Source organism: Podarcis tiliguerta (assembly GCF_965153285.1).
Source record: "Podarcis tiliguerta genome assembly, chromosome: 3".
NCBI lineage: Eukaryota > Metazoa > Chordata > Lepidosauria > Squamata > Lacertidae > Podarcis > Podarcis tiliguerta.
Genome location: NC_139536.1, coordinates 42,909,542 through 44,062,974, shown reverse-complemented (window position 1 = coordinate 44,062,974; position 1,153,433 = coordinate 42,909,542). Strand labels below are relative to the sequence as shown.

Genomic DNA, 1,153,433 nt, shown 5'->3' with positions numbered 1-1,153,433 from the left:
TAATTACACTGTGGGATACCCTCTCCCACCCTCAGCCTTGGCTAGAACTAAAGAGTAATGATAGCTCTTGGGTCTTGCTTATTTCCATTCTCGTTAGATAAATGTTGGCTTAACTATGCCTGAAATTGTTTTATCTAGAGAGTTAGATGGTACTGTGGGGGAATTTAATAGATAAGTAAAGACAATTAGCACATCAAAGCCGTCAGCTTAGCCCAGTATGCTTTCGCTGCCACTGATGTACATTGCAATATAGGATTAGGCAAAAAAGAATAGGAGTTTCTTCATAATATCTCATTATTAAAAGTAACGGACAGATTTGGCAATAAGTGGATTTTCAGCTGATTCTCAACTTCAGTATGCATAAAGCTAATTGTCACACGATAGAACAGTTCTCTCTCAGCATGGGCACGCATACATAACATACAAATGGGTAAATGGAAATAAACCCCACTGATTCGAATGGAACACATTTCTGTGTGAGCAGTAGGACATAAGGTACTAGCAGGATTCAAATGACACTTTAGTTAAATCCTGAGTGTGGACCAAACATGGCACCCCAAGCCTCCTTACTTCACCTGTAAGGCCATTTTCACCCCACACCTGATGTCAAATGCCCCCTCCCACATTTGTCTTTTAAATGTGACTGGTTTGAAAGAGGAGGTATTTGAAGATGTGTTCCCACCCACCCACCATTTGTGGGCAGGTGGGAGTACATCTCTAAGCCCTCCCACTTCACCTTCTAATTTCTAATGAGGTTTAAAGGATCAATGTAGGGCGGGGGACGTCTGAAAGCCCTTTGCAAGCATTGCTTGTGCAAGCATCTTTACAAAGGGCTGCTCGAAAGCTCTGCAGTTTGCTTTGAAGTCCTGACAATTGGGGCTTCAAAGAGAAACATCACTGGATGGTGCCAGGTGATGACTTTGATGCATCGGGGTGGGAAAGATAAAGAATGGGCCCTCTGGCCAGACAAGGTTCCCCATCCCTGAGTTAAACAATCAAATTAGCTGCTAAAAAAGAAGAAATTCTCATTCAAAGCATTGCTCTCTCTTTTTGGTACAGTGAGGCTCTCAACCTGCTTGCATTTCCCTATTTTCAAAAGAAAATTAGGAGTAAGAAGATTTCAAAAACAATGAGGCATAAAGCTTCAATCCTCTCCCTTGTGCTAGAGTCTGTCAGTGTGCATATAAACAGTAGAACAAGTTCATGTTTATGTATCTCATATATATTTTACAATGTACCTTTCAATATAAATTTCCAAAGTGGTGCCCAATATAAAACTACAGCGAACAAGTCATACAAAATCATGGAAGAATCCCAAGTCCAAATTGCAATAATAGCAAAGCTAATAAGAGACAGTAGAAGAGGCAGATGGGGGCTGTGTACATATGCTGACAGACTCAACTTCTAAAAGCACAATAGAAAGGGGCGGTTTTAACCTGTCTGTGAATGACTGTTCTTCTCTGAAAGTTTATCTTTGAATCTAATTACTTTGGGAAATGGGGTTTTATTTTTTATGTCATTTTTTTCTTACCATGATGCTACTATAAGAAAAACTGCTCCTTTTCCCTTATGGAGTACCCAAGAGCCCGTATAGAGTCCTTATGTAGGTTCCCTATCCATAGGAGAAAATAACAGAGGCCAACCAGAGTACTGAAAAGCAAAGCAGCTAGTAAGCCTGATCTTTATTAAGCTGTTGCAACAGGGTGCTCAAACCCTCCCCCCACACAGAAGGGAGGGGGAACCCAGAACAATGGTGTGCCAGCCCTTATAAAGACTTTTGAAATTGCCCACCCTGGAGCCCAAGACATCATACATACATCACTGAAGGGGCAGTCTACTGCAGAAATCCTGTCTGGCAGAAAACCTGTTGATGGGTTTACCTGGCTGTTAATGGGTTTACCTGGAGAGCCTGGCCATTCTTTTGTGATGATAAATACTTAATTCCTGAGTCCAGGTCACAGGCTCACCCTAAGGTAAAGGTAAAGGGACCCCTGACCATTAGGTCCAGTCGCGGCCGACTCTGGAGTTGTGGCGCTCATCTCGCTTTATTGGCCGAGGGAGCCGGCGTTTGTCCACAGACAGCTTCCGGATCATGTGGCCAGCATGACTAAGCCTCTTCTGGCGAACCAGAGCAGCACATGGAAACGGTGTTTACCTTCCCGCCGGAGCGGTACCTATTTATCTACTTGCACTTTGACGTGCTTTCGAACTGCTAGGTTGGCAGGAGCAGGGACCGAGCAATGGGAGCTCACCCTGTCAAGGGGATTCGAACTGCCAACCTTCTCATCAGCAAGTCCTAGGCTCTATGGTTTAACCCACAGTGCCACCCGCGTCCAGGCTCACCCTATTCATACCCAAATGTGCCCTTAAGGCAGGATTTGTGAGCACAGAGACAATGGGGAGGCTTTTCCCATTTCCTTCGTCCTTGCAGATAACATTTGAGTTCAATTTGGGAGAGTCAAAATGGTTTCAGGACCTTTTTCCTGTACTATTTCAGACATATGGTTTGTATATTTATGTATGTGTTTGCTTGGTACATTTATGAACATTTAATTTATATCTCAGACCTTAACATTCTTATGCTGAAACACTTTTGAGCCAGAACGGCTTTTAGGTGAGTTTACGGGACGTCAGGACAGGCCACTTTGCATATGTAGCTCTGTCCTCCACCTGAGGCAGTGGCCTCATTCTTTCCTAATGTTAGGACCAGCCTTGAGTGTTGTTGCTTTCTTTTCAACTTTCCTGCTGGGAGTTCATTGGAATGTAATTTATCTACACTGTCATTATGCTGGTATAGGAGAATGCCACTAGACTGTTCTATAAAATAGATTTTTGAGAAGAAGAAGAAAAGACTGTTCTATATGGTGCTCTAGCTCATGAGTTCTAGAAGTTGAATAAATGTTCATTAGAAAGTTTAGAAAAAAATTGTGAAGTTTAAACTCATTTGTCTAAAAAATTCTTATTTAAAAAGGAGTGATGTTTATAAATTGTGCTGGATAAAGAATGTGTACATGATAAATGACCAGGGACTCACATTAGATGTTTAAGAAACTAATTTACTCAAATATCAACTAGATTGAGTAACCCATTAACAAGAAGGAAAACAGGACCATTTCAAGGTGAAGCTCAAACTTTCCTAAACAGACTGTTCTTGATAAACCAGAAAGAACTAACAAACCAGAAAGAACCATTGATTTTTGCTGTATGGTGCTGAAATTTTTATCCTTCCTTCCCACAGCCTAAAAAGATAAAGAAATGGGAAGCTAGGTTTAAGGTTTCTTCCCTACCTTATGTTCTGAGGAAAAGGTAAATGCAAACAAAACTCCACTCTGGGGATTAAAGCAACATCATTTATTGTGTTGATTCCCAAATTGCTTGAATCTGATGCCCATCCATAACTGAAATTCTCATAAGAATATTAGGCAGGTAGGTTTCTGGGACTTCTTTCAGACACAGTGGTCTAGTCAATGTTGTACTCATGACTTAGGAGGTGTGATTAAGGGGTATGTATTCCACACACTGGAAGTTCTTAAGAGTTTATCTTACTGGATCTTGCCTTCCCCAACTACACCCTCAAACTGTTTCTTTCAATAACAGCTTGAGGATACGGGAAAGGACACAACAGTTACAGAAACAGTTGCAGTTTCTTGTGACACCAAACTTCTTTTTTTAATGAAGTTTGTTTTTTAATGTTTTTTTTAAAAAATCATTGTTTATTTAATGAGGCAGGGGCTAAACAAACCTCAAAATAACTGAGGTGCTATGAGAGCCTACCTCTGGGATGTCCAAGCCAGGCTTCATTCAGGCAATGAAGCTGACTGGTGAAATTAAACAAGCCATGAGTACAATATTCACTAGACCACTTGGCCTGAAATTAAGAGACCCAACACATTAAGAAAATTGGACTCTTGTGCTTCCTTCTCTCTCCCCCCCACCCCCGGTCTTAAACATTGGTTGAAATCATCTGCATTTTCAGTTTTATAGTTATCCTGGAACTCAGCTATACCAATGCAAATAAATGTTTTCAATGTGTTGTAAATCGCAATATACAAATGTGACATTAGATGGCAACGGTGACCTATGCAAAATTCAATGTATTTTTCAAAACTTTTTAAAAAGCATTTTCACAGTGTTTTTTCATATGTGTGTAGATTCCACCCTGGTTTGGTGAGTATGGCTAAAGGGTTAGCACAAGTTAATTAATTTTGAGTTTGGCTTCTTTGAATTACACTGACAAGTGGAGTGTCTATTATAGATGTATTGCATGCTAACAAAGTGCTGGGGACTGCATGCCCAACACACTCAGCACCTGACATTCTTCACAGTGCTTGGTCCGCCTGACACGCAACGTGTCACTTCCTCACCCAGCTCTCACAAGCTATTGCACTGATGGGACTGGTTAGGTCAATCCTGCCCTCCCAGATCTATATTTCTTCCATGAATCTTCCAGGAGTCGCTCCCTTTCCCCACCAAAACAGTGCTTGCAAGTTGTAGTCAGGTGGATGAGGCTGGACTGAAGAGGAACCTGGACAAGATTTGGGTGATGCTATCCCCTGCTCTAGAGGAGATATGTTTGTCTCTATAGATGGGGTTACTCTTACTCTGTCTGATCAGGTAAAGAGCCTAGCATATTCCTAGGATGGTTAGGTAAGAGCACAACACACCTCAGTCATGCAAGCAGGTTATGCCCAATTTTCTCTCATTTTTCTTTCCTGCTGCAGCCCCCTGAAATTCTGCCAAACGTTCAGCGCAGCTGTAATTAGCACAAAATAATAATCTAAAAATTCAGAGGTTGCTGGGAAGCAGCAGTATCAATTTTTAGTTTCAAAGAGAATAATCTGCGCGCGTTGTATAAGTGAAGTCACCACTGTTCAAGCTCAAGGAATTTATCCTGTGCCATGAAGCCAAAGCAATACCCTACCCTATTAACAAACCAGCTAATTTTGAAATCTGCAGTGAATCATTAATGAGCAGAGGGCACTTACCATCAAATGCCATTATTCAAATGGACTCCACAATGATTATTTAATTCAGGTTGTAGCTTCAGCCATCCGTCCTTAAACATTTCCTTAAGTGGGAAATCGCATTGTCCTCACCGGCATCTAAAAATAAATCCCCATTTATTCTCTGAAACAATGAAACTTGAATTTATTATGCCTTTTGCCTCTGAAGTAGTTACTATTTGACAAGCAGTACCCCCTTGAGAGAAATACTTTCCCTATGTTTATCTTCCTGTGCCATAAAATGGAGGAACTAAGATATGCAAGACATGCATATCTTTTTTTTTTACAAGCACTCATGTGCTGTAAAAAGCAGGAGTCAGGACCTTTTGATTCCCAGGTCCTCGTTTCAGCAGACATGCCTTCCTCCTGTGATTTGTGCATATTCTCATCATTGGATAATTAATGCCCATTTCCCCAGCAGAAGGTTAAAATGTTAATCAAATCTAGAGCTCCATTTGACTCCCAGTAGAAAAATTGTCAAGAAGGAGGAAGATCATTCTATTTCAACTTCTGAAAGACACACAAATATAGTATTTCTGAAATGGATAAGCCAACTGCCAGGTATTTAGAGATGTTCACAAATAATTTACTTAACAAATGCAAGGAGTTACCACGAGGCGGGGAAAAGTTGAACAACTTTTGCAAGCAAACATGGTTGACCTGACCCAACCATTGATGGCAGCAAATATGTGGCAGAGCAGGTATTTACAGGCATAAATAGCAGAGAAGAAGGGGTGCTTTAAACCTTTCCCGACCTTCTGCTTGTCCACAAGGGAGTGCCGGAGCAGCTCTGCTACTATTTGGGATTTCTTAGTATGAGTGGGGCCCTCTAGAAGCTGTTTCCATACAGATAACTCACTGATCCCTCCAAAGCAATGGTATTCAAATCTAGGATTGTCTTCAATGAACAGGATTGCTGCTGTAATGAAAACACAGGGGCGCCATCTCAATGGAGCCGTCTCAGTGAAGGGTCACATGACTCAAGTTTGTGGGTGCTACGAAATGTGGACAAAGAGACTGAAGGGGTCTGTGTGCCCCAACCTCACCACGGATGATCACAGGTCCCTGCTTAAATAAGGCAAGTCACTAGACTAAGTGAAAGAAATGGAGAGAGGACAAAAAAACAAAATAAAGCATTAAAGGGTGATGGTTGGACTCTTTGAATCTGGTGAACTGAACTAGGCACCTATGAGAGTTAGGTAGGCAAAAAAGTTCTTCTCCCTCATATATACAACCATTTTTGTTTCATGGTCATTAAATAAAGTCAGATTGATTACATACAGTTAATTAATTGGACAAATTCAGTAAGTATTTCCACTAGGAATCGGTGATATTTTATTTAAAGCATCAGATGGTCCATCTGGTTAGACCATGTTAAACAGAGAGCATGATTTTCTCACTCTGTAGATCTCAGATTGTTTAAATTATTCTAACCCCGTTAGAATAAACAGAATATATGCATACAGTGCGCTCAGAAGATGAAGCTGTTTCTGGCATTAAAAGCACACAGTCCCCCTTTGAAAGATGATTTGCCCATTATATTTATAGAGCTGTTATTTTCTTTTTTTAAATTAAACCTCCACAACACGGGTAAACAGTCTATATGCTCAGCGTCAATCTTTCACCCTTTGGTATAAAGAAAGAATGAATATGGTCCATTTAATTTGATCAGTGGCTGTCAATTAGAAAAGTAAAGGTCCTGTTGAAATTTACTTAGGATTATAACACTAAATCCTTAACCCAAGAAGGAAGCACAACATTTAGAAGTCAATCTAGCATGGTTTTACAGTGCAAAGCTGCTCAGATTTCTAGGAATGCTCATATCCCTTAAACAGCTTCATCTATCTCAAACACCATTTTTCTTGCAAATCCTACAAGTGTCATCACTGTCGCCGCCAGTTAGTCAGGGCTAAGGGAGCTCTACTCTTGCTAGTCTTCTGGTGGAGAATTAAATCACTATTAAATAACTAACAACTTGCTGCCTTTTCATGATGCCCAGAATCAGCTGCCTGAGGGTGGCCCCCTCAGTCTGCCCTGCTTGTAGTGCCCTACTAATATTCCTGCTTCTCTGCCCCTCTTGCTGCCCTTCTTCCTTGCACTTTTATTCCCTTGCTGCACTTCATCCTGTCCCTTATCGTTGTTCTTATCTCAGTATCTAGGAAAAGAAGGGAATCTCATTAACTAGAGCCCAGAAGAACTTAGATTGCAGCATGAAATTATTACTTATTTATAAACTGAGATATACCATACCATGATACTGCGGAGAAAAGGGGTTGGGAGTTTACAATGAAAACCTTCTGCTTTCATTTCTTCCTAAGTTCAGAAGTATTGAATAAAGAACTAATATTCAATGACTGTAATCCACAAGCTACAAGCTAATAGAAGGCTACTAACTGTAGCAGCACTAGTCCAGATGGGTGAATGTGTTAATTTAAATTTCTCTCAGTTACTCATTTTTCCACTCTTGAATTCAGTTATCTAGATTTCCGCATTCGTTTGCTTTTTCTAAAAGGTCCTCATTAAAACCCATCAGCGTTTAAGTGTGAATTTCTCCCAAAATACACATTTTTGTTAAGCAATTTTGCCCAATACAATACATTTTTGTATGTTATTTTCACCAACATATACATATATACACACACTTAACCTAGTACATGCATTTTTGTTCACATTACGTGGTTGGAAAACTGTATTGCAAAGTTCAGAGAAGTGTGAATTTTGAAGGATGGCTGTGTATCTGTTTATTGTTTCGGAAAGTGCAGATTTGGTAAATTTATATTTAGATGTGAATTGAATCAAACCTCCACCTCATTGCTACTCCACATTGTTGTTGTTGTTGTTTTAGAAAAGATTGCTATTAGCAATCTTAAGAACAAGTAACGAATCCTTTACTAGGTGAGCATGTGACTGTGCCATTCTTTTTTGTTTACTCATACACATCTCTGAGCCTACTGAGTCAGTGGGTAAATGTTGTTGTCAAGGCAACAGCTCACGCCATCACTACATGGAAGACATGGATCTCCTCAGACAAAGGATCATTTCAAAGCACTAATATCTGATGTACAGCCAGGTCCACCACTGTTAAAGAAACATTTTGCATGGTTCCCGCCAAAGAATATTAAATTCTAGAAGTTGTTCTGATGTGGACAGAGGAATGGCAAAAGTGTTTTTTTTTAATTCCAGGTCAAGCCAGTGATTATAATATGATGCTTACAGGGCTGTGTGTTGTTCATTGCAGAAAGAGCCTCTTTTATTACATGAAATCCTGGATGAGGGATGATACCAATTCGGGGAGAACCAGCCCTTGCTGCCCAACTTATCTTTAGCATTAGGAGATATCCAATTTAAAAGGAAAAACAAAACAAAACTATTGTGTTTCCCCCACTCCCCTGCCGCAGCCCAGGAACTTCTTTAGAAGGCTTGCCTGCTAATCATTGGTAGAAAACATGCCTGCTGTTGCTCAGAAGGCAAGAAAAAGCATTAAAACAAACAAACAGAAGATTGGCACAGAGCAAATGCCTCACCTCTGAGAGCAGCAGGGGCTTGAGTGATTCAAGCAGCTATGTGACAGTTCAGAACATTACTAAAGGGAAGACAGAGAATTTGACACTTGATCTCCACCCTGGGGTGCAAAGCTCACGGGAAAACCACCCTTTTGTCTAGATAGAACAGTTTAGCAGTCTGATCTTAAACACATTCGACATCCTACTGATTTCAGTAGAAAGCTATTTCATGCAATATTCAGGGTCTAGAGGGCTCCCAATGTAATTTCTGTTACTGTGTGTATTATATGCAACACATTCCCTGAGTACGTTGGGCAGAAAGATACCTGGGACTTAGAAGTAGAGCTTGTTAGTAGTTGTGTGTGTGTGTGTGTGTGTGAATGAATATATTTTAAAAGGATTTCAGTGGCTGCCAGTTCATTTCCAACCATAATTCAATGGTGGTGTTTTTCATCTATAAGGTCTCAGCCTTGAGGCGGGCAACTTCTGGCCTCAAGGCTGCGCGTATCCCTTGACATAATTTCATATTATGTGGGGCAGAGGAGGAGCGAAGACCCAATTTTACCTTTGGACTTGCCAGTCACTTTTGCTCTGGCCCTGCGTATCACTAGCTTCAGCCCCATTTACCACCCCCCACAGATTACGCCTGGGAATATGCCCCTCAACAACAAAAAAGATCCCCTTTCTGCCCTGGGTGGTAGTGGTATATTTAAAGGATTGTCACTAGAGGCTCAACTCTAGATGCTCCCACCATCTGAGATGGCCTTATCTCTATGTGATATATGGAATAAATCACAATATCAGCTTATGGCTTTAGGACTACCGAGATCTTGCTGACCTATTTAAAATAATAAAGAAACCATCAAAACTTCTCAAGGGAATTAAATATTTGTTTTGTCTGAAATGCTTTTATCCTGCATTTCAAAATGATATTTCAGTGTAGCACAGGCATAGGCAACCTTCAGCCCTCTAGATGCTTTGGACTACAATCCCCATCATCCCTGACCACTGGTCCTGTTAGCTAGGGATCATGTTGTAGGCCAAAACATCTGGAGGGCCGAAGGTTGCCTATGCCTGGTGTAGCATATAATACAAGTTTGAGACAACTATGAAGTGGGCTGCATATAAAAGGATCAGTGCCCTCCCATGCTTGGCTCCTCCCCCTGGCTCCTCCCAGTCCCCACACATTATGGTACATGTCATCAGCCCCCTCCCCTATTTTATCCAAGTTGTTTCACCTGAATCAGTGTCTGACTCAACAGTAACAGAAAAGGATCAAGCTGCTTTACTACTCACCGTGGTCATGAGCTGCAGGTGTTAGAAACAAGGGGTTCTAGCTCCATGGCTAGGGGGCTGCTCATACAGAAAGAGTTTTGTAATGCTGTACAGGCAAAGATTTAAAAGATAGCAGGGGTTGGGGAGTAGGTTTCAGGTCTCCCCCTTGCCAAGGGAATGTGTGATAACATAGATGGAACTGTGGGACCTTTGTCCATAAACAATATTAGTTCTACCTTTATTAGCAGCAGCAAATTGATAGATTGCATGACTGTGGGAGATAAAAACACGGATGCCAATGGAACAGAGGTAACTCAGGCTATAAAACACTTTGAGCATGGATAAGCTCTCACCACAGGTGAAAAATACACAGTGCAGGCCGAAGAAAGATAAATTCCTGCAGGTACTCATTTATCGTGAATTTAGACATGAGAACCAAACATGATAAATGTAGAACGATATATATCCTGAGAAAGGGATAAATGGAAGTGAGGGAGTGATTACCGATAGTGTGGGTACGAAATGCAGAAGTGACTGTATCAGTGGAAATATGCTTATATAAAGGATTGCTAATGTGGCACCTGCAACCTATAATAATAAAAAAAACATTATCATTCCTAGTAAACATCTCTTCAAAAAATCCCCCCTTCCCTCGCCACCTTCTGTAGTATCTTAGGTTAAAATTTTCTTACTGCATCTTAAAATTAAGTCCAATTATTTTTAATCCCTAATATTTCTTCGACAAATATACTTAACAGTTTGTTCTAAGTTAATTCTGCTAATGACTTTAATTGTTTACAATAGCTTTTCAGATAGTCTACGTATTTTGCCCATTCTGTATTAAAAGTTTTTCTTCTTGGTTTCTTATACTTCCAATAAGTTCTGCCTTTTCAGCATAGTCCATTAACTTAATCTGCCACTCCTCCTTGGATGAGACTGTTATCTTCTTGCCATTTCTGAGCAAGCATCATCTGGGCAGCTGTCGTTGCATACATAAACAGTTTTTTGGGTCTCTCCATACCTCTGTACCTAATATTCCTAAAAGAAAAGCTTCTGTTTTTTTTAGTAAAAATTATCTTCAACATTTTTTAAAACTCATTATAAATCAATTCCCAGAAAGCTTTTACTACCTTACAATATCACCACATATGATAAAAAGTACCTTCTTTCTCTTCATTTCCAGCATACATCTTAATTCAATTTATACATTTTTGCTAATTTACTCGGAGTTAAATACCATCTATACATCAATTTATAATTTTATTTCTGTATTTATTATTAGCATGCTGTAAATTTCAAATCTACATTCAATAACCTTTCTGATGCTACCATCTCAATATTGTGACCTATATCCCTTGCCCTGTGTATCATCACTGATTTCACCTGTTCATCCTTTGCTTGCCATTCCAATAATAGTTTATACATTTTAGAGAGTATTTTATCTTTACTTTCTATTAGATTTCTTCTAATTGTGAGGTCTGATGCAAAAAACTGATTTTTAATCCAGTTTAAATTTTCATTAAGCTGGTGATATTGTAACCAATCTGTTTCTAATTCTCTTACTTCTTCAAACCTCTTTAGCTTTAGCACTTGACCTATATCGATTAATGAGTCTTTATACATCGCCTAATCACTTCTCATATTCCATTTTTTCACTGATGTAGCCTCAATTGGGGAAAGTCACTACGGTGTTTTTCTTTCCACCAGATTTTTGTATTTCCTGATGACATGATTCATAAAATCTTTATGCATTTTTGCCACAAATATGCATGCCATCCGAACCTGTTAGCATGACCTTCCAGGTCTAGCACCTGGGTTTTTTTCAATGTTATCCACTCCCTTTACCAGCAAAGACAGGACATTTCATAATATAATCTCAAGTCTCTGACTTTTGCCTTACATTACAGAAATCCCGCTGCCAGCCGAAAGTGCAATAAGGCCAGCTTCCCTCAAGAGGAGGAATTCCAGCAGCTGTGGAGGAGGGACAGATGAACAACTCACCTCCTCCACTGATGGTCTCTGCTGCTAACCTCCAAAAGCAAAGTGTTGGTTCTCCAGCAGCCTGTCCAATTTGTCATGACTGAGGTTGCTTTCTAGCTTCATGTTACATTGTTTCTTCCCATTACATGTATAAATCTGTGGTTTTCACATGATTTAGAACTGCTCGTGTTGTTTCTCAATTTTTCTTTGAGTCTGAACTCCTAGCAACCTCCCCTCTCTCCCTGGTTCTGGCCCATTTCAAATCATTACATCTTCAAACTAAACGGTTTACTCTTGTAATTTCCCAAGGCAAGAAAACTGATGCTCGAAGCATTCTGTGACTTCCTTTATTTAGAAGCTTCATCAGCACAGCTGTGCTTTTCAATAAACTGGATTTAGAAAAATAAAGATTCAAAAATATAACCTTTAGATAAGCTGTGTTCTGGATTTGTCTTCCTTAGTATCCTGTTTCAACATGTTTTCATATTGCAAATTCAATTTAACAATTAAAACAGCAAACCCGAGAAACGTTTTTATGTTTTATTGTCACAACAATAAGCAGAACGGACACTTTATTATAAGAAACATTGATGCAATTTTAATTACACTTTTCAGGGAAAGAATGAAAGAGTAAACCAAGAAACAAAACCTCATTTACTCTACCTGACTGTATCTCATCAGCTATCGCTGACAAGACTTTCATCTTCCTTTCCTTTCTAAGGATTAATTTAACTGTGATAGCAAGCAAGAACAACGGCCGTACAATGATGAATGTGTGGTTGCCTTGCCTGTCCACGCAGTGTTAGAAGGCCAGGATTTGTAGGCCAGGCAAGCTCATATTGCGATGCCCGAGAGACCAGGGTTCTAATCCCCACTAAGCCGCGAAGCTCACTGGGTAACCTTGGACCAGTAACCACCTCTTAGCCCCACACACTTCCCGGGTTTGTTGTGAGGATAATATGGAGTAGGAGAGAGCCATGTACACCACCTTGAGCTCCTTGGAGAAAGGTGAGATATAAAAGCAAAAATACATCAATACATAATGAGATGCCAAATATATTCAATATCACACAGGCCAGTTTTCTTGTCCTCTGAGTTGTGTTTAAATCCGGCCTGACTTTGTGGATTAGGCATGGGGTGATCTCTTTCAGTCAGATGACACAGGCTGAACACCCCTTTTCAGGACAGACAAAAGAAAGTTCTTCATGCAGCACACCATTAAATTATGGAATTAATTCCCACAAGAAGCAGTGATGGCCCCCAACTTGGGTAGCTTTAAAAGAGGAAAATACAAACTCATGGAGGGTAAGCGGCTACTAACAATGATGTATGTGTTGTACTTCCACGGTTGGAGGCAGTATACCTCTGAATAGCCATTGCTTGAAATCACATATGGGGAGAGTGCTGTTGGCTTTCATCCTGCTTGCAGGCTTACTATAGCATAGCCTTCAACATTTGGCTGGTGAAAATTGGGATACACGTCTTTTCACTAAAAGACACACATCTTATTTTCCATATAGTATTTGACTCCCTCACCTTGTCCCTCAGCTCAGCTCTGGCCAGCTCCTCTCCCTGCACCATAGGCTGTTGTGGTGGCAATTTCTGGTGCTCCTGCTGAGGCAGCAGAGACGGCTCTCAGTCCTGGCCGGTCTCTGAAACGAGCAGCCAGGAGCAGCAGAGGAAGTGACCAGGGTAGGGTTACCATATTTCACAATGAAAATCCGGACAGCTTTTTTTGGGGTGGGGTGGGGGGGAGTTGTTGAAGTTTTTGAGTTATTTTTAAGGAAAATTGCCAATAATGACACTGCCAGCATGCGTTGCCGTATGTCCGGATTTTTCCAGACATTTTAGTCATTTACGCCCAGACACTGCTTCCAACTGCAGTCTTCTGGCTATGTCTGGGAAACTCCAGATGTATGGCAACCCTAGACCAGAGCTGTGTGGGGTCCGCCATTCCTGGCATTGGACCCATGGCTGCTTACGAGGCTGACTATGGCTGTAGCTACCTGGTGGCCATTATCCAGGGCCCATCAGTGCAGCCACCTGTGGGGCCCTACATAAACAGGGGTGGCTTCACCAGCGGCATACAGCCACTGCACAAGGGCACCATGGGGCCTTTCGTCTTGTAGTCAGGGCATCCAGTCTTGGTAGCTCCAGAAGATGGAGTGCCGTTGTTCAGCCCCTTGTTGCTGACTGGGAAACAGTGAGGCAGGCAGCCAGAAAAGCAGTGCTTCCCCTCCAACATTCATCTTTTGGGGCTGCACTCTTGCAGAAGCCAAAATGGGACATCCTGGAATGTAAACAGAAGCTGGGGTGGCTTCTGTAGTTCCTAGGTGTCCTGCTCAAAGTGGGACAGTTGATTGGTATGCTATAGGCATCTGGTTAGTCTTTGTGAGAAATGGATGCTGAACTAGTTGGGTTTTTGGCCTGATCAAGCAGGGCTCTTATTACATTCATGTAATAACTAAGCCCTATTGAGCACAATAGGGCTTACATCCGAGATGTTGATGGTGAACAAAATGTTATAATGCTATTTGAAAGAGTTCATTACATGGTGATGCGATTGATGGCAAGTAAGAGAGTTAGAATCATAGAATCATAGAATCATAGAGTTGGAAGAGACCACAAGGGTCATCGAGTCCAACCCCCTGCCAAGCAGGAAACACCATCAGAGCACTCCTGACATATGGTTGTCAAGCCTCTGCTTAAAGACCTCCAAGGAAGGAGACTCCACCACACTCCTTGGCAACAAATTCCACTGTCGAACAGGGGCCACTGAGGGCAGTGTGAATGAATAAGCAAACACTGTCAGTGAATACCTAAAACATGCAAAGGGAAGAGGCGGTTTTTGGCACTGCTGAAAATGGTCAAGAATAACTGTGAGCAGTTGTGGCTCAGCTCTAGTTTTAGGTGTGAAAATGAAAATGCTTTGAACTGACAGCCGCTGATCTACCTGAAAATAGGAACTGGGTAGTTTAATCTTTCACAGGAGGTTGTGGGCAGTTTCCATTCTATGTGCCAGCCCTATCATTACAACACAAACAGAGCTCTTCTCAGCATGGAATAACTAAGGAAGAGAATTGAAGATTCTAAAAACTCAGCTGCAAGGAGTTCAAAAGAGTTCAAAAGAGACGGCAGCTGAGCAATGTCTTCCCAGGAATTCCAGCTCACAAACACTGCAGGAGACCTGCAATTCAAGCTCTAGTAGTTAGTTGCACCTCTGGAGGTTTTGCATGATTCCCAACAGGCAGTTTGGGCATTGACCTTTTGTTACTTCAGTTTAGAATAGCAGAATGTACAGATAGGGTTCCCTCTCTTTGCAAACTCAACAAACATATTTTAAAGATATGTATTAAAACAAGTATGAATACCTACCAGATAAATAGAAGCAAAATAGTTTCACTGCCGTGTGCTTTTTTTTTTTTTTTTGGTAACAGCTGTTGCAATTGTGCCCCTTAAGACCAACAGGACCCTCAGACTCCAAATTGTCTCTTCCTGTCAGAGACCACCTTGTGGGTACTTTGCCATTTGGACTTAGATACCCTTTTCATCCAGGACCTATAAACTAGCCTATTTTCTGTAATGAAACACTCATTATCTACAGCCCCCCCCCCAAAAAGTGGTTCCCTAGCTCCCACGACCACCATCTCGGACTACTTAAAATTTGCTGAGGGTCTTGGCAGACAATTTAATGGCTTTTCTGTTTGTTGGATCAGTTGCAATGCATTGTGCTAGATATTGCATGATTTTTAATTGCATTTTTACAGACACGCTGTGGACCACCAGAATGAAGCTCATCTGTGGAACACAGAAGGGGTAGTCCTTCATAAGCTTTGCTGTGGTGTAGAGTAAGGTTACCAGATTTTTTTCAATGAATCTGGGGACACTTTAAACACACACACACACACACGTTCAGAACGTTGATGCTGCAGCGATGGTGGTGGCAGAGGGGTGGCCGCCGCTTTGACCTCAACTGCCACATCTCTCCTTCCTCTGAGGCTTCTATGTCCTTTCTCCATGAGCCTGGGCAGCCCCTGAGATGTTGGTTCTTCGGTGGTGGTGGTGGTGGGGAAGTGGTGTGTGGTGGGTCAGGCATGGAAGGTGGAGAAGGAACGCTGAGAGCGGTAGCAGCGGCGAGGCTCGGGCAGCGCAGTGCCTCCCTTCCCATCAGAGCATCCCCAATCCAACTCCTACTTACGTGCAAGCAGGAGGGGGCAGGGATCCCTCAGCTAGGAAGCGAGGCTTCACACTGCCTTTCAGAGCAGCCCCATCCCAACTCCTACTTGCATGCAAGCAGGAGGGGGCAGGGATCTCGCTTCCCATTGGAGCAGCCCCAATCCCATTCCTACTTGTGTGTAAGCAGGAGGGGGTGGGAATGCCTCAGCTGGGAAGCCTCCCTTCACAGCTTTGTTGTTGGGGTCAGGGAAGGTGGAGGCAGCCCGGAAGCTGCATCTTAGAGCTCCTGCACCACCATCATATGGGGACTTCCAAGCAGCTCTTGAAGCCAGCCAGAGCCAACTGCTCCAGGCTGCTGAGACTGCCGCTGCTGCATTTCCTGGGGACATTAGATGAAATCCAGGGACATTCTGGGGATGGAATTTGTCTGGGGATTTATTCGCAAATCCGGGGACTGTCCCTGGGAAATGGTAACATCTGGCAATCCTAGTGTAGAGGTTCCCCTTTTCTCACCCTAGTACTGCTCCCCACACCATCTCTCTCTCCTGGTTTACCACAGGGTTTACTAATTTGTGCCTATTTGTGCCTATTTCCTTAAACTTCCCTGTACCATTATCTCTTCATGTAGTCTGGCTTCTTTCTCTCCTTGTTTCCATTTCCTTGCTCTGCAGCTTGTCAATGGTCTGCAAATCCTTCAAATTATGGTAAATTTCTCTCTCTTCCTATATCCCTGGGGTCTCTCTCTGCTGTTTTGGCTTTTATGCAGATGCTGGGGGTGTCTGGGATGTCTTCCAGAATCATTGTCATCTCATGGCACCACTTACAGCCTGTCCACACCTGTATCTGGTTGGGCCAGCTAAGAAGTGACACAGAAGGCAGCAGCAGTCCATGAGTTCTCCTGACACCAGCTATTTTGTTACTGAAAAAAGTGAAGGCTGACTTCTTCACTTAGGAGCAATGGAATGCTAGCAAAGGAACTTGTTTTGGTAAAGCACAACTGGCTTTGATTGACTGAGTCTCTTTCTGTGCTGTTTTTCATTCAAATGAATGAATGAATGAATGAATGAAGGCAGCTTACAAACACTAAATAATAACAGCATGATAAAACATCACCAATGAAGTATAAATCATATAGAATAATAAACAAATTATCAATTAAACAATTGCAATCTATAAGATACTGTTAACAAAGCAACAAATAAAGAATTAGCTAAACATCACAATTAAAACAAAAGTTCTATTATATGATTAACAAATCAGTATAGCATTTACAATCCATAAAATAATATTAATGACCCTTGGACGGTTAAGTCCAGTAAAAGGCGACTCTGGGGTGGTGGCGCTCATCTCGCTTTCAGGCCGAAGGAGTCGGCGTTTGTCCACAGACAGCTTTCCAGGTCATGTGGCCAGCAGGACTAAACCAGTTGTGGTGCAACGGAAACCAGAGCGCACAGAAATGCCGTTTACCTTCCCGCCGCAGTGGTAAAAATGTAAGAGGCTCAGTGGTTAAGACCACAGCACCATTAACAAAATAGCAACCAAAAAATAAACTAAACACTGTTAAGGTCTTACACACACTCTCCACACCCCACGACTCATAATCTTGCATTCTATTCCGCTCATTAAAATACACATAATGTCGGTGACAGTAACTCTGCTTCTGAAGGTTCCTTGGGTTGGAGGTGGGGCAGCACAGGTAACACCAACAGAGACTCTCTCTCCACACAGTTCTTCCCCTGGAAAAGCTCCCCCATGAAATGGTCCAGGTGGGGTGGAGAAGAAGCTGTGCATTGCAGTTGGCTCCTTACCTCTCTCGCCCTGACCTAGCCACTGTGATCCACGCAACGGTCACTCCAGACTGGATTATTGTAACTCGCTCTACGTGGGGCAGCCCTTGACCCAGAAACTCCAGCGGGTGCAGAATGCCGCAGCGAGACTCCTTATGGGTCCTTGCTGCGGGATCACATTCACCTGGTGCTATACCAGCTGCACTGGCTCCCGGTGGAGTACAGGATCAGGTTTAAGGTGCTGGTTTTAACATTTAAAGCCCTTCACGGCCTAGGACCCTCGTACCTACGGGACCGCCTCTCCTGGTATGTCCCACAGAGGACCTTACGGTCTTCAAACAAAAACATCTTGGAGGCCCCGTGCCACAGAGAGGTTAGGCTGGCCTCAACCAGAGCCAGGGCTTTTTCGGCTGTGGCTCCGATCTGTTGGAACGCTCTGTCACAAGAGACTAGGGCCCTGCGGGACTTCTTGACATCTTTCCACAGGGCCTGCAAGACAGAGCTGTTCCACCAGGCCTTTGGCCAGGGCACATCCTGACCCCCTCCTTTGGGAATCCTCACAGAACTCTAGCCCAATGGTTGCCATTAATCTGATTTGAATTGATTTTATAATGAAATGATTTTAAAATGTTGTATCATTTTAATGTTGTTAGCCGCTCTGAGCCCGGCTTCGGCTGGGGAGGGTGGGATATAAATAAAATTTTATTATTATTTATTATTACTATTTATCTTGGGCATATAGCACAGCTGGCAGCTTCCTGCTCCTTCTTCCTTGCTCAGTGTGCCCCCACCAGGCTCTTAGCTTATCTACTGGCAAGCAAGAGCATTCTGATGGGTTGGCATTTCCCTTCTGTCTCCAGAACCATTTTGAATATTTTTGTAGGCCAGCAAATTACTCCAAGGCATTCACTCCATGCACCATTTCACAAAAAGAACCTTGAAGCAATCATATATATGTTTTCATATATATGGTTCCCTTTTTTGGGGGGGATAGGGCTTTCAAACATTTTTCACGCTCAAACCATTAACATAGAAGAAAGAAAGATGAAGCCAACTAAATTTGGTTGCTGCAATCGTGATCAAGACTGATGAGTAAGCAGTAGATGCCAAGGAAGAGATTTTTTTTTTTTTGCATTGTTGGTCTTCCTTGTCTTGTTTGTGTGATTGTGGCATGCAGATTGTGCCAGTGAAGTTTTGCTGTGGGCAGTCCTGGTGAATCTACTCAAATTCTTGCTATCTTATGCCACATTCTTCATCTGTTGCCAAGGCAGCTGTTTGTCCTTAACTCTGAAAGTGACAGAAATGTGGCTAGCTAGCACAGTGCTTTTGGAAACGGATCTATCAGCAAGTAGCCTAAAGATCAGGCCATGACTGTGTTCTGAAATATTTCCCCATCACCCTGTGTTTGTTTCAGACATGCTGGGGGCTCACTGCACTCTTTTGCTATCACTGCTCTATAACAGATAGAGATGTATGTCCTCTGAAATCAGTACTGAATGGCAAATGTGACATCAGCAGCTGTGAGGTCAATCACGCCTCTTCTCTTCTATACTAATTTGCATGCCTGAAATGTGCTTTGGGGAGCTTTCCATCAGAAGATACCCACATACTATCATTACAAGCAAATTCTGTCATCTAGTTTTTGTACTGTAATGGGCAGGAATGATCATAGAGCAAACAGCAGAAATGTTTAGTCATTTGACAAACTGATTAGTGTGGCAGTATTTCGTCAGCAGTAAACATAGTTCTGACAGTCTGACTCGGGAGTGAACACGAGTCAATAAAAGTTGCAAATAAGTTGCAAGCTGACATGATAAAACATGTCAGCATACAAATCTTTATGGGATCAGAATTCAGCTTCATTTGTTGTGAGACATTGGTGTTAGGTTAGGAAGAAAGGGGGAAAGAGGGGGAGTGGGGAGTGGTGAGTGGGGTGGGGTCAGGTGGCAATGCTTCTATTCTTCTACTTAGTGTATGTCTGATTTTGAATGATTCTCCCCTCTCTTAACAGCTGCCTGTGGTCCATCCTGTGTTCTTTAGGAAAGTCCTTTAACTCTCCAGAGAGATTTTTTTGAGGTAGTGCTTAAGGAGGGTGTTATGTACTGAGTTGAATAGGATCCAAAATGCAGCAGTCTGATTGGTCCTAGAACAATAGGATTCAGAATGCAGCAGTCTGATTGGTCCACAGAAGCCACCCAATCCAGCTCCAGGTGGAAGTGAATCCGCAACCTGATAGGCCTACAGGAGAATCCATTCTTCCTTACCACTATGAGCTGAATAAAGAGCATGAAATCCACTCTCAACTCTGAGTACCGTATATTTCAGAGGGGGACATGGAACTTTATTCTGTGTACTTTCTCAAGTTAGCTTATCTTAGGATCCAACCCAAGGTTTCTACCATACATGAAGCAAAACGTCCACTCCACTGCCAGATTAGTAGTCCTGAAACATAATAACTCTTCAGATGTCAGCAGTAATGAGCTTACTTACATGTATAAAATTTTCAACTTTTGAGGAACAACCCACCGCACTGATTTTTTTTGGGGGGGGGGGAAGGGTTGTGGTGGGCTACAAAGATGAGGAAAGGAAGGCAATATCCTATTATGTGAGTGGAGGTCCACTTGCATGATATTGGTTTTTGGCTTTAATTTTTTAAAAAATAAGGTTCTGTGAATAGAGCATTATATCAGCCACAAACCTAAAATAAATGTTTGCCCTGAATAAACAGTTAAATTGGTTGGGGTAAATTTAGAGGGGGTGGGTGGGCGGAAAGGGATGAAGAGGAATGGATAGTTGTTTGGTAGGAAGCAACAGGAAAAACACTTTGGAACCGGGATGTTGCTATAGCACAAATGAAGCTGGTGCCTACTGTCCTGGAGATAACAATGGCTACAGTAAACATGCAAAAGGAAGTATAATTGCATACACCAATTGATGATAGAAAGGATGCACCTTTAAAACTGTCAGTGCTGTGTCAACATCAAAGCAAGCCTAGGTAGGACTGTGGAGTAGTCAAAACAGCACAGTTCAATCTAACCTTGCTTGGGTCATTCTAGTTTCCTGATTTTCTGTTTCGTGCATAGCTTCTTGCCAAACTTGTTATTGTTTGTAAAAATGCCGGGATCCTGTGATGAAAGAAGTTATTTACAACAGTGGACTGGTCTGCCCTTTACATAACATGGTAGGCGTGCATGGGAAACGTGGCATAATCAAAACAGAAAGAAAGTACAGTGGTACCTCAGGTTAAGTACTTAATTCGTTCCGGAGGTCCGTTCTTAACCTGAAACTGTTCTTAACCTGAAGCACCACTTTAGCTAATGGGGCCTCCCGCTGCCACCGTGCCGCCGGAGCACAATTTCTGTTCTCATCCTGAAGCAAAGTTCTTAACCCGAGGTACTATTTCTGGGTTTGCAGAGTCTGTAACCTGAAACGTATGTAACCCAAGGTACCACTGTAAATGGGAAGATCTTTATGCATCTTTAGGATTCTAGGTTTGAGATTCATTCAGCATTCCCATACTGGCTGGCATTTCACATGAGACAAAATGTAAGATTTAATTATGCCTAAAGGAAAGGCAGGCTTGCACCGCTTGCTAGCAATCATATAGTTTCATACAGTTGCTAACAGTTTACTACAAGCAAGATCCTCTTTTATATTATTGTATTATTTATATTTAGCCAGTTGTTTTATATATTTGCTGTTTTTATATTTTATTGCTTGCTGCAGGGGGAGGTTTAAAGGAAGATCTGAATAAATAATAACACTTCATACACTTGCCACATTTTATTCTATACTTCATGCACTGGTGTAGACAAATGGAACACATTTGTATTACTGTGTGAAACAGAAAGATAGAGATAATTAGCAGAATGCTATTGATCAATCTTCCTACGGTTAATATCGGCATGTGGGATGCAAGCATATCAGTTATGAAAGCTACACTGATCTCTAATTACAATGGCAAGCATTCATGCGGGGTATTTATGCAGGCGACAAGGGATAAGTGCTTGGTTTTTTTCCGTGCAATTTTGCAATTGTTCAGTAAATTAATTTTCTAGCTTTTACCAAAGGAGAGGGGTGTAACAAGGGTGTTGAAAGCAAGATTTAATTGCTTTGCCACTACAAAAAAAAATAAATGGTCATCATTTTTTGTAAAATATTTTAAAATAAGTGAGCGGTAGGCTAGAAAGAAATAGGAACTCACAGAACTCGCTTAACTCCCCTCCTATAGACATGATACTATGCTTTCTAGTAGATTGTTAAGTTTCCCTGATGCCATCATCATTGTGTTGAAACTGACTTGCCTCACTGGACTGTCACGGAAACCAGGGCTCCAAAGCACTAGACAATATCTCTGCAAGCACAAAGTCCTTAAAGTCATTTATAATCTTGCTTCTCCCTTCAGCAAAGCATTGGATTAGACATTTTTCCCTCTGCTTACCAGGTCAGAGATATACTGGTGCAACTGACAATATTAGCGCAAGGCATCTTGTCTGTGCTGTGCAAGGATATGCATGGGGAGGCAGAGAATTGAACCTGCTTTGGTGACAAGAGCTGATTTGTTTCTTGATCCCAGTTAGAGCCTAACTTCAGTTAATTTTCTTAAACTTCAGCTGTTTCTCCATCCCCATTGGCTATAATGAAGATATCCACAAACAGCTAGAACTTTTTAGTTTTTAGTAGGGAGTTTGGGGATGCGGGTGGTGCTGTGGGTTAAACCACAGAGCCTAGGACTTGCTGATCAGAAGGTCGGCGGTTTGAATCCCCGTAATGGGGTGAGCTCCCATTGCTCGGTCCCTGCTCCTGCCAACCTAGCAGTTCGAAAGCATGTCAAAGTGCAAGTAGATAAATAGGTACCGCTCTGGCGGGAAGGTAAACGGCGTTTCCATGCTCTGCTCTGGTTTGCCAGAAGCAGCTTAGTCCTGCTGGCCACATGACCCGGAAGCTGTACGCTGGTTCCCTCGGCCAGTAAAGCGAGATGAGCGCTGCAACCCCAGAGTCGGTCACGACTGGACCTAATGGTCAGGGATCCCTTTACCTTTACTTGGGGAAGAATTATAAAAATATCCAACTGGCCAGGAAAAATACACAATAAAGCTACCAAGCTCCAAGTTATTTTGGGAGCAGTCTTCTTCACTCTGGAACTCTTTGGACAAGATCTGTTTCATTCCAGAGAAAGTCTAAATACCTCAGAACCAGCCTGCTTTGGTTCAGTATTCAGCCTTCATCCAAAGCGGATGTACACCTTCATTGTTGCACCAGCTCCACCCATCTGGATGCTTGCCAATCCCTTACATTGGAGGTCTTGCTTATTTTCAGATCACATCAGCAAAGAATAACTCATACGAAGGCAGTGGACAGAAATAGACTCATGAGCATTGCTGACAGTGTGGGATTTATTTACAATTGACCTTCAGCCCACCTATAAAGCAAAACACTTGTTAAACCTGAATGTAAAAGATGATGAACAGTATGCAATGTCTTCCATAAAAATAGACCAGAAGTTCCCCAATGTAATCCATGCTACGGTCTCCTACAAGGGCAAACTACACATTACACAGTAGCTATGTGTATGACGCTGTGGATTAGAATCATAGAATCATAGAATCATAGAGTTGGAAGAGACCACAAGGGTCATCGAGTCCAACCCCCTGCCAAGCAGGAAACACCATCAGAGCACTCCTGACATATGGTTGTCAAGCCTCTGCTTAAAGACCTCCAAAGAAGGAGACTCCACCACACTCCTTGGCAGCAAATTCCACTGTTGAACAGCTCTTACTGTCAGGAAGTTCTTCCTAATGTTTAGGTGGAATCTTCTTTCTTGTAGTTTGTATCCATTGCTCCGTGTCCGCTTCTCTGGAGCAGCAGAAAACAACCTTTCTCCCTCCTCTATGTGACATCCTTTTATATATTTGAACATGGCTATCATATCACCCCTTAACCTCCTCTTCTCCAGGCTAAACATGCCCAGCTCCCTTAGCCGATCCTCATAAGGCATTGTTTCCAGGCCTTTGACCATTTTGGTTGCCCTCCTCTGTACACGTTCTAGTTTGTCAGTGTCCTTCTTGAACTGTGGTGCCCAGAACTGGACACAGTACTCCAGGTGAGGTCTGACCAGAGCAGAATACAGTGGCACTATAACTTCCCTTGATCTAGATGCTATACTCCTATTGATGCAGCCCAGAATTGCATTGGCTTTTTTAGCTGCCGCGTCACACTGTTGGCTCATGTTAAGTTTGTGGTCAACCAAGACTCCTAGATCCTTTTCACATGTACTGCTCTCAAGCCAGGTGTCACCCATCTTGTATTTGTGCCTCTCATTTTTTTTGCCCAAGTGCAATACTTTACATTTCTCTCTGTTAAAATTCATCTTGTTTGTTTTGGCCCAGTTCTCTAATCTGTCAAGGTCGTTTTGAAGTGTGATCCTGTCTTCTGGGGTGTTAGCCACCCCTCCCAGTTTGGTGTCATCTGCAAATTTGATCAGGATGCCCTTGAGTCCATCATCCAAGTCGTTGATAAAGATGTTGAATAAGACCGGGCCCAAGACAGAACCCTGTGGCACCCCACTAGTCACTCTTCTAAATTTAAACCACAGAACCTAGGGCTTGCTGATCAGAAGGTCAGCGGTTTGAATCCCCTTGACGGAGTGAGCTCCCGTTGCTTGGTCCCTGCTCCTGCCCACCTAGCAGTTCGAAAGCACGTCAAAGTTCAAGTAGATAAATAGGTACTGCTCTGGTGGGAAGGTAAATGGCATTTCCGTGCGCTGCTCTTGTTCGCCAGAAGCGGCTTAGTCATGCTAGCCACATGACCCGGAAACTGTACGCCGGCTCCCTTGGCCAATAGAGCGAGATGAGCACCGCAACCCCAGAGTCATCCGCGACTGGACCTAATGGTCAGGGGTCCCTTTACCTTTATGTTTAACAAAGTCCACTAACCCCTTATCCCTTGGCAAAGCACCCTCAAGGGGAAGTCATGGGAGAGGAGACAAGAGACCTTTTTCATTCCCTTGCTGGTCATTTTTCTTCTGCAGTGTTCCCACATTGCTTCTTTTACCTGCAACCATGCTCTTAACAATGTATACCTCACATAGCCACAGGTCACAGCTGATGGGATCACATGCATAGGAAAAGCAACAGTCAGTCAAACAGCTATGTGTTCCCTTCCCTTTTCTGATGTAAATTGCCTCCCTCCTGCAGCATTTTGCAAGGAAAAATGAGGTGAATTTATTTATTTATGTATGTATGTATGTATGTATGTATGTATGTATGTATGTAATTGGGAGGTTGCCTTAAGCAAGAGGAAAAAAGTGTTTGTGCTTCCCCAAAAAATAAAGTTGACCATTTCACATTCCAGTGTATAAATGATTTGTATTAACTAGCAACCATAAACAGTATTTCAACATAAAATATAGAAAATAAAATAACAGCATACAGGGGTAATGAAAGATTATGCATACCACTTAACAGCATATCTTTTGGTTAATTAAACCAGAACAAAATAAAAAGAATTGAAGAACATGGTGATATACTCAATCAATACATTTTTAATTTGCACACCATTCCCTTATCCTTGCAGCTTGAAAAGCTAATTTAGCAACAATACTTGTAATATGTTTTTGTTCGTCTTTTAATCAACATCAGCACCCAATCAACATGTCAATTACCATGCTCTGTGTGGAAGTTTATTGAAGTTTTTTCAGGAAAGTTTTCCTGTGTATAATTTAGAAACCAATAAATAATTGACTATATCTTCCACTTCTCCTGAATTACAAATACATAGCTGATTTTCATAATTAATATTATTTTAGTTTCCCATAAAGCACCATGGCAGTATGGAACTGCAGTCTCAAGGATGTAAAAGCATATCTCAGCCCATGAGCTGGGAAAGTTACTAAAATGTCAGGCCTATGTTTTCACTCACTGATTTGCAAACCATGCAGCAGATTTTTTTTTAAAAAAATATTTCTATATTGTTAGGCCTTACAAGTCCAAGTTTTTATAAATTTCATGTTTGTATCAACCAAATCATCTACAGAAAATTCCGCAAGTCTGCAATGTGCCGTAACCCTATACCACCGCAAGTACGCCTGATTTACCTACCAAATTTGGGTCATGTATGTAAGTCATTCATTATTAGTTTACCATGAAGTTTAACCCACCATGTGACTTACTTCCATGCTACTGTCAAACATGATTGGCAGCAGCTTGTAGCTGCCTATGTAGAAATGATGTTGTGGAGATAAATCTGTGTGGACTAGTTGGTTTATACATATATGCATCTTTGCAATGTGGAAAAACCAATGTGTGAAGCCACTTCAAATGGCCCTCATGGAATTCTTCCTAATCATTTACTAGATGTCCATAAAACCCACCAGGGCAGGCATACAGCAATGGTTAAAAAAAAGAAGATAAAATGACTATTTTTTTCCTATAATGCTTCTTTTATTATTTGTATACGGTATCCAGCCTTTTCTGTTTGACTTACAGCACAATTCTACTGATTTTGTGTAATTACTATGTCTGAAAGTATTATTTTGGCATCTAATATTTTAGTTCAAAGATGCAGAAACGGAATTACTAAAATGAGCTATCACTGCCAGTACCTCTCGGGTTTTATGTCCTTCTGTTAAGCAGGTAGCTTCTATTAATAATACTAGCAAGACTGCTCTTATCAGCTTCATGTATCCCTACGAGAGCATTTTTCTGACTTCTTTATAGCTCTTAAAATACACCACAAACACAAGGTACTTTCCGTTCTGTAAGCTAAATCGGTGCAGACTATCTGATCTCAAGGACACTGACAAATATAAATATGTTTTCATTGCATTTAAAATTTATTGGCTTGGTTCACTCACTTGCTTAATATGCTTTTCCACCTTGCAATTGCTGACTGAGCTGTCCTTGTGGTATATGGTGTCCTCCCTCAAAGAGGGCACGTGTTGTGGTGAGATCTATGAGACTGACCTCTTGATTGTGGGTGAGGTTGTTTGGATAGCCACAACGCCCGATTGGAGGTCCCTTGATGCTGGGTTCGATCTGGCCAATGGGTTGCAGTGCAAATGGATCGAGGGGCTTATACCTCGGGTTACAGACGCTTCAGGTTACAGACTCTGCTAACCCAGAAATTGTACCTCAGGTTAAGAACTTTGCTTCAGGATAAGAACAGAAATTGTGTGGCTGCAGCAGGAGGCCCCATTAGCTAAAGTGGTACCTTAGGTTAAGAACAGTTTCAGGTTAAGAACGGACCTCCAGAACGAATTAGGTTCTTAACCCAAGGTACCGCTGTATGTCCATGCATTTGACCCAGAGCTTCCTTTTTCAGCTTGTGCATCTGAACACCCGCCCACCTCTCCCTATATTTAGGGTCTTTTGCTATGCCGTCATGTGTCGTCTGTCGTTGGGATAGGGGCACGGCAGGAATTTTCCCACTTGGCTGATTGGCTGGGGCCATTTGGGTTTCGCCTGCTGCGTAGCAATTCGTCACAACTTGTTAGGTTGCGGATGGGCACTGGGTCATGGTGATAGAGATGGGAGAACGGTCTTGCCATCCCTATGTGAAGGGTATTCCATTAAAGGAATCAAGGGACTCAACTTGGTTTGGTCAACCCCCGAGAGGTGGTTGTGCCCATGCCTGAGTCCAGGGGAGCATCTGGGGAGTGAACAGAGTCTTCTCCCAGGCTTTTCACCTTCTTCAGGTGTTCACCCTTGGCTGACCTATGATAGAGCTCTGGGTCAGCGCTGCCTGCCAGGGTGCAGGGAGCTAGTCGAACCAGAGCCTATGCAACCACTCACTTTTCTGTAATCAATAAAGTTGTGGCCTAAATTCTGCCAAAAACCAAAACTAAAATTTGAGTCAAATGTGTCTTTCTTTAAGGAGGGAGGTCTTGGGATCTGAACATGCAACTAGGCTGAAGTCTGAAATCTGACTTTGCAATCTGCCACTTCTGGTAATCTGTTGCTCTTGAGAAACAATGGAGTTTGGGTACAATGAGAAAGAAGGGGATGATTTATTTCATGGAAATGACTGTTTGCATATTGAGTATGATTTAAAAGTTCCCCTGGGTATTTGAAAATGTGCCTTAAGTACCCTGAATGATGGAACATGGAATTATACTACAGTGATTGGGATGAAATGCCCAATTACATTTTTTTAAAATGTCCCTCTTTCAATGCACCTTGCTATTAATAGATGTCAGCTACACTTCTTATCTCTCCTTCTTGGTGTTACTCCACAGCTCTTAAATTAATAGCTACAAAAATAAGCACAATTTTAAAAATGTATTCCTTCTTTCAACAGATCAAATAAAGTGCATGCTAAAATGGATAGTCTTAATATGAACTGTATAATCTTCAAGATGATCATCCCTGTTTAGGGAAGCTTTTAATGTTTAATAGGTTATTGTATTTTAGTGTTTTGTTGGAAGCTGCCCAGAGTGGCTGGGGAAACCCAGCCAGATGGGTGGGGTACAAATAAATTGTTGTTGTTGTTGTTGTTGTTGTTGTTAATTATTATCCCAAGAAACCACAACTGAATTCAACCGACAAAAAAGAAGCTGAGCAATGTTACAAATGAATGCTATAGGTGCAAAATGCTTAAATTAGTGTACCCTCCAACATTTCTCCAATGAACATAGGGACATCCCAGTCCATAATGATAATTTTACTATTTATACCCCACACATCTTTCTGGGTTGCCCCAGTCACTCTGGGCAGCTTCCAACATATATAAAAACAAAGTAAAACATTAAATATTTGAAAAACACTTCCGTATACAGAATTGCATTCAAACGGCTTGGGGGTCGGATAACTCCATTCCCTCCAACATTTCTCCAATGAAAATAGGGACATCCTAAGGAAAACTTGGACATTTCGGGATAAAATCAGAAACCGGGATGGCTTCTCTAAATCAGGGATGTCACTGGAAAATAGGGACACTTGGAGGGTCTGAATTAGGAATGGGGAACCTTTTAACACAGCCACCATTTTGAGGGCCTGAAACCACAGGCAAAAGTGGTCAAAACAGCAGGTGTGATTCTTAATTGCACAGTGGGCTACATTCCAGACATGTAAAAGTTAGAGGCTGCTATACACACACCTCTGTTCAGGCAAGCAACAGACGTTTTCAAAGTACAGTTGCACCTTGGTTGTTGAATGGAATCCGTTCCGGAAGTCCGTTTGACTTCTGAAAACATTCGGAAACCAAGGCGCAGCTTCCGATTGGCTGCAGGACTTTACTGCACTCAACCAGAAGCTGCAGAAGCCGTGTTGGACGCTTGGCTTCCAAAGAATGTTCGCAAAATGGAACACTCACTTCTGGGTTTGCGGCGTTCAGGAGCCGGAACGGACAAGTACCAATGCGTTTGACAACCAAGGTATGACTGTACAAAAAAAAGACAATGTCAATTTTGGAGAACACAGAACAGGACCAGAAAGGGGTGCAGCATGGGATGAGGCCTTGGGAGAGGGAGGGGGCAACTAAGGAGAGTCCTGAGGGTTGGATAAAGAGGCCTGGAGCACCCCCAACCCTGGCTTAAGACAAGAAGTACAAAGTACAGTCCAACTGCCTTCCAAATAATGCAGTAAAGTATAGGGATTCCCTGCTACCAACCATTACGCCATACTAGCTGAACTCGTGGATTCTTAAGATATTAGCAGAGCAATTCTACGTAGGGTTAGGGAAGAGCAGCCAGGGTAGGGTAAGTTTCCCCTATTTTTTTCTGTATAGCTGACTCTAGATTGATATAGCTGAGGCACCCGAGGACTGGATGTGTTGAGGGATCTGTGGGGATCTTGCCTTCCCCCCCCCTGAAATGCCCCCCTTTGTTATTTCCAGCTGCTTCTGCCAGTGGAAAAACCTCTGGTGCTATCTTTTTGCCCACCAACCTGCAACAGGGGCTTCCATTGTTGCAGATCCCTGCAACTGGTAGCAGTAGCCAAGGAAGGGGCAACACTGCACCATGCTAGGTCCCCCTGGTCATTGACAGAATGGAGGTCAAGAGTACACTGCAACTGAATCGGGTCCAAATTCATATTGTATACTAGCTTATCAGTCACAATTTTGAGTACGTAATACAACTTACCACAACCTTTCTACCAAGTGCTATAGTTACTAGCCAGTACCATGAAAATCCTGTTGGTTACAAAGTGATCTTCTATACCTTCATTTTGAGTGTTTCCAGATGAACAAAAATACTGCAACTAAAAGATGAAAAATAAAAGTGGGAAAGAACTGAAGGTTGAATCTGATGAAGTCATACTTGGAATGGACCCACTAAAATAAATGGATATCTAATGCAGCTATTACAAGGTAAAAGGAGGAGGTCACGGAGGGCAATCCTGAAGAGAAGCCATTTCTGTTTTTCTGGAAATGCTGTGAAATAGCTTCATTTTGGCTTGATCTTAATGACTGGACTTAAACAGGTCTGGGGGTATTTTAATGCTATATGTGTGCTTCAAGGAGTTTTGGTTTAACTTTTGGTGTAAATCTTGGGGTGTGGTTCATCAGAAAACCAACTCACCAAAATGTGATACCATTTAGGGAGGGGAGAGCAGTCTCCCACCCCATGTGCTCAGGGCCAGATTTAGGTTTGATGAGGCCCTAAGCTACTGAAGGTAATGGGGCCCTTTATATGTCCAGCTGTCCTTTGTCAACAACAAATAGTCTCTGTTTTTTTGTGTTGAATATATGCTATATGGTAATTTATGGACCTAATAGGTATCTAAAGCCATTTTTAAAAATCTTTTGGAAATGTACATCCAGTGTGTTTTTTCCTTTAATTCTTTTTGGGACCCCCAAGAGAGTGGGGCCCTAAACTATAGCTTGTTTAGCTTATACATAAATCTGGCACTACATGTGCTTCAGGCCATGCATCACTCTGGATCCCAGACTAGTAGCCTTAAAAGGAAAAGGACTTTGGGATGGTTTGGATACCACTCATGCAAATACATGCAGTGCATCTTCTTTCTTGTGCCAGCAGCCAGAGATGCACAGTTAGCTGAGATCCCCCCAGCTGGGGTATTTGGAGTGGGAACATGAGGGCTTCCTCATTCCACCTTCCTTGCCAAGCAAGCAGTGGGTGAAAGGTCCAGCTTTTAAAGGGGGAGGTGTACCGGTATATGCAGCCCAAGCTGCTTTATTATTGCTTTGTTGGACCGGAGCCCAAGCTGTTATGAAACATCTAAAATGAATGCTCTTAGAAACATTGTTTCTGATAGAAAAACTTAATCTTGAATGCTTCCGAGAGCGCGCTTTTGAACCTTGAGGTGTCCTTATTTCTCGTACAGAAATGTTTGCTCCCCTATATTTGAAATGGTGGCCCTATAGTTAAATAACAAATAAAACGACTCATGTCACCATTTCAAAAACAAAATGAATTGTACTAAAAATTCTAGTTCTTCTGATAGATTTGTCACTTTGGCTTCTTTTGTAATTTTCACAGACCTTCTTATCTCTTTCAACTTTATTGGAGGGGCAACTTACAATACCTACAAACTCAGATTAGAAAGGTAGCTATTTGAGTCTTCCTTTATGTTCAGTGTATAGAAATGAAAGAGCAGTCCTAGGCATGCTGTCTTTCAGGCAGGATTTTATTATACTGGCTTCAAGGGAAGATAGATGACTTTTCAGCCTGGACAGCTGCTGAGAGGGAAATAGAACAGTGGCAGAAACAAACACCTGGGTCTCAGGATATATCAATATTCTTGTAAGTTGGCAAAATAATTGTATTTGTCTAGACACCTTAACAATCTGTTTCCATTGTCTATTGCTGTACGTCCATGGACCTCAGCTGCACACGTTTCCCCAATGGGAAAATGGTGTTTTAAAGACATTAACATTCAGGAGATCATTTTGTACAGCCAAAGTTTCATGCATAGCTTTGTATGCAATAATAAAATTGGTGTTTCTATGAAAGCCAGCTGAAAAAAAAAATTAAAATGCTAATGAAGGTACATTATAGGTATCATGTGGGAACACCTCTGCATGATTCCTTGTCCCCATCACCAAACACACCACAAGACCTCCACTGTAGAGTCTATATGCTCTGGACAGAGCCCTGCCTACAAATGATCTCTAGGGTGACTAGACAGAGAAAGTCCATTCCATGCTGCTGAAGCCTTTTCTTATATCCCACAGGGACTCAATGTGGCTTACAACTAAAACAGAAACAGATAAAAACTATTTTTTAAAGCAATCATTGAAAGAAAACCACACCTGGAAATCTCTGGCTAAGTATAGTGTGGTCTAACATGATCAAAATAGCTGTGGGTGGATTTACATAACTGTCCTCTCTTCAAATCCTAGCTGCCCTGAAATCGGGCTGGAATTGAGCATGAGGTGGAATGCCCAGGGAAGCTTAATTCTCATTCTGAACCTATGGTGCACAGGCAACTTTAAAAGTCCTTTGAGGCTGTGTACTATACTTTTAAAGCACATCAGAATTCTCCCAGTTCTAGTGCTGTCCATACTGCCTGGGAGTAGGATGGTGCAGGGCAGAGCAATGTCAATAGCAATTTCGCCCTGCCCCACCCATCCTGGGCCAAGCAAGTAGGAGGACAGCGCAGTGATAGCAGCCAACTTAATGCACTGTGATTGACACTGAGTTGGCCACAAGCCTAATCGACTCAGCAAGATAAAGCAACTACATTTTAATTTTTATTATTATGCAGCACTAGGAAAAAAAGCATGTCTTATAAGCTCTTTAAGGGAATTAATTTAATACATCATTTTGATTCAAATAATCATTGAAACTGAAATTTGTTGAAAGGTCTCAAGTAATATTTCTAATGAGTGCCTATATTTAATTAACTGTAGAATTAGTAATCAGGCCTTGACAGGTGTAATTAATTGCTTTTATTTCATATAAGTGCAAAAATAGCTTTGGCTTTTGTTCTGAGTGCACTTATGATATGCAAATAGAATGATTACAAGAAAGCCGTTTTGAGACTGGGACAGTCATTAAATGGGGGTGGGATGAGGAAGCTGGCATGAAAGCTTCAACTTCCCACATGATCACCAGTTGCATTGCCAACCATTTCCCAGGTGAACCTCTCTGTAAAAGCTAGAAGTTGGAATTTGGAGTTGAGTAACGAGGCTTCAAAGTCTAAAAGGTTTATTCCCCCCCGCCCTGGGCTGCTGAAACATCTGCTGTACGTTTAGGCATTTTTGCTTCACCACAAAGTGAAGGCAAATGAGTGTAACACTTGGGGGGGGGGGAGGCGTGTTAAGTTGTTAGTGTCAAGCACCAAATTTATCTTGCTGTGTTCAATGTGCACTATAACTCAGCAGTTGGCTCTGCCTTCGGCCACTGGGTGGAGTGAAGTGTCTTTCAGGACTAGGACCACAAAGCTCACATTGATAATAAAACCCTTGTTTTATCAATGACCCCTTTTTTGTGGTGGTGCCCTGACTTTGGAACACTCTCCCCAGAAAATCTGTACTGGTGTTGATGCTAAATCTTTTTGACACTCGGTTAAGATGTTTTCATTTGCCCAGGTATTTTAAATGTGTTATATTTGTGTGTTTTTCTTTTTCCTTTTTGTTCTTACTTTTAAAGCAAGCAGGGTTTTTTTATGTTTGTTGCAAATGGGATTTATTTGGAAGAAGAGTGGTTTTGAATTTCTTGCAATTAAATAAATGAGCAAACTTCCATAGCCTTCGGGGAGCCCCTTGGTCATTAGCAGGACACAAGCTTTGTTTGCAGAAGGTGCCTGGTTCAAATTCAGCTCTGACTCAGTATAAGCAGGTTCATTTAATTAGATTCTGAATAAGGACATCAACACAAACACTAAAAGCACATGTAGGAAGGGTCAGTCTGTGAGCTGCTCTCTAGGGCGTTCCACTACTGCCATGGGACATAATGATTTTTCACTTCCTTTCCCCACTGTTCTGGGGCTTCTTCCAAACCCTGAAGTAGGAATCCCCTGATCCTCTTACATAGCTGCACCCAAGGAGCCGATGGAAAATTGTACTAGTCACATAAGTACAACACTTATATATAACTCTTCACGTAGCCTGAACTCACGAGGGTGAGAGTTTATAATGGGTGGGTTCTTTATGTGCCAGCTCTGCCTTTCTATTCCCAATGCTAATGTATTCTAAGCATGTCCCAGTAAGTGTAGTTTAGAAAACTCCATGTGATTAGGGTGCCCAAACTATCAGTTTCAACTCACGAGGTTTCTAAGCACCACTGGATGTGCTTCAATGCACCCCTCTGTCCTTCCTGCTGTCAGGGACTGGACTGAGGAGGAATGGTGGGAGCCCCCCCTTTTTTCTGAACCTTCCCCAGGGCAGGAGGACAGTAATGATTTAGAACAGTGGTTTGCAGAAGGGCATAGTCCAGAGGGGGAAAGCTGGGAAATGCTGGGTGAGGATTGGCTAGAAGAGCAAATGCTAAGAGAGAGACAGCTGGCAGATTCAGTGTCTTTGGACAACATTCCTGATCCCCGCCGTTTGCCTAAGAATAGACAGGCTTTGAGAGCGATAGAACAAAAAGTGCAGGGGCAACAAGCTCAGATTACTCAAAGTAGGAGTGACATAGATTAATGGGGACAGAGGGGGTGAACCTTTACTGGGAGCAACACCATTTTTAGAATGATATGCATTCCTTGTGTCTCGCTGTGATTATTAAAGAACTCATCTGGTAAGAATTGCTGCCACTGGGAGAGGGATCTGATTCCCCACACATCGAGGAAGGCTCACTGGCCCCTCTTAGCTAAAGGCAGAACAGAATATACAATGTGTTATGCATGTGACCCCCCCCCCATCTGATTCAGCACCTGGAGCTGTTTGCATGCAGTCCATTAACAAGCTGGAATCTTACAGATCAAGTATTCAGGAGGGGGAGGGGGCTGGACTCTCTTCTCTTCTTGCCTGCTGAATATCACACTTGATTTATGGGATTTTAACTTTTTTCAAAGGGCAGTGAATGCATAACCCAGTCTGCTGCTTTGGTTTGGAGCCCATATCTATCTAGACTGCTTTTCTTCATGTGCAGTGATATAATTGTTCCATTGCACATGTGCCTCTTACTTTCATGGCCATGAATTTAAAACACCATTAATATTATTTAATCTAAATGTAAATCTTGTGCTCATTACCTGATCCATAAAGGTACACAGACTGATAGCTTGAACACTGACAGACATATGCAATTATTCATGGTAAAAGGGTAGAAATGGGAGCTTCACAAGATGTAATCAGGTAACATTATGAAATTAATTATACTCAGCAGAGGGCATCAGGCATTACATCCTCATGCATGCTACTGAAAGATAAGTTCAAAGGCAGTCCAAATGTGATAAGACAGAAGATGATAAATAATTTTACCTACTTGAGTTTTACTGTCTCATTGTTTGGACTGCTACTTTGAATTCAATTAATTTGTAGATGTGAGCTTCATAAGTTCCAAGAAAAAGAGCTTTAAATATTTTTACAGCTTATGCTGTGCTGTTGCCATGTCTCTGCTCAGAACTCCTGCCATTTTAGCTAGCACTTCGGAAACCTGTGTCTGGGTCTTCTTTATTCAATATATGTTGCATTTTAGATTGCGCTATTACTTGTCAGTCACATTGAGATGCTTGAGTAAAGTGAGCCTAATAAACGTAATTACTGATGTAGCACAGCAACTGCCCAGTGTACTGTATCTATGCTTACAGATGCTGCTGCCTCTCTTTTCCAGTTGGTCCTCTCCTTCCCTTGTGCAAGGATTAAAGTGACAGCAGGAAAAGCACGAGGAGAAAGCGAGGTGTGTAGTCTTGAGAGGTGCTGCAGCATTTATTTCTCTGTAACATCTGATTTGGGAGAGGCTGTGCCTGGATGCAGTGGTGGGGCGGATGAGGGTCAAAAAAGTAAGACTCTGTGGCAAGCGGTTCCCGGGTCCAGCAGTTGGGGAGTTCACAGATTCTGGACAGGGTTGCATTGTCTGAAGGAGCAGGTGCATAGTCTGGTGTGTGTGTGTGCGCGCGCAAGTGTGTTCCTAGCTCCATCTTTGTCTCTGGAGGCTCAGGTGACTGTGTGGTGAGGAAAGCTTATAACTGTGAGGAGGGAACTGCCGATCAACTAGTGGGCCATGTTCTTGTCACTAACATAAAAAGCCCTTGTTCATTGATTTCAGTGAATCTACTTAATTAGATTCACCCCTTAGAAGACAAAACTTCAGGATCTCTCTCTTTTTTAAAAAACCACCCAAGGAAAGTACAAGTGTTTCACAAATGCCTGAATCTCTTTTTCTCATTATCATTCTTCTACAGCTGATGAGGATTTTGTTGGAGTGAGAAAGAACCATTCATTTCCAGGAACTGTGAGAAGATTCTTGAAGATTCTCAAAGCATCGAGGTGCAAGATTGTTTAGTCTACAGCAGCTATAAATAGTTGTGGAGCACTTATCTGTGGACTTGCACGATTCCTGTGTGCAGGCAGCATGTAAACGTAAAGGTAAAGGACCCCTGGATGGTTAAGTCCAGTCAAAGGTGACTATGGGGTGCGGCGCTCTGCTCGCTTCAGGCTGAAGGAGACAGCGTTTGTTCACAAACAGCTTTCTGGGTCATGTGGCCAGCATGACTAAACCGCTTCTGGCGTAATGGAACACCATGAAGGAAGCCAGAGTGCATGGAACTTTTTACCTTCCTGCCACAGCGGTACCTATTTAGGACTGAAGGGTGCCTTACTATCTGTGTGGTAGTAAAGTTGTAAATAGTCTTCTACCGACAAGGTTGCTATTGCCTTTCAAGTAAACAATGCTTGACTGAGCTTTACTGCTTCCATGAGTGTTTTGTTGCCATTGGTTGTGCGCAGCTTGATCCTTTCAATGCAAAGCTGTGCAATCGTCACTCTGCCATGCAAGGGAGCTAGCATACTCGCAAGGAAGTATTGCTGGACCACCCTCAAGATTTATGGTTGGAGATTGTAAAATATTCTTCAGATTTTCCTATTCTTTCAGTGGAATTAATATTTTAATATTGCTAAACTGAAGAGAAGAAATGAAAAGCAAATATTCAGGACCCAGAGTCTGCTGAATAGAATAGCGTACATTTATTCCAGGAATTTCACAATGAAAGCAGCCTTCCAAGGAACAGACACTGGTATTTTCTTTTTTATATTTTACTTAAGTGAAATCCTGTGAAAATAATCTTCATGCAGCTACTAGCAAACTTGCAGACAAACACACAACCCAGTTAAAGCTAGAATTTTGATATACACTCTTAATTATAGACTGAGTTATATTGAAAACAATATTTAGTTATATTTCATACCTCTGAAATAATTAGGATGAATTACATGCTGAAGAAAACCCCATCTGCAAAAATAAAATGAAGTTTAGCCACATGGAGTTGGGCAAACCATTCAGCTAGCATCCTACCTCTGACTTCCCCTTATTGAAAAAGTTGGTGACTCATGAAGGACTGTTTTGTGTAGTCTCACTTCCAGCTTGCTATACCAGCAACTGCCCTGGTTGCAGTTTTGAAATACAAGCCTGCTGCATGGCTTTTCCCTCCATAAGTCGCTCTGGTTTTGCATTCTCTGTGTGGCCTCATCTTCGGGATACTTTTCAAAATGCTGCCATATATTCATTTCTAGATACACCACAAGCACAAGCAGTAATGATGATGGTGCCCATAATCCAACCAGCTCCAAGGAAGAATGCAAGCAATGCAAATGCCTGCACTGCTGGCTCTCCTACTAGTGGAAGAAACTCCTCACAGCTTGCCTTGAAATCCATTCTTTTGCAGCTGTTACATTTTATATATATATATATATATATATATATATATATATATATATATATATATAAATATCCAACCATAAAATGGTAGCGATAAAAATGCAATATTGCTTTGATCCCAGACTTGGCATCAGCACTTGACATCCCAGGCTTGGTATCAGCACCTAGGAGGGCACCTGCCAGGCCCCTTCACATTGAATGGCTGGGCCTGTGAGCCTCCATTTTAATTCCTTCACGGTCCTTGGGTGATACTATGTGAAGTTTACTTGGGCATTGTGCAGCTCCCAGTGACTCTTGGAGTGCTGCTGTTGCCAGAAAGGTCTGAAGGGGCCATCAGCTTAAAAAAGGTAAATGACCCCTGACAGTTACGTCCAGGCACGAACAACTCTGGGGTTGCGGTGCTCATCTCGCTTTACAGGCCGATGGAGCGGGCATTTGTCCGCAGACAGTTTTTCCGGGTCATGTGGCCAGCATGACTAAGCCGCTTCTGGCGCAACAGAACACCGAAACCAGAGCAGCGCACGGAAACGTTATTTACCTTCCCGTCGGAGCAGTACCTATTTATCTACTTGCACTTTTTGGCATGCTTTCGAACTGCTAGGTTGACAGAAGCTGGGACCGAGCAACAGGAGCTCACCCTGACGTGGGGATTCGAACCGCCGACCTTCTGATCGACAAGCCCAAGAGTCTCAGTGGTTTAGACTGCAGCGCCACCCTTGTGGTCCCTTGTGATCAGTTTAAAAGAGCCCATCAAATCCGGAACTAGCCTTGATAAACTTAATTTGCAGTGTTCTGTGTTTCTTGGCAACATTTCCAGTTTTAACACTGATAAGTTATTACAAAAGTCCTGTTATAAAACAGAGGATGAACTATAGATTCTTAGCATTCCATTCTTAAATTATCTTAGAATATTCAGACTATGCCTTCTTGTGTTTTGGTTTAGAACCCTCTTAATTCCAGTGTTGTATTGTATAACACGCCCGAGTATTTTAATAAGGCATACTCAGGGATTATGCTAAGCTTCAGATGCTTGAGAAAAATGAATATTGATCCCTGTTTTGCACTAAGGAAGAAGGAAACTCTTGGGAAATGGGAGACAAATAACTCCCTGTTCTAAGAATCTTTATTTTAGTATCAGAATTTGCCTCACAGTAAAGAGACAAACTTTTTTATGTAGGGCGACAATGAAATTTATCTTTATTCAGCCAAAACAAACAATACTATGATATAATTATCATTTGTTCAATTCCCATAATTCAAATTATGCCTAGACTCAGGCTACAGACTTGTACCCACTTAATAACTAAGTTAATTCACTTTGGGATAGCTAAATATTCCTAAATAGAAGCATTTGATGACTGACTGAAAAAAGAGCAAAAGATAAGCGGAAATCAAGCTACATCTGTTGAGAATATTCTATATATGTAGCTATATAGGGATTGACAAAACTACAAAATAAATATAGTAGTATAAACAAATATTTATTGAAAATTTATTGTTAATTTTAATGTATATTTTATGTAAACTGCTAAGAGGTTTTGACGATTGACAGGTATTACTTTTTTAAAAAAAATGGTTTTGGTTCTTGGTTGGAATCCAACATTTAGATAAATTTGGCTATAAAACTGTTTCTAAAGAGGAATTCTTACTTTTCTAGATGAGATCAACATTTTTATGTTATACTGTCTAGCACTGCCTAACCTAATTAAAAGTGCTGTCAGACTGAATCTTTATACCCATCTGAATGTTCAATAGTTCCCTATTCTTTTGACTGTCAACATGGCAACTCAAGAGGCATTATTATTAAATAGTTCCACTTTGTGACGTACCTTTGGGTGTCTTGCCATAATGAAGCACCATATAATTTGAAGTCTTCTGCCAAGAGTTCATTTTTTAAAGGTATATTTTAAGGAAGTGATGCATCGTACGTAACTGCTTACTTACATACTGACAGTTGAATTCTATATCTATAAAAATAACCCTGGCATAATGATAAAAAACATTTCAAAGTGTTTTTCATGCAGACCTGTTTATTTAGAATGCAGATTTATGATAGATTTCAGCTCATGTTTCTTTCTAAAAGGAAAGAGAGAAGCAGCAGCTGCTGCAGTGGGAATGGATGCTTGAGGAATTTGATCATTGTGAACTAATATGAACTGACCTGCCCTGCCCCCCCCCCCGGCTAATGTATGGATTGGAACTTAATTGTTCACAAGCTTTCTCCCTTCCTGAAAGTTCCAATGCAATTTTCAGCTTAATCGGCTTGATTATGCTGACAAACCTTCTTACTGACAAGTAAACCAATCAGGCAATCACAATAGGAAACACTCAAAATACAAAATATTTTGTTGCCCCTGAGAGCCAGTGTGGTGTAGTGGTTAAGAGCGGTAGTCATGTAATCTGGGTAACCGGGTTCGCGTCTCTGCTCCTCCACATGCAGCTGCTGGGTGACCTTGGGCCAGTCACAGTCTCTCAGCCCCACTCACCTCACAGAGTGTTTGTTGTGGGGGAGGAAGGGAAAGGAGAATGTTAGCCGCTTTGAGACTCCTTAAAGGGAGTGAAAGGCGGGATATCAAATCCAAACTCTTCTTCTTCTTCTTCTTCTGTACCACCCTTCCAGAATAAGTTTAATATTGCATAAACATGTTCCTGATACTTATGACACATGTGAAACACCAAACAGCTGTACTAACTTTGGAATTTCTCCTAGTTAAACCAGAATTTGGGATGAGTGGATTGCAAGGCAGAGCAAACCCACAAAAAAATTCTGATAAAATGACCTTCAGTTTATGAGACAAATGAAGTGTTTACAAATTCACTCCTGAAAAAGAACTGTAAGTTAAGGTAATTGCTCTCACTTCAACACTATGTAAGCAGTAAAGATGCTCAGCAGTCTCACAAGTTGTTTTTGTGTGTAACTGGTTAGCCTCAGTAAAATCAGCAGCAACTAGGCCCTTGAAAACCTTCGGAAACCTCCTTCTATCAACAAAGGGACTCAGCAAAGGGACGGTATTCACAATATACAAAATACTGCTCAAAACCCCCACAAATCCCCTTGACATAATCAAAAAACAATGGGAGGACGACATAGGCTATGAGATTAATTCCACCCAATGGACCAGAATGTGGTCTAAACCACCCTTTAAATCCATATCAGTGAAAAGGAAAGAACTCACTCTGAAACTCACTTACAGGTGGTACCTAACACCACGAAAACTAGTGCTAATACCCCCCAGAAACCTCACCAAAATGCTGGAGAGGATGCACCTCCACAGGCACATACCTCCACATGTGGTGGGAATGCGCCAAAATCCAACTTTTCTGGATAGCAACCATACAAGAAATATGCAAAATAACTAAACAAGTATTCAAAGTCACCCAAGAACGGGCCCTACTAAACATCTTCCAAGATAATAATGCTCATTCACACCACAAAGTGCTCATAACCTACCTACTCTCAGCAGCCAGAAACATCATAGCCAGACCCTGGAGAGATCTGTCAGGTGTAAGCATGGACCAATGATATCAAATAGTATGGGAAACAGCCTTCTTAGAAAAACTAACCAATAAACTGAAACTGACATGGGGACAAATAGAAAAAGACGCCTTCATCCCAGTTTGGTTCCCCTTTATCACATACACAGCCCAACAAGACAACAACAAAAATCCCCTGACAGCATACAAATCAATCTGGCTAACCTGATTCAAAAATACACACTCACCCACAATAACAATTCTCACTAAAGGTAAAGGTACCCCTGCCCGTACGGGCCAGTCTTGACAGACTCTAGGGTTGTGCGCCCATCTCACTCAAAGAGGCCGAGGGCCAGCGCTGTCCGAAGACACTTCCGGGCCACGTGGCCAGCGTGACATCGCTGCTCTGGCGAGCCAGAGCCGCACACGGAAACGCCGTTTACCTTCCCGCTAGTAAGCGGTCCCTATTTATCTACTTGTCCCCGGGGGTGCTTTTGAACTGCTAGGTTGGCAGGCGCTGGGACCGAACAACGGGAGCGCACCCCGCCGCGGGGATTCGAACTGCCGACCTCTTGATCGGCAAGCCCTAGGCGCTGAGGCTTTAACCGACAGCGCCACCTGCGTCCCTACAATTCTCACTACAGCCAACCAAAGACAACCAAGGAAATACAAGAAGTGAATAGTAAGAGAACCCATACAAATAACGCTGACATAACCCCTCTCACACATTAAGTAGACTAATAGAAGCATAACCGCTCCTCACTCCCCCTCTTCCCCCCTTTCCTCCCTTCATCTTCCTAATTGTTTAAACCAATTCATAAACCAATAACTTACACATTGACCACTAATAATGAAACATATGTTGCAGATATTTTCCCACATTTATTATGTTATTTTTGTGATATACAAATAACATGACAAAACTTGGTGTGCTTATTTGTGTAACAAAATTCTTGTTTATAAAACCCAAGAAAATGAAATGAAAAGGAAAGAAAAGAAAAGGAAAGGAAAGGAAAGGAAAGGAAAGTAACTGGTTAGTCTCTATGCACCAACACTTTCCCTTGGACTTTTAGCCTCAAACCCTTACCTTTACAGGTGGGGAGCAACACTGAAGGTGAGGAAACTATGAGTGTTTGTGACTACCTAGGAGCACACTGATCCCCTGCTTTTCCTGCATAGGAATTAGAGAACATGTTTATATGGTGCAGAAGTGTAAGTTACATTCATTTTGGCTGCACAATCCATTGGGAAATTCTCCTGTCCAAGAAGAAATGAAATTACCGAGAGGTGAGGTACCGTATCTGAATTAAGTGTGCATATGTTATTGACAATGTAAATTAAATGTAGAAAATGCTAAACTAAATCTATGGATGCATTTCAGCTAATATCAATAGAGTCATTCTGGTTTTTCTTTGGTGAGTGTATTTGCAGCTGCTACAGTTTCTACTTTAACAACTTGACTTGACTTCTGTGGCATGTCACAATGAGAAATAAAAGATTAGACGCTATACCCTTTGTATCATTTTAATCCACTGTTCCACAAAGGGGATTGTACCAGGGATCTGTCTGAAGTGCACACAATTTAATGACACTGTGCTGTTAACATATGTGCATCAGAAGGTTGTTTAATTGTTTATCCTCCCAAAGCTGTTAATCAAGGGTCACAATTAGAGCACTACCCTAGAGTCTCAGGATATCAGCAGTAAAACTTTCTGATCCCCACAGGATTTTGACTGAGTAAATTATCTGTACTTGTTGCCTAAGTGCTTTGGTCAAACTTTTTCTTTGGTTAAGTTGTTGGGCTGGTTTTACAATGTTTTACAATGTTTTTGACTGTTTTACAATGCAGCAAAAAGACCCACTGAAATATGTCTTTAACATTATACAAATAATTTCAAAGAGCTGCATATATGGATGTGTGAGCTTCCCCCACAAAAACCCTTAAATGCTGCTGAGACAGTGCTGTCCTGCAGCAACTGAAACCATTGTAGTGGTTGTTCCATATGACACATTAATACAGTATCATATTCATCATTAAAATTCACAATCAAAAGGAGATATAGGGCTGATTTGACTTGCCAAAACAGTACACAAACTGAAGCACAAACATCCTGTGAAATTCACTCATCCCTGAATTTTGCAGTGGAGTTCTCCAGCTAAGTAATGTGTACAAAAATGCATATACTAAGGTAAAGGGTGCATACAAATGCATATATTCATGAAAATAACAAACAAAAATGCATTATCATTGGGGAAGTTGCTTTGTACAGTCGTATCTCGGCTCTTAAACGCCTTGGGAGTTGAATGTTTCGGCTCCCAAACGATCAAAAACCAGAAGTGAGTGTTCCGGTTTTCAAACGTTCTTTTGGAAGCTGAACATCTGATGGGGCTTCCACAGCTTCTGATTGGCTGCAGGAGCTTCCTGCAACCAATCAGAAGCCGTGTTTTGAAAGTCAAACGTTTTGGAAGTCGAGCTTCTGGAAGTCGTACTTCCAGAATGGACTCTTCGAATTCTGAGGTACGACTGTATATTAGCAGAAAAATAGCACTAAAATACTGGTGAATTTTCATGAGGACTTAAACAAAATTGCAAACTGATATGGAAATGTGGAAGATGGAGGACTCACTAACTGTACACGCAAACACAAGAGGCCTATAAACGAACAAGAGCAACAACAAAAATATATTTTTGGAGACTTTTTCTATGCAGGCCCGTGGCTTTGGAGGCGGGGTACGGGGAGCAATGTACTAGTAGCCTTTGTCTGGCTATGTATCTTTATATGCTTGTTACTCAGACATCCAGAAATTGATATCTAGAGGACTTGGTAAGAAAGTCACAGTGATTGGCCCGGAACAGGTATCACTTAATGAAATTGACCCTAATAAACAGAATCTATGCTTTTCCAGTTAATTAGCGGAACAATGTTAAGGTGTGCTCACGCATTCATAGGAACATGCAAACACTCATAAGTGCAGATGGGGCAGGATTTGTATGCAGTTTCTGCCCCAGTACCCTCAAGTGCATCATACCTGCTTTCAGTCCCCATCCTTTATTGTACCTCATGAAGAAGATCTGTAGGGTGGGAGAAGGTTCTGTGCTCATTCACATGATAATGAGTAGACTTCTTGGTGTGACTAGGGATCCTGGTTTATTGGGGGGGGGGGGTCAGTTGCACAGTGGCTTCCATTCATTTCCCAATGAATGCAAGTAGAAGCTCGCTGCAGACTTTCACTGCACAACACAGTGAAGGTTGGAGATTAAGGGAGGCCATGACTTACGTAAGGACATTGGGAGCAGGACTTGTGCATGGACACACCTGGTATTCTCATTTCTGTTGTGTATAGTCACTGTGGTCATTTTACATGCATTTTAACTTCAGCTGAATTGCCATAGACTGTACTTTTTGCATTTCGTGACATCTGACCCCATTGTTTGCTTCTTTCTGTTAAAGCACCATTTCTATGCAAATTAATTTCACCTGTCTAGCTAATGCATCTTACACAATGGAGGAATTCTTATGCTAATTAAGGTTTTTATGTGGACTCTGAGCAAGTGCTTAACATGTGGCCATCAAATTCTGCAATAAATAATGATTAAGGGAAACTATTTAAGCCACAGAAATAAAAAAGGCATTGTCAAATCAAGTTTGTCATAGGAGAGATAAATGAAGTACAAAAAGAAAAAGGAAAAAACACACAGGTTTTTTAAAAAATGAAGAAACACATAAATGCCCTAGTTTCAAGGTACATGAATAGAAGTTCCCAAAAAGGATTAAAATGTGATAATAAAATATTATATCATGGATTTTAAAAGAAAAAGAGTTATAATAAGGATAAGTCCTATTCACATGTAATTATTCCAAATGCATATTGCATTAGAATGAGTGAGAGGTAGATAACTCCAGGAATTTAAAACAATTTTTTTTTGAGAAAAATGAAACTGTATTAATTGGATGTTATTGTAGAGACCAATCAAATTCAACTCAAGATTTAAATTAAAAGGAAGCACCACAGCTTAGTGATAAAGCACATGATTTGAATGCACAAGGTCCTAAGTTCAAGCCCTTGGCATTGCCAGTTATAACGGAGAGTGGATTTCTATCCAAGATCCTGGAGCCATAGCCAGGCAGAGTAGACTAAATTAAATAGATGAATAGTTTGCCCTTATAGGAGACAGTGCCATATAACTAATATACATTAAATGCGCAAAGAGGAAATTGTACAAATGTAGGACTGAGTGGGGAATTGTATATATGCAGTTCCTATACCATCATATTGAGGACATGAATGCCCCTTTTCAGATGTAACTTTGTTCTGGTATTATGTAACAAATTTTCACCTGGAACAGTAAAGGGGAGAAGTTCAAAGACTTTCACATCCATTTTTAACTAACCACAGTTTAGCATTATTTCCGGGCATAGTCAAACAATTGTTAGACTTAGCTATGGTTAAGCCAATTTCATATCATGGTTTCATATCATGGACTGAGGTCCTCCTCCAAGGGTCTGCTGGTGGTTCCCTCACTGCAAGAAATGAAGTCACAGGGAACCAGGCAGAGGGCCTTCTTGGTGGTAGCACCCTCCCATCAGATGTCAAGGAGATAAAGAACTATACAACTTTTAGAAGACATCTGAAGACAGCCCTGTATGAGGAAGTTTTTAAAGTTTGACGTATTATTATGTTTTTATATTCTGCTGGAAGCTGCCCAGAGTGGCTGGGGAAACCATAACTAAATGAGAGCTGGCTGAAACTTGCATTCTGTGCAGTATCAATGGCTTACAAAACAGCAAGGAGCTGCTCTCTGAATGAGGCCATTGAAAAGAGCAGTGCTTTTAACTTCCAGAAAGTGTACAGGCTTTCTCCAACTGATCCCTTGAAATGATCAGAGCAGCTTAAGAATTATGCAGTTGCAATGGCCTGGACCCTAAGATAAGTTAGCTGAAGGAAGTTCATGGAAGGAACATTTCCTATACCTTTCATCTCCCTACAGCCACCTGCACCTCCTCTCCAGAAGAATCACTCTAGAGAGTCGGGGAACCTCCTGAGCAGTGTGGGATGGGGCTGATGGAGGAAGGGATAAATTGGGCAGGACTCCACCTTATTTTAGGTGATAAACACATTTCCTAGAACCACTGTTCCATCCAATGTTGTTCTACTGGATCTGTCAAACATCAGAGAGTACACAGGTGGCTGGGACATGAAACTTTCCTTCTGTGAACTCTCTTAAGTTAATTTGTTTTAGGATCGAAACCACAATGTTTTGTACTAGTATGCAGTTGTTTTTACCAACTTTGAATAGAAAAGAATTCTGATCCGCTTCTTGTTTCAAATATTTTATACCTCTATTGTGGTGCATATTTATTGTGTCAGAGGAGAAGAACCTGTCACGCAGTAAATGAACAAATATTGGCATTAAGAAGAAGAAGAAGAGTTTGGATTTGATATCCCGCCTTTCACTCCCTTTAAGGAGTCTCAAAGCGGCTAACATTCTCCTTTCCCTTCCTCCCCCACAACAAACACTCTATGAGGTGAGTGGGGCTGAGAGACTTCAATGAGACTTCAAGGCTGAGAGACTTCCTCCCCCACAACATACACTCTGTGAGGCGTGTGGGGCTGAGAGACTTCAAGGAGACTTCAAGTGACTGGCCCAAGGTCACCCAGCAGCTGCATGTGGAGGAGCGGAGATGCGAACCCGGTTCCCCAGATTACAAGACTACCGCTCTCAACCACTACACCACACTGGCACTACACCACACTAAAAGTGCTTATAATCAGAAGCAGGCGAGTGTGTGTGTGTATGTGTGGGGAACGAGAGAGAGAAAGAGAGGGGGTTCATAAACCCCTTGAGGATTACCAGAAAATTAGGAGTAGCCCCTTTTAGCTGGCCTCTTGTACATGATCAGAAAAAGCAATTTCTCTCAAAATACTGAATACCAAGAAAGGGGTGGTGATGGCTTAGGGATATGATAAACTCTTTCCCAGTGTTCTTAGCTCTGAGTCAGTTTGCTTATCAAGTTATAATTGACCATTTCAAAGTTCAATATTTTTATTTAGAGCTGAACGGAACAATTTGATTAATTGTGTTGTGGAGAGTTATGAACAGCTGTGCAGAACAGATGCCGGTGTGTGATGCTAAAGTCAGTGTCTGGGCTGCAGAGTGTTCAGTGAATAAGACTAGATGCTTTCTATTGTTCATGTAGTGGAACTGACACACAGTGGGGGCATTTGAGGGTTTTAGAAAAATTCCTCAGCTGTAACCATTTTTCAGGTTTTATTTTTTAAAAACAAAATCATAACCTGTTTTTTTGCAGCATGGTAAAGCAGGACCTCATTTAAGCTGGTGATGGTCCATGAATAGGTATAATCAGATCTGTAGCCAAAGTGACTGGGAGACAATCATGTCTTCCCCAATTAAATCTACTTTCTTTTTTTCTAGAAAAGGATTATGTCCAATTTTCCCTCCCCTTCCATTTCAATCTGATTTTTTGTGTGTTTTGTTTATGCATGTAAATAGCATACATTAATGTGTTACAGCAGATCTATTGATGTCAGTTTAGGCTTGAATGCAGTATAAACACCAAAGGAGTGGCCTTTGTACAGGATGCAACACTTTGGATTTGGTTTACTCACCTCCTTTCCACATCCCCAATAATGTCACCTGCCATTCCTCTATAATAGGGCAGCAGCAGTCATTGCTACTGCTATAAAAGTACCGTATTTTTCGCCCTATAGGACGCACCGTCCCATAAGGCGCACCTAGTTTTTTGGGGGGGAAATAAAGGGAAAAAATTATTCCCCCCCCCCAGGCGCGGGGTTGGGGAAGCTCGAGCTTCCCTCGACCCCAGCCCCCAAACAGGCAGCTCTCTGCCAGCCGTGGGAGCCCAGCGCTGGCTCCTGCTGCTTGCGGAGAGGTCCGCGAAGCCTGGACGCACTGAGCTCAGCGCGCGCAGGCTTCAGCATGCAGGCAGCTCTCCGCAAGCAGCGGGAGCGCTCTGTTTGGGCTGGGCAGTCTTCAGGACAGCACAAGCTTTGGGTTTTTACTAGAGGCTCAGGGTCTACCAACTATAGCCAAGTGCAAAACAATTGCCAGTGAACATATATGATTAACCCTGGATTTCCTCCCCCAAATGGTCACAGTCCTTACAAAAACCAACTCACTTTACGCCCCCCCCCATGTTCCAGTAGAATTGTTCAATTAGAAAAGAAGAATTTTAAATAATTTCTATTCCAGTCAAATCAAGCATTTAAAAACATATTTGAATATGATTTACCCAAGTATGATGTTGGGAAATTTGGGCATTTGCAAATATTTCGTTCTTTAAGCATCCGTGGGACAGTATCTTCCTGGTATATCCATTATACCCAGTGTTGAATTAAAGGAAGCAAAAGAGCAGTGCAGCATAAATCAGTCCTAAGGTGGGGGGTGGATACACACACACACACACACACACACACATGAATGAAAAGGGAAGAAACTTTGCCAGCTGACATTAGCAATAAAAATATTCTATCCATCTTGATTTAAACATATAAATTAATTCATATAGGCCGTTGTTGTTGTTGTTTAGTTGTTTAGTCGTGTCCGACTCTTCGTGACCCCATGGACTAGAACACGCCAGGCACTTCTGTCTTCCACTGCCTCCCACAGTTTGGTCAAGCATATAGGCCTTACATATGCTCAAATAGATACCCCAATGAGATTGATTATTATAAGCCATATATTTAAATGCAACCGGGAGGGGGCTTAAATTTAATGAAGCTGGTGGACTCAAGCCTGCCAAATTGGATTTAGATTGTGGTCCTAGTGTAGAAGTAAGACAAATAAACATAGCCCCATCATACACTCATAGCCATAAGCAACACCCTGTAGTCATGATTCACTTCAAATGCTGGTTGATGAAATGGATGCACTTAACCCCCCCCCAAAAAAAAAACCCCACCCAACAGCAAACAGCTTAAAAAGCAAATAACCAAATATTCGCAAAATTTGAGGCATTTCTTCTGAGATAAGCCAGTACTAGGCTCTGCAGCTGAAGCTACAAAAGGATTAGTGCATCTTTTCCTGCTTTCCTGATGATTCATAGTGTTCACTTTCTTGCAAAAGTTCTGCCACCAGGGAAATGCCATGCTTTTCATCCTCCTGCCGAGCACTCTGACAGCATGAATATATAGACATGAAAAGAACTCAGCAGAAACACAACAGACCCCAAAATTCGCTGCATAAATTCTTTTGCCTCATTCTCCTGAGCAGTGCAGGCTTTAAAGCACAAAGCTATCACCTTCCTTCAGGATGAGTAGGTGGCTGTGATGCCTCATGCAGTGGGGGTAATGCCAGCATTAGAGTTGGGCTTGATGGTGTTTGCAGCTGTTTCCAGAGATAACAGGGAGAAAGGATGAGGGTGATTAGATGGTCTTGTTTGGAAAAGATCGCAATATGCATTTATTCAACTGTCTTTAATTGGTAACGGGTGGTATTTCTGACCACTATGAATGAATTTTGTATGTGAAGCATGATGAATGACGTTACAGGGAACCAGGCCCAGAGGGCCTCAGTAGTGGCGCCCTCCTTGTGGAACACCCTCCCTTCAGATGTCAAGGAGATAAAGAACTACACAACTTTTAGAAGACATCTGAAGGCAGCCCTGTATCAGGAAGTTTTTAATGCTTGATATTTTACTATGTTTTTTATACATGCTGTAAGCCGCCCACAGTGGCTGGGGAAACCCAGCCAGATGGACGGGGTATAAATAATAAAATTATTGTTGTTGTTGTTACCTAATGAACAACAAATTTAATCCTTGATTTTAAGAGGCTACGCCACACATTAAATTCCAACCACATTGCATGCACAGTTTGACCTTAAAATGCTTCCCAAGAGCTCAGTAGCCTGAAACCTACAGGAATCATATGGCAGAGCATTAGCCTTCAGGCATATTAGGCAACAAACTACTATATGCTACACTTGTTTGCCATAGTCACTAGTGGTGAGTGAATTCCCCCATGGCTCACCTCATTTTCCATTTGCTGTTTGTATCTTCCTTGTGAGCACTCAGGGGGTAGAAAACAACTTCCAATGCTCACAAGGGACTGTAAACAGCCAAGGATTTCCCTTCCCATGATCCCTCCTGCAATAGGCTTACCACTGTGATCTGCTAGAAGCATACCTCTGTTTCCCCCCTTTCCTTCTCCTAAATTTCCACATAGCAGAGCAGGAGAATAAAGGTCTCTCTCCCACACACCTTCCCGACATCTGGAAGCAGCCCATGTGCAATGAACTCCAGGAAACTGAGCTGCATAGGGATTACATTGAAAGCGCATTTCCCCACTCAAAGAATCCTAGAATCTCCAGTGTTCCCCTTACAGAGCTACATCCTGAACCACTATGGTTCCCAAGATTCCTTGGGAAGGGAGAATGTGCTTTAAGTGCATGATGTAGGTGCAGGCATAGTTCTGCAGGGCTTCTTGCAACTGGGACTCTGCTGCTATAGCATTCTACACACAGAAGCCCCCATCCAGGCATGCACTTGAACAAACACAGGCTGAAAGTGGGGATGGGGTACAAGAATTACCACTAATGTCCTCAGGAATGTGGGCTCTGCTTTAGACCTTTGCATGTTTAGTGCCAAATGATACATATGGTTTCTATAAGTTGCACATGCTTAGAAAACACCACATGATAGAAAACCCTGGGTGTCTTCAAAGAAAGAAATACTCCTTTTCCTGTAACAATATAGCCTATATCATTATTAATCAATTGCCTGTGTTCTTGGCATCACATTTGGACGAATGCAGAGCGCAATTTAAACCAACTTTGCAACAGTCATGCAACATATTTTATTTGCCAATTTGTCAGTCTTGATGCCCAGAACCAGGCAAAGATCTCCCAAGACTCCTGTTACAACTTTGCCTGCTCTTTGCTACTGTTTGGCAATCTGGCCAATAAGACAATACCTGTATGTAGGTCTTGATCTCTATAACTGTCTGGTGTTGCTACAGTTCAAAGATGGAACATTCAGCAGACCCAGAAGTTGAAATACAGCACAGTTTTTAACATTCAGAGACTATAATGCAGGTATAATTAACAAAATTATTCATTGAGAATAGGTCGTTTCAGAGCAAAAGAGTTCAATCCCAGGGCTAATTGAATAGCAGATCACCCCTTTCTTTGAAAAAAACATATCTGTCTATTCATCTACTCTTTCTTTGTTCCCTGTACACAGAAAGGCAGAAATGCTTGCCACGCCGTGCCCCTGAATATACCAAATTGCTTTCAAATCAAGTACCCATTTCATCTTCCCTTCAGGAGGGAGCATTCTACTGGGAGATGTGTCAGCGGCTTTGAAGACATATTGAGCAAGGAGGTCTTTCATCTCAAACCATGCTGTGACACATTAGGTGACCATGCACCATGGCAATCGTCAAGGGACTAGGCAATTTCTATAATCACAAGAGGAGTCAGTATCTCTGACTGATGAATCGGTGAAAAGAAGTCAAAGTTATTCCGGCAGTTCTGTTGCAGTCGGATGATCAATACAGCCAGTTATGGGAGGTCATGATAAACTCACTAAGTGAAACACAAAGGAACTGACACTCCATCCATCCACCCACTGCAACATGCATACAGAAGAAATGCTCCTTTTTTTACTGATTTGGATAATTCGTTTTCTAGAAGATAAACTTTGAGGGCAACATCTTTTGCAAAATAGAGAGAATGAAGAGGTAAGCATCACTAAATGGGATTATAAAGGCCACAACTGCATTTAAAGGAACATGGCATACATAAGCATTGAGTATGACCAGCATAGAATGGTAGATCTAACCTTCCCTTACAAATGTGGATGGTTAATGGAATGGTAAATCAGCCAGGTTGTTTGCTGTCACAACTCAGCTTACCCATGAGCTCAACCTGATAAACTTGTATAAACCATTTCCTTTGTTGGTAGAAGCAGGTATGATGTAGCTTCCCCATATAATTCTCCTAGTTGCACCATACATTTATTACCCTCGTCAAATTACCCACACCTGAATCATTCCACCCTCTAGGCATTGGTCAGCCTAGCCTGGCCCACTTCTTTTCTAAACGAGCCATTCCACAACTATAACAGAACACCCTACACATTTTCTTGGATGTTGTTTTCTTCTACCTTAATGATATTCATGGGATCTAGTCTTTGCCAATGAGAAATGAATGGACGCAAGTTATTAGAGAAACAATGTTGGGTTGGGATTGAAGTAGTAAGCTTCAGTAAGCAAATGCTTCCTGATTTGATTCTTAGGCTTGGGAAATATCCCACGAGCAAAATAAAGTTTCATGCTTTTAATGTTAGGATTGCTGTGGGGAACCTTTAAGGCAAGTTTACCTTATAAATTCTACAGGAAAATCTTACCATGCTGAGGGGAAAAACCTGTAGCTCTAAGACAGTTACATGTTCTTGGTTTGCAGTGACCCTAAAATTTCACATGGATCCAAATTCAGAAAGCTAGAAAGCATCCTGCTTCCATATGAAGCACTTCAGAGCTTTTCCCATTCATTATAATGGGGAAAAAACAAATAACTGTAACTATTTCCCTTTTCACAGAAGTGAATGAAATTTACAGGCATAGTAGCTCCTTCAGAATGAATGAAGCCTGGCAAGTTATAGGCAAAGCGATCCAGAGGTTTTTGTGTAGGGCAACTGAAAAGTTTTATTCATTTGTTTGTTTGTTTTGAAAATGGAACTAATTATAACATTTTAATTTGGGGGCAGAATTGGGTATAAATTGCAGGCATGGTTTCCCCTTCTGATAGGATGAATCCTGCTGGATGTTTTTCCTGCATGGTTAGCCTTTACAGTTCAGGGTTGGTAAAAAAGGACGGTCCTTTTGTGCAGTACAGACAGAAAAGAAGTATCCCTAGTTTCAAAGCTTGCCAAATTTTCTTCCTTCCCTGTGGTTTTGCATGCAATGATTTTATTGTGAAAATGCAGAGGTGTACAATACACATTGCAGAGATGAAAGCAACATTTCAGAAGGATGAGACAGAGGCTACGGATTTATGATGAATGAACGAAAAACCACTTCATGCTTGTTTTCTGTTCAACTGGCACCCAAAGTCACAGAAATGAAGTGCAAATGTTATTTGACAGGAGTAGATCCATGGGCATGTGGCTCAGAGTCAGAAGGCCTTAAATGTCCATTGTTTTCCAAACATGCACCATTAGCAGAACTAGCGAAGAGCACCGAATAGACAATAACAAGGTGATGCGTTAATTCAGCCCCCCCTCCCAGCACTGTGATTGGAGATTTCTGGTAAAACAATCCCCTCTGCTTAGAAATTAGATATTATATGAATATTTAAAAGAAAGTCTGGTCTTAAATGTCTCAGTCTGTTTTGAAACAGCCTATCAATTGGTTTCTGAACCTTTTCTTTAATTATCTATAAAGAAAACTATGCATTTATTTGGAATACACACACTCATATATTTAAGATAGCATTAATTATTTGGGGCTGGATTTGTTTTCACTTTGAGATGACTGTTTTCATTTTGCCATTTAATGACTGTTATCTTCATATTGTCATTTGCTGGAAACAGTGATTTTCCTGGCAGCGTTTGTTTTTTTGTTTTGCTGCTATTATTGCTGTGAATGACCTTCTAGTCACGAAAGTTTACATTTCAAAAGGCAGTCAATTTTGAAAACCTGTCATAAGCTATGCTCTGAGAAAATTATTATTACCTCTGTTTTGTCAACAGCAAAGACAAAACCAGCATTTCTCTGCTCTTTATTTTTTACTATTTATATTCCCTTATGGATTTAAGAGAAAATATTTCAATCATCGTGTGGGCTGTGCACCAGCTCCAAATGAACATTCCTTTCACGTCCAGGTTTGCCGCTTGGCGTCAGAGCTTCCTTTGATGTAGATGACAAGCTGTCAGAGGATTTTTTTGTCTAGTGCTCTGTCAGATTCCCCCACCCCACTCCTCAAAGCTTTAACTTGCAGAAGGCGAAGGTGAGGGACACTGTGGCATTATCTCATAGCTGATTTATACGTTTAGGCAGGCTCATGGTTCAGGCCTGCACATTCCACTTCAGAATGCATTTGGGGAATACGCGGCTTGAAAACACCTCCAACATCAAAAGTCTCCCTACGTGTGGGAAGCTTACATGTCAGGCAGGAAGAGACAGAGATCTCTTGTTCGATCAGACATCTCCTCTTTTCCTCTTGCCTCCTCTTCTGCCCTTTTGAACAAATACAGAGGAGGCCTGAGGGACAGCCCCCTGGATTCAGTCACTCCTCTTTCGAAGACAAGTGCTGTGTTTTACAGAGATAGATGTTTTTCATATTTATTGATTTATTATTAAAAATTGCCACTTTTCAATTACATAAAGAAATACCAAAGCAGGGGTGGATTTTGGTAACGGGGCGCCCTGAGCAAGAACAAAAAATTGTGCCCACAACATTTTGTATTTTCGTAATAACTCCTTTTGGTAGAGTTTACCTATATAATATCTACACATATAGGATGATGATGATGATGATGATGATGATGATTAAAATGCGCCCTCTCAGCTCTGTGCCCGGTGTGTGGGAACCGCCTGCGCCGTCCTAAATCCAACGCTAATGAAAGTGGATTCACAGTAATAAGTGAATCCAATAGAAGTAATAAAATTAGCAAATACCACAGTAACCAATATTAATAATATTAAGGGTCAAGGGAAAGACTGGGTGAGCAGAAACACTCCACAGTTGCCAGTGGCTTGATCTTAATTGGGAGAGCATTCCACATGGTAGGCACCACCACAGGAACAACCCACCCTATCTGGTCCTAATCCCTCACCCATTGTTGTTGTTGTTGTTTAGTCGTTTAGTCGTGTCCGACTCTTCGTGACCCCATGGACCAGAGCACGCCAGGCACTCCTGTCTTCCACTGCCTCCTGCAGTTTGGTCAAACTCATGTTAGTAGCTTCGAGAACACTGTCCAACCATCTCGTCCTCTGTCGTCCCCTTCTCCTTGTGCCCTCAATCTTTGCCAACATCAGGGTCTTTTCCAGGGAGTCTTCTCTTCTCATGAGGTGGCCAAAGTATTGGAGCCTCAGCTTCAGGATCTGTCCTTCCAGTGAGCACTCAGGCCTGATTTCCTTAAGAATGGATAGGTTTGAACTTGCAGTCCATGGGACTCTCAAGAGTCTCCTCCAGCACCATAATTCAAAAGCATCAATTATTTGGCGATCAGCCTTCTTTATGGTCCAGGCCTCACCCATACCAGCTGCCAAATGCAATCCTACTCCACCCTTTCTTACATTATCCTGTTTATGCAACATACAACTGTGCTTTTAGGTAAAAAAGGTAAGGTAAAGGACCCCTGGATGGTTGCATCCAGTCAAATGTGACTATGGGGTTGTGGTGCTCATCTCGTTTTCAGGCCGAGGGAGCTGGCGTTTGTCCACAGACAGCTTTCTGGGTCACGTGGCCAGCAGGACTAAACTGCTTCTGGCGCAATGGAACACCATGACGGAAACCAGAGCGCACGGAAATGCAGTTTACCTTCCTGCCAGAGCGGTACCAAATTATCTACTTGCACTGGTGTGGTTTCAAACTGCTAGGTTGGCAGGAGCTGGGACAGAGCAACAGGAGCTCACCCCATCGCGGGGATTCGAACCACCGACCTTCCAATCGGCAAGTCCAAGAGGCTCAGTGGTTTAGACCACAGTGCCACCCTTTCCCTACTATGCTTTTAAGGTTACAACTAGACAGTCCATGTGAGGTGCATGATGAGAATATCATGCAGGTTTTTGTTTTGTTTTGAAGGAGACGAAAAAGTTTTATACTGACTGCAGGTGCCATGAATCAGATTTAACAGTCTGATGTCATGAGTTGCAGAGGCTGCATTCACATGCGCAGTTTATTGCATTAGTTTAATCAGTGCTTTTTTTCCTGGGAGTACGCAGGGGTACGCATACCCCTAAACATTTTGTGAAACTAAGTTTGGCCTCATTGAGGGGCAGTGTTTCAATATGAGTAGGAAAATGAGAGTACCCCTGAACTTTTTTAAAATTATTTTTAGAAAAAAGCACTGAGTTTAATTGATTATATGGCCATGGCTTCTGTCCCATTTTCTAATGTTCCTTTCACACACCTAATCTGTCACATCTTGACTGCTATGCTGCCATGCTGCAATAAATGTCATTCATATTTGTCATTCCAACATCCTTTGTGTCATCCCTCTCTCTCTGTATTCTGCTGCTCTTTGAGGCTTTACCTTTTAGGCATGACTTTCTGTGTCAAAATACCGGCACACTTTCTCAGCAGGTGAAAGAATCTTGAAAAAGACAGATAAATCTCTGTGTAAAACTCCAGCAAATTTCCAAGTTGGGGCGGGCAGGGACGATGACCAGTGGTGGCTGCAAACAGCTCCCCACCCCGAATCAAATAACACAGAAATGTGTGCTACACTTGTGCTATATTCCATCACATTCTGTCAGTTTCTGTCAGTTGCTTTTAAATCATGTAAAAGCTCAAATATAATGCAGTTATGGAAACCTCAGGAAAATGGAATCACCTGCAGTGGGAATGCAGACAGAGTGAACCTGTATGCATGCATGCATGTAAGCATGTATGTAGTATGAACTGCTTCCCCAGTTCACACAAACCCACACCCAAAGTTGTTGATTTGTCCCAGAGGCTGAAATAAGCAGATACCTGCATAAAACTGCAGAGTATCCTTGATGAGGTAAATAAGACCTAAAGGGTACTGCAATGCGCTCTACGTGGGGCTACCTTTGAAGGTGACCTGGAAACTGCAATTAATCCAGAATGTGGCAGCTAGACTGGTGACTGGGAGTGGCTGCCAGGACCACATAACACCAGTCCTGAGAGATCTGCATTGACTCTCAGTATGTTTCTGAGCACAGTTCAAAGTGTTGGTGCTGACCTTTAAAGCCCTAAATGGTCTCGGTCCTGTATACTTGAAGGAGCATCTCCACCCCTATCGTTCAGCCCAGACGCTGGGATCGAGCACCAAGGGGCCTTCTGGAGGTTCCCTTATTGTGAGAAGTGAGGTTACAGGGAACCAGACAGAGGGCCTTCTCGGTAGTGGTGCCCGCCCTGTGGAACACCCTCCCTTCAGATGTGAAGGAAATAAGCAGCTATCTTCTCTTTAAAATACATCTGAAGGCAGCCCTGTTTAGGGAAGTTTTTAATATTTAATGCTGTATTGTTTTTAACACTTGATTGGAAGTCACCCAGAGTGGCTGGGGAAACTCAGCCAGATGGGCGGGGTATAAATAATAAATTATTATATATTATTATTATTATAGGAATTTTAATATGAATATGAAAAGTGTGTGGTTTTATTTATTTATTTTTGTTATCCATCCTTCACCCTAAGGGCGGGTTACAACATTCAAATGTTATGTAAACATTACACACAAAATATGCACAATATGCATACAATGGGACAAGATAGTTGGGACTGACAAATGGCTGAGTGCCAGTGAGACCACAACTGCACATAATTAGCTGCTCAACCTATCCCTAAGCCAGAATTGGTTTGTTTGGTCTGGAAGGCAAAAGGTGTGGCCCTCCATGTGACTGTATTACTTCAGAAAGCACATGGAGACTTAAAATAATAATAATAATACTAATAATAAATGACTGTCTTGGAAAGTCAACGTATCATAGAATCATAGAATCATAGAATCATAGAATCATAGAGTTGGAAGAGACCACAAGGGTCATCGAGTCCAACCCCCTGCCAAGCAGGAAACACCATCAGAGCACTCCTGACATATGGTTGTCAAGCCTCTGCTTAAAGACCTCCAAAGAAGGAGACTCCACCACACTCCTTGGCAGCAAATTCCACTGTCGAACAGCTCTTACTGTCAGGAAGTTCTTCCTAATGTTTAGGTGGAATCTTCTTTCTTGTAGTTTGGATCCATTGCTCCGTGTCCGCTTCTCTGGAGCAGCAGAAAACAACCTTTCTCCCTCCTCTATGTGACATCCTTTTATATATTTGAACATGGCTATCATATCACCCCTTAACCTCCTCTTCTCCAGGCTAAACATGCCCAGCTCCCTTAGCCGATCCTCATAAGGCATTGTTTCCAGGCCTTTGACCATTTTGGTTGCCCTCCTCTGTACACGTTCTAGTTTGTCAGTGTCCTTCTTGAACTGTGGTGCCCAGAACTGGACACAGTACTCCAGGTGAGGTCTGACCAGAGCAGAATACAGTGGCACTATAACTTCCCTTGATCTAGATGCTATACTCCTATTGATGCAGCCCAGAATTGCATTGGCTTTTTTAGCTGCCGCGTCGCACTGTTGGCTCATGTCAAGTTTGTGGTCAACCAAGACTCCTAGATCCTTTTCACATGTACTGCTCTCAAGCCAGGTGTCACCCATCTTGTATTTGTGCCTCTCATTTTTTTTGCCCAAGTGCAATACTTTACATTTCTCCCTGTTAATATTCATCTTGTTTGTTTTGGCCCAGTTCTCTAATCTGTCAAGGTCGTTTTGAAGTGTGATCCTGTCTTCTGGGGTGTTAGCCACCCCTCCCAGTTTGGTGTCATCTGCAAATTTGATCAGGATGCCCTTGAGTCCATCATCCAAGTCGTTGATAAAGATGTTGAATAAGACCGGGCCCAAGACAGAACCCTGTGGCACCCCACTAGTCACTCTTCTCCAGGATGAAGAGGAACCATTGATGAGCACCCTTTGGGTCCGGTCAGTCAGCCAGTTACAAATCCACTGAGTGGTAGCATAGTCAAGACCGCATTTTACCAGCTTCTTTACAAGAATATCATGGGGCACCTTGTCAAATGCCTTGCTGAAATCAAGGTAGACTACATCCACTGCGTTCCCTTCATCTACCAGGCTTGTAATTCTGTCAAAAAATGAGATCAGGTTAGTCTGACATGACTTATTTTTCAGAAATCCATGCTGACTATTGGTGATCACAGCATTCCTTTCTAGGTGCTCACAGATTGTTTGCTTAATGATCTGCTCCAGAATCTTCCCTGGTATTGATGTTAGACTGACTGGGCGGTAATTATTTGGGTCCTCTCTTTTCCCCTTTTTGAAAATAGGGACAACATTTGCCCTCCTCCAGTCTGCCGGGACTTCGCCTGTTCTCCAGGAATTCTCAAAGATGACTGCCAGTGGTTCTGAGATCACATCTGCCAGTTCTTTTAATACTCTTGGATGCAGTTCATCTGGCCCTGGAGACTTGAATACATCTAAACTAGCCAAGTATTCTTGTACTATCTCCTTAGTTATTCTGGGCTGTGTTTCCTCTGCTGAATCATTTCCTCCAAATTCTTCAGGTCGGGCATTGTTTTCTTTATCGGAGAAGACTGAGGCAAAGAAGGCATTGAGGAGTTCAGCCCTTTCTGTGTCCCCTGTTTGCATTTCACCATCTTCTCCTCTGAGTGACCCCACTGTTTCTTTGTTCTTCCTTTTGCTACGAACATACCCATAGAAGCCTTTTTTGTTGCTTTTAACCTCCCTAGCAAGCCTGAGTTCATTCTGTGCTTTAGCTTTTCTGACTTTGTGTCTACACGTGCTGGCTATTTGTTTGAATTCCTCTTTGGTGGTTTCCCCCCTTTTCCATTTTTTGTACACATCCTTTTTTAATCTTAACTCAGTTAAAAGTTCTTTAGATAGCCACCCTGGCTTCTTTAGGCACCTTCCATGTTTCCGTCTCATTGGTATTGCCTGAAGTTGTGCTTTTACTATCTCCCTCTTAACAAACTCCCAGCCATCATGAACTCCCTTTCCTTTTAGTATTACTGTCCATGGGATCTCACCCAGCACTTCCCTAAGTTTTATGAAGTCGGCTTTCTTAAAGTCAAGAAATTGAGTCCTAGTATGCTTGGCTGCTCCTTTCCGTTGTATAGTAAACTTCAGAAGAGCATGATCACTTGCGCCTAATGATCCTTCCACTTCTACCCCATTAACCAGGTCATCGACATTGGTTAGGACCAGATCTAAAATGGCTGTTCCTCTTGTTGCTTCTCCCACTTTCTGGACAATGAAGTTGTCTGCAAGGCCAGTGAGGAATCTGTTTGACCTTATGCTCTTGGCTGAGTTTGACATCCAACAAATATCTGGGTAATTGAAGTCCCCCATTACTACTATCTCCCTTCCTTTTGCATGCTTGGCCATCTGTTCCAGGAAGGCATCATCTATGTCCTCCGTTTGGCTTGGGGATCTATAGTAAACTCCCACAATGAGGTCACTATTATTCTTCTCTCCCTTAATTTTGACCCAAATGCTCTCACTTTGGCTTTGAGGTTCTAAATCTTGGATCTCTTCACAGGTATACACATCCCTGACATATAACGCCACTCCTCCTCCTTTCTTGTCTGGTCTGTTTCTCTGAAATAGATTGTATCCCTCCATTTTTACATTCCAATCGTGGGACTTATCCCACCAGGTTTCAGTGATGCCTATTATGTCATATTTAGTTTGCTGTACCAAGAGCTCAAGCTCATCTTGTTTATTTCCCATGCTTTGTGCATTAGTGTACAGACATTGAAGTCCATTAGTCATTCCCCCGTGTCTCTTATTTAAGGATTTTTTCCTCCCACCACTAGGTCTGCTTGCTGTTTGCTCCATTTGGTCTATGACATTTGGATGATCATCTTCATCAATTAATAGACTCCTTCCTTCAGAGAGAAGTATCAGAGAGAAGGCTTTCCCAACCATTTCGTTCATAGATGATCATTACAATTTGAGGCACAAATAAAAGACTTTGTGTGTCTGTGTGTGAACACGTGAGTGCACAAATGAAGCAAGAGTTTTGTGAAAGGCATTTAGGGATTTAATCCTCTAAATTTCAAACTGAGCCATTAAGGAAAAAAAGCAGTAACAGGCTAACAACTATTACGCTCTTTCATATAATTAAGCTATAGGACTAGAGACAACAGGAAGCCATTTCTGGTTCTAGCCTAAGCAATTATATTGGAATTGCCTTGGAGGAAAGGGAGTCTTTCTGTTTCTGAAGCTGCTGGCTTTCCCTCACTTCACTTATTGAACAATGAGGCACTGGAGCCTTTAGAGAAAAATGACTGCTCCTATCCCCTGAGAGTCATAGCTTGCTGCTGCTTCAAGCTGCGATTATGAAGCTGACAAAGACTGAGGTTTTGACACTGTACAGATTAGTTTGCAATGAAAATGACTCTCTGGACTTCATACAGTAAACAGGACAACTGCAATTCCAAACAGCTTCCAGCCCTAATCTGTGCAGTGCTTGATCACTGTGTTGGGCTAACCAATCAGTCTTTTTCTTTTTCTTTTAAGAAAGTTTATATGCTTTTGGCAACCCAAGAATTTGTTGTGCTTGTACTGATTGTTTGAATAGGAGTAATAGTGTCTCCTCCAAAGCACAGATTGGGTCACCTGCAGCAAGACGTCATGAGGACCAGAGCTTGATAAAAGTTTGCCATAGCCCTCCACCAGTATGATGTTTGTTCATATTGCTCATCTGAACTTTTGAAGGGGTAAATGTTTCCACTGTGTTTCACTGAGTTTTTAGTTACTGCCGTTGTACTGGTAGCAAGAATGTACGAATAATTTATGCTAGATTTAAAGACCTAGTTGCCATTCACATAATTCTCCATGGCGTTCATTAGTATACACTGACACAACATACTATCACTGGAACCTCTGGGAATATGAGATCACATGGGTCTACATACCAATTAGATGAAAATAAGATTAATGACACAGCGTTCATAAAGCTGCACATGTCTATACTCTCTAATCAAAGTAGATGGAACAATGTTACATAGTAATGCATGACATCTTGATACATGAATTTTAGTGCAAGGCCATTTTGTCCACCCCTAGTCACCATCAGCCATAGTGGGAAAGATGGTTTGGGATTGCAGGGGTTATCTATAGCCCTGTTGTCAAGGTCTGCCCATTTCCTAGGAAAGGTTTGGAGTGATGGTACTGGCTTTGCCCCCACCCCTGGGCAAAACTGGGGGGGTTTATCCCTGGATACTAATGGAAACTGATGCATTTCAGAATTCTGTGGTAGAAAACTCATCATGAAGATGACTGAACATGAGCTAGACCACATATATCTGTGTATCACATGGTGGTATACTTTCATTGTATCTTCAAATAGGCGATACTACACAGCTGTTACGAGAGGTGAAGGGTCTGTTGTTACTGGGGCATGTATGCACAGTCCTAGTCCACCAATGTCTGGAAACAGAAGAGGGTCATTTTGACACTGCTGTAATTTTTCAGTAAGGGTAGAGAGCTTCAAACAAAGTTAAAGTCCCCCTTTTAACCTTCCCCTCAATTTGCAGCAGTGGCATATGCTCACAGATTTACTCATTGACAAATACATAGACTTTGTCTTAGTAAGTGCATCCTTGTTAAGAGTCAAGGAAGTGTGTGTTTCATTTGTCACTGCACTCATGTCTCTTCAATGTATTATCTAATCACCCTGTTAATGTGCTGCTCTTTGCAAGACTAGGCCAGGTGGCTGGCTGAAGGAGGCCCCTGAACATACAGCAAATCAACACCTACAACAAATGAATGAATAAAATAATGATCAAAAATGATCAAAATTTCCAGTTATGTTCAGCTTAGCATTGACTCCTGTGGTCTGACTTTTTGACTGAGTATCTGTAAGGAATTGTAAGAGACCGTATGAATCATGACATGGACCCCCCCTTTCCTCTCTCCCTCCTCCCCCACGTACTTGTCAGAAAACTCCATATTAATTTATTTTATGTATTTATATGCTACCTTTCTCCCATGTTGGTATTTAAGGCAGCTTACAACATTTAAAAACATCAGTTATAAAATATAGAGTAATAAAAACTAGCTAGTTAAAAACAATAATTAAAGATTTGCCCTGTCAGCAGCCCAGTGATCAGCATCACCTGCACCTTAGTTTTCAAAGGCCTGTCTGAATAGAGAGGTCTTAGCATGCTGGCAGAAGGATAACAAGGAGGGAATCAGTCTCACCTCTCTTGGAAGGGAATTCCACAGTATGTGAGCAGCCACAGAAAAGGGTCTCTCTTGTATCTCCAACTGTGCCTCTGATGTTGATGGGACTGAGAGAAGGTGATTGATCACCTGAAGATCTTAGCACCAGGCAGGCTCATAAAGGTTAATGCAATCTTTCAGGTAACCTGGGCCCAAGCCATATAGGGCTTTATAGGTCAGAACCAGCACTTTGACTTGTGTCTGGAAACGGACCTGAAAGTTGTTTAACAAGGGAGTAACATGCTCCATGTAACCAGCCCCAGTCAGCATTGTGGCTGCAGCATTCTGGACCAGCTTGAAGCTTCCCAACATTTTTCAAAGGCATCCCCAGATAGAGTGTGTTATGCATTCTGGAAAACCCTGTGTGAACCCTTTCTTGATATGCAATTCCATGTTTTGTGCTGGGTGCAGTCTTGTGATTGGATAGCTTCAGTTAAAAAGTTGATTGAATGTATGACTTATTCAATCAAAACCGGGCTGCAGGATTCAAAATGCAATTGTTCACCTGTCCCCCAGAGATCGTGTCTTATCTGAAAAGTAATTGCACCAGAGCTAACCATAAAGGGAAGAGATGATGTTGCAGAGGCAGCTTTGTATCTACATCATCACACACATATTTCAGTTTCTTTGGTGAACAAATAAATATGGTTGATATTGAATTGGGTTTGTCCTCACAATGAATCTATGAAAGATTATTTGCTTGATTTAATTAATATGTCTGAGAGTATTTTGTTTGGAGACTATGGGTTTTTGTTTCCTGCATCATTTTAGCTACAGTAGTTGCCTTGACTTGATTAGTGTTTTAATTCAACAGGTCTTAGTTTTAATCAGTAATTTCCTTCTTCACCTTAAGGTAGAAAATTCTATTTTTGCTAAGTGTCATATGCTGTTACATTGTAACAGCTTTTTCTCATTTGTTCCTATAGCAACTCCTTTATTTCTCTGTCAATCATATCAGAGAAGAAGATTACTGATTGCTAAAGAATAGGTGAATTTATTGCCTGCTATTGTTGAAGATGTCTCTTCCTTCACAAGATATATACAGGACTCAGGTTTTGTCTCATCAACACGTGCTCACTTCATATAGTAGGCTGTATTTGTTCAGATACACACAAACGTTTTCCTGTTTGGGAAATTTGCACTCCAAGCATCTGCACTGCTGCTGCCACCTCACCTTCTCCTGCCTGGGTAAGGTTTGTTGGCTCTAGGGTGGACAGAGCAAGGGGAGGTAGGAGTGGATGCTTTGAGTGCCCACAAGTGTTCTACACATGCTCAGATCAGGCACACGCCTAATCGTTGATCTGCTTGCTTAGAGTGCATTTTGGCCTGAATGGACAGGTGTTTATGCACTCCTGTGACCATGACCCAGTTGGGCATGATTTATTGGCCAGCATGAAAATACTGGTCTCCAGGAAGGCAAGACACCATTTTTGGCGCTTGTAAAGCCACTCCAAACTTGTCTGTGAACATAAGTTTCATTTTCTTCATTTAGTCCTCTCTGTCACCTATGTAACAGCTGAAGGATCTGGTCGAACTTCCCCCAAAGAGGTGCTGAATAGAAATGCTATCCTAGAATGTCTAGTAATACTTTCTTACTAGTCAGATATGTGGTTATCCAACTTGGTCTTCATTTGTATGAGGAAAAGCAACCTCTTGATAGCATAAGCTTCCTGGCTGGCATATCTTGTCTCTATGGACTAATGCAGTGGTTCCCAATTGGTGGTCCATCTAACCCACCCAGGGGGCCCATGTCATCATTCACATAACAAATGCTACTACAGAGATTTCAATCTTTTCAAAAGTAGGGGGTTCATGGCTTGGCTTTTGAAAAACTGGGGGTCCACAGTACTTAGCTAATTGGGTACCACTGGACTAGTGTGATTTTGATTAGCTGATATTTGAAGCACAATTTGGTACCCTGTTTCCTAAAGCTGAAGGGGTAACTTTCAAGGATCAGGGGACTTTCTTTTCTGAAACTCTATTTCTTTTAATGCTTACTTTGATACTGAAGTTTCTCTAAGGGATTGCCTAGCAGTCATATAGATGAAACCTGTTTGGGGCAATTTTGGAAATTAGATAGTAAAAGTATATATGTTATGGCTGTGCATGCCCCCTGCTTCCAGATTCATTTCAGAATCCCATTCAGAAATCTGGATCCAGTCCTGACTAAGTTTGGATCAATCCGGATGCGATCTGACCAGATCCAGAATTCCAAAAGTTGTACTCCTATTTACGTGCATTGGGAAATCAAAACAGCCATATCCTTTTTTATTTTTTTGTTTTCCACATAGGCACATGACATTGGCTGTGGTGATTAAAACTGTACAGCAGCAGAAGAAGAAGAGTTTGGATTTGATATCCCGCCTTTCACACCCTTTAAGGAGTCTCAAAGCGGCTAACATTCTCCTTTCCCTTCCTCCCCCACAACAAACACTCTGTGAGGTGAGTGGGGCTGAGAGACTTCAGAGAAGTGTGACTGGCCCAAGGTCACCCAGCAGCTGTATGTGGAGGAATGGAGACGCGAACCCGGTTCCCCAGATAACATGACTACCACTCTTAACCACTACACCATACTGGCTCTGACAGGTATGTTTGTCTCGAAAGGGTTTCAGGGAGTTTTTGAGTGTGCACTGATTAATTAATGAAACAATTTCCTACAACTCTACAATATTACTAAAAACTTTTTTTTTGTCACCTGACTTGAGAGTTAGGTAAAAGGTGGGATGTAAACCCCTTAAACAGATACATGAAAAAAGAACTACCCATAAGAAGAGAGCATCACAATAATTCTTTAATCAGAAAACTACAGATTAGGATAATCGAAAAAGCACTTTGAGCTAAACAGAGACAGGGACTAGAAAGCTGTATTCTGGGAGGATTATGCATGGAGTGAGCAGAGCACTGGCTACTTGCCATGACGTTTCTCTCCGTAGACCTGATGGATGTCTGCAGAGAAACTCTGTCAGGGATTAACAGAGCTCAGAGCTGCATACACTCCCTTTCGGCCATCCCCACGGAGGTTGCTAAGCAGCTGTGGGGGGAAGTCAAGCCAGTGACAAGTAATGCTTCTGGGAAAAGAAATGATTTCATGGAGCAGAGGAGATGGGCAGTGGCTAAGCACATGGACAGCCATTTGTGTGAATAACTGCTGCTTTCAATGATGGGGGCGGGAACGCATAGTATAAGATATTCTTTTGTGCATGGGGGGGATCAACTTTCATCATTAGGTAGCGTCTCTTTTTCTAGCAATAGCCACTGGAGTCCATATGAACTGTAACAAAACTGGCCACAATTGACAGGAATGTGTGTTTTTAGTTTAATGTTTTACATTTAAGAGACTAATAGGTTGGCAGGCTTGGCCATGTAGAAATCAACCTTCTGCCACATGGCGGGGAGATATGATTAAAGCACTATGTATCAGTGTTTATTTTTTAAATATTGTTGCAAGCCAGTAAAATCCACCTTGACAGTATTTTCCAGGAATAAATCACACTGTTTTAAAAGCATATTACTATCAAGCAGATGACCTTTCATTAAACCTGTTGCCAAATTTTGATTGAATATTGTACATCTAAATTTGCTCTTAAAATTCCAGCAGCTGTACCAAAATCTGCCATATTTTCTACAAATCTTTCAGTTCATAATCCTGGACCAGGAAGTTTTCATTGTTTACATGCTTACATCAACAGACATTGCATATCTTTATGACATATGATATTTTATTTTGTGTGTGTAATAACTTGTGCACTCTCATAAAACAGATAAACACTTTTTGCACATAGCCATGGTTTCCTTTTTAAGATAGAAAAAGTGGAGGATTTTGTAGTAGCTGAATTTTCATGTCTAGTTTGATCCTCAGTGTTTAGCAAATCAGGAAATGCTGTTCAGACCCCTCGAAGAACAAACAGTTATTAAACATAGCTACATTCTCTGGATCTCTTCCTAACTCCCAGTCCCAGACATTTCATTTGGGCTAGGGAGTTTACAAGTTGTAAACACTTGAAGTGATTGCCTGCTTACAGGCCTGGCATGTTTTTTCTTGCAAACTTGTAAAGGAGCCAAGTGACACTGTAGTTGCTGCTGGAGCATCAAAAGAAATGTCAGCTTGAATCAAAACATTATTAAACATTTGCTATAAGAAGCACTAAAGAGACAGTCTCATCCATGTTGTGTCTTAATCTTAGTGGAATTCACAAGAATATGAGAGCAGACAATGGCTGCCCTAAGCACTCACTTGCAGAAGGAGTGTCTCATGTAAACATTTCTTGTCTTCTGAGGAATAGGAAACCATTAAATAGGCAGCTGGGATTCACAGCTCAAGGACTTGCTCCCATTCTTAAATATGCCCAAATAAAAGAAACCAAAGGGTGGAAATAATCATTTTGCATTTCACTCAGATGGCATATAGTAAGAACTGCAAAACCTTTACTAGATTACTCGACCTTTTCCATTTAGCCATGTGAAACAAAAGACCCACAAACTAAGTTTGCAACCTGAGAAGCATACTTACTTGGAAGTAAGTCCTATTCAATTCTGAAGAATTTACTTATGGGTAAATAACATGTGGTTAAGCTGCATGTAGCTAGCTAGTCAGAGAAAAACTGGAACCACGCAGGAAAACTCCCTCTGGTTCACTTGCTTTCAATGTACTTCAGCTGAGAGGTAGCATATTGAGTGTGTCATGTAGAGACACTGCACTGCCTTCAAACATCATCAAGATCCAGGGCCTTTGCATCTTCAAGTCAAGCAACAGTGACTAAAGGGCCAGCTAAGTGCTTGCGGCTGCCTGACTGGCACAGTGTCACTTTGCTGTCAAAGTAATCAATCTGATGAGGCTTGTCACTCAGGAACAGAAGTAATTATGGGATGAAAACAACAAGCAAAAGCAGGCTGGCAACAAAGTAATCAATGTCTCCAAGGCTCTAAATTAGTGTCAGACAAGTGGAAACCTGTGAAAAAACACAGATGGGTTATCTTTCGGTGGTTTTTTTTTTTTTTTTTTAAAGGAGCATTGAAAGGGTGCCTAGAGAATTCTCTCTGCCTCACAAAGCTCTTAGACAGGTAAGGAAGGCACCATTAGGACATTGCTAAATGAGGGAGGTTTGGAAACCGTGTTCTGCCAGTACGTGCTGCGTTATAAGGGGAAATGGTATAACTAACAGAATAGATACATCCCGGGGTGGTCATATTCTCTGAAACCTTAGGCTCCCTCCCCCCTTACTCAAATTGGCTCTGTCAGGTCATGAGAACCTCCAAAACAACATGTGATGGTGGGCAAAGTTATTGAGTGGGTGGTTGCAGACCAGATCCAAGCACTCTTTGAGAAAACTGATTTTCCAGATCCATTTCAATTGCGGTTTAAAACCGGTTTTGGCACAAAAACTGATTTGATCCCCCTGTGGATTTCACAAGAGTTTAAGACAGCTTACACAATCCATCTAAATTTCACATTGAAGAAAACAATTGTCTGCACCTCTGCTTGACCCACCAGGAAAGCCCATTGCTTCCACACTGTCTTCTGTCCTAAGTCCCATTGTTACACCTTATATCAGCTTTAGCCCCCTCATGAGTATACTATCATGCAAAAATAAAACTGAAATTTCCTACAGAAGTCTCCGAAAGTCAGGGTTATGCAGTGGCTATGAACCAGTCAGAAATTTTACCAGTTCATTTTTCATGCTTTGCCTGCAGTCATTTGAATCTTTTTCAGAAGCTGCCCTTCATTAATAAATGAAACTAGAGCTGAACTCTGAACACCTCTCAGTTAATTTAGTATTGTGGCATGTCCACAACCACATAAATATGCAATGATAATGCTGAGCACTTCCACCCCATAAATGAACATCATCATCTCTCTCTTTTGCTAACCAACAAACTCTTGGTTGTGCACAAAGTGGTGTTCGGTGTGCAAATCTGCTGTGTGCTGGTGCAAACATGGAAAACAAAATAGGTTTCCCATCGTTCGAGAAAGAAAATGAGATTTCTGTAGATCAGTTGAGTACGCACATATCTCTGGAATCACAGTCAACTAGTATAAACATCAATGTTCAGGAAGTCTGTTGTCGCAACCAAAGCCATCCAACGCTCTTGGTGACTGGCTGAGCACACACAATGATCTATAATCTACTCTTTAGCACATTGCTAAAAGTCAGGACCATGCTTAATATTGCCTCTAAATAACCTTTTTTGGATTTAACCTACCTTCTTTGAAATATGTACTATATAACTTTTGTACACAACTTTTGAGATGGTTCATATGTTTGAGCTTCTCCCATACAAGCTATGGGAAAGATGTGAAGCTCAATTTACTGGGACAGTTCTCTTATGATGCTGCCAATGCTGTATTTTGTCACACACATGCCCTCAACCAATGGTTGATATCCCCTTCCCATCAACAGGAAAAAAAAAACCAGCCACAGTGACTGGGAAGCAAGTTCTGCTTTCCTGGCTGCAATTTCTCAAGTGACTGTTGTTCAAATGTGATACATTTCTCCACATGAATGAAGCTTGGCAATGGTCAGAATACATAGCACAGAGGGGAATTTACCAGTGAGCCAGCAATGACTCCTTGTTCTGTGGGTGGAAACAATTGCCATATCCCATTTCTAGCGCCTTTAAATTATGGGGCAGGATGAAGTTACAAATAGCACCTTTTGGGGCTGACTATGTGATCCTGCAAAGCAGGTCTGCTAACAGGATGAGGTTGAATTTATAGACAAATCATTTCATATTTATGAAGCTCTGAGTGTTTGGTGTTGTTGTTTTTAAAGGAGTTTGTGGCTGATAAGCAATGAATAATATATTTAGGAAAACATCTTATACTTTTCCATGAATTATATTTGGATGCTTTGGCTTTCTTAGAATTTAATGCTACCCTAAGGTAAAAATATATTTGGGGAAGGGGAGCGGAGGCTATTAGAGAAAAAATGACACATGTTACACCAAAGCTAATTGCAGCATGGATCTTATTGAAACAACATAGTTTATTAGTTTCAGAAATATGAAAAGCAAAATTCTATACAATATAAGGTCTGTTTCTCATATTCAATCCATCTAGAAATTATAAAGCAATATCTATCTATTATCTATCCATCCATCAATCCATCTATCATTCAACTAGTATTTATTATGGAATAGTAAAACATGAATACTGTACATATTAATTTCCATACATAGTTTATCTCCTAATAGTCTACAAAAGAACTGTAACAAATTTAGAATCCTGTTGTCTGGCATCTCTTAAACAAAGTATCTTCCTAATTTTATTTTATTTTTTAGATGCCAAATGCATGTATCCACTTCCTGCAGATAATTCTGCATTTCTCCAGTTCTTTGCTACAATCAGCTTTGCTGTTGTTAATAAATTTGAAATCACTGACCAATTTCTTTTTATACACTAGACTGAAACTGTTCCAGTAACGTTGTCTTAGGGCAGGGGTCTGCAACCTTTAAGACAAAAAGAGCCACTTGGACCCATTTCCGAAGAAAAAAAACCTGGGAGCCGCAAAACTCATCATTATAAAAATAAATTTTTTGTCACTTTTTTATTATTTCTTTGTTTGACCCCTCAGAATTACTCCTCATAGAAATAGACGTTAAATTAACAAGTTACCTTTTTGTGTGTGTGTGTTCTTCACTCCCCTTCAAAACAGTGACCAGCGTACATGCCCCCTTTCAATGCAGTGACCAGCGTACATGCCCCTTACAATGTAGCGGGTGGGCGGGAAGGTGACGTTGGGATGGTGTGTGACTAACGCACGCACTGCCCCCATGTGATGTCACAGCCAGTACAGCGCCTGCTACAGTGGGGAGTGTCGGGGTGCACAATGCGCCTCCTCCCCTCGCTAGTATCCGCCCTGGAGCCGCGGCAAAGGTGTAAAAGAGCCACATGCGGCTCCGGAGCTGCGGGTTGCAGACCCCTGTCTTAGGGTCATAACACTATTCTTTTGATGTTTCTTTGAAATGTTTTCTTAAAAAATAAACTTGGTTACTGAGCACAACCACCATATACGTTGACTGAAGTCGACATTTCCAACATACACCTAAGGTTGGATTCAGATTTAGTCAGATTTAGTCATGCTTAGGTTAAGTCCTATTGGTTTTTAAGGCGCCTACTATAAACATGCCTCAATCTGAGTCCAACCAATGGTAAATCTTATTTATTTTCCTAGGTGTTTAATATGATAAAGAAATTGGTTTATAGTAAGCATAGGAACCTACTTTATACTGAATCAGACCATTGAGGTCAGTACTGTTGACAATGACTGGTAGTATCTCTCCGGGGTTTGGGGCAGGGTCTCTCCCAGCCCTACCTGAAGATGCTGGAGACTGAACTTGGAATCTTCTGCATGCAAGGCAGATGCTCTACCACACAGCTTCTCTCTTAGGTCAACATAAAATTAATTTCCCCAGTTGCTTGTAGTTTGTTGCTCTTAGCCAAGATCATGATGAGAGCAATTTAGCAGTGTGCATTAGCACTATGGCAACCCATAGTTTATGGCTTAATGCACTGTCCAGATGCAGCCTTTGCAGTAGTCCCTTGTAACTGTCTTAGCAGTTGTCCCGGTGGTATAGAGCACAGGTAGGCAAACTAAGGCCCGGATCTGGCCCAGTCGCCTTCTAAATCAGGCCCATGGACGGTTCAGAAATCAGCGTGTTTTTACATGAGTAGAATGTGTGATTTTATTTAAAATGCATCTCTGGGTTATTTGTGGGGCATAGGAATTCTTTCATTTCCCACCCCCCCACCCCAAATATAGTCTGCCCCCCCACAAGGTCTGAGGGACAGTGGACCGGCCCCCTGCTGAAAAAGTTTGCTGACCCCTGGTATAGAGAGTGCCACCAAAATTGAGGTGCATGTGTTTTGTATGTGGTCATTAGAAATCAAGTACAGTGATTCAAGAAGGATTTCTACCTACCCAAACTGCCTTTGCAATGTGTCATTGTAAAGCACAAAGGAGGATGATAAAAAGGCAATTGTTGGCAAATTCACTCGTTAAGACTTTCACTTGTGGCTCTTGACATTCAGATATTATTGGCATAATGCCTAAATCTTATTTTAAGTACAGTAAATGTATATAAGGCAGTCAGTTAATTTCATTTTGAATGTCATCCTAGTGACTGAAACCGACTTTGGGTTTTAAAAATTTATCATAGTTATTAAATATTAAGGATGATATTTGTTGTCAGTTTGTACAAGAACTCCACAGTAAGCAGCTTCAATTTTATGATCTTTATGATTGACTAATATTTAGCCTGTAGTAATACTAGTTTTCTATAAATATGTACTGTTTATAGTGGGATTTGATTTAGAAGCTCCTTATATGGTATATTATTTCTTCTACAAAATATTTTTCTGATTTTGATCTGAACCTTCCTCCAAGGAGCTCAGCACAGCTTACATGTTTATCTTTATTAGAAACCTGTAAGGTAAATTAGGCAGAGAGGTAGTGATAACTGGTTCAAAGTAATCCAATGAACTTCATAGCTAACCAAGAAACTGAGTTCAGGTCTTCCATTGCCAACACTCTAATCAGTATCCTATTCTGCATCTGGAAATACAAGTGCATAAGGATTTGATTCCGAACACAGGTAGTGCTTAAGTTAAATATCAGAAGAAGAAAAGAAGGGAAACAAGGTTATAAGCTGAGGAATCCACTTCGTATCTGGAGGCAATAATTCACCAAGTAGGGGGCTTTGCAACATTATGTCAGAAGCTATCTCAAAGACTGGAAAGTATGGCTGCACTCAAGCCAAATGACAGAGATGAGACCGAAGAAGAATATAAAACGAATGTATTAAATCACATGAGGGAATGCATTTCTCCTTTTCCTCACTGCACCTCAAATTCAGACTCACCCTTGAAACACACTCATTTGTATATATAGTGGGGAAAGACAAACATGCAGTCAAGAGGTGAGGTTTTCTTAAAAGCCATCATTCATTTATAGCTTCAGTGATTTTTGTCCCTGCACTATTAGCTATTCTATTTGCTTAATAAAATGCCATGCAATATTCATGGGTCATAAATATTTCCAGAAATGTTGTCTCTGAAATGTACCCATGCTTCCCATGTGACTGGAGTGTATTCAGCTTGATATGGAATCATGATTTTTAATGAACTATAACATTTATCTTTATAGTTCTGATATTAATTGTAAGTTAAATTTTGCATAAAACCGTACAAAACAGGACTTCTTCTTCTTTTCTTTTTTGCTTATTTTGATTCCTATTTTATAAAATGACTTAGATGCATTGGGCATGACAGGAACACACAAGCAAGATAAATATATATTGAGCTAAGTTTCATCATGGCATAGTAAGAGTTTTATATTCCCTCCAGTGCAAGATTTGTGTTGATGAAAATGCAACATTTTGTTTTCTAATATATTTTATTCATTGTGGAATAAATTGTACATTTTCTTTGAGGGAAGAAGACGGCTTTTCAAAAAAGATAACTGCATATATTCATAGCTATGTGTGTTCAATAAGGTTTATTCTGTGAATATTTAGTTGGAAGAAAACATGTTAGCTGTTTGCCATCTAAAAACAATCTTCAGCATATATATCTAAGAAGTAAGACCCATTGAACATTGTGGGTTTGGAAATGTCCAATAAACATGCGTGGGATTAGACTACCAATCTGTATTTCAAAGAATGTATTTACATAGAAGTTTCATTTCACTGAAATTTGCTATTCACACAGACACTTTTCGTCCACTCAAAATCACAGCCTCTGGAGGCTTTATTTTCCATTTTAAAATGTTGCAGCATCATTCATACATTTGTATGTGATGTGTAGTTCATTCCTCAGTTACATGGATTTTGACTCAGGCTGCTATTGGGTGATCCAAATAGGAGGAGAAATGAATTAACAAAATACCACGTAAATATGTTGTACACATGCCCCTCAAGAAATGTGACTGCTTTTTCCTCTGAAGTTGCTTCCTAAAAGTGTGCTTCCCCATGTATCATCTCGGGCCTTGTGATCAGCCATGGAGACTCTGTTTGTAGTGCCATTGTCAGGTGCTGCCTGATCAGTACTGACCTCAAACAAGGCCTTCTCACTAGTAGTTCCCCATCTATGGATTACCCTCCTGGGTGACATATGTCTGTGTCTCTAACATTCAGGAGGAATTTAAGGACATTCCAGTTCACCCAGCCATTTGATGACTGAAATATATTGTTCATGGCAATCTTGAAATTATTAGCTGCAAGAATATTTGTTGTCCATTGTTTTTTATACAGTATCTGTATTTTTTTGGCTGGTTTGTTCTTTCTGGGCTCCTTTGGCCGGAAGAATAGACTAGACATTCAATAATCATAATGATGATGATAACAACAATAACAATAATAAGAAGCAGTAACAATCAGGGTTCATGTAAAGGCTTTTACATACATGGTTTCTCTAGTACCCAGTTGTTGTTGTTTAACCCATTTGTTTTCCATTTTATAGGATTATTTTATGTTGTATTTTATATTTGTTGTTGGCTGCCTTGGACATCATTACATGGAAAAGTAGAATATATATTTAAATAATAAAATGTAAGGATCTGGGAATGACTGGTGTTGGCCAGCAGGACTAAACCGCTTCTGGTACAACGGAAAACAGAGTGCACAGAAACACCGCTTACCTTCCCATCTCAGCAGTCGCTATTTATCTACTTGCACTGGCATGCTTTTGAACTGCTAGGTTGGCAGGACCTGGGACAGAGCAATGGGAGCTCACTCCATCACGGGGATTCGAACTGCCGACCTTCCAGTCGGCAAGCCTAAGAGGCTCAGTAGTCATCTTTGGCTGGACTTAACCATCCAGGGGTCTTTTACCTTTTACCTATACAGGAACAAAGCCTCCTATGAAGCAAGAAGTAGGCATTTGCACTCTAAATGCCTTCTCCAGATCATCCCCCTCTCCTTTTCCAAGAGTGACATAAATACATGCATTATTTGATGCCACAGGAACTTTGTGAACAGAATTCATTCAGACCTTGGCAGGCAAACATTCTCATTCAACTCATCTCATTCTGCATTCCTGTTTTGTGCATTTTATATTGACTTCAGTTTGGTCCTGCTGATAGTAATGGGCACCACGTTCCTACACTCATAGGCTATCATAGGTTGCTGGCTGCGACTTTAGCTGTGACTTGTTATCAGTACACAGGAAGAGCAGTGGAATGTGGCAGTATTTAGTGTGAAATCACACACCATACAGACCCAAATAAGTACACAAAGCAGTTGCTGAGGCAACTGCAATATGAGCATTCAGAAGAGCCCTGTATAGATAAGAGAGTGATTCAGGTAGCAGGGAAGATGTATCTGCACTGCTGATAAATCCTTGATGCGGTTTATGTACCAAATATCCATGTTTGGATAGAAATGTAAGACATATGAGAACTGTTTTTACAAAAGTTTAAAAAATAAATACACATCCCATGTACCTGTTATTTCAATCTATAAAACTTGCATCTGTAAAGTTATTTACAACCCTTTACATTTATCCCATAACGCCATTTGAGGGAAGACAAAATTTACCAATGCTTCATGGGAGAAGCTAAACAGTAATGCAAATATGCACTGTGATATATTCTTTAAATAAGTTCAATATAATTTGTATTGAAACACAGTGCCCTTATAGCACACACCAAACTGGAAGTCCCTAACCCTTGAGTGATTATTATTATTTATTAAAATTAGTAGTTACTTTTTAAAAAAAATGAACTCAAAGCAACTCACAAAAACAAAAATGACAAATAGATATAAAACAATAATAGAAACAACTTTGACAGCTCACAATAAAAGAGCAAATCCAACTAAAAATATGCACCCCACTAAAAATATGCAGAGAAATTAACTCCCAAGGTCTGCATGAATAAATATGTTTTTACCTGGTGCCTAAAATCAAATAATGTAGGTGCTATGCATGCCTTCCTTAGGAGAGATGAAGACCACAGGGCCTGGGTTAGTTCATGTGGGGAGAGGTAGTTCTTAGCTGCATAAGAATTCATTGGTAAAAAAAACTTTGAACTGTGCCCATATACTAATTGGTAGCCAATGAAACTATGCCAGAATTGTCATCATGTGCTCAGACCATCTTACTCTGCCCACCAATGTGGCCACTGAATTCTGTACCAGCTGTAGTTCTGAACTGTCTTCAAAGGCAGCCTCATTTATAACGTATTGCAGTAATCTAACCTAGAGTTTACAAGAGCATAGACAACAGAAGCTGTCTGATGGAAGGCACTTTGTGCCATCATATCCACATAAACTTCTAGAAACAGTAGAGGAACCAGAAGCAACCCTGCCCCCAAGCTGTACTTCTGCTTCTTCAAAAGGAGTGTAACCCAATCCAGGGCAGGCCAGACCTTGCCCATCTGGTCTAGCAAACCACCCACTAACAATGCCTCAGCCTATCTATCTATCTATCTATCTATCTACCTATCTCCAGGGATTCAAGTAATCTCAGATGTGTAAAAAAATTGAAAATGATTTAATTGCATAAGAACAGTTAAATATATATATTCATTTTTTATATATATTCATTTTTTAAACAGTGTTCTCTTGCAATTAAATCATTTTCAAATTTTTACACATCTGAGATTACTTGAATCCCTGGACTCCCCCCCCCCCAGCCCGGTTTCCAATATTTATCTATTCTTTTTGCCACATCTAATTACATTTTTCTAATTCATTTTATATCCATTTTTAACTTTAGTCTTATTACATTTTAAGTGTTATAACAATCCTGCTAATGTTTTTAAATATCTACGGTGATCTTTAAGGTACTCTATAATTTTTTCCCACTCTTTACTGACATTATTGTCATCTTGCTGTCTGATCTTCACAGTCATTTTTGCTCTTTCGGCATAGTCCATAATTAATAATAATAATAATAATAATAATAATTTATTTATATCCCACCCATCTGGCTGGGTTTCCTCAGCCACTCTTGGTTATCCATTCTTCATTGGTTGAGACTTTCTCTTCCTTCCATTTCTGGGCAAAAAGCATTCTTGCGGTGGTCAACGCTTATATAAACAGATTTATGTACCGAGTCCTTTGGTATTTCATCTCCTATTATTCCTAATAAGACAGTGTCTGGTTTTTTGACAAAGATTTCCTTAAACTTTTTTTTCAATTCATTATATATCATTTCCCAGAATTCTTTTGTTATTTTGCATGTCCACCACATGTGGTAGAACGTGCCTTCTTTTTCCTTACACTTCCAGCATGTTGGAGGTGTTTCTATACATTTTTGCTAATCTTATAGGAGTCAAGTACCAATGATACATCATTTTCATATCTGGATTACACTTTAGTTTATTGACTTCTCATCCAGGTCATTTTTTATATAATTCTCTTTCAACAAGCCATAAATTTTAAATCCTTCTTCCACAACTTTCCCCATGAGTTAAGTTGTATATTATACCAAATGTCTTTTGCCCAGTGTATCATTACTGATTTGACTTCTTCATCCTTAGTATCCCATTCTAACAATAGTTTATACATTTTTGATAATAATTTCTCATTCTTTTCCAATAGATCTTTTTCGAACCTTGAAAACTCTTTACCACAACCCACCCCTTTGTCACTCCTTAAAAATATCACTTAGTTGGTGATACAGTATTGTAACCAGACCATTAATAGGTGTCTTATACCATCATTTCCCCCCCAATTTCTGTTGATCTTCAACTTCAGTTAACAGCTCTTTATAGGTTGCCCATTCCCCTTTCATATTAAGTCTCTTAACAGATATCGCTTCCAGTGGGAGAGCCAGCATGGCGAACAATGCCTTGGTCTTATCTGGATTACACTTTAGTTTATTGACATCTCATCCAGTTCATTACTGAGGCCAGGCATATGTCTAACACATCCAATGACACACCTGCAGATGTAAAGGAGAAATTGAGTTGTGTACCATCAGTGTATTGCTGCAATGCACTCCAAAATTCTGTGGTTTCAAGTAGATGTTAAATAGTAAAGGTAAGGGTACCCCTGACCATTAGGTCCAGTCGCGGACGACTCTGGGGTTGCGTACTCATCTTGCTCTATAGGCCGAGGGAGCCAGCGTTTGTCAGCAGACAGCTTCCAGGTCATGTGACTAAGCCACTTCTGGCGAATCAGAGCAACGCACTGAAACACTGTTGACCTTTCCACTGGAGTAGTACCTATTTATCTACTTGCACTTTGGCGTGCTTTCGAACTGCTAGGTGAGCAGGAACTGGGACCGAGAAATGGGAGCTTACCCAGTCGTGGGGATTCGAACCACCAACCTTCCAATCAGCAAGCCCTAGACTCAGTGGTTTACACCACAGCGCTACCCCTGTCCCTAGATGTTAAATAGTAGGTGTTAAGTTGATGGGGGATAAACCCTGCAGCAACCCATACTGAAAGCTCTACAGATAACATTTCCTAAGCACCGCCTTCTGGTGACAGTCATCCACATAGAATTGAAATCACTGCAAAGCAGTGCCACCTCACACCCTAACTCTGACAGCCCTCCACTTTGGTCATCTCCAGATGACCTGTTTACTGAGCATTCACCCTGATTTGCTTTTAGAAGACACAAGACACTGGCTTTTGCAGAAGTTAATCTATGTCTGCGTACCCCTACCGACTCTGTTTCCAGTTTTTATACTCTGAGAAGGGCATATTTCAAAACTGAAATAAATATTCACTACTTCTTATTTCTGAGAGCTACAAACAACTGAAAAAGTTACAAAAATAAGTGGCTGTGTTAAATGTCATCAAAATGTTGAAACAATGTGCACGAATGCTCTCAACCTGGAAAAAAACAAGCACTTAAAACTAAGACAAAACTTCAGCTACATATTAAAGTTTTTAACAATTGCAACAGAAGTGTGGGTTTCCTAAAATATCAATGCTTGCAGCAATATATTCTGTAAGTAGTTTCCCTCCCTCATATTCATTTTTACTGCTACTTTCTAATTAAATCCTTAGTGTAGCATACATTGGGTAGATGATGAGCTGTCAATCCATGGTCTCTTTTTCTAGCTCATTCTGGATAATATTGTGTGGTATTATTAATTTGGATTAATATGATGGATTTAGGGTTCATATCTTGCTCACTGATAATCCCATTGTTGTGCTTCATCTGCAATGTATTCTTGCTATTGTAGTAGATATAACTTCCCTTCTTGAAACTGTAATTGATAAAACCAATAAAAATGTTAATTCCAAATATTAGTTTGAATATATTCTGAAGCTTGAGATTCAAAAATAACCCAAACTTTCTCAGCTAGTAATTGTCTCTAGAAAAACTTGGGAGAACTCTTTATTGAGCTCTGCTCCTATAAAAATTCTCTTGCACTAAGTGGGGCTTACTTGAGAGTTGTACATAATTGAATAGACCAGGGTTTATCTTATTGATGTTTCTACTTGCAAAAGAAAAATAGAAGATCTAGACAAACTTTTTAAATCCTGTTGATTTCAAAAAAGAGAGGCAGTGAGGAACTGAAATATATCCCAAAGAAGTTGCTAAATAATATTTGAATAAATGGGTGACATTTCTTGAGCTGTTGTCCTTGAGCCCCATGCAATCATTTGCTGGTTCAGTATTATATGATATAGCTTCACTCAACTCCCCTGCCTTTGCTCCTTCTACCCTTCTCACTATTGGATGTTCTTTGTTTATTGTTAATTATGTTGTGTATGTGTGTAAATGTTTGTGCTGGCATCTCTGATAATGAGAACATTAGCTATTAATGATGGTGGAAGAGGAATACAGGTGTGTGTGTGAGGGAGTACTTATAAAGATAGGATCATCTGAGACTGAGGTATAGGGCAGTATATAAATTCAATTAATAATGAGTAACTGTTTGGCTTTAGAGTGCAACAATGATTTAAGCCTGATTTATAACTATATAACTTGTCAATTTCATATCTTGCCCATAAAAACCACCTTGGGTGGTTTCCAACTACCTTGATTCATCAGTGAAAGGATTTCTCCATGCATACCAGACAAACCCTCTCCAGATTTGCTGCAGAGGGTTGCTAGAACCCCCATGATTGAGGGGACATGTAGGGGAGAAAAGGGAGGAAATTCAATTGCATCAATGGAAATCCCTGCACTGACAAAATGAGTTAGTAGGATACCACCCTATGTTGCATTGTCTTCAGTGATAACCATACATCTTAGAATGGCTTCATTTATATACAGTGGTACCTCGGGTTAAGAACTTAATTCATTCCGGAGGTCCGTTCTTAACGTGAAACTGTTCTTAACCTGAGGTACCACTTTAGCTTATGGGGCTTCCCGCTGCCGCCACGCCGCCGGAGCACGATTTCTGTTCTTATCCTGAAGCAAAGTTCTTAACCCGAGGTACTATTTCTGGGTTAGCGGAGTCTGTAACCTGAAGCGTCTGTAACCCAAGGTACCACTGTACTGTACTTGGGCACAGAGCCATCTGCTGATTGTATTCCACATCTGAACATGCCACGGCTACATAGGTCATTTTGTTTTCCTGATGAGTGGGTGACAATGGTGATAATGAATATTTTCTTCGAAAAAGACCATTCACAATGAAATCAAACTACCTGAGCTCCAAGTCAACCAAGTTCAAGATGCCAAACCGTTCTGCTAATTGATACTTTTCCAAACAGAATACCATATGCTTAATTTCTGTCAAAAGGGTGTTGAGGGGAGAATCAGTGCCTTCTCACATACTTAATTCTGTACATAACAGTGCATGGCTACAGAGTGGGAAGATGCCACCTTTCACTGTAATTGGAAAAAACCCCAGAATGCCAAGAACTAAAAACCGAAATGATGATTTATTTTGGGTTAAAAATAAAATTAAGAACTACATGGAATGCTGATAATACCGATGTAATGGTTATTTAAATTTCCTGCTCTTCCTTTTGTTCAAAAGTGCTGCAGTGTTTCTGGAAAATTATCAATCTTTGAAGTCTCTTCAAAGAAAGTAAACTGTAAAGAGGCAGTCATTGAAGGTGGTATTGAAGGTGCGCTAAGCTTTATAACTGAGAATATATATTTTTCCTTCTTGTTGTGGATCAGGCCTACGGGCCCATCATTTGTCAATGGGGGAATGAGAACTGTCAGTTTTATGAGGCAAGAGGTTGCACATAATGTTTCTGAAACTTACATGACAGTGATGTTGGTTTCAAGAGATAAACTGTCCCTGAGATTGAAATAATTGTGCTGCAGCTAATCTTGCCTCATTGATAAGTGTACCTTTCTGCATCTATGTAAATGTGCATTGGATGCATTCCAGTCTGGCTTCAGGCCTGGTCATGGCACTGAAACTGCTTTGGTTGCCCTTGTTGATGGCATTCATCAGGAGGGATATAAGGGAGTGGAATCCCGCTCATTCTCTTTGACCTCTGAGCAGCTTTTGAGACTGTTGACCATGATACCCTTCTGGAGCATCTCAGGGAGGTGGGGGTTCTGTACTTCACTGGTTCTGTTCCTACTTCCAGGGCATTTCCAGAAAGAAGTAATGGGAGGCTATTGTACATCACCATGGCAGTTGTCCTATGACTTCCCAAGGGTTCCATCTTGCTCCTCCTAACACCATGATGTATGAAGACTCCAGGAGTCCTCATCAGGAGATCTGGAGCAAAGTGCCATTTAACATGCAGCTGTCACAATTATGGTACTCCAAAGTGAGAAAGTCCAGGTGTACTGTGGCTGTACCATGATCAGTGATTATGTTTCTGTCAGGATGTAACCCATCTTTGTATGTAGACTGTGACAATTCAGAAGACTTCATTAGAGGTTACCTACATCTGCTGTGTCTAGGAGGAGGACCTGACAACCTTAGTGAACAGTGTTTTACAGTGGCTGGCAGGGGAGATGTAGACATAATGTGGGCAATATGTGGCTAGTAGTGTATGACATTAGTCATAACACCAATAACTCATCCTTGGTCTTTCTAGCCACTCAACAGATGTGCACCTGAACAGCAACAAGTTAATAACTACCAAGTCTCTTCCACTACCTTACAATATTCCTTCATGCAGTAGCATTCAGAGATTCACACTGGGTAGCAATCTGAGAACTGCCTCACAACCCACCATTGCTTGCAGAGCTTCCACATAGTTGACAGGATGATGCTTTCCTGAATTTCTGGATGAACACAGATTTCTGAGATACCCTATCACACAGATAACTCAGGGTAGCAGGTTAGAGCCTAGAAATCTGTTGATACAACAAACTAATACACCAACTTTTGTAGTTTGCATGTAATTATAGAAGCCCATAGGTTTGCTTATCAGTTTTTCAAGGCAGATTTTTAATTGCTTGTGGGATTCTGTGTATGATTAAGATATCTCAGTTTTTTAAAGGATTATTTTCAACCCATGCACACAGACATGAAACTCATTTGTTTTGTAAAATAATTACATTTTGCAACCCTGTGAGTATGAAGTACCCTGTTTCTAAAGTAAGGACATGTGATTTGACAGTGCACTACACCCAAATACTGTTGATGAGCACCTTGCAGTCTATATTCCATTACAAATAGAGATCACGTGAAAACAGTATCATTGTTTAATTAACCTAAATAAAACCAAATGGGCTTTTTATGGGAGCTGGTAACATTTACAAATTATGGTACATTAATTAGAAAAGAATAGGTTCAGAAGTGCAAATTGTATAAAAATCTAAATACCTTATTAACTTCTCCATAATTAAAATTCTTTTGCCGCCTACCGCAGAGAATGTTAATTAAAAAGGCTTATAAACCCACACCTCTTTCTCTGTTTCAAAACGCTGCCTACAGTCTAATGTTGCTATGCTGATGAAGGATTTGTGTTTTCTCGAAAAACAGCCTCAAATATCTTATAAAGTGACTTTATGGCTTCAAATAGGCCAGGATACAATGTCATGAAGAAATTGTTTTAAACAAGGCTTCTTTGCACATGTATTTGTTGTGCTGAAAGTCTATGCTTACTTGCATGCATGGTACAAATGTTTATGCTTATATTCAGTAACATAATTAACAATACACCACTTAAAAGCTTCACTTTAAAAAAACAACAAGAAGTTTTGATTGTCCTCAGAAAGGCATCGTATGATGGAGTCAGGCAGGTCTTCAATAGGAAGGAGTACCATAATTGTGCAACCACAAAGAATGTCCTGTCATGTTCATCTGCAAGTTGAGGAACACTTTATGGTTGGTATTTATAAGCTGGAAACATGTTTCCAGTTTTATAAATGATGGTTTTCAAAACTGGGAAAGAGCATTGAACCCAACCATTGCAAAGTGTAAGAGGCAATCCTCTCTCAAAGTCTCATCAAACCCCATAGCACTAGTCAAATTTACAAGCTATTTGCAATTATAAAATACTATTTGATTTAAATATAGCCATTTGACTCAGGTAAATGTTTTGGCTTATGTTAAATCTGCCTTGTTACACTTTACCTCATAACAGCATGTGGGATATTTATTCATAAGGTACAGGGAGAAATATTTCTCATGTTTTATGTTTCAAGAGGGAGTTTATACCTAACAGACCTATGACAAAGGCCCAGGTGAAGAAACTCATTACACTGGGCAGCTGACGTGTTCCTCCTGCAAAATCATCTTCCTTTTTATTCCTTTTGTGTGGCATTGTGAGATCACAAATCTAAATTGTCACATTTTAAATTGCTTCTGAGAAGAGGACTTGTCTAAGAAAATTACTCACAGATCAAAAGATAATTTCTTGTCTTGAAAATAATTTAACAATAAGCATAGCTACTGAACCAGACTAGATATATTTATCCTCCAATCCTATTTGGGGAGACTGGTCTATGCTAAACCAGAACAGCAGTGCAATGAACAGGAAATTAGAATTAGACCTAGGAAAGGGGTTCTCTTTCCAAATTACAGTGTAGCTACTGTATAGTCATGGAGCTCTTAAAATGGTTAGAATTTTTGGATAATCAGTAGGATTATGCAATTTTGGACGAAAATGATTTCAATTTAGCTAGTTACCAACTCTGCAATCTGCAAAAGGGAATTTAAAATGCAAAATGTTCAGTGGATCATTAATAGGTAGGGATGGAAGAGATGTTAGATTCAGTACATATTTAAAGCCAAATCAAATCCACATGTTCCGAAACATTATGCAAAGCAAAACAGCTAGCCTTCAAAATCCACATTTATCTAAATTTTGTGAAGCAGTTCTCTAACCAAATTGTTGTAAAGTATGGAAAACTGGAGTTGAGATTGTTAAAATTAGAAATTGAGAAAACCTAAATTGACAAATCTTTCCATTCCTACTCATCTCACTGGTCATTCGTTAACTCAAGGAACATCAACAAAGGGAGGCTGAACTTGCATTGGTTGGGGTTCTTGTACCAGCATTTCACGCTGATCTCATGGTTGATGAGTTGATCACTATGCTTGATCACTAAACAAATTAGTGATAAACAGAAGGAGAAGATATGTTTCTTGAACATTTGTACTCTCTGAAAAAGTAGACTCCGTATTTTAGTGATGTTTCTACACTGCTTTGCAAAATGTTGAGAATATCTGAAGGACTATTGTATTTTAAAATTTTATTGAAAGCCGCCCAGAGTGGCTGGGGAAACCCAGCCAGATGGGTGGGGTATAAATAATAAATTGTTATTGTTGTTGTTGTTGTTAGTTTGCCTAATTTTCAGTTTTGTTGTTTTAAAAGGTGAAATACTTTCTGGCTGATTTTCATTTGTAATATTTTACTTTCCAGTGTTTATAGAGGATATTTTTAGTTGTTTTCCATAATTACTATGAAATTTCCTCATATTAATTCTGTTTTATAGAATGTTGGAATTCTCTGGTCCCCTCACCCACTGCATTTTCCTGTACCCTCTCCAAAAGCATCTCCAGAGGGTTGTGGGCTCCCTGAGATGTGCTGTAATGGAGAGAAGGGATCAGGAAAGCCTTAGTGCCTAGATGGACATATGCTCACATTACTTGCCTTGCAACCTTTTATTTTTTCGCAGCATGCAGGCTAATCCCCCCCATCAGAAAAGCAAATTAAAAACCCATCAGCATGTGTTTCATTCCTTTCCCCCACTGACAGAAAAAGAGACAATCTTTTTTCCTTCTCCTCTTCATTTAGTTGCTTAATTGTTTATCAAGTGTCTTATGTACCAATTAGTTTTGTGCACTACTAGTAAAGAGACAAATTTCATTAGGCAAAGAAAACAGATTCAAATGGGTTCCCTGATACCTGCTGTTCAACATTGTTAAGCAGATTAGTTTGGACATTTTTAATGAACAAAGACATTCAAAATACAGAGTCCTGTGACACCTTAAAAGACTAGCTAGTTTATTGCGACATGGATTTTGTAGGCAAGAATGTATTTCATTAGATGCCTGAAGTGGACAGGGAAAGTGGTGATTTTATCCAAGTCACGTGAAGTGCAACTGAAGTGGGGGGGGGGGAAGGATAGGTGAAAGTGAATGGTAATAGAAATGCACTCTGTATGGGATGTGAAATATGAATGCAGTACATAATCTAAAAATGAAGTATGGACGACAAGCAATATAAGAACACATAAGGTTTGTAGGTATAGAGCCAAGCACAATTGTAGGCTGTGACAAATTGTTAATATGTCTAATGAATTAAATTTTTTCCTCCATTCCAGCTTTCCCTGGAATCTTTTTACATGATTAAGCATGTACCAGGATCATAGATTCTGCTCTGATTCACCTATGGGCAATATGCCTGCAGAAGACGATTTGGCACTTTCCTTAGCTGGATGAGAAAGGCATGTGCAGCTAGGTGCTAGATACACACACTGCTTTCTCCAACCCAGCAGCTGAGACTGCATACATGAACGCTTTTTCTTAAAAGAATAAGATCAAGGTGCTGTTTGGAAAGAGGAGGTGAATTCGGCCTGGATGCTTCCTGTATCTGATAAACAGCTGACCGACAGGGTTTTTTTAAAAGGTCTCTGTGTGCAGAGCCCCAGCTGCTCCCCTGGTGCCCCACTGGATCAGGGGAGCATGCCCACAGAAAGGGAAGCAGACCTCTCTTCATTGCAGTATACGTTGACTTTCTTTAGATTCAGAAAACACATACAAACTATAAGTAAATATGAATTATTAGACTATGTATACCACAGAAGGGAAAGCAAGCACCCTTCATTTTCTCCATGATTTAATTGTTAATCAATATTTCTCTAAATTTAATCAGATATGATTGTTTAATTGTATTAGCAAGACCAATTTGTTTCAACTATGTATATTTAATATCAATATGAATAAGATTTAACTATGTATTGATGGATAGGAGGAAAATTAAATTATTTCCAATACTGGTAAGTTAGAAGTTTTGCTGTCACCAGTAAACAAAGCACAATTTTCTTCTGATCCTTTAATTGTGTTAAAATATGCTATGAGTATTTTGTTGTTGTTGTGCAAGTGGTAGGACTGTATCCACCATTATTTTTCAAACCAGAATTTTTTTCTATGAGTTAGCTATTTTAAAATATGTATTTTAGATCAATATTTTAAAAACTACATTAGCATATCCATATCTCCAGCATTTCCTTTAAATTAAAGAAAGAATGTGTCACTGATTTCCAGTACTGGTATTTAAAGTAGTCATTGAATATTGATACTAAGAACATACCAAACTTTCACCTTTCAGCTGTGGGGGAATTGGTCTAAGCATGACACATTTTCCTCATACATATCCATTATGTGGAATGTTGGCATTGACATGATGAGCTAATGTAGGAAAAACCCTGAGAACTAATTTGAATAGTAGAGTGCTTGGTATCGGGTGGGTGGGGCTTGTGTGTTATGCTCCGGAATCAGCCCCTCCCTTCAGAGTGTGTTCAGTTATGTTCAGTTAAGACTGTCAGTTAAGAAAGATCAACTGCCTCTTCTTGTTTCTTGCCTCATGTTATTGTATTTAGTTTCTCTCAGACATTGTGTTATTTTGTTCCAGTTTTCTCCCCATTTATTATTAAAGCTTAGTTTACATTTACGTGAGCCACTTATTTTTCTCAAAGAAAAAGAAACTCAGCTGAAGAATGGTGGAATATCTTAAACTTGGGTGAATAAGGGGATATTCCCAGTTTATCAGGAGGAATGATTTTATTAATCACCCTCCTGCCAGCTCCACAACAGCTAAGCATCCAGCCCTGATGGGACAGAAATGCCTTTCTTCAGCTCTTGCTGTGTACGTGACTCAACTTCTATGCATGTGTAAAACTAAGGTGAGGAAGACGCCTCTATAAAAACGTTTAGACTATCAGAACTTATGTCTGTGGCTTCTCCAACATCCATCAGTCTTTGCCAGATAAATGTGCACCAGCTGTCCTACTGTGTTTTCCTGGGATGGTAATAGTTTGCATAACACAGATTTAGTGCAAGAAGCATTCCTTGGTGGGCCAGGCCTAGTTTGAATCAAACTACTGGGATGTACAAGGGACGCGGGTGGTGCTGTGGGTTAAACCACAGAGCCTAGGACTTGCTGATCAGAAGGTCGGTGGTTCGAATCCCCATGACGGGGTGAGCTCCCGTTGCTCGGTCCCTGCTCCTGCCAACCTAGCAGTTCGAAAGCACGCCAAAGTGCAAGTAGATAAATAGGTACCGCTCTGGCAGAAAGGTAAACAGCGTTTCCATGCACTGCTCTGGTTCGCCAGAAGCGGCTTAGTCATCCTGGCCACATGACCCGGAAGCTGTATGCCAGCTCCCTTGGCCAATAAAGCAATGAGCGCCGCAACCCCAGAGTTGGTCATGACTGGACCTAATGGTCAGGGGTCCCTTTACCTTTACTGGAATGTACAAATCCTAAGTTCACTTCGTCGCCTTTATTGTTTTCCCACCATATCTTGCTTGAGTGCATTTCCCCCCCTTGTTATGGTTTCTTTCTCTTTTCTAGAGTTAAAAGGCTGCACTGAAAAATGTGTGTATTTGGAGATATGCACTAATTGGCCTTGAGACTTCTCTTTTTTCCCTACTCCATACTGTTGGGAGTCCTTTTCTTGGAGTGGTGTTTTATTTAATTGGCAGGGAAGACAAGCTAAGATCTCATGGGGTAAATACCTGGGGGATATTCGGGTTAAGGGCACACTTTGTAATTCTGTGCCATTTTGGGCATTGGGTTCTTTGAGGTCCCTTTTGGGCTTGCAGGTGCACCAGTCCCTGGGCATGTTTACAGGCTCTATCTGTGGCCCCGTGGCAAAGGATTGGAAGGAATTCTTCATCCTTGCAAAAAGAACTTTGGATATGTGAATCTGACAAGTGCGCTGTGGCCTGCTAGGCTGGCATTCACCAGACAGGTATTAAGAAAGAATTCCTACTCATGCCTTTCGTTCTCAACCTTCACTTTTGTCCAGCATACTTGAGACTTACAGTTTGCATCTTAAATGAAAGTAACTTAAGGAAGTTTCCCATACCCTTCTTCCCTCTGTCGTCACTTGCAATCCCCCAAAAAGCTTTGGAGGCACCTTCTATACCATGTGGGAGGAGCAGAAATGCCAGGGGAAAAGAGAAGATGGGAAACTTTCATCCTATTCACTTCCTCAAATTCACTTATCTCAGGATCCAAGCCAATGTTTTGTAGCAAAAATAACAGATTTTATGAAACAAGATATGCCTTGTTCTAGCCCTTTTTTTCTCTCTACTCTCCTTCTCTTTTCTCTCGTGGTTTTTCATTTTATCTTTATTAACATATATTGTTGTTTACAACTCTATAAAATATTTCCCAGAAGCAACATTTTATTGGCTTTTTCCTGGGCATTGTTATGTCGGTATCGCAAAAGCCAATAAAAACTAAATCAAGAGAAATGATTTTTTGAATTGTCTTTGAACAAAGAATGTAAGTGCCTGGCTATAAGAAGAAATTTTCAAGTGCAGATTGCAAAGTAATAATTTGAGATGTTACCTAATCACTGTAGTGAATTACTAGGCAATCTGAATACAGAATAAAGAACACATTTTCAATGTCAGCCAAGAAAATGTATTGAGCATATGTGAATCCATCTCTGGTGATGTCGTTGTTTTTCCTAGAAGGAGCTGCAGGTCCCTTATTTGTGTATGACCCTCAGGGTCCTTCCAACTCTATGATTCTAAGAAGTGGCAAGGAGAAATATCCTTTAATAGATTCAGTCTTGGTTCTTGAAACAACTAGTCTTTGGCAAGCTGTCCTAAGAGCCTCTTGCATATAAGTATTAAAAGCTTAAGTCTTATAAATGAATTGGTGTGGGGTTTCATTAAAGGTAGAAAACAAAGAGACTAAGCACAGAACTTTGTTTCATTGTTAAGGTTCACCTCACTGGAATATTTTTTCTTTAACTGAAACTACCAAGCTTTATTTCTTCCTTTCACCCAACTGAAAAACTATTTATTTAAGCAGGGGTATGATAAAAAAAATGTTCACATCTTCCCCTTGGGCTATAACAGTTTATGTGCTCTTTAAACACATGAATACCGCATATGCAGCAAATTACAGCTGTCTCCAGTCAAGCCTATAATGGAAGTGATTTCATGCCAAACACACAAGCCCTCAACGATGGCTAAGTGTACCGTATAAAAAGCAGGACTTCACTGCATTGCTGTGTTTGTCACTGGCAATTCTAACACATCCAACAATGGAGGGTAAAGCAGAAAATGTGGAGAGGCAAGGAGTGGCTAAGTGTTGTGTGGCTGAAACTTTGTCCCAACCTTGTACAGTGGTACCTCAGGTTATATACGCTTCAGGTTACAGACTCTGCCAACCCAGAAATAGTGCTTCAGGGTAAGAACTTTGCTTCAGGATAAGAACAGAAATCATGCTCCGGCAGTGCGGCAGCAGCAGGAGGCCCCGTTAGCTAAAGTGGTGCTTCAGGTTAAGAACAGTTTCAGGTTAAGTACGGACCTCTGGAACGAATTAAGTACTTAACCCGAGGTACCACTGTATTTGATTTGTGATGGTTTGGCAAGTCAGGTCACTTCATCCAGCCCAGCACATTGGTTGACCAAAAGCTGTTTAACTTACGAAAGAATGGTTAATTCATTGTTAGCAGACCTGTTTATATGATAGTGTAGTTTTTGAATATTGTTGTTTTTATCTGTTTATTTTTAATACTTTGTTCCCCATTCTGGGCTTCAAAATATTCAGTGAAGAGCAGGCTAAACAAAACAAAACAAAACAAAAAACAAAACAAAACAAAACAATAAATAGCTAGCAGGGCATCTGGACAATAGCATTGCTATTGTCTTCAGTATCTAGAGATACAATGGCACTGAAGATGGAGGTTTGGGGAGCTGGAGCTGATTCCGAAAATTTGATAGGAATGGTCTTATAACATCCACACTTTTAGATGTACCACTTGCCCCTTTTCTGAAGTCTTTGGCTGCCTTCTGTCATGGAAAAATTCCATTACTAGGTCTAAGAGAAATTTAATTTTAAAATGTACCAATAGTTAATCCTATTGGCCTGGATGTAGGTGATGCTGTGGTCTAAACCACTGAGCCTCTTGTGCTTGTCAATCAGAAGGTTCCGAAAGAGTGAGCTCCCATTGCTCTGTCCCAGCTTCTGCCAACCTAGCAGTTCGAAAGCACACTAGTGCAAGTAGATAAACAGGGACCACCCCAGCGGGAAGGTAAACGGTGTTTCCATGCACTCTGGCTTCTGTCACAGTGTTCTGTTGTGCCAGAAGCGGTTTAGTCATGCTGGCCACATGACCCAGAAAGCTATTTGTGGACATATGCTGGCTGCCTTGGCCAGAGGTGAGATGAGCGTTGCAATCCATAGTCACCTTTGACTGGACTTAACCATCCAGGGGTCCTTTACTTTTACCTTACCTTACTGGCCTGGACTGATTTTTCATATTTACAGCATTATAATTTTTAAAAATGTGTGGAATACCCTTTTTTATTTTGCTGCTTTAGCACGTCTGACATAGTTCTTCACATTCAAGAAAAATCCTAAACTTTAATGTTGCTCAACGAGACAGTCTTCTAAACATATGAAAATCCTGAATGAACTCTTAAACTATATGAAAGTAATATGTATTATATAGCCTTGTTTTTACATGAAAATATATGTTAATGGTTCTCCTCCTCTTTTCAACCTCACAACCTTATAATAAGCCCATGAATTAGGTTTGGCTGGGAGATGTTCACTGGCCCAAGGTCACCCAGTGTGGTTCATGGCTGAATGGAAATTTAAACGCTGGTGCCCTAGATCCAACCCAACTCTTTAACCACTATACTGTACTGAATTCTTGTTGCAATGAGGCTTCTAAGTGTGTTCAACCAAATGAATGGAAAACACACACAACCCTTTAGACCTTCCCACTCAATGCAGGTAGGCCAGGAGTGGAACGAGTAAGGCCAGGACAAATGGGATGTTGTGAGCAAAGCTGCCATATATGTCCTCACAACTTCCTCTCAAGGATTCCTTGTTGAGGCACAAAGCCTGAACACAGCTTATAACTACAGTGGTACCCCTGGTTAAGAACTTAATTGATTCTGGAGGTCCGTTCTTAACCTGAAATTGTTCTTAACCTGAGATACCACTTTAGCTAATGGGGCCTCCCATTGCTGCTGCGCTGCCGGCGCATGATTTTTGTTCTCATCCTGAGGTAAAGTTCTTAACTTGAAGTACTACTTCTGAGTTTGCAGAATCTGTAACCTTCAGTGTCTGTAACCCAAGGTGTCTGTAACCCGAGGTAGCACTATAATGTGAATTAAGGCTGTTTTCAACCAACCCATTGCACTAGCATAAGCCTGCATAAGGATTCCCACCAGTGCAATAGGAATTCCCTGCTTCCTCCTCTGCATGAACCCTACACCATCCCCAAATCTGTTCTGGAGGAGTGGGGGAGCTCCCAGGACAGATAGGGGTTTTTTGGGGGGGGGGGGTACATGATTTGGCTGAGACTGAGTTAGGGGGTGGGATGTGTGGGTTTCCTTTCATGCCTCTTTACCTGTTTTTCAAGCAGTGTGTGCCTCCTTTGCTGTTTATAGGCAGGCCTTGCCCCACAATCTGTGTTTTAAGCACTTAGGCAGATCTGCCACTGTCAGGCTTAACAGAGAGCTTGCAATGAAAGAGTGGTAAAAAGAAAATCTCACAAATTAAGCATTTTGGCTTTTAGAAGGACAAGAGGCTGCACAATGAATGTTAAGTATTCCTGGGTATGCTCTCCTCAGTGGGCTTCTTTAGCTCTGGCAATCATCTATTATCTATCCACATGCCTATTTTCTCTATCACAGAAGGGAACCGTCACAGAACTTTTCCTGCTGAACTACCTTAGTTGCTTGGGAAATCAGTTAGTGTCCTAATTAAGTTATTGCTTTACAAATCTTTTCACTTTCTCCAATACAGTGTCTCAACTATTCAGTCTTCCTCTTCACGGAAATCTCCTTAGGGAAGTCTTCTCAGCACTTCTTTTGTTACCTGCAGATTTTGCATATTCAAATACCTGCCCAAACTGTTCATCCCCTTGGTATCAACAACGATGACTCACTGACTCTGTTTAGTTACAGCCCTCACACATAAGGAAGGAAAAAGCTTCAAAAAACTAGGCCACAAGCCAGTTCTTGTAAGTCATCCATAGTCCCTGTATCCCCACATCTACGCAGTTTTGTCTTTTCTCTTCCTGATCACTGGTCTCTTTCTTGCTGTTCGGGTTCAATACACTGTCAGGTTAAGATCCACGCTGAATGACACCCCTCCCCTCTCCCTACTCACAAAACAAAAACAAAACAACATTATAGGAAAAGGAAGCATTTGCTGCCTCTGAAAGGGATTAAAATAGAGATTGTCTCTCAGGAATTCTTTTTGTATATCTATATCAAAGAAAAATCTTTGAAGATATATTTGTCAAATTAGTCATTCAGTGATTCAAAATAAAATATCCCTTTCCTTTTATATATATATTGTTGAACTAGCCTGTAAGATTTTACAGGAAGATTACAGGAATGTTGCTTTTTATATCTCCACTCTCAGAATTGCAGTGCACACTAAACAAGACATTGTGGTGTTCATTATTGCTGGTTTCTCCCTGTTTTTGGAGTATCAAGTTCACATCCTGAAGCCTGTACTGTGCTTTAATAGTTAAGAACTTCAGGTCCGTTCTTAACCTGAAACCGTTCTTAACCTGAGGTACCACTTTAGCTAATGGGGCCTCCTGCTGCGCTGCTGGCATGCAATTTCTGTTCTCATCCTGAGGTAAAGTTCTTAAGCTGAGGTGCTACTTCCGGGTTAGTGGAGTCTGTAACCCAAGGTTTTTGTAACCCAAGGTACCGCTGTACTTTGCATATTAAAAGTATCATATAAATAATAACGATAAATTGTACAACAGTGGAACATGTCAATCAATAATATGATGAACATCATGAAATATAATGAACATTCAAAGATGATGATGAAGAAGAAGAGTTTGGATTTGATATCCCGCCTTTCACTCCCCTTCAGGAGTCTCAAAGCGGCTAACATTCTCCTTTCCCTTCCTCCCCCATAACAAACACTCTGTGAGGTGAGTGGGGCTGAGAGACTTCAAAGAAGTGTGACTGGCCCAAGGTCACCCAGCAGCTGCATGTGGAGGAGCGGAGACACGAACCCGGTTCCCCAGATTATGAGACTACCGCTCTTAACCACTACACCACACTGGATGAATAAATTGTTTGCTTCTACATGTTTAGAGCTTGACACAATGGGCTTGCTTCTTACTTCTCTGTGGAACACACTCTGTATTATTGGTAGTAAAATATGAAGAGGAGCTCCAGCTGTGGCAGGCACAGATGTAATAATATAAATAGCTTTTCTCTCTCATCACTAATCTGTGACGCCATTATCACAACAAGACTGCTCCTGAATGCATGGGAGCTGTCCCAGGTGAGGGCTAACCAGGAGCGATGATAAAGCCTGTCGCTGACTCCCTCAGCAACACCATGTTTAGCCCTGGGATGGCAGAGTCTAGTGAAGGATGGGAAGGAAGGGGAAGGGGGTTGGAATAGATGTTACCCCTTGCCTCCGTCTGTCAACATCTGGTTCTGGTTTAAAGACAGGACTTCCAACTCCCTCCCTTCCTGAAGAGAAAGTTGCTACAATCTAGGGAGGACTCTGAGAAGCAGCATGGCTTGGCTGAGCAGGATTCAGTGGGATGGGGAGGGAGAAGGCATGTCTAACACTCTCCCAAGACCTGGTGCTGCCTCTGGAGGAGGGGGGGAATGCATCCACCTAGATGCAGTGCTCACTTGCAGGCCAGCTACTCATCCAAAGACATGTGCCTTGGCTTTAAAACTTGGTGAGTGTGCATGGACAGCTAGTTGGAACAATTTCTCCACACTTGGGCCATCTTGAACTTCTTGTACTTGGACCTTGAACTTGTGAACCTTGGCCTTGCCCCTAGACTGGGCTCAACCACACCATTCCTTCACCTTGCTAGAGGGACTGTGATAAATCTGTGCTGCTACTCTGCCCCAATAAAGATCTGGTTCATACTTGCACATAAGAGCATCTGCTGTTGTACTTTGGGAGAGGAGGCAGGGCAAATCTGGTACTACTGTTTGGTGCAGTACTGAAATTGGAGGAAAGAGGTTAGCCTCGGACAGAGGGCTAGGCAGATAAAATGTTAAACAGTCAGATTGGTCAGAATTATGGATATGAAATCAAACTGTTAGCAGGAAAATTGTGAAATGCACTTTTTGGGGGGAGAGCTGCTTGCCCATCCTCATGAGGGAAAGGGGGAGTGATGTGCAAGTCTGTGCACGTGAACTCTGAAATAAGTCCCACTATTGTCAACAGGCCTTACTCCTAAGTAAGTATGCAGAGGCTTGAAGCCTGAAAATGGCTTGAAGCCCCCATCCCCGGCTTTATTTCCAGTTGTAGAGTTTAGCTGGGTTGAAAACAACCTGGGAAATATTTACATGGGGAATTAGTGGGTGGGAAAAGGATTAGATTCCTCTCCCTATTTTCCGATTGTTCCTTGCCTGTCCTCTGTCCCCCCCTTCTGAATCCAAGCCATTTTGACAAAGACAGGTTTGAGAACACACATTTGCTGAGATAGTTCTATCCTGAGTGTGGATTTGCTGGGTTGTATTTCCTTTTCAACAACTGCAATGTTCATACTCTTCAAACCACTTATTCCAAAATGGCAATGCCCATGTGAACTGCGAATTTCAGACTTTGTGCCTTACATAAAATCATGTTATTCATTGCTGGGTTTCTTCCAAAGTCTCCTCTCTGCTTCCTTAGCCACCGCCTGTCACTCTATGTGTGTATGTTTTCCAGCTTGAGCTATTGTTTCTGTTCCTTCACTGGATGAGTGATCAAACACTCATTGCATAAACAGTCTTGCATGCAAATTTAAACTGCATTGTCAAAGAATACTTATTCATGTGATTTTGAAATTTTCTCCTCCAAGAGCTTGTAAAGTTCAATCACATGAACATTTCACAGAAAACAAGCACAAAGAATTCCTGAGAATGACTGGAACAAACTCATTTGAAAATTAAAGTGACTATAAATTGATTTTATTTTGATCACCCAGTACTATTATATGCTACTCAGTGCTAAGATATATTTTCATGCAATTTGGAAGCTGACAAGTTAAGAGTACGTGAACATAAGAAAACCATAAAAGACTCAGCAGTAATTTTAGTTCCTAAGCTTTGGCTCACAGAACAAAGTTCAATCATATATTTACTGCGTGGTTCTCTTAATCAGACATGGTCAAACCTGGCCCTTCAGATGTTTTGGGACTACAATTCCCATCATCCCTGACCACTGGTCCTGTTAGCTACAGAAGATGGGAGTTGTAGTCCCAAAACATCTGGAGGGCCAAGTTTGGCCATGCTTGTCTTAAATGATTGACTAGGGCAATATCACACTGAAGAAGGTAAAACCCAGTGAAGTCAATGGGACTTACTCCAATGGCTACTAGCCACAATAGCTATGTTTTACCTCCTCTGTCAATCACCCATCTCCTATGACCCTTCTGAGAAAACCCCCATCCCACCTTCCCACTATATATAAGGGTCTGGTGACTTTAGTTTCAGTGTACAGTGATACCTCCAGTTGTGAACTGGATCCGTTCTGAAGCTCCGGTCAGATCCCAAGGTTTCTGCAACTGGAGGTGCCTGTTCTGCGCGGCATGATAGAGCGCTACTGCACATGTATGCGGGGTGAAACCCGGAAATATACTTCCGGGTTTGCTGCGTACATATCCCAAAGGATATGTAACAAGAGGGGTGTGTAAGTAGAGGTACCACTGTATCTGAAGAAGTGTGCATGCACACAAAAGCTTATACCCAGAACAAACTTAGTTGGTCTCTAAGGTGCTACTGGACAATTTTTTATTATTTTTTAAATTAATTTTGACTCCTCTGTCACAGGCAGTCCGCCTCTGAATAGCACCAATGTATGGGACTCACAAGTGGGGAGAGGACTATTTCACTCAAATACTGTTGTGGTATAATTTCATCTCAGTACAGGGTTTGTCAGACTTGTTCCTGGTATGAGATAGGTAAATGCCCTTCTCATTATTTCCACCCATGGGTGCCACAACCTGAGATGTGATTTTTTTAAAAAGTGCAAAGTGATGTGCGAATGTGGAAAACAGAACCTGAGAACCTGATAAAAACCAAAACTGACATATTCCCTTCCCCTCCCTTTTCATGTTTTATGATGGAGTACATGAGCACAAATGTGTCTGTGGGGCAGCATGGTTCCTCCCTGTTCTACACACATTTATTTGGAATATATGTAGAAAGCTCCAGCCCATAAAGCTGCATTAACACCTAGAAATCAGTGGAACAGCCTCTCTCTGCAATGACACTCCCCCATGTGCATTAATTTAGTCCCCATGACATATGAAAAGGGCTCATGTCTCCAAAATTGATGCGGTAACTGATCAACCTAACACCTGATGCATCTCTGGGCTGTGCCAGCTTTGGCTTGATGGATAAAGGCTGCTGGAAGAGATTCTAAGAATTCTGCCTTGTATTGATTCACAGCAGCTATTAGCATTATAGCCATATGGAGAAGAACATGAAATGGGCATCAACTGAAAATGGAGTTTAGCCTTTAACTTTGAGATCTCAGAATGACCTGGATTAAAAGGTATTTGGGATTTGTTTCAGCTAGAAAAATCAGTTGCTTATGAAGTTAACTTTCAATTTCTGCTTTCCACACAGTCTGTGCCACATCATGTTAGCATAACTATTAGTCATTACACACACATAGACGTACATTTATTCAGCACCCAACGATAATAAAATGTGATGTTGTCCTATCCTGTTAGGGTAGGTTTCTAAAGGGCAACAACCCAGTAGGGTTACTTGAAACAAGGTGAGTTATATAATATTTCAGTATAGTTCATGGAAATAGAACTAAAGAATGTTGATTTATCTTTCACAAAACAAAGCATTTATATTGCTCATGTGTGGTATTCATGCCCTATACATAACATCACCTTTTTTTTTAACAATAACCCTGAAAGATAGGTAAGCATTATCCCTATATTACAGGAGGAGGAGCTGAGGCAAGAGTAGCTTGCCTTAGGCCAGGCATAGGCAAACTCCGGCCCTCTAGATGTTTGGGACTACAATTCCCATCATCCCTGACCACGGGTCCTGTTAGCTAGGGATGATGGGAATTGTAGTCCCAAACATCTGGAGGGCCGGAGTTTGCCTATGCCTACCTTAGGCTGTAGTTGTATATTACACTTATTGGAGATTTACCATGAAATTTAGTGGGATGTGCTCTTGAATAGACATGCATTTTTGTTGTTGGCATCCGTCTGTCTCGAGAGACAATGGAATGTGCCTCCAGGGCTGAAGTCAAACCACTGCGTTAGCATCACCAAAGTGACCTCCCTGTGGTGTAAGCCTGGACAGTATGTATGGAGGTCCCAAGCTTCCCAGATGACCAGACTCACTCATGGGGTCCAAAGGAAAGCAGAGCAATACATTTGGCACCATCTTGGCTGCAGGAGTTGCCAGAAAGAGGCGTACATGACACCATTCAACCGTTTTAGGGACGCCGTTCCAGATTTGTGTAGGGTTTACTCCTTAGCCTTTTCTTCTCCTGAAGATATCCCACAAAGCACCAGAGGTTTAGGATCAGAGGGTTCCTTCTCCAGATCCCAGAAGTTACCACCAAGGCAGCACGTTCAGAGGAGGCAGCAGACATGCATAGGATTGCACTACAAGGCTCAGGGCCATCTTTAGCATATGTGCCGCCGGGATGCAAAGATCCGCCTAGCACCCCCAAATTTAGTTTAGCCTCCCAATTAACTTTTATTATGCTTATGGCAGACACCACGCCTTTTTTAACGATTTCTCTAAACCACGATGAAATTAAAACGCAATTTGCAATGTTTCACTCGGGGTCAGTGGCACCTTTGACACAACTGATCTCGCGTGGCTTGCATGCAGGCGGTGCAAAATCAGTCGTGTCAAAGGTGCTGCTGACCTCTCTGCTGCATCGCAGCTCAATACAATATGTAACATAATATTTTGTAAGAGTTAATTCCGCGTTCATGTGCTGCCGCTAGCGTGGTGCGTCTTTGGTAAATGAGCGCACGAAGTCAAAAGTCCTTTAGTGTAACAGTAGGTATACATTTCGGTAATACCTAGGTATATATGTGTTTTGTTTTTCTAGCTTGATCAAAATTATTATTTGATAACAGGTAGATAGTTAAGAGCTTGGGTGGCTTCAATGGTGGGTGCCTGGTGCCCCCCAGAATTTGGCACCCGGGTGCCCCACATCCCTTGCACCCCCAGGTAAAGACGGTTGCCTAGTGAGCTCTCACACTGTGCTGGTCCCTGGGGTTAACCGAGAGGCGAGGTCCGAGTCCAGTCTGAGGTCGAGGGTGTGGTATGGAGGCTGTCCTTCAAAGCTGAAGCTGGGTCCAAGGCAGGGAGTCTGGTGAGGTCTGGAACTCTGGCACAAGAGCAGGACAGGGTGTAGGCAGGAACAGGCTACCAACAATATTGCTCCCGCAACCTGGGACTGGGGCTGGCTGGCTTTTATCTGCCCCAAGGCATAGGGCGGCCCCAGTCCACAGGTGACTCGCCTCTCCTGGCCTGAAGGCGAGCACTCCTCCTGCGGGAACCTAGTTCCCTCCATCTCTCTGCCCTGAGCCTCTGCAGCTCAGGAGAGGCTGGAGGGTTACCGGACCCAGAGGCAACCTCAGCTTCCCCTGACGGGGCTGAGGGTGGAGCACCTGCAAGCAATGGGTCCTCCATCCCCTCAGGAGCCAGAGCAGACTCAGCTGGTGCCTGCACCCGAGGATCCAGCACAGGTGAGGACCCTTCAGGCTCAAGCCCCAGCCCAGGCTCAGCTGGTTCTGGAGGCGGGGAATCCTGTGCAGGCTGGGATTCTGCCTCTGAATCCGATTCCCAGGCCATCACACACACATTCAGTAATAGCTTCCACATGTATTCTCAAGCATATATTCCACTGATTTAAATTACGATTATTCTTAAATTAATGAGCACAGGACTGCAGACTTTCATTCTATTCTACACCATACTAAATTCTGTTCTATTATTCTAAGGACTTCTAGTCTGCATATCCTTACTGTGCAGTGCGATATTATCAAATAATAAACTCATAGTTACTGTGCTTTGTTAATAGGGTCTTTTGTACCCCCAAAACTGTGTAAAATAAGAATGTGTTGGAATTATCAATAGACTAAACTTTCCATAGCAGGTACTGGTACTGGTACTGGTATAATAAATATTTTAATAATTGATAAAGTCTAGCACATATTTTTTTTATATTTATGTATATTTTTAAAAAACAACAATTCCTTTTCTGCTATGCAAATTTGATTTGTGACAGAAAATGACAGACAGCAAAATTTTCCATTTTGACACTTCTGTAAATAATAATGATGATTTGATGCATTCACAGGTATTTTCTACACAAGACATAATTTTATTTAGACTCTTCCACCCCCCCTATCTTTAAGAACTCATTTAGAACATATTACAAAACATGTATCTAAGACAACCACAAAACATTGCTTGTGGGCTTTCTAAATGAAGCAACCAAACTGCTCCAGTTTCTGGTCCTCCTGCATTTCAGTAGTTATTACAAATAAAACAACATAAGAAAATAAAATTGAATGTGCTGTCAGGAAAACTGAAGCAACTGAATTCTAGCAAAGTAAACCAGTGCATGCAATTGGTTCTTCTCTAAATACAGTGGTACCTTGGGTTACATACGCTTCAGGTTACATACACTGCTAACCCAGAAATATTACCTTGGGTTAAGAACTTTGCTTCAGGATAAGAACAGAAATCATGCTCCGGCGGCCCGGTGGCAGCGGGAGGCCCCATTAGCTAAAGTGGTGCTTCAGATTAAGAACAGTTTCAGGTTAAGAACAGACTTCCAGAACGAATTAAGTTTTCAACCCGAGGTACCACTGTACTTGTCTCTTTCTCTTTTTCACTCAGCATGGGCACACTCACACACCTATCTCTCTTTTCCACTAAAAATACTTGTTAGGCATATAGGAAGCTGTTGTATACCGCCATTCCTAAAATACATGGACACATTATTTCCATTCTAGTGAAAAAAGTGCTGATTCAGCCCTCAGATTAGCTGGCTTTAAGCTACTCCTTCTCATCACAAACAAACACTGTGTCTGTGAATAGAGAGAATCCTCAGTTTTTTGACTGACATAAATGTTCCTGGAATTAGTAATATTTTCGTTCAATGGTCTTAAATATTACCCTATCTTCAAGAGTCAGTAAGTGATCGTTTTCTATAAATGAAATCAACTAAAGTGAAGATAAAAGTTATTTGCTCAAATATGCTGAAATTTACAGGGGAGTGTCATATCAATCAAGTGACAATAGTGGATTTACATTCCCGCATGACATACTTACTTAACATTTCTTTTTTAATAACCAAAATCATTACTTTCTGAAAGCCTATCTATCAATCACTCATCTGATATACAATCAAGCTTGGATACATCTTTTATTTCTCTTTTGAGTGGGTCCTTGAACAACCAAGCTGAAAGGGATGAGGAATGAAGTTGCTCCTCAAACTATATCCAGTGGTGAAGTTTGTGTTCTAACTTCCAGTTCCCTGCAGTCCATCTCTAGTAGGGTTGCCATATTTCAAGCAGTAACCCCCCCCCCCAAGTTGTTGAGCTTTGTTTTTTTACAAACACGGTTCAAAACCTATCTCTAGTGAAAGACATTGGCAATAAAATAACTTTATTGCACTTACCAGCCATGATAAATCAGAATAAATATTAAATACAGGCAAAAGTGATGTCATGCCACAAATAATGGTCTCTATTTAGATCTCTGTGTCTCCCTTATAATTCACTGCTATATTGTACAAGGTCTTCTTTCTGATCTTTTTGACCACCAATGCAAAAAGGGTGACTTTATCAGTCACTGAAGTGTTTTCATTGCTAAGAAGCCATAGGATCTTCTCTGCTGGGGAAAGACATCTTTCTTGTACAGATGGTAAGGTGAGAAATCACCTCCTGGATCCAAAGTATAGTAGGCAATAAAGTGCAAGATGTATTCCACCTGCGGTTGATCACATATACAGAGCCTGTCTTTGTACGGTACCCTGTTATATCATCCGTCTAGGATGGTGGATGGCATAGCTTGAAAACGCAACTCAGTAAAACAAATCTAAGTGATGCTGGCTGGAGATTCAACAGGTAACTGGCTCTAAAATGGACCGTTTTTAGAAGGGGGAACCAAGGAGAGCATTTAGAGGGGTTGATCGCTTGCAGATCATGTAGTGATTCTGTCCAGTGACACCAATCCCTTAATTGGCGTCTGTGGATATAATCTCCTCCAACTCGTGGAAATAATAAGAGTTCAAATAATGTTGTATGTTAGATTTCCACCATTGGCTATTCTCCAATTCCACATAGCACAGGGCTGGCAAGTGCTTGCAAGGCATGGAGGACAGTTTTTTCATGTAATTAAATCTGGTGCAATCAGCTCTTGCAGGAAATGTTGGCCATCCAGCTTCTGTGGTTACAAGTGTGGCTGCTGTTCCCTTGGGTAGCAAAAACAGTCTCTTGAGAAATTCGTTTTTTACCATTTCTAACCCTTTAATGGCACTCTCATCCTCACCCCAGATTTCAACTTTTTTACTAACCAGAGCAGATTCAGCTGAATTGCAAGGCAAAGGTTCCTAGTTGCTTAATTTCCCTCCCCTCCAATGAGGTGGCAAGATGGTGGCATCTATCGCTGGGGAGGGCAACGAGGGATAATGATCTGCCCCCTCCAGCCAAAAATGTCACCCACCCCTGATCTAGAGTAACAATTTGTGAGGCTCATAACCAAGGAGTCTCGGTAAGATATTAGCTGGCTTCCTGACTTTACAAAAAGAACAAAAATGTGCAAACTAAAAATACAATTGATGTGATGAAGATCAAAGAATGGACCTCAGTTAGCCTTGGTATGGCCTGATGATTATCAGCTTGTGGTAACAAAGAAGGGGTACAATCCCACTGCTGTAGAGCTAGCTTTGTGATTTTTCTCTCCTTCTCGGTGAAATTCAGCATAGAAACAGTGGCAAAAAGAACTGCATAACTAAAATCCCAGTTAACAAAGAGTTAAAGCTATTTAAAAATAAAATAAAATCCCAGGCCTTTGAAAATTGGCATATTCACAGTTGAAATATTCAATCACATGCTATTTCAAGATCAACCACTAAATCTCTTTTTCAATCTTGACCAGGTTACAGTGGTTACATTCAAAGGTTTGTTACGAATTTAGAAATGAAATGGGGAAATAGCTGTATTCCTTGAGGGAACATGGGGGAAGGAACAGCTGTCTTTCATCCAAATAAGGAACAATGCTGAGACTCTAAAAGAAAATTTCTTTCAGCTGTATTGTCGGTGGGAAGTGAAATGTCTGCATGTGCTTTAAGATAACCTAAAGAGAATGGTACACTAGGCTACAAGCAGGAACCCACTTACTTGGGAGTAACCTCCATTGAATTCAATAGGGTTTATTTCTGAGTAGAGATACTTAGGCTTGTGCTGTAACTTGCCTATCAGTTGAGTTGAAGACATTGATTTTTCAGCTTACTGTACTTAGTTACAGTTACCTCAGTGTAACCAGATATGACCAAACTCACTTGCATTGTCTTAACTGACTTCTGGTAATAGAACATTCTAGTTGGTTAAAATTGGTTTATACCAAATGACTTTGATTGATTTTTCATTCAATTTATTAAAAACTTCTTTAAGCAGTATACAGAAAACTGAAGCAACAGACAACTTAAACAAAATATTATAAAAATACACAGTTACATATAATATGTTATATGCTCATTCTGGTGTGCTGCTATTAGCAGTGATTATTCTGAGATCTGATGAAAATTAGAAAATAAAATTGCAATTGCAAAGAACAATTAAGTCAACTTTTAGGCTTTGTATACTGAATATAAGGAAAATAAACATGTTAAATTAGCTCAATCTCTAGGGCATCAGATTTTTTTCAATCTAAGCAGGAAATTACTGGAAATTTCCCAATTCATGATTTTTCAGAAATCCCTTTCCTAGATACCAAACCAGAGATGAATGAAGAGAGCCAAACCCAATAAAATAATACATTTGCCTTTATACCAAGATAAAGATGCTAATAATGAGCAGATTATTAATAACACCAGAAACTTCTTACAGAATGAGAAGCTTGAGAAATATACTACCAGCAAGATTCTCTGATAAATGCTTCAAGTTTTATGCTGCAGATCCATCATTTGATTATTTGAAGGTGAAACAAACTTGTAAACACACAGGGACATGCATGGTTATATAGCCCTTGGTATAAGTCCACTACATTTGTAAAAATATGTGTCTCCCCTTCATGGTGCTAACTGGGTGGACACTCTGATATGCCTGCTACACAGATTATACTGAACACAGGTACAAATTGTACATGTTTGATCTTATCAAAAAAGAAAGAATAGTAGAAAAGAAACTACAGGTCTAGATTTTCAAATTTTCTTTGTTTCCTGGAGAAACAGGCATACCTGATAATGGAAGCTGCTTGAGGGACATAGAAGATCTGTAAAAAAAAATGTTGGTTGGGCTGCTTGATTTTTGTATTTGCTTTTTAGACTGAAGAGAAGCTAAAAATGGATAATATTTTGACAACCCTGTGTCTTGAGTTCCTTCCTTTTCTTCAGTGTTTTGGGCTAGCTTTAGCATTGCCTTTTATGTTTGAATGCACACACCTTTCAGCGCTGCTTATTTCTATTTACAAATGGAGATGTTTTTGTTGCTCTTCCTTTTTCAAATGCCTGTCTCTCGAGGCACACCAAATAACGTTAAAATGTAAAAAGAGACATAACAGTTCACAAAAGCATTATGCAACCGGCTTGGTATGGAATAGCAATCAGATAAATTACTGGCAATCTGATTTTGTTTTTGTCTCTTGCAGAAGCCCAAACGGAAGCAAAGCATATTATAACCTTGATGCTTACACAAACACCCTGACACAAGAACCCAATAATGAAAAATAATGTTTTCCTATTTCAGAAATTAGTGGCAGCAGGAACCTGCTTAGCATCAAGCCATTTTTAATCTCCCTCTCTTCTGAAGTATAACCACTCAAGAGCAGCAGCACAACTCTTCAGGGCTGCAGGCACCTTAATAAGCAACAGCTGAATTTTCAAAGAGCCCTTTAGTCCACATCACCTTCCTGTCTTCTGGGAGAATGTCATGACTGGAGTACGCACATGCACGCAAGCACACACACACACACACACACACTCATACACTAATAGGGTAAAGGGACCCTTGACAGTTAGGTCCAGTCGCGGACGACTCTGGGGTTGTGGCACTCATCTCGCTTTATTGGCCGAGGGAGCCGGGGTACAGCTTCCAGGTCATGTGGCCAGCATGACTAAGCCACTTCTGGTGAAACCAGAGCAGCGCACAGAAACACCGTTTACCTTCCCGCTGGAGCGGTACCTATTTATCTACTTGCACTTTTACGTGCTTTCGAACTGCTAGGTTGGCAGGAGCAGGGACCGAGCAATGGGAGCTCACCCCGTTGTGGGGATTTGAACCACCAACCTTCTGATCGGCAAGCCCTAAGCTCTGTGGTTTAACCCACAGCGCCACCCCTCCCAATTTTGCCATAGTCTCTTCCCTGATGTCCTCTTCAAATGAGCACTATAGCAAGGTGACCCATGGTGCTATATATCCTATGATTTTAGCCCACAAGCTATAATTTGCCACTAAAAGCCTTACACTTACAGTAAGACTTGTGTGCGGTACAAGCTGGGCTAGCTGCCACTGCACCATAAACTTCAGTGCAACTAGTGCCTATGTTGTCATTAAGAACTGCATACTTTCTCTGCACCTTCCTCTGAACTTTGACTGTCAATAGTTGACCTGTGATAATTGAAAGTGTATTGACAGTCGACACTTACTTAGCGTTTGACAATAGAATGGTGTGAGAAGAGAGCATGTAACAAATCCCAGCGACATCATAACACAAAAGACATATAAGGGGTAACCCAAAGTTATGTTAATGTGGTCATTCTATCTGGGCAAGCATTTTGGCATTTTCTGAGGTCTTCCCAACCCATCTCCAAGCCAATTTTAGAAGGGGCAGGAAGGGCACAGGCGGAGGAGAAAAGAGAGAAGCTCCATCATGCAAACAGAAGTCCTTATGCAACGTTCCCACTGACTAATGAATTGAATCCCACTTATAAAGGTAGATTATGACATTATAATTGGGATCTGCCTGTCTTAAGAGTGCACCTCTGGGGGTGAAGTAAAACCACAGCATCAGCAGCACCCAAATCACCTCCCTGGGGTGCAAGCCTGGGCAGTATGTATGGAGGTCCTGGGCTGCCCAGACGACTGGTGTGGTCCAAAGGAAATCAGAGCTGTCCTTCATGTGGGACAGCTTTCCTAACTCCTTACAACTCCCACCGACCCTGACTATGTGGGCTGCAGCTGCAGCCTAGACATCTGGAGGGCACCAGCTTGGGGAAGGCTGACATAGAGGATGACATGAATCCACATTTCAAAGAAGTCTTGTTGAGCTGTGCCATTTCTAGATGTATTAACTTTTTGGACAATGCCAAAACCGAAATCTTTTTGAACCTTTTCTGGATTGAAAATCCAGAGGAGCATTTCCAGTGTTTAGCTACCTCCAGTCTGTTAAGGAGGAATAGGATCAGGTCTTTGTGAAGAAGCTTTTCCTTGGCCCCCTTCTTCTACTGAAAGAAACACCCAAGTTCATAGATTCATTATTTGACAATTACTGTCTTTGGTTAGTATTCTGCTCTTTAAGGTCTCAGGCAGGATTTTCCTTTTTTTTTTTTTTTTTGCAGTGTTATTCCCTGATCTCTTTCTAATTTAATGTGGGACATTCTGCATGCAAAGCATGTGCTATGGCCCTTCCCCTAAAATACTACTTACTGACAATAAGATTTGGGCTGTGGGCTGTTAGTAGAAAAGGAGAGAGCAGAAAACAGGTCTTGGGTGGCTGGTGGAAGCCACAGAAGGTGGTGGCTAGCAGGCTTGAGCAATGGTTGTTTTGCACTGGGCCCTGTATCTCCTGCCCCTTCCTTTCTCTCTTTAACCATGTTTTGCTTACAAGATGGCTGGTTGTGCCGCAAAGCACAGTTCCAGTAAGACCTCAGCCAGCCACCCTTCATCATAACTTGCCCAGAGGAAAATTTGTGTCATGCTCCTGCAACTCCCCTGAACCACAAAAGGCAGAGAGGCCATGGAAACAGCACATCTGCCTGCAGGTCTGTACTCTGAAATGCTATATACTGGCCTACTTCAAAAATAGCTGCATATGAAGAAACTGCAGTTCTAGAAAGCAAGGATAAAAATAATATTACAATTATTGCTTTCCCAGAAGTTGTAGAGGAGGTAATCCAATTGCTTTCTTCAATAAGGCACTCAGGGAACTACTGTAATTTGCCTGTTGAAGTTCTGTAGGGAAATCACAAGCTGATCACAGAAAAATAGCCAGAAGAGGAAGAGCCTGCAGAAACACCACTATCCCAGCAAGAAAGAACAATCCACTATGTGCTATAACCTGCCTTACATCAATCTCAGAAAACATGAAACTAGCAGGGTGGTGATGATGATGATGATGATGATGATGATATATTTCTTATACGCCACCCATCCAACTGGGTGAGCCCCCAGCCACTCTGGACAGCTGGATGGATCTTGGGAAGTAATATATAGTCCCCCGTATGCAAATCCCATTTCTCCCCATCTTGATTCTGCCCTACATTCTTGATCTCCGCTGAGGAGAAGGGGACTAGGAAACGGTTTTCCCCATTCCTACTCCCACCACTTGGACACCCTTTTTCACAAAAAAGACTTACCTGATGGTAGAAACCATCACCTCATGCTCCATAATGTCTACAAGCTAAAGAGCTTACCCAATGGCAGCCTCTTCTAGCAATGGCAGGTAAGCCCACTTGTAAGCAAGCTCTCTTGCAAGAGAAGGCAGTCCCCAGCCTCCTTAGAGCATCACTCCCAGCTGAGTGTATTAATATGTTGGAAAGGGTTCTGGTTGCAAAAGTACTACTGCTGGGCAGGGCTGCTAGGGATGTGGGGCAGCTGGGCACTGGGCACTGGGCTCTCAGGGGTGCCAGGCTAAGAGTCCAGGGCCCGAGAGTTGGGTCTGGGGAAGAGCCCACCCGTCGGTTGGAGTGCCACAGTGGGCTCTTCTGCTGCAAGCAGCTCTGCGCCATGAGTTCAAGGGTGACCTAGCCAGCAAGATGCTGAGGTGACTGGCCAGCTCCACCCTCCTGCGCATCCAGGACTAGGCAACCTGGGGGGGGGGGGGCACACCAGGTGGATCTTTGCACCCTGGCGCCACATGTGCTTATGACAGCCCTGCTGCTGGGTTCCCCAAGTGGTTGTGGGCACTGAAGTATCTGAACCGAGGCAGTCCTATGTATAACACATTGCAGTAATCTAACTTAGAGGTTACCAGAGCATAGACAACAGTAATTAGGCTTTCCGTGTTCAGATAGGAATGCAGCTGTGCCAACAGTCACAGCTGATGGGAAGCACTCTGCACCACTGAGGCCAACTGAGACTCAAGCAACAGCAAAGGATTCAGAAGTACCCCCAAGCTATGTACCCGCTCCTTCAGAGAGAGTGCAACCCCATCAAGAGCAGGGAAACACCCCCCACAATCTATCCAGTCCGGGGAACCACCCAGTAACAGTGCCTCAGTCTTATCTGGCTTCAGCTTCAGTTTGTGGGCTCTCATCCAGCCTGTTACTGAGGCAAGATGACGGTCTAGCACATCCGCTGCCAATCTGATGAACTTCAGCCTTTGTGCAGCATAGGAATTGGCTTTTAGAAATTTCTGTGTAATTACAAGTAAATAGATCAAGCATATTTTTTTGCAAAAAGCTTTATATATAATTATGCACAAGCTTTTGCAAAACATAAGCACCAAGGGATTAATTACTGTATAATTAGCGGAATTCAGAGATCTGTGTATTGGATCCCCATTTTGCAAAGGCTAACAAAGCATTAAGTCAATGTTCAGAAGAGCCACCATGGGAGAGCCGTGTGGAATTAAAGTAATGTTAAGTATGGATGTGAAGGGTTTGATGCTCAGTTGGTTGCCATTTTAGCCTGCTAATTGTTTGTTCTCTGTTTGTGGATCATCACTGTTTCCCCGTGGAGTTACTAAAAGTGAAGAACTGCAAAAGTCTGAGGACCACAGAGATGGAGTTGTTCATTCAGTCTAGCCAGCATGGTTGAGCATAGGGATGAATGCTGGAATATGATTTCCCTAGGTGTTGAGAAGCATTTGCAAACGTCATTTGCAATTACCTTTCCCATTACACCCAGTAAGCTGGGATTGTATGCCAATTTTTACAGATGGGTCATATTATCATACACCAAAACAGAAGCAGCTGTAATATCTCAAATAATCATTTCAGATAATTTCCCTGTGAATAGAAGCACAAGAGAACGAAGCTCAGGATTTCCCCTCAGGGTTTATCTTACATTTTTATTGCCACATTAGAAGCTGCAATAAAATAACATGGCCGTCACCAAAGTGATAAAGAAGGAATACTCAAAAGAGCTGAGAGCACACGCTGATATCTTAAACTTCAGTCGCAAGTATTTCACCAGTAATTCAGGGGTGTCCATTTCGCCCAGAGTGATGTGCTCCTCACCCTTTGTCCTCTTCCAGCCCATGGATCACATATGCAGTAGTATGTGTGTGCTGTTCGTATGGGGGCAGTGCATGTTGGACTTGGTGATGGGCCCTCATGAAAATTTTGGAAGGCCTGATCTGAGGCAGAACAATCATCTCTTATAGGTAGTGAGAAGTGATTTGTTCCTCAAATAAAATACAGTGGGTAATATCCATTTAAGTCAAATTCAGAGTAGATCCATTGAATTAAATGGACTTAATGGATATCACCTAATGTAAATCAAAAGCCTGAATTAAGGCTTTTGATTTTCTCCTCCCTCACCAAAAGGGGTCTTTCCTTTCGGGTAACACAATGAGGCCTATCATGTCAAGACCTGCATGTCTTCAGGAATAAGGCTATTTATTTATTTAAAAGGGTCAAAGTAAGATAAAATATATACATATTTAAGAAAAAATAATGGGAAAATCCCCCATCTGCATGGAACAATGTCTCTTCTAATGTATGAAATAAATAATACCCTCCTTGTATTCTCATAAGGTTGATTTATGCTCCAGGTGTTTCTGTATGGCCTTTTCACATAGCTGCTTTAGAGACTTCCTCAGTTCAGTGAAATATATAATTGAATTTGCGAAATAACAGCCGTTAGGAATGCTTGATTTAGTTTGCGCTTTTTTAGGGTGTGTGTGTGTGTGTGTGTGTCCCATCTATTATGGGAGAAGTTCTTGTAATTATTGCAAGCCTTTTTTATAAATTAAAAAAAAAAAAGCTATAGTAATTTTTGTCCAAATCCTTTCTGACATTTCTCTGTAGTATGATGACATTATAAACTGCACCCTGGTATTTATAATGACCTTTACTCTTGGAAGTTTTGTAATAACTGTATTGTTCTGTAAGAGATGATATTAAATTCAGGCAGATGCAACAAGCACAGGTTTGGGAACATAAAAAAATGAGAGAGAATAAAAAGTAGCAGATAGCACTCGCCAAGTGTGGCTAGGGCTGAGGGTTCAAAGCACCAAGTTGTGGAAAGCTCCTACGAAGACACCCTGACACACACACAGTCATTGTACTAGTTGGCTGGGTACAGCGCATAACCAACTTTGCACTTCAGGGAATCATTTAAGTATTATTGATGTGTTAGTTTCCAGCTTTCCCATTATTAGAAAACAGCTATTAGCTAAAGCAGGATCCTGGATGAGAAGAAATGCATGCTGCTTAATCTTATAGCATCTGGTCATAGTGTTTTTCTCCTGGTTTCCTGCAGCAATGTAGAATTTTTGCAATATTAACACAACAGTTAATACATTCCAGTCATCTCTCTCTCAAAAGGACCTACAAATGCATGGGGGGGGGGGTAATTTAGTAATAAGCAGCAACTCGACAACTGTAACTGAAGCTCTCTCTCTTTCTCTCGTTTATTCATTTATTACACTTATATCCCACTTTTCTTCCAAGGAGGATACATGGTTCTTGTTAAGTTGTGGGTGAACATATCAGATGTTAAGTTGTGGGTGAACATATCAGATGACACAGTGATTCTTCAAACAGCTCTTGTTTATTCAGAGGCCAGAACACAACTGAACTGAAGGGTTCAGTCAGCCTGCTTATGTAGAGCTCCAGTACAACATTACTGTAACAACTTTCTAAAACTACCCAATCACTGAACGTCACTTTCGATCCCTTATTTGCATAACTATCTACAGTATCCCCCTGCTGGCCCAGGGTGAGAACTTCAGTACATAATAGTTCTCCCTCTCCCCATTTTATCCTTATAGCAACCCTGTGAAGCAGGTCAAGCTGAGAGACAATGTCTACTCCAAGGTCACCCAGGGGAAACTCCTTGAAGCATCTGTTGTGTTGTTTTAATTGCTTTTGTTTGATGTGCTCAACGCAAACAGCTGAAAGTCTGTAAATTTTGATAATGAACCTGATTTGCAATGGGTGTGTGTGTGTTTTAGTGATTTCGATTTCAACTGTATGCATGCAGTGTGCTTTTCAGTGTACTTTAAAAATGAACACATGCCTGTGCCCAAAAGTAATGGTTGAAAGATTGCCTCTTCAACTCCTTGTTCCTGGGTCCCTTACAGCAATGGCCATTTCTGACGGATGTGTGGCTAGCAGGGATCTTATTTGTCTTTCATACCACTGAGGGTGTTAAGCATCACCAGCCTGCTACCTAAGAGGAACTGCTGTGCTCTGGAGATACAATGATGGATGCACACTAAGTCCTCCACCCTGAAGAGTCATACAGACAAAAGTGGCATACAGCCTATAGTTCATAAAAGAGCAGTGTACTGAAAGAGCAGTGAGTCCTGAATTAAATACAAGCAGATTTCTCAAAATGAAATTGCCAAAAGTCAATTTTGGGCTGAAAATTAAAAGGACTATATAAAATAGTCTTAACATGTTGGCATGACATCTTCTGCTTACAGCTTTAGTCCCTGCCAATAATGTGAAGCGTTAGGTGTGCCCACTTTGATTTCTAGAGCAATAGCAGTTCTCCAAATAATCTCCCCTTCAAATTGTGCTCTTATATTGATCTCCTGTCCACAAGTGTCATTTACTGCGTCTCTTGCTGTCTTTCAGGATGATGCTAATCGAAAGCAGTGTGTTAATTTAAAGCAGGGCACTCCCATTAACCTTGCCAATATACCAAGGAGGGAGAAGAAAAGGGTGGCACAACAGTGACACTGTTGCAAGGAATCTTGAGAATTTGTGGGCTTGGTACGCCAAGCACTGAAAATATGAATCTACAAATGATTGGCCCATCCAGCCCAGATGCATTGGCTGTGGTTGTCAAAGCTCTCTGCTACCTGTGACCCTTTTAAGTAGCAAGCATAGGGACAGACTATCACCTTGTATATGCAAAGCATCTGCTCTGCATAGTATCTCTCTCTGCAGTCAGCTCAATGGGGGTTTGTGATGGATGCCATCAATGTGTGCAGCATATTATTGAGAAAAATATACAAAAGACCTGTCTCTAGTCCAGGGAACTTGTAAGCTCAAGGAGGAAGCTAGAAGGAAAGTCAAAGGAAGAAGAGGTGAATACAAGCAAAGGGAGTAATATGTTTTTTGGATTCATTTTATTGGGGGGTAAAGATGGGCATGTTAGCATTGCACCCATATAGTTTTTCCACAAGCAAAGACACATGGTTGTGCTAAAGGTTAAGACAGTGATGGTTGATGACAACTACTTATAATTTAAGGTATGATTCATGGATCCCTGTGTGTTTACATAGCAGGCTTTCCTCTATGCCATTTGGTTGGCCAGTGGCTACCTGTTTGCTTATTGAGGCAAACAGGATCCCCTGCCGCAGTTGCTGGTGCTCTGTGTCCCCATTGCGGGAGAAATGGCATACATTGTGGCTTCTAGCTGGACACTGTTGTGATTGGTCACTGCAGGTTCAGTAAATGCTGGACAGCCGCTGGGCATGTAGTATCCTGGATCTGCAGAATGCCTGGGAGTGTGGCGGCTGCCAGCACTGTTGCAGCACCACCATATCAATTCTGATTGTATTGAGGAATACAGTGGCAATGTCATCTGTGTGTCAGGTGCTGGAATTCAGGAGACAAAACATTCAGTGTAGAGATATACTCCCCTCAGGAATTTAGAATCTGAGTAAAGAAACCACACTGGTTCCCTTCCACCCACCTTGCTGTTTCCATCCTGCAGGAATTGGAAAATGATTGCCTGAAGCAGGGATATTACATGAACAGTCTCCCCTTCAGAATGTTATCCTCCAACTCAATGAGGGCAACAAAAACTGATGGGGTAGTGCTAGCACACTCATCTCTACAGTTTGCCCACTTCATGTGATGCCTTTTCTTGGCTTCTCAATGTCTGAAGAGGGCAGTGGGGAAGCAGAATTTCAGGGGGAGAAACCACATCCCTGTCTTAAAGTAAGCCTTTTCAGCTGAAAGTCAAGACATACCTAAATGCATACTAACTACACATGCTTAGGCTTTTTCTCTGAGATCAGGGATTATGTTGGCACAGTGCATGCAACCAAATAGTTGCATGCACACAAGGATTACTTGCACAATGGGACTTCCATCCCCCTCTCTCCAAGCCCCAGTACACACTCTGTGCCATCATCAGACCTACTCTGGAAGTTTGAGGGAAATCCCCCCAAAAATGTAGGCGGGGTGCAGAGGGAAAAGGGATGGAGAATGTTACAAATGTTAAGAAGATATCCTTGTGCTGAGGGAACCAGTAACTTGACGCTACATTGAATGCAACCCACAGCCTATTTGTGTACAATGCATTCAGTGTACCACCAATGAATGTGTGAAGGGGGTTCCACTCCCTTCACATTGGGTCTAACCATTTGAGTAATGCAGTCAAGGACAAAAACCCTGCTAATGCCTCAGCTATTTTAATCTTTAAATTTGGAGGCTGCACCCCCCCCCAGTATTTCAACTTTTGTCTCTCACAGGTATTAGTCTGAATTCATTTTAATTTAATGTGCAATATAATTTAGTTTCTTAATTAATGTGACATTAAAATCAAAAACTTAATTAAAAGGTATTTTGTTATATACCACCAATAAAGCTTTTACTCAACTGAGATTACCTAAAAGATACAAATGCCGACATATTATCAAAAATAAATGTGCTTTGTCCCTCCCTGAAGGGGTGGGCGGGCGTGGAGGATGGCTTTAAAGACTTGTAAGCTACGAGTTTTATTCCTTCTTTGTTGTCTTTTGGAAGGGGAAGAAAAACTTTGTTGTTGTTTGTGGTGGCCATGCGGCTTCCAGCAGCCTAGAAGTAGTATTCCTTTTTAATTTCGGAAATAATGTCTCATAAGAATGACAGAACATTCCTGCAGGGGTCATGGTGGCTGCCACCATTGGAAATTGTCTCAACCCAATACAATACACCAAACATTCCACAAAAAGCAAGAACAATAATTCCCAGAAATGCAGTCAGTCTGAATGGCTACATCCCCAATAGCCCTATCCAGGTGTTCTGCTGAAGAGGTGAGGGCACAATTTCACATAGTGAGGACACAGGCGTATGCACCACCCAGGTCCCTAATATGCACAAAGATCTGAATGGAGATTCTAATTTTGGGCATTGCTCTCGAGAGCCTTGAAGAATGTGACGAAAGTTACATATTCCAATTAATCAAGCAGCGGCTCTATGACCACAAAAGACAGCGCTTGCTACCTCATACTCCGAGATCTTGTTCTCCGGAGGCCTTAAGTATTAAAACACCCTACAGAACCTGTGCCAAATATCTAAAGGATCTACTACTCCCTACTACATCGAAGAGCCTTTATGCTCACAAGATTAAATGTTTTCCCTTCTGCAGTGACCAATGGCAGATTTTCACATACTCCATATCAAGTCTGTTTGTGTTTCTGCAACCAAGGAATACCTGATTCAATGGGCCACATTCTCTTAGACTGCTCTTAGATTGACCTCGGCAACTGATGCTGAGCAAAATGTTGAACCTCAGGCCCATAACTCCGAGAAGAAGTCAAATGAGGTTTCTCCTGGCAGATCGGGACAAAGATATCAAGTAGCTTCCTTTTTAGCCACAATTTTACCCAAAAGGGTTCTCAACGAACCATCCTTTCAGGAAATAGACAGGGCAAAGCAGAATATCTAAGTGCACACGATCACAGTGTGACCTTATAACCCTTGACAGCTTCGCCCTTGTCCTTTTAATTATCCCAGTGACTTGAAAAGTTTTATACTGTGATGCCAATAAAGGTATTTTATTTGATTTGATGATTCTAACCATGTTCATCTGAATGCACCTTGGTGTGTCTGGAGTAGAAGGGGAAGCACACACAGGAAGATTAAGAGCAGGGCCCTGCACCCACTTCATAGTTTGAACCCCTTTGCATTTGACGATACAGGTGTATAGAGGTAATGGGGTCAAGTGATGAGCCTATGAAAAGACAACCATCAAAAGCTAAATCAGAATTTTCTACAAGTTCAGTAGTGGAACATTTACTAATCTTAAGTGTAATATATGCTTGCTAGTTTTCTAGGGAATGGTAATGTGAAAAGATTTTGACATTACAGCTAAAATTTGCACTTTCACTTCCTTGATAATTCCATAGCAAAAGCAAACTGTATTCAAGTGGCACTTACCCTATTCATAGCCACTTAGAATGAAACCCTCAGAACACTTCAGTTCCATTGACTGCAGTCTTTACAGAGAATGATATCTAAATTGCAGGCTTTTTTTTTTTTACTTTCCCCAGCATGAATCTTTGTTAAGAGTACCTTGGTTAATATCTCATATTGAATGTTCAGGCACCAAGTAAACATACAAGAAAAATCTCTGACACAGTAAACTCCCTGAAACAGAAAAGTACAATTTTTGAACAGCTTCCTTTTCTTTCAATAGGGCATCTGTGTGTGACATTTTCCATACCCTGTACTCCTACTCTATATGATCGTTCATTCGATCTCTCACTATTTAGATAAATTGCACCACAATCCTATACACAGTTACTTGAAAACAAAGCTCCCCCCGCCCCCGGAATTTATTTTCCAAGCATACTTGGTGTGGGATGGGTTTTAATGGATAGGAGTGTTAGGATATTTCCATTCCACCTTAAAAAGGGAGCAGGCTGTTGTGAGTCACAGCCTACGTATTTCCTGCTCACAGGAAGTTTATGTTTTTGTATATAGCTTTTGCTGTTCTCTCTCTGTGCCTGGACATGAAGCAGGCAGTCATGTTTTTTCTTTGTTCTGACCAACGCTGAATAAAGTTGTAAATAATGCTCTCCTGAGTGCATCTTCCGTTGTGCGAACTCTGCAAAGGGCATGCACAAGTCCTTGGAATGTGGACAGTTGTTTCTGAGGCTTGTGTCGCTAATTGACTGATACTGCGTTTCTACGGGAGGTCGATGGATCGTCCGGAGACATCGTGGGGGCATGTTGGCCTTTGTCTCCCTAGCAGTATCCCAACAACAAGGAGATGATATATTAATTGTTATTTATCCCTCTAGGTGCCCATGTGTGGGGGCTGAACAGAGTTTTAAAATCCCACCCTTGGGTGCAAAAGTAAAAGCATAGGAATTATGCTTTAAAGCCTCATTTTGAGCAAGTACATTTACCTTTGAGCAAGTGCTCAATAAAGAATCAGGAAACAACTTAGGAAGTAAGTTTAAAAATGTAATAGTTTTGCACTGATTTACAACAACGGCAGCCATAGAAACTATGCAGGCAAAATACTCATATTCACTGGTGGAGGAATGGGGATGTGGAGGGAGCAGACTGCCCCCAGCACCACTATTCCATCGCAGTGCCCCCCCCCCGCCCCCCGCGTGCCGGACACCACACCCCCACAGGCGGTGTGTCATGCCCCCAGAAAGCATGCCACGCCCTCATGTGTGGCGTACTACACCCCCCCCCGGGTTGCATGCCATGCCGCCCCGTGGCACATGTTACGCCCCCAGGTGGCGCCAGCCATGCTCCCGCCTGCTCTCCATCCCTGGTAGCAGAGCATGCAGCTTCGCCACTGCTGATATTTACAGCATAACCAGCTTCAGGCATGTGCCTAAAGCTGGAGCAAGCAGAGGCATATCTGCATCCTACGCCTGGTCAAAGGAAGAGAGAGATTAACGAAGTACTATATGTCCCATCATCTACAGGAGAAGAGGGGAAATAACACCCCACAGAGCCCTCTCTACTAGTTGTATTTATATGGTCTGAGTATTCTATGTTGTGAGGTTAGCCCCTTCTCATGCTAACTAGAAAGACTCAAGGCCAATCTACACAATCATGTTTACCACCATGGCACTCCTATGACTGAGCTAATCAGGGCCAGGCTGGGGTCATTGGTAGTCAAGTTGTGGGTGAACATATCAGACGACACAGCGATTCTTCAAACAGCTCTTGTTTATTCACAGGCCAGAACAGAACTGAACTGAAGGGTTCAGCCAGCCTGCATATATAGAGCTCCACTAGAACACAACAGTAACCATTTTCTGTAACTATCCAATCACTGAACGTCACTTTTGATCCCTTATTTGCATATGTGGACCTGAACTATCTACAGTATCCCCCTGCTGGCCCAGGGTGAGAACTTCAATACATAACACCGGTTGTTGTTGTTGTTTAGTCGTTTAGTCGAGTCCGACTCTTCGTGACCCCATGGACCAGAGCATGCTAGGCACATGCCTGTTGTCTTTGTCCATGGAGTTTTCTTGGCAGGGATACTGGAGTGGCTTACTGGTTCCTACTCCAGGGGTCATTGGTAGCCATACCCAAATCTAGAGTTGAAGGGTTGCCCACTCAGGGTCTAAAGTCAGTGGAAACAGCTGGAACTGCTTTGTTGACCAGTTGCAGAAGCTCCTGGTATTTGTTCTAGGCAGAGGTCAACACCAGGCTTTGGCGGGCCCTCAACACAGTGTCCTGGTACCTTGGCTGCTACTTGTCCCTCCACAGGGGCTATTATGGTCCTCAGTGGTGCCAATGCCAGTGCTTTGCAGCTCCAGCTGGACCTTTCCGTACTGCAGCATTACCTGGTGGTACATACATGCTTCCTATTGAAGCCACATAGTTGTTTGCTTGGCTTTGATCACTGCCAGGTGGACACTGTCTTTCTTTTTTCACAGTGCAATGACATGGAGTATAGGTAGGTAAGAAGCTCATTCACCACTGTGTCCACTGTGGGTTGGTGTAGGTGGTAGCCTCAGTGATCCTTGCCAGGTCTCATGGTTGCTGGTAGGAGGATCTGGCAACTTGGCTTGGCTATACCATTGCACTTAAAGTGGCTCTGGGCACAAACCATCCACAGAAGCTCACTAGACAACTCCAGCCTCAAACCATGAAGTCCCTGACAGCTATCACAGATAAAACTAGTGCCTCAAATACAATAATGGCTGTTTTATGGTGCCCTAATGTTTGATATCCAGTGAAAAAAGTTGCCCCCATATACTCTCATAGAGGTTTTTAGTAACAGATACTGTACACACTTGGAAAATGCAGCAAGCAAAAAGATGAAAGACAACAACAGCCAGTCCCTTTTCAGCTCTTAAAAACCAGTGCATCCATTAGTTCCTTAAATAATAATTTTGGATTCTTTCTACTTACCATCTGTTATTTTCCCACAGTTTCCCCCATTATGCTTTTATAAATGATGTATGGGATTATTTGTGTTGTGCAGAATTCTCTAAGTGAAAAGGATGGCAGATCATTAGTTCCTTTAGTACTCTGCCCTACTGTGAAATTATTATGGGAAGATTATATACGTCATTATAATAATATTAGCTTTACTGGCTGGAGAAGCTGCGGTTTTTCATCAATAACCTGACAATCGCACACACAGTTTCATCAAAAACTTGTATATCATCTGAAAAACTAAACCTACATTTTCTATGTATTAAGGCGTCTTCCATTAACATAGCTTCCCCTTCAACAGAAAAATGAGGAAATGTGGTATAATTTGTTCAGTTTCTGTTAATTGATTCTCATGGAAACTTACAGATTCTGGCTTCACACAATTAACTCAAGGCAGTGTCAATTTACTCTTGGCAGAAGGCCAAGGTCTGCTTGACCTAGAAACTACTGACTCTGATTGGTTAACGACCAGCACTCAACTCTGTTATCTGGGAATGCTAGCACAGTTTGGTGGGAGGTGTGTTAGGAGTAGGAGTGCTGTGTATGGTTAAGAGAGAGAGAGAAAGAAAGGATTTATTTTGCTTTGTTTTTGTATGCAGAAACTCTGCTGGTTTCTTTTCCCTTTTAATAAATCCTGTAAATAGTTATTCTGAGTCTAGCTGACTAGTCATTTCCACCTCAACTAGCTTCTTTGCTGTGCAGGAAAACTCTGCTACGTTTGGGCTAAAGCCATTAGAGCTATGCCTGACACTTCAAAGTTCCATGAGGTTATGGGTATTGTACTGCCAGCCTGAGTTGTGGTGGTGTCAGCATCAACGGTGTTGGTTCCAGAAGTTCCAGAAGTTCCAGACACTGGCTGGTTCCTGACTGTTGTGAGCTGGTGACGCAGTGGACACAAGGACAACAGACGCAGCGTGTGGTTGCTGTGGTTCCTGTTTTCTCTCTCGGTGGTTGTGAGTAGCTGGTTCCGGGTTCCAGGGACATCGCTCTCAAGATGGCCTCACAACCAGTTCAGATGGCTTTTGAGCGTCTGAATGACTCCAATTACTTGCTGTGGTCGGAACGCATGCAGGCAGTGCTGCAGAGGGATCGTCTCTGGCAAGTGGTGAGTAAGTTTCCTGCGAAGCCTGATGATGAAGACCTCGATAAAGACCAAAGAGCAAGGGCCACAATTGTCTTGGGGCTGGAAGATTCCCAGTTGCCGTATGTGAGGGGAATCAAGACAGCTAGAGGTGTGTGGCAAGCACTTAAAGAACTCCATGTGCGTGAGACAGCGGTTTCCAAGCTGTTCATTCGCAAGGCATTGTACAAGGCAATGTTACAGCCTGGGGTTACAATGCAGGAACACCTACACAGTTTACAGTTAAAGTTTGTTGCGCTACAGGAAAGAGACTGTGCGTTAGACCAGCAGGAGAAGGTGGCTATTATTTTGAGTTCTCTCCCGGAAAGCTGGGATAATTTAGTTTTGTCTCTAGAAGGTTTACAGGAGCGTGATTTATCAGTCAGTTATGTTACTGGGCGTTTGATTGAAGAATGGCAGAAGAGGCAAGAAAGGTCGTTTGCTGCAGAGGCTTCTACAGGCGGGCGGTTTGGAAGGAGTTCTCATGCCGTGCCAGAGGTGACGCAAAAGCAGCGTACTGGTGAGGAGTCAGCATTTGCTGTTAGGCGTTGTTTCCGATGTGGGTCTTCAGCGCATCTAAAACGACAATGTCCAGAGTTGGTCAAGTCTCAGTTGCCGGTGCAGGAGCAGAGACGAGATCAGCAGCAGCAGCAGCGTAAAAAGAAATTCTTCAAACGAAAACAGTCGGCTCAGCTGGTGACCGCAGAGGTCAATATTGCTGATGAGAAACAAGCTGTCTGGGTGATCGATTCGGGAGCGTCTCGGCACACTGTAAATTCAGATGAATTGTTTGTTTCCAAGAACTCAGCACAGCGCAGCCAGGTGGCTCTAGCAGACGGAAGTACTTCCGAAGTGATTTCGGGGGGTGCAGTTTTTGTTCCTTGTCTTCGTGAATGCCTGCAAAATGTACTTTGTGTACCTTCATTAAGGAGCAATCTGATGTCTGTAGATTGTTTGCTAAAAGCTGGGTTTAAAGTGTATTTTGAAGGAGACAGTTGCATTATTAAGAAGGCTGGTGAGATTTTAGGCACTGCTAAGTCAGAGGGAGGCTTGTTTTGGCTTAAAGCAGGATCTCAAGTTGCAGCAGTAGTCAGTGAATCTCAGCCTGCAGTGAATAACAAAGCTATACATGACAACTGTGTGCACTTATTGCATAGGAAAATGGGGCATGCTGGCTGGAAAAGTATACTAAAAATGTCTGAATTGGCTGATGGGGGTAATTTAAAGAGTTGTAACAAGTACCTTGATTGTAATGTTTGTAAAAAGGTTAAAACCCACAGAGTCTCTTACCCCAGAAGTGACAGAGTTAGTGAGTCACCGCTACAGCTGGTTCACATGGACGTAATTGGTCCATTTCCTGTAAGCAGGGGTGGATCACGTTTTTCATTAACAATTGTGGATGACGCCACGCGTTACTCTTGGGTTTTTCCCATGAAGAATAAGGGTGATGTGTTCACTAAGTTTAAAGGCTGGGTGGCATCTGTGGAAAGATTTCTGTCCACTAAACTCAAAAGGATTCAGACGGACAGAGGTGGCGAATTTATGTCAAATGCTTTTAGAGATTGGTTACAAAAGCGTGGCATTGGGCATAGAAAAACGAACACTTTTTCCCCAGAGGAGAATGGTGTTGCAGAGCGAAAACATAGATCTTTACAAGATATGATGTTTGCCATGCTTGATGATGCTGATTTGCCCATGTCTTATTGGGGGGAGAGCATGCTCACCGCGTGTTATCTCCAAAATAGGCTCTTTCATCAAACAATAGGTACAACTCCGTACTTTAAATTGTTTCACAAAAAACCCAAAATTGACCATTTGCATGTGTTTGGATCAAAAGCCTGGGTATTAATTCCGAAACAAATGAGAAAGAAGGGAGATCCTAAGACCAAACAGTTAGTGTTTGTGGGTTACCAGGAGCTGGGAAAAGGTTTCCGCTTTGCTGAAGGGACAAATGGCATTGTGATCTCCAGGAATGCCAGTTTTTGTGAACATAGTGGCTGGGAGAGACTACATGCCAATACTGAGGTTTGGTTTGAACCTTCTCAGGAGCTTCATGAATCTGAAGGTAAACTTAGAGAATCAGAGTCTGAGGGGGAGGAAAGTTCAGATAAGAGCTCTCAAGAAAGTGGAATTAGCCAGAGACCAGTTGCTAAGCAACAAAAGAGAGGTCGTAGTTCTGAGGAGGAAAGTGGGTCAGAAGAAAAATTTTCTCCCAGAAGATCTAAAAGACAAAACAAAGGAGTGCCTCCAGTGCGTTTTTCTCCGGATACTGCAAATGTGTTTAGTGTAATTGCAGAGCCCAAGAGTTTTCAGGAGGTGTTAAAGTTACCAAAAGAGGAGGCAGAGCTCTGGAAACAGGCAATGGAGGAAGAGATGTCCTCTCTGAATGAGCACAAGGTTTTACACCAGTAGCAGCGCCTGAGGGGGCAAAGATTGTAGGCTGCAGGTGGGTGTACAAACTTAAACCTCTGGTGACAGGAAAGTACAAATACAAAGCTCGTTTAGTGGCTCAAGGATACTCTCAGAGGCCTGGAAAAGATTATGACGAGATTTTTTCCCCTACTGCTAAGGCAGAAAGTGTAAGGCTGATTCTAACGCTTGGAGCAAAGAGAAAACTCCTGTTAAACCATTTTGATATCCAGACTGCATATTTACATGCATCAATATCAGAAGACCTGTATCTAGCCGAACCGCCTGGTTATGAGACAGGTTCCAATAGAGTGTTGAAATTAAACAAAGCTCTATATGGTCTCAAACAGGCTGCAAGATCTTGGAACAAATGTTTCCATGAGGCCTTAGTGTCATTTGGTTTCAAGCAGAGTACAGCTGACAGTTGTGTTTATGTACGTGGTACAGGCAGTGATCAAGAGTTTTGTCTGATTTATGTAGATGATGTATTGTATGCTTGCAAAACTGATAAACAAACTAAAAGGTTTGCCAAGCAATTGTCCAGTAAGTTCAAAATGAAAGACTTAGGCCCGGTTAGGACATATCTAGGGTTGGAAGTGTGCTGGGCCCAAGATGGCAGCTGCCTAATTAGTCAGCAGAACAAAGTTAAACAACTACTGACTACATACGGGATGCAGGATTGCAAAGGGGCAGTGGTGCCTATGGATCCAGGTTTCATAAAAACACTTCATGTAGATGAGAGTCCTGAATTTGAACATTCTGATGTATATCATTCTGTAATTGGAAGTTTGTTGTATCTAGCACAGTGGTCCAGACCTGATATTAGCTACGCAGTAGGCATATTAAGTAGATTGGTCTCAAAACCCACACTAAATGCTTGGAAAGGGGTAAAACAAGTTCTGAGATACCTCAAACAGACAATTGGCTATATGTTACAATTAAATTCTTCAGAGGATGAAATGTTGAAATGTTACTGTGATAGTGACTGGGGAAATTTGCCAGATAGAAAATCTGTCACAGGACTAGTCATAATGGTCGGTGGAGCTTTAATTAGCTGGCGGTCACGCAAGCAAGACATTGTAAGTGTGTCATCAACGGAATCTGAGTACGCAGCATTGAGTGAATTGTGCAACGAGGTGATTTATTTCAAGCATTTGTTAGCAGATTTAAATGTAAATTGTGGAGAACCAGTACAAGTTTACATTGATAATCAGGCTTGTATAACCTTAAGTAAAACAGAGGGTTTCAAATCACGTTCCAAACATATCTCTGTAAAATACCAAAATGTACGTTGCTGTGTACAAGACAATATAATCACATGTACTTATGTATCAAGTGAAGAAAATGTAGCAGATGTATTAACTAAACCATTGGCAAAGATAAAGAACAAGCAAATGTGCAAGAGTTTAGGTTTGCTGGAAAAATAATCTCCTACATAGGTGTTGTTTGATGTTAATTGTCCAGCAGAATCTGTGAGGGGGTGTTCAGTTTCTGTTAATTGATTCTCATGGAAACTTACAGATTCTGGCTTCACACAATTAACTCAAGGCAGTGTCAATTTACTCTTGGCAGAAGGCCAAGGTCTGCTTGACCTAGAAACTACTGACTCTGATTGGTTAACGACCAGCACTCAACTCTGTTATCTGGGAATGCTAGCACAGTTTGGTGGGAGGTGTGTTAGGAGTAGGAGTGCTGTGTATGGTTAAGAGAGAGAGAGAAAGAAAGGATTTATTTTGCTTTGTTTTTGTATGCAGAAACTCTGCTGGTTTCTTTTCCCTTTTAATAAATCCTGTAAATAGTTATTCTGAGTCTAGCTGACTAGTCATTTCCACCTCAACTAGCTTCTTTGCTGTGCAGGAAAACTCTGCTACGTTTGGGCTAAAGCCATTAGAGCTATGCCTGACACTTCAAAGTTCCCAGTCCGTGGTATATCAGCATTAATAAATGTGGTTTAATTTGACAAACGTTGTCCATTAGCCAGTTAAAGCCTTCTTTCAGTTCTGTGCTCACGTGTCACACTCATGGCTCTCACTGTGGCCAAGTCCCCACCTCACTGAATGGGAAACTACACTTTTTATGTCATAAGCACACAAGGAAGTATACCAGTGATACTTTAATGTGCAGGATTCAGTTATGCATGTTTAGCCCCATATACACCTGTACTGGGTTGAAATCGCCCCCCCCCCCGGCCATGTCTTGAAAATCCTCATCCTGTGCAAAAGCAAAGACTTTTGTTGCTGTTGTTTATTTGCTTTTGCTGCTTTTCGTAAGGAGGGAAGAGAAATTTATCTGACATTCTCATGTGGGGGCTGTCATATATCTTCCTGCATTTCCCCAGGAAGTGCAGCCAGCAGGAAGCTGTAGGTAGAACCTCATGCTGCTTGCCACTGGCCACACATCCAGGAGAACTTTGGAAATAACAATGCAATGCAGCACGGGGTTATTGTTTTGATATTTTCTATGTATTTCCTAGCCTTCATTGCACCGAGACATACAGAGTTATATTGAAATCAGTAGTGCATAATCACAGGGTTTGTTGCAGCTGCAGTGGTGGGGAACCTACCTCCCAGAAGTGGTTTTAGGGGAATGCAACTAGTTTAGTCGCATTGGGCTCGGAGCCTCAGGGGCACAGCAACTATTGTGCAGTATGGAAGGTGAGAGGTGGGGGGTGCTGAATTCTGGCATCATACACCACTTAAATTTAAGACCCCAAGGTCTGCCACTGTCCCTCCCCTATACCCCACGGGCCAAATCTGACAAGTGGGTCCCCACCGGGCTGTCAAACATCTGATGCCACAATGAGGTCAGGTGATACAACACTTTGGCGCCTCAGATAAAGAGCCCTGCACAGCACTCTTAAGAGCTGATAATCAGTAAAGAGTGGGACTTCAAAGCCCATCACAGGGCTCTTTGCAAGCCTCTATTCCTGGACTCTCCTAACAAAGACAGGCCAGCCCTATCTGTCCTGTGGGAAACTGTAACAGGCAAATCATAATTCACTGCCTCGATTCCAACAAATAAATTACACAACAGATTAAAAAAAAAATAATGTTGGAAAGGAACACTTTGCAAAACACAAACCATACTATGATTTTGCTTTTACAAAGGCTCAAGGGAAGTTGTAGAGAGAAGTGACGGCTATGAGTCAGGCTCCTGTTTACTGGTAAGACAATGACTCATCTCTGTACATATTTAGACTTCTGAATAAGATCCTTGTTCCTAATAAAGCATAACATTGGATTTTGACATCCCCTCCAGTTTTCCCTCACCTTTAAGGAAAAAAGAAGAGGGCTGGTGGAAACTGATCAAGCTGAAGGTTTTCAAAGTCATATTAATTAGCCATTTCCTTTTGTCATCACTTCTAACAAACTTTGTTCTAGGAGAAAAATTAGGGGGCTGGAATCTAATACATATTTCCCCTTAACACCTTGTCTTTTGGGCCTTTGTGGGTTCTCCAGCATTAGGAATCCCCTGTTAATCAGAAAACACGAATGGTTCAATCACCATACCTTTACTGCATAATCATGTGCATGTCTGCTTAGAAAAATGAATAGTTCAATGCACTTGACTGCCAGGTATTTGACAGCAGTGGGACTTAAACATGCATAAAAAGGTAAAGGTAAAGGGACCCCTGACCATTAGGTCCAGTCGTGGCCGACTCTGGGGTTGCGGCGCTCATCTTGCTTTATTGGTCGAGGGAGCCGGCGTACAGCTTCCGGGTCATGTGGCCAGCATGACTAAGCTGCCTCTGCCGAACCAGAGCAGCGCACGGAAACGCCATTTATCTTCCTGCCAGAGCGGTACCTATGTATCTACTTGCACTTTGACAAGCTTTCAAACTGCTAGGTTGGTAGGAGCAGGGACCAAGCAATGGGAGCTCACCCTGTTGCGGGGATTCAAACCGCCGACCTTCTGATCAGCAAGTCCTAGGCTCTGTGGTTTAACCAACAGCGCCACCCTCGTTCCTTTAAACATGCATAGGACAGTGTTATACGTATCTTTCTTCAATAAATTGTTTATTGTGGGGGTATGCTGAGATCTGACTAATCCCTGGATCCTGCAAATGTTAAAATACAAGCTAGGCTGGCTTCTTGGTGAGGTGATTGCCTAGGGATGGGAAGAAATGAAGATCTGTGCAAGACAGCAAATGGGTGGGCCCCCTCTCTCAACTGGCTGATAGTTAGAAAGACAAAGGGAATCATGTGAGAGGGGAGTCATGTGAACTAAAAGCTCAAAGAAAAGCAGCAGGCTGGGAAGCCAAAGAGAGAGCATTATATCTGATATATTTGTGAAGGGAGCCTCCACATCCTTTCTTATCACTGAAAGGATGATGAAGGGAGAAGCAAAAGGGTTCTTCTGTGAATTTTTAAGCATCCCTGCTTGTTTACGTTTCCAGGTAAAATACTCTGTGTAGGCACAGAAGATACATGCAGGCCTGGCTTTGGTTAGGGTGAGCGGAGCAGAATAACTGCCTTCAATTATGAAGGAGAGAGGAGGGATGAGGCCAGAGTCAGAGAAGTTTAACTGATTTTTTAATGGAATGACCTTGTAGCAAAGTCCAGAGCATTGTCTTAACAAGCTTCTTGTATAAGGAGACATGATGTCAGAGAAACGAAACAGCAATTTTCTGCAGCTCAGAGTTGGTCTCACACAACTGTGTCTAGTCACAAAAAGGTGTAAATGAAAAATGGCCTGTTTTCTTTCTAGGCTCTCAAGAATGGTGCCTGGAGGAGGTTTTTGAATGTGCTATGGGTGACTTGCTCAGTTTAATACCCATTTGTTGAGTTCTTGGTTCCCCCACCCCCAGCATAAACGCACTGGGAATAAACCAGAAACTATATTGGCATTAATATGTGTATTCATTGTAAGAGTTTTAACAAGTTAAGATACTTGAAATAGGGAAAAACAAGAAAGAGACAGAGAGGCAAACTAAGCATGAATTTTAATGTCCTAGTGTACAGGTTGTGATCTGTAGGACAGTGGTGTTGATTTAGAGATGGCAAATTTTACTCAACCCAACTCAGAAATGGATCACTACTAATGAGTATTTTTAGAGGACAACCAGGATGGATCCAAACACCAGCTTCAGGTGTGCCCTCACACTAAGAAGTGTATGCCCACCTTGTGAACTGAGCTGCCAGGACTTCTACGCTGCCTACAGCCACAATTTTACCTGTCTCAAAGTGTGATATCAGAGGATTTCAACAAAAATGGAAATGTAAGCAGAAATTGCTGATGATTGCTTCTTCACCCCATATCCAGCATGGAAATCACTCCAGTGAATGCAAACAATATTCACTGGTGTTGTTGCTTTCAGTTTGCAAATGATATATAATTTCCATTGTCTTTCCTTTGTATTGAAATGAATGAGGTGGAATAAGCTAAGGACCTGTGGTTTTGTTTGATTTTATAATCAAGTGGCATATGTTAAACAAAATAAAATCAATAGAATGAAGAAATGTATGAAATAAGTAAATTGAATAAGCAAGTTATGTAAGTTATGTAATTTTGCCACAGTGAACAACAAGACAAATAATATAGTTTTTTGGCAGAAGACAAATTGCTATGGAACAGAAACAGTGCTGCAAGTAATGAATACAAGGCAAGACAGAAAACAATTCTTTCCTATATCTCTAGTCTCCAGTGGAATTAAGGCACAGCAAGGCAGGAGTGTCTTGTTATTAGTTTAGTTAATTAAAATGTATGCAGTTCAGTGAATCAGTTCACCTGCACAACATCACTATCTGTGTTCTTTTGATGGGGTTTCTGCAGCAGCTGCAAGATTCAGTGAAAAAAGACATCCCTGAGCCCATGTGTTCCCTTTCTCTTCACCAAGCCACCTTTCAAGCCCTGTGCATTTATTTTACTTTCTTTGTTCTCTTCATTCCTTATATATATCATCTGTTTTGTATGTTCTTCCACACTGGCTGTTGCATAGGGGCTCACCTCATGTTCAGGACTCTAAAGGTATAATTGTTCTTGTATTTAATTTCAAACAGAGGTATGAATGGAGCTTTCAGGGCCCTGGAAATTTGGCTGCAATTCTATACCTTGGAAGTAAGTCCTGTTGAAGTCAATGGAACTTACCTCTGGGTAGACCTTTATAGACCTGTGCTATTCTCATTTCAGAACTGTTGTCCCTATCCAAAGCTACAGCTCTACTGTACAGTACTGTACATTACGGCACTGTACATGCAGCAGAACTTTTCCTTCTGTCCCCCCCAATCTCTTCCCCATTCCTCAAAACCAGCTCCAGAGGGTGGGGAGGGGACCCCTCTGGAGCAGATATTAGGGCCATGCATGGGGAAGAGAGGAAACAGAAGTCCAATTGTTCCAGCTGAACTAGGCGTGAAGAGCATTAGATGCAACCCTGTATTCAAACACTGGTGTTCAAATAGATTTCCAGAACACAAACCCTCCCTTCCACACATGAAGTGTCCGGCTTTTATGCCTATCAAAGTTTGCATTCTCTGGTGTTGATTTTACCACCGAATAATAACTGTCAAGTGAGATTTCTGTCTCTTGCCTTCTACCTTCCAAATACTGAGCAGTGCAATGCAAAAACAGAGGAGCACGTCAAACCAAATGTCAAAACCTGTCAGCTTTCAGGGAGGCTTCATCTGTGTTCCATGCACCACTTTGGGACGGATAATATTCCCTGGCATTTGGGATGACTATCATTTGACTTTGTCACTACTGCTTGGGCTTAAGAAGTAAATATGAAAATGAAAATGAAAAGGACCAGCATGCACTCCCATTATCTCAGGATGAGTTAGCTGTAAGTGTTTATAGAAAACACAGTATCATCATGTGGATTTAGTTCCTGCATTACAAATTATTACAGCTGTCACCCTTTGTGGTCAAATCAATTCAGCCTTAACTCACTGCTGGCAAACTTACTAATTCTCTCTCTCTCTCTCACACACATATCCCTATGAGCCTTCATCTCTAACTTTTAAAGTTACTCGTATTGTGGGGAATTTTGCTCGTTAAGGAGAGTCTACTTATCCTTAGGAAAACTAGAATAAACTATGGGTAATAAGTATGGAACCACTGTTATGTCATAAATGCCATGGAGTCTGTGACTGCATCAGAGGAGAAGATTGATCTGACTCCATCCATCTGGAAAATATTCCCACAGTTGATATGAGTCTACCAAGTGTGTCACCGCCCCTCCTGAAAATAGTCATCAAAACTGCCAGATTACATATTGGGAATGGGCAAAGTATGATGAGCATGGCAGAACACTCCATGCCATCTGTTTGTTGTAGGCTTTTCAGGAGTTCGATGCCTGTGTGTGAGAACAACATTATTATCCATCATTATCCAAAGGTCCCCAACTCTGAACTGAAGGAAGGTACTAATTGGAGACCATCCAAGACCATGGACTCCTCTTGAAAATAGGCAATGGGCAAAAATCCTTGACGATGGAAAGCTTCCTAGTCAGTCTTCCTCACTGCTTTGAGCAACAAGAAAGTTCTGCACCTACATTCCCAATTATAGACTGCTTTTGCCTTTCTGACTCATACAGCAGTTGTCCTTGTTGCTGATTAAATTTCTATCCTGCCCTTCCTCCTGAAGGAGCTCAGAGCAGTGAACATCAAAAAGAAAAATAACAACAAAGCTAAAATAAATGTAATTGCAGAGTTCCCTACAAAGAGGGATTGATTGTTAAACCACTCTGCGAATTGCAGCTCTGGGAGGGGAATAGGAGCTTCCTAACAACCCTTAACAAACTACAGCTCCCACAATTCTTTGGGGGAAGTCATGCCTGTTTAAAGTGTTAATGTATGGCGAGTGTGGCCTTGGTGTGCGAGCAAAGCCAGTGAGGTAGAGACTGGAAAAGAAATGAATGTACATATCCAATCTGAATGTTGTGGTTTGGAAGGGACGGGGGGAAGACAGTCTTTCTGATTATACAATTTCAAAATAGCAAACATGTGACATTCTTGTGTACTTCAGCTTTACCTTAAGCCATGGGAACATTGATTTCTTGTACCTTTAGTTCAGTCAAGCTGTCAGTTTGATTTCAAAAGAATGGAGGGTTGAGAGGGATTTATAGCTAGTAGTTTAATTATTGGTGGAAGGGCTGATATCAACACTTGAGATGAAAGCTGAATTCCCCCCCTCCCCCAAACTGAAAGCCATCAACCCATTTCTGCTGAAATCTACCGGCTTGCTGTTTCACCTTAATGAGAAAAGGCTCAAGTTCCAAATCTCTCCTTCTGCTCCTTGAAAGAGGAAATCGAAGTTCATTCTGCTGGTTTCATTTCCTCTGACTTGTTCCTCCTCTCTTGTTCCTGCTTCTCAAGGGGTCATTACAGGCACATTACTGAGTTGGCTGCACAAAAGCACCCATGACTTTCTGCATCTGGGGGGCTTTGTGTCACGCCACAGCTCTTCTACATTGAGCTTGCGTTGCATCTGTGTATTTACATTAAATTTTGACAGACTGGCATCTCTCAGGCAGGCTGGCAATTTATGCCATCAGTAGACAAAACAGCCTTCAGGCTGGCTTTCTAACATTTCATCTTTCTCACATATAGAATAATAGTGTTGGAAGGCACCTTGAGGGTTATCTAGTCGAACCCCCTGTAATGCAGGAATCTCAACTAAAGCATCCATGTTTTGCATTTCCCTGTGAAATGAGTGGGGGAAAGCAACTGATCCACCCAGCATTTATAAGCCACTGCTATTACTATGCTTGCTCAGGAGATCTCTAAACATGTCTGTAAATTTCTTCTCTGTGTTCAGGGACTAAGCGCCCTTGGAACACAAATGGATGCAGGAATTCAGTTCAAACTGTGTCCTAAGCGAACATCTTCCCAATGCAACCCTGGCAGCATTTCATACTGTCAGTGTGGTGAGTTCGTCAAGTATTAAAGCCCTCGCCAACATGCATGTGAGCCAAACATGGTTCATGTCATTTAGTTTGGGGAGAGGAGTGCCCTCACATGGTACTCAGGGAAACAACATAGACAGGTCAGAGCTTTTCCAAGTAAGGAGAGGTTTGAAAGAATATAAGAAACAGGAGGTAAATTAATAATGAGGTCTCCTAGGGAAAGAGAAAGAGAGAAGTGGACCTGCACAGTGCAACTTTTGCCTTTGGAGGAGGAAGGGGGGAGAAAACAGAATACAACAGAATTTACTAAAACAGGTAGGAAAAAGTTGATAGAGGTACAAAGACATTATCACCAATCCTTCTTAATCATCCTGTCTGGGATCTGAAGAAGTGGACAATGATTCAAGGGGAGCAACCTGGAACCCCTAAACTTAATACGGGACTTAGGAAAACTTTGGAGACTGAGAAGGGGAGGACGCAATCAGGATGGGATGAAGAGCTTGGGGAAATCTGGCGTAACAAAGCAGTTATAGGGTCTGGTGAACCAAAGCTTACAAAAGAATTGAATGGCCCTGGGCAGGTAAGTCTCAGGTGTGCAAGGGAACAGCTATTGTGTGTTGATTGGTTATCAAAAAGAGAGGAATCTTACAGCAGATGTAGTACTTTATATACAGTACTTTTGTTTTTAGGGCTCAAAGAAGACCACAGTGAAGCGTTGCTTAGATCAGAGCTGGGTAGTGGCAGGGAATTTACACTCTCAGGAGGTCCCATGCTAATGAATAGTGGACAGGACTATTTTCTTGTCCATGTCAGTAAAGACATTTGGTGGGGAACTGGCTTTGTTTACCTTATGCACCTAAGCTATTGCTCAGTTTTCTTTTACCAGGCAGAGTGGAACCTTTTGGAGCCAAGTGCTAGGAGATGCACACAAAATTACAATGAATATTTGGTCTCCTGGCAACACCAAACAAGAATATTTCTCAAGATTTTTTTTAGGCTTGTGTTTCGCTCATTACCTAAATTGGATAATTATGAGACACAACAAGAAGAAATTTCAGCAGTCTGTTGAGCAACTCAGTCTGGATGACTCAAACAAGATATCAAAACCACTTATTATAGAAAAAGGAATACTTCCATTCCAGGACTTTAAGTTAAATCGATCTGGGAAGAAAACATGGCAGTCTTGAACATTAACAAAAACCACCCATTTGGTCTTGCAATGTATAAAATAAAAATGAAATGAAATGAAATGAGAATGAGCTGCTCAGTACCAGCAGTGTCCATCTCTGATGTATCAGAGCATAAGTGGGAAGAATTAAGTCTCATTGAAGTCAGTGGGATGTCTCCAAGGTTAGCATGAATAAATATGTTTGCCTTAACTTTTGTGAAGGCAAGCAACTAAACTACTTCCTCTCACCACCATTTCAACCTAAAACTAAATAGCACCACTTTAATCTCTGGAGTGGCAATGATCAAATACTGGGGAGGTGTCCACGAGGGAAATATACACATTATTGAAACTACATTTACACCACATTTTTCCCAGTCATTTCCACGGGTGTTCCAAGATCATTACAGAAGAGTTAGCAGAGTAATTAGAGAAAATATTATTAAAAACTTAGCTACATGCTCAGACTGAGTAAAAAAAAGAACAACCCCAAAATCCAAAGTATCAGTTGAAACAAGGGCATGTTTCCAGAATGCATGGATTGAAGTGCAGAGAGAATAAGTACTCTGGTTCATCACATACATGGATTATTAGGATCACTGTCCATAAATATCTTAATTCAAAATAATTACTCTTAATCTGATTTAGGCTGTGATATGAAGCATATTTACTTTGAAATAACTCCTTATTTAACACAAAGATTAGGATAGTGTTATTATCCCTACGAATATCAGTGGATAAGCAGTCTGGATATAATGTTATGCGGCTCTTAACATGTCTGGAGGAAAATATATCTCTAAAAGGGTATTATTGTTGATTCTACAATTAAGCTTGGACCTGTGTCTAGCTTAAAATAATGGTGATTATTTTGCTTTCTGTTAAAGGCTACTGTAATTTGTTATTTGGAATGCTTAGTTAGAGTCAGACCATACACTGCATTAAGAGTGTGCCTCATCGCATATTCCAAGTGCTTCAGTACTTCTTACAGCAACATTTTAAAGGGAGGGGAATGCTTTATATCTCTACACTGCAGATTTATATTAATTAAACTTCTTTCCCACCCTTCCTCACAAAGGAACTCAGGTTGGCAATGGGGCAATATATGTGGGCTGAGGGGTAGAGAGCATTACTACTAAGGCCCCCTGGTATTATTTATTAAAAACAATTTAAGAGTTCAAACTGTCCCATTGTTTCAGTTTGTTACTTACATGATATGTTTCAATGGAAGGGTGATTTGAATACAATATCTAGCACATATAATGAAGACATCAGGATGATAAAACATATCAGTAAAGTAACCACTTAGGGAATCAGCCACCAAGTTCCCAAGTTAGCTGAGTAAAATACTAACCTCCAATAAATAATTACAGTTAAAACAGTCCAAAAAATCTATTTAAGCAAACTCAAGACGTCTTCCAAGCTCTTCTAAAAACTTGCAGTAATGAGGATGGACAACATCTTCCACAAACGTGGGACCACTGCCCCCCCCCCCCCCCGCAAGTCTCTCCCTTATGCCTGCCAGCCAATCATGAAGTCCCTTGGGAATACAAAGAAATTAGTCAAAAAAATCACAAAAATGATACCTCCTCAACCAATTAGATGCATGCAGTTGTGAAAGATAACTGTTCTTCTCTGAAGAAGAGGAGCTTGGATTTGATATCCCACTTTATCACTACCTGAAGGAATCTCAAAGCGGCTAACCATCTCCTTTCCCTTCCTCCCCCACAACAAACATTCTGTGAGGTGAGTGGGGCTGAGAGACTTCAGAGAAGTGTGACTGGCCCAAGGTCACCCAGCAGCTGCATGTGGAGGAGCAGAGACGCATACCTGGTTCACCAGATTATGAGTCTACCGCTCTTAACCACTACACCACACTGGCTCTTTCTTCAGTCAACCAGCAATATCAGCATGTCTGTGGCTTTCTGGTGTTTATCACTCCTATATATTTTATTTTTCCAATGCTTCCCCCCTTCCTATTTTGTGATGTAGTTTTAGCAAAGTGAAACAACCTTTTCCCTAGCAGCACAATAACAGTGGGTGGTGTTCAACAGTTTTACTCAGTTTACAGCCATTGAAATTAATGTACCTAAGTGAAACTGAGTTGAATGCCCAATCAATATAATTAATTAAGGAAGAACATTGGCTTATATACTAGGTTTGGAGAAAGTATAGCACACAAAGTAAATTAAGGAATTGCAGAACCGGCAATACTGAGATGGAAAAGGGTACAATAATTAGCAATTGTTCTATGGGGAAAAAATAGGAAGAGCTCTTTGACAATGCAAACATTTTCTTTTCAAGCTGAAAAAATAGTATCAGGTAAAACAATGGCATTGGTGTATTATCTTACAAGTATCAGCACTGATGTAATTTCATAATTCTTATCTGTCTGAGTAAGTTGCCAAGCAGTTGTGAGTTCTTCCCAGATACTTTTCAAGTAATTTGTGTGTGTACCCAAACATACTTTGCATCTAACCCTCTAACTATGCACCTATGTGAATGGGTATGCTTTTGATTATGCACACGAAAGCCCAGTGTCAGTACACTATTTAATTTAATTTTTAAAAACCCAAAAGTGTCCAAGATGCAACAAGATGTGGGACACCTTGATGCCATCTCCAGTGGCCCTCTTGGCCCAGCCACCACTTAGCTGCCTGGCTGCCTGAGAGATCTCGTGCTCAGCAGCCTCCATATGACTTCTCCCAGCAGAGGAGCACATGGAAAAGGGTTCCAGATGATCAACATAAATTTTAATGACCAACAACTAAAGACCTCAACTTTCTGTATACTTCACATCAAATTATGGTTTGTGTTCAAACAAAGAAATGATGACCACCCAAGTTTTGTCATTTCCCTTTTTTTCTAAAATATTTTTCTTAGCCAATTAGGATGTTCCAGCAGATATTTCCCCCCAGGACCCAAGGCACATAGATGAGTATGCATTACAAAAGCTTTCCAATTACTTTAAAATATATATATATCAACAGTGAAATCCATTTACCTCTCAGATTACAGCATACTACCCATCTCTTGCCACAGCATGTAGTCTTCAATGGTTCCTTTGCCCTCTCTTCAAATGTAAATGTAATAGCTGACTAGGGTGGTCCATTGAGGCATCTTTTCAACAGCCAAGTTTTTTCTTGGGAGACAGTATGGTGTGGTGGTTAAGAGAGGTGGACTTGTAATCTGGTGAACCGGTTTCACTTCCCCGCTCCTCCACATGCAGCTGCTGGGTGACCTTGGGCTAGTCACACTTCTCTGAAGTCTCTCAGCCTCACTCACCTCACAGAGTGTTTGTTGTGGGGGAGGAAGGGAAAGGAGCCGCTTTGAGACTCCTTAAGGGGAGTGAAAGGCGGGATATTAAGTCCAAACTCCTCCCCCTCCTCTTCTTCTTCGCATACCAGAATAGAGATGCTGAGATGACCAGGCCATATAAATTTGTGGTATGAGTTCTGACACCTTCAGCCAGATAAAATCTTGAACTGTACACACCCTGGACCATATTCAGCCTGCAGAATAAAACAGATGGGTTAATGAGAGCTGGGATAAACAGTGGTTTAGTTCATAGGTACAGCACATTTTAGTCTAAATTAAACATTAATTAAATGACCTCATAGTCTTGATAATATTCAATGTAATATACCTAGCCGGGGGGGGGGGTGCAACAAGTCCTAATTAAATGTGATCCCTTGCTCTTATTATTCCACATTAATTAAGTCAAGTAGTGCTTCAGGTCTGGAGAACCTAAGCCATGAATAAAGTATAGGACAGAAAGTTTAAAAGCAAAAATACACTGATGAGGCAAATCTGCAGGGCACTTAGTTCCCTTCTTTTGTCAGAATAAATTCCTTTGGTTCTTCACCATGTTGAGTCATGACACTGATCCGTGGTTTGCATTTCAGGCATGAACAAAAGGGATGACTTGGTTTAAGTATTATCAAGACGAGTCACAAAATCCTTCTCAGCTGCAAGGCAGGAGCAGCCCCCACCTCCACACTGTGTCATAGGAGAGCAGAAGGTAGGGCAAACTGCTCCAGGTGGTTTAGGTGAGCAAATCAAGTGATGCATCACAGCACAGGCAAACAGCTCAAAGGATGGTTGGGGCTCAGCCAGATAATATGAGAGAAATGAAGCTGCTTCTCACTCATTGTCTCTCTCATAATCTCATTGCATTTAGCTAGATGTTCCATTCTTTGCAAAGCACAGTGTGATGTCAATGTGCAGTTACTCATCATTTCCCTGCTTTTAGCTGTTGGTATGAATCCATGCATAGCGTGACAATGTTAGGTCATGCATTATGCTTCCCTAGACCCCCTAGAAGAAGAGGGAGCCTCATTTCTTCCCTTTCTAGGGAGATGATTCATTATCCTGGGGGCCTGTGACAACATAGAAAATACGATCCATACCATAATTATAACATCTATACATAAATTTGTAAACCCAAAATATTTGAGTTCACGCCCAAAGGCGCTATCCTCCAGTTTCTCCCGAAACAGATGGGTGCCAACAACAACAAATACAAAACAGATACACCAACAATAAATCTGTGTCTCAAAAGCCCAGGTGAGTGGGTATGTCATCATTATGCATCCACCAGCATTTATCCCTAGTTAGCAATGGCAGAATTTGGCTCATCTTGTCATAAAGTAGCAAAGGGAGGAACACTCAATTCATCACCCAACCTGTGTCCCGTGAAGATGACTGGGGATAGAGTTTTCTTACGTCCCAGTGATGGAGACTAGCAGTCTAAATTTGTGAAATTTATTATTTATATTGCATCCTTCAGAGATGCACAAAATGGCTGGAACATTAAGCCAAGGGTTTCAGTTTGAAGGGCATCCACAGCATCAATAAGATTGCATGGCTCAAAGCTGCTTAGAGCAAGAGCTACCAGTGCTATGCCTGTGGGTGCCAAGGAGCCCTTGATGTCTCCCCCTGGGGCCCACAAAACCCCTGAGGTCTCCCACCACTACCACCACCACTGCTCTTTTGGTCATGAGGTTGTGAGAGTAGTTACCTTTTGTGCCCTTAAAAAGTAGGTGGAATTAAATAAGGAAGTTAGAAGAGTGATGATCTTTCCGACTTCCTCTTTCAGTTCCATGTATTTTTTAGGATTCAGACTAATTCTCGTGGATCTGACATAGATCTGCTGGCAAAAACGAAATTTGTGTGCAAGCACATCTCCTTCTGCCTTGGGGGGGGGAGGGTTAAAAGTTTAGTGGTACCCACACTTGCTCATAAATCCAAATGTGCCCAAAGGCCTATAACTTGGCAATTCCTTGTTAGAGATTCTGATGGGACATAATTGGACCAACTACTTTACAGTTTAAAGCCAGTGCTTTGATTTGTGGAGTGAACTGTTTCATTTCAGTTAGCTTTCTTGATATAATTGAGCCAAATAATACTTACAAAAAAAGATGTATAGGCGATGCTGCCAAAATTGGCCTTGAACAGGTGTTCTGATTTGTTTAAAACATTTTAAAGGTATGTTAAACTTTCACAACAATAAGTAGAGTGACAACTGATGGGGAACAGCAATCTATGAGTAACTGGCATTTAAACAAGAGCCAAAAAATATTTGATTAGGCAATTTAGGCTTTGTTTAAGATGAGCTACAACGAGATAACCTTCAATTACTTAATATATCATCATTAATTTTAATCAGTCACATTTGTTGGGTATTTCCCCCCCCACCCCCCGTGCTGCAAAAGTCTCAGCTAAAGTCTAATGCAACATTTGCATCTATGTCTTCATGCACAAGGCTGTCTTAATGAAAATGTGTGTCACTTTCTCTTGACACCTCATCAATGAAATGACCCCAGTTGACTTTACTATCAGTATAGCTGCAGCTGAAACAGGCAGCATTCTGATAATCATATGCTGAATTTCACATTTCAATCTTACACTGAAAAGGACGATGTTATCAGATAGCTGCTTTGCATGCTGAAACATTGGAATGGGCTTTTTTTTAACCTTTGGGAAGAGCTAATGATTTTCATTCCCTCCTATCATTTCATTCACTATATTACATTTTAAAATTTGCTGCTAATTATAGTACTATTGATAAAACATTCTTCTTGACTGCGAATTTTATTATAATTGGACCAACTGGATGTTGATCAACTATGGCGGATACTGATTTGAGACTCCCAAGTTAGCAATTCTATAGCTGAACGAAAATGGTCATATAATCCAGACTTTCCCATCTAGAAAGAAGGGGATTTGAGCCAAAGCAGAAGTGAAATTAATTGAGTTAATGCAATTCATGTGCATGTTTTTAAAATGTAACTAAAAGCTGGGAGGGGGCATGCTGAGGAGGATTGTAGAATCATAGAATTGTAGAGTTGGAAGGGACCTCAAGGGTCATATAGTTCAACCCCCTGCAATGCAGGAATCTTTTCGCCCAATGTGGGGCTCAAACCCACAACCCAGGGATTAAGAATCTCATGCTCTACCAACTGAGCAATGATACAACAACTTAGTTGAATTCCACCCTAAATCTACAATTCTTTATTGTCCTACTCAGAAGTTTTACTCACTTGGTTTGCTAATGTGAGAGGAGGTCATGGCTGCCCTGAGTGACTGGACCCCTGCCACCTTGCATGTTGACTAGCCCCACCCCCAACCCCCCTTATTTGATAAGCTGTGCTGTTCCAATATATTCAGATAGTACTACACATTGTGTAAAAGCGGGTGGCACTGTGGTCTAAACCACTGAGCCTCTTGGGCTTGCCTATCGGAAGGTTGGCAGTTCTAATCCTCACAATGGAGTGAGCTCCCATTGCTCTGTCCCAGCTCCTGCCAACCTAGCAGTTTAAAAGCATGTCAGTGTAAGTAGATAAATAGGTACCACTGCAGCAGGAAGGTAAACGACATTTCTGTGGGCTCTGGTTTCCATCACGGTGTTCCATTATGCCAGAAGCGGTTTAGTCCTGCTGGCCACATGATCTGGAAAGCTGTCTGTGGACAAACGCCAGCTCCCTTGGCCTGAAAGCGAGATGAGCGCCACAACCCCATAGTCGCCTTTGACTGGACTTAACCATCCAGGGGTCCTTACACATTGTGTGCTGATGTGAATACACTTTTTAAATAAAAAGCTTCCATTTTAATGTAAAGTAGATCCTCAAAGTTTAATTATATTGTTGTGAGTTTGGGGGATTCCATTATTGAAGGGGACAAGCAAGTTTCTTGGTGGGTTTATGGCCCCTAAGTATGGGATGTTAGTATAAGGAAATAAGTTGCTCTGTGCCAGAGGGAAAACAGGTGGACTCCCCTCCCTCACCTGGCTAGTAGTGAGAAGAACAATAGCAAGAGCATGTGAGAGAACTGGGCAGGCTGCTGGCAAAAGCAAGAGAGTGAGAGCCATGCTTGATTTCTGTTTGTATCCAAAGTTATGGGAGAAGCAAGACCTTCTGGGGTGTTAATGCTATGAGCCCCTCCATCATAGGCTCAGGTTGTATATATGTGTCAATAAACCATATATCATAAAGACACTGCAGTCTCTGCTATCCCTTATTCCAACGAAACTGAATCCTGATAAGTACCTGTAATCCCTGGAACTTTGCACTGCTCAGAGACTGGGGTGGCGTGCAACAATATATCTGATATGTTTGTTAGAAAATACATGTTGGAGCAAATTCCCAACCCTAGCAATGCAACCGAAGACATGTTTCATTTTCTGTGACCGTAAATGTAGTCAATACAATAACTAGCAGCAATAGATGCTTAACAAGAGTTAAACTCCTAAAGTTGCCTTTCTTCTAATTGAAATACATGGCATTGCATTTATTCCCCTTCTGAGATGGGAGGAGATGGTTATGTAAGCAAGTGTTTCTGAAATGCCAGCAGATACTAACTGGCTTGACTGAGAAATGTTTAATGCGGAGTGGGAATGAAACAATTGGATTATTATGTTGTGTGAGCCTAATGGATTCCCCCCCCCCCAAACTGGGAGCTTTTAATCCCAGGAACAGAGGAATAAGGTGTTACCTGTGAAATTGATGTTATGTTTGTTATAGCATATTCCCAGGAAAGAGAAGAGGGAAACAAAAAGACATGTTTACATTTCTGCAATAGATTATATAATGGATTGTACTTGCATTGTCTTACATTGTCCTACTGGAGCTGTTTTTATTGGAGGATTATCCTTAATCATGTCGTTGAGAAACACATGCTTTATACATTTCAAAGTGTATTGGGAAGCACCATGCAACAAGTGTATAATAAATATACACCCAAGATATGTGTTTCTCATCAACATGATGAAAGATAGCTATCTAATTAGTAGGATATTGCAATTCACTGTTTAAAACGATTTCCCTTTTTCTATCAACTATAACAAATGCAATATAAATTCCACAAGTGATAAATGTATTATGGGTGGGCATCCACTGGAGACAGGGAAAGGAGAACTCTGCTGCAGAAACATGCTGGTAGCAGAGCACATGAACTGCACGCTTGACCTAACAAAACAGAAGGTGGATTCAGGTTTTCAAAAAAGAAAGTGTGGTTAATACTTCAAAAGCAGGCACCAGGCTTCCTGGGGGTTCTTTTCATTTATCACTGAATATTCAGTAGAAGTCTGTCAAGCCGCTTGAGCTCTGGTGTACTCAGTGGGTACTGTGCATGCACACGGAAGCACGTATTTTATAAAATATATCTAAAATACAAATTTTAGGCACTATGCACAGACTTACTCTTCATTTGAGATATTGGTGTTGTAAGCAGCTTTGCGGGGGGGGGGGGTTAAAAGCACGTAGAAATTAATCCAACTAAATAATCAAAGCAACTACATCTAGATAAAAGTTGTTTGTTTGCTTATGTTAGAGCAAAAAGGAAAAGGAAATTTAGCCTGATTTAAATAAGAGATACTCTAAGCATGTGTAATTCTGCATTTTAAATACTCATTTAAATCATAGTGGCATCATGACAACATCAATAAAACGGGGTTTGATTCTGGTACCTGATGCTACTTGGAAAGAAGTGCCACTTTGTTGTAGAAAAAGATAATACATAATTAAAAGTAAAAATAAGAAAATGGGCCCGTAGCCATAGATGTGACTGTGTAATGCTCTTCTCTATGCTCAGAATGGTTTGCTGCCTTTTTAAAATGGCATGTGAGAAATTCTCAGACACTACAGGCACCCTTCATCATTGTGTGGAGTATAGTTGTAATTAGTTATTGATTCACATAGCATTGTTCTACATTTGCTGCTACAAAACAAAACTATTGATTTGAATCCACTCAGGTTTTTCCTCATGGCGGTTATAAAAACCCATGGGCACATGCCGAAGGAAATGCATATATCCAGATTTTTTTATCTTATGAGATACTGCATGCCCTTCACAGCTTCCTTCACTGATAGCTTTGGAATATTTATCCTTCCTCTGCAGAAAGAAGACAGGAGGCATCTGGTTCTTATTAGGAAGGGGTGAATAATTGCTAAGAAGTTATGAATGGTCATTGTCACTATCTCCTGACTTAAATGAAGTTTTGTTTTTGTTTTAGTATAGTATTTTGAAAGGCTCTCTCATTCTCAGTGCCCAGCTTCCAACTTCTAATCTTCTGACCAACACTTGTAATTAAAGTAATGTGTATAGCAGGGATGGGAAAGTCCATGCCCAGGGGCCAAGTGTGGCCCTCTAAGACCTTCAAGATTTTTCCTAGGCCATACATCCTCCCCAGGCCTCGTCCCTTATCAGTCCTGCCTTGAGTACTTTTGTCTGGCTGAAATGTGATAATGCCTCTTACTTCTTTGGATGGGATGAGTGTGTCTCTCTGTGTGTAAGTTCTTCAGCACTTCAGGGTCCGGGGCAGTCCTGTTAAGGTGAGCATGTACCCCTGTCTCTTTAAGAGGCAGTAGCACCTCTACCTCGTGAAAGAAGGTACTCACCACTTCCTGGACCCTCCCAGTCTATCTACCTTGATCAGCTTTAATAAGCCATGATAGGGAAGGGTCAACAAAGCAGGTGGTCCACATCCTCGGGCCATAGCAATTGGACCAGATGGTGCTGTAGACACTTCCTCAGGGTTTCCTATAATGGGGATATTTTCTTTTGTGTGAATCTGAACACTTATTATCTTCAAAGTGCTTCTTAAAAATGTCACTGCAGGTTTCTTATAACTCACTTAACCCTTCCTGTTGGTCAGGTGTAATGAGCCTACTTGAAATTCAGAACAGCTGTATTAGAGGTGGAAAAGTAGCATTTATTCACCACCATATGATAGGCACTCTCACTCATGTATGGTCAGGTGCATCTCAGGATTTTCCCTGCTTGCACTCTTGTCATCCTCACTCCCTTGCTTTATCACATGCAGCTCCACAGAATACAAAGGAGTCAAATAGTGATTGGCAGAATCAGCAAGGGCACTCAGGAGTGGTCACACTGCTCGCCCAGATACATCTCAGCATTCTGCAGAGCCTCAACAAGTCATGTCAACCAAAAAATTCCCCAGCGCACCCAGGAATCCACCCAATTCCATAAGCTGGATAATAAGCATGCAACTTTTTGACAATGCAGTATTACCAAGCAAAATAATTGGGAAGGTTTCCCACATCCATATTATAATGGATAGAGAGATACATTTCAGTTTCACTGAACACTGCAACTAAGCTGTTATACAATTCTACCTTTGCCATTACTACTCCTTCTAACTATATGCTATTACTGTTTTGTGATTATTTTAAACAGTTTCTACTGCTTCTTGAGCATAAAACTATATATTGCAACGAATACTTTCGTCTGTTTTTAGCTTAGTATGCATTCTGGTTATTATTGTACTCAAGAAGCAAACACAAACCTGGATAGAGTTACAGCATTTCTGAAGCAGCTGCATATGTGTTTGAGCTTCATACCCTTTTTGGTCACATTCAGAACTGTCACGAACAGGTGCAGGCTCCTGGATTTAGACAAGTTACTGCTTCAAATGCCAGAGGTATTGTCTGCCCTATTTCTAGTCAGCTCCAGATGAGTCCAATATCTGCTTCAGGTCCTTTGACCACTTCAGCTTAGTGCAGACATTTTTTAAAAAAAGAACCCCTCTGTGTTATGAATGAGCCATTTTGCCATTTCAGCTTGCTGGATAGCCTAGGGCTTTCCGATCAGAAGGTCAGCGGTTTGAATCCCCGCAACGGGGTGAGGTCCCGTTGCTCGGTCCCAGCTCCTGCCAACCTAGCAGTTTGAAAGCACGCCAATGTGCAAGTAGATAAATAGGTACTGTTCCGGCGGGAAGGTAAATGGCATTTCCGTGCGCTGCTCTGGTTCACCAGAAGTGGCTTAGTCATGCTGGCCACATGACCCAGAAGCTGTATGCCGGCTCCTCGGTGTAGTAAAGCGAGATGAGAGCCGCAACCCCAGAGTAGCCCGTGACTTCAGGGGTCCCTTTACCTTTACCTTTTTAAGTATCTTTCCTGTTTTTTCTCCCAAAGGAGCTCAGGGAAGTAAGTTAACAAAATAATAATAATAATAATAATAAAAAAGTCAAACGAAACCTACTAAAACATCTAAAAGACCGTTTGGAAGAACGGTTACATATCCTCATAGCTAATGAAGACCAGACATTTATTGGTACAAAAAAGAAAAAACGAAAAAGTGGCTTTGTGAAAAGCAGCACCAGTGTTGAATTGATTTAACTGCAAGTGGTATTTTTCATATTATTTTTCTCTACTCATGTTCTTCACATATAGAGCCAGCCCCACTATTAGGCAGAGAGAGTGTGATGGCTGTTTCAGACAGCTGGTGTTGAGGGGCAGAGCGTAAGGTGTTTGGAGTTGTGTGCACACTGCATCCCAGAAGCTAACTGTCTCCAACCATCTCTCCTCAAGTGTGGTGGTTTTGTGGGGAATAAAGATTCAATTGCCATCCAGTCAGCCTCATTCGCCTATTTATTTACATTTATTATCTGATTGGTAAATACTTGGCTAATCTAGAGATTTGCGTAATTTTAAATTGACTTTGAAATCTGATGCCAGGTTTGGGTTTGTTTGTGCGCACCCTAAACACTGAATTCAATAATAATTTAAAACAGATACCACAGAAGCAAATATTGATATATATCTGTATTGGCATTATCCTTGCAGAAGATACAGTACTCTGAATTAAGCTTGCCAGATGTGATGCAGCTATGAATTACTTTGTGCTGCCTGGCTCTGGAGAGATGCCAATTCTATCTACATAGCCTGGCAGTGCAACATAATATTGTAAGTGTCCTTGCATCATAATTCCAGTTCAGTGGAGCACAAAAGACACTACAGAGTGGGTGGCCAGCCAACACCTTTTCCCATGTTCTGAAGTCAGGAATGATTTAGCTCATCATGGTTCAGCATTGCCCTCTCAAGACAGTGGATGGTGCTGAAAGCATCCCCTTGAATTAAAATATTTAATTCTGAATGCTGAATGATCACCACATGCCTGGGCAGTAGCTATCCTCAAACCGTCACAGTACAGTAGAATGCCTTTCTCACTTCATTTCTGTTCTGTATTTGGGAAATTAACTTAAAACCACTCACTGTTTTGGGCTAATATTGTTGGCATCAAATAATCTTTCAATGATCTATCAGCAACACTGCTATAATTGCTCATCTGTTCAATTATATTGAGTGGGATTCACCTAATTAGCTCCAGCAGTGGAAGCCCTATGAAAGGACTTCCTCTTGCACAATGGGGCTTTCTCCCCTCTCCTCCCCATGCCCTCCAAAATTGGGAGAAGCCCCAGAACAGTACATGGGAGAAGAAGGGGAGTCATTCTGTCTGGCAAGCAGGAATGCTTGAACAGACAAAACAACTAAAAGAGCATGATGTGGAATTCCACCCATTACTTTCTCTTCTCAATGCAAATGAAAAGATATTGTCCCAGCCCTGTGGTAGACCTCATCCCATCCCTTCTAGACCCCTCCCTGTGGTCCCGATGATGATTAGTTCTTCCTCGTGATAGCTATTTACACTAAAAATCAATGCACATTTAATGCAACATTGTACTGGGATGGGGAACCTGTGGCCCTCCAGATGTTGCCGAAATACAACTCACACCATCTCTAAGAAGAGAAGAAGAAGAAGAGGAGCTAACATTCTCCTTTCCCTTCCTCCCCCACAACAAACACTCTGTGAGGTGAGTGGGGCTGAGAGACTTCAAAGAAGTGTGACTGGCCCAAGGTCACCCAGCAGCTGCATGTGGAGGAGCGGAGACGCAAACCCAGTTCCCCAGATTATGAGACTACCACTCTTAACCACTACACTACACCACACTACACTCAGCACTGGCCATGCTGGCTGAGGATGATGGAAGTTGGAGTCTAACAACATCTGGATGACTACGGGTTCCACACCACTAATATTTATCACATTTCAACATTAGGAGTGCTAAAAGTCACATGATGCAATGGCTGCATGACAATATTGGCTTTAAATGCTGGCGAAACACTTAATTGCCCAACTGTCCCTTCTTCCCCATACTGACTGATGAGTTAATAAGAAGCAAATGTCTGAGTGAGGATGGTGCTGATGATCAAATAACTATTGTCAGATTATGATAGGCAGGGAAATTTACATTTGCCTGGTAATTGCATCTAGAACATAAAGGGATGGCGCATAGTGCTTTAGCCTCATAAGAAACAAAGGGAAAAAAAGAAACTTATGAATATGTGATAGTCTACTGTAATTTAAAGTTGAAACAACTAAATTAGATGTAAACTTCTTTATTTAAAGCACTTAACCCAACGGAGGAGAACTAATAAGTCATTCAGTCATCAAACTCAATTTAATAGATGTGCTTTGTGGCCTTTCTATTACCCCATCAGGTAGGTCTTTTTTAAAGAAGAGCTGTGTGGAACTAATGAGTTTTGCATTGCATGAGTTATATCAAACATCTGCTTCCTTTTATTTGCAGAGGTGTTTCAAATTCAAAATGAGGTGGGTTTATTTTAATAAAGGCAAAGCACTGAATGATTTCTAATATTCCACATTTGTTTAGCACCAATAGTGTACAAATGCAAGGGTTTGCAAAAGCATTCTCGGCAGCTATCACTGTCTCCATCTGCAGCTGCCCTCACAATCTTTAATCTTACATCCTGAACTAATACAAAAAGCAGGTCACAGGAACTTGCTATATCCCAGGTGAGACTCATCTAGCCCAGTCTGGCTTACTCGGACTGGCAGCAGCCCTTGTAAATTAGGTCTGAGCTGTGGGATTAAACACAATTACAAAAGACATAAAACAATGTCACAATTTAGCTGCACTGTACTTTTTCATGGTATGTGATCTCTCTGCACTTACTCCATCTCTCAGTTGTCCTCTCTCTCTCTCCCTCTTTAAATATAGTTTCATTGATTTCCAATATATAACCATTACAAAAGAGATAGAGAAAGGCATGCAAAAACAAAACTCACCTCCCTCTCCCCACTCCAGGATAGATCAATCTAGTTAAATTTGCCCAAATCCAATCTGTGATTGAGGTAGTTGCCAAATGCTTCCAGATAATCAGCAAAGTTTTTAATAAAAGCATACAATGTTTCAACAAATTCGTCTACATCATTTGTTTTATTCAATGCATGTAATCACTGTTAATTTTTTTGATACAGCAGTAGACCATTCATTCTGTTAACAAGGAGAGATACACAGATGTTCCAATCCTTTCCAATGCTTCACCACTAGTAGCAGAGAAAATTAATTGGTTCTTTAAAACAAAGAAGGTTGCTCTTCTTTAAATTAACAATCCCAAACTTGGGGCACATTCCACATGTTGGCCTATAATATAACTTATTTCTGTAAACACCGTTTGCCAGAAAGGCTTTAAAAGTTCTCTTTCTTCACGCCATTCTACAATCTCCTCCCCCGTCTTTCCTCCAAGCAGCTCAGAGCAGGGGAAATAGCTTTCTCACACACATACTGTTTAAAGAAAGTGTGCCTGCCTGCCTGGTTGGTTGGTTAATTAATTAATTAATAAGAAGATCCATGGACACATCAGTTGCCATCATATTGTCAACTACTGAACTCTACTGTGTGTCTTCTAAATGCTACTGAATGTGTACTTCCAAACACTGTCAAATGCTAACAATCTTGTTTGCTGCTTGTCAAACACTATTGCATTTCATCTGGTCAGCACCGTCAAATAATGTGTATTGAAGAATGAAATATGTGACTTCTGAGCAGTAGTGCCTTTGCCTTGGAGCTTCCTTCTCTGGGATGGCTGAAAGGCAAATTTCTTCCTCAACTTCTGCAAGGACGTTTTTAATCATAGAAGGCCTGTGGAGGATGGTCTGATGTATTTAACTAGTTCAGTAGGCCCACAATATACACTTATTTTTCTTAAATTATTGAAGCTTTAGGTGGATTTCAAATAGATAGATAATTGATAGATAGATTGTTAGATAGATTGATATAGATAGAGAGAGAGAGAGAGAGAGAGAGATAGGGATGGGAGACTTACTGAGCTTACTGAGCTCTGGAAGCTCTTGTGAGATCTCATGGGGCCACCTGAAGAATTTTTATTTGTAGAAACAGCCCTGTGCCTTGCTTACAGGGCTCTGGGAGGGCTGCACAAGGGAAGCTCCCACAAGATCTTGCAAGATCTTGAGTGGTGCGGGTGGTTCCAGGAGTTGTTCCAACTTTGCACAAGGACCCCTAGGATGTAACCCCAGCATCTGTTGTTGGTCTGCTGTATTATCATATGATGTTCATTATATATTGTTGAATTTCAATGGATTGTAATTAGTAGAAACCAGCCCAACCTGGTGCCCTCTGGATGTTCAATCTCCTTCCCATTAGCCCCAGTCATTCTCCCCAATGGTTGGGCATGATTGAATTATGGGAGTTATAGTCAAACAATGCCTGGACAGACAAAATCACTGGATGCCAAATATGTTCATTCAATATGGAATGTCTGAAACCCAACATTTGTAGGTATGGACATGCTTGCCTTAGGAGTGGGGCATATTGATGTCAGGCCTAGTACCTCTGTAACATCTGGTGAGGAAAATGTGTACCTAATTACAGATTCTTGATATACAGCGGTACCTCGGGTTAAGAACTTAATTCGTTCTGGAGGTCCGTTCTTAACCTGAAACTGTTCTTAACCTGAGGTACCACTTTAGCTAATGGGACCTCCCGCTACCGCTGCACGATTTCTTTTTTCATCCTGAGGTAAAGTTCTTAACCCGAGTTACTACTTTCGGGTTAGCGGAGTCTGTAACCTGAAGCGTCTGTAACCTGAAGTGTCTGTAACCCAAGGTACCACTGTAACTTGTATTCCTTAGTTCTACAAAAGAAAAATAAATCTATGGACAGGTTTCAATATCACTAATAAAATGCTATTGGTGTTCTAACTCCTGCTGTGAATAAGATAGTTTGGTTAAATTTCACCAAGGGACAGTTTACTACAAATGATAGGAATGACTGAGTTGCTTTGTAATGACTTGTCACTGCTAGCCTACAGTAGGAGCTGTCGGTAGTCACCTTTTAATCTTCAGAACACCACTCTTCTCTCTCCATTGCTCAGCTGCCTAGAGTTTATAACTTGTGAGCTGGATCCTGTATAATTGCTGGCATACATGAACACCCAGGGTACAGCTCAAACGCATTATGGCTTTTCCATTTGGGGACAAAATCTCTACAACTCGGAGCAGTCAAGAATGAAGCGGAATGAGTTTAGTGATATTATCTCAGCCCTTAAGGGACAGCAGTTCACAAAGTCATAAGAAAACAATTTCATAGTTATCAGCAGGTTCCAACTTGGGGGGAGAACCAGCACTGTGACTGCATAGAAATGGAATTGTTTCTGATCTTTTTGTATAGCAATTAGGAACATCTGAAAAATGGCAGGAAAGCCACAGAGATATAGCAAGAGAACCAGACCTCAATGTGACAAATACATCTATCCCTTGCCCGACAGGAAGAATAAAAGAGATCCTTGAGTATTAGCTGGCTTCAGTTCACCCCTTTCTTACTCAGCCACCAAAAAAACCAAAACAAAACATAGGATCAAACATATTTGCCATATTTTAAAAAAACCTAACAGCTCCAAATAGTAAATTTGTATGCATATTTTCTGTGTTGCTGAGAAACACATATGGGTATGAATTAATCATACTTTGACTACAAAAAGAGCATGAACAATGTTAATGTATCTGTAGAAACAGCTTGTCTTTTATATGAGTGCAAAATATAAAGCCATTTAAAGTTGGAAGATTCAGGACAGATAAAACAGAAAGGACTTCTTCATACAGTGCACAACCTGTGGGACTTGTTCCCACAGGGGGCAGTAATGGCCTCCCAACCTGATGGCTTTGAAAGAGGATTAGATGAATTAATGGGATATAAGGCTATCGCCAGCTTCTAGCCACAATGGCCATGCACTTTTGGATACAGTATGCTTTTGAATATCAGTTCCTGGAAATGGCAGGAGGGGAGAGTGCTGCTGAGCTGAGGTCTTCCTTTCATGCTTCCCACAGGAAACTGGCTGGCTACTGGGAGAACTTGGTGCAGGGCTAGATGGGCCATTGATTCCCCCGCCAGCAGCTGGAAAAGGAGCATTACTGTAGCTGGACCAACTGCAAAGCAGATAAAACTTTTGATACCATCTTCCTGCTTTGCTTTCCTATTGCTCCCTCCAAAGAGAGAGGAGAGATGCTGGACCATCCCTGGAAGACACTGGACTCTCCCACCACTTATATGCAGCAGCTGGCTTTGACACCAGACTTCTGGGTGGGGAGGGAGGCTAAAGGGGGGAAATTGTTGGTTTGACGTGAGTGATTTTTGGACCAGGAGGAGGTTGAGATTTTGTTTATTATTATTTTTAAAAAATGTTATTTAATGGGTCCAATTATTGCTTTGTTTCTTAGCTGAGTATGATTTTTAAATGGATGCTATGTTATAGGAAGGGACGCGGGTGGCGCTGTGGGTTAAAGCCTCAGCGCCTAGGGCTTGCTGATCAAAAGGTCGGTGGTTCGAATCCCTGCGGCGGGGTGCGCTCCCGCTGTTCGGTCCCAGCGCCTGTCAACCTAGCAGTTCGAAAGCACCTCCAGGTGCAAGTAGATAAATAGGGACCGCTTACTAGCGGGAAGGTAAACGGCGTTTCCGTGTGCGGCTCTGGCTCGCCAGAGCAGCGATGTCACGCTGGCCACGTGACCCGGAAGTGTCTTCGGACAGCGCTGGTCCCCGGCCTCTTTGAGTGAGATGGGCGCACAACCCTAGAGTCTGTCAAGACTGGCCCGTACGGGCAGGGGTACCTTTACCTTTATGTTATAGGAAATATCAATGTATTAATGCATTATATTATTTCCCTCACTTTCCCCCCTCAATGTACTGTGTATCTCTTTTTGCTGTCATGAATGAAATGAAATGATAAATGAATGAAATGAAATGATTGATCCAGCAGGTTATTCCTATGTTCTTATCTTCAGTCTACAAGTTGAAACCTACCGTTGGGACCTGCTACCATACTTCTCTTTAGAAAAAACTGCCATGGAGGCCAATCTGGATTGTGACCATGTTGCTTGCAGGGAACTAACCTTCCCCTTCGTGCCTTTGTTGTTGTTGTTGTAAATCATTCTGAAGCTGCCATTGACCCCAAAGATGCTAAGTGCTACAGAAAGTACATGTGGGGGCATCGCTCTACTCATGGAGTAGCTGTGCTTCCTCTGTGAAAAACAAAGACTAGTCTTTTTAAAAAATGGGGGGGGGGGGTGTAGAAAATGTTGATATCCATTATCATAGCCAAGAATGATCAAAACTCAGCCTTCTCTATTTCCCTGCATTCTGAGCCAGCCATTTCTGCAAGGTAACACTGCAGTCGGCTAGCTGAGTGATACGGCAGTGGAGAGGTTGCATGGAATTAATCATAATTAGTTCTGAATTACTGTACTGTAAACATTGCTGAAATAATTATTAGCGAAAACAGTGTGGGAAGTGCAGAACAATGAAAAGGGAGTATGCGATGTAAAGTGGAGCTTATTTGATTCGTATTTTGCAAATTACTCAGCAGTGAAGCAACTTTTGGTATAGTGTTCTGACATTTATGTCCTACATCTTGGTAGGCTAGAAGTCAGGACACAGAACATGAGAAATATTTGCTGCGTGACTGCAACCCATAAAAGGATCCTTAAAAGAATCCTTTTCTCCCATAAAAGGATATCTTAAAATATATAAATTAATTCAGAAGCCAGCCGTTTACATTAAAGTTACTACTTGCTTGGTTATAAGGCTGCAATCCTAGGCTCATGTACTTGGACATAAATCCCACGGAGAAGCCTGAAGCCCCTATTTTGTTACCTATCTGTACATGAAGGGAATAGTTGGAAAGGCTCCATTTAGGGAATAAACTCCACAAGCTTCAGTGAGACTCTGAATATATCTCTTCATGAATGGCATACTAGGCAAGGCTAAGAACAATGTGAGAAATAGGCAATGTTTCCCAAAGGTATTAGCTGTACCTAGCCTAAAGTCTGAATGAATGTACTACAGTGGTACCTCGGATTAAGTACTTAATTCGTGGTCCGTTCTTAACTTGTAACTGTTCTTACCCTAAAGCACCACTTTAGCTAATGGGGCCTCCTGCTGCCGCCGTGCCGCCGGAGCACGATTTCTGTTTTCATCCTGAAGCAAAGTTCTTAACCTGAAGCACTATTTCTGGGTTAGCAGAGTCTGTAACCTGAAGCGTATGTAACCCGAGGTACCACTGTATGTGTTTAGTGCATGGCTGGAAAAATGACATGTTTTCTCTGCATTATTTCTCGTTTGGGTCACAGGGAGGTTGGGTGTGTGACACTACAAGTATCTGTCTATGTTTACAGAGCTATAGTATGAAACCAGAGGTAGGGTGTTGAAAAATAAAGTGGAGAGAATTAGGCATTAAATTGGTGTTTTTAACTGAAGTGATTAGTTTCAACTCACTCTTCATAGAAGTCTACTCCAAGCCTTCTATCTCCCCTTTGTTCGCATTATATGCTCCTTCTGAAAATCAGTGATCAATATTAACTTTCTATAGTTTCACACCAGAATGAATGTTGAAACACATCACGTAACACATTTGTGATCTCCGTACTTTAGAACATGGATGTGAATATCTGGCTGGATTATGAAGCATCATAAATAAAGCAGCATTGGGAAAGCAGAAGGAACTGCAACTCACATTCCACCACCAGAGGCCAGTAACCCCTACTGGAAAAGTTATAAAAAAATGAAACACTTTCCAAAGGATAAGTAACATATCAACAGCTGGCTTTTTGTCTGGCTAACAACAACTGTTTGTTCCTCAGATTTGCCCATCTTGTAGGAACTGGGCTGCTATTCTCCTTGAACCAAGTCTGTTTTTTTAACTTCCCATCTGTGTTTGTCCTTGTTGAATCATTTAACCCATTTTGTCTCATTCCCCATTGTCTAATCATTTCTTACCGCTTAATGTTTCAGTAGCTAACCCTGAAATACTTTGACTTTACAACTCAACTTCTTATCTGTCATTCACCTATTGGAAATTGTAACAAATGGAAATGAAGAACTCTGTTCAGGTGTATGACAGCACTGAATGCCATTTTTTTCAAAGGAGACCATGAAGGGGAAATATGGATACAAAGAGGCAGTGGAGTCCCACATTTAACCTGGTTCCCAAGTTCATGCGGCTCCTCCCAGCACATTATGCACAGAGGAATAACTTGGTAAACTCCATGTGTTGAGGTAGAACCCACAGTTCTAAATCATGTGTTTGGGGGGTACATGGGTAGAAAAGGTTCCCCACTTTAGGTTCCCCAGGGGCAGGTCTAAACACATGGCCCCACAGTCGTTGGTTGGCCCTTTGTGCAAGCAATGTGTAAAGAGGGCTCATCAGTCGACCCAATCATCTTCTGTGGACCACTCAAGACTCACAGCATGGATTACAGCCAAAAAAGAATGCACACAGTCAGCTCCTGGACTATCAATTGCTAGCCACTCTTAATTGGGCTAAGCTGGAGTTGCATCTATTGCTATTCCTACACAGATCAGATCCATTACAGTTAAAGGACACAGCTAACTTATGCCTACAGGACGCAGGTGGCGCTGTGGGTTAAACCACAGAGCCTAGGACTTGCCAATCAGAAGGTCAGCGGTTCGAATCCCCGCGATGGGGTGAGCTCCCGTTGCTTGGTCCCTGCTCCTGCCAACCTAGCAGTTCAAAAGTACAAAGTGCAAGTAGATAAATAGGTACCGCTCCGGTGGGAAGGTAAACGGCGTTTCCGTGTGCCAGAAGCGGCTTAGTCATGCTGGCCACATGACCCGGAAGCTGTATGCCGGCTCCCTCGGCCAATAAAGCGAGATGAGCGCTGCAACCCCAGAGTCGGTCACAACTGGACCTAATGGTCAGGGGTCCCTTTACCTTTACCTTATGCCTGCTAGTTTCAGTGGGTCTACTCTGAGTAGGATGTAGTTGGTTATAAACCATAAATTTAAAATAAGCAAGCACTGTAACTCAAGTCAGAAAAAAATTAATCACTAACATGTTTTATAACTATAGGTCTGTTTGCTAACTAATCAACCTACCTAGCCTGCAAATTGAGAAAGACAAATGCTCTATTGTTTCCCTAAGTTGGCTATAAGTCCTGAATGCTGGGTTCTAAAACTTTCCCTTGATGGGAACTCACTTTTCACCTGTCAAGTTCTTATTTCCTTATTGTCCTATACAAAAGCTGTGGGAATAGGTCCCCAAAGGATCTCAGTATTTTGAAACAAGTATCCATCACTTTCCTGTAAAATGTGTTTTTAAAATGTTGGTCATTTGATCTCATTTCTGTTTACCACAATTGCTTTCTACTAATGTTATTACCAGGTCTCCAAGGCAACTGTCTGTCTTGTTGGTCTTTGCTGAGCTACATTAGTTTACATGAAGTCCTTAGTTTTCAATATGTATTGGCATGATCAAAGCACACATAGTTTTCAAATGGGGTATAAATATATCTCCCACTCCCTGCAGTTTAACCTAATCAGAACTGAATGCTTTTTCTACTGTTGCCAACTCATCTGTGTACCATAATCTTTCTTTTCGTGAACCAAGGAAAATAAACATAGTCAGACCTTTTTTAATGAAAGATTGTTCCACAAAGAGAAAAGATAATTAGAAATATGGAACATAGGACTCAGCGGTAAGAAAGGTTGGGCATTGTGATGGGTGTCATGAGGAATTCTTCAAAAGTCAAAAGCCATGTTGTCAATATGACCATTACAAATACTACAAAAGAAAAGGCTAGGAAAGATCTACATCAGGAACAAGGTGGGGCGGGGCAAAAATAAAGATCAACTTAGGTATCTGCTGCCCCTGGGTATCCTGCTGCCTGGGGTAGCTGCCTCAGCCCTGATGTGTACACACATCTGTGACATTCTTTGCAGCTTTGTATAGTTCTCATGCCATGGGAGAAGTGGCTTTTAAAACCTAAGCAGAAGCTTGCAACATTGGCTGTAGGAGCTACAGTAGTGAAAACAGCAAATAACAGTCTATACCAGGCACCCCCAAACTCAGCCCTCCAGCTGTTTTGGGACTACAATTCCCATCATCCCTGACCACTGGTCCTGTTACCTAGGGATGATGGGAGTTGTAGTCCCAAAACAGCTGGAGGGTTGAGTTTGGGGATGCCTGGTCTATACACTACCTGGTTACCATGAATATACCTAAGCTGCTCCTTGGTGCTTGGCTAGCTATGGTCAACTTGACTGCTAAGCGCAGGGTTGCCATTTTCAAACGGTGAATATCCAAACAGAAAAGTTGTTTGGCAAAATCGCAAAACCCCTGTTTTTTTAAGCTATTTTCATGAAAAATTGATCGCTACCATCCCCCTGCATTGCCCTCCAACAGCCTCCAAGAGGCAGCCATCTCTTGCTGCTGCATAAGCAATATAGTGTTTGGTAGACATTTACGTTTTCCTACAGAGGTGAAGGCAACAGACATCCTAGGGACTAACACTGCAATCCTATGCATATTTATTCAGAATTCAGTCTGCAGTCCTATGCATGCTTTCCTGGAAGCAAGTCCCATTGCACAGTGTCAGACTAATTTCTGAACAAAAATAGGGTCCCACTGTATTTAATGGGGCTTACTACTAAGTAAATGTGCGTTGAATTACAGGGTAAATCTACAACACTCTTGCAGCCTCATCTGTGTGTGTGTGTGTGTGTGTGTGTGTGTGTGTCTATCTGGATGCACCCACAAAACCACACAAACACACACACCAATTGATGATAATACTTAATGCTGTGATTAAGTGGCCTCCAGCCCCCAAAAGCTTAAGCCATAATAAATCTGTTAGTCATTAAGATGCCACAAGACTCTTGTTCTTGCTGATGTTGTTTTCCAGAATGGGAACAAAGATTTGTGCAAATTGCACATATGGCACTGTGATGTACTGTTTATTTTAATCTTGCCCTATTTTGCATTTTTACTCTTTGCATTTCCTCTTAGACTTGAAGTTCAGTAAATTTAACTTATCATGGCTGTTGGATTCAGGTGCTATTTTACGATGACATTTTTTTAAAAAAAGAATTTTGAACTTTTTCACTTCTAACATTGTGATGAATGATGAAGCACTTGTTCTGGATGCAGATCTATGTGTTCATTAGGACATCTCCATTAGAGAAAACTGTATCATGGAAACTTTTTTAAAATCAGTTTTCGGTCATTTTGAATTACTAATATTATATAGCACTTTTATACAGCATCTTCAGATGTATGCCCCAATTTCCTTTTTAAGTGGCCAGAGAATTTTCTCTTTTAGAAATATTAAGGCTGGTATTTCACTCAGAGTAGACCCATTGAAATGAATAAACATGTCTAGGTTAGGTCCATTAATTTTAATGGGTCTACATGGAATAAAACTTCATTGAATACCACCCCACCGTTCTCAAAAGACATTTCTACTGCAGTGAAATCACAGGTGAATATATTTTGATGCAAGCATGATCAGGACAATTGGGAGATAAATGAAGACACGTATCACTCACTCAGATTTGCATAGCTTTCAATGTGCTCTCATTTATCTACATTGTTTTTTATAGGTGTGTCAAAGGAAAACTGTTACCCCTGACTTGGGCTTTTACCTCTAAGTTTAGCTCTGTAAATTCCAGGAGCAGACACTGTTAAGTGTGATACTGTGTAGGGTGACCATAACATTTGAATTGGCATTCAGGAGCCTAGGCTGCTACAACATCCGTTGCTTTTGTGCAAAGTGATTTAAGTCACATTTCACATTTGGTCTGCAGAGGTGAAGGATGATCACATTACCTCATTGTGACTCCCGCCTCTCTGTATAGATCTCTTCTTGCTTGGGGGGCCATGCTTTGTATGAAAGGATTTCCAAGTTGACTATCTGCTATAAGTTTGGAATACTTAAAAATAAGAAATGACTGTTGGGAAATCTTAAGATTCGGAGTGCTATTTCAGCAACTTGCATTAGCACTTCCTTGTCAAGGTTTGACAGGTAATAAAAATTCAAACTTTTTCATTAAAGACACTGAAATGAGCACTTGCAGGTAAAGAACTTCTCCTAATAGCCCCCTGTTTCCTATTAATGTGTCGTGAAAAAATACTTCAACCAAGAGTGAACATAATGCTCACGACTCTGGAAGAATATTATTTTATGTTGGTTGGATGAAACTAATGATGTAAGTCTACAGTTTGGAGACCCATTAGACAGATTTGGTCTGCAATGCACAGTTTTAGGCAAGGGCATCAATAAATCATTCAGGACTTAATGTTTAGCTTAATGGTGTAAACATCTACAACATTTTTCATTATTTCATACAAAGGTGGAGAGTTTCAATTTAATAAGGTGGTGCTGATGAGTTGCATTTTCATAAGTAGGCGAAGTGATAAGACACTCACCACTAGCTGTATGGTAGAATTGGTAGGAGAGGTGTGAAAAGAAAGTAGTTGAGCAAAGCCAACAGTCACATGAGCATAAGGAAAGTTGCCGTTGTGTTACTGGGCCAACATCAAGATTTTACTATTAGTATACAAATGGTGCCACTGCTCCCCACCAGGAGTAGTTTGCTTGAAGGATGACCTTGCCCCATTCATGCAATAATAATAATAATAATAATAATAATAATAATAATAATAATACTCCATCCATCTGACTTGGTTGCCCCAGCTACTCTGGGCTGCTTCCAACACATATAAAAACATAATAAAACATCAACATTAAAAACCTTCCCATGCAGGGCTACCTTCAGATGTCATCTGAAAGTTGTGTAGTTATTTATCTGCTTGACATCTGATGGAAGGGCATTCCACAGAGAAGGTGCCACTGCCAGGAAGACCCTCCACCTGGTTCCCTCTAACTTCACTTCTCACAGTGAGGGGACCACCAGAGTTGGATCTCAGTGTCAAGGCTGAAAGATGAGAGTGGAGATGCTCCTTCAGGTATAAGTCTGTTTAGGGCTTTAAAAGTCAACAACACTGGGAGTCAGTGTAGATCCTTTAGGACGGGTGTTATATGGTTCCGCCAGCTGCTCCCAGTCACCAGTGTAACTGCCGCATTCTGGATTAGTTGTAGTTTCCAAGTCACCTTCAAAGGTAGCCCCACATAGAGTGCATTGCAGTAATCCAAGCGGGAGATAACCAGAGCATGTACCACTCTGGTGAGACAGTGTGTGAGCAGGTAGGGTCTCAGCTGGCGTACCAGATGGAGCTGATAAGACAGCTGCCCTGGACACAGAACCACTTCTGTCTGCATTTTACAAATGCCATATCATATCAGATATGATATGACATATCTGTTCCACATCTGTGAGGAATCAATATTTTAGTGTGGCAGCACCTCTGCTTTGGAACTCCTTGCCTCTTAACATTAGGCACTCACCTTTTCTATTCTGTTTTAGACATCTGCTTAAAAAAACATTATTACCTACCCTGACATATAGTTTGGTTATGGATATCTGTTTTTCAAAATGTTGCTATTTTTATCCATGTATTATTGATAATAACCATATTTTCCCATCTATAAAACTCCCCCATGTATAAGTATTTTTGGGGACTCAGATTTAAGAAAATAAGGGAGATGGCCCAGAGCATAAGATGCCCCCTAATTTTTGACATTATTTTTAGGGGGGGGGGACCTAGTCTTATACATGGAAAAATATGGTAAGTTTATATTATTTGATTGGCTGGTTATATTTTTTTCTAAATAAACTACTAGATAAAATAGATCATCAGAGAAAATGCATGAGATCAAGGTCAAAACCAGCCTGTTCCTCCCCCTTCATACCTTTGATCCATCCTATACTAGTTTTCAATGTTCATTAAAAAAAAAAAATCCAGTAGCACAAGAAACATGGACTGCAGTTTACATGCTGCATCCCAACATTCGCAACTGAGAAGCTACTCTACTTCTTCCTAAGAAGTTTTGCATTTTAATGTACCCAAAGGTTAATTTTATCCATAGGAAGCATATGTACTTTTTCATAGTTCTTGCCTTTTGCTGAATTTAACTTTCCCCCAATAATCACATTTCTATGGTGTCAAACGAAACAGTGTGATTAAGCCTGGTGAGCTGTAATTACAGTCATATACTGATAAAATACTGAGTTGAATACATTTGGCCAAGTATTTCCTTTCAGTGGTATGCTTTAAGGGCTCATCATTCTGTGGGAAAGTGGGCGGGTTAGGGAAATTACTGATAATGCAGCAGTGTAATATCCTAAGGATTTGGTACCGAGATCTTAGAAAGATGCCTATAAAAATAGATCAGAAACTGAGCGGTAATATTGGCCCACAGACCAAGGAACTAGAGTAGGTGAGTTAATACAATCATTTGTGCAATGTACAGAGAAGGGAAAGTTTGCTGCCACCTTTCTATTGACCAGGAAGTGCATAAACCCATGTGCTTCCTTAGGAGTTGTTCTGGGCTGTGCTAGAAAATGAGACAGAATGGGGCTTCATGGTACAGTGAAAGCTTATAATTTAGAAACACCCCCTTACTATAAACCACCTATGCTATGTACTGTATATAATTCAGAGCCATCTCCGGTCTCAGACACTGGTAATTTATGGACATGCCCAATGGTCACATGAGGCTGCTGGAGCAAAGGAATACCTATTTGCAAGCTGCTGACTGGCTCTGCAGATTAAAGTTGTGTTTTGTGTAAATTCTCCTCATTCTATGCATCATCTCTTCCCATGTGCCCAAGCATTATGTATGTGATAGATATGAGATCTTTGTTGGCAGGATTCAAGTTGCAATAATGGAGAAATAGAAAATACATGTTTTGGAAATCTACAAGCCAGGAGGAAGGCAAAGTCTCTAGATGGGATTAGGGGTGCAGTGGGGGGATTTCAGTTCACATTTGAAGGTGAACCTGGGGCAACCCAGTCAGATGGGTGCGGTACAAATAATATATTATTACTGTTACCTAATCCAGAAGTAACAGGCACAAAACAAACAATGGGGCAAAATGTCCATAAAAATGCACATATTTGGTGAAAACAACATAAAGAAATGCATTATTTGAGGGGAAATTGCTTTGCCAAATGTGTATATTAGGAGAAATTTACATTAAAATGCTGATGAATTTCCATGACAACTGAAATAATAATTGCAAGCTGATGTGGAAGAGTGGGCAAGTGAAATTAAGATTAGGAAAGTGATAAATTAAGAGAAACAGAAATTGACAGATTCACCCATCCCTAGGTAAGATGCAGAGACATGCTATTGATTTGTTTTTAAAGTGGCTTGTCTTTTTGGTGCTGAGAACAACTGAGGGGAAAACAGGCAGCAAGTATCTAACTACAGATGCAGACCCTTCTTCACCCCTTCTTCATCTGTTCAGCCCTTTTGGATTCCACCACAAATCATCAGTATCATCTGCTTTCTACAGATCAATTGGAAGGCAGAGCAAGGAATTAGGAAAAGTGTCCGGAGACAGTTTTCCCCACACCTGGTTCTCCTATCTTTACATGGGTCACTTTGCTGAAGGAGTGTATTTGCAGTCTGGTTCCAAAACCCAAAGGAGACAGCCCGATATATAATTTGGTTGTGCTTTCTAAACTGGTCGTAGTGTGGAGAGTATTTCCAAGCTTTCCCAGTTAGAAATTTACCAGCACTGCTACTTGTTAAACAGATTGAAAATGGGGAGGTAAGTGAACTTGTCTCCTGGCCCAGTGAAAACATAACAAGAGATAGAGTCCAAGCCTTTTCTAGCAACTATTTCCATTTCCCGGGTGAGGGGGCCTGAGTCACCCTTTTCCCAGCAGAGAAGCACAGTACACTCCATGATCAAGTAGACCTGTCACTCATGTCAGTTGTTCTAGGTGAATCTGAAAAATTTAAGTGCAAGAGCGCAGACAGTAGCCTGGCATTTCTGAGCATGAGTGATATCTTTATCATCCTCAGTGTATATGCACAGGGCTGCTAGTATCATACTTCAATATTGGAAGTGCAGGAAGTATCAAAACAAGAGAGACACAATCTACACACACTGGCAGCTCATTCTCAGTGCTGCACTCATGGAAAAGGGATGAAAGATGAAACTAGAGCTTGCCAAAACATCGGCCTTCTGCAATCTGGTGAGCTAGACATCAGAAGGACTCAGCCCTACTGCCCTTGCCAAAAGCACTTCATGACATCGCCATTAACCAGTGTGCATTCCAGCCATGCCAAAGAAAAGGCTGCCAAGGAACTGTATTTGAATTTTCCCAATATGCTAGGCCTTCAGGGTCCCTTTCAATCCCACATCTGGCAAGACTCCTATTGGCATGATGCCAGGGAGTGAGCTTCATAAAGGACTGCATGCCTTTGCTCCTAGGCACGGTCACATTTCCTTTTGACACTGATGGTATGACTTGCTCACCAAAAAGCTGTTGCCTTATTTTTGAAAAATAAAGTAGCATGTGAACATAATTGGTGTGATTTGGAGTGGGGTAGTCAACATTAGTCAGCACAATCTCATCCCTATTAGTCGAGTTCATCACACTGTGAAGACAGAATGCTTAGATTTCTGATGGTATCATTTCAGTTACTTCAAGAAGATTAAACTAATTTAAATGTGGGTCCTCTGAGATGCTCTTCAGATGGTTTCCCAGCTGCCATATGGGGAGCCGTTCATGGATAAGTGGCTTCTGCTCCACTGGAAGACCATCTGAAGAGCACCTCATAAAACTAGTTTGTAGATAAGCCAGACTATCATTTAACATGATAGCCTAGAAGACAACATATTTGAATAAGCCAAGATAGATAAATACTGTAGGAGTTTTATTTAGATAGCATCATACTTGGGATAGCCAACATTTTGGGGTCTGTGGGCACACCTGCGAAGTGGAGAAACTTTATTGGGCACCACACACACCCCACAGCCAAACACATACTACAAACTATTCCATTGGCTACAACAGAATTATTCTTTCAACCTTAATTTCAGTGGGGGCAGGGGCAAACCTATGTTGAAAAACAGGACCCAGAATTTAATAGTATCAAGAATTGTGGTAGAACATATCTGCTCAACTGTTAAAAAAAGAAAAGGCAGTGCTGAATATGACTAGTGTCTTAAGCACAATTATTTACGCAATAAGTCCCATTGAGCTCAGTGGGGAAATAGCAATAGGATTTCAGTGCAAGAGTATGATGAAGGCTGTTGTTGTTGTGAATAATAATAATAATAATAATAATAATAATAATAATAATAGAATTTATATACCGCCCTATACCCGGTATCAAAACAAAATCAAAATATAAAATTACAAAATATATAATCAAAATAAAAACAACCCAATAACCCCCACACAAAAAAACACATTTTAAAAGGGCATACACTTTGTACTACTACATTCAATTCCTCCGTGACACTGTTTTGTTGTGTCAACACTTGCCTCAAGGTCCAAGCAGAGATAGATGGATCGGCGACAGCTTTGCCACTGTTCTTTCCACAGTAAGCTGGGGATTTTCAGTTTTTAAAGATTATGGAAATTAATATTTTGTCACAATGTACACATTTCTAAATTAACTTATCCTAAATATAGCAGTTGTTGTTGTTTTAAATGCCATATTGATAATTTTTCTGAGCTTACAACTGTATTGCAAAATTCAGAGGAGTGCAAAATCTGAACGATAATTATATTCTGATCCCCACATTAGGGTGATGAATTAGGTTAATTTGCATAAAAATATAGACTGAACAAAACTCTCTTTCATCCTCACACTCAGAGTCCTCCGGAAGGCAGGTGGTGACTGGGGACACAGCCTTTTCAATAGGGAGCCCCTGCCTTTGGCATTTCCTTCCCAGCAACATCTACCTGGCACTGTCTTCATATTATTTCCTTTGCCAGGTGAAACCTTGTTCTTTGCCCAGACGGTTCTTTCTGCTTGCATATTAACTGTTTGTCTGTGAATAGTCTGAATTGTTACTTTATTGTGTTGGTGGGCTGTGTTGTTTTTAATTATTGTTATTCTGAAAGCCCCTCTGAGAGTTACAGCTGAGGAGCAACTAAAAAATAAACCGACTAAATAAAAAGGGGGAAATTGATATGTAGGGGGAATCTTTGCTCACAGCAAGCATAATAATCATTTGGCCATAATTGGAGGATGTGATCTTCAGGAATACGACAAATGGATGGCATTAGCAGCGCTGATTGCCTTAAAATGGCTTAGATGATAGTCTTACTTCCACCTGCTTGCTGCCAACCTCTAGCAGGGCTATGCCAGGGAGAATGCAGCACAACCATCTGGTTAAAGAAACACAGGGTTGTGTATTTCACTCCATGATTCTTCCAGTATCTCTGGGTCAGAGACTTGTGACTAATAATTCTTAGTGCTCTGAGTGTCCTGAGCACTTACTCACATTAGATTCCATTGGCTCCCTTAAGTATACTTTGTCCTTGGGTCTTCAGGTCTGGCGAGCCTTTTCTTTAAAAAAGCCTATGAGAGAGGAGGAACAAGTAAACACCATATGGGTTGGTTATTCCCTTTTAAACCACCTCCAGAATCACTCTCTGCTTTCCACTATTTGTGGAGGCTGCCTTGAAAGCACAGAAGACTTACATGCGGTCGTGCTGCTGCCTCCGCAAAGCACTCCTCCACACAGTGCCACTTGGAAAGAAAGCTTTCCTCCCAGCGTCTGACGCTGACATACAATCTGAGACAGAGGTGCTGTGGCACTCGGCATGAGCTTCTTGCAGTTCTGACATCTGGCTCTATCGAAGACTACTTGAATCAATGTGAAATGTCAACCCCCTTTTTTCTACCCCACAGTAGCAAGTAAGGGCCTTTTAATAAGCCCGACAAAGCTCCATGTTTTTCTTTTTTTGACCTGTCTTCTGTGTGAAATGGGAACTTGGGCACTGGTGTGTAAACCATTTTGGAAAATAGCTATCAGCATTTTCTGCGTCAATTGCAACAGAAAACACCAAGCGACTGTATTAGCCTTCCTTCGGTTTTTGCTGGAGGTCCATAAATGAACAGATATGCAGCTGAATCATTGTTTTGCACAAGCTGCCCAGACTTTATCTAAACATCATTTTTGGGAAGAATAATGAGATGAGACTCACAGTTCCAATCATCTATGCTTGCTTAAGCCAATTCAATATGCAAAGAAATTAGAACAGAAGAAGGCCCCTGCTAGATCAGACCAAAGGTCTATCTTCTCCAGCATCCTGTTTTTACACTGATCTGTCAGGTGCCTATGGAAAGTCCACAAACAGGACTTGAGTACAACATGGCTCTGCCCTTTTGTGATTCCAGGCAACTGGTATTTAGAAGTATACCACCTTTGACACAGGAAAAAGATCACAGCCATCATGCCTAGTAGCCACCGATATCCTTCATGGGTGTGGAAGTGATTTTTTGTGGTTGTCCCAAATATGTTTAGAGGAGGCTTTCTTTTATGAGAAGGAAATAACAGTTAAATCATCTTTTCTTCTAGTGTGCAGAATTTTATATTATTTTTTTGCAATTGCTTCCTAATTGGTGGTAACTGAGTAGTTTTGCTAGGTTACCTCTTCCACTATCTGAAACTATTTCATTTGCTGGGCATATTCTTGTCAAGAAATGATAGCAAGCCACATTAGATTCCCTGCACATTGAAGTTTTGGGAAACAGCAGCATTTTTTTCAGTATCTTCAGTAATAACATCCTTGGTATGTGTGTGTGTGTGTGAGAGAGAGAGAGAGAGAGAGAGAGCGAGAGCAGGGCTCTCTCTAGTTCATCTCTAGTTGTGCTCATTAATAAAATCTGCAATAGTGTTAATGCGTTTAAGTTCTGTGTACATAACAAGGACAGGAGAATATCATCGTAGAGGTAGGGGGTCTTTCATTTGCAGCATAGTTGTCTGTTTAATGGCAGATTCATGACTAAATGCAAAAATATCCACAACTTTTGCCTGTGAGGTGCTCAATGCCTAGGTCACTGCAGAGTCAGGTAATATTGATTGGGAAGGTCCCTGATGAACAGAAGCAGTGGAGGAGTTTCAGGAGAAATCATATCCCTGATGAGAAGCCAACTCCAAGGTCCCAGTTCAGAGATGGGCTTTAGCTCAGTGGCAGAGAAGAAGAAGAAGAAGAGTTTGGATTTGATATCCCGCTTTATCACTACCCGAAGGAGTCTCAAAGCGGCTAACATTCTCCTTTCCCTTCCTCCCCCACAACAAACACTCTGTGAGGTGAGTGGGGCTGAGAGACTTCAGAGAAGTGTGACTAGCCCAAGGTCACCCAGCAGCTGCATGTGGAGGAGCGGAGACACAAACCCAGTTCCCCAGATTACGAGACCACCACTCTTAACCACTAGACCACACTGGCTCTCAGAGGACATGTTTTACATGCTGAAGGTCACGGTTTCGGTCTCTGGCCTCTCCAAGTAGGGCTGAGAAAGACTGAAATTCTTGAGAGTCACTGACAATCAGTGTAGGCAATATTGAGTCTGGTGGACCAATGAAAAGCATAAGAACATAGAAAGCTACGATATGTGTTTGATAACTAGGCAGAATACAGCTGAACTACACAGGTCAGGAAGAAGAGGGGGGAAATGGGTATAGAAGGCACAACAGATAGGAGGGAGGCAAGAAGCAGACAGAAAACTCTCTAGGCATGGGCAGAACTGCCCAGTTATACTCTGTAGGTTTGACAGAGAGCAGAGTGAATTAATTTTTATCCCCAAGCTCTAGTGTGAATGGCACAGGGGTAGGGCCTCCCCACTTGGCTCAGGAGGCCATTTTGGGACTTTGCAAGCATCGCCAAAACCATGTGGCCAAAAAAGGTCACCTGATGGCATTCTGATGGCAGGTGGTTGGCTGTCAAACTTGGTATGGGTTTGTAGTGGCAGAGATAATTATTTGCCTGCCAGATAGATCCAGTTCTCTTTCCCTAGCATAGCAGAAGCTGGAACAGCTTTACAATCACTTTGGCAAGAACAAAGTGACTTAGCATGTTTAAGCTTCTCTCCTCAGTCCCAATGTAGTTAACAGGACATAAAGATTGGGAGGGGGCTGGAATGGCCCAGGGTTGTCCTAGGGCCATGATGAACCCCTTAGTGTGGCAAAGGGGAACGATTTTATACTGTATATGGGGAAATATCTAATGTAGATAATGGGAGAGATGTGAATGAATTGACAAAACTGAAAGCTGTGGCAAACTATACATACCCCAATTCCAGAATTCATTTTAGAAATTAGTAAGAATTGAGGAGCAGCGGAAGACAGGGCAGACCAAACTCATGTCAGAGTAAATGAACAGAACAGATTCTTAATCTTTTCCAAAGAAGTTCCACAACGAGTGAGAGAATTTACAAGTGCTTGTGGCAGAACCTGTTGGCATTTCTAGCCTGCAAGACTTCCTGGGAATGAAAATTGGCTGCTACTTCCTTCTAAGGAGTGATTGCTAAGGATTTTTCATGCTTGTATTATTGCTCATTTGTACACACTGCAACTAGCTTGGCTTGAGTGTTGAACATATTATCCAGAAAAATCAGCAGGTATCTGTGCTTCTAAGCCACAAAATGAATGTGTTTTTGTCTGTAGTTGTGGCTGCTGTAGTCTGAGTTTAGAAAGTAGAGAGCACCATAAATATATACCTTGTGGAGGATGCACAAATATTGAGGGCTGGACCATAGAAGGCTGTCCATAAAAGGCAATGCCATGCTTTTAATCCTTCAGAAGGAACATGCAAATTTTGCTTTAAGAGACATGCAGTGGGCTCTTTTAAATGGCACAAAGTGGTATTTTTCCCTAAGAACAAACGATGAGCAATTTGTCCTTGTGGATTCCATGGAATGCAGTGATTCATTCTGTGTTTATGCTTTTGAGAATGACTTTGGTTAACTGAGTCAAGAAACAAATAGATTTCACAGTGTTACACTCAGCCCTGCAATCTGTCATCACACACACCTGGTGTCCACATGGGGCTTGGCGTCCTCTAAAAGGAGCTGAATTTTGTGACAGCACCATTTTACGTGTTGTCAGGACACCACTGCAATCAGAAGGGTAGCCAAAACCAAAACCAAAGAGATGGTATATTTTGTAACATTCCGGAGCAAGAATTTCGCTCTTGAGTCCATGGTTCAGGAGAAGCAATGTCTGCTTTCCCTTGTTCAAGACACAAGAAAAATAGATTACAAAAAGAAATTGAGTTGAATAGTATTGCTGGCATATCCCATACCCATCAAAGTACATCAGTAGAGTAGACTTGGCTTCATGTACCTTTATAGCTGTTATAACCTGCAACATTTTTCCCTTTGCAAATTTGCCACCTTCAAGGATGCTAAATTCACTCAACCCTGCTCTCTTCCAGGTACAGACCTGTTGCCAGAGGCAGAGCAAGGTGGGTGTGGTCCGCCCTGGGTGTCATCCCTGAGAGGGGTGACATTGCTGCGTGCCCCCCTGGATGCTCGCCATGGGCGGTGCACTTCCTGGGACTCTCGCTGGGGGGGGCACACCCCTGAGATGCTCTTCATGCCCCCTGGGACACTAACCCCGCCCCCACAGCTAGCCTCCCCCAAGTGCACGCCACTCAGGGTGCCGGAACATCTATCTCCACCACTGCCTGTTGCTAGCCTTATTACCTCCCTATACAGGAAGGCTGACCAATAAGGACCTCCGTTATTGTCATCCATTGGAAACAGGTGGTCATTGCAGTAAAGTCTTTAGATAGAAGATCTCCTACAATTTTGTTATATATTTCTTTGGTATGTGAGGATGGTTGAAGGGCATTCCCCTTAAAGAGCTCTTTTTCTTGCTATGTTACTACCGAATTTGCATCAAAAATTTCTCTTCTAAATTCTTCCTGCAGTTTTGCAATGCATGATCTTTAACTAACCCCCCTTATATTGTCCGCATTTAACAGCATCTTTATTATACCAGTCAACATTTAGCAGTATCCCTATCCAACAGCTGGTGTAAGCAGACAGTATTTGATAGGTGATTAGCAATAAGTAGTGTATATTTAATATTAACTTCATTCATTCATTTAGCGGAAAGGGAGGGAGTTTAGCATTCATCTGTGTTAAAGAAGCACTACCCTTCTGTGATTTTTGGTGATTGCTTAGAAAGAAGATGAACTGCTTCACTTAATCAGCAAGTATTAATCTCACTCAGAAGGGGTTTGATTTACCCTCAGAGCCATCAAGCCAAATCTAATTGGCTTTGTAGCATAATGACATCACTCCTTCACCATATGATTCCTGATTAGCTATGGTCGTGCCCTTACTTTTAATGCACCATTTGAACTCAGTGACATCAGAACACATAACCTAATCTGATTAAACAGTGGCACAACATCGCAGCACTGCCATCACACCCACAGCAAGGACCCAAGATGCAACATAAACATACCAACATATATGGTATAAACAAGTAATGTAACAAATTAACCTGATTAGCCAAATCAAAGTAGTCCAGGCAGATGATGTATCCAATAAGTTGGGGGAGGGGGAAGATCCCTCTCATCTTCTGGGCAAAGCCAGCTTTCAAAGCCTCATCACCACCTCTGCCTGATTGGGTGAGATTTCCCACCTGCCAATTCCCAATCCTTCCCTGGGCCAAACCACTCAAGACTTCTTTACAGAGGAGGTTGTGTGTGGCAAATTTCCCCACCATTCACAACACCATCCCCTGAGAGTACTCTAGGATGGAGAATTTTGCCTTAACCAGAAAATAACTGGCACCGTTCTGGCTACAAAATACAGAAAATAAATTACAGCAAACAAGATTCGGGAAAGGTACATGTTTTACATTTCAAAAATTTAAAAGTCAGAATGTATAATGTCAAGATCAATTTTCAACATCAAAATCTGATTTCTCAAGGGTCAAATAAAACAAGGCATGTACTGTTGAAAACTGTGAAACATGATGTGAGCACATTTTGTGCTTTATGCAATTGGCTGGGAATATGAAAATTCCCCAGGTAACTGCAAATCAGCTGATAAGTAATTAAGGAAATATGTATATGGCTAAATATCAGTGTGTATGTAGCCAAATCAGCACCATTCATGCACAAGAGAGAGGAATCAGCAGCTGTGAGGTAACCCCTAGATTTGCAGAAGGACAAAAATGAGTCAAATAAAGAATGGGCATGCTTAGTGGCTGCAGAAGACATCTAGCGGGAATGGAAAACCTGGTGGGAGTGAGACCTAGAGTATTGTGAAATAAGGCATGACCAGATGGCTAGAAAAGTGAATATTCCCAAACATTAAAAACTTTTCCAAAACAAATTTAAGTTACAGTGTAAGACACTGCTCTTGGTTGTATCTATGTTCTTTAGCTCCTCATCATATCTATAACTCTCTTGACTATTAATATTATATGCAGTACTGTATTATTATATGCAGTAGTATGTCCTTTGGTGCCACATTTCCACTCATTCTAAAGTAGTTTTGCTTATTTCCCCTACCCTCTTTATTATTGATGCTGAGTGAGCATTGATAATATGCAAAAAGGTCCTGCAGTCTTCAGATATTGGAGAGGGAACTCTCTCCCCACTGAAGCTCAACATGCCTCCTCAGTTGTGGCCTTCAGCAAATTAGTGAAGACCGCTGTATTTCAGCAAGCATATGGCATTTCAATTTTTAAAATCCAAATCTTATTGTAGTTTTATTGGGTAATTTTACGTCTTTTATGGCTTTATTATGATACAGCTGTTTTTCTTTTAGAAGCCTGTAACAGTTTCTTGATGTAATTTATATTTTATGGATATTTTATGGATGTATATTTTTTATACATATATACATGTATATTATGTATATTTTATGTATTCTAAGCTACTCTGAAGCCTTTATAGAAGAGTCCATGTGATGAGACATGCATTTTAAAGCTGAATGCATACAGTATTTAATGCTTCTGAGAGCACTCCTTCATAGCAACCAGGGTGTAGGGGGTGTTAGGCGAGGGGTAGTACCTCTGGTGGGGGACGCATTCATGCTCCTTCTGGGATAGTTTGTCCACTTTGCTGTCAGTGGCTCCCAGCTGGTTGCCCAAGAAACTATAAAGACAAGGAAAAGTTTCTTACAGTCCTTTTTTATTTCAATCTTTACAGAAAGAGGCTATAGAGAGATGGTGGAGCTGCAGTCCACAGGATCTGGAGGGTGCCACACTGATTGCCCTGCACTAGATATATAAACCTTTTGGGCACACTGGGAAATAATGTTAGAAGCCACTGAACATTTCACCACCAGGGAAACAAATGACAAACTTTCAATTACTCTAGGTGAACTATTTCACATCCCACCCACTTGACAAATTGCTAGTGTTGGCAAATTAGGTCCAATGGCCCTGATCAAATGGGCACATGCATAGCCCTGTCATATAAGTGGCAATCATGCTCCTCTTTGGAAGGTGGGGTTCAGCTAAGCTGTTTCTGTGGTCCTGATCAGTTCTTCCCCCAATTGCACAAGGGGCCTACATGCACACAGTCCAACTCCTGGATAAGAGCAGTTCAGGTGCACTCCTAAGATTTGGTTTTGAAGTGCACCCTAAAGATGAAAAATGAGAATGAAAACAAGGTACAGTGGTGCCTCGCAAGACGAAAAGAATCCGTTCCGCGAGTCTTTTCGTCTTGCGAAGCAAGCCCATTGGCGGATTAGCGCTATTAGCGCTATTGGCACTTTAAGGGCTAAAAACGGCTTTTTAAGGCTTAAGGGATTAGCGGTTTTGCTGCTAAAATGCTTTTAGCAGCTTAGCGCTTCAGAAAAAGGGGTTTTGGAGCAGGGAAAAACCCCGAAAATTTTCGTCAATTTTCGTCTTGCGAAGCAAGCCCATAGGGAAATTCATCTTGCGAAGCGCCTCTGCAGACGGAAAACCCTTTCGTCTTGCGGGTTTTCCGTCTTGCGAGGCATTCGTCTTGCGGGGCACCACTGTACTCATTGAAAACACATTTTTCACACAAGTGCCTTTATTAAAGAGCCAAGATTCTCCAGATTATTGGCACCAAAATACACTCAATGGCAAACTCAGGTTCATTGCTGTACAACAGGGGTGGAAATGGCCCTAAATCACCTCTACCCCATCTCTGGCAATTATAGGGTGAAGTATTTTTGAAGCAACCAAGTCTCTTATTAAAACCTCCTCCCCCCCCCCCCCCGCACTGCCTTTGGTCTGCCCCGGATCCATTTGCATTCCATAAATGTTTGCAGTTAGCAGAATGACCTGCCAAGTGCCAGGAAACAAACTTTGCAGAATATAGTGATTAAGTACTAACAGGCAGCATTTATTTTATGTGTTTTTCTCCCCTATGATAAGGAATTGGCCATTGTGGTTTCGAGCTCTAATTAAAGAACTTTGCTGTTTTGAAAGTGCCCATGAAACAAAAGATGATAAAATGTTGTTGGCACATTCTAAGCCATACGGCTCATAGCAATATAAACCAACCACAAGCTGTGTGGAACCCTTCAGAGAATTTGGGGTACCTTATAGCTTTACATAAGAACAGTAGTTTTGGCTCTTTAAAAAAAAATCACATCCACAAGACATTAGCACTATATGCTTAAAACAGCAGTGGGCAGACAGGTGTTCCCCATTCACCTCACCAGCCTTGCCCTGGGCCTTCTTCCCCAGGATCTGTCTCCTCCTAGGCCCCCTTTCCATAGCTGCTCAGCTCTTCCACTCTGATTTAACACAGCAGGGGGTGGGGGGAGTTATGGGAATGGTGTGTTTAAACCTAGGGGTTTTTTTCCAGCCAGAACTCAGTTCTAGAACCTCTCAGGTGGCTGCCATTGGCATTAAAAGAGAAGAAGGGAGATGTTCATGGTGAGTTTTGGCACCTCTTTTTCTAGAAAAATAGCACTGTTTAAAGCTCCCTTCTCTGTGATCTCCCCATACACAACTGCCCACTTTGAGCTTGCCCCATCACTGGTATGTAGCCCCATTTCATTTTCACCAGAGGGGCCACAGCTGTGCTTTTAAGAATCGGAAAACAGAAATCAAACCAAAAATTGATTGTATTCTCTCTCTCTTTTACTTTCAGATATCTAAAAACATAAGAAATTTCCAATTTGTGTTCAGTGAGGTCTTGGGATGTATCAGTTGTGTATTCATGTACATTAGTCCATGTGTTGTTCTCTGGCATACAAGTAACATTAAGCTCAGTCTTGTAGGTGTCCTGATTTAAATCATTTTCTTCTCATAGTTTGGGTTGTTGCTGCTTTTTTATGAAATAAGGGTCACATAAATATGACTAATTGTACCATAATACCTTTATTATGCATCCCATTAAACTCAGATTGATGGCCCATGGTGCATATGTGCCTGAGTACGTAGGTTATCCACATGGCAAGGCATAAGAGCCAATTTCGGGCTTGTGAAGCTGGAGATACTTTCACTCTGCATATAACATGTAAAGAAAACCAGGAATTGTGCACATGTGCCTATATGTGCCTATATATGCATATAGGAATATATTTTTGTATTGTCTTGCATATACTATTATTCACATAAACAGTGTGTAATGTGCACCAAATATGTGAAATGAAAATGTGCAGTTAAGGGTTTTAATACAGGAAGATCCATTACAAAGTAACTTTTGAGAGCTTAAATGAAAATTAGAACCTCTATAACTCACTGAGAATCTGGCTGGCATCCACAAAGAAACATGACCTATTTGCTGATGAAATCAGATCATGCAGTTTATTGTTGAATGTGTCATTTGTGTTACATAAACAATTACTAACAATTTGTCTTATTTAAATTAAATCCGATCAGCAGGGCATCCAGTATATCTTTAGCCATTCTTGTTTGCTAATTGTGTTCTTTCAATTTATTCTGTATTTATTTTTCTGCCCCGTTACTTCATGTCTTATTCTGTTCTAATAGAGTGTAGTAAATGCACACTACAATAATTCATATATAACTGTTTCCTTGTTTACAGACTTTAACCCACTGACATAATCCTGAATGTCTGGCTCATGATTTTGAACACTGAAAGTTATTGGGTCCATCATTCCCCCATCTGCCTGGTAGAATTAGCTAGTGTGCCTTGTACTATTCAGCAATCCAGAGATAGCTACCTGAGAATGAAATGCCAGATTCCCTAGGTCTGATTTTGGCAAATTAGCTGGAAATCAGCTAATGCTGACAGATCAGCTTGGCAAACAATGAGCTGAGAAGTAGCTGGGATAGCAAGCTAGTTAATTGAGAAACGGGTAATCTGGGAAGCAGGTGGGTCAGTTTGACAACAGCTTAGTCTCCATGCAAAAGCCAATTAGCTCAGACTAACAACAACAACAAAGGAACTAGGCCTCAGGAACAACCAAGTGAAATTCAGCTGGCCCCTTTTGTGACCCCATTGAGCTAGTAAGTGCAGTGCCACTCTGTGGCCATGGTACTTCGTGGTGCCACCAAGTGGTGGGAAGAGTAGGCCAGAAACGGTCTATTCCAGGATCTTACTGAAGTAGAACAGAAAATGAGGGGGCTGTGAGTCCACATGTCAAAATTCTTGAGCCTACACCAACACACTGAAGTTTCCCTGAAATAAAAGGCACATACGGGTAAACACTGAATCCACATTCATTTCAACACAACTGAAGCACAAAGTGCCTACTTTTTAGGTTATGCCTCCCCACTGTCACATTTTAACATAGATTTAGATGATATTAGCGAAATCAATGGTCTTAAGAGTGTCCAACTCAGTATTGTATTATGGCCTCTTCATTTCATTTGAGGCAGAAGGAGGAGGACTTAAGTCTGATGATCAGAGGTAGGCTTTGGAAATTTTGATTTCAGGGTGTCTGCATGGAACCTGACAGGGCTTAATCTTTAAAAGCAGATTCAGGCTGGAGGCCAAACTACAGCCCCATTTAGTTCAAAGAATCTTACTAAATTCAAACATAAACCCAGGAAGAGTTGTGCAAATGAGCTGAACAGGTTTTGAAGATCGCTAATGGCGACTAGGTACATAGAAATGGAAGGGGATATAAAATATCCTGGTTTGCCAGAATTAGATTACAGCAGCTGAAACAAGTACTGCTCCATTGCATCCACCTGATTCTTCCTTGGGGAGAGCCTGGAGACATTTTGGGATGCTTTGAAACAAAATCACTATAATATTGTTTTGGCACTGTAATTAATCATTTCATCAAGTGGCCTCTTTTTGTTCTTTTAGAGCCACAATCTATTCACAATAACCTCAAATAATTAAAAAAGAGGTCACGAACCAGCCCAAATTAAGCACTTTACACAGATCTCCATGGGGGAGTTAAGCACATGTTCAAATATCTCCTGGTGGGATGTAAAAATGCTTAATTTTGAGTGGAGTGTGTCCAGTGCTAATAGATTTCAGAATGGGGAAAAACCACACATCTCTGAAAGAGCAATAATTTCTTCTGTTACCCTCAAGCCACGGGGGAAACATAATAATTTTAATTGAATTTTGAAAGATAGCTAATACAGGCCATGATGATGCAGGGAGTTATACAACATGATCCACTAGATTGACTTTAGCTGCAGCTGTTCAAAAGCTGCACGAGAGACAGAGTCCTCCTGCTCTTCCCTAAATGTCATTAAATCCCTTTTCCTAAAGAGGAACTGCAGTGTGAACTCTGTTGCTCTCTCCAGTTCTGGGAGCAATACATTGTCTATGGCAGTTGAACACAGCTCCTCCTGGAGTCCTGGATGGTTGGTTATTGCTATTCTGAACATAGAAAAATAAATTAATATCCCACATGGCCATCTGTTTTGACCTATTAGCTGAAAGTCCTTTAAAATGCTTCTACGGGGTATGCTTTATGACATAGCATTGTTCCAGAAGAGACAGAAGGAGGAAAAGATGGTTATCCCCACTATTATACAGGAGGCGTTTGGACAACTGTAACCTATGCTACTTAGGATGGCTATTGGAGCTCCTATGACTGCATTCACAGCACCAAAGTGATGTCTCCGGGTGCATGTATGGAGGTCCTGGACTGCCCAGATGACAAGAATTGGATTCCAGTCCCATTCAGTTTGGGGAAGACACACAAAGTAGTTACAGCTCTGTTTTATTTATTTTAAGCCATTTATATGCCACCTAATTACAATAATCCCTGAGCACTGTGCAAGGAGTATAATACCAATAAAAACTACAAAATCAGAATTTAGTAAAAATGCACACTCAAATAAAAAAGGTTCCAGGCATTGTGTATGGGATGCTGTCTAACCTATACTGGAAGGGAGTTCCATAAAACTGGGCCCACAGTACTGAACACACAGCTCCTAATGTGCAAGAGCTGTGCATCTGAGACATGGTAGACCACCATCAACGACTCTCCTCAAAGTGGCTTTGTAAAATTGTGGCCCATCCTCTTTTGCCACTTGAGACAAAACAGGAAGGTACCCTCCTTCTGCCACTGCCACTGCCTTGCTTACTGAGGTTGTGTGGTTGCAGCTTCCAGATTCTTGCAAGATCTCCCCAGAAGCTGCAGCCACTTCTCCACAGGCAGTGGAGGTGTCCCACCATCATAGGAGGTGTCCCATCACCACAGGTGAAGTGAGGAGAAGCAGAAGCCGTAACGAAATCTCACGAGTGCTCTATGAGTTCTTGCTTGAAATCACTGCTTCTCCTTGCTTTCCTGGTGGCGGGGGCAGGGGCAGGCAGGCAGAGTGCCTCAGTCTACCTCAAGGATAGGCCAGACCTGCTTCTACATCTTGGTGGTTTGCTATAGTTCCCATAATCCAATATACTGAAATGTGAGTTCCTGGTTGGAGATCTAGAAGCCCCTGGCACTTTCCTCTTTGTTGGCAACCAAGTCAATAACTTTTAAGATTGGTGGTGAAAACCTGGTGCTTTTGTAAGCAGCAAAATGTTTACAAGCAGCTACGAAAGGCACAATTAATCCTAATTGACGAAAGGAGAGAAAGGGCTGCTGTCTGTTCTACCAAACCTAATGGCATTCTGGAAGGAAAAGCATTTTGCATTGTGTGATTATTGCTGATGCCAGGAAATCCTTTCATGCAGCACTGACAACCTTCCACACAGGAGGAGATAAAACAGTGATCAAGTGGAGGAGGGAAGTGGAGGAGGAGAATTAGAAAAGTCAGTCTTTAAAATGATGTTAATTTCTACCATATCTACTTTTCTCCTACGCCTGCTTCTTTTCACTACAAACGTGGCTTCGTAAACAACAAATTGGAAGCACTTTTACATATTCTTTTAAATTTATGGTACATGTAAAGATAACATAATGGCCCATCTAGCCCAGCATTCTGTTCTCACAGTAACCAACCAGGTGCCTGTGGAAAACCAGCAAACAGAACATGAACACCAGAACATTTGCCCCTCCTGTGGGTCCCAGCAACTAGTACAGTCATACCTCATGTTGCGTCCGCTTCAGGTTACATGTTTTCGTGTTGCATCCTGCGGCAACCAGGAAGTACTGGAATGGGTTACTTCCAGGTTTTGCCACTCGCGCATGCGCAGAAGCGCTAAATCGCGCCTTGCGCATGCGCAGACACGACGCTTCAGCTTGCATCAGTTCCGTGTCATGGATGGGCCTCTGGAATGGATCCTGTCCATAACACGAGATTCCACTGTATTTGGAAGCATTGCTGATTCCAACTGTGAAGGCAGAGCATAACCATTGTGTGTGTGTCACTAGATATATGTTCAGTTACTACATTTGGACACTGCCTACACTTTGGTTATATGAAAGTCCTGTTCATCCTGCTGCTTGCTCAGTGATGTTGGCATCTACCCCTTATAAGAACATAAGACATAGCCGGTTCTCTTGCAGGCTGTTTGGCAGAGTTGAATGGTATGAAAGCTGTACCCAGCATCAGGATGGAACAGCTGATAAACTGCTCTCTGTTGCGCTGCTATCGATGCCATAGGAGCTCTGCAGCAGCTGCAAACATGCCACATGTGCCTTGCTTTCAGAACCACCAGTCATTTGATTTGGGCTCAGAAACAACAATCTGTTTTGCTCAAAAGCAAATGGGCAGGCAGGTTACGGTGATGCCATCTTTTCTTAAAACAGGACAATAACTCCCCCCCCCCCATATGATTCCCATTCTCCAAGCACATTCACAAATGAAAGAGAAGAAATGATCAGATTAAAAAAAAAATGTATAGCCATAGTTTGGGGGGTGGGTGAGGTGCAGGACAGAATATAACTCTTTGCTTCAGTGACTTTGCTAGATCTTTCATCTGCCACCAACTGTGGTGGAGGCTGCTTAACTACAGTCTAGCATCCCAGCTTAACTGTGGTGAATCAAAAATGGCTAAAAATAAGCATCCTGCAATTTGTTCTTTTGGGCAGTCTCTGCATGATTCATTCTATTTTCAGAGATGCAACTCCAATCTGATTAATCACGAACGCTTGCCTTGGCCTCCTTGGATAGTGGCTGAAACATTTCATTTCCACTGAGATCAGACAATGCTTCTTCCCATAGTTCCCATAGAAATATTGCTTTCTATTGTTTGATAGAAACTCAGTAGTGTTCCTTTGCTTTGGGGGTTAGTAAAGCACTATTTATAGGACCTAAGAGAGTTTTATCCATAAATCATTGTCTCCTGAAGGAAATATTAAAGGGGAAACTGGAGGGGGTTCCCCCTGCTTTTTCTGTTATGTGTGCAAACTGTAATACTATAAGTTTGCCTTTAAGTTTTAACTAGGGGTCCTTATCAGGAGATAAATCTGAAAAGGCCTACAGAGATAACAATGTCCTCTTCTATGTAAAAATGAAGATATCTTGTAGATAATCAGGATACGTTCCAAAGGTTTGGCTTCCAAGGTCATATGCTCTCCTGGCTTCTTTGGGTTGTCCCTCCAACATGTTCTTCCTATTCACATTTTAATGTCCAGAAATACTGCCATATGTAAGGTAAAGCAAATAAAAGCTGGCACTTGCTTTGTTGCCTCTGATGTTCTAATTTCTAGCAGAAATCACTTTCTTCACAGATAACACCCCCTCCCCCTGAACTACAGATGATATGCAGCATGGTGTGAGCCGCTGAAATAATAACGAAGCCTGTTTCTCAGATAGCATTTTGATGGAAATGGTGCAGTCAAATTATCCACTGCAAATGAGTAAGGATGAATAATCAGAAACGTTCTAATCTTGCAGTAAGAGTAATATACTGGCATTAAATGTGTCTGGGGTATTTGCTCATTAGCGTTCATTAGAGTAATTATTGAACTAGAGGGGGTTTAAGATTACACGAATCAAGATTATGTCTGGTGATTGGCTTTTTATAAAAGCAACACTTGATGGAGAACAATGAAAATAGCAGGACAATATTGCTTGTTCTGCATTGTGAATATTTGCTCTCACCCAATTGCTGATTTTTCTTATAGGAAAAAAGCAGAGGATCCTGCTTTAAGTAGTGCTTTCTTTTTCTTCTATATCCATGCATGCATACTGTCAGAGTCAGGCCAACCTATGGAGAACTGTATCCAGATCTAGAAAAAAGCTAGATCCAAGTCTTGGAAGATGCAGTTCTGGTACACAGGTGGTGGTGCCCACCAACAGGTCAAGAAATGGGGTTCATCAGGGGCACCATCCAGTTTGGGGGAGAGCAGTGCACATGGAGGCAGCACCCATGAGGGTCAGGAGACCAACTTTAGGACAATGGAACCCAGTGGATCAATGCTTTCTTCATCTAAGGTGCTTTCAGGTATTACTGCACATATACCACTATATATCTACCCATTTATCTGTGGTTGTGTTTCACCTTGGGCAGATGTGTCTGTGCCTTTCCCCACACAATTCCTGAACCCAGAACCAGAGCCTGTTTTCCATCCCTTTCCATCACATATACAAACATAAATCATGGCAATCATTTTCAACCACCTGCAAGCCTGCACACACGTGAATCCAATTAGCAATTACTTGTGTGTGTTTCTAGGTCCAACCCCTGTTTGGGAGAGGATGTGGGAGCATTTCACCCCAAAAGCAATTCTATCTCTCAGAGAAAGTCTTAAGCAATTCCCATTGAAAATAGTTGGGCAAGGTGACCAGATCCAGTTCTATTCATCCACCTTCCCTTGTGATTGGCAATACCAATCAGGAATCCTCAATGCAGTTATTTGCATGGAAGAGGGATGTCCCTGACCGTTGCCCACCACTAATCATATGCTGGTCGTGAAGTTCCAACATGGTGCCTGTGTGGTGCAGTCAGTCTAAATGGCTCTTGATCAGCCACTCACTTTCTTCAACCTGGAGTGCAGTGTGCTTTCGGCGAGGTAGCTACTCAGTAGCAAAGCGGAAGAGCTCAGCTGACTCGACAGACCAGAAGGAAGCAGGAAACAGCAGGTTTCTCAGCAGGAGGAAAATTCCCACTTCTTTCTCACAGGAGTCTGGTTTGCAAGAGAGAGGTTATTGTTGGTTAAAGCAGAGTTCCGTGCCCAGCGGAAGGATGAGGAGTACGTGCTGCATACTCTTTGTTGCTTTATTTACAGTTCAAAGCAGTTATATTACAGAAAGACATTTTGCCTCTGCCGGAGCAGAAAAGCATCCTCTCTCCTCGACAGCTTGGAGAGAAACTACTCAGTGAAAAACAGGAAACCAGTGTACGTCACATCCAGTCTCCCTTTCCCGTGAGAAATTCCAACAGTACAGTACAGACTGTGGAATGTAAACACCTGTCTCGTGACAAGCCCTTTCGCTGCACAGTGAAGGAAAACAGAAACCAACATCCTCCCCCTTTCTGTGAACATCACTGGGCAGCGTGTTCGTACAATATCAGTACAAACCCAACTTCTGCACATAGGTACAGTGTTGATCCCTTGATACAATCTTGGATAATACATCAGCAGGAATTTTATTACCTGGCATATAGGACACCGTTACGAGTCCCTTCTGAATACATTCCCTAGCATGCTGCAATTTTAATTGCAAGTGCTTCGTGCTTTGCTTACAACCTTCAGACTTCAGCAAAGCCAAACATGCTTTGTTGTCCTGGTAAACCTGGATTGGACATTTGACAGGAATTTTCATATCTTTGCACAATTGTATCAACCATTCACAATCCTTAAGTGAATAAGACAGTGCATTCAGTTCAGCTTCACAAGTACTTAAGCTAACTGTTGTTTGCTTCTTGCATGACCAATCAAACAGACCCTGATTGTACATGTAGCAAACTCCAGACGTACTTTTCCTGTCTTCAGTGTCACTTCCAAAACTTGCATCTGCAAATATCTCAAGACCACCAGACTTCTGATTGTTAAATCTCAGTCTGTAATGCATAGTGCCTTTCAAATACCGCGCTATGCGTTTCAGAGCTTTCCAATCCTTGACACTAGGATTGTTGACTTGTCTGCTTAGCAAATTACAGCTAACAGCAATGTCTGGTCTTGAACATCTGGCAATGAAGTTTAGCTTGCCTAGCACACTTCTGTACAGTGTAGAGTCAGAAAATGCTTCTCCAGTGTCATCTACCTGATAACCTGTTGTCATCGGTGTGTCCACAGGGTTAGCATCCATCAGGTTTAGTTTGCTTAACACATCAGCAATTTTCCGTGACTGGTGTACTAGAATGTTACCATCTTGATCTCTTTCTATTTCCAGAGATAGGTAGTTGTTTACCTCACCAAGATCTTTCATGTCAAAGTGCTCTTTCAGTTGAGCTAGGGCGTTATTGTACATTGCGACATCTTTCCAAAAGAATAATAAATCATCAACATAAAACAAACAGTACAGTTTCTTTTGCCCCTCCTCTTTGACAAATACACATGGATCAGCTTTCCCTTGTTGAAAACCTAGAGAAAACAATACTTCAGTGAGTTTTGTGTGCCAACACCGTGCACTTTGTTTGAGACCATAAAGGGATTTCTTCAGAGCACAAACAAATCCCTGTTTTACCTGTACGCCATCAGGTGGAAGCATATAAAGTGATTCATCCAGAGATCCGTACAGAAAAGCTGTATTAATATCATGGTGACTAATGTGTAGATTTTCCTCTGCAGCTAGCTTGAGCATAAGCCTAATGCTTTCATACCTCACTGTGGGTGAGTAGGTCTCGTGATAGTCTTCACCTGGTACTTGTGCAAAACCTCTGGCTACCAATCTGGCTTTGTGTCTGACTATCTTGCCATTTTGATCAGTCTTCGCTTTGAAGACCCATTTGCTTCCAAGCAGTTTCATTCCTGGAACTACTGGAACTAGCTCCCATGTTTTGTTCCTTTCCAAGGAATCAAGCTCAGCCTTCATGGCATTTAACCATGGTTCAGCTTCCTTTGAATCCAAACCCTGGATTTCTTGGAAACTTGAAGGTTCAAATACCTTCTTGGAGCTTTTAACAGCTGTTACTGCTATCGTAGCAAATTCATCAGCAAATCTCTTTGGAGGTTTGCCTTTTGTGGCTCTCTGTGACCTACGAATTAGCCTTAAGTCTTCAACACTCTCCTCTTCCTTCTTAGGAGAAAAGCGACCTATTGTGAACAATGGTTCTTCCAATTCTTGATCAGAGCTTTCAGAGGGTCGCATAGAGGCTTTCGCACTCTTGAAATCCTCTGAATCACCCGATTCAGTTTCAGATTCAGACTCAGAACCTTCATCAGTGGGTGTGGGTTGTTTTGGTTGCTTCTGACTATCCTCAGTCTCATCACTGTCATCAGGATAACATTGGAAAATTCCCACATTCTCCCCCCACTTTGCATTGTATTCAACACTTCTCGTGAGCTTAATTGTCTTAGAGTCAGTCATCATTATTCTGTAAGACCCTTTCTGATAACCTAGAAAGATACCATGCAATCCACGCTTGTCTAACTTTGAATTTTGTGGTGAATGAACCCACATGTCAGAACCAAAAATTTTCATGTGTTTGATGTATGGCTTCTTGCCAAACATCTTCTCATAGGGGGTACAACCAATCGCTGAAGATAACCTGCGATTGTAACTGTAAACAAAACACGAGAGAGATTCGGCCCAATAACTCTCTGGAAGATTGGCATCATGCAGCAAGGTTTTTAACCCTTGAAGCAATGTCTGATTTGCCCGTTCCGCAAGTCCATTCTGCCATGGCGAGCGAGGACTAGACAAATCGTGTTGAATTCCTTTCTCAGTCAGAAAAGCTTCAAACTGCTGAGAAGTGAATTCTCCCCCGCGATCACTGAAAAGAGTCTTTATCTTCTTACCATGCACATTTTCCAACCAAGCACAGAATTCCTTGAACCTAGGAAAAGCCTCTGATTTCTGCTTGAGATTGTACACAAAAATATATCTAGAAAATGCGTCAATGAGAACCATGAAGTACCTATTTCCACCCAAAGAGGGCGCTAGTGGTCCAACCAAATCAGCATGAATAATCTGGTATGGTTCCGTAGCTTGCCTACTAGACACCTTACCTTTCGCAGCCATTTTCACCTTGTTTGCTGCGCATGCTTTGCACTTCATGTGGTACCTGCAGGGTCTAATAGTCATACCTTCAACCAAGGCAGGCATTTTAGATACTGCCTCAAAATGCAAATGACCAAATTTTCGATGAAAATCATGAATACATCCTGCATGCAAACTTTTGTTAGAACCTGCAATGCAACAAGTGTCATCCTGCACAACATCATCATAATACAAAACAAACAAACGATCAACATATTCAGCATGCAATTCATAGTCATTTTTCTTTGTGATGATGCACTTCTTGTTCTTGAAGGAAACGTCAATGTTCCGCTCATTCAGTTGTCCAACGCTGAGCAGATTATGTTTGGCGTCTGGCACGTAAAGGACATTCTGTATCGATAAGTCCAAACTGTGAAGAACAACAGTTCCGTAGCCTTTACTGGGAATAGTGTGGTCATCCGCCTGGTGAATCGCACCTTCCTGCGGTGTAAAAGACACAAAAAGTCTCTTATCGTTGCACATGTGGTGGGTCGCCGCCGAATCAACTACGAAGAAAGATCTAGACGTCTTCTGGACCTCTGCAACCTTTGGAGTGAAGCGTGAAACCATAGCCTTGTGCTGCGTTGTCCTAGACACCGGACCTTTGCCTTTGCCTCGGCCTTTTCCACGCGATGAGCTTTCGCTGCGCTGCTCTGTCTTGGCCCTGGGATATCTGCATTCCCTCTTCATATGGCCTAGACGTCCACACGAGTAGCATTTCACTGCCTTCAAAGCTTTGGCGCCATCTGGTGGTTCCACTGCACTATGGGATGACGTCTGTGAAGACTCCCCCTTGCCCATGCAGCTAGCACCCCGGCGATCTGCTTCATTTAACACCACGGCAGTAACAAAGTCCACTGTTAGCTGAGCTGTTGGCTGCACAGCAATCTGGGTTGCAACAGACTCCCAACCTGAACCCAAAGATTGTAGTATCATGAAAGAATACACAGCCTCTGGAAAGTTGAGTCCTCTCTGTTGCAGCTCATGTCTCAGATTTTGCATCTCCATCAGATGTAAACGCACATCTCCACCTTCAGCAAGAGCCATATTATGCAGCTTGTTAAAGTAAAACATAGTAGATCCAGCTTCTGTCCTTAAGTGAGCCTCTCTCAAAGAATCCCAAATTTCTCTGGCTGAGGTCTTATCACGCAATAGACAGAGCTCTTCTGGGGATACTATCAATGTGAGTGTTCCCCGTGCTTTGGAATCCTTAACTTTCCATGCATCTGTAACTGGAGCTGGGGGGGTTTCTGTAATGACCTCAAACAAACCCTCTTTCCGCAGAATTGCCTCTGCATACAAAACCCAGTCGGCATAATTTTTCTTGTTGAGCTTAGGAATCCCACAAGCATCCTGAAGGGCCATCATGACTCTGGCATTAGCCTTCAGCGTCATATATGCTGCTTTAAATCTTGCTGCGTCACTGCTGCACCTGCTTTATTCCAAAAGCGCACTTAAAAGTTACTTTCGATTTCCCCAGCATAGTAACTTGAGCCTGGGAGCCATTTTCCTATTCCCGGCAAAACGGCTTTAAAAGTTCAAAGTCCAGCCATAAAGCCATTAACTAGAAGCTGGCAGGCTGCCCGGAGCAGTAGCAACATACCTCATCAATCATGTTTATGCGCAGAGCAGATTCCAATCCGATCTGTCCCTCTGCATTCCGATCCTTTGCCGGCACTCCGATTCGACTTCTGGAGCCCATAACCACGTGTTGGTTAAAGCAGAGTTCCGTGCCCAGCGGAAGGATGAGGAGTACGTGCTGCATACTCTTTGTTGCTTTATTTACAGTTCAAAGCAGTTATATTACAGAAAGACATTTTGCCTCTGCCGGAGCAGAAAAGCATCCTCTCTCCTCGACAGCTTGGAGAGAAACTACTCAGTGAAAAACAGGAAACCAGTGTACGTCACATCCAGTCTCCCTTTCCCGTGAGAAACTCCAACAGTACAGTACAGACTGTGGAATGTAAACACCTGTCTCGTGACAAGCCCTTTCGCTGCACAGTGAAGGAAAACAGAAACCAACAGTTATAAGAGGAGAGGAGAGAGCTGAAGCTTGTTATCTTTCTTTTCCGCACTGTAGACAAGGAAAAGAGAGTCTCCCTTTCTCCTTTTTTGTATTTGAATTTATCCCCTGTGATGGTTTTTTTTCTGGGTGTTAAGGCAGGAAGCTCTTCTCTCTCTCTCTCTCTCTCTCTCTCTCTCTCTCCACATTCTGTCTTCTTTCTTGCTCCTCTGATTGTATATTATTAGGAAATTCTTCAATAGTAGAGCATCTACTTTCCCTTAGGTTCAAACCTCAGCATTTTCAGGTAAGGCCAGAAAAGAGTCCTTGTCAAGTTTGATTAAGGTGGTTTGGGACCCTGGTACACTACTCCAAAATGAATGCATGGGATAATGGAGCACAAAGTAAAAGTCTCAAGGTATCTTTAAGAGTAACAAATTGATTATGGCACAATCTATTTTGTGGACTGCAAATGATAGATAGATGATAGATAGATAGATAGATAGATAGATAGATAGATAGATAGATAGATGACAGATAGATAGATAGATAGATAGATAGATAGATGATAGATAGATAGATAGATGATAGATAGATAGATAGATTGATAGATAGATGATAGACAGACAGATAGATAGATAGATAGATAGATAGATAGATAGATAGATGATAGACAGATAGATAGTCTGAGCATGTGCACTTTCACTGCTCTCAGCAAAACACACGGGGGGGGGACCCATTTTGTCAACTTTGATAAGCAAACAGAAAATGCTCCGAGCACGTGCAGTTTCACAACTCAGCAAAGCACACAGATGGCACCCACAAACATTTGCCAACCTTGATAAACAAAAAAGCAACATTTCATTGAGTTAAAATACAATATAAGGGATTTTTAATTTCCTACAGCTGTAGGGTGTTTGATGATTTTATGGTTGTATTTGCTGGCTAGTTTTGTATTTGATGTTTCTCCTTTATGGGTCCCTGTATAGTAATCAGTAACACACTGGTGTTGTCCAGCAGCAGTAGCTGTGTGGGAGTTGTAGAAGTGCTTTGCAGTATGGACAGGGAAAAAAGAGAGAATGCAGTTTCACCTTCTTTTTTTTACTCAATGGGAGAAAACCTCATGTACTTCACAGAAGCTACTTCCAAGTAAAACATACCAAAGCCAGCCAATTGTCTTTTGTGGTGAAAAGGCAACAGACTTGGGGATTAATTATATGCTTGTTCCACTTCTTCCTCCCTGTCACTTTCCAATCCCTACTGTTCCGAGTATTTCCTTCCCTCCCTTCTCTCTCTCTCATGAGATTTGCTTTGGTGATTGAACAATAGATACCGGAATGTGTTTTGACCCTTCTGATCTTTTGTGTGTCTTGGTGACAGCTTGGCTGCAAATAATATACAGCAAGGCCAGTTGGATGTACAGTATGAACTGAGGCTGTTTCTGGGCTCAGTAATTAGCAAACTATTTTTTAAAATGTGAAAATTATAGAGACACTGCTTATGGGAATTTAACAATCCTCCCTTGCAAGCATTTATAGCAGGGGTCAGCAAACTTTTTCAGCAGGGGGCTGGTCCACTGACCCTCAGACCATTTGGAGAGCCAGACTTTATGGGGGGGGGGGGAGAGAATGAATTCCTATGCCCCACGAATAACCAAGAGATGCGTTTTAAATAAAAGCACACATTCTACTCATGTAAAAACACGCTGATTCCCGGACCGTTGACAGGCCAGATTTATAAGGCGATTGTGCCGTATCCGGCCCCCGGGCCTTAGTTTGCCTACCCATGGTTTATAGGATTGCAGCCTTGGGAAGGAGGGGGTCAGATAAAGGCAAGCACTGAGAGGTAAATGGAAAACAGAGTGGACTCTTGCAATGTTACTAGATTTGTAAAACAGTAAATTCTAGCAAACTGCACCTGGCAAGATGTCCTCTTCTACTTAGGTGCAGATGCAGCCCTGCCCTCTTTTTAGGGATGGGGAGAAATTACATTCAGCTCACATTTTAATTCAAACCTACTTCATTTGCACACCCCAAAGCAATATATTTACTGACACACTTTGAAATTTGCATGTCTTTGAAAGTTGCATTGCAGTTCTCTAACCCTCAAAAATGTGTAATTTTAAAAAAAAAATTTTTTTTTGCAAAGTATTAGGTAAATGTGTACTTTAAAATGCATGTATTAGTGGAAATATAGTGGATCAATGCTATTTGGGGTGTGTGTGCAAGACTGTGTCGATTAGGAGAAATTATATCAGGCCAACACAGCTCAATCTGGCACAATCCATTCTAGACTAGAAAGGTGGTAACACAAGTGCAAATCAGCAGAGCCCAGATTACACACCAGTTCGCTTATACATGCTGCATACTGTGACATTTAACATTTCAAAGGCATTCTAAAAAAATACCTTCCATTCTTACAGATGGGAAACTCCCAAGCCAGGATCCTTTGTCAAAGGACTATCAGTGTATCCACAACAAATAACTTAAACCAGGTTGATCATGCGACGTCCCTGGTCAATCCTGGGATTCTGATGCCTCCCACCCCACCCCCCAAAAAACAGAATGAAAAAGCTCAAGAACTTTGGGTCATCCTCCCCCGAAAAAGCTCAACAATTCTGATGAAGCTTTCCCCCCAAAAGCTGAGCAACTCTGGTCAATATAATGGGTAGATCGATCACTGCCATTTTTTTTATAGTGGGAGTAGATCACAGTCTCTTGGAAGTTGGATGTGCCTGACTTAAACTACAAGCAGAACTGATGATTAAAAGTAGTACCCAGACCACATTAAAACGCAACACAGATTTCATGGCCAAATAATGCACTTATTGCGTAAACTTATGCATGTTGCGCTCTTATCACTAACCATTAGTGATCGGCTGAGTGGACTAGATCAACGATGGTCAGTTGTTGGCAGGGAGGCTCTGCTGCTCCATCTACACCAGTCTAACACGCCTGCTGCTGTGTTGGCACCACACTGACATCCTCGTTGGCTTGCCTGTCACACTCTTGGTTAGAGGCCATGACCTCTGGGTTGGGAAGTCGGGTAAGCAATACTGCTCTGTCCTGCTTCCTTCTAATGTCACATGTTGGTTGTGGCTGATAGAAGTTGGTTCCAGCACCTGTAGAGCCACAGTTAGATTCCCCATCTCTCCCTTAATGTAAATTTTGCTGAAGGATTCAAATAACCATGTTATGAGTACCTTTTTATTGACTATCACAGAAGGCTTCCGAAATCTACATACACTATTTCATGTCAGAGACAGCCACAGATTAGATTGAGAACTAATGAAAATGAGAATTTCTCAGATAAGAACCACCCAGAAACAAACCATTAGGAAAGGCCTCTTAAATGTACTGCTTGAATTATCAAAAGATTGCAAGACATTTATAATACCATTAATGAATAATAGCTTTTTACAGCACTGACTAAGATGCAATTAAAATTACTTTTAGGATCTCCAGTTGATGAATTAATTTTACAAATTAGCAGATGAATTATTTCTCTCATAGCAGTAGTAATTACTACTTTCGTGATGTTGATGATAAGACTATAAATATGTAGGCAGATGTTCCTTTTCTTTGATATTTTGTCATGCCAACACTACAGGGCTGGATTCTTAAAAGTTTTAAGGGGGTAACGCAGAGTTTGCAACACAGTCTGTGAAAATAAGTTTGTCAGTTTTGCTTCTTTGAACTTTATCCAGTGGCAGTAATCAGAAGGGGGCCAGAGTCAGACTAAAAGAAAATTAAATTGGGAAGGCTTATTTAAATCAAAGCACAAAAATGGTGAAAACGTACACATGCAGCAGTCAGTGAAATACATTAAAATAATAATAAAAATATATGAAATACAAGAGAGGAGTATAGGAATGGGAAAGGTCAATATGAGAACTCTAAAGATAGCAACATTTTTCGCAGGTACAATTAACTCAGGAAGAAAGTTGAGAAAGATGAATCCAGTATCTAGTGCAGACATAGGCAAACTCGGCCCTCCAGATGTTTTGGGACTACAACTCCCATCATCCCTGACCGCTGGTCCTGTTAGCTAGGGATGATGGGAGTTGTGGTCCCAAAACATCTGCCTATGCCTGATCTAGTGTATATAGGATCCATGTGAAAAATTAGTTCAAGAAAAAAAAGAGAAGACATGTTTAAGATGGGGAAAGGGACACAGAACACAGCTATCTTATACTTATTCACACCACTGACCTATGTAGCTCAGTAGTGTCTGCATTGACTGGCAGTGTCTGTCCAGGATTTCAGGCAGGGTTCTCTCCCAGCCCTGCCTGGAGATGGAACCTGGCACCTTCTGCCTGCAGAGAAGATGCTCCCTTACTCAGTCATGGCCTTCCTTCATAAGGAATGCCTGAGCTTCACAGGGAAATAAACAAACAATAAAAGGAAAGAGGTTTTAGGGAAAATAAAAAACCAATATAATATAATATTATATAAGATAGCTGTTGGCATCCTTCTGTCTCGAGAGACAATGGAGTGTGACTCCGGTGGTAAATTCAAACCATTGTGTTAGCAGCACCAAAGTCACTTTGGTGCTGCTAACTCAGTGGTTGGGAGGTGTGTATGGAGGTCCTGGGCTGCCCAGATGACAAGACCCCCCTCTCAGCCTGGCGGATGTGGTTCAAAGGAGAACAGAGCAATATGTTTCACACCAGCTTGGCTGCAGGAGTTGCCAGAAGGAAGCATGCAAGGTGCCATCCAACTATCTTAGAAACTCCACTCTGGGCTTGTGTAGAGTTTACTCCTTGGCCTTTTCTTCTCCCGAATATATCCTGGTTTAGGATGAGTTTTCCTTCTCCTAAATGGGCTACCTTCCCAAGTTGACGAGTCCCACCTGCCCCTCACTTCTGTACATCACATGCAGAAACTGCTCTCTTGACCATTGGACTTACGAATGGTCTCACCCACTCAGACTGCCACAGCCTGTCTTCACATGCAGGGGAAGTCACTAACTTAACAAGGCTTTGAGGCCATTTGGCTACCCTCATATGGTTTAGCTGGCCAGTCAAAGACATTCCTGGGGTATGGCCGCTGTCAAATTCTGAAAGCTTCTAGACACAGCTGAGAGCAAAATGTAAGATGGAGACTAAAGGTGGCAGACTGCCCCCAGAAGGAGGTACAGGTACTATCCCTCCCTATCACCCCATACACCCCATTATATAAGATTATATAATCTCATATATTATATCAGATATAGCCTATATAATATAATAATTTAGAGGCATTAACGCCATGATGAAGTGCAATATATCTCATTCATATGTCAACCTCGCCTACTGTCCACACCGAACTCTGTATACTCTGCTTACACAAACAGGGTTCTGATGACTAAAGTACAGTGGGATAACTAAGGAAATGTAGTCACACAGTAAAATATATTTCCCTAAAGGAAGACCAGCTCATTTCAACCTGCAATCGGGACAGCATGGCATGGTAACGCCCAACACCTTCAATGAATCTCACATGAAAAAATACAAGGCCCTCAGTCCACAGCACTCCTTGAGCCACAGCTGCTGTCAAAAAGCTATAGGGAGAGATGATGCTAAGGTGGAGACCCTACACGTTAAAAGGCCAAGAGGACAGCCATCTTTGTGAACAGAGAACAATGGAGAGAATTTGAAGAGGCGTATTTGCAAATGTGAGGTTCTGAAGAAGAAAGAAACCTATAGAAAAGCTGTATGTTTTCAAAAGGCCTGAAAAGGCTGGGGGTGGGGGTGATGGTGGAGGGGGGAGCCAGGAATAGCATCAGAAACCAAAGGAGCAAGGGCTCCCTTCTATCAAACAGGAGGTGAAAAGGCACACTCAGAGATAAGCAAAAAAGTAAAATTAAGTCAAGAAAGTGAAGAATTCGGCTGAAACACTGAGGTGCAGCCTCTTATTGATGTATCAACAACTCTGAATTTTCCCAGTTTCCAAATCACCTTTTTTTTCCTCTCTAAAATGTGGTTTCTATATTGGTGAATCTGACCTAGGTGGTTAGGGGACCTTTCAGAACAGGGAGGGAGGAGGTGCTGGGAGCTTCTGGAGAAAAAGGGAATTGTTGAAAAGCACTCTAGTCACCTCCTCCACCAATGAGAGTCTCCACTAGATCAGAGCTGATTTCCTTCTCTGTAGCTAGTGTTGACTGGGTTTTTTAAAAAAAAAAAAAATCACATGGAGCTATCTCTCACACAGAACGGAATATGAAAACCTTTGCCCATACATGGAAACTGTTGCCCTCGGTGGACAGTAGACTTGGGCAATGGTCTACAATTAAGGGGGGGAAAATGTTATATTTCTCATTTGGGTTATAGCATATTTTTAAAATGTCAACATTTCTGTCTGAGAGCACTTAAGCAAACTAAAGTTTTAATTTAAAAAAACCTACCTTCTATAGAAAGAAATATTTACCATATAATTGTGGGACACCTGGGGGGATGGCCTTCCTGCATTTTAAGCCAGTGGATGACTCACACCACTTGGGGTAGTGTGTTAACAAATAAAGGAAGGATAAGGATTATAAGCAGTTGGTAGATGCAAAGTGTATATTGCTGAGTCCTGAGGGATGAGAGGAGCCAGAAGACCTCAAACCAAAGATGTATTAGTCACTGGGTCCATTAGCTCACCAGCAAACTGCACCAATAGCTTCAGAGTAGGGAGAGAGTATTAGGGGAGAGTGAAGGAATGTATCTCTGCTGCTCTTATCTGTCTACTGAGGACATTCCTTCCTGGACTAATATGGTAATAATAACATAATCCTGTCACATTCTTAAGAAACTTTTTGAACATCCTAGACAGCTTCAAAAAAGAGAGAAATGTCCATCAATTAATAAGTGATGATTTACCAGAGCGGAAGACTTCTTCACATTAAACAACTAAAATGTAAAGCAAAATTCTTTCATTCTTGTTTCTCAGATTCCAAAGTCCAGCAGTGTTCTCTAGATAATACGATGTTGTATCAATTTTAATATGAATAAATAACAACATAGGAAACTGCCTTATACCAAGTCAGACCATTGGTGCATTTAGCCCAGTGTTTTAGACAGAAGTCTTTTCAATGCCAGGGACTGAATTTGGGACTTTTTGCCTACGAAGCATGTATTAAGCCACTTAGCTACTACAGCCCCTTCTGTTTATTTCCCTAAATAGAAATATACATCCTTACAGTAAATAAAATGTAAGCAACAAGATCCTTAAAACAGAAGGGATTCCATTTTGCTCTGCTCTAGTGATAGTTGTAGCTCCCTCCTATAATCAAATTAAGAAGCAGGATTGACTGAAGCTCATTTCTTTTTTAAAAAAAAAATAAACTGGACAATGTGGAAACTAATCAGTGCTTGCTAATGATGACTATAATTTTTGAGAACAATTACAATCAGGGATTGTTTTCATGAGGATACTACTTTTTGAAGAGACAGTCTGGTAATTACTCTGGGCAATCAACTTGATTGCCCAGCTTTGTCTTCTAACTTATCTACCAGAATCTTTGTTTACATGCACACACTTAGATAGAACTTGTACCTTACTAACATGGGTGTGGGGCTGTAGCTAAGAGGGAGGGACAGCAGGAAGGACAGAGAGAGTCATTCCTGTAAGCAGTTGAGACTGTGATGGATTGAGGGAAGTCCAGTCACCTCCATGCTTGACAGAATCAATCCCTTGTGAAATATGGTTGGGGGAACATCTCAGCTGTCAGAATTCGAAGTTGAATGATTAAGGCGCTTTTATGCAATTTACAACTTACAGCCACGAATAAATAGTATGAAACAACACTAAAATAGCATGAAAAATGAGGGCAATGATTTCTTCTTGTAAATAGAGACTTCTCAGTCATACCCAATTAATCCTTAAGAAGGGAATTTGTGGGCAGCCTAAAAGGAACATGAAATGTGTGCAGATTCAATTTCTGTTGGAAAATATTTGATGTTGTGAATGAAGTAGAGAAGCCATTTCCAAAGGAGAATTCCCCATGGATGATCCAGTCTTTTCCCCAGGCACCTGTTAAGAGAGTCCTCTGCCTGATTTATTAAAACAATATGGTAGCACTAGCAAATCTGCTGTGCTATACAGCTTGGTGGTCCAGGTTGGGAGGGGGGTAATCAAAAAAAAAATTTTTTCCTCAAAGCACAGAACTGGTGCAGCTGGTACAGAATGTGGCAGCCAGATGGGGGCACATAGTCGACAACACCTGGTACCATTGTTAAAACAAACGAGCTGGCTGCCCATCTACTACAGAGACAGCTTCAAGGTCCTTGCATTAATTTGCAAAGCTCTGAACAACTTGGCTTCAGCATACCTTAGGGACTACCTGAACCCTTATGACTCAGCTTGATCACTGAGATCACCTGTAGGAGTATTGCTGGTTGGTAAGGTCATTTGACATCAACATGAAATTGAGCTTTTGTGTTATTGGCCCAGCCCTGTGGAATGCTCTTCCAAGAGAGATGCAGATTTCTGTTTTAACCTTTAAATGCCAGTTGAATGCTTTTCTATGCTGCCAAGTTTCTCCTGGAAATTAAGAAAATATTTTTCTGTATTAGTTGATCCCTCATTTTAAATGTTTATATGGTTTTGTGTGTGTGTGTTTGGTATGACTGTTGTAAGATGCTCTGATATAATAGCAGTATATAAATATTTTTATAAACAAACAAAAAAATCTGTTTTCCCTCCTTCCCCACAACACTTTACCTCACTATTCCTTCGCCTCCCAGCCCCCAGCTGGTGTCTTTTGCTCTTGGTGTATTTGTGCATTGAGTGTGTGTGAAGGGTGCATGATTATGCCTACTTTTGGTCTAGGGGCTCTGGCCCTACCCACTGCCGCAGTGTGGCCCATCAGCAGCTTTCCACTGAGATAATGTGGCCCTCAGTATAATGTATAAAGCAGCCTCAGTTAAATAAATATTTTGTATTGTCCATGTTAACCAAGCAGTGGCTTTGAACCATTGCTTACACACAATACAAATAAAATGAAAGCATCACATTATTTCATGCCCTCTTGTAAGCTGTGTGTGCCTCATGGTATGAATCCACCCCTTAGTGTTCTCACAGTGACTGAAGCATTTCATAACACATACACAACTAGTACAAGTTTATCTGCTGGCTTTGTGTGAATTACAGCCTTCTTCAGAAGCTCCTTTGGAACACTAATAGGTTTTGATGCTGCTTTGGCAAAATGAATGGGAAGGGATTACATTAGAAGTGCAGACCCTCCAAATGTCCCTATTTTCCAGGGACATCCCTGATTTAGAGAAGCCATCCCGGTTTCTGATTTGATCCTGGAATGCCCTGCTTTTCCATCGGATGTCCTGATTTTCATTGGAGAAATGTTGGAGGGTGGGAAGTTAATTGCCCCCACTGAGCCGACTGAAGGCAATCCTGCATAGGGAAGGTTTTTTAAACAATGTTTATTGTTTTATTATGGTTTTATATATGTTGGAAGCTGCCCAGAGTGGCAGCCCAGTAAGATGTGTGGGGTATAAATAGTAAAATTATGATTATGGAATGGGACATCCCTATTTTCACTGGTGAAATGTTGGAGGGTAAGGAAGTGGCAACTTATTTCTCAGGCCAACACAGCAAAATGTATAATTAGCATGAGGGCTAAAACCCCTTCGTGCACTTTAGCAGTAGATAATTAACATAATTTAAATATCATTTACAAGGACATGGAAGATGCTGAAATAGAAGTCAGTAAAAAATATTCTTACTATGTAATTAACACTCTTGGGTGAGGGTCAATGCAGTGTGAGAAAGAAAATCTTTATTTATGAGTAAGTGAGAAAGTGAGGAATAAGATATTCAAGGTTAGGAAATTGTTTTATGAGCATAACTGTGTTCAACATTATTGTTGCCATGTTGTGAAATATCTGTAAGGTACAGATATTTAACTTTTCTTAAGGAAACTTAAATCAGGAATTTTCAGGAAGACCACCAATCATTTACTCTATAATTATAAATATGTGTGATGCAATCACATACTTCAGTCACATAATTTAGGTTGCATAATTAAAGCTGATTTGATGCTTCTCCCATATAGCTGACTTTTTGTGATAAGGAAAGTGATGGGAAAATACAGTGGAAAGTAGGGTAACACTTGTGTGGGTGTAACATCCTCTACAAACAAACAAGCAAATCAGAATGAATGCTCAGTGAATAGCAAAAATTGTCTAATGCTCAATAAGCAGCACCCTACTTCTCTAGCAGTTATATTAAAATAGCAAGCTAGGTCAAGAATCAACAGTAGCACTCTTGTGTGGTGTTGCTTAATATTTTCCATCCACAGGAACCTTTGGCAAACCTGTAGATCAGGCACATCCAACTCCCAAGAGACTAGATTCAGGTAGGTAGCCATGTTGGTATGATGCAGTCAAAATAAATTTAAAAATTGTCCAGTAGCACCTTAGAGACCAACTAAGTTTCTTCAAGGATATAAGCTTTCATGTGCAACAAACTTAGTTGGTCTCTAAGGTGCTACTGGACAATTTTTTAATTTACCCCAAGAGACTGCAATCTACTCCCACTATAAAAAAAACTGGCAGTGATCTACCCATTGGATTGACCAAAGTTGTTGAGCTTTTTGGGGGAAGGGAGAGCCAAAGTTGTCGATAAGGAACATGCAGTTGACCAAGATTGACCAGGGACGCCCTGCTCCACGATTGGTAGATCACAGTCGACCCGTTGGACATGCCTGCTATAGATATTAATCATAGAGAAGCATAATCATTCAGCCATATTTATGTGCCAGTCTCAATCTGCCGCTTTTCAGAGGAAAACAATCCATTATCACCTTTTCAAAGAGATGGAAATTGTGCCCTAAGGCAATAGGAGATTTGTTTAAGGAGATCAGGGAGCGAAGGCTGTGCAATGGCTAAAACAATTAGCTGGAAGGTGTTTTCTGTGGCAAGGCCAAAACCTAAATAGTTATCCAAAAGCATACAAATAGAAGGGAATGTTTCTGGCACATTTGCTCTGGTTAGAAAAGGCCTTGGCTCTGTTCTGTGGATCTGGGACAGAGCTAGAGTTTTAAAGCATCTCACTTAAGCACACCACCACTTTTCAGGCTCATTAGCAAATTGGTTAATTTGTAATGTGTTTGAGTCTTCTGTTTATTAATTGTTTGCATTATAACTCCACTTTGGCAAAGGATCACTGTGTGCAGGAGCAAGCATCCATGCAAAGATTCCCTTATTGCAGTGGCTTTCAGAGGTGTTGGAATCTTTTCTGTGTTGATATTTATCAAGGGACCTGTGCCATGGAAACTTGAGATACACTCATTACACATAGGATACTGACAATGCTCTTTGCCATCACTATCATCCTGGGTGAGAATAATGGTGAGAATGTGCCCTATAAGGAGGGATGGATGAGAGATTTTATTCGCTTTACATTTACCTAATTACCTAATTTCTGAAACCATACACAAAGCAAAACACAGCTGTCCTTCAAAATTCACACTTCTCCAAATCTGCAATGATTTTCCCTCAGCCAAATAACACATGAAAATGCACACACTAGAATAAAGTGTGCATTAAAATACAGATATGGGTGAACATTTGCAAAATTGTATATATTTGGCAAAATGTCATACAAAAATGTGTATAATTAGGAGTCATTTGCACTAAAATACTGATGGATTTACATGAGCAGGTGGTCTTTAAAAAAAATGCAAACTGATGTGAAGATGTGGAGTGCTACACTTTATGGGGAAGAATTGCAACAATAAAGATGAGTGTGCTACCGAAAATGTTGTTTCTGTTTCAAACAAATATTCAAAGAATGGCAAACAATAACGTCAAGATACATCTGGCAGGGCAAGAAGCCAAGAATAAAATTTAAGATATTAACAGATGCAGAAGATAGAGGAGGCTTTGCTCTGCCAGATTTAAAGTTATATTATGAAGCTTCGTGTCTTTGCTGGGTGAAAGAATGGATAAAGTTAGAAAACCCAAATTGTTGGATTTAGAAGGTTATGATAATAGATTCGGTTGGCACGCGTATTTATGGTGTGAAAAGAATAGAGTGAATAAAGGATTTGAAAACCACATCTTTAGAGGATCGTTGATTGAAGTCTGGAATAGGTATAAAAAATTATTAGGGTTTAAAACTCCATATTGGTTATCACCATTAGAGATAACGAGTGTGAAAAAGATCAATATGACAGGGAGATGGATTACATATGAGAATTTGATAATCAAAGAAGGTAATAAATGGAAATTGAAACCATATGAAGAAGTTAAAGAAAATGTGAATGATTGGTTGCACTATTTTCAGTTAAATGCAATGTTCAAAAAAGAGATGTCAGAAAGGTTTTCAGGAAAAGAAATCTAAGTTTCATTATGAAATCTTGAATAGTGATGTTAAAATTTTATCAAAAATGTATAAATTATTACTTGAGTGGCATACAAAGGATGAAGAAGTAAAATCAGTTATGATTCAGTGGGCCAAAGATTTTGGTTATAATATACAATTTGATGAGTGGATAAAATTGTGGAAAGAAGGAATGAAATTCACTGCATGCACTACAATAAAAGAAAATGTTATGAAAATGATGTATAGATGGTGTGTAACACCAGTGAAACTTGGTAAGATGTATAAAGTCAGTAATAAATGTTGGAAATGTCAGGAAAAAGAAGGAACATTTTATCACATGTGGTGGGAGTGTAAGAAAGTGAAAGGTTTCTGGGAAATGATTTATAATGAGATGAAGAAAATGTTGAAATATACTTTTGTTAAGAAACCAGAAGCATTTTTATTAGGAATATTAGGGAATGAAATTAAAAAGAAGGATGTGAAGTTATTTAGGTATGCAGTGACAGCAGCTAGAATTTTGATGGCCCAGAAATGGAAACAGGAAGAAATGCCAACGAAGGAAGAATGGAGAATGAAACTGATGGAATATGCAGAAATGGACAAATTAATGGGGGAAATTCGGAACCAATGCGATCAGAGATTCACCGAGGACTGGAATAAATTTACAGAGTATATCAAAAATGTATGTGAGGAGCAATTAACGCTTGTTGGCTTTCAAGAAGCTCTGTGAAAACGATTGATAGAAATGTTGCTTAAAAGTTATGATAAGATTAAGATTGTTAAAGTGCAATATAAATTTAAGAAATGTGAGTAATTGTGATAATATGGAAAATTGTCAGACAGGCTGAGGGAAGTCTAAAAGATGTATATGTTAGAAGTGGATTTTAAACATGGATGGAATGCATATTGGAAATTGAATAAAAAATAATTATAAAAAAAAGAAGATGTGGAGTGCTACACTTAAGATTGGAAAGATGAGAAACTGAGAAAAACCAAACTTGACAGATTCACCAGTCGTTAAAGTGGTGTGTGAGCAATTTCTCCATGGTGTCATCCTATGAGGCTGTGAATACCAGAACTATGTGAATTAGGCCAATCACATAGGTCTTTCCCACGTAACATCTCTGAGTGACTGGGAAATGATCAGATGGGGAACACCTTATCCATAATTTAGCTGTTTAGTCTGAGATTATGTATCTTTCAACTTCGGGTAGTTCCAGCTCTCTATATGTATGAAAGAAGCATAAGCCCAGGACATCAACAATTCTGGGCACTGAGACAAGATCTGTGTTGAGACAAAACTATGCACCACCCTCAGTGTCACTGTCATTTGTGAATGGGGCAGTGGGACATGTTGGGGGAGGGTGTTACATGACAAATGATGTCCCTGCTTTTTCAGCCAGTTCAACTCCAGTTCCTCAAAACCAGCAGAAAGGAAGCTGGCTTCTGAAAGATGTTCAGGCAAGTCTCCAGGAGAAACAAATCACATTGGCATTCCTTCCTTCGTGTGCACATCCTGGTTGTTCTCACTTGGTTCAAAGGGGTTATTATGAGGGAAGTGCTTTCCACAACTGGTTCTTATCCAACTATTTATGCAACCAGCAGCTGTGGCTGCAGGTATACACCCCAGTCAGAAAACCAGCAACCAGCTGAACTGAATCCTGAACCTTTTCAACAGCTGATCAGTACAGTCACTGATTTTTCAGACCAGGACTAGACATGTACAGACTTGACACCTGGGTCTGGGGAAGAGGCTTGTGCCTAAACTTTTCCGCATCCACCCCTCTCTGGATTGAAGCAACTATGTGTCTGTGAGTGCACAAACCAAGACAACCAATGAATTATTTAGTCAATATTTCTGTAACAGGGTATATCTATGTGGATACTAGCTCCCTTTTTACTGCAGCCGTCTTAATGTAAGTTGTGTTATAATAGACAGTTCTCTTGCCGAAATGGAAGTATAAACAGTAGGTCTAACAGTGCATAATTCAGGCAATTATACATCCATTATATTTGATTAACTTTATTATACTTATCCTACCATTAAATCTCAATAGGAAATGAAAAGATAATGCCAATAATTCTGCCCCTTTGGGACTTTAAAATCTTATACAGCATAATGATCTAATTGTTAAATCCTTTACTTTTGTAGGCAATTACCCTCCCTTCTCTAGGATTACAACCAAGCACGTACTACTTGATTTAAAGTACAAATTGCAGTAATTAAATTCAACCTATGTGTTCTCTACATGTTTCTTTTGCAGATGGATGTATAATTTTTTAAACCATCTATCTATAAAGCATTATGATAAATGTCCAGGAAATGTGACAGGCTCAAATACCATTTATGGATGCCTAGAAAATAATCACACTTTTGATCAGGAGTTATTATATTCTTATGTAATGGGATTTAAGAGGTGCCATTGGTCAAGTAATAAATATTCAGGATAACTCTAAAATGGCTTTTAATGTCTCTGGATTCTATAGTTATCTGTAATTGTGGTAATGTGTAGAGGATGGGTGTCAGCCGGAATTTTTCCAGGGGTGTGGAGTAAAACACCAAGAGAGAGAGAGAGGAGAGGGCTAGTTTCTCATTGAAACATGAGTAGAATGTACACATTGCCTCATATCTCAGGTTCTGCAAATGCTAGAAATTTACTATTTTCTTTTAAATGAAAATGGGAATTGTGGTTCATGGGTGTGTGTGTAAACTGTCCCATTGTGCCCCTATGGATGCTCATGCAGTTGACATGGTTATAGCTACAGAGCAATCCGTGGTGCATTTACTCAGAAGTCAGTCCCACCTACTCCCAAGTAGGTGTGTTTAAGACTGAAGCCAAACAGAATTGCACTATCATCCACACCGAAGTAACTGGGTATAGAATTGCAGTTGTGTGATACTACCTTGTACACCCCAATGGGCCTTACTTCTGAGTAGATGTGCATAGGACTGCATTGTTAATTTTTAAAAAGAACACCCTAATTCCAGATATGTGAAGGGTGGTTGTGGCCACTCTTAATATTGACCCAAGAGAAAGTTTCTGTATGTATTCAGTGGCAGTTCTTCCCATTTTTTTAGGGCATGCTAGGGTAATCCTTAATTCTTAAGACACCATCTGGAAATAAAAAAAAACCTACTGCATATTATTCCTGGAACCCCATCTTAAATCACAGGCAGGTTTGTGACACCCAATATAAATTTGATTCAAAAGTCTACGGTGATTTTTCCATCCAAAAGCATCTCTCCTTTTCTTATTTTGCAGTGCTTCCTTATAACATCCTGGCAGTGTTCCTTAATTGTTTTCTTCCTTCTAGGAATTAGATGGAGATTATTTCTGTCTCCATTTACTGATCCATTTAGCGATTACATCCGACTGATAAGAGCTTAGGCATCCATTATCATGTTGATTTTATTATATGGACATGCACAAGAAAATAGATTTAGAATGAGAAATTTACAGTGAATGACATTAAATGAAACAGCATTAAAGTAAGTCTGAAGGGCTGTAAATAAATAACAATATTTCTCCTTAAGGTTCAGAGGCAAAAGCCACTGTCGCTTCTGAGGAGCAGCACAGAGCACTGGTGTTCAGATCAGAGAAGTGCATAGTCCAACTTGTCTTAGGATGAGGATAGGCATAAATGGAAACAGAAGTTGCTGCAAGTTTTCTTGCTACAGAATGAGCCCAGTCTCATTACTTACATAACAGACATGCATGCCAGTGAGCAAAATGCTGGTTCAGCCAGCGTGTTAAGAGAATAAAGGAAGTTATAGCTGCTGCTTCTTCTTTGACAATTACTCATAGCAGAGTAAGATTGTCTACCATGAATATGGTCTTAACAGTGAGTCCGTAAGTGACTGTGGAGGCCAGTTCTGGATCTACATGTCCTTCCACAGTGGGGACATAGGCTTCTGGACGGGAGTTGATCACGGTGAGGGTTTGCCAAGCGTGCCTTCCTCTTAGCATGTTTCTCCCTTTTGTCCTGCGTTCAAATGTCTTCAAAGCCCATTACACCTTTGGTAAAGGCTATTCTCCAACTGGAGCACTCGCAGGCCAGTGTTTCCCAATTGTCTGTGTTTATACTACATTTTTAAAGATTTGCCTTGAGAGAGTTTTTAGACCTCTTTTGTTGACCACCAGCATTACACTTTCCATTTTTAAATTCGGAATAGAGTGGCTTTGAAGACGATCCTCAGGCATCCAAACAACATGACCAGTCCAACAAACTTGATGTTGAAGAATCATTGCATTGACACTGGCAATCTTTGCTTCTACCAATACAGTGGCATTAGTTTGCTAGTCTTCCCAAGTGATGTGTAAAAAAGTTAAAACAACACTTCCAGGACCCCATCAAGAGTGAACACTTGTTGGACTTCCCCATTCTTCATATGGCTCCTGGTGCCAGTCACATTCTTTGAGGAATATTTTTTTTCCCCTGGCTCCATTAAGTCCAAGGTCCTTTCGCCCTAAAATATTTTATTATTAAAATTGGGTCCACAATATCAAATGTATGCCCTCTCAAAAACTACAAGTTGGCCCTGACTTAGGCCTTGACCTTCTCTCATCGGCATCCTCTGTGCACCTCTTAGAGATCATTGTACACAAATCAGGGTCCACATTTTGTTAGCAATCATGAAAAGCCAGTGCAGTACAAGAACCAAGGAGCTGGATCTGCTATGGAAACCAAGGCAGGAATTCAGTCTCTGCAAATTCTGAATTGTCCTAATCTGCAGGTACTGGACAGAATGGAGTATGGAACAGATTTGACAGTTCTCCAAATGTTGTGCATTTGTCAGTTGATTAAATTCAATAACACAGGAGTTTAAATGCCTATTTTAAGAAGAAGATATGCTGTGATGGCCTGGGATTCAGACTTGGATGCTGAACCTGAGGGATCCCAGTCTGCACAGGATTCCCCGCCTCCAGAACCAGCTGAGCCGGGCCTGGGACTTGAGCCTGAAGGGTCCTCACCTGTGCTGGATCTTCAGGTGCAGGCATCAGCTGAGTCTGCTCCGGCTCCTGAGGGGATGGAGGACGCATTGCCTGCAGGTGCTCCACTCTCAGCCCCGTCAGAGGAAGCTGAGGTTGCCTCTGGGTCCAGTAACCCTTCAGCCTCTCCTGAGCTGCAGAGCCTCAGGGTAGAGAGGCGGAGGAAACTTAAGTTCCTGCAGGAGGAGTGCTCGCCTCCAGGCCAGGAGAGGTGAGTCACCAGAGGATCGGGGCTGCCCTATGCCTCGGGGCAGATAAAAGCCGGCTAGCCCCAGTCCCAAGTTGCGGGAGTAACATTGTTGGTTGCTAGTTCCTGCCTGAACCCTGTCCTGCTTTCCTGCCTGAACTCCTGACCCGTCCTGGCTCCCTGCTTCCATACCTGTTCCTGACTTCACCCGACGCCCTGCCCTGCACCTAGCTTTAGCTATTACGGACCGCCTCCACATTGCACCTTTGACCACGGACCGGACTTGGACCTTGCCTCTTGGGTAACCCACGGGTCCAGCACATATGGATTCACTTAATAGGCATTTGAGAGAAAATACATGTTTGCATGGGCATTTTGAGAATAATGCAGAATTATGGGTAAAAACAAGTGACACACACTAGAATTAGATTTGCCTATTGCTTGAACCAAGTTTAAATTCCCAGGCAAACATACATTTTGCTAGGAGCTCTTGAGCAACCCATTATCCCTGTACTCTGGCTTATTTCACATAGCTCAGATACACCGCTCTGGGGGAAAGGATGGGATGCACATGTTATCAAGACAACCACCACTGGTATTTATAACATCCATTATGCTTACATCCCCAGTTACAAGTTACATATACTGGTAAATGCATTTTGGGGAAAGTTATGTACCAAGTACTGCATAAGCACACTATTATAGTAACCAGGCACAACTAATAATTGAAAATAGGAAAGACATAACACAAGTAACCCCAAACTTTCTGAAGGTATTTTAATTAGCCTCTGGGGGAAACTTCCTTCTTTATCGGAACAGAAAGGGAATATTCTACTTTTTGCCTGCAGTCCTGCACCCAGTTACATAAAGGCGAGTCCAATTTGTCCAGGCAAATGATTGCAGCCTTAAAGGGGGGGGGGTCTTCTAAATGGACTGAGCAGATCACAAAGAGAAGAAATAGCATAAATTTAGCTGATGTAGAAGGCTGCTGAAAAGAAATCCCTCCTTCGCGACTTGAACATAATCACACTGGCTGGAAATCTGCAAAACTGCCTTCAGAATTTTCTGCTGGAAAATTGTAACGGTCTTCAAAAATATCCCACACTTGAGTCTTTTATAATTTAAAGGCTTTTCAGTTTGCTTTTTTGGAAGATTCTGTGCAGGGGAATCGAGCTGGAGGCAATGATGTTGTACCCGCTGCGCATAAACAAATTTGTCATCAGCACAGACGCAGTTTATTCCCCAATGCTCACAAAAGCTATCATAACCCCTTTGATCATGATGTCATGGATTTATTGCTAGTATTATTTAATTTGTGAGCTCTGTCTTTTTGAGGGAGCATCTGTGCTACAGAACACACGCTAAATGGGAGGCAGTGAGTCTTGTGGCCACAGGCCACTGAAGTATTTGACTTTGCAGCATGCATTCTTACTAGTGGCGGTTATGATATGTGACATGGCCTTGAGTCAGTAAACAAGTGTGGGGGACAATGACGAGCATAACACTTTTCACACACGAGGGATCTAAGCCTAGGCTGGGCAGCCACCTGTCAGGAATATCACAGTTGCATGATTCATGAATTGAACAGGGCTTAGACCAGACGACCTCTTGCAACTCTAACATCCTTTGATTCTAGGATGTGCAAGTGTCAGGTAAGATGTGATGTGAGTTAAGAACATAAGAAAAGCCGTGCTAGATAGGATGAAGGCATATCTAGCCCAGTATCCTGTTTTCATTACTGGCCAACCAGAAGCAATGGGGATACCACAGCAAATGTGGTATAGAGGCAATAGCCCTTCCTTCTTGTATATTTCCTGTTAACAGGTACTTAATGCTATACTTAATGCTCACTGGAAGGACAGATTGTGAAGCTGAGGCTCCAATACTTTGGCCACCTGATGAGAAGAGAAGACTCCCAGGAAAAGACCCTGATGTTGGGAAGGATTGAGGGCACAAGAAGAAGGGGATGACAGAGGATGAGATGGTTGGACAGTGTTCTCGAAGCTACGAACATGAATTTGACCAAACTGCGGGAGGCAGTGGAAGACAGAAGTGCCTGGTGTGCTCTGGTCCATGGGGTCATGAAGAGTCGGACATGACTAAATGACTAAACAACAACAATGCTATACTATCTCTGAATCAGAGGCGGAGCAAACCAATCAGGTGCCTGGGGTGGCGCCCCAGGAGTGGGGCCAGCTGCCCACAGGGGCAGGGTGAGCTGGGGCAGGATGCTCTGCGGGGCCTCTGTGGAGTCTGCTTGCCTGCTCCCACTCAGCCGCCCTACAGCTGAGGGGGAGGTGGCAGGCAGACCGTTTTGAGCAGCGTGGAGCCTGCAGGCACTCAATTCACTGCATCATTCCCAGCAGAGACGTGTGGCTTGGGCACGCTGCAGGCCCCGCAGTGAGTGCCACCCAGCATTTTGTCACCTCCCTCAGTGGTGACACCCGGGGTGACCCACCCCCACTGCCCCCTTTCCTCCACCCCTGCTCTAAATATGGAGGCTCCACTGAGTTATTCCATTTTACAATCTCTAATTGCTTAGTATAGTAATAAGGATGAGTAGAAAGGAACTAGAACCAAAACAGTCATGATTTGGATCCAGACTTGACTTTCTATGGACAGAAAGGGCTTCTTCCATTTTAAGTAAGGTATGTCTGTGGTCCAGACGACAGATCCCACTGGTGGACAGGAAGATGCAAGTTTTGCCAATTCTCCCCTCTGCTTGGATGGATGATGTGGGAAGTGGTGCTGGCAGCTGAAAGGGGAGGGATGATTAGCAAAAACCACAATCACGCCCCTTCTACTAGTAAAAGCATCCACAGAGTGGGATTCTATTCAGGAGGTTAACCCATCCATGGAAGCAAAGCTTGGATCAAGCCCATTATGTCCACCTCTCCTTCTAACTCACAGAGAGTTTTATTCTAAGCTTCACTTTACTATTGCCGGGTGTGTTTTAGCCGTAATAAATCGGCAGCGCTTCAAAACTAGTGAAAATGGGAAGACATTTAGGTATGGCATCCAGAAAGTCTATTGTCTATCCTAAAATATACCTGCATTTTCTGTGAAACCTTAGGTGCCACATAAGACAATTAGATTTATTATTATTATTATTATTATTATTATTATTATTATTATTATTATTATTGATGCAGATTTGTCACTATCAGGTTTTTTTACAGGTGAGAGGGAGAGTGTTATTGCAACTTGCAACACATACATCTGCATATTTACTCAGAAGTAAGCCCCACTGAAGGGATGTGGGTGGCGCTGTGGTCTAAACCACAGAGCCTAAGGCTTGCCGATCAGAAGGTCAGTAGTTCGAATCCCCGCAACAGGGGTGAGCTCCCGTTGCTCGGTCCCTGCTCCTGCCAACCTAGCAGTTCGAAAGCATGAGCGCAAGTAGATAAATAGGTACCACTACAGCGGGAAGGTAACAGCTTTTCTGTGTGCTGCTCTGGTTCGCCAGAAGCAGCTTAGTCATGCTGGCCACATGACCCGGAAGCTGTATGCCGGCTCCCTCGGCCAATAAAGCGAGATGAGCGCCGCAACCCCAGAGTCGTCCGCGACTGGGCCTAACAGTCAGGGGTCCCTTTACCTTTACCTTTAAGTCCCACTGAACAATAAAGAGAGTTACAGACTACAGAATAAACATACATTGGCTTGATCTTTATGCATGCAAGTCTTTCTGGCATTAGAATATACTGGTACTTCATCTGAGAGAACTCAAATTGCAGTGAAAAAATAGTTTATCATAAGTTGCAGGAATTGCTGCTTTTCATATTAAGCTTTAGAAAAGAACATGTCCAAATATTTGGCATCCATTCTCAGGAAAAAAAAAAAAGCTATTTCAACAGCATTTTATTCAGGGATAAACCTTCCCATGTTGCCTTTATGAAAATAAAAACAACAAAACTCGAAATGTTTTCCTATCTTCTCATACATCTGTAATTTGATGGAACCAATCCAACAACAAACAAAAGCTCATTTATCAAAATGTCTTTTCTCCATAGTCTTGGCTGCCCTGTTTGGTACTTTAATAACATGCACAAATAAATTCACAGTCAGGCAACTGTTTTCCTCCAGTTAATTCAACACTTTCTGAATAAGACCTGGATTTTGCACAACCCCAGTACACAATATTGCTTTGTGTATGACACAAAGGAAGGAAATACTTATGAATAGCACCCACAGCACAAGCCCTTAATTAGTATATCTTACCAGGGTCTGACATTTCAAAAGAAGTGGAAAAGTTATACTAAGGGCCTTGGGGGCAATGTGAGGAGCTGAGAGGCAGGGTAAAATATTTTAATAGACAACCAAGGGCAAGCATGCACGAATTTGAAAATATATTGGCATCATCCTGGTAGGCAGCCACACAGTTCAACCTAACACAGGAAGCTGCCTTATATGAAGTAAAAATATTAGTCTGTCTAGCTCAGTATTGTCCACAGTGACTGGAAGTGATTCTCCAGGGTTTTAGAAGTCTGACTTGGCGATGCCAGGGACTGAACCTGGAACTTTCTGCACGACTGAAACCTATTGAGCTGCGGTGGCAGCATGAGGTGAAAGGGAAAGAGCTAAGGGATTGGGGAGGTCTAATGAGTGGGGTTTGTGAGAGAAGCAAGCAGGGGCATAAGGTAAAGGTAAAGGGACCCCTGACCATTAGGTCCAGTCATGGACGACTCTGGAGTTGCGGCGCTCATCTCGCTTTATTGGCCGAGGGAGCCGGCGTACAGCTTCCGGGTCATGTGGCCAGCATGACTAAGCCATTTTTGGCAAACCAGAGCAGCGCATGGAAATGCCGTTTACCTTCCCGCTGGAGCGGTACCTATTTATCTACTTGCACTTTGACATGCTTTCCAACTGCTAGGTTGACAGGAGCAGGGACCGAGCAACGGGAGCTCACCCCGTTGCGGGGATTCGAACCGCCGACCATCCTATCGACAAGTCTAGGCTCTGTGGTTTAACCCATAGTGCCACCTACGTCCCTAAGCAGGGGCATAGCCCCTAGTAGTTTCATAAAACTGAAAGTGACAACTTGATGTTATCTGGCTGTATGTGTGTTGCAATAAAAAGGCTACCAAGATGCGTAGTAACATTTCAGCACCTTACTATGGACTTACTATACAGCTGCAAATAAAATGTTTTAAGTGTTTTTAAAGTGCAATATACAATGTGACACTAGATGGCGATGGTGAGCCTTATGGAAAATTCAATTATATAAACTTATAAAGGTAAAGGTACCCCTGCCCGTACGGGCCAGTCTTGACAGACTCTAGGGTTGTGCGCTCATCTCACTCTAGAGGCCGGGAGCCAGCGCTGTCCGCAGACACTTCCGGGTCATGTGGCCAGGGTGACGAAGCTGCTCCGGTGAACCGGCACCAGAGCAGCACACGGAACGCCATTTACCTTCCCGCTATAAAGCGGTCCCTATTTATCTACTTGCACCTGGGGGTGCTTTCGAACTGCTAGGTTGGCAGGCGCTGGGACCGAACGACGGGAGCGCACCCCGCCGCGGGGATTCAAACCGCCGACCATGCGATCGGCAAGTCCTAGGCGCTGAGGTTTTACCCACAGCGCCACCCACGTCCCTTTTATATAAACTTATATAATGCCCCTTTTACCTTTTTCCGAACTAAAAAGCTCCAAATGCTGTAATCTTTACTCACATTAGAGGGGTTTTTTTTAAGCTGCTTGATCTTGCTGGTTGCCCTTTTCTGGTCTACAATATCCAATTCATTTTCTAATGGTCCCAAATATGGTACCCTAGGGCCATAACTGTGTATGGCTTAACCATTCCACTTTTCATCCCACTCTTTTGTATTTCACTTTGGGCACTGGTTTCAAGTTACCGTACTTACTGCACTGGGTAAGTTCTAGAGACTGACTGAGCCATGCCTTAATTCGGAATTTTGCTTCGAAAAAATTAAGTGCAGGTGAAATGGAGAGTAACTGTTAATCTGCACAGTTTTTCAGTCATTAGTTAAAACGTATCCCTGTGTTTGATGGGTTTTTAAATGAGCTAAATACTTTAAATGTTATTAAAAGCCATCTGTGATCATTGTTAAGCTTCACCAGGCAAGGTAACATCGATGACCTTTCCTTGGGTCTCATTTCTTTGCAATTAAGTGTTAAGTGTAATATTCCAGTTTTAATAGATGTGGCTTGCCGTCAGTTTTGTGGGCCATTTAACAAAACTGCAGAAACATGACTGGAGCAGCTTGCAACAGGAAAACTCAGCAGGTACTTGCAGTGGATATTTTTGACAGTATTCCTGAAGCACCTTCAAAAGGTTTACAATACATGTGGGAGGGCTGCAGGCCACTTGTGGGCCTCGACTCCACTTACTGTGACCCCCCCCCCTCTCCCAAGGGAGCTATGAGGAGAGGGTTTGAATTTTTATCTTAAGGCAGATAATAGTAATACAGTGGTACCTTGGGTTAAGTACTTAATTTGTTTCAGAGACCTGAAACTGTTCTTAACTTGAAGCACCGCTTTATCTGATGGGGCCTCCCGCTGCTGCCGCGCTGCCAGAGCACGATTTCTGTTCTCATCCGGAAGCAAAGTTCTTAACCGAGATACTATTTCTGGGTACCTGAAGTGTATGTAACCTGAAGTGTATGTAACCCAACTTAATTCGTTCCAGAGGTCCGTTCTTAACCTGAAACTGTTCTTAACCTGAGGTACCACTTTAGCTAATGGGGACTCCCACCACCACCCTACCATGATTTCTGTTCTCATCCGGAAGCAAAGTTATTAACCTGAGGTACTATTTCTGGGTTAGCAGAGTCTGTAACCTGAAGCGTCCGTAACCTGAAGTGTCTGTAACCTGAGGTACCACTATAATTTCATCAAATGCCAACAAACCAGCAACTCTCCATATCGGCAAAATTTGGTATTTTAGCAAACCTATTTAAAATACTCTATTTCTAAATCACTTACTACTGTGATATTTGCTTTCTCTCCTATGACTCCACATCTTACGACCAAACCTACTTAAAATTTATTACCAGTTGAAGCCTATTTATGGACATTATTGTAGTTCAATTTAATGCACCTTCCTGATGCTCCGCAAATGACCAGGGCTTCAATTTGGCTCCAACTGTGTGCATTCAATTTGTTCCTTGTTTGCAGTAATAATTATACGGCAGTTCAAAACTGAATGCAGCCTCATCTTCTTGAGTGATGCCCATTCTCTTTACTTCAATTGAAGCCCTGCAGTTGCAAGCTGACTGGCTCATTTCCAGCACTTGAAAGACTGGGATAAAATTGCCACAAGCAGCTCTCCGTCATCCAGAATGCGAGGGGTAATAATTTTTAGCAAAGTGGATGTGATGCAACAATGTGTGGAGTCAGTAATAGATGTTCACCATCAGTTCATAACCATGCTGACTGAGATCAAGTTTTGGAAAGATTTTTCTTCTTGTGATAAAGAAAGGACAGGCATCGTTGGCAAAGACAAATGGGCTGATAAATGCAAAAGAAGGCAGTACTTCTTGGCTTCAACGTTTCCAGTTTTGAAAGTGTGTACACATGATTTGAGAATCAGCCCTGTCATCTTTCAATTATAGCTGTACAGTTAATTATTTGCAAAAAGTATAGACACAAGAATGTGTGATGCAGAGTGGGATCTTGAGAGTTTGCAGGATCAGTCTTATGCATCCCTCTGCAGCCTTTATGCATTAAGTACCAGTCACACCACCATAGCATTTTCACCTTGCAACATCTCTATTTTTAATGCAACTTTTCGATTTTAATCAGAAATGCAAATGATCTTGCAAAGAAGTGTTTTCATATCAAAGAAAAATAAATTAAAATTATACATCACAACAAGCGTAAACAACAAAACTATAATCTCTTCATCTGTGAGCAGAGATTATAATGAGATCCCTATTATTTTTAACTCAATAGCTGCATTAGGTTAGTCACACAAGCTGCCTCCACCAGTTCATCTCTAATTTCAGCTCTGGCCAATGTTCACAGGGAATCTTACAGTCAGGTGACTTGGTAATATTTTCTACCCTTCATTTAATAGTTAGCCTTCTCTGTAAGATTAAAAAGTCACCCCATACCTCCAGAGTTATCACTTCAAGGAGATAGACAGGCTATCGTAAGAAGGGTAAATTACACCCCCCCCCCCCAATGTTTGCTTGGCAATTGACGGACTTTTCACCAAGTGGTTTCTATACCAAAATATATCTGAATAAATACTTGGAAACACACATTTCCTAGGACTTATGGACATGCCACAAATTAGGGTCGTTGCTTACCTGTCTTCAAAAAGATGAAATACATCAAGAACAAAAAGAATACAAATTTGCATACACTAATTTATATCTATTAACCCAACAAATTAATACAATCTAAATGTAATAGCACTCAAATACAAATAAGATGCATCTTATCATAGTGAGGAAGACTGAAACCAGGTGAGCTGTGCACCTGATCAGTCAGCTGTCCAGGTACCAACTGCTGATGAGCTATTTCAAGTTACCTTCTCTCCCTTCTGATGAGCCTCTGGTGGAATCTACACACATATTAAAAATGCTGTGAAAATGCTTTTTTCAAAAAACGTTTTGAAAAATACATTGAATTTCGCATAGCTCACTGTCGCCAGCTAGTGTCACATTTGTATATTGCACTTTGCAACACATTTAAAACAGGTTTTCCCCCCAGCTGCGTAGCTGAGTCCTTTATCTTTGAACTTACCTTTACAATTTTGGCTGTCCCTTGTAAAGTAGGACACGTGGCTGCAATAAATGTTCCTAGCAGTCTGCATTCATGGAAGCAGTTTTATTCATAAAGCATCTGTTATATCAACAAGCGGGGTGGGAAATGGTTGGACCATCACAACTTTTTCTTCTTAGGCTTTCTCACTCTGTCTAAAGAGCAGGCCTATATATGCTGTGCCATTGCAGACTAATGATAGACAATAAATAGCACTGCAAGCCGGCTGCTCACCCCCCCCCCTTTCACAAGAGCCAAACAAGATTGCAACCCTGATACATGCAATTTGAGGCATGGAAAAGGCAAGAGCTTCAATTTGTTTTCCAAGGACTGAAGTTGGTTTAAATGACTTACTGACAATACTGATGTTCTGTACGCTTTTTGTATAGAGAAATCGAGTATTTCTCCTGTTTTAAAAAATCACAGGGACTGACTCAAACATGGAGATCTGTTTGTTTTTTAAAAACAAAGTGTATGTACTTCACATATTTCTTTTTCTTTTGTTTTGAAGAAGAAGAAAATCAAGTGCTGTTTTATAGTTTTTGCCATGTTTGATACTGGAAAAATCTCTGGCCTAAATTGGTTTTTCTCTATGTTTCAACTGTGTAACGATGAACAATCATTAATGCATCCTTCTCCATCGTTCATTCCAACAATGGTAAGTGACAGCATTTACTTGGAGGAGTGTGGTTTAACTTGTTTCTATGATAATAGCTGCCTAATTTCATCCTGTTAGTGCTGGAAAATGGCATTTTCTGTAAAATGCATGCTGTGAATTCAAAAAAGCAAGCCGTTTCTTGCAGCAATTAGAAAGAGGGAAAATGTGTTCTTGCAGTGGGGAACATGTAATCATTCCCAACTTACAAAATACACTCCCTATAGTCTCCACAAACCCCCTTGTAGCTAATGCTTGTGCTCCTTGATGTCTTGAGACCTCTACTTTAGCTCGATCATTGAACTGAGATCGCCACCAAATGGTACAGCCAGTGGCGTAGCGTGGGGGGTGCAGGGGGGGCCGGCCGCACCGGGCGCAACATCTGGGGGTTAGGCTTAGGGGGCGCAAATCCACGGGTTAGGGGGCGCAAATTACTTGCCTTGCCCCGGGTGCTGACAACCCACGCTACGCCACTGGGTACAGCGCAAAACACTCCTCTTTAGGCTTCCAGCCACACCCTTTCCCAGGATGCTCCACTCTGTCCCTCTTCCCCCTTTGGTTTCCATATTTTATGAGTGGTCAGTCAGCATTCCTTACCCACCATTGGACTGTTTTTGGTGTTTTTCTGTTCCTGTGTTTGTTTGTTTTGTATTTCTGCAAGCTTTTGGGTCCTCCTTTGCTCACTGATATCCCATCTTGAATGTTATTTAAGTTATGCAAGGCACTTGGAACATTGATACCTCTTCACGCAGGTCAATCAGTTTGAAAAATTGATGCTTTTAATGTTGATTAACCAGTTAGGGACAGGTTGGGAGTATTTCTAACCTAAATGTAGAGAAATGGACAATTCTGACCATTTTCAGGTCCCTTCTTGTATTCTATTGTAACAATTCTCTCTTTTCTGACATGGACTACAATAACTGAAAGAGGGCAGATTTCATTAGTAAACTGAACAAGGAAGACCCAGATAAATGTTTGTGCTATGCCATCGTTTCATTTGCTTATTTATTATCTTAGAAGGTTGATTATTTAACTGTAGAATTGTAAAGAACGTTAACCAGGAATCTACATCCATTTAAAAATCTTAGATGGAGGAAGGACATCAATCAAACTGCTTTGCCAGCCTCTTTCTTCTGCCTCCCACTCTTCCACCTTGATGGAGAATTATTTAAAAAGCACCGAAAAGCGCTGAAAAATATGCAGATGCTTCATGATGGGAGACATGCACAGATAAATCAGGCAAAGCACAGATAAATAGCACCAAGCAATTTTGTCACTTTGCTGGACCCCAAAGAACAGGATTGACATTTCAATAACTCAGTCACTGACATGATGTTCTTATCATTTCTGAGCCATTGTAAAAGCTTTCAATGAAATGTGGGAAGCTGCATGGGAAGACAATCTAATAGGCAGCTAGGAGAGCTGGCAGGAGATTTAGCAAACACTGGCACTTGGAGCCTGAACACATTAACCTGCAAATAAATTGCTCTGATTTCAGTGATCTGTCAGTTCAAAAGAAATCAATGGGATTTACACCCCAAGTAAACATGATTAGGATTCTAATAGTATATTGCTTTAGGCAGATTGCTTAGCCCAAATGGTTATAGGGTAGGGATTCTGATCTTTAGAAAAAGCAAGGAGTTGGACACCACAATGAAGCAGCTGCCTGGTATGCATCAGGGCAGAGAAGGAGAAAGCCTATTGGCTTTCACTGATCTCTCAGCAGCTTTCAACACAAACATGGCATCCTTCTAGAGCAGGCATAGGCAAACTCAGCCCTCCAGATGTTTTCGGACTACAACTCCCTTCACCCTGACCATTGGTCCTGTTAGCTAGGGGTTATGGGAGTGCGGAGTTTGCCTATGCCCGTTCTAGAGTGACTGTCCAAGTTGCTGTGGGGCATATTGCTTTTCATTGGTTCCACTCCTGTTGGGATGGTCAGCTACAGAAAGTGACCAGGGAGAGGATCTTTTCAATTTTGGCCCCTTCCTTATGGAATGCTCTTCCCAGTATAGCCCGTCTGGCACCAGCATTATGAATCTGTTTAACACAAGGTTAAGACTGCTGTACTCAAAGGCATTTGCTAGAATGTGAGGGGCTGCTTATTTTTAATTTCTAGTTGTTGACGGTCTTTCATTATTGCTTGTGTATTGTGCTGATGTTGACTTCATCCGTTCTAAGGTGCAGGGTAGTAGGGGGGGTTGGGTTTTTTTGAGTTATATGGATAATTTGTTTTGGGTTCCAAGCTGTTTTGTATAAAACAGAACTCGGTGTTCCCCACTCACTATGGTGAGAATCTAAGAATGGCTGTAACTTTTCCCTCTAATTGGCCCAAACTGATGAAATTTATAGGTACAGGGTGGACTAAACCTGCCAACTGAAGACAAATAGGTCCAGGGGCTTCTTGTGGGGGCAATAAAAGATATTCACTTTCCTCCATAATCCCTTCGTGGCAGAGAGAGAAGGGGTCAGTATCCTGCTCTTATTTCCTTTAAACTATTAAGAGGTCACTGAGTGGCATGTATTCTTGCTTGTGCATTTAAAAAAAAAAAAAACTTCATAGCTTCACATCAGCCTTCCTAGTTCTTGTCTATGTCCTCTGACAGGCCTTCTAGACCTATGGTATGTGTAACAGCAGGAGGCTGTCTGGAACGCTGCCTTCAAAATTCTGAAGAGCTCTAGCCCGTGTGTGTGTGTGTGTATACACAAAATTAAGCTTTTAAAAAATAAATAAATGCAGAGCTCTTCACTGCTCCACAGGGAACTTTTTCAGCACCCCCTAGATTTCTTGGATCTAGGGAAACAGAGATACAGAGAAACAGAAGTACAGAAACAGAGCAACAGAGTGTCACGAGGCTTTGTGGGGTGCCTGATCCAACTCAAATGGGTTTATTGACATCCTGCTTCAAATTGGGATTGAAAGAATTCTAAATCACTTCCAGTTCACCTTTTTATTCATCCCCTGCACAAAGCCAATGCATACCTTTAACAAGAAAGTCTTGGAAAAGGGGTTGCCACACAGGCACTTTCCTAAACCTCTTCTCCCCAAATATCTTGCTCTGTGGAAGGAGCAAGGCATAGATGTCGGAGAGAGGGAGTCTGTGTCTTGTGCCAGCTCTTCCTAATGGAATGGTGGGTGCTGAATGACGGTTGAGAAAAGCCGGAAAGCCTGATGGAGCTGGTTTCTCAGCCAGGTAATAGAGCAGCCCTGCTTTTCTTTTCTCTCTCTTCCCTTTTCTACTAATGAAATGACCACTGGCAGATGGTCATTCACAAAAGTTCACAAAGGGAGGAGCCTGATGGAAGCAACTTTTCTGCAAAGCCAATGGAACCGGCCCGGCATCCCTTCCTCTCCGCTGCAGTGTAATAGCTTTTCAAACTGAATTATGTGAAACAAAAAACAAAATGCACACATACTTATTTGTGAAATCCTCTCTTCACAAACAACTGTTTGCCTGTTGATGCATTTGCATTCTGTTCTTTAGAACAGCTTTCAGTTAAAGAAATTCTTACTGAATCTGTTTTTCATCTGTATATGTAGGACTTTTTATCTTATATAGAGAAAATGACTTTCCAGTGCAAAGAATAGCCCTGGGTATTTCCATGGTTTCATTGTATTTCAACTATCTGCAGTAATAAAGGAAATGACTAGAAAGCCATTGAAAATGTACTTATCAGCTTCCTAATCCAAAATACCTCATTTATCACATTACAAAGAGAATTAAACAGGCTGTTATAGCATTCATAAGACATCTGTTGTGAGAATTTTGAACAATTTCCCTTTGCAGCTGACTTTGTTTAGCTGCCTAAACTATAATAATTATTAGAGAGAGGCTTTTGAGAGAAAGTTTTCAGCTTCCCTCCTCCTCCTCTTCTCTTTCCACCCCACACAGAGCTTGCAGGCATTTCTGCAAATTATTTTGGTAATGTCACTAGCAGAAGTTAGCTGTTATTTCTTTAATTCTAAATAGGGATAGATGAATTGCCTCATTTCAGTTTCCCTCAGCTTCTTGTTTTCCATTCTTAAATTCTCTACATTTTTTCAGCTGTAACCACACACACACAAACTCCTCGCATCTGGCATTTCGGTGTACATATTTTCCTCATATTCACATTTCAGTATGCAATTTTGCCTGCTATACGTATTTTTGCAGGCAGCTTCCCCTCATATATTTGTGCGTGTTTATTCCCACTGATATATGCATTCTTATGCACACTTTCTCCTAATGTACACATCTTTTGCAAACTTTATCGCATGTTGCTTTGGGAACTGCAAAACCCACATTTTAAAAGCTTTGAATCCGTTTCTGCTCTGTAATAAGTAGAATGGTTTGGAATTCAGCTGAATATAAGAGACCTAACAGGTAGAGATATAGGATTTGAGTAAATTCCACTGAATTTGTCACAGGCCTACTTATAGAAGTAACAGTGGACTCCAGAAGTGAGAAGGGATACTGTTGTGAGGTTGGGGGTGGGGCAGGGTTAGGCTGTATGCCTGAGTCCCTACTAAGGATTTAATTGTTGGAATAGCCAGGCCAGCCTCTTGATAGTGGCCCAAAATATGGGTCCTTTGCAGTATTTCTTTTCTAGAAAAAGAGGTGCAGGAACTCCTACTTTTTTGTGATGAACAACCTTCAGTTGTTGAACTTTTTTTAGAAATAGCAGAATTCATATTTAGGGGCATATACAGAGATACCAGAATGCACCAGTGAGTTCTGACTGAAAATAAAGCCGTGGTTGTTAGTATAAGAAAAGAAGCTACTGTGTGGCAGAGGGCAAATGCCTGGGTCCTCTCCTTTACCTAGCTGGTAGTGAGAAGGACAAAGGCCAGAGTTGTGTGAGAAACAGCTGACCTAGAAGCAGGAAGAAGCCTGATTGTTAGAGACTTTCTTGATTTCTGTTTGAATCCAAGGCTGAGGCTATAGGAGAAGCAAGACCTTCTGGGGTGTTAATGCCACGAGCCCATCCATCATAGGTTCAGGTTGCATATATGTGTACATAAACCATATGTTATAAAGACACCACAGTCTCCCCTGTCCCTCATTCCAAGGAAACCAAACGCAGGGCTAGCACCTGGAACCCCTTGAATCTTGCACTGCTCAGATATCAGGGTGGCTTGCAACAACACAAAGGCATTTCTACTACCTTATCCAGCTGGCAGGGTAGAAATGAAGGCAGTTTTTCAGCTTTCAGTAATATTTTTACATTTTCCCTCTCACTGAAAACAACCTGTGGTGAGCTGCTTAATGAGCCTCATCCTCCGCCTATCTGGCTCGCTTAAGCCAGAGCAGCATTGGGGCTTGCTAAGATGAGGTACAGCTTTCCTATGCATCAGCTGCTGGCTGGGAGGTTGAAGACTCTCCAACTCTCAAGGAGACCCTCTCCAGAGCCCATAGAGCAAGCTTCCTCAACCTCGGCCCTCCAGATGTTTTGAGGCTACAATTCCCATCATCCCCGACCACTGGTCCTGCTAGCTAGGGAACATGGGAGTTGTAGGCCAAAAAACATCCAGAGGGGCGAGTTTGAGGAAGCCCGCCGTAGAGGATATCCCTTGAGGCTCCAGGGAGGGACTCCTTGTGAGCCAGAGGCACAGCAGGGCTTTGCTGAGGCTGGTCAGGTCTCTCCCCCCCCCCCCCACCTTTGGGCCCCAGCTGTGAGGGACTGGGACACTGTTCCAGCCTGTTCCAGTTGAAGAAACAAAGCCCTGATATGAAATTACAGAGATACACCTAAACTCTGTGTTGTTCCTAAACAGTAACGGTAAAGGTCAAGGTACCCCTGACCGTTAGGTCCAGTAGCGGATGACTCTGGGGTTGTGTGCTCATAAATAAGCCTTTTACTAGAACATCCAAGGAATCTTAAAATGTTTTCATTTAATAAATGAAAGACGGACCTCCCTTCTTTTCTCACTGCAACCAGCAGAATATTTTATAGTTTACCAGTGAGGGATGGCCCCACATTCGTACTTTTAAAAAAATAATAATTCTGGGATCAGATTCCTATGCTAAAAATATATTTATTTATTAAAAAATATTTACATACTGCTTTCATCCAAAATTTATTCTGGAGTGATTCACAATAATTCAAAAATTAAAAATTAAAGGAGAGGATTTGGCAGGAAGATGAAACAAAAGATATTATAAGTCGACACAAACTGCAAAGGTGAGGGGGAAAAAATGTTGTTACAGATCCATTTGTCCTCACTCAACAGAGGTGTCCAGAAAAAAGAGATCCAGCAGCTTGTATGAAAGGATGGGTTTTGTAAGAATTTCCTCAGGTTGCGAAGGGCGAAAGCCTTATATAATAGGTAAGATGGTCAATTAAAGTTGTGAAAGCATGGTTTTCACCTTGGGGCTTGTCTGTATTCATCACTTTACATGGAATATGATCAAACGACACAAGCCTCGATGCAGTGTTGGAGTGGATGAGATCATTTTCACTGGTGGCATCAATGTCATTAAAAAAAAAGGTGAAGTGGGTGGGAAAGCATTCAGTAATTCCCCATCTGCATTCTGAAATGTTTCGCATGATTCCTGCAAATGGCTAGATCAGCTCTTCAGCACAAAGTTATCCAGGTTAAGCATTGTATAATAAAGGATGCCATAGGCTGCTTGTCCTACTTCAACAGGCGCGGGGGAGGACAGGGAAAAGTGAAAGGAAGCAAAAGAAGAGGCAAAACCTCAAAATGGTGCTGAAAAATGAATCTTTGTTCTCTATTAATCCTTGTAAAACAATAAAATGCCCTCCTGTTTAGTATCCTTGAACCTTAATCTTATGTCCTTGAAGAGATCGTCATCAATAGAAACTTGTTGGGAATGTTTTTGTTTTACAAGGACTGTTATTATTTGATAAGTATTCCCCCCCCCCCCAGAGTCACGGTGAGGCTTTGCCTCTTCTTTTGCTTTCCCCTTTTACCTGGCTGTTTCTGCAAGGGCTATTCTATCAGTGAGTCACAATCAGCTCTCTCAGTCATGACCCACATCTTTTCCTCATTTGTCTACCTTTGTATGGTACAAACAGCTTTCTTCTTCTACAACCGAAGCTGGAGTGGTATTTCCACATGGATAACTCCAGAAAGCCAACCTCTTGGGTGGTGCGGCTTCCCTTTGGACATGACTTGTTTCCATTATTGAACATCCTCCTCTGTTACTGATAGGCGAGATGGAAGAGTGAAACACTTAGAGGATTCCAGAACAGACTGATAGACTGTTGATGGATTAGAGTGGGGGCAGTTGCTGGGAAAGGATTTTAGGAAACCACTTATTAGAAGCTGTGCTTTCCTGACAGCTCAGGGGGTAGCAGATCCACTTGGGTGCTCTGCAATGGTCTCAGGTTTTCTTTAACTACTCTCTGACTCTGTCTCCGAGGTTTTCAGCTGTTTTAAAGAAGTGTTCAGAAATCATGATATACCTCACCAAAGCACAATACATTCCTTCCCTCATATACCAGCAAGACCTTGTGTTATGGCTTCCTTTCACTAGCACACACATAACTCCAGGCTGTACTCCCACCTGACAACAACAACTGTTGTCTTTGAGGACAGCCTTGCTACACCAAAATCAGATGTCTTTAGGAAACAAGCTCTTCACGAGTCTCCCCCTAACCACAACAATAAATAAGTCAAAAGTGTAAGTGTGTGTGTGGTGGGCAAAGATTTTATGCACTGCCACACACACACTTTTGTGAGTTTTCTCCCCAGAGGGGGTGTGGAAACGACAGTGAAATGACAGTGTTTGCCCATTTTTCAGGGATAGGTCCTGGGAAGGAAATGAAACATACTGTACATGTATTGCCAAGCCAACCTAGTGCCTTCCATCATCCCATACCATGTTGGAGTCATTGCCCACTCTTTCAGTGCAGTGTAGCAAGACAGGAAACACATCACTTTAGGGGAAGCTTTCTAAATGTGAGAATCTTTAATCCAGTTTATAACATCTTCCTGCAGAAAGCTCCCTCAACTGTTCTGCAGTTCTAGGCTCATACAGAGCCGTGCTGATTTGTGACAGCCCATTTACCACTGGATACCATAAAATAGTTTATTTAAAAAGCTTATAATACTAAAGAATTACAGTAGCTCTGATACAAACCAGAAGGCTAAAAGTTAGAAAGCAATAGATCCATATGCATGCCAGTGTGGTATAGTGGCTAAAGTGTTGGACCATGAAGTGGGATACCAGGGTTTGAAGCCCTGTTCAGCCAAGAGGCTCATGCACTGGGCTACTCATTGCCTCTTAGCCTAACCTACCTTACAAGGTTGTTGTGGGGTTCTCTCCAAGGAGCTGAAGGTTAAATACATGGTTCTCCCCACAACAACCTTGTGAGGTATATGTGCCAAGCAGCAAACAGTGAAGCACCTCCAGATGGTAAGACCTTTCAGCCAAGGACAGGTAAGTTCTAGGGTGAAGAGACCTGTTTGGTCTCCCCCCTGCTGCTTTTATACCCTATTTTTTTCAGCATTACCACTCCTAAAATACGTAACTCATGATGCTAAGCCTCCAACCCATATAGATGGCCTGATGCACCTCAGAAGTCATGCCTATTTCTAATTTTTGCAGATGCTATGAAACTGGCCAAGTTCCTCTTTCCCTATATCCTGATGTGTAACTAATTTCTTGTCCCGTCCTGTCCACCCAAAGTAGGTCCTGCCTAACCAAATGATGTTGGACAGCAACTCTTAGTAATGTCCTTCCATGCACCAACTTTCCTCCTCACCTTCCAATTTCAGTTCCCCATTTTCACTGTCTCCTGAAGACTTAGCCTGTTGTTCCAAATTCATGTACCAGAATATACCCATATTTTTGTATCAACTCAGTACTTTTCCTTCATCCTTGACTTGCCCTTTTGCCTAGATTCATCTGCCCTGGCATCACTTTCTCTTTTCCTCTGTTTTAGCTAAGCTCCCATCAGCAAGTTTGTTCTTCCTAAGAATCTTAAGCTAACAGCAAAAGACACTTTTGAAAACAGGGTATCAGAATGTCAAGTATAGTTTTCCAAAATGAGTAGGGGTCTTAGGGTCCTGCCGGTCTGCTGTGAGTAAATACTGGGATAGATGAAGAAATAGTTTGACCCCGGTGTAAAATGAGTAGGGGTCTTTGGGTCCTGCACAATGCCCTCACAGTGGCCTCAGCCCTCCCCCTTCCCCTTCTGGTGCACAGCAGCAGCACAGGTGACTGGAGGTCAGGTAAGTGCTAATAACTTAGCACACTCCCCTATCCAGTTCACTTTGGACTGCTTTATGGCCTGGACACATGTTGTCAAAGTCACACAAGCTCATAGGAACATAGAAAGCTGCCTTATATTGAGTTACAGCATTAATCCATCTAGTTCAGCATTGTCCTCACTGACTGACAACAGATCTGCAGGGTTGCAGACACCAGCCATTCCCATCTCCATCTGGATAGGCATGAGGTTAGATCTGAGGTCTTCTGCATGCAAAGCAGGTACTCTGTGACTGAGCTATTGCCCTTCTCCTGGAACTTCTCACTGCTCATGGAAGCGAAGAGAACCCAACAATATATTATGTGTCTTCCTCCTTTCAGCTGTGTATTGGCTAAAGCATATCCAAAAAGAAATATTAAACACAGGTCAAAATGCAAATGGATCAATATGATTGGCCACTGGAAATATTAGGCATCAACTTTCTTTAGAGCTAATTTTCAGACCACACGAGACATATCTTGTTAAGATGAAGTTGAGTTCTGATTTATACGTTCTCTTTGGAGTTCCTTATTAAACTGTCACTCAGAGAGTACAGGAGTGGAAAACCCATTACTGATTTAATTAGGTCTGTGGCACTTTCAGCCTAATAGTGGCAGTTGCCAGCATGTGGCCTAGCATATCTATTACCAGTGTAGGAACACTGACTGAGCCGAATTGTAAAGACCTTGTGTATGCTAGGTCTGAGTTATAAAAACCTAGTGTATGACACACAGGCGGGGGGAGTCATGTGGCTCCTGATTCTGCTAAGAGTTCTTTTGAAACACAAACAAAGCTTCAGGGGTTAGATTTGTGGAAAACAACAGGGAATAACACACACACATATATTTAAAAGCTAGTCTCCCCTCCTCCTTGTTGCTCAGTGTTTTACTTGTTGTCCAATAAGGCTTTGTTTGTTTGTTTGTTTGTTTGTTTGTTTGCAATAAGAAGAAGAAGAAGAAGAAGAAGAAGAAGAAGAAGAAGAAGAAGAAGAAGAAGTTTTATTTATATCCCGCCGTCCCCAGCCGAAGCCTGGCTCAGAGCGGCTAACAACAGTAAAACGATAAAACATTCTAAAATCATTTCATTATAAAATTAATTAATAATTTTATTAATAAAATTAATAAAATAAAGCAGCATATACTGCTATTGCTCCTTAGCACTTACGGTATGTAACCCTTTTAATCTGCAAAGTGTTTTGCTGCTTCTGTTATCAAAGCTACTTTGTAGCCACTGCCATTTCCACTTCATAAGTGAGAATCCGGCAACTGAACGACAGAAGATGGACACTACCATTGTACCAAGGCTGTCAGTATCCCAGAAACACTGGCCTAGACAGAAGTCTAAGCAAAATTGACTGTTGCTCATTCAACATGACAGTTCAATGTCCATTTATAAAATGATACCCTGCAGCATCTGACAAAACTTGCTGCGAGAGGTTTCCTACAGTCTTGCTGAATAATAAACTCTCTCCATTTTGCTCAGCTATACGAATCTCTTCCAGCATTTTGTTGTTGTTTAGTCGTTTAGTCGTGTCCTACTCTTCGTGACCCCATGGACCAGAGCACGCCAGGCATTAACCATATGTAAGTCATTTACAGAAGTCCTTAACAAGTGAGCTCAGTTTTAGATAGTGTGGTTGTACTTTATATATGGTACAGTGGTACCTCAGGTTAAGAACTTAATTCGTTCTGGAGGTCCGTTCTTAACGTGAAACTGTTCTTAACCTGAGGTACCACTTTAGCTAATGGGGCCTCCCACTGCTGCCGCCTCCCACTGCTGCCGTGCCGCCGCACCGCGATTTCTGTTCTCATCCTGAAGCAAAGTTCTTAACCTGAGGTACTATTTCGGGTTAGTGGAGTCTGTAACCTGAAGCGTATGTAACCCAAGGTACCACTGCACTATAGAGGGCTTTTGCTGCTGAAGCACACAGCCTAGCAGTTTGAAAGCATACAAGTGCAAGTAGATAAATAGGTACCGCTGTGGTGGGAAGGTAAATGGTGTTTCTCTGCACTCTGGCTTCCGTCACAGTGTTCCGTTGCACCAGAAGCAGTTTAGTCATATTGGCCACATGACCCAGAAAAGCTGTCCGCAGAGAAACACCAGCTCCCTTGGCCTGAGAGTGGAGATGAGCGCTGCACTCTACCATCAAATTCAACTGGACTTAACCGTCCAAGGGTCCTTTACCTTTATCTTTAGTTAAGGGGAGATAACTCTGTTCTCATATCCAATTTGTTGATTATCCATTTTACATGTTTTTTCTCACTGCTGTTGGTGATTTAACTATCATTGGTTTTGTAGTATCTTTGGTTTTGTAGTTTATATTGCATGCCTTTTTATCTTGTGTTGTAAACTACTCTGAGGATGGTGGTCAAAGAGCGTAAATAAATTAGTAGTATTGGTAGCTTCTTCCCAACTGGTAATATAAGACAGGGATTTCTTCTACATTCATGATTCCACTTGCAATATACACAGTAAGACACGGGTTAGCAATTAGCTGCTATAATAAGACAATTTACTAGCGAGAGTTAATATTTTGCTCTGAGACTGTTGCTGTCACCTTCAGGAATGCACGGCTGCATCACTAAATGTCAGACAATGATAGATAGAATACAAAGGAGAAAATAATTTTCCTCTTGATTAACTATTCATATTTCATTTGGCAAATTCCTGAGTGAGTATACAAGCTGTTCTCCCCAATCCCCCTCCCCAGTTCCTACTGTTGCCTGATATACTAGCTGAAATGGTCATTGTGAGAAAATTCAGACTTCCATTATTAATGGGTGAGGATAAACTGCCATCACTTAAAAGCCCCGGGACTCTGCTTCACACAATACAGGTGTTTGGCAGACAAGTTGCTAACTCATTCTCTTTGTGAAGTGTGAACTATTTGATTCTAAGATTCACAGTGATTTCCAGTGTTTGCTGCAGCCTAAACATCTTGCTGAATGTGAAGCAGAATGCCTCCATTTTGAAGACACTTGACTTTGTCCTACTGGGGTTCATTATAACTTATTTTAACACAATCAAAAGCCTTTGATTGAGATTTGACCCTTGCTAAAATGAAGCTCCACAGTTGTCATTCCAAGACTAGCTATTATCTTTCATAAATCTAACCAGATACTTGTCTATTGTAAATGCTATATTTGGTCCAATAACTGCTCAGCAGTGAACAGAGTGGTGAAATGGGAAGCAGGATAAGTCTCCTGGAACTTTTAATGGGGGGGGGGGGCAGAAAAGCTTTCCTTACTACCACAGCATTGTGATGAACTGCACCTGCCAAAATGGTTACTCCTTCATGGCTATTAATGGCATCACATCCTTCTATGCATCCGGTTGCCTGAGCTCTGTTAGATTCATTCAACTATGTTGGAAGAAAACATTTGGTCTTCAGTCCAGATGCCATTGCTATTTTCAGCGACGTATTGAGTTTCCATCTATGCTGTCTGTTCGCACAAAGCAACTCAACTGAAGCTTAACCAATCACACTTTCTTTGCAAGAGTGGCTTAAACATTGTGGGGCACAGCAGATTTCTTAATCGTGCTAAAGAATTACTGCCCACAGCTCTCTGCAGTTTACTTAACTGAAAATGTAGCCATTTGTGAAATTGCCTCCGTTGGGGTGATTAAGTAGCATATGGAAACAACAGCAACACAGGTACTCATAAGCCTTGGCTTAAAGTGCTTCCAGACAAGGTGTTTGTCAGGAAAGTGCTCCTCATGCATAGCAGGCCCCATCCACACCAGAGTTTGATGCGGATTTGAAGCTGTTGTGTCTTTATTTTTTACAGTGTCCACACAATGCCCTCTTCATCTGAGTTGCAGTCTGTACTCTACAACTGCTAAATTTGGGGTTTTCAAATCCATATATAATATGATAAGGGGGGAGGGGAATCCAATGTAAAGTTGTTGTTCTACCAAAGCACAGTGTGTGTTTTGTTTCCATTAGCTCAAAAGAAAGAAAGCCGAGTTGTTGCTGAAGACATATTTGTGGTGGTTAAAAACAAAACCCAGTTCTTTTGTACAGAACTGTATAAAAAATAAACACAAATTTTTATGTTTTAGATAGGGGGGGGGTGTCTCTCTCTGTCTCTCTCTTTTTCTCTCAGATGGCATTTTAGTGTGTGGTTATTATTCATACAGGCACATAGCCAATATAATGCAGTCAGTGCTTTTTTACTAGTAAAAGAGGTGCCAGAACTCACCATGAACACCTCCTTCATTCCCTTAGAATGGCAATGGTACACAATTTACGCACAATGTTCAGTGTGGATAAATTGTCTTCTTATTCCATGTGAGTCAATGAGGCTTTTGAGGGTTATGTTAAAAGCCCAATTTAGACCATGAGTTGATACGATAGTTGCCAGGTGATAGGCTTATCACATGATAAGCTTACCTCCATTGAGAATTACTGCATTCATTTGATAAGAAGGTGATAGCTGATCTGTACAAGCTGTTTCACATATCAAACTTGCAGCTGATAGTATGGTAAATATTGCAGTGCTCCTAGTCACAACAGAGACACGTGTATAAGGCTTTATCATTCAAACTTTAAGTAATGTGCACATCTCTGGAAAACCTATATAAAAATGATATGTCATTAAGCTCGGAGTAGATATCAAGACTGGGAGAAAAACCAAATAATAATTTGTGTTTAGAAAAGAGGCAAAGCGTGTGTTTTTTAAAAACAAACAAACACAATATGTGTTTGGTATAACATTTACCTCAGGTTCTCCCCTCATCCAGACAAAGACCTTTAGGCAGATGTCTGCACTGCAAGCTCACGGACCACTCCCATCTTTTAATTTATTATTGCAATCTCCTGGGGCTACAGTTTTATGGTTTTAGGTTTTAATACTGATTAATGATTTTGAGGCAGCACTTCTGCCTCACTGTGGGCTTCATAAAACGTCTTACAATTTCGCTATCCTATACATGTCACCTTGAATGCCTTGGCAATAGATAGGTAAATTACTAATAAATCTCATGAATAAATAAAACATGGTCAGTTGAATACATGCCTGCTTCACAGATTCCATGCAGGACAGCTGTTGCCACCATAAATATGGAGTATAAAGAAGTTAGAGAAGAGGCTGAAGTTTAGCTTTGGGGTGGGGGGCACTCAGGCAAAATCTGAAACGTGTCTACTCAGAAGAAAATCCCATCCAATTACATGTAGCTGAGTCCCTGGCAGCTGAGTATACATTTGCAACCAAAGTATTACCTGCCCAGTGTAATTTCAATGGGACTTACTTCTGAGAAGATTTGTATATACTTGCACTGAGAGAAAGATGTGAAGAAAATGTTCCTTTGTGTGTGTGAAATGTTGGAGGGTATGCTTAGATGAACCTTTGTCTAACCAAGGGGTGGGGTATTGCAGGCCTGGGGGCTCTTGCCCTTGAGACTCTCCCTATATAAAATTCCTTCCACAGCCACACCCCTCTTCCTACCAGCTCACACCCCTAACCAGCCCTCGTCCAATGTCCTCCTTAGTTGCTGTTGCCAGGCTTGAATTCTGATAAGGCCTTTTGCTTCCCTGGATGGAGAATGCAAATGGGTGTGAGCTGTAGGATAGGAGCTGGCTGTTGTGTCTCTGCTCTCTATTCTCAGCATGCTGACTCAGTTTCTGTCAATCCACACACCTTTTGCCCCATATGTTCTAGGCACAGGTACGTCCTTCGAAGGACTGTGCCTGATCACCTTTTCTTTTCTACCCAGTGTTTTCCCCGCAAAACCCCACACACACCTAGTGACACCTTGAAATGTGACACGAAAGGAAGTCTGGATGAGCTTTCAGTCTGAAAAAAGCCCCCATCTCCGGGTCTAACCAAATGATTATCTTATCTGTTCCTTTTAATCAAAACATTCAATAAATTCAGTGATAAAGAGCTTCATATCTGATACTATACAGATGTCCGCGGAGAAAGATTGTTAGGAGAATGCAGCCAGAATGTTACAGCAATTCTTAATGAGCACAAAGAGGAAACAGATGACCCTCACTCAGATGAAAAATGTCTACCTTTGAGAAGCCATCTCATTATTTCATGAAGTGTTGTTTCATTATATCTACTCTCCTGTCTATTCATTTATTTAGTGTGAACAGCTTTTCAGAATTGCCCCTGTAGACCTCACATTATTATTTTTTCCCCGATGGCAAGCACTAGATTCTCTCTTGGAATCATATTTCTGTTTCTTGTCATTTTCTTTTCCTCTTGCTTTTTCTTTTCCTTTACATTATTATTTTATTTCAAAACTTTGTCATTCGGTGCATATCATAAGTAAACATTTGAAACATTATTTTTTTTCCTGGAGATATAAAGATATTATGTTTAAGATTTATAAAGATGCTTTTTTGCATTGCTAGATATTGATAGATTTGTTGTCTACACACACACACACACAAGTTACTTGCCTGTAATGGACCTGGTAGTGTCAGGGACTGATGTATGTATAGCAGAGGTGGGGGGGCAGAGACTGGCCCAGGAAAGGGGACCAGTGACTTACAGGGTTTTGTGTCACCCATGAGGCAGGAGCCAAGGCTGAGGGAAGGGAAGAGTCTGAGCAGTTGGAGACAGAGGAGGGTGCGCAGGACGAGCTAGAGGTGGAGGAAGAGGCAGTTCATGCAAAGGGTGGGCGGGGTGAGTCCCTGCTATCTCCTGCCCCACTGTGTCCTAGAACCAGGAGAAGCTTGAAGAGACAAGCAATGGAACAACTTCCGTGTAGGAGAAGTCTCAGATTGTGTGTATGCACTTCATCAGACAAGGGTACATAAGCCCGGTGTGTGTGTGTGTGTGTGTGGTCCCACTGCAGCGTCAACTGCTCCACCAGGCACGAACCTGGGAAACTGAATGCTAGCTATGTAGTCGTTAGTCACTTGTGTGTGCATGTATTCTGTGCACCACAGGAGCTGCTGTAAGTGTGCACTTTTGCCAGTAAAGTATTGAAGTATCAGTCGTTTGTGCTCCTTGGCTGAGTGTCTGCAGAACAGGAAGCCACAAGGAAGTAATGAAAGCATAAGGCAATGCAGGATAAGGACATGGTGGGGCAGCTTTCGGATCAGATGAGATGAGTAACTACAGATATAGAAGACATCTGAAGACAGTCCTGTATAGGGAAGCCTTTTAATGTGTAATGTTTTATAATGTTTTTATATATGTTGGAAGCTGCCCAGAGTGGCTGGGGCAACCCAGTCAGATGGGTGGGGTGCAAATAATAAAACCATCACCACCAATTCCTTCACATCTAGATTTAGCTCCCAAATATGTGGGTGTGTGGAGAGTAAGGTGTAAGCAAGCACAATATTTGGCAGTACTGCAATACAGGATGGCCTTAGCTTCCAATTTTTCCAGTTTGTGGAGCTTGAGCCAACATCTTATACTGACAGATCTTTAAAAATCATTTAATATATGTAGACATAATACGTTGAGTGGACACTTGGAAAATCAGGACCCTTGGAGGATGTGGGTTTTATACACAAGCACAGCAACCAGCTGGGGCTACTACTGTATTACATAAAAGTTTGCATTTGTTTGGTCCAAGCATCGAGTCTATTATTTCTAAAGGCTTGCGGGTCATCCAAGCAGAAGCTTCACTGATTCTTAAACAAGCCCACAATGCACATGAAAATTCCTGAAGGAGACCACTTCACAGCTGCTGCTGTGCATCATTTCAAAGTGGGAAGATTAGGGTGAGAAGATGAAAGAAAGGGGCAGATAACCATCTGCAAACAGCACACAAATGGGGATGGGTGGAGTGCAAGGGCATACGCAGGGCTAGTTCACCTTTAACAACTGTATGGCAGGCAAGCTCCGCAGAATTTCTTCCAGTTGTGGTGCTTTCACAGGCACACATTAACTCTGCCAGAAAAAGATGAAAACCTATCTGTGGGTTTGGGGACATGACAAGTAAGTGTATATAGAATTGCTAATCAACTAGAAAAGAAACAAAAACCTGTCTGCCCAGTTTTCTTCTGTGCCAACTGCAGGGAAAGCAAGAAGAAAGATTTGTGGTTTTCCCTTCAGCCGTTTCTGTTTTCATTTGGTTTAGCTGTACTCAATACTTGGCTCAATAGATACTAGCTTTGTGCTGGACCTTGTCCTCAGGGTTATTTTAGGGGCCCCGGATCTAGCTCTTTCCTTTGGGCTCCACCCAAGTATCCCCAGCTGGCCCAAGACATTTTGCTGCCTTTCCCTTTCCATATACAAAAGCTGATCACTCTGACTATTGACTCTTCCTTCAAGCATCCTCCCCCACATCTGGGGGGAACCTGGGTAGTTTAAGGGGCACAAGTCAGGTGGCATGCCATAGACCTCATTCTCCTCCAAGACCTTGTGGCTGCTCCCTGTCTTCCAGCATCTGCCACCTGACACAGTTGCCTGATAACAGGGCCGGCCCTGCAAGTATCAGCAAAGAAGTGGCTGGGGGAAGAGGAAACAGGAAACATTGTAAAAACAATTACCATTTAAAACATAAGAAACAGTTGCATTTAAAACCATTGTTTACCAGTTCAAATTGGCACCCGCCATCACGGACACTTTTTCCTTATGTCTACATTCCTGCACACATTGTGTTTGGTTGGAGAACCAAATTTAGAGAAATACAAATCCTGAAGGATATCTGTTTTTCAGTTTGCATATGGTTTTAGAATGTGTGGATTACATGGTTTGCATTATATGCAAATCAAATTACATTTTCCCCTTGTCCCTATCAAAGGGTGTATTCGACTTTCTAATGGGAAATGTAGAGGGGACAGATCTTATTTTTCCTCTTAAAAGGCAGGTAAAAATATTGTTCCATTCTCCCACAAAACATCTTTTACCAGGTTCACATACGTTAATATAAATGAACTGCATTACAAAACATATTTCGGTTTCTTCAGTAAATTCACACTGTCCTCTCATTTGTAAGTTGAATTTTCTGAAAGATTTTTTAAATGGCTTTGAAAAAGCCTCAGGCTTTCAAAGAAGCAACTTTAAAAACCTGTCACTGACTTAAACAACTGCGTAAGCAAACTCACCTTTTTTTTTCTAACAACAAAGGTACCTTTTAATAAGACATGAATCACTCCCCTGTACAATAATCCTTTTTGCGTAGTATAAAGTGACAATTTCATAATCAGTCTTTCATTTATTTACAATTCCCAGGAAAGAGCAACTTAATCCTTAATCGAAAGGTCATTCTTCAAGGTATGGCGCTTTCAAATCCGCTTTCTAGATTCACCCATTGACCTCAAGTGGCAGTGTTTATGATCTAGGACTCTGGATGACTAAACTAAACCAGCTTTCTTTGGGCAAGAAAAAAACACTGCAGCACGTTTTATAAAAGATATTTTACTTCAGCCCCCTTCATACATTACTAGTGCAAAGTGGCAAAATAAATAGAACCAGGGCTTGCCACCCTCGCATTGTTTTCCAAGCCCGCCTACCACCAACCCTCACCCCCTTGTCAGACTCCCACCCTTTATACCTCACTCAATACCTGCCCACTCCCCTCATGGCTCCTTCCATCCCCAGCCATCCCTGCCTACTCACCACCCAGCAGCAGTCATGCAAACTGCATGACAGCTTCCATTTTTTATGTATACAGGAAGGAAGAGCTGTGGGGCCTACTCCCGCTGTCCTGACTGGAAGTTTCCCTGGATCCTGGAGCCCTCAATGATCAAGATTCCATGATCTGAGGAAAATTTCAGACATAGAAGTCTAGCCAGGAAGATTCCCTATCGTAAGCACACATACTAATAGGGAGTCATGCAGTGTGTGGCCCTATACACCCGGATTTTCCCTGACATTAGTGGGATTTCAAAGGCGGAATTGACGTCCTGGGGGAATTTCTGAAAGTTGGCGCTTTGTGCTGTATCAAAAGCAAGTACAAGCCTTTTTTTCGCAGTGGGGGAGTCAACAACCTTTGGGTTGCCCTGCCCTACACTACCCCCCCTTTCTACACACTTTCCCCCTTTACATGGGGCTAATAATCTGTGAAGATCAATATACCATAGTTTCCCTTTTCCCAACACATACAGTGGTACCTCTGGATGCGAACGGTATCCGTTCCAGAGCCCTGTTCGCATCCTGAAGCGAATGCAACCCGCGTTCGGCGTCTGCACGGGTCACAATTCGCCGCTTCTGCACATGCGCGTGACGTCATTTTGAGTGTCTGCGCATGCGAGAGCAGCAAAACCCAGGAGTAACGTGCTCCGTTACTTCTGGGTTGCTGCAGAGCGCAACCCGAAAATACTCATCCCGAAGCTGCTTCAACCCGAGGTATGACTGTATTGAGAATGTATTGAGTATGACTGTATTGATTGCCAGTCCCAACTGCCCAAAATGTGAATACCTGGTGAAATAAATGCACATGCAATCTTCACGCAAGACTGTGCAAAAGAATCTACTTGAAAGTCTACTTGAAAGTGCTAAATTGAGGGAGGTTTAACTTGCTGCTAATGTGCTAAGGGGGAAAAAAAATCTATTTCGGAGCAGGAGGTTTTCACTTTAATGCTAAAGATTCCATACGAGCAAGCAAATGCCTCTGGTGACCACAAAATAGTCCATACAACTTCTTTGCGTTCCCTGAGAATAACTGAGTGGAATTGTAACTCTCTGTGACACAGAGCAGAAAGATTGCTACAGATTAAAGATATATAAACAAACTAATCACAGATAATGATCAGAAGCCCTCATTGTGCAAATTCTTCTTTGGGAGTGAATAGCAGTGGTGGTAGAATGCCAGTTATACGTCAGTGTTTTATATGGCACTGTTCCCTTACTTCTGCTGGTATAACTATCTCCCATGCATTACAGTACTTGTGACTACTAGTAGCAGCCACAGTAGCTCTTGTCTATGTACACACACCTGAGAGGAGTTAACAACACAATGGAGTCTTAATCCCTGTCACATTTAGTACAACTCTGTAACATTTTTATTATCATTATTTAACAAAACATGTTTACTATTATTCTCTGCCGAAGAGGTTCAAGGAGTTCCAGGGATACAATTTCTACCTGAAATATTACTTTGGGACACACAAGATCACGAAGGACCGCAACACAATGGAGCTTTATGCTTATCCTGGCAATTCTGATGGCACAGGTACAGCAGATAACAATCTTTCAAAAACGTAAAGAGAATCTGGAAATGAAATGAAGTTTTCATCTCTAAAAACAATCTCCCAAAAGGTTCTCACTTTATTTTCATATGGATTAGCTAACATACTAAGACAAGGACACTTAAGCCAGCTAATAAAAAGTTTTCCCCCGTCCAGGTTTCCTGAGCAGCTCCAGCAAATGTGGTATTTTTGTGTGCAAAATATTTCCACATTTGGAGGAATGTGCATCGTGTGAGCCCAAACATGCTTTGGGAAAAACAGGCAAACCAAGAGCAAGTTCAGAACTGAGGCTGCACTGCCAAAGTATATTCTTTAATTAAAAGAAATCTGGGCATTGTAGTTTACCCCTTTACTGAGATACAACTCCCAGCAACCCTTAACAAACTACAGTGCCCAGAATTCTTTGAAGGAAGGAAATGTGCTTCAAAGGTGCTTTAAAGGTATAGTATAGTATGTACACAGCCAGAGAGAGGCTGAAAGGGGGGCAGCAGCAGAGAAGTTTCCTAGGGCAAGACAGGAGAGGTGAATCCCCAGTGGTGATTAATAGTTTTAGCCTTTAAAACAAACTCTGATGGATGCCTCATGGGAACGTGCACTTTAAAAATGTCCATTTTGCTTTATTTATGCTGTTTAGTTAACTGACAGCTCCATTCATTTCATTTTCTATTCGCTGTTGTCTCATTTGTCTCATTTCTCTTTCATTACTACTTCACTTGTCTGTCATTTATTTTATTTCAACATTGATTACAATGGAGACCCAACCTATTTTCCAATACCTACATTTGGAGTGTCCCGTACAAATGGCATGGGATATTCTGTCCAGTAAGGTCTCAACTTACACACATTTAACTTGTTTGCATTCAGCTTTATGTGCTTGGAAAAAATAATAATAAATGAAAAACAGGTGGAAAGGGTGAAGGCTTCTGAGAAAAAAGACTTTGGCAATCCACCCCCCCCCCCAATGAACCCAGTGTGTTTTGACTATATGTGATTTTGGCTTTAGGCAATCTCCAGAATGTAACCTCTACATAAGTTGCTGGCTTACTGTACTACTCACCTACAGAATCAGACTTGCCACATTTTGGACAGTCCCCCATTTTATGAGCAAAAATGAGTGACAAGATTTATGCTTCAGTTTTCATGTCTTGTCACTTTCAGAACTCTCCAAAATCTTCAACCAAACCACCCACAGCCCCAGAATGTTCCCTGGATAACAATGTGCATAAAATTGCTAAGCATGTCATTTCAACGCCTTCTCTCACTTTCAGGAACCCCCCTATTAGAAATGCAGAAAGTAAATGAAAAGATTTTAATTTATTGCTCCCATTTGTTTCTGCATTTTCATTCGCTTTCCTGTGGAAACAAATAAGTGTGCATTTGATTCAAGCTTTTGCTCATTTTAGGAATGAATGGATAGACCTATGCCTGGTGTGTTTTGAGCAAAATTGCTCTTCCTGAGAGGTGATAGTTGACGATGGAAGCAGCTGATATATTGCAAATCCATACTGAGGCTCTGAATTAATTGTTCTGCAGAAAGGTTGTTTAGGAAACACACACAAATCTCTTGGAATACGCAGTGTCTGACAACAGGCCCCTTTGTGTTGTCAGTCAGCCCAGTTGAGGTTCAAAACGGCACGTAAGGCGACACATATCAATGGTAAGCTGCGGTAAGAAAACCACTGCCTAAAATCTATGAAACATGATGAAGTTAGACATTTTCTTTCTTCTTCTATATCTATATGGGAATCTGGCCAATTATTTCTGGGGCTACCCTAGGGGAGAAATCCCTGCCTGAAAAGTGGGCAACCTGCTGAGGATTATCACTATTGAAGCACCTGGCATGATTGCTGAGGTCTTTTCTGTTGGAATACCCAGTTGTGTATTATTAATGCAGTCATTTAAAATGGCTATCAACATGCCTCCTATGTAACTTTTCATCATACTCTTCCATACCTAAACCTTTGGAGGAATAGAAGCAAGCATCCTATTCTCCTCTCCTAGCAGAATGTTTTGCCATGAGCAGACTCACAGGGGCCCTGGACAATGCCATCTTACCCATAGGCGCTAGGGGTGCAGGGCACCTGGGCACCAGGCTCTCAGGGGCTCCAGGCCGAGAGTCCGAGGCCTGAGAGTTGAGTCCAGGGAAGAGCCCACCCATCGGTCGGAGCGCTGCGACAGGCTCTTCTGCTGTGGGCGGCTCTGCACCGCGAGTTCAGGGGCAACCAAGCCAGCGAGACACAGAGGCAACCCGCCAGCTCCACCCTCCTGCACACCTGGGACCGAGCAACCTGGGGGGGGGGTGTCTGGGTGGATCTTTGCACCCTGGCGCCGCATATGCTTAAGACAGCCCTGGCCCTGGAGGTGGTGTTGCAGGAGGGACTCTTAAGCCATGGGAGGTATTCTGTGTTGCATGAGCAAAAGGCAGCTTGCACAATAGATCTTTCTCTTCCACTCCCCCAAAGTTGGGTGGAGGCATCTTGCACCAGTGGAGCAAAAGAGCCATTCACCTGATTTCAGGCAGTTCCCTCCTTCCACTGCAGCCCTGGACAACACAGACCACAACATATATGATAGGACACAGGCCCTCCAAGTGACCCTATTTTCCAGGGACAGTCTCAGATTTACAGAAGCTGTCCAGTTTCTAATTTGATCCTGGAATGTCCCACTTTTCCTTAGGATGTCCCTATTTTAATCAATGAAATGTTGGAGGGGATGGAGTTATGTGACCCCTGAGCTAAGGAAATAAGTAACTATACAACCTTCAGAAGACATCTGAAGCCAGCCCTAAATAGGGAAGTTTTTAAAATGTTTAATGTTTTTAATATATGTTGGAAGCTGCCCAGAATGACTGGAATATCCCAGTCAGATGGGTGGCGTATAAATAATAAAATAATTTATTAGCAGCAGCAGTAGTAGTATTAATATTAGTATTATTGTGATTACTATTATTAAATAGGACACCCCTATTTTCATTGGAGAAATGTTGGAGGGTATGTGGACTATCTCTGGAGAGACTTTTCAGGGGTTGCAGGTAAGAGAATGAGCTTATCTTCTGCTCCTGCAGTGTTGGATATAGTCCTGTGCATGTAAGGTTTTATCTTTGAAAATACCAAAATACCATCACAAAACTCTAAAAAGTATTCTATTTCTCCTTTGATGTTGTCATATGGTTGTTCCCTTTTTAAAGGAAGGGATGGAGAAGCCTTCTGCAGCGTTTCTTTTAAAACATCACTGAGGTCTGTAGGCATATTGCAATTATTGCCATACTTTAAGCCACCAATCCAAAACCCATTTACTTGGGAGTAAACTGCATCAAACTCAACGGGAATTACTTCTGAGTGGACTGTAAAAGGTCATCATGAGCCATGGCGAAGAGAAAATTCTGAGCAGGAACTCCTTTGGAAAGCACAGTGGCTTTCTTTGTGCATTATAATGGATATCTGAGCATAAAGGTTCCCGGCAACAGGCGTTGATTGCCACTAGTTATCTGGTTTGCACTCTGCAAGCAGCAACTCCTGAAACCTGTTGGAAAGCTGGCACAAGGGCAGAGCCCTTTGATAAACTGAGCCATTAATTTGTCTTTCTTTATCTAAGTGTTTTGGGTACCATCCAACATAACAGTGCGACATAAGCTCATTTATCTGTGTGAACTGGATTATATTTCCTTTGATGTTAGGTTCAATTTATGAACCCTGTGGTCCAGTGGCTAATATGTTTGTTTGAATGAAAAAAATAATAAATCTGATTCAGAAGTCTGCTGTGCCCTGAAGTTCACCAGTGTATCCTTGCTCAGTGGGTATCCTTGGAGAAATCATTGACTGACTTTCGGCCTAATCTCCCCTCCCCTCATCCTCGTAGAACTCCAAGAGGCAAGTGAAGGCTTATTTACTCTGCCAGGCATTTTGTGACCTTTGCTGCTGATTCTAGTATGATTGTTCCATTAGGGATTAGCTACATGTGACATTAATGGTGTGATTAACAAGCATGGTGTATGTTTTTAAATATTAAATACCGGGTGCAGGAAGAAGAGAGGATAATTCTTCTCAAGAATGCAGTGTGTATGAAAGGAGAGGCTTAAACTTCCCCTCCCAAGCCACAATATCATTTATGATCAAGAGGACATTTTTGGCTATGGGTTCAGGGGGACGCATTCTCCTAAACTGCAAATAAATAAGCTGAGTAAATGTATGCACAGCAGGATCCTGCTTGTTTTCTTCCCATATGACATAAACCCTGTTTTTAGTAGGAGTGAGTGGTAGGGCATCATTCTGTACTTCTCCACAGGTGGCAAAATGTATTGGGCTGGCCCTACTCTGTATGCACTGTGTTCTTAAGTATATTTGTGTGTCCCTGGTATTTAATTTTTAAAAACCCATAAAATGATTGCAGATCATGTCATTAAAATCTGGTGCATGTAGACACTTACATCTAATTTTTTAAATCGCTTTGTTGGATCCTATGTGGACTTATGTTGCTGTTGTTGCATTTGTACATGTATATCACTATGAAAGTGAAAATGGGTTTTGAGATTTAGCCAAGGTGTTGGTTAAAGGTAAAGGGACCCCTGACCGTTAGGTCCAGTCGTGGCCGACTCTGGGGTTGCGGCGTTCATCTTGCTTTATTTGCCAAGGGAGCCGGCGTACAGCTTCCGGGTCATGTGGCCAGCTTGACTAAGCCGCTTCTGGCGAACCAGAACAGCGCACGGAAACGCCGTTTACCTTCCCACCGGAGCGGTACCTATTTATCTACTTGCACTTGGACGTGCTTTCGAACTGCTAGGTTGGCAGGAGCAGGGACCGAGCAATGGGAGCTCACCCCATCGCGGGGATTCGAACCACTGACCTTCTGATCGGCAAGTCCTAGGCTCTGTGGTTTAACCCACAGCGCCACCCGCAACCCATGAGGTGTTGATTAGTGTAACGTAAATCTAGCTGGCCTGATTTGGACAGATCCCTGAAGGAACTGGGACCAACTTTAAATGTCCATGAAGCTATAATACCACAGTGAGGACCTCATCATTCCAAAAGACCAGACTATTTGGGGAAATGGGTTGAATGGGGGCACATATATCAAGGTCAGACTTCCAGGGTTAATTCCTGTCATCATTCATGACATAAGTGTAGCCACTGTTTGTGGCTGTGATAACACAGGATATTTACAAGCGACTTACATAATGTCGAGAACAACTGGTTTGGGGTGGTTTCCCAGTTGTACAGTGCAGGCATATGCATTGTGGAAGGATACATAAATGCTGAGATTTGATAGCATACATCAGTCACACAGGCATAGTAATTCTGTGCCAGTTCTACAGGTGAATGCTCTACTTGCCAGTTTTTGTATTTATACATTGATGAACAGAGGTGGCCAACACAGTGCCTTCCAGATGTTGTGGACTCCAATGAACATCTACCCCAGCCAGCAAGACCAATGGTAATGGTGGACATTGTAGTCCCCAGAATCTGAAGAACCAGTGGCTACCCTTCTTCTAGATTCTAGTACATCAACGTCAATCTTTCTGAAGAAGAGTTTGGAAGAAGAGTTTGGATTTGATATCCTGCCTTTCACTCCCTTTAAGGAGTCTCAAAGCAGCTAACATTCTCCTTTCCCTTCCTCCCCCACAACAAACACTCTGTGAGGTGAGTGGGGCTGAGAGACTTCAAAGTGTGACTGGCCCAAGGTCACCCAGCAGCTGCATGTGGAGGAGCGGAGACGCGAACCCGGTTCCCCAGATTACGAGACTACCGCTCTTAACCACTACACCACACTGGCTCTCTGAGCTTTCTGCGCTTATGCAATGTTCCTTTCCAATGAAAGAGACATAACTTTTTAAAGTAGGTTCAACTGCCTATGTGATTTTTGGTGGCATGCCAAGACAGTATGTTTTAGTAGCTTATATTATAAAGTTACATTATGCTAAGATGAAAATTTTTCAATTAGATTTGATCATTTTTATAGATTTTCCTATAAAAATTCAACAGGGATTTCATGTTAGCTCTGAAGAATTGCTTGTGCTGCTTTCAGGAACTTGGTATACCAGTACAACGGGCTTTCCATGAATCACAAAAGTTTTCAATAGCTTTTAAGTCTTCTCAAATCTGTCATGACAGAGGAACAGCAGGAGGATTACATGTAGTATCTTATACAACTTACAAGATCTGAGAGGTTAAGTGATTTGTCCAGACAACTCCAGGGTACTCACATAGACTTTATTGCAGTTGTGGGAGGGCAATGCAGCTTTGACAAGACTATTTTTAATGTATTTTATGAGAAAAGAAAGTTAAATATATGCCTTTGGGCTACAGTAGCCAAGGCTGCAATCCTATGTGCATTTTCTTCAGACGTAGCCCTCATAGACTCAATGGGCCTGACTTTTGAGTAAGCATGCTTAGGTTTGGACTGTAATAGTCCTTTATTGCTGTATACTTGCGGAAAGTTTCCAAGTTTGCTTTTGAAGAATTTTTGCCTATATGGACAAAAAAATACCGTGTCCATCTCCCAAAGTATCACAAATAAAAATAATAAACATTATGCATTTGAAAATATAAGAACTCAGGAGCAGCTGAAACAGACTCCTCTCCAAATATAATCACCATTATTATTATTATTATTTTAAAAAAACTGTTTTCAATCAAGAATGGGCTCATCAGAGCCCCCAACCGCAGCAAAAGGCAACATCAGCAAACAAGCACAAAAAGCTATTTCATCAAGAAGGCATAGGTACCCTTCAGCCATTTATTTCTCCCTCTTTCAAGCTTAATTCCCAAAATACAATGCAATGGTAACATAAACGAAAACAGAAAATCTTTCTTTGTCCTCCAGTGCTCTGCACTCTTGCACACAGACACACACCAAAGATCCCTCACTGGTCAAATCCATAATAGCATGGGGAGAAAGCTGCTTACTCAGGGGGCTACATAGCAAACACACAGTCAGAGATCTCAACAATAACATGGTCTGCTGTGCAGCTCAGTAAACAGTTCTACAACCAGCACTGGATATGTTCAAAATTGAGGAATGATTCTGATTTGGCTTAATAGTGCTTCAGGACTGAGGTATAGCTCAGTTGGCAAAACATGAGACACCTAATCTCAGGCTCATGGGTTTGAGCCCCATGTTGGGTGAAAGTGTCAATGCTCAAATCTCCTTTGGTAAGTGTGTGTGTGTGTGTGTGTGTGTGTGTGTGCGCTTCATGCTAATTCACATGCCCTGATTGGTGGATTGCCTTCAACGATGCAAATGAAGATGAAAAAATGGAAAAAGTGGCTGGGGCACCCTACCAGTTATTAAGTGAATGCATTTTTCTGCCTAGAGATGATTGGGCAGGATATCCATGCAACAGTAGCAGTTTTGGATTGCAATTGGCTGAGCAGTACAAAGAGCTGATTAGCCAGTGAATGGAAGAGTGACCAAAATGGCTTCACAAGTTCAAATGCTAAAGTTTTCTGATTTTTCTTTAATTTGCCCCCCCCTTTAAATTCCATGTAGCAGGGCAGTGTTCTAGTTGTCCTAATGGAACAGGCTCCAGTACTGGAGGAGAAGGAAGAGGAGAAAATGGATTTTAAAATTATTTTCTCACAATAGGTCAGGTTTCTCTGGAGGGTTTCAAAGACATGTTTCATACTCTCATTATGGTGAGGTGTTAGGGCAAAGGGATCTCCCTCAAAGAGGCAGGCATGCCCTTTGTTTGAAATCAAACTGTCCCTCGTTAGCCTTGCAATGCTACTGACTTTTTACTATGACCTCTCACTCTGGGCTATGGGCTATCTTGCAATCCTTCCCTAATAGCTACCCAAAGTCATTGTGATAGCTGCCAAATGAACAGTGAAACCCTTGGTTGCTTCAGGCTACCTTATGGCTTTTTAGGGCATCTGGGATAGTTAGAAAACCCTTCAAAGCAGTTCTTTCCTTCTTCTTCTTCTTCTTTTAAAATCTCCCATGGAAGAGGCATTTTAGGACCAAGTTCTTCCAAAGTTCTTCCAAAAACGACCATACCTTTCCATAAAATACCATGAGATTTTAAATATGCTATTTTACTATGGATGTTAGGTTTGCAACCTTTTTAATGGCTCTGCTTCGCTGCTTTTACTGAGTGGCAACAGCCTGCCTCATATTCCCCAAAGGAACACAGAGCCTGGTTGAGTGCCAAGTCCCCCTGGAATCTTGTGCTCCACTTGGCAGAGATTGGGGTGGCTCTAAACAATATTCAATAATTCTGGAGCTCACTACCATGCTGGTAGAACATGGGTGCCAACTTGAATAAAACATAGAGGAGGCATGTAAGCCCTGCTTACAATCAATCACAAGGCGCGGTACACACACACCATTTGAATGGCAGTGCCCATCAATTTGGGTGTGGGTAGGTGTGAAATATTTTATTGGGCCCCCCAAAGGGATCTTAGCCACTAGGAGTGGGCTCCTATGTGTGACAAGGGGTGAACTCAAGAATTCATATAGCTGCAGACCTGAGCTACTTCTGTGAACTGTGTGTCCTTAGGAATTAATCTATGTTATCTTAAACTAAAATACCATTAAAAATGAGGCTACCATCAATCCCTCATGAATGCAGCTTTTCAAGTGGGAGGAGTTAGTCGTAGAGTTCAATGAAATTATCCCTCTTGTCCACCTCCCCCAGCCTCTCACCCAGCGGACAGTTAAATATACAGCACATGTACATTGGGCATTACCTACAGTGTATGTTATGTGCATGGCTGTGCATGCCTTTCAGTGGTCTGTTGAGCCATTTTGCTTCCTCACATGTCACAAAACAATTGGGACATGGGGGGGGGGGGACGATGACTGGATATACCTATAAGAGGCCAAGGTCTGGCATAAGATTAGGAAAGAAGATGAGGGTTCTGCTTAAAACTATGCTGATGTATATGTGTCTGTGGTGGGCAGGTCATGTCCCAATATATTAGAAGACGGGAAAGGTTTTAATTTTGTAACTTGCCTTTCAACAGCTTTTACCAAGGGGAGCTGAGGTAATGTAGGGCACAGACTATAGAATCAGTCTCACAAAAAAGCAGACAGTGATTGCCTTAAGAATTTGTTTCTTCCTTTACTCTTTATGACAGAATGAAAATGTGAAGATAGATTGCAGTAATTCACCTGGACAAGTGGTAATCCTGTTCCATGTTCTCTTATTGATTTGTTGAGACACTGACAGTTCAATGTAGTGAAGGCATTCAACAGGCTGCCTTTCTGTGCCACTGATCATACCTCACCCCCTCATGCATGGAACGGAGACCCTGTGTTGCTTACATAATAAAAAACACACACAAATATAGTAACCTTTGTGACTATATTTTTCTCTGTGTAGGTGTAGTTTCAACATGAACTCAAGAATTGGCTGTGGCAGTGTACATATAGCATCCTCTGTGAGAAGGAAAGTAGGCAAAGCAAACCAGGAGAAAAAAAAAACCCTCTTCCTTCTTTTTACCACTACCACCAAGTGGTACTACCTTCACTAAGCAACTGTTTAATTTTCTGGACATTAATGGCCAAGCCTACTCCCAATAATGTGTAGAATGGGATGGTGCTTAGGCATGGGATGAATAACAAGCCTTCAGCACAAATTTTTCCAAATCAGATTGTGCTTTTACTTAATGATTCAGTACAGCAACAAGTTAAACAGGTTTGGAAAAATTAAGGGGGGGGGACACCCTAATTTTACAGTTTGAACAGTTTCCCCAAACCTTCCTTTCTGTACTATCTCAATGAAGAGATATACACAGTCTTCCTTCCTGTTGTATGTACAGATTCTGCCTGAAGTGGCAGCTGGATCATATTTTACCTCTGGAAAGAGAGTAACATCTTCATTTGCACTTGTTGAGCAGGATATATTAGGGAGGACAGAGCAGCATACACAACATTTTCCTTCTGCACAGGGAAATGGATAGGAGTTTGGGAGAAACAACTAGGGGGCCCAGGACCTGCTGCCTGGGGGTCAGCCCTGATCAATTAAAAAAAAAAAAAAACTGACAGTTGCCTATTCTGTTCTTAACTATTCCATTCATTTGCAACTCATGGCAGAGAATGTCTCATAGCACACCACCATTTTATGAGTTTTGTACCTGGCCTCCCAAATCTTGAGTGCTGTATAAACCATCAAGTTCTTTGGATAAAGTACCATGTTTCCTTCCAGATACATGCAAACAGAGTCTCGGGTCCTTTCAAACTAATTATATGTATTTGGATGGAAAAGGGGGAATGAAGTTGTGATTTATAAAAATGTGCCCATCTCAGTGTGATCAACTAAATTACTGAGGTATGGGAAGCCAAGTCATTTCAAATCCAAAAATTCAAGTCCAAAACTGTAGTGTAAGAAACAGCCAAACAACTAAGATTAAGTATTGCCTAGCATCTTCCTTAGTCTTTTAACTCTTTGTACCAGTCTTCTAGTCATAACATATAAATCCAAATAAATGGAGTTACATTTTTATGCTGCAATGTCAGCTGCATTGTGAAGTATCTCTGTGCTGACTTGCAAATGGTACATGTTCCCATATCCTGCGGCCTGCCAAGCCAGGTACATCCTGCTCCCAGATTGCTAATTTGGCTGCATTATCATGTCATTTTTCTGTGCTTCAGGGCACTTGGAGAAACAAATCAGCAAATGGGGGGGGGGGAAGGGGTGGAATCTTCCTGCAATACAAAACCTCTTTTGCCTTCCTTTTTACCATTGCAGTCAGGTATAGACAAGATCAGTAGTGATAAAAGAGCAAATAGCTAACACGAATTTGGACTAGTGTCCAAGACACTAGGTCTGCTTTGACAATATTTATAAAATATTAATTAGGGATACAGGTTATGTTTTCTGATCTGAAGGTCAGAAACAAACTCTGGGAACTAGCAAATATTGCCTCAAAGAAGAAACAAGCTTTGGGAAGTACAAAATTATTATCAGGCTTCTATTAAAATCCAAGCCAGGGGAATAATTCCTGGCTTGGCTCCTGTTGATCTGCACCAGGTCACCAGCATTTGCAATCCCCCAAAGTTCTCCCTGCCCATCACCTAAACTTATTCCCTCCTCTTGCCTTATCTTGCAAGCAATGGTGCTAGAAACAGCTCCAGTGTGGGGAAGTGGGATGGAGGCTGGCGGAGAAGAGTTGGCAAGAACAAGTGAGGACATTTTTCAGAGCACAGAAAATGATCTGACATTTTCCGATTCTTTTCCTGTAAGATCTGCGAAAGATCTCAGGTAATTTCTGAGTTAATCCAAAACAAGTGTGGGGAAGATCGTCCATCTTTAGTATTAACATATATTATGCATAAGCAATGTGTGCTAACTTGTCCAAGAGCAGAGAGGCAAGGTATTTCCAAGTTCAGGTGTTAGAAACTTTAGTTGTTGTGCCTTCAAATGGAAGTGAGCTCCAGATATTCTTCAGCTACCCACCAGTATCCTATGAGATTCTGGAATTGGTGAGAAAAGGTCAAACAAAATGAACAGTGCAGCATTCCACCCTTAAAGATTCTGAGATTATCCATTATGCAATTTTCTCCTTATATATTCAGTGCAGCTTCACTCCCAAGTCAGTCAATGTCATGTTGAGCCAATCATTTCTTCTGGGGGTGATGGAAATGATGCTGATCAAATGATTCAGAGAAGTGTTGAGGCTAAAAAAAGATTGCACTGAAAATGACACTAAATATACAATGTGTGAAGCTGGCCATAGAGCTACAGAAGAGTTGTTGCCAAATGATAAAATGGCAGTTTGCAACCCAAGGCCACAGAGGCAAGCATGTTGCACTGTTTGATATTCAGTCTTGTGAACACAGTATTAATGATCCTGCACAAAGCATGAGCATGAGCAAAATGAAATAGGCAGAGTTTATGATTACAAGTTAAAGTAATTGTGACCTTTTCTGCCAAAAAATAAATAAAGATTTTTTAAAAATATATATATATGCATGACCCACCAATGTAAGACATGGCAGAAATCTATTGCTTTTCCATTTTACTCATCTCCATTCCCCTTCTTTGCTTGTCTTCCCAATAATGAGTTTTATATTTCAAACAAAGCTGTGTGCTCTTGAAAATATCCCATTCTACTTTATGGGAAGAAAAAAATGGGGAAACTATTTCACTGAATAACTCCAGGGGGAGATATTCTCCAATAGTTTCTTGGCCCCACCGTAAGCAATGGCAGAAGCACAGCTTCTTTCTTCTCCCATCCCACCCAAGGTTTTATTTGTTCATTAGATTCACTGCTGCTGCTACAAATGGCAACAGCAGCAACTGCGATGGAAGCTTGGTTGCCATTTTGTATCTTCCACATTACCCCAGACCTAGTTTCATTCTGGAGCATTGTGAGGAGAATATTGAGAGGAAACAATTCAGTTAGGGTTGGGAGTTGGGCGGAGGGACAAAGTGAGAAAAAGGGACATTCAGAAATGTTCCAGAACAGGTAGTCTAAGAAATCTTCACTCCCTCTCTTTATATGCACATACATCATCTTTCTCTGATTTCAACCTGGAACAATATCGGGATGTAGCATACTTCAAAGAAAGTGCTTGAAAAGTCTTTGCTTGAAATGTTAACTAGGGATTCACTTAACACTGCAAATTGTATGGAGTGGGCGGGGGAGATTTGGAGTTTGAAGGAAAATGTTGTTGCTACTTTCACTAACATAGACATTTTTATGCACACTTTAGTCTACTACAACTGGGCTGGAAAGCGGCAATGCAAAATTTGGAGAAGTGTGAATTTTGAAGGATGGCTATATACTGGTTTGCATCTTGTTTCAGAAAGCATGAATCAGGTAGGTTCACTTTTAAATGCAACTAAATTTCTCCCCAGCCAAAGCTTCATTACAGACAAACACCATTTCTTTTTTTCCAAAGTTTCTTTCACTCATGTGTTGTGGTCTTGGTATTCTAAAATGTTGAAATGAGGTGAGCAGGATGATCAGTGGAGAAATACAGTAAGAAGAATAAAGCTTACAGCCTTGTTCAGTTTTTTGAAAGGGCGTGCCCCTGGCTGCTATAAACATCCTGTTTTTCTGGAATTTCTTCTAGCGTTCTTCAGTGATCCCTTGCAGAAAATAATTCTCCCATAGCAATCTTAACATTGGTTCAGTGACTGATCTTTGTACATGATGCTTGTTGTACAAAAAAGGGCTTTCTAACCTGTTGTACTTCAGGGCTTCATTGCAATAAGCTGTCATCCTGGAGAAACAGCATGGCAGCTTTTCCAACCCTCCACAGAATAAAATAGTGAGGTAGAGAATGTAGATCTTTACTAAATTACAGCTAGCGAAGTATAGGTCAATAAGTCTATGGAGCTTGTCAAAGGCATACAAGAAATTATAAGTAAAAATGAAAACTCTTAAAGTTGTTAAATCAAATGCCAGGTTATTCTCAAGGTCAGGATTCTCTGGTGCAGTGCACATGAAACACAGTCTATTATCCCAGGGCCATGGAAATCTTTGTTTTTCAAATCCCTTATTTAATTTCATTTTAAAGACTAATAGAAAGTCATGAGCTGGTGGTAGTAGTATTAGTACCCTCAGTGAACAGGCATATATGAAGTACCCACACCTCAACCAGTTTACCATACCAATAATGTACCTTGTTACCCTAGTTTGCTTACAGGGCATGGCTCTGCACTTTCCTGGTTACTAGCCCTCTCTGGCCTAGGAAAGAAGAATTATTTTACACTGACACACAACAGTGACACTGGCTCCTGAGGGCTGACACACTGTGGGCCTCCCAATCATTTTTTGAGAGGACTGGGCCCCCTCAATATTCAGAGAGCCCTCTGCATGTGACGTCAGGACGTCACATGATGTTGCATCAGGCCCCCTCAGTTCTCCAGAGAAGCTGGCGTCTCTGCTGTGAAATATGGCAGTGGAATCCAATTTGTGTCCTTGCACTCCAGGAAATACTTTTGCTTCAGAGGAACCATCTGCTAATGGCAGAGGAGGGCAGGAGCCTTTTGCTGATTCCCTCTTCCCCTTATAGCTCCAGTACCCTCTGGGGGAACGCTCCAGAACACAAGGAAAGATTGAATGGAGCGGGAAAGGAGAACAGGCAAAAATCCCTCCCGCCTCTGCTGGATCGAAAGCCCTTTTGTGAGCCAAAGGGCATCACTTAGATCTCATCCCGAACCTTTACTCAATGAAACATTCTTAAAATTTGTGCAGGGTGCTGTTAGAGTTGCCAGTCGGAGTTCCCAAAACACAATATACATTTATATGCACACCATGCCCATGTTATTTGCATATATTTTCAGAGTGTCAATGTGACATTTGCCAAAGCTGTAATAAATTAACTAAATACTATGGCATTTTAAATCACAGTGTGGTCATGTGCAGAGAGCTCAACCTTATTTTACACATCACAAGTAGTCATTCGGGTTTTCATATCAGGTGAAAGGAGAGAGTTCACACTCAAAGCACCTAAGATGAAGCAGTGCTTGAGCTTTGTGTCATGTCACTGACATTTTATTTTATATTTAAGAATTAAAGACAAAAACAGCTCCTTTTTTCTTGTTCCTTTTCTGAGGCTCAGGGCAAGACAGGGAGTCATTATAGATACAGATAAAGAGATGTCTTTTCAGCTGGTGATTAAACCAACCTTCTCTCCCTTCCTCTTTCCCTCCTCCTAGTCTAGTTGTACAAGCTTTGGGCTCAGCAAGTAGGAGACATAACATCCTTGGCAGATAGTTAGCCGTGAGATTTTGCAGTTTTCCCTCACAGAAAAAGGCGGCTTTGAAATCCACTTCCCACATAATAATGGAACGCAATCACATAGCCATTTTCCTGCTCTCCACCCCCAATCCTGTTCATTTCATTTGCTGAATTAGCTTTCTGTGTAGATCAACACAGGTCTAGAATATCAACACAGGTCTAGACCAAGGATTAATGTATGGTGGACTAGTTCACTCTTGTGGAACACTGACCTAAAAGACAGCAGTCTTATAGTGAGTTCTTTAAAAAGAAAAAGAAGCTCAACAAGATATTTGCAAGTTCTTACCATAGGATGATACATTAACAAATTGCAAATTTTGTCACCCCAGTTTCATGTCTAGAGTGGCCACTGTTGGTGGAGGAGATTGTTACAACACGATGATTCCATGCAATCTGCTAAGCACTTGTATTATGGTGGCAACCGTAGTACTTAGACCATCTCCTATATTCCATTAATACTGGTTTGTTTGGCAGTGCTATGTATGCCCCACCAAGCCACTGGTGAAATTAGCCATAGCAACCATGCAGAGCAAATACTTCAGGCATAAACTTAGGAAATGTACTGTACTCTTTGAAAATGCCAGGATCCTGTAGAATAAGCTATGAAAAGGTTAATTCTAAATATATATGGCTATTGCAACTGCAGGAAGTTAGTAAAAATTAAGTCAGGAGTGAAATTGAGGGTGGGTGAGGGAAAATGTAGTTTGCTTAGTTAAAATTTAATTAAGTTTAATATAGATGAAAAAGAGGGAGAGGGAGAGAGATTCCCCTTGTTTAATGTTTACCATCCAAGTCCAATCCATGTGCAGTCATAAATCCTTTGAAATTGATATACTGTTAATCAAGCCGGATAACTCATCCATCATTAATAGGTTATTTTCCTTCAACAGTGAAGTGCCACCTATTTTCTGCTGCGAAGAAAATTGAAAAACATTTTGCTACCAGTACAAATCACCAAGTGGTACAGAACCTGGCAATAAGTATGTCAGGAAAAATCTATGTCTTGCTATAAGATTTATTGACAATCTAGATGAACAGCCCTCAACCCACATATACTTAGAATATCTCACAGTCCAATATATAACCCCAATCAAAGTAGGCAGAACCCCAATCGGATATATTTATGGCAGTGGGATATTCAGCAGTGCTGCGATCAAATCAGTTTTTAAACACTTCAGTACTACAGCTGTCTTTGATCCCTATTAGGAGCACTTATGCAATAACATGCTGCCATGTTGGCACTGATTTTTAAGGAAGGAATGGACTCATTCTGAGGTAAATTTTGCATGAGCACTAAGTAATTCTGGAGTTCTTTTTTGATCCTAAGCAAGTACAAAATCTTTCACAGAAAGAGATTTTAAGCCCCCTGCTTTGCTTTGCAGGCTCTGGGGACTTCCCATAACGTCTTGGATGGCCCTGATCTCATGGGGTCTAGTATTTTGGGAGAAACAAATTTTGGAAACAATTTTTTTCTTGATCCACTTTCTTCCCACCATTTTATACACCTGGATCATGTCCCGTCTTATTCGCCTTTTTCCTAAACTAAAAAGCCCCAGATGTTGTAACATTTCCTCATAGGGGAGTTTCATTACCTTTATCATTTCGGCTACCCATTTCTGCATCCTTTCCAGCTCTACATATTCTTTTTGAGGTGGGCAACCAGAACTATAGACACTTTTCCAAGTGCAGTCACACCATAGATTTGTGTGGACATGTTATCTTTGGAAGTTTTATTTTCAGTTCCTTTCCTAATGATCTCTAACATGGTATTTGCCTTTTCCACAACTACCACACACCAAGCTGACATCTTCACTGAGCTATCCACCATGATCCTGAGATCTTGTTCCTTTTCAGACCCCGTGAGTGCATATGTGAAATTTAGGGAAAAAATAAAATGACCCTCTGTGCATCATTTCTTTGACAGGCAGCAAAGACAGTTTTATTCCGTTGGCCTTTTCAGATATTGACTGCTGCAGTTTTTGAGTTCTCGGTTGGCATTTAAGATGAATTTTATTGTGCTGTTTGACTGAACGACTAAACAACAACAAGCTACTTTTATTTTTTGGAAAGGCTAGTTAATGAGACATTAATTGTTGTTGTTATTTATTGAACTTATATACCGCCCTATACCCGGAGGTCTCAGGGTGGTTCACAATCTTTTTTAGTAACAGAAATCACAGGATTCAGTGAAGAGTTTAAAAATACATATGATTATTTTGCAGAATAAAATTGGCAGGAATAAATACATTGTCACACAGTCACAGTCATGGGCAATTCTTTGATATCAACAGCAGTTGAACACAATCTTAAGAAATTACAGTGGTGCCTCGCAAGACGAAAAGAATCCGTTCCGCGAGTCTCTTCGTCTAGCGGTTTTTTCATCTTGCGAAGCAACCCTATTAGCGGATTAGCACTATTAGCGGTTTAGTGGCTATTAGCGGCTATTAAAGCCTTAAGGGATTAGCGGATTAGCTGCTAAAATGCTATTAGCAGCTTAGTGCCTTAGAAAAAGGGGGTGGGGAGCGAAAAAAAATCGCAAGAATTGCAAGACATTTTCGTCTTGCGAAGCAAGCCCATAGAGAAATTCGTCCTGCGAAGCGCATTGAAAAACGGAAAACCCTTTCGTCTAGCGGGTTTTCCGTCTTGCGAGGCATTCGTCTTGCGGGGCACCACTGTAGCAGATTCCCAAAGGCATGAGGTGACAAAAAAATGCAAACTACACAATGATGAATCGATTCTAGCATTTTAAAGTCAAGTTAGAAATAAATACATAAATTCAAAGATCTGAAATCCTACTCTACAATTCTATGATTCTAAATAATTGAATGGATAATACTTCAACGCTCCATCAGATTCAGGTGAGAAAAAGAGGTTGTTTTCTCACAGTTGTTATAAGTCAGCAAGGGGTTTGGTCATTTCTTTATCTCAGTTTTAACATAGGAGCTAAAATTAGTTTTAAAAAGCAATTTAAGGCTTTTTTTTAACAAAAGGTTTCATTTTATGACATGATAAAGTGCTTCCTTTTGGAGAAAAATGGTAACTATTGTTTTAAATTTAGCATCATTTCCTATAAGGCAAAGATTGAGAGCTTGTGACCCTCCAGTTATCCTTAGACCAACAACCGCCATCAGCCCCTACTAACACAGTCAATGTTCAGGGAATGACTGGATTTGTAGTCCAACAACATCTGAAGAGCCACAAGCTACCCATTCCTGGTGGGTTATTCTGTTCACTTCCTTGTAGTTGTCTGCCATTTCCCCTTTGGCCCATTCCTGAGGCTGCTATGCTTCACCACCACAATATAATTGTGCAGAAAAGTCACCTTCCTGATTAAAAATGGCATTTTGGTATGCCAGTTATCATCTGCTTTGTTCCAACCTTGGAAAGCTTCTGCAAGTGATCTTTACAACTCTTAGATATCTGAGCCACCATTTTTAATTTCCATTCTCCCTCCAGTCAGCAATGTATTTTTTATTATTTAATTAACAAGCAGAGTGGTTTTTGGCTTTCTTTTCATATCACTAAAATGAAATGATCTGGAACAAAACATCCCATAAATTTGAATATATCCATTTTGTTCTAAGACAACCATGCAGAGCAGTAGCAGCAAGAAGACTTGTTCTATATAACCCAGAGCAGGTTTTTTCCTTTTGTTTTGAAAAGACCCATACACTTACTTTCAAATCAATACCTGCACTAGGTAGGTAGAGATAAGCAGAAATGTATAAATCAAATGGCGTTTTATATGTAATATGCACATAATATTTACTTGAAATTGACTTCATATGAGAAATTTCATCTCTGATGAAAATAATTTAGCTAGGGGTCTGCGATAAATGAGTACCATTTGTTTCAATTATCTTATAAAAAATAGGTCAAACATTTATATATCCTATTGAGCAACCAAAGCTTATTAGGTTTGCAGAATTTCCTTCTGCAATGCAATAGGGTTTGTTGATAAAAATTGTTTTTAATTTTCCTTTTTCATAGATAAGATATATATGGATGCAGATATAAATACAGTTAGAATAATTAGAGGACACTTATTAGTAAAGCTGTTAGTGCATCCATTAACAGAAACACTTCTTAATATGTTAATATTAGGCCTGTAAGCCAAATTGGCTTGGTGAATATAGATTTATTTTAAATTGCATAAACCTGTGATGAAAGTATTATGCCTTAATTTATTGGATGGGGAGGGGATGACAAAAAACCTAAAATAAAACTCTGCCCTTCCACCCCAGATCCAATATTTTACCATATATAAAAAGTTTTGAACTCAGTCCAGCTGCAGATACACAGCCTGGATCAAATAAGTGAGGATAGCAACGTTCAGCTCTTGGGGTGGGGTGAGTGGAGGTGGGCAAGAGAACGAAATCCAGCTGTGGAGGATACATGTGTGTCGCCACAAGAGTGAGATCTTGCATTCCCTGTTTGCATGTGCCATTCCCCACCAGCTAGGAAAATGTGCCTCCACATTGGCTTCTGTGCTTACATGCATATCTGCGCACTTGATTAAAAATGAACACCAGCCATATGAAAGTCACCTCCAGTATTGCTTTTAATAAGTTTTAACAAAGTAAGCTATTAAGAAACAGTTTGGGAAGCTCTCAAGAATATATGTTGACAGAAATAGGATGTCAAAGGAATGGATTTGAGGACCAGACTGACCGATGAAATGCCAATTATTCTACTTCATGTCAGCAATAAATTCATTTCAGGAGAGATGAGCAGTGGGTTCTATCCAACGGAACTCCACCAAAGGACTTCCTCTACTCTCCTAGGCATCCTTTTGCACACATTCAAAACCATCTCCATATGGTTGAAATCCATATCAGCAGATTAGAAAATGGTGCTAAAACAGAGAGGAGAGGAAAGTGAAGTTCCACTGCAGAAATCCACTGTAACAACAATGGATTTTGTACAGTATTTATGTATTATCTGGAAAATATATGTAGACTTCACATGTAGACAGTGTGGTGTAGTGGGTAGAGAGTCAGACTAGGACCTGGGACCAGGGTTCAAATCCCTACTTGGTCCTGAAGCTCACTTCAGTCACTGCCTCTCAACCTAACCTACCCCATAGTGTTGTTGTGGGGATTAAATGAGGGGGGAGAACCATGCACACCATCTTGAACTCCTTGGAGAAAAGGTGGGATATAACTGCAATTAAAAATGAAAGGGAGTTAACCAATTTACATAATATTATGACCTTTGTTTATCAAAATCATGCAACTCTCTTTTTGCTGCCTCAATGCAAGACACTACCCGGTAATAAATTATGTTATAAATGTATATTTAAATGTTATATATTTATAGGTAACTCATCTGTGGGTAGACTCTTGTCAGACGTGCTTATGTCTGGAGTTCAGATATACATATGTCTTAACTCACCACCACCACCCAAAAGACTTGGTGGTGCATTTGGGCATTCGTGCAAAAATATTTGCTCTTCCCAACTTTAGGTATTTGGTGCACCAGATCAGCTCCACGCAAATCTGATATCCTGCTAACTGTCATAGCAGAAATGACCTGGGTTTCAACATTTATCTTAGTTAAAAAAAACCTCGTGGAGTTTTCAGTATTCCAGGTAGATCTTTGTAATAAATTCATCATCTAAGAAAAGCCTAGAAAGACTGCCAAAAGCACTTTTGTCTAGGATGTAAACTAATCTCTAGGATTTTTCTCACATTCTCCTTTCATTGGAAAGTAAGTATTATGATTCCAATAAGCTCCAGAGTACTAGAGCATGGGCCTGAACGCTGTGATTTGCTATTTGTCTGCAGCTTGGGTGGGTGAAACGTAAGTCTCCACACAGACCTTGCTATAAATCCACTTTATGGGAACCACCTGCAGAGTGCAAAGCTAGACTAGTCTCAGTGTTCAGGGAGGATCACATTTTTCAGCATGCATTATCGGTAGTTATCCGAGCCTAATAGGTACATTCAAATAACACTATTTGTCAATGTAAATGCTGCTGACACACGCCTTTTGAATGGTAGCCCTGCTTCCTCACGACCCTCTTGAAAACAGGTATGAACTACAAGCTTGGGGGTTGATATAAGAACTAGAGACCCCAGGTTTTCAGCACTGCAATTTAAGGAGAAAAAAAGCCTTTTATTTGTTTATATTGTTGGGAGTCAGAAGCCCTTGGTAATCCACTGCAGATCACCTGGAAATCTACCAGTAGATCCCAATCTACATTTCCCCTTTGCATCTCAGAATAGGAACAAGAGATGAGAGAATATATTTTAGCACCATAGATACAGATCTGGGAAACAGAACACCAGGCCTTCAAGGAAAGTGCAGGGAGGAAGCAATTAGCAGGTGCCAGATAAGGCAGTGAATGCAAAAGTCAGCTTCACTGAGTAGACTGGGGTGGAGGGGAATATAGAAGGGAAATAATGATTCTATAAACCTGAGCTTGTGGAAATTGTTTTAATGTACCTTAAATATTTATCCCTTTAGTCTCATCATAATAATCATTTTAGGTAGTGCAGTGCATGAGATCTTCACTTTAAATTTCCTGTTACTGCTTTGGTTACCTCACACCCACCCACCCAGGAAACTTCCCTCACGCTTTTATTTGCACATGGTTATAGCATATCAAAAGATAAGCAATATTAAACAAGGGTATAGTCACAGGTTTTTGTTTTTTTAAAAAAGTTAATAAAATATAAATCAGGCCATGATTACGTGACGCGGGTGAAATTGAATGCTACCACTAGATACATCCCACCCATAAGGCAAGGTGAGGCACCTGTCTCAGGCAGCAGGACCTAATGTTGATCTTTCTCCCCCTGTCCCTGTTCCTGATGTATCTCTTCTTTCCTTCTTCCATGGTAGGGAGAGAAGGGCATCATTTTAGGGTCTGCCTCAGGTGCCAAAATGTCTTGGGCTGGCCCTGACTAACACTATTGGGTTTGGGAATTATTTTAATTTTTTTTTTAAGGAAATGAGATGAAATTCTTGGCTTCTCATAGCAACTGGCAATCTCTTTGCCCCGATACACTTAATTATCTTATATAAACCATAGCCTTAGCCACTGCCATCTATGGTAAATGGTTATTAGTTATAATCCAGAATATATCAGAAAAACTAAAACACATTAATCATAATAGAATCAGGGTCCACAAGAAAGGAGCACCAAATTAAGTCTCCTATGAAACTCTTAACACACTTGGTTCTTCTGTTGCCTAAAAGATGAGAGCTCACAAATCTGCAGGTCATTACACAAGAAAGACATCAAACCCCTCAGGCTGATTCACAGCCTCCCCCCCCCAAAAAAAGTATTCTCTGATTCAGCACCTGGAACTACGAGACTCTTTTGCCCTTAAGTGCGCAATTTATGGGTATAATTACAAAAGGATACCCCCTGTTGGGGAGGGGGATATTCATTTTGAATGCTCTCCACACAGCCTCAAACCTCCAGGTCCCAAAGTTCAATGACTCATATTCAGTTTCCTGGTCTTCAGACTAAGCCAGATGAAATATACTCGGTGTTGAGTGTGAATTTCATGCTCTTTATTCAGCTCATAGTAGCAATGAATGAAACTTTCCCCAAAACGTCTAGCTATATATACATTATTTACACAATGGGCCCCGTGTGATTGGCTAATTCCTGGCTGCTCCTGTAGGCCAATCAGGTCGCTGATTCACTTCCACCTGGAGCTGGATTGGGTGGCTTCTGCGGACCAAACAGACTGCTGCATTCTGGATCCTATTGTTCTAGGATTCAGTTCAGTACATAACACTAGAAGAGGCACTAAGCATGTTATCAGGAACAACACCAGCCCCCACCCTTTCTTCTCTGCTTCAGTCTCAATGAAAATCCCTTCTCACTATGCAGCTATTAGCACCCCTTTATCCCCTAAGAGAAGGGGATGACAGAGGACGAGATGGTTGGACAGTGTTCTCGAAGCTAACAGCATGAGTTTGACCAAACTGCAGGAGGCAGTGGAAGACAGGAGTGCCTGGCGTGCTCTGGTCCACAGGGTCACGAAGAGTCCGACACGACAAAACGACGAAACAACATCCCCTAGGAAAGGGAAGTGGGGTTTCTGGACTGAAGCAAGGAAGGAATGGGTTGAGCTTTCCCTCCCCATGCTTGAAATCCCAATTATAATCCCTCCGCCTGCTCCAGCTATTAATTAAGGAACAATACTGGCCTGGTTCCTAATTATGTGTTTCAGTCATTCCGGTTGAAACTTTCTATCCCCATGCTATTCAGCAAGCCTTCAACAAGAACCACTGCCATAAATTTATTTATATGGCTCATCCTATATTTTGTCTTTGGCACCTCAGTTAATGACAATTTGAATGATGTACATGTGCATGTGTTAAATGAATTGGACATTGTACTACGGTGTGTGACAGCAGCATTTAAATGGCTGCTTTGAAAGCAATCCCAGTGCTATCTCAGCTGACAGGTACCTAATGCATTATTTTAGACAAGAGCCATGTTTGTATTAGCATATTAGGCAAGATTCTGTTCTACAAGTGTCATGGTTTTGTTTGCTCACACTATAATAAATTTCCAGTTTGCCAGGGAGTACTTTGAACATCAGAATCACTTTATGGGCCCATCTATTTGTCATTGCAAAGCAACTCTCAAGTAGGTGTCCAATATCTCAGAAAGAGGAAGCTCAGTGATCCGGATGTTCATGGTTCACAATCTTGTGTCAATATTTCCAAAACTGCTATGACATTAAGGGTATGAAATGCACAACACTGGTACCGACTTGAAATAATATACTGTTGTCATTCTGAAAACAAAAATATGAAGGCCTGGACAACGCTATCCCCTTTGCTGGAAGAAGAAAATTCTTAAATGAAAAATAAACCAGAAATCAAATTGTTTTAAGCTTCTTTGAACACCGTTTAGAAAAGTGAGATATAATTGAGTAAAGAATAGGACACTCTCACAGGCACACATCTGTGCCAAAGAATAGGCAGGCAGGCAGCCACCCAGCACTGTTCAGCTGCTTCCTCACATATTAAAAATGTTATGTATCAGATAAACTGCCTCCTTTATTAGACACTTTTAAATAAAATATGTACTTCCTTCTTATGAAGATGTCATATCAAACTCTGTACAGAAAATCGGTTGTCGTAATTAAATGTGTTGTAAAATCCTCAGACCTGATACATACTGTTCCCACATCCAGCCTTCCCTCCTACGTACGTCTTTTGCCAGCCTCCCTCTCACACAGGGATGGGTGGGTGGATGTGTCTCATTCAGGTCTGTGGTACCTTTCACCACATTATCATTGGTGATCTGTTCAGCCCCATTCCTTGCAAAAAATAATAATAATAAAGGACCAACAATTAAAAGGCCAGATGTAAATTACTCACTCATATGAGGTGACCCAAGGGCTGCCTTTTAAAAGAAATGCTTAGCTTTCTTTTACAGGTAAAAGAGCATCTCAAATGCTGCTGCTGCCATGTGTGGTGAAAGTGAGGCTGCAAGTGCCTCTGGGATGCCCCATCCCTTCCTGCAAAATTTTATGGAAGGCTGCCCTCTTGCACCAACTATTGTATACAAAGCGTGCTCTCCTTCAGGGAGAGCACGTGTTGCGGTGGGGTCTACTGAGCCACCCCTCTGTTACCAGGCAAGGTCTCTAAAGATGGCCTGGGGCAGTGATTGGTTCACTGGGTTGCTGGGGTAAAAGTTATGTTGCAATTTTGGTGGGAGGGGTAAAAAGGTTTAAATACTCTGCACGCAGCCTTGTACTTTCTCTTTTGCTGCGTGCAACGGATCACCCGCCCACCCGCCCTAGAGTAAGGGGTTGTTGCGTTGACCTTGCTATGCCTGTCATGGGGGTCGTCTGCCTTTGAGCAGGGGCCTGGTAGGAATTTTTCCACCTGGCAAATTGGCTGGCTGGGTGGTTTTTGCCTACTACGTAGCAAATCGTCACAACTTGTAAGGTTGTGGTTAGGCATTGGTTATAAATCTGGTGGAGGAGGGGTCAGGATAGGCTGTGCCTGCCCCTCCATGGTTGCTGCGGAAAGGGAATTCCGTTAAAGGAATCCTGGGGCTTGCCATCTTTTCGTCCAATCCCTGGAATGGGACTAGGGCCGGCAAGCCTTCGGGGAGCAGGCGGATGAGAATTGAGGGTCTGTGACTCAGCTCCAATGCCTCCCCAACTTGCTTTCCCCCGCACTGTCTTTCGGTGGTGCCCAGAAGTCAGTTCTGTCCCCAGGCGGGGGGACAGATAGTCTTAACCAATGCCTAAACAACCACTCACGGTTTGTATTTGAATAAAGTTGTGGCCAAAATCATGCCAAAAATCTTAAACAAAAATTACGTGTCTGTTGTGAGTTATTTGGGGGGTGGATTGGGGACCTCGACACGCAATGGGCTGGAGCATCAGCATGTCCCATCGCACCCAGAGGTGAACCCATTTTCATCACAAACAGCAGCAGGTATTTTTAAGCACCACAATAAGTTCTTACATGTAAAAGAAAGGCAGCTGTCAGAAGATCTCATAGAACTCAGAAGAGTGAGAATTTCAGGCCAGGACAACATGCCAATCCTTCATTTAATTTAAGAGCTAAAGTTCGTATAATTCACTATAGCAGGTGGATCTCTCTCTCCCCTGCCTCTACCCAGTTCCTCAGGCATTTCTAATCTGACACTAGGCCTGCCTGCATCCTAAAGTGCACATAGAGCACGAAGAAGACTAGGCACCCTTCTTCTTTGTTAAAAGATGTTGGATCATCAGAACATCAGAGGTGCACTGCTGGATCAAATCAAAGCTATTGAGTCCTGCATCTTTTTCCCCATTGTGGCCAATCAGATGCCTGTGGGAAGTCCGTAAGAATATGAGGGCAACATCCAACCCCCCAGTGTATTGCCTCTGATCCTGGAGGCAATATTTAGCCAACCTGACATGGGTTGATTGCTTTGTCCTTTCTGAATTTGTCTAATCCTGTTTCACAACCTTTTAAATTGGTGATCATCAGCCTCTCATACAGAAGCAAATTCCACAGTTTAACTAAAGAATAGGTTGAAAAGTATATAGCGACTTTTGTCTTACCTGAATCACACACCATTCAGCTACACATTGAGTACACACACACAAAGGTTATGAAGGCACTAATATTTAGGACATAATCAAACTTCCAGCAAGCTCAAAATCAATATTTTTTTCACCCAAACACTCATGTTTTATATTGCCACTTTACAGATGCCTGAGGAAGTGAAGGGTCTTAAAATCCTGTTAAAAGCCTTTCCTCATTTCCAGTAACCCGAAGGCGGTAACAGAAAGAGTACCTGGTGCTGTACATTAATTTGCTAGAAGCATCCCCCAAGCACCCTAACTTCCCTCCTGTCTGCATTCAGCTCCAATTTATTCTCATCCAATCCATAACTGATTTAAAAGAAAAACAGAAATTGTATAATGATGCTTACAGGAAGCTGCAGATAAAGTTTAAAAAGCACTAGGGACAGAATGGAATAGTGCAGTACCCCCACAGTATTATGTCTACGAAGCAGAGGTCATTTAGTGTTGTCTTCTGGAACTAACCAGAGAGAAAGGAGAGAAACCACTCTTAGCCAGTTAAGCCAAAAAGATTTGCTAGATCAAAGAACACTGAGAGTGATTCAGGAGAATCGACAATAAACTCCCCCAGGCTGTCTCTAGATGATCTGACAACCAAATAACCTTTGGTACCAAACCTATGCTTCAATCTAGACTGATTGATATGGATTTGGATAATCCACATCACCCAGGACTCATCAGCTAGCGAAAAGGCACCTAAGAGGAGCAATTGTTTATAATCTAAACTGGCTGGATCACTCATCATTCAGATTAGCAGATATAAAGTGGGAGGGAGAGTTGCACATTACTTTCCATCCTACTTGGCAAGCCAGAGTTATGTAGCAGCGTAACTTCATTGCAAGAAGTGAGGTTACAGGGAAGGAGGCAGAGGGCCTTCTCGGTAGTGGCACCCGCCCTGTGGAATGCCCTCCTGTCAGATGTCAAGGAAATAAACAACTACCTGACTTTTAGAAGACATCTGAAGACAGCCCTGTATAGGAAGGTTTTTAATGTTTGGTGTTTTACTATGTTTAATGTTTTAATTTGCTGGAAGCTGCCCAGAGTGGCTGAAGGAACCCAGTCAGATTGGTGGCATATGCATAATATGTTGTTGTTGTTGTTGTTGTTGTTACTACTGCTCTTTTACTTATTGGTAGCTATAGAACAGGCATGTCCAACTCCCAGGAGACTGTGATCTACTCCCACTATAAAAAAACTGGCAGTGATCTACCCATTGGATTGACCAAAGTTGTTGAGCATTGGGGGGGGGGTCAACAAGGATCACAAGATCTACCAGGATCAACCAGTGATGCCCCGCGATAATGATCGAAGGGTTGGAAGTGACTGCTATAAAACATCTACAATTCCTTTGCCGGCATGATCATTCTAATGTTCAGTTAAACTTGTACTTCAGGCCTGCACTCCATAACACTATCATTATAAAGACAATCTAACATCCTGTTTTTAAAATTCTGATTTGGTTAAGCTGAGCATCTGAAGGCTTCCCAAATGCAACCGTTTTGTTCATTAAGATGAAGACTGGCATGAACTTACCCAGAGAAATCTGAATTTCCATTTTTGAAACCCTAACCATGTTTGGAATCCTGGACAAAGCATCAATACATCCTCCAGTGGTAGATGGTGGGGTGGTGAATGCTTCCCTCCGTGAGGGAGTCTTCCCAGACCCGCTAAAAGAGGCGGTTATTAAACCGCTTCTTAAAAAACCATCTTTAGATGCGGCCACGATGGCCAACTATCGCCCAGTCTCAAATCTTCCATTCTTGGGCAAGGTGTTTGCAGGGCAGCGGCTGAAGAAGGAGCCAAAAGGGGTTTCTTGTGTGTGTGATTCTTGTGGCTGATTAGCTGCTTTCCCTGGTCAAAGGTCAGAGGGGGCAGGGTTTCTGTTGAGGCAGGTGATTAGCTGTGGGAGGAGCTTATCAGTGTTTGCAGGGCAGCGGCTGAAGAAGGAGCCAAAAGGGGTTTCTTGTGTGTGTGATTCTTGTGGCTGATTAGCTGCTTTCCCTGGTCAAAGGTCAGAGGGGGCAGGGTTTCTGTTGAGGCAGGTGATTAGCTGTGGGAGGAGCTTATCAGTGTTTGCAGGGCAGCGGCTGAAGAAGGAGCCAAAAGGGGTTTCTTGTGTGTGTGATTCTTGTGGCTGATTAGCTGCTTTCCCTGGTCAAAGGTCAGAGGGGGCAGGGTTTCTGTTGAGGCAGGTGATTAGCTGTGGGAGGAGCTTATCAGTGTTTGCAGGGCAGCGGCTGAAGAAGGAGCCAAAAGGGGTTTCTTGTGTGTGTGATTCTTGTGGCTGATTAGCTGCTTTCCCTGGTCAAAGGTCAGAGGGGGCAGGGTTTCTGTTGAGGCAGGTGATTAGCTGTGGGAGGAGCTTATCAGTGTTTGCAGGGCAGCGGCTGAAGAAGGAGCCAAAAGGGGTTTCTTGTGTGTGTGATTCTTGTGGCTGATTAGCTGCTTTCCCTGGTCAAAGGTCAGAGGGGGCAGGGTTTCTGTTGAGGCAGGTGATTAGCTGTGGGAGGAGCTTATCAGTGTTTGCAGGGCAGCGGCTGAAGAAGGAGCCAAAAGGGGTTTCTTGTGTGTGTGATTCTTGTGGCTGATTAGCTGCTTTCCCTGGTCAAAGGTCAGAGGGGGCAGGGTTTCTGTTGAGGCAGGTGATTAGCTGTGGGAGGAGCTTATCAGTGTTTGCAGGGCAGCGGCTGAAGAAGGAGCCAAAAGGGGTTTCTTGTGTGTGTGATTCTTGTGGCTGATTAGCTGCTTTCCCTGGTCAAAGGTCAGAGGGGGCAGGGTTTCTGTTGAGGCAGGTGATTAGCTGTGGGAGGAGCTTATCAGTGTTTGCAGGGCAGCGGCTGAAGAAGGAGCCAAAAGGGGTTTCTTGTGTGTGTGATTCTTGTGGCTGATTAGCTGCTTTCCCTGGTCAAAGGTCAGAGGGGGCAGGGTTTCTGTTGAGGCAGGTGATTAGCTGTGGGAGGAGCTTATCAGTGTTTGCAGGGCAGCGGCTGAAGAAGGAGCCAAAAGGGGTTTCTTGTGTGTGTGATTCTTGTGGCTGATTAGCTGCTTTCCCTGGTCAAAGGTCAGAGGGGGCAGGGTTTCTGTTGAGGCAGGTGATTAGCTGTGGGAGGAGCTTATCAGTGTTTGCAGGGCAGCGGCTGAAGAAGGAGCCAAAAGGGGTTTCTTGTGTGTGTGATTCTTGTGGCTGATTAGCTGCTTTCCCTGGTCAAAGGTCAGAGGGGGCAGGGTTTCTGTTGAGGCAGGTGATTAGCTGTGGGAGGAGCTTATCAGTGTTTGCAGGGCAGCGGCTGAAGAAGGAGCCAAAAGGGGTTTCTTGTGTGTGTGATTCTTGTGGCTGATTAGCTGCTTTCCCTGGTCAAAGGTCAGAGGGGGCAGGGTTTCTGTTGAGGCAGGTGATTAGCTGTGGGAGGAGCTTATCAGTGTTTGCAGGGCAGCGGCGCGCGCCTATCGGCGCGCGCAGTTTGAACCATCTTTCAGATTTAGGGGAGCTAGTCTCAAGCCCAACGACACATTCTCAAGATGGAGGGGGAGGGAACAGCTGCAGTCGCCTGCGGTTCCTGCGCAATGTTTGCCATCTTGCCAAAGGTTGCAGGCAGCTTTACGTGCAGCAATTGCATGTTGATTGCCCTCCTAAAAGACAAAGTCCAGCAACTGGAGGAACGTGTAGCTACGCTCCAAAGAATTAGAGAGCTGGAGCTCTTCTTGGAAGCAACAGAGCACACCGTCTCCACCAAGGAGGAGACAGGGGACTCCCCTGAGAAGGAGGCTAGTTCACCAACACAGGAGCCCGATATGTGGAGAAACGTGACTCAAAGAAGTAGGAGGCCCAGGGTTCGCTCTGATTGTCTAGAAATACACAATCGCTTTGAGGTCCTCTCCCCTAGCATGGAAGACGAAGAGCAGACTCCATTTGAGGATCTCTCCCTCATTACAGTCGATCACGTATATGAAGATGAGCAGCAAAGTCAGTCCTCAGGGAATGTGCAGGCGACCTTGGAACGGACCGCTCACGGAAGAACCCTGACCAAACCTAAGAGAAGGCGTGTAGTGGTGATAGGGGATTCCTTACTGAGGGGAACAGAAGGAGTGATCTGTGGGCCTGACAAGATGTCTCGGGAAGTGTGCTGTCTCCCCGGGGCTAAGATCCAAGATGTAACTGAACGACTGCAAGGAATCATAAAACCCACTGACAAATACCCCTTCCTCTTGGTTCATGTGGGAACCAATGACACTGCAAGCAATAGCCTCCAGAAGATCAAAAGAGACTACGAGGCTCTGGGCAGGAAATTGAAGCAATTAAATGCACAAATCGTCATCTCATCTGTCCTCCCAGTTGAACGACGTGGCCCAGGGAGAGAGAGGAAAATAGTGGAAGTAAACAGCTGGCTTCGCAAATGGTGTAAACAGGAACGGTTTGGATTCTTAGATCACGGACTGCAGTTTCTTGAGGATGGACTTCTGGCAAGCGATGGGCTGCACCTCACAACGGTTGGGAGGAATGTTTTTGCCAAAAAACTCAGAAACCTCATCAGGAGGGCTTTAAACTGACTAATGTGGGGGAGGGAGACAGTGCTCCTGAAGGTAGGAGTCTATTAATTGATGAAGATGATCATCCAAATGTCATAGACCAAATGGAGCAAACAGCAAGCAGACCTAGTGGTGGGAGGAAAAAATCCTTAAATAAGAGAAACGGGGGAATGACTAATGGACTTCAATGTCTGTACACTAATGCACAAAGCATGGGAAATAAACAAGATGAGCTCGAGCTCTTGGTACAGCAAACTAAATATGACATAATAGGCATCACTGAAACCTGGTGGGATAAGTCCCACGATTGGAATGTAAAAATGGAGGGATACAATCTATTTCAGAGAAACAGACCAGACAAGAAAGGAGGAGGAGTGGCGTTATATGTCAGGGATGTGTATACCTGTGAAGAGATCCAAGATTTAGAACCTCAAAGCCAAAGTGAGAGCATTTGGGTCAAAATTAAGGGAGAGAAGAATAATAGTGACCTCATTGTGGGAGTTTACTACAGATCCCCAAGCCAAACGGAGGACATAGATGATGCCTTCCTGGAACAGATGGCCAAGCATGCAAAAGGAAGGGAGATAGTAGTAATGGGGGACTTCAATTACCCAGATATTTGTTGGATGTCAAACTCAGCCAAGAGCATAAGGTCAAACAGATTCCTCACTGGCCTTGCAGACAACTTCATTGTCCAGAAAGTGGGAGAAGCAACAAGAGGAACAGCCATTTTAGATCTGGTCCTAACCAATGTCGATGACCTGGTTAATGGGGTAGAAGTGGAAGGATCATTAGGCGCGAGTGATCATGCTCTTCTGAAGTTTACTATACAACGGAAAGGAGCAGCCAAGCATACTAGGACTCAATTTCTTGACTTTAAGAAAGCCGACTTCATAAAACTTAGGGAAGTGCTGGGTGAGATCCCATGGACAGTAATACTAAAAGGAAAGGGAGTTCATGATGGCTGGGAGTTTGTTAAGAGGGAGATAGTAAAAGCACAACTTCAGGCAATACCAATGAGACGGAAACATGGAAGGTGCCTAAAGAAGCCAGGGTGGCTATCTAAAGAACTTTTAACTGAGTTAAGATTAAAAAAGGATGTGTACAAAAAATGGAAAAGGGGGGAAACCACCAAAGAGGAATTCAAACAAATAGCCAGCACGTGTAGACACAAAGTCAGAAAAGCTAAAGCACAGAATGAACTCAGGCTTGCTAGAGAGGTTAAAAGCAACAAAAAAGGCTTCTATGGGTATGTTCGTAGCAAAAGGAAGAACAAAGAAACAGTGGGGTCACTCAGAGGAGAAGATGGTGAAATGCAAACAGGGGACACAGAAAGGGCTGAACTCCTCAATGCCTTCTTTGCCTCAGTCTTCTCCGATAAAGAAAACAATGCCCGACCTGAAGAATTTGGAGGAAATGATTCAGCAGAGGAAACACAGCCCAGAATAACTAAGGAGATAGTACAAGAATACTTGGCTAGTTTAGATGTATTCAAGTCTCCAGGGCCAGATGAACTGCATCCAAGAGTATTAAAAGAACTGGCAGATGTGATCTCAGAACCACTGGCAATCATCTTTGAGAATTCCTGGAGAACAGGCGAAGTCCCGGCAGACTGGAGGAGGGCAAATGTTGTCCCTATTTTCAAAAAGGGGAAAAGAGAGGACCCAAATAATTACCGCCCAGTCAGTCTAACATCAATACCAGGGAAGATTCTGGAGCAGATCATTAAGCAAACAATCTGTGAGCACCTAGAAAGGAATGCTGTGATCACCAATAGTCAGCATGGATTTCTGAAAAATAAGTCATGTCAGACTAACCTGATCTCATTTTTTGACAGAATTACAAGCCTGGTAGATGAAGGGAACGCAGTGGATGTAGTCTACCTTGATTTCAGCAAGGCATTTGACAAGGTGCCCCATGATATTCTTGTAAAGAAGCTGGTAAAATGCGGTCTTGACTATGCTACCACTCAGTGGATTTGTAACTGGCTGACTGACCGGACCCAAAGGGTGCTCATCAATGGTTCCTCTTCATCCTGGAGAAGAGTGACTAGTGGGGTGCCACAGGGTTCTGTATTGGGCCCGGTCTTATTCAACATCTTTATCAACGACTTGGATGATGGACTCAAGGGCATCCTGATCAAATTTGCAGATGACACCAAACTGGGAGGGGTGGCTAACACCCCAGAAGACAGGATCACACTTCAAAACGACCTTGACAGATTAGAGAACTGGGCCAAAACAAACAAGATGAATTTTAACAGGGAGAAATGTAAAGTATTGCACTTGGGCAAAAAAAATGAGAGGCACAAATACAAGATGGGTGCCACCTGGCTTGAGAGCAGTACATGTGAAAAGGATCTAGGAGTCTTGGTTGACCACAAACTTAACATGAGCCAACAGTGTGACGCGGCAGCTAAAAAAGCCAATGCAATTCTGGGCTGCATCAATAGGAGTATAGCATCTAGATCAAGGGAAGTTATAGTGCCACTGTATTCTGCTCTGGTCAGACCTCACCTGGAGTACTGTGTCCAGTTCTGGGCACCACAGTTCAAGAAGGACACTGACAAACTAGAACGTGTACAGAGGAGGGCAACCAAAATGGTCAAAGGCCTGGAAACAATGCCTTATGAGGATCGGCTAAGGGAGCTGGGCATGTTTAGCCTGGAGAAGAGGAGGTTAAGGGGTGATATGATAGCCATGTTCAAATATATAAAAGGATGTCACATAGAGGAGGGAGAAAGGTTGTTTTCTGCTGCTCCAGAGAAGCGGACACGGAGCAATGGATACAAACTACAAGAAAGAAGATTCCACCTAAACATTAGGAAGAACTTCCTGACAGTAAGAGCTGTCCGACAGTGGAATTTGCTGCCAAGGAGTGTGGTGGAGTCTCCTTCTTTGGAGGTCTTTAAGCAGAGGCTTGACAACCATATGTCAGGAGTGCTCTGATGGTGTTTCCTGCTTGGCAGGGGGTTGGACTCGATGGCCCTTGTGGTCTCTTCCAACTCTATGATTCTATGATTCTATGATTCTATGATTGAGCGAGTGGTGGCTGAACAACTCCAGGCACGCCTGGAAGAAGCGGACCATTTGGATCCCTTCCAGTCGGGATTCAGGCCTCATCACGGGACTGAAACTGCCTTGGTCGCACTGGTTGATGATCTCCGGCGGGCTAGGGACAAAGGTGAGAGCTGTTTCCTAGTTCTGCTGGATCTCTCAGCGGCGTTTGATACCATCGACCATAACATCCTTCTGGACCGTCTTGAGGGGCTGGGAGCTGGGGGTACTGTCATACAGTGGTTCCGCTCCTTCCTCCTGGGCCGTGTTCAGAAAGTTGTGGTGGGGGATGAGTGTTCAGACCCCTGGGCTCTCACTTGTGGGGTGCCTCAGGGTTCTGTCCTCTCCCCCATGCTTTTTAACATCTATATGCAGCCGCTGGGAGAGATCATCAGGAGGTTTGGGCTGGGTGCTCATCAGTATGCGGATGATACCCAGCTCTACCTCTCTTTCAAATCAGAACCAGTGAAGGCGGTGACGGTCCTGTGTGAGTGTCTGGAGGCGGTTGGAGGATGGATGGCGGCAAACAGATTGAGATTGAATCCTGACAAGACAGAAGTACTGTTTCTGGGGGACAGGAGGCGGGCAGGTGTGGAGGATTCCCTGGTCCTGAATGGGGTAACTGTGCCCCTGAAGGACCAGGTGCGCAGCCTAGGAGTCATTTTGGACTCACAGCTGTCCATGGAGGCACAGGTTAAATCCGTGTCCAGGGCAGCTGTGTACCAGCTCCATCTGGTACGTAGGCTGAGACCCTATCTGCCCACGGACTGCCTTGCCAGAGTGGTGCATGCTCTGGTTATCTCCCGCTTGGACTACTGCAATGCGCTCTACGTGGGGCTACCTTTGAAGGTGACCCGGAAACTACAACTAATCCAGAATGCAGCGGCCAGACTGGTGACTGGGAGCAGCCGCCGAGACCATATAACACCGGTCTTGAAAGACCTACATTGGCTCCCAGTACGTTTCCGAGCACAATTCAAAGTGTTGGTGCTGACCTTTAAAGCCCTAAACGGCCTCGGTCCAGTATACCTGAAGGAGCGTCTCCACCCCCATCGCTCTACCCGGACACTGAGGTCCAGCACCGAGGGCCTTCTGGCGGTTCCCTCACTGCGAGAAGCCAAGTTACAGGGAACCAGGCAGAGGGCCTTCTCGGTAGTGGCGCCCTCCCTGTGGAACGCCCTCCCACCAGATGTCAAAGAGAACAACAACTACCAGACTTTTAGAAGACATCTGAAGGCAGCCCTGTTTAGGGAAGCTTTTAATGTTTGATGTATCACAGTATTTTAATATTCTTTTGGAAGCCGCCCAGAGTGGCTGGGGAAACCCAGCCAGATGGGCGGGGTATAAATAATAAATTATTATTATTATTATTATTATTATTATTATTATTATTATAGATTGTTCTGTCAAGGGCATTTCCTGTTATAATTTCTCAAGACCTAGATGAACCGTAATATATATGACATAGGCATAATATTGAATACCTTCATAAATAATAAGATACTTGGTTTAGTATATCTGTCTTCAAAATGAAGGCAAAATAAAGTTGGCTACATAATTTTTGCCAGAGATCTATATTTTGCACACTTGAAGAATATAGGGTGGAAAGCTTATTCAGCTTAAAAGAACTTGAAGGCTGTCAGCAAAACTGAAAAGCTGTGAGTACAGTAACAACCACTGTAAATTATTAAAGAAAGCAGGTGGTTAAAGTGCAGAGAACAGACGTAACCAGGCCAAGAAATGTGCCGCCAAGATGCTCTCTTGAATTAACCACTAATCACACAGAGCAAAATGTAGGTCTGAAAGGGTCCACACCTATCTACATTTTCACATCCTGTCAGGTACATAATCTCCAAAATGAACAGTATAATCCTACACATGCCTACCGAGAAGTAAGTCTTATTACAAGCAATGAGATATACTTCCAGGTAAGTGTATATAGGATTTCACCCTGCCATTGTGAACTCTCATATTTAAATCTCAACTAGCAGATTATAATCTCAATCAAAGGGGAGCGGCGAATCACTTCCAGAAGTCATAGGTTCCATCACACCCTCTACGTTTCCCCAAAATCATGACAGCGCTTATGGAAATACAGAAGTATTCAAAGTTTGCAACCTGCTTTCAGTGTGAAGCGATTTAAATCCTGAGACATTTTCCCCATTAGTGTCTGCTTCTGAGCATTAATGAGTTTTCTTACAACTGGTAACATCCAGACCTATGACACCACTGGCCAATTTCTGTGGAATCAGGGAAGCATCGGCTCAGAGTCCAGTTTTTTCCTGATAGCATTGTTATTCTATTTTTGTGCAGTGCACTCTAGGTACCAGGTGGCTGATGGTGTTCCATGAATAGCCATACAACTTGCAAAGCGCTGTGCCATGTTCTGAAACACAGAACAAAAGTAGCGCAGGGACTGAAAATTGGCAGAGTTTAAGCTGCTTAAGAAACAAAAGGGTGGCTTTGTGAGACTACACAGGTGGAGGTGTATTGTGGAGTTTATTCATGCACCTTGTCAAACTATTCCCATGAGATTTTATGAGGCTTGAAAGAGGTGTGTGTGCAGAATGTGTTTTTCATTTGACCGGGTGCAACAAATATTCAATGTGCGTACACCATGGCCACCAACTTGGATGCCTTTAAAAAGAGATGAAACAATTTAATGGAAGAGAAGGCTATGGACAGCTCCCATCACAATGACTACACTGGGCAACAATTTTTTACTTTTTGAATGTTGTCTAGATTTCTACAACTGATTTAGGGTATTTTTGCACTGCTGAATCAGGAAATGGCATCCGTTTCTCTCCATCAGGTCAGGTTTACTGTAAACTGAATGGTGGGCATTGATAAAGGTAAGTACACATAAATTGCATGTTGCTTTGCCATTTTTCAAACTTCAGGGCTTGAACTTCTGTTTCTTGGAACTCCTGGAATGCTCAGCGGCACGGAGGTCTCTCTTCAGAGTCCAACAGTAGTCAGCCATCATGACTGCATCCCAGCGACCCTGATACCTGGTCTCCATCTTTTTCATGTCCTGATGGAATCTCTGCCCCTGCTCGTCACTCATTGAACCCAGGTTCTCAGGAAACCGGTCCATATGTGAAAATAGGTAGTGCATCTTGACGCTCATGTTGCAGCCCAGGTTTCTGAAAGTCAGCATGTTGTTGACAAGTTCTGCGTAATTTCTGGCCTTATTGTTTTCAAGAAAGTTCTTCACTACCAGAACAAATGCCTTCCATGCTTCCAGTTCCACTTCGTTCATTGAGTTTCCGAACTCTGGATCTCTGATGAGCTGATGGATCTGAGGACCATCAAAGATGCCAGCTTTCAACTTCTCCATGGTCAATCCTGGAAAAGCCTGGCACAAGTAAGTGAAGCAGTAACCATCCTTGTCCAGAGCCTTGGTGAACTGCTTGATTAAGCTGAGCTTGATGTGCAGCGGTGGGAAGAGTATTCTGTCTCTGTCCACCAGAGGGTTGTTGATGATGTTCCTTTCTTTGCAAGGCACCAATTCCTCCCACACAGGCCAGTCTTTCTTCGTGTAATGCTGAGCACGGTCCCTACTATCCCACATGCACAGAAAACATGGGTACTTGGTGAAGCCAGTCTGTTGTCCCAACAAAAAGTTCACCATCTTCAGGTCAACACAAATAAACCACTTATGCTGATCATAACTAATTTTCTCCAGCACATACTTCACCACTTCATAGTTCTCCTTCAGTGTACTCGAGTGAGCCAGGGGTATAGAGGCAAACTGGTTGCTGTTGTATAGCAGAACACATTTCAGTGATCACTTGCTGCTGTCAATTAACAGTCTCCAAACTTTGGGTTCGTACTGTGGCACTCCAAGCTTGAGCAGAAGCTGCGCGATATCTGCACAGTACACCAAGTCCTTCTCTTCCGAGAAAAAACGGAGGTACTCTTGATGCCTGTTGCGGAAGAAGCGGGTGCGAGCACTGTCAGAGAGGAGGTTTTTTTCCTTCAATCTGGATGCCAACAGTTTGGCAGAGTTCTTTGACAAGCTGAGGTCGCGAACTAGATCATTCAACTCCTTTTGGGAAAATGGATGTGGAGCATCATCTTCAAGAACCACTTCTTCTTCTTCATGTCCTTCAACACTGGAGGCATCTTCGTCACTAATGTCAGGAAGTTCTCCGAAGATAGGCACTGGAATTTCATCACAATGAGCTACAGGACGACGTGCTGATTGAAGATCAGTATACTTGAGGCTGCTCTGGTTCTTTCTGTTGATCCCAGTCACATCAACAGTGCAGAAGTAGCAGTCAGTGACATGGTTTATTGGCTCCCTCCAAACCATGGGAATTCCAAAGTTCAGACTCCTCTTGCCATTGTCCACCCACGTAGAGTCTCGGTGCATGCTTTGCACACCATGTGTGCCGCCCAAGCTTTACACTTCGTGGGGCAGCTGCCCCATTAACGTAGTTTTGATCCCCCAACTTTATGCTTTGTCGCACCAATTTAAGGAAGATTTCGAGGTTTTATGACTTCAAACTGATCCCTTTTCGACATAATCACCCAGAACTATCGGACCTGAATACTTCTTGTCATTAAAATAATCATTTCCAATAAAAAGAATTATTCGACATGGCATTTTACCCCCACCAACTTCTTCTAAAATGCTCCACACAAGCGTACATGTGAACAAAAACATAAAAAATGACATGTGGTCATACCTCAAAAACTTGACCTGATTGAGCAAAACCAATGTGATTTTTGGATTCAGCGCATCAGATTCGTCCTAAATCAGCTGAAAAAACGCAGACAACAAATTTGTTGTTGACCAGTGCTATATATTATTTTGGAGATCAGAAGTGGTGTGCCTCAGTATACTAGTTGGTTGGGAGGCAGGAGCAGTTTTTCACTGCCCTCATGTCTGGTTTGTGGATCTGGTGGGGTACTATGGGAAAAGAATGCTGATATAGGTATCAGCTTTTGGTCTGTTCCGATAGGGTTAGTACTGTGTTCTTGCCTCCAAAGAAGTCCAGGAAGGAGACTGAACACCTGCAGTTACAGAAAACACTCAGCATGCATCCAGTAAAATCAATCTATACTGGAATCCTCATTTTGCTAGCATCTCAAGAATTGAGCTGGATCACCTACTTGACTTCAGGCAGCTGTGGTTTGGTATGATGACTGTGCTGATGGAAAATGAGCTGCAACTCTCTGGTGATCAATAGCAGAGACCAATTTTGCATGTTTTACAGATAAAGAAGAACAGCTGGCACACAGGGTAGCTCTGTGGGTGGCAGTATAATCAATAAAAGACAAAGTGGGTTACCCAAAACAGGACTTGAATATACTTGATCTTGGAGCTTTTCCTGATATACCAGATTCCACATCCATAAGACCTCGTGCTGAATTGCCATTGGTGTTGAATGTGTTTAGCAGAGCTTTAAGCTTTGTAAAACAAACTTTCACAAAGCAAGTCTCTTCAGGTCAGTATGCCAGTATGACAACACCAGTATAAGCTTTCCCAGAAAGCTAATCCTGCTGTCCAGTAGTTTGGGTGATTAGAAATATTACATTACTAAAGCCTGCATTTTTCACTGGCCAGATGTTCTTAGAGGCATTTTACTTTTGCCAGAAAAAGAAAACAAAGATGACCAGTTTCTATTCCAATGCTAGAGAAACAGAAAGGAGGCTTTTTATTGACTCGGCTAGTCCCTGACAATGTCGAAAGCAAACTCACAGTATGCTTCTTCTTCAAAGGTGTTCTGAACAGAAGACAAAAATAGATGGCATTAGATGCTTAGACTATTGCCTATTGCTTTCTGTTGTTCTTTGGAACTGGAGATTAGAACACAAGAGGGGGTTTATGCAACCCCCTGAGGCCTTTAAGGAACACATGATGAACGAGTTGTGTAGCCATGATGTGTAGCCCATTGGCCCTGCCTCCCACCAGCCATGCATTCACCTGCTGTTTGAAGGGGCCTCCCCTACATGTTTTGATTTTTTTAGCACCTGCTGATTGCCACCCTGGTCTCCTTTAGGAAGAAAGGTGGGATATTTTTAAAATGTATCAAATTAATTAAAAATGTAAGTGGAAGTGTGTAAAAAGCTACGTTTTTACCCTTTTAAATGGAGACACCTTCCAATTGCAATAATAGTAAACTGGAGATTACAAATGCTATACAGTGGTACCTCAGGTTAAGTACTTAATTTGTTCCGGAGGTCCGTTCTTAACCTGAAATTGTTCTTAACCTGAAGCACCACTTTAGCTAATGGGGCCTCCTGCTGTTGCCGCGCCGCCGGAGCACGATTTCTGTTCTCATCCTGAAGCAAAGTTCTTAACCTGAAGCACTATTCCTGAGTTAGCAGAGTCTGTAACCTGAAGCGTATGTAACCCGAGGTACCACTGTACAGTTAGCAGACTTGACATCAAACATTTGGCAAGTGTTCCATATCAGCTACAAGTGTTTGGGTGGGAAGATAAACTGAATTTATGATGGCTGTTATAAACAGATCAATACACTTAGAGTATAGATGAATGGAAAAATACACCTACAAATTGGCATTTTAACCAGCAGCTTAAAAGGAATCCCTTAATATTAGAACAGCATCCATCTATTTCCCTCGTAATAAATAGATTCAGGGCATTTTAAGTATTTATTTCAAATTTAGTCATTTATTTTAATAGGGTGCAAATAAGAGGTCAGATTTGATTTTCTCTACAAGATTTTCCCTCTGAGACTATTGAGTTGTATTTTGATACATTTCCATTCCAATTAGTGACATAATGGTGCTCTAGCCTTCACTGTTTAAAGGGCAGCTGAACAGTACTATTTGGAAAATCAGGCAATTAAAAGTCAGGTCCCTAACATAATTGGGTACTTATGAGTTTGAAGGTCCACATGGTTTAGATACACGGTAAGAGGAAGCTGAACATGATTCAGAAAGTACTTTTTCTTATGCTCCATTTGGACTCCAAATACATTCTGGTAACTCTGTCCACATGTGTGTTTTTCACCTGTTCACATGTGTTTTTTCTGCTGGTGCTACAAGGATCTAGGATGCACAGTCTGCTAACTCACGGGGGTCTTGAATAGTGGCGCCATTCAGGCTGAACTTCATAGCAGATGCCCAAGAGCCTACAACCTGGAGGTGGCCCAACAGCAGCAGAGAGTGAGAGGTAGATGGCAAGCCATGGGGCACCGCAAAGCAAAGTGCTGAACTGACAGAGGCTCCTGCCACCTGCCATATTCATTGATGCCCCGGAGTCATTCTTGCATAGCAATAGAGCCTCTGTTTCCATTTCCATTATGCCCAGATACCATTTGGAAAGCAAGAAAGGCATATCAGTTCAAATAATCAGGATATAGCTTTGCATCTACCAACTCATCAAGGATAATAATAATAATAATAATAACAATAATAATAATAATAATAAATTTTATTTATATCCCGCCCTCCCCAGCCGAAGCTGTGCTCAGGGCGGCTAACAACAATTAAATAATCAAACAATCAAATAATCAAACATTCTAAAAACATTCCATTATAAAAATTAATTAAAATCAAATTAATGGCAACCGTTAAGCAAAATTCTGTGCAGGTTGCCAGAGGAGGGAGTCAGGCTGGGCCCTGACTAAAGGCCTGGTGGAACAACTCTGGTGATATTGCTGGCAGCTCAGTCGGTAGAGCATGAGACTCTTGATCTCAAGATCGTGGGTTTAAGCCCCACATTGGCCAAAGTATTCCTGCATTGCAAGGGGTTGGACTGTATGATCCTTGCAGTTCCTTCCAACTCTACAGTTCTATGGGTCTATGAGTCACAAGGGACCAATAGGGTTCCGCCTGATCCTGTGAAACCACTGACATTGTCCTGGTTCCTCAGCCAGAACAATTAATTGCTGAGACGTTTCTAATTGCCCATTCCTACTTGACTGCCTGCTTATTTGCAGATCTCCAGTCCCGACAGGTACATTATTAATTGCAAGTTGTGTGTCAGGAAAATCGATTTGCCACATGATCTGACCTGCATTCATGACATTTTACGATCTAGTCAAAGGAATAGAAATAAAGGTGGAAGCTATCCTCAGGTGTTGTGTAATTGGCTTGTCTTTCTATTTCAGATTGAACTTTATTCTTAAACAGATCTTTCACTATCCTCCTTGTGCCCCTAGAAGCACAGAGAAGCACAGTACAGATCAGTGAAAAATCCTCAGAGAGGCTGAGTACATCAGTATTCAAATTAACACACAATCTCTGGTACAAGTATATCTTTTTTGTAGCCTTAAAGGTGATACACCCTTGAAAACAACCTGCAAGGATAAAGGCCATTATTTGGCAGAACCATATTACTAGCAGTTTCTCTCTCTCAAAGAAATCCACTTACTACAGTCAGCCACAGCAAAACACATCTTTTAACTAAAACAAGAGATAAATTGACCTTGAAGGAATGTGCTGGGTGACACATGAAGAACAGATCAAGCAAATATCTGCTGAATGTTACACAGACATTTAGGCTCAAACTCCATTTAAGTAATTACTTGAGAAGCTTTGCTGCTAAATAGGCAATTTATATGTGTCAGATGTTGCTGCCTCTCACCATCTTACAGTAATCAAATGTTTGGGTTTTTTAAAAGAGAGAGAGAGAGAGAAGGGGAAATAGATATCCAGCTAACATATTGTCATCCCATGGAGGAAGCTACAATAGGTGATGACATGGAATTAATGTGTGAATTTTGCTTCTTTGACTCATGCACTTGAGCTGGGTTGAAGAAAAAGAGAGTGTTTGGTCTGTTAGGACGTGCTGAAGGTTTGTGACAAGCATGTGTAAAAGCAATGTGATCCCATAGTGAGAGCTTGTGAATCTGTAACCGGCAGCTCACTTTTCAAGTACAGCTAAGGAATGGTTCCCACAAGCATCTCAGACAAGGTTTGAAAGTTGTTGTTGTTTTATTAAATTCGTATACTGCCTTATACCTGTAGATTTCAGAGGGATTCACAATTACAATATAAAAAACTCAAAGTACACAATGAAAATATGAACAGAAACAAACCAATGGTCTGTTGTGTGTGTGTAGGGGCTTAAATAAGTGAGTGCTCTCATGGCTGTGGGGAATGGATTCTCATAAATAGAAAATTAGCATGTCAGGAAGGTTACGCCCATGCTTTCTCCCTGGCATCTAGTTGTCTATGGGCATGTGCATACTGCATGATAATGTGTATTTAGTGCTGGATGAAGTTACCTTCTGGGGAAGCTGTACACATGAGGTCATCCCAATGTTGTTCCTCTCCCTCACTCTTTGTCAATCAAATACGTATTCTGCTGGAACGACTAGAAGAATCCATTTTGAGCCAGGGATCCCCTTCTCAAGTAATTGCTGGATACATGTGTACATGCAGAGCATTTTCTCTTTTGAGGAAGACTTACTGATGTTGCAGGGCTGTGCCACTCCCCCTCACCATCCTTAACTTGTCTCTGAATGAACTAGGCAAAACATGAAGCAATACAGTAGCTTAGCCACCTCTGCAGACTGATTTAAATAGCCTCTGTATATCAGTATCTCAACACACCCATTTCCAACCCCTCTCAAAAGATTGCAAAAAAGAAAAGAAAAAGGTCTGTGGAAACTCTGAAGGCAGGGGAATAGAGAACACCATTGCACACTAGTTTGAAAACATGCCCACCTGTGTTTACAGACAACAGATAGCGGCTGCCATTCTAAATGATTTTAGGAAGAGCTTTGTGATGGTAAGAGCTGTTCAGTGGTGAAATGGATGGCCTTGGAAGGTGGTGGGTGCTCCTTCCTGGGAGATTTTAAGCAGAGATTGAATGGCTCTTTAGCTATCAACTTTTCCCTTTTTTAAAAGGGAAATTCCCTTATTCCAAATAGGATTCCTTGCAAGAAAAGGGAAAAGTTGACAGCTATGTACTAGATGATCCTTGGGGTCTCTTGCAACTCTGCATTTCTTTGTGCAAAAGTATTGCACAAAGTTGTGTACAATTGCAAACCACTTTGCACAAAAGCACTCTGAAAAAACAACCCCTGTGCGTTTCAAAAGCAAACACAATAACAAATTGGAGGTGGCTGTTTCAACCAGTCTTGATGCAGTGTAATACTCATTAACACCGGTGGAGTTCCCCTCCACATTAGCAACTCATGTCATAAAAACAGATAAAATCCCTTTCCCCCAATCCAGTTCGTAACACAGCAATATCTATTTTGGAACAGTGGATCAAAAAATCACAGCTCCAAGTGCTGGATTGTAGGGATTCCGTTCTGGGTGCCTTATATGCACAGCATTCTCCGACAGTTGTTTCCAATTTAGCAAAGCACCTGCATGCAGTAGCCTCCTCCTATATGTGTATGAGATTGTATAAATTATGTCACCACTGGGCTATACGTAACCAAAAGCAGAGGCAACCACAAGTATCTGCTGGGTTAGGGCATAAGTGCCAAGGAACTTTGTAGGCTCCAGGGTGACATTTGAAGCTCCTTTTCCTGTTCTGTTTCGTAGAATAACTCCTACGGGCAGGAATCATCTAAGTTATTGCTCAAGTTGAATGGGACCTTCATTCCTTCTCCCCTGCATGCTCCCCATGCTCCTTAAATCTGCTCTGGAGGGTTTGGGGCACAGGGAAGCAGAGCAGGGAAAGTTCCATTGCATGAGGAGACATTGTTCCACTCTCACATACTCCACTTAGCACTATGTTAAACACCACTCTATATTTGTAAGGTAAAGGTAAAGGGACCCCTGATCATTAGGTCCAGTTGTGACCGACTCTGGGGTTGCGGCGCTCATCTCGCTTTATTGGCCGAGGGAGCCGGTGTACAGCTTCCGGGTCATGTGGCCAGCATGACTAAGCTGCTTCTGGCGAACCAGAGCAGCACACGGAAACGCTATTTACCTTCCCACCGGAGTGGTACCTATTTATCTACTTGCACTTTGATGTGCTTTTGAACTGCTAGGTTGGCAGGAGCAGAGACCGAGCAATGGGAGCTCACCCCGTTGTGGGGATTCGAACCACCGACCTTCTGATTGGCAAGTCCTAGGCTCTGTGGTTTAACCCACTGGGCCACCCGCGTCCCTCTATATTTGTAGTACACTCATAAAAACTGAAGCCATCTTTAATGCACCATGGCATTCTCACATAGGTGTGCAACCATTGGGTCCCCAAGTCATATAATACTGAGTATGGCTGATTAATCAATCAAGGAGTAAATGGTTACAGCAGAATATTGCAGATTACGACTCTTTATTGTTTTCCATTATCTTTATGAAGAGTAAAAATGGATATTCTGTAAAGCTTTATTGGTGAAGCATAGATATGCCATCACCCAATGCCAAATTATTATTTTAAAAGCTGTAAGAGAGTGTGCAGTGACACTATAGAAGTTGCAAATTGCAGTCTGGGCCTTAATATTTTACTAGCATGGTAGTTTTATAACACATAAAAGCTGTCACAGTGAATTGCCAGAAGGTCTGAATTACGCAGTGAAGGATCACAAACCACCAAGGCATCAGATTTCTTTTTTAATTATTCACAAGAAACTTTCCCCCCTGTAAGCAAAAATAATTAACCACTTCAGTAATTTTGTGGGGTAAAGGGGGGGGGGGCACACATTAAGTAACTTCTTCTAACGATTACAAAGTGAAAGATACCAGGAAAGGAAGTTCAATTTTTGTCTCATGTTTGCATTCATACCTGCAAGACCAATCTACTGTAGAGATAAAACAATCTATAAAATTCTGGTTTATTAAGTAGGATTGATATGTACAGTTCCATGTTCAGTTTGCACAAGCGACATTAACATTCCCTGTCTGTGAATGTGTTTGGTTTCCACATGCAGAAAAAACTTCTTGATTGCACCTTGATATTGCTTCTGCAAGAGTCTTGTATGAGCCACTTAGATGAGGAAAACTGCTACTTTGCATGGGGGTAGAGTTTCTGCATATGGAGGATGATATTGGGGTCCCAGCCAAGACTAAAAAATTATTAACGCAGTTACAGTTTTAGCTACAAAGAATTTTTAAACAAAACTGTTTCCGAAAACCTTTACATTTTAAACTGTCTCCATTTATTACATGCACATCTCACCTTTCCTCCAAATAACTCATAGATTGTCTCTCACATGCTATTTTATCTTCACAAAAACCATGTGAAGCAGGACCCCGTCTGCATTATACATTTAAAGCAATATCACACCACTTTAAACAATCAAGTCTTTCCTTGAATAACCCTGGAATCTGTAGTTTGTTAAGGGTGCTAAGAGTTGTCAATTCCTTTCACGGAATTAAACCACAGTTCCCAAAGTGGTTTAACAATCAGTCCCTCTTCCCAGGGAATTCAAGGCTGTTTTCAATCACTCATAGGACAGTGGACATCATCTCACTTGTTCTGGTTTACAGCTTCTTCCTACTTCATTTCGCTGAAGGGTTATTATTCTGCCAACTTGATTCTATCACACTTGTTTGACTTTTGCTGCTGCAATCAGCACATCTTTGTATCTTTTAAGATGCAAAGTCCCCCAGCAGCAATGAAAATTCATTTTAAGATGCTGGATTTTAAATCATAACGAAGGAAGTATATGCTGTTGTTGTCTTTCTTTTTTTTTTATATGGAGCATGTATAGCGAAGTGTAGCTTTGAAAAGCAAGTGCTGTGTTGCTGGTTCAAATCTCAGCTAAGACATGAACTCACTATATTGCCTTGTGTTTGGCACAACACCTTGGCCTCAGCTCCCCATCCCAGCTGTAATACTTGGGTAATACTAGCAGCCTACTGAGATGATGATGATGATTTATTGAATTTATATACCATCCTATACCCAGGAGTCCCAGGGAGGTTCACAAAATAAGATACTTGCTGTAAATATTAGCTTCCTTTAAGAAAACTACTTTCTTTCATGCATGGGCCATTGAAGAATTAAATTCTATCAATGAAGAACCAAAACAAACCACGAGTGCAACATATTGTGTAGCAAATGCAAAAGAACACCATTCAGTTTCTGAATGAAAAGCACTTGGTCCAGCTAGCTTGTTGACTTTATGTAGTTGATGGGGTTTCAAAATACAACAGTAACAGAAGGGTTGAAGCCATTCTTGTATCTCCTATTTCAGCTTGACTGGTTTTATTCCTCATAACATGTCCCGTTTAAATTATAACAGGGCTTGTTAAGATGCTCAACTGATCACTTAAGGATGCATTCCACTTGTTAGATTAAGTCAGTCCCAACACACTGAAAAAAAATACTAAATTTTATGACATGTGAGTTTAAATGTGGCTGCATCTCACGTGCAGTTGGTCACGGGTGTCTGGTATGTCCAGGCCAATGAGTTACAGTAGGAAAAGAACAGGGAGTGGTCAGATCAAAGATGCTGCTGGAATTTATGTTATTTTTGGGGGGCCCAGTTTCTTTACTTGCAATAGGTTATTCTATATACCCGTAAGTCAACAAATATCGGAATCTTGGGGGGAAGGATTTGCTGGGGGTTCAATTCGTTTTCATTCAGTAGTTCATTAGCCTTCAATAATTCTAAGAGTCTGAACAAGTACTATGAACAAATACTATATAATATTCTATTTCAGAGCGTAAAGCATACCTATAGATTTGTATCTTTTAGCTTAGTTCTTCATAACAGGCAACTTTATACACTTCTTGGCATCAAACAACTCTATACAATTCATTTAAATACTTTAAACAATCTAGTAATAATCAAATATGATGAATTCATTAGCTATCTAAGTTGATCATTTCAAATACATTTCCTTTTTTGTTGCTTTTTTTGGCTTTGTTTGCCTTTATTATTTTATTCGCATAATATACATTCTTTACAACAGATAACTCCAAAATAAAATCATATATAGCAAAACCGTAAGTCTCATGTTTTCATACCTTCTGATACCTTTACTTGATATTCCTTGCTGCTTTCTGTTTTCCTTATAGAAACTTTATGGAAATTTAAATCTCTTAAATCCTATACCAATCTTTAACAATTTCAATTAATCGCATGGGGTGATTTTATAGGGCTCTGTGTTGAGCAAAGATAACTTGAAGTTGCAGGATATGAGACTGCCTGGGCTACACACTATCAATCCATTGTAACTGGAAATCATTAACCTCAGAGAGCAATTAGCACTACTAGCTGATTCTCACAAGGCACAATGCAATTATGTTACAGTCCCGAAATGAACATATGTGTCACAACTACATTTCCAGTTCAGTGCCTTGCTAGACACTTTGGGTAATTTAGCAGTTTAATTCTTAACACACACCCTTACCTAATTAAAAGTGTCAGATCAATATTTATATAGCAAAAATGATAGGATGACATAGAGGATTGTCTGTTGAAATAAGCAGCTAACCAATGAGCATTATACGTAGCAGGGAAAGATGATTTGTTCTTTACGATTTGAAAAGGTTCTCTGTTTAGAGAACTGAAAACAGATAATGATCTGTGCCACTTAAATGCCTGGCTGTGATACCATGCTCTAAATCCCCTGATGGCATCTCCCAATAGCTTCAGCTAGATGTTAAACAGCATGGTGGACATGATGGAACCCAGAGGGACCCAGGAAGACAACTGCTGTGGGGTCAATGAGTAGTTCCCCATGGCCACTCTCTGGAAACAAGTAGGAGAAGGACCTACTTATAACACTATGTCACCACTTCCCACCCAACAGATCCACGACCATGGCATCACCCAGGTTTCTGTTCACCAAGGCTTTTAAACAAGCTTTCATCTTGTCACTGTTTTGATACTGCAGCGGATTGAAGCTGGAACCTTCTGCATGCAAACGAGGTGCTCTACAAGGCAGTGACAGTACTACTGTCTCCCTTAAGGACTTGCCATAGGAGTGGGTCCAATGATAACAGTCAGAGCTTCTGCCACTTTTTGAGTGTTGGAGCACTTATAAAAGCATTTCCCTCTTCTGCCATGTGCGATAGGAATTTTGGTAATTTTGGTAATGTTCTAAGATTCAAAATTCCTATCACACATGACATCTCAAAACTGTGTTCTGGATTTGGTTTCATATCCAAGTAAAATCATTCATCTTATTGGAAGGTTCCAAACTCGTCTTTTCAAGCTATCTAATTTTAATTTCCTTCTCTACCAGTCAAAATCTATCTTTTCCTTAAATTCAGTGGGCAATATGTTGCTGTTGCTGCTGCTGTTGTTAAAAAATACAGATAGTTTCACAAGAAGTTCCTGTGCTCATTCAGCAGAATGTGAGGGTGCCTAAAGGGGCTCTAGGCATAGGCAAAACTGGATCCCTACAGCTTTTGACAATGTGCAAATCCAAGAGTGGGAGTTTTAAAATAATAACCTTCTGTGATCCTCTTTCCTTGAAAAAAATAGCTCTGCCACTTTTCTTCTCACCCTCCCGCCCCATTTCCTGACACTGTTTATTAAAAACTTGACTGTTCTAACCTATCATTCACTCTTTTTTAAAAACAACAACAAAACCTTCCACTTCTTAGGGTGTTGCAAGTGGCAGGATGTCCCTGCTGCATTTCCTTTAGTTTAGTTCTTTCTCAGCTTAGACAACCACACAGAACTGTTGTGAAGATATAATTGGGGAGAAAGAGAGAAGCTGGTTTTATTGTCTTGAGCTGGTTGGAGATTTTTTATTTTTTAAAAAAGTGATAAGTAAAATATTTATCTCAAAATATTTCAGGGTCCTTTATGTACTGTTTGAATAATGCATTCTAATGCAAACATTGTCCCCATTGGCCAAGTAACCATCAAAGTGCATAAAGAGAAAATTAGCTCAAGAGACTATTCTGCGTGTATTGGTTGAATCTCATATCCAAGACCACACACCCACCCAAGCCCTTGTCAATGAAAGCAATAAAAACAGCAATCAACCTCCTCGTGTTGAATAACTTGCAAAGACTAATTGGTCTAAAAATCTGTGAACTTGTAATCATCACTTCTGAAAATCTTTAAAAAACACAGAACTTCCCTCAGGAAACAAAACAAAGCAAAACTTGTCTTATACCCAAACCCTGGGGAAATGGCCTGAAGTTAACTGCAATAATCTCTTTAGCTTACAGCAATCTGCTAAAGACATCCTGAGATCTCTGCAAGTTTGCAAAATACCAGAGGTGCCCATTGATTATTTATATGGTACCAATAATGTATGGGGACACCTTACAGGGATTCAAGGAGTTTACAAACTGAAATAGACAATGAGGAAGAGCGAGAGGTGAATCTGGTTGAAGGGGCTTGCAACCTGGTCACAGCTGCAATTGATTAAGGGAACAAGCCACATTCTGAAAAGGAATTTGAAGGAAGTGAGAATGCCATGGCTCTGAACCATTCACCTGTTCAGAGAGGGAGTTCCATGCAGAAGGTACATCATCATAGCGAGCAAGGGGACTTCAGGCACATGGCCATATACAGCCCCTTCCTCCAAGCAACTTTAGGGGGTTGCATTGTTCTACTCAGATTGTTCTACTCCAGATTAGTCTCTGGAAAATAACTAGCTCCCCAAGAATATAGTAAAAGGTAAAGGGACCCCTGACCATCAGGTCCAGTTGTGACCGACTCTTGGGTTGCAGCGATCATCTCGCTTTACTGGCCAAGGGAGCCGGCGTACAGCTTCCGGGTCATGTGACCAGCATGGCTAAGCTGCTTCTGGCGAACCAGAGCAGCACACGGAAATGCTGTTTACCTTCCCGCTGGAGCGGTACCTATTTATCTACTTGAACTTTCTGATCGGCAAGTCCTAGGCTCTGTGGTTTAACCCACAGCGCCACCCACGTCCCCAAGAATATAGAAGTAGGCAAAAAAAAATTGCTAGGAGAATGGCAGTAATAGCCTAGGAAGCCAAGCTTTGTCTGATGTATTATCAGAACTATCTTATTCCATGGGGCATTATCAGGATTCCTAATCCCTTAGAAGCTTCTAAGTGTCTTTATCAAAACATGTTTAGAAGCCCCCTTCAGAGCTTCCTGCTCAACCCAGGAGGATCAAGGCAAACAGGGACATGCGGGGGGGGGGGAGTATGACCCACATGCCCTTGAGCCCCTATGCACATCCACTCCAGAGGTTGCCTGAATGCCCATCTTTGGTTCTTATAAAAAAGAAACATAGGCAGAAACCAGCACAGCACAGATGCTTTCAGTCTGCTGCATGTATGGTGTTGTTATTCTTTCTTTCTTTTACTGATAATGTGGAGTGGTTTTAAAATCAGTTCTTTCTGTCTGGGGAAGAAAATGCCTGGAGCAATTTGCATCACAAACCCATGGCAAGCAATTGGACCGGCCTTTAGAGAAATCCAAGACAGGTCGTCTCTCTGTATGTGAAACTGCAGCCTTTATTGTGGCGCACTAAAGGTATTGTTTATGCACCACAAGGTGTTTCATGTAACTTTCATGTTCTGGAAAGAAAAGACAGAAGGGCTATATTGTTTTTGCAGGCAAAATGATTGCACAGAAGCAGGCAAGCAAGACAGTGCTAATCCAGAATAATGCTATCCAGAGGCAGGCATGATAGCACCAAGAAAAATAATCTCAACATGCATTTTGTTCTAGCAGAACATCGCATACATTTCCTCAGCAAATGCTCTGACAGCAGTTCAAAATATAAATATAGTGAGGCCCACACTGAAACATTTTAAGTCTTAGCAAGAAAATACAGGGGTATAAAGACAGTGAATGTTTCATCATGCCCAAAATGGGCATAGGAGGTGGTCCTTTGAGTGTTTAGGCCCCAAATGTGCGGGCTTTGAGGGCTTTGTAAACCAACACAAGCACTTTGAACTTGCCTTGATAGTATACATCCCAGATCATAATATCTTCTTAGCCCTATTCTAGCTGCTCTACTTGCAATGTCATCTCCCTTTTCTTTCTTGTAGTGGACCAACTAGCCTTATCTTTCTCCTTTCTCTCTTGATATAGCTCCTTTATGTCCTCTCCAGCCAATGCCACAGATCTCCTTCCAACTCCTTTGTACATCACAGCAGTTGCTTCCTTGAATCTCTTTGGGGTTGGACTGGACCAGGAGTGAGGAACTGGTGGCCCTCCATATGTTGCTGGACTCCCACTCCCATCAGCCCCATCCAGCATGGCCAATAGTTAGGGATGATGGGAACTGTAGCCCAGCAACACCTGGATTGCAACCGATTCCCCAGTGGCTGACCACCTCCCTGTTGTGGCTTAATCTGCGTCAACAGCATGATGTCTCTGTGGTACACCTGAAGGGCAAAACTGGCTCTTCTAAGATGGAACAGCAAATCTTTATACTAAGGTTTGGATTTATTCTTCCTGTGGAGCAGCAAGTTCTTTTTATCTGTCAACAGATACGGGAATAAAGCTTCCATTTCTTCCAGATAATAGAAATAATCTGATTTAACCTGTAGCAAAAAAGCTTTACAACCACACGGTGTTGAGAAGGCCACTCACCCTCAGCATTGATTTACACTTCTATGTTGTTGTTAGCTTTTAGGTAGGTCAGTGTGCAAGGCTGCACCATACTGAGAGTTTGGAGCCCAGTTGTTGTCAAGTTTTTCACATTCCCACAGAGCCTTTGTAAGAGCTGCATCTGCAGGTGGCAATAAAAACCTGGAGCTTGAGAGGTAACATTCCCCACCACTTCGATGTGATTGCACAACAGATGCTTCAAATCTCTTAAGTAATTGCCAGGGTTATAAATTATTCCAAGCTCCTTGTGTTTTAAAGGTTTGCAAAATGCTGGCTTATTTTATGTGCATTCTCGTTTGATGAAAGGGATATGTCTTTGGAAGCAAACCCAAATCTTCAGTGAGATGTTTTAAAGATGCATTCTCCTGTGCGTTTTATTTGCATCACAGGTTTTGGAAATAAAGCAACAGATGACAACCCCCGGGGGGAGTTTTCCCGCAGTTCCCATTCATTTCAGTGTGGCTTACAATGGGAGCGTCTCAGCTGATTGTGTGTGTGCTCAAATTGTGTGTGTGCGTGCATGCTGACTAAAAAGAAAAATAGAAAGTGAAACCAATAGTCTGTCTACATGGCAATAAGAACCACTGGGTTCAGCAGGGGTTTTAGGAAAGTGCACACAAGATTGCAGCTTCAGGTGTGTGCATAACACAGAGACACCTTGGCGCAATCCCCACTGATCAGAATGGGACTTATTTCTGAGAATATGTGCATAAAATTGCAGTGCACACGTTCAAAGTGGATAATCAGGAGTTTGACACAAATGGATGCATCAAGAGAATCCACAAAACTCCCTGTACAATATTATTCCAGAAAAGTTTAATAGCCTAACTTAGCAGTGAGTAGCTTCTCCTCCGCCACCATCTATGACACAAAGAGACCCATAGTATTATAAGATGCGGCAGATGACGTGTGATTTCCTCTGCCAACTGTGTTGGGACTTTGAGGTTGAAGTGGAGATGAAGACATGAATATTAAGGTGAATGGAGGAACTGTAGGCATATCCTATACATCCTGCCCCAACCCCAAATCTCCCATGCCTAAGTATCACCTCTAAAAACAACAATGCAGTCCAAAGTATATGTGGAAACCTGTTCAGTTTGAATGACAAAGGACTGTTAAGAATGTATGGAAAGGATTGATATGTACATCCCACATATGTTTCTAACAAATGAAATAATGATTTAAAAAGCCCTCACAGTCAAAGTTCTCTTTGCACTGTTTATCCCTTAGATTCCTTATCCATGTGCCTCTTAGCAAGATATTTGTTAGTGTGCACCTCCCAAATAGTATGTTCTATAACTAAGCTTTACTGAAAGCTCTTCATTTGGCATGAAATAAGTGGTATAGCGAAAGCTCCAAAAGCTGACTATGACTGACAAGTAGGTCAGAAACCTGCAGTTCAGAATTGTTCTCATTTATCTAGGAAAAGCTATCAAGGGATTCTGCTAGTATCCATTGCAGTGGCACAATAAGAAAAAAGAAAAACATTGTTTGTAGTTGTTGATGGCTTGCTTACATGCATGTGTGTGACCAGTATCTCATCAATCAAAGGCACTGCTTGCAAGCCAGTGTGCCAGAGAACGAGACTGGGGCTGAGAAGACCTGAATTCAAATGTATGATGGGCCATCAAACTCACTCACTGGCTGATCTTGGGCCAGTCATTATCTTCCAGTCTAACCTACCTCACAGTTGTTTAAGGATTATGTTTGCCCTGGCTCATCTGAGGAGGGGTAGGGTAAAAAAATATATTTGTACTCATTATAAAAATATGTGTATGTGGCAATTTTATTTTTAAAAATAAAAATTATTCACTGCAATTGTTGTTGTTAGCATTATTAGCATTTCTATACTGTTTTATATATTTTTTTAAAACCCCTCAAAGTGATTTATAAATCTGTGATAGCCTTCCTGGTATGCAAATCATCCTTTGATGTTTAGTGGTAAATAGGCATGTGTGAATATTCCCTGTGCAACTAACAACACTGAAAGGGTGTTATCTTTGTGAGGAAAATAGGAAGTTGCCTTATACTGAGTCAGATCTTTGGTCTACCTAGAGCTCAGTACTATCTACATTGACTGGCAGCCCCTCTAGGATTTCAGAGACGGGTCTCATAAAATGTTATTTTATGAATGACACTGGAAATCATAATAATACACATATTTCTGGGGAAAGTAGAATTTGTATAATGAAGTATCAAAAAAACCACACACAAAAAGAAATCCACCTTTTAAAATTAACCAGTGATGTAGATCATTGTCTTCTGAAAGTATACCTCAAGTTTGTCATTCTTTCAGGCTGTGTGAAATTGAAGAGTGAAGCAAAAACAAATTATCTTGCAATATTAAATGGCAATGTCATTCAACTTAAAATGGCTTTCTAGGGAGCTTTAGATTTACAGAGATTCTGCAGATGGCTGGTTCAGAGGGAAAAGGGAATTTGCATATGCCATTTGGGTGAAATATATCTGCACCTCAAGAACTAATGGGGAGCTCTATTTATTTGTAAACATGCTATAAGGTAAAAATGTGTATATATATATTTATCTTCATTATCTGAAGGGTAGGCTTTAACAAGGACAAATCATTTACATTTCAAAACCAGAGACTGTGACATGCTGAGAATCTAGTCTGGGGAATGTTTCTTAAAACACCGCTTGAAGGTTCTCTTGGGATAAGCATGTATAACTCTTCCTGAAATTTAAATGCTCTGCTATAAGAATTACCAAGAATTTTCTGCCATTTACAATTCAGATCTCTAGCTCAGCTGAGTGAAAATCATTCTGATGAGTTTGGACAGCAAACAAAAAGCCATTGCCAGCTATTTCTCCTCCCTCCCCGCTTTCTTTCTTTTTTTTCTTTTGGACATGAAAGACATAGCCACATAATATGAGCAGGAAAAGATAGCAAGTATTTGAATTTATGGAGGGAAACATGGTATTTTACAAAAGAAAAAAGAAAAAAACCTCTTGAGATGATCAAGGGATGGAAATCTGTGCAATTAAGAAACAAACTGCTTCATTGTGGGGCTTATTCACAAACATTTTGGAGAAAGGTACAATGAGTTACAATATTCCCTGTATAGAGGACAGTTTGTAGAAAGGTAGGAACAGCTGAAAGCTTGATACTTCACAGTTAATTCTCCATATTTTAAACGGTTTGCATTATTTATTCAACGGGTTTGGTCGGTTATAAAGTAATATATATTCTGTCCTGATGAGTGAATTTAACAGGAGGAAAAATATGTTTGTTTTACCTTTTTTCAGTCTGAAACTATTATTACTATTTTGTGCCTTTTCTGTCAATTGTTTACTTCATTTGTGATGGGTATTTTTAAAATTATAAACACGTTGAATCTCTTAGCCTCATATTAGGATGCAGAGGTGGGGTGGCCAAACTAATAATAAAATAAATTTTAAAGTACAGAGCTGATGTAGAGAACCTAATCTTGATTGAGACCGTATGTGGAGTAGGGAACTTTGGTCTCCCACTGCAGCCCTGATCCAGATCGGACTCTTTGTTTGAATTGAGAGTAAAGTTGCCATTGGTGGTACTTACTAGAACTGTGCAACTGCTCTAACAAATATGAGATTCAGCTGGAGTGGGTTGACTGAACCGCCAGATCCCCCTGGGTCATGCTGTGTTCAGGTCAGGGCCCACATCATCCTGGGTTGGATCCAGCACCACTCTTGATGGGCCAGATCAGGTCCCAAATCAGATCAGTAGTCCATGCACATCTGTATTATTTACTCTTTTCTAAAATGTGCACAATTACCTGTGAGCCTTTAGCTTTACTCACCCCCATCACCACCACTAGATGTCACAGTGCGAGCTGGCAGGTAAATCACACAGTTCAAAGTTGGAGTTAACTCCTTATTAGCAAAAGCACCGTCTTCACAGACTTGGCTGAATGTCAGGCCTAATGAGCACAGCAGCTCATTCCCTAGAGCAAATCAGTTGCCAAGACTAAAGCCCCTACCTCCTCAAAGCTGTTTAAGTCCCCTCCTCTCCAGAGCTTTGTCTAAGCAATCAGAGACTGTGCCTGTGTGGGCAGCCAATCTCTCTCTCCTCCATCCTTTTCATGTCTCTTCTGGTTCTGGGAGACAAGCAGGGAGGGGAGCTTGTCACAGCGGGCGAGGGAGACACCTGTAGCTCATCACCAGCCTGAATCATCTCTGTCTCTTGGCCTCCCTCCTCCCACTCACTGGCTTCAGTTTCTGCCTCCAGTTCTTGACTTCTCTCTGCCAAAGGTTCTCCCAACTCACTAAGTCCTGTTAGCCCTTCACCTTCCGACACCTCTTCTTCCTAGTCTTCTCCTTCCTCCCTGTGACTACTCATCATTGCCCCCACCCCACTCCTCGGGTTCTGAGTCTTCTAACCTTGGTGGTTTTCCCAACTGGTTCCTCCCACCACACTTCTGTATCCAACCAGTCCATGACACTAGATTGGTTGAATATGCTGCGTGAGAGGACTTCCACTTCCACAACAGGGCTTCTCTTAACTCTACTCTGCATTCCTCTCACTTCCTCCACATCTGCTCTGAAGGGTCTCCCTATTCTCTGGAGCAGGTTTTGGTAGTGCCCAGGGAAAGAGGAAAAGAGGAAGAGGAAGACCTGCTGAACAACTTGATATATCATTTCTGACATCTACCGATGTTTTCCATTCATTTTCTTTGCTTTTTCTCACCCTTTTGGTTTAAAAAATTGCCAGCAAGCCTTTGTTTACCTGACCATTTGTTTGCAGGCCGAGAACTTGAAAACATCCTTAAGCAAATAGCACTCTGCAGTGACACATTGATGTGTGTCAATATTAAAATACATTAGAAATACATGAAGGGAGGGAGATGTCATCCAAATGGCCAGTCTTATGCATAGAGAAACAAACTTCCCTTATATTACCAGAATCAGCTAAACTATTGTGTGCAGTGCACATGGTGTGCTGGAGCTCCTTAGAAATAGAAAACAGGAAAACTCTCAGTTGCCTGGTTAACATTTCTGACAGGTTGACAGCTTTCTTTTAGATTTCACTTTTGGATCTCCATCTCTCTGCGGTGGGTTTTGTAACAGCAGTGTGTTTCACTAGAGAGCTTACTTGTGTATGCCCACAGATATACTCCAAAATTGCCTTCTGCCAGCGGGGAGGGAAAAAAAAATATCATTTTAGACTATATAGTGTTTCCCAGACATTTTCTAGCTATATATTATTTCTGAGTTTCAAAATGCTAGATGACACCTATACAATGAAAAGTGTCATCCACATCTCAGCCCGTCTCCCAAAACCTTGAAATTCACTTTTAAAGGGAAAGTGGTTTCAAATTGCCTCAGTGCGTCCAACAAAGAACACATCACACAATAGAGGGGAAAGTATATACAACAAACCTTCTTTTAAAACCCCGAAGACCTCACTCTGCTGATCTGCTGAAGGACTCTTGCGTTTCTATGCCCCCCTCCAGTCCACAATGTCAAGTTGTGGTTGATATCAGCTGGATGCTGGTTCTGGAGGATCTTTCAGGCATTCATAAGCATGTGGCAATCATTGCAGGAGGGAGGAGCACAGCACTGTCCTCTTCTCAAGTCCCTCCATGGATTGAGGGTATACTTGCAGTGGACAAACCTGCCAAACATGCAGAGGTTGTCCCTGTAAACTGCAACTCTGAACCATTGTTTTCAGCAGGTCTACTTTAAGCATGGACTGGTGATCTGGCTCAGTAGTAATTTATTTATTGTGTTTACTTCCTACATTTCCTCCAAGTCGCTCAAGGTGGTACACATGGTTCACTTCCTTATTGTTTTATCTTTACAGTGACCCTACAAGGTAGGTGAGGCTGAGTGGAAGTTACTGTTAGGATTGTCCTACTCGCGTGTAGGACCCTGGCAGAGACACATGCCTGACTGGCATGTTCTCTCCCTCCTGGTGGGTTGTTCGGGAGCTTCAAAAGCTTTCTCCAGCCCGAACTCCACAGCGACTGATACCAAGAGGCATCAGCACGCTTAGGATCCTGCAGAGTGTTAGCAGTTTGCGTAACAGAACTCAGCACAGCATTTTGGCTAATCTACTTTATTTACATATAATACACTCGGAGCATTCTGACTTAGCTCCTTCCTCTTTCTCATCAGACAGCAAAGAGAAAGAACAGAGGACAATAGTCCCACATCATGGAACACAGTAACATCAACATCCTGTCTCCGTCACTTCCCACACTGGAATGAAAACATACACCTTCATGTGATAGACAGCAATCCCATGACTGCAAGCACAGAGCAAGAATCCTAACAGTTACTGGCCCAAGGTCACCCAGTGAGCTTCATGGCTGGGTGGAGGATTAACTTAGTCTGGAAAGGGATCAATATGGCACTAACACTGCCTCCTTCCATCAACCACCCCTTTCACTCTACCAATCTCCTGATTGTTTTTAATGGATCTAGTTTTCCTATTTCTCTGCATTGAGAAGGTGAGGTTTTCGCTCCTATTGTGCATTAAAAATTCTCCTTTGATGACTTTTTACTCATCATGAATACACTAGCCACTTTGTTTATCTCTAAAGATAAATTTAATGTAAGTGAATGAACAATAGCATTAACACATATGCTGGCAACAATCAACTAGAAAAGGTAGTTAGATGGGGGAGTGATTGATAAATACCTCATTTTGCTTTTTTATTCAGTGCATTAACACTAACACTCCTCAGCACACAAGTTGAATTTTTATGTCATTAGCTTCACAGAAAGGCCTTCTGTTTCCTAACAGATTTTTAGATAGCACTACTGGATAATTTAAAAATAAATCTGTCCTCCACCAACACATGCTCCACAGCGTATTCTTGACAAATTCCCCTAACAGAAGAAAATAAAACTGCTCTTATTTAAGACAGGAAAACTTGAGTGGTAATTCGCAGCTTGGTATTTTAATTGCCATTTCTGTACAACTTTGCCTAAACAAGGAATCTTTAGATCCTGCCCTTCAGACAACCGACATTATGTGGGTTCTGGGGGCTCCAAAGTGAACACTGAGTTTCTTTCTGCCATTTTGTATAGTGAGTCTTCATATGCTTCCACATTTGCTCATATGCTTCCCTGCACCTCCTCCATACACTTCAAGAAGCTTCCCATAAGAAGGCCGTGACATGGAAATCAACATTTAGTTAAAAACAAAAATAAATGTCGAGTTTATTTTTACATGATTGGACATAAATAATGCTGCCCCGTGCTTAAGTAATTTGCCATTAGTGTTTGTCTCTAAATCAGCATAGTGACAAAAGATAACTATTCCCCTATATTTATACAACGCAGCACTGTCAATGATCCATTATATCTTACAGCTGCATGTTAAGACATGCATTACGTTTATGGCCCAATTTTATCATGGCATGTTGGTACATCACTGGCAATGGAATCAATAGAATTTTAATATGCATGCAAGAAGATGAGGCTTTGAGCATACAAGAAATAGCACAGGGGACTGAAAACCAGTACAGCATGCTTTCCACAACAATTGATGCTATTGTCTCCTCTAGACAAGACAATTACAATTAGGTGATGTGAGAAATCTGCTCAGATGTTCCAGCAATTGCAGAGTATATCTGACTGTTTCTCCAGCAAATGGAGAGCTGGCTGGCAGGAACAAATAACACCCAGCTTTATACTCAGCACTGCTTGCAATCAATTATCTAATGGTTAAAATGAAGGTGCCAGCAACAAAGGCATAAATGATTAAGCACCCTGTTATTTCAGAGACCTGAAACCTTTCTCAAGGAAGATGAGTCAGATTGCTTTGTAGGATGTGACTCTGTTTTCTTAAATCTGGAAGAAGCATTCTGGAAGCCAAAGATTCTGTGGCTACATTAGACAATGGACTGTTGGGTGAAAAATTCAAGCAGAAAACCAGCCCTCCAGTTGCCTGGACTGGGGCATTCTCCACATGACTCAACAAGATGCCCAGCTAGTCACTCACTGAGTGAATATTCAACAAGCCACAGATAACCTAGCTCTCTGATGAATGTATTTTTATACTGCCCCACTAAATATTTGCCTATTCAGTTTGGATCCCAAAGTAGATCTGCATGTTGCTGCAAATATCTCCCTCCCCAAAATTATATTAATTATTGAGAATATATACACACACAAATGTTTCTAAGCCATTTGTTTCTCTTGTTTATTGGCACTTCAGTGTTATTTCCCCCACAGTGTTATTTCTTCAAACTGTGGGGGAAATGGCACCCCACAGTTCTTAGCATGATCTCAGCCAATAATGAGCATGCTACAAATGTGACAATGCCATAACTCTGCATAGCCAGCTTTGACAACATAATGACATGATTTAGAGCAAATGAAACCAATTTTGGGTGAGGACAATGCTTCCAAGCACTGGTTTCATTGGCAATCCTAGCTAATTAGGAAGTGAACTTAATGATGACTTTTATAAGCTAAACCTGTTCAAAACAATAATTCCTAAACTGATGAATACCTTAATATCCTCTTAGAGCAATCAATGAAAACTTCAGAAATGGTGGAAGCCTTTTGATCCTGATGAAAATGTTCCCCAGAATTGCTGTCCCCCCCCCCTTCAACTCAGCTGAATACCTATGGGATACCTGTGGTTTCAAACCAATGTTAAGTTATCTTCATGCAGGTATTGTATTCTTTTGCCTCGTGGGTTTTCCTTCCCATTTTGCTTCTGCTCTCTAATGTAATCTCTGCGTTCATGCATATTTGCAATTTCTATTGTCTTTGTTTATTTCTTTTGATTGCAGTTATGTTAAGAATGCAAGTTAATAACAATTATAATTTAAAAACCAATATTCATACTCTACATTAATTCCTCAAAAATGAAATGTGTTAAAAAGGCCTTGGCTGTTCCTGAAGGGGCAGTTCTAAAAGTACAGAAGATGCTCGTGCCTGACATCTGAAATGAGGGTTTAGTTCCACAAAGGTCATATCCAAATTTGTCCTCCCTTTTTCAGCCCAAACCATACTTGATAAACCTATCTTTTATATGTGTCGGAGTTGCGCTTTCTGTACAACTCATTTACTTTTCTATCACAGTTTTAGATGGAGCCCATTAACAAAGACATGTGTCAGTGCTTTCATAACACCTTATCTGAAAAAAGACAATCCTCTAACTTTGTTCAAAAGGTCAGCCATTAAATGAGCAGATATTCTGTATCACTCGTATTTGCTTTCAGATGTCATTAATGCTTGCTTTTTCACATTTGCAATGTTTGCTTGTCTGCCTGCTGAGTTCCATGTTGGAACTTCAGGAGAATTCCGGAAGCATCATCAGATACAATTCATATTATGAAAGGGCTACTGCCTCTCCATAGCTGCATTTGGTAACCAAGTTGATGGCACATATACTTGGCACTCAGTGTTGCAAAATCAAGTAAATACTGATTCTCCGTGGCAATTTGCTCTCCTCCTGGTCACAAACATACAATTTTTTCTGTAATGGGCGGAAACAACCCCCCAATTCAACAATTCACTCTTTCAGATGCATGTTTTTCTTAGCCCAACCTTTCCAAGAATGAGTATTGTAGATATTGTCGACTGATCATCTTGTTGTATTGCATTTTATGGTGTATACTTTATTGGTTTAGTTTGGTATTTTTGTACACTGCTCTGATAAATTTCTTAAAATAAATGACTATAAATAAACCTATCAACTTATATCTGTAAGGACCTCATTATCTTTAAGTCTGAAATGACGGCGGCTTTGCATGGCAGGCATAGATCTACCAGGCAGAAGTCTGCTCCTGCAGAGGAATTCCCACAGTTGCAGTTTTTAAAAAACACACTGGCCACTGCCGCCTTCCACATGCCCCTGTTGGAGTGAACTGGGCTCTCCCCACTTCTTCTACTCTCCCAATGGATTCATTCAAAAGAGAAAGAAGCGACGTGGACATAACACAGATAGGAAAGGACTCAGTCAATGCAGAAGTCTCAAAGATCCTTTGCATGTTCAGTGACACCATTAGGCACTCATATGGGCCTAGATGATTTCTGGGACCATGAACCTACATGGGCATGAATCCACGTAGGCCTCTCCATATGAATGAGGCAGAGTAGTGGGAAATATCTGGTGGCATCCTGAGGATGTATTAAACCTACAATCTCACTATCTCACAATCTTCAAGGTTACTTGAAGCAGAAGAGCCACTGCTGAATACAAAGTCCTCACTTTCTTGACAGTGAGGGAGGTGGCAGAGGGAGATGCTGTCATTTTTGCTAGAGCACCTCTGGCATGACAGAGGAGTCTGAATTGGACCTCCCTCCAACAAATAGACTGACATGGGATCCAGTGGATCCTTGGCTAGCCCCTTTCAACCCACCCCTGAAAGACCCTGTTTCAGGACCTTATGCTGACTTCTGCCACATGGATTACATCTGCTGGTAGCTACACAACAACCCTTGGTGATATAATAATTATTCTAGGTGGAGGCAGGAACTCAGATAACTGTCCAGTAGTAATCTGGTTTTCCAGGGTGAGTGACAAATGAAACCACGTTTTACACATATTTAGGTAGGTACCAAACCCTATCCAAAGCAAATTCAAAATACGTTTGATGGTTCCTGCTTAAGCAACACATCTGAAAAAATTAAGGGAATGTTGCAGAATTTTGATGAGTATCGACGTTTCTTAGAGGTGTTTTGCACATCTCTAAAGCTGATGTGATTTGTCATAACAGTCTTAAAAATGAAATTCTGGACAAGCATGCGTTCTAGACAGCTGCTGACTCAGGTGCGATGTAGAGGAAGAAACATCAACTAAAATTATGCTTAGCTTCAAAGCAAAAAGAAAATATGCTAAAATGTTGACATTTGATTTTTGTCCAATGGGGCAGTAGTATAATTTTCTTTGAGTTTTTCTTTGGGGTCCTATTAGCACTCAACATTTTGTCTCATGCAAATATCTCATTGACATGTAAACATTTTACAGATGGAGTAGGAATAAAATATAACTATTTCTGGTTGTGCTTGTCAACAGTGAAAAAGACTGGGCTGCTATCCTAATCACATTTACTAAGGAATCCTATTGAACACAATGGAACTTATATACTCGTGAAAATTTACTGGATTTCACTGCATGAACAAGGAATTATTTATAGTATGAAATCTAGTTACAAATGATCACACAAGAGCTAGGTAGTTCTTAATATACTTCAGGTGTGTTATACATGTATATCTGCAAGGACACATCCATGCACAATGTAACTATAATTGCACAACCAAATGACACCATGAGATAAATTCAGATTTCTTAGGGAGGCATCTGCAATGGAGCCACAGCATGTTAAATGAACAGTTTCATGGGCTGATGTCAGGAGTGGATGTCAGGAACAGGTCAGGAATAAATCACATGGTGTCAGTGAAGTTACCTATTTATTCAAGGAAACAAGATCTGCTCAGGAGGCCAGGCCTGGTGAGCACAGCAACTCATCCTGGTATATCATGCCCCTATGAGACAGTTGTGGGGATTGAAGGTTCCCCACCCCCATCCCACAGTTGCCTAAGTCTCCTCCTCCCCCAGGTCCTTCCCAAGCAATCTGAGACTCTGTCATCATGCCTGTCTATGTTCCTCCCTCTTCATACCTCTTCTGGTCCTGGAAGACCAGGGGGAGGGGAGCTGGTCACAGCAGGAGGGGGAGACACCCTGGCTTTTTCACTAGCTTGATTCATCTTTGCCTCTGATTCTGGACTGTCTCTGCCACAGCCTCTCCTGCTCACCTCGTCCTCCCAGTCTACTCCCTCTTTGCCCTCTGACCATTCATCATCCCACCACCAATCCCCTGGCTCTGAGCATTCTTCCCTTTGGGGGGGGGTTCCCCAACTAGTGCCTCCCACCACTCCACTGCATCCAGCCAGTCCATAACAGCTGGTTTTGTGTGAGCCCATATTTCCTCTACTGCCTACATGAACAACATGCTACCTGGTAGTGTTTTGCTCAGGATTAATGCTGCAGGGTGTGGGAGGGGGGTGAGCATTGACCACATCCACACCAATATTCAGCAGATAATTCCTGAACTGCCCAGCTCAATATGCACAGGTTCTGGCAATGCACCTTTTGATGAATTAAATCATTACCTCTCCTTCCCTACCTTGTAAGTCATTATAGTAGCAAAAAAGGCCAGTGTTGGATCAGAATGTTAGCCTCTACAGCCTGAGGACAATTATGTTGGAAGACTAAAGATGTGAAAAGCTACAGATGAAGTTCATTGGCTTGAACAATTACAGCTGTTCTTTTCACTTAATGATGGGCCAGAGTAGCTGTGCAAACAAAAGTGGGATTTTCGACTTGAGCATTACTTCTTTCCATAAAAAGCATCCAGAAGCTGCGGTATACTGTCAATAGTTCAAAAGGTATCACATAGACGCCTTCTGTGGCTGTCAAAAAGTAAAAAGATTTGGAGAAGTTGAGAACATCCCTACAGTCTCTATAGTTTTGCTGACGTTAGAACCAACTTTTAGAGAATTATAATGAATTTGAAGGAGCTGTGGTCTATTAACAGCTGCTCGTGAATGTATGTGTGCGCACATATGCATGTTTTGTTTGTGCCTTTTGTTATTGTATATGTTTGTGATGCCAACCTGTTGTTCTTAGACTGCAGCAAGGTGAGAACTAAAGGCCTATTCCTATATTATCTTAGCTGCATGGTTGCTTCCCACCAGTATTTCAAGCTTTGCTGAAATACAGGTGGGAAGCAACCACACAGACGTAGTGAATCACATGACTACTTCCCATTGTAGTCTTGCCCCTCCCAGATGTTCACTCTGGCTGTCACAAAGGTCACATAAGGGCCTTTTCAGTGGTGGCTCCTATGGAATGTTCTCCACATGAAAGTTGGCCTGGTGCTATAGTTGCTTATCGTTAGGCACCAGGCAAAACCTTTTTTTTCTGCAAGGCCTTTGGCTTTTAATTATCTGTGGCTTCCTTCAGTGGTTGGGATGCTTTAGTGCTGCCTTTTAAAAATATGAATGAGTTTTTGATTTTACTATGTTTTATGCTTTTAATGTATGTGTTATTTATTTATTGTTATAAGTATCTTTGAGTTACTTTTGTACAAACAAAAAATGACTAATAATTTTAATAGATGGTAATGATGATGATGATGATGATGATAATAATAATAATAATAATAATAATAATAATAATAATAATAATAATAATTACATCCACATATAGCACTCTGGAACTCTCAATCCACTGCGTTCTCCTTCAAAACCATTATAAGTGACAGACACCCGGTCATCCTTGACAGCTGTGAGGTTTGTTTGTTTGCTTTGGTGGCAGCTGCTGTTGTTTAAAGTGAGGATAACATTTGATGCGACCAAAGGAAAACTATTACTATTTTGGTTCTTGACAAAAGAATTGCCAAGTTCTCATCCTCAAGAGATTTAACATAAGTTACATCTGATGCATTGCAACCTGACTTGAACTCCCTATGTCAACACAATGTTTGTGCTGCCACAAGTGTCTATTTTGTATCATTTTGGTTCTAAATGCATCAGCTGTTTTTTGTGCTTTGAGCAGGATTTTTTTTGCTGTTTGTGCATCACCTTGAGACGATTGTGTAGAAGGTGATTAATATATTAACGACAACAATGATGGTGATAGTTTGCTGCAGAAAATCGAAGTATTCTTTTCAGTGTTCATAAATCCAAAGTGGTTACTCGTTAACCAATGTCACCCTTTTTTTTGGTAATTTCACTGGCAATTTTATTGGTTGTAAAAACTGTTCATCTGTTAAGAGAATCAGCACAGTGCGGACTTGAGTAGTACATGCTGCCACAAGAGAGCACATTGGTCTCATTTCATGCAATGATGGGGAAGTGTTGGTGAACAAATTATGTGTGCATTTTCCTTGCTTGTTCATATTCATTAAAAAAAAAAAAAGCCATAAAGTCTTGGCATGGGGGTGGGGAGATTGTTTTCTGTTAATTAGGTTTTCATGAGCCGAGGTACTTACTTTTGTGGCTGAAAGATAGCATACAAACATTTCAAAGACTAACAATAACCAAATTCTCATGTAACTTTTGGACCAATTCCATCCACTATGTCAATTGTAAAGGGCACATGCATATTCAGTGGTACCTCGGGTTAAGTACTTAATTCGTTCCAGAGGTCCGTTCTTAACCTGAAACTGTTCTTAACCTGAAGCACCACTTTAGCTAATGGGGCCTCCTGCTGCTGCCACGCCACCAGAGCACAATTTCTGTTCTCATTCTGAAGCAAAGTTCTTAACCCGAGATAATATTTCTGGGTTAGCGGAGTCTGTAACCTGAAGCGTATGTAACCTGAAGCATATGTAACCTGAAGCATATGTAACCCGAGGTACCACTGTATATGCTGATCACTTTCCCCCTTTGAATACACAAGTTGTGACTAGGGGGAAATCCTTGACCTGTTTCCATATGTCCATGGGCTACGCAAAGAGTAAACTGGGTAAGAGTCCCACCTGCAATGCCAGTTCAGTTCAGAATATGGACCAGTGGGTCATGCATATTCAGAACAGTGGGAGGGTGAAAAGCTCAATGGTAGAGCATCACCTTTGCATACAGAAAGTCTCAGGTTCAGTCCCCAGCATCTCCAGGTAGGGCTAGGAAAGACTGCCTATCTAAAATCCCGGAGAGAAGCTGCCAGTCAGTGTAGACAATACTGAGATATATTGACCAATGGTCTGATTCTGTATAAGGCAGCTGCCCACGTTTCTATGGATCAGGGTGGTTTTGTCTCAAAGCAGCCCAGATAAATGTAGATGGCTTTGACATCTGTTGGAAAGAAGTGGGGTGATAAGTCTGCCCAAGAAGCAGGGTTGCAGGGTCAAGTTACACTGACATGTACACTGTCCATGAGATCACACGCAGAGTAAAATAAATAAATAGGAATTATATGGCAGCTGTATGTTCATAGGGAGCACATCATGTACTCCCTTTCAGTCCTGGAGGAGCAGATAAGCTCCTTCTTTGCCTTGTTTAGGACCCAAGCTAGGTGACAATGTGAACGGGAGATGTAACTTTTTTTTTGTTTTCCAACAGGAACAAAAGCAGCCTTCTCAAAACAGTAAAATTCTGAAACCTTTGCAGTTTGTTGAGGCATAAACATCTGATCCGCATCCAGCTCTGGTTCATTGTCCTTTTTAGTGCTGATCTTTAAAACTGCAAAGAGGCAGGATATCAGCTCAGATAGCAGAGCAGAGAGCACCATGAATTTAAACTTCGTGCTTATCATGGTGAGCAGAGTTACTTGACTGGAGACAGGATAATGCTGAAGAGATTCAGGGCCTTTCAGACTTGTTATTACTTTAATTATGCAAATATTTATTACTAACTGTCTAGCTATACTTTTATCAGTTCACTTTTCTCATTTGGAAGCAAATAGATATAAAGTGAGTTGTACCTTGTAAATTTTTATCTGTTTCAGTGGCTTATGAAAAGAGATTTCATATTGCCTTTTAATGATGTGAATGACATTAAAATAAAAGATCCCATCCATTGTCATTGAAAACGCAAGTGAAATTCAGTTTAAATGAGAAAAGCCACACACAAAAGCACCAAACACTTGATGAATTAGAAAATCAATGCTGACCTGTGAAGATTACAGTAACACATTAGAAGGATAGGTGAATGGGCATAGTGCTTACTTCCTGATTAGGCTGCGTGTGGCAGATGTGATCATTGCTGTATATGCGTGTGTATTATTTCCTCCTTATCTCTTCCTTATCTCCATTCCCTTCCTTATTTAGACTTTGACTACACAGTGTATTGAGTCCAGTTTTAGAAGTGAAATTTAGAACTCTGTTTCTCTAATGTTGCAGCAGGAAGTGAATCTTATTTGTCTGGTAGGCCATTGATTGTTCTCTGAAGCAGTATTATGGAAGCAAAAGTTTAAACCAAGGGCAAAAACTTTTACTTAAAGTAATTAAAAATATCTCTCTGAATTTCTATCACAAAGACTCAAGTTGGCTAAACTAAACTCAAACCAAGCACACAATCCAAAGACAATTAAGATGAGAGCAACAAGACCCTTTTTAGAGAGACCGATGCAGCAACAAAAATCAGATCAAGATTGATAGCATACATTATTTGCCCACCCCACAAAAGATTCCTGACTATTCCTTCTCCCCACTTTCTATGGGAGGAATTAATGATCCCGTGAAAGTGGGGGTTGGAAGATATTTGGCCAAGCTGTAACCCAGTTAAACATTTTTCCCCTGCTGAGCTCAGTTTTAAGTAATTAGGATAATTCCACTTACAGACAAAAGGGGACAAAATCAATACTACAGGAGCCAGTTAGCTAAAACTAGACTAATCAGTACTCAACAAGACACACAAAGCAAATGATACAGTACAATGTCTTTATTGGAGCACACCAGTGTTTAAAACTCCGGAAGCAATTTTTCAAGACACACAAAGCTTTGGCCAGTTTATTCTTCACCCAGCAGCATTTGTAGAGCTTTTGTTGCCAAGAAGGAGAGAATGAGTTAAAGCAGACAGACAATGTTGGTAAGATTTCAAGTTATACAATGGTTCAAATGAAAAATATATGTTTAGAAATACAAAAAGCTAGTAGTAAGAAGCGTCTTTGTCTCCAGTACCATTCAGGCTGCACAGAGTTCTTTGAAGACAGAACAGGAAGAAAAGCAGAGCAGAAAGGCTATCATACTAGCAGAATTAGAGATTAATTCTGACAACTGACCAGAACAGACAATTTAAATGTTTTAAGCCATATTTAGTAGCAGTTGCTGCTGACTACCCTCTTAGAACCAAATCCTAGCTCTCAGAGTCAGGGAGAGATTTGAGGGTGTTTCTTAGATTCACACACTCAGTCTCCTTCACTCTCTGTATTAATATTATAAAATGTTCCACTTACAGGGCCAAATTCAGCATACTCCAGTTTAAAGCAAACCCTTAACATTTGTTCCGCAGAACATTTAATCTTGATCAAGAAATTGTAAGAGTTCCCTTCCAATGCTTGAAACACTGAAGGGAAATGTTAGAGCTATTAAATACCATATTTTTTGCTCTATAAGACTCACTTTTTCCCTCCTAAAAAGTAAGGGGAAATGTGTGTGCGTCTTGTGGAGCGAATGCAGGCTGTGCAGCTATCCCAGAAGCCAGAACAGCAAGAGGGATTGCTGCTTTCACTGGGCAGCGATCCCTCTTGCTGTTCTGGCTTCTGAGATTCAGAATATTTTTTTTTGTTTGTTTTCCTCCTCCAAAAACTAGGTGCGTCTTGTGGTCTGGTGCATCTTATAGAGCGAAAAATACGGTAAGCTTCCTTAGCCTGAATGCTCAGAGTTGCTGGAGCAAGAGGAGATTGCGAAGGTAAAATGCTGTAAGGAGAATGGCAGAACCTTTAGCTCAAACTAAGAACTATCAACGGGGAAGTTCACTGTGTTCTGGCAGTTTCTGTTATGCTTTAGAGCCTGTCATTTTTCTATGGACCTGTCATCCTCAAGCAGCTATTGGGAGGTGCCCTGTGCTGCATATCTATGTTCACTTCCCAGGGAGAAAGTCCCATGATTTCAATGGGGCTTACTTTTGAATGGAGGTGCCTAAGATTGCACTGTCAATGCTACTATCCATGGTTCAGTTAAAAACCTTTAATCCTTAGTTGATCTTCACTCAGCTATGCCTCCAGACTTTTTGGTGCCAAGATGAAAAAGTGAGTTAAAGCAAATAATTAGTCAGCTCATAAATTGCCCTGTGGGCGAGGCTAAGTGTTGCCGCAGCCCTACAGAAATAAAAGAAATGATGTTTGTCCTCAACAAAGCCACCCAGAGTGGCTAAGGGAACCCAGTCAGATGGGCGGCATATAAATAACAAATTATTACAGGGTAATTCTTAGTCCTTCCCATTTTATAAACTGAGAATTATGGCAGAGGGGTAGTGACTTATTTGAGGCATCCAAGGAAAAGGAGGTAATTAAATGCGGGGTAGGAGAGCTGGGGGTGGGGAATCACATCTGGCAACCAATGCCAGATAGTTGGTTTCAGATAGTACATGGGTAGACAAGTCTAAAAAGCCCAGGACACAAATTTTCACAGTCCTCTAGCTGCTATGGTGGCCCATTTACCAGAAGTAATGTATTTAGCGCTAACTCGATTCTGACCAAACTAAGCCTCCTATGTATATTTTGCTTTAGGACGCTTAGTTTGGTAGAAAATTTGTGTCCTGCGCTTTTTAGACTCGTCTACCTATGTACTATCTGAAACCCAAGGGGTGCATTGGTTGCCAGATGCAAAATATATTGGCATTTTTCCCAGCTCTCCTACCTCACTATAAGTGGTAGTGCCCACTTTACATGTAAAATGTCCCAGGCCCAATTCCCAGCATCTGGGAATGTTCCCAGTCTGAAGTCCTGGAGAGCTGCTGCCAATACTGAGTTAGATGGACCAAAGGTCTAACTCAGTGTAAGGCAGCTCTCTATGTTCCTAAAGTTGCCAGCATTGAGCATACATTTAAAAATATCTTTTACATGTAAAGGTCCGGCTCCCTAACCACCATGTGATCTACCTGAAAGAGGCAACTATGGCACCAACATTCATACTTGTCTGGTTTGGAACACAAGTTCACCCAGCCCGTAATGATCTAATATATACAGGGACACTGTGAGTTGCCCTGTACAAATGGTCCATTTAGCTTGTTATTGTCCACACTGACAGGCAGCAACTCTCCCGGGTTTCAAACAAGGGATGTTCCCAGCCTACCTGGAGAAACTGGTGATTGAACCTGTGTTCTACCAAGTGCATGCAAAACAGATGCTGTACCACTGGTATATGACCCCCAAAACTTGAAAAACATTTTTTAACACTCTGAGAAAATGTGCAAATGCTATCCCAATTCAAAAATTAAGTGAGGGTTTCCCTCCCTTTACAAATGCAAATGAAGTTTTAGCAAGCCTATCTGGTAGTATGGACTCAAACTAGGGCAAACATCCTATGAAATGGCTACATCTCACCTGAAACTTATTGTTTTACTACAGGACATTACCTAAGGAAAGCTCTGCTATTTGAGACAGACATTAGAGTCAGCTTGGTCAAACAAATAAGTAAGTGTAAGTTAGCTAACTGGCATATCCTTGGGGAAGAAAATTGAACGGAATAACTGTCATTAACAATTGCTAAGCAATTAGATAAATATTTATTCACTGAGATGCACATTCTATGTTTGCAGAAAAGGCAAATAGTCTTTTGTGTGCATAATAAAGGTCACACAATTGCATTAATTTTGAGTTTCTCATTAAGTATGTTTGAAAGGTTTGCTGTGCACTATTATGATGCATAATGTCTGTTGCTGAAATTTTCTTTGGTTGTGATTTAATAGGTAGCTATACTTTAATTAAATTGTGTTTGAATAGGTTGCATATTTTACTGTAATTTGGTAAGCCTCCCTTCCTTGTGATTGGCAACACCTAGCCAGTCATGAATCCCCAGGGCACAGTCATTTGCATGAAAGAACTGCGTTCCTACCTGATGCCCACACCCAATTGTGTGCTTGCTGTGAAGTTGCAGCTTCCTCCAGTCCCTGTGTGGTGCACTCTGACTGGCTCCTGAGTGAGTCACTCATTCTTAAGATGGAATGCAGAGTGTTGAGGTTAAGAGCAATGCAGGAAAGCTATGGAGACTCCAGAAACTGGAGGAAAGCAGGCAAAAGCTGGTATCCCAGCAAAAAGAGAACCTCTTCAACTTTTGCGAGGCAGTACTCCAACCAACCAATGTGCATAAAAATGCATTCTGTTAAATGTTCACAAAATGCATATATGAGTGAACATATACAGCTGTGTTAAACACACGGAGAGAATGTTCTTGTCGCTTGTGTAAGTTGTCATCAAAAGGTGGTTTCACAAGGAATCAGCAGATGTTGTTTTTGGTTGCACAATTACATCAAAACCCACAGATTGGTGATATATATGAAAGTCAAATATTATACACGGAAGAGAAAGATGAATGAAGACATTCCACTTCCGATGATTTCAAACTAAAGTATTTGGCTAGTATTTGTATAACTACTAGGATATAGCAGAAAACTATATTAGCAGAAACGGCCCCTCACATTCATCTGCCATGACCAGCAGCTACAGCATATGTGTCTGCAGATGGTGAACCTGACAAAGCTAGTAGAAGACAATCCTAGCTACAGATGACAACTGAGCTTCCAGTGACAAAGATGTATCCAGGAGTACTCCAAATCTGCATACCTGCTTCTTCAATGCAACCCCATCCAGAGCAGGCAAATAGTCTTTCCACTGGACACAGGAACCACCCACCCAAAGAGCTTCCACCTTCCCAATATTCAAACACAGTTTATTGGTCCTCATCTGCTCTACTACTGCATCCAAACATTGCACAACCACTCGTGATTCAGATGGCATGAAGAAATAGAACTGCATGTCATCAGTATACTGATGCTCCCATAGTGATATTAAATAACAATGAACACAGGATAGTACCTTGCAGAACCCTGTAATACAAGTTCCAGAGGGCCAAGAAATGCTCTCCAAGTTCCATTCTATGAACTCAACCAAAAAGGCAGGAGTAAAATCTCAGTAATGTGGTGCCTCTGTTACCCATCACACCAAATCAGTCCAGGAGTATACCATGTTTGATGATATTGGAAACTGCTAAGAGATTGAGAAGTAACAGGGTTGACTTCTCCATGTCTCCCTCTCAGTGAGTCCAGAGTAGGCTTTCTTATCTGCCCATCCCTATCCTAGTGGGGTCTGGAATGGCAATCTCCCTTGAACCAGAAAAGGATGAGGGGTGTATTTCTAACAGTGTGAAAACTTTGACATAAAATCATTCATAATGCATGCTGATGTGACATCATGAAGCAGAATTCTTGTAATGGCAGTCAAAGTATACCTTTGAGAATAGAACATTGACCCATAAAATTATATGCTTTGCAGAATGATGGAAGCTTATTTTCTACTTCAGAATTGACTGAATGAGTGGCTTTTCCCCTTCAAGTGATTAGCAGAGCATATCTATTACCATGAAATCAGCACAATCATTAAACACTGATGTTGCAAGATTAAGTTGTCTTGACTGCAACACCATTTTAAAATATCTTCATTTAATATCTTCATTTCCCACCTTTCCAATAAAATGCCCAAGGCAGCTGATGCTAAAATCCAAAACACAGAATGACAATAAGCCTGTAAACCACCAACGAAGTACAAGACAACTTTCAAACAGATATAAAAACAGCCATGAAACTCAGCTCAATTTAGACAGGCATGGGAAAATAAAATAGTTTTACCTAGCACATAAAAGAGAGCGGTGTTGGCATCAGGCCCACCTCAAAGTTATTGGTGGTGGCAGAGCTGCCTGCCTGCACCTTGTGCCTGCCAGCCATCTAGGATACCCACTCACCCAACCATTGCAGCAGAGAGTGGAGCAGCAACATGACAGCTCTCCAGTAAGTGTGTTTAGTTTTTCAGCCTATCGGTTGTGCCACGTTGGGCAGGGGTTGGAGTAGATGACCCTTGTGATCCCTTCCCACTCTACAATTCTATGATTCAGAAGCCATGACACCCATTATGAACTCTTTATAGAATATTGTAAGACAATCATGTTTTTTCAAGTATATCTTTCTTTTTAAAAAAATTTGATTTATATTCTGCCTTTCCTTCCGGAGGCTGCGTTCATAATCCTACCAATTTTATCCTCACAGAAATCCTGTGAAGTAGATGAGGCTAAGAGGTAGTGACTGGCCCTGTGAAATAAATGGGTGGTTGGGATCATTTACTGACCCATCTCAAGCAGCAAAATGTGTTGGGCATACACCTTTAAGGGCTCCACTTCCATTCTAAGTCAATGTGATTTATTTCCAAATAAACATGCACAGGATCAGACTGGCCTATAAGATTTCCTTGCAGAGTGAAATATCCATTTACTGCAGGGCTTCAGTGAGATCTTTGCTTGCTTGCTTCTAAGTTAGCTACATTTACATACTGCCTGCATAATTAGTTCTCTTAGATATCTGTTGTAAGCAACGTGTGTGCTAAAGTAATTGGCTAGCTGCAGAAATTCCTCTGCACACAATCGTTGTTTCGCTGTTGTGAAGATAAGTCAAACCGTGTCCTTCACCTTAAGTGCCTTTTTCAAAAATTCAATTAAGGACTATATCCACACCTCTCGCAGTAACTGCCTCATTGCAACAGGAAGCGACGGAAGGGAATACAATGTACTTAAAATAGGCATTGGCAGCTACAATGTGCTCCTGGCTTCCTCAGAAAAGCTGCAAGGGCTCCTAGTTGCCAGCTTTCTTGATCACACCTTCATGCTGCCCTGAGGTGTCCCGAGATAGTATGGAAACCAGTGGGGCCACCAGGGCAGGAATTTAGGGCAGATACTTAGAATGCCACTCAACTGAATGAGAAGGAGCCATCACCAAATGCAGCAGGGCTGACTTAACCACATTTTGAAGTAATCAAAATAATACGCATAAAGGGGTGGGCAACATAAGGACCTTTTAGTGTAGTGTAATGCGTTTGTGGGTCCAGTAAATATTAGGATTTCATCAAGCCTCCTGAACCTCTGGATTCAATAAATATAAGGGAGGCCAGTTTCCTGGCCAGGGAATCGTCTGGGGTGATAGACCAACAGCAGAACAAAAGGTAGTGAGCCGTTAAGAAAGCCATTAAGGCGGCAACGGCTCTGTGCCAGATGGCAAGTGGGCCAGGCCCTTCCCTCAGCTCAGTTAGATAAAGAACAAAAAACAGGGTTTAGAGCTGGCTGAGACGTGATCAGGAGGGGAAAGGATGCACTCTGGAAAAGGCAGCAAGCTAGAGAGAGGGTCAGAGCCATGACTGATTTCTGTTTGAATCCACAGCTACAGCTGTGGGAAGTAGTAAGATTCTCTTGGAGTGTCTTTGTTGTGAACCCCTCCATCGTAGGCTCAGGTTGGTATGTATCAGCTCAACAACTTTGGCCAACCCCTCCTCCCTTAAAAAAGCTCAACTACTTTGGCCAACCCTCCCCCACAAAACTCCTGTCAATGACAATGAGTAGATCACAGCTGGTCTTTTTATACTGTGAGTAGATCGCAGTCTCTTGAAGTTGGACGTGCCTGGTATAGGTCTCAGAAACCATATATCCTAAAGACACCACAGTCTCCACTGTGCCTCATTTCCAAAAGGAAACATGGACCATGGGTAAGCACCTGGAATTTCTACAATCTCGCACCACTCAGAGATTGTGGTGGTGTGCAATTGTATTTAACGAAATCTATACAGTGGTACCTCGGGTTAAGTACTTAATTCCGGAGGTCTGTTCTTAACCTGAAACTGTTCTTAACCTAAAGCACCACTTTAGCTAATGGGGCCTCCCGCTGCTGCCACCACCTCCCGATTTCTGTTCTAATCCTGAAGCAAAGTTCTTAACCCGAGGTACTATTTCTGGGTTAGCGGAGTCTGTAACCTGAAGTGTATGTAACCTGAAGCGTCTGTAACCCGAGGTACCACTGTATCTCCATGATATTTTTCTCATTTTTACCTTTTTTTCCTAACCCTGTGAGATGAAAAGAATTATGTTCAGGATATAAATAAATAAGTCATGACTTTGAAAACCATTTGTCCTTTGAACTAACAATTGAAGTGAATGACTCAATAACGTTTATAATACGTGTTGCATATCCCCATGTTGTTGTAGGTACAGGAAGGAGGTTCATATTCAGCAGGTTCAACAATCCTTAACTGTGTGAAGCCTTGCTGTGGTATAAATGATTTAACAGGTCTGCCTGCTCTCTGCCCCGGGATTGATGACTCTAGTTGAAATGCACCTCCACACCAAGATGTTTGATTGTTCCTGGTAATCAGCCCTTTCCTCTCATGCGATGGCTTCAACATGGACTTGACTTCGTAATGTAGAAACATTTGCCATTCTGAGGAAGGAAGCTAGCTAAAGCTATCACTTTTTTCAACTTTGTGATACTTGAGACAAATTTGGAGGATCTTACTTTGAGGGAAATTCAAATAAATATTATATAAATTTGGCAGGTGCAGTTTACCTACATATTTTAATGCTACACAAATTCATGTTAAATAAACTTTGATGGGGCTGCTAACGAAGACCCAACTCACTGCATAAATAAACAAAAACAGGATCCTTACTCTTATGTAGTGTAAAATAACCTTGCATTGCAAATAAGTAGGAAGAATATTGAGGCAGCAAGTTTCCTTTTGAAAAGGCTTAGCAAACATGCTACATTAGGATTTTCTCCATTTCCTTTCTACCAGAAGGGCAAAAGGTAAATAGAGGTACGAAACTAAATGGAGGCAGTGGAACTGGAAAGTGATAAAGCAGGTATAAATGCTATAGATTCAAGAAGTGGCAACTAACAGGATAAGAAAATGGCAGGGACACAATCCATGATAAAAATGGGTAGGCCTAGACCAGGGGTCAGCAAACTTTTTTAGCAGGAGGCTGGTCCACTGTCCCTCAGACCTTGTGGGGGCCGGACTATATTTTGAAAAGGGGGGGGGGACAAATTCCTATGCCCCACAAATAACCCAGAGATGCATTTTAAATAAAAGGACACATTCTACTCATGTAAAAACACACTGATTCCTGGACCGTCCGCAGGCCGGATTGAGAAGGCAATTGGGCCAGTTAGCCCACCCATGGTCTAGACTTGCACTGATATAATTGATTTATACAGGGTGAACCTTTTAAAAGAGGCCCCATGGAACAAGTGTATTCTGTATCCATGGGGCCTCTTTTAAATGTCTCACCCTGTACCTTATAGCAATGAGAAGTGAGAGCCAGAACACAATTTTCTTTCAATGACCACTGTGAAGCCACCAAACAATCATTGTATCAGATTTTCCATCCAGTCACTGGGCATATTGAAAATCCTGCCGTTACACAGGGAGCTTATATACCCTTGTCCATGGCTATCTTGAATATGGAACAGAAATGTGCATGCTCACATTATAATGGTGGCTGCTATCCACAGAACAAATTTCTTTGTCAGGTACATTAAAGAAACTGGATAATTCACAATAGGGATGCAATTATCAGTGATATCTTCAGGGAAACTGATGGGTTAATATCCTACCAGAAATATTACTCCTCCAGTTTTCTACCCATTTCTTCATTGCGACTTCTTTTCTGCCAGACATAAAGCAGAAGCAAAAACCTGGTGTTTATATTTTAGCACATGAAGTCAAGGTACATGGTGAAAGTTTATCGTAAATGAATGCTTCCAAGAAGAATGCTCAGTCTTCTCTCCAAAAACCTTTTTGGTTTTTGTTTCAGTAGTTCTGCTATAAATCCAGACTTCCTGTGTGCTGTTATATCTGAGAGTAAAGAATTTACAGACTGATTTTTATTTTCAGAGAACATAACCTCACCTTTATAAAACCCCCACTTGATCGTTAGGTTTATGTACACCTCTAAGTGTAGAAGCAAACCCTCTATTAAATTTAATAGAAAGTTGGAACAACCACATTGTCAAAACTCTGTACAAGTCATTTTAAATGGACTCTCCTTGGAGTAGGAAAATCAATCACACCACAGATGTCAATCGTAGAAATGAAGTACTTTGAAGAAGGTGTACAAAAAGTTTCCTTTTTCATTTGCTTGGGGGAGATTTTTGATAGGTTTTTAATTACATCATTTTAAAAAGGTAAGCAAGATACCTGTGTTTTTCTTACAGAATTGTCTATAGAGTCAAGTTTGTGGCTTGTGAAATGTCGCAGACAGCTGTAAAGCACTAACATGATAAGACATTGAACAGATCCACAACATATCCTTAAAGCACATGGCTTCCCCTTAAAAATTGTGTAGTTTCCTCACAGAGCTACAAATCCCAACAGCCTCAACAAACCAGAGTTTCCAGAAGATTCTGGGCTTCAAATGTGCATCACTATATTATGTAAATGTATGATGTGGATCTGCCAGCATTCTTACAAGAATGTAAGTTGCAATGTGCTCCTAGAACAATAGGCAGATATAAACGCAACAAATTAGGTGTCCCAGGACTCAAACTGACTAGAAACAACTCTCAAGAACAGAGAGGTATCCTGACTGGTCAGATGATGTAGGCCTCTTCCTCTGTCAGTTCAGTCCTCAAAGCTACATATGCCCACAGCTAGAGATAGCCCTCAAGTTTTCCCCCTCAGTTGCACAAAGGGACTCAGAAGCATTATATGCCTTTGAAACTTCTTTCAGGTCGAAGGGCTATGACCACCACCCACCACCACTTTAACTCATAACACATTGAGCATTTCATTGCAAAACTGTATCTAAATTGAAAACTATCAGTCATGTTCATTAGCATATGGATAATTTAGTTTTCACATTTTTAGTTTGTACTTGGGCAAACAGCATTCTATTGAAAAGTAGATTGTTTTCCTGGGAAAATGTTAACCAAGGGGCAAGAAACACGCACTGGACTTCAATTTCACTTAGTCCCCCTCCGCAGCTGCTGTGACCCCAATGCAAATTGTATGTATGCCTGATCTGGATTAGGGCCACAGCAGGGGGTGAAGAATTAAAACCCACAACTCTGCAAACTAGGGTCTCACTCTGGCTTAAGCTATCTGCACTGCTTATTTGTCTAAAAAGCAACAAAGAACCCCCCCAACAAGCAACAGTCCTTAAGGGGGGGGGGGGAATCTATGCAAGCAATGTCACATGTAATATGGCTCCGGCCAAGGAAAATCAATGCACTGACACTCAATAACTTCCCAACTGTTTTATTTTGTTAAAATAGCTTTAATTTGCATCACATCATTTCTGACATAACTCTCAGAATTAAATGAGTTCAGGGGAATAAAGGCTCTGGTTGATGCAGCATTACACAGTTTGAATTAAGTAGTAAGAACATTATTACTTGCTAATTTGATTGCAATCACTTTGTGCCCCAAATTCAGTGCAGTGATGCTATACATGCAGAGTAGAAAGAGTCAAATCTCATGCATAGCTATTCTCAATGTTTCTTACTATCCACTTAAATGTCTTACAGATTTTATTAATGTATTTCAGGGTAACCCCAATGTGACCCTAGCCTAGATTTTTTTTTCAGTGCTTCATTGCCATGTTTCTGAAAATAGCTGGCACGCTTTCACACACTGCGGTTTTTGGCAATTGCACAGCTGTGGCATATAGGGATTTTAGCCTTAGTAAAAATATCTATCCCATCTGAAAATTTCCAGAAGGCTTCATGGTACATTAATGATATTGAAGCATGGAACCCTGGGGAAAAAAGAGCTTTACTTTTTCATCTGGGCAGATTAAACCTCTTCCTACACACACATTTCAGAATAGCTGTGCTTGAGTCTCTTATGTTAGCATTCATTTCAAGAAGCAAGATGTGCTTAATTATGTTCTTTCTGTAAAAAATGTCTTCGTGTAGCCAATGCCTCTCAACTCTACCCACTTACATATGAAGCTCAACAACTTTCAGGGTGTTGTAGCTTTTACTTTTTGAAATATGGCAGCCCTATCAAAAGGTGCACATGGAGGAGGGAAGCTGAATCCTACCCAAGCATTTCACCTCTATAAACTGTTGCTTTGAAATGAGAAATGAATTAGATTGGAAGAAATACACCTGGGGTAATGGTCCACAGGGAGTTACGGCGAAACAGTAGGGAGAGTTCATGTCCACATACTTTAAACATGAGGAAGTCACATGAGGAAACCAATGTGTCTCTCATTGCATCTAGTTAAAGTGTCATATTCCAAGTAAGGCCAAAATCTACCTATCACCAACAACAATTTGTATGTCTAGGTGGCCACAATATGTAAATATGAAATTAAAATATAATGGTCAACTCCTGGCCCATTATAAGGGAAGCAAACATTTTTCAGTGCCAACATTTTGCAATTCCTAAATCAATTTTTTTAGACATTCAAATCTCCTAAAAGTTTAGTTGTGAAGGAACTGATTTCCATGAAGAGCCAGTTCAACAACTGAGGGGGTCACAGATTCCACCTCCCCATGACATAAAAAAGGTAAAGGTACCCCTGCCCGTACGGGCCAGTCTTGACAGACTCTAGGGTTGTGTGCCCATCTCACTCAAGAGGCCGGGGGCCAGCGCTGTCCGGAGACACTTCCGGGTCACGTGGCCAGCGTGACATCGCTGCTTTGGCGAGCCAGAGCCGCACACGGAAACGCCGTTTACCTTCCCGCTAGTAAGCGGTCCCTATTTATCTCCTTGCACCCGGGAGTGCTTTCGAACTGCTAGGTTGGCAGGCGCTGGGACCGAACAACGGGAGCGCACCCCGCCGTGGGGATTCGAACCGCCGACCTTTCGATCGGCAAGCCCTAGGCGCTGAGGCTTTTACCCACAGCGCCACCCGCGTCCCCCATGACATAGAGTGATACAGTTCACACACAATGCTAAGCCAAACCATAGCTTAACATGAACACACAGGTTCCCTGAGGTAAGTCCCAGCAGGTAAATGTATATTAAAGTATTTCTTGCATCGCCTCCAGCAAATTCCCAAACTTAGTGAGGTTCAAGAGACAAACTCAGAAGTGAATGGACCAGTTCATATGTGAAGCTAAGGCAACCTCTGGCTAAGCATGAGAGTAGTCATCAGGGGGGAAAAATCCTGGCTGCTTTCCCCATCCCAAAATCTTGCCACTGCTTGAATCAGCACAGTAGTCTTCAATCTTTTCAGAACCAAGACCTTTCTTCATCCCAATCCTGCACTTGGAGACCAATTTCCTAGCTTTTTCTTTTTTACCAATTTTTGTATGGTAGGAGTGCTGCTGTTGTGAAACAGCAGAGCAGGGTGCAACCTAGCAGTGGGTTCAGAGAAGCCACATGAGCAACGTTTTGGATGAAATGCAAGTCAAACCAAGGTTTACCTGTGTATCATTAGTTTTCTATGCTATTGTCTTTGCCCAATTTGCCATTTTAAATTAAGAGCAGAATTTATGGGGATGGGGTGGAATTCTAAAGATGTGTAGCCCCAATCAGAGTACATTTGATACGCTCCCAGAATTCATCCATGAGCTTTTCTTTTCATCCGTACTCAAACATAATCTCTAATGTCAGACTATCTGATGGTAATTTGGACACACGTTTCTTGAATTGTACAGTGAAGATTCATTTCCTAGAAAATGCAAGAATATAATTCTGCTCTTGAGGCAACTGTATATTTAAATCACACCGAGGAAGCTGGCATGTTCTTAAGCAATATAGCAGAGGGATAGTTATGTAAAAAGAGCTAAAATGTCTTCAAAGCTCCTTCACAGCTGGTAGCTCAATAGAGTAATCCTGAAGATTCTCTCATCCTTGTGAAAAATGAGAAAATGAAATAGGTTTGAAAGAAGAGCACCGGCTGCTTTACAAAGCAGCAGCTGAGTATAAGGTAAGACCAGGCCAAAATTAAACACACACATACACATACATTTTGCAGGATTATTCATTCCCCCATAAAATTGGGAGAAAGAAAATCAGCAATTTTCAGGGCAGTCTCAGACCTTTCAGGTGGGGGGGGGGGCGATTTACCTTTAAAATACAAGGTGGCTGAGATTTATTTTTTATAAAGTGGGTGGGGTGGGGAGGCTTTGCTGCTGCTTCAAGTGACAGCTACCTTGCCCCCAGTAGCCTGGTGGCATGTGCTTTCTAATTTAGGGCAGAATGACATTAAAGCATGACTGATATTTCTTCCTCCACTTTCTCTAGGGAACTAATGGCCCCAAAAAAGTGGGGAGAGAATGCCAAACTTCAGAATAAATATTAGTTGTCATCATTGAGCATCAATATCTAAGAAATCAGAGAAAGCCCTCTTGGTTGGAACTTCCTTTGTAGGAGCAGAGAAACATGTAGCAGAGCCTGGAATGTCAGATCTTTACTCTCACACAGCTCTTACGTCTGAATCAGCAAAACAGAATTAAAAGAAGGACCATCCTGATTGGTGTGTTGGTACTCCTTGTGATGAGTCATGCAGCCAATGAGTGGAAGAGGGTCACTCTTCTCAGCATGGATCCATTCTCTTAGGCAGCTGGTTGGTTCTTCCGAACCTGACTTAGCTATACTTGCTTCCAGGTGAATTTTTGTCAGGCAAGAGCCAGATGCTTGCCTTGCTTGTGTAGCTCCCCAACCCTGTGCCTACCCACTCCTCCCCAGTCAGCCAGCCTTCCTTAACTGCTCACCCTGCCTTGCACCAGGTTCATTAAGATGGAATTCAATGGTGTCTCCCAAAAATTTTACGCATCACTTGGGAAGACAGGCAAACTAATATCAGTGTACTGGAAGAAGCAAAGATCACCAGTGTTGAAGCAATGATTATTCAACGTCAACTTTGTTGTACTGGTCATGTTGTGTGGATGCCTGTCATACAGAAGACATCCAGACTGCCAGCTGAACTTTACTACAACACTGGTGAAGGGACAGTACTCTCCACCACATTTGAGGGCAGCAAGTTACCTTAAGGCACACAGGGCAGGCTGCTTCATAAGGACAACACTGCCCCATCTTTTCCACTGCTCCCTTCCGCCACCACCCCAGCCCTTGTCCCTTGAAGTGGCTGTTTCACTTTGTAGGGATTTACCTGTACTTAGTGGGGGAAAGTAGAATGGACCAGTTTATGGCTGTATGCAATGTGGAAACTCAGCAACCTACGGGAAACTCTCTATATCATGTTTTCCCCTTCTGCATTATGGATGAGAATGTCAGCAGTAATCCCGAGAAAGGTCAGGGTAACATTGTATTCAGTAGAATCTTCTCCAATAAATGAGCAAACAGCAGCAACGACAAGTTCTACAAGGCTATTAACAGTTCTTCAGAAAACAATGCCAATGCTTTCCTTTCTGCAAGGTTTCAGATTTTTGTGTGTGTTTCAAAGATGAATCTCAGAACTCAAATCTATAACCTATTATTATTTTATGACTTCCATGCTGCTAGTTTGAAAAACATCAATGACAATCTAGTCTTTTAAGATATGCAGTATTAGCAACTGGAAGAGAATGAGCACAAATCTGCTTGAAAGGCAAGGGGAAATTGTTTCCCATTTATGGACTTCTGTACTACATTAACCTTTGTTCAAAATGTCTCTGAAAAGATAATCTTTAGGGGATTTTTTTTTCACTCTGAAGGTTCCTGAGGGGTATGGCACAGAGTTCTTCTTTACGTGAATGTAAAGTATTAACAGGAAATCCAAAACAAACAAGCATGTCTATACAAAACCAAGGTAGAGGTGTGGTGACTGACAGAGCAGTAGCATCCCTGAGAAGAATCTAGTAGTTACTGTAGATCAAAATCTAAACATGAGTAAATTATACAATCATATTGCAAAAGACAATTCAGTTGCCCTTCTAGGTTCCATGGAACTAAGCATTTTAGAGAAGCAAAATCAGGGAAAAGCAAGATAAACTGAACAGAAAGTTATAGTGGTACCTCAGTTTTCGAACGTCTCTGTTGACGAACATTTCAGTTTTTGAAAACCGTAAAGGCTTCAGTTTTCAAACACGCCTCAGAAGTGGAACATGTTACACAGCTTCCACTGAGTGCAAGATCCTGAGGCCTAGCTGTCGGCCATTGAGTTTTTGGTTTTCAAATGTTTCAGAACTCAAACGGTCTTCTGGAACAGATTATGTTTGAAAACCGAGGTACCACTGTATAAGGAGAGGCTGAACTAAGTGATTTCAATCATGGTTCACAAGTTATGATGCCTCCATGAACACCAGCTAAATGGTTCTGTAAGGCTGTGATCCATGTGAAAGCTATAACATTTGAAGATTATTTAATGCAGTGATGAGCAGGGCCAGATTTAGGTTTGATAAGGCCCTAAGCTACTGAAGGTAATGGGGCCCTTTATATGTCCAGCTCTCCTTTGTCAACAACAAATTGCCACTGTTTTTTGTGTTGAATATATGCTATATGGTAATTTATGGACCTAATAGGTATCTAAAGCCATTTGCACATAACAAAATATGTATTTTATCAAAGTAATTGTTGAACTGAAATACAATTAAGTATATTAATAGTGAAATACAATTAAGAAGAAATATGTTGTTGTTTAGTCGCTTTGTCGTGTCCGACTCTTCATGACCCCATGGACCAGAGCACGCCAGGCACTCCTGTCTTCCACTGCCTCCCGCAATTTGGTCAAACTCAAGAAGAAGCATATTAATAGTGAAATAATTATTAAGCTATTAAGGAGCTTACACAACACAAAACACTGTTGCTGTAGCTTTAATTTTATTTGTTTTTTATCTTATATTTTGGAAATGTACATCCAGGGTTTCTTTTCTTCATTTTTTTGGGGGGCCCTCCAAGAGAGCGGGGCCCTAAGCTATAGCTTGTTTAGCTTATATGTAAATCTGGCACTGGTGGTGAGACTTATCCTGTGAAGCATCTTTATAACTGCGCTGTACTTTCCGGTTAACCATTGGTATTTGCATGAATATGATCAATCCCTCCTGGAAATACTACCGTACTACCTGATACCATCAATGTAGAGCCATCCATGTTGAACACCCCAGGAGCTACATAAAAAAATAAATCCCCTCAAAGCACTCCCTCCATATTTCCATTTGCCTACTTCAGAATTACTGTTTTCATTTGCATGCTATTTACTGTTTGGCTTTCAGCTGCTACCAAGTCAGATGCTTTTCTCAGAAGAAACAAAGAAGGGTGTAGTGAAAAGTTGATCAAGATGAAAGATACATAGAAGGCTTCCCTAAATCCTGGAAAGCTGCCATGTGTAAGCACATTGGTTTTTTTACTTGCCTCTAGTAAGAGCACCCTTCAATAGCAAGAACAACACTATATGCAAAAAAAAAAAAAAAAAAAAAAAAAAGATTATGAAATAAGCATAAGAGAAAGAGGAATATTTTTGCATCTTTTAAAAGGAAAATGAATTTCTGTGATCTTGTTTTTAAAATGGCTGGTGTAGAAGATCACAAGATTACAGGTGATTCTTCTGTGCATCAAAGCCCATCTGGAAAGCTGCTTTTAGAGCTTCTGGGTTTTAGAGGTTAGCATGTAATGCATGGAGAATATATACATTACAGAACCAGCAGGAATAGTCCTACCTCCATTATTGTCTTCTTATTTGAAATGCATTTATCTTCTTTATCTAGTGCTTAGAAAGTTCACTTTAAAATGAACTTGTTCAAGTTCATCTCTCCAAAAAGGGACTAGTTCCAATTTGTTCATTCAAATGACCTTCTTAGTCTATAAAAAACATCTTTGGCTAAATTAATTCAAAATGTGTCAATCTGCTTAATTTGTGCTAACCACATAGCTGTTAAAGGCACAAGACAACATTGCTTTATTCCTGCACTTCTCAATGCAGTCTGTTCCTATTGGAAGAGAGCTAAACTCTTCAGCAGGTAAGATGCAGGGCATGCCAGACATTCCTTCCTTCTGATTGATTAGCAACATGGATGATGTGATCAAACATCTTTAGCAACAACAGTGCCTCTGTATTTGCCTAATAAGCCTTAGAACATTACTTCCCCGTTTTTCTTTCTAACATTCTCTATAGATGTCTGAATTATTTTTCTACATGTCCAACTTACTTTTTAAATGAAAGCTAAGAGTCCAGACCTCCTTCTGGGTGGGTAAGGTGTGTGTGTATTTCACCTTTAGTTCACCTGGCAATTATCGGAACCATTTTCAGGTGTAGTTCTGATATCTTTGAAGTAGTTCAGTGAACTTCATTCAGCTGAACTAGTTCATTCTAAGCACTGCCTCTACAAAGAACTATAGGAGATGCAGAACTTAGTTCTGGGTAACTGTAGTGCTACCTAATCCCTGCCATAATGCTGTTTAAGGCTGTAAGGAAGATTTCTTCTTTTCATTTGAGTCACAAGTAACAGTAGGCACACATAGGTAACCACAAGGACACAAGGAAACACAAGCGAAACTTGCATAAGTATTTTGACTTAGTCATCAATGGCAAATGGTTATGTTTTAATGTATGGAAAGAACTGTTCCTTATTTAACAAAGTTTTGAGGTCGTTCATATAGTTTCCTAAGACATGATTAATCACTTACTGCTTAAGAGCACTAACACTTTAGTGGAAAATAATATAACCTTTTTACCACATGGGCACATTAGAATCTGGATAACAAAAAGAAGTAGTAGTTCGGGTAGAATAAACTTGCCACTCACTCAAAAAGGCTGTGAAAGGATTAATAATTGAGAAGGTAAAAATGCAGAATACAGACAATGTCCCCACTGAAGCTAAAGGGGGTCTTGCCCTCTATTAACCTCAGTGTCAACAAGAAAATGGCAATGGCGTTGCACTTACATGGTATCTGTACCCACTTATGACAGAGTTCTCAGACTCGACTCAAGATCTACTTTTTGCACTATTTCCTAAGCCACTGAAAGTGACAGAGGCTCCTATTTGGGTATCATTTTTCTTGAGGAAAATGTGCACAACGTTGGTGGTGTACTTTCCTAGTTTGAGATTTTTTTATTTCCATAAAAGTGCAGCCATTTCCCTTCCACACAATCCTTCAGACTGGAATATTATACCTCGTCTGCTGCTGTAATACTTTCGCTTTTACACTTCTCCTTTTATGTTGCTTTCGGGATATGAGGCAGAAGAATGCTTCAGCAGAGAGGTAATTTATTCCAGCAACAGTGCTGATGAATACACAGGTGCTTATGATAAAAATATGATTACCATAATTATAGTATTGTGCTTGCAATGGCATACAGTGCTGCCAGTTATTTAATCTGGCCATATATATTTTCTTAGCTACAAGCAGTGTTTACATTCACCCCATGCCACAACTTTCAATCACTTTGCCTGTTTTTACATTATTCCTTCTCACTTTTTTCATTTGAAGTGAAAAGCAATAACGCATACTGTTACAGAGCATGATTGTACACCAGAGGAGGCATGGAACCACAAATGTTTATCAGTGACCAAATTTTCTGATCCCTTCAAGTGGATGGAGATACATCTGTTGGATTTCAGATGTTCTTACTATGGAACACCACTATGAAATATGAGGCAATAAACCATGGAAATAGCAAACTTTCATGTTGTAATAAGGCAATGAAAATGAAATAACCCACAAAATGTGCAGTATACAAGCTCTCTAAAGTGAAATATATAGCTGTCAGGAGTTCATAAGCGATGGTTGAATTATTGTACAATAAATGAAATGCTTCTACCAGGGTGGAATTTCCTAGGCAGTGTGGTTTTTACTGTGCAAAAAACACAGTAAGTCGGCCTCTTTATAGATTTATTGTTGTTCTCAACAACCATGTCATCATTTAGGAAAAGCTTCCTCACCTTCCTCACATCCTTCCAGTTGCAGTAGTACTTGTTTTGGTGTATATCTACTTATTTATTTGAGTTATATCCCCAAGGCAGTATACATAATACTATACTATAACAACGGGGCTGCTTCTGCCTCCTCTGACAGATTATCTTCCCTTCCCTCTGGGACTGTAAGTCTTTTTAAGAACATAAGACAAGCCATGCTGGATCAGACTAAGTAAGGGTCCATCAAGGGAAGAGATAAAGGAGTCAAGTGAAGCTCTGGCATATTGCCGTGCTATTTTTCTAGAAAAAGAGGTGCCGGAACTCACCATGAACGCCTCTCTTTCTTAGAATGGCAATGGTATCCACATGAGAGGTGACAGAACTCAGTTCCAGCTGAAGAAAAGCCCTGGCAAATTGTATTTTGGTGGTTCAGAATGACTGCCATTTGTATTTTTAAAAGGAGTTGATGGTTGGGAAGTATTTGAAGATCGTCTTTGGAATATTTGGAACACAAAAGCAATTAGAGCTTGTTGTTGTTGTTGTTGTTGTTGTTGTTGTTGTTGTTGTTTACTTGTTTAGTCGTATCCGACTCTTCGTGGCCCCATGGACCAGAGCACGCCAGGCCCTCCTGTCATCCACTGCCTCCCGCAGTTTGGTCAAACTCATGCTGGTAGCTTCGAGAACACTATCCAACCATCTTGTCCTCTGGCGTCCCTTTCTCCTTGTGCCCTCCATCTTTCCCAGCATCAGGGTCTTTTCCAGGGAGTCTTTTCTTCTCATGAGGTGTCCAAAGTATTGGAGTCTGAGCTTCAGGATCTCTCCTTCCAGTAAGCACTCAGGGCTGATTTCCTTAAGAATGGAGAGGTTTGATCTTCTTGCAGTCCATGGGACTCTCAAGGGTCTCCTCCAGCACCATAATTCAAAAGCATCAATTCTTCGACGATCAGCCTTCTTTATGGTCCAGCTTTCACTTCCATACATCACTACTGGGAAAACCATAGCTTTTACTATACGGACCTTTGTTGGCAAGATGATGTCTCAACTTTTTAAGATGCTGTCTAGGTTTGTCATTGCTTTTCTCCCAAGAAGCAGGCGTCTTTTAATTTCGTGGCTGCTGTCACCATCTGCAGTGATCATGGAGCCCAAGAAAGTAAAATCTCTTACTGCTTCCATTTCTTCCCCTTCTATTTGCCAGGAGGTGATGGGATCAGTGGCCATGATCTTCGTTTTTTTGATGTTGAGCTTCAGACCATATTTTGTGCTCTCCTCTTTCACCCTCATTAAAAGGTTCTTTAATTTCTCCTCACTTTCTGCCATCAAGGTTGTGTCATCTGCATATCTGAGGTTGTTGATATTTCTTCCGGCAATTAGAGCTTAGGAGGGTAAAAAGTAAGAGAAGCCTGCCAGATCAGGCCAGTGGCCCATCTTGTCCAGTATCCTGTTATCACAGAGAACTATGGGGTGTGTGCAAGCAGGACCCAAGTACAACAGCATTGTCCCCTCCTGATTTCATGCAAGTGGTATTCAGAGGCATACTGCCTCCAACAGTAAAGGTAGAAGATAGCCATCAGGGTTAGGAGCCATTGATATCTTATCCTCTATTAATTTATTTAATCTTCTTTTAAAGCCATCTAAGTTGATAGCCATCACTTCCTCTTGTAGAAAGTAGTGAAAAAAATACAGTCACGGAACCAAGAAATTACACAAAACAAAAGAATTGCCGTGAAAATCCCTGAAACGAGAAGTAATCAACTATAGAATTGAATTAAATAACAAAAATAAAAAAAATTAAGGAAAAGTTAACCTAGAATTAAGCAACGACTTTACGAGATGCCGGCTACAAAGCTCGTTTCACTAATCAGTTTCCTCAGAAGGAAATAAAGAAATGATAAACCTTAAATGATTTTAAGTGATATCAAACAAACTCAAGAGCAGAGCTGAAACGCTTCCTCAAGTTAACAAAAAAGTATGAAAACCTCAATGACAAGTTTTAAACATAGCCCTAATTAAGAGAATCAAGCAGTAGTAATAAGAAATTGAGATTCTGAGTTTCAAACAAACTCAAAAACAGGGCAGAAACTGAAAAACTATCTTGTAGAAAGTAAGCTTCCTTCTCCCACACCAGCTAAGGAGAGGAGACTAAACTTATATATGAAGGATCCGTGTTTCCAGCAAAGAGAGAGAAAGAGAAGCAGGGAAAAGGGAGATGGAGAAAAAGAACTACATGTCGGAAGCACCTTGGGGATTTTATTTCAGATGGATGATCTGCCGCCTAAGGGCACTCATGCTGCTTGCCTCCACCTGTGCTCTATTTGTATATTTGTAAATACAAAAATTACAAAAACCTAACAGCATTGAAAGAGCCCTGCTGGATCACACCAAAGGCCGGTTTTCGCAGTTGCCAGCCCATGGGAAGGCTGCAAGCAGCACATGAATATGATAGCAGTCTCCCACTCACAAAACCGTTAGTGAGTTCTCAGCCAAAGGAAGCCAAACCAAGGTAGCCCTCCCCCTGGAACTTCTAGCTGCTTAGGGAAATGGGGAATATGGAACATCATGATAGCTGAACAATCAAATTGTGTAACGTGAACATGTGTAGGATCAGTGGTTTTTTCCTGGGGGTACACAGCGGGTACACATATACCTAAACATTTTGTGAATCTAAGTTTGGCCTCATTGATGGGCAGTATTTCAATATGAGTGGGAAAATGAAAGTATCCCTAAACATTTTTTGTTTTGATAATGATAATGATAATAAAGGTAAAGGTAAAGGTACCCCTGCCCGTACGGGCCAGTCTTGCCAGACTCTAGGTTTGTGCACTCATCTCACTCTATAGGCCGGGAGCCAGCGCTGTCCGCAGACACTTCCGGGTCACGTGGCCAGCGTGACAAGCTGCATCTGGCGAGCCAGCGCAGCACACAGAAGGCCGTTTACCTTCCCACTGGTAAGCGGTCCCTATTTATCTACTTGCACCCGGGGGTGCTTTCGAACTGCTAGGTTGGCAGGCGCTGGGACCGAACGACGGGAGCGCACCCCGCCGCGGGGATTCGAACCGCCGACCATGCGATTGGCAAGTCCTAGGCGCTGAGGTTTTACCCACAGCACCACCCGCATCCCACTGATAATGATAATAGTAGTAATTTATTATTTATACCCCGCCCATCTGGCTGAGTTTCCCCCAGCCACTCTGGGCGGCTCCCAATCAAGTGTTAAAAACAGTACAGCATTAAATATTAAAAACTTCCCTGAACAGGGGTGCCTTCAGATGTCTTTTAAAGATAGGATAGCTGCTTATTTCCTTCACATCTGAAGGGAGGGTGTTCCACAGGGTGGGCGCCACTACCGAGAAGGCCTTCTGTTTGGTTCCCTTTTAGAAAAAAAGCACTGTGTAGGATAGAGGGATTGCTTGCTAAACAGCTGAGAATTGTAGCTCTGGGAGACAACCCTTAATAAGCTACAATTCCTATAATTCTTTGGGAGAAGCCATGACTGTCTAAAGTGATATCATTGTGCTTCAAATGTATGGTGTGAATGTGGCCTTTGTGTGGTTTGTGACAACCAGCATGTGTGCAGGATCTTTTCCCCCCTCTTCCAGTCAACAGGATCAAACCAACCCACAGGGTCCTTTAAAACAATGGTGAAAGTCAGCTGCTAATAATGTTTGTATTACTTTGTTTACCTTTAACATTTGAAAACCAACTTTAGAGCAATTACACTATAGAGGGAAATGAGGGGAGGGAGAAGGGGGAATTGGGAAACATTACATCTGTTCAAAATGAAGAATCTTTAAATCAAATATTGATAACTGCATTTGTGCCTGTGTCGGGATATAACTACTGTATGTGGTCTTAAAAAAAGAAAGTTAACCTTTTAGCTGCCTTGCTATACAAACAATAAAACAATGAACAGGGTAGTGATACAATGACTGCTGCAATCGACACATGATAATATTGCCAAGGCAACTATCAGTAAACAATAAAAATGTCAAAATAGCTTAGCCATCAAGCTATCAAAATCAATTGTAACAGAATTGCACTGAATTAACAGGTAGAATAAGGAAAATTAAAATTAAAAATACATCGAGAATGCATAATTAAGACATACCTTTGCAGTAAGAGAAGACAGTATGTAAACGGCGTAAAGCAGGGGTATATCTATAAGAATAAAGGTGAGACAATAACTAGTCTATTCTGTTACAATTGATTTTGACAGCTCGATGACTAAGCTCTTTAACGACGAAACATCTGATTACCAAAACGATGTTCGAGCACTGAACCACTGGTATATCACAAGTGGACTTTTTATTCCTGCGTTTGCAATTGTTTAAGATAAAACCTATTTGGGAAAGAAACTACTTTTGCCATTTTTATGGATGTTTATTGTTGGTTTACAGATCGTTGCCTTGGTGATATTATCTTATGTCAATTGCAGTTGCCATACAAACAGCTGCTCCATAATCCTCTTGTGTAACAAAATTAGAATCATTTTGTTTTTCTGAATACGAGGTTAAATATAGTATACAGCTTAAGTTGAGGACATGCTTTGACTATTCTGCCATTAAAAATCAATGAGATTTTAGAATGTTTAGCTTTGGCTCAATTGTGCCTTAATATATCACAACAGTGACTTATGATGTCATTTTTTCTGAAAAAGCAGCTTCACACTAAGGTTCTGGCTTCAGAGAGATTTTTGTCTGGACAATAGAAGGAAGTGCAAGAGTTAAACTTTCCCTCTATCACCACTCACCACTCTTTGCAGGTTGCTGAACGAACACACACCCCTTGCAAAAAAACAAAACCAAACCCACGCTATTTATATAACAATAAACCTAGATTACCCCAAATCTCATGCCTAGCAAAGTTCCCAGATTAATTAGGGTATCCGCTTCATTACTCAAAACTATAGTCCTAGTAATTCCTGCCAGTTTCCTCTGATGGCTGTGAAGCATGAATCTTTGCCAATACTTCACACCCAAATGTATGAGCATTCCTGAAGGGAAGCCTACACTTTGTGCTGAAAACAGCACATACACAAGCCATTTGCTTTCTCGTCTGATGTTGCCGTTTTCATAAGATCCATTTAACAAAAGCCTAGTAAAGGATTAAGCTGAAAGTATTTTGGAAATTCATAACGCTGTTTTCTCAGCTACAGGCCTAAGAAGTTCAAATTGCTTTTTGCCTAGGTTTTAAACTGTAACAATAACGCCATCAAGGAGCCACATTCATCATCCCCCCCCCCCCCCGGTGAAGTGTGATGTAGGTCACATCTCGTTGAAATATGCTTTAAACTTTGTTTATGTCTACTCTGTCTAGCCTTTGTCACTGAAGCAGTTTGGCCGTACCATTTCATATTTTCAACATATCTGAATTTTACAGTCTTGCCATAGGGTAACGAAACTGCAGCTTTCAAATGACTCCTATTTTGCATTTCTGTGAGGGAATACTACATGGCTTGAAAAGAACATTGCACACTGCTAATCCACACAGTATTTTGATCATCCAGTTTATCAATTGTGGGGAACCCTATATAGATAGTACTTATTCAGTGACAGGAGCTAAAACATGCCCTTCATAAAAGCTAGATGGCTAGGTTATCATTCTTAATGGCACACTCAGTCCAGGGAATATTTTAAAGAAGATTTTTTTTTAAAAAAAAGGAAAGGAAATTTCTAAGGTATGCCTAAATTTAATTACAAAACAGATTGAAAAACAATAGAATTTTGCATCGAAATAAACTAGTAATGTCTTTGTCTGAATTCTGCCAAAGCATATAATTAAAGTTCAGAATCTGATTCATTCTGAACCCAAATGAATTTGCTTGAACTTGAGAAATGGCGCACATCTCCTTGCGACTGTCCGAGGTTTCCAGTCCAACCAGTCTGCTCTGACACTACCTCTCCTTTCTCAAATTTACCCTTGTAAGGAAGAACAGTGACAAGGAGATCTGGCAATGCAGAAATCTCCATGATTCTGCAGGAATGCTCATGGGATGACATATCATGGAAAGCTTCGAGCACATAGCAATCAATTAGACAAGAACGTTATTGTCTCTCTCCAACAGAAAACAGATCAAGGAAACTCCTAACACCACTCAAATACAACTAAGTCTTGTGCTACCTACTGACAAAACTATATCATGACAGTATCCACATCCAGAAGCATGAAAATATTGTTCTGAATATTTCCTGGTCTCCATGCATGCTCACAGAACTACCTTAAACCTGAGGCTTTTGACATTGTAAAGCCTTTTTGTGAATCACCGTTCCTGCTCACAAAGGATAAGTTTGGGTAATAGAGTGGCAGTGAGGACAACAAGGAAGTAGTGCATTAGCTCCAGCACCAGAATTGCCTAATTTTTGGGACTAGGAAAAGTGACCTATACTAAACAAGTAGAAATGGAGAAAATTTAGCAGCTGACAGGGGAGAGAGTGTGGCTTCAATTGATATTGGGGGCCCATATGAGAACTGCTGAAATAGGGGCCTCAAGATCTGCTTTAGGAGAGCTCATATCTCTGGCTGCAGCCTTAGATAACAGAAAATACTATTCCTCATTGTTGCTGCTGTCATTTTGATTCTGCAGAGCAGTAATTACAAGAATGAGATGGGCATGATTAGACTGGGCAGATGTAGCTAAATTGAATCATGAAAGTAGTGCCAATAGTATAGCACAAACCTAAATTGTAAAGCATGACATCTGGTAAGTGTTACACTGATAGTCCCATAATTTGCAATGGAAAAGCATATACATTAGACCATTGAAACACTATGTCGAATCTGAGACTATATTAGGAATATATCTTAAGACAATATTACTTGAGTATACTTCAAACTATGCTTCACCAGGTTTTTTTTTTTTCTAATTAGGGAAGCAGTACCATGTTATATGGGCATGCAACTCATTTGGGATGCCCCAAATGTGATTTAAAATAATTGTTGCTATTATGCTGGATCCAGACGGCCCCCATCCCCTTTTATTCCTACTCAACTTTTAGCCAATTATTGAGCCATAGGAGGACCTGTTCCCTTATCCCATGACTACTAAAGCTTAGTTATAAGTCTTTGATGAGGCTATATCTAAAGCTTTATGAAAGTCCAAGAACACAAAGTCTACTGTATCACCCCTAACCATGTGCTCATTTACATCCTCAAATGACTCAAAGGATAGTTGGACAGGGCTTACCTTTGTGGAAGCCATTCACATTCTTCTTCAGCAAGACTTGTTTGAATTGGTGCTTAGTAATTTTATCTTTAATGCTGCTTTCCACCAGTTTTGATAAGGTAAGAACCGGCTGCTGGATCAGGCCAATGGCCCATCTACTCCAGCATCCTGCCCTCACAGTGGTGCACCAGATGGTTGCAGGAAGTCTGCAAGCAAGATGTGAGCACAAGAGCATTCTCCTCTCCTGTGGTTTTCAGCAACTGGTATTTAGAAACATACTGCCTTCAACTGTGGAGGCAGAGCAAAGCCATCATGAATTATTGTTGGCATGCGTCTCTCAAGACAATGGAAGAGTGTGCCATCAGAGATAAAGTCAAATAGCTTGTCCTGAACCCCTGGCCTACTTGGTAGCAAGACATTATGCCAAGTCCAAACTGCAAAGTCCAAGGGCCAGTCCTCACAAGCAAAGTCCAAAGTCCAGGGTTAAGCTAATTAGCCAAGTCTGAAGTCCAGCATTCAGGATACAGTCCAGAGTCAAACCCAAAGCACAGAGCTCGAGAAACATCCAAGTCAAAATCCATCAACATGGGCAATTGAGCAGACACAGCACTTCAGCTCTGCTGCCCCTTTGTACTTTGCATGCAGATTGTACTTTGCAAGCATCTGGGCTTGATGAGGCAGGTGACCCTCACCTGTTCCAAGCCTACTTCAGTTGAGGAATCACACACCTCCTCCCACAGTTAGCGAGCCCCACCTGGGGCCTTCCTCAGCTTCCTAAAGCAGACCTCCTGCTGCTCACTACATCTCAGTGCCTGTCATGTTTGGGGAGACAGGGGCCCTCTGACTCTGGTGATGGGTCCTGCTGCTCTGGTTCCTATACATTGGCCGCCATCCCCTCGCCATACTCCATTACCCTATGAGTACTTCTTTCCCCATCCCCTGCTTGCCCCGGTGTGGCCCAGTCCCAGCTACACCTCACACTGGGATCCTCTTCCTCCTCCCTGTCCTGCCAGTTCATGACACTGTTGGAGAGTTACAGTGCATGCTGTGGCTGTAGAGACCAATATGGGAAAGAAATGTTTTGTTGCAGCTGGGGCAGAGGAAGGCATCCAGTTTTGCTGCTGCAGATGCACCATGGCGTTTCTTCTCTCTGTACTACTCCCAGTGGCCACTGCTGTAGATACATGACTATCTTTCTCCAGGCACTGTGGTTGTCTGCAAGGAATTACCACATGGCGGGGTTAATGCTGCCAGCCTTCACGTCACATTTGTAGACATCTTTGCAGCACAGCGTTGGTCTGCCAACAAGCCAGCTCCCCGTAGAGCACATCCTTGGGGATCCCGCTATCTTCCATTTTGTGAACACGACCAAGCCAGGGTAGACATCGCTGAGACAGAAGTGTGGAAATGCTGGGAACGTGGGCTTGGGAGAGCACATCTTTGTTTGAGACTCTGTCCTGCTATGTGATGCCCAAAATCTTTTGGGAGCAGTGCATATGGAAGGCACTGAGGAATTGCTCCATCATGGCTAGCAGCCATCAACAGCCTCAACGAATTTGTATCATGCTCTTTTAAAACCATCTGCGTTGGTGCCTCCTGTGGAAAAGTTCTGATATGTGGGGGTGGCTGTGGCTTCTCAGAGGTGGAATGTAAGAAACTGCTGTTTACTAAGTCAGTCACTGGTCCATCTAGTTAAGTAACATCTACAGCGGTACCTCGGGTTAAGTACTTAATTTGTTCTGGAGGTCCGTTCATAACCTGAAACTGTTCTTAACCTGAAGCACCACTTTAACTAATGGGGCCTCCTGCTGCCGCCGCGCCGCCGGAGCCCGATTTCTGTTCTTATCCTGAAGCAAAGTTCTTAACCTGAAGCACTATTTCTGGGTTAGCAGAGTGTGTAACCTGAAGCGTATGTAACCTGAAGCATATGTAACCTGAGGTACCACTGACTGGCAGCAACTTGCAGTGTTTGAGACCAGAGTCTCTCCCAGCCTATTTTAAAACCAGCTAGGTTGGTGGCCATCATGACTTCCTGTGAGAACAAGTTCTATAGCTTAACTCTGTGCTGGAACAGACAGGAAGCTAACCAGTCTGCAGTTTCCTGCATCCCTTCCAGATTTCTTTTTTTAGAGTTAAATTGTTAACACTTTTTTTTTTTTTAGCTTTAGCAGTTGGAAGCCTAACATACATGGCTTTGACTGAAAATTACTGGAGACCTGTCAGAGATGTTTTATTACTAAAATATCTGTTTTGGGGCTCAGGACTGAGAGGAAAGGACCCATAGGGTCTCTTTCAAGTTTTGGTAAGCAGCCAACTCCATGACATAGATTGAATCTTTCAAATAGTTGCGCTACCTTAAGTGTACATCATTAAGCATCATATTCATTACCCGTAAGTGAAAGCTGAGACTGTTCTGGGCATGTAACTGACTTCTGCTCCAGGCAGCTCTTGTATAACTACTGATAAAGCACCAAGACTACAGTGTGACTGCTCTTGTTTTTGTTACACATGTCATATTGTCCATGCCTGAGTTATTTCGAGTGAGTGCAATAATCCCTTAGTTTAACCCTGAGCTGAAGTCACAGGGCATAAATCAGTAAAGGAATTTCCCCTCCCTGTTTGAATCTAAATTCCCTTAAAGTTTGCTGGGCATTTGATGCAAGTCCATTGCTAGTTTCCAGACTAAAGTCCAGAGAGGAAGAAAAAGGAATAGTACCCATCATCAGTGTGACCTTGGTGCTTCAGCAAGGTGGCCTGCATCCACTGAGAAATTTGCCTTCTGGATTTTCCAACCACAGCAGATGTGAGACAACCATGGGTTTGGATTGGACCATGCTCTGTTTGGTTAATTTGGCTATGTTATTCATGTACCTTGATTTATCATGAACAATTTGCATCATCATCATCATCATCATCATCATTTCTCAAAGCTGAGGACAGAGTGGCAAACAACATATTGTTGTTGTTTAATCATTTAGTCATGTCCGACTCTTCATGACCCCAGGTTCCTATGCAATATTTTTCTTTACAGCATTGGACTTTCCTTTCGCTTCCAGGCATATCCGCAACTGAGCGTCCTTTGGCCCAGCCGCTTCATCAGCTCTGAATCTACTTCTACTTGTCCTCCGCTCTTCCTAAGTAGCATGTTGGATGCCTTCCGACCTGAGGGGCTCATCTTCCAGCGTCATAACTTTTATATGCCTGTTGTCTTTGTCCATGGAGTTTTCTTGGCAGGGATACTGGAGTAGCTTGCCGGTTCCTCCTCCAGGTGGATCACGTTTGATGAAAACTCTCCACTATGACCTGTCCATCTTGGGTGGCCCTGCACGGCATAGCTCATAGCTTCTCTGAGTTATTCAAGCCCCTTCGCCAAGGCAGTGATCCATGAAGGGGAACAACATATTATAAATGTAATGATAATAGCAATATAAACTGTAACAAATGAACCTTAATTAGGGCTGCCATACATCCAGGTTTTCCTGGACATATCTGGGATTTGTCCATCAGAAATAGCATCCAGGCGGAATTTCCGCAAATCACAAAAATGTTTGGGAAACCCGAACATATGGCAACCCATGTTAGAAATGTAGATTTCTTTGTTGAATTTCCTTAAAAATAGCTCAAAAACCTCAAATATTTTTGCAGATTTTGCAAAAAAAAGAAAAAGAAAAAAGAAAAGCTCAACTTTTGTGTCCGGATTTTCACTTTTTGAAATGTGGCAACCCTACCATACAAATACAACAATACATACAGTCAGTATCACCACCCCATTATAGTCCAGAAAAATGAATTGTAAGCTGAAACCTAAATGTGCACAAAATGGGAGACAATGGGACTTGTACTGGGAGGGAGTTCCACAATGGGTCACCATCGCCGAGAAGGCTCTATTCCATGTAACTGCCTCCCTGGATGATATTTGATGGGGGGTCATATTTGTGTTATTTATTTATTCATTCTGTATATATAAGCATTTTTAAACATTTTTTAAAAGCATTTCTTTATATGTGATCCCATTTCAGCTACTGAAGTCTGTTATAGGAATCGTCCTTTTTCTAAAGCATATACATTTTTTACCATTTTCTGATGGTCTTCTCTTTCTAGCATTTGCGTGAAGAACCTGCTAAGTTTGGCTTCACTTTGAAAGGGAATCAATATTTCACATTATTTACTTATCTAATTGGCTAGCTTGCAGTACAGCAAAGCCAGTCTTTCAAAACTTTATATTCCTTGCTAACTTATTCAAATAAGCAAGATGCCAGCTGCAGGAAGGTATTAGCAAACCTTTTTTCCACCCACCCCAGGATTTAGCAGCCTATATGACAAATTTACATTTATATACAGAAGAAATGTCAATTATTTTGCTTTCTGGACTCTCTATAGGCTTTTAAAGGATTTAATGAACTGTAGAACACAAGAATAGCTTAATGAACAGAAGCAAATGAAAAATGAATTACCATCTCAAAATAGGGCACTGAAGGCAAAACACGTGAAAACATTCTTAAGTTTGAAAATTGTACAGAATTAGACACGGTTACGTGCTGGGCCGACTACTAAACATATATTTTGTATGAATTAAAATGTTCTATGGGGAAACCAATCTAATAATAGGACTGGATTAGGCATAGTTGAACAATGAAGCTTATTCCATCTAGATCGGAAACAATCAAATCTGCAGCAGAATCCTGTCCATCTCTATTCAGAAGTAAGCCAATGGGTAGTATTCGCCTAAATTTTACTCAGAGTTGATCCACTGAAATTAAGTTAGGCCAATTAATTTCAATGAGTCTATTCTGAGTAAAACCTAGTTGAGTACCATCCATTGAGTTCAATGAGATTTACTCCCATACATGAAACATACCTTGTATCACAGCCAATATTGTTGTTGTGTTTGTGTTGGCTGAAGGCTGTATGTCAGGGACTGGCTGGATGAAGAGGAGTGGTGGAAGGCACCAGCTGGAGAACCCCAAAGGGAAACCCCAGAGGAGGAAGGCTCAGAGCCAGGGGATTGGTGGTGGGGACACCGAGAAGAATGGGAAGAGGTGTCAAATGCTGAAAGGGCAGTGAGGTTTAGTTAGCAGGAAGAGCTTGTGGTCAGGAGAAGTTCAGACACCGAGGCTGAAGCAGAGGAGGGGGGTGTCAATGAATAATCTAGGGAGTATTCTTCTCCTGCTCCCCTGCCCCCAGTATGGGGCTGGTGGATTGTCCTGTAGACCAAGTTCATAGGAATAATAGAATTGAACTGTAGAATTGGAAGGGCCCCAAGGGTCATCTAGTCCAACCCCCTGCAATGCAGGAATCTCAGCTAAAGCAACCATGACAAATGGCCTAGGACCTAGGTAGTAGGCAGACTGCACCACCCCATCTCTCTAGCTACCCAAGCACCAAAGCTGGAGATTGAAAGTGATGATTTAACAGTAGTTGGTACAGCCCTAGTTTGAATACTTGGTCTCCAGTGACAGGCTTTTCTGTTACCTTCTGCTACATAATGGAGAAAGACCAGAAACCAGCTTTCTCTTTTAGGGTTTTTAACAACTGGGAACAACTCTAAGGAACAAAAAAATGATTTTCCAAGTGTTGTTCATCCAGATCTTACACTCTAGCAATGTGTGTAAGGGAGGAACATAAGCAGACATCAGCAAAGGGAAAAGTGATTCACACCCTATTAGTTACTGGGCAGATAAGTATTCTATCACTATAATAGTGGAATAAATAAGCCAGCCCTCAAGTTATGTTTTTAAAACATGTTTGAAGCTTGACTAAAACAGTCTTCTGCATTGGTGCTGACAAATTTCCAGTTTTGAGGGTTTTCTACCACAGAGGTGTTGTAGTGGCACACACAGAGCACACAATTTGCAAGGTGTTTTATAGTGGCATATCCCTAAATACCACTAAGAAACAGTGTCAAGACTTGATCTCAGCCATTTTGTGTTACATGTGCATGCAGGGGAGCATAGGCGCCATCTTTGGGGATGCCTGGGTTCTGAGGCACCCTTCTTGAATTCTTCTCTCCCTATCCTTACCAGTGACCACTCCCAAAGGTTTCCTGGGCTGGGTGTTGTTGTTTTGCAGATTGAAATCATGGGGCAATGGCATTGCTGTTAGCAGTGGCGGACCTTGGCATCTCAATTTTCAGTTGCACCCTGTGCAACACCAAGTGGCAGTGCTGGATCCCAAATTACACACAGACTCTCCTAGTGTCCCTATTTCCCAGGGACAGTCCCAGAATTACAGAAGCTGTCCCAATGAAAATAGATATGTCCCACTTTTCCTTAAAGGTAAAGGTAAAGGTACCCCTGCCCGTGCGGGCCAGTCTTGACAGACTCTAGGGTTGTGCGCCCATCTCACTCAAGAGGCTGGGGGCCAGCGCTGTCCGGAGACACTTCCGGGTCACGTGGCCAGCATGATGACATCGCTGCTCTGGTGAGCCAGAGCCGCACATGGAAACGCCGTTTACCTTCCCGCTAGTAAGCGGTCCCTATTTATCTACTTGCACCCGAGGGTGCTTTCAAACTGCTAGGTTGGCAGGCGCTGGGACCGAACAACGGGAGCGCACCCCGCCGTGGGGATTCGAACCGCCAACCTTCGATCGGCAAGCCTTAGGCGCTGAGGCTTTTACCCACAGCGCCACCCGCGTCCCCCCACTTTTCCTTAGGACATCTCTATTTTCACTGCACAAAAGTTGGAGGGTATGGAGTTATGCAACCCCCGAGCCAAAGAGGTAAGTAATTATACTACCTTTGGAAGACATCTGACAGCAGCCCTGAACAGGAAAGTTTTTTAATGTTTAATGTTTTGTTATGTTTTTATATATGTTGGAAGTCACCCTGAGTGGCTGGGGCAACCCAGTCAGATGGGCAGTGTATTATTATTATTTATTATTATTATTAAGGAAGACATCCCTATTTTCATCGGACAAATGTTGGACATTATGTACGCATCTTGTTTTTTTCAAAGGAAAACAAGGACATCTTTGCGCTTCTCAGACTCAAGAAATGTACCTCCTAATTTAATAACTTGCTGCTCCAAAAACGGCTTGTGGAGAGCAAACATGAATTGGCAAGAGGGTCTAGAGGTGGGTTGCTGTTCGGCTTCCTACAACCACCTGGCTTTGGATATACAGCCTTTCAAAAATCTACCTCTTAAAAATCAATGAAGGCATTGATAAACTTTATTGAGCAAATTTAAATAGGCTCCATTCCTGAAAATGGGTGATGGCAGTGGCAGAGAAAATTGCAATCCATGCTTGCGGAACCCCTTGCTTGTGTCTTCAATGATTGCAACAGGCAATTTTAAAGAGGATGTACAGTGGTACCTCAGGTTACATACGCTTCAGGTTACATACGCTTCAGGTTACATACTCCACTAAGCCAGAAATAATGCTTCAGGTTAAGAACTTTGCTTCAGGCTAAGAACAGAAATCGGGCTCTGGCGGCGCGGCAGCAGGAGGCCCCATTAGCTAAAGTGGTGCTTCAGGATAAGAACAGTTTCAGGTTAAGAATGGACCTCTGGAACAAATTAAGTACTTAACCCAAGGTACCACTGTAGGCCAAAACACAGCTGCTGTTTGCCCTACAATACCTTTTGGGGAGACAGGCATTTAAAAACAAAAAACAAACCTGACTGCTTAGGTCGGTGGAGATGTCTGTGCTTTTACTGATTTTAATAGCCACACTGAGGTTGTGCAAATATCTCCCCCCGCCCCCGTGTTCTTGCAAAAGCCCTTGAGCTTTTACAAGCAAGAGAAGGAAATGCTCACAAAAGCCCGAACATTTTTGAACCAAACTCTGGGATGTTTGTGATTCCCTGTTGCTGGGTCACTTGCCACCATGGCCTGCTTCCAGGCCTCATAACGTGAAAGTTGTTAACACAAGCCTGACTTCTTGAACCAGACCTCAGATGAGATGGAATACTGGGGTTAAGGGGCTCTAAACCAGCCCCAACTGAAAGGAATGAGCATTTGCATTGGCAGCCAAGAAGTCTGAAAATGAGGCACGCCAAATATGCAAAAGACATTTACATGCTTTAATAATTCTTATATTAGGAGAGTAGAGAGGCTACGTGAAACTGTTACTAAATAGGTTTGAAATGGCTGAAGATACATAGCGTATAGGAAATAAAACCTTAAAGACTAACACTCCGCACCTTGATTTTGCCAAGATGATGAGTAAAAATTACCATTTGACCCTTCCCTTTCAACCCAAACTATCACATTTTGTAATGTCCTATATTTCATGATGTTTTCATCCTGCATTTTGCAATCAAAATCTTGGCAGATTCCCAGTTTCCCATAATAGAATAGGAAGTTATTTCTAAAAATGACTAAATCCTGGGATGGTGCCAAAATGAATAAGAGATTAATTTTATTGAGGCCCCTAATGAAGATTTGGGCCAGTGCATGTGACAAGTAAATGATGGTATGAGAAAAATACAATCATTTGCAAAAGGTTATATAACGTCCCATTCAGTGTGACACATGGTGCCAACAAACTGACAGGCGGGATATTTTTTCAGCGATATTGGCAGCCGATATGCACCTAATTACACAAAAGCATTGAGACCCATTTATTGATTTGGCACCAACAATGTTTGCCTACTCGCAAGATGAATGGAAGCCAAGATGTAAGAAATGGCCACTGAGCATTGACGGAAGTTCTTAGAGCTCTAAGAGCTCTGGTTACTTACAAACACTTAACAGTTGATGTTAGAATTATGTCCTTGATCTTGCCTCAATCAGGCCTGCCAGTGTCTAGAACATAGCCAATGATGAGAGTAAGTTGTGTTTACTCTGCCAGGATTCAACTGCGTCTCTTTCAGGTGTCTCAGAAAATACAAGGTGGAAAGGTGCTCTGAATTTTCAGGTGAAACTAGCAACCGGGACTGCCTGCTTTCATTTTAACTGGAAGCCACCCTTATGAGTACACAGATCTTGGGCTCTAGCAATGGTGCTCAGCAATTCCTTAAAGCAGGCAGAGTAATTCATTCCAGGTCCCCTTAAAACTGATACTCTTCAGAGCCTTTCCTTTGTAATCTATAAATAAAAAGATGGAATTTAATGCTGTATCTTCCAAAAAGGAAACGGACCTCGGAACAACAACTCTGAGCATTTCGCTATTCAGAGAAGGCAGAATCGGGAGTTTAAGAAAAAGGAATAAGCACCTGAAAGCCGATTCTTATTAATTGAGAGAAATCTGCTCACATTGTCTAGCTTTTGTCTTCATCCACCTCTGGACGTTACTAAATTTCATGATTTATATGTACCTCCATTCAGTGATTCACAATGTCAACTCTCTATGCAAATTCCCATCCCTGAAAGAATTTAGTAATCAAAAAGCTGCAGAGGAGCAAGTAATTTTTGCCTTCAAATGCATCCCTGGGTTGTGAGCAAATGAACAGAAAAGTAGGAAATGTAAGATTTGCAAAAATATGTACTCATTCTTTTGGAGATTAAGTGGAATGTAAATTAGGGAAACACTCTACACATTAATGTGCTTCTCGATACTTCGAAGGCAAGTGCAGGAAACTAAGCAGTAGAAACTCAATAGGACAGTACCAGATGTACTTTCTCTTCTTAGATTCTTAGGCTACTTGTGCCTATTGGCAGTGTGCCAGCTGCCAAAGAAGGAAGGGAGAGAGGCCACCCTTCCATCCATGGCTTCCCAAAAGGAGGGAATGGGATCAGGAGATCTGTAAGTGGGTGAGTGGATAAGAGAACGGAGAAGTGGCTTGGTAGGGGGAAGGCGTTTGTGGACTCAGGAGATGGAGGTACTGTAGGATTAATTCAGATAGGCTTGGAAATCACCTTGCTGGCTTGCTTATTTATTTAAATTTACATCCTGCATCTACAATCAGAGGAGCCGGGAGTTATTTTTTCAACTGGGCGAGGGGGAGGGCTTAGCTTATTTCTGAGGCACTCCAATGCAAGCCCACCTTTAAGGAAATTCAGAAGTCCTGTCCAGCCTTATCTGGGGATGCCAGGAGTTGAACTTGAGATTTTCTGTGAGCTACAGCCCTTCCCCAACCTTTTAAAAATATATAAAGAACTGCTAAGACACACAAAACTCAACACACAATGGATAAACTCTACAAATGGGTCAACGTAGGCAAGTTGAATGGGCCTGCCTTCTCTCTCATTCCTGCCTGTAGCAGACTGGTTAGGTGGCGGCGGGTTCTTTTTAGCCAGGAAAGGAAGAGTTGAGAGAGTTGGTCCCAGCAGACCAATGGAAAGGACCTTGCTGCCTCACCCTCTCCATCTGCTGCTACAAGATAGCTGGCCAGTGATGTAATCAGAGAGGAGAGCAGTGACCTTGAACAAAGAAGGAACCACCCAACGGCATCAAATCCATCAGCACACGAGCATTACATAAGTGGAAGAAACTGCAAAACCAATGAAATCTACCAGGACTGATATAAATGCAAGCTACATTCGGCAGTGATGGATGCAGGAGAGCAGAACAACATTTTATAGTCAGGTACTCATTTTTTTCAGAGGAAAAACAATTTAAGTTATGAAGATATTTGTTGCTTATTCAAGCACATGCTACTCTGTGTTTATACTTAAATCACCTAGCAGCTCGTTTTACTAATAGGGTGTATCTGTGCATGTGCACATACATCTCGTTGGATAGAATGATTCATACATCACCAGTTTCACATCACTTTGATATGTAGATATGTTCTATCTTTATTTTGTGAGCCACCCACAGTAGCAAAGCCAAGTATAATTTCATAACTTGGGGAAGGGGGCTGACGGAATGAAATGTGTACAGATGGAGGACAGAGAATAGAGGGCAACAGATAGTTTGCTGAAGCAATTGCAATGGGTGTGCTGCAAAATAACATTGCATTCCAAAGTAACCGAAGCAATCAATATATTCATCTTCTTAAGCTTCATAGTGGTGATGAGGGCAGGAGTTCTGAATATTGTAACATACAGTCACAAACATGTTGAGCTTTTCTCCCCTCCATATGAAAGCAGGCAGTACTTGGAGATCATTTAAGACAGGGGTAGGCAACCTAAGGCCCGGGGGCCAGATGCGGCCCAATTGCCTTCTTAATCTGGCTCGCGGACGGTCCAGAAATCAGCGTGTTTTTACATGACTAGAATGTGCCCTTTTATTTAAAATGCATCTCTGGGTTATTTGTGGGGCATAGGAATTTGTTCTTTCTTTTTCTTTTTTTTCAAAATATAGTCCGGCCCACCACATGGTCTGAGGACTGGCCCATGGCTGAAAAAAGGTTGCTGACCCCTGATTTAAGATGATCGTAAGCCCTGTTCAGGTTCGGGGTGCACAGAACATCCTTATGCCCCCATGCTGAGTGGGAAGGTCTGATGAGACTGTGCCACATACCAAGCAGGCAAATATGGAAAACTGTACATCATTGCATCTAGACCCTCTGTACTGAAGGTCACTTGTGTATTCCACTCTGCCCCTCTCCTGATCAATGCAGAAATGAGGTCACTGTCAAGATCTTCCAGGGACTTGATATTAGTAATAGCATAATAACATCCAAATTTATCTCTCCTGCTCTCCATTCAACCCATATTGAAAAAGTTAATATGCATAAGAGTTAATAGGAAACACGAAGCAGACTGAAAGCTGTTCTTCTCCTTGCCAAATTGAGTTACATCCGAGACAATTTGAAAAGTTATGGGGGTGGGGGAGAGAGAGAGAGAGACTGCACTGTTGCCATGAAAAAGAGAGAGTTGTTATTGTGGTCTCAGACTAGCCTTATTAAGAGTTCAGATCTCTTCTCTAGATGATCCAACATGGTTTTAAATGTCAACGAGAGGCACTTTGGCTATCCAGCTTGATAGGCACAATACTGAAGTCTCTTGCACAGGGATGCAAGAGCTTCTGGGCAATACAGTCCTGGGCAGATTGGACACAGAATGAGGCTTCTCTTACTGCTGCAGGTAGCATATATACTGGACCTAATAAGATCTCTTGAGACCTAGTATGGCAACTTTCAGGAACAGCGTAGTTACCATATTAAAATATCAGGATAGTCACATAGAAGGACTATCATGCAACCAGTTCATTATATGCCAGTTTTCTTTATTCTTCTCTAAATCAACACATCATCATATGCTCAAAAATGGCCACTGATTCTACTGTGTTCAGCTTCCCCCAATAATGAATATAGGTTTTTAATTTTTACTTTATTTTTCCAGGAAGAAAACAACAACTCATTTTCTTGAATGAATTGTCTCACTGCTTATCCTACATTTTGAACAGAGACATTACCTAAAATATCTGCCAAACTAAACTGGCCTACAGCAAGTTACTATAGCAAGCATTGAGAAATGTTCAAAATTTCTGGCCACTGTGTTTTTGAGCACGGAATACAAAGATATGCCTCCTCCCAGTAAAAAAACAACCCTTGACAATTCACATGGTAGAGCTTCTTGAAGAATGGATATTGCACAAAATCCAACCAACATTAGTCATGTCTTCAGCAGCAATCCACGCAAACTTTCATTTGACTGAGGACAATTAAATAACATGAGGCTTACTTCCAAATACACACAGCTAGGATTGGGTTTTGTGTTCTGTTGACAACACAAGTGACCTCTTCTAGTTGGTTTCCGTGGATTGTATCCAGTGAAGTCATCCCATTCAAGCAAGGATTTCTGCTTGCACAATAGAACTCCAACTCCCACTCCTCCCCAAATGCCCCCAATCTGGTCTGGATCCCCCCCAAACCCCACAGAGCAGATTTCATAGGGTGCCATGGAGGCATGAGAGGGGAGGGAAGAGAAGTTCCATTATGCAAGCTGAAGTCCTTGCCCAAACGGTTCAGCTTAGTTAGATACAGCCCAGTGGGAATTATTCATGGCAAATATTACTTGGATCAGGAATAAAATCCATAAATTATTAACAGAGGGTAATTAAGGGGATAATTGAACCGTGGTAGTACATGACTAGAGTAGCAGAGTAAGTTTAGGCAGCCTATAAATGAAGGATCTAATTCCTGAAAATCTTTAACACATTCTGTCTCTCCTCCTCTTATTCATACACACTATTTGCTCATTTGAGTGGAGTAACAGTTCCAAAAGGATGAGGCACAATAAACCCAGCAAGACTGTGTGTGCTGTATGAAATCTGCTCTCCACAGCCTGCTTATCTCCAGCAGCTTTAGTTTCACACCTCATCATTTGTGCGCTTTTGGAAGGGAAAATATTTCTCTCTCTATTCTTCTGGTTTGCTCTCTTCTGTGAATCAGCACATCACTCAGTGAGAGATACAAACTCCTTTTCATCAGAGGTAATGAAGTGAGATCACCCAAACAGGCATTTCCATCTGCTTGAATCTGTGAGGCTTAGCAGTGAATTCAGCATGTGGAAGCATTTGCCAGTCAAGTATTTGCCAACCTGTTCCAATAGAGTACAAACTTAGCCACCTATGTTAAGACAATCTCGTGAGTTACCTGTGGAGAAGTAGCCTAATGAAGAATACATCTCAAAGTGAACTGGGATGGTTGTATTCTACACCTTGTTGTTTATTTACCTTCCTGGTTGCTCCTCGTCTTCAGCTAATGGTAACATTTTCCAAATTAAGCATGCCATGTTTCCATTATAATAAGGTGGTTCTAGAGCTGGGATTGCCAATATAGTTGCTGGAGTCTCATCACCAGCCCAAGCCTTGCTGACTTGGGCTGATGGAAGCTGGGAAGCACCATATTGACGATCCCTGTTCTAGAGTATACTACATTTTGTTTGAAAAACAAACAAAATACAGCTTCAGATACTGCATTTGCAGAATGAACTCGTGCAATGGGGCCTTCCAAGGTAGGTTGTGAGGGTGTACAGAGGTCTGCAAGGAGCAAAAGAAGATGAAGTCCAGCTGCACAAAGAGAAGTCTGCTCGCACAATTTTGGGTTGTGACCTTGGAATTTCAATACTAAAGCTGGCCTCTCTCTGGAAGTTTCTGAAATCTTCTTTCAAGGAGATTTGTGCTACAATCCTTCCATAGGATGACATTAGGAATCTGTAGTTAATGCTACACTCATGAGCAAGAAAGAAGAATCACCAGTTCTGTAAATGCATAAACGTGAATTGTAGCTAAAGAATATAATTAGACAAAAGTAATCACATGCACGCAAGTTTTAAACAGTCTGCCCATTTTAAAAGCACTTTAGAATTGCCCAATTTAAACATATTTCAAAGTAATGAGACGGTTCCCCATCCTCATTCCATAAGGCCTATTCAAAGACTGCAATGACAACAATGAAAGTGCTCTTAGATGCATTGTTGGGGAACCTGGAGGAGTGGAACTAGAATTCTCCGTCTTTCTCTACAGCTATAGAAAACCCAAACTTAAGATACAGGAAGATTGCATAATTTTAATTGCCTTGTTTGCAGTGTTACTCTTCTGTAACTTTGCAAAATGGTTACAAATAGGTTTAGAAATCATGTGGCCAATTGTTTAAAACTGGCTTGGCATAATTAACATTACTTTGCCATAGCTTGCCTGTTCTGTCTTGTTCATTCCCAGGAAACCCTGCTTATAACCCATCCTCCCTAGAGCATCCCAATCAGGAGATGAGGATAAAGCACAAAGCCCGAGGGACCAATTGCCAGAACAGGATAAAGTTCCAGGCTCACTTGTCAAGGAGGGCATCGTCTAACTGGTGATAGGCCATCACCAGCCTCGTCACAGGTTGGCTAACAGGAACACACGGATCAATAGAATTAGAAAGATATAGTAGAAGGAAAAATATTTGTGCTTCCATGAAAAATAGCAGGTTCTAAGAGAGCATAACTAGGGGGAACAGAATAAAAAATGAAGAAAATTCAGTGTAAAAACATTGGGAAAGGATATACTGAAAGATAAAGTCAAGAAGAAGAATAGTGAGGATGATTCATTGTTAAGTTTCAAGATGGGTCATCCTGTTTGCTTGCTCACAGCTGGAAATCAAATATTTTCTGTACTTAATTTGAAAAGAGATGGGCAGGAACTTTTGAACTAAATGCTTTCTTCTTCTTCTTCTTCTTCTTCTTCTTCTTCTTCTTCTTCTTCTTCTTCTTTTCTGTATGTGTATCCTGAACAAGCCACAGATTTGCCAAAGTATCTATCCTATGAGAAACCAGTGGTATGATTCACAACAGTTTGCCATGACTGTAGTTTGAACATAGAACATGTTCACATTAGCTAGCCAGACTATAATTTTAACTAGGTACCTTCACAGTTCACATGTTCCAGGGCTATTTTTAAAATGGGTTTGAGGATGCATCCTGGCAAAAAAAATAACCCTAGTTGAGTCCCCCTCCCAATATACAGCTAAGATCATCACAATACCATAAGCAGTCAATTGGGGCAGCATTTTTTGGGTGGGGTGGGGGGACAAAGAAGCAGAGAAGAATCTATGAGGGGCCCTTAGCATCCTGGTGGCACTGGTAAGATTCATGGCATATTGGGTGTTCCTCTCAGCTGAGGCAGCGGAGTTGCTGGGAAACCAAAACATCTTGGGTTATTCCTTCACAGCACATTGCATTCGGAAAGTCGAATATCAAAGTGACTTTGATATAAATATTGATTGATTTATATTTATTTATAAAAAAACATATTTCTATACTGAACTCTCATAACACATCAGGGCTCTATACACCAATATAAAGACACAAAAACTATCCACCTCAGTACAAAACAATTAGTACAATGACTGGATACTCAAGAACCCAGAGTAGGTTATCAATAAGTGTAACATTTGACATGGATTGCTATGGATTGCTAAACCATTTATTCAATCCTAAACCTTTATTCAATCCCCTTGGAGTCAGTTGATCATTAATCCAAATTTCACTGTTGCTACCACTGGAATCAGATTTGATGTATGCCTTCTCCCCAACCCTATTTTCAGTTCGGTTTGTTTTCTGCATCACATTGGGTAATATTTGCATATACTCCTTGAAGCACATCAGAACAAATTCCCTTTCTCTCTGAGAACCTAACTAAGATTGTTGAGTTGTCTGCTTTTAAAAAAGAAGAAAGTGTAGAGGGGGAAACTCATGGATTATAAAGATCAAATCCTCCCATCCAGAAACACAGCACAAGCACACAACACTTCTACAGAAATGGTAATGATTTTTTTTAAAGGCTTTGAAAAGACAGTGATATACGATGTAGGATTTACAACACATATGTCCCTTCATTAAAGTTTTTCTGATCTCGTCGTGCAAATCCTCTTGATACCTCACAAGACAATGCCATTTACTGTTACGTGACATCTGCACAATATAAGGCAATCTAGACACCTCTGGAATCTTAAAAGACTGTGGGAAAAAAATCACCCAACTAAACTTACAGCCTTGCTTAAAGAAACCAATTTTAAATGGTGTTTTTCTTATTGTCTTCTTGGTTTTCCTATTGTCTTCAGGCCAGCTTGGTTGAAATACACAAAATAGAAAAGATTCATTTTATACTGCAGAAGGCAAGGGTAGCCAACATGGTGCCCTTCAGTTGATCTTGGACTACAAATCCCATCACCCTCCGTCAATGGCCATCCTGAAACCAGATTGAAATAGGCCGAATCCACTCCTTATTAACATGCTGAAGTTGTCCATCTACCACTTTCTCCACTACCATACCCCAAAAGGGGATATATGCCACTGGGTTTGTGCATTATCAAGTACTTTTTTGTCCAGGGATGGCTTCATGAAGAGGGAAGTACCCCTTTCAAGGCTGGTGGGACTACTTGCTCCCACAATAAAGTATTAAGCACCTCCAGGAGACCCAACAATCATCCCTGGCTACTTCTTATTAGCAAAGACGAGCAGGGGTTGAGAACACAGATGGTAGCCTAAACCTGGTCCACACATCTGGTCCATATCTTACAGTGCTTGGGAATTCTGTTTACATTTACTTTGAAGTTTGAAGGTCTAATTCTTTACGAAACTTCTAACCATGGCACTATAGCAGTAGGACTGTAGGCAACTTCCCAGGTCACCTTGCATTTCCGCAGAGCAAAGCGGAGAAAAAGTGGAGGGGATCTGAGGATGCAAAGATGGAAATAGCCAACACTTCTGCTGCTAATAAAGTGGCAAAGCAATAAAAAAGCAGGAGGGAAGTGGTTGTGGAGAGAAGAGAAATGGGATATTTGGCAGAGCCGGCCTTGCTATTGAAACTCCCCTCAAATTGCTTCTTCCTTGATGTACACATCAGCATTCAAAAACATCATCTCCTACCTGAATAGAGGAACAAAAGAAAAGCCTTGTTGGATCAGGTGAAAGTCTCATCTAGTCTACCAATCTGTTCTCACAGTGGCCAACCAGGTGCCTCAGGGAAACCCAAAACAGGAGCTGAGTGCAACAACATTCTTCCCACTTGTGATTCTCAGCAACAGCTGATATTCCAATGCACAGTGCCACCAGTAAGTAGAGGCAGAACATAGCCACCATGACTAGTGGTTACTGATAGCCTTTTCCTCCATGGAGTGTCTAATCCTCTTAAATTCATTTATGTTAGTAGCCATTGTTACACCTGTGGCCATTGCTACACCATCCTCTGTTGCTCAAACTGCATGTTATGAGGAGATGTGTGGTTGCTACAAGCTAGGTTCACCCCTACCCTGTTTTTGTCTCGTAATCAGCTGGAAAAAGTATGTCTAGTGGAATGGCAGGTAGGAACTCCTACATCTTTACCCAATCACCTGAGGGAACTTTATGATTTAGACTTCTTAATGAAGATGCAATTCTCCCACTTCTTTGTTGATAATATCTCTTCTAGAAAGTATCTTGATTTTCAGATTGTTCAGTTATTTTGATATGGGTTCATGCTGGTAAGGGCGAGAAACTAAATCCAGTGACCTTGAAGTTCAGTCCAGTTCTGTTGTTATAGCCATGTTTGATTCTAAGGGGCTGCTTTCTAACGGGAAAGTAGTAGCAGTTTTTAACACACACAAAAAGGTAGAACGCTACTAACACAAGGATACAGTTCATGGATTCCCCCCCCTTCTCAATTACACATTACTAGGGAGACAACTTTGTAATTCCAGTGGATCTCCTTGCAAAGTGTAGTTTGAGGAATAAGTAAGTAAAAAAGTGTTGTAGGAAGTCAAGTTCTTCTTGGCCGATTAAAACGGTTTTGAAGTGGTAACTAATGCAGAGCAATCTAGTAGCACCTTGCCCAATGGAAGCTTCAAAAGTTTGCTCTTCTAGACAAGACAAGCGTTGTTAAGTGGGTTTTTGCTTCCCATGCTGTTCCAATACAAAACAGTAAATTATATTTATCCTCATTTGCTTAAATGTTGATGTTCTAGTTCCAATTTTCTAGACTTTAGCATCCACTGTTGCACAGAGCAGATACAAAACCAAGTATTCAAATACATCCCATTCCCAAAAATAAACAACCACAAGTCTTTAAATAGAGTAGGCTGGAAAATTCAATAAAATCAGAGCATCCCACCATATGGTACTCCATCGTGCTGTACACCTGGGAGCCTGGGCTTACAACTCTCAACATGCTTTTCTATTATCCTAACACAATTGGCATTTTAGGAGTGTATGGCTTGGATATTGTGACCAAGGTTCTTGCAAGTACCGTATTGTTGTTGTTGTTTTGGCATTTTTATAGCACCTTTTGGGACAAAGGCCACTTGAGGCAATTCACAATATGAAAAACATAATAAAACCAACAAATAAAATTAGTAATAAAGATAATGACTTAAATTATGAGACAGCAGCATTAACATCCATTAAAAACCCTCCAATGTCAAATGTAAAACTCAGGCCAATTTTGACAAAATCAAACCCAAATGCCAAAACGCAGACAACTAATAGCAGCTTACAAATTAACAATTAACCAATAATCCTTTGAGAATAATCTGATGCAGGAAAATGTGGTCCCAAAAAGATGAGCTTTTAGGACCAATTTAAAAGCATGAAGAGTCAAGGCATTTCAAGCCTCTTTGGGGTTTTTAGATGTTAAATGTTAAATTTAATCCATTAAAATCAAGGCATCAAGAGAGGAGCCTCAAACACTAAGTTGGTTAGGAAGCAGAAAATCTATACCACACCAATTTTAATTAATCTTTATGACAGAACAGTTTATATGTTTGTTTCATTTGCTTGTCAAATCCCCCATTATTTGGTCTGAACCTTACTGACTATTTTCCCATCTCTCATTCCTACGGTTCCTACTTCTATGGCAGGAAAAAGAAATGACCTTTAGGTGCACAGGCATCTAGACTAGAAGTTAACATCCAGATTGTCATCGCCGATCCCCAAATGCATCTTCCATGTGAAGGATAAGAGTGGTGAAAATGAATTGGAATTTAGAAACATTTTAAACAGGCAGAATTAGGTCTTGTTGCCATGTTTTCGAATAATTTTGCTGTCTCACACCAAAAATTGAAGAGAAGCTAAACCACTTTGTAAAACACTTTGAGGTTGTTGTTGTTTTATTTTTTAAAAAGCCAAGTGGTGTATAAACTTTATGAAATAAGAAACAAATGAGCCTTTTTTCATTCTTCATTTTTTCACCTTCCTTCCTTTTTTACTGGCGGGTCTCCTGCACTTTTGAAAACATTCAATAAAAATGGATTGGTTGAATACCCTACATGTGTTGAATCTCTGTCCACCATCCCGGCTTTAAAGGCCAGGAGCCTGAACCAAAATAATTTAAAAATAAAAATAAAAATACATATTTGAATAGTAGGCATGGTTATTTGAAAACACTAGAGTGAAGGGTAGTTTTTGCAGAATACTTCTTGCTTTGTTTTGTTTACATTATTCTGACTTCCACTGTTCTTGCTTCATAGATGAATATCTAATTAAGAAACTGGAAGCCCTATTTGAAAACCACTAAAATGATATCGGTCCTTTAAGGCTAGATGTCTCTAATGGAGACAGTTGACCAACTGATGTTTAATGGTACATTCTCCCAGAGCTTTCAAAAGGGGTTTGAAACTGTCCTTTCAAAAATGAAATGCAAACTACAAGCTGCCATTACTGCAGATGTCTGCATTCTCTTACATAATGCCCAACAGAAACAACAACATCACAGAAATGTTGCAAGCTTTCAAGTTTTCTAGAATTCTTCCATTAGGCAAGCTGTCACAGAAGATAGGGGCTGACTGGAGAAGGAAAAATATTTTGTGGGTGTCTTGGCACCCAGGGGCCCCCCAGAGATGGCTCCTGTGGGCCTGTTCCACTGGTTGAGTCCTTTACCTGGGAAAAAGGATCTGCCATTTTAGCTGCATCCCTGTTACAACTGCAACATGTGCTCCAGCCCACTGTGTTCCTCTCAGATGGTGTAGACTCTTTACCACAAATAGCCTAAGACCACTGCTGAAAATCTGAAGCCACTGACTTTGAAACTGATTGAGCTAGAGCTAGGAAACAAACTCTTTTCCCATATCTTCTGTCAGTTTGGTTTCTCATTACTGAATAGCCAAAAGGAAAATCTATCTAAATAAGACAGACAAAATTGATTCCTCTCCACTCCTGCTTCCTACATTATGAGAACTGGTTTGGGTTCTCAAGGCACATTTTCAAGGAAGTTATATTTAGACATAAATTACCTCTCCCCAGGTTCTTAAGTGAATTTCTTCTCTCTGGAAATCCTCTTCATTTAATTTGTTCTTCTTGATTATCTTCATTAATCTAAAGAAAAACTGTTACATGACTCTTTCAGACCTTGTACTTTTGTACTTGAAGCAACTATGCTGATTCTTTGAGAGGTCAGAGCACCTCATAATTATTTACCTACTACTGTACAGTTCCTGTAAAAATATTTAGTATTGCAGGAAATATGGTTACATGGTTTCAAATATCCAACTCTACAAGTCTGTGTCTCTGTGATCACCCCAAAATCCAATTTTATTAAAGTAGGGCATGTACCGACTACAAGAAACAACTTGTATCAGAGGCTGTAGTTTGGGGAAGTAGCCAAAACTACTGTATTTCATATATGCCCTATATCTTTCCAATTCAAAAACGCTTGTTCACTATAATAAGAATCTAAAAATGGTTCAGACTCCCCCGCCCCCAGGCCTGGATTAAATTTGTAGGCCTAGCAGCCCCTCTGAAGTGGATTTAGCCTGTAAATTTATAGGCAAATATCTAAAACTGGGTTTTCAAGCGGGGCACCTTACAAGCTTTTCTTGAACTTCAAATAATGGCCCCAGACCATGCTGTGCAACTTCTGTGGAGACCAAAATCTCTCCCTCCATTCTGGAGAACCTCCACAGGATAAGCAGAAAGGGTAAATGAATGGGAATCTTTTAGCACTGGTGGTCATCCTGCTACTCTTTATCACCCACCACATAAACCCTACTGCCTTTTGGGAGGCGAAGTATTGGGACTGTTGAAAATAATATCTTCCTCAACTTCATTGGCCACCACGTTTTTACAGATCCTGCAGGATCTTCTCAACATCTAACAAGCTGTCATCATCTACAACTTCAAGTAGAAGAGTTGCCAGTGGCAAAGTGTTGCCTGCTGCCTCCTGCTCTACAAAAAGAGGTCTGGTAGTAGCAGTAAGAGTAATAGTGGCTTTGCCCCTCTGCTACTGCTGCTAGCCTCAGAGTGGGGAGGCAAATCTGCCACTTCCCCTCCTTGCAACAGCAAATGTGCTTTTTGAGTTGGGGGAGAAGGGAAAGAACTCAAACAGCCAGCACTACTGCCCCCACCTCTGCCGTTGGGGACACCTTGTAGTTTGCTGTGGTATGCACCTCATGACCAAACACAATAATGGATTGGTAACAATAAGGATGTGATATGATCATCACCACCACCACCAACATCATCATCAAAATGTGTGCTGCTTTGCTCTTTACAACAGTGAGTGCTTGTGCAGAATGCTACCACAATATACTACAGTCTAGTAACATAAAGTAGTCTCAATTAGCTGCATTTGGACACACAACTAATTGCTTGGTAGACATCAAAGGTCATCTGCTGATGCAGGAAATCTATCATTATAGAATCTAAGAGAGGTGGCCATCCAGAAGCTACTTAAAAATTTACAACAAAAGATATTCCACCAACTTCCAAGGCACTCTGTTCCACTGCCAAACAGCTGATATTGTCAGGAAGTTCTCCAGATGTTCAATATCTCCCCTGCCCCTTGTAACTTGAATCCATTTATTCAGATCCTACCTTCTGGTGAAATGAAAAACTTGCTCCAGCATCTATGTGACAGCCCATAAAATACCTTGCTAATTTCTTCTCCAAGCAAAAAAGAAAACAAATAATCATACAACCTTTTTCAAAGAACTTGGTTTCCAGGCCTGTCATCATTTTTGCCATCCTCACCTATTTAGCTTGTGATCCACTAAAACCACTAGATTCTTTTTGTGCCATGTGTGACTGGTTTCTTTAAGAACAGGACTGGATTGTAATAGCAGTTCCCTTTCCTCCTAGGATGGGTGTGGTTTTCTATTTAATCCAGGTAGAACTGGCTAGGGTGTGCTAGGCTGTTTGTATGGCCTAACTGCTGGATTATGTGTACTTGTTCTTGAATAAAGAAGGTTTCTGTAATTACCCTGATTCCTGCTGCTTCTTGGCCTTAAGACAGAAAAGTACAGCTGTCAAGCCACATGTGGTTTCCAGGTTTGTCGTATGCTGATGTTGAAGCAAGAGTTTTGTTTTCTTGTATGTATCTTAAGTGTTGTTGTAAGATGATTTAGAAATTAAGGTTGATAGCTGGCGTGTATGTGTGTAATACTATTGTATGCCACTCATGAAATACTGCCAAATGTGTAAAAAAAACATTTCCTGTTGGTGTCAAATGCTATTCAATGCCATTGAATGTCATCTTTCAAGCATTATCTGTTATCAGTGATCAAACATTGAAAGAAAACATCATTCTGTGTCAGATGCACATCTAAACTATTCTGTGAATATTTGACAGATATTTGGAGAACCTCTGGAGTGAATGTTTGATATCAGAATTTACAGGCAGGAAATTTCAGGAGAAATTATGGAAGCAATTTATTTTTAAAATGTTGTTAATCTCTATGATTTTCTGCTTCTAGATCCTATTCAAATTGAAATATTTGTCATTGCAGATAGGTGTCCTGGGCAGGGACACCTATAAATTCAGTGTAATATTGATAATATTCCTACTAGGTACATAAAAGAGTGATAACTGGATGTCCAAGCTCGTCATGCATTTCCACATGCAAGTTTGCATCCAGTGTTTGCCATACTCAGAGCACATCCATTGAAATCAATGGACATGACTAATTTAAGTCCGTCAATTTCAATTGATCTGCTCTAGGTAGAACATACTGGGATACAACTCACTATGTACAAAAATTGATTCAGTTTGGCATTGTAATCTAGAGAGATTCTGGTATTGTGTCTGAGCAGGAATTGCAATTAATCCAGTTGTTAATTGTTTACAAGCAACATACAACAGTTGTGGTCAGTACTCAAAAATTGCATAACAATTCTTGCAGATGTATCTCATACAATATGAGTGTGTAATGATAAGTGGGTGTTCACAGGTGTGCAAGAAAATAAAATAGATTTCACACTTCATCATTTAGAACCAGTCATTAGGTTCTAGATCTATACGCACTCAGATTAAAATGACCCCAATTTTTGTGTTAAAAAGTACTACTGCTTTTCTATTAACATCCAACCCTTTAGAATCAGACATGGCTATAACAACAGAACTGGACTGAACTTGATTTAGTTTCATGCCCTTACCAGCATGAACCCATATCAAAATTACTGAACAATCTGAAAGTAAAGATTCATTCTAGAAGAGATATTATCAACAAAGAAGTGGGAGAATTGCATCTTCATTAGCTAGTCTAAATCATAAAGTTCCCTCAGGTGTTTGGGTAAAGATGTAGGCGTTATGGTGGATAGCAAATTGAACCCATCAGCAATGTGATGGCATGACCCCAAAGGGCAAAGCCATTTTTGGTTACATCAAATGAAATAAATTTGGAAGTAATAGAACTATTCTGCGCAGCAATGATAAGACCTTATGAGAGAATAATGACAAGTCATATAGGATTTAGAAAAGAGATCCAGGGAGCAAACACTTTGGGGTAAGTCTTGTAGAAAGTAAGTTGACTGGCATAGCTTTATAAAAAATTGAAACATTAAACAGAATCTGCTACCATTATGGCAAAGCAGTAGTGGCAAAAGAATGACCCCTTCCTCAGAACATGGCATGAATGGCCCCAGTAAGTGAGCAGCAGGTCACAGAGGAGGTAGTGGCAGAAGATTAGGGAGGTAGGGAGCAATAACCTTGGTGCAATATTTTGTGCCGATCCTGCATGGGTCTAGAGCAAATGCATTTTTATTTTATTTTATTTTATTTTATTTTATTTTATTATTTTATTTTATTTTATTTGTACCCCACCCATCTGACTGGGTTGCCCCTGCCACTCTGGGTGAATACCAGCATTTACAGAAACACAATAAAACATTAAAAACTTGCCTTGGCTGTCTTCCAGGGTAGCTGGTATCTGGGGAATATTCTTCCTCCTGCCACTGTATTTGTTTTGTGACTGGATTTAAAACCCCTAGACTACAGCTGGCTCTGGTATTTTTATTTGCTCCTCTCTTTCATTAAATCCGCAGCTGCACCTGGTGGGGAACTAGGTAGAATTTCAGTGCTACCCCTGAAGCATAGGGCTGCACACAACCTAATTCAGGGGTCAGCAAACTGTTTCAGCAAGGGGCTGGTCCACTGTCCCTCAGACCTTGTGGGGAGCTGGACTATATTTTGAATTTTTTTAAAAAATGAACGAATTCCTATGCGCCACAAATAACCCAGAGATGCATTTTAAATAAAAGCACACATTCTACTCATGTAAAAACATGCTGATTCCTGGACCATCTGCGGGCCGGATTTAGAAGACGATTGGGCCCCCGGGCCTTAGTTTGCCTACCCATGGCCTAATTTAATAACAGCAACAAAAGTGTGAAGTGTGTCTGGAAACTCAGGCATGTAGCAGGCATGTAGACTTCGGACGTTGTTCTGCCTCTTGAACATTAAGACTTTTACCATTCATGTACACACGCCCCTTAATTACACAACATCTCAGCCACCATTTGCTTCTTTCACAGATATCTATGGGGTTACAGATGTTTGACGTTGGCTGGACTACGTGCTTGCCTTTGAAGACTTGCCCTTTATTTTAGAAAACAGAAAAGCTCTGAAATGCATAAATGTTAACACATTAAGTTACTGCTAATAATTGGGAACAAAGGAAGCTGCCTTACAAGGAGCCAGACCATTGGGCCAGATAGCTCAGTATGATCTACACCAGGGTTTCCAAATTTAGGTCTCCAGCCGTTTTTGGACTACAATTCCCATCATCCCTGACCACTGCTCCTGTTAGCTAGGGATGATGGGAGTTGTAGTCCAAAAACAGCGGGAGACCCAAGTTTGAGAAATCCTGATCGACACAGACTGGCAGCTTTTCTCCAGTGTTTCACTTTCCCAGCCCTCCTGAGAGACGTCAGGACTTGGACCTGAGACCTTTGCATGCAAAGTAATGTGCTCTCTCTCTCTCTCCATGTATGCTTTTGCTGTTGCAATGCTTCTAGAAAGACTTAGACAAGGCCAATACATCTTTGCATAATTTCTGTTTATCATCTAGGTATGGTGGCAAGACTCCACCAAAGCAAAACATCTGTTGCAAATAGCGTTCATAATCTCCTTAATGACAGATAGACAGTTTGCTTTTTATTGCAGTTATCAAAATAGAGCAGTTGAGACATGGGTTATTTATTCTCCTTTGTGCAGGAGAAAAGTCAAGCTCATTTTACATGCTATACATAATAAGGTTCTCTGAAATTAATGCAGTAGTGACCATGGCACCTAAAGCTAAAGGTAATGATGAGACTTGCTGGTGTGAATACCTAACAAATACAGTATAGGAGTTTTATTCTCCTGCCCCCCCCCCGAACTCATTTTTACTGGAACATTACTTTAGGTTAGCAATCAATTATTTTAAATACAAAAATTACAAAAAAATAAAAGTTGAAAAAGAGGCTGGGGGAAAATATATAAAGGGGGAAAGAATTACTAATATGCAAGTTGCAGTAGAAAAATCTGTTAAATCACATAAAACAAATGTGTATGTACATATATACATACACAGGACACGGGTGGCGCTGTGGGTTAAACCACAGAGCCTAGGGCTTGCCAATCAGAAGGTCGGCGGTTCGAATCCCCGCAACGGGGTAAGCTCCCGTTGCTCGGTCCCTGCTCCTGCCCACCTAGCAGTTCGGAAGCACGTCAAAGTGCAAGTAGATAAATAGGTACCACTCCAGCGGGAAGGTAAACAGCATTTCCGTGCGCTGCTCTGGTTCGCCAGAAGTGGCTTAGTCATGCTGGCACATGACCCGGAAGCTGTACGCCGGCTCCCTCGGCCAATAAAGCGAGATGAGCACCACAACCCCAGAGTCTGTCACGACTGGACCTAATGGTCAGGGGTCCCTTTACCTTTACATATGTACATATGTGTGTGTGTGTATATAGTGTGCTCCATTGCTCATGTGCCTTGTGCTCTTCTTCTTCATCTTGCTTGGTTTCAGACAAATTCCTTTCCAAAGGAAGCAGGAGCGTAATTTTTTATTATATTGTCTCATGAGCCATTGCCCCAGCTGACACCATTATCCATTATTTTAAAATAATGTGTTTTGTTATTAAGGGCTCTTATAGCCAACACTTGAATTGTGTATATATTTAAAAGGAAACATTATGTGATGTCAAATAATTGTCGGTGGATAAACATTTAAGAGACACTGACTTATTACATGCAAATGGAAAAGCTGGCTCTTATCTCTGGGGCCACGGGGGAGGGAAATTCATTAGGAGAGAGACATGACCAAGTCTCCCCCCCCCCCCCTATTTTAGGCAGCCAATTATGAAGCGGGACCAGAAAGAAAAGAGACCAGATTTTATTTGTTTGTTCAAAATGTTATTATATCCCACTCCTTAACCAAAAAGGCTCCCAGATTGCTGGCATCCGTCTGTATCAGGAGACAATGAAGGAGTGCATCTTGGGGGCTGAAGTCAAACTGTTGGAAGGTTGCAGTGCCTGCTGTGGCTGTAGAAACCGATAAGGGACAGACATGTTTTGTTGCAGCTGGGACAGATGAAGGCATCATATGGTTGAGCTGCTGCAGATGCACCATGGCGTTTCTTCTCTCTGTGCTCCTCCCAGACATCTTACCAAAACAACCCTCAGGCTTACACTCTCAAAATTGTGGTGTGTTTTGAGAAAGGGATTGAGGGGGTGAGGGTGGAGAAAGAAGGGTCAGTAAAGAGGCCAAGACAGCTATAAGGCAGGGTCAGAACTCCTAAAGCAATCCAGAGGAAGACTGGGTGGGGGAATAAGTAGAAGGCCAAACAAGTGGGCAGAGGAGTTTACTGACTGGGATACCAAACCTGCATGCAGCAAAGAGGTGGAAAGTGAAAATAAATCAAGGAATGGGTTGGTGGGAAGAGGAGTACAGTGGTACCTCGGGTTAAGTACTTAATTCGTTCCGGAGGTCCGTACTTAACCTGAAACTGTTCTTAACCTGAAGCACCACTTTAGCTAATGAGGCCTCCTGCTGCCACCGCACCGCCGGAGCACAATTTCTGTTCTCATCCTGAAGCAAAGTTCTTAACCTGAAGCACCATTTCTGGGTTAGTGGAGTCTGTAACCTGAAGCGTATGTAACCTGAAGCGTATGTAACCCGAAGTACCACTGTACTTTAAAGTCACGACAAAGGTGAACAGGAAGTGAAAACAGTGGGGAGAGGAAGTAAAAAAGGAGGTGAGAAAAGCCAACTGAGTGCTGAGTAAAAGTTGCCAGGAAAAGGAGATCCTGAAGGATGAGTCTGGAGAGAAACTTGCATATGGTGATGCAGAAAGGACAACCTGCTATCGCTGTTTCTTGTTCCCAGCTGGACTTGGTAATCCTGATCCCTGCATCACACTTAAAAGAGCCTGATTGGAAGATCTGTTACCTACTCCCCTGTTCGGTTCTGAGGGCTGAGGCTCTGTTTCTGTTGGTGATAAAGATTTAAGTGGTTAAGCTGAAGGCTTCACAGAAAATATTTCAATGAGGGATTTGAAGGAACAGAAAAGAGCTGGCATTATTGATGAACGTAATGATAGGGAGTTTCATGCACAGGGATCATCCATAAAGGAGAATGTGTGGAAGTGAGAGAGCACTTTGATTCTGGCACAGCAATCCATTAAGCCTTCTGACAGCTAAATGTCTTTTTTTCTTTTTGCTTCCAGGGCAGACACAACTTTTTAACATGACTGTTCTCCCCAGATTAATCAATTGTTCCTTTACTAGCAAGGCGAGTGATACTGTCAGACTCCTTTGAGTTTATACCAAAAAAAATTTCCACTATTCAGTACACACTTACCAACTGGACTGGAATTCTAAAACCGAAGAGAATTGTCTTGGATTAGCTACACTTACTGTACTGAGAATTGTTAGAATATTTGCACATTTTGAAGAAGAAACATCAGGAAGACACTTTAAAAGGCTTCAAACCCCTACTGGGATAACAAAGGGAAGTTTCTCGTTGACATCTACTTGACTTATTTTTTAATAAATATAGTAATAATTGGGTTGTGTTTTCGGGTATATATTAATTACTGTGTAAGCAAAAAGAATTCAGCTCCCCATTCTTTAAGATGTCCAAATAGTTACATTATTTACAATAAGCTGTATTTTTACACAACAGCTCTAGCACAAGGAGGTTTATTTTGTTGAGTACATTAAAAAAAAGTTAAACAATTGCATCTGAAGTAGGCTGGGGTAAACAAGTAGGCTGGAACATTCTGGATTAAAATCTATGTGACCCATAAGACATTAAATTTATGTCTTCAGTGGGTGGAGAGATGCCTGCTGAATGAAGAACATGTTAAGTACAGTGGTACCTCTGGTTACGTACTTAATTCGTTCTGGAGGTCCGTTCTTAACCTGAAACTGTTCTTAACCTGAAGCACCACTTTAGCTAATGGGGCCTCCTGCTGCTGCCACGCCGCCAGAGCACGATTTCTGTTCTCATCCTGAAGCAAAGTTCTTAACCCGAGGTACTATTTCTGGGTTAGCGGAGTCTGTAACCGAAGCATATGTAACCTGAAGCATATGTAAGCCAAGGTAGCACTGTAGTAGTGATTGGGTGGAAACAGACCATTCCAGGATTTCCTTAACAAATATTGCAGAGGTCATTTTCACTGAAAAGGAGAAAAAGCCTAACTCTTTGTTCAGATTGTCTGCTCACCTGTCTCTCTGGTTTGACTACTACTTTGTCTACCAGACGGTAAGTTGTCACCTTTTTGCTAATATTATCCTAATTTTCCAACAAAAATCAATGCATGAAAAACCCTTGAGTAATTTATTTCAGGCGGTAAATTTTAAAGCATTGTGTGAATTACATAGTGAACTGATTCATGCTGCCTTTCCCAATCAAACTTTGTTATATGTAGCTTCTTGAGATTGCTTTGCTGATTGTGTTTAGAACTTCAGCAGTCAGGAAGTCTTCAGAAACTCATCTCTGTTCCATCTCATAACGTGCAGGGGAACTCAATCATAAAGTCTTTGTTAAGCAGCTTCACTGCCATAGTTCAAGTTCTATCAGCATTCCATATTTTATAAAATTTTATTTTGAGAAATTTATTACTTTGGCTATTCCTATTAGACCAGAAACTGAGCTCTGCATAGCCCAGATGCCTTTTTACTGTTGTGGTGGATGGTGTTGCATAACGATTTTGATTTTGCCATTTTATTCATTGCCTGAAGAGCAATAAGGAAAATAAGTACTGTTTGAAGGTGTGAGGAAATTGTTAAGAGCGAGAGAAAGAGTGAGGAATCTTTCTAAATTCAAATTGCATTTTAAGAGGGCACTTGATAATAAGCGAAGCCCTTGATTCAGAAAATTCATCTTGGAAGAGAGATTATCCAAATCTCATAATGCAACTCTTGGTCATCTTCCAAGTATATGGAATCACCCCATGGTGACTGTGCCTCTTTTCTGCTTCAACTGCTTGAAGACCTTTTCAATTCTGGACTGGAGTATTTCCAAGATATATAAATGATCATTCCCTATTTTCTGGTACGCATCCTGGGTAAATCACAGGCCCTGTTTTGTGCGAAAAGAGTAATAGGCATTAGTCCTTCACAAACATTGTAAGAACGTAGAATGAACGTGCTTTGGTGGAGATAGCACTAAAAGGTAAAGGTAAAGGTACCCCTGCCCGTACGGGCCAGTCTTGACAGACTCTAGGGTTGTGCGCCCATCTCACTCAAAGAGGCCGGGGGCCAGCGCTGTCCGAAGACACTTTCGGGTCACGTGGCCAGCGTGACATTGCTGCTCTGGCGAGCCAGAGCCGCACACGGAAACGCCGTTTACCTTCCCGCTAGTAAGCGGTCCCTATTTATCTACTTGCACCCGAGAGTGCTTTCGAACTGCTAGGTTGGCAGGCGCTGGGACCGAACTACGGGAGCGCACCCCGCCGCGGGGATTCGAACCGCCAACCTTTCGATCGGCAAGCCCTAGGCGCTGAGGCTTTAGCACTATGGCTTGTTTATTTTTTCAACTTCTGAAGCCACCCTACACACATATGTTGGAAGGACCTCTCCATGCAATTGGGAATCCTGTGGGAGTAAAGAGACATATCTGCCAACAGAGAAGTCTGTAAGGTGCATGGTATTAAAGGATAAATGAATACAGTATGCAGAGAGCAATTATAATGAGGAGGGAGCTCAGTTACATCCTTGGTGTTCTAAGAAGAGAAGGTTCTCCCAAGGTTCATCATTAGAATGCTGAAGGTATGTGTATACCATATATAGTCAAGTATAAGCCGACTTTTTCAGCATATTTTTTATGTTGAAAAAGCTTCCCTCGGCTTATACTCAAGTGAGGCAGGTGGCAGTGGAGGGACGAGCGTCTCGCAAGGGCAGGCACAGGAGTTGTGGTTGGGAGAGGCGCTGCACTATAATAATAATAATTTATTATTTATACCCCACCCATCTGGCTGGGCTTCCCCAGCCACTCTGGGCGGCTTCCAAAAAAATATTAAAATACTGCAATACATCAAACATTAAAAGCTTCCCTAAAAAGGGCTGCCTCTCCCAACTGGGCTCCTATGCCTGTTTTTGCGAGAGGCAGAGGCAGCAGCGGAAGGACGAGCAGCGAGAAAGGAGCCCTTTCAGGCTGCTCCTTCCTCCTCCTCCGCCACCTTTGCCCCTGTCAGCGGCGGAGGAGCGAGCAGCCTGAAAGCAGCCTTTTGGGGCTGCTTGTTCTTCCTCCTCCGCTGCCGCCACCACTAGGTTTGTGGTGTGGTGAACCGGCTTATACTCGAGTCAATAGGTTTCCCCAGTTTTTTGTCCTAAAATTAGGTGCCTCGGCTTATATTCGGGTCGGCTTATACTCGAGTATATACAGTAGGTAGTGTCAACCTCGCATTAAACTGTGGCTGGTGAGCCATTAAAAGCAACCAAATGTGGAAGGAAAGGGGGAGACAGCATTCATCATGTCATCCATTTTATTTACTAAATCAAGGTGGTGAGGGGGAGAGATTTATTTATTTTTCAAATTTGGCAGAAAGAGGCTGAGGGGAGCTTATGAAAGATGCTGAGTAGCTGCTAAAGTGAATAATTTGGAAGAGGGGTTTGGCATACTGCGTCTTGCTGGGGAGATGATTGGAATGGTAGCTCCTGGGGTCTTGGGATGAGCAAACCAGCAGAATGGGAGGTAGAGAAGGGTACAGAGTAGCTGCACATCAAAACTTGGCTGAAGTGAAATTGGAGGACTGTTTTCAAACAATGTTTGTGTCAAGGGGGTTGCTGTTGTTTTTGAAGGATTTAAGCTGCCTCGAGTGTCTCTTTTGAGATAGAAAATATAAATTAACCAATTAATTACTATTTACTTACACAATGTTTCCTCTTTTGCCAGCCTAGGAGTATGGTGAGTTAAAAAGCCAATCTTATCCCTCGGTACAAATTGCTCTGTCAACCACACTTCACATTGAGCTCACTGTGGGAAACACTAAGGTTAACACAGGTGTTTTCTTCACTTCAAATGCATCAGCATGGAAGTAAAATATGCATGTATATATACGGGTGGTTAAACAGACAGATGCACACACATTTTACTTCCACACTTTAGGTATTTACTGAAGAAAACATTGGTGTTTCACAGCAATTGTAACAGATCTGAGTTGGAACTACACGTTGGGCAGTAACAATTGCAGCAGAATCCGGATTGCAAAAAAGTGCTTCAAAAATCAAGATAAGGGTATTTTAGGTGCACGGTAGCTGCTGCAGGTAGTATATATTTATTTTCTGGTATGAGTGACTATATATCCCCAACCTTCACACATACATTTTATATTCTGGAAATTAGCTTGCATTCTTGTTCTAAATTACTCATTCCCCCCCATCTGGTCTATTATGGCACCCAACCAGGCTTACAATAAAACCTGCTGGTTGCACTAAGAATAGATTTATGTTGTTTCATTACCTGTTCTTATTCTTTTCTCCCTTGAAAGGCAGTGTTCGTGTGCCAAAGGCATTGATATGATGTGCTGCTTAATTGAATTAACTATCGTGCACCTACATTGTCTGACTGCTGTGTCTTAACATCCATTTTCAAGAAGGCAGGCTCTGCAATACAGACAGGAGTGACAGAGCTGCTTTCCTAATGTCATCACAGCAGGGCTAACCCAGAAGGCAGTTGTACCAGCCCCATGATGCCAGCAATGTGGGCTTATACAAAGACACACACACACATGGCAGATTGGTTGCGGGCAACAGGGGAAATGGATCAAACAGCATAGCTGGCTGAGAAAGAGACAACTGCAAATTATTTTCTTATGCAAACATAACTTGGTCAGCGCAGCAATGTTGAAAGAATGTGGTACACAAAATCCTGAACTTTTGAAAGTACCAAACAATAATTTCTGAGAAGGTACACCAAAAACCCTCCTACCAATTATTTCAGTGTATCAATAATTTTTTAAAAAAATTAAATTACATTTCTATAGCCATTCATCAATAAATAATTCCCAGGTGGCTTACAAGCAAGGCAATGTTAAAAAATATATAGTAATTAAGATCAACAAAAAGCATAAAAGAAAGCAAAAGATTTTTTTTTTCTTGTAACAGAAAGCATTTTTAAAAAGCCTGGATAAATACAGGTATTTATCTGGCACCAAAAAAATCATAAAGAGGGCATCAGCTGAGCTTCTCTGGAGAAGATGTTCAGCAACAGGGTGCCACTACTGAAAAGGCCCTTCTTTTGGTAACTACCCATCTCACATCACTTGGAAGAGAGGTCTCCAAAGAGGATTGTAAGGTTCATGTAGGCATATACTGGAGGAAGGAATCTTTCAGATAATCTTGTCCTAAACCAAGGACAGGAAAGACACAGATTATTGTGGGGCTGCCACTGAAAAATATTTGGAAACTGCAACAAGTGCAAAATGCTGCAGGTAGGGTGCTGACAGGAGTTTGGCATCTATCATGCCGGTTTTGTATGACCTGCAGTGGCTGCCAGTTTATTTCTGTGCTCAGTTCAAGGTGCTGGTATTAACCTTTAAAACCCTTAATAACTTGAAACCTATGTATGTTGAGGGCAGTCGTCCTCCATATGAGCTTCTGTGCAAGCTCTTCTGAGGCCCTGCTCCAGATTCATGTTTGGCAATAGATTGGCAATCTCTTATACTGCATAATGTTTAAATATATTGTTATGACCTATTAGATGAAATACAAACAATTATGGCTATTCTGAAATGAACTGTAGCTTGCTGCCAAAAGTACGGAGGCAACAATATATCTGCCAATACTAAATGCAGAGTTTGAAGATGACAGAAAATAGCTACAGTATCTTCACTATGCTCTGTCTGTGAGCTTCACTACTAGTCTAGATGGATCTTAATGTGATGGCGAAAGGCAATACTTACGTTTTTAATAATATAAATCATGTTCCAAACTGCTGAGCAATTAAAAAGATTAAGGAGGCATGTTCATCCTGATGGGGAAAAGATTGAGGAGAGAGATTTAGCAGTTTCTAAATATCTTGGGAGGGTTGCCCCAAATGTTCTGCATTACCTATACGAAAAGCATGCATGTGTAGGGCAAAGTTTTTTCAGCTCGCCTAGGACATGGCAAGCAGAAGGTCAGCGGTTCGAATCCCCGCGACGGGGTGAACTCCCGTTGCTCGGTCCCTGCTCCTGCCAACCTAGCAGTTTGAAAGCACGTCAAAGTGCAAGTAGATAAATAGGTAAATGGTGTTTCCGTGCCCTGCTCTGGTTCGCCAGAAGCAGCTTAGTCATGCTGGCCACATGACCCGGAAGCTGTATGCCGGCTCCCTCAGCGTAGTAAACTAAGATGAGCGCCGCAACCCCAGAGTTGGCCATGACTGGACCTAATGGTCAGGGGTCCCTTTACCTTTACCTAGAAAGCTACATTCAGAGTGTCATGTCTGAAAATATCACACATACCTGCTTTGCTGTCTTATTCTGAAGCTAGTATTGGCAATTGCTTTCCACTGCAAAAATACTGTGTGTAGATACAGAAGAAATAACAACTTCTTTTCTGTGCAGGAGCTTGCTGTGTAGGTAGGTTTTCATGTTTGGAGTGTGAAATTTCATGTGTAAAATTATATCATACTGGATAACAATGCATAAATAAAAATAATGGCTCTGAAACACAGCCATGTAAATTCAGGTGTTGATTTCAAGAAACATGGCCCATTTGTGAATATAACAGGACAATGGTGCAAGCTGTCAGAGAAACTTGTAGGATTTCGTTTTCTAGAGGATCCAACTAAGGGCTGTGGTGCATATCTGCCACACATCACTTTTAATCTGCAAGGTTCTGTCTCTATGATTCTTTGGTTGCCGTCACAGGCTGTTATCTGTACCTTGTCCTCTTTCTTATGGAGGTAGTGGGGCATCTAAAGCAAAATCATTTCATATTGTTTCCAGCTAATTAATTAATTGTTTTTTGCATTGATTTGCTCTAATACCAGATGCAAACAGGAAACAATATCATCTCTACCTCTCCACTGCCCGTAGTTATGTTCCTGTTTTAGCTTTGTTTCTTCAGCTTCTTGAGTAGAGTGGCTCATTCTGTAAAATAAAACCCTTGAGTTTTATTTTACAGAATGAGCCACTCTTATTCCACAAGTGCAGTAATTACATAATTTGAGTCTCCCCATATGTCATGACTGAGAAGAACACACTCCCTTAAATATTGTCAAATGCATCCTGCCTATGATAAAGGTAAGACATCGTTTCTTCCTTTGTTACTCTCTTCTTGCTTTGCTTGTGTCTCTTACTCTTCCCACCTACTCCTTGGTCTCATCCCCAACTACTTGCACCACTTTTCACACTTCAAGAGCAATGTGATAAAATGATATGATCCTGGCTTTGCTTGGCATGGCTAGCTGTGGTTTTTAAAGTACCCAACTCCATTTTTGGACACCCTAAAATCACTGTGGGAATCAGGACACTGGCCTAGATAGGCCTTTGGCCTGATCCAGGAGGACACTTCTTAGGTTAAAAGTTGTGTGTGTGTGTGTGTGTGTGTCTCTCTGTGTGTGTGTGTGTGTAAAGCTCTGCTTGGTCCCAGGAAATCTCACACATGTGACTAAGAATGGATTGTGTATAGGTATGTGTCATACATGCAAAGAGAAATCCTTGTTTCCCAGCCATGTGAGCAGGGCAAATGCACTTCCCGGTTCAAATTTCAAAGGCTTTAATATATTGCTCCTCCTTTAATATTGTCACATGTTTGTTTCAGTTAAAGATGTCCAATATTTTCCTCCATGTATGTTTCAGCTGTGGTTTCACAGCTTACATGCATGTTTCAGGCATGTAAGAATTCCACGTGCTTTATTTGGTGCGAAAGGGTAAATGTTATAGGAGTTCAGATGATGACTTTTGTGCCCGTGTTTCATTGAAGGTGGCTCACTTGGTTATATCGTGGTGCTGCTGATGCCAAGATTGTGGGTTTGATCAGCGGTGGAGCATATGCCCGCGCTGCCCAGGGCAGGCACGCTCCTGAGGGGCATGGAGCATGAAGGGGGCTCTCCCAGGTGCAGGATAGCCACTCAGGTGCACAGGGCGATGAGCATCCTGCAGCCAGGGGCAGAGCGAGCTGCCGATGGCAGACATTTGGTGCGCCACCTGTGACTCCTAAACCTCCCCCAGCTGTCAAAACGAAGGAGGGAATGCCGCCGGCAAAGCGGCTCCCCGCTTTGCCCGATAGTTCAGGCTAGGCTTGGGAGTCATGAGCGGGCGGCATGCCAAGTGTAACCCCCTCAGTGAAGACACCCGGGACAGTCCGCCCCCATTGCCCCCCTTCCTCAGCCCCTGGGTTTGATTCCTGATGGGAGCTGTAGTCCAACAACATATGGAGGATACCATGTTAGCTACCCCTGGCAGCATGTGTTAATGGCATGATCAAGATTGTCAAAGGGGACAAAAGTGTGAGGTGAAGAAAGGATAGTCTATAAAAGCCTGGCTGAAAGCATTGTGCTCCATTAGGATGTTACCTAGTCTCACACACTGAGCTGAACAAAAGAATGCCAGGAGCTACTAAAATAAAACAGTTTCCTTCACTTTGTAATGTCATTTGGTCACAATGCCTTTTAAAGCTAGTTTCCAGCAAATTATTTTCAGCAAATTGAGGGGGGAGGGCAAACTCTTGCCCATATCATGCCAACACGGAAGTCTAATTCAGTCTTCCCGAAAGCTAAAGAAAAGACACTTCTGATAAAACACCACTTGATTAGCTCTGAAAGTAACAATATTTAGGTCTTTCCATCTGGACCCTTAGCACTGATTAATTCTCACGGAAACCCCATGAGATGCTAGCCTTGCTGCGGTTTCTCTGTAAAATAACAGTACAGTCAAAACACTGGCAGCACTACACAGAATCTGATTTTAAAGAGAGATTTCCCTGAGGAATGACTCGTTTAATATGGGTTTGGTTGTGTCCCTTGAGACTTGGCTAGATGTCACCTGCTTTTCTTAAGTAATATTCAGCATCTTTCCAGGAAAATAAACCAGACATCTTTGGGGAAAATGTTGAGATATTTTAGCATGCCTCATGTGGACCAATTGAAAACTATGATGGATTTTGTTTAAGTACATTGAGGACACTGAAGAACAAGCAGTGCTCACTAAGTACTGTGGAGATCTGCTTTTCCTTCCAGGAACAGTTCCAATGAAATTAAGCTTACCTGGCAAACTCACATGTTTTGTGTCAGCTCAGCTGAGAATGGCCTCTGATGATGTCAGGTAGACACACCCAAGGATCAGTCTTTAGTAGAATAGCTGTAAGCATTGTTACACAAATATAAGCTTTTTAGTTTTAGCAACAGCATTTGTGCTTTTGGTGTTTACTTTTAGCACTTTGGACTATCATTTTATTATATGTAATAGCCTCTTAGCACCTGGAACCGGAAGCCGATGAGAGTTATCATAAAATGCAATTGGGTAAATGACTGTCTCCTCACCTGAATGTGCAGTCAGTGCAGTGAGTGGCTGACACAGTACAATTCTGTGTGCACCAACAAAGACTGCATAGTAAATAATAGCCCCTACCTATCACAGAAGTCTAATTTCTAATTATCCCAGACATATACTCAGTGCTATTTTTCTAGAAAAACAGGTCCCAGAACTCACCATAAATACCTCCCTTGTTCTGTTATAATAGCAATGGCGCCCACCTGAGAGGTGCCGGAACTGAGTTCCGGTGACTTACAGCTGAAAAAAAGGCCTGCATATATTAGTAGAACTCCTTCCATATGGCATTGGTTCCATGTGGAAGAGAGGGCATAATGTATGGGGTTTGGGGGAATCATTATGTTGTTTCTTCAAATTGTGTAAAGCGATTCTGTTACCCAATTTCACTTTTATATAGGAGGGTCACCATGCAGTAGCAGTGTGCACTGTTTTAATGAACTGTACATTTTCATGTGCTACACACCTCCCTCCAGAAACACCTTAGTCTGTGTGCTTTGCCCACATACATATTGGCCATACAAACAACTAACTTATTCTTGGATTTTGTTCCACCTCCCCTTCCCCCTACCCCCAACTGGGCCGGTGATTTTTAAATTGATAGCATCCATAGGATCCAAAGATTTGAATCATGCTTCTTTTCTTTCTCTTCCCTGTCCTTCACACACCAAGATGGTGCACTAGAGCTATTTGCTAACAGACTAGCAGAACTGATGTCATAAGATCTCTTATGTCTAAAATTGCCAGCTATTTATTAACTTGCGTTGTCACACATTGATTTCCAAATGATAAATCAGAACACATCAGCCAGTTCTGGGAACCTTTTGGGTGGATTGTCCATTTGGCAAGCTTGCAGGAGAGCTAAGAGGTATAATGCCCGAGTCAGAAACATCAGGTCAAGAGTTTGCATTTTAGCAGTTGCTCTGCACAGTCACTCTGAGTGATCCTGATAACAGGCTTGGTTCCAGGCTTAGGCGTGCCTTAAAAACCCATTGAAATAAATGGAACTAAAGTTTGTCGTGACGTAACTAAAGTTCTATTGATTTCTATGGGTATACTCTGAACATGACTAAGCCTGGACCCAACCCATAATGCTCACCCAAGTAATAGCAAAATGAAACGATGATGGGTTTAAAATTCTAATTACTGGTAATCTGAATAAAAGAAACAAATCGTTGCAACTGTGGTTTCTTTGTGGTATTAATGAAGCAGGTAGCCTTTGTCTTTTCTTTGGTTGTTAACAAGATTTGGGTCATTTTTAATAACTCCATTCCCATATTTACTGTAGAGGTTTATCTAAGTTACAGTAAAAGTTTGCCTAAAGTATTGTGTTCATTTTATAGGAAATGCTGCACAATGAACATTTCTTCTTTTCTTAGGGAGGGAAGGAGAGGAATCAAGTATTAAATCTGTCACTCACCCTTGAGTTGGCCTGCTTAAACTCATATAAATCAGAAGGGAGCCTGAGTTGGATTCTGGCCTATCTTTTAACTTGGGATTGGATCAGAATAATTTATTATGAGTTTTAAGTGTTTTGGCCTTCTTAAGCACTTGGATATTATGCAGAGGAGCATGGTTTGCCTTGGGAGTATACCTGGATGTGACACCTTATTTATCATGGTTAACTTCACTGATAGTGGCTGGGCTTCCTTACAACCTTTTAAACTATTAAAATTAATGACCAGACCAGACTACTGGACAAGAAGTATTTTCCCCACTCATATGTTTTGAAGAAAAGTTTTCTAACAAATTCTAGAAGGTGAAAGGCAAAGGGAAAATGCTGTCTCTCTTGCCTGGCCTTTGTAACTGCTGAAAGGCAATTTCTGCGTGTGCCAAATGATTTAAAATGTTTTATTGTACTTTCAAACATAAAAACAGTCAGTGGTTTCCTCCCCCCCTTCTTCTGTTGCCGTGTTCTTTTATATGTCCAGCTCTTGCTAGAAAGTTTTTGCTGTGCTACAGGATAAACTACATTAGGCAGCCATGCTGCAGTTCCCAGAAATTTTACGGCACATTGGACTTGTATAATGATGCATTAAGTCTGTGTCTTTCACAGAGTGACTACTGCAAAGCATCCTGATGGGACTGTACATGCAGCAGTCCCTTTCCCGTCATGCTCATATTACATGCTGACAAGGAAGTGCTGAGCGGGTTATTGCTGCCTTGCAGTCACCAGGTGAGTGTAACTTCTATTGACTGCAGATTGCGTGCATATGAGGAGAGATACATATTGTGAGAGGGAATGACTAAGACTGTTCATCCCATTTTTATTTATTTTTATGTGTGTGTTGGCACCACAATCTTCATAGCTCATTGGCACCGTGTGCTTAATTTTGCATGCTCCACTGCATATCTTGCTCTGCATTTGGGTTTTGCCTGTCCATACATTTCGTATTCTCTTACAAGCTGCCTGCAAATTAGACTGGTTGAGCTCTGCAGATAGATGCTTAACAACCAATGGACACACCAAAATATGAAATTAATTAAGTTGTTTTAAAACAACAACAACAAAGTATTGTCACATATGAAGAACTGTGCACTGAATTGCCATTTTTTAGCTACAGAGTTTTTACTAAAATTTGATTCCTCCCAAACATTTCAGAGATATTTTCCACAAATAACATGAACAACCCAGGGCTATACCTGTCTAATGCTAACAATGTCAGCAAAGCTTACTTTAGAATACTAGGACCTCTAAAGGACATCTTGAATCTCCGGCCTCTGTGATTAAATGTAAGACATGCATTGGGTAGAATGTATATTCATTTTCAGTTAGGTAATAATAATCACAGGGCAGTTAACTGACACTATTGTGAATAAAGACAGCCACGGAATTATTATGGTGCAAAGAAAGCTGGCCAAGCCTACCATGGTGTGAATTTGTTGGAGCAGCTGATACTCCATTATGATGCTGTGCATCAGTATTCAATATACGTACTTGCCTGGTTTGCACATAATGCTAAACTATGCTTTAGTGTTATGTGCATGGGCCTTATGGCTTGTATTGCCTCCACCACCACATGCACACCCCGACTCATCCCCCCACCCCCACCAAGGATGAGGGACAGATTGGAAGCTTTTGGTTTCACTGTGTTCAGATTCAATCATAGCCTGTTTGCATGTCACTCAGTCCAACCTTTCACTTGGCACACACACAACACTACAGGCTTGGCAGCAGACACAGAGTTCAAAAGTCACGATTCAGGCATTCAGGAATCAGGCAGGATGTTCAGAACTGCATGGAAGCAACATCCTAATTGCCAGGGGTTGCAAACATATGCTTCTCCAGAATGGATGAATCTGCTTCCATCTGCAGAGGGAGTGTTAGGTTCTAGATGACAATACATTTGACTTTTCACTTCATGCTCCTGATCACCATTACATTGAAACCTGAACAAGTTGTTGTTAGTCTTGGCTATGGTTTTGCGGAAAAGCCAATGGCTACATTTGGACAATTGTATCTTAGCTTATTAAATGTGTAGTTGAACAAATGGCACATACAGCCACTTCACACCTCTCTTCATGAGGCACCTCAGTAATAAGTCTCTAAAAGCTTCCTGTTTGATCAGAAGAGTCCAGGGTCTAAAATCAACTACAAGCCATGGTTTGTGGTTCTGGCTTCTAAACTGCAATGAAAACAAACTTCAGTTATGGATTTGAACAGAACAAATATCTTCCTTGTTACCATGTTAGAAGAAGAGCAGAAAGGGTGGGGGAAATGTCCAACTCAAGGCTAGATCCCATAGCACTAAACTATGGTTTAGCATTATATCTGAATATAATCATTGTGTGCACTGGTTTCTCTGCTGCTCCAGGTAAATGCAGCTATGAAACCAAGTCCAAGTACACTGGCAAGGACCCTAGCCTTTTTGTACTGCTAAACATTAGGAGACATTTTCTCCTAATGTTGTTTGACAGTGGAAGAGTCTGTCTTGGGATGTGGAATGGTCTCTTTTGCTGGCAGCTGAATGGAGCTCTGTCAGAAGTGCTGCAGTTGTCTCCTGAATTGAGCAGGAAGATCTTTCAGCCACTTAAGCGGGGCTTGAGTGGAACAATCAATTCTCATATTTGTGTCAAAATTATCTTCAGTTCTTAATCCACCCTCTTATCTGTCCCATCCACACATTACTTTCCCCCCTTCAACAGCAGTATTTTCCTTCTCTCCAACTGTTTCCTGGAATCGTGTCAGAAGTTGCTTGAGTACAGAAATGTGTTGAGCATATGATCAGCATGGCTTTAATATGGCTCTGGCCATGTGCTAGAAAGATCAAAGCCTTAGAAACCCTTATCTCATATAATTTATATGATTTTATCGACGTAAGTGTGAGATTTTCAGTGCTAACTCCCTGTTTCACACTGCTGATAGAAAGAACGATTCACACCAGAGAATATAAACAGAACTAAACTCCCACCCATCTATTTTCTTTGCCAGGAAATTCTCACAAAGAACTACAAAATTCTTTCCTCCCAGTCCAAAAAAACTGCATTCAAGTAGATCTACACCTTCACATTCTGCATAAATCTTTAATCAACCAGAGCACCTTCAGAAAGAAAATCGCTTTCTAGTGGGTAGCACTCCAGGAAGTGAAATTGTGGCAGCTCATCCTTCATATAACTTTTATATGGAGTAGGTTTAAGTCTTAGTCATGTTATGTAGGCTGATGGATGGGCAACTAGGAACGATTATGCCCATGTATTTGGATTATTTATTACATTTATTAATCACTTCCTATGGAGCACCTTGAAGCAATTTCACAATAAAATAAAAACCACATACACAACAGTGTTATATATAAGTAAGTGCATTTGCTGTCTTACTTATGATACCTGCTTAAAACATTTCGGTTTAGGTATCTTACCTTGAACTTACCCTGGTAGCTAATGGGCAGCCAGTGCAATTCTTTAAGCATCAGTGAAATATGGTGACATTATACCACAGTGAGCAGTCAAACCACTGCAGTTTGCACTCCTGCAGCTTTGGGTCAACCCCAATGTTACCAACACATGGACAACAGTGGTTAGGCTATCCTAGTCCAGACATGGATGTAGTTGTCTTGCCAGGAAAAGCTGGAACATTCTACTACTGGCACTACAGAATATCATAGGGTGGTGAGCCAAAACCGGGCATTTTTAGTGTTAACCCTGTTCTGTGGAATGCCCTTCTTTCTGCCATATGTGAGGCAGCAATGCTCAGTTCTTCTCTTTTTGCACAGGCTTTCCCTCACCTATAAGACTTGGCCCTGGTTTCTGAATCCCTGGAATCTGTTTTATTTGCTTTTATATGTTTTTATGTTTTATTTTTAAATATTGTTTTTATATTGTACATAGTATACACTGCTTTGAGATTGCGTTGCTAATTATTGCATGCATTGATTTAACTATTTTTACCTTTTGTTTAATTTTGTAAGCTTTCTACCCCCCGCCCATGAATTTGCCATGTGGCAAATTCAAAAGAAATGAATGAATAAACACATGCACACACATTAATTGAGTACGGTAATTTGGAAAAGACCTTAATTTTAGAAAGGACTACATAGCAAACATGAGTTATCTCAGCTCATTCTTACCCATAATGATGGTATATATTACAACAACAACAACACTTGCAGTGCAACATTCAAAGTAGCTTTACTTGACAGTTTATTAGCATACGGCAACCTTGCAGAGAACTCTTTGCAGAACACATCCATAAGTAACTACACTACTTTATCATAGGGCCCTTTAAATAATCTGTAGGGGGGTGGGAGAGAAGGAAACTACTACTAACGTTAATCTGTTTTGCTTTCAGGTATAGAATCATGGGTTGTCCAATGGACATTATTAAAAGTACGTCTATGAATAACAGTTGCAGGAGAAGATCTTAAATTTGTAAACTTCATCAGCATGTAAGCTCTTTGGATAATGGCACTTTATGAATGCCAATTTCTATTGGTGTGCTAAGACACTCAAGGGCACATTTTATTCCCTATTAGCATACTCCTTTAGTACATTGGTATGTTTGGCTTGTGGTCTGATGCACCCAAGGTGGACAAATAAAGCTCATGCTCTTGCATCTTGATGCAATACCATCCAGAGTAAATGAAATACAGGGTAGAATAAGAGAATAATCCTTTCAGACTGGGGGGAAAAAGTTGCACGCAATTGTTTTTGGTATTTTACAGCTGACTTGCATTTTATTGGCTTTTATGTGTGGGTGTATGGTACATGCTCCAACTTCTGCATGAAAACATTATTCCTTAACACATAATAATGAATCTCCATTGTTTTATTTCACAAAAATCTGTATTATTGGTTGGTTGTTGGGATCTGTCTGTCTTGAGAACAACGGCGTGTGCCTCTGGAGGTGAAGTCAAACTCCTGCATTAGTGACCTCTCTGGGGTGCAAGCCTGGGTGGTGTGTATGGAGGTTCTGGGCTACCCAGAGGACAAGACCCCTACCTCACTGATGTGGCCCAAAGGAAAGCAGAGCAATATGTTTGGCACCAGCTTGGCTGTGGGAGTTGCCGGAACGAGGCTTAGAAAGTGGTATGGAGAAAGTGACAAGAGAACAGCTTTTCTTCCTGTCTGTTAATACTAGAACCTAGGACCATCCAATACAGCTGAATGCTGGAAGGCTCAAGGCAGACAAAATAAAGTACTTCTTCATACCCTCCATAAGCTATGGAATTCACTCCCACAAGGGGTAGTTCTAGCCACCAACTTGAATGGCTTTAAAAGAAGGTTAGACAAATTCGGGGAGGAGAAGGATCTCATTGGCTACTAGCTCTACCTCCACTCCTGGAAGCAGTCGCTGGGAATCTCCAGTGGGAAGAGTTTTGTTGGGCTCAGGTTCTGCTGGCGCACTTTCCACAATGGGCCATGTGTTTGGCCACCAAAGAAGTGACTGGCGACAAAGCTAGCAGGTCTATGAGAAATATTACTTTGTCTAGCTCATATCGCAAGCCTCTTCAGTCACCTCCTTCCAGCCTACAGTGTATGCTGTAATTGTCTCCCCTTCCTCCTTGCTCCCAACTGTTTGCGATGGTGATTAGCTTCCAGCTGTCTCCCTTTAATCTCTTTTAATAGATTTCCACCGCCGTGCATCTCATCCGTGCCCCGCCCCAAAACAGGACATTGGCAAGGAGGCCAAGAGGCTACTGTACTTGCGGTGCAATCAATGGATGGACCCGAGCGGCGCAAAAGCGCGCCTAGCCTGGTGCCGAGAGCCCCGGTGCCAGGGCTTCGCTGGGCAGCGCGGGCGGGCTGGTAGGCGGGCGCCCCTATAATAAAGGCTGCCTAGGAAATCCACTAGGTGGGCGTGAGCGGCTGCGGTGAGGTCAGCGGCGGGTGGACCAATGAGTGGCGCGCTCGGCAGCTGCCCGCTCTTGGCGTGCGAGTGGAGGGGGCGGGGGAGCGCTAGGTGGATGCTGCTCCGGCGGCGGCTCGGACATTCCGGCACTAGGCAGAGCGCGAAGGCGGGAGTCGCCCTACGGCTGCCGGGGCTGTGTGGAGACGTGACTGGGAGAGAGTCGGGGGGGAAGGCGAGAGGAGGAGGAAGGAAGGAGGAGCGGCCGGGTTTCTAGCTCGCCGCCGCTCGGGAGAAAGAGGAGCAGGGAGACGGAGAAGGCGCCAGGGAGCATTTGCCTCGCCTGGCGCACAGGTGCAAGCCGAGAAGGAGCGCCTCGTCGTTGGCGCCGCCTGGCCGAAGGGGGATATAGTGCCTGCCTGCCTGCCTGGACGGACTCCGCCGCTTCTGTGGGGAGCGTCGCTTCACCTGCGAGCGAGTCAGCCAGCCAGCCAGCGCGCGGCGCGTCCCGCGTCAGCCAGGTAAGAGTTTCCCTCAGAGTCTTTCTCGGGGAGCCGCGGGGCGCTCGCCGCGCCCGCCTTCTCGCGCTCGTCCTCGGCTGCCAAAGTTTCTGGCAAGAGTCACTCGGGGCGAGCGAGAGAGGCCGTGCCAGAGGCGGCGGCAGCAGCGGCCACGGAGTCGAGACGGAGGCGCGAGAGGGAGTCGCCGTTTCCATGCCCTGTCGGAAAAGAGGGTCCTCGCGTGAGGCGGACGCGGCTAGAGCTGCCTTCTTTGGACGTTCCTCTCCCCCGCCCCATAAGAAGCACCTTCCCCGCTTCTCCCCCCACCCCACCCCGTCCACATGGATTCTTCGCCGTTTCTAACATCTGAACTACCGAGGGAGCCCTCGGACAGACTCAGAAGTCCATCGAGAGGCATCTCCTGTGTGTGTGTTCGACGTAGCCCAATATATTTTAAATTTGGAGGGATTGCAATTTCCTCAGGGAAGGGAGCTCGGGGAAAGCGGCGGTTTGTGTGGAAAATGCCTCGGCTTCTTCGGTGTGCTCTTTTTTTGCGGAGCGGGGAGGGTGTGTTGCTGAAAGTTGTCCTCTTTAGGCCGGCGTCAGGCTTCTGGCTGAGATCTTGAAGAGCCACTTCTTCTAGTTGGAGCAATCTCAGGGCTTTGTTCCAGAGACTCTGCTGGAGTTCAAGCGTATCTGTCTAGGTTGCCTTTTCTACCAAGGGCTCATTGGCTTCGAAAGCAAAGCAGATCCAATATGTGCTGTTCATATTTTGGCAGAAGCAACATTTCATTTCCTTATGTGTTTGCCCTCAGTGTTCATGCATGTTTCCAGCTCTCTGCACGACTAATTCACCCCTGTGTAAAATAGTCTAGAAAAACCATCACTTCTGAGTTGTAGACTTGCTATTGCTAATACTGATTAGAATCCTCCACTTCTTTCATAAGCATTGGGAAAACCTTGTGTGGGTGGTGGTTGGATTCATCCATACCTCTGATGATATGATCCCCCTTCCCAGTCCTTCCAGTTATGACTGACAAGCAGCTGGAATGGTGGCAAGGGGCAACTTAATCTGCAGTAGAAGTCTATGATTCTCTAAATCTTATGTTCCAAACTCCCATTCAATTCCACTTGGCGTGGATGCGTTTCGGGGATTAGTTAACCTGCGTGGCACATTTGTGCAAACAAAGGTGTCTTACCTGAGCAGTTTCCTTCATCTCTCTTTATGTGCAATCTCTAGTGATTACGGAAGCATCTGGGGAACAGAGGTGGTTCTCTGTTTACTGCGTAAGTGATCAATCTGAAGCAAAATTGATTTGTTTGTGGACTTAATTCAATTATATGCCTCTTCAGATTGGTACTATAAGGAGTGTAAATTTAAATGGCAAGCTGGTGTGTAAGAGACTGAGCTATGAATAGGGAAGTCCTCAGTTACAGCTTTCCTCTGCCATGAAGTCACTAGGTGTTGTTCGGCAAGCCATTCTTTCTCAACCTCCTATGAAGATGTTGATAATGCTGCCTTTCAGGGTCACTGTAAGAGTTGCACATCTGAAGACTTTTTAATTATGAAATGTAAGCATACTTTAAATATTAAGTAGCTCATATTTATATGCTTCACATACATGATTTGGTTGGAATCCTTACAACAACCCAGTAAGGTAGTCAGTGTTAAATATGATATGGAAAGCATGTCTAATATTGATTGGTCTTTTTGTCTGCCACCTGCACCCTACGAAACTTATAATGTTTGTCTTCACCTTTTAATAGTTACTGGACAAATATGATTTAAATCAACTCTGTTTCCTGTTAGCAGACTCTCTCCATCCTAAGTGAGTATATTCCTCACAGATTTAAACAGAATTTTGTGAGCAGATTAGGTTATGCAAATTGTGGTGTCTGCTGCAAACATGTTTTTCAAGCCACTGGGTAATGTATTTTGAAACACATGTATTTGCTGGATTTAGATCTAAGCACATAAATCTACAGCACAAGAACCCAAGTAAGTTGATGCTTACAGGGATATGCATGTTGCCGTGGTAGGTTGTTTATTCATCCAAATATTAATGTAGGCAGAAATTACTTTGATCTCATCTTAAATGCTTCCTATAAAAAGAACTACTGAAGGATATTGAAGTCTCAGACACAACAGAACTTAGCAAAAATAGTGTGCGTGTGTTTTAAATAAAGAGATAGGCTGCTGCACCCTGTAGAAGCTAATGCTGAATTTTAGTGTGTTTTTACATAGCATTGCTTGAGATCCAAAGTGGCACTTCGCAATGACCATTGGCTTGAAACATCAAAGTGACTGAACAGTGATTTTGTTTGCATCTGGATATTTAATCAGACACAGTGTTTGATTTGTTTAAAATGGCTTGGAATAGAACTGGGTTTGAGGTGCTATCTGCACTTATGGACAGCTGTGTGTCTTTGGGGTGGGGGAGGTCTTAAGTGCTTTAATATACTAGCCACTCTTGGTGGTAAATCCTAGTGTCAGTGATGCTTCTGAATTTTCATATGCCCTAAGCAGCTTTTCTACCTCTACTGTGTTTTCTCCCACTCAAAGCTAATTAGGATAAGATGAATTACCAAATGGAGAGATGGGGCTCATTGCTTTAGAATCTCTGATCTTATGTTGTTCTCTCTTTGAAAACTGGCTTGTTTTCTCTTTCGCCTTCATTTGCATGTCAATATGATCATGGGAAATGTTCCTTTCTGCCTGAAGGTTATAGTAATAAACCAATATAGAAATGGGAGAAAAAGGACTCATTCTCCCATGTTTTGTCCAGCCAGGATAGCTTTACCTCCATGTTAGCACAAAGTACTTGAATTCAGAGAGAGTAAAAAAAATTGCTTAGCTGTGACACTGTTTTAAAGAGCTCAGTTTTGCTTCTTCTTCTTTTAAATCACATGATATATATCTATGGTCTTTAGTAGAGTTTGATTCTATGTGGGTTTACTACATTTTTCTTTGACTTGGATGAACATCTCATAGTATAGGAAGTGTACCGAAGAAGCAGAATGTATGACAGACTATTGAATTGAGAATAGTACAGTATCCTTTCATTGGATATTGGTTTGCTACTCCATGCTAATTCCAATATCTTTGAATTGATGAGGTTAGGAAGAACTTCTGATGAGATTGTGTAACAAGAGACCCAAATGTAGGAAGGTAACAACAAACAAGGTGGGTTGTGTGTGTGCATGCTGAATGCCTGTATTTGCATTTGTTTTATTATTAATAATAATAATTTTATTATTTATACCCCCACTCATCTGGCTGGGTTTCCCAGCCAGGCCAATAAACATTTCATTTTTTCCCTGATGCTAATGGTGCAAAACAAGTTAAGTGTTCCTCCTTCCTTTTATTCTAAGTAAATGTTGATGTCTTGTTTCTGGTTGCTGTTCAAATGACCAGTATCAAACTTTGTCACTAATTCAGAAATACTTTTTATAAAGACTGGGAAACAACTTTTTTTACAATCATCAACATGCAAATTATAATTTCAATAACATATTAAATTACATTTTTTGATATGGAATTGCTTTGGATCCTACAACATCGATGGTTTGCATCTTGATGGCTTATATCAAAACATTCTCCTGCCCTATGTATAATTCAAACTAGCTCATTGGCTGTACTTGGAGAAATCTCCACACCAGCTGCATAATATGTATCCCTTCTCAATCCTCCCATGCAACCTTCACAGGGTCACAGGAGCAGAAGAGTCATGCTGAATCAGACCAAAGGACAATATAGTCCAGTATCCTGTTCTTAAAGTGGCCAACCAGGTGCCTGTGGGAAGCACACAAACAGGACGTGAACACAGCGGTACTCTGCTGCTTGTGAACTGCAGCAACTGATATTCTGAGGCAAACTTGCCTCTTACATCGGATATAATATACTCATCACAAATAGTAGCCAATTAAGAGTCTTATCATACATGAATTTGTTTCATTCCCTGTTAAAGCTGTCCAAGTTGGTGGACATTGCTACATCTTGTGACAGTGAATTCCAGAGTTTAACTATGCACTGTGTGAAGAAGTACTTTGTTTTGTCTGTCCTGAATCTTCACTCATTCAGCTTCACTGGATGATCCCAGTTTCTAGAATTATCAGTGAGTGAGAAAAAAAACTTCTCTGCATCCACTTTCTACGTACCAATGCACAGTCTTACTCAGTTCGTATCATGTGCTTGCCCTCCATCAGATTTCACCCCCACACAAACTAAAAACGCCTAAACATTGTAATCTTTCTCTCCACCCCCTTGTTAAAATGATTGCCTTCTGCACCTTTTCCAGCAGTATATGTCTTTTTATATGTGGTGATCAGAACTGAGCACAGCATTCCAAGTGTAGTCAGGCTGTAGATCTGTACAATGGCATTATGATATTCCCAGTTTTATTTTTAATCCCTTTGCTAATTATCTCTAGCACTGAATTCACCTTTTTTCACAGCCGTTGCACTCTGAGTCAACATCTCCCTAACTTCTGCTCATCTGTTAACAAGTTAAAAGGCACAGTTCTCAAAATGATCCTTGGATGATACCAATTCTTGCATACTACCTTGATGTTTGAGAACTGCCCATTTATTCCTACACCCTGCTTCCAGTTCTTTAGTAATTGAGAGACTCTGTCCTCTTTTCCCATGACTGCAAAGCTTACTCAGGAGTAGGGATGGAAGGAAAAATTGATACAGTTCACATCTAAAGTGAGCCTGCCAAATCTGTAGGTAGGTTCTCAATTTCCAAAGAATGTGAGAACTGAAACAATGCCATACTTTGAAATTCACACATCTCTGAATTTTGTGATGTGGTTTCCCCAGCCAAGTAATACTGTACATACAAAATACATATGCAGGGAGAAAATAACCTACAAAAATGCATTAAATTAAACATTGATTGCAGAAAAGGTATATCTTACTCAAAACTGCATACAAAATGTGTATATTAGGAGAAATCTGCACTGAAATGCTGATGAATTTTCATGATTTTAAAAAAATTAAAAAATCTCAATTTGCTGTGAAAATGTGGAGAACTGAGTGTTAAAATGAGAAAGTGAGAGTTCCAAAATTGACAGTGTTCATAAAACTGTAGAGTTGGAAGGGACCCTGAGGGTCATTTAGTCCAACCTCCCTACTCAAGAGTTTTGATTGGGTACTTTGACTTTCAAAAAAGTATCTAGTATCCACTGCTTTGTACTTTTTATATCTGTTGTACTGATGTTTTTTAATGGGTTTCAGCCTAGCCCTTGTTACTATATGCATAAGAGCTGTGCTAGTTGCTCTACAGCAAGGGCAGCCAATCTGTAGATCCCCATATGTTGCAGTAGAACTCCCATTATTCCTGATCACTGGCCATGCTGACTGGAGCAGATAGGTGGAGCCCAGCAACACCTGAAGGGTCACAAGGAGTGCTCCTCCCCCAGTCTAGAAGAGTTTTGGCAAAAGACTTGTGACCAGGTGTAATCCTAATTCATTATACCTTTGAGGCACAAGTTAGGGGCTGATCTTTTTTAAAACCAGGATTTTGTTATCGGGACTAACACTTCTTGCCCTTGTGCTTTGGGTATTTGTACTGCAGCGAATGATGTTCATAGCATTCTTCAGTGAAATGAGAATTTAATCTTCTGTCAAACATAACTTGAAGTGAATTTGGTGTGGTGTCCATATGCTCAATATGAAGAAGAAATACAGTGGTACCTCGGGTTACAGACGTTTCAGGTTAGACTCCACTAACCCAGAAATAGTACCTCAGGTTAAGAACTTTGCTTCAGGATAAGAACAGAAATCATGCTCTGGCGGTGCAGCGGCAGTGGGAGGCCCCATTAGCTAAAGTGGTGCTTCAGGTTAAGAACAGTTTCAGGTTAAGAACGGACCTCCAGAACGAATTAAGTTCTTAACCCGAGGTACCACTGTACAGGCTCTTTGTTATTTGAAGGTGAAATAATAGTGCAAAGCTATACATCTCTACTCAGAAGTAAGCCACATTGATTTCACTGAGGTTTACTCCCAGATAAGTGGCTGAAGTGTTGCAGCCTAAGTTTTTCATGCTGCACAGAATGCTACTCTTGCACTATTTGTATGAGATATATTTAAAGAAGTACTTAACATTGAAACTATTTCAAAAGAGTGAGAATGCATATAATACTGAGTAAAGGAACAGTTTGTGTATAATTTTTCTCTGTCCCCATCCTTTGAATATAGACGGATAGTTATGACGATGCAACTCGAGAGATTACACTTCAAATTCAACCGATTTCTGCAGCCATTAAAATTTATGAACCCAAATTACCTGAATTTCTTCTATCCAAGAGTTAGGCCAGACATTGGCCTATTGTATCCTTGGACTGCTGCTACAACAGTGCCCTCATGCTGAGTGGCTTGAAGCCACCATTCTAAACTTCCCCCAGTGTCAAGAAGTGATGCTACCTCAGGAGCATTGTAGGAGATTAAAAATGGCCTCTCCAGTTTCACTGATTGCAGCACTGCTGCTGGCCACTTGCTGCTAGTTACACTTAGTACTATTTTTCTAAAAAAAAGAGGTGCCGGAACTCACCGTGAATGTTTCCTTTGTTCTCTCATAATGGCAATGGCGCCCACCTGAGAGGTGCCAGAACTGAGTTCCAGCACTCAAAAAGCCCTGGTTACACCAGGATCTGGCAAGGAGGGTTTCACCACAGAGCATTTTTCTGGCACAAGTCAATCAGATTCCTACCATCAGTTTGAGGATACTCAATTCTCCATGCCATGTTTCTTTTTGTTTCTAACATAGTTTTCAGGGGAAAAAATGGTCTTCCACAGTACAGTAGTTGTAAAGGTTACACAAAAACACTGTATGTGAAGGGAATTGCCCATTTTGAAGCATTATGCATTATAAATGACTTAAAATGGCAAGGCATATTATTTATTACAATTAGAGGAATCCCCACCCTGTCATTAGATAGGATTGCATGTAAAGACCAAAAGAACAGGAATATTTTGAAGAAATCAGAGTGTTGCTTTAGATATTGCTTAAATTCAAGTTACTTTATTTTGAATTGCAATGGTTGAATTGTCAATGTTATTGTGCAAGGGTACCAAACTTGTTACACTACAAATATTGTTGGACTCCAATTCCCATCAGCCCAGCCAGCATGGATGATGGAAGTTGTAAACTGGCAAGATCTAGTATGGTCAGCGGTGGAGGAAGGCTCTCGCGTACTTGGTGCGCCATGAACCGCCCATAGGGGCGGGGGGCATGGTGCCCACAGGGACAAAACAGGGTATGAGGATTCCTGTCCCTATGGACGCCACAGCGTGACCCATCCCTATGGATGCAGCATGTCCTGTGCCATCCCTATGGGTGCTGCATGCCCTGTCCTTACAGGGACGGGCAGGCAGCAGGGCCTCAGCCGCCCTACAGCTGGGGGGGGGGAGGCAGCGGGCGGACAGCATGGAGCCTGCAGGTGCCAAGATGCGTGGCTTGTGCACGCTGCAGGCCCCGCAGTGAAGAGTGTTGCCCACCATTTTGTCACCCCTGTCAGGGTGACACCCAGGGTGGACTGCACCCCCCTTTGTACGCCCTTCGTATAGTCACAGGTTAGGCAACTCTATTGTAGTGTGTGTTCATTTTTATCTATCACGACTGTTCAGTCATTGTATCTAAATTGTCTGTTGTTTGAGTACAATGAATCTGAGGGCAATGTGTATAAATAAAACTATTACTGTGACATCATAGTCCCAGTGAAGTACTCTAAAGAAGATGGTAGCTCTCCTTTGGGCAAATGATACTGACCCCATCATTTTCCCTTGGGCACAATGGGGTTGAACTACAAACTCCCCAGTCCCTGGTGGAAAATTAAACTCCCAGTGTCTACCAAGCCCACCTCTACCTGCAAGAGACAATGGGTGGAGTTTTTCTTCCCCGTGGCGTGTAGAAGTTGGGAGAAGGCTTGGAGGTGCAAGCAGGATCTAGATGCTTGTTGTGGTTTTTTTCTGCCTTGATTCTGCTTGCAAGAATTTCAGAAGTCTTTCCCATCTGCTTGATAACTGCTCTTTTTAAACAGCAGGTGCCAGGAATTTTTAACCTGCTACCTTCTGCATTGAAAATATGTGCTCAGCTGAACTATGGTGCATCTCAAAGCATAGCATCCCTGCTTGAGTTCTTGCCCCATGCCCAATATCAGAAGTGTGTGAAGGAGCATTATCTGTGGCTTCTTCAGAGTTGTGGAATAAATCATCCATTGCCTGCTTCCTAAGTCCAAAGTTTCGGAAACTGCTGCTAGATTTGTGTCTGAGCTATATTTTGGTTATTAAGGCATAACATAGGGAAGGAGAAGGAGGCTGTGTAGGATTTCATTTAACTGAAGAGTTTGTTTTGTAGAATGCTAGATTAAAATACCTTAGAACTTTATGCTTTAAATGTTTTAATATCCATTTATGAGGAAGTATATAGCATATTTGCAGGGTGTTTTTAAGAACTTTGTGCATTTGAAAATATGCCCTTGGGGACAAGCTGAAAGGTTTAGTCATGCTATTGGATGTGCAGCGTTCTCTGGCTCTGCAAAACGGCACATAGTTGTGGAAATCTTTCTGCTGTTGTTGAATGCTATATTACTTGCCATATTACTTGGCACCTTCATTGTCATCATCATCATCATCATCATCATTTTATTAAATGATTATAGCTTATCCCCCAAAGGTCTTCATGTTACTTACATCAACACACACACACACACACACACAAAATATCATAAGGGAAGGAGAACAGTGGGAGTCATATCGTCTAATGTAATATTTATTGGGCGGGGGGACACACTCACCATATCAGTAATAACAAACAACATTAACAATACTCAAATAATAAACAAAGAATACTCTCACCCACTAGTTAGCAGATAAACAACTATTTCCCCCCTTTTAACCACCCCACCCAAAAGTCTGGTATCAGACCAGCTGTTATAAATCGGTGGTGGGTGGGTCTGGCGATATCCTCTAGGGATGGTCCAGCACCTGTCTTCTCCCTTCGGGGGGGGGGGGGCAATAGCAAGGCAAAGCAGGAAGATGGTAGCAAAAGTTTTACCTACTTTGCAGTTGGTCTGACTACTGCTGCTCTGCTTCTGCTGCTGGGGGTACATGTAGCATATTGTGATTAGAAGCACAGGCACTATAGTAGCACACCATGGTTTTGTCAGCAGCAAAATATGCCACATGTGCAAAAATCTCCTGTGTACTTTTAAAAAAAACTTTTACCTATTTCCAGTCTTACAACACCGTCTTTTTGTGTTTTTCAATTATGTCCCACTGTGTAGCCAGTGTCACATTTAACATTCATGTCAAACATCTGCTTATGTCTCCTTATATATTTATTCCCAGCATCTCCATATGTGATATAAGCACCTGTTGGTTATTGCCTTTGATAACATTAGCGATGAGCGGCAAAACAATTACCTACCTCCTAGTGTTGTCTCCTTCTGTGATGTTGTTTCTGTTACCAAAATCCATTTGCCACCAGTGGCTGTGTAAATGCCTGCATGAGGCAACTGCAGACGCAGAGTCTTATTTAAGATGATATCGGTTTGTTTAAAAGCATTTTACATCTATATCGGTGATTTTAAAAGCACTGCCTGCCCCGGCTGCCTTTGCATGTAGAATACGATATTTCATATTGCTGCTGGATCAGGACTTGTGGTGATATCACATTCAGCATAAATTAAGTGTGAATGTATGGCCACTTGTCTTCACATTCCTTTCTGTAGGATTTCTTTCTTTCTTTCTTCTATAAATGAAAAAGAGGGTTTTGCATTTTGTTTCTCATGATGAAAGCGTGGGTGTAACTTACTATTTCTGTCTGGGTGGACAGAACTGGTCAACCCCAATCCCAGAACCATTTACACTGACAGTTTACCATGGGTGGGTGGTATGGAATGCATGGAGCCTGATACAAGACCTTCCCACAGCAGCAGCCTTAGCGCATAATTACCACTACTGTGAATATGGAAAGGCTTCTGTACCGGGAAAACACCCTGTAATGATAAGTATATAGTGCAGCATAACTTTGTTTCAATAACTGTTTGTTCAGCATATTAAAATAAGATCTGAACAATTTTTCCACTGCTTTCCCCCGAATAATGATGTTTTTAGCATCTCCTCTCAGTCCACCCCACCCCTCTAGGAGACATGTAATTATCTCAAAGCTACTTGCCTGCATTAAAACCCATTCCTATTGCTAATGGGTGGTGTTCAGTTAAGATTTCAAAATTTTGCTTAGCCCCTTTTGTTGCACCACCAACTAGGGAATCCAGTTTGTGTAAGCCTGTCATACTGTCTTTGCAACTGGGTTAATGGCAGAGCAATAGCCCTAGTTTAACCACTATTACGCTCTTTCCTACTCTGCTCTAAAAGCTGAGGCCAATCATTCTATTGAAAGAAGCATCTGAGGAATTGCATAGGAGATAGAGCAGGTGGTGTGTGCCCATATAAATAGAATATATAAATATAATTTGGGCTGCTTGAATATTTTTTATTGCAAGTAAAAGGAGAAAAAGAACATTATATTATTGAGGTAGTAGTTTGTGGGGGTATTCTCTTGCTGCTAGGTATAGAATTGTTTTGTCAATATTTTGGATTAAACTCTGAGTCCAGCCATATGGGGGGGGGGGCAAATTCTATGATAGGTGTTATTTGGGGAACGGGTTGCAAATAAGATGGCCAGAACTGAAATGTCTTTACATAATTCTGTGATATGGTTGCATTATGTTTTTATGTAGAGTTCCATTTGCCCTACTAAATATCTATCTATATCTATATATCTATATCTCTATCTATTTAGTGGGGTAAACAGAACTCTCTCTCTCACTCTCTATATATATTGTACAGCTGGGAAAGATGAAAAAGAATGACTAAGATGTTGGATTGTCTTTTCTGTAAGGAAAGGCTAGACTTTGGGATACAGGGTGGAATTTTATGTAGTGCTCGTATGACTGTTCTGTCACTGCAAGCATTTTTGCTTACTAGTACTGGAGTGGGGCAGTCCAGTCCTCTAACCCACTGCTATCTGTCTCACTTTGGCCTCTCACATTAAGTATTTACATCCCTGCTATAGATAAAGCTTACGTGTATGTCCTCAGATCTGATATGGCACTTTGTTAATGCAAACTAATCCCAAGTATTTCACTTACTACATCCTTGTATTTAAATATTTGGTCGTTTTGATTTCTGTCTCTTTGCTGTGTTTGTATTTTTCATTCCAATTTCAGTTATGATTTGTAACTAGTCCCCCCCCCCCCCCGTCCCCGAAGTGTGATTTGCAAATAATGTCCTTTTATTAAAATTAGAAAAGAATTGGTAGGTGACAGTCGGTAGATAGTTTGTCCCCCCAGACAAACCACGAATGGCGAGTCAATAATAAATGTTGGCTACAGCTCATGGTTTGGCTGGAGAGAAACAAGCAAGGAGTGTAGGTTTGGATGTAAGTGAATGCCAAGTGAAACCATGCCTTAGCTCTGGGTACTATGACAGCAGGAGAACTTAGGGAGGAGCAAAGTGGCTGCAGTTTTTCATTTGAGTATCCACATGCTCACATGTTCATTTTCAGCTAATTTTGGATTTAGGATGGTTTGTCATGGCCTTTGGCTTCAGCTAGAACAATAAGCATTACATGCACAACAGGCCAATTTTATATGGCAACTTTAAATTTTGTTATACCAGATATTACCAGAGCCACATTTTGGAGTATCTTCTTCTTCCTTGGCAATCACTATGGATTGTTTTCCATAAACACGTTTTTAACAATGAGTCTGTAAGTGACTGTGGAAGCCAATTCTGGATCCGGAATCTACACACACATAAAAAACACAGTATTAATATTAATATTATTTATTATTATTATTATTATTATTTTAAAAACATTTTGAAAAATTCATTGAATTTGGCATAGCTCACTTTCACCATCTGGTGTCACATTTGTATATTGCACTTTACAACGCATTTAAAACGTTTTATTTGCAGCTGTATAGCTGAGTCCACAGAGAGTAAGTTCTGCTAACCTAAACTGGTGTGTTGTCAGTGATAAGATGCCTTTTCTGAAAATCAAGCTTAGAATTAGCTACAGTAATTAAAGAGCTTTCACTTAATTGACTCTACGACGACTTCTTACACACTCAGCTTTCTGTGGACGTTTAAACAAATAAGTCTGACTAGATTTTAATGACTAGAGAAAATACAGGTTGGAACTTGGCTCAAAATGCCAGACTGTTCAGTCTACCTTGCGCAATGATAAATAGCAAAACCACTCATTCCAGTTCCACATATTTGTCCTTGAAATTACTTTGTTTTGATCAATGCAGTTCTGGCTTCTTGTAATTGTAAAGGGAAGTTTTAGTAAATAAATACTTGAAAGAGCTGCAAATGGGTAAGGAAGCCTCTTCTTCCTCAACTTCAATTTCTTGCCCCCCCCCAAAAAAAAAATTTATAACCACGATGTTAGATGAAAATGCTTATTAGAATGCATGTGTGCATTTTGACCAATACAGTGGTAGCATAGTTTAAGAACAGCTTAGTTTATGAACAACTTGGATTAAGAACGCTGCAAACCCGGAAGTAGGTGTTTTGGTTTGTGAACTTTGCCTTGGAATAAGAACATGTTTCACTTCCTGTTGAGTGTGTTTCATTTGTAAATTGAGTCCCCTGCCACTATGGGAAAGCATGCCTCTGGATGGGCATGTTGGCCCCCAAAAGAGGACATGTCCTGGATTTCCCAGTTGTATGGCAACCTTACAGAACATCACAATAGTCTAATAACAAGGCTACCATTCACTGACCACTGTAGCAAAGCTATACCTGTCCAGGTGCAATCTTAGTTGGTGTACAGTGGTACCTTGGGTAAAGTACTTAATTCGTTCCAGAGGTCTGTTAACCTGAAACTGTTCTTAACCTGAAGCACCACTTTAGCTAATGGGGCCTCCTGCTGCCGCCGCGCCACTGGAGCACGATTTCTGTTCTTATCCTGAAGCAAAGTTCTTAACCTGAAGCACTATTTCGGATTAGTGGAGTCTGTAACCTGAAGCGTATGTAACCTGAAGCGTATGTAACCCGAGGTACCACTGTACAACATGAAGTTGATAATTGGCATACTGAGGTCACCTGGGACTCTAGTGACAGCAATGGATTGTGTAGTTGCCTTTTGCTGTACAGTGGTACCTCGGGTTAAGTACTTAATTCATTCCGGAGGTCCGTACTTAACCTGAAACTGTTCTTAATCTGAAGCACCACTTTAGCTAATGGGGCCTCCTGCTGCTGCCGCACCGCTGGAGCACAATTTCTGTTCTCATCCTGAAGCAAAGTTCTTAACCTGAAGCACTATTTCTGGGTTAGTGGAGTCTGTAACCTGAAGAGTATGTAACCCGAGGTACCACTGTACATGAATTTGTGGGGCTACACCTCTCCAACTGTGATATTAAGAGAACAGTATTGCACATGCTGTATGGTATAATGTAGAGTTCCCTGCAGTTTTGTAGTACAAGGCAGTGGTATAAATCTTTCTTGCAAGTTCCCTTAAGGTCTTCCCTCTTCTGGACTGACTTCTTTAATACTGTGAGAACATTTGTTAAAAGGAAGCAAAGTATGAGCTACAGACTCATTTTCTATGCCAGCAGATATTTCAATATCTCTTCAGTCAGCCTTATCCTGTGGCCGCAGGTGCCCATTGGGCTGCACAGTCAGATGAAGGTAAGACCCATTGAAGACAGTGGGGCTTTTAAAACAAATAAAATGCATAGGATTGCCCTAGTAATCACAAGTCATGCCTCATCAGTATAATTAATCATTTTATATAGGGTTTGCATCACTTTTGTTGAGAATAATAATGCCTTCTGGAACATATTTATTCTATCCAATCCAAAGCTGGCCTGGCTATTATAACAATTGAACCATGCATATTACACGTATTGAATGCTTATCTATAAATACATTTAACTAGCAGTGAAGCATTGTGTGACCTGAGTATTAAAGTAATCCTGTCTATTCGTGACAACTAACCTTTTGCTACCACTTACTGACAGTTCTGATGCTCTCAGTTATTATCTGTGGCAGCAAGATGAAGACATATTCCCTAGTCCTTACACATGCCAAACTACATTTCATCTCCATGTTCAATCCCTTTTATATTTAAAGTTTTCAATAAGGTAGGTTTGGTTTAAACTATGAATGATGCTTCTATTTTTTTTTTTTTTAAATCCAATGAGTCAAGTATTATGAGTGAAAGGCTTTTGTTAAAACATCCTCATAATATAATAGGATTAATTATGTGATGACATACACATCCACTTCAAAGCTTTCAGTCAGTCACTGTTCAGAAATTTCTAATTTTTTTAAGAACCTAAAGCAAAGTGTATGTTATGGGTGATGGTATAAAGAATATAATGCATACTAATGGAATAAAGAATATAAAATGTATTAAAAGAGTAGATGACTTTGTGTTAAGGCTAAATAAAAAGTAGGGTGTACTGTGAGTTGCTCAGCAGTTTGAGCTGCAAAGGGCAGAGTGGTTGTCTTTTCTCATTTTCCCTCCTTTCCCATAGGCACATGGCATTAACAACAGACCTTTATGCCAATTCTGAGTTTGCAGAAGGAAGGAAAAGTCCTGAACAGTCATATTCTGTGAATACCATTTTGTTTGAGTGTGCCTGTTCCTAGGTACTCTGGTACAATACAGGTGATCTGTACTTCTGGATAGGCTTACCTAGGTTTCTTTTTGGAGATAGGAGTCAGTTGCCCCAGGTGCTGGTCCTGGAAATGCTGCCCAGTAGGGTTCAGGGGTTAACATCAGTGAAGATGAGGCTTTTATTAGATGCCAATGGCAAGATAACAACTGGGTCCAGTATGGAATATGTCATGAATTGAAGGAGTGCACAGAGAGCAAGGCACTGGCTCCAATTTTGAAAACTTTTTATTAATTTTGGGTTGCATTCAACTAATTTTACTCAGAGTAGACCCATGGAAATTACTGGAGCTAAGTTAATCATGGTCATTGATTTCAGTGGGTCTTTTTCTGATTAAATGTTAGTTGAACACAACACTTCCTTTATTCAAGACTTCTCAATCAAACAACACATTCATGCATACTGTGATGGAGTATGGTTACTAATTATGATTTCTGTGTCTAACTAAGTGACCAGCTAAATAACATAGTGGTGTGGGTGGGATGAGGTGGAAGCTCCTTGGGGGCATAAGTTTTTACCCAAAGATGGCTAGACTCCATAGTTCTAATACTCTCAGCTAAGTATTTGATTACATGGCACAGAATTTTTTGTACATCAAGACTGACTTGGAAAGTTATGGGAATTGCAGTATCCTTGCATAATCTTTCAGATTCCCCCCCCCCCCTTCCAGGTCTCAGAATTGCAAGCCCTTTTCTGGCTATGTGGCTCAACGGTCATAATCTTTGTCCTTATCAAAGTGCCTTTAGGGCCTAGACAAATGGGCTGTCCTGGAACATGTAGTTTCTTCTTCCAAAGAATATTGTTTTCCTTAAATCTGATGTTTTGCTTAAAATGAAGTCCTGTGTATAGCCACAAGCCACTGGAACTTGTTTTCTCTCTCACTGTGGCAACCTTGTACAGTCATCTTTCCAAAGATTCACTCATCCTTCTCTCATTCATACACATAAGTGATTACATGAAAAGCACTAATACTAGTAAGAGTAACATACAGTATACTCTAGTACAGTCCTGTCCTAGTATAGTATAGTCCAGACTAATTTTGCAAAATAATATTTGACTTACTACAGTGTGTAACAAATGGAACAACAGAAGATAGAAAGGTGACACTGAACTGGACCAATCCAGAATTGCATAGTGGATAGGACTGTTCCTTGTCTACTCAGTTTGTGTGGCAGCAGTGTCAAATGCATAATTGGCAACAAACAGAAGAACGAAAAGGTCCAGCAGGTGTATGGTCCATTAACTCTGGGTCAAAGCCTATTACCAAGACTTCTCTTTGCTTATGGTGATTAAAGGTTATGATGACCCGTCACATAGTGTACCAGGGTGTTTGCTCAGTGAGAAAAGGTGTAAATTCTTTGAGTCCTTATGACTTTGTGGTTAAGCAGGTTAAAGCCGATGGCTCCCTTCCACTTTTGTATCCCAGGGGCTCTAACTGTCGTGGATGGAATTCAGAAAAAAAGGTAAATAACCTTGGCACAGTGCTAGGAAGGAAACCAAGAAGAAAATAAAAGCTAGTAAACTTGGTGATTTATCTGGATATAATCAACCTGTCTTCTACAGTTTGGAACAGAAATATTTTAGGGTAAGTAAGTTAAGCAAAGTTTAAACATGGCTGGCACTGAAAATCTTTTGTTTGTTAGTACAACACCAGATGTGTTGGAAACAAAAGGTGCTTATTCTACTGATTTCTTCATATCTTATTTATAGAGGAAACAGTGCTGAGAATATTAGAAGTTAGACATCAGAGAGTATATAGAAAGTACGCAGTGAACATTAATTTGATCAGTTTTATTAGAATACTGTGGAAGAAGGAACCTTTCTGATATTAGAAATTCCGATAACATTGACTGCTTGTTAGTGGGACATCTTAATTGGGGTGGGGGGTGGGACTGTATGCTTTGTATATGCTGACATGTTTATGAGTAGATGGCATGTGGTCCTGTTTCAGTGTGTATTCAGGCCTGGGTTTGGAACAGAAACAGACTTGGGCTGCTGGATGTATGACCTTTTTCAAGAGGACAAAGAGAGTGCAAATCCATTGCTTTTTCTTTACAGTATTTTTCAGTGTCTTTCAGTACTGTCAGCTATGGTACTATGGAATCCTGCTGAATCATCTTTGTGGTTGGAAATTGGTTCCACTCCTGTTCCAGAAGGAAGGATTGCCACTTGGCCCCATGGCATTTGCACTATAGGGTCCTACAGGGCTCCATCTTGTCACATATGCTATGAAACTACTAGGAGACTAATTGGCTGGATTGAGAAGATGAGACTCAATCCCAACAAGATGGCTGCACATAGGTAGGTGTAATTTGAGTTGAATAATTAGGTAAATGGGCCTGTTTTTTGATAGGCTTGCATTCCCCTGTGGGTGCTCCTTAATCCAGTGCTGATGTTGGAAGAGCAAGTGGTTTAAGTGGCAAGGAGAAGCATCTCCAGCTGTTTCTGGAGAGGAGTAGCTTTGCCACAGTGATCCATGCACTGCTGACCTCACAGTTGGCTTGCTGTAATGTGCTCTGTGGGTGGCTGCCTTGAAGACTGTTGAGAAGCTGCAGCTAATGCAGAATGCTCTGACTCGGTGCTTAGTGCGGATCATAGAACACTGATCTTGAAAGAGCTGCACTGGCTGCCATTATGCTATTGAGCCAAATTCTAGATGCTTGTGATGTTTAAAAAGCTCGTTTTTAAACGAGGAAGTGGTTCAGTTCAATTCCATCCAGATTAAACTTTTAGTTCATGAAAAGTTCATCCTTAGCAAAAAACAAAAAACTAACATTCCGAATGTTACAAGCTGCTGTGCTCAAGCATCATGTCTTGATGCCCAACCGTGGGTTTATAGACTCAATCATGCAGACTGCCATAGCAAAGAGAAGTACAAAGCAGCCTGGAAAAATGAGTTAAAAGAGGACTGAGGGTGAAGAATGAAAATGGCATTGGGAAAACAAGCACTTTCTTGATACTTGAGAATGCTATGCTCTGTTTTCAGAGTTTGTTTTTTAGATATTCACTGAGTTGCTATGGCTAGTGTTAGATTTAGCTGTGCAGGAAGCCAAGGTTAAAATCCCATGAAGCTTTTTAATGTCAGTATGTTTAAACTTAATGTTAAGAGCAATAGTAATAAAAATTACTTAAATACATTAGGAGCAAAAAACAACAACAAACCAGCTAGAGAAGTGGTCAAGCGAGTCAAAGATGTGCTAAAAGAAGAAAAATAAATTGCAGAGAAGATGAATCCCTTTCAGCTGTCTTCACTGCAGAAAATATCATACAGATCCTGTGTTTAAGCTAACTTACCCAATGAGTCTGAGGAACTGACACAAATAGTGGCAAATAGAGAAAAAGTTATGGGCTTTACTGACAAATTGAAAACTAACAAATCAGCAGGTCCACGTAGTACCCAGCTGTGTCAATGCTTATTTTTACAAGTGCACCTATTTCCAGTTGCTGAATGCTGGGTGTATGTTTGAAAAACTTAAATCAAGCTTTTGTTTTGTTCTAATATGGAGGTTTTGCACAAGACAATCCTTACACAAAACCTCAGTATTCTAGGGTTGCCATATGTCCTCGTTTTGCAGGACATGCCCTCTTTTTCATGGGTATGTAAAATGAGATTCGTCATAGCGATCCATCATTAAAAGTAGAAGTTGGCAAATGTATCTTCTTTTTTGCTCTTCAAACCAGCAGCTAAAACTGATAGTGCACTTGCTTGCTTTCTTAATCAAGCTTTCTTTCTTTTTTTAATATTGAGGTTTGCACAACCGCATTCTTGTGCAAAGCTTCCTGGAAGCAAACAGCACTGTCTGAGTTACCTGTAATTGACAAGAATATTGTCCATTTAGTATTTGAATGGGAGCAAAAAGAATCTTTTTTAAATATTCGCAAATGCTTTTGTGACATCATGGATTATTTAGAAAACCTTCCTCTGTTGAAAGTGGAGACCATACTGGGAAAGGGAGAGAGGAAAGTAGACAGACAGACTTCCCTGTGTGGCTTTCTAGTGACCAATCCAAGGAGAGTCTTCTGCAGGAATCTGCTTTCCTCTCAGAAAGGGGAAAGTTGTATATTTTTGTGAGAATATCCCTCCGCCAAAATATTAACCCCTCCTTTTGCCCACTGTGAAATACATTGTAATGTTTGTTGCACACTTTCTAGGGATGTATATATTTAAAGGTATGTGTGTGTGCGCGCATTAGTAAATAAATATCTACTGCACACATGTCCAGTTGAAAAAAATGGTATGGTGATTGTGAATGGGAGGACTCTTTCTAACCCTGATCTTCTTAAGCATATTTTAACAGCCACACAGCACTGAATGGCGCTTGTAGTGATGTTTTTCTATCACCTTATCTAGTTCATATGCCCTGTACTACTTTATTTGGTAATCGTTTAAGGATTAGAGTGCCATCTGTTAATTTGCCATTCTAACAAAATCCCTTTCTCTTCGTCCTGCAACAAATATAGTACTAAGAATTCTGGCAGCGTGCTTGCATTGGAACCCCCACATTAGCAGATGTTTGATTCCCTCCCCCCACTTCTCACTTGGAATAGTCACATCTGCAACTCTTAATGCTATGCATGGAAATGTTAAATGGGGATTCTGCCTCCCTTAAAATGATTAGAATAAATCATGCTGCACAAATCTACTTACTTAGCACAGGTAGTTGTAATGTCAGAAAAAAATGATCAAAATATGCCTTAAGGGCCCCATTTTTTATGAGGTATGTAGAATTTTGCATACTTTATCAGAGCTCACAGTAATGGAAAAGATCAACTGAAAGCAATATTCAGTTCTTTTATAGCCATTTGATTCCTGCCCAACTTGTCTAGGAAATTCACAAACTGTATACAGTATTTCTTTCTTTAGCACCATTGAATGAACGCAATAAGACACCTTCTAAGTAAAGTTGGACTCTAAGATGATCCATCCATCTTACAGTAAATCCACTGAAATCAGTGTACTTAAGTATATTGCTTTCAATGGATCTACTCCATTGTCTTTTCTCACAATTTTCCCATTCTCATATAAGCAGAGCTGTGCTTTCTATCCTTCTTAAGGATGGGAAAATTTGTTTAACTTGTTTATTAGTATTTTTTAAAAAAGAAACTCTAATCCCCATATATTTGTTAGGGGGGGGATAATATTTTTACTGTTCTTCAAAATTATTATCTTTGGCACTAACTTAATTAGTGCTGCCATATATAGTGATTATACAGAACTGACAAATGCTTTCTATACTATTTATGCCATTTAAAACAAAAAGTAACCAGCCTTTCTGCCTATTCCTGCTCCCAACCTAAACCAGGTAAACAACCCAGAAGAAAAGAAAAGTTGAGTAAAACTTAACAGTAGCTTAGACAACAAAGTTCAGCAGAGTAAGCAACACTGACAAAATATTTGAACAGTATCTAAAGCAAGTGAACCATGGTGGGCAAACACTTCAAGTAGCCATGCACAAGAGACAGTGAATCAACAATAGTATTCTGGGCACTTGGGCATCAAAAATAGAGGGCACTTTAGTAGCAGCCTTTAACTGTTTTGCAGGAAAAGTACCGTATTTTTCGCTCTATAAGACGCACCAGACCACAAGACACACCTAGTTTTTGGAGGAGGAAAACAAGAAAAAGAAATTCTGAATCCAGAAGCCAGAAGCCAGAACAGCAAGAGAGAGCACTGCGCAGTGAAAGCAGCAATCCCTCTAGCTGTTCTGGCTTCTGGGATAGCTGCACAGCCTGCATTCGCTCCATAAGACGCACACACATTTCCCCTTACTTTTTAGGAGAGAAAAAGTGAGTCTTATAGAGCAAAAAATACGGTATGTATCAGCAATGCGTATAGTTAGTATGTATTTCTCACTTGTTTTCATTGAAGTGGTAAACCAGCATTTGGGTTGTACCACTTCAGACTGCAGGTTGAGAGACCACCATACCCCCTCCCCCTGGTCAACGAGGTAAAACATTTTTGCATGGAGGATCATTTTGTGACAGGAGCAACAAGTGTGTGTGTGTGTGTGTGTGAGTTCCGGGGGGCCAGCCCCCCCCCCAATTTTCATTAAAGGAGCTGGGCCCCCTTAAAGTTCTGTGGCGGCCAGGCACACACACTGCCAGGCATGCTCACGTCACACAAGCAAGCCTCAGGATGCCTGCCCGTCCCGTGGACTATGCACTTTTGAGGGTTTAGAAAACAGGAGGAGATCACAAGTAAGATTGTATTGGGATACAAAAGCAGAGAAATGGAAGGATATGCAAGGCCATAGAGGGCTTTGGATGTAAGGAGTAGAAGGTCTTTGTGGATCTGGAAACTGACTAGTAGCCGGCACATGAATTTAAGGAGGTGTGTCAGGTGACCAGAGCAACTCCTGGTTATTCACTCGTCAATTAACGTTGTTGCGTCACCTGTTGGCTACACATGCTGAAAGGCACAGGTTGTCGGGCTGCCACATCTGCTTGCATTAATTTTTTTTAATCAAAGGCCAGAGGCTAGGCCCCCTTGTAGGCATTAGCCCTGGTGAAATTGCTCCAGTTACACTGTTGTTTATCTGGCCTTCCTTCTGAGTAAACTAGGCTCTAGGTTTAAGGCTGAATGCAAGGTTGTTAATGCCCACCAACTTGGTATTTGTAGTGGTTGGGGAGTTAAATGCTGTATTTGAATCACAGTTATAATGATGCTTTCAGCTGATTGCAGAATAGTAATGTTTGGCAAAACTAAAGGGCCCTAATATGGAAAGGTATGTATAAAGGGGTGGGGGAGGGAAGAGTAGAAGTGTTTTGTTTGATTATATGCTGGCGTTATGGAGCATAAAGTGAAACTTGGAATTATATTCTAGAGGTCACCTGTACATATCCTTTATTAAATTCCTGCTGTAGAATTGATCTAATTTGGGAATGATTTCTCGGCCTATAAGTCACCCCTACCAGAGATTGTTTATCCCTGCAGCTCACAAATATATAATCTTCACAGCAAATATTTTGCTTCCTAAACTGTTTTCAAATAACTATCATATACACTTCAGATATTGTTAATGATTTCTTAGTAGGGTGCTGTCAGACGTTTGTGGTGGTTGCTCGTGAGTAACCAGGCAGGACTCCGACCTGTCTTTTACAGGTTTTATTGGTGCAAACTATTTACAGTGCAGAAACACAAAGTTCATGTCCGTCTTAGTCACTTGCAGAATCCAGGAGTGGCGCCTTCTGGCTTCTCCCCCAACATAAGAACTTAGACACCCCAAATCTCTGCCTCCCCTCCTTGTGTTTCACCCCTTTGCACAAGCTGGGCAATGGAAGTTGCATGTTTGCCTCCTGGCCAGCTGGGCTATGTGAGGCGCTTGGGCTCTCCGCAGCATCTTTGAGCCCTCTCCTCACTTGCCTGGCCCCTTCCCTCTCTACTCCACTGGAGGTGTGGCTTTCCCCACCACTGGACAAGGAGCTGCTCCTCAGAAGCCTCGGAGGCTCTCTGCATTCCCTTTGCCTCCCTCCCCTGTTCCGAGGGCAGTCCCCTAACAGGTCCTTTGGCTCCACCCATTGCTTCACACCACAGAGTGCTATATTATCATAATGGCGCACCACGTGGTAGCAAAGGGTGGATTTTTTTTGTAAACCAAGGCCAACTATGTTTGGACAAGAATGAAAAGAGGGAGGGAGGCGAAAACAGCGTTGGGGACCTGCTTCAGTCTGGCTTCCCAACCTCCAACAGGTCACCTGACACCAACAGCACTGTGGGAAGGACATTGGGTGCTGTTTCCTGCTTTTTTGGCATGTTGTTAGTCACCTTGAGAGATCAAAAGTTAAACTGTAGCATATAAACTCTATCCTGTTCAGACTGTTGACTGGTTAGTTGTAAACAGGTAACTGAGAAGACTCCCACTCTCCCCCTTACTAACTGAAAGTTTGAGGATATACAGCTTAAACTCTCAGGAAAACATTAATGTACTCAACCAATGTTATTTTGGAACATAGGGGTTTTCGAATCTGAAAGATGAAATTATAGTAATAAATTAGTGCTTCTGCTTTGAGCCTCCCACAAGATGATGAAACAAAATAGACCCTTTTTGATTTATATTTAAATAATTGCTTATCCTGCTCTTCCCAGTTTTATGCCCTTCAGACAAATGAAAGTTTTAAAAATTGGGTATAAACAGGCCAGGGTTTGAAATTCTAAATTTATATCATGGAGAGTTCAGAACATTTTGTTTTATGTACTGCAATCTGCCTACTTTCCCACCCATTTCATCTTCATTCTTTCAAGGTAGAGTAATTGGGTTAAAAAGGTTACTGTCCCTGCTTATCCACTATGGCAGAACCTTTATTCATTAGAACAGAGAAATGGTTAATATGATTACTGGAAGGGCCAACAGTTTTGATACTAGTACCTATTGCCTTACTTAATGTGAGTATGCCATTTGTAACAGCAGACCTAGCTACAGAACTCATCAAAAGTTTTATCTATTTGAAGTACAAAAAAAGCTAGATATAGTCCAGGGTTCATGCCTTCCCCTTTTTCTTGCACTATGCTTGGCACTTTTGCCATTATATCTTATACCAGCAATTTCTGTATTAGCACCAAACATTAATATGCCTGATTTACAAGTAAGACAAAGAGCTATTTCCCATGGTACTGTAGTATGAGAGGTATGAGCTAGTGAATAAGTGGTGTTCTCTGTAATGAAAATCCATTTTCACTTGTCAATTGCTGCTGGAAGTGGTAAAGACAAGGATGGTTCTTGTATGTTGCAGGGAAGATTGTGGATTTGCATATTATATGGATTTATTGCTTCTAAAATCATGGCTCAATGATTCCAGCAGATATTATTTATTTATTTTTATTAAATTTGCATACTGCCCTTTCGAAGATCCCGGGTAATTCACAACAGAAAAATACAAAATGAGAATAAGAACAACAGCAACACAAACCAAAAAATCCCCTTCTACGAACACATTTTAAAATCCATAAAATTTTAATCAGCCAAATGCCTAGTTAAAGAGAAACATTTTTGCCTGGTGCCTAAAGATATGTAATGAAGGCTCCAGGCTAGCCTCTTTGGGGAGCATATTCCACAAATGGGGAGCCCAACTCCGGAAAGGCCTGTTCTTGTGTTTCCACCCTCTGGACCTCTCGTGAAGGAGGCAAACAAAGAAGGGCCTTAGATGATGATCACTGGGTCCCAGTCAGTTCATATGGAGTGGTCCTTGAGGTATTGTGGTTCTGAGCTGTAGAGGTTAAAGTCAGCACTTAGAATTCGGCCCAGAAACTAATTTACAACCTGTGAAGTTGGGCCAGGATCAGTGTAATAGGCTCAAGCCATCTTTCCCTGGTGAGCAACCTGGCTGCCAAATTCTGCAGCAGCTGAAGTTCCCAAATGATCTTCAGAGGCAGCCCTATGTATGTGTTGCAGTAATCTAACCCAGAGGTTATCAGAGCATAGACAATAGGCTATCCCTTTTCAGACAGGGGTGCAGGTAGACCACCAGCCAAAGCTGATGGAAAGCATTCTGCACCACTGAGGGCACCTGGGCCTCAAGCGGCAGCAAAAAATCAAGCAGTACCCCAAAACTATGTGACCACTCCTTCAGATGGAGTGTAATGCCATCATGAGCAGGCAAACTTCCATCCATCAGGTCTAACAATGCCTCTGTCTTATCTGGATTTAACTTCAGTTTGTTGACTCTTATCCAGTGCATTGTTGAGACAATGGTCCAGCTCATTCCCTGCCATCCCCATAGATGTAAAGGAGAAGCAGAGCTGTGTGTCATTGGCATATTGTTGACAATGTACTCCAAATCTTTAGATTACCCCACTCAGTGGCTTTATGTACATGTTAAACAACATAGGGTACCCCTGAGGAGCCCCACAATGAAGGTTCCATAGAGCTGAAGAGTACTCTCCCTCTGAAATGACCACAAAGGTGTGCCACCCAGCCCTAACTCATACAGTCTCTCCAGAAGGATACTATGGTTGATGTTATCAAAATCCACTGAGAGGTTGATGAGAATTATTAACAAGGAGACATTTCCCCTGTCTCTCTCCTGACAGAGGTAATCATACAGGGCAACTAAAGCAAACCAATTGGAATGGTAAAAAGAAGCTGCTATACCCTCAAAAGTTTGTGTCAGCTTGAGATCTTACATATATTTCTGTTGTCTAAAAAAAACACACCTGGTGTAGACTGGCAAGTGTGTTGAATGTCTTTATTTTGTGGCTGCTGTTCTGACAGTGTCTTGTTGTGTTCCACTCCTTGGAAACTGTATATGACTAGTTCGGGAAGAGGTAGGGTTGTTTTGTCCGTCTTTAGCTGTGATGGTCTTTGTCTATCAGCTATATTTACCTTGCTTTGCTTGAATTTCAATAGAACAGGGCTGGGGAAACCTTTTCAGCATGAAGGCTGCCTTCCTTTCTAGGCAACCTTTGGGAAGCCACACGCCAATGGTGGGTAGGGCCTGATGTGAACGTGAGCAGAGCAATAAATGTAGACTTTACATTTGCACAGTAGGCTAGACACACTCATGCATCCATTGCTATTCTCCACGCAGATGAACAAGAATTAAAGGACACATTCCAGCCAGGGGGAAAAAAATCCCCAAACAGTGAAGTGGTGCCAGACATATGTGTGGCCTGGAGTGAGTTCTGAAGGCCAGATAGAGAATATTACATTCAGCCCCGTTGCCTTGAGTTCCCCCCTGGTGCAGAGTGTGGAAAGGCCAAGGAGGCTTATTTCCCTGTATTTTCAATGGTTTGGCTGATGCTGAGTTCCTGCTATCAGTCTAGGTCTGATGGGACTCTATTACTGAGTAAATAGAACCATTAATGTATTTTTCAAAATGAATAAATACAGATCATGCAGTGAAATTTGGTATAGTACATGCAGTACAGTTGTGGAATTTTAAGAGCAAATAATTTATCCTATAACCTGCCCACTGTCCTATTATATAATCCTTCATTAAAACAGAAAACTATGAATTATCTCTGGAAAGGCTGATGATACTAATTGAGGGAAGGTGAGTCATTAGGTTAATAAAACATGTGAAACATTAGTAGCTGGGTTCTCAAACTGCAAAACCGTATTTGTAGACAACCGTTGCAAGATATACGGTGACTTTTCAGAGAAAATTCTGCCATGTGTAGACTTGCAGGATTGCGAGTGGGTGGTTTCTTGCATTCCCACTTCTGATTTTGTTATTCTGCTTAGCCCTGGCTTCCCAGAAGTCCAGTATGGAGGTCTGAGAGGTATCATAGGAGCATAGGAAGCTGCCTTGTTCCAAGTCAGACCATTGGTCCATCTAGCAGCAGCTCTCCAAGATTTCAGACAGGAGTGTCTCCCAACCCTACCTGGAGATACTGGGGTTTGAACTCGGGATCTTCTGTATGTAAAGCAGATGCTCTTTCCCCAGTCTTCTTAGACTACTGGCTGATAGAGTATTGATTATGTAAGCTCCATCTCATTTTAAACAAATTACATAATTGTGTGCATGTACTTTTATTATTAAAATGAGCTCATTAATTACCATCTTGTGTTGCACTCCCTTATTGTCAGTGGAAGATATTTGTAAATAGGGTTTAAAAGGGCCTAGACCAGGTTTCCTCAAACTCGGCCCTCCAGATGTTTTTGGCCTATAACTCCCATGATCCCTAGCTAGCAGGACCAGTGGTCAGGGATGATGGAAACTGTAGTCTCAAAACATCTGGGAGGGCCGAGTTTGAGGAAGCCTGGCCTAGACTATAGCAGTGTTTTCCAGAAAGCTAACATATTTACAGTACATGAGTGTTTTGCTGGCATGTTTTATTAGTGCTATTTGTTGGTATTTTATTGTTAATTGTATGGTGATTTTATGCTTCAGCTTTTGTAAGCACATGTATAATAAAAATATAATTTTTAAAAGTCTGCCTGGTTAATCGAGGGCATGTTTTCAGCTGGCTAAAAGACTTGTAGCATGCTAACCATTAAGCATTGCATCTCTAAATAACAAGGACTAATCCACCAGCTTTAGCACTGACACCCCAAATCAAAACAGTTAAGAGTCTGGGGCTCTGCAACTAACCCCATTTACCTGGAAGTAAGCTCCACTGAATTAAATAGAATTTACCTTTGAGTAGATATCATTAGGATTGCAGCCTAAATGGTCAGCCTCACAAATTATCTGGGTTTTTCTTAAGTATCCGTAAGATTAATAACTTAGTGTTCAGTACCACTTGTGATGTGCCAAATATTTGCGAGGTTCAAACTGTGCTGCAAAAGGTACCAGGAAGAGAGGAGAACACATCAAGTACCTGTCAAAAGGTTTAATTCAAGCCCAACGTATTTCAGAATAATAATAATAATATTTTATTTGTACCCCACTCATCTGACTGCCCCAGCCACTCTTCAGGGACATTTATAAATTTAAAAAAAGTGTACAGATAACAAGTAATGTGGCTCAGTTTTTCAGTTACAATCTCTTACTGTCATACTATATAGAATCATAGAGTTGGAAGAGACCACAAGGGCTATCGAGTCCAACCCCCTGCCAAGCAGGAAACACCATCAGAGCACTCCTGACATATGGTTGTCAAGCCTCTGCTTAAAGACCTCCAAAGAAGGAGACTCCACCACACTCCTTGGCAGCAAATTCCATTGTTGAACAGCTCTTACTGTCAGGAAGTTCTTCCTAATGTTTAGGTGGAATCTTCTTTCTTGTAGTTTGGATCCATTGCTCCGTGTCCGCTTCTGTGGAGCAGCAGAAAACAACCTTTCTCCCTCCTCTATGTGACATCCTTTTATATATTTGAACATGGCTATCATATCACCCCTTAACCTCCTCTTCTCCAGGCTAAACATGCCCAGCTCCCTTAGCCATTCCTCATAAGGCATCGTTTCCAGGCCTTTGACCATTTTGGTTGCCCTCCTCTGGACACGTTCCAGTTTGTCAGTGTCCTTCTTGAACTGTGGTGCCCAGAACTGGACACAGTACTCCAGGTGAGGAGTGAATACAGAATACAGTGGCACTATTACTTCCCTTGATCTGGATGCTATACTCCTATTGATGCAGCCCAGAATTGCATGTATCTTATTTTATTATCACATTTCCTCTGCCCATATATATATATAATGTGTGTGTGTGTATTCTTTCCTGCTTTATTTTTGTGCTGCAAAAGTTGCAATTACTTTTTGTGTTTGAAGTTGTTGGCGGAAAATCTGTCAACTTTCCATCATGCCCGTTTGTAGCTCTCATCTGTTGCCTGTGGTAAGAGAGTTGGAGGGAGGGATCTCAATTTCTGAGACAACTGGGATGGACATGTAAATATGCATCTTTGTTGAAGCCAGAACAACATTTGCATGCGGATGTTGTTCCTGCGCATCTCATTACTTTTAATGGGCTGTGCTTTTGGATGCCTCTCCGAACCTGAGGGACCATTGGCCTTTTCATTTCAGCAGTAGGGATGCATTTGCTGAATTCACGAGCTTTTGCTGTGTTACAAACAATTTGTCACCCTTTTACCACGGAGTGCAAAAACTTGCCGGAAGGGGGCAGGATCATTTTACACAAGGTAAAAATGTTTACGCACACGCAACACTCAGTGTCACACTGGTGTCCTATCACAATCTGGAGAACCAATAGCAAATTTTCAATCATTTCCCTGTATGCTTGGCATCCAACATTGTTCTTGCAAACCAAAGTTCATGGGCCAGTGATCATGTATTGTGATCACTCTAAATATAGAAAACATTAATCAGATGTCGAAATTGACTTGAAAATAATTGCGTTTGAAAAGCATTGGCACTGACTGAAAGAATCATAAGGAGAGTTCTGCTTACACAGGGCTTTCCTGTCTCCTTCACACTATAGCCTATTATACCTATTGTAAAGCCTTTCTGGTATGTTAATTAATTTTCTAAAGTTTATTAGGGAACTTAAGTGACTTTTAAAAACATGAGCTGGTAAGGACACACAGTCTCACTCTGCTTAAGGGTAGGGATGGCACTTAACAAATTCAAGGCAGGAGATGCTTGTTGCAGACTAGTCATCTAGAAAGGCACTGAGAGTTCCTTGCTGAACAGAATGATTCAACATTTCCCCCCATGCAACATTTCTCCCCCTTCTCATGAGATGGCCAAAGTATTGGAGCCTCAGCTTCAGGATCTGTCCTTCCAGCATTCAGGGCTGATTTCCTTATGAATGGATAGGTTTGATCTTCTTGCAGTCCATGGGACTCTCAAGAGTCTCCTCCAGCACCATAATTCTAAAGCATCAATTCTTCGGCGATCAGCCTTCTTTATGGTCCAGCTGTCACTTCCATACATCACTACTGGGAAAACCATAGCTTTGACTATACGGACCTTTGTTGGCAAGGTAATGTCTCTGTCTCTGCTAGGCCATTGCTAAAACTGATGTATAGTAAACAGGTGCCCAGTCTTGTAGCCTTTGAAGTACAGAAGAGGATTGCTTGATTTTATACCCTCCACTCCCTAATACATTAATTTGTAGACTATATATTGTGAAAACAGGCATATGCAAACTAATTTTGCATGAACTTAGATATTTAAGATTCCATACTGAGCCTAGTTTTACCGGGAGTTCACCCCATCGGATACTATGGGAGTTAACTTCTGAGTAAACATTGATAGTAATTCACTGTTAAAGTGTGGGATTTAAAAAGGAAAAGTTTGATTTAAAATAGCTTATAAAGTAACATAGGAAATAGTATTGAATCGTTTTTAGTAGAAATAAAACACCACAACTGGGTGCTTGCTGAATGCATATTGAATTTTTACACAAGGGTTCTGTTTGTTATAACTGTTCGTTACCATAGAAGTACAAACTGAAAGGTAGCAATGATGAGTTAGTGCAATATATTATATTAAATAAACTTGTCCTGTTAGCAGTGCATGCAAGTCTTTATTTACATTACAGTAAGCTGTTTTCTGCTGTATTATAATTCTGCTGTACAAATAAATTAAGGCAGCTTGTGACAGCTTGATTTACGTTCTCTGCAAAAACTGAAAAGCTTTTTCTCTCATAGATGGGTGGGCTTCCTTTTTTAAAAAAAATATATTGTGGTGTGGGCAGCATCAATCCTATCATCTGAAAAAGAAAGCAAATGAAAGGCTGAGTTATCTTCTTGTCACTGCATTGAAAGGAAGAACAAATATCAAATATTATTTTTAGAATCCAAAGGTATAGCAAACAGTTCTGAATTACCGTACCTTTCTTTATTTTTATAAAAAAGAATGAATTAATAGATGTGTTTCCACAGCACAGAATGCTACTTGGTTTTAGGTTTAGGGGTTTTTTTAAGCTCATGTTTCCTTTTGCTATTCCATTTTTGGGGTATGTTGATATAAAACAATTTGACTCACCTGAAAGGCTTTGGATTAAGATGAATTTGAGGCCCTCTCAGACTTATAGCTGCACCTTTTGACATTTGAATATATCATGAACATGTATGTGAAACTTCCTTTATTTACTTAATTAATTAATTTACTTAATTCACATGTAGCATGAAGCCAAACCATGGTTAGTGCAAATGTGTGGGTTACCTTGAGGAGATAGATCATGACCGCTTCATTCTTCCTCTGGTCTGCTGCTGCACTCCTGTGAATTGAGCAGTGATTTGGCTTTGTGTGTCTTCTAGACCCAGGCTTGTAGTTTGTCTCCTTCAGACATAAGCTGCAAAACAATAGCATATTTTTCCTAAAATGTAAGTTTCTTAATATAATTTACATTTGCTTATTCTTTTCGCTAATACATGCATTTGTATGCAGACTTTAACCCCAGTTTATGCATTTTTGAATACATTACTTGGCCATAGAACTGCAAACTTTGGAGAAGTGACAATTTCAAAGGATAGCTGTGCTTCTGTTTGCATACTTTTTCAGACAGTATGAATTAGCTAAGTTCTTTCCTTTGTGGAAATTACTCCTCCTGAAGCTGTTACATGGCCCCAAAGCTGCTGTTCAATAAAGGGGGGAGGGGGAGAGAAAGAGAACATACAAGAGGTAAAATAGCATAAGAGGAAAGAGTTAAAAAAGAAGGAAAAATTGAAGCTTGAGATGCAAGGACATGGTTAAAGACATGTCTAATTTGATCCTTTGCTGTCTTTACAGCAACAGACTGACACTGCTACTACTCTGGAAGTTTCAGTAATGCTTTCCATCAATTTCTCTGGAACAGCTGTTAGTCTTACAAGTATGTAATATTCTTTTTTTTAAAAAAAATGACTATTACATTAATATTCATCTCAACTCCTTTTATCACAATTTGACTTGCTCTCTTTTCCCAGCAGTTCAGGCATGGGTATCTGTCCAAGAGCTGATGGAAGTAATTCGTTCTTGTCTGCAAATTACCCCATCCTTTGCTTGTTCATTGTCTAAATGACCTGCCAGCTTCCCTAGATTACTTCCTGTTTCTGATCAGGAGGACTGTCTTCAAATTTAAGAGTTGGGGGTGTCAGGTGCTGCTGTCCCCCTTGATTTTTGTGCATTTCAAGAAATTTATGTTTAATGTTTTTCAGCATTATTTTCAGATCTGGGTTTATCATCAATTTGTGTGTTTTGGGTAGGGGGCGGGATGGGACACACTAGCAAACTTGCAACCAGCTTTTTCTTTTCATTACAGGCTTTCATTCCTTAAATGAAAACTGTAGTGGAACAACTTAAAAGACTTCTTTTTAAAAATCCTAGGTAGGGTACACCAGTTCTCTAGGTGGGGCAGCACACTCCTGACCTCGATCTGGCTGCAGCCCTGATCTCATACCATATCCTAGGCACTGCCTGGGATTAGGTCCAGGGTTACCTCCCCTCTAATAAGCTCCATGACTAGCTGTTCCACAGCCAGCCATTTATCATTTCTGGAAACTGTCTCTTTGTCGCAGCCTAAATGTGTACTTATCCAAAGGCATGCTTTACTCATTCTGTAACAAGCCGAATGCGAGTAAACTTCCAGTTCTAGTTTTTGTTTTTAAATTGTCTACTATGCCATTCAACAATCTCTCCAAAGCAGCTTAAAGCAATTTAAAAACTGCTGTTTTATTGATCTTATGCTGCCTCATGTGGTTTCATGCTAGTTTTATGCTAATTTCTGTTCTGGTGCAGTTTTTGCCTTGATTTAATTGGTATTTTATTTATTTAAATTTATGATCTGCCCAGAGAACATAAATGCTATAAAAAGATAATGTACAATAAAATCACAGCAATAAAATACAGTTAATAATAAATATATAATAAAGGTTAATTTATTGTAGTTTAAACAACATTATTGAATTAAATAAAATTTACTGCTCCTGTACATTCTAAGTCTAGGTGATAGGTACCAAAATTTTCAGTGTGATCTCTGTCAGAGGATGACAGAAAGGATGTCTGAGCCTCAAAGTGTGTCCTGTTCATTTCAAGGGGATTTACATCTAAATAAGTCTGTTTAGGATTAGTCTTTAACAAACTGACAAATAATTGCTATAAACCAAACAACACAATAAAAACACACAACAAATCTCTGGATATAATAAGTGGTTTATCCCTTCAGAAACCCAGAGGAACAATGAGAATCAGTGGGAAACTTCCCTGGGTCCCCATGGTTCCTCTGGGTTTCTGAAGGGATAAACCACTTATTATATCTAGAGATTTGTTGTGTGTTTTCATTTTGTTACGTTTGCAGCTCATGATTTGCTGGAGGAGACAAAACTACTAGCCTGGGTTTGAAGCCAAGCAGAAGGACCAAGGAGGGAGCCTGGCAGCTGCAAACTCTTGTCAGAACTTTCACACCGATGTGTTTTTGCTAACCCATAGTTTGGTTCAGTTTTATGTATAAACTGGGCTCTTAGAATAGCATGGCCTCATAAAAACGAACATGATGTTTGAATGGAATGTTTGAAAAGCCTCAATTCCTACTGGGTTAATGGAAAGATAAGCATCCATCATACTTTAAAGGCATTCTGAGTGCCTTTCAGCTGAGAATTCTCCTGCTGCAGTGGGAATCATCTGGCAAAGACCCTTGCGCTGCATTGTCCCCCATGATCTGCTTCATTTACCAGGGATGTACAAGATATGAACCCCATAAACTAAAGTTAGAATACAAGGGTCTAGCTAATTCAATTACATGATCATAGAATCGAGTTGGAAGGGAATCTGAGGGTCATCTAGTCCAACCCCTGCAATGCAGGAATCTCAGCTAAAGCATCCATGACAGATGGCCTCTCTGTTTAAACCTCTGTTTAAATTGTCAGTGAGACAACTGAAACCACTAGTTGTTCCCTGCAGCTGCTTCCTTCCTGTAGTTTTTGCCCTTTAGCAGGTTTCTGGAGCACCACCTCAGTTTTCAGTGCATCAGTGAAGCTATTATCCCCGGTGCCAGCTGCTCTTTTGTCATTCATATTGTTTTATCCCTCCCACTCAAGATCTAGTTTAAAGATTCTCAAGACTCTTGGCAAACACATTCTTGCCAACTGCTGTGAGGTGCAGCCCATCTCTTGCCAGAAGTCCTATCTCAAGGAAGCAGAGATCATGATCCAAGAAGCAAAATCTTTCCTGATGACGCCACCTGTTCAGCCAGTGGTTTACCTCAAGGAATGGCTTGGGATGATGCCGTAACTGAGAACATATTTCAGATACTAAAGCACTTTTCAATGCAACGCCTGGTCTTCTAGGTGCTGTATAGATTTCTCAAAACAATTATATTACATCAATCCTAAGGTGGAATAATCCATTTTTCTAGAGTTTTGCTCAACACATTTCATAACATTTCATAACAGGCTGATGGATTATGAAGTCATATTCTTCTCACTTTCACACAAAAATCTGTTTATTACCAAGATAACACAGAAGCACATATTTCGCAACATTGATTTTTGTTGTTGTTCAAAGAAAAAAAATCAATGATGCAGTGTTGTGTATAAGTTCAGTCTAAGTGTGTGTTGACCCATACCCTCTTGCAATATATTTTCAACTTCCTCTTTTAATTTTGAGGTCTTTTGTGGATTCTTATTGCTTCCATGAAAAGTCTCATTTGCTGTTCTAATGACAGAGAACAGAGAGAGAGAGAGAGTGAATGCCATGTAGAAATTATGTTTTTAGTTGAGAAAGGAGTGGAACTACACATAGCAGTATGAGATTCACCCTCTGCCACAAATGTTGCTGCTGAGTAATTGGTCCCTGAGCTGAAACATTTAGCCCAGTCTCTCCTTGTGAATAGAAGTTTAAGAATGTCTTTCTTCAGTGTGCTCTGAGAAGGACAGCTGTAACATGTTCTAAAAGAGTTCCAGGGGGGTCTGGATCCTATTGAATTTCAGTAGTGTCTCAGAATTCTTAGAAAAACCCTGTCTGTGGCAAGGTACAAAGCCAAAAAAATAATACAATCTAGCCCCTGGTAATTAAAGATGCATTCATTAGATGCTGGGACTTACTGCTTTAGGGCCATTTTTAATCCTACCATTTCCCAAAGGCCCAGACAGGGTAATGTGCTAAGGGAATAAACAATTTCATGTGCAGTCCTAAATGCACTGATCAGGGAGTAAATCTCATTGAACTTTGTACAAGTTGCTTTTGAGTTGACATGCGTAGGATTGCCTTGAAAAATATAAATACAGATTTACTCCATGTGTGCTTAACACAGGCTCTTGAATGCCAGTTTAAAGAAGAGAGTCTTAACCACTTCATAATACTGCAAGCAACATATGATACTTGGACTAATGCTTCTGGCCCACTTATTATAAGCAAGATGTTTTTGAGCACCACTATATCTGAACAGGTTAAAATAGGAATCAAAGCTGCTTCACTTGTGAGAATTTGTTTTTATCTTGGGGTTAGGGTTAAATTTATTTTGGTCACCTTTTGTCAAAATAGTCAAGCCAGAAACAGGCATAATATTTACTACACTTTGAAGCACTCATTAAGAAGCACATTAGACCACGAATCCAATCATTTTAAAAACTGTTACTTAATCAGCTTAAGACAAAACTGAGTAGTTTATTGTTTTAAAGTCCACAGGCCCCATAGGCATTTGGAGGTAAGTGAGAGGGCTGGCATACTGTGCTTATTTCTTTTGAATCCAGAGAAGAAGAGTGGGTTTTCACTATAATGTTTGGATACACTACAGCTGGGTTAAGAGGCTTTAATAGGTGCCCACTGTTTCTTTCCACTGTCGAATCTGTGGTCATAAAGGAGCAGCAAGCAAACTGACCCAGAAGTCAAATCTTGTATTTCTTTTGGGTTCCTGAGAACCCAAGTCATACTGTGAAAACAGAACAGAACAGAACAGAACAACTTAATCTATGGAAAGATACCAGCTTATGTCTTCCTATTAGGTGTCCAGACTTTTTCTGAAGAAAATAACAAATACGGATTGGAGGTAAGGATATAAGGATGAGGTGAGAGGAAGAGCCAATAACTAAAGTTAGACAAGAAGAGAAGAAAGCTCCCACAATGACTTGGCAGGGTGTTGGAGCATCTTAAGAAAGGAAGCATGAAGCAGCCTTTTGGGCATGTCCCAAAAGCTGAACAGCTTCGAGATATGGGACTGATTTATGGAGGGGATCGGATGACTTTTGGGGTTCCTTCAAACTCTGGAATTCTGTGATAAAGAAGTTGCTTATCAATGAGTGGTAACGTGCCCTAAATTTGTAAATGTGTTTTCACTGTTGTGAATCATGAGTCACAGCAGTTACGTTTTCCATCACAAAGTTAATGGCAGAGAGAGTCACACCGACATCTTAACCAAATGGATCATGTTCAAGATGTGTCCACATGCCCATGCAAAGCTGAGCTTGGTTTCTCATGACATGTAAAAAAAGGCACTTACTTGCAATTAGGGCTGAAGGGAAACTATCACTTGTAAGGGATAATTAATGGCTGAATTAGAGGCATTTCCTGTATTAGATGTGGCAGTCGTTTCAGAGGATTAATTAGGCATGCGCGCACATGATTCATTAAACATATTAGTTACTGCAGGGAAATTCCCCTTTACAGCAGCCATTCCAGGGAGGATCTTTGGTGAGAGTAATTGAAGTTGAGCTTGCACACCTTAATTAAATGATGCCCTTGGCTTGTTCTTCCTCTAGTTACTTCACAGTAGTGCTGCACTATTTGCCCAAAGCATAGCCATAAGCACACACAATCTAGACGTTCCAGTTGGACAAAGCTTATTGGTATCAGCTTCACCCTGTTCCTGTCTCATAGATGTTATGGAAGATGCAGCATGAATCATGGATATGAACGTGTGAAGCATTCCTGAGTGCAGTTTATATGCATCTACATTTCATTCAATTCTGAAAATACAGAAAAAATAATTCTAAACCATAGTTTAGCTTTATAAGCATGAACCTTCCCCCCTCCACTGCTTCTGTCCCCCCTCCCCATTTAGACCAGGAGTTGCAGTTATTTTTAATTATAGTTTGTCTGAACAAATTGGGATCAGAAACCATATAGGCTTGTTATTTCCATTGTGATGTAACAATAAAACAGTTTGCTAAAAATCAAAGAGGATGCATTTGTTTTCACATTTGTGCTGGAGGAGTGTGGCAGGGAGCACATGAGCTGGAGACTCATTCATATGGTTCCTCTGACCAGATCTTCATGGGGAATGAATTGCTGATGAAAAGGGGAGTCAGCAAATCCCACACCCTCCCCCCACTGGTAGGAACATTGCACAAGCAGATTTCTTGTAGGACTTCTGCTAAAACCATGATACACTTTTATCCCGTGGCGTATAGAGTGATATATAATTTTTAATAATAATAATAAATAATCATCATAATAATGATAGCAATATATTTATTGCTTCCTGGCACTCTGAATTCAGAGATTTCCAAATGCATGCAAAAATAAAGGTCAGGTTTTGCTCAGATATCTAACTTTATAATGAATACATATATTCAGTATAGTGAATACTCTCTTGCTTCATTTCAGTCAGACTTTCCATAAATATTTAAATGCTGATCATCTGATGCAACTGTGCCATATCTCTTGTAGCATTTTTGGCTCATTGCTTTTAAGAACATCATTACCCAAACTAATTTTGTCTTAGCTGATTAGGCCATGGAGTTTTTAACGTCTCTATGGATTTTTAAACTATTGAGAAAGCAACACCTTTCTAAATCTGGTGGCAAAATACACAGCTCAAATGATAAAGGGAGGCATAACAAGACTATACATACATAATTTATTTGTATACTACCTTTCCATAGTAAAAACCAAGGCAGCTTACAACATGAAAAAATGTAATAATAAATATAACAAAAGTAGTCAAAACAATAAATAAAACACATCAAAAAGGATGCAACCAAACGGAACAATTTCTACATAAATCATAATAAGGTCTAAAGATAAAGGTACAAAAAATAGTGTCAATAACGGCAACAATGCTCCAACAAAAAACCCTAAACGGTTCCCCAGCCCAAGAGTCTGTTCATCAGCCTCAACTTCATCAGCTGGAGCCAAGACAGGTAAAAAAAGGCTTTCAAGGCAGGGAGCAGGTCTTCTAGGACTCTCAGCCAAGGTGCATCATCTTGTGCAATTTTGTATCTTGTCTCCTTTGCTCTAGTGTTGGTAGTTGGTTCTGCACTAGGCAAATACCAGTCACTTGCTGTATGACACCAATGCCAGAGAGAAGCCCCTCTGCAGAGCAATATTGTTGCTCAACTTTGTTTGTTTCAGGAAAGGAGCAAAGTAGTAGTAATATTAGCAGAAATAATGTATAATAGCTAAGCGAAGAAGTCAGGAGTCCTGGTAATGCTTTTCCCTATCACCCAAGTACAACAGGGCAGAGCTATTTTCAAGATCACAGCTACAACTAAAATAGGCACACTTTACTCCACTTATCAACTATAATTTTTGGTGCATGGCTTAGGAATGATTGGAGTTGTAGCCCAGTAACAATTGGAAGCTGGGCCAGCCCAAGACATTTTGGCACCTGAGGCAAACCACAAAATGAGCCGCTGGCCAGGGAAAAACGAACATCTGCACCAGGAACAAGGAGAGGGGAAAATAATATCTACATCAGAAATAAAAGGGGTGAGCGAAGATCTGTATTGGCAACAAAGTGGGGAATCCAGTCAACCTAACCAGACTGTGGAAGTAGAGATCAAAGGCTGTCATGGGTTGTGGGGAGGAAGGCACCCACTCTGAATCATGCCGGGTGGGTGCAGAGCCCGGGAGACCCCCCCCCCCAGGCAGTCCCACTCCACAGGGGGTGGGAGGAGACCAGCAGCACCTTGTATTCATTGAGAGGCCACTGTAGAAGCAGGATTGGAAGGGGGACTGCCAAGGAGGCAGCAGATCTGGCCTCCAAGGAGTCTGTTGCAGCCATTGCTGCCCCTGAGGCAGTAGCAGTGGGCTATGCATTCCTTGGAGCCCAGATCCGCTGCCCTTGTGGATCCTGACACCCAAAACAGTTGTCTCATTTTGCCTCATGCATGGTCTGGCCCTGTCTACCCCTAGACTGCCTTGCTTTGTTTCTGCTCACTATTGGCTGGGTTGAGAAGTAACATGAAACAAATATTTGTTCAGCAAAACAAAAAACAAGATAATTGCTTGTTTGGTATATAACATTAAAACATAGTTAAATTTTACTTGCACAAACCTCCTCCCTCTCCCTCTCCCCCGGCATGGCAGCGTGGAGTTTGGAAACTACGGTTGTTGCAAACAATGGTATCATGTTACTTTAAAATTCCACCACTATGATTGTTGTGGAAGTAAGACAAATCTGACTTAATATATGGGACAAGTATTTGTGTGATCACACATTTACAATCTACTCATCTCTTACATATAAATATTATTCAGGCACTTATATTAATTTGTAAAATCGGCTGAGAACCAAGTTGTTGACTTATTAGTTTGATTATGTAATCAATATGCTTTTACTTTAACCCCCCCCACTTTTCTTGACTCTAATACATAAATTAACATTTTAAATGCAGTTACTGATTTCATCCTATTAGAATTTAATCACTTGTGTTTAGTTTCTGGCATTTAAATTTTGTGGTTTGTTTTTCATTTATATCTAACGCGGCTCTTTCTGTATTCATATTCAGGGAAACTATTTGAAATTGAAGCTGCCCTATCCTCCAAAAATCCAAATAACAGAAAAATATTTTTACCTTTGTGGGCTCTGCCAACATATAATCTCTCCCTGTTACAGTGTAATGGTTCACCAGGTGAACCATCTTAACCTCCTTCCATGCCTGTTCACACTTCTCTTTTTACTTTTATTGAGGCCTGCATATTTTTTAACCAATCTTGGAGAAAACAAGGCATGAGCCATCTATGGTTGCCCTCCGGAAGTTCACTTAATCTGTCATGTGGCAGACAAGTTTCAAAAAGTGTGAATTTTACAACTTAAACAAGGGAGGTGACAACTCAACAGCGGGGCCCCTTAGCTGGAGGGGTCACAGAGCTTAACACTGCGTAACCTTGTCTGTTCCAAGTGACTGCTGGGTTGGAATCACTGAACTGCTGAGTACTCTATGTAAAGAGGCAGGATGTCTCAGAGCCTTGGAAATGAGAGAAATGCTTGGAGAGCTCTCATTGGGATGCAAATAACACTTGCAGTAGAAATCTTTAAGGTGTTCTCGATTTAGGATTCAGTCTGTGTTAGCTTGACTTTCAGCATTGACAAGGGGCAGATGTTGGCATATATTTAAGTTGCTGATCACATATTTATGAGACTTGGCATATATTAGCTTTAATTGCTTGATACATACCTTAGGGTGGAAGTAAAGAGTAAAATTAGTTGTAACCTAATCTGTGTTATTTTCAGTCTATTGCTGTTCAATTAACTGAGGCTTAACCTAGATGAGAGAGAATGCTTTGGACTGATTGAAAAGCTGATCTAGGGGCAAGTGTGCAGCATATTGTGGGTAGATTGTACTCCTTTTGAAGGGTTAGTTTGCAGCTTGAGTGTTTCTGGACCTGGCTCTGTTCCTGTTTTACTAGATAGTGGCTGTGGCCATGAACACTTTTGCTTTGCTTAGGCCCTTGCCCAAACTGTTTCCTGGAAAAGGCAGATCTGTGGTCAGAAATTTCAGCTGGTACCAAATACTGCAGACACATATATAACAGCAGTATTATGTAATTGTTAATGGCTCCATTTCTGAGCCCAACTGCCCAATTCAACATGTTGATAATTACCAATAAAGCACTAAAAGTCTGTGCACCAGGATATTTAAAGAACCAATTTCTTGCATATATGTGTTAAGAATTGTTCTCCTCACAGAACAGTGAAAGATTAGGAATGGGCAAATCTATTAAAATCCACTACTTCCTAGTTCTGCATGGGGACAAGACTATGTCTGTTATGCCCATAAAATGCAAAAACACAAAGATAAACAAATAAAAGCTCTTATGAGTTTGCCATGCTGCCTATTTTCCTGTAAAGGATACTTCTCCCCTTCAAACTTTTAAAAACAGGTAATCCATCAGTCCACTTCCTGGAGCAGCTAGCACATGGGTCTCCTTGTCACAGCACTTTAAATACAATATAGCAGCCCCACCTCATCCCGATTCTGAAGCGGACCTGGAAGTGGAATCTGAGTTTGGTGGATTCCTGCCTCATTTCTGGGATTTTATGACTGAAATGTGATAGGTGAGCTGAGGAGTTTTCAGCTCAGAATTCTTAGCTGCTTCTGTATGTCAGTACATATCTGCAGGCACATACAAACTTAGTAGAGCTAATAACCTTTGCCTCAGTATTTCTGAGGCCTGGCAAATGAGATGAGGTTGTAGAACAGGAGTTCTTAATTTTATACCTGTCTATTCACCTATTAAGGGACACGGGTGGCGCTGTGGTCTAAACCACAGAGCCTAGGGCTTGCCGATCAGAAGGTCAGAGGTTCGAATCCCTGAGATGGGGTGAGCTCCCGTTGCTCGGTCCCTGCTCCTGCCAACCTAGCAGTTCGAAAGCACGTCAAAGTGCAAGTAGATAAATAGGTACTGCTCTGGTGGGAAGGTAAACAGCATTTCCGTGCGCTGCTCTGGCGACTTAGTCATGCTGGCCACATGACCCGGAAGCTGTCTGCGGACAAACGCCGGCTCCCTCGGCCAGTAAAGTGAGATGAGCGCCACAATCCCAGAGTCGTCTGCGACTGGACCTAACGGACAGGGGTTCCTTTACCTTTACCTTTATTCACCTATTGAGGATGGTAAGTGACACAGTATCCCTCTGTTCTGGTGCCATGGGGGGTGCCCTTTAACTCTGATGTTGCAGACACTTCAAAAGAGAAATCATTTTTTAGAAAACTGAAGCTAGGGTAATTGAAGATTCATGCTAGTACCTGCAAATTGCCTACACTTAGACCCTATTGAAGTCAATGGTATTTGTCTGTGATCTCCTAATATAGAGAGAATTTCTTTTAGGTGTTTATATTTTTCTGGATCCTTAAAGGTTTCACAAATTTTAAAACATTTTACATTGCTGGTATACTTTTCTTACAAAGGAAATGCATTGGAAATATTGTTACAGGTAATGTCTGTGCGGTTCTCTAAATATAAGAACTTTCTAAAGTGACTTGGGATATACAGTAAGCATTAAGAAAGGAGATGTGCCCAGAGTATCAGGCCTCACATTGGGATCTGGTGTGGCCTAGAGCCAGCTTCATCAGTTATAAAGTGATCACACCTTCTTATTTATTTCTTTGCTCTTGCTTTTGTAGCTTTGGAAAGCTCCATATAACAACTGGACCCTTTTACTGTGTATACTCAGATGCACTTTGTACTCAATCCTTGTTTGTGTTGCCTTTTCTACAGAAACAGAGCTCTGTTTGATTAAAAACAAAAGCCAAGATGGTTTTCGAAGCCCAACCCTGAAAAATAATCATAGTACATGCTTATGGTAATACTTTTTCAAAAGTAGGGGGGTCCATGGCTTGGCTTTTGAAAAATAGGAGGTCCTCAGTAATTAGCTAATTGGGAACCACTGTATTAGAGCAATTGGTATGTGCTTGTTGCATGATGTTCCTTCTCTCTGCTCTAAGTAGCCTAGCGGTGGTTGCTTGCCTCTCAAAATAATTCTGGCATTTAGTGATCAGAGGCATAAAGATGATTCCTCTGGGTAGGAGATATGGCTATGGAGATATGTGATGTGTTCCCCTCTGTCTTGGGACTTACGATTGTGAGTGCATCTGTCAAGTAACTAGAGAGAAGCTTTCAAGACAGACTGAATACATTGGCCAGAAGTTAATATAGTTATATAACTACTATATTTGTTAGAGTAGTTATATAATGATTAGGTTGCATAAATATAAATATTTATATAAATATAAATCTGATTAATCTTAGTGACTAAAATGCCTCTAGCACTTTTAAAGCTAAAAGCATATTATCAGATGTTTATAAACACTTGATGAGGGATGAATAGTTAGACACATGTTAGCAATTTATGTAGGGATATTAGTCGAAGTTTGAAAATAAATTCAGTGGGAACTTGGCTTTCACCTTTATGACCTGAGTCGTTCATATACATTTCTAAGCAACACACTTCTCTGTCTTTCTGTTAAATGTAACAGTAAAGCAATACATGGTGACTGCTTACTTTTTGGCTTTCTTTATTTCAAGGAGTTCCCATTTTGCTATTAAGATACCTACCATATATACTTGAGTATAAGCCAACCCGAATATAAGCTGAGGCACCTAATTTTAGGAGAAAAAACTGGGAAAACTTATTGACTTGAGTATAAGCTGGTTCACCACACCACAAACCTAGTGGTGGCGGTGGCAGCGGAGGAGGAAGAACAAGCAGCCCAGAAGGGCTCCTTTCTTGTTGATCATTCCTCCACCGCTGCCGCCGCCGCCAGCAGAAAAGTTGAATTGGATCAGTCCATGGGAAACCACATTGATGTTTGCTCCAATTCAGCGGTAAAGAGCAGGTTTTTGCAGGGGAAGCCAGGGGGGGCAAGTGGAAGTGTGGATGAGCCTGAGAATGCTGTGGAAGGTAGCCTTTAAAACCTTTCCATCTCTGTGGCAACGTTGTCTTGTGAGCAACTTCCAGGGGTGTCATGTCAATGATGGTGGGGCCAGAGGCAAAAATGGAGGATGGGGAGCAACAGATGACACTATTACCTTTGTAGTATAGGTGTCAGAAGTCCAGGTTCCTGGCTTGATAACACAGTAAGCGTACGTAATTAAAAAGGGGGATTTATTGCAAAAACAAACAATTAACTCTGGACGGTTCTAGCCAAGCTGCCGGCATAATCTCTCAAGTTGACCCTTCTGAAGAGTGCTTCCTGTGACGACAGAAGATATTGAACTTTCGACCCTTACGTCTCTTATTTTGCTTCCTGTCTAGCAGCCGTCCTATTTGCCTATGCCTTGGGCTTATTGGGTTAGCTACATCCCCTTCCTGTTCCAAAAGGCTGTCTCTGTGGCTTTTTGCACCTGTTTGGGCTTCCGGGGAGCTTTGACTCTGTTCCAGCCTGCTCTCAGTTACTCCCTTAGCAGCTGGCCGTCCAAGATCGGGGGAGTCGACGCTGGCGGTTGTGGGTTCTCCTCTGCCGGAGTATAAGCCAAGTCTCTCTGTTCCTGATTGCATTCTGCAGCCGGCTGTAAAATTACACTCGGAGCTGGCATATTCATGAGAGTAGGCTGCATTCCAGCCATATAAAGGTTCCCGCACCCATGTCTTTACATGCAGGCCATTTCCCATGTCAGGGACACTTCTACTTAGGCAAAAGCACTCAAGAAGGGGATGGAGCAGGACCAGTGAGAGGTGGGGTCTGGGAAGAAAGGGTGTGGCTCCTCTAGCCACTCTTGTGGTGTTCCCTGCATAGAGTCCCAACAGCTATAGAGAGGCCTAAAAAGCTCAATTCGGCCCCTGCTTTAAAACAGAAGAGCTCAAGTGTGTGGTAGTTTGCTTACCAGCAGTATAAGTCAAACGAGCATGCACCACTAGGCTGCTGTTGTTTCTGAGAAATAAAATGCACTTTATGTTACCGAAGTTAAATGTGCATGTAGTTGGATCCTTACATTTACCACCCTTTAATATAATCCATGTATTTTATGTTACATTTTATAAAATATATTTGACAATTTTTCAGGAACTTTATAGAAAAATAACTATTTCCAGGATATGGAGATAATTTCTATGTGGCACAGCTAATTACATTTCCCTTCTTATTCACTTGCTGTCAGGTTTTTAAAAGTAGCTTTAAGATGTTTTAAGATCCAAAGTAATTTTATTTTTAAAAACCCCCATGGTAATTATAAGTTTCTCAAATTTTCAAAAGTTAGGGTCGTTCAAGGAGAAGTAAGACTCCGTTGCAAACACTTATTGCGTAAAGGCAAAAATATTCCATTCATTTTGCTCAGTTAGTCCTGGATGCTCTACATGTGTAGAATCCAATGCTTGTAGGCACTTATCAGATTCATTTTTCTTCCACTATGGTATGCACTGCACCCTATTTTGGGCTGTGCACATTGGATTTTGTGCAATTAGGCATATTTGGATATGTCAGCCAATGTACTGACCACCAACCATAGACCCATATGATGCCCCAAGGAAGACTCAGATGAAGAAGAGACACAAGCTTCCCCATTTAGCATCTTCTCCCAGTCTTAGATCATAGGTGTTCCACCATCCCCATGTCATATAGCTCTGAAGCTAGTTTAGTCTTCTGTTCATTATGCTGTTATATACAAACAAGTTTATTTTAAATCAGTAAAGCCTTTATTCTTTTACCGAAGAAGAATCTGCATTATTAATTTACACTGTGCGCCACCCCAGACTTCAGGAAGGAATCACTAGTAGCATCTCTATTTCTTCAGCCTCTTGAAAACCACAGTTACAGAACTAGACAAGCATCCTTTAAAGAGCATGGCCAGCTCTTTGGAGGAAGTGGGGTCAATTGCAGAACAGGTGTTTCCTCCCTTCATAAGTCTCTTCACTGAGGCAACACCTCTTTATTACTGACATTAAGGAGAGAACAACCGCCAGTGGAGCTGTCTGAGAGCCTTCTGAGATCCCGATAAAACCTGCCTGAATCTGGATGAAATAAATGCTTCTAACCCTGACTTTACATGATTTGACCCTGCTTCCTGTGACTTTTGCCTGATGTGACCATACCACATATGCATGGTTCCAGTTGAACTAAGCTACTTGGTAGTAAGACAAAGAAGGAGATTCCGACCAAACACCAGGAATAACTTTCTGATCGTAAGAGCTGTTCAACAGTGGAATGGACTTCCTCAGAAGATGGTGGACTCTTTCATTGGAGGTTTTAAAGCAAGAGTTTGAACGGCCATCCGTCATGGATGTTTTAGTTGAGATTCCTGCATTGCAGGGGTTGAACTAGAGGACCCTTCCAACTCTACAATTCTATGATTCAATGTTTTGCTGAATGCTTCTAGTCAGGCATTTTCAGTACACTTCAACAAACTAATTTGTCATGTGGCCCTGCCCACTGGTGAGCATGCTGAGATTTCCTCCCAACTTTGAAACCTCAGAGGTGGTCTGTGTCATCTACCAGCAATCCCTGCCACCTCCCCAGGTCCAGTGTTGGGAGAAAGACTGGCCATTGTTTGGTATTTGTATGGCCAAGGTATCTGAAGGTCCATATATTATGCAGGGCCAACTCAGCTCCTACTCGTCCTTCCTGCTATTTGGAAGGCTTGGACTGAGGAGGAGCATTGGTCACTATTGGGCTAAAGGTGCATAGGATACCTTCAGGCAGCCGGTCCTTTACCCTCACCCCCCACCTCCACCCCCAGCCTTTCAGGCACACAGGTTGGGAATAGCTGGGTTAATGTACTGAATATTTTTGCCTTTATAAGTGCAAGTGCTTGCGACTGAGTCTTACTGCTGCTTGAATTGCTGCAGCTTTTGAAAATATGAGAAACTTATAATTGCCCCGGTTTTCTAATCAAATTACTTTGGATCATAAAACATATTGAAATTACTTTTTTAAAAATGAAGCCTGACAAGCAAGAGAGTAAGAAAGGAAGTGTAATTAGCTGTACTACATAGAAATTATCTCTGTATCCTGAAAATGGTTATTTTTCTATAAAATCTTTATTCCATTGTCAAAAATAGTTGACTTGGAAGTTTTAGAATAAAATTGAACAGAAAATATGTGGATATAAAAGAAAACTAACTGAAATAACCTAACCAAGCACACATTTTACTTAGGTGAATGAAATAAGAATTTACTTGCTCTAGCAGGGAGGCAAAACACAACCATTGTGGCTGGTAGCCATTGATAGTCTAATCCTCTTTTTAAAGCCATCCAAATTGGTGGCCACCTTTACTTCTGGGAGTAAATTCCTTTGCTTAACCATAAAACCTTATAGTGCGTTTTTTCTAAATTCATACAGAATCGGTAGCCCAAAATGTCACAGTGTTCCTCTCAGTTCTCATTCACCCTCTCCTTCTTCTGAAGTATCATAGAATAATCGAATTGTAGAGTTGGAAGGGACCCATGCGTCATCTAATCCAACCCTCTGCAATGCAGAAATCTCAGCTAAAGCATCCATGACAGATGACCACCCAACCTCTGCTTAAAAACCTGCAGGGGATTCCACAACCTCCTGAGGAAGACTGTTCCACTGTCAAACAGCTCTTACTATCATAAAGTTTTTCTGTATGTTTTGTTGGAATCTCCTTTTTTGTAACTTGAAGCCATTGGTTCCAATCCTACCCTCCAGAGCAGGAGAAAACAAGATTGTTCCCTCTTCCATGTGACAGCCCTTGAGATATTTAAGATGGCTTTGATATCTCCTCACAGTCTCCTCTTTTCCAGGCTAAACATACCCAGCTCCTTCAACCATTTCTCATAAGGCTTGATCATCTTGGTTGCCTTCCTCTGCACACATTCCAGCTTGTCAATATCCTTCTTAAATTGTGGTTCCCAGAATTGGACACATTATTCCAGGTGTGGTCTGACCAAGGCAGAATAGAGTGCTACTATTACTTCCTTTGATCTGGACACTATACTTTTGTTGATGCAGCCTAGAATAGCATTAGCTTTTTTTGCTGCTGCATCACACTGTTGACTCAATGGCTTCCATAGAATCATAGAATCATAGAGTTGGAAGAGACCACAAGGGCCATCGAGTCCAACCCCCTGCCAAGCAGGAAACACCATCAGAGCACTCCTGGCATATGGTTGTCAAGCCTCTGCTTAAAGACCTCCAAAGTGTTACGATATTGAAGCAATGATGCTGCAAGCTGATTGCTGGGAAAAGTCACATGCTGTTGGGAGTGTCTGTGGGAAACAGACAGCACCGGAATTAGCTCAGAGTGTAATATGAGCTGCACAGGAAGTGCTTGTGGAGTCGTCTGCTGGAGGTTGATGAGAGCAGACATGATTTTTGTATCACTGCAGAGACAGAAATAAAGCCATGTAAATACGTTTCTGTCTTATCTCTTTCCCCTGCCGGGGGGGCAGGAAAGAGTGGTGTGTCCTTCTCACGCTGAGAAGGATCACCTATCGCGACCTCTGCCTGGTCCTTGCCGGGAGAGCAGACCGGGAGGTCAACAGGAGACCGAGCCGGGTGCCTGGGAGAGATGCCAGTTTCTGCTGATAATGGCTCGGAATCCAACATCTGGTAGCAGAGGATGGTTTCATTCCATGAAAGCAGCGAAAGAGGTTGGTGGATCGTAACTTCATCCTCTGCTTGAAGATAAGGGAAGATATGGTAGCGGGCAGATGCAAGCTGCAAGACCGGCAGAGCACCGGAGCAATCAGTTTTGCTGATAAGGAAACGAGCAACGGAACCCCCAAGGTATGCTGATTTTATGGGCTAAAAGGGTGAACGCAGATTGAAGATTCTCTGGTTCACGAGAGCTGTTTTCTTGGATTAGAAACGGCACTGAGAGAGAGCCACATACTTCGCATACCAGGGCATAGATAAGAGGCTTGTTATTCAAGTTTGGAATGTCCAGTTGCTAAGCAACGAGACGTCAATCTTTTCAGCTACTTCGGAGATAGCTAGCTTGAAAAGGAAGTGGAAAATCACTGGCCAACCGGAAGAGGCTGGGACTGTGGAGAGGCTGGAAAAACACTGGGAAAACATTCCAGCGTTTGTTTTGACTTATCTCACTACTCTTGGAAGGGACTTTCCAGAGCAGCCTGCGTTTAGCTGCCAGGTGCAAAAGGCAGAAAACAATCCAACAGACTCTTGGATTTTACAAGGCTCGAGAGTGAGAGCTGAAGGCTTGGATTCAAAATGGATACCAAGAAGGGGGGAGGCTTACCTTACCCACCTCCACTGACTAATGACAATTATGCCTCATGGTCTGTAAAGATGAAAGCCCTGCTACAGAATCAGAGGATTTTTGGGGTGATTGAGAACCCCATCCCTCCTGCACCAACGCCAGGTTGGAATTCACAGAATGTCAGAGCCAGGACGGCCATAATTCTGTGTGTCTCAGATGATCAACTCGTGCATGTTCAGGATTTGGAATACGCACGTGAGATTTGGGAAACGCTGCGTAGAATACATCAAAGAGATGCTGGTTCTTCAGCGTTGCTGCATTTTGAGAAGCTAACCAATCTGAGGCTAGCGCCTGATGGAGATGTGCAAGCGCATTTGACAGAGATGAAATTCTTACGCCAGCAGATGGCGCAACGCAATTTCCCTCTACAGGAAGAGATATTCTGCTTCATGATTATTAACAGCCTTAATCGGACTTATAAAACCGTTGCAAGTCAGCTTGGTTCGCTACCAGCGGCCGATTTAACGGTGGAAAGAATCTGTTCAGTCGTTCTGAACGAAAGAGACAGACTTGCTGCAATAGATGTCAAAGACAGGGGGAGAGAAGTTCGGAATCCTGACACCCCCACCGCTATTGCAAGTGAAGAACAGGCTGTTGCTTTGAACGTTGTCCGTTGTTTTAATTGTGGACAGACTGGGCATCTTCAGCGGAACTGTAAGAAGCCACGTCAACAGAAAGGAGCTAAGGGGAGCTCTGCAAAGCCTGAGGCGTCAGGCAAAAGTCGTACCAAGTCCCAGATGAAACCTGGAAAAGCATTGCTGTCAACAAAAGCCGAGTGTTCAACGGAGAACGCTTTTGTTATTGACACGGGTTGCACGCAACACATGACGTCGCGCCGAGGACTGTTTTCAACGTTTAAGAAGCAAAGCTTCATTGTGAAACTGGCCAGTGGCCAGGAGCTGAAAGCGATCGGGATTGGGACTGTGTATCTTGAAAGTCTGAACTTGACTATAAACAATGTGTACTTGGTTCCTGATTTAAAGTACAATCTGCTGAGTGTTTCGCAGATCACAAAGAAAGGACTGAAATTGTCCTATGATGAAGAAAGCTGCAAAATCTTCAAAGATGGAGAACTGTATCTTTCTGCCAGAGAGAAAGATGGACTGTATTTGTTGACTTTTGATGAAAGTGATTGCATAAAATGTAATGCTTCTGAATCTAAAATGATCTCTCTTGCAGGTACAACAAAGAATGTCCGGAAGACAAGAGTAACCAAAGCTTTTCAGCGAGTGTATGCTGATGTGATTGGTCCTCTAGCACCGTCTAGAGGCAATGCAAGATTTTATCTTGTGTGTGTGGATCATTTTTCTCATTACGTGTGGTTATTCATGTTGAACAGACCACAAGAAGCCTTAGAAAGGTTTAAAGAGTTTTGTGAGAAGGTTAAGAGTATTCATGATGCTAACATTGATTGTCTTTTCACAGATGAAAAGCCAGTTTTTCTTTTACAGGATTTTCAGGATTTCCTGCATAAGAAAGGAATCAGGCACAAGGTTGCTGTTTCAGCAGATGCATGGAACAGAAGTGTCTGTGTGCAAGTGAACAAAGAATTGCAAAATGGGATGAAGGCGCAATTGCTGAGTTCACATTTGCCACATGAGTTTTGGGCGGAGTCCCTATCATGTTTTTGTTACTGTTGGGTGAGAAAGGTTTCCAAAGGCATGGAATGTTCTCCTTTTGAAAAGCTGTTCCACAGAAAACCTTCTGTCGCGCATTTTAAGGTTTTTGGATCTCAAATCAGGACAGAAACTCCAGATGGAGTGAAAAATGCCAGAGGCATTTTTGTGGGTTATGAAAAGGGTCTCTACAGAGTAATTTTGTCTGAATCTGGTCAGGTGATTCTCACAAAATTTCTAGAGAGTGCTCCTGAACAGGAGAGAGTAATTGTTCACACATTTCCCACTGAGGACAGTTCAGATGATGATGATGATTTTACTGATTACAGTGGTACTGAGAGTGATAGTGATAGCTCGAAGAGCTCAGTTGACACAGTCATTGAGAGGAAATCTCACACAATAGCTAGACCTTCACAGGTGAAGGATGAACCACTGTTTACTATTGGAACTGGTTCTCCAAAGAGTCCTGAGTTTGCTAACTCAGCTGTAGCGTGTGTTACTATTGTTGACAACTCAAGAAAGGTTAAAGCTGTGTCTAAGTCAGAGACAGAGACACAACAGGGAGTTGCTAAGCGGAACACTACATTCCCTAGCCAAGGAAATGCAGATGCACTCATTCCTTGGAAATCAGACAACCAGAGAGGTACACTGGGGAAACCAGTGGCGGGTAGTTCCAAGGGTGGAACTGAAACAACAGGGGAGTGTTATATGTATAACAACTGTTTGTTTTCTTCTCTGGATCTCGCAGCACACATTGAATCAAATGGGGGAGTATGTTACGATATTGAAGCAATGATGCTGCAAGCTGATTGCTGGGAAAAGTCACATGCTGTTGGGAGTGTCTGTGGGAAACAGACAGCACCGGAATTAGCTCAGAGTGTAATATGAGCTGCACAGGAAGTGCTTGTGGAGTCGTCTGCTGGAGGTTGATGAGAGCAGACATGATTTTTGTATCACTGCAGAGACAGAAATAAAGCCATGTAAATACGTTTCTGTCTTATCTCTTTCCCCTGCCGGGGGGGCAGGAAAGAGTGGTGTGTCCTTCTCACGCTGAGAAGGATCGCCTATCGCGACCTCTGCCTGGTCCTTGCCGGGAGAGCAGACCGGGAGGTCAACAGGAGACCGAGCCGGGTGCCTGGGAGAGATGCCAGTTTCTGCTGATAATGGCTCAGAATCCAACATCAAGAAGGAGACTCCACCACACTCCTTGGCAGCAAATTCCACTGTCGAACAGCTCTTGCTGTCAGGAAGTTCTTCCTAATGTTTAGGTGGAATCTTCTTTCTTGTAGTTTGGATCCATTGCTCCATGTCCGCTTCTCTGGAGCAGCAGAAAACAACCTTTCTCCCTCCTCTATGTGACATCCTTTTATATATTTGAACATGGCTATCATATCCCCCCTTAACCTCCTCTTCTCCAGGCTAAACATGCCCAGCTCCCTTAGCCGTTCCTCATAAGGCATCGTTTCCAGGCCTTTGATCATTTTGGTTGCCCTCCTCTGGACACGTTCCAGTTTGTCAGTGTCCATTGACCTAAGTGGAAAGTTTTATGGAACTTGAATGTTTATTTGTTGATCCGCATTATTTATTTACGTATTTCTGCATATTACATATTATGGTCCTTACATATTACATATTTTGGTCTTTCGTCCAAACATTCTGCAGTAGTGTACAGTAAGCATGAATAAATGGATTGATACACAATATAAATACATTAAAAACATAGAGCCAGCCTCATAACAAAACAATGTTGTGGAACCACCTTCCCTCTGAGCTTAGACAAACGCCAGCATTATTGGTATTTTGGTGCTTATTAAAAATATAATTGTACTCTCAGGCTTTTGTTGAGTTGGCTGTGGTTTGTAATCCTGCCAAGCTTTATTAGCTGCATCTTAGTTGTATTACATTTTTAATGTTATATATTTTGAACACTGCCTTGAAACGTGACATAAAAGTCTATTTTAAAATGTTTTAATAAAAAACTATAAAGTAGGACTAAAGCAGAATGTTATATTCACTCAGTGTTTATCCACCCTTCCCTCTCCCTCTCCCTCTCCCTCTCCCTCTCCCTCTCCCTCTCCCTCTCCCTCTCCCTCTCCCTCTCCCATCCCCTTGAGGTTCCTCAGAGCCCTAATATACTCTTACTTCAGATCATACTGGGTGGGGCTGTTACTATAAGAGCTTAGACAACCTTTTCATCACTGGGCGACTCCTCTGGGGTTACATCCCCTGAGGGCAAAACTTCACTTTGAGGGGTGCCGCAACTTCTTTTCCCAGAAAGCATTTTGAAGAAAGCTGTAGCAGTGCAGTATCTATGCTTGAAAACAAGCATTGTGTGTTTTTTAATCATGCAAAAGTGAAGGTTTAGAGATCTAATTTTGTTATGCTTAATTGTACTGAAGTTTGTATTTAATTGAGAAAAGTTAGAGGTATTGGAATGAGTAATATCATTGTTACCCATTGTATGAATACTTTTTCGCTATATTGAAGAACACTAGTGAGAGGCTACTAATGAGAGAATGTAAGGAAATATGAAAACAAACTGAGAACATATGTCTTTTGCTTAGTGGTTTGAACCATATTAGGACATATTGATTAAGCATGATCTGTTAAAATGTACTGAGCATAGAACAATGAAACTGAAAGAAAATAACGTTGGTGTCCAACACAGATATTAAATACTTCTCATACTGTTCTTTAGTTGTTTTACTAAATCATTTCTGACAAGTTAAGCTAAGGAATGGATTATTGTCTGTCCTCCTAGTCATTATTACAAAATACTTTTTCTTATGAAAGTTTAAGTGGCTGGAAGGTATGCAGAAAAAATGACCTTCATTCAGTGCTGCCCATTGAAATCTGATGGCATTACAGTGGTACCTCGGGTTACATATGCTTCAGGTTACAGATTCCGCTAACCCAGAAATAGTACCTCGGGTTAAGAACTTTGCTTCAGGATGAAAACAGAAATCATGCTCCGGCGGCGCCGCGGCAGCAGGAGGCCCCATTAGCTAAAGTGGTGCTTCAGGTTAAGAACAGTTTCAGGTTAAGAACGGACCTCCAGAACGAATTAAGTACTTGACCCGAGGTACCACTGTACTCAGATTTTCAAAGTCTGAAATTATTTAATTCATTTAGAAAATGATATTTGGTTTGCTAGAACACTGATGTTGAAGAGAATATGTTTGGTTTTATATACGGTATGTTTAGTGAACACATCTGGAGAGAAGGGAATATGAGGTGTGGGATGCGTTTGCTGGGTGTTACTACAATGTAGTAAGCTCTGGAGAATGTTGTCCCAGTTTGCTGCGAAGACTTCTCACTATGCATGCAGGTACCTATATGCACATTTCACATAATTGCCATTCTGATGGATCAAATTACAAACATACTACCCCCAAAGAAAATATGTCTTAGTTGAATATAAAAAGCTGTACCAGAAAATTACTTCCAAATATGGGATCCAGTGGGCCAGGGGAACTTTGAGTAGAATCAAAGCTAGATAAGGAGTTGCTTTACCTATTTCCCCTAATAATCTCAGTTACTACTAAGGACAGTAGCAATAGTCCAACATTGACATTTATTGCATTGCTGTGAAACTGAAAATAATAGTCCAAATTTCTGTTTCTTTTTTTGTAGGTCTAGCAGCAGTGGAGACAATGATTCAAAGAAAGCAACCTATTCTATGACCTTGACAAATCTGTTCCGTTCTGAACATTGTTTTTGAACTTTGGATGGTCTCTTGCAACAGCTATGCTTCCCTGACTTTTTGGCAAAATTCTGCAATTTGGATGGATTCCTCAGCAAAGAAATGTTAATTTCACACTTATATGGCCTTTTCTTCTATGATGGTAAGTTGCTTTACTTAACTATTAGTGGTATTGGGGTTTTCCATTTTAGTGTACAGATTCTGGGAATTTTGCCAGAGAAAACCAGAGGGTGTTCTCTTTTCTGCTCTGAGAATATCAAACACACACTTTTGTTGACAAAATAGAGTTATCTTTTAAGCAAATGTGCTCCACTTACACTAAATTACAATAGGATTTATTAAGACAGATTTTACTGAGTTGCTCCCCCCAAAGAAAATAGAACCAGAACATATGACATAATATCATTGTTTTATTTAAATCACTGCAGTTCCATGTCATCAGATAGAAGATACATCAGATATCATAATGTTCATTGATACCAGCTGTTTAGGTCACTATTGATTTAGCGAGTTGCTGCCTTTAGCATGTTGCCCAAGAGAAGAACATAATCAGAAATGAGAACTTTCATCTTTGGACATGGAGATAACTAATAACTCTATTTCAATAGGGAAGTCATGCATTATCTCTATGGTGATAAATTCCATGCCTGCTAGAATGCATTCACATATTTACAATTCGGTTATGAACACATTTCATCTGTACTTTCCATGAAGTAGGTAGTCAGCTTACACCTGCTATTGCTAGTCTTGCAGAAGAAGAAAAGACACACATCCGCTATGTTGCTCTCAAAGTGCATGAACTTGAACAATATCTGCCAGACCTGGCAAGGTTATTGAATTATAGTTACTTGGTAGACTTACAATAAGGGGCTACATGTTTCACTATTGGTTCATTATTTGTTTTTCATGTTTCACTTTTTACAAAAGCTTTCCCCAGCATGGTGCCTTTGTGGGACTTCAGCTCCCTTCACCCCAGACCATGCTAGCCAGTGCAGCTTGGGAGGTCATTGAGTAGGAGAAGCCTGTTTTACATCAATAACACTGCTGTATTTGAAGCAGCTACTGTCAAATGATTAGAACGAAATATATCACTAATGGTTTAGCTTATAGTTACCCTTTCTGTGTTGTATCAGAGATGTTTCTGTTTGGATAATGCTCTGGTGTAGACTGTGCACTGATGATGATAGGACATGGTAGTTGAATCTCTAAGGTCCAAATCCAATCTAACACAGAGTTTTGTGCATCTTTTCCTCAGTTTTTTCTTTCTACTGAGAGTTACCTTAAGAGTGTGCAGGCTTGAGTGGTGAAACAGTGGGATGTAGGAACAGGTTTCATAATTGTTTCACCCTTGAACAATGTAGGGTTGTTGTTGTTGTGTAAAGTGAGTTTTATAGAAGAAGTGGCTTCTTCTCTTTCCTTACTCTTTGTATAAAACAATGTGGGGCAATTCCTGACTTTTGGAAATTGTTTTAGGACCATGTTTATAGTTCATTGCTATGTTTAAAAATAGTATGAACTTGCATTTTACTATAAGATAGCATCTGTACTGCCCGATAAATATCTCGAACAATAAACACATGAAGGGTGAAGTTCTGACTACACAAAGCATAAAGTTTCAGCTGAATCATCGTTCTTTGTTGGTGAAGGATTTAGTAAATTACAGTTGTTTTATGAAGGGATTTAAAACTGGGTTTTCAAGAAATGGAGTATGATGAGTCAAATGTTACAGTCTTAGGCTGGGGCTCAGGGGGTATCTAGTCCAAGCTGGTGACCTCTGTATATTTTGGATCATAATTCCCATCATCTCTGACCATTAGCCATTCTAGCTGGGACTGTTTGGAGTTGCAGTTGAAAACATCTGGAGTATACTAGGTATAGGAAGTTCAGCTGATGACACCGCTGTTGTGTTTTATTGCAGTTACTTGCTGTACATGGGAACTTGCATACAATATCCATAACAATCAGCCTATGACCCTTTTTTCTGCATATACCTGAGAATGGAAAGTTGTCAATGCTTGGTGCCTTTCTGATTGGCCAGTTCCCCACTGTGATATTTCTGAAACTACTGTTTTGCTATAACCTTGAAAAACCACACATTTATAAATGCTGTTATAACAGACAAACTCATTTCTTTTCAAATTTTTTCATATCTTTGTTCTAAGATAGCTTTGTAACTTATGGAGAGCTGAAAAGGAAATACTATACGGAGATCATTGGCACTGTAAAATGTGACAGATTTTAACAAGCATGTTTTTGAATGCATGAGCTTAGAATAGAAAAAGTGCCTCAAAATATTGCAGCAAAGTTAGATGTATGGGATATTTTTTTGACCAGCTGTTCTTATGAGCCAGCTGAAGGCACAAAGCACTTATTTTCAAGTATCCTTGTTTTGTAAGACTTGTTTTCAAGTATCCTTTCCCTCATGGGCTAGTAATCATAACTGTGTTTAAGATAAGCATCCATCAAATCAAGTAGCCACATTCTGCTAAGGCAGTCTTGCACTTAATTAATAATGTTTATTTTGTGAGTTCCATGCCATATATAGTATAATTTTTTTCACTGTTTGGAAGCTTCTGCCATTTAACTGTCTAGGATTGAGGTCATAGATTTTATAGATTTTAAATATTTTGCTTCTTTTTATAATGTGGTTATTCTCACAATAATTCCTTATTTTATATTTGCTTTTTGGCAGTACATCACACAGAATGAAATTTTATCTATCTTTTCTTAGAGGAGAAAATTCTTTGCCATATCTTGTTCCTCCCTGAACCAGGGCATGCCTAGAACTTGAAACAATGAATGAGGTAGTCTCACTATTATTTGGCAGGTTTGGTGGTTTTCTTGCACATTTCAAAAACTAAATATGCGTTCATAATACAGTAGTACCTTGGTTTATGAACTTAAGCTGTTCTGGAAGTCCGTTCTTCAACTGAGCTGTGCTTTACCTAATGAGGCCTTCCACCGCCGGTGCCCTTCTACCATTCGGATTCCATTCTTAGACCAAGGCAAAGTTCTCAAATTACTTCCAGTTTTGCAGAGTTCATAAACCAAATCATTCGTTCATAAACCAAATCATTCGTAAACAGGACTGTTCTTAAACCAAGGTACCACTGTACATGTCAAAATGCTAGGAACATGAAAGAGAACAATATATTGCTGGTACTGGTAGAGATGTTGTCAAACAGCAGTCAGTCCAGTATTTGGAATTGCAGTGGAAGTACTAGTGAGGAAATGAGGGCTGTATTTTTCCACAATGTGGTCTGAGAGCTGAACAAATGAGATTTCTTAAGGTGTGTGGGGCGATAAATATTTGGGTCCCAAAATAATTAACACGTTAACTGGGGGGAAATGTTTGCAGTGGCTGAGTGACATGTGCTCAGACATGAAGCTCATTTGAAGCTGCTATCTTATTTCTCACCTTAAACTGCCATTCAGGATTACTATAAGAATAAATTGGATGGGGAAGACCATGCATGCCAGTCTGAAATCCTTGGAGCAAGAACGGGATACAAATGTAATGCATAAAATAACAAATAGTTACATTTCTTATGCAATAAAGGTGTAGGAAAATGCAATTGTATCCTACTTCCCTATAAAAATTGCTCATGTTTAAGAAGTTTAAATAAACTGTTTTGTTTACTCTTGATTTTCATCCTAGTTCGGAGTGCTGCCTCTACTTTTCTTCAGGCAGGCAAACAGGAATGAGTTTGAGTTCCACAGTAAGCATTCTCTTTTGATGGCTTAAACAACAATGGAGATAACTTAAAATGGGCCAGCTGGCTCCTTTTCCCAAGAACATTCTCTTTCCTGTGTGCCATGCCATGAATCCCTAATTTCTTTTCCCAAACTTTTTTTCAAAGCTGGCAGCCCTTCTAAACTACAAATCTAATCACTAGCTTAGTTTTTATATGTGGCATTGTTTATTTGACTTAACACATTTATGTACTCTTTTCATTAACGGTTTTAGTGTCCTTTATAGACATTACAAAAGCAAGCAAGACAGCATTAAACACATACAAAACTTCTTATTCATACAATTGCTACATTATCCTGTAAGTGGGATCGAATTTACTGCATGGTTGTGCTTGCATGTAGGGAGTAAAAATTCTTCTTCTTTATATTTACTCCCTACATGCAAGCATAACCATGCAGTGAATTTGAAATAGAAACAGGCTCATTGAATATGGCCAATACTTTTCTGGCTGAAAATTAACTCGTCTCTGGAAGTCCATCAGTGCTGTTAATTAATCAGCTGGTTGACCAATGAAGCACCCCAGTGCCCACAGGAAGAGATCATTCTGTACCACCTTCCTTTGCTGGCAAACAGAGCAGGGTATAAAGTCCAGGAAACACATTTCATTCCCCTGTTGGGTAGGAAGAGAATGAATAGCACGGAAACTTGCTTTGCCAGAATCTGTTTTGTGCTGTTCTTAATTGCATTATCAGATTTGTATACCTGATACCTTAAAACCAGCTTTCACTTGAAGAGTGGGTTATACAATATTTTGAAAACAATTTTATGAATGATACAGTCAACCTTGCCCTGCACAACCAGTGTAACTTGTTGGTAGCTCAAAAATGCTCATCTGTCCATTAATATGAAATTATTTCAAATACCATCTCCTGTAATGCATCTGTAAATGTAGCTGTTTACATGCTTTTGATATCATCTATTTGCATAAAGGCAGTGTTAATATGTACTGAAAAGAAAGTTTATCTTATTAAAGTGGCCAAAAGTATCAGAATTGAAAGTAACATTTACATTTAAGATTTTAGACAGAATGAGTTTAAAGATGGATGAGGAGATTGAGCCATTCAGAAGACAAATCATTCCCTTTCATTGAGGTGGAAGGCATAGACCTTAGTTTACCTTTTATGGTGATAATTCAGCCAGTGACCCAAATATGTTATAAGCAGCTACTTTTCCTTCGGCTTCCCTCTTTTAAGAATCCCAGTTTCTTTCCAGGTTCCTAATCCCAACCAAAGTGTGCAGTGGGCATTTGCTTCACAAAACTGGGTGTCCTACATAGCAGCGAGAAGGAAGAGTGGCCAAAAACAGAATCTGAGTCATCCTTGCACTTTTCAATCCAAATGCACATAGATGAATCTGACATGCATTAAAAAGAAGTTTGCCACGAGGAACTTGGTTGTTTGTGAATTATTTCTTCAGGACGGATTCTGTTACAATATAATTCAGTGCTGAAGCATTAAGAGCTGAGGTTAATGTACTTTGAAAACTAGTATCCACTCAGCTGCACAGTAGCAAACATTGAGAGAAGCTCTTACCATGCATGGAGAAGTTTACTAGTGTGAGACTAGGAGTGGAAAGATCCCTATTCAGCCTCGGAGCTTACTCAGTTACTTTGGTTAGTCACTGCTTCTCAGCTTAAACGTCCCCCGCAAGCTTGCTTGGAGGCAGTGGGATGTATACTGCCTTGGACTCCTTGGATAAAAGGAAGGATACAAAGGTGACAAATAAAATAATTTCACATAGTAAAACTTATGGCATTATAAAATCCGCTTTGATTCTGATATGATCATCTGAGAAGGAAAGTCATTGCTTGTCAGTGTTGTTACTACAACAGTATTATTTTATAAACCATGCTGCAAATATTTGTAATGCTGATCTTTCCCTTTATAGTCTTATCTTTCCTGAAGCCTATAATAATAATAATAATAATAAATTTTATTTATATCCCGCCCTCCCCAGCCGAAGCCGGGCTCAGGGCGGCTAACAACAATAAAACAGTACAAACAACACTTTTAAATCATTCATTATAAAATTAATTAATTCAAGCCTAGATAGGATTTTAGTTTTGAATTGTCGTTTATCACTTCTCTGTAGCTTCAGAATAACATCATATATTAGACCTTGACTGAGGCTGTAGGTCAGGGCTGGGAAATCTTTTTCAGCTTAAGGACCGTGTTTTCTTCTGGGTGATCTTCTGGGGGCCACATGGATGCAGAGACAGAAGTGGGTGGAGCAATGAATGTTAATTTGACTCTTGTATGGTAGGCTAGTTTCTTCACCCCTACATACCCCTCTCTAAACTCAATCCAAGCAAGCAAGAGACAGGACTCTCCTTCCTTGGATTTTCTAAGTAGAGGTTGCATGGCCATCTGTCATGGAAGCTTTAGGGGAGTTTCCTGCATTACAGGGGGTTGGACTAGATGACCCTTGGGATGCCTCCCAACACTACAATTCTATGATTCTAGGATACATTCCAGCTGGGCAAAAGCACTCAAACAAATTGCAAAGCAGGGACGGCAAGACTGTGTGGCTTGGGAGGCTAGGTGGCCTGGGGAGAGTCAAAAGGTCCAGATAGGGAGACTAGGAGAGCCGAATTTGACCCCCAGGACTGACGTTCACATTCCTGCTGTAGAAAGACTATCCTATTCATTACTGCAAGAACCTTAAAGCTGGTATATCATCAAAGTACAGCATTATTTGTTTTCAGCCTCACTCAGGGTTGCTAAATGTGGTTCAGGTAACAGAAATGCATCAAGTGTGAAGGAGAATACAATAGGCATACTCCCTAGCTTGAGCCTCTGGGTGTTTAGGGAAATGTTTCTTTCTTTGACACTTTGTGTGTTGTGAGAAACTGCAGCTGAACACCTGTGTACCTAGGCTGCCTCATAAATTGCGAAGCAGCTGTCAAAAAGAGGTGTGCACATAAAATCCTCCTTTCACACAATCTCTGGCTGCCTCCTCCAAAGAGGTGAGGGAGGAAGGAACAATGAATTGTCTAAAAAGGGAGCCATTCAGTTGCCATTTTTATATTCAGAATGAAGTTAATTATTTCTCAGAATGGTGATTTTCCATATTAGTATTTGCCATTGTTAATGAAGCAGAGCATGAAATATATGAAAGTGGTGCTTCCTTTGAACATGCCCCTATGTAATTCATATTGGCAAAGTCAGTTCTATGGCATTTCACTTCCATCTTCTTCCACTGCAAATATTATCTATGATATTTTAATGGCATTAAGGCCAGGATCAGTTCACCCTTCTACACACCCCATGTTGATGGAAGGGGTATATCAGGTTCGGACTGCCCCAAACACATTCCATGGAAGTCGGCCAGTGTTGAACCTTTCTCTGGTGCAAGCCAAGCAAGCAAGGTCTCACTGGGCAACCAGGGCACAGATTCCAACCAGGCAGATACCGAACCCAAACTTGGGAGTGCCATGGTCAATCTTCCCCTCAGGCCCCTTATGGGGGACCATCTATACTATGTTGATCCTTCTCAAGGAAGCAGCCTTATATAGGCTTCCCCTCCCTTTTGCAAGGGCTCATGGGCTAGCCTTTTCCCATGAGCCCATTGCATGGGCCAGATACTGAGCAAAACCTTGGCCAGTATTTTGCTGCAATCTATGGGCCCCAGCACTGCCGAGCAACAGTGCCCCACACTTATTGGGCATAGAAGGAGGCTTACAGTAAAGCTGTTCTTCTGTTCAGCTACCATTTACACCTGGCTTCTTCTCTAAACTAACCTGTGTAGGCCAGAAGATTTGGGGCAGAAGCAGGATATCATTTCATCTTCTTTTAGGGTGCTGAGAATGCAAGAAGTAGAATGAGTATCTTCTGCCTTTCCCCCTTTCCTTAGTTCATGTGGAGTAGCTAGGGAGGTGGTGAATTGCAAGAGGGGTTCACACTTCTTAACCTCTCCAAAACCCTGTGGGAGAAGATAGTGCCCTGCTTTCCAAAGATGGTTTGCACAGTGGTTCTCCTTTCTCAAAATGAGACCCATTTCTCCATTACATTCTTTGAAATTAATTGATAACTTTGGGAAAGGAGGTCGCTACTGGCAAGGTAAGTTAATGGCAGGGATCCACTGACTATTTCATGTTGCAGAAAAAGGATCTTTCACCAATTCATCCTGATTGCATTGTAACTGATTGCATTGTAAGATTCAGTTCCTCATGCTTTGTCGGCAGCTATCAGTTAAGTCTGATTTTTGCATAGGCTACACAGCATTTTTGCACAGCATTTTTTCTGCTTATGCTGTAGGTTTCTCCCTTTCTGCCCTCCTTTTCCATTCTCTTTTTTCCATTCTCTCTCAAAAATGTGAATGCGAGCATTTAAGAAAATGTATACTCAAATTCAAGTTAATAGCTATAGGCTGTTAATACTCAATTTTGGATTATCAAGTTAATGGCTTTGCCTATGAAGCAACTTTGACAGCCACTTCAGGCAGAAGGTTGCTGAGAGAGAGAGCCCACTGCTAATCTCTATCTCTGTCCTTAAAAATAATGAACATTTTTACGTCTTTCATTTAAGTATGAAAATAAATTTTGGCGCTGTGAAGCTATGTAGTGTTCAAATTCTGGAACGGGGGAAATTATTATATACTGCAGGTCTATAAGCACTGGTGCTGCGAGGCAGTGTTTCTTAGACTGTTTGACCCTGAGCCACACTCTGTCTTCTGGATCTTCCCCCAACTAGCTCTAGTCTGCTGTTTGCAGAGTGCAGATATCTCCATGCATATCTGTGTTTGTGTGGCTGCTGCTCTGCATGCAAATCTGAAGAAAATGACCAAGGGCTGTTAAATAACTGAAGTATTGCCCTTCACTTCACTGCCATCAACCACTTATCTGGTGATGGATATAAAAATGTTGTTAATGGCAGTGAAGTGAAGGCTTTGATCCTTGGATCACTTCCACGCTCAAGAATGGCTTGCCTGGTGAGGTGAGCTGCAGCAATAGCCGCCTCCTAGCTTTCTGAGAGGGACGCGGGTGGCGCTGTGGGTAAAAGCCTCAGCGCCTAGGGCTTGCTGATCGAAAGGTCGGCGGTTCGAATCCCCGTGGCGGGGTGCTCTCCCGTCACTTGGTCCCAGTGCCTGCCAACCTAGCAGTTCGAAAGCACCCCCAGGTGCAAGGAGATAAATAGGGACCGCTTATTGGCGGGAAGGTAAACGGCGTTCCGTGTGCTGCGCTGGCTCGCCAGATGCAGCTTTGTCACGCTGGCCACGTGACCCGGAAGTGTCTCCGGACAGCGCTGGCCCCCGGCCTCTTAAGTGAGATGGGCGCACAACCCCAGAGTCTGTCAAGACTGGCCCGTACGGGCAGGGGTACCTTTACCTTTACCTTTAGCTTTCTGAGAGAGTGAAGGCAAAGGGAAAGGTGATAGCAAGGTTGGGGCTCCATGGCACCCTGGTGGACTGATCGGCAATTTGGTGTCTTTAGTTAATAGGAAGGTGTGTATAATACCTGTTTCAAACAGAATTTTGAGGAAAATCCCTTTACTTGTCCACAGTTGTAATACTGCTATGATGGTAAAGCTTGATTACTACCCCTCCCTCACTTCTGTCCATTTTTCAAATTCCATAGCAACAGGACTGATGAATCTGTTTAAGTTTCTCGCTTTTTTGAATCTTCGCTTCCCGCCGCATTGCTGCATACATTTGCAAAATTATAAGAAATTATCACATGAAAACCCAGTCGTGTTTGCATGCATGTTTCCCCTAATAGTTGTATTTTGCCTAGTATATGCATTTTCGCAAACGATTTTCACTGAATAGATTGTTTCTGGTTGTTTTCAATTATACACACACTTTCTGTGCACTTTCTCCGTTCTTTGTCTGGGGAGCTCCATTGCAAAATTTAGAGAACTGTGAATCTCGAAGGAAACCTGCATTTTGGTTTGTGGTTCGGTTCAGGAAATGTGAACCTGTTACAACCACATTAAAATGTGAACCAAATGACTTTCTCCTCCATCCCTACCGCCAATATAACCATGAAAGCACAGGTGGCATGAAAGGGCCTTGAAAGGAACGAGATGTTTATGTGTCTCTTATATACCAATCCAGTCCTCCATGTCATCTTCATGTGCTCCAGAGCATGAGTAACATACATGGTAGAAAGAGATAGAGGGATGGAAGAGGATATGGGAGGTTTGCAAGGGCTTCTCATACCATGCAATGCCCTCCTGGTGCTGTGTGCTAGCATTGGCATGAAGAACAGGAAACTAGGACTGCTTGCATTAGCAATCAACTGGATTTTAAATGTAATTGATAAAATGTAATTGATAAACCTCTTTAGCAGAAACAGCACAGAGCCACCCACAATTCTGCCATTTCTAAGAATTAAACACTTTGCACTCTGACATCTGTGAAGGTGTGCCATTGAAAGATAAACCGCAATAACCCTTGCAATACGGCAGCTAGCAGCTGATTACGAAAAGAAGGGAAATGAAAGCAAATCTCCCAATTCCATGTTGCTAATCCCAAGCATTCAGATTCTGTTCCCCATCTAAAATATAGCACCTTCAGATTCTTGTTCTTGTTTCTAAAGCTGTAGCTATAAAAGGCACAATTTATGCCGGGATACCAATTCATGTGAGAAGAATTAAATTAGTTTAGGGTTCTGCTTGATTAAAAGTATACAAGCAACAGGCAAGATTTCAGGACCTCAAGGGTATTATTTATACATGGGTTTTACAGCTATACTTTCTTATCAGCGGCAAGATAAACATGAATGCTTTATAGCTTCATGGTGCCAGTTTACCCTTACTTAATCAATATAACTGTTATAGACTGTAACATGATTGTAACTAGACTTCAAATACATAAACAGGAAACTGGATGTGGTTCCTGGAATATGGGAGTAACACAGCATCCAGGTACAAAAAATTCTAGCACTTCATCAGTTACTTATTTTCTCTACGAAAAAACCTTGCAAACAAAAATGATTTTGAATGCAGTCCATGAAAGATACTGAAGGCAGATGCAGTGTTCAGTATTGAAACACTTGGTTAAACTATATAAATTAGTTCACCTTTTACAAGACTTACCAAAAAAGGGGTTAAAGAATATTTAGGCGGTCATAATAGCACGAAGTACAAGGAACACTTAATTTTTAGTTTAAAGCATATTTTAGTAAACTTCATATTCCTGTATTCCTGGAAAAAAAGGTAGGGCACATGTGGCTTTTTCACCTTTTTTCTGATTGTCATCTATCCTTGGTGATTCTCTAGCTGACAATGGGCTTTTAAGGCTCATTTTGAGCTTAGGGAAGGGGGCTTACCCCCTGTTGCCCAATGCTTATGACCAGATCAGGCTTCTTAGCCTCTTTCTTCTGATATCCAGTAGATAATGCTAGGATATCCACAGATTCCCATTATAGTCAGTGGAATGAATTCCGCCAGAAAAATATGCTGAATATTTATTACCCCTGTTATTAATTTAGTATCCCAGCACTCTTTTAAGTAGTCTTGATGCTTTGTGGAATTGATTTTGTATGGCTCTTCATCACATGTCCAATTTTATTTGGAAACAAAAATTAATGTAGGAGAAATCCATAGGCCACAACTAAGGGGAAACTGCTTCCAGAAAGCTAATATAATGTCAGAAGATCCCTGCCAGGTCAGAGCAAAGGCCCATCTGGTCCACCATTATTTTATCACAGTTGGTACCAGATACCTGTGGGAATCCCATGTGGGACATTTGGTAGGGGGAGAAGCTAAGCACCCAGAGATTCTGATTCCATCATAAAAGAGCAGTGCCCTGATTTTAAAAAGCATTCAACTGACAGAAAGGGAAGTTTCTGGGATATTGTTTAAAAAAATCTAAAATATAACAGGAAGAACAGGAATGGAGGAGGAAGAACAGGAATGAATGTTCGAAAATTACATTCCTAAGTGAATTATTAATGCCAGTTGTGATGCCATAGAAGCCTGTTGGACACTGAGACGATTAACCCTACAAGCTTAAGGATTGAAATGTTATGTTGCTAGCAGTCTCCCCCACAGTCCTAAAGGCTCAAGGTTTGTGGCTGGGATGTGTTTCGTTATTTCCTTTTAAGAAATTAAAAACTTTCTGTTATACTGATTTCAATATTCAACAGTTCCAGTAAGAGGAGCTTTAAGTAGGCATGTCAGAGAATTGTGATGGAAATGGAACCTGTCAATGTAAAAGATTCCTGCATTGCAAAGGGTGGGACTAGATGACCCTTGTGGTCCTTTCCAACTCTCCAGTTCTATGAGTCTCCAATTCTATGACTAATAGGTCCCATGGGAATCAACTGATCTCTGAAGATTAATCCAGAAAAAGCAATCTGCATTCACTGTAGTAGTTGTTTTCAGTCTGTACATGATACTTGGCAACACAGCATTTTCGTTACGGTACTTGTCAGGGAGCATGGAGTACCATTAGTTCTTCCTTCTTTTCCTGATGTATGTAGGGTGTTGCCGGCCCAGGCACAGTAGAGCCAAGGATGGATGGGGACTGAATACATTTATATACCCAAGTTACCAATGACAACTTGTTGAATTAAGTCACTTTGAGGGCTACCATCAGCTTTTTATTCATCCCAGAAAATAGGTTACGAGAACATTGCATTTTTAAAATATACCGGTAATTGCAGGTAAGCAGAGAGGTTCATCCAAGTTTACTGTGCTTATCAGTAATTTATAGGAAGTGTATGGTGGTTGATGTGCCATAATTGTATAGTTATGAATGAAGTTATTCTGGCATTTATTATGACACACTGTGCCAGGGACAAAATGTTTCTGTTATGCAATTACTTGGCTTAAATTTTCTTTGTTCTTTTGTTTTTGGGTGTATGTGTGTTTGCAATTGCTTCTGAACATTTGCATGACTAGATATCAGATTTTAAGAACTGGCTTGCATAGTAAATTACACAGTAATTCAATTTTTTTTTTTAAAGCATTAGTTCAGTAGCCAATGTAGAACTGTTTTAGCATGTAAGGGAAGCAGGCAATTTCTGCTGTAACATAAATTTCTGCCAATTTCTTGCCTCCATAGGGTTCCCAGGTTCTTTTTAAAGAAAGAGGCAATCCATTGTTGATTTTTATTAGCTCATTAACCTTTTGTAGATTCCATCCTCCGCAAATGCTGAAAAGGATTTTTTCTTTATTTAGAGAAATTTACCATTTCCTGCTGGCAGCAATGCTAGAAGAGATGTGAAGAGTACATGAATCCAAGGGTTGTTTCCATAATAATAAATAAAAGTTTATTGATTTGTTCAAATGCAGCCATTGTCTGAACATGTAAGTACCATGTAGCTGTCATAGGTAGTAGTGAATATTTTAAAGCCATTTAAGTCAGTGGCCACCATCACATCTTGTGGCACTGAGTTCCATGAGCTAATTATCCATACTCTTACCACAAAACTTCAAACTTTGATGAAGTTCGGCTTACTGACATTTTGCATAATAATTGATGGAATGGAACTGATATATGAAGTTGGATTTTACTGCTTAGAGAGGTGAAAAATAATTTATGATGTTCAAAATTAAAGATTTTAATTTGATCTCTCTCTTTTTCTTTTTTTTTCTTTTTTGCTTTGAGCTTTTTTGCTTGGCAATTAATATTTTAAATGTTCAGCACATATTAATGATGGGTTTCCCCATAATGCAAATAGAAGAAACCTGCCACTGGGACCATAGGACAGAGGTGGAAAGATAGAGTTAGAGGAACAAGATGCTGAAACTAGACTAGTCTTTGGTCTGATCCAGCTGGGCTATTTTTATGTTTTAAATTGTGGCATTAGAAGTACGGTAGCTTTCCAAGTGAAATAATCAGCTTTGCAGTTGGTATGCAGAAGTATCCGCACTGCTCGATCCTCATGTGCAATCCTTTATGTGTGTGCTGAATTCTTGTAGTTCTTTGATCTGGCTTTTTAGTTACCGCATTTGCAGATTTCTCCAGAGCCTTTACCTCCTCCTTTCCTCTTCCCATTTCTCTTATCAGCAAATGTGCTGTGCATTTTGGAATCTGTTTCTGCATGCTGAATGTACTGTGGCTTATCAAAAAGGGGAAAGCCATACGCCGCAAGACATTGGATGATTGGTAAAATGTGCTTAAATGCAAAAAATAAAATTAAAAAGAAGTCATGGAAAGGTTCATATTCAAGGCTTTTATAGCTCATTAGAGGGCATTTTATCCGCTTCAGCAAAAACAACAACAGGCAATTGCTTAGTGGAGATTTGTATAAGGTAAATAAATTATCTTAATTCTCTAAAAAGGGATCCCTAATTCAGTATTGTATTTTAAGAAAGCTCAGATTTAACCCAGTTTCACAATTCTAGCACTATCAAAAGCCCTTAACACAGCTAAAAAATGTTGACTCTGAGTCTCTCAGAGAAAAGAGAGAAAGTCTTCATACGGAAAGGAGAGGTGGGGAAATCTGCATGAAGCAGAATTCTTTGGAAAGATAAACACCTTTGAGTTCTTATTGATTCCAGGTGGGATGCACCTCCTTTCTCCTTTTCAGAATAACTTATGTTCACATGCTGGATTGTTCCTTACTTTGCCTACAGTTCATAGTGTTGTGAGTTGGGTGAGTGGGCTTTGGCTATAGGCCTGAGTCCCTTCTAATTTCTTGATCTGACAAGGATTAAATTGCTGGAACAGCCAGGGCAGCTCCTTGAGAATGGCCTACCTATGGGTTGCAAAGGAAGTGGCTCTCTGCCAGAGGACGAATGGGTGCCCCCCATACCTCAGCTGTCTGGTACTTAGAAGAACAAAAGCTAAACTTGAGGCGTGTGATCTAGAAGCAGGAAGCAAGCTGGGCATCTGAGAGACAGAGCCATGGCTGATTTGTGCTGGGGTCCAAAACAGTGGCAGGCTTTCGACTTTAAAATTTCAGTGGCGCTCTGTGCAGTGCCAAGATTCACCCCTCCGCAATCTCTCACCTTCCATTCTACATCATTGTTATGGTGCCTTCTCATCTCGGTGCCCAGTGCAGGGGAACTGGTCATACTCTGCTAAATCTATCTCTGTCCAAGGCTATGGCTATGGGAGAAGCAAGACCTTTTTGGGATGTCAACACTGTGACCCCTCCATCATAGGCTCAGGTTGTTTATATGTGTAAATAAACCATATATCATAAAGACACCACAGTCTCTGCTGTCCCTCAGAACCCCGAGTAAGTGCCAGGAAATCCTGGAATCTCACAAAGCTCAGAGTTTGTGCAACAATAGTAACTGCTTTTTGTCCCTTCATTCATCCACCTCAAGTTCATGAGGCTGTTAAGCAACATTGGCAGAACCATACACATTGATTACATGCAGTATATTTAATTGCTTTAGGACATATTTCAATTTAGAACTTAAGTAGTGGCTATATTAAAGCTGTGAACTTCACTGCATGTAAAGCCATAAGGAGCAGGTGACACATACTTTTCAGGAGATATTTATGTTAATTAAAAAGAGAATATGCAACACAGTTAAAAGGTCAGGCAGTCTGCAAACAAGATAAATTGTTGAGAACATATGTTAAAATGGGAAGAGGCAAGGGGTAAACAAAGGATCTCCATGGATTAGTTCAAAAAACACCTTGGCAACAAAGAGACCTGATACAATTAGGTGAACATATCCTCTGTAAAACTCTAACTGTTCCTGCTTAGGGGCAATGAGATAGGAAATAACATTGGCTCATTGCACAGCACTCATCTGTAGACAAAGCCAGATCTTTATCTCTGCCCTTTCCTCCCTCTAGTTTAGCAGGTTTACACAAGATGATGATGATATTAGATTTGTGTGTGCATGTTTTTAATTCTGTTCTACTTAAATAATATACAAAACCTGATAAGAATGAAAATCATTAATGCTTTTTTTAAAAAGTCAATAGGCTAAGCTTTACTTTTTGTTCTTATTCAAGGCAATTTTCAGCCAGCCAACAAATAAAGAAACCAGGGCAGGCTGATATTACTGTTCCAGTGGCATAATACTTATCATTAAAATATATTTAAATTAAATGCTATTATTTTAATTGCTTATATTGTAACCTGCCTGGAAAGATTTTATTTTGAAAGGTGGGCCAAAACACAAGGAATTACTAATCTTTCAACAAGAAAATCCTACATTAATATTTTTTTCTATGTGAGCTATATTCATATAATTGGACCTTGTGGGGTGTGTGTTGGGGTTGGTTTTTGTTTGTTCTGCTTTTACCTCCAAACAGCTGGATAATGACCTGCTTTGATGATCTGGTGCTGAGTTGGCAAATAATCTTTGTGTGTTGTGCTGGTATGGGAGGGTGAATGATACCTATTCTGTTTCACTACAGCTGCAGAACTGGCAAACATAAGGAAAGCAGTAGTAAGCCTAATGAAGCTCTTCAAATGTCTCATGCTTTGCTAGCGTTCTGCTGTAGAACTTCCCAGTGTGCCAGCCAGCTCAAAAACTCATTGATTGATGTGGAGTTGCAAAGGCATTCTAAAAATTGCATTTGCGATCATTTAGAATTGTAGTTAAATTGAGCACTCAGTGAAATAAGAAGTAGCGTTATGAGATTGGGAGGTGGACAGAAGAAAGTTAATGGAACACTCATACATTTTGTTAGGGACCATTTCAATCCCTGCAGGGGCATACAACTGGGATGTGTCCTGCCATTCTATGCAATCTTAAGAATAGCCTTGCTGTATCAAGCCAATGACCCATCTAGTTCCCACAGCATTCTGTTCTCATAGTGGCCAATAAGATGTCCATGGGACGCTCATAAGCAGGGCCTGAGCATAACAGCATACTCCCCTCCTACGTTTTCCAGCAACTGATATTCAGAAGCATAATGCCACCAATAGTGGAGGCAGAATATAGCCACTGTGGCTAGTAGCTGCTGATAGGCTAATCCTATTTTAAAGCCATTCAAGTGAGTAGCCATCACTGCCTCTTGTGGGAGCAAGTTAAACTATGGCATTTTCTCCCACAAGAGGCAGGCATGGCCACCGATTTGGATGCAGTTAACATAGTTGGGTAGTTAGCAAAGATGGGCTTTGCTGTTGATATAAGAATTGGAGAACCCAGGTGTATATTTTATTTTTATTATTTTAATAATGTTTCATATAACCTTTTAGAATGTATTAGGCTTGATTTTTGTGTGTTCTTTATTTGTGATTCTCCCCCCTCCGACATTGCATCCTATCTCTCCTTATCTACTCCTGAGAGTGGTACAAATGGCAGGAAGCTTTAGCAACAGAGTGTAAAACAACTATCCTTGAAGCTATCTGGGATCCAGGAAGAGGATTTTATGATGCTCTTCCCTCACTGACGTCTATGTTGCCAGGGTAACGCTGGACATCCGAGACCTAAAATGGCCAAATGGCCTGGGCACATCGGGGCCACTCCAAGGTGATGCGGGGTGAAGATACCAGTATGGAGCCATGTGTGCTTTACTTCTCATGACCTGTAACCTTTCCTGTGAAGATGTTTTATGACTCTTTGCTGTGTTCAGCTTTTGTTCTGAAGTGCCTCGGGAGAGACCTTCTCAACTGACACGTTGAGTTGAGTGAGTTCTGTCCTATTGCTATAGCTATAGTAAGTGCTGGGTCCCTAAATCTGGATGCTGGACTTGGAAATAGTTTCCTTGGTTCTGTGGTTTATTCAAAAGGTGGTTGTTTCTCACCTGGGTAACGGGCAAGGTGGTGTAGAGGTGATTTTTTACCACACTATTCATTAGGTATTGGATTTCCCCACTTAGGAGGGAATTAGAGTTTTTACTCTAATGCATGTGACAATAGCATGATGTTTTGTTTTGTTTTAAAGGCTCTTCAGGAAAACAGAATTTGGAGAGAAGAAATAGAGAGGGAAGAGAAACTTTGCCTGCCTTCCATTTTCTGCTCCAAATTGTAGTTAAACAGATTTTTCTGCTGCCTGATTCAAAATATCTTTTTCTGCTGCCTGATTCAAAATACCTTAGAATTAGGAGGCCCTGAGCACTGATATTTAAAAGTCCAACAGATTCGTAAATTTATTTCGTGTTCTATTGCATACAGGCATTCATACCATTCCCTGATTTTTCTAACATGATCACTCCTTATCTTTTCAAGTATTAGTAATAAGCTAATTTCTAATCTGTTCTGAAAATATCTCCTGAAATAATAATGGGTTTAACTCCCATGAAAAGTTTTCATTATTCCATTTCCCAGTTCATGCGCTGCAAATTTAGCACAGTCTGAAACTCTTCTAGTTATAATTGCTATCTTAATTACTTTTTGCAATATAGATGAAGCAAAAAGGTAGTTCATGGTCTAGTATGTTAAGTGACTTATAGAGACATATGTATACTTTCTCTTGTTCAGATTATAAAAGCACCAAATATATTCTAGCCTTCTCTTCAAGAACCATTTTTTTTAAAAAAAATGCAGGCATAGTTAATTTCTATTGGTGTTAGAGGGGGAGGGGAAGAGTTCATTTGTGGAAGCAATAAAGAGAAAGCTGCCCCCACTTTCATCCCTGGCTGTGTGGGAGATGCTGGCATTTCTTCTATGGATTCTACTGCTCCCACCATTGTAGGACTGCTCTTAGCTTGTAATGTTACCTGAAATGTTCATCCTTCAGGACTTAATTCATTCTGGAGGTCAGTTCTTAACCTGAAACTGTTCTTAACCTGAGGTACCACTTTAGCTAATGGGGCCTGCTGCCGCGCCGCTGCCATGCAATTTCTGTTCTCATCCTGAAGCAAAGTTCTTAACCCGAGGTACTATTTCTGGGTTAGTGGAGTCTGTAACCTGAAGCGTCTGTAACCTGAAGCGTCTGTAACCCGAGGTACCACTGTATATGAGCAAAGCTTTCTTGACCTTCTATGCTTTAGTACAGTTTACCTCAAACATTTGATACCTGTGACTCAGGTAAGTCCTCCCCACCCCCGGTCCGTATTTGATCAATTCTGAGAACAAAGATTTCCCACAGGAAATCTGGTTAGCAACTGTGAGAGCAGAATACTCTTCTTATGTTCCATCATGGGCAGGTTTTCTCTTTACAACTTTACAGCTCCCATTAGTCAGATTTTGTGGGTAGGACCGTGTTTTCTTAGCACAGGTGATGTTTATAGGCTGATCTGTTCCTATCAGTAGTGTTTATGGGCTGAACCTGCGCCCAGGAATTGCAGCGCAACCTTATTCCCTGCTACCACTTCCCATATGCTGACAGAGGGTGGAATTCATTTTGCACCAAATTTTGCTTAAGATTTCAAGGCACGCTTTGGCAGCCCCTCTCATGGCAGCAGCACTGTACTAGTGTGTTCTAGGACACTGTTTGGGAATCGCTTGCATTACTTACACTTCTGCAAACATTTTGAATCAGGAAAAAGGTAATGTTTATTCATCAAGGCATTCCTACTGGATCCTAGTGATCATATTTCAAAGAATAAGAGATTGGAGGAAAACATCTGGGTTTTAGCCACCTTTCTAGTATACCTGTTCCTATTAATTATTTCATTTACAATCTATAACACAAATATTTGCATTGAAGCTTCAGACTGCTCTAACACAATTTGTGTGTTGTAGAAATTGCTCCTTTGGGAGAGCTGAGGAAGGCCGGGATGTTCAGAGGTTTGTTTATATACCAGTCAGCAATATAACATCTGTGTCCAGGTAAAAGGTGACCTGAATGTAGGTGAAATGTGGAAGAAATCCACTTTATGAACAAGTGAACAGCCCCTTCCAGTTTTAATTATGTCCCTAACATATGTAGCAATTGGAGGGCAGAAGGAGCAGTGCCAGTTGAATAACTTTCAAAGGCAATTTTGCATCTCAGCTAAGCAAGACAAAATCTATAGTGTTGAAAGGTTTAATTGAGCATTTTGGAAGGAGAGAAATGGGATATATAATTATGCTTTGTGCTGCTGTAATATCCATGCGAAGCTAAGTACATATTTTCTATTATATAGTAGGCTAAATGGAAAAATGAGTGAAATTATTCAAATATTGTAGATAAGACATGGTTTGTACTTTTATTGTTTTTATTAATGATGCCCAGATATTGTTAATTTAGGGTCAAATTTAACACGTAATGACTACAAAATGCAGCTCAGGAGACTGCAGCCTGCAATGAAAAAGTGTGCACTCATCCCTCACCAGCTGCTTTTTCATATGAGAAATTATAGTTTAGGTCCCTAAATTGAGAGAATATTCTTTATTAAATGTAGCAGTACTTTGAAAGGGATATTCACTGCATGGAGTTATGTATGTTTTTCTCATGTTTCAGATCTGTATGTTTTTCTCATGTTTGCTCACTGGTGGAACAAGAAAATGCTTTAATATTTCACAGCTTCCTCTTTTGCAAATAATGTTCATGTTTATGTCCTTTTATTTAAGATCAGTATACAATCTGCCTCCGTGTCTTCACTGGATTTCTCATAGTCAAGCAATAATGTGACCTGCAGGATTGGGGTGGGGGCATACAAATTTAATGAAGAAATGAATGACTAATGTGAAAATTACAAATATACTTGCAGTTGTAGTAGTGATTTGTTTTTAATTTATACCAGGAAATAGAGGAACTCAAGAGCATTCTTACGGTCCAGCAGAAAGTATGATATGGTGGTTGAACCACCTTGGGATTGCAACCTTGGAAAATGGATAGTATTGGAAGCAGTGTGAAAAAAGAGAGCTAGGGCAACATTATGAGATAATAGCAGTGAGGAAATTTGGGTTAGGAGTGAGCTGTTCAAACTATTCATTAAAACATTTTTGAGATAAAGCGTTGAGGTTTCCTCCATAGTTTCACAGTGGTAAACATATCAAAAGATTTGACACTTTGATTGAGTCAAGTTGGCTTACACAGAAGCCTTTCTGAACTAGTCAGAATCTCTACCAGAAATGTGAAAGCCTTGCCCTAATATATTCTTTGAAGTATTATGACAATAGCTCAAGACCTGCTGACTTGCCCATCTGCAAAGCATGATTTTGCGCAGTTTTCAACCACCACGCACACTTACTAGTTGAAATTGAATTCTGAATCTGCTATTTTAGAAGTTTTAACACATGTTTTAAAATATGTGAAATGCATTTCATTGTAAAGTTAATTGGATCTGGGCCAAGGTCTGAGACTGACAGAGAATAGTGTGCATGTGTAAAAATCCCCCAAAGAAAATAACAGTGTCTGTGGTAGTCTAAACAACCTTTACACTACAAACTTTCTCTATAAAAATGCAGTACTGTACACGGTTACGATATACAAAAGAAAGAAAGCTGCTTATTCTAGATTAATGTAGCTACTCTTTGTGCTGAGAAATCACCAGGATTTTGGATTACCACTTCATAGGGAGTTAAAAGAAATGAATTTGCAAATTAAAATTAGTTTTTTTAAGAAAAGTAGAGTAGAAAAAATATGCACTTAACATGAATAATTAGGAATTTGTTTGGCTACTGTAAGCAGGAATCAAAGTGTAGAGGTGGGCATAGCTAGAAGGCTCAAAGAAAACAGAGAGGAAGTTGGGTAAACAAAATATGTTGCAGCCAAACTTGCAGTATAGTAGTGGTAGCGTTAATAGAAATGTGCATTAGGTGACTTGAATTAGCATAATCCAATAGTGTTTGAAGTTAAGCAGCTCAAGTATCTCTATAGAAGAACGTGCCCTGTTGGATCAGACTACAGGACCAACCAGTCCAGCATCCTGTTGTCACAGTTTGCCAGATGCCTCTGGGAAACCCGCAAGCAGGGATGAGCACAATAGCATCTGTTACTTTAGCAATTTCCAGCAACTGGTATTCAGAGGCATAGTGCCTCTCGCAGGGGACGAAGAACACAGCTGTCACAGGCCTAGCTGCAAAATGTACTTGGGTTTCAGAAATAATTATTAGGAATTGTCTGATATAAAAACTAGTCTAGACCCTCAGAGGGAGCAAGTGAACTACACCCTCTGATGATTACAGTGGTACCTCGGGTTAAGAATTTAATTTGTTCCGGAGGTCCGTTCTTAACCTGAAATTGTTCTTAGCCTGAGGTACCACTTTAGCTAATGGGGCCTCCCACTGCCGCCGCGCTGCCGCCACACGATTTCTCTTCTCATCCTGAAGCAAACTTCTTAACCTGAAGCACTATTTCTGGGTTAGCAGAGTCTGTAACCTGAAGCGTATGTAACCTGAAACACCTGTAACCCGAGGTACCACTGTATTTCACCCTGGGGTGACAACATGTTTACACGTCAATAGATAAACCGCAGATGGGGTGTGGGAGGGGTATTATGGTTGGGTGTATTATTGCTTGTAGCAGTTCATCTCACTTAAGTAAATTATTACATAGAAACATTTTTGTTCCCTTTCTTAGTCCTTCCTTCCTTCCTTCCTTCCATTTCAGAGTAATACAATCCTTACTGCACAAGCAGTGCCTTTATCAGTGACCCTTACAGCTGATAAAGACAAATAGAAAATCCAATGAGCAGTGACGGACAAGTAATCTAGTGTCTGATAGCTTCTACATGTGTCCCTGGTGAAACAATCTTCCTTGTACTTTTGACTGAGTGCAAAGTCAACCTTGGTAAAGCAGTGTCTATTTGGAGAACTTTAAAAGATGAAAAATGATATCGGTGAATGATGGGTGGCATGGCTCAGTTTTAATAGCTTATGATGTGCAGGCCAAAAGGAAAGGGCGGTAGGAATTGTGATCGAACTTTCCTTTTTGAAGGCTATGGGCTCGATCCAGACTTAGTCATGTTTATGGTAGACCTTATGAAATCAATTGATCTTAAGTTAGTCATGGGCTTATTTGAAGCACGCTTAGGTCTTTATCCAACCCTATATAATTAGGTATCAGTCTAGTCCTATGATATATTTTGAATTGAAAAAAATCACCACTATGCCAATCTGAACTGAAGACAAATTGCATCGGAGTTGGATTGTTCAATAGCTATGAATGGGTGTGCATTAACTAGCAAAAGTTGCCAGAAACATTGCAAGAACAAAACCTTGGGGTTTATAGTGGGGCTCAGTGAAGCTGCTAACTCAGTGTGCTGCATCAGTGAATGGCTACTAGCCATGATGTCTATGCTCTGCCTCCACTATTGAAGTCAGTATGCTTCTGTTGTTGGACACCAGAGGAGGGGAGAATACTATTGTGCTCAAGTCCTGCTTGCAGTTTCTCCACCAGTGTCTGGTTGGCTACTGTGGGAACAAGCTGCTGGACTAGGTGGGCTATTGGCCTAATCCAGCAGGCTCTTATGTTCTATGCATTTAATATGCAGTTAAACTCTGTGTCAGCTGTAAAAGATTCTGCTGTTTGATAACATCCAGAAGTATTTGTTCTTTATCAGGTTGGTGGCTTTCTGGGTCTGTTCTGTCCTCTGCAGACTCTAGTGGCTCTGAATGAGGCCCATGAGGCCTCTCCCACAGTTGCTGCTGGAGACTTCCTCAAAAGCTTCCCTAGCCATTTCCCCATGATTTTCCTCTTTACTTCACAAGCAACCTGTGTGATCTGACTAGCGCTGAAGACGGAACCAAGCAATTACTAGATTTTATTTTTTAATATATAACTAGCATTATTGTTTCATTGCCCTGCTAGCCCTGTGTGCATGCTGGCATTTTTCAGCTACTCTATCTGGTGAGGATAAACTAGTTCTATCTGCATTAACTCTTCTTGCAGACCATCTTAAGATTGTTATAAACAGCACCAGCATCAGCTTTTGCCTCCCCTCACATTTTGTTCCACATCCAGTTCTGGATGCTTTGACTTTGTGGCACACTGGTTGGTGGAAAAGGTTTTTCCCATGCTTGAACACTTTGAGGGAAGATGCTTGTAAACATCTATTCAGGCAAGTGTAAAATAAATGTCAAGCATATTGAAAGTCTTGTTTGCTATCTCCTTTCTTAAATATTTGTCCTGATAATTAAGACTCGTAAATATATGGTCCATTAAATAAGACAAAAGTAATGGTCATTGTGTACACCACACTGACACAAATAATCTTCCTGTTAAAACAATAATCATGGAGATCTCAGGTCACTATTTGCTTTATTGAAATAAAACAATAGATTTTCTCCTGTTTCCCAAAGAACCTGGTGTTGAGCAAGCTACGAATTAGTGATTTCAGAAGAGAGTTATGTTTATAGTTGGCTTATTTCTGTTGCTTTTGTTTTCATGCTGTAATTCTTAGAAAGTATTGTTGAATGTTCCTATTGTGATCTTTCTGTTCTTTCTGCTGTCAAATCCCAAGGAACATTTGGCTAAAACATCTCCATTCTGTGTGAAGCCCCAAGAGAGCATAACAGAGTTTGGTCAAAGTTAGATGCACATGTGAGTGGCACTGCATCCCAAATCTTGTCCAGTAGCTTCATTATTCAGCTTCACCAGTCAGCAAATATTTTAAGCTAGTAGTCTCAGTCCCATTTCTAGCAGGAAAACATGCTCCACCAGGCCTTGAGGAGCAGCTGCCACCACCTTCCCCTGCACTGCCTCAAGGTCCCTTCAGGAGGAAAAAGAGGGAGGTAGCAGTAAAAGGTGTTTTGCAGGTGCCTTGCGTGCTTTGAACACTTTCAAAAAGTTTTGAGCTTTAGTTTGAATGCTCAGAAAGGTTCAGCTAATTTTGTATTGAGCAATAGGATGCTCATGCAGCCCTAGTCACAAGTGCAGCCACATCCTGGGAGAGTTGCTATGACCTTGGAAATGTTCTGCATTGAAGAGTGAAGGTGGCACTAAGGAATTTAAGAAAAGGAAATGCTGAATGTTTAGGTTTCCTTAATCCCTTATCCTTCTGTCGGTACATCCAAAAATGCATATAAGAGGTTGTGGCAAAGAAAGGGAAGTTCCTCAGCATGATAAATGCTAGACTGTATCCTAATTGCTATGCATATGAAGGTAAAGGTAAAAGACCCCTGGACGTTTAAGTCCAGTCAAACTTGACAATGGGTGCGACGCTCATCTTCAGGCCAAGGGAGCAGGCATTTGTCTACAGACAGCTTTCTAGGTCATGTGGCCAGCATGACTAAAATGTTTCTGGTGCAATGGAACACTGTGACGAGTGCCAGAGCGCATGGAAACACTGTTTATCTTCCTACCACAGTGGTATCTATTTATCTACTCACATTGGTATGCTTTTGAACTAGGTTGGCAGGAGCTGGGACAGAACAACAGGAGCTCACCCCGTTACATGGATTCGGAATCGCTGACCTTCAGATTGACATGCCCAAGAGGCTCAGTAGTTTCTACAGTTAAGAGAAAAAATGCTCAATGACCATGTATTGAAAGAACCACTTTCAGGTAGCACAGAAAGGAGGGGGGTCACACACATATCCATTTTGCTGTACTCCTTGGGTTCAAAGATGGTTTACCACAACCAGTCTATAACACTGTGACCCATCCTCTGTAGCACAACAAGGCTACAATACAGCACAGGAAGAAGTTCTTCAATTGCAACCCTCCCCACTTGTCCCAGCTGCATCCTTCCCACCTTAACACAGAGTAAGAGAATGTGGCTTGTCCAATTCTATGTTGTACCTATTTATCTATGAGTAAGTCACTTCAGCACAGTGGAATTTTCTTCCAAGTAAACAGAGCAACCAGTAATGACATCTTTTTCCTACTAAGTTGCATTTTACTTTTCATATCGACATGTGAAGATTTCCAAGTACCTCTTTCAGAATTCAAGTCGCTGTTGGAGTGTCTCAAAGTGATTTGTAATCACCAACTTTATTTGGAAATAGTGAGAATTTTTCAGTATGTTTCCCAGTGTAAAATGTTTAAGAAGGGACAAAAATCTGCTTTGTTAAGCAGGAGTGTTTCTTTAGAGGAATTACTAGTAACATTGCATTAAACACAATCCATATCTATCCTGTCATTTCTCCCCCATCCAGCTTTGGTCTGAACTGAGAAAAAGCAGGACCTAGCTGCATTTTAAGCCAGTAGTGTGTTCAAGTCTAAATCTATGTAGAAAATTCTTGAACAAGATGATCAAATGAGTTTGATATTTCCTGATACAAATCAAAAGCTGAGAGAAAATTAGTGGAAACAAACCAAGTAATTACTAGATGCCTAAGAGGCCTGCTGCTTCCTATGTGTTTGTATGCAATGTCGGCTTTTGATGGGAGCAGTTTAAGTCTGCTCTGAAAATGGCCTTGGGTAACTCCATCACTAAATAAACACAATCAATAAACCCATTTACCTGAGATTATGGAGGAATTGCAGTTTCCAGTTGGGTATATGTCATTTCTGCTCTGAGCAGAGCCCTCACAACTCTCATTTTAGACATGGAGTTCTAGAGACTCATTGGGAATCCTGTAAGTTAGGTGGAAAGGACCATGGATGAGGACTAGTTTGGAGAAGGTGGGAGCTGGGGTTTTTGAGAAAAAGAGGAATATAATGGATGAAACTTTTGGCTAGAGATGTGGGTTTAGACAGTGAGGAAAAGGTTTACAGGAATGTGTTTATTTTTATGCATGGAACTTGAGGTAAAACATGAGGTAAAACAGGATTTTATTGTGGGGGTTGGTGTTAAGGAGGATAGGGGATCCAACTCTGACTACAGGTGCTTCCAGACTGTCAATATTTTCAGATGGGATTAAATCACACACCAGCAAATTCACATTGCATGATTAAAGTTCATTAGTGTTCTTGTTCAACAAACCTGCTCCCCACCCCCCAAAAAAACACATCAGACTTTTTGAGATAAGTAAAGTTATGGGGAAATGCACTGAAAAGTGTAGGATAACATTTGCTTGATGCAGTTATAGTCTAACCTCCCTATAAAGCAGATGAAGATGAATGCCTAATTAATAGCCAATGTTATCTAATCTGTCCAGAAACAAATCAGGATGAATGCTCAATAAAAAGGTCTGCTGGAAGTCACCTAGGATACAGTAAGCTGGGGAAAGAGAGGAAGGTGAAGGAAGCCTTAAGAACACCCAGTGCCACACAAAAAGGAAGCCCTCCCCACAACTAGCCCCCTTTCAAGTAATCCGTAGTTTAGTTTCTGGGCAGAACTTCTTTGTACATGTTCATTGTGCTGAAGGCTTTCTGGAGGCACACATAATGAGGAAGAAATGTGGGGTTAAGTACATTTTATTCCCTACTTCTTTGTCAGTGCGGTAGGTAGGGATTCAATGGTGGTTTCAGAAAGTGATAAGATCCTCCACTAATCGTGTGTAAAAAGATCACAAACTTACAAACAGGCTGGTTTCAGATCCTAGCTAAATGGCTCTTCAAAAGGAGCCTGGATTCACTGTCTTCTGTTCAGCAGTATTCCATTTAATGAGTTCTAGGCTCTTACATTTTGTACCTATTCAACACTTTTCAACTTGAGAGGGAAAACTGGGTAGAACCCTCTAACAATGTGGCCCCTGCAGGAGGCACAGTAATCTTGCTGTATTTTTAAAAGAACAAAAGAATCAAAGTGGTTTTGGGATATATGTTATGCTTCCTAATTTGGAGATCATAAGATGCTTTCAGCTATTATGGCTCTTTAAGATTCCTTTTCACCATTCTTCTGAGTCTCCCATCTTGATTTGTTCACAGTTCGTTATTCACTCTGCCCTATTTATTATTGCAGCTTTGAGTTTTAATTTTTTAGTATTTAGAATCTATCTCTTGTATCTTATTAAGTAAAACATTATGTGTGGTGATTTTTACAAATGTAAATGGTTGGTTAAGGCCAGTGCTTTGTTTTCTGGGGGTATGCATACCCCTAAACATTTTGTGAATCTTTGTACTTCAGTCCATTTACTGTATTTATTTTTCCTGATCTCAACTCTAAAATGGTGATTTTCTTGAGTCAAAAGGAGAGTCTCCCTAAACATTTTTTTTGAAGAAAAAAAAGCTCTACTTAAGGCATAGACTTTTTCAAATACTTCTCTACCTGCCCTCTACCCTCCCAAATAATGTCATGGCTGTAACCTGCCTGCTGAGGAATTTGGAACTCTTATTTCGAAGTGAACCAGTGATACGTGCATTTATTAAATAGTGTTCTAATAGCAGCACAAGAACAGTTTGTCCTCAGAGTGCATGTAGCTCTTGCCCTTCTGGGTTTTCCTGTTTATTCTCAATGAAGTGTACCTTCCTTCATGGGCAAAGCAATGCAGAAATGGCTCACCATTAAGGCAGCAGCAAGAAGAAGAAGAAGAAGAAGAAGAAGAAGAAGAAGAAGAAGAAGATATCACTTTATCACTTTATCACTTTATCACTACCCGAAGGAGTCTCAAAGCGGCTAACATTCTCCTTTCCCTTCCTCCCCCACAACAAACCCTCTGTGAGGTGAGTGGGGCTGAGAGACTTCAAAGAAGTGTGACTGGCCCAAGGTCACCCAGCGGCTGCATGTGGAGGAGCGGAGACGCGAACCCGGTTCACCAGATTACGAGTCTATCGCTCTTAACCACTACACCACACTGGCTGGCAAAGTTAGAGTTAAGTTGTACTAGTCATTCCCTTGCTTTAATAGAAATATATATGTTAGGGAGGGTGTTTATCAGCAGGTTGCTATCCTTAAGCATATCAACATCATACAGTTGGTAAACGCAAAGGTTCCTGGCACTAGCAATTTTTTAAAATACAAAAAATGCAAGTATTGTACAATACTATTAAATACTGATTCATAAAAGATGTAGCTGCAGAGAACCAAGTAATTCAGCAAATTTGATTTTTGACACCAATATTGCAGCTCCACTGATACAAACAATTTTCCTGATGTCAAGTTCTATCCAATTTTACCTGGTTTGCTTTCCACTGATGGTGAACAATCAGGAGTTAGAAACACAAGCTTCTGTACAAGCTAACCAGAGGTGACTGCACTTGCTGCAACTCATTTTGGCTTGACTCAGAAGTAAAGCCAGTCATTTATGAAAACTTTGGGAGTAACTTAAAATCTCTCTAAAAGCTCTCCTCCCTGACACCCCCTCATTCTCCTTCAGGCCTTCCATAGCTGAATATCAGAGGCATGCAAGGGGAGAGAAAGAGAGAGGAGATATCCCTCCCTCGCATCCTCACATGCTGATACTCATTGCATTGGCAGGTCTGCTGATCCATGAGGCAACTCCTCAGGAGAACTCCCACAGATCATCAGGCTGACTGTGTGCCAAAGTACCAGGTGGTGGCTTAAGAAAAATCTCCCTCTTTTCCTCTCCCCACATATGCTGCTGCTAGGAGAACTTTGCCAGCATGCCTAAAGCTGGTATGAATTGCAAAATGCTCTTATATGTATCAGTATGCATATGCATTGGATGTTGGGTCAAGTTTGTAATTTTTAACAGGGGAAAATAATGGTTGATATTTGGGGAACAGACTCTACTTCTGCCTTGTACCCGGTGTGCTGTCTTGGCTCAGAAGGGACTGCAGTAGATGGGAAAGCTGCTGAACATTTTTCAGGACCTCAGGACCTGCACAGGACCCACCACCATTACACTGCTACCATTTCCACTTTTTCAGAGTACACAAAATGGTCAGATATAGCCAAATAATTCTCATTTTGCTTGCCCCACCTCTTCCTGGCTAGGAGACCCCCAATTCAGGGTGCCATGCCCAAGGCCTTTCAGATTCTAGAGCTCAAACTATCTTGGCCAAATGACTGGTGTACATCGAGTCCAGAGTTCTGTCTCCAGCAGACTAGGATGATAATGATAATGTTCTACTTTCTTCCCCTCTCATAGATAAGGAGTACATTTCTCTGAATATGAAGTTCCCACTTGTTTGTCATTGACAAGAGGGGCTGCCCAGGCAGCTAGGGGCTTTGTGTTCTAGTTCACACAGAATAGTTTTCTATTTGAATGCTTATCCAATACAACTCCAGTTTAAATAAAAAGAACCATAAGAAGGGAGAGTAGGAGCTTTGAAATTGCCCATCAGCTGTTGCCATCTGAGCAGCAGACTATGCAGGTATATAAGTCGGTGGATCATTATTTCTAGTGGTAAGGTGTATTGTATTTCTATGTATTATATAGCAATTGTTTCTATGTTTGCATCTTTATATGTAAATCAGCACATGCAAATGTTATGTCCTTTTTTAGCCTATGTGGCATTTATTCTTTTTTGGTTATGCATAAGAGGTCACCCTAAGCAGAGCTTTGGGTAGATGGAGCCAAATGACCCTCTGACCAAACAGAACACGCATTTGAATAAACCCAATTATTAAGGTGTTATTTTGTATACACTGCTTTGAAATTACTGTAAACTTCAGTACATAGCTGATAGTATCATAGTGTACTAGGGTATATTAACCCTATTAATTTTTTAGTTCAAAGTGTGATATTTATTCAGTGAAGCCAAGAAAGAGATCCAAAGATTGGCAAATTCTACCCTTGTTTTCAGTAATAATGTATATTGTGTCAAGGAATATATTTTCAAGCAGGATTTGCAGGTGACTAAATTATAGGGGACATTTTGTAAGCAAATACATACACTTATCAGGCAAACTGTATATGTCACAGTGCCAAATGTAACAACTGAAACATATCAAACTTGGCAAAAGCTATCATTTGGGTAAGCCAGGAGAGTATAGATGCTTGACAATGAAACCTCTATGATACAAACACCAAGAATCTGCAGGAACTGGAAGCCTGCTATATTTCATAATTTTAAGATTTGTTTGAGTGATTCTGGTAAACATTTTAAAAATGATTCACTCAATATGTCAATAAGATGTTAAGGAAACCATACAAACTTGCTGTCAAACAATATTATCAGAGGTCAGGAAGTTACCGTATGTTTTTTGTTTATTTATTTAACAGAATTTGTATACTGCTTAATTGTAAATTCCTTCTAAATGGTTGACATAAAACATAGGTAGTGAATTTTCTGTTTGACACCAAGAGTGACATTCAACTAAGTGACATTAAAATTTATTCAGATTTGGACACACTTAAGTTAATCAACATTACTAAGTTAGTTCCATTAATTTCAATGAGGCTATTCTGAGTAAAACATTATGAGGTGAGCAGTGTTACACAGTGAACACAACAGGACCAGCCCTACCATTGGGAAAATGAGGCAGCATCCTAAGGTAGTAAATGTTAGCAGGAAGGAAGTGAGGTTTGGGAGCACAGAGTGATCTGTACAATTTGCAATGAGGTTCTGTCTTGCACCCACTAAACTATGCTCCTGCCTTTATGTGTAGCAGAGTACACTGTCCTGTTCCCAGTGTTGAAGAAATTCAGCTGTCTGTCCATCTCACTTCTCTACATGGAATGGATGTGGGGAGTATTTCCTATTTTGGCTTAAGCCAGCCTTGAAGAATTAGAAACAGCTTCTCTAATACATCGAAGACATATAGACATATAGTAGACAGAAGAAAGAGCAATATTTGCTGCAGCTTAGAAACAGTTGATTGTTTAACCCATGTATCAGCCTCAAGGATTCAACTGAAGTTGTTGCAAAGCTTCCACAGATCACTGCATGTAAGGCTACATAAAATCTCAATTGGCCTAAAATTGATTTTGCTTGTGTAGGAGTTCCATACAGCTGCTATCTAATCTAAAAGTTGTTTACTGTGCCTTTGGGGTATTCGCAGCAGTACAATTTGCATTGCTTTTAACATTCAAATTCAACCTCACTTTAATACTGTAGTTGATCACAACTCAAAAGTTTATTGTTGGAATTGCAAGGTTGGACCTGTATTTATGATATTCATAGGGCTTCTTCATTAGGGAAATACGGACATGCCTCAATCCATTCTGGCATTCCTATTCCATTGCAATTGCTTTATTTTGCCCAAATCTGCTTTCCATTTTGTCTTCCACTTCTGTGAATATATATGAATTCTTATGTATCTCTTCATGTGTAGTAGCCTTTCATATCAACAGATATTTACCTTCCCTTCCAAGTATAATGAATTAGTGAAGTGGCTATTGGTCCACCACAAAGCCAGCTGCAATTCTATGCATGTCTACCAAGTCCCATTGCTCCCAAGTAAGTGGGGCTAAGATTTCAGTCTATCTTGCTAGCTTGCAATTTAGTATATACTTGTCATAAACTAGTGTATTTTTCATCTTTAGTATATTTTTCATCTTTGTTGGAAGCCGCCCAGAGTGGGTGGGGTACAAATAATAAATTATTATTATTATTATTATTATTATTATTATTATTATTATCATCATCATCATCATCATCATCATCATCCTGTCTCTTTCCCCTCACTTCAGGGACATCAGGAAGGAACAGTTTGATACCTTTCAATATTTTGCTCTTTGTGTCCTGGATTGTATGAATTCTTACTGCAACTTAACTACATACAAGTTATTTTTAAAACAGCAACATTTTATTTTGTAAATGTAAATTGTATTCAGAAAATCATCCTGTTAGTGTGTTTGAAACAAAATGCTCAAGCTGATTTCCATGTGAAAAGAACAGTAAGGAACAATGCATTCCATTGGTTCTTAAAACTAACAATAGAAAGCAGATTAAAACTGCAAACTTAACCTCACTTTTCTGGGAGTAAACCCCACTGAATTACTTCTGAGTTCAAAACAAAGCAAAACAAAACAAAAACTTTCCCAAAGTCAACAAACAATAATTCAGGAAAAATAAAAAACAACGAATCTTATATTGAAACAGTGGTAATTATACAACAATAAATATAAAATTGACATACATTACAAAGCAATTTACATGTCTGTTTATGTATAATGTGCACTTGTGGGTTTTTTAAAACTTTCGTACAGAACGAAGGCGAAAATCATTTATAGCAAGTGTTTGTGCCGTGATGGGGATTCAGTGGGTGGATAGAAGGAAACCCGCTTCATAGTCCATTTTCAATGGATTCCTCCAGCATCCTGATCCTTAATCCAGTTATTTGTTAAAGCACAGAGCCTTTAAACTTGATCTAGGCTGGTGCTTGAATATCAAATTTTCCCACTTGAAACAGATTTAATTGCACTTGCATCACGATGATGTTGAAAGTATAGGATGAGGTATTTGAAATAAATAAATAAATAAATAAATATGAAACCATTATGGATTGGATACAATCCTGCACATTCTTAAATACTTGCAAGGCCCAGTCTCAGAACAATGAGAAATTGAGTGTTATATAGTAAAGGCACCACCAGTACAACATATTTATATTCCTTTCTTCCATCTTCCTTCTTGCAGTGTCCTTTCCACCTTAATTGCCTACCTGCTTTGGTATCATGGTGGATCTGTCAGCTTCTTGCATTCTCAGTCTTCCTGGTCCTAAATTTGCTGTCACTGCTTTGACATCAGTTGACCTGAAGCAGATCTGAGGTGTTATGTCTGCTCAGGCTATCATTGGAAGGCATCATTTAGCTGATTGGTTTAGGATAAACAAGAGAAACTTAATATGAGGGATTCCAGTCCCTAATATTAGGGGCAAAAACAGCAATATTTCAAAACAGTGCCATTGCGGTGTTTGAGCACTTTGAGTTTAGCATGTGGAATTAGGGAAAAAGTGTTGAATTTATGAGCCCTGAGTGAACAAGGAATCAGGTGCTTTTATAATTTAACATGCCTTTTGATCTGTGCATATATCACATTATCTTTTTCTAAATTTAATTCTCACAAATATGCTACAGTTTGGGCTATGGGAAAAGTTTAATTAGAAACATGTTGCACAGATTAACTAAACTATGTTAATCCTTAACTGATGAACATTATAAGTGGTTAAATACAGAGAGGAAAGTTATCAGAATGTCTGTATACGGCTTCCTAGAGGATAATTGGGTTCAGAGCCAAGTTTATGGAATTATACTTGATTTTTTCTTACTGAACAATATGGAAGCATTTAGTAGAGATACCTGGCCTTGAATTGAAGAAATGATGGTGCACCATTAGTATTATGTGTTTATTTTATTTATAGTAATATCAAGCCTTTCTTCCATCATGGAATCCAAGGCAGTCTACATATGGTTCCCAGGTGGTTACCCATCCAGGCACTGACCAGACACAGGCCTGCTTAGCTTTAGTATTGTGATGGCCTGATGTTCCTGTAGTTAAGTATGCAAAGAGAGGAGCCCAGGTATCCTCCAAGTCTGCTTTTCACACATTCACTCCCAATCAAAACAGAATGAAAATATTGACTGTTACATGACACACTGGCTCCGTTGTGAGGCTGTAGAACTAGTTACACATTCAAAGAGCTTATTCCAACAACTTGTAAGAATAAGCCCATAGAAAAGCCAATTAAATCACATTTTTGTACCCAGTTAGATGTGTATTGGTACTATCTGGATTCCATACACTGAAATGTGCCACTCAGTAAACATTTTAAAAAGTAATTTAGCCCAAATCTGATTCTTCAGTTTCATAAAGAGGAAGCATGTATGTATAAGTCTGTGGAAAGATCCCTACCAATGTATTATGGGTAGGTAACTTAATTTCATCCACTGCCCTTCCCTGTTTATTTATTCTGTGTGGGAATACATGACTAAACAGCACAGGCTAATATTTTGATCTATCTCTGAGTTTCAGTTTTCATAGACCTTGTAGAATGATAGTGTTAACTGATGAATCCATTAGAACAACCACAGCATAGGCTGTGTTTAGATAACTCAGTGAGCCATGAACCATTGTTTTCCATGAGCAAGCAGTGTGCTGCAAAATCGCTCCTGCTCTGCTCCTCTCTTAAAGCGAGTGGGAGCAACAAACCAGGAACCATGACCCCCAAACCAGTACCTGAAGTTGGGAAGCCAACACACATTGGCTTCAGATAGGGGTTTATTTGGAAACAGCCTACAAGCACTTGTTTGGATGTCATGGTGAGTCAAGGCTTCTGGCTTATTCCTCCCACTAGGGGAACAGCGTAGCAAGAGCAGTTTGACAACATGCCCTAGCACACTGCTTTTCATGGAAGTAAGATCTATGGTTTATTCTGTTGTCCAGACACTGACATATCTTTCAGAAGGAGTGTAAGGCATATCAGTCAAACATTATTGTTATATTTGTAAGCAGGAATGGACTATTTGAATTAAAGTTGGCTCCCTCCCAGCTTTCAGAATGGATAGGATCAATTCTATCCTGTTCCATTTCCAGACACATTTTGAATAGAAAATCCTTACCACCTGCTTCCCCCATAAACACATATTTAAAATGTATTTAGAAGTATTTATGAGTGGTCTGGGGACACGGGTGGTGCTGTGGGTTAAACCGATCAGAAGGTCGGCAGTTCGAATCCCCGCAATGGGGTGAGCTCCCGTTGCTCGGTCCCTGCTCCTGCCCACCTAGCAGTTCGAAAGCACGTCAAAGTGCAAGTAGATAAATAGGTACCACTCTGGCAGGAAGGTAAATGGCTTTTCCGTGCACTGCTCTGGTTCTCCAGAAGCGGCTTAGTCATGCTGGCCACATGACCCAGAAGATGTACGCCGGCTCCCTCGGCCAATAAATCGAGATGGGCGCCGCAACCCCAGAGTCGGTCACAACTGGACCTAATTGTCAGGGGTCCCTTTACCTTTTTATGAGTGGTCTGAGGATTGCATGCTGCCTTTCCCACTCCCTCCGCTCCCCATTTTTTTCCATTAGAAGCTTCAGAAAAGGTTAAGGGACGTGTAGATCAGAGGATAGAACACACAGTTTGCATTCATTAGGTCCCAGATTCAATCCTTGGCATCTCCAGGGAAGCTGAATGACATCTGCCTGAAATCCTGTAGATCTGCTGCCACAGCTAGCTGGACCAGTGGTTTGACTCAGGTAGTTTCCTATGTTCCCGTCTTTACCATACTGTGTTATAGCAATCTTCACTTGAAAGTACAAAAACTTCATAGTGCTTTGATAAAGAATCTACAATAGAGATATAGCAGCCACGGCAATTGAACATGAATGCAGTCATTTATTTCTATCATCTTGCATGATCAAAGGAAGATATTGTATTCAAATATTTAATATCTCTGGATTCATTTCATATTCTTGGCATGTCTCCACACCAAGACAAAAATGGGGCAGGTTCTTATCAGAGATGTTTGCAGATGACATAACTCTCTCTCTCTATATATATTCCATTTAATAATATACATTCACATCATTATTATCCACTTTACCTCCCTGGCTCTTTAGAGCCTATCGACTTCCTTCCCTACCACCTCATGGCTTTCAAAAGTAACCTTTATATCATTGCATTTTGTACATTTTCCAATTCTAATTACACTCATTACAAAATAGCTCAAGATTTAAATACATATAGAAAGGTAGAAAACTTCTCATTACAAATCTTCAGACAACCCTGCTAGTGATGTTAATTGCTTACAGTAATCTTTCATATATCGTATAAATTTATTCCAGTCCTTTAGTAATACTTGATCATGCTGGTTTCAGATTTTTCCTGTCAGCTTCGCCAGTTCTGCAAAGTCCATCATCTTCACCTGCCACTCTTCTTTCGTTGGTACTTCTTTTTGTTTCAATTTTTGGGCTAAAAGAATTCTTACCGCAGTTGTTGCATACATAAACATTATTTTATCCTCCCTTGGTATCTCTTCACCCACTATACCCAATAAAAAAGCTTCTGGTTTTTTAACAAAAGTATTTTTAAATACAGTGGTACCTCGGGTTACATACGCTTCAGGTTACATACGCTAGGTTACAGACTCCGCTAGCCCAGAAATGGTGCTTCAGGTTAAGAACTTTGCTTCAGGATGAGAACAGAAATCGTGCTCCGGCGGCGCGGCAGCAGCAGGAGGCCCCATTAGCTAAAGTGGTGCTTCAGGTTAAGAACAATTTCAGGTTAAGAATGGACCTCTGGAACGAATTAAGTACTTAACCCGAGGTACCTCTGTATTTTCTTTAACTCATTATATACCATTTCCCAGGAAGCCTTTACCTCTTCACCACATGTGGTAGAAGATCCCTTCCCTTTCTTTACATTTCCAACACTTATTGGTTCTTATACTGGTTCTTATATTGTATGTTTAGCAAGTTTAGCTGGTGTTAAATACCATCTATACATCATTTTCTTTAAGTGCACTTCATGGAGTAAGCAGATGACACAGTCTTGACAGTGCACTTCAAGAAAGCTCTACAGAGACTCAACGACTGTTTTGCCCAAGTCTGCATGGAGTTTGACTTCACCATCAGCCTCACAAAGACCTAACATCTTTGGTCAGGATGTCACCAAGAATCCACAACATTGGACTGGTGGCCACCTGCTTGAGGTGGTAGACAATTTTGTCTACCTGGTCTCCACCATAACAAGCAACCTTTCCATTGACACTGAGCTGGACAAGAGTATTTGTAAAGCAATTGCAGTAGTGACTCACCTCTCCAAAGGGGTATGGGAGAATGTGATGCTAATGACTAATACCAAGATGAAGGTCTACGAAGCTTGAGTGTTAAGCACACTGCTTTATGGAAGTGAGTCATGGCAACTTGCACCCACCAGGAGCAAAACCTCAGCAAGATTTTGGGCATCACATGGCAGGACAGTCTCAAACAAAGATGTGCTTTTCCAAGCCCACATTCCCAGCATGTTAGCACTTCTGTCTCAGTGACGTCTATGCTGGCTTCATCTTGTGCATATAGTGGAAGATAGCAGGAGCGACAAGGCATGTCTACGGCAGGTATGGCCAAACTTGGCCCTCCATCTGTTTTGGGACTACAACTCCTATCATCCCTAGCTAACAGGACCAGTTGTCAAGGATGATGGGAATTGTAGTCCCTAAATATCTGGAGGGCCAAGTTTGGCCATGCCTGCTCTATGGGGAGCTGGCTTAAGGCACCAGGCCTTTTGGCAGACCAACTCTGCATTATAAATATGTCTTTTTTATTTATGCAATCTGCCCAGAGAACTTGGCTGTATGGGTGATTTATAAATTTAATATATCATTATTATCATCTGACTATGTTACCTGTTTCTCTTCCTCTGAACCAGTATGTGGGAAACTGCTACTGATAGCTTTTGAGGTTATGTAAATAAATCTAAGATGAAACAAGTAAACTGTTTTTATCTATGGAAGAGTGATTATCTAAGTCTTCTGAATGATATCTCATATGCTATCTAGGGCAATCCAGAATTCATTGAACAGGGAAGACATAGATTTACTTATTATAATTTCAAAGTACACAGGAATGAGATTCTAAAATTATTTTTGTTGGCCAGAAGGAGCCTTTGTGAATATATAACTTTGTTTATTTGGAGTATTTTAGCAATGCCCCATTTTAAAAAAAATAATCCTAATTCAGTAATTAATTTAGTATCTTGTACAGGACAGTATCAGTGCTTGAAAGCCAAGTCATTTAGCTGATGATGTTGTCAAATATGCCTGTTTCTATTACTCCAGGGATTTTCAATTGCGTGTTAGTGGGAGAAGGCAGCTCTGCACATCTGATATTTGAGATTGTCTCCAGACGAGACTTTAAAAACTGCTTCACACTTTTGGCTATTCAAGTTTTTACTGAAAACTTTTCTAAATGTCTGTGGTATATTTGCCACAATCATGGCATCAATGAAAGCCAACTGCACTTTGTACACCAGCAGCCTGTCATCTTGTTTACTTTTTCTTAATAGCACAATAAAACTTACTTCTATTGAGCATTTGAGCCAATGATATTATAGCAAGTAGTCTGTTGCTGTTAATAACTTTGATATTCTACTTGGACAATAATGGAATAACTGAGTTTTAGATTTGATTGGATCAGTCTTTCAGTATAAATTTGATTTACTCAGCAGCAGACCTCAGAGTGTTCAGGAAGGTCAGAGACAATCAATTCAATAATTTGCTTGTTTGATCTGCATACACCTTTTATGGTTCTTGACCACATGTGTGTTTCATTCAAAAAATTACTTCATAAACAAATTTACTACAAACTTTCATTTACCAATATAGGATCAAATACTAGTTACATATTCTTCTTCAGGTATTCTCCATTTTATTTATGTTTCACAACAACATATCTGTTTCCTTAAAGCCAAGTTTTTGTCTGAATTATAGGAACTCAGTTTTCCAGACTTTAAATAATATCTTTCAAAAATATTGTCAAGTTAATATTTTTGATTTGATCCAATATCTTTTGTAATAATTTTCATATTTCACACTAAGCAACAGGAAGGAGTAGGTCAGCGAGGTAAAAACAGTACACATTTAAAGGAGAAATTACCATATAATGGTAGAATTCTTAACCTTATAGAAAGCTGGAAATGATCGTGTCAAAAATGTGCCTTGCATTCAGCAAAGCTTGAATTAATCGACTCTGAGAAATGCTAGATAGAATGGAGCCCAAGATGAGTAGCAGTTCCTGAAGAAAGAGTTAGTAATGGCACAATATTAAACTATTCAAATGAGAGGGAAAATGGAAGAAATTTGTAAAAGTGTGGCTGTGGAGTCACATGGATTACTATATCTGCTTTGGGGCACTGCATCTTAAGAAAAATGTGGACAATCTGTAACAGTTTCTGAGGAGAGCAACAAAGACTATCTGACGTGTGGAAAACAGGCCCTATGAGGAAAGACAGAAAGAGCAAGATAAGTTTACCCTGCAGAAGAGCAGATGGAACCAGGCAGGAGAGCACCCTTCAAATACCTAAAGGGCTGCCGCATAGGAGAAAGACTTGATCTTTGCTACCCCAGAGGCCTGGAAGGAATCCAAAGATGCTCTTCAGGCTGATCCCCTAAACTCGTAACAACGTGAGCAGTTTGGCAATTGAAGCAATTCCCTGAACCTTATCTCTTCCTTGCTGGAGGGCTTCATGCAGAGTCAGGACAGCCACCTGTTGAGTATGTTCTAGCTCTGAATTTTCCTGGATTTGAGCAGGGATATGGGCCAAATAATGTAGAAGCCCCCTCCAACTCAGTAAGACTGTAGTCTTTAGGAAATCAGTGAAACCCACTTCATACCAGCAGACCAATGAAAAGCTATGGTGCTCCAGGCTGCCTGTGCTTTCCTGTTTTTTGGTTATGGGGGAGTAAATGGTCAATAGGGGATTTTATCACCATTGACTTATTGATTTTTATTCTTTGTAAGCTGCCCTGGTGGCTTTTTAAATCCATGTTTGGAAGGGTATGCATTTCAAAAAGAAATCAATCTAAAACACAATGCCTTCATTTAATCCATTTGCCTATGAGAGGTGCAATCTGAGAGCAAAATATTACAGTTAAAGAGAGGGCCTTTACTTAGCTAAAACAAGTGTCATAAATGAGAGCCAAAAGAGAAAGAGAGAGTTAAGGCTGTGGTTCATTTGAAAAGCAGTGAATATACAGTGGTACCTCGGGCTACATACGCTTCAGGTTACAGACTCCTTTAACCCAGAAATACTACCTTGGGTTAAGAACTTTGCTTCAGGATGAGAACAGAAATCGTGCTCCAGCGGCGCGGCAACAGGGGGAGGCCCCGTTAGCTAAAGTGGTGCTTCAGTTAAGAACAGTTTCAGGTTAAGAACGGACCTCCAGAACGAATTAAGTACTTAACCCAAGGTACCACTATATAGTTGATAATAGTAAGACAAATATTCCAGTGTAACATGTCTATTTCAGTATAATGTGGTGATCTGTTGTGGAGCAGCCCCATCAAAGAAGGTAACAGTGCCTAGACAGAGCCCGTTGCTGGTTGCCAAGGGTCCTCAAGACCCCAAAAATCTAGGTCTGCCACTATGTTTGTCACAATTATTGCTGTTTCTATTCTGCTACAGTTCATCTTTTACTAAAGCCTACATTGTTGGTCTTGCTATCTGCTGTGGCTGAAAATAATGTAATTTCAACAGAATGGACGTGGGTGGCGCTGTGGGTTAAACCACAGAGCCTAGGACTTGCCGATCAGAAGGTTGGCGGTTTTAATCCCCGTGACGGTCTCTGTGCAAGTAGATAAATAGATACCGCTCCGGCGGGAAGGTAAACGGCGTTTCTGTGCGCTGCTCTGGTTCACCAGAAGTGGCTTAGTCATGCGGGCCACATGACCCGGAAGCTGTACGCCGGCTCCCTTGGCCAATAAAGCGAGATGAGCACCCCAGAGTCCATCACGATTGGACCTAATGGTCAGGGGTCCCTTTACCTAATTTTAACAGAAAGGAAACATCAAGAACAATGTAACTGTGTAATGTTTGCAGACCAGAAGAACAATAGTGAAATACTGCTCTTATTCATTTGCGTGATTTCCACTCCTAACATCTGATAAATGTGTGAATTGTGGCAATTTTCACTCCCTTCCCCATTTCCGACAGAATCCTCTGACATCCCTACAAGGAGGGTTGCAGGGTTAAGAGTGGGGGCAAAGGAAGCCTAGTTCCACAAGCTTACTTCTGATCATGGGATCCAAACTGTAGCATTTACATTGTCTCTAATGGAGTAATGTGAGAAAATGTGCTTGAAGATTATCTTTGAGCAGTGGTTCATGTTGGCTTGTGTTTTTATTAATTTCCCCTGCCTTAGAAATCTTATGGAACATTGGAAAAAGTAAGCAAAACAAAAAGAGTGAATGCAATTTAAATCTTATTGTTTAGTTGTACTTTGTTTCCCGTGTATTCATATTTAAAAATATTAGTGAACATAAATGTCACTTGTACCAAAATACTCCCCCCCTGTATATTTTGGTTCAGTTTAGTTAGCTAAAATTGCTTTGATATTAATTTCCATTGTTTCTGAAATATGCAGATTGAAAACAGTTTTTTTCATTGTACTCATTAGTAACATTTATATGCAATGCCTATCTTTTCTTTGAAGAGCTACAATTCACTTCATTTGAGAACCTGTCTATCCAAAAGTTAGGCTCTATATATTGCACATAAATGTACTTTCAAGCCATATTTTTAGAAAAAGGTCATGGCTCTTATAATTCATGAATTGTTTCAGTTTAAAGACAAAATTAGGGGAGAAAACCAGTTCCCAGAAACCAAATTCTCGCTTGGGGCCAAAATAGATATTTGAATCACAGCATTGTAGAGTTGAAAGGGACCCCAAGGGTCATCTAGTCTAACCCCCTGCAGTGTAGGAATCTCAACTAGATCATACATGACAGATGGGCATCTAACCTCTGCTTATAAGGTTTCAAGGAAGCAAAGTACACCACCTTTTTTCCATTTGTGATCTTGAGAGGCATGTTCATTTGCACAACCCAAGGTAACATAATATCATATACAATAGGATTTAATTTCTGAAGGTTCCATGAGATCTTGAAAATACTGCACTTAAGGGGCATTGATCTTAAGGGGGCCCTTGAATCTCCCCTGCAAACCTCAGCGATATCCTTTTCTTAAAAAAAATTATCAGGGAAAACAGAACAAATTCTGGAAGTTAAAGAAAATTAGTAACACATATTCTCATTAATATAATGTCCCAGTATGGAAGACCAAAGCCCCAAAGTGGTGAGATGTCTGGTTGTATGTAAGGAGTGGAGTGCATCCTTATATGGAAAAGAGATGGTTTGAACTCACATAGCCGGTCAAGAACATTTATTACTGACCAGGGGTTTAAACTCACATTTAGATAAATACAACAGGGAGTTTAAAAAAGCAGGGGTGAGGAACTTGTGACTTCAGATTTTGTGACATTACAGCTCTCATCTTCTCTCACCTTTGGATAGGCTGGCTGGGCCGGTGGGAGTAAGTTCCTCTGAGTTCATTTGGGAATGGTGTAAGCCTGTAATAGGCATGTTTAGGACTGCATTCTTAAATAGAGTTGCATGAACACATTTCAGAATTCCTTGAGCCACAACTGGCAGAAAAACACAATCCTGATTTATATTTTGTTTAATGCAATGTCAAAATTAACCAATCTGATTATGAGAGTGCTTTCTACTGATGCATACCTGTGTGATATGAAAAATCTGGTCTCTCTTTATATTCAGGCATTGCCTCACTCTGGGGAGAAAAGGTAGGTTTTCATGTTCTGTTGTTTATTTCCGTTTTCCTTTTGTGTTGATTTATCAAAGTATGAAGTGGAGGTTATTCCTGCGACTAGGGAGATGGAGAGGGCCTTGCCTGTGGGAAGGCTATTTCAAATAAAAATGGATGTGTGCGAAAGTGCATCAAAAAAAGCCTAAAGTAAAGTTTCAGAAGTGATAAGGTGCTTTCTTACTGATTTTAGCTGCACATCAAAACCAAGGCACCCCTGCTGTCCCACAATGGCATTGCAGTAGAATACAACTGAGGGAGAAGGTATGCATTCTTTTGTCAAAAGGTAACTCTGTAGCATATGCAAGCAATTCTTAAACATTTTGTGATCTGAGAAGAAGGGATATGTTAATTGGCTGTCCTGTTGTATGGAGATTCTTTGAATGTGCTCTTTCTCTGTGAAAAATGAGAATGAGTCAAACAACTTGGGGGGGGGGATAAAAACTTGTTCACATAGGGTGTTTCTTTTCTTTTCTTTTCTTTTGCATAAGAACCTAGAGGTATAGGCACCTTCTGAGATTCTTAGACTGCGCCATTGCTGAGATGTGCAAGTCCTACCTTAATATCAGAAGCAGCCAGGAAAGACGTATGAGCCAGTTGCACCTCATTTCTTCATACTGTACGAGCCAGCCCTAGGACTCAGAGAAACATTCACATCTATTCCAGTACACATGATTGATTTAAACGAGTGTTTGTTAGGCAAAATATGACATTTTGAAGCAAGTTGTCTTGGGAGAGCTAAGGAAAGAGTGAGTGCTTTGTGAAAACGAAGTGAGTGAAAATATTCAGTTAACGTCGTGCTGAAAGAAAACATATTGAAAGGAATGCAGAATGGCTCCGCTAACTAGTGCGCCATTGCCATTGGGATAGTGCGAGAGGCTACGTGATGGACTACTGGTGGACTTCCATTTTATTAACAAAAAATGAGCAGTATACTAGAGATTAAAGGTACCGCTAGCACTGGCTTTGCTCCTGGAATAACAGGTGGCAGCTCTGCCCAATAGTTCTTATCATTTATGTAAACAATGAGGTCTGGCCACCATCCTTCATGTTTTTGTATTCCCAACAACAGACTCCTGTAATGCACTCCGAGTGGGGGCTGCTTCTGAAGAGTGTTCAGAAGATATTGCTTCTGCAGAATACTCCACCCACTTACTGATAAGAATTGTTGAGAACATACAGGGCTTGCTTTGCATTAGCTGTTCTATGAATTTTCAGTACAGCCCTAATCCCCTAAATCATCTGGACCATCATATTTTAGAGAATATCTCTTCATATATAAAGGTGTTTACGCACTAAGGAAGTGTCCTGATCAGTATTTGGCATCTATCGGGCAAAAGAACTTACAGCCAAGATATGGAGCCTTTTTTCTTTGAGCGAGTTAATTGAAATGCATTTGCATTGCTTTCTTTGAGGCTACCTTAATGTTGCTGTTTAACTGCGAGAGATGGAAATGGCTTGGGATTTATAAACACAGATGAATGGAATAATAGGTGTCAACTAAAAATAGATAGAGAATACTTTAAGGATCTCTGCCCACTTCAAGAGCATAAAATGTGAGTAGAAACAACCGTACTTCAGGTGGTCCACAAGCTAGAAATTCATTTACATTTCAGTGCAGTAGGTGAATGGTTGGTCTACACATACATAATGCAAGAGGAGTTCTTTAGATATAGTAAATGCAGGAGAGAGAATCTAGTGGTATGATTGGTGAGAGGCAACCTGTGAATGTAAGAGAAGGACGGAAGGAAGGCACGCAAGACCGAGTGGGAAGGCATGCTTGGTGAAGAAAAATTATGAGAAAATGTTTAGTAAGGCAAATGGAGAAATTAAAGAATATGACCTGTGATTTGGGAAACTGGTTGAAATAGTGCCAGTGGTGTAAACAATGGAGAGAGAATCTCGTAATATGATCATGATAGTACTACTTACCATGTTTTACATAATGTATGCAGTGTAGAACTTTTATATATTTATATATATAAAAGTAGAAGGATCTAATGCAGCCTTTGAACACAATGTACATATAAGATTCTCTCTCACCTAGAACAGACTTCCTAATGAGGTTTACCTGGCACCACCCTAGTGATTTTCCCAGCGGCAGGTGATGAAGGCCTTGCTGCTCACACAGGCCTTTTAAATAACCTTTAAAAACTGAGAGGCCCAGACTTTAAAATCTGTATTTTGATTTTGAAGGTGGTGAGCTTTGTTTTTGTTGTACTTCCAACAGCTTTCGAGGTTATGGTTTTATATCTTGCTTTGTATCTAAATTGTTTTGACACTTATTTATCATAAGTGTCAAAACACTTTGGATTCAGCTGTATAGCTGCAAATAAAATGTTTCAAGTGTGTTTTAAGTGCAATATACAATGTGACACTAGATGCCGATGGTGAGCCTTATGAAAAATTCAATGTATTTTAAAAAACACTTTAAAAGAAGCATTTTCAGAATGTTTTTTATCTGTGTAGTTTCCACCTTTGTTTGGGTGTGGCATAGTCAAATGCCATCATTATTTTAAACTGAATGAATAAATAAATATTAATTTGAACATACTGGGTGTAGGAGAAGTTCAAGCTGCATAACCAGAAATTCTGAATTAGTCTGTTATAGCTAAATTATTCCCCCCTACACTCTATTTGCCAAAAGGATGTCCAACAATCTCATTCCATCTTCTTGTCTGTATTCAACTTCGGTTATGTTCCCAACTGTATCCAAGCCCTAAAGACAATAGCTTGATTGAAGTGCAGGGTATGGTAAATTAAGTAAGTAAGTATTCGTAAATATAACTATGGAAATTAATGGGATGCTTTCAGTCTGCTGGTCTCTGAACCTTTCCAAACAGACCTCTTATAGGTGTGTTCCAGCATTTTTGGTTGCAAAACTGCAGTGAACCTTCCATACTACTGTTGTTGTTGACAACAACCTGACTTATGTCTATAGCCAATCAAGATTTCTCAATTAGCATAAGGATAGTACAGTGGTACCTCGGGTACCTTCAGGTTACATACGCTTCAGGTTACACACTCTGCTAACCCAGAAATAGTGCTTCAGGTTAAGAACTTTGCTTCAGGATGAGAACAGAAATTGTGCTCTGGCGGCGCAGGAGGCCCCATTACCTAAAGCGGTGCTTCAGGTTAAGAACAGTTTCAGGTTAAGAACAGACCTTCAGAACGAATTAAGTACTTAACCCGAGGTACCGCTGTATCAACCAATGTATTTCTGTTTACAAATGCTTTGAACCAGATGTTCAGATGTTAAAGGAGCCAGAAATATGCACCCAAAGACTGAAATAATCAGTTCCAATGAACTGTAGTACATGCTCACTTAATTTATAATAGAATAAAGACAGTGCTGGGCTGGGAGCCAGACTTCCCATTTTCAAAACCAGTGCTTGGCTGTTATGCTCAAGCAGCAGCAGATTATTAGTCCAGTTCCGTAGAGCCTCTGTGAAGTTTAACTCCTGCATTCTTAAAACACTGCAACTTTTGCAGCCTGATCCTATGCAAAGTTAGGCATGCATATAAATCCATTTAAATCAGTATGTTTTAACTGAAACCAAAATTTCCAAAGGCTTGCACCTGTAGTTAAATTGACTCGTCTGCACTGAGAAACTTGTTCTAAATATAAATTAATTCTGCTGTTTCTGCACAGGGGCATATGCTACTTGAAAACAAGAACTAAGCAAATAGTTGAGAGAAAGAAATTCTGCACCAGTTTCAACTTCTGAAATATTTTTTGAAAAATTGTTAATGAAGTCAACATTTGAAAAAGACTGCTGGTCCAGTATCATGCAATTTTATGTATTTGCAGAAAGTATTACAGAAGAGGCATTGCTTTTCCAAATGTTCTTCATCTACCTTCCTTTTTCTCTAGCGTATATCAGACTTGTGCAAGGTAAGGTGATTCAATCAGTTATCATGATATGTATGTTGATTTGATCACATTGCTAAAAGCAGTGCTTCATATGAATATGTTTTCAGATATATATTTAGTTTAGTTTTTTTGTTTTTTTAAATAGCAGGCGTTAAGGATTTGCAATGAGGCATGCAACCTTTCACAAATGAGACCAACAGTAGTAGATCAGACTAAGCTTCCATCTAGTCCAGCATTCCCTTTCTTACAGTGCACAGACAGATGTTTCTTGGAATCCCATAAGCAGGGCATGAAGTAGTAGCCCTTCCCTCACTGTCGCTCCATGAATCCTCCACAAATTTGTTTAATACCCTTTTAAAGCCATGTAAGGCAGTGGCCACTATTACAAGTTTGTGGCTGTAACTTCCATAAATTAATTATGTGTTATGTGAAGAAGTACTTTCTTTTGTTTGTCCTGAATCCTGCTGGCCTGCTGCCAATCCATTTCATCAAGTGGATACAAATTCGAAGAGGGAAAACGCACACACACTTTATGCTTATTTTTCAGAGCATCTGCGTTCACAGATCTGTGGGCGCATGCTTGGAAGGTAAGATTAATGCTGGGGCATATTTGCCAGTACGCATTATGAAAGGCATCCAAATATCTGTAAATTTGATGTTTAATTTAGTTCCTCTTCTCGGTCTGTGATGTTGCATAAGCTTCTCATGTAAAGCAAGCTGCCAAACCCTGGCAATCTAACCCTTTACTGAAAAGTCTGCTGTGACAATGCTGTTTCTGCTCGCGGTTTCTTTTAGTGTTTGGGGAAGACTCTGCAGTTACTAATAATAATTAAACTCACTCTGCATATGCTCCAGTGCACTTTATTGTTATTCAGTCATTACTTCTGTTGAAAAATTATTCTTTTCTAGCCACATATTTCTTTGTCTCATATTACTCAGTTTAAGTGTGACCAGTGTTGTCTTATACAATGTAACGTGCATGCATGTGTATTTACATTTACTTCCCTTGTCTTTTAATCTGTGCCTCACCTCACAGTTTCTGTTACCTGGTCCTATCTCATTGCATTCTCCTATAGTTCAGGCTAGATTGTGGTCACCTTATCAGTATCCGCCAAATCCCTAGCCTGACCTACACACGTCTAGAAATGTCCTTCTTTAAATCTATAATGCACACTTGATCATATGATCAAGGTCTGTTCTTCCTTCCAAAACAGGGAAGAGAAACAAAAAGTCTCAAAGAATATATATGAAAAAGAGCTGTGGAGGCTATTCTGCTTTGAAGAATGAAACATAGGCATATTAACACATAATATGCTAACTAATATGCCCATTCTAATGATTAACAGACAATAACACAAGTTTTCAAACAAGGGGATATTATTTCATGATTCAGCCTTTTGCCCTATTATTATACTTCTGTACTCTGCAATATTTTATTGAGTGCATCCTATGCGATATGTTTAGAAGGCTGATAGACCCTGTTTTTAAGTTTTCTATCTCGGATTAAATTGATTCTTTAAATAAACTGAGAGACAGGCACATTTTCCCTCACCAAGTGGACTTCCTAGTTGTTTATAAAAGATTTAGCCTTCAAGTTTCTTCCATCTGCACAGCTATCTTTACTAATAGTGATTCCCCCCCCCCCACCCCCCAAAATGCAAAGAAATTTGATTGGGCATCAAATATTCATCTATGGGAAATTAACAATGTAGAGAAATTACAGGCTAGCCCAGCTAGTGGAACAAATACCTGCCAAGAGATTTTTAAATGTTGTACTTCCCATACATTTTGCACGATGTTTAATTGTTAATTATCTTGCAAAATACAAAGGAGGTTTAACTTTTTTAAAAAGTTAATGTATGTGCAGCAGAATTCTGCAGGAAGTACAATTCTAAATGAAGAAGAATATACGTTTTGGTCAAAGGTAATCTCTTCTGGATGGCCTGGATTTGAATAACCTTGATACAGTGATGAGAAATGATTGCTTTTCTTTCTTTCTTTCACTGACAGAAAACATTATACTACAGCGATATAACAATGGAAAGAGATCCTGGGTGTAAAAATTCTCTATGGCATGGGCAGACTAATATGTGCATAGCACATTCCTACAAATAATTCCATCTACATACCACTCATGTGCAAAGCAAGCACTCTGGTAACAGGTGGTGGTAACAAACATCTCCCATAAGGCTCTCTAAAATGTGGGCGAGTACTAAAGGAATGCACAAGCTTGTCATAAAGATAGGTCTTCAACTAACCATCTCCCAGATAGGCTGTGTGTTCTCAGATCGTATTGCATCCTACAAAGTGCAATGCCTTAAGTTCAGAAAAGGACCCAACTTTTATTAACAGGATTAGTATGCTATGAGATATGGTCCTGTAAGTATGCTACCCAATGCTGGCATAACTCACTTTATTGTGCTTTGCTTTATTATTGCATTTCGCAGATATTGCTCCTTATAAGGATGTGGGTGCAAGTACCCTGGCTGCTTCCAGGGGAAGGAAGCTACCTGCCACAGGAGTGGAGTTGGCTAGGGTTGGAGCTGGGTTTTCCCTCTTCCGCCCAGCAGCAAAGGGTTCCGGGCTTATTAGACTACACTAGTGGTGGCCAAACTTGGCTCTCCAGCTGTTTTGGGACTACAGTTCCCATCATCCCTGACCACTGGTCCTGTTAGCTAGGGATGATGGGAGTTGCAGTCCAAAAACAGCTGGAGGGCCAAGTTTGGCCACCACTGCACTACACAGTGTAGTGTAAATATCTCTGAAGTGTGCCTGTATATTAGATGTTTAAAGTTTCTTGCTCAGCTGAAATTCTTACAGTAAAAGAAAAATAATGAGAAATTATTGTATGTCACATATCAAAATTCCCCTCGCCACATTTTTGTCAGCTCAATTTTCTTAAGAGAGAGAGAGAGGTATATATGTATTTAAATACATACCATCTGATTGTACTACCCATATGCCAAATTCACACAACAAGGGACCAGTCTCACCACTGCCAACCTTTGCAGGAGGTGAGTCTGAAGAGCTAAGACAGATAATAGTGGCGAGAGTTGATGTACCAGGCTTGAAGATGTGGACAAGGCGCTTGGATTGGTCAGGGTGATCACTTGTGCTCCAGACCCTTGCTTCTCTTGGTTGATAAAAACCAGCAGAGAGGGTACAGCTAGCTGGGCCAAGTAGGTGATCGATGCCTCTTTACGAGAGGCGGTGGTCCCTGCCTGTTTGAAGGAGACAGTGGTAAAACCATTACTTAAAAACCTTCCCCAGATTTAGAAAACCTAGCTAACAACTGGCCAGTTGCTAATCTCCCTTTCCAGAGTAAGGTTCTGTAGCAAGAGTTTGCAGACCAGATCCAGGTGCTTTTGGAAGAAACTGATTTTCTGGATCCATTTCAATTGGGGTTTAGGCCCAGTTTTGGCACAGAAACTGCTCCCGTCAGCCTGTATGATGACCTCTGTTGAGAGAGAGAGAAGAGAAATCTGTTAATTCTTCTTGACTCTCAGCAGCTTTCAATACCATCGGCCATGGTATCCTTCTGGAGTGACTGTCCAAACTAGGCACTGCTTTGCGGTGGTTCCAGTTCTACTTGGATGGTTGTTCCCAGAAGATGTTGCTTGGGAAATGCTTTTCAGCCCCGTGGAACCTTCAATGTGTTATACATAGGGCTGTCTCTGAAGATGCTTTGGAAACTTCAGCTAGTGCAAAATTCAGTGGCCAGGTTGCTCACTGGAGCAAGACAGTATGAGCATATTACACTGATTCTGGTCCGATTGCACTGGCTACCAATTAGTTTCCATGCCCAATTCAAAGTGCTGGTTTTGACCTATAAAGCCTTAAATGGCTCAGGACCTCAATACCTCAAGGACTGCCTCTTTCCATATGAACCTACCCAGACCCTGAGATCATCTTCTGAGGCCCTTCTTCATGTGCCCCCTCCTTGAGAGGTCTGGAGGGTTGCAACCCGAGAACGGGCCTTCTCTGCAGTGGCTCCCCATCTGTGGAATGCTCTCCCCAGGGAAGTTTGCCTGGTGCCTCCATTATACACCTTTAGGCACCTGGCAAAAATGTTCCTTTTTAACCAGATCTTTGGTTGATTGACATCCTATGCCCTTTTAAAATGTGTTTATTTGGGGGAGGGGGTGGTTACTGGGTTGTTTTTATTTTGATTATGTATTTTGTGGTTTTATATTTTGATTTTATTCTGTGAACTGCCCTGAGACCCCCAGGTATAGGGCAGTATATTAATATTAACAACAACAACAACAACAACAACCCCACCACCACAAAAGTAAAAACCAATGAATTGCTGGGTAAAGATGGCATTCACAGGAGACAGGAGACATCTCAAGGAACTCAGATGTGAAATTGCTGATCTTCTAACAAAAATATGTAACTTGTCCCTCGGATCAGCCACTATACCCGAGTAGCCAATATAATTCCCTGAACTCTTGAAAAGGAGTAGAACAGAAATGAGTTAGACAATACAAGTCTTCCTGCAAGTGGCAAACTGACAGTTTGAGAACTCTTTAGTTTCCTTCTTCCTTGACTGACTCTACAAGGATTGTTTAAGGCTTTTATGAGAGGCAATAGAAATTTCAGGATAATGGACATAATTTACATTACTTGGTGTCCTTGAAACTATTGCCTCTTAACTGTGACACACCCTGAGAACTACCATGCATTCTTATTTACCAGGATGTTAAATCCTGTAAACATTCCTTTACTAAAATAAACAGCCAACAGACCTGCCAAAGATTGGCTCATTTGCGTAACTGAATTAGTTATACTCCTGGCCACCTTTTGATTACAGTATGTATCTTTGTTCTTTGTAGACGTTTTCATAGGTTCCTTTGTTGCAGGTTTCCCTGAAACAATTTTGAAACCTTTGCAAATGCTTTTTCCACCCTTTAAAAACTAGCAGTCATATTTATATTCTAGATAGCTACTGGTGATATGACAAATTAAATGCTATATATTTATATTTTATAATTTAGTTAAAAGAGAGCATATAAAAGCTTAACTGAAGATGAAGTCTGAGTCACCGGTATCAGAACACTTTATAAGTAAATATTTATTCATAATACATCCATGCTTACAGGTTCCAAATGAAACTGGAGTGTCTTTGTACTAGACTAGATGTTCATTTTGAACATGCCAGAAACCGGCAGTTACCTGAAATAGAAAGGTGAAGTGAGGGACAGCATGTTATCCGTATATTTCATATTGGAACTGAGTTGAAAGCAGTGCACTTACAAAGTCAGGCACAGAATACAAATGTCAAAGATTTTAGTGTAAAGCTCAGAATACAATGCTACAGCACAATTCTTACGGCAAAGTTTAGTCCAAGTGACTGTTCCTCTGTATGGCTTTTTTCAGAAGATAACAAAAATAAAACACAAAGGGGAAGTTGTAGGAGTACTGCTGCTCAAATGTATTATTCTGACTCACTTTTTAAATACTTGCCAGTGCTTTTCTTATCATGGCTTTGTCAAGATTCTGACATATGATTTGTTTCTGTGCTGATAATAATTTAACTATCACATAGTGCTGATTCTTGTTGGTGGTAATGGTAGGACTTCTCTTGACTTTTGTCCATAACAATCTGCTTATATTTTTATTTGAGGGCTACAAAATATTCTGTTATCATAGTCAACCTGGAGGACCAAGGCATAGATTCTTTGAAGTCCACTCTAATTAAGAGCTAATTAAGAGCTAATCCCACATTGGGATGCCAGGTAGGACGGGAGAGTTGCTCTGCAGAGGAATCCCTCTGTTTTTAATTTGATTTTTAAAAGGAACAAAGAACTCAAGATTTCTTGTAAGCAACACAAGCAAGTAACCAATACCATTAAGCAGTTGCAAAGAAAACGAAGCAGGGAGATTATATTTCTGGCCTTTAATAAACTCCAACTACAGTTTCAGGCTCTGGTTCTAGCTGTGAAGGAGACACCCATAATAGCAGTAGGGATGGATGCCCATCTCCTGCCTAGCCCTGCAGGCTCTACTAGTGAGAAGTACTGGCATTGCCTCATCTCTCCGCCTGCAAAAGGAAGCCACTTAAAACCCCTTAACTTGGATTGAAATATCATTAGCTCCACCCCTTTGCCAGTTCCCATTAGGGAAGCTGCCAACTGCTGCCTTGTAACTCTTAAATAGGTCAGCAGGGCAACATTCCAAAATGGGAGCAGCTGCTGTCTCCAGAGCAGCAGTAAGTAGAGCTCCCACACTAGCCTTTCTTGTTTAGCTCAGAATCTATTTTTCTCCATTCACAGTTTCTTCTCAGGCTGAGCCAAAATGTGCACACACACACCCTCCAGCTTTGCCACCCTCTTTCCATAATGTGAAGTTGGGACTGCACTTTGCTCAGTTGTGGGAGGGTTGATACCAGTAAGGAACTTATCTTTCGTGGCTAGCGATAGTAGGTTCTGCCAATTTCAGTTCCCCCAATTTTTTTATTTTTCCATGTAAATCCAATTTTCCACATTTTGCAGCAATTTGTGATTTTTAAAAATCCTCATGAAATTTATCAGCATTTTAGTGTAAATTTCTCACAATAAATGCATTTCATATGCACTTTTGACGGATGTAAACATTTTTGCAAGTAATTCCCCCAGATACAATGCATTATTGTATATTGTTTTCACTAATATAAATATGTTTTTGTAAACACTGGTTTGTGAAATATATTGCAAAATTTGGATAATTGCAAATTTTGAAGGCTATATAGCTTCTGCTTTGCATATCATTTTGGAAAGTGCGGATTTGGTAAATTCGGCTTCAGATAAGACCTGAATTGAATTTCTTCCCCATCCCTACTAGTGGCATAGCATAACACTGAATCTAGCAACTTCCAGTCACCATTCCATTACTCCAAGATCCCCTAACCTGGGAGCAGGATGAATGGTCCTCACCGATGAGCTTCAGGATGCTGCTACGTCAACACATAGCATTGTTATTTTCATGAAGCTAGTCAGAGTAAGGGCAGTTCTTCCTGCTCTCACTCTGGAGCAAGGGTAAGGAACCTCAGGCCAGGGGCCAAACACAACCCTTTATGCATCTCTATCTGCCTTTCAGGATTCCCTAGGCTACACTGCCTCAGCTCTGCACTCCTCTCCCCAAGCCACACCCCTCACTGGCCTCTGCTTTGCACACTCCTTGGGTGCTTTTGCCTGGCTAGAATGTGTCCCTGAACCCTGATAATACTTCTTGCTTGCTTGGGTGAAGGGCAGGGAGGGATGTGAGTGTGGAAACTAGCCTGTCTATAAAGATCAAGTATAAAATCTCTACTCCAACTGCTTTGGCCTTTGGCCCCCTCTTCCACTGCCATGTAGCCCTCAAGATGAAAAAGGTTCCTCACTTCTGATCTAGGGATTCTTTGAGCGGGGGGAGCAAGTGAGAACTGCCAGAAACCAAAAGACCTAACACAAGTATGGGGTGTTGAACCAAGGCCACATTTTATTCAATATAGGTTTCAGTAGAGGGTAAACACTGTATGTGAGCAGCAATACCTGAACTCAATGAGGGCAAGCCACCCTGCTCAGGGCACTTGCATCCATTTTTCATTACCCTTTACGTGAGTCTTCTTCTCCCCACCATCAGGGCTACACAACTCATGGCGGACGAGATTGGGCACCCCAAATATGTTCCATATCCAGCCCCACAGGTTGCACAGCCAAGAGCGGCTGGCCTCCAGATCTGCCCCTCAGTTCCAAAGGTGTCTAATAGGGTCCACCTGCTCTTCCGACAACCCTTCCATCACTCACAACCACCTGCCAAATGTGACCAAATTAGCCACACTCACCACCCTGCACTCATAAGGTGCAGTACAGAGCAGGCAAAAAAGAAAGAAAACAAACCCTGCCCACAAAAACCAATGTGTGGAGAAGCAAATAATCCCTACTCAGTTCTGCAGTGATATGTATCAAGACCTGCTCTGCAACCCAGGGTGGGCCAGGTTGGTGCCAGAAAAGAAGGGGAGGTGGGGAGTAGCCTTCCAAGCCATGCCCCGGCACTGAGAGTAGCATGCAGACACAGCCCATGTCATGGACCCTGCCCCCTCTTGGAGTAGGGTAACAGTTTCAAATGTTTCTAATGAAGCAAAAGAAGCTACTTGGGGAAGGATTAAGTGAGAAATCAAAATGCATGTGTGCAATGTATTTGTACCTAGAGAGGTTTCTGGATTGCAACCTAGAAAGTGAAATCTAATGAAAGCAAGTATTTAAAAACAGGCTATGCAATGCTCACTTTTTAATTCTGTGTTGTTGTGGAGTGCGGAATGGAATGTTACCCTGCTGTAACATGTGTTCCTTTTAAGTTACCCATCCCTACACTCTGTTAGGTCAAAAATCATTGACTTTACGGGCACCCATACCAGCAAGTATAATATCAGCAACCTTTTCAGCAACAAATGGCTAGAGCTGAAATTCAGAAGCTTTGCCTGAACTGGATATTCATCTGTGAGTGACAACTAAGGAGAAGTATTCACCATATTTGGCAATAGAGTGTAACTCAAAAGAAAGCTGTAGCGTATAAAGATTGTAGTCTCTCTTTATGCTTCATGTCTCTGTACCAACAAACGTATTACAATTGCTGGCATCTAGAGAGTAATAATTCCTTAAGCCACATAAACTGACTTTTCCTGCAGAGTGAAATGGCAAAAATAAAGTCTTGGTTTGTGTTTCATCACACTGATTAGTCATGCATTTTCATTGCACACTTCTTTCTAACAGCGGGGAGTTAGTTTTGACTCTTGTCCAACCAGAATTAATAGACCATTTAAAAATGTTTAAAGAAAATTAAAATAGGAAAGACAGAAGCTGTGTGCAATTAAATTCTTAACTTTGTTTTTAGTAATAATTTTTATTTCTCCAAATTGTTGACTTTCTATTAAGTAAGTGACTCATTTCATCTATCTGACTAGTTTCATTGGTCTATCTATATTTAAAGGTGTGTGCACAATATTTATGAGATTTTAGTAATATATTAATCTGGAATAAAATCACTAATGGCTTGTGTATGGATTGTAAGAATAAGAAAAGTATTTAAAAAAAAACCCAGATGGATATTAACATGGATGTTTGGGCTTGCCTAGTATTTTTACCCCACTGCTCAGCTGAACAAGAGCAGATTACAAAGTTTAAAAATAGGATGGTCCCTGCCCCCAGACTTACATTCTAAAAGACACACTTCGATGCTGCTTGCACAGCAAAAACAACATGGGGGCAGCAGTTACGATTTACTGGTCTTCACAGATTCAGCAAGCAGTGTGATTGTCCAGTGTTTTACACCCTAGAGGTGCACTCCATTGTCTCTTGAGACAGACAAATGCCAACAACTTCCACAACACATTGTGTAGATTTGAAGTGGAAGAATTGTAGTGGCAGCCAAGAATCCATATCTGAACAACATTGTGACACCCATACAGTCCTTTGGTTAATGTCACAACTACACAGTACATTCAAATTGTTTGTTCTTCCGAAGCAGTCTTAGGAAACCATTAACTGTTAAGAATGTTGTGCCAGTGGTATGCGCACACTTTTTTTATAAACCGCTTGAAAGTTTTACCACAATTAAGTGATATATAAAGCCTGTGGGAAAAAAATATGATAGTACAGAGAGACAGTTAATCTGACAAAGGGAGGAAGGTGAACCCCCATTGCCAATTTATTTGTTTTGGAGGTATGCACCACATGTTAGCTTCTTCCTTAGCAATGACTCCTTTTTCCTAGCCCTTTATTACTGTTGTCGTTAGTTATCCCAATACCCTCTGCTTTCTCCCTCAGTTTTCCCACACTGCAGTAGGTATGAATAAGTGAAGGACAAAACAACACAGAGAGCCACACATTGAAGAAAGTTCATCCTATTTTATTTACAGTAGTTATTAATAGAAACAGATGGCAATGTTTATATGGATGGTTACTTAATAAGCCAGGTTATTGCCTTTGTGTTTCTTTATGTAGGAATGCTTACCATACTGTTACTGTCACTTTCGAACACCAGTGGGGAATTAGGTTCCCCCAGGTACAGTGGTCCACTTGGGCAGGTGGGCAGGGCTTCAGCTACCTACCAATTACTTGATGTTGCTGTGATATCAAGTGACCCCATTTTTCCCTTTGTAGCAGAATAATCAAGCCATGCTATGGGACGCGGGTGGCGCTGTGGGTTAAAGCCTCAGCACCTAGGACTTGCTGATTGAAAGGTCGGCGGTTCGAATCCCCGTGGCGGGGTGCGCTCCCGTCACTCGGTCCCAGCGCCTGCCAACCTAGCAGTTCGAAAGCACCCTCAGGTGCAAGTAGATAAATAGGGACCGCTTACTAGCGGGAAGGTAAACGGCGTTCCGTGTGCTGTGCTGGCTCACCAGATGCAGCTTGTCATGCTGGCCACGTGACCCGGAAGTGTCTTCGGACAGCGCTGGCCCCCGGCCTCTTAAGTGAGATGGGCGCACAACCCTAGAGTCTGGCAAGACTGGCCCGTACGGGCAGGGGTACCTTTACCTTTAATCAAGCCATGCTATAAGGGAAAATCCAAGTCCAGGCTTGGATTAGTTTTTGCCTATCAGCTGATTGGCTGTGCTAGGCTGTGCTACTACTCACTTGCGTTTGAGACTTCAAACCCTGCTGTGCCAATCACAGCAGGCTTGCTCTCATTGCCAATCAACTGATTGACAATAACAGCAAACCTCCCTTGCCAATGAGCAATAGGGAGCGCACTTCAAGGCTACCTCCTAATTTGCTTGATGTCCTCTGCCTGACTCCCACTTTCACCTCTTCTCCCAGCTCATAACAGCCTCTCTCAGCAGCTATTTCCTCAGAACCCACCTTTTATTCTCTAGCAACCAACCACCCCTATCCCACTTAGCCAATACAGTGGTACCTCGGGTATAGAACTTAATTCGTTCCAGACGTCCATTCTTAACCTGAAATGGTTCTTAACCTGAAGCACCACTTTAGCTAATGGGGCCTTCCGCTGCCGCTGTGCCACCGGAGCACGATTTCTGTTCTCATCCTGAAACAAAATTCTTAACCCGAGGTAATATTTCTGGGTTAGCGGACTCTGTAACCTTGGGTGGAATGGGGAATAGCGGACTCTGTAACCTGAAGCATCTGTAACCTGAAGCGTATGTAACCCAAGATACCAATGTAATTTCAATTTGGGTGGAAATCTTTTCTTTCATTGCCCTATATCTAATAGGATAAAGTTGAACCCCCACCAGCTGATCCATTTTTGATCCATCTTGTCTGTTAATAGAGACAAAACCTTATTCCCAGAACCATCCATGGTTTGACACATTGCAAAGGACAGCTAAAACTTTCACTCAGGCTCCCTGCTGATGCACTGTATCTCCATAGCTCTTACAAGAAATTCAGAAAGGGGCTGGAGGAGCTCCCATGTGAGGAAAGGGACTTCTAAGTTTAGAGAGCATCTTAAAAATCAGATACATCACCGTGCCAACAAAGGTCTGTATAGTTAAAGCCTTGGTTTTCCCAGTAGTGATGTATGGAAGTGAGAGCTGGACTGTAAAGAAAGCTGATCGCCGAAGAATTGATGCTTTTGAATTATGGTGCTGGAGGAGACTCCTGAGAGTCCCATGGACTGCAAGAAGATCAAACCTATCCATTCTTAAGGAAATAAACCCTGAGTGCTCACTGGAAGGACAGATCGTGAAGCTGAGGCTCCAGTACTTTGGCTACCTCATGAGAAGAGAAGACTCCCTGGAAAAGACCCTGATGTTGGGAAAGATGGAGGGCACAAGGAGAAGGGGACGACAGAGGACGAGATGGTTGGACACTGTTCTCGAAGATACAAATATGAGTTTGACCAAACTGTGGGAGGCAGTGAAAGACAGGAGTGCCTGGCATGCCCTGGTCCATGGGGTCACGAAGAGTCAGACATGACTAAATGACTAAACAACAACAACAAGTTTAGAGAAAAGGTGATTAAGAGTTGACACAATACAAGTTTATAAAATTATGCATGGAATGGAGAAAAGAGGTAGAGAAAGGCCCCCCCCCTTGCGACACTAGAACATGGACATTCAATGAAGCTGACTGCTGAAAGAATCAGGATTGATAAAGGAATGTACGTTTTCATGTGTCACCTAGCTAAACTACAGAACTTGCTCTCACAAGAGGCACTAATGGCTACCAACTTAGATGGCTTTCAAAGAAGATTAGACAAATTCATGGAGGATAAGACCACCAGTGACTACTGGACATGATAGCTATGCTCTTCCTCCACTGTTGGAGGCAGTAGGTTTTCAGATACTGTTGCCAGAAACCGCAGGAAGGGAGAATGCCCTTGTGTTCTGGTCCTGCTTGCAGGCGTCCTATAGGCATCTGGTTGGCCACTATGAGAATAAGAACTGGACTAGATGGGCTATTGGCCCAGATCCTCCAAGTGCCCCTATTTTCTAGGGACATCCCTGATTTAGAGAAGTCTTCCCGGTTTCTAATTTGATCTCGGAATGTCCAACTTTTCCTTAGGATGTCCCTATTTTCATTGGAGAAATGTTGGAGGATATGGAGTTATCCAGCCCCTAAGCCGTTTGAAGCCAATCCTTTATAGGGAAGGTTTTTTTTTTTTTAAAAAAAAAAAAAAGGTTGGTTTTTTATGTTTTTATATATGTTGGAAGCTGCCCAGAGTGGCTGGGGCAACCCATTAAGATGTGTGGGATATAAATAGTAAAATTATCATTGTGAAATGGGACATCCATCAGAGAAATGTTGGAGGGTATATGGCCTAATCTTGGAGGCTGTTTTTAGGTTTTTATTTAGGGCTTTTAACTTGCTGGAAATGGTTGGTGAACGTGGTGTAGGAGCTGCTTTTATTGCCCATGTTGCTGCTGTTTTTTAAAATTGTGGTTTTGTTGTTAGCTCTGCTGCAGAAATGTGGTATATACATTTTTTAAAAAAATAAATGGCAGCCCAAATCTGCCCAAGGCTTTCTTCATGCCACCTCAGAACTGCTTCAGACATTTGGAATCTCTTCTTCCCAACACTTCATGTTACCATTTTTCTCCAAAACATCCAAGGTCAGTCTATCGTTCACCTACATCCGTTTATTCCTGAGGCATAGTTTCTTTAAAAAAAAAAACAAAAAACTGTTCACCATTGAAGATCGAAGGGAAAGAATTAAGCTCAGTTTTGGCAGTTTTCCTCCTAAATTTTACTTTGAAGAGCAATCTGTTTTTTTCCAGTGGAGATCATCTCACAGTCACGGAAAATATTTTTAGGCAGAGGCTGAATCACAGCATAGTTACAAGGTAGTAATTAATATCTCTATCCATACTTAAGTTACCTTTGAAAGTTATTTAGATTTACAGCAGGAAGCAGCAGCATCCACTTCAGTTTATTCAATGTCCTTCTTCAGTCTATTGCTTGGGTGGAATGGGGAGCAAATCCATTTGTTCTTGCCGCTTGTGGAGTTCCTAGTAACATTGCTGTAAGGTACAGTTTCATCATATCAGCAGACATCAATAGGATGCAGACCTGACACCACAATTAGAAAGAGAGATCATTAAATGCAATTAAATTATATATTCTGTCAGCATGGGTAAGACAGTAATTATAATGCCTTTGAAGGAGATCAAGAAACAAATACTTACTGCACAGTGGTGGCTGATGTTGGTGTCTTTTTTGTATTGATTTGGGGGTGGAGGGAAGTAGCTTTTCTGGTCCTGTCCCTTTTATTTGTTCTTTTGAAGTTGTAACTAACCATTTTGTGTTGTGCCACATCATCATGGTAGCCATTTAGTGACTGGTAGCCTTACCACTTTTTCAAAATCCCAAATATGCCCACTGAACCCAAAAGGTTGGTGACCCATGTTTAATGAGGATAATGGGGAATATACTATGGTTTTGGTGAATTTCATTGGGTATGCATCTAGTCTCAAGCAGCCTGGTTGATTGGTAAAGTGGATCAATCCTGAGTAGACCCAACAGCGCTGCCAGCCAGAAGGTTTCTACAGCCCATGGTTCCTGAGTGAAATTCCGGGCAAAGTAAAACTTTCTTGGACTTGTGTATCAGGGTACCTGATGTCTAATGATACACTCCAATGACTTATCCTCCAAAAGTTGTGACATTTGCTATGAAGTAGGTGAAAGCCTGCAGACCGGTCAGCAGGAAAAAATCCTCCTTGGCCCTGAATGCAGTGACCAAGTATTCTATAGCAAGGTCCACCGGCCTGCCCTATTACCTTCAGTCAGGACCACAAGGGAACAGGGTGGGTGGATGGGAAAGCCAGCGGCAATCCAGGAGAGAGGGGCCCCTGGGTGCAGCTTGCTCTTATGAGGGCTGCAACCAGTCCCCCCCCCATTGGCTCATTCAAATGGGCTTTTGGTGCCAACCCATCTGACCAAAGAGGGAGGCTCTGTATCCCTCCAATGACTGAAGTAGTCAGAAAATGGCCATGCACAGAACCACCGCCACACCAGACCACAAACTCCACTCACTAGAGTTCAGGGGAGTCTTTTAATTCAGACAACTCTTTTAATTACAGATTGCATAGGTTTGGAATGATTAGTGCGGCATTCAACTAAGTTTTACTCAGAGCAAACCCATTAAAATTAATGGACCTAACTTAGACATGTTCATTAATTTAATTGGGTCTACTCCGAGTAAGAGAGTCATGGTTTCCATTGTTCCACTGCTTTTAATCAGTTGGATTTATTTTTTCTTGTTTGAAGTTCAGCTTTATATTCTACCCATAGAGTTCAGAGAGCTTGTGACTACTACAGCCAACTGTGATTTAGAACTTCTTTTCTTTCTCGGAAATAAGTTTTAAAATAGCTTGCTTACTTTTAAAAAAGAAATCAGATCCATAAGAGCCTTTCTTCCTAAGAAAGTCAGTGCTGTCAGAATTTCTGTTTGTTATCCCTCTTCTTCTTTTTAGTGCACCAGAGAAAACATTTAAAGAATGGATGCTAAACACTTCTCAGGCATTCCCAGCTAGCACAGATACATGATTTTAATGTTTGGATATAAGAATATTGCTACGTTTGTTGTCTGGGTTCATCCAGGGGGCTGTTTAAGCTTTACGTATACATTGTTTTAGCAAGAGCTTTCTTTTTACTCAAAAGTATATGATTTGTAATATGATGGCGTCTTGCATCTTTCTCACATCACTTTAAAAAAATCTTTTGGATAAAACATTTTTAGAATCTGAAGGTATCAAGCAGTCCCATGTTAAGACAACTAAACACTGAAAAAATCTTCAGAGTCCTAAAATATAGTAAATATTGTCAAAGTAGCTTGACATGGACATATTCTATTCATTATTGGCTCTGAATTTGCTCTTCTGCCTCTTCCAAGTTTCTGACATAGAAGGTGTTGGTTGACTCTATTGTGTCTTTATGGAAAAATGAGTTACGGCAGGGAAATTGTGCTGTTAGTTTTTCTTCCTCTTACTTGCTGTCATTAGAATAAGTGAAAACCAAATCTATTTTGAAAAAGAGAATAAAAAGATATGGATGTACAAGAGCTACATGTGTTATGTAATGGGCCATGCACTCTGCAGTCATTGGACGTGGCTTCATCTGCATTATTAACTGTATGACATACTTTTAAACAAGCACTATTTTATCCACATTTGAGCTGACTTTGAAGATGGTTTGGAAACTGCAGGTGGTGCAGAATTCGGTTGGCGGCTAGATTGTTGACTAGGATTTGATGGTTGGAACATGCAACAATAATTCTGGCCCACAGTCAGCTCATAGGTTGAAGTGTTGAATGGGAAGCTGAATCTCAATGCCCCCAACCTGTGTCCAGCATGCTAACCATTGCAGTAAATTTCACTGTTGGAGAAACTGGGATCAATCCCTCCAAAAGTGCACTCTGGTAGTATAAATGGTGACAAGGATTTGAATCAAAGCAAGGCCACTGAAAACAACAGGACAGTATAAGAATTGTTGGTCAAACTCTTCTTGGTTATCTAAATTCATGTTTGTATATGTGACACCACCACTTGGTTCTGCTTGAGAGCTGGCACATTTTCTTAAATGTTGTTCCATAACTGAGAGCTTGGCATTCATAGGGACACAATCTCCTAACCACTTTTATACAAGGGTGTGTTCCCCCAACACCTCATACAGCCCAAACAAATGTTGGAATCTTAATTAATTAATTAATTAATTTCTATTTATTTATATTTCTATTTATTTATGTATTTATTTATTTCTCTCTTTTCCATATATTTTGTCTCCTCTCTCCCACTGTCTCTCCTAAAGCAGGGGTGGAGGATTTTTTCTGGATTTCACTCCACCCCACCCATTTTATTTTTTTAAAATTCACATATCTCCTGTTGCAAAACAAAGCTGCTTATCATAACATACTTGATAAGCTGTGTGCAATTAGAAAGTAGGTGCATTTAATCATGTAGAGAGGTGACCTTTTCCTTAACGATAGCCTTGTTTCATCTCTCAAGTCTAATATGAGGAAAATTAAAGGTGTAATATAAAGAAATGTGGACATTTTCAACACAAGAGAGGAGCTGGTGGTGATTTCGTTTTGTCAAAATCCATCAGTAAGTCTCCTGTGGAAGCTTATTGTCCCATAAATTCAGAGATAACTTTGTGTCTGCCCCCACATTGCAGCAATTCTAACAGCAGTATATTGCTTTGCCAGAGACATGAGAATGAGGCAGCCAGCTAATATGCAGGGCACATCTGTTTGATTAAAATCGTACTTCAGTGAAAAGGTTGGGGCTACTGAAAATCTGCACCGGCAACATTGTCTAGTATAGAGGGAAATGATTACACTTCTTGTCGTTTTCTTTTAAACATAAAACAGGAAATGGAAGGTGACAGCCAGTTGGTATTCCTTCTGCTGCTTCTCATTAACTAAGTGCTTTGTTTCTGTCAATTTTGTTCCATGGTTTAGATAGCAGAATGTTTTCTCTGCTTTTAACCTTAGAAGTACAACAGGACTAAACGGCATTCCAGTCTATTACAAAAGTTATGCACCAGCTGTGTACATTCTTGCCCCAATTTCTTAACTATTCAAGGTTAAGCATTATTTAGAGCAGCCTTTCCCAACCCGGTGCCCTCTAGGTGTTTTGGGTTACTGCTGTCATCAGCCTCAGCCAGCATGGCCAATGGTCAAGGGTGATGGGAGTTGTAGTCCAAAACAGATTGGGGAGCAACAACAACAACAACAATAATAATTTATTATTTATACCCCGCCCATCTGGCTGAGTTTCCCCAGCCACTCTGGGCGGCTCCCAATCAAGTGTTAAAAACAGTACAGTGTTAAATATTAAAAACTTCCCTGAACAGGGCTGCCTTAAGATGTCTTCTGAATGTCAGGTAGTTGTTGTTCTCTTTGACATCTGATGGGAAGGCGTTCCACAGGGCAGGCACCACTACCGAGAAGGCCCTCTGGTTCGCTGTAGCCTCACTTCTCGCAATGAGGGAACCGCCAGAAGGCCCTCGGCGCTGGATCTCAGTGTCCGGGCTGAACGATGGGGGTGGAGATGCTCCTTCAGGTATACAGGACCGAGGCCATTTAGGGCTTTAAAGGTCAGCACCAACACTTTGAATCGTGCTTGGAAACGTACTGGGAGGTTGAGAGGTTCATTATAAGGTTGAGAGAGGCTGATTTAGAGGAAACACAATGACCTGACCAAAGATATTAAAGTATTTCTTTATAACTTTATTACCTCATTTTCTTCTAATGTGTTGAAACATATTATTGGGTCCATATCAAAACATTGTGAGTTTGGCTCTCCTTTCTGATGAAGGCATTGCCTAGTAATTTGGAGGTCATCTCTGTTAAACTCCTGCCTGATGTGAAATATAGCTCATTGAAATCAAAGACTTTACTTGTAAATAAGGTTAGGGATGCTACTGTGATTGCTTACTTCTCCATCATTAAAAGAGCAATAGTATAAAAATCTCGTGTGGTGAGAAGGTGTGGTGGATCTACATTTCATTTGCATTTTTTTAGAGGTGATCAATATTGTTCCACCTCTCTCTGCTTCCTACAGACTTACTGTTTTAAAGCATTCTTGTTTTATCACAGAACTTAATCAAGTTAATAAGATGTTGAGGACTAGAAAATAGCCAATGTAATTCCAATTTTCACAAGGGGGTCCAATAGGGATGCTGGAAAATCCATGCTTGTTAGCTTCACATATGTCCCAGGAAAACTAGTGGAAAGTATTGTTAAAGGTAAATTAAGTAAGCATATAGAAATACAAGCCTTGCTGAAGCATGAGCCTCATGAACTTTTTAGAGTTCTTTGAGAATATCAACATACATATGGATAGAGTTAATTTGGTTCACATAGTTAGTGTATTTGGACTTTCAAAAAGCTTTCAACAAGGAACCTAATCAAAGACCCCTGAGTACCAGTCATGGAATGAGACGATATCTCCGCTTATGAATCAGGAATCCGTTAAATAGCAGAAAGAAGAGTTTGGAAGAGTTTGGATTTGATATCCTGCTTTATCACTACCCGAAGGAGTCTCAAAGTGGCTAACATTCTCCTTTCCCTTCCTCCCCCACAACAAACACTCTGTGAGGTGAGTGGGGCTGAGAGACTTCAAAGAAGTGTGACTAGCTCAAGGTCACCCAGCAGCTGCATGTGGAGGAGCGGAGATGCGAACCTGGTTCCCCAGATTACGAGTCTATCGCTCTTAACCACTATACCACACTGGCTCTCTAAAGCAGACAGTAAGAATAAATGGACAGTTCTCCAAATGGAGAGATGTAGGGAGTCCCTCAAGGATTGAGACTGGGATCTGTGCTTTTTAACTTGCTGCTCAGATTCAGTTTTATATTTCAGCAGCAATTTATATAAATGTTGACAATGATATTGAAATTATTTCATGACTGTCATGAGATCTAAAGGGACTTGGGAAATGGCCAATTCTGTTCTGATCTTCTCAGCCCAAGTGTGGATTACATGCATTAATAGTTTCCTTTTTGCTTTTGTTTCAGCCTTCATGCAAATACAAGACCAGCTTTCCAAAAGGGAGGGCTAGTACTTGATGCAGCAGATGGTGTTACCATCTAGACTACGTAAGTAATATTTTACATGTACATAATACCCCTTTCTGAAAATCACAGGTGGCCCTAGACACCCTTATCATGAACCCATAGAGGCAAGTGAGATATCATGGGAGCAGGAGTAACTATGGTAAAGTAATAACTTCAGTGTCTTGAAATTATCCCCCTCCCCCAAGCACAACCAGCAGCTTAGCAGCTGAGGTGACAGAATCTTAATGAACATTTCACCTATTGAACGTTTCAGCTGCTCAAAAGTTTTGAAAACGCAGACCTTGAGGCAGGAGGCTGCAAAATGTGTTCAAAATTGTATTTAATGTCATGTGCATTTGTCTTGTACTTTCTGTCCAGAGAACAATGAGTCTAGAATACAACTATGGTCAGTGGTACCAAAAGCCACTGAAATATTTGGGGAAATTGATAGGGCTTGAGACTGCACAATGCTAAGCTACAGAGCTTTCCAGCCAAAATACTATGAAATTCCACAATTTTTTGGTGACTAATATTTATATGCATGTGCCCCCATGTGGTGAAACTTTTGCTTTCATGAACTGGAAATATCTAGCGTCTTACATCTGTAGTTGCACACATTTTATTATGTAAAAAATTAAGCACACCAGTCCCACTCTTCTAATGAATGCAGAGGTTGTGTACTTCATTTTTATATATAAAAAAGTGGTGGTAGTTACGAAAGTAGCCTAAAGTGGACAGTTGTCTAGCTACTGCCTCTGGCAGAATTAAGGGCAATCCGAAGATACAGATGACAAAACAGTGAAAATGTTACGACTAAGCTCCACTGATATTCTCCCACGTTGATTGATTGTAGGGACTTCTTTCCTACCACTCATGCCCTAACCATATGGGACAGGAATAATAACAGAGAGGACAATTAAGGATCTAAGAGCAGCCATGCAACTATTTATTTTTAATGTGTCCTTAAATTGCTTTTAAAGAGAGTATGTGAGCATAGGCAAAATCTTGCTAGAGCAATGCTACCAAGTATGTTTTGAGATTTTATTAATGGGAAATAATGTAACAAAAGTGTTAGAGCAAAACCTGATATACAGCACATTTTGTCAGTGTGTAAGCTAAACCTTGTTCTATCAAGACCAGTGCTAAGCTGCTCAAATGAATCCTGGAATGAGGCTTTACCCCCTGTTTCCACATACTGGAACTAGGACACAGAAGCTTGCACAGTGAAGCACAGCTGGCATCCCTAAATTACAGTTTTGGCATGTTAGCTGCAGTGTAATGTTTTTCTACTACACCACTGGGATTATTTTTCAATTCTAGTTTTAGAAGCAGAGCCATTGTTAATGTTCTGAGCCCATACATGTTACTTCCATGTGTATGTGGCTTTTCTTAAGCCATCTCCCCTCTCCTCCCCCCCCCCAATCCACATTCAAATAGCAAATGTTTTGCAGTGCAACAACAGGATGATTCCTTTAGCCTAGTCAGCTGGTACATAGGCTCCACTCGCAAGACACTTCCTTCATTCATCTTGCCAGCTTTGTTCTCCAGGCCCTGAGTCCAACTGCCCCAATTTCTAACCACTTTCGGTGGCTTCAGGCTCTGGGTGTCTGTTGCTTTATGGGTGGGGGCAGAATAGGCAATACTGAAAGAAAGTAAAGGCATCTGTATGAAGAGCCACTGCAGTTTTTTCTTGGGAAGAATGGAACAACGTACTTATTTTTCCTCAGAACTCTTTCAGTGGGAGGTTCCCTGTCCATGCATTCTAGGAACTTCATGATTAACACTGCATGGAGAGCAGGTGAATTGTTCTTGCCCACTATCACATTCCCTGTTGACCCCAACCCATGCTTCTCACGCATTCCCCCTTAGGAAAGTTCAGCATGCCCAAGATCTAAAGCTGCTGAAATCTCTTGCATCCAATGTTTAGCTGTTTGGATATGTCATGTTATCAATGAATTTTCACCTACAGAGCTATGAGAAGTAAATGGAAGTAATATAAAAGACTGTGCTCTTCCTGATTTATTAAAGAGCTTTATGTTTAATTTATAGAAATGCTGCTGAATGTCATCTTTAATTTTTATAGGGTAAAAAGTAGAACATAAAAAGTACAATGTACTGTAGCTGTTATACAATAACACCTTTGTGCATTAACAAAAATTTCAAGGACTGTAGGAAATGGGATTCTAAACCGATTTATTTGGAAACTAATGCTACTGATTTTAATGGCATATTTTCCAAGTAATAACTGATGGTTCTATTATGGCATCTATCTACGACAGGGGTAGCCAATGCTGTGTGCTTTGCATGTTGTTGGCCTCCAACTCCCATCAACCCTAATAAGTTGCCAAATGATTGAAAGGTATCATTTTGACCACTATTTAGCAGTTTTGAGAGTGACTTATTTTGGAAGCCCATAATATTTGCACACTGCTTATCACATGAGTAAACTGGTTGAAGAGTGTCCATACTAGTGCTAGAAACTGCTAGAAATGTGTAGCCCTTATTGAGCTCAGCATTGGAACCTCAAATAATTTTCTTAAAACGTTGAAAATACTTCTGCTTACGTTTAGAACTTTGTATTAGTAAAGATTAGGTAAAGAAAACATCCGGTAGTAATCTTGAAGTAAATATGTTTAAGAAATCAAACTACTAGTATGAAAATTAATATTTACTGTATGCATAAAAAGGTAAAGGTAAAGGGACCCCTGACCATTAGGTCCAGTCGTGACCGACTCTGGGGTTGCGGCGCTCATCTCGTTTTATTGGCCGAGGGAGCCGGTGTACAGCTTCCGGGTCATGTAGCCAGCAGGACTAAGCCTCTTCTGGCGAACCAGGAAACACCGTTTACCTTCCCGCTGGAGCAGTACCTATTTATCTACTTGCACTTTGACATGCTTTCGAACAGCTAGGTTGGCAGGAGCAGGGACCGAGCAACGGGAGCTCACCCTGTCGCAGGGATTCAAACCGCCGACCTTCTGATTGGCAAGCCCTAGGCTCTGTGGTTTAACCCACATCGCCACCCATGTCCCTTTCTATATGCATATTGTTGACTTAATATTATGTACAACTATTTTAAAAAACTTACTGTTATTACTTTACAACATTGGTGTGCTGCCCCTTAACATACATTTCTTTGGGTAGCTGACAATAAATATGTAAAAAAAGTTTTAAAAACAAAATAAAACATAAAACCATAACAGTCCTGAAGTTAAAGAACAGCTTTTAACAAATTACAGTAGGTTTCATTTCTTGCTCATGGTTCATCATGTATGGTGCACCAATTTGCCAGCGCATCAGCTCTCATTGCATTGGATAACAGATAAGTAGAATTGTTTTGACATTCCAGGCTCCTTACACACTCTCTGAAGTGCCTGAAATTTTAAGAGTCATCCTTGAGTACCATGTGCTATTTTGTAAATCTTTCAAAGCATAGATTGATACAAATGAAGTTTATATAAATAGAAATATCTGGCTTTTGCACATAACACAGCTAGAAGTCCATTTTTTCTTGGAAGTATGTGAACAGTTTATATCAACTTATTTAAGAATACGTTTCATACATTTTTATTTGAAAAAGTTTTGCCTAAAGGGACAGTAGCTATAATTTAAATTTAGTCTAAATGCAGAACAGTGAAGACTGAAGGATTTGGTCATTAAAAATATTATTCTAAAATGCAGTATGTTTATTTCCAGCTCATTAACTTAACCTAGTATATTTGTATTACAGGATTCTTCAAAATTCTACATGATTAAAATATTGTAGTATTCAATTTCTCCTTCTCCAAAGGATGTCCAGACAGAATGGAAATCTGTATTAAGATATTTAATTATATTTTAACTTTTATTGCTAATCTTAATATTAAGCTAATGTACACACACACACACCCCTCTTCTGGATTTAGAAATTTTAATAGGTTATAGTCGTACATAAAATAAGTTCAGTGTCAATACAAAATCATCCAATGTATGATACTGCTGTTAAGAAGTCACTTTAATTTGTAGATTCATTTCATGTGTAATACAAAAAGTAATGTCTCTGAAATTCATATTTGTTAGTTGAAGTATGAGTTTTGTTAGCCTGCAACACACACCTTAAAAATTTATTTGAAAAGTGAACAACCTCTGAAGTCGCTCACACCCCCATGCCATTCCTTTCTCTGTTGTTCTGATTGTGGTAGAAAGAAAGAAGAAAGGGAGGTCTCCCACTCCCTCTGGGATAGTTGTCAGACAGGCTCCCAGGAAATGGGTTTGCTTCAGCCCAGAAGCTAACAGCAGAACAGCAATTCAGATGAGGGGTGGAGGGAGGGTGTTTGAACAAAAGAAGAAAATGAGGAGCGGGGATTTGGAGGATGACACGACAGGGTTGCATCAATGGAACCTTCCTTTCTGCCTCACTGTTTCACATTATTTAGCAGAGGGGAAGGATGGCAGGTAGAGAGTTTCCATCAGTGTTCAGATACCGCAGTGGAAGAGGGAACTCCAGCATTACCCTGTCAGTGGCCATGGTGTGTTACTTCAGAAGTTGACCTGGTCACTAATATTAAAATAAAGAAGGAAATGGATTTTTTTGGAATTTCTGTTTTAAAAGGAAGTGCCAAGGGCCAGCGGCGGAGCATATGCCCGCGCTGCCCACGGCAGGGATGCTCCCGAGGGGGGGAGGGAAGTGGAAGGTGCCCTCCCAGGCGCGGGATAGCCGCTTGGGTGCACGGAGCAGCTTGTGCCCTGCAGCGGGGAACGGAGCGAGCTGCCAATGAAGGACATTCGGCGCGCCACCCACCCTCGACTCCCAAGCCTCCCCCAGCCGTCAGAATGAAGGGGGAAGGGGGGCAATGCCACCAGCAAAGCAGCACAGCTCCCCCTTCCCCTGATGGCTCAGGGTATGCTTGGGAGTTGCGGGCGGGTGGTGTGCCAAATGTCACCCCCCTCAGCAAAGACACTCGGGGCAGTTCGCCCCCACCGCACCCCCCTTCCTCCACCCCTGGCAAGGGCAACCTTTCAACTTTAATAGTAGCTGTGTTGGTCTGCCAGTAGTGCTTTCTCTTCCAATCTCTCTCTCTCTCTCTCTCTCTCTCTCTCTCTCTCACACACACACACACACACACACACAGCTTTCTGCAATTCCTTGCTTGTTTCAACTTGTGATATATTTTTCTGTATAGTATTTGTTTCCAAATCACTTGGTGGATCTAATATTTCCAGTAGCTTATATTCCAGCAATAAACACATTTTGCTATCCCATAAGTAGAGAAAGTGTTTAGTCAATCTTATTTCTTTATTTTGAAACCATAATTAGTTTTACCCTAGAGGTCCTCTGAGAGAACGAAACTATGGTTTTTGAAGCTCTTCTTGTTAATAGTGAGAAAATTATTTTCATGGAACACACTCAATGCTTATGACCTGTGTTTTGACCCTCATCAGATGCAGCATTTTAATACAGTCAGCAAAGGATTTTTTTATTTTTTATTTTTTTTAGAACTGACACCAAAGGAAGAAAATAAATGATTCAAGCTGTGGCATGTAAAAGTCACATTTTTCCCCGTTTGTTTCATTTATCTTGTTTCTCCATCACATTATTAGCAAAACCACCAATATACTTGGGGTTATTTTTTCTAAAAGATAGGGGAAATAAGGAAAGGAATAATACTAGCTATAGCGTTCCTATTGATTCATTGGATGCAGATATAAGGTAGAATAATACTGTTATAGTATACCACACAAACTTTCCACAAAAGATTAGAAAGCAAAAGTTAACATAATTTGGAAAAAACTACTCCAGCTGATCGACTTTTTTTTTTTTTTGCATGTTGTCAGATGTTGATAGTAGAATTATGGGTGTTAACTGGCCATTTGAATTTGTGGGTATTTTTAAAGGAACATATTGAAGTGTTTCTGTGTCTTTAGATGATGAAAAGCACAATGATGGGTATCTAAGTCATGGCCATTTCTTCTATGAAATTGGGGATGTGGATTACTGTGGGTTTATTTTGCAGAATGGCAATAAAATAGCAGATCCCTGCTAAAAAACCCTCCTACATGGATGAAAGGACTGCAGCCAATCCTCAGACTATGATCCTTTCTAGGAGGCTTTAGAAAGATGGCCTGTCTTGGCAACCTCCTAACTTGTAAAAGTCACTTACCAGCACATTGTTAAAGACTAATCTTGCATTCAGTTAAATGGTGCCTGTCTATGACAGTACAGAATAACAAGAGATAGTAACAGATGTTCTATAGGCCAGGCCTCGCCACTCTGTTTTGCGTGGCTATACCAGGTTTGAGAAGGATAAGGCCATCAGTTGCTGCTAGTCACAATGGCTAGTCACACTCCCTCAAGTCTCAGAGCCAGTATGCTTCTGAATAACAGTTGCTGGGGATCACAGGTGGAAAGCAGACCCTCCAAGTGTCCCTGTTTTCCAGGGACATCCCTGATTTAAAGAAGCCATCCTTGTTTCTGATTTGATCCCCGGAATCTCCTGCTTTCCCCTAGGATGTCCCTATTTTCATTGGAGAAATGATGGAGGGTATGGAGTTATCCGAACCCTGAGCCATCTGAAGGCAATCCTGTATAGGGAAGTTTTTTTAAAAAATGTTTAATGTTTTATTATATTTTTATATATGTTGGAAGCTGCCCGGGTGCTGGGGCAACCCCAATAAGATGTGTGGGGTATAAATAATAAAATTATCATTATGGAATGGGACGTCCCTATTTCCATTGGAGAAATGTTGGAGGGTATGGGAGAGGGTGTTGCTGTGCTTAGTTTCTGCTTGCAGGCAACTGGTTTGCCACTGTGAAAACAGGATGTTGGACCAGATGCTTCTTTCTTCTGATCCAGCAGCGCTCTTACTGGGTTCTGAATACTTGTTTAAATCTTTCAGTTGTGTCTTGGTTTGAAGAATAGGAACACATGTTGTATTTTGGGGATTCTCAGGAAGCAGCAGGTCATATTTTCTGTTCTTGTGGTAGATAAAAATAGCAGTCAGCTGTCATATAGCTATCATAATGGAAAAGAACTTATTATATGACTTGGACAGTGGGCCAGGTTAATGGTAATGTTGAAGTAATTGGTCCTGGTTGAATTTCTTTAGGACTCCTTCCTGTGGATCCATATAACAATGGTGTCATACATTGTACATAAAAAAAGGAACTTGGGGATAGCAATGAGGAAGTATTGCTTGGAACCATTCATAAATATGTTCGCATACTATGGAAGCGTGCAAAATGTTACTAATCTGAAGGCATCTTTTCCCACTGAGCAAACCGAGGTACCTGTATGTAACTTGCAGCAAAGTTACAGGGAACCAGGCAGAGGGCCTTCTTGGTAGTGGCGCCCACACTGTGGGACGCCCTCCCACCAGATGTCGAAGAGAACAACAACTACCAGACCTTTTTAGAAGACATCTGAAGGCAGACCTGTTTCGCAAAGCTTTCAATGTTTGATGGACTACTGTATTTCAATGTTTTGATGGAAGCCCCAGATGGGCGGGGTATAAATAATAAATTATTATTATTATTAAAGCTGAAAATTGTAAAGTTTACAGGTGAGTCTTGTGCCTGAAACAATTTGTCATAAACAAAAGTGGGGGGTTGGGTTAGAAACCCTTCCAGTCCATCTGTTTTTCATCATAAAAGAACAGTGCAGAACAAACTATTCTATGCCATAATCTAGTCAATGTCAGCAAGATCAAATGAAGGTTACAGTAGGATTGCTATGTGTTTGGAAGTTCCATTTAGCATTTGAAGTATTCAGCCCAACCGTTATTGTACAGCTTTCAGTTTCAACATCATCAAACATATGTATACAACTTCCAGCTTTTTGTTGAATTAAACTGGAGTGTGTTGAATTAAACTAGAATGTTAAATCTTTGGATTATTTATCAAATGTTTACAATTTTCACATCATAGTCCTTTGTTGGTTAACAAGCGACTCATTTAGAATAACTAGCTTCCTGCAGCCAAAGATCTGGTTGGCTTCTTCTTCACAATATTTGGAATTCATCCTACTCATGCTCCTCACTGCCTCTTAGAACTCCTTAATCTGAGGTCCCACAATTTCCATTATGTGTCTTTTGTTTGCGCTCCTCTAGTTGCATTTAGGGTGGGTAGGTAAGTAGAGTAGTGCATTGCCAGCACCTGGAAGCATGTTGGGTAGTGAGCACTTCACTAATCACCTGCTGTTATTGGTCAACTTGGGAGGCTGCTGCATGGTTTTGTGCAACCAAGGCCTGGTAGGTGCCACCTTCTGAATGCTGGCACCTGCCAAGTAGTACATCATGGATTCCCTTTATGGGAAGATGGCTATTTGCTGTGTTATTTTTATAGAAAAAGAGGTGCTGGAACTCACCATGAATTCCTCCATTGTTCTGTTATAATGGCAATGGTGTCCACCTGAGAGGTGCCAGAACTGAGTTATGGCGAGTTCTAGCTGAAGAAAGCCCTGGCTGTTTGCCTCCTGTCATGCCAGCTTGGGTGAAAGAGTTTATCTAGGGTGGAACTTATCTAATGCTGAATCTTGAGAATTACTTACTGATAAGGAAGTAAGAAAACCTGGCGGTGGGGGGTGGCTGCTTTTGGCACACGTTCATTGACTGCGTGTTCTCATCTAATCTTTCTTGACTGCAGTGATGCAACATCAACTTACCTGTTTTCCTTTGAAAAGGTGAACAGGTTAGGCACAGATGTGCACATCTGTGTCACTGCATGCAGAATAGTATTTCTGGAGATGCTGATACTATTCTGCAACTGCAGAATGAACGATGTACCCTCTGGAGTGAGCACGCCCACCTGTTGATGGATATGAGTCTGTGGCAAGTGGTAGTGATTTGAAGGCAACACTACATTTACTCACCCTGATCCCAGGAGCACCACCATTGCAGAAAGGTTAAACAGAGAACATTTTTGGGGATAAATAAGATCCCTTCTAGTTTCAACGTCTAAAGCCCTGCATGTCTTGAGAAGTCAATACCTAATGCTCCTTTCTGTATGTATCTATCTCCATTCCCTCAAGCTCAAATCCAGAGGGTGGCCACAAGAGAAAGTCCCCCCCCCCAAAGGACCCTAGCTGTGGAATGTTCTCTCTAGGGAAGCTTACCTGCCACACCACCTTTTTGGCACCAGACTTAAGTTTTTTTCTGTTTTTTCAGGCCTTTTAAAATCTTGATTTTAGTAACTAGGATATGGCTGGTGGCTTTAAGTGCGTGTCTTAGGTGGTCATTTCACTTCTTGTGCTCTTTATAATATTTTATTGTTCTGGTCTTTTGTATGATTTTGTACACTTGTTGAATTTTTAAAAAAGATTATTGTGGATTTTCATTTGTACCATCATCTTGCTGTCACGTTTTATTTTTCTGTCTTGACGCCTGGAGAAATTATTTTATGAGGAGCCTCAGAAGCACAGAAATAATAATTAATTTTCTCCCTCTTCAAATGGATTGATTCCCATAAATCACATTTTCACAAGTCTGTATTCCATCTGTCCATTTTCTTGATAGAATGAAAAGCAATAAACTGCAACAATCTGCAAGCTTCTTCAAATAAAGGTCTGGGTGACATCCTGAAATTAATGCTCAGTGAAACTTTCTATTGCAGTGGCGCTTCAGTTGGTTTAAGCCTACATGCAGAGCAAAATCCAGGAAGAAAAAATTCTTCTGAAATTGGCATTATGTTATTTGTTGTACTTTTATTTATTATGCAGTTTTAATTAGGTATTTTTTCGGGATTGTAGTTTATTGATATTTTGCCAGCTGACCTGGGAAAGTATTTGTGAAAAGTGGTGTATTTATATTTAAATACATATTTCCCAGGATGATGATGATATATTGCAGCACACATGATGCTTTACTGTTAAACATAAGCAAAAAAGATGCTGCTCAGAGGAAGGGTGCTGTGGGTGGAAGCAGAAGCCAGAAAATAGCGGAGATGTGAAAATGCAGTTGCACTTTGATTTCAGTTGTGTGAAGTCTCAGTTCTGCTCTGAACGTGATATCGGGCTTATTGCCAAATGTGATGGGGCAAATCCAGCTATTTAAAATGTGACAGCTACTAGGAGCATGCAGCCAAAGTTGGACTAATTGGTACGAATCAGTATTCATAATCCAACCTCACTCTCATCCTGCTCCCTCCCTTTCTAGGGTAGTCTGTTGACAGTGCTACAATGTTAGTAAAAACCACAACATTGGGAACAATGGGAAAGTGACTATTAGGGTTGAGCAAAGAAATGTAACCGCAATGACTTGTATACTATGGGTGGTGTTGGATAGAAATGGCTGGGCGTATGGAAGTGGATAAGGAGCAAGTCATGGGGAAGACCCCTGCAGGGGCCAGCTCACATGGCAGATAAGGCATTGGGCTGGATTCTTAGGTGCCTCATTAAAGGGGTCCAGGAGTGGTGACTCTGTCCAGGAGCTCACACAGGGGCCGATGGGCCAAACCCCCTTGCAGAAATGGTGGCTGTGGTATCTGGTCCGTGTCAGGGGTGACTCCCCAGCACAGGGTCCAGCCCACTGGGTTCCGATCAGCCAGCATTCAGGTGGCTTGATACATGCCCAATGCCTTGACCAAACCTTCTTTCACCTGCAATCAATAAATTATACCCAATGCCTATCTCTTGTGTTCATTTCTATGGTCTATGCCACAATAGGCTGCAGGCATCATCACACACCCCTGACAGCAACTGGAACCAGAGTGCAGCCTGTGCAATGCAGGCAAGCAGGATTTGGTTAGATAAGGGAAATGAGGAAATCTGGGGTTGTGAGCTCAGGAGCCAAAGGCCATAGGTTTATCTTGAAGAATTGCATAGAAGTGTGATTCTGCAAGGTGGAGAGTCCATAAAAGAAGGTTCATCTAGCATTTTGCCCTTTGACACTCTACTCCTTCTTCCTGTTTCTTAATAAAGTAACTCTTCCATGGAGAGTGTCTTGTGGGTGTTCTTATTAGTCTCAGTGCCAAGGTGTCATCTATCCTTTATCTCTTTCATAATAGTTAGACAGAGATCTTTGTACTTTCTTACTTTGTTTCTTTTTCCACTTAGGAGCAGGGAAGCGTCTCTGATCATTTCTGTTTCCTCTTGGTGCCAAATGGACTTCTGTTAGAGGAAAATTAGTAATACTTGCCTAATGTAGTTGATAAGAAAATCGGGGATTGATATTTGGCAGCTGAGTTTTAATTGCATTTATAAGTATATCCCAGAAGTATTTTTCTGAGTTCAACACTGAACATTTAATTTCTAGAACTGTCACAGAAAAAGGCCTACTTGACGGACTGACTGAATGGCTAAGGAAATATTCTTATGGGCTTTTTTCTCATCCGGAACTCGCCGGAACTCAGTTCCGGCACCTCTCAAATGGGCGCCATTGCTATTATAAGAGAAAAGGGGAAGTGTTCATGGTGAGTTCCAGCACCTCTTTTTCTAGAAAAATAGCCCTGCTTATGGGCATACTTTTGGGGAATCACTTTATATGTATCCGTTTCTCACTAGGTGCCAATAGTTAAATTACATTTGAATGAGCTATAGTGATTCGAATTTTGTTGCAATGGTAGTTTTTCTTTTTATAAAGAGCATGGCTTGGTACTATGTGTCAACTTCAATGCTGATCTTTTACTCCCATAACTCCAGAAGGGCTCAATATCGTTATTGCACCTGCTTTTCATCCCCCGTAAGTCTATTTCACAGCCCATTTGTGAAGCCTTAAGGTGAAATGGTGACTGTCTCCCACTAAATTCATGGCAGATCAGAGTCTGACTCTCTGAGATCAGAGACTAAGCAATCTTATTATATCTGCCAGGATTTTCGGGATGTTCTTTTTGGAAGAAAGTTAAGAAGCTGGAGAAAGGTAAAAACAAAATCCATATATTGATATATGAAGCTTGATCTTGATGGGACCGGCATCTTGCCTCATCATTATTTTTGTTACGTGCTTGAGAGATTCACATAAGTCTTAAAGGAGTTATTCTATGTGTGTGTCACAATTTGACCAATTATTGTAGCACAAGAGATCTTTTTAAACTCCAGAAAGTAGAGAGCGGACAAGCTTGGCATAAAATGCAAAGTTCTCATACTTTCCCATGAAAGTTAATTTGATTCACTTATTACAAGATTTAAATTATGAAAATATTTCACTAGTAAATGAAGAACGTGAAGCAATAACTTCAGAATTCAAATTATGTTTTGGAGAGAGAACTCTCTGAGGTTACTTCATATCTGCCTTTGATAGGGTTATTGTGTGACAACTATCAGCAAAGCTGTAAAATCCTCAGATATTGATTGAATTATCTGTCCTTTTGGAAAGTTTTCATAGAGGCCCAACCTTTCTTATTTGCGCCACAGACTTTGTGTTCTAACTCTGAATGCTAGAATCTTGTTTTACTTCTTGGATATCTTATATAAAAATGTGAACTCATCCCTGAGAGTAAGCCTTTCAGCCCAAACTCCCCCACATCTTCAAAGCTCAAAATTCCAATAGATGCCTCCTCCATTCTCAAGAGACATTCTCTGAACTGCCTTCTCCATTAACCTTTCTGATAAATCTTTAAATCTGGGCATGCACTTGTGTGATACTTAATAATGCATTTTTGGAATGGATTAGCAAAGTTTAGCAAAGTTTAGAAAAGGAGGGTAGTTTAATTATTTTAATTTTTAATTTTTATTTGTATAAAATAAATTGAATCTTATCAGGCATCAACATTTCCCTTCCGGGGTGGGTTGGGGAGAGGAATCCAGTAAGTAGAATAAACCATAAGCTTAATGGAGAAAAGATTGACTTCAAATTTTGCAGTGAGATACTATATCACTAAAGAATTTTTTTTCTAAACAATTTATTCTTCCTCTATCTGAAAAGGGGGAGGTGAGAAAAAGTTTATTGCAAAGGAGGAATAGAATTTACATACAGAAGCATGAATATTTTAAACACAGACTTTAAAAGCTTAACTTCTTTAATATGTTCAGTTTTACATATCAGACAAACCATCAGTAGTAATTCTAACTTCAATTAGATAGAGAATAATGCAATGGGGAATTTATAATGCTGTCTGTCTTGCCTCAAACAGATGTTTGAAATGTTTGTAACAACAACAGAAAACACATGAAAGATGATGTGTCTCTTTCTGGCAGGCCCCCCGCCCCCAAGAAACCCCTCTGTAGCTGTTTGTATGAGGCTTTGAAAAAGAATTTTAGCTTAGGGTTACCAGACGTCCCCAGTTCCCAGGGACAGTCCCCAGATTTGCAGATCTCTTCCCGGGAAATGTGGCAGCGATAGCCTCAGCAGTCAGCCTGGTAGCGCAGTTGGCTCTGGCTGGCTTCAGGAGTTGCTTGCTGCTGTGGCGCCCACCATTTTTCCTCACCGGAAGTCCCTATATGATGTGTCTTGTGCACCTATGACGTGTCATGTGCGATCTCCTGCCCCCTTCCCCCTTTATTTTGACTGATCAGAGGAGGCTCAGGAGTCACGGGCGGACGGCCATTGCCCAGTTTTTAAAAAACTCTGCATTTATGTTTCACAGGATGCGAAAGAAGGGCTTTGCACTTTTATACAATATGCATGTATGCTTGCGCCCAGGGTCTTTTGCCTCACCATCTCCACTACTGACTCCCTGTTGCTACTCAGCTTCAAAAAAAAAAAAAAAAGTATCCCTGGATTCATTGAAAAAAAATCTGGCAACCATGTCTTAGCTGCCACTATGCTTGTCTGTGGAAATATAGTGCAGAGCGGAAACAACGAAACCCTGAGCCCAAGTACATCTTTGCTCCTGTACTCCTTCCACCCGCTGGCATCCAGCTGGAGATATGAGAAAGAACTGCAGTGAAGAGCCTGCCTCTGCTCCACCATATACTGCTGGCACTCTGCTGGTTTCTGTTTGAGTCATTGAGCCCTGACTGTCTTTATACATGTTGAAACGCAGGGCGAGAAGTGGGGGTGGAACCAGCCAGTTCCACCTGCAAATTGTGTTGGTCGAGCAGGCAGCATATAATACAAATTAAAACAAGTATATACATTGGTACCTCAGGTTACATATGCTTCAGGTTACATACGCTTCAGGTTACAGACTCCGCTAACCCAGAAATAGTGCTTCAGGTTAAGAACTTTGCTTCAGGATGAGAACAGAAATCGGGCACCGGCGGTGTGGCAGCGGCTGGAGGCCCCATTAGCTAAAGTGGTGCTTCAGGTTAAGAACAGTTTCAGGTTAAGAACGGACCTCCGGAATGAATTAAGTACTTAACCCGAGGCACCACTGTAGTGAGGTGTAGAAGTAGAAAGAGAGGAGACACACACACACACAAAGAGAGAGAGAGTGTGTCAAATTTTGCCTATCCTGCCCTGGTCCAAAAGTAATAACTTTGCTTTGTAACATCCCCATTAAACTACACTATCAGGTCAATCAAAGGGTACACCAATTATCTCCTCTTGGCCCCATTAGGCAGCCACATGCTATAATCAAGGCCAGGCTGGATTGAATATCCAACCCGCCTGCCATTTTCAAACTGAGCAATCCTTTCCCTAGGTGTGGCTTTCCTATTGGAATGCATCCATTCTTCGCATACCCAAAAAGCCTTGGAACAGGTGCTTGGCGAAGGACTGTTTTATTTTCATGTGATGTAAATAATTGTACCATGAGCTGTGCCTATTTTACAATCTTTAAAATGTCCAGGCTCTAAGGGAGACATCATAGTTTGAAGCACTTTGCTGAAGTATTGATAAACTACCATCACTATGCAGTTCGCTCTTAGGAATTGCTTTGGGGCACCTATTTCAACTGAAAAGCACGCTGTCAAACAAAATAGCTTATGGAATTTTCTATTGTCTCTTTTATAACTCACTATTATGAAGAAAAGGTTTCCCCCCCCAAGCTTGGATTTAATAACTGCAACCCAGTTCCAAGTTATTAATGGATTTATAAGATTACTGATTCCCAGATGTACAGGGGGGGGGGGGCTCTCCTATTTGCTTTTTAGGAACCTGATATTACTTTTGTTCCTCTGATATGCACTCCTTTTTTCCTCATATTTATTTCAGAAAATAGGACTTGGTTGAAGAAAACTGGTGATTTTATGCCTTTCCCATTAAAAATATATAAAATTACAAAGTACAAATAGCAATGCCATAAAAGGCAGAGCAGAACTCTTTCAAGAACCTGAAACAGTCCAACTCCTGCAATCTGTCAAAACTTCACAAGGAGGAATTTGAATGTTGAGTGACAGAATTCTACAACTCACATGCCCAGCACCTAGTTGGAGATGTCGTCTTGCCTTAGATCAGAGGTCAGCAAGCTTACTGAACAATGGGCCGGTCCACCCATGCTTGTGCACACACACTATTTCCGGCGTCCTATATGCATGTGCACACACTATTTCTGGCACACATCCGGGTTGGAGGAGCGCCCATGCACATGCACACAGGCGCCATCAACCTGGAAGTCGGTCCCCGTGCCACACTGGTAAGAGGGGGTAGAGGAGGGCAGCAGAGGAGGGCAGCAGGGGTCACCATGGGCCGGATAGATGAGCCCCATGGGCCGCTACTGGCCCATGGGCCTTAGGTTGCTGTAAAAGGTAAAGGTACCCCTGCCCGTACGGGCCAGTCTTGACAGACTCTAGGGTTGTGCGCTCATCTCACTCTAGAGGCCGGGAGCCAGCGCTGTCCGCAGACACTTCCGGGTCACATGGCCAGCATGATGACCCTGATCCGGCGAACTTTTTCAGCACACGGAAACGCCGTTTACCTTCCCGCTAGAAAGCGGTACCTATTTATCTACTTGCACTTAAGGGTGCTTTCGAACTGCTAGGTGGGCAGGAGCTGGGACCGAATGACGGGAGCTCACCCCGCCGCGGGGATTCGAACCGCCGACCATGCGATCGGCAAGTCCTAGGCGCTGAGGTTTTACCCACAGCGCCACCTGCGTCCCTAGGTTGCTGACCCCTGCCTTAGATGAACCTTTTGCTCATGGAAGGACCTCCCTGTAGCCAAATCAATGTATTTATTCCTTACGGGTCAGAGGATAGGCTCAGATGACAGGTGCACTTCGCTCTTGAAAATAGTGGCCTTAACATGAGCCAACAGTGTGACGCGGCAGCTAAAAAAGCCAATGCAATTCTGGGCTGCATCAATAGGAGTATAGCATCTAGATCAAGGGAAGTTATAGTGCCACTGTATTCTGCTCTGGTCAGACCTCACCTGGAGTACTGTGTCCAGTTCTGGGCACCACAGTTCAAGAAGGACACTGACAAACTAGAACGTGTACAGAGGAGGGCAACCAAAATGGTCAAAGGCCTGGAAACAATGCCTTATGAGGATCGGCTAAGGGAGCTGGGCATGTTTAGCCTGGAGAAGAGGAGGTTAAGGGGTGATATGATAGCCATGTTCAAATATATAAAAGGATGTCACATAGAGGAGGGAGAAAGGTTGTTTTCTGCTGCTCCAGAGAAGCGGACACGGAGCAATGGATACAAACTACAAGAAAGAAGATTCCACCTAAACATTAGGAAGAACTTCCTGACAGTAAGAGCTGTTCGACAGTGGAATTTGCTGCCAAGGAGTGTGGTGGAGTCTCCTTCTTTGGAGGTCTTTAAGCAGAGGCTTGACAACCATATGTCAGGAGTGCTCTGATGGTGTTTCCTGCTTGGCAGGGGGTTGGACTCGATGACCCTTGTGGTCTCTTCCAACTCTATGATTCTATGATTCTATGATTCTATGATTCTATGATTCTATGTTAGCCGCACAACACACAGTTGCAAACTGTGCATGTCATGGTGACCATCACAAAATGAAAAGTAAGGGTTAAAATGCTTCACTTTCTGCCTAAATGCTTGAATGTTCTGTTTGAACAACCTGTCTACATTGCACTATAAGCACAAGAGCCTATTTCATGTTGTCTTGCGGTACATTACACCCTTGGAGCAAGCTGATGCTGAAGGTAGTATAGGTGCTTAGGGAGCTGAGTTTAGATGTTCATTTCCCCACTTCTTCTCCAGCAGTGTTCTGTTCCTATCCTTTCAGCACTTAAAATCAAATGGAGGTGATACAGCACTGAATTAGCATCAATTAGAATGGCCAGTAACTGACTCCATTATGCCCTTTCAGCCCTGGTTTTGTGGAGAACTTCCAGGTGGTTGATCGGTCAACCACTTTCTTTGGAACTCAAGTTCTCTTAAGGAGTTGTTCAAAACTGGCAATTTGTTGTTCAGTTGTTTTCGGAGTAGAAATCACCTCGCTGGTTGTCTTGAAAAATGTTCTCTCTCTTTTTAAGGCTCTGAGATTTACGAGTTAATTAGGCACCTCTTTTCTTCCTAAATTGGCTTTTCATATCTAAGGTTTAATGATCCAAAGCCAAACAATAGTGCCAGCACATGGCTTTTTAATTTTTACCCAAATCATTCTTACGTTTTTTGGAATGTTTTTAATCCTCCAGTCACTTGGTTCACCCTGAAAGCTTGACTTGCATGTATGAAGTCTGTGGGAAAAAGAATTATCTTAATTTTTCATTCAATAAACCTCTCAATGAGAAATCAACATTTCATTACCACCTTTATTTAAAATTAAGATTAATGTTTTAACATGCCTACATACATTCAAGAGTATATTTTCTCTGTATTTCTTGGCATGAACCATGGACACATTTTTCTTTTATGTTTATCGTTCTTTTCCTTGGAAGTAACAGGCCAGTTGTTTACAAAAAGAATAACCTGATTTTAATAATAATAATAATAATAATAATAATTTCTATATTTATTGAGGTGGAGATGTGAGTATGGTAGGAAAGAGATGACAACCATAGATTATAATTTAGGTTTTTTACTAGTTGTTTCAACTTCTTTTCTTTTCTTACTTTTTTCTTTTCTTTTTTCCAGGACAGTGAATTAGTAGAAGTAACTGATTTATTGTCCAATTTGTTGCCCAATGTCTTTGCTTGTTGAGAAAGTTATCATTCTGACATGTGAAAGCTTCTGCACAGAAAACAATTTTACAGTGGTACCTTGGGTTACAGACACTTCAGGTTGCATACACTTCAGGTTACAGACTCCGCTAACCCAGAAATACTACCTTGGGTTAGGAACTTTGCTTCAGGATGAGAACAGAAATTGTGAGGCGTGGCAGCAGCAGGAGGCTCTATTAGCTAAAGTGCTACCTCAGGTTAAGAACAGTTTCTAGTTAAGAACAGACCTCCGGAACGAATTAAGTACTTAACCTGAGATACCACTGTACATCCTTTTACCACACAAGATTGCTTTGCTTTGGTACCATTAAAAAAAAAAGGTTTCTTTATTGTGTAATCCTAGTCAAACAAGAGAGCATGTAATGAATGTGGTGATGTCATACCAATCAGATTTGGTTATCTGATAATATTGCTAAAGGCAAATTAAACTGTCTCTTTGCCCTCACTTTGAGTCACATGCACCGCCTTGCCCCCATGATAGAGGGGGCCCAGGGCCGAGTGAAATCAGTGCCCTGTGCGTGCGTGCCCTGCATTGTGTGTGCATGATGTCTGCACACACCACAGTGTGTTGGCATTGCATGCGCACACCTGGTAGTGTGCATGTGTAGCCACTGCAAAAGTCAGGGACGGCCCTCTGAATTAGAATTTAGTGGGTGCCAGCCCCCCATACTTGGCACCCCTGCTTTGACTAGCTGGAGCGAAAGTTTATCCCCTATTCTTTTTTTAGTTCTTGTTTTTAATGGGTGCTGAAACCCATATCTTGATGAAAGTGCTATGGATGCCAGCACAAAATGGCTGCCATGAGCGGCAGCAAAAATAACAATAAATAAAAATGTGATGGTACTCTGTATCAGTGAGTGTGGTCACAACCCCACTATCACCACTGCATATACTGTTTCCTAGGGCAACCTTGCTGATGCTGATGGTCTTGCTGTCAGGGTATTTGCTTTTTGCTTTTGCCTGTATGCACCACACCACAATATTTTGCACCAATCCAATTCTAATCATACATAGTTCCACGTGATGAGCTGGGACAGAATAGAATGTGCTTCAATTTAAAAACAAAGTTGTGCAGATGGACGACACCTGCACACCCAGATGTGGATGTTATCAATTGTACTACGTTGACTTTGCATGATGGTTTGCAAGAGTTCATAAACGGTCATCTCATTTACTATGCCTCAACCCCAGTAATTGTAACAAGCTCCAGAGTTCCTCCTGTTATTGTAGCTAGGGATGGAGTAGGGATGCAATGTGCTTCTGATAACTTCTGAGCATCTAGGAAATGAGGTGATCCTATACCCCTTTCTGCACCCCTGGAGTGACCAGAACAGTGAATTTCTCCTGAAGGATTCTGGCAACTACACATTTTGGGTTCACTAACAAGGCCAGCCAAAATACTAAGACCTTTGAGTGACAATACCCAACACACTGATTCCTCATATTGGTAAACTGTGTACAGCCGAACTGTACAGGTTCCGCATAAATCACAAGACCTAAAATAAAGATACAAAACAACAGCAACAACCTCCTTCCACCACACTCTAGCCCAAGAGTCTGTCCAGCACCCTCAGCTTTTGTAGCTGGAGTCAGTCTTAGCCCTGCCCTCCCAGGCCAGGTGGGGAAAGGCCAGAAAGGCAGGAAGCAGATCTTCCAGGACTCACAGCCAAGTTGGTATCTGGCCTTTCAGCAGCCTCAGCTTTCAGTATACACTGATACTGCTGAATATAACATTAAAGACTATGACTATACCATATTTCTACTCCTCTGATAATCTGACTTGAATATATTAGGGACTTTGATCTTTGTGAATTCCAAGCTAAATTGACCTGAGCTACTCCTTCTCAGCTAATGTGTGGGTTGAAACATAGTTATCCGGTAGTTGTTTGCTTCCTGAATGTTCCAATGCAGATTTCAGCTCAAAACCAGAGAAAATACATCCATAATGTATTTGGGGTTGGGGATAACTATTTAGAAATGTGTATTTTGAAAGTAAGCATTATCTTTAAATACTATCTGAATGCATATTTCTCTGTAGATAATTGTTGATTGAAAAAGATATTTAATGCAGAGATTTCCATGGTAGGGGAAGCACATTTTTCCAGTTCTCAGTGAGCAGTGCATTTTCTGGGGAAATGCCAGCAGATTCTTGCCCAAGGTAGCACATCAGTTATAATAGATAGTACAGAAGAGTATTACAAACTTTATTAGAGAATAATATTATCATATAAAAATCTTATTTCTAGCTTTAAGAAGACAGAAATCATGATTAGAAATCTGTATGAAATCCAGAATAATGCAGATTGAAGGTACAATTAGTAATCTGGTAGCAGGTGCATTTGCAATGAATAGGGGAAAAAACTGTTTTGAGTTGCTGGAGAATTGTATATTAATTCAAAAGGAAGGAGGCACTGCAAATTCTTAAATGCTCATGAAGTTGTTTAAATTGTTAAAGCTAAATTATATTCTTATCTTGCCACTCCCTATGACTTCTTTAAACTAGCACTGCACTGTAATTGTCCTCGCCTTTTAATAACAGTAATAGCATTAATAACTATTTCCTGTTTGTGGATTGCGGCTCAGAGCAATTCTTTCTACTTCTTGACTTCCAATATTTGCAGTTTGTTTCATGCAGAGCTGTTTGCAAACTGTTGCCAGATTAGACTTGAAGTAAGCTGATTTTTATCAAGCCACTGGGTAATTCTGACCATTTCATCTGACAATTTTAGTACTGTACCATGGCAGCTGACCTGTGTAAGTGAAGGATTAGAGTAGCATCAGTATACTGAGAAATATTTTTGGAAGCATTCTTTCAACATGTACTCATTAAAGGTAAGAGAAAAATCTATTGCCTTTTGTGTTTCAAACAAAAGATTTACCGAGGTCTGTTGGCATTTTCGGTTTTGTTAAAAAAGGAGGCTTTAAAATAATGAGGGGTGTTACATAGCAAAGTTATTACTGTGATGCCCTTCCCATTAACGATTAAGAAAAGCATGAGTATCTGTCATAGGTTTCTTTGGATAAACTACTAGATTACTGCTATTCAGACATTAAATGTGCGTTAAAACAAAACACAATATGTATGCTACATGCTTTCCATTTAGCTTTACAGTGACATTTTTCTTTTAATGTCCTTGCTGAAAGAGAGCACTGTATTTTCCTTAGGACAGTTAGTGTTTGATTAGGAGTAGATAATCCTCCGTACAAGTCAATAAGCCTGAGAGGGATTTCAGCAGATTGTTATTAACCCAAAATCTTGTCTTTGCCTGTTTCCCCCCTCTCTCTTTGGTTTCCCTTTATTCACTTTTCCTAGTCAGAAATGGTTTCACATTCCAATAAAGAGAGAGACTGCTTTGACTGAAATGGTGTTCTTATTGGACAACTGATTCTGTTTGCCTGGCTTAGTCATATAGAGGAGATAGAGGTAGCTCTATCCATCATCCCCTGGCACCACATTCTGAGAAGCAAAAGAAACGGTGTCAGAATATATTTTTGCATTCATAGAGAGCTGTTTTTGTACTTGATTTCTTTTCTTTAAAAACTTCTCCTGGGTGAAATTTAATTTTGAAGTCCTTGTTTTTCAGAATAACTGAAATGATAACATTGTAGAATAATGTAATGCCACGGGTTGTAGTTAGTCCCTGTGGGTTACTTTATGCAATTTATCAGAGAACACAGAAGATATAACTTCTGCATATGTTTGGTTTCCTATTTACATTTTGTGCCATAGTTAACAATACAGGATACAAAGTTAATAATACTGGATATAACTTGCTTTTAGCAAGTACAGTATTTCTCTGTTGAGGGGGGGAAATAACACCTGAAGCAGCCTTTGTTAGAGATTCCATTTTGTTGTTGTTATGAGCTTAAAAGGTCTGAAACTCAGAGATGAGTGGCAAGAGGTTCAAACCCATTATTCCATCAGCATGCATTAATATTTAGTTTGTATTTTTTCTGTTTGTGTTTGTTTGCTTTTACAGTTCCATTGCATTATTGTTTAAGAGCTGGCTCAAATGTTTATGGGTTGTTTGCCATTTGGAATTAACAGGTTCAATTCACACACTGTTATTGAAATGGAAATATTTTTTTAAGAGGTACACGTAGGTTGAAAGCATGCATGGAGAGCCACATGTGTTTTATGTAGCATATTTGAGTAGTATGGGTTACAAGGACAGCAAATACCCTTTGCTTTCCAAGTGCAGATTTAATTCACGGTACAAGGGAAAACACCTTACTGCTTGTAGTGCGAGCTGACTTCATTATTTAAAAATCAAAATATGCACACCCTCCCAAATCATTATTTTAGTTTCTAAATGTTTGTGTTTTGTATACAACTCCTGTTTCCAAGATGGGAGCAAATAAGGCACATTCTTCTTACTTTGTACATTGTTTAAAATGCAGTATTTGTACTCCTAGAGAGAGATGTCACAGAAGCGATGCAGTTCAATAAAGCAAATGTGGTTTAATTTAGACAACATGCTTTTGTGATTGGGTGTGATTAAAGTATCATTTTCATCCTGTGAAGTTATTGTCTTTTTTTGGAACATCCTCCTATAAGGAAAGCCAGACTGAATATTACTCATCACGACACACCATATGGTTCTTAGTTGGTAGAATTCAAAAGCTGTTCCAGGGAATCTGTTATAGTCACAGCAGGCTAATGCTGTGGCTAACTAGCTGGCTTCTTTAGTGCAGGCATTGTCCTGTTTTTGCTCTCCAGGGGTCTCACTCATCAGCTCTGAGTTATTTGCAGTGTTGTTCCCAGCAAAGATGTTCCCCAAACAAATGTGTGCTTGCTATGGTACCACTCATTTGTGAGATTTGATGTGATTATGTGAAGTATATACCACCTGATAATGGTATGATAACGTCCTGAAGGTTCTGCAGAATGTGTGTGTGTGTAATATAATATAATATAATATAATAAATATAATATAATATATAATAATTATATTAATTACCTTAGCCCTATTATCCAGGGTTGTACATCTTGCAGTTCCACAAGCAGGAAATTTATTGATCATAAAATTCAACGTCTTGAATATTTCAGGTCCATTTTGTGGTTCTAAGGGAAATTTTGGATATGTTTTGGGGGGAAACTTGCAAATTATGAGAAGCGGCAGTGGTCCCTGGTCACGTGACACTGTTTCTTACCTTTCAATGATTAGCAGAGTTTTGAACAAGTTTATCTGTATGAACAAGTTTATCTGCTTAACTCGAATAATTAGGCTGCAGGATTCTGCCATACCTAGCACAGACTTTGGATAACTTAAGCGTTGTGCAGGACTGTGATTTTTAAAAGATAATTTGATTTGCTTATAACCCAATCACTTTTTAATACATTGCAAATCACTCTTACCCCACCCCCAGGCCAGAACTGTACATCATTTTAATCGAAGTTTTACAGTCAGGGTGACAGCGATTTTGTCAAAGCCATCCACAGCAGGGATTTTAATCTAGGTTTGCTTGAATTTGACCTATATAGATTGTGGTGCAGAGAAACTGTGCTGATGCACCTACTTGAACAAGATAGTCATATGCCAAAAATTGGACATTCTAGCTACTATACAAGCCGCACAGCTTAATTCATAATTTTTCTGTAGTTTGGTACACATTCTTTAGTATCATAATACTTTTGTAACCTCATAGAGTTGCCTTGTTGTTCTCACATCTTCATTGTTCCTAAGTATCAAGTTAACCTTTAAAAATGTGCTTTTAGGTGAATGTTAGCCTTTGTTTTCCTTTTTCTTGGGAGGGGTGGGGATTGCATGACCAGGTTTTTTTTTTTTTTTTTTTTTTGAAGAATGGAGTAGGATCCCAGGAATCATACTTCTTCTTTTCCTCTGGTTACTTTTTGTTAAAGTGTAGGCAATAGTCTCCAGCGGAAGCTGCCTAAGGACGGCTTCTGGATTATCAGCATTACTCAGTGCATTACATAATGTTATTTGTGCTTAAATGATTTAGTGAAATGGGTAAAAGAGATGGAAAAGGAAGTCAGGTTGACTCTGAAATAACAGTTGAAGGGAATTCTCAAGTTAGTAATTCTGGTGGTGCTATAAACTCAGATTATGATTATGATTATTATTTGTTCACATACTTTCTTTTTAAATTTGGCAATGTGTGAGTGTTTTGTTTAGTAACTGTAACACTGGAAAACCTTGTTCTTTTTATTGGGCAATGAAATATTTTCCTTTGCTAAATATCTTCATTAGGTTTCAGCAACTAAATTTTTCACATTAAACATGTAAAGTTGGATAATGTTGGCCACCCCACCCTCTTCGTTACACTTGCAGTAAGTTGAACACATGGAAGTCAGAAGCCACATGTAATTCTATTCCCCTTCCACACATTCAGTGTAGCATGTAATGTGCTATTCTTTATTTTGAGAATGGCTGTATGAATGGCTTATAAGGGATAAGGCAGTCTCTCAACCTGGTCCTAAGCTGTATAGGATCACGTTAACACAAGAGGCCAAACTGCGGGAGGCAGTAGAAGACAGGCGTGCCTGGCCTGCTCTGGTCCATGGGGTCACGAAGAGTCGGACACGACTAAATGACTAAACAACAACACAAGAGGCACTGGCAGCAGTGATTTGTTGTCCAAATGGGTAGCAGGAAGCTTATTTTATCTGGTTATCACACAAGTTATTGCTCTTGTATTTCCCATGGTGCACTGATTCTCCCTTTGCCAGAATAAACCAATGTATCAATTGACCAGGAGTGTGGGGGCAGTGGGGATAAATATGTATGATACTATGCATTTGAGAAGTACTTTGATTTGTCTGTAGCACACTTGCCAAAAAGATTGGGCAGTACTTGTATAAGCCCCAGTCTCTTGTCAGAAGAAGAGCTCTAACAATTTGACTGAACTTGTTTGGATAATTAAACCTTGAAATGGTTTTATTGGATTACACAAATACACACCTTTGATCTGAAAGGAGTTCTGTCATGTCCTCAGTGAAATAATCCAAGTTCCCCCCATGAGTGCACAGATAGTATTTCACATTCTGAAAACATTTAATTAATTTCTTTGCCAAAGTATGTAAGCTATGAAAACACTCAATCAGTTGTTGTTATTGTTTGTTTTCCTTGGCTGCAATCACACTGTTGTTTAAGATGAAAGAAGAGATATCATGCATATCTGTGATTAACTAGACAGTTCAAAGCTACAGGATGAAAAGGATGTTTATCTGTTCTCTGGTAACTACTTACAAATAAAGACACATAATCAACTTAGGATGTATAAACCCAACACAACCATTAACAATGTTTCAAAAGAGGATAGCTGATGTGGCAGCAAGGGGGGGGGGAAGCAAATTAGTCATAGAATCCTTTCTGTTTTGAATATCATATTTGGGGTTTTTTTTTTTTTCATTTATACAAGGCAGGTCTTAGCTTTTGTGCCACTGGTCAGATCCAGCCTCACAGCTCCCCTCAGCCTGCCTCCACATAACACTTTTTCTCCCCACTATTTCCAGGAGGTAGGAGATTCACTCATTTTGATTGTTAAACTGTTCCTATGGATCATGTGAACAATGCTCAGAAATTTCAAATTCACAGTAAAGCCCAGTATGGACAAGCCTGATATTCAGATATTTTATGCTCCCTAGACTTCACTGGTTTATTACTAGAATGGTGATAGGTCCATCCCCCCCAGATTGACGTAATAAAAAACTGGCAATTGTCCCTTCTTGCAGTAGAACAGCCATTTTTAAATTGAAAATATTTCAACAGTGCAAGAGAAATTAGACAACTGTCATTAAATTGCAATGCTACATGAGCTGAAACTAATTTATTTTAAGTGAAAATAAACCTGTTTCTCCTTAACCTGGGGCATGTTGAAATTCCCATTGACATCAGTAGATTTGAGATGTTAATAGCATTTGACTCATTTATTATCTTAAATAATGAGCAAAGAAATATATAGCATCTTGATTTTTTTATTTTTTAAAAAAACCAACTAAGCCGTTGAGAACTATGTACTTCTCTTAGCCTTTTTTGGTATCATCCATATTATTATTTTTTAAAAAACCCAGTTCATTTTAAAGGGCTTTTGTGCTACTTTCCCCACTACTTATAATAGGCTTTGAACTAAGTATAAAGAGTATTGAAAGGTATGTGCTTTTAAATTGAATCTAAGTTAATCTGCAGCTCCATCTCTGTGGATCAGTGAGTGTCAAAACAGCATGCACTGCCAACTGAAATGAAGAGGCAAACACGGTATGCTATGATTAAAAAGACCACCACTTTACTAAGGAAAGTGAAGGATTCTAAGCCAACATGGCCAGTGTAGAGGAGAGTGTGAGGCCTCAGTCTGAGAGGCAAGGGGGACCTTTGATCTCATTGTAAAACAAATTGTGATCAGCATGTTGAATCTTTGTCAATGATTCAGACACTCAAAGAGTCATAATAACTGGCAAGAGTCTGAAAGCAACCAGGATTGTGCCTTTCTTACATTATTTGCATTGCGTTACTAGCTTTTTTTAAAAAAGGAAGATGTATTCTCACTAAACAAATGCACCCATAATGAAGGCCAGCCAGCTTTTTTTCCTGACTTTCAGTTCTATCCCAGGTTTAGCGTTACAATGTGTATTACGGCTTCTTAGTTCTTCACAACTCAGTGTGGTATTTCCATTTACATTGACATATTAAAAAGACCTCTAAAAATTGAAAAACAGAGTTCCAAAGCAATCTACTGAGTTCATGAATGAATAGGGATTTGAACCTACATTTTCTAAATTTTATGCTCTATCCATGAATACATTTTTTTTAAAAAATGGAAGCTCTGTTGGCTTACAATAATTTCCAAGTAATAAAGTTGTTTCGTATGTAATATGCTACTTGAAAAAAATGTGTTTCTTCAAATGTTTGGATCCTTCATTAAAAAATGATGGTTTTAAGATACTTGATGATAGTCCTATTTTGCCCTTTTAATGTAAAACATTGAGTTGGATTTCAGCAGCATGCAAAGACTCTCACTTAAATGTTCAGAATAACTTTTTGTTGTTGTTTAGTCGTTTAGTCGTGTCCAACTCTTCGTGACCCTATGGACCAGGGCATGCCAGGCACTCCTGTCTTCCACTGCCTCCCGCAGTTTGGCCAGACTCATGTTTGTAGCTTCGAGAACACTGTCCAACCATCTCATCCTCTGTTGTCCCTTTCTCCTTGTGCTCTCCATCTTTCCCAACATCAGGGTCTTTTCCAGGGTATCTTCTCTTCTCATGAGGTGGCCAAAGTATTGGAGCCTCAGCTTCACGATCTGTCCTTCCAGTGAGCACTCAGGGCTGATTTCCTTAAGAATGGATACGTTTGATCTTCTTGAAGTCCATGGGACTCTCAAGAGTCCCCTCCAGCACCATAATTCTAAAGCATCAATTCTTCGGCAATCAGCCTTCTTTATGGTCCAGCTCTCACTTCCATACATCACTCCTGGGAAAACCATGGCTTTAACTATACAGACCTTTGTTGGCAAGGTGATGTCTCTGCTTTTTAAGATGCTGTCTATGTTTGCCATCACCTTTCTTCCAAGGAGCAGGCGTCTTTTAATTTCGTGACTGCTGTCACCATCTGCAGTGATCATGGAGCCCAAGAAAGTAAAATCTCTCACTGCCTCCATTTCTTCCCCTTCTATTTGCCAGGAGGTGATGGGACCAGTGGCCATGATCTTTGTTTTTTTGATATTGAGCTTCAGACCATATTTTGCGCTCTCCTCTTTCACCCTCATTAAAAGGTTCTTTAATTCCTCCTCACTTTCTGCCATCAAGGTTGTGTCATCTGCATATGGAAGAGTAAGCATTTGCTTGTACCAGTCTACTTTTAATATGTATTGCAGGGCTCCTCAACATGGTGGCCTCCAGATATTGTTGGATTATAAATCTCACCATCCCTGACCTTTGGCTGTCCTTGCTGGGACTGATGAGAGCTGTACTTCAGCATCTGGAGGGCATCAGGTGGCTTCCTGATGCATTGAATTAAGAGTGTTAAAAATGACTTGTGCAGTGTTAAGATCCTTTTATAAAAAGTCATTGAGAAACTTAGTTATAAATAATTGTGCTTTTAGAAGAACTGCTGCTATCAGGGGGTGGGAATCAGTTGATTCGTCTTCCTTTATGATAATAGTAATTAGATGCAATAAAATGATACGATTCAAGTATTTCCAAGTTTGGAACACAGCAGTTAGTTTTCCAGATATACGCCTCTGTTGGGGAAAAGCCATTCAAAGTCTTAGAATCGGGTATGGGTAATGGGGAACTGCAAAACAGTTGTTGGAATAAAAAGTTTTTATTAAAAGCTTCCTAAAAACGGCATCATATTCCTTTGGCAGGGTTTCCAACTTATTTTGAAAGATTAGTAAGTATGTATTATTCCACTTGAATGATTCAGTTCAGACGGTATCTGAAGACCACTCTGAACTTTTGCTTCCCTGAATATTCAAGTGATTTTTACAGTCAAAGCGTCATTGAACTTTTTAAAAGTACAATATAAATGGCCTTTTCTCTTTCTGTATCATTCTCATCCCTGAAATGCCCTTTTATTTGTATTATTTTCTCTAGATCCTCCCCGTGATCCATGGCTTGAAAGAAAATGTCTGGGACCATCGCCAGTCGCTCCAATCTCCTGCCTCTTGCACTCTGCTGAACTCTAAATTGGTGCCATGTTCTGTGGTACATCGTTATGGTATGGAATGTGTCATGAGGTGTTCATCACTTGGATTAGTTGCCACACTTCTGCCTCTGTCAAAGAGAAGTGCAGAGGCCTAAGGTGGATACGACAGGATTGACTGACTGAATACAGCACCCTGGACTTATTCTCAAAGGTAGGATCACCTTAGGCAACTTTAAACAATGGAAATATGTCTGTAAAATGTTATCACTTGAGTCAGTATGTGATAGTGAGACAATGTCTTTCTCATATTCTAAGGCATTTTGCACCCATTTAAAGAGTTAGCATATGAAATACAGAGATGGATTATTGTGAGATACAAGCATTTTTGGAGCCTTGCCTAAGAAAATAATTGAGAATGGTGGCAGAGAAATGTATCAATATATGCATTTTTGTATAGTTAAGATTGTCACCGTAACTGTATTTATGCTATCATTTAGGGGCAAATAAGGCAAAAAGAAGCAATGGGAATTTAATTTTTTTAAGCAAATAACACAGTTTAATCTTCTGTTTTGAATTAATCCACTTAGCACTTTAAACAGAATTAGAAACAATTATTTAGTATTATGTTAAATGCGTTCTGGCATATTGAAATGCATGATGAAGGGTAGCATTGGAAAGATTCTGCACCCGACCGTAATTTCCAGGGCTGGAAATGTAAAGTTTTTCAATAAATGTCAAGCATTTTATTCCCTGCTGCTGAATTGTCTTTAAATTTGTTTCCCTTAGATGTTCATACCACAATTAAATTAATTTAGATTAGCCAGATAACTATCAGGATATTCTGTGACATTCTGTAGGAATGTATGTAAGGAATTCAGGCTCAGGCAATAAACCAGGTAGACATATTTTAATAGTTTAGTCAGTATTTGAGTTGCAGGGTGGTAAACATTTTCTTGGACACATTCTCATACATGAAAAATTGATTTGTGAATTTGATGTGGTCTTATCCTTTTAAAAGTGTGTAGTTCAATGAGTGCTAGAATTTCCAGACAAGTATTACTGTTGGGTTTATATTCCACATGCTTCCTGCAGAGTGCAGCAAAAATCTCAATAGATCCTAAATGACTGTAGATAAATTTCATTAGTAACAGTCTTCTAGAGGAAACATACATCTAGGCTATGATGGACAAAAACCATAATGCTTTCAGATACGTGTTTTCAGTTATGTCTGTGCAGTCGTGAGTCCTTGATTTCACTTGGCACGGACTACTCCACTGATTTCATTGTGTCAAAAAGAATACTGTTCATTGTCATATTTTTGAGTCATTTGCCTTCTATGGCAGACTGATGTGTGTCATAAAATACTACTCTTTTCATACTGGTGTGTGGTTGTTACTATATATTGCTGAGGAAACTTCTAAGTACAGTGGTACCTCGGGATAAGAACTTAATTCGTTCTGGAGGTCCGTTCTTAACCTGAAACTGTTCTTAACCTGAGGTCCCACTTTAGCTAATGGGGCCTCCTGCTGCCACCGCACAATTTCTGTTCTCATCCTGAAGCAAAGTTCTTAACCTCAGGTACTATTTTTGGGTTAGCGGAGTCTGTAACCTAAAGCATATGTAACCTGAAGCATATGTAACCTGAGGTACCACTGTAATGAAGTTGTTCACATGCTGTTCTTCAGGACACCTGCTTGTCTTATTCCTTGACCAAGAAGTCTCTCCCCACTGCCCAAATGAAACAAGGTAGCTTTAATTCACTGGTCTTTCCTCAACAGCTGGAAATTTTAAGGAGTTGACAATTTATGTCAGGTGTCCTTGAACATCAGTCTCAAACTTAGTTTATATGATATATTTAGTGTTCTAATATTTTATAGATAACAATGTGAGGGTGAAGAAGAAGAAGAACCTGATTTGTTTTGAATCAGACCATTGGTCCTTTTCAGCCCAATATCGTCTGTTTCAACTGGAAGCAGCTCACTGAGGTTTCAGAGAGACTTTCATAGTCTCACTACCCACAATGCTTTTAATTTGAAAATGCCAGGTGTTGAACCTGGGTCAGTTGCATGCAAAACATTTGCTGTGTCAGTGAGCTTTGCCCCTCCATAGTATCACTTAGATGGCTGGTTATGCAGTGTAATGCTTCATTAGATGAATTCCCTACCTGGGATGAACCTGAAGGATGGTTCTAGCCACTCCCGTGACAGCTTCATTCAGTATATCATTTGACAGGGCCCTGAAGTCTTCAAATTGCCTTGCCTTGCCTTTCTTTCTTTTTTCCTTTGTAAAAAGCTTATTGCCACAGAGACACACAATATGATGTGTATTACTGCAAAGACATTAATGAGTTTAAAACAAACTAGCTGTTAAACGAATGATCATGCAGTTCTTGGTCATTAATGCAGGTTATTTATGGATTTGGAAACAGATGCTAACTGACAAATTAAACAGTGGTTATGAACTGAGACTTACGGGGTTAGGAAGTGACCTAGGCTTCCAAGTTTATGCCTTTAATCATTGGATCAATGTTTCTCCTTGTGTAATTATAAATGTAACAGTTCTTCTGGCAGGGTCAATACATTCTGAAAAATAAACCTTAAGTGTCATGGCCAATACTTCACATGGCTATAGCCAATACTTAACTGTGCAGAAGATTTTAGCACTGCTTGTTTGTCTGACTACATAATCACTATTTTTTGGTGTGGGTCATTCCGCTATTTCTGAGTTTAGGTCGATCATCAATAATCTGTGGCAGTTTCTTTATTCCTCTCTGAATGTGTGAATTATTCAATCAGTTATGATTTTGCATTTTACCTATTCAATTCCAGCAGGCAATGTTTTCTCTGTAGTCCAGTTGGCAATCCTTTTGGACTTCAAGATGAAATGTTTTGACAGGCAATTCCCTGCTGTTTATCCAATTTGTACACTATAGATTAGTTGCTTTTCCCATTGACTGAAATTGGGTAGAATAAATCATGTGCTTAACTCTACCATTAATCAATGGCTTTAAAAATTGGTTAACTTTGGCAGGATTGCACCCTTCAGTTGCAATTGTTTACATAAAATGTAAGATTTCCCCCCTTTGCCTAAGGAGAGTGTGTCACATGGCAACTATAGAACTGAGATTTTGCTGGATAAAAGCAGTTCTCCTTGCAGGGCCGACTCAAAACATTTTGGCACCTGGGGCAAATCACAAAATGGCTTTCCCCATGCCAGGGAAGAAGGAGTGAGTGAAGAACTATATCAGGAACAAGGAGGGTAGTAAAGATCTACAAAGGGATCTGCTGTCCCTGTGGATCCGGCTGCCTGATGTGCTCTCCTCTCCTTGCCTCATTGGTGGGCTGGCCATGTCTCTTAAATATGTGAGTTCATTAATAGGAACCTAGGCATTAGTGTTGAGAATAGGAGAAGGGCCGTAGCTTGGTGATGAGAGCATGTTTTACAGACAAAAGGTTCGCATTTCAGTCCCTGACATCTCCAGATAAGGCTGGGGGAAATTCTCTGAAACCCCCTGGAAAATTGCTGTCAGTCAATTCAGATAATACTGAGCTAGATGGTGACAGCTTCCTATGTTGATTCTGTCCAAATGAAATACCAATGTCAAGTTAGCCAAGTCTAGTGCAGGACGACAACACTACTTAATTGAGAGACCTTATTTTTTGCCATCTTTTAGAACTGATCTTCTGGTGCTATTATGATCCCTTTTTTTATTTTACAGCAGTCAGACACAACCATGAACATACAGTCTAATTTGAAAATGGCAGTATTTAGTTCTAAACATTTGAAATTGTAACCTGATTGGAGCATAGTGAATCCGACAAACTTTTTCTTTAGCTGTAATACTAGGTAGCAAACAACTTTAAAACTTGTAGATATTTAAAATAATTGGACACATATAGCGATGTTTATTACTTTTAGAGAATGTTACTCTGAATATAACTGAAATGCGCCAGGTTTTACCCACTTTTTAACACTCTTCCGTCCAACAGATGATGTAAGAAATGTGCAAGAAAATGTTCTTTGGGGTTTTTTTGGCTCTAGATAACAAAGATCCCAACTCACAATTTATACATAACCAAAAATAATACTATTCAGCCTTATTTCCAAAATGGAACAGAGCCTTAAAGTAATTCTGGTAATAATGCCCAATTACTTTGTGCCGTTCTTTGAATCAGCATCAAAAATATTTGCCTTGTGCTTGCAACTCATGACTGTTTTGGCAAACTATTGGCAAGCTATGTCTGTCCTATGAAATTTGCTCCCTTAGAAGGTAGGAGGGAAGGGAGAAGAACAAATAGGAATAAAGCAGTATGCTTTGCTATCTGGTCTGAACAACACTGGATTGCTTTGCCTGAGGGGGAGGGGTGTAGTTTATTTTAATGTGTTTGGCCTAAAGTTCCTTGGAGCTGTATTGGGATGGTGATGGGGAAAAATACTTTCAGAATAATTTTCCATTACCCTAATGGCCAACATATTAAATTAATTGTTACGGAATAGCTTTGGAATGAAAAATGTTGTGTGCTGAAAAGTTAGGGACCTATATCTGTTCATTCCTGCCTGCGGATGTCATTAAGATCTCAAGTGAGCCAAACAGACTGGCAAACATGTCTTCAGTCACAGCAGACTGGCAGCTGTGGGAGAACAAGATTGTGGAGGGTCACAGACATTGTTGTATCGCGCATGTTAGTTTTAACCGATTACACCTCGTGACAAATGTATAATTTTTGTAGTGTTTGGCAGTCTTAAACTCTTTGGGATACTTATGAGACATGCTAATTGCAATGCTCAGAGATCTCTTGCTGGTATCATTTTGTAGCTTTAGGTCATATTGTGTTGTCAGTGAAAGGGTTAGGGAAGCATGAATGAGCACACTGAGATACTTTGCAATTAAAGAAAAGAACTGGTGTGTATGCAGAGTACGTGTTTTCCTTACGTATAGCTGCTGCTTTCAGAGCACATTCCTTGGATACATGCAGTGCCATGATTTTGCTCATTCTGTACCACAGAATGCATGTTTTTATAATCTGAAAAGGTAATTAAACAATCTTTTGCATTGATTCTAAGTGTATAAATGAATTTGCACTCCTTACATGAAAAGGCAGTGTTCAAGAAACATGCCTTGTTATTTGGAGGTATTTGGAGCTTTGAAGGAAACAGCTCAGAGCATGCTCAGAACAGATGCATGATTCTGATACAGATTAAGGTTACCACATGTGAAGCAGTCCTGACTCCAGCCTAATTCGCTACAGTAGCTGTGATGGAAAACCCTGATCACAACAGATGGCGATGGAGCCTTCCTAGTAGGGCTGAATTTCAGGCAGTTCAATCAGGCACATGGCAGGGACGTCTTTGCCATAGCTATACTTTTGGATTAGGATTGGCTGTCTGGTGCAGAGCTGATTAGCCAGAGGGAAAGAAATAGATTGACAGAAATGTTTGCAGGGCTTCTCTCAGTTCAAACAGAAGTATAAGATGTGTATGGGAGATGGAATAGCACATAGCTTTGAGATTTGGAGAGGAAACTCTTTAAAAAATTGCTTAACATTCTCATTGTGTGCACTGTGCTCCAGTAGTCCTAGTGGACCAACCTCCACTGGATACAGATTTGTCAAACCCATAGATGGGGCCAACTGATTAACAATGATTTGTTTATTAATTCCATGAAACACCTGCAGTGAAATATTATACTAAGCTGTTTCTAGATTTTATCCCTTTGCAGTAAACTTCAATAATTAATTATTGCTTCGCAGCTTAAATCTCAGCTACTGCTGTAAGTTGGCAAAACTCCTTCTACTTGTTTAACATAAATATTCCTTTTGATTGGAAGTTAACATTTTCATAAATGGAATAGTCCCTACTGTGTGATACCAATTATAGAAAAAGAAGAATGTATGGATGGGGGATAAAATCTGATGGAAATTTGTACCCGGGTAGTGATTTTCCCTGTTTGCTCCAAATAAATATTTCCCCCTTCCATGTTTTATATTGTACACTGAAGGATGCCTGTAATGTCATTGAATAATACAGCTTCTGTACTTACTATAGAAAAGATTTTGTGCTTGATTAATTATAATGAAATGTGAACCTTTTATAAGTAGCTTAAATAATAATGAAGAATCATCAGCTTTTAAAAGATTGCTGATACTCAGAACCACAACTGTTATATTTTACTATCATTTGCATCTGTTTATATTTTGGCACCGAGTAAATCATTGTCTTAAGAGTAGTGTCTTCCTCCCTGCCTTACTCCCTGTCCTTACTGCTACCATCCCAGCCTCCTTCTCACAAATTTCACATTGTCGAATGCTTTGCCCTTCAACGAACTTCCTTTGCCAAGCTGACACCCACTAGCTGACCTCCAAAGGTCAGCCCTATAAGGACTGAAAGGTAGTAATCCTGTAGGGAGGCACTGGTCCCACACGAGATCTAACAGTTGGGGAAAGTCCAGAAATTGATACAGAATTTCTCAGAGGGTTACAAGAATGCCTCAGTGCAATTGCGAGTGCACATATGGTGTCATACATTGCAGTGACTCTTCTTTGACAGCATCTGAATCTAGTGAATGAACTCAGTTGGCACTTTGGGGTAGAGATGCTTTTGAAAGCATCTTGATTGAGAAATGTGGTGTAGTATAGCTTTCTGTAGTGGTACACAAAGCATATCAGCTGAATTGTTTGATATTAACCTATTATAGTATGAGGACTTATTTGTGATGTAAGAAATCTAAACCAGAAGTTTTGACTGTCACAGAATAAAACAATTTTATTTTGGTTATAATACATGCATATCTGTATCTGCTGCCACAGTTCTGTTTGCTCTTAACTTTGGACTTTAGTTGTCACATTTTAAAAAATACAAAATAAGCCTCCTTTCTACTCTCCTAAAAGGTTTTTTTTAAAGAAAATGAAGCAATACTGTTTATAATGCACAACTAACTGGGGGGAAAACACTATATCTAGGTTCCAGCCACTTACTCCAAAATTTAGCCAAGTTAATGGGCTTGCTCATCTACATGTTCCAAAGATTGCAATCTTTTCTTACACCCTGGTCACTGATCTAAAATTATTGGTAAGATTCCATTTGTCTTTTCCTCACTTACAGAGTCACTGTCTAGAGTACCTAATATTCCAAGGATTCTTGATGATTCTTGTGACACCTTCCTTTTGTATGATTTCAAGTCCATTCCCACTGCTAATTGCACTGTTTAGTAGAATAAAATACAACATGTTAAATGTTGTGTGATGTTACTCTCATTGAAGATGTGCATACCCTGCCTAAAATGTCATCATATAGTCAGGGAAAGAATGCTGTCATAATTGCAGTTATATTTATCCTGACACATAGCATAGAGCAGTCAGAGACACTGCTATTCTCAGTGCTTGATTTTCCACTTGCTGTTTTGACAGCGAGCCTAGTCATGGTTTCCTATGTTTGTGAGTCTTTGTTCTTATTTATTTTTCAGTACTGTATAGTAATCACAAACTTCTTTTTAAAGTTTTGTCAGGCGTTATTATGTGGTGTTATTTTTAAAGAAACCCTAATTAATGAAAAGTGTGCATAGTATGTAAAAAATAGACTCTTTACAATATCTATCAACTCTCCCTGCATTTGCCCCTGTATCTATATTGTCATTTTTATCCTTCTGTTAGTTTTGCAACCATTTTGTCATTGATAAATGCAGGGGAAAGTCCAAATGGCCAAATCCTTTCTAAGAAAATGCGTTTACAAGATCTGCAGCAGAACACTAGATTTTTGTGACTTGTTCACCAGAAGACAAATTGTTCAGGATATATCTATGGCCAATATTGCTTAGAAATGTGAGAGTTATTTTGGAGTTTTGTTTGTTGGAAATGCAGCAACATGTATTGAACATTTTATAATGAATCTTTACTTACATCAGCTTTCCCCATTTCTCCCTCATTTTGCTTTGTCCTATTTGTATCCAGTTGTCCAAATACATGATCATCTAAAGCTGGCCCAGTAGAATGTTATTATGTTCTTAGAATATACCTAGTTTCTTACTGGGGAAAACTCCACTTGAATCCCAAACTATCCCCTCAATTAGACATTAAATGGTGAAAGAACAAAATCGTGCATATCACTTCTTAAATATTTGTAGCATGTATATTATGACAAACATGTTAGTCACATGGTTGTGTTCTAGGAGCCCAGGAACTAACATTATTGCTTTCAGGCTTGGCTATCACAGCATCAGCACTTCAGAAACACACTAGATATAGTGAGTTCCACAAAAACTTTGGCTGCAATTCTGAACTAACTGGGAGCTTGTCCCATTGAACTCAATATGATTTACTTTTGAATAGAAATGTATAGGGATTGCAGATTTAGTTCTATTATACCTTTGTGCAGAACACAATAAGGGCACTCCAGGTCATACTAGAAAAGTCCAGTGAGTCTATTAAGCTATAAGCCTCTTACAGTTCATATAGGAATATTGAAAATATGACTGTAGATAGCGAAAAGGGCAGTTGATCACAGATTGTTTTCAGTGATCAAGCTAGGCCAGCCCAAGACATTTTGTTGCCTGAGTTGCAGGATACAATGGTGCCCTGCCTCACAACTGCATGCAGAATGATGGAATGGCAAATTGATTTTTCTTTAGTACTGACATTGGGACAACATCTGCCACCACACCTGGGAGCAACAGGCTAGCTAGCCCAAGATATATAGAACAGCCTAGTGCAGAAGACTCAGAGAAAATGGTGAGGGCATTGTGCCAGCTACCACCTGAGGCAGTTGTCTCACATTCCCTAATGATAGGGCCAGCCCTGCAACAACATGGTAGAAATTTTTAAAACAGGCATACTACCCAAATGAAAGCATGTATAAACAATGGAAGGTGAAGTTTCCTGGGCATACCTTTTGTACCACAGGTATGTAATTTGCTCTCACCCCCTCCCAAGAGGTGGGTGGGGTTTGCTACACCGCGTGGGTTTACCTGGCCAGGTGCCACCCACCTTGCTGCAGGACAATGGGCTGCCGGCTGGAAGTGGGGTGAGGGCCAGGAAAAAGGTTGGTGCTCTCCATCTCAGACTCTTCACTTGGTTTTCCTTCCAGATTCACCCACCCAACCCTCCCTAAAATATAGTCTTCTTTTGCAGGCTAACCTTTTTATACATTAGCGATTATTGTTTGGTTATTGTTTCCAATGGAGTGGAAATCATTTTATACATTCATGCATGTGAACCATGCAAAATGACTTTTTACATGAATAATGAATAAAGGTGTATGTTTTCTCATAGTCTAAATGGATTTCCATGAAATGTGGCTAATTAATACATTTTCAGTTATGAAATATATTTATTAGTTGTGCTGAAAACATATACTGGGTTTTTTTAAATGAAAATTTTATCGTATATACTCAGTATTTTCTGTTAGTAACACTCAATGATACATTAGTGTTGAAGTGAACAAAGTTGGCTTTTCTTTGAAGATGCATTACAAGGGAGTCTTATGAACAAGAACCTTTTGTAGCTCAACAGTATGTAATCAAACCCAAATTCTTGTTCTTAAACTAAAAAGGAAAGCTTTCTATTTAGCTTGGTAGTTTGAGAGCCAGTAGAAAAAGTAGCTGACAGAATTGGCATAGCAGCTGATCTGTATTGAAGGAAGCAGTGATTGGTATATTGGCAGAAATGCCAGATCCAGTTGCTTGAAGTACTTTGGCTTTCTGAATATCTGCTCCTGCATTCTGTAGGGAGGACAGCCAGTTTAGTAGGCTGGCAGAGGAGCGCTATGTCCCCCATTAATCTTGTGTTTTCTGTGCTTACTTTTCCACAATAAGCCTTTTCCTCTTCCTCTTCTTGCATTGTGTGTTCCCTAAGCAATCATTTCCTGCATCTGATGTGCACAGAGAACAGGGCACGACCAAATCACGTACGAAAGGAAACATTTAGTTTGGGAGAAGTGAAAATGCTTTTCCTATTAATAATAACCGTAACTTTCAATGTGATAAGATTTGGATTGCAAATGACGATGGTTCCCAAAATAGCATTAATAAGGGCAACTTAATAAGCGCAATAAGTGATAGAATGCATGAGGGGAGCAAGGATGGAACAAGCTGTTTCATGCTTTCATGCCTGTGTTTTATTGCATGTGTGAGCGTTTCTACCACACTGAATGATTTTGAACAATATAGTAATTCTATAGTGTGTCATTTTTATGTTTCTTGGCATCATTCTGCCAGTATGGCCTCCCCATATGAAAAGTGCTCTGGCAGTAATTTATAACTACACAGTTTGTGTGCTTTCCTCTGCATTGTGTGTCTCCATTCCCCACACCCCACATTTCCAGCACCATAGAAATGTGAAGAAGAAAGGGGGACATGACATTTCAGGGAAACACACACGGAGAGGAGGGGGCCAGACCAGATGAGTTGAGATGTCCTAGCTATGCTTAAGATGGAAAATTATAGTCCATATCAAAAGATTCATAGATGGATGTCTACCCAAATTCCCCTAGAAACCCTCCATTTTCCACCTTACTTTGGCAACCTGCTGAGAAGGACTTGGAGTTGAAATATATAATACTAAACCCAAATCTCCCATTCTGTCTCTTTAAAAGATTCCATAAATTCCAGACAATATAATATAGTTTTCATATGATTCTAAGAGGTCTTATCTTTTCTCGCAATATAGCTAGTCGATAAAGCATTCAAGTGGATTATTTGCTTTCAGCAGCAAAAAACACAAAAAAAGTATTCAATGTCAAATGTTTTTTCTAGAAAAACAGGCACTTTACTTTTCTAAGAAATGGAAACAATACAGTCTCAGATTATCCAGAACAATGAGTGGACAAAAAAACAAAATTAAGAGACAGCTGCTTTTCCTGTGAGCTCACAATATTTAGGCATGTAACAGACACTTTTAATTGTATATATTATTACTTTATTTGTTTTGCGGTCTTACAAGTGAGAAATTAACAGTTTAATCCTATGAATGCTTACTTGGAAGTAAGTATCACAGTCAATGGGACTTCCACCCTAGTAAATGTGTTTAATGTGAATGTGTTAGTCAACCATCTGTCTCATTATCAGATTGATTCATAGAGTTGGACAGGGCTTAGATGTCATCTAATCCAACTCCCTGCCAATGCAGGGAATCCAATATTACCTATCCCTGATGAATATACATCCAGCCTCTGTTTAAAGACCTCAGATGAATGAGAGCCCACTACCTCCCAATGTAGTCTGCTCCACTGTCTAATAGTGGAAGTTCTTTCTAATGTTTAATCCAAATTCTTTTTCTTGTGACTAGGTGAGTCAGCTAGCCAACCAACCAGCTAAAGTTAGTAACAAGCAAGCATAACTGCTGCCCAGGTCAGGGGTTCCCAAACCATAGTCCATGAACCACCAGTGGTCTATAAAATTCATTCAGGTGGTCTGTGGCATGTTTGTAAAAGTACAATAGAAAAATCTTACAGTATCTAGCATAGCACATTACAATTGCTACAGGCAAAGCAGGCAGAAAAATCTAAGGCCTTTATTGGTTTTCAGGTGGTCCATGGGAACAGGAGGATGGGCATGGTTTAGGCTTGGAGAATGGCCAACTCTACTCCTGCTGTGACCTAGCCAAGATGACAAATGATTATGGCAAATTATTGGGTGAGCTGTTGTGAAGACAAGAGGGGTTTGGCAGAGCAGATAGAGAAGGCCATGTATGCCACCCTGAGCTCTTTGGAGGAAAGGTGGGATGAAAATAGTAGTAGTAGTAGTAGTAGTAGTAGTAGTAGTAGTATATATAATGCTATAAAGAAATTAAATAAGATTTACAAGAAAACTAGGTGTGTGCTTTTGTAAAAGGTTTGCTGCTGCCTGTTGGCTTTAGGCCCACTCGTACTCAGAAATTAATCATTGAAAAAATGGCAATCAGTTTCCAAAGAGATTATATATTCTACTCACATATCCTTTTTTTCATGTTCAGGCAACCCAATTTATCAAAAGCTCTTGAAAATTGCAAGTGAAGATCACATGCTATAATAGCTGCAATGCTTAATTCGTCTTCTCATTTGGACAATGCATGCATACTAAACGAGGGAACTAATGAAGGATAAAGATGGCAGAGTTAATCTGACTTGGAAAACAAAACTGTAGACCTTTTATATCAGCTATTCTTCAATAGACCCTCTACTTAGTTTTCAGGAATGAAAGGTATTTCTGATTAGTTTTTATTCTGCTTATTTATTCTCTCTTTCTAGTTCATAATAAATTCTAGCATAGTGCGTTCCTTAAAAGTATCCAGCTTATTAGGGCATTTTTTGTTTAACATGTTTGCTTTTCCACATAAGCATTTGAATTGTTTTATTTCCCCCAATCAAATCATTGTTATTGTTGTTATTTATTTATATACTTCTTGCTTGCCCAAATGAATTCTAAGCTGTGTCCGAGTGTAAAAACAATTATAAAAAAAAATAGCCACATATAATTAAAATGCAAAATTAAACAATTCCAACAAAACGTTAAAATCTGCAATTAAAATGTACAATAAACAAGTTGATTAGAGCAGCATAACAATTGAAACAGTCAAAATAGCAATTAAAACAATTAAGGCAGGCGTTTCAAGTCAGGAGATTAGAGTAATGATTGTCTAAACAGGCATGTCTTCAAGAGACAGTGGAATGGGGCCTCACGTATTTCACCAGGGAGAGCATTCTATATCATTGGTACCGCCAGTGAAATAACCTGTGTTACCACAAACCAATAATCAGCAGGCCATAGCAAAGCTAACTCAATTGCAGGGCAGGGGGAAATGATACTTCAGGTAACCTGGTCCAGAGTTGCTTAGGACATCATATCTTAAAACTTGTTCAGGGGCTCATAGGCAGCTGGTGCAATATGTCCCTGGCAAGGAGCACCACTCACAAATTACATGAAAGGTCTCTTAAATGTGTCGTTTGCGTTAAGAATGCTTTGATTCCATGACTGTATTGAGAATAGATTAAAATTATAATGAAAATATTATCCCTTTCTGGAAGCAACATGTTTGATACGGCCAGTGTTTTTGAGCACTGGATAAGAGTCCAAAACCACTTGGACATGATGTACTTTAATGGAGACACAATCTTTTAATTCCATCTTCAGATCGGCAATTAAAGGTGATGCCAGTGGCTATTAACGTAGTCTTTTTTGTTCAGTTACTCTTTCACCACATTGTAAACACGAGCGAGTGCCATATAAGGTATGAAATATATAAAAACATTCATGAACTGGTTCGTGGCACAAATATATTAGGGTTATATGTATACCACAATATAAAATGAAACTGCTATCAGATATTGGACTTGTTCCTGTAATAGCTTGGGTAACTTGGACCAAAATGTGGTTACTAAGTATTGTATTAAGTTGTTCTTCACTGTTATTTTTTGTTCAATAATATGAATTCTGCAAAGTCTCAATTAAGCTTGGTGATTTATCTTAATACACCTACCAATATGTGAAGGTGTGTCTTAGCATTTCTGTTATATCAGCGTCAGAGAAGCTATTGGTTTGTTTGCTAAATCTGCAATAATTCTGTTATATATTTGCCATCCCCACAAAAACTCTGAAACTGTACTGAATTGTATCCTCAGTTATTCTTGGCGATGCTTTGAGAACAAAAAAGAGCAAGGGGGACATGATCTGAAGTGCTTTAAAATAAATACTCTTTCTCCGCCCCCACCTGATAAAATCATGCAGTTAAAACTCAGTGTCTCCTTACCCAAGATTTCCAGTTCAGTTAAAATACAAATAAATCCAAGTCTAAATTTAGAAACTGCACCAAACATAAGTGAACTTCTTAATGTGAGTTTAATGACAAAATAATAGGGTCTAATGCCACTTCAGAGGTTTATTTTCGCATGTTATAAAGTTCGTCATGCTATTTAGGATCTCACCATATGCTTTTTCCTCTGTCAGGAAAAGAATTACAATGGCAGATATTGGGAATCTGATTGCTAATGTTAATTTAGGAGGTAAGAAACAGTCTCCTAAACAGTGAGCAGAAACAGCATCTTAAAAATACAATTCTAATTCATGAAGGGGTTCAAATCTTGTCTGCATTATAACACGATCCTCATGTTTCTTATCTAATAACTTGCGCAAAAGTTTTGTACAAGCCCTTGGCTTGCTAAGCTCTTGAGTTCCACAGAAGTCTTCCTCAGATTTCCTGTCTAAAAGAAGAGTAGTGTACAACTTGAAAATGCAGAATTGCCTTGAGTGTTTCATTTCCTACAAACTTAGTTGGTTGAGTGAAACAAAATCTCCAAATTATTTATCTGGGTTTAAGTTTCAAACAAATTTGGGTGTGTGAGTTTCCCTGAATGAAGCTCGTAGCATTGTACGTGGTGATGTAACATTCTGCGTATAATTCAGTGGCTGTTTCTGCATTAATCCCCCCCCCCCAATAACTCATGTGTATTTAATAGAAGATGTTAGCTTCAGGGAATCAAAATATCATTTGCATTGAGACCGTAACATTTTATTTAATCATTTCATCAAGTAATTAAATAGTTTTTTTAAAAAAGAAAATCTAAAATTTGAACTGACAGCCTAATAAATAACATTAATGTAAGATATAGCAAGTGTTTTAATATCACTGTAAGTAGAATGCCAACTGATTTGAGTTTGAAATTACAATTTGATGTCAAGATGTCAAATGAAGGTTGAGTAAAGCCTTCAGATTGTCAAAGATAGTAGATATACACAACACTCTATCTCGAGCAAGTTTACTTTCCATGTCATTCTGCTATATACCTTTCCCATAAAAAGTATTCTCAAAGCATTAACAGCTTACGCATAAGACCTGCAGTATCAACTCTGAATCTTTCGCTTCACAAGAGAATAAATTTTGGAGAGTTTATGTGAAGAGCTGAAAAGCAATTTTAGGAGAATTAATAAAAAAAAGTAGTATAAATGGGATACTTGAAGCAATCTGAAGGTGCTTGAAAGGACTTCAGACTAAGGGATTTCAATTCTCAGAGAAACAAGACATCAACCTGTTGTAACCCTTACTGTGGCAAATGAAATTAACAATTGAAAACCTGTTCATAACATAATGACATGAGAAGAGCCTACTGGATGACCCACAGGCCCATCTAGTCCAGCATTGTGTTCTTCATGACCAGGCAGATGCCCTCACATGGGACATACATGCAACAGCAGTTGTCCCACTTGCAATTTCCAGCAACTGGTATTCTGAGGCATGTTTCCTCTGGCAGTAGAGACAGAACTTAGCCAGTATAGGAATGGATGATTCTGTCAATTTCATTTAACTGTTTCCCATTTTCCCCCAATCTTAAATTAAGTTCTCTGCATTTTCATATTGTTGTTTAGTCATTTAGTCGTGTCCGACTCTTCGTGAACCCATGGACCAGAGCATGCCAGGCACTTCTGTCTTCCACTGCCTCCCGCAGTTTGGTCAAACTCATGTTCGTAGCTTCGAGAACACTGTCCAGCCATCTCGTCCTCTATCGTCGCCTTCTCCTTGTGCCCTCCATCTTTCCCAACATCAGGGTCTTTTCCAGATTTTCATATTAGTTTGTGAATTTATTTTATTTTTATTTTTAAAAAGGGCACTAGTATTTTAATGCAAATTTCTCCTAATATACAAACATTGTTCATCTTGCCTAATAAACACATTTTTTTGCTATAGACTTTCCCCTAATCAAGAAGAACTTTCTGATGGTAAGAGGTGTTTGACAGTAGAACAGACTCCCTCATAAGGTGGTGGAACCGCATTCATTGGATGTTTTTAAGCAGAGTTAGGGGTGGGTGGCACTGCTTTGCAGTGTTTTAGGTCCTACTTGGATGGTAGTTTCCAGAGGGAGCTTTGGGAGTGCTCTTCGGCCCTGTGAAGCTTTCAATGTGGGGTTCCTCAGGGTTCCATTTTATCCCCTATGCTGTTTAACATTGTCAGCAATATGCTGATGACACACAGCTCTACTTCTCCTTTACATCCACAGGTGTGGCTACGGTTTTTCTGAACTGTTGTCTTGCCTCGATAATGTACTGGATGAGAGCCAACAAACTGAAGCTCAATCTAGATCAGATTGAGGCACTGTTAGTAGGTGGTTCCTTAGACAGGATGAATGGGAGGTTTCCTTGATGGGGTTACACTTTTGATGGGGTTACACTCCCTCTGAAGGTACCAGTTCACAGCTTGAGGGTGCTTTTAGGTCCATTGCTGTCATTTGAGGCTCAGGTAGTCTTAGTGACACAGAGCGATCTGGAGGGTGGAAACATGAGAATGGGCCTTTTCTATGGTGGCTCCCTGCTTGTAGGATGTTCTTTCCAAGGAGGCTTACCTGGCAAATTCATTGCATATCTTTAGGCAAAAACATTCCTATTCTTCTAGGCCTGTGGCTAATTAAACAATCTATGGCCTTTTAAACTGGTGTGTGATGTTTTTGTTTGTTACTATGGTGTTATTGTGTTTTGATATAGTAAACTGCCCTGCGATCCTCAGATGTAGGGCAGTATAGAAATGTAATTAATAAATAAATACATTTAATAAGATGTATTGAGGGTTAAGCCTCAGAAACAAACAGCAAGAGCAGAGGGCTTCCTCCCATGTTTGCAGTGGCTGAGATCTACCTTGCTGTTCTCTTTTATTGTCTTGTCCTGCTTTAATGATTGTATTCCTTGTTTCCTCTCTGCCACAGTCAAGACACAATAATATGCTGGAGCCTAAGGAAAGGGAATGTGTAACTACAGCTTGCTTTGCTCTGCCTTGTTTATTTTCCTGGGATTGGCAAAACCAACTGCTTACTTGCTCTGCACTAACAATCTAATGGAAGGTGTATACCTTAAGGCTTATGCTTAAAATCATTGTGACAGATCCATGCATAACTGTGAACAGGAACGTGACTCAGTAATAGCAGTGTGAACTTGTGTATTGAATTTTCATACCAATGAGCTGTTCTTTAAAAGGCAACGGCCATACATGTAAAATCATCTATAAATTATGTGTTTGTAGGTTTTTCTCCTCCACACACTAACATTTTGGACAGGGAACAATATTTGAACCAGATAAATTTATAAAATACTTGTAGGATGCAACATTTTGCAGTAAGCTACACCGAACACAATGGGACTTATTTCTGAATAAAGACATGTAGGATTGCACTGCACACTATGAACTGGTTTCATGTAACCTGGTGCAAATACACAGGTTTGCATAGAGGAGACAGTTGCCACTGCTCTCCTTTCCCATTTATTCTGCTGCTGTGCTGCTGTGAGCTAAGCCATGGTTTGGCTTATTACATCATCTGAACTTGGACTTATTGTTTTACTCCTCCAGAACAAACTTTGGTAACACCTCATGGTTTGTCTGGTTGTTCTGTGGTATTTTGGCAGTGGACAAAGCTGTATTTTAACTTTTTTTTTAATGTTATTTTTAAAAAATGGTTTGTCTGGGTGAGTCCAGGTTTGAATGACACACTGACCCAAACCATGGCTTAGCTCACAGCAGTGCAGGAGGAGTAAAGCAACCGTGATCTTCTCTCTAGGAGACCACAAAGTTGTGCATCATTTCTTTTAGCATTATGTGTGGACCAACTCTACATATTTGGCAGGCAACCTAGGATGTTGTTGCCAAGGTCCAGATTCCTTGAAAATGTTATTTTGTTTGGAAGCTTGGCCATTGTTTTAGTATTTTAAAGTATAATTGTTAAAGCTAAGATATTTCCTAATATTTCAATTTGATGTTATTTAATTTGTTCAAATTAGCCTCCATTTTTAAATGATCACTTGCTGTGTTCTTACTTATACATGACTCTGCTATATAAATAATTTCTTGATCTCTCATCATAAAATTTATTACTTAACTGGAAGATGACACTGTTATGCTAGGCATCTAGGCTATATTTAGCAGCATATTGTCATAGTATCTGAATATACAACCATCTTGGGATGAAATATTTGAGTGCTTATATTTTCTTTTTTTACCTTGTCATTAACAGATTGTCATGGGCGGGAGAGCCTTGGTATTTGAATTTTAATTAAGTGGATGAACTTTTTCTGTTTCATATGCCATTTTAAAATTGTGAACCAAGGTCATCCCACTTCAGTTACATAAATGGAGGAAGCTATTTAGGACCCTTTCAAGGAGAATTACATCTTGAATCTTACTGTGACCTGCAGAAGCTGTAGGAAGGATTTGCACAGCAGGCATGCACAATCTCTCTTTTGTCAAGTAGGAAATACCACAACAGCAAGACTGTCATGTAAGGTGTATTTCTCATATGTACCTGATGCAGATCTTTCTCTGTATCCACATTTTTTCAGCAGTATATGAGACTGCATAGGTCTTTTTTCTTTTAATTGTCATTTGTGTTCACAAGCTGATGATATATATATTTGTGGGCCCAGGCCCAGGACTCTTGAAGTATACCTCATCCCATCAGAAATATTGACGTAGGTCCTGCCAGAGACCACATTGTATGCTTGGAGGAGGCCAACAACACTTTCAGGTCCTCTTTAATCCCCTGAGTGATCCTAAGGTGGTGATGAGGAGCAAGTGCTCTAGAAGTAATGGGGGCCAAACAAGTGTAGAAGGCCCTGCCTGGGGCCACTACCCAACATACAAAGGTAAGGTGCCCCATGAGGGCCTGCACCTCGTGTAGGGACTGCTCCTTCCTTTGTAGTAGCAACTGTGATCTCTGAGGCCCCTGGGCTTAGACTCAGGGAAGCAGGAGTTCTGAGCTTCAGTGTCCAGTTTGATGTTGAGGTAAGGCAATTTAGAGGAAGGGCCCTCAGTCTTTCCCGCTGCCAATGGGATGCCAAATTCTGTCACTAATGAGTCAAAAGATGCTAGGAGGGAGTGAAGCCGTGGGCCCCATCATTGGAGAATCGTCCAAATAATGAATTACCTGGTGCTTGGCAGGGGGTTGGACTCGATGGCCCTTGTGGTCTCTTCCAACTCTATGATTCTATGATTCACTCCTTACTTGTTCTTCAGTGCCGTTCCAGAAGTGCTAGAGGTTTTGAAGGCTGCATACACAAAGGAGCAGTCCATGTGCGTGGCCTTATTGATATACCAGTAGCCGTTGTATTTGAAGCCCAGAAAGCTGAAATCTTCTGGGTATACAGGAAACAGACGAAAGGCACTCTGCCATGAGGGCACCAGGGCCTCTGCCCTTAACTTTCCTGCATGGTCAGAGTAGGCATACCACTCTGAGCATAGCGTGTGGAGGATAGCATTGTTTACCAATATCCCTTTAAGACAGAACAGATGCTGAAGTAACCAATACTTGCCCGGGCCTTCTTGGACACAGTGCCCAAAGGAAACACATGGAGTTCCTTTAAGGGTGGGGCAGCAAATAGACCAGCTATCCTGCCTGCAATCTTCTCTTTCTCATTTTTTTCTTGTGGCGATTTTTGGATGCTTGCTGACTGATTTCTGGTTAAGTGACTTGCTGATCTGGGTAAATATGAAGGAATAAATATAGGGCCCCTAGTTTGATCAAGGATGGGCCTAAGGAGCACAATGTTTCATTTTCAGGTTCTGTTACTGGCAATAGGTGTGTACAAACCAGTATTCTCACATGGGGCCCTGGGGCCAAAGCCCTGGAAACTAAGAAAGGGGAAGTGAGTCTTATTGCATTAAGTGTGGGGGTGAGGCCTGAGGCAACAGGCACAGCCATGCATGAACCTGTATTGTGTCCTGTTGCAAGCGCCTTGATTATATTTGCAACACACCCTGCGGAAGGGACTGCTGCTGTGGGCAGGCTTGGCCAATTTAGCTGGTTTGGGCTTCTTCTCTACTACTTCTAGCTACGTCAGTGTATTTCAAGTCACATCTGGAGCAAGAGTTATTAGAAGCCTTCTTGTGGAACCTGACGTCACACTCCATGGCAGCCATATTGCCTGTCATGGCTTGCAATTTCAAGAGGACACATGGGTAATTCAAAAGGTGACACCCCCTCTCTGGGTATTCTGGGGCGATCATACCCAGATACTTCGAGAAGGTGGCCAACCAATGTGTAAAGAGTGCTCAACATGTGCCCTTTCTCCCTTCTTCGTATTATCTCACTTTCCCTTCTCCAGCTCTGGGGGCATCAGAGGCACCATTTTTCTGGTCCAAAGTGAAATCTTGTGAGGTGGTTAGTTCTAAAATTGTGGATAATTCACAGGACCAGCCTTACTATTGTGCAGTGTGAGGAGGCTACCACTGACAGGGGATGCTGAGGAATGGGAAGCAATGGCCAGGTGCTTGAGCTGTATATACCATATGCCCTGCCCTGCATCCACACCTTGTGCATTCAGGTGCTGTGAAGGCCAGTGCCAATGTTGAAGTAAGACTCAGTTGATAGTATGGGAGATGCTGTCTTGCCCTTTGTCTTGGACTGGCACTCACCGTCATCATGATTGAAAATATCCTTCAGTCTGTTCTCATTTTGTTTCTAATAGTGCAAACCTATGCATGTCTAGTAGGGAATTACTCTGAGATAAATGTTTATACATTTGGAGCCTAATGTCAAAATCATAATTTGACCCAGATAAGCACAACCGCCCCCCAAAAAAAGGAATACAGTGGTACCTCGGGTTACAGACGCTTCAGGTTACATACGCTGCAGGTTGCAGACTCCTCTAACCCAGAAATAGTACCTCGGGTTAAGAACTTTGCTTCAGGATGAGAACAGAAATCGTGCGGCAGCGCAGCAGCGGGAGGCCCCATTAGCTAAAGTGGTACCTCAGGTTAAGAACAGTTTCAGGTTAAGAATGGACCTCCAGAACGAATTAAATTCTTAACCCGAGGTACCACTGTATTGGAATTGCATAGTAGTTGTATGAAGGTCCCATCACAGATGGTAAATCACCAAAGAAGCTTCTAAATGTGTTGCAAAATTGTTCCTGGATGATACTGTAGCACACATTTGATAATGGGTGTCTTCTGTTGTGATGCAGATTTAGTACTCTCTAACAATATTCCACGATGAAGTAATAGAAATGCTGGAATTCAAGTTATATTTGCCAGATCAAATAACCTTTCTTCTACCCATAAGCATGACCAACTACTTATTTTAAAATAATATGTGCAAGCACTTGTTTGTTGTATAAACATCTAATGTTGGCATTCTCATGATGAGATGAGTCACCTCTCCAAGTTGCTGATGTACCAACGGGATGGCAGAGTTAGTCAACTATATTGTTTCTTCATCTTCTCTAGCCATTCCCAGAATTCAGAGTTCTGTTTTGTTTTTACATTTCTTAAATGTCTTCACAACTGCTTTGTAAGGATACTTGATTCCTGAGTGAATGTAAGCCAGATAATTATATATAGCCAGTGAAACTACTCTGATGTTTTACAAAAGCAGGGTTGGATGAATATTCCAGTTACCAAATGTTCTGTTTTTGGCCAGGTATAATTTCAGTGTTATTCTATACAGTACTTAACTTCTAGGTAAATGTGAATGAGATTGAAGTCTATACGCACTTAGACTGGGAGTAAAACAGATTTAAATCCGTGGAATTTATTTCTGGGTAGGCATGCATAAGATTGCATTGATGATTTTTAAGCAAACAGGAAAACATTTTTATTCTACCTGCTTTCCGTGGTTTTCAGTTTTACTTTGTTTTCATTATAATGTTCCGTTTCAATTTTATTCCTGTTTAGAGTGGGGTTTTTTGCATTTTCCTTTTTTGTAAAATGCCTTGAAGGTGCATATTAGGGCCAAAGGCTGTAGAAAATTTTAAAATAATTTGGCTTATTATACCAATATATGTTTGCCCAAAGCAGGTCAGTGTGAGTGTTCTTATAAGGCAAATAAGAATAAGGATGTTTGTTTGAAGTCCCTTAAATAGAACTTTAGTTTCATTCATTTCAGCCTGAAAAGGCAAATGTGTATTGAATTAGGTACTAACCTAGGAAGTTTTGAAGAAATTGATCTGCCTGTTGTTCAAACCAATTTTCTGCTGCTTTTCTCCTCAGTAAATTGAGTAGGCAGTAATTGTCTCATCATTTCTGATATTTTATTTATTTGAGAAATGTCAAAATTTCCCTTTTGATCTATCTGCTTCACCACCCAGGCTATTCATTCCCCAATTCCTTCAGCTTAATCTAATCGCTACCCAGTTTCTTCTCCCCCCCCCCCACACCTTTCTTTCAACATGATTTCCATTCCATCCTTGCCAGGACTGGCCACAGGACTAGGCAATAGCAGCTTTCCAACATTGTAACATACTGCCATCTAAACATTGTGATATGGCAATATATCATGATTTCGGAAAGGAGGTGGGAAGGAAGAAGGCAGTTGCTGGCCACCGTGTGCAGTTTCTGCTCTTCCAAAGTGCCTCCTTCTTCAGATCCCACCATCGCTCATGCCTTATGAGGAATGGCTAAGGGAGCTGGGCATGTTTAGCCTGGAGAAGAGGAGGTTAAGGGGTGATATGATAGCCATGTTCAAATATATAAAAGGATGTCACATAGAGGAGGGAGAAAGGTTGTTTTCTGCTGCTCCAAAGAAGCGGACACGGAGCAATGGATCCAAACTACAAGAAAGAAGATTCCACCTAAACATTAGGAAGAACTTCCTGACAGTAAGAGCTGTTCGACAGTGGAATTTGCTGCCAAGGAGTGTGGTGGAGTCTCCTTCTTTGGAGGTCTTTAAGCAGAGGCTTGACAACCATATGTCAGGAGTGCTCTGATGGTGTTTCCTGCTTGGCAGGGGGTTGGACTCGATGGCCCTTGTGGTCTCTTCCAACTCTATGATTCTATGATTCTATGATTCTAAGGCAGTGGTGGATGAGGCCGGCATACGAACGTTCCTCCTGGGCAAAAATCATTGGCTGGAGTGTCATTCTTGCTGTTGGAGGAATTGCTTCCCTTGAAGTGCAGAGTATGGAGTCATGGAGTGGAAGGGAAGCATACTTCACACCACTGGTGTTCTCCATCAACGGTGTGTGGAGGGCAACAGCAGTGTCGGATCCAACAAGCCCAGAGGGCAGGCAAATCCTTCACATGGCCATCTAGAGCAGCACGAAGCAACCAAATAACACCCCCCCACACACACACTTTGCAAATCTTCTGTCTTACACGAAGCTGCAATCCTAACCCTGTTTACAGTAGGAAACAAATAGAGCCCCCAGGTTCAGGAACGGTCTACCTCTCAATACCAGGTGGGGATGTATTTGACATTTTCTTGTTTGCCTCAGGTGCCAAAATGCCTTCGGTTGGCTAGGCCAGAAGTCAATTTCCTTCCACTGCCTTGTGTTTTTAGGACACATATTATTTTAGAAACAACAGTGACCAAGTATAGGTGACGAATATTGTTATTTCCCTATAAACCTGCATTGCATTAATTCCTGGATTTTTAACTGGTGCCTGGCTTGCTCAGTAACATATTTATTATTATTTTTTGTCCATATTCAAAACTCAAAGTTGTGGGAGGGAAATTCCAGAGCTGAGCCTGTCGTCCACCTCAGGAGTTTTCCAATCACCCTTGGCTCCCCAATCCACTTGTCTCCAGATCTGGCTATAGGCAAGGTGCTTTTTTCTGTCAGACTCCATTCTGATTTGCAGAATTGCCACACACACTTCCAACATAAATCTCCAGCACACACACCGCGCATCCATCCAGGCAGGTGGAGCTACTAATTCAGACAGTGTCAAGTACTATTCCTGCTTTTTCTTGCCTGATTAAAAATCATTGGGTGCTTCCTTTACCAGGAGTGTGGGAAATACTGGGACATATTTGCTTTATGTTGTGTTTTATGTTATGCAATGTTAACTAAACAACCCCCTTTTGAGGGAGAGCATTGTGAGGGAAGACAGATGCCTTGAGAGAAGGAAAGGAGAATAAAAAAAATGAAGGAGGGGAAAAACAGTGAAGCCGAGCAGATTTAGGGGTTATTAGAATAAGGGAGAACGAGATCAGCTTTGCCAGGAAACAGGAGACATATGGGCGAGAGACATATTTTATTTTATTTTGTTTTGTTTTCAAATGAGGGCACATGATGCTGTAAACTAGGATTGCATTCTCTTCTGTCTGGCTAGATATCTTCTGAGAACAAATCCAAGTTACACACACACACAGAGCCAGTCAGAACTGTTCCTAACACTTAGCTGAACATTCCCTCCTGGTTGAACAGTTTAGGTAGGAGAGAAAAGAAGGATGGCATGGATATTTTATTTTAAACAATCTCTTTTGTCTGAGGATCTGAAATGAATGATGTTGACAAACGGAAGCCTTCTCTAATCCCTGCTTTTTAAAGGGGGCTTCATATAGCTGGACTAGCTCAGTGTGTGGGGGGGGGGAGGGAGAGGGAGAGGGGGGGCTATATATAGTCACTTGAAGCAGTGGATAAATTCAGTGTAGCTACAGAAGATGGGAGCCAGGCTTCAGGACTCACCAGATAATTCTACTGGGTAGATCTAGTAGTGCAGTTTAAGATTCCTGTGCACTTTTATGAATGGGATATCCAAGCATAGATTTTTCTCTCACCTCTCTGGAGAGTGATGGGACTCTGAAAGTGCTTCTTCTCAAGGAGAAGCATTGGCAGATCTTCGCCACCAGAAGCTGAAGCAGGAAGTCACCGAGGCCGGAGAGGGGTGGCTGCTAGAGGAGGAGAAGCAGTCTGTTGGCAGTAAGCCTCAGCAGCTGTGGCAGTGGTCTCAGCAGCATATTCTGCTGCTTCTGAATTCTGCCCGCTGAGGCAGTCGCCTCATGGTGTGTCATGGGTGGGCTGGCCCTGCTCCTTGCAAGTTTGCATGTTTTAATACTGGAGTTGAAGGAACTTTTTATTTTTGTCTACAAAGATAAATCTGGTTAGAGTCAAAAATGTGTATTTTAATAGTCCCCCCCCATGCTTTTTGATGCATAGTCATTAATAACAGCTGAAGTTGTTATATCATACACGTATGCAAGATGCATGTAACTTCATTCTACTGACCTAGTTCCTAATGCTGTTTATACACATCCCCAAATCAGCTGCAGTGTGTTCAGTAAAGCCAAGGATTAGCAGAGCAAGAGAGTTGAATTGTAAGGATCCAGATGCGTGGCTAGAGTTATTTTGGGAAATCTGTATGGTGCCTTTTACACTATGCTTGACTCCAGCTAAAGCTTTTAATCCCCCATTTGTATTAGCACCAGACTCTCACACAGTTGGGAGAAATTCACATTTCACTTGAAAGGTGGCTGCAACTTATTTCCAATATTCCTAGGTGAAATGTATGAGAAGTTCCTCTTTCTCTAATGAGCATGACCCATTGGACACAGTGTGGCACAAAGTTCCAAAAGAAGGGCATATATAGCTATAAAAATGAATTTAAATATGATTAAAGTGCTTCATGGGGCAATTCATACAATCCATATTTTTGTGGTTGGCATAAGGCAGCTGGCATGCAGATGGATAGACATGCTGCCAGCATCTGAAAGAATCATTTTCCTGGGTTATTTGCAGTTCCATCACTTACAAATCCTGATCAGAAAATAATGGTGACTATTCAAAAGATTCACTGTGCTTTTCATGAATCTGCTTATAAGATATGAACAAGTATTACGAACTCTTCACATCTCTATTCTCATTAAACCTCCACTTCTTTGTATCAAGCTGTCAGTAACAGCAAAAGGCATGCATGAGCCAGACCATCTGTATTACCTTATTTTAGCTTTTTCTTGCACCAAACGTCCCGTTATTGCAAGCTAAATGTATGTGCACACCAAGAATGGCAATTTAAATCTGTCGTGAGGAACTTACAGCCCCTGCCTCAATTTCATATTGCTGTGTGGATGCTGCAGAACCACTCTTGCTCTCTCGACCACTCCCTAGGAATGTTGGAAAAATAGAAAGAAAAATAAAGAAAAATAATTCTTTAAGTGAGTCTCAGGGTAGGGCCTGGAGGGAGAAAGGAGGGCAAGACAGGAAAAAGGAAATGGAGGGAACCAAGTTGGATGATGCGCAGGAAGTTGAAGGAGAGAAGCCCTCTGCAAGCAGTCAGTTCTGATTGTCTTAATGGAGTGGTGCTGGAGAGATAGAAGGTTGGGTGGGGGGAGCAGAGACAGCAATAAAGACTCCCCTTAGTTGTCTTATATTGTAACCTAATTTGTGTACATCTTTCATTACAGATGTAAACAGCATATCAACTAACAATTTGCTTTTGAAGCTTGTTAAAGAAATAGAGCATGTTTTCCACTATAAGGCTTCTATAATATTGTTACATGCCACCCCAATCTCTACAGCAGTGTGAGATTGCAGAGGTCCCAGATGAGCTAACCCAGGGGCTGTGCTTCCTTTCGGAAAAATGAGGCACAGCGGAGACTGTGGTGTCTTTATGATATATGGATTATTTACACATATATGCAACCTGATACCTAGCTAGAGGGGGATTCGGAGCGTCTCGTTGAAAGAGGTTCGTGTTTCTCCCCTCATTGCAGCCTTGCAGCTCAGCAGCAAATCAGCCATCTCTAATTCCTAACTTCCTCCTGTCAGCTGGCATCACACTGGTTCCCCCCCCCCTTAAGCTTTCAATGTCACTGGTTTGCTAATGCAAAGGCAACACTCCTTTGATGTGCTAATGACTCATTATCCCCAGGCCATCACCTCAAAGGAAATTAGGCTGAGTTAATTAACTTTTACACTTGTCTTACACTTGTTGAGTCCATGGACTTAAGGATGGCTGGCACCCTGCTCAGCACACAGGGTCTGACAAATAGCCTTCACACATGCTTTGAATAGGTTACATGACCTATTACACACATGGGTCTGATATCCTGTTTTCACACATAAGCTCTAGTTAAATTATAACATTTATTGAACCCAGACATTTGGTACCCACAGCCCTATAGCAATATGGACAAATCTGCTGTGATGCAGTTCACCTCTTACACTCACTGACATGGGGACAGGTGATTCCCCTACTACACAATTAACAAAAGGGGCAGGCAGGGTTTGCAGTAAGGGAAGTATTATTTGAGACAGGGACTTAAGAATCTCATTGCATAGACCATTTATAGCATTCTAAGAAACTGCAGAATGCCTTTTTCAAATCTGATCAAATCTCCCAGAAGATGATTCAAACCGTATATAGTGGCATTATGTCATAGTTGTCAAAGGGTTGAAATTGAGGATTATTTAATTTACAGGGTGAAAGGCAAGATGATGGTGTTCAAATCAAATGGTAACAGCTGAGTTACTTTCTGAATCTATTCCAGTTCTATTTAACCTTTGTATGATGGAAGACTGACCATCTTTGAAAGGAAATAGATCTAAATTGGGTGGAGGGGTGTTCCCTTTGAAACTTCCTCTGTGGATTTGCTTGAAGCTGAAATTAAGTGAAAACATCTAATTCTCTTTGATTGTGATTTTAAAAATGAGAACAATTAGGGCTAATATTGCACTGTAGTATGGATAGATACTTGAGGATAATGTAGAGGAAAGTCCTTATTATAATCTTTGCTGTTTAGAGCCAGTGTGGTGTAGTGGTTAAGAGCGGTAGTCACGTAATCTGGGGAACCGGGTTCGCGTCCCCGCTCCTCCACATGCAGCTGCTGAGTGACCTTGGGCCAGTCACACTTCTTTGAAGTCTCTCAGCCCCACTCACCTCACAGAGTGTTTGTTGTGGGGGAGGAAGGGAAAGGAGATTGTTAGGTGCTTTGAGACTCCTGAAGGGGAGTGAAAGGCGGGATATCAAATCCAAACTCTTCTTCTTCTTCTTCTTCTTCTTCTTCTTCTTCTTCTTCTTCTTCTTCTTCTGTTTCCATTTATTTGTGACACTAAGCCTCCATTCTATATTTTTGCTGCTGAAGTTGGAAATGTTATATTTTCTATATCGGAAAGGGCTTTGGCTATGCACAATAAAGCTGACTGACTGACTGACTGCTGTAATGCCAGGAAACTTTAATGATTATTACCAAAGTCAAGCATGGAGCTAGCTTTACTAAGCAGACTCTGAGCACTTGTTAGCAGGGATGTGCAAATTCCCTTTGGTTCACTCTGCAAATAAATTAGGCTTTGAGTGTTCCAATCAAATTTCTCAAACAATTCAGAGGTGTTTCCCCTGTCTGCTATCCAACCCACTCTTTCCCCAAGGCACAAAAGGAGGGGTGTGTGTGGAGCAGACGTCCTGAAACTCTTCTTCACCGTAAATGAGAGCCCTGTTTCATAGAATTATAGAATTGCAGAGTTGGAAGGGACTCCAAGGGTCATCTAGTCCAATCTCCTGCAATGCTGGAATCACAGCCAAAGAACCCCCAACATATAGCTCACCAATCTTTAGCCAGCAAAGTATGTTTTTAGTACCTAAGTTCAGGACGATATTCGGACATTATCACTGTGCCTTGGCATGTGTGGAACCTAGGAATCAACTTTGCTATTTGAATTTTTATGTTGTACCGTTGTATTCCAGCATCTTTTTAACCTTTAGGCGGCAAGATTATTCATCATTACTCTCAGAAATGTCTGCAACTTTATTATTGAGTTACAAAAGGATTGATGGCTCAAATTCCTTGACATTTCATTACAAATAATTGCATTTCTAAGTGCAGAATATTGTGTGCCTTGAAGGCTGGCTGTATTAGAAGAAGCCCAACACTTGGGTGCTTTTGGTAAATGACAACTAAAGTGAAGCAATAGCTGGGGATGTGAGAAGGCACTGTTTTCCAATCCACCTTGCATTTATTGCACCTTGTATTTCCAATCCACCTTGTATATATATGCAGCACTGTTTCCATTCTGAGGTAATTTGTCTTCCACCCAAAACTATGCTATTAGTGTCACTGTGGCGAAATTACATAGCTTAATCAATTTATGTAAATAATTGTGTAAATGGTGTAAGTTATGTCGTCTGTATGTCATTCCACTCCATTCACTTAAATTCAAAAGAAACAATTCAAATGGTGGGCATGGGGTCTAATCAATTATATAATGTTTGCAGAGTGAAAGCAACAGTGAATACAAATCATATTTGCTGGGTTGATTTCTGTTCCAGGTGTGGAACAAAAAAGCAAACACAGATACTTTCTGCTCCCATTTCTGTTTTTGGCAGAATTATTTTACATCCCTAGCAGCAACCACAATGAGTGGGATTCCAGTACACACAGTGAGGCTCCCTTTAAAGACTGGTCTGATATCTCCTGTATTGCAGAGGTGCTCCATGGGAAAGTGTTCCATGAATCCACCCCTTGACTCAAGGAAACGGAGGATACTGACAGCCCAGTTCTATGTTCTTACTATTCTATTCAGCCAAGCCTAGGACCAAGCATTAGGTATCATGCTCTCAAGAAAGAGGCATTGAGTCAGGGCTGGCTGTCTATGAGGTGGGCTGAGGTAGCTGCCTCTGGCAGAGAAGTGGTGCCAGCAGCAGCTTCCAGCAATATCTCCCCAGAACTCGCTGCCATTGCTGGCACTGCCATGCAACCAAGGTAAGGGAGGCTAGAGCAGTGACGCTTCAGGTGGCGAAACAGGATGAGCCGCTCCTGGTTAGAGTCCTCCACAGATACACAATTTCACATCTGTTGGTGTTGAAGAAAGGAGACGGTTTCCTTAGTATTGTCCCCCTCACTCTTATTCCCATCCTTATATGTGGTGAGATGTCTGAGCTGTTGCTCACGGGTCATGTACCGTGTGGAGACAGTCTCCTCTTGGATATGGATGCTCTGTAGGTACAGAATTAATCAAGCATGCAGCATTAGTGCTATTTAGCTATGTCTCTCTCAGTGAATATTTCCCCAAAGACAATGGTTCTTGTTGTAAAAGGTTAATCTTGCAGCATGTATTTAGTGCCTACCTTGTCATACACTCTCCCTCGTCATACACTATGGAAGCTAAAACATTTGTTTGGCTTCTTTGGCCGCCCTCCTTTGCTCCTTACCCGAGGTTCTCGCAGCCTCCTTGCAATCTTGTAATTAGCTTCTGTGAAAACAGAGAGGCTTGGAACATATAGATAAATGGAGACAGGTTGCTGACTCATCCTGAAAGCCAGACTGGACAAATCCTATTAGTTCTGAATAAATAATATCAAAAAGAGCATAGGAGGCAAAGGAGAGAGAAAAATCAAGGTAGATCTCCTGGTACAACCTATGATTGGCGGCGGGGGGGGGGGGAGAGACAGGGTGATGTTATTCTCTGTATTGGAAATAAAATTATTTGCAAAGGAAGACTCAAAGGATAAGATAAATTTGTTAAGCTCAAATTTGAAATTCCACTTCCTTATATAAACAGTTTCTACATTATTGACCATGAGCTCTGTATGGCTCTATTTTGGGGGATATAGAAGAATTTGTTGAAAATCTAAAAACAGAACTGTCTGCAAAATTTCAGAATGACTGTCTCAAAGGGTGGTGGGTGGGAGAGGTGACTTATGTCAAAGCAGAATGGCATGGAATCATATCGGAATACATTGTTGTAATTTACATTTGCTTTACTAACAGTATTTGTCTTCATGTGCTACAAGTGTCCATTCAAATATCTGTGGTATAATACAGATTCTGTATGCAAATATTAAAAAGCTTGAATTGTATCCAGTGGTATTGCTCAGCTGATGTCAAGGCTTCTGTCAGTGCAACATGGAGGAAAGCAATTGTGGGCTATTCCTTCTTCCCCTGGATGTGATTCTTAGGTTTATAGGTAAAGGTAAATTTCCAGCCACATCTCAGAGGTTTCTACACACACATACCTGCCTGCCTACCTCTCTCCTCATTGCCTCTTGCTTGCCACATGGAGAAAGAGGTAGAACTTCATCACAGTTTAAGGGCACATTCCAGCCAATAGACACACTCAGGGAATTTGTGGAGCATGGCCAGTGAGGTTGGGGAACCACATGTGATTCCTGCATTGCAGGGGGCTGACTAGATGACCCCCAGGTTCACTTCCAACTATATGATTCTAGAGTGTGATCTTGGGATAGGAGGTGAGGTCTATGGAGGGCCCCGAGGCCCAGCTAGAGAGGTCTTGAAGGCTCAACTTGGCCCCTGACTCTGTGGTTCCCCATGAACATGCTGGGCTATGAACATGCTGAAAGCCAATTTACAGCCCCAGATGACTACATTTAAGGGTTGTTGCTAAGCTGGGTGCTCCAGTCATTTATCTCCCCTGCATAACATGTAGGTTGGCTCCAAGTTTGTGCTTGCATGTCCAATGTCCATGTGAAGGATTAGACTAAGCAGTTATTCGTTTTATTTTAAAATACAAATAGTTCATCAATTGAGGTTCTAGCGTCAAACATTTCCCCTGATAATCTTTGTGGAGAGATCTCTTCCACATTGTAATATATTGCTTCTTACACTGTTCTGTAGCCTGGGCCAAGCATGAGGACATTAACTTTTCACTAGGCAATGGCTGCTGTGAATAATGACATCAGCTCTCAATGTGTCCTTTTGTGTGAGACAGGCAGGTATGGTGCCAGGTATGAGGTAATTGTAACCCAAAGGGAAACTACTGCAGTGAGTTATGGTATTAGGAAGGGAAACCTGAAGGACTAAAAACAGATCTTCTGCAGCACTATGACAATGTGTGTGTGTGTCTTCAAGAGATACATGAAAGTAAAAAAGGATAGAGTTTCACAACATGGATGGCCAACACTAAATGTCCAACCCCTAGTGGTGACCTATAGGACCTCTGTAACATAGGGAACAACTAGCAGTGCTCCTCTAGTTGATCTCAATGATCAGGCTGGGATATAAGAGCTCAGGTGTTCCTTAGGTTATATTGGTCCCAAGTTCTTCAGAGCTTTGTGTGTCAACACAAGAACCCTGAACCTGGCCTGAAAACATACGGGCTGCCAGTGCGTATGTTTTAGCCAAGATATCACGTTGTCATCCATCTACTCCCATCAACAGCTGAGCTGCTGCATATGTGGTCAAACAGGAGATAAATGTTAAAGCAGGCAACCTTTGGCCCTCCAGATGTTTTGGACTACAATTCCCATCATCCCTGACCACTGGTCCTGTTAGCTAGGGATCATGGGAGTTGTAGGCCAAAACATCTGGAAGGCCGCAGGTTGGGGATGCCTGGGTTAAAGCATCCTATGAATCCAACCTCAACATCACATGCAAAAACAATGCAGCATATAGTATTCTATTAAACCCAAGGATATAAATTATGGGGGTGCACTAAATCCCAAGTGAAAGCAAGGTGCTTTGGAAGGATTCTGAGCTTGTCTTAGGAGAAAAAGGATCTGTAAAAAATGTACAAGTCAAAATGGGGACCCAGCCCCACTGAAGCACATCCTGATGCCTCAGCAATTCAGACACCAAAAGCAAAACAGAACACTACAGGCTAGTGTCTGCCAAAATTCAAACTTTCCATATGAAGAAAATCACCTGGGGAAAGAGGTCTCTATCATGACTGAACAATGAAGCTTATTACACAAAGGACTAATTTAATGCAGACACCTCAGTGCAGTGTCTTGGAAGATTAAAGTGAATTCATTTCCATTCTTTGCCCCACCCACCCAATCAAGGGGCCTAGCACAAAAACCACAGGACTGATTTGCCTGTAATTTGGCATGCTTTTGACATAGGGACATCTCTCTCCCTCTCATGTTTTCATGGTTAGAAATAGTGAGAGTTGTAGGGCACCAGGTTGTAGATAGCTGTTGTTGCTCATATCAAGAACTTGATTATATCAAGGAATAACAGGTTTTATATAGCTCCACCCTGACCCTCTTTCACTTTTACAGTCTTCTCTGTGAGGCAAAAGCAGTTAGAGTGGATAAGGATTTGCAACGGGCTGATCATAACCCAATTGATTATGATATAATATCTAAAAATCAGGTTTACAGGAAATTGTGATACAGAAAGGGAGAATAAAGATAGGAAGGAGGAAAGACTCTTCTCAAATAGTAAGCTTTTTACATGCTAACACTATTGATTTTTGTGTGGCAGTAATGGCATTAAAACATCCTTGAGTTTGACATTTGGCTACATTGTTTTTTACAGAAGTGCATCAGTGGAATTCAGATAGATAATCTGAAATGGAAGATGATTCTTCAATTGCAGTTTTACCCTTTCTGAGGAAACGTGCTGTGGGCTGTATTCTTCTAGTGGAAAATACAAATCATTTTCAATCACCATCAGTCTTCTGTGCACACAGACAAATATAATATAATTGTTCTGACTGACACAGAAAAACAGCCCTTTTAAAAGAGTGAGTGAGGCCCTTGAAAAAGAAATTGCTCCATGAAACATGTATTGATAATGTAGCCTGACAGGAAATTCCATGAAAAGCAACAGAGCAAATTAAGTAGTTGGATAACTATCTGAGAGGCTCCCCCATTTCTTTTGACGCTTATATTATAAAGATGGTGCCTCATGATTCCCACTTCACATCATTTATTTTAATCGTTTCTTAGGCCAATTACAACTGGCCATTTTAATCAACTGGATGTAGTAATGTTAACATAATTGTGGTTTCTAATGATGTAAAACACACAGAATTACATCAGAGCCACTGCTGCCCCATAGATAGTTAGACTTAGTTTTGACAAAGCAGAGCTCAGTTGTGCCATGCCATCCAAGTCACACATGAGTGTGTGGCCTTGGGCAAGTTATCACATACCTATAAAATGGGATGCTGTGAGAGCAAGCAGCAGCAGCAAAAAGAAGCGTGCCTCATATAGAAGAAAAGAACTGCCCCTCACCTTCTACCCCCCACTGCCTCCTGCTCCCACATCTGTTGTCATTCACTTCTCCCCTTGCTCTATGATTCATCTTCCCTCCCTCACATATGGATATCTAATGTGACACATCAAGCAGTTCTATTAGGGGTGTTCAACAACCACCAGATTCAGTTCAGTGATTTGGATTTGAACACCTGGGCTTGGGATTCAGACTTCAGAGCCTGCATGATTTGGCTTGTAATTTTGAGACAAACTTCAATTGGGGGGGAAACAAAGCTTCCTCTCCCACCATTCACTTTGGATATTTTTTTTTAAGGCTATAACAATTTTCTTTCTGACTGGTGGATAAAACTTGTAGGCATTGCAGCCCTTGAGAGTGGAGCAAGCCTGCCACATTACAGGCAAATAAATGCAGGCATTTATGTATGAGGTAACTTTCTTTTTTAATATATTTTTCGAAGGAAACAGGCTATAGGGTGTTTTTTTTGGCAGAGTGATCTAAAGTGTGCAGGCACCCTTGCGCCATCAGAGGGGGTGAATTCTGCCAAATTTCATAAGGATAACTCCAGTGGTTTTCACCCAAGAGCAGTCTTTACAGTTTTGCATTAAGCAAAAAAAGAATATTCTCTAGTTATTTATAGGAAATTTGTCTGAAAATAGCAAACCCAAACCTCTACCTGATTGGGGGCCTGAGCAGCTAACAGCAGCAGCCCTTTGCCCTGAGAGTTGGTGACGGTGAAAGACGCCAAATGCCCTCCAGCCTGGGAGATGCTTCTAATGGGTTGCCCACCTGGCTGCTCACCAGCCAGGGGCAAGCAGGCTTCTCTGGCAAGGACATTCCACTGAGGAGGACAGTGGCCAAAACCATTTTCCAGCAGCTGCACCCTACTCCCTTCCACACGTCACCTTCTTCAAACCTTGTTTTCTACCAGCAACGTTACTGGTCTTCATTTCTTTGGGGATCTGGATGAGGGTGCCACCGTCACCCTCACACTTGATGTTATTCACTGTGCCTGTACTATAGGTGAATTTTTTCTAGCTCAGTTGGTAGAGCATGATGAGGCTCTTAATTTCAGGGTTGTGGGTTTCAGTTCTACATTGGGCAAAAGATTCCTACAGATTGCCCATGTGGTCCCTTCCAAATCTACAACTTTGAGATTTTTAGCTTATTCTCAGCTCTTGTTGACCCCAGGTACTCAACACTAGAGTTCCAAGTGTCATAGAAACATTCAGACACTTCCATTTTGCAACATTTGGGAAAGCAATCATTCATTGTGTAGTATACTGCAACAGTAAGGATTGGATGCCAAAAGTCATACAGTTGCATGTTCAAAATGTAGGTGAAAGGAATTAATTCAGTGGTCTGTAGCTCTACCCATGTACCTTAAACATATATTTTTTTTAGATTTTGCATGCTGTTCCCATAAGCATGAATATTTGTTGTATTAAGTTTGCTGAAATACAGATTTGCTCAAGGAGTCAAGTACACTCATATTAGTGAGGATGATATATTTTTGTAGCAATCTTTAAAATATTATGTGGAGTTCTAACTAGGTGCATGCACACAGATGCATACATACACACACAGAGAGAGAGACCAAGTTTCAGAAGGCATTCATCATAAACCCTCACCAAGCCATGAGGGTCCAAATCTATCAACTAAATGAAATTATATTGTAAACCGCCCTGTGATCTTTGGATTAAGGGTGTTATAAAAATGTAATAAACAAAACAAAACAAACAAACAAACAAACAAACAAATAAATAAAATATTGACTGTGACTGAAGAAAACTCATTGGACACAACCAAGATACTGTTGAAAACACCTGTTGAAGTTAATGGGATAAATGTCTTAGTTGAGGTTGTTGTTGTTTTTTAGTGTATGTCATTCCACTAATTTTTGAGAGAGATGTGTGCATTACTGTTGAAAATCATAGAATCATAGAATTGAAGGGACCCTGAGGGCCATCTAATCTAGCCCCTGCAATGCAGGAATCTCAACTAAATCATACATGACTGATGGCCATCCAACCTGTGCTTAAATACCTCCAAGGAAGGAGAGTCTCCCACCTCTTATGGAAGTTTGTTTCACTGTCAAACAGCTTCTACTGCCAGAAAGTTATTCCTAATGTTTAGTCAGAATCTTCTTTCTTGGAATTCCACCCACACAATAACGGGCAAGGAGAGTTAATAAGCAAGCTGTTAATGTGCCAGCACAGAACAAGAGTTATGCTCACACCAATAACTCTCTTATTTTTTAAGACAAATTTCTCTTACATTGTTAATACGTTTCTATAGATCTGTTTCTGTAGAACTGACCTGTGGTCTAACTCTTCATATGGTTTGCTTCATCAACTAATATTTCTATAAAAATTTTCCTGGCATGACAAACAGCACTGCCTCAAAATTACAGGACCTCAGATACTACAGATATGCATTCATTTATAATATATTTGACCATTAATAGTAGTAATGAATAATACAATGATGGAGAATCATTAACTGCAACACTTTACTATTTCTCTGGACCTGTTCTGCAGTTCCAAATTTCATGAGAGTAACTTCACATCTTACAGTGTTCATGTGATGGTTATAATTATTACCTGATAACTGGAACATCTGAAACTTCTGTCATTTATTTAGCTTTCTTACTCATAGGTTGCTTTTTGACTGAATGGTCTTCAGAGCATCTAATGGCAGGTGGAATAAAGCACTTGCAATAATTAAAAATCATTACAATCAACAGTGATAAGCATCAAGCAAGCACCATAACAAAAAATAGGTGGGCCGTGTAATGAGTCTGCATGGTTCATTGATGCTTAGCATGTAAGGCAGTTAGCCTTTTATGCTGAATGCTGATAAACCATGAACGGGGATTTTATCCATCATATGACAGCTGCCACTTTTAGTGAAGTCATTTTTATGGTAAAACACACACACAAAAGCCATCAGTTGGTGCTGTGCATTCAATCCCCACCCCCCACCCCAGGCAATAACTATGACATGGCAGAGGAATATAACTGTGGATGAAATGTGGTGGGGTTAAATGTCCAAAGTACTTCTAGTTTGTGTAGAATAACAAGTAAATACCACCCACTGTTCCTGTTTTGTTTGAAACAAAGAAAACAATCTGTTTTTGTGTCTCTCTATTAACAGATGTATGAAGGGCTGGATTTGCAAATACAACAGTTATGACAGATCAGTTTATTGCCAATGGCATGGGAGAGTGGGGCTGTACGTGATGAAGCCACCAACATTTTGTTTTTGTTTTTCTCTTTTAACAGTCATTAAATACATACAAGCCCGTCTGATTTTGCCCTCCCAGAACACACCATTGCTAGAGGCATCAAAGCTGACATTAGTATTCTCTGTGAGACAGATTATTCTGTGTAGCTTTTATACTTACTGGAAGGCCATTACGTAGATGTCTGGGCTGTCATATTCAATTTTGCACAGAACCTTTATGTAAATGGGGGAGGGAATCAATATTTTTTACTATGACCATGAATAGAATGCATAAGCTGAAGTAGGCAATAAATGTAGTCTTTGAGAAAGACATATTGCAAGGGGAATGGGTCTTTCTTTTATTTTAGCATCAGCCTGCCATGCATGCTTCCAGTGTAATTACTATTTGTCATCCTCATCCTCATTAGTTTGCCAGACTTGAAGGAAGCTGTCATGCCTCTTTGAATAGTGGACAGTAATAGAAGGACATTGCTTCCCATACCAGTTTCCAGAAATGGTTGGCACTCTTGTTTTAAGCTAAATGGCTGGAAAATAAAGACTTTGTGAAGTGTTATTGATGTGAATAGAAACAATGGAGATGTGCTAGTTATATTTAACACTTGATCTTAAACCAACTTACATACACTTCATTTACTAGCTAACTATAATGTAAAACAGCCTTTTAAAACCTTCAGCCCCAAAGTGGAGAGAATAAATAAACTGCTCTAAAAGCGAACAACAGAGCAATGGCTAATGCCACTCCCTCAGCATATATGGTAACATTATGGCCCATGGCAGCAGTGGCACCTCCAAGTCATGTAGACATGGAGGTAGCAGATGCAGTGACATAGAGGATATATCTCCAGGACAACCGCCTGCCCTATGTACAGTGCAACACATGCACAATGATACTGCTTCATGAGCTCCTGTAACACAGACAGCAGTGACACAGCTGGCACACTTCCTCAAGCATCCCTACAAGCAGGGGGTTCAAATCCCTTTATAAGCTCATTGCCCTATGTTTGATCACAACACCCAACAGGGAAGAAGGAAAGGTAACAGAACACAGCACCCAAATACCTCCCTTGGCCAGAGGCCTACAGAGAGGACGCACGGGACTCCTTGGGACAAGTGCTGAAGATGTACTGTGTTTTGAAAGAGTCTTTTGCCGGTCAGGAGCAAGGAGGGACCTGTGTGGAGCCAATAGGTTGGCAAGGTTGTGGGACTTCCTCATGATCTGCAAGGAACTGGGCATGGGGTAGGTCTCACAGCTGTTGGCTGTGAAGAGCAAAGGGTGGAGACAGAGTGTAATGAGAAATGATCAGCAGCTGGGACACATAGTCCTTAGACCTGGATACACCATGGGTATTTGTGAGGAAATCCACCGACCTTCATGCATGGAGAGCCTGGAACAAACTGCCACCTGACAATTTCCCCTACCAGTTTGTTCCAGGCTCTCCATGCGTGAAGGTAGGGGGAGGACTGTAGTGTCTGAGGCCATACTCACCTCTTTCCCTGTAAGGGCTGTAGTGGAACTCTGGGTGCACAGTGGCTGTTTGTTCTCCATGCATGTGCTCTGTGATCCTGCAAGGAAAAAGTGTTCTTCAGTGCATAGCCAGCAGTGGCAATGGCCTTCACCCAAAGAGAACTTGCATGCATGTGAGAGTGAGTGCTTACCCAGTGCGAGAGACACTACTCTCTTACACTGTGTTAATAGCAAGACAGGACTCTAATAATAATAATAATAATAATAATAATAATAATAAAAATAAATAGAACAAACAGGGTGTGATGATAATATACATAATCCATATATAGGAATAAATCACTCTTGAACAAATACAGACACAAAATAAATAAACTACAGGTATGTGAATGCAGGGGTGAAGGAAGGCTCTCTGGCACCCAGGGCGGGGTGTTGAGGGGTGGGGCAAACTTTCCGGCGGCGCATACGATCCTCTGCTCGTGGCTGCAGTGGCGGTGGCATGGTCTTCCACTCGTGGCTGCAGCGGGGTGCCTTCTTGTCACCCCCCTCAGAGATGGCACCCAGGGTGGACCCTTTCCTCCGCCACTGTGTGAATGTGTGGGTGGTAGCAACTGGAACTATTTATAACACAGGCATAATGGCCAACAAGACAGGATTACAACACATAGCTGCTGTTATACCAAGGGAACGTAATTTAAGTATTCAAACCCCCTTACTCACTGTATCAGCAATACCTGTTCATATGCCAAGGTGGGTCCTTGGCCATGTTCCTCATTTACAAATGAAATAAAGTCAGAGCAAACAGGCGTGAAGTTGTCGTTTGTCCTTTGGCCCCTAAAGACTCTCAGCTATTTAGTTACTTTTTCCAGCAAGACAATTAAAGCAAGTTACAGTATTTATTGCAATGTTTTGAGAGAGAGAGATGGGAGACATTTGTAGCATGCATCCCCTGCACCAGCACTTTCCCTTGGAGAGATCATTATTTGTGCTATTTGATAATGTGGGATAGAATGTAGAAAGGAAAACAAATGTGCATTATAGCCAATATTGGTTTTGCATTTGTGTTTCAGGCTGATTTAAGTCTAAGCAGCCTTCTAAGCCTCACATGTGAAAATGCTTTACTCTTAAGTTACACAAGTGAAAGATAGCATGAAAGAAAACTACCTCCTCATTCATATTCGCCTTCAGGTACTAAAAATCTAATCATTTTAGCATTAGAGTATGTTTGGCAAGCATTACAAATGGTGAGGGTTTTGGTGCCTTATGGGCAGAGCTCAGAATGAGCAGAGGCCACACTGCGGTTCAAATAATATAATTGCAGAACATTATAGTGCAGCTATAACTCTGACATTTTATTTATTCTCCCTGGTTCTTTCAGGCTTTAAAGGACAGATCAAAGAAACAGGAAAAAATAATTGAAAAGCATTGCATTTGCTGCAGTGGAATTAACTGCTGAGTTGAAGCATTTGTGACTAATCTTTGTGTATACACTTAGTAAATTAGTTTAAGAATCCCAATTTTTCTAAATGAAGGAGGAAATAGAATATATAGTTCATAAGGTTTAAAAATAATAATGAGAGTACATGTTTTGATTCTTTATAGAATCATGAGAAAATGTCATAATTATTTTATAGGCTTTGAAAAACAGTCACAGCCAAAGAGTATGAAAGACTCATAGAATCATAGAATTGTAGAGTTGGAAGGGACCACAAGGATCATCTAGTCCAACCCCCTGCAATGCAGGAACTTTTGGCCAACATGGGGCTTGAACCCACAACCCTGAGATAAAGATTCTTATGTTCTATGACTAAGCTATCTAGTGCTGTGATTCAGTAAATTTAACAGTCGTTTTCATCTGCTCATCTACCACTTGCTAATCCAATACGGGGGAAATCAGAATTCACTTTGTTCCTAACTCCCCATGATGTAAAAGGTGTCATTCTACCTTCTGCCCTAAGACAGACCTACAGCACCACCCTATGCTGAGTAAGTCTCACTCAGTCCACTTATTCCCAGGGAAGTGTGCATATGATTGCTAGTTGACAAGATAAGCATAATAAATGACACCCAGAGTGGGGCCATCTGAAATGGATAAAGGCTTCTGTGCAAGCCTGTGGTTTAAAAGTATTATTATATTGCTTTATTTTAATATTTGTCCTTTGCTTATCTCAGTAGTAAATGGTCACAGTTTGTTGAAAACATTAAATATGGAAGTGGGCAACCCCACTTCCATTTTATTTTTTTGATGTTTGTTTCTCCCTTCAATTAAATAAAAAGTAAGAGCCCGTGCAGTGCTGATCAATTTTCACTGTATGCTGCAATCATAATAATGGTGTGTGAAAACACAGCTTTTGATCAAACTTGGTTCAAGTATTTTTATGATGACTGAACAACGCCTTTCATGACAAAAGTAATTCCAGGCTTCTGAAAATAAATTGCATAAAGGTAAAAGTACAAAGGCAAATTCGCAGAGTTCAGACTCTCACAAAGCTTTACCGAAGGAAACCAGTCAATAAAAATGCTGCCAATTTTTGTTAAGCTTTCACAAGCTATTTAGGGCCAAGGATGTTTCTTTTTCCTTGTGAATACTTGCAGGAAGTGCCACTTCACAGAAAAGAAAAGAACAGAAAAAAACCTTGGAGGAGCAACTGTCTTGATTTGTCTGTTTCCAGAATGCTAATTTCTCATACACTGAACACAATAGAGATCTTACCTTGAGAACAATCATGCTTCCTTTTACCTCCTAATTTTAGTGGTGCATTTCAGAGGCTACAGAATTGCAGGCAACCAGGGGGTGGGGCCCTGCAAATGAAAAGTTAAAACAGAAGTCTCTTCTTTTGCAGGGAAAGAAAACTTTTGAGAAACCAGAGGACAGGTTTTGACAAAGTACTAATGGGAAGTAGGAGACTGGGGTTTGAACCCCAAGGGGAGAAGGGATTGCACTAATAGTGCCCCACTGCAAGCTTCACAGAGCAGTGACAGTAGGCACACTGGATAGATTTGGAATTCGGTATCAGGAGATGTGAGTTCAAGCCCCCTCATGGGCAATGGAGCAAAATGGTACCACACTTCCTTTGCACCATAGAACATCTCACATTTTTGTAGAACATCTTGTAGAACATCTCACATTTTATACACAAGAAGAAGAAGAAGAAGAGTTTGGATTTGATATCCCGCCTTTCACTCCCTTTAAGGAGTCTCAAAGCGGCTGACATTCTCCTTTCCCTTCCTCCCCCACAACAAACACTCTGTGAGGTGAGTGGGGCTGAGAGACTTCAGAGAAGTGTGACTGGCCCAAGGTCACCCAGCAGCTGCATGTGAAGGAGCGGGGAATCAAACCCAGTTCACCAGATTACGAGACTACCGCTCTTAACCACTACACCACACAGGCTCTCACAGAGAGGGTCCCAGGTTAAAACCCACAGTATACCTTTACACTAGGAAGGAGGGAAGGGATCCTCCATACCCAGGCACTCCTGGGCCAATTACAAGGTGTTCTGCATGGGCCAGTAGCCTATTTCCACATTGGGCAAATAGGTCTTTTGGCCAACTTCTCCCTCTGTCAACCAGTGTGAAAAGTCCACCCTCCTACCTTTTTTGCCTGATAAGCCAGCCTTATCAGCTAGCATTCCAGCAGAATGTAGTTCCTCCTTTCTCCCCACCCTCAACAGCATACATGCTGGCAGAAGCAGTCATCCCACTTGTGGACCTCGAGAGGCCTTCTGCCTCTGGACACAGGATTTCTGCTTGAACAGAGAGAGGAGTAGGGACAACTAGTTCTGGTAATCTGAGGTCTCTACAAAACTGCACAGAAAGTTTCAGGCCCCACAGCAAAAAGATAACCAAGAGCATTTGTGAGTGTAGGTGACCTGGAGAACTCTGCCTTTGAGGAAGAAGTAAGGACTTGACAGAACATTCTCAATCCCCTTGATTTTTACAGATTCTGTGCATGATTGAATCAAGGAAGCTCTTTCACTGATGTATCCTACAGATTTCAAACTATAAATTAATTTTGCACAGTTTTGTTTCTTACCAGTCAGTATTTTCAACCACCTTGTCTTCCATCTTATTAGTATCTTCAAGAAACAGAGTTGTCTGAATCTGTGTTTGCTCACATTCATAAAATTTTGTTCCCTTTCTCTACAGTATGGATCAAAAACTGTAGCCCAGGAGTTTTGGATAAAAAGGGAAATTCATATTATATTAATAGATTCCACCACTGATGTTTTATTTTAATAACCCACTTTGTCTCTTCCCCTCTCTTTATTTAAATACCATAGCCCGAGTGCAAAGGACTTTGTGATTCATTTTATTAGAAAAGAAAATTTAATAACTATAAAATGAAGGTGTTATTTAACTTGTTCAGAGATCTTGCAAATCGTGGAAACATTTTCTGTTATGGCAGTGCCTTATGATCTTAATGTAAGAGTTTATTAAAATAAAATAAGGACTAGTCAGTTTTGTACAAAGGTATTATTTGAGGTTTTCCTTCTCTGATAATGCTTATTTCAAAATAAATACAATACTATTGTGTCTTAATGCCAGAGTTTGGTTTCAAGGATTCTGTGTAGATGCAAAAACATGCATACCCAGAAGCCCCAGGGTGCTCTCACAAGATCTCATGGGGCCATCTGAGTCCCCACATTACAAGGGTCAGCAAACTTTTTCAGCAGGGGGCCGGTCCACTGTCCTCAGACCTTGGGGGCCGGACTATATTTGGGGGGGGGGGCGGGGAAATGAACGAATTCCTATGCCCCACAAATAACCCAGAGATGCATTTTAAAGAAAAGGGCACATTCTACTTATGTAAAAATACCAGGCAGGCCCCACAAATAACCCAGATTTACATTTTAAATAAAAGGACACATTCTACTAATGTAAAAACACGCTGATTCCTGAACCATCCATGAGCCGGATTTAGAAGGTGATTGGGCCGGATCCAGCTCCCAGGCCTTAGTCTGCCTACCCATGCCCCACTAGATCTCATTGGAGCATCTCAGTCTGGGCATGATTAGAGAACCTTGCTTGCAAAACGAGGTAGTGAGCATAGAAGCTATTTTGTGCCGGAACAATCCAGCACAAAAAGAGTTTTAAAGCTTTCTGCTTTGCTTTCCAAGCAAGGCTTTCTAATTGCATTGGCTGCAGAAGCCCTACAATGCTCTCACTAGTGGGGACATTCAAGTTCCTGTGAGATCTTGTGGGAGTATCCCAGACCTGGCGTGTAAAGAGTTTATTATTGGATGCTACTCAAGTTCAATTGCCACATCAATCTCAGGCACAGATTAGCCAGCCTTCCAGGCTTCCAGTACTTCAGTTAAAGGCCAAGAAAAGACAACATCAAATGCAGAAGTGCAGGTGGCAGAGGAAGGTTCAGAAGAAAGGTAATATCTCAAGTCCCTATTGCTACTAGAGGTTTTGAGATGAAATTTATAGGAATATATATTTGGCCAACAAGAAACCAAGAGGATAGGTCTCATGTGTGCAAGCTTAAGTGCACACTTGAACACTCCAGCTATACCCCTTGATTAAGTGAAAGGCAGAAAACAAAAACAAAAAACAGTTGGACAGGCAGGATAAATCCCTACAAACACTTAGGGTGAATTTAGGCAAATCTTTACCCATTTTGTTAAGTCAATTGCTTACTATGATTATCTTGCCTGTTCCATTTCACTATGACATGCTATTAATTATATTTGAGTCTGCGTAAAAATAAATGTGACAAGAACAAATGATAGGTAATAACAGGAGCCATAAAAAGGCGGTAAGCACACTGTACTCGTCTCACGTACATTGTCATAATGGTTCACAAAGACACAGAAGTCTTGTTGTTTTTTCTTTTTACCTCTAGTTGACTTCTAAATTCTTAACCACTATAACTTTTCAAAGCACTGTGTGATTGTCAGATAATCTCATCCAGAGCTGCTTCTTTTTTAGCCAGAACTCACTGGAACTCAGTTCCAGCACCTCTCAGGTGGGCGCCATTGCCATTCTTAAGACAACGAGTGAGGTGTTCGTGGTGAGAAAAATACCACTTATCTTATCAACACATACTGTGTGTTAAGAAAAGGGCAATGAAATGAGGATTCAGAATCTCTATTTCTTTATTTTGTTGGTATGCTACCTCCAAGGGCTCAGAGCATCTATTTTGTCCTCACAACAGCCCTGTGAGATAGGCCAATAAAAGAAATTGTGATGGACCCAAGGTCACAGAGTAAGATTCATGGTGAAGAGGCATTTGCATCAGGTCTCCCAAGCCTATGTTCAACACTGCATTAACTTCACCAGCTCCCACAGCCAATATGAACAGAGACAGCTATAACTTTACCCATACAATGTCCCTAAAAGTGGAAATGATGGGTCACCATGGCCTACCATTTCCCAATAGCAGATTCAAGGCTTCAATTTGTGCAGTGCAGCATCAGGCCAGCAGCAGAGCTGCCATGTTGCCCATATTTATTAAGTAAAATAACAATGAAGAAACTCCACCAACTGCTAGCCACTTCAGAGCCCTCTTCCTTGAGCACCCAAATTCCTAGAATTTTAATGGATGACCAAGTAAATAGGACACCATCCCAGGCACTTCTGGAGATACCAGATGATCCAATATGTAAGACACCTGGTCACACTAAAAGAGACATGGGCCATTCAAATCCAGATTCTCTATTTATTGTGTAGTAGTGACTAAGGCCCAAAACTCACCTTGGGAATGAAAGGAAAGAGGCTGAAGAATCCTCCCCCTTCTCCAAATAGATACTAGGTCAACTTAGTGCAGGGTAGAGAAAATGCTGCTCTCCAGATGTTGTAGTAGCTAATGGATAAGGCTAACGATTTAGTGACATCTGGAGGGCCACAGATTAGCCGCCCCTACCTTATAGTTTATGCATTGTAGGAGACGTTTCCCACATGGGCCCATTGAACAGGGGTCCAGCCAGCTGAGTTGCTTGGGTGTTGGCCTCAGCTCGTTTCCATTTATGGAAAGTGGGCAAAAGAGATTTCCCTTGCTAATATTTTCTGAAGGTTGAAAGCCAAAGCTCTCTTCGGTGAAGAGTAATAACGTTAGTTATTGTGGTTGAAAGGGGTTTCCACTTGACCTGTTCTGAACCTCTGGAAGGCTGCACATGGAGAATGCAGACTCAATTGCTGTAGCATGTGGAGTGATCATCCAACAGAAGTAGCTGAACTAGATGCTGGGCTATCACTTTTTATTCAACAAAGACTTGTAAATCAATGAATAAGTTTAAAATGACTTCAGACCATTTGGTGAGGTGGGTGTGTGGGTGGGTGTAGATACATAGTCTCAGGTATTTTTTAAAGCAGATTTTGCAAGCAGTTAAGCCAGCACTAACAGCTAAGTAATATCAATGGAGTCCATATAAAATTGTCCAGGCTTGGGAGTATTCCATAGCTAAGATGAATGAACACTGGACTGAAATACCCAATTCATGCACTCATCTAAACACACACCTGTCATAGACAGGACAGCCTGCTCAGTTCTCTCCACCAGAGGATTTTGTATTGTCAGCAGAATAAAGTTGCCAGCCAATTAAGCTTTTTCAGAGGATTTCTAGGTGGCCTTTCTCAGACTCAGTCCACACCAGGCTTCCTCAAACCTGGTCCTCCAGATGTTTTTTGGCCTACAACTCCCATGATCCCTAACTAGCAGGACCAGTGGTCAAGGATGATGGGAATTGTAGTCTCAAAACATATGGAGGGCCAAGTTTGAAGAAGCCTGGTCCACACCGATTACTGGTCTGGCTAATGTAAAAAAGGCAGGTAATTCCAAAGACTTCTGAGTAAAACAACAGAAGGAAGGCAAGATATTGAGGGAGGGAGTCATTCACTACAGATGTTAGCATTTATGGTCAAACCTTTTGTGAGGTTCTGGTGATAGTCAGTGGGTATCAGCCTGAGGCATCTGTTGTTCTGATAATTATGTTTTATTAAAACTGTTAAATTTAAACATTGCATTTAAGATCTGAAATTATGTGGAAAATCAAAGAGGTGATATTTACTTGATGTCATGCTTTATATAGTTATCAGATGAAAATTAAAATGTCATCAGTGATATTAGCAGGGCCTCTTAAGTGTGTAACGACTGAATAATACAGTAGTTTAATCACCCATTCATAGCAATTAAAAACAAGCCTTTGCAGTGAAGTTTAACACTACTTTAGAACGTATAAACTTAATACGGAACAAATGTTTAAACCAGTCTTGTAGTATAGTAGTTGAGAACTCAGTCTAATCTTATTAAGGCACAACTAGAACTCAATTAAATCAGGGTTGAACTGGTCATACAAACCTAGGGATCAGATTCTGCTGTCACAGAATTGTAGAGTTGAATGGGACCCTGAAGGTCCTCTAGTCCAACCCCTTGCAATACCGGAATAACACAACACAGGCAGTTTCATATATAAGCTGAAACTTCCAACATCCTGCTTGATTGCATGATTCCGGGTTCAGCTATTGTGAGAGAAGGAGAAAACAACGTTGCCGGATGTTGCCTAAAATACATTCTCTCCCACAACAATTTTCCCTTACAGTGGTACCTCAGGTTAAGAACTTAATTCATTCTGGAGGTCAGTTCTTAACCTGAGGTAGCACTTTAGCTAATGCGGCCTCCCACTGCCACTCCACGATTTCTGTTCTCATCCTGAAGCAAAGTTCTTAGCCCGGGGTACTTTTCTGGGTTAGTGGAGTCTGTAACCTGAAGCGTCTGTAACCCGAGGTACCACTATACACACACACACACACACACACACACACACACACACACTTTACCATAGAGTGTGCGTTTTAGGCTGGAGAATGGCACTGTAAAATTTGTGGAAGAGTGATTTCAAAGAATGGCTGTGAAATAGGAATGGAACCCAGTTCCTCAATTTGCTCCCTGTCACAGATTTTAATCTTTGATTGAGCTGAAATAGACCCTGTTGGTTAAGCATCCCTCACAACTCTTACATAGGTATTTTCTACAACTGTCCACATTGCCCAGCTAAGCCATTTCAATAGTACTTTCCCCTATACTCCCCTAACAGTTGAGCTGATGCTTTAAAGGGCGGGTGAGGGTGGGGACAAACTATAAAACTACAATTGCTCGGCCACTATGTGGATTTCATATAGCCTTTAAGTGGGATTTAAGTGATAAGCAGTTAGATCCTGTGCTTGTCTTTGAAAAAGAATATCACTTACACTGTATAAATATCATTCACCCCACCCATTTTCTGTAAATTGCTCAATCACAGCCATATTTTTTTCAGCAGTTAAGCTTTGCCCCAGTTCTCTGCTAGGAGCAGAACAACGTGCTTGGCTGAGCTGGAGTATTCTGCTGTCATGCAGTTGTAAATTTGCAGCAATCTGAAAAGATGCTTCCAAAAAGGCAAAGTGTTACCTTGAGCTGTAAATTTAGTATTATAATCTACTATAGGATTTGAGAAGTCCTGATAAAAAGGATAAATACTATACAGATATGTATGACAATATTTTATGTGCATATCTGATAGACCACCTTAATTGCTGCCAGGCAATTTCAGAATTCAATGTGAATTTTTCATAAACCTCCAGAATGATCAGATATAGTTTGTTGATAATGCAGGGTTTATAACAGGAGTGTATCTATTGATCCTATCTACTGAACAGATGCCAGGCATAAAATATTTCAATGACAATAGAATATACTGCTAGTAAATATATTCTAGGGGTTATATCAGCTCTGTATGGGACTGAATAACATTCAGAGTTATTCTCCATGAATCAAAGTGCAATGTCAGAAGAGCCCTACAAAGTTTCATGTTTTACTCTGTTGTTTATCCTCTTTTCTGTACTTTATAGCTGTATTTCTTCCTCTCTCTCTCTCTGCTCCCATTGTGTCTGCATAGTCCAGGGACAGGATGGTTTAGGCTCCTCAGAGATGTGCTATGACCTATCTACACATTTAAGATAAAGTCAACATACTTAGACTTTGACACTATAAAATCAATATACTTGGATACTAGTTATTTCAGAACCAGACCTGGTGAGCACAAGAACCCCTATTCAGTTTTCTATGGACACACATTAGCTGCAAATGTGGATGAGATCCTTGCAGAGCTTTGGCATGTTATACCATATTGACTTCATTGCAGTCTGTACAAGTATGAGGATTCAGCCTCCGTAATAGAAGTAGTATTTGTCTTAATGTAGTTCAGCAATCTGCTCCTTAATGTTATAATTTGCTTATTTTTGTTTTCCTTACTGCCAGCTTTCATTCCTATAGTATGTTCAATAATGTTTCTGCATCTTTTTAAGTGAATTTATTGCCCTTTCAGAGCTCTGTTCTTGGTATGCATGCTATGGAGAGATGTGTAAATAGAAATGTTTAATCTCTCAAAATTGGATTCAGAATTAGTTCCGTTGGATTCAAATGATTGAATCCATCATCTGAATTATAAAATTACAGGAACAGTTTAAAAATGATTTATTGCTCTGGTTATAGAGCTGAATTCCTTGCTTTCTGACCAACTATCTTTCAAAACATTCAATAGCTAGAGTTTATTTTCTTGGTTTAGCTTCCCACTCCCCACAGAGATGCTCCTAGAGGTGTTGCAGAAATCAGTGTGACTTCTCATGCACACCAGCATATTCTGGAGATCACGTATGTCTAGTTATATACACAACATTTAGCTATATAAATGACATTTTTGCCTCTGCAAGCGATCACTCATGCACATAGACTTACACAGCATCTTCACCTTTGTCCTCTCCCGCTTTTGAAATATTTAGCTGTGCAGACCATATTCAGCACAGTTGATGCTGTCTAAGTTACAAATATTCTTCATTTTTCAATATTTGAATCATAGAATCATAGAATCATAGAATCATAGAGTTGGAAGAGACCACAAGGGTCATCGAATCCAACCCCCTGCCAAGCAGGAAACACCATCAGAGCACTCCTGACATATGGTTGTCAAACCTCTGCTTAAAGACCTCCAAAGAAGGAGACTCCACCACACTCCTTGGCAGCAAATTCCACTGTCGAACAGCTCTTACTGTCAGGAAGTTCTTCCTAATGTTTAGGTGGAATCTTCTTTCTTGTAGTTTGGATCCATTGCTCCGTGTCCGCTTCTCTGGAGCAGCAGAAAACAACCTTTCTCCCTCCTCTATGTGACATCCTTTTATATATTTGAACATGGCTATCATATCACCCCTTAACCTCCTCTTCTCCAGGCTAAACATGCCCAGCTCCCTTAGCCGATCCTCATAAGGCATTGTTTCCAGGCCTTTGACCATTTTGGTTGCCCTCCTCTGTACACGTTCTAGTTTGTCAGTGTCCTTCTTGAACTGTGGTGCCCAGAACTGGACACAGTACTCCAGGTGAGGTCTGACCAGAGCAGAATACAGTGGCACTATAACTTCCCTTGATCTAGATGCTATACTCCTATTGATGCAGCCCAGAATTGCATTGGCTTTTTTAGCTGCCGCATCACACTGTTGGCTCATGTTAAGTTTGTGGTCAACCAAGACTCCTAGATCCTTTTCACATGTACTGCTCTCAAGCCAGGTGTCACCCATCTTGTATTTGTGCCTCTCATTTTTTTTGCCCAAGTGCAATACTTTACATTTCTCCCTGTTAAAATTCATCTTGTTTGTTTTGGCCCAGTTCTCTAATCTGTCAAGGTCGTTTTGAAGTGTGATCCTGTCTTCTGGGGTGTTAGCCACCCCTCCCAGTTTGGTGTCATCTGCAAATTTGATCAGGATGCCCTTGAGTCCATCATCCAAGTCGTTGATAAAGATGTTGAATAAGACCGGGCCCAAGACAGAACCCTGTGGCACCCCACTAGTCACTCTTCTCCAGGATGAAGAGGAACCAGTGATGAGCACCCTTTGGGTCCGGTCAGTCAGCCAGTTACAAATCCACTGAGTGGTAGCATAGTCAAGACCGCATTTTACCAGCTTCCTTACAAGAATATCATGGGGCACCTTGTCAAATGCCTTGCTGAAATCAAGGTAGACTACATCCACTGCGTTCCCTTCATCTACCAGGCTTGTAATTCTGTCAAAAAATGAGATCAGGTTAGTCTGACATGACTTATTTTTCAGAAATCCATGCTGACTATTGGTGATCACAGCATTCCTTTCTAGGTGCTCACAGATTTGGAAACATCTCTTTTTTCTGTCTTAGCCTGGGGGAGCAACCACCATGTTCAAAGCTACAGGGGATTTTTAAGGAGCCTCCCTCCCCCCCCCCCCCGGAAATATTGGTAAATACATTTTGGAGAAACATCATGTAATGAGGCCTTCACAAAGATCCCAGCTTATCTATGGTCATAGTCTGTAGCATACGTAGCATATTTGTTAGCATAACTGTAGTAGCACAAAATCATTGTTCTGCCTATTAGTCAGAACTGTGGATGATAGAAAGAGTAAAGATAAAAAAATAAATCCTGTCCTTTTCTGGCACCTTCTGTTTCTTTCCAAAACTTATCTTGCAAGCTTTGACGATACTAGCTGAAAACTCATATATGTTGTACTGTTAAGTATTAGAATAGTTATAATGGTGACTATCAGTGGAGGCTGGTGCTCTTCAGAAGTATTGGCTCTACACGTCCCATCCACTGTGCCAAGCCACCATCACCAATGGAACATGCAATGCCCATGGGTCAGCAAGACAGAACTTGGTGGAAGCTGATGGGTTGCAATGAAGAGCCCACAGAAAATGTGCTGTTCTGCTTAGGTGCATAGTTTTTGAATGGATTTGCAAGTCCCATGCCATCACACTACACTGTCCAGACATGTCATCAGCCCTCAGGTTTAACACAACTGTGCTACCATTTCCAAAACACTGCATGGGGCAGGATATCTTAAGAAAGTAAGTTCAGCCACAGAGCACATGATATGATCATACCCAATATGGTCAATAAATTATTTGCAGAGAATATTTTCTAGAAAACACAGAGCAGAGCCTGAAAGACGACAACATGGATAGACCAAACTCATATAAAAAACATCACATAACCCCCCTGCTCTATTTTTATACCAAATGCTGAAGTGAAGTGTTTTTGCCCTCATGCCCTGTTTGTGAGCTTCCTAAAGCTTTTAGCTTGTTCCATAAACAAATGGAACACTGCTTGACTAGATGAGTCTTGTCTAATACTACAAACCGAACACAAGGCAGAAATAGGATCTGAGCCCCCAAATGCTCCTTTGACCCGAGAGATGTTGTGCAACACAAACGCAGGCCCACAAGTAACCTGCCTGGGAAACTGAGTGTAGGGCAGAGGAGAGATCTGAGCATCAGAACACTAAAGTACTCCTTTGTTCCTGCAACAAAATAACCATTTCATAGGAATGCCAATTAATTACCCACCCAGGTCTTGCTGCATCATATCCATTTCCCTTCATCTAGCTGTTGTTGTTGTTTAGTCGTTTAGTTGTGTCCGACTCTTCATGACCCCATGGACCAGAGCACTCCTGCCTTCCACTGCCTCCCGCAGTTTGGTAAAACTCATGGTGGTAGCTTTGAGAACACTATCCAACCATCTCGTCCTCTGTCGTCCCCTTCTCCTTGTGCCCTCCATCTTTCCCAGCATCAGGGTCTTTTCCAGGGAGTCTTCTCTTCTCATGAGGTGGCCAAAGTATTGGAGTCTCAGCTTCAGGATCTGTCCTTCCAGTGAGCACTCAGGGCTGATTTCCTTAAGAATGGAGAGGTTTGATCTTCTTGCAGTCCATGGGACTCTCAAGAGTCTCCTCCAGCACCATAATTCAAAAGCATCAATTCTTCGGCCATCAGCCTTCTTTATGGTCCAGCTCTCACTTCCGTACATCACTACTGGGAAAACCATAGCTTTAACTATACGGACTTTTGTCGGCAAGGTGATGTCTCTGCTTTTTACGATGCTGTCTAGGTTTGTCATTGCTTTTCTCCCAAGAAGCAGGCGTCTTTTAATTTTGTGGCTGCTGTCACCATCTGTAGTGATCATGGAGCCCAAGAAAGTAAAATCTCTCATTGCCTCCATTTCTTACCCTTCTATTTGGCAGGAGGTGATGGGACCAGTGGCCATGATCTTCGGGTTTTTTTTATGTTGAGCTTCAAACCATATTCATCTAGTAGACTAATTAATAACCCGCCCATATACCAAAATAATATCCTCTTCAATCAATGACACATGTTTAGTGTCCTGCAATCTCCGTAAGGGTGGCCAAGAGGAATCCTATGAGCACGTAACTACTCTGCAAGTTGGGAACACTGATTTAAAGCAGTGTGCCAAAATAATGGTGGCAGTGGTGTTCTGTTGTTTTTAAATCAAACTGGTTGGTGGGATTTTAATGACACCTGCTTTGCCTCTTGAAGAATGGTGGGTGTTGACAAACTCCTGAATGATAAGCCACTCTGGTGACAATAGATTAATCTTAGCTGACCTGGAAAATGGCCAAGAGACTAATGCCACAGCTTATATAAGGTATGTAAAATACTGCAAGTGTTTGCATGGGATCCCCCTTGAGCTAATGTTCAATTCAGATACCTGTTCTAGAATCGAATGCAGAAATCATTATTTCATCTCATGATTAAACATTAAGTGACCCACTCTTTTATGTTATTGAATGTTTTTGCTCCCTATTCTTCTTGGCCATAACTAGAGGGGACTCTGGAAGTTAAATTTGACCAGCCAGCCTTATACCATCAACTGCAATTTCTCAATTTCTTGTTGGCTGAGTAGCAGCTCTTGATCTTTGCACTGCTATTTCAGTGAAAGGAGATAAAGGTCAGTGAATGCCATTGATTTTCTCTGACAGGTGCAGAACTGTGGTACTCGAGAAGCTGTTTTTATAGATAAGAATCTGCAGTGGGCTCTGCTAGAGGATTCTGATCTCAGAAAACACTGAAGAGGGGCCCACAAATGAAAGAGAATGAAACATTTTAAACCACTTCGAACAATAAAATGTTCATTTCCATCCTTGGGTTTTATTCAAATTCACATGCACAGCCCTGTTTTTCATGAGCTGATTTCAATTTTTAGTGATTGTGAGACATTTTCATCTTATGTGAGCTCTCCACAGTAGGTTTTTGGTATTTTTTCAAAAACAGAAAAAAGTACTCCTGCAGTAGAAAGGTTAGCAAGAGAACTTCTAAGTAGATGACTGCATCATTCAAAACCTTTGTAATTCAAAGCCTCAGATTTATACAGTTGCAAAACAAAATATACTGGAACCATGCTAGACATCCTTTTTATTCATGTTGCTATTGGGGCAGTCATACTTCCTTTCTAATCAGTGCAGGTCCCACAACCTTCTACTCAAATCCTATAGTTAGTTATAACATAAATGTTCTGGTTTCTTTTTGTTCCACTTTTGTTGCACTATAGCCCTTCCAGACAGCATTATTGTGTTAGCATCAGGGAAGCATTGCAGAACAAACTAAAGTAGAAAAATCTACCACTGATGCATTATTATTGTGTCAATCTCTCCCCCCCCCCATTATTTGCCATTAAGCATGTGCTATCATTGTCTAATATCTATTTAAAGCATTGCTATTAACCTTGAGTTGGAGCCAAGAGTTCTGTGAGCAGAGTTACTTTCATACAATGGTGCATTTGCCTCAGCTCCCACTTCTCCTTGTACCCTCAAGTTTGCTTTAGAGGGTTGGGAGATCCTCCAGGACAACATAGGAAGCAGCAAGGGGAGTGGAAGGTGGAATAGTCAAATTGCCTTCATGGAAGTCTCTGCTGAATCCATACCCCTTCAATGAACAGAATGACAACTTCCATTCACAGAAGGGAACCTTTGCATCCAACCCAAAGTCTTTATAAATATGTGTTGTCTCTGTAAGTATTCCGCAGCAATTAGAGTACACTGCTAAGGAGAAACAGATGGTGGTGACACAACACTTATATTGTGGAAAAGAACGATGCATTATCTAAGCAAAATCATTTCTTCTATTTTTGGAACACTAATAAGTGAAGCTTTATCTGGGTGTCTACATGCTGTTATTTTAGCAGGCAACAGAAGTGCCAAAATGGTAGATGGCAGCCAAATGAATAACCCTTCACAAAAAGATGCTATTGCAAGTAGAATGTTTCAGTTATCCTCAGGTTATGGCAATTTGGGACCAGATTTAGAATATAATAATTCTTACACACTATAGTAAGTGTGATCGCCCAGAGATGGCTTGTTTTCTAAACAATGTTAACATTCATGGGAGCAATGCGAAATTTGACGACCTCCTCCTCCTCTTCCTCTTCCTCCTCCTCCTCCTCCTCTGGATTTAATGGCATGCCAAGATCAAGAAGCGGTCACCTACTAGCAACCATATGATCACACTTCACTCAAAGCCTTTCATAGAGCCTCAGATATTTCACAAGCTGCCATTAAATCTCCAGCACCAAGCCCCAGAAATTCTTGTCCTGAAGGGCAGCCCCCACAGATAAGTTTGTAAGACCCAAATCAGTAAACCTATAAAAGGAGAAGCTCTCTGGGTTCCATATACCACAAACTATCCAATATAACATTAGCAATCATTTTGTCTACCCCATGATACCCAGAGGCAATCCTCCTCAGCTTGCACAAACCACTTAGAACCGACCAACTTGACTCTGACATCCTTTCAGTTTAAACATGCAGAATAATTCCAACGGTGGACAAAAGGAGAACACCAATCTAATCCACAGGACACACCTCCTATTGCCCTTGCAATTCAGCCAGCATGGTCTGTTCAACCCAACTTTTAACATCTGAAAAGGACAGTGGCAACACATGATCAGTGTCTCTGTTCCAAAGCCTGCCTAGCTGTCTGGTCAGCCATCTTGTTCCCCCCAAAAAGCCCACTTGAGCTGGAACCCAACTTAACTGAACCAAAAGATCAATTAGCTGCAATCCAGTATTCAAAAGCCTTATTTCATTCACCAGATTACATTTACATTCTATGCCTACACTCTGATAGGGAGTCTGGGAGCACTACTACCCTGTCAGGGTTCACATCCCTAACACACTCCAATGCCATAGGCATAAATTCAGCATCACTATTGAAACCCAAACATTCATTAGGCCTTTGGGACCCCAAATGCTGTAATGCAAAAGATTGCACCCACATGGCTGCCCTGTAGTTTCCGGGATCCTTTAGTGTAAATTTCACATCATTGGTACCATTTAGAAAAAATCCACTTCACTGCTCAATGTTATGTCCGATCCAAGCTGACTTTTCATAGTTCCACTGCAACTCAGATCAATCAGAGGAGGTATCCACCCCCATTCATAAGGCCAGCAAGCCAATAGTCAGTGGACACTCAAACCTTGCAGCACATTGGTCCTCAGCCAAGCCTGAATCATCACCACACATGGAGCATGCTTAACTTCTCAGGAAGCAGCAAACTCCATTTCACTTGGATGAGGTACTCTAATCCTGTTGTTGCTGTCAAAGAGTGTCCCGTTGTCCAGGTGTGCTCACAAGGGCTTCCTCCCTTGCAGAGCTCTGCACTGTGGAAGGTCAGACATTGAAGAGAATGAGGCAGCTACTGTAGGGGCAAAGATCTATGTGCACACTGGAGTCCAAAGGGTTTTGGCTGAGGCTCCAAGTGAGCCCAAGGTAGCAAAACAAGGTTTTTATATATGAAGCTGTTACAGGAATCCCCCCCCCCCCGCTTAAAAATTATGGTGTGTATTCAGTTTGTAACATTTCCTACCATATTATCTGAAAGAGTGATTACACTATGAAATGAAAAGAGGGTTGTTAGCAAGAAGTGAGTCTCAAGGTGAAATGCATTCACCCATTTCTCTCTATGGAGTGGTGATTCTCAATCAAGGGTAGTCATAACTTTTAATATTCCCTTTCTACCTGCTCTGTTCTCATAAGGTCACTGAAGTCTGAAACTGAACCGGATGGTTTCTGCTGACACTTTACATTGGCAAAGTTGTTTCCTCCGTTTCATTAATGAAGCTCTTTTTGTTCCTTCTGTCTGATGCAATTTGCCTCCACCTTGGCAGTGAAAGATGCTACCTCCTGTGCGTAAATGCATGATAAAGGACAGGTGAAAGGCGGGGAGATAGAAGAGTCATCAAAAGGCTCTTCCTTGAACTGTTTGAGCTTTGATATTTCACAGCTGCAGGATGTTTCTTCCATGGAGATGTAGCAGCATAGTGTTGATGTCTATGTAAATTTTTAATAGTTGTGCTTTATTATTTGTAGATACAAGTAAAATCTGCTGCATAATGTCGCAGTATATCCCTACCCTTCACAGGAATATTCTGGGGATCTAGGCAGCCTGGAATAAGAGCTTTGTACTGCAATTCAGACCCCTCACCTGGGGAAGGGAGGTTCAGCGAAGGGAAGGGATGGATACATCTCCCTTCCCACCTTCATTGTCCAATTGTTTTGGCACTAGAAGACTGCCAGTCCCAAGCTAGCATTTTATAGAAGGCGGCACACTGTCCTGGAGAGTAGGAAGGGAAGAAAAGTATCTTCTCCTTCCTTCTGCAATGTAATTATATAGTTCAGGGGAAAGTACTTTGAGCTCACAGTATGCATCCTCCCAGGCTGACCCCCCCCCCCCAACTTATTGTAAGTGGTCAGAGACTTGAGAGGGAGAATCCTTTCTCTTCCCCTGTCCTCCATCTTCCTCCTTCTGTCCCAACTGACACCCAAGCATTCTAGGCATCATCTGCTCTCAGCCATAGTTCTACACATTCTACCTGATTTCTGGTAGACAGTGCCCTCTGCCCTGTCTAAATTATGTACTTCTTGGAAGCTCAAAGGTTCTTTTCAGGCCGGTTTGGTATATATTACAAAAACAGCAATCCATTCCTCAGATTGGCTATCATTCTCCTAATGTAAGCCTTGAGTTGTCCCTGTTTGAATGCTCCTTCTCTTTAGTAACTGTGTTGTAACCTGAAAGCCTCACATCATTTACATTCAGACCACTACCAAATTTATGAGATTACACCAAAGTATGAATTTTACCTGAAGTGGAATTTCAGGTCAAGCCTAGAAGTTCCTGTTTAGGGGAAGCATCTATTGAATGTTGAGGGAAGTAAATCACACTGGGATGAGGCAAAAAAATGTTTCAAAAAAGCTTAGAGAAACTTATGCCCCCCCCCCCCGGCTCTGTCTAAAGCAAAATGTTAAGGGGAATTTAGTCTAAGAGAAATACTTGGAAAATTGAAGCAAATCTAGGACCAATTCTCAAGGGTGGTGGTGGTGTGTGTGCCTGTTTCATGCATCTCTGAGGCCTACCCTTCACATGAACAGCAGATAAGGTGGTAAAACTGTGTCTGGTTGTATCACTGTGGACTGCAGCTGGAGGCTCCATACCTTAAACAAGCAAGCAAATGTAAATCCTTGAACACTGAACTGGCAAGTTAAGTGGGAATTTATTCTTTTAACTTTCTTACTGGCATCTAGTTTTCTGTGTGCAGGGTTTTTATGTTTTATGTTTTGTTTGTTTTGAAGATTGAGCTGCATTCAGTCACGTGAGACCCCACATGGCATGTGAAGTGATTCAACTGAGACCACATGTTTATCTTCTAGTAATATATATGGCTTAACTTGCCCATCAGGGTAACTTCTGAAGTGATGTTATGAGGCAAATGTGGGAAACGTCCAATGAATTTTTGATGCAAGTTTTTATAAGAGTGAGTGGTATTTTGTATTTCAGGATAATATTTAGAACTGGGCACCATTTCTTAGAACACTGGATTCCTCCCAATGTATTAAATGAAAGCTTTCTAACACCATCTCATTATACGGTAGCTAGGCATGTTTTACTTTGTATTTTGCACAAGAACGGAAGGAGCTTAAAATTATGTTCTGTAGGGATAATCCAGTTCTATACATTTAAAGTTTGAGTGCCATTACTCAGCACCACTCTCATCATGAGCTGACTAGACCAGTATAGTCCTCCCCCCGCCCAAACAGAAATTCCATTACTACATGAAATAGCAAAGTTTCATGCCTGAACAATGGAGAACTTTAAAAAGATAGACTTTTAAAAAAAGGTTCCAAGGGAAATGAGCTTATTTTTTCAGTTATTGGAATTCTGTACATAATAATGATATTCTGGCTTTTAATGGCTTGTTATCTGACCTGTAATTATCATGCAGATCTTTATAACAACACAATTTCCATTAAAAATAAACAGAGAAGTTGGGGTATTTTGTGTCTTCTCATAGATAAAAGCCTCAAAGTTTTGGGATATTCTGACTCTTACCTTTGGCTCAATTTCAAGCACTGTATCGTTTTTGAAAGAAATGTTTCTGTGCACTTATAGCCATCAATATTACTGTTATGAAGTCCTTATCCTATCACTTCTAGCTACCCCAAATAGTTAGCAATGTCCTTGTTCTGCAGTGGCTGTAGGCCAAGAGGAAAGAAACTAAAGAGTTATGACTACTTTAAGCTAATGGAAATTATCTGTTAGCTGAGTGGTATTGCTGCTGCTTTTACATCCAAGAGGCCTTGTTTGGTCCCAGCAGAGAGAGATTCCTTACATATTCTCTCTCCCTTCAGTGCTGAATGTTCAGATACTTGGAAAGAAGTATCAGGTGGCCTTCTCATTTTTTCCTCCCTCTGTGTATCTTTTTTTAAACCAAGCTGTATCTATTTGGACCTTTTAACTTTACATAGGTCATTTCTTCCAGTGTATTCATCAACCTGTTCCCCTTTATCTGCTTCTTTTCTTTTCCTGTCCGATTTTGTATGGATATTCCCCCCCCCAAACCATAGTTAGGTTTATAAAAGGTTTTAAAATAATTTTGCCTCTTGACATATTGATATTTCTTATTTCTATGCTGATTACTCTTTTTCATATTGACAAGAAACCATACTCGCCCACCCTATGTGCTGTAGCAGTATTGATAATGGTAGTTACATTGAGTCCTAGTGCATAGCAATTCCAACATTAGGAGTTATTATCCTAATTCATGCAGAATTAACTCAGTTTGGGGGACAATAATGGAATGGAACAATTTAGTTATCCTTAGCCTAGGCTGAGGATGATCATCGCTAGCCTGACTCTATGCTAGCAAAGATTTGTTTCATTCTTCAATTTGATGCATAGCAAAAGTGTTGGGTTTCAGTGCTCAGGTGGATTAAAATAAAGGGCAGCAGAAGTCAGTGAGGTGGGATGCTAACATAACCTCCAATCAGCTGCATTGTGCTGACCAATGGGAAGTGAAGGGTGGTGCAGTGCAAACACACTGGTGGACTTCTGCATTGGCTATGCCAGTGCATTTGCACCACACCAACCTTGCCCCTCCACTTCTGCCTTCCAGTATGAAGCAGCAGCAGCAGCACTGTTGCACTGACTGCTAATGATAGAAGATCTTATGCCTTGCCCTACCGAATGTCATAAGGCAGTGGTTTTCAACCAATGTTTCATGGCACCCTTGGGTGCCTTGAATGATAGTCAGGGGTGCCGTGGGCAACACTGGCCTTTGTCCCTCTTTCCTTCCCTCCCCCCTCCTGCAGGACACTAAACATGTGTCATGCAGTTGGTCAAGGGAGCTGTAGATTCTAAAAAGGTTGAAAACCTCTGTCATAAGGGATTCTTTTATTGTCTAATTTCACTTTCACATATCACCCAAAAAATGTGGTTTCAGAATGGGGGGAAATTAGACTTCCCCACAAGCACTGAATTGCCATAACCACCAATTATTATTATTATTATTATTATTATTATTATTATTATTATTATTACTATTACTACTACTACTATTATTAAATCACCTAAAAATAACAAGAGACAGCAAACAGCAATATGTAGTGTAACAAATCCTTAAGATATATGTGCTACCTGTGTAACAAAATTAAAAATTCAGAACAATTATAATAAATTTAAAGCCTTCAGTTATCTGTGATTTGTGAAACAAGCCTTAATGAACTCTTGACAGGAAAGGACGTTTCACCACACTTTTCCACCACAAGCTATAAATCAAAAGTACATTTTCATAAATAACCTTGATCAAGGTCACTCTGATAGCACTTTGCTACATGATGGTATTTCACCATATACAGTGCTATTTTTCTAGAAAAAGAGGTGCTGGAACTCACTGTGAATGCCTCACTTGTTCTCTTATAATGACAGTGGTGCCCACCTGAGAGGTACTGGAATTGAGTTCCAGTGAAAGCCCTGTTTGGTTTTTAAAAGATAAAAACAAACTGGAAGCAGCTGGTGCCCATTGGGTATGGTAGAGCAGAGAGGGCAGGTCAGCTAACAGTAGACAGAGCCAGGGGTAACAACAGTCAGGCAAGAAACTAAAGACAAAGATGCAAATCCCATGCAGACCTACATGGGAGTAAACCCTCTTTGAACTCAGTGGGGCTTCCTTCTGAGTAGACCTACATAGGATTGTTTTGCATATACACAACCTTTTTTCCCCTTGGGTGAGAGATGCAAAAAGGGGCCCTGCATGTTAGTTATATGTAACTTGCAGCGAAGTTACAGGGAACCAGGCAGAGGGCCTTATCTGTAGTGGCGCCCTCCCTATGGAATGCCCTCCCTTCAGATGTCAAGGAGATAAAGAATTACACAACTTTTAGAAGACATCTGAAGACAACCCTGTATCGGGAGATTTTTAACGCTTGATATTTCAGGTTTTTAGATATGCTGTAAGCCACCCACAGTGGCTGGGGAAACCCAGGCAGATGGGCAGGGTATGTATAATAAAAATATTATTATTAGTTATGCAGATGAGATAACTTATCAGGTGTAGCTTGTTTCCCCTTCTACCCAACCATTAAGGTTGCAGAAGCCACTTGTGTTCTGCCAAAGGTCTCTGCTGAGTAGAACTTTGCAGGGCTGGGGCAAACAAGAAGTTACTACAGGGCAAGGGAAAGAGAGAGTAGCCTCTAACTTTGGGGTGTTTCTCCATCTCCACATGCACTGAGGAGCCAAAGAAAGAACACAGTGGTAAATTTACGGTACAGTGGTAAATGCTACTGATGTGTTAATAAACCCATTCACTTGCTGTTTCTTTCTGCTGCTATCACAAGTTCATCATTTTGGTAAACTCAATCCATTTTAACATCAACTTTAAACTTATCTCCAAATGCCTGGATGGAATGCCAAGATTTACATGCTTTCTCCATAACTGTCATATGGTTGATCTTTTGAATTAGTACCTCAGCTTGGATTGCTGTTCTGGCTACTTCTCAGGTTATATCATGTGCTTGTACTAAATTGTGAACTTACATGCAAGATTATGATTCATTTATTATTGCATCAGGAACTAGCATATAGTTTGGGCTTATCCAAACCAAAAATCAATTAGGAGCAAAAGCAGTACAAAATGTTTCCTTATACATTTCTAGCTTCCAAATCCACAAATAAGCAGTGTATTGCAAATATTTATTACCTTTTTGAAAAGTGTTGTTTTGATCTTACATACCTTAATTGTAGCAATTTCATCTGACTTGTTATGGGGGGGGGGGGGACGACACAACTTCTATTTGCATGTTTATGGCACCACCTAGTGGATTCTACTATATAGCATTAATGTAAGCTTACAATAATGTATGCTATCTATGCTGCTGCGCATACTTTGGGATAAATAGAGCCAATATAGTTGGTCATAGGGCAAATTAATACATGCAGCCTCACCCTTTGGCAGGGTACACCTACAAGAGCCAGCAGCTTAATTGGGCAACTGTTAAGTAAAACTTAGAAGTTTGGCTCTGAAACAGAAAATTCCTGCTGCTAACATAACACTGAGTTGTGCCGAAATAGTATAATAGAGAAAGCAGCTATAGCTTGTGGTCCTCATAGGATAATAAGGTCATATTAACAATTTATGTCATGCTATAGATGATTTAAGGGACGTGGGTGTCACTGTGGATTAAACCACTGAGGCTAGGACTTGCCAATCAGAAGGTTGGCAGTTCGAATCCCCGTGACGGGGTGAGCTCCCATTGCTCAGTCCCTGCTCCTGCCAACCTAGCAGTTTGAAAGCACATCAAAGTGCAAGTAGATAAATAGGTACTGCTCTGGCTGGAAGGTAAATGGCATTTTCGTGCGCTGCTCTGGTTCTCCAGAAGCGTCTTAGTCATGCTGGCCACATGACCTGGAAGCTGTACGCCGGCTCCCTCGGCCAATAAAGCAAGATGAACGCCACAACCCCACAGTCTGCCACGACTGGACCTAATGGTCAGGGGTCCCTTTACCTTTTTATAGATAATTTACTCAAATATTTGAGCTGTAAAACAGACCTTGTTGCCCATTATTTGGTTAAAAGTAATGACATAATCATAATTTATATGAATGTCCATAGTGGTCTCTAGAAAATCTAGTAATTTGCTAAATTTACAACACAAAACCACAAGTTAAATAGGTGATTGTAACTTCAATGGTGACTAGAACCTGTCAGAGTGGTGCTGCTGATTACCAGTTAGGCAGAATGGGCCAAGGGAGCAGCAGAAGTTTGTGTATGAAAACTCCTCTTCTTGCATAACTAGACGCAGATATGAACATCAGCTGTATTCACTGGGGCTCATCCTGATAGTTCACATTTATATTTAGCTCACAACATTCAACAAAATTTTCTGAAAACAAAACGCAACTGTGGATCACAAATAAAACTGAGCCATGTACAAAACCTGAAAAATTGGAGAGTCAGATTCCAGTAAACTTTGGGGAGAACAATGAGTTTTTAAGAGGAATTTAAAGGGCACTACTGTCTCTATAAGGCGTTCTAGAGGCATTCTGTATCACCAAGAAGGCCAGGGTCTGTATTATCACCAAATGCAGAACAGAATGAAAACTGAGAAGAATGTGAGGATGACTGGATTGGGCCCCAATTCATATTGTAGCCATGATCTGCAAGAGTCAAAGGGAAACCTGGCATATTCTTTAGAAGATGCAACAAAGGACTCTTTCTATAGCACCCAAGTTCATTTTAGGACAAGTGAGGTAGAAACCAAAGTGACACAGCTAAATTCATTTCTGGAAGGCTTCACTGAAACGTGTTTCAATCATTTAGGAGTGGCTGCAAAGCAGCTCAAAAAATTATGAGACGAATGAGTCACTGAGCTTCTGGAATATAAAATATGATGTGCTACTCCTGCTTGGTACAAGAAGTGCCAATATTTTTAAAATTCATGTGCTTAACTTGATGATGGTTTATGGCTTAGATTTATTTTTTGAAATCATGCTTCCAAGATATATGTGGCAGCATCATGCACTTCCTTTTGATTAATACAGATAAAGCAATGCCAAAGTATGAATGAACAATCAACTCTGATTGCCTAAATTTTAAGCAATAACGTTTGAGACTGCATTTTTGTATAAAATTAATGTAAGATGTTAATTTCAAAAATCAGTACATTGCCAGATGTGTGGTGTTCCTTAATTTAGCATTGATTGGTCAGGTCATTCGTACAGAAATATATGAAATCTAACCTAATTTGAGTCCATTTTTATTTTCTCCTTACAGTAATAATGTTTGGGTAGTGGTGCTGGAGCAACAGCAATCAGAGAACTGGATCCTGAGTTTTTACTGCTTGAATAGAAGGAGCCTCCACTCATAAAAGATCTCTGCTCATAGAAGGGCTCCTACCTTATGCAGAACTCTCCTTCCATGAATGGAAGCTCTGTTCATGGAGCACAAACTTCGGCATCCAAGCCAGGAAGGCTGAGACCCATTTTGGTCCATTAGTTTTTGTTATTAAATGTGCATATAAATTTTTTGAACAAAAAATAAATAAATCTGTGAACACAGAAGTAAACTAGAGATGCACACTTCACAAACTTTCATTTCACTTCTGAGAGCCCCATTCGTTTTATTCCTTTCCCTTCTCATTGTTAATGTTTTGTTCATTTTTCATTTGTTCTTTGTTTCTGCAATGATCACAGCAGAGACCCACCCTGTCATGTCTGATCTATAACGTTGGTATTTTCCATCTAAATAACATTAAAGTCTCAAAGTATTTTACTACTCTCCAAAAACATTAAGCCTACAAAGGCTCAGACAGATTGGACAAAGGGTCTTCCCATTTTATAAGCAATTGGAAAGGATTGGCATCACCTAAGCCCCCCTTAGCAGTTTTCATAACTCTCCCCAGGAATTAAATGTGTCCATGACGAGGGCCATAAGGTGGTACATGAAAGCGCTTTTCCTAACACTCCAACACCTCAGGGGGTCTGAAGAAGGCTTTTAACTACATTCAGCTGAACAGTGTTAGAAACCTTTGTGCAACTAGAAAACCTGCATTATCAGGGTAACTAGCTGTGCAGAGGCTTCTAAATACATTACCTCATAAACACTTTAAAGCCCCCAGACCCCACTCAGTGCAGAAAGCTTGGGTGACTCATACAGGATGGAAATGTTGCATGTGGGGTAGTACAGTGGTACCTCGGATTAAGAATTTAATTCATTCTGGAGGTCTGAAGCACTACTTTAGCCTCCTGCTGCCGCCACCGTGCAATTTCTGTTCTCATCCTGAAGCAAAGTTTTTAACCTGAGGTACTATTTCTGGGTTAGCAGAGTCTGTAACCTGAAGCGTCTGTAACCTGAGGTACCACTGTATATACAAATAGACCCAGACCCTGCAATCATTATCTGAGGTTCCTCTTTGTGTACCTGTCAACAAGAGGGGGGCAATATGAGAATGGGCCTTTTCCTGTAGTGATTCTCCATTTGTGGAATGCTCTACCCATCTGTCACCTTCATTCCATGGTGCCAGGTGAAAAAGATTCTATTTAACCAGGCCTTTGGCTTATTAACATTATATGTCTTTTTGAATGTGTTGAGGTTTGTGCGTTGGTTTTGTCTTGTTTTTATTATGTTTTTCGTCTTCTCATTTTGTATTTTTATGTTGTGAAGCTCCCTGTGATATTCACATGAAGGAAAATATACAGATTTAATGAAAAATAATAAAACTATTGTAGTAGACACTTGCCCATTCCCCTTTCAACATTTTGCACTACTCTCGGGTTGACTTCCCTTCTTCCCATTCATTTAACTTTGTACTGCAACATTCTTAATGACAGCCTTAATGCAAAGTTCCAGGATCACCTACTGCACCAAAAACATCCATTATGAAGAAACAAACGATCTGTACATTGATATTGGGTGAACATACACCCCAGTTATTCTTAGTGAGTGAAGGACAGGAAGGGTTCAAAGAAGCAAATACATTCCAATCATGATAATGAAGCATTTCTAATTGGCACTAATGTGCAGTGTGATAACAGGGGTGCAAGGTATAGGTGGTGGAAGGGGCTTCAGCCCCCTCAGTATTTCTAGGCAGGGGGCTGAGTCCCCGCAATACTGAGGGGGCCACCATCCCTTGCAGCCCCCAGGCGAGCACGAAAGCCCAGCCTCAGCTTTGCTCTTGAGTCAGGTCTGACCCGGGGGCGAAGTAGAGAAAAGGCAGCGGCAGCAGTGTTGCCACCCCTCTCCTGTAAAGGGCTGCAAGCTCCTTCGTGCTCAGCCACAGCTCCACTCCTGGGTCAGGTCTGACAGCAGGAGAGTTGCAGCAGCATTGCTGCCCGTCTGCTTGACTGGGCCGCGCCATGCAAGGGTGCTGCAGAGGCAGCATTCTTGGGCAAGTGCTGCCCCACCAGGTGGCAGTGGGAGGCATGGAGGGTGATTTTTGCCCTCCGTACCCCCTGCCACTGACGGGCGAGCGCTGGCCCGCCGGGTGGAGGCAGGAGGCTTGGAGGGCGATTTATTTCTGGGAAGGCACTCTGGCATTCCTCAAAGGGACTCCCGCATGTCTCAGCAGGCCTGGTCAAACGGGGGGGGGGGCATCACACATGTGATGTCATGCACATGTTACAGCACCCCACCCCCACAATGTTGGGTCCAACTCATCGCTCCTGTGTGATAATGAAGTATTTCTAAATGGCACAATTATGTAACTGGAAGAATGAATTTAAGTCTGACTGTTTTTCTGGAGCCCTGTCTTGTTATAAAGAGAAAATCAGAGAATGTTATATTGTTGGAGTTTTAACACAACATTCAGGTTATCATTGCAATTTATAATGCTTTCCCTATCTCACAGTTCTAAATCCTCCAATGTTTAAACTACTTCATCTAGATAACGGTGCAGACAAAGCAGAAATATAAGCTTGCCAATTATATTGGCGGTACAGGGAGATCGGATTTTGAATACTAAGTTTGCCGTTCCCTTCTCTCTTGCTTTGTTTGGGCTTCTGTCCAAGACCATCAGCACAATAGACTCTAGCTTTATGAGGGAAGTAACACAGAACATTTTGAGGGCGGCAGAAAAATAGGGTGTGTTGATTTAAATGAGAAGGAAAGGCTGGGTTTGCAAAACCTCGCGCAGTATGCAAATAGAATAAATTATTCCCCTTATATTTGAAGTTAATTTAAAGGGCCCTCCTAGCTCCAAGGGACACTTTCAGTGTTGGCAAAAGTGGGCAAAGGGGTATTTATCCATGTAAAGGGGCCACCCCTGCCCTTCCTTTGACTTCTGTAATCACAGTTGGCCAGTCTTCTTTCCTTCGGACAATCACCCTCACAGTAGTAAGATACTCTTTGCCATCTGTTGCTGAGCTGCAAATCCCAACTGCCCCAGCAAGTTTGACCGATAGCCAGGGATAATGGGAACTGTAGTTTAGCCATATCTGGCGGATCAGTGATTCTCTATATCTGTCCTAATACATGCTGGATTAGGCCACTGACCCATTTGGTCCAGCATTCTGTTCTCACAGTGGCCAACCAGATGCCTATGGCAAGCCTGCAAGCATTATATACATAATTTCTGTATGTGTGTGTGTTTAAATGTTTATATTTTGCCTACACAGGGTGGCTTACAGAATATAATAAAATACATCTATCAATCAAATAAAAAGCCATATATATTATAACTGTATTAAATATACCAGGTTGAACTTAAATGATGGAATTTGAAAGCATGTGAGGTTGGGATCGGTGCTCAGTCTGAAAGAGTCTTTGAAGAATTGTCTTTTAGTCCAGCTGAGGATCAGTAACTATGTTTACGTCTTATTTTTGGTAAAATAGTACAAAATTTGTGAAAGAGATTTATCACAGACAATAGCAGTCCTCAATAAGTCCTATGCAAACTCGTCATGTAAATTCCAAATTTAAATGTCTCTGAATTTCCATTCCCATATTAGACTGATCTTCCTTATTGATTAGGGCCTCATTCTTACATCTTCAGCATGACTGAGTATATGTGTCAAAATTTTAAACAATGTTTTGGTGTTATATGCCACCAAGTATATAACAATTTCCCTTTGAATTAGCAACTAGTGAACAATTTTCACTATGTTCAAGTCTTGAAGCTTATATAATGTCTCAGATCTTGTGTCCAACAAACCATAAAATGTGTCATCTGTTCAGTTTCACAATAATATCCTAGCAGCAGTTTTAATAAAGCAAGTGGTTTTTGTCATTTGCTTTTCCCTCAAATTGTGTTAACTCAGCTGAAAATGTTCTTCCTATAACCACTTCACATACTTTGATATCTCAGATGTAATAGATATTCAACTAATAATAACTGATATGGTGGTGCCAGCAAAGTAACAAATCCTAATTTGTTTCTTTCTCTCTCTTCTCTTTCTCCTCCACCTCCTCTTGCAGAATATGTCAGAACGTCACAATGGTCCCATCTAGCAACAGTACAATCTCTTCCTTGGTTTCTGTGAGCGCTGTCTGGATTCAAGACTCCCAAACAACAGGCCTCCCAAGTGATGCATCCTCGTTCACTAGCAGTCATGGCCTCTCCCAAACAAACGAGAGCTTCTCTCTCACCACTATGGAAATGACCAATGGATCACAAGTCCCTGCTGATCCTCTGGGTGGCCACACCGTTTGGCAAGTTGTCTTGATTGCTTTACTCACTGGCTTCTTGGCCCTTGTGACCATCATAGGAAACATCCTCGTGATTGTGGCATTTAAAGTCAACAAACAGCTGAAAACTGTTAACAATTACTTCTTGCTGAGCCTTGCTTGCGCAGATTTGATCATTGGCATTATTTCCATGAACCTGTTCACTACATATATCATCATGGGCCGCTGGGCTTTGGGAAACCTGGCCTGTGACCTGTGGCTCTCCATCGACTATGTAGCTAGCAATGCCTCAGTTATGAATCTGCTGGTCATAAGCTTTGACAGATATTTTTCCATCACAAGGCCACTTACCTACAGAGCAAAACGAACAACCAGAAGAGCTGGGGTGATGATTGGCTTGGCTTGGGTCATCTCCTTTGTCCTTTGGGCCCCTGCTATTCTGTTCTGGCAATATTTTGTTGGGGAGCGAACTGTTGGTGAAGGTGAATGTTACATCCAGTTCCTGACTGAGCCTATCATCACTTTTGGCACCGCAATAGCTGCCTTTTATTTGCCCGTCACCATTATGAGTATTTTGTACTGGAGGATATACAAGGAGACAGAGAAGCGTACCAAAGAGTTAGCAGGACTCCAGGCCTCTGGCAGCGAAGCTGAGGCAGCACGCTTTGTCAACCAGACAGGCAGCTCTAGAAGCTGCAGCAGCTATGAGCTGCAGCAGCATAATACAAAGCGCTCAAAGAGAAGAAAGTATGGCGGCTGCCACTTCTGGATGACATCCAAGAGCTGGAAGCCAAGCCCAGATCAGGTTGATCAGGAGCACAGCAGCAGTGACAGCTGGAACAACAATGATGGCAACGCATCTCTTGAGAACTCTGCTTCGTCGGATGAAGACGACATTGCCTCTGAGACCAGGGCCATCTATTCCATTGTACTGAAGCTTCCAGGACATAACACTATCCTAAACTCTACAAAGCAACCCTCATCAGAAGACCTGCAGGGGTCAGAGGATGAATTGTCGAAGATGGACACAGAGTCAAAAGACAAGAAGCCTAAAAACCTTCATCCACAAAAGTGTTTAGAAGATGGAAACTTGCAGAAGAGCTTTCCTAAACTTCCTGTTCAACCAGGATCAGCAACACACACAGGAAAGGCTACTGATGGCATTTCAACAGGACATAAGGCACCTGCTGCCCTGCCTTTGTCATTCAAGGAAGCTACCCTGGCCAAGAAGTTTGCCTTGAAGACAAGAAGTCAGATCTCCAAGCGGAAACGAATGTCACTCATCAAAGAAAAGAAAGCTGCACAGACACTCAGTGCCATTTTGTTTGCCTTCATTATCACATGGACCCCATACAACATCATGGTCTTGGTAAACACCTTTTGTAATAAATGTATTCCCCAAACCTTTTGGAACCTGGGGTATTGGCTTTGCTACATCAATAGCACAGTGAACCCTATGTGCTATGCACTGTGTAACAAAACATTCAGAACCACTTTTAAGATGTTACTGCTATGTCAATGTGACAAACGTAAACGACGTAAGCAACAGTACCAGCAGAGACAGTCCGTCATTTTTCATAAGCGGATTCCACGGGAAGCTTCATAAAATAGTATGTTTTAACAATGGAAAAACATATTAAAGGGATTGCAAAAATGGGAGGGAGGGTGGTTGCTGGAGCCAACTACAAATATTTCATCTTCAAGATGAGAAAGGATCAGTCTGGTGTATGCATCTATCCTTTTAATACTTCCTGTTTAATGTAATGGTTTATACCGCATTAAGCAAAAACAAACTAATTGCAGAGGTTTTTACTAAGGAACAATCAAACGTCTGAAGGTTTTGCTACAAAATCCCAAGGAGTTGCAGTGCAATTATGAAAGCTATTGGTGATCTGCCCAATTATTCAAATGTAAATCCATTCTGGGATCTCAGGTGAGCACATGCAGCTAGCCCATTCCTAAGGAGTAAAGTAGGTTTTAGCTGAAGTAACTAGTTGGACGGATCTATCAAAAGAAAACATATGTGTGCATTCTAAGCTTAGGTTGCACCAAACCTCTTAGAGCTTCCCTTCCTCACCTCTTTTGGATGTAATGACAATTCTTGTGGGCCAAGTTATTAAAGAATCTGCAGAGGAGGAACCAAGGCACTCAGAGCCTGCCATCTGTTTACCAGGAAATAAGATGCCTGTCTTTTGAGGCACTGCTTATCATGATTGTCAGATGCGAGCAGCACAAAGGGGCCTTGAAAATCATTTTTCAGCTTATATTTATGTTTTCTAATTTATTCTGAAATTTTGGCTTCTCCTTAAAGTGGCAAACCCCTCACAATAAATGCGCACCACAGTGAAGAACACCAGAAGGCCCCTGTTTTATGATTGTTATAGATGCAGTTTTAATTATGTTTGTGCCTCGTCCTGGAATTGCTTTGCAATGAAGGGCGGGTTAGAAATATTTTTAAATAAACAAACAAATAAGGGCACTTACTATAGCCACACATTTTTACAACGGAAATGAGTATCATGTATATTTTTCATATAGAGATGTACCTTGAAGAGCTCACAGTCTCTCAACTGGAGATGTGAGGCCACATGCAGATGAGAGAATCCTTACTAATATTTACTTTAACAGAGAACACAAAATACTGGGAGCTGCAGTCTTTACAGGATGTACTTCTGCATCAAACGTGAATGTCGATGGACTTTTGGCCTGGTTCTCAGACTTCAATTATGCCAGTACAAATAGGATAGCGCCCAGTGTGGCTCTGGGAGTCTCCAGGTTGCTTAGAAGTTGACAGTGACTTCTGTGCAGATTAGGGGAGTCCAGCCCACTCTGCTGGTTTGGGGGGTGGGCAAGAGGGGACAAGAAGGAGTTCTGAGGGCAGCACCAGGAAGAAAGCATGTGATTATTTCAGTGCATTTATTCAAGGGTTTGAAGAAGTCAAAAGTCTATGTAATAAGCACATCACTTCTCTCAGGCAGGCTCCTAAATCAGACTGCACCAGGGTGTTCTCAGAACGAGTGTCTGTCTCTATTTTCTGCACATTTACAAAGTGTTTTTAGAAATGGGGGGAAATAATTATGTATTTAAAGAAACTGACTTGGCACTTTCCAAAATGCTTGTCAATCTTGAAAGCTTCTGTTGTTGTTATCGTTGTTGTTGTTGTTGTTACAACCAGTAGTGGAAAATTCAAGTTTGTGCAGTACAATGTCCCAAATTAATGTAAGTAGTCTGCTATTTTAAATAGCTAAGCACCTTCTGAGAAAGACAAAAAAAGGGCTTTAATATTTATAGTTGAGATGTGAGCAGTGATGGCTCCTGGTATTTATAATGTGGTCAGTTCCTGAGATCTTGGACACAACCCACCGTCCTCTTATGCAACTCCTGTTCACTCAGTGATGATTGCAGAGGAGATGTTCCAAGTGGATTGTGCCTATACTGTACTTCACAAAAGTCAGGACTTCCCCAAGGAAAGGATTGTAATTTAAAACTTAGTTTCAGTTCAGATTTACTTACATTTTGAAAGGTAATTTTGTATATTATGCTTTCAATTGACCAAGCTTCTTTGTGGAGTTTTTTTTCTCTCTTCCTTTTTTTTTCCATTAGACCTGACACTCAGATTTAACAAAAATAAAAAATAAAAGTGCAACTTCCTTTATGAAAAGGGGAATCAGTGTTGTGAACACAGAACTGGTATAAAAGCTGCTTTTGTATTCAGTGTGAGATGGTGTTTACAGATGATTTTGACAACAGTGGAAGTATATTAAATAGTGTCTGTGTATCTGAGCTATTTAATTTTGTGTTATGTTTATATGAAGAAATATTTATACATAAAAGCCACCAAAATGTTTTATTTAAATGTTGATAAATATTGCTCTTCAGTCTTCAACTGTAATGTCCTTTAAATGCAAAATCATAAAGGTGTTCTTGAGAAATGAACACAGCTTTCAGGTCTGTGCATCACTGATTGTAGTAGGTTCCATTTGTGAGCACGGAAGAGTTTCCCCCGTTTATTGCACTCCACCAACATAGACTGGTCTCAGCAGGGCTGGAGGTCAGGATAGCTGCAGCTGCCACGTACACCCAAAGGTGTATAGGGGAAAGCTCCTATGAACTGCATGACAAGTATACACTGAACAGGAAAAGCTTTTCCCAGAATTGGGGAGGGGGACGATGACACAAAACAGGTTGGAAAGCAGCAACTACTATCAGACTCTAAGCAGTGGAGAACTTCCAGGTAGGAACTCTAAAGGATGGGTGTGTTTTTGCTTTTCCTATGGAACCAAGTGATTAGGACTGCTGGCATGCATAGGGGTGTAGTGCTTTAGAGGCCAGAACCACAAGGTGCAGAATTGGAATAGCTTGGATACCATTGTGTAGTAAGGTGGGGCTGTAAATTTAAACAACAAATAAATAAAATACAAATGGTGAACTTGAGTGAATGTCAGAATTGCACCCCATACCAAATGCCAGATCTGCTTTTATTTTTTAAAACTCACATGCAAGCCAAGGCACTTTAGAAGACCATCACATATAAAGCTCTCATGCCAGGTTCATCTAAAAAGCCAGTTACATATTCTACCCAAACAAATATAACAGGAACATCAATCTTCTTCTTTTTTAAGGGTGGAATTCAGGCCAGAGAAGCATTGTGTGGGGATGGGGCTACAAATAATTTCCTAAGCAATCCCTTCCTGGTAGGTTTGCAAACTTGCCTGTTCCCTTGGAACTGTGGACAAAAGGAGAGGCATGGATTTCACAGAATCATAAAACTGGACAGTTGAAAGGGATCTCGAGGATCATATAGTCCAACCCCCTGCCATGTGGAAATCATTTGGCCCAATGTGGGGTTCGAACCCACAACCCCGAATCTTAAGAAGCTCATGCTCCACCAACTGAGCCATCTCAGTCAGTCCACATATAGGCTAGTGTTAAAGATGGAAAACAGAAAAAGCAAATACCTTGGGCGCCGGCAGAGAATGCCCCACTGACCATTAGAATGATCTGTTTTTAACAAGTGAGTGGGCATACGGCCATGGACTGAGGGGCATTTTGCCTCCTGGCCCTATGAATGCAAAACTTCAGTGGGAACAGGAACCTGACAGCAAATAGTGCTTCCTCCCTCTAAGTTCTTGCAGCTTGTTAGGACATTGCCTCTTGAGTTACTTATTAAGAACAGAAAGACATTTCATAGCTCTAGTTGACCTTACAACTATTGTTTGAGCATTTATATATACAGTATATTCATACATATATATTGTCATATCATTATCTTTTGCTATTTAGGGTAAATACAATTTCCTCTATGAGATGTGAGGAAGCCAGACTACAACAAGGAGGCTATCTTGCATTTTGCTGATTTATTAATGAGAGAGTATTTTTTTAAATCAAAAGTTAGCATTTTTTTGCAAAAACAACAACTTGTGGCCACTGTTTACACGAAAAAGCAAACATGCGGGGATTGTTTTCAGAGAAATAAAATTAAATAAATCTGATGTTTGATGTGTGAAGATGTCTTTAACTATCCTTTGTAATTGTAGTGCAACTATAAAATGTTCAACGGCTTCTTGATGGAACAGTGCAATTTTAAGGGTAGGGTTGTGGTTGATTTTATTGTGTGAGCCCAAGTGTGCTTTGGTCAGTAAGAATTTAACAGCCTAGTCCATTATCGTGCAGGTATACTCAGTTTCACTGCTACTTTCATGCCAGGAGGGACTCAGCATGCACCATCCCCTATCAGAAATAGAGTTCCACGAGTGCCTTAGCGACAGGGTCTGGCTCAAACAAACAAATAGCTAGATATACCTCTGAGCAACTTAAGAGCTGCATCCTAATGCTAATACAGATTGGAAATGTTCTTTTGAGCAATTGACAGTATAAAGATAGCTATATTTTAGTTCCTTCCCCCTAGACCTTCATTGCACTCAGTTAACTAGTGATAGTGCTGGTGTAAAATGACCTTAACAGTCAATAAGAATTGCTTGTACAAAATCTATACTGATACCTTGATGTCATCTCCCACCAGGCAAGAGTACCCCAAGGAGCCTTAAGGTGGCTGATGCTGGTATCGTGGATCAGGGTGCAAAGAAGTGCATATAGGAATATATAGCACCTTCGGTTCCATCTATATGTATAAAAACACACCTGACTGCATGCATGTATGAAATTGGCTTGTTCTTCAAAGAGTAGCAGCCTGTAGGTAATAGATGGCAGTTGGGGCACAAACATTCTGTCATAGACACAACTGTGTAGAGCAGGAATGGTAAACCCTTTGGAGGCTACATGTATTGACATGTATTGACATTTTCTTTTTAAAAAGGACAAATGTGGGTGGGGAGGGAATTCAGCATCATAGAATTGTAGTAGGAGTGGTAGGTGATTTTTTTAAAAAAAGATGAGAAATTTGGGGGAAGCTTGAGTAGGTGACAGAAAGCAGCAGGGTACCTATGGGAACAGCCAGTAAAAAACAAACAGACAAATAAAACAAAATATATTTTTAAGATTAAAAAGGGGGGGGGACACATTGGCACTGTCAAACAAACTACTCAAGCCTGTTGCATGCAGATGCAGTCTATAGACCAAAAGTTAGCTACCCGTGGTGTAAACTAAAGTGGCGATAGACAGACAGATAGACAGATGGATAGATCATTTTCAACATAAGCTACAATAAAAGACAAACTAATCTAATATATGCTCAGGCTGAAGGGCATTCAGGTGGTGATGAAGAACAGGCTGCCACCATCTACCCCTTTGCTTAAAGAAACAACATTGACTAGTACTGCTGTATCATTTGTTTTATCTGTTCTAAACAACAAGGAGCAGAGAGAGAAATCTATAGCCAGCAAGTTATGGCCTGTTCAAAATAGCGCCAGTTGGTTTTATGAGGTTATTGACATTTTCTGCATTGCTTGGCTGTTTCAAGAAGAACTCACTGCAGGAATAACAGTTGACCTGTAGTGAATACTTATTGAAACTTGTTTGTCCGTGTGTGTGTGTGTGTGTTTGTGTGTGTGTGTGTATGGGTAGAGGAGAATACTTCAAAGCACTGCAACTTTATTTCTGTTGCTAGCCTGGTATGAGAAAGTGGTGTAGCAACAAAATAGACCTTTGAGGTTTCCTGAACAGCTCTCTGTAAGCGACACTTCATATCCAGGGCTTGGACAAAAATAACAAATGTTCCAAAGAGCTGTTGAAAGCACAAGAAAAACTGGAAACATTTCTCAACACCAATAAAAACAAAACAGAAAGGGGTATTTTTCAGCTCAGCTTCACCCACTATACTTGGATTATAGATGGCATGTTTTAACTTTATTGAACTGCATTCCTTTGGCTGTGGAATAAACAGCATGGGCTCAGTGCTACCTCCCTGTGAAGGGCCCTTAAATCATAGGGGTATTAGGGAGACAGAAAGTTTCTATCATTCTTCCCTCACACATTAGCTCTGCTGTGCAATTTTGGATTGTGGTTCTGTAGGCAGGATGCATGTCCAATGAATGTTAAACCAATAAAACCTTTCCAGGATATACAATCCCTGTATTTTCCCCAACATACATGTTAATGCTTAATTTCCTATTTTAATGATAATTAATTTAAATCTTGGTCCAAGTTAGTTCTACAAGGCTCTTCTCCACGCCAACACGCTCTTGCTTTAGTGATTTTTAAGCAAATCATGCACAACTGCAGTCTGCAAAGGCATCATGAAGTGGACATACAATGAGTGCTTCTCCACAGTGAGTCAAGACAGGAAAAAGGCAAACTATTTGCAAATCTAGCACCCTACTATTACTAGCCAGAGGAAGCATTAAGAAAGTTATTTAAAACCCAACACAAAAATCATAACAGTAACATTATGAATTCTAAATGTGAAATACAGCCTACTTATCATTGAAGAACAGGGCTCTGCTAACAATATTTATCGTGCCAGATTGCACTTTTGCTTAACAGGTGGGTTTCTTTAAAAAAACAAAAAGCCACCCTGAAATCTGATTAGGTGGCACCTTCACTTCTGTTGGAACTTACCAGCACAAGTTCTATTGTAATCTACAAGCTGCCTTTCCCCTGAATAACCTTGATAACAGCTACATTAATGGAAACTGAGAATTCCATTTTCCCCCTTAGTTGCTGCTCATAGTCCTGCTTGCTTGATAAGATAAAAATAATGCTAATCTAATATAAAAATCATATCTGATTGTACTAGACAATGTGTACAAAAAGCTGATGATGTAACGTTTACATAATCGCAACGTGTTGCCTGAACGTTTCAAATGTGTTTCCGGTTTCTCTCCCTATTTCTGTAAATCTGAGGTCAGTGGAAGAAAACTAGCTCTGCAATAGAACAAGCAGGGTAGCTTTTAAGAGAGAGTGCAATATTAGGGACGCTCATATAGGGAAGGTCATATACCCTGATCTACAGTAGCTGGCAATGCTGACACAAGGGATCTATACGCTCTTGCCTTGGAAAAGCAGTCGTTCAGAGGATCGTTGCACTGATTCCTCTTATTTCACCACCACTAGCCTTGTTCTGGTAACAAACTGGTGGGTGCTCAAGGGATACTAAAGCATAAGTACTGTCCAGCTGCTCATAACTCCCCTCCCCCATTCTAGACCTACGGTAATGGCTCAAAGTTGATTGGAGAGTAATAGTAGCAAAATCTCCTTACTGAATCGGGCTGCATGATAAATCTGTCACTGTCCATTATTATGTGGGCAATTGTGTTTTCTTCTGTAAGAATAAACTGCAGCAAGTCTTGAGCATCCACACTCCCCATTTCCTCTCCTCTGTTGCACACATGAAGAGGTGAACAAAAGCTTAATTTTACATTTTAAACTAATTAAATTTTCCTTGTGAACCTGGGGAAATTGTGTCTTGTCTAAAACTGGTTACTGAGAAGAAGCTGAATCAAACCTTGGTTTCAGATCCTGACTTAGTTTCAAATCATAGTTTAAACAAACCACAGTTCTGAATTTGGACTTCACAAGAAATTGTGGCTAGCTTTAAATCAAATATTTTATTCATTAGTGCAAAACAGGGTAAAAGGGAGAGTGCAGCATGAATACGCAAAGCGTGCTGTGTCTTATTCTCACAGTGGGAACGCAGGGTTGCCAGTTCTGAACTGAGTCACTGTCTTAAATTTCCTTGATGCTACCTACGGTACTAGGCTCATTTGGCAATATTCACACACAAAAATGCACACTTGCCAAAATGTCTGTTGATTATAATTTTGACCTAATTCATTTCAACAGAAGTAACACAAAGTGCAAACTTATATCACTCACCTACTGGCTTAAAGAAACAGGAATGTAACCCTCCCCCCCAACCCCCCCCCCATCCGATAATGCTTGCTTTTAATGTATTTATGTTCCCAGCTTCTTATAAAATGTTGGATGTTCCATAAAAATGTATAGAGCTAGTTGGCTGAGAGAAGCAAAGGGAAAATATTCAGGATCCACCACCACCCCTCGTATAAAATCTGAGTGCCTACACCTTTAACTCTGTTTCAAATGCCAAAAACCACAATCCTGCATGATAAGAGAGCAGAACAGTTTCTGAAGTCCATTCTAAGTCTCCCTTTCTTCATTAGCAGCTGCCATGCTGGTTGTTGCATGCCCTCCCATACATTTCTCAGTATATTTAGTAACTTGTTCTCCCACCACACAACACACACACACACACACACACACGCGCGGGTTAAAACAGATGCTCATAGACTGCAGCCAAGACATGCATACAGCAAATTAATATACTGAATCCAGTTCTTCCCAACAATTTTTAATGGAGAGTTTTACAGTGCAGTTCTAACACGTCTACTCAGAAGTATGTCTTATTGAATTCAGTGGTGCTTATTCCAAGATGAAGGGGGCTAGAATTATGAAAGGATTTGTTCGGTTTTTCTCTTTTAAAATTTACTTCCCTGCAGACTGGTTTTAATTTCTGTTCTTCAGGATCCTTCCAACAGCATTACCAACATTGTCCCTTTGCAGTTAGACTACTTAGTTATGGAGCAACTGGCTACACTGAGTGTTTCAGTTGGTTCCCTCAGTCTTACAGCCATTTTGGTTTCACTCTAGGGCCCTCTCAGACTACTTCAGATACCACACAGCAACAAACCCAGTTTGCTTCTGGGTATACATTCCCCAGGTAGCTAAAGTCCAACTCTTAATGCACATGCCTGCCTTCATACACACTTGTTTTTCGCATGTTACATGGTTTGGGGAATACACCGAAAACATGCTCTGTGAAGAGATATGTAGTTTGCCTTGGGGAAATCAGGAGAAAAGGTAGCTGTGAAAGAATGGAGAGGAAATTGGAAGGGAACAGTGAAGAGACCTGGGTCAGACTCCCCTCTTGCAAATGGGTTCACAAGAATTTCTACAGCAACATTTCAGGCTTTTCTTAATATATCATCATCTTACTAATATTTGAAGTGCTGAGAATCCTTCAACTGATAGGAGCACAACTGCAACTATACAATCGTTCTTAGTAAAAAAAAATATATCTCCAATTATGCATTTTACATGCATATATTCATGAGAAAACAATGTTTTGCAGAAATGTTACTAAACAACGCAAACCAGGATAATTTATGCAAAGCCCTTCTACCATTCCACTTTCAAACCTCCAGCTAATGGGGAAATGTTGGTAAGGTATGCTGAATTAAGAAGCGCTTACATAATGTGAATAAATATCACTAAAAACTCAACAAGTTTCATAAGAAGTTAACCCTTGTATCCTGTTATGTGCCCTCAGGGATCCCCATTTGGTACTAAAATGCAGTTTAACCTACTAAACTTCATACTGTTTAAAGTATCTGGATGTATCAGATTAAAAATGACAAAAAAAATTGTAAATTGTGTGATTGAGTGAAGTTGTATGTATATTTTTCAAGTCTTCAAGATAGTTGACGTTTTAACTTATTTGAGTTTTTAAGTTGCAGTCTCTTCATATTTTGAAATTTTGTACACCTTGTAAACTTAAATATTTTGTCACTTGTAACTTATTTTTGTTGCCATATACTGACACATGCTCATTTCTATATGAAGTGTATTGTTTATTAATTGCTTCTGAGGCAGCAATAAAAACATCAAATTGTTCTCATGTTCCTGTTAACATCCATATATGGGGGAAAGGGGTATTCTACCATTACATTTCCTAACAAAAATATTCCCCAACTGTCCACCTCATCTTATTTAGGGGGAAACTAAGCTACTTCTCACTGAAGATAACTGAAGAACTTTTGCTGTTGACTGCACCACGTAAGGTTTTGCTCAGATTCATTAATTTCTTGTGGAAGCTTTTCTAGACAAGAAGGAACTAACTGCCCCACAATTTCATGTGTGAATGGTGCCTGGGGAGAAAAAAGACATACCCATAAGTGGTTTTGGGGAGGGCAGTGCACCAATTTTTCCCAACTTATTCAGCCATGAATTAAACCCTGGGTGGAGACCATGTTGACAGACCTAATTACCCTAGTGTTCACACCAGCTAATTTTCACAATACGCAACTAAGCAGGCACTACTTCAGTGTCATTTCCTGCACTGATTAGCACTCTTGTTCCAACAGAGTTGCTATCTAATAAAAATATTCTGAAGAAGCATGCTTCCATATGTTGCTCTCTTGTTTGTTGGACTGGGGTTGTTTCATTTTATTTATTTTTCTAAGCTTGAAGGACTCCTGACCACTGGAAGTAAAGCAACAATGCTTGCTGTAAGTTACCTGAGCCAATTAGGGGAGACTGGCAGGGACGCAACCAATTCTTCCCTCACTGATTCCCACTATTTCAGTAACTGCTTGCTGGTAAAGTATAATTTCCCCAAGTTAGTTAGTCCAAGTATGGGTTAGCATGTGCTAGGATTAAACTTCCTGGCTCCATCTTGGCCACATATAAAACCAACACTTAACAAGGCATTGTTTGCCATGTGTAATAAACTGGTAAGTTTTTTTTCTTCTTCTTTCAAGCAGCAATATTACCAGACTATTTATTTCTGCACACCACTGCAACGTATTTACCAAATTTCAACACTAACTAGTACACAATCTCACAGTGACATTCCCTTTTTATTATACTACATTATACATAACTGAACAAGGTTATAGCTACCTGTATGCACATTTAGTGTTAAAAACTAGCCCCAAAGCAGCTCTAAAGCATACATACCCTAGTTCCTGAAAGTGGACAGGAGAGTGATTTGATAAAATTCTCAAAATGCTGTCTGATTATATTTAGAAACAAGTGGCAAAATAAAGTAATCCAAAATATTAGGAGTTGCAAGAAAAGAAAGGAATACCAGTGAATCTATTTCCATACATCACATTGTTTCACTGTTGAATATTCTGCAGGCTGGCTAGTTCTGTACTTCATTGAGTATTTAATTTAATTTAACAAAATAGCTGTATAAAACCACTTTCCAAAAGTCTTGCTTGAAAAGGAAAAGAACCCCATCTCTGATCCTTTTACGTATACCTTTCTGGTTCTACATTACCATGGACAGGTGTGTATACTGCAAATGCTGTACACTCATGCATAAGAAGATTTGGAATCCAACAACCCAGGAAAATGAGCACCAGAATTGCCACCACAAAACCAGAAAATGTTACCTTTCAGAACAGCTAACAAAGCTCATTTGAGCCAACAGAAGCTAAACCTGCAAAGTTCATGTGAAAGATTATCCCCACCCCACTTAAAAAATCTCAAAAGGTAATTCAAGTCAATGCATTGAAGAGCAAAACTACTTTAAAAGCTTGTTCAGATTTGCAATACCACAAGACAATGTCTTCCAGTTGCAGGGGGGGGGGGGCGGGCAGATTCTCAAGTGCAAAACTTAAGCACATATTCAGCATGGAAACATACACATCGTAATGAAATGAGACAATCCTCAATTCATAAAGTCTGATCATATGCCTAGGAAATCTTTCAATTGGAATTTCCCTTTGCTAAAAGAAGCAGTTCATGAGGCAGGAGCATTAGACTGCTTGCATGCTTGCTAGGAGTTGAACGACGTGGCCCAGGGAGAGAGAGGAAAATAGTGGAAGTAAACAGCTGGCTTCGCAAATGGTGTATACAGGAACGGTTTGGATTCTTAGATCACGGACTGCAGTTTCTTGAGGATGGACTTCTGGCAAGCGATGGGCTGCACCTCACAACGGTTGGGAGGAATGTTTTTGCCAAAAAACTAAGAAACCTCATCAGGAGGGCTTTAAACTGACTAATGTGGGGGAGGGAGACAGTGCTCCTGAAGGTAGGAGTCTATTAATTGATGAAGATGATCATCCAAATGTCATAGACCAAATGGAGCAAACAGCAAGCAGACCTAGTGGTGGGAGGAAAAAATCCTTAAATAAGAGACACGGGGGAATGACTAATGGACTTCAATGTCTGTACACTAATGCACAAAGCATGGGAAATAAACAAGATGAGCTTGAGCTCTTGGTACAGCAAACTAAATATGACATAATAGGCATCACTGAAACATGGTGGGATAAGTCCCACGATTGGAATGTAAAAATGGAGGGATACAATCTATTTCAGAGAAACAGACCAGACAAGAAAGGAGGAGGAGTGGCGTTATATGTCAGGGATGTGTATACCTGTGAAGAGATCCAAGATTTAGAACCTCAAAGCCAAAGTGAGAGCATTTGGGTCAAAATTAAGGGAGAGAAGAATAATAGTGACCTCATTGTGGGAGTTTACTATAGATCCCCAAGCCAAACGGAGGACATAGATGATGCCTTCCTGGAACAGATGGCCAAGCATGCAAAAGGAAGGGAGATAGTAGTAATGGGGGACTTCAATTACCCAGATATTTGTTGGATGTCAAACTCAGCCAAGAGCATAAGGTCAAACAGATTCCTCACTGGACTTGCAGACAACTTCATTGTCCAGAAAGTGGGAGAAGCAACAAGAGGAACAGCCATTTTAGATCTGGTCCTAACCAATGTCGATGACCTGGTTAATGGGGTAGAAGTGGAAGGATCATTAGGCGCAAGTGATCATGCTCTTCTGAAGTTTACTATACAACGGAAAGGAGCAGCCAAGCATACTAGGACTCAATTTCTTGACTTTAAGAAAGCCGACTTCATAAAACTTAGGGAAGTGCTGGGTGAGATCCCATGGACAGTAATACTAAAAGGAAAGGGAGTTCATGATGGCTGGGAGTTTGTTAAGAGGGAGATAGTAAAAGCACAACTTCAGGCAATACCAATGAGACGGAAACATGGAAGGTGCCTAAAGAAGCCAGGGTGGCTATCTAAAGGACTTTTAACTGAGTTAAGATTAAAAAAGGATGTGTACAAAAAATGGAAAAGGGGGGAAACCACCAAAGAGGAATTCAAACAAATAGCCAGCACGTGTAGACACAAAGTCAGAAAAGCTAAAGCACAGAATGAACTCAGGCTTGCTAGAGAGGTTAAAAGCAACAAAAAAGGCTTCTATGGGTATGTTCGTAGCAAAAGGAAGAACAAAGAAACAGTGGGGTCACTCAGAGGAGAAGATGGTGAAATGCAAACAGGGGACACAGAAAGGGCTGAACTCCTCAATGCCTTCTTTGCCTCAGTCTTCTCCGATAAAGAAAACAATGCCCGACCTGAAGAATTTGGAGGAAATGATTCAGCAGAGGAAACACAGCCCAGAATAACTAAGGAGATAGTACAAGAATACTTGGCTAGTTTAGATGTATTCAAGTCTCCAGGGCCAGATGAACTGCATCCAAGAGTATTAAAAGAACTGGCAGATGTGATCTCAGAACCACTGGCAGTCATCTTTGAGAATTCCTGGAGAACAGGCGAAGTCCCGGCAGACTGGAGGAGGGCAAATGTTGTCCCTATTTTCAAAAAGGGGAAAAGAGAGGACCCAAATAATTACCGCCCAGTCAGTCTAACATCAATACCAGGGAAGATTCTGGAGCAGATCATTAAGCAAACAATCTGTGAGCACCTAGAAAGGAATGCTGTGATCACCAATAGTCAGCATGGATTTCTGAAAAATAAGTCATGTCAGACTAACCTGATCTCATTTTTTGACAGAATTACAAGCCTGGTAGATGAAGGGAACGCAGTGGATGTAGTCTACCTTGATTTCAGCAAGGCATTTGACAAGGTGCCCCATGATATTCTTGTAAAGAAGCTGGTAAAATGCGGTCTTGACTATGCTACCACTCAGTGGATTTGTAACTGGCTGACTGACCGGACCCAAAGGGTGCTCATCAATGGTTCCTCTTCATCCTGGAGAAGAGTGACTAGTGGGGTGCCACAGGGTTCTGTCTTGGGCCCGGTCTTATTCAACATCTTTATCAACGACTTGGATGATGGACTCAAGGGCATCCTGATCAAATTTGCAGATGACACCAAACTGGGAGGGGTGGCTAACACCCCAGAAGACAGGATCACACTTCAAAACGACCTTGACAGATTAGAGAACTGGGCCAAAACAAACAAGATGAATTTTAACAGGGAGAAATGTAAAGTATTGCACTTGGGCAAAAAAAATGAGAGGCACAAATACAAGATGGCTGACACCTGGCTTGAGAGCAGTACATGTGAAAAGGATCTAGGAGTCTTGGTTGACCACAAACTTAACATGAGCCAACAGTGTGACGCGGCAGCTAAAAAAGCCAATGCAATTCTGGGCTGCATCAATCGGAGTATAGCATCTAGATCAAGGGAAGTTATAGTGCCACTGTATTCTGCTCTGGTCAGACCTCACCTGGAGTACTGTGTCCAGTTCTGGGCACCACAGTTCAAGAAGGACACTGACAAACTAGAACGTGTACAGAGGAGGGCAACCAAAATGGTCAAAGGCCTGGAAACAATGCCTTATGAGGATCGGCTAAGGGAGCTGGGCATGTTTAGCCTGGAGAAGAGGAGGTTAAGGGGTGATATGATAGCCATGTTCAAATATATAAAAGGATGTCACATAGAGGAGGGAGAAAGGTTGTTTTCTGCTGCTCCAGAGAAGCGGACACGGAGCAATGGATACAAACTACAAGAAAGAAGATTCCACCTAAACATTAGGAAGAACTTCCTGACAGTAAGAGCTGTTCGACAGTGGAATTTGCTGCCAAGGAGTGTGGTGGAGTCTCCTTCTTTGGAGGTCTTTAAGCAGAGGCTTGACAACCATATGTCAGGAGTGCTCTGATGGTGTTTCCTGCTTGGCAGGGGGTTGGACTCGATGACCCTTGTGGTCTCTTCCAACTCTATGATTCTATGATTCTAGGAGTTAACCAGCATAAACAATCCAGTTTTACTGTGGACCAGTAAAAACTGGAATACCAATACCAATGGCAACCTGAGGTGAGTAGCAGCAGGCCTGGTCTACCTGAGCTGGGACCTGTTGTACCCCTTTAGGATCCTGTAAGGGTGGTGGGCTTGTCATAACCTAGACAGATAGATAGCTTGTCATAGCCTAGACATGACAAACCTAGACAGCTTCTTAAAAAGTAGAGACATCACCTTGCCAACAAAGGTCCGTATAGTAAAAGCTATGGTTTTCCCAGTAGTGATGTATGGAAGTGAGAGCTGGATCATAAAGAAGGCTGATCGCCGAAGAACTGATGCTTTTGAATTATGGTGCTGGAGGAGACTCTTGAGAGTCCCATGGACTGCAAGAAGATCAAACCTATCCATTCTTAAGGAAATTAGCCCTGAGTGCTCACTGGAAGGACAGATCCTGAAGCTGAGGCTCCAATATTTTGGCCACCTCTTGAGAACAGAAGACTCCCTGGAAAAGACCCTGATGCTGGGAAAGATGGAGGGCACAAGGAGAAGGGGACGACAGAGGACGAGATGGTTGGATAGTGTTCTCGAAGCTACCAGCATGAGTTTGACCAAACTGCGGGAGGCAGTGGAAGACAGAAGTGCCTGGCGTGCTCTGGTCCATGTGGTCACGAAAAGTTGGACACGACTAAATGACTAAACAACAACAACAAGGGGGGTGGGCACGAGGCATATGATTAGGTCCTGCCCAATGTCATTTCTGCCCAAGTTGTGACAATTAAATTGGTTAAGTGTCAAAACAATAACCTGCCAATTGGTGAGAGAATGACAAGAAGCTCTTGACCAAGGGTCAATTGTGATTGAGAATAAAATCCCACCTCTGAAACATACCTGTCATGGTGTGAGTGTACCCAACAAAATAAAAAGGACACTATACTAGAAACAAAGTAGACAAAATCTATATTTTTCATTATTATTAATAAATGTAATACAATAATTAAACACAAAATGAGCTTACCACCAGGAGCTAAGTTGTTCTTCAGCTGACCCTTATGACGACGACTTCTTCTTCTTCTTCTTCTTAGTATTGTAGGTCAACATGGATTTGAGAGAAAGCTTTACCCTGTAGACCCCGGTTGGGACACTGCACTGACTTTATCAATAGTATCCATCGTGGTAACAGTCTGAGTTCCAAATCTGAGGGGGGAGAGCCAAGGCAATGTCATCATTTGAAGTAATCAAGTATGTGAACATATACAAGCAATGCAACAATGTTTTCTGACTGGGGAAGAAAAGCCACGTATGTTAGACTTTACTGACAAAACTAGCTGCTACAAGCTGGTCCGCACGTATTCCGTATTCTTATTTGAAGAGTGTATTTGGTACTCATGCTTTTAGATTAGCGGGCTATGGACACTAGATGGCAGCACAGGAACACCAGAGATATTCCAGTGCACATTTCCTTGGAATAAAAGCACACCGTCATTTGCAAGGATGGAAAATCAACATCAGATGCTGACACGATATATGCTTTAATTCAGCCACTAGGCGGAGGTAGCTGCGGATAGTGATTACCTTCACTTGCATTCCCATTGAAGCTTATTTTTAAAAGAAGAGAAACCGTGTCAAACACACGGTTAAGAGACAAGAGAATAGGCTCAGTCACCTGTTCACATTTCCTTGCCATCGTTATCAACAGAACTTTCCCCGCTCCAAACAACAACCCAAAATAGACGAACCTACCTTGCGACAGAGCTACAAACCTTGTACTATGACTGTATGCTAAAACTATGGCTGTATGCTGATTCCTGTGTCTTGATTGGCTGGATTGCCCTCATGACAACAGGAAGGGATGAGAAGCTGTTAAACTGCAAGGAATAACACTAGTGAAATGCTAATATGACCTCCTGGCCATAGCAAACAGTTTGGGATTGGTCGAGCAATGTCGAGAGGTGGCTGGCCATAGGACAGAATTCTATCTAAATTCAAATGGAAGGTTAATGAATGCATGGGAGACTGGAAAAATTGTGCCATTGAAAGTGTTGTGAATTCAGAAAGTTTTTTCCTATTATTTGCTTGCAATTCCCCTAGGTAAGGGAATACCCCAGTTTGCTCCAATTGTTAAGCCTCCACTGTCTTTGGAGATTGCGGTACTCATCCATTCTTCTGAAAATGTTGGAGTTTCTGAAGTCTGAGAAAATATGGAATAAAATACAAATTGACAATGATTGGACCACAGCATTGTGTGGATGCCCTGGAAAACGCGAGTGAAGCAGCCGAGCAATTGCATACTAAATGCCAGATAGTCATGGCAAATCCCAGCCACAGCCCTGGTGTATCAGCAGCCATTTTTCACTGCTATAGCCCCTTCACCTGCTGTAGCGAGTACACCTGCATGCAAAGTTAAGAGAAACTGCTAAAATACTTAAAAAGACAGTTACCTATTTCTCTTGCTGGTTTGTTTCTTCATCATATGAAGAAAGCTGATTTATATTGTTAATGATTCCTAAGAACAAACCAAGCTATGTAAAAATTTGTGTTTCTGAGTGGAGTTAATATGGTGCTCTACATGAAATATAGATAATATGGACATGGTTCATAATATACCTAACATGCTGCAATTTAAGTAAGCCATGATTTAGAAAACAAACTAGAGAAAGAAGACATTAACTATTGCAACCATTTTAACAATCAGAAATTCTCAGATTAAAAAAAGGCACCCAGCTATCAAAGGTAGATTCTTGTTTGCCATAAAATGAAGAGTCAGCATATTGGGGAGGAAAAAAATTATCCATGTAGAGAGGATGATTGCCATCCTTTTAGATACCAGAATATTGCCTGGATGAGGCATGAATTCTCAAAGGCACATTGGTTAGTGTACCGTGGCTCTGTTTGCATACTGTACTCTTCTGCACAGATGGTATAGTTCTCTCTAGAGGCCAGTACAGATGTAACACACCAATCTTCTAACCCTTTCAGACCCAGCCATCTGGTTCCCTCTGGCCCCAGTAAGAAGGTCCACTTCCTAGTAACAGTCATAACTGGTGCTACTGTGAAACACATCTTGGATAGAGCATTTCCCCATGGCTCACCATCGTCTTCTTTGGCGATCACTCATAACCAAGTAAGATTGTCTTCCATAAACACGGTTTTAAAAGTGAGTCTGTAAGTGACTGTGGAGGCCAATTCTGGATCCACACATCCTTCCACAGTGGGGACATTTGTTTCCGGGTGGGAATTGATCACAGTGTGGATTTGCCAAGCGTGCCTTCCTCTTAGCGCGTTTCTCCCTTGCGTCCTGAGTTCGAGCGTCTTCAAAGTCCATGACACCTTTGGTAAAGCCTGTTCTCTAATTGGAGCACCAGTGTTTCCCAGTTGTCGGTGTTTATGCTGCATTTTTAAGATTTGCCTTGAGAGAGTCTTTGAACCTCTTTTCACCATAGTACCATAGAGCAACAGGGAGAAGAATGTGCCAAAAAGAGTTGGAGCAAAAACACAGCCCTGTTTCACACTGCTCTTTATATGGGAGGTGTCCGAGGATGAACCATCATACTGGATGGTACCGTTCCTGTTCTCATGGAAGGACACAGTCATCTTGTGGAGCTTAGATGGGAATCCTATCTTGTTAAGCAGTGTGAAGAGTCCCTTTTGGCTGACAAGGTCAAAGGTCTATGAAGGTGATGTACAAGGGGCATCTCCGCTATTGGCATTTCTCCTGCAGTTGGAAAAAAATCACGTCGACTATTAGCCTCTGAGCTCTAAAGCCGCATTTTGATTCAGGAAAGACCACGTCCATGAGTAACTAATCTTTTGAGAACTACATGGGCAAAGGCTTGCGTGTTCAGACCCAGAGACCTCCCCCCTAAATAAAGTCACACTTGACTCAAATTTTAGTTTTGGTTTTTGGCAGAATTTAGGCCACAACTTTATTGATTACAGAAGGTGAGTGGTTGCATAGGCTCTGGTTTGACTAGCTCCCTGCACCCTGGCAGGCAGCACTGTCCCAGAGCTCTATCATAGGTCAGCCAAGGGTGAACACCTGGGTAGGTGAAAAGCCGGAACAGACTATGTTCACCACCCAAATGCCCCCCTGGACTCAGGCACGGGCACAACCCCCTCTCAGGGGTTGACCAAACCAGTTGAGTCCCTCGATTCCTTTAACGGAATACCCTTCACAAAGGGATGGTGAGAGCGTTCTTCCATCCCTATCACCTGAACCAGAGCCTATCCGCAACCTTACAAGTTGTGACAATTTGCTATGAGGCAGGCAAAACCCAAATGGCAACAGCCAATCAGCCAAGTGGGGAAAACTCCTGCCATGCCCCTGTCCCAACGACAGACGGCACACGACGGCACAGCAAGGTCAAGCATAAAATGCCCGAAAAGTAGGGAGAGGTGGGTGCACAAGCCGAAAGAGGAAGCTCTGGGTCATGTGCATGGGTACATATAGGTCCCTCAATCCATTTAGACGGCGCCCTATTGGCCAGATTGAACCCAACATTGAGGGACCTACCAATCGGATGTTGTGGCTAATCAATCCAACACAGAAGGTCAGTCTCTAGATCTCACCGCAACACGTGCCCTCTTTTAGGGAGGACATGATTTCCCTCACAGTGTTCCCACAGTAATTGTTACAATCATGGTAGTCACCTTTGTTCTTATAGAGGGTCACAATGCTTGGGTTGTGCATGCCATGTGACACGGATCCTTATTCCCAACACTGCAAGAGAAGGCCATGGAGGTGTGTCATTAGGGAGGAATTGAGACCAGCTTTCAGCACTTTTGTTAGGATTCCATCCTGTCCTGGGAGTTTACCATGTGTGAGAGAGCTAATGGAGTTCTTCAGCTCGTCAAGGGAGGGAGAGATTGTTCCAGTACCGGCAGAGTTTGAATGTTGTCAATTGCTGTGCCAGAGACCATGTTTTCCTGTGAGTATAATTCTTGATAGTGCTCTGCCCTTTGCTTCATCTGCTTTCTTTGGTCTGTGATGATCTCTCTCTCTCCAGGCAAGGTTTTCAGTTTTCTCCACTGTTGGTGCAAAGACTGTCTTCATGCCTTTGTGCATTTTCCAAATGTTGCCACTGTCAGCAGCAAGTTGAATGTTCTGACACAGCTTTAGCACAGTGCCTGGCACAGTGCCTGGCAATCCACTGGGCATCACTCCTTGCCTTTCGCAGTGCAGCAAGTGTCTTCTCGCAGAGCACATACTTGTAGTTCACAAGAGCCTTGTGTTTCACAGCAATAACAAGCTCTGTGTCCTTAATGCCTGCCTCAAAGCAGTCAGGGATCTGTCTTTTGCCCCAAGTCGACATAACTGTGTTGTCGGATGCCTCTGACGTAGTTCCACCTTGCTTCGACACTGTCTCTGAGGCAGATCAGTAGTGCTCGTTATCACATAGTGATCTGTGTCACACTTGGCACTGTGATGGCTCCGTATGACACAAGCACATTTCAGAGTCAATCACCTAGTTTCTGAATCACTTCAGACAACTTTTACTAGTCCTCCAATTAATGTCCATTTAATACATTTTTTCCCCCTTTTTTGCAAAGTCATAATCTGATGGATTTGGCTGCAACAGAAGACAACAGTGCTATAAAAGCCTACTTTCAAAATGGTGCATAAATCAATACTTCGCCAAAATGGAAATGTTCCACATTTAATTTCCTAATGTACACTGGGCTGTAGCATGTTAAAAACCAAAAGTGCTCTAAGAGATAGTTATAACCTTGTGACATGATGTAAACACCATGCAAATTATGCACAGAGATTTTCAAGTCTTACGTCTCCCACTGACCATGACAAATTATAATTATGAATAAGAGTGATGAAAGGAACAAATATAAACACAGGGAAGAAAAAAAGAGGGTGGCAATGTAGTTGCTTTATATTCCCACTAGGGATGTAACAAAGCCGGTGGCTTTCTAAGATCTAGTGTTGGCAGCCCTGTAGCTAGGGCAGGCCAAATGGGTGCAGCACCCACCAGCCCTTTGCAAGTGCCCCCTTGGGTGGCTGCTGTTTTTAAATTGACATTCTAATTTGTGACATGACAGACAAAGACAGACCTCCATTTAAAAAACGATGGCTTGTTTTGAGAACAGGAGCAATTTAAAAATAAGATCCTCTGAAAAATTCAGTGACTAGGATTGAGTAAGTGCACAAAACAAGCCTCATCTGGAAGAGTCCCTGAAAGCTTGCTCATTCAGGACTTTCCTTGACTGAGGGTAGATTTTTCATGGGCACAATCCCCTATAATTATTTCAGTGAACCTGAAAAACAAACAAACCATGATCCTTGAAGCATAGAAGCCAACTCATAGAAACGTAGAAGCTCCCATAAAATATTTGAGCCCCACCCCCCAAGTTTATGGGCATTGCCATTTTTAAATGGTGTGAGCACACCTTGTCTTGTGATTAATTCTGTGGATTGTGGCTTTTCTTCAAGTTATTTTCTTCAAGTTGGCACTCCTGCCTTGAAGAGTTAAATATTAGAACTTTGTATTATGAGCTAGAAGACTCAGCTCCTGGACTTTCATCCATCCTGAAGTCTTTAAAAGCACTCACTAGCCAACCTAGCAGTTCAAAAGCACGTCAAAGTGCAAGTAGATAAACAGGTACCGCTCTGGCAGGAAGGTAAACGGCGTTTCCGTGCTCTGCTCTGGTTTGCCAGAAGCGGCTTAGTCATGCTGGACACATGACCCGGAAGCTGTACGCCGGCTCCCTTGGCCAATAAAGCGAGATGAGTGCCGCAACCCCAGAGTCAGTCACGACTGGACCTATACTCAAAAAGGTTTATTTATTTGTGGTATGCATGTATTTGTGGTCTGTGTCTGTGGGAGGTGTGCGCATGCATGCAAGAGAGTGTGAGGTGGCTATCCCAACTTGGGACACACACTCACTTCTGCTTTAAATATGCCCACCCAGTCTGGTATGAAGTCCTGTGATGATTGGTCAACAGGGAATAAGGCCCTCAAACTGAAGAGCATTTTCTGCCCTGATATAGACCTAAGAGTGCAAAGACTTTTAACTGAACAGCACCACATATAGAAGACAGGACACTGCTGGAAAAAGCAAGAAGTCTTAATTTATGCCCACTATACTGAGAAGGAATTAGTGTACGTAGGCCCAGGAAGCTAATTGGCATTTCTGAGTTGCAAGTTCAGTGCTCCAGTAATGGCTGATAATTGTTCTTTGAAATAATATTTATTGGAAATTTAATAGTTACAAAAAGAAGAAAAGAAAAAACAATAAAGAATTTAACAGACAATACATCAAAGATAAAAAGGGGGAAAAACAAAACAATACATCAAAACAACAAGAAAAACAAAAACATTTAAAAACCACATCCAAATAAATACAAATATCTTTAATACGGTCAATGACCAGCTAGTAAAAAAAAAAAAAAAAAAACCACATCCAATTTCCATTTCTTTGCCTTTCATTTACTTGTTTCATCGACCTCCTCACACCTCCCTTTTTTGTATTCTAGTTCAATTTAGCTATTTCAGCAAATCCTTTCCATCTTTCTCAATCTTTTTTTTTTTTGTTCTATAATTTGTCTAACACAATCTATCTTTAAATTTTCCACTTTAGCCCATTAACAATCAGTTTTTACTTAATTCTTTATAACATTTCTGCTAAAACCATGTAACTTCATTCAAGCATTCTTCTAACATTCATTAATTTTGCAGTATTTCTGTAAATATACTTTAAATTTTTTCCAATCTTCTTCCACGGACTCTTCTCCCTGGTCTCGGATTCTGCCAGTCATTTCCGCCATTTCCCTGTAGTCCATCATAATGGCTGATAATTGTTAAAACCCCAGTTTAAAACTTATGGCCACGTCATTCTTCCATATGAGGAGATAAAAACATCCTCTGCCACACTTAGCATCTTGATGGCCTCATATGCTTTGTGGATGGTGAAGTGCAGCACAGAGTAACAAAGACGCTAGTCTATTCCTCACAACAGTTCTATTCACATTCAGCGTTGAGATGCGTTTGAGGCTGCGGAAATGACCCCAAAGCTGACAAATCTGGGCGCAGATTTATCTTTTCACTTGTTCTGTGGGCCCAAATTGTCAAAGTGAAAATGTAAGTGGTTTTCACAAAGGAGGAGAGCAGCAAGGAACAGAGCGCCCTCCTTTTCATTTTTCCATGTCTTTTTCTGTTGATAAAAGGGCAGAGCAATGGGGCCAGAAGAAAGGCGGCAACCCTACAAGCAAGGGAATTCTGGTAGTCAGAAGACCAATGGTATAAACATGGCCAGTCCTCTTCTTTTAAGTGGTGGTTTCTTCTGAGGGAAATTCCACCAGGTGCAGCTTTTCCCAGCACTGTAACACTATGATGAGAACTGCCACACCTGGGACAATTCTTTATGCATCTCTTACAAACGCCAGAGCCCTCTCAGGGCTGGACTCACCTACCAAATTAAACAAATTGATGGCATCTTCGTGCTCCAATTTGTTGATTGCTAGAAGTGGAGAAACAGAACAGAATGTCATAGCACACATTTCGTGGCTAGTGTGGTTATGAAAGGAGCTTGTGTATCAGTCCCCCAGGCTCTTGGTGGCTCTCAGATAAAGGTTGGCTAGCTTTATCTGAAGCACTGCCAAAGAGGACAATGAAGTTTCCCATGATTTTGCTGTACTTTCTGTCTCGAAAGACATGCGAGCGACGGATTCCAGGAATCTGGAAAGGATGTCTATGGTTGCATGTCGTTGAACCATCAGATGTTAAGGTGTTGAGCTGGGAGTGGTGTAAAGGAATTGTAAAGAGAGGAGTGGAATTGGATTTCTTGAGCCCCTAACAAGCATAAGGTGGGCATGACAGGCAAGAAGTGACCTCTGGAAATGAAAAACAAAGCAAAACAAAAGACCACCCTCTGTTCCTGATGCTATTCCCCTGCTCCTAACTATATAGCAATAAGGCATTCAGGCAAGTTAAAGCATTATTCATACAAACACTACGTGCAGTGATTTTTTCTGGGGTGACGCAGGGGTACACATACCCCCTAAACATTCTGTGAATCTTTGTACAGTACTTTTGTCCATTTACTGTATTTATTTTTCCCTATTTGAACTATAAAATGATGATTTTCTTGAGTCAAAATGAGAGTACCCCAAGCATTTTTTTTAAAGAAAAAAAGCACTGACTACGTTGTCACAGAGAAATGGGTTGGTGGTGTTTGACTAGGGCCTTGGTTCTGAAGTGCCCTACAGAAGGTGCTTTCCCCCAAGTGGAGTAACCATATGCCCTCTAGCCTAAGAGTGGTTCCAGTTGTTATGTTGATGTGCGAGCCAGTCACACATCTTTCCAGCCTTTGTCTAAAACCTGTCTCCAAAACCTCCCCCTCTTTTCTTCTAGACACCTCTCCCTCCCTCCCTCTCTCTGACTTGCAGTGTGAATATCCTAGGGAATAACTGACATCTGCTCCTGAAACCACATCTTGTGAGTGATCTGTAATCACACTTCACCTGCTGACTGAGGTAAATTTGTGAGATTCCCACACCACACAGACACACACAGAGATACACCCTGACTCCTGAGCCTTTTGCAGCAGTTTGACACACAGAAATTTAGCAGGTGTAAATTTCAACACAATTTGCATCTGGGCAGGGGATCACAGGCAAAAGTGCCTTTTCTTGCCTCCTAGTGTGGTATTACAGTACCTGTTTTCTATCTGCTTTAAGGATCCACATTTAGTTTCTAATTAGCACATTCTTGCATCTCCACTTTTAGCTTTTGAGAATGTGACAAATAATTACATTATTTTAGGAGCAGGGAACATCTGGCCCAAGGGGTGAATGTGGCTCTCCATGCCTCTCTATCTGGCCCTAGGGACTCTTTCTAGGCCATGCTCTGTGCCTTCTTCAAGTGCTTTTGCTTAGCTGCAGTTTATCCTTAAATGAGAATAATGTCTCTTGCTTGCTTGGAAGTGTGTGCACACGTAGAAACTGGCTTTTAATCTGACTGGAATGTTTCTTATTGGACAAAGGTAGGAGTCAAAAAACCTGTCCAAAATAACACTTTATTTCCTTTAGAATAGTTTATATTTTCTGACGAGAGATTTTATATAAACCCTGGCCTATAGTAAGGGTTTAATACACAATATAGATCTCTCACATTTAATCTTGCCAAAGTCAGTGCCGGGGCATCCAGTTATAGTTATTTTGTATCTATACAGTTTTTTGCAGAATGGAATTTTATTACTAAAGGCAATTGGAAAGCCTCGTGAAATTGCCTTTGGGAATTTGATAAACAAAAACAACTTGATTCTGCAAGTACTTAGCAGGGGCCAAGCTGGCTGCTGCTGCTTCCCATATAGCATATAAAAAGAGTGCAGTTCTGCCGTTCTCTTTAGTAAGCTCTTCATACAGTTCTAGTTGCAGGTAGGTAGCTGTGTTGGTCTGCCATAGTAAACAAACAAACAAACAAATCCTTCCAGTAGCACCTTAGAGACCAACTATGTTTGTTATTGGTATGAGCTTTTGTGTGCATGCACACGTCTTCAGATACTCTTCATACAGTGTACAGGTTACTGGTATTCATTGAAAGTTCAGTTCTAGCTACCAATTCTCCAGTAATATTTCTTGTAATAATAAATATAACAACTCGTATTCTGCTCATATTCTATTCAGTTCTAAAAGTACTAAAAGAGTGGTATACAACATAAAACAATGTACCAAAAGAAGAAAAAGGTAACCGTTTCTTAAAAACAATGAACTACCACTAATACTGAATTCAAAACAGTGCTTTGTAGTGCGTCTTTGAAGCCAGAGCCTAGGCTTGATCCAGATATTGCATTTATGGCTAAAACCTCAGTCTTATCCCCTTTAATTAAAAAAAAATGCTTAAAAAGAAAAAGTAATGGGTTGAATTTCCCTCATGTTTTTTGTTTCCCCAATCAGTAATTATCATGAGGCTTGTATAAAGGAAAGAAAAAGGAAACTGAGTTCTCTTCAAACTTTCCTGTTTACAGGTTCCTTTCAAGGACACCCTCCATTTCTATAACCCCTTTATATTATTTTTTTATGCACGACCCTCTTCTGGTTTCAGGGCAGTTCAGGCATTCTAATACCTAAGGCCATGTTGATGTTGTTTTGGTTACTCTCCCTAATGATTTTCCATGCCCTGGAGAAAAAGTTGTTCTGCTTACCTTGGCTTTCTTCCAGGAAATGCTAATCACCTGCTACAGGTGCAGAGAACAAAATTCCTACGTCTTTTCCTGTTCCTGCAAGTGCTGTGAAGACGTCAATGCAGTCCAAAGTAATGGTGGTGAAGAGAAATATGTGGAGACTTACACTCAACTTTCCACCTGTGTGGTTAGGAGTAGATATATGTAGCTGTGGAACTATAAGCTACAGGAAAATGTAAGTTTCTGTGGTTTTTTAGCAGGGGGTTGTCTGCACTTGCCTGGTTTATTTTAATTTTGTAAGGAAGAGTGAAATTAGAGAATTACAACTACTGCAGGGAGTGATCTTGTTTCTGCACCAAATGTATATTCAGCATTTTTTTTATTTTTTTGGTCATTGCTAATAATGAATTAGTATTTGGTTCTTAACTAAAATTTACAACAAAAACCCAACATTTGAGAGGAGGTGCCTATAGCATTACTATTTAAACTTTCAACACAAAACCATGTATATCCTGACTATGTTTATTTGGAAATAGCTCCAGTTTCACTAGGAATTTCTCCAAATAAGTAGCCTTCAGGCTGCAGCTAAAATCATTCGGGTGCTATGGTTTCTATTTATAGTGGCATGGTCTGTGGTGTTGAAATCATATATGATGACATGAAAATGTCAGTTGCATCTTGGAGCTTACAATATATGTGGCAGAATTCATTATCTTTGTAAAGTTAATAATCACTCTGGAACTCTATTTGCAAATTGTGATACTCCTTGGAAGACATCTGAAGGCAGCCCTGTTTAGGGAAGTTTTTATGTTTGATGTTTTATAGTGTTTTTAATATTCCATTGATGGGCAGGGTATAAATTATTATTACAGTCACCTCAGGTTACAGATGCTTCAGGTTGTGTTTTTTTGGGTTACAGACCACCCAAACTCAGAAGTAGTGGAACAGGTTACTTCTGGGTTTCCGCAGTCGCACATGTGCAGAAGCGCTGAATCACATCCTGCGCATGTGCAGATGTGCTGCTGCGGGTTGCGGACACTGCAGGTTGTGAATGTGCATCCCACATGGATCACGTTCGCAACCCGAGAGTCCACTGTAGTATTTTTATTATTACTATCCCATTTTCTGGATTGATACTGAATAGTAGCTCATGTAAAAAAAAGATCCTTGCTATAGGGACAAAAATTAGCTTGAGGAAGTTTGTTGCATATGATTTAGGTTACAAGTTTACACGTGGGAACGCTACATGTTCTTACTTTATCTGTTCCATAACACTAAAACAGATGAAATCTGGCACATATGAATTTCACTTAGGCACCAATACAACAGGTCTTAGAACTGGACTGTGTAACAAAGATAAACATTTAGGTCATATACCATATGTGTTGTGAAAAGAGGGAAACCTCATTTCCTAGTTATTTCCATTTAAATTTTCTAACCCACCTTCATTGAATAATGATCCTAGAGGGATACAGCATGAAAAAACATAAAATAATAGTTACAAATTGGCAAAATGATCAGAGTTTAAACCAACATATATAACTTTAAATGCTTGAATTTAAATTAGTCAAAGTACTTGCCAGGGTGGGAGGAATGGTGCTCTTCTCTGTTCTATGCAGACATGCTCTAGGTAAATTTTCTAGCCTATAAAGCTATATTATTTTAAGAGTGTAATTCTAATTCAATGGGCTAAACCTGATAAGATTTAGAGGGGCTTAAAGATAGCTCTGATCTGTACGTAGCAGCAGATATTTCCCCCCCTTATTTCATGATCAGTAAGGGGAAGATATATATATAAGGTACCCCTGACCGTTAGGTCCAGTAAAGCTATCCCTGACCGTTAGGTCCAGTCGCGGATGACTCTGGGGTTGCGTGTTTATCTCGCTCTATAGGCCGAGGGAGCAGGCGTTTTTTCCACAGACAGCTTCCAGGTCATATGGCCAGCATGACTAAGCCACTTCTGGCAAACCAAAGCATCACATGGAAATGCCGTTTACCTTCCCACCGGAGTGGTACCTATTTATCTACTTACACGGATGTGCTTTCAAACTGCTAGGTTGGCAGGAACAGGGACCAAGCAATGGGAGCTCACCCCGTCCTTCTGATTGGCAAGCCCTAGGCTCTGTGGTTTAGACCACAGCGCCACCCGCGTCCCATATATATATATATATATATATATATATATTTGCTTTCGTAGATTTTCACGGGTACAGGAATGCAGGTTTTGGTGTCCTCGGGTGTCTTCCCGTGTAAAAGTTGGGGTGTCTAGGCGACGTTTCGACGAGGTCTCACTCGTCATCTTCAGGCTGGTGCTTTCGGCTTCTTGTTACTGGAACAGAGCAGGATCTCAGTGTTTGAGTTCCTATAAATACTGTTGAGGAGGTGTGGTGTATAGCCTCCAATGTTCTGGGCAGAGAGGAGGTTCCCAGGCTAGTGTGCCTTTTCTTCTTTTGTTCCTTAATTACTTGAGGGATATCTTGAGTGATTTCTTGAGTGATTTCCTGAATCCCACTTAGGTGGGTCATTAGGTGTGGATTAGTTGCTAAAGCCTTCGTGTCTTGAACTCTTGAACTTTGTGAAGAGTTTTTCTGAGAAGATGGCTGTACTGCACTTGGTTGTGCTCTGGCTTGGCTTCGTGTATAGGGGCGAGCTGTGGTTTTGTGGCCTGTGCCAGCCAGATCTGTGTAGGGATTGCAGGGGGGTGCAGCATCCGGAGGTGCCACCCTGGTTTGGCTACTGGATGGTGTCTGTAATTTATCTGTGGAGAGGGTCTGGGTTTGGGTCTGGTGTGGTTGATTGGTGATGGCGTTCTGTGTGCCTCTGGATCTGGTGTCAGATTTTGTGGGGAGGGCTAATTTCCAGATGTCTGGCAAGCGGGATGTGTCGTCACGCTTGTTCATGTTGTGAGGGTGTTTCTCTATCTCGATGGCTTCCATGATTATTCTCTTGTGGTGATGTTCCATGTTAAAGAGCAATTTGGAATCTGCAAAATTAATTTCGTGTCCTGTTTCTTTCATGTGTTGGAAAAGAGAGGAAGTTTTTTCTTCTTTTTTGACGGCATTCTTGTGTTCTGCGATCCGTGCATTTATTCGTCTGTTTGTTTGTCCAATGTACGTGGCTGGGCAGACTTTGCAGGGTATTTCATAGACCCCTTGGTTTTCCAACTGAATTTTATCCTTGGGGTTTTTGAGGATATTGGCTATTTTTTGGTTGGTGCAAAAGGCTGTTTTGATATTGTGTTTATGGAGGATTTTGCTAATTTTATCTGTAGTGCCCTTGATATAAGGAAGGAGGGCTATGCCATTGTTTTCTTCTGTGTCTTGGTTTTTGGGGGGTGTTTCTTTTTGGATTAGCTTCGTAACCCTGTTTTGCTGGTATCCATTGGCAATTAACACATTTGAGAGATTCTGGAAATTAGCCCTCCCCACAAAATCTGACACCAGATCCAGAGGCACACAGAACGCCATCACCAATCAACCACACCAGACCCAAACCCAGACCCTCTCCACAGATAAATTACAGACACCATCCAGTAGCCAAACCAGGGTGGCACCTCCGGATGCTGCACCCCCCTGCAATCCCTACACAGATCTGGCTGGCACAGGCCACAAAACCACAGCTCGCCCCTATACACGAAGCCAAGCCAGAGCACAACCAAGTGCAGTACAGCCATCTTCTCAGAAAAACTCTTCACAAAGTTCAAGAGTTCAAGACACGAAGGCTTTAGCAACTAATCCACACCTAATGACCCACCTAAGTGGGATTCAGGAAATCACTCAAGAAATCACTCAAGATATCCCTCAAGTAATTAAGGAACAAAAGAAGAAAAGGCACACTAGCCTGGGAACCTCCTCTCTGCCCAGAACATTGGAGGCTATACACCACACCTCCTCAACAGTATTTATAGGAACTCAAACACTGAGATCCTGCTCTGTTCCAGTAACAAGAAGCCGAAAGCACCAGCCTGAAGATGACGAGTGAGACCTCGTCGAAACGTCGCCTAGACACCCCAACTTTTACACGGGAAGACACCCGAGGACACCAAAACCTGCATATATATATATATATATACACACACACACACACACACACATATATATGGTTAAACAAAGAATGTAGGATATTTGTGTACAGCACTTTATGTGGGCTGTATATAATTCTTTGTACAGTCCTTTTATGCACGTTTACTCAGCAGTATCCCAACTAAGATCAATCAGAGTTACCGCCAAGCCATTGTGGATGCTAAGCTGCATTGAACACAGTGGGACATACTTCACAGTAAACACTCTATTATAAATTTCCTCCTTCCTGTAGGTCTCTCATTGTCTGGGGGCTTCCTAGCATTGGTGTAGGCTACTGTCAGGAGCCTGGATGATGGAACAGATGGAGTTTGGGTTTGATTTATAACGACAGGTCTCATGCCCTCCTGTTTTACATAAATTAATTTAAAACATCGTAATCCCATGAACATAAAGCACCAAAGGATTAATATCCACAAACCTCTACCAAAAGTAGAAACAATTCAAGTTAGCAAGTCATATAGTATTTTAAAAGTTAATTTAAGAAATCAAACATGAAGTGAGGCATAACTTACTTGAAACTTGCATCTTCCTGATGTTGGTTGGTGTTACCAAATGCTCTGTGTTTAAAGAGGAAACAATGAGTGTGTGCTGAATATTGATGAACTTAATCCCTTTGAGGATTACCATTATTTATACCCCTTTGGAATACAAATGGCTTATTTCTGAATGGTCATTGAAACCAGTATACTGAATAATCTGTAGCACCATTAACCTTTAACAATTTCTGCAAAGAATTTGTGTGTCTGTATGTTGCAGTTTTTATATTAATATATAAATAGAACTGTGTTGCTGAATTGTGTGAGAGTTTTTAAAAGACTGGATAAAATAATATAGTATTTGCACAATAGAAATAATATATGTTGTGGCAATGTTTGCACTATTAAAAAGCAGAACATTTTTCTTTTCAAAGATTAAAAGCTGCTAGTGTCTTTTGTGAAAAGTTATTATGGAATTTGAGGTTTAATTTCCCCCCTACTTCTCTCTCTCTCCCCCCTCCTTTCCTACCCCCTGCCCAATTCCAGGAATTAATCCTTTGAAAAGCTGGAATTAAAGCATTTTGCAATGCAGAGGACTCTGACAGTGGAGAAAAAAGTTCCTGTTGCTGAGGAATCACTATTCATATCTACCAAAGAGAGCCAGGACTGTAGCAGACTCAGTCTGAAAAGGCAACGGTGCCACAAGCTACCATTGGAAGGAGCTGTCTGCATCTCTCGGTGCTCTACTGAGCATGTCCCTGAGGAGCCCTGTGCTAGCAGCACATTATGCAAAAAGGCAGCTCCAGCAGCTGGGAGAGAGGCAGAGCAAGCCTTTGCTCCGCTTGCATCACCGCCTCTTGAAAACAAACCTGGATTACTCGAGAGGTCCTCGCTGCCAGGCCAGCTGAATGAAGACGAGCGGCATGGCTTGATTCCTGACGCTGCACGATTGCTAAACAACATGGGGAACCAAGATGGGAAGCTGAAAAGGAATGCAGGTGATGTGCATGAAGGAGGCGAGGATGGTTCTGGGCCCAGGGATGCAGAAGGCACAAAGAAGGGAGCAGGGAGCAAAAAGGGACTGGGGAGGTACGGCAAAGGGAATGAATCCGGCAAAAAAAGGGGGAAGTCAGAGTCTCGGGCATCTGTGTTTTCCAATCTAAGGATCAGAAAAAATCTGTCCAAGGCTAAAGATGGAAACAGCAGCTCGAGAGAGGATGTTTTAGAAAGCCAGGCCTCACAAACAGGGGAGCTAGACAGCGCTCATTCGATTCTCACCAAAACTCCTGATATAAGCATTTCTGCAGATGAAGGGGGTCTCTCGGACACAGATGTGGATCATTTTGAAAATACAAATGAAAATCGTCCAGCTGCTGCCGACCCGCAGGATGGACAAAGGACCAGCTCCGGCTCCGATACGGACATATACAGTTTCCATTCAGCCACCGAACAAGAGGATTTGCTTTCTGATATCCAGCAGGCTATTAGACTGCAACTGCAGCAGCAGCAGCAGGGGGCAATTAACATTGGAACGGAGCAGCATGGCACCAAAACAATGGACCTACACATGGCTAATTCTCAAGCAACCCCCTTAGGTTTTGAAAGGTTTCTTTCACTAAGCAGCGACAAAGACAGCAGTCCAGATACTGAACAGCCTGTCTCAGCGAAATCGGAAATTACAGAATATATTGCCACCTGCGATACCGAAAGTGAAGCGAAAGAAGCGACAAACGTAATGGGGCATTCCTGCAGCAGTGTATTCAGTATGCAGGAAGAGCACGGGCAATTGCCAGAGGAGCAGGACCAACCTGCTCGTGAACTGAAAGATTTACCCCCTTTAAATGCTGCAGTGGCAGAGAATGGGGCTGTGCTAGGCAGTTCCGTGTTTAATTTTCCATCCCCAGCTGGCGATTCAGAGGCTAAAGGAATAGCTGTTGAATTTTCAGGTTCAAAAAGAGAGGATGATATTGTAAATACAGGCCACGATCAGGTTGGTGGAGCCAAAGAAAGGAAGCAGAGTTTATCAGCCAGCAGAGAGGCGCTGGACGATGGGCTTTCTTCTGAGCTGAAAAATGGTACTTTTTCCTCTGAGGATCTCTCAAGCAGTCCTGTGCGTAGTTCCAAGTGTTTTAAGCCCTATCCTCTCATCAATCCCTGCTACATCAAAACCACCACTAGGCAGCTGAGTTCCCCAAATCACTCACCTTGTCTATCCCCATCCCAGAGCCCACTCTTTAAAAGGAGACGTGAGTCCTCTCAGCGGAAGGAGAGTGCGCCAACCAAGAAGCAGAGGTCGGCCAGTTTGGCAGGTTCATTTAGTCGATCAGCAGACTGGACAGATGAGATTTCAGATCACAGAGCTGAAATAGCTCAAAAGTCAGGCTCGGCAGATTTCTTGGAATACCGGCGGAGTAGAGATGGTTTTCAAGGCGAAAGAGTGCATTTTAATCACTCGAGAAAGTCGTCAGGGACACCAGCTGCTACTGATGCCTTCCCCAATGTGTTTAGAGGTGAGTGACATTGGTAAACTATGGTAACCCTTGCTGTGACCTCGGGTCTGAAAAGTAGGTGGCTAGTGTACGATAATTAACATGCCCTATCTATCTTGGTCTGATTTCAATTGATATTTAAAGTGAGTTTGCAAACTCTACAACTTTTTATGCATGCAAGTTCTGTGGTCTCAGTGGGTGTGTCTGCAGCACTTGTTTAAAGTACTTGTTTTGAATTTTGCTTTATTCAGCATACCCATCAGGCAACTGATAAAGTGTCTTATAAATAAACAGTGAGCTCTGTGTATACAGCCCAGCAGACATTATATTTTGGGGAGCATTGTGTGTGCCTACTGCATCTGTTTCTCATCATTATTTGTTAGTATTTATTTTATTTATAAAAATATTTATATACTGCTATATCACAAAAATATATCAAAGCTGATAGATGTGCAAAGTGCTTTACAGTCCTGGGAGGGATTTATTTCACTTTCACAACTCTCGCAGTAATTGTAAGTCATACATTAAATTGCAAGTCAAATTTTATGAATATGAACCCTTGATTAAATATGACTTGCACATGGTCACCATTGAGTCACGGCGACTGAATCCAGGTTTGCCTGGTTGAAGCTCAACACTCTTGTCACTAGGCTATGCTGTCCTTTGGTTGATAATCTGCATAAATAATGTTCATGTAAATAAGGCATACCATGGATAGGTATTTGCACAGGGCTAGTCACTGACACCATGGCTGCCTTGGGGTTTAAAGAGCTGAGATGTCCCTAGTCCAGTGGTACAGAAGTCTGCAACACTTGACCCAAAGGATGCGTCTGGTGTCCTAGAGTTTGTCCCTTGGCCTGGGTGGCCCATTACCGCTACTGCTTGAAAGCCATCTGCTTTTGAGCAGGTTATTCCAGTGTGTGTGTGTGTGTGTGTGTGTGTGTGTGTGTGTATTTTTACTGTTGGGCCAGATGTTCTGTACTTCTTCATTCAACCACAGTGACTGTTAGGCGCCATGAAGACACACTGAAGAATAATATGTAAGGCATCAGAGGTAAACTTTGAAAGGTATCTTCAAAGTTTGGTTTAGCTTCATGGATGACCTCAATTTTTCTTAAAACATCTAATATCATTATCAGAAATACTGGGTCAGTATACATAGAAGGTCTGGGAAAGGAGAGCTGGGTCTGGAAGAATTGCTATATTCAAATCCTGTTTGAATTTAGCATTGCTCCTTTAAAAAAGAAAACCTGTTCCGGGAGCTTTGTTCTTAAACTACAATGGGAAGAAAATAAGCTACATCAATTTCTTGGCCAGGTAGTCCCCCCCTCCCCACCATTCAGGAAGCATGTTGGAAGGTTAGGAGGGTTTCAGTCCTGTGAGTCAACAGCCTCTGCTGGTGTGACCCTCACATGCCCCCGTTTCCCGCTCTCCAGGTTTGGATAGAGAGAAATTGTGAGGTCTCTCTCCTTCCTTGGAGGGGAAAATTATTTTAAAATCCTGTCTCTTGGATGTCACAGGCCATAAATTTGCAATATTAGTTGAAATTCGTTCCCATTGAAGTAATGAGATTTCACTATGGTCACATGTACAGTACACTTTTAAAGTACAAACCTTCCCCGAAGAATGTTTGGTTTACTCCTTATAGAACTACAATTCCCAACACCCTTAACAAACTACATTATTATATTATTTCTGCAGAAAGCAAATAATTTGAATCAAGTGCATGTTTTGTGGAGCAGTTGTGAAAGTTAATGAAAGTGGAACAGTTTGGAGTACTGCATATAAAAATGATTTGAGTGTTTTCTTCTATTCTGAAGTGTTAAGCAGACTCACTGGTTTCTAAGTATTATTATGCTATTAATATACTTGTATGTATTATTAATTGCCAAAGGAAATAACTTTGTTGATTGTAGTCTTTTAACCAAAGTTGCTAATTCACACTGCAATCCAGAATTCATTTAAGACAGTGATATAATTCCCATGGATTTAATGGTGTTGTATAGTTGAGAGAGTATTAAACTGGTTCAAATCTTTACTCAGTATTAAAGTTCATAGGGTGAAGTTGTGTCTTCTCACTCCAGATGAACTTTATATGCTATGGAAAAGATAAGGCAGGATAATCCTATGTATGCTGCCTTGAAGTCCATAGAGAAAGTATGAAATAGAAATGTGATGAATCCAGTTTACACTCTGAACTATGCTCAGAAGCCCACTTCAGGTGGTGTAAGTACCATTGATTCAGTACTTGACATTTGTATAATGGTGAACAATGCAATTCCTTGAAAGTTCTTACTGAAGATTTGCTTACTGTAAAATAGTCACATAAATAATAAGAATACTGCTCTAGAATCTGTGGGGATCTATTGAAAATAAGTTTGCACTGTCTGCTATAGTGGTTCATTCAATTGCATGATACAGATCATGGATCTGAGTAATCCTGTTGGCATCCGTCTGTCTCGATTGACCATGGAGTGTGCCTCCAGGGATGAAGTCAAATTGCTGTGCTAGCAGCACCAAAGTGACCTACCCTAGCCTAAGCAGTGTGTATGGAGGTCCTGGGTTACTGAGATGACAAGACCACCCCCTTCACATTGCTGGTGTGGTTCATACGTTCAGCACCAGCTTGGCTGCAGGAGTTGCCAGAAGGAAGCGTACAAGGCGCCATCCAACTGTCTTAGGGACTCCACCCTGGATTTGTGTAGGGTTCACTCTTTAGCCTTTTCTTCTCCCACCAAGTTATCCCACAAGGCAGTGGAGGTTTAGCATCAGAGTTTTCCTTCTCCGAGATGGGCTACCTTCCCAGGTTGATGAGCTCCATCTGCCCCTCACTTTCTCTACAGCACATGCAGAAACTGCCTTCTTGATGGCTGGACACACTAATGGTCTTGTCTGCTCAATCCTCCAAAGCCCGTCTTTGCATGCAGGGGAGTCTTTAACTCACTGAAGGTTTGAGACCCATTGGCTACCCTCACCTGGTTTAGCTGACCAATCAAAAACATTTTTCACGATGTGACCCTTGTTGCATGCTCACAGCTTCTAGGAGCCACAGGTGAGAGCCGAGTGCAGGGTGGGGACCAAAGGTGGACAGACTACCCCAGAAGGAGGATGGTGTTTCCCCCATCAGAGGTACTACTGTTCCTCTAACACCCCATCATACGAGTGAGCACAAGCAGTGGTTTTTTTTTCCTGGGGGGATGCAGGAGTACGCATACCCCTAAACATTTTGTGAATCTAAGTTTGGCCTCATTGAGGGGCAGTATTTCAATATGAGTGGGGAAATGAGAGTATCCCCTAAACATTTTTTTTAGAAAAAAAAGCACTGAGTACAAGTAATCGTATGAGTTCTTAAGTGTGCAACAGGGTACTTTATTTTTGCTGCAAGAGACGAGGAAAGTTAGGAAGCTACCTTAGGCCTTTGGTCCAACTAGCAGTTCTCTGGGATTTAAGCAGGAGATACTCCTAGCCCTACCTGGTAATTCTGGGAATTGAACCTATGACTTCTAGAGTGAAAGCTGTCCACTGAAACTCTGGATGATTCATTTGCTCTAGTGAAATATTGTTGCTTCCCGATCAAGTAATACTGTTTTATTTATTTGTCTGCATTTTCTGTGGTTGAATGATTCAGTCACTCCCAACACAGGAGACAAACCTGCCCTTGGATGAGACTGACTGTATGATCTGTGCGCTGGTAGCTTTCATGGGCTTGCCTTATTCCAGCCCTGAACCACATGCACAAGAGAGACTCGTGCAGTAACAAGGGGAAACAGGGCAGTTGGTTCTCAGGTGCAACAGTTAAGTCTGCTTCTAGTTTTAACTTGGAAAAAGGTGCCCCAAATATTTATTTATCCTTCCACATGCTATACAAAGTAAACTCAATTAAAATGACCATTGGGCTTGCTCAGATGTCATCTTGGCAGAGGTGTGTGTGTGTGTCTGCAGGGAGGACTGTCACTTCTGTATAAGATTTATAGGGAGGACTATTGGCTCTGTACAAAATTAACCCTCTTTCTCACATAAAAAGACTTTGGCCTTCTCAATAGTGCCTCTAACAATTATGCATTGTATTTTTGTTTTTGCTTAAAAAAAAAAAATCTACTGCCTTGTTAGCTTTTGTTGTGATAAAACCTATGAACTCAGGCTTCTATTCCATGAATACATCTCTTTCAGTATCTTAACACACTTTTGTTTTCCTTTATGCCTTGTTTCCCTGTTATTATCTTACTGTAATTGTGAAAGAAGCAGGTTTTCCTTTGCAGTACTAGATGCCGTGTACCCAGTGGTAAATAGTTGTCACCTTTTTTCTTTCTTTCTGCCCACATATGCCAGCTGTCTTTGAAATCCAGAGACTGATTAAATCTTTCAGTTTATGCAGCACTCTTCACATTACAGAGTTGGAGCAGAAGCAGCTACTGAAAACAAGCTGGTGTTTGCCTGTGAGAGTTCAGAAAAGTGAACAATAGAGCGCAAAAAAAGAAAGACCTCAACATTCAATTGCTGTTTGGGGTAAACTAGCCATAAATATTTTTAAAGCAGAAGAAAATTGTTCCCAGTGTGTTAGGACGCTACTTGGTACATTTAATAGATTTATCATCATAATTATCATCATTACTTCATACTTTTAGCAGTCTTTTATACTTCCTAGATGGTTTTAAGGCTACCAGTAAGTTTATGCTGAAGAGAGAGGACTTCAGACTACTGCAAACATCAGAAACTGCATTGTACTAGATAATACTGTTTTGCCTCCAGACCTAGGAAGAAGACTTGGAAGACTGCAAACTAGTGGAAATGTTACCTTTCTTAAAGTATATAACAATACGATTTGTGGAATAAAAGCCAATTTAGCAGAACAGCCCTAAATACTAGCCAAACCCAGCCCCTCCCCATTGGGCATTCCCTCCCACAGGAGTGCCAGCTTGGCCCCACTACCATGAGTGTCTGGGGCAGTGGCTGCCATGCAGCATGCATGGCCCTGGTGCTGAAATTTGTGAGTGCCCATCCCCTTGATGGGGAATTTTGTGGGTGCCTGGGCACCCAGGGAGCTGGCACCTATGCCCACCCTGGTGACCCAAACATCTCGTCTCCTAGGAGAAACCAACTCAAGTCTTTTCCAGTGTGTCTTCCAAGGTGGGGCATGCTCGTCTCCATTAAGGGAAGGAAGGCTGCTTTCTGTTTAGCCCAGAATTCCCTTTTCTGCTTGGTAGCCTTTTCCACAATATCAGAGCTCTTTCACATTACTTGCTACCTGGTTATCTTAAATAGATTCAACCTGGGGACCTATCACATGCAAACTATGTGCTCTACCTCTGAGCTATGGTCCCTTCTCTCAGCTATAAGGTCCACAAAACATCTAAGGCAGAGTTTTTGAGCTTTCTCTTTTAGTTAACAATGGGAACCCTCTGCTTTGCTGTCTTTGTGGCATGCAGAATGGCAAGTCAGGTGCTAAGGATGCTTTTATCAGAGGGACTAAGTGGAAAGTATTCCTGCTTGAATGGGCTGCAGCTGCAGAGCAAGATCCAGAGCTTCCCATTTTCCGCAGATGAGTATGGCTCCTCATTGTTTGCTGTGTTCATTTTAGAAGGTTAAATTTTCTTGGAAGGATTTGTATCCTGAAAGGTGGGATATAAATAATAATTACGATTTGCATGCCCATGGTGTGCATCTCCACTGTTGTGGTTGTTATAGTCAATATGTAATCTGAAGCATTTCTTTTCAGTTTAGCTGTTCCCTGGGGCTTTTAGCTCTGATCTTAGTAACAGCAGGCAGTGAACAAATAGCTGGCCTAGTTTACAGTGCTGTATAGTTGGGCTTTTTGCCATGTCATTTTTTTTTTTTTTTTTAGTAGTCCACGTGTTCTTTTCTGGTTGAGGATTTTCTAATACATGACGTAAATGGTAATGAGCAACTGCAATCACAAAGTTTTCCTATATAATCCACTGCAGTAAACTTCGTAAGGAATGTTCAGATGAGCTGTAAGCAGCACCAAGGTATTATAAAAAGATCTTGGCTATTTTAGGAAGGAAACACGCAATGCTGCTGTGCTAAAATAATATCTTCTGTTTTGGCTTTGAAGCAGGGCCCTGTGAATCCTTTGGCTTGTGTGGAGTTACACTCTCAACCAAAATTAAGAGGGAAATGTGAGTGTTAGTCAAATGTGGGATGACTCTTGCTTCTTTGTGACTAGATACTATGTCGCAGTGGTAAGATCTAAATGGGAGAATGAGAAATCAGATGGGCTGAAAGGATTGTGTCAGAAAACACACCAATAGCACGTATCCTTACGGAGCTGACAGCTCTGATTTGGTCACATCTACATGACCAGCTGCTGCCTCTTAACCTGACTTGCCTCACAGGTTTGCTGTGAGGATTAAATGAAGAGGAAAAACCATGTTCTACCACCTTGAGCTCCTTGGAGAAAAAGGTGGGCTTATAAATGCATTGAAATGATGGATAAAATAATGATTTTCTCATCTCATGGAAGATGAGGTATGAGCATCCACAAAGGGACAAGAATAGCTATCGCTTTCTCAGGAAAGTTGATGATACAGAGTTATGGGAGTGGCGTAGGAAAGGCATTCAAGTTGGGAAGATTACTTCCTTTTGTTCAAATGATGTGGAATAAAATAAAGGGAGTGGAGTTGAAATTTGGGTGGGCAGCAGTGTATAATTTGTGGGGCATTCCCCCCTCCCTCCAAGCTGGGATTGCTTATAAAAAGATATTGAAAGACAGGTGTTTGTGTGCAGAGGAGCACTTCCCCTTTAATAGGATACCCCATTCCCTTGGAGGGGCAGGCAAAGGCTTACAACCTCCCCTCCAACCATGACTAAGTAAGTGTCTAAACAACTACATCCCTGTGCAGTTATGACAAAGGTAGGTGTGTGTGTGTGTGTGTGTGTGAAAACCCAGAACCACCCCTTTTACCTTTGCTGTTTCTTAACCCAGGGAAAAATTGGTTGTTTCAGTTTCCAAGGGAGTGGGATTTGCTCCCACTCAGCTTTTGGTTTCACATGGTCTAAAATAATCAAACCAGAATATCAATAATAAAACCAAAGAACATATATCAAGTTAAGAAATTTCACCATTCTGTGGAAGAGAATTCAAACATTAATTTGAATTGTGTTTACAATGTATGTCATTGAAGCTGCATAAGAGCTGTTTCCACATAACTTTTTAACACAACAGGAGTATCAGGCTAGAAAGGAACTCGATAATTTACCCTGTTTATATAGTTCTTCAAAACAGTGCTGTGGAACAGGAGCAACAGAGAATGGCTTTCCCCCCTTTTGCTTCTTCCCTGATTCATATGTTACTAGTAGCTATTGACTGGTGATTAAGGAAACAAATAACCTTTGGTTCCACCTCCATGTTTCAAAGAATGTGTCAGCCAGGCATCTGCATTCCAGCACCTAATCATGCAATTTCTTTATATAATGTGCTTATTAGGCATTAAATATTGCTTAAAAGGAAGTCCCATTCTCAACTGAGCAAGTATTGAACATTATTATACTACTGCACATTCCTTTACCCTTATTTATTAATTATATTTCTCAATTATCAGCATGGGGTACTGTATAATGCAATATCAAACACTGAAATGGAAGAAAAAACCTCAAACAATTTATAGTAAAGCAATCTAATAGCAACATCCCTAAATGGCAGTAAGTTCCTCGTTTAGTTTCATTTGGGGGAGAAATCACTCAAGACTTGTGGCATTTATGTAATGTTTTGATTAATTTACAAATAAGCAAATATCTTCACTTCTTCTTCCTCTTATTCTACAAATCTACTCCCACGCAGCTAGTGGCAGAACTAAGTTTGAGAGTGTGTGTCTTAAAAGCAGCGGCTCAGTCCAACTAGTTTTATCTTGAGGTCTCATTATTTAACTTGTGTAAGGTTAGCAAAACTATACAAATTTTAAATAGTAACTTTTCATTTATATTTCAATACTTTATCTTAAACAATATATAACCCTCCCCCCCCCCCAGCACACACTACAGTGGTCTCTGGAATGGCTCATATTTTTTTGTTGACTATTAGTTTGTCTTGCCTCTTGGCCTGGGCGCTTAAATGCTGAATGGGGGCCTATAAAGACAGACTATTTGACATAAGTGTGTTGGGTGCCTCATATCAGAATAAGTCACCTCCCTCTACTTGACAGCTTTTACATTCTAGTGGCTTCTCACTTTCTAATCCCTCAAGAAACATCTCTGACTATTTTCTACCATCCCTGGACAGCTTACTTGTGATCTCCATAGTAGAAGCTGTGGCCTGGCAAGCAGACTTGCTCACTGGCTAATAGTGACTATTGACCTCCTCTTTCTAAAGCCTTTACATCAATCAGTAACCTTACAACAATACATCTCTAAAAAAAAAATCTTCAAAACCTAAAGAAAAGTTTTCAAATCCAGATACAGGGAACTGAATGAGCCTGGAGGCATTCCATGCTCCTTGAGCATGTGTAAAGCCTCATCTTACATTTTCCTTAAAGTAGGGTTGACATTGCCAGGAATCGGCCGGTGTAAACAGTGTCTGGGCAGAAATCACTGAAATGTCCAGGGAAATCTGGACATATGGCAACCACTGATAGCAGCTCAACAGCTTTGGCCAAAAAGCAGCTCAACAACTTTTCTGTCTGGATTTTCACTTTTTGAAATACAGTGGTACCTTCAGGTTACATACTCCGCTAACCCAGAAATAGTACCTCGGGTTAAGAACTTTGCTTCAGGATGAGAACAGAAATCCTGCAGCAGCGGCGCAACAGCAGCAGGAGGCCCCATTAGCTAAAGTGGTGCTTCAGGTTAAGAACAGTTTCAGGTTAAGAACGGAGCTCCAGAACGAATTAAGTACTTAACCCGAGGAACCACTGTATGGCAACCCTACTTAAAGTGGATGGTGGATGGGAGGAGTGCCTACTCCTTCACCAACTGAGGACTGTTGTTTCTGTTAACATGTGAACTGGAGCTATGTTTAAAGGGGTGGAGGCTGAAAACTTTTGCTTTTTAGTTGAAAGATGGAAATTCAAGTTCTCTGAAGCAACCAGGCACCTCTGCTTTTTGTCTTCCCTCTCTCCTGTTACAGTCCTGCAGACAATTGTAGTTTAAGGAGATCAAATTCTTCCTTTTTCAGTTATTATTAGAAGATGCCACTTGTACTATAGTTTTAGGTGAGGTGCTGTAGACAGGACATTTCAGTTTCTTATAGTTTGCATCACGTATGAAACCTTTGATCAAAAGCGATAGCCTGCTTAATCAGAACAGTTTTTTGTAAATATTGCTTGAATTACCTCTTGGTTGCCTTTATATTTAGAGCTATTGATGTAGCCAAGGATCAATGTTTGTATTCAGTTTGTCTCTTGTGATGAATGCCCTCTGTTCTGGGGCAAAGCGGTGTCACTAACTGCAAATACGTAAAAAGACAAAGTTGGCAAGTCAATTGCTGCTATTTTTATCCCTTAGTAATCAGACTGTAAAATCTGATGTTGAGCGTTTGTTTCCCAAGCTTCCACTGGCAACTTCTTCTGCTTGGTTCCCCTGCCCCTAGCAACGCCTTTGTTGCTAACTTGCTACTCAGTTTAAGATGCTGCTTTGACTTCAACTATCATAGGCCCATGTCTTCTGAAAGCTCTATACAGGGATTATTTGGGCTTGAACAATCTATGTCTGTTAAAGTAAAGAATCCCAGTGTACAACTAGAGAAGTGAAGCTGAAAGGGAATACAGGGAAATAATTTAGTAGATAGCAATTTTGCTGAGGTTGAAATCATTGTAATTGCTTTTCGTCTTGCCCGTAAAAGGAATGTGATGCATAGGAGGGCTGCTTCATGCAAGACATTTTTCAGCTGAGTGCAGACATAAACATAATAGTCACAGGCATTGCACTGATTACCATCATGCAGCTTTACCCTTTAAATTCACAGAAGTGGTACCCATAAAAATACTGCTTCATCACCACCATGTGTATTTTAAAGTGAAAGTCATGCTTTAACAACATATGTGATGCTCATGCGTTCTGTACTGAGAAATATGTACCAAAATAAAAATTCAGAAAGAAGCAGCTCTGAGATATAAGCTTAAAATACCTACAAAAGTGTAGCAGAGCTTGCTAGCTTTTCCCTACAAAAAACCAGATGTTTCCATAGGGCCGGACCAGCCATTAAACAGATGACACATTTGTCCTTTAAGTGGGTACAGAGCAACTAGCTTCAGAATGACTGTGACTGCTGTCTGTACCTACCATGTGGAGGGAGATATCAAAGTAAGACACAATGTTACTAACTGAGTCACCTGTGGAGGGGCTAGCAGGCAAATTGTTCCTGCAAGTAAAAAGGCACAAGTAAAGGGTTGCGTTTAACTTTCTCTCTAGTTCACATATAAATCAGAAACGGATAAAGTAATTAATTGGTTTGAGTGGTATCAAGCTGACATTCTTTGGAAACTTTTACATAAATGCTGCCATTCTTATGGGATTGGCAAAAAGTCAAAAATGTTCCATCTCAGCCAAGCTACCAAAATTGCATACTAACTCTGTGAACAGAATTGCACGGAGGAATTCCAGTTTGTTTACTATGAAAATAAAGTTGTGTGTCTTTGAACTGCAGCCAAAATATATGAGTGAATTTTGGGTGGGAATGTAGATTTCTCTTCTTCTCTCCCCGCCACCGCTATCAGAACTGCATCCTGAGTTTGCTGTTGTTCAACACATCCAGCTTCTCTTTTAACCTTGTTCAAATTCAGTATTCCTGCTTGAATAAACATATTGTGATAGATGGTTGCAAAGCAGCAAGGAAGAAAAGCTGGCTTTGAGGCTTCTGCAAGGCGCTTTCCCCGAAGTACTGAATTTTCTATCACAACAGCCAGTTCCAAAAAGATGGAATGCTTTATAATTGAGCATCTATAAAGTGAGGTGACTAGCTCAGCTGACAGGTGCTGGTGTTGGGGAGCAGAAGTAAGGTGTCAGAAGGAAAAGAGCTGCATGTGCCTTGTGGCCCTATGAACTGGCCTACTGCCTTCAAGTGAAGCAGGGACATTGTCACCAGTGTTGATGTAAGATTCAGCTGATGCTTCTGTGCAGGGAACTGGTGGGGCGGGGAGGCTACCATATTGTTATTTGGGAAATATCTTATGTTTGTCCTTCTGAGAAACAGATCTTCAGTAAATAGCAGAAATGTGTCGAACCTCTTAGCATCTCCCCTTAATTTACACAGCCTTTGGGATTTCTACACGTTCAGATCCATTGTGATATTCTCAGTTTATAGAGCTGGTGGATTTTGATTTCCACTTGTTACATAACCAGGCTGTGCACAAAACAGCCGCTCTATTGGGAGCAGCCCTAAGGAAACACCTGCCCTCAGACAGAGTTCAAACTCTTCATCTCTCTTTAAAAAAAGAAACAACAACCCCAAAATTTGGAGAGTGAAGTGAGACTAGACCGATGAAAGGCAAAGCAATGGAGGATTATGTGAAGCCCCTTGTAGCAGAGAAATTCAGCAAAATTAGTTCTCAAATCCATGACAACGCTGTGTGATATAATAAGTCCATCTGCAGTGCATCATAAGCCTGCTTTCATGTCATCTTTAAAACATGCAGGGATATGTGGCAGTATAGAATCATGGGGGGAAAAGGTAACTTAAGGCTCTACGTTCATTCTGCATGGGGCTACCTTTGAAGGTGACTTGGAAGCTACAACTAATCCAGAATGCGGCAGCTAGACAGGTGACTGGGTGTGGCTGCCAATACCATATAACATGGGTCCTGAAAGATTTACATTGGCTTTTGGTGCATTTCTGAGCACAATTCAAAGTGTTGGTGCTGACCTTTAAAGTCCTAAACGGCCTCAGCCCAGTATACCTCAAGGAGCATCTCCACCCCCATCGTTCAGCCCAGACACTGAGGTCCAGCACCAAGGGTTTTCTGGCAGTTCCCTCACTGCAAGAAGTGAGGTTACAGGGAACCAGGCAGAAGGCCTTCTCGGTAGTGGTGCCCACCCTCTGGAACGCTCCCCCATCAGATGTCAAGGAAATAAACAACTGTCTGACTTTTAGAAGACATCTGAAGGCAGCCCTGTTTAGGGAAGCTTTTAATGACTGATGCTTTACAATTTGTTATGTGCTGTAAGTCTTCCAGAGTGGCTGGGGAAACCCAGCCAAATGGGTGGGGTATAAATAATAAAATTATTATTATTAAGGCTCATCCACACTAATTTTCCTTTGCACTTTCTAGCTGCAGGTCCACACTTTTCCGGTCTGTGTCCAAGCGCTCCCTGCCCCACTGCTTTTTCATGCTTTTGACATTCCGCAGAAAGCTTGAATTGCCGTTTGTTCTGATTCAGCATTAAAGAGCAGGCTTTCCTGGGGAAAGCAGCAGGGCAAAAAAAAAAAAGTGCTTAGACACGGACCAGGAAAGTGCAGACCTGTTCCCAGAAAGTGTGGTGCAAAAGGTAAGTGTGGATGAGCCATTATTTTTTCAGTACCTCCTTTTAAAATGTTGACCCTCTGGTTCCTGATCTTTCACACCCCAAATCCTTCTTTGCTGTTTTCATCTACAAACCATGATCCCTTCTATCTGCCTTCATATTGTGCTATGGGGCATGTTGGGCAATGACCATTTATTAAGCAATATAAATATGTTGGTTCAAGGGGGAAAACATAGGTTTTAAAGGAGAATTCCCTGGATGCCAAGATCCAGGTTTGGGACAAGTACTCTTTGGTGAGAGAGCCCTAATAGAGATTTAAAATCACAAAATATTCAGCAAAGTAAAGTGTGGAAATATGGGCTGTTAACCTTTTAAAATATGTGTTTCTGAGTTCAGTCGAAAGTTCCCCTCTTTCCCCAGCATAAGGAAATACAGTCTATGGCCTTACCCTCTTCATGCATTAATTAGACTTAAGCATGTTGGTTGTCCCACAAAATGTCAATCTCCTAAACCATATTGACATTGTGAGTGGTATTCCGTGGTAGTCAACTCAGAGTAGACCCACTGAAATTAATATAAATGACTACCTGAGATTTATTAATTCTAATGTGTCTACTCTGGTTAGGACTTAGTTACTTCCTCATTCTCCCGGTCCTTTCATCATCAAACCTTGGCATCTCCCTTCTTACCAGAATCCTATGCCTCAGAAAAAGGCTTTTGATCCATGGTAGAGTTTGTGCTTTTTATGCATGCAGCCTGAGCTTCCCTAGAATCTCCAGCTAAAGGAATGGTTAGGAGGAGTACCAATGAAGATGCTTTCTTGTGTCTATATCCAAATGGACCATTGGTTCTAAAGCAGCTATTGTATGTATGACAACAGCTTTCAACCTTTGCAATGTATTTTTTGCCTATATGGGTCTCTATGTCCTATGGTCTGTTATGCCCCCTTCTGGAAGTTTGTGGGAGGGTTATTTAGTCTTTTAAAATAGCAACACCACAAAGCCATACATGACAACACACATCATTCAGTAATGTTGAGCTGAGAGGAACTTGGATCACCCTGCAAGATTTTGCAAGAGTATAACAGAGCTGGCACATTGAAAGGCCCTTGCCCCGGCCCCCCAATGTAAGGCAGAGGACTTAAAAGCTCTTTCTGTGTCAGGTAACCCCAAGCAGCCCCAGCACAAAAGGAGCTTTTAAGCTCTCTGCCTTGCTTGTATTTAGCTTTCACAATTCCAACCCGCCTGCCTTCAACTGCATATGGTTGAAATTGCACATATTAAATGTATATAAGATGTGATCGTACCGTACTTTGGCTCAGTTGAAAGTGATTGCTTTAATTCTTCAGCATCAATATGAAACCAGTTCACATGACTCCAAAAAGAGTTGTAGCATTTTGGACTGACTGAGAGGAATAACATTGTCAAGCTGCTCATTTCATGACTTGTTTCAGATTATTACTTATATCATCTTGCAGTTTGCCTCTCATTAGGGAGAATTTCCTCAAGCATAAGCAACAATAAATTGTGGTGATTCATTCCAAGTTGATTAACTGTACCAGGCATTCAGAATATCAAGAATTATCATGGTAAATAATACCAGCAAGAATCCAACTCTTAAACCTAATGCTCAAAAGAGCTACCCCTTCAGAGGTAAGGCTGTGATTTACCTCACTCCTGTGGTAAACACATCCATATTTTTTAAGTGTTCTGAAAGTTAAAATATTCTAAAAATAGTTTCAGTTAAAGCAGTATTTCACCCACAATCTCAGGGCTGCCTTTATTGACATAAAGCCCTATAAAGGTTGAAACTAGGACTGTGCGAAACCTTCCCAGCATTTTCACAAGTATATCCACCTTGCCCCCAGAGTGTTCCTGCACGTTTGTAGATTCAGGTAGGTAGCAATGTTTGGAACACTTATCCAAAATGGTGGATGTGAAATTGTCATGATGGTATGGTTTTCTTTGCTTCCCTAGATCAGTTTGTGCTTGGTAAACCATGCAGGACAATACATTGATTCTTAAAGATAATCTTGCAAATTGGCACAGACAATTTAAGGAGTATTCTCCCCACACTAAATATTTCCCTCCAAGCCATGGGCCCTCCATTCTCTTGAAGGCAAAATTTGGTGGAAAATCTGTGAATCAGCAATCCTGATGTACTTTAATGTCTCACTGAACTAGAGGTAAAGCATTGTTCACTTTTGAGATTCCAGAATGGCTAATAAAAATTTAGTACACTATGAAACAATAACAGCTAATATATAATGATGATGTTGTTGTTGTTTAGTCGTGTCCAACTCTTCGTGACCCCATGGACCAAAGCACGGCAGGCCCTCCTGTCTTCCACTGCCTCCCCCAGTTTGGTCAAACTCATGCTGGTAGCTTTGAGAACACTGTCCAACCATCTCGTCCTCTGTCGTCCCCTTCTCCTTGTGCCCTCCATCTTTCCCAGCATCAGGGTCTTTTCCAGGGAGTCTTCTCTCCTCATGAGGTGGCCAAAGTACTGGAGCCTCAGCTCCAGTATATAATAGCAATATATAATAGCAAGATTTATTAACATGTTGTGTCAAGAGGAGAGCAAATGATTGAGTGCCTTTTTAAAGCAGCAAAACAGAAACTTCCCTTCTTCCTCTATGCTGCCATGCCACCATGGCCATTGTGACCAAGCCAAGGTCCTTCCACAGAGCATCCAATAGGCCTTCTGGGTGGTTCCCTGAACCTGATATATTTCTAAGAGGCACCTGAGAACCAGTTTATAGAAGCTGCCCTGCCAAGCTGAAGGGTGTACACTGGTTGGAGTAATGCTTTTGCAAGGAAGCAGCTTTTTGCCTTCACTTTGATTGTGACTTCCAACCACTAAAATGGTTGTTCTGTTCAAATGGGTTGTTGGATTGTTACCATTTATTTAACATTTAACATTGATTTTTGCAGGCCGAACTCTGCTGGAAAAGCTATCCAGCCAGCAGGACAATGCACCTCAAGAAGAAGCAGAGAAGCTTTGCTCTTGGATCATTGCAATGGGTCTGCTGCTCCCCTTCAGCGATTGCTTCAGAGAGCCATGTAGCCAGAACACACAACAAAGTGCACCAACTTTTGATGTAAGTCACATTCTTGGGAATATCTATCAGAGACTTTAATGATAGTTCACAATGGCTTGACCCTCTGTGGCAGGATTGGGTGTGGCCCATTTCCCCTTGTGGCACCCTGGCTCTGGAACTCTCACTCCAAGGAAGCTTGTCCTTTTAGCACAAGAAGAAAAGTAGTATATAAATGCTTAAAATAAATACTGGTGCAAACTAAATCCCTGATCTGCCTTGCTGGAAGAGATCTGGATGAGCTGGATATTAATTAATTAATTAATTAATTATTAATTAATTAATTAATTATATCTTTATTGTCATTGCCCCCTTCGGGGACAACGAAATTACTTGGCTGCTCCATAAAAACACTAATTAAAAGAAATATAGTAAAATACATAAAACACCAATTAAAAAAATATAGTAAAATACAGCAAAGGAGATTTGATGACTTTCAAAGTCCGGGCTTCCCATTCAGGGCCGAGATCGCTCTGGAGAAGAAGCTGTTCTTAAGACGGCTTGTTCTTGTCTTCATCGTCCTGTATCTCCGTCCCGACGGCAAGAGCTCGAAGAGACAGTGACCAGGATGCGATGGATCTTTTACTATGTCCAGTGCCTTCCTATGGCACCTTGTGGCGTAAATCCGCTCTAAGGTGGAGAGTGGGCAGCCAACAATGCTCTCTGCTGCCTTCACAACCCTGTGCAACCCCATCCTGTCCTGGGTAGTACAGCTTCCGTACCACACACATAAGCCATAAGTAAGCACGCTCTCAATGGCACAGTGATAGAAGGCAAGCAGCAGTTTCTGCGGAAGATGGTTTTTCCTTAGTATTCTCAAAAAATACAGTCTCTGCTGCGCCTTCTTCACAAGCCCCCTTGTGTTGACACTCCAGGACAGATCCTCTTGTAACTCAATGCCCAAAAATCTGAACGTTGTTACCCTCTCCACACAGACCCCATCAATCAAAAGTGGCTGGACATTGCTCTTCTGTCTCCTAAAGTCCACCACAAGTTCCTTTGTCTTCCTTGTATTTATGAGCAAGTTGTTAGCTCTGCACCACTCTGTCAGCCGCTCCACCTCATCTCTATAATCCATTTCACCCTCCCTTTCAGAGATGAGCCCAATCACGGTTGTGTCATCTGCAAATTTGACAACCCTATTACTAGGGTGAGTAGCGACACAATCGTACGTGTAAAGAATATAAAGGAGCGGACTGAGTACGCATCCCTGTGGTGTTCCTATGTTAGTCTTAAGCATATTAGAGGTATAAGGGCCCAACCGAACCCTCTGGGGGCGGTCTGACAAAAAGTCCAATATCCACCCACAAAGTGATAACGGAAGCCCCAGATCTTCCAGGATATGTAGTTCAACCTAGCCCTGCCAGGCTTTGTTGGTCTCCAGTGACAGGGAAAGTCCATGGCTGATGGGGGAGAGGCCTTCCTCCAAGGAGACCACAATGTGCTCCTTCCAGTGTTTCTACACAAATAGTAGTAGTCAGCAGAAACCTCCAAAATGGGACAGGAAGGGGGCTAGCATAGGGTTCACTGGATCCTGAGCTAATCCTGATGCCATCACATGGTGACAGTGGGCCCAGTACAGGATTTGGTGGGTCAAATAGGCCATTTTTCCTGCCCTGCCCATCATTTTTCATCCTGGCCGATGCAAGTGTTGGGGGCAGTGGATGCAGCAGTGACTATGCTCTATTAAACCCCACCACTGCCAGCCATTTGGTGTGAATTACAGTCTTAATATGTCAACATAAGCCATTACAGATCCAGCAGGAGAGAGCCCCTAGAAGCAGAGTTTAAACTCACAAACGACAAGCAGCAGTATAAAATGGGAATATAAGCTGTTAAACCTTTTCATATCTTGTTTAGTTTGCATACAGCATCCCCCCCCCCCCGTTTTCTACCCCTCATTCAATGAACAGACCACACACTGCTAAGTAAATTTAAAGTTCTTTACTTACAGATTCAAATGTCTTCTTCCTACATTTATCCAAGCAACAGCAAGAACACAGGCAGAATACTTTTGGGTAGAAAGTACAGAAAGATAGCTTCAAACATGTGCTCTAATCGTGGAGCTTGCTTAGACATGTCCTCCCTAGGCATGGAGAGGGGGAATAGGAAGAGAAGGCTTCGCTTCCTCTCTTATCAGAAAAGCGGGAGTGTGACCTGTGTGTGCTCAGATATGTATATTGACCCTTACATATGTCTATAGCACTCCTGTGTAGAATATATAAATTGTGTTTGAATACAAATCCTAAAACTTTCAGGCTTTTGTGTATTATGTGAGGTTAGAAAAATATTTTCCAAGTATAAGCCTAAAGGTAGCAAGGGACCCTCTGCAGTTGCTCCAACTGGGGCAATCAACTCTATTAATTGGGGCAGACTGTGGGAGAAATTTTGAAGCAAGGTTGCATTCTGGCTCCCACTCTTTTTAGCTTTTATATTAATGATTTGGTGCCATATTTAGGCAATGCAAACTCCCCCTCTCCAGTAATTAGGAACAGAAGGTCTTAATATTGTTGTAGGCAGATGATTTAGTACTCTCTCTTTCATGATTGTCTCTCAAAAATCTCTTGGAGTTGTTTGCCACATACTGTATACAGAAAAACCTATCTATAAATTACTCCAAGAGCAACCAAGATTGTGGTTTTTGGTGAACACAGTTCTAGGTATAAATGATGCTTAGATCAGCAAGCATTCTCATGTAAATACCTGAGTGTACTCTTTCATGAAACCCTCTCTTGGAAGTGTCATATGGAGGCATTGACAGTAAAAGCACCCAAAACTTTAGGGGCACACTTGAAGTTCTATTACAATAAAGGAGGGCAGCTGATTGAACCTGCTCTAAATATATTTGGTAGTAAAGTGCTTTATCAAATGCTCCATGGTGTTGAAATCTGGGGCTCTGATTTGAACTCCATGAAAGTTTGGGAAACATTGCAAAATATTTTTTGGAAGCTATACACTTTGCCATCAGGCAAATTAGCAGCTCTTCATACAGAATCCAGCTGGTCAACAGTTAAAGCAAGAGTGGACTGTGCTCAGTTAGAATAAATTTTTTTAAATTGCTGCTATGCCTATTGAGCATTTTCCTGAGCTGTGCTACATGGAATTGGGTGATAACCAACTCTGGAAATCAGCTTGTCAATATGTTTTAGAGTATTATTATTTTCCAGAACTGAGCTCTGCTTTGACCTTGTATAAGTGTCAACTAAGGGATTGGATTGGGGTGCGGGTGGCGCTGTGGGTAAAAGCCTCAGCGCCTAGGGCTTGCCGATCGAAAGGTCGGCGGTTCGAATCCCCGCGGCAGGGTGCACTCCCGTTGCTCGGTCCCAGTGCCTGCCAACCTAGCAGTTCGAAAGCACCCCCGGGGGCAAGTAGATAAATAGGGACCGCTTACTAGCGGGAAGGTAAACAGCTTTTCCGTATGCGGCTCTGGCTCGCCAGAGCAGCGATGTCACACTGGCCACGTGACCCGGAAGTGTCTCCGGACAGCGCTGGCCCCTGGCCTCTTGAGTGAGATGGGCGCACAACCCTAGAGTCTGTCAAGACTGGCCCGTACGGGCAGGGGTACCTTTACCTTTTTTAAGGGATTGGATCTTCTGAATAGAACCCAGAAGGGACCGATACCTAATTAGAAACACCACATTTCCCCCTTGCTATCCATTCTTGAGAACAGAGCATCTCACTAGATTCCTTAAGAAATAGCTTTATTGAGCTGCGTTTCCAAGTGATGCCCACTGCCATCTTGGATGGCTGCTACAACAAGGTCCCATACGCAAACAGACTTTGTATTTGTGATCAACCCCAGGTAGAAGACATCACTCATTATCTCTTAAAAGATAAAGGTAGGTGAGATATATATAATCTATGAAAACTTGTAGGAATTTTTAGATGGAACCGCATAATGAGGCCTTCCACTTAGCCCCATGACCGTGGGTGCCCAGGACCGTGGGTGCCATGCAATGTGCATCACCCTGGCACCAAAAATTGTGGGTGCCCAGCCCCTTCATGGGGAATTTTGTGGGTGCTCCCAGGGCTCCAGAGAGTTGGCACCCTGTTTCCAGTTGCCATGCTGTTGATCCCCTGCTGATCTAGATGTTGCTGTTTGTTTTTGATGATCAGTGCTTGCCCTTTCTTGCCACAGAGTCGCCTTGCAAACAATGGATTTTTTCAGGCATTTAAAATCGTAATGTTTTTTCCACCCACCCAGAGCTCCTAAGACAGGAAATCATCTGACTCCAAACTGAAAATGGCATTGCTGAGTATGCTCATGAATGCAGTTTTCAGCTAAAAGCCGTACTTGTGTATGTCTGTTGATATTAGAAGGATTCTTATTTTTCCATTTTGCAGCAACATTGAATTTTGTGATTATTAAAAGTTGTGGAATTCACTCCTACGAGTGCCCTCTCCCAATATATTTGTATCTTAGAAACTTCTACTTACAATTAACATAGGCATCTACCACTTTTGCAGTAATACTGGTTCATAAATGAAATTTGTTGAGGTGTTAGATACCATCTTAAAAACAAACCCCTCAATATTCAATGATGTGGATTTGGCAGGTGTCGAATACCATTGTATTTCAGGCTGTAGATATCCATTTCATATTTTGAAATAAAATGGATTATTTCCCCAAGGGTAAGAACCACAAAGTTTATATACCATAGAAATAGCATGCTATGATCCCCAGCAATTATTGCACCCCAAGTATACATGGGGCTGGTTCATCACATTAGGAACAAACGAAGCTGCCTCGTATTATTATCCAGTATTCTTGATATTTTAGGCAAGCCATGCCTTGGAAATTTAAATTATCAGATTATTTGTCACTTCATTGACAGGCAAAGGATAAGATGGCACACCATCCCATTGTATATACTGAAACTGTCCGGACTAACAGTTCATACCTTCCAAGTGCCCCATTTTAAGCGAGACAGCCATGATTTCTTTGAAGGCGCCCTGGGCTTTACCTTCATCCCAGGATGCCCGCTGGATTTCATGCAGCCTGTGGATGAGGGCTGTGGAGGCATGAGAGTTCCTTCCCTTCCCCACCAACAGGGTGCCCTTCTTCTCTAATTCAACTCCCATCATCCCCCAGGAGAGGGGCCTGAACACGCATGTGAAATGGAGGGGCCTCAGCCACAAATGGCCTGACGCGGCTTATGTGTGCAAGAGGGGGGCCTTGCTGTTGGCACTGAGATGCCCACACAGGATGTCCCTGTGCGGCTGCCATAGCGTGTGTGCTCAAAGGAGGCCTCAGGTTGCCATGGCAGCAGTGACAGTTTTCCCCCAGCTCTGCTACATACCTCTGAGGGGCAGTTTGAGAGTTGGTGCTCCTAACTGACCCTAGCACCACTGCAGGCCATTGAGGACAAGTTTTACCTTGATAGCAAGTTTGTCACAGACCAGAACTGAGTTGTGAGTGGGGAAAGGGGAGCTGCTTGTGGGGTGAACGCACACGGTGTTCAACAATATTTTGAAACATTTTGTCATGCAATGTGTACAATTAACATGGGATGCATTCGCTGCTACAGGATGGCGGTGGTGGTCATAGGCAATAGGAATAAGTACACTTATGGAGGAAAAGAAGCGTATAAATATTTGAGTCATGATGCAGAGGCAAAATCTCGAGTTTAGAGGCAGTCTTAATGTCAGGTGCTGTGGGGGAAATAGCAGGGGAATGTGAGCATGCCCTGCTTGTTGGGCTTCCAAAGAAGAAGCATTTCAGCAGGAAAAAGGATTCTGGATTAGGTGGAACCAACTTGCACTGATCTATCAGCAGACTAGGAATTCATGTGTCTGGGAGAGGGAAGCAGACTTAATATTGCGATCTGCAAAAATATTTTTTTCTGGGGATGGGGGGGGGTAGCACGCCAAAAGGGCTCAGCCCTAGGAGATGGCGCCCCTGGTGGAATGCCCTCTAGAGTGAGGTGTGTCTGTCAGGAGTAATCTAAAAGCATGCCTGATTATCTGGGCTTTTGCTGAAAGGAACTGTTCTTGGCAACTTGGAGATCACTGCTTAAGATAACGGTTTTAACTGTTTTTGCACTTTTAAAAAATGTTTTATCATTGCTACCCTGGGCTTCTCAGGAGGAAGGGTGGGGACTGAGAGGAGATGAGGAACGGTTGAAGGAGCTGGGTGTGTTTAGCCTGGACAAGAGGGGACTGAGAGGAGATAGGATAGCCATCTTCAAATATATTAAAGGCTGTCACATGAAAGAGGGAGCACGCTTGTTTTCTCCTGCCCTGGAGGGTAGGACTCAAACCAATGGCTTTAAGTTGCAAGAAAGGAGATTCCGACTAAACATTTGGAAAAACATTCTGACAGTAAGAACTGTTCAGGAGTGTAACAGACTCCCACGAGAGGTGGTGGACTCTCCTTCCTTGGAGGTTTTTAAACAGAGGTTGGCTGGCCATCTGTCATGGATGCTTTAGCTAAGATTCCGGCATTGCAGCGGGTTGGACTAGATGACCCTTGAGGTCCCTTCCAACTCTAAGATTCTATGATTCTATGAAATATGTGTTGAAGTAGTGCAGCTGCTCCCCCTGCAGTAGTTTTGCTGGAGAATAATCAAAATAGAGCTAATGTACACAGTAATTTTTGGCATAATTTTTAGTTGATTAGAAGAAAGCAAACTTGAAGCATTAATAGCAATCTCTCCTCCTTATATCCTGTAATTTATGTTCAGTGTAGCCTCTGTGTAGTTTTCTGTTTTCCCCAGCTAATTCAGTACTGCTGACTAAGGCTCCTTCTAACATCCTTATAACCAGTTTGGGCAGGTCTGTGTGAATTGATCTCAGTGCTATTTCTATCGCATGTTAACCCTTTCAGGACAGACTGCTTTACCTTTGGGTCTTTCTTCCCAAACCTGTGCGTGGCATTGTGAAGAGGCACCGGCATTGCATTGAGTTGCAATGACTTTGCTGCTTATATGCGCTGTAAGACTTCAATAGCTACTCATTTATTCATGAGATGAGTCTGTCTACGTCAGTAAAGATACAAACAAGATAATGACACTCCCTGAATTCGGCTTGGAGGTCATGTACACTTGTTCCTGGCAGTAAGTACCATGTGAGCTTAACTGTTAACAATGCAGCAACTGAATTTTTATCGATGGCTAGGTGAGAATCAACTATTTTGTAAGCTGGCATGGAAATATATTTGATGGATAACTGAGGCTGTTTGATTAGATGTAATGAAAAGAAATATGGTACTATTCCTGATTCAGATCTGGAACGGTACCTTCGGCTTATGCAGGCAAGTAGCTTGCCTCACCCATGTAGGATACCTCTGCAGTTTTAAAGAGCCAGCCAGAATTGCTGTGTAAGAGTATATGTACGCATGCATCCTTATTTTGTTGATAGCTATATATATATATATATACCAGGCAGATAGGTTGTAAAGCTACCATGCCTTTTTAAAAAAATCATCTGGTTTGTTTCATTAGTGGGCAGATTATTAACTGGGGAAAACTGGACACTTCTTACATATCCAATAATTTGTCTATGGTAAGAGAAGGGCTTGTCATCCTGGACTGCAAAAGACATATGCTGAGTAAAATTTGTATTTAGCAAATGAGATGAAAGCACAGTAGGGCCAAAAATATAGAAAACTTTACTGCCTTGTGCACTTTTCAAACAAGCTGGTTTGCCATAAGAATTCTTATTGTTAATATTGCAGTCAGTACTGTTATACTAAGATTTGGTGTCTTTATTTATTCTCAACCTTCCACAGCCATGCATACTGTTTTGTTTTAGAAAGTTTATGGTGTGGTGTAAAAATACGTAAACCTGTAGTCTGTAGATATATATGTGCAAATGCTCCTCTTCATTTTAGAATGCAAGGAGATTTGAGATGGTAGACTCGTTGACCCTCTAAAACCAGGTTTATAAAATCCCCCAATTTAAATTTAGCTAGACCTTGCTTGAATTTCATTCACTCTTCATTTGCAATTGAACATATAATTTTTTGCCTTGATGTAATGTAAGAGGGTTTTCTCTGAAAACTGAATGCTATTATTTTGTGACTGAGGATACTGTTGGTGTCGAAAATGCACTGTTATTCAATAGTTTGCTTCATTTATCCCTGTATCATTTCGCTAACAATATAACTCAACATTGCTAAATGCAGCCATCTGCATTAAATCCCACTGCACTTTAGAACACTAGAGACAAAATTGTCTAAAGCAGCATTCCACCCCTTCCCCTGTTGATGGTGCTAATAACACTAGAGTTAAACGTTTTCCCTTTAATAACCCTATGAGGCAAATCACCATTACTCTTATTTTATCCAACGGAAAACTGAAGCTGAGATAGTGAAAGGCACAGGGCTAACCTAGTTGCCCAAGTTGACATTTAATTCAGCTATATACCCATCATGGAGGGATGTGGGTGGCGCTGTGGATTAAACCACAGAGCCTAGGACTTGCCGATCAGAAGGTCGGCGGTTCGAATCCCCGCGGCGGGGTGAACTCCCGTTGCTTGGTCCCTGCTCCTGCCAACCTAGCAGTTTGAAAGCACATCAAAGTGCAAGTAGATAAATAGGTACCACTCTAACGGGAAGGTAAACGATGTTTCCGTGCACTGCTCTGGTTCGCCAGAAGCGGCTTAGTCGTGCTGGCCACATGACCCAGAAGCTGTCTGCGGACAAACGCTGGCTCCCTTGGCCAATAAAGCGAGATGAGCGCCGCAACCCCAGAGTCTGTCATGACTGGACCTAATGGTCAGGGGTCCCTTTACCCATCATGGTATGCTGTCATTAAATGTTTCTAATTTTCAGTTGGTTATAAGTCAAACTGTCTGTCCCTGTCTTTTTAATTTCCACACACAAAGGGTCACCACCCCCAACTTGCTTGACCACCATTACAAATAAATTATGGTAGTTACTGGTCTTGGCAATGCCAGTTATTTGATATGGGGCATTAAGTAAAGCTTGTGTGGTCTGTCTTACTCATGAGGAAGTGCCATAGCTCAGTGGTAGAGTATTTGCTTTGCATGCAGAAAGTCTCAGGTTCAATCTCCAGCATCTCCAGTACTCTCTCTGAAACACTAGAGACCCAATGTCAGTCAGAGTATGTAGCGTTGAGATAGACATGTCATTGGTCTGACTTAAGGACTCAACTACATTGGTAAAGAAAAAACGCTTTATATGCGTTATAATGCTCTAACACCATATGGCGCTGTGGAGTCCCATCTTTCGCCAATGGGATTTCCCTTTTTGAAGTTTGCAGCCTGTTTAACTGAATCGCTTTTTTGATGGGTCTAGTTGCAGCCTTAGTTTAAAGAAGCTTCCTTGATTCATATGGTTTTTCCTTTCAAAACGTGTATTTCGCCCTGTCATCTGTTCATCAATCATAATAGCATGCAGAAACATTTATAATACGGTTTTTGGTGTAACTGTGATGTTTGTCTTATTTTTTAGTTGTTTTGTTAATAGTGTTACATAGATGGTAATTGTTTTATTTGGGATTTGGGATTTTTCCCACCCAGAAAAAAATCTCTTATTGGGTCAAAGGCCAAATTATTGCTAAATTATTGCTGAGATTTCAGGGTGCACTGCCTCTATCCTTTTCTTTTAAACATCAATAAATAACCTCTTCATTACACAGCACATCCTTGTACCACAGGCTCACAAAATGTTTTCATTCCTTTAAGGGGTCTGTTTTGGAATGCATTTTAGGATTATCTGGAGATACCTAGTTCAGAAGTATTGCCCTGAAATATTTGTACTTGGACAAATATAGCTATGGGTTTTCTATTGCTTCTAACTCTGAACCAAGAATTTCAGGTATACCTTTAAAAAACCCCAATAACTGAAAATTTCATGAGATCAAAGAAAGTACTGGTGTAGCACTGGGTGACTAAGTAGGCATTGGAGGCAATATCTTTGGAACTTGAAGAGATGTAATATTTATTTTTATTTTGTAAATAATTACAGCAAGATCAGCTTTATACTTGGGCTGCAGTCAACCAACCCACACACTCATCAGATTACATTGAAGGAAGATTTCCAAGGAGAATTCCATCAGTGTGGCCCCCTCCAAAGCCTCCAGATGAAGGACAGAGAGTGAAACATGCGGAAACAGGTAAGGCCTGAAAGTGCAAATAGAATGTATTACTTAACTTGGAATCATTGGTTTAGATCCAGAAACATGGTAGCTGTAAAAATTTAGTAGTGGTGCTTTCCCATAAACCTGTGCAAGAGCTAACAAAAGTGTGATGTGCAACACCTTACGGTAGCACACGTTTCAAGTAATAGTTGAAGAGACCACACAAGATTTTATGCACTCATGTGAATTTCAGTTTTGTTTAGTTTTTCATGCAAGGATCTTGTACCATGTCAGAAAAAGCTCTTATGTGCACAGAAGAGGGCTTCCATTCATGGAAGCCTTGCACCTTCATATCCAATCTAATAAATAAATAATTTTTATTTTATTTTAAAGCTGAGTTTTATTCTGTGACAGGAGTGTACATTCAGAAAAGATTTTGATGAAATGATGAAAAACGGCATTTTGTTTTATCGAACTACAGGTCTGTAACATGAGATGACATGAGCCACTGTGACTCTCTAGTAGTTTCTCCCTTCTCAAAGTCTCAGCATGAGTTTAGTCCTAAAACTCTCCAAAACCCAAATTTTCACTCAATAAGTACTTCTGTATCTGGGGAAGAAGACGGGAAGAAGAAGGTTCAGTATTCAAGTTAGAAAAAAATGAGATTCCAACTAAATATCAAGAAGAACTTTCTGAGAGTAGGAGCTGTTCAACAGTGGAACAGACTCCCACAAGAGGTGGTGGGCTCTCCTTCCTTGGAAGTTTTTAAGCAGCAGTTGGATGGCCATCTGTAATGTATGATCTAGTTGAGATTCCTTCTTGCAGGCAGTTAGACTAGAAGACTGTCAGAGTCCCTTCTAACTATGATTCAGCAGCTTCTCTTGGTATCCGTTAACAATTTTTCATTAGAGATTTTATTTCATATATTTCTAGCCCATATTTTATTCAATGTATTTCTAATCCAAATTCTCAAGGTGGCTGGCAAACATTGAAAGCTGCAAAAAGGGGAAAACCCAGTATATCTTTTTACAAATAACATCAAAAATTATTTCCAATTGTTACATTTGAAGCTTCAAAAGAATAGATGATTTCTCAGTGTCCATGGGATTTATTCTGCTTTCTGAACACCAGGCAGGAGGTGCATAATCATTCTGTCATCTACTTTAGCGTTGTGAAGTACCATTGACAACAAATGACAGGGCTTCTTCTCAGGTAGCAGCTACCAACCATCTAGTAGATGAGATTGCCATAGATGCTACCACTGCAGCTGCTGCCTCCTCCTTTATTTTTGTCTCCATGTCAAAATGGAGCAGAACCAGTAACCAAGCAAGGTGTTGTAGCACATGATGTGCATGGGCAGGCAGGGATATCTAATGGCTGTCTAGGCAAAGTGATTACCTTCCCATCCCAACATTTCCCAGGTGGCAGTGCACCAATGTGAATGCACTGAAGTATGAGTTCCAAATATAATATGGAAAACGTAAAGCTGTTTTCAAACAGTTCTTGGAGAAAGGTTGTATCTGAATTAAGGGTATGCCTATTGTTGATCATGCCGCTCCACAATTAGCACTGAATGGAATGTTCTTTCCCTTTTTTTTAATAAATATTTTTATTGATTTTCCAATATCATTCCAATAACAGCTTCATTATAACAATGCCACTTTTATCCAATTAATACAATTATCAAAACCAATTATTTATATACCAAATTATACAATTTAGTTAAAGTGGCCTCCTCACGTGCTAGATTTGATGGCTTCCTCTTTGTTTTTTTGTTTTCTGCATTCCAAAATCTTAATAATTTCAATTATTGCACTGAATGGGATTTTCTAACTGAATCCCTGGATCCAAACCCTAAAAGCTATCCAATATCTGTTGGATATACTTATGTACAATTTCCCCACAAGGCTATGAGCAGAAATGATATTAAATCAGCAGCCTGTGTGATGTCATGTTTAGATTTTTAGCAGGTCACCCAAATAGTTTGGCTCTTCATTGTACTGCACATTTAAAACACAGATGAAACAATTTGGTATTGGCTTTTGTTGTCCAAACTGATGTGAGTTAATGAAATTGCTCCTAAGTGAAAGTAATTTTGTGAACGGTTTTTTACATGCATGCTAATAGAAGATGAACAGGGTAAGTAATGGGCTATATAATGAATTTATATCATGAATTTAACAGGAAAGTTATGCTGTATGTAAATGAGAATAAATGAAATATGATAACAAGTCAGATAATCATTGTAACCTATTCAAAAATATCAGTCCTGGGGGTGGAATCCAGCTGGTGTTGCTCTGCTAGCAGAGGGCATTTCTCATTAGAACAAGGAAGGAGGCAATTTCTCTCCCAAACAGCCCCCTTCAGATCTGCTCAAAACTTATTTTGGGAGAGATGGAAGGTTGCAGTAACAAATGCCTCCCTTCGTTTTCTGCTAATGGATGCTTTCCATCATCAGAGCAAAACAAGCTGGATTCCACCCAGAAATGCTAATGGAAAATTAAACATCTTAATGCAAAATATTACTATACAGAGGTTTCTTACTTCCTTGTTCTACTGTTTTCTACTTTGTTGTTCCACTACTTGTTTTTCAAGGCATGTTTCTAAAGTGTATGCAAAGGTACATTTGTATGTACATTTTGCCACTGGGATTATATCTTAAGTTTATCAGGTTTCCATTTCAACAGTAGCAATTTGATTTTGCATCAGTAAAAATACTTTAATTGCAAGCATGTACGTGCAAGTGCATTAAAGGAGAGAAGCTGGTGCTCAAGTTTAGATGATGCGCATGCTTGCGATAGAAACTTCTGTCAGCTCTGTGAGCTTTCACTTCACCCACCTCCAGCCATTCTCAGAGCTTTTGTGATGTCACAGATGACAGGTGATTTTAGTAAAAAGAGGTCCTATTAAAATCCATGGGACATATTTCTAAGTAATGCAATCTGATCATGGTATAAAATTATACTAAGCAGGAGAGATTTCAAGCATCTTTAATATAGCTGTATGCCTGCCTGTTGGCTGCTGTATCACAAATGCCAATTGCATTCTGTATCCTGGGAAACCAATTAGTATTCACCCTTTCAACCAAAGCAGTGGCACTTTAAACAGCTTTTGAAAAAGTAAACTGGCCTGACCTATGTGAAATATAAAAATCAGAAAGTATAAGGCATGCAAAATATTATTTAATAATCCAATGTGAAAACATCTGCTTAGGTGAGGAAAAACAGATGGAAATAGGATAGCAAGATTTTACAAAGACTTAGGAGAGACTGCTGACCTAAGAATCAACAATAAATCATAGAGAAACAAAGGTACTCCTACTTATTGCCAAAATTCACATGGCCCAAGTGTTTGGTGTGAGGACATTATACTTGAGTCTAGAAGTCCTGGGCTACAAGCCCATCAATGGCAGTTGCTTTGGAAAAATGGAAGCAGATGGGGTATTTTTACCCAAGCATTTGACGGGTGAGTCTCTCCTGAATTACTGACATTGTCACAGTTTGCGTGGCAAATCCCCTCCCCCCATGTGAAATGAAGACATTGGACACATTATTTAAGGTTAATGGGCATAAAAGGCCACAACTTTATTGATTACAGGAATTGAAAGGTATTGGCCTTAGGCATTGGCTCCTATCGACTACCCGGCATGGAGACCGGGAAGGGTTATCCACAAGCCATGGGAGTCCTGTTGAAGTACACCAACTAGGATCCCACGGGTGTCACCGCTCGGGGGCGTGATGGAGGCCCTTACCTCCCTAGGTTTTGGACAAGGCAATGCCCCCCGGAGTCCTCTACCGGGCTACCCTTTTCCTTGGGGGAAGGTGATGGCGCTTCCTTCCCCCCTTCATTTGCATAACAATTACCCCTGCCAATAGACCAGGGAGAAGAACACAGGGAAGGAAATACAAACCGGTCAGCTGGAATGGGGCAAAGAGGGCGGTCCCCGGGCGCACCTGGCCTTAAATGGGCTAGGCCACGCCTCCCCCACCCGCCGATTGGTGGGCAGGGTCGCAGGCATGCCCAGGGATTCCCTTGTTCTCGCGGGGGCAGAAGGCCAGCCCCCACGTGTGTGGGAGGGGGTGGCCCGCAACCCCCTCTCCTCTCAAGTTTCGGAAATGGCTTTGCTGCAATGCATTGTTTTAGATGCAATAATGAATTTTGATTTAGATGTGGATTGTGTTTTTGCATTGTCTTTATTTAGTAGTGGGATTAAAGTCTGATGATGATGATCAACTCTAGTTCTTCCATGGTGAAAATGTCACATGTGAAAGTGCCTTATTCTGAGTCAAACCACTGGTTTATCTAGAACTGTGTGGGCACTAGCTCTTCAGGGCAACAGGCAGAGGTGTTTCTCAGTTCTGCTACCTGATTTTTTTTTTTTAAAAAAAGTTGGCTCACACCCAAGATCTTCTTGCTGCATAGCATGTACTCTACCACTGGGGCATAGCCCCCTTCAGTTGTGGCATATAGCTGTTATAAAAAGTTATCCATCGCACTTTTGGTCACATGGAGAGATAGTCACCTGTAGTCTCCAGCTATGTTGTCAAATACCTGCAGTTCTGGTACTACTTGACTCACCAGACAAAAGGCCACAGGTGTCAAGCTGGTCACACAGCGCTGCCATGCAAAGGTTTTAAACAAACCACCACTTGTTACATTGCTGTGCCCTTCCACCCAGAGACAGACACAAATGGAGGAATACACTCCTCAAACAATAAAATTGTATGCTTCTGATATACAATTTCTACTTTAAACTGCAGTGGGATAAAATCTGGATTTTCAGATAGTTTTAAAGTTTGTTTGTTGTTGCTCAAGATGCATATTATTGATAGTAGTAACAGTAACAACAACAGCAACAATTTGTTTACCACCCTTCATATGAAGATCCTAGGGCAGTTCACAACAGGGAGCCACGTTTTAGACATTCCCCCCCCCCCCAAAAAAAAAGATTGCCCAGGATTTTAACTGATTTTATATCTACTGCTTTTTGTATTTTTACTGTTGCTATGATAATTGCTTTTCTTTTTGATGTTTCTGGTCTCTTTTATATTTGTTTTGTGGTTCTCTTTTATAGGCCATCTTGAAAATCTAGATTAATAAAATTACTGTATTTTTTGCCCCATAGGACGCACTTTTCCACCTCTAAAAATGAAGGGGAAATGTATGTGCGTCCTATGGGGTGAATGCAGGCTTTCGCTGAAGCCTGGAGAGCGAGAGGCATCGGTGCGCAACAACCCCTCTCGCTCTCCCGGCTTCAGGAAGCTATCCGCAAGCCTTGGGAGCCCGCGGGAGTTCCCAAGGCTTGCGGATAGCAGCCTGTTCTGGGGGCTGGGGTCAGGGGAAGTTTGGGCTTCCCCCACCTCAGCCCCGCAGAAAAATACAAAATGAGAATGCAAAATACATAATAAAACCAAAACAATTTGATTTGATTTTGACTTGTTTCTAGGAGGTAATTTAATTATTGTTTGATTTTTTATATATTAATCTTATAATGTTATATATCTGATGCTATATATGTTGTTATATGATGTTATATATCTGATGCTAGCCGCCCTGAGCCCCTGAGGGTGGGCTATAAATAAATGTTTTATTATTATTATTATTATTATTATTATTATTATTATTATTATTAACAAAGCAATTATGCCCTTACACAAAGACATTAAAAAAGCTATAGAATGTTAATCACCTGAATTGAAGAGATATTTTTGACTGGTGCCTAAAGATAGGTAATGAAGGTACTAGGCAAGCCTCCCTGGGAAGAGCATTTCACAAGTTAGAGTATAGTTGCTTCTAACAGTGAAAGTAACTCTGAATATTTACTTTCCCGTCTAGGAAGTGAAACTGCCACTGTGGCAAGAGAGACAGAACATACAGAAGATGTTCGACAGGTACAGGTAAGTTCTTGGTAGAATAAACCTGTGGTTTGAACCTAATGACAAATAAGATCATGCTATGAATTAATCTTAACTCTTGTCCAATTCACATATGTGCATCCTTCATAGATGAAAACTTTAGGTTATTGAGCCCTTGACTCTCAGCTGTATGTGTGAGCTGACTCAGTTAGAAATACGTACTGTATTTGAGGAGATGTGAAGTGATATGAAAATGGTGATGATCTGACACCCCAAGAAGTAGAATGTAAGACAGAAGTGGTACATTGCTCCTCTGTTCATTTTCAACGAATCTCAGTGGTGCTCAGAAAGTGATGCTTTTCTTGCTGAGGAAAATATATAACATATCTCTGCCAATCCACTCTAGGACTCTCCAGCACCAAAAAAACCACAATGCCCATCCTAATCTGGTCATTCTTAAATGGATATATGTGGTCATCTTATTGCAGGCTTTGAAATTACCCCCTGGCCCAGCAACTCCACAGTTTTCAGTCGCTGCAACAATAGCCTCTGATGGTACCTACTGGCAATCTGAAACATTTGTTAGTGATATTGCATGACATCATCCATCCCAACCCCAAGCAGGGTACATTTTTTCTCTCACTAGACGTGAGCATCTTTCTCAAGCATACACTTAGCTGCAAACTCTAAAAAGAGGCACCTGACTCTTCCTTCTTACTGTTCTTCCTTCAGGAACTGTTTTTGCTTAAGAGATTTCAGTAAGAGGTCATCTATGTGTGGGACAGGTACAGAGCCAGAATAGTTTCACTAGAGCCTCCCCTCGCCCGTCTAGCTCCATGGAGCAACTCCTAACCCAGGTAATATATAGACAGGTCACTAGCCTGCAGCCTCAGCCTTATACAGACATGCATACTATCTCAAAATGCACAGCTCACATCAGGCCCACACAGTGAGCGGGGAGCCGGACACATTTGCTCCAGGCCTCAGAGAGCTAAGCTGGTTGAGGAGGCCTACCAGACTTACACTGTCATGCCAAGACAGTGCCTCCCAGCTGACTAAATGGGCAAAATGCCTGTGCCTGTCCTTATGCACTGCAAGCCTTCAATAGTAAAATCGGGACTAATGAGTACTAACATGTAGTGTCAGATCAGAGTAGGCAGTGGTGTCGCGGTGGCAAGTCTCATGGACAAGACTCCCACCCTGGGTCTCAGATAAGCTCTGCATAGACCTGGCTCACATGCATACTGTTGTAACACTTATCAGCCAGCTGAAAAAGCTTGTGTCTTTATTTGTGTCTTGAAAGTACAAATAGTATGCATTCAAACTGTTAAGTGTGGCTTGCTGCTGCGATCCACTTTCTGTTTGTGTGTGCTCCCTGTACATGCAGTGAGGTATTTTCTGTGTATGGTCAGAGAGACGTTCTGTCCTGTCCTTTTCAGTTCAATCTGCTGTAAGCTATAGGAAGAGTTTGGTAATCAACAACAACAAAAAACAACAGTAATAATTTATTTGTACCCCACCCATCTGACTTGGTTGCCCCAGGCACTCTGGGCAGCTTCCAACATATATAAGAACATTAAAAAGTATCTTGTTCCTACTGCTGTCCTATTATAGTACCAACATTGTACACTAACTTATTCAGGAGATGACATGCCTGCTTCTCCATTGTACATTTAGAATTACCTAACTAGAAGTGATGCTAAATGGGGCACATGGAGATTAAATTGGAAGGGAGGGGAATTTATTTAGGACCACAGCGTGTGAGGAAGGCTTTTAAACCATTTTCTCACCTGACACAGGCCCAATGAAAATTTCCCTTAAGCTGTAAGGGGAAGGTAGGGGAGAGCTCCCATAAGCAGCAAAGAAAGCTTTCTTTACAGGTGTTGCATGCCACCCCAATCTCTGAGTGGTGTGAGATTCCAGGTGTTCCACGCACATTAACCATGGTTTGTGTTTCCCTTTGGAAATGAGGCAAAGCGGAGACTGTGGTGTCTTTATGATATGGGTCATTTACACATACAGTGGTACTTCCTGTTGCGGACTGGATCTGTTCCGGAGGTCGGGCCGGATCCCAAGGTTTTCACAACCATAGGACCGCTTCTGTGCACGCCAAAACCCGGTAAAATACCTATGGGTTTGCCGCTTTCACAACCCGAATTTTACGTTACCTGAGGGCAACGTAAGCCAAGGTGCTACTATATATACAACCTGAACCTACGATGAAGGGGTTCACAGCATTGACACCCCAAGAGGGTTCTGTTTCTCCCATAGCTGCAGCCTTGGATGCAAACAGAAATCAACCATCTCTCCAGCTTTTCTGCCTTTAACAGCCTGCAACCTTTCCCCTCCTATCTTTCCCCACCATAGCAAACTATAAATGTTTCAAACTCTGCCTTTGTCTTCTAACTAACTCTGAGTTGAGGGAGGGGCCCCTCCCATTTGCTGCCTGTCACAAAGCCCCCTCTCTTTGGCTTCCCTAATAGCTCATCATCTTCTGTCTGTTCTCCTAATGGTCCATCACCCCAGGCAATTTGCTTATCAGGAATCTGGCCTGACTTATATTTTAACATTTGCAGAATCAAGGGGTTCAGTGTCTGGTACCCAGAAACTCATAACAGGGTGGTGGTGTCTGAAACACTTAATACAGTGGTACCTTGGGTTAAGAACTTAGTTCGTTCTGGAGGTCTGTTCTTAATCTGAAACTGTTCTTAACCTGAGGTACCACTTTAGCTAATGGGGCTTCCCGCTGCCGCCGCTCTGCCACTGCACAATTTCTGTTCTCATCCTGAAGTAAAGTTCTTAACCCGAGGTACTATTTTTGAGTTAGCGGAGTCTGTAACCTGAAGCGTTGGTAACCCGAGGTACCACTGTACAGGGGAGTCTGGCACCCACAGACTCATAACACAGCGCTAATAGCTGGGTGTGGTGGTTCATAATTACTGCAGGGGGGGGGAAGGGTTCAGACCCCTCCCTGTGTAACTTGATCCTGATGAAAATCTGCCCCTCCCCTGCAGCAGTTCTTAATGATAAAAGAAGCAAATAAACGAATACAAGTTCAAGTGACACATTTAGCATCGTATTTTTGTTTGGCTTTAAACCAGCTCATAACCTCATTTGAAACTTCATCATTTGGAATTTTTTGGGGGTGGGGAGTGGGGAACCAATTTACTCTGGAAGTTTCTCTGAATCCCATGACCGGAACACACTGTATTCACTTATTGGTGTAGATTTGCTTTATCCATAAGGGAAAGCATGCTATTTTCTGATCTTGGTTAGTCTCACAATAACCCTGTTAGGTTACAAATGTGGAATAGAGACTGAGACTGTGGCTTGGCTGATGAATGTGCTGACAGCAGCTTTGGACACTGAAAAAAGCTGGGGTAGAGGAAGTGCAAGTGAGTTGTATCTTCTTTTCTTTTGCTTTTTTTGGATGTTTAAAACCAAGGGTGTACACTTTTCAACTTTCCAGGGCAGTTCTGGGCCAAAATTCTGAAAGGTGGGAGTGTACCCTTGAAAATTAGGTCAGATATTTCACTCAGAAAATTTCTACACAATAGGTACATGTGTTATATACATGAATGCAGTTTGAAAAACACCACTATAACTATTCATTTCCATACCTCCAAGATGAGCGTGCAGAAGAGGCTGATTTAGGTTACTTCCACCAACCTTTAAAACCCTACCCTGCTCCCTTCTGCCTCACTGTGCTTCCCAAATTTTATGCTCTTCTCTGAAGCTGAGACAGTGCATCTTTCTCCTTACAGGGAACAATGCATGAGCTCACCTTGGATAGTTGAAGAAAATGGCAGCAGAAGAACTGCAGCTCACTTGTTCTTACCCTACCATGTTAATTTTGAATGTCTGAAGCTGATATGAGTCCTTAGTTCTTCTGGCATTTGCAGGTCGTTGGTGGCACTGTGGGTTAAACCACAGAGCCTAGGACTTGCCGATCGGAAGGTCGGCAGTTCGAATCCCCACGACGGGGTGAGCTCCCGTTACTCGGTCCCTGCTCCTGCCAACCTAGCAGTTCAAAAGCACATCAAAGTGCAAGTAGATAAATAGGTACCGCTCCAGCGGGAAGGTAAACGGCATTTCCATGCGCTGCTCTGGTTCGCCAGAAGCAGCTTAGTCATGCTGGCCACATGACCCAGAAGCTGCACGCCGGCTCCCTCGGCCAGTAAAGTGAGATGAGCGCTGCAACCCCAGAGTCGGCCACGACTGGACCTAATGGTCAGGGGTCCTTTTACCTTTACAGTGATCCTGCAGTATACAAATCATACTGTGTTTTCGTTATAGCTGTCTGGCTTCATTTTACATTATATTATTCTAGTTTTCGGCTTGCTTTTTAAAATGATTGCCCCATCCCAACCCAAGTAATCTTTATATATCAAGTTCTTGCTGTATTCCAGTTTCAGAAACTGTCCCATCATGGCCGAGTTCATTTTGGTTACAGATATGAAGTTCCTCCACATGCCAAATACTTGTCATGAAAAAAAGAAGTTATGAATCTGCCATAAAGCTTCCAAATATATATTGTTCTTCTCAGATTATAGGCCCTGTTGGAACCCATGGTACCTTCTTTGGATTTGGCAGTTTTTAGACACTGAAGACATACTTATCCTGTATGATTTATTCATGTATTTTCCAGTAATATGAAAATAAAATGTTGACTTTAGAAATCTCTAGTGAGCAAGGCTTTTTGGAACATAATGTTAAAAGCTTTCTGCTCCATCACAAGCCTTTAAGCAGGGCCTCTCTTATTTTATCTTTTTGTACAGCACCTAAGAATTGAAGGTACAATACAAAGATTTATATTTTGGCTGAAATACTGTGCACAGTTGAGTTCCCACTGTGTTTGAATATATTTTGAAGTGTCATTGTGCAGGGTGCAAGCTTTTAAACTAGATTTTAAAAGCACTTCTAAAAATATTATTTTACTGTTTATCATGAAAACATAAATTGCGTGTGTAGGTCCCCAGGCCACCCCTCAAATAACTTCACACATAACACGTAATTTAGTTTTAGTTTTTGGGCACTATTTTGGCCACAACTTTATTAAAATACAAAATCAGTGAGTGGTTGTTTAGACATTGGTTATGACTATCTGTCCCCCCGCCTGGGACAGAACTGGCATCCCGAGGTCCGATCGGTAGCCAGTAGAAGAGAAAGTCAAACTGGGGGGTCACCTGAGCTAAGCGTCGGACCCACACCGCTCTCCCCAGCAGCTCCCCGAAAGCTTGCCTGCCTGGTCCTATGACAAGGATTCCCATGACAGGGATTGGGCGGCCCTGGTCCCATGACAGGGATTGGACGAAATCATGGCAAGCCCCAGGATTCCTTTAACGGAATTCCCTTCAGCGCAATAGGAGGGGCAGGCACCGCCTGTTCAGACCCCTCCACCACCAGCATTTATAACCAATGCCTAACCGCAACCTTACAAGTTGTGACGAATTGCTGAGTAGTAGGCAAAAATCAAATGGCACAGCCAATCACCAAATGGCAAAATTCCTACTAGGCCCCTGCGCCAAGGCAGACGACCCCATGACAGGCAAAGCAAGGTCAACCGGAAAAGAGGGCGGGTGGGCGGGTGATCCGATGCACTCTGCAAAGAGAAAGAGAAACCAGAGTGCACCAATATTTAAAGACTATGGTCCCACCCACCCAATTTGCAACATATAATTTGCCCCAGCAACCCGGTTATCCAATCACAAATGCCAGGCAATAACTATTAACCAGCCTGGCAACAAAAGGCCTGGCCCGGTGGCCCACACCGCAACACGTGCTCTCATTTATTGGAGAACACGCTTTATCTCTTGAATGCTGCATTTAATAATAATAATATTAACAGACTATTATTTCTTTCTAATATAATTAAAATTTGTACTAAGCAGCATCTCCAAAGGCAAATAGTAGCACTGGTGGAGTAGTTTTCAGGAGGAAACTGTCATGATAGCATTGAGACTCTGGTGGCTTTTTCTTCAAAATAAAAGTGGCCATTTTAAGCATGCTATTTTGAAAGTTTGGATTAATGCCATGTCTAGATTGGCCTTAAATTGTGCTAATTCACTTTGAAATAAATAACTGGAATGTAAGTTAATCAGTGGGTCTTAAATGTGACTAACAGAGACCTACATTGGCTCTCAGTATGTTTCCAGGCACAAGTCAAAGCATTGACTTGTGCCTCTAAACCCTAAACGGCCTTGGGTCAGTATACTTGAAGGAGCATCTCCACACCCATCGCTCAGCCTGAACACTGATGTCCAGTGCTGAGGGTCTTCTGGTGGCTCCCTCACTGTGAGAAGTAAAGTTACAGGGAACTAGGCAGAGGGCCTTCTTCATAGTGGCGCCCGCCCTGTGGAATGCCCTCCCGTCAGATGTCAAAGAAATAAACAACTATCTGACGTTTAGAAGACATCTGAAGGTAGCCCTGTTTACGGAAGTTTTTAATGACTGATGTTTTAATGTATTTTTAATCTTTGGTTGGAAGTCGCCCAGAGTGGCTGGGGAAACCCAGCCAGATGGGCGGGGTATAAATAATAAATTATTGTTATTATTATTATAGACTGCATATGGGAGAAAGGAAGCAGAGAAGGGGAAGGACTCTGGGATTGACGAAAAGAAGCAGCATTAGTCTGTGAGAGATGGATGTTCATTGGGGCATTTCACATGGCAACATCATGAAGGAAATATGACTTAACAGATATTTCGAGTGACCAAATGAACAAAAAACTTCACCCTATTTTCCAAGATGATTTAAGGCTCCTTGTACAACCTTAATGTCTCCAGTGCTGTATCATTTATAATTAATAATCACTCTAGATATTTAAGTGTTATATAATTTATAATTAACAAATGTATCTGTGAGAATCCCATATTGATTCCTAGCACAATTTTTTATTGCAATTGAATCAGATTGGCTAACTGAGCTGAACTAAAGCTGTATCAAAAAACGCCATCAATTTATGAGAATGCTTTAAAAGAGAATGATCTGTAGAGTCCTTGTTCAAACACTAGATGGCAGCTACAGATTTAGAAATGAGTTCCGCAAATCCAATCGACATTGTTTTTCCTCTGTAAAATTTGATATTTCTCAATGGGAATATGTATTTATCTGAGTCAGACATTTGTGGCTGCCTGAATTAGTGCAGTTCTGTCTCTGTTCAGTCATCATGATTGGTAACTTGTCTTGAACACTATTCCTGTAATTCCTGTAAAATGGGGAAGGAATGGGCCAAGTTGCCCAGAGTACCTGTCCAGTGCACAAGTGCACAAGTGCACACAAATTTGTTTATTTAAATTTATTTAAAACGTTTATACCTCGCCTTTCCTCAGCAATAACAATTTAAAAAACAGTTTGACAATAACAAAATAAAGCAGCCATAAAACACTAAAATGGAGGAAAAGGATAAAAAAATACAAAGGAAAGAAGCAACTACAGTTATCTCCTTCAACCAGTCTTGTCTTGTCTATGCTTCTCATTTTCTTGCTTCTATTAGGATAAATTATCCACATACTGAAATTAGTATTGCAGGTCATTTGAGTATGAGAACTAAAGGATTTGATAACCAAGATGAAAGAGATGAAATCAACAGAAAAAGGGAAAGATTGTGGTTTTCTTTGTGAGAGAAACGCAAATAGAACTGGCCAATATTTGAGATTCTTAACAGAATAAAATTCAGGATATTGAAAGTTGCAGGAACATATTTGTTATATAGACGCAAGTACCAGCTACAAAATTTGGTTGTGCTGCCAATGTGGAAATATAAGTATTTATTTTATACTGTTCTTTGCAGTTCTCTAGAAGTTAATCAACATCTTTAACTTCTTAGCTAAATAATACCTTCATACTGAGGTTATGAATAGGAAGAGGGTTTTCAGGACAGATACATCTGAGAGTTTATGCCAATATGAAAATTGAAGGCACCTAAAAAATTGTAGTTTGTGTTTATGTGGACCAATTTCCAGAGTATGAAATACTTGGACAACTAAAATGAAGGTGATGATAGCCAAAACTATTCTGACCTTTCCAAATGTTTCTAGCATCTGTTGTGCATTTGATTACAGCACAAAGGTGTACAATGGACGCAAAGTAGAGGGTCTGATTCTTAGAAAGCTGCAGGGTGGGGCACTGACATGCATCTGGCTGGAGCATCATAAGAGCTACACCCATATGAAGGGCTTGAGTCATACGTGGAGGAAGGCAGTATGCAAGGAGGCTTCTAGGCTCTTTGCATTCTTGATGGAATTTCAAAGCCAGGATGGATAATAATTTAATTATGAATTGAATTGGGAGGATTGCCGTCTCTATTTACTGTATTTATTTTATTTACTGAAGTAATGAAAAACCATTTTTATTTATATTTTGAAAAGGAGAGTACTTAAAACGTTGCGAGGAAATGATATAGCAGTTGGGTGGAGATCTTTTGTTTCCGTGCCAGACATATGGTACTTGTCTGTTTCCTGTGCAGGATAAACATAAATTTCTAACTGGCTAATAAGGGTGGATTTGCATATGCATTGCACATGCCTAAACTCCTAGGCATGATATTGGGTAAGTATGCCATGATGCATATGGATTTGTATAGATCACAGGTGTCCTCCCCACTGGTTTTCTAGAGAACAACAAGGTACCTCGGCAGATTACCTGGGCAAGTTCAGTGCACGTGGAAAGATGCTTTCACTCTAGCAGCACAGATCATCTAGGATACCATGCATCAAGACATAAAGCAACTTGTGTTCTGCATTACAGACAAACAATCAAGAAATGAAATCAGTGCTTCCCCCTAATGGAGAGATTTAATAGATGATTGATTTTTCAGGCTGATTTCCCAGCCAACTTGGTATGCAGGAACCCACAGTGGTTGACAACTGCCTGCCAAGGCAGATTTGAAACTAATGATTCTGCAAAATTGGACTTTTCTGTCTGTACACTGCATTTGTTATATCTAGGCAAGCCTTCTTTATTGCCCCAAGAAGCAGCTTTTAGCTTCTCTGCATTTGGCAATTCAGAGTAATGAGATGGATTTTATTTAATTTTCTCAGAGCCAGTCTTTTCTATCAGTGCTTTCGGATTTTTTGCCCACCTTTGGTATCACTAAAAACAACCTGTGGTTGCGGGCTCTATCTCTATGGAAACGAAAAATGTGGTGTTTGTATTGTACCAGAGTAGACAGACATAATTATACATAATGTTAAGTATAGTCAATGTGATATACAGAATGGATTGGATCCAGAGATGTGCTGTGCGAGCAGAAAGCAATTTCCACTTGAGCAAGATTGTCCTGCCAAATTCCCCTGATTTCCCGGTCCCACTTCATTCCCCCTTTCCCGTTGCCATTCCAGGCCTTAGGGGAGCCAGGAGGGCTGTAGTGGTGGGCAAGCAGCCATGAAGGCCAGTGAGGAGCAAAGTCTTTTGCTTGCTCTTCTTTAGAGCCAATCCAAATAGTAATTCAACTACATCAAAATAGTTGCTTCCTCCATCACCACCACTCTGCCAGTCACTCCAGTATATCTTCATGGTAGAGATTTAGCTTGAGCTGTGTTTAGGAATCTGTTATTTATACTGAGGCTTCACTCATCCTGGAAAACAGAGATTTATTTGAAGGCATTTCCTCCAGCATTATCTGGTTTAAACCTTGCTGTAAATGCCAGCATCTTTATTCTTATGTGTGTCTGGCTTTATAAAATCAAGGAGTGTGTGCACATAGCAGAGAACCTCAACTTTTTCACATTGGTGATAGATTTGTACTGTCTTAAGTGACAAGCTGAAAGGCCTGCTCCATCCCCAAAATCAAAACGACCAGCTTTTCAAAACAGAAGTAACTTAGTTTAACTGTTTGATTACATAAGTGGATATTGAATATTATTGCTGTTAAACTTTAAAAGTTCTTTAAGGCTCCTAGAGACTTTGATATCTACAAAGGAGACCTGAGAGATCAACGTCTAATTTTAACCAGACAAAAGAAACTGTCTTCAATTAGAAATGCCATCTTTTATGTGCCTTATTATTTAATAATAATTTCTTTTATGTTGGAATTGGTTAGTATGGGTATTATAAAATTAAAGAATGTGGCCAATCCCGTGTTTTCCTCTTTGGCTGAACTCAGAGGGGGAAAATCCGTCTTTCCACAAATGAGATTTTTAGATAGTGTAAACTGAATTAATCTTTGTAAAGGACATTCTAGAAGTTATCTCAAAAGCAAGCCAATTTGTATGTAGAAGGTTATTGTCTTGTTTTCCCCCCCTTGAAGCAGACCTTTCATCTCCTTGGTGGATAGATAGGTTCTAAGAAAAATTAAAAGAGGCAAGATGTTCTCTCTGCAAAAATAAAATATTGGAAAAGATTTTGGGGGGAAGGAGGGCTAAAACAAAACTCTTGGAACCTATAACTAAGCAAATAATTAGTTTGTGAAACAAATTCTACTAAAGCCCTTTCCCACTTTTTTTTTTTTAAAAAAAACCCTATTTAGCTCAGGTGTTTAGATTGCTCTGGCATTTTTCAGCCCCAGCCCTTTAAATATTCCTTTAATATTAATACCCATTTAATGGATAAGTTAATAGACTACTTCTAACTGTTTTGAGAGTTAGAGACCAGTAGGGAGCTAATACAGATGGTTGTATTAGTCCACTCTAATGGTTATATAAGGAGGCATCCACTTTTATTTGCATGTTGAATAAAGTTGGAGCATAACATTACTTGGTCATGATTTGATTTGATACCCATTTTGTAGTCTTATCTACACAGAAATCCTGAAAATGAAACCTTCATGTCTTAAACTGTGCCTTTTTGCCATGTGGGCAATAGGACTTCTATGGTTTCAGCTGTGTTTTACCTGTTGACTGACATGGACCTGTTTGAGTTTGGGACTGGAGGAACTGAAGGAGCATAAAAGGCAACATAGCTTTCTTCTTTTGGGGCCACAGTAGCAATATTACCATTTTCACATCGTCTGTGAGTTTCCATAGCAATGGACTGCCCATCCATTTGTGCCAGGTTTATCTTGTAAATAGTTTATTTTTTATTTTATTTATTGTATTTTTATTTATATACTTTTATTGAAAAACATAGTTTAAAATATATAGTCACAAAAGCAATACAGCTTAAATCCCTCAAACCAGCTCATCTGTTCCAAACAGCAGTGTTTTAGTATATAAGCAATGAGATAAATAACCTTTTGAACTCCTGGCGTATGCTTGTGTTTCACCTCTATAACTCTGTTCTTTTATTTTTCATTAAAACAACAACTCTCTCTCTCATTCTCTCTTTGCTTTACTTGAAGGCTAGGAAATAGTTGCTGGGTTTCAATATTCTCATACCTTTCCTTTCATAAACAATGGTATAAAGCTAAACTTTCAGATGAAAGATGAGTTTGAGCTTTTGCATGTAATTTGGAAAGCCCCTTCATTAATGTTGATTGTTTATCTTTTTTTTTTACATTAATTTGAAGTGTCAGCCTATAAACATTGCAGTCTTTGGAAACAGCCTTGTTTGTGAAACAAATTCCTACAAGTTTGTGGTTTTATAATCATTTACTGCTTATGAATTCCAAAGGAATAATCACATTAGTCCATAAGCAACAAGACACACTTGTAGTATTGGGCCCAACTCCTGTCAAGTTGGGAGTGAAGCAGAGGCAGAGATGAAGGAAGGGAAACAAGTCTAGCAAGGTCAGAGTCTCCCAGTTGCTCAGGCCAGCAAGCAGCCCAAACCTGGAAGCCTTTATAAGGGCCAGGGGAGAAGAGGCTTGAATTGCTAATCTGGCTGGTGCCCATGTAGTTCAGTCCTTCAAACACAAACAGGTAGGTACACACAATCAGGAATCCTTGTGGACATAACACAGGAGGACCCAGGTGCAAGGCCCTCTGCATGGGAACATTCTCTGTTGGGTAGATGAATTGAGCAAGTACAGCAAGAAGGATATCCTAAGCAACCTATATGCAGTTGAAGTAGGATGAAGATCAGGCATTACCGGTTATTTTCCCACAGGTTTTGGTAGAAAATGCCCCAGTTCTCAATGAAGTTGGCTGTTGCGGATGGAAAGTCATCCACAATAAACCGCCTGATCTCTAATGTGCCTCTCATGTTTCTGGCTGTAGATGTCAAGGATTAGATGTGTCTTTTCTGAAGCTTTTATGATATATTATACATTGATCAGCATTAGTGCTGGCTGACATTCTGTCTTGTTTTCTTTTTTTATGTCTTTCTAACAAAGTGAATACAAATGTCTGTTTTCCCCCTGAAACAAAAACGCACACCCCCATGATTTTAATTGGAAACTTAATGAATGAGAAACTGGCACAAAAAGCTGTAATTGGAGAAATAAACTAAGTTATCCTTTAGTCTCTTTCCATCGTACTGTTTGGAGCCTTGGATAGTTGTTCTTTGGCTATTTTCAAACATCACAATTCAAAGTGGCTCCAGTGGTAAACACAGGCTTACTTTGGCATTCCTATAGCCCGTCATTTGCTCCAGGGTGAGTGATCTCAAGCAACTAATGCATGGATGTTAATCAATCAAAATAAGCTTTACTTTTATGGCAGAAGGAACACATGACTAGTCTCCAATACCATTTGGGATATAGATGTTGCATGTCTGTAATGCTTTTATCTGATCAGCTTGGTGAAATCCAGTCTCCATGAAAGACCAGAAACAAATTCCAATTACCCGAATTGGGGCCACATTATGAGTGACTCTCCTTGGCTTCCATTCAGGAATCTAGTGAATCCACAGATTTAATTATACAAGCCTTAAAAAAAAGAAATTTAGTTTCTACCTCTTGTTGCAAAGTTTAAAAGGTCCATGTTATGTTTGTGTCAAAGTTATGAAAAAGAGAGAGAATATTTGGAATGGTAGGCCTCAAAACATGCAAAACCACAATTTCTTTTGTAATGCACCTAAAAGCATGTATCTGCGCCATACAGAGCAGATGAGCAACTTTTAAAAATGAATGTGTGAAGTAGCCCTCAATGGTTAGATCTTTCCAATGTTCTGATGTATTCACAGAGTTGTAATTAATTTTTATAGTTCCATCTTAAGTCTCTGTGAACATTCTCTCTCTCTGCTGGAAAATACCACATTTTATTTTTTTATGTTGACTTTTCTTATCTTTTTCTTTTTTTCCCCCATTAGGAAGATGTTGCAATGAAATCGGAAGAGCGGGCAAGCGAAATTCAGCGACTTGAGCAGACCATACAGGACCTGAAAACAAAAATTGCAGAGTTAGAGAAACAGTTTCCAGCGGCAGAGGTGCTGATTTCTAGTAGTAGTCAGTGGAATGAGAGCACGCAGCCAACGCCTGAAGGATTCTCTAATGCAGCTCTTCAAGAACATACATTAGGTGCCCTTCCCAAAACTATAATTACAAAATCTGTGCAGACTTCACCAACAGATGATTGTTTAACACACACAATGCCTTCAGCCAACACACTGCCACAAGCACCTCTGCACCTCAAAGGGGATCAACATCAAGGGCCAACTCAGCCATTGCCAACACTTGAGCCACAACCCACCTTTTGCTCTGAAATATCTTTAGTCCTGTCTCCAAAACGGATTTCAGTACAGTTGGATGCTGCCCAGGAGAAACTAACTACGTCACAACCTTCAGGACCTGATGCTAATTTGTCATCACCTTTGTGTCAAGAGGAATTGGTACCATCAGCTTCCCACCCAGCTCTAAGCACTGAAAGTATTACTTGCAGTGAACATTCCCCTTCCTTATCCTCTCATCCCACAACTGGACTGTCTGCTTCCCTGCCTGGAGCAGGAGACTTATTTTTAACTTCATCCACGTCTAGTTCATGTGTACTGTCTTCGTCGTCCCTACCTGCCTCAGGGTATTCCCTGTCTTTGCCCGGCGCAATGCCCCCTCCTGCCCCACCATTGCCTGTTGAAGGGATTCCTCCTCCACCACCTCTGCCTGGAATGGACATGCCTCCACCTGCTCCTCCTTTGTCTTTTGCAAGCATCCCTCCTCCGCCTCCATTGCCTGGAGCTGGAATGCCTACAGGCATCCCACCTCCACCACCTCTTCCTGGAAGGGAAATGTTACCTGCTCCCCCACCTTTGCCAGATATTGGAGTGCCACCACCACCACCTTTGCCAGGAGCAGCTATTCTTTCCCCCCATCTTGTGCCAGCTGTGGCAGCTCTACCGGGAATGGGAGTGCCACCACCTCCACCTTTGCCAGGCATGACGGGACCTCCCCCTCCACCACCCCTACCAGGAATGGGAGTGCCACCACCTCCGCCTTTGCCAGGCATGGTGGCACCTCCCCCTCCACCACCCCTACCAGGAATGGGAGTGCCACCACCTCCACCTTTGCCAGGCATGACAGGACCTCCCCCTCCACCACCTCTACCAGGAATGGGAGTGCCACCACCTCCACCTTTGCCAGGCATGACGGGACCTCCCCCTCCCCCACCTCTACCAGGGATGGGAGTGCCACCACCTCCACCTTTGCCAGGTGTGGTGGCACCACCCACTCCCCCTCCCCCACCTTTGCCTGGTGCAGGAGCTCCCCCTCCTCCACCACCACCGTTGCCTGGTATGGGTGCGCCACCTCCTCCACCTGCTGGCCTTCCACAGCTTCCTGGGTTTCTTCCCCCTCCCTTGCCAGCTGGTTTATTTGTAATGGGGATGAACCAGGAAAAAGGTAGCAGGAAACATGCAATAGAACCTTCTCGACCAATGAAGCCTCTTTATTGGACAAGAATTCAGCTTCATAATAAAAGGTAACAAACACGCCAGAAATGTTTGGTTGGTAGCTTTTGCAATCAGATCATGTTATACTAAGAACTGAAAAATACCAGCATCCCAAAGTCACTGCCTGCCCGCCCCCCTGCCCGGCATTATATACTGATAAACCATCTTTTATAATGCTTAATTTTTTGTGCTTGTTTTTGTGTGCTTTGAGAGAACGTTAGGAAGAAGTGTTTTGCTGTGTATTTTAACAGTAAAAGTTACCAGGTGGCATAGACCATATTTGGCTTGGTCAAACACTAATAATTCCCAGGACAGCAATGTGTATTATCTTTGATTCTGAATCAGATGTAACTATAACATATACGTTTAATGCAAATTGCACTTTCTCATGGAGCTTTCAAAGATGTTATCTTGGGTGGCCAATTCATACACATGTGGCAAATTCCACTGTATGCCCTTGGTGCTATCATTTGGCACATTTACCTGCATCCAGAACCCCATGGAGAAAATCTCTTCATATGTACATGGCCACACAGGATTATGACTTAAAAAATATATCAGCATGTTGGCAGGAAGTGGTCCAGTACAGGTATGAAAGTACTTCAGTTGCATGAGCAACCTGGACAAATTGTGGGAATACAAAATTGCAGTCACATGTATAAACTAGCCCCGCAGTTCTTGTATTATGGCAGGGATAAGGGAACCTATGGCCCTCCAGATGATGGAGTACTATAACTCCCATCATTCCTGACCATGGACCATGTTTGTTGGTACTGATGGGAGTCCGGAGTCCACCAATTTAACGAGGGTTAAAAGTTCCTCACCTCTGCAAAGTAGAGTATAATGCACGTACTTGGAGGCACACACTTTATTATTGTTCCGTCTGCATTGAAAACAGGTTCCAGGACTGAGTTCTATCAGGCACAAATTCAGGCACAAAGAGAAATATTTGGGGATATTGAAGAGTGGCTGTGGAAGAGGTTTTCTAGTTTGCAATGTGGATAAAATAGGCTGTTGTTGCAGTGCATTGTCATCTCTGGTGCGACTGTGGGGATGGAATTCAGAAAGTTTCATGGAATTATTTTCATTTATTTTTCCTCTGAGCAACAGAAAACTAAACTGAGGTTCTTTGTGTGATTTTCTGCTTGTGTCCACTACTGTGTGCATCATACCGTTCCCCCACTTTTCTTACCTTATAATAATAAAAGTCAAGTAGGGAAAGAAGAGCTAATTGATTCAGAATGTGTTGCTAACATCACTCTTATTAAGAGAAAAGAAACAATACAATCTGTCCTCACAGTGCAAATCCATTTCAAATATGAACCAAAGGCAGCATAAGCTGTGCACTGATTTATGAAGTCTGTGACAAAATAGTTCTAGTTAACCAAAAATTGCCCTGTGTAAACATTATGCTAGGTTTTGTGAAAGTGTTTTCTTTTCATTCTTCTCCCTTTTGCCTTTTCAGCTTAATTAAACTTAATGCTAATCTGCAAATACTTATTTTCTAGATCCTCTCACCTTTCTTGACTATTGACATAGTGACTTTGATCAGAAACCGTCAGATAGAAATCTTAATATTCCTTAAATTATGGCCTGCATATCTCTGTTTTTGTTTCTCTATGAAACCAGTTCCCTACTAAAAAAGTATGTTTTACAGAAAATTTGCAACTTACTTTAATATGGAAAATAGGGGTCTTCAATATTTCTGTATTTTTTCTTGAGAAGTCCAGGTTTAACTAGAAGAAAAAGAATGCTACTTTTAGCAGCTTAAATTATTTATTATCTATCGTTATTCTACCATTTTGTGATTCTTTAGTCTGACATTGTCCTACATAGGTCTTTTGCTTAACTTTAGAGATTCTAGTACTTCACTTGTGTGGGAGAAAATTGAAGAGCCTTCCATAGATTATCACGAATTTGAAGAACTGTTTTCTAAGACAGCTGTTAAAGAGAGGAAGAAACCCATTTCGGACACCATCACAAAGACAAAGAACAAACAAGTGAGTACACTCTTGCAATCTTTCTTTGGTGAACAATCCTTTTGTAGGAAAACATTGGCCACCCCTGCCAGGAGGGAAGAGGCATGTTCAGTAGATCTGTCTGTAAGTAGCTCATGGTTGGTATATCTGCATGACACACTTTCCTGTGCTACATTTGTCCAGTCCCTTTCCTTCAGACATCTTTAAATATACTGCACGGAGAAGATGTACACTGTATGAAGTGAAGGGATAGGGTAAAGGGGAGAGTAATTAATAAATTGTGTAGCCTGAACAGAGAAAATGCAAGTTAAATGTGGAGGCTGCTGGACACAAAAAAGACAAGGCAAGGAAAAGATAGTCCAGTTGGTTAGAGCTTGGTGTGGGCAACACCAAGGTTGCAGGTTTTATTATCCCTGTATGGAACAGATGCATATTCCTGCATTGAAGTGGGTTGGACTACATGGTCCACAGGATCCCTTCCAGCTCAACAATTTGATGGTTCTAGACTGAAGGGGGGGGGACATGGAGAATTGGGGAGATTCCTCCCTTTTTTTGGTGGAATCTAAGCCTCAGTCATCAATGTTAGGCATCAGTGGAAATGATAAACATTCATTATGACTTGCTGTTGTATAGAATAGTATGTGACAAATCTGGGAAGCTAGATAATTTTAGCCTTGCTAACTTTGTGACTGAAGGGTTGCTTTTAAAGAAAATAAAAGGGGCAAGTTATATAAATAATGGCTACGCAAGTTAAGCAGCATTGAAATTTATTGCATTCAGGCTTTGTTTAGTGCTGAAGAATATGTAAAGTAGATCCCACTAGAAATGCTTGTGCAAGATAAGGTATCCCTGGCGGCCACCTTATTATTCTGGAGCCTTGGAGGGTTGATCCTTCATACATTTCTGTACAGACCATATAAATCCTAGAAAGACTACATGGCTCGTCTATAGTGTTGGGTTAGCACTGAAACTGGACCTTATAATTTGACTTTGTAATAATCATATATGAAGCAAAATCCTGTTGTTATTGTTCTTTGCAAAGCATGTGATAGTCTAGGTCAGGGGTGGCCAACTCCCAAGAGGCTGCGAGCTAACGCGCAGAATTAAAAACTGCAAGTGATCTACCACCTTTGGGTGGGGTTCAGGTCAAAGTTGTTGAGCTTTCGTTTTTGGGGGTTCAGGGCAAAGCTGTTGAGCTTTTAGGGTGAAAGGGTAATAAACACTCACCAACAGATTGCTAATTGTCAAGTCTGTCTTCCGTTCTGCATATCGTGCAACAATGGAGGGCAGGGAGAGGGGCCAGGGCTAATTTACTAATGGAAAGGGACCCAGCAATCGACTGCGATCTACCAAAACCTTCCAGGGATCTTCCAGTAGATTGCGATCGACCTGTTGGACATCTCTGGTCTAGGTAAACTGCAACTGACAGGGCACTATAGGCAACAAATGCATGGTATGAACTCCCACTGAAGATTACCACCTTGAAACAAAAAAATTATTTGCTGGCAAATGTAAATGTGGCATCAAATCTAATGCGCACCCTAATTTTTGCAATGTAATTTGGCAAAAAAGGTGCATATTAGACTCAAGTAAATACGGTAATTATTTTAACATCTTCTTGGATTATAGTACTGATGCTTTTTCCAGTTAGAGTTAGAGTTACGAACCCAAGTTATAAGGATTCTTATTTTCATTTCAGCATGTTCCATTGAACAAACTTTTTCCCCCCAATAGCAGAAGAGCCAACAGTAGGTATCAGAATATAGTATTTCAAAACAAGGCTGTTTTTATGATGAAATTCAATCTGGTATGAGCATCCATTTGATATCTTTGTCAACCAAACATTTGACATTGCTTTGTTGATCTGCTTAAGTTATACAGAGTATCAGTTATACAGAAGTCCGTATTGTTTCCCAGATTTCTCAAATATATTATTTTGAGTAGCTTTATGGTTTGGGGGAAAACTGTTCTAACCCCTGTTGTCTTCCACTGAAGAACTTGCCAGACCATATATGATGGGATAGCTGTGTATTCAAGTAGATGGGTGTGTATGCTGTTAAGTTTGACCTTAAAAAAACAACAAAAAACATATCATGAGATTTAGCAAAACAAACCTCTGCAGACAATAAAATAATGGCTACTGGGTTGGGTTTGGCAAAAGGTGGTTAAATAGGCAGGCAGTAGTTGTGGTGAAATATTAGTGGTTGTGGTTTCTAATGTTGGGCAATGTTTGTTTTCTTTGCAATGGAAAGCACTTTATTATAGTTATTTTTTTTATATATATATATTTGAACTGGATACCCTTAAAGGTCTGCAAAAGGACATGCTTTCTGCAAAACACAGAATCCAACAGAATTCAATTAAAGAATATGAATTTATGGAGCTACCTTACAGATCATTGGTCCACCTAATCTAGTACTGTAAACTCTGATGGCAGCAGTTGACTAAGGTTTTTCAGAAAAGACTTTTCCCAGCCATGCCACCTTAAAAAACACTTTAAAAAATACCATGCAATTGATTTTCAGATATAACAGGACTAAAGGAACAACAATAGCATTGTTATTTATTTATTTATTAAAAAACTTGAAATGCTAGAGATTGGTCTTTGGATCTTTTTATCAAAAATAAAATGTTGCATTGTATAATCTTGAGCTCTATACAGAAATACGTGTGCTTGCAAGATCTCTTCCTGGCATCATGGGGTCACAGGATTGGGCTACGGTGCCACCGTGCTCACGAGGCATCCTGGTAGCTTGCAAGGCTTAAAAGAAAACAACATACTGGGATAGCTATATGGCAATGCCTGCAGTCAAAAACCAGAAACAGCAAAGATATAAAGATATACAGTGGTACCTCAGGTTAAGTACTTAATTCGTTCCGGATGTCCGTTCTTAACCTGAAACTGTTCTTAACCTGAAGCACCACTTCAGCTATTGGGGCCTCCTGCTGCTGCCGCGCCGCCAGAGCACCATTTCTGTTCTCATCCTGAAGCAAAGTTCTTAACCTGAGGTACTATTTCTGGGTTAGCGGAGTCTGTAACCTGAAGTGTATGTAACCCGAGGTACCACCGTAATGAGAGCACACCTCTTAGGTGATCAGACCAGAGCTTCCTGCTTCTTTAAGCAACCAGCCCATGCGTTCTCTAACACAGAATATGGTTCTCCTGGTCTCCCCTAATGGGGCTGAATCTGATATTAATTAGCCTGATCATGCACATGCTTTTCACTCTCCATCATCCTCAGAGGAGGAGGATTTCTTGGGGTTTCAAGAGGCAGCATCCACTCAAATCTTTCCCCTCCCCAGGAGCTCCTCATTGCCTCAAAGAAGATGGATATCAAGATGATGGCTCAAATTCTCAGGTTGTGCAGATCACTCCCTTCATTAAACTCTCCTACCATACCAGTGGGTGATCACTCATAACAGACATCGGCATATCAAGGTGTCCGTTATAATCAAAGCAGCCATGAAATAGTGGAGCAGAGATGCCAACTGCAGGAAAGACACTCCCGTCCAAGATCTACACAAGACAATAATTACGACAGGTGCCAATCTCTCAATCCAGGCAAAGTAGTTCCCATCAGAAGCACAAAACAGCGTCAACTGGCTGGAACTCTGGGTGTCCCAGTTAGACATAGAACACTTCCCTCTACAACACCAGTCTCTCCACATCCTTCTATGGTCTGACAGCATCAGTGTGAAATTGTGTATCAATTGGCACCGGATCCCCTGACCTCCAGCAAGAGTTGGCCCACTCATGAACTGGGTAGAATGCCGCCACCTCCTGAGCCTCTCCATGGAATACATCTCAGAGAAATCCAATACCCAGGTGGACTGGCTGAGCTGCATCACACTGGATCCAGGCAAGTGGACACTGCACCGGCAGGTCATCAATCAACTTCACAGTCAGTGTAGTCCATTTTTGGTAGACCTCTCCTGTTTCTACAACCCACACACAGAAGGATGATATGCCCCTTGGTCATCAGGTCTGCATTATGTGTTCCCACCAATTGCAGTTCTCCCAAGGGTACTCCAAAATATCTGGTAAGAACAAGGCTTTGTTATACTGATAGCCCCCTCTGGAGCCAGGCACTTTCCCAAAAAAATTCTTCTCCTGCCTCGTGACCAGGATAGAGCAAGTGACCCCATTATGCCATTGCAGATCTACATTTTAGATGAGCACCAATCATACTTTTTCCATTGTGTTGACTGTACATGTTTAAATTGTGTAAAATGTATTAACTTTGGCCTGCCTTTAAAGAACTTCAGCTGATGCTTAATTCAGCCATTAAGCTTTTTGACTAGAGTAATTTATTCAGAATAGGTCACTCCATTATTGTACAATCTTCTGTGGAATGGTTTTGTTTGTTTGCTTGCTTGTTTCTGGGTTCAGCTTGAAGTTGTAGTCACACCTTTACAGGAGGGCTGGACAAAATGATAATAGGCAACCATTTAAACATATATTCAAGGGTCTTCCAGGGTGTGTGTTAAACTTCCCAAAGTTCAAGGGGGAAAGTGGGTGTTTAGGGTGGAGAGTTTAGTACATACTATTTCCTTTCTAAGGTGGACAAAGGGCTGGCTTCTTTTCTTATAAAGAACAACAACTCGTGGCTTGGCACACTTTGCTTGTAAAGTCTAGCCTTGAAGACAGAATTTTTAAAGAGAAGCCAGGCCTCAGACCCACCTCACAGTGGAATTTGTTAGCAATACAACACCCGAAATACAGACAACATTTGCCACAATCTCAGAATGTCCATGAATTCCTTCCTCATTTTGGTTAAAAGATCTGGCAATGGTAGGGGAGAGAATTTTGTGCTGCCCTATTTTAAAGCCCTAAATAGTTTAGGGCTAGGATACTTGTGACCATCCTTGAGTGCCTCATACTAAGACAGAAAGATGGGGTATGTATGCTTTTAATAAACTAGCTACCAAATCTAGCAGAGATAGCTGAATTCAAGGTATTAAAATGATTGCATGAGTAAAGTACTGTATATTGGTTGTATTCAACATAGCACTAAGTCATGGTGCTGTCAGGACAAAGATTACTGCTAGCACAATAGGACTTTCCCACCTCACACCCCTGCATACCTTAAGTCTGTTCTAGGGGTCTTCCCAACCCTCCTGAGCAAATCTAGGGAGAGTTTGGGGCACACAAGGGGTGAAGAGAGAGGTGGAAATCCTGTTGTGTGCTAAAGGTAATCTTTCTGCTGATGGGACTGTTAGTAGAATACCACCCAATTTCCTGTTCCATTTAAGCAGTATTTCCTGTTCCATTAAGCAGTATTTCCTGTTCCATTTAAGCAGTATTTCCTGTTCCATTAAGCAGTATTTCCTGTTCCATTAAGCAGTATTTCCTGTTCCATTTAAGCAGTATTTCCTGTTCCATTAAGCAGTATTTTCAAAGGTAGTGGAGGGCAACAAGATTAGTCTTTATACAAATATTTATTATTATCCTAAACCATTTCTATACTGCTTAAAACATATTTCAAAGTGTTGTATAACTTTTTTTAAAAAAATACAAAATATGCAGTTCATATATAAACAGTTTGCTGTGCCAAAAGAAAAGCTGCAGTAGGTGCCCACAAATCCAAAATTCAGAATAGCCATACATATATTGCATAGCCCTGCTGGATCAGACCAAAAGGTCACCTAGTCCTGTTTCCTGTTCTCATGGTGGCCAACCCAGTGCCCCAGGTGGAAGCCCACAAGCAGGGCCTGAGTGTTGTTGCTGTTTATTGATATCCTGCCCTTCTCCCTGAAAGGGCCTCAAAGCAGCTTACAGCTAAAATAGAAACTAAGGTGTGTATCACTGTGGCCAAATAAGAAATCTTTGCATTCATGATTCCATACGACACGTATTAAAATCAGTTTCCTGGAACATCAGATAGGTAACATAACTTTAGGAACACCAAAGCCCGAGGCATTTATCTGCACTTTTGGAGAAGGGGAAAAATAAGCCAGAATATGCACGTTGGTGCATACAGACTTTTTGCAGCCACTTCGCTCTTCCCTTCACATGAACAGCTTAACAATCCAGGATTCATCACAGCACAATAGCTTCTCATTATATGTGAACTTGGAAACTGTTTAATGGCTTTAAAACAAACCAGAAAATGATTTCAAGTTGGCTTAATATCCTGGCTTGTTTGGAATCATTAACCTTATTTTATGGGTTCACATGTAATGGGAAGCTATGATTAAGTGCTCAATCCAGCTTGTTCATCTGTTTGCATCATCAAAAGAGGAGTGAAGCTGCTGCAAAGGAGCTCTGTTCATCCCATGCAGCTCATGTATATCATCACTTATTAAGATTGGCTTAGTGTTGCATGCAAATGCAGCCACTTATAATAATCTTGAAACTGATCACATGCATACTGTCCAAAATGCAGATATCACATTTCTGTAGCAGGATTCTGCATTTGCCCACATATGCTTCTGATGTTTATCACTGTTACCACCTTTGACCCCCCTAACTAGGACTCCCTTTGAGACCCACATGTGGTACATGTGCTGTATGTACAGATCCAGACACAGAAAATACGCTTGCAGTACCATATGCACACAGCCAGGCCGGATCATTACTGTAACAGGACAATTGATGCTCAGCATATTAATAGTGGTAATGATGACAAACTAGAGTACCCATTAACAGCTATAGCTGGTGTGCCAACTACAGCCATAATGGGATATGGATGTCCTGACTATGGTGATTCACGTATTAGCAACCTCTAAACTTAATTATTACAATACATCCTATGTGGGGCTACCCCTGAGCCTGATCCAGAACCTCCAGCTGGTGCAAAATGATGCAGCTAGTCTGTTGATGGGGACAGACTGTCACCAACTCATGACTCTGGTGCTTAAAAGCTTGCACTGCCTGCCTATATGTTACCAAGCCAGGTTCAAGCTGCTGAACTACAGGCAGATGACTATTACTTTCTTCTTCCAGCAGGCATTTTAAGTCAATGTTGAGTGTTATGAATTTTTTTAATTGTTTTATAGTCCCGTTGGGGGAGGGGTTGTTTTTAGTAGACCCCTTAAAAGTACAAATAATGAATTAGTGTAGAAATGTCTGAAATAAAAATAATAATAACTTTAGTGATCAGAAACAGTGCTGAACAAATGCTACTGTTAATGTAACTTAAAAGCCTGTGGCCTTCAGTAATGTTACATCACATTGTTGACTCAGCTTAGTGAGCTGCACCTACTATAAAATCAAAAGCGCTTGTGCTTACTCTCTTACCCACATCCTTATACTGGCGAACTTTTGTTTTTCTTTACCCAGCCATTGTTTTCCGGTCCATTTCCTAGTTTTGATTTTGTCTTCTAAGTATAAAGTGGGACTTTCTCCTCAAGCTAAATAAATGTTTATGAGAGGAGAACTGTAGTGAAAGTTAAGGCCATGATCCTATATATAGACACTTGTACTTAAGTTCCATTGAAATCAGTAAGATTTAATGTTGGCGTAATTATTCTAAATCTCATAATCGTTTGCAATCTAAGGAGCCCTAACTGAAGCAGCAGATTAATTCAACAAGGATGTTGTGTCCACATAGCTTTTTAAAACATCATCTTCATTTTAATTGTTTGGCAACATTAACTCTTCTGTGAGTGCTGTTTATAAGATGGCTTATCACAATGACCTTACATTCTTCATCCGCCCCAGTCCTGGATAACATTGCAAGAAAGGGATTTATAAATTGGCCACAGTTTGACAAACTGAACTTGTTGTATATAGATGGAAGCCTAATTAATGTTCATAGTCATTTGTTTCATCCCTCATAAGTAACTTGAGGACTGCTTCCTTAGGAACACAACTGTTGTTGAAAAATTGGCTCTTGCAGATCTAAGTGATTTCAATTCTTTGGAGAATATTATCTAACTTTTTTTAAAAAACAAACCATTTGAAAGGATGTACCCATAGCCAGAAACTGTCAGCAAGGAACTGCTTGGTTTTCATCCATTTGGAAACCTCACCCTGAAAATGCCTGAATAGAAATTTTGCATCCAAATCATACAGTTCTGTGTAGGTAGTTCATAGAAAGTTAAAATGTGCCACATGCACTCTTCTTTAAAGACTATTCTACGTGCATGGGAAGCCAGTTCTCTGCAGAGATGCTGGACGTTGGGAGAAACCAAGACTTACTTTTCCCCACCTCTTCTCTATTAGTATAGCAGTAATGCCCAACTTAGAAATAGAAACATACATACAAAACACATACTACCCATAAGGTAAGAGCTACTACTGGGGATAGGTTTAAGCTGTGACCAGGTAGAAAATCCCCCTGTTGCATCCTGTGAAAGGCAAAAGGAGCAAAACACTCTTCTCATGCTACTTGGGTATGAAAATGCTATTCATTTACAAACATAAAAATAAACAAGCTGGTATTTTCACTGAGAGACTTCTGAAATAAGCAAACTATCACTGCCCATTGCAATGCAAGCAGTGACAGAGCCAGCTGGATGGCTAATTGAATAGCATTCCGTGGCTGAAAGGACTCTATTCCCCATGTCCACTCACTGCACCACATGGTCCACTCACTGGATGATGACTCCATGGAGCAATCCTTAACATGTTAACTTTCAGACATGCACACAAGCCCCATTCCCCAAATCTCTTCACTTAGTCCCTGATCTTCCTATGTTGAACAGGAAAAGTCAGCAGAAAGTTACCTGAATGCAATTAAAACCTTTTGTGTGATTGGGGACCATGGTAAAGCAGATTAAAGTCTGTTTGTTCACCCTTATCCTGCCCAACATCAACTTTAGACGCTGATTTACAACTTCTGATGGGGAACAGATAGGTTGGCATTATAAACATTTTGATTACTTTGCAAGCCAGCTCTCTGGTTGACTTCACTCAGTACCTTCATGCTGATGTGAAAAAATGGTGCAATGTAGGAAGCACCTAGAATGAGCACTCACACTATACTGTGGATGCCTTTTGCGGGATCTTGTGTGGTGCTACAGTTCCCAGGGAACTTGCTAGTAGAAGGGGGCTGGACTGCTTCTCAGTGTATTATTCAGAGGTTCATGCCCAGCCTCAAATTTAAGTTTCATTTCCTGGGAATTAGGGCCAGACCCATTATAAATAGGGGGATGAGCCAGTATTAGCCAGGCAGATGGCTCTGGAGAGTCATCCTCCCTTTGTTAATATTTCTTGTTTACAGGTTAACTTTTTCTTCCTGTTTAGCAGGCGCTGCTATGGTCTTTGACTGGTTGCTGTTGAAGGACCAGGAATAAATTTTCCTGCATTGGCAGGTTTTGTCTTCCCCGTAGAAATTCATCACAACTTTGGCGGTTATGGCCTTGGGTGGAATCCTTTAGTCTTTTCTTCCCTATAATGGTGTGTGTGTGAGAGAGAGAAGTGGTGACTCACCCCCCTGCGACGGCAACTCCAGGGTCTCCTCTTAAAGGGGTTACTTAAATGGGTGTCACTGGCCATATACTGAAAGGTTGTCAGTGAGCTACCCTGCTTGTGGGGATATGGGCTCGGCTGCCTGCCTACACTTACGTTGTGTAGAGCACCCCATATCCTATTTACCCTGATGTTCCCCAGTTCCCCGGCTGGGGGGCTGGGAGGGATCCATGCCCAAGGCCTAAGCCAAGGTCTTCCTACATTCAGAAGCTTAATAAAGTTGTGGCCTAATTTTAATTCCATAACGTTGTTAGAGTCTTTATTTCCTTTCCCACGTTCCCTGGGGACTGGGGCTGTCGTGCCTGGTCACGCAAACTGAGATATGAAAGCTAGGAGCTAAATGGTACCTTAAATCTAGGTTATGGCCGTAACAACGGAATGTCTAGGCGTGCTTTTTTATAACAAGAATACAAAGCTGAAAATGAACTGCAGCTAAACTATTACGTTCGTTTTTCACATGGTCTAGTCCTTCCCCTGCCCACCCCCCGTAATATTCTTAAGAGGGTCTCTTCTCCAGCCTTCAGAGAGTAGCTGGAGGTGGGGAGGCAGAAAAAGGGCCTCCTTTCCTTCCACTCTGCAGTTTGAATCTGAAATCTTAGGCGCAGTACTGCACCCAGAGCTCAGAAACTGCTTGCCCTAATGAAATTTCCTGTCACAAAATGTGCCTAGAACAATTGGAGCTTCAAACACTGTTAGGAAGGTTCTGCCTTTTTGTCGCTTTGCCATTGTTGCATGTGCATAAGTCGATGCCCACGGGTGCTGCATTTGCATCATGAATATCTCCTAAAGTTCAACAGTTTGAGTTTCTGTTCAGACCCCATCTCTGTCCCAGTGAAAGCACTTCTGAAAAGTTCGTCCCTCTGCAGATGCTTTATGTGAAACTGTAAGCATTTAGCAGCTCTCTGCAACTATGTGGAGCTTACGCATGCTACAGCTGACATAACCCAACAGTGGCTGTGCTGGCATTCATGAGCTTCCATGCACATTGGATGGTTCTATGAATATTATATGAGGATCATAGCTCAGTCATACCTGGAATAGAAAGGATTTGAATGTTTCCGCTTATTAGTGGAAGCACCACTAAAACTTTTCAGCAGTGCTCAGGTGGGGGCAGTAATGTCTAAAACATCCATGTGTGCATCCAAGCCCCACAGAGCTCTGGCTTTAGGCTTCACTGCTTTATTTTTTGTGCTGTATCAGGCTTTTAAAAACTCAGCTCTAAGGATCCACCTTTCTTTATAAATCTATGAGCCTATTCTGTCACAAAAGGCTGTTAGTTCCATGAAATAATAAGCTAAATGTAGTCAAAAAGTGGTATTTCAGGAAAGAAAAATAGGCTTCTTCTTTTTTTTTTTTTTTTTTTGGCCAGTTTAAACATCCCTTCGCTTGTCTTCAGCACTTTTTAAAACTGAGGATTCTGTGATTCTTTCTAATGAGAGAAATGTTTAATCTATTGTTCTGTCCCCAGTTGGAGAATGTGTTATTTATTGTTTTTACATATTACTGTGCATGTGAATCTAAACAATCTGATAAATTTTTCATCCAATGTCATACAAAGGGGTATTAAGCTATAGCAAATATATTAAACAGGGATTAGTTCTGTAAAGCAGCTCATGTAATTGTATTTGTTCCACCCAGCCAGTTGAATCTTCTAATGATAAAAACAAAATGAAAGGTTGCTTACAGTTTAAAGACTTTGATTTACAAAATAGAATATTAGGATTGGTTGGGGGAATGAGTAGCGAGAGAAACAGAAACTTATGCTAGGAGTGTTTTCATTTTTCTTAACATGGCTCTGGTTCTGACACACATAGGCAGCATTAATCAGTTACGTGGAAGTTATATTTAATATTGAATAATGATTGAAAAGATGTTTGTCATGACATAAGATGGGAAGGTTCTGTTGCAAAGTGCAGCTACACACTCTTTGCAGCTGAAAGGACATCAGAAGAGGATAATGGTGGCAATAAAGAAAATTGAAATGAGTATGAGAATGTGCTTTTCCTAACTTGGAAACCTAGTGCAACTGGCAGGAATGCTATTTTTAAATAAAGAATTTATAAAGCCAGTGGTCATATATTCCAGACCCTCCAACATGTTACAGATGAAAATAGGAACGTGCTTATAACACCCCCATTCCCATAGCAAGTAAGGAACACTTCTTAAGCTCCCCCGTTACAAATGGCAGGAAGCACCACTATGTCTGCTTTTTGCTGTATTTATTTACTCTACAACAGCTTGTCCTGTGCTGCTTTAAAAACCATGTAGGTGTTTGTTCTTTTGTTAAAGATATGCTAGAAAAATAAAATGTCACACAAACTCGTATCAGTCATTCAAAATGAGCTTCACCAGGCTCCGCTATGCACTATATGAAGCCTTAAATGTTAGTATGAATTTACATATATATGTTAGAGAGTCCAGAGCCATCTTTTCCCCTTCCCCCACCCATGCAGAGATTTAATCGTATACATGGGGAAGGAGACTGAACCCTGAAGAATGTCAAACTGGCAACTCACACTTGCAAAATTTAGGCATCCCAACAAATAAAAAATAGGGTAGTATAGAATAGTATAGTACCTGGGGCAGGGACCAGAATACCAGGACTGTCGTGGCTGATTGGAGACATATGACACAGATGACTGCATTTCTAATTTTATTACTGTAGGGTTTTAGGTCTCTCAGATTGCAGAAATTCAGGTCATGAATGTTGACAGTCACCTAAATGTGTCAGTGAACATTCATTTGTGTGAGCAGAAGCTCCTGCTTGTATGTTGGATGGGATAAAGTCTCTCAGAGCTTACTCAGACAAGCTCTGGGGTTGCATGGCTTCTTTCCCCCCATACCGAGTGAAAGTACTAGACAGTGAAAATTGAGGAATTATATAATTTGTTTTGGAAATTTACAACGTTTGTTAGAATTCATCCCATTCCAGACATTAGCCATAAAGGGGGAAGTGTACAGAAGTTGGGCTATGCTGCTGACACTATACCTGTCTTCATGTCCCTGACCTAACCATGCCCCCACATAGATGCCTAAAAAGGAACCCCTCCACATGAGCAGCGATTCACATGTTGGGACTCCATATAATCAGAGCACTAGCTTTGTGAAAAGTAGGCCTTTAAAAAGTAGGAAGAGGGAAAGCATGGCAGTCTCTTAAGCTTCATGAAGAGACCAGAAGGCTGCCATCTTACTGCATGCTTTCTACTCCCCCTCTCCCCAAACGTTGGAAGCGACTGTAACAGGGTTCCTGTTTAATCAGGGTTCTTGTTTATAGAAATTTAATAAATAAGGATGAGGAGGATCGGAAATCAACATTTAAGTTTCTTGTCTAATGACTCCCAGAGGGCATTCCAAGACCTCTGGGTTAACCCCTTCCTCTGGCCAGCAGCCAAGGCCGAATCGTGATGCTGAAGGCCCTTCAGCCGTCTCAGGCTGTCCCTGCCTGAACTCTGGTGGGCCCAGAGCTCAGCCATTATAAATAAATAGTAATAGTGAGAGAGAAAGAGTTCTGAGGGGCTAACATCCAGGACCTTGGAGTGCCCTGTGAGACGAAAGAAGGGGAATTTCCAGCAACAAGCTTCCCTTTTTTTCAAATAATTTAAACCCTGATCAGAGTTTTCAGTGTTCAAGTTGGGCCAAAGCTTTTCTTAAACTTAAAGGAGGAATTTTGTTTTGAAAAGGGTAGAAGAAGGAACACATGTTTCACAGACGGCACCTGATCTTTAAAGCTGCAGACAGGAGGGGACAGTATTCATACAGCCACCCACTCCTGAGTAGTGTGAAAGAAGAGAGGGAGACAGACTCACTGTCAACATATTTATTTTAGTAGGTATCACAGAATTGTAGAGTTGGAAGGGACCCCAAGGGTCATCCTGCCCAACCCCCTGCAATGCAGGAATCTCAGCTAAAGCATCCATGACAAATGGCCACCCAACGTCTGCTTAAAAGCCTCCAAGGAAGGAGAGTCTACAACATCCCGAGAGAGGCTGTTCCACTGTCAAACAGCTCATACTCTCAGAAAGTCCTTGCTGATGTTTAGGTTGTGTCTCTTCAAAGCTTCATCTTCAGTTATGTGTTCTCTGTTATTTTTAGGCCTATATTTTAGTTGTATTTGTAGGAATACAAAAATTCTGTTATTTGCAAATTACACTCTTTTCTCCTAGAAAAAAATATTCTGATTTATAGAGGTAAAAGCACCAGGTTCGAAATCAAAATAAACCAGCCCATGGCACCCTGCATAATCAACTGAAAGAAAAATGCCTTTAGTACCATAGTAGCAGTAACATTCATTCTTGGCACCATTTCCAATCTGTATAGGAAGTCACATGGCATTTCTATTGCATTTTCCTCTGTTACCACTTTTGAATAAAACATTGTTGCTAAACTATGGGATTAACATCTGTGAGAAGAGCTGCCATAGCTAAGTAATACCTACTTGGCCTAGTTTTACAGTCTTAAAAAGAGACATTACATTTGTCATTTAGTAATTACTATTGTACTGTTGAGTTGAAAACCTCTGGCTCATTTTACTAGTGTCAACTAGTAATTTGGCCAGTTGTAATGAGTAACAACTTTGAGACATTGTTAATATCAGCAATTAAATTTGTTCCAGAAAGTAGAACTTTTGCAAAACAAATTCTGCATGAGGTAGATACTATTTTGGGGGAAGAGGGTTTTCTTTTTTTCTTTTTCTTTTGCTCCAAGTATTTAATTATCTGACATCTGTATTGCATTGCCTTTCATTAAATATCTGACTCTTTTTGCTTGTGTTATCTATACAGGAACAAATTTGGCATGTCACTGTTTACTGATCAACAATACAGGCCACTCAACAGTTAGGAACTTGGTCATAGACGTTAGCATGCTGATAGTATCGTTAGCTTCCTTTATATTTTTAAAAGTTGTTTTTAAAGTGCAGTTCCAAACTCTAAACTAAAAAAGGGGAGATTTCTATTGTGTCTGAAATTGTTTGATCTCTTAGAGATTTGATTAGCAAACTTTTGTAGTTTCTCTGCTTAATGGCGTCACTAGTCTGTAGCCTGTAGGCTTACATGGCTGCAGTTAATGGGTTTATTTTATTTCTAATTGTGGGAACTGCTTTAGGCCTTTATGCTAATATTCATATTTTGTGAATTAGCCATGTATTGTTGCAGCCACCGTGCTGGAGGAAATATGATACTATTGAATTCATTCAGCATTTATTTTTATTTTGGTGAATATTTAACTTTATATGTGCTGGTGACCAAATAAAGACAACACGTTGCCACACGTTCCCTATTCATTAGATTTATGGACCTTGGTGGGCACCAAACTAGAAATAAAAATACAGTTTGATGTGCACAGTTTTTTTAAATTGACACCCAACTATCCTGACACTGTCCCCATCTGGATGAAAGCCAGGGCTGGCCCTACCATTAGACAGCGTGAGGCATCTCAGGCAGCTAATTTGACCACATTTTGCCCCCAAACCTGAGGCTTCCTATCCCTGGTTCATTTCCCTTCTACTCCTGTTGCCACTGTACTCCAGATGCAACTCTATGGTTTGGCTTTGTTGAAGAGATACCAGCCATGGTATCCTGAAAGGGCATATGGTATCATGGAAGGGCACATGATGTTAGCTATTTAATGTATTGTTATTGTATCTTTATTGTCGTAAAGGTAGGAGGCATTTGTGGGATCTTTTGGTCTCAAGTACCAAAATAACTTGGTCTTGAGTACTATGCACTTTAACTTGGGGGTCTGGGATACTATTTGCTTTTCCTGCTTAGGTGTTGGACAGATGCAGCTGTGACAGATACATAAAAGGAAGAGACTCGCCTGGATTGCACTTCATTCCAAACCAGGGAGTGGGAATGTCTTTCAGCCTGAGGCCCACACTCCGTCGTGGGGAACCTTTCAAGGGCAGCATGCCAGTGGCGGGTAGGGCCAGAGGCAAAAAGTGGGTGGAACAATGGATGTTGATGTTTACTTTTGTAAACACACACACACACACACACACACACACACACACACAGACACAGACACCTCTCCCTCTCTCTCCATCTTTCAGTCAGGAAAAAAGCACTCAGGGAGGGTGTGAAGCAGGGATGGTGAGAGATGTGGCCTAGGAAGAGGGCGCTGACATGGGGAGGTGTCACAGTCTAGGGAGAGTCCTGTGGACTAGATAAAGAGGTCTGGAGGACCACATTTTGCCCCCAAACCTGAGGCTTCCTACCCCTGGTTCATTTCTCTTCTACTCCTGTTGCCACTGTACTGCCAGACGCAACTCTCTGGTTTGGCTTTGTTGAAGAGATATCAGCCATGAGTGCAGATTTGGATGTGGCACATGGCAGGAGCAGGGAGGGGACAAAGTACCTATGATTTTCACCCTTTGTATTTGCACACTGTAATTGCTATGTATTTGCTTAACTATGGTTTATAATGACGCAACAGCAGAGTGTCTTATCTTTGCTTGTCAAGTAATCATTATATTGCTATTCTAAGAGGAAACCTTGTTGTATATCAGATATTTGGTCATTCTTTCCCAGTTTTCTTTCTTCTGACAATAAGCAGATCCCTTGCATCTCAGGCAGAGATCATTCCTGCTTTGAAGGAGATGCAAGGGATTGAATCTTGATTGAGTGTATGCAAAGTGTATGCTCCACTACTGAACTATGACTCTTAGCTAATACATGTTTTCTGTCTATTAGCTAAGAAATGTTTAGAACTTTCACCTGAAATGTAAAAATAATATGTATTTGGTTAGTACATGTGTGTGCTTTTATCTTGCTTTTGTAGACTGAATGGGCAGAGCTAGATCTGCCAAGGACTTTTCCCACTTCCACTTGCATGTTTCTGACATATCTGTTTTAATATATTCTCTTTATCTATGCCTTTTTCTTCAAGTACCACCAGGCATCCCAGTTTTCAAGCTCTGCAGAAACTCTCAGACCCCTTCATCGCATGGAGCAGCATATCACGGTTGTTAGCTTCACTTCACAGCTTGTGCTCCTGCATACATGCATTACAGTAGGCCGTAGATGCAAAATACTAAACTCAGTCAAGCTGCCAATCAATGACTTGGCTCTCAAATGCTGGTGTGATTGTTTCTCATTGCCTGCAGGTTCCTGCATAGGATGTACCACCCCAGCATGCAGGAATTTTTGAAATCAAATGGTAGCAATTCTAGGATGACACATGCATCCACACCCACACAATTAAGTCTTCTGTGGATATCATAAGCATTATAATGGACACCAGACACAGCATAACATTCACTCACTTAACACAGCTTTTGAACTCTTAATGGAAAAAGTCATTGTTACACTGCTGCTTACAACTCCTTTTGGTACTTGTTTAGTCATGGCTGGCTGCACCATTTAAATGTTAGAAATGTCTTGCCTGTGAATTCATTTCCTGTAAGTGGGTGATCCCCTGTGTTGGTCATCACCTTCCACCTCCTAGACAAAGATTTTGTGCAACATATTCACGATTCATTATCTAAAGGCAATTCACACAAAAAGAACTTACCCAACAAATAAGATTATAATTTAGCATTTCTCTAATGGATGATGTTGGCATTAAGGGGCTTTCCAACTACCTGATCTCAGTATCTCTTAACAGTTGCCTGCTCTCTCTCTTTTCTTCTTCCAGAAAGCATTTTATGCATATGGTATTGTGAATAGTCCCATGTAACTATAGCATTGAATTGAGAAGTATGTCACTTTCAACAAATAGATTACGTTGCTAAAGATTCTTAAATCCCAACAAACAATCCCGTTATTTTTCTAAGTACTTGAAAGAAAATGTTTTGAGGTGAAATCTAGAGGCAAAATTGAATGTTAATATTTGCAAAAGTGTGATTCTCCAGCATTTTTGCTGAGGAACAAACCTTGGCTTCCCAGTTGTGGTTTGTTTAGGACAGGGCTGGGAAACTGGATCATCTAAGTCTACAGGCCAAATCTTGATGCCTGGCAGGCTAAACTAGACCTGTGGGCTGGAGGTTCCCCATTCCTAGTGTTGGAGAAATAAACCACAAGCACTGGTTTGAATATAATGCTAAATCAGCCACTCTGTGGTTTGTTTCCCCCTCAAGGGTAGAGGAGCAAAGCTGGAATTGCTTCAGCTGTGTGCTTCATTCGCAGATTAATTTACCTAACTTTGGTTTATGGTCAGCTTTTTGTCTGAACATGACCAGTGTGTAGTAATTGTGCCCTTTGGAAACTGTGAATTTCAAGTGACTGTTAAACAGTAAATTTCAGTGGGACTCAAGTCGTGAAGGTAATTAACATGTGCTTTCCCCCCTTTTTAAGTATAAATACTAGCCTTGGGCAGCTTGAGCAGTAGCAGATCTTCAGGGAGTAGCGAGGGAAAGTCTAACTCCTGCCCTCTGCCACAATCCTGGTGAACAGAGCTGGCCCATCAATGAGGTGGGGTGAAGCACTCACCTCAGGTGACAGAAGCGCAAGAGGCAGCATCCTGCTGCTTCCACCGCTGCCGGAACGCTCCCCTCTCTCTGGCAAGAGGGAAGCATTTTGTAGTGCTGTTGCTTGTCTTCCCTTCTCCTGGGGCAGAGAAGATGTGCACCACCACCATGCAGAACACCCAAGGTCTGGCCAAGTTCAGTGAGAGATAGGCATTCTTGGCATTGCCACTCATCTCCCCCACTCTGAGGCAGAGAAGATGAGTGGCAGTGCCTTGAAGAGCATCCTGGTTCTTGTCAATCTTTGTGAGGGGGGTGATTCTGGTGGCAGCAGAAGTTTGGGGGAGGCACAGTGGGTGGGAAGCGGGGAGTGGCACATTCTAATTTCGCCTCAGGTACATGGTACAGGCTGCTCCTGCTGATGAAAATCTTCCCTTCCTAAATCTGCTGTTTTCATTAGGTAAGATGTGTTAATTGACACCAATGAAGACTTCCTTTCTAATGTAAGCGGGGGGAGGGGGGATGATTTTTCTCAGGATGACAGCGGGGGGTGGAACAATTTAAACACTCCCTCTACACTCCCAGTAATCCATTGCCTGAGATGGCTCCACTTCAGCTGCTTTTTTAAAAAAAATGTTAAAAATAATTTAAAACCTGTGTAATTTCATTCATACTAGTTTGGTCCTTAGGGTAGAACTGTGAGTGTTTGTGACTGGATCGTCTGCATATTTTTAAAAGGCAGACATACCCACAGAAACCTCAGTGTGGATTCCTGGGTGGAATCTATACACATCTATAAACTATTTTGAAAATGCCTTTTTTAAAAAGCATTTTTAAAAATACATTGGATTTTCCATAAGGCTCACCATCGCCGTCAAGTGTCACATTGTATATTGCACTTAAAACAAACTTAAAATGTTTCATTTGCAGCTGTATAATTGAGTCCTATAGTTGAAATAGCTTCTCTGCCCAGCACCCTGCTCAAAGTTACCAGGAAAAGAAAAGGATTAAATTCTTTATGCGTACAATATTGATCTGCATCCCCACATCCATTCCCATGGCTGCATATACCTTCAAAAAAAAGACCCAGAAAATCCAACCATGAATCTCCCACTGCCAATTCCGCCTTTAGGCCTGACTTCACGTTCCCTTGTGTCAGCTTTTTCTCTTTATTTTTTTCTCTTAGCCAGCATATTATTAATGTGCATATATTCTTTTTAGACTCTGTACTTCAAGTTACACAGAATAGTTTTATATATGCCTACCTCTTATGCCTGACAAAGCAGAGTTTTGTCACATTGATTTCAACCACATGCTTAAGTCTTCCCAAAGAAGACTTGTTTGATCTAACACTTCTTAATTTTGATGGTTGAAATGTGTCTTTCTGATACCCACTGGATAGATTAAGGTTTACGGCATTGGATTCTGGTGTGTATTTTTTAATAAATGTGAGTTAAATACAGCTACCTTTCTTTTTTAAAAAATTACACTTTTTAATCTAAAAATGGGGAAAGGAAGTGTTGAAGTGGAATATATGTTGCTAATTCTTATCCTGCCAAGATCAAAGAAACTTTCTTCTGCACTGTGATTATTCTTGCTTTTTTAAAAATGCTGTATTTGTTTCTTTGTTTTTCCTTGAATTGGTCTTAGAGCATCCCAATATGTGCAGGGTTATTTTGCTTTTATATATATATACTGCTGAATAAAGCAACTATAGAAATATTCCCACTGTTTTATCTTACATCTAATCTGGAAATAGTTGTGTGGTTTTGGAAGCAAAATCAAATATATATCTGACAGCCTATTTTACAAAGGCTCTAACATGGTTGAAAAGATGAAGCTAAAAGTGCACATGCTTCTGGATTGGGGGGTGGGGCAAGATTCCTCCTTGCAGAGGCTGAAAAGGTGTGAGACATACAGTGGCCCCCCTAGTTACGTACTGCTCTGCATACGTAACTTTCGGGTTACGAATGTGGCAAACCTGAAAGTGTATACTTCTGGGTTTCGCTGCGTGTGCATGCGCAGAAGAGGCGCCTCTGCCTACGGACTTTTCAGGTTGCGGGCGGACCCCGGGAAAGGAATTTAATTCGTATCTGGAGGGTCCACTGTACTTTGAATGTAATCATTTACAGTAATTTTATCAAACAGTTTGGGGTTCTTTAACAAGTAAAATATAGTTTGTGGGTTCTGGGTTTATGATTTATGGCATGAAAAAGCAACTTGCTGGGAAGTAACAACATTTTCTTTTCTTTGGCAGGTTGTCAAGTTATTAAGCAACAAAAGATCGCAAGCAGTTGGGATATTAATGTCCAGTCTTCATTTAGACATGAAAGATATACAGCACGGTAAATGAAACAAACTTTTACTAGATAGATTTTATTCCATGAAATGGCTTTATCATTTCCTATTGAAAATCATGGCCAACGTTCTTTGTGAATGATACCTCTGCTGTCTGTCAGTAAAAATATGGAGAACTGACTGAATACTGTATCAGCCTACAGCCTGAAATTGAAATCTAAGGTCTCATATATTTCCTATGTGGACCTCAATGAACTGAATGAGAGCTTAGGCACTTCATTCTGCTATGCAGAGGTTTCTAGAATGCTGAATACTCTTCTCTCCTGCCTGTTTAGAAAAAAAGCATTGTTGATTCCAGTTTACAAGAAGTATCACTACAGTTTAAACACTTGGTGGTTTTAACTATGAGCACTTTTCTTTTTTAAAACTCAAATTCTCATTTTCCTTATAAAGTGCATTGTGTTTTGCAATAATACTTTCTGAAGACTTACTGGTAGCACAACCTTGAAAGTTTTATATCAGGAGACATCTTTTGGGGTGGCTGTAATTCCTCCTTCCCTATTTACATTAAAGGATGGCTTTGCAAAAAGGTGAAAAGTGGAGCTATATTTATACTTGCAGTGTTCTTCATGCCTCCTAAGTCCTTATAATAGATTTAAAGCAGATGGAATGGAGCTGTATAGTGCCAGCTTACCTATTAAATAAATATGGTTTCAAGTATATTGCAGACTTCATAAATCATGAAAACATCTTTCTGACTTTTCTAGCCTACCTGTTTTAATTGTGAATTCCATTTGCTCTATTTTGTGGAAGAAATTACGCACAGGGCAAATGTTGGTGTGCACCATCAATTTCTGAGTAACTTTTAATCACAACTTAAGCTTTTGCTAAGTTATTTTCATGGTTACTAAACTTCCCCAAGCTGAAGCATTTAGGCTGGTAGTCACAGATTGAGGCGCCAGTACTGGCGCCAAGAAGTACTTGGTATTTCAAAAGCTGGCAGATGTAGTTCAGTTAAGTCATAGAATGAAATCTGAAAACAATGATATGGTCCTTTCCTTCAGTCAAATATTCAGCTTGGTTTGAGTTAATAATGAGAACCTTATGAACAAAGGAGTCCGCCTAACATCTGGGTCTGTGGTAAAGCCAACACAAGTTGATTGAAAATTTGCTTGCTTAACATGCAACGCTAACAATAATATGGCATGAATGTCAGTCGCTGAAGGGGTCAAGCAATACTGTGCTTAACCTTTTATCCTATTAGGATTAAGTGCATGTAATTGTTCTATCCTACAAAGTCTCTTGCAGTATTTTTATATTTCCCTTCATTTGTGCTCCGTACTCAGTTCGTTTTCTTGAAGTGTGTGTATTTATGAGGAGCTAACATTTTTCGAAACTGTTGGACATAATTCTGTAGTGATACAAGGAGTTTGATGAGCCATAATAGACTTAGAGTGAGCAGAGTGTGATGAGTATTGAAAGGTGTGCAGATAGTGGACTGGAAACTCAACGCCCAGCAGACATGCCTACCTTTTTACGTATCTTTGCACAGTCTAAATCAGCTTCTAATTTTCATTTGCTCCAAACTACTTAATCAAGAAAACAATCCCTATAGACCATTTTAGTGCTAAAACTGGCAGATTCTCTCTTCCATTCCTGGGATGCAAGAGAAAAGACAATGTCCCCTCAATAGAGGATTGATTAAACAAATTATGTGAATTCATTTGTTGTTGTTTAGTCGTTTAGTCATGTCCGACTCTTCGTGACCCCATGGACCAGAGCACACCAGGCACTCCTGTCTTCCACTGCCTCCCACAGTTTGGTCAAACTCATGTTAGTAGCTTCGAGAACACTGCCCAACCATCTCGTCCTCTGTCGTCCCCTTCTCCTTGTGCCCTCAATCTTTCCCAACATCAGGGTCTTTTCCAGGGAGTCTTCTCTTCTCATGAGGTGTCCAAAGTATTGGAGCCTCAGCTTCAGGATATGTCCTTCCAGGGAGCACTCAGGGCTGATTTCCTTCAGAAAGGATAGGTTTGATCTTCTTGCAGTCCATGGGACTCTCAAGAGTCTCCTCCAGCACCATAATTCAGAATCATCAAATCATCAGACTTCTTTATGGTCCAGCTCTCACTTCCATACATCACTACTGGGGAAACCATAGCTTCGAATTCAGAGTTGGCTAAAATGACAGCAGCCATTAGACTTCAATTGAATCAAAAACTTAAGAAGGAATGAAACTGCTTAGAAGAATATATGAAAGACATCGTTCCAAAACAGATTTATTGATATGCATGGACTAAGTTCGTAAAGGAGTGGAAAAAATTATTGTAAGATTGTTCTGAGGGCCAAAGTAACTAATATATATAACACAATGACAAGTTCAAGATATATCAACGGATGTCGTGCTGTGGTGGAGGGAAGTAACAATAATAGAATGAGATAGATACAGAATGGAAAACGAGGATTTTACTAATGTAATAATTTAGACTGTATATTCTGTATACCTTAGAGCATATATTCTATGTTATAATAATGAAACGAAATAAAGATTGAGAAAAGATTCCGACCCAGAGCTAATTAACATCATCCACCAGTTTGCTATGTGGAGTGAGCACTCAAAAGTTCGCCTTGGATTAACTCTGAAATTACCTGAGTTCCTCTGACCAAAATTAGAAGAACCAATATCTGAAGATTGGGGGGGGGGGGGATACTCGTATCTTCCTACTCCAATTCAAAGCAATGACATGAATGGGATTAATTATGTGACTTTGTTAGTAAAGAATCTGTTTGTTTATATGGTGGTGGGGAGAATAGTTTCATTTGGAAACCCCAGGGCAGCACTTCAAATATTGCTACAATATTGAGAGGACAATATTGAGCAAATATGAGGTGGCTGGAATTTCTTGCGCTGATCACTTCTAAGAGGAAACTTTGTGGATGGGAAGCAGCAGCAGAGACAAGTTGGGGTGCTCTGGCACAATGACCTGGGCATCAGCTGTCACTAAGGGAGGGGTGCACTTCTTTTCTTTTAATATAATTTTTATTAATTTTCTATTTTAACAATCCAATAAAACCACATTAACAATTCCAAATTACAATAAATTTTTTTAAAAAACCAATGCCGAATTATACATAATTTGGTGACTTCCCATGTTCTGGGGTTCAAGGAATAATTATCTAAGTCCTGCAGTAGTTCTTAATTAATCCTTAGACAATAATTCGGATCTTGATCCTTCAGGTTCACAGCCACTGGCGTTTATGACTTACAATCACATTTGTATATTCCAACCATTAATTTTGCAAGGGGATTAATCCAATGTCGTTCTGCGTGGAATATTTTTTCTCCTTCCCTGTTGTCTTCCTGTTGTGTTCCAACACCAGCACTTTCCTTTGCTTCCGGTTTCTGCTCTCACGTGCAATTCTTACTGCAACATAGATATGGCGTCCCGCCATCAGGGAGGGGCTTACTCCTGGCAGCCTGCTTGCCTCCTCTTCATCATCTAGATCAGCACCTCCTAGGTCACTGGACCCCCTCCCCATGATCTAGTTCTTCACTATTGCCCCATTTCTCCACCCCCATGACCAGCCCTGCCAGTACATCTCCCCGGGCTCATGGCAGTGCTGATCATAATGAATTAATTATTTCAGTACTGAATAAAATGGTAATGTTATTATTATTTTTAATGAACCACACATAATTGAAATCCTATCCCTCCCCGCCAAATAAAATAATAATGAATGTCACACTTCTTTCCACACCAAAATTGTGCTTGGTGTCTCTCTCCCATGTGGAAGTGGATGTCAGAGCAGAATTGTCTCTTTTGAGTAATAATAGATGCATGGAAAAATCTTAAATGCTGTGTTAGCTTCTGTCATTGTTTCAGCTATTCATGCTGTGACAGGATCAAGGTTATTGCATTTTCCAACCATGCATATTTTGAGAAGTAATATTTCCTGAGTGAACTGTTGCTATTATCATTACTGTTCCATCTGGATAATATCATTATGGCGTCTCTATTGCTCCTTTTGGTTTGACACCCATTGTTTTGTAGAAATAAAAAGTACAGGCAGGGTTCTTTTGGTTAAACTTGTGACATTATAATTTATGACTGAAAGAAGTTTTAGCCTTGCATTGGAGATAGTTTCTCTATTTCTTTCTACCTAATCTTAATATAAAAAACTGCAATATATATACATAGACTTTTAAAATCCAACATATACTGTTGTCTTTATTATCCAAGAAGTGTAGTAAGACCTTCCATATCTCAGCAATAAATTAAGCTGAGATACTATTCAAAATCCACCCATGGTACACATTACAATAAATCTTATTTCCACACACACACACATCTAAGTTAGTAACAGGAGTGTGGAAATTATGCTCGGCCAATAAAGCGAGATGAGCGCCGCAACCCCAGAATTGGTCACAACTGGACCTACTGGTCAGGGGTCCCTTTACCTTTACCTTAGATTGAGAATTGCATTTGCAAATTTCCTTAATGAACATCTCAGGGAACACTTGACTGTTTCTGAGAGTTCCTTTCTGGCTCACAATGTTAACAAATGCATATTTATGGTGCTGTGTACACGTGCCTTATCGTGTTGCCCATTGGGAAGCTAACATGGTGGAAGACCACTTGGGAATTCAGCTGCTCCAGGCCAAAACAAACATACCTGGAAGCACACACACACACAGAGAGAGAGAGAGAGAGAGAGAGAGTAGAGACAGTTAAGAGAATTCACTCAAATACGGAGAAGATACTTGCCAAACAGAAAGATTTCTTGGTCAGGTGATCTGGTCATGTGGTTCACAACAGTCAGTGAGAGTTGCATTTCTGTGTGCAAGCATACGCAACACCTAACTTGGTCATTCATGGAGTTTCATAGCACTTGAAAGATTGGCCTGAAATATTGTATTGCAGTGCTCTTTAAATTGCAGTCCATCTAGACCAGGGGTAGTCAACCTTTTTATACCTACCACCCACTAATGCATCTTTCTTGATGGTAAAATTTCCTTACCGCCCACCAGTGCTCGATGGAAGGAGGATTCAGCTTGTGCCATAGAACCCCCTACCGCCCACCTAGAATCCTGAAACGCCCACTAGTGGGTGGTAGGGACCAGGTTGACAACCCTTGATCTAAACTAAGGGCCAGTGTGATGTTGTGGTCAAGAGCGGTAGTCTCGTAATCTGGGGAACCGGGTTCGTGTCTCCGCTCCTCCACATGCAGCTGCTGGGTGACCTTGGGCCAGTCACACTTCTTTGAAGTCTCTCAGCCCCACTCACCTCACAGAGTGTTTGTAGTGGAGGAGGAAGGGAAAGGAGAATGTTAGCCGCTTTGAGACTCCTTAAAGGGAGTGAAAGGCGGGATATCAAATCCAAACTCTTCTTCTTCTTCTTCTTCTTCTTCTTCTTCTTCTTCTTCTTCTTCTTTACATTCAATAACTTTTTTGCACATCTAAAGCAGCTTGGTCAACCTGAACACTGAGCGCATAAAGAATCTGGTTTCATATTCTGAGCCTAAGAATAATTGGGGGGAATCACCCAGAATTTGTAATTCATCTGAGTATTAAAAGTTGAACAAATTTATATTCTGAACCAGATAATTGCAAACTGGTAAGATCTCTAATTAGTGCAGGGCTTCAGAATAAAAACAAACTATCATTTTCTTTTTAAAGAACTTAATTATGTTTAAGCCCATATTTCCCCCTCTCTTCTTCCTGATAATGCTAACACGGTGTAAAATATGGCCTAGTCATGCTTTTCGCTTCCACCTTCAACAGCCAATGATATGAAGCACAATGCACCTGGTAAAGATTGGTAAAGCTCCTCTAGGTATACATTTTCTATTATTTAGTATAAACCCACACTCTAAATTGGTTGATGTCAGTGGACTTTCTGGTGCTTGGATCGGAATTGGTAACATTTTTGACAGGGATCCATTACAGAATAGGAAAGATTGAAATTACTTTGTCTGGAGATGAATTAAAGTTTTTCAGAGAAGTGAAAGTGGTACGATAGAGCCATTGTTGCTTGTGGTAAATTCACTTCATGGAAATGCTTCAAAAACCTGTCTAGCCATGGTTTACACATGAATTACTGTTGACTCTGTCAATCATACCATTTCTAAGTCCATGAAAAACTTTTGTCTGACCTTAGTAATATGTAATAATGGAATTGTGATTCAGGTTATAGGGTTGCCATGTGTCCTCTTTTCCCAGGACACATCCTCTTTTTCATGCATAGAGTCATCATAGCAATCCATAGTTAAAAGTAGAAGTTGGCAAATGTGTCCTCCTTTTTGCTCTTCAAAATATGGCAGACCTGTCTCTGCTCCACCATGCCCAAGAAGCAGTATCCTGACAAAACCCTTGTACAAATGGAATAATGCCTTATGTTGTTTTTCTAATCTCAAAGCTCTTTAATTATTCAAATGCTCCCATGAGACTGATGAGTGAATCTGGCATATATGAAAAGGGAAGATCACAAGGTCCCAGAACACAGTCTGCTTCTATGTAGAATGACCAGATTAAACAGTAAAATACAGACAAGCCCATGAAGCCAAACCATTTGTTTCAAGACATTTCCCACATGGCATGATTAGTGTTTACAAGTATCTCCAATGCATTATTTCATTAGGAAAGGAGTCTGCTTTTCTAATTTGCTCAGGCATCATGTGGTACAATTTGAACTAATTAAAATGTAGCAGTTCTAAGCCTGTTCTCAGTTAATATTCTGGAATAATAAGGGGAAACAATGTAGTTCTTCATATTGTAATAAATCAACACACTAGAAAACTGGATTTATGTGCTGGTTGTAAAACTGGGGTTAATTTTCTAGCAACACTTCTGTATAACATCAACCTACATTTGATGGTAATTTCATTGTTTAGTTTTGGGCTGAATATTGTATTTTAATGCTCTTAAGCGGCAGTCCTATGCTCCCTGGGAGGGTGCCCCAGGGTCTGTATTATGTTTTGGATCGCCTCCTCCTCCAAGGGCAGAAGTAGATTTCCAAACTCAAAGGGAAGCGTATTCAACCTCATTCAGCCCATCCTGGCTCTGTGATCCTTGCCTTACTCATCGCGGGGCTCTGGCATCAGTTGATGTTAAAAGAGAAGAGGGTGTGCCAGGCCACATTGGCTGGAGGCTCCAAAAGATCCAGAAACTTTCCCATTCCCTGAACACATCCCTGAAATGGGGGGAAATATATGACCTGGGCCAGGGCTAGGTTATCTTGCAACCTAGGCAATCTACCTGCCCCCCAAAGTGCTATCTTCATGTTCAAAAACAGATGTCTTGTAGAAATGATAAAATTAATCAAACTACAAAATAAAAATAAATAAAAACATCAGAAATTTATAACAAATATCACAAAAACTAATCTATATAAAACTCGGCTCCTCAAAGGTCTGCACCCTATGCAGCTGCCTAGTTGGTCTAATGATAGCACTGGACCTGTTTGTGCCAGTCACAGGGTGTATTTTCCCTCCCTTTGAAAACAAATAGGAGGGAAAGTCATTTGAAGTAAAAAAAGAGGAGGATACCAAGAAAGTGGTATCACCCTGCTGCCGTACACCCAGCATGGCTGTTCATCTTCATTCCTTCCTTCCTTCCTTCCTTCTTCCCACTTGGATTGTTCTGCTCATGTTGAACTTATGAAGGAATGGTGTTTGATATGGTAGTCTTGTTACCACTTTGTTGTTCACATAATCATGTTAAAAGACTTAATTGGAAGTGAAAGTGCAAAGTAGCAGAGAGTAGGCTAGCAGCATTGCTATGTAACAGCAGAATTGAAATAGCTTAATTAGCTGACTCAGTCTTGCATCGTGCCTAAACTCCAGATGACAGGAACTGTGTAGGCATTCAGCATTGCCTCATAAATGGTACTACAATGCGGTGCTTGCCAGTTGTGTCATTTGGCAATTGTTCCGTAATAGTAGCATGAATATCATGCTTACAACTCCTTTCACGTTTTATATATTTGTGGGCATCATTTTCAACTCCTCCATCCTCTTTTCTTTGTGTAATTGCTACCCCTTTTGCCATAGTCATTTTCTACTGCTGGGTTGTCGATGCCCTTAAGAATGTTTGCAGTGGAATATATATTTTGTCCCCAATTTCAAATAGCAGTTGAAGGGCCCCCTCCCTTTTTTACACCTGTATCCACTTTTCACATTACTAGTTCATGTATCTGGGGAATAACTGATGCAAATAACTGAGAATCAGAAAAGGCTTCACCTTAGTAGTATCTACTACAGTGGTACCATGGGTTACAGATGCTTCAGGTTACAGACTCCACTAACCCAGAAATAGTACCTCGGGTTAAGAACTTTGCTTCAGGGTGAGAACAGAAATCGCATGGTGGCGGCGGGAGGCCCCATTAGCTAAAATGGTACCTCAGGTTAAGAACAGTTTCAGGTTAAGAACGGACCTCCAGAACGAATTAAGTTCTTAATAGTACCACTGTACTAGTATCTTAGAAAATATTTTAATGATGTTTCGTGTGTTATCTTTTCAAACAGCTTGTATGTCTGCAGTGGCAGTCCTTTGAGCTTCATGGTCATCCTGCCCCAGAGGCCTCCCAACTTTGAGGGGATCAATCATCATATTTGTATGCTATCTTTGCAAAGTTAAAACTGTTCTCAAGATAGCTTACAACATATAAAAAATTCGTAACTACAGACATAACAAAAGTAGTCATAAACAATAATCAAAACATCAAAAAGTCACAACCATATACATCATAAGATCTGGAGAAAAATCCCATCGGCCCCCGCGACTGGTCAATGAAAGCACCAGCTGGCCATGTGGACAGGAAACTCTTTCCCCAACTCTCCTGCCAGGCCGCAACCGCCACTGCTGTCAAAAATGGCAGGTGGTCTTTATGGTAGATCTACCTTGCCACCAAAAAGTACTGAATCAAATTGGTTTTGAGATAAACTGAGGTCCTTTGAAAAGGCATTAAATATTATTTTACTTAGAAACCCATTAACAGGCAGATTTGGTAGAACTGTGCTCATCTGGACACTTTGTTTTAGAAAGGTATATTCCAGTCTGAGAGTGACCTCCTCTTTTCTTCACCCATGTTTTTATCACTTGCCAAACTGAAATAAAACTTACCTAAATAATTAAGATAAGCACCAAAGGGCTCTGTATGGTCATATCAACAAAACTCTCAAAAATAGAACTGCAATATAATCTCTCTAGATTAAACAGTCTACAATGGTAATCATGTTTGCATTTAAACATTTTATTCTGAAAGGATTACAACACTGGGCTCATTTTTCACCCTCCCTTTCCCCAGACAAGAAGGCGACACACTGACTCAAACAAAATGTATTTGTTCTCTAAAAATTTAACTTGCACAAATTTTATAAACAAACTGTATAGGTGTATGAAGTTTTGGCTGATTTAATCAGTAACTTATGTCTTTGGATTTATATAAGCTTGTTTACTCAAGATGCCTGCATTGGAAATGTTTATACTAAAAATACCTCCTATTTTATAGCATTTGAATTAAAATCTATATCATTGTAACATTATTGCTGTGGACTGGTGGGCATGACATAGTACGCCATGGAACTCTTCCTTCCTCTTCTTCATGCATGCAGAATTACCTCTCACCATGAGAGAGGGATGTGCCCAACAGCATGCACAGGGCATGGATTGAATATTGCACCATGTCATCCCTTACCCCTCTGCCAAGTCATATATCCCCATAACAAAAAAGAAGAGACTAGATATCAATGCTACTAGTAACTGTGTGCTCATTACTCATATTTAAGTGCATTTTTAAAAATTGCCTTGATCTTTTTCTACTGTATCTTCAAAAGTATTTTAGCAGCTTTGTGGACCCAGTGGTATAAAAGCAGGGTAAAATTAAAACAAACTAATAATAATAATAGTAATTTCTTACATGACATACATCTCTAAACATAATGGTCTTTGGTCTTTCATTCTGCCTTTACAGTTGTTGTTGTTGTTTAGTCGTTCAGTCGTGTCCGACTCTTCGTGACCCCATGGACCAGAGCACGCCAGGCACTCCTGTCTTCCACTGCCACCCGCAGTTGGGTCAGATTCATGTTTGTAGCTTCGAGAACACTGTCTAACCATCTCGTCCTCTGTCGTCCTCTTCTCCTTGTGCCCTCCATCTTTCCCAACATCAGGGTCTTTTCCAGTGAGTCTTCTCTTCTCATGAGGTGGCCAAAGTATTGGAGCCTCAGCTTCACGATCTGTCCTTCCAGTGAGCACTCAGGGCTGATTTCCTTAAGAATGGATGCATTTGATCTTCTTGCAGTCCATGGGACTCTCAAGAGTTTCCTCCAGCACCATAATTCAAAAGCGTCAATTCTTCGGCGATCAGCCTTCTTTATGGTGCAGCTCTCACTTCCATACATCACTACTGGGAAAACCATAGCTTTTACTATACGGACCTTTGTTGGCAAGGTGATGTCTCTACTTTTAGAATGGTTGTAATGCATCTGTGAGCATCTCCCTTGTGTGGATATTGTCAGTGTTCATCATAATTCTGCAAAATGAAGCAGTATTATTTATTATTTATAGAAGAGAAGCCTACTTGTATCAAAAAGTACACTTCAAAGAAAAAGTATAACCCACCTTTTATTCAAATATCTCAGGATGGGGAACAATAAAATAATTTAAAGTAACAACCTGCAACAAAAAAGAGCAGATAAAATTCACATTACAGATTGCAATAAAACTGCAAAACAGATTCTAACTGAACATTAACAACCTCCCAGGGCCTTAATGATTTGCCATGTTTAAGCTAGTGTCTAAGTACTAAAAGATAATGCACCAGTCAAATTTCAGAAGTGATGGAGTTCCGCATTTGGGACACTGGCACATTCTCATGTCACTGCATAGGGTATACCTCCTGGCAGCAGATGTTAAGAAGAGCTTCCCTAACAGAGCTTATCACTTGAGCAGGACTATGTAAGGAAATATTGTTCTTCAAGTATTAAAGTTCCAAATTATTCAGGACTTTATAACTCATCACCAGTACCTTGAATTCTGAATGGAAATGTATTGACTGCATTTTGCACCAGCTGCAGTTTACAAGTTATTCTTAAAGGGCAGTCCTACGTACAGTGTACTACAGCAATCCAGTCAGGAGGTTATCAGGTCATGGATTACTGTGGCCAATCGGTCTCTGCTCAGGAATGGCCATACCTGGCCAAAAGCACTCTGTGCCACCAGGGACACTTGAGCCTCCATTGACCAACTTGGATCAAGGCCCCCAGACCAAGAACCTTCTTCTTTACAGGGAGTGCAAGCCCATAAATGGCAGGTAGAGTATATAATTCCTAGACTCTAGAGCAGCCTTTCTCAACCTGTGGGTCCCCAGATGTTGTTGAACTACAACTCCCATCACCCCTAGCTAGCAAGGCCAGAGCTCAAGGATGATGTGAGTTGTAGTCCAACAACATCTGGGGACCCACAGGTTGAGAACCGCTGCTCTAGAGCCACTGAACCACAGTGTCACTGTCTTATCAGGATTTCATCTCAATTTATTGGCTCTCATCCAGCTCATTAAAGTGTCTAGACAAAGTTTCAGAACTTGCACAGCCTCATTTGACTTAGATGACAAGAAGAGCTGGTTGTCAGCACACTGATGATACCCCACTCCAAATCTCCATTGACCTCTCACGCAGCAGCTTTATGTGGGTGTTAAATAGCATGAGGACAAGGTAGAACCTTGAATGACTCTATGGATCAGCTGTCATGAAGTTGAGCACATGTTCCTCAGTGCTACCCTCCGGAACCATATCCATTGGTAAGAAGAGAACCAGCATAACATTCTGCCTCTAACTCCCAGCCCAAAGAGCCAATTCAGTAAGATATCATGGTCAAATGGTATCAAAAGCAGTTGAGAGATCCATGAGAATCAACATCCCATGTCTCTCTCTTGGAAAAAGGTAATCCATCATGGTGACCAAAGCTGCTTCAGTTTCAAAACAGGGCCTAAAGCAAGACTGGAATGGTTACTGATAACCAGTCTCTTCCAAGAGGGTCTGCAGCTGACCAACCACTATCCTTTTGAGCACTAGACCAAAAAGGGGAAATTTGTGACCAGGCACTAGTAATCTCATTCTGGATCCAAAGATAGTTGTTAGATGAATGGCCAGTTAGATTGTAGGCCAAATTCAAAGTGCTAGTTTTAAACTATAAAGAACAGGACTCCAATACTTCAAGGACCTTCTCTCCCAATACAAGCCTGCCTTATGATCATAAGAGACCCTTCTGCATGTGCCTTGATGATGCAGAGTGGTAACAAGAGAATGTGCCATTTCAGTAGCATCCCCTCAGCGGTAGAATGCTCTCCTGTGGCATTGTCAGTTTGTTGGAGCCAAAAAAAGAGAACATTCTTGTTTACCCAAGCATTGAAATAATGAGGTGGTTTGATTTTGGGCCTTCATGTTTTATTTTTGGAGTGGGGTAGGAGATTTTTCCTGTTGTTAATTTCTGGGGGATGAACACTTTTATTAATAATCATTAATAATAAGTAATAACAATAATTTTGGACATTTTAGGGTACTTCTGCACCGTATTTACTTGAGTAATGTGCCATCGAATCTAATGCTCACCTCAATTTTCAGAACCTTGAAACAAACAAAAAAAGTATTTGCTGGAGAATGTGCCATGGAATCTAATACATACCATAATTTCGCAACGTAATTTGGCCCAAAAAGGTGAGCATTAGATTCAAGGAAATATGGTATTTTGCATGTCACTTTGAGACTTTGGGGGGGGTAAAAAGTGATGACTAAATTTAATAGAACTATTTAATTTAATAGTCACTCCACCATCACCACCTTGTTTAGACAAGTGGGAACCACTCTCTGGCTAAGTGAGGCATTGACTGTTTCCAGGATCCAGTCAACCCCTGAGCCCGCCCCCCTCACCTTCACAGCACACTTTGGAGACAGATGGCGAGCTTAATTTTTGAACTGTGCGTGCCAAAGCCTCAAGCCACAGTTGTGCCATTTATACTATTTTTAAATAAAATGTAGACCACATTTCCAAAATATGGAGAAAGAGAGCATGAAGAGTCACTTCAGCTGGAAATACATTTTCAGTTATTTGTTCACCTGCCCCCACATCAACACGGCCACAAGTTTAGGTGCATGGCAGGCAAGGGAAGCAGCAGTGTCGATATATATTGGGTGTTAGGGCAGTCTATGTTGCGGGTGGAATTAAATGTCTCTTATCTGCAGAGAAGGGTGGTGTTCGTGTTCATCTAATCTCTCTTTAAAGAAAAAGGAAAAAAAACCATGATAGTACATAATTTAAAGTGTAGAAATAAATAAGAATTAGTCATTTTATTTTAGTTTGGCTTTTTGGGTTAGAAATTTGTCAGCCATCATTTACCTTTGTCAAGGCCTGCACACACTGGCTATGAATTTTTGAAGAATCCAGGTTCTTTCCCTCCACAGAACTGGATGTCTGTGTAGTTTTTTTTAATGCTATTTTTTTATGCTATTTCTAGATTAAGCTATTTTCATAAAAGCAGAGAACTGTGTTCATGGTGTCCTTATAAGCGAACTTATAAGCAGCTCTCTGAAATATATACACTCTCCTGCATACCTGTGCAGTTGAAAGTACACAGGCCTGGCACCACTGTGTTTGCCATACATTTTCTTATCTCATAAAAGCATTCAATCAAAAGTGTTATGTTGCTCTCTAAGTAATTCTTAGGTAATCTTAATAACTTGAAAAGTTAGAAGAGAAGCTGTCATGTATCTTGAAACACAAAAATTAACACTTTTGAGAGGGGGAAACACAAGACAAACAGCTAAAAAAATGCAGAAGCACTTTAAAAACAGAATATTTTTATACAAGTGCACATCCTGTATTTAGGGGATAGGCTGCTTCTAAAGGCATTTGTCTGCCTTTTGAATATTTGGGAAAGCATATTTTTATCCAATAACTTTAGATTTCTTATTCTGAACACAATTGTTTTTTTAAAAAACCTGTGATTAGGGACTCTATCCAGTAACTGGTACTTTTCAGCAAGCCACCCTTGAATGCTGGAGATGCTTAAATCCCTTTGACTTCCACAGGATTCATTATTATGATCAGTGTTGTCTATGCAGTGGGATGGATCTTGTTAATATCACTGAAACGAGCAAAAAGTCTTTTTTCATCTAGAAGAATGGGTTGTGATTAAAGTACACATAATCTCTTCTCCTTCAAGATAGAAAATGAGTGTATCATATGATGCCTAGGTCCTCTCTCCTCCTCCTCCATCCCAGTTTTTTATGCTGACTGGTACTAGTTATATTCCTCTCCTCTATTGTGTTTAGCCCATTTCACCTAATACCTGTAGTCTCAGTGAGTTGAGACCATCATTGAAAGTTCTGGATTGATTAACTACTTTGGTCTGCTTTTGCCAGGCATGAGCAATCTGTGACCCTCCAGATGTTGCAGTATATCGGTATAAAATGTGGGCTGAAAATGTCCCTCAGTATTTGGTACCATTTTTTTAGAGGTTGGTTTATAGTGGCATATTAAAGTGAGAAATGCTGAAAGGTTTTTTGTGGTGGTTTTGTGAGACTTTTAATTTACTCCCATCTAAATAATTTAACGTTTATGTGTTTGGTTTTGGATTTATTTATTTCTTGAACCAGTGTGACCTTCACAAAGAAAGGGAATGGAAAGAAAGAAAAAAGTTATAACCAGGTAACTTTTAAAATACATGCAGTCAAAAATTAGAAAAGGGAAGGAGTAAAACAAAACTAAAAGAGAAAAAAACTAAAAGAGAAACTTGATTGTCTTAGGAAGTTAGTACATTCCAAAATGAATGAATGTTCTTTTCATCTGCTAAAATTCTTTCCTCCAATCTCTACATACACACTGGACCCTGCTCAGTGCAATCAACATCAACGTTTCCTTATTTATATATTCTTTTATTATACTGTAACTAAAATTATGTTTCAGACCTGTAGGGGGGAAATGTGATGAGTCCCAGACACTGCATTTTATCACTGAATGCTTTACAGCAATGAGAAACAAATGAGCATGAATTATATTGTCTCTAATCTTGAGGTGTATACACAGAATCATTTAGAAACAGTGAAGGGTACTGATTTATACAGGATAATGTAATCTGCTGTCAGTATTCTGTCAGGAATAGCCAGTGGAAATGCTAGCTAGGGTGCTTTCCTGGTCACATTTTACCTGAAAAGTATATAGATTCACAGTATAGTCGAGTTGGAAGGGACCCAGAGGGTCATCTAGTCCAACCCACTGCTAAGCGTGAATCTCAACTAGCTCAACACAACTGGTGGCCATCTAACCTCTGCTTAAAAACTTCCAAGGAAGGAGAATCCAGCACCTCTCATGGGAGTCTGTTCTGTTGAGCAACTCTTCCTGTCAGCAAGTTCTTCCTGACGTTTAATCGGAATCTATTTTAATATGAAGCTATTGCTTTGGTCCTCACATCCACATCAGCAGAAAGCAAGCTTGCTCCATCCTCTGTGTAGCAGTCCTTTAAATATTTGAAGATGGAAATCAGATCTCCTCTCAGTCTCCTCTTTACCAGGTTAAACATACCCCATTCCCTCAACTGTTCCGCATAAGGCTCGGTTTCCAGACCCTTGATCATCTTGGCCACCCTCCTCTGAGCACATTACAGCTTGTCTATATCCTTCTTAACTTGTGGTGCTCTGAACTTGGACACAGTACTCTAGGTGTGGTCTGACAGAGGTGGAACAGAGTGGGACTATTCTAGGTTAATGCAACCTAGAATAGCATTAGTCTTTTTTTGCTGCTGCATCACACTGTTGACTCATGTTCAGTTTGTGGTCTACAAAGACCCCTAGATTCTTTTTACATGTAGTACTGGCAATCCAGGTGTCCCTAATCTGATATTTGTTCAACTAATTATTCCTGCCAAAATGTAGAAGCTTACATTTGTCCCCATTGAAATTCATTTTGCTAAGTTTGAGCCCAGTTCTCCAATCTATTAGTGCCACATTGAATCCTGATTCTGTCTTCGGCAGCATTAGCTACCCCTCCCAGTTTGGTATCATCTGCAAAATTTGATGAACACCCCCTCAATACCTTCATTCAAATTGTTTCTAAAGATGTTGAACAACAATGGGCCCAGGACAAAACCCTGTGGCATTCAACTTGTCACTTTTTCCCCAAGTTCATGAGGAATCATTAGTGAGCAGTCTTTGGGTTCGGTCAGTCAACTAGCTACAAATCCACCTAGCAGTTACCTCACCCATCCACATTTTACCAGCTGCTCTGCAAGAATATGATGGGGAACCTTTCTCAAAAGCATTGCTGAAATCACAATAAACTATGTCCACAGCATTCCCTTGATCCACCAAGCTTGTAACTGGGAATATTTTTCAGCCAGAACTCACCAGAACTGAGTTCAAGCACCTCTCAAGTGGGTGCCATTGCCATTGTAAGAGAACAAGGGATGCATTCATGGTGAATTCCAGCACCTCTTTTTCTAGAAAAATAGCACTACTTCTAGCTCATATCAAAAAAAAAAAAGAGATGTTATTACTTTCTTTTTTTAAGAAACTCATGGTGTGCCTTAGTAATCATAGCATCCTTTTCTAAGTGCTCACAGATTGACTGTTTAATTATCTGTACTAGAACCTTTCCTGCTATTGATGTCAAGCTCGCTAGTCAACCCTTACCTGGGTTGTCTTCTTTTCCCCCTTTTTGAAGTTGGGGACAACATTTGCCTGCTTTCAGTCTGCAGGGACGTCACCTGCAATTCTCAAAGATTGTAGACAGAGGCTCTGATATTACATCCACAAGCTTCTTTGGGTGCAGCTCATCAGGCCCTGGAGATTTGAATTCATTTAAAGTAGCCAGGGGTTGCCTCACTACCTCTTTTCCTATCTTGGGCTTCAACTCACTCCTTGCATCGTTTATTCTGTTATCACCCGGTTGCACACTGCTTTCCTTTTGTGTGAAGACAGGGGCAAAGTAGGTACAGTGGTACCTCAGGTTCAGTACTTAATTTGTTCCAGAGGTCCGTATTTAACCTGAAACTGTCCTTAACCTGAAGCACCACTTTAGCTAATGGGGCCTCCCGCTGCCGCCGCGCCGCCAGAGCACGATTTCTGTTCTCATCCTGAAGCAAAGTTCTTAACCCGAGGAAATATTTCTGGATTAGTGGAGTCTGTAACCTGAAACGTACCACTGTATTGAGCAATTCTGCCTTCTCTCTGTCACCTAATAGCATTTTTCTTCTTCACTTGCTTGTTCTTCTTGCTTTGTGCATAGCCAAAAAAATCTTTTACATTTTTTAAAAACCTCTCTTGCAAGCCTGAGCTCCTTCTGAGCTTTCACCTGCCTGACCTCTGTTGGTTACTCTTCCTTCATTATTTCCCCTTTTTTCCTACACACACACACACACACACACACACACACAAACAATAGAAAGCACAAGGAAAACTAAATGGATGAAAGGAGAAAATTATATACCATTGTAGTTTTCCATAAAACTCCTGCCTTTTCATCTGTCAGCTCAAACCTGCTATTTCTTTGATCAGATTTTAATAAAAATAAAAACAAGAGTACTGGTGACAGAAAGGACCCTAGTCATACCCTACACCGTGTTAATCCAATGGAGCAGAACACATACCTGAAATAATTTTGAGATCAGATTGGGAGTAGGGTGGTCATATGCCCAATTTTATTTGTGCTCCCTTTTTCGTTGATGCTTTTCCTCCCCACCCTCCTTTTTTTCCTCTTTTTGGTCATGCTTAAATTGAGTAAGAGAATCAACAAGGTCCACTTTTTTAATCTCCTAAATGAGGGTATAAGACAGGGCTATCCAAGCAGTTCCATTCCACAAGCACACCCTGAAATTCAACAAAAAGATGCAGAAAGTTGCAACTATGAACCTGAGCAACTGTAACCAAACTGTAACCAAATGGGAAGAATTTGAAAGAGGGCAATAGCTCTCCACCTGAAAATCTAAAGCAAGTGAGCCTTTCTTTCACAAAGTTCAAACACCACAACCTCCACAGTTATCACACAAACATGGGCAGCCAGTTCTGGCTTAATGTAACCAGCCTAGATGGATGAGGGTCAAGAGTCTACTTTATATTGCCCACCTCTCGGCCACAAATCATCCTGTCTGCTGGAAGTCTGAGCCGCTTTTCTCATTTGCGAACTCAGTGTATTACAAACAAAATTTGTCTTCTTTTAAAAATGTTTTTTGAAGTAAGCACCATGACAAGCTTTTAAATCATTCGATATAGCAATACATCCTGCTAGCATAAATATGAATTTTCATATCTTTGCTATTGTTGAATTATCTTAACTTTCCTTCTTGGTGTCTTTGTTAATCATAATCATCATTTTCTCCTTTTGAAGTTGGGTTGATTGAAATTGCTGTTTGTGTAATGGCTAACTACATTTGTTTTCACACGAAAAGAACAGTAATGGATATCTGTGGCAAAACATAGATTACTTCAGGACCAGAAAAGCATAGTTTTATATCTGTATGAAATCTTTGGCTTTAGAGCATAGAAGATTTAACCCTTGTCAGGTGTCTTGAAGGTCACTGGTTGATCTATGGATTAATCAGTTTAAGAGTGAAACCCAACCAGTGACAGGTCTCCTCTGTGTGTGTGTGTGTTTGGCTGTAACAGACTTGCGATTTTCTATAATGCTTTTAGTCGGACCATGAAACTCTGATGTAAAGCTTATCTCTGATCTTTGACTTTTGCCGTGCTCATGGGATCCTATGTGTGTCTTGTAGGGGAACGGGGGCATGAATTTCTTAACATTTGACACCTGGCTCCACCAGGTTCCTTGTCCACAATCTTCAACACAGCACTTTTCAAAAGCATTAATAAACTTTAAGCCGTTAAGCTGTATGACCAGTGGGTCATAAAAAACTATTGTGCTTAGTCTTTTCTTCACTGATGGATTATCATATTGACATGTAATCCTTTTCCACTTTTGTCTCTCTTATTCACAGCTGTTGTGAACTTGGATAACTCTGTGGTTGATTTAGAGACTCTTCAAGCCCTTTATGAGAATGTGAGTAACAAGACAAATATATATCATGAATATATGCTCATTGTATTATTAGCACTTTTTGATTGCCTGAAAACCAGGGCAAAGCCATTATGTTGTGGCTATGGGAGTGTTGCTATAATAGAACAGTTTCCTGGTTCAAATCAAATGGAAAACACCATGCAGAAATTAAAAGGTCTGGGAAATTGTGTAACCCCTCAAAGACAGGACATTACAAATTAGTAGACTAAGACATGTAGTCTAGCATAATAGGAAAGCACAGTGGAAAAATTATGTTCCTACACATCAAAAAGTTAGTCAGAGGACATATGCCAGATCTATTTGGTGCATTTTTAATAGTCAGCTGCTGGTTTTATTGTGAAATAGCTGTTTTACATTTTAATCATTCTTAGCATGTAATAAAAGCCAGTATTAACACACATTAATATACTGTAAGGTCATGGATTGGCTGGCACTAAATCTTATCTTTTGCCTAACATGAGTATATTTAAAATAATTATTTTAAAATCCATTCTCTTTCTGTATTCACTTTTCTCACTTTATTTAATTGCTAATAGTCTACATTATTTTCCCTCCATGTATCTACTGATCTGATTTCACTTTAAAGCCACAAAACTGTCTGTTCATAAATGATATTATTTCTACCTAAATTTAAGGAAAACCCAAGGAGCATCCAAGCTGAAATGGAAAGCTAAAGTACAGTACACCAATATATGCTCCCCCCCCCACACACACCTCAAGTGGTTTGGAAGAGCAACTTAAACATATTTTTAAATTGATTCCCTACCCCAATGCCTAAACTAAGTCCATAGCTCAGACTTCAGCCCCCCAATTATGTCAGCTTATAGTCCAAACTTGCTTTCAGGAGAGGAAGGAGAAGAGCATGCTCTTTTGCCAAAAGTGTTTTTGACCTTCCTGTAGGATCCCTCTTTCCTAGTCATTGTTCCTAACAAAATAAATTCTTTCCAAGGCCACTAATGGAATTCCAGCAGCCCTGATTCCATCTCTCTGCAAGCTTACAACAATACATATTGTCTTTAAAAGTACAGTCCCTGTTAAAAATTAATTGCTGAGCATGGCTGTCTATTAGTTACTAACTGTGAATGAAAGCATGTGTAAAAAAGGATATATTCTAATGCTTTCAAGAAGCTGATAGGTTCCATTAGGTTTCCTGTTGGGGCCATTACCGAAAATGTTTTTTATGTGCATATGCACCCTGGATGTTGAGATGGGTAGAGGGAGCCCTCTTGGTTGTTCCACCATTCTTAGAAGCTCAGAGCTAGGTGGGAGTGGTGCCCCAGGAGAGGACATTCTCTGTGGCAGCCCCTAAGCTGTGGAACTCCCCATAGAGGTCCATCTGACATCTTCATTATACACCTTTGAGCCAATGCTGAAGGCATACAACTTTATCCTGTTTTTTGTTTTGTTTTTTAGTTCAACTTTATTTTTGTGATGGTTTTTAACATTAATAGCTGTAACCCACCCTGGCAGGTTGTTGTTGTTGTTTCTTGTGACATAGTGGGGGTTTAAGATAGCTCATCTGATAATATCAAAAGATGACAGGGTAAATAATGGGAGGAATGATAGACACTCACTGTAAAATGCCTTAATAGCTCATCACTACACCCTTAATTGTCCCTAACAGCAAGAAAGAGATGCATGTAGGGTAGAAACATAATATAAATACCTGACCTGCTATTTATGCTTTTTAGCCTTGCTGTGATGGCGACACTAGCTCTTAATCAGGGAAGTAGCAATGAAGCTGGTGAAAGGACCTGCTCAGGCTACTATGGCGAAAATATTCATAGAGGCTTGTACTGCTTTGTCTATTAAACATAAAAGAAAGAACAAGCTGGAGTGAAAATAATCTTTTTGGCGAGTCTCTTAATCTTAAACTTTTTCAGAACTGTAGTGGGGGGGGGGAGAGGAAACACCACTGCTTTGCTCTTGTCCTTGGGGTCTACTGCCTTGAGAGCCTAGGGAAATGTTGACATCTTCCCTGGATTTATGAGTTGCTACTGCTCTTGCTGTATGGAGGAGAAGACAAGAGGAGCTTGCCAAGGAAGCTACTGTGGATATCACTGCTGGAAAAGTGGGCCTAACTGGAACTCTGATCTGCAGCTGGCGCCATCTCACCTACATTTTCTGCTAAAAATATAGTGTCTCAAATAATTCTTCTCTTAGTTTAACTCCTCCACAAGGAGGGAGTTTTCTCTTTCACCCCCAGCTTTCCCTCCAGAACAAGGAGGATTCTTTTTCTGCTGAAGCCTAAAAAGAATTGCCCAGGTTTTACTGCTCCATATTTCCAAATCTTTTATTAACTTGCACAACCTTTCCTGTTACTTTTCATACACTGCGTTCATTAATTGTCACATCTGAACATTCATTTTACTGTACAGTTAAAACACTGTGGTACTAGTTCTCAGACGTTTTATTTGATCTCTGAAACATATGGGAGCATTTGTTTTATGATCTTTCTTCAAAATGTAATCACTTTTTTCTGATTACATATGTTTGGCATGGCGCTTTCCCTTCGAGATGTGAAAGAAGTTTGGGCAGTCTCCAAGTCTAAACACACCCTAATTTCAAAAGCCGCAATCCTGAGGGCTTAATTCCTGTTTACTAAGGAATTAAAGACTTGTTAAACTGCATAGTTACTGAATACATCTTAGACATTTTCTATTTTCCAGTGAAAAACCCAGATAGCTCATTTAGGCTTATTGTTCTGTGTTATTGGGGATAGTTACTGGCATAATAATACCATGGGTATTCTTCCTCTTCTTCTACCTCTTGCCCTTCTTCTTCTCCTCATCCTCCTCCAGTCTCTGCATATTTGCTGAATGGTTACTGAAGAAGTTGTTACAGTAACATTTAATTAAAGAGGCTCTAGTTAACCTAGAGAAGAGTAGATTAAGAAGCTACATGATTGTGGATACCTGAAGGACCCATGAGCTGCTGCATCACACTGTTGACTCATGTCAAGCTTGTTCCTTTTCACATGTACTTCTGTCAAGCTGGGTGTGCCTCATCTTATGTTTGTGCTGCTGGTTATACCTGCCTAAGTGTAGAACCCTGATTGACCCTGGATTGATGAAATACAAATGAAATAAGTCAAAGGTTAAGTACTGTTCTAAGAATGTATTAGAAAGGAGACAAAGGATAAGCTAATAATGTTAAGTATATTCACCATCAGAAGGAAAATACACATCGGGAAATGATAGGAAGTCCAATTATGTGTTTTTGTTTTTTAATCTATATTAATAAATAGAGAAGACAACAAGAGATACAGTGGTACCTCGGGTTAAGAACTTAATTCGTTCTGGAGGTCCGTTCATAACCTGAAACTGTTCTTAACCTGAAGCACCACTTTAGCTAATGGGGCCTCCTCCTGCTGCCGCGCCACTGCTGCACGATTTCTGTTCTCTCCCTGAAGCAAAGTTCTTAACCCGAGGTACTATTTCTGGCTTAGCGGAGTCTGTAACCTGAAGCGTCTGTAACCTGAAGTGTCTGTAACCCGAGGTACTACTGTAGTAGAAATATAAATTAAGTTTATTGTTTGTTAACAAATGGAGTATAGACTTGTACTGTATATGGTTGTTGTTTTGTTTATAAGATTTATACCCATGTATAGTTAAAGAAGATGTAAGTGTAGAACCGTTCATTTGTCTCTATTGAAAAATATTTTGTTAGTTTTGGCTCGGTTCTCCAGTCTGTTCTCCAAGTCCTCTCAAATCCTAATTCTATTTTATGCAGTATTAGCTACCCGTCCCAATTTGGTGCCTGCAAATTTGGTGAGCATCCCCTCTATTCCTTCATCCAATTTCTTTATAAAGGTGTTGGACAACACCAGGCCCAGGATAGAACCCTGTATCTCCCCAATTGTTACTTCTCTCCCCTCCCCCCTCGGGATTATGAGGAACCTCCTCTCCTAGACAAGGACTTACTATCATAGATTGTCGTTATCTCTGAATACAGCCATTGTTATAAAATGATGGGAAGTGTATTTAATGTAGCAATTGAGGAAGGAGGGGCTCTTGCACATTTTCTGGTTTATCTTATCCCCCCCCCCTCCATACATCACAGTCTGTTATCAGCCACCAATGAAAGGATGTGCTGTGGTTAATAATACATAATACATGTGTATATGTGAAGAACAATATATTTATGAGCAGTCAAGGATTTATGAGATGAGAGTTCTGAAAAGTGTCTTGCAGGAGACTCCCACCCAATTGGTTTTACTTTCCTACTTAAAGTATATTTGATGGGGAACTGTGCAGGAATATTATCTTGTGTCTTGTTTGCTGTACTATATTACAATTAGCTTGTGCCATCAGTTTTCTATTTAATTTATTTCAATGTATTGTTTCAAAGATGTTTCAAGTGTAATCAGGAGCTAATGAAATTTTATGTGAACAATATGTTGAATGTTCTCTTTGACAAAATGCTCTTGAGGGGAATAGGAATGTCCTTTTTATTTCCTGAATTTGGCTTCAATTTTATATACATGCACACAAAGAGAGACAAATATAACCAAAATTAGCTTTGGAGACTTGACACTTGACGCAGCCCACAAATAGTGTACCAGAAAACTTAGCTCATATTCCAAGAAGCAGGAGAAACATTTTACTGAATCTCAACTAGATCATACATGGCAGATCGCCCTACAACCTCTGCTTAAAAACCTTCAAGGAAGGAGTCGTTCCACTGTTGAAAAGCTCTTACCGTCAAAATGTTTTTCCTGATGTTTAGTTTGAATCTGCTTCCTTGTAATTTGAATCCATTGGTTTGTGTCCTAACCTCTGGAGCAGGGAAGAAAGCTTGCTTCATCCTCCATGTGACAGCCCTTTAGATGTTTGAAGATGGCTATCATGTCTCTTCTCAGTCTCCTCTTTTCCAGGCTAAACATACCTAATTCCCTCAATCATTCTTTGTAAGGCTTGGTTTCTAGACCCTTGATCATTTTGGTCGACCTCCTATGCACACGTTCTATCTTATCAATATCCTCCTTCAACTGTGTGCCCAGAAGTGGACTCTGTATTCCAGGCATGGTCTGATGAAGGCAGAATAGAGTGGGACTATTACTTCCCTTAGGGGAAGTGGGTGGTGCTGTGGGTTAAACCACAGTGCCTAGCACTTGCCGATCAGAAGGTTGGCGGTTTGAATCCCCGCGACGGGGTGAGCTCCCATTGCTTGGTCCCTGCTCCTGCCAACCTAGCAGTTCGAAAGCACATCAAAGTGCAAGTAGATAAATAGATACCACTCCAGTGGGAAGGTAAACAGCGTTTCCGTGTGCAGCACTGATTCGCCAGAAGCGGCTTAGTCATGCTGGCCACATGACCTGCAAGCTGTACACCGGCTCCCTCGGCCAATAAAATGAGATGAGCGCTGCAACCCCAGAGTCGGCCACGACTGGACCTAATGGTCAGGGGTACCTTTACCTTTTATTACGCCCCTTGACCTGGACACAATACTTCTGTTTATGCAGCCTAGAATAGGAATAGTTATTTTTGATGCTGCCCCCCACTGCTGACTCATGGGGGTCCCTTTCAGCTCCACAATTCTATGATAATATGAAACATGTTGGCTCAGTGCAACATAGGGCAGCAGAATCATATTTCCCCACCTAGTCACTTGTGCTGCCTTTGAAGGTAGAGCAGCACACTTGAAGTGGCACCTATGTGCCATAATCCTAATCTCTCAAATTTCACTGCAGATTTTCCTGTGTCTATTAATGAGGCTCTAAGCTTTGGAATTGAACTGAAAACATGCTTCACTGTTTTCTGTAATTCCTGTTTCTCTCAGGTTGCCTGTAGAGACTGGATCTCAAGGGATCTGGAACCCAGGTCCTTTCACCAGACCAGTGGCACAAACTTGAACAGAAGGACAGAAAGATGGAGGGAGGCTGAAACCAAGCAGGCGCAAACCAGGGTGAAGCCTCTTGGCCCCAGGGAAGACTCTGCCACCTCCCTCCCTCACCTGGTGCTTCCAAGGCTCGAGCAGCTGGGCTCTGAGCATGGGAGGCAGCCCTGTTCAGGCTGGAGCCGACAATGAGAGGCTGAGTCAGGAGGACTTGCTGGGGGACGACAGCAGGCCCAATCACACACCACTCCCTTTTATCCCATACCAGATGCTAACAGGTGGCAGCCAAGTTCCTCCATGGCGGGGGGGTTTGTGGGGTGCCAAGTCCAGGCCAAGGCTTCTGGAGGAGAGGAGAGGAGGGAGGGGGCCTGGGAGACAGAAAAATGGGTGGGCGATCAGGCACCTTACCTGCGTTCTCACGCAGTGGAGAAAGAGGCTGACGTGGCTTGACATGGTCAATGGGGGGATGCCCCCAAAAATTGGAGGGGAAGGGGTCTGGGCTCCTTAGAGTTGGCACCTATACACCAGACCAAAGACTTAAAATATTTTTAAATGGTCAGCAGTGACTCTTTATGTAAATGCACCTTATCAAGTAACATATAGGGAGTTGTTTCTTCGGTCTGCCCCCACCTCAAACCCTTCCTGCGTGTGGAAAGGTAACACATCATGGTGTGTGGTTAGTGTTCTCCCCAAGGCTCAATTTAGAAGTGGGATGGAAGCCTTAGGACTCACACTCAGAGATGTTTTGCTGTTCCCCAACAGTGCTGAGTCCAGGAGCACCCCAAAACTGTGAAGCTGCTTCTTCCAGGAGAGAACAATATCACTCAGAGCAGGCCATCTTCCCATCTCCAAGACACAATGTCTCTGACTTTTCAGTAATCAGCTTCAGTTTATTGGGCCACACCCAACCCATCACTGCCTCCAAGCACTGGCCTAACACTTCAACTGCGTCTTCTGATTCAGTTGAAAACAGAGACAGAGCTGGGTGTCGTCCACATATTGATGACACTTAACTCCAAATTTCCTAATGACAGTTCTCGGGGGGCTTCATGTAGATGTTAAATAGCATGGGGGGGGGGGGGGAGATGGAATCCTGTGGGATCCTGCAAGATCAAGGTGAATGAGCCGAATTACACTCCCCTCATCTCTTCTGATAAAAGTCATCAGCCAGGGCAACCAAGGCAGCTTCAATGCCATGGCCAAACCTAAAGCCAGACTGGCGTCTTTGACCTGGGCAAGATGTCTAATTTTCTCCCCTCTCCTCCCTGGCCAGTGGTTGGGCCCTGTTCTTTGATGGCCACAGGCTCTGGCACTGGCACTGACATAGGAAGAGTGGAAGCTTTAGGGTTGTGAATCCTGTGTGGAAAATTTATACAGTAATTGGTTTTTTGTTTTGTTTTTGTTTTTTTACTGTCACATTTCTGTGATCTCATGCTCTCTGAAACATGGAGCTATCAGGACTAACACAACAGATACTGCTTTTAGACTATAATGTGAGGTATCATCATTCCGGTTGTGCTTTCCTATTCCCAGCTCTGTAGTATGTTCAATTGTTAGCTCGTGTAGGCTATGTAATTTAATTATTAATACAACTATGCCAAACATTGCTTTTGCATATACTTCTTCAATTCAGGATGTATTCAAGCACTCAGTGCTCAAAACTTAGATGTTCACTGTTATACAAAGGGTGAGTTTGTGTGTGTGTGTATTACAGCAAGCACATGGGTTTTTTCAGCTTCAGTGTTTGATGGGTATCATACTCATGTTAAAATACTACAAACGTAATGCTACTTAAGGAAAAACCCGTCTGCTGTTACAACACTTTGACCTCTAAAATAACTGTTGCTCTTTCCTTTGAACAGAATACTGTTGAAAAGTGGAACCTGCTAATAGAAAGTCACATCAATATTAGAGGGAAATGAGATTTTTGACTGTGTTTGTTTCATCTTAAGTGGAGCAAATCTTTATGTAAAAGGGGAATTGTTTAGCATTTTACTCACAGTTCATCTCCCATGGTTTCGGAACCAATTGATAAATAACTCACTTAAAGAATTGCTTTCCCCCCACCCTCCAAAAACAAATATTGACTCATATATCAATAGTGTTGAAAACTTTGATTTTAGGTCATCATGGCTTACTTTGTTAAATGTGTTTTTGGAGATCAGATTGCCCTCAGGTGCATGCAACTAACTAGTGAAAAGAAATAGTGCTTCCTAGACATTGGATCTAGGAAAATATATGAAAAACTCAAAAGGTGTGGGATGGGTGGGTGAGAGAGAAAGAAGACCATGAGTTGTCTTTATGTATGCTTGAATGAATAGATCTCTTGCAAACTTTTAACAGTCATAACATTACATTTAGAGAAGTTTTGTTCAGCATCAAGCATTCTTGCATGTAACATTCTTCAGTAAACTAAGTCACTGAAACCATTGAAACCATCTATATAAACAGCTGAATTTCTTAATATGAGGAGTCATAACTGATTTTAATTGATTAACGTGTTATGAGCATTGTATAATTTATTTTATTTTATTTGTATTTGTATTCTGCTTTTAAACCACAATGTTCTCTCCAACCCCCTCCCTTTGTCTGTCTTTTTTTAAAGAGAGCACAATCAGATGAACTTGAAAAGATAGAAAAACATGGCAAGTCTAGTAAAGAAAAGGAGAATGCCAAGTCTTTGGACAAACCTGAACAGTAAGGACCCTATGGTTGGGCATTCTATTGGGCTGCAATGCTACCTTCTGCTTTGTGGGAGAACAATTTGCCTGTGAAATTCATATAATGGATATAAGTAATACTTTCCATTCACTTCGGCAGGTTTCTTTATGAGCTGTCCCTCATTCCCAACTTCTCAGAACGAGTCTTTTGTATCCTGTTCCAATCAACGTTTTCTGAAAGCATTTCCTCCATCCGCAGCAAACTTGAATTGTTGCAGAAACTGTGTGAGGTAGGTTAACTTTGGACCATGTGATGCGAGGGCTAGATTTGCTGATATTTAATCTTTCTTGTTCAGCAATACTCATATTTCAAAAGTTTTATTTACTTTAGCTGCTCATTAAATGTGAAGGATAGCAGTCCTGCTGAATGGAACATTTTATGATTGTGCTTCAAGATCAAAGCAAATCTTAAGATTTGGCTTTCAGTGCTGAAATATAACATCACAAGTCTGTAGCCAATGCACACCAACCTCTAGAGAATAATGTACCTTCTTCCTGTGCCAAAGCAAAATCTCTTCTGTCTGTAACTGATGCTGCCTTCCCTTTAGCATTTTCTAAACAAACACTATTTGGCCTTTTCTCTTAATGTGTGTGTTAATTTTTGTAAACATCCTTTCTGTTATAATTTCTAATAATCAGATTGGAGTAATTTGGTGACATTGACATTAGCTAAACATCTTGAAACTTAACTACAGTAAGAATCTATGGCTGCTATCCTATATCCATTTAATCGGGAATAATCCCCATTGAACTCAGTGGGAGTTACTGTAGACACGTATGAAATTGTGCTACGTTTCCTAAACATTCTTCTACAAATGTAGCAAGTTCTGTTTGGAAAAGTATGGTCAAACAGCTCTTTGCAGCAATATACAACTGATATTTTATTATATTCAGTGCCATTTTTCTAGAAAAAGAGATATGAACACCTCCCTTGTTCTCTATGATGGCAATGGGGCCCACCTGAGCGATGCCAGAACTCATTTCCAGTGAGTTCCAGCTGAGGAAACCCTGATTATTTGTTGCTTGCATTAAAAGTTGGTTGGTTGGCTGACATCTGTCTGTCTTGGGAGACAATGTAGTAGTGCGCTTTTGTGGTTGAAGTCAAGCTCTTGGAAGGTTACAGTGCCTGTTCTGGCTGTAGAAACCGATACACGAGTCACATGTTTTGTTGCAGTAAAAACTCTCACCCTAACTCTCACCTCACTGCTTCACCATCATATTTCTCTGGGGTAAAAATCTAGGTTGCGTTGACTGCCCCAAAACATTTTCAGAGTGAAATGCATGCTTTTGAGGGTATTGAAACACTCCCCACTCCAAACCCTATTGCTGTAGCTCTTTCTGTGATTTTTGTGTCTCTTTTTAGTCTGAAGTGCTGCTGCTTTGATGCCATTTCCCCCTGGTTAGTCATTACATTATCCCAACCAGTCTGGTACGCTAGTGAACTTTACTGTCATGGTACTACATAATCAATTAGATTTGGCCATGTGCTGATATCACTGAGGAAAGCCCTTCCCTTGCCCTCATTCTGATTGGTTGGGGAAGAGGGTGCTACAAACCAACCAACCAACCAATCAATCAATCAATCAATCAATCAATCAAAAAGGCCACCTTCTTTCAGGAGTCTTTCATTGGGCATTGCCTGAGGCAATTGAGTTAATACTTCCTCTCAGTCTTCCAGTGCAGGGTCTGAGTAGAGAAAAGAGGTTTAGTTTGTCCTCTTTCACCCTCCCCTACTATTCTCAAGAGATCAGTAAACAGATTTCATCTAACATAATACTAATGAAGCTTTTTAGGCCTTTAACAAGAGTTGACTTTTGTTTGCCATGCTTTTTTAGCCATCCAGAATCCAGTTGCTAAAAGTAGGGTGGCCCACCTCATTAAGAATTGCCTGTGTGTGTTCTTAACAAGAAACAGAAGTATAATTTTCAAAGTATAACAGAACGGCTCCATTGTGCCAGATACCTCCTTCCATCAGGAGAGGATGATTGTGGGGCTTAACCCACTATGCAGAAACCTATGTGGTGGTGGTCTTCCTTTGTGCCAAGCATTGGTGTGCCAGGGGTTCTCTTGCTGGCTGAGTCATGCTCACACCATTGCTGCTGGTGATGCTTATTTATCTCTCTGCTAGCAAGTGTAAGATGACTAATTTGCTAGTGAAGAGAAAACGCTTCACAACATGTATTCTGTGGTTGTTTCTTGTTAAGAATGGGAATCGTTCTGGGTTTTTCTGGTGCAAAATCCAGAGTTGCATTGCTGCAAGTTATGTTATGGCTGGTGATATTTGCCCAGTTACTCTGATGCACATGCAGCCTTTGCACACCTCCCCTGTGGGCCTCCAATATCCCCTGTTTATGAATTTTTCCCATCACCATAAAACATTATTGTGACTTTCCCCTGCTGTCAAAATCTGTGTTTTCTTTCCCAGATACACACTTGCTATATGCCAGATAGAATATGTACTTAGAGTTCCACCTAACATTTTCTATGGTTGAGCTGTTATATGACACCTCCAACCACTTTCTCTTGACAAAGTATGGCGCTTGTCCCTTAATGGAAACTGGGAAGCCCTGATGATGATGATGATAGTAATTTATATAATAATTTATTTATAGCCTGCCCAGCTGGCTGGGTTTCCCTATTATATATGTGTATATCTTGAAGAGGAGTGACCTTAATGATACCAAATGATTAATAAGTACTGATATTCCTGTGCCAGGGAAGGGCAGGGGAGGGTGGTAAAACTTTCAGCATTTGAACAACATTTTGGTGTTATTTTATTTGTAACCCGTGAGCAACAGTTAAGTCCTACAAAATTGTTACCATTGAGGTTTTATTGAGATAATCATAGCATGAATATGATATGCAAAAGTAAGTTAAAGCATATATATTTCTTATAACAAATAATCATTTTTGCCATTGCCATTGTGCATTGTTTCTTAAATGAAACCAAATATTTCTGATGAAGAAGTTGCTCTGTATCTTGTTTTCTCAGACACTGAAGAATGGCTCAGGAGTTATGCAGGTCTTAAGTTTGGTCCTTGCTTTTGGGAATTACATGAATGGTGGAAACAGGACAAGAGGACAAGCAGATGGCTTTGGGTTAGACATACTTCCCAAACTGAAAGATGTCAAGAGTAGCGTAAGTTTGGTTCTTTTCAGTTGTTGTAAAACTTAATATTGTATTCTTTCGCTCATAGATTCCCTGTGGTTACCTCAGTCATTAAATAAATGGTTGATCACATCTGTTATGTATATGGTCCTTAAAGTCTTGTTTCCATACTGTTTTTTTTAAAGAATAATTTTTATCACATTTTCAAATTTTACATTTCATAATAGCCATCCGTTATAGCCATCCATTCAACTTCTTCCCTCCCTTCCCTTCAAAGGTTCTTTTTATTTACCCACCATTCCTGCATATTTTTATATACCCATCTAATTCAGTTCTCCCATCTTACATCCCTTTTAAATATGTTATACTGTTGAATTTTCCTTAATACTGCCAGCATTTTCATCTGTACACAAATATTTACTCAGTGAAAATTTTCCACTCCTCTTTAAATACCTGTGATTCTTGCTCTCTTATTCTGCTTGTTAGACCTGCTAACCATGCATATTCTATCATCGTAAGTTACCAGTCCGCCTTGCTAGGGACCTCCCTCACCTTCCATTTTTGGGCTAACAGGATCCGAGCCACTGTTGTTGCATACATAAATGTCTGAACCATTCCTAACAGAAATGCCTCTGGGGTTTTTTTGGGAATGCTGTTTTAAACATTTTTTTCCATCTCATTATATATCATCTCCCAATATTCTTTAACTTTTTTTGCATGCCCACTACATATGAAAAGCCCCTTCCATGTCTTTACATTTCCAACACAAATTCAATTCCACTTTGTAGTTTTTAGCTAGTCTACTTGGGGCTAAATACCACCTATGAATCACTTTCATGTAGTTCTCTTTCAAAATGTAACATGCAGTAAATTTCTTTCTTTCAGACTTTCTCCCAGAGGTTTAATTCTATTGTATACCCTATATCAGGGACGCGGGTGGCGCTGTGGGTTAAACCACAGAGCCTAGGGCTTGCTGATCAGAAGGTCGGCGGTTCGAATCCCCGCAACGGGGTGAGCTCCTGTTGCTCAGTCCCTGCTCCTGCCAACCTAGCAGTTCGAAAGCACATCAAAGTGCAAGTAGATATATAGGTACCGGTCCAGCGGGAAGGTAAACGGCGTTTCCGTGCACTGCTCTGGTTCGCCAGAAGCGGCTTAGTCATGCTGGCCACATGACCTGGAAGCTGTACGCCGGCTCCCTCGGCCAATAAAGCGAGACGAGCGCCACAACCCCAGAGTCGGTCATGACTGGACCTAATGGTCAGGGGCCCCTTTACCTTTATACCCTATATCAATTGTCCAGTGGGTTATTGAGGCTTTAACCAGCTCATCTTTTGTTTCCCATTCCAATAGTAGCTTATACATTTTAGAAAAATAATTTTTACTTATTCTGCAGTAACTCTCTTTTAGATTGTGAGCTTTGGTCCAAAAATCCATTGTTTTCATACTTTTAGATAACCAAATGTTTCAGAGATTCCGTCAACAGTACACTTTCTATGTTTTATTGCATTCAAACTCTTCTTCCCACCATTTACCGGTATATATAAGATAATGGTGATAGTTCACATTTACATGATCAGACCTTAATACATGTATCCCTCATGAATGTATCTAATTAACAAGAATTATATCAAAAGTTTGGCTAATCTAGCAGGTTCTCTTTTTTTCATTAGCAAGAAATCAGAAACAGGTAGAAAGATGTTAAGTAGTTGTTCTCTCAGGATAACCTTATGTGAACAAGCTCTTAATTGCTTACAAGATTGTCTACAAAGCATAGAAAGCATTTACAAATGGAAAAAAGTCTTAAGGATATAATTATATATCACATGTACCCTTGGAAGCAAGTAGAAGAGATTTGAATGCTAAGCAACACTGCAAATTGCAAAAAAAAAAGTAACTTGATGAATTTTGTTGCAGGATTCATTTTTCTAAGAAGCTTCCCATCTTGATCATTGATTGGTCCCATCCCATTGCTGATGTCAGTTACTGAAATACAGTCTTTTAGCATTGCATCACTTCAAGACTGTTGAGAAAGGCCAGGAATACATACTGGAATGAAGCATTTCTTTCTATTTGGCCACTTTGAACACTAATTGGTAATGTCTGAAGTGACCAAAGACAATGAAACAAATACTATCCAAAAATTATCAATAGTCAACTAGGTGTCAAATTTCGCTTAATACTAGAAACAAGTCTATAAAAGTAGAAGAGTGAAAAGAACCCCCCCCCCCCAATTGTGATTTTTGATGTTGGGAACAATTCTGCATGCAGCACCCGGGGTGCGGAATGTTTAACAGAAATGACTATGAATGGCTGAAAGCGTAAGAAATGGTGTTTAGGTGTGAGTATGTATCCTCTGTGGGTCTTTTCACATTGGACAACAGACACTAAGATCCCATCCATTCTGAAGTAGATCTGGATCAAGCTACTGAGAGGCATACAATTCATGGAATGTGGCAACTCGCATCATCACTGCACACCAGAGGCTGGCAGACAATACCATGCTGTAGCCTTCAGACTCTGACTTCTCTATAAGTGGTGGGGACATCAACATCTATGGCAATTGTCTTCCTGTTCAACACTGATGTTGGCAGTCCAGCACACTGATGTTGGCATTGTTTGATGTGAAGGCTTAAGTAGCTCCGTGATACCATGTCAAAAAATGCCAAATAAATTGGATTCATTTATACTTACTGTGTCCACAGCACACTTCTTGAAATTTCAGAACATGCTTTAGGGATCACTTATGAAAATGACAACCCTCCTTTTCTACATAGTGAAAGTTGTACTGAAATTGTTGTGTTTTATCATTACCTCTGCATATTTTCCAAACTGAATCTGTATTGAACTTTGAATTTCATGCAGGTTCCTTTATTAGTGATTCTAAATTAAATTGTTGTGCTTTTTCTTTTCTTTTTAAGAAAATAAGAAAGGTTATTCTTAGTCAGACCATTGTTCCATCTTGCCCCGAAATTTGTTTCCAGCAGTTGCCTCCCAGAAATTCTCAGGGAAATTTACAAGCAGGGCATAATGGAGAATGTTATCCGATGTTTGTCACTAGTAAGAGGAGGTATAGTGCCTCTAAATTGGCCAATGTTTTAATTGTCTTGGCCAATAGGCTTTGACTGAGTTTTCCTTAATGTAGTTGTCTAATGCTGTATCTATGCATAGTGACCACCATAACATCCTGTGGCAATGAGTTTCATAAACTATGTGTGTGATTTGCATGAAGAAGTACTTTGTTTTGTCCTCTTTAAACATATTGTCAACAGTTCATTGGATAACCTGCCCTCAAGCTCCAGCATTTGTTTCCTATTAATTGCATTACTGTTCAGTTATAAACAGTATCCAGTGGTTTAAGTTGAAGCAGACATAGTTCAGAAACTTTCAGTTTAAGGAATCATTAATAGAGTTTTACATTCCGTCCATTGGTATCCCTATCATCATTAATTTCTCTGCCATTGCCCTTTACTATCTGAAAATAACAGCTAGATATAGATGAAACAAGGTATAAAAGAAAAGACTGTACACATGTCCTCATATTTTGGGCATTCAACACTCCCTTTAATTTTCTGTTGATATGCATGCAAGATTGGACTCTATTTCCTTTAATCCTGATTTAATATGTCAGCTCTTGCTTCTCTGCTAACATAGCTCTGAGTTATAATGCTCTTGCCCTCTTCCTGTTTCCTGAACCTTCTAGTTTAATGGTTCACCAACTGTATAAAAAATAGAAATGATGAGCAAAAATTGGATACATTTTATGCACAATAGCTTCATTATTTAATTTTGCCCCTGTACAGGACAACAGCAGAAGTCTTCTGTCATATATCGTCTCATATTATTTGCGTAATTTTGATGAGGTAGGTATAAATTTCTCCATTTTAACTTTTTTTGTTTTGGTTTTCTTGCTTCTGTCACTGAAGCTTAATTCATTGTCTTCTAGTGGTTTAAGTGTGACACTATGCTGTGCATATAGCTTTGATTGACCATTATCTTCTAGGAATGTGGATATGTTTTCGAGGTGAAATGTTGTTGCTGTTGTTATAGTTATTAGATTAGATTTCTAACCCGCTCTTCACCCTAAGGTCCCAGAGTGGGTTACAACAGTATAAAAATACAATAAGCAAAATAACATATTTTTTTTAAAGAAAAACTACCAGAAGGGTAGATTGAAGCTTACCCCTCAGTGGCGTCAGAGACATCTGCCAAAACAATCAATTCAAGATTGTACATGCCATCTACAACAAAAACTAATACTTCACAATCATGCATAAAAAATTGCATACACTGAAATTAGAATTGGAAATTGCAATCTCATGTTACTCTGGCATATCCATATTTTTGAGACGGCAACGGTACTAGGTCAGGCTTCCTTCCCTGAGAAAATGTGTACATCATTTTGCAGAAATGAATCTGGAAATAAATTTCAGGTCATATTACTACTGGGCTTAATGGGCACAGGGAGCTTCGGTTCATCTTTCAGCGCAGGGATGAGAAAGCTGTCTCTTTCCTCTCTTCAGAGGTTGTTAGCCCAATGGTCAGGGATGATGGCAGTTGTAGTCCAACAACATCTGGATGGCTACAGGTTTCCAGTCCCCATTCTTGTGTAACTATGCCCTGGTCTCCATCTGCTTTACAGCTGGAAAAATGCAGCTATCCCACTCATCTTGAGGCTCCGGCCACTCTACTCTACTCTTTACCTTTTTAAATATAGTTGGAGACTAGTTCATTTTTTCCACAAGCACACAATGAGCTACCAAGTGATATTGCCCATTTGCTTGTTGGATTCCATTTATCTGGTATTAACAAGCCTGTACTTTGACTACTTAGTTACTATATTTTTGCTTTAATAAGTAGGTGTTAAAAGTTGAGTTCATATCTCAGTTGCAAATATTTTAATATTATTTATTTTATGCTTTGTCAGGATGCTGGAAAAGAACAGTGCATCTTCCCTCTTCCAGAGCCACAGGACCTTTTTCAAGCTACTCAGTTAAAGTTTGAAGAGTTTCATAAGGATCTCCGCAAACTTAAAAAAGACTTGCGAGGTACGTGTTTGCAGTCCCTTTTGAGAAACATTTAGAAGATTTCTCTCTGTGTATCTAAAGTTTGAAAGATATGATGCCCATAAAGCCAAATGTATGTCACAGATATGAATAAAAGCCTTCAAGTGAATGTTATCAGCAATTGATTGCAAAACTAAGCTTCTACAGAAGAGAAAACAGTTATTCTACATAAGCCTTTAAAATTGCACTTCTCATATTTAGAGCTTTTCAAAAATAACTTATGCAGTTTGTCTTGAGAAGGTGAATGGGCTGTGAGGGAAGTCATCATTTGGAATTTCTGACATATCACTTAGAAAATAACTTGCGCGGAAAGCATGGCACAATATTTAAGAACACAGAGCTTAATATATAAATTGTTAAAAGTGCCAGAGTATTCTTGATGGGCTATTTAGGCTGCAGTCCTGGAAATAAGTTCTGCTGAACACAGTGGAGCTAATTTATGAGTTGACATGTATAGGATTGTTCTGTTAATCTAGCTCTCCAAAGCAGCAGGATGGTCTTAAACCACGACATATATTCAACAAGACAGATGTTTATTTAATCATAGACAGTTGCTAATATTCTTGTCTTGGTGGCTGAACATGTCATTACAAGATGAATCTGATTTTGTAGATATATTTCAGACAGGTTTCAGACCCGGTTTGGAACGGAAACTGCCTTTGTTGTTCTCTTGGAATTTTTAGCGGCTTTTGATACCAATGACCATGGTATCTGTCTGAGATGGCTGTTGGAGATAATGCTTTGAAATGGTTCTGCTTTTCCAATTCCAGAAGCTGGTGTTGGATCCTTTGGGAAATGTTATTTAGAGTCCCACAATTAAAGATCCTGGTGGATTTTTATTTTAAGTGTTCAGTAAGATGAAAGTTCAGGAGGGATAGGGGGCTGTCTGACCTCAACTGGAAGGGAGTTCCAGAAAATTGGACCCACAATGCTGAAGGCACAGCTCCTTGTGGATACAAGCCAAGTATCTGAGCCATGGGGACTGCTAATGGAGGCTCCCCTGAAGTACACAGTGATTGAGCAGGGCTATAAGGCATCAGATATCCTGGACCTTGTATTAAGGACCTTGTAAATTAAGACTATTAAGAGTCTTGAAGCTGCCCCTGTAGCATGTGGGCAGCCGGTACAAGCTTTGGAGCACAAGTAGTGTCTGTCCCCAACAAGCCTCGCTGCAGCATTGCACATCAGCTGGAGCGTTGGGATGAGGCCCATGAGTCACCCCACCTTGTAATAATCAAGTTCTGAGATTGCCATTATTAATGGAGATTTCCCCTGCTTCTCAGCTGTACAAGCCAATCTGAAACCATGCAGTATCTCTCAGTTGCTTCTGGCTTGATACAATGCTGGTGCTGCACATGACAGTCAAGCAATGTCATTCTAAATGGAGACTGGTGATTAAGGTTGCAAGATAAAGCTCTTAAGAGTCGCAAGCAGTTGGAAAAACATGACATGAATTTCTTCTCACATGAGGAAACAATTTTCTGAGGTTTTCAAAGCAGCAAATTTAGCATGGCATTAAAGCTAGTGCAATTTGACTTGACGAAAAGAATCCTTTTAATGGCTTTAGCTGAATTTATCGATGGCTTTTGCAAGTTTTATAAAACCATTGGATGCTCATCTTAATAGCTGAATACTCTTTTTGTGGGGAGGGAGGGTTCCAAATAACTTCTAAACTAAACAGATATGTACTCTTACTCCCCATTCCCCACCATATATCTCTTTCTTACTTGCACAAACACAGATTCCTTACGTATACATAGAGGCTCAAGCATACTCTCATTTTCCTCATGCATATTGTCATATATGCTCCTTGCCATCAGTTTTCTTTCTTTATGGCCCTTTCTCCTGTGACAGCATAGGACAGTGAACAACACGGAAGAATAATCAAGCAATAATTAAAAACATCTAAAAATACATCTCTAAAAGAAAGAAACAAAAAAATACAAAAACAATGCCAGCTGCTGAAATTTTGATTGAGATTCATATCTGACTAAACAAATATGTCTTTAGTTTGTGTCTAAACGTCATCAGTATGAGGGGCAGAGGCATCTTCTTGGGGAAGATGTTCCATAGATGGGGCACTGCCATGGAGAAGGCCTTGTCGCACGTTGTCTCCCCTGAGCTAGTAAAACTTACATTCAGAGGCCTGGATCCTACCTAGGTAAAGGTAAAGGTACCCCTGCCCGTCAGGGCCAGTCATGACCGACTCTAGGGTTGTTTGCCCATCTCGCTCAATAGGCCGGGAGCCAGCGCTGTCCGAAGACACTTCCGGGTCACGTGGCCAGCGTGATGAAGCTGCACCGGTGAGCCAGCACCCGTGCCGCACACGGAAACTCCGTTTACCTTCCCGCTATAAAGCGGTACCTATTTATCTACTTGCACTTAGGGGTGCTTTTGAACAGCTAGGTGGGCAGGAGCTGGGACCGAACGACAGGAGCTCTCCCCGCCGCGGGGAATCAAACCGCCGACTTTACGATCAGCAAGTCCTAGGCACTGAGGTTTTACCCACAGCGCCACCCGGATCCTACCTAGCCCTACACATATGGAAGAATCCTTCCATTCATGAAGGGAACTGGGATCGAGCAGGGACTCCTGCTCAAGTTCATGGGTGAAGCAGCATTTTTTGCCCATCTCCCCTTTCCCTGCAGCTACCTACATGCCTCTCATTATGCTCCAGAAATTCATTCAACCTTCTGGAACAGATTTTCAAGGGGCAGAGGGGGAAGGATAGATCAGTGAAACCCTCTACTTCCCTTCTGCTTGTAGTCAGAGGCACTATGCATCTGAATACTAGTTTCTGGGAATTACAGTTGAGGAGAGTACTGTGGCACTCCAGTCCTGTTTGCAGGCTTCCCAGAGGCATCTGGCTAGCCATTGTGAGAACATCTTGACAACCTGCTTTCCCCAAAAAGGCTCACCTAGCACCTACGTTACGCATCTTTAGGCACCAGGCAAAGCATTCCTCTTCTCCCAGGCCTTTAGCTAATTAAATGCTGGGCTAGATGGGCCTTTGGCTTGATCCAGAAGGGCTCCTCTTATGCTCCTTTGTACATCCTGTAATGGAAACCCTGCCCGCCTGATGATCCTGACAGTGGAAGCTGGGTTAAGATGTAAGCCATAAGCTTTATCCTAGCTCTAGACACTTATCCAGCACCTTTTCGTTCCTGATTTGTGGGCAAATCCATGCTGATATCGACAGGAAATTTCTTCAACTGTGTCATCAGCAAGGAGGACCATACCACTTCTGTGTCTTGTATCCCGCGTTTAGTAGTAGAAAGCTAAACTTGTTTGGTGAGGCTCGCAGAGGGAGGACAATGACAAGACCAAAAATAAGATAGGGTCCATGGAAGAGCTAGCACTGAACCAGTCTGAGAGTCATCTATCTGCTCAGATTCTAAATCAGACATTTCATTGAGATTTAAGTATAAAACTGTTAGTTTGTACTTCTCTCTCCACAACTGAGAAAATAAGAATGACTATATTAATGAGCAAAGTTGGTGCACAAAATAATTTCCAAAGTGGTATACCTGCACCGCTTATTCCCCAATAATTGCTGGGTGTAAAGTGCATTTGTTTCTGCCCTTCCAAATCTAATCATGCAATGTGATTGCTATTTCCTCTGAAATTCCTACCTATATTTTGAAAGTTGTGCTACATAAAAATGGAGCAACAGCTAGCTTGTGTGGCTACATCTGACTGTCTCAGCGTATTAGCAATCTGTGGGAAATCATGCTAACTTAAAACTATTTTTATAATAATGTAAAATGTTTTCTTTATGGTGTGTAATCAGAATGATAAGCTTGGGTGCACATGTGCTTAAAAGGGAAAATTTTGTGGGGATAGATTGTTTTTATATATGTTTTCAGGATGATTGCACAGGTTCCTTCTTTTTATTTTCCCTGTTTGTTTTATGAGCAGTACTGTGCACTGGAGATTGCTAATACTGGCGTGAGGGGGAACTTTAGAGGTATTATATAAAGAAGATGCAATTTTAGACGTTCAAAAGAGCATATTGGGGTATTTCTTCTATTTTAGAGCACGAATTTCATGTCCAGTTTTCATAACTATTTATGTAACATTTCACTAATCATTCTGTTCAGCTGCCACCAATTTCTTCTGCCCTTGTTTTAAAGCATTATGTGGCTGGACATTAATCTGTTATGTACCAGACACTCTAATAAACAAAGGACCCGAGACAGCTTGGGATTTTATTAATATATCTACTGGTTCGGCTCCATCAATTGCTCCCCGATTTCACAGCTCTCCAGGATTCTCAGTTTAGCCTTTCTCAGTTCAGTGACATATAGTTTGTTAAGCAACCTGATCTGCTTTTGATCTCTCCAGGCTGTCAGCAGACCTCCTAGATGCAGTCATGTCGAGTAATAACTTTCAGTAACTCTGTCATTCCACACTTGAAATTTTAGCACTTGCTACAATACTTAAATCAACTTGCTTTGTTAAAGAGAAAGGCTGCTACTGCATTGGAATGATACAGGAGAATTTTAAGTTTAGGACTTTGTGTCAACTCCTGCAGGGTTCCCCACCCCTCGCATCTTAGCGTTTGTTGAAAATATTGCTGAAATGAGTATATTTTCAAGTCCCAGTACTTTTGGTTCCAGTTCCACTACTTTCAATCACATCTGAAGTTTGGTTCTGTCATTGAAAAAAGTCTATTTAGGCACATTGGAAGATGTTCCATTGCAAACTATTTCTTTAAAAAAAAAATAGGCTCCAAAATTGATTAGGAGCATAATCAATGAGCATAGATAAAACAAGATCAGGGATTTCCAATGTGGTGTCTGGGGGCTCATATGCACCAACAGGTGCTTCCCTGGTACTCACATGTTCTCCTGTTCCACCCCCACTCAAAGTAGGCTTGAAAGAAACATTTTATTATCGCCAATAGGTTGTGGGGTGTGTGTGTTGCTCACAATAGGTTCTCTGGTTTGCTGTTGTGCCCACACAGACCCAAAAATGTTGCTGATCCCTGGACTAAATTATGACTAGTCATTTGGATATATTAATGTATGACATAATTGCAGCTCAGCACTGCCACAGCTCAACAATTGAAACCCCACCTGCAACAGGGGGCGTAACATTTTCAGCTACTGGGTGTTCAGGTTTCTTGAGTGTGCATGGAGGTGGGGTAGGCTACAGAGGGATATCATCCTCTTTCCAGAAAAACGGGTTTCCTATCTTAACAAGTTCACAGGGATGTGGATCTTGCTTAGTAAAAAGAAGACTTTGGGTGACATTACTGCAAACACATCACATTGATTGTGTGAATTGGTCCAGTATACACGCAGTAGATGCAGTTTATAATGAAAAATTAAGTTCACCAGTTGTGCATTGAAGATGCTGGATTGAAATGTAAGCAAAGACTCTTCTATAAAGGAATGGCTTTCCTTTTCTACGTCTCCATCTGCCCCCTTCATGTTCATGCAGAAATCTGTGCACTAGAATCAATTAAAAGACAGTAAAGGTAATCCTGACACAGTCAGACACTTAAACATGCTTATGTTTCTCTCAACTGTACCCATTTTGTAGTGGTTTACAATTTTGGTATAACCTCCATAGACATATCACTTTTGCATTATGCTATGTACTTTTCACCGTTTTTCTAAGGGTTTTCCATTATTCTTCTAGAAATGACTTCAGTCCTGTAATAACTGATTTTTATGTGTGTTTTAAGGAGGGAAAGGCATTTTTATAGCTGAGAGGTGGTGTGTCAGATAAACTTCAGACTTCAGAAATACAAAATAATCTTCCTAGATCTGACCAGTTGCATTCTGGCTCACCCAGAGCGGACCCAGGTCAGCAGTTTCTGTAGAGGTTGATGCAGACTTCTTGTCAGGAGCCCTCCTGCTGCTGCTTTTTGTTTCGTGCTGAGTCCATGTCACTTGACATGGGCTGCAGGCCTGTAAGAGTACTTTAAGGCTATGGTCCTGAAAGCTAATGAACTACAACCCACATACACTGCTAATATTGACATAATTCATTTCAAGGTAATAGGACTACTCAACTCAACAGTGGTTTTCATGACCGCTGCTTAAAAAGCTCTTAGGATTTCCACGTAAAACATTGCTGTGGCAAGCTAATCATTAGTGTTGCACCCACATACTTCAGTAGCCTGTGCAAACATTGCTGAAAGGGTTAAATGACTGAAACATCACTGCATGCAGACTCCTAAACCTAAACCATATGTAAAATAAAGCCAGGATTTCAGTCAATCTGTGAGTCATGTTTTACTGTCCTTAAAACTCCAAACAAGGAGCTGTCTGTAGAGGCTTTTGAAGCTTCAACAGTCCTTAGCATAAGTCCTAACAATACCAAAAAAATAAATAAAAGAAAATTGAGAGGTCTTTCTCTTCTCATGGAAAAGTGTGCAATTCAGATAAACCTGGCTTCGTTTCCCTGCATTAAATCTGAACTCCCTTTAAAGTTACCGACTTCAAGCATTTCTATATGACTCTGCGGTACTCAGATCAGATGGCGTTTCTCTTTCCAGGAATATGTAAGATCTATATCCCTAATATATTTCTGAAAATAAATTTGGGGAAACTTTTCAAAGTACCCAAATAAGAAGTGCTCGCCATTTTTCTCACTGTCTAACCAAAAGGGCAGATTCTTAAAATGTGAGCAAATTTGGATGTCTTTTTCTAGACTTATACCCTGATGCATGACATCTGACAGATTATGAATTATGACATGCACCCCTCAACCTACAAAATTAAGCTGAAATAAGATTGTATGCCATGAATATCAAATCAGAAATTTACCTTTGATCATGTTTGTTCAGCTCTTGCCTTTTGACTGATTCACAAATAGCACAATTGTATGCATATTTCGTTTGAAGTAAGCGTCCGTAAATTCAGTGGATCTTACTCCCTAGTAAGTGGGTTTAAGACTGGAGGCAAATTAATACCTTGCACAGTTTTTTCTCATTGGATGAATGTGGATTTTCACAGAATCCAATACTGCATTTAAAATATCAACATCTTGGCAAATTAGCCGATATTCTTCCTGTGCTGACAGTGGTCCAGGTATCATGGAATGTTGCTTAACCATCATTCAGTGCTGTGTGCATTGGCTAGAAACAATACAGATTATACCTGTATGCTGATCATTTTATTATGGTTAAGTGTTTTTAAAGTCTGTTGATTTTATTGGCATTTTCTTATAAATATTTCAGTCTTGTGCAAATAACTTATTTTTTTAATGTGGTCTATAATTTTGTTAATTAAAATAAAATGAATGTAACACTGCATCTGATTGCCTTCTTCCATAAATTGTAGTAGATCATTGTTTTCTGAAACCTGATAGTGAAACAAAGGCTCAGTTCACAGGCAATGCTAAACTGTGGTTTAGCCTGGTTGAGCCTGAGCAAACCTCTGACTCCTGGTTCCCCATCCTTTCTCATCCCACATGGCTGGGAGAAGCATTTGGTAGCATTTACCTTCAAGTTCATAGCAATGTTATATATGAACCAGAGATAGTGGTTTAAATTAAAAGTCTGGTCACTCTCTAAGCAAGCTAGTAACCCACTTAACCTTATGATAAATATGTGCTTATTACTTCTTACACATAAAGAATTGTGTCTGGGGTGGTAGTGGATAGAAGGCTGCCTGGGTTTTGTTTTCCCTGCTGGTGGCAGCTATTCACACTGGTTTGCTGTAGGGGAGGATACAGGTTTGAGGTAAGGATAAGCTGCAGATGACCTAAACTTCAAAGCAGTCATGAAATGTGATTATTTGCTAGGAGCCACCAGCTGAGAATAACCAAAACATATATGTTAGCTTCTTGAAACATTTGGAATATATTTGCAAGATTCTTTTTTGGGATCTACAGGGCCTTCTTGAGCATTTTGAAGAGGATGAAAACTAATCTTCATTAGGAATGTAAGAATAGCCTTCTGGGTAAGACCAAATGCCCTCTAGACCAGCATTCTGTTCCCACAATGGACAACTGTAGGAAGCCCACAAGGAGGAAATGAAATAAGGAATCTTTCCCTGCTCATGACTGCAGGCAACTGCTGTTCAGAAGCATACTGTGCATGGGCTATCATAACTACCAGCTATTGGTAGCCTTACTAATCATGAATTTGTCAAATCTTATACACTTCTATCACACACCCCACCCACTCATCTTTTTCTTCTAAATTAAAAATCCCCAAATGTTGCAAGCTTTCCTTAAAGAGGAGTTATTCCAGCTCTCAGTCATTTGGAGAAGATATAGAGTATCCTTTATCATGACTATGCCATAGCTGCCACAAAAAATAAGCACATGAAGCATTTTGGTTTTGCCTGAAGATACAACAAAAGTCAGAGACCACATAGTCTATCAAATGAAGTTTATATTGCACTGAAGCTCTTGCACTTGCTGTGAAATTGACCTAGCATTGCATTTGTTTAGGCACTGAGCCTATGAACACTTAAGTATATTTTTAACTTTGTAAGCATGAATGGTTTCATTGAGGTCAATAGAATTCACATGGTAGTATAGTTCAGCATGTTTACAAGTGTGTGTGATCTGAGCCTTGGTAAATTACTGTAGCTGAGTAGTCAATTCCACAAAGTTTAGAAATATGGTTTACTTTGCATATGTGTATATATCTTATGAGCCTACCTCTCTGAGACAGATGTAAGTTTTGTTTTTAAGTTTCCTACCAGGCAGTAAATGTTGGTTAAACTTTTATTTTTTTAAGTACAATTATTCACATTTCTTACAGTCTTGTCCACAGATACCAAACCTAGGCCCCAGGAATCTGAATAGACTAGGGTCATTGGGTTGCATCCAGTGGTAGTGGTAAACTGGTAGAAAGCACTTTCACACACACTTTCACACACACAAGTAAAGGCATCTAATTTTCACCACACTCATGCTTTAGGCCTCCATTCTACATTCCATTCTGTGCTGAAACAGTATGGAATGTAGAATGGAGGCAGGAGGATTGGTGAAAATTACGATGGCTTATTTTGACATGTAGGTGAATCAGTGTGGCATAGCTTTGTCTCTGTCCATCCATGCCATGTTCCTGAGAGTTCCTATTCATAGTAAAGTGGCATTGACTGTGCCAATCCAAAACGGGTCTGACACTATTTCAGTTGAATTTGCATGTGATTGCAAAACAGTCATAAAAGCTTGCTGGAGCCAACAGTTCATGGGATCAGATGTAAGTGCCAATACTGGGGCTTAAGTCTGTTTGTAATGAATCTCATTCTAATACAGTGTGTTACTTCAATTTTCAGGATGTGAGACAGAAGCGGGCAAAGTTTGCCAGTTTTCATTAGAAGAACACATCCAGCCTTTTAAAGACAGCATGGAGAAATTCATTAGTCAAGGTAAATAATGAGGTGCCATTGAACCTTTCCAAGATTTATCAAAAGAAGGTTATGGAAACAATGTTTCGACATGGTGAATAAAGAGTCTATTTTGAAACCACAGATATGTGTAGATTAGCTCAATCAATTGGCATTGCATTTCAGAACACCTCTACCTGTTCTGTGTTCCATTTCTAAATAATAATAGAGACAGTTTTTGACTTTTAAATATATATTTCTGATGAGTTCATATTCTGTGTAGGAAACAATTTCCTAACATTTGTTTCTTGACAATTTCATAAAACTGGAAGCTGAAGCCGTGCTTTGACTTGTCTCCAAATACATGGTGATACTTTTCAAAGTATTAAAAATATGATGTGTTCAGTCTTCTGGTTTATTTCACTTGCAAATTGTCTTTGAAAAGCCACATGTTTTGAAAACAAAATCTAAGGAATTCTGAATTTGGGTCACGTTCACAGAAAATGCCACAAAAGTGGACTTCATAATCCGTGGCTTATTTCTCACCTCCATTTTAGTTTTTTCAGGTTTCCAAGCCAATTGCTGGAGAACTCAGACTGATATGTCCTATAGGACTGTATATGATAGTTATTGTGATTTTCCTTTCCATTTGGAACTTTCTACTTATTATTATTTCTAAAGGTTAGAACCTTGTACTTTGGGATTGATGTGAAATACTTTGAAAGAAATGCTGTTGGGCGTCTTCAGTCGTAGTGTACCATCAGCTAAGAAACAAGAGCTATCAGCACTGTCTCTGAAGCCTCCACAGTCACTTACAGACTCAATGTTAAGACCGTATTCATGGAAGACAATCTTACACGGCTATGAGTGATTGCCAAAGATGACTCCGGGGGGCTTGTAACAGCCTGCCTCAAATGAGTGGCAGGATTTTAAAGCCCCTGAATTCTTTTCTGGCTCACATTAAAGTGTGAGTTGGAGAAGGTTCCTAGCTGCTGCTCCCACTACTTGAGAGACTTTTTCCGAGCTCTGAAGAAAAAAACTGAGTTCTTTCCATAAGGAGTCATATAATTTCCAAATTAATCTGATGGCAGCTTTGAAGAGCTCTCTGATCCCCCCAAAAAGAAATAAATAAAAAAACTAGAAAGTTGATTAAGGAATAAAGTTAAAAACCATATGGGGGTAGGGTAGCCCAGTCACAGGTAGGGTATCAGACAAAGCTGTTAAAAGCCATTCCTGGGCCAACCTGAGCTGCCCCGATAACTGCCAAGTTCAAGATTACACCCAAGCTGTGAAGCTGGCTCTTCAGAGGAAGTGCAAGCCCATCTGAGTCTTGGTTGATCACCTCCCTTGAGAGTGGACAATTTCCCAGCTGACAGCACATCTGTCTTACCCAGATGAAGTTTCAGTTGTTCACCTTCATCCAACCTGGTAACCCCTCCTGTCACCAATTCAGCAGTCTTCTGAGATGAGCAGATGGAAAAATGAGGAAGAGCCAAACTGCCCCATGACTTCTCCCAGTGGTTTCATGTAAAGAATAGGGTAGCAGGCAGAATAGGACCCTGAGACACCAATGGCCAAGAAGTGGAGAAGAAATCCACTGAAATTGAAATTGATAATGGTTTTCTATAAGGACTAGAATCATCTTAGCACTGTGCCTCCCAGTCTCAACCCAGACGAGTCCTCAGAAGGGTACCATGAACAGTGATATTAAAATCTGCTGAGAACAATATGGTTACACTCCCCCCACCCCCAGCATCCATTCCCCAGCAGAAGTCATCCTTCAAGATGTCCAAGGCTCTTTCTTTCTCCAAACTGAACCTGACTCCAGACTGGAAAGGATTCAAATAATCATAATCATTCAACATCATCTGGAGTTGTCTCATTACTACCTCTTTAAGTGCAGCAGGGATGACTCCATTCCTCAACGAGGCATTCACAACCTATGAGGTCCACATACCCAGCTCAGCTTTGCAGAAAGAACAAGTATCAGTGGTAGGAATCATCCCTCCAAGCAGTTTGTCCACATCCTCAAGTTGCTTAATACAACTTGTGCTCTCTGATTCTCCCAGGCAAATGCCTTCTTAGTTGTTTTTCCCAGCAGGGATTACTTGATAGCCTGGTTGTGGCAGAACTATGCTTTTTTCAAAAACAAAACAAAAACTGCTAAGTGACATGTGAGAGGTGAGTTGACTACCAGGAAGGGTTATATATCCCCTTCCTACCTACTGGTTTTTGCCTTCAACTGCCCTTCCCCCTGCATTTACCTTACAAGAAAAGCATGAGGTTGAGCACCCTTGTTTTCCTTTTGAATTCTTGAACAAAGCTTAATACAGAGATGGAGAAGAAAACCTTTTGATTACGTTCCAAAAATAAAGTAATGTTATAAAGTTTGTAATATGAAATCCTTTGTTTTTTTATCTGGCTGGGCTGAAATCAGGCTTGAAAGAGTTCATACAGGATTTTGCTTTCCTGCATAGTATTTGACAGGCTTTTGATCTGAATTTTTTTCCTAAGGGCTTTTGTTGTTTACGTAGGCATAATCGATGAGTTGTTTCAGGTAGATTGCACACACAAAGACCATTTAGGAAAAATGAGGGTAATATAAACACTTTGTTTATAGAGTGTTTTCTGGGAAAAGGAAAATGGAATTTCCAAACATTTCCAAACAGCATAGGAATTTTCTATAGGATATTTATATACTGCCTACATTCTTTGGCTTTCAGTTCAACAGCATATTTAAAGTTCTCAAATCAATTGTTTTGTGGTTGCAATGACTCATGGTAAAGGCACTAATTTGGACAGATAGAGAAAACTGGCAACATGTGGAGGTGAATCATAAGGAAAGTCATAGCAAATTAGGCAATTGCTGCTTTAACATTCTAAATGAGAAAAGGTGGGGAGGAGGGTACCAATGAACACATACAAAATGATTTAGAGTTTAGACCAGCAGTTAAAATAAGAGATTATTATTCAAATGCAATTTTATATTCAATTACACTGAGAAATTGTGATATTCCCTTAGGAGACTTTTGGATCTGATTCAGCAGAAATAGCTTAAATTACTGAGAAAGCTTCAGGCTAGACAGTGGCTTGAAACAGTAATAGCATTCAGTTATCATTGGGTCAAGATTGCAGCTGAGGACAATGGCAAAAGAAGTGGCATTGAGACACAATGTTTCAGATGGCTTTTGAGTCCCAGTTTAATTGCTGCAGCAGAATTATTTCCAGAATGATAAATAGATAACCAACAAAACAAAGCCCTGCAACTCTAAAATGGTGTCTGTTTGGGGCAGTCATTTCTTTCCTTTTACTTTTGATAGCCTCATCTTCATGAAAAGTGAGTCATTTGGTAGCCAGGACCCATCTGATGTCACAGAGAAAGCAAATATCTCAAGAGCTTCACAGATTCCAAATGTGTAACTAGCAGAAGATTTCCAGAATGGTGTCCAACCTCAGGCACTTTCCTCAGAAACCTGAAATCTTTTGAAATTAAGGACATATAACCTCCCTCATCAGAATGAATACATACAAAGCACAAGGAAGATCCATCAGAGGTGTCACAGGGATGCTGAAGTATTCAGATTAATGCTTGATCTTGATCTTTTAAGAAGTCTCTGCAGCACAAGGACAGGAACAGAGCCAAGTATTTTTTTCCCCTGCAGCTTGCTAGCACTTTAAGCATTGGTTGGTATCAAACCACTTTGGGGCAGCAACTCTGGTGCTTTCTCACCTTAAGCCTCAAATGCTTAGAAACTTGCTTTGTCTTCTGGCAGTCTCAGCATTAGCTCTTGCCTGCCAGCTTCCAGATCTTGGCATCTAACTCCTTGTCTGACCTTCAGTGTTTTAGCTAGCTATGCTGGCTTTAATTCTTCCTTGTCTGTAACAATAATCCCATTTACTTTATGCGGTACAAAATAGCTCTGTTTACCCCTAACTTGAAGCTTTTCTCCAGCCATCAGTTGCTAAATGGAAGAGAATAGAAGACAATGTGGGACAGGCAAAATTGCAGCAATGTGTAATGACTCCCTTATTCACCACAAGCGAGCAGTTTTATGCACCAGCGCTCTATACATACAGTCAGATGGGCAGGGTATTATTATTATTATTATTATTATTATTATTATTATTATTAGCTTTTGCTATTTTCTTTTAAATAATTGATCCACACACATGCTTAAACAAAAGTCTGCCTATGTTCTCCACTTCCCATTTTTACCTGCACTGCCTGCCTCACATACATGTTTCCATCCTGCTTATAGTACTGGAGAAGCGTCAGCTGGTAGTCTCATTGTGTCTTACCCTCTTCACAAAGAAGCCTACTTTTGCAAAAATCTAAAATTATCCATCTTCCTCTAACGAAATGCATTGTGATGAAACTCCTTTTCTACTACAGAAATGTAGTTGATAAGCTTGTTCTGCTTTGGATCACATTTTAATGGCATAATCCTTTAGTACTTTCTGAAAATAAATTGGGCAACATCTGTCTCCTTTTTTATGGTTACAAACTGGATGTGTAAGATTGTATAAACCACCTAAATAGTCCTGGTGGTAAAACCTTGTCGCCAGTTCAAATAATCTGGTCAGAACAGAGTGATCTTGGAAATGAGCTAGCGATGCTCCCATATGACTTTGTTTACAGTGCAGATACATTTTCTAACCCACCGTTCTACATTAGTTAATCACTAAGCAGTGCTAGACTTTTAGCAGTGCAAGTTTCTTGGAGACAAGCACTGCATTTTTGTGGTAAGCTTTAGCATTTGTATTTGAGGAATACTTAAAATAAAATGTTAAAACTGTGCTTCAGATAGAGTTATGCAATGATTTTCCCAACTGAAATCTACTTGACTCCAATCACAGTTCGTTTTAATTTAAAGTTGCAGGCTTAGTATGAAATATCTAGGTTGATCTTAGATTTGGCCATCATTTCAGTGGGTTGCTGAAGCTGGCGTGTCCACCACCCTTTCTTTCTTTCTTTGGTCGATAGGTCTTCACATGATAGGTGGTCTGGTCTCTTTTTATCTGGCAACATCCACTGCAGATTTTTAAGGTAGTTAGGGTCAGCTGTTAAATTCTTTTAAAGATTTTTCCAAGAGCTTTATCTAATGGTGAAATTCAGAAACTGGAATATAGGGTTTTTTAAATAGTCCTAACCATGTCTAGAAAAACTATGTTTTAAAAAGGTTGTGGTTAAACATGCGATGTAAACATTCAAGTTACATGAAGCTCAGAAAGCATGTACAATGGTTGCACTGCCTCATAACTGTGGCTTGTATCTAGATATACATATTCTGTCAAGGAGTGTGATACACTTAGTTTTTGTGTTGCTTCAATTCCTTGGAACAATTTGCCCTATCTGCAACCAAGTTTTCCTCTGGAATTTGGAGGCTCCCATCAGGTTTGGATGAATCCATCTTTATTTACAACATTTTGTTCCACACATGGATTTTTTTTACAGTTTTGCTAGAGGATTGGGGCTACCAAAGACTTTCACTTTTTCTTCACCCCCTTGCTCTCCCAAGTCTGCTCTGGGAATTGCAGGGATCAAAAGAGTAAAGAAAAATTACACTGTGCCAGTGGAAGTCCATTCTGCTGGTATATGGCCATCATTGGATGTCACCCAGTAAATTGTTCTTCTGCATGCAGATTTGGTAAAGTTCATATTACTCAGAGATTTTGGACTGATCGTGGATGGTATTATCAAATATTTGATGTGGAAGGATCCAGTTTGGGGAGAATAAACAACCACAAGAAAACAGAATGTGCCTTAATTATCATAAAGCATGATAACAATACTAAGCATCCTTGTTTCACAATACAGCTAAAATTGTTAGGAAATTTTCAAATGCCAATATTTGACCAAAATTCTACTTGTGAGGGATTTTTGTGGCAGTGCTAATTCAGTTTTCTGGTGACTGTAGATACTAATACTGTAGTGATAATGGCAATAATGTATATATGACACTTTGACATGGGCCATTTAGTCTTAGCACTATCGGTTTATACAGGCATTTTCTTTTTGAAGCTGCATACTGGTGCAAACTTGCCATATATATATATATATATATATATATATGGGGTGATGGCGGAATGAGAAAGTGAGTATGTAAATATATCGCTAGGTCATTAACTTGTGAATGTGCTTCACATCTACTTTGGTGATTTGCATAACCTGATTCTTCAGTCAAGGTATTCACCTACTGCTTTTGGTACCTATAACTTTTCATGTATCGAAAACTGGTTCTGGAAGTGATTTTGGTGTATTTTCTTTCACACCAAGGCCAAGTGCACAAGTTTAATGCTCACACAGTGATACAGAGCTTTTCCTTTCAGAAGTGTGTAAAAGGAGAATTTTGCTGCTTAAGAAAATTAATGCTTAAATAAAAGCATTACACTTTATATATAATCTTGTTCTCTATCTGTTGTTTAGCTAAAATTGACCATGAAATGGAAGAGAAATCCCTGGAAGAGACACATAAAAGGTGAGCAGACCAAGCTTCATATTCCACTAACATTCTCATAAGCTTCTATTTTTTAGGTAGTAAAAGGAACAAAGTCCTAAAGGACAAATTGTGATTCTGCCAATAGAATTTATAGGGTATTGCTTGGTATACGATGCTCTCATATAATATGCTAGTAAAGCTAGAAAGTTCAGACTCTTCCTAAAATTAACACAACACTTCCAAGAGGATTAAAACAATAATCCAATCAGGGCTTTGCATAAAAAAGTGGTTCGTCTTCCTCAGACTAATAACAGATGCACAATACTTTTATTCTTTACTTTTGAGCTACCCACTATATACAAAGGAAAGTAGGGGGGCGGGAAGTTCCTATAAAAGTATTAATAATGTGGATAATTAAATGTGGCTTCATTGCAAAGTTAATTAGGCACATTAAAGCAGATACACTGCGTAATTCATTATTGATGTTAGCATTAATGGGGTTTGTGTCTTTGAAGACTCTTCAGTCTTCTTGCACAAAATCTGGTTTCTTTTTTCTCCCTCCTTTTTGCAATTTTCTCAACATTGTGGCTTTAAGAGTTTCTTTAATAGCAATGGAAAATATTTTTTTCCTGAAAATTCACATTTCCAAATCTTATGGAAATTACTCATGGAACCGCCAGATTTTTTAAAAAAATACACTTGAAGAGTTGCTTGTATTATACTAGGAAATACAGTGGGACATGTTTTAAAGAATAATTGAGAATGCTAGTATTCCATTTAGAAATCTGCATGATAATTAAGAATGCCACATTAAGTTCAATGCTTTAAACTGATTGTAGCAATAGTTTTCAGATTCCAGAAAGCAATTCATGTTCATTGCCAGTGTAACAGCTGATGTGTACTTCATTTTTGCGTGATCTGTGGTCTGTTGGAAGACATTCACTGTTCAAAAACATAGGGGCGGCTCATTTCCTTCACTAACCATTGTTACATTTCTGTTGAGAAGGGAAAGGAAGATTGTAGTAACAGAAAACTAGAACTATCTTTAATAAATCAGATACTCATGAAGAGGTGGGATGAAGTTCTGCATAGGTACCCTGTTGTAACTTAAAGCATCTTATAGATAAACACAATAAATGATGGATAAACGTGAGAGAGCAGTACATGTGAAAAGGATCTAGGAGTCTTGGTTGACCACAAACTTGACATGAGCCAACAGTGTGACGCGGCAGCTAAAAAAGCCAATGCAATTCTGGGCTGCATCAATAGGAGTATAGCATCTAGATCAAGGGAAGTAATAGTGCCACTGTATTCTGCTCTGGTCAGACCTCACCTGGAGTACTGTGTCCAGTTCTGGGCACCACAGTTCAAGAAGGACACTGACAAACTGGAACGTGTCCAGAGGAGGGCAACCAAAATGGTCAAAGGCCTGGAAACGATGCCTTATGAGGAACGGCTAAGGGAGCTGGGCATGTTTAGCCTGGAGAAGAGGAGGTTAAGGGGTGATATGATAGCCATGTTCAAATATATAAAAGGATGTCACATAGAGGAGGGAGAAAGGTTGTTTTCTGCTGCTCCAGAGAAGCAGACACGGAGCAATGGATCCAAACGACAAGAAAGAAGATTCCACCTAAACATTAGGAAGAACTTCCTGACAGTAAGAGCTGTTCAACAGTGGAATTTGCTGCCAAGGAGTGTGGTGGAGTCTCCTCCTTTGGAGGTTTTTAAGCAGAGGCTTGACAACCATATGTCAGGAGTGCTCTGATGGTGTTTCCTGCTTGGCAGGGGGTTGGACTCGATGGCCCTTGTGGTCTCTTCCAACTCTATGATTCTATGATAAAATTATTAGTTACATAACCCTCAAAACCACAATAGATGTACCGAGGACTCTACTCAGCTGTTTCCACTTTGATCACCTCTTCTTTGCATTTTATTTCACAAAACTATACCACCAATGACTGTTCCAGATATTAAAAACTGCCACAGAATGCCTTGGCAGCCTAAAGGACATAAGTATTTACAGCCAAGACTCCATCAGGTTTTATGGAGCAAAATGTGTGTACATTATGACATGTGCTTACTACTTACCTAAGGATGATGAGCCTGCCTTGTACAGATAAGCATTCTCAAATATTTCATGTTTAATATTAGAGACAAGGGGACACTAGGCAGGAGGAAAACTCTGTGCTGTGCCTTTTTCTCCCCTTTATACACCATCACTTGATGTACTGTATGTATATAAAACATTTGCCTGTATTGCAACAGTAAAATTGGTTCTTCCTTCTGCTGATCATGCATTAGTATACGAAAGTTTCTTTAGAATTCACCACACAAAATGCTTCAAACACACTTTTTTGGATAGAGGGTGAGAGGAAAGCTTAGATAAATAAGAGATTAGTTACATTCTGCTAATCATGAGTAAAATAATCATGGGTGCATTGGATGAATAGATGTGCTAGTTGCAGTGATGGATTAGATGGAGGGTGATTAATGTGATTAATGTGGTTGGATTTTTTTCTTTTTGAAGTGACTATGTGCAACACAGTGTCTATCTCATGATTACATGTAATGGAGTTGCACAGAAATACTGGTTCATTATTTGATATGGCGGGAAAATGGTAAAAAAAAAATTGTGTCTCTGTGACATTGTAAAGCGCCAAGTAAAAATAAGTTATGAAATAGTAAAGCTTTGCAGAATTCCTAAAATTACTTACGTTTTGAGAACAATGCTCCAAGTGTATTTTAGAAAAGTTCAGTTGTTTAGTAGATGAGCTGAAATGGAAAGTTAATCTTTCACACATAATGAAGACAAAGAAAATGGTATGTCTGACCCAGAGATTCCATAAAGTGTCTGGCTGTTCATTTGTCAGAAGTGAGATGTTTAACCGTTTCTGAAAGGTTGTATACTTTTTTATTTATTTATCATATTTAGCAGCTTTAAGAGTGTCAATGTGTGAAGTGTTTATTCAAGAAATGGATTTCTGGCAAACGGGCAAAAAGAAAAGTGAAATGTTTAGCTCACAAATAAGAGCATATTCTAAGATCTCTGAGTAAGTATCCTGAGATTAGAAGAAAGCACACAGGTCTGTGTTTATCTAGCTTACGCAGGCAGACAAGGAAGGCTCCAGACTGGTATTAAAGCTGAAGTGATACGGAATGTCTTCACCAAACCCCAAACAATTACATCACCCCCTGAACAATATTGATAAAGTGCAATAGAAAAAGACCTGGCACTTTCTAGTTTCAACCCTCACAGCTAACTACTTGAGAACCTGTGAAATACTTGACATGGTAAAGTAGGGGGGGGAGTTGTTTCAAAGGGGTCACAAAGAGCTGTCAGGCATTACAGCATAAGGAAGGGCCATAGTTCTGTGACAGAGCACATGCTGTACATAAAAAGAATCTCAAGGTCAGTCCCGGACATCTCAAGGTAAGGCTGGGGAAAACTACTGCCTAAAACCTTTGAGATCTGCTGGCAGCTAATGTAGACAATATTGAGCTAGTTGGACTCATAGTTGGGTAGTATAAGGCAGTTTCTTATGCCCTTATACCCAAAAGACTTTTAAAATAAAAAAAAATACAAGCAGAAGATGACAGGGATTGAATCCGGGAACTTTTTTGTGCAAACAATGTGTTGTTGGGGCCATGGTTCAATAGTACACCTGAAACTTCGTGTGCATATTCATCACATTCTTCAGAAGCTTAAGTCTGAAATTCAATCAGGTTGCATTTGTGGGTAGCCAGGCCAATTCATTTCCCTGCCTGAAACAAGGGTAAGTGCACTCCCTATACACATTCAGAAATTGACTGTCAGTGGGATAGCATTCCCCACTGCACATGAGGTCAACAGGCTAGTTTAGGGGTGCATGGTCTCCAACAGAGAGCAACGGCTAGGAGGTTCAGGTGAACACCCTGAAGGCTGCCACCACTGCCCTCCCCCAGCATATATCTCCTGAGGCAATTACCTCACTGCCTAATGCTAGGGCTGGCCCTGACTAGTGTCAAAATAACTCAGCAGGCAGCTCAGTCACCTTACAAATTTTCATTGTAATATATGCTAAATTAACAATCTCATAACTAAGGAAATCCCAGGGATAAAGCAACTTTGAAAATAATAATAATACCCCGCCCATCTGACTTGGTTGCCCCAGCCACACTGGGAGGTTTCCAGCATATATGAAAACATAACAAAACATTACAATTTATACTCTGTTTTACCTAGTCTTAAACTCCAGCCAGTCACTTGTAGTCTGTTCATCTCCACTTTTTAATCAGTCTCCAGTCTTAAGTGAAATTGTAAAGAGGTTGATCTCTGTTGATTGCACCCCTATCTGACTGGAGGAGAGCAGGAGTCATGAGAGAAAAGGTAAATAAAGACACTGATATGCACATTTATCATGAGATCTTTCATTTCAAATCCAAAAAAGGTTATGATTCCTCATACCTGTCTTAGGGGAAAGAAAGAATTAAATAGTGAACTCTTGATCAAATCACATAATTTTTATTCCGTGTTATTTCCAGTAATCACATTTAGTTGCATCTGTGGTGTGTTTTATGTTGTTTATGGTATGTATGTGTGTGTGAATGACAATAATTTCCGTAGCCGTGTCATGCCTTTTATTGATTAAATGCACCTCACTATTGGAGCTGCACACACAGTTCTTTCCAATACATTCAAGAATATTCCTTCTTTGAGTGCCAGATGATATGTAAACACGCTCTGTTGTTGTTTCCTGTAAGTGGCTAAATGCTACCGTTTGATTTGTGCACACTTGATTCATTCACTAGTTAAAACAACGGGAAGTTTATGCTTCTCCACTGCTTTTGATATTGCATCAGTTACTGTCTGAGAATTTACAGTAGCCAAAGTTCTTTGAATCAGCGATAGACTGACATATTATACTAACCTAGAACACATTTCTAAGCCACATTTCTTGTAGTCTGTTGGTTAAGTAATAGCTGGCATAAGAAGCAACTTTGGAATTGATTTGTCAATTTAAATATTTAATTTCAATTTTAATCTGATTCTCTACCCTGCCTCCCTTGTTGGCACCATTTTACACTCATTTTGAAATGTGTTCAAGGAATGGGGTGGAGAAGAGAGACATAATTTAGGATCTGGAAACTTCAGTGAAGGAAAAATGATTTCCTTTGGGATACTGCTCTTTTCCAAAGAGGAGTACTGAAACATGCACAGTTGCATAATGACACTTGCTATTGTTGTTTTGGTGCTACAACACTGGTGCTTATTTTGCACAACGCTGTGCTCTAGTATGGCTACATTACTATGGAAAGGGACTTCCTAGAAAGCAAGATGGAACCAGGTGGCTCTGCCACACTCCATAATGTAACACTTCAAGCAACAAAATAAGTCTCTGATTACCAGAACAGCAACAAAACAAAACAAAAAAGTTCTTTGAATATTCTAAGTCTTGTGTTCAGGTGTACATCATGTAAGATAACATGTTGGAAATTGCAAATTTTGGAGTTCAGAAGAGTATTTAGAGAATTTCATTTTGAATCCATAAATGAATGGCCACGATATGAAACTTTTGATCATTAAGTCAGTATTGACATTGAAAGCCACTTCTTCAGAATTTTTCAAGCTTCTTGTATTATATAGATTTAAGAGGTAGACAATCTACACATGCAGCACAATCTTGTAGGGTGGCTCTCGCTGGACGTCTGCATTAGACTGAAAAAGGAAAACAAATCCTTATTTGGATGTTCCCACATTAAGAAATCTTTCTGTATATAGAAAATGTGTATGTCAGGGGCCAGACATACTTAGAAACTTCCTCTCTGACAGCCTAGCTAGAAATATTTGTTTCTTTTGGAAAGCACTGGAAGATGCACTCTCCCATGTTTAGTGTGAAGTGGTCAATCTAGTGAGAGGAGCTGCACAATATTCTTTTGCTGCATGTGTAGACCTAATCTTGCTTTTAATATTATGTTTTTCCAATATTTTGGATTGTCTTTTCACAAAACATGCCCAAGGCATGTACAAAAAATATAAGCTAAAGTGCAACTGAAGGCCCTACTTCAGGTGTCTCCAGTCTTCAAGATTTTGACAGTGGCGACAGAACATGGCGGTTTTTTTGCGTGAAGGTACCCAGGTTGTGAAAAGCACTTCTCAGAGAAACTCATTTGACTCAATCTCTTTTTCATTTTCAGTACCAAGTTTATTCTGTTAGGTGGTATCCAGTTCCGTCCCCTCCATGGACAGAAGAAATCCATCAGTAGAACAGTCTGCTGACTTTCTGGAACAGATTTAGGGAGGGACAGGTGGATCACAGAAAATTGCCTCCTCTGTTCCACTGATGGATGTCCTCATTCAGTGAAAGGGACAGCATCAGATACTGCACATTGCGTTTGCATGACCTCCTGTTTGTGGGATATAGTTTAGGACTATTTTCATGCAATCTTAACAAACTGACTCGGCTGTAGGTTTATCTGTGGCATTGGTTTCTTACAAATTGTTTCATTTGGGGCGATGGGGTTTTGTTTTGCATTTCCTTATTTTAGTTATAGTTTCTTCATCATATTTTATTGTTAAATTTTAGTATTAAAATCTAGAGTTAACCTCCTGAATTATTGAAAGACAGGATATATATGTATGTAGTAAATTACCGGTGCGTTCAATCATATTATTCTGACAAAGATTGTGTTGTGTAAAACTGAAGCCATATAAAGCCCTAATCAAGGATAAGTTACTATCTTTATTTATTTAAGGGTATTTAAATCTTTAATTGGTGGGGGATCTGAACTACTTTGAAATCCATGTAGCAGACATTTAGCCTCTGCCCTCCATAAACAAAACAGCAGTGTGAACAACCAATGACTTGTTTTTTAAGTAGGATTGAAAAGTCATGCTAGCTGAAGCAAAGCTGCTGACCTTTGCTGCCTCTGTTAATCCCTGACAGCGACCTCCCCCACCCCCACCCCACCCCCACAATTTCTGCACCAGTGGTGGAAGCATAGGTACAACAGCACTCTTTGCTCAGGCACCCTTGAGATAAGCATCTCTAAGAGCTTTACAAACAATACACTACCCTGACAAAAACTGCTCTTCATTAGTAAGTGTTCCCAATTTGCTGATAAGGAAGTCGAAGTGCTGAAGCATTGTGACCTCACCAAAGTGACGTTGTAATTAAGAAACCCATGACTAGGACTGTGGAGTTTTGACTGTCGGTTTTGTTCTCTAATTGCAGCATTTCCACTGAGCACAGAGTCACAGCTTATGCTCCAGTGGGTCCTATTTTTATGGTCCCTGTATCTGGTAAATCACTACTTCACTTTCATCCCCAAGTTTGCCTTTTTAAAATGTTCAAATTTTGTTGATATGAGTGGGACTTTGAAGAGATCACGTCACAAGAAAAAATTGGGTAATGAAAGATGGTTTCATTTACACATCTATTATTATTTTAAGAATTCCCATTTTTATTTTCACATTCAGTAAAACTTCAAGTTCTGGGCATTAGGAAGAAGTTTCTATTTAACACCTCTAAAAATATATCTCTCTCTCTCTCACACACACACACACACACACACAGAGAGAGAGAGAGAGAGAAAGAGAGAGAGAGAGAGAGAGAGAGAGAGGTGGTATATGTAGGCTAAACATTTATCTGTTTTGAATCTACTTACTTATGTACCTATATCAAGAAAAGGGCCCCTCAGAAAGGGTCCTAAAGCAGTTGACAGTAAGCTTCAATCAAACAAATATATAAATAAAAACCAAATAACTAATGATCCTCTATCCCTGAAAATGCAGGGCTCCATATACATATGAAAAGTATCAAAAATTAGTAACAAACTCCTTATGGTTATTCTTTCACCTACTGTATGTATTATATATGTGTGTGAAAGAGTGAGAGCATGATAAGATAACACAGAATACAAAGAACATGAGTTGTAGTTTTCTTGCTGTAAATATGTAGTCTTTCTTTCAGCTACAATAAAAGTTGTAATTTAAAATGCTACAAACCTTATGAAAAGAAAACAATGCATCATTCTCCCTCTCTCTCTCTCTTCAAGTACAAGGCTATGATCTTTGCCCTCAGTGTATTTTAGAATCTTCTTGTTACGAAAGGGCATGGGAGATAACATGCCAAACCTTGTATTCACCCATCTATTTTCTTTTTAAAAAATAAATGAGTGCTGTAGGGATCTTTCAACTACCATATATGGGAAACTTTCTCAGAACAAATGATTCTTTTGAATGCAACTTTCCTGTGCTTGATAAACAAGTTAATTCCTCAGGAGTCCTGGTTTTAAGCCTACTTGTATTGCAGCTCATATTCTCCATATTTGTATATAAGTAATAGTTGTGTATTATTTTTGACTATGTGCCAATTTCTGACATTTTTGTATTTTACAAATATATCCACTGTCGTAGAAGTGATCTAGCTGAGTACTTGAGTATTACTTGTAGCTGTTTAGATAAAGGGATTCTGCTAGGAGTTAAATGTCTCTGTGTTACTGAATCAGCTTTCCGTCCTTTCCCAGCAAGATTAACAGTGATCAGTGTAAAAGCCTGTCTTGCCTCCTTTGATCCCGTAGTATTCTTAACCAAAGCCTTCACGTCTCCAGTAAATGTTACTTCTATTTATCAAACTCATTGAGCATTTATTTGTGGGAGTTTCAATCTAGTCTGGCTTCCTAATTGTTGAAAAGGCTTCAGATAGAGAATTATGGCTTATTGTTATCTTACATTTAGACATAGTGCCTGGAAAGGCTGCTTTGAATGTGATGCTTTTAATCTTGTGCATCCTTGGGTAAACTTGGTGTTGTTCTGTGATGCTATCATCCCATTCCTAGGACAGCACCAGACTTTATATGGCAAACGTGATTGCTGCATGTATAATGTGCACAACTTGTGAAGTCTGGAAATAATAGATGCAGCTTTAAACATTCGTTTGTGTGCATGTTTGGGCATCAATGTCTGTTCCCTTTTACACAATTACTAAGCAAGTTTGGGCTATGTCTGCTGGTGGGTTTGTGAAGCTCAGCAACTTGTCACAGGCTTTCTCTTCACTGGCCAGCTTCTTTTGGTATCATTCCAACTGATATTTGCCATTTCTTATTCAGAGAAAAAGTAAAATTTCAGGGCCATTTCTGATAACAACATTTAGTGGTACATAGAAAAAGACCTTCTCAGAGGTGATACCCAGGTTATGAAGTTTCTTGCCTTATGGCAACCATGCATGCACACATATGTAGCATGCAAAATTTTGCAAGCAAATGATTTTGCTCAGCTGCCCATGCAACCCCGCCCCCCTCTTCCAGTCCAAGAAAGGGATAAGTTCTGGATTCTTTTCCAGATTGTTACCAGCTGTTGCTGCAAACCTCCCCTTTCCATGGTGCAAGATTGCTTTGGAATTCCCACAATCCAGAATTCCGTATGTTTGATTCACCAATTAGGTTGTCTTCCATACTGACAAATCGCTGTGTGTACGTAGTTCTACAAAAGAGATTTACAATGTTCTAAAGCTATGCCTGTGTCACTGTTATTAATTCAAAGATTTTCTGCCTATCATTGGGCTTCATCAGTTTAAGGCATTTGTCTTTATTTCATAGTAATTTCTTTAAATTTGCTCAGTAACTGCAATAGCCAGTTCTGCAACGACATGTTTTGGAAAATGATTGAAATGCAATGAAAAAGTGATACATCAACAGTTACGATAGTCTGGTTTTTTTTGGCTTTGAACAATTGATTTTTGGGCTGGAAAAAAATGAAAGAAGCTTTGACCACATAATGAAACATATGAGAATCACCAGACCCCAGGTTTTCTAAACAAATTCAATACAGAATATGAAAATAGGACTATGTTTGTGATAGGTATCGGTTTATTTACCAGTACTATCAGTCATGTATGATAGATAGAGACTGTCTCTCATTGTTGCTAATGAAATGGTTGCCCTCTTTGTTTATTTTGACAGCTTTTTGGAGACTGCAGCATATTTCTGCATGAAACCAAAAATGAGTGAGAAGGAGGTATCACTAAATGCCTTCTTCAGCATTTGGCATGAATTCAGTTCTGATTTTAAAGAGTTCTGGAAGAAGGAAAATAAGCTCATTTTGCAAGAAAGGTAGGTATCTTGATTTTTTATTACTTTAAAATTATTAACATTATATACAAAAGGAAAGTGTATAAAATTGAACATATCTGTTTACTGTTCAAATGTCATGATAATAATGGATCATAAATTCTTAACTTCCAATATTTAAGTGATTGCTACAAAGTCATCACATGTTCTCCTGTTTGCTGCTCAAGAATGTAGTATCTCTTCTCATGCTATACTAGACAATCTGCTGTTGCACATTTTTAGGTTTTGTAGCTCCACTTCTGTTATTTTTAAATATTATATGGGTAACTACATATGTTGCAAAATGCTGCAGACAAGTTTCTTTATTTGATGAGAAAATAGAAACATGTTTAGCCAATCTTGCAACAGTTGCACAGCCTGCTAGTTGGCCTAATTGAAATTTATGACCCCAACCCTTAATGGTAGACATGGAAAACCCGTGGCCCTCCAGATGTTGGACTACAACTTCCATCCTTGACCATTGGGCCATTCTGACTGAGACCAATGGACACTGAATCCCAGAAATTCTAGAAAGCCACAGCTTCCCTATCCCTGCTGAATGGCCTGGGAACTGCATGGGAAGAGGCAGACTCTCTCTCTACAGACGCACTTGCCAACGTTGGTAGGAGAAACCCTACCCAGGTACTCATCATTAAGAGCAGTGTAGCAGAGGTGGAGCATTTTCTGCACTACCTCTGAAGCTGTGGTATTCAATCCGCAATTTAATAAAAGTTCATATTTGCTATGAATGTTTTAGATATTGCCTTTTCTGCAAGTCATTGGAGGTTTTTAGGCTGGAATACAATTATATTATGGGTGAGATTGTATTATTGTTATTTATGATTGTTTTATTATTATTTTTATTCTTTATGATTGATTATGTGTTTTATTATATTTTACTGTCATAAACTACCTTAGTCTTAATTGGAGAAGGCAAGATTCATGCTATCCCACTCCCCCAATACACCTAGTGTGGGAAGGTTGGTGCCTTTTGTGCACAGCCCTATGCCTGCAAGATGACCTAGGGTCAACTGCAAAGTTCTTTTGGTGAGTAAAGTCTGGCCAGAACTGGCTTCCCCATGTTTCGGACACAATACAAACAGACACAAGAATATTCCAGGGTTGCAAATAGCCACAACTTTGATTACAGGTGTATGTAGGCTTAGGCCTAGGCACTGGGTGTTCATCCTGAGGTTTTCAAGGTTGTGCCTGGGTTAAGGGCCATCTTAAGACGTGAATCAGCTAAGCTGGCCTCCCAGGCTACCACATGGAAGTCCTATGGCCTGTCTGCTCCCCTGTAGGCTTCAGGACAGGACTGCCACCCAGAACTGCCACTAGAGGATTTAACCCAATGCCTTATCCACCAATAGTTGTGATGATTGCTATGAGGAATAAAAATCCCAAATGGACGCAATTTGTTTGCAGGGAAATTTCTTCCCAGCCCTAAATATGGTGACCAATTATATCCACAGCAAAGTCTTTAAAACAGCAAAGTCTTTAAAACAGACCCATGTGCTGGCTGGGTAGGTTGATTGGCCACCAAGTGGAAAAACAATGCAAGTGTCATGCTAAACTTCCAAAGATTATTGCTGTCTTATTTTCCGCACACTCATCATCAAGCCTGAATAGCCAGACAGTGACCACCCATAATAGTAACTGATTCATGTTATATAATCTGAAATGCTGCTTGAATACTCAATAAAAAATAGCATATGTCATTTACGTGTGTAAGACTTACCTTCAATCTAGCCTTAAGGGAATGGTTACTCTTTTGCACCTTGTACTTCTATTTGGTTATGCTTCTTTGTTTCACTCACAAAAACAACAGCCCCTATTTATATTTTTGGACACTGGGAATTTGTCAGGCATGGAACTAAGTTCCAGCACTGCTGCCTGACTGCATCAGCACCAACCAACCACGGACAGCACTCTTAAATGGCGTGAAGCTACTGCTTTCAGGAAGATTCTCAGTTCATGTCATTCACAACATACATTAAAGAGGAGGATTGATCAAGAACTCTTAACTTCTGGCCTTAACGGGGTCACCCTTAGTTTTATAAAGAAACACTTATCTGATTGGCATATTCTTTAAGATATCATCACATCAATAATCCTCTAGCAAAATATGGCTGTAATATATTGTGATGGTGCTATATTGAGTTTGGTGGATATGATGTAGCATCTGTCTAGAATAACGGAATTCTTCAAAATTTTGGAGAGTTTTGATGACACACAATTCAAATCATCTTCTGGATTATTTAGTACGACAAAAAAATGTTTCCTTCATAGATTAGCATTGGCTATGGAGGCATATTGGTCCCACAGAAAGTAGATAATTAAAGACAGAATATAAATTTAGTTTTCTGACATTAGCCACAATGATAAGTTTTGTACTAAAGCTGTTAAAGGAAAGAGGGAACTAAACCCATTTCAATTGGAAATCAAGAAACACTAGCAATTAGTTAGCATAAAGGAAGAAAAGTTAGCCAAGGAGTTTTCAAAATCTTCTCTCCAGGAGACTGAGTTAGCAACTGCCAGAGATGACTGAAGTGCAGAGAATCAGCCATGGCACTGATTTTATTTGGTTTTATTATTTATTATTTTCAGACTCCTTCCAACAATGCACTTCTAATAAGCTTGTCTGTAGCTGTTTCCTTATGCTTGTATTTTTAAGGACTCAGTTCTTATTTGCTTTAAATCTGTGAGGTCTTCCAGTTTCACTCCAGTAATGTGATGCAAAGAATGAATGGCATTAGTTTTTACCAGAGCTGAATCTTGAGGCTTTGCTTCATTGCATCAATGTTGTGACATCTTTCCGTGTTCAAGGAGAATCCCAGACCAATTTTTAGCAGGGCTTGGGTGCCTTCCCATTGACATCAGCATGTCCAAATGTTAGACCTGCTGCCTATATTTTAACTTTGCTCTGAAACCTTTGACCCTTCTCTGTGTTCCAGAAATTCATTTTGAATACAAACTTCTTCTTAAAAAAATCCAGTGTGGTATGTGCTGAATCTTTGAGTAACCAGATATTGCTTTTGTGAACAATGGGTTGCATTCCAGCCATTCATAATACATGAGGGTATCCAAGGATTTACTTAACTCAGCATTGACGGCTATGGAGTGTGACTGCACTCTGCTCTTTTACTAGGCATTGCTATTCTTCACTGGAGAGATTTCTGGCTATGAGAGAGCAACTTGTTCTTCCAACCTGATGGCAGGAATCTTAATTGCTCATTCCAAGGTTTTGTAACCCCTTCATCGGCTACCATTCCACTTTTGTTTTAGGTGGGGTGTGAAATGAAAGGACTGGAAGATTTTCTTCCTGAGCAGCCTTTTGTAAGTTCCCATGAAGGGTGGCATTGCCAAAGAAGCACATGCATTCCCTCCCTGTCTTTCTTTTCATTGGGAGAAGCACAGATTATTTTTCTCAGTGCTACAACTGCCATCTCTAGTTGAACCCGCAGGAGGGGGTGGGGGTGCTCAAGCCTTGGCTAAAATGCCAAAGAGGCATGAAGGACCTTGGGGAAGAAATTAGGCAGTAATGCAGGACATTGCTCAAGAAACTAAGCATCACCTTTCAGGGAATTTACTTCTCTATCTGTTGCTATAACTGCAGTTCAGAGCTGCCTTCTTAAGACTTTTGGTTGAGACTTCTAGGTGTAAATTAAGTGGTTAAGCAGTGCGTGTACACACACACACACACACACACACACACACGCATAAAGAGAGAGACAGAAACTAAGAGGTGGGACTTCTCAGGGTTTGGCACTGCTCAGTTGCCAGGTCTGCTTGATGCTTATTGCATACTACGTATGTTTGTTTATTTAGAGTACACATACCAGTAAAAATTCTGGCAGCTGTGTTCTGTACTAGTTGAAGTTTCTGAGACTTCTTCAGGGCCACTTGACAATGCTGTATCTAAAATACCGTCAAACTTCCATTTCTCTGTACATGACTTTTAAAATACAATCCTGTTGGTCCCAGCAACTAATTTAAAAAGTATGAATAGGCAAGAATTGCTGCTAGGAAGTAAAGGAAAACCCTGTATTTGTATGCTAGTAGATTTTACACTGTGCCTCATCCTGAGATCATGTGATAAAGAGTGAGATATAAAATAGATAATAATATATTTATTTATACCCTGCCCCAGACCCGGCTGCTCCCAGACACCAATCTAGCTGCCGCATTCTGGATTAGTTGTAGTTTCCGGGTCACCTTCAAAGGTAGCCCCACATAGAGCACATTGCAGTAGTCCAAGCGAGAGATAACCAGAGCATGCACCACTCTGGCGAGAGAGTCCGCGGGCAGATAGGGTCTCAGCCTGCGTACCAGATGGAGCTGGTAAATAGCTGCCCTGGAGATGATAGATAGATAGATAGATAGATAGATAGATAGATAGATATAATGGAAATACTTGCTTGTTTGTTTTTTAAACAGTAGCTATGCTCCATGGAAACAACAGAATTCCCCACACCACCTTAAAGACTAATAAATATATAATGGCATAAGCTTTCATAGACTATTGCCCACTTCATCAGGTGCTAGAATTGTTTTCCTTAGTTATCCACTCACACCAGTGTATTAGGATGGAGCTTAAAAGTTTTAAAAAATGCAAAAAGTACAGTTTGTGACAATTTAGTTAGAGCTTCAGTTAGAGTTATAAGCGCAGTGACCATTCACAATATTGGTATGTGATACGTGGGTAAGAGGACAGGCCTTCATAGTGATAAGTAACTGGTTAAAGTAAACAGAAAATAGGAATAAATGGACAGATTTCACAATGGGCAGTTCTCATCAGGTCTGCTCTGGTAACTTCAGTGGAGTCCGTTTTTCACCATATGGCATAAGGGCAGACCCAGAGTGTTTTGTGATGCTTGCTGTAACATTGAACTCCCCACTTCCTTCATTGAGTTTGACGCAGGGCTTTCCCCTTCACTGGGTGCAGGCAGATCCTGCCCTTACCTTGTATAAGGAGCCCCAGTTATGCATAAATTTATGTTTGCAAGAGTTTCTACATAGCTGAAAAACGAAAACAACAGATAAACCTTTGCAGCTTGCTAAAATAAAGGAGGTTTGTGACCCACCCACACTCACCCCAAATTGTTTTAGTCGGTGGAAAATTCCAATAAATTGCAAACAATTCGCCTAAAGCTTATAAATTTTATTACAAACAGAAACTGAAGTAAAGCTATCTGAATTCTTGATGCTATGTTTCTCAAATCCAATTCAGTTTTTTCAGACTAGCAGCCACTTCCACACTTTCAAACCCTAAGATGCATCTTGGACTTCCTTGGCTATAAAAGTTGCCCATTCCTGCAAGAATAGCACTTAAGCTGGCACCTGGTGTGTCATGTTGTACATCTAGATGAAAGGAGAGATTCCTGGCCAATATGTCTCCACAGCTCATTGATCTCCCTCTGAAGAAAGACTGGTATGTCTCCCTACAGATTACTCGGCAGGATGATTTAAAGCTTGCTGTTGAACGATTTAAAGTCTGGCATTGTGTAGCTATGTATTGCATAGGAAGTAGCATGCCGGTAAGCTGTCACTGCTTCTTCCAAAGAAGGGCATTTAATCTTGTAGCAGGAGGCACGTCCTCTCCAAGTAAGCTAACGGATCTTTTGTTAGCCTTCAGAATAGAAGTGAGCAAATTGGACTTTAGGATGACACACCTAGAGACAAGGGAATTGCAATTTTGTTTGAGGCTGGAAGGTTAGGAGGGTGGGCCCGTGCACTTTGAGTTTTAGTAACAAGATCAGTGGTAGTGGCAAAGTTCCTAACCCTCAAAACTGCTTAAAGGAGAAACTTCATATGGCTCAAGAGTTAAACCGTTCATAGCCACTGCCACTGGTGCTGGTGGTAATTTCTGCCTCACCATTCCTTTTGTTTGCTTCTCTCAAGACCCCTTTTCATGCCCCTTTCCTGACTAGTTTGCTCTTCTGTTCTTTCTGCCCCTTCTTTAGTCTGGTCCATGATGCCTGGAGAAAAAGCCCCCTTCCTCCCAATAACTTCAGGTCCCACAGACAGTGTGCTGCCACCGCCTCCCTTTCCTCTTAAACCAAGGGAACAGACTACATGTTACATGGGAAATGTAAAGTTGGATCTTCCAATGTTTTGATATACGCTTAAAAGCTGCTGAGTTGCCTGAAATATATTGGAGCAGGGGCACTGGGAGAGGAGGTGTTAATCCTTTTCCCCCTCATCATTTTCCCAAGCTAGATTCTCCCTTTCAGTAATGCTGCTTTAAAGTGAAAATAAAAATCTTGGAACATCTGATCTTTGTCTTCTGGTGTGAGAGGCAACATGGAAGGGCAAGGGCAACTATTGTCTCAAAATAACTCAGGGATCATGTGAATGGGCCATCGCAAGTAGATCAATCTTACCCCCATAGAAGATGTTGAGGATTTTATTTGGGATGGAATAATGTTGCTGCTATGCTGAGATACCAGCATGCTTATATTAAGTTTTATACAAGGTGATCTGGAGGTCAAGCTACAGTGCCAAGTAATTTTATAGCATCAGTGAAGGAAATGTTCTCCATGATGGACAATTGCCACTGATTAGTAACCAGCAAAAAAGGTGAAGAATCATGGCATGGAAGCAACCCTTGATGTTACTAGTGTGGCTAATGTTAGTGAATAAAAGTTCTATTCTAAGGATATGAAAGTGGGTGTAAGTACAGTGGATCTAAATTTAAAAGCAAATCTTCAATACCCATCTACAAATGTGAAGAGTAATCTGCCATCAGAAATCCTGAGAAATCAATGCAGAATGTTTAAGCCATCATTTTAAAAAGGAAATAGAAACCATGCTGTGTTTTGAAATTGCAGTGGTTGGATTCTATTATTATTATTCTTATTATTCCAGAAAGCACTGAATTAATAAGTAGATAAATTTGGTGCTATGATCCTGGAAGTATGTTTTTTTTAAAGAGTAATGTTAGCTACTCCTTAGCTTATTGTTGGAAGGCTTGTCGTGACCACTTCAACTACCAAATGCACGAACATTCCAGCCTTGTCAGTCTGTTTAAATTAGTCATGTACTACTAGACTCTGGCAAAGTGTAAAGGTATCTGCACCAAGCCAACTTGGAGCCAGTAGGAAATGAATCTGTCTACCAGAGATACTTCTTTAGACAAAATTATTAATGCTTAGTGGCAGGGAAGTGGCTTTCTTTCTCACTGGGTTGAATGATGGGAGAAATTCTCTCATGATAAGCCCATGATCAGTCTAGTGTTTGGTGTAGAAGATAGATAAAATGATTCTGCAGGAATGTCTGGTTTCTTTTCCCTGTATCTATCTTATTCATCTTGCAAACTGTTTTCAGACTTAATCATAGTGAACATTTTGTATACATTTGCCTGACAATAAATAAGAAGGATAGAGAGGTAAAAGTGCTGGGGGGAAAACAACTTAATTATGATGGAAACAAGGAACAGTTCCCTTTGTTTAGGTTAACCCTCTGCTATCTATCCACACTTTATTCAAGGACAGAATTGGAAAATCTTTTGAACCACATGCCTGGTAACCAGCTAATTTTTTAAAAAAATTATAGTATGGCACACACACATGAGGTGCATGTTAATTTTCAACCAGTGAGGGGGCAATTAGCAGCTAATTCCCAAGTTACAAGTAGAGTTCAGCTAGTTTCTACCTTAATTTCTTGTTCGGCTAAGTATGTAGCATCGAAGTGCAGTCTGGCACACAGGGGAAAGATTGTCAGAAGCATGCAGTAACACCTGGGTTAAAATACTTTTAAAACTTAATTAATTAATATTGGAAATGAAAGGTATGAAGAATAAACCAGATAATGTAAAAAGAACCAAAACAGTTTACTCTTCCTATCCAGCCCTAGACAATATTAAATATTAAATTCAAACGTCCTTGTGAGGAATAACCCATCATGTTCAGGAAATGCCAGATATCCATAGGGAATAATCCCAATTTTTGACCCTGTAGAATCAGGGGAGAAACGGATGAGGTGGCAATGGCATGTGGTGGTGAGGATCTTCCAGTCACCTGTGGTCATGTGTGCTTGGGTACACTTAGGGGCAGTGTTGATAAATGGTGACATGTCCCACATGTAGGAAAGGTGTGCTTGGAGACAGGAGCCACAGGCACATTTTTACAATCCAGGAAGTAAAAAGTGAGAACTGTGAGACATTTCCAATCTACCCCCTGGTAGACAACAGCCAGTGAGTGGTGGCAGGAATTCTGCTGGCCTGTGTGCAGAAGAATACTTGAAACATGATAGTTCAATATAATGAGGAAACTAGGCCATTTCCTCTAGGTCCATTGAGATTTTGGAAAGAAACTTGGGTTTTATTCCCAGGTATTCCTCCACGATGATTTGTTTGTTGCAAGTTGTACTTGATTACTATCAAAACAATTTCCGTTGGTTGAGGTGATTTTATATTATGGGGTGGTCTTCTAAATCACTACAGGATTGAATGTTAGAGCCATGTCACACATTCTGGGAAATGATGACTTGTGCTTCCATTTGTAGGACTTGCACATGGGTCACCAAGCAGATACTTCCATACCATCACGCAGTCAAGAGGTGCAAGTGTCACTTGTATGTGGAACTCACATATCTTGCCATGAGGGCACCTGTGACTCCTCCTCCCATTCCTTTTCTGGTCCTGCCCAGCACATCTGGAGTTCTAGTCACCACAATAGGGGGCAGTGGAGGGGTGATGATGTTGTGAAGCTTCACATACTTTTCCGCACACTGGAACTATTGATTTACTTCTTTTTATAAAGTCTCTTTTTACCCTATCAGAGCTGCTTAGGTGGTTCACAAAACAATATGAAAACCAGCTCCAATATAATAATAATAATAATAATAATAATAATAATAATAATAATGACAACAGCTATAAAATGTGAAACAACCACAAGCAAAATAGCAAGATGAGAATATTTGAGTTCCTTTCGTTTAGGCCATACCTTGTTTGGCACTGAGGAAATTGTCATTTCCTCTTACTGAGGTACGCATATACAATACAGCTTTTCATTGATAGGGTCACTTATTTTCTATTTGTGGCTTTGGGCCCTTTTAATATTTCAGTCTGTGGTGAGAGCCCATCTAAGACGATAACTTATATTCAATTGGCCCACTTTACCACACTGCTGTTTGGAGGGAATCAGAACAATAACTTCTCTGCTGCAGTTTTTTTTATATTTTCTTTGTGTATGTGTTGGACCAGTCTGCAGATTTTTCCATCTAAACTAGTCTCAGACAGCTTCCAGGAGTGCTAGTACCCAGCCATGCTGTCTCCTGAAATGCTCTGTTCTTTCCCTACAACTGTTAACCACTTGCTTACATATCTGAATAAACGAGCTTGTAAGTAAGAAAAACAATTGTCTGGAAAGTATGGTATGGCAGCCAAAGCAAAGGAGTTCTTCTCATGAGAACAATAAAACTGAAGGAGAAAAGATGGTAAGGATGCTGTAGAGAGATTAGCATGATATATCGTTACTCAGGGGAGGACAGCCTGCCTCCCGTACATAGCATAAAGCATGCCATAGGCTCCTTTTTTATTCATGTGAATTCTTACTTCTTTTAAAATTATAGTCCTCAGGATTATAGAAAAGGCAAGTTGGACAATGTGATGACAAACAAGCTAAGGATATAGAAACAATGTGAGAACTATCAAGTAGCTCACTTTTAATTACATATTTCAACTGTTCTTGTTTTTCTGTTTAGATCAGGGATAGCCAATGTGGTACCCTGCAGGTAGTGTGGACCACAGCACCCATAATCCCTGACCATTGGTCATGCTGGCTAGGGCTGATGGGAATTGTAGTCCACATCTGGTTTAGATGCTGAGTTTTCCCCCCAAGGCTCAATAAAATGTTCATATTCAAAAATGTTTTTGAAAATAAGAATGTTCAAAATATCATTCAAAAGTGATTTCTGGGGATCTGATATCCTTGTCATAGAAATGGCCTCCTGAACATAAAACTGGAGAGCAATAAACATTCTTGTTTAGACAAGCCTTTGAAAGTTGAGGTAATTTTAAACTGTTTTGGTATGTTAACTTCTATATGTTTTAAAGTATGGTTGTGAATTTTTCTCAGTTTTATCTTTTTGTAAACCCCTTTGAGGTTTTTAAAAAATCAAGAGGTGTATAAATTTTATGAAATAAGTTAAATAAATATTGCAATTATTTCTCATTTTCTTTTTATATTGTTGCTATTGTTGTTGTTGTTTTCTCATGTTAGAACCATCATTTTCTTTATGGACTGCTGATGCTGGGTTTTTAACAATAAAGTTATGGGGCTCTAGTGACCCAATTGGGTTGTTAATGGAGAATTCCTGTCAGAAGTGGAATTATGTTCTACAGTAAAACAGGTTCAGATTCAACCTCCAAAAATGCATTGTGATTTATGATAAACAATTTCAAGAGTTTCTTAGAATAAATTTAATCAATAGGCAAAGGAATTGTCAGAGCTGGCTCCGGGTCCCAGCTCACCAAGGACCAACGCTAGCCGGTAGTACAGTATCAAAGTCTTTATTGAAGAATAGTCTCCATTTACAAATCTCAGCGTCCCAGCTCTACGTCTGAGCTTTAGACCGGCGAAGCTCTATCTGGATCTCCGCCCCCTGTGCACCAGCTTAAAACTCTAATCTTACTCCACCTCCTCCTTCTCTCTCTCTTCCTCTGGGTCTTACTACCCCCCGGGGTCTCTTCCCTCCTGGACTCTTCTGACGCAGAGCTGGACCCCTCTGACTCCTCCCCCTCTCTTCGGCGGGCTTTAGGACCTGGCTCCTTACCCGGGCTGCCCACCTTGCCGCCCTCCTGTACATTTGAACTTGGCGCGCGCGCGCGTTTTACTTTCCGGATGACCGCTTCCTCGCTCCCTGACGAGGGTGTGGCCACTCCTGCTTCACGCTCTCCCTCTGCCTGCGCGCTCCCTGATCCCGATGCCTTGGACTCCTCCCCCCTACTGCACTCTGGGGGGGAAGCTGGTCCGGATTTCCAGCTGTTACTCTCTGAGTCCCCTCTGGCCCCCTCTTCCCGAGGTGTCCCCCTTGCCCTGACCATGGGGGCCCCTTTCTGTGAATCCTCCGAGTCACTGGAGAGACTCAGAGACCTCGGACTACTGTCGCCGCTGACATTTCCTTCCGACTCCTCCCCCTCGCTCTCCGTTTCTTCCCTCTCCTGTGACTCTGCTCCTGAACCCCTGACATCCATCCCCCCCTCGAAGCCCCCCCTTCCCCCCTCCCCTTCCTCCGGCGGGGGTGCTGGGTGCTCCGTCGTTGTGGGGGTGAATGGTGGATACAGTTCGTCCCCCGTGGCGTGCATCCAGTTAGAGAAATCCGGCTCGTCCTCCATGTCTTCGCCGACCTCGTTCTCCTCTGCTTCCATCTCCGTGCCGCCATGCTCGAACCCAACGTCCTCCCCCATCACGTCCATGTCCCTCTCACCCTCGTTCCCCTCTGGGTCCGTTCCCTGCCAAGGGCCCCTCAGCCACCTCTCCTCTCCTCGATTGTCCCACCAAAACGAGCGGTCTGAGGCAAACCCCGAGGGCGAGCCCTCCGGTGAACGTGTTTCTAATGCTGGTTCTTCGTCCGATGTGAATCCCTGGAACGTGCTGGTAGAAAGCGTGGGTGTGAAAAGCCAGTCGTCGAAATACTCGGCTGGCATGGGCCTGTGTGGGAACAAGGCATGAAACTCCTCTTTGAGGAGAGGCTCGTCCAGGGCATAGTCCGGCACCCAACTGTTGGCGCTGGCCGGGGTACCTTCCCTTGCGAGAAAATATTCTACTCCCTCCTCCCCCCATCTCGAGTCCAAAATCTCTGTGACCTGGTTGATGGGTTCTCTTCTTGGCGACTCCCTCCTTGGGGGGGCCTCCCTATACGGGTCTGGTGCCGTGCCCTGCGCCTGAAATCGGTGAGGTGCTTTGTAGGGCGTGAGCACCGACCTATGGAACACTGGGTGCATTCTGGATCCCTCCGGAAGTGTCAACCGGAAGGCCACCGGATTGATCTGTGCCTCAACTAGGTAAGGTCCTAGCTGCTTATGTCCGAGTTTCTTCTTAGCTAAAGATCTGGTCGGCACTGCGTGGGCCGCTAACCACACCCAGTCTCCCACCTGTATGTCTTCACCAACCCTCCTGTGCTTGTCAGCCTGCAGTTTGTATGCGTGCTTTGCAAGCTCTAATTGCCTCCTAAGCTGATCGTGGACTTCCTGCAATTCCGCCGCCAAGACTTCTGCTGCCTGTGGCTCCCCCTCCCCCAGTTTCTCTAATCCCGGGAAGGTTCTGGGATGCCTCCCGTTGTTGGCGAAGAACGGCGTCACCCCTGTGGACACGTGCTTCGTGTTGTTGTAAGCGAACTCAGCGAGTGGCAGGTAGTCCACCCATGTCGTCGGCTGTTGATTTGCATAGCATCTCAGGTACTGCTGCATGATGGCGTTGACGCGCTCCGCTTGTCCGTTGGTCTGCGGGTGTCTCGCCGACGCTAGGTTGATCTTGACGTTCAGGAAACCCATCAGCTTCTGCCAGAAGCTCGAAATGAACTGGCGCCCCCTGTCGGACAAGATAGACCGTGGCAGTCCGTGCACCCTGAAGACGTGGTCTATGAACAGTTTGGCGGTCTGTTCTGCCGTGGCCACCTTCGCGCACGGAATGAAGTGGGCCATTTTAGTGAACATGTCCACCACCACTAGCACTGCCGTTTTACCCCTCGAGCTGGGTAAATCCGTGACAAAGTCCAGTGCCACCCTCTCCCACGGTTCGCTCGGGGTCTGCAGCGGTTCGAGCAGTCCTGCCGGAGGTTTGTGCACTGACTTGGCCCTTTGGCAAGTGTCGCACCTCGAGACGTACTCCGCGACTTCCCCCCTCATCTTGGGCCACCAGAAATCTCTGGCAACGAGTTCCGCCGTCTTCTCCTTGCCGAAGTGCCCGGCGGTTGGCGCGTCGTGCAACTGCTGCAGTACTTTCGCGCGGAGCTCTTCTCCCGGTACATAGAGTGCTCCTCTGCGGATGAGCAATCCGTCCCTTATTTGGAACTCGTCGTTTTTCACCGTGCCCTTGCGCACCTCCTCCATCTTGGCTAGAGCGAAGGAGTCCTCCTGCAGTGCTCGACGGACCGCTTCCAGGTCCACGGTTGCGGAAGCGCACGCCCACGCTTTCTGGGCGAAAATGTGCTTGGCCGCTGCTGGCGCCGCTTCTTCGAGGTATTGCGGCTTTCTGGACAGTGCATCTGCCATGATGTTGTTGTCGCCTGGGATGTATTCTATCCTGAAGTCGAAATCCGCAAAGAACTCCGCCCATCTGATGTGCCGCTGGTTCAGGAACCTTGCCGTGCGCCAGTACTCCAAGTTCTTATGATCCGTGCGAACCTGCACAGTGTGTTTGGCCCCGATGAGGAAGTGCCGCCACGCCTTGAATGCTGCATGAATGGCCAGCAACTCCCTGTCCCAGATGGTGTAGTTCTGCTCTGACTTGCTGAGCTTCCTAGAGTAGAAGGCACACGGTCTCCAGTCCCCATGCGGGTCCTCCTGCAACAGTACGGCGCCCACGGCTCTGTCTGAGGCGTCCGTCTCAACCCTCAGCGGTTTGCTGGGATTCACATGCAGTAGCTGCCCTTCGGACGAGAAGAGACGCTTGAGGTTCTGGAAGGACTGCTCCGCTTGCTCCGTCCAGATGAACTTCTTCTTCTTGGAGCTGAGCGTGTCGGTAATGGCCGCTGTCTGCATCGCGAACCCCTTGATGAATTTGCGGTAAAAGTTGGCGAACCCCACAAACCGCTGGACCTCCTTCCGATTGCGCGGGCTCTTCCAATCCAACACCGCGCGAACCTTGGCGCTGTCCATGGCGAGCCCCTTGTCCGACAGCTTGTAGCCCAGGAAATCCACCTCCTTCCTGTCGAACTGGCACTTCTCCAGCTTTGCGTACAGCCGATGCTCCTGCAGTCGCTGCAGAACCTCCTTGACGTCCCCCTCGTGGGTCTCCTCAGATTCTGAGAATATCAGGATGTCGTCCAAGAAGCAGACGCATTTCTTGTAGAGAAGACCCGCCAGGACGTGATGCATGAACGCTTGAAAACAGTGGGCGCCATTTTGTAAACCGAAGGGCATAACTCTATATTCATATGTGCCCAGGGGCGTGAACATGGCAGTCCTCCACTCGTCCCCCTCCCGTATGCGGATCAGGTTGTACGCCCCTCTCAGATCCAACTTTGTAAAAACGCGTCCTTTCCTCACCGTTGCAAGCAGGTCATCTATTTTGGGCATTGGAAAGGCTGTGGGCTTGGTCTTTGAATTTAAGAGCCTGAAATCCACTACAAGTCTTTTTTGGGGCGTGTCCTTTTTCTTCACAAAGAATACAGGACTGCCCCCTGCTGCTTTCGACTCCCGGATGAAACCGCGCTTTAAGTTGAGGTCTATGAACTCCTTGAGCTCCTGCAGCTCGTCTTCAGACATGGAATACAGTTTCCCGGCTGGCAGCGTCGCCCCTGGCAGGAGGTCAATCTGGCAGTCATAGGGCCTGTGGGGAGGCAGCTTGTCTGCTTCCTTCTCGCAGAAAACCTCCAAAAACGCTGCGTACTTGCGTGGCACTGCTTGCAGCGTGCTCAATTGTAGCTGCGTGTCTTCCCCTCCTTCTTCTTGGCTACGAAGAATGCAATGTTCCGCGCAATAGGAGGAACCGAAGGTCAATTGGCGTTGGTACCACGCCAATGCTGGACTGTGCCTGTGCAGCCAACTCATGCCCAAGACTACCGGCGTGCCTGACAGTTTGGTGACGTTGAAGCTGATGACCTCTTGGTGATTTCCAATCCGCATCACCATTGGTTGCGTTTGTTGCACCACTTGCCCCCCTAGCAAGTCCCTGCCATCCACTGTGACAACCTTCAGGGGCAGTGTGGCTGGCAGCAGTGGTATATTGTGCTGCTGAATAAAATCCAGTCCTATAAAGTCGGCGTTGCTGCCGGAGTCAATGGTGATCGGCACTTCCAGAGTGCTTCCGTTGGGCAGTTGGAGAGACGCTGTAAGCTGCACCACTGGTTTGGGTGGGAGGGGGTCTGTGGGCTGCAAAATCCCTGGGGATTGTTTCATTGATTTGTCTGGCTGGACCCCAGTACCTCTTCCTCCAGCCAGACTCTGTCGTTTCCCTGCTGCGTTGCTTCTGTCACTGTTGCTGATGCTGCAGTGTGCTTGTGGAGCCTCTGGGGACACTCTTTCGCCATGTGTTGAGCACTGTCGCAGATGTAGCACTTCCTGTTCCCTCTAGGAGGCTTCGTCTTGACTGCTCCCGGCGTCAGGGCTCTGGTAGCTGACTGAGCCCTGGCACCTCCGAGCTCCATCGGTTCCTCTCCCCCTCCCTGCGAGGGCGTGGACTGCGCACGCGCTGCTTCTTTGGGATAGAAGGGAGGTGCTCTGGCTGGTGCCCTTCCCCAACGTCCTTCTTCTCTGTTGCAAGGACGTTCCTCCAGATGCACCCCGATCTCCAGAGCCCTCTGGACCACTTCCTGGGTGCTCCTTGGCCTCTCCCCCCTTCCAATCTCGGCTTTTACTTCTGTATTCAAGCCCTCCCAAAAGAGATCTCTCACTGGCGCAGAAGCTTTGTCCCATCCCAGTGCATGAACCAGTGCGAAGAAACGCGTATGGTACTGACGCACGCTGGCTTTGCCTTGCTTAAGTCCATGTATGTCTCTCCTGGCAATATCAACGTCTATCTTTGATAAAAAACACGAGTCCATAGCTTTAATGAAAGCCTTCGCGTCTTGGAGCGCCGGATCATTGTCCCTCCATAAATTTCTCAGCCACGTTTTGGCTTCACCATGCAAATGGGATAGGATAAACCCCACTTTCTCTCTTTCATCTCTAAAGTCTTTGTCAAGCAGATCCAGCGCAAACAACAGGTCTGCTCTAAAGTTGGGGTACTGCTGTAAACTCCCGTCAAAATGGGATACAAGGCTGCCTCCCCTCTTTCCCAATCCAATGCCCTCTGCTTTGGATCCAGGTGGCCCCTGTTTGGAAATCACGTCCAATCTTACTTGGAGATCCCGGTAGGCGCTACTCATTTCCTCCTCTCTTTTTCTGGATGCAATTACCTCCGTGCTGAGTCGTGTCACAGCTTCTTGCAGGGCGGATATCTGCTCTTCCGTCGTCATCTTGCCTGAGTTCTGTGAGCTCTTGAAGCACCCCTCCTCTGCCCTCGCTGCGTCAACTCACGTGGCGAGGTTCTTGGTGCCAAAACTTTAAGAATGGAGATAGAGCTTACTGTCCGAGCTGGCTCCGGGTCCCAGCTCACCAAGGACCAACGCTAGCCGGTAGTACAGTATCAAAGTCTTTATTGAAGAATAGTCTCCATTTACAAATCTCAGCGTCCCAGCTCTACGTCTGAGCTTTAGACCGGCGAAGCTCTATCTGGATCTCCGCCCCCTGTGCACCAGCTTAAAACTCTAATCTTACTCCACCTCCTCCTTCTCTCTCTCTTCCTCTGGGTCTTACTACCCCCCGGGGTCTCTTCCCTCCTGGACTCTTCTGACGCAGAGCTGGACCCCTCTGACTCCTCCCCCTCTCTTCGGCGGGCTTTAGGACCTGGCTCCTTACCCGGGCTGCCCACCTTGCCGCCCTCCTGTACATTTGAACTTGGCGCGCGCGCGCGTTTTACTTTCCGGATGACCGCTTCCTCGCTCCCTGACGAGGGTGTGGCCACTCCTGCTTCACGCTCTCCCTCTGCCTGCGCGCTCCCTGATCCCGATGCCTTGGACTCCTCCCCCCTACTGCACTCTGGGGGGGAAGCTGGTCCGGATTTCCAGCTGTTACTCTCTGAGTCCCCTCTGGCCCCCTCTTCCCGAGGTGTCCCCCTTGCCCTGACCATGGGGGCCCCTTTCTGTGAATCCTCCGAGTCACTGGAGAGACTCAGAGACCTCGGACTACTGTCGCCGCTGACATTTCCTTCCGACTCCTCCCCCTCGCTCTCCGTTTCTTCCCTCTCCTGTGACTCTGCTCCTGAACCCCTGACAGGAATGAATGCAGAAATCACTTGTCAGATAACTACAGTTTATAAAGCAATAAATAAACCCAAGGGAATTGGGTCTGATCTTTAAAATGTAAAGAGTATGAGAGATGCAATGGAACTTTGTATATCTAGTATTCTCATTCTCATTCTCAACTATGGGGCATTAGGTACAACAGAACAGTACATTCAGGAATATCATATTTGCATACAGCAACTGTTACAGTTTGCATGTCTCCTTGCAGCAGATGGGCTTTTATTGGCAATATCGCTTATCATTTATATTCTGCAAGCCCTCAGAATTATTGTATGTTGAAAAATATTGTCCTTGAGTTGTCCTTCACGTGTTATTCAGCCTTCACAAGTGGTTTTGATTTGGTGAATCAATTAAATGTGTTGCAGACTAAAAGAAGCTGAAGAAGTATGTAGACAGAAAAAGGGGAAATCTCTTTACAATATAAAACAAAAGCACGATTCTGGAATTGTAAGTATAGTTCACTTATGGTTTTTTGTGCCTGCTATGTATGAGTGTTCTCCTCCTGTTAAGGTTTCTGAGCTTCCTCTTAGTATCAGTAAAACAAAAAATGTTGAAACTCAGTGACTCTACCCATTTCCCGTTGATGCCCTCTATACCTGGAGCTGCCTCTTGGAACCATCTCTGTATGACCACCTCCCTTATCTCCTTTAATTTACTCAAATCACCCCCTTTCCAACAAGGCTTTGGATTACCTCAGAGTCCCTATACCATGGGTAGGCAAACTAAGGCCCCAGGGGCCAGATCTGGCCCAATCGCCTTCTAAATCAGACCCGGGAATCAGCGTGTTTTTACACGAGTAGAATATGTCCTTTCATTTAAAAACCATATCTGGGTTATTTGTGGGGCTTGCCTGGTGTTTTTACATGAGTAGAATGTGTGCTTTTATTTAAAATGCATCTCTGGGTTATTTGTGGGGCATAGGAATTCGTTCATTTTTTTTAATAAAAAAAAAGTCCAGCCCCCAACAAGGTCTGAGGGACAGTGGACCGGCCCCCTGCTGAAAAAGTTTGCTGACCTCTGGCCTATACCATAATGTAACTAAGTATATTGAAATCATTGCATCTCTGCTCCTTTCTCTGTTGTTTCCCTGTGTGTATTTTAGATTGCAAGCTCCCTGGGGCTGGGACCTGTAAATCCTCCTGCTCTTTGGGTACTCCCAGATGGGAGCTTCATATTGTAATTGGCAACAAAACTTAAATTGATTTTCCAATGAAGCAAAACCTACTAGGAGTTAGCAGATAAGGCCCAAATTGAGAGATTTTGGAACACAAAACTTAGAAAGGCACATGGGGCACAACATATTCCCAAGGTTGTATTGCTATTTGGAGTAAAATGCTTCTGTGGTTTAGGACACTGGACTTGGTTCAGTGATCTGTTATATGCAGAAGCTGAAAGTGCTTGCTGTGTTTTCAGACATTTGACACTGATAACATAAAATGAAGGTGCTGTTTTTAATGAAACTTAAATGGTTTTCATTCTTTCTTGCACTTGAAGATAGTGTTTTGGAAACAACTCAGCTTGGCATCCAGACATTCTGATTTAACTGGATTTCAATCTTAGTCTTATTTGCAAGAGAGGAAAATGGTAGATTACCCATTTTTTGTATCTTTGGGGTTCTCACTGCATGGTTGATGATTAGTTCACATGCTCTGAAATTTTGAAACTGATATTTTCTTCACCTTTTCATTTTCAGAAAGCGAAGATAAGTATGAAAATATGAAGGTCAAACGGCACGCATCATTGTCCACCTGTTCAATAAACTCAATAAGTCTGTTGGGGGGAAGGAGACTACATCACTTGACCCATTTGTTTTCTTGACCTGTTTGCATTTGTTTTCTGTTTCCACTGACTAGAATCTGCTGGGCATTCATTGATAAACAGATTTGCTGTGTGGAGTGTCCAAAATCATAAAAGTTATTAATTTACGGCATGCCTCTTCCATGCACTCCATCCTGTCTTTTTCATCCAAACATGCTTTTGCAATGTATTTGGAGGAATACTAACAATAACTAAAGCACCTGGTGTAAGAGGCAGTCATTCAGTCTGCCCTAAACATACTGAAACTATAAACATCTATCATACAAACACTACATTTCCATTCCTGTTGGCAAGATGTTTCCAGAGCAAATACACTGCAGTGCTACATTTAGATTAGGGCTACTTCTTGAGAATTGTTCGTGTCTGTTTCATATTGACATTTGTAATCTGTATTTTGAATGGGTAAACTGCTCCTTTTACACTATAATCCATTTCCAAAACAAGGTATGTTCAGCACAGCAAATCTTTACAGTTGACAAGGCGGGACATTATCTCTGCATTTTCTGCCACTTAATAAAGCAGGAGTGGGGAATTTGTGATTTTTCAAATGTTGATAAACAACAACTCCCATAAGCCCCAGCCATCATGGCCAGTAGTCAGGGAAGATGGGGACTGTAGTCTAGCAGTATCTGGAGGTTCATAATTTCCCCATCCATGTACAAAAGATGGAAACAAAGGAAGGCTACTCAAGGCTGCAGCACAGCGTAGGAATCATTTGAAGGATACTAAACAGCCTTTGGTTTGCTACAAACATTTTTTACAAATAAAAAAGTTTACAGAGTAACAAGAAACTTGTAGTAGACTTCCTACAAATCTATTGAATCTTGCAGTGTAAAGTACTAAATACTTCCCTTTTATTATCCTTCCAGATGATCAAGGGTGATATTGTGAACCTCAGTTTTCTGGTGACAAAGCAAGGACTATTGATTAATTCAGCTTTACATTTTATTGAGTGCCCATACCGTAAACTACATAAATAGTTGCAGTGCCACCTCAATCTCGGCCAATAAAGACAACCGAATGATTGGTCATCTCTAGATTAGACTGCCTCCTCCGCACAATGTAGCATAGATCTACATTCAAAAGTTATTGAAAACAGCCAAATTTAAGGGGGGTGGGATAAAGTGCATAGATTCCAAAGCCATTTAGCATGGAAGGTGCTGGGGTGGTTTTAAGTTCTAACCTGCTGAAATTACTTTCTCTCTCTTTCCATGTAGCCCAGTACATGATACCTGGTTGTCCAGATGTTAGTCTCTGGTTCCAGGCATTGGAAAGGCTACATAAATTATGACCTCAGGAATTGACTTTTTAAAATGCCAAGCACTAAAAATATATTTTTCATTCATTGGGGAAATTGTTTCCTGTTATGTGATTACTGATCAGCCTGAAATGTTTTCGTCTTTCAGGTTAGTTCCTGATAGTTCCTTTATTTGTTTCCCCAGTGTCAGGAATAAAGTTATTTCTTGGGAAATAGAAAAGAGAAGATTGTTGTTACAAGAGACCTATGAAGAGCAAATAAAGAAGTTACAGATATTTTAATAGCACTGATGAAAAACCCATGTTTGTATTTATGTAAGCTATAGTCTCTTGCTGTTTTAACTTCTGTGTTTTCTTTCATTTAAGTGCATTTAAAAACATTGTAGCATGTTTAAGTTTTGTAGCCATCCTCTTCCCTTCAGTATCTCCAATATGTTTATTGCCATACTAAATTAAATAATACTACACTTAACAAAGATCGCTATGTGCAATACTGTATTTAGTGTTTCTATTCCAATTTTTTTTAGAATGTTTATTTATATGAAAAATAAAACAAATAATGAAATTGAAGTTGTTTTGTGTATACAGTACTTTGGACTCTTATTGCACTGGGGTTTTGAATTGCTGTTGGTACCTGCAAGAATTCTGAACTGTTAATGGATAGAAATATTTAAAAGCCACTGCTCTGAAAAACTTGCAGTCCAAAATATAGACTAAAATGTAAAGATAAAGGACCCCTGGATGGTTAAGTCCAGTTGAATTTGACTGTAGTGTGTGGCGTTCATCTTCCAAGGGCCAAGACTAAGGAAGAAGCAAGCAATGTGTGTGTGTGCGTGCGCGCTCTTACCCAGCTCCTACCCATGTTTCAAACTGGTATTATTATTTACCCACCCTTCACCCTAAGGTCCCATAGAGAGTGGCAACATGAACCAACAATATTAAAAACAGTTTAAAACAAGTTGTGACTTTTGTACACATGGATAGAAACAGTTGCAAAATCCTTTAGGATGGCATGTATGTCCTTTCCCGGCTATATTCCTATTTGTGCCCAACATAAAACATTTTGTGTTACTGCATTTGCTATCTGCTTTACTATGCAGCATCACAAATGGTTAGCATAAAAAAATAAATCCTAAGATTGATATCCAAATGTGGTACCCCACTTGGACAACTGACTTCTGCTGGCACAAATGTCTGCCACCACTCATCACTCCTCCAGATCTGTTACAAGTGTTCAGGGGACCTTCCAGAACATGGGGGAGGGGGGGTGAGGCTGCAGGGGGAGGGAAGGAATGGATCTAGTTCACTGACATGACATTGGATGTTTCATTTAATTCAGATTTAGGCACTCACAGAGAAAGGTTATGTGTCTGATGTACAATTCTGGTCTTTTAAAAAATGAAATATTGTTTCAGAAACAATATTCCAACCCCAGTTGATGGGCACATCCTGGATGCTTGACTGCAATAGTTCAGGGCAGCTAAGATGAATAGAGAACCCTGAACAAGTAACGGCTGCTTTTGTTTTCCACAAGGTTTGCATGCAAATACCTACAGTCTCCTCCTTCCTGGGCCAGCTTATATCATACAGTACCCAATTTGTATAGAGCTAAACATAACACCGCAGTGCAGAACATTGAAGTCAGCAGCTTTTTTTTGCTTTTTCTTCTTTAGCAGCTCTAACTGATTTGTGTGACACTGTTGGCTCATTTGGTAATTTCCCATTCACTCTAAAAAAGAAAAAAAGGGTTATCCGATACCACTCTCATCTGCCCTCCCTTTGAAAGAATGCTGTCCATTTATTGGTTGTAATGGGCTCTTTCAAAGCAAACTCTTCTATTCTCCATGCCTTGTTTTCCCCCCACCCAGACACAGCAATTTTGTGGAGACAGGCAGAGAAGTCCTTAGCAAAGAGTGGAATAATTAGAGGAGGTCTTATTGTTGCTAGCTCCATTATAACTGATTTGCAATTCTAATTGAGCAGCCAGTGCAAGTTGCAAGCAGAATTCAGGAGCCGAATTGTACCCTTCTGCTTGCAGCCAGCACTGGCTGCCCAATTAAAATTGCAAATCCGTCAGGTTGAACTGGAAACTCAAAATCAAATGTATTGGAAGGAGCTTCCCATGTGATGGGTGACAAGGAAATACTGGTGGGAAAAGGGGGAACTCTACTCAAAGGGGAATTTGTTCTCATGAAATGTTTTTATGTGTTGGACATATTTTTGAACAATATGACAACCTGTATTTGACTGATTAGTATATTTACCACCAGATGGCAGGCTAATGTCTGAAAAGCACAAGACACTTGTTTATGAATTAAGCGTTCATTCCCTCACAGACTCCCAGTCTGGTTTATGTCAACTACCGAAAAGCATTTCTGATCCTTGATTCAGTAGTTCTTTCTATTAAATTTTTCTGCTGCAAGTGTTTTGGGTATAAACTAAAAGGATGGGGAAACCAAAGCCACATGTGGCCCTTCAGGTGGTGTTGGACTCCATCTCCCATCAGCCCCAGCCAGCATGGCCTATGATCAGGTGTTATTGGAGTGCTGGTCCACCAACATTTGGATGTCCACAGGTTACCTGATCAAAAAGGAGTTTGAATTTGAACAGCTTGTAAAGACTTCTTCCTTTGACATCCCTTCTTTGCAAAACATTTTTGACAGGATAGTCCTGGTAAATTCATTGTGTCTGAGAGAAGCAAGATATGCCAGTTACAAAATAATTATATCTCACGCTCTCCCTACCTTAATATTTCCCTTATATGCTCATAATCATAGTTAGCTTGTTTATATACCACATTTTCCACAGACTCTTGTACTCAGGTTTGGGGAGAAATGTTTCACTTTTTGGTACTTTCGTCTGCAGTGCTTGGTTTGAATCCTCAAAGAACGCTGATCCACTTCCAAGGTCCTCACACTTTAGAGAGAGCCTTATTTGGTGCAGATGAGTCCCAAACCTGTTGAAGTGGCCCATTTCAGCTCAGGATTCATCCAAATCCAATGTACACCTCTATCTTCTACTACACAAGAGTTGAAAGTCTCTCTCTCTCTCTTAACTGGAATACCTAGGGATGTGACTTTTTCTTAAGAACATAAATTGCCTTGAATTAGAACAACACATGTTGTCTGAGCTCATTGGAGTTGCCATTCAGAACATATGGAGAGAAAGGTGGATTAACTATTTTTATTTAACCTAATTTGTATACCACGCTGTGGGTTAAACCACAGAACCTAGGACTTGCCAATCAAAAGGTCGGCGGTTCGAATCCTGCGATGGGGTGAGCTCCCATTGTTCGGTCCCTGCTCCTGCCAACCTAGCAGTTCGAAAGCAAATCAAAGTGCAAGTAGATAAATAGGTACCGCTCCGGCGGGAAGGTAAACGGTGTTTCCGTGCACTGCTCTGGTTTGCCAGAAGCGGCTTTGTCATGCTGGCCACATGACCTGGACGCTGTACATCAGCTCCCTCGGCCAATAAAGCGAGATGAGCGCTGCAACCCCAGAGTCGGCCATGACTGGACCTAATGGTCAGGGGTCCCTTTACCTGAACCTTAAAATATAAAGACCTCTAAGCATTTTTAAGACTAATGTCGATGTATTCTGCCATCCTGTTTCCAATAGCACCCAGATGCTGAGCCTGGACATTCATAAGCAGGATACCAAAATGGTCTCTCCACCCCACCCCCACCCCAAAAAATTCTCCCAGCACCTGGCATTCAGAGAAATCTCTCATTTTTACCATAGCAGCTTACCAGTCAAGGCATCTTACATGAAAACCGGATTAAGATGGTGGTATCACAAAGCAAGGGGTGTGTACTAGCCCTTGTTCTCCCTTCCACAATATGTGGACATTAGGGCAGGAGGTGCTATACTGAGGAACAGCAATTCAATACCTGTCTGCAGCATATTGTGTCAAGAGAGAAAAATAAAGCATTATTGTAGAGTTCACATGATCATGTGCAGTAGAGCTCAAGCCATGAGCTCCCATAACTAATTTCTCTCCCTAGACCCATGAACTTTCCTTAGTTATATTTGTGCAAGACAGCCTCTGTGTGAATGTTCAAGTGTGGTTTATGAAAGATGCTGCTCAGTTCCAGATATAACCGGGATCTGATTGTAGTTCTGTGCTTTTACTTATTCCGCCAAGCAGAATTCTTCTTTTCCAGTACAGTGGAATTCTTCCATTACAGATTTTCGTTAAACCTCACCAAGTTCCGGTTTAGAAAACATCAGCCCAGTCCTATGCATGTTTGATTGGAAGTAAGTTCTTCTGAGGTCAGTAGGATTTACTCCCAGGTAGAGGTGCACAACCTAAATATTCTAGGAGTGGGCACCACAGATGCTTCATTCTACAGGGGTTTAACATCAATTGGCTTTGTCTCTTGTTCATACACAGATGCTGTTTTGAACCTGAAGCCCCTTATGCCAGGAGTAAAAATAAATAAATAGAAATTTGCAGTACAAAGACTACAGTCATATATTGGAAGTCAAAGGGAATCCATTCCGGCAGTCTGTTTGACTTCCAAAATGTTCAGAAACCAAAGTGCAGCTTCTGATTGGCTGCAGGAAGCCCCTGCAGCCAATCGGATGCTGTGGAAGCCCCATTGGATGTTTGGGTTAGCAAACCAGAACACTCACTTCTGGGTTTGTGGCGTTTGGGAGCCAAAACAAGTACCAAGGTGTTTCGGATCCAAGGTATGACTGTATATAGTTGGGTGGATAGAGAAAGGAGAGGAAAGCAGCGTGTGCTTATGATTCCTCCTTCCTAGGTGAGCAGGGTTCATATGAATGTGAACTGTTCTTCATATGTTACCATTAATATATGAACACCTTTTATTATTCACAAACATCCTATCTGGACATTGTGTAGGAACACAGAAGGTAACTTAGACAGGTTCCTCCAGCTTGATATTGTAAATCCTGAGTGGTGCTCCAGGGTTTTAGAAAAGAAAAATTCCGAAGTTGGAGAAACTGGGACCTTTGTATGCAAAACAGTGCTCTACCACTGTGTTACATGGTAAAGGAGGAAATGTAGCCACACACACACACATGTCAACAGGAAGACAGCCTTCACACAGACAAGCCTCAAAGCTACCTAGTACCAATATTACTGAGTTCCAGATCATGTGGAAGCCTAGATACGTGAGTGCTCTCTAAATGTTTGCATTGTATGCATGGACACTGAAGGTAGGAATACAGTGGTACCTTGGGTTACATACGCCTCAGGTTACATATGCTTCAGGGTACAGACTCCATTAACCCAGAAATAGTGCTTCAGATTAAGAACTTTGCTTCAGGATGAGAACAGAAATCATGCTCCGGTGGCCCGGCAGCAGCAGGAGGCCCCATTAGCTAAAGTGGTGCTTCAGGTTAAGAACAGTTTCATGTTAAGAACGGACCTCTGGAACGAATTAAGTACTTAACCCGAGGTACCACTGTACTTGGCCTGGCCCCACTTCCCACTCACATGCTTTCCTTAACCCTGTGTGCAATGCTCAAATATGGCTGAAGCTTGCAGTGAACCCTAGAGTGCTCTCCATAACACTGTCAATGTGTGTTGAGAAGTAAACCGACTATTTTTAATCCATGCCAACTAAGTGTGGTATTAGGCTGGTTGGTTTGAAAATAATTAATTCAGAGAAAATTGTGCAATCTTCCCAATATTTAACAATATGAATGTCACACACATGCACATTTAGCCATGCCTCTGGCCATTCAATGAACATCCTCACAACAACCCTGAGGGGGAAGTTAGGCTGAGAGACAGTGATTGGCCCAAGGTCAAACACTGTGTTTTATGACCAAGTGGTGATTTTCTCATTCTCTCAGGTCCTCGCCCAATTAATTCCACTGCAATTCTGGTTTATTTTAACGTGATAAATAGTGTTATGAGTTTGCCACACACCCCTAATTTCTGGATTCATCAAATGTTAACATTTAATCAAAGCTAATTAAGCCAGGCTAACTTCCTGTGTTGAGGTGATTGCCTGGGTGATGGACCATTAAAAGAACAAATGATCAAGGGGGCTTTGTGAGAGAGCAACAAAAGCATGGAGCCCCCTCAGTCAACAGATAAAGACAAGGTTTAGAGTAAAAAGAGGAAGGGAAGGAGTTGTGTGTGCTAGAAGCTAGATGCAAAAATGCAGCAGGCTGAAAAGGTAGAGAGAGAAAAGGCAGAAAGAGAAAAGGCTGATTTCTGCTTGAATCCAAAGCTGTGGCTATGGAAGAAACAGGACCCTTTGGGGCTGCTGATGCTGCAAATCCCTCCATCACAGGTTCAGGTTGCATACATGTGTAAATAAACCATATATCATAAAGACATCAACGTCTCCACTGTGCTGGGCAAATGCCTGGAAGGCCTGGAATCTTGCCCCGCTTGGAAACTGGGATGGTGTACAACAATATTTAAATTAAGTAGACGATGGAAACTCCCCAACGAAGATAGTGCTTGAACCCTGTAGAATATGAAATGATGCAAGGATTGTATGAATTCCATATATTCCTAGAGTATCTTTATTTGTTCTATAATTTAACAATAATACACCTATAAAATAATTACATTATAGTTATAACATTTCTTCCATTTTGTTTTCATTTATAAAACAAAAATTTAAATAGTATGAACCATTACAAGGTCAACTCAACTCTTTCATTTAAGCATAAACTAACCAAAGGGCACATGCCCCCTCCTGCAGCATATATCTCTTTTTTATCACAAATTGATAAGGAGCCCATCCCCCTACAGGATGCTTTCTTTTCACATTTTTCCTCATGTGGTTACTGAACAGTTACTGTTTTCCAGCCCGAGGAACCCGATATTAGGTTTCATTTCTTCAAGAGGCAGCCATCCTAACCCATAAAAGTGTGTGCATTACGCTACAGGCACTCTAATCTTCCTCTCCCTTCCACTTTGTCCAAACTGTGCTTTGGTAAACCTTAGAGTAAGTAGTGGAATCATGTTCGACAATGGCAATCTCCAAAGCAAGCCTCAGCCTTCTCTGCTGTGCATTCCCAACTGCAGATCTGCCATTGTGTAACACCAAGGGAGGAAAAAAAATTATATAGGGCCAGCATACCTGCCCAATCCCTCCTACCCGTGCCAATCCCCATAAACCGATTGGTGAGCACTAACAGAGATCAGTCCCCCAAAGCCTCTTAAAACAGCCGGTCTCACATAATAGAGAACTGTGCCACTGAACCCTTGAGTTGGCACCAAACCCACAGCTCGAAGCAAACAATTTTGTTAACCCCTTTAGTGGTCATATCTGAGGGAGCGTAGGAAAATAGTCCTCAAAACATTGGACTCCTTCAGCTGCAACTGCCGTGAATGCAAAGTTCCAAGATACGCAATAGGTCACGGCTTTCGGTGTTGCCCAACCAATTTAGGAATCTCAACGGCCACATTTGGAACATACTAAAACCTAGCATGAGACACTGAATGAAATCAGGATGACTGGGTCACTTCACACATTACATTTTCCCTACATAGATACAATTCTGTTCATTGGAAATAATGCTTGGTTTAAATTACTCTTGGTGTTCATCTCAGTAACAAAGAAATGCAGCATTTTGCTTTTCTGCTACTGTGTTTCAATAGGTTAAACACAATGTTGTTTTCTTCCCCAAAAGTAGTGATTCAACATAGGTTAGGGTAAGGGAATTGATGGAAGGAAAAAATTAAATTAATGCAAAATCTACTGAGAAAATAAACACTAGCAAAACTCTGTAATTTTCAGGGAATAATCTGGCCCAACAATTAAGGTGTTTTGTTTTAGCCCTTCAAATACTTTGTCATCGCCCAAAATATATGTGGTTATTAACAAGTTATTAACAAGTTTAACAACAATTTGCTATAGCTGCATTACAAGTGAAACATTGCTGTGGAAACGTGAGGCAATCTAGCTGAAAAGATGCATAAATCCATTTTCAGTCTCTTTCTCTGTCGGAAAGTGGCAGGTTGATGATCTCCATGGAAGATAAGGCCCATGTGCCTTATCAGTCAGACCAGACAGAACATAGTTGTCCATAACTGTTCTTTACTATATGTATCCATGTCAGCATTACAGCCCAAGAAAAACAGCATTAGGCAGTCAAAAACGAAGTGAAAAGTCCCCAAAATGAGAGGGAGAAGCTATGAAGAATTCACTGGACCTCTCTCTTCATCCAAAAGGATGGATGGAGTGAAGGCCAAAAGGTTTCCCACACAGTGGAAGTGTTAATTTTGGATTTAAACCCCTGGCCACCCAAACGTTCACTTCCACATTTGATGCTGGGCTTCACCTTGAGTGACACAGACCCAGTGGCAAAACATCTGCTTTGGTAAATAGATTATGAACCCTCTGAATAGACCAGCCAAAGCAGCCTTTACTTCCAGGTGGCCAATGGCGCTGCTCCAGAAATGACTCGACCAGGAGGAGGAAAAACAACCATCTCGTTTGTCTGTGAAGGAAGAGAGGCCATGGCGACTCTGGCAGGGGCAGATGCCAGCCCTCACTTTCGCTGCTTGCCTGCGCTGCTCAGGTTCACAGACATGCACCGACATTGCTTGACTTTCTGGATTTTCTTAAGTCGGAAAGGTGGGTCTAGTTCAGGGCATTCTAGCTCCACTGTGAAGGAGGTCACCTTCTGGGGCTTGCAGAAAGCGCAGGACTGAAATGACTCCTCCTCTTTTTTCACGTGGCGAGGGATATAGAAGGAGTTGCACTGCCCATAGCAGAAGCGGTTGATGATGGTGCGGCTGAGGCAGCCCTCCTCGCTGACTGTCTGCCTCAGGGCCTGCGTTTTGCACCAGTCACTTTTCAGGTACTTCCTCTCTGTGACAACCAGGGCCTCCTGGCTGGAGGCCAGCACCTCTTTGTGCAGATGCTGCCGCCGCTCCGAGTTGTTGCTTCTGCTATCTTTGTACGGGGAGGGGATGGCTCCTGCAGGGCGATTCTTCCTGGTTTCCGACACTTGAACCAGAGTAGACACAAGAAACAAGGAGAAAGCTAGTTTCCAAATCATCCTGCAATAAAACAAGACAATCAGGATAGAAGATGCAAGTCCAAATAAATAAATAAATAGCCAGTGTCTTTTTATGCATAGGCATAAGATTGTCATCCATAAAGTGAAAAGGGAAACGAAAAGACATGCCAAGATTTGGTTATAAACCAGCAGAGCACTTATTCTAAGTGGCCCTAATAGATAGAAGAACAAACACGTACAGCATAGAAGAAACACAATGTTCCCCACTGTTTGCATACCCTCCAATATTTCCATCCCCAAAATCAGGATGTCAGGAGGGGCACACATTCTGGTCTGGCACTCTGGCAATTGGCAGAAGGATCACGCCACAGCACCTTCTGGTCCAGCGCTCTGGTGGACCAGACTCTGGTGGTCTGACTTGTGCCAGACCACCAGGCCCAAAAACGGGACAGTCTTTCATCCAAAGAGAAGCCGGGATTGGCTTCTGTGATCTGGGATGTCCCACTTAAAACAGGACACTTGGCAAGTATGTGTTTCTCCCTTCTTAGTATGATCTAGGCTAGTTGCACATGAGGATATTCAGCCTTCTTGAAGCAAGGAAACAAACAGGTCTGGTCCTCCACCCTGCTGCACAGCGAGATGCATGCCTTTGTATCTGGATGTTGGAATTCCAGTAGCTGCGCAGGCTCACACAGATCAGCCCTAGAGAGGTTATTTAAACAATAACCCTTGGATGCTCTGAGGACAGCTCTTATCCATGAATCTGTGATGTTTTATAGAACACTGGGAGTTATAAAACCCCTCAAAGTAATTCACATGAAACATATAACCAGCAACAAGGTTACCTTTTAAATCAGGTGTAGGGGAACCTCTGGCCCTCCAGCTGTTGCTGAACTACAGCTCCCAGTATCCCTGGTCATTGGCTATTCTTGGTGGGACTGATGGGAGTTGTAGTTTGATGATGATATCTGGAGGGTCACAGGTTTCCCATGCCGGTTTAAATGTTGCAAGGTATAATAAAAGATTAGAAGTTGTGCTGTAAGACATTTAAAAGTATGGCTCTGCCTCTACTTCTGTCACCTGGGACAGAGGAAGAAGAGCAATTAGTAGCAGCAGCAGGGGGAAGGAGGAGGAGAGGGAGGTGTCTGGATATTTCCTGCATTGCCATAAAGCCACCTAGAGTAAAACTGATTAGTTATAGGCAACACACTAACTACCTAGCCCAATAATGGCATGAAGAAAAGCAGGGCCACAATTCATCAGTCCTCTGCATAGCAACATACTCAGCTCTGAACAGTAAATCTCAAGCTCTGAGGAGGTGCATTGCAGAAAGGTGATTACATAGCAATTGTGTCTGGGTGATTGAAACAAGTCGGCCAAGTTCAACTGTTTCAGAGAAGGGCAATCCAAAACCATTCACTAGCCAATCTGGCCATGGGAACATTTATTTCCAAATTGCCTCTGAGAGAATTTGCTCTAAATTTGCCTTGCATTTTGTATTATGATTCTAGAAAAATAGAATCAAGCCCTTTTCTTCTTCCTTGGCAGTCTTATGGCTAGTTCACCACTGAGGGGGTGCTATCTTGAGAGGATGCAGGATGGCTGTTGGGCTAGGTTTATGGGAAGGAATTGTTTGTGAGAAATGGCATCTTCCTTGAAGATGTGCAGTTAATGTGATTTGCAGGATCACGGTGGCCCAACTGAACAAGTATGGTCCAGCCTTTAAAGATGTGGGAAGATGTGCATATTTTATGCTGATTCTGTGCATGAATGTACAGGTTGGTGCATAAGAGAGAGTGGGAGTTGAAATTGACATGGAAAAATGGGGGAGCACTTACCTAAGCAGAGAATTGATATCAAAGTCTTGAGCCATTCAGTCTGACCTTCCACAGGTAGAGAATGTGGTCTTACTGCCTGAAAAAGAAAGCAGTAATTATTTTATGCTAGTGAAATGGGTGACTGAAGGTTTGTTTATATTTGTGTATGTCATATTCAACTGAGCTGCACTGAGTACCCCTTCTTCCTAAAGATATTTCTTGCTAAATATCACATATTTCAGAATCACATGGAAATCTATGATGCTCACTTACAAATTAGTGTGTTTGGGATCATGGCCAGAATGGGAAACTATTACGTTAACCAAAAGACTCCAGCCAGTCTTCAGGGAAGTTACAGCTCTCTCGACTTGACCGAATGCTAGGTTATCATGGCCAAAACCATGGGATGTTAACTGGATGTTCAGGCCAAATTCCTTTTCAATCAGCTAATTACAGCTTTCTCTGGAGATGCAACTGAATCTCGTATTATTCCTTTCCTTCCTTTGTTGCCAGCCCCAGAAACATACAAACAATGAGTCAGAGCTCATTTGATTATTCCAAAATCACGCTATTGGAAAATGAACGTGCCCCATTACTTTGAATTCTAGGCTTTTTGTTCATGCTGTTTGGGATATATAACAGCTAGAAAGGAAAATAGTTACTGGCTGGCTAGCATTTGCACTACGTTGTTTCCGGGTTGGTCATGTGAATCCAAAGCCCTCTGTGAACATTCTGGCTGTCAAACAATTCAGAAATAAGGCTTTCCTTTCTGCCCCTCAGAAAAAAAGGGCTTCCACAAGAGTTCTAGAAAACCTGAAAGAGGAAGGGCCTAGCAAACATAATCCACCATTTTCATGAATTATTTGGGAAAGGGAGACATTTCTCTACACAGTCACCCTACTACAGCTACGTCTTCTATTGTGTCCCATTCTTTATTTGCAGACTGACATAGAAACGTGTCTCTGCTCCCTCCCACAGTTCTACCCTTAGTAATAATATTTAGTTCCTGAACCTTCTTAAAATTATTGTTTCACTGCACTGTTCCTGCAAGAGATCCCATTGGGTTTCCCCAGGATTGGTGTAGGCAGAAGTCTGCTCAGACCACAGCATCCTGTAAAGACAGCCCAATATATTTGGCCTCTGAAGCAGAAAATCTGAGTGGTTCTACAATGGGGTAAGAATTGTCAGTTTCCTATCCCTTGCTTAAAGGCTCCCAAAAAAATCTGCCACCTGAAGTAATCAACCTCACTCAGCTTAACGGTAGAGCTTGCAATTTCTGGTAGCGCTACAGAAATGGCTATGAGCAGCAGCAATTCCATGTTGGTTATTTTTTAAAAAATGGATTTGGGGACCAAACTTGTGCTTTTTATTTCGTTCAATAGCCCTTGCATTCTAGGTGGAAGCTATTTTTATAAGCTGCTACAATTTAAAGCCTTAATTATGAAACCACAGTCAGGTGAGCTCCATTCCTCTAGAAGCAGAGAAGTGGAAATGGAGAAAGCAAGCTTTTACAATCTTCAAAACAAAGGCACAAAATGTTTATAGTGGGAATGAGATTGCTGCTTTTCTCCCTTAGGATAGGAGGGCTTTGATCCTTTTATTATGTTCTTTGTCCAAATAGCCCGTAATGATATGCTCCTACCACAGCAAGGGATGTCAATTTTTAAAAACTGTTTAGCTCACGTAAGACCTTACTAATCTGCACAGTTGGTAACCAGCACTGAAAGGGGATTTCCTTCTGGCACCGACGCATAGAGAGAGGAGTGCTGAACTGGAGGTTTATTTAAACTTCAAATTAACTCCTTTCTTCTGACAAGACGTGGAGCTGCAAGTAATGATCATTATCAGACACACCTTTCACAGGCAAGACAGTGGACATTTGTCTCACTGGTTTTAAAAGCATAGTTTGAGGCTCCTTCATCTCTGACAACAGGTATATTTATCTATTTATTACATTTTCATCTGGCTCTTCCTCCAATAAGTTCTGTGAGCCCCCACCTCCAATACACCATTTTATCCTTGCAACAATTCTGTGAGGTAGGCTAGATGGGGAGATATGGGTTGGCCCAGGCTCACCCCACTGGTTTCATGGCTGAGTGGCCATTGGACTCTCCTCAGTCCTAATCTGACTGTCTTAATCACTACACTACCACAATGGCTCTTTCTGTTTCAGAGAGTTTGCAAGACAGTTTACAGCTTCTACTGTGTATGGCCTCATCACATCCCTGAAAGAGAGGTCACAAGCCTTCAGACCCAGATGCAGAAGAGTTTGTGGAGGAAAACACTGAACGAAACATAAGCTGCTACCTTATCCTGAGTCAGACAATAAGTCCATCCAGTCCAGCACTGGCTACTCTGCCTGGCAGCATCGTTAACCAAGGCATTTCCCATCACCTGTTTCTTTTACACACACACACACACACACACACACACACACACACAATAAGGTATGCTAAGGATTAAACTTCATATGTGCTCTACTCCTGACCTATCAAATAAGGAGCAGGGTTCTAGCTAAGTATACGCAAGGCACTGGAAGAGGCAATATTGAGGCAAGTCTGTGATAGGGAACAGAGGCTGGCAAAGTAACTTTTTCAGACCAGATAGCAGGCCTGATTAGCAATTGTAGAGAACTGGATTTTGTCTCATGAGTTATCCTGGCCTGTTAAGATTCACGAGGTTCTTGCACGTGCCTCCTTCAGCCTGAGCTCAGGGACAGCACCCAGCTTGAACTCCTGTCTGAAAAACTCAGTGTAATGTGCTTGGTGCATGAATGAATACATAGCCCATAATACAGAAGGAGGCCAATTCTTGAGGTCTAACTGTTAAGTTGTGGGCGAACATATCAGACGACACAGCGATTCTTCAACAGCTCTTGTTTATTCAGAGGCCAGAATAGAACTGAACTGAAGAGCTCAGTCAGCCTGCTTATATAGAGCTCCAGAACAACGTGATTGTACCAACTTTCTAAAACTATCCAATCACTGAACGTCACTTTCGATCCTTCATTAGCATAACTATCTACAGTATTCCCCTGCTGGCCCAGGGTGAGAACTTCAGTACATAACACTAACCACTAGAGAAGGCTGTGTTCCTTCATCACAGGGAGAATAGCCCAGGCCTGGCACATAGAGGTTTATATAATATCTGCAGAGCAGGGTAAAGCCTGGCAGGCAGCAGTTGCAGTTCGGGTGACTTCAGCATTAGTTACTAGATAAGCCATGACTGGCAACCTCTCCTTGCTACACAGCTATTAAGTGTGCAGAATTACACTTCAACGCAGCCTTGGGCTTTCCATCAGCACTGGGCTTTGGCAGGCATAGACTACAGGCCAGCTCTTCCAGTCTTGCTTGCTCTGAAGTGAAGGGCCTTGAAATAGTCACTTCACACACAATGTTCAGCCAACACAATAACATTTTAAATATCGTGATTTGAAGATTAAACAGGGGCCCTCTGTTTTACGAAAGAGCTCTCTGGCTCCATGGAACACCATAGTCTTGTTATGTCCTTTTCTTTAAAAAAAATAGAATAGAATCATCCACTGGTTGCAATGGGACTGGGATCCTCCCAGGAATTAAAAGGCTGCTGAAGAATGTTGCCTTGTCGTTTACAATGTCTGTCTCTCAAGTATTGGGTAATATGCAAAAGACTGCCAGACCTCTGTTCTGTTGAGTATCTTTTGACCTAGCAGAACTCTGGAGCAAATTCACCCGCTCTTTTATCTTCCACACATCGTGGGAACGCCAACTGTAACTTCCCACCCTAATAAATAAAGGGGTGCTTTGGGAAGCCAGGGTCTGTGGCTGTGGCAACAGCAAAAGGGGTTTCTTCCCAACACTAAAGAAGTACTTTTCTTGCACCCCAATACCCCATAAATTGTGGCCCTCCAGATGTTGTTAGGCTCCAACTCCCATCAGTTCGAGCCAGCATGGACAATTGTCAGATATGATGGCAGTTGTAGTTCAACAATATCTGGAGGGTTGCAGGTTCCCCATCCCTGCAATGCACCCTCCCTCCACACACACCATGTAAGGGGCATAAACTTACCAAGGGTGAAAAAAAGTGTCTGGATTATTTGTTTTTTTTTGTTTTGTTTTTTTTTGTGGACCGGGGGCGGAGGTCTTGCTGCTATTAATCACAGACAAGGGAATGTTTTTTCTAAACTTCACAAGGCTAGATGAATGCCTCACATTCAGAAAAACATTAAAAGAAAACTCTGAGGCAAAAGTGGTTTCAAAATGGTGGGAGCTGTGAGGTAAAAAGCACTTATTTCAGTAGGTGCCTGTGACACCTCAGTTTAACTACTGAGCTGGCTCAAGATAGTTTTTTCTGACTAAGTTAGAACAACAGATGGCACGTCTGCCCTCACACAAGTCATGGTATACAGAACCTAAGGCTGGACAGGTTATTTTGGCACCTATGGCAAACAATACCATAAACCTTCCTTTTTACCTGGGCTTTTGGCTCTTAATTTGAAAGGTTTACTTTGCTCTGGAGCGTAGGAATCGAACCAATGGCTTCAAGTGCCACTGTATTCTGCTCTGGTCAGACCTCACCTGGAGTACTGTGTCCAGTTCTGGGCACCACAGTTCAAGAAGGACACTGACAAACTAGAACGTGTACAGAGGAGGGCAACCAAAATGGTCAAAGGCCTGGAAACAATGCCTTATGAGGATCGGCTAAGGGAGCTGGGCATGTTTAGCCTGGAGAAGAGGAGGTTAAGGGGTGATATGATAGCCATGTTCAAATATATAAAAGGATTTCACATAGAGGAGGGAGAAAGGTTGTTTTCTGCTGCTCCAGAGAAGCGGACACGGAGCAATGGATCCAAACTACAAGAAAGAAGATTCCACCTAAACATTAGGAAGAACTTCCTGACAGTAAGAGCTGTTCGACAGTGGAATTTGCTGCCAAGGAGTGTGGTGGAGTCTCCTTCTTTGGAGGTCTTTAAGCAGAGGCTTGACAACCATATGTCAGGAGTGCTCTGATGGTGTTTCCTGCTTGGCAGGGGGTTGGACTCGATGACCCTTGTGGTCTCTTCCAACTCTATGATTCTATGATTCTATGATTCTAAGTTACAAGTACAGAGATTCTGACTAAATATTAGGAGAACCTTTCTGACAGTAAGAGCTGTTGGACAGTGGAATGGTCTCCCTTGGGAAGTGGTGGGTTCTCCTTCCTTGGAGGCTTTTAAGCAGAGGTTGGGTGGCCATATGTCATGGATGCTTTAGCTGAGATTCCTGCATTGCAGGGGTTGGACTAGATGACCCTTGAGGTCCCTTCCAACTCTAAGATTCTATGATTCTACTTGTGGCTTCTTTTGGTGGGGCAAGATCTACTAGACCAGTCTCTACAGGTATTTTGTTTTGTTTTAGTTGATTGTAATAATAATAATAATAATAATAATAATAATAATAATAATAATACAATAGTTGATTGTATTCATTGTAATTGGTTTTAGCATTTCTTTTGTGTTTGTAAGTCTCTGTGAGTAAAGCAAGTATTAGGCTTATAAAGAAATATTTAGGACACTCTTGCTGTAAGGTATGAGCTTCCTGCATAAAGATACCACAACATCACCCAGAGATGGAGAAGCATCATGAGAGTCTGCCCACACAGTGAGTTTTTTGTACCTCCAAGTGAGTGAAGTTTTTGGCTTTGGCCCATCCCACTCAGGCATGGATAAAATGCATCCAGCTACTCATTATGCCATCAGAGCCTGGTCCAGAGATAACATTACTGTTGAGCTTTTGCTCTACATTGACTTCCTGCCCGCAAAGCATATGAATTTAAATATTTTATTAGTGATTGAGAGGCCTGTGCTGACCATATCTTGGAATCCTCATATTCCTCAGCTATTAAACGTAAACACTCTGCTTTGTTTCTGTGTGCATGCACGCACTACAGTTTTCAAAATAAGATAAAATAGTGAGGGGAGGGGAGGCAAGGAGGAGGTAGCAGGTGAAAACCTTTTGGTAGCTGTACCACAGCTTCTGTGTGATATCTGTGATCTTAGCTACAGCAGGGCCAGCAGATGTTGCCATTTAAATGGAAGACTTTGGGAGATGAATACCCTGGCTGGCTTTGATCTAGGGGAGGGATGTCAAATAGTTGTGTGCCACATTCTTCCTGTATTATTATGCTTCTTAGTACCAGGCCTCCATTTGCCATGGATACAGCCATGGCATAGGGCCTTCGTCAGTTTCCATAGAAACCATGCCTTCTAGAGGGGAAAGAGATGCAAACCAAGGACAAAAACACAAATAAACAAGATAAAGAATATGTAGTGATACAGGGTGCTATAAAGTTTTTATTGGCACTTATTTGGAAAGACTGGCCAAGCGAACAGCAATAAAATTTTATACCATAATGAGCACTTTTCTCCAGTTTTGCAGCAGAGGAAAAAGAAAAACAAAAAACAACAATCTAAGGAAGGAAAATCGGACTATTACCGGCCACGCTTGTTTATCACATTAGATTCTATGGCTTTAGAAAATACCGTCACAAATATTGTTCTGTATAGTCAGAAAGATGTGACCCTAAGCAAACCTGCTCTTCTACTCTCAAACATTTCTAAGCAAATGTCTGCTGTACCACACAAAGTCTGCCTGCCAACATGTACAGCCTACTCCTATACCCAGTCAGAAGGAGCAAAAACTCAGGTTTATCCACACTAAGAGCAATGAATTTTTTTTAACTAAAGTTCTGTGGAAAGAAGACTCTTGGGGAAGGGGAAATTTTAGGTGAACTCCGTAGTGTTGGGGTGGGAAGATAACAGATTCCCCCTAAAGTGCCTAGAATTAGCTTGCATCATGTACATGAGCTATGGTCAGCAGGCTATCCTAGCTCCTGCAGTTAATATGTGCTTTTGAGAGCTTATGGGAAAAGAAGACATCAGTTTGGCAGAGGGAGGGAGACAGATTGTAATGAGAGGAGGAAGATGAAGATGAAGAGAACAGGTACTCATTGTATATGCAGGAGTCTACAAGGTGACTCACATGGATGTGCATATGCAGCGCACATCCATTTTTAGAGGGGGAACCCCGAAGTTGTTGACTTTTTTTAGGGAATTGACACCATGCTTATGGAAACATATGGAGCCCAGTGCAAGAAACCAGTCCGAGGCGTATGCATCAGCGACTGAGCAAAGCTGAGCACTTCGTGGTGTAAGCAGCGTGCACTGGGCGGGTCTCTCCATGGACCTATGCCAATCCCAGGCATGCAGGAGGGAGGAGCTGGCTGGCCGCCTCAGCACCTCGCTGGCTCGCTCACCCCCAAACTCACGGTGCAGAGCCATCTGCAATAGAAGAGCCCGCCGCAGCGCTCTGACCGATGGGCGGGCTCTTCCCTGGACTCCAACTCTCAGGCCCCAGACTCTCAGCCTGGCACCCCTGAGAGCCCGGCCCCCGAGTGCCCCGCACCCCTAGCGCCTGTGGTTAAGACAGCCCTGGATGTGCATGAGTATGAAGAGGCATGGTTGCCTCACAGAAAATTTCATTTCCCAGAAAATGGAAGAAGCTACAAAAGGGTCATCTCTCTTGGACCTGGTCCTCTCCAACAGGGAGGAACTGATTGATGAAGTGAAAGTACAGGAAAGCTTGGGAGGAAGTGATCATGTCCTCTTGGGATTCATGATACACAAGCAAGGGAAAGCTAACTAGTCGGATGTGCACTCTGAACTTTAAGAAGACTGATTTCAGAAAGCTTAAGGAACTATTGAGTGAAGTCCCATGGTCAGAAATACTCAAAGAGAAGAGTCCAAGATGGATGGGAGTTTCTTAAAGGTGAAATGCTGAAGGCACAAAGGCAGACAAAATACTGAAGGCATAAAGGCAGACGGTTCCTACAAGAAAGTAAAGTAAGAGGCACCTAAAGGTGTGGCTGCATAAGGAGCTTACAGATGGACTGAGATGTAAGAAGGGAACATGTAAGAAATGGAAGGAAGGAGAAATCACAAAGGAAGAGTATATGCAAGTAGCCAACAGTTGCAGAAAGAAGATCAGATGGGCGAAGCTCAGAGTGAGCTCAGGTTTCCAAGAGAGGTTAAACAAACAAGCAAAAAGCCCTACATTGCCAGGGACATGAGTGCCAGGGATGTTTAGAGACAGCGAACAGTACTCTTTAAGTGAACTTGTGTGCATTGTTGTTCATTCATGAAATAAATGCATGACAAATCCACCAGACGAGTGTGATCCTTCTGCCTATTTTGGATGGAATGATGGCTCCATCTTGCACATCACTAAATATGAGAAAATGATCTAAAAAAGATGGCATGCATTTTTGCATATTGCTAATTTATATCTATAGGCAAAATTATAAAAAATACTATATAGAAATTTCATATGTATCACCATAGTAGAGTGTGACCAGGCAACCAGTGTGTCTACTCTGCTATCTAGGTATTAACTGCTGATGGGTGAGGTCAAGGTCCCCGTTCTCGTCTTGTTGGCTCTTGATCTTTAAACAGGACTTGGGCAGGACAGCCCTTCAAACAGAGGACTCCTTCAAAGAGAGGTCCGGCCTCTGCAAAGTAGGGCACAATGCCCACCCACCCTTGACCAGCCATGTGTATATTAATGCACATTCACCCAGCTCATACAGCTCATACATGACTTCCATGGTGTCAAGTTCAGAAATTTGGTTATCACCTGACATGATCGGTTGAGGAGAATATGCAGTCCTAGCATCATGCATATTGCATCTTACATGAACTGGTGAACTATGTGCTATTCTTACTTGTGGCACCTGAATTGCACAAGGTATCATATGCAGATGTCCTCAAGACTGGCCATGGCCCTGCTAAGGTTCAGCAGGTTATTGCAGGCCCCAAATGTCAAATCTGGGCCACAGTTTTTCTAATATTGTTCAGCACTGCATTGGTTTATCTGTAACTCTGATTGGAAGACAAATGTTCACTCAATAGGCTGCAAAGGGCTCTCTGCTGCCTCTATTGTATACAACTTCTCTCTTATTTAATACACAGCAGTAGCTGAAAGTATGGCTTAGAATGTGATCCACATATTTTCTTCAAAGGTTAGGCAACAGCTTTTTTCTAAAGACAGCCAGAATGTGACAAAAATGTCACCATTTAAAAAGGCATTTTTATTTAAGAAGGTCCAATCGTGAGCCAACCATTTTGTGGAATTGCAATCAAATAATTGTATAAATTTTTAATTTGTTTTTAGGAGTAACCATTTGCATTTTATTTCATTGTATATTGTGGTGTTCACTGCTTAGGTAGCTTTTGGCAGTGAAGAAGTTTATAAATCTGTGAAACAAATGAACAAAATAGTGAGGAAGCTTTTGAACTCTCCAAAAGTCATCAGACTGGGTGCTAAGTAAATTGGGGGAGGGGAGAAACTGAGGGGGAAGCTTGATGTTGAAGCCACAAAGTCTGCATTTAGTCACAGTAGCAAGATAGAGTGTAGGATGAGCTAGCAGACTTTATTGGATTAGGATCAACTAGGTGCCATGCTAGGATTGCTGGGGGAATGAAACATACAAGAGCTAATCCCACATTTTTGAAAATATAAAATCCAGCAGTTACTCAGCTCCATCCTAAGACTGTGACTAAATGTAGACTCTGTGGCTTCAAAATCAAGCCAATTTTTACTCTCTCTCCTCCTAACCATGGATTCTGGATCATTATTTTTAAGGATGAAAACAGCTTTCTTCTCTCTTTCTCTCTCTCTCTCTCTCTCTCTCTCTGTGTGTGTGTGTGTGTGTGTTGGAGAATATTTATTTTCTAGTATACTATGTTCCTTCACCAGCACTGCACAAGCTGGAATGGGAGGAAATACAGACGTCGCACAGAATCAGTTTCCTCAAGAGATGCTTATTGGTGGTAAAGCTGGTGGCAGGTGCTCTTCCTATTGCATCCCTCCCTTCTATATATAATTAAATGCAGCATACTAGGGTCCCTGTAAACATCATGACCTCCCCTACAGTCCACTGCAGTCTCTTAACAGCAAGCAATAGTGTTTTCCTGCATAAGCATTTATAAGACATGGTTTGTTTATTTGTCCATTTAATCCAATATTATCTTCAATAATACCCCCCCTTTATAGTATACTTATATTAAATGTAAAACAAGTAAAATATTAATTACTCCTGCATTTGGCACACTTTAGTCCCCCCCCCCCCCACTTCCTTCTTGGTGAACCACTATTAAACATTAAGGTCTTCGATTAACCATAGTTTTCTGTTAGTGCAGAAATGGGAAGCTGTGATTACCAGGTTTGGAACAAGCCAGAATCAAAACTCAAACCATGGCTTAAGATCCTGGTTTGTTCTGAACCTAGTAACCACAGTTTCCTGGTTTGACATGACAGGAGATTATTGTTGGTTGGTCTTCCTTATTTATCCTTGTGCCATGAAGGGAAAGGGTGGCACAAAGACAGAGTGTTTGTGCAGACTAGTTCAATATATCCACAGCTTTTGGAAGGGTGAATTTTTCTCAACCAAGAAAATGAAGGCTTGTCTGAATAGTTCCCAAGTATAATCAGTACAGCTTGCATGTGAAGTTGTTCAACCTGATCTGAAGAAACAAAAGTGAATGCACAGGCCACTGCTTTGCCCTTGAGTTGCAATGTGATTCTGCTCCTCTCAATCCCAGCAAACTGCCGTACCAGGCAAATTATTTAAGCAACACAGAGCTGACCCTAATCTTCCTTTGGTGCAATGTAAACCCCGGAACAAATGAAGAATTCAGTGACTGTACCATAGAGCAGTAATTACAGCTTATCTATTAGGAGTACGTCTTGGTTACATGGCAAGCCTGTGTTGCAAAAAAATAAATCCTACCTATAGTGATGGATTTAATTTTTGAACAACTCCTGGGAAACCGTATCGGCAGCTCTGAAATAGGGCTGAGCTGGTTTGATTTCTGCTATCACACACGACTGATTTGACAAAGAGGGATAGCCGTTGAGTTTTCTTTGACTCCAGATACTTCAAACAGCCCTGGAAATTTTGTCTCCTTTTCTTCAGCATGTGAACTGAAATTGACCAGTGATGCATACTTATCTACCACCAACTGAGCAGTGCAGATTTCTCATACTGCTGAAGTAGTTCTGGATGGAAACATAAGACAGTTGCTTTATGCCAAGTCAGACCATTCATCCATCAATAGTGTCAACACAGTGACAGTGGCTCGCTAGGATTTCACACAACTTTTCCAACCCTACCTAGAGCTTGAACTGGAGACCTCTGGTGTGAGACACAAGTGCTGTGCAGTGGAGCCATTGTCTTTCCTAATCAAAAGAGAGGGACTGCCCCCCCCCAATCAGAGTTCTTGGCTGATGAGAGTTGGTTACCCTGGCCTCAGTCTGACACTAACCACTACAGCAGGAGTGGGAAGCCTGGAAGCTGCTTTCCTTCATGGAGAACCTTCAGGAGGCCACAAGCCATTGGGGATGCAAAAGGAGTAGCAAAAGTGACCCCTAAATTTGCACATCCACATAAAGGTCAGTGGTTTCTACACACATTTATATCTCCCTGTTCTCCAAGCAAGAAACATTATGAAGGTTCAGTGATATTTTCCAACCCAGCAAAGGCACTCAAAGGGTGTGTGAAGGAGGGCCGGTGAGGGGTGTGACCTAGCAAAAGTGCCTGGCTTAGGGTGAGTCCTGAGGGCTTGTTATTGTTGCTTTTGTTAATTGCTTTGCATCTAGAAGGTTCCATGTTCAGTTCCTCATTTCTCTCTGGCTTTGAATTTCCAGCTGCAAAAGACCAGTCCCAGAATCTCTGGAGAAATGCAACCAGTTGGAGTAAATAGTTCGGCCAGATCTGATAAGGCAACTGAATTTAATGAAGACTGTTCTTCATTAAAAACAATAAAACCACAGAGCAGTTTTCACAGTACAAATAAAACCTATAAAATCCCATCACATCATTAGGCTATCAACACATACTGTACATTAACCCAATTGTACAGTACACATTCACAATACTAATAGAAAACCAATGGCCTAGCACCCAGCATTTAAAATGTGAATGAACACATTTTAACCTGACAACAAAAGCTGGACACCTGACACACCTTGAAAGGTAGAGTGCAACACCTATTGGTGAGACCAAAACAACAACCCTCAGAGCAGTTAAAACAATAAATCAAGAAAAATTCACATTGTCAACTTCAGTTGGTCTCAGAAGCATATACAGATCCTGGAGAGTAGGTGTATAGTGACTCAGACTGGGGGAGAATGTTGGGCAATGAAGTGGGCAGTATGTTATAGTGAGGAATATGAGAGCATGGGCAACTGTGGGGTGCTTGGGGTGCTCCTAGGCCTCCTGTGACAATGGTGGATCCAAAAGTACCTCCACGCTAAGCAATTGCTCCTTCCAAAGAAGCACAAGCCCATCCAGAGCAACCTCATTTTCCAACTCCCAGACATGGAACTCACACTCACGCAAAATGTCCCACCTAACCCCACTGTTCTGTGATCTACAGAGGAGGACGGGACTTGCTCCAGTTGCCTGGGACTTGATATGACTAATGGCCCAGGATAGGAAAAGGAAAGTGGCTCCTCTACTTCACCACAACGCGCACAGAGAGCACAATACATGCTAGGTGAAAGCAAGAGCCAGAGGGTTAACCCCTCTGCAGTGCCCAGAATCAGCACAGAACAGATCGACTTCTTTGGGCCTTTTGTTACTACCGCGCCTAATGCCTCACAAAAGCAACAGCCGCCAACATCAAGGGACCCAGCAAGTGATCTGGATCCTGTGAAGTCTCTGATCAAAGCGGAGCTTTCGGGATATCAAAGCAGGTTGAACAGAACACGGTCTAGTGATATGATATGAGGGACCGGATTTAAGGCGACCACGTGACACCTTTTCATACACCTATTTATTTCAGCTTAAAAAACAAAGTAGGCCCTTTGATGATATTGCCCCTTTAATGGATTTAATGGTACTGCATTAGCTGCTGGCTGGTAAATGATGAGTTTTTAATGGCCTCATATAACTTGGCTTGCACGGCCCTTATCATGAATCTTGGAAGGACAGCTAAAGCAGAGGTCAATCCAGGGAACAAGCCTGCAGGAAGCCTTGGGATTCAGGGTAAGCTTGCGCCAGGGTCTCCGAAAACACACACAATTGAGCGGATGAGTTTTCCAGCACTGCTATGCGAGCGACCCTAATGTTCCATTTTTATCAGAAAGCTCTTCCATCTGCTCCATGCCATTGCTGCTCTGACAAAGCTGGGAACAAATATACTTGGTGCCAATTTCATTACTAACAAGGTGTAAAATGAAGATCATAGAATCATAGAATCATAGAGTTGGAAGAGACCACAAGGGCCATCGAGTCCAACCCCCTGCCAAGCAGGAAACACCATCAGAGCACTCCTGACATATGGTTGTCAAGATCTTGGTTGCTGTTCTTGCTTTTTTCAGATATACTTCCATTATTATTATTATTATTATTATTATTATTATTATTATTTGACAAAGTAAAAATCATACATAAATAAGAATAAAAATATGCACCCCATTTCCAATACCATTCCATTGTAATTACCCAACCTCCCAAAATTTCAACACCTCTTGCGATGGTTTGACCCCTTTCAGATATGCTTCTAACCTATGAAAGAACGACAAACTGCAACCAGCTATCAGATAAGGCAACCAGAGGAGGAGAAAGAGAATGTGGAACATGAGATGAACACACAGAGATGATCTGTAGCTCATTGGTAGAGCAACGGCCTTGCATGCAGAAAGTCCCTGGTTCAATCCCCAGCATCCCCATGTAGGGCTTGAGGTGTCACCTGTCTAAAACCATGGATTGACACTATCAGTCAGTGGGTGATAGCCGGTGCTTGTCCTACTCAGAGTAAACCCACTGAAGTTCATATACATGACTAGGTGGACACCATCCATTGCCTACAATACTGAGCTAGGTGGACCAACGGTAGAAGGCAGCTTACTATGTTCCTATGATCCAGCAAATTAAGGAATATGTTATTGATGGGCACACAAATGATTCTGAATAGTAAAAAGCCACATCATCTTAAAGTACTTTCAGAGTTTGCTATGTATGCTATCACAGAACTCTTGCTATTTAGTTGCTCCAGCTTTGCAATGACAGTACAGAGGTACATTCAGATTATGAGGGCACCTAAGCCTGGACACTTCCTGTTCTGAGATAAAACACCTTTATCATCAAGACACACATTTGGAATAGATTGCTCACATACAGAGCCAAACTGTATGTGACATTAGTTTGTCCTTGAGTGCAGTGTATGTGTGTGTTTGCATCAGAAATAGCCAATGTGGACTGGGAGAGAGGAGCTGGTCTGAACTAGGGCCTTGGTGCGCAAGAATTTAACCCTTGTGTGGGGTGGGAAGAGCACTATACTTCTCTAGACCTAATGATAGTTCATGGGTTGAAAACATCAACTCTGCCATTTCTCCAGATTTTAATTTGCTCTAATTTTAAGATGTATTTTAACTAATTGATTGCCTGTTTTTATGTTCTTATGTTCTTTGTATACTGTCTTAGTTTCATGATGTAAGCCACCCTGAGCCTGCCTCTGGCCGGGGAGGGCAGGGTACAAATAAAAAATGATTATGATTATGAGTATGATTATTATCAGCTGAGCACCCATGCCAGATCCAGGAGCACCCTAAAATTCTGCACTTGCTCCCTCAGGGAAGTGTTGTCCCACCTAAGGCATGATGTATGCCTCCACCCAGGCCAGCAGAGCTCCCAACACCCACCTAAAAATGTGAACTTGCGTGCCATTTGTGTAGTTCTTAGTGACTTTTTAACATATTCCCTCTTAAGAGAGTAAGCCTATTTGAATCCATCAGGAATGTCCTATATGTGCCTCATTAAAACATTCACATTTCTTTGATTAAGTTATCTGTGTAAGGAGTTTTATTAAGCTAGGTAAATATGTGTGAAGCCTGGGTTCAGCTAACAGACATCTTTTAAAGTAAATCAAATAAGCTGATAGGGAAAGGTGACCTAGACTGGGAAGAAAGGTTTTGGCAGTAGGACTCAAGGTATTTTACTCATTAAACTCACGATCCATCACAAATATATTCAGATGGAAAAACATATTTTAAAACACTTTCTCATTTAGAATGAAAGTTTTACAAGAAAAACTAACAGCATATTCGCACATCAGCCATTGTGCAGATTACCTAACAGAACAGGCTTCTACGTAATTTCTTTAAAAACAGAAACAGGTCTAACATATGCCCCAGCTCCAAATTAGGGGCATGTCTAAGCCACAGGGGATTTTAGGAAACCTTAAAATGTTAGTTCAGTGAAGGAGGACTCCACTCTTGGCTAAACATGCTACATGCCACCCACGAGCTCATCTCTTCTGCTCCTCCCACCGCCATCACAAGAAGCAATGCTGGTCTCACCAAAGAAAAGCAAAAGATATTGTCTTTCCAATCCCATCTGATCTGAATGGGAAAAGGCCATGTTCTCATACAACAGTAACAACAACCTTGGCTTAGCAAACCATGCTGTGTAGGTGTACATAGCCTGGTCACTCCTCCATCATTTCTCCCTTAGTGTGAGTGGGTAAGCAAAGCATCTGGACCTAGGATCAAAGTCTGGTTCTCCCCAAGAAGCCTATAATATGCCTTTAAACATGATTTGTTGATGGCTTATAAATCATAGCTTGTTAGGGAGAAACAAACCATCATCCCAGGCTCAGATGTAATGCTAAGCTGTCTGCTTACTCACTCATGCAAATAGAGGAGCAAAATGGGAGCAATTGGGCTGTGACAAAGCATGATGGCTTATTAAGCCAAGGTGATTGACTGACTGTTATGTGTGAACAGGGCTATTGTCCTGATGATGATGTTTACACCACAGTCAAGAGCACTTGTTTCATTCCACACCTCCGAATGGCCAACACTCCAGACTGGTCTGGGGCTGTACTGCAGGGCTCACTGTGGGGAGTTTAGCATCCCAACTGAAGAAGAAGTGGATTACACAAAATGTTCTATCACAGACTTGCCACTCCAAAACAACAAATGCAAGTGGATTGACTGCCAAGACACACTCCATCCAGCCTGCCCAGCCACTTTTGAAATTTTAAACTGCCTACTATGTGGCAGCTCATGAGTAATTCCTTTGCATGTGTATAACTGCAAATGAACATCAGGGAATGTCCGGGGGACATTCTAAGACAAGCAGGGACTGTTTTGCTCGCACTGTTCCAGAAAGGAAGCAACATGGATCATGGTGGGAACAGAGCATAATAGCAGGAAATAGCACGCTTGTGTAAATATATGTATATAGATATAAACCAACAGTTTTGATACAGGTATTTCTGCCATTTCAAATATCCTGTACCTTAGAAAAGAAGGGCCACATCCACTGTTAACCCGATCAGGCAAATATTCTGCCAGAGCATCAGTACTTTGAAGAAATAGTGTGTTGCATCTCACAACCAAGACAAGAGGCTTAATACCATGACACGACTGCAGAAAGTTGGGAAAGAGGGTCGACTTTGCAAAGCCCCATGTGCTTGGCATCCAAGTGCCAAACACTAACAATTTGCTTCCAGAGGAGTGGCTTTCATCTGTCCTTCATGCCTCATCACTGATGTAGAATCTCTCAACTAACACGCGTCTGTGTACTCAGCCCTTCCCATTGGCAATATACAAAGCTGCCAGTCATATGAGGTGCCTGGATCATCAGGTGAGTTCACATCCCATCCTTGTACCATCCATCAGGTTGTTGTAGGGAGCAGCCACTGAATGATGCTTTCACAGGTTACCAATGCAACATGGGAGCTAACCACAAAGAAGAAGGTTCACACAGGTGAACTGGGCTCAGTCGTTCCTATAATAATCCAGTAAAGTGGGCCACTATTATTCTCTCCAGATTGGCACTGGGTAACTGGTGCAGAGATGCTGCTTTGCTCAAGGTTACCTAGCAAATTTATAGCTGATCTGGGATTTGACTGGGGGGGGGGGGCTAAGTGCTTGTGCTCTTAACTTCTATGTTGCCAGTAACTCTGTGAAATGGATCAAGGGGAGGGGGACCCTGGAAATATAAAATGGTTGATTGCTTTGTCAATATTTAAAGCCCCAGGTTTCAAACACAGTAAGTGAAAATGAAGATTGTGAGTTAAGAAATAAAATCGGCCCTGTCATCCTGCAGTCCCTGAGAGGGCATCACAGGGACCATAGCATCATATCTCTCTCTCCACAGACAGAGAGAATGCCCCATTCTTGGATTCCCTTCCCCACTCCCAACAAAACTTTGCCTTGCCCTGCTGAAATTTGTAGGGCTGAAAAGGGGGTGTGCCAGAAGCAATTTTGGGAACTGCCAGGCATTGGTCAGGGGAAGGCATGGACCCAGTGCTCTTCCATTCTCTCAACATGCTAGGGGTATGCCAGCCCAGGAACTGGTATAGTTTATTTCCCTTCCAGTGGGAGGAAAATCAAATTTCAAAAGTAGAAATGAACAGTGGAATACCACTTTCATTTCTGTCCAGCTGATGAAAGCCCGGTGGGGAATTGGATGCAGATGATCAACTGCTTTTCTGGTCCCTCCACACTACCCTACCTGAGGATTTTAGCCTAAGAGTCAGGCACTCTTTGAAAGAATTCAGGGCTCCTCCAGATGAACTATTCCAGGCATAGGCAAACTCGGCCCTCCAGATGTTTTGGGACTACAAATCCCATCATCCCTGACACTCGCCCTGTTAGCTAGGGATGATGGGAATTGCAGTCCCAAAACATCTGGAGGGCCGAGTTTGCCCATGCCTGAACTATTCACTGAGCATTCATCCCAATTTGTTTGCACAAAGTTTACACAGGGCTTCGCATTCACCTTTAATTTTTTTGTAAGCAAGTTATACAACAGTGAGCATTCATCTTGCATTCATCCTGATTTGCTTGATGGGTATTTAGATTTCTTCCCAATACTGATTTGTTCATGCCACACTTTTCAATGCATCTGCCTGTCACTTTTCTAACTGTGAAAAGGGCATTTCATTTGAAAGTAGATTTGCTGTGCTAGAGCGGCAGATTATTTTAATCCACTTTTATTGAGCAAATCTATATTTCCTGCTATGCGCTCGAAAGCCTCCCACAACATACTGACAGTTTGGCCCTTGTAGCCACTGAGTCGGGCTTTCCTATATTGCAATTGTGTGCTGGAAGAGCAAACTAAGCTATACAAAGTCAGTGCGATTTATGCTGGGGTAATTTACTCCTACTGGGGTAATTCACACCAGTGTAATTTACTCCTATTCCAGGAATGGGGTTCCTGTTGACTTGAGCCAACCCAAGCCTGGCAGAAGGGAAAGAAGCCTTTAAAGCAGTTTAGACTTTTGACAGTGTAACTCCACTAGGTTGAAGGTCGCATGGCTGAGCTGAATGGAGTTTGGAATCAGGGTCAGCCTCCCCAGTCCCAGCCCTGCCACACCACCGCAACATGCATTCTCCAAGACTTTCTCTGGCCTCAGCTCAGTCGAAGATCCACCTCTTCCAAACTCTGCTCATCCCAGTGGAAATTGGGTTTGGATTGCTCCCTTAGCCTGTGTGTTTTATAGATAGTAATTACAATATCCTCTGTTGGCTTTATTTTTACTGTTCTCACCTCCTGTTCTTTCAGCTGATTCTATCAGTTGATTAAATCGACAGAAAATTAACCCAATTTGCTATAAAGGCAAGCAGACTTTCCACATTTTGGGACATCAATAAATCTGAGCCTCCTTCCTCTTGCATTTATATAAGTAATTGAAAATTCCCAACCAGACCCCTGCTGAAACACCACTGGTTTCCTTATTCTGGTTCGGTATAAGCAATTTATAATGTATTGTTTTCTGAGATGTATTCACATCTTAAGCCACATGTCTTTCTTAACTCACATATTTCAAATGGAGATTTGCCAGAAGCCACACGACAGTCAAGGTATACTACCTTCTGAATTTGCCCAGTCCACAAAATTAGGCACTCTGTAGGTAAAGAGCTTCTCTTTACCTTTTTCACAAGTCACTATTCATGCTCACCTTGGGATGCAAACATCGTTCCATCTCGTACTATGTATTTAAAATCTGAGAAGTATCAGCATGACCTCTATTCTGTGTTCTTAAAAACGCTCTCATACGGAGACAGTGATCATTGCACAACTAAACAATCAGGAATAAGCTCAAGTTCCCAGAATACTCTCTCATTTGGAAGAGGCTGCCAATTCCAGAAATGAATCCAAAATATATTGCTCTCCACGCCTCTTCCAGATCAACTTTTCTAAGGGGTTACACCCTATCCTTACTTAGTGTCTGAGAATCACTGTTTACAACTTTGTCTCTTTAAACCTTGACCCTGGTCAACAGTGCCAGGAATTAAATCATGTCTTTGGAAAGGAATGAGATCCATAGATAGGGCATTCTGTCTTTTGGGAATCCCACAGAATGAGATGATTGCAAATTACAGTCCTGTTTTCCAACCTTTGGGAGATCTGGCACAGTTATAGTGGGCAGAGATATCTGTTTATAGGATAAACCTGAACTGTTAAATAAAATTAAATGGTAAATTCCCCAGTGCTGCTGGGCAGTGTCCCTACAGGCACAATGCGTGTTTATCAGTTTCCTACTGAGCTGAGTTTGACTTTCAAATTTCCTTTAACCCTATCATAGTAAACATACTGCAGAATTCTGGCAAACACTCCCCTTGGAAAAATAGATTTTGCTTGTTAAAATAAAATAAAATGGTGGCTGTGTCCAGGACTGACTTTGTCTTGTTTTGGAAAGGCACAACACAACATTTCCCAATGAAACTTCAAAGCCTAAAATGCTATATTATTATAAACCAAAGAAACAAGCTTGTTTTTATAAAGGGTGGATTTTGATTACTTTTGATAAAATCTCTGGCTGCAGTTGTCAAACCTCAGATGAACTGGCTTCAGTGGTGTTACTCTAAAGTAAGTGCTTAGCCGCTGGTGCCAGGTTCAGAGCCCAGTCTGGATGGGGATAGGCTGGTGGCACATTGTGCTAAAATTATGAAACTTTTGTTAACCCTGTCTCTGTGCTGTGTTCCCTGAATGATTTTTTCTTCTAACAGTAAATGTTTTCTATAGAGCAAGGGAGGAGGAGAAAGTGAGGCATGAGAGAGAGGGAGAGAGCGTGCAAGCTAACTGGTGAGAACAAGGGTTGACTTTCTGTGCAATAAGGAAAACGAACTTGGTTGGTTTACGGAAAGTGGAAGAGTTGAATGTTATTATGAAGCAATAATTTTGCACAAGTTTTTGAAGGTGATAAATGGAGAACTGGGATTTTTATCCTTTTCTCTTTTTTCTTCTCTATTTTCTTTTAATTTTTATCTTTAAAAATGCTTGGTATTTGATGTTTATTTCTGTACACTGTTTTATCTATGTTCCTTCCAGCTTTAATAAAATTTCAAAAAGGAACCTGGGACATTCTACACACAAAGCCTGAATTTCAGACTGTACCAAGCTATTTTGCTACAAAGTAGCTTCACTGAAATTAATTAGTCCTGGTCATTCATTTTAATGATTCTGCTCTGAGCACAGCTAAATTAAATGCAACCCAGTTTTCCAGTGGTGCAGTGCTAGTAACTCTTCAGGCATTCGCCATTCTTTAATCAGATGTTTCCATTTCCCTTAATTACCAAATAGAAACTTTTTCCACCTGTCCCACCTGCCATTGTGCAAATACCTTAGATCCGGACTATGAAATATGATGGCACACAAACTGTCTTGTTCACATCGCAACTCCACTCCCCATGGAATTCTCATTAGTGGAGAAGAGAGGAGGAGAATGCCATTAGTTTCTGCTCAAGGTCAGTCTTTGGGTTTTATGAATACATCATTCAGTCCCATCTTTGCATTTTCCCTCAGAAGTCCTACTATGTTCAACAGGGCCTACTCTCTTGTAGGTGTGCAGCTTTAAACTCCATGGATCTTATTATGAGAGAAACATGACTAGGCTCTTGGAAGGTGCATGTATTGTATGCATCATGACCAGAGCCTGGAAAGTTCATTTTTAAAAGGAACAAGTTCTAGCTCAAGTTCAACACGTCAAAAAAGGAATGAATTCCAGTTCATGCTGATCCCTTTACAAAATGATCTAGTTCAGTTCACAGTTCAAGTTAATCCATATTGTCCTTGGAAAAAATAAAAAATAAAATTCAGACTTCAGTGTTGAAGTATAAATTATACTTAAGAAGACTAAGAAAACATTGAAACGCACACAGTGGAATGTGCATTGTTCCGCCCCCCCCCAAAAAAATTTATGGACATTATTATTATTATTATTTATACTGCCCTTCATCCACAGTTCTCTGGGTGGTTCACAGCAGAAAAAACTTTACGCTAAAAGCTCCAAAGTGTCTAAAGAGTAAAACACACACACACATCATTCTCTTATAATAGGAGAATGAACTTGAAGGTGCAATAGAAATTATTCAAAGCTCTACTTGAAAACAAACTCAATTCACATTCAGTTCATCTCGCAGTTATGGGAACTAATCTCAGACCTAGTTCAGGTATTTTTGAACTAATTCAGTGAACTTTGTTAAACTGAACTAGTTCTTTCCAAGCACTGATTTTGACAGATAACAAATCTTCTTATTTGTAGGTGTGATAACATATGTATCAGCTATGGGTGACAGCCAATATTAGTCATATTCTGAAAAGATTGATTTGAATGGGTCTGTTCTGAATACAGCTAACACTGACTACCATCATGATTTTTTATTAAGCATTTCAGAATTGCAAAGTGTGGGGGGGGGGGGAGGTCAACCTTGAAGCAGAACTGAATGACATACACATTGCATGAAAATTAGTATAAAAAGAGAGCTGTGCATTAGATCAGCCTTCCCCAAGCTGATAGCTAGGGCAGATGCGAGCAGCTGTGCAAAACATCTGGAGAGCACCAGCTGGGAGAAAGTCTGCATTAGACAATGGGCTGCGATATTGTAAAGAGCTCACATCCTTCCAGAATGTGGTACGAGGCCGAGGGGGAAGTTACGCGTCTTGATTTCTGTTGGCATGTGATACGAATGATCAATAAAGCAGTCGTTTTGTGCCGCACTATAAAGTACATCTCCTTGCCGCACAGTGCTTCCATGAGAACGAGCCACCATGAAGCGTTCTGCCATTGAGAAATAGTAATTCCATATTTTTCCAGGGCTTAGTGATCTCTAGCCTAGCTGCCAACAGGCAGTACGTGATCACATATAGAATAGTACAGTACAGTACGTTGTTTGCTAAACTGTTTTGGTACTTCAGCTGTCTCTTATTGAGACAGAGAGAGAGAGAGACTCGCACTGGGTCATGGGGGGGCCTTAAGGAAGCGGAGCTAGATCATGCCCACTGTAGGAAGAGATGCTGCTGGCCGCTAACATTACTAGGTTCAAACCCTGGGAAGTCTGCCGCACCTTTTAGAGTCTCATAGAAGGAACAATTTCATCACCATTCATTGTTTCTCCCATCACAGAGCTAGGGTAAGGGGTGAAGCTGCACATGGTACATTTTCTTTTCTGCGAAACTCTTAAATATAGATCAGCTCTGTTAAGGTTCGGGAAGGCAACCCAATTAACTGTACAGTGTTACCTCAGGTTAAGTACTTTAATTCGTTCCGGAGGTCCATTCTTAACCTGAAACTGTTCTTAACCTGAAGCACCACTTTAGCTAATGGAGCCTCCTGCTGCCGCTGCGCTGCCGGAGCACAATTTCTGTTCTCATCCTGAAGCAAAGTTCTTAACCTGAGGTACTATTTATGGGTTAGCGGAGTCTATAACCTGAAGCGTATGTAACCTGAAGCGTATGTAGCCCAAGGTACCACTGTACTGTCTTCCAGCTAGCAGTTTGCTAAAGACGTGGTTAAGGGCTCTGAGTGACTAGTTTTCATAGAATCATCGAGCTGGCAGAGACCATAAAGGTCATTTAGTCCAACCCCTGCAATTCGGGAATCTTTCTCCCAACATAGGACTCAAACCTCAAATTAAGAGTCTCATGCTCTACCAACTGAGCTGTTCAGCACATACAACAATATTGCCTGCCACCCAACATATGCTTACCTGCTTACAGTAGAGATAATTTCCATTTCATTCAAGGGGATTTACTTCTAGAGTAAAGCACCTGTAAAGCGAGATGAGCGCCGCAACCCCAGAGTTGTCTGCGACTGGACTTAACTGTCAGGGGTCCTTTACCTTTACCTTTTTAGATACATATGCATAGGATTGGACTGCAAGATTACATATGGATTAGAGCTTTCCAAGACAAAGGGAGCAAAAATATAGAGGTATTGTTGCTGTGGTGTGTACATGTTCTCTTTTCTCTTTCTGTCTTTTCTTTTTCTGATGCCCACAATGGTTTCTGTGATCATGCAGGTTTTCCAGAATATATGATTTAAAACGAGAACTTTGAACAAAAGGAATCACCAGAACCACAGCAATCAGTGTGTGAGTGTTTTGGTTTGACTGTTCCTGTTGCCACCCTTATGCTCAGAGCAAGTTGTGGAAAACAGTTGGGTGTGTTTATTAAAGTTTTAAACACTAATGAAAACTAGTTAAAGATTTCCCTAAGAGGAAAGGCAAAGCACATGGAACTTTTTAGTTTAGATTTTTTAAAAAAAATTATGCACAGTGCAGAGAAAATGGATAGATAGAAGCTTTTCTCAATAATACTAAAGCTGAGGGAGACACAGTGAAATAAAAGGTAATGAATAAAGGGCAAAGTGAGATTGTTGCAGAATATGCATTACCATTCGGAACCACTAGTTATCACATTTGGACACATTAAAGTTCTGGTCTTACTAGAGGAGAGAGAAATGTTGCCACTTTACCTGTTGCTTTTATGGCAATTAGTTGTAATGGTGGGTCAGTATCAATATTTAGGGAATATTTAGAGTATGGGAAGTGGTCCAAATGACAAAATTGACAAATGTCGTTTGGGCAAGGGAACAAAGACAACTTAATACCTGCTTTATTTTAAAATAGCATCTCTTCTTTATGTACTAAGCAGCAAAACACAAGATAATGTTGAATCCTATACCTTTTGGGAAACTTTGTAATAATATCCAGTAAAGATATGAATTAACAGCTTCCAGTTTAAAATTAAAATAAAAGACAGAAAACAGAAAGTACTTCATACTGTTCCCGGCAACAGGATGCAGAAGTAGCTAGTAGCATAGATGGCTTTGAAAGAGAATTAGGCAAATAGATAGGCTGATGACAGGTCTATCGATGGTGATTAGGCATAATAGCTAAATGAAACCTCCATATTAATAAGCAGCATACCTCCAAATACCAGTTTCAGTGTGGCATCAGGCATATGGCTTTCAGTAGTGAGGGCTTGTGGAGGTATTTGGTTTGTCACTCTGCAAGAGAGAGCTCTTTGGTCTGGTCCAGAAGGGCTCTTAGGTTCTTAGAGGCATATAGAATCATAGAATCATAGAGTTGGAGGAGACCACAAGGGCCATCAAGTCCAACCCCCTGCCAAGCAGGAAACACCATCAGATCACTCCTGACATATGGTTGTCAAGCCTCTGCTTAAAGACCTCTAAAGAAGGAGACTCCACCACACTCCTTGGCAGCAAATTCCACTGTCGAACAGCTCTTACTGTCAGGAAGTCAGGAATATCCTCGAGTGCACACACACACAGGTTCTCTATCTCCCTCTCTCTTTCACTCACCACTCCCTGCCCCACACCACCAAGGCCACCCCTATCAGCCAGTGTTAGAAATTCCCCAGGTGCTGGACGCGTTTTGCAACTGGTGTGGGTCCAGTTGTGACCATGTAGAGATCTCTGGATGGGACTGGCATCTCCATCTGGCTGCTTTCTTCGGTAGGCAAGGAGAAGAACTTATTTATTGCATTTATATCTGACCTTTTTCTCCAATGAGTACGTGGTTACCTCCCCCCCCCCCCAGTAATCCCCACGACAACGACTGAGTGGGGATTTGAACCCTGATCTCCCAGGTCCTAGTCTGACACGCTAACCACTACACCACATTGGCTTCCTAGAGTACTTCTGCTATGGGGCAGCTATATAAATGAAGTACTGTAGGTAAATAAATATGGGGAAAGCAAAATGTCACTTAGAGAAAGATCTGAAATATTTTCCTTGAAGCTTGAATTTCTTTTATTCTGGATTGTTTTATTTGATGTTTTAATGTGTGGTAAACCGCTTTGAGATTTTTTATTTAAAATATAAAGTAGTAGCTGGTCATTGACCATAATAAATTATGATAATGATAGTATAAAAATGAAATGAATAATAATAATAAATCTCACAACTAAAAAAAAAAGGCACCCAGACATCCCATTGCGGTGACTGTAACCTAGGTTTAAGGTGCCATTGGCAGTTAGCTTTTATACCCGAGTTTCAAACAGCAATGGATTATTTTCCAGAATGAGACAGAGGTCCCTCCTATTCTGATTTTACAAAAGGGAAACTGAGGCCGAGAGTAATTTGTGTAAGGTCACAACCACTGAGCCCATGGCCATGCTGGGATGAGAGATCTGCTCTCCCAGTTCCAGGCTTAACCCCGCTATCCGACGGGTTATGGATCAGCAGATTCCAGCGACTGCCGTTGCTAATGTAAACACCGGCGGCTCCCAACTCCAGTTTGGGAGTCTGTGTTGATGCAAATGGCAGGCAAAGTGCATGGCAGCATCCCGAATGATTGAACTCCCCAGAAGAAGGCAGACAGATTCACAGGATTTGTCTTGAGTTTCCTGCAGATCTGCTAACCAAAGCAAAGAGGAGTCACTGAGAATCTCCCTAGAGTGTTTAAGTATTTTTATTGCTGCTGTGTGTTTTTTCGTAAGCCACAAGACAGGAGAGGGGGGAAACCAGGGGCTCGTTCTCCCTGAGAAGCCTCACATCTTCAGCTGCTGTCAACCACTATTCATCAGATGCGCAGCTGACATTCCCAGGATATTGTTCTCTGCAGCCTTCTCCGTTTGATACATTTTTTGAGGGGGGTGGGGAGATGAACTAGACAGCACACATCTGTCCTATCACAACTCCAGAATGACAAAAGCCCACAATAAAAGAATGAAACATATGGCAGAACCGCATAGCACACACAGCTCTGGGCTGCAACACCTGGCTCACTCGTGGCTTGGCTTGCTCCCTGCTCAAATGTGCAATGACATGAGACGCACCATTTGAGGACAGCAGCACATGTCTGCGATTGACGTCTGATGGACTGTGTCAAGTGCTGGCCGCCTCTCTGCCTGTTCGCTCATTCAGTGCCATTTCCCAGTGGCACTGCTTGCGACACATTGAGGAAAGGAGACTATCAAATGATGCCTGCCCTGGGGGAAAGTGGAGAGACACAAAAGCTCTTCTCCCTCTGCCGTCACACTACAACTTGTGGACCTCCAAGGAACGTTGGAAGTTTCGGAGAAGATGGAAGAAGGTGCTTCCATATATACAGAACTCGCTTCTGCAGGAGGCAAGTGATTGCCAACAACTTGGACGGTGTGGAAAGTCGATGAGAAAATTCATGGAGAATAAGGCTATGCCAGAGTTGGAGGCAGTGATTTTTCTGAATATCAGTTGCTAAAAACGGCAGTAGGGGGAAATGCTCTTGGGCTCAGCCTTCCCCGAGCTTGCAGGTTTCCCACAAGCATCTTACAGGCCATTGTGGGAACATTAGGATGCTGGACTAATGGGCTTATTGGCCTGATCCTGCAGGCTTTTCTTGCATTCTTAGATGAAACAGCTAGACAGATAACCCAGCCCAGCAACAAGCAAGCATTGGCAGCTTCAGCTCAGGAGGATAAAAGCAAGGGGGTGGCCTGGACCCCAGCACCCACCACCTGACGTGATCACTTCCCTTTGCCTAATGGTAGGGCCAGCTCTGAATTGACGCAGACATGTTTTTTTTTGGGGGGGGGGAGCCATTCTGTACCCACTGGGAAAAGATGAGTTATGGATTTGACAAGGAGGGACTATAGAGGGAAGCAGGACTGATTTGTGTAGACTTTGTGTCACACATGGTATTTTCTACATGATGTTGCTCCTAATCTTCACTGTGTAGATATGTGGAAATTAAGGTCAGACATCAGTTTACAATAATATGATAACTGGGCTGTCTTTGTAAGTCATACTTCCCCTGCCATAGTGACTAATTTAGTGTTAATGTGTGGTATAAGAAGGCTGTAGGTAAATAAATTGCAATTTACACACACACCCTTTTTTTTAGTGCAGTGTATTTGTAAAAACCAGTTAAGTGCCATGCAGATTATTAATAGATAAATATCCTATCTCAGCAGCTAAAACCAAATCCATCTTTTCCAAGCAGAGTCAAAGCTTTTCTCATCGCTTCTGCATGCTTACAGAACGGCTGAGGTTGCTCCTCTGAACCCATTCATTCCAGATTTGTAGGGAACCTGACACGGGAACAGGGATCATGCAACATTTTATTATCTTATTTCGCACTATTCAACTATGTGACCTAAACAAATTTGTTCATCAGATTCCATAACCCTAAGTAACATTTTCCAACTTTGACAGTGTCTCCTCCCCTGCAGCAATAGACTAAGAGTCTTGTGGCACCTTAAAAACTAGCATATTTATTATGGCATAAAATAAGCTTATGCTGTAATAAACATAGGAAGCTGCCTTACACAGAGTCAGACCATTTGTCCATCCGGTTCAATGTTGTCTACTCTGACTGGCAGCAGCTCTCTAGGGTTTCAGACATGAGCCTTTCACATGATTATGAGCACAGAATGTAATGTCAGAAATGTATTGGTTTTATTTGTTTAAAATTGGTGACAAGCTCTGGCATCTAATTGATATTGCCACTCTCTGAGCCAGGTGTGACTTCTTGTTCTATCGAGACACCATTAAGTTCCATTAAATTCTTTGTCCCCAGTTTGCCCCATTGATTTCAGCAGGCATTGGATATAACTACCTTTATCTGGATTGGGGCCGATTGCTTGTAAACAAATTTATTGTCCATTGAAATCATTAACATTTTATTCCAACTATCTGGGTCTATGATCAGGGTTGGCATGTTACATGCCATAATCACTTACTTATTCACAGTAATTCTCACTGAATCTAAGAGGGCAACACCAAGTGTATATGTGCAGGATTGCAACCTCACAGGAAAGTACTTCTCGTGCATGAGCGTCCTTAGGATCAGAAGCATTTAAGGTTTCGAGTGCACAAGCTATAACTGGTCTTGGGATAGGTCTGGACATTTTCTGATCAATTTTCAACGAGGGGTGATAATCTTTTTATTCTGCCTTCAGCTTTGTAATGAATGGGCAGCAAAAGAGCAAAGACAGACAAATATATACACAGACGTTAAAAGAAAATAAGCCTTGCTTGATTTTTCAGTCCGCATACCAGAACAATGATTTAGGCAATATTTATTTCCTAACCTTATTCTACAGTAAAGAAAATTAATCCAGCAAGGCAGCACAGTGCCTGCATTGTATTTGTGTTGGTGGGAAGTCAAGAACCTGAACTGATGTTAGATTTCATAGTGAATTAGCATGCAGTAGCACTGATGTGGTCTGATATGCTAAGTGCTAATTAAGGCACAGCAAGTGGATCTTGCACCTGTTGCTATTTTATTCAGAAGGCATTGTTTGGATTCCTGCAGATTTACATCAAAAACCATTTTCTATAGTGATTGGGGCTGGCTGGGACTCAGGTTCACCTTACAGCATTCAAGAGGCTTTTAAAGTGAGTGCTTTTCAACGCTGCAGTCCTTTCGCCCCTCTTTAAGAACTTTGCCCTCTCGAAAATAAAGAAAAGTCTAGCCTGTTATAAGCTATTAATTTTGTCCTCGAAAATCCCCCAAAGAAAGTTATATAACCACTTGCACAACCCTTCACTAAAAATAAAAGCGCCTCTGCAATTTCGAAAAGATAGGCGGCACCAAGGTTTATTAAAGTATTACACGAATGCAAAAAATTCTTGATTCGGTTTTTAAAGTGGGAGGGGGGAACCTGGGATAGAGAAGCACTTCTATTATGGTGATGCACCTCTGCAAAATATCTAAAATTATACTGTATATATTCAAAGTACATGGTTAAAAATGGTGCCATGTGTACTTGGAGCTATTTTAGGGTGAGGTTCTAGAATCAACTCAAAGTACAGAAGGATGCAAAGCGGAGTCAGACCTTCATCCAGCCACTTCTATCTCACCCCCACCCTGGTGTTGCCTTCACCCTCGCCCAGGAGTCAAATTTGCTTTTCCCAGGCAGGGAAAGAAGCGCCCTACACATTCCTCAAGACAAACCCCAGGTGTAAAACCGCGGTCCCTTAGAGCTACAGGACTCGGCACGAACTAGGCTGCTGAGAGCAGGAGGACCCATGAAAACTGACTTGGGTTTTCGTCTAAAACCAGGATGCTGGGAGACTGGATCTTCCCAAAGACTGAGGTTCACGTCGTAGGTGATGCCTTAGAAGAGGGCTGTTGCATTTTCAGAACACGTTTTATCACAAATAAAGGAGGATTGGTTCCATGTGCAGATCGCCCACCCAGGTAAAAAATAGCTGGAGAGGAATTTCCCCATTAAAAAAAAGAAGAAGTGGAAAATTCCAAAGGTTAAAATAATAAACTCACACTCACATTCTTACATATAACCTCGATTATCCAAGGCACCCTACGCCCTATTTCAATGCATCTGAAGGTATTGGGCACATACATGCACAAGTCAATAAATATGAATGCAAATGAGCCCCAGCTAGGATGGAGTACCTGTCTCTTGCTGGAACAGCTTTCGCCTGCTCTCTCTGTCCCGGGTTTTAGAGGTATATATTCCAGGGCAGTGGCTTTAGCAAGTGGGCTCTGCCAAGGTCGCTGCTCCGATGCCCATAGGGATGTCTGCTGCGGGAGAGCTTCGCGCGCTTCGCTTCGCCAGGAGCTGGAGCTGCCTTGCCTGGAGAGACCCACTGGAGGAGAGAGGCTTTGCACTGACTCCTCTCAGTCACCGCATGGGGATATTATCAAAGTCTAAGCTTGCTATTGGCTCCGATCACCAAACAAATCACACTCGCCTCCCGCTTCAAACCGCCCACCCCCTGCCGCCGCTGCCTTAGACTCAAGGCTCTCTCCCTCCCTCCCCGGGTGTTTCAAACGCAGCAGCCGGGAGGGGTGGGGGTGGGCAGCAGCTTATTTCCGCGCATTTGCAACCTTGCGTGCAGCAGGTCCAAGAGGAACGTTCACAAACGGACTTTCTAAACCCGGGGCAAGGGATGATTTCAAAGAATCGCTTAATCGCTTTCCTTCGAAGAAAGGGGTGGGGGTGGGGAGAAGTTAGATTCCCCAACTGGTCTGCGGGGTTCAGGAGAGGAAGACAAGGGTCAAAAGAATCGGGATATTTAATGTCGAAAACTAGAAACCGAATTTGCTGGGCATCTTCTTCATGAGCCTAATTTGTGCAGTTGGCCTTATTTCAGCCCAACTGGGGTCATGGGCGTATTATTTATCAAGTAGGTAGGTAGGTAGGTAGGTAGGTAAATAAATAAATAAATAAATAAATAAATAAATATACTTAAACAACTGACAAATAAATATACTTAAACAACTGACCAATCCAGTCACGGTTCTGCTCCCCCCCCCCAAAAAAAAAGGTCCTGCTCCCACAACATAAATCCTGGCTACACCCATAACTGGGTCAGAATGTGATGTCTTGTTCTTTGAGTGGTCTCCACACCCTCTCCCAGGTTCAGGCCCCAGCATCTCCCAGCTGGGAGAGACCTGGCCTGCAATCCTGGGGACCCTCAGCCAGGATGGAACAAGGGTCTGGACTTTGGATAAGTCTTTTCCATCCCCCAACCCAACAGAGCAGTCCACTAGGCATCTTTGGGTCTCAACGGGCTGTACCCCACCCCAAAGATTTGGTGTGTTTCTACAAGCCTGCTGATACCTCCCTGTGTTTGTGTGGTGCTGTTTGGGCTGCATAAGGATACCCACTCCTGAACATTGGAAATAAAAAAGAATCATACAATTTTGCATCCACAAGATAGAGTGGAACCTCGGGTTACGTACCGTCCTCCTTACAAACGCTTCGGGTAACAAGCCCCGCTAACCCAGAAGCATATGCTCCTGGTTCCGAACTTTGCCCTGGGATGTGAGTGGAAGTTGCGTGCTGGCGGCATGGTGGCAGCAGGAGGCCCCATTAGCGAAAGTGCACCTCAGGTTAAGAACGGTTTCAGGTTAAGAACAGACCTCCAGAACGAATTAAGTTTATAACTGGAGGTACCACTGTACACCCTGAAAGAATAAGGCTAGTCTACTCTGAAGGGTCAAAGGCAGGCCATGTGGCATAGAAAGTTGTCCTTCAAAAGAGGGAAATAACGCAGGGTTGCGGGGAGCTGAAGAACAACGACCAGCATCTGCCTCCTAAGGTAGTTGACTCCTTTTGCCTAATGGTAGGGCCATCCCTGCGTCTCACTCATATTTCAGTGAAGTAGGTCTTCCTACTTGAATAAATATTCCTCAGCAACAGAGTTGCCTTGCCACCAAGTTTCCTTGAATGAGCTGCTAAGAAAAATTTGAAGGTTTCCACTCGGCAAAACATTGGAGGCATTTCAAGGGAAGTAATACAGTAAAAGCAGTGTCATTTTTCAAGGATAACCACAGAGCGACCGACACAAGTAGGATTGAAGGGTCAGATGGATTGATTGATACTCTTAATCTCCGGGTCATGGTTTTAAGCCCCAAGTTGGGCGAAAGATTCCTGCATTGCAGGGGGTTGGACTAGATGACCCTCACGGTCCCATTCCAACTCTACAGTTCTATGACATCCTGCCTTTCACCCAGTGGAAGCTCCAGGAGGGTTACTCAGATGTTGTCTGAATGCAAATCCCAAATGCTTATGGGGGAAGCAGGGCCATGGCTAGTACCCATTCACACACCCCGCATAGGTAAGTGCACTTCCTGCCACATTTGGCATGCAGCATTATTGAGAATGTGTCTTATGTGCTTGGCAGCTCCTTACATTTGGGAAGGCTGGTTGGCTCAGGATCCTGATGGTGAGGAAGGGCTCTCTGTGTGTGTACATCTGCACATGCACTGGGCCCTTTCTCATTAATAGTGTCTGCATGGCTGTCTGTGGAGGGTTAGCAGAGCATAGCACAGATCCCCTGCCCTCTCAGTGAGCATGTGAGGGCTTAAAAAAATCTGAACAGCCCTCGAGTTATCAGTGAGATGGGCTTTGTGTGCTCAGATCCACTCAATCCCCGTATCTGAGTGTTGAAAGGTGGCATGATAGAGACATTGTTAATCATTGTGTGCACAGACATCTCTGGAAAACAGGGTTCCTGGTTTTATGCTGCACTTTAAAAAATGAGCAAAATCTGTTTTTCCAGAGACAATAGTGGGGGAAAGAAACGAGTGTGGTTACACTGTGGAAAATGTGATGATTCTCACATACCTCCTTCAAGTCTCTTAAAAACCATCATTGGTTTCCGACCGAGGATAATAATAATTTAATAATAATTATTTATTATTTATACCCCGCCCATCTGGCTGGGTTTGCCCAGTCATTCTGGGCAGCTCCCAACAGAATATTAAAAACACGCTGAAACATCAAACATTAAAAACTTACCTAAACAGGGCTGCCTTCAGATGTCTTCTAAAAGTCAGACATCTGTTTATTTCCTTGACATCTGATGGGAGGACATTCCACAGGGTGGGTGCCACTACCAAGAAGGCCCTCTGCTTTTCCTATATACACAAGAGCATGAAACATGGGAGAAGAATTGGTGGAAGGTTTTTTTATAGTAAAAGGAAAGCTGACTCAGTCTAGTATTTCACTCTTGGATTAAGCAGTCTAAGCACTCAGTCTGCAACCATGTAAAACTGAAACGCTTTGGATTACAATTATTTGACTACTTTTGAACTATGCTAGCTAGAATAATTCCATCGTATGCAACTTGATTTATTCCCCATCCCTGCCTCCTCCTCACACGGTGGTGACTGATCTACAGTCAATGGTTTCCTCATTCTGCCTGGCTTCCTTTTTCTCCCCCACCTTTGCTTTGCTTTCCCTGCCTGTCCATTTTAATAGCTTTCAAAATGTCTGTTTAATTTATGTCTGCTTTACTGCCTATTTAATCTTTTCCTTTATAATTATAATGACCTTCCACAGGTTATTGTAATCCTATTAGGAACATGGGTATTTTAAAGTCACTTGACTTTGCAAATAATTTTATTTGCTCCATCTGGCTTATTTGGGGGGCAGAGTGGAGAACCGGGCTTAGGGAGTTTTCCTCCTTCTTAGTAAATAAAGTATTTGTGGTTAATCTTTCATTTGGACTCATTATGAAGATGTTGAATGAGGTTTATGAGGGTGCAAAACAATGAGGAAAAAGGGTTAAAAATACTCATATCATATATTATTAGAAGTAATAATATATGAAGCAATTCAGTCTAACCTGAAGTGCCAAACATTTACTTTCAATGACTGGATGCCTTGATGTTTACTGTTAAGCAGCCACAGAGAGGGACCCTCTTGATCAGATCACTGGTGTTTATGTTAATGTTCTATTTTGCCAATCTAAAATAGGCCTATACAGTGGTACCTCGGGTTAAGAACTTAATTCGTTCTGGAGGTCCATTCTTAACCTGAAACTGTTCTTAACCTGAGGTACCACTTTAGCTAATGGGGCTCCCACTGCTGGTGCGCGATTTCTGTTCTCATCCTGAAGCAAAGTTCTTAACCCGAGGTACTATTTCTGGGTTAGCGGAGTCTGTAACCTGAAGCATCTGTAACCTGAGGTACCACTGTATGTGTGTGGATGAGCTAGGACGGCCATTCTTATTGAATATTCTCAGGTGATTTTACAGTGTGTCCACAGTTGGGTAACTTGTGATTTTATGTGGGGAAGTGTGGACTGCCACTTGGTTAAGGGGGATATTGTATGAGTGGCGACCAAACTAAAGTGGACACAAGTAGCTTCAAATCCAAACTGAATTTCCCAAGCCCTGGGTCCATGCAAAATATTAAATCCAAGAAGGTGCATAAAGTGCTGAACTGTGGTTGACTTAAAGACGGGTTGTACACCATCTAAATAGTTAAAAGAGGAGAACCCTTTGCAAGAAGCAAATTCTTATTATCAGCGGTGGAGGAAGCCGCTTGGGAGCCTGGGGTGGGGCGTGCTGCCCATAGGGGTGGGGCAAGGGTGGGGCCTTCAGAGTCTGCCTGCCTTCCTCTCCAATCAGCTGCCCTACAGCTGGGGGGGGGAGGCAGTGAGCGGGCGGTTTGGGCAGCACAGAGCCTGCGTGCACACAAGCCACAGCGTCTCTCCCAGGAGAGACACGTGGCTTTGGCATGCTGCAGGCCCCGTGGTGAGTGCCACCTGGCCTTTTGTCACCCCCTCAGTGGTGACACCTGGGTGGCCTGCATCCCCCACACCCCCTTCCTCCGCCCCTGCTTAGTATTCCCTTTAGGCTCAGCTATCTCAATCTGTTTTACTTACCAAGAGAGAAAGCAAATGGCGAGATCTTTTTGACCATTCAACTCAATGGGTCTTCTGAGCATACATGTATCATTCCAGTTCCATTTCTGCAGTCTTTCGGGGTTGTATTCAGCGCCTTCTGTACATGAGCAGAATTGACTTCCACTTGTACAAGGGGATTCACCTTCCCCTGCTCCCCCATTGCAGTGTCCCACATGCAAAATCTGCTCTAGAGGGCTTGGAGACCCTTTAGAGCAGGTTGGGAGACACACAGGCGTCTGCAAGGGAAAAGAGAGGAACGTAGAGCCCTGCCACATGAGCAGAAGTCTGTCTGCTCAGCATTGGATTGAAATAGCTCTCTGGTGTTGCAGAACACTGGACTTACATGAGCTTCATAGCCACAAATCTTAGCACTATCCAGTTATATTATGGGGATGACCTATGGGAAGCAGAAAGTGAAAATAGCAAGGCTGCTTTTACTGGTCAGGTTAAAATGTACTGGAACTGATATCATAGTAATACAATGGACTGATTGAGTCTTCTTTCCCATAGGTCAACCCCGTAGATCAATGGTAGGCATTGGAAAAAGTATGTAAATATTCAGATCTATTTGAAATGGCATGGGGCATTAAAGATGGCAAAAGGTTAGCTAGCATGAGGGCTCTTATTTTAGCTTTGAATCAATCAATATTCATTTGATTCACTTTTGGATTCATTTACTACAGCTCACTGGGATTTAGGTGGAAGCAGTTGCCATTTTCTCATTATTTCCATTTATCCCACCTTTCATCGATTAATGACTATGGGGTGAGTTGAACAAATAAACTGTAGAATCAACAGTGCTTACGTTAAAAACCATGAAATTGCTCTCAGTGCCAGCATTTCAAACTGAACCTTATGCTAGCCATTGTAGTTCTCAGCACTGGGCAAAGGGATCTGTCCTTCTCCATTGTGCTCTATTTGTGGCAATGGTCTTGCCAACAGACCCTTCACTCAAGAAAGTCATAGAATCATAGAATTGTAGAGTTGGAAAGGACACTGAGGGTCATCTAGTCTAACCCCCCAGAAATGCAGGAATTTCAACTAAAGCATCCATGGCAGATGCCCATCCAACATCTATTTTTTAACTTCCAAGGAAGGAGAGTCCCCCGCCTTCCAAGGGAGCCTGTTCCACTGTTGAACAGCTCTCAGAAAGTTCTTCCTGATGTTTAGTTGGAATCTCCTTTCTTGTAACTTGAATCCATTGGTTTGGGTCCTACCATCTGGAGCAGGAGAAAACAAGCTTGTACCATCTTCCGTGTGACACTCCTTGAGATATTGGAAGATGGCTATCATATTTCCTCTCAGTCTCTTTTCCAGGCTAAACATACCCAACGCCCTCAACCATTCCACATGAGGCTTGGTTTCCGGACCCTTGATCATCTTGGTGCCCTCGTCTGCACACATTCCAGCTTGTCAACATCCTTCTTAAATTGTGGTGCTCAGAATTGGACACAATATTCAAAGTGTGGTCTGATGAAGGCAGAATAAAGGTAAAGGGACCCCTGACCGTTAAGTCCAGTTGCGGACGACTCTGGGGTTGTGGCGCTCATCTCGCTTTACTGGCCGAGGGAGCCGGCATTTGTCTGCAGCATGACTAAGCTGCTTCTGGCAAACCAGAGCAGCGCACGGAAACACCGTTTACCTTCCTGCTGGACTGGTACCTATTTATCTACTTTCACTTTGACATGCTTTCAAACTGCTAGGTTGGCAGGAGCTGGACACTATACTTCTGCTGATGCAGCCTAGAATAGCATTAGCTTTTACATCTGCATCACACTGTTGACTCATATTAAACTTGTGGTCTACTAAGACCCATAGGTCCTTTTCACATGTACTACTCATAAACCCTGAAATGAACGTGGACCCACTGTAGGACTGAGCTTCCATGTTCACTTCCACTCCACAAACATCTGAGAAATGAAGTGTGAAGTTGTGCATGCTTTCATCTTTCAACCTTACCCCAAATCCATGCCAGGATCAAAAACATGATTGAGTGGTTTCTTTTTCATTCCGAGAGCAAATATGTGTATATGTGCTTTCTGGACGTACAATTGTACAATTGTACAATTGTGTTGCTTAAGCATAGTGAGCAATTTGCTCATGAGTTTTCTTTTTCAAGCTTTCTTAAGAAGACATTTTTAGAAATAGCAATCAAGCAAAACTGATTTCCACATGGCAGCTGGGAAAGAGAGCCATGCTCACAAAGTCCAGGAATCATCTAGATATAAACCTAGAGCACCCAAGCCATTACACCAGGGGCAAGCAACATGGTACTTGCCGTATGCTGCTTCAGTTGCAACTCCCATCAAACCATCCAAAATGGCAAATGATTAAGGGATTGTGGGAGTTTGAGTCCAACAACACCTGCAGGGCACCATGTTAGCTACACTTGCACTATACATATCAACAAATTTGGGACCGTTGGTTCATCTCCTTTGGTATTGTCTACACTGACTGGCAGCCGATCTCCAGGGTTTCAGATGGATGTTCCCAGTCCTGCCTGGGGATTCACCTGGGACTTTTTATATGCAAAGCAGATGCTCTGCAATTGAATCACAGCCCTTCCCCAGTTTGCAGAAAGGTGTTCTTGAATTCACACTCCAGATTTTAGGTGCAGTGTCTGTGTCATCAGCTACACTTTCAGGTGTACAGTTAGCATGCTTGTAAAGTCAAGTGTGAATGCAATGAGCCAGGTGCCTGCAAACATGAGTATCCTGCTGTCAATAGCACATGGTGAAACAGCATGACGCGAGGCTGAAAGGCAGCAAGCCACCGTGCTAAAGCTCCCTTCTCCTTGTGTGGTCTGCTTCCTAACAAGGAAAATATTTAAAGAATCCCTCTTGTTCCCTGGCTTCCTTGGAAATGGAAATTCCTCAGATCTTGACCTCTTGTTGTTGTTTTCAATAGGAGAAAAGGAAAACACCCTGTTTGCCACGTTGGGAGGAAGAGATAATGCAAGTAGCACCTTGACTGACTCTTACATTTGTCCAGTTGGTTCACAACAAAAAGGGAGTTCGGTTTTCTCATTTCAACCATAGAACAAAGAGACGGAGGCTGAAATCCTGAGCAGTGGGATCTGAGTATTCTTTAACTCACTGGGGTGTGCATGCGAGAGCAATATTTTTGGTTCAAAGATCACATCTGGGTATGGAAACTGTATGGTAGGCTAAAGATAGGGCTACAAGCAGTACATACCCTGGAGAGGCATCCATCCAGTTGCAAAACATTTGGGCTCCCTACTTGATTTTGTGTCCTTGCTGTCATGGTGGCAGAATCACAAGTCACCCAACACTTAGGCAATGAGACTGCTGCAGCAAGGATCCACCTTGGGTTGTATTGTGAACTGAGAATAGGTCATGAAGATCAATCACTTGAAGGTGACTGTGTTCAACCACAACTGGGGAAGGGCCGTAGCTGAGTGGTAGAGTGTCTGCTCTGGGTGCCAAAGGTCCCAGGTTCAATTCCCAGCATCTCCAGGTAGGGCTGGGATAAGACTCCCTGCCTGAAATCCTGGAGAGCCACTGCCACTCAATGGAGTCAGTTCTCTCAGGACTGAGTCAGATGAACCAATGGTCCTGTGTTTCTGACAGCCTCTTCTCCAAACCCAGTAGAGCTCCATAGTGATTGGCAGGTCTAGCTTATAAGTGGATCAGTGGAATCAGGCTGATCTTACCTGAACTCTCCAATCCCAGCTGCTACAGAGGAGGGATGTGTTAAAGAAAACAAATAGCCTTGATTTCATATCCTTCTTGCTCTTCTGAGAGTTCTGTCTCTAAGGAATGGGAACATTATTAAAAGATTTCTAGAAGAGCAATTGAAGGGAGTTTTTTTGTTTCCTTAAGTCCAATCTTGTCCCTTCCTCTGCCCACAATTTCCTGTCAAATCCTATGCTGGTTTTTCTTTTAAATCTTGTTTGCATGCTTGCACCTATTAGTGTCAGTGGTTCCTGCCTGCACCCTGACCCACCTTGCCTTTCCCTTAGAATAATTCTGCACTGGGGAGCTTAAAATTCAATGTAATCTGTTTTATTTAGTCTGTCTGAAGTAGTTTTCTAAGGCAGAATTCAGCAATGCTCTTCAGCAGGGAACAGGTTTTACATGGAGCAAATAGGGCATCACCCAGAGCATAAATATAAGAGCCTCACAGTAGAAGGTAAGCAGGCATGGGTCTCACCTGAATCATCTGCTGCGACTGGATCCCCATCAACACTGCCTCCAGCTTCATGGAAGAAAGGCAGGCTATAAAATGAAATAAAGGAAATGAAACTGAAGCATATGAAATGCCAAAATCAGTGCAGATCCCTTGACTTTTTAAATGATGCCCATAATGTTAGGTGCCAGCCTATGTAGTCTGGGAGCTGTGGGATAACAGCTAAGAACTTATACAGTGGGTTAGAAATTTACAGTGTCATTGCAAATCTCAGCTCTGCCACACATTCTCTGGATGGGGAACATAGGAAGTAGCCTTCTACCAAGCCAGACCAATGATCCACCCAGCTCCCTATTGTCAACACTGACTGGCAAAAACTCTCCTGGATTTCACACAGGTGTGTCACCTAGCCTGACCTGATGGATTGAACCTGGGATCTTCAGCCTCAGCCTGCAAGAATAACAGTACAGCCCACTGACTCTATCCCACAATTGTATGGATTTCGCTATCTATGAAGCAAGTTGAGCGCAGAAAAAACACAGGAGTAATGTCAGACTAATAAAATCAACTACTGTACTTCAAAGTCACCTTTGTCTCTATCCTTGAAAGAGAAGATGTGCTTTGCTAGGATATTCTGTTCTTTTTATTTTGTGATTGCTTCTCACCACCTCTTCCTTATTCCTTCCATGGCATATAAAATACTGTTTTAAGCACGTCCAATATGTGTGCGACTGCACATGTGTGTATTCTGCCGAACCTGGAATTGACCCAGAAACGTCACAAAAAGCATCACAAAAAGGGGCAAGGCAGAACTGGGTGCAGGCTTTTTCAATGGTGTTTCAAATATATGGGACTTCACCTAACCACAAGGTGCCTTGAAACATAACTCCCGTGTAAATTGGGAGTTGTCTGTAGTTCAGTCATTGTTTGTACAGTAAGCCCGTAACTTATTCACATTTAACTTGTGCACATTCAGCTTTATGTATGTGGCAAAAAAGGAAAAAAGAGAAAGAAAGGGGGCAGGGTTCTGGGAAAAATGACTTTGGCAATCCCACCTGCCATTGAGCCCAGTTTGTTTTGACTATGTGCAGTTTGGGCTTTAGGCTCAATCCCTGGAACGTGACCCACAGGTAAATTGCAAAAGGCAAAAAGGAGAAAAGAAAACACAAAGGCAGGTGACTAGTGATTGATTTTATTTTGTTGAAATCCAAACAGGATGGATAAAATGGGGGAAGTGTCTCATTTAATAAGCCTTGCATAATTTTTGATGAATTAAGAATATATAGTAATTGCAGGGTGGTTGTTGTCTTATATCCTGCACTTAGGAAGGTGCATTCATTTGAAAGCTGCTGCAATACATCTACCAGCGATACCTGGTAGCATTTCTGACTGGCGCGAATGCCAATCATCCTGTATGACCAAAATGGTCAAGGGGATGGATTAACCCCCTCTTTGGGGAAAGGTTACACCTTTGAGGGCTTCTTAGTTCAGCGAAAAGGTGAGTAGCATAATAGAAATGTGTAAAATAGAGGAAAGTTTCTCCCTCATAGCTCTAGCACTTGGGAACAGCCAGTTAATCTGAATGTTGGAAGATTCAGGACAGAAAAAAAAAACTTCTTTATCACACTAATCCAGAATGCGGCAGCTAGACTGGTGACTGGGAGTGGCCGCCGAGACCACATAACACCGGTCTTGAAAGACCTACACTGGCTCCCAGTACGCAACTCAAAGTGTTGGTGATGACCTTTAAAGCCTTAAACAGCCTTGGCCCAGTATACCTGAAGGAGCGTCTCCACCCCCATCGTTCTACCCGGACACTGAGGTCCAGCACCGAGGGCCTTCTGGCGGTTCCCTCACTGCAAGAAGCCAAGTTACAGGGAACCAGGCAGAGGGCCTTCTCGGTAGTGGCACCCACCCTGTGGAATGCCCTCCCACCAGATGTCAAAGAGAAAAATAACTACCAAACTTTTAGAAGACATCTGAAGGCAGCCCTGTTTAAGGAAGCTTTTAATGTTTAATAGGTTATTGTATTTTAGTGTTCTGTTGGAAGCCGCTCAGAGTGGCTAGGGAAACCCAGCCAGATGGACGGGGTAGAAATAAATTATTATTATTATTATTATTATTATTATTATTATTATTATTATTACTATTACTATTACACGGGGCAAAGTTAAATTATGGAATTCACACCCACAAGAGGCCACAGTGATAGCCACTAACCTGCATGGCTTTGAAAGAGGATTAGACAAATTCATGGAGGACAAAATTCTCAACGGCTGTGCACCATGATGGTTATGCCCTTTCTTTCTTTCTTTCTTTCTTTCTTTCTTCCTTCCTTCCTTCCTTCCTTCCTTCCTTCCTTCCTTCCTTCCTTCCTTCCTCTTCTTCTTCTTCTTCTTCTTCTTCTTCTTCTTCTTCTTCTTCTTCTTCTTCTTCTTCCACTCATAGCCGAGTAAGATTGTCTTCCATGAACACAGTCTTAAACAGTGAGTCCGTAAGTGACTGTGGAGGTCAATTCACAGTGGGGTCCTTTCGCAGTGGGGACACAGGTTTCCAGGCAGGAGTTGACCACGATGAGGGTTTGCCAAATGTGCCTTCCTCTTAGCACATTTCTCCCTTTCATCCTGAGTCTGAGCATCTTCAAAGTCCACGACACCTTTGGTAAACATCGCTCAGTGTTGGTGCATAAGTGCTTAAAATAGTAACCTGTTGGTTTTGGGTGAATTTTATTCAAAGAGTTGAAAGTCGCTCATTAATGCTGGTAGGGACTTCTGACAAGAGCTTCACAAGATCATTTTTGATAGCAAAGCCTACTCCGTGTATTTGATGTTCTTGTAGACCTTTTCAGAAGAATGTGTAACCTCCTCTTTCTTCCTACAGTTATCCCTCTCCTGCTCTTAGAATTTTTTGTTGCGCTACAATATCAATGTTAAAACGTTGCAACTCTCTTGCAATGATGACAGTCCTGTGTTTGGGATGCTCATTATCTGCGTTATCTAACAAAGTCTGTATATTCCATTTTCCAAAGTTCAATTGTCTTTTACGACCGCTGGGTGGTGACCCCACTGGGCATGGTAATCCAGTCAGGGGAAAAGGGAGGCAGACTATGTTAGCCCCTCCCAGAAAAGTTTGGGTTGGGTTTTTGGAAGACGCCTGTGCATGAATTTGTTTTATGTGTGTAGATCAGTGCACCATGACCAACACACAGTCTCTGCAGTAAGGCTCTATTCTGATGGCATGAGTGCCATGACGACCAATAGATTCTTATCTGCTGTGGCCTTCATCCGTCTTCACAGCCGTTGTAACATACCGCTTGTTATCTTCCGCCTATTCTGCTGTTGAGGACTTCTTGGATCATTCTTTGTCTAGCTGCTCCCCCTTGATCTTGCCACCTTGGGTGACCCTGCTGGGAAGCTGTCAGGAGTCTTGTATACTCTGCCTACATGGTTGGAGGCTATATGCTCCTGAATACCAGCTGCTGGAAACCACAGGTGAGGAGAGTGTTGTTGTACTCAGATCCTGCTTGTGGGCGTCTCACAGCCCACTGAGAAAACTTTTTGGATCAGGCCAATGACTTGCCTTGTGCAATATCCTGCTCTCATAATGGCCAAGAAACCTGCAAGCAGGACTTGAGCACAAGAGCACTGTTTTCTCCTGTGATTTCCACCAACTGGCATTCAAAATTATTAGTGCCTCTGACCACTGAGGCAGAGAATAGCCATCATGGCTAGTGGCGATACTAGATGACCACTGGCTTGATTCAGCAGGTTCTTACATTCTTACAGTTACTTAAAGGTAAAGGTAAAGGGACCCCTGACCATTAGGTCCAGTCATGGCCGACTCTGGGGTTGCGGCGCTCATCTTGGTTTACTGGCTGAGGGAGCCGGCGTACAGCTTCCGGGTCATGTGGCCAGCATGACCAAGCCGCTTCTGGTGAACCAGAGCAGCGCACGGAAACGCTGTTTATCTTCCCGCCGGAGCAGTACCTATTTACCTACTTGCACTTTGACATGCTTTCGAACTGCTAGGTTGGCAGGAGCAGGGACCGAGCAATGGGAGCTCACCCTGTCGTGGGGATTCGAACCGCCGACCTTCTGATTGGCAAGTCGTAGGCTCTGTGGTTTAACGCACAGCGCCACCCACATCCCTACAGTTACCAGATTCCTGCCCAGCTATATTTCAGGTTGGTGTTTTAAGTTCACACCTAGTTCACACAAGTGCTTGGTGAATAATAAGAACTGGGCGCTCATACAATGATCAGCATCCATGCCACATGTGAACTGCTCTTATTTCAAAGACAGGACTTGGCATGATTTTGAACTTTCCTTTTTTCCGTAGCAGAGCCTTCTACTATATCACAGATCGCTTTCAAAAGCCCCTGCTGTCCAAGAGCCATACGGCATGTAGATAATCTGCTCATGGAAAAGCAGAAACCCAAAGACCTCTTGACCATGCAGCAGTAGTTGGTGCAGCTCTTTGGGTCTTAGCTACTAGGCATTAGAACCCCGCTCAGAAATACTAATTTAAAACCATGAACATGTTGGCATTGTTGTTGGCATTTTATTTATGTACCATATTTTCCATAGTAAATCTGGGCTCAAAGCAGTTCACAGAAAAATCAAATTCTCAGTGTGGTAATACAATACATAAGAATACATATAATATCACTAAACTTAACACTAAAAAATTAATAATCAACAATTACTTGTCCATTTAACACACGTAAGCATTAAACCAAGCATGCAGCTTACTAATAGGTCGTGTCAAAATACCCACTAGCATGACATAATATGTGATGTTAAATGCACCTTTTCATTAAATGTTCGGGTTTTTAAAAATGCAATTAGTAGCAGCTTAGGTGCCACTATCGATTGAAATTGCAGCTGGTCAGCGGGGGGTTTAACCCTTTCCTTCCCTGCTGCAGTCCTGAGAAAATTCCTTCATACAAAGCTAATATTTAGGAGATATATCATCCATTGTTGCAGTGGGGAATATCCTCCAAATGCAGATTCCACCTTCACAGGAAGGGGGTGGCTGAGGTTGATGGGAGCGGTAGTCCAAAGCATCAGGAAGGCACCAGATTGGGGGTGGATGGCTGACAAACAGTATGCATACAGTTCATACTTATTATTCTAGGGCATTGGAATTGTGATAAAACCATATGAAACGTGAGCATTAATTTTTTTCCAGAGTTCCATTAGAGCACAGTCTTTACAGTCTCTTGGAACCAAAGCACATGTTTATCACATTATATTGTTATGTCTGTGTGCATTCAGAATTTAATTAGAAACTCTGAGGTCCATATGTTTTCTTTCTGAATTGATAGAAGTGAAGAGATGAAGGGGGGAAGCCATAGAACCAGTTGTGGGATAAAATGATTTTGTTAAAAATAAATTTAAATTTAAACCATTGGTTAATTTGTCCTGTATAGTTGCAGTGCTCGAATTGTGCTGTGAATTTGCCATCATTTGACACAACTTGTATTCAAACTGGAAAGTAAAATTGAATTAAATCATCTCAAAGTCACCTGCTGCTAGCAGAATAGACACCCAATGGTGCATCTAAATACCTTCATTGTAAGTTTTAAAATGATTTTTTAAATCAGGAAAACAAATTTGGCATTGATGATCTGAAGATTCATGGATAGCTCAGCTGGTTAGAGTATGGTACTGATAACTCCAAAGTTTCAGATTTGATCTCTGTTTGATCCCTGCCTATTTCTGCCTTGCAGGGCGTTGGGCTAGATGTAAACACCATTTCATACTAATGACGCTGGAGCCTGCTCAGTTCAAGTCTTTTAATGTTTTTGTTTTGCTGGTCTTATGAAGATTAGAGTTCAGTGAGTTAGTAGAGAGCATGCATTATACTGAGTCAGGCCACTGGATCATCTTGCTCACTATTGTCTACACTGACTGACAGAAGCTCTCCAGTGTTTCAGACTTAATCAGTAACCAGTAGATTGACTTAAACAACCATTTCTCTGAAGGAAGAGGCAGAGGAAGATCCACACAGACTGAGCCAGAAAATATATACAGGTTGCGGATAAAAATAGACCACTGTCGTACTACGAGATCTGTTCCTGCTTATTGCCATCTAGTGGTTACACTAAATGGTTTCATATATATATATATATATATATATATATATGCAGGTTTTGGTGTCCTCGGGTGTCTTCCCGTGTAAAAGTTGGGGTGTCTAGGCGACGTTTCGACGAGGTCTCACTCGTCATCTTCAGGCTGGTGCTTTCGGCTTCTTGTTACTGGAACAGAGCAGGATCTCAGTGTTGAATGAGACAGAGGGCTCTCACCCACCAATATTTGTCTCTGATATATTTAGCAGGGGGGAGAGGGGATGTTCAGAGTTAGTGAAGTGAAAAGAAGCCAACAAATTGTCTTTGATGCGTCTCACCACAGAGCTGGTCCTCATTAGACCACCACCCCAATCACAAAGCATCGCATGAAGTCTCATTTTAAAAAAGACACAATGATAGTACAACAGAATAAACTTTAAATAGAAAGAACGTATCGGTCAAAATAACCTCCCTGGTGATATCTGAACATTTTGTTCTGCTTGGATACAAGTTGGTTCTGGGGGCTTGGGCACATGGAAACCCTGAACAAGGGCTCCATACCTTCCAAGTGTCCCGATTTCCAAGGACAGCCCTGGAATTATGAAAGCCATCCTGGCTTCTGATTTGATCCCAGAATGTCCCTATTTCCCACCACCACCACCAAGCTTGTGCCAATCGGCAGCTGCAGCTACGAGGGAGCATCCCATGGCCTCTCCAAGGTGGTGCTGCCGGCCTCCTGCCTTGGGCAGCTCATAGCAGCCACTGGAGAGCAGGCCAGGAGGAGGAGGAGAGGCTGTTACCACAGAGGCCCAGCCCTGTGCGATGCTCTGGCACTGAGGGGCAGGCAGAAGGCAGGGCCACCCTGGGTGAGAAGAAAGAGGGAGCAGAGCAGAGCACAAGAAGTCCTGTTTAAAAATAATGCTTTGTGTGTCTGCATCTAATATTGCCTCCTTCTAAATTTTATTTATTGGTGTGTGTAAATCTACCAAATGATAAAATAAAATTGGGATTAAGGCTTCTTCTCAGGACTGTGGAGGGTATGTGAACTATGTCCCATTGGCGTACTGGTGGTAGTATTCAATCTTCTTCTGATAGGAAATGTTCATGCGAGTTGGACTCTCCTGTCGGACTTGCATTTGACCAAGCTCCTCCGACATGATTAACAACCTGAGCCTTTGATGAGGCTCCAAGCACGTTTCCCCATTACGCAGAGTATCCAGCACACAGGGAAGGACGAGATAGTATAAGCTACATGGCTAAAGAGTGTTTTATTCCTAACTACACAGACAGAAAAGAAACATCATCTCTCTGTGAGAGCAGAGAGCAACTGAACAACAAAGGAACAGGAAACCAGTAAACATCACATCTGTCTCCTGTCTCCCGTGAAACTTCCAACAGTCTGGAATCCCTGGAATGTAAGCAGAGTCTTGTGACTCCAAAGCACTGCACAGTGGCAACACACAGAAACCAACATCTCCTGCTACTTATAAAAGAGGAGGGGTGCATGCATGCCAGGGGGGGTGCCAGTGACCCCACCCCCACCAGAGAAAAGCAAAGCCATGCTGAACCACCTGCCCACCCATTCAGGGAGCAGCCCAGTCAGCTGACATGGTGCTTGGCGGGTGGAGAGAAGAATCAGGGCGGGCCTCACTGGGGTCACCTGGGGGGGGGGTGCCTGGTTCGTGCCCCCTCAAAATTGTGCTCCCATCCCAGCACCCCCTATGCTACACCCCTGGACAGCAGCTCCCCATCAGCTTCAGCCAGTACAGCTTGCTTGAGAGCTCCAGGTTGGTCATGGCTGCCTTACAATAACTAAGGTATAAATGGTTTTCTCTCAAGGAATACAGTATAGGTACAGTATAGGGACCATGTTTAATTCTGTGGATAGTTAGCTGGTCTGACATAGCTGAGTTCTAGCATATGATAGCAAATGAGATAGTCACTTGCCAATCAGCGATTGGTCCAACCACTGTGATGTTTTCTGTAATGCACAGAATCTGTCTCCAGTGTAAATGGTTAAATGTTTCACTGTATGATGCTGAACAATTGCTGCCCCTTTGGTTGTATTTACCCACTGGCAATGCCATGTTTGCAATAACCATAATAATCCCTGTTCAGAACGTTCATTCAAAATTTAAAACAGAAACAAAAACGAGAGCATACGAATTAATGGTTGCAACTGCGTTCTTTAAAAAGTTGTTGCTCTACCCATTGTTCTATTTTAACTCTCAGAAAGTTAAGACTGTTTTGTTTGCTGACTTTATTAAATGGACATATAGGTCACTTTACAGCCTCCTCCCCACAAAAATAATAATAATAAAGCTTAAAGGTGAGGCTACAGAGATTTTGAATATATTCAGATAGCTTGGTTTTTCAAAAATTGGTTCTATATTATCCGTTTTTGTCCTTTCTGAAACAAAATGTGTTCTACAGGAAATTAATAAATGGACTAAAAATGAAAAATAATAATCCTATGATGGGTCAGAGAGGGCAGGTGTGTTTTCCGTGGCATCAGCTAATGACTGATGACTACTAGTCATGATGGCTGTGCTCTACCTACACAGGTGGAGGAAGCAATGCTTCTGAATATTATCATCATCATCAATCTTTTTATTGGCATCACATACAAACATCAAAAACAAATCAATACAGAATTACTACTTCCCCAGTGGCACAAAACATTTACTAAAAGAAAGGAGGTCTTCAACACCAAAATTATAGCTCAATTGCTCTATGGTATTCAAGTCTGGGTGTGTTCTCGAAGCTACAAACATGAGTCTGACCAAACTGCGGGAGGCAGTGGAAGACAGGAGTGCCTGGCGTTCTCTGGTCCATGGGGTCACGAAGAGTCGGACACGACTAAACGACTAAACAACAACATTCAAGTCTGGCTGCCAGGGTTTTACCCAGTTGGTAGAACGAGTCCAGGCAGCTTTCCTCTTCAAGATTTTTGCTGTCCCAGACTGTGTACCCTATGCAGCCTTGTGTCTAGAGGGAGGTCAACACAAGGTAGAGACTATCACCTGGGCAAGATTTCTTCTGTGCTGGTTAAACATCTGCCTTACATCTGATAAAGATTCTTTCCCCAGCGAAGTTTGGTTAGACCCCTTTCTTTCCCCAGGGCTACAACAGTTTAACAAGAAGGTACAGCAACTCGGGCTGTCAGTGGAACTTTTGCAATCGATGTCCCTACCATCTGCCAAGGCTATAATAAAAACTAGGTTGTGGGATATTGAAAGCCAAGAACTAACAGTAGCAGCAGAGAAAACATGTTCCCCTCTTTATTTTCAACTTTCTTGGGCACATGAAGCTAACCACAATTACCTTGAATTTCTGCTTAACCCTCAAGAAAGAAGGGCATTTTTGCTGGCCAGGTTTAATTCAAATCCATCAAACCTCCTTTGGGGAAGGTTCTCAGGCAGGGTGGAAGGAGAAAGAACTTGCCCATGTGAAGACCACCTGGTGGAAACCCTTACACATATGGTTCTCAATTGTAAACTATATGCTGATCTCTGTCAGCAATTTCTAGATCACCTCTGTAGCCCCAAATGGGAACCAGAGTTGGAAGTCATAAATTTTCTATTACTGGGGAATAATCAGGAGCTCACCAAGTCAGTGGCTAAATATCTCTACACTGCTTCTGAATATCAGTTGCTGGAAAGTACAGGAGGGGAGAAGGCTCTTGTGCTTGGATCATGCATATGGGTTTCCCACAGGCATCTGGTTGGCCATTGTGAGAACAGGATGCCGGACTAGATGGGCCATTGGCTCTTGTTTTGTTCTTAGCTATGGCCTCCAAAGGGCTGTGTCAGGGCTACATATATAATTGCAAAACAACAATGGAATAATTCAATTTTAAACACCCACAAGACTCCCAGCACACAAACCGCTTGCCAATCAACTCGAGCTTGTCTTCTTTCTTTGTTGCCTCATGACTACAATTGCCAGAGTGGTTGAACAATCAAACCCTTTCCCCAGGGAACTCAAGTCTGGGAATTGGGGAACTGGGGTCTCCTAACACCTCTCAACACCCTTATGAGTGACAGTGGCCAGTGATTTCTGAACTGGAGCTGCAGAAGCCATGCAAATGGCTGTCAGGCTGTCAGAATTGAAAAGTGTGGTCCACTAAAAATATTGTTTTATAGGAGGTCAAGGATCATTACTGGCTGGTAAACCCCAGACTCTAGCATGCCTTCAGACAGCAGAATACTGTTCTTATATAACCACAAGCACACTGAATCAGCTGGGAAAATCTCTGTGTATTAAATGCTCAACTAGACAATTATGATAGGGTATTTTCTACTCATTGGAATTCAATGTCGTGCTCTTCTGATCGTTCCATCAGTGCAAGCATTTCTGCTCACCAAACAGAACAACCACTGCTCTCCTCCCCCTGCACACTGTTCTGGGGTTTTTGCTGATCCTCCACAATGGACTAGTCCCATTGGACTAGTGGGAGCATTGGCTTCTGCTAGGAGTCAGTGGCGAAGCTGCATGCTCCGCTACCAGGAGTGGAGAGCAGGTGGGGGCGTAGCTGGTGCCCCCCGAGGGTGTGGTGCGCATCCCGGGGGTGTGGCATGCCATGCGTGAGGGCATGGCGCATGTTCTGGGGGTGTAGTGCGCTGCCTGTGGGGGCGTGGTGCCCAGCACGCGGGGGGGCGCAGCGCGTGTCCGGGGTGTGCCGCGATGGCACCCTACCGGAATAGTGGTGCCGGGGTGCGGTCTGCTCCCTCCACATTCCTGTTCCTCCACCAGTGCTAGGATTTAGTTGAATCTGGGCCTTATGCTATAATCTTTACATATAAATATGTTTGTATGTTGCAGAAACTTTGTATAGTAAGCTAACTCTGAACCACAGTTTGTTCTGGACCAAGCAATTCTCTACTTTGTGTTGGGACCATGTTTATTTCTGACATGACATGACACTCCCCATCTATAAAACACAAAGGTCTACCTCTCTTTTGGAATATTACTTGTTTCTATTTATGTCTTTGAATTGATGTTCAGATTTCAGCGCTATGGATATTCTAAAAAATAAAAAAAACGGGTTCAGGGTTGTGAAATCTGTAAATATTTAAGGTAAAATTAAAAGCAGACCGGTTTAAGAACAAGCCAATTTTTTCTTCTTCAATTCACTTTGATTGTGAAAATGTTTACACAGTTCTTTGACCTGAAATATGAGAAATGCAGAGCGTTGGCTGCAATCTTCAAACGTGACGTCATTAGAAGATTGATTGTATAAAGGATTGTATAAAGGAAGAATTTCATTTCCTCAAGACATCTCTGATTTAAAACCAATGCAAACATAGTATCATTTGCTAATTTTTGCATCAGTAGAAACTAGCTCAGGCTATGTACTTCTGAAAGGACTGTTTTGTGTACTGCTGCTGTGTTGGTCAGAAAGCATTCTTCTGCAAATCAGAAACTAAACTGGCCCATCCCAGGGCAAAGATGGGCAACCTGCATGCCCTACATGCAGCTCCAAGCCTGATTTCAAAAGCCCTTCACAATTGAACAGTTAAAACATCTGGCTAGAGTGACCTGCCTCTCCCCTGGAAGCCGGCTAAGTGCAGAAGAAGAGAAAGAAATACACAAAAGGGAGGTGGCAGAGACAGAAGTTGGCAGGAAGTGACAGAACAGACCTGATTCCACCCAGGGAACATAATATGCAGGGCAGCCTGCATATTCCGGACAGGGATAACATGACTACAGTAATCTATACTCTGGTAAAGTCAAGGTTGGGCAGTTGCAATGTGCTTTCCATGGAGCTGCCTTTGAAAATGGTTCAGAAGCTTCAATCAGTGCAGAATGTGCCTGCCTTTTGACAGGTTCCAGGCAAACAGATCAGATGAAACCAATTTCGTTACAACTATACTGGCTGCCTGTATGTGTCTGAGCCCAATGTAAAGTTCTGGTTTTGACTGATAAAGCTGTCTACAGCTCAGGAACCCAATAGCTTCTGGAATGCCTCTCCCAGGGTGAAGCTGCTGGATCCTTAGATCTTCTCCAGGCCCCCCACCCTCTGTGGGCAGCTCAGAGGGTGCTGACAGGAGAAGGGCCTTTTGAGTTGTGGCTCCGCATTTGTGAAATGCTTTTCCCAGCAGGGTCCCTGGTGCCTCTATGGACATCTTTTCGGCACCAGCAAAAGGCTTACCTTTTTCTCCAGGCCTTTTGCTAGACAAATCTTGCGTTATTAGTGTGCTGCTAAAGTTTCGCTGTAGCTGTTATGGGGATTGTTTTCGTTTTATGGTATAATGCTTTGGTTCTTAAAACTTTTTTCTCTGGGCCACACTTTAAGAATAAAAATTTGCTCACTCCATACCGAATTTTTTATTGATAAGAAATACATTGGAAAACAAAAAGAAACAACCCCTAGCAGTGCTCAATTTCTAACATAGAACACAGCTACTTTATAATATGATTGTGTGACATCCAGAAAGTATAAATCAATGTAGCTCCAAAAGAACATGAATCTTTCCCAAAATATAATATAAACGAGCCTCTTACATATGTACCTTAAGTATGTATACAAACTCAATGAGAGGCGTGGGCTTGCTTTTGCTGAGTGATCTCATGTATATTAGGTCTAATTTGAGACAAACAAACTCTCATCTCCTCATCCAACACAAAGAAGCCTTCCTCTTTTCTGATCTTTCATATTTGTCAGAGGTGATAATCCCTGCTCACAACAATACGTCGTGGAGAACTGTAGAAGAATAGCCTCTTGCAGAAAGGTGTGGATACTGTTTCTGGTTGTATATACAAAAAAATATGTTGATACTATACTACCCTGAAATCTTTCAAAAATAAATAAATACCCCCCCCCAAAAAAAATTAATTGTTTTTTAAACAAAATATAATAACCATTAAACTTGCCATCCTGTCCTATCACACCTCTTAGGTGTGGCACACCCTTTGAGAATCACTGATATAATGTATTAATGGTTTAAAACAAATCAAAATAATAGTAGCAGTAATAATAAACAGCAATAGTACTTAGAATGTGTTTGCAAAGCAGCTAGATGGCAATTAGTCACACACTACAAAAATGCCTTTAAGAGGACTGAGAACTGGAGCCATGCCTTAGAAAAGCTTCTTGTTTCAGAGGGATGACTTTTTATGCAAAGAAGAACAAAAGTGACCGTGGGCAATTGTCTTATTAAGATACAGGGTTGATCTTACTAAGCCTTTGAGAGAGCTTAGCCTATTCCGCTTAGAAGGAAAGAGACTAACAGAGAAGAAGCTCCTATATTTGTTTGCATGGCATGCGCCTCTCAGTCAAATGTGTCAGCTGATGCCACTGAAGAGGGTGTGCCTCAGAGGGTGGCAAGCAACATGCACATTCCATCTCTCTCTCTGTCTCTCTCTCTCTCTCTGGAATTAATATGTGTAGTGGCTGATCCCCAAATGCCAGTCACTACTGTAAGTTATTGTATTCAAGTAGGTGGTATGCAACTGCAAACCAAGGCTCCTGAAGTGTGGGTGGGTTCCCACGAGGCAAGACATAGTGATAACAGCAAGAACCTTTATTGAATTAACAGAACTAGACAACAGGGGCAAAGCAACTGCTTATATACATTTCTGAAGGCCTGGGCCACTCCCACTCCCAACATGATTGGCTGTCTAAACTTCCAAGCTGCAAATCATAACTCAGAGTTTAAGGGCCAATGGCAGAGGCCCAAATCCTGAAATGTTCTGTGATTGGATATCATGTAACGAATCGGAACACAGGGGCTCAGAATTCTTAGTCCAGACTCAAGCTCAAGCAAACATAGATCACTGAATACATAACAGCCACACCCAAGCATATTTTCTTACATAGAAGAGGGAAATGGCTCTTGAACCCACTACTATTCACCCCAGATGCTGCCACACCCCGACTGCATGGGAGCCAGAGATACAGTCCTCCTGTAATACAAAGATGCTAGCTATACGATTATAGCTGCTGCTGCATAGCTTCCCCTTCGTGTGTTTTTTCATGTGGCCGTTCATTTTTAATGGCACAGAAAAGTGAAAGAACAGAAGGGGAAGGGGATGCACAAATTTAAAGATGTTCCCTTTCACCTAAAGACATGTTCTATCAATGAAACATTAGGCCCCAAGCCTGATTGAGGGTAAAACAACCCAATGCTGCCATCTGCCGGATTGGCCTGTTTCTTACAGGTCCCTCTGGGAGCAGGATTTTTGCTCTCAAATCCTTTAATGGTCACAAAACTCAATGGAACTCATGCCAAAAAAGAAGAAATATTTCAGAGCACATTTCTTCCTGGTGCGCGCGCGCACACACACACACACACACACAATTCTAATTTATCTTCTCAGAAAATAAAATTAGTTTAGAACCTTTAAGATGTTTCTAAGATGTTATTGTTTTATTGCTTGTTGTTTGCTGTCCTGGGCTCGTTTGGGAGGAAGGGCAGAATATAAATGTAATAATAAACAATTAACACAACCTAGGGTGGTGAGGTATAGGAACCCTGTCCCCCTTTTATGTAGCCACTCTAACAGGGCTAGTCATTCCACAGAAATTACATACATAATGTGGTTAATGCAGTTCAGTGGTTTCCCAAGTACCCTCCCCGGCCCCAACCATTTGAAAATTGTGGACCACTCAATTATTTTTCTGTCTGTTGTAGCAATTGTGATGAGCTGTGCTAGACACTGTTTGATTGCTATAGAATTAAGATTGCAATACTAAAGATACAATATAAGAAATAAAAGAAGCAATAAAAATCTACTTAAAACACAGTATATGAACATACAGTGTGAAGTCTCTCACCCACAGACATGCCATGGGCGACCTGAATGAAGCTTGCAGATCACTGTTGGTTTGTGGGCCACAGTTTGGAAATACCATTGGACATGGCATTGAGTTCTGGGGATTCAATTAGACATATGCAACTGATTCCCAGTTGTGTCCGGCCTTGTATCAGCTTGTTCTCTCTTTATCACAATGACACCCATACTCACTGCTCGGAACAGAGCCAAATTATACACATAGTTTCAGGGCATGTACAGAGTTTGCAACTGAATCAAACTTCTTGATTACACTGGTAGCAAACAAAATGAAATATTGTACCTGGCGCTAAGAAGTTTATCACCAGTGTCAAATTTTCTCAGTGCATCTAGGAGCCAACAAATGTGGAAGGTTGTACAGTGGTACCTCGGGTTAAGTACTTAATTCGTTCCGGAGGTCTGTTCTTAACTTGAAACTGTTCTTAACCTGAAGTACCACTTTAGCTAATGGGGCCTCCCGTTGCTACCGTGCCACCGGAGCATGATTTCTGTTCTCATCCTGAAGCAAAGTTCTTTACCTGAAGCACTATTTCTGGGTTAGTGGAGTCTGTAACCTGAAGCGTATGTAACCCGAGGTACCACTGTATTATCTAAATCACTGGGTCAGGTACCATTTGAGAATTGGGCAGCTTTTTTCTTCAGATCCCAGTGAATGGCTCTGAACCCTCTTTTCACTCTTCTCTTCTCTTCTCTTCTCTTCTCTTCTCTTCTCTTCTCCATCTTGCCCGTTTCCTTGTACTTGTCTGGTGACCCATATTCTCCTGCATCTTCCTTAAACACTTATAACCTCCCTACCACCAGTAAATTAGGAGATGGCAGAATATCTGTTAATGGGGCTTTTGGCAACATCTCATATATTTCGAAGATAACTTTCAAGATTTCATAGTGAGACTCATTACAACAGCTTTGCTCCAAGCTGTGAACATACTTTTGGGTCACAGCAGGACTGAATTGCCAGTCAGCAGGCAACCCGGAGGATGAGATAGCTTCTGTAGCACAGTAGTCAAACAGTGAGCTTTCAGCATCTGTAGGGGAAGAAATTCTCTTTCCAGATGATAGTGAAGAGGAACCCTGAGAGGGACTAAAGTGCTGTCTTTGATTCAACACACACATTGACTATTTGCTGCAAGTAGTCTGCTTCCCACTCCCCACAAAGAACTTCAATTGTAATCTTGAATTTGCAACTATTGTGATTCTACAAAGATGGCATCAGTGGCTGGTTGAGGGAGGGGGAAATCCGTCTATAGACTGTACCTTTCATTTTAGCTATATCCAAAGCTGAAGGGCAGAGGTCCAATGAACTCGTGCTTTTGCACAAGGAGCCCTATTATATCCTCTGCTAAAGAGTCGCTTTCATTTAAACCTTTTTTATTATTTATCTCCAGTATTTTTTGATAACAGCACCATTTCACTTAGTGGGGCTTCCTCTTGAGTAGGCATGTATAGTGTTGGGCTGAAAGTTAAGTAAAGGGAGGGAATCTGAAGAAGAGTCACTTGCATGGTACAGATCTAGCAAGCAAAAGTAGCAGGCAGAAAGAATCAAGGAGTAGTAAGAGCACATTTAAAGTGCTAGTGGCAAAAGGTCCAGAGGGAGGTTGAAATGTCTGCCTCAGCACGTTCAGAGATTACTTTCTCTGCTGGGAATGAGGGAACATGCCCAGCCATAGAGGAAGGAGAGTCATTAATCCAGGCTAGCCCAGCATAAAACTCTGGGAGCAGACTATTAGCTGGGAGGTGCTGGGAGGAGTCTTCAGGCAGTGCTTCCAAGGCCCCATGTCAGGGCTTTGCCACACCACCTCTGCACGGCCTCCACCATCAGCAAAGAAACGGCACTGGCATCTGCACCAATTTCCAGTGAGATGTCACAGGATCTCACCAAAATCTCACGAGATCTCATTTCTCCACCAAGGTGGCTGCTTCACTCCACGTCATGGAGCAGTGTTCGATGTTTAATTTAATGTCTGATGTTTTATCGTGTTTTTAATATTCTGTTGTGAGCCACCCTGAGTGGCTGCTATAAATAATAATGATGATGATGATGTAGCATCAACTGTGCACTTGCTGCCTTCTATACAAGGCCACAGTCAGTGTTGTCTCCCTGATGCCTGAGCATGTGATATGCATGTCCTCAAACATGTGGTTTTCAAACTTACATGTTATAGTCCCATTGTGCAGTAGTCCTGTGCTATCTTACAAACGACTTGAAAAAGACAAGCATCAAATGAGGAGCTGGGTCATGGTAGCTTGATTTTTAGCTTGCTGGATTCTTACTAGCATTAAACATTTTTCTGCAGTGGTACAAAACCTTTCAATGTGACCCTGCGCTTAACCCCCCAAACATCCAATCAGCCCATCTATTTGTTTGCTAGTATTTTCCTTTAGAACTTAGATTACTCTGATCTTTGGAACATCTGGAAATTGTCACATACGATTGTTGACTACAACCTCTGAAGTTTATCCAGCAGGATTTAAGAGAAACATCCCGCTTATAAGACCATTTGGGAGAAATTAACAAAAAAGACGCCATCCACAAGATGAGGAAGGGACACGCAAAAATATCACTCCTCCCAGCCCTTAGGTAACAAGGCCAGCCAGGGCCTGCTGCTTTATTGCGGGTGTATTTTGCAACATGTTCTTGACACAAGAAAAGTGCATTAGTGGTAGATTTAGTACCACATTACTGCTTTCCAGAGGTTGAAGAACATTGCCCATAGCAAGTATTTGGGGGTCTGGTGGAGTTGGGCCAGCCCTGCTTTTATCAATGGCTGAGTAATACTTGTCACTGAAATGTTTATAATAAAATGCAGGGGGTATCACCTTTCTGAAGCAAACAAAACAAGTCAGTGTGATCTTGATGTTAACTGCTTTTGAATGGCTCAGTTTTATTAACTGCTGGGCAAAGGCTGTTCTTCTCAGATCTGGTACCGGAATCCTGTCACTATGTTTTTTAAATCAATGTTATTAATTCCCCACCCCCAATTCCCCCAGATAGAGTACATTTGCCTTTAAAAGCTTCATTAAGAGGCATACAGAAACAGGTGCCAGTTTTCCCCATCATTGCTTCAAGTAAACCAATAAAATGTTTATACTGTTTTTTCTGCCTGCTGCACAGTTTCATAACTGTTCTTTGCCTTTCCTGTCTAGTGCAGTTTAGCTGTGGATTTAGACGATGTGCACATCTCCAAACAGAAAGGAAGTAAAAACCATGTTGTTGCCCCTGCTAGTCCGATGAACTTAAACTTACCAGATGGAAGAGATTCTGCATATTTTAATGAAAGATAAAACAACAATATAAACATACACAAATTTACAGAGAAAGGATCAGCTTTAATACATTTGGAGTAAAAGGTGTTCTTTTTGTCTTAAAATATGGTATAAAAATAAATGCAAGAAACATTAACATAGAATATACAGACAACAGACAAAGACACAGACTTTCTTTCTCGATGTGACTACATCGGTGAGATGGAACCTTCTGTGCTAATTTATTGTGCAATAGCCGTGATGTCATAGTAGGTATATTTATGAATATATTCAATTTTTTATTTTTAGGGTTTTTTTTACATTTCTTCCAGTTTGCGACTGACAGTATTGTGAATAAACTCTGCCTAACAGAAGCTTTTTTCACTGTACTTCAGCTTGCAGGAAACAAAAAGACACAGATCCAGCTTGATATGAAGGCGAAAGTGAGCAGAGAGTTTTTCAAAATGGAGGCATCGAAAGGTTAGCGAGTCCCTTGGAGTCTGTAATGCCTTGATATACACAAAAGAAAACGAGTCATGTCCTTTGCTCATGCAACATCTTGTTCTACTGTCCTCTGTCTTCAGGCAATTAGTGAGCTACAAAGTATGTATAATGATTGAGTCTGCTTCCATGCTATAAGGTGATCCTTTTAGTAGGACTGCACTAGACTGGTTAATCTCTTTGATGTGAGCGATTTCCCCTGAGGATGAGATAAAAAAACAGACAAACAAAAGAAAACAGAAAATAGAGGCATGATCACTGCAAACCCAGTTCATCGCGAAGCACCTACCTTGCTGTAGGTAACATCAATAAATTTTACCCAGGAACCCTTATGAGCTGTTTCACAACAAATGGTTAAACATTTGATGACTGCTGATATCAAGAGATGACATGCATGTCTGAATTGGCCATCACAGATAAAGGTCATCGATGGAACTTCCTTAGATGCGAGCATTCCATTGAATTGGTTCAGCTGCCAAATCACCAAGTGTACCATAATCAATTGCAGGGAACTCAAGTGACATATACAGATGTCTGGATCTGTACCTGAAGACTCTGAATAAATCTAAGTCTAGTGCTAAAAGCAGCTCGGTTTTCCATTTAGCATGCCACACATTGTACCCATTTGTAGCTATCCAATTGAAATTTATCCAATTGACTTCATTAGCTATCAGGAAGCAAACAAATGACTTCTGGGGCTGGAATTCTTGAGAGAAGATGGTTTTCGCAGCCCTGACATCATGCTTTTCAGTTTTACTCTGTCTGTATTCACTTGATACCATAAAAACCACCTAACATTTTCCCTGCAGTGTGTTTGGCAATATAAGTTAAAGATTTGAAGCCACAGAGTAAACTGCTGAAACAAATCAAGCTACTATTTGATTTACTGCTGCCAACAGGACCGTCTTTAGCATATGTGGCACCAGGGTGCAAAGATCTGCCCAGCGCCCCCAAATTTAGTTTAGCCCCCAAATTAACTTTTATTATGCCTTATGTCATAATAATATGTCAGAAGGTCAGTGGTTCAAATCCCCACAACGGGGTGAGCTCCCGTTGCTCGGTCCCTGCTCCTGCCAACCTAGCAGTCTGAAAGCACATCAAAGTGCAAGTAGATAAATAGGTACCACTCCAGTGGGAAGATAGTGTTTCCATGCGCTCCTCTGGTTCGCCAGAAGTGGCTTAGTCGTGCTGGCCCCATGACCCGGAAGCTGTATGCCGGCTCCCTTGGCCAATAAAGCGAGATGAGCGCCGCAACCCCAGAGTTGGTCACAACTGGACCTAATGGTCAGGGGTCCCTTTACCTTTATGTCATTTGATAAATAGTGCTCATGCCTGCACAGCTCAAAAAGGAGTTTTTTTGTGTTTTTGTTTAAAACCAGCTTTCCTAAAGAAGACAAAGAACACATTGGGAGTCAGTGTAAAGATTCCATGCATGTGTTTGCGGTCGTGGGAAGGTGTCTGAAAGATGAGATGGGCGGGCATTGTGCGTATGCGTGGGAGAGCCATCTCGGGTTGCCTTTAGTTGTGGGAGCAATCTTATTTCTAGAGGAGCTGGGAGGGCCCGGCGAGCGCACGTATACGAGTTCTTCTTGGGAAGGTTCCGGAGCCTGTGCGTGCTCCCGTTGCTAGATAGGCGCGTTCTCTTTCTGTCTGTCTCTCCCTCTTTCCTGTCACTCCCCCTCCTCCTGGCAGGCAGGCGGCGCAAGATCAGTCGTGTCAAAGGTGCTGCTGACCCCACTGCTGCACTGCAGCTCAATACAATGCATTTAGCATTGTACAATGCATTCAGCGGCGGGTACCTGGCGCCCTCCAGAATTCGGCGCCCGGGTGCCCTGCACCCCTTGCACCCCTGGGTAAAGACGGCCCTGGCTGCCACAAACTGCTTTTCAAGATTATGACAAATTGCACTGGCCAGATGTCCCAAAAAACACCCCTCTATTTCAGTCTGATTATTTAGATAATGGGGACAGACTGAACAAAGGTATTGCAGTGCTTTGTGTCCTTTGCAGCCATTGTTTATTGAGTAATGGTTGGTGGCCGTGGCATGGCTACAGAGAAGTAGACACCCCCTGCACCCTTACCTTTCAGCACTAGGAGGTGGTGGCAGAGGCAGGGTGCTGAAGCCAGTACACAGTTGCTGAGTGGATGGGTGACCCAGTGCAGATACAGGCTGCTGGAATCTAGCAACTGGGTGCCTCCATGCTGCTGGGTGCAAAACACACCCACCTCTTTCCATGTTGTCTCCTGGTGGACACCCTCTGCACCCACTATTGGCATGTCACAGCAACTTACAGCATCATCTGGCAAACTGGATGCTGCTGTAATTAAGTATTTGGAGTTGTCATGGAAGGCAACTGGTTCAGGGTGCGGAAGGCCAGAGGTGAGACACTGTTTTAAGGCCTTGACCAACAAGGACTGTTCTATTCTGCAAGCATGCCTCATAAAAGGCAGGAGTGTGGCTGAAGGTACCTTGGGTTAGATAGAAAAAGCGCCATATTTTGGTTTTTTTAAAAAGGCCACAACCTCTTTCTTGACATCCTGCGGCATAGTTGCTGATAGCAGTGGGGTTAAGTAGCATCTTTCTCATATACTTCAGTACAGTTTCACTCACCACTTTTCATAATGGCTCACTGGAATTCAGTAAAGGAGATAAAAGCTAACATGTATTGAAGGAAAATGTGCTGAAAGTTGCGACCTTGAATATATCACATATGAACTGGAACAGCTGTTACCAAGTTTATTCCTCCATAGCATCAGTACCATGAAGATATAATAATAATAAAAATAATTTATTATTGATACCCCGCCCATCTGGCTGGGTTTCCCCAGCCACTCTAAGCAGCTCCCAACAGAATATTAAAAACACGATAAAACATCAAACATTAAAAACTTCCCTAAACAGGGCTGCCTTCAGATGTCTTCTAAAAGTCAGACAAATGTTTATTTCCTTGACATCTGATGGGAGGGCGTTCCACAGGGTGGGTGCCACTACTGAGAAGCCCCTCTGCCCTCTGTAAATTGTGTGTGTGTGTGTGTGTGTGTGTGTGTGTGTAATTTACATTTGGTTCTTTGCAATATGTCTGACAAACCTGCTGTGCTGTGCTGTGCTGATGCAATTTCCCCAACTCACTCTCATGCCAGGGTGGACAGCCAAACCCTGGCCAACCCAAGATTTACTTAGGCTCTGGATACCAGACCTCCAAGGCCTGAACTGCTCCAGCCAGACTCAACAGGGTGACTGTGTATTTGGTGGACTTTGGGCCATACTTGTTTCTGGGGTAGCCAACAAAATGCCTTCGAGTTATTGCTGGACTCCCACCATCACTGGTCCTAGCTGGCTACAAAGTGAGACATCCCCTCTCTGTCTATAGGCTCTGCCGGGTGAGCCTACAGTTTAATTCCATTAGTTACATCCTCATAGCCATTACAAGAAAGGAAATCTCCACAGCTCAGAAGTTCACTCTCTAATCCTACACCTTCTTGTCCTCCTATGTTTTGATTTTGATTGACTGATGGCATTGTAATTTATATGTTGTTTTAATCTGCTGTTTACCACTTGGCTGGCCTTTGGGCCAAGAAGCGGCATATGAATAAACCATAATAATATGATTCCATATTATAATTGATGATAATGCCGTATCCATCTCAGATTTTGTTCAACAGTTTACCTATAATTATAAAAGTGAGTTTCAATCACACATCTCAATTTATTATAATGCTGGCTTTATAGACCCATTTCCCCCCACCCCACTCCAGACGATACAGAATTCACAGAATAACATGCTGTGGGAAAACCACCATGCAAAAATAGGGGTTTTTGTTTCAAACTCCCCACTAATGATTTATTTTGGTGTGGCTGGCACAATACACAAAGACATCTTAGTGTGCAAGGCCATTGAAATGAATAGGATCTGGAAGAGAGCATGAAAAATTCCAAATCCAGTTGAATTCTTAAACGTATACTGTACTCTGTTATTACTGTGTAGCATATATGTTTCCCCTAAATATCAATATCCAAACCTTCCCCACCCTCCAAATCTTTATTTTTAACTCAGAAAAGCTACTCAGGATAATGTGGTCCATGAACTCCACTTGCTACATTGTCCTTATCATGACATTAAATCTACTTTAGGTTGTATTTTAAGCCTTGCTTATTTGGGAGTTATTAAAGATATTGATTGGAGCATGCTGCTGGTTGATCTCTTAGGAAGCAACTGAAAACAAAAACCATGATCTTTGCTGATGTTCAGTACAGACGATCACTTCAGCACACATGGTTTCATCAACTGGCTGTCACAGCAAAAGCTACAATAATACGTTACGCTTATGCGCGCGCACACACACACACTCGCACACATGAAATGCACGTGAATCAGCAGACAGTATCAACAAACTGAAGTATAATTCAAGTTCTTCTACCTCTTTTCATAACAGGTTAGTGCTCGCCCTCAGTGTTGGTGTACAGTTTTTATGGCATGGGAAAATTGGGATGTTTCTGCCCTACAAAAATAAATGTGTTGAATGCTTTAGTTTGAACTTGCACAATGTTGAAAAAGTGATCCAAAGTCATTGGCACATTTTAAAAAAAACAACCCTCCAAAACAAACACAACATTTGGGGGTGAGAGTGGCTCGTGATTAAAAAAAATGCAGAGTGAAATGTAATAAACCCAATTGCTTTAAAATTTAGCAATCTCTCTCTCTCTTTTTAAAAGGAAATGAATGGGATTTTGTTTCCAGAAAAGCAGTGTGGGGATGTTGCCTGCTTAAGCTGCTCCTGCCATTTAAACCAGCCTTCCCCAATCTGGTGCCTTCTAGATGTTGCTGGATTACAACTCCCATAATCGCCAGTCTTTGGCCCCATGCTGGCTGTGGTTGATGGCAGCCAGAGTCCAACAACATCTGGAAGGAAGGAAGTTGTGGAAGGCAGACTTAAAACTATTCCAAATAATTTCGGCCGGGACTGTGTTTAAAGCAGTGCTTGGTGACATGAGCGGGTTGTTACCCAAATACCACCTGAGGAGAGTCTGTTAACCAGAAAGGCTTACAAGGTTATGAACTTACCACACTGCGTGTGAATTTCTCAAAAGATGTTCGGCGGTCCATTGTGTTTCCAAACTTAAAGTGAAAGAAAAGAAATAAAAAGGGGAAAGGAAACAAAAGAAGCCAAAAAGAACAGACCATGGGTGGGGGGTGGGGAGAAAGAAACAATGGGCTGCTAAAACACAAAGCTCATGTACAAATCACAAAGCAAACGCAAATGTAGGAGAAGATGTAAAAGCGTGTAGAGAAATAAATAACAGGAAAGCTTTGTAATGTTTCACCCGATCTGGGAAGGGCAATCTGGATGCAGAAGAAGCAGGCTTACAGGACCAGACATCCCTTCGGAATGGGAACCCACACAAGCAACTGAGTGTGGCTTGGCTGCAGGGCGGGTGGGTATGGAAATCGCACCCAGTACTCCCGCACGGTTTCTGCACCACTAAGCCGAAGGACGGCCTGGTCAACTTTGCCAGTGCTGATCACCTGGGAGGTGGTGCACAGGCGCATGCAATAATCTTGGGATCTGTGCCTTTGGTTAGAAATTTCTGGCAAGTGGATCAAACTGGCATTTTAGATATATTTATATACACACGCGTGCACACATAAAATTAAAGCAAAACAACGAGGTGCTGATTAAATGACCAGACATTTACAGAAACGAGAAAACCACCCAAATTAGAGAATTTCTGGCTTGTTTTACATCTTCGCTTATTTGATATACAAATAGCAACGTAACTGGAATGGGTGAGGAAAGGTCGTTTGGTTTTAGGCTGTTCTGTAGGCAGGCTATTAAATGTAAGAACTAAAGTACATGTAACGTTGTTCCATATATCTTGCTCTGAATAGCAGGGATGGCAGCCCCAATCAGTACTGGGGCTGTGGTTCTAGTATAGCTCTTTACTCCCCACCATTATTCCAAGAAAAGTGTCCCTGAAACGGCAATTAGCCCACTGAAGTTGAGAGGAACTTTTCTCCCAAGGTGTATCGCAGCTTCAAAAGGCAGGAATATAGTGGGGAAGGAAAGGGTTAAAATGCACCCCCAACGTCCCAATTCCGATTGCTTTCCCCCATCTGCTATTTAGATTTTCAAAAAAAGATATACAGTTCACAATCTAATGTGTTTGGTATCGCATATAGTTTGGGGGTCTTCTAAACAAAAGAGTATACAATGAACATCAAAAGCCACTCCATTGATTTGGGCTGGTCTAAATCATTTGTTTCCTGTCCTTATAGTATCAACATTCATTTCAATGGGGTTTACACAAGGGAGCCTCCCTATGAACATGCACTAGGTCTAGATGATACACTTTTAACAAGAATATAGCAGTTAACCTAATAGAAAAAAGAAACAGAATTTCCTGTCAACCGAGAATAAAAGGCTTATGACGCTGCAATCCTAGCACACTTATGAGTTCTAAATGAGAGATAGGAGTAAACTCCACTCGACTTTGTGGGACTTACTTCCAAGTAAGCATGCACTGTAGGGTCTTACATGCACTTAAGGTAAATCGTTTCATATGGTATAATAAGGTGAAAAAAATCACTACTCTGAAACACTGTTTCTAGAGATATTTGGCCTACTTAAAAGCTATTTTCCTGATTTAGCCCTTTGGTTACTAGATGAATTTGATAATGTGAATGTCAACATGGAATTGGTTAGTGTAACTTATTCAGTCATGCAAAAGTGCAAAACAGATATAGTCCTGGATCCCTTCAGTGATGCTCAAACTTAACTTTTCACCTACCGGATATGCACCTTACCCAAGGTGAGAAAGTAGCCAATATGGTAGCAAGGAGAAACCACCACTGAAATAGTTGGAAAGACATAGACAAGATGGACCAATACCTTCTTCTTGGCCTGTAGCAGTTCCTGGTAGGCACTGGATCGTAGAAAACGAGGATATGAATCACTTTTCATCAATTTGTAAATGTGCTCCTAAAATATTTAAAAGAATATAGGAAACTTTAAATCACAATGAGATTGTTTTCGACAGGACACAGAAAAGAGATACTGCAGCTGATTGTATGCAAGTCAATGTGAATAAAAGTTTCGTGGATGTGTAAAAGCATTCCCAGTCGAATGGGAATGGTCTCATCCGGCCAGCATGGACAGAAGTGTTGTTCCAGCAAAAGACATAGGAAATATTTACTGTACGGAGTTTGATTGGCAGCTCACCCAACTTGCTCATACTGTGGCTGTTGCATTGCAGGAAACAAGTACTTGCTGTCCAAGAGCTTCAGGAGGGCATAGGATTGAGTTGGTGCTTGGTGGCTGATTTCCTTAACATTGACTGACTGCCTAAGGAAAATATATTGTGCTGCCTTATTGTTGTGTCTGGGGCTATCGCTATGAGCTTCCTCTCAAGCAATGCTAGAGGAGGACAGATGGGATTGGACAAAGGAATGTCAAAAGCTCAGAATGGGTGGTTGAAATTTATTCAATGGGAGCTGATGGTTGGTAGCAAGGCTTTTTTTTCAGCCAGAACTCTCTGAAACTCAGTTCCAATCCCGCTCAGGTGAGCATGGTTGCCATTAAAAGAGAACGAGGAAGGTGTTCATTGGGAGAGATCTAGATACTTTTCTGTTTGTAGATTAGGACAGACTCACAAAGGGCAATGGTGGAGAATGGGGCACTAACATGTAATTGACATGTTGTGTTTATAATAATGTGGGTGTCCTTCTATAGGCTATAAACAACAGTGATCCCAATTCAGTACTCCTCTTGTTTGCTAAGTAGGAACATTGCTATTCTGGAACAGCTATGGGATAACTCTAAACATAATCCATTGCTCTGACTTCCACATGTGGAAATGTGCCTGGAGTTCCAGCACACACAGATAAGAAAGGGTTATCACGTAGTGGATTTCCAGATGTGGAGGATGACTGAGTTGCTCAGTCCATCTCAAGCATCTTTGTATCTAGATCTCCAGATCCTTAGAATGCCATTGTCAATAGCAATGGGGAAAAAATTATATGATCAAAGGCCAAGTTGTTCTGCTCAGAAAAGGATCTATGTAAATAGGTATTCTGAACTTTTGGGCATGCACCCCTCCCCCCCCCCAAAAGTGCACCATTAGTGTGCATGATAGAAATAAAAATTAGAGGAATAAGGATAAGGCCTTGAAGGACAGGAGGGTTTTGAAGCGAGACCATCCATGTTTAAGGATGAAGTTTCAAATGTAGTGAATACCAACAGGGAATGGGCAGATTATTGCCAGAAAACAAGACACCCTTGGAAAGCTGAGGGTAGCGGCATTGGAGGATTGGGGATATAACAAAGGGCAAGAGACAGGGTGGAACAAGGCAACAGAGAACTTAAAGCTAAGGGCAGAGAGTCTGTGAGAGGTGAAATTGTATCTAAAAAAGGGATCACTTATATTTAGGCAACTCTTATCTCTAGTGAGTTGATTGCTACACTTTTTCATTTCTAACTAAGTAGAACTACCACAGCCAGTGAACTGAATTTACTTTTTAATAAGCAAAACTGTTCATCTCAGTGCCATCAACTATCTTAACTATATGGCCTGTAAGCAAATATAGAACAATCCCCTTCACCAAAAACACCTTTACAATCCCCTGCCTACTTGCCACCCAGAATAAGGCCAATTAAGAATGCTTCTGTGGAAAACATGACTACAGACAGCCATCTAGTGGCATAAAAATAGTATTTGCTATGTAGATTAGAGTTCTGAAATGCATCATAGCATTCTACGTACGAAAACTGGAATTACTTCCAACCAAGAAAATATTTCTGTCTGTAAATTGTGATGAAATTAAGCAAGCGTAGTAACCACCCTTATTTTTAAAAAACAACCACCATGTCTCAGATTCATTTCAAAGTATGAGACTCTGCTAGTTTAGCATGTAGTACTATGCATATGGGGACGCGGGTGGCACTGTGGGTTAAACCACAGAGCCTAGGACTTGCCGATCAGAAGGTTGGTGGTTCGAATCCCCGCGACGGGGTGAGCTCCTGTCCCTGCTCTTACCAACGTAGCAGTTCTCAAGCACGTCAAAGTGCAAGTAGATAAATAGGTACCTCTCCAACAGGAAGGTAAATGGTGTTTCCGTGTGCTGCTTTGGTTCGCCAGAAGTGGCTTAGTCATACTGGCCACATGACCCGGAAGCTGTACTCCGGCTCCCTCGGCCTGTAAAGTGAGATGAGTGTCGCAACGCCAGAGTCGGTCATGACTGGACCTAATGGTCAGGGGTCCCTTTACCTTTACCTTTACTATGCATATGGAGTCACCTGAACTCCTTTCCAACTACACTGGAGAAGCTCGTGAGCAGACAGCTGCATAGCATTCAAAATGTGAGCAAAGGTGTAAACCTTACTGCAAGTCTTGTTAAATCCATTTGTCTTCCAGTTCCTCTGAACTCAATAGGATTTAGTCCTGTGTGTGTGTGTGTGTGTGTGTGTGTGTGTGATGTATGTGCGTGTATATATATAGGATTGCACCATTAATCTTCTCCTAACTCTGGTTGTTAGGCAATCGTTGACTCTGTTAAAAAATGCTGACATGTTTTATTTATTTACAGAACAATCCACAAGGGGGAGTAAGGGGAACCCAAAGCAAATGAACTGCCAGATATAGAGCCCTGCTTGACACAGGACAGACAGGAGGGGGAAATTGCGTATTTCCCTCTTCCCTGCCCCTTTACAGTCTTTGGGGTTGCTTTTTAATGCTATTTCCCTCCCAAGTTTTCCAGTGGGACAGAAAACAGAGGTACTTTATCCAGGACTGACATATCCCATGCCACACAAACATCATTTTACGGTTTATGTAGGGGGAATAGAAGACTTTGGATCCTTCCCAAAGCCTTCCCCTGACCTACTGCCAGCAGGTCTACTGTTGTCTCTCCAACATCAATAAGGCAAGGGTTGCAGACATTTCTGGAGCAGCTGAGAGGGGGTATGAGGTCAGATCTCTGCCTCCAAGGTCAGACCTCTCTTTCTTTGCTCTTGGAGGATGAGATATGATTGCAGACTCAACCAGTGAAGTATATTGTTTTGTCTGTCCCGAATCTTGTAACACTGAACTTCATTGGATGTCCACGAGTTCAAATGTTATGAGGGAGGGGAACTTTCCTCTATCCACTTTTGCCACATCATGTATAATTTTATACACCTGTATCATGTCCCCACTTACTTGCCTTTTCTCTAACCAAACGACAGCTTTCTGTTTTGTTGGTGGTGGCAATTGTGGCCTGGCACACTAGATCTTGGCCGGTCTAGTAGGCATGGGTTTGGAGGTGGACCTGAGGGGTCTCCACTCAGGTCCATCTCCATAGCGTTAATTCCAGTTGCACTGGGAAACCACACAGAGCTTTTAAACAGAGACCTGTTTATGCTTGACTGAATTGTGCCCATTTTTAAAATCAGCAAGTGAATGAATAATTAAAACAGACCTCATGGACCTTAAATGGTGTAGATTAGGTATATGGCATATTATGTGAATACTGAACATTCTGCCAATGGTACATTTAGAAAAGTAGAAATGGACTGAAGAACTGCCCATAGGTTTCCACAGCTATACATCTCCCTAGCCAGCAGTTTCTTTGGATATATCTATATGAATGGATCCTGCTAACCTGAGCATCGCCAAATGTATGCCGCCCTGGTTCTTTTACATTCTGTGTGGTTTTGTCATAACTTTTTGAATCTACGTTAATGGCACTCGGTGCTCCGGGGGCAAGAAATTCTTGCCAGATTTCCTGCACTCTGGCAGGGACTTCTCTCATCGGTCTCTTCTTCAAATCTTCTACAGCTAACCAGAACCTGTACAAGAAAATGTGGAACCATTAGTTGTGAAACTACATTTCAAATCCTGCTAACTAAATCTTCTAAACATGGATGCAAAGCTTCTATTCTCCCCCCCACCCTTTTTTTTCCAATTTAGTGTCTTAAATGTCATTTGAACATGGGGGGGAAATACCTTATGAACAAGGATGACTAATAGGATGATTTGACTGCAATTTCTGGCAAAATAATCTGGCCAGATTCTCAGGAAGGTTGAATTAGTCCTGACAGAAAGATTAGTTTCTAAGTTCTATGCTTATAATGGAACAAATCAAGAAAGGGAGAATTAATGGATGCAAAAACCTTCTTACCTTAAATTCTCTGAGCTGAATTCAGACTCCAGGAATTTGAGGAACTGCTCTCTCCCCACAGGATCTTTCAGGGCTTCATCCATGCTAAATCCCCATCGCTTTACTCTTTGCTGGTTTGGCTCTTTACTGAAAAGGGGGGAAGGTTTTTCAGAGGCAAAAGGCTTCAGTTATTCTTTTTAATGGTTTCGTCAGTTTTCTATTATCCAAGATAGCATTTTACAGCAAATTGTGAGAGATTAGTCATGGGACTGCTACAAACATTTCTCCCCCTTCATCCCCCCATCATTTCCATCTAGAAAAGCAGGGACACACCCTCAGAAATGAGTGTTTGTTGCTGGGTTTATGTTGGGGAAAGGTGATGCATGCCATGTGAAGTAGCCCTAAAGGGTAACTAGCCTTGAAGCTAATTTAATGATGTGTAAAAAGCAGTAAACACACCCCAAGACTGCAACTGTAGAGCAGGCTGGTGACTAATGATCTTTTTCTGAAGATAAAAATAGTGATGGTTCATGAAGAAGGGCGGTTCATGAAGCAGAATCAGCTTGGCTTCTTGACTTAGACAAGTGCTCAAGTGTGCTGCTTTTAGTTCCACTGTTTCTGTGCTTCGTTACCAGTACAGTGGTACCTCGGGTTAAGTACTTAATTTGTTCCGGAGGTCCGTTCTTAACCTGAAACTGTTCTTAACCTGAAGCACCACTTTAGCTAATGGGACCCCCTGCTGCTGCCATGCTGCCGGAGCACGATTTCTGTTCTCATCCTGAAGCAAAGTTCTTAACCCGAGGTACTATTTCTGGGTTAGCGGAGTCTGTAACCTGATGCATATGTAACCCGAGGTACCACTGTACATTTGTATGGATGGAGATTGTTCCATGGAAGCTGCAATATTTTTAGAATCTGCCCATGACTCCTCCCCCAGGCCATCTTTTCCCATTTCTTGCTTCAAAGACTTCCTTTTTGCGTTATGTGACTGCCCTATGTTTAGCAAGCACTGATGTCCAAACCCTAACCCTTGATTTCTCCTTCATCAGGGGTAGGGGAAGCTGAATATGGATTCATCTTGAAAACTATTCTTTCCCCATCTCTGTTAGGGAACTGACCTTTTTTTTTTAAGCAAGCCTAGCTGCAGAAGAACAGTTTACCTGAAAATAAGGCCTAGGTCCAGATCACATACAACATACCTTGCTTCTGCTTCCCAGAAAGAAGTATCATCCGACAACCAAGGATTAGATGGGTCGGGTGGTGTCAGAAATGGGTCGTATTCCACATACTGCTCAGTATAAGACAATAAACTAGAAAAACAAAAACAACCTGACATTTTCACAACAGAATTGTTACTATTACTGCTAATACCTTGTTTGCATAGGGCAACTTACTCTCTGTTATTTTGTTTTATTTTTTAGAAAATTATAACGCCTCCCAGCACTCTCATGTCAATACAACCTAGTACCTGCTAAAGAACTTGGTAGAATTGAAGGTAATACATACCTTTCTGCAACTTTTGACATTTTTAACCGGTGTCTATCTAGCTGTATTTGCCAATACTTTATCTACAAAATGCAAAAACAGAAGACCAAGGTAAGAGGATAATTGCTCAGTTGTCTTTGTCAGATGCGAGTAAATAGAATTTCATTTGGACTCTAAGATAAATTTGGAATCTGCATATGCTCTGGGCCCTTGTGTGTAGCATTGACCACCGCTGCCCATCAGGACTCTCCTTGCAACTGAGCATGCAAAGATGCCTTGCTTCCAGTTTATGAATGTTCAAGCTTAAGTTTGCACACACAAGGATTCACGGCTTCTATAAATTCCACAGATTCTTATGTAAGTGATAGGCAGCAGATTCCTATAAACAATTGATAATGTTCTTTGCAAATAATAATGATTGTTATGTATTTTAGGGAAACACCCTTTTAATACTAAGCAGGAAAATACATTGGGGTTTGATGTGGTACAATGTCATTCTCAGTGACTTACTTTCCTCTTGCTCCCATACGTGTCCCCTTCCAATGACCCCCTTCATTGCAGGCCCCTGTCCTGCATGCACAAATCTATGCTCATGTACACAGTTCTGTTCACCTATGCAATTCTGTGCACCGAGCACCAACTTCATTGCCCTCCGGATCTGGTCTCCTTAGCTCTGATTCATGTCAGAACTGAATCCCCATATACTGTACTGTGATGGAAAGCAATATGTGGTCCACCTCTGGTGAATTTAAAGAGACCTCGTTTAAAATAAGGGCGCAGCAAACCTCTTGTTGCAATTCCTCTTCTGTGGGTGGTTTAGTTTCTGGCGCTGGTGTGTGTGTAGGGCTGTGACTTCGAATGTCATTCTGTAATCCGTAAACAGACTATATGTAAACACAGAAAGAGAGAAATTGGTATGTTGGTGCTGCTTTGGTAGGCATAGCTGTACTAAGTATGTACAAATGTATATGAAACATTTAGTACATTCATTTTACAAGGACCCATTTCAATATTTGACATTGCCACGCCACGCATGAACTTGTAACATGGTAGGATAATGAACTTATGCAGATGACCCATCAACTCTGAGTTCTTTCACGATGATAAAGCTGAGTTCTTTCACGATGATATAGCTTGATCTTCTGTATTATTCTGCCGAGTGCTAAGGGGGACTTTATCACATACAATAGGAAGCTGCCTTATAACAAGTTAGACCATTGGTCTCTCCAGCTCATAACTGTCTACACTGTGACTCTCCAGAGTTTCAGAAAGTCTTTCCCAGTCCTTCCTGGAGATGTCAGGAACAGAGCCAGGATCTCTCCTTTCTTTTGTTTTGCAAATAACTTTTAAAATTAATTTTGCATGTACAACATATAATATATTTTACACACATTACATTGACAAAGAAAATAAATAATAAGATTATTAAAAATAGATAAACTAATGGATACCAATGGAGAGCATATTTATACGGTAGAAAATGTATAATTTTAAACAGTAGGTTGAAGACAATGGTACACAGCAGAGAAAAAGAGGAAGGAGAGGAGAGAGGAAGGTGCGACATAATGAATGAATCAATCAAATTCATTTAAATATTGGATGCAGATTTAAATTGTATGAATCATCATTAACATATTTAATAACCTATACCGAATTGCAAAAATTGTTTGTTTTGCTTTTTCCTCTGGCCACTCTAATAAGGCAATCTCCCACACTTTCTTATAACAGGATATACCACTGCAGAATAAACATTACCCTATCCTTGGTCAGCAGCACAGAGAGTTGTCACAGGTCAAATAACATGCTCAAAACCACACCACTACAGCTGCTCTTAGTGAGAGTAGGACAGTATATGTTTACCACTTTGAACATCTGGGGCAAGTATTTGCTCTATATTACAGTTAAAGGGGTTCAGTTGGCTAAACTATTATCTGCACCTAGCAGATATTTATTACATCTCACGTGGATGGGCAAAACCATACTTTTCATGCCATAACAGAAATCCAGGGGAAAGAATCATGCCATAAGAATCCTTGCTATTTTGTTAAAATAAGAGTTTAGAGTTACTTTCATTTTGGAAATAGCTTCTTGGCACTATATATGCCCAGAAATATTAAAATGAGTTTTTTTCATTATAAGGAAAGGAAAAAATGGTAAATGGTAACCAGAGACTAGGACATACCTTTCTTGTTTTGTGAGGATTTTTCATTCTAGAAGACTTTTTAATATCCACTTCAGTAGTATTTACACATCCAGGCTAAAAAAACAAAACAAAATCAATATGTAAATGTGATGGCTTCATATATAGCTAATTAATTTGGATTTGCGTTAAGGAAGGTTGGCTTCATTCATCAGCTCACTGCCCCAGTCCAAATTAACCACTGCTGTCGCTCGGGCTGACTAGATTCTAGAAATCTGATATATCATTTTTTTTGAAAGAATTACTTACACTGTAGGACAATAAGTTAAGATTTATTAGCTAAGCACTATAATCAAATTGTGAAAACACACACACACCAGCCAATCATTCTTGGCTCAACCTCTAACCATGAATAAGAATAAGAATAATAAATCCTTCTAGTTGCAATTGCTGATCTTTCACAGGAAAATCTCCCATACTAATTGAGATACATTGTGGGACAATTAAATAGCCTGGGCACTTTCTTATTTTAAGCTAGTGCCTCCTTTACCATAATAAAAGGTAAAGGTAAAGGTACCCCTGCCCGTACGGGCCAGTCTTGACAGACTCTAGGGTTGTGCGCCCATCTCACTCAAAGAGGCCGGGGGCCAGCGCTGTCCGAAGACACTTCCGGGTCACGTGGCCAGCGTGACATCGCTGCTCTGGCGAGCCAGAGCCGCACACGGAAACGCCGTTTACCTTCCCGCTAGTAAGCGGTCCCTATTTATCTACTTGCACCCGGGAGTGCTTTCGAACTGCTAGGTTGGCAGGCGCTGGGACCGAACAACGGGAGCGCACCCCGTCACGGGGATTCGAACCGCCGACCTTTCGATCGGCAAGCCCTAGGCGCTGAGGCTTTAACCCACAGCGCCACCCGCGTCCCTCCTTTACCATAATAGTTAAGTGTTAAGGGGCAATTAAAACCAGCTGGTCTTCCTTCTGCATTTCTTCTTTAAGCACACCATGCTAGTTTTGTTAATAATGGGCCTTGGTATATATCACTAGGGACAAGGGTGGCACTGTGGGTAAAACCTCAGCGCCTACGGCTTGCCGATCGTACGGTCGGCGGTTCGAATCCCCACAGCGGGGTGAGCTCCCGTCGTTCGGTCCCAGCTCCTGCCCACCTAGCAGTTCGAAAGCACCATCAAGTGCAAGTAGATAAATAGGTACCGCTTTATAGCGGGAAGCTATTTCTAAAATGAAAGTAACTCTAAACGGCGTTTCTGTGTGCTGCGCTGGTGCTGGCTCACCAGAGCAGCTTCGTCACGCTGGCCACGTCACCTGGAATTGTCTCCGGACAGCGCTGGCCCCCGGCCTCTTAAGTGAGATGGGCACACAACCCTAGAGTCGGACACGACTGGCCCGTACGGGCAGGGGTACCTTTACCTTTATATATCACTGCCTTCCCTGATCTTTTCCTGCCTGACTACCCAAGGTTCTTCAATCTATTGCAGCCTTCACCAACCTGGTGCTCTCCAGCTGTTTAGGCGTACTACTCCCTTCAAACCCAGCTGGTGCAGATGGGAACTGTAGTCTAAAGACATCAGGTTGGCCAAAGGCTAATACAGAGAGACAATGATTTAATCTGGAACCCTTTATATGTAAAGGATGTGTTTCACCGCTGAGCTATCAAAGATGAAGATCCTCTCACCTCAGATGTAACATGCAATGCAGCCATATCTACAGATGATTCAAGCAATATTCTTTCAAGACTGTGGGTTTGGGAGTCAGGACCATACAGATCATCCACACTTTTTAGCTCTGTCAGACTTTAAATGTGGTGGGAGAGCAGGGACATTCATGCTTTTTCACCATCCAGATGGAGGGACTGCTTAGCTAGATTAGGAAGTGTCCTCAAAGGAACTTTGGACACTCTCTGTCTTCCAAGAACTTCAGAAGACAGTCCTCCCGCCGCCCACCCCCACACTTCTTCTTGGTAACATTGGCCTTTTTTGGTAAAACTTGCATGGGAAGTTAAATAGAGCGAACTTGATCAATGTGAGAAAGCTGACATGAAATGACATGAAAGCAGCCTGTTCTGCTTTGAAGTCATCCCTTCTTTCTTAAAAGCATTTGAACCCCCAATATAACATAATCCAATAATTCTTCCATCATCAGAACAAAATGGTCAATTAATGGTTGACCCATGTCTATTTGACTTTGTCAATCTCCTTCAACAAATTGTTTGTTTGTTATTATACCGTCCACAGGTCTCAGGGCAGTTCACAAGATAAAATCACAATAAAAAATACCTAATAAAAACAAGAACAAGGACAACCCAATAATTTTGTTTCTTGAAGCAGTGTTTGTTTGTTTGTTTGTTTGTTTGTTTGACTTATAGCCCACCTTTCCTTTGTTGTTGAAACCAACAACATATAACTGACATATAACTGACATTTACCCAGGATATGCAGAAATCAAGATACCTGACATTCTGTGATTCACTCTGTTTGCCATCACAGAAAGCAGCCATGTTAAAAGAGTGTAGTGTTTTGGAAAATAAGGGTTAATGCATGGTTTTAGCTATTTAACTGCACTGTAAATTACTTTTATGGGGACAAACTTTATTGGGATTAGCACATCTTCCTGGACTGCTGCCATCTCACTCATTCTAATTGGGCTTGCCAGTCTTGCAAGATGAATACAAATTGTGGGAAACAGATGCTGTGGATAAACTAAGTTGACTTGATGTTTCATTACTGCTAATAAAATTAAAAACCTGTTAGAATTGAAAAATGTCATAAAATGGCCTGTAAAATCTCTAAACCTATATTAACTTCTATTTCATGTTCACCCAGTCAAAGGCATACCTCAAACAAGGCATACCTTCTGGAGCCTTCTTTTTGATTTTTATATCAAATTTCTATTCACTAGCATGAATGTACCCTTTATATATGTTCTAGAAACAAGCTAAATTTGTACTGCTGTTCTTAAAATGGATTTGAGACATTTTTGGAGATAATGTGCTAAAACGTGCGTTCGGCATGCTAGCTCAGATGATTCCTGAAGATCATGTGCTTGTTCGCAGGGACATTATACAGCAGTGTGGTTTTAAATCCTTCTGATCTACCCTTTCATGGATTTTCTTTACTGCGTGACCTGTGTAAAACAAAAAGCAGACCTTGGCTGGGGCCTGGTTGCTGTATGTGAGCAAAGGGGGCATCTCAGGAGCACAGCTTCCACTTACACAAGGTTTTGAACTTGCCAAAATGGGCACAGGCAAACTGTCTGACCCTTAAACCATGAATCTCCACACCTTATTGTTGATGCGCATCTTATTCCTGATGCAAATTCTCATGAAATGATTCCAGTTCTTGCCATGTCCAGCATCATTAAAGATCAAGGCCTTTATACCTTTCCTCCATGCCATACAGATTTGATTTTCCTGCATGCACTTAAAAGCATGGGGCTCATTATTGTTCACTAAGATAGCACCTTCAAGCACTCCCAATGCATCACAATTGTTTTATTTATCCTGTGAGGCAGGTTAGAGATAACAAACCAGTGTCACTTTGGGCTCTGTTCACTGCTCTGTTCTGCTCAGAAAACACTGCTCAGAAAACACTGCTCTGTTCTGATGCTCTCATAAACTCCACTCACCATCTGTGGCAGCTTCCTGCTTCATGTACTTCTCTTTATGCACCCCAAACAAATTCTTCTCATCAAAATATTCAATGACATGGAGATTTTTATAAAACGAAACGTTACAAAAACTTAAATGTTCACAAGCATAGTCATTTAACTTTATATCCATGAAGATATAAAGTCCCTCTGTAAATGCCCATTGTTCCTTGGTAAAGGGCAGTGTGAAAATATTCTAAATTTGAGTTAGGAACAGGGATGTGAAAAACAGCCCAGGCAATTTCCACAAATATTGTTTTCCTCAGCTAAATCATATATCCACAAAAGTGAAAATGTAATTTTTATACTGGAAACTGATAGATTCCTGGCTGCTTTAGATGCTATAATTTTTTTTGCTGACCCCAGTTGTGAGGAAATTTAAAGAGTAAAACAGGACGCTGTGATTCATGACCTAACAAACCATCTATAATCTCATGGACATATTTTTACACTCAGAAGTTCTTACCAGCTGGAAAGTGAGACCTCGCAGCTCACCAATAACATGCCATGTTTGTGCATAAGAATGAGTATGTGAGAGTAGATCAAGCAGCTCGCTAAGCAAAAGGTATAATGTCTGAAGTAGCAAAGTCAGCAAAAAACAAATAAACAAGGAAGAAATAATATTCCTCCAAATCCTAGACAGATGCTGATTCTCCACCTTACAAGGATCCATTTGTTTACATACCACTGGCCGGTGTACATCCCAAAATGCTCTCTCTTGGCTATCGAGGATTTTCCTCTCTATCTTGTCCCTTTTCTTGTCCACTCTGTTGATGGTGAGGTAGATATGTAACACAAAGAATGTAAATTGAAATACCTCTTAAGATGGTGGGTGACAAATCCAGCAACAAAACGTCAGTGGAACTCACTTTGCTTGTGCTTCTGCTTGCATAAAAATAAACTCCCATTTCCGTGCAAATGCTCGCTGTAACCTGGCCAAGCTCTCCTGAAAACATACCACATATTAGCAAGTTCCTCGGGTAGCCTTTTAAAGACTTTCTATAGGATTTTCAGGCGGACTGTTCCACAGGGCAGCCGGCTCTAGCTGAGACATTGTCACTCATCCACTCTGTGAGTTCCTGCCGTGTTGTGTGCAAACTACTGTGGATATACTGGCGGTGATAGGTGTGTGCGATTCTTTTTAGATGCCTCTTGTAATGACTGTAGGAGAAAGATCCTGGGGAGAGATCTTTGGGGAGCATGAAATGTTCCTAAGATAAATTTATCTGAGCAGTTTTCGTCCTTGTTTACACATCCGAAATATCCTAATTCCCCTCTGATTTTACAGGATTTCCTGTTAATGGGGTAAGATGCAATATCAAGGGCCTTTGACTCTTATGTTCTCCATTCCGCTGGCATTGCTTTGCAGGCCAGAGCTTTCACTTCCACAGAACTGGATGGGAAAGCTCTCAATGTACACTGCAGCCTCCATGCTGACAATGGATAGCTGGGTCACAAGACAAGTTTCTAGGTGGCTTTTCCCCATAGGTCAGCCCTACATCTAAAAGTTGTGACATAAATAAATGTTGAAATTCATATGCTGATCTATTTCCAAGAAAGACTCAGCACTTCTGTCCTGTTTCAGAAGTAAATTGTAGATAAATGAGCCTTACATGTTTAGATGAAGGCATAACTGCTGGGGGAACTTGTAAAATTAAAAGTGTAGTGCAGAAGGTGAGCCTGAGATGTTCAGGATACAGCTGTAGCTACAAGCAGGCTCTTCTCCTGGAGCTGAAAGTAGAATTGGGCCTGTACACGTTAGCAGCAATCCTACACACAATTACTGAAAAGTAAGCGCTACTTAACATGGTGGCGCTTACTTCTGAGTAAAACATGCATAGGATTGTGCTGCAAGCCTCCTATGAGCTTTCATATTGGGGCTAATGAAAAGGAATCTGTCTGTGAAATGGTATTAAAAATCTAGCCTGAAGTGTAGTTGCTCTCACAGGAGAATACGGTGGAACCTCGGTTTTCAAATGTCTCAGCTGCCGAACATTTCAGAAGCTGAACACCGAAAACCCTGAAGTGAATGCTTCAATTTTTAAACAATTTTCGGAACTCGAACAGCTTCCCAGGTGCATTTCTCTTTTTCCCCCATTGAAATTGCTGACAGCCCTTTGATTATCAGTTTTCAAATGTTTTGGAAGTCAAACGGTCTTCCGAAATGGATTACATTCAAAAACCGAGGTTCCACTGTACTAAGAAAGGGTCCTTTTAGTATTTTGCTTTGCATAATAGTAATAATAAAAAAAAAATACTGTCTGTAGTGAGGATACTTTTAAAAAAATAATTATATGATGAATATAATTTTATAAAAATATGAGCAGTGAATATTTACATAGAAAAAAACACACAATTATGTATTGTTTCAAGTAAGGTGCATTTTTCACCCCCAGCTCATATACAGGTTGGCATTAAGCCAATGTGTACATCAGCTTTCCAACCTGTGTACCTACAAACCAATTCACCCTCCACTTTAAACAATACTTTAAGTGAACCTAATTCTGTCTTGTGATGCAGCTTTTTGATTCAGGATCAACACAGACCAGCCTGGGGATCTACTGCATGTACAACTGAAAGCCTTGTATGTTGCTGAACTTGCAGCCGCTAAGAGACCTAGACCATAACAACTCTGTGGAAGCTCAAATTAAACCATCTCTGTTTTTGTCACACTCCTATCTCTAATGTAATGCTGCAGATTTTGCAGTTCTCTGCAAGATTTTCAAAACACTAAAGTACCACTGAAGTACCTGTATGTGGGTTACAGTTCCTGAACCTGTATTTTGTAGGAGCGGGTAAAAAAATCAATAACAATAACAGTGCTGTGTTGTCTTGTTCCCTGCACACACTACCAAGATTCAGAGTCTCATTTATCTGACAGTTCCAGGAAAGGCCCCAGGTACTTACTGCTTCATAGTCTGCTAGCTCAAGCCGTGCTTTGTTTTGCATTGTTCGCTTGCAGAGGTAAACCGCTGGAACACAAAAAATAATCAATCATTTCTTGCTATCTAAAACCCCAGACATCAAGATCTAAAGGCTTAATATGCTTTCCATTCAACCAGAGGTTCCTGAGCATTGTGTCTCCATCCTATGTTTCATTTCAAAGGTTAGGGTTTATCCAAACAGGGCTATTTTTCACTAAGGACTCAACTATACAGCTGCAAATAAAATGTTTTAAGTGTGTTTGAAGTGCAGTATACAATGTGACACTAGATGTTGATGGTGAGCCTTATGTATCCAATGTATTTTTAAAAACGCTTTTTCAGAACGGTTTTTATATGTGTGTAGATTCCACCTAAGATATAGTGGATGTCAAAAGTCATGATTCAGTGATTTCTACGGCTGTGCATGATTATGATGAGAGTAAATGACTGAGAAGTTTTTAGAATTTTAATTATTTTTATTGACTTTGCTTTCTGCCATTTAATCAAGAGAAAATGCCCCTCTCCTGAACAATGGAAACTATGGCCTGGATTGGCACTGTGGAGTTATTAATTATGTTGGAGCACCATATCTGAAAGGGAGAGAGAAAAGCTAACACATTTACCACACCTTAGCCACCTTCATTGTAAGTGAAAGAAATAATGAATTCCTTGTGATAGCATAATAAATGCAAGTACTTGAAACGAACTAATCTTCAGCCCGCATCCCTTCATAGCACATCCTTTTGGTGTCACAAATTCCTCCAAACGGTTAAGGGCCTCTAAATGAATAAGAGAGTCCATCTGTTTTACAGTTCTCCGTTTGGGATATACACCAGTGAACGTAAAAGTGCCAAGTGACCTTCAGGCAGGGTCAAAGCATTCAAAATATATTGGTCCATGTGCTATCCAGACCACAGCCCCTTTCAGTAGTTAAATGGGCATGTGAAGCAGGGAGCGAGATCGTGGATGCCTAACCTCTAAGCAGCTGCATATGTAGGGCCTCTTCTCAGATCTTACAATGAACATGGCACAAATCTTTCCCTGCTGTATGCCGCCTTGAGTGGGGTTTTAACTGTGGAGAGATTTCACAAGAGGAGCAAAAGACTCCTGCTTGGCTGTCGGAGCAGTCCAGCCAAGGAAGGTGCCGTTTGGCACAGAGGATTGCCAAAAGGCACTTGTGGGTAGAAGAAACAAGGTATCCTTTTGAGGACGTTCTGTGCAGGCTGATCCCAGCCTTGTGGTCCTCCTGCTGATCTCCTCCAAATGGGCACCAAGATGTCCCCCTTGAGTCTGTTAGGAGCATCTCATGCCCTTGCAAGATGAACAGAATCTGGGACAGAAAAAGGGGGGAAGGGTTCACCCCAAATCACCCTCCTTGCCTCTTTTCTGCACACAAATTTGCCTTCCGTTGCTCTGCGTTCAGCTTCCTGGGCTTTGGGAAGGAAACACGAGACTCTTACAGTCCTCCTGCCTACTTCCCTAAGCCAGAAAGCAGTTGGGGAAGGAGGCAGGAGGGCTCTCAGACCCTGCCGCAGTAGCACGCGTCCCTCCTGAAGCTGGGCAGAAGCTTCCTAGGCTTTGGGAAGGAGGCACAAGGCTCTGATTTGTGGGGGTGAAGGTGCTGGTACTGTGTACCGGCATGTACCACCAGCAAAAGCACTGATTTAAGTACCAGGGAAAATAATAATATCAGCGTGGTAATGTTTGCCTTCTCATTTCCTTTCAGCACACACTACCTGCAGTGATGAAGGCCATATACCTCAGTATACCAGTTGTTGGGAATCACAAAGCAGCCCAGAGCAGCTGGGGCAACTCAGTCAGATGGGCGGCATACAAATATTGTTATTGTTATTGTTATTAGGCATTCATATCCATGCCCTGTTTGTGGGTTTCCTGTAGGCATTTGTGAGAACAGGCTACTGGACTGGATGAGTCTTTGGCCTGGCCATTCAGGGCTCTTCTTGTTTTCTCATGCCACTGCAGTCCTCTGATACAGCCCCGTTGTGTTTATAGGTTTTCAAAATCAAAATGTTATCCAGATCGCAAGCAGAATCCGCTTCCTTTGATTCTGGTGGAAGCAGAATGGTAGGTCCCTTATTCTCAAAACCTCATTCAAAACGCTCAAGGGGGTTCCGTGCTCACTGGAATAAAAATAAATGGATTCTCCTTAAGTGCCAGATGATGTTTTAATTTTGAAAAGCAGCCAGCACATATGGGCTGCATCAAAGGACTGCGCCCACAGTGTGTGTGTGTGTGTGTGTGTGTGTGTTCAGTGGAAAGAGAAAGCCAATACAAATGTCATCATTTTCTTTGCGATAATAATTTATTTGGGAATTTAAATAAGTAATGCATGGCCCCAAGGTGTGGTGCGCAGGTATACATTTTTTTCTACACTGAGGAATGGATGGATGCAGGAGTGAGGGCAATACCTGAACATAAACAAGTGGAGGCACATTTGGCTCCCCCTGATCTGCCCCCTTTTTGCACAAGTAGACTGGGTTAGCTCATTTAACGGACAAGCAGGATTCACCTATTTCCCTCCATGCATGGTAGATTGCTTTGAAGGTGCTCTCTCACACAGCAGCTGTTCTGTGTATTCTAGATTCCTCCTGTATGGGTAATGTACATGCTACATTGGGGCACCCCATTAAAATGATCACACAGGGTTATGTTGCAGTGGATTATAAATTTCTCTGTTAAGGGGAATCCCTCCACATGACCATATGCAAGGGAGATTCTTGGTCCTTCCTTTCCTAGCAGCAGATTACAAATTTGCTCCAATATAACAGTCCCCTTTCAGGTTTTTATTTGGAAATGTTTAAGGTTCCTCATGCCTCCTCTGTCAGCAGCTTAATTGTACCTCACTGGAAATCCCATATGTTTTTGTTTTTCTTTTTGGTCAGGAGAGACCAGATAATTATGAGGTTTCAAACTAGAAACAAGCAAGTGGACTAATTATACTTTGCATACTTTTATTTAGTAGGAAACCCACAGATTTCCATATATTTAGCTCTGTTGCAACAACTGACTCAGCTAAACTGCACTTAAACAGCACCGACTTTTGAAGTTTTAAGTAGCTGTTAAGTTTTACAGTTTGTATTTTTAAAACTTTGCGCTGTTTGTATTTTTGTTCTGCTTTTGCCAAGTAAAGCAGCCTAAAAATATTTCTATTATTATTATTATTATTATTATTATTAAGTAAATGGGAAATAATTTACTAACTTTTTTGTCTATCTGACAAGCGTTTAAAATGTCATTTATTTAATATAATATATTTATATTTCATGTTATTAAAACAAAACACCAAGGAAGCTTCAAATGTACATTGTATGGTCAGAAGATATCTCCTCCTGGTTACAGCTATCTGTGTTTATGCCCAAGCCAGCAGGCAAACACTACACCTCTCACTTTGAAAACCAAGTCTTCATGCAAATGTGCACACAGCATTGATATTCAATACCACTGTTTCACATTCTCAATGTTCTAAAATGGCTACTGACCAGAAAATCACTAGCCAGAAGAAAACCAAAACCAAACTCTAGCTGCTTGGAGGCGGGGGCGGGGGACGGGGCTTAATAACAAGCCTGATGCATCTTGGGATAAACTTCTTTGGGGGAATGTTTTAAATAGCACTTCTCACCAAGCATATAAACCACGATAGCAAAAGTGTTACTACAGCAGTTTGAATACTTGGTGAGAATTGTTCCTTACATTTTAAGTAGGATTATTCTGAAATATTCCAGAGGATTATTCTGAAACATGTGCTTGGGGGGGGGGTGAATTCTGGAAAGGCAAGGAAATTCTATCCTAGTGTTATGAATTCCTCTCTAAATACATGGCCTATTCTTTCCCACACACCACAAATAACCAGACTGCATCATTCTATAGCACATTCAAACTTAAAACTATGCAAGAATTTCAAAGATTTATTATGACCTAAGTCTTTGTGAACTACAATCCACTTCAGTTATCAAATAAAGGGACTGTGGTAGTTCATGAAAGCTCACACATGAATTGGTCTTTAAGGTCATGAGACTCTCTATTGAAAGAGACCAACTACTCCTCTGGGAATTTAGCAGGTGAAGTTTTTCCTGACATAGAGATAAAGTGATGGAGTGAGGGAGTCAATTGCTATTATTAAAAGCACAGGAACAAGACCTATAATAATCTGGTACCCTCATGAAGGCAAACAGGGGCAGATATAGAACGAGTGTATGTTTTGAGTATGCACATTGGTGAATGTTGTTAGGAGACGCCCTCTTCACCTCACAGAGCTGCCATTCTCTTAAGTCCCCGAGAAGAGGGATTGATTGTTAAACCACTCTGGGAATTGCAGCTCTGTGAGGTAAACAGAGGTCTCCTAACAAGACTCAGCACTCTTAACAAACTACAGGTCCCAGGATTATTTCAGAAAAGCCATGATTGGTATGATACTGCTTTAAATAGTGCAGATGGGGCCTCAAGGTGGACTGCATCTGATGCAGAAGCTATGAGATAATCTGCCTTCTGAAAAGGTGATCTGGCACAAAAGTGCTAATACAACTTTAGCTTTACGGCAGGGATAGATAACATGTGGGCCTCTAGATATTGCTAAGCTACACCTTCCACCATTCCTCACTGTTGACTATGCTGACACAGCTGATGAGACTTTGAGTTCAACAACTTATTGAGGGCCATAGGTTTTCTATTCCTGCTTTGCAATGAAAAACTATTTGTTTAGCTGAGCTTCAGTCCCAGGACTTTGCATTTCACAACTGAGCTGTGCAAACCTGAGATAGGCACGGAATAATTTCAATAATCCTTAAATTTAAGCTCCCAGGTCATAGGCAAGCACAAACTTCTAACGTCCAAAAATAATGTTGACAACCTGGTGAACATATCATTTTTAAGTGCGCCAAAGCCAAACTTCTTTATTTAAAACGTTGATTCCCTGTTTCCATCTACATTTCAAATTTCCACTCAGTCACTATGCACACACTTTGTCAATTCTGCAGTATTAATTTTAAGACTATAACCAAAACCACTTGCTCCTTTCATGCCATGTATATAGTCCAGAAAATTATAAGTGAAGCAGGAAAGAACAATGGGGCAACAATCCAACACAATAATAGATTGGGCACAGTACAACGCAATAAATGTCCATAGCCAGGGTTGTTGTTTTTTGACAGTGCCTATTTACATTTATATATTCATTTTGTGGAATGAATAAGGTGCTTCATTTTGAAATGTGTTGAATGTGTTTCAAATTTAATGTTAAGTTTAATTTTTAAGCCCTGCATGCATAATACATGGCATAAATTTTCAAAAGGAAAGTAACCTTATGTCAAAGAGAAATGTAATGGACCACTTAACTTCTCAAACTCTTGCTGTCTTTCACAAGAATACTACAAGAGGTCACCTAATGCTTTGTTTAGGGGGCAGAGATTGAAATAAAAGTACATCTAAGTAACATTTTACACCAGGCATAGGCAAACTTCGGCCCTCCAGAAGTTTGGGACTACAATTCCCATCATCCCTAGCTAACAGGACCAGTGGTCAGGGATGATGGGAATTGTAGTCCCAAACATCTGGAGGGCCGGAGTTTGCCTATGCCTGTTTGACACCTAATGTATGTTAGAAAGATATTAGCAAATGTGGCCATGGGATGGTGGTCATGCACAGATTCACATCTCTGTGACCTAGTCTGAATTAGTTCTCAGCTTTGGGCATTCTTAAGTTGAACGCTGGCTGTTGTTTCAACCAAACACAAATGTCAAATTCACTAACAGTGAACAGTGTCAGCTTTGGGCTTCTGAGGACCCTTGGCCAAGATGCTTTGAGTGGGTCCACCTCCTCCTTCCTGTTGCCACCACTGTCAGTTCACTACGCAATCTCAGTCTGGGACAAAACTGTACAACCATCCAAAGGGAGAGCAGAAGGCAGATGGAAAATGCAGTTTCATCTCCTCCTCTCTCTTGTTGCTGCTTGTGTGCTCAGGATAGCTGAACAGTGACCAGGCAGTAACAGCAAGACAGAGGAGGAGCAAAAGCACCAGGCTGATCTAGGGATTAGCCGTAGGACCCTTTCTGGGGAGTGGGGCTTGGGTGGTGCCCAACAATGTCTACATCTGGTGCCAACCCTGCCTTTGAATTAATTTCTGAGTCAGCACATTTACAAAGTGGCAAAAATAATGCTATTTTTGTATTCCCATGTTGTGTGCAGATTTGACCTCTGCCTTAGTAAACTTTGTAAACCAAAGCCAATCTTGAGCTCAGCATTAGCAGTTCTTGACCTGGGTTTGGAAAGGAAAGCCAGGAGTGGTTTAGTGAAAAAGACGGATTAAATGCAAAAGACGATTATGAGACTTTCATCCATACAATGCAAGACTCCGGAGTGAAAGAGAAGAGAGATCCACACTGACCATAATCTGTGTTTTCCGGCTCCCAACAATTGGATGGCCAAAAATAGGGTGTCTGCAAAATAAAACAAAAATGGAAGAATGTAGGAATTTATGTCTGACAAAATATAAACATGCATACTACATTTCCTTTGACTTCTAAAATTAACTGTCTGGGGAGTGGCTAACAGTATCAACTGAACATATTTAAATGTCATACAGCAAAGAAAAATTGATACTCCAAATATTGTTGTTATAACTTTGTGCATAGAATCAAGTGTTTCTTATAAAGTTGGGCAATTATCTATATTTTCTGAAAACACTCACCACTTCTTATTTGCAGGAGAAACCAATGCAAGTATGGTGCCAATTTACAGTATAACCTGACTTTCTGGAAGTAGCATAGACCATCTTCTCTATAGGCTGCTGCAGTTTTCCTGTATGCAATGGATTGCTTGAGAGCATCTTTGCAGTGACTAGCTAGGAACCAGCGTGTACCTCTGCCTTGTGCCACTCAGAATCTCTTGTATTTTGTAACTTAGATAGAAGTTATAAACCTGCCTTCATTTTGCTATTTAACTGCAGCTTGAGACCTTGATTACATAAGTAAATAATACTTTTACTTCTTCACAAAGCAATGCATGTGTGGTTAATATTTTTAGTGAGGGGGCGGAAGGGGTCATACTAGGAAAATCCAGTCTGCCTTAAAGCATCCTGGATCATTGTTTCTAGAAGGTGATTCAGTCTTGCCTTAGCTTTCAAGTTTAAAGCTGCAAAGGATGGTACTCTGCTGATCTCACTCATATGAGCAAGGAAGGATAATAGCTAAATAATATATCTTCTCCTATTGCCTAAATCCATTCCTAATCAGATTCTAATCCATATCTGGAGATGTGGAGCACTGAACCAAGGACTGACTACATGCAGAGCAAATACTTTATGTCAGGGAACTGCCATCAGTGCCGGAGGGAGAGAGCAAGCTCCAGAGGGATTCCAGAGAGCATCCCGGGATTGGGAGAGGCAGCCCATCGTCTGGGGAAGAGCATCAGTGTAGCACCAGTGGAGAAGGGGGGCAGATGGGGGGATCGACAAGGCGGTCCCATGACTCCTTGCCGGGGACCAGCGGGGAGAGTAAGGGTCCTCCGCTGCCTACGCCCTCCTTGCGCAGAAGGTTTTCGCGCAGAGAGAGTAGGAGGAGACTAGGCGTCAAAGAGCATCCTTGCTGGAAGAAGTTTAAGAAACGCCCACTGACGGATTCTGCCAGCGATTGAGACAGCCACGGGTGAGTGGCTGTCTGGACAGAAAAGGTTCACTCAGGCAACCCAGCCAGGTGTCGGCACCGGCTTACGCAGGAGCAACCCCTAGAACCACTACACTTTATCACTGAGCTATTGCCCTTCTCCTAAGAATCCAATAAATATCCCTCCTCTTCCTTTGGCCACCTTCTTAAACTACTCCAGTTAATGCTTTTCTAACAAAGCTCCGTACATAACACTGCCAGAAACTGGATGTGGATCTGTCTGTGCACTATTCCTTTGGGATGTGTTTGCAGATGGCTACTTCTATAGCCAGGCTGATCACCGAAGAATTGATGCTTTTGAATTATGGTGCTGGAGGAGACTCTTGAGAGTTCCATGGACTGCAAGAAGATCAAACCTCTCCATTCTTAAGGAAATCAGCCCTGAGTGCTCACTGGAAGGACAGATCGTGAAGCTGAGACTCCAATACTTTGGCCACCTCATGAGAAGAGAAGACTCCCTGGAAAAGACCCTGATGTTGGGAAAGATGGAGGGCACAAGGAGAAGGGGACGACAGAGGACGAGATGGTTGGACAGTGTTCTCGAAGCTACCAGCATGAGTTTGACCAAACTGTGGGAGGCAGTGGAAGACAGAAGTGCCTGGCGTGCTCTGGTCCATGGGGTCACGAAGAGTCGGACACGACTAAACGACTAAACAACAACAACAACACTTCTATAGCCACTAGCTGTATCAGGGCACCTCTCCCCCACTCTCTGCACAAACGCATGTGTTTTATGTATGTGGCTGGGGGAGAGATGCCCTTTCAGTAGCTGCTGCTGATACTGGACCACATCATGAACAGAAGTCTGCTGTATTGACAATGAAGAAATCCCTTGCTATTACATATCAAGTCAATGAAATAAAGCAGGAATACTTACTTGGAACCGGTAAAAGGTGCCATCATCTTTCAGCGTTAAAACATGGTCTGAGATAGGAAAGAAATAACCATGGGCTGCCATTAATGTTCCCAGATGAAGAGCTTCCACTGTGCCAGAGGGAAACAAAAGCAATTAACACGGTTTTTTTAAATAAAAAAACAACAACTTCATGGTGAAGTGTTTGGACATTTATTCTTCTGAGAGAATTTTCACCAGCTGGTGACAATTTAGACTGGGAAAATATATATAAATCAGAAAGAGGAAGAAAAGATGAAATTATGCACTCTTCTTTCTCAACATCGGACCTCATGAAGACAGCATACATCCAATTATCAGAAAACAAATGGGTAAGGCCAGTGCTTTTTTCTTTAAAAAATGTTTAGGGGTACTCTCATTTTCCTTCTCATATTGAAATACTGCCCCTTCATGAGGCCAAACTTAGATTCACAAAATGTTTAGGGGTATGTGTACCCCTGCGTCCCCCCAGAAAAAAAGCAACGAGAAAGGCTACCACTTTCTTAGGAGTTAAGAATAAGAAAAGTTGGTAGAAAATGTTCCAACCGCTGATTTTCCTGTATCAAAGACATGAATATCCTTAAGCTGCTAATGCAATGGCTGCTTACAGCCACTACCAAAATATAGATGATGATAGATAGATAGATAGATAGATAGATAGATAGATAGATAGATGATAGATAGATATTCACACTAAGATGTTCATCCATACACAAGCAAAGCAATCCAACATATGGCCCAGTGATCTTGAAATCTCAGCAGGATTTGCATCTGTGTAACTTAGTTGACTATCACCTAAACTCTCTGCAGCTCATTCCATCCCCTTGTGAATCTTGTTATGGACACCCTACCATTGATCAGTCATTTATTTAAAGTATTTATTAGTTACTTTTCTATGCATGCACCCTAAACAATGTACATAAACTACAAAGGAGTGCACACAACCAGTTACTATACCAATATACCACAGGCATCCCACTTGTTTCTGCAGAATAGCATACACACCACTGATACAGGAAGGGGAACTAATATAAGGCTGGAAGGTCATTTTTAAATATAATTTCCTACTAACAAATTACATAAGGAACACCTGGAACTGGAGATAGGACAGACTCTTTTCATATTGAAATTCAGATAATAAATACTTGAATAGCAATCTACAATTGCCATTCCAGAATGATATTCTGAGCATAATGGAACATATTCTAAATAATGATTTTTAGAAATATAAATATAGCTTCCACTTCCAAAATACAAATATAGCATTTGCTTCATAGTTACTATAGCTGCTGAAAGCTACATGTCAGAAATTTCCTTTGATCTGCATTTCATGAATAGAAGCTTTCAATTTGCCAGGGACAAACTGGAGCAGATGTTTCATTAATGTGTACTTCCAACAACCCAAGTAAGTGAGATTATTGGGCATTTATTTACCTTTACTGCACAAAGATGGTAGTGGTTCCCATTACTGAGACATAATTCAGTTTGTTTTTATCATAGGACAATGAAACATTTTCCCCTTGGCTTCTCAAGCTCTACTTTTTCTGCATAAATTTGCTTGCTTAGCATTTATGGAAGATTGAAATTTATAAGGAGGTTGTTGTACGAGTCGGGAAAGATGGTTTTGAGATATGGCAGTTGGCCTGAGGAGGTGTTGTTTACTTGCTGGTTGAAAAAGCATTTGTCGGCATCGATCCAGTTCTGTATACATCTTCTGCTCAGTCATGTTTAGGCTCAAAGTTTCGTTCACAGAGAAAAGAAAAAAACCCATCACATTACATGAGCTGCATGATCTCCTGCAATGATTTTGCAAAGTTTTTTGCAGATAAAGTCGCTCAGATTCGGGAAGAGGTCGATGCCACCGTGGGAGCAGGGCCGGGGCGGGAGAGTGCTAGAGTCCTGTCTAGTCAAATTGCGTGGGATCAATTCCAATCTGTTACCTCCGAGGATGTGGACAGGCTGCTTGGACGAGTGAAACCAACCACCTGTCTCCTTGATCCTTGCCTATCCTGGCTTATAAAAGCTAGCTGGGAAGGGCTGGGCGATGGGCTTCGTGGGGTGGTGAATGCTTCCCTCCGTGAGGGAGTCTTCCCAGACCCGCTGAAAGAGGCGGTTATTAAACCGCTTCTTAAAAAAACATCTTTAGATGCGGCCACGATGGCCAACTATCGCCCAGTCTCAAATCTTCCATTCTTGGGCAAGGTGATTGAGCGAGTGGTGGCTGAACAACTCCAGGCACGCCTGGAAGAAGCGGACCATTTGGATCCCTTCCAGTCGGGATTCAGGCCTCATCACGGGACTGAAACTGCCTTGGTCGCACTGGTTGATGATCTCCGGCGGGCTAGGGACAAAGGTGAGAGCTGTTTCCTAGTTCTGCTGGATCTCTCAGCGGCGTTTGATACCATCGACCATAACATCCTTCTGGACCGTCTTGAGGGGCTGGGAGCTGGGGGTACTGTCATACAGTGGTTCCGCTCCTTCCTCCTGGGCCGTGTTCAGAAAGTTGTGGTGGGGGATGAGTGTTCAGACCCCTGGGCTCTCACTTGTGGGGTGCCTCAGGGTTCTGTCCTCTCCCCCATGCTTTTTAACATCTATATGCAGCCGCTGGGAGAGATCATCAGGAGGTTTGGGCTGGGTGTTCATCAGTATGCGGATGATACCCAGCTCTACCTCTCTTTCAAATCAGAACCAGTGAAGGCGGTGACGGTCCTGTGTGAGTGTCTGGAGGCGGTTGGAGGATGGATGGTGGCAAACAGATTGAGATTGAATCCTGACAAGACAGAAGTACTGTTTCTGGGGGACAGGAGGCGGGCAGGTGTGGAGGATTCCCTGGTCCTGAATGGGGTAACTGTGCCCCTGAAGGACCAGGTGCGCAGCCTGGGAGTCATTTTGGACTCACAGCTGTCCATGGAGGCACAGGTTAAATCCGTGTCCAGGGCAGCTGTGTACCAGCTCCATCTGGTACGTAGGCTGAGACCCTATCTGCCCACGGACTGCCTTGCCAGAGTGGTGCATGCTCTGGTTATCTCCCGCTTGGACTACTGCAATGCGCTCTACGTGGGGCTACCTTTGAAGGTGACCCGGAAACTACAACTAATCCAGAATGCAGCGGCCAGACTGGTGACTGGGAGCAGCCGCCGAGACCATATAACACCGGTATTGAAAGACCTACATTGGCTCCCAGTACGTTTCCGAGCACAATTCAAAGTGTTGGTGCTGACCTTTAAAGCCCTAAACGGCCTCGGTCCAGTATACCTGAAGGAGCGTCTCCACCCCCATCGCTCTACCCGGACACTGAGGTCCAGCACCGAGAGCCTTCTGGCGGTTCCCTCACTGCGAGAAGCCAAGTTACAGGGAACCAGGCAGAGGGCCTTCTCGGTAGTGGCGCCCTCCCTGTGGAACGCCCTCCCACCAGATGTGAAAGAGAACAACAACTACCAGACTTTTAGAAGACATCTGAAGGCAGCCCTGTTTAGGGAAGCTTTTAATGTTTGATGTATCACAGTATTTTAATATTCTTTTGGAAGCCGCCCAGAGTGGCTGGGGAAACCCAGCCAGATGGGCAGGGTATAAATAATAAATTATTATTATTATTATTATGGTGGGGTCAAAGGAAACAGACAGAGAGAGACACAGGAAGAAGAAAAAGGCTGGAATTTTTCTAAAATGCATCTGTAGCTTCTGCCCTGCCTGTCTGTAGAAGCAGAAGTGGGATGATTGGTTCCAGCAGTGGTAGTAAGGAAAGATCAGGAACTCTTCCTCCGCAGGCAAAAGCTTCAGGTCCATTCCAGCTTTTTTCATCTGCCTGCACCTGTCTCTATCTCATGGCTCTATCTGAGCTCTGCTCATCACCTTTTGTGAAGAGAGAGCTGTGAGGATGGGGGACTGCTCTTGTGGCACACAAGCAAGGCAGAGGAGGAGCCATCCTGCTTTTAGTGCTGCCCGCTTCTGCCCGCTTCTGGTCAGCTTGGCACAGGTCGTTTTCTCTGTAGGAAAAAAATCTCCTGTTTTGTCTCCTTGACCACTCTTCTTGTCATTGTTCTGTAAGCTTTTTGCCCCTTTACCTCTTCCTTGTCCATATTTGTTTGTGTTGCTGTCCACCCTCCTGTCTTCTTTCATTGAAATAAGCAGATTAAAACCCTGGATACATACTCTAATGAGTTGTCCTGCACACACCTGTGTATTTAACCACTTTACTGGAAGTGACTCCTCAGTATTTCCCATCTATCAAATGGCACAAATATCCTCCGGTATGAATGCAACATGTAGATATATGTGGCTTTTATTAGTTTGACTTGCTGTGTATTATGTGGCTGGCTTTGATGGGAGTTTTTCCCATCTGGAATATCTGCTTTGTGCATTTTTAGTTCCCGCTTCTGTCTTGCAATGGACAACCATTATTCATGAGGCCACAAAAGTGGCTTGCCAGAATCCACCCCAGCCTCAGCAAATCATGCATATTTCATCTGTGAGATTTTGCAGAAAATGTGCCTGTGGACAAACATGCCAATAAAAGGCATTGTGGGGGGTGGGGGGGGGGAGATTTAAGAAAATGGAAGAAGAGTGCCAGGGTTGAAAAGTGTTTTGAAGAAAACAACCAGAATGATCCATTACTAAAAGCCATGGTCCTCTAGAAGAACACTCATAAATATGCCTGTAGAAGACAAATCAATACCAAACTTGTGTTTCTGTTTTCGCTATTCCCTCAAACCACCACAGAGCTAATCTAGCTGAGTGGAATCACAGCTGGAAACACTGACATCATAGGAGCTGTGTGCGGAGTTTTCATTGGCAGCCAGGATGGCTGGCTTAGGGGATTTATCACAAAACTTTAGTTCGGGTTTATGGCAGACATACTCTTTATTCAGGGTTGTTTCAGTTAATAGGGTGTATGTGGAATTTGGTTGTTTAAGGCAAAACTAGAACAGAGAACTGGGAGTTCCTGGAGTACAGAGGGAAGTGTGCCTCTGCACAGCAAGGTTAGTGTTCTTGACCCTTACTTTTGCCACCTGGTTCCTTCTGCCTTATCAAACTAGTGTTCTCCATTATTATTGCTGAATCCTATGGCTCATAGACAATGTGCCCCTTTTCTCCATTTGGGGTTCCAAGAGGGCATGGCGGCATGAAACTCACTGCTGCCCCTCCCAGCTTATCAGGCCTTATTTTTATTTTCTGATGCTAGCTGAGGACATAGCTATGTCATGACATGGTATCATTCCATATGAGGATAAATGGGACTCCAATGGTTGTCACTAGCCAAAGGGAGGTTGCAGGGGTATTTAGTGAATGCTCCCCTCTGCCCCCAAAAGGGAAGGCAGCTTTGCCCCCTTTCACAATGGACTCTTTTCCTTCCTTCAGTGGAAAGTTTTGGCCCACTAACCCTGTAGCTGAGGATGCTTCTTGCAAATTGATGGTCACTTTTAAAATAATGCATAACTACAGCAAAATTGTTAATAACTCACTAGGGCAGTTATAGTACTCATAACATATAGAACTGATAAAGAAAGGTGTTTTGTTTATATATTTACACACACACACACATAAACTAAAAAAATTAAAAAGGGATAAGCTAAATGTAAACATGTTATGTACTGGTTTCTCATCTCTTGGTTTCTGAACTCTTTCTAGGCACTTTCTAGGTCTGTGGTACTTCTAGAAATCCTAGATGGGAAGGCAGAAGATAGAGGAAGCTAGGAAATATAGAAGGGGTGGAAATGGACAGGGTTCCATTTTGAATATCATGGATATGAACTGGAAAGGAAAGTCTGAGGAAAAGGAATGTGGGACACAGAAGGATGGAAAAAAGCAGAACGCTGGACCTCTGCAAGACATGAGCTAGTACCCCACAAAGTCATCTTGTTAGCATAACAGAACTTCTTCTCCCATGGCCCCCTCCAATTTGCTCTAGGGGTTTTGCTCTAGCATTAACAGGGAAACTTTGTTGGCAACAACCCATGTTACCACACAAGACAATGTTTCTATTGCTGATGTAGAGGCTTCCTCCTCTCTGCCTTGCTTTGAGGAAGGGAGTTTCTCAAGGTGAGCTAGAAATCTTCCTTGAAATTTAGTTAAAAGTTGACAGTTACTTTAAAGTTATCTAATTTAAAAAAAATCTAGCCAGTATGCAATTGTCCATGATATTTAGAACCAGAATATTGCTGTCTTAAAATAGTATATTTTTCAAAGGCTCCCTAGGTTTGAATCTCTCAGTCATTGCTCCAGTTCTGTCACAAGCTGACATAAGAACATTTTTTTAAAACTAGTATTAGCATATAATTAGAACTGAAAGTTTAATGGGATGATATTTTTAAAATGATGAATACCACAATCCGTACAGTTGATGTCACAGCTGATGCTTCTGGTACCAGCAGATAAAAGGGTCATGGCATTCATCCACCAGTATCTCAGAAGTCTGTGCATAGATGGTAAATATGTAAAAACAGCTGCTGGAACCTTAGGAATTGGTTATTCCATCACTGCCTTAGGAAGCACATCTTTAGGCATTCAGTATGAACATATCTTTGTCCATGGAGTTTTCTTGGCAGGGATACTGGAGTGGCTTGCCAGTTCCTGCTCCAGGTGGATCACATTTAGTCAAAACTCTCCACTACGACCTATCCATCTTGGGGAGCCCTGCACGGCATAGCTCACAGCTTCTCTGAGTTATTCAAGCCCCTTTGCCACAGGCAAAGTGATCCCTGGAAAAGCCCCTGATATTGGGAAAGATTGAGGGCACAAGGAGAAGGGGACGACAGAGGACGAGATGGCTGGACAGTGTTCTTGAAACTACCAGCATGAGTTTGACCAAACTGCAGGAGGCAGTGAAAGACAGGAGTGCCTGGCATGCTCTGGTCCATGGGGTCACGAAGAATCGGACATGACTAAATGACTAAACAACAACAACATGAACATGTGATGCGGCTTTCATGCATAGGGATGGAAGGATCTGTCTATTTCAGTTCTCTCAGTTTCTCATTTTTCCCATCTTGAATTCATTTCTCCATGTTTCTGCAGCAATTTGCAATTTATTTATTTTTTAAAAACGGGTGAAGATTCTTCAGTGAATTTCTTCTGGACAGTGCTGCTTAGCTGCTTTCCCTGGTCAAAGGTCAGAGGGGGCAGGGTTTCTGTTGAGGCAGGTGATTAGCTGTGGGAGGAGCTTATCAGTGTTTGCAGGGCAGCGGCTGAAGAAGGAGCCAAAAGGGGTTTCTTGTGTGTGTGATTCTTGTGGCTGATTAGCTTAGCTGCTTTCCCTGGTCAAAGGTCAGAGGGGGCAGGGTTTCTGTTGAGGCAGGTGATTAGCTGTGGGAGGAGCTTATCAGTGTTTGCAGGGCAGCGGCTGAAGAAGGAGCCAAAAGGGGTTTCTTGTGTGTGTGATTCTTGTGGCTGATTAGCTTAGCTGCTTTCCCTGGTCAAAGGTCAGAGGGGGCAGGGTTTCTGTTGAGGCAGGTGATTAGCTGTGGGAGGAGCTTATCAGTGTTTGCAGGGCAGCGGCTGAAGAAGGAGCCAAAAGGGGTTTCTTGTGTGTGTGATTCTTGTGGCTGATTAGCTTAGCTGCTTTCCCTGGTCAAAGGTCAGAGGGGGCAGGGTTTCTGTTGAGGCAGGTGATTAGCTGTGGGAGGAGCTTATCAGTGTTTGCAGGGCAGCGGCTGAAGAAGGAGCCAAAAGGGGTTTCTTGTGTGTGTGATTCTTGTGGCTGATTAGCTTAGCTGCTTTCCCTGGTCAAAGGTCAGAGGGGGCAGGGTTTCTGTTGAGGCAGGTGATTAGCTGTGGGAGGAGCTTATCAGTGTTTGCAGGGCAGCGGCTGAAGAAGGAGCCAAAAGGGGTTTCTTGTGTGTGTGATTCTTGTGGCTGATTAGCTGCTTTCCCTGGTCAAAGGTCAGAGGGGGCAGGGTTTCTGTTGAGGCAGGTGATTAGCTGTGGGAGGAGCTTATCAGTGTTTGCAGGGCAGCGGCTGAAGAAGGAGCCAAAAGGGGTTTCTTGTGTGTGTGATTCTTGTGGCTGATTAGCTTAGCTGCTTTCCCTGGTCAAAGGTCAGAGGGGGCAGGGTTTCTGTTGAGGCAGGTGATTAGCTGTGGGAGGAGCTTATCAGTGTTTGCAGGGCAGCGGCGCGCGCCTATCGGCGCGCGCAGTTTGAACCATCTTTCAGATTTAGGGGAGCTAGTCTCAAGCCCAACGACGCATTCTCAAGATGGAGGGGGAGGGAACAGCTGCAGTCGCCTGCGGTTCCTGCGCAATGTTTGCCATCTTGCCAAAGGTTGCAGGCAGCTTTACGTGCAGCAATTGCATGTTGATTGCCCTCCTAAAAGACAAAGTCCAGCAACTGGAGGAACGTGTAGCTACGCTCCAAAGAATTAGAGAGCTGGAGCTCTTCTTGGAAGCAACAGAGCACACCGTCTCCACCAAGGAGGAGACAGGGGACCCCCCTGAGAAGGAGGCTAGTTCACCAACACAGGAGCCCGATATGTGGAGAAACGTGACTCAAAGAAGTAGGAGGCCCAGGGTTCGCTCTGATTGTCTAGAAATACACAATCGCTTTGAGGTCCTCTCCCCTAGCATGGAAGACGAAGAGCAGACTCCATTTGAGGATCTCTCCCTCATCACAGTCGATCACGTATATGAAGATGAGCAGCAAAGTCAGTCCTCAGGGAATGTGCAGGCGACCTTGGAACGGACCGCTCACGGAAGAACCCTGACCAAACCTAAGAGAAGGCGTGTAGTGGTGATAGGGGATTCCTTACTGAGGGGAACAGAAACAGTGATCTGTGGGCCTGACAAGATGTCTCGGGAAGTGTGCTGTCTCCCCGGGGCTAAGATCCAAGATGTAACTGAACGACTGCAAGGAATCATAAAACCCACTGACAAATACCCCTTCCTCTTGGTTCATGTGGAAACCAATGACACTGCAAGCAATAGCCTCCAGAAGATCAAAAGAGACTACGAGGCTCTGGGCAGGAAATTGAAGCAATTAAATGCACAAATCGTCATCTCATCTGTCCTCCCAGTTGAACGACGTGGCCCAGGGAGAGAGAGGAAAATAGTGGAAGTAAACAGCTGGCTTCGCAAATGGTGTAAACAGGAACGGTTTGGATTCTTAGATCACGGACTGCAGTTTCTTGAGGATGGACTTCTGGCAAGCGATGGGCTGCACCTCACAACGGTTGGGAGGAATGTTTTTGCCAAAAAACTAAGAAACCTCATCAGGAGGGCTTTAAACTGACTAATGTGGGGGAGGGAGACAGTGCTCCTGAAGGTAGGAGTCTATTAATTGATGAAGATGATCATCCAAATGTCATAGACCAAATGGAGCAAACAGCAAGCAGACCTAGTGGTGGGAGGAAAAAATCCTTAAATAAGAGACACGGGGGAATGACTAATGGACTTCAATGTCTGTACACTAATGCACAAAGCATGGGAAATAAACAAGATGAGCTTGAGCTCTTGGTACAGCAAACTAAATATGACATAATAGGCATCACTGAAACCTGGTGGGATAAGTCCCACGATTGGAATGTAAAAATGGAGGGATACAATCTATTTCAGAGAAACAGACCAGACAAGAAAGGAGGAGGAGTGGCGTTATATGTCAGGGATGTGTATACCTGTGAAGAGATCCAAGATTTAGAACCTCAAAGCCAAAGTGAGAGCATTTGGGTCAAAATTAAGGGAGAGAAGAATAATAGTGACCTCATTGTGGGAGTTTACTACAGATCCCCAAGCCAAACGGAGGACATAGATGATGCCTTCCTGGAACAGATGGCCAAGCATGCAAAAGGAAGGGAGATAGTAGTAATGGGGGACTTCAATTACCCAGATATTTGTTGGATGTCAAACTCAGCCAAGAGCATAAGGTCAAACAGATTCCTCACTGGCCTTGCAGACAACTTCATTGTCCAGAAAGTGGGAGAAGCAACAAGAGGAACAGCCATTTTAGATCTGGTCCTAACCAATGTCGATGACCTGGTTAATGGGGTAGAAGTGGAAGGATCATTAGGCGCAAGTGATCATGCTCTTCTGAAGTTTACTATACAACGGAAAGGAGCAGCCAAGCATACTAGGACTCAATTTCTTGACTTTAAGAAAGCCGACTTCATAAAACTTAGGGAAGTGCTGGGTGAGATCCCATGGACAGTAATACTAAAAGGAAAGGGAGTTCATGATGGCTGGGAGTTTGTTAAGAGGGAGATAGTAAAAGCACAACTTCAGGCAATACCAATGAGACGGAAACATGGAAGGTGCCTAAAGAAGCCAGGGTGGCTATCTAAAGAACTTTTAACTGAGTTAAGATTAAAAAAGGATGTGTACAAAAAATGGAAAAGGGGGGAAACCACCAAAGAGGAATTCAAACAAATAGCCAGCACGTGTAGACACAAAGTCAGAAAAGCTAAAGCACAGAATGAACTCAGGCTTGCTAGAGAGGTTAAAAGCAACAAAAAAGGCTTCTATGGGTATGTTCGTAGCAAAAGGAAGAACAAAGAAACAGTGGGGTCACTCAGAGGAGAAGATGGTGAAATGCAAACAGGGGACACAGAAAGGGCTGAACTCCTCAATGCCTTCTTTGCCTCAGTCTTCTCCGATAAAGAAAACAATGCCCGACCTGAAGAATTTGGAGGAAATGATTCAGCAGAGGAAACACAGCCCAGAATAACTAAGGAGATAGTACAAGAATACTTGGCTAGTTTAGATGTATTCAAGTCTCCAGGGCCAGATGAACTGCATCCAAGAGTATTAAAAGAACTGGCAGATGTGATCTCAGAACCACTGGCAGTCATCTTTGAGAATTCCTGGAGAACAGGCGAAGTCCCGGCAGACTGGAGGAGGGCAAATGTTGTCCCTATTTTCAAAAAGGGGAAAAGAGAGGACCCAAATAATTACCGCCCAGTCAGTCTAACATCAATACCAGGGAAGATTCTGGAGCAGATCATTAAGCAAACAATCTGTGAGCACCTAGAAAGGAATGCTGTGATCACCAATAGTCAGCATGGATTTCTGAAAAATAAATCATGTCAGACTAACCTGATCTCATTTTTTGACAGAATTACAAGCCTGGTAGATGAAGGGAACACAGTGGATGTAGTCTGCCTTGATTTCAGCAAGGCATTTGACAAGGTGCCCCATGATATTCTTGTAAAGAAGCTGGTAAAATGCGGTCTTGACTATGCTACCACTCAGTGGATTTGTAACTGGCTGACTGACCGGACCCAAAGGGTGCTCATCAATGGTTCCTCTTCATCCTGGAGAAGAGTGACTAGTGGGGTGCCACAGGGTTCTGTCTTGGGCCCGGTCTTATTCAACATCTTTATCAACGACTTGGATGATGGACTCAAGGGCATCCTGATCAAATTTGCAGATGACACCAAACTGGGAGGGGTGGCTAACACCCCAGAAGACAGGATCACACTTCAAAACGACCTTGACAGATTAGAGAACTGGGCCAAAACAAACAAGATGAATTTTAACAGGGAGAAATGTAAAGTATTGCACTTGGGCAAAAAAAATGAGAGGCACAAATACAAGATGGGTGACACCTGGCTTGAGAGCAGTACATGTGAAAAGGATCTAGGAGTCTTGGTTGACCACAAACTTAACATGAGCCAACAGTGTGACGCGGCAGCTAAAAAAGCCAATGCAATTCTGGGCTGCATCAATAGGAGTATAGCATCTAGATCAAGGGAAGTTATAGTGCCACTGTATTCTGCTCTGGTCAGACCTCACCTGGAGTACTGTGTCCAGTTCTGGGCACCACAGTTCAAGAAGGACACTGACAAACTAGAACGTGTACAGAGGAGGGCAACCAAAATGGTCAAAGGCCTGGAAACAATGCCTTATGAGGATCGGCTAAGGGAGCTGGGCATGTTTAGCCTGGAGAAGAGGAGGTTAAGGGGTGATATGATAGCCATGTTCAAATATATAAAAGGATGTCACATAGAGGAGGGAGAAAGGTTGTTTTCTGCTGCTCCAGAGAAGCGGACACGGAGCAATGGATACAAACTACAAGAAAGAAGATTCCACCTAAACATTAGGAAGAACTTCCTGACAGTAAGAGCTGTTCGACAGTGGAATTTGCTGCCAAGGAGTGTGGTGGAGTCTCCTTCTTTGGAGGTCTTTAAGCAGAGGCTTGACAACCATATGTCAGGAGTGCTCTGATGGTGTTTCCTGCTTGGCAGGGGGTTGGACTCGATGACCCTTGTGGTCTCTTCCAACTCTATGATTCTATGATTCTATGATTCTAATAGCCACATTCTTCTCTACCGTTTTGGCACAGTCTCCCTTGGGAGGTGGTTGACTCTCCTTCCTTGGAGGTTTTTAAGCAGAGGTTGGATGGCCATCTTCACAGATGCTTTAGTTGAGATTCCTGCATTGCAGATAGTTGGACTAGATGACCCTTGGTATCCCAACTTTACAATTCTATGCTACTATGACCAACATATACTTCTTTTTTGCAAGTAGCTTCTCTTAATAGAATGCCATTTTGTATGTTCTTTTCGCTAATATATTCATTTTTGTACACGTTTTCCCCTAATATATGCATTTTTGTAAACAATGTTTGGTTGGAGAACAACGGTGCTAAATTTGGATCCTACTCACACAGTGCCTCCTCCTGGCTGACAGGGATTGTACATGCGCTGGAGGTAGGTGTGGCCAACACATGCATCAATATCTGAGACCAAGGGTAGCCTGATCATGCGTGGCACCCTCATCAAGTGCTCCCTTCCTTGTTTTTTGTGTTTGGATTCCATTGACTGCTATGTACTGGTGGCTGGAAGCCAATATATAGGCTAGTATATTTGCAAGGGGAAAACCCATGTTCAAAACACTTCGCGTAGAAGTGTAGTGTAGTGAAGAAAATATGAAATAATTTCATGTTTTCCACCATGAGCTCCTTTAAGACAAAAAAGATACACAAAGACAGCCTTCATTACAACAACACTTCTACAAAGATGCCATAATACTGGTAACTTGGAAGACAGAAAGCATTTAATTTTTGTAGTGTTGTGCAGTTGAGGCCTACACAGGGACAGAAAAAAATCAGAGTGAGGAAATCGCCGGTAATGACGTATGTCCTTTGGAACCCCATGGTAGGCCGGCACCAGAACAGGCTTTCATTTTAAAATTTCTAACACTTCACTCCAGGAAAAATCTCATAAAGTCTGACTAAAGTTTACTTCAAAGACTTGGAAGCAAACTCCAGCTTATGAATTGTTGAAATTCAGCCATCCATGTTCTTTGATGGCTCTACAACAGTTTATGGTGGGAACGGGAAAAGGCCGACAAATTTTATTGGAATTATTGGCACGATATGGAACCGCAATCTCTGTGCAAGCATTCAAGTTAATCCTAGTTATCAGAACAAACCTGAGCACTTTAGTTCTTCTATAAATTCTCGTGGGGGAACTAATGGCCATTAGCGCTTAGGAACTTGGCTTTGGTTCACACTAATAAAGCCACAACTCTGCAATACCTCAAAGTGTGTTAACAAGAAACTTGGTTCTGGATTATCTATGACAGGATAGCACAACATGCACCAAGTGGGAGTGGTTTTGGCACTTCTTCAATGGTGATATAGTTTAGCCATTCTCAATCTAGGAAAGCGGGTGGCGCATCAAACATATCCAGGTACTGTTGTGTGCAAGGCACTGTGGAACCAAGTAAGACACTAGAGTGAAAAATCTGACTTGAACTTTCATGCTCCTTAAGAAATAATAATAAAAGTCTTCTATTGCAAATACTTCCTAAACGAAAGGAGGAACACCATCATTTTAGGTTAAATAAAACAAATGCAAGCTGTATGAATACTAAGAGCTATTCATGGCTGCTAATACATTAACACAATGCCACTGAATCATTGTGAAGATGAGATCTCTCCATTCTCGGCAGAAAGCTGTGAAGCAGTATATAGCCTGGGCATTGAAAAGGTCCTTGCTGCTCAATTGCTAGATGCCTCTGCCAATGATTTGAGGAAACATTTTTGCACAGGCTAAAAAGGCAACAGAATAAATATGGCCAGATAATGTTTGTGTTGCATTTAAAAACTTCCCTGTCATAACTATATCTATGTAGCACTTACTTTATACAGTGTTTTTGCAATATTTATTGTGTCCACTTTCCCAACAGTCATTTGCAACTGCTTACAGATGGAAAAGTCAGACAATTAATACAAGGCCAACAAAATGGGTTTACTTTGCTGGTAGCATTTGAACCCAGTTTTCTGGCCCAAAACCAGCTTCAATCACATTACACCAGGGGTCAGCAAACTTTTTCAGCAGGGGGCCAGTCCACTGTCCCTCAGACCTTGCGGGTGGCAGGACTATATTTTGGGGAGGAAAAATGAACAAATTCTTTGTTGGGAGATACTGCCAGGGAGATAAAGTCCATCTTGACTCCACGTCGTCTCCGGACATCCATCAATCTCCCGTAGACACGCAGTATCAGCAATTAGCGACAGGAGCTCCAGAAATAGCTTCCCAAAGATCCAGAGCTCTTGCACGCTCTATCAGCAGATATGCGCAACGGAAGATGCACACAGGAGAGCATTATTTAGAGGTTTATTCATTGTTGATCAGAACAAAGAAAAATCATGACTGCCTGCATGAGGGAGTTCCGGCAGTGAGAGAGAAACGAAAGCAAAAGACACAACAGAAACATCCTGTGAACAGGAAATACGCAGGCTGTGACACAAACATCCTGCTCCCTTTTAAGGTGGAACGGAAATATCCCAACATTCTTATGCCCCACAAATAACCCAGAGATGCATTTTAAACAAAAGGACACATTTTCCTCATGTAAAAACATGCTAATTCCTGGACCGTCCGGGGGCTGGATTTAGAAGGCGATTGGGCCTGATCCGGCCCCTGGGCCTTAGTTTGCCTACCCATGCAGTACACATTATCATTGGTAGCAGTAATAGTAGTAGTAGTAATAATAGTAATAGTAGTAGCAGTAGCAGTAGTAGTAGTAATAGAAGAAGAAGCAGCAGCAGTAGTAATAGTAGTATTTTCACATTGCCCTACCTCTCATGGAAGCCAAAACAAAAATAAAACACATAGAAAAATAAAAACATCTATGTTACAGAAATCATCGACATATGCAAATACAGATTCAAAACTGCTGCAGATTCAAAACTGCTGCAGTGTTATAACCGTTATGTCCCCAAAGGCTGAGTGAACGAATACATCTTCTGGTGTCATTAGTGTGTGGGACAACTGTACTTCCAACCAGAAGGGAATTTCCAAAACCAGCAGCACTATATACCCTGTTCTGAAGTACCGCCTAGGTATACAATATTGACTCCAAAGCCATGCCCAAGCTGGAACCAAGCATGAACAGGACACATGTGCAAGATAGAAACTATGAGTGCTTCTCTAGGTACTATTACTGGGTAGGATTCCATCACATACCAGCATATTCAGGTTGTGAAGTCAAAGTTGCTTTGGCACTGCTGCGCCACAACAACACACACACCCTTTGACTTTTTGCTTTAAGAAAAGTGATAAGAAAGCGTGGTAGGAAGTGCGGGATAACACTTGTTTGACACAACATCATATAATCTCCCTGCGAACAAATCATAATGAACACTCAATAAACAGGTTTTCTGTTTATTGTGATCTTCAGATAAAGGGCAGTGAAATATACCCGGAGTCGCGCTCAGTACATAACAGGCAGTATATAAATTTAATAAGGAATAATATTCTAAGAGACTGTCCTGAAAGGAGTTTTCTCTACAAGGGCATCTGCAAAAAGAATTCCATTTTAGGCAATGACTAGAGTGGCAAAGGAGGGGGAAGATGAGGCAGGATTATGGAAGGGGTAGGAATGAGTGATAGAAAAGCAGTGTTTTAACTGACAGGTTGTGCACACCCAGGCAATGCTTCCCAGTTAGGAACATGTGCCATCTAGAAATAAACTCTGTACTGGTGCCATTAGTACCTGGTCCATGTTCACAGCACAGCTGGCTTTATAAGCACAACCATGGCATCCAATGCACCCTCAGATCCTGTAAGAGCAAAGTCATTTCTCATTGCCACCCACTAGTGAATTCCCAGCTGAAGGTTTTTCTATACTCAGAACCAGCTCTGCTGGTTGAGGAGGAGGAGGTCATCGCAGCAAAAGAGAGCAGTGGCAAATAGCATTCACGCTTTGCATTCCCTTTGCTAAATTCCAAGTGGATTTCCCATTTACTTTAATCTGAGGGAAAATGGATGTCAAATTGCACAGGGAGTCGCAGGTAGGCAGTCCTAAGAATAGCAAGAGCTCACATGTAACAAATAACTGCGGCTTCCTACATTATATGCGCACTTCTGCAAATCACTCTCACGACAAAAATGAAATAAAGCGGGAAGGATTTATACCTGTGCTTACCAGAGATTATGTGGGATTACAGAAGCTAACAAAAGTTCTAAACCAAGCTGCACACATTTTCTCAACCATTTCAAAGGTGAAAATGGGGACACTGTTGCATGAGCATTTAGGACTAAGCCATGGTAGACAATTGTAGTCGTTTAGAATGCTTAGTCCTTAAGGTACTGCAAAACCATTTGTTCCATTTATATTATAATTTCTGATGGTCTGAAACTTTGCCTCTCCACTTCCACAGGGCCATTAGCTGGCAGTGGGAATTGGAGACTTTTGTAGTAAATTGGGGAAAACTCCAAGGTTTTTCAAGGGCACAGGCTTACCATGTTCCACAAGGCAGCAGAAGCTTTCACAGTCTCTCTCTTTTACTCAAAAAAATGTTTTGCCACCACATGGTGCTGGAACCACAATAAGCAGCAGACCAGCAGCTGTCCTCATTGGTATCAAAATGGCCCCATGGAAACAGGACTAAGTCATAGGATGGCATTGTTTCCAGTGGCACTGTTAGTAAAAAATATTTTTATATGCATAATTGCTTTATCTATGTTTCACTGATGTTTTCTTTGTTAAATCACTTCAAGATGTTTTATATGGCATGATTCATAAATGGAACAAACAAACAGATGCATTAAAAAGGTGTCTGCCCCACCAGCACTACTTGTCCCCCTGAGAAGACCATTTTTATGCCATTCATCTGCATCAAATGAGCCAAAGGTAGAATCATAGAATTGTAGTGTTGGAAATAACCCCGGGGGTCATCTAATCCAACTCCCTGCAATGTAGGAATCCTGGGTGAGCTTGAACCACCAACCTTCTGGTTAGCAGCCAAATGCACTGACCCATTGTTCCTTACTTATTATAGAATAAATGAATTTAGGCTTCCTGTCAAACAACAGACAAAATATGAGCAGAAAAATTGAGTTAACTTACGGAGAGAGTCTTCCACTCACAAGATTCCTTCCATTTTGTGAAAGTTTCTTTCATTAATGGAGGCTACTTCCATTAATAAAAGGCAACCTTTGGGACCAGCCCAATATGGTTAGATATGACGCTTCAGATATTAAAGCTCATTCTTTTTTCTCTTTACCTCACTGGGATTTGCAACATTTTCCTTTTTGTAGTATTGCTATATAAAATTCTCCTGGCCTTGTTCAGTTTCTATATTCTCAAGTGTTTTTCTTGCCCCCAAGAGAAATGAAATGTATGTTTGTATGCTTGTATATTCATAATATGTGTGTATTAATGCTGAATTATTTTAACAATAAAAACTTTTCAAATTAAAAAAAGAGAGAATACATATATAAAGTTACTTAAGCCAAGACCAGTTGCATTGAAACTACTTGTGGTGAGATAAAACAGATTTCTTTTTCTGTTAAGGTATTTTTAAAGGTGGAGTAATTTGTATAGGCATCTATAAAATGTGTCATCACTCTGTATTTGTCATTCTGTATTTTATTTCTATGTACTCTTACTGTTAGCGTGAATGATTAACTCAATAAATCCCTGTTTTTCACATGTTGCTTGTGAAAGTTTGTTTCAAGGAACACATTTTTAAAATATATTCTAATTATGGTTTTGATGTAATAAACTTGCTTAAAGAATTTACCTGGGCTATCTCATGATTCTGTTAAGACGGCCAATGCTTGTTTATGGGAACACTCAGTGCTTGATGTTCAAAGATCCTAAACACATGATCAGGAATGCATGTGAGAAGTCCACATCCTTGTGTGTAAACATCACACTTGCAAACACTGAAGGGAAGGGAGCCTAAAAGTCAGTTCAGTTCACAGGGGTGCAAAGTTTTCATAAACCCCTTCCAACCATCCATGGATCCTGCAAAATTGGTCTGATAATCCTGTGGAGAACTATCATGTGACTCAATATTTCAAGGTAATGACTCCTACAGAGGTTTCCAAGAACAGAGTGCCACTTCTTAAAAGCCTACTGTGATCACAGTTTTTGGAATCCTCTAACTCTCTGAAACCATCTTCCATGATGTTATGATTATAATGGGAACAACAGGAAGCTTAGACAGCTTTCCAAAAGTACAAAGGGGATAGCGTTCAATAAACAAAAACAATATATTTACCTGGGTCTTCTATAGACAAATTCTTTGTTAACCACTGAACGATGTCAGAACCTAGAAAAAAAAATGTGAAAAATAATTAAAATGCAGCTGCTATATTTTAAACATGTATGACATTCTAGAAAAAAAAAGTTTCCCCAAGAGTGCCCATTTTTATTAAGCTGCCTAAATCTGCAACAATCTGCACTTTCCTTGGAGTAAGCTCCATGGAATACAAAATGAAAAATGTAGAACTGGACATAGTCTGTTTCCCATTGTCAAAGAAATATTTATCATGGACACTGTCACAATGAGGCCCTCGCACCACAATGGTGTTATTGCACGCATGTTGATGTGGGCTTTCACTTTCATTATTCAATACCTGCTTATTTAATTTGGACTTTCACAGTCTACCGTGTTTTTAATATTCTGTGGGGAACCGCCCAGATTGGCTGGGGAGGCTCGGCCAGATGGGCAGGGTATAAGTAATAAATTATGTTGTTGTTGTTGCTGCTGCTGCTGCTGTGCACAGGTCCTACATTCTGGCAGTAGATTTGATAGCAGCTCGCATTGGGTTTCCCTATATTGTCAAGGTATTATGCTCAAGTACTGTATGTACATAGAATAAAATAGGCCCTGCAAAGCTATGGCTTCCAGAAGAGCATCCCTGGGACTGTCAGGTGCATCAGATCTCTCTCATCAAGGAGAGCTTGCATAGTTTAATCCCTTTGCTTTCACTCTCATTGTTTCCAATAATTTGGAAATTGTTTAAATAAAAAACTAAAAAATCGCAAACTGGTGTGGAAATGGGGAACTGAACTTAAGACTGGAAAAATGAGAAAGAGAAAAACTTAAATTGACAGATTTGCCTTTGCCTACAAAAACCGTCCCTGTGCTGCAGACACCGTTAGTTGCATCCCATAAAAAAGCAATGTAGCATTTTATTCCACATTCCTGATTGATTGATTGATTGATTGGTTACAAGCATGTAAAAACAGCTTAAAATCCAAAAATCTCAATTATGTTCCTATCCAGCTATTGAACTTTGCTCATGGATTTTCCTGTTTTCATTGTCTTTACCTCTGAGGCCTGCTATGTGTTTCTTGCACTCTTGTGTCCCATCTACACTGTACATTTTAAGCACACGGCTTCTCCCGAAGAATCCTGGAAACCGTAGTTTGCTAAGGAATTGTAGCTCTTTGAAGGGCAAGCTCCTGCTACCATGATTGCTTGGGGGAAGCCACACACTTTAAATGTATAGGGTGGGTGATGTAGAAAGAGCAACTTTTTGCATGGGTCCTGAAGTTTTCTCAGTCATTGCTCGATTTGATACCCCCTCCATGCAATGTTTCTCAGCTCCTGCACATACATTAGCAAGTTATATAAATTTTTTTTGGGGGGGGGGTGTAATTCATGAACTAAATGTACAGCAAAACTTTGGATAAGCAAAAATTCTCTTCTAATTGCAAATTCCAATTAGAACTTCAGTTGCATAACCCTGTGTTGTGAATAAGGAATACAGGCAATACCAAAGATGGTTATTAAGTCGCCAAAAACTTGTCCACCCACTTCACAGCAGAGGTGACACCACCTTCCCCTTAAAGGCATAACGCACACACACACAAGACATCTCCTTTATGCCGAGTATTTTTGGGCTTGTCATTTCTGTGGTGGCCAGAGAATCAAGTTTCTGTTGTACTTTTCAGGCAATGTATTACACAATGGAAAGATGGCGGGAAGGTACATGTTAGAAAATTACTAAGTCAGCTTCAGGGGCCACTTTTCCCACAAAGTAGTTACTCAAATCAAAACATTTCAGATATGAACCTAGGGAGAGAATATTTTGGTCAAAGCTGTTGGTGAGTCAAATTAAAGTGCACAGATCAGTTAATCTGCTGTTCATTTAAAGCAGTTTAATCATAGTGACTTCAGAAGAGCTAAAGAAATTCAAGTACTCCAGCTTAACATCAGGAATTCAACATTTCCAATTTTCAGCTTTAGCCAGACGTACAATGCCGACTTCACAAAGTGCATTACAGTATCTTATGTTTCATATTTTATTACTGTTGTTTCATAAAATTTATGCACTGGTTAATTTGTAAAAGCAGTTTACAAAAATAATAAAACAATTTAAAATTGCTAAAAAAACTTAAAACAACTATTTAAAACATTAAAAAAAATCAGTGATAAACTAAGACAGTTTAAAAACTCATCAGCGTTATGCATGTCTGGTTATATGTGGATTTAACAGTATATTGTATAGCAGTTGCCTATATATGAGGCATGTTTTTAGTCACAATTTCACTTGACTTTTTTAAAAATACAGACATCATGGGAAAAACAAGCCTCATCTTTCTTGGTGTTGCTATTATAGATGATTATGATCAGCAAATCTGTTCCACCAAACTATTCCACTAAGCTTATACTGTATTTTACGACATTAATGCACATCTACATAGAACAGGAACAGGTTTAAGGATTTAGATTTGGTGGACAGAGTGCCTGAAGAACTATGGATGGAGGCTCAAAACATTATACAGGAGGCAGCAACGAAAACCATCCCAATGAAAAGGAAATGCAAGAAAGCAAAGTGGCTGTCCAATGAGGCCTTACAAATAGTGGGGGAGAGAAGGCAAGCAAAATGCGAGGGAGATAGAGAAAGATACAGGAAATTGAATGCAGAATTCCAAAAAATAGCAAGGGGAGACAAGAAGGCCTTCTTAAATGAGCATTGCAAAGAAATAGAGGAAAACAACAGAATGGGAAGAACCAGAGATCTGTTCAAGAAAGTTGGAGATATGAAAGGAACATTTCGTTCAAAGATTACCATAATAAAGGACAAAAGTGGTAAGGACCTAACAGAAGCAGAAGACATCAAGAAGAGGTGGCAAGAATACACAGAGGAATTATACCAGAAAGATATGGATGTCTCATACACCCCAGGTAGTGTGGTTGCTGACCTTGAGCCAGACATCCTGGAGAGTGAAGTCAAATGGGCCTTAGAAAGCATTGCAAATAACAAGGCCAGTGGAAGTGATGGTATTCCAGCTGAACTGTTTAAAATTTTAAAAGATGATGCTGTTAAGGTGCTACACTCAATATGCCAGCAAGTTTGGAAAACTCAGCAGTGGCCAGAGGATTGGAGAAGGTCAGTCTACATCCCAATCCCAAAGAAGGGCAGTGCTAAAGAATGCTCCAACTACCGCACAATTGCACTCATTTCACACGCTAGCAAGGTTATGCTTAAAATTCTTCAAGGAAGGCTTAAGCAGTATGTGGACCGAGAACTCCCAGAAGTGCAAGCTGGATTTAGAAGAGGCAGAGGAACCAGAGACCAAATTGCAAACATGCGCTGGATTATGGAGAAAGCTAGAGAGTTCCAGAAAGACATCTACTTCTGCTTCATTGACTATGCAAAAGCATTTGACTGTGTCGACCACAGCAAACTATGGCAAGTTCTTAAAGAAATGGGAGTGCCTGATCACCTCATCTGTCCCCTGAGAAATCTCTATGTGGGACAAGAAGCTACAGTTAGAACTGGATATGGAACAATTGATTGGTTCAAAATTGGGAAAGGAGTACGACAAGGCTGTATTTTGTCTCCCTGCTTATTTAACTTATATGCAGAATTCATCATGCGAAAGGCTGGGCTGGATGAATCCCTAGCCGGAATTAAGATTGCTGGAAGAAATATCAACAACCTCAGATATGCAGATGACACAACCTTGATGGCAGAAAGCGAGGAGGAATTAAAAAACCTTTTATTGAGGGTGAAAGAGGAGAGCGCAAAATATGGTCTGAAGCTCAACATCAAAAAAACGAAGATCATGGCCACTGGTCCCATCACCTCCTGGCAAATAGAAGGGGAGGAAATGGAGGCAGTGAGAGATTTTACTTTCTTGGGCTCCATGATCACTGCAGATGGTGACAGCAGCCACGAAATTAAGAGACGCCTGCTTCTTGGGAGGAAAGCAATGACAAACCTAGACAGCATTTTAAAAAGTAGAGACATCACCTTGCCAACAAAGGTCCGTATAGTAAAAGCTATGGTTTTCCCAGTAGTGATGTATGGAAGTGAGAGCTGGACCATAAAGAAGGCTGATCGCCGAAGAATTGACGCTTTTGAATTATGGTGCTGGAGGAGACTCTTGAGAGTCCCATGGACTGCAAGAAGATCAAACGCATCCATTCTTAAGGAAATCAGCCCTGAGTGCTCACTGGAAGGACAGATCGTGAAGCTGAGGCTCCAATACTTTGGCCACCTCATGAGAAGAGAAGACTCACTGGAAAACACCCTGATGTTGGGAAAGATGGAGGGCACAAGAAGAAGGGGACGACAGAGGACGAGATGGTTAGACAGTGTTCTCGAAGCTACAAACATGAATCTGACCAAACTGCGGGGGGCAGTGGAAGACAGGAGTGCCTGGCGTGCTCTGGTCCATGGGATCATGAAGAGTCGGACACGACTGAACGACTAAACAACAACACATAGAACTAAAATGATTATGCAAAATTATCTACCAATACAAGATTCCTAAATTATATGGGTCTTACAGTTATCCCTTATGCAGAGAAAATATTTATTCTTGCATCATCAGTACACCCTTTCATTACAGTTACCGTAAATGTCAATAATAAAAAATCAGCTTTAATTTATGTCATTGCAAATCAAGAGTTACCTAGCAGTCAAGGAAATTGGCACACCACAAACACATCTATTTTTTTTAAATGTGATCATAGAATCATAGAATTGCATAGATGTGAGAATCCTAATGCTGTGTATAGAATATAAATATACTTTTCGCTTGGAGCATTTGAAAAGCCAAAAAGAATTCCGCCTTGGGATTCAACGGGGCTTTTATAAGTGTTTCAGGCACCTTCACAGAAACAAAATATGTCCCTCCTCCAGGATCAGTCAGAGATATGTCAGTGTAAGTCCTCCATCCCAGCTCAGCCAACTTATGAGCTCAGGCCAGAGTAAGTCCTGAAAAGGGCGGAGGCAGCATGGGGCAGCAGCAGAACCAGTGCTATTCCAAACTCTGTTCAGCCCAGTCAAATGACCTAGCAACCCAGCAGAAATTACACAGGCAAAAAGGGGTGGTGTAAGACAAACTACGGAATATTTTAAAGCTTAATTTCCCTCTGCCAGGCTGAGGCCAACTCAGGCAGCTGTAGCCCAGCTCCAAAGCACAGTTTGGGGTAGGGTGAGTTACACCAATATAATCTACCCCCATCATAAATTAGACGGACTTCCTTGCCTGTGCTGCCCCAACAAACCTCTACCATGTTCCCCTACTGTTGGCTTAAATCCCAGTGGGTGCCAGCCACCACTGCCTAGTCTCAGCAAGTTTCTTTCTCTTCCCTTTTCCACAGATTGATTTCACTGCATTCTAGCTGTACTATGTGTATTAGCACATGTTCTTAAAACTGATAGCTTGTATGATGATGATTATTATTGCATATTCTTCTAAAACTAGGCTATTTTGTTAGTGTGTTGTTTATACAAACATGTGCCGATTAATTCTATGGAGACCTATTTTTAATAAGCGTCAATTCCCTTTGGATGCAACAGAATTATTTGAAATTTATTTTATTTTCCTTGACCACATTAATCCACGTGCACCTAGATCCAGTGGCATGTGAGCAGCTGCTCCCACAGGACCCGACAAGGGAGTTCTGGGTGTTGGGATCCTACCTGAGCAGGTGGGGGGACGTAATCCCCTCTCCACCTATCAGGTGCTTGATTGGCCAGTGGCAGGCAGGCTGGGATGCAGGGCTGGCTTTGGGGGCAGGAATGATGAAGCAGACATGTTTCCCTCAGGTCTGCTGCTGGTGTATTTAAACAACCTGCACCTGGAACTCCTATCTGGTTTTCCTTATCGGGTCCTGGTCAAGTGTTGTCATGAACTGGCAGGATTTTAGGGAGGAGGAAGAGGATCCTGGTGAGGGGTGCAGCTGGGAGTGGGTCACATGGGAGCAAGCTGGGGATGGGGAAGGAGAGGTCATAGTAGACAATAATCACAGGGTGACAGAGGATGATGAGGGGTCAGGGGCTGGTGCACAGGAAGCTGAGCAGCGGGACCCGTCACCAGAGCCAGTGAGACCTCCATCCCCATGAACATGTCGGGTCCTAAGGCGTAGGGAACAGCGGACAGGGCATTCCAGGAAGCAGAGGCAGGCCAGGGCCTGTAGCCTAGTTCACTAGCTAGCCAGGTGGGAAGGAATCGTGTGATTCCTCAGCTGGGGCAAGCTGAGAGCAGGTGAAGGTCACATGCCTCATGAAGCCCAGATGCTACAATCAGCAGACACAGTATAAGAAAGCAGCAGAGCTGAGGTACTGTGTCTGCTCAACTGCCCGTGCTGAGGGACCTCGCCTAGGATTCTCCTTGGACCTTCATGGGTTTCTACTGCGAGACTGACTGCTGAACTACTGTCTTGGCTTACTTGGACTGACCCCAGACTGTGTTTCCTGATCTTTGGACTTGGCCTGAATGGATTGGCTTCTGGACTTGGAACTTTGTTGTATGGATTGGCTTTTGGGAAATGGAACTTCGTTGTGTCAATTGGCTTCTGGGCGTGGAACTTCGTCTTGGCACAATGTCTGCCAAGTAGTATGCCAGGGGATCAGGACAAGTGTGCTGTGTCCTCATTTAAACTACTCAGTGGAGACAGAGGGCAGCCCGAAGCCTTGGCCTGCAACTGCAGACTTCCATGCACACTGTGCACTTCATAACAACCCCCTTAATGGCACCTGTGGTTAGACCCTAACACTTACCTTAAGATTTGTAACAATGTAAATGGTGGCTGCCCTCCTCTATATACTAGAAAGAGAGCAATATTTTTCCACAAGCATCATCTGACTCTTATCAAGTGTACTTGAACTGAACTTGTTTCACAGTAAGCTCAACTCCTCCTGCAAGGATTGTTCTGAAAAGGAGCCTTGCTTGATTTGATTACCTCTCTGTTGCTGCTGAGAACACTAAATGAGGAACAATAATTTCTTAAGAACAGGTATGAAACTTCTGTTGCCTCTACAAAAGAACAATATGATTTTTTTTGGCTGAACGTTCTTAAAAGAAGTGAAGTAACTAGTCTGTTTCTCCAGCACTACCCAATCTAATGTTAAGCTACTTTAAGCAGCTCCAAGTATTTATATGGTTACTATTTTAAAAATATGTGAAGAAGCTCCTTTGTTCCCTGGAGGCGGTTCAGCTCTTGTGTGTTAACTGAGTGCAAATTTTCACAGCTCAGTTGCAAGAAACTCAGAAAAGAAGGGGGAGACTGGGAAGCACAGCAGCGGGCTCAGTTACAGGGGCTATTCGATTAGCCTTCATTAACGGTGTCACAACAGAGCCATGTTTTCACATCATCTCCTTTCTTCCCAAGTTATATTCCACGCAGAAGCCGAACTAATCCTTTTCTCTAAAAAGCATCAGTAACACTCTGCAATTTGCACATCAATAACCTCCCCCATAAAACAGTAACAGCTGCTTGTGACTGTTAGTCACAGTTTAGCAATACAAGAACAAGCCTAGGTAAGCCTCGGACTTACATGCTCCCCCTCCCCCCCTGACGCGGCCAAGATGAGACGTTCAGAAGCTTTCACTTCCATTTTTGATTACGCACAACTTGCCATCTCTTTTGAACCCAACAAACGGTGGTTAACTTTAACTACAGGTTACTGAAACAAGTCAACTTAAAACCGTAGGATAAGAAATTGGCTTGTGTCCACAAGCCGGTTAAGTTTAACCACAGTTTAGCCACACTTTAATATTTCATCCAACCTCTAATCTAACATGAAAGTGGAAGCTTCCAGTCTCCTCCTTGGGACCACAATAGAGGAGGTGTAGAGGGAGGCAGCATGTAAACTGTGGCTCATCCTTGCAACACCAAAACATAATTTAACATTTTGTGCAAACTCTCCCATTGTCTACTAGGCTACAACCTGAGCTTCTCCTTCAGTATCTATCCTGTTGTGCTCCAGCTCCATTGTGCTTAGCTGACTATGACTTGCAGCCCAGTGCAAACAATTTGCATGCATAAGTCTGTTTCAATGCGTTGGGTGGCCTTTCTGTTTCAAGGTACAAGAGTACCTTAACAGCTAAAGTACAATAGGTCTCCTCAGCTTCAAGTCCCCTCAATGCGGCTCTTCACTAACAACATGGTTGATATACTTATTAAACAAAGCACCTGTTGTTGTTTTTCTGTCTCTGAAACACTGCAATGCTCTGCAAGAGGTCAGTGGGACAATGGATGAAGTTTAAGTATTTGCATAGCAAAGTTGCTTAAATTAGCCAATTTTCATGCTACATAAAATGAACTTGAGCCAGTTTCCTTGTTTACTCACTATCTGGAAAGCAGCCTGAATGACTTTTTATCAGCCTGTTTACATGTAAATATTAATATGAACAAAGAAGCAAGGTTAGCCAAGATGATTTCATACTTGCAAGACTTTTCTGTGAAAGAAGAACATGTCATCCATCTATCCGTGTTATTATAGTTTGACAGCTAATCAGACTTTCTGTACAAGCTGGTGTCCCATTCTACATTTCCTGCTCCCACACACCTACAATTAGAATATTACATTTGCCTCAGTTACCCATTTATATCATTAGGTTAAATAAGAACCAGATTAAATAAGCTGCAAGAATTGTCATTCATGTTCTCATTAATGTGTGAACTGTTCTATGTGGGTCTCTATTTAACATGAGACTGTTGCTGACATACCGGTAACCTTAGAGTAAGACTAATGAAACCTGCAATCTAAGAATCTAGGAAGTTGGTTGGAGCCACTAGGATTGTTGCAGTGTTACCTCTGATGAACAGATGTTAGTTTGTAGCAAAACCTTGTTTTGGTCTCATATTCATTCATGTGAATGCACTAGCCAAGATTATCATCTGAAATTTGTTATGCCGGATTTCGAAAGTGCCACCTAAAAGAGCAAACCCTGTCACTATAAACCTGACAACCCTAAACTGTAAGAACATGCTGTCTTTCCGACATCAAGCACTATGATCCTTGAGAACAAATTCTTAAAAAAAATATGAGCATCTCTGATGGCTAAGGTTATATTTGTACTGTAGTGTCACCCTAGTCACTTCTTGCACTAGTTTCCCTCAGCTGTTTGTCAATCCCCATACAACCATAACCATTTGGGACCATATATTAACATATTACTGTTGCTATAAGAAGGTTGCTATTAGGAATGTAGGAAGCTACTTTATCCTGATTTAGACAGTTGGTCTATCCAGGTCAGTATTACTCCCCCAGACCTTCCAGGAGATGTCAAAGCTTGTACCTAAGACCTTCTTCATTCAAAGCATGTGCTATACCACTGAGCTAAGGTCCCCTCCCGTTGTTAAATGTTTATTATTAACTGTGGTAGTAATCAAAATGCCTTCAGGGCAACTTGTCCTTCACCATCCACGATAATGCTGCAGTGATTATTTGGCAATAACATCAAATGACAAAGACAGTGGTGCCAACTCATCCAAGCAGCACTAGCTAGCATTTTGGTCAGCTCACAATATCATAAGTTACAAGAATATACTGTAAACTTGAACAATTATGGTTGAAACAACATCCCACCATTCCACCTTAATCCTATGTCCCTAAATGTATTTACCTGGAAGACAATTTCTTTAAAGCCTTGCTAGGCTAACCCCCAAGTAATAAAAGAAATGAATTAAGACTGTGGCACAAAATTCCTTTTAATAATATGGTGTCATTGCTGTTTTTTGACATTGCAAACTGATCTGTGTACAGTGGTACCTTGGGTTAAGAACGTAATTCGTTCTGGAGGTCCGTTCTTAACCTGAAACTGTTCTTAACCTGAGGTACCACTTTAGCTAATGGGGCCTCCCGCTGCCACCGCCACACGATTTCTGTTCTCATTCTGAAGCAAAGTTCTTAACCCGAGGTACTATTTCTGGGTTAGTGGAGTCTGTAACCTGAAGCATCTGTAACCCAAGGTACCACTGTATATTATCGCAGCAATGCTTACAACAGCTCTGTAAGGTAGACCTGTATTTTTATCCACAGATGGCAGGTGGGGAAAAGAGGCTGAGAGGATACTAGCATGTTTAATACCATCTTGTGAGTTTGTTGCTGAGGGATGATTTGAGAAAACAAAAGTGACAGGCCCCAAGGCGCAAATAATAATAAATCCTTACTGATTACATGACACATTTCAAGGCTATTTGGCAGTTCCCCACAGAAATCTAGAATACTGTAGCAATAACAGTTGCTTCTTAATAACAGTTTGTTTCCCTGATTAAGGTTTGAAACACATTGAATAAGTGTTCAGGTTTTATTAAATACATTTGAATGCCACCTTTCTCCTTCAGCAGTTGAAGTGAGATGAAACTCAAAAAGTGCCTAACAATGCAATCTGACACATGCCTACACAGCAGTAAGACCCATTGAGTTCAATAGGTCTGACTCCCATGTAAGTGTGTACAGGACTTACTCTGAAAAACCATTGGAAGACTTCAGTAAGTTTGATATTTCTGATATATTTAAAGGCTTATCAGTGGCACTTGTAATTTTCTGACTTCTGCCTGAGACTCAAACTGTGCATTTTGTTATCTTCCACATGATGTAAAAGCCACTCTTGGATGTCTAGTGGAATATACTGGACATTTAGCATTCTATTTCCATCCCCATATTATTTTCGGGGGGGGGGGGAATCAGTTTGCAACTCTGTTAACTCAATAAATCATGGGAGTTTTCCATTATAATTTCAAGCTTTTTACTGCAGTGTAAAAAGCAGCGTTGGAAGTCAGTACAGAAGTGCTAGCATTATAACTAGGAAAACTTACTCAATAAACCCCATGTCCAACTGTAGCCCTGGTTATTCCCTTATACAAGACTTCATGCATCTGAAGAAGTGGACACTGGCATACAATAGCACATGCCAGAATACATTTTTTAGTCTTGAAGATGCCTGAAAGCTGTGTTGTTTTGTGCTTCAACAGACTGATATGGAATTTTCTTCTCATTCTGAGACCTTAGCTTAGCTTATTTTGACCCTTCTGAATTTCATAATGTTACTCTCAACAGGGCAGCCGAGAGAATCTGAGAATGTTCTTTCTGTAGCTTTTGTTAACAGAATCTTCTGAAGTTCCTCTATTTTTAGAGATGTAGTTCAAGATATTTTTGTCATGGTACAGCAAATGTCTGAGCGGAGGGCAAACTCCATGCACTCTGTACTCCACTGCAAAATGAGATCTCCTGGCTGAACCTCCTTTCTCCTCTGTGCTATGTGATTATTTAAACCTCCACAAAGTGAGCTTGCCCTGTCACTACAGCAGTTTTATATCTGTCAATTTTTCATTCCAGAAACACAAAAAGAGAGCGCCACAAACTCCATGCTATGAGGAGATGTTGGTGCTCCTGACACAGAGATTTACCCAATTGGTGTTGACCTGTGACAGGGCCTTTTCAGTGGTGGTCCCCCATTTTTGGAGTGCCTTCCCTGGTGAGGTGTATCTGTCTCCATCATTATTAACTTTCAAGATGATTTTGAAAATGTTCCTGTTTCCCCAGGCTGAAGGATACTATCCCTGGCAACTCTCAGATTACTAGATAATAATAATAATAATAAATTTTATTTATACCCCGCCCTCCCCAGCCAAAGCTGGGCTCAGGGCGGCTAACAACAGTCAAAACAATCCAACATTCTAAAAACTTTTCACCATAAAATCAATCAAAAACAAATTGGTGGCAACCAGCAAGCAAAACCCTGTGCAGATTGCCAGAGAGGGGGTAAGGCTGCGCCCTGACCAAAGGCCTGGTGGAACAGCTCTGTCTTACAGGCCCTGCGGAAAGATGTCAAGTCCCGCAGGGCCCTAGTCTCTTGTGACAGAGCGTTCCACCAGATTGGTGCCACAGCCGAGAAAGCCCTGGCCCTAGTTGAGGCCAGCCTAACCTCTCTGAGGCCTGGGACCTTCAGGATGTTTTTATTTGCAGACCGTAGGCTTCTCTGTGGGGCATACCAGGATGGAAGAATATTTTTAATTCTTGTGGAGGAGCACAAGAGCGCCACTCTTCCCTCACAGTTTATCACTGGATGATGTGGTCTATCTACTATTCAGTTCTCTCTTCCTTTAGGATTGCAGCCTACTTGTTTATTTATTGAATGTGCAGTTTGTGTTATATAGTATTAATAGGTTAGTTGTTATTAGGCCATTATTTGTATCTTTTACAAGATGGTCATTTGCTTACATCTATTTTTAAACATGCCAACTTTTAGTTTATTGTCCCCCGTGGAATATGTACTTGGAAGACATCAGACAAAAACATGTTAGGTCACATCTGAGCTGTTGTGCAACTCTTACACATCTAGCTACTACAGATAGACCAAGACAAGTGTGAGTAATGGCTAAGAATAAGAATAAGACAATGGTTATTTATTGTCTGGAAAGAACTATAGAAAAGCAGACCTGAATTTCATTTCACAACACATTTGATGCAAACTTGGCTTGTTTTCTCTTTCTGCCACGCATTTTGTTGTGTAATTAAGCTAATCACAGTTTATATTAGTTTCCAGGCTTAATAATCTATTGCACATATTTTTAAATATATCTATTTGCAAGATTCCTCAAGACCATTTGAAAACCTGTTTGATTGTAAAGGTTAAGGGAAATGTTTGATAAAGCATTTGAGATTTTATTCTTAGCAATCTTGCACTCAAGCATAGATGTTTAAAGGGCAAAATTGTGACATGAGAAGAGCTTGTGCAGTACTGACGTCAATGGGCCTGGCATACGCACATGGGATTGATTTTGGCTCCATGCTTGCTTTTTGTTTTTCCTTTTTGAGTGGGTTAGTTCATTTACACTGTTCTGAGCAAAACTTACTGATAGTAAGCCATACTTACTAGGGATGGGGGGGAAATCAATTTAGTTTGCATTTAAAGGTGAACCTAACTCGCACTTTTCAGAATGATACACGAACCAAAACACACTCGTCCTTTGAAATTCACGCTTCTCTTAATTTCACAATGCAGTTCTCTAGCCACGTAATGTGTAGAAAAATGCATATTCCAAGGTAAAGCGTGCATACATTGAAAATAGCACCTAAAGAACATTATATTAAGGGAAATTGCTTTGCAAATAAATGTATACATATTAGGAATGGATTCATACAAAACTGTGTTTATTAGCAGAAATTCACAATAAAACGATGCTGAATTTTCATGAGGACTTAAAAAGAAAAGAAAAATCAAACTGATGTGGAAATGTGAAGAACTCAAGATTGGGAAAATGAGAAACTGAGTGAGGATATCTCTAATAATTACCCAAGGTGCTGGAAATCTTGGAATGAGCACCACCAGCAGCTATGGTTTGGTCCAGGGTTTTTTCCAGTTCTCACTACTACCAGGGCAGAACTGGACACATGGCAGCAAGTATAGGATTCTCAGACCTATATTTGTTACTAATGAGGAAGTAGTGGTTGAGGAATTTGCAGGGAAGAAAGAATGGACCATAAGAGCACTTTACGCCTAGCACCCCATTTCCCCCAGCCATTCCCCACTCCCAACTCCTGCTGTCATGCATGTTCTAAGGCAAAATTGGATAGGCATTGCAAAGCAGAAATAATAGTCAGGGTCAAGCACTCCAGCCCACTAATTCTTCCCTGAAAATGCCCCTCCCCTTGGTGCTTTGAACACTGGTAGCAATCATGATGGTGGAGATCCAATATACACCACCAGTGTGCTGAGTATTTGCAATCAGTATTTGCAATCAGTATGTGCAAAGTTTCTGAGTATTTGCAATCAGATTTCTTTATCAGTGACACTTCCGGGGGCGGCGCGAAACCGTGATGGCGGACCTCTTCGAGCTCTGAAGAGGGGCACCGCAGAAAAGGGTTGTTCGCGACGGCGCAGCGACAACCCATCAAGAGAAACCACGGGCAGAGTGAGTCCGTGACCGTGGGACCCGGCGGGCACCTGGAGCGACCCCGAAATCACGAAAGGAACCCCGTAAGGGGCTCCGGAGTGAAGGAGGGGGAGTGGTGCTGTGGGTTCATCGCTCTTTCTGCGGAGGCGAAGCCGCGCGGCTGTCACGGATGAGCGCTGATCCTTCTTCCAAGAAACATCGGGCTGAAACATCAAACCCGTGAGTAAGGACCTAAGATCCTACAAATTAATTCGGAAAATTTGGCTGAAAACGGGAGACGAGAAAGAGGAAGTCCGTCTTCCGGCACTGCTTGCAAGATCAAAGCAGATGATCTAAAGAGCGGAAAGCGCTGTGAGTAGAGAAGCTTTCAAGCTTTAAATTGGGACTTTCGTGCACATTGGAAACTTTCCTTTTAAGAATAAATACAGCATAAATTGGACCTGAAGTGGTCCCCCAAGGGGCAAGGGAAGACTCTAACTCCATATTCCCGGGTGGCCGGTCAAAGTTGTATAAACTGCGGAACTGTTGCAAACTTCCAGACACTTTTTGTAATTGGAAAGTGTAACTTTGAGCTTATTTAGCTGAAGTGGATACATTTGCAGGCACCTTGCTGGAACTTTGTTACATGTTTAAAAGTGCTCTGCAGGACTCTTTTCTTAGTGCGCTGGAACTAATTCGCCTTTAAAGGTGCTTTCAAAGGTGCTTTAAAGGTGCTTTCAAAGTTGGAACAAAGGGACTTTGATGGCGGAAAAGTTACCTTCTTCTCACTAAAATTTTGGTGGCACTCCCCCTAGAGGATATTGGTAATATAGAGGCCTGGGAAAAGTTTTCTGTTTATCCTCTCTCAATGGACTGTTTTTAAATTTGGGCTTGTCTTTCCCATGGGACTATAACATTTGACCTTGAACATTGACTGATGAGTGGCGCAGGAAAGACAAGAGCAGCCAAAGCTAAAGAAGCTAAGGAGAAAGAGAAAGCAAAAAAGCAGGCACAGCTTGTTCAAACAACTTTAACTCAGGGACGCAGATTATCAGTTCCAGCTGTGCTTGCGACACAAAAAGTAGAAACCGAAAAGCCTGAAAAATCAGAGGAGGGAGATATGGCAACAGGAGGAGCTGAGGGTGTACTGAAACAAGTTTTGGAACAATTGGCAGTGATAAATCAAAAAATTGATAATCAATCAATAAAAATTGATCAATCAACATCCTCAATCCAGAAGTTGACAGAGCAGGTTTCCCTACATAACCTAGCAATTGAAAAATTGCAAGGAGCATCAGAAGAGAATCGTAAACTGGCAGGGGAAGCCGCTCAAATTGCAATATCGGCTAAAAAAGAGGTTGAGGAAGTTAAAGCGGAAGTCAAACCTCTTTACAAACAGATAGGTGACCAACAAACCTATCTCTCATTGGTGGAATTGAAAAATCGGGAGACTAACCTCAGGCTGAGGGCAGTCCCAGAAATTGAGCAAGAAGATTTGATTGGACTCTTGACAACAGAGTTTACAAAGTTCTGGGATCTAAAAGAAGAAAGTGACTTTAAAATTGTATCGGCTTTTCGGTTGGGAAGATTGGTAAGAAAAAATAGATCCAGAGACTGCTTAATAGCTTTGAGATCAAGGGAAGAGAGAGACAAAATACTAGGCCTACACTTTAAAAACTCAATTGTGATACAAGAGAAAAGGGTGGAAATTTACCGAGACATTCCCAAACAGTTATTGGATTTGAGAGCCACCTATTCAGAATTGGCTAAATTGTTGAGACTTAACACAATTCCTTACAGGTGGGAGTTCCCACAAGGACTATCATTTACTTACAAACAGAAGAAGGCTAAAATAAGATCACCAGAGGACCTACAAAAGTTCCTGCACGACCACGGAGAAGATCTCCAAAAAGAAGCAGCAGCTAATTGGCCTTTACCCAACCCAGGTGGACCAACGCCTGCACCTTCGGAACCAGAGGAGAAAGAAGACACACCGCTCTAGGTGTGACAGAATAGTTCAGGATGTCTCTGCGGCTACTCAGTTGGAATATTAATGGCGGAAATTCCCCGGAGAAAAGAAGGAGGTTATTTCACATATTGAAGAAAGAACAATTGGACATTATTTGCCTACAAGAAACTCATGTGACCAGGCTCCATAGAAAGGTTTTAGTTAATAAAAGATTAGGCCAAGAATTTATATCGTCGGACAAAGTAAAGAAGAGAGGAGTGGTGATTTATGCTAAAGAGAGTCTGACACCTAAATTTTTATTCAAGGATGAACAAGGTAGAATTTTGGCAATTGAAATTCAAGCTCAAGGAGAAAGAATATTGATATTAGGAATTTATGCTCCAAACGATGGGAAATCAGAATTTTTCAAGAAGCTGCATGAGACGCTGCTGGACTATCTGGATTATGCTAACATCATAATGATGGGAGACATGAATGGAGTGGTGTCTACACACATGGATAAGTCTTACAATCAGAATTTAACATCAGATGGCAGACTGCCTAAAATTTTTTTTGAACTGACTGACAATCTGGATTTGATTGACATATGGAGGACAAAGAACCCCCTAGGTAAAGAAGGAACTTTCTTCTCTGAGGCCCATCTGTCCTGGTCAAGGATCGACCAAATTTGGACCTCCAGGGGGATGGCACCAAAGACTAAAAAGGTGGAAATCTGCCCAAAAACATGCTCCGACCACAACGCCTTGAAAATAGAATTTAGACTAACTCAACCCGGTTCCTTCAGATGGAGAATGAATGACACATTATTAAGAGATCAAGAGATTGTGAAAAAGGCCCAAAAAACACTAAAGGACTACTTTGAGATAAATTTGAATACTACAGTAGAAAAAAGAACGATCTGGGACGCAAGCAAAGCCGTTATGAGAGGGTTTCTGATACAGCAGAATACAATCAAGAAAAAATTCTGGAATGGAAAGAAAGATAAAATATTGGAGAAAATACACCAAGGAGAGAAAAAATTGAGAACTAAACCAAAGTCAAAGGAGGTGCTGAGAGAAATTAAATTCCATCAAGCAGAATATTCAAAATTGATTAATCAGGAGATTGAATGGAAAATAAAACAGATGAAGCAAAGATCCTTTGAATCAGCGAATAAATGTGGAAAGCTGCTAGCATGGCAGCTGAAAAAAAGACAAAAGTTAAACACGGTTACAAATCTAGAGATTGAAGGAAGGATGATTCAGAAACCAGAAGAAATCAGGAAGTGCTTCCACAGATACTTTAAAGAACTGTATGCACAGGGGCCTCAGAAAGAATCAGAGATAGATCAATTTTTAAAGACAAATGGATTATCAAAGATAACTCAAGATAAAAAATTAATCTTGAACTCTACAATAACTTCACAGGAAATTGAAGGTGCCATTCAGAATATGCAACTAGGCAAATCTCCAGGCCCGGATGGGCTTACCTCCAAATATTACAAGACTTTGAAGGACTATTTGATACAACCCTTGTTGGAGGTATGCAACCAGATCATGGAGGGGAAGAGGGCACCAGAAACGTGGAAAGAAGCCTTCATCACATTGATACCCAAGTCAGAATCTGAAAAGACTCAGCTCAAGAACTACCGTCCCATCTCACTCCTAAATGTGGATTACAAAATATTTGCAGACATTTTGGCAAATAGACTTAAAAAAGTATTAAATGAAGTAATTCATAAGGACCAAGCAGGCTTTCTCCCTGGTAGACACTTATATGAAAATACTAGAAACATCATTGACATTTTGGAACTTTTGCAGACTGATAGGAACACAAGGGCGGTGTTAATCTTTATTGATGCGGAGAAAGCATTTGACAACATATCTTGGATGTTTATGAAGAAGAACTTGGAAGGGATGGGAGTGGGACGGGGGTTTGAGAATGGATTACAAGCAATTTATTCAGAACAAAAGGCTAAATTAATAGTGAACAATGTGGTGACGGAGGAATTTAGAATTGAGAAAGGGACACGACAAGGGTGCCCCCTATCCCCTCTGTTATTTATTTCAGTCCTGGAGGTGCTATTGAACATGATCAGAGAGGACCGGTTGGTACAAGGGATAGAGGTCGGAGTGAAACAATATAAACTGAAAGCATTTGCAGACGACCTAGTTTTGACACTGCAGGAGCCAGAACCCAGTACAAAAAGAGTTCTTGAACTTATATCTGAATTTGGTCGGGTGGCGGGATTTAAGTTAAATAAACAAAAAACTAAGGTGTTGACCAAGAATTTGACAATTACAGAAACAGAGGGGTTTCAGAGAGAAACAGAATTGAATGTGGTAAAAAAAGTGAAATACCTAGGGATCTATTTGTCCTCCAAAAATTTGAATTTATTTAAGGATAATTATGAGAAATGTTGGTTGGAAGTTAAAAAGGATTTAGAAATTTGGTCAAGATTGAAACTTTCCTTGTTGGGAAGAATCGCAGCTATAAAAATGAATGTGTTGCCGAAAATGTTATTTTTGTTTCAAACCTTGCAGATCGTGGACAGAGTGGATTGTTTTGGAAAATGGCAGAAGGACATATCTAGATTTATCTGGCAGGGCAAAAAGCCCCGAATAAAGTTTAAAATACTAACAGATTCAAAAGAAAGAGGGGGGTTTGCCCTGCCGGACTTGAGGTTGTACTATGAGGCTGCAGCCTTCTGCTGGCTGAAAGATTGGTTTTTGTTGGAAAACACTGATGTCCTAGATCTGGAAGGATTTAATAATGCTTTTGGTTGGCACGCATACCTATGGTACGACAAGGTTAAAGTACATAAATTGTTTAAAAGCCACATTGTCAGAAAAGCAATTTTTGCAGTCTGGATGAAATATAAAGACCTACTAGAGAGTAAAACCCCGAGGTGGTTATCACCAGTGGAGGCCAAGGCCCGAAAAAGACCCAATATGGAGGCCTACTGGCCGAAATATTGGGAACTAATTGAAAAAATTGGAGACAATTGGAAGCTGCAGAGCCAGGAGAAATTAAAAAACAAGGTGCGAGATTGGTTACATTATGCTCAAATTCAAGAGGTTTTCAAAATGGATAAAAAAGTTGGATTCCAGGTGGAAAAGTCGAAACTAGAGACAGAATTGTTAGAACCAAAGACAAAGCTGTTATCTAGAATGTATAACTTGCTGCTTATGTGGAATACACAGGATGAGATAGTTAAATCTGCTATGATTAAATGGGCACAGGATGTTGGACACAACATTATGTTTGAAGACTGGGAAAGGTTATGGAACACCGGAATGAAATTCACGGCAAGTACTGCCTTGAAGGAAAACATCATGAAAATGATATACCGGTGGTACATGACCCCAGTCAAGTTAGCTAAGATACATCACCTGTCTGACAACAAATGTTGGAAGTGCAAAGAAGCAGAGGGGACATTCTTTCACCTCTGGTGGACTTGCCCAAGGGTTAAGGCCTTTTGGGAAATGATTTATAATGAGTTGAAAAAGGTATTTAGGTATACCTTTCCCAAGAAACCAGAGGCCTTCCTGTTGGGCATGGTGGACCAGAGAGTGTTAAAGAAGGACAGAATTTTGTTTATGTATGCTAGTACAGCAGCAAGAATACTCATCGCTAAGAACTGGAAGACACAAGATCTACCCACGCTGGAGGAATGGCAGACGCAGTTGATGGATTACATGGAGATAGCTGAATTGACCGGCAGAATCCGAGATGTGGATGTAGAAACAATTGAGGCGGACTGGAAAAAATTTAAAGATTATTTGCAAAAGTATTATAAGCTGTATGAATCTTAAGATTATGCATGATTTGGAAATGATATGCTTTAGCAACTATGATTAAGTGAACAGTAAATTAAGTGAGAAAAGAGAAAAGGAGATAATATGAATTGAACATGTTACGTTTATTTTTAAAGGTATAAAAATGGTGACATAATATATTGAATTTGGATACATAACATGTGAAAGTTACAATAAGGTATGATATAAGGGAACAAATTGCTGACATTGTTAATACAAAGAATGCAGAATCGGAAGGGGTGGGGAAGTCCAAGTTAGGACTCTTTTTTTGGTTTGATTTATATTGTTTTGCTATACAAAAAAAAAAAAAAAAAAAAAATGGTTTCTTGTAAATTTGTAGGTATATTTGCAATGCACAAAATTTGGAAAGAAACGCAATAAAAAATATTATAAAAAAAAAAAAAAGATTTCTTTATCAGTGACAAAGGACTAGACTAGTGGGTCATCTAATATGCATGACCATTTACGGTAGTTGTTTGCACAAAGAAAATAGATATGCCCTCGTATGCTGATCTGTTTTTTGTTTGTTTTGCAATGTCAGATTGGATGGTAGATCATTGACTGGCCACAAATGCTGGTCTGTAACCTTCTCTTAAGTCTTAATGGTGACACTATATTATTCCCCAGGGTTAGCATATTAATCAGGCTTTCCCCCCTTTGAGCATCAAATAATAAAATGCTTTCTAAGATTTGACAAAGGTCCTTATAGTTAAAGCTGTGGTTTTCCCAGTAGTGATGTATGGAAGTGAGAGCTGGACCATAAAGAAGGCTGCTCGCCAAAGAATTGATGCGTTTGAATTATGGTGCTGAAGGAGACTCTTGAGAGTCCCATGGACTGCAAGAAGATCAAACCTATCGCTTCTGAAGGAAATCAGCCCTGAGTGCTCAGTGGAAGGACAGATCCTGAAGTTGAGGCTCCAATACTTTGGCCACATCATGAGAAGAGAAGACTCCCTGGAAAAGACCCTGATGTTGGGAAAGACTGAGGGCACAAGGAGAAGGGGACGACAGAGGACGAGATGGTTGGACGGTGTTCTCGAAGCTACCAGCATGAGTTTTTAGGTTTTTAATTGCTTTCAGAATTTCTTCTTCTCCTATTGGTTCATTCAGTCAGTCTTTCTTATCTGTCAGAATCCGTTGCACCTCTCTCTAGCTTTGAGTGTATTCTAGGTCAGGTACCTTCTTTCAAATCCTAATGATATTGTTATCCAGGCTTACCATATTAATTTTCTTCCTAACACAGCACTCACTCATCAGTCACAGCTCTGACTTCACTCCATAGCCAAAAACACAGGTAGGTGGGAGCAGTCAGGCTTATCTTACAGAAATCACTTAGAAGAGTACCTGGATATTTTGCTTCATAACTTTATTTTTAGACGGGTTAGCTTTCCAAACTTTTCATGCTGGTGACACACCTTTTAGACATGCATCATTTCGCGACGTAGTGATTCAGTTTGCAACATTTTGTGACACAGTAATTCAGTTTTACTAGCAGACCAGCTGTTAAACTAACCTCTTTCCAGCCATGGGAGGAGAATGGGGAGCATTTGCATGATACACCTACACACTGTAGCTGACACACTAAGATGTCCTGACAGTTTGGAAAGTTCTGAGCTAGAGACTGTTGGCTGTAGAGCTGGTACATCAGTACCCAGTGGCAGATTAAAGGTAAGTGCAATATGCAAGAATTGGGGGGCTCTGCAGCTGATGGCCCACCAAATTATTAGCATACATCACTGAGAGGATACATTTGAAACGTGACTACAAACAATGAATTGCTATTGTTGTAGTCCAGTATTTCATATTCTAGCATTGTAATGTGCTGTTGCCACTCTTCATTTCTACTACACCATGAATGAAGTTAATGGAGGCCTGGTCCATTTGGGTGGGGGTCACCAAGCCAGTGCCTGGGAAGTCCAGCTTGGGCAAGATCTAGCCTACATACACAATGTACCTTCAAAGGACATCAAAGCACTGTTTGTGAGATTTGTAGGCTAGCTGCTGTCAGAGACTGAATGCAGGATCATAGAATCATAGAGTTGGAGGAGACCACAAGGGCCATCGAGTCCAACCCCCTGCCAAGCAGGAAACACCATCAGAGCACTCCTGACATATGGTTGTCAAGCCTCTGCTTAAAGACCTCCAAAGAAGGAGACTCCACCACACTCCTTGGCAGCAAATTCCACTGTCAAACAGCTCTTACTGTCAGGAAGTTCTTCCTAATGTTTAGGTGGAATCTTCTTTCTTGTATCAGACAAGCACAGCAAAGGGTTCTTAGATTTTTATAGTTATCCTAGCTATTCATAGTTATGGTCCTATTTTACACTGAAAGATAATGCCTCAAAACCTCCATTGTACACAGGTGAGAGAGCAGACATGCATCTGACAGCAGTCCCAACTTTCCCAGGGTGGTCTATTCAGTGTAAAACCGGAGCATATGACACCTTGTTGTTTGGTTTCTCAATGCAATCTATTTTCATCATTGGTTGGTCACCAAATTCACATAGCTAACTGTTTTGTCTGTGAGTGTACAATGGAGGTTAGCGACAAAATGGAAAGGCAAAAGGGGGAGAGCGTTCCCGTTCCAAGACATTTTGTTCTGTTCTGCTGCACCTTGAATTGTTCTGCCAATCCTGGGCAATGTTGTTTAAACAATCCTGTTGCTATGGCAGATTGAAGAGCATAGAAGTCAAGCAGCTATTCCTTGTCCTCCGTTGTACTAGGCACAATCACGCGAAATTGCAGGAGCCTGGAAATTACCATCTGCGTGCATTTCACTGTTTGTAAGTTTGGCTGGCATTAATAATACTTCTATCTCCAGGGCCTAAGTGCACAGTCACATCAAGATTGATAATTTTTTCAGCCTAATTACCACCAAGAGATTAATTTCTCACAACACTTGATTGAAAACTCTGGAATCTAATAATTTAAAGTTTGCTAACTAGGCTTAACTGATCCAGTGATCTATTTGCTCGTGATTTCTTATAACAGCAATGAATTATTTGCACATCATTTGTGTATCATTGATAGTCACTGTTATAAAACATAGGGCCATGTCTCCAAAATGAAGCATCCCAGTTGAAGTGCTAACATTTCAGGGCTATAAATTTATATTCAGGCAAAGAGTCTGGCTCTTCAAGTGTGACCTTCACATCACACAGCACTCCTTACTGCTGGGGTGGATTCTAACTCCCTTCAGCCTGAGCTGTCATAACTCCTGGTCAGGGATGGTAAATGATGTAATCTAGTAACAGCTGGAGGGTTGTAGATTAGCCATCCCTACTTTACTGTATTGGGGATGCTTTACATGAAATAAATAATTAAGAATGGTTATTCCAATTCACAGCTTGTGGTGAGCCCTGCTGAGAGCTATATGGAAAAATATATCATGCCAAACAAAAATTTGGAGCAAGTGGTATGGAAGTATAAGGCAGTTCCTGCAAGCTTCCACTGTGATTAGAAGCTTTAGGCCCCTTGGCTCTAAGCCAGGCGTACAGAACTTGCGACCTACCAAGCTCCGGACATCTATGGTGGCCCATCAAGAGCTCTTGTTTTTGGCAGTTTGCTGGGGACCAGAAAAAAGTTCAGCTGTCATGTAGCTCACCAACATGATTGGTGCATGCAGCTTCCTGAATCACAAGTTCTGTAGGCCTGCTTTATGCCTTAGCTTAAATGGTGAGGTGGATGGCTGAGTCCCTAATGACTAGCTCTCAAGCAACTACGCAAACGCAGATCATCTTGAAATTTGCACACAGAGAGGGGGCGTGAAAGAGTGCACATGGTTGATGGCAAGTAGTGGGTGGGTGGGTGGATAGGCAGGATAAATAGATGGAACAAAATCACAGGGACCGGAATGCAAAAGTGAAAAGAATTGTGCAGTACCGAACATACATGAAGCTGAGCAGAATGATATGGGAAGGTAAAAAGAATGGGCTTAGCCATGCTGGTCTCAATCAGCAGAACTTCTTATTTTCCACTTCTAGACACATAAAGAATAATCCTGTGGAATGAGAAAGATTTGCTGTTTTTATTTTGCTCCCCCAGCAAGGAGTTCAGGAGAGCACCAAATAACTTATAACACAACATTGTGAGGTAGCTTAGGCTGAGGGAAAAGATGACTAGCCAAAGGTAACCCTATCAACCAGCCTTAATCAACCTGGTGCACTCCAGCAGAATACTGGGGAAGCCCAGCCAGATGGGCAGGGTGTAACAAAATTATTATTGTTATTACTATTATTATTATCTGCAGGGGATGTGAGTTGCAGTTCAAAACATTTGGGGTGTCCATTTAGACTACTATAGACCAAGTAACAAAGGGTCTAGAACCTGGGTCTCTAGGGCCAAAGGCCTTCAAATATTTAAGTCTCATTCTTCATAAGACAGAGAAAAGATCAGAGCTTTTCTTGTCTCCCTTATCACCCTTGATGGGGCTACATTATTTATTTGTTCAATTTATGAGTTCATTGACAACAGGGCTGGATTTGTCAGTTTTAATTCTTCAATTTCTCATTTCCCCATATTAAATTCAGTTCCCCACGATCAAGCAGCAATTTGTAACAACAATAATTAAATTCTTATGAATTTGTGTGTTCAGACCCAGAGACCTCCCCACTAAATAAAGGCACATTTGACTCAAATTTTAGTTTTGGTTTTTGGCAGAATTTAGGCCACAACTTTATTGATTACAGAAAGTGAGTGGTTGCATAGGCTCTGTTTCGACTAGCTCCCTACACCCTGGCAGGTAACACTGACCCAGAGCTCTATCATAGGTCAGCCAAGGGTGAACACCTGAGGTAGGTGGAAAGCCCGGGAATGGACTATATCCATTCCCCAGATGCTCCCCTGGACTCAGGCACAGGCACAACCCCCTCTTGGGGGTTGACCAAACCAAGTTGAGTCCCTGGATTCCTTTAACGGAATACCCTTCACATAGGGATGGCGAGACCGTTCTCCCATCCCTATCACCTGAACAAGTGCCTATCTGCAAGCTTACAAGTTGTGACAATTTGCTATGTGGCAGGTGAAACCCAAATGGCAACAGGCAATCACCCAAGTGGGGGAAATTCCTGCCGTGCCCCTATCCCAACAACAGATGACACACGACGGTATAGCAACGTCAATCGCAAAATACCCTAAATATAGGGAGAGGTGGGTGGGTGTTCCAATGCACGAGCTGAAAGAGGAAGCCCTGGGTCACGTGCATAGGCATATATAGGTCCATCGATCCGTTTAGGCTGCACCCCATTGGGCAGATTAAACCCAGCAATGAGGGACCTACCAATCGGGTGCTGTGGCTTCTCCAATATACCCACCTACAACACAGGAGGTCAGTCTCCAGGTCTCACCATAACACGTGCCCTCTTTGAGGGAGGACACGCTTTAGTGCAAATTTCTCTCAAAATACACATTTTTGTATGCAGTCGGCCTTTTCGCAATACACCTTTGTGCAAAGCAATTTCCTGTCACACTTTCCTCTAATATATGCCTTTTTGCACATGTTGGTGGGCTGGAGAACAGCACTGCAAATTTCAGGGGTGCATTAATTTTGAAGGATGGTGGCACTTTGGTGCACACATTGTTTCACAAAGTGCAGATTGGGTAGATTCAACTTTAAAGGTGCACTTAATTGAACTCCACCCCATCCCTATTTGACACATAGTGAATCACCAAGCAATTTAGCAAATGTATACAGAAGCGTGTATTCAGCATCTCACAAGCATATGATTGGTATGGAAGCACCAGGAGCTGACCAGAACCATGGGTTCGTGGTATTTGCACCAGCCAGGCTCAGTGATAGAGCACTTGCTTTGCAAACAGTGCTGTAAAGCCATACATGCTCAGCAGAGCGATCCATCCAGTTGTAAGACATCTGTGTCCCTGTTGCCATGGTGGCAGAATCATGAGTCACCCAGCACTTAGGCAATGGGACAGCTGCAGCAGGGACCCACCTTGGGTTCGTTTGTGAACTGACATAGGTCTTGAAGGTGACTGTGCTCAACCACAATCATCATCCACTGGGGAAGGGTCATAGCTCAGTGGTAGAGTGTCTGCTCTGCATGTATTAAGGTCCCAGGTCCAATCCCCAGGTAGGGCTAGGATAAGACTCCCTTGTCTGAAATTCAGGAGAACTGCTGCCAACCATTGTAGATGAACACTGAGCTAGATGAGCAAAGGCTACTTCTTTTGCCCTGGGTTCTCATGTAACATTATTACAGTGGTGCCCCGCAAGACGAATGCCTCGCAAGACGGAAAACCCGCTAGACGAAAGGGTTTTCCGTTTTGGAGGTGCTTCGCAGGACGAATTTGCTATGGGCTTGCTTCGCAAGACAAAAATGTCTTGCGATTCCTGGGTTGTTTTTTTCGTTCCCCACCCCCTTTTTCTAAGGCACTAAGCTGCTAATAGCCTTTTAGCAGCTAATCCGCTAATCCCTTAAACCTTTACTAGCCGCTAATAGCCACTAAACCGCTAAACCGCTAATAGCGCTAATCTGCTAATCCGCTAATGGGCTTGCTTCGCAAGACGAAAACACCGCTAGACGAAGAGACTCACGGAACGGATTCTTTTCATCTTGGGAGGCACCACTGTATTTTCCTAAGCTTAATGTAGGCACCAGGCGAGTGCCTACATTGTGGCTTCATAGTAGCCCCCATGCCTGAGGTCCAACACTTCACGTTGCTTGCGGCAAAGGAGACAAATAACCCTGAGCAGCAACATTGGATGGGAGGATCCAGTAAGAATTTTGAGCAGGTGCAGTCTATCTGAGTGCAAGAACTTAGAACTGCAACTGCAGCGCCCTTCAAAGACCCACAGACCTTTTAAACTCACACCAGGGCTGGTTATTGTGGGGCAGGGAGAAGACAGTCACCATTGGAGCCTGCCCCGGTGTTGAAATGACTGCATGCCACCAGCTCAATGTGTGAAGCACTTATCAGACTGAAACAACCTGGAACTACAGGGGCAGCATCAACAAGATGACTCAGCCAACAAGATCAGTCAGCCTTGCATACGTCATAATATAGAGAACAGATGGCTGAGAGACACAGATACCATTTACCTAGAAACATTAAATGTGCCTGTGCATCAGTGGCTGACTCACAAGGTCCTCGTGTTTTTTATTCTTCTTCTTCAGAGCACAGAGCAAGCATTAATTCATGGTGATTTTAAAGAGGAGAGATAACTTGAATAAATCTAGTTGTAGACCTATACTATTTATGGGCCACAGGCATGAAAGGTTGCAATTCTGGGGTGGAAAAGAAGATGGTTCCCCCTTCACTGCACTTGGGAATGTTCAAGAGCCAGAGACAAGGCGGGGAGAAGGAAATCAACACCATCTTTTAATGGTCAGTCTTTCTGCAAACTGGAACAACAAACTGGTTTGCAAACTGGTCATTTAATCCAGCAACATGCTTGCTTGCCTGTGTAAAATAGTAACAGAAAATGTGTGCGTGCGCACGCATGCACATAATGCTATTCTAGAACTGCACTCATGTCCATGGGAGCAATCTGAGCCAAAAGGCTTCACTCAGGAAAAGGTAAAGGACCTCTGAATGTTTAAGTCCAGTCAACAGCAACTATGGGGTGTGGCACTCATCTTGCTTTTCAGGCTGAGGAAGCCGGCATACAGCTTTCTGGGCAGAAATTGTGATTCAAACTGCATCTTTATCAATGAAGCACGCCACAAATCATTCACATAGTCTATCTGCAGTTTTCTTCTAGTCAATGGCAGACCAGCAGGCTTCAAGATTCATTTTGTCATAGAATCCTGCCCATGGCTATTCCTAGGTGAGCTTGAACCATCAAGCTTCTGGTTAACAGGTAGACACAATGACCCATTGTGCCACTACACCCTAGGGTTGATTTGCTGCTGCTACCAACGGTAAAGTGGGGCAGGGCAGGGATTTTATATCTTCTTAGTGGGTACTAACAGTAGAGAGGGCTGTCTTCCCATCAGAATACTTTAAAAGGACATTTTTAATAAGTTACATTTAAGTCTGTGATGACAATTCTGCAAAATTGTCACAGACTTCCATTAGTTTATTTGCTCTGCCTGCTCTGCTAATGCTCCAGATGGCTCAATCCACTGGATTGGAAAGTAATCATAAGAAATGAAGAATTGCAAACTCAAACAAAACCTTTTAATGAGATTTGGTGTGCCCACCCTAACCCGCACAATTTTCATTTGGTTTCTCTGAAAACACAGGTGACCCTTGATCTTGACTAGTTTCTGGCTTTGAAGTAAACTATTAAAGGGTCAATGCTAATTTATGTCCAATCTTTAAAAATGAAATTCGGAGAGCCAAATCATCTCTGAATGCTAACGTTGTTTAAAGGAAAGCTTTTCACTTAATGAAAGCAGTATTCAGCTATTATTAATCACAGGCCAGAAAGTCTTCCCACCAGGGACACACTGAGATTGTAGGGTGAAATCTAAACTAATCTTCTAAAAAGTAATAATTGTGTCCTATCACAGAATCATGGAACTGTAGAGATGGGAGGGACCACGAGGGTCATTTAATTCAAGCCCCTGTGACGTAAGAGTTTTTTGCCCAACGTGGGGCTTGAGCCCACAACCCTCAGATTAAGAGCCTCAAGCTCTACTGACTGAGCTATATTGCTGCCTTTGTCATCACTGCTTGTTATATAGTACCAACTAGGGTTGCCAAAAAGTAAAACACCCACAAAGTTTAGGAAGGCCCCAAAATCGTTAAGCTCCTTTTCAGAACAAACCCAAATAGTTGAGCTTTTGGGAAAACCTAGCCCCAAAATAGTGATTTTAAGCTTTTTGATTGCACCCTTAGGTTGTTATGACAACAATTTATATATTACTTTGTTTAAGCGTTCAAAACACTTCATGTACATTTACTCAGCAATCCTAGGGAGATACAAAAAATGTACCTTTCTGCAACACAAGCAAGCGAAACAAAACATATTGTGAGATCTAAGAGTTCCAACTTGGGGGCTCAAACTGAAGAGAACAAAAGCAATGACTTTTGTTATAAAAGGGGGGGGGGGTGTGCAAACATTTTGTGGCAAACTTTAACCAGGCCAATCAAAGCTTTGAGAGAATATTCCTCAATGGCCCTTGAATAAATATCACAGATCTGCATGAATGGATGTTGTTTGCCTTTACAAGATATAAATTACACAGCACTTGGGGGGAAATCATGCAACATATGTTTCCCATAAGCACAAGCGTAAACAGCATTCTAACATGTCACTACGGATTTACTGACATCTCTTTTTACCAGAAAGTGGTGCGTGATGGATGAAGCTTACAATTCTAGTGCATAAGAAGCCAAAGACTAAGTCAGAATCGGAGCCTGTGACCATCTACTGAATTATATTTGTACGGCAGACCACTGGAGATCTGAAACGCCACCAAATATGTATTCCAGGTTCTGAGAGGTGGCATCTCTTAGATCACAATAGCTCATGCCAAAACTTTTTAATGTTTCTGCTTCAACAGACTAATGCAATGACCCCTCTGGAACTTACTCCCAAATCTCAGTGTTGCGTGGTGTTATTGCCCTATCAACAAACTTGCAAATGGAATGTCAAATGACTGAATTAAACCAACTGTGCTCCTTCACAACCTTCATCTAATATATACCCATGTTGACAATTGTTTGATGGTTTCCCTATTATTGGGTCCAGCTGTGACCACAAGTGTGGGAGTGGGATCATCCAATAAGCAACTTGCTATATGCAGCTCCTCCTCAGCTTGTGGGGGGGGCACGGGGGGGGGGCATCAGGAGGGGGAGCCTGGGAAGGCCCAGTGAATGCCTGGATCTCTCTATTCAGCCCTTCAATTAGCAAAAACAGCTGGATCTCTCTATTCAGCCCTTCAATTAGCAAAAACAGTTTTCACAGTATAATTTCCAGAAGCGATATCCAAGGCTGTGTAGGCACAGGAGGAATGAATCTGCATTAATTGGAAATGTGACTTCATTACAGATCAATTAATCCATATTGAATATGTCTGAATCATTTAATTCAAATCTACACTCTCTAGTCTTCAAAGCCCTCAGCTGACAAATGCCCCCATTAATGGTCATTAACCCCTGTCTCATTTGTAAGAAGATCCAGGAAATTTCTTTCAACAAAAGACTGGGGTTAAATCAAATCAGAGTGCATAATTTAATTTAACAAAATGGGATCATAAACACAAAGGTTTAATTAATCCAGATTGCTTTGGAGAACCAGCCACACCACAATAACTCCCCATCACCTCCCCATGCTTTGGCGATTTGTTTTTGTGTTATGCTGAACTGTGAAACCTCATTTAAATTAAAATATATATATAACCCATCAGAAATATATATATATAAGCTATTGGATTGGGTAAGGGTGAGGACACTAGCTTGGTGGTAGACCATCTGCTTTGAAAGCAAATCCCTGGTTCAATCCCCATAAGATCCCCGCCTGATACCCTGTATTGCATGCCACCCCAATCTCTGAGTGGTGCGAGATTGCAGGGGTTCCAGGCACTTACCAAGGGACTATGTTTTCCTTTGAAAATGAGGCACAGTGGAGACTGTGGTGTCTTTATGATATATGGTTTATTTACACATATTCCCATCACCTCCTGGCAAATAGAAGGGGAAGAAATGGAGGCAGTGAGAGATTTTACTTTCTTGGGCTCCATGATCACTGCAGATGGTGACAGCAGTCACGAAATTAAAAGATGCCTGCTTCTTGGGAGAAAAGCAATGACACCCCTAGACAGCATTTTAAAAAGTAGAGACATCACCCTGCCAACAAAGGTCCGTATAGTAAAAGCTATGGTTTTCCCAGTAGTGATGTATGGAAGTGAGAGCTGGACCATAAAGAAGGCTGATCGCCGACGAATTGATGCTTTTGAATTATGGTGCTGGAGGAGACTCTTGAGAGTCCCATGGGCTGCAAGAAGATCAAACCTATCCATTCTGAAGGAAATCAGCCCTGAGTACTCACTGGAAGGACAGATCCTGAAGCTGAGACTCCAATACTTTGGCCACCTCATGAGAAGAGAAGATTCCCTGGAAAAGACCCTGATGTTGGGAAAGATGGAGGGCACAAGGAGAAGGGGACGACAGGGGACGAGATGGTTGGATAGTGTTCTCGAAGCTACCAGCATGAGTCTGACCAAACTGCAGGAGGCAGTGGAAGACAGGAGTGCATGGTGTGCTCTGGTCCATGGGGTCACGAAGAGTCGGACACAACTAACAGCATTCACACCCCAAGAAGGTCTTGCTTCTCCCATAGCCACAGCCTTAGATTTGAGCGGAAATCAAACATTGTGTGCTCTCATGCGCTCTCTCTCTCTTGGCCTTTTCCAGCCTACCACCTCCCCCTTAGGTCACATTACAGGAAACTCTACTCCAAAGTCTGGCAGAAGAAGGGGTCCCATCCATTTGCCTTTGGCACGGAGCCTCCTCTTCTTAGCTTTCTTAATGGAACATCACTTTTCCTTTGTTTTTTTAATGGCTCATCACACCAGGCATTTACCTCATTGGGGGCTAGCCTGTTATATTTTAACACTTGCTGAATCCAGGGGTTCCATGTCTGGCACCCAGTTTAACACACCAGGTCTTGATTAATTTCTAACACTTGCTGGACCCAGGAATTATAGGTGTCTGGCACCCCCAAACTCATAACACCTGGAAAGCCACTGCTGGTCAAGGTACAGAATAACTCATTGCGCTGGAGAGACCAATGGTGTGCTTTTGTATTAGGCAGCTTGCTATGCTAATTTGGATCTAGGCTTGGTCATGATTAGAGCAGATCTACCGTAATCAATGGGATGTAAAGTATCACTAAGGTCCCAATGGCACTAAATATTTAAAGCAGTATCATACCACTTTAAACAGCCATGGCTTCCCCCAAAGATCTTCAAAACTGTAGTTTAAGGGTGCTGAGAGTTGTTGGAAGACCCCAAGAGAGCTGCAATTCCCAGAGTTTCCTGGGAAAGGGGATTGATAATTGTTAAACCACTCTGCACCCTCAAAAAACCACATTTTCTAGAATTCTTTGCTATGACTATTTAAAGTGCTGTGATACTTCTTTGAATGTATACTGCAGATGGGGCACAAGTCTGGATCCAGCCCATGGTGTCTAACATGCATTTAAAAAGCTTTGGAATATTTTTTAAGCAGTGCTCTACAGAACATTATTTAACAATATCAAGCATAGGAAGCTATTATACGTCATTTCTTTGATTAATATATCAGGTTTCCTTCACTTATCATTAGTTCAAGCCATTCTGCCTGCAATCACAGCTCTGAAAATGAAACCTGGACTGCATAAATCAAGTGCCTCCTCTTATTACTGATATTCTAATCAGCACCAGACAAGAAGACACCTAAACTCATCAGTGTGATTATCTCTGTTGATTGTTTCATGTGATTAAGGTATTAAATGGCCGCTTTCCTGTCAGCAGCTCTCGAGAATTAAGGAATGCCAGTCCCATGGACATGTTTGCTTCACAGCCTGGATGCTAACTTTGCAATGGATATAAAGGGAAAGATCCCAAGATAAAACTGTGGCCAGTCATTCATTTTAACATTATTTTAACATTAACAACCCTCTCTAATGGGTAAGTGAAGAAATGACACCCTCAGTTTACTGATTAAGTCTGTCTAGCAGGGAAATCCTGTGGTAATTTCCACCCATTATAACCATCTTGCCAGTAAATTGACAAACTGAAATGAAACATTTTGAGATAAGCGAAGCAGCTTCTATCCTAGGTAGGTCATGAAAAATGTGAAAGTGATCCATTTTCCCTCATGTTTGCTACCAGCAAAATCTGGGATATGTTCCCCCAGGATCGCTCTGACTCTCCAGATGTTGATTGACAACAATCCTCATCATCATATTAATTTTATTATTTATACCCTGCCCATTTGTTTGGGTTTCCCCCGCCACTATGGGCAGCTTCCAACAGAATATTAAAAACACAATAAAACATCAAACATTGACTATGATGACCAATTGACCACTGGCCATGCTGCTTGCAGCTGATGGGAGTTAAAAGTCCAGCAACAACTGGAGAGCCCAGATTCTCCACCCCTGCTCTTACTTTTTTGAGCTTGCTGTGGTATAACTATCCTACCATGAAAAAACGACAAAAACCCTGTAAGAAATTGAGCAAACAAAGTAGACATTTGCTTAGACGTTTAGATTAACCACCTGGGCAATGAGTAGGATTGAAATTTAGGTCACCAAAACAAAGATGCAAAGTGCATTTTATCAGGAGATTCTGAATTGGTTCCAAAGTACTTAGAACTGAAGCTGGGTAGATTTGAAAATTCAACTCTAGGGTACCATTAACATCAAATGAAAACATTATTTCCATCATAGTTTCACTTTGAATAATTAGGGTTTAGTTATAAATGTATTTAGAAAAGAAGCTGTAGGCAGGATTTTTGTCAGGAATGCTAATTTAATTATCAGCCATTAAGAATTTGCGCAGGGATATCTGTATAACAGGAGAATTGTGTTTCAAGGGCATATAAACACTTTTATCAATTTTATCAATAGATATAGGATTGGAGGACTTGTCCCCAGAAGGAATCCCATAATTGGATCTAACAGCAGGCAGTTGAGGGGGCTTAATCTTAAAAGGATTATTTTCCTTCCGCCAAATATCTGGGAGAAAATAAACATTAGTTTATTTTATCTGATTTTGCAAGTCATTTTCTTGTCAAAGCCTTAGCTCCTCCAGACACCTTGGCATCAAGGAGCGACAATTTTTATTAACTCAAATGCTTTGAGTTAAAGAGACCAAAGCAACCAAATAACGTGAATCAATTTCACTCCTCCTTCACCTCTCAACAGTTGTTCATACCCGCACATAAAAACTCATCACTTCACCTTCACTTCTTTGCATCCCCAAGCCTCTCTGGTCTCCCCTACTTCTCTTTCTTTAAAGCACATTACACATAAAATGTACAAGTCTTTTGCTCCTGTATTCCCAAAGATCCCACTTCAGATGCTCAGATGTTAAGAGAATGCACCACCATAGCATGCAATGTATAGGGAGCTCAATTGGGGCCTCTGCTATATATATATTTGGGGAGGGGGGCTCTTGGTGCAGTTTCAATTATGCTCCCAACTTCCCCAAAGAGGGTAGGGAAGGGTGGGTGGGAGCTGAGCTTGACTCAAGTTCAAAAGTAGCAGCAGCAGCAGCCATTACTGAAGAATATCCAGCAGCTCAGCAGGGAAAGCTTGTCCCCCCCCCATTTCTTCCTCCAACTCCTTCACTTTCTGCTTTGTCTTCTCCTTATTTTTCCTGCTTGGGATCCACACCTTCCTTGGGCCTTATCTCCCAGTTTGTCAGGGGCAGACGCTCCATTAATGTCCTTAATCTGCCCACCCACGTCTGGGACTCTTAGCTCCACATCAACAAGCTGTGCCTGTCTCCTGGAACTCCTGAATGGTGGCAATGCCACCTTCTCTTGATTTTATTTAATTGAATACACATAACAACGCTCACAACTCAACAGATGGTTGCAGAATCATGGAGCTAATGACTTCCTTGCTTGCTTTGTGTTTTAAATAGGTGTTTGAGCTATCGTTGTCCACATATATCTGTTACAGCCAATGCATATCCAACAGGACATAAAGTACATTTTGAACCTTACCAGAGAAGACACTGGGAATCTTGGAAAGAAAACTTTTGACTGTACGAATGAGAATCCCGTTTTTCTCATCTTGCATACGAGCTATGACATCTTCCATCTGGGCAAAAGGAGAAAGAAAGAAAACAAACAAATTGCATCACTGCAATTATCGTGTGAAGAGACGTAACTGATTCTCTTAGAAAAAAAGAACCAGCACCTGAAGATTACATTTGTTTCTAATGAGAAATCCGATAGGTGAAGTTTATGAAAAGTTCAGTATGGTGAAATGGTGAAAAACTATAAAACAAAACAAAAAATCTCTCCCACAGCTTCTAGAGGAGCAAGTTTCTTTCAGTCACCCAGGGCCTTGCAGGTTCAGAGGAACAAAGGTGACACTAGCAATCTCAAGACACTGTTTAGTGACCATCCACTATGACTAGCTCCAGGAGTCTAGTAGGGTTTTGTGCTGGTGTTTCAGTGTTCCCCACTTTTAAGATTAGTAGAGTTTTCAGAGCAGCTTGTTATCAGCATAAAGATCCACTGTGTTCACATGCAAAGTCTTGGCTATGGCTGAAGTATTCCTCTGGGTAGTGGACTTTTGAGGATTAGTTCCTATCAGATATGAATGCCTAGGTACAAAATACACAGCCGATGCGCACATGAATTATGCTTATTATCCTTCATCATCCTTAAAATACATGCACTCTATATTTTAAGGAGAATGGAATATAGCAGTTTGATAAATACCTGATGTACCACTCATGTATTTTATACTAGAGTATTCTCATCCAAGTACAAAAAGACTCACAGCAACTCACACTAAATTGGTTCTGACATAGCTCTGAACTAAAGGAAAAGTCAGGGACAGAGCCTAAGGAACTGCCAAACCAATACTTTTCACTCAAGAATCACTGTGTGCCCACCACCACTTTCTATCTTCCAACTGACAGCAGTTGCAAGTAAATCCACCCCCACTACACACACACACACACACACACACACACACACACACTGTCCATAAAGAACATGTCTCCTATGAGGTGATCAGAGCTGAGCAATGTAGTAATACAAAACATTTATTAAGTCATTTATAAAAGTAGTAGTCCAGTGTTAGCTGCTTTAAGGGCTGGTTTCTGAAACCAAACATTTGAATTAAAAGCACTGAAAACGGTTCGCTGAAATTTCTCATGTTCAAGGACAGCATTTGTGATAGTATGGAACTTGGAAAATTTAAACCTCAACTTTCTGATTAAAGGCTTGCCTAATCCACATAAATTAGATAGATTAGTAATTTGGGGGCAGGTTGTGGAGTCCCAACCTGTCTGTCACCAACAGTTCTCAGATAAGACATTTCACATGAAAACATAGCTTTTTTACACCGAAAGCAGCCTGCTGCGCATGTTCATTCATACTTTGAAAAGAAGGAAAGAATGTGAAATAAAATTCGTATCTTATAAGACAGTTCAAACAATTACTGTATACTTTTTGATTTTCATGACGTTTCGTTTACCCAGAAACATTACCGAGCTCTGCTATATGTTGTTCTGTGTGAGTTTTGGAGAAAGTTCACAGGTGCCTGACTCATTCCAACTCATTCTTTCTCTTAAGCACAACAGAATTAAAAAAAATATAAACCAAAAAGCAATGGCAAAATATGTATCAGATTGCTCCACAGAAAAAAACGTGATTTAGAATTTCAGCTCCCCACTCCCCATCCTGTTTAAATATATGTAGGAACTATATATGGATGAATTTGTCAATTGTGGTTACTCACAGTGTCCCATTTTTCCAATCTTAAATTCAGTTCCCCACACTTCCACATCAGGGTGCATTTTTTAAAGTCGTTTTGAAAATTCATCTGTATTTTAATGTGACTTTCTCCTCCTGTTTCTATGCAATTGTGCCTACTCTACACAGGTTTGCAAAGCAATTCTGTATAAAACAAACCATTTTTGTATAGCATTTTATTTTTTTACTAATATATGTGTTTTCACGCACACTTTGTCCTAGCAAAGGGCTCCTTGGGGAGGAAGGGCAGGGTATGCATTCAATAATTAACAACAATAATAAATAATATATACATTCTGTACACTTTACTTGTGGCTGGAGAACTGCAAATTTTGGAGAACTGCACATTTCAAAATATGGCAGTGTTTCAGTTCTCATATTGTTTCAGAAAGTGTAGGTTAAGGAGGCTTGCCTTGTCTCCCAGCTGTTGCCTTCCACATGAAGACAGTTGTAGATGGAGCATTCACTTCAGGCCACACCAGCCCTGCCCCTGCCTGCTCTCCGCCCCCCGGTGCCGGAGCATGAAGCTCCGTCACTGTCCATATCTCAGCCTAAAAAACCAGTAACTGCCTGCCTACACCCTAAGTCCCCATATAAGGGCCTAGCCTTGCTTCCCTTGAAAGTAGCCAGTCTTTAGCCTGGGAAGAAGCTGAGAGGTTTGAAAAATGAAACCAGCAGCCATTGACTAACTGTCCCAAATTTGTGTGTATTACAACATATCAGTGGTTAGAAAAACCAGGAAACAGAAACCCACATCAATGGTGAACCAATAAACTCTCTGCCCACTATTCTCTGTTCAAGGTCACACCAAATATCACCCTCACTATAAGTCACATGGCTAGGAGAGCATGTATCTCCATATTAATGCTGCATAATAGGCTTTTCCTGGCATTGAATTGATCTCATTTTACAAAATGGAGGCTGCAAACCTATACATGGTTAGCTGGGGAATATGTCCCCATTGAACTGAGTACTTCTTGGCTCACAGCTCTATTTCCATCATGCGCAATCCCAGTTTCTGTGTTTTCTACTTTACATTTAGCAAACATGCATTAATTTCCTCTGCAAAACATTAGGCCCTCCTGCCTGTATCCCAAATCTCTTCTCCACCACTCAGTGCCTAGAACAATGGAACATGTGTAATAGCTTAATTGGGGCAATCCAATGAAATCTTCTTCTAGTTTTGATCAAGTAGTCTAATCTGGGGAGTGGCAGCTGTTCCCTGGCATAAATTTCCTCCCTTGCTGATATGCCGCTGTTCGCTTCCTAAACTCCACTGTAAAGGATAAGCTCCTTTTGCTTTGCCTTGGCATTTAGCCTCTTGTGGTTCATTTATCTCCTTATCTGTTTAAACCAGACCAGCTCTGACAATGCAGCAGAGCATTTCAGTCTGAACCTTTCTTTTCAGAAGGCTACAAATCCTTCATGTGTGCAAGGAGCAAAATAGCTGCTGAGATTAAAAGAGAGAGAGAGAGATCTGCGACAAATAAGCAACTTGCTGTTTGCACCACAGAGCTGCAACAGAAATTAGCAGACAGACATACAGGTGAAGGACACCTATGTTTCCAGTAAATGTCAGAAAATCTGGATTTGATGTTTACTGGATGTTAAAATGTTGGATTAGGACTGGTTTTCAATATTGCGATATATCACCAGCTAAACATCATGACATACCAAAATATCACCATGTCTGAAATCAGAATGTGAATGGGGTAATGTGCTGCCAACCACTACTACTCAGGGGTCTAAAACTGATACAATTTTACTTACCTTTAACAAATCGTTACAACTGTTATTTTATAAGAGAAGTGATGACTGGCTTCACAGTTTTTCCCATATCACAATTTTTTACATAGAGCGCACACACACACGTACACACACATTGTGATTTGTGATATATCGCCATGTCAAATATCAAATATCAAACCGTTATCACAATGTGGACATAAAACCAATTTTGGACAACGTATCAATAAATTGTCCAGCCCTTGGAGAGACTCATATTCAAATCCCCACTCAGCCATGAAGCTCCCTGGGTAACCTTGGGACAGCCACCAAATCTCAACCTCACCTACCTACCTCACAGGGTTGTTGTGAGAATAAAATGGGGCTATCATGTACACTTACTTGACCTCCTTGGAAGGAAAGCTAGGCTACACATTTTTAAAAACCTGTTATTTCAGGAGGTCAGTGGATTACCAGATACTGGTGGATTACCAGATACTGTTCTTTTCCCTTGAATCTCTCTCTGTGTGTGTTCAACCTATTTATGCTTAAAATTTATTTACAATATTTAGGCACCATTTTTCCCTACAAAAGTTCACATTGGCAGGTTGGAATTATATGTGCACTGGGAGCTATTGTTTTGAAGTGTTTACATTTGTATCTCATGTAACTATCGGTATTGTTTGAACAATTTTTTAAAAATTGTGATTCGTGCACACAAATGAAACAATATATGTACTTATCCTCCATCTGTTAAAGGCGGTGGGGGGAGGGGGAGGGGTAGCCAGTGGCCCTCCACATGTTGCTGGAATACAATCTCATAATCCTTGGTAACTGGGCCATGCTGACTGGCGTTGATAGGAAATAAAGTCATTTCTTTTACATAGGTTAGCTATCCCTACATTAAACTCTTTCAACATAAGGATATAAATACTCTTGGAGGGTTCCTACCTGTATATGTGCACATGAGTGCAAGTGTGTTAAGTGTGTTGCATATGGCACTCTCAGAGGGATATATGGTGGGATAACCATGCTTATATACACTTATTATTGAGAATAATGTACATAGGAGGGAAATCTGTTTGTTAAAAGCTCCCGTGCATAGTGGTTTGAAAAGCACAATGCTATATAGCCACTGATTAACAAAACAACACTTCAGCAGCACAGAAGAGGTTGATATAATCAAAGATATGATGACAGAAGATATCAAGCAGTAATCAGTTTGTCTTTTATCACCCCTCCCCTAGGAACGTTCTGTTAGTTAGGACAACATTTGAAAAATCAAAAGATAACTGAGTAGCATAATGCAATATGAAATTACATTTCTTCTTTTCTTATTTCAAATTAATTTTGATATTTAGTGACTGAGGTGTTAAGACCTGGGCTGGATCTAGACACATCAAATAAGCATTTCAGTTAAATGCGTTGTAAATTTAAACAAGGAAAACCGTAGATATAGATATAAGAAATTAGATTTAATGGTAGATATAAGAAATTAGATTTAATGAGAATAAGTTTAATTATAAAAAAAAATGTGTATTGACAACAAGTAATATGAATTTGAAGTATGGAATAGATAGGAGGTTGGGTCTTTAGTGTTAAGACCAATAGATGTTTTATTGTTTGCTAAGAATATTATGTGTCTATGGTTATTTTTGTAATTTGTGTATAATTTGGTATTTGTGTTTTTTGTTTGTTTGTCTTTCTTGTTGTATAAATAAAAAACTTTAAATAAAAAAAAAAACAAGGAAAACCGGGGGGGGGGGGGACGACAACACATATAAATTGCTTTTTCTTTACCACTCTACCTAAGTCCTTAGACACAAGGCATCAGGATTCCAACCCAACCTCTACCAAGGACTCAAGTCAAGTTATGTTCAGAGCTGTAAAATGGGTATAACTTCAAAGTCTTTTGGGTTCTTAGGTTATGTGTACAAACTCAATCCCAAACCAGACAGAGAGTAGCTGATAACTTATTGTATTAAAATATAGCAGAGCTATGGCTAGCTGAGGGCAAAACGTACTATCTTGCAAAAGTGAGGATCAGCTAACACTTACATAACAGCCATGGCTTCTTCCATAAAAATTGGAAGGAAACTCAGCAAGTGCTCCTATGCTGCTCTTTCAGACTTTAGGCTTCATGGAATATTTGACAATATTTGTCTCAGATGTAGACAATGCCACAACTGATCAGTCAGTTTAATAACCCACTTGACTAGCATCCAGTCCCTAGTTTAACGGGATTCCCCCTGATATTTCATCTTTGGCCACAATCCACACAACTCCTTCACACAAACATATGTCAAAGACAGCATCCTCCAAAAATCTTTTCCCCTACAATGCACCAAAATCTGTCTTAAAAACAAGAACAGGGTATTGAAATTCAGAAGCCTCATCAGCACAGAAGACAGAAAGGACTTGCCATATTTATTGCTCTAAACTCTTTTCTGAATCAAAGCCAGTCTACTTAACTAGGTTGTACCTTCAGCTACATGACCATTTCACTTAATGGGCTTGAGCTGAGCAGGTGCAACAAGGAAGGATTCTTGGGTGTTTCCAAATGGGATGGGGGGGGGGATCTGATTTTGATAATAAGCAAGGCTTGGACTTTCATCCTCACCCCTACCCGCAATGGTCTAGTCCAAACGGCACCACTGTCGCCTTCCACAGTTGTGATCAGAATGTTAAAAGCGGCTTGCCTGAGTTGTCATATCAGTGGAAGCTTCCAGTTCCAGCCAAACACATGCTGGGGATTTGTCACGCCAGTTAGTAGTTGGCTAATGCCAAGTAGCGCAATATGTGACACAATAATTTCATGACACTTGGCAACACTTTGAAGTTGCTTGCCCATATATTTCTCCCCTTTTGATTGCCTATGTGTTTGTGTGTGTTTCTATCCATTTAAATTTTAATAACTTGAATATGGCAAAAAAAGAAAACCCTCCAAGTTATTCATAGCTCCAGCTCAGTTCTCTTGCAAACTATCCTATGCTGGCTTGGGATTTTATCGTGCTGCCAGCTCCGGGGTTTAGTTTTCAAACTGCAAGAGCGAAAAAAGAAAAGCAGTGTCTAGTAAAAGAAGGACCCGTGTCAAGGTAGACCATTTTTGACACAAATTTCCCAAAGGAATGGTTGTAATCATGCCAACCTAGCAAGTCTTATGCTCTTGCAAATTTGCATACAAAACCCAACGACCAAGTGCATTTTCTTATTCCATTAACAATGGCCAGTGAAAGCTATTTCACAGGAATGAAGAAGGTGCCTTAACTGGAAGCAGACATCTGATCAATCAATCTCAAGGATGTATATGGGCTCACTGGCAGTATTTCAGACAAGGGTCTCTCCCAGGCCTGCCTGGAAATGAATGCAACCCATTTCACAAAAAGAAAAATGTATTGCTGATAAAATGAATGCATTAGAAATACTGAATCAAGTGTAGCACAGCATTGCTCTTCACCTCTTAATGTTAAAATCTTAGTACTTTAATTATTTCTAATTTTCCATTGTTTATAGTTCGTTATCAGGCAGCATATAAATAATGTTAATAAATAATATACTTATTACAACTTATTACAACAAAAGAAGCCAGAAGCTTTAGCTATCTTTTCAACTTTATATTTGAGAAGGGAAGCTGCTAATGTGTGGTCTATCATCTTAGCAGAAGAGAACAGGTACTCATCCAAATTCAAACGGGAGTCGATCAAGTTAATGACCACTTAAATACAGAGGACATTTTCAAACCCAATATCCTTCTGATCCTTTGAGTGTTCCAGCCAATGTGGGAGTGCATGAGAAATAACAAGATGCTCAGCAACGATAGTGTCAGCCTTAATTTTCTTCTGTGACAATGTGACAGACCTTGGTGTACAAAGGGCAAAGCAGAGGACATGACAAACAAGAACCTTAATGGCACTTTTTACACTACCTTGCATAGCCTGCCCCTAAACAAACGGTAGATATGTGAACAACTGTTTGACAACATAAGATCTGTTGGAGAATATCCAAGGGAGAAGTAAACATTTAGAAGCCAGGGATGCTCCCATTCATTCAGATGTTCTATTCTAAGATTGAATAACGCAACTATTCCTCTACGGCTTTGTCTCATATTTCGTATTCAAGTCTGTTTTCATTTTTAATCATAGTTATTCTTTTCGCTCAGCTGAATTATGGACATCCTGATCTTTCAGTTGCTAGAGTGCCAAAAGGCGTCTATGAATAAAATAGACAGAGGTTGGCCAGGCATCATGAGAACAGATGTTTCATTTTTATATCTTCATTTAAAAAATTAAGAAATACAATGCCTATGTCATAGCTTATCTATGCCCAGCAAAAATACATAACCCATAAAGAAAATCTCAGCTGCCAATTACCCTTTAAATCTCCAGTTGGACTGAGAGAAAAGGCATCAATATCTCCTTTGTGGTCCTCTCACCCATTCCTCTCCAGGGTCATGCCATCCATGATAAGCAGGACTCCAGGTAAGCAGCATACAGATGAGGGGTGGGAATGGAAGACTTGATCACGGAAGGAATGAGTGTCCAGAAGCAAAACATATTGTTATCCTTTCTCCCAGTTCAGCTGGACATTTACGATGCAATGCTATACACGTCTACTTATAAGGAAGCCCCATTCCGTTCAATGAGAGATTTCCAAACAATCTTGTATATAATTCTGTTTACTCTGGCTCAACAAAGGTAACATTATTATTGTGCGCGTGAACACATGCACACATTCCCATTAGGACACTGAAGAAAATAATTATGATTATGATCCAGCAAACCCTCCACTTAACTCCATAGAGTTTTCTTCTTCTTCTCCAAACAGTGTGTGTACACATAGCCCTAAAACTAACCTCAGTGCTTAAATTGTTGCTGTTGTTTAACTCAGGATAACTTGCAAACAACTTGCAGTGCAGCACAGCCAGGATACTATTATGAGATGTGCAAGCGTACCAGCTTGTTGAATTCCAAAATAAGCTACAAATATTGCAAACCCCAAACCTAAATCTCCTCTGCTGAAATGCTTTTGTATATGTTTATATAATGGACCCTTTGCCTGTTTTCTTTATGAACTGTTTTAACTTGTAACTAGAGCAGAGCTGAAAGCTTTATCTAATTTATAATCTGTCTAATTTATATTGATTTGTTTTAGTGAAAATGGGGGTGTGGGATGGGCAAATTGGGGGACAGGAGACTTACTGGAAAAGCAACAGTTCCTTCCCCACCTTTCCCCCACCTTTTTAAGGTGGCACCTTAAAAGTCGGGTGGGGGGAGGTGGGGAAGGAACTGTTGATCTTCCAGTAAGTCTCCTGGCCAGGTGACTGCCATTTTTCACCCACATTGATCACTGGAGTGTCCTAGATCATAAATTTCCAATAGTAATAAGTACTTGTTACTCAAATTCTCCTAATAGAGAATAGTTCAATCACATCATAAAAGGTTACATTCCAAATGCAGTTTTCTTTAGACCACTGAAGTCTTTTGGGTCAAACTAGACAGTTGCTGAATACATAGCATGCAGCTACATCTCTAGCTTTTGGCACCAAAGGGAATTCCCCCTCGCCTAGGCTCCCAGCTACTAAGCTAGTAGCTTTCATTCCAATCAAACTGGGAAGAGAAGAGGTAAGTCTTCACTCCTTGCCGCTGCTTTCCTGATAAAAGATTCCCTCTGGGCCTGTAGTTAATAAGACAAACATTAGATACATACCTGCATGCTATGTTGTGAATGCCTAGTTCACCCTATTCCACTCTCCTCAACTCCCACACCATCCTGGAGCCACCACTGCTCACTTCAAAAGACCAGGGCTGTTTTTACACTTCTGAATGAAACAATAAAAGCAGATAGTGTGATCTAAATACATTCTGAAGTTAAGCTTCAAACCCACGCTGCTGTCCAGCCAACAATTGTTATATATTCTTCAAGGTAATCCTGTGATCTCAAGCACAACCTTGAATATGGATGTGTAGTCTAAATGGCAAGGAAAGTGCTAAAGGAGAGAGGGAACTCTGGGTGTCCTAGAGATGAGTCACTTGCTACTACAATAAATTCAGGACACTGTAGAGAGGTAAATGTTCCTTCAGTCACGTTGGTTCACAAAACTTATTTCCCCATACGCAGTCAAACAATCAGTGAATTGTAACCAGTCTCTCTCTCTGGAGTAAGTCAAACATCTAATTCACATAATGGTCAGGTGGATATGAAGTACGAGGGCTGAACATTCAGCTTGGGGCCCAATTCATGTAACTGCTTTTAACGTTATTTCCCTCTATCTGTTTGACTGGACTTGCATGGGGTAGAAATATGTTTCTCACAAAATTGCTGCAAGTACCACGCAATACGAAGTGGATTGCATGAAACCTCCATCCTGGGTAAGCTTTGACATGTGCACACTCAAAGCTAAAAATGTTATGGCCAAGAGAGTTAAGCAAGTTTCATTGCCCTTTCCACTTTTTTTTTTTTTTTTTTTGCTAGAAGAATTGCAACTTCCTTTTATTGGGACCATTTTTCTCTGGGGGTGGGTTATCCCAGGGCATGGCGGGGGGGGGGGAGGTAAATGAGTTTGGAAAAGAGGCAAACAACTCTCATGCAATGTGAGAGCTGGAATGGGAATGAAGGTGACAGAGGGACGGTCCTTTCCTTTCTCCTTAAGATCTCGATCAAGTCTTTTGAGATGGGGGGGGGAAGGACCCCATGGTTTGGTCCTGTGAGGAGAGAGCGTGCCTGCCCCATACTTTTCGGCAACAGGTAAGTATTGTCTGCTAATGGTTTGGATACTTCTTTGGAAATATGGACTGCCTATATCAATTCATGGGACACAGGTGGCGCTGTGGTCTAAACCACAGAGCCTAGGACTTGCCGATCAGAAGGTCAGCGGTTCGAATCCCCGCAATGGGTTGAGCTCCCATTGCTCGGTCCCTGCTCCTGCCAACCTAGCAGTTCGAAAACACGTCAAAGTGCAAGTAGATAAATAGGTACCGCTCTGGCGGGAAGGTAAACAGCATTTCCGTGCGCTGCTCAGGTTCACCAGAAGCAGCTTAGTCATGCTAGCCACATGACCCGGAAGCTGTATGCCAGCTCCCTAGGCCAGTGAAGCGAGACGAGCACCGCAACCCCAGAGTTGGTCACGACTGGACCTAATGGTCAGGGGTCCCTTTACCTTTATATCAATTCATATATTTAAGTCAGGATCAATAATAATAATAATTTATTATTTATACCCCACCCATCTGGCTGGGTTTCCCCAGCCACTCTGGGCGGCTTCCAACTGAATATTAAAAACAATACAGCATCAGACATAAAAAACTTCCCGAAACATGAAATGAAATTCTTTTGTTGATAATGTTGCTTTTCTTCAGCCACTGCTCTCTTTGCAAAAAAAATAGAAGTTAAATATAAAAAAATACAAATATAGGCAGCTCAATATGTTTAGTTATATGGTTTCATTGATTTATTAGTGGGCAGTTGAGGAGAATATTGTGTGCCTGTAATTCTTCATAGCTCAACAAGCAAAAAAATAAATAAATCAGATGCTTTGGATGTTTTTTGAAAGGAAAGGTGATATGTCAGGGGACTGTTTCCGGAACATCACTAAGGGGGCAGGGCACAAGTCCCCATGGCTACCATCCTATGCATGTGCAGGAACACAACAGTGGACAGAAAACTCCCACCAGTCATAGGAATGGCTCATCAGTGACTTAGACAAGGGCACAACTGGAAAGATTTGTTCAAATTTTGCATTGTTTGTTCAACATTGTTTAGTCATTACATATCACAAAATAATTACCTAGTTATGAAGAGGACTGTATATTTATGAAAAGGCTGTACAACCATCTTTTAAGCATTCAGAATGCAACAACAGTGCATAGGTGATGGTGGTGGAGGAATGATAGCGGTACCCTCCTGGTGGGTGCAGCATTGCATGACCCAAGGCGGGGGTGTGGCAGGACGGAAGTCGGAGAAACTCTAGGCTACTGGCAACATGAAGTTCCCCCAACCTTGACACTGCCTCACTCCACCCCTTCTCACATGCACCACTGCTGTCAGAGTGTAATGAATGGATACATGGTCTGCTTGTGGGTATCAAGAGACATCTAGCCTCGTCACTGTTGGAAACAGAATGCTAAACTAAATGCTCTGATCCAGCCTGATGGGTCTTGCAGTCTTGTTATTTTAGTGCAATGTGATGACAATTTGCCTGGCTGAAGCAGCTTTATGGAAGACTGTGCTTTATCCACCATGGCTGTCTCTGCTTTACTATTGTTGTGACTTACTTTTGTGACTTTAATTATTGTAAAAGCAGCCCTGTGTATTTATGTGTATTAAAATGGTGTATTTATGTGTATTAAAATGGTGGGTGTTGTGTATGGAAGTTCTCACCCTGGCCACCAGGGGGTATTGTGTATATAGTTTTCACTCAGGTCCACGTAAATTAATTTAGGCGGGAAACCCTGGGCTGTTGTTGTTACATGTTGACAGCCAGCTGCCTATAAAAGCAGGCCGGCTGAGCTGTTTGCTGTTCAGTTCAGTTCCAGCTTACTTATAAAGAACTACTTGGAGAAATCTCTGTGTTGTCTGCTATGTCCACCCACTACTTAATAGTGGGGTATAAGTCTTAATAATAAAGGGAAATAAATATATAGTAGTGAAGCTTCCATTAGCCCTTGAAGTCAACAGAAATGCTCCATGCCCTACAAGACATGCATTTGCAAAAGAAGATGACCTATTCTTTCTACATCCTCTGCCACAGACGCTCTTCCATAATGGTGACTTTTACACAGCACAGAAAAGAGAATCAATCTCAATGTTCAGAAAGAGAGAAGTGGACTGTTGTTGTGGGCGTGAGGATCGATGAAATTACTTGACGATTGACTACTGTAATTCCTTTTTATGGCCTTTCCAAATTGTTGTTTTCCAGGGGAACGATGAAGTAGAGTAGTCTCTAGAGGCAAGAAGCAGGTTCAAGACTCACACACAGGTATGCAGGATTTCTGCAAACAGGAAAGGGTTCAAGACATTCTTCCCGCTGAAGTGCAACCCTGATGCTATGGTAGACAGAGCAGCAAAGTGCAGCAAGCTCAAAGCAGAGATTACCACAATATGTGGTTTGAGCTTTGTGTTTTCTTCACACTCTTCAACCTTACCCAGTCTAGTCTCCTCCAGATGCCTTAGTCTACAACTCCTTTCAGAATTGCCCCCACTGTCATTCCATATTTGGAAAATCTCTCTATCTGTATCAAAAGGCTGAGAGCATCCCTCTGATTTTACAGATATTCAGGTAAAGCTCCTTCACATAGTTGAGAAAACTGCTCAATTTTTTACCCCAGGATGAACATCCCATCTTTTACCTTCTACATTCTGTAAATTACCATTTACTTTGCCTCCAGTGCGCTCCTACCAATGGTTCTTGAGCATGTGCACACATTACATTAACCACAATGTGGAGCTATCCTGTAGTTGTTGTTTTTAAATTGATTTTTAATTCCAAGTAATAAAACATACCCATGCAAGTAAAACAGAGCATAATAGTCATAAAGAAATGAAAAAAGAAAAAAATGGCAGCTGGTGGCTGTAGTTTTAGATGTTCCAAGAAAGGCAATCAAGTGTAAGTGCCTCTCCATAAGGTTCCATGATTCAATGTAAGGTGAAAACAATGTATGATAGTCTTAACCAGGCTTCCTCAAACTCGGCCCTCCGGATGCTTTGAGACTACAATTCCCATCATCCCTGACCACTGATCCTGCTAGCTAGGGATCATGGGAGTTGTAGGCCAAAAACATCTGGAGGGCCGAGGTTGAGGAAGCCTGGAACAGACAAAAAAAGCTCAACTTTTGTGTCCAGAATTTTACTTCTATAAATATGACAACCCTATGTAACTTCATTTCTCGCAGTCAGGGAACCACCAGAAGGCACTTGGAGCTTGGCCTCATATTAGAAGACAGTGCAATTTTATATGTCACTGTGTGTGTGAAGACACACAAACACACACACAGAGAGATACATTTCCTAGTCAAGAAGTACATTAACATGAATGACATTAGCTGAATGACAATCAGCTTGTTCTTCTGGTCCCGGTTCCACCCACCACCCACTCCACCCCCGCTTGGCATTACCTAATAATTTTGTTGCTGCTGTAATAACAGAATGTAACACTACCATTTGAAAACAGTAACACACATATAAACACTCTTTTCTAAGAATATGCAGCAAGTATCACTGCAAAACCAACTGGCTATCCTTTCAGCATAGTCAATGAATTTTCTACAACCTTGACAAAGATGCCATGCTTACAGTCAAAGAAATGCTTGTTTTGTGGTGGATGTTTTCAGAAGGAGTTCATACTGTGTGTTGCACTGAAAGACTCTTAAGCCAGGCGTGGAGAACCTATAGCTCTCCAGGTGTTCCTGAGCTACAACTCCCATCAGCTCCAGCAAGCATGGCTAATGGCCACAGATGGTGGGAAGTGTAGTTCAGGAACATCTGGCGGGCCAAAACTTCCCCATGCCTGCTCTAAGACATTTCATAGGAAAAGTGAAAGGTTATTCTATGCAAAATGCCAGCAGGCATTCCAGTTATTAACCATCTACTCTAGCACTTACTCAGCAATTCCTTCTGCAGTGTATAAAATGCAATTTCTATTTAAAAGCAAAACAGCCAACTCTATTATCTTATAAGCTAATATTATCTTAATTATCTATTTATTACATTTGTATCTCACCTTTCTCCAGGAAGCTCAGAGCAGAGTACATAAGGTTGCTCATTTTATCCTCTGAAATCCACCATTCTGCTCCTGCTGTTTGCATGACATGAACTAGGCCTGAGACACAAGCGGTGGCATGCAGTACAAGGCAGAAACAGATGGCTGTTCGAACACACACACACACACACAGAGGCTCCAAGCCAAAAAAAAAAAAAAAAGGATGCATGCAGCAGCAGCTGGGACTGTGCTTTTTTCAAAACCCACCTGACCCATCAGCTGTTTAGTGGAAGAGGGAGGGACAGCTGCCACACACACACACACACACACACACACACACACACAGAGGCAAACTGTATATGGCAGCCTCCATTTACATCCACAATTCCCCATGCTTTCTATGGCATGTAGCATGCTGATGCACATATTCAGAATTTTATTTCTTTATTTAAAATACAAAGTTATAGAATATGGCCACACAGTATGTGCCCCCAAAGTTAGACACCAATAGCAGATGCTAAAGACATAAAGAATGTAATTACAAGGATATTAAATCTCTATAAGCTATAATAGACCAATACAAAAGATGGAACTGTTTCTACTATCCCGCTACTGAGTTAGACAGTTTAAAGTATGCAATACTAAAATTATTAAGAGCTATGTTAACTGAAAGGGAGGGGGATGAATCCTATGAGATGCAAAGAGAACAGCTATAATCTCGGATTGCAATGTATTAAATGTTCCCATTAACTTATTAACCTATTAAATGGTACCAGAGTAGTGTCTGAAAGCATATGAGGCTATCAGCTTGCTGGACCTGCTCAGTGCTAGGATAGGAGACTGCCTGGGAACCACTAGTGTGCTGCCTTGGGTTCCATGACAGAAGAGAGGTGAGGTAGAATTTTTTAAAAAAATAAATGAATAAAAAAATCATAATGAGAAATTTCTAAATTGCACTGGTGCTTCAGAATCCACAAACCATAGGAAATTCATGAAATGCACTTATAGCCCTTGACTAAGTTAAGGAATGTGAATGTGGGCAACTCCCAATTACTTAACTCCCACTGAGTAGAGTTCCAAGTCTAGATTGAACCCCATAGATTCATACACACAGCGACTCAGAGAGAAAGTTCCATTTTGCTAATTTGTTCCTTCAGCATTTGACAAAATCAGCAAGTTGAGATGCTTTCGCTTTTTCAATGCCTCAGAGCAAATTATTCAGAAAGGTAAATTATCACCATAAATACTGGTACCAAATACCATCTGCCTGTAGAGAATGATTATTAAGTGGGTGGGGGTGAGCGAGTACAATTATCTGGAGACAATTGGACAAGTCTCTAATACATAAAAACTGTTGAATAGGTACACCAGCAAAATATTGAAAGAGCAATTTAGCTCAAGCAACATCTATGCCAGAACTTTTTGTCTGTATATTAGAAATGCCTTGATTTCAAGTTTATTATCCGTAATTGATGTGTTCTAGTCTCAGAACATTTCCTGCTAAGAATGAAAGCACCATTTGCTAGGCTCTGAGAAGCAGCCAGAACATTTTTCTTGCTTCTTTGCAAAACATCACACAATAGGATGCTTCCGAGATCTAGACATTAAATCTACCCTGTTGAATTTGTATTTTTACTTAGGCTGTATACCGCCTTGTGATATTTCATACGAAAGTGTAGTGTATAAATATCTAAATACATAATATTTTGCTTGTTTATCATCTTAAACGATATGCATTTAATGAATTAAATCAGGGGTAGCTAACCTATTGCTCTCTGGGTGTTGCTGCTCAACACAACTCCCACCAGCTCAACCAGCATACCAAATGCCCCAGGGTGACAGAGATGCAATTCAGCAGCCTCTGGAGGTGCGCAGGTTAGCCACCCCTGAATTAAATAAAAACACCGTTCACAAAGTCTTGAATATTGAAGTCTGTAGAGTGCTCTGAAAACACTCCCATCACAATTAATACCTTATATTTCCCAAGCAGAACACCCGAGGGAGGATTTATAATTCCAGACAAGTCGCATTCATGCCATTATTCCAAATACTGTATGAAACCTTGGTTTGAAAAGGGAGCGTTTAAATTCAAATCATGGAATTGTAAAGTTAGAAGGGACCAACCCCCTGCAATGCTAAAGCATCCATGAGAGGTGCCCTCCCTCCCCAACCTCTGCTTAATAACCTCCAATGAAGGAGAGCCCACGACCTCCCGAGGGAAACCATTCCACTGTTGAAAAGCACTTACTGTCAGAAAGCCCTCCCTGATGCTTAGTTGGAATCTCCTTCCTTGTAATTGGTCAAAGCTCTGAAAGTCCACATTCATTTTTGCCTTTAAAGGTGCAAGGTAGTGCCTAATTTTATGGTTAAATGGCAGGAGAATGGGCTGTATCCAACATGACAGGTTTGCTGCCACAATGGACTTCTGTGCTCTGCTACAGAGCTGCCTCCACCACCCACATTCACTCAAAATCAGCTCTGGAGGGTTGGGCGACGCTCCAGAGCAGAGGGCAGAGAGGAAAGGGAAGTCCTGTTGTACCAGTGGAAACCTGCTAGTGCAGCATTGACTACAATCCATCATCTCCACCAGTCTCACCCCCCTTTGAAGCTCACCTTACTTTCTCTCTCTACAAATGCCTGAAGGGTAAGCAACATAGGCTGCAATCCTATCCTCCACTGCATTTATATGATAATTGCCCTGAGATCTAAAGGTACAGGGTGGTAAAAGGTAAAGGTAAAGGGACCCCTGACCATTAGGTCCAGTCGTGACCGACTCTGGGGTTGCGGCACTCATCTCGCTTTATTGGCCGAGGGAGCCGGCGTACAGCTTCCGGGTCATGTGGCCAGCATGACTAAGCCGCTTCTGGTGAACCAGAGCAGTGCACGGAAACGCCGTTTACCTTCCCGCCAGAGCGGTACCTATTTATCTACTTGCACTTTGACGTGCTTTCGAACTGCTAGGTTGGCAGGAGCAGGGACCGAGCAACAGGAACTTACCCCGTCGCAGGGATTCAAACCGCCGACCTTCTGATTGGCAAGTCCTAGGCTCTGTGGTTTAACCCACAGCGCCACCCGCGTCCCTTCTTGTATACAGGGTGGTATACAAATGTAAACAACAACAACAACAAATTTAAATTAAACACCAGGGAACCTTGAGGCTAAGCATAATATATAAATAGGTTCCATAAAAGAAATATTCCTTCCAAGTTGAGAATTCTGGATTGTGCTACACGGAGGACCGGTTGAACTGCCAGCGGTTATATAGCATTTTTATTGATTTTTCTCGCTGCTCTTCACGAAGAGAAAAATAAAGCCAATGTTCTTGTTGCAATACATTTGTTGCTGCCTTAATAGTTGTTTGCTAGAGCTTGCTAACATTTTTGTTATAAAGTGTCTGCTGGTTGCGGTGGATACCTGACGCCGAGTTTCTAAACTGCCACCAGAATTTGAGCTACTTGTGACTGGTGAGGTATCTAATATAGTGGTACCTTGGGTTACAGACGCTTCAGGTTACAGACTCCACTAACCCTGAAACAGTACCTCGGGTTAGGAACATTGCTTCAGGATGAGAACAAAAATTATGTGGCGGCGGTGTGGCGGCAGCAGGAAGCCCCATTAGCTAAAGTGGTACCTCAGGTGAAGAACAGTTTCAGGTTAAGAACAGACCTCCAGAATGAATTAAGTTCTTAATCCGAGGTACCACTGTATAGGCAGTGTACCAAATTGCCAGAGAGGTCTTCTTTGCTCATAACAGATACTTTCCAAATGCTTGAGGTCATTACAGGTAGCACGAGATGATGAAGCACACATTTTGGTTGCTTAATACAACGAAAATCAATAGGCTGAACAGCCAAAGCCTATCTGAGCTTTTTACTCTGTTCCCTTAAAGCAGCTTTTGCCCACCTTGTGTTCTCCATATGTTTTGTGACTACAACTCCCATCAGCCACAGTCAGTTTGGCCAGGCTGGCTGAGACTGATGGGAAGTGTAGTCACAACCATCTGGGGGAGACTGTTTTAAACCAACCCTTCCACACTGTTTCGGGAATTAACAAATGCTTTTATTATTACCGGATTTGAGGTGGAGTGAGGGGAAGCCATATGGCTGGGGCTGGAAGGCTTTTAGCAGTAATCTTGTCAGGGGTCAAACCCCCCTAAATTTACAATACATAAATACTATACACACACAAATAAAAAAAAAGATTAACCCACATAAGCACAGAGCAGGAAATAAACTAGGAAACCATGCCAAAAATGACTATTGCAAGGAGACTGTGAAGTTAAATATCCAGAACTTAGATATCCATAAATATTTCAAGCAAATGTGTGTTCTTCCCCCCCCCCCCATGATTTTATTTAAAGTGAGAAACGGTGATTATATGTGTGCTAAGTGTCATAATGCTACCATACAGGAGTCAGAATGTACTAAAGAAACTGTGGTGACATTAAGAAAAACTGTCAGACAGTTTTGACAACCTGGTAGCCTCTAGATGGTTCTGAACTACAATTCCCACCATATAACATATGGAGGCCACCAGGTTGTCAAAGACTGAAGTATGCCATTGTGTGTGTGTGTGTGTGTTTGTGTGTGTGTGTGTGAGAGAGAGAGAGAGAGAGATCTTTTCCTAATTCTGACAATATACACATACATCAGACAAGCGACTATGACGACATCCTTGAAACCCACAATAAAAACAGAAGCTGAATAATATTATACAAAGCTTTCACTAAAAAACTGCATTTCCCGTACAACAATTGCTATGGACTGGCCAGTGATGTATATCATTTTAGTCTAATGGAAGTTGCAAGGAATACTATTAACCTCCGCTGACAGCGCAGGCACAGCATTACAAAAGACCGTTTATGTAATTCATTAAAAATGATCAGTGAGGCATTCTAGAGCCACCGAGATGAAGAACCAGTTTTATGTCTGTTCATAGCTGGCTGCATCTTATGCTTCACAACTCTTTAGGGGCCCATTTGTCACAAGTGCTCCAGTGTTTATGGAAGGCAGCAGGCTGTTGGCTCTGCCGCTTTCCACAACTCTTGCTTTGTCACAACTTAGGTGGTATTGTGCATGCTGCTGACATCCCCCCCATCCCTGCTCCATGTGCCATTTGAACGACACATCTCAGATGTGAAATTTCTTGAGGATACCATTACACACAAACACACTTGCAAGCCAACAACAACATCATTTTAAAACCCCAATCTGACGAACGGCAGTCATCAGCTAGGAATATAGGAAGCTGGCTTATAATGACTCAGACCATTGGTACATCTGGCTCATTATTGTCTAAATTGACTGGCGGAGTTCTCTCCCGGTCCTTCCTAGAGATGTGTTTGTTTGTCATCTGCAATTTCATTTAAAAAAGATCAAGGCAATATACAACATATAAGAACAAAACCAACAAAATGTACCCATAAACACATCATTAAAGACACCACTAAAGCATCAGTAAATGCTGATGGGTTAAAAAGATAAAATCTATATTGCAGTATATGCCCCCCCCCCCCCGATTCAGGATCCATAAAGTTAGAAGAAATATTCTACATCTCAGTGACAGGTTCTGGATTTTTATTTCACCGATCTTTATAAAATGCTGTGAGATTTGCATGGAGCCATCATTGGAGTCGTATTGGTGCATCTACTGGGAAAAGTTAAAAGAGCTGGAAAAAATAAAATATAAATTGCTTTTGCAGTCTAAAGAGGGCATACTGCTTTAGGGACTATTTCTTTCACTTTCCCTATGCTGATTGTCCTACATCTTTATATCCACTTTAAAAAGTACTACGTACCTTGAGATTACGGACTAATCATAAACATTACAGAAATAATTCGTTCTTAACCTGAAACTGTTCTTAACCTGAGGTACCACGTTAGCTAATGGGGCCTCCTGCTGCTGCTGCTGCCACACCACCGCCATGCAATTTCTGTTCTCATCCTGAGGTAAAGTTCTTAACTTCCAGTTTAGTGGATTCTGTAACCTGAAATGTTTGTGACCCGAGGTGTTTGTAACTCGAGGTACCAGTGTACTGGCAAGCTTTGATTTGATTTGATTTGTTTTAATATGGGACAGAATTTAAAAAATGTGAGATTCTGTCTGAAACAGGACAGCACCCTGTACAACCTCAGGACATTGTAGAATTCATTCTGCTGCTGTTTATAGATCCAGCTTCTGCCAGTGTGGAGTTGAACTCTCTTTTTAGGATGCACACTAGCTCTCCAGAGGCATCCCCTCTACACACATTAATGCACTAATGTCTGAGTCATAAGTCAGCTTCTTTTGATCTGAGGACTTTAGATAACTGGAGCTGTGCCCAGATCAGCCAAAGGGGTTACCGTTCAAGGAAAGCCTCATTATTTGATACCCGTTTAAAAGGCAGAACACCTATCTTTTTTTATGAGCAAAACCAGGTATCAGGAAGGTAGCTCTTTCCAGAGAGCCTAAATGATCGGACTCTGTGTCAATGCATGCCCCATAACCAAAAGAAAAGCATTCTCTTGTTTGCGCCGTAATAGTCTGAGCTAAGAGCCATGGGGGAAGCATCAGGTAAGCTGCACTGTATCAAGACATGCCATCTAGTTTAGTATTGTCTGCACTGATGGGCAGCAGCTCTCCAGTCCTTCCAAGCCCTCCCTGGAGAAGCCAATGATTGACCCTGGGACCTTCTGCATGTAAGGGAGTTGCTCTTACCACTGAGCTATAGCCCCTGGGCAGTACAGAAGAGAGGTGCAATGGGAAAGGCATGGCGGGCATGCAGGAGGCAGGAGGTGGGAAAGATTTCAGAAGCAGCATCAAGATAGTGGAGGCAGAAGCAGCTCAGAAGCTCAGAAGTGTGGACAGCTTGCAAGAGAGGAAAGAGTCACTGGCTGCCAATGACTGCTAAAGAGGTGTGAACAGCATGAAATGGGATGGGGCAGAGAGAAAAAGAGGAGGCCATGGAAAAGGCCTGTGGTATGTGGAATGTATCTTTAATGGAAGAGTCCAGTTCCCACCTGATACTGGTGTGGTGTCATTTAGTCACACCAGGTGCGTTACAAGGATGGATGAGTGTTGGTGCTAATGAAAAAGAAAGCTGCTTATATACCTACATGACTCTCCTCAGTGCTCACCTGAGTGTCGGACCCTGAGTGAGACCATCTCTCCACCCTTAGGCTCTCATGCAAAGGGATAGTGTTCCAGGGAAGAGGTCCATCAGAGCTGCCGCTTTTAGGTACCCAGAGCCACCTGTTCAGGCCAGGCTATGAGGCCTTCTCCCTTTGCCCCCACTTCTCCTATCTTCTTGCTCTGCAGGCCTCACCTAGAAAGGATGAATTGATTTGCCTGCTCCAAAGCCTTTCTCTTTCCACAGGGCATTACAGGAAGGAGAATTAATCTAATTATCTGTAAAAATACAGTAATGTATAGATATTGTAGCAAAGTTCTTCAGTCTTCTTGACAACTAAAAGAAGAAGAAGAGTTTGAATTTGATCTCCCGCTTTATCACTACTTGACGGAGTCTCAAAGCAGCTAACATTCTCCTTTCCCTTCCTCCCCTACAACAAACACTCTGTGAGGTGAGTGGGGCTGAGAGACTTCAAAGAAGTGTGACTAGCCCAAGGTCACCCAGCAGCTGCATGTGGAGGAGCGGGGAAGCGAACCCGGTTTACCAGATTACGAATCTACCGCTCTTAACCACTACACCACACTGGCTCGTACCCCATACTTAGGTGCATTTAAATTTCACTACAAAGATAAATAGCAAGCAGAATTGCTGAATTGAGAAATCGGTCCCACTCACCAAAATTGCATGGTTGTTTAGCGTTAAAGCAACATAGCCTGTAATTAATTGTATTGCCTCTGAATTGTATTGCCTCAGCAAAGGAGTGAAGAGGCATGGGGTAGTCTATACCAGATTGACAGGCTTTACATTCTGCCTGAATCTTTTTAATGAAGTGCAACTTGAAATTAAAGTGGTTGCAGATTATTTGCAGAAGTCAGATTACAATGTGGCTCATGTTTGCTTTCTTAGAAAACTGGAACATCTGAAGGATTAGGAGAAGAATTTCAGCAAAACCATGGCTGATGTAGAGATTATAACAGGGGGGAAATCACATCAATATGCCAACTGAATAAAAGAGAATCTATTGCATCGCAAAACTGCTAAAGCTTTGCTATTGAATTAAACACAGCAGAATGTATGTATCCAAAAACTGATCACGGGTAACAGCCAGCTAAGTAGATCAGCTTGCACAAGGATTTCTACTTGAACAACACAACTTCCCCTTCCTTCTCTTTGCCCCATACACCCTTGTCAAATATTTCTGGAGGGTTAGGGAAAAACCCAGAAGAGATTGGGGGTCATACAGGGAGAGGAGAGGCAGGGTAGTTCTGTTGCGCAAATGGAAATCTACTCTGCAATGGATCTACTCTGTTGAATACTACTCCATATTTTTAAAGTTAAGGTGTTTTTATCTATTCTCAATTGCACAATTAGTGATTTTAAGATTTGCAGCCAACTACAATATCTTGAATAGGGTCGGTGCTTTCAGTCCCCAAAGCCATTACTTTCTTGATCCAGAAAGAAAACCTCATCACTGCTGATGGATTTGAAGCAAAACTTGGACTATTTTTAGAAGAGATAAAGAAATGAGAGACACAAATACAAATTGCTACAATGAACCAAGTGCTTTATCTTTCCAAAAAACTGAAAATGTCTTTCAATAAACTCTATAGATTGTATGCCATTGCCACCACGATACTTCCATCAAGTGATGAATGTGAACTAACAGTTTTATGTCTGCAGAAATTAAGGCCTATTTGAAAAGCAGGATGTGTGACGAATGCCTAAATAACATTGCTATACTAAGAGCAAAGAGATTCTCCAAAGGCCCCAGCACTGAAACTGTTGTTAACCATTTTGGGGAACAGCAATAGACACACAAAAAGGATATGCAAACTATTTTGCAGAATTTCATTAGAACGGGCAAGTTCAGCTTCCATAGACCATCTGCATGTGTGCTTTGCCTTAATTTGCTCTCTTCCCTCCCATTTGCTATCAATCTGATCAGCCCAGACTCTTATTAGCTTCGATACCCAACAGCAAATCTTTGATTTCCTAGCGGAATAAGACCTGGGGCTACCTTAACTTGTCTCAGTTTGCTCTTCATTTTCTCTCACTGAGAGTGTACACCTGGTTAATTCCACCTGTGCTAGTTCGAAAGTAATTGCATTTTCTAAAGAAATACATCATTAGTCTGTCTGCCACCAAGGAAATGTTTGCATAACGCAGGGCTGTCTAACTTGTTTGGGGGTTGTATATATTGCTGCACTACAACTCCCATCATCCTTGAACACTAGCTGATAGGAGTTGGAATACAACAACATGGTATAAATGAATAAATACATAAACAAATATCACCTAAAGTAATTATCAGTCGTCTATTGTCAATTTTATTTATTTCCGCCTTTCCAAATATACTTAATGTGCTTTACATCAAACTGACACAAAAATTACAATATAAAAAATAATATAATAATTAGCTGGTAACATCTCAATAGTTAACACATCTACAGTAAAACCACCCAAATATAAAAATATCAGGTAACAGTCCATTAAACAATTAATCAAAACAGAGATATCCAATACAATTAATTTTTTTAAAAAATAATTTTTTATTAGTTTTCACATTATTATACATATTATCTTTCACATATATCCAATTACAAGGTTCCCTGAACCTTCCTATTTCCTTCCCTCCCTCCCATGGGTTCTTAAATTAAAAGTTTTTCTTTAGTTTTTTGCATATTATCATTTTTCCAACTATTATGTATCCCTATTTTATCATAGTCAATTTCACATTACAATGCTACCAATGTTTTTAACTGCTTAAAAATATCCAATACAATTTAGAGGAGAATCGATCCAGAAGAAATCTATAAAACAAAAATGTGAAAGATTCAGTAAGCCTGGCTGGAGTGGCAGAGGCTGGTGCAGTTGAAGAGCCCAAGAATCAGATCTCCTAGGGGATTTGAAGATCTTGGTACCCCACTCCAAATGCCCTGTTTCAGGGTTCTCCCCTGGCTACTGCTAACAGGGAAACTGCCCATCCACCAGGGTAGAGTTCCTCACCACTCATAACACTCCTGTCCACTGGGAGAGGTTGGTAGAAATATGACTACATGACATTGTACAACCTCCCCCTCCCATCGCCAGCTACCTATATCATGGGATTATGGCTGCACTCTTAATCTGTTACAAAGATGTTAACACTGAAGAACAAACAAGTCCCAAGGAAAACTGCAAAACGCTGCCTCTATAATCAGCAACGTTCTCCTCTAATAGGTTTGATAGATGAATGGATTTTTGATGTAGAGAAAAGGAAGACGTGATACCTTGTGGCTTTATCTATATTTTATTCCCCTCGTTTACTTCCTCCTCCTGAAATATGGTGCTACATGCTAAGTGCATAAACCCTGAAATACACAATAAAATTATTTTTAAAAGAAAAGAAATTAGCTTTCATAACCTGAAAACTTCTAATTATTAATTGCTCCCCTGGGCTCCTTTGGGAGGAAGGGGATGATGTAAATTTAATAAAATAAGTTAAATAAATTATGGCCAAAATTGTGTGGGCTTTTCACTGGAAAAATCCACAGCTCACAGACATGGACAAACTGATGTGATACATAGAAGGTGTGGTAGTAATCAGAAAATGATGGTTGTGGAACATTGGATTTATTTTGTAGAGTAATATGAAGATTTGGCAGGATTTTATTTGCATAATAATAAATATATAAATTTCACATAATTTGCTTTCTGTCATACAATTATATGTCTTCCATAGACATATGAACCAAGAAAAAAAGAGACACACTCTGAACTGATCACTAGAGAAAGTGGTTAACTTCAAACAGAAAGAAATCCCTGACACTGCAATCCTGGACATGTCTACTCAGAAGTCATCTCTATGAAATGCAGTAGGGTTTACTCCCAGGTAAGAAGGTATAGGACTGCAGCCTCCTCTGCAGCCATAGGTGCTACAGTAAAACTCTTGCAATGAGAGTCACTATATAATTCTGCTAACAGTTTCTATTATTGTTGTTGTTATTATTATTATTATTATTATTATTATTATTATTATTATTATTATTATTTTGAGGGGGGGACAGCCCTTTCAAATAGTTTCTATGATTTTTCATATGGTACTTGTACAAAGCAGTATTTCAAAATATAATAATAGCAAACCAAGTGTACAGCATGACAGCAAGAGTGATCACCATTCAAATATTTCAATTCAAAGTTATCATTATTGTATCCCTCTAAGCAAAAGTACCATTTTGTGCTGAGGACCTATGATTATTTACTAGGCATTACTGCTTTAGTCCGCTAAGCATGTTTTTAAAGTACCGTACTCAATTCCTTCCTATGTACTGATTAAGAACTCTTTAGGCCTCTGAATAGGCTGGCAATAGCTACAGTATAACTAGAAGTTTACTGCTGTCTTGTGGAGAATGAAGCCCAGTTCAGCTGTTCCTTTGGCAGCACAGCAACCCTGTGAGAAATGTGGATCCACTAGATCACACCTCCTCTTTGGGGCCCAAGTGGTTTTATTAGTTAATTCTCTGTATGGCTCATTTTTAATGCATGCCACTTAGAAATGCTAAGGTTTAGGGAGCGTATAAATGCCTGAAATAAAATACATAAATAACAGCGTCAACAGTGATTTACCACATGATCAAGCAGAGCTGAGGTGTAAAGATGAATTTTAATTATTACATTACATTTGTAACATACTTTTTCTCCTCATTTTCTCCTAACAACAACAACCCTGTGAGGTAGGTTAGGCTGAGAGACACCGAGTCCTATGTCACCTTGTAAACTTCAGGGATAAGGTAAGGAATTGGATTTGGTGTCCTAGTCCAAATTTAGGACTATCCAATACACTATATCTCTTAAACATTTAACCATTCTCACAGCTACGAGAAACCCTGATCCATATTTGTATAGTTCTTCAAAAAAAGAAAAGAGCCTTCAGATGTGTAACACAATGCAGAATATGTAGATCTTAAATATCAACTGCTGGTGTATTTCCTTGAAAATCAAACTTTATAATGAGCAGCAAGCATCAAAGTTCTGACTGTATTTTCTAAAATGAAATCAACTCTAATCAATAAAAGGATAGGAAACCATCTTTGAGAATGGAGTTCAAAAATGTGTTTAATTTCCTGTGAGTGAATCCTCATAAACTAATTAATCTCTATGCTCTCTTTATTAATGTTACACTGAACATCAGATACAGTAAGGAAAGGCAAATGACAATTAACAGGTGTGGCTGGATAACAAAATGAGGGAGTTTTTTAATGTTTATTTTCTCTTTTCCTAAATGGTGTGTGCCCTGATGCTTTCTCCAGAAATTACTACAGTTCTTTGGGGGCAGAGCACGAATTCCCTCGTACTCTGCTCCGACCTAGTAAAAGGTTCAATCAAGCAATGTTTACTTCCCTGCTGAGGGATGTTAATGGACGTTTACAGTAAAAATGCTCTTGGGCTTCCTCTCGCCTTAGAAGCTGCTGGTTCATGAATGTGCTTCTTGCTCACCTTGGCACACAGACCAGAAGACTCAAAAGGTCACCTTTTCAGTCACTTCATTGAAGAATCCCAGCTGCTGTAAAGCTCTGGATAGCATGGGAAGAAGTCACAGCACAACTGGAGATCTGTTTGTTCACACTCTGGCAAGCCAGATTCAGCCAAAGTACGTTTTTGGGGGGAGAATTACAGCTGTCTCTAAAAGCATAAGCTGCAAATCACCAGTATGCCATAGGCTTTGCAATGTAGAAGATCTCAGTCCTCATCAACTCAAATGAGAAGCTGCAAGGGCTAGGGGAGGGGGTGCAAAAGACTGAAGCCTTCATTTGATTACGCAGCTTAATACAGCAGCTCTAGTTTCTTCCCACCATGTCGGAGATTGCTGAACAACTCCAAGCATGCCTGGAGGATGCAGACCATTTGGATCCCTTCCAGTCGGGATTCAGGCCTCATCATGGGACTGAAACTGCCTTCGATGCACTGTTCAATGATCTCTGGCGGGCTAGAGACAAAGGTGAAAGCTGTTTCCTAGTTCTGCTGGATCTCTCAGCGGCCTTTGATACCATCGACCATGACATCCTTCTGGACCATCTAGAGGGGCTGGGAGCTGGGAGCACTGTTATACAGTTGTTCCGCTCCTTCCTCCTGGGTTGTGTCCAGAAAACGGTGTTGTGGTGAGTGTTCAGATCCCTGAGGTCTCAGTTGTGGGGTCCCTCAGGGTTCTGTCCTCTCCCCCATGCTTTTTAACATTTATATGAAACCACTGGGGGAGATCATCAGGGGAGTTGGGCTGGGTGTTCATCAGTATGCAGATGATACCTCTCTTTTAAATCAGAACCAGTGAAGGCGGTGAATGTCCTGTGTTGAGTGTCTGGAGGCAGTTGGAGGATGGATGGCAGCTAACAGATTGAGCTTGAATCCTGACAAAAGAGAAGTACTGTTTTTGGGGAACAGGGGGTGGGCAGGTGTGGAGGACTACCTGGTCCTGAATAGGGTAACTGTGCCTCTGAACGACCAGGTACACAGCCTGGGAGTCATTTTGGATTCACAGCTGTCCATGGAGGTGCAAGTCCAGGGCAGTTGTCTACCAGCTCCATCTGGTACACAGGCTGAGACCCTACCTGCCCACAGACTATCTCACCAGAGTGGTGCATGCTCTGGTTATCTCCCGCTTGGACAACTGCAATGTGCTCTATGTGGGGCTACCTTTGAAGGTGACCCAGAAACTACAACTAATCCAGAATGCAGCAGCTAGACTGGTGACTGGGAGTGGCCACCGAGATCATATGACATTGGCTCCCAGGTCATTTCTGAGTACAAATCAAAATGTTGGTGTTGACCTTTCAAGCCCTAAACAGCTTTGGCCCAGTGTACCTGAAGGAGCATCTCCACCCCCATCATTCTGCCCAGACACTGAGGTCCAGCTCCAGGGCCTTCTAGTGGTTCCCTAACTGCGAGAAGTGAGGTTACAGGGAACGAGGGAGAGGGCCTTCTCAGTAGTGGCACCCACCCTGAGGAACACCCTCCCATCAGATGTCAAGGAAATAAACAACTATCTGACTTTTAGAAGACATCTGAAGACAGCCCTGAATTGGGAAATTTTTAATGGCTGATGTTTTATTGTGGGGCGGGGTATAAATAATAAATTCATCATCATCATCATTATTATTATTATTGTTATTGTTATTATTCTTTCTATTGCTATTACTACTATAGCAAAAGGAGGTGTGAGAGTTAAGATACTAGCCATGGTACCTTGCGTTGCACATGTGTTGCCTGCCTGTGTGCTGGGCAACAGCATCCTGAGAAAGACAAGTCCTTGGGAGAATGTGTGCAAATCTGCCCTGAGGTAAAGGCACTTGGTAGCTTTCTCCTCTTCTTTTTCATCCCTTCTCACAGCTCTGGCTGTGCCAGCTACAACAAATCTCTTGCTTCTTAAAAATCTTGCATAATGAGCTGTTTTGTAGGTGGGCTGAGAACAAGCTGACAAACTTGACCATTTTCCATGACTTGCTAGCAAATCTTTTTCCACTGAGTGCGCTGCATGTTAATGTCATCATCAGCACCGGCTGCTATAGCAACGGGGATATTTAGGAAATGATTTTAACTGAACATCACAGCCACCCAGTACCTCAAGAAGGGAGCTTTCTAAGGAGGACACAGATAGCAGCTACCGATTTAATTAATTTTTTTAACACTGTGTATTTTCTTGTTGTGATATCGCCCTGTCATTGTTTCAAATCGATAAAATAACCATATGCTGCAATTAGCTCCAGGCCATGTTGAAGACCTTTTATCTGATAAGATTAAGCACCACTTAGATGTTCTGACCTTTGATTTACTGCTTTTACTGCCATGGTATATGTTAACTGTTGCATGTTCTGATTCATGGCTTTATTACTGAAGGAAAACAGCATGTATATGATTCATGTGCCAGGATTAATGAATGAAGAAGTCACTTGCCTTCATGTCAGGTTATCCAGATCCAGGGCTTTCCTCATCGTAGAAATCGATTTTCCCCAAGAAAATGTGAGCAACTCATCTAAAAGATCTGCAGAATATAAATGTCTCATGAACAGTAGTGGAGGTGGTGGGTTGGGGTGCTCACCTCACTTCCAGCAGCTGATTGGCTGCTACTTACCAGGAGGTAGAGGCAGAGGGGCAAGGTGGCAGGGAGGCCAGCACAGCGCAAATGCAGTGGCAGAGCCAATCGGGCACTTCTGCCAGTGCATTTGCACCATGCCAATCTCCCCACTGCTTTGGCTGACCTGCTCTCCTTTCTGGTAAGCAGCAGCAACTTAGCTGCTGAAGGTCAGGTGAGTGCCACCAGTAGCCCACCACCCTATTGCTCATGAAGCTGCCAAGAGGATTCTCTGCTACAATTTCCTTGGCAGAAAACTTAGCTGAGGGAGAGCGAGAGGCCTCAAACATTAGAGCGCCAAACGCGAAAGGAAAGCCAGGATGGCAATACCAAGATACTTGGAATAGAACCTACGAGTGGCTCACTTATGATTTTGTAACAGATAGAACATATTATGACATATGTTGCTCAGCAGCAAATGACATAAACGTTCCTCTTCCAAACACCCATAAACAGGATTGCACATGAAGCTTTGATCCAAAATGGCTTCTCAAGTAAAAAGAAAGCACTTCCACCATGCAGCTGTCCAAGCTATCTTCTCTGCTAAATGGGGCAAATGTACATGGCAACTGAACGTACACAGTAGAAATAAGCACTACTGAGTTCAGTAGAACTTGCTCCCAGATAATGCACGGGATTGCAGCCATGCCCCATTACTTGTGGCCTTTTATGAGTAGTTTGTTTTGTATTTCTGTGTTTTTAAGGTGGAGTTTTAAACAGTGTGTTGGATAAGGAAGATATACAGAAACCTAGTGGCATGACTCTGGATTTTTGATGGTGTCATGGCTATAGGAGCTGTCATTATACACTTCACTATGGTTACGAATTGCCCCAAAATGTGCTTGCAGTCACTTATAGGACGCTTAAGAGTGTGAAATGAGAAGATTGCCACTTTGAACTCTGCACATTGCTTAGAAACTGAGTTAGTGCACAACTGTTTTGCATTTTGCGCTGGCTCAGAGACTTCAACCATGTCTTTACCAAATGAAGGCACCCATGATGTTGTAATTTAGTCATTTTCATATTGCTATGTCACTTTTCTGAATGAAAGAGAAACAAGACTCCTGCCACGTCTTGATTGTGGAGATCACATATTTATTTTACACTCTCTCTCTCTCTCTCTCTCTCTCTCTCACACACACACACACACACACACACACATATATGCTGGTGCTGTTTTATAGCAACAGGGAGAATTATTAAGTACCAGGAAACATCTAGAACAGGGGTAGTCAACCTTTTTATACCTACTGCCCACTAAAGCATCTTTCTTGATGGTAAAATTTCCTTACTGCCCACCAGGGCTCAATGGAAGGAGGATTCAGCTTGTGCCATAGAACCAGCCCACCTAGAATCCTGAAACCCCCACTAGTGGGTGGTAGGGGCCAGGTTGACAACCCGTGATCTAGAAGGTGGCCACATCACACTCACTTTCATTTCACAGAAATTGCTTACAAGGTACTTACGCATTCCTCCCCCCCCCACACACAACTTTCTCCCAAGCAAAGTGTGTCTTGCTTTTTTTTGAAGATGAAAGATCAGAGTGTCCAGGGCACCTCCCCACGGCACCAACAATAGACTTTGCAGGTTCCAGGATGCCGATCCCGGTCATAACCTGACTAGTTGATATACTGACATGTCCAGGCACTTACAATGTACTGGGTGACCTTGAAGAGGAGTGAGCAAAGAAAAGGCCTTGATGAGTAACCAAATGAGCAATGACCGCAACAAACTCCAGCCGAGAGCAGTTTGTATCAGTGCTATCACTATTCATAAAGCAGCCCTTTGCAATCATCTATGGTAGAACTCATCTGGCAGCTTCACAAAATGAAGCTTTGTGGGGTGTTTCTATTCCTATCCTTCACAAACCAGTTTGGCAAAACCTGGAATCCATATGTATGTAGGCAATGAGTCATTTTACTCTAAACTTGAAAGGCAGCCAGAGGCACAATGTTGTCAGGGTTGGCTCTGGCAAAAATGTATTAATGGAGCTCAGTACATTTATCTCTCTATTGCTTTCTAAACCCGAGAATGAATCAAGCGATAGACTATTTCAATTTGTGGCTTTCCTTATTTTTTAACCACACCTTCACTCCCTGTTAAAGGTAGCATGCATCTGAATATCATTGCTGGGAACCACAACTGTGGAAAGTGCTATTGTGCTCATGTACTGCTTGTGAGCTACCTATAAGGATCCGACTAGCCACTGTGGGAATAGATTGCAGGGTCAAACAGACCTCTTGACCTGATCCAGTCGGGATCTTCTTATGCTCTAAGTTCCTTATGACTTCTTCCTCAAAGTCTGCTTTTATTGTTACCCAGACACGACTGTCCTGTTTCCTTTACCCTCCAGCTCCTACTTCTCTTACTTGGTTACATTTTCCATTTTAGGCTGCCCAGTCTAGCAACCAATTTTAACCTGTGAGAAAAGCAAAGAGACTGACACAGGCAATTTCACTGGGTATTTTCAACCCCAAGTTTAATTCCATTGTACCTTGGGGTAGTGCAGTGTCCCAAAACAAGCCGTGTGTGTAGTGTCAGGAGAAAAGCACTTTAATCTGTTTTCCTGAATCAGTTGTGGAGTTCTTTTTGCTTGAAAATCCACATGGGACTTCTTTATTTTACATCAGTATAATAACTTTGCCTGGGGTAAAAAAAACCCCCAAAAACCCTAACTTTCCATTTTTGCTTACAGGAAACAAGATGTAAATGATAAGCAGCACATGAATGTGTGCAGAAGGAAGGTGCCCAGCATCTACCAACCCTTCAAAGTGCCTCTTACTCTAGCCCACCAGTTCACACCTGCAATTCTCCCCCTTGCTGCTTTCTTACCTCCTTCATCCGTTAAACCCCACATCAAACCTGTTTCTCCTACAAAGTCTTCTTTTATGATCAAGAGTAACTATAAGTAGTAGAAGAAAGAACAAAAAGGCGTTTTTTTCTATTTTAAAAAAAGAGGGGGAGAAGGTTACACATAAATAGAAGCAGTTCCTATTTCCAGAGAATTTCTTTTCAGATAATTGACTTTAACACACCCCTCAAGCATTACATGATAATATTTGTAACCCAACCTACAGAATCTTACTGCAATCATATCAGTGTTTGCTCACCTGCTACAGCACTTTTGTTTAAACAGGTATTATTAAAATGCTGCCTCTTAGATTTGATATTGCTCTCTTGGGCAAGCTGCAAATGAGGGGACAAAATTTACAGACTGGTGTGTGGTTCTTCTCTACTCTAACTGGGGGCTCCTTTGAAAAATAAGTACTTTAAGAGTCTGGAAATGCTGAGTCAGGAACAACTGAAAAACCTTATTCATAGTTGCTACGATTCCAGCTACAAAGGTTATTCTTTGAACCAAGACAGATTAGTGCATTGCATGCAATATTGATACAGGTCTTGGGATGGGTCTGGAGGGTCTCACAGGATCTCTTCAAATCCAGTGATAGGCTGTAAAAGATCTGACTGTAAGAGAGTGAAGGATCTTTGCCAAGACATGTTCCTTTGGTAACTAATCATTATCAGCTCATCTGCTACATTTTTGAATGGTCCAGAAAGCTGGGAAGATATCTCATCCTTTGGTGCGCCACCTGCCCCAGGGGAAGTGTGCAAAATAAGTCTGCAGATTTGAATTCGGACTAAGTGGAAGGCTGGGTGAGGAGACACTAAAGCTCCCTCCAGACTGGAGCTTGATTGCAGCTGTATTGTGCACTGTGCTTTGCAACATCCTGGATTTATTTTGCTTTAGTTTGTGCGGAGATGCTTCTCCACTGTGACCACATTATTGCTGCACAGAGAAGCTATAGTGCAGCAAAAGCAGGACAAAAATAAGCCAGAACATTCATGGTATTATGGGATTTTGGGAGGGAGTTATGGAATACACATTGATTGGAAATGAAGCAGTCCAAGTGCCCAATACCTTTGCAGACGTAAACAGTATTGAAAGCAGGGTCGCATGTGACTGACCTGATAGCATCATGAGCACAAATGAATGTGCGATGAAAAGGGTGTCTGGAGAGGCCCACAGAGAGCTGAGTTTCTCTCTGTGAGAATCCTATCCTGCTGGTGGTGCTCTTAAAAACCTAATGAGAACCAGTGAATTTGGAACATCACTTATGTGTGTATTTATATACCACTACATACATATAAAACCATTTATCACAAAAACACAATGAGCCTCTAGTGAAACAGAACCTGGGTATGCTCTGTGTTCCCTGGAGTTTTCACTGCCTGGAGAACTGAGGCACACCTAACCATATGCATAAGAGGTTTTGGTTTTTTGATAAAGTAGTGTTTTCAAGGCTTGTCTGCTTTGACCCAAGTTCATTCTTGGAAACAGAGTACATCAGCAGAATGGAGCACCTCAGCTACCACAGGAGAAATTACAGGGTTATTCCAGAAGTCAAGAGCCCAGAAGATAAAATATTCATCTTATATGAATATTTCATTTAACTGAAGAAACCAGTCATATAAAGTGCCTGTGCATCTCACACAAAACCCAGGGGAAGGAGGATGGATGGATGGATGGATGGATGGATGGATGGATGGATGGATGGAAGAGGAAGGTGCTGGGAGAGGCACTAGGGAGCCAAAAAGACAGGTATAGCCATGTAAATGACATCTGACCCACCCTATTTTCTCAACAGTCATTTGTTTTAACATTGTATTTTTATATTGTTGCAGCCTCGTGGTGAATTGACAAGCAAGAAACCTAAATAAATAATAGCAGCAGCCATGGGCCTGCTGTCTCTTTAACATTTGTATATTTCTCTAACATGGGTCTTTGCTCTGCTCCAATGACATATCTATGGAAGTTCAATCCTCACTTATTTGTTTAGGCCAATAATCTTTTCTGTCCCAGCTGGGTGATGGGGTCCTAGCCAAGTGGGGGCTAGTGCTAGACACTGAGTCCAGGGACACCAGGTCAAATAACATTAGCACCAGGTCCTAGTCCACAGAGCAGAGTCATGTCAAACACAGGCCAAGTTCCAGCAAAGAGAAAGTCAACACATAAAAGTCTAAATCAGGAAGAAGAAGAAGAAATTGTCCTGTATAGACACGAAAGCTTATATCTGAACAAACTTAGTTGGTAAGGTGTTACTGGATAATTGTTGTTGTTGTTGTTGTTGTTGTTGTTGTTGTTGTTATTATTATTATTATTACAACTGTGTCAGACCAACACAGCTACCTACCTGAATCTAAATCAGGAAGGTTAGACAAATCAAAAGTCAACTTCTGAAAGACAAAGAAACAAGGTGGGCAGCACCCTGGAAAGCTCCAAGTTGCTCCTAGATGGATATCTGAAGCTTCCTTTTGTGTAGCCAGCCCTATCCCTGCTGAGTGGAGTCTCTATTCTTAAAGGGAGTCAGCCTTTAGACTCAGGTGGTGTGGAAGACATTGATGCTGCCTTTTAAGCTGGAGTCCTAGAAGTCTGAACAGGGCAACACGACCTCTTCAGGCGAGGGAGGTGTTGGCCTTCTGGGTTCTTCTGGTGCTGGAGCGTCCAAGGAGGACAGGACATCAAAGGGACATCAAATAGCCGTTTCCCACAAGAATGGGGAGTCTGAGCCTTGGGTCATACCAGGGTGGTGACCTTTCAGGAATCTTTGTCTTAAATACTGATGTGTTTTACTGCAAAAGTTTTTTTAAAAGAAAAGCTGCACACTCTCTCTTTTTATCCTCCATAATAAAGGATGGCATCCAATTAAATAACTGTGTGAGCAGAACAACTTCCACTTGTACAACAGGACTTTCTCCTCCTGCCCCACCACATACTATATTATTTCCTGGTCATTTTATCTTGGCCTGATGGATAAATTCCTATTATACATTGGTTATTACCACAACAGCATTTCTAACTAAATTGATGTGTCTGGATCTGTATAGTTTATGATGAAGACTGTTTTCTCACAGTTGCATACATATTTTTTTTAATAAACCCAGTGTACTTAACTAGTAGCCTTTGAAAAGTGAATAATTTTTTTTAGTGAAAAGAAGATTAAACCCCTCCGCTACAGAAAGTGAGAGAATCTGATTATTTATCTTCATCAATTGTGTTGCTCATAGTGAAAATATAAAGACAAGTGAAGACTCAGAATATACTCAGAGACAGTAAGCCCCATCCCAGTCACCCAGATCAATGAAGTCACATGTGAATGTGCATTTAAAGGAAGAAATTATTTTAACGTATTTAGGTCATAAATCCTTGCCATCACTGGCATCTGGTATTAGAATTCTAAGCATCTGCCATTTAATGTTCTGTCCTAAAAGCAAGGCCAGTTTATCCTCAATAAATATACAAAGTATAGTGTGTGACACAACTTCCTGATTAAATAAATTTCAAGGGTTGTTTTTGTTTTTCTAGAGTCCTACTTTAGAAATCTCTCGGCTTTGACTTTTTTGGCTATTTCAGCAGATACCATTTAATATAGCTTTTCCTGATTAAAGTGGACAGAACAAACTGAGCTTACTGAAGTTAATTTCAAGATAGCCTTGGAATAACAGCTAAACTCTTCAGAGGCCAAGAAGAATCCTGATGACTGGCAGGCAGGAAACACTCAGACACTCCCTTCTGAAAAGCCTCAGTTTTGGAGACAGGTAATTCTAAGTCAGAACGAAAGATCATTATTCCTTCCACCTCTCCCCTAACTCTTCCCCCAACTGCATAATGTCTAGGACAACAGTGTATCATACTGAATGTAAACAGATTGTGAAAAAGACTCTGTGAATGGAAAATGGAGATGCTATATGTACTTTCCCATGTTTATTTGTTTTACACAAGAAAATATGTAATAAAAACTAATTTAGGTCAGTCATCAAAACTCACATGGCACCCAACTTCCCTACATTAGTAAAATCTAGGGATGGGGAGATCTGTCAGTTTTGGTTTTCTCAGTTCTACATTTTTCTCATCTTAAATTAAGTTATCCACATTTCTACAGCAAAAAAAAAAAAAAAAAATCCTCATGAAAAATTTTCAGCGTTTTAGTGTTAATTTCTCCTAACAAACACATGTTTGAATGCAGCTTTGACTAATGTACACAAAAAGACACTTCAGTTCTCTCATGCTCAAGGGTTACATAAATATTCCAAGAGCTTTCCCCAAGCTCTGAGCCAAACCAGAATGCTAGAGATTCCTGCAGGTCACTATCAAAGCACATGACGAACATGGGTATAAGAAGTTCAGTTGAAACCAGTGAGGTTGACCGGTGGTATAATGGACCTGACACAGACAGCCATTGCTGGCATATACATAAATCTAGGAGAGAGTAACTAGTTCTAAGGGGAAGAAATGCTGAAGAAACACTGAGGATGGGATGGAGAGTGGTGTCTTAGACCTCCCCATCCCCTCAAAGTGAATTATCAGCAAATATTGTCCCTCAGCAGCTGACTTGGGTAGGGAATGTTCTTCAGTAGTACTCCAGCTGCTGACTCCTAAAAAAGGTACCTGAACGTGACTGGGTTAAAAACTATCTCAACATGTACTTAAAGTCTTCTTCTTTGGCGATCACTTGTAGCCAAGCCATGAAAATGGTCTTAACAGTGACTCTGTAAGTGACTGTGGAGGCCAATACTGGATCCACACTTCCTTCCACAGTGGGGACATAGGTTTCCAGGTGGGAGTTGATCACAGGGAGGGTTTGTCAAACGTGCCTTCTTCTTAGCATGTTTCTCCTTTTCAACCTGAGTTCATGCTTCTTCAAAGTCCATGACATCTTTGGTAAAGGCTGTTCTCCAATTGGAGCACTCGCAACATATATTTACAGTACATATATCATGGCTGTACCAAGGGATCTGCACTGGCTGCCTACTAGTCAATGAGCCAGTTTTAAGGTCTTGTTACTTACATGTAAAGCCCTAATCACCTCCAGACTAAGTTACCTGAAAGATAATACATCCCCTCAGCAAATAGAATCTGGTTAATCTTATGATGGCTTGTGGTGATGTAGAGGTGCGATTTTTCAGTGGTGACAGTGACATGGAAAGTACTCCCTGCTAAAATGCAAAAGGCCCCATCTGTATCAGCATTCTGCAGGCCTTTGGAAATGCATCTGTTGATACAAACATTCCCTGGATCTCTCAACCCAAGTCTTCTGTTTTAATGAGATTGTTTCATTGCATTTTTAAATTATGGATGTTTATGTTTTAATGGGATGGTTTTATTGTGTAGTTTAATTATGGAGGTTTGTATTTAAATGTTTGCATGATTGGTTTTTATACTTCCAAACCACTTAGAAACCATATTTTGGCATTGAGCAGTATGTAAATTAATCAATGAATAAGAATGATAGTAATAATTTTATTATCAATGGCAAAGATACTCCCATTTCCAAATAGTTGGTAGTTGCAGGGTACCTGGATTAGAGCATCCCCAATGAGAAGAAATGTAGAAAGGACCCCTGAGTGGTTAAGTCCAGTCGAATTCGGCTATGGCATGCTGCGCTCATCTCTGCTTTAAGGCCAAGGGAGCTGGCATTTTTTCAAAGACAGCTTTCCAGGTCATGTGACCAGCATGACTAAACTGCTTCTGGCACAACAGGACATCGTGACGAGTGCCAGAGCTCACGGAAATGCCATTTACCTTCCCACCACAGCAGTACCTTTATCTACTCGTGCTGGTATGCTTTCAAACTGCTAGGTTGGCTGGAGCTGGGGCAAAGCAACGGGAGCTCACCCCATTGCAATGATTTGAACTGCTGACTTTACAATCAGCAAGCCCAAGAGGCTCAGTGGTTTAGACCACAGCGCCACCCGTGTCCCTTGAAGAAATGTACTTCCTAGTTTATAAGGTGAGCTTTTCTTTAAAGAAAAAAAAGTGCAATGGCATAACCAAACAGCAGGAAATAATATTTTTGCTAAAAGTGCAAGCAATCAACAACAGATCATCTGTACATGAAATAGAGAGCATCTATCCACCCCCCAGTTTGCTTCATTGCTTTCTTGTCATGGCAAAAGCATTCCAGAAGGGGACTAATGAATCCAGCACCAACCCACATCCTTACACACTGCACTTAATGCCTGCATTCGTCATCCGGTAAACCTTGCCAGATCTGTGTCACAACTGTGCTCAGAACTCTTACTTTAATATAAAAAGTTCAACACGGGGGGCACTGCCAATCACTCCCAGCAGTGATGCAAGCTGCTATCGCTGAACTGTTATGCCTGTTAGGGTGCTCTAAAAGCTATTTGCACTGCAACGTTTCAGTTCTACTAAGCAGTGGAGAAAACCAATTTTGATTGCCATCTATATTGCAGTCACATAGTCCCAGAAGTATAGATATTTTCTAGCAATCTGCAGACAAGGTGTTCTTTTGAAACAATATTAGATGGGGCAGAACAGGAAGGGTTTCCTGCCTTTTGAAGAAGTCTGATTCTGAAGACTAATTTGGACAACTACTGCCCAGTCTCAAACCTGCCTTTTTCAGGCAAGTGGTTAGAGTGAGTCATGACCTCTTCCAAGGTGGTCTAGGAAGAGGCCAATTACTTGGCTCCATTTCTATCCAGTTTCAGGTCTGCTCTTTGGATGGAAACAGCCTAGGTTGTCTAGTGCTAGAGAATGAAGGTGGGCGGAGGGAGATGACTCTATTAGTTCTCCTGAACTTCTCAACACCTATGAATACCATCAATAATTGTATCCTGGATCACCTGTCTGGGTTGGTTTGAAGAACCACGGTTTTACAGTAGTTTCTGTCCTTCCTTGATGGGAGTTTTAAGAAGGGTGGTGCTGGGGTAATTCTCTACCCTCATGGTCATAGGCTTAAGATGTTCCACAGATGTAGACGCAGGCCTCGAATACCTAAAAGAGTTCCTCCTTCCCTACAGACCCTCTTGTGTGCTAAGACTGATGGAGGGTGTCCTCTTGGTTGTTCCACCACTCTCAGAAGCTCAGCAGGTGATCACCTGGGAGAGAGCATTCTCTGTGGCAGTCCCCAGGGTTGTGAAACTCCCTTCCCACAAGAAGCACCTAGCACCTTTAACGTGGTCTATATCAGGCCGCCTTTGAAGTCTGCTTGGAAACTTCAGCTAGTTCTCAATAGGGTCAAGAGAATCTGATTGTCACAGCAGTTGCTGTGGTCCACTCCTTGGGGGCCACACCTGCCACCTCCTTGGCAGCCCCTCCCCCCCCCCATGCTACCTCTTGGCAAATAGGAGGCACTGCTGGTCTCCTCCAACCCCCAGGAAGGAAATGGCAGAGGCTGCCCTCTGGGATCTCCTGGGCTCTGCACCCACCCAAGTAGATTCAGAGCAGGCCCATTCCCCCTACCCAGCCTCATGATGGCCTTTGAATCCCACTTCAACCATCAGTTAAAGTTGCTTTGATTCCTCCCCTCACCCCACCCCTTGTTCCCAATATCGATCTTCACTCCCCACTTGTTCCTGACGTAGATCATCACTCACTCCTTCTTCACTGTTGAGGTGAGCACACAAAAGTGCCAAAATGCCTTGGGCTAGCCCTGCTAGGACCTGAAATACTAGGGTTCAAATCCCTACCTGGCTATGAAGCTCATGTGTGAGGTTAGGCTAGTCACCAGCTCTCAGGCCAACTCATCTCCCATTGTGGGTGGGGCATCCACCAAGCTCCGCACAATCTAAATGTGCTGACATCACTACCATAAGGAATACCAAACTGCTGTCAGAAGAAATAACCTCCTTAGGAGCCAGCCCTGCCTGTGTACTTGCTCAGTGAGCCTGCTTGGCTGTGACTGACCTGCTCCACCTTCATGGCATCCTCCAGGGATTTCTACATAGCCTTGCCAATGTTTATTCATGTGTCTGACTTCCCCACAACCTTATAACTAGAAACAGCTCGTTTTCAAAGGCAGCTTTCAGGCGGCAAGAGCTATATAATGCAATTCAATAGTTTGTCCATTTCAGAAAGTGACCCAAAATAGATACAGTGAATTAACAAGGCATCAAAGCATATTATAATACTTTGTCTAATGATGAGAACTGAAAAGGCTCAGTAAAGGAAATCAGCACTCGTAGGCCATGAGGCTGGAGCAGGGGGGACCGTTCCCATTTCTTCTGCTAGAACCCCGGGCAATCAAGGGACTTTTATTCAGTGTTAATGACAACAGCTAGTGCCTATTCTAGGACCAAAAAAGGAAACGGTGTTACCCAGAAATGAAGTGTTGCATTTATTAAAAGTCTTTAGAGGGGAGACTCATCTCCCTTGCTGTGTCTCTTGGTAGATCAGCAAGTACTGATTAGTGGGTGGAAGACAGCCAGCCCCCCTCCTTTACCTGCTAATGCTGCTGTTCTGCTATTCTGAAAATAGTACTTTGCAATTCCTCAAAGATCTACTGCTTAGTTAATCAACATAAACATTGCTTTCTCCTCGCAGTGGCAGCTGGACCCCCAACCTTGGAAAAATGAATTACAGTGGCTCATGACCAACTCTTCATTCATCTGCCCCTTAAGAACTAATGACACATGTATTGCGACAGTCTCTTCAGCTACATCTCCAAACACACCAACACAAAAGCTATGGCTGGCAGTGAGGTAGCATTGGCTTCCCCGCTGCTGCATTTGAGTCTGCTTTTATTTTCTGATTGTCCAGGGCAGGCACTTGATTTATTTTTGCTGTTGACAACAGCTACAGCTCTAAATGCTGCAGTTGCTGAGGTTCAAAAATAGTCATAGACTTGGTTAAGTTCACAATTCTTTTTCTTATTCGAAAGAACAGAAGCTTCTCTGAAGTTACAATCTTCACATCCCCCTTTTTACAAGGCTTATTATAATACCACAACATTCCTATCCCCTGTATTAGGGATAGTCAATGTCATGTCCTTCCAATTCTGCAGGACTACAACTTCCATCATCCCTGATCATTGGTGATGCTAACTTGTGCAGATGAAGTCTAACAACATTTATATCTCTGTCATATAGCATCAGATCATCTTTGTAAACAAACCACTCTTCCTAAGCTTTTCCTGACCCCATTTCTTACCCATATTTCTTCATACCAGGGCTGAAAATTCATTTTTTTCTACCTCAGCATTCTTATCCCAGACATAGTGCTTCCACTCTCTAATAACTGCACATGTCTACAAAACACTCAAGGATTAAGATTTCAGAAGCTCAGGAAATAGGCATGAGCCAATTCGAAACAGCCTCGCTCTTTCCTCTTATGATACTAGTTTGCCTTTCATAAAATCATGTTGCAAATTACATTTGTGAGTGTTATTCTTGAGCAAAGAAATGGTGTTTCTCTAGACTTTAATTATATCTCACTGAAATATCGCATAGTATATCAACTATCTCAAGCAGATAAAAGTATAAAATCTTACTTATTTTCTTGAGGACTAGAAACCTGGTCTAGAGAAACAATACAATAAGAATGCTGTTTTAATTGCATACAAGAAGTTTAACAAGAAAACAGTGATCTTTTCCTGGTCTGTACTTGTGACTGACCCAAAAGGCAAAAAAATAAGCAGCCCAATTTCTCCCTATCAAAGTAACTCCATTGCAGGAGAAAGTTCTCCTGCTAAATGTCAAACTCTGTGTTAAATGCACAGAAGCAAACAGAAAAGAAAGAGTAGTAAACCTAAGCAGTCGGTCATTTTAGAGCTGAACCTCAAGAGGTTCACCTTATGCTCCTTTTGAAACTTCCTTCTCCATCTTAGAAAAACATAGCTGGATTAATTTGCAGTCAGGAGTTTGAATGCCTTTGCCTCCCAACAATAGCTAGAAAGAGCTGGCAGTGCAACAGAATCCTTATCAGCATCTCTTCTGGAATAATTTCATTAGTGAGATAACTTTTTGCAGCGGTGTTGTTCAAAAGGCTGGGCCTAAGCTATCAAAATCCCAGAGATCGCAATGCAACATTTCATATAGATGTTAATAAAGTATCACAGATGCTGGAGCGAAGGAAACACCAACACAACATTTCAGATTGTTTCTTCTGATGAAAAACTGACATGTGCAAAACAGCATGGAATACAGGACCCTTTTATGGAAAGCAACTGTGTTTTACAGAAGAGTGAGTCTCAGCTGTGAAGCCAAAAGAAATTGAAGCAAAAATAGAAAGTGACCACATTCAAAACACATTATAAGAAACAGAGGATTAGATGTGAGTGCAATCCTCTGCAGTATGCATGTTTAACTTAATGGGCAAGAAGGCCTACTGAGCTTACTTTCTTATAGTAAGTTTTCACCTAGGCTTTCCCTGATTCATATGATCTGACGCTTTACTCATTTTTATGTGCTTTTATAATATTGTTATAAATGCGGGTTTTGTTGCATTGTTGTTTTCTTACTGTTTTTTAAAAATATTAAGCTGTCTATAAATACATACATAATACTTAGACCAGGTTTAGTAGGTTTAATAAGACTACGCACATTCAACAGGAAATAAGGCTTTAAGGTAAAGGTAAAGGTACCCCTGCCCGTACGGGCCAGTCGTGTCCGACTCTAGGGTTGTGCGCTGCGCCCATCTCACTCTAGAGGCCGGGGGCCAGCGCTGTCCGGAGACACTTCCGGGTCACGTGGCCAGCGTGACGAAGCTGCTCTGGCGAGCCAGCACCAGCGCAGCACACGGAAATGCCATTTACCTTCCCGCTATAAAGCGGTACCTATTTATCTACTTGCACTTAGGGGTGCTTTCGAACTGCTAGGTGGGCAGGAGCTGGGACCGAACGACAGGAGCTCACCCTGCCGCGGGGATTCGAACCACTGACCATATGATCGGCAAGTCCTAGGCACTGAGGTTTTACCCACAGCGCCACCCGCCTTACTTTTGAGTAAAAAGTCATGGAATGTTACTTGAGATATTGCAGCTGAAAGTGTATAAAAACTTAAAGCTCTGTCCCATGAGTTGCTATGCTGTGCTAGTAGCAATCTTACTCTGTCCTACCCCCTAAGGGTCCAGGATCTGGCACAAGGGGATTTGCTTTAGATATGAATTTCATCACAAACTTTGTTTTCTCTAGGTATGTTTTCAAAATTAACAGTGACTGAACAGGGCAAGTCATGGCTGATGGATACGGCTTTGCGACTACACAATCAAAAGTTGTTTGTAACTTCAGAAAACCTACAGAAACCTTCTTATAAGTGCATATGGCCCCTAACTGGATCAGGGTAGCTTCTCTAAAAAGAATTCAAACAAACAAAGGATAAGTGAAGGGGGGAATTAATTCACGCGTTGCAGCAGAAATGTAAAGAACTGAATTCAAGATTGGAAAAATGAGAAACTGAGAGGTCCTTCCATCCCTTCCACCAACCATTGACAGCAATTTATATAACAAGTTCAAAAATGGATTATATTTGTAGAATCGGGCTTACAAAAGGCACAAGCCCCTACTATTCATACATTAATCCGCTATAAACATTTATTCAAAATGATTTGCACCAAAATCTACCCATAAGAATAAAATGTAACAAAATTCTAAAGATTTGTTCATGTTTTTAATATAAAATTTCTCAGTTGGGAGCGGGGGAGAAGAATAGATTTTTTTAGATCTGTTGCAGAATCCAGAGCCTAGACTTTACTTGATAGTGCTGAACAAACATTTAAAGTATTTCATGACATCCTTAATTTGGGGGGAGGGGGGGGTTATCCTCACAAAAGCTTTTAATCTGAATGGCGGCATTTATGGAAATTGGGGAGAGGGGAGTATGTGTGAGAAAGAAAACTTTCATTGCATCAATAAAGGTCAGTGCCTGTCTTGCACTTTCTTATTTCAGCATATGAGTTTTCCCTTGGTGATTGGGAGGAAATGGAGTGTGTGTTGCTGGGAGGGGGTTGTTAATAACCAAAGCACTGGGGAAATGGATACAGATGCCATCTGGCTTTCGCAGATGGGTCTGTACTGTGGGTCTTGTATCCTGCAGTTTTTCTCACCATCTTTCCTCACGGAGGAATTTGAAGCAGAGAAAGACACAGAGACTACAACGGCAAATAGTGTGCTTTCTTCACATATCAAACAGTCCCCACTGACACCCACGAGAGTTGCATTGTCTTACACTATCTTGTTTTATCATTCTTTCTACTAGACTTTTTTTAAAAAAATTAAAACTATAGGTGGGGATGCAAGCTGGAATGTTGCTCCCTCTGAAAATTCTCTGCACATAGGAAGTAAGCCCAGCTGCCTCCTTGACATGCTGTACTTCCAAGTGCAAGCAAACCTTTGTCCCCCAACCTGCAAAATGCAAACCAGAAAATGTTTTATCCCATAATTATGCCTACTGTGCAAAAATAGCTCTCTGATCAGAATGTTTCCCTTAAATTGCAATCCACTATACACTCACAAGACAGGAAGTCCCACTGAACTCAACGAGACTTACTTTTAAGTAGACACACATAGGATTACATTGTAAAAGTGTTGATGTAGGAATAAGATGATGAATGCAGACCTACTATAATAGTGCAAGAATGGTGGTTTATTTACAAATTACTGGAAATAGAACTCTAAATAAAATAATGTGGTAACTGACTATATTATAAGCAATGATTAAATAATATTTAAATATTTTCATCAGTTTTGTGGTAGGTGGACTCAATCCACTCAATCCACTGGAATCTGTATTTGCATGCAGAAGATGTAAACACCAACATATTCTCTAGACATGGGCATCTAGACACTGCCCGTGACAGTACAAATAGAACTGTAAAACTAAACCTTCTTATCACTGCATAGGGACTGAATTATGAGCACATCTCATTGAAAAATACAGTGCTATTTATAGTGCCAAGCATCATAGTCCCATTATTTAAGCCTTTACAGCTGCCACATTTCAAATACTTGTAAAGATCTTTTGACTCTCATGTCTCTAAAGGATTATTGCAAAGTTGGAAAAAAGAACATAAAAGGGCATTTAAAATTAGCAAAGAAGTTAGTTATCTTCTTTATGTATCTCTCTGTATACTTTTAATAGAATATATATATAATTCTATTAATGGTTAATTGTTATTTAATGATTTCCCCCTGTGCTTTAGCTGTTCTTATTTTGTCTGTAAGCCCCCTTAAGTTCCCTGTTAGGGAAAAAGGTGGGAAAGAAAGAAAGAGAGAGAGAGAGAGAGAGAGAGAGAGAGAAGCTACCCAACTATATCAGTAAGGCTAAAGCGTTTTGCAGCTTTTTCTTCGGGGGGCGGGAGCCAAAAAGTACAAAATGAATGGAAGAGTTGATTGAGAGAAACACTAGCACTCTGGCTGAGCCAATGAAATTGACTGGGACTGTGAATCTGGAACTATGTCCGGGGAAGACAAAAGAAAATATTTGGCCATGTGATGTATACTTAAATTGCAGAACTTGCAGCCACAAGAAGTAGTGATGGTCACTAACTGAGATAACTTTTTAAAAAAGAAAAGAAAGAAATGGTTCTCCACAAAGAGCTGCAATTTCCAAAGTAGTTTAACAATCAATCTTTCTTTCCCAGCGAACTCAGGGAATTGTATTTCTATGAGGGGGGGTCTCCTACCAACTCTTGGCACCCTTAATGAACAATGGTTCCCGGGATTCTTCGGGAGAAGCCATGAATTTAAAAATGTTTGATAATGCTTTAAATGAAAAGTGCAGATGGGGCTTGGTATTCATAGGCATAAATACTGCATAGTGCCTCTGATACCAGAGATTGTGCATAGCTATCATGGCTATCTGTTCAGCTTTGGTGATTTCTAGGAAGACTGGAGGGGAAATGGATTGGCTCTTAGTGTTCCCCATTTCTCAAAAACAATTAGTCATTTGTTCATTCTGATTATACAATATATATAGTTGAGGGAACAAACAGAATGAGAGGTACATATATACACCAGCTGCACAAGCGATAATATCTGGTTAAATTCTACATCTACTATTTCAGATGTTTTTTTGCTGAAAATTAAATCTACAAGTTCCAGGAATAATAGTGTGGTTTATATGAGAGAAAAAATACAACCAGGATAGAATTTAACTCATGAATGGCATACTTCACAACAACAATCACTCTGGCTGGGATACAGACTTCATTATAAATGCAAATGCACTATAAAGCATACATTTATTTTCATGATGATTAAATTATGGCTAATTGTGACTCATTAACCATCAGCATACAAGAGGAACCTGGGTTTGCCAAATGAATATTCTTATGAGGCAGAAATACATTTTAGATTACAATAAATTTTATGCACTTGGATAATTTTAATTTCTACCTCATGAAGCAGCATCAACCACACTAGGCAAAATGAATTAACTGAGCCTCACATTAAACCAAAGTCCTGGGCCTGGAAAGGAAGACTTCATTTACAATATCACAGAATGAATATTGGCTATTAATGATGACTCATAATGAAGTAATGGCTTATATGCATTAAAAGGCCATCGCAACTATATGGGCCTCAAACCACGTTCATTTTGTCTTACATGATGTAAACACAGTACTTTCCAATGGAGTCAGTTCTGTGAGTCTGCCAGTCATTTCATATATGCAAATTAGATTCTGTCCATGTTATCACAGGCTCTGTGATAAATTAGATTCTGTCCATGTTATCACATACAAAGGTATGTTCCATAAAGCTAAAAAGAAACACATCTTTGCTCCTACAAGATGCAGAGATGGGCACCAACTGGGATGGCTTTCAATGAGGATTAGACAAATTCAAGGAGGTGAAGTCTACTTAGCCATAACGGCTATGCTCTACCTTCTGAATACCAGTTGCTGGAAATCAAAAGTGGGGAGAGTGTGAATGTGCTAAAGTCATGCTTGTTAGCTTCCCAACGAGCCCTGGTTGGCCACTGTGAGAACAGCATGCTTAACTAGATGAGCCTTTGGTTTGATCCAGCAAGGCTCTTCTTATGCCCTTCAGTTCCTTATTCTTACTTTCAGTGGTCTCTATAGCCTCCCCTGCTTATATCTCTACCTTTAAACCCCAATAACATACCTACCTATGAACTTTGCACCTCTAGTTCCACCACCTTTAGCTATCTAAAAGTCTCCTGCTTCATCATAAGACTCTGTCCTTCCAGCTCCATCTTCCAGAACAAACTGCATGATGCCACAATCCTCACTCCTCAAAGAAAACCTTTTCAGTGATGTCTTTAGTCTAACCACAAGCTCCTTTGCTGTCCTGTAACCAAGCCTAGGTACCAACCAAGCCTCTGTGTCCACACTGTTGCTTATCTTTTCCCTATTTATTTTCAGATTTAAGGTGCTGGTTTTGACTTTTAAAGCCCTTCACGGCCTAGGACCCTCGTACCTACGGGACCGCCTCTCCTGGTATGCCCCACGGAGGACCTTAAGGTCCATATATAGCAACACCCTAGAGGTCCCAGGCCCTAAGGAAGTTAGATTAGCCTCAACCAGAGCCAGGGCCTTCTCAACAATGGCTCCGGCCTGGTGGAGCCATTGTCTCTTGAGACCAGGGCCCTACAGGATCTGATCTCTTTCCGCAGGGCCTGTAAGACAGAGTTGTTCCACCTGGCCTTTGGCTCAGAATCAGTTTGATTCCTTCCCCCACTTTCTTTTTCCTTTCTCCTCCTATGAAGAGATTGCTCCCTAATTGTTTTAATGTTGTATCTTAATTCTTTTAAATTGTATTTTAATCAACTTGTTTTTATTATTGGTTGTTAGCTGCCCTGAGCCCGGTCTTGGCTGGGGAGGGTGGGGTATAAATAAAAAATTATTATTATTATTATTATTATTATTATTATTAACCCCTGGCTCCACTTCCCTTCCACAAGTAAAATTTATGCTAAAAATCACACCATTGGTTACAAATATATACACTACATACATACATACAAAATTGCATATGAGAGGAAAAGTTGTGGATGCTTCCTAACACATTTTTGCCATCAAACCTCTAAAATAATACCAACTGATACCCCGAATGGGGGCAGGGATTGTCTTTAATGTGTTGGAAACAGTGGATCACTGTTTTAGAATTCTTTCATATTTAGACAATAGTCACTCAAAACTATCCTTAAAAGGAAGACCAAAGTTCACAGGACTACAGATATCATTATAATGGCAAAAACTACATCCCCTCATCTGAACACACTTGGCTTCTCTCCACATTCCAAGATTATTTTGTTGATAAAAAGGCATAACCTTTCTGAAGTGGGGAGGGGAATCCTATATATATATTTCAGTCTAAAAATATTAGCTAACCATGGAAGCATGCCAATATAACCACACTAGGGACTGATAAAGTTCTCAGAGCGATATATATGGAAGAATAAATTTGTGAGCTATTTGTGGAGCAACTGAATGAACTTGCTAAGATACTAGATTGCGAGGTTTTCTATTATACCTAATTTACACTTTAGATGAAGAGGCAAGCGGTCATTTTGAGAGGACAATAGATCAAACAAATGTACAATTAACATGGCAGATTTCTAACTTACAGTTGCCTCCTCCTCATAGGATCTTTAAAATTAAACATTGACTTATAAACTGTTTTATTCCACCAGCACTTTACAGATAATTCACTCTATGTGCTCCTGTATGAAGGATCTCTAAGGAATGGTGGTGGAGACTTTTCCTTATTGGTGGAGCCTCTTTTTCAATAAGGGTTTGCCCCAAATAAAATCACAATAGGCTGCCACTAGCCAAGCTAAACTTCCTGACATGCCTACAGCTATGCTGTACAGCTGTTTGGGAACTTTCTATTCCCTACTGCCAAGGATTCCTCTCTTCAGCTTAGTGCTAGGGGAAAATCAAAAGGAAGGCATTTGGGGCTTATGTTCCTAAAGCCCAGAAATGTCATACCTTATGCATCCTTGTGGAATGCTCTCCCCAGGGAGGTTCGACTAGCACCTTCATCATACACCTTTAGCTGCCAGGCAAAAATGTTTCTCTTCAACCAGGTGTTTGGCTGATTGAAATGTTAACAGCATATGCAGAGTGCATTGCAGAGGAGAAATTCTGGGACCGCATCTGTGGCCACCTAACTGGATTGTTGCAAGTGACAAAGACTAAGGCTGAGTACTTATTACCAGTGTAAAGTGCAGCTAGGTCATTCTTTTTCTCAGTTCAGTTTGAAATTGCTCTGGGGGGGGGCACTGTCTTCACCCCCTATTACTATTATTATTATATTATGCATTTTGTGTTATAAACCACCCTGTGGTCTCTTGATGAAGGCTGGTATATAAATTAAATAAACTAATAATAATAGCAACACAGGAGAGATATGAATTGTGGCTAACACTGTGTGTGCACTGCTTTCTACAGCAATAGTGGGATCACACTGTATGCAGAATACACAGCCTAAGAGCAAAGCCTTAGGTTTTTATGTGAATCTGAAATCAGTAAAATCTGTACTCATTTCAGAGATACTGTTTTGTGCAGTATTGTAGTGAGATAATCCCCATGTAAAATGTCAATGGTCTATATGGCCAATCCATTTGTTTGTTTGTTTGTTTGTTTGTTTGTTTGTTTGTTTTCAGACTAGATTCATCTCCCCAATGACTCTGCACATACATTGTAAAAGAGCTAGCCAGTTCTGCCTCAATGACCTTTGTGGAAAAAGGGTTATGCTAGGAATGTGGAATGAAAAGAAACACCCAAGACATTGCTTTTTCAGGAGGTGCGCAAAGTCCTTGATACTTTAGATGACACATTGGAATATAGAGGTTCATCACATGATGTGTGTGTGCAGAATGGAAAAAATACAGGTGAACACAAAGAATGTTACATAATTCAAGTTGCAGTGAAATGAATGAATAACTGCAGACTGCAGAATAACTATACTGTACTTTTAAATCATTGTAGCACTCCTTGGGACCCCCATGGTGAAAGACGGGCAATTAATCTAACTAATAGTAACAACAGCAATAATCAATTACCAAGATCATCAATGCTTCCATGGCATGAACCTCACTCCACCTCAAAAAATAAACACACATACAAATAACAATTTGGGTAAGTAACTTCTTACACTAGCTGTAACATGTTAACCATATGAAATTATAAGATACAATTGCACAGCACCCGGAAACTGCTTCTCCATATCAAAGTCACTGTGAAATAATACCATAATACCAAAATTACACCTCTGCCATTATAAATATTAGCTATGTATAGACTTGATTGTGCATGCAGTTGCTTATGTTTAAATGGCTGGCTACAAGTGCAAGAAGTTCATAAACATACGGTAGCTGTCAAATGCAATCACAGCCCCAGTGCCAATGCTATTGCAGTCAAAAAGCCACCAGTTGGCACAGATGAGCCATTCTCACCTTCTGCTCTCATCCACCATCTACCACCATCTAGTCTACTTATTGCTGTGCCACTTGCTGGTACCAGAGCACTGGTCTACATTGTTGGCTGTGCAGTGTATTGAATTGGCTCATTTCATGAGTCTACCTGCCCAGGTCATAACATTGCACATGTTAGAGTAGTCTTTGCAAGTGATCTGACACACTTCACCATTTTTAATAGCTCCTAGGAGCAGGCCATTGCTATCATTCGACCATGGAGATGGAAAGCCATCTGTGATAACACTATTTCCAGTCATCGTCCTTGAAATACTACAAAGCTGTAGGCCGCAACTAGGCAGAACTAGACAAAGTCCATTGACTTTATTTTCCTGCGCATGACACCAACGTTGCAGCTATGGCTGAACCACAGGGGCCCATGAATAGGGCTCCACAATCTAAAGGGCCCCCAAATGACTGTCCAGAGTGTGTGGGCAGTGGCAAACAGGACTGACATCTGTACCTGGGTTGGCATGAGCATCCTGGGGCCCACTAAGGCTAATACAGATGGCAATCGCATCTTTTCTTTCTTATTATTTCTTTTTTTAAAAAAAAATCATACTCAGGTGGCCAGGCACATGCATGGTTACAAATTTTCATTTTATAATTTTTACTTGTGAAATATGCAACAAAATGGTCTCATTCCCAGCAAAGCTTATTCCCAAAATTGTTGCATGAAGGTATCAGAAGCAAACTTTATTTTGTTCCTACAGCCATAATGGTGCCGTGATCTGAGTGAGTTTAACATGCTCAGAGTATTTTTATTTATTTTTAATCGGGGCTGGCAAACTGTTTTGTGGTTGTTCTTTTTTGCTCTAGCATATCAGGAATGCAGAAGCAACTGAGAAGTATGCATTAGCAGCAGGCATTCGGTAGAAGAGAAATGCTTGTTGGGTGCTTTGACAACTGACATAATACACATGGCTGTTGCCATCTAAAAGGAGAGAAAAACTATCAAGCCCAAGGTCTAAAATTGCCTACTGCACCACTGAACAGAGCAGGTCTCAAGGGAAAAGGGTGGAACTTGTTCCACTCTCAGGAAGCTTCACCTGTCACCTAAAATACTGGCTTACACCCAACACTGCAGTTCTGCTTACACAAGAGACTTCTACTTAAGTGATGGAACTTCCTGTTTCTCTCCCCTGCAGCCTCCTCTGCACCCTCAAAATCTGCTCCAGAGATCTGGGGGACCCCTCAGAAACATACTTAAGGGCTGCACAAGCAAAGAGGAGGAAGGGAAAGCCCACTGCATGAGTGGAACTCCACTCACTCAGCATTCAAAACAACTCACAGCCAGTGAGGCACCAGCCAAGATATTTTCTTCTGCCAGACTTTGATGTATTTCCTATATATTTTTATTTCTGTTGTTTTATTTCTGTTTTTAGCACTGCCTGTCAACTGTTCTTCTCTTGTTGTTTTCTTTTGTTTGATGATGTATTGTAAACAACCCTGGCTTTTTTAAAAATCAAAGGGCAGTATTTAAAAAACACACACACACACACAAATAAACATTTTTAAAAATTCCCCAAAGCTACTGAGTGGGAACATAAGTTTGTTTTCTTTTAACTTAGCATTGACCTAATTTCCCACTAATTTAATCAGCTACGAATAACACTCACCATGAAGATGGTTGGGTTGATGCTGAATACGGAAAATCTAGATTTATATCCATTCTGAAAGTTCAGTAAACACATTCAAGTTTCCTCAGCCATTGCACTATACCTTCATTAAGCTAACTTGCATTGATTTCTTAAATAAAGAAGATCTCCTTCAGTCAAGAATGCCAATCTTTGCCTGACCAGGGATGGTATAGATTAGTAGCTGCCAAAAAATTGGGCTCATCTCCTGCTTTCTTCATACACAAAACACTTGAGTCAGCTCAGCAGGAACTGAAACAATAACCAGAGGGATACCATATGCAAGTGCCTAATAAGAAGCACATAGGAAAGTAAAACTGGGGGGGGGGGGAGAATACCCTAGAATATCAGACACCTAGGTGCAAGGCTAGTAAGAAGCTGCAGCAGGCAAGCAGCATAGCCTGGCATCTGTGATGGGATGCTCAAAAAAAAGGAGTGCAGCTCAACTGAGAATGTTGAGCACCTTAGGGACACAGAAAGTTGCCTTCTCCTGACTCAGACCATTGGTCCAACTAGCTCAGTATAGTCTAGAGAGCCAGTGTGGTGTAGTGGTTAAGAGCGGTAGACTTGTGATCTGGGGAACCAGGTTCGCGTCTCCTCTCCTCCACATGCAGCTGCTGGGTGACCTTCGGCTAGTCACACTTCTCTGAAGTCTCTCAGCCCCACTCACCTCACAGAGGTGGAGGAGGAAGGGAAAGGAGAATGTTAGCCACTTTGAGACTCCTTTGGATAGTGATAAAGAGGGATATCAAATCCAAACTCTTCTACTCTACACTGACTGGCAGTAGCTCTCCAAGGGTTCGAACAAAGATTTTGGCTGAGATATGAGGAACTGAACATTCTGCATGTGAGCATATGCTCTACCACTGAGCTATGACTGTTCCCAGGATTGACTCCTGTGACTGACGACCTGGTATTCCCAGAACCAGAAGCATTATGGACTGTAACACTAGTGACCCACTTATATGTCCTGGTGGAAGGGAACTCCCTGGAAGAAGGGAACTCAAGCCAGACTCACACAATATCCTGCTTTGAGCCCTACATTCCTATGGGCTGAAATAATTCTGATCCCACCCTGGCTTCAATGGGCTTAAATAGCCCACTGGTGCTATCACAGGAGAAAGATCAGCAGATTTCAAACACCATGCATATATAGAGACACATGCAGTCTAGCATTGGCTCTGCACATATGAAAACATTTGGCCATTGTAATTCAGACTCTTAGCAGTGATATAAAAGTGTGCTTGGGCCTGCTGATTTCTGTTGATTTAAAAGTGCCTTGTTCTTTGCTGTTTTGTGGCCCAAGTATTGAATGGTAGCAGCAAACACTGTGAACCAAGGTCAAAATTAACAATGCTACCATTAATGAGTCATTATCCTGCAGCTGATAAGGTTGAAGAAGCTTGATTGGAGAAGCTTGGATAGCTGATAGAATAGGAAATAAAGCTATAAAGCCAGAGTTCATAATTTTTGACATGCTACTTTAAACCAACGCTAGAGAATAAAATACAATAAAGATTTGCCTGGAAGCAATTAAAAAAAAAAAGTCTTACAGTAATCCAGATACATTCTTCCCTGTTACTGACAGGGAGTGGGGGGTGGGGGATTTTAAAGAAAATTGAAACACTAAATAAATACTTCTAAAATTTTGTTCATACCAGTCACAAACTCAAGCAGAGAACATATGTTTTCTCCTAAAACAACTATGTGATGATTTTTTTGTTATTTTATAATGAGGATGGCATCTTAAAAGAGTGATGCAGCTGGCATTCTATTAAAAGACAGAGCTTACCCTCAAGGCACAAGTATCCTGGCATGCAAGTATCTTCAAATCTGGAAGAAAAGTCTATGCAATGTGCCATTTTCCAAAGTGAGGGTTTTCACTTAAGAACTCAGATGCAGGCAGGAAGCGGGCAGATAAAGGAAGGAAACAGCTTGGAAGAAATTTCATAAAAGATTGACTGACATATGGTTGTTGGTTTTTCGCCCAAATAACATCACACTGGGAATGAGGAACTCATGTAAACCCATACATAGTTGTCAACACATGTTATGAAGGGGTAGCTGAGAGAGTTGCTCATAGAAACCATGCTAGTGTGTGTTTTCATCTTCTTGTCTAGGCACTTAAAAAAAAAATCCAGTCTAAATTCTTAGAACATGGGGCTCCAAAGTGACGCTGGCCAGCTCTTTGTGTTCATGAAGCAGGAATCAAGCAGTGCTCAGCCCCATCCCAATCACCCCCAGCTACAGGCCCAGAGCTAGAACTGCCCTCTGCAACTTCCAAGAGATACCTAAGTGCAGGTGGTTTGGGAGATTTGGGGTGATACTGGGGGTCATTCCAACTGTGCCCCTTGCTATTTTCTACAAGGGAAAGGACTACCATCATTGGAAACCTCCTCTTGTCTTTCCCCTCACCTCACGAGGTGGGTTTGGTGTCCACTAGACTTCGTACTGGAAGCTGAACCATAAAGAAGGCTGATCACTGAAGAATTGATGCTTTTGAATTATAGTGCTGGAGGAAACTCTTGAGAGTCCCATGGACTGCAAGAAGATCAGACCTCTCCACTCTTAAGGAAATCAGCCTTGAGTGCTCACTGGAAGGACAGATTGTGAAGCTGAGGCTCCAAGACTTTGGCCACCTCATGAGAAGAGAAGACTCCCTGGAAAAGACCCTGATGTTGGGAAAGATGGAGGGCACAAGGAGAAGGGGACGACAGAGGACGAGATGGTTGGATAGTGTTCTCGAAGCTACCAGCATGAGTTTGACCAAACTGCGGGAGGCAGTTGAAGACAGAAGTGCCTGGCGTGCTTTGGTCCATGGGGTCACGAAGAGTCGGACACGACTAAACGACAACAACAAAGACTTCGTACCACTTCCGCTAGGGTGCCCATCCATGGAAGCCCTTCTGCCAATCAAGATGTCTCAGGCCTCTTCATTGTATTATTTCAGGCATCTCAAATAGGCATGTTTTATTAACAAGGCTTTTGGATGATTAAAGAACTTTGTGCTGGCTTAGGCACTGTTTATTTTAACTGACTGGTGGATTTCTTAATTCATGCTATATTCCACTGGATTTAGTTTGGATTTTTTTTAAAATTGTACCACTACCAACCTCATACTCATCTGTTGGCCATCTTAAATTTCCTTTGAAAACAAGGTGGGGTAGATTTTAAATTAATAAATAGTCATTTGTAAGTACAGAGTGTGATCCTGTAAAAATGTATATTTCTAGCATTTTTCTCACTAAGCACAATGATAAGTTATAAGGTGTGCACATTTTTTGTTAAACTTTTGAAACCAGAGGAGGATTTCCTTGCAGTTAGAAGATGTAACACATAGCCGAGATTATTAAAATAAGAATTTTGTAACCTTTCAGAAATACAGAGAGAGTGCAATCGTTTGTTCTTTAGGAGCTATTCTACACCGTACACAGAATAAGATGGTAGAAATTTGGACAGCATGTTGGTGGGGGGACCATGATTTTGAATGTTGCCCCCATGTAACAAGCTGTCTGCATCCTGTGAACTAGGACATCAGAGAGATGGCTACACGAAAGTGGGATTTTTTTCTATTTGTTTTATAAGAGGGTACTTAAAAAATAAGAGGGAGCATTCAAGCACATGACCTTCCCACTTGTGGTTTAGTTTAGTTCATTCTGCAGAATAAGTAGGTTGACTCCAACTCTCTCCTCTTATATTCTTAGCTTCATCTTATCATAACAACAGCAATATCATATTTGTACTTTGTCATAAACTATGTGCTTTTAAAACATAAATGAAACCATCAAACCTTTACAGAGACCTTCTATCACCACAAATATTCAGGCACGTCATGAGGCATTTCTAAAAAGAATTCCTTCTATCTACAGGAATTAAATGGCAATTGCAGAGGGAAGTAAAAGGTTACATCAAACACTGATGTTAGCTGTGTATTCTTGGAAATCATACCGGAAAACTATTAAATGAACTGTATAATTGTGCTTTCCAGTACATCAGACATTTCTGGAAGAGATTCAACAATGAAGCAGAACCAAACATATGCAAAAATGTAGTGGTATAAAGAAAAAATATTGCCACAAAGCACCTAGCTTTAAAGTCATGCAGTATAATGGACACTGTGTACTTAGACTTTCAAAAAGCTTTTGATAAAATCTCTCGCCAAAGACTCATCAGTAATCTTAGCAGTCGTGATATAAGAAAACAGCTCCTCTTGTGGATCAGTAGCTGACTAAGGAACGGAAGCAGAGAGCAAGAAAAAATGGACAGCTCTCCCGGCGCAGGGATATAGAAAGTGGAGTCTCCCACTTGGGACCTGTGTTTTTTAACTTGTGCACATATGAACTAGGGTTAGGGGTGAGCAGTGAGCTGGCCAGGTTTGCTGATGATACTAAACTGTTTGTGGTCAATAAAACAAAAAGGGATCTCTTAAAAATTAAACTTGCAAATGTAATTCAATGTAAGCAAGTGTAAAGGGATGCTCATCATTGGGACAAAAATCCTAATCTAACATATACACTAAGGGGGTTTGAGCTAGCAGTGAATGACTGAGAATGAGACCTCAGGGCCTCTGCGTGGATAGACTGATGAAGGTGTAGACCCAGTGTGTGGCAGCTGTGAACAAAAGTGAACCCTAGGCTAGGAATCATTAGGCAAGGAATTGAAAAGAAAGCTCCCAATTTCATAATGTCATTATAGAAATCAATGATGCAACCACACTTGGTATACTGTGTACAGTTTTGGTCACAACACCTTGAAAAGGAGTTGGAGAAGGTTAGAAAAGGGCAACCAAAATGGCGGAGGGGTTGCAGGACCTCCTCTATGAAAAAGGTTACAACATTAGAGGCTTTTTAGGGGTGTGGGGTTTGGGGGGGAATATGAGTATGGGAAGATGTGATAGTAGTGTACAGTGCTACCTCTGGATGCGAACAGGATCCGTTCCGGAGCCCCATTTGCATCCTGAAGCGAACACAACCCGCATCCCCGCGTGCGCGGGTTGCAATTCGCCACTTCTGCGCATACACGTGACGTCATTTTTGAGCCTCTACGCATGTGCAAGCGGTGAAACCCGGAAGTAACGTGCTCCGTTACTCCCGGGTCGCCATGGAGTGCAACCCGAAAATATTCATCCCAAAGCATATTTAACCCGAGGTATGACTGTATTGAATTATACACAGCATGGTATCTGAAGAAGTGTGCATGCACACGAAAGCTCATACCAATAACTAACTCAGTTGGTCTCTAAGGTGCTACTGGAAGGATTTTTTTAATTTTGTTTCGACTACGGCAGACCAACATGCCTACCTGTAACTAGAAGCATGGAGAAAGTGGACAGAGAAAGGTTTCTCTCCCTCTCTCATAATCTGAAAACCCAGGGCCATCCAGCGAAACTGAATGGTGGAAAATTCAAGGCAGACAAAAGTTAACTACCTCTTCACACAGTCCATAGTTAAAACTAGGGCAGTTGCTACTACAAGTTGTAGTAATGACTATCAACTTGGATGGGGATTGGAGGTAATGTTCCTCTGAATATCAATGGGGCACAGCTGGGGAGACTCCTGCTCCCCAGTAGGCTTCCCATAGGCATCTTGCTGTTTATTGCAAGAACAGAATGCTGGACTAGATGGGGCTTTGGTCTAATCCAGCAGGGCTCTTCTTATGTTCTTAAGGCAAAATTGCTTCTAAACCTTCATTTTGCCATGCTCTTTTGCTGTTTAATCTTTTGAGTGTTTCAGAAATGAAATAATGCTCTGCTTGTACCCACCATACCCCCTGTGTACATTCAGTGTTGCTTTACAAATTTGGAACCAAGCAATGTTGGATAATATTTTGCCTGTGTTTCCATACCTACTTGTGAACTGTAACCAGTGTTTTTTTCTGGGGGGACACATACCCCTAAACATTTTGTGAATCTTTGTACTTTTGTCCATTTACTGTATTTATTTTTACCGATTTGAACTATAAAATGGTGATTTTCTTGAGTCAAAATGAGAGTACCCCCTAAACATTTTTTTAAAAAAAAACACTGACTATAACTATGCACGAACATTTTCATTTATAAAAATTGTAACCAGTATCAGGTGCAGTATTCAAAAAGCAGTTAGTTAGTTAATTTAATGAATTTAAGCTGTCTTTCATGGATGTTATGACCCCTCAGCTTGAATAGGAAACTTATGTCAGGCACCCAAGTTGGGAGAAATGTAAATTGCTGGCCTGTGGTCACAGAATCTGCTATAACATATAACTGGGAATAAGACAGAGCTGGGTGTGCTGAAGACATTAAAATACGGCCTAGCAGTGCAATCCTACACATGATTACTCAGAAGTATGTTCAATGAAATATACTTCCTAGTGAGTGGCTTCATGATTACAGACTTAGATATACAATAATAATAACTAGTTACATACCACAGGTGTTTCCTCTTTTAGTCTTTTTTCTTTTTTGCATCAGAAATGTATTAAGATTTTTGGGGGAAATAAAAGACTTAATATTTTAAATGCTATATAAGGTGCAGTGAGATCTTGCTCTTTTGACTTCAAGAAACTAATTCGACAACCGCTCTGGAAGTTCTTCCCATGCAATATGTCTAAAGTCTACAAATTAAAAAATAACCTAAAACTGGAGAGATATTTCAGCACTTCTAGCAAAATAAATCCAATCTGCAAGGAATGATAAGTATATTTTTTGTAATCTTGAGCACTTTCACATATTCAAATTATTTATAAGCTTCCACAACAAACTGCTGTCATTTCATAGCATAAAAATGGATGATGAGTGAGTGGGATCATGGGTTTCCACATAACTCTTTCCACTATATACAACAAGCTCTTTTCACTGTAAACAACGCTGGAATAAACTTGATGTCAAACGGTTAAGCAGCTACACTTGAAAAACTGCTATCAAGTGATTGTTACACAACATGGCTTTGCTCTCACACTATATTATACCAGTTTAATGGGGGGGGGGATCAAGAGCAAAAGCATGCCTAAGTGCCAAATACATATATATATACAAACTCCAAGTCTCTTTCTCTCTCTTTCTACATATATATATACATTTAAAAGCTTCCTACCTTTCTGTACACCAACATATTTGGGGATTCATCAGCCACCCCGTTGCTGCTCTGTCCATAATTATTTCCTTGTGCCATGTCTGAATGGTTTGGTCTGCTGGCAAGTCTTCTGCAGTGCAATTTGCCTCTGTTGAAAATGAAAGTGATCTCAGTCAGAGATTTTGGCGGGTCCCCTCCGGATGCTGAAAATTAAGAGCTCTGACTTCCCAACAGAGCACTTCCAAGTGCCGCTTTCACTCACCCCTGTGACCTTGCCCCAGTTGCTGCCTTGAGGGAAAGTAGCCGTTTCCCCTTGGCCACCCAGTTCATCCTTTTCCCCTCTGCCTATAAATAAGGCAACCCTACACTTTTCCAATGCTGTTTAGAGTATTATTATTTTTTTTGAAAGGCTACAGCAGTGTGCTAAGGAGAACGAAGGCACCCTTCAAGCGAGCGCGGTCCCTCGGCTCCCGTCCAAAGCAGGCCACTTGGTCGTCACCTTTTGCTCCGGGAGTCAGGGAGCGAACAGCCTCGGGCTGCAGCCCTTCCTAATTGCTCGTTCGGAGGCGAAGCTCCTTCTGTGCCTCATTAAACGCAAACCAGCCAGCCCAGCACCGTTCCCTCTGCGACACGCAGGCGGGCACACACACGTGTCTGCTCGTCAAACATCCCCCCCCCCGCCGCCGTGCCCGCATCTCTCTCTCCCCAGCAGGATCCATCCGGTGCCTACTCCCCCCCCCCCCCATGAAACAGTTCCTGGACTGGAGGGAGAGCTCAGCTGGTAAAGCACGAGACTCTGAACCTCAGGGTCGTGGGTTCGAGTCTCCAACGGGAAACCCATCCCTGCATTGCAGCGGGTGGGACTAGATGACCCTGGGGGTCCCTCGCCACTCTACAATGCTACAGCGGCGAGAAGAGCGCGCGGTGCCTCACTCTGCGTGGAAGAATGCGACCCCGTTCAAAGATAGCAGAGACCTGAATAAAAATAAGAAGGACTGTTCCGCCTTCAGCCCTCCGGCCTCGGCGCCAGCCCGGCTCGGGCGCCCCTGCCCTTCCCCGCCGGCGGGCGGATGGCTGCAAATGGCAGGCGGGCTTGTTTTGCCCTGCAGTGAGGAGCCGAGGCTGGGCGCGTGATTTCAGCACCACGGACAGCGCCTCCCGCGCCCCCTCGCCCGGCTCCACACACAACGCGGGCACGCGCACACGCGCACACACAGCCCCCCCACATTCCCTCGCTGGCCGCCGCCTTGGGCTCTTTACCTCCTGGGCCAAGGTCACACGCGGCGGCGGCGGCGCCTCTCTCCTCGTCGCCTGCCTGCCTGCCTGGCCCCCGAGGCGGTCTCTGTCAGCCGGCAGCGGACGGCCAAGAGCCAGGCTCGTTCATCACACAAACAAGGCGGGCGGCGCGGCTGCTCCGGGGGGCTGGGGCCGCCAGCGCTGCTCTACAGCTTGCGGCTCCCCCAGAGCTTCTGCAGCAGCAGCAGCAGCAGCAGCAGCAGCAGCAGCAGCAGCAGCAGCAGCAGCAGCAGCAGCAGCAGCAGCAGCAGCAGCAGCAGCAGCCAGGCTCCCTCCCTGGAATGGAGCGAGGCCGCCGGTCACGTGGGGGAATGGAACGTCAATGGTGCTGCTGCGGCTCCGCCGCACAAGCTGCTTCCCCAGCAGCGGCTGCGCGCCTCTCTCTCCCCAGTGGGAAGCGCGCGCGCGCGCGCTCACTGAGCGCCTACTAGCGCCTGCAATTGCCCGCGGGTCGGGCAATAACCTTGACGGGGACTTCGACAGGATGAGGACCCGGAGAACGGGGGGGCGTAGAATTGCCTGCGTGATTTTAAAGCAACCCAAGCTGCGAAGGCGCTGTAGCGGGAAAGGAGGTCGCTTTGCATCCGTGGCGTGCGCTGCTCGGGCTGCTGAAACTTCAAGGCGCGACTGCGATGCCTTTTCTTCAGTCCCCGAAATGTGGGGGGACATCTCGCCTTTTGTTGTTGTTGTTGACATTCTGTGCATGCCCAGAAGCACTCCCTTTTCCTGTGGCTGCAGCAGCCCCACTAAGCTGTTGCCAAGACTGGCACTGGGGACGGGGACGGGGTGAGTTCTTCAGTTAAATCTTGCACGTTGGAGCTTTACTCCAGGCGCAAATGCTGAAGAGTTTTGCCAGACTTGTTGCTAGCTAATAATTGAGGAACTCAGCAAACGCGTGGTGTGATAATGTTTTAGTGGTCTGTCAGATCTAGTGCATCCAATTATCTTATTTGCTCCACTTGTTCAGGTTGTAATGTTGTAACTATGCTATGTTGCTTTCAGCGGATGTCAAAATGGGAACAAAAATGTGTTGTTTTTATTTTTGAAGCTGGGTAGGGTCCATTTCTAAGAGTAAACAAGCGAAGACCCGCCCTTTCTTCTTTTCTGAGGCTTTCAACAAAAACTCTGAATGTGATAGGAGGGTTAGAAGCTCCTCTATTCTGTAAATGAAACCTGATTCTCAGGGTTTACAAAAACCACCTGATTCTATGCCAGAATGGCAGATGATGTCATATACAACACTGTGCAGTTCTGTAGATCTCTCTGAATATAGTCTAATACAAGAGAGAAACTAGGAGGGGGAAGTATGCTTGTTTTTGCATGATTTCAGTTTAGAGTAGCCTAATAAAATACCCACCCGCTGACTAAAGCAAACAAAGTAGAGTTGTGTCTAAATGTCTCCTCAACATTCTCCACTGTATTGGTTGGCAGAGCAACTGGGGGGGGGGGAGTGGTTTCTCCTGGCAAAGGGGGGGTTCCCCAGCAATTTTTCAGAGTTGAGATTCACCACTAGCAGTGACACAACTTCTGTTTTCTTCTAGGGATCCAGCCCCCAGCCAGTGCAAATGGCAGAAGCAACTGTGTCGGCAACCCAACCACCATTCTGCCTCCTCCCCAATGCTCAAGATCTAGCCTGGTTCCAGGGCATTATGGGTGGGAAATTACAGCTGCAGGGGGTGAGGTGCCGGGGACTATTGGAGAAAATTCTGCAAAGTGACCTTAGGGATGAGAAAAGGGGAAAGCTCATTTTTTCTCAGAAGAATACCTTCTGATATATATTTGTATTCTTAGCTCTAAATATATGGTATATAATTACTTGTGAATAATGTGACTTTTTTTTGCACTCAAAGAACTACAGAAATGGAAAGAGATGCCACACCATAAAATAATTTATTTGGCTAGCATCCATAATGGTGTAGAGATATTTCCTTCTGTTCTTCACTTGTGTTTTGTTGGTCATAATTTAGGGCCAGTTAACATACCCTTTTCTTATATAGCAGCTATGATCAAGAAATGGTAAGTTTCCTTCCTTCCTCGGGTGCAGATTGTATTGTAACAGGCCAGTAAATATTCTGCTATGTGCCATGAACACAGCTCATCATATTGTTGAAAACCTTTACAAAGTGAGTTGAGTCATACAGTGATCAGAATATCATACAATCTAATTACAAGGTCATATTGGTGATGGAGAAGGGAGCTATCATTTAATTTGGGGAAAATATACACAGTTAAAAAATCTATGGTGTAACTCACTGTAATGTGGACGTTCCTTTACTCAATCTCCCCCAGCGTCCAGGTCCAAATTTGCTTGCCATGGGCATGTTAATACAAAAAGGTTATGAGAATTGGATTTTGGGTTTTTGGGAAAGCAAGACAATCCCAAAACAAGGTCAAATATATTTAGCTCACAAAGTTAAACTATAGCCCTCAAATTAAAGGAAAACTTACAAGTTATGATCAACACAAAAATAATTTCCCCCATAATACAGGTTGTAAACAAATATGACATGCAGCTACTGCCAAAACACATGGCTGCCATTCTCTGACATTATGACAAACATAATTACAAGTCAATGGTGTCAAATACAGAGCATGGCCCAGCTACAAGAGAACTTATAAATCCATTTGATTTCAAGCCTTAACACCTCCAATTTAATCAATGGGAATTAAAACTGTTTAACTGCAGTTGTATCAGCACCCTATTCATTTTTATTGATCGAAAGAGTAAAAGAAATTTAATCCAGAATTACGTCTGCCAAAATGGATGCCTTTTACTGGAGCGAAATATTATTCCCATTAAATGTGCTTGTTCTTATGTCCTATTTTTATGATTGAACAGATTATAATATTGATACAACTACTAAATGTAGTTGTATCAATATGATAAATATATGTATGTTTATAGAAGGATAAAATGCATAGAATTCTTGCTAAAGTTTTAAAATGAAAACTTCATTCTCAAATAGGATTTTTTAAAAGGCTCCTTTAAGAATTTGAATTGGGGGGCCACCAGGGGGCGCATTGGAAGATGGCCGACAATAACATCTGTCCGACCCACACAAGGTAATTAAGAGGCTGATATGGGAGTATGCAGCCTCCCTTGCCCCCCCAAGGGAATGGGGGGGACTGCCTTGCCAGCTGTGTCCATAATTCACCCCTGGATTCAAAAGAAGGGGATGAGGACGCTTGGCACGAAGCCCTCGTGTGAGGTCGGCTCTCCCTGATGCTGTCTCTAATCACGCACTGGTTCGCATTAGCTCAAAATATATAATTGGAAATATATAATTGGAAAGAAGCTAATGCACATACATCAAGTGAAGATTGGGAGTAAAGACTGCTGATTAATGGGATCTCTGTGAGCGGAGCGACGGGCTGGACAAATATATCAAGTGAAGAATCATCATTAAAAGATTGGTATGTTGCAGTGAAACAGAAAGGGGGGGAGGAATTTTTTTTCTTTTTTTGTCTTATGTGAGTACCAATAACCCTCCCCTCCAGAGAGAAGAATCGTTGCAAATTACTAATCACAAGCAGGAGTTAAGAACTGTGTGGAAATGAATTACTGATCAAAGAGAGGACTGGTGGAAACATCGGGGAATGGAAAGAAAGTTTTATGACGCAGTTATAAATGGAGTTTCGTTAAGACAGGCTTGCCCATAGGAGGACGAGGGGGAGGAGGACCAGGGTCATCGGAATGTGAATGTATGGTTATCGGAATGTGATCTTGACCTGGCAGGGCCCCCTGAGATATAGATTGGCAAGCCTGTGGAAATCAACGGACAGACTGTGGGAATGTTCTTTACGGAGGTGTGGAAATGGCGTCTGTCCTTTATGTGATATTACTCTTGGAGAGTGCAAAACCCACACAGGATATGTTTGTTTTCAACCTGCTTGTGAAGATTATCAGAGATCACAAAGAAAGGAATATATGATAACAACAAGAAGATGAGGAAAATAACAAAGAGACTATCTGGACAGAACTGGATAGAACTGTTTAATTAAAGCAGCAGCAAGAGTGAAGTTTGGATCACTTTCGGAGCTTGAAGTATGGGTACCCCCAACAAAATTTTAAAAATCTGGCTGTATAATTTGGAACTAATGTGATTTGGAATTAATGTGATTTGATTGGCCTGTGAATAAAAATTATATTTAAAATAAAAGAATTTGAATTGGTCTTGATTCTGTTTTTTGCTCTCACAAACAGACAGAAAGAATCCTTGAAATCTTTTGCCTATAAAGTTTTTCTTCAGTATACATCTGTCTTGTTAAAACAAGCAGCAATATAAATATATATAGTTAACATTATTTGGGTTTAGATTTTAATCCAGATGATGCTAGCAGGGACATGTTATTACTTGCAGTGTGCACTTAAAACAATAATTATTCATGCTGTTAAAAATTACTGTTCCCAGGGCCAATAAGCATTTTAATCATGTTATTATATTTGATTCAAAAACTAATTGCTCATTTTTTGACACCCTTAAGAAAATATTTAGGTTTACAGACGATGAAGACTTTCTTCCAATCAAGCTCAGCAGGGGCCCCTTTTGTTGGGCGAAGACAAATAATGTGATATAGCAAGGGAGATCCACCCCATTGGGAGACAGTCTTGAGTGTGGATTGCTGTTCTGAATGTGATCTGTACACAAGCAAAAGAGCTCTGCATGGTTAAGCATCCAACAAACAGGGATATGCCTGGAGATAGCAGGATATAGGTAAAGGTAAAGGACCCCTGGATGGTTAAGTCCAGTCAAAGGCGACTATGGGGTTGCAGCACTCATCTCGCTTCAGGCCGAGGGAACTGGCGTTCATCCACAGACAGCTTTCCGGATCAAGTGGCCAGCAGGACTAAACCGCTTCTGGCGCAATGGAACACTGTGATGAAAGCCAGAGCGCACGGAAACTATACAGTGGTACCTATTTATCTACTTGCACTGGTGTGCTTTTAGGTAACTGCTAGGTTGGCAGGGGCAAAGTAATGCGAGCTCACCCCGTTGCGGGGATTCAAATTGCCGAACTTCTGATTGGCAAGCCCAAGAGACTCAGTGGTTTAGACCAAAGCACCACCTGTGTCCCTTAGCAGGATATAGGTATAACTATAAATATGTTGTTGTTTTGTCATTTAGTCGTGTCCACTGCCTCTATATAGGTATATAGAGATTCCTGCACTGCGGAGGGCTGCACTAGAAGACCCTCAGCTGCCCCTTCCAACTCTACAATTCTACGATTCTCTATACTGCTACTTCTAAATATTATTATTATTTTAACTAGCATTGATAGTGAGCTCAGGTGAACACTGAGTTACCAGTCTCCAAGGCAAAACAGTCTAGGCTTCTACATTCAGAAGATTTGGATCTATCTGCATCAGCACTGTGTGGTGATTGTAAAACATTACCAAATGCGTGGCGAATGTGCATGAGTGATTCCACCTACAGTTCATATATGATTCAAGTTGGATGTATTATGCAATAATATCTTAAGGTACAGTCCATGCTCTCAGAGTTGGGTCTCATGTGTAAGAGCATGCAAGCTAAGGTTTCTCATGGGGTCGTGGCCTGATACACAGACTCCATGGAGGAGCTAGAGACTACACACCACCCCAAAACCGAAGGTTCCTTGCATAGGAGATACAAACACACCAGCTATCTCCAACATGGAATCTGAGCTCCCTCCACCAGCGCGGTGTCTGGACATTACCCTGGAATAGACTTAGGTTCTAGCACATTGTCACTTCAAGGATTGTGACAGATGGCATCAATTACAAATGGGAGCACTCTGGTTCTGCTACCCAAGAAGCCAATCATTGGAAGCCATCTGTTTTGGAGGCAAGACCCATATGTAGACATCTGCTAATGATTGGCAGCAGATATGTTAACCCTTCAAGAAGCCACAACAGAGCTTTGAGATTGAAACTCTGGAAGCTTATCTTGGCTTCCAATTATTTAAGGTGTCAGAAGACAGCTCACCTTTGCTAGTAACATGTAACTGTTTTCCCATATACTCCGCCCCTCTACATCTTCTGGGCAGGTTGCTCTGAGTCACTATGGACCTGGATAAGAATCCCAACTCAATGCAAAAAGCACTGAAAGAAAAGGAGGGAAGCATAAGCTCTTTTAACTGCATTGATTTTGTGTGCAAATGCTTGGTTCAGATTAGGCAAGTGAAAAATAATTCATTTTATCTTGAATATGTCATCCAAAACTACGATTACCTATATATGGCTGCACTATGCCATGAGCAGAAAATCCTTATCTATTAGACACTTGAATAAGGCACCTCCTAAAATAATGCATCTTGTGTGAAGATGGATAGATCAACTTGTATTTCTACCACCTTTTCTCTTCTCCCTCCACCACAGCCAACAGTAATGTGTACACAACAGCAGCAGCAGCAGCATGCATGTCATGGGTTGGCAAACTAAGGCCCGGAGGCTGCGACACGGCCCAATCGCCTTCTAAATCTGGCCTGCAGACGGTCTGGGAATCAGCATGTTTTTACATGAGTAGAATGTGTGCTTTTATTTAAAATGCATCTCTGGGTTATTTGTGGGGCATAGGAATTTGGTGATTCCCCCCCCCCCCCATATATGATAGATTAGATAGATGATAGATAGATAGATAGATAGATAGATGATAGATAGATTAGATAGATAGATAGATAGATGATAGATAGATGATAGATAGATAGATAGATAGATAGATAGATAGATAGATATAGATAGATAGATGATAGATAGTCCGGCCCACCACAAGGTCTGAGGGACAGTGGGCCGGCACCCCTGCTGAAAAGGTTTGCTGACCCCTGATGCATGTGGTAGTAACACACAACACATGCAAGCTGCATGCTTTTATTTGAGTTGTTAACAGTGAACACTTACTTGAACATATGTTGACAAACAGCCACCACCTCCACTACCTTTCACAGCATCATAGATTGTAGATTTGGAAGGGATACATCTAGTCATCTAGTCCAACCCCCTGCAGTGCAGGACTATGTCCCAGTTGGGGATCAAACATGTGACCTAGGTGTTATCAGCACTGTCTGAGTGGTCCTTGTAGGCAAAGTATCTGTGCTGCTGCCCCTTCTGAGGAAGAAGATATGGCATGGTGATAAAACAAGTAGTTGAAATCATACTTTCATGTGGACTGAGAGGCTTCTTTCGGTGCAACATCAAAAGCTAAAAAAACAAGTGGGTTGGTTTGTTCTGCTTCTCTCACCCCCCCCCCCATCCCACCCAGCATGCAACAGTCAGAAGCCCTGGGAAGCTGCACTAGATACACAGATAACCTTCTGCCCTTTAAGAAAGGTTGCAAGTGTTTGGAGTCTAATGATCAGAGTACATTTCAAGGTTGCCCTTCACAAGGCAGTTATTTTTAATAGACATCATTTCTTTTCCTAGGAATCACCACCTTTTAGATGACCACAGCTCTGAGAGGTTTGGAAATCCTGGGCTGCTGATTTTTCTTCAGCATTTGAAAGGGTATATTTCAGAGGAAACTGCGTATGACCAAGCAGGATGCAGATGTACCTCTTTTTCTTAAATGTCTTGATAATTTATTTATCACACTATTGTCCCAGTCTTCCACCACGAAACCAATTAGTGACATGTTACCTTTTGCCTTATGGTGCTGGAGGAGACACTTGAGAGTCCCATGGACTGCAAGAAGATCAAACCTATCCATTCTGAAGGAAATCAGCCCTGAGTGCTCACTGGAGGGACAGATCGTGAAGCTGAGGCTCCAATACTTTGGCCACCTCATGAGAAGAGAAGACTCCCTGGAAAAGACCCTGATGTTGGGAAGGATTGAGGGCACAAGGAGAAGGGGACAACAGAGGACGAGATGGTTGTACAGTGTTCTCGAAGCTACGAACATGAGTTTGACCAAACTGTGGGAGGCTGTGGAAAACAGGAGTGCCTGGCATGCTCTGGTCCATGGGGTCACGAAGAGTCGGACACGACTAAACGACTAAACAACAACACCTTTTGCCTTCAGCCTGTGAGGGAGTTTGGGCTAAGAGATATGGACTAACATACCTGTTTTTCATTATATCCCACCTTTCTTCCATGGTGGAATCCAAGGCAGTGTACCGGTAGTTGTGGTTTCCAGGCCTCCACCCATCCAGGCACTGACTTGATCACCACCTTGTTTCAACAAGGCATTAGCCTCATGTGCCTTCACACAATGCAATTTAATTTAAATGAGGATGTAAATTAAATGAGGCCCAATTCAAATTGAGGATTTGAACTCAGGTCTCCTTGGTCCTACTCCAACCATGAGTCAAACTAACCAGTATGTATGTATTTATAAAATTATAACACTGTGTTTTAATCACTGTAACCTGTCTTGGGACCTTAGGATGAAGGGCAAGTAATCAACAACAACCTCATCATCATCATCAACAACAACAACCTTTGAGAATTAATTTGTATGCCAGGAGTTTTGTTTTTTGTTTTATCCTGTTTGCCTGAACTACAAGCTCATTTATCCCAATTTTCATTTTGTCTCTTGGGCCAGCAAGGCAGTGACACAGTACCAAATGCTTGACAGTTCTCTCAGTTGCTGCTCTCCCAACCGTCACAAAAATCATTGCTAAGGGAGCAAAGGTGCTGCCTATCCAGTAAGAGAGTCTGCCTCTCCTCTGCCCCCATCCTAACAGAAATGAAATGTACTGACAAGGCATCATTTCTGGCCATGCAGCTAAAACCAAGACACAGCAACTTTGTAGTGCCCTAAGTGCTAAGATCAGAGATAAAAATCCCTCTGCCTGCTCTTTAGAGATCCTCTGAAGCAGGGTAGGGGACATGCTTGGGGCCAGCAGGCCAGATCCTTATCTGTCCTCACCCCTGCAGCCAACTTTGACAGGTGGGCAGGACAACCCGCTTGCTGATTGACAGGTAGACTGTCCCACCCACATGTCAGATTTCCTTGCACAGCACTTCCCAACTTCCTAGCATCCAAGGGGCTTTGCCAACCCTATGCTTGGCCCTTGGTATGTGCTGAGCACAGGGCTTGCAAAGTGTTTCCCAAGCACTTGGCAACCAACTGGCTGCTGGGAAGCGCTGCACAAAGCACTTTGCAAGCCCTGTGCTCAGTGCTTCTCAATACAGTTGCTAAGCCAATCCAGCTGAATCAAATATTTCAACCCCACTTTCAGCAAAGATCAGCTGCATGAAGTTCCCACGGGGATCTCAGTTGCACAGTTGATCCAGCCCCATCTCTACCTGTCCCACACCTGATATCACATGTGCTAGGTGTAGTTTGAGGATGGTGTGGTTTGAGGAAAGTGACCTCCTGGGCCAAAATGAAATCTGTGCTGGGCCAAATTAGGCCAAGTAGCTGCAGGGTCTCCACCCAGGCAGTGAGGAGTCTTTTTATCCTCTGGCTGAGAGATACAGTGGTACCTTGGGTTAAGAACTTAATTCGTTCTGGAGGTCTGTTCTTAATCTGAAGCACCACTTTAGCTAATGGGGTCTTCCGCTGCCGCTGCGGAGTCTGTAACCTGAAGCGTATGTAACCTGAAGAGTATGTAACCTGAGGTACCACTGTACTGGTCTTTTAGAGATCATTCTCCAAAGTATGTAGTGAGATAAAGCTGCAGGGGCTGTTGAGGGACTTCCTGTGCCCTGGCAGGTCGGATTCAGTCTATGGGCTGTGAGCTGGCCAGCCCTGCAGCAGAAGATCAGAGCTGCATATCAGTTGCCCCTAGGAATAGCCATGAGAGTAAAATCTGCATAGTGAAATCTGAAATAAGATGAGAAGGACTTATCCCTATGATCTTTCACTATTAATAGTGATCTTCCCCTCTCAATAGTTGGCTATGTATCTTGAATTATTATCTACACAGCTCATAAAGCTTTACCTATTCTTTTTGTTGAAAGGAAAATGAGACATATATATATATATATATATATATATGAGAAACATAATACTATAGAGTATAGACTAATTATTGGCAGCTAGAAAAGACCTTCAAAGAGAGGCCAACATTACTAATTCCTTTTCCTGTGAAAAGGGATGAAGGATCCCACTGAGGAATGATATTAGAATACCACATCCCTAACCCATCTCTCTCTCTTTCTCTTTCTCTCTCTCTCTTACTCTCTCTCGGGGGGGGGGGGGGGGTACAAGACGAACCAACAGTGATTCTGGACTCTGCTAATGGGGGTGACATTGGTTCTGAAAGAATATAATGGCATAATATATGGCATGCACTACCTTCACATAATGAGGGCACACTCTGAGACCAAGAAAAAAGGAGAGGAGAGGAAAGGACCTGTGCACTCAGTAAAGATTTTATTAGCCACTTTCATACTTTTAGATGAAGACAGGGAATTGTACTCAAGTGTGTGTGTGTATATAGACTTCCATAAAAAACATTGTTTTTTTAAGTAAAATAAAATCAAGGAATCAGTGCAGTACCCAAGTCAGTCTCCTGGCATTTTCGGAATAATTTTAAAACACTGCAATTCTTAAATGCTGAATAATTTCACAATACCAACCGGAACAATGCTTTTACTGTTAAGCCACTTACTCTAAATTCACCAGGTGATATCCAATGTTATTTATACTTAAGAGGTACTCTATGGGAAGTTCTTATTTGTTCCTATGGGTGTGTGATCTGTAGCAGCATCACAGAAGGAAAGAAATATGTGACGATGTCCTCTGGAAGTGTTGAGAGCAGCCCTGAATAACACATTTTGTGAAGATCTTTCTATGAAATGTCCTTGACTGGGAATTGCCATTAAAAGTAACCACTTGCAGTGAGGGTGCAAGTTGCTTCAAACACTTGCAGATCCAATCAGTATCTTGGGGCTCCCAAAAGCTGGATTTTGAACGATTTGCACAAAATGATAGCCATGATAAAAAAAGGAATTTTGCTGCCTCACAAGCAAGGTTATAATCTGAAGAAACAAAATGTGGGGGTTTCCTTAGTCATTCAAGCAGGGTAAATCAAACCCATAAGTCAAAAGAGCGAACACTTATCATCAACACCACCACTAACTAAAGGAGTTGGGAGAAACCACTGCATACCATTCTATACCTCATCATAGCTGACTGGAATATGGTGTTGCAGAAGATTGACATAAAGGTTTTATGGGGTGGGGGTGCAGCTGGTGTGCATTTGTTCCCACCTGTGAACGGAAAGTTAATATTGGTTTTGCCAGCTGAAGGCCTGAGGTAGAGATCTTTCCACTCTGTTTCCTTTTTATGTGTGATTTTGACTGGTTTACCTTGTTTTTTTCTTTTTCTTTTTACAGTGCAACATGGTCAATAAACTTCCCTGTAAAATGGTTTTATTAGTGCTTCCCCCATCCTCTCTCTTGACACTTAATAAAAAGGACTCCTTGGCAACATGCGCAAACACAGACATTGGAAGGAAACAGCAGGTATGTGGCTTTTGTGCAAATCCCTCCAACCTACTGATATATCCTCGAACCTGGTAAAAATCAAGGTTTACAAGCAAGTGCTGATCCTCAAGCAAGACACCCTCGGTGCAATCCTACCCTCAAGTTAACTTTTTTAAAAATGAAGATGGGATTGCTACTAAATCCACTACTCCTGGTGGGGAATTAAAGATACAGTACACAATCATAGTGGATAGTGATACTGTTCTGATGGAGCATTTTGCACAAATAAGCACCAAATAGCAAGTGGAACAAAAAGAAAAGGACAGACTAATAACAACAACCCTTGTCTTCTCTTAGATACCCTCCCTCAAGTCTCCAGATACAAACATACATTCCACTGCTGCAGAGAGAAACCAGGGGCACAAGATGCAGTGGCTGTGTCACCCAAGAAACACTTTTCAGAGAGCTGTCCACATACATACTGTATTTTTCCGTGTATAAGACGATGCTTTTTGCTTTAAAAAACTAGGCAAAAATTGGGTGTCATCTTATACATGGATAGTGAATGCAGAGGGGGGACCTGCGATTAATGGCAGCAGCAAGCAGGAAATTGGCAGCGGCGATTGGGCGGGTGATTGGGGGCTGTGGCAAGGCTTGCTGGCGATTGGCTGTGGCTGCGACAATTGGGCAGGCGATTGGCAGCTGTGGCAAGTGGGCAAGTGGGCTGTTGGTGGCAGCGAGCAGGCAGACAATTGGCGGCTGCGGCAAGGTGTGCAATCGGCAGTGGCTGTGGCAAGCGATCGGCAGTGACAGGCAGGTGGGTCAGTGATTGGTGGAAGTGACCTCCCCCAAGCAACCCCCCAAAAGCTAAAAAACTTAATTTCTTAATTTTGAGGTTAAAAAAAATAGGTGCCGTCTTATACATGGAAAAATACGGTATCTATTCCTACACAAAAAACATCACTTTGTAGGCATCCATGCTAAGGTTGGGAATGGTGCGTTGGGGACGGGGCCAGCAATATGAGCCTACTCCCCCATGCATCTATGATTGTTCTGTGTGTAAGTAAAATAGCTCAGTTGGTAGAGCATGAGACCTTTTAATCTCAGGGACGTTGGGCAAAAGATTCTTGCATTGCAGAGGGTTGAACCAGATGACCCTTGTCCCTTTCAATTCTATGATTCTATGAATTTGGGGGAGGGGTTTCTTCTGGCTGCAGCAAGGAACATTGTAGTAGGCATATTGGATTTTTTTTCTTTTTTAACCACTTTCCTATGAAAGATCTCAAAGCAATTTAACCATAGGAACCAAACATAAAAGCGGATAAAATAATGCCATATATAAAAAGACTGAAAACAATTCATAGAAGAAAACTAAAACTATTCAGATATATACGATTTCAGATCCAATGGTACACAAATACTTACATTCATCTTTAAAATGTTTTAAATTCTAAGCCTTTCTATTTAGTTAATTTATTGGCATTTCTCCCCTACTTTTTGGCAGAAGGTGGCTGGGAGAAAATGAGGGTGACAAACATCAGGCGTTTAAAAAGTTCAGAGCTTTCCGTCCTGAGGACAACTGGATAATTTCATTCACTGATAAATGCCTTAGATCAAAGTAAATGCATTCAAGAGCTAAACAAATTGTAATTAGAGAAGAAGTCCTCATGATTATTCATATCTTTTAAGACTTACCAAGAGTGTTTCCTGTGTACATATGTTCAGCTGGGTTTCAAACATAGTTGCCAATTTACTGCTTTCTTGATGCTATCTAGGAGCTAAACCAAATAAATCTCAGTTTGTGAATTAGCAGTTATCTTACCACTCAAGGGATTAATTGAAATGAAGAAGAAAATTGTATCTGGACCGGCTGTAGTATCTGGCGCAGACAGCACAAGCAAGTAAGCATATTTACCAGGGGCACAATTCAGTGGAAAGGTCTATACAAATCCCACTGGGAGGAAGTCAACATTGCACTCTTTGGATCATTCTGCCAGCACAAGTAGATCAGATTACACACACACACACACACACAAGTACAGATGTGGTGGTTCTTCTGACCCTCCAGGATGGATTTTGGTGGGGTGGGTGGAGAAGAGGGCAAGGCAGCGGAAGAAAGCCTTGTGCTAGTGGGAGACTGTGCTGTCTTTCACTAGCATGCCTGGTTAGTTGAATCTGGGCCACTGAAATGAAAGGGAAATGTGCAAGGGCTGCTCCCATCTATAGAGAGCTTATGCTGGATAGTGTCCTACAAACAAGTAGGACTTACAAATTCGCTGGGACAGACTTAATCTTACTGAATGTGCTTTAACAGAGCGTAGAGGTGTAAGCACCTTCTTGACATGTTGACGGTGTAGCACAATCTGCTTTGGGAATTCCCGGTAGCAGTGGCCATCCATTGAACTGATTAAGTGCTTTTTAAAAGGTGATAATTAGCTAGTCACTTGTGCCATCAGTGCTTTTATATGGAAAGGAAAGGAAAGGTGCTGATACTCACATTGACAAAAGTGCTAGAGGTGCCAGCACAAAATGGCTTCCATGTGCAGCAAAAACGGTACTGATACTCCACACTGCTGGCCATCGTCACAAAAAAGGCCTGAATATCATTAGATGTTTGGAAGAAAACCCTACGGTGCATCATAATGGAAGATCCATTTGTGGGTAAACAAGACGGCAAGTCACTTTATAAAATTCAGCATTGTCAGTTAAATCTCTTAACTTTGTCATTCCAACCCCTTTTGTTGCTTGTGGTAGCCATTTTATGGAGAGAGGGAGAAAGAGATAAATATGTATCTTTGTATTACTTGTACTAAATAGACTCTTTATATAATTTCTGTTGTACCCTTCACAAGACCACAACCATCTGAACATTCTCATCCCTCTATTATGTGTGAGAAAAGAGCCACTCTTGGACCTCAGAGTCCCAGCTCACCATCAGACAGCATTGAGGACAGCATCTCCATTAATTTTTGCTTAGCTTTTCCCTGCCCTGCCCTCTGTCCTCCTTTCGCCCTCTTTCTCTGTGGTATATAAAGCAGAAACAACTCCTTCCACCCCTCTGATCTTATTTATGTATTGAATAAAATTTCTTATCCAACCTTCACCATAAGGTTCCAACGTGAGTTACAGCAACAGCAAATACAATTTAACACTCCCCCAGATAAAATCATTACCATTATAAGATACAACGGTTCCAAATGGAACAGAGTGGTATTATCTTCCAGTCCCACCTTGTGTCGTTTACCTGGGCTTCCTTTTAAAAAGCTCCAGCCTCATCGCAATGATTCTGTAAAGTTGATGATAAAAGCCAGCCCTCTGCAATAAGTATGCTTACTCCAAAGTAAGTCTCGCTGAGTTCAAAGAACTTACAAGTAAGAGTGCCCTAGGACTGCAGCTGTCCCTGGAAAAGGGTGACTTGATGTCTGTCTATGGAGGATGGAGCTGAACTGCTTCTCTCTCAAAGGCAGCACTGCAGAGGCTGGCTGGCTGCCTCTCTCTGGCTTTGTGGGTGCCTGGCCTCCAAAATTATATTATTGTGGGTGTCCAAATACCCACAGCCACCTGGAGTTGACTCCTATGGCAGACCAATTCTGCATTACAAAGATGTCTGCATGAAGGCTGGCAACATCAACCCTGCTGTGCCGGATTTATGTACAGTGGTACCTCGGGTTAAGAACTTAACTCGTTCTGGAGGTCCGTTCTTAACCTGAAACTGTACTTAACCTAAGGTACCACTTTAGCTAATGGGGCCTCCTGCTGCCGCCATGCCGCCAGAACACGATTTCTGTTCTCATCCTGAAGCAAAGTTCTTAACCTGAGGTAATATTTCTGGGTTAGCAGAGTCTGTAACCTGAAGCGTCTGTAACCCGAGGTACCACTGTATAAACCACTGTATAAGCTAAACAAGCCTAAGCTGAAGGCCCCACTCTCTTGGCCCCCCCCCCAAATTATGAGTCTTTGTAAATTGTGTTTCTAAAGGAACTTTTGTTATTGCCAAATGCATTATTAAGTTTGTTATGAATAAAAAATCATTTTAAGTTAGAGCTTAATAATTATTTGTATTTCACTATTAATATACTTCTTAATTGTATTTCAGTTTAACAATTACTTAGATAAAATACATAATTTGTTATGTGCAAATGGCTTTAGATACCTATTAGGTCCATAAATTACCATATAGCATATATTCCACACAAAAAACAGCGACAATTTGTTGTTGACAGCTGGACATATAAAGGGCCCCATTACCTTCAGTAGCTTAGGGCCTCATCAAACCTAAATTCAGCCCTGCGTGTGGGAATTCCTTGCAGACGACTGCAGTGCGTGGAGACAGGCAGTCAAGTCGTGTATCCATAGCAGTGACCAGAGGAGAAATGACTTCTGGGAGGAGCGCAGACAGAAGAAACACCGTGGCGCATCTGCAGCAACACAACTGGGTGCCTTTGTCTGCCCCAGCTGCAACAAAACATCTCTCTCTAGTGTCAGTCTTGACAACCACAGCAGATGCTGCAACCTTCCAACAGTTGAACTTCACCGCCAAAGGCACGCTCCCCCATTGTCCCAAATAAGTGTATATAGCAGAGGTTGACCATTTTTTGGGAACCATGAGCACATTTGCATTGTTGTGGGCAGTGCTGTTTTTCTAGAAAAAGAGGTGTCGGAACTCATCATGAACACCTCCCTTGTTCTGGCATCCACCCGAAAGGTGCCGGAACTGAGTTCTGGCAAGTTCTGGATTAAAAACCCTGGTTGCATGCACCGTACATGCAATTCAAACAGATGGCAACCTTTTTATTGGATACAGTGGAATGCTTCTTTCAAACCTACTTTCAGTGGATGAGGGGACCCTGTGAAAACATGTACCACCCACAGGTACCACGTTGGCAGTCCTTGGGTTACAGGCTTAATTGCCCTCTTAGTTCTTTTGTTCTATATTGAGCAACTTGGTTCCTTTTCTGGCAAGGATTTTAGAGAAGATAAACAGGGAAAGGTTGGGCATAACTGCTAGCTTGACACTGCTGCCACACCACGAGTGTAAGAGAAACCATTTGTTCTCTTTGAAACCCGTAATTTCATATGGTTCCTCTCTCCTTCTTCAGTGTGCAATCTGTATTTATTTATTTCTTGGTCACAGTTGCAAGAATGCTGTTGTGAAGCTGTTTGATTCTTCTCTCCCTCAAACGATGTCTTTCTATTACATCCTGATGCTCGGATCATGGCAAGATGTTGAGTTAATAACTGAGAATTAGGCATTGATCTTAAGCTCTGCCTACACTGTCCCACAGCCAGAGACAAATTGCAGCTGTCTGAGTTTACTATGAACTGTGCACTGGAATTATGTGTTAAATTGGGGTCCATTCTGAGTCACCCTGTGGAAAGACCAACACACATTACAACAGATCACAGGGTTGCCTGTCTGGATCCGCTGACATTGCCCAACCCTGCTTAGAATACACAAGAACAGCTCTATGCAGTGGGGACAAACCATCAAAATTGGGGCTGTTTTTCCAACTTTGTGCAGGGTTGTGAATTATTTTGTTTTATTAAATTTATATACCACCCTTCATCCAAGAATCAAAGGGCAGTTTATATTATAAAAACACAAAAATGCATTATATCTTCTTCGGATTCATGGGGAAGTCATGTTTCAACATCCTCTGGCCCATCTGTGTTTTCTCCCTCTCCCCAATGTTCTCTAAATTCAGCATTTTAATCTATTTCCATCCTTTGCAAATCTTTGGCATTCCTGTTTTATCTGTTCCTGATTTTCCTTTATTTTTATTCTGATGTGTCAATTTCTTTTTCTGATTTCATCCCATGGTATATTTTGTAAATATTGGTGTAATAGCAGCGGGAGGGGAATGCTGGCCACTGCCTGGAGAACCTTTTGTGGAACAAAAATGTTGCAAATAAATTAAAATAACCATCCTGTTGTTCTTGTGCAGAAGCTGGGCAGGCCTGGACCTGGAAGCTGAATGAGGAAGAGAGACCCCCTTGGGAAGCAATGCTAAGCTGCTCTGAATGGATTCTAATGAATGCAAGTATTTAATTTGTCAATTTGGGCATCCTTTCTCACTCTTAGATTCTTTTTTTAAATGTTTCTTTTAAAAAAACAAACAAAAAAAACCCTGCCTGTTTTCCAGAGTACAGTGTGACACTTCACACGAGTAACAGGCACTTCCTCCTGCCATGTTCAAAACTGTGAAATATACTTGAAAATAGATTTTAATTAACATTAGCACTTTCATAATTTGTGTTGGCAGCAGCCTGTTGGCAGACTCCAGCAGCATGAGAAATTGTAACTATTTTCAACTTGCTTATTACATTGGCATCCCCAGGGGTGAAGACCCTGTGGTCCATCAGATGTTGGACTCCAGTTCCCATTTCTCGCCCCCACCTTCCAAGCCTCTGTGACCCTTTGCTGGTGCCTGACCTGCCTGACCTCTGGCACCAGGCCTGATTGATTTCATGTGATGCTCTAAGTATCCCTAATTTCCAGGGACGTCCCTGATTTAGAGAAGCCATCCCGGTTTCTGATTTGATCCTGGAATGTCCCACTTTTCTTTAGGATGTTTCTATTTTCATTGGAGAAATGTTGAAGGGTATGGAGTTATCCGAACCATCTGAAGGCAATCCTGCATAGGGAAGTTTGTTTTAATGTTTTATTATGTTTTTATATATGTTGGAAGCTGTCCAGAGCAGCTGGGGCAACCCAGTAAGATGTGTGGGGTATGAATAGTAAAATTATCATTATGGAATAGGACGTCCCTATTTCCATCAGAGAAATGTTGGAGGGTATGCTTTCAGCCAAATGCAGGCTTTCTGCCATTTCTTCTTTTTCTTGTAGCCCCGTCCGAGTCCTGCTGCAGAGCAAGCAGGGGCTAGGAGTCTCTGAAGAACACTTGCCTGAGAGCAGAAACTACATGCAAAGTCAGATAGTCCAGAGATCAGGGGATCCAGATGATCACAGAGCCAAGAGTCCAGATGGAGAGCAAGCAGCGGCAAGACAGAGCTGGGAACCACAGGTGTAGCTTCCAGCATCTGACTGCTGCCGAGAGCTGATTCTCACCAGTGCCTTCTCCTCTGTGAAGGCTGATCAACTGCAGGTTCAGTTACTCTGCCTTCTCCCCCTTCAGGCTGCTGTTCAGCAGGCAAAGCTGACTCCTGGCCCATGGCACTGTTGCTGTTGCAGGTTAATAGGGAGGAACAGCTGCACTCCTTTTGCATTTTATCCTAAGGTTACCAGACGTCCCCGTTTCCCGGGGACAGTTCCTGGATTTACAAATCAGTCCCCCTGACAAATCCCCTGAATTCAACTGAGGTTGAAAAGCGTCCCCGGATTCATTGAAAAAAATCTGGTAACCTTATTTTATCCACATGAAAAAGGTGGCCATGTGACACATGGGGAGGGGGGCTGGAATGATGCTCCCCATCCTCAGGGCCAGGCACACCATTGGCTCTATGGGGAGAACATATTTGTGAACATGAGCAAAAATGCCTATATCGAGGTAAGGTGTGAGCAAAGATGTGTATATTAGTCAAAACAACATGCAAAAAAATGTGTTATGCTTTGGGGAAATTGCTTTTGCAGTCATGTCTATGCAGTTCTTTTTGCCAATGCATGTCTAGTTTCAGACCACGGCACTTCAGCTTGCATATGCAGAAACATATTATGGAATGTTTCTCCCTGGGAAAAAAATACTCCCTGCATGTATAAAAGAAGTGTCTCAGGGAGAAGGGTCAGCTACAACTGTTCCCCAACACTCCAACTTTCCATGTTTTTATATGGAAGAACATTCAGTTGGTCAGGGTTTTGTTGTGGTTGTTTTGTTCTGAACAGCTACTGCCCGGGAATAATTTTATCACTTTATTTGTTGCTTCTGTGAACTGGCATTTTGGTGAAAGAGGTATATCCCCCCCCCCCCCGCCGCCGCCCCTGCAAAGAAATGAGATCCGAAAGAATGTGTGCCTAATTGAGGAGCTTAGTTCTCAAAGTCAGGTGCCATAGTCATTGCTAACGGAAGTGTAAACTTATTACTTATCCATCCCATATTAGGTTTTGGGTGTTGTGGCTGGTTCAGAAGAACATGGAAATATCCAGCACGTATCCAGGGCTAGGTGGGAATGAAGATCCAGAAGACAATGGCATAATACTAAGCTGGACTGTGCACAATGAGAAAACTGTGGCTGTCTCCCCCACCCTCCTGCCACCAGGAGCTAAGCCAGGCATCCCCAACCTTCGGCCCTCCAGATGTTTTGGACTACAATTCCCATCATCCCTGACCACTGGTCCTGTTAGCTAGGGATCATGGGAGTTGTAGGCCAAAAACATCTGGAGGGCCGAGGTTGAGGAAGCTTGAGCTAAGCCATGGCTGAAAGCTCAGCCATCAGCTGTAACAAAGATTTGTTCTTAGCTTACTGGTCATGGTTTGTTTTGGGAAAGGAAGCCACAAGTTCAGGTTTGGATGTAAAGCCAAGCCAAACCATGCCGGAGCTCCTGCTAGAGCAACAGGAGCAGGGGAAGAGCAAAGTGGTCACAATTTTCTCACCCTGCACCATCATGCATCCTCTTCCATGCGAAGCCACTGTGTTCCAGGTTGGCATGCAAGTGCCAATCCAGAAATGAATCTGTGCATGAGGCACCTCTGGATTTTTTTAAAAAAGCAAGAAACTTGTTGAATATATGCAGTTGAAGTTGAAGAAATTACCGAATGATTACCTGGAACACAGACTGTATCTGCTACTAAATGTTTTAGGTGAGTAGCAGAAGTCCTGGCTCCCTGGGCCCCACAAAATTCCCCATGAAGAGGCCGGGCACCCACAAATTTCAGCACCAGGGCCTTGCACCCATTGCTCCTGGCACCCACATTCACCGGGCCAAGCTGGCACTCCTGGTGAGTAGGTTAAAAACTGATTAGTTACATTTAATATTGGGTGGGTGTTTTATATTGGGTGGGTGCTTTTAAATGAAGTTCTAAACTGCCTTGGGAAATTTATAATCAGTTTCTTTGTAATGAATAAATAACCAAATTAAATAACTGAAACAAATTTATCCAATTGGTATGTCTTCTTGTCCTCCTGTAACTGGAGCTATGTAACAATTCCTGGAAAAAACACTGATTTTTTTTCTGGTGACTACAGAATGTTGTGTACATTAAAAGGCACCCGTCTCCATTTGTTGTGTCGCTTACTCTGGAGTTTCCTGGCTTTCAAGCAATTAAAACCTCATTTGTAATACTCTACTAAAAGGTACCCTCCCCCAATAATAGATAATTTATCCCGATGTCAAAGCAATCAGGAAAAATGCTGGAAGACAAATTTAAAAAGCACTACTAAGCAGCCAACACAGGTGCATGGTTTATGCAAATGTGTCAAATTAGACTATTTGCCCATCATTAGAAAAAACTTGCAAAGGATCCATGTATGTTTGCAGTAATTTATCTATTTTTTTTTATACAAGCTTCTGCTGAAGCAGAGAGGTTTAAATTGCAGTTCCAGGATTTTAAGTTGGCTAATCAGTGCGAAAGCATGTAATTTTCGATGATTCATCACAGTTTTGCTTCTGAAAAGGGGATTTTTGGTAAATACGCTAATGAGAACATCCCTGATTCGGCAGCCCTCCTGCACATACAGGAAATTCAGTATGTGCTATTGGAGCTTCATGCAAGAAAGGTATACTCAGTTCACTTAACAGGAGATAGAGCTCATTCTTTTCTAAGCCAATATAGACTTCTTTCTGTAAATTACTTGTTAAGTACAGTGGTACCTCGGGTTAATTCGTTCCGGAGGTCCGTACTTAACCTGAAACTGTTCTTAACCTGAAGCACCACTTTAGCTAATGGGGCCTCCCGCTGCCGCTGCTGCGCAATTTCTGTTCTCATCCTGAAGCAAAGTTCTTAACCCGAGGTACTATTTCTGGGTTAGCGGAGTCTGTAACCTGAAGCATATGTAACCTGAAGTGTCTGTAACCTGAGGTACCACTGTACAGTATTTATGTCCACCTCAATCCAGGTTTCTGAGGCACATGAAGTGGCCCCCAGTGCAGACACTGAGTTCTGTAGATGGGACATTCCTCAGCGCACCTGTGGAGTTTGAGGCAAGCACTAGAGCTTTTGCATTGCAGTAATCACAAACATTTGCCATTCCTCCCTGGTGAGTTTTGTTTTGAGGATGCCAAGTAGCACCTTGTGTAAGGACAGCGGTGGTGAGTAGCAAGGTGAATGTCAGACCAAGCCAGACCATTGGCCAGTGTGGTATAGTGGTTAAGAGTGGTGGACTCGTAATCTGGTGAACTGGGTTTGCGTCCCCGCTCCTCCACATGCAGCTGCTGGGTGACCTTGGGCCAGTCACACTTCTATGAAGTCTCTCAGCCTCACTCACCTCACAGAGTGTTTGTTGTGGGGGAGGAAGGGAAAGGAGATTGTTAGCCGCTTTGAGACTCCTTAAGGGGAGTGAAAGGCAGGATATCAAGTCCAAACTACTACTACTACTACTACTACTACTACTACTCTTCTTCTTCTTCTTCTTCTTCTTCTTCTTCTTCTTCTTCTTTCTTCTCTACAGTGACTGGCAGCCTCTCTTCAGGGTTTCAGGCAGGAACTTGTCCCAGCCCTACCTAGAGTTGCTAGGGAGCTCCTTCCCCACAAAGTGGTTACTCATGCCAGCTGCACATGTACATGTACAGTGCCTAAATGCTCTGTCCCAGCTCCTGCCAACCTAGCAGTTCAAAAGTATACCAGTGCAAGTAAATAAATAGGGACCACTACAGTGGGAAGATTAACGGAGTTTCCGTGTGCTCTGGCTTCTGTTATGGTGTTCCGTTGCGCCAGAAGCAGTTTAGTCATGCTGGCCACATGACCCAGAAAGCTGTCTGTGGACAAATGCCAGCTCCCTCAGCCTGAAGTGAGATGAGCGCCACAACCCCAGAGTTGCCTTTGACTGGACTTAACTGTTCACAGGTCCTTTACCTGCAACCACCATGACCCACTCAGGCCCAGTGCTAGCACCTCGAATGGGGCATGGACATCTGACCCCAAAGGCTCAATGTGGCTGATGCCACTTGCTGGCAACCCCTTTAAAAGGGGGGAGGTCTTAGCCTGGCTCTGTAGTGAGCAAAAGCTGCCATTATGGCAGGGGCCCAAAGGTGTTCTGGAGCAATGAACATGATGGTTGCAGAAATTCTTCTTACTTCCATGTATAGCCCTGGGTTGAGTGCTGCCACCTGTTCCCAGATTCTCCCACCTTCCCCAAACTACCCACCACTGGTAGGTTCATTTTGTGTGCCCTTTCAACCCTGGTGCCAACCTTGGATACACTCCATTGACACTAGCAGGCATGGGTAGAAACTGCACATTTGTGCACCGGTGCACAAGGTGTGAATTTTTTGAACATCGAAACCACACCAGGGCAATAAGTCAGACAAACGTGCGAAACAACTTCACTCTTCCCCAGCGATTTCAACTGTTCCTGCTAAAAAAGGGGTCTGAAGGACCAATTATTTCTTTTCAGCTTAACTGCCTGATCACACTGTTCTCGTGTAAGTATTCCAAACAACAGCTGCTTTTCGGTGTCTTCCTGTCATCTGGTGTTTTGGACATCCGGCTAAGCCTTCTCATATTCTGTTTAAAATACCAAGGCGAGAAACAGAGGATTAATCATGGTTGGGCACTAGACAATAAAGTGCAGAGAGGGTTAGAGGACGTTGTCTGCAAAACCTGCAATATATTTCAACTCTTGCCTTTGACTTGATGTAGACTCAAGCGGATTCTGTCCTTGCCCTGGATAAAGGCTGCCAAAAGGCTCTTTTTTTAAAAAAAAGCATGGTAATATTTCCCTTTATGCTGCAGTTGCATTGGACGCGATGCACACCCTTGATTTCAGAACATCCCAATTTCACCAAAGATGTCTGCTTATTAATCCAATAATATGGCTAGAGTCTTGCTTTTCTGCTTCTAAGCTTTAAATTGGGAGTTGGGAACCTCTAGCCCATGGGACAATCTACACCTGCCAGGGAGTCCACGTTGGCCCAAAGGACCATTTTCCCCAAACCACACTCACCTGTCCATCAGTTAATACCTTTGGGTGGTGTCAGCTGCTGGGTGGGGGCCAGCATGTTCCCCCTGAAGCCAGCAGAACCAAACCCTCTGCTCATCAACCATGCAGGGAATACACTGGCAAAACAGACCTGGACAGCCAGCAGAATTGTTTAAATTGTGTCCTTGAATCCTGAACCAATCCCTGCAGCCAATTTTTATGTTCCAACTAGTTCCAGCTAGTACTTAATGTTCCAGCTAGTTCCAACTGGTACTTATTGTTCCAGCTAGTACATGATGGTCATAGTAAAAAATGGTCATAGTAAAAAAACCCAATGATCATAGTTGTTATGTACTGAAGTTCTCACCCTGGGCCAGCAGGGGGATACTGTAGATAGTTATGCAAATGAAGGATTGAAAGTGACGTTCAGTGATTGGATAGTTTGTATGCAAATGAAGGATCGAAAGTGATGTTCAGTGATTGGCTAGTTACAGAAAATGGTTACCGTTGCATTCTAGTGGAGCTCTATATAAGCAGGCTGACTGAGCTCCTCAGTTCAGTTCTGTTCCAGCTTACAAATAAAGAGCTGCTTTGGAAGAATCGCTGTGTCGTCTGATATGTTCGCCCACAACTTAACAATAGTAAAAAATGGTCATGGTAAAAGCACATACGATACATTGCAGTAGTCTAACCAGCAATGACCCACTTTCAAGAGCAAGGCAAAGCATACAGTTCTCTCACCCACCAAAGCAGAACTTTCAAAGGCAGCTCCAGTTGTCAGAAAGGTGGGGGATATAAGAATCAATACCATTGTCATTTATTTCTGCCTTTAAGGTCTCTGACACATCAGCATAAAGGAACCACGGTATAATTGAGAAGTGGATCCAAGGGGTTTTCAACCAATACAGCTCTTCCCTGACACTTTGACACTACAAGGAAAAGTGCAAACTTGACTTCATTGATTTCCATTTTTCAAGCCCAAGGCTGTTAAAAAACAGTATGAAGCTGTGAAAAGCGGAATTTCACAGTTCTTTCAGCTTTAATAATTTACAAGCAGTCATTTCAGTATTGGAGGTGGGTTCTTTTTTTAATGCTTCCATGTTCTCCCCACCCCCCTCTCTTGGCTTTCTTTTCCCTTTGGGGAGGGAGCTCATCACAGACTGATGAGATGAAGAGATCATGGTGTCCAGCTTGCCTCTACCACTTCCTGCTCTCTCTCATGCTGCCTCCAGAGCAATCAAAACACACTCCGTCCACTGAATTGTCCAAGGAGAATTTTATTGAAGCACTATATTGAATCACTTGAGGAGCAGATTATATATTCCTAACTTAACGGCAATCTCAGGAACCTCATAAATCCTAGTACAAGAGTGGCATCTGTCTCAAGCCTGTATTTATGACAGATTTTCAAATCCATAGGATACAAACAGCCAGTTCATGCAGGGAACCCAGGTTGCTCTGATCTACACACCATGCACTTTCTTCCATTTGCTCTCATGTTGATGCATAAAAGCACATTCCTGCAGCTTCTGTTTCATTTTGGCGTAAGGCTGGCTGGCCACCCATCTGCTGCTGGATCTAGCCCATAGAACAAATGATCGGGCTGCTGCTGGCCCTCCTAAGTTTTATTTCAAGGTGCAGTGGTACCTCAGGTTAAGAACTTAATTCATTCTGGAGGTCCGTTCTTAACCTGAAACTGTTCTTAACCTGAAGCACCACTTTAGCTAATTGGGCCTCCCGCTGCTGCCACACCACCACCACCGCTCGATTTCTGTTCTCATCCTGAAGTGAAGTTCTTAACCCGAGGTACTATTTCTGGGTTAGTGGAATCTGTAATCTGAAGCGTCTGTAACCTGAAGCATCTGTAACCCAAGGTACCACTGTATGGTGAAAGTAAGAAAAGTAGTCCTCCAAAGGTGTTCATAAGCAGGAAAGATGTCACACACTTTGAATTTACAATTCTGCTTTTAATTTTGTATTCCATGGACAATCTTGTACTTGAAGAGGCATGGGGGATTTCATATCAATGCTCAGAGAATCACATGACACTTTCAGGTGTACTCCAGAAAGGCGACTACATAAGTGAGGCATGAGGCATGTTATATAAACATAAACAACAGTGTTTATTTTCCATGTGTATATCAGAAAGTCAAAGGGCAATGGCCGACCTATCTCCTTAGGCAGTGCTTTTATAAAAAAAAAATGTTTAGGGGTACTCTCATTTTGACTCGAGAAAATCATCATTTTATAGTTCACATTGGAAAAAATAAATACAGTAAATGGACAAAAGTACAAAGATTCACAAAATGTTTAGGAGTATGCATACCCCTGCGTCCCCTCAGAAAAAACAGTCTTTAGGTCTAGGGGAGCTCTTGGGAAGTGCTTTTGGAATTATTCCTATTTGTGATTTCTTTATTTACTTCATGAAATTTATATAACTCCTGGTTATAGTTTAGTTTAGAGCGTAAAGAAAGTTAAAACCACAACAGAATAGATTAAAATAAATTACAACTCACAGGGGTTTTTTCTGAACTTCTGGGTAAAGGTAAAAGTAAAGGGAGCCGGCGTTTGTCTGCAGACAGCTTCCAGGTCATGTGGCCAGCATGACTGAGCCACTTCTGGTGCAACAGAACACCGAAACCAGAGCAGCACATGGAAACACCATTTACCTTCCCACTGGAGTGGTACCTATTTATCTACTTGCACTTTACGTGCTTTTGAACTCCTAGGTGGGCAGGAGCAGGGACCGAGTGACAGGAGCTCACCCCGTCGATCGGCAAGCCCTAGGATCTGTGGTTTAGACCACAGCGCCACCCGTGTCCCATGAACTTCTGGGTAAAAAGGTAAAGGTAAAGGTACCCCTGCCCATACGGGCCAGTCTTGACAGACTCTAGGCTTGTGCGCTCATCTCACTCAAGAGGCCGGGGGCCAGCGCTGTCCGGAGACATTTCCGGGTCACGTGGCCAGCATGACAAGCTGCATCTGGCGAGCCAGTGCAGCATACGGAAACGCTGTCTACCTTCCAGCTAGTAAGCGGTCCCTATTTATCTACTTGCACCTGTGGGTGCTTTCGAACTGCTAGGTTGGCAGGCACTGGGACCGAGCAACGGGAGTGCACCCCACCGCGGGGATTCGAACCGCCGACCTTATGAAAACTTCCTCATAATAATGTTAGAATGAACAGGACATATGCATTTATTTAAAGGAAAGTTCCATTATCAGCAGCCTGCTCAAACCAGTATCCTGCTCATAAATGTTTCTTGTAGCTCTGACACAGAACATTTCCCAAGTGCTTAAGACCCCAGGATTGACCCAAAAGCTTTCCTATGGAGGCAGACATAATTTTGAACCAGTCTTTGAGAAAAAGAGCTGATGCAGCCTTGTGAATCAGGTTTTGCTTTCCGCGTGCCTTTCATCAGTACATTTGCCCACAAAATGTAGTAGCTACCTAGCTAGAATTCATGTGAAACAACTGAAGTCAGTGAGTGAGAAGAGTCAAGCAAAACATTTCATTTACCGATGATGTCGGAGTGCTGATTTAAACACAGAAAATACATCGGTTTAGAATGAACTTTAGAGGACAAGAAAATTGTATAATTATTTTCAGGATAAGTAGCTCCAGTCTGTGGAATAAAACCAAACAATAGATGTTACCAGAGGCGAGACCTGCCATTGCAGTTAGGAGAGCATCAGTTAGATACTCTCCCACAGGAATAAAACTAGCGCCACCTAATGATAAGAATCCAGTTGTGTGGCTTCTTTCCAATGTAGCTTTTAAACAGAAAGAGAAGCTTTCAAATGCTCTCTCCCCTGTTCAAAACAAAGCGGGAAATTGTGACAACCGGAAAGGTGGGCTGGAAATGCCCTAACTAAATAAAATGAAAGTGATGTTTCCATCACAGTTAGAGAATGTTCTGGAACCTCGGACACAGAGGCCAAATTTGACCCTCCAAACCTTCCCGCCTGGTCCTCAAGACTTTTCCCAGGCCACATCCCTCACCAGTCGTCTTGAGTTTTTATGCCTGTCTGGAATTTGGCACTGAACTCTGATCATGCTTTTTGCTTCCCTGGATGAAGGACACACAGAGAGAGAGGGAGGGAGGGAGTGTAAAGGTAAAATTCGCATCAGGATCTTTGCCCACTTTTGGCCCCCCTCAGAATGTTGCCCAGAAAGGAATGTGGTCCTCGGACTGCAAAATGTTCTCCATCCCTGTTCTGGAATACACTATGGGGTTCATCTAGTGTGATGTTCAAGCCTATTGGGACTTCTAATTCCCTGTGTGGGTAGAAACCATAGTGAAGCACGTTTTGGTCCAGGATTAGGAGAAACTTCTGAATGGCCCAAGCTGTTTGAGAGTGGAACAGACTGCCTTGGGAAGTGGTGGTCTCTCTTTCCCTGGAGGTATTTAGGCAAAGGATGAATGAATGGCCATCTGTCAGGGTTGCTGTAGCTGCATTTTAAATCCTGCATTGAGAAGGGGGATGGGCCAGATGATCTTGAAAGTGCCCTTCCATTCTTTAAACAATTATTGTAACTGAGTGCTCATCCTGGAACACAATGACTCTCCTCCAGCAGAACAGGGAATGACTGTAGGGCTGAGCTAAAATGGCCTCCCCAAACAATATTAACGCTGGATCTGCAGTCACACCTAAAATTCACAGACTACAAATATGGGGAGGCTTCCTCCCAAATAAGAACTGAATTTCCCCAACAGTTCTGGAGGAGCTTGAAAAAGAAACCTTCAGAAATCATTTTCTGATCAATTTCAGGTCGGTCCTTGAAGGCTGATAGTTCGGAACAAGCATTCCTTTGAGGTAGATTGTCCAACCAAGGTGATCTTGTCTTTGAGAGAGCTTTTGTCGATGAGCTTCAAAGGGAGCCTGGGGTTCTCCAGAACACTGTTTGAAAACAAGTGCTTTCGGGAAATCTTTTTTTAAACAAAAGTGGTAACCTTAAAGCTAACAAAATGATCAAGCAGTGTGCAGGGCTTAATCCCACAAGCCTTTTTACCTCTTACATGAAAGGTACACTTTGTGAGCATGCTTAGTTGCAGATAAACAGTAATGGGCATTTACTAACATAAATATGTAAGTTAGGTATTCCGTGTTAACTCCTCATTGACATATTTTGAAAGGAGCACCTAACCAATATCCTTGATTCATTGTGGGCAGAGCAGCACCTGAGGACAAGGTAGCAAAAACCAGGAAGCACTGCAAAACTGTATGCTGATATCTTCTGTTGAGAATACCTTCATGTATGTACTTTTAGTATGTTCAGTCAGACAAGCTCTAAACTTAATTACAGGCGTTCTCCAACTTATGTGTGTTATGAATTTAACCTTCAAAAATAGTCTGAAATGAGCGGAGAAACTGCAAAAAGAGTGGGAAAAGAGTGGGAAAAGGCACTGGGAGCCTTTGAACTGAGCTATGAGGCCTATGGAGAGTTGGAGTTTGAGAAAGGAGGTTTGAAGGGAGTGGTTATGGTGGATTTTTGTGGGTTTCTGGAGGATTAGATGATGTTTACAGGCTTTTTAGATGGTGCTCCCCACTATATGTGATTTTACATATACGCATGGTGCCCGGGAATATAAGTGGGGAGACACCTGTAGTTTTTCAAGAGACTTAGGAATAAAGATCTGCATTTAAAACATTTCTCACTAAAAACTCTATTTGTGATACAGTATATGCATACTGGTGACAGCAGCCACGAAATTAAGAGACGTCTGCTTCTTGGGAGGAAAGCAATGGCAAACCTAGACAGCATTTTAAAAAGCAGAGACATCACCTTGCCAACAAAGGTCCGTATAGTAAAAGCTATGGTTTTCCCAGTAGTGATGTATGGAAGTGAGAGCTGGACCATAAAGAAGGCTGATCGCCGAAGAATTGACGCTTTTGAATTATGGTGCTAGAGGAGACTCTTGAGAGTCCCATGGACTGCAAGAAGATCAAACGCATCCATTCTGAAGGAAATCAGCCCTGAGTGCTCACTGGAAGGACAGATCGTGAAACTGAGGCTCCAATACTTTGGCTACCTTATGAGAAGAGAAGACTCACTGGAAAAGACCCTGATGTTGGGAAAGATGGAGGGCACAAGAAGAAGGGGATGACAGAGGACGAGATGGTTAGACAGTGTTCTCGAAGCTACAAACATGAATCTGACCAAACTGCGGGTAGCAGTGGAAGACAGGAGTGCCTGGCGTGCTCTGCTCCATGGGGTCACGAAGAGTCGGACACGACTGAACGACTAAACAACAACAACAACATATGCATACTTCCCCATTTCAGTCAATGTGCAACATAGTGAGCAGAGGAAGGAGGGAAAGAAAGAAAGAAAGAAAGAAAGAAAGAAAGAAAGAAAGAAAGAAAGAAAAGATGTCAGATGAGAAACGATGACAGTAATTTTCTTGTAAAGAATTCCTTTACTTTTGTGGATAAGCCAACCCTGCATGTATCCACAAGCCAGGAACCAGTTCTGTTCTGCACAAAGCTCCCTCTTTGGCTTACAGCAGGGATGCGGAGCCTGTGGGTCCCCTGATCTTGGCTGGGCTACAACTCCCATCATCCCTGACCATTAGCTGTGCTGACTGGAGCTGGTGGGAGCTTGGGTCCAGCAACATCTGGAGAGCTACACCCACTGCTGCTCTGTGGGTGGCTGCTTTTCCTCTGTTGATATTCTGCAACCTACTGGCATGTGTTAAGGAACAACCTTCCAGCTGAAGACAGACAGGTCTTCTCCCTGCTGAAATTCTGGCACCTACTGAAAACTGTTTTTTTAATCCAGCAGGCATTTTAACTGAAACCTGGTTTTCAAGTTTTAATGGGTTTTTACTTTTTCTGAATTGTATTCCTTGTACACCACTTAGAGACAATAGTAGTTAAGTGGTATAGAAATTGTTTAAATAAAAGGAAATGCTTCTTTCTCAATTCTTCCCTGTCCTAACCCACTTCCTCACTTCTGCCTTGTCTGTGTATTTGTTTAACACATATGCATTACACTGAATTGCTGGTTGCACTCTATGCTTATCAACAAGCATATTTGCTGCAGATAAGGTTTCGGAGGGACTTGCAGGTAATGAGTCAAAATTCCTTACTTCCTTATAGGTGCAATGATTTACGAATGTTCTCCCAGAGGGATGGCAGATTCATTGCTATGGTGATTTGATTGTACAGTTTGATTGTAAGGCTCAATGAGACCAAAAGGCCATTGAGTCTGGTTTTCTTTCACCTCTTCCCACTTATGAAAATGGGATTTACTTCCACATGCATAGGACCTCACTGCAAGAGTTAAGGGTATGTTCACATCAGCTGAAAATGCAGCATGGTCATTTCCTCGCACAGTGTTGTCCACATCAGAGAGGGGATAATAATAATAATAGTAATTTATTATTTATACCCCACCCATCTGGCTGGGTTTCCACAGCCACTCTGGGCTGCTTCCAGCAGAATATTAAAACGCAATGATTCATCAAATATTAAAAGCTTCCCTAAACAGGGCTGCCTTCAGATGTCTTCACCAGACTGGGATGACCTTTTTGTTTTGTTTTGCCACCCCTGCAACTCTGTCTCTCTCACATGCAGACACAGCTCCTACTCATGAAGCTGCTCATCTGCACATGGGTGACAGTGGTCTCAAAAAATCTGCACCATTCTTAAGTACAAAGTGAATGCGGCCTAAATTTTCTTGTTGCACTGAAGCAGGTTTGAGAGAGAAATGCAGTATTTGTCAAAAAGCTACAGGATTGAATAATAATAATAATAATAATAATAATAATAATTTATTTATATCACACTTTTCCTCCAAGGAGCTCAAGGTGGTGTTATATAGTTCTCCTCCTTTCCACAACAACCTTCTAAGGTAGGTTAGACTGAGAGGCAGTGAATGAGCTTCATGATTGAGTGGAGATTTGAACCCTGGGCTCCCAGGTCTTAGCCCAACACTCTAACCCAGCATTTCTCAGCCTCTGGATGTCGTTGGACTACAACTCTCATCATTCCTAGCCATCATGGCAGTTGTAGCTCAAGAACATCTGGGGACCCAAGGTCGAGATAAGCTCTCTAACCACTACACCACACTGTCTCTGGTTGACATCATGCCAATACAACTTCAAAAGCTAGCAGAGGGAGTGCACTGGATGTGGAGTAAGCAGTAATATCCTAAGGTTACGCGTTTATACCGCTATGATTAATACAGGGGTCTTTACTGTAACCACCAGTTTCAACTCCCTGCAGCATTTGTCTCATCATTCATGTATCCGAACTCCCGCCACCTGGTTTTTCAAATCCCAAAAGCATACAGAAGGAGAGAGGGTAAGGCTTTTGCAGGCTAAGTTGCTTCTGTTGCCATTGTACATAAGAGTGAAACCTTGTTTTCTTTCATGCGTAGGGCTGCATTACTGGTTAGACAAAATAAGGTGGAAATAACAGGTTTCAACTTTATTTTAATGTACTGTGTTTAGCATCAAGGTATCTTGTGGCAAAAGTATGTTTGGGTAGGACTAAAAGGACTACGACATTTAAAAAGTAGCATCCGTGTTAAGGAATGCATTCCATGAATTCTGGCTTCATGTGGGTTAAAAAACAAAAAACCAGAAAAATAAGCCAGGATTTGATCTCAGCAAATTTTCCTGGTTTGTTAGGTGGCATCAAACCAGATGTTACATCATAATGTCATAATAGAGTATTTTTTGGCTTAATACAAGCCAGGATCTTTGAATTGGTGTTGGTGAATGGATGGAGGAGGGAGGAGAGAGGAGAGGGATTATGAAGTTTCAAATGGTTGTCAACAGCAGGTCATAGGGACTTGGCTGAATAATGCATTTCCTGTGTAGCTTGTCTATTGTGGTTTGTGTATATTAAAGGTCATCTTTGCGAGCTGTGGGCCCCTGGTTGTCCTTGAAGTGAAAATGAAAACACACACACAGTTTTTAAAACAATGACAAGAGCTGTGAAGGAACCTCTGCGGGCACAATTCTTTTTTGTCTCTGAGGGGGCGGAAACAGAATTGAATATTGACATCCATTTCTCCAAGGCTCAATTATATAGATGCGTCTATCAACACACTGCCTGGGTCTGTGTGAGAACACACTGCTTTTCATTACTGGGATGAGTTTTAATTTTGTAATGTTTAATTCCAGCAGGATTTTAGAGACCTTCCGTGAAGCAAAGCGCAGCTGCTATAAAATAACTTTCTTTTCTTTTCTTTTGCAATGACGGAGCCAATCTTCCTTGATTTGTTATGAAGCGAAACTGGGATCCCAGGGAACGTGGACTGTTGCCCAATAGAGCTATTCAAAAGCTTTGCATATGTAATGCCTATTAGCATGTGCCACAAGGTGACACACAAATGTGCAATGTGATAAGTGCCAAATCCATCACTTCCAATGAACAGTTTCCTCAACAGGAGAGGGCTTGACAATGATTTCCCAGTGGTAGACTATGCTTGCCCAACTCTGCCCTATATAATTCCTCTAAAAGACCTGCCATGGGGTGAGAGTGGGGAGTAGCTTTGGAGAGAGCACAAAATGGGGTAACTAAAATAATCACACTTTGGGAAGGGAGAACCCACTGAACTCAAACATACAGGGTTATAAGAGTCCGTTGGCAAATTCGTGTTCCTGGGGGGGGGGGGTTGCTTTTCCATGTCACTTTATCTCATACGTTATGGTTGATAACGCCTGAGAAACAGTTTCTACCCAAATGTGATTTTGGTTTTAAACGCATTGTAAGGAGTCTGTATGAGATTATGTTGTATTTAAAAATGGGGTATCAGAGTTTTTAGGGGGCTAACCAGGTTGGGATAGCTGGGATAGCAGGCTTGTTGGGTTTTGAATGTCTTATGCAGATTTTTCAATTTTGTTGTTCTGTATGGGACAATGACAATAAAGATTATCGTATCGTTGATACTGTTGCATGCACACAGCCCAAACTCTGGTCAAAGAGACTCCAGGGATTTCAGTGCTGAATCTAGGTTCAGCTTCCTTGATACGAAAGTCAATGGAGACTGTGGTGTCTTTGGGATAGCTGGTTTTATTTCCACCTATGGTTCACCAGAAGCGGCTTAGTCATGCTGGCCACATGACCCGGAAGCTGTACGCCGGCTCCCTCGGCCAATAAAGCAAGATGAGCGCCGCAACCCCAGAGTCAGTCACAACTAGACCTAATGGTCAGGGGTCCCTTTACCTTTATATACAAGCTAGGGTGACGCTGTGGGTTAAACCACAGAGCCTAGGGCTTGCCGATCAGAAGGTTGGCGGTTTGAATCCCCGCGATGGGGTGAGCTCCCATTGCTCGGTCCCTGCTCCTGCCAACCTAGCAGTTTGAAAGCATGTCAAAGTGAAAGTAGATAAATAGGTACCGCTCCGGTGGAAAGTTAAACGGCGGTTCCATGTGCTGCTCTGGTTCGCCAGTAGTGGCTTAGTCATGCTGGCCACGTGACCTGGAAGCTGTACGCCGGCTCCCTTGGCCAATAAAGTGAGATGAGCACCACAACCCCCGAGTCGGCCACGACTGGACCTAATGGTTAGGGGTCCTTTTAAGTTAAGTACAGGAAGGAAGGAAGGGAGGGAGGGAGGGAGGGAGGAAGGAAGGAAGGAAGGAAGGAAGGAAGGAAGGAAGGAAGGAAGGGCTCACAAGCATTAGCATTCCAGCAGAACTTGCCTCTGCATTAGGTTTCCAGGGAAGAACCCCCAGCAAAGCCATAGCTTTGGATTCAGCCCACAGGGAAAGCCCAGCTGTTACGTCCAGCTTCTATCCCAGCCAAAAACTCCCACAAAAACACCCTCTGCTGCTGTTCTTCTGCTTACAAGATAATGTCGTCTCCAGTCAGGTGAGGGGTCCAGAAATCACTACCCCTCCTCCTGGAGAGCACCATCGCTTAGTGGTCACTATAGCAACATGGTCAGCCCTTCAGTTACAGAGATGGGCAAGTCAGAGCTATTTCCTCTTAAGAAAGGGAATGGTTTGACCAGTTCAACAAGTTTACCTTGAACGGGCTGCAACCTTTCTTCATGGGGGAGCCTCGCCATCCCCTCGGTCATTTTGCTTGCCTATTATTTTTTTTTACATGTGCCATGAGAATTCATTGATTTTGTTGAATTTATAAAAGTGTCAGGAAACAAAAACAAAACAAACCAGGTTGGGGAACCTAATACCTTTTGGTATGCAAGGAAACAGTGTTTGGCAATTAACAATGCTTCTTCATCACAGCTCATGGAGCCAGCATTGGCTTTTATAAGACAATCTGTTCCTATGGGAAGCTTGCTAGTTAGCACTGAAGGAGGAATGATTTATAGTTCTGACGTTTTAAACAATAGCGCGCGCACACACACAGCTCCTGCTAGCTTTATAATGACTAAACTACTCTTTGGATCGAGCCCATCATCCTTATTTAATTCAGCAGCTGTTGCCTTTTTGGAAGCCAAAACGCCTGGTAAAGGAAACCTGGGTTCCCATATTGCAAGGGAAGAAAATCCAGAAGGTTTCTGCCTGGTTCACCTAACTTTGGTTGTATTTACAGAGACGCTAATAATGTGATTCTGATGCATGTTTCCTAAGGCAAATACTCAATCTCCCAATTTACCATTGTTACCGGAAAAATCTGAGGGCTCCCTTGGACAAAAAGTAAAGACACCAACCAGAGTAAATTGGAGCAAATCAGCAGCCTGTAGGCTTGGCCTTTATTGTACTATTGCAGCAGGGTGTTCCCCTCACTCACAGGAGAGAGGAAAGACACAGAAAAATGGTGTGCAAGACCTTATAAAAACTTTTGAAATTCCCCTCCTCTAGGTCAAGCCCACCCCCAGAAACATCATGCATACATAACAGAAAAGAGGGGTTGAGGGAGGAGTTGTGGTGGTAACCTGAGTGTCCTGTTACCTGGCTGGTTCCCTTCTCCCCCTCCGCATGAGTCATTTCCTGAAGACAAAAGGTAGTTGCAGTTTCCTGCCCCCTGAGGGAAATCTGATCATGCTGAATCCACTCCCATATGCAAGTTCTTTGTGATTTTTGATTGTCTTCTGTCTGGGACCATCAGGATTGGCATAGCAACTGGGCAGGGCTCCTGTGGATCTGCTGCTATGCTCAAGGGATTATGGTGGCCTGTATCAAACCTTCCCCATTTTGTAGTCCTTCCTTCATGGAGTAAAATAAAAGTGGAACAGTGCAAATCTGATGTATGGTTGATTTTCTATGAATTTATAACAGAAGTGTAGCGTATGTAGTGTGTGAGTGTGAGTGTGTGTGAAGTCTGTACAAACTGAATGATGGGGGGGGGTTCCTTCTACACCATGTTTTTTATTATTCATGGTAAATCACTGTCTGTCATGGAAGGCTTAGAGTTGTGGTAGGGAACTGGTGGTCCGCTAGATGTTGTTGGACTCCAACTCCCGTCAGCCCTGATTAGCATGGCCGATGGTCAGGAACTCTGAGAGTTGTAGTCCAGCAACAGCAAGAGGGCCAAACATTCACCAGCTGTGGCTTAAAGGCTACACACCAGCCAGAAAGCGAGATGAGAACTTTATTGTCTGTAACAAAAACAGAACAGCAACAGGAAACCTTCGACACCACCCAGATACAACTAAGTCCAGTGCCACCTAGTGAGTAAACCATATAATGACACTATCCACATAGTGTCCATATTTTTCCCTTTTGGGAATGCACGGTTATTTAAAGTTACCAGTGTGAGTTGCTAGAGCTGTAATTTTTCAGGGTTCAGTTTCCATGTCAAGATCTCCAGAAGTTAATTTTCTGAGGGGGGTGATGATGGAGGCAATACACATGCTTATAAATGCATACCTGTGAGCACTGGCAATATTCAGTCCAGGCCCTGCCATTTCATGGATGCTAAACTGTATTTTCAATGTTGATAGTGTGTTCTGATTTTTGTCTCTCGTTATTTCACAGTTGGTATCCTCTGGTAGTTGTTGATTTGGACATGGTTTCAAGATTCTTCTAATTTTGCCAATGCATCATATATGTGACTCAGATCGGCAGGAAACTGGTAGACTAGACATGTCTGTAAGTGGGGATGATATTTGTTATTGGAGCTGGATTTAACAGTATCCTGATTTTCAGCGTATTCTGAATTAGAAACCAACCAGTAAAATAGATCATCCTCTGTAAACCAACATATCCAAAGTATTAAACCAGAAAATTATGGCTAAATAAAAGATATCTTTTTTGATGTCTCCAGACTGTCAGTATTCTGTGGGAGGGATTCGAGTGCATACCAGAAATTTAAGTTTGCACAATTAAAATGGATTAAAGTGCCCAGTCACCCTAGTGCAACAACATCATTTTCTGTGGTTAGCAGAGTAGTGGGAACAGGCACTGAAATTTGTGGGATGAACAAATACTTAACGGAAAGATGTGTGAACTCCACACAAGCAAACTAAGTGTTGTACAACCTAACCACACGACTGCGTATAGTCTAACATTAGAGCAAGCTTTGTGTGAGAAAATCAATATGCAGGTCACCTTATTTGTTTTCTTCCTGTCACACATTTTGTTGCTTACTATAATGAGAGCCATTTGCCACTAGAGGGAGATCCTGCACTTTAGTAAACTCTGCGGCATGCTAGGAATCTGATGTAACTTGTTACTATTCACATTTAATAGCATTCTTGTGGTTATCGCAGGTGTCTGCGTGGACTATAGCGGAGCTGCAGGAACCAGAGGAGGCCACAGAGAGAAACAGTTCTCTCTCTGTAGTTTACTTATGCACACAGTATAGGAGGTTATTTGCTGAAGCATTCCTTATAAGAATTCGTTTCTCAGCAAAAGATGATAAAATACCATTAACTAAGGTGCAGAAACTTCCCAATGTCTCTTGCAAATGCCCTGCTATTCAGCTGTAATTTAAATCAAATTAAATACTTATGGAACATGAAAAGTCCTGGTAATATTTGTTTTCCACAGATTTACTTAGAATCATAGAATTGGAAGGGACCTTGAGGGTGGCTGGGGAAGCCCAGCCAGATGGGCAAGGAATAATAATAATAATAATAATAATAATAATAATAATAATAATAATACCCAACCCCCCGCAATGCAGTAATCCTGCATACAGGCATCTTTACAGTGCCAGTGTACTGTAGTGGTTAGAGTGCCGGACTAGGGCCTGGGAGACCCAGGGTTCAAATCCCCACTCAGCCATGAAGCTCACTGAGTGACCTTGGGCCAGTCAGTCACTCACAGCCTAACCTACCTCACAGGGTTGTTGTGGGCATTCAATGAGGAGGGGGAGAACCATGGACACCACCTCAAGCTGCCCTAGAGCAAAAGGCAGGATGTAAATGCAATCTAAATAAATAAATATACAGATTTAACTAATGCCACGTGTACTAAAAGAACACTGTCCATTTTAGAGAACTGCTCCAATTCCTCCTTAAGCGCAGAGGCCACAGACAACTGACTGATTCTCTTCTTTAGAGTATCTTTCCTCTTCCCTGTCTTCTTTCACCTATTCAAAACCAGTTTAATTTTAAAATGCACCGCATTCAACTAGTGTGACGTGGTGGTGAGAGCAGCCTTCACCATTCTGACGCCATCCACTTCTCTGCCCTGCCATACACACACACCCGACGACAACTCCCATCAATCCTAGTTGCTGGCTGGGACTGCTGGGGGTTGTAGTTCAAAACAGCTGGAGGGCACCAGGTTGGCAAAGGCTGGTTAAAGTGTTGGACCCAGGAGACAAGGTTCAAATCCTCATTTAGCCAGAATGTTCACCTTGAGCCAGTCTCTCAGCCTCACACCTGCACAGAACCTCATGGACCTTCATTGTTTTTACAAGGAAACCCTGAACACTGCCATCAGAACACAGATCATATCTGTGTCCACAGATGTCTTCTGTGGTTTGGTGCGGATGAGGGGCCCATGCAAACACACAAAGATCCATCGGGATCCATGCTTCCTGCTCCATGCTTCTGTGTCACAACAGATCTGGTAAATACTGGATTGGTAATTTTTATAATGTCAGGCAGAGACATCAATGTTAACTTTAATTTGTTGGTTGGGGGGGGGGCTTGTAAAAACCCAGAGATCCATGTTTTGTGCCATGGTGGTGCAAACATGTGCTAGAGCTGTGATTTTTGGAGACCTACATTTGAAGGGAGAAATCCCATATTAATATCATGCAAATAGAAGAGGATCTTTTCCTTTTTAACTCTGGAGTTCTCACTTTTCCAATGCCACATTGCAGCCATTTTGTGACTCGCACCCACAAAACTTTCCAGAAGTCCACAAGTGTCTGCAAGCCTGCAAATGTTTGTTGTTGGGTTTTTTTAAGGGGAGCTGGCTATATGGGATATAATATGGATGTTATCGAGATGACTATTGGGATTGGTGGCCCAGTCTCTGTACTCTTCCCTCCTGCAGACATAAGAAGGGCCTTGCTGGATCAAACTAAAGGCCAGTCTCACCCAATGTTATGTTCTGCCAGTGGCCAACCAGGTGTTCATGGGAAGCACACAAGCAGGTTATATCAGCCTCTCCTACTTTGAATCCCCAGTAACTAATATTATGAGGCATTCTGCAGAGGTGACTCAACCTGTCAGAATGTGGTTGGACTCCCAAGAAGCATTACCGGTGCTCAGGGATGATGAAGGGCCAAAGCGCTCCATGTTGATTACTCCAATACATACTAATAGTAATTCTTCAAGTACTGATCCCTGCTAGCCCAAACTGCACCATCCAGGCATACAAGGGAAGTCTCAGCAGGGTCAGGAGGAATAATCGCAAGGTTACAGAAGTGGAAAATATTTTTATAGAGCAAAAGGCGGTTGGATGGCACCTTATACACCTCCTTCCAGCAACTCCTGCAGCCAAGCTGGTGCCAAATGTATTGCTCTGCTTTCCTTTGGACAACATCAGTGAGACCAAGAGGGGAGTCTTGCCATCTGGCCAGCCCAGGACCTCCATACACACATGGCCCAGGCTTGCGCCCTGGAGAGGTCATTTCAGTGCTGCCAAAGCAGCAAAAACAATGCAGAAGGTGGCAAATACAAGTTACCAGTCTCTGCAGCCACAGCAGGTGCTGTGATTCCCCAATGGTTGGCTTTGCTTCCAGAAGTCCACTCCATTGTCTCTCGAGACAGATGGATGTCAACAGCCAGCACAAAAAACAGCCAGGTGTAGTTTGAGTGTGTTCAGAAGCTACAGAATGCTGATTATTTGGGGGAGGGCATTGGAGAACCAGGAGGAGGGAAAGGAAAGGAATATCCGGAACAGGAGAACACGCTGCAGCATTTCGTTGCAGGTTTCACTTGTTTCTGTATACAGTATTCCATACAGGACAAGGAGACTGTGGGTTAATTATCTCATGGTGTCCAGCAGATGGTGCTATACACTAACTTTCTCCCCACAAAGCCACAGGAACTAACCCACATGGGCAGTGCACTATTTATTTATGTGGTTTGAGAAACAGCACTCTGGATCCTTTGTGTTCCCATCATCCTAGTTTCATCCAGTTAATTTGGATTCTCTTTCCCTATAAATTCACACATATGTCAGGGAGCTGGTATGGTGCAATTGCCATAACTGTCACTTTGGCATGGGAGTAGGCTCAGATTAATTTCCCTCTGCTATATTTATTATTATTATTGCTATTGTTATTGTTGTTGTTGTTGTTGTTGTTGTTATCTGAAGGTCACCTTGAGTCCATGTAAAGGAAAAAAGGCAGGATATAAATAAGTACAATAAACAAACAAATAAACCTACAATCACTGAGGTTCTCCCAAGCCTGCTGAGACCTTGTGTTTGTGGTTGCATAGGCTGTTTGCCTACCTAAGCAATGATGTGCACAACCTGAACATCAAAGTTAGTAAAGGACGAGGTAAATTTTCATTTCCCAAGATTCCGTTTATCTCTCTGCTGGGTTCTAGCTCTTGGTAAAGACATAGAAGAGTGTCTGGGACCCCAATCACTGAGGTGACCAGAGACAGGAAGCAGGCTTTGCTCCCATCCCAGCGCACCCTTTACTTTGTCCTATGTAACTGACTGCCATCCAGTCCTGTTAGGAAAACAATGTGACTGGGGGCACTATTACGGTGACAGCAAACTTGCCTTCCACCCAACAGTGTATGGCCTCAACTTCACTCATAGGAATCCTGAGGAGGATGCAATGCTTCTAGAAGCCGAATAAAATAATAATAATAATAATAATAATAATAATAATAATAATAATAATTTTATATGTTGCCAACCACTCTGAGCAGCTTCCAACTATATATATATAAACACCACAGTAAAGGCTTTGCAATACTACCAAGTCCTTCATCCACTCACTTCTCTGCATTAGAATGACAAGTGTTAGAGAATATTGCAAAGGGGTACTACATTTATAGTAACATTCCTATAATGTATATGTTTTTGCTTATTATTTCCTATTTAAAATATTTAGTCTTATTTCATTGTATTCAGTATGTAGTTATACAAACTAGTAATGTAAGTATACAGTATTTCAAGCACTGGCCATAATCCCGCACCATAATCCTGTATGTTCTGCATGTTTGAGTGAAACCAGACATGATGTTAAATGAGTTTTGCTATGCACTGTCCTGAATCTTCTAACATTCAACTTTATGGGATGTCCATGAATCCTAGGGTTACGAGGGAGAAAAACCTTTTGCTGTCCTTTTTCTCCACACCATGCATAATTTTATATGTGTCTGCTATGTAATCTCTGACGCACCTTTTCTCTAAATTAAGAAACCAAGAGTACTGCAACCTCTCTTCATAGTGGAGTCACTATGATTTTTGTTGGGAATGCAGTGGGAGAAGGGTTAATCCCCCCTCCCAACTGTTAGTAATAAAATAAAAACACAGCATTTCAGTCATGCATCCAGCTTCACATATAGTTTGGCCCTTAGGCCCTTTTGACTGTTTGCCCTTTTGAATCATTCATTTGTTTTGAACTTCTGCGCCCGCCTCAGAGAAGGTCAACTACAGCATCATCCATGTCTTGTAACAAATGTTCACGCACCTTTTGGAATTCGCAGTTGCCTGAAGTGCTACCACTCTCTGCTTAAATATATTCAGCGCAAGCACTTCTTATGGGCGGCTGTAAGGGAGATGCTAGTTGCTAACTATCTCAGTGCTCGCAAAGATAATCAGTTCAGTTTTTAAGGGGGAGCAGGGAATGCCACACCACTAAGATACAATTTCCTTTAGGAGCCAATTTATTTTGCTTTTGAGGTGCCACCTGTTCGGACATGAGGCAGAAGAATGACCTACTGGAGAAACCCAAAACGCCACTGCCTATATGTACCCCTATATTGAATTCAAGACAAGTGCTTGAGGCTGTCAAGCAGGCTCAAACTGGCTTGCGACATCACAGTGTGTTAAAATACAGACATTGCTTAAAAAGAAATAAATCAGCGAGGCCTTGCTGAAGGAACTATGGCCTACTTTAGAAGCTCCTTTATTTCCCTGGTTTGTGTACAGTGCAGCAAGGGACAGGTAGGTAGGTGATCAAGACATGATATGGAAAAATAAATATTCTAAGTAAAATAAAATAAAAACCCGCCCATCCGCCACGTGTCATTGTTTCAGTACTGCCACAACAATTAACATGTTACAGAGAGCTTGAGGCTGGCAGCAGGGCAATCTTACACTTTTCTTCTCGGAAGTAGTCCCCAATGATTTCAATGGGACTTATTCTCAGGTACACAAGCGAAGGATTGCAGTCTGAATTACTTCCACATCTTGCTTCTGAAAGATGGTGCTTGCTCTTCCTAATTGTGCCACAAAGATAGTCTAACAGTTTGGTTAGCAGAAGTCCGCTCAAATCCCAGGAGCCCCTATAGTGGCTTCACTTGGATTACATTTATTTTTGTGCCCGTGTATTTCGTGCTGTGGTCTATCTGCTGCGTGTCATCGCTGGTGATAATAAAAATGATTGAGGAAGAGTTGAAAGTCACTTTCTTCTTTGGCCTGTCGCCTGCCTTCTGGGACACAACAATGGGCCTTATCGGTTTCTCGTTCCCTACTGCTGGCTTTTCTTTCAAGCGCCTCTGCAACCTCAGGAGGCGAACACAGAAGAGCTGCATGAGGCATCGCCGAAACTGCAAGGGGAGCAAATTACAGTGAAAACCCGTCATTCAGAAAGCGACACTTTCACACTACCTATACCAGAATGACATAGGTGCCACATAAAATCAGTTGTCAGAGCCTGCTGAGTGTTACACACATGTGATACACTAGAGTACAGGGGCTTGATAACTGTCCTTCAATAGCTTCCCAAACATACATGGAAAAGCTGTACTTTCAGTTTTCATGCTGGCAGCAGACCAGGTATCTGCACGTGTGACAATCTTGATTTGCACCAACACATCAGAACAGGAATGGGGTGGAACCAGTGATCCTCCAGGTAATGGATCTCGAATCCCATCTGACCATCTCTGGCTTGAGAGCAGTACATGTGAAAAGGATCTAGGAGTCTTGGTTGACCACAAACTTGACATGAGCCAACAGTGTGACGTGGCAGCTAAAAAAGCCAATGCAATTCTGGGCTACATCAATAGGAGTATAGCATCTAGATCAAGGGAAGTAATAGTGCCACTGTATTCTGCTCTGGTCAGACCTCACCTGGAGTACTGTGTCCAGTTCTGGGCACCACAGTTCAAGAAGGACACTGACAAACTGGAACGTGTCCAGAGGAGGGCAACCAAAATGGTCAAAGGCCTGGAAACGATGCCTTATGAGGAACGGCTACGGGAGCTGGGCATGTTTAGCCTGGAGAAGAGGAGGTTAAGGGGTGATATGATAGCCATGTTCAAATATATAAAAGGATGTCACATAGAGGAGGGAGAAAGGTTGTTTCTGCTGCTCCAGAGAAGCGGACACGGAGCAATGGATCCAAACTACAAGAAAGAAGATTCCACCTAAACATCAGGAAGAACTTCCTGACAGTAAGAGCTGTTCGACAGTGGAATTTGCTGCCAAGGAGTGTGGTGGAGTCTCCTTCTTTGGAGGTCTTTAAGCACAGGCTTGACAACCATATGTCAGGAGTGCTCTGATGGTGTTTCCTGCTTGGCAGGGGGTTGGACTCGATGGCCCTTGTGGTCTCTTCCAACTCTATGATTCTGTGATTCTATGACCATGGCCCAGTGGTAAGAGACAATGGGAGTCGGAGTCCAAAAACATCTGGAGATCCAGAGGTTTCTTACTTCTGCACTATAGGAAAATTCCATATGTTTGGCCACTGCATCAGCCAACCGTATGGTGAAGGGTGAGCAAAAAAGCTCCCCAAAATGAATTTCTTTTCAATGGGTGCAAAAGCATTAATGCAAACTGGCCTCTCTTTGACTTAGGATGGATTAGATCATATCTAGCATATATAATACCATCCGGCGGCCGGGGGGGGGGGAATCTATAGCACTTCATCAGTCATAATGAATTTCAGCTGCTTCTATTAACCTATTTAGACTTCAATAGCAGCTAATGCAAGATCCAGAAGCAGAACAGAAGAGATAACAGCCAAAATGATTGCTTCATTTTATCAAAGGAAAACTCCGCTCTTTAATCCCCATGAATGAATTAGCATGCTCATATTTCAGTAGCTTTTATAAAGCCCACCTAAAGTCACTACTATATATCTAATTCTGAATTGCCATGGTATACTCCTGTACTCCATGGGCTGAGCTTAGGAGGCAAAGTGATAGGGACTGACAATCCATTAAGGATCAGAGGCACCCTAACAGTCATATTGAGAGACTTTTGTTCCACCCAGTGGTGTAGGGCGAAATATTTTCTGGTGCTCTACTTTTCCACAGAAAGTTTTCAACTTTGTACACTCTTTCACAGCAATGAATGAATGCCAATTGCAAATACAATATTAGGCAAGTGTCATGGAGCAAGCCTGGCAATTTCAAAGTTTTTAAAACTTTGTTTACTAAATTGAAGTATAATAAACATGCTAAATTAGATTACTCCCCAGGGCAGCCAAAAATTTGGCAATGAAAATTCCTCAACACAAGTTATCCTAATCTGTACATAGCATAATATTCCAGAAAACTTCTGTCACTGGTTCTGCTACACTGTCAGTTGTCTACGGGGTGCCTCCATCCCATTTAGCTGTTTCACATGTTCCACCCTGTCCCTTATGCCACTTAATATCTACATGAACTTGCTAGAAGTCATCCAGAAGTTTGGGCTGAAGGTTCATCAGCATGCAGATGGGATTCAGCTTTACCTCTTTCCCACTGACAGCCTGTGGACTTCTAAACGGGTAGTAGGAGGCTATTTTGGATTAGACAAGAGGAACAACCTGAAGGTTAATCCAGACAAAGCAGAAGTAGTGGTGGGAGAACCTGCAAGCCTGTGCAGAGGTGCTCATCTTGTCCTTCACAGAACTGGATAAAGTTTGGGGATGCTGCTGTTTTCACAACAGGACTGAATGGAAGTTTGGGTGCTGCAGGTAGCCAGGAGTGCCTTTTACTAGCTTGAACCACCCACAACCCTTCCTAAAAAAGTCAGATCTTGCCTTGGTTGTCCATGCCCTTGTCACCTCCAGACTTTACTACTGTAACACACTTCACATAAGAGTGGGCTTTGCAAGGCAGTTTGGCCCTCCTGCAGTTTCCAGCAACTGGTATCCAAGGAGGAATATGGCCTCCAACAGTTGGGGCAACACATAGCCGTTGTGGCTAGTACCCATCGATAGCCTTAGAATCCATTAAGTTTTCTAATCCTCTTTTAAAGTTATCCATGGGCATCACGACCTGCTGTTGGAATGAATCCTGAAGTTTAACTATGTGCTATGTGAAAAAGCACTTTTGTCTACCATTCTGAACCTTCCAGTGATTCAGCTTCATTTCATGTTCCTGAGTTGAAATTGGTGGAAACCCAAATAACTAGGGTGGCTCCCTTGTATGCTCACACTAGACTTACAATTCCAGGTGTTCCCTAGCACATCCTCTTCATCCTCATGAATCAGTGCCCTGGATGCAAGGACGGCAACTAGGACATCCACCAGACATGCTTTGAGCCTATATATGGTGCAAGTGGTAAAAGGAACAGCACCCTTGTTAAGTTACTAGGAAGCTTTATGCTGGTCAAATTTCACTGTTCCTTTTCTCCCCCAAAGAAATTCTGTTGGTCTTGCCTTCTGTGCCTTTCTTGCCTGTTTTCCTATAGATGCAAGATAATACTATGTGTAATTCCTGCCATGTTGTGCTTATGTCGGGAGGAAGACCACCTCTATTGCGTAATGCATTAGATGCGATCCTTTCGGCCTCAGTAAGTAACTCTGCTTTTCAGCTGCTTACCTTTCTGCTCATGAAGATATAGATAACTGGATTGTAGGCAGTGCTTGACTTGGCAAATAAAGATGGGATAATAGCCACTGTTGGAGTGACAAGGTGGCCATACCCATAGGCTACTAAAAGGGAGACCACTGCATAAGGCATCCAACAGATAAGAAAGGTGGTCATCATTAAAAAACACATTTTAGCTACTTTCTTTTCGTATCTCAAGATCTTGATCACTTGGACAGTGTGCAAATCTTCAACACAACGAAGCTGCAAAGAAGAATAATGAAAAACAATCAAACAGCACATATTTTAAAGAGCATTCAGTTCCAAACCCTTCAGAGAGTAGAATGCTGTTGTAAGGGGTCTTATTATTTGACAGCTAGCCACGTTTCAAAAATTATTAAGGCATCATCCTTCTCACCAGCTTCATTTAAATAAGATTTCTGATGATGCCCTGACTTCTGGAAAAATAGCTGTGTTAATCTATTGCAGAAAAATCAGGGTCTTGTGACTAACAGATCTATGGAATAATTTTGAAGACTACTGATTAAGTTACCTCCTGTCCATGAAAACGTATGCCATAATAATTGTTATGTCTATAAGGTGCCACAGAGCCTTCATTTTGTTATCCGTTATTGTTCAGTTACACCAACAAAAACATTAAAAGCAGAAACTCACTATGTACTGAGCTACAGCGATTTTATGTCAATCCCTATAGAGTCCCTGTAATTACCAATACTAGAATTTTTTATAGATTTATTGATTTTATTTACAATCACACATATACATGTGATTGTATGCATGTAAAATTACCTAGTGTGGCTTTCTGCATTATTCAAACAAGTATGTAATAATATTGTATTATTAATTCTTGAACAATCTATTTCAATGGTTTAACAATTCAATACTAAGCATGCTTACTTGGAAATAAGTTCCATCAATTTTGATTTTATGTATTCCTTTGTAAATATCTTTCTTATTTACAGGCTTACTTGGATAGCATTTTTTTAATTGAACTGAATGATAGCAATTCTTAAGCCTTTCTTGGAACCACATTATTCCTAACAGTACAATACTGGGCTCATCTTATAGAAGACACATGCCAAAAGTACCTATTAAATTGTTTCAAGGTCATTATGCGCAGCCACCCAAATCCTCAACATTATTCACAGCCCAATGACTTGATCCATTTCCCTTTAGGAGAGTAACACTGCACACTGTTACTAGGAAAAATATGAAAACTAGATTATGCGTGTGCACTAGGTAAAGCTCCTTCAAGTCAAGGATATCCAATTCAGCTGCTACATTTTGCCCACATGTATAAGAGGCACTATTTCCGAGAGAATGTTGTCAGGAAAAGTAAGCAAGATGTGAAAATATGTGTACAGTCAGCTTATCAATATATGGTACGACAGCTAAGACCCTACCTGACCACAGACTGTCTTGCCAGAGTGGTGCATGCTCTAGTTATCTCCCGCTTGGACTACTGCAATGCACTCTGTGTGGTGCTACCTTTGAAGGTGACCCGGAAACTACAACTAATCCAGAATGTGGCAGCTAGACTGGTGCCTGGGAGCGGCCGCCGAGACCATATAACACCGGTCCTGAGAGATCTGCATTGGCTCCCAGTACGTTTCCGAGCACAATTCAAAATGTTGGTGCTGACCTTTAAAGCCCTAAACGGTGTCTGCCCAGTATACCTGAAGGAGCATCTCCACCCCCATCATTCTGCCCAGACACTGAGGTCCAGCTCCAGGGCCTTCTGGTGGTTCCCTCACTGCGAGAAGTGAGGTTACAGGGAACCAGGCAGAGGGCCTTCTCGGTAGTGGCCCCCGCCCTGTGGAACACCCTCCCATCAGATGTCAAGGAAATAAACAACTATCTGACTTTTAGAAGACAACTGAAGGCAGCCCTGTTTAGGCAAGTTTTTAATGTTTGATGTTTGATGTTTTATAGAGTTTTTAATACTCTGTTCAGAGCTGCCCAGTGTGACTGGGGAAAGCCAGCCAGATGGGCGGGGTATAAATAATACATTATTATTATCCACATAAATCACATATTGATCACTCTGCATTGATCACTCACCATTCGTATCGCATAAAGAATATGTCCATAGCAGTAAGCCATGATCCCAACTGGTGTGACAAGACAGCCAAGAAAGAAGAAGAGGACAAAGGAAGAATCGCTGGGCTCTTTTGACCTCCAGTCCACTGAACAACCTAATCCATGAATTTCTAGAGTGTAGTGATTCCAGCCTAGGAGAGGTGCTCCTGTCCAAGCTAAGGAATACAGCCAGATATATGTGATTGCCCTCCAAGACCACGCGAAATCAATCACTTTTGCATGGACTACTCTAAGGTAGCGTTCGTAGGCCAGGACAGTGAGAGTAATAATGGAAACGATTCCTGCAGGGAGACATAAATAAAAAGTTTAGTTTAGATTATTAAATTATCCCCAATATAGAGATGCATTTTGTAATAACGAAGTACCAGTACTTTGTAGAAAAACACAATTGAGCTAAAATCATTCATCCCCCCCCCCAAAAGAAAACCACTTTAAAAAATACACACATAGGAACAAAAACCAAAGATCACTATTATAAGGCAAACTAATAGTGCACATCCAAATACCTGGAAAAACAAATACATCTTCACTTAGTACAGAATAGATTACCAGGAGAGCTTCCTTAGGGAGAGTGTTCCATAATAATTTCCTAGCCAATAAATATACGTTTTCTGGTTTTGCATGCAGCCTTGTGATTTGTGGTGCTTGTTTCATTGCTCTGTATACCTAGTTCTATATGGTCAAAATAAAACATCCAATTGACTGATAATTAATAATTTATGTTAATAGTAGTAATTTATTACTTATACTCAACCCATCTGACTGGGTTGCCCTAGCCACTCTGGGTGGCTTGCAAAATAATAAAAACACAGCAAAGCATCAAACATTGAAAACTATTGTTGGTGACAGGTCTATTAGTAGTCAAAGAATACCTATCACTTATAACCTGTTAGCTCAAAAAAAAAACTAAACAAAACCTTATGTTAGAACCATTACCCCTTATAATCAAATTCAGAAAAGGCATTAGATTACGAGCAGTCTCAGACAAGCTCTGTCGTGATGACACCCACTACTGCTACACACACCCACACTTTGAAAAGGCTTATTCAGCAGACGGCAAAAGGGAAGTCAAAAGGGAAGCATGAATTCAGCAGGAGTCCCACGACAGTCTGATGGACTCGCAATAAGATCCAGATGGAACAAAACCACCAGAGTGCCTGTTATTGATGCCTTCTTTGAACACAGCACTTCCAGTCAATAGAAAGATCGTTCTAGACAGCAAACATTGTTCAGACCACAGTTGTCCCCCCACCCACTGCTTCTCTGTCTAGCTTGCTCCACCCCATGTTTTCCTGGCAAGCACAACTGCTAGCAACTCCCACCTGGGGAGTTGAGAGGAGGCAAGTGATGGTGGCATCCCTGCATGCGCAGTGGGAGTGTGTGTGTGTGTGTGTGTGCATGCTCATGCACACAAGCCAGCATCAAATGTCATGGCTGAAAAGGTTGTGCATCCTGGGTCTGGGCCGTTTCCCAACTTTACATGAAGCAGCTACATGAACCAGTGCAGCCTGCTTGCTATCAGTAACATGTTAACATGTGAAAAAATAACCCAAAGTTCTGTTTTCAAAGCATGTGCATCATCTGCTACATGAGGAAAGATGCACATTCCCCCCGCCCCCTTGCCCCAGTAGGGAGCTCATGAGTCGATTAAGGCACACTTGACGAAGCAGGCATTCAAATTTAAGTAAATGCAAACAGCCACTTTTTACATGCTGCAGTCAAGATGAGTCATCTTTTCTCAGTTCATTCGTATGTGCTGAACTAGCCCTGTGCATGGGTGAGTGCACAGGGGCAGGTGACTGCCTGTAGCCCCATGCTTGGAAGCATCTGTCATGGTCTATCAACTCAACCCTCCACTCGCCAGCTGAAAGAAGCAGCACAAACAGCTCATGTGGTATGAATAAACACAGAATTTCAGATACCGGCATGCAGGTTCATCATCTTTTATGACAAAGATAAGTCACGCACACAAAATGGAAAACCAAAGTCACGAAATAGGCGACAACTGTGATACAAAATTGAAAAGCTGAACAACTTTGGGGGTGGAGGGGGGCACCAAAAATGAATCTCAGCTGGGTGCCATTTGGTGCAAGGCCAGATTGTTAGGGCAAACTGGAAGCACAAGAAGGCACCTTCCCAGAACTATTACCAACATCCTGCTGTAGATAGCCAGATGCTAGCACCCACCACAAATATCAACTCTGTGGCTGCTAGGGCAAAACACCTCACAGAAGCAAGCAAGGGAGGGAGGGGGAGTCCCAGTCTCAAAACAGTGCCCTTGGTACTTCCTTTGCCTCTCCAAGCCCCCATGCCTTTACTGCTGGGCCCCTTAGCTACTTACAACTTTTCTTAAAAGATTGGGTGGAGGGCAAGGTTAGGATAAAATTGAGGGCAGTCCAGATGTGGCTTTATGGATTGTATTCAAGTTTTTATAACTCCCCAGCCCAAAATCTGGAGACAGGTTCACCTGGCTTTCTACCAAGAGGAAGAGAGAGGCAGCGTCAAACTGGCTCCACTGCTGTGCTGACACCGTGTTGAGTAAGCTCTCAGTAAGCAACGGCGTTGAGAAGCTATGGGTGCTCCACACACTCTGCCTGCTGTTGCCTAAAAAGCATCCAGCTCTGCCTCTGCATGTCTCTGTCCTCTCTGGTTTCAGTGCTTTCAAATAATGCATGGCAGAGAGAGATTCAGCAGCTGCTGCTGTATCCAGCATGGAGCACCCATGGCGGGATGTGAATAATTCCGCCATGAACCAATTCTCTTCCACTACCCCACCCTCTGGACACTTCTCCCTATTCCACCTACAACTATCACAGAGAGCACTCATTCCAAGATTAGGAGTGGGGAAACAGTGGGGTTGCCTGAGAGAACCAGAAGTTAGGGGAAAGGCTAAGAATCCTCATCTCTCGACCACCGCTTTTCTCCCGTGGACAGCTCAGTCGGTTAGCATGTGGTGCTGCTGACAACGCCAAGGTCACAAGTTTGGTCCCCATAAGGGACCGCTGCATTGCAGGGAGTTGAACTAGATGTTCCTTTATCATTCTATGAAATGCCTTCCCCTGAAATTATTATTAGTAAATGTGGAGCTCTAGCTTAAGGTTTGAATGACTAGATATGTATCACCACCAAGAAAAAGAAGCTGGCACTTGTTTGGGGGAGCTCAGTGTCCTCTTCTTGGTGGAGCAGCGCTCATTTAGTTTAAAGATTGAAGGCTGCACAAGGCTTGCTGCCAGCACCTCTCTTAATGCTCCAAAGCTTCCCAAGGCTTAGAGATGCCAGAGCTAAATATAGCCCAGTCTTCCAACACAAGCAGTGCTCTACAGGCTTCAATGAAAGCCATGCCCAATTAAATTCCGTACGTCAACAACTGAGCACTACCTTTGGCTTCTGGACTTCCCTGGCTTTTCTGAAATCCCTTTACTTTCCCCCCATATTAATGCTATGGCTTAGGCCGCTGCAGAGTACTCGGGTAAAGGACACACAGAAATCCATTTCTGTATATGGCTGCAATACTGCCCTACATACAGTGGACAAACAGGCCTAGTTCCATAGGCTACCTTTTCACTTGATTCCTGCAAGCAAAAACTGTTAGACTGAACAGTTTCTAACTGCAATACACCTTGTCCTTAAGAGTAACCAGGCAGCTATTTACAGTGCACAGTGACTTGACTGCAGAAATCATTGCTGGAGAACTGTTTCCTGCAGATAGCTCCTACTGCTAAAAGGTGCTTGCTCATAGGCAGGGGGCAAAGTGCTTTCTGGCATGTTTTCCTCCACTGCCAAAACAGAGAATAGGTCCTGTTGATACTACCTTGAAGATGTAGCTGTCTTATCATCCAGTGGGCTCACAAGCTCTGCCCTCTCCTCCTCCAGCATCGTTAAGCATGTTCTAGATTAACTGTGCTTTAGTATGTCATTTGCACTCTAAACTGTGGTTGGCTTCATAAATTAGGATCTGAAGTTGGATTTGTTTTAGCAAGCCAGAGCTAAGATGAGCAGGTTTCTCCTAGTATGGAGGCTGTCACAATCTGCAGTTAACCTAAAATGAAAACAAAAGCTTTTGAACTCATCCTTGTAGCCATGCTGGAAGAGGACTGGCGTAATGTTTTGCATTACGTCCAAATAAGGAGACTGGCCCATGGGCACCCAGCAAGCTTCACGGCTGATTGAGGACCAGAACCTGCATCCACACAGTCCTAGTCCAACCCTCTAATTAATACACCATGCTGGTTCCAAGCACTCTTCAGATGATGATAATAATAAAGCAGTGTCTCATCCATTAACAACAAAAGCTGGGAAAAGAAGAGAACAAAGTAGGGACCATGCAATGGTTACAAATGTCACTGAAGAGAAGAACAACATGCATCATACTTGAAATAGTTGTTTTCACTTCAAATATTAAGTGAACAACACAGAAGTAAGGCAATGAGGCAACAACCTTTTCTTGGCTCACCGCTATATGGAACTAATAGTAAGCACTAATTCCGAGGGAAAGATTTTTACTAACAATCCCACTGCCCAGATTTTTTGAAATCAGTCACAATCCAGATACATGGCAAAGAAATGATATGCCACACACTGTAATCTGCATCCTGATATGCTCAAACATGTAAGCCACCTTAAATCCGCTGACTGGAAGCTGAATGGGAAAATGAAGTCTAATGCGCAAAAAGAAATGCCAATTCAAGGCTACATCCACATAGCAGTTTATTCCAGTTTCCCAAACTGTTAATTTCTGCATTATATTTGAGCTTTCACATGACAAAAAAGCCATTTCCAGAGATACAGTGGAATATAGGGCATGTTTCCAGTAGTGCTGTACGGAAGTGAGAGCTGGACCATAAAGAAGGTTGATCGCCAAAGAATTGATGCTTTTGAATTATGGTGCTGGAGGAGAATCTTGAGAGCCCCATGGACTGCAAGAAGATCAAACCTCTCCATTCTTAAGGAAATCAGGCCCGAGTGCTTACTGGAAGGACAGATCGTGAAGCTGAGGCTCCAATACTTTGGTCACCTCAGGAGAAGAGAAGACTCCCTGGGAAAGACCCTGATGCTGGGAAAGATGGAGGGCACAAGGAGAAGGGGACGACAGAGGACGAGGTGGTTGGATAGTGTTCTCGAAGATACCAGCATGAGTTTGACCAAACTGCGGGAGGCAGTGGAAGACAGAAGTGTCTGGCGTGCTCTGGTCCATGGGGTCACGAAGAGTTGGACACGACTAAACAACTAAACGACAACAACATAGGGCAAGTTTAGCACACATTTCCATGCTATGTACAAGCTTTTTTTCTGGAAGCAAATAAGATGGCAATGAGCACTAAACTTGTGCTATATTTCTGCAAGTGCATTTTGTTTCACGTGAAAGCTCAAATATAGTGCAGAACTTAGAATGGAGGGAAATGGAATAAGCTGCCATGTGAGTACAGCCCAAGTCACCCCTGGAAGTTGGAAATGAAGCCTTCAAAAAAGAAAAGCCTGTGGTAGAATTGGCGGTACCCTCAGGCTTCCAGTAAGAACAGATGTGACTACTTACTAAAGGAACTTAACAGCTTATTGTAAAACAGAACACAACTGAGATGCAGACCTCCTTATCAAGCAACACAAACAGCACCTAGGGATCTTTCTTTCCCCTGCTACCTTGGAACAGAAGATAGCCCCTTTTGCAGTTATTAATTCCTCATTCTCTCAGTAGCATTGCATGCACTTTGCCACACCCACCTCCAAATTCCAGAAAGCGGCAGAGCATCTCCTTCGCTTGCAAAAGGTTCCGGGTTTAATCCCTGGCATCTCCAGGTACGGCTGAAAAAGGCCCCTGTCTACAACTTTGGAGGGTCACTGCGCGCCAATGCCAACAGTACGATTCTGCATATGACAGGTCCAGCATCATTAGCAGAAGCTGAAGGAATAGTTGGGTCCAAATGGGAAAAAGAGCAAGGTGCGCCATGCAGCCCATGGGCCAAAAGCCGTGCCGGATGCATGCCTGTGCAACCCCCTACCACCTTTTAGCTCCCTCAGCAGCTCAGCTTACTGCTCCTGCAGAGTCAGGCCTGAATAGAGTGACACAACAGAAGTGATTTTCTAGCTGTATGGCAGTAGGAAAAAATGCATTAAAGCAGGAGACTCAATTTTGGATTTGGCGAACAGCTATGTCCACCTTTCTATTTCCGTTCTACAATGTAAAGATGCTGCTCTACCACTCTTCGACTGCAAAAACCAACTAAGTGAAAAATTCTATGGGAAAGTTAATTTTACGCATCACTGTGCCTGTGTGTACATACTGACCTACTTTCTAAATACAACTTCGTAAAACTGGCCTTTATATCCTTACGAAAGAACTTGGTTATTTAACAGTGCCTAATTTACTGGCTTATGCTTCCTGGGTCCTTTTCTAAATGGACCCCTGAGCCAGAAAGGCACATTTGACACGGGGCAGCTGATCACTGATTTTAGAACTGCAGAAATTTGAGTAACAGTTGAGATGAGGAACTTAATGGATGGGAGAAGTGCAGCATGGAAGATACCACCTTAGCACAAGAGATTGGGTGGGGATGATGGTTAGGACCCTTGCAGTCCTCTTTAACTCAAATTATTAACATTTCCTTAAACAAACAGAAGCTGTTCCCCATGTCAGTTAAGTTCAAAAGAAAAAATAATAGTGAAAAGTGCCCTTGAATTGTTTTCAATGTGAAGATGAAAGCTTTGTCTCCCTCCACTGGCCGTCAAGTTGCATCTTACAATATGGCTGATTACATATAAAATGATTCATTAAAAAATGATTCAATATGGTATCCATACACCCTGCAGCATATCCTGAAAGAGTAAACCGGCTGTGTTTCCTCACTTCCATTTGCTGAAGTTAATCTCAAAGACATCAGATGGATGGCAAATATTTGAGAGCAGAATCAACATTATTTAAATGTCCAGTCATGTGCCAGGAACCAAGGAAAGATGAATAAACTTGGGTCACTGCAACTGTTGTTTATATGAATTGCATTCATTATAAAAGCACTGCCACAGTGTCTCTGTACATTATCATTACTGTTGTCAGAGGGTTTATTTTCTTATTTTCCAAAGGCAAGTAGCACAAATCTCCACCTGCTCACCTGGAAGCAACTCCTACTGCATTCCATTGGGTTTACCCCCTTTGCAACTGTGTTTACAACCACAGTCTTAACTTGCACCACTCTGTATGATATGTTCCTGGACTATAAGGTGTGCACCTCTTTTAAGTGGGCAGCTGAACTTCCGGCAGATGCCAATGTTGCATTCCAACCGATCAACAATCAGAAGTCAGATGTCGATCTTAAATGAGATTTCTAAGAAGGGACTTAATTCCTTTCCGATGTATGACTGTCAAAAAGCAGTTGAGATAACATCCTAAAGGGAGCTGTGGCTTGCAGATGACGGCTTCTTGCCACAATGCAGAAAATAGCACATTAGAACAATTTGTGCTTTTCTGTATGGTACAAGAAGAGATTGAGTCCTTTTGAGGATAAAGTGCTAGGTACCATGCAGCATTTTTTAAAAGCTGACAACTCCAATCAAGGCAGTGAAAGCAAAAGCACTCCAAGACAGCATCCACAAATGTATTTGCTTAGAATGAGCACCAGCTGACACATGGATTGGGAATATAGATTATGAATGAGTGAAGGAGCAAGGCTTAGCTGAGCTGCCTTCCCCCTGCAGATAACCTTTAGTGAGAATCAGGGACTTCGCCTTTAAGTTCCTATATTAGCAGGCCCATAGAACCTATTTGCACATGAGCTTGAAGATGGTCTGTGCAAATCACATTTGTTTCAATGGGACCCTGACCACTGAGCATGCTGGCAGGGCTTATGGGAACTAGCATTCACCAATATCTGGAGAGCCACGGGTTCCCCACTCCCTACACACACAAACAACAAATGCATCATCTGGAGCATCTGCATGCCCAAGAATAACTGACTGTAGAGAAACCAAGTGATGCCCACCTGTGTGTGAACAGCCCTCGGAGGAATCCATTCCCCAGGTACGGAAACCTCCAATATTATGTGCATGCAGCCATCATGTTGCTGGCATTATTTTTTTAAAAAGTAAGGCTTTTCATCAGGAATGGGAAGCCATTTTCAGCCCAAGGGCCACATTTCTTTCTGGGACAATCTTTGGGGGGCTGCACACCAGCAGCCAGGGGTGGAGGAAGCGGGGTGTGGTGGGGGCAGGCTGCCCCGGGTGTCACCACTGAGGGGGTTGAAAAAATGCCAGACGGCACCCACCACGGGGCCTGCAGCGCACCCGAGCCTGGGAAAGACGCAGTGCCTTGGGCGCACACAGGCTCCCCACTGCCCAAACGGTCCACCCGCTGCCTACCCATCCCTCCTGCTGTAGGGCACCTGAGTGGGAGGGGGCAGGTAGATTCCAGAGGCTCCACTGAGCATCCTGCCTTGGCTGGCCCACCACCTGCAGGCGGCTGGGCACGCGCGCCGCCCCAGGCGCCCGATCAGCTTTCTCCACCGCTACCAGCAGCAGCCAAAGTCAGAGGCAACCGTGGGCAAACCATCAAGTGTTAATTTTCCTCTGTGCAGTAAGCTAGATTCTACACACACAACCCTCTTTATCTTCCATCCAGGAAAGAAGGAAGCACCATCAGGACACATTTCAGCCAGGCCAAAACACTCAGAGATTGTGCAAAGCAGAGCTGGTATGGGTTATTGCCTGGGACCCAGACACAGAGGCCAGGAGGGCCACTCTCTGACACCAGCTCTACTTTTCATGGAAATGCTTTGGCTCTTAAATTCCTTCAAAAGGAATTTGCCAGGCATAGAAGCACACAGGAGTTAGGAGGAGGTTGTGACTGCTTTCCAGCGATGTGGTACATGTGTCATCACAAATGGCTTCCTTGTGCATGTACTTTTAGCTTTTCTACAAAAATAGCTACAGACTCCTGGCATGTCAAGTGAATGTAAGAAATCTGGGGATAGCTATCTTACCTGGGAGTGTGTGTGTGTTTTAATGAATTCAAAGGCATACTCCGTTCTACTGAAGACACCAATTTAAATGTAGTTTAATGACTACATGTCTCTGCAAATGGTTTCAGAGAAGGGGAAGCAAATTTCCACTAGCATTGTTTGAATTGTTCTCCAGCAGTTTCACCCATTTTCCACTTCGGGAAGGAAAACATACAAACAAAATCGTGTGATTTTGGTTCACAAAGATACCTGAATCACAACAGCTGCAGCCTGTGATTCATTTTGGGGTGGGGGTGGGGAATCAACTGAAGATGAGGGAAAACGTACTCATAGATTGAACGCTGATGTTGTGAATCATCCTGGGTGCTGTAGAAACGCAAGGAAATATGAATGAAAGGAGGTGGGGACGTATCTGATGGGTCTGAGGAAAAGACAAGAAAAATGAATTTGAAATTGCCAAGGAAGTAGCAGATTAGAAAAGAAATGGAGAATGATGCAGGTGGTTTTGCCCTGAAATTATTTACTAGTGGGACCGAAAACAAAATGAGGCAATGTGGAGTAGATCCTATTCTGGTTCCAGCCAGCCATCCCATCTATTCCTGGGGTCAGGAAGCAGCGGTCCATCAGCACAGTCAATAGTTCGAGGGGGGGGGGGAGTATCATCCAGCAGCATCTGGTGGGATCCAGGTTCCTCACTCCTGCTCCATCCACCTGGATTTCCATTCTATTCTGTCAATCAGCATTCCATGGCCACTGAGGATGCTCAGTCAGCATTAGGCTGTTTTGGGGTTCCCTTCCCCTTTACAGCTCCCCCCTAAAGTTTAAGCATCTAAAACCTGTGGAAATCTTGATGTTCCCCCAAGCCTGCTGATACCCTGATCTTGAGGATCTACACTCAAAGCTTGAGTCTGTTATTAGTAGGATACATACATTAGTAGGTACCATCAGTGTACACAAGGGCCTTCCAGAGTAGAATAGGTAACAACAAGGCAATCACCTCCTTGCAAGGAACTTTCACACTAATACAGATAACTGGCAATAGGCGGGGAACAACACAAGGGTAGAGAGGAAGATTTGGTATCAGCAACAGTTAGGAATGACAATCAGGAATGAAGTCAAAAGGCTCATAGAGAAGATGAGCTTTTGCAGGGATTTAAAGGGAAAGCAAAAGTTCAGCTGTCAAGCAGGAGCTGCAGAGGTCACTTAGAAACAGTGTGCATGATATGGAAGCTGATTGATAGAGGAACTATGGGTGCCTGTGGGCAAATGAAGACACAAGACTTAAGTGGGGAAGGTGGGGACTAGATCGAGGCAGATGCAAGACGGTGGCATCATAAATGTGGTGAGAGTTATTCCTGGGGGGCCTTTTGCCCTAGATCACGTACAGGTGTGGTGTGTGCTCCTGGCAAAATAAAGATATGGTGAAAGGACGGGTGTTGGTGGGGTAATGCTAAAATGGAGGTGTTTGTAAAATGGAATGATGGTCAGAGCGAGAGGTTAGATCTATGAGGCACAGGGAATGGCAAGTGTTGGGAGCCTTTGCCCCTCCGGAGGATGCTAAGCTACAATTCCTATCATCCATGGCTATCAGCCACTCTTGCTGGGGTTGATGAGAGTGTTAGTTTAACAGCATCTGGAGGGTCAAAGTTTCCTCACACTTGGGATTGTGTACACAGGAGGTCTAGAAAGTGCACAGGAAGCAGCCACTGAACTGTGTGGAATGAAGGGATGTGGGTTTTCTGGCAGGAAAAAAACCTGAGCTGGATTTTTCCCCAGAAAAAAAAAATCCTATGCAAATTTGCATATGGTAATTTTCAGTTTGCATCAGGATATATTCTGGTGCCCTAAAGCATGGTCTAATTTAGCACATTTGTTTTACTTTTATTTAATAAACAAGGCTAAGCACTTCAAAACTGCCAGACTTGCCTAATGTTGTATTTGCAAGCAGCATCCCTTTATTGTTACTAACGTACCTACAAAATGAAGTGCAGGATAATTTTCAGTCCCACTAAGTGGACATTTCCACAAAGACATAAGCCTGAAGGCTCTGCAGATCTATGCAACTGGCGTAAAACCCTCAGTACCACTTGTACAAATAAGAAGCAAGACCATGCATGCAGCACTGCAGACCAAAGTGATCAGGTATCATCGCTCAGCTAGTGTTCTGCAAAGGGATGTCCTGGGTCTACACAATTCTTGCTTCATGGATCTACAACCCACCCTTTCCTAATGAGATGGGAAGACACCCCAAAGAACCTAGAGGAGAAAGGAGAAAATCTGCATATCAGAAGGTTGGGTGTGAAATGAAAGTGATACCACCTGCAGGACCAGGAATGAGCATGCATAGGGAGCACAGACATGAAGTGGAAAATAAGACGGGGTGGGGTGATGGGGTGATGTGCAGCATTTATGGCAGTTTCTAGTTCAAGCCAAAAGACACCTATATTGCCAGAATAACGTTCAGGCTACAGATTCCTCAGAAGCTCCATTTCCTAGCACTGAACTGTGAGAGGTGCACTCTGCACGTGTTCAGAGGCATCATCTAATTTTGACAGAACGTGAGGGGATTGCACTCACTCTCACCAACCACATTCTGGGTCCGGTGATTATAATCCGAGGAAAGGGAGGGAAGAAAAGGAGGCCATACAGGACTTGACCTGAAGGGATTACAGGAGAGAGGCCAGCTGGTTGGAGGAAGGGCAGTCCGTTATTCCGGGAGGCGCAAGTGGGAGAAATGGGCTGCCAGGGAGACTGCACCCTTCTCTTTCCTCCTAAGTATTCATTTACTGAAAAGACAGAAGTGTTGATCTGGAACCACACACACAGAGCATACAGCGAGCTCCTCTTTCACCCTTCTCCCCGCCTGGACCGCGTCTCTCTGCACATGGCCAGAGGCGCCCTCGCCCTCCGCGGCTCCCCTTACCGAAGAGGCTGTTGCTGAAGCCGTCCCACACGCAGCCGGCGGCGTCCCACACCCAGCGGTTCCGCAGGCAGGAGAGGAAGGTGAAGCAGACGCCGAAGAGCGACACGAGCAGGTCGCTGAGGCTGATGTTGACCAGGAAGAGGTGGGTGGGCGTGCGGAGCCGCTTGAACTTGGCGTACAGCACCAGCACCAGCAGGTTGTTGCACAAGCCCAGGATGCCGATGGTGGCCAGCAGCAGCGCCAGCAGCTCGTAGGTGCTGGCGCTGAACGGCGGCCCCGCCGCCGGGTCCGGCGGCTGCACCGGCTGCTGCTCCGAGTCCTGCTCCCCCGGCGTCGGCTGCAGGCTGCTGCTGCGGCTGCTGCTATTCCCGGAGTACATCGCTCGGCGTTGGCGCGCAAAAAAACTCCGCTCACATGTCGCCACAACCACCACGGTCGCCGCCGCAGCGCAGCCTCCGCAGCAGCGCCCGGCTCTTGCGAGCGCGCCTGAGTCCGTCCGTCCAGGAGCCAGCAGAAGAAGCGCTCCCGCCGCGTCCGCTCTTGGCGCCACAAGGGCGGGGGAGGGAGGGGCCATGGGCCTGGGCCCGCCTCCGGCCCGCCCGCCAGCCTGAAGAGAAGCTGGCGAGGGGCGTCGTGAGGCGCCTTGCTTGGAAGGGCCGGCGCGCCGCGCGGAGTCGCTTCGTGCTGCTTCCCCGCGGAGAAGGCGAAGCGCGGGAAGCTGGGAAGTCAGCGGGGGCTCCAGCGGGCTCCCCTCGCCAGCGGCAGTCCGTCGGAGTTTAAGTCCGATCCTGAGCGAATTTAATTCGAGTTAGGGAAGGGAGTTGTTTAGGACCGGGTTTAAGTTTGATGAGGCCCTAAGCTACTGAAGGTAATGGGGCCCTTTATATGCCCATCTGTCCTTTGTCAACAAAAAATTGCCACTGTTTTTTGTGTTGAATATACGCTTTATGGTAATTTATGGACCTAATAGGTATCTAAAGCCATTTGCACATAACAAATAGGAGCCTACACAAGACGAAACACTGTTGCTGTATGTAGGTTTTATTTTGTTTTATTTTTATCTTATATTTAAGAAATGTACATCCAGTTTTTTTTCTTTTAATTTTTTTGGGGGGGCCCAAGACAGTAGCGTCCCAAGCTATAGCTTGTTTAGCTTACCCCAAGACAGTGGGGTCCTAAGCTATAGCTTGTTTAGTTTATACGTTAATCTGGCACTGGGTGTGTTTGTGTGGAAGGAAAAGGGTGGAAAGAGTGGTTGCTTGCCTTCTGGAAAGTTACTATTTTGTGTTGGGCTCCTGTCCATAAAAAGGAGAACTACTCTTTTTTTTTAAGGTTATATTAAATATTCCCTCAGCAGCTGACAAGCAAGCAATATATGATGAATAATCCCTGGGTGGATTGTTTGGAGGTGACTTTTTTTTTAATGCTGCCATTTAATGCACTCTTGACCCAAGAAGAACCAGGCTGGATCCGCCCAACCAACATCCTGTTGCCCACAGAAGTTAACCTGGAAAGTCCACAAGGTAGATGAGGACAATTGTGTAACGTATGCACTATATTGGCAGAAAGTGAGTAGGAATTAAAGAACCTTTTAATGAGGGTGAAAGAGGAGAGCGCAAAATATGGTCTGAAGTTCAACATCAAAAAAACTAAGATCATGGCCTCTGGTCCCATCACCTCCTGGCAAATAGAAGGAGAAGAAATGGAAGCAGTGAGAGATTTTACTTTCCTGGGCTCCATGATCACTGCAGATGGTGACAGCAGTCACGAAATTAAAAGATGCCTGCTTCTTGGGAGAAAAGCAATGACAAACCTAGACAGCATCTTAAAAAGCAGAGACACCACCTTGCTGACAAAAATCCGTAATGTTAAAGCTATGGTTTTCCTAGTACAGCGGTACCTCGGGTTACATACGCTTCAGGTTACAGATTCCGCTAACCCAGAAATATTACCTCGGGTTAAGAACTTTGCTTCAGGATGAGAACAGAAATCGTGCAGCAGCGGCACAGTGGCAACAGGAGACCCCATTAGACAAAGTGGTGCTTCAGGTTAAGAACAGTTTCAGTTAAGAACAGACCTCCAAAACGAATTAAGTTCTTAACCCGAGGTACCACTGTAGTGATGTATGGAAGTGAGAGCTGGACCATAAAGAAGGCTGATCGCCGAAGAATTGATGCTTTTGAATTATGGTGCTGGAGGAGACTCTTGAGAGTCCCATGGACTGCAAGAAGATCAAACCTCTCCATTCGTAAGGAAATCAGCCCTGAGTGCTCACTGAAGGACAGATCGTGAAGCTGAGGCTCCAATACTTCGGTCACCTCATGAGAAGAGAAGACTCCCTGGAAAAGACCCTGATGTTGGGAAAGATTGAGGGCACAAGGAGAAGGGGATGACAGAAGACGAGATGGTTAGATAGTGTTCTGGAAGCTACCAGCATGAGTTTGACCAAACTTCCGGAGGCAGTGGAAGACAGGAGTGCCTGGTGTGCTCTGGTCCATGGGGTCACAAAGAGTCGGACACGAGTAAACCACTAATCAACAACAACAATGCACTATATTGAAGAGAAACACAACCCAGGAGAGCTGACTGAGAGGTGCAGCCTGGCTGGAGAGGTTTGTTGCTATTCTATGCAGGCTCTGGGCCTCATGAGAAGTAACTTCTGTTAAACCATTAACTCACCTTGTAGGGAGTCTCTACATAAAGACCTAAGGACAACACAGCACTGTCCCTTCTTATCAGCAGCTGGTAGTCAGCTTCCTCTTGTCTTGAAGGTACTATACAGCCATCAGAAGCAGTAGCTTCTATTAGGAAATAAGAGCTTACTGAATCTAGTCCTGCATCTTGTTCTCACAGTAGCCAACCAGAAGCCTGTCTAGGCAGAGCATAGGCACCATGGCTAGTAGCCATCAAGAGCCTTCTCCATGAATTTGTCTATTCCTCTTTTAAAGCCAACTTGCTAGAGCTGACTTCCAAAGAGGTATGTAAAGAATTGCTCCTATCAAGTATTAAGGGTGACTCGGCTTGTAGTGTGTTCGTATATCTGTCCTACTTAAACTAATATTGCTATGTACACATTTTATAACACACATTTGAACACAAAACTGCAACAAAATGTTACAGTGTAGAGTGTTCCTGTTCAGAATTCCAGCCATTCCATAACTTCGCCCTCCTCAATTCATGACTGCTCTCAATCTTCATTGAGCTCTTTTTGGGAGGTTTCCCTACCCCCTAAGGGTTTTTCCCCTAAAAAAATTCATACTTCCCCAAGCCTGCTGTTGCCTCTCTTGTGAATGACACTCATCTTTGAACATTGATAATGGAGGGAATGATGATTAATCATGCTGCGTGTACTTCACCTGAATTGCCCTATGCTTGATGACTCTGCCAAATACATTGGGTGATACAAAAGTTCTTTCTGTGTTGATTCATACAAACGATTACCTGATGGTAGTGTCTGAACAAATGCATAAATCACAAAGTAGGATGAATAGTCTGCCTAAGATGGGGTTTGTTTGTTTTTGACAAGTTATGACTTTGGAAATTGTCTAAATGTAAATAATGATAATGATAGCTATGTCGTTGGATGCCCTTGGCAGTGTAATCTTATTCACATCTACTCAGAAGCAATCTCCATCAAATTTAATGGGATTTACTCCAAGGTCAGTGTGTAGGATCGCAGCTTTAAAGTTCAGTGGTCAAAGCATCACATGATTAAGGGGGCTTTAGGTTTGTGCCTCTTAGACATCACACCACCGCATCATATTTATAATCAACCTTGCATCAGAAGTTTTCTTTTTTTTAAAAAAAAAGTCCAAAACTTCACTGGGCATTTAAGCCCTTAGGCATGCCTAAATAGCTCTTTGGGCCCTTGCCAAGGTCCTGGAAAGCTGTAATACTTCCCAATTAGCAAAATAAACAAATTCTCTCCTCTCTGCGCTCTCAGCAGGCAGCTGGATTAATTTACATTAGCTTTCATTTTAATGAGTTCCATGTGTATCTGTGCCGCATGTTTTCTGAACAGAGTCTTCTTGTTTCAAAGAGAAGATTTGGGTGCATACACAGCAAAATCTTGATTAAAAAAACCACAAGATGTTATTGAAACACTTATTGTTAGTATGGATGGTCTGTTGTGATTTGTAAAATATTCTAAACTTCTCACTGTTCCGTGATTGAACACTCAAATCACAGCACACACATTGCTTAATTTCTCATGGGGAAGATTGATGATTTGGAATACCAATAATTGATTTTTAGTTTTCTTTTGGTAAGTTAGCCTTATGTCTTTCTAGAAGATGCATTGCAGTTCAGGGATCTAACCTTTAAAATGTGTTTCTAGTTAATTGGGGAAGTGTCATAGCTCAGTGGCAGAACATTTCCCCATGTTCCATCCCCAGTATGTTCAGATAGAGAATATCCCCAGAGTGAAACCCTGGATAATCTCTTCCAGTCAGTGTAGACAATTCCCAAACTTAATGGACCAGTGTTCTGATTGAGTATAGGGTAGCCTCTTATGTTCCTTCTATGAGCTCTGCACTTTATTGTTTTCCTCTGACTAAGCAGGATTCAGAACCCTACAAGCAAATGTGTTTTATTTCCATATGAAATAAAACACATGAAAGTCAACTTTGAAGGAAGCCAGTCAACCAACCAAGGGCCAGGGTAGGTACTCTCTGTACAAGTCTAGGGGTTTATAAAACCCTCCATATCTTTATTTCTTTGGGGGGGTATTTATACAGGGTGATATCCAACATTAGTCAAACTCAGAAAAGACCTATTGAAATCAAGACAAATAACTCAATACAACTGATTCCAATGGGTCCACTCTGCATATGGTTTAGTTAGATAACATGCAGTTTTTCAGAAGATAATAGCCATTTATATAGCACACATATTCCACAACTTTCACAAATAGGCTCCTGTCAAGCCTTAAAATTCCCATAGTGTTCATTCCACAAAGCACCTGTCAGCAAAGTATTCTGCATTCTACCACTTCTCTGGTGTTTCATATCTGTTTCATTCTGTCTTTCAGGGGGATCTATTTTTATTGGTTTTTAACAACTTGGTTTTGTTATTAAACAAGCCAGCTTGACCACCTTTTAAAAACTGGATTGGGGTGTGTTCTACAACATTTATGTATGTAAACACTACAAGAACATCTCCAGAAGACACAAAATTTGGGTATTTTGCACATCTGTAGCAAATCTTAGCATTCTAGATCAGACATCCCCAGACTCAGCCCTCCAGATGTTTTGGGACTACAACTCCCATCATCCTTGACCACTGGTCCTGTTAGCTAGGGTTGATGGGAGTTGTAGTCCCAAAACATCTGGAGGGCCGAGTTTGGGGATGCCTGTTCTAGATGAATGTGTTTCCTTCCTATGATTATATTTTTTAAAAAATAGAATGAATCATTCTAATTTCATTCATAGCAGCTAGTGCAGGTTGAAGGATGAAATCAGATAATAATGTTGTGGAGGTGATCTGCAATTTTAGGATGCCGTTGTGAGATTTTCTAGAATCTGAATTAGGAAGGCAACTTGCTTTGTCCTCCGTTATTCTCATCACTCTATGAGACTATGACCTGAAGAACATGGCCACAAACTGAGAATTAGATGGGATTTGTCATTGATTTCCGTGGGCTTAAGCACATGGAGCCCTTCTTTGAAATGTGCCCAACGTTGACTGGTCCACAAAATCTAGTCTTGCACTGTTTCCTCATCTTAAATCTCCCATGAGGAATGCATATGGATTAGTTTCACTTCTGTAAGTCCTTATTTGCAATACTCATTATCTTTGTGATTTATTTGTGAGAAGAAGCGGAGGGAAGAAAAACCCAACTAATTTGTACCAGATAGAGGTAAATTGAATTGATCCTTTTTGCCTTGCTTTGGGATATGATATGAAAGACATCTTTTGTTTCATTATTTATGTGGAATAACATGGTAGAATGCCCAAAGTAGCACACCACGTCAGAATTCCTTTAATGTGTGGCTTAATATTTATGAGTTTTGCTGAAAACATGATTACTCAAGGGATTGGGCATCTGAATGTAAATTTAGATAGAAGTGTCCTTACAGGGCTTACCTATAGAGTCAGTATCAAGACACGGTTCTCTCAAGGTTACTATCCTGGGCAGCAGTTCTCTTTCTAGATTTTGGAATATTTCAGCCATTTATCCTGAGCAGTTATCTAGAGTTTCTTCCTCAGAGATCACTTCCTGTACGAGAGATCAGTACTGCATTTATATAGCCAAACAAGGATCCCTAATTTGCAGCTCCTGGCCATCCTTTTGCTCATTTCAACATCTGATTTATCCCCTTAAATGTATATGCAAGTGCATTAGTAGCTCAAAGTGAATACAAAGGTTTGTGCTGCAGAGCAACTGTTCACATACAGTGCCTCAGACATGCAGAATGAGGACTGGGGTAGTATTAAATCAAAATGCCTTACGATCTAGGGAAGTAGACAGAGAAAGGCTATGATTGACACTTCACGCATTCCTTATGGCACAGTATTTCTTGCTTTGATTCAGAACAGAATTCATTTTGCAATGCAAGTATTTGCAGCCATTCAAACAGGTGAAAAGTGTTTCAAAAACTGAAGTGTTAGGCTGCTGCTACTGCTGCTTTGCCACCTGTCTTTTCACTAGTACCCCTTTAAAAGTGTTTGTAACCTGAAGCGTATGTAACCTGAAGCGTATGTAACCCGAGGTACCACTGTACTACAGGTCAGTCCATTAATGCTTCATGGTTTCTTTAAAATTTGAAAGTTTGGGTAGGGTGGTACCTCCGAGACATCAAAGGAGAAAGAAAGTGTAACTTCATTTGCCAGCTGCACTTTCCTGTTTACCTGGGGGTGGAGGAATGGAGGTGCTTCCCAGCTGAGGTTTGCTCTTTGGAATGGAGCAAGGAGTCAGCAAGGTCAGGGAAGCTCTGTGGTGGCAGCAACACAGCTCTGCACAAGGCCAGCAGTACCAGCCTGGAGTTCTTCCGACCTTGTCACCTCATTCCCAACCCAAGAAGCACAGTGCTGCCACTGGGAAGATGCCACTGCTTCCACCCGCCAGCTTCACTATCCCAGTGGGCTTGGCTGCCCACAGTAGTCTGGTGACATTCTCTCTGTAATCGTAGACAATGTCCCGTGGAAATAGCACTATGTCATGACATAACATAATTCCCAGAGGGGTTCCTGGAGATAGAAAGACGTAATCATTCTACGTCATCATTCTGCTTGAAGTGGCAGCAAAGCATTTTGTCCTGGTTTGGTTTTTAAAAATCCGTGGCTTCCTCATCTTAAGAGAAGCACATCCCTGAAAGTTTCTTCCAAATTAGTTGCACCTGAATGCCACTAATATTAATCCCCCCAAAACTTTCACTGGGGATGAACTCAAGTGGAGGATATTACAAAACTACTCAGCAAACGCAGAAAGCAAGGAATACTATTTCTAAAAAAGTTGACACTGTGTCCCGGTTTCTGTTTATCTCCTGTGGAGAAGTCCCAAGCTTCTGTTCACATTCTAAGCAAATGCACTTGTATACAGTAATTGTTTTTCCTGGCTATGATTTGGCTACATTACTTACACATTGAAACACAGCAAATTTCTCCTTGGACTGTTTTACTCGCAATTGCACCACATGTTCACCCACCAAGGACTAACATCGGCAAGTTTCCTTTTCCCTTTATTAGTATTTTTAAAATAGTATTGTTATGTGTGTTCTTCCTTTTTGTTGCCTTAGCTTTATTTCAAAATAAATTTCATTTAAAAACACTTTAGATTTCACATATTCTAACAAATCATTTGCTATATAAACTAAGACTCAAGGAGGAAGAAAATGAGATATTGCTAGAGGGTGGTTGTTTTTTTTAGCTCCAGAGCAACCAGATCAAACTGGCTTTTCAGCTCTGTTGTGTCTTCTGCAAAATCGTGATCAACCAGTGACCCTGATTCTCCATGTCATCTATTCTATGGCAGAAAAGAAAAATCTTGAACTTCTTACCTGCCTTTTTATGAAGTGACATTTTGTTCTTCTCTTTAGTACTCTCTGCTTTTTGTTAGTCTTGGGGCCATGTAATGATCAGTGGTGTTGCACTGTATCTATATATAGCCTAACCATTTAGCCATTAAAAATGCCTTAAGGAAAAAAGTTTGAAGGAAACCTTTTGTGTATTCTGCTGCTGTTCATCACAACATGTCTTCATTTTGCCAGTTACTTCTGCTTTGATTGGATTAGACATAAATATTTATCCGCTAATGCCCAGTGTATAATTTCTGAAATGAAATTTGCAAACGGGTCTCTCGTCCTGCAATTAAGTCCTGTTGTGAAAAAGCAGGCCACAGGATTCTGATTAACAAGAACTAGTGGCAGTAGGTTGTAAAACCACGGTAAAAATCAAACATTAAAAACTTCCATATACAGGGCTGCCTTCAGATATCTGCTAAAAGTCAGGTAGTTGTTTATTTCCTGCCCACAGGGCAGGCGCAACTACCGAGAAGGCCCTCTGCCTAGTTCCCTGTCTTTTCTATTTGGCTTAGTGGCGCCCTGTGCCACAGCGCCTGCCCATCAGGGTCACTGGGCTCAGGCGCCCAGCAACGGGAGTCTGGGAACAGCTGCGCCGCGTGATGCTGGCGCTGGCCACCGCTGCAGCCGGGAGCAGAGAATCCCTCTGCTCGCTGCAAAGCGGCTCCCCATCCCACTCCCTACCTGGCTCGGCTCCACAGCCTTGGGCAGGCGCTGCAGAGGCGTGGGCAGCTCCATCCTCAACCCCGTGGCCGGCTCCAGCAGCCAGGCTCGGCTCCCTGCATGCTCCCGTTTAAAAAGACACGAGCTCAACACCTCCCCAACCCCTCCACAAAGACCCCCACCCAAACCCACAACACAGCAGCAACCTCCTCCCTCCTCCTCCACTCCCAAATTCTGTGCATCGGGGCTGTGTCTCCCCCTTGCAATAGATGGAGGTGCTTTGCAGAGAATGGATTAAAAAATAATCACAAAAACCACATCGCTATTTATTTTGGCGTGTTGGGGGGGTGTTGGTGTTATGAAGACTCATTACTTCCTGTGCCCAAGCAGACTGGGCAGTCTCAAGCTACTGTGTCTAAGGCCCTCCGCTGGGCAGCCAATGGTTTTACACGTTGTGGGGGGCAATAAGAGGAAATAGTAAAATGGCCTGCCTCACAAAACTTGCTTTGCACAGGGGGAGCGCCGTGTGCTCTTTGTGCCTTGTCCCGGAGGAAAAACTCCCTAGGAACAGATCCTACCCTCCCACCCAAAAAATAAACCTGCCTTTCCAATTTAAATATCAAATGCTTGCTTCTGGAGCGTGATCTTGGTCATCTGTGTGGGGTGTGGAATAAAGGAGTTCTAGAAAGGGGAGGAGGCGTTTGAGCAGCTTCTATCATACAATTGTTTTTACTCTATTAAGGGGCCAGATTGTGGGGGGGACGGGACACACGTATATGTGTGTGTATGTGTGTATATAGAGGTCGCCCCAGCACATGGCATTTCATTTCTTTCTGATCATGCTGCTTACAGTCTATCTCAGCAGGAATATCTGTCCCCTAATGCTCATAACTACCTCCCAGAACAGTTATATTAACCCCCACCTCTAACTCATGAAGCTTTTATCAAATTAAACCCTTAGTTTTCATCTTTTCCTGAGTTTTGTAACTTGATTTGAGTATAGTCTTACATGGTCTTTGGACTCAGCTGCAATCAGTCAAAAAACAGCTTTGTATGTGTTATAAACGTGCAGGCATAAATGGTATATTTGCCTGTTGATGTGACATTGAGAATAAAAATTAACTGAAACTCATTCTTTATTACCTTCAACTGGATTCTTAATTGAGGATTATGAATACACCTTGGCTGGAGTGGTTTAAAAAAGATTGAGTTTGTTTTCAAAGTACGTGTAAAGTACATATTCTTATAGATAAATCGGAATTTTAAAGTTTGGAATGGGCTAGAGAAGCTGAAATATTGATAAGGGCTGGATATGCTTGTGTCTTTTTGAAAGGAGAAACTATTTCTACAAAGATCCCTGGGAAGGTGGTGCCAGCATCTCAGAGCCCCCACGCCACCTTCTTAAAGTTGGAAGCCGGGTGTGCTTATAAAAATGCTTGGAGAGATAAACTGAAACTTCAAAGTTTGGAAAAGGTCAGAGAGGTTGAAACATCAAAAGGACTGCATATGTCTATATTTTGCTGAAAAGAAACTATAAGGATCTTCAATTGTTTGCAACTCCTCATAGACATTTCAAGAGAATTGGATGAGTGAGAACTATCTACTCTTCCCTTCCTGTGGTTCCCAGCAACTGGTATTCAGAAGCATCACTGCCTCCGTGGAGGCAGAGCAGAGCTATCCTGGCTGGTAGCCATGGGTAACCATCCCCTCCATGAATGTGTCTCCTCTTCTTATGAAGCCATGCAGACTGGTGCCCACACATTTTGTTTGGCCTGAGACATTTTTCTGCCTGTGGCGACAGAGAATCCTAGAATTGTAGGACTGAAGGGACCTCAAGGGTCATCTAGCCCACATACCCCCCTGAAATGGAAGAAGGCAGCACACACATTCACTGGTTCCATGGACGGAGTCCAACTGGAGGGGTGGCTGGGTTTTATTCTAGCTCCACCAACTCTGGGAGTTGATGTGATTTCAAAATTTGCAGAGAACAAAGTTAGGGGAAATGGGTTTTAAGTGCTTATGCTCACGATGTTAAGTATCTTATTTTTCCTTCTTTTAATAGTTTCAAAGGGGGGTTGACAAAAAGAATTCCGCACCGGGTACCACCTGACCTTGCTATGCCATAGGGTCGACAACTCTGGGAAATGGGAGGCAGAAGGATCTTTGCACCACGGTGCCGGATATGCTTAAGATGGCCCTGTCCCTGTAGCCTCACTTCTCGCAATGAGGCACCCGCCAGAAGGCCCTTGTATCTGGATATCAGTGTCTGGGGTGAATGATGTGGTAGAGACACTCCTTCAGGTGTACAGAGCTGAAGCCATTTAGGTCAGCACAAACACTTTGAATTTTGCTCGGAAATGTACTGGAAGCCAATGTAGATCCTTTGGGACTGGTGTTGTATGGTCCTGTCGGCCGCTCCCAGTCTGGCAGCCACATTCTGGATTAGTTGTAGTTTCTGAGTCACCTTTAAAGGTAGCCCCATGTCGACCACATAGCAGTCCAAGCAGGAGATAACCAGCACATGTACCACACTGGCAAGACAGTGCACAGGCAGGTAGGGTCTCAGCTGGCATACCAGATGGAGCTGGTAGATAGTTGCTGGTAGATAGTTGCCCTGGACACAGAAAGCTACTTAGTCCTACAAGACTTCAAGCCAGGATTCTGCCCCTTCAGGATTTCTCCAGATGCCAGCTGAGTGCTGGGTGACAAAGCAATCCCAGACACTTGCTGTGACATACTCTATGGGGCTCTTCCTGCTTCATACTGCATATTGTTCAGCCCCTCATGGCTTATGGCAGGGGTTGCCAACATGGTACTCTTTCACCTGTTGTGAACTACATCTATCACCTCTGATCATTGGTCAGGCTGGCTGCAACTGATGGAAGTTGTAGCCCACAGCATCTGGAGTGTACCACATTAGTATGGCCTGGCCTATAGTATGCTCAGGTTCCCATCTAGCTGTAGATAGATATCTCCTTTTCCTGCTTGCATGTGCTGCATTGCAGTAAAATACACTGTTTAAACAACTTGAATTCTTCTCTTGATTTTTTTCTTGCACATTAGCAATTGCCAGCAATTATATCTTATTTTACAGGTTCCGACAGGGTAGAATAATAAGAGTGCAGTTCCTAGACCATGGGTAGGCAGACTAAGGCCTGGGGGCAGGATCCGGCCCAATCGCCTTCTAAATCCGGCCCGGGAATCAGCGTGTTTTTATATGAGTAGAATGTGTGTTTTTATTTAAAATGCATCTCTGGGTTATGTGTGGGGCATAGGAATTTGTCCCCCCCCAAAAAAAAAAATAGTTCGGCCCTCCACAAGGTCTGAGGGACAGTGGACTGGCCCCCTGCTGAAAAAGTTTGCTGACCCCTGCCCTAGACGTTTGAAGTTGAATGAAGAAGGCTGGGTTTCCTGTATGAGAACCCCCCATAAATAAATCAAATCTCAGAGCATTTTGTTTCCTCCTTGTCCTCCTTTTTTCTGATGGAGATTGAACTGACTTTCAGCAGCTTGCCAGTTATGGTGGTTTGTGATCTAGCTGGACCTAATGACCAATGAGGCTCAATGAAGAGTTATGACATCAGGTAGTTAGTGGCACACACTTGCCTGCCTGAGAAGCTGCATGTCAAGGCCAGTCACCACTTCTCATTCACCTAAGCAACACTTCAGCTCATGCAGCTGGCATTTTCTCAAAGCATTAACATCAGAGAACACAACTGAGAAGAAAACAAGACAAGGAGCATTAGAGCGTGTGGAAAGGAGATTTTGCTGCGTCCCACCCATCTCATGAAACAGAATGTCTAGGAAAAAAACTCAAGATGATGATATTTCCAACAACATTCCTGATGGAGCCGATTTCAAAAATCTACTGAAACTGTTTCAGAAATTAGTTGACCAGACAGTTGCTCAGAAAAGGGATGAAAGATTAGGCTTGTATATAAAAGATGCTGGTAAGTAATCCGGTTGTACACGCAGAGGGGTGGAATTTGGGGTGATAAATGGATTTACCCTTCAGAATGAATTAAGTCACCCTAGAAAGGAGTCTACCATTTCTCCCTTTCTTGCTCAAAACTTTCTCTAATATTGGGACCCAGGAAGCCAAAGATCCCTGCTGTACTATTTCATAAATAGCGAGACAGAAAAGGGATTCCAAATGAAAATGAAGACAAAACTAAATTCTCCAAACACTGATGATGATGGATTGCAGCACGAGGTGATGGTTGGAAAAGTATCGAAAATAGCTGTGCTGATGTGTTAGCTTTTGTCTTCTTTTCTTTCATTGCAGAGGAAATTGATTACGATAAATTCTTTGCTGAAGTCCAGAGGCTGTTTGGTACAGATGTGAAACCACAAGATGTTAAAACCTTCTATAGGAAGATTAGCAACAATCCTGATGGGCGGACGGAATGGTGCGAGGTAGATACGTGTTAATAATAATAATAATAATAATACCACCGTAATTTATACCTCGCCCATCTGGCTGGGTTTCCCCGGCCACTCTGGGTGGCTTCCAGCAAAATATTAAAAACACAATACAGCATTAAACATTAAAACTTCCCTAAACAGGGCTGCCTTCAGATGTCTTTTAAAAGTAAGATATAGTTGCTTATTTCCTTGACATCTGATGGGAGGGCATTCCACAGGGAAGGTGCTACTACCCAGAAGGCCCTCTGCTTGGTTCCCTGTAACCTTACTTCTTGCAGTGTGGGAACCGCCAGAAGGCCCTCAGCGCTGGATCTCAGGGCTGAATGATGGGGGTGGAGATGTTCCTTCATGTATACTGGACCGAGGCCGTTTGGGGCTTTAAAGGTCAGCACCAACACTTTGAATTGTGCTCTAAAACGTAGTGGTGTTGCTGTTTGCGGTGTATAAATGTGTCTTGAGCTCAACCCTAAGTCAAAGCAATCCAATTTGCATTCTCACATATGAAACCATTTACAAGAAAGAGAATGCTGATACACTTTTACTATTACTACTGACACAAGATACCATGCTAAGTTAAACCGTAGCTTAGCTGATGTCCCACACTGACCTTAAAAGCCAAGGGAGGAGCAAAGGCCATGTAAGTGCCTCCTCAGGAGCCAGCACAGTCATGGCAAGTTGCTCTTTGGTTTACTGTGACATGAGAACCAGGCCATTATAATAAGGTTACCAGATTTTTTTTCAAAGAATCCGGGGACCCTTTTTTTAAAAAAAGAGAAATCAGTTGACCGGGTGGCTGGGCGCTCTCGTTCCTGGCTCAATTTGGGTCACGGTTTGTGTGTGTCAGTGGTTCCCCCTTGGCAGTGGCAGCGGCAGTCTCAGCAGCCCAGAGCCAGCCTGGTAGCACAGTTGGCTCTGGCTGGCTTCAGGAGCTGTTCACTGCCATGGCGCCCGCCATTTTGCCTCGCCGGAAGTCCCCATATGATGTGTCTTGTGCCTTTGAAGCAATCGCACAACATTCATTCCCTACTAATAAATCTACAACACTTAAAATCTAAATCCGGGGACATTAAATCAAATCCAGGGACAGATTTTGTCCGGGGACAGATTTGTAAATCTGGGGACTGTCCCCAGGGACATCTGGTAACCATACATTATAATGAAGGAGTCGGTAGGGTGAGACCATGGGGAGCAGGAAAGGGTTTACTAAGTGAGGCAGTGAGGATGAGAGGGAGCTATCTTCTTGGGCAGGAGGCTGTCCCAGCACAGAGAACGAACCATTATTTTTTTTGCCCTTGGAAGTGTTTTGATCAAGTTTCTCCTGCATTCCTACTTATGGAACAAGAGGAACCCAAGGAGGATAGCAGCTCAAGCGAATGATTGAAGGGCTTGCAATCTGTTCAACATTGCACCCGCAGTAGATCATCTCCTCTGTGACTGAAATAATGCATAGTTAGCTCCTAAATAATCGCAGGAGTTGCCTTTTATAAGGAGACTGAAGTGGGCTTTGTGACCATGAAAAGCACTTCATCAGGAAAGTGAACTCTTGACAATTTCTGCTTAACTGATGTTCCAGGGAAGCGCATGAATTTAGCTGATAAAGGCAATTCTTATAATTCACACCATTCATTTTCTGGCTGCTGACTAACTTTATGCTGCTTCAGCTCACGGAATAGTAATCACTGGAAAGTAGTCTGTGGTTTTTGGTGAGGATTTTCTGAGTGGGAAGGGGGATGATGTTACGAACAACAAGTGAGAATATTACCAGTTCAGCCATGCTATATACATAGCACACAGGCTCCAGGGTTATGGGATACATGTGTCTCAAACCACAACTCCCAGCAGTGTATCTTTGGCACTGCTCCGACTTTGCTCTTGTAGAATCATAGAATCTTAGAGTTGGAAGGGGCCCAAGGGCATCTAGTCCAACCCCCTGCAATGCTGGAATCTTAGCTAAAGCATCCATGACAGATGGCCACCCAACCTCTGCTTAAAAACCTCCAAGGAAGGAGAGTCCACCATCTCTCATGGGAGTATGTTCCACTGCTGAATGGCTCTTACTGTCAGAAAGTTTTTCCGAATGATTAGTTGGAATCTCCTTTCTTGTAACTTGAAGCCATTGGTTCGAGTCCTACCCTCCAGGAGAAAACAAGCATGCTCCCTCTTCCATGTGACAGCCCTTAAGATATCTGAAGATGGCTATCATATCTCCTCCCACCCTCCTCTTTTCCACACTAAACATACTCAGCTCCTTCAACTGTTCCTCATAAGGCTTGGTTTCCAGACCCTTTCTCATCTTGGTTGCCCTCCTCTGCACACGTTCCAGCTTGTCAACATCCTTCTTAAATTGTGGTGCCATGAATTGGACACAGTATTCCAGATGTAGTCTGACCAAGGCAGAATAGAGTGGTACTATGACTACCCTTGATCTGGGCATACAGTACTTGCTTGTATACAGTAGAGTACAATCACCTTTTTTCATTTTGTTGTCAGCCGTTTTGTGCTGGCATCCACAATTCTGTTGTCAGTATATGAGCACTGGTACCTCATTTTTAAAGCTTATAAATATTCATAAACCTTAAATAAAAATGAACTCTACAAGTGGTGCTCCTAAAGCATGGCTTTTTCCTTCAAAAAGTAGAACTTGTACTCTCGAGTTCTTTCATCGGCTCCCTCTGATTTTCATGTTTAAAGTATTATGCTGCTAGGGCAATGAAGCTCACAAGCAGCTACAGAAGCACTTGATAGGCTGCTCTCCATAAGGTGGGATGTGATTGGCTCCAGAGGCAATTTGGGGTCCATAAAGTTCTCTTCAGATGAATGTGCTTCTGATTACAGTGCCTTTTTCACCAACTAGATCAGTAGACCGTAGCTAAGTGGTCCATGTATTACACCATTAACCTTTTGAAAGCTGCATTTAAATCATTATTTTGCCTATAAATCCTTCTTGTCTTCTCTAGGGTTGGAGAGGAATTTAAAAGAGTGCTTTGCTTAGTTCTTCATGTAAACCTTTGCTAGCAGTAAGAAAAAAAGGGGGGGAAGGAATGAGAAGCTGGAGCCTGCAAGAAAGGGGAGGGCAAGATCTGATCTCTATCTCCAAGGGGTGTGGATATGAGGGGTTTGCCCAAGAAAGGATGCTAAGAGGGAAATGTTGCGGATTCCTCATTCTGTACCTTATTGGTATTGCTATATCATGGATTAGATGTTCTGTGCAGACAGATTCTATATCTGTCATCACAACAATCCTTGGCAGTAAGTTCTTACTGACCTGGAACTATGAGTTGTATTCACTTAGTTTGTGCATTGGTTACTGCAATGAACTGCATGTGGGACTTTGGTTAGTGCAGAATGCTGCAGCAAGATTGGGGGAAGGAATCAAACCCTGTTAGCCTTTAACACGTCTGCTCAGGGACCTGAACCAGTTGCCAGTTTACTACTGGGTCAAGTTCAAGGTGTTACTATTAATATATAAAGCCCTTAACAGTTTGGGACCAGTTTCCTTGCAAGATTACCTTTCCCCATATATGCCCATATATGCTTCAGTCTGAGGAACTGGCTCTGTTACAGGTGACACATCGTACCTGTTCCTCATTTGTAAGAACTTGGTATTTTAGTGTGGCAGTACCCACCCTTTGGAACTGCCTGTCTATTGAGATCAGGCATCCACCTTCACTGTGCTCTTTTCAGAGCCTGCTAAAAACATCTTGTGTGAACTTGCCTTCTTCCACTCGTACAACAGTGGATCAAAATTATGGTAGAAAACTGGATACAGAATTACAAGAAAATCAAACAACATCTAATACACCATCAACCATGGAGGTTAAGCATCATTAAAAGATAAGGCACTTTGGCTGGAATGCTAAAAGGCCCTTAGGATTTGGTTACATAACTGAGAAATGCTCAAAGTTTATCTGTTGAAACCACAGCTAAATTTGCTTTTGAAGACAATGGCCATTTTCCGCAAGGGACTGAAATCATGTTTCTGTTTTCCCTGTGCCTGTAAATCAAAGGCAGACCTTACACCGACTAGAAAGCTTTTGAAATGACTTCTTCCTGTAATGAGCCATCCCATATTTTGTGTGCTGAGTCTGATTTTCATTTCAGTCTTGCCTGGAACCTAATTTTGGAGTCCTCCTGAAGGCTTTCTCCTGGACAAAAAGAACATAGCTTTTCTCCCCACCCCCATCATCTTGCTTGTTGTTTCTATCAACCATGAACACAGTCTGATACAGCCTAGAGAAATTTCCTTACTCCAAGGGGTTTCAAGTAATCACTGAGCTGATTCACATGTAATACTAAGCCAAACTGTTTCTTAGCATGAATTTGCAGGTTCCCAAAGAGGAGACAGCAGTCTCGGGGGGGGGGGGGAGGGGTACATATCACTTGGAAAGACAGGCAAACTAATGCCAGTGTACTGGAAGAAGCAAAGATCATCAGTGTCAAAGCAATGATTCTTCAGCATCAACTTTGTTGGACTGGTCATGTTGTTTGGGTGCCTGATTATCGTCTTCCAAAGCAACTACTCTATTCTGAATTTAAAAATGGAAAACATAATGCTGGTGGTCAGCAAAAGAGCCTTAAAGACCCTCCCAAGGAAAATCTAAGAAAAATGTAGCATAAACACTGACAACTAGGAATCACTGGCCTGCGAGCGCTCACTTGGAGAACAGCCCTTACCAAAAGTATCATAAACTTTGAAGACTCTTGAACTCCAGATTTGAACTCTCACACATTCACACTAAGCCATGGTTTGACTTAGCATTGCATGAGAAACCAGCTCAGCATATCCTTCTGGGTTCTATCTAATTGTTCAGTTAGCTAAAATTGCCCCTTGATTGCATAAAGATTTTTTTCTTTGTACTATTCTTCTTTGGCCAGCTTTTCATAAGCCCTTGCCTCTTGCCTTCCTGTGCCTCAAGTATTGGTCCATTCATCACCAGGAAAATGGTCAACTTTCTGACACTTCATCCTGAACAATATGTACTGTGTGGCAGTGGTGACCGGACAGTTGCCTTCTATGCCCTCAAGCCTTGTTTTGGAAAATAGAGTTTAAATTCAAGATTCCTCTAATTTTGAAAGTATGTATGCCTTATCTCTGCATAACCCCTTGGGTTCCAATGTTTACACTTTTCTATCTTGCATTAACAGCATTTAGAAATGATGCATTAGAGAATAAAGATGTCTGTAGTGTTAGCTGTGGAAAAACCCAGAGTTGATCTTTCAGTCTATCACATTCTCTATTGGACTGCAGTAGTTGTGAGGACACACACATACATAGAGATAAAAATAATCTGCAGCAAAAGCAGCATGCATATATATATATATATATATATATATATATATATATCCTGCTGTCTCAAGTAACCTGGTCCTGAACTGTATAGAACTTGGCCTGGTAGCAGACTGAGTGCCATTGCAAATCCCACAAGCAAGGTGCTACATGCTGTTAATAGTTTGCCCCACAAGCAACCTAGCTGTGACGTTCTGTTATCAGCTGCAGCCTCCAAACCAAACCCAAGGGGAGCCGCACATAGAGCATAGTGCAGTAATCCAACTGTGAGGCCGGACAGCTGTGGTTGAGCTATCTTGATCCAGGATTGGCTGTAGCTGTCTTACCAACCAAAGGTGGCAAAAGGCACATCTAGCCACATGTGGCTTCAGTGACAGAGCTGGCCCCCTCCTCCCCACCCAACTAGCATGACTCAGCCATGAAAGACAAGGATCCAAAGGTAACATCATTGGCCACATACTCACAGGCACTCTGTCAATGTCATTAGGCTGCAAAACTTGAAACTGATTGCATAAAACATGGCTTGATGGAGCACTGGAATTCTTGTTTGAGAATGCATCAGTCATGGCATCTAGCTAGCTACAGAGATCAATGACTTCATCCTCAAAATGCCTAGCAAGCAACTCTTGGATGGTTTCTAATGTGTCCTGGGTGCCAACCACTGATATGGATGTCAACAGCAACGGACCACCCTGGTTATCTCTGCTGGCCATGTTCTCGAGGAAGCAGTGAAACAGGCACAATTATGTGCTCTAGATCTTCGTAGTGGGACTTCCGCTACCTGTGTTCTAGCCATCATCTGACTACTTGTTGTTGTTTAGTTGTTTAGTCGTGTCCGACTCTTCGTGACCCCATGGACCAGAGCATGCCAGGCACTCCTGTCTTCCACTGCCTCCCGCAGTTTGGTCAAACTCATGCTGGTAGCTTCGAGAACACTGTCCGACCATCTCGTCCTCTGTCATCCCCTTCTCCTTGTGCCCTCCATCTTTCCCAACATCAGGGTCTTTTCCAGGGAGTCTTCTCTTCTCATGAGGTGGTCCTTCCAGTGAGCACTCAGGGCTGATTTCCTTAAGAATGGATAGATTTGATCTTCTTGCAGTCCATGGGACTCTCAAGAGTCTCCTCCAGCACCATAATTCAAAAGCATCAATTCTTTGGCGATCAGCCTTCTTTATGGTCCAGCTCTCACTTCCATACATCACTAATGGGGAAACCATAGCTTTAACTATACGGACCTTTGTCGGCAAGGTGATGTCTTTGCTTTTTAAGGTGCTGTCTAGCTATGTCATTGCTTTTCTCCCAAGAAGTAGGTGTCTTTTAATTTCGTGACTGCTGTCACCATCCATCTGACTACTACTGACTTTTAAATATATGTAGAGTTTTAAATATATGTCATCCTTTCTCCATGCAGTTTAGGTTCTTCTTATGTGGTGCTGCATTTTGTTTGGCTTGTTTTAGATCTTTGGATATTATATACTGGAGGGTGATGCTCTTGCTGCCCAGCTTGATGAAGAAAATATGGTTTTCCTGGTATCTAAAAAGCAGCGGATTTCAAAAGCAGGTAGGATCTTCTAATGTTCTCTGCCCTTATTGAACTTATGCATAATGTGTCATCAGATGTGGGCAGAACAATATATTGCCCCTCCTCCTCTCCCAATAAGCAACATTAGCTCACCTGCCGGGAAGTCAGAGTAGTGGCTCCACCCATTCAGTGAACAGCTTCTGGTTGCAAATCTATACACACTTGCTGGAGAGAAAGCTCCATTGCACTCAGAAATGTTTATGTCTGAATAGACCTGCCCAGGATTGAACTGTGCCTGCTATTATAGGGTTCCTGTTAGACTCTTATGTAATTAAAGTAGATTTCCCAAACAGTTCTTTGATTTCCTTTTTTTAAAATCACAGCATTTCTGTTGTAACTCTGAGTTGCATTTTTCTCCAGCCAAAAGACAACTAGCAAACCCCTCCATTGGCATCACCAAAGTCGCACCCAAGAAACTCCCTATATGATCATATTGTTAATATAGCAGAAGTTCAAAATCAGAGCATGATGCTTTTTTATATTTATAAAAGTATGTTTTCATAAGTCTCCAAAGATGCCATGTTGTACATTTTTAATGCATTCTATGGTTCTGCTGCAACCATCTGTTCATTTGTACTCACCTATGAACTGCCCTTGACAAAAACTGCTTGTAATTCTATTGTAAATGCCCTCACTGGTTTTTAGCCATTACTTTTTTATTTTATTTTTTATTTTTTATTTTTTTTATTATTTTATTTTATTTTATTTTATTTTATTTATTTTACAACATTTACTGGTATATACCACTTACTCAACAGAAAGGCCCTAAGCAGGTCACGAAGAGCAATAGAAATTATCTACTTAAAATAAAGCATTAAAAACAAGTTGACATAAAAGTTTATAAAAACATTTTTTTTAAATATCAGTTTAGTTCTCACTGAGTTGGTATACTTGCCTCTGGACTGTACCATTTCTTTACAAGTAGGGATGGGGGAGAAATTCTATTTGTTCATGTTTAAAGGTGGATCTCCCTAATTTGCACTTTCCAAAACAATTACATACGATTTTGCAGTGTAGTTTTCCAGCCGACTAACATGTACGAAAATGCATATATTTAGTGAAAACTACAAATTTCTAAAATGAATTATATTAGGGGAAATTCCTCTGCAAAAACATGTCTGTTAGGCAAAATTCCATATAGATGTGTATTTCGCCTTGTTACTAATTGTGTGCATTACCTAATTCCTAGAAGTTTTGTTGTGCAGATTTTAGAATGTATTTTGTCTTTGGCAGGAGTCAAGAGACGTGATGTAATAAAGTGCATAGTGAAAGTACCACAGCTGGATTTTTTAGTAGTAGCATCACAAAAAGGGATGCTGTCCGTTTTCTCCAGCCAGGTAATTTTTGAAGTAAATTAGATTTGTTTTCTCTATGGTACAGAGCACTTTCTAATATGAACAGCTAATTACAATGGTAAATGCATCTGCCCTTTGGTTATATATGAGTGAGATAGTCAAGCAAACGTCTGCCATACAAGAGATAGCTGGCTTCAGGTTCCTGAAATACGTAGGCATTTAATACAATTTTCGTATTTTATTCAGGCCCAAATTCAAACAAAGTAAGAACAGGTCACTAGAAAGTGTTCTGTGGAAGCTTAATTGAAGTAAATGGCCATTGCACAAACTGAAAATGTGTTATTGCCCAGGCCACCTTCGTTTGGATGATGCATTAGTAGGAAAAGAAGCTCTTGGTATATTGTTTGCTTTCTCTTCCTTCTAAAACATAATGCACCCATCCTTTCCCACTCATTCAGACAAAGGCTTTCAGAAAAATGAGTAGCATACACAGACATTTAATACATATTGTTCAAAAAATGGTATGACTTAGAAACCAGTTCTCAGTATCCCAACACTCTATCGTGACAAAGATGAGAATTATGCAGGTAAAAATTCAGGATCATCCAGATAGGAGCAAGCTTGATGGTCAATGGCTGGGATCTCCAGGAGCAGGTTCAGTCTGACAAGTTAAGCCATTTCCACAGCAGGGTCCTCCATTTCCTTCCTTGTTGAGAATAGTAAAAGCCTCCAGCTGGGCATTTTGGAAAAGGCTTTGACAAGGGGCACCCAACTCCAGCTTCACATCTTTGTGGAGGGACCTGCTGGGATAAGAAACGCTAATGGAATTTACAACAACGCTGTAACCAGATTTTTTTTCAAAGTATGTGATGGAAACTGCTAAGAATGTAAAACATGGCAGTTCTACGTACCTGCTCCTTACCTGCTCCAGGTTAACCTAGAAGAAACATCTGTGTCAGAAATGGAGGGGCAATTCAGTGCTGGCAGTAGTGAGCTAGGTAGACCAATTATCCAACTTGGGAGAAGGCAGCTTCTGTCAGAGGCTGGTCCATTAGGGCAAATGGGGCACTGCCCCACCATCCTCATTCTGCCCTCAATCAGTCCCCATCTGCCTACCTTTTTGTTTATAACCTGTCCATGGGTGGTAATGCCCTCCACCCTCTTCCTTTTGGGTCTCAGTTTTGCCCTTGCAGAGCGCAGAAGGGAGGAAAATGTGGGCAAAAGCAGGATTGGTTGGCTCCATATCTGCCCATCATGGGCTTAGGCACCACCCGCTGGTGGCCTCCCTTCCTTCCCAATGGGAACTACCATTGGAAGCTTCCCATTTTCCTAAAACAGAATATTAGAGTACAGGAGTGTACAAACATGGGAATCACTATGACCACGCATAATTTGTGTGTGGAGGTCATGTACATATTGGTCAGCTGGTGAAAACCCATGTCTCAAATTTTATTAAATATTTTCTTGTTTTACAGAAGTATGTGTAATGTCTCTCATATTTTTTCCATGTAACATTTTTACAAATCAGTTTCATTTGTTGAGACATTAGGAAGAAAAGGGGTGGGGGGGGGGGAAAGATGGGTGGGGTCGGGTGGTGATGTTTCTATTTTGCTTAATGTATGTAGGGTTTGGTGTCAGCGTTGTTCATGCCAGTTCTCTGCTGTTCACTTGGTGGTGAGAGAGGTTGGGGTTGGCCTAGGGCGTGGTTGTTTGTTTGTGATTGGCTATGGTGATCTTTGTTTTCGTGTGTGAGTGGGGTGGGTGGGTGTTTTGGATCAGCCATATTGATTTGTATGCTGTTGGTGGATTATTGTCATTGTCTTGTTGGGCTGTGTATGTGATAAAGGGGGAGCCATAAAGGCGTCTTCTTCTGTTTGTCCCCATGTCAGTTTCAGTTTATTTGTTAATTTTTATAGTAGGGCTGTTTCCCATACTATTTGGTACCATTGGTCCATGCTTACTCCTGACAGGTCTCTCCAGTGTCTGGTTATGGTGTTTCTGGCTGCTGAAAGTAGGTGGGTTATGAGTGCTTTGTGGTGTAAATGGGAATTGTTGTCTTGGAAGATGTTGTCTCAAAATAATCAATTCCATAAAACGTTGGCAGTTACCACTTGTATTTCATCCTTTTTTCTTTCTTTTTTTGTAACCCGTTTAAGTGAGATGTTGGAAGAGGGGGAAGAAAAGCTATGCTAATAAATCTCCCAAGGATGCAACATCCTTTGTTTAAATGCAGCAGTAAACTGGTAGAAGGCACAAATATGAGGCTATGTGCTGTTTATTACCTTTATACTTCTGTAGCTCTTGTACAAGTAGCCTATGAAATGTCGTGACTATGCAGTAATGCAGCAAAACACACCCAGGGTTTCAATTTAATTAGGACACAATAAGCATCATAGGCATGTACAAGATAATAAAAGATCCTTGCAGGTGATTAAATACTAAAGAAAGGCTGAGACATTTGGGAACTACTGAAGGAATGTGGGAGAAAACCTATTCAGTATGCCTGTACATTATATCTCTTTCACAGTTCTATGAAGAACTGCTCTAAAAAATAATCCCCCTCAGAGAGCTCCCAGCTGCTACCTAAGATTTTCCAATGATGTCACATTGACATCAGTACTTCCATTTCATTTCCAAAGCTCAAAAAAATATTACCTTACTTTTTGAAAGCTCTGCATGGAAATTTTGAGTCACATTAATATAACAGTCCCTGCTGTTGTGAAAACAAATAGGGTATGAGTGTGCCTACATCTTTGGCAGGTTATTAAGGATATAATCACACATTGAGAATAAACCACTTGACTGATAGCTCAGTTGGTTGGAGCGTGATGCTGATAATGCCAAGGTTGCAGGTTCGATCTCCGTATGGGACAGGTGCATATTCAGATTGGACTAGATGCTCCCCGGGGTCCCTTCCAACTCTGATTCCATGACTGTGAATGAGCATTCTGACAAATGGGAGGTTTCTCTTTGCAGTTTAAACCCAGTTGAAACAAGAGGCACTTGTGTGAATAGTCCCTTAACATTGTTTATTAAATTTGGATGCCGCTTTTCATCCAAAGACCACAGGGCAGTGGTCAACATAAAACTACAAAATGAAAATGCAATACAGGGTGGCCCAAAAGTCGGTATACTGCTTTAGAATCCACTTTCTTTGTTTTCGACTGAAGCTCTCACCATTCACAATATCAGTAAAGAAAAATAATCCATTTATTTATTTATTTATTAGTATTAGTATTAGTATGCCTACTTTTGGGCTACCCTGTATACATAACAACAACAACAAACCAACAACCCCCATCCCACAAACGCATTTAAAAAGCCATAGATTGTTTAATCAACCAAAGGCCTGGTTGTAGAGAGGCAGTCCTTGAGGTATCATGGTCCTGAGCTGTTTAAGGCTTTATAGGTAAAAAACAGCACCTTGAATTGGTCCTGGAAACTGATTGGCAGCCACTGCAATCAGGCCAAGTTTGGTGTTACATGCTCAACCTGTTTTGCCCCAGTGAGCAACCTGGCCCCTGAATTCTGCACCAGCTGAAGTTTCTGAACCATCTTCAGAGGCAGTCCCACATATAATGTGTTGCAGTAATCTAACACAGAGCTTACTAGAGCATAGGCAACAGACGTTAGGTTATCCCTGTCCAAATAGGAGCGCAGCTGGACCACCAGCTGAAGCTGATGGAGGGCACTGTGCGCCACTAAGGCCACCTGAGCCTCAACCAACAGCAGAGGATTCAGAAGCTACATACCTGCTTCTTCAGAGGGAGCGTAACCTCATCAAGAGTAGGCAAACTCCCATCCAGCCTAGGGAACTACCCACTGACAGTCTTATCGGGATGGAACATCAGTTTGCTGGCTCTCATCCAGTCCATTACTGGGGCAAGACCTCCACTGCCGCACCTGCGGATGTAAAGAAGTTCCTTGATCAAAATGTTTCCAGCATCAATATGGACATAGCTGATCATTTGACACATTTGCTCATGACGACAAACATCTGGAATACAATGAAATAACAGTGAAAAATACTTTGCCTTTTTATTCTAGAAGTTATCTTACCATGAACATTTACCCCCCCCCCCATAATTTTAGGAAATCATTTTTTGATGAGATAAATAATTTACAGTCCACTTTTTATGACTAAACAAAGGATCTTTAAATTTCCTGTCTTCAGTGAGATTCATAAAAATCCCCATATTAGGACTGCCTATAATCTCTGTAGTACCTCTAAGAGCAAGATTCTTTTCTTGCACAAAACAGAATAACGTTCAAAATAACCATTAAAATGTCTCAACATTGCTCTTTTTCTGCTTAAATTGCCTTTTGTAGGCAATCATCAATAAGTCAATTTTTTTAATAAAAAACAAAAAACCAAGCTCTTCCATTTTAAAAATTATCTCAATGGTCTGATGTGTTTTCATGAGCAACAGTTCAGTTCAAATATTTGAATATGCTTCAGGGATGTTTGTCACAAACAATACACAGGGAAAGCAAAACATTGTCTTTGATACTTTCAAGTACGCCAGCCAATTTTATGATTAACAACTTTGCCATTGGTTTGCCAAGTTTTTTTGGAAACCAGTTACTAGAAAATTTGCAGCCATCTTCCAGTGCAGATACCCTAAAAATGAGCATCTTACTGTAGTTAGATCCATGTTCAATTATTTTTAATATCCTGTCTGTATCAAATTGAAAGAAAGGCAAGACAAAAATCAAGCTCATATACATATAAGCAGTGCTTTTGGTGACAATATTGTTGTTGTTGTTTAGTCGTGTCGAGTTGGGTGTTGTTGTTCAGTCATTTAGTCATGTCCGACTCTTCATGACCCCATGGACCAGAGCATGCCAAGCACTCCTGTCTTCTACTGCCTCCCGCAGTTTGGTCAAACTCATGCTGGTAGCTTCAAGAACACTATCCAACCATCTCGTCCTCTGTCATCCCCTTCTCCTTGTGCCCTCCATCTTTCCCAGCATCAGGGTCTTTTCCAGGGAGTCTTCTCTTCTCATGAGGTGGCCAAAGTATTGGAGCCTCAGCTTCACGATCTGTCCTTCCAGTGAGCACTCAGGGCTGATTTCCTTAAGAATGGATACATTTGATCTTCTTGCAGTCCATTGGACAATCAAGAGTCTCCTCCAGCACCATAACTCTAAAGCATCAGTTCTTTGGCGATCAGCCTTCTTTATGGTCCAGCTCTCACTTCCATACATCGCTACTGGGAAAACCATAGCTTTAACTATACTGTACAGACCTTTGTTGGCAAGGTGACAATACTCACTGGTATAGAATCCTGCCACCTCTTTTAATGCTGCCCATGGCAACCACCTCATTTTGGGGTATGGGCACCTCATTTTTAACCCAAGGAAGCACTGCATATGAGACTGTGGCACTGTGAGTTTACTAAAACAATGTCTGCGTGTGCTCTGCGTGGTTTTGATTTTGTCACAAACATGCTCTAGCCACACATGTATTCTGAGAGCAGAGCAGAGGGAACTGTGACTGCATCTCACACTTCCTTACCTGGTTCTTGAAATGTTTACCTGGTTGCCACCAACCTGAGTTTAAATAGTATTTCTTCTTAGTATTAAATAGTATTTCTTCTTAGTATTTTCTTGCAACTGCATCTCACTTACTTCCATGATTTCCCCCCTTGATTTTCCAGATGAGGATCCTGACGAGCACAAGCATTCCCGTAAGTTGACTCTTTTTCTCAAAAATTCAATTACGAATTAGACATCAGTGAAGTGAAACAAGTACCTGTACATGTTTGTATTTGAAGCTCCCATATAATTTTGCATTGTGAACTACGCTGGGTTTGATAGCTTCATTATTTCCTATTTGAGTATGAAAATACTATCTATGGCATGATTATCTTACATATTTAGGTCAAAAGATGCATTAAAAGGCAGTTCCCTCGCTATAAGAAGCCAAGTTACCAGGAACCAAGCAGAGGGCCTTCTTGGTAGTGGCACCTGCCCTGTGGAATGCCCTCCCAACAGATGTCAAAGAGAAAAATAACTACCAAACTTTTAGAAGACATCTGAAGGCAGCCCTGTTTAGGGAAGCTTTTAATGTTTAATAGGTTATTGTATTTTAGTGTTCTGTTGGAAACTGCCCAGAGTGGCTGGGGAAACCCAGCCAGATGGACAGGGTATACGTAATAAATTATTATATTATATATTATTATGATGTAATTCATGAAATCAAACCTATTTTTTGAGTTGTAAATAGTGGCAATAAGATTACTTTGGTAGTTACTCATCCATCTTTAATTTACAAAAAAAGCTTGGACAAAGCACTGACCACATTTCTTGAAAACTTGATTGTATTCTGACAACAACTTCCTGCAGTTTAGGAAAGTGTGGCTGCAATGTTACATATACTTCCTTGGGAGTAAGTCCGCTGAACAATTCTGAGTAAACATGCAAGTGACTTGTTCAAAGACTACCAAGTAGTTATTTATTAAAAATCATGGTACCAATGATGAAAGACTCTCTACTTTTGTATATGGGGGCGGGGTGGGGAGAGATACAGATCTGTGCATTTACACACATACAAACAAAGTTATCTCATTTTAAACAGTATGAGTTATGCAGCTGTGTTTCTTTTTTGTTACCAAAATGCTGAGAAACCAAACTTAACTGAAATGTACACATAACTATACAGGTAATGTAGTTGCCATATTGTGTCAGGGCTATTCCCGCTGCTACAAAGGGAGTCCACCTTCGCATCATCCATTCATTCACCGTATAGATTTTCCCCATCGCTACAATGAAGATTGCACTGCACATTCCCTTTTGGAACACCTTTTTGCCATTTTGGTTCAGAAAACCCATCTAAACTATCACAAACTTTTGATGCTGTGCTGCTAATCCCACTTGGAATTAATAGGCGTCTGAAGACAGAGAGAGGTTCCTTCAGATTAGGTGCATCATTTATCTGGGGACTAACTGCTGCCAGGTTGTTTGAAGAGAGTTGAGCTTGCTAGTTAGAAATTATTGTATTTAATGTCCAACAGCTGCTGCTGGCACAACAGTGAGTAATAAATCGATTCATTAGGATAACTTCTCTTCCCTGCTCTTGATTATGAGGCAGCATAATTTTCTCTTCTGACTGCATTCCCCAGGTGATCATATTACTTGAACTATGTTCTTATTATAAACATTTTCCCCATAGCAGGCCTGCCGGTTCCTTGCTGTACTCATTTGGACACAAATTATATAATTCTGCCATTGCAACTGATTCTCTTTTAACATAGTTAGATCTGGTTCATAATCATCACAGGCTGTAAACAGAACTTGAGGTTCTGCAATAATTTTGACAGCTATAGTCTCTTAAATTTAATTTAGAATCCATTAGCGTTTCAAATTGCTCTATACAAATAGCAGAGCATAGGGCAATATATCTTTGTGTAGCACCCACACACGATATGAAATTAATTTATAGCTGTGTTGAGGCGCAGAAATGTTAAAGGGTTTCCATCATAATCGGATGCAAGCAACTACAAAATGTCTGAAACAGTCAACGTTTCAATTTCAGCTTGATTCTAGGGATATTGAAAAGCTAGGATGCACATGTAATCAACTATGAAAGTTATATTATAAATTATTAAAATACTTCCACATCTTTATTCCACTGGCACAATATTTGTAATTCCATAAACACAACTTTATCACCAAATTCTGGCAAACTCAACTTTTACAGTTGTAGTTGATACTTCGACTGTAAATATTCCTTGAATTATTATTCTTTCCATAAATCATTCCTAAGGAAACTTTCAGACATCAGTTAAAGATAAAGGTTGCAAACTAGCAATGAGGTTGATTCTGCCAACGTTTCTCTTTAACCAGGACACCTCCTGGATCACTGGATGTGATTACCTGAGTCAGCTCAAGCGTGTGGTTGCTGTGACGGAAAGAACCATCATCATCTGGGATTATAAAACACAGGGCACTGCCATGGTAAGACACTGAGTCATGCAAGTGTGTGTGTATGTGCATGTGCGTTTTGGGGGTAGGGGGACAAAACAAAAATCCAAAGAATGTTTTTTTGTGCTACAGTTTAACTGAACTATTCTGCATTCTTGTTAGCATATCTCATACTGAAGCATTATAGCTAGTAAGCAGCTGTATAGAGACTGGAGACTGGATTCAGTTCCTACATGCAGCAAATATCCTATCACGTCATGAAGGGATATAAGCCTGGGCAAGAGAGCTGTGGCTTCTCTGTCCAATTAGGACAAAAATAGACTTGACATGGGAAATCTGTGATTGGACAGTCTGGTGACTCTTTGGGGGGGTGTTATTGTTAAAAGTAGCAGCAGGGGACTAGATTGGGGCTACAGCACTGGGGGTGAGGATAATTCTTCCTTACCATTTCACTGTTTTAAATGGCCCAGCTTCTGTTGGTCACAGCTTCTGTTGGTCACAGACAGGTACCCAAAGCATCTGCTCTACCACTGTGCTACAGCACTTCACTTAACACTCTCTCTCTCTCTCTCTCTCTCTCTCTCACACACACACACACACACACACACAGACAGACACAAATTCTTTTATCAGGATAGTTATCATAGTTTCTCCCAAAGCATTCTGGGAATCATAGTTTGTTGATATTGCTGAGAATTCTCCTGACAGGTCCCTAGTGTCCCCCTTATAGAACTACAGTTCTCAGGTTATTTAGTGTGGGGGGGTCAATATTAAACCTGTTTCTTTATGGCATAAGTATAACTCAGGGGTACAAACTACTTGTACAAACTACTCTCCTGGAATGTCCCACAGAGGAACTTACGGTCTTCAAATAAAAACATCCTGAAGGTCCCAGGCCACAGAGAGGTTAGGCTGGCTTCAACCAGAGCCAGGCTTTTTCGGCCACGGCTCCAATCTGGTGAAACACTCTGTCACAAGAGACTAGGGCCCTGCGGGACCTGACATCTTTCCGTAGGGCCCACAAGACAGAGCTGTTCTGCCAGGCCTTTGGTCAGGGTTCAGTCTGACTCCCTCTTCCCTTTCATAAGAACTTGCATGAAAGTGGCCTCCCAATTTTTCTCACAGGCCCATATAAGTTCAGCATAAACAGTTGGGCCTGGTGAACATTTAAGGTCCCCAACCCTAATCTGCGGGTTGCCATCTGATTGGATTTTATTCTGATCCTGATCTGATTTGAGGATGTATTTTAATTAATTGTCTGATTTTATGTTAGTGTGTTATACATTTAATGTTAGCCGCTCTGAGCCCGGCTTCGGCTGGGGAGGGCGGGATATAAATAAAATTTATTATTATTATTATTATTATTATTATTATTATTATTATACTGATTGTAAAGCAGACGTTTTTGTGAATGGCATATTATCAAGTATATTTATTTCAAGGGACAAGGCAAGCACATCCTCTGTCCCTTTTATTATTTGTTTCCGCCATTGAGCCACTAGCTGCTGAGATAAAGGAGAATCAAGAGATTAAAGGGATACAGATAAATAAAACAGCAAAAAATAAAGCTCTACACAGATAATACCGTGTTAACTGTAGCAAATCCTATGCAGTCTTCAACAGCACCAGAGAAACGAATGTGGAAGTGTGGCTGCATATAAACAAATAAAGCAAAAACAGAAATCATAGGAGTAGATACTGGAAAGGAGGGGTGGGGGGAACAAAGGGATATTTGGTCTACTAAAATAGTGCATTACTTATAGAATTACGTAACACAAGACCTTCAGGAATGCTGCAAAAATAACTATGAAGAGTTAATTAAGGAATGCCAGTTGCTTTTGGCAGCATGGCAGAAATTGAACCTGTTTGAAAAGGTTTGTGTACTACCTAGGCATATTTGACAAGCTAGGATATATATCTCACAGGTTGCAGCCAGAACTTTTGAACTATCTTCTCACATAATTTTCTGAATAGCATCTTTAAGGCAAGAATACTTATTGGTGGATTAATAGAATAAATGCCAAAACATCTAATCGACAATCTGCTTTATTTCATAGGACAATTGTTTTATCATCAAGCCCGTGGAACATTGCGTTATTTGTGTTTGCGCTGTTCAGCGACCAGCAGAACTCCTAGTGAAGGATGACATCTTACTGGGGGATGACGGGGGATACGTAAATATGTATACCATGACCAGCGATGACTTCGGCCTAAAGCAATCTAAAGCTAAAAAGAAAGCACAAATTATGGTTATCGATTCTAGGAAATTCAAAAGGTAAGTCCAGATACTTTGACAATTCTCATAATTGAGACTGAAAGTTATCGTTTTTAAATAGAGCCCATGATGGGAAGTTTCCACACTTCTTGACACAAAGAGAACATAAATATTGTATAGAACAGGCATCCCCAAACTCAGCCCTCCATCATCCCTGACCACTGGTCCTGTTAGCTAGGGATGATGGGAGTTGTAGTCTCAAAACAGCTGGAGGGCTGAGTTTGGGGATACCTGGTATAGAACAATGGGCCAGATTTTCCTTGACATCAGTAGGCTACGGTTAGAGCAAACCATGAAGAATCCCATTTCAAATTATTTACTTGGTATAGAGATTATAATTTATATTCCATTTGAGCTCAGTTTCTTATATATGTAGATATATAAATTAGTATTTTGTTTTATCACTCCCAGCATTAGACGCAAGCTACATGAGGACTGGGTTGTGAAAGTCAAATACTTTCCGGCCTTGAATTGTTTTGGATCCTGCTCCTTGGACAGTGTTCATTCTTTGGTTTTGGATGACCTGAGAAGACTTGAAGACAACACGTAAGTCCTTATTGTACTATATATTATTTTCATACAGATAGTCACACGTATGGGTTAAGTCAAATTGAAAACTTTAAAGGAATTGTGAGTTATATGAGCTGTGGGGTTTTTTTAATGAAATCAAAATTAGTTATCTAAAGCCTACCAAAGTGATCTTTCATACAACTATCTTGCAAATTAGGACGCACTGTTGGTCTGAAATATTGGTTTCTTTCTTGTACACCTTAGAAGTGACATGAAATTTCATTCAGGTAGGTAGCCGTATTGGTCTGATGCAGTCGAAATAAATTTTAAAAATTTAAAAATGTCCAGTAGCACTTTAGAGACCAACTAAGTTTGTTCTGGGTATAAGTTTTCGTGTGCATGCACACTTCACAAAAGCTTATACCCAGAACAAACTTAGTTGGTCTCCAAGGTGCTACTGGTCAATTTTTTAATTTTTAAATGAAATTTCATGTTTACAATCTCAACAGTCATTTGAAGATTTTTGTCTTTTTATAATACTAAAGAAGATATAGTACATGCTATAAAGTATAAACAAATAGGTAATTCTCAGAAAAAAGCAAACATCAGCATTAACTAACATTCCCCCAAATATCATTCAAACACACAATGAATACCATAACATTATAAAGTAATACACACACACACACACACACAATGTAGAGTCAAATACAAAAAAGGGTTTGCTCCCACTACATAGGACTATAGGAAGTTGCCTAATACCAAGGCAAGCCTGTCAGGAGTGCATGCAGGAGCCAGGCGCTGTGCCCAGTAGGGCTTTGCAGAACTGGGGCTTTCCTAAGTTTGTTCTGAAGAGGTAAGGCGCAGCCGCACAGGTGAAGCTGATTGGTAACTCACAGCACCTGGTGGCAAGAGCCGGGAAGGGATATAAGGTCAGCATTTCCCTTTGGCTCTTTGCCACAGCAACACGCTTCCTGCCTTGCTGTGTTTGGCTTCTTGACTCCTTGCTTCCTGACCCTCGGACCCTTGGCTTCTGGACTCCCGGCTCTCTGACCCTCAGACCCTTGGCTTCCTGACTCCTGGCTTCCTAGCTCCTATTGCTGCTCCCACCCCGCCGTCTTGCCCCCAGTCCCAACATCCTCAGCCAGGACTTCGACCGCCCGTAAGCCGGACCGTGACAAAGCCATTGGTTGATCTAACTCAGTACTGTCTGCCCTAATTGAACGTGGCTCTCCAGGGTTATAGGCAGGCTTCTTTCCCAGCCCTACCTGGAGGTGCTGGGGATTGTACCACTGAGCTGTGGCCCTTCTTATTATTATTGAACGAAGGAGAAATTAAGGAGCAAAGAAGGACAGAGCCTCTGCCCCAGCAAAGCCAGCAGAGAAGAATACTTATTTATATGGGGTTATAGAGATAAAACAAGGAGACAGAGTGAGAGCCATAAGAGAAAGAACTGAGAGAAAGGGTTAGGTGTGGAAGGATGTCTGAGCTTCCAGCCTTGGTGGCGAGCCCAGGGATAGCAGACGGAATTTACAATTTATATTACTGCAGGGACTTTGTGATTGGGGGGGGGGGGTCCTTTCCTCCCTGAGGGGTTGAGGACTCACCAGGCAGAACCTGGAGTAAGGATCTGATCCTGGCTCCAAGGGTTCCTTGGTGATGTTTCGGGAACAAAAAACTGGACAATTATGTACTACTTTGGCTAATGTTACTCATTACTCCTTCCATTTTGGAAGAGAGAACAGGCTACCACCCTTGCATAAGACTTTATAGCCTTATTTAATCAAATGTTTTCCTGTCATTGCAGACCTGTTAGGGAGTTCTCAGTACCAAGGGGAGTTAACGCTTTCACATACTGTGGAAAAGCCAATATTGTTGTTACTGGGGGTAGGTAAAAATGCCTTCAGTCTACTAAATAAGTCTTGGTGATCGTTTCCAAAATTTCTCGGTTGCTAAATAATTGCAATGTTATTGCTGCTGCCTACAAAACATAAATTATTATTATTATTATTATTATTATTATTATTATTATTATTTCTATAATGCCCTCATCCAATGATCCCAGGGTGTTCCACAACATAAAAACACAAAAATGCATACTATAACCACAAACAAAAACAATACCTCCCACAGGTTAAAAGGCCATAGTTTGCTTAAGCAGCCAAAGGCCTGGGGGGAAGAGGAATGTTTTTGCCTGGCTCCTAAAGATAGAAGAAAACTTTGGATTTGATATCCCGCTTTATCACTACCCTGATGAGTCTCAAAGCGGCTAACATTCTCCTTTCCCTTCCTCCCCCACAACAAACACTCCATGAGGTGAGTGAGGCTGAGAGACTTCAGAGAAATGTGACTAGCCCAAGGTCACCCAGCAGCTGCATGTGGAGGAGCGGAGACACGAACCCGGTTCCCCAGATTACGAGTCTACCGCTCTTAACCACTACACCACACTGGCTCTCAAAGGCACTTGGTGAGCCTCCTTGGGGAGAGCATTCCACAAGTGCGGAGCCACCACAGAAAAGGCCTGTTCTCATGTTGCCTGACCAATGCCTCACTCAGTATAAGGCTACTTCCTGTCTTCCTGTGCTCCATCCTGACAACAATGTACCAGCTGCAATTTACATCAGTCTCTGGATGAAGTAGCAGCATCAAGGCAATCCTGCCATATTCTAATGTGAGGAAGAAGCAGACGGTAGACATAGTCTTCCTATATAGCACCATTTCAGACTGTTGGTGTTTCTCCTAGTTTCATGTTTCATGTCTGGGATGATGTACTGTAGGTTTGTTACAGAGAAAGTGAAATAATCATCTCAAATTGCAGGTGGAACACCTAGGCTTTGCTAGGTTAGTATTCAGCATCACAATGAGCCTCCAGTTGTTCAGATCAGCAGTGTTATTTGTTGAGCAGCAGTGAGCATGTGGAATAATTGACAGGAAATATCATATTGGCCTGAACATAAGACGCACCCGAATATAAGCCACACCTTTAAAATTGGAGGGAGGGGGGAGAAAAAAGAAAAAAGACACAAATATAAGCCACTCCATTCCAGGCTGCATATGGGGGGGGGGGGGGAGCTGCGCTGCATTGCCAGCGGCCTTTCCCCTTCCTCACTGTCTCCCTTCCTGGCCTTGAGGGAGAGGATGGAGGACTATGCGCGGGGCGCTGTTTGCTCCTGGCTGCATACTGTAAGGTCGCAAATATAAGCCGCACTTTAACTTTTCATGGTCAGAATTTGGGGGGAAAGTGAGGCTTATATTCAGGCCAATACGGTATGTCTAAAACTGAGCACATTTGGGTCCAGCTATAGCACTACTCTATGAATCTCAATCAGCAGAGAAAAATAAAAATGTCTGATGCTAAATATAGCTAGGTTACCGATATCCTCTTATTGATTAGCAGAGTGAGTGTGGCTGAAATATTCAACATCTTATTCCCTGTAAGATAAAAATTGACATCCTAGCAATATTTTTTACTGAATTACACAAACATTTGCTGAATGCATTGATCATGCAACTAAAACAAGAACTTATTTAAGAAATGAGTCAGCTGCTCCTAAATACTAATACTTGGGACTAAAAGCAATTTATATTTAGTATTAATTGCTAGGCTGTCCATGGCTGTTGCTGTACAGTTCTAATAAAGTGCTGTCAAGTCTTGCCTGTCAGTGGAATAATGTTGTTTTAAATCATTTGAAAAACTAAGTTATAACTCAGTAAACCTTTGCTGATAAAACTGTCTTTTCATCATTTTGCTCAGAAGTATTGGAAGAAGGTTGAACAGAGAGTGTATTCTTTTATTGCTCATCATTCATGTCAACATAATTCTTAGAAGTCATAAATTTAATGAATGCTGCAGATGTCTAGCTGCCTTCAAATCCTTTTTATACATTGTTACGCAGCTCAAAGTCTGCCTAACACTTTCTCTGAGCCAGTTCTATAGCACATGCTGTTTTTTGACAAATTCAGGGAACTATGTAATTGCTTATGATTTTTTCCATTCACACCTACCCACACCTGATCGTCACACTGTTCTCTGTTTGAGGGACAGCTGCTTCCATGTGTCATCATCAACACCACCAAAAAAGCATCCCTACTGCCTGCCTGCTGGGCTGACATTTGAGATGAAAGATGCATAAGAAATAACAGAGCTTTATTCTTGGAACTCAAAGAAGTTTCAATGGAAGTTGAGTGCAGTCTTATGCCTAGTCACGGAGACATAATAGTGATACAAAACAACCTTTTTAACTTTGTGCCTTCCCCATGCTTTGAACTACAGCCACCATCATCTCTGACTATTGGCCATGCTAGCTGGGGCTGATGGGAGTTGGAGTCCCATAAACCTCTGGAGGGCACCAAGTTGAGAAAGGCTGGTATAAGCATTTCTCAGGTTATTCATCAAAACATGGTGGCTGCTTCCTTACCCTAGGGACAGTAATGGAAAAGTAGAAGAAGATGAATGGTTTGGAAAAACTAGCATTATGCTAGACCTCCTTGATTTTTTCTTTAAAATGCAAGGCGTGCATCTGTAAAGACTGACAGCAGTTTTTCCTTTTCAAGTACATGAATTGTAATTGGCTTCCCAAACACATGGCTGGGAAATGAAGCACAGCCCTTTGCCGTAAAGGCTAACAGCAAACGTGCTGAAGCCAGAGCCTATCCAGGTGCTAAATAAATCATTTTAAAATTGTGTTACTGAAACATTTCAGTAAACCAGCCACCCCCGTCTAAAATAACTAGTCACAAAGTATTAGTTTGAGCAATTTATAGATTCTTTGGTTACCTGCTTTCTGGATGTGCCTGTTTTTTTCAACAGAGGATCAATCGGTCCTAGTCAGAACAGGCTGACACTGTGATAAGGTGTCAGGAACAGAGCATGGTTCCTTAAAACCTCTGCAATCACTATCAGGGTAGCAGTTGCTCCCCCTAAAAAAGATGGGAGGAAGAAGAAGAGTTTGGATTTGGTATCCCACTTCATCGTTACCCGAAGGAGTCTCAAAGCGGCTAACATTCTCCTTCCCCTTCCTCCCCCACAACAAACACTCTGTGAGGTGAGTGAGGCTGGGAGACTTCAAAGAAGTGTGACTAGCCCAAGCTCACCCAGCTGCTGCATGTGGAGGAGCGGAGACGTGAACCCGGTTCCCCAGATTACGTGACTACCGCTCTTAACCACTACACCATACTGGCTCTTGTTAAGTTCAAAGGAATCATATGCGTGAGAGAAGGATACCAGATATGCATGAAACATGATGAATAGAGACTCCAGTGTCACAGGGTGGTAGTCAACTAAGTTTTACTCAGAGAAGGCCCACTGAAATTAATGGATCCTTAGTCGTGCTAGCCACATGACCCGGAAGCTGTACGCCGGCTCCCTCAGCCAATAAAGCGAGATGAGCGCCGCAACCCCAGAGTTGGCCACGACTGGACCTAATGGTCAGGGGTCCCTTTACCTTAACCCTAATTTCAGTGGGTCTCTTTGGAATATTCTTCTCTCTATTGCTCTGATATGCCTTCAGTTTGACTGAAGATGGTATGTGCTTCCATTCAAGAAGCGACAGGGGTCTGTTCCATCTGGCATGTCTCCACACCAAGACAAATGTGCAGTGGTTCTCATCCAAGAGATGTTGTTTGCAGATGACGCAGCCTTCACAGCACACTCTGAGGAAGCTCTACAGAGACTCATCAACCACTTTGCCCAAGCCTGCTTGGAGTTTGGCCTCACCATCAGCCTGATGAAGACCAACATCTTGGCTCATGATATTGCCAGCACTCCACACAGCAGCATGGGTGACCACATGCTTAAGGTGGTTGACAATTTTGTCTACCTGGGCTGTAGCATAACCAGCAACTTCCATTGACACTGAGCTGTACAAGCATATTGGCAAGGTAGTGAAGGCAATGGCTCATCTTTCCAAAAGGGTATGGAGGAATGTGATGCTAACAACTCCCAAGATGAAGATCTACCAGGCTTGTGTGCTGAGCATGCTGCTTTATGGAAATGAGTCATAGGCAATGACTCACTACCCGCCAGGAGCAACGCCTCAATGCCTTCCGTATGTGCTGCATCAGGAAGATTTTGGGCAGCACATGGTAGGACAGAGTCTCAAACAAAGATGTGCTCTTCCAAGCTCACATTCCCAGTATGTTCGCACTTATGTCTCAGAGATGTCTAAGCTGGCTTGGTCATGTACACAGAGTGGCAGATGGCAGGATCCCCAAGGATGTGCTTTACGGGGAGTTGGCTTGAGGCACCATGCCTGTTGGCAGACCAACTCTGCTTATAAAGATGTCTGCAAATGTGAAATGAAGGCAACACCAACCTTGCCGTGGAAATTCCTTGCAGATGACCACAGTGCCTGGAGACAGTCAGGTTGTGTATCCACATCAATGGCCACAGAAGGAATGACTTCTGGGAGTAGCCCAGAGAGAAGAAATGCTATGGTGCATCCATAACAGCAAAACTGGATGCCTTCATTTGCCCCAGCTGCAATAAGATATGTCTCTGCTGTATCAGTCTCAGCAGCTACAGCTGGCACTGTAACTCTCCAACAGTTTGACTTAACCCTCAGTGGTGGACTCTTCCATTGTCCCTCAAGAGCAATGGAGGCCAACAACTAACTCTTGCATAATATTTAGAAGAAAACCACCCAGAGTGGCACTGCACAATCTGTGGCTGTGCTGGTCAGACACGTAACACCTACTACAAAGGTGCTTAATATACAGTTATCTAAGCAGGAATAAGGACATAGAGAGGAAACAGAATTCTCCCCTCCCCCCATTAGACCAGTTAGCTAAGAATTCCCATGTGGTACTTGCAATATCAACACAGTATTACATGCAGCTACAGAAGAAAGTAATACAAATCCCACAAATTTGCTTCTGACAGGCTAATAGCTCAAACAAACACGGACAGACAAAGAGCTTTCCCACTCTCCAAAATGGAGGTTACATCTTAAAATGGCAACATGTTGGTTTGAGATGCATAGAAAAAATAATAACCATACAAGTGTAAGCACTGCCGCCGCCCCCCACAAACTGCTAAATGATATGGTAATAATAATGATAATGATAATAAGGAGGATCAAGATGGCGACGTGAACGGCAGCCTTGTCCCACGCCCGGTAAAGCTTTGTTTTGACTATCTGCCTTGACGGGTCCTAAAGGCTCTAAGATGCCTTAAGGCGTTTATTTTAGAAGTCTATGGTTTTATGGATCAGATTATCTTTACTTTTCTCATAAATTTTCAAGAAAACGCGGAAGTTAAAGACTGTTAAAGGGAGCAGGGCTCATTAACAGCACAACCTGCCCTGACCTGCAGTTCTGAGAAATTCCCTCCCTATTTTCTTGCTGATATGAGAGGGAAGAAACGCTGCAGGCAGCTTTCTAATGAAGCTACGAGTGCTGCCAAAAAACAGACAAATATCAGGGACTTCTTGCCTGACAATGACCTAAATGAGATCTGTAGAAATTTCCCTACAGCAAACAGTTATGAGGCTCTTGCTCCCAGTACTACTCATGAGGAGCCTGCCGGCATTGTGGATGGCCCACAACTAGCCTCGAGCCTGTGTATGAAGGAACAGAGGGAACAGACTCTTGAGTCCCTGCAAAAAACTTCACCTGAACTATCCCAGCCACCAGCCCAGTTAAATAAGGACCGTGAGGTACTGGAACTGCTAATTTGCCAGACTGAGCTGATAACACACACCATCACCAACTTATATAAAAGGCTGGATGGGATCGAAAAGAAGCTTGAAAATGTTTTTGGCTTGTTCCGCTGCCTCCCCTCACTTCCTCAGCTTAACAACACTGTAAACTCTGCACACCCCTGCCCAAGTGTGCAGGCCAACCTTGCACAAAAACAAGTGAGATGCCTGCCCAACCAAGTACAAAACTTAAGTTTGCAACTCCAGACCAGCAAACTTGCAGTACTGGTGGGAAACCACCCCTTGAATTATAATAAATGGGCGGATAAACATTCGGTCATAAATTCCCTGACCCAACTGCTGGGGCAGGCACTTCGCCGCGCAGATATCGCGGATATCACATGGCTGCCTTCTGGACCTTACATGAGACGTATGGTTATTAACTTTAGATCTGCCCATCTCGTTGCAAAGATTCTAAAACTAAGAAACCATACAAGGAAATGGCACATTTATTTCACAAGGGTATTCACTAACCTGACCCGTACACCACTACGCACCAGGACAGGTGCTGTCTGTGACGATGCTGGGCCTGTGCGCCACAAAGAACAAATAGACAGGGGAATGGAGCCGGGGACCCCAAATAAGGGCAAATCTATTACCCCACAGGGAGTGGCAAGCCTGCCCGCAAATGACTTAATTGATTTCCTACACCCCCCGCTTGGTACCTTGGCCTCTACGTGCAACGAGCCTGACATTGGACTACCCAAGCAAGACCAGTCTGAAATGCTCTCGACCTCATATGCCTCGATGCCGGAACTGGAGGCTTCCATTATTCCAAGCCCAATACGCAACCAAGATCCACAGCTTTTGTCAATTTTTGACCCACTAACAGTACCGACGCAAGATACAGCTGTTGACCTGCTACCTGTACAGACTATACGGGTCGGCAAAACCCTTGCTCTCCAAAAACCTGCTGAACATCATATCGGCAACGATGCCATCGAAGATCCTCTGGGACATATCAACCAACTGGCCCCTCGGTTAAAGCCATCACACTTACCTAGGGTCCAGCGACCTCAAACCTGGAACCACCAAGCAGGGCAGAAAGAGGAGGAGCCCAACTTAGGAGCCTCAAACCACCGGAAAAGAGATTGACTGCCACTATTTCCACCATCACCCTATTTCCACATTCTATCTTGGAATGTGGCGGGATGGCTATCTAAGCAGGGCGATGTCGACCTTCTGGATTTCCTTACAAAATTTCAGATCATATGTCTACAGGAGACGTGGTGTTTAGATCTCCATGCCCCTTCTCTACAGGGATACGAAGCCTTTGTTACCCCCGCGTTAAAATCAAATACCCGAGGCCGACCTAGTGGTGGTTTAGTCACTTTTATATCGACTAAGCTAAAGTGCAAGGCCCGGCAACAGCAGTGGGTGAAAAGTAACAATTTACAAATCTTACTTGTTTCTAGCAGGGAAGGAGGAGATTTTCTCTGCTTTAATTTATATATCCCTCCCATAGGCTCCCCTCCCCATTCGTTACAAATCTGGGAAGATTTAGAGCTATGTTTGGAGAAGGCTGAACTAGAACTCCCTGGCATGGATATCCTGCTGGCAGGTGATTTCAACGCTAGGATAGGAAATAACATTAATACGTACTGCTCTAAATCTCAGTTCCTGCCAGAGGCAGATTGGTTTATTCCCTGGTCCTCTGACGACAAGGTCTTGAATAAGGCAGGCATTACATTAATGGAGACTGCCTTCAAACATAATTTGTATAATTTGCATGGTACTCATATGGACAGGTCAGGGGGTTTCTTTTCTTTTCTTGGGCCTAGAGGTGCGAGCGTTATTGATTATATCCTGGTCTCCCCAAAACTCTTGGAGAGGTCACAGGGCTTCAGCACTTTCAATAGAATTGAGAGTGATCATCTTCCTATATCAATTTCACTAATTCCCCGTGGTTTGGAGGACCCGCAATGCCGCAATCACTGTGCAGACCCACCTCTAACTCTGGCCCTTCGTAGACGTAAATGGAACAGCGACCTGGATTTTAAAATCAAACAACACCTGCATTCATCAGACTTACTGGCCTTGAGAGACCAGTGTATTTTATCTAATTCTGATCCCTTTTCAATATTTCAGCAGGTCTCAGAGTCGCTCTTCCCACTACTTACGAGCTCCAATCCTCCCAAACAATTAAACAACTCGAGGACCTGGTTCGACAAAGACTGTAGGAATCTAAGATCTTTGCTTAGGAAATTACAAAATAAAGTAAAACAGGAAGGGACCCTGTCCTCAATAGAAAACCTGCACAGGTGGCGCTCTCATTATAAAAACACGCTAAAACTCAAGAAATTCCTATACAGAAAGGAACAATGGGAGGCACTTGACAAAGCGATCAAATTGCGGGATAATGATAATAATAATAATAATAATAAATTTTATTTATATCCCGCCCTCCCCTGCCGAAGCTGGGCTCAGGGCGGCTAACAACAATAAAATAATCGAACAATCAAATAATCCAACATTCTAAAAACATTTCATTATAAAAATTAATTAAAATCAAATTAATGGCAACCGTTAAGCAAAATTCTGTGCAGGTTGCCAGAGGAGGGAGTCAGGCTGGGCCCTGACCAAAGGCCTGGTGGAACAACTCTGTCTTGCAGGCCTTGCGGAAAGATGTCAGGTCCCGCAGGGTATCATGTACCAGTCTGTGATGATGATGATAACAACAACAACAATACCACAGTATATTAATAACTCTACCAGTTTTGAGTTGTTTTGCAGCCCAGGTAACAGGCTCACTGGTCCATTCCTTTCTCCAGGAGATGATAAAATTCTTCGTTTGTGGCATCCTAACATCAATACAAAGCCAGTGGGGAAGCTGATGGGACATTTATTTAGCATAACAGAGATTGTCACCAATGAAAAGGACCAGCACATTATTAGCCTTTCGACTGCAAAGGTAAACTACTTTTTCACTGTATCTTACTGAGCAGTGGCGTACCGTGGGTTGTCAGCACCCGGGGCAAGGCAAGTAATTTGCGCCCCCTAACCCGGTAGGGGCAGAGAGCTGTGAGTGCGAGCGCACCCCCGCCTCAGATGTTGCACCCGGTGCGGCCGGCCACCCCTGCACCCCCACGCTACTCCACTGTTACTGAGAGAAGCTGCTGCTTTCTCCTCTCATCAGTCAGTAAAAATTATAGATAGATGATAGATAGATAGATAGATAGATAGATAGATAGATAGATAGATAGATGAGACAACCCACAATTTTTCCTTTGAGGGATCTTCTGCATTCTAGTTCATATAGATATAGGCGGTGCTTTTTTTCTTTTAAAAAATGGTCAGGGCTACTTTCATTTTCCTACTCGTATTGAAATACTGCACCTCAATAAGGCCAAACTTAGATTCACAAAATGTTTAGGGGTATGTGTGCCCCTGCGTCCCCCCCAGGAAAAAAAGCACTGGATATAGGAGGTAGTCAGCTGTATAGTGCATTAGTCCAAAACTACTCTTTTCAATGTTTCCCCAAAGTCTCTATTTAAAACCCTTTCCCCCAATCAAAATGTTGAATATATTGGAAAAGTCCAGGGAAGCAGCCTATAAACATATGGGAAATGGCTGCATGAAGAAAGGGATACTATAGAAAATCTTGTTAGCATATATCCATTTGCAAATAGTGAAATTGTTTATTTATCCGGCATTTCTAAAAAGAATCTGCATTAACATCATGGTGACTCCCATACTTTCTTTCCTCTTTCTTTAGTCCCAAAAGGATTTAATGCAGTGTAGAGTCTGGTATGACCTAGCCATGAGTTTGAATTTCTCTGGAGACTTCAGAGAAAAAGTAAACAAACAAACAAACAAACAAACAAACGAAGCACAATCAGTGCAATCTTGATCCTTTCTGAGTTTTGCGCATATATTTTTCACGCTTGATACTTGTACTGGAATATAACTCTTAAAAATAGTACTAGAATATAAGTTTATAGTGTTGTGAGTTTGGGGGGAGTAGGTTGTATGCCAAGACCCTTCTAATGCCTGAGCCCCACTTCTAATTCTTGGAATAGCTTCCCGGTGAAGTGATAGCCTGGGTGATGGGCCATTAAGGGGAACAAAGGAAGTGGATCAGTGCAAGATGGCAAAAAGGTGGAGGCCCCTCCCCCAGCTGGTGGGTAGTTAGAAAGACAAAGTCTGAGAGCCGAGAACTGGAGTGATGTGAGGTAGGAGCAGTGCTTTTTTCTGAGTTTGCTCAAGGGTACACAGTACTGGCACCCTTTTCCCCAAATGTTAAAAGTGTAGCACTTACTCACAACTTCATGGTGAGTACTATGAAGTCTTTTTCTTTAAAAAAAAATGCACTGGGTAGAAGGAAAGCTGCAAGCTGGGAAGTGAGAGAGTCGAGCAGTGTTTCTTAATATATTAATATAATAATAATTATAATATAATATAAATCATAATAAATTAATAATAATAAAAATAGCAATACAGCTGCCAGGTATAGCAAGGAGATACATCTTACTATAGTATCAAAAGGGTATTTTCTGTTTTCCCATCAGCCTACCATTGCATGAATGAGCTCTTGGCAAGCCCAGCCAGAGTCCACTGTATTCTTTGTTTGTATCAAGGCAAAACAAAAGCCTTCTGGAAACTATTAGAGGGAATTAAGAAGACTTAGTGTTGATGATGCAAGCGCAACACCAGACTGGGGAATTGAGTTCCAGTATCTGCTTCCCTACTTACGTTCCATTCACTACCTGCTGTGACTCTGCTCTCCTGAGGGTGAAGAACAGCAGCATTCCTTGTCAGATTATGGCTGCGAATTAATTTGGCCTGATAAAGCTGATAAAACGGGGGGGGGGGGAGTAATTAAATCAATTAAAAGTGTGTAATTGAACAAACCAGAGGAAATGTGAGGTTGGCCACAATTCAAAGAGCTCACATCCAGAAATGCAGAGGCATGGTGAACGGTCTCAGCCTCTGAAATGTCAGTGCATTCTGTTATCCGCATCCCTCTTTCCTGAGTGGTGAGAGGTTTTGAAGATTACCTGAGATGGTGGTGTCGTTGTGATGTATGGTTTTATTTACACAGTTACACAAGCTTAGTGTAAAATGGTAGGGCTCACAGCATTAAAACTCCAGCAGATCATGCTCTCCTATTAGGTTTTGGGGGGGCTGGAGCAGAGCCATGCTTTTGAACTTGACGCAGAGAGAAAGCCAAGCTTATGTGTCTTCTCAGCTCGAAATGAGACTGGCCCAGATTATCTGTGGTCTAAAAACAGATGGAAGCAACTCAGGGAAAATCCATTAAGACAACCATTTGATGAAGACATCATGTGGCTGCCCCATATCTGTGAGCAAAGTGCAACAATTCCACATTAAGTTTCCAAGGGTGCTTCCAGAGGATCTATATACTGGGTAATCATCCTGATTTTTTTGCAGGGAGATTAGACAATGTTGGCTATTTAATGAGTATTCTGAGTTGTTTGCAGGAAGGTTTGTTGATGTTGCATCAGAGCAAGTTCTCATTCTACGCAGTGCATTTTCTCATTATTTTCCTTTTTGCAAAGTCTGATATCTGTGAATTTTTTTTATGGTCCGAAATGCAGAACTTTGCATTTGTCCTTGTTGAATGGCATTGGGGGGGGGGGGGGATCCAGCTCAGTTTTCTACTTTATCAAGATCATTTTGAATTCTATTCTTGCCTTTTGAGTGTTAGGTTTCCTCACACTTTTGTAACCTTCACAAATTTGATAAAGATTCTATCCACTTCTTCATCCAAGTCATTGATGAACATGTCAAAGAGCATCAATCCCAGCCTTGAAGGATCCCACTTGAAGCCTCCCAAAATTTGACAATGAACTATTGATAAGCACTCTTTTTCTAACCAAGATACAGTGCAGAACTTTGTCAGATCCTTCGCTTAAATCAAGATAAAACTGTGTCCACAACATTCCCATACCCACTTAGTTAGTAACCTAATCAGAAAAAGAGATGATGATGATGATGATGATGATTGTTATATTTCATTTGTACCCCACCCATCTGACTGGATTGCCCTAGCCACTCTGGGTGGCTTCCAACAAATATAAAAACATAATCACTTCCATTCATAAACATCATAAATACTTTCAGGGTGTCATGTTATAAATGTTACTATTCTAGACGGTATAGTTGTAATGTTGCAAAAGTCTGACTTTTGTAAGCCATATCCATAATTTATTTTTAAATACTCAGCTTCACTCGGTTTAGCCGGATTCCAGCCAAGTGGCCTTTGTTCACATTGTCCAACGCTATCCATTGAAATGACATTGCAAATTAGACAGATGTTTCCCATAGTGCACTGGGCTCAGCAGGCTGCTTCTACTCACGGAGAGCTTCTTTGTCGAGAGCAAGCAGCAGAGTGCTGTGGGTTTAAATAGAAAGCTGTGGGGCCTATCTGTGAATACAAATCTTTGATAAAGGCTTACTGAATATAGCCATTCTTCTCCACCCCCACCCCATTGCTCTCTGGATGGAAGACTGACGTACATTTTATAATGGAGACTCAGTCGCAATAAATAGGGTGTGAACTGTAAGAACAATCACAGCAAAATTCACTGTTTGAACAAATTCTAGACTATTTCCTATATACATCTGACACTTCAGCCTAGAAAAGAAAATGGACTGAAATGGGTCAAGTGGTGAAAATGTACATTTTTGTTTTTACATATTGGTTTTGTTCAAAGTAGCAGCAGGGAGCAACCTTTGTCATGTTGCATGAAAATTGGGCAACGCGATCCACCATTTTTTTCCTATTGCACTCAAGGAACAAGACCTACAGCAGGCATAGGCAAACTCGGCCCTCTAGCTGTTTTGGGACTACAACTCCCATCATCCCTAGCTAACAGGACCAGTGGTCAGGGATGATGGGCATTGTAGTCCCAAAACATCTGGAGGGCCGAGTTTGCCTATTCCTGACCTACAGCGTATAGGATGTCACTTTAAGCATGTATTTAACTGTCTCCTTGATTTTTACATATAATCCAGAGGGCAAGACTTTACATACATACATCATTTTATTTGTATGCCACCTTCCCATTTAAAGCCATGCTCAAGGCAGCTTTCAGCATGGGGCGGGGGGGGAACCTAATTACAAACATAAGTAGTCAGACAACAAATTAAGCATCAAAAATACAAAACAAAATTGATCAATTTCCACATAAATTATAATAAGATACAAATATATATATATAATCAGTAGCAGCAACAGCCCTGCCTCCCTCTCTTTACAGAGAGACTCCCAGCAACTCTTAAGAAATTCATTATGGTTGGAGGTCTCAGGAAACTGCCCAAGTGGCGTCTGTTTTTACATTTGCCAACTGGAGAAACAAAATGAGATTTGGGCTCCTTCCCCTAATACTGGCAGCCCCTTTCTGCTACTACTTGACTAAATATTAAAGCCATTTCCATATATTAACAAATTAAAACCAGCAAAATAGAATTCTGAACGGAGCCATGTGATATTCAGACTATTATACTAGACACAGAGGCTCCACTGAACAGTGATCTACTCCATGTTTTCCAGTTGTGTAACATACTAGAATCTGGAGCCGTTCAAACCCAGGACTCAGGCCCCATCTGCACTATACATTGAATGCTGTGTCCTACCATTTTAACAGCCATGGCTTCCTCAAAAGAATCCTGGGAACTGTAGTTTGTTAAGGGTGCTGAGAGTTTTCAGGAGACCTCTATTCTCTTCACAGAGTTAGAACTTTCAGAGTAGTTTAACAATCCATCCCTTGTCCTAGGGGACTTTGCTTTAAGTGTATAGTGCCTCAGTCTCCTCTCTCTCTTCCCCTACCAGGGAAGCTGCCTTGCTATTAGACAGCTATGAAAGAGTCTAGGAGGACTCACTTTTGACTAAAGTCATTTTAATGAAACCATGATCTGCCCTGAGCACTGTCCTTGTCTGTTTTTTTCTGGGGCCCTTGGAGTCTTACACAAAATGGGACTTACTGAGAAAACATGCAAATAATTACACCCGCTGATTATTTAAAATGGCTCTGCTTCAAATCTGAACAATACAGTAGCACAGCCAAATTCCATCCATTCCCTACGTAGCCGAGAGCCAACTGAACGGGAGAAACATTCTGTGAGAAAAGTAACCCAGATATGAAAGCTGTATTCTCCAGGAATAGCTTTCAGCGTCATAGTTGTTTAGCTAGCCTGCAATTTTCATTTTTACTCGCATTAAGGTCTCCATAGACTTCTTGAATTGTGTAAGTGGACTACAGTGCTATCAGAAAGGCTGTAAAATCCACAGTCAAAACACTGGTGAAAGCCAGACAATTTTCATGTAATGCCTAATAATAATATTCAAGCTGCAGTTCTGATGGTATCTCATCCCACTGTGATTAATGTGACTTGAGCTCTGATCACTGTTCAAGATGTCAGTCTCCAGGATCAGATGTCCTTCATATTCTTTCAGTTATTGTAGCAGCCTGTTGGGAAAAGATCTTAACTGAAATGTTTGGTTATGACAGTCCATATAACTCAAAGAATGTTCTTTAGGGATTTTTAAGAGGCACAGGGTTAGAGCTAGTTCTCATCCTGAAGCAAAGTTCTTAACCTGAAGCACTATTTCTGAGTTGGCGGAGTCTGTAACCTGAAGTGTATGTAACCTGAAGCAAATGTAACCTGAGGTACCACTGTATGCATGGATTCATAGTTTTCAGTTTCAAAAGCCAGCACTCACATGGCAGTCTACATGCAGATGCATGACAGGGTCATTTGTTACTTTGCCCAGGCAAGTTCCTTAATTTGTCAGAACTTAGAATAGCGCTGTTCGCTATAAATAAAAGCCTTCCCCCAAAGCGGTTTGTCGCTGGTCACCTCCAAAGATCCCGAGCAAATGTGCTGGAATTTCTAAGCTGCTCATTGTGCCTGACCTCACGCAGCCATGCGTGTGTGTACATTGTTACATGCACAGTGGTGGCTCTGACTCCCCAGCCCCGCTTGCAGCAAACTGTGTCAAAGTTACTCATGTTTAAACTGGTCGCTTGCATAATTGCTGCAGCTCATGCCCACAGGACGAGGAAAAAGATCAAGGTGAAAGTGTTTGTTCCTGTCTCTCTCTGTAGGAGCTTTGGGACTTACCTATGAAATGGCAACTTTCTCTTCTGAATGGCAAAGGAATAGTGTGCCCGTCAAATATGACGTAATGAGCTCAAAGTGCTATATTATTTATCCATTGCCAAATAATTTATGGCAAACTATCATGCCTTCCATGGAAAAGCATTGTGTAAGACCAAATTCTCGAAACTCATGATGGAATTCTGTTCATACAATCCTGAAGTTTAGAAAATTGTGTATACATGGCCATCGGGTGCGAGACCCAGAAAAGTTTTGCATTGCAGATTTGTAGGGCCAAGATTAGAGATTTAGACTTCCTATTGTTACGCCAGCCCCCAATCTCTTTTGAGCAGTGCACAAGCTTCTAGGGGATTCCAGGCACTCACCCTGGGTTCTGTTTCCATTGGGAATCAAGACACGGCAGAGACTGTAGTGACTTTAAGATATAATATGGCTTATTCATATATATATATATATATATATATATATATATATATATATATACACAACCTGAGCGTAAGTGGAGTGAGTTGCAGATCTTACAGCATTGTCTTCTCAAGGGTGTCTCTCCCTGCTTCTCTTATGGCTTCTGCCAGCTGGAGTCCAGAGCAGCCAGCCATACTCCCAAGCCTCCGGGCTGCTGCCTTCCCAGCCAGCAGCCAAGATGGTTCTGGCCCTCCAGCCCCCACTTGGAGTGCTGGCCTGACTTCCTTTCTTCTTCCTAGAAAACCCTGCCAAAACCCAAAGCTCCTTCCTGTCACCTCACACCCCTCCCGACCCCCTTGGTAACCTCTGTTTTATCAAGAACTGGGAGATTCCTCTTGAGGTGACCTCTGCTTCTTGTTTCATAATGAGCTACATTCAGCCAGTCTAGTCTGGCTAGTGAGCATAGGAGAACTGCTGCAGCCTGTATTTTCCTTTCAATGTCCCAAATATTATCTCAACACTACCATTTTTTGATTTCTACTCTTCACTAATAAACTCCAAATCTGTAACACTAGAATAGAAAAATGCATTGTAAATCCTGCACAAAAAACCTACTTTCTAAAAAAGCTAAATCAAACTCTAAACCACGGATCATATGGTACTTGCTAAGGAGTAAGGCTGCAACCCTATACACTGGGGTAGTCAACCTTTTTATACCTACCCACCCACTAATGCATCTTTCTTGTTGGTAAAATTTCCTTACCACCCACCAGTGCTCAACGGAAGGAGGATTCAACTTGTGCTATAGAACCCCTACTGCCCACCTAGAATCCTGAAACGCCCACTAGTGGGCGGTAGGGACCAGGTTGACAACCCCTGCTCTGCTATAGACACTTAAAGGTAAAGGTAAAGGTACCCCTGCCCATACGGGCCAGTCTTGACAGACTCTAGGGTTGTGCGCCCATCTCACTCAAAGAGGCCAAGGGCCAGCGCTGTCCGAAGACACTTCCGGGTCACGTGGCCAGCGTGACATTGCTGCTCTGGCGAGCCAGAGCCGCACACGGAAACGCCGTTTACCTTCCCGCTAGTAAGCGGTCCCTATTTATCTACTTGCACCCGGGGGTGCTTTCGAACTGCTAAGTTGGCAGGCGCTGGGACCGAGTGATGGGAGCGCACCCCGCCGCGGGGATTCGAACCGCCGACCTCTTGATCGGCAAGCCCTAGGCGCTGAGGCTTTAACCCACAGCGCCACCCACGTCCCTTGCTATACACACTTACCTGAGAGTAAGTCCCATTGAACAGAATGTGGCTTACCTCTGAGTACTATAGATATATATATATTTACACTGCACATCTCATTTAAATCTGTCTTATTAATAGACACAAATAGTGTTGCTATTCTATGGTGGGGCAGGCAACATGGTGCCCTCATGTTATTGACCTACAACTCCCATCATCCCTGATTATTGATCAAGTTGGCTGGTGCTGATGGAAGTTGTAGTGCAGTGTCTAGAGCAGGCATAGGCAAACTCAGCCCTCCAGATGTTTTGGAACTACAACTCCCATCATCCCCTGACCACTGGTCCTGTTAGCTAGGGTTGATGGGAGTTGTAGTCCCAAAACATCTGGAGGGCCGAGTTTGCCTATGCCTGGTCTAGAGAACAGCTTGTTGGCTACATTGTGCTATAGCATTTTCACAAGTGATCCTGGGAACAGTGTTATGTCTAGAATATGCCACATGTTCCTATACATTCAATAATATAAAACAAAAGAGGCATTTTAAAATTTAAGGTGCATCTACATTTGAATTACTGTTTTAAAAATGCAAAAGAAACCCTTTTAAAGCACTGTTTGTTTATACAGCTGCATATATTTAAATTGGATCTTAAGGGGGAAGAATCCAGTCATAGTTAAGCTCATTTAAAACCATTGATTTCATCAGTGACCAGACCATAAAAAAGTCATTTCCACTGAATGCATTCCAAGTGGTTCTTATTTAAAGTTGATTTGAGCATTAGAGGCAAAATCTGTCTTCAGTCTCAGTGAAACCATAATGACATTTCATTCAAGTTTTGCCCTCGTAAAATTGATTGATGTTATATTTATGTTTTTGCTACTAGTTTCCATCTTGGTGCTAGAGAAAGTGATTTAAAATGCAATTACTTTTAGAATCCACTGACTTTAATCAAAATTTAATGTGTCCTTCCCTGACAAATTGTGGGGAACTCTAGGTCAAGTGCATCCTGGGGGGTGGCAGGCTTGAATGGAAAAACGAAATCCAAAATATAATTTGAACTTCTACATAGAACATATGGTGGTTCCATTTTTTGTGGAACAAGAGAGCATGGTGACACAATAAAGTCTTTAGCTGATGGAGAAATAAACAATTTACCTGTCTTGGTAGTTCAGTTGGGAGAGCATGAGACTTTTAATCTCAGGGTTGTGGGTTCAAGCCCCATGTTCGGCAAAAGATACCTGCATTGCCGGAGGTGACCTTTGTGGTCTCTTCCAACTCTACAATTCTAAGATTATATGATTCTAATTGTTAAGTACAGTCAGTTTAAGAGTGAAGATCCGTTTCGTACTGGGGTGGGGACTCTGGATTGTGTTTGTAAGTTAGTGTAGGTCACTTTTTGTGGAAAAAACCTAATAAATACAATTATTGTTAATATTGATAACTATACACACACATTTAAAAGTGGGAAACACTGGGGAAAGGCATTATGGACACAAAAATATCTGTTTGCACCCTGACATCATAGTGGGATACCAAAGGATCAGAAAAATTTTAAAAGGGGGTATTTTCAGGCCACCAAAAAGTATTGAAAGTCAGATGGCCTGCAGACCATGGGTTAGCACCCTTACTCTAGGAATTTTGAGACTCCTGGTCCATGCATACACAGCTTAGGCAAAGAAAGTGACTGAAAATGTCCAATCTAAAGCAAATGTACAGTGTGCATGTACAGTGGTACCTCAGGTTAAGAACTTAATTCGTTCTGGAGGTCTGTTCTTAACCTGAAACTGTTCTTAACCTGAAGCACCACTTTAGCTAATGGGGCCTCCTGCTGCCGCTGCGCTGCCGGACCACAATTTCTGTTCTCATCCTGAAGCAAAGTTCTTAACTCGAGGTAATATTTCTGGGTTTGCAGAGTCTGTAACCTGAAGCGTATGTAACCCGAGGTACCACTGTATAGATGATGAACGTGGTACCCTTGTCCATAATACAACTGTCCCATAGATTTCAGTGCAGCTTAGACAAAGAGAAACACCTTCAGGATTTCTGGCCAGAAATAAGGTTGCTTAGTGAGAGGCAAAGAACAACATTTTGCACATGGCAGTTTACACTATGTATCTGATGCTTGTAGTGGACATTGCAGAGGGACGCACTGGCGCCATCACTTCTCTCCATATAATATTTAATAATGTAGGGTAGTTTATTAATTTCAATGGATTTACTATGATACGAAACCACTGCACTCCTAGTTTCTCTGTCATTTCCTTGGTTGTTGTGTTTATTATGACACGTTGTTTCACTAGACTTTTAAAAGGAGAGAGGGAGAAGTAGAGATGGAGTTTCTGTTTTTGGTGGGAGGAGTTCATCCTCTGTAACAGACTGTTTTGTATTGATGAGAGTTTTTGTCCATTCAGCTCGCTCTCTTGGGAAGAAGCAGGGAGCAAGGAACCAAAAACAGGTAGCTTATGACAGATGTGCTAACAAAGCCATACAAAGCTATTAGGCAGCCATCTGGCTCTCAGCATGATCCCCAATCCGATTAACTCTGTTCGGCCAAGAGCCCCCAGAACGTTAGTAATTTCACAAATTGAATATAAAATGATTGCTCCTTGTTTTGGAACTTCTCTTTAGACAACAGGCAGGCTTGCAAACAGAAGGGTGTTTTTAAACCATATATTGCACTGATGAGGTGAACACACTGGTACATCTATAAATATCCCAAAACATTCAATCCACAGCACATGAAGATCTGTGGGGACGTTTTATGTTATATGTTAGTTTGTTGTTCCTGAATTCAATGTCTGGAGAGAACTGTCCATCAAGCCCTGCATTTAATAATGCTCATGTGTACTGTGATCAGCATAGTTTTGTCACAATGCATAGGTAGCGATCTCTGACAATATCTTGTCAGTGATGCTACTATAATTGTTCTGATGCAGTAATTGTTATCATTAAAAAAAAATGTGTTGACTTTTAATTGAGAAATCTGTGGCACTGAAACATGAGGTTGTGGTCTTCTAAATGCTGTTAGTCCTGCTGAATTCACTAGGAAATGTGAATTAGGTTTTGCCCGAATGATGCAGGTAGAAAAAATTAAAGTATCCACGCTGGCTTTTAAGAAAAAGTGAGAAATAATGCTGGTGGTTTTGGGTTACCAAATCAATTATTTTCAAAGCTTATTTTTCAGATAAAAAATTAAGGCAGATAAGTATCAAAAGCGATAGTTATAAAATATAAAATAATCCACAATTCAAACAAATTATAAATAAAAAACCCATTTTTTAACAAATAAACTTTTTATTTATTTTCCACATGCGGTGTACCTGATTTTTATGCTAACAACCACCAGAACTAAAACAGCAAAATCCCAGAATGAGGAAATATTGCACTGAAGGCCTTTTAAAATATGCATATAAAACAACACAGGGAGGAGGCCTTGAATTGATTCCAAGTCATATACATAACTTAGGCAGTCTGGGCCTTTAAAAAAAAATCTGCTTTTAATTTTGTGTGAGAGAGAGAAGTTCTGTCTTGTTGCATTGTTATTGTTTGGTTTTTCTTATGCATTGTTTTTTTACCTATTCTTTGGAAACCACCCAGATGACTTTGTGTTATGGGGCAGCGAATGAATTACATATATAAAGAAATGCAGCTATTGCACCACAAGATAACCCATCTTGGTTTTCTTTCAGATTTTCAGAGTGTGGGATATCCAGACACTTTCCCTGATGCAGGTCTTCCACGATTCCCAAGCAGGACCTAGAGAGACACAAATCTTTACTATGGTATTTGACAATAACCATGGCACACTTATTACAGGTGTGTTTGTCTAATCATTAGGAGCGAAATACCTCTTCAGATATGAATCTGGGGTGCTGATACATAATTGTGAAAAGTAAATGGATGGCCTTCCAGCTGCATTGTTTAGACCGAGAATAGCTACAGAAATGTGGGGGAAACAAACTGGTGGCTTTAAATAATTAAAGCAATCCCATCCTATGATGCTGATAATTCAAAGCCACAAACATCTTGTGTCTTTTTGTCCTTGAGAAGCACTTATTTGGCATCCATTAAAATCTTGAACATAATTATTATGTGAAGTAAAGTCTGAAAATAGATTTATCATAGTTCATAGCCACAGAGGCAGGAATTCCTGTAAGATATGTAACGTAGATATACCTCTTCTTCCTCCTCACCACCACAGTGTTTTTTTAAAAAAATAATATTAATTAATTACAGGTAGGTAGCCATGTTGGTCTGCCATAGTCGAAACAAAATAAAAAAAAAAAATTCATTCCAGTAGCATCTTAGAGACCAACTAAGTTGGAAGGGATTTTTTTATTTTGTTTTGATTGATTAATTAATTAGTACCCAACCCATCTGACTGGATTGCTCCAGCCAGTCTGTGCGGCTTCCAACATAAATAAAAACTTGACAAACCCTTAAACCTCACAAAGCTTCCCTATACTAGGGCTGCCTTCAGATAAGAATACTTGATGGGTCATTGAGGTCAGTGACAGTTCCCTGTAGCATCTTCCCCTCTTGTTTTCCCCATCTTGAAAAAACGTACATATATTTGTCTTTCACTTTTGGTGAAGAAGTGCACTCACTATTAATCTTTCCATAGGTGTTTAGTTCTGCTGTAATATGTGGTGGCCTTTGATTGTGCAAGAGACTCAGTCTTTATATGTTGTATCCTCTCTGCTTTTTCAGAAAGGGCAGGCTCCCATTTTCATTCCTCCTGCCACTCAACCACTCTCATGCACACACTGCATGATCAAGAGTTCATGGTGGTCCTTGCAGAGTCAAGCAACATTCATGATGGGTCTCACAGTCAGGCATAGCGGTGACATGCTCTTGACCTCCCAGCACCAGCATCTCTGCAGCTTATCAGTGAGGTCTGAGGTGGCAGGGCGGTTGGTGCTGTCTGGACACACCAGCAAGGCCAACACAATCTTTATGTGTGGTTAGGGAGTACAGGAGTAACAAAGTGGGTCCTGGCCACATCTTCACTGGCATGCTGCCCTTGGAGGGCTGGCTGACCCTCAGCGGAGCCCTTGGGCTGAAAAGGTTTACCCACCCCGTTGGACATGTTTGCTGACAATAGCATGCGACGGATGCAATAACCCTTATTATATGATTCACAGGATCAGCTGTGATTGATATTTATCCTCTCACTCGAGTTATACAAGACACGAAACAGGTTCCCCAGACGCATGAGAGGAGCATCAATGTGCTGATTTACAACAAAGTCTTTCGCCAAATCCTAACTATCTGTTCTGAATCAATCGTAAAAGTGAGTATGAATCCTGCAAGCTTTTCAAGTGCAAAGCAAAATATTTTGCACAAAGGATTTAAGAGCAAGTAGGCTATGGGGGGGGGGCTTTATCTTCCTACATATTGGTAAGACAGGTATGGGGGACCAGGTGTTGCTGGACTTTAGATTCCATCATCTTTGACCATTGGCCATCCAGACTGAGGCTGATGGGAGCTGAACTGAGAGGGCCACAAGTTCCCGATCCCTGCATTAAACCCAGGGGGAAATGTTAAGAATAGGAATTCTTCGCTTTTTCCTTTCCACTTTCTCTTATCCCCTTAGCTTAATGTTTACTATAGATATTTGAAGAAAGTGACAACTATGTAAATATATATCTGTGTAGGTTGAATTTCATATAATTCACTTTATCTTTAGGTCTGGGAACTGGAAACAGGCCAACAAATATACCAGATTGAAGATGCCCATGGACCTAATGTTGAGTTGACATGTGCAGCAATTGATAAAACTGGATTCCACCTGGCCACTGGAGCATGCGATGGTAAAACTGTGTTATAATTACAGATTGTAATAACACCACATCTTTATATAATTGCTTTGTGATGAGGGCTGTAAGAATACTTAACTGGAACCTATTTTTAGTACCCTAGGACTTCACAATGAAGGCCAGTTGAAGGCTGCTTCCTATATGACAAAGAGAAATCTCAGGTGCTTCCATGATGAGTGACATTCCTTCTGCTTTGTTGCACGTTTAGGAACTGTGAAGACTTGGGATTTTGGAAGTGGACAGCAACTTAAAGTTTTGCCTTTGATCAGGGAAAGCACAATTAATGAACACTGGCTGATGCAAATGGTTTACCTGAAGGCTAGTGGAAGTAGACATGTCATCCTGGTCTTGGAGTACAGTGGGACTATCAAAATTGTTCAGGTTTTGTTACAGCTTGTTTTTATTTGGTTTGTTTGTCAATGAATTATACATCCTTCAACCTTAGGTCCCAGAGCAAGTTACAACATTAGAACACAATGTTAAAAACTGTGCTTGCAGTAACAGGACACTTGTAACAGGAAGGGGTTGAATTCCTCCCATGGTTTCAATATATCCAGTATATCTCACCTAAAGACAACCAACCATGCCCTGCCCTTCCAACTTCCCTCACTGCCAAGGAAAAAAAATACAGTGGTACCTCAGGTTAAGTACTTAATTCGTTCCGGAGGTCCGTTCTTAACCTGAAACTGTTCTTAACCTGAAGCACCATTTTAGCTAATGGGGCCTCCTGCTGCCGCCGCGCTGCCGCCAGAACACAATTTCTGTTCTCATCCTGAAGCAAAGTTCTTAACCCGAGGTACTATTTCTGGGTTAGCGGAGTCTGTAACCTGAAGCGTATGTAACCTGAAGCGTATGTAACCCGAGGTACCACTGTAAATGAAAGAGAACCTACCCAAGTGACACAGACGCAAAAACCTCACACATACACTAAGTAAAATAATGTAAATTCACCATTCCCCTTCACCATTTACTAATGTAAATTCACCATCCCTCTCTTCTTCCCCCAACCTTATACTGTATACAACATTAATATCTCACATGGAATGTAACTGATCAGTAGAAAATATTCTACAACCGGGAAATAGAGACAATGAACGTACTTTTGTATCCCAAAAAAATCTTTAATAAAAATCCTTCTCCCAGTATATCTGAAGTGCCTCCCCAAAATAAATAATTAGGTTAGCCTCAGTTAGAAAACCCACCACCCCAAAATATTTATATTTGAAGAAATAAATCATGCCAAGTTGATTCTCAAATTTTTCTGTGCTACTATTCTTCCAACTCCTTGTTCTTCTAGGGTAATGAAGGTGAAGTTTATCTATGCATTACTTGGGAGCTTCCTGAAGCAGTATCTCTTGCTCTGCAAGGCAATCCACTCATGTCCCTAAAACTGAGTCCCAATGCCAAGAAAAGTAATGGATTTTTTCCAGACGTTCAGCTGCTGCTTGATAAGGTGCCTGTGAAAAAATCAAAGAATGAGGTGAGTATTGACTGGCAAATCTGTCCATTTCAGTTTCTCATTTTTTCCAAACTTCATTTCAGTCCGCCACATAGCCATAAGGTAAAGGTAAAGGTACCCCTGGCCGTACGGGCCAGTCTTGACAGACTCTAGGGTTGTGCGCCCATCTCACTCAAGAGGCCGGGGGCCAGCGCTGTCCGAAGACACTTCCGGGTCACGTGGCCAGCGTGACATCGCTGCTCTGGGGAGCCAGAGCCGCACACGGAAACGCCGTTTACCTTCCCGCTAGTAAGCGGTCCCTATTTATCTACTTGCACCCAAGAGTGCTTTCGAACTGCTAGGTTGGCAGGCGCTGGGACCGAACAACGGGAGCGCACCCCGCCACGGGGATTCGAACCGCCGACCTTTCGATCGGCAAGCCCTAGGCGCTGAGGCTTTTACCCACAGCGCCACCCGCGTCCCTTGCCACATAGCCATACCAGTTGACAATAATAAAAAAATCCTCATGGAAACTGAGCATTTTAATTCAAAATTATCCTAATATACACATTTTTGTGTGCAGTTTTCCCTAATAAAATGCATTTGTATATGTTATTTTCACTAATGCATGCATTTCAATGCATAGATTATCCTTGAATGTGCATTTTTGTATATATGACTTGCCTTATAGCTGCACTGCAAAATTTGAAGAAATGGAAAATTTGGTGGGTAGCTGTTTGCTTATTTGCTCTATTGTTTCACTTTGCTTGTTGTTCCAGTAAGTGAGAATTAGATGGGTTCACATTAAAATGCAAACTGAACTGAATTTTTCTTCCATCCCTAGAGGTGGGTGCATTTCCAGACTTTTTAAAACCTGCTAAGAAGGAAGTGTCTTGGAGCCTGGGTACACATTATACTCACTCCTGAGAAGTAACCACATGCAGTAAACTTTGTTTTGACTGTTGAGAGGTCTCTTTGTCTTTGGAGAGGGGCAGAGAAAACTCAACGGGATTATAGAGAGCACTGCAAGGGACTTTTGTGGGTGGATGGGAAAACCACCTGTCAATGTTTGCCTGCAGGGGTGGGGACAGATAAAAATCTGGCCCACTGGGCCAAAAAGATCCCATACTCTTTCCCTCCAATTTTCTCTGCCTCCAGGAGCCTACTTTTCATGTAGGCAGCCTCTTGAGCCGTATAGTCATTTTCTTTGGACTGGGTGATAGGAAAATGCCATGGCACTTTTGTTTGCTGCTAGCCATGCTTAAATGCACAGTGATTGCATAGTCCTGTGTTTTCACAGTTTGGAACAAGAATTTTAAGAAGCAAAGGCAGGTATTTTCTATCCTTTAAAATGATGAGACTGTACATACCGGCTTTTAAATACAATTTTAACAATCATCTTCTTTTGCTGTCTTTCAGTTACCTCTGAAAACGGAAGTGAAATGTTTTGACCTACTAAGAGTGGAAGGTTATAATTTGTTAGCTACCGCAAGTGCAAATGGCGCAATCATCATGTGGGATTTTGAATCTGCCACTGCCAGGCACATGTGAGTAATGAAAGCTGTGAGAGGGCTCTTGCCACAGTGCTGTCCTTCATGCACCTTGGCTGATCACGACTCTGAGTAAGCAGAGAGACAGACAATTGGGAGCAAGCAAGTGAGATACATGAAGCGGGGAACTTGGGCAGATCATCTCTTACTGCTCACACTGCCAAAGGAGACCAGCTCCTTGCCTCCATCTTGGCTTGGGTCATATGAGTCACTGGGCAGATGCTATATGCTACCCCTTTGGCCTTGCTCAGTTCAACATCTGGAAAGGGTTGAAATCAGCTCCCAACCAATGCATCCTTCAGTACACACCTAGAAGGCAAAAAATACTTTCTTTACAGATTTAAAGCTGGGAACACTGTCCAAGAAGATGGAGAAGAATTATTAGGAATCAACGGGTTACTGTTCCTCTACCGAGGTGCTGTCTCAGAGAGGTAGGTGGACTATATATCAGGCATGTACAAGTCATATTAGGCCAACTTTTGCTAAATTTGGAGCCCTCCAGGTGTTTGGGGTTGCTTGGAGGGCTCAAGGTTGGCAGATGCTGCATTAGATCTATACTGGGTTAAAGAAACAGTGAGCTAGCTAGCTCTTGGACTTGGGTGAAACTGATGAGCGTTTCTCCAACCTAGTGGTGGCAGCCAGTGTTGCACAAGCAGACTTCCACTAATGCAAGCGGGCTTCTCCTTCTCTCCCCCCCCCCCCTGTGTTTCTTTATTACTGTTAATTGGGGCAAAGTTTTTATTTATTTGCTTGGGAGGGAGTTCCACACAGGGGTTCCCTATGAAAAAGCTCTGCCCCCAGTGCCCACCAATCTAATTTTAATGGCAGACCAACAAGCTGGTTCCCCAATAAAGGCAGTCCTTCAAATAACCTGGCCCTAAACAGTTTAGGTCTTTAAGTTATTGGTCCATCCAGTGCTGTCTTCTCCAACAGACAGCAGCTCTCTTAAGTAGATATGGCAGGCACTGAGTATTCAGTACTGGGCTAGATGAACAAAATCTAACTTAGTTTTGTATATGCACCTGCTAAGGTAGGAATGTGGGGAAGGGCAATCAGCTCCTCGCCTGTTTGGCCTTGTTCATTCACAACCCTTCAGGTTACATTTCATAGAATCATAGAATCATAGAGTTGGAAGAGACCACAAGGGCCATCGAGTCCAACCCCCTGCCAAGCAGGAAACACCATCAGAGCACTCCTGACATATGGTTGTCAAGCCTCTGCTTAAAGACCTCCAAAGAAGGAGACTCCACCACACTCCTTGGCAGGTTGGTATTGTTGTTGTTCAAATTCCGCATGGCAAAAGCAATTGCTTCCATTCTGTCCCACCTCCAAAACATTTGCCATTGAAAGCTGTTGGGGAAATCTGCCAGTCTTGTTTTCGAGTAGGCCCTCATTGCCAATACAATGTATTCTTTAGGTATAAGCTTCTGGCATTTCTGTTTGCCATTCTCAAATGCCTATTGACATTCTTTCATGAAGGAAACTTAGCGAGATTTCCACCGACAGTTTAGACCAACCAAGTGATGTCAACACTGCACAGGAGGTGGACAGCAGCTTTGCAAGCATAAAGAAGGTATGTCCTTTGACGTTTGTACAGCAGCCAAAAACACTTGTAAGAATGTTGTGCATGTTAACAGTTAGATTTGCTAAAAACTCAGACAAGACAGCAAAGCGTGAAGTGTTTATCTTCATAAAGGCAACACGGGAGAGAAAGGAGTGTTAGCACGTGTTATTCTCTTGTACAGAGTAACCATACAGCACTGCCTATAGACATAAAATGTAGGGCTGCTGTCATGCTGCAGTTTGTGTGGTCTCCAAAAGGTGGCTACGGCAACTCCAGTGTGACAACAGGGTAGCAGGTGGCTGAGGTGCATTGTTTAATGGGGAGGGCAGAGGTGCTTCAAAGAGCAGCTTGGCAAACAGCTCTGTGAAGTGCCTTCCTCCTCCATTAAACACAACTGCAGTGAGGTTCAACAGTGGAGGGAGATAGTTTAGAAAATTTGGTCTCTGAAGCTCCTCCCCTCCTCCTTTAAAACCTGGTGGGGCTTGGAGCAAACTGGAAGAGGAAGAGGCTTGTGTCAGCAAGTGGTGGTGGGGATAAGTGGGGGCATGTCTAAGATGTAAAGGGACAGGCATTTGGTCAAGTGTAAGGAAAGGGAGCATTGGAAGAAGGAGTTTGGTGTGTGATTGGGGTTGATGAGCAGACCCAGCAAGGGCAGCAGCCCCTAGTACTATCATACTGCACATCAGCAGCATTTCCAGGTATAACGAGGAATGCTCAGAGGGCCGGTGCATGAGCAGAATTTCCCTTTCTTCAAGTCACATTTTAAGAATAGATTATTTGTAGCAATTAATGATCATTGCTGGAGGCGGGATGAGCAAGCTAGGCCAGTTCCCTCCTCCGTGCAAAAAAGTCAAATATGCAAGCATGTTTTCAATAATCACTACAATGTGTGCTTCAAAGAATGCTGTACTGTACTGTCTGCTCAGTGTCAGAACATGTGAGAAATATGATAGCCTAGCAAAAGCTGGAGATTAATGTTAGGTAAAAATGTCAAAAATGCAAAATGCCACATTAAATCATGTTCTCTGGTTCATAGATAAAGAAGCTGAGATTAGGGGGAAGTGAAATTAGACACTGGCAAAAACCAGCGGACTGTGCAAGCCTGAGACTTTGCTTGGGCCCCTCCTAGCTCATGCAGAACCATGGTTTAGCATTTAGTGCCACAGTGGCCAGTAGGAACAGGGAATTTGTGCACATGCATAGTGAGCAAGCTGAGGGTAAGTATGATTCTGCCCTGTGAAACTGTGGAATTGTACTACATTAAATGGTGGTGGTGGTGGTTGCTGTTGTTAAACATATTACCTGGCTTTCACCCACAGGTTACAATTAAAAATCAGAATTAAAATTTATTACTGTCACAGGAATAGGTTTATAGGCTATCATTTGTGGACTCTGAATCTGTCAGCATTTCTGGGAATGGAAGTATTTTTTCATAGAATCATAGAATCATAGAGTTGGAAGAGACCACAAGGGCCATCGAGTCCAACCCCCTGCCAAGCAGGAAACACCATCAGAGCACTCCTGACATATGGTTGTCAAGCCTCTGCTTAAAGACCTCCAAAGAAGGAGACTCCACCACACTCCTTGGCAGCAAATTCCACTGTCGAACAGCTCTTACTGTCAGGAAGTTCTTCCTAATGTTTAGGTGGAATCTTCTTTCTTGTAGTTTGTATCCATTGCTCCATGTCCGCTTCTCTGGAGCAGCAGAAAACAACCTTTCTCCCTCCTCTATGTGACATCCTTTTATATATTTGAACATGGCTATCATATCACCCCTTAACCTCCTCTTCTCCAGGCTAAACATGCCCAGCTCCCTTAGCCGATCCTCATAAGGCATTGTTTCCAGGCCTTTGACCATTTTGGTTGCCCTCCTCTGTACACGTTCTAGTTTGTCAGTGTCCTTCTTGAACTGTGGTGCCCAGAACTGGACACAGTACTCCAGGTGAGGTCTGACCAGAGCAGAATACAGTGGCACTATAACTTCCCTTGATCTAGATGCTATACTCCTATTGATGCAGCCCAGAATTGCATTGGCTTTTTTAGCTGCCGCGTCACACTGTTGGCTCATGTTAAGTTTGTGGTCAACCAAGACTCCTAGATCCTTTTCACATGTACTGCTCTCAAGCCAGGTGTCACCCATCTTGTATTTGTGCCTCTCATTTTTTTTGCCCAAGTGCAATACTTCTTTTTTCTTCTTCCCAGTAGTCAACAACTAGAGTTTAGTTTTTATGCAAGCTATTTTCAGTTCCAAACCTCTGTTTCAATATGCATGCTATTGTTTAATTTCAGGAGGGTGTTAAAAGTGAAAATGATACCAAAACAGAAACTTCAGGTATGAACTGGAATGTCAGAGTTAAGTTGCAGAAAATCTTCTAATATAAGACCATGTTTGAGAAAACTTTTTTAAAAAAAAATAGCTATCAGAAATTAAGCAAGTGGTTGAGTAAAAGAATAGTTAAACATGTGTAAATACCACAGAAAAGGTTTTGAAAACATGCTCATTCAGTGAATGACACAGAAAGGTTTTGAAGAAGTCCTTATTCAGTTAAATGTTTGAGTTTGCTTATGCTAGTGGATAACTGAAGTTGCCAGAATATTAGTATTTAAGACTGGTAAAATGAAGGATTAAATCTTGTATACAAAGACTAGGAAACCCATGCATGTTATATCTTTGAGCAATTGTTTACCAGAACTGATCCCTTTCTGGAGACCATGAACTTGCATTGAATTGCGAACTGCACTCACTACTAGACACCCAAATAATGATCATGATTATTTACACAAAGATGAAACAAATAGATTAAGCCTGACTTATCTGGAAGCTCTTTTGTCACTATCTACTTGTGTCACTTTCAGTTCAAGTTAAGCTTATGATTGTGCAAGGAAATCAGAGACTAAACCAAGTTATACCTCAGCAGGATACTTAATGACTTAACCAAGATGTAGAATTCCATGCAAGTCTATACCCCCTTAGCAACCCCTGCCCTAGAGGCTGTTAATGAAGATGCAGACATTGAAATATCAATATAAAACACATTTTGCCATAAAGTATGTGTCCATGTTCCAAGGAAAAAATAAGCACTATTGTGATGAACTGGAAGTTCTTACTATTTATTGAACTTCTTGTTAGTTGCTTGTCACATGAAAAGATCTCCAAGCTATTTAAAACATGTGCAATTCACAAACCATACATAAAACAACATATACACCCCAGTAGAGAGCTTTGGCAGCCCCCTAAGAGGGAAAAGAATGTCATACTCCATCCAAAGCATGGGCAGGGGGAGATTAGTTTTGGCCTGACATTCAAAAGTTGACAGTGAAGGTGCCAGGCAGATGTCATTGAGAAGAGAATTCCACAAATGGAGAGCCAAAACTGAAAAGGCCTTCTCCCTATAATCAGTTATGCTTTCTTTTAGAAGCAAAATTTACAGGGTCTCCCACCTTGGAGAACAAAACACTGGGATCTGCTTTATTAGAACCTCCAAATCAGGAAACAGAACATCGTTCAAGACCTATTCTTGCCTCTGGCCATGAAGATGGTTTTATTTATCTCTGGACTATAACGGTAGGTCCTTTTGCATAACTGGATTGTGGTAGAAAACAATGGGTTCAAGGATCCTATCAGCTATCGGCCAAAAAGATTATTCTTCTACATCTCTTTCTCCATTTTTGTAGGAAACACATAAAATTATTTTACTATTTATGCTTCATCAACAAAGGATGAAGCATAAATAGTGTTGGGACGCGGGTGGCGCTGTGGGTTAAAGCCTCAGCGCCTAGGGCTTGCCGATCGAAAGGTCGGCGGTTCGAATCCCCGCGGCGGGGTGCGCTCCCGTTGTTCGGTCCCAGCGCCTGCCAACCTAGCAGTTCGAAAGCACTCCCGGGTGCAAGCAGATAAATAGGGACCGCTTACTAGCGGGAAGGTAAACGGCGTTTCCGTGTGCGGCTCTGGCTCGCCAGAGCAGCTATGTCACGCTGGCCACGTGACCCGGAAGTGTCTCCGGACAGCGCTGGCCCCCGGCCTCTTAAGTGAGATGGGCGCACAACCCTAGAGTCTGTCAAGACTGGCCCGTACGGGCAGGGGTACCTTTACCTTTTACCAACAAAGGAAAGGATTAAAAAATATGTAGAACAAAAAAATCATTGGTTAGAATTCACTCTGATCCAGCTGTTCTTCCAACAGTAGCCTCTTGAAAGCTACAAAATGGGGCATTTGGGGGGCAGGGGTTCCGCACCAACCACTTTGGATCTGCCCAACAGATTCCTCAAAGGGATCAAGCCTCAGGCCCCTCAGCTGTACTAGCAACCCCCCACCCACCCCTGTGAGCATAAGCAGCAGGGTTTAGGTTGCGGTAGTCAAATCTCACTGCCTGCTGATCCCTAGCCAGGAGTAAGGATTGCGGTGTTAGCCAGGGTGCTAGTAGACTGGTGTGACTCCAAACCCCTAATGTCAGAAAACGCTGCTTTGTTAAAAGAAAGTCCGATTGTGTTTTTGTTTGTGAAGGGAGATCTACTGAGAGAAATTTTGCCTTTCACAAAACATCCTCCAATTCCTTTGACAGCACTGTGCACTGGTGTATCTTCTAAAACACTTTTTGCTGCTAATAAAGGTAAGCAACCATTTATCAGTTAAGGCTGTCATAACAGTCTGTAAGCATTAAAAAAAAAAAAGATGGGTGCAGACAAGAACTGAACCCTTTCCAAAGCCTAGCCATCGGTCAAATTACTAAAACCATGTCAAACTTTTGAAGATATGACTCCGATTAACTAAAGAATATCTGTAAGCATTCAACAGTAAGAACATGCAAGTGTGAAATAAAATTAAAAAGAAATCCTGCGTATGTCTCCTCAGAAAGGGAGGAAAGAGAAGGGAATAAAGGGCTGTAGTCTTAATTACGTTGGTTTAAACATGCATATAAACACTAAGCAAATAATACTTTACTTTGAGGAATCAGTGCTCAGCAACAGGGAAGCAGCCAAGTGCTAAATCTTTTTCTTCTTTTTTTTTAAAAAAAAAAAATATTAGTTTTTCAGATATATAAAAAGTTCTCGGCTACTGTATATTGTCAAATGAACAGTTATTCTTATCCTGGTACAAAATAAATGGTAAAGCGTGTTCTCCAATAAATGAGAGCACGTGTTGCGGTGTGGGCCACCGGGCCAGGCCTCTTGTTGCCCGGCTGGTTAATAGTTATTGCCTGGCATTTGTGATTGGATAACCGGGTTGCTGGGGCAAATTGTATGTTGCAAATTGGGTGGGTGGGACCATAGTCTTTAAATATTGGTGCACTCTGGTTTCTCTTTCTCTTTGCAGAGTGCATTGGATCAAAATAAATGGTAAATCATGTAACAATTTTTTTAAACAAACAACACAGAACAAATCACATCTTGAAAAATTAGGACTGTAAACTGGACACATAATCCAGATTCAGTAATCATAATTTAAATCAAAACCAGAATCTTAAAACTCTACCATATCAAGGGAAATTGACCACAACATTAATTTACATTATGTTTAATGTATTAACCAAATCTCTTCATAAACAAAAGGGGGTTCTTGACAGTGGTCCTCCTTACCTGCAAATAAAATTGAACCAAACTGTTACAAACTATCATTGATCTTTCTGAGTCTGAACAATCTGATTGTATGGTGCCAGCCTCAAGAAGGCTCTATCTGAACCTGTAAAATCCTATTATTAATTTAAAGACTAATCCACATCCCATCTTGGTCATTATTTACGGATGTCATAAGCCATGAAATTATCTCTGAATTGCTCCTGATCCATAGGTGTAAATATTATTTTTAATGGGGCATTTCTCTTGCAGAGGGGCATGTTATACGATGGCATATTGGCTCCTTCTTAGAAGATCCACAGGATACCAACAAGGTGAGGCAGCTGGAAAATAAGTGCTTGCTTTTAATTCACTTATTATATGGAAAATAGATATCCCCTTACCAATGCCATTTTGCCCATTTTCTTTCCTAGCTTGCACTGCAAATCAGAACTTTCATGTTAAAAAGATCGGCTAAATAAAATGTAAAGAACAGTGAAGGTCTAGTATAATCCTAAAAACATGAGGCTTTGTGTTTGACCCAGGGTTTATGCTTGGACCAGGGCTTACTGTATTCTAGAAAATTTATAAAATCTGGCACATGTTTGTGATTTGACAAGTAATCCAAATGGTCAGCCCACCTCACCCTCCAAAAAATCCATTCTATAATCACTTTAACCATATTCGTTACCACACCTCACTAATTATCTGAATGAAGGGTGTTGTTAGGGGTAGCCCAGAGGGCCTGAACCGTCAATCTCTCTTGGCCGGCCTTCCCTTCCCTTCCCTCTCACCTTTTAAAAACTTTTTAAAAAATACTTGCTTGTCTTTAGGGCAGCTATGACTGGTGCCACCCACCATTCCCAGAGGCATTTTATACAAAAATTATCCTATGCAAGTTTGTGTCATGGGCCTGTGCCCTGGGTCCTGTACTCCAGGAGGGCCCTCCAGCCAATAGGCCCAAGTTGGCCCCACAAGGATAGTTCCGTGACATCTTCTGATGGGCACAAGGATGCAGTTATATCCTGTGTTTGTTGTGTATATCTGTTTCCCAGCTGACACCCGTGGCACTGTCCATGCAAACCTGCACGGAATCCCTTGCTAAAACAATGAAAGAGCAATTCTGAAGCAAGAAAGGGTTTGCATCAGAATTTCCGGCGGAAACAGGAAGGTTTTCTTACCACCGTATTAGGAGGGGATCCCTAGAAACTGCTGCTAAAATGAGGAAAGAAACCTTTGCCTTCTAGCAATTTGGCCCACAAGGCCGATCCTGATAAGGATCTGGCCCATGGAGCCAATGAGGTTCCTAGCAACCCTCCTGGTCTGAAAATGGAGCAGCTTTTTTCTGTAGCTGTGCCTGAGGCCTGATGTCCATCTTTGATGGAGACACAAACAGGCCTGTTTCCTGCCAGACATGATGTACTTCCATGCTGGAGGACTGAACCAGTATTTATTTAAAGCATTCATTTTCCACCCTTCAATTCAAAATGTTCAGAACCGTATGCAGTCTGCACTGGTAGCAAGGTTCCCTGATCATCTAGGTGATTTTACCATTTTTAAAGTTGGTGGGTTTTGTATTTTTTTCCTCATTTTATCTTCTACAACAGTTTGAATCCTCCCAGCTGTGAACCTGTTTCTAAATATGTAAAAGTAAAATAAAGAGTTGGTTAGCTGTGTGGGGATGACTTACCTACACCTGTTCACATCAGCTGCATGAATGTTAGAGCTTCTCAATGCCCACCAAAGCTGTCTCACATATTGCTACCCTCTCTTATCCTGCAGCATATAAAGCAACAAATTTGCTGGAGAGCTCATTCCGCCAAAATAGTCAGCTTGTTCTATGAAGAAGAAAAATGCCTTGTGGTGACTGCTGCTAGTGATAGTTCTGTCAGGTTAGTTACAATTAGTGGTAAGCATTTGAATTTGGCCTATGTCAGAGTTGCTTTGTCCACTTGATGGGCCATTTAAAAGCATATAGCTTTCCTCAGTGAATCCTAGGAAGTGTAATCTGTTAAGGGTGCTGGGAAGTGTAGCTCTGAGGGGTAAATTACAGTTCCCAGGATTGTCTGAGAGAAGCCATGGTTTCCAAAGTGGTATAAATGTGCATTAAATAAAAGTTGTGAATGTGACCACGCTGGCAAATAATACCACAGCATGGCCTGGGATACTGTATGGAAAACTGCAGAGAGGGCCAGTTCCAGCATTGAGGGTGTTATGTACTGAAGTTATCACCCTGGGCCAGCAGGGGGAATACTGTAGATAGTTTTCACTCAGGTCCACATATGCAAATAAGGAATTGAAAGTAATGTTCAGTGATTGGATAGTTGTTACTGTTACTGTTGCTTTGTAGTTGAGCTCTATATAAGCAGGTTGGCTGAACCCTTGAGCCCAGTTCTGTTCTGGGCCTGTGAATAAACAAGAGCTGTTTGAAGAATCACTGTGTCATCTGATATGTTCACCCACAACTTAACAGAGGTGTCACTCAGCAAATGCCATCCATTTGGCCTTTCTCCTACTGGGCCTCTCTAGAACTTTTGCTGGGCTCTTGGAGGTTTCTCTTGGCTATGGCTGTCATTTTGGATTTCTTGGTACAGAAAGTATTGATCTGATGTGTAGATATCTTTCCCATTCCAATTAATTCAAGAGTGTTCTGGAAGCTTCTCTGTGTGAAAGAAACATGGTATTTGGGTTATTCCTTCAGAGAAGCTGAGTACAGCTGCCTTAAACTGGTTCTGTTATCTCTTCTGTCAAGGTCATGCTGACTATAATAACAGGCCAGAAGGAGCCTGGGTTTCTCTTTCTCTTTCTATCTCTTTCCTTCTGGTATGGTATTCTGTATATAGTGTTAAGGTTGAGTCTTATTATAAGTTATTGTAAGTTTAAGTTAAGTCTGCTGCAGCTGGATTTCTTATGGACAGTGCCAAACCTGAATGTATTGGATTTGTCACCATTATGCTCATTTGCCTTCAGTAGCAGTAAAGCTCGGCTGGGTGAAATATAATTGCCTCTGGTCTATTTTTGGGGAATCCTGCAACGTGCTTAAGTTTTTACTCGGCTAACTATACGTTGGAGTTCTGCTCTGGATCAATATCGAGTAGAATTCCATGTCGATGGCAGCCATGTTTTTCCTCAAAAGTTGAGTTGACTTCCAGGGTACTTCATAGAAAAATCATGGTCATTTGCCCCCCAAAATATGGCCACTGCTGAAAGCCAGTGAGAGTTGTTTGGGGGGGATTTTTTGAAAGAGGGCCCAGGGCCAGCACCCACCATGGGCCCTGTTGGAGCACTGTGACCCCAGCAACTGCCAAAGATATTCATGTGCCTGACTGCACTTTCTGCTCCTGGTGGACATAACTATTTTTCTGTGGGCTGCCACAGGCTAACCACTACATACAAAGAGGTTTTGAGCACTGGTTCTTAATATATAACGCTGTGAGCATTCCAATTCTTTTCAAGTGGAAATCTGTTTCATTTTTGGTTAGTAGTCTTCTGTTTAGAAATTGATATTGTTTAAACATTTCTTTATTGGCCTTCTTCCGCACACAGGCTCTGGCATGCACCCGACGGACACTACATTGGTTACTTTGGTCAGCGCAGGTTGTTTGAACTTTTGGAATCCGCAGATATCATTTTGCCCTGTGACGTGAATGAAATCCCCTTCAGCATAAGAGACAACAGCAAATATATGGATAAAAAGCAGAAGTTTGAATATCCTCTGGTCCTTGACAGAGAGAAGTAAGATTGGCCACATATTAGATTGCATGAGGAGAAACATCTGCAGTTTCTGTAGGAACTTGTGTATACAACAAGGATGGGAAACTTGTGGCCCTCCAGCAGCTGTTGGACTCCAACTCCCATCAGCCCCAGCCATCTTGGCCATTGGTCAGGAATGATGAGAACAACATCTGGAGAGTAACAGGTTCCCCATCTCTGCTATATAGAATTACTACAGAATACACTGAACTGAGGCTAAACAATGTGGGTTCCACCCACCTACCATCTCACTGTCACAAAACTTTTGTCAGTCACCACAATATCCCCACCCCCTGAAGCTCAGCAATGCCTGTGAAACTTCGCAGATGCCACAGCTGATCTGAAGGACAGTGTCCCCAAAACCTCTGCACAAATCAGCAAGGGGTTGACTTTCTTCATTTTCTCTCCACCCTGTTCTGATACGAGACAAAGATAATTATTCACATTAATAAATGAAGCTGTGACTTTTTAAGCAGCTTGTTTTTTTAAAAAAAATATATATAGCTGCCAGTTACCTTTATGCCCACGTAAAGATTTCCACAACTTGCTCGTGAAATAAAATTAATATTTCAAATGAGTTGTGAGTACACATTTAAGGTTTAAGAGAGGTATAAATAACCGCCCTTTTGGGTTAGAACCTGTGAAAGCTGTCCTTTGTAATACACATTGCAATGAATGGTAGTCTGTAAATAATAAATGACAACAATACAATTCAGCATCATGGTGTTAGGTTTAGCACTTTCACTACAGCATTTAGGGCCCATACTCCTAAGGCAGGGTGAAATCCCCGTGTCCCACCTGCTTTTGCACTGCATTTGATAGATGTACTTACTACCAGTTCAAATGCAGATATCCCTCCTAAGCACACCCACCCACAACTATTAGGCAGCTGCAAACTTTTTTTTATTGTTTAAAGCACTGCTTGTATGTTTATGCCATTAAATGTTGGTTTATGCCCTTTTTTTTAAAGGTAACTTTTTAAAATGGAACAACTGCCCTGCAGGGTAGGGGTGAGGTAATTCATGATATCACAGGCACCTGCCAATCAGCTGTCAGTTTCTGCAAACTAACATGACTTGCTTCCCCCCTTCTCAGTTCCAAAGAGAAAATTGGGCATCTGGGGGGAAAATAGGATGAGTGGACTTCTAAAATGACCCCACCATTCACATTATATATGTGGATCATTTACATCCTTTTGAATTTACCTTTGTAGAAAAGATGTATTTCTTAGTTATGGGGCCATCCATCTGCAGAGCATTCCTATGTATATTTACACAGAAGCAAGTCCCTCTGTGGTCAGAGAGTCTTACTGTGCTTCTGGTTGAAGCCTTAAAAGGGCAAAGCTGTACTGCTTTAATTTTTTTAAATTTTATTGCAATTATTTTTTTATTGCAAGTTATATTTTATTTTTCTCTTGCATGATTAGGACATTAAGTTTCTTTTGTTTTGTAAGTACAACATCTTTCCCCCTCTTTTTTTCTAGATGGAAGACTCTGACCAGAAGTTCCTTGTCATCGAAAAAGCCTGGCCCTTTTGAAGTTGATCAAGATTTCAAGTTTTTCAAAGCCCTGGCTTCTCCTATGGTACTAAGAGTCAATTGTCCATAAAACTGCTATTACACAGAATCATAGAATCGTAGAATTGGAAGGGACCCAAGGGTCATCTAGTCCAACCCCCTGCAATGCAGGAATCTCAGCTAAAGCATCTATCACAGATGGCCATCCATATCTTTAGTTGCCAGGTGAAAACATTTCTCCTTAACCAGGCCTATGGCTGGTTAACATTCTATGTCCCTTTAAATGTGTTTGGGGGGTATTGGTTTCTTCTTGTTTTTATTATGTACTTTGTTTTCTCATTTTTGCTCTGTGATCTTCAAAGGAAGGGTCCTCCATCTGTAGAGACAATGTTCATTCATGAAGCCACTCATAGAAGTGGACCGTGCTAGATAGAGTTGCATGTGTAAATCATGATTAACTGAATTTTGGAGGTGGGGTGTCCATCCTAAATATAATGGGTGCTTCCAGTTTGTTGCTACTTTATGGTGCAAGCCATTCATAGAAATCACATGACTCCCCCCCACAAATAATCATGGGAACCATAGTTCAGACCCCCTGGAGCTGTACAGTGGTGCCCCGCAAGACGAATGCCTCGCAAGACGGAAAACCCGCTAGACGAAAGGGTTTTCCGTTTTTCAATGCGCTTCGCAGGATGAATTTCTCTATGGGCTTGCTTCGCAAGACGAAAATGTCTTGCGATTCTTGCGATTTTTTTCGCTCCCCACCCCCTTTTTCTAAGGCACTAAGCTGCTAATAGCCTTTTAGCAGCTAATCCGCTAATCCCTTAAGCCTTTAATAGCCGCTAAACCGCTAATAGCGCTAATCCGCTAATGGGGTTGCTTCGCAAGACGAAAAAACCGCTAGACGAAGAGACTCGCGGAACGGATTCTTTTCGTCTTGCGAGGCACCACTGTACTTTCCAGTATCCTTAACAAGCCACAGTTCCAGCTGTTTTAAGGCATATCCCTGAACATGTGAAGACTGCATCCATGTATGGGGGTGGAGGTACATTGTCACCAATTCTTCCAGTGTCACCAGACAATGCAGGCTCCTCTTGAGACCCTTGACTGTTAGCATGAAGGTCAGAAGAAGATTTCAAAAAAGCACATTCTGAGCCCTGATTTGACAATTTTGACGGTAGCACCAGATTTTATTTTATTTTTCATTTGTTGATACATGTTTCTGTTCAGGTAACTAGGAAGATCAGTATTGGCCATAATGTTAAATCACTGAATGTACTAAATGCTATACAATTAGATGTGGTGGGCTTTTTTATTTATTTCATTATAAGTATTTGTTTTTGAGTTTTTTGCTGGAAATGAAAATACTGATGGTATTGTTTGTGTCTTCTAGATTAACAAACACCCCCTGGACAGTTTCAAATCTGGCAGCAAAGATACTGGTGTTGTATTTGGGTCTATACCTATATACAGGGTGAGTTCAAAGTAATTTGCTTAAATAAATGTTTCGTAATGGAAGAAACATTAAAATTAAGCAATGTCTCAGATTTTGAATTGCTACCATTTGCTTCTCATTTAAGTATCTCCTTTTTACTGAGCTTGAATCATTCCTTTTCCGCTCTGAGTTTTGTTTCCTTCCTATAAAATATCAACTGTCCTGTAAGATACATTTTGGCTCACCTATTATAGCGAGTAATATTTGACTTTTACTAAGGCCTTGAGCATCACATATGGGCTATAAAACACCTGCATTCAGCACGTCGTTATAATGCCCGGGCTGTCTGTAGACGAGATACTGAGCCACAGTTATATCACAATCCTATCCTTTACCCAGAAGCAGGTCCTGCTGAGTTCAGTAGGAATTGCTGCCAGAAAAACGAGCATGTGATCACAGACTTAGACTGCAAACCTGCACTTAACTGGAATAAGTTCCATTCAACTCAGTATGTGCTAGTCCCATTAAACTCAATTGAGATGGAGCTTACTTCTGACACACAGGATTGTACTATATACCATATATTTTGACCTGGCTGTGCACATTGCTCCTCAGCTCAGTTTTTTTCCCACCCCAGCGCCCTCCAGATGTTTTGGACTACAACTTTCATCAACCAGCATAGCCATTCTGGCAAGGGCCGATTCTGCTGTAGTCTAAAACAGCTGGAGGACGTCAGGTTGGGGAAGGCTGCCTTGAGCTTTCTTTTTCTAAGGAGAACCAGTTTTTGCATTCCACCTTAATACATGCTGTCACCTTCCCTCACATTCTTGTTTCCTCCCCGCTCAGACGACTTGATTATGCAAACACAAAGAAGCTCTGGTTGTTATTATGTGAATGAGGAAATCCTGGGTTCAGGCTCCCAACTCTTCCTTGAACAAAATGGCCTTAGGGAAGCCACCATCTCCCCCATACCACAATATAGGCATTAGGTAAGGTCAAGAGGTGCCCTTCTGCTAATGGAAGGGGCTGCAGTCCAGCAGAGGCTCCTGCTCATGGAAGGAAGAGGACAGGCAATTTCCGCTGGTTCTCCTTGCAGCTCCCTGCACACATTGCCATGCTGTTCTAGAGGGTTCTCATCTCACAAAGCAGATTTTCAGTGGGCGGGGAAATCAGAGAAATTTGCCTCTCCCTCCTTATGTAAGTGGGAGTGGAATGCTGGAATCGACCCTGTTAAATTTTATTGTAATAATCACTGAGCTATTTTATGTGAAGTACATTGGACATTAACAAGTCCTGTATAAGTGCTATTGTTACGATCAATGTTGTCAGATTCATTCACCTCTATTCCACCTCTGCCACCGCGCAATATCTGTCTTTCCTTCACTCAAGTTTTTTGCCTTCCCATCTTAGTGATACTGTGACTCTTCCTGCTCTCATAGAATCTTGGAAAAGGCACTCAACTGGCATTGTCCTAAGAGATGTTTAGGACTGATGTGTGATATGATATACTGGGCATAGGCAAACTCGGCTCTCAAGATGTTTTTGGACTACAACTCCCACAATCCCTAGCTAACAGGACCAGTGGTCAGGGATGATGGGAATTGTAGTCCCAAAACATCTGGAGGGCTGAGTTTGCCTATACCTGTGATATACACTGGGTGTGAATAGGCAATGAGAGAAGTTTTCAGGAAAAAACAAACAAACATGAACATGGCTTTGGCTAGACTTTGCCAATATGGTGCCTTCCTGATGTTTAGGCCTTTCTTCCAGCATCTCTGGCCTTTCATGGTAACATGAAACATGAAATTTATTACGGTCAGAGACCAGCTTGAACCTTTCATGGTACATGTGCTGGGTAAGATGAAAATTGCTATTGTGTGCTGGGGCCTAGCATGACACAGGTTTGTCCCAGTTGGCTCCTAGATGCTCTAGGCACTTTATGGGCCTTAAAGCTGAGCCTTAAATTCATTTTTCTGTTACACTGGAGACTTCTGTACCAGTATACAGATTGCAAGGCAGTCAAGAAACATATGAATCTTCTCTAGGCTTTTTAGGACAACTGTCAGTCTTCCATTTCCCGTTATTAGTTTAAAAGAATTTTGTGACATGCTTTCTGACAGAGAAGCAATAAAACCTGAAAAACATTCGCTTCCATTTTTTTCCAACTCTGCAGGTTGGAATCAGGAATATCACTGTCACAAAGTCACAGGGAGTTAAAGACAAGTAAAAATAAAAATATCACACATTTCAGTAGTTCTATTTGGGGGAAGTACATTATTCCAAAAGCTGTGTCTTGTTGACTAAGCAGCCATAAAATGTTGTTCTTGCCTTTAAAATAATGCTTATATATTTGAGTGTTGAGATGCTCCAGAGACACAGCACTTACCCAGGGTTGGTTCTTTTTAGATGTTTTTTGGAGGTTTAATTGTGTTTTGTTGTACTTGGGTTTATTTACAAATACGCATTTTGATCATAAATGGGGACACACGTTTAGCCAACATATAGCCAAAGTTCACTATCCCTACAACAGATCTCCACAGAAACAGCCAGCACCTATGAAGCCCAAAACTCTGTTCACACACCAACACCTGAATTGCCTCTTCCTTATCTGGGAAGGCAGAAGAATTGCTCTCTACTCTGATCATGTTTCCTATTCAAAACATTCCCAAAATCATCCTGCATGGAAAAGCAATTTTCTAAATATTGAGTTCCCATGACAATAGACTGCCTGTAGTTTACCTAACAAAAGGATGGATTGGCTAACAGGTTTGACCAACTTTAAGCAACCTTTCTGATCTGCTCCTCTCCAATATTAACAATATTTGGCTTCAAATACTGTAAAGCAGATTCAGAAGTCGAGAATTTTAATATGACGTTTTGTTAAGGATTGGAAATTTGGCTATTTAAATAGCTGGACAGTCTGCTGAATAAAAGACTGGCACAAAATCAGGTATGGACCTGACACCCTTTACATCCTTTCCACTCCTTCCCATACATACACTATCCCATGTCTGAGACTTTCCTGTTGCTGATAGCTAACCCACAAACGGTGCTGCGCTCATGGGAAAGCTGCTTGGAAAGCTCCAATTGCATCACGTCTGTGCTGTTTAATAGGAAAACACCCTAACAAAATGTGCACCAAGCTGCAGAAAACCCACACTCTTCATTTCAGCTCTTAGGACTGTGGCCTTAATGCATAAATCCCAATTTACTATCCATACCTGCTTAACTGAGAAAAAAGTGCAATTGAACTTGAGTGTAGAATTGCACTGTGAAAAAGACACATCTGAAAATATGTTATATAGAGCTAAAAACAAATAACAAAGTAATTGCCAAATGTGACTCTTTCGCTTTTCACTGGGGTACAAAATGAAAGTCAACAAGGAAATATTAGACTTTCGGGGGTTTTTTAACATACAGGAAAGGAAAATTAAATTCACACATATACAATGGGAGATACCTGGCATGAGCAAACCACCTTTTTAGAGAAAGATTTAGAGAAAATAATATATCAGAAATTGAAAATGAGCCAAAATGCAAGCCAAAATCACTTTCCACCTCTACAGAAGTAATAGAAATTCTCCTTCATTCATCACAGCTAAGTGTTTTTGCTACCACAAGCTACTCTTCATGTAGAAGAGATTCTGTCAGGGCAGGCTAAAGGCAACAAGTGTATCTTGCTTATAGAAAAGAGATTGCAATCCAAAGCACTCTTTAAAACTGAAATGCCGGGGGGGGGGGTGTTTCTGTTTTAAACTTAATTAGTGCTTTTCCTTTATAAATCTCAAAGCAGTTCGCAGTGTGCATTAAAGTAATTAAGATCACCAAGTGACAACAATTAAAACATATAGGTAGTTGCATCACATAATTTGAGTAATGACAGCAGCCAGTCAAGAAATGCCATGGGGAGCTCATTCCACAAAATGGGCAAAACAATGCATATTAGAATTACTTATAGGGATAGAGAAGGATTTACCTGATTTGATGCAGCCAGATCCTGATTATCTGGATTGGATCACTAGTCTACTTTAGTCCATTTTAGAATCTGCAGTCCTGGGGGCCGAGAGCAATAAAGTGCCTTCAAGTTCTGTCACTCTCAGTGGGGACTTGCTCTGTTCTACTCAAAGTGCACAGCAGCAAAACAAACAAACAAACCAAAAAACCATATGCTAGTAGCTGGATTATTTCTGGAATTTTTTATAGGTGTGGGGTGGTGGGTTTAAAATGGACAAAGGCACCACTGGAGCCCTCAGACTGCCTTGTAGATGCATTAATTTCATGCTGACTTAAAAAGATTTCCCTTTTAAAAATCAAATGGAAACAAGACAGGTGTAGCTCTGTAGAAGTGGAACCTTTGTAGCCTTTGTAGAAGTGGAACAGACAGGACCGCAATGGGTCTCTCCATCCCTAATTACTTCTGAGCAAAAAGGCGCAGGATGGATCTCAAATAAGGAGGGTGGTGGTTGCTGACAGCGAATACTAACAACAAAACAAGGCAGGGAGACAGAGGGGGGAAACAGCTGTACAGGTTGCCCACTAATGACAGCACAAGAATGAATGGTTTTAAAATGAAGGGAGGCAAATACAGAGAACATGCAACACTTTCAGCATCCATGTTCTGGAATAAACATGCATTTTATATGGTGGCAATGGAACTTGCAGTTCATGGGTAAATCCTTTAGAGTGTAAAATTGATATGGGCTTTGAAGAAGAAACGGTACTACAGCAGAAGCAGCTGTCTTGAGGGGGCTGTTGGATCTTCTTCCTTGGAGGTTTTTCAAGAAGAGGCCAGACGGGCACAAGCTATATTGTCTTGGGGGAAATAGTTGAAGAAGGTAATCAGCTGGGCTTCTTCAAACCATGTAGATGTGACCAAAAGAATGACACTGTTCCAAAAGCCAAAGTCAGAAGAACAAGTTTGCTTTTTTTGGAAATTATAACCTGACACCATATTGGTAAGATTTTTAGGTCACTACCAAAAGGCTATTTTTGTAAACAGGAAAATTTTGGTGCTGGAGTGGTTTCACTTCAGGCTATCTGTACACCATAAATGGCAAAAAATGGCGTAAGAGGACAGGTATATTGGTATAAAAGGCTTTGTAGTCTAGAAGCGTCTGTAGATCTATTTCACAAAGTTGGTCATGGCCCTTTGAACAAACAAACACAAACATGGGCAAGCAATGTTATCATTCTTATGAATCCTATCTTGTTGGCACTATTCAGAAAGTAACTTTGAAAAATAACAGATAGAAAACCCGTCAGTTTAACTCTCACTTCAGCACCCACAGCATTTATTTCCCATTCTCAAAAACAGCCAAAGAGCCTTGAAGCACCCTAAATTACTAATTTATTATGGCATAAGCTTTCATAGACTTTGTCAGAAGCATGAAGATAAATCTCAGTGGTCAGTCATATGAAGAAGAAAATTGGAAGTTGAATTGCTATGAGATGACTAAATTACAGTCAATGAGACCTTCAATAAATATTATAGGCACACCTTTAACCTTTCGCAGTACCAAGTTGGTTATAATTACTGAGGTTATGGTATTAACAACTATAGTGGGCAGGGAACCATTCACAGCAAACAGCCATAGATAGCACAGATATGTTGGTATTGACCATCTAATTAACTTGTGAATTATTTATCTCCATTTCACCCACTGCAAGCTGAAACTGCTTGATGAATTTTTGCGTTGTATTCTTCCATTAAAAGTATTCCACAATAGCCACCATAAGGTCAATTACAGAATGTCCCAGGAGTTGGGGATATTTTCTCACTGGTTTATGGACAATCCCATTTGTGACGTCAGATTTGTGGCCATTTATGCTTTTGCATAGAGACTTGTCATGTGTGTCCTATTTAGAACGCAGAAGAGCATTGTTGGCATAAATCACACCTACCTCAGCTATGTATGTGTTAATTACATTTCCCTGGCAAATAACTTCTATCTCAGCCTCAGTTTACCTTCTGAAAAAGAAATTATAATATTGACCTACTGCAAGGGAATTGCTGCGAGGCTGGACATGATAAATGTAAAAAACTTGTACATCAAAAGTGTTTTATATAAATAACAGCAAGAAGCTGACTAAGGGATTTTTCCTTAGTGCAGATTTCACAAATGTTGCACCTGTCCACATAATTCTTGATTTTTTTCTAAATTACTTGTAAAAGGTTACAACTCCTCCGAAGATTAAACCTATTCATACAAAGGATCAGGAAGACTCTGTTGACAGTATTGGCAGGAGAAGCAGAATTATTTCCCATTCAGTAAGTGTACTGTTTCTTCGTGTAGCATGCATGTTATGTCTAAGAATGGGAGGCGCGTGGAGGGAGTTTCTGGATTTTAAATTTCAGGCAATACAACCGAATCTGCTTAAATTCAAATAATTCACCTTCTGAACTGACACATCTGTTTGGCTACTTCTTGGTCAATTGGCTGTGGGTAGTTTGTTTTGCAAAAATGAAATTAAGATTGGGACAAATAATAAAGTGCAAAAAGCAAAACAGTAAACTGTTATAACATGGTTATAGCATTCATTTTTCATCACAGTGAACCTTCAAAGTCTACAAGCCAGGATGGGGGAGAAATCCAATTCACTTTGCATTTACAGGCAAAGTCGCCCTTTCCAAAACAATATGTTGAAATTTGCCCTTCTCTGAATTTTGAAAGGCAGTTTTCTAGCCAAGTGATATGTACAAAAATGCAAATACTAAAGTGTGCATATATATTTGTGAAAATAACATACAGAAAATAGTTATAGTGGGGAAAATTTGCTTTGCAAAGATGTATGTGTTGCGCGTGTAGGTCCCCAGGCCACCCCTCAAATAACTTCACACATAACACGTAATTTAGTTTTGGTTTTTGGGCACTATTTTGGCCACAACTTTATTAAAATACAAAATCAGTGAGTGGTTGTTTAGACATTGGTTATGACTATCTGTCCCCCCGCCTGGGACAGAACTGGCATCCCGAGGTCCGATCGGTAGCCAGTAGAAGAGAAAGTCAAACTGGGGGGTCACCTGAGCTAAGCGTCGGACCCACGCCGCTCTCCCCAGCAGCTCCCCGAAAGCTTGCCTGCCCGGTCCTATAACAAGGATTCCCATAACAGGGATTGGCCGGCCCTGGTCCCATAACAGGGATTCCCATAACAGGGATTGGGCGGCCCTGGTCCCATAACAGGGATTCCCATAACAGGGATTGGGCGGCCCTGGTCCCATAACAGGGATTGGACGAAATCATGGCAAGCCCCAGGATTCCTTTAACAGAATTCCCTTCATCGCAATAGGAGGGGCAGGCACCGCCTGTTCAGCCCCCTCCAACACCAGCATATTATAACCAATGCCTAACCGCAACCTTACAAGTTGTGACGAATTGCAGAGTAGTAGGCAAAAACCAAATGGCACAGCCAATCACCAAATGGCAAAATTCCTACTAGGCCCCTGCGCCAAGGCAGACGACCCCCATGACAGGCAAAGCAAGGTCAACCGGAAAAGAGGGCGGGTGGGCGGGTGATCCGATGCACTCTGCAAAGAGAAAGAGAAACCAGAGTGCACCAATATTTAAAGACTATGGTCCCACCCACTCAATTTGCAACATACAATTTGCCCCAGCAACCCGGTTATCCAATCACAGATGCCAGGCAATAACTATTAACCAGCCTGGCAACAAGAGGCCTGGCCCGGTGGCCCACACCGCAACACGTGCTCTCATTTATTGGAGAACACGCTTTAGGGGAAATTGCATACAAATATATGTATTTTGGGTGAAATTTGCCCTAAAATGCTGGTTGGTTTTTACAACGATTTGGGGGGGGGGGTGTCACAATGATGTGGAAATGTGGAGATCCGAACTTAAGAGGGAAAAAATTACAAAATGGAAAGAAACTGAAATGGACAGATTAGCCCATCCCTCCCTCCAAGTAAATACCCCCCCCCCCCCCGAAATGCTGGCAAAGAAGTACAGGGGATTGTATTGCCAGTAGTGTAAGAGTGTAACAGATGAGAGTGTAAGAAAGTAGACATATTCTGATGTTGCTCTTCTCATCTGCCAAATCAGAAGTTGTCTGACAGAGCCCCATTAGCAGTAGGGTGGAGCAGAGAAGAGACCACCCCTTCTTTCCTCCAAGGCAAGCTGAAACCATAAAGCAAGGAAGGCTGACTCTTGTGCCTTTAAGTAGTGCTAGTTTTTCAACATTAGCTGTAGGAAAACTACTTACCGTTGCTGAACCTTTCTACTTGTTTAGAACCCCACAAACCTCTATGTTTAGAACACCACAAACCTCTTGACTACTATGTGCTTGTAGTCAAGCTGCTCCCACTTGCCCTTTAGTTCCCGTCGGTCAACCTCCTTAAGCTAAATCCTAGCCGCCTTCCTTTAAAAACACATGTGTCTTTTGCAAGATCTGGACCAAAAGCAAGCAAAGCAATTTAACAAGAGGGCTGCACAAGAATCACCGAAGGTGGGGAGAGAGATTGGGTCTTCTGATTGTAATAGACTCACGTGTGCTGGTACCGCCGTTGATATTCAGGATCTTGTGCAAAGATCGGTATAATGCACACATACTATTTGGGTTACTTTGCCTTAAAATGGGCATCAGTAAGCATTTGCTCTGCTCTTTCTCTTACAGCCATCGCGTGTCGTCGCTGCAAAAGCTGCAAAAGCTGCAAAACCCCTTCAGGCCCCTCCTTTCTAACCTCCTCTAATGCCAATCCAAGTATGAAAACCATGAAACAGGAAGATGTGTTGCAATGAACATCGGTGAAAATAAAATCATGATAACACAAAAGGAAAGATCTCTGGATTTTTGTATCTGAAACACTAGGCATGCACAAGCCTACAGACATCATTTTCAGCAGTTTCCTTTCCCGTTGTTAATATCATTCCCATACTCCAACAGAGGAATTTTTAAGTGAGACTCCGGCACACTATATCTGAACTAGAACTAATAACTAAATTTAATTCTGTTTATTTGGGCTTGGATGGAAACAGTGGCTTCCTGTTCCACCTCAGGTGTTGATTTACCGAGTAGTGCTAAAATGATTGTGTTTTCACTAGTTACTGCTATTGGGAATAATTTCTGTGTTTGTTGGTGTAAATTTAGACTTGAGTTGAATTGTTACAGGCTGTGCTTTTTGCATGTCTTTGCTATTTTTACCCCAATGTTTGCAGTTTTTCCTGTCCTCTGTACACTCATACCTGCCAGCTGAGGATACTGTGCTTCTGATGAACTGCACTCTGGTCCATGAAAACTTATATGCCATAATAAAGTTACTAGTCTTTAAGTTGCTATGAGGCTCTCTGTTGGTTTTGCTGCAAAAGGCTAAGATTACCCCTCTGGATCATGCTGAAAACTTCCTGCTGACGGGGATGCAGGTGGTGCTTTGGTCTAAACCACTGAGCCCAGGGCTTGCCGATCAGAAGGTCGGCAGTTCGAATCCCCGTGACAGGGTGAGCTCCCGTTCGGTCCCAGTTCCTGCCAACCTAGCAGTTGAAAAGCATGTCAAAGTGCACATAGATAAATAGGTACCACTCCGGCGGGAAGGTAAACAGCTCTGGTTTCGCCAGAAGCTGCTTAGTCATGCTGGCCACATGACCTGGAAAAACTGTCTGCAGACAAACGTCGGCTCCCTCGGCCAGTAAAGCGAGATGAGCGCCACAACCCCAGAGTCGTTCACGACTGGACTTAACTGTAGGGGGCCTTTACCTTTACCTAATCCTGCCGATGAGGCGCTGGCAGGGGAGGGAAGTCACATTCTCGAACTAGCTTATATCCAAGTACAGTACACACTTTATATTATGAGTGCAATAAGATTTGTCTGGCATATAGAATAGCCAAGTAAGCCAGTCTTCCTGGCACTGAGAGGGAACTCAACATATAGAAATATTTCTGAGAAAACGAGCCTGTGTTATATCCCTTCCAAACACATGAAACAAATGGGGACTCAGGGGAAATCTTTAACTTCTCATGCAAACTAGCTGTGACAAGGTAGATAAACCAGTTTCCTTCCTTGAAATAAGAAGAGGGATGCAAGTCCACTCACATTACTGAGCCTCTGTGTTGTACCACGCTCCCTGGAGCAACCCAGAGGTACAATCTGCTCATGATGCAATCCTTCAAGACGGGCACCTACTTGCTAATGACGCTGGAACATGGGTTGGGGCTCTTGTCTTCTGTCCCAGACCCTGCTCCAAGTGAGTCCTGCTATAGATGGGTCACCCTCTACTCTTGCTTTCCCCCAACTTGGTTCAGATGTTTTAAACTGCAACTTCCAACAGGCCCAGCCATTATTGTCAATAGGCAGGGGTGATGGGAATTGTAGTCCAAATTATATGAAGGTTGGGGAAAGCTGCCCTGCCCAGTCTAATGATGGACTTTTATCACTGTAAATGCTTTACAAAATGTAATGTTTTATCAGTCATCAGTATTTTAATATTACTGATCCTTGTTTAAGGGATTCTTCTTGTCTTAATATTATCCTAATGTGTAATTTCTTAAGAAACATCTGTCAGTTGATTTACATAGGTATCCATGCCTCCCTTTTCAAGGCAAAAAAAGTCTTCACAGAGTGGCTATAAAGTAAGCAGGGGTAAAAATTCTGTGACGCAATCATCTACAAGTCACCTACAGTAGCTGTGAAACTTCAATGTAACGCTGTTGTTTTAAGTGTGAACAGACTGGTTTAAAAGCTTTTCGGATTGCGCTTCTGGTACTAGCTGATAAACCTGTATGTTGGAATCTCATGTCAAAATGCTTTATGCAACACCTCAGAATTTTGTTGAGTGCTGGTTAAGACGTGTTAGCCCACACATTTCAAGTGCACACATTATTCTGTGCGTGAACTGGCTCTCAGATGAATGTATGGAGTCCTCAGCACCACTTAAGCATCCATTAAAGGTCTCCCAGGTATGTTCTGACCTTGCTTGACACGACCGGTGTGATACTTTGTGATTACATTTTAGATTTCATCTTCCTATGGAGAGAGAAAAACAGAACCTAATGGGACTTACATGCTTCTTAAGGTCATTTTTTATAAAAGTTAACTTCTAATGGAGAGTGTGTTGTTACGTGCATTAATCCGATAATACTTTTCTACACACAGAAGAATCTTGGCTGTGTTTTGTAACCTTGAAAATGCCAACTTTTGTTCCTTCCTCATGTCTTGTTTTTATGATACTGTTCCACTGTTTTTATGTTTGTGTTTTGTGTACACTGCCCTGAGAGATTTTAGAGGTTTAGAAATTCATTTATTTCATAAAATTTGTACAGCACTTGATTGTTTTTTTTTAAAAAAAAAACTTGAAGCGGTTTTCAAAAAGAAAAAACAAGAAAATCAAGAAAAATTCACACCAGTACTTTCAAACATGCAAAATTTACAATACTGAAAACAGATTATAATTGCCTGAACTTTCAAAGCATCTGGGTACGCTTGTCTAAACAACGTTTTTAGCAAATAGGTAAAGGTAAAGGTACCCCTGCCCGTACGGGCCAGTCTTGACAGACTCTAGGGTTGTGCGCTCATCTCACTCTAGAGGCCGGGAGCCAGCGCTGTCCGCAGACACTTCCGGGTCACGTGGCCAGCGTGACGAAGCTGCTCCGGCGAACCGGCACGAGAGCAGCACACGGAAACGCCGTTTACCTTCCCGCTAGTAAGCGGTCCCTATTTATCTACTTGCACCCGGGGGTGCTTTCGAACTGCTAGGTTGGCAGGCGCTGGGACCGAACGACGGGAGCGCACCCCACCGCGGGGATTCGAACCGCCGACCATGCGATCGGCAAGTCCTAGGCGCTGAGGTTTTACCCACAGCGCCACCCGCATCCCTGCATTGCTATTTTAGCAAATAGCAGGTGTGGAAAGAGTACAGTGAAGGTGCCTGCTTGATCTCAAACGGCAGGGTGTTCCAAAGTGTAGCTGCTGCCACACTAAGCAATCAGATTCTTACAATGAGTATTACTGGAACAGGTATTATGTGGCACCTGTGGCAGTGCCAATTCTGTCATTGAAGTGGTCGAGTGAGCGCATGTGAGGTAAGGCAATCTCGTAGGTCTCATAGAAATGCTTTTAAATAAATAAATAATGCTGACTTAGGCTGTGTGTACACACTTCTGAATACTTTGGAGGCAGTGCACACCCACCCCTGGTTTGGGAAGCAGTGTACACAGGACGTTAGTCACAATCTGTATGTATTCTGTATCTATCCTGACATTTCTTATGAAATACAGTGGTACCTCGGGTTACAGACGTTTCAGGTTACAGACGCTTCAGGTTATAGACTCCACTAACCCAGAAATAGTACCTTGGTTTAAGAACTTTGCTTCAGGATGAGAACAGAAATTGTGTGGCGGCAGCGCGGTGGCAGCAGGAGGCCCTGTTAGCTAAAGTGGTACCTCAGGTTAAGAACAGTTTCAGGTTAAGAACAGACCTCCAGAACGAATTAAATTCTTAACCTGAGGTACCACTGAATTGCATTTTGATGCATTTCCCCCCAATCCAGTTTTGGTTTGAATCAGGAAGAAGAATGACCTAAGACAGACAGAAGACAGGCATACACACCCCCTAGTAAAACAAGACAAATAATTGCAATAAAAACAGCACCAGCCCTTTCATTCAAAGCAGTCAGTTCCCAAAAGCCTGTTGGAACAAGAAATTCTTCACCTGCTGGAGGAAGGACAAAAATGAGGGGAGAGTTCCAAAATCTAGCGTTTGTTGTTTTAAGTAATTTGGGGTTGCATTGGCAAAAAAAGACTAATAAGCGTAAAAAAATTTAATAATCTGCCCAACCCTGTTTTCTTTGGTAATAGGTACAGTCCTGCAAAACAGCTGACCTCCTAGGTTCAGTCTTTTATCCCTGTCGTCATAGCTGCATAAAACTTCCTAATTAAGTAACCGCCTCTCATTCTTTGTGTTCCATAATTTCAGCTGCTGCTGCTTTCTATTAATCCTGTCAAAAGCAGCAAGAAGGTCACCAAAAGCCACATACAGAGGTTGTTGATTTTGGAACACTGCATTTTAACGAGGCCAGATGACTCCACGCCACCCTCAACACACAAAGAGAAATTGCATTCCGGTAAAAGAAACTCGGTCACCCCTACTGACCAGGCTTGCTTTGCCTTTCTGAAATTTATTATCTGGCACAGCCATTAAAAGCTTTCCATGTTCTTCTCCCTATGTCAGAAATTGTTTCTGCAACTCCCCCTTTTGCTCCTGTTCTTAGCAGGGAAATTGTACGGCAAATTGTGGCCAATTGATCAAAATGCCAAGTATGAGGTAGGGCTTCAGCAGTGCTTGGGTTTAAAAACAGAATGAAAAAAAGAGGGTGTAAGAGAACTTAAGCTGCACTTATGTCAGAGGTGGGGAAGCTTTTTCAGCTGCGGACCACATTTACTCTTGGCATTCACCCCGAGGTGTGGCAAAAAAAGTGTGTGTGGCCATGCCATACTCTCACATACCACACACTACACAAGCCACACTACACTCCCTCTTCAGCTGGGAGAAATCACCAGGAGTAGATTTTGCTGGTGGTGGTTGTCAAGCACTCAGGAAAGGTCAGAGTCCTCAACTGCATATTATGGTATGGTAATTATAATGATCTTTGCAGGCCAGTGTCAGCAACCTCTAAGCTTCTTTGCAACCAATAAAAGCCCATACGTTTTGTCAATTTGCGTACTTTTCCCCTGACACATCCCTGTTTCACAATCTTTCAAGCGTTACAGCAACACATTGATTTTAAACTGTGTAGGCAGCATTTGACTAAGAGCTGCAGTTTTCAATTGATGCTCTAAGACTGCAAAAGCTGCAGGTGAGGTGCGAAAAACAATATCTATATTTGAACCACCATATTTGCATATTTGCTGTGGGACATCTTGCACACTTTACATCGCTGGTATAGAAGTGACAAATGTGAATATATTTTTGTCCTTTGAGTGGGTTTGTTAATTTACACCTACTAGAAAAAGAAAACATTTTGCATATGAGTGACAGTAATATGAAGAAGCCCACAGATGAAGAGTGGGGGGAAACAGTGAGTTCTCCGTTTTTTCACAAATCTGTGAGTTGTATAAAATCTCACTACAAGTTAAGCACCCAAAACATTAAAGTGGCTGAGGAATGATTTGTTAAATGACCGACCGACGCGGGTGGCGCTGTGGGTAAAAGCCTCAGCGCCTAGGGCTTGCCGATTGAAAGGTTGGCGGTTCGAATCCCCGCGGCGGGGTGCGCTCCCGTTGTTCGGTCCCAGCGCCTGCCAACCTAGCAGTTCGAAAGCACCTCCGGGTGCAAGTAGATAAATAGGGACCGCTTACTAGCGGGAAGGTAAACGGCGTTTCCGTGTGCGGCTCTGGCTCACCAGAGCAGCGATGTCACGCTGGCCACGTGACCCGGAAGTGTCTCCGGACAGCGCTGGCCCCCGGCCTCTTGAGTGAGATGGGTGCACAACCCTAGAGTCTGTCAAGACTGGCCCGTACGGGCAGGGGTACCTTTACCTTTACCTAAGCTGTAAAGTTTAACAAAAATAATTACCAGACTAGCCAAGTTAGGATGATGAGGTCTAACCAATCTATGACAAGTTATTGCAAAGCTGCATACGTATTCAGTGGCTTGCAGGCCTATGCTCAGTGGAGGTTGCTTGCAAGCAAACATTCATTGTATCAGACCATATTTGAACCAAGAAGCAAATTAAGCAAATTAGCTTTGTAATGAATATATGCCAGCTATTTATTATACTGATGAAGCTGTAACATGTAAGAGTCCATGCTTAAAAGAATGAGTACAATGTGGTTCAGAGTAGATATCATTTTTTGTATCTTTATTTTAGATCTTATTATGATTTATGTGGCAACAGTTAAATTTGGTTGTGTACTTTTTGATGGTTTGCTTGTTCTTGAACTTTGGAAAAGCCAGACCTTCCAAATGTCCCTATTTTCCAGGGGCAGTTTCGGATTTATAGAAGCCATCGTGGTTCCTGGTTTGATCCCGGAATGTCCCGCTTTTCTATAGAACATCCCTATTTTCATAAGAGAAATACTGGAGGGTATGAAGTCATCCAACCCCTGAGCCGTCTGAAGGCAACCCTGTGTAGGGAAGTTGTTTTTAATGTTAAACGTTTTACAACATGTTGTAATCTACCCAGAATAGCGGGGGCAACCCAGTGGGATAGATGGGGTATTACCGTATTATTATTATTATTATTATTATTATTATTATTATTATTAAATACGGCGTCCCTATTTTCTTTGGAGAAATGTTGAAGGGTATGAAAGGCGGCATGCAAATAAAACGATTGACAAATAAATAAAAAATAAATAACGGAGGGGGAATAGAACGAAACAGCTCCGTCCACCAGGAATTTGCCGTCCTCACTAACTACATTGCCCAGCATGCGCGAGGTTATTTTTGGGAAAACTGGGCCACGCTCCTGGCGGCCGCGTTGCATGCCGGGCGATGTAGTCGAGAGGAGGTGCCTTCGCTTCCTCGGAGGGAGAGAGGGAGGGAGGGAAGAGAAAGCGGGAGTGCGCATGCGAGGAGGAGGAGGAGGCGGGGCCTGGAGGCTGGGAAGGCGCGCGGGGCTTGAAAATCGTCTTTACTGTTTCCCGCGCTGCGCAGCCGGCGCTCTTCTTGCTTAGTGGACGGAGCCGGTCCGGTCCGGTCCGCCGTCGCTGTCAACGGGCGCTTCCTCCTCGGTGCTGAAGGTACCGGGGCCGGAATAGGTAGGAGCTTAGCGGCGGCCGCAGAGGGGGTCTGCTGTACGTTTATAAACTCCCCACGAGGGTCGAGTGTGCGAGCCTAACTTGTACCGTTTTCAGAGGGATATCCTGCCAGTGGGTCGTGGAGTGGGTGCGTGGGCGGAATCCAATATACTTTCCTTTTCTGAGAAAAGCAAATGCACGATCTTGGCTCTCCCACTCCGCACACAAAGGGTAGTGTGTTTCTTGTTTGTTTTGTTTGTTTAGGCCCCGAACAAGGATGCACAGACTTCAAACTTGCCGAATCTACTTCGATTATTATTATTATTATTATTTTATTTGAACCCGGAGAGCTGCCAACCGAAGCCTAGTGCAAAGCACAAAAACATATATGCATGCTACTCTGAACCCAATGTTTTGTTTTGAGCACCGGAACTGAACGGAGCTCACAGTCCTTCAGTATAAAAATCCACTCCTGATTACCCCAAGCATTATTCATTTCAGCAGTATATTTTGGGGCGATGTAATCACTTCGTGTCTGCGTGGGAAATCCTTGCTGCTCAGTTGCAAATCACCCAAATCAGTCAATAGTTCCCACCAGCTCACTCTTGGATTACAATGTATAAATAAGATTATAATCTCCTCTGCCCTTGCAGCTAGAAAGGATTGCTGCCTGATTCAGCTTGTTTACTTGGAAGCAAGCCCCACTGAACTTAATAGTGTGATTTGGACTGGGGGGGGGGGGAAATCCCACTATCCTGATCCGGTTAAATGGGTTTCTTTATATTCATTGATTTCAATTAGCACAAGACTTGCAGTATTGTACTTAAAAGGTACAATCTTTTATGTGAAATTACATGCGGGGGAGGGGGGAGTGGAAGAGCTCTGCCATCCAACCTTTATGTAAGTGCTTCCGGCCAAAACAATTGTGTTGTGAAAATGAACATGAGTTACTAGTCCTTTGCATTTTTGTGGATCAAGTTCGACATTGGATATTAACATCCTAGGATTTAGGGGCAAGGGGTTTGAACTGCCAGATTTTCAGTTACTCAGTCTTTGGTAGAAGGGGTTCTGGGTATGCCAACTCAGCAGCTACTAGAATCTCTTGATTCTTTCCCTGAGTTTGTTTTAATAAAAATTTCCCCATTCAGGTCAGATGGGATCTTACACATTGTGTAGAACAGGGAGAGATGGAAAGATGTGGATTGGTGAACATCAGATTTTGTTTCACTTGTGGCTCATAACATTCATTCCGAAGACTGTTTCAAACATCACAAAATCATTAAATGAACAGCTGTTCTATATGGCACTGAGTATAGAAAATCACATGTATTTTGCAGTGTGTATGCATGTTAGGAAGCCATTGTAGACAGCGGCTTCCAATGTGTGTTTATGTTGCCCATATATACACAATGGAGGGGGGAGCAGTCATCATAAGCTCAACCTAACCTCTCTGTACCAATGATGAAGCTTGCACACAAATTTATTTATGCAGGTATTTTGTATCATTTGAACTGTCCCTTGAATGAAAAACATAGGGTAACTATACAAAATTACTGGCAGGTAACTGTAGCTCTAGGATCTCTTACATTGGGGTCAGATTTGAGTATTTTAGCCATGCTCAACCATTTCATCTCTTGGTTTCATGCTGATGTTTGGTTTAGTTGCAAAGTGTTGTTTTGCTTTTGTTTCTCAAGGATTGAGGTTGTATTGACTTTGTTTCCTTCCTAGTTTCCTAGATTTGACTTCGGAACAATGGGGATCCAAGGTTTGCTCCAATTTATTAAAGAGGCTGCCGAATCTGCTCATGTAAAGAAGTACAAAGGACAAGTAGTTGCTGTGGATACTTACTGCTGGCTCCACAAAGGAGCCTATGCATGTGCTGAAAAGCTAGCCAAAGGAGAACCCACAGATCAGTAAGTTTAAAGCAATTTGACGGACAGAATGGGTGTTAATGGGTTGTTGTTGTTGTTGTTGTTATTATATATACGTATTGTGGCTTTTATGTTGATCTTTCCTGACACCTCCGGGTATAGGGCAGTATATACTGTATTGGCCTGAATATAAGCCTCACTTTTCCCCATATTCTGACTGAGAAAAGTTAACGTGTGGCTTAATTTCGCAACCTTACAAAAAATGGCTTTTTTTACGATATCGCTGCTGAAACAGACATACGGTAAAATGGAACGGGTGCGGAATTTTAAGGGAGCGGCTTATATTCGGGCCAATGCGGTAATTCAATAAATAATAATAAATAATAAAATAGGGGAAGTATTTCCTGTAAAAGAGTGGTGCCAAACTTTTTTGGGGTTGAGAACTGTATTCACCCTTGACCGATCCTTTCGTGGTTACATGTGGGTGAGGCCCCTACGCCCAGGAATGTATGGGACACATAGCACCCCACTCCAGCTGAAGCATGCAAATGTTGTTGCTCCTTCCCCTACTTGATATGATGAGATCACAATGACTGTAGGGAGCAATTGCTACCCCCATTCGGGTTGCTGGGCTAGGCAGAGTGACTTGTTATTTATTTAAAGCAATTGTTATCCCACTGTTCAGCACAAAAAAGGCTCCCACAGTGCAGCTCATAAATGTCAGTGATAAGACAGACCAACCTACAGGACACTACAGAAAAGGGAAAGGGAAGACTAGATTTTTCTTGTGGTGAGCAGAAAAAAATTGCATTGTGAACTGGATCAGGCCCCCAGGCCAGGGGCTAGCCCCCCGCCCTCTTTGCTCTAAGACATATTTAATTCACACAAGAGATTAATTGGCTTTGTTTTTTGTTTTATTTTAAAAAATATCTATTAACCACACTTTCTTATAAAATGGCACAAGGTGGTATAAAGCCTATAAACACAGTACTACCATAAAAACAACTTTAAATGTCAAACAGATCAGTTAAAGCTGTTTGGCAAAGAATCTCTAATTGGAGAGTTATGTCTTAATACAGTGGTACCTAGAACTTAATTCATTCTGGAGGTCCGTTCTTAACCTGAAACTGTTCTTAACCTGAAGCACCACTTTAGCTAATGGGGCCTCCCGCTGCCACCGAGCCACAGCCACTATTTCTGTTCTCATCCTGAAGTAAAGTTCTTAACCTGAGGTACTATTTCTGGGTTAGTGGAGTCTGTAACCTGGAGTGTCTGTAACCTGAAGCGTCTGTAACCTGAAGCGTCTGTAACCTGAGGTATCACTGTAATACAGTTTTTAGAAGACAGTTTTGACTTGCAGTCTTTTATTTGATGTGTAATGCTCAGTGGAAAAATATATGTGGAAAATACTGCCACTAACAGATCTCGTAATCAATTAGCAACAGTCGACAAGAAAAATAGGAAAAGTACATAATGTGCTATCCAATGCATAAATTAAATTAAAAGGAATAATATTAATTTGTGGTTGTGTTTTAAGTTGCTTATGACCGCTGCAGGCTACTTAAACCCCATTTAATCAATAGAATGTAAACAGCTGGCACTCAGGATTGCAGCTAAAATGAAAGCAGCCTGAAAAATGGAAATCTCTATGATCATCTTTGGCCACTGATACCCATAAGTTTATACGTAAGATGAAATGATGACTGTTCCTGTTCTATATATGTTTAATATAATTACCATTACTGTTTTTGCAACTAAGTTCACATCATTAATTTCTGTTGGCTAAGTACTGTATTAGGCATGGAATTGTTACCTTTTTATCCCAGCTTTCCTCTAAAGAGCTCAAGGCAGTGAACTTGGTTCTTCCTCACCGCATCGTATCCTCACAACAACACGGAAAGAGGCTCTGTGTCACTCAATGAGCTTCATGGCTGACTGGGGATTTGAACCTTTGTCTTGCAGTTCCTAGTCCACCACTCTAGCCATTATGCCACGTTAACTCTCCTTGGATGCTGTGGTATCAAAGTATCTTAATCTTGTGGACATTTTGGTATTGCAAAGCTAAGTGTGCCTTGACTCTTTATAATTAAATTTCCCCTAGCAGTTTACATTTTAGGATTAAGGTGAACATTTCCTAATATATGGCAACTGTGTTTCTTTCTACAGATACGTAGCGTATTGCATGAAGCTTGCTGATATGCTTCTGTCATTTGGGGTCAAACCCATTCTAGTATTTGATGGCTGTACCCTGCCTTCCAAAAAGCAAGTTGAAAAGTCACGACGAGAGTAAGTCTTATGCCTCCCCCCCCCCATTAGAAATTCAAATTGGTGATTTGCAGGATATGTGTGCTTTAAAGACAGTAGCTTCCACATGAAAACAATTCAGATGTTATCATAATGAGAGCAGAATTTAGAAAGCAATGCAGTGTTGAAATCTAAACAGACTTCCGTAATGCTGCAATGTGGCATATGATCCTGTCAACAATAACATTAGCTAAATTTGCAAAACCTCTCAGTACTGAACACATCCTACAACCATCTCAATAGTGAACACATTCAGCTTTGACAAAAGTCAACAAATAGACCTTCTACTCCTGTATCACAGACTTTCCTTCTCCCTGAAAAGCTACTCCAGAAAGTCCCCGAACCTGCTGGAACAGGTATAGCATGAGGCACTGCTTTTGGGAGTGGAAATTGAACTTAACAAAGTACAGCCATACCTTGGTTTTCAAATTTAATCCATTCCGGGAGTCCGTTCGACTTGCGGAACAGTTCGAAAACCAAGGCGTGGATTCCAATTGGAAAATCATTTGAAAACCGGAACAATCACTTTTGGTTTTCAATTGTTTGGGAGCCGAAACGTTCGAGTTCGAAGGCTTCCGAGGTTCCACTGTACTTAGGCACAGTCATAGAAAACTTGCACCCTAGTTAAAACAGTGGGATGGTATTCTAGTAACAGTTTCAGTAGATGAAAGTGCAGTGAAATGCTTATGTTCCATTTCCTTCAATGGGGACTTCCTTCCTAAGGTTTACACAATATATTTTATATATTTATGCTTCTTCTTTTTACATCTGGCTTTCAAGCTCTTACATAGTAGACTCAGACACCGTAGTTCAGGCATTAACAACCCTGAGGGCATAAAGTGTAAAGGGAAATGCTCCCACAGTCCCCACTCAGTCCATCCTGACCTTCCCATGCCTGGGGGTAGGGGAGACTTCTAAGCAAGCCTTAGATCAGTTTCCTGATCATATAATCGCTCAACATAGGAAGATGAAACACACAGCAACATTGAGTGTCTAGGTTGTGTGTGCCTCCTCCAAGGCGCTGCCCTCATGCTTTCTTTGAAATGCTCAAATAGGGTTTATGCACATGTCTCCCATGTGTATTGCAATGCTGGTGCTGTCCACCTGTTCAGTTATGGTTGTGTGACACTGAGACGAGGGGTTGTTTTTGTTATCTTGAAGAAAACGGCAAGCAAACCTCCTGAAAGGGAAACAGCTGCTTCGTGAAGGGAAATTATCAGAAGCCAGAGAATGTTTTGCACGTAGCATTAATGTTACGCATGCTATGGCCTGCGAAGTGATTAAAGTAAGTCGCCTTTTAGCTGGTAGGTTGTTGCTGCTCTCCCATTTTATATTTATTGGCAGAATAACTGCATTTCTTATAACCCTGATGTTTGCATAATACAGGCTTTGCAGAAGGGATAGTGACTCAAAGTTTGCAGTGTTTGTTTATTCAACCATTTGCTGTAGTTAGTATTTGAGTAATAGGAGATATTCAATTATATATTTTATATATAAATTAGAAGAGAGAGATATTTGTCCTATTTCTCATTGAAGGAGCAAACCCATGTCTGGGCTGCACCATTTCAGACTGCAGATGAGGGCTCATAATAACTGCATTGTTCCCTGTACTCTTTCCCCACCAACACTACCAAAGATAAGTTGTTTTGATTAAAGTAGCCTGGGGACCTTCACTGTGATGCATCTTGTTAGGTTGTGGGCGAACATATCAGACGACACAGCGATCCTTCAAACAGCTCTTGTTTATTCACAGGCCAGAACAGAACTGAACTGAAGGGCTCAGTCAGCCTGCTTCTAAAGAGCTCCAGTACAACAGTTACTGTAGCAACTTTCTAAAACTATCCAATCACTGAACGTCACTTTCGATCCTTCATTTGCATAACTATCTACAGTATCCCCCTGCTGGCCCAGGGTGAGAACTTCAGTACATAACACATCTCTTTTCCTTTGAAACGGGAATTATATTTGTATTGAGAAGCATTCATATTATATAACTCCACAGCTGCAATCTAAAGTGTTACTGTCTGGAAACTGTTTACCAACTCAGCTATCAGTGAGCCTAAATGCAGTTCTTTGCATGGAAACTTATTCTACGCAAAAATCCTCAATTCTGCACCTAGGAGAACTTCAGGTGGTCAGGAGAGGCAACTAGGACCATGCGGGGAAGAACTAGGGACTAGGCCAACTGGGGAGGGAGTGTCACCTGTAAAGCACTATAATGGGGGCTTGAATTGTTTTTTTTGCAGGCTGCCCGAGCCCGGGGAATAGATTGCATTGTTGCTCCATATGAAGCGGATGCTCAGCTCGCCTACCTTAACAAGACTGGCTTAGTTGAAGCTATAATTACAGAGGATTCTGATCTTCTTGCTTTTGGATGTAAAAAGGTAGGAAAGATCTAGTAATTCGTTTCTAAAAAGGACAGCACCAGGCCTCAGCTATGCATGGAAACCCAGCCCTCTAATCATTCATTCACTCATTTATATTATAAAGTCTTTTATTGCAGCCCTTAAGAAACAGGGGCCAGACTCTGGTGCTTAAGACCTCTCCGAAGGCGGCAAAAGGGGGCCTTATCAGAGAGGCTTCATTTGACAAGGTCCTTCAAGTACTTCCATCCATTCTGGGTATATTCACAGGCCCTGGTGGGGGCTACAGAGAGAGCGCCTATTGTCCTCCGAAGCCCTGAGTTCCAGTAGCTGCAGAGAGAGAATTCAGTCTTTGGGACAGCCGGAAGCTTCCAGCCAAACTATTTCGCCCGTTCTTCCACAGCTGGGGGGAGCACTTCTTGGGCTTTTCAGAGGGCTCGGGCCCCTTGTCGCCCCACTCAGCAAACCTTGGCTGTAAACCACGTAGATGGCCCACCGCCACCCCACCAGGCCGTCTTTGACCAGGAACTTGACAATGGGGAAGATGCGGGGAGCCATGACTGAGCGACGTCTCCGCACGTAGCGCAGGGGCCCCCTCTAATCCTATATGACCCAGGGCAGGCATTGTTCTGTGAGTGTGCAGTGAGGCATGAAGCTCCTGCTTAAAAATCCTCCCCAGCTATGAATTTGCATGGGGACCTTAGGTCAGTATCTCTCAGTGTTGGCCTCTCCTTCCTCCATCTGGAATATATGGAGAATAATATTGGTCTCCTGAGAGGCCCTGATTGCTGAGAATAACGTAAGTGAAGGTCTTTGCACATTCAAAAAAATGCCATATGAATGCTAAGTATTACTGACGTTAGGCAGACTGTGACCGCTGGACAGAATTTGACAATGTCTGCATGGGGAAACGGGATTGCTGGGTTTGCAAACGTCACAGAGACGCAACAGGTATGTAATAGAAAATGCAAAATTGTATTGCTTATTGATGAAAAATTATGGTGTAAAATATACAAGAAGTTTATATGCTGATGATTGAGAAAGAATTCCATGTTTGGCCACCATTGTAGAAGTAGTACAATAATACAAGGACTTGTCCGTTATTTTGTTTTAAGGTATTTCTGAAAATTGACAAGTGTGGAAATGGCTTAGAAATTGACCAGACTCGGCTTGGAATGTGCAAACAACTTGGTGATGTGTTTACAGAAGAGAAATTCCGTTACATGTGTATTCTGTCTGGTTGTGACTACCTTCCATCTCTTCACGGTATTGGATTAGGCAAGGCTTGCAGGCTGATAAAAATAGCCAATAACCCTGATATTATAAAGGTAACGTTTATTGGCTCTTGAGTTAACTTTATGTTTTCCAAAAGCTCTACAGATAGTGAGGCCAACTCTGGAGAGGAGGAATTCTGGGGAAAGTACTCGATTGAGTTACTATGTAGATACCTGTCAAAAGAAATTTGTTCTGCTGTTCACGTAAATTGGGGAAAACAGTTAAGCAATAATATGTTTTGTGGACTCTTGTATGTTGCGTGCTGACTAAAGCTTAACTCTTCCTTGTTACATTTACATATAGGATCTTTCCAAATAAGTCCATTTGGGTGAGATACAAATACATATTTTGGTTTTAATAATTGTAAATGAGCCAAGATTCGAAGCAGCCCTAGACTTTAACTATATACAAGCTTTATCATTATTAAATGATTTATCATTATTTTCATACTGGCAAATGTAAAAGGCCACAGTCCAAACTCTTGTTTCAGAAATCATGCCTACTCCTCAGCTTTCCAGGGTGATTTTTTGTTTGTTTGTTTGCTGTACAATTTGAAGATAGGGAGAATAAAGACAGAAAATAATATTTGGTCCAAATTTCCAGTGTATGTCACTCACTCTGAAAAGATACTTGGGACTTTGGGGAAATATCAGATCTGGGGTTTTTTTTAAAAAAGGAAGTTTGACAAAGGTCTTAAAACATTACTCGTCTGCCCCATGCCTCTTTTCAATAACCATTTCAGCTTTGGAGTACATACTAGACAATGCTTTTAGAGTGACAAAACAATGAGCATAGATCCCAATTCTGTGAATGCAGCAGGGTTTCTGATCCTTCCTTTTCCTGGTGCAACCGCTGAAAATCTGCTCTTGGAGTTTGGGGGAACCTTGGAAATGGTGTGAGGGTTGGCATAGGGAAGGAAGTATTGGTGGACATTGTCCTCCCTGTTACATGAATGGAGAAGCAACAAAGGGTCCAATCCGTTGTTCCTGCTGTCTCGCAAGTATGCTGTGCATTGCATAACATGACCTTTTCTCTTCCAGGTCATTCGGAAAATGGGGCAGTATTTGAAGATGAATATTTTGGTACCAGAAGAATACATAGAAGGATTTACTCGTGCTAATAATACTTTCCTCTATCAGTTGGTTTTTGACCCAGTCAGGAGACAGCTTGTTCCTTTGAATGCTTACGAAGATGGTGTTGATCCAGAAACACTGCTTTATGCAGGAAAGTATCCTTTATCGAATAAAAATCACAATGTCTTTATAGTCTCTTCCTTTCATGGGGTCTCTGGGATGCCTGGCAAAGTTAAGCATTTCTGAGGCTGTGGTCCTGTGCATACTTACTTGGAAGTAAGCCCTGCAAAGCTTGAGACCTTTTGCTGCAGGGTTAAACATGCCTCGGATATGGGTATAAGTACCAACAATAACAGAGTTAAGATCATGCGTAGAAATCTGTGGAACTTATAAACTCCTTAAATTTGACTTACTGGTGCTAGTTGTTGCTCCATTGGAAAAAAATGGGTGCCTTTAAGTATGTTTAAAATATGCAGGAATGTAATGTAGACCTTCCTTCGCATTGTTCAAGTCAATTTTGCAAGGAAAACTAGCTGTTTAATGGCTTTCCAACATTGAATAAAGTTTGATAAAAGTGAACTGTCGAGTGGGCCATCTGACCTCTTGCTTAAATGTAGAAATTCTTACAAGTGGTTTTTCTTTCCTCCAATAGTTCTTAAAATCTCAGTTAAAAGGTCCTAAGCTACCATATTTTTAAGAAGGCTTTCTAAGCTGTTTAGCACCTCCACCATCCATTATAAAAATGGTGGCTATCTTGAAATCTTCAATTATCATGGACTCTTTTACTATAAAACAGAACATAACTGTTGTTTCTAAACCAGTTCATTTCATAGATACAGATTAGCACCTCTTCTTTCCTTTGGGATAATGCTAAACTTGTATAAACAGTAATGCTGCTTCAAATACCTCAGGCGGCTACAAAACTATTGCCTACTAGAATGACGGCTCCTACTCTTAGCACAGAGTCTTCCAGGGATAAAGTTAAGAAGAGCTAATTCTGATGTAAAGCTTTAATATCTTGGCTAAGCTGTTGTGCAAAGTGGTTAGGAGGCATTCATCCATTCAAAGAAGAAGATGTAGAATTTAGTTTTGATTGTATAGAGGCTAAATCTCTTTATAAAACGCCGCTTTCGAGAAAAAAAGCATCAATAGAAGAACTGCATTTCCCCCTTAATTTGATTAACTTAGGCACATCGGTGATAGCGCTGCTTTTCAAATAGCACTTGGAAATAAAGACATCAATACCATGGAGCAAATTGATGACTACGACCCTGATGCTCCACAGGTAATGTTTTACTTCTAAATGCAAGTGCCACATCACCTTTAGAGACTTTGTGAGGAATGTGAAGTTTCATGTTGGCCTGTGGTTGCACGCTCAAAGGCAGGCATCCCCAAACTCCGCCCTCCAGCAGTTTTGGGACTACAATTCCCATCATCCCTGACCACTGGTCCTGTTAGCTGGGGATGATGGGAGTTGTAGTCCCCAAAACAGCTGGAGGGCCAAGTTGGGGGATGCCTGCTCAAAGTACTGCTGCCTGGATGACCCAAAGCAGACCTAATACATCAACACTTCCTCCTCTTCCCATGGGGGTAAGAGGTGTACGAGGTAACAGGAAAAGCAGTGTTGCTTTCTAATCACTTGTTGGTTTGATTATGTCCCTGGATTGTTCCTCCCACACTGGCCAATGGTCAGCAGTATATCGATGGAACACAATTGAAGAACGATCAGATTATTTGCGTCATTTTTTACAGTCTCAAGAGAAACAGGCTCCAGTCATTCTTTCCTCTGTTGTACATCTTCTTGTTTCCTTTTCCTGTAGTCTGTACAGCCCAGAAGTCGTGGCTGGGACGACAAATATGCCAAAGAGCAGCCACCCAATTTAAAGAGCATTTGGAGCAGAGACTACAAACCTGGTTCCACTGCCAAGATCACAACAAATTCAGTCTCAATGTTGGAGAAACCCACAACCAGAGGCCTGGAGCGACTAGTTAACATGAAAGGACTGAAGCATCCCAGCAAAGCGCTATTGGCAAAAAGACCAAGGCATGGTATGATAGCTAAATCTCTAAAGAGTGTATGTGAAAAAGAAAGCCTTCCTCTTATTCTTAAATGTTCTCGAAGTCTTAAGACTTGAAAGCTTTCCCCTCATAACATATTTATTTTGTTTATCCCTTTCTATAAACACTTTGAAGGAATAGGATTCTTTAGCATAGAGAATCCAATCAGTTTAACAATAGTTGTTATATATTTATAATATCCCATTTTTGCATAGCAATCCAATTTTCTGCTGCTGCAAACTAATGTATTAATGTAATATTTGGTGACTTAGCGTTTGTTTCTTCTACACTGAAAGGGAATCAAATTAAGATCAATATATCTACATTTCTTAAAGGTTTTCTTCAGTTTTGAAAACTTTTTTTTTTAAAAAAATTCCTTACAGTCCTTTTCTGTTGTGACCCAATTATAATGTGTATTTTTCACATATATATTTAGAAGAGCTGTCAGAAGGTGACCTGCTAAGCCAGTATTTTTCAAACACCAAAAAACCTAAGATGGAAAGCAGTGAAGATGGTGAGCATCCTTCGTTTGTTGGTGCAGTGTCTGTGATTGCTGCTTCAGAGGATTCTTGCAGAGGCAAAGAAAGTTCAAGCTCCCATCCTAGGCTTAGAAATAAATTTGCCTTCATCTTGCGGAAGAAGAATGAAGAGAGGGATGCAGTTGTTGTTGTTCCAGGGACTAGAAGCAGGTATGCTTTCTTCAAGTTCAGTATGTGAAAAGTTACATTCTTGGGGAATTTGACTCTGCAGTTTCCCTTCATTACAAAAGGTAGAAGTGGCATAGGTAAAGGTAAAGGTACCCCTGCCCATACGGGCCAGTCTTGCCAGACTCTAGGGTTGTGCGCTCATCTCACTCTAAAGGCCAGGAGCCAGTGCTGTCCGAAGACACTTCCGGGTCACGTGGCCAGCGTGACAAGCTGCATCTGGCGAGCCAGCACAGCACATGGAACGTCGTTTACCTTCCCGCTGGTAAGCGGTCCCTATTTATCTACTTGCACCCGGAGGTGCTTTCGAACTGCTAGGTTGGCAGGCGCTGGGACCGAACGACGGGAGCGCACCCCGCCGCGGGGATTCGAACTGCCGACCATGCGATCGGCAAGTCCTAGGCGCTGAGGCTTTAACCCACAGCGCCACCCGCGTCAAAAGCAAAATATAATATATCATATAATATAATATATTCAGCACACTAGGCTACCTTCCAAAAGACCCTAGGGGACACGTCAGAGAAAGTGACACAATAAATCTATTTGGCAAAGTCTTTGGTTCCTTTGAAAAACTATTCACATGTAAATAAGCAGTTACCTTTACATGCTCATAAATTAGAACATGTACAGTACTAGAATTTGGATTGATTTGCTTTTTCATATATCCCCCCCCCCTCCCCGAAGGGAAGCTGAACAAGGGCAGGATGAATCATAATCTGGTCAGAGCAGCCTCTAGACCAGCTTTACATATAAAATCCTCTTTTTAAAAATTGACTTAGGAGTTAACAACACACAAACGAATGTGACGTAAATTGCCTGAGGAGCAATATTAAACTGGCATCTGAAAGTCAAAGTCAAAATTAACAGTGTGCAGAAGCTTTAATCTGATGGCCTCTTGAGACCCTTCCCAACTCAAATTAGTCAAAACACACTGTAATTTCAACTGGGGAGGAGGGTGTGTCAGTAAGAGGTTGGCAGGTCAGGTAAAGGGTGGATTTCTACATCTTTGCACCACCAACGTCCCCAGTGATTTTACATTCTCGTTCTGCATGTCCCACTCCTCCCATACAAAGCAAAATTGAACATGGAAGTTTGCTCTTGGGAAGTACCGTACATGGAAAATAATTCCTTGGGATGCATGCCTACATACAAAAAAAAAAAAAAAAAAAAATCTCAGCACATTCTAGATAAATGCAAATCATTTGGAGAAGACATGGGAACCTCCTGGTGTTTTCAGCAAAAAAACCCTTTTCTTTAAGGTTGAGAGAGTGCTTGGAGATTACTCAGCTTTCCTTTTCCCACAGCAGAGTGTTACTGCTCTCCTCAAATAGTTCTCCATATTTTATCCTCTCCTAACATTTCAAGAACTAGAGCACATTTCTGGAAGACTGTGAAGATTTCCCTTAACCCATAAACAACAAACATGCCCCGAAGTTTGCCACTTGGTAATGAAAATGTGTTTTTCTCTTCCAACAATGCCAGCAGCAACAACAAAATCACCCAGGGCTTCCGTAGTGCAAGTTGTGTGCATCAGGTTCTTGGTTTGGTTAGTCATTAAAATATTTGTATGCCACTATATATTACATTACATTCCATCATTAGTGTGATTTACAGCAATAAAGCCTTAAAAACAAACTTCCCATTTGCATATCCTCCTTTTGCACTTTCTAAAGTAACAGTGTCCATTGGTTACACGTAAAATAGTGTATCCTTAGCACATAATCTGACAGTTGTGTATTTAAATATATGAACGAAAAGTAAGAACGAGAGGAAATGAACCTGGCATCACAAAATGCCGGCTTGTTTTCAAGTTGCTACTGAATGGATGATGAGCCTTCTAGCACACTCATCTGCAGGAAAAAATGTCACGCCAGTGCTTTGTGGTATATAAAATACTGCCATGTTCAGTTTCTGAAGCAGGGTATTAGTCACTGCTCTAGGATTATGCCGGTGGACTGTGCAATGAGGCTAGAAAGCAATCTCTGGCTTTCTGACTATGACATCTGTGATCTCCTATACTGTGTTCAGTGATGCCTCTAATACCTCCACTAAAAGCCCATTCTCTTATTATGCTCCTACAAAGGAGGTTTTAGTTATGCTGGCACTATTAGGTGGAGAGTCTTAATGGTCCATCAGTGTTGGTCTTCTGCCAGCTCCTGAAGAAACACCTGTTTAGGCAAGCATTCCCCACCCCACCCCAACCGAACATGTGATTTTACCGTTTTCACTGTTTTAATTATATTTTTAATTAAGGATGCTTTAATGTTTTGTGTACTTGAATTATGTGTTGACTTTATAGCTGTAAACTGCTTAGAAGCCATTTTGGCATATGAGTGGTATATAAATTAGTAAATAATAATTACTGCTGCTACATTTTGTAGCACAATCAGTTGAGTACCTATCCTCTTAAGAGCTGTGAGAAGCATAGGCCTATCTGTTTGGTATAATTTATTAACGTCCAAGTTCTTCCTTGTTTTACTTAGCAAGTGTCCATAATAACAAACGAATAGTATCAGTGACACCTTAACAAATATTCCTAGTCTCTTCCATTCGGTGGATTTGTGCTGTTTTAAATTGCAAAGAGTCCTTCATGCTTGCAGCCATTTCGCTTTATCCCTCCTTCCCATTTATTACCTCTGTTCTTCCAATGTATGTTAGGTTCTTCTGCAAAGCGATGGATCAGCCTGACAATACATCAAAGGATGAAATCCATGAATCACCGCAGGGCAGTGAAGTGGATTCTCCGATTGTGGAAGCAGGAAATACAGTAACAGAGGATCTTGGTCCTTCCTCTTCAGAGAGTGGAAAAACTAGAACTGCCTTGCTGTCACCCAGGACAACACAGACAAGCTGTTTCAACTGGACTAGAAGCTTTGCAGATAGGCCTGGAACACCCAGTCCATTGCAAAGTATCGCATTGTTACAGCAGTTTCGCCGACGCACACCCAGCAAAGTCACACCCCAGAGTTGTGAGGTGTCCGGATCACAAACGCTAAACACCACAGCAAGTAAAGAGTCAGATGAAGAGTCTTCCCCTTTAAAAGAACTGCAGCGCTCATCAGAACAGGAGCTTGACGGAGTGTTGCAAAATAGCCTGGGCACTTCAGAATATTCACGGATGACCAAGAAAAATGTTCCTTCTGGCAGAGTAAGATCACCACCCTGTGCTTCAGTTAAGCAGCTAATTAAATTGCCACTTGCCTCTCAAGGGAATAGTCTACAGCTCTTATTTATTCCAATACATCTGGCTCTCTACTGTAAAATGACTTCTGACGAAAATCCTGGTCCCCCTGCCAGTCCGTCTGGCTGTTGTTATCAACCAGTGTGTCTAACCCTATGCACCCCACCCCCATGTGGTTGGATTTCTACTTTTATCAACCTCAGCCAACAGGGCCACTAATGATAATGGGAGTTATAGCCCAGCAGCATTTGGTGGGCCAAAGATTAGCTCTGCTGTAAACCAAAATACTGATTTTACTTTACTAAGGAGAACAAGAGCAACTTACATTTATTATTTTATCTTTGCCATTGGGACATATCTTCAGTCACTTAACTTGTAAAAACAAGCATGACATTCTCTGTTTAGATTATTATATACAAGCCAATGTTAAATTATATATAAAATAACATTTGCCTTTTTCTCTTTTTTTGTACCATAGGAACCTGACTGCAGTCCGGAACCAGAATGTAATTTGAATTCTCGAATCTTTCAGTTCTGTGACTCTTTGTGTACTGAAAATAAGGATATGGAGTTCAATAGCAAGGTATGCCTTTTTTTCCCTCTTTAGTTTTTTATGTTCAATTTTTCTGTTCTTTTCTTTTTTGGTATGTAAATACATACCTGTGCATTGAAATGCAGCGGGAGCACAGCGGAAGAGATGGAACATCACCCCCTGCCCCCTAATCTCTGTTGGCTCCTTTAAGAATAGCACATGTTGGAGATCATCTCATCCAACCTCTAAGAAATCTGATTGTCATATCTGGTGCTTGGCACTTTTGAGGAACTGTCTGCTGGCTATATTATTTATTAATGCCTTGGAAAGTTTTATCCTGTCTGACTCTGGTTTATATATTTAAAAATAAACAGTATCAATTTGTACGTGTGTAAATTATTGCTCTTGCCTATTTTCATCATACATTTTTATTTGTTAGTTTTTATTATACTAATTGTTTGGATTGCCAGGTTATTAGTTATTAGGCTATTTGTTGTAAAGATGCATTGATATGTATTTTGCTACTGTGTTGTGAACCACTTTGGGCATATTTTTGTGGCATTCAAATAGAATGGCATTCAAATAGAAATAATGAGTCTTACGGGTAAGACCTGGATTGTAAATTTTTAGAACTAGGGACCTCTTCTGACATTTATTTTATTTGCACATATTTCTATTGCGACTGTTACAGATCAGAGACTATCCCTGATCTTATTTCTTTTCACACCCTGTGATGTAAATCAGGCTAAGAGTTTACTCAAGGATTCTGTTTGGATTGTCAGATTATGCCTTGAAATGAATAGTTATTAGACTGTTTGTTGTCATGATGCATTGATGTGTATTTTTACCCACACAATCGAATAAGCCAGTCACACATAATGTATAAAATTGTGGAACTGTGGTTTGCTCTAACCAAAATTAAGATGAACGAGAATGAACCTGTGGTTTTCAGATCCTTGGTTATTCACTAACCTGAGAGTTGCTGCAGTGTACTAGTTAAGAGACTGAGCTGGGAATCGGGAAGCCCCTGATTCAAATCTAGCCTCTGTCATGATTTCACCGGGGGGGGGGGGGGGGGGCATTAGACAAGCCACTCTCACTCAGCCTTGTAAGGTAAGTCGCCAACATTGTCCCTCCCCACTGACAAATCTGCAATATTGCGGGGGGTGGGGGATAATAATATCAACTTACCTTACAAGGTTGTTGTAAGGATTGCAACTAAATACAGCATGTGAAGTCATTTGAACACTTAATATATTAATTAAAATTAGTCTCTTGTGCATGAAGGAGGAAGGGATGGGGAATACTAGCCTGAACGTCTGCAGCTCGTTTCCAGTAATCTAAACCCTGGCTGAGCTGTTGGATTCTCCAGTTTTTCTAGTATGGCTCCCTCATTGCATCAGTCATCTTTCCCTTTCTTTTGGGAAGACAATATAGGCTGTGGATTCCCTGGTTAATGATAGGCTTGAGCTGAGAACAAATTTTGCAGTTGTTCTTTGTGGTGCAGATGGAATTTCATTACTGGCAATGACGCCAAAAAGCTCTGAGAAACACCCTTCATAATAAAGAAGGCATGGGAAAGATTGTGCTGGTTGATGTAAACATCTCTGGTTTTTTTGTGTAATTGATTGCTTAAAGGAGGAGCTTCTGTACAGGTCTAATGAGCATCCTCAATGACTAGTGTTTACTAGCAGGTTTTGTTTTGTTTTTTATGGAAAAAAAAAACCTTCTTTATAAAACATGTTACTAAGACTCTAAATAGCATTCTGTATTCTTCAGAATTATAGTGACCTCTTGTGGTTAGTGACTTCACTGTGTGGGGACAGATTCCTTTTCCTAAATGTGTGTGTACAGACATGCTTGCGCAAAATGCTTTCTTAGAATCGTGGGATACTGTCTCTTTTAATTAGATTTTTTAAAATGTTGCTTAGCACTGCTTGTAAGCAGCCCTGATACCCTGAGATTTTAGTACAAATACTACTCTAGCAGATTAGAAATAGTAGAAGCTTTAAGGGACAACTGTGTTTGCAGTCTATAGATTTCCTAAGCCTGTTTACCTGAGTATCTTCCTCCAGGATGAATCGACTCTTGCCCAGGCCTTCAGATCAATGCCACAAGCCGTGTTCTCTGTACCCTTGTTATGGGAGATGTGGTACAGGAAGCTGAACCTTTTGATGGGGGTACCAAAATTAGAATGTCTTCCCTGTGGCAACCCACCAGGTCCCCTCTCTTCTTTGTGTCCAGACAAATCCGCTGCTTATCAAACTTAATGACAGTTGTTTTGCCATTTCAAAAGTTATTTACAGGTTCTGTGTGATTCCCGCATGCAGAGTCGCATGTCAGTCGGACATGTGTAAATTTATATACGTGTAAATATAGATACCTATATATAAATGCACACATAGAGAGCTATTTAGAAACGGAGAAGTTTTTAAAGAGATCATTTGGGAGGGAAGGATCAGAATATAATGAAGCTCTAGATTGGGTTTTTGAATGAATTGCACTTGGTGGTGCAATGTGATCATTTTACTCACAAATCATAAGGACTTTAATGGAACAGCAGCTGATATTTCTCTCCATCTCCAGGTTCCTGGATTATTTAAAGCCAGTTCTGCAAAATCCCACACTGTGACAGAACACAAAAGATTGCTGCCTGCCAAAGTTAGTGGTCTGAGCAAGAAAACAGCCAGTGCAAAGAAGAAAAAACATCACAATTCTGAAAATAAGGCAGGGTTGCAGGTGACAATTAATGAACTTTGGAGGACCTTCCAGTTTAAAAGGTGAATGTTTTTCCTATACAGTCATACCTCGATATGAATACGCTTCAGGTTAAGCGTTTTCAGGTTGCGCTCCGTGGTGACCCGGAAGTAATGGAACGCATTATTTCCAGGTTTCGCTGCTTGCGCATGTGCAGACGCTCAAAATGACGTCATGCGCAGAAGCGGCAAAACGCAACCTGTGCACGCACAGACTTGCAGTCACGTGTTATGTGCGCTTCAGGATGCGAACGGGGCTCCGGAACGGATCCCGTTCGCATCCAGAGGTACCACTGTATCTCAATACGTCAGTTTCCTTCTACTAGATCTTCATCAAATTTATTTAAATATTGCATACTGATGAAGATGATATATGACCGCTAAGCACTTTGTTAGCCTTTGTAAACTGCTTTGTAATAGGATCTCAATCAAGTGTTATATAAAAGTTGTGAAATAAATAATTTGAAAGTGTCTTTCTGGCAAAATATTAGCTGTTGCAGCTCTTGAAGTAGGCATGTTGGCATCATCAGACCGCTGAGATTCATAAAGTCTACCTAGGCTAGTTCAGACTGCCCAGAGTGGCTGGGTGGTATATAAAATTAGTGTTAGTATTAGCTGAAGGAGGAAGATTGAACAAGAATGTTATCAATTAGGCCTCATTCTCATTCCTCTTCGCCTAATTCAAGGAGTAGGTCTTTGGGATTTTCCTTCCAAAGGAGGAATAATATGCCTACTTTGCATATTATTCTAGTTGGTTAGAAATAAACATTTCCTAGGAAGCAGACTTTGATATTCTCTGGTTGTAGAATATGTCTCATAAATAATTTTTAAACCAAGTATAAAAAAAATAAATGGACATTTGGCAGATTTTAAATCACTTGCAGCTCCTGTCAGACTGTCCTATCAGAGGCTCACAATGCTATAAATACACTTTGAACTAGATAAATAGGTACTGTTTGTAAGCACTGTTAGTTAGTACTTCTGGGCACTAACAGTTTGCTTTCATTTTGCAGGGATTCTGAAAGGCTACCGTCCTGTAGAAAACCAGAGCCACTGTCTCCAATCAAAGATAACCAAGATAACATCCAGCTCACTCCAGAGACAGACGATGCCACTTTAAATAAACTTGAATTCAGTCATGTACAGCGGAAAATCTTTAAATGAACTGATCTTGCAGATATGACCAGAACTATAGCCATTGACCAACGTAATGTCTGGGCAAATTTGCTTCTGGACACACAAATCAAAATGAACATTTGGATGTGAGCTGTATATTTTAGTCTTATCAGAGATCTTGTCCGCTTCTGTTTTGAAAGAAGTAAAATGAACTACAGTGTTTGTATTTGCTTTAATAAAATAAATTTGGCTACAAATCTATTGCTGGACAAGATTTATCTATCCAGTATAAATATAAAAGCCAAATGCTATTAGAGAACAAGCTCAAAAAGAAAGTGAGCTTGGGGGGGGGGGTCGGTTTAAAAAGTTGTGGCTTTTGGTTCTTTGGTAAATATACCACTTCTAGATGGCCCAGGAACAGGGGGGAAAGCTTAAGGAAAAGTAAGTGTAAAAGATTTGTTGTGTCCTAAGGTTAACAGAAATTGTAGATCACAATAATATATCTGGAAGCCCATTTTGATCCAAAGGGCCACATACAGCAGTAGGGCTTTTGAACGTCGACCCCCTGTCATTTTTGTTCAGAAGCACACCCCCAGGTTGCAGAAGAAGCCGCTGCTATAAAACATGCTTGCTTGCAGAATCATAGAATCATAGAGTTGGAAGAGACCACAAGGGCCATCGAGTCCAATCCCCTGCCAAGCAGGAAACACCATCAGAGCACTCCTGACATATGGTTGTCAAGCCTCTGCTTAAAGACCTCCAAAGAAGGAGACTCCACCACACTCCTTGGCAGCAAATTCCACTGTCGAACAGCTCTTACTGTTCAGGAAGTTCTTCCTAATGTTTAGGTGGAATCTTCTTTCTTGTAGTTTGGATCCATTGCTCCATGTCCGCTTCTCTGGAGCAGCAGAAAACAACCTTTCTCCCTCCTCTATGTGACATCCTTTTATATATTTGAACATGGCTATCATATCACCCCTTAACCTCCTCTTCTCCAGGCTAAATATGCCCAGCTCCCTTAGCCGTTCCTCATAAGGCATCGTTTCCAGGCCTTTGACCATTTTGGTTGCCCTCCTCTGGACACGTTCCAGAAGCAGCAGCTTGAGCCATATGGAGAGAAGCAGCTCATGGTGGAGGCTGGTCCATCAACCTCAGCCTTCTGCCCTTAACTGGTTCCTTCACCCGCCTGCCAGGGGGGTGGCATTGCCTGTCTGCTGCCTCCTCAGTCTCCTTTTGTACCCAGGGGTATGCTTCAGTACAACTAATGTTGGAAACACTTGTTTTTTATAATATACTGTATTTTATGAAAGGGGGGTCCTCTAGCTTGTGGGCCAAAAACAGCCCTCCAGGCCTTTCTTTTTGGTGCTCAGGACCCTCCCTAGGCAAAGCAACTCACCAGCCATGCCCCACACCCCTTTCAAGTGCCTGCTTAGGCTATTTCCTTGAACCCTGATTATACTTCTTGCTTAACTTGTTTAGGGAAGTTTTTAATATTTAATGCTGTATTGTTTTTAACACTTGATTGGGAGCCGCCCAGAGTGGCTGGGGAAACTCAGCCAGATGGGCGAGGTATAAATAATAATATTATTATTATTAACTGGGTGGAAAGAAGGCTGGTTGAGAGTCAACATTTGTCGCTCCACTACCTTTTTGCCTCTTGCCTCCCCTCTACCCTCGGAGATCTTGGGGTGAAGGGTGGTATACAAGTTTAATAAATAATAATAATGTAGCCCCTGGGATGCTGGACACAATCTCTGAATTGGCATCTTAAGAACAACTTGCAGAATCCATGAAGAGGCCATATTAGAGCTGGTACACTTGTTATCTTTTTTTAATGAGAGAATGCATGGACTAAAACTCTGCTGCTTTTGGCTTCTGGAGATTGGAGAAGGTTCTCTTCCTCCAGAATAAAAAAGAGCAGGCAAGGAAGTTCACTCCAGGTTTATCCATGTGAGTAAGAACAGTCTTGGACGATCCCTGGCTGTTGGTGCAAAGGAGCCACTGCTTTAAGGCTCTTCTTAATACCACAAGTCGGACCTACAATACATGCCATATTTTGATGTATCACCACTTCCTAAAAGGAGTGCTCTTGTTCATGGAGCCAGCCAGTCATGCCTGCCTCCAGGACACTCCATTCCATCTCCCTTTCCTTTTCTGTTTTTATTTTCTAACTAACTCGCAACATTCTGTAGCTTCAGAGTACAGTGGTACCTCGGGTTAAGTACTTAATTCGTTCCGGAGGTCCGTTCTTAACCTGAAACTATTCTTAACCTGAAGCACCACTTTAGCTAATGGGGCCTCCCGCTGCTGCTGCGCCGCCGGAGCACGATTTCTGTTCTCATCCTGAAGGAAAGTCCTTAACCCAAGGTAATATTTCTGGGTTAGCGGAGTCTGTAACCTGAAGCATATGTAACCTGAGGTACCACTGTACTCATTCAAGCTTGGGGTGGGGTTGCAGCCTGACCTGGTATGTTTTAAAAACTTTTTGTACTTCTGCTCTCCAAGCCTTTTGATACCTCCCTCTTGTTTAAGAGGTTCTGATCCTATCGGCATTCACCACCTAAGTTTGCTTTGAGAGAAAGTGATGTTTTGCATAGGAATAATTTCGTTTAAAGTATGTTTCCTGTTTTTCATTTGTGAGAGTTTCTGCTTCTATTCAGAAGTGTTTGGTGGTTCTGTTCTGGCTGCACACAAAAGTTATCAGAAGTCCTGTAATGGTTAACCATTTGGACTGAAGCCCAGACTGCTTTGGTCCAAACCACTCAGGTGCCAAAAACCTGTTCTCATCCTCCCTGTCTTGGACCAAAGCATGATGGCAGATGCAAATGGTGGAACTACAGTTTCCTGCTTTTTGTGTGTAACATGTACATTTCCCATATTTACAGAGCTGGAGACAGTAAATCCTATGCAAGTCTCTCTCTCGCTCTCTTTTACCAACTACTTGCCAAATGTTATTTACAAGAAATATTTATGGCAATAAGCAAAAATGAAGTGTGAATATGAATTTCCTATTTCTTCCCTTTTATCATATATTTAGATGAACTAAAAGAGCCATTACTGATGGAAGCTCCAACACACACACACCACTTTTACTTAAAAAATAATAATAACACATTTCTCACATAGTCTAGTTTGGCCAATAAAGAATATGTAACTTTACTTGGAGTATTATTGATCTTTTGTCCAAGGATCAAGATGTTGGTGGAAGTATTTACCGGTAATGTGTGCTCTGGTATACTGCTAGATCTGAAAAGGGCAGCTGCCTTGGAGGACATTCAGTCAAGCAAACCTCTTAATTTGAATTGCTATCATTCTTTCCTTACAGTCCTTCCATCCCTCATTTGTACGCATGCATTGGTTTTCTAAATTACCAGAATAAGTTTGCTTTATTCACAGAATCTGATGAGGAAGATCTTAAGAGATCATGCAGTTCACCCATTTGTGATCAGTGCAGGATCCGCAGTACAGAAAACAGATTGTTGGCCTGAATGGGTCATCGGCCTGATTCAGCAGCCTATTCTCATGTTCTTATGAGTTATCATTTCAAATATTTCAGTGGTTTTGAGGCAGTGGGGTGGGGGAGAGAACCAAGTAATCTGGCTTGAGTTTCTTGGAGGAAGAGTAGACTAAAGTTGGCATCTGTCTGTCTCAGGAGACAATGGAGGAGTGTGCCTGTGTGGGTGAAGTCAAAGTGTTAGCTGCAGTGCCTGCTGTGGCTGTAGAGACTAATACAGGAGAGACATGTTTTATTGCAGCGGGGGCAGATGCTTCTCTCTGCACTCCTCCCAGCGGTCATTCCTCCTCTGGTCACTGCTATGGATACACAACCAGACTCTGTTTCCAGGCACTGTGGTCGTCTGCAAGAGATTCCCACATGGTGCGGTTGATATTGCCAGCCTTCGTGTCACGTTTGAAGACATATTTGTAAAACACAGTTGGTTTGCCACCGGGCCTGGTGCCTCAAGCCAGCTCCCCATAGTACTAATACTACAGTGGTACCTCAGGTTAAGAACTTAATTCGTTCTGGAGGTCTGTTCTTAACCTGAAACTGTTCTTAACCTGAAGCACCACTTTAGCTAATCGGGCCTCCTGCTGCCGCTGCGCCGCTAGAGCACGATTTCTGTTCTCATCCTGAAGCAAAGTTCTTAACCTGAGGTAATATTTCAGAGTTAGCCGAGTCTGTAACCTGAAGCATATGTAACCTGAAGCGTATGTAACCTGAGGTACCATTATACTAATAATTGTATTCCATGTTGTCTTTAAAAAGAATTTAATTGGTTTTACATAGTATGCTTCTACTGAAGAATTATTAAGTTCTTCAAAACGTCAGCTTTGCACCAAGCAAAAATCCAGTTCCCTCATTGTGGGTATGTGGCGTAGAATTTTTTAGTCCAAGGCTGAGGTAATGTTACTGCAGGCCTGGCACTTCTAAAGAATGACCACTTTCCAAAGATTGTTGCAGTTGCTAAGCAACCTGCAGATTGCCTAATGGCTCCCAAACTTAATCACAGCTCAGCTGGAGTGTGTTGTGTCTAATATCATGTGGGATGTTCAAGACTTCAAAACACAAATTAATATTTGTGTTGGATTAGAAAGCAAGTTCACAGAGGTCAGCTGCAATGAACACATCCATCTTTTCACCCAGCTATAAACATGATTTAATTTCAGGGGGTGCTGTGGTTTGTTGCTGAATTGCTTTTGGTTTCCTGTGTCTGACATACGGTCTACCAATATTATGCGTTTCCCAAGATCAGAATGACACAGAACCACATTAATGTCTGGGGAAAGGGGTATACAGGGGGGGAAAAACTGGCCTAAATACCTTAATACAGAATCAGCCATGTCTTCTTCCTGGCTATTTTTATTTATCTTTTGATAAATATTCATTTGATACATATTTATATCCCACTGTTCCAATGCAAACATGAGAGTGTAGAGCAGTTAAATATTGTGGCGAAAGTTCAAAACATGATATGGAATAAAGGCAGTTTCGGCAAGCAAAACAAAATCCCACTCATAAAACCTTTACTGCCTCCCATGGTAGGACTGCCAGAATACAAAAATCAAATGGGGAAAGAAACCAAGAAAGAGGTCCAAGCAAACTTCATGAGGCAAAATGTTCCAACCATAGATGGGACACAAGCCATATTTACATGTTATAAATACAGAGAAGTAAATGTGGGATGGGTTTGGAGGCTTAGCAGAAAGAAACACATTCTCATTAGCTTCCAACTTGTGAAAAGTAACTGCCTGAAGCAGGGAGGCCTTTGTAGTCAGCAATCCCACCCACCATTGAACCCAATGGCTTTTGACTTTACGCGATTTTGGCTTTAGGCGAAATCCCCAGAATGCAACACAACACACACACACACCATGTAAGTTACAAGCTTGCTGTCATCACCAAGGTGTGGAATTCTGCCTGGAAACAAACCGGAAAACTGCAGGTATCACACGATAGGTGTGATATCGCCACAGAGATGTGAGTAGCCATAACACTGTGCTACTCCGTCTCACTTTAACAACTTGTCAGCTCCCTCAGTTGGGAAGATGGGTAAAAAGGCAAAAGAGCCTTGCCTTCCCCACCCACAGTCAAGTCCAGCTGTGTCTCCTAGGCCAAGGCTTTAAGACGAGCAGAGCCAACTGGGAAGAGAGAAGAGTTTAGGGGGCGGGGAAACTTTTAATAATTTTATAGGTTAGTGACCTTA

The 1,153,433-nt window shown here is 41.6% G+C and overlaps 7 protein-coding genes, 3 long non-coding RNA genes and 1 pseudogene across 24 annotated transcripts; 4 read left to right on the top strand and 7 right to left on the bottom strand.

Moving 5' to 3' along the window:
- The first annotated feature begins 369,346 nt into the window (after window positions 1-369,346).
- On the top strand, window positions 369,347-595,841 carry CHRM3 (cholinergic receptor muscarinic 3). 6 transcript variants are annotated; one of them, XM_083432207.1, is made up of 7 exons: window positions 369,377-369,807; window positions 422,891-423,102; window positions 469,187-469,270; window positions 474,876-474,987; window positions 488,188-488,268; window positions 516,696-516,958; window positions 584,540-595,841. In XM_083432207.1, the coding sequence occupies exon 7, from the start codon at window positions 584,559-584,561 to the stop codon at window positions 586,353-586,355; it is 1,797 nt and encodes a 598-aa protein (XP_083288333.1). In that variant the 5' UTR covers window positions 369,377-369,807; window positions 422,891-423,102; window positions 469,187-469,270; window positions 474,876-474,987; window positions 488,188-488,268; window positions 516,696-516,958; window positions 584,540-584,558; the 3' UTR covers window positions 586,356-595,841. The 6 variants fall into 6 exon arrangements, 5 of the variants coding, with proteins under 5 accessions (XP_083288331.1, XP_083288333.1, XP_083288335.1 ...); XR_014509155.1 differs by lacking the exons at window positions 469,187-469,270; window positions 474,876-474,987 and having other exon boundaries at window positions 369,347-369,807; window positions 584,540-591,742; window positions 591,773-595,841; XM_083432209.1 differs by lacking the exons at window positions 469,187-469,270; window positions 474,876-474,987 and adding an exon at window positions 500,005-500,052.
- On the bottom strand, window positions 552,779-558,035 carry LOC310673687. Its single transcript, XR_014509191.1, has 4 exons — window positions 557,724-558,035; window positions 555,032-555,108; window positions 553,706-553,758; window positions 552,779-552,989 (listed from the first exon to the last, which is right to left on the bottom strand). It is a non-coding gene; the product is annotated as an uncharacterized lncRNA (long non-coding RNA).
- Window positions 595,842-612,134: 16,293 nt separating the features above from the next.
- On the top strand, window positions 612,135-769,607 carry FMN2 (formin 2). The gene is made up of 19 exons (XM_083432083.1): window positions 612,135-612,322; window positions 617,192-619,155; window positions 634,479-634,645; window positions 644,574-644,721; window positions 650,521-650,582; window positions 663,670-665,270; window positions 667,097-667,241; window positions 687,294-687,381; window positions 706,318-706,379; window positions 714,841-714,932; window positions 715,056-715,185; window positions 717,948-718,094; window positions 721,865-721,924; window positions 722,989-723,109; window positions 732,376-732,468; window positions 738,854-738,905; window positions 748,806-748,955; window positions 766,331-766,412; window positions 767,659-769,607. Exons 2-19 carry the CDS (start codon window positions 617,232-617,234, stop codon window positions 767,683-767,685), a joined length of 5,151 nt encoding a protein of 1,716 aa, XP_083288209.1. The 5' UTR covers window positions 612,135-612,322; window positions 617,192-617,231; the 3' UTR covers window positions 767,686-769,607.
- On the bottom strand, window positions 636,572-640,052 carry LOC310673690. Its single transcript, XR_014509194.1, has 2 exons — window positions 639,607-640,052; window positions 636,572-636,728 (listed from the first exon to the last, which is right to left on the bottom strand). It is a non-coding gene; the product is annotated as an uncharacterized lncRNA (long non-coding RNA).
- Window positions 769,608-775,531: 5,924 nt separating the features above from the next.
- On the bottom strand, window positions 775,532-892,299 carry GREM2 (gremlin 2, DAN family BMP antagonist). Of its 2 annotated transcripts, none has more exons than XM_083432274.1 (3): window positions 892,287-892,299; window positions 779,839-779,914; window positions 775,532-778,040 (listed from the first exon to the last, which is right to left on the bottom strand). In XM_083432274.1, the coding sequence occupies exons 2-3, from the start codon at window positions 779,871-779,873 to the stop codon at window positions 777,527-777,529; spliced, it is 549 nt and encodes a 182-aa protein (XP_083288400.1). In that variant the 5' UTR covers window positions 779,874-779,914; window positions 892,287-892,299; the 3' UTR covers window positions 775,532-777,526. The 2 variants fall into 2 exon arrangements, with proteins under 2 accessions (XP_083288400.1, XP_083288399.1); XM_083432273.1 differs by lacking the exon at window positions 892,287-892,299 and adding an exon at window positions 809,496-809,816.
- Window positions 836,484-837,052, bottom strand: LOC310673659 (annotated as a pseudogene). Its single transcript has one exon. The product of its transcript is annotated as an uncharacterized misc_RNA (transcript).
- RGS7 (regulator of G protein signaling 7) lies at window positions 836,512-980,343 on the bottom strand. Of its 5 annotated transcripts, none has more exons than XM_083432227.1 (19): window positions 980,119-980,343; window positions 978,880-979,006; window positions 919,599-919,695; window positions 885,354-885,404; window positions 866,897-867,003; window positions 864,744-864,795; window positions 858,327-858,391; window positions 856,289-856,365; window positions 856,105-856,186; window positions 851,802-851,876; window positions 850,405-850,503; window positions 849,641-849,702; window positions 849,334-849,444; window positions 848,156-848,281; window positions 847,637-847,823; window positions 843,891-843,980; window positions 842,066-842,119; window positions 841,422-841,502; window positions 836,512-837,201 (listed from the first exon to the last, which is right to left on the bottom strand). In XM_083432227.1, exons 2-18 carry the CDS (start codon window positions 978,955-978,957, stop codon window positions 841,428-841,430), a joined length of 1,488 nt encoding a protein of 495 aa, XP_083288353.1. In that variant the 5' UTR covers window positions 978,958-979,006; window positions 980,119-980,343; the 3' UTR covers window positions 836,512-837,201; window positions 841,422-841,427. The 5 variants fall into 5 exon arrangements, with proteins under 5 accessions (XP_083288353.1, XP_083288354.1, XP_083288355.1 ...); XM_083432228.1 differs by lacking the exon at window positions 980,119-980,343 and adding an exon at window positions 979,792-979,979; XM_083432229.1 differs by lacking the exon at window positions 841,422-841,502.
- A 41,580-nt stretch (window positions 980,344-1,021,923) lies between these two features.
- OPN3 (opsin 3) lies at window positions 1,021,924-1,040,334 on the bottom strand. The gene is made up of 4 exons (XM_083433863.1): window positions 1,039,780-1,040,334; window positions 1,027,873-1,028,192; window positions 1,025,803-1,026,054; window positions 1,021,924-1,022,598 (listed from the first exon to the last, which is right to left on the bottom strand). The coding sequence occupies exons 1-4, from the start codon at window positions 1,040,156-1,040,158 to the stop codon at window positions 1,022,335-1,022,337; spliced, it is 1,215 nt and encodes a 404-aa protein (XP_083289989.1). The 5' UTR covers window positions 1,040,159-1,040,334; the 3' UTR covers window positions 1,021,924-1,022,334.
- Window positions 1,040,335-1,052,058: 11,724 nt separating this feature from the next.
- On the top strand, window positions 1,052,059-1,121,598 carry WDR64 (WD repeat domain 64). Of its 2 annotated transcripts, XM_083432145.1 has the most exons (28): window positions 1,052,059-1,052,410; window positions 1,052,746-1,052,876; window positions 1,059,631-1,059,733; window positions 1,060,988-1,061,091; window positions 1,066,710-1,066,739; window positions 1,068,898-1,069,008; window positions 1,071,033-1,071,250; window positions 1,071,662-1,071,796; window positions 1,073,568-1,073,647; window positions 1,082,229-1,082,368; window positions 1,093,873-1,093,999; window positions 1,095,328-1,095,476; window positions 1,095,873-1,095,996; window positions 1,096,211-1,096,383; window positions 1,097,300-1,097,482; window positions 1,098,860-1,098,987; window positions 1,099,329-1,099,421; window positions 1,100,470-1,100,563; window positions 1,102,844-1,102,886; window positions 1,103,971-1,104,119; window positions 1,105,059-1,105,164; window positions 1,106,381-1,106,442; window positions 1,107,890-1,107,999; window positions 1,109,654-1,109,842; window positions 1,111,344-1,111,443; window positions 1,112,770-1,112,850; window positions 1,118,984-1,119,079; window positions 1,121,440-1,121,598. In XM_083432145.1, the coding sequence occupies exons 1-28, from the start codon at window positions 1,052,257-1,052,259 to the stop codon at window positions 1,121,503-1,121,505; spliced, it is 3,279 nt and encodes a 1,092-aa protein (XP_083288271.1). In that variant the 5' UTR covers window positions 1,052,059-1,052,256; the 3' UTR covers window positions 1,121,506-1,121,598. The 2 variants fall into 2 exon arrangements, with proteins under 2 accessions (XP_083288271.1, XP_083288272.1); XM_083432146.1 differs by lacking the exon at window positions 1,060,988-1,061,091 and having other exon boundaries at window positions 1,052,267-1,052,410.
- LOC310673675 lies at window positions 1,061,105-1,070,679 on the bottom strand. Its single transcript, XR_014509177.1, has 3 exons — window positions 1,070,550-1,070,679; window positions 1,064,802-1,064,943; window positions 1,061,105-1,061,852 (listed from the first exon to the last, which is right to left on the bottom strand). It is a non-coding gene; the product is annotated as an uncharacterized lncRNA (long non-coding RNA).
- A 6,738-nt stretch (window positions 1,121,599-1,128,336) lies between the features above and the next one.
- On the top strand, window positions 1,128,337-1,147,985 carry EXO1 (exonuclease 1). 3 transcript variants are annotated; one of them, XM_083432165.1, is made up of 14 exons: window positions 1,128,337-1,128,498; window positions 1,130,224-1,130,408; window positions 1,132,533-1,132,652; window positions 1,133,832-1,133,955; window positions 1,134,917-1,135,054; window positions 1,136,149-1,136,361; window positions 1,137,349-1,137,536; window positions 1,138,570-1,138,666; window positions 1,139,202-1,139,430; window positions 1,139,876-1,140,128; window positions 1,142,802-1,143,291; window positions 1,143,803-1,143,907; window positions 1,146,443-1,146,636; window positions 1,147,626-1,147,985. In XM_083432165.1, exons 2-14 carry the CDS (start codon window positions 1,130,248-1,130,250, stop codon window positions 1,147,774-1,147,776), a joined length of 2,463 nt encoding a protein of 820 aa, XP_083288291.1. In that variant the 5' UTR covers window positions 1,128,337-1,128,498; window positions 1,130,224-1,130,247; the 3' UTR covers window positions 1,147,777-1,147,985. The 3 variants fall into 3 exon arrangements, with proteins under 3 accessions (XP_083288291.1, XP_083288289.1, XP_083288290.1); XM_083432163.1 differs by having other exon boundaries at window positions 1,128,337-1,128,516; XM_083432164.1 differs by having other exon boundaries at window positions 1,128,337-1,128,552.
- The last annotated feature ends 5,448 nt before the right edge of the window (window positions 1,147,986-1,153,433 follow it).

Coding starts and splice junctions, on each gene's coding strand:
- CHRM3 (XM_083432205.1), top strand. CDS start 584,559: ATGGTCCCATCTAGCAACAGTACAATCTCTTCCTTGGTTTCTGTGAGC.
- FMN2 (XM_083432083.1), top strand. CDS start 617,232: ATGCAGAGGACTCTGACAGTGGAGAAAAAAGTTCCTGTTGCTGAGGAA. Junction 665,271..667,096: donor ATTCAGCTTCATAATAAAAG/GTAACAAACACG, acceptor GCTTAACTTTAG/AGATTCTAGTACTTCACTTG. Junction 738,906..748,805: donor CTGGAAGAGACACATAAAAG/GTGAGCAGACCA, acceptor TTATTTTGACAG/CTTTTTGGAGACTGCAGCAT.
- GREM2 (XM_083432274.1), bottom strand. CDS start 779,873: ATGGCTCAAGACTTTGATATCAATTCTCTGCTTAG. Junction 778,041..779,838: donor GATATCAATTCTCTGCTTAG/GTAAGTGCTCCC, acceptor GTTTTATTGCAG/GATGATTTGGAAACTAGCTT.
- RGS7 (XM_083432227.1), bottom strand. CDS start 978,957: ATGGCACAAGGAAATAATTATGGACAGAGCAGCAACGGGGTGGCTGAT. Junction 856,366..858,326: donor AGCTAGCAGACTATGAAGCA/GTAAGTACCTGG, acceptor GTATGTTTTCAG/GAGAGCTTGGCCAGGTTACA. Junction 851,877..856,104: donor GGGATGTACACCGGCCAGTG/GTATGTAAACAA, acceptor TTGTTTTTTTAG/CCTGGATGTGTAAATACTAC.
- OPN3 (XM_083433863.1), bottom strand. CDS start 1,040,158: ATGTACTCCGGGAATAGCAGCAGCCGCAGCAGCAGCCTGCAGCCGACG. Junction 1,028,193..1,039,779: donor CTTCAGCAACAGCCTCTTCG/GTAAGGGGAGCC, acceptor GTCTCCCTGCAG/GAATCGTTTCCATTATTACT. Junction 1,022,599..1,025,802: donor ATATCTTCATGAGCAGAAAG/GTAAGCAGCTGA, acceptor CTCCCCTTGCAG/TTTCGGCGATGCCTCATGCA.
- WDR64 (XM_083432145.1), top strand. CDS start 1,052,257: ATGTCTAGGAAAAAAACTCAAGATGATGATATTTCCAACAACATTCCT. Junction 1,071,251..1,071,661: donor GATTCTAGGAAATTCAAAAG/GTAAGTCCAGAT, acceptor TATCACTCCCAG/CATTAGACGCAAGCTACATG. Junction 1,105,165..1,106,380: donor ACTTTTTGCTGCTAATAAAG/GTAAGCAACCAT, acceptor TTTCTCTTGCAG/AGGGGCATGTTATACGATGG.
- EXO1 (XM_083432165.1), top strand. CDS start 1,130,248: ATGGGGATCCAAGGTTTGCTCCAATTTATTAAAGAGGCTGCCGAATCT. Junction 1,133,956..1,134,916: donor TGGCCTGCGAAGTGATTAAA/GTAAGTCGCCTT, acceptor TTTTTTTTGCAG/GCTGCCCGAGCCCGGGGAAT. Junction 1,136,362..1,137,348: donor ATAACCCTGATATTATAAAG/GTAACGTTTATT, acceptor TTTCTCTTCCAG/GTCATTCGGAAAATGGGGCA.